Below are 940,201 nucleotides of genomic sequence, written 5' to 3' on the forward strand. Positions count from 1 at the left end.
TTAAAAAAGAGTCAAAATGTTTGCTTAGTCTATTTATTTTTGGTGGGGGAGGGAGAAAAGGAGGAGGTTAAAAGGTCTGGTTTCTGCTTCAAACCGCTTTCTCAAAGAATGGTGATGCCTTCATTATACATCAAGATGGATGCACACCGTTCTCCTGGCTTTCATGATGGTCTGAATTCAAGGTAATATGTGTAATGCATATTTTTCTGAAATTCAGTGTATTAATTTGGACATATGTGGGGTGTCCCTTGCGTTCCCATTCTCATATGAAAGGTATTGGCACTTTGGCTTCAAGAATAAATAAAAAATGACATAAATACAACTTTCATTTGATTTGGGTCTGGGGTAATTACTTAAGGAATTATTTAGCAATAACAGTCTCAGATATTTAAATGCCCTATGAAGCTGCAATTAATTAAGGGACAACTGATCCTAAGAACTTTGCAACCAACATGGAATGAGGGAAGAATTACAAATCTGGATGCCAAGTTCAAAGCCAAATATCAATAACCTCCTTCTCACTTTTGCAATCTATTAAGTAGAGGGAAAGGATCATAAAAATTACATAAGTAATGATAAATAAAAAGTGCATACAGAACTGGGAAAATATTTTTTTCGTTATATTTGTCACTTACAATAATAAGATGTCCATAAGGAAAATAAAAAAAGGCAGAAAACTAGTTATACTGCTGCTGTTCAGAACTTCTTGAGAGCAAAAGAATGAATACCAATCTACCTCCCTGGTTTAAATTTAATTGTCTTAGGACATGTTATTTGGTAACTTGAACATCTATATTATGCCTTGAAAATTCAAAGCAAAAAGTAAAATCATACGGAAAGCCAGAAACTTCAATACATCTAGACAGACGTCTGCTTGTAGTTTTTGGTATCCAAAACCTTTTTTCCACACATAGAGCAGATGCCTAAAACAAACAAAAAACTCATGTAAGCAATCAAATGTTAATAACAACTAATAGTACCAATCAAATAGCTAACTAATCCAACGATTTGGTTCATTTAAGTCACTCCTGAAGCTTAAAACATAATAGCATCAGAAAAGAGAAAAAGAAAATATATACTTCTAACTATGACAAGTTCTAAGTTTATTTTGCCTTAAGAAAAAAGCATTTGACTAATTTATAAAGGGCTGCTCCTTTACTATATTATCCAAATCAGTATCAGAAGAAGTAGCTTTGATATGAATTAAAAAGTAGTATTAAAAGAAACTTACCCTTTTTGTAGGCACAGCCCTGGCAGTAATGAGAACCCGGTTGGTGCACAGAACTTTTACATATTCTGCAAGTGGAGAACTTATTCTTTCCATATGGATCAAATCTAGACATTGTTTTTTTAAAGAAAGAAAATTGTATAATACAATAGAAATACTCTTCAATAACCTCGTAAGTAACAAATGAGATTAATCCATGCTCTCTGTTCCCTCTATCAAGCTCTACAACTGACAAGCATAGCATCTCCTAACTGGCTACTCTCTCAATATGTCTCCACACTTCTATCCCTTCCATGTAAGCTGTATGCTTGTAAAGAGTCAGCTGTACTTAATCCCAAACCTGTTTATAACAGTTGCATTCATCAATCTATTCATGTGATATAATTAAATATTATGGAAACTCATGAAATAAGGGTATAAAAAGAGTGATTGATTCTAGTAAAAAATTAAGTGAATGCTTTAGGATGACCAGGTAAGTGTGAATCATTAAAACTGCTATGGAATTAGGCATGGATAAGAAAACTTAAAAATTGAGAAAAAATCCTAAGTGGAAGGACTTGGCACTTTACAAGTGTCATTTCTTGCTCCACGTTAAACATACTAGAAATATATATTCTGGTTATGATTTATGTAAGTAAAATGATAAAGCAGACATATTCAAAAAGCCTTGTCTCAATACCAAATGACTGAAGAATGCACATACAGTTATGCGCTGCGACTTAAAATAAGGTATGTGTATCTTTTAATGATTGCCTACTTTAACTGATATTTTCAATTAGTTGATGTAAGCCCTTTGGATAAAAAAGTTGCTACTAAATAAAATTAAAATGTCACCTTATAGTGACTGAAGTGCAAAACAACTTCAGAGGAAATATTTCCCATTAGATTGGCAATAACTTTTTGTAACCGTACTCATATACTGAATACCAACGCTGTCCTAGACCTGGTTTCTTCTCTTGGGTAACACAACAGCTCATTTTCAAAGGTTAATTTTTCCAAATCCAAAAGAATGTCACTTTACTTCCCAGAAGAGAAGTTAAGAGTAGACATTATTCTTCCTTTTAATAATAAGCTCAATTTGTTTGGACCTACATGTCTAGAGATTACTTTTCCTTAAAACCATATTTTATTCTAAAATGTACATTTTATTATCTCAGAAATCTTACGTATATTTTCCAAACTGAGATATTTAAAATACCCAAAAGTAATAGCTACTCATTAACGATACTGAAGTAAGTTTGGGAGCATAAAGGAACTGGAAGTACCTAAAACTATACACTCTGTAAAAATAACCACTTGGTCAATAATAACTAAATGGTCTTAGAAGACATCAGTTGATAATACATAATGTGACAATGCACTGAAGTTTAAATCTATTACGCTATTTTATACCTATTATTTAATAAACACCTTTATGTGTCGGACACTTTATGTATTAAAATCTTTATGATTATTATTAAATACCAAAGATGAACATGACAAACAAAGCCTCTGCCCTCATCAAGCTGACATTCTAGTGAGAGGAGACAGACAATAAATAAGAAAACAACCACACTTTAGTAAACCTGTTGTAAAGAAAACTCAAAGAGGACATTATGGCAGACATGAGGGGAAGGAAGGAAGACATTAGTTTAGATGCTGGTTAGGGACCCTCTCTGAGGAAGTGACATTTCAGATGAGGCCCAAGTAACAAGAAGGAGCCTGCTGTGTAAGCTCTTAGCGATGAGTTCTAGGAAGAGGGAGCAGTAAGCACAAACCTCTTCCAATGGGAGTGGGCTTGGCATATCTGATGCAGGAGCTGGCACAACAGGAAGTCAGAGGTAGGAGAGGCCAGATTATGGAGGACCCTGTAAGAACATGCTATGGAGCCTGAACATTATTCAATGTAAAAAGAAAACCAGCGGAAGGTTTTGAGCAAAGGAGTTACATGTTCTTTAAAGGACCACTCTGGTTATTATGAGAATGAACTATAGGGAATCAGAGAGGAAGCAGGGAGATAGAAAGTTATTACAATATTCAACTAAGAAAAAATGATGGTTTAGAAGAAGGTAATAGCAGTGAGATGAATAGAAGCAGGTGGATTCAGATTATATTTTGGTAGTAGAGTGAGGGATTCTAGTTTTTAGGTTTGCACAGCTAGACTGGACCACAGAGCAATGATGAGAAGGCTATGCTTAGAGGGAAGGAAACAGCGGTTGCCCGTCAGACATCAAATTGGAAAAGTCAAGGAGGCAACTGGATATGTTTGAAGCTCAGAAAAGTCAGGACTGGAGATATACATGTGGAAGTTATTAACATACAACTTGATTTTAAAGCTACTGGACTAAAGTCAATTGAGGAGAGATCATAAATTTATAAATAGAAAAAAAAGTCTAGGACTGAGTCCAGAAGCACTTGATTGAGAAGGAACAGCTAGTGAGTTAACAGGAGAGTGTGGTATCTCAAAGCCAAGAGAATAAAGGGTTGTAAAAGAGAGAGAATTGTTGAAAGGTTAAGTAAGGTAAGAACAGAGAAGTAGCCATCAGTTTTAAAGGTCATGTATGATCTTGACAAGAGTAGATTTAGGAGTGTGGTGGAGACAGAGGCCTGAGTGGAGTGGCTGAAGGAGTGAATAGAACTTAAGGACACTACGAAAGTACTATCTAAGTAAAGCTTTTGAAAACGTTTGCTGTAAAAAGCAAGGAGGACTTCCCTGGTGGCGCAGTGGTTAGGAATCCCCCTGCCAACACAGGGAACATGGGTTCGAGTTCTGGTCTGGGAATATTCTACATACCGTGGAGCAGTTAAGCCCATATGCCACAACTACTGAGACTGCACTCTAGAGCCCAGGACTACTGAGCTCACATGCCACAACTACTGAAGCCCGTGCACCGCAACAAAGAGAAGCCACTCCAATGAGAAGCCCGCGCACCACAATGAAGAGTAGCCCCCCCACCTCAACTAGAGAAAGCCCATGCGCAGCAACAAAGACCCAATACAGACAAAAATAAATAAACAAAACAAAATAAAAACAAAACCAACCCTCCCCCCAAAAAACAAACAAAAAACAAAAAAAAAGGAAAGCAGGGAAATGGGATGGCAGCTGGAAGGAATCATGGCATTTTTAAGACTGGATATAATAGAGCATGGTATCAAAAATTTTTTTATGGTGGGAGACATTTTTATCCCTATTCCTAGGTAAAAAAGTAATGTTCAGAAAAGTTAAGAATCAGGTTAGGGTTAGGGTTAGGGTAAAAAAAAAGAAAAAAAAAAAAAAAGAATCAGTTTAACTTGCTTAAGGTTACAGAGCTAGGTAGTAACAAAGTCTAGGTTCAAATTTAGGTCTGATTCCAGAGCTCATGACCTGTCCACATTTCTCTGCTACCTCCGATTCATAGGAAAGTTAAGAACTAGAAAACATTAGTCATGTTTTCTGGTGAAATTATAAAAATAATATATAATATCTTCATATATTGATGCAGTGAAAAGGAACAGGGTGAAACCAGCAGGATGTAACAGATAGCTTGGTTATGCATGTTAGGAACTACTCAACTCTATGTTTTATCACAACAGAATGAGGCAAAACAAATTCATTCCAATACAGTTAATATTGAAAAGAGTGGAAATTTATATGACTGCTTTATAGATGCTCTTATACCTACCTTGCCTTTTTTGAAGTCAGAGCTTTATTTTCATTCAGCTTTCTTCCACCACTTTCTGCATTGAAATATACATGTATTTTAGTGGGTTATTTCTACACATTTCACATATAATATACACATGTAACATTTAACAATCAGTAAGTTCATTTTTTGACCTCCTATCAAAGACTAGCCTCTACCAAAATTTTCAAAAATCTTCATTTAATAGGTAGGTTTTAATGACAGTACTTTAAAAAAAACAACACACAATTATTTGCTAGGAGAATAAAAGTTTGGGTAAAAGGCAATCATTTTATTTCTCAGACTCAAAGCAGGACTTTAGGAATGGGTCTGTATTAATTTATCAAATGTAAAATCTAGATGCCACTACTTTGGTGCTGTTGATCTTAAATATAGTAAAAATGTTTCTTTTTCTTCCCTTTGAAAACATCTTCACTTATTTAATGATTATGAAGGTGAAAACATTTACATAATTTGTTCAAGAATATAAAAATCAGGTGAAGAGAGGGGGCTTTCAATACTAACCCTAATTAAGCTGAATCAAATTAATTACTGTGATATACTTATTGCTTAGAAATCATTTAATTATTTTACCATCTCTTGCCTATCGAATTAGGAACCCTGACATGTCACTGAGAGAACTAAATAGAAAAGATATTAAATTGTTGGGGGATCTAGTATTCCTTAATGTTTAACAGATGAAGTACATTGTACACATAATGTATCATTTTACAAATAACATAAAAGTGAAAACATTATTCACAGGAAGTATCTGATTCAGTTTCTATGTTCTAAAAGGAAAAATACCTGTGGTATTCCTTGCCCCATCTTTCCATGTATCTGGAGTGATAACAGTACCCAGTTTCTTTTCACCTGTTATAACAAGACAGTAAAAGTAAGGGGGATTAATATTTACTACCTAATAAATACACTACATTATGCCTAAAGTTCACAATGGTATCACCAGTCATATTACGTACAAGCCTGTCAATGCTGGGGTCGGGGCCAGTGAACTGAGGCTTAAGCTATTAACTGTGGGCAATGGATAACTGACTCTTCAGCAAAATTTGTGGATAATAGTATGGCTTATAATAGGCTTCCTCTGTACCTGTATCCTTTAAACAAATCTGATACATCTATTAATTCCGTAAATATTTAGTAAGCATCTCTGATGTATAAGCCATTGCATAAAGTACAGAGAAAAATAAAACAAATTAGATAAAGCTCTAGATTTCAAGGAATTTATAACACACTGATTTCTCTAACAGTAGTCCTTAACCTGAGTTTCACAAGTGGACCTTAGGAGATATATGAACAAGATGAAACTGTACACAAACCTTTTGTATATCCATTTTTTAATAGACTAAGTTAAGTCTACAGCTTTCATGATATTCTCAAAGACTCAGAAAACCAAAAACAAAACAAAAAACCCAGTTAAGAATTATTCAACTAAAATATAAGCTGGAAAGTAAATAGTATGACAACTGAGGGCTGAAGAACTAGGAGAAATTCCATGGAGGAAGAAATAACTTTGGCCAGGGAAATCCAGGAAAGCTTTGTGGGGAAGGCAATAGAGAGGGTTAGTGGCAATGGGACTGTGAAGGAAGAGAAGAAAAGAGGATGAAAGTAAACTGGATAAAGGACACATCCTGGGAAAAGGCATGGAAACCTCAGGGTACACACAAGCAAAATATGAATAGTTTGGTTTGGCTGAAGTGAAAAGGGTAAGGGTTAGTGAAAATGAAGTTAAAAAGGTAAGCTAAGGCCTCATTGTGGAGGGTCCTCCTGAATGCTAGGCTCCAAATATAGAAATCTCAAATTATTCTCTGTGCCCTGAGAATTTATTAAAGTAACCGTCCATGGTCATTCTTTCACCTAATAGAAAAACTGTGATTCAAACTCAAGGTTGTCTGTGTTCAAAGTTTTATATATTATGGGGATATAAACAAAATGGATCATGTTAATTAGACAATAATCATGATAAGAGGACTCGAAAACTGTTATAGAAAAGTCAGACATATCTAACTGTAGGAAAAAGGGATTTGGGGATACGACAGCTCTTTTTAAACATATACCCAGTTTGTGAAGTCAAAAAATCATATTTTCTAGAAATCTTGGCATTAGAATCACTGGATGGCAATTATAAGGAGGAAAGACTTTTCTAAAAGCCAGTGAAATCTACACAGACTGCTTTGAAGGTGGTGAGATTCTCCTACACCTGTGCCTCAATACTCTATGCATTCATGCAAAGAGCATTTAAGCTACTGGATGGGATATTGACTTAGGTTTGTTAGATAAAATACAGGACATCCTGTTAGATTTAAATTTCACATAAACAAGGAATATTTTTCTTTACTTTGGGACAAAGCACTTACTGTAGTAAGGAGCAGCAAATAGAGCCGAGTCTCAAATATTCCACAGGACATACTTACACTAAAAATTATTTGTTGTTTTCCTGAAATTCAAATTTAACTAGGCATCCGGTTCGTTTATATGCGAAATCTACCCAACTCCAGATGCTGTGGAAGTGACTTTTAAGATCCATTCCAACCCTGAGTCTGTGAACCGAGGAAATCAGTCAAGAAACAGTACCGGGTGATACCCGGAGTTGAGGAGAAGCAATGGAAATAGACAAAGAGGTGAAAAACTGAGACCACCCTAAATGCAACAAATACAGGACCATACGGTCGTTGGGGAGGGGCAGGAATGGTCAAAGGGCAGAATAGGAAGACAGAGGAATCAAAGACCTGTGGCCGAAGGAAAAACAAAGGAAGGGCAAAGCTCCCGGGGAACTCCAGTTAGGTTCTCCCAGCCTCCTTCTCCCGCAGAAGAGTCTCCTTAACTCACATTTTTCGCACACCATCCTTCCGCGACGATTCCCTCAGCTGCAGGACGAGGGGTAGCTGGAACACAACACTTCAGCCAGAGAAACACTCCCCTTCCGGGTTACGAAAACCCACTTCCGTCCCCTCCGCTCTCCGCCCCGCCTATCCTACGCCTGGAAAGCCCAGGGAGGGATAAACGCTAGAGGGAAGGCGGGGCTGCCTCCTTGGTCCGCCCCTCCACTTCTACGATTGGCTCTTAGGTCTTGGGTCTCCGCCCCACAGGCCTGCGCCTGCGCGAGGCTCAGAGAGGCGAGTCGCACCTGATGGTGGAGGGTAGTAACCCTCCCTTCCCTTCGGCGGGCGGGAGAGTTAGGTAAGCCCGGCCGGACGCTCCCGGCACGCGAGCCTCCTGGGGCTGCAAGCCACTTCCGGCAACGGCCCAACTGGCCGGGAACCTCTGACCCCGGCCAGTCCGCGCCTGCCGGCCCTCCAGCGCCGCTCTTATGGCGTGACCCGGGCGTTGCCCTGATGGACTGGCCTCTTTCGGATCCAACTTTCTGTGTCTGTCTCTTCGTTTCTCTTGGTTTCCACGCCTGTGCTCTTTGATTATGCTTCTCAGTTCGTCCCTTGCTGCCCACACTCCCGTCGCTGAGGCTTGGGCAGAGTCCAGAGCGACCCAGTTTAGGATGGAGTTGCATGTTAAGGTCCCCCGATTCCCGCGAAGCCTCCCCCAGGAGCCGCTCAGAAGGGCCTTCTCACCCGCTGCAAAGCTTAAGGACCCGGGCCAGGTCAGACCGCGGAGGCCGGGGCCCTGGCCATCCGAGGAGGCACCTGCCGAGAGTCCTCCTGGGCTCGCCAGGGCCTGACACACGGCTGGTTTCTCAGGAAGGGCAACGCTGGACCAGCTCATCGTTCGTTCGTTCATTCATTCATTCCTTAAGCAAGCATCCGACTTTGGGTACCACTCACTGTCTTAGGTCCAGATCTGCTCCTGTCAGTTTCGATTCTGAGGGTGGCCCAGATAAATATCTGAAGGTGTGTCTCTTGAGAGAATATATTCTGGATTCCCTTCCCAGCCTCTCAGCTGAGGATAGGATCTGTGAGAAACGTTTCCTTTCTCCTTTCTTGTCATTCATTTTCCCCACCCACTAGTGCGTATCTTTGTGTCGAAGAGGCTAGGTTTTGGAAAGGCTTTAGCACTTGGGAGCTTGGGACCTTGGAGTGTTTCCTAGTCTGTCTTAGCCTGTTTCCTTATCAGTAAAGTGTTGGCCTTTACAAAGTATAGTGTGAATTAAATGAGAGTGTTAGGATAAGGCGTGAATTTGCCCTTTGCCCTAGTGGGCGTCATATGTGTGTGTGTGTGTCTATAAAATATATACATATATATGTATATTTTCTGGGATAGTCTCCACAGTGTACCATGTGGACTGTTACTTTAATAAAGTCCTTACTTAACATTAGTCAATACTATGTATAAACTCTTTGTTAGGTAATTTGTAAATATGTATATAAAATACTTGATATATATATATATAGAGAGAGAGAGAGAGAAAACGTAAGTATTTTTCCTCCTTCCATTCATGCTTTGCTTTTGGTTGGAATCTGGCATCTGTAACTGACATTGTCATTTTGGTACTTTTGCCGCACTGGGATTCCTTAGTTCAGCATGATGTTCTTTGAACCCTCTTGGTAACACTGCCCACCATTTGAGTGTTCCAGTGTGCACCTGGTGTTACTTGGCATTTGTTAGAAAATGTGAACTACTGTGATGTTAGACAAGGGTCCGTAATGATAAAAAATGCCAGCAGTTCAGCCAAAGTGTATTATGGAGTTTCTAGAATGCATAGCTTATATTTCTAACAGGGCAAATCATTAACACATGCTGTTTGTTTTCACCTCTGATTTTGGCAAAAAAAAAAAAAAGGAAGAAAGAAGAAAGACAAAAGGAAAAAAACCAAATTGCTTAATTAGTCCTAGCACATGACCGTTTTGCAGAAACCAGACACAAATATTTAAGAAATTAGTAAATTTGTCCTTTTTTAGGCTCTGAGAGTTGTTTATACCATATTAGTCTACATGTATATTTACACATATGCATCATTCCTATATTCTAACACTAAGACATTATTGTCCATAGAAAATTGACTTTGGTTCATGGCTTATTTTCAGACATTGGAGCATTTAGGACAATGGAAGAAGTCATTATTGCCTATGCTGTTTTCTTAATTTGTTTTTTATTAGATAGCCACTCAAGAAAACACCATGAAAGATACTGACATCAAGAGACTACTGTATGCCCATCTTTTATGCATATTATCAATTATCCTAAGCATCTTCATTCCATCATTCTTCTTGGAGAACTTCTCAATATTGGAAACACACTTGACGTGGTTGTGCGTCTGCTCTGCTTCTGTAACTGCCCTCAATTTAGTATTGTATTTAGTAGTGAAACCAAATGCACCTTCTAAAAGAAGTTCATTATCATACAAGGTAAGGCTTATTTCTTGACAACTGATTTTTAGGTGTAGGTAATGTTTCTTTTACTGGGTGTATAAAGTATTAGTCAAGTACTTATTGGGTTATTTACAGTGTTTATTCACTGATAAACACTGATTATCAGTGTTTTTTTTTTTTTTAACTTGATCAGCTGATTTTTTTTTTTTTCAAATCAGTAGCCTATTGCTTGCTGGAAGATAGCCACAATACTTGATAGATTCTTGCCATGCATTAATTGGATATCATAGCATTGTGAACCTACAGTCATGTTTTATGTCATCATTGACGATAAATACATGTAGCAATCATACCTTTAAATCTTATTTTCTGAGACATTTCAGTTTATTTTCATTAATCTTTTGCATTTCTGAAAGACACAATGGGTTTTTCAGAAATCACCAAATTAAGCCTCCTTGGTAGCTCTTGTTTCAAGCATGGCCTTCCTTGACTAAATAGTAGTTGAAGTTTTCAGATATTGGAATCTGTTTTCTGAAATACTCACTATAGTGTAACACTTGACTATTATTTAAATTTATAAAGTCCTCACTTAACATTATTCAATTCTATGTGTATGCTCTCTATTAGTTAACTTAAAACACATTTACTGTGATTTAAAAAACTCAGTGTGTATTTTATTATTAGATCTTCTTGAGCTCAAAATCATGTAGGTCCCTCACATTGATTTGCAGACATGCAGGTCTTTTTTTATGTGGATCACATAGTAACATCAGTATGATTTGGGGAATTATTTAATATTGTGCTTTTTTTAGTCCAATTTTCCTAGGAATTTTGTTTTAAAATGAAAAAAAATTATTATAGTCATTATTTTCTGTAAATATTTCAGTAAGGACTGTGTTTGTGTTTTTTTGTATCCTAGCACTCTTATTGGTAAATATTTCATAAATACTAATTAACAACATAGTTCAATACTTAGCATAGAAACAAAAACATTTTCTGACTCTACCGTTGGTTAGGTGAGTGGAATGTGGGGGTCAATTCTTGTCTTGTAGGCTTTTTTACAGTGCTGTGCAAAGAACATGTGATCTGACTTTTGGAATAAATCCAAAGAATATTCAGCTGTATCACGCATTAAAGGACTAAATTGTATTTGTAGATAAAATCAAAGCATTTGCTGTCCTTTAGGCATTCTCTAGATTCTTTAAATTATTCATTTCTTTTTTAGGTAACCAGATTTTTGAAATGCTGTATCTACTTTCTTATGTCTTGTTTCTTCTTTCATGTAATTTTTATTCTATATGGAGCACCACTAATAGAGTAAGTCTGAAATTTTTACCTTAAGCCAACTATATTTTAAAACAGTCATTTATTAAACCAAGTGCTAATTCTGTTGGTGATTAGAGAAAAAACACCATGTGTTTAATGAATGGATCAGAGAACGATACCTACATCATTGCCCTTCCTTGGCAGTGTTATTTTTTTAAAAGACAGTGGAATAACTTAATTCATTAAATGTTCCTGTTACCTAGCCTTCTGTTACCCAGCTGCATGAAGGGGGAGGTAGATGAGAAACTGTCCTATACCAACACGTGTGTGGCCCTTAGAACCTCTAAGGAAGCTGGCTGCAGTGATACATATAAATTAGTTATACATAGTAAATGTGATTTGGAAGTGCTTGAAAAGTTTGTTTTCTTAAGAAAAGTCAGTAGACTCTTGTATTTAATTACATAATAAGCGAATGTTTATAGTTTAAAGGTAAAATTTAACTCAACACCTTTTCAAAACTGAACAATTTTAGTGAAAGCCAAATTCATGAAAATGCCTTATATAATGCTCCGTTATAGTTTGGGAAAGTTCGGGAAAGTTCAGGTTAGCAGTGATAAATGATCATGGTGAAATGAGTGACATAATACACACACACATAGCTGCGTATATAGTTTTACATATATATATCTGCTTCTATATACACATACTAAATTAACAGGTACTTATTTTCTAGAGTGGGGAGGACAAGACCTTTGTAATGGGAAATGGTAGCTTCTCTCTAATCCATTTTAGGGTAGAATGAGTGTAGCAGTGGTTCTGCAAGTGTGGTTCTAAAACCAGCAGCATCAGCATTTTATCGAAATGCAAATTCTCAGGCCTTAGTCAGAAACTAGTTTATCTAGTTCTCCAAGTGGTTCCAATATAAACTAAATTTGAACCACTGGTTGCAGAGAAATTTCAGAGACTATTGAGGAAAACATTAATGATCTAGAAATGGGTTTTCTTGCAATGGACAGTCTCAGTATGGTACAGCATTTAGCACTTCTGAACTCTAAAGCCAAATATTTGCTAGATTGTTTTTTATAGCTTGCATTTTGGTAGTAACATTTTTTATAGTCATCATTTTGGTAAGAGTCATGTTACTTTCCTAAATATAAGAAGATAATTTTATACTAAATCTATTTACGTGAAAAAGATTATGCGCGCGCGTGTGTGTATGTGCACCTTTAACACTCTTTAAAAAATTAATAAAGTGTTTTTTTTCTAGGTTGGCATTGGAAACATTTTTACTTGCAGTTACTTTGTCTACTTTTACTACCGTACCTTGTTTATGTTTGTTAGGACCAAATTTGAAAGCATGGCTAAGAGTTTTCAGTAGAAATGGGTAAGTTTTAATTTTATATTCTAGTGACGTTTGAAATTTTAAAAGAAGTTAGTGAAGTACTTTTCTATTCTTGGCAGCTTGCTGATTGTTCCTTGAGTGTTTCTCAGCACTGTGTGGTTCTCAGAGATGCCGTAAGGGCCCACTGCAGCTGGGGACTGGGGCCAGGGAAGGATGGCATGCACTCGAGGGAGACCCAGGCAGGCAGAACCACAGACCTCTCCCTCCACTTTAGCAAGATCAGCTCTGCTGTGTGTGTGTGTGTGTGTGTGTGTGTGTGTGTGTGTGTGTGTGTGTGGTAGAATTCCACCTATCCTTTTGCTTGAAAAAAGGTTTCTGCTACCAAAAGAAAACTTTGAAAACCACTCCTTGGGGATAATTTGTTGCTGTGATAAAATTGCTACAGATAAAATTGCTTCCATACATCTTATAATGTAGAATTGGGGCTTACCTTCTAAAAATGTTTATTGTAACAACTATAGTTTCTTGTTCAGCCTCTTTTGTGGTGAGACATCCAAGTGCAGGTTTTACAAGATTTTACTCCCTTAGCAGCTATGTGTATTTTCAGCATCACTAAGTTAAAATTTTAGCTTCTTGAAAGACGATGAAATCATTTGTATCAGAAATGGTTGAGTCATAACTAAGAAAACTAGAAAGTTATTTGGTGCCCATGATTTTGTCTTGTTTATCATCCAGCAGCAAAAACTTCTTGATCCCTTAACTCTGTGCTCTATGTTATGCAAGCTCTGTGTGGAGTCTGAAGTATTAGCTGTGATTCTCTCCCTAAGGAGGTTGGACATTCAAGGGGCAAGGATAAGACGAGCAAAAACATAAGACTAAATTTGTGTAACTTGAACAATAAAGTTTAGGAACTCAGTAGGGTAGGAGACCACTAAGGAATGAGCTGGATAAGGGGATGATCTATGAAGGACTTGATCAGGATTAAGAGATTTGGTAAGACTAAGGGGAAAGAGGAGACACCCTGTGCTAGGGAAATGAATGAAACCATAGAAACTGAAATGAACATGGTATTTTTGTGTGATTTGGAACAGAACAGCCTAAGTAGAGCAGAGGATGCTTGCCGGGTAGCTAGACTCGAGAAATTACTGACTTTTTCCTTTTGAAATGTTTGTTTATTCCCCTTCAGAACGATCTTCTAGTGTTCACAAAGTCTCTAGAAAACAAAAGTATCACCACTGAACATTTTTTCCCAGATTGTTACCATAGTATCCCAGATGGCATTAATTTCTTTTAGCCTTTTAGTTTGAAATTTTTAAGCAGTGAAAATCAGTTGAAACCTTATTAGTTTGGGTTGATGATTTATCCAGCTTTGAATTCTGTTTCTGATGATAGTATTGATGGGGTATTTGGGGGAGGTTTTCTCATCTGATTCTACAGTCAGTGCTGCTATAAGATGGCCTATGCAATCTTAAAAATCCTTGCATTATGCAAAACTGGGCGATATGAAACACAGAGCTTATGGGAAAAATGAGATTGGGGCATAACACTCAAAAACTTCATCAGTAACACATTAGAAAAGGTAGGAACTTAATAAAAATGATAGGACAGTTTAATACATGTTAAATGTTAAGAAATGCATAAATATTATAATAAAATGGCACTTTTCCTTGGACAAAACCTGAAATTTGCTTTTGGAAGTAAATGTGGAAAGAGTTGCCTCTTGTAAGTTATTATGAAAGAGGGTTGTTGGAAAGTTAAGACAGATGTGGAAAGTGTGGCTCATATACATGAGGGGTACTGAGATGGCTGGGAGTTGGGTTTTTTAAATGGAATTGAGATATAATTCAAACACCATATATGCCACCTATATAAAGTATACAATTCAATAGTTTTTAATACATTCACAGATATGTGCAATAATCATTACAGTCAGTTTTAGAATATTTCCATCACCTCAAAAAGAAACTTCGCATCCTTTAGCTATCACTTCCTTATTCCCCCTCTCCAGGCCCTAACCAACCACTAATCTATTTACTGTCTGTAGATTTGCCTGTTCTGGACATTTCTTAACAGTGGAATCATATAATATGTGATCTTTTGTGATTAGCTGTTTTCATTTAGCATGATGTTTTCAAGGTTCACCCGTGCTGTAGCGTGTATCAGTACTTTATTCCTTTCTATGGTTAAGTAATATGGATGAATAGATACCACATTTTGTTTATCCTTTCATCAGTTGATGGACATCTGGGTTGTTTTCACTTTTTGCTGTTATGAATAAGTTGCTGTAAGAATCTGTGTACAGGTGTTTGTGTGGATATATATATTTTTTGAATATGAAACAATTTTTTTATTTTATGTTTTTTAACTATTGAGGAATAATCGACGATATGAAATTGTACAAATTTAAAGTGATTTGATATACATATGCATTGCAGAATGATTACCAAGATCAAGGTAATTAACACATAAGGATATATGTTTTTATTTCACTTGAGTATATGCTGAGGAGTGGAATTGTTGGGTCATATGATAACTCTGTGTTTAATCATTTGAACAACTGCCAGACTTTTCCAATGTGGCTGTACCATTTTACATGTCCATAACAGTGTGTTAGGGCTCCAATTCCCCTACATCCTCACCAACAGTTGTTATTATCTGACTTTTTGATTATTGCCATCCTTGTGGGTGTGAAGTGCTCTCCTTGTGTTTTTTATTTGCATTTCCCTACTGCCTAATGAGGTCAACCATCTTTTCATGTTCCTATTGGCTGTTGTATATTTTCCTTGGAGAAATACCTCTTTAGATCCTTTGCTTATTTTTTTTTAATAAATTTATTTATTTATTTTTATTTTTGGCTGCATTGGGTCTTCATTGCTTCGCAGGCTTTCTCTAGTTGTGGCAAGTTGAGGCTGCTCTTCGTTATGGTGCCTGGGCTTCTCAGTATGGTGACTTCTCTTGTTGCAGAGCATGGGCTCTAGGTGCGTGGGCTTCCGTAGCTGTTGCACACTGGCTTAGTTGCTCCGCGGCAGGTGGAATCTTCCTGGACCAGGGATTGAACCTGTGTTCCCTGCATTGGCAGGCAGATTCTTAACCACTGTGCTGCTGGGGAAGTCCCGATCCTTTGCTCATTTTTGAATTATTTTTCTTTTTATTATCAAGTTGTGAGAGTTCCTTATATATTCTAGAAACAAGTCCTTTATCAAATACATGATTTGCAAATATTTTCTCCCTTTCTGTGTGTTGTTTTTTCAGTTTCATGATAGTGTCCTTTGAGGCACAAAAGATTTTAATTTTGATGAAATCTAATCTTTTTTTCTTTTGTTTCTTGTGCTTTTAGAGTCATATCTAAGAATCCATTGCCAAATCCACGGTCTTGAAGATTTATGCCTGTGTTTTCTTCTAAGAGTTTCATAATTTTAGTTCTTACATTTGGGTCTTTGATCCATTGTGTGTTAATTTTTGTGTATGGTATGAGGTAAGGGTCCAACTTCATTCTTTTGCATTCACCCAGTTGTCCTAGCACCATTTGTTGAAAAGATTTATCCCTTTGAGTGATCTTGGCACCTTTGTTGAAAATCAGTTAATCATAAACACATAATTTTATTTCTGGACTTTCAGTTCTTATTCCATTAATGCCTATCCTTATGCCAGTATGACACCATCTTGATTAACTGGTAGATGTTTGAGAGGTGTGCACGTTTTGTGTATTCATACGCTGCTCAGGTCAACTGGTGCAGTTTTTGTGGTCACTCAGTGTTTCTCACAGATGAAATCACTCTTATTGTTCTTTAATATATCAATCAAATTGGAACAAATTTGAATTTTCAAAACAAGCGTTATAGCAGAACTGACTATGTATATAAATTCCTAATATTTTAAATTTGAAAAAAATCAAACTTTAAGCCTCGAGAGTAACAGAGTAACTATTCCTAGTTTCTCTTAGTAAGTTACTGTGAATTCAATATGTTGACATTTTCTGAGCTTTTTTTTTTTTAATTACAGTTTGTTTTTTTTTTGAAAAAGACATTAAAGTCAAAAAAGCAAAAATAAAAAAAGCAAAAATAAAACCCAGAACAACTGGGTATATCAATAATTGTGACATATGTGATGTAAAATATATACATATATATACTCATTTATATATGTATGAAATTACATGAAGAAAAAGCTTAGTAAGATGTTTGAAACCAAGGCTGGGCTTGAACAGCTTTCTAATGAAATACAGCTAAAAGTTTTGCTTTAAGTGTCTAGGCAATGTTTGGCAATGTTCAAGAAATTATGACCACTCTTCTATATTCCATTTGCTAAGGTCAGCAAAATAGGCTTCAAGACGTTTTAGCAGGATAGTTTTGGGTAATGATCCTGTTTCCTTATGAACAACTACTTAACTAATCCACTATGTTGAGGTCTTCTTGTTTTTATGAGTGTGATGAATACAAGGATATGTGAACTCTGGTGATACAGAGAATGCAACAGTATAAAAATATTGACGCATACATGTAAAGCAAAAGAGGGGACTTCCCTGTTGGTCCAGTGGTAAAGAATCTGCCTTCCAATGCAGGGGACTCAGGTTCGATCCCTGGTCGGGGAAACTAAGATCCCACATGCAACTGAGCCCACATGCCACAACTACTGAGCCCCAGTGCCTAAACTAGAGAGCCTGCGTACCACAAACTACAGAGCCCATGCACTCTGGAGCCTGCACCACAACTAGAGAGAAAACCTGCATGTCACAATTAGAGAAAAGCCCCTGCTCCATAACTAGAGAGAAGCCCACATGCAGCATTGAAGAGCCCAGGTGCTGCAACAAAGATCCCCGTTGCACAACTAACACTCAACACAGCCAAAAATGAAAAAATGAAATAAAATAAAACAAAGTAAAATAAAAATTAAAAAAGCAAGAGAACCCCAAGTCTGAAAATAAGCCAAGAGCAGTTGTACTACTGAGTAACAGAGTAACTCTTCCTAGTTTCTCTTAGTAAGTTACTGTGAATTTAATATGTTGACATTTTCTGAGCTTCTTTTTTTTTTAATAATTTTTTTATGGCTGTGTAGTTGAAGTACTACATTATATGTTACAGGTGTATAATATAGTGAGTCACAATTTTTAAAGACTATAGTCCATTTATAGTTATTATAAAATATTGGCTGTATTCCCTGTGTTGTACAGTATATCCTTGTAGCTTATTTTGTACATAATAGTTGGTACCTCTTAATTCCCTGCCCCTGTGTTGCCCCTTCCTCCTGAGAACTGAGTGAGGTGAAATCAAATAGTAAGTGCTCAAGACATGTTTGTCAGCTGGACTAACAGTTGTCAGGGGGCGTTTTTACGCTTCATACTCCCAATGCTGACTGCCATTTGTCATAGTACTTTTCCTGGTTTAGGTAACAGACCACGGAGTACTGGGCATAGACAATCACAGAGAAGGAAGAACGGTTTTCTCAGTTCATTTAATGTAAAATTGATTTGAACTTTGTTGTGAGAGGGGAACTTAAGTATTCATGTCTCTACCATACGTTAGTGATAGTTCAGTTTCTTCCCTAGTACTTTTATTACACTTCAAGAATTTAGTATAAACAAGTCAAATTAAAAAAAAGCAAGTAGAGTGGCTCTGAAAACAGCAAAAAAAAAAAAAAGTCAAATTTTGAATGAGTTAGGAAATAATTCATTTGATATAGTAACCTGTTTAATGTTAGAGTTAGCCTGAAATGTTCAGTTTTATGCAAAAATATTTTAAAAATTCAAAGATGTGGTAGGTCTGCAGTGATAGTGTGAAATGCCCATGAAAAATGATTTGTGTGTTATTTTATTTTGAAATTATTTGAATATATTCACATCATTTATATTGTCACAACTTTAATTTAAAAGAATTTTATTATTATCTAAGGTGGTTATACAAAACATATGAATAATACTTTTCTTCCTACCCAGTAATCATTTACAACAGAAATTAAAGTTCTGATTTGAAGTTATTATGCTCTAGTTCTAATTCACTGAAATTATTTAAAATACCTTAAAGTACTGATTGAAGATTTTATTTATTTATTTATTTAAAATTTCTTTATTTGTTTATTGGATGTGTAGGGGCTTCATTTCTGAGCAAGGGCTTTCTCTAGCTGTGGTGCATGGGGGCTACTCCTTGTTGTGGTGCACAGGCTTCTCATAGTGGTGGCCTTCTCTTATTGCGGCGTACGGGCTCTAGGCACATGGACTTCAGTAGCTGCGGCACATGGGCTCAACAGTTGTGACTCGCAGGCTCTAGAGCACAGGCTCAGTAATTGTGGTTCATGGGCTTAGTTGCTCCGTGGCATGTGGAATCTTCCCGGCCCAGGGATTGAGCCCAAGGCCCCTGCATTGGCAGGCAGATTCTTAACCACTGTGCCACCAGGGAGTCCTAATTGAAGATTTTAGAACTTTAAATAGTTTTATAATTCATCCTGTGTTTTAGTATATAAAACACAGTGGAGTTTATTTTCTTTTGTTTTGCTTGTTTACCGCTGGCTTTTTTAGTATTTTTGAAATATGACTAATTCAGTTGTTTCATATGAACAGTCCAGTTTTGAATTGGGTAGGCATCTTGCTCAGTATTGAATCAATATTTTGTACTGAATCAATATTTTGTTCTATTTTTAAATGAAATATTATTACATCCTAATTTTAGTGTATTTATTTGCATGTTTAATATTGAGTAGACGATGATCAAATAAAGACTGTGGAACACAAAAGCTTTGATTTTGAGAACTGTGTGAAAGATGCATCCTAAGAATAAAGGACCAAATCTGATACTATTCAGATTTAATATGTCATTAAATGACACTCATTTAACAAGACTTTTTCTTAAAGTCATGTAAAGTTATTCCACATTTAAAAAAATATAATGCTATTTTAAAGAGACTTGAAAGTAGAGAAGTCATTTGGTTTCCCAAAAAATTCTGCCAGCTTCTTTTTGGTATATTTTATTACTGAATATACTCAATTTGTACTAGTTTACTTCAGTTTGTCGCTTTGGTGTTATAATTATTGTGGGGCTTTTTTTTTCCATTTGTTGACTTCCTTATAAAGGAAAATAATAATCTCTTAGTCATATTTTTCATCGAAGTTTGCTTTTTCATTTATCAGTTATTTTATGCAATTATTTGAATGCTTAAATCATAACCTGATCACTTTTGGTGAAATGAAAAAATTGAATTTCTGAATAGGGTCCCTGAATCTGTGGTTATCTTGGCAAGGTAAAGAAAGCCTGTAAGATCTATTTGTGTAGCAAAGACAGCAGGCCTCTTTTTGCCATCTTTGTATTGAAATGGATTTTATGTTGAAAAAACCACTGTGGGCATTGAGAGTGAAAGGATGGTGAATGACCAAAACTTTATATGTATTAAAATTAGGTAATTTAGCCTTAATGTGGGTACAAAAATTTAGTGGCAAATAGGCATTGGTTTTAATATTTATTCAGTGGGGAAGGGGGAAGTTTATGTAAGAATCCTGTATAATTCTTTAGCCACTAGGAGGGATTGCTTGGTATCTCTTTTTTAGATAAAGAGATCAGCAGTTAGAAAGATAAATCCATCTAAACAAGCACTGTTTTGATGACAGCCTATCTGAGCCATAGTATTTACTGTTAACTATCTCAGGTACCTGATACGGTGTTCAGAATGGTCTATTCATTTCAATTAAGGTTTGATGGAATGAATTACAGTGGAGTCAAATAATGTGGACAGTTACTTAGAACTCACTGTCATGAAAATTCATCTGTAATATTTAGTCACTTTTAAGTTTGTTCACAGAATAGTGAACTATTTGTTCTATTCTCAGCCCTATTAACTATATGTATACATTCCTATGAAGAAATTAGCCATTAACCATAGAATTCCAATGGCTTTATTATGGAAATTTATAAAATGAGAATAAATCAATGTCAGTGCTGCTATAAATCAGTGAATAGGAAAGAATTTATTCTTCATTTCTTTTTATTTTGTTTATTTCAAAAGACTATATTTATTATAAAAATTCAAATAGAAAAATCGAAAGTGAAAGCTCTTAGAATGCTATGTAATGCCATTACTAACAGATTTTATATATTTCCAATGTTTCCAATTTTATCTGTGCAAAAATGTGTAAAAATACAAAAATGGTTATACTAGTCACTGCTTTATAACTTGCATTTTTTTTTTCACTTAATGGCAATGTCTTTAATTGTCTGTGTGTATAATCTACCTCTCATTGCATAGTATCCTTAGTTGTACATCTTCATCTGTAAGTAATGGAAAACTTCAGTTTATATTGGGTTGAGCAATAAGGAAATTGTTGATCTCACACAACACAGGTTGTGAGGTTCTAGATACAGATACACAGCGGCTGGTGCTTCTTACTGATGCTTCTTACTGATTCTCATCCTTGGATTGGTAGTGAGATGGCAGCAGCTTCTCTTCCTTGAGTCTTCCTAAACTAATCATTGGGAAAGAAAATGGGGTCGCCATGATTTAATTAGCCTAATCATCAGAGAGGAGGTGAATGTTAGCAATTAATCATCCTTATAAGTATTCCATGTACCATGATTTATTTAACTAATTTCCTATTGAGGGTTATTATCAAATTATCATGATTATAAATAATGTTGTTATGAACATCTTTATACCATTAAAATTTTGTATACTTCTGCAGGCATTTCTGTATACTAGATTTCTGGAGTAGAATTCCTAGGTCAAAAGAAGTTGATAGATATTGCCAAACTAAAGCTCTAATTTGAAATGTAATATATTTTATTTTATTATATGTATATTTTTATTTTATATATATAAATATATATATAACACACACACACACCCCTTAACAGCGTGCCAGTTTCCCTGAATCCCCATTAATGCTGTTTATACTTTTTATCAGTCTCCCAGGGCTGCTGCCTACTGGACTCTACCAAGGAGGCAGACTGTGCTACAGTAGTTTCATCTGATTTCTAATGGGATGCATAAGCCCTGGTCAAAACTTTTAAAGCTTAATTTATAGAACTGCCATTTATTAAGTTTTAGCTGAATATTACTGATTAAATCACAAGGGCCGCATTTCCCTTACTCTGGCTCTCTGCCTCCATTCTCTCCTTCTGCCTCATGTCACAGAAAATTTGATAGAAAAGAACATCCAGTCCTCAAAATGCAGCTTCAAGACATGAAAAATTGATGTTGGTTAAGATGGGAAGGCAGCTTCAAAGATAATGCACTCATTTTATCCAAGCAAATGGGTAGTTTGGACAGCCTGACCATGTGAAGTGTGGGCAAGATGAAAAGAAATGGCATGGCAACCCCTAAAAACACACTATAGAGGAAGAAAAAGACATGTGGAAGATAAGAAATCCAGTCTGGAAGAAAATACTACCCAAGGAGCAAAAACAAAAAAGCTCCACACAGTTTACCACAGAAAACATGTTATTAAGGATATGAATGCAATAAAATAACAGCTCAAAGATGAGATAATTGAATAAAATTAGGTGGAGAAGGAAATTGCAGAATTAATGAAATAAATTGAGAATTTAGATCATACTACTACAGATCATAAATTAGGAACATAGATAAATTAGAAAATCAAGTTGTAACATGGAGGAAAGTTTTGAGCTAATCCAAGCGAATGAAGGCTGGGGGCTTGGGAAGATAAAGCAATTAGAGAAGAAATGATAAATATAGAGAACAGACAAAGGAGATCAACTGAAAGACAAGTTAGTGCCCCTAAAATACAGAACAAAAGGTAATTCAAAGATATGATAGAAGACAGTTTCCCCAGATGAAGGAATTATTCAGATTGTATATAATGGGGCTTAACTATATCAAGAAAATAATTAAATGAATTGGGGTTCAGAACAGAATATAAATACTATATAAATATTATAGTAATGGAAGTTATACAGTGGCAGAAGGGAAGATGGAGAAAGGGAAGATGTACCCCCAACCACTCTGGCTACCACCAGATCCTGAGCCTTTTTGCTATAACCTCTTCAGGAAATAAGGCTTAAATGAAATTCTGTATGCTGAAGGACTTCCCTGGTGGCGCAGTGGTTAAGAATCCGCCTGCCAATGCAGGGGACACGGGTTTGATCCTTGGGCTGGGAAGATCCCACATGCTGGAGAGCAGTTAAGCCCCTGCGCCACAACTACTAAGTCTGCGCTCTAGAGCCCAGGAGCCACAACTACCTGGAGCCTGTGCTCCACAACAGGAAAAGCCACCGCAGTGAGAAGCCCTGTGCACCGCAACGAAGAGTAGTCCCTGCTTGCCGCAACTAGAGAAAGCCCGCGTGCAGCAAAGAAGACACACACAACCAATAAATAAACTGGGAGAGGCAAAGTGAATTCACAAGATTCTGTAGGGCAGTCATAAGACAGCAGCTGTGCCTCCAGCTTAGAGCGCAACCAGTCCAGTTTGGAGCAGGTGAGGTGTCCCCACAAAAGAAAGAGGGGGTTGAACAGAGAGTAGAGGGGAGCACAAACAAGCATTTAGAGGTGATGTGTGGTTTCTTTGGAATATTTGAGGTTGACTTACTACCACTAAGATGGCAATAATCAACAGTAACAAGTTTTAGCAAGGATGTGGAAATTGGAACCCTCATACACTGCTGGTAGGAATATAAAGTAGCTAGGCTGCTTTGGAGAACAGTCTGGCAGTTCCTCAAAAGGTCAAGCATGAAGTTATCAGCAAGTTCTTCGTATATCCCCAAAATAAATGAGAACATATGTCCATACAAAACTTGTACATGAATGTTTATAGTAGCATTATGTGTAATAGCCAAAAAGTCAAAACAACCCAAGTGTCCATCCACTACTGCATGGAAAAAATAAAATGTGGTGTATCCATGTAATAAAATATTATTTGGCAATAAAAAAGAATAAAGTATTTTTACATGCTACAAAATTAATGAACCTTGGAAACATTATGCTAAGTAAAAGAATCCAGTCACAAGAGACCACACATTGATTTCATTTGTGTGAAACGTTCAGAGTAGGCAAATCCACAGACAGAAGGTAGGTTAGTGGTTGCCCAGGTCTAGAGGGAAGGGGAAATCGAGAGTGACTGCTAATGTAAAGGGTTTTGTTTTGGGATGATTGTTGTGCAACTGCGTTAATATACTAAAAACATTGAATTGTGCACGTTAAGTGAATTTTATGGCTGGAAAAGGGTTTTCTGTGGCAAGTTTTTACTGTATTTAATAAAGCTATTATTTTAAAAATCCTAACTCTAATCTACTTTTCCAGTTTTGTTTCCCATTCTTCCACTTGGCCTCAACCAATTTTACCTATGTTCTTTTTACCCACAGTGCAGCTCTTTCTCCAGTTCTTCAAGACCAAATACTACCCATTCTTCCAAATCCAGCTGAACTTCTTCCTCTTTCATAAAATGGAAAAAGTAAACTCTTCTTAGCAGAAAGTAAACTCTGCTCTCAACCTCTACCAGACTTTATATCTCTAGGCACATCACTTTACGTATTGCAACACAAAGAAGTTGTGTGTCAAGTGAAAGGTAGTCAACACTTGTCAGCCACATAAAGTCAAAAATTACCTTAGAAAATCCTTTAAATTGCCTTAACAGTCCAATTCTCTCTTTACATTCAACTCACCATTTTTTTCCTTCCAAGATTGGAACAGGTATCTGTTCTTTGAATGCTAGTTGAAGAAATTGACTTGCATTTTTAAGTGTTACACAAAATAAAAAAGAACAATAAAGCCCAGCAAATAACACAAATTTGGATGTATGGTGATTACCTCCAATCTTCCAGCCCCACTTTACAGTAGAAACAGGCTAAAGCTCTTAACATGTGTAGTCGGGGAGGGGTAGCAATGAGATGGACAGGTGATGGGGCTTTGGTTTATGCACTGACTCGTCATTTGGGGTTATTTTAATTCAGTGTGCATTTTGTGTGTAGTAATTGGCCTATTTCTAATGAAAGCAGTCACCTAACATAACAAATGTTTTCCACCTTTTCCACACTAGCTGGAAGAAACTGCTTTTCATAATCTTTATAACTCAACACTGCATTTGAAACAATTGAATATTTGGATTCCAGTTACTGCACAGGTGGTGGGGTTTTACTCAGCTGTAACTAGACTCTTGTTCCACATAGTTAAGTGATCACTCTATGAGGGGCAGGCTGAAGCCAAGATATACTAAGAGAGTGACAATTATATCTTTCCACCTTTCCACTCTAAGGTGTACACTTAATAAATAAGGATGGTAGGCAGAATAACTGGATCTTTTGTAATATTTTGTTCTCATTCTTTACTCCCTCCCCACCAAATAGAGTTGATTTGCTTAAATGAAATGTGCCATAAGGGACTAGTTGAATAAATGTTGCTTCCCTTGAACAATGGAGTACTAGTAAACTTAACAAGGGAAAATACAGAGCAAAACTGGGTTTATAGCATGGTGCATTTGAGTTTTGTTTTGAAGGATGTATGCATATATGCACACTTATGCAGAGGTGCGCATATCATTCTAAACAAAATTGTGTGTTTATTTGTGTGTGCATAAAATATTTCTGGAAGGATATGTAATGAGTTGGTAACAGCAGTTGTTTCTGGGGAAAGGAACCAGAGTTGATAAGGGTGAGAGGAGGACTTAGCTTTCATTGCAAACACTCTTTCATATTGTTTGACTTTCACTATGTGCATCTATTTCCTTTCCAGCTGAAAAATATACATGAACAGAACATATATGTATGTATAGTGTTAAATTTGTTTGTTTGGTTTCCCATCAGCTAAGATATATATCACCAATGATTTATATATTTGTGTTTTACAGGGTTACATCCATTTGGGAGAATAGTCTCCAGATCACTACAATTTGTAGTTTTGTAGGAACATGGCTTGGAGCCTTTCCTATTCCACTCGATTGGGGAAGACCATGGCAGGTTGGTTTCAACTCCTTTAAGCTAGAAACTAAATGTTTGTACAGTGATGGTAAAACTGATGAAGCTAACTAGTATTATATATAAGTTGTTTTATCATTCAGTTAAGTAGGGATGTCAATTCCCTCTGTCACTGTAATCTGGGTAACTTATTGGGGCCTGTCTCAGTGCCACAGGTATCCAGATCAGCCTGTTTCTATCTTACAGCGCTACTTCTTTCTACGTGTAGAGGTAAATAAACAAGCTTAGTTTGAGAATATGTATAGGAGTTTTTAAAAAATAGCCTAGAAGTTGCAGGAATTCTGTTTTCAACTTTGATATTCATTGCCTTTATGGTCTTAGACTCATATTTTCTTCACTTGATTGATGGCCAACTTGAATGTTGATCTTGAGATATTTTTTTAAAAGCATATAGCAAAGTAGGTTTTGAAATTGGGGTTTGTGATATTAGAGGAAGCTAGTAAACATCAGATTTTTTGTTTTCTATCACAATAGGATATAGCTAATAAGCTAGGTGAAGCACTATGTGTTCTCTTTATCCCCGTTTTACAGATGAGAAAACTGATACCTAGAGAACACGTGATATTTCCAAAGTCACTGAGCTTTCCAAAGTCACTGAGCTAGTAACGGCTATATCTTTGTCATAATTTTTAATGGCTTTGTAGTAAACCATTATATAGTTATTCCAAAATTTATTTAACAAATTCACAATTGGTCATTTAGGTTATTGCTAATATTTTACTATTTTTATTATTTTACTGTATAAACAGTGCTATGATAAACATCTTTGAATCTATATCTTTATGGATTTTTCCAGTTATTAAGGTAATTTCTCCCAGATGGAATTGTGGTATTAAAAAATAAATGTACTTTCTTTTTCCAACATGAAGAGAATTTTTCTCTGATTACAAAGACTGTATACATTTATTTAGAAAATTTAAGCAATACTAATAATTATAAAAAGTAAGTAAAAATTATCAGATATCCAGCCACCCAGAGGCAACTCCCATTTGGGTTTTGGCGATAATCTTCACAGCTCTCTTTTCATGAGTGTAACTATTCATAATACACATATTATTTGTAATCTGTTTTTTTTCCTTCAGCAGTATATTAGGGAGCTCATTCCATGTCAGTGAAAATTTACATATATGTAACACTCCATTATTTGTGTAAAATCGTACCGATGTCTGATGAAGACATTAGATTATAGTTTTCACTCTTATTAATTTATTATTATCATGATTATCATAAAACATACATCTTTGCAGGTTTGTCCAGTTTTGTCTTTAGTGTGAATTCGTAGGTAGTGAGCAGCTGTGTTCAATCTCTGATATGTGTCTAAATTTCCAAAGGCCCTTGAGGGATCTGGGTTGTCTGTTTTGCACTTAACTGCCTGATTTTTAAGTCCGTTCTTTGTGCTTTCTATTAGATGTTGTGTCTCCCAAACAAATGAGTTGTTGTTTTACATTCAGTAAGTCTGGTAGATTTGCCCTTCCCTATGATGGTTCTTCACCTAGTATATGTTATAGAAATCCCCAGAGCTTTAGGGTATGTGGTGTCACTGATACCCTTCCCAAGGTTATAGTATTAATAAATGTTTCCTTTATATTTTCTTGGCCATCTCAGTGGGAAATGGGGATTCATTTGTACTCAAGTTACCATCTTATGGAACTTAATTTCATTCAGTAGTGTCAGTGATTTATAAATTGGAGGACAATCAAAATCATTGCAAAGTATACATAGGAAATTGTGTTTTAATCCATTAGTTTCAGATATATGCAATTAAATCTAAATACAAAGTATCAATAGATAAAGCACCATGGGCCATCACCAGTGAATGGGTAAGGTAACATGTAATTAATGTTAGTTTGCGTATAGATGGAATATTTTGGGGTGTAAATGTTTGATATCTTACACTTGTATAAATCCGTTTTTAAGACTATGCAGAAGTAGATGTTGAATTATTGGGAGTAGATGTGCCTTTGTAAAATCTGGGTTTAGGTTTGCATAGAAAATAAATTTTTAATTATTTACAATCCAATTATCCATCTTTCATTGTTTAGGCTTTTAGATACTGACTCATTTTTCTACCTCAGTACTTGTTTACAATAAGAGGTGAGCTAGATCCAAATTAATGGTATCAGACTTTTAAAATTAAGTTTCTATTTAAATTATTGACTTTAAAAACAGATTTTCTAGCTAGCTAATGTAATATGTAACAAATATTGGTCTTCATTAAGAATGTTTGATTCAACTGGAATATTACTTGTTGTTTAATAATCTTTACTGTTGGGTTGTTTTTAGAGTGTTCCAAGTTAATGACATACTTATTCACTATCATCTTTTAAAATTATGATAGATACTGTTGGTGAAATAATAGAATTGATGTATTATTAATCATCTTTTATTCACATAATAATCACCTGCACCTCTCCGTTTTAACAGTTATTTACTGATAAACTAGAGAAATAATGAGGTGCCTTTTTTTTTTCCACTTTTTATTTTCAGCAAACAAGGTTTTTTGTTCTATTTTGTTTTTTTCTTCATAAACCTAACTGCACAGTAAGTACTCAGTGTGGCTCACGGTGCTGAGAGAATCTGCCAGAGAAGCAAGAAACCAGATTAAAGATTATGGCATTACCTTAGAATGGAGATTTTTCTAGAGTAAAAATTCATAAGAAGATAACTACTGTATACACTTTATTATCTAAATGGTAATATTATAGTGTTAGGAAGAGATTTTAGTTCTCTCTTCCTTGTAGCCCAATAAAGATATGATGTTTGTGGTAAAGCAAGCTTTTCTGGATTGTGATCTGGTTTTACTTATGTTTTAGTCAGAGAAACAAGAGTATTTGGTTAAGCAGTTATACTTTCTTTAAAAACACACGCACACAAATCACCTCAAAAAAACTTTTACAAGTTTTAGTTCCGTTTTTTCTACTTTGAACTCAAATCTGACTCTGTGTAAAATTTTCAGAGGCCAAACAGAAGATTATAATGATATGAGTTCTGTATTGAGCAATTTCAAGAAAAAAAATATATATATATTTTTAAATTGTTTCATCATTAAATGACTGGAAAGGCCCATTGAAAATATATAACCTCAATGAAAAAGTTTTTTCACTTACTTATAGGAATTTTAAATAATTTCAAGTAATGACAAATGATGAAAGATAGAAGGCATCTTTATAGTTGGAGGAAGCCATCCCTTTCTAGGGGGCCGCAAGAGAATTTGAAGCAAGAGAATATGGTCGGTGGCTGCCCACTGTATAGTTGGTCCTCTTTACTGTTTTCTTTAAAAGTAATTGGAAGTCATCTTGCTTCTCTTCCCTGCCCTAGTTAGTACATTATAAACATTTGACTTGTCCATAACCTACCCAGACAGCCTTCTTCACCCCCAGAGAAAGCTTATAGCTATAATTACTGACAAAAGGAATATTTTGACTGTGGAAAATCTTTGTACATTATAATTTGATGCTTTATCTGCTATAAAAATAGCTAATCAGTAAATATCTGTTGAGTTCTTACTGTGTATAAAGTACATATTCTATGTAAGTTACAACAGATACTTAAATATTATCAAGACTGGAATATGTTTGGTAACTAATTTAGATTCATATTGTGATTTAGATTCAGATTCAGATTTAATATACTCTGCATATTTTGCAGAATAGATGGTTATGAGCCTTTCACCTGGAAAATATCTTAATTCGTTATAAAAAGTCGGCTAATATTTCATGTTATTAAAAAAATTAATGAGAGGTTAAGAATTGTTGTTCGTTATTCTGAGCAAAGGCAATTTACCATGAAGTTTTTAAACCCACATGTTTTATTAACAGGTAGACAGATAACAGAATGATTAAGAGCTCTGGCATCAGATTACTGGGTTCAAATCCTGGCTCTGCCACTTGCTGGTGAGGATTAAATAATATAATCCTTCTAAAGTACTCAGTTCGGAACCTGACACAGTTACTGCTTAATTAATGTTATGGGCATTTATGACCTATAAAAGGCGTAGGTTAATGACTTTTTTTAAGCATTACCAAAAAAACTGCAAATTGCATTATTTGAATTCCAGTGTTAGAGAGAATGTTAATTGTCTCAGCTTGTTTTATTCATTCTGCCTAATAGTCCTTAAATTGGTAGAGTAGATTGTTAACTCATCTTTTTGTTTCTCTGGTATTTAGGTATTTAGGATATTTGGATTTCACGTTATTTTCAATCCTGTCTGACATCTCAGATGGCAGTAGAAAGAAAATATATCTCTCTGTGTATGTACCAGGCATGGGGCTTGGCACTGTCACACCAGTAACTTAATCCTGGTAACCATAGTGCAAGGTAGATTTCATTCCCATTTCTACACGTAAGAAAGCAAAGTGTGAGGAGAGGAGTGCAGAGCTTGTTCAACATTTCTTGGCTGATTAGAGGAAGACTCAGGATCCAGCGCCCCAGGACACCATGATTCTCTTTATCCCTGGAGACTCTGAAACATAGCTTTTCTTTTTAAAAAATGGCCATAGCTTAGATTTTTTTGGAAAAGGTAGTTATTGTATTGCATTTCTTTCTCCATATAAGAATTTCATTTAAATGCCATGACCACTCTGGTAGTGTATGTATTTTAGACCAAAAAATTTAATATATTTTTAGGAGAGTATTTGAAGCTAATATGGGAAGCTTTTGTACCTAGAAAACCAACAAACACCTTTAAATTCTGGGCTTCAATGCTACTGTCGCCAAAATGGAATTGAACCAGATAATCAAATCTCTTGTGAGCATACTTATTTCTTATAAAGTTAAAAAGCAAAATGGACTGAGATTGTCTTTAAAACAATTTAAAATTGTTTAAAAATATTTGTACTTATTCCCATCAGATACCAGATAATTGAGGCAGTTATATTTAAAAACTTCTTTGTTATCTCTAGTTTTATCAGGTTAAAAAATTAATATCTGTGAAACATATATATTCATTTTTTAAAGTCACAGATGCCACAGATAATACTTCCATAAATTGAGCTGGAGATCATAAGGATAGTTAAATGAATCACTGCAAATAATGGTAGAGTGAGGGATAAAGCTAAGATTATGGATTTAATTATTGAAGAGTTGCATATTTTTAGGTTAATTGGTGTTTCTGTTACTAAAGGTGTTATACAGCGTTTTAGTCAGGCCAAAATAAAATATTAATTTATATGAAATATGAGTTATGTATTTCAAGCATGAAAAAAAGTGTAATACTTAACTAATAGAAAATGGTTTTGAATTTAAAGGGTGGGTTCATTGTAGGGCAATGATATTGAAAATGATCTGGTAGCAAGACTTTCATGTGAGAGAGAAGAGTGCCGGCTAAGGTAACTCATTTGCATGATCCTGGCGAGGACCATTTATCATCACTTTGACAAGAAGTTCCAGCCCGGAGAGTGTGGACCTCTCCGCACATAGCTCTTCCTAAATCTGTGTACACGGCACAGGGCAGAGTTACAAGTAGAGGAAATGTATCCAGATGAGTAGATTCATCTGTACATGTATTCCTACATCAGACAATACCATTTGCTTTAAGGACATCTGGAAAAACACATCACTTAAAACCAAATTCAGAGGAAAATATAAATGATCATTTAAAACCAATAGAACTTTGAAAGTAGGTTTTGAAAGATGAATCCTATTAGTCATGCAAATGTAAATTTGTGGTAAGCATGATAAACAAAACATATTAAAAAGTAGTTTGTGTGAAATTTAGAATTGCCTGGGTTTTGTCTTCCTTCTTTATCTGAAAGAGCCAGTAATCTTCATGGTTTGTGAGTTGTTCTAAGTGTTTCTAGGTCTTCTGATCTGTAGATAGGTCACTTTTCCCATGATATCTGTCATAGCACATGCCTCTCCAAAAATTATATTGCAACATATTTTTTAAAGTTGTGTTATTAAAATTTATCTAAAAATTTACATTGTTGGCCCCTTAACTGCTTGATTTAGAGTAGGAGCTCTCAATAGTTTTGAATAAATAGAGCTATACAAATGGAGACTCTTAAAAATGATGGAAATGTCTACCAGTGGTTGGTTTAAAATCAGTTCTGTACTTACACTTCTCAGAAGTTATGAAAAACAACAGCTAGGAGCAGGAATCACCCGTCTGTTTCAGCAGTGAGGCCACATATAATTAACATAATGCTGTGTGCTGTATAGCTCTTGAGAGTTTTCTCATGTAAGCTCTATTCTCCCCAGACATTTCATGTGAAGAATAGGAGGTACTAAAGATGCTTATATTACAAGGGCAAGGGAATAGTTCCTACAGCACAATATAACATTGCTCATGAACTGTCAATATTTTATTTGTTCTAAACTGTGGGCTCTAGTTATTACTTGTTAGAATACCTAAGAAGTACTTCCATTAGTAATCATACAAGTTTAATTTTTTCAAGTTAAACTATGTAATGTACAGAATGATACTGAGGCATGGTACTTTATAGCTTTCATGACAGATTTTTAAGTATTACTTCATTTAATATAATAGCCCCATGTTTTAAGTACAAGAGGTACTGTTATCCCTGTTTTGCAGTTGGGAAACTGAAGCTCAGATGTTAAGTGACCTGGCCAAGGTCAAATGGCCAGTAAATGGCTGACATGGCCCTGCAACTCAGGTCATTCTCATTCCACTGTCATATGCTATTTCCCAGAAAAGCAAAGTAAAGCTCCCAAGTAAAATATGAAGTATTTTTAAAAGTAGCCTAATGTTTTTGTATAATTAGTTTTTTAAACTTTTTGTTGAATATTTTAAACTGATTTCAAAAAAAGTCGCCATTATCCAATCCCAAATACCTGATGAAACCTGCAGTGGCTTATAAACTGCCATAGTGATATACCAAAATATGTTTCATGGATTAAAAAGGTAAACTATTTGCTCTTGATATATTGTGCATATTGTAATTAAGTAAAATGTATTCAAACTGTTTACTCTCAATTCACACAGTAACAAACAAATGCCATCTACATCACTGAAATTGATCCTTAAAATTCTGAAGCCAAAATGTGAAAGGTCACTGTATTGCTTTGGCCAACTAGACCAGTTAATAAAGATACTTGTTAGGGTAGAGTGATGAAGAGTACAGGGATTCCAGGGATTCTTTTTTTTTTTAATCGCAGTATAGTTGATTTACAATGTTGTGTTAATTTCTAGTGTACAGCAGAGTTATTCAGATATATATATCAATCATATTCTTTTTCATTATGGTTTATTACAGGATATTGAATATAGTTCCAAGTACAGGGATTCTTAACCAGGAGTCCATAGGTGGGCTTCAGGTCTGTGAACCCTTGAAATTATATGGAAAATAATCCATAATTATATGGATGTGTGTATACACACATCCAACCACACGCATCCAACTACCATCTAACAGAATTCGTGCTTCCTTCATGTCAAACATGATCCATGTATCTGTAGATGTAATTAAAAAAAAATACTTTTAAAGTACTTAAAATTGGGGCAGGATTTTTTTTTTTTTAAATAGTAAGCAATTTATTACAAAAACTTAGTCTTATGGAATTTGGGGATCTGATTAAATAGTTGTCTTTGCATTTGATTCTGGAGCTTGAAGCCCACAGGGCACACACTTGGGAAGGAAAGATAGACAAATGTGGTGGAGAGAAAAAGCAAGCTGGAACTGCTGAACTGGAGCCCACAGGGACAATGGGAAACACCTGTCAGTTCCTTATGCTTGTGTGGCCTTGGTGATAACGGTGTCCTACAGAGACTATGGTCCTTCTTCATGGAGCTGAACACGGGGCAGGATTTTAAAAACAGGTTTAGAGCCGGTATATTTGAGGAATGATGGTGTTCTAGACTGTAATGACAGCTTATTTCATATGTGCCTATTAAAAATATGAACTACAAGATCATTATCAATTATAACTCACATTAATTGGTCACTTGTACTATGTGCCAGATATTGTTATGGGTATGGTTGTAAGTACCACATAGTACCTTATCTCATTTGATTTCAGTGACCCTGTGAGGTGAGTTTTACAGTGAGCCTCATTTTGCAGATGAGAAACCAAGGCACAGTAAAGTTAGGTGACTTGTCCAGGGTCACACTTTGGTAAACGTTTTTTTTTAATTGAAGTCAAGTTGATTTACAATGTTGTGTTAGTTTCAGGTGTACAGCAAAGTGATTCAGAATATATTTTTTACAATATTAATATTCAGAATATATAATATACATATACTTTAGATTCTTTCTCCATTATAGGTTATTACAAGATACTAGCTATAGTTCCCTGTGCTATACAGTAGATCCCTGTTGTCTATCTATGTTTTATATATAGCAGTGTGTATATGTTAATCCCAAACTCATAATTTATCCGTTTCCCCTTTGGTAACCATAAGTTTGTTTTCTATCTCTGTGAGACTATTTCTGTTTTGTAAATAAATTCCTTTGTGTCATATCTTAGATTCCACCCAGATTAATTTCCCAGGGTCACATATTTAACAAATGGCAGAGCTGAGATTCAAATCTAGTCTAATACAAAAATGAGTGTTCTTAATCACTATTCTGTACTACTTAGAACATACTTTGGAATATATCAAACTCTATATATTAGTACATTTTCCTTTCCTAAAATGTAAGCAGAATTTTATAGCAACGCCTGATCAGAAGAAAGCAGTAGAAATGTCTTTCAACCAGCAATAATATTGATTTTTTTAACAGAAAAAAACCCCATAGTTATATCTATATTATTTAAGAAGTTTTTTAAAGCTTATTAGGGTGAAATTGTTTTATTCTAAGAGAAAAATAACTTATTGTTAATACTATGTACCAAGATCTTATATATCAGGCGTTTGTTAATGCTGGTTATCTTAGAACACTGACCTTTTTTTAAGTGCTAAAACATACAAGGAATCATTTGATTTAGAGAAAGGATAATAGTAGTACTCGAGCAAGGTACTTTCTTCACAAGATGCAGCTACTCATTTTTTTGAAGTTTTTCTTTTTGACAGTAAGCATAATAATTTTACCCAGTTGCACCATATTATCTTTTGTTATGCAACAGGAATTTTTTCTTTTATATAGTGATAAAAAAATTAAAATTTATAAAAAAACTGGATAAAAAGATGGTCATTTCATGGTAAACACTTGTGATTTCCTTTACATGAATGTCTTTGAGTTTTCTATTTTCCTTAAACAAAACAAGATAATTATATAGAGCCATCTCATATTATCATAATTTGGAGAAATGTTTATAGCAACGCAGTTTAATTGTCTGTTCAATAGATAATACCATGTGTGTGTTTTTTTTAATCCTCTTTGCGGCATGAAGAACATTAAATAGAAACATCTCCGTATGTGAGACCATAGTTTTAAATGGAAAACTTCAAGATCTAATTATGAAAATATGTGATTAAGCTAGGATTGTTTGATAAGTCAATGTGAATTGTTGCCATAGGATAGTTTTAATTTTAAAGTAATTATAAGAAGGTTAGTAGGAAATTGCTCGAGGAAAGGTCGTTCATTGGCAACCTCCCCAACTCCCTTCAACAGCTCCTTTTGCCATTCCCTATCTTAGTCTACAAAAATCAGGAAAGTTGCCCGTATATAAAGAAATTCTCTTTTAAAAAATTATTGTGTTACAGTTAAGGAAAGGCTGATCCACCATTAGCAAACGGTCTCCAAAGCCAGTCCAACATTTTAATTTGCTGATGGTATGGATTCCTTGAGATGGTGACTAGCAGGTGTTCCAAGCCTTAACCCCTCTTCAGGCACAACTTTCTAATATTTACTTCATTTCTGGCATTCCTCTGGAGGTGAAGTATGGCAGCTGTTTCAAGAATGTGTGTGTAAATGCATATATATGTGTTTGGAAACAAAGAGCCACACTGAAATCACAAAGTGATTAAAACAGAATTTAGTAACCCAAATTGGAATCTGGCTGGATTCACGAGGAATTATGATTCTCCCTACACTTTGACAACGAGCTTTTTACCAAAGTGCAGATGCTCACAACTGGCCGATGATATGTAGATTCACAGCATAAGAAACAGAGGAGAGAATATTACCCCACATGTTTATGTAGAGTGTTAAACAAAAACTACTAGGGTAAGAAGTTCAATGCTTTACATCGATAGTAAACTATGCATATTATTTTATTTGTAACCCCATGTGTTAAGATGGGACACTATTAAAGTAACAATCACTTAAAAAGCAACAACCAACAAACCAGTATTTAATTTGGTACTTAAAATTAATCATTAAAATCAAATGGAAGCAATGCCTAAAGTAACTAAGATAATTCACAATAAAAACCATTAGTTCAGGCTCTACTTATTGGAAATATGATACTTCAACATAGGCTAACCTCAAATGTACCTTTAGAGATAGAATAAGGATATAAGCAAAATATTAAATAAGATTTCAGGAAGCCCCTAAAATTATTTTTAAGAACTTCAGAACTGATTACCTATATGCAAAAAAATATTAACTATAAGTTTAACTTCATTTATACATGACCTTATTTGAAGCAGTGTATTTTCATTCACTATTTTGAAGTATTTTATTTTCCAGATATTTCAGTACTTTGAACTAGTTGTTCCAGTGATTAGCCTGAATTTCTATGGAAACCTAAGTCTTAAATGAAGACATGCTTCTGAAAATAAGGCAACTTTTCTACAATCTGTTTATGAACAGAAAAAAAAATCTTTGGTTTTAGTTAAACTGGCAGGAAGGATTTTGCAAAAAAGAAATACTAAAGAACCAAAGCAATGAAAAGGCTCTTAATAAGCAATGGGAAACTCCAAACCCCATCAAGGTCAACAGAGTACCTAAGGCACCTCAGGTTCAGATGATACAATCATCTTTGCTTAGAGTTCTAATAATCTATATACAGGATTTTTACCATCTTAAGAACATGAAGCCGAAAAGTTGAACATAATGTCCAACAATGATTATTGTGAGAAAGAAGAAAATCATAAAGAGTTGATAAATGGGAGATATTAGAGATCATCTCCTCTACCTCCCATGTTTAAAAGGTGAGGAAAATGAGGCCCAGTCAAGAAACAGAGGTGACACCAGAATTTGTTTCCAGATTCCTAGTCCATTTCTCTTAGGGCAGGACAAATTCTAGATTTTAACTTTATTGGCTAGGAAACCAAGTGTGAAGAGTTTCAGAGATGTCAGTTTGAGGACAAAAAAAAAAAAATTCCCATCAAATCCCCAAAGGCAAGTTGGAAATAAATGTATAATACTTTACTGTCTTAATTCCTTTATACCATGTGTTGGACAACTTAGCTAATATACTAATCAAGTTACACAATTCTTTTCAATTCTATCTAAAAATAGCAGACCAAAATTAAAAGAGAAAGTTACATCAGATTCCATTTGAGCATACATAAGGCCATGGTACTTAACACGAACCACCATTTCTTGGGAGAAAGAAGACATCCACTTCAGGAGATGTGCGGTTCAGGAGAGAAAGCTCCTGACCATTTATCCAGCAGACTCTCAGCTCTTCAGTGGGGAAGATGATGATTATATTTTTAAAAAAATTTCTACAAAGCTCACACACAAGACAGTACATCCTAGATTTGTGACTGCTATGAGCATTTAAGGCTGTCGTTTTCAAGTATAAAAGTTTAGTGTTCCATTACCCAATCTGTGCAATAGACATAGCTAGAAGCTGAAGTCATGGAAATTAACAGAAGCTCACCAAAGACAAAGAAATCATAATTTAGGCAACAGTATTCTTAAGTGTAGGAAAGGCTGGGAAAAAATTTATGGATTAGATTATGCTTCTCTGAACTGCATTAGTTTGTTCACACTGAAACTGTGTCTAACACCATTGTCTGTTGCATGGCATTTGGAATAAGGTAGATTGACAGCAGACCAAACAAGGAAGCTTAATTAGGTAAGAGAACTAGTCATTAAGATGGTTCACCTCTAACACAGTTATATGGCCTGTTTCCCTAGAGAAAGATTAGAAATGGCTCCAGTATACCAAATAAGCTTCATAGATAAACATGAGAAGATTTTTTTAAAGCAGGACCTTTCACCTAGGGGCCACCATGCACTGCTCTTGGATGAAATAAATCAACGTTTTTACTTTTGGTTTGATGTAATATTGTGAAATGTAATATGGCTGGAGAAAATGGGTATTTGGAAGCCAGTATGTCATTTAACTTACACTCTAGGTGTGCACATAAGTTGTAGTTCTGTAACTTCTGCTGTGGTTCCAATATCTATATCTGAAAGGTGACATCAGTTTTATTATGAAAGCAGTTGCTTTGGTATCAATTCCATGTAACATGCTTGAACTCTATGTCTTTTCTCTTTAACACGATTTAAAGTTTCTTGTGGTTTGGTCAGCATACACACTTTTCATTTCATTTGATATACAAGCCAATGTGGAAATTAAAAAAACAAAATTACCAACTAGTTCAGAGAGCTAAATTGAGTCCAGGATTATGGCAAAGTCTGACTGACAGTTTTAATTTGTAACTTCAGCATGTATCTCATGCAGTTTGGGGAGCATCAAACTAAATCTACAATCGCCAGAAGCCTCATTACAGTTGAACACACGTTAACTAAAATGTGTACATTTTTAGTGTTCATGATAAATGCAGTTATGACCTTATTACACTTTTGGCATTCTTTAAGAAAGCACATTAAGCTTTAATATAGAAATATTTAGGTTACACTTGTGCTTAAGAAATAATAAAACATTTGTTCTTTTTGATCTCATACATTCTTTCCTCAGGAATGGCCCATCTCCTGCACGCTTGGAGCGACCTTTGGCTACATGGCTAGCCTTGTTATTTCACCACTCTGGATATACTGGAATAGAAAGAAACTTACATACAAGAACAATTAATTGGAGCAGAGGGAGAAGATATTTCTTTGTGCAGATTCCATAAAGACTGTGCAGAAATGTATATGGTCTAAGCCAGGCAGTTCCACTTAACAGCACTGTTTTTTATGTAGTTACAACATGATGTGATTGTAGCTTTTTAAACTATGAAAACCCTGAGAGATTGTACCTTCTAGTTGAAATAAAGTATTTATAATAGATTGTGGCTTCAGATGCTGTTTGCTGCTTCTTGGACCTTTAAGAAACATTCTTAATAAACTTTATAGAATTCTGAGGACAAGGTTCTTTTTTTTTTTTCCTTTCAAGTTTTAAACTGCTTCATTATTTATAAGAGGTCTGGGTATAGCTGTAGCATTTCATATGCTTTCTGAGAGAAATAGACAGTTTACTTGGCCACTGAAGAAGTTTCTCACGTAATCAAACAACAGTTTATACATCTTGATCCTATTCTTTTTTTTACTGTGTGTTTCTTTGGAGTTAAAATGGCTATGATAGCCTCATCAAAAACAGTCTTCAATCCCTTCTGGGTTAAAGCTGAACATTCCACATAGCAGCACGCACCTATCTGGGAGGGAGAAAAAAAAAATCACAGATATATAAAATCTTTTTTACAACAATTGGTACTGCACAAACACACCATTATAAGGAAAATCATAAAATGCAAAATGAATAAAATCATCCATATTTATGATACCCAGAGATAGCTAACTGTTAAAATACTAGTGTATATCCTTCCAGACTTTCTCTATAGAAAGTTCTTTCATTCAGCAAATATTTACTGGGTACCTGCTATATGCCAGGCACTGTTTTTAGGTGCTGGGGATCATGTCAGTGAATTGAGCAAAAGAGCAAAGTCCCTGCTGTGCGATGCTTACATTTGCTTAAGTTCTACTGGGGGAGGAACACACGAAGGAATACAGAGCAAGTTGGGGCACATGCTACAGGTTAAAAAAAGCTGAATGAGGGAGGGAGAGGGTGTAGAGGACAGCAGTGGTGGTCGTCAGGGAAAGCTGCTCACCAAGGTAAAGTTTGAGCAGCGAGGCACACCTAGGGGAAGTTCCTAGGCAGACAGAGCCACAGATGTAAAGACCCTGATGCAAGAGCATGAGTGGGGCATTCATGGGGCAGGAAAGAAACCAGAGTGGCAGAAGAGGGTGAGCAGGGGTAAGGGCAAGAGTGAGGTCAGTGAGGTAATGACCTCGAGTAAGACTCTGGCTTCAACTCCTAGAGGGGACCCATCCATCCATCCGTTTGTTCATTGAAAACTTACACAGCCACTCTCATTTGCCAAATGAGAATACAGCAAGGAGCAAAATTAAGTCCCTGTGCTACTCTCATGAAGCTTATATTTTAGAGGGAGAAGACCACAGACTAATAAATACAGAGGAAGAATATGTGGTCTGGAGAAGAATGGGGAAGGAGATGGTGGGGACAAGTCAGGCAAGGCCTCACTGAGAGAGCGATATTTGAGCAGAGACCTGAAAATGAAAGAATGAACGATGTCTATATCAGGAAGGCTATCCCAGGCAGAGGCAGCAGCGAAAGGACAAAGGCCCTGTGGACGTCCGCCTGGAGCACAATGAGTGAGGCAGAGGTGGCGGGGCCTGCAGGCCAAGGTGAGGACGTGGACCTTTATTTGTTTGAAGTCAGCTGGGGAGCCACTGGAGGATTCTGAACAGAGCAGTGAGTTGATGGAGTTTCTATTTTTAAAGACTCACTCTGGCTGCTGTGTTGAGAACAGGTTAACAGACACAGACAGAAGCAGAAAGGTGAGTGAGAAGCTGTTGCAGTAATGCAGGCCAGAGAGGGAGGGGGCCCGAACCAGGCTGCCAGAGGAGGGGACGGTGAGGAGCGTTTGCATTCTGGATATATTCCAAACATAGAAAAATATGTTTTGCTGAAGGCTTCACCATATGGTATGAGAGAAAGAGCAAGCTCGAGTGTGACTTCTAGGTTTTTGAACGGAGTAACCGGAAGTCAAGCCTAGAGGGGAACACTGAGATTTCTGTTCTGGACATAATTAATTTTGAGATGCTTACCTCCCAGATGGACTTGTTGCATGAACAACTGGATAACCAAGTCCAGAGTTTAGGGAAGAGATCCAGGCCCAGATAGAAATTTGGGAATCTCAGTAGTAGAGTGTTCAAATGACAAGACTGAGAGAAGCTCACCAGTCCTAAGGACTGAGAGTGGATACAGAAAGAAAGACATCCAAGAAGCTGAGTGCTGATCCCTGGACCCTCCAACATTCAGAGATGGGAAGATGAGGAGATGGAGGAGAGGCCAAGTGAAAGCGTTTCAAGAAGGAACCAACTGTGCCAAATGCCGCTGACAGGTCTAGAAATGGGATCATAGTGTTTTGCAACCACTTTTTTTCCCTTAAACTACATAATAAACATGAACATCTAAATAGGTATATTAGCATAAATTTTTAATAGATGCAGGGGTTTTTTTGTTTTTGTTTTTTTGTTTTTTGGGTTTTTTTTTTCTGTTCTAAACAATGCAGCAACTTTATGGCCATCTCTTTAAGTACATTGCATATAATTTTCTTAGGATAAACTCCTACCTATGGAATTGCTTGATCAAAAGTATACACGACTTTAAGGCTTTTGCACATTGTTGAGGCTGCTTTTACTCAATGACCAACAGAACAATAGAGTACCCATTTCCTTACACCCTTGGAACAGTGGGTATTGTAATTAATGTCTTTTTTTTTTTTTGGCCAATTATATAGATGGAAATTGAACTTACATTTGATTACTAAGGAGTATGAACATATTTTTTTATCTTCAATGGCAATCTGTGTTTTTTGGAGAATCTCTCACAGATGTTCTGAGTCCCTTTTCCTATTGAGGTATATATAGGTCTTTTTCTGACTAATCCACATTAACCCATTTTTCTGCCATAAGTGTCAAGTTTGTTATATGACTTTTATTTCTGGCATTTGATGTCACATTAAATTTTTAATCATCAATGTCTCCATTTATGACTTTTACCTTTATGACATTTAGAAATTCCTTCTCTCTCAAGATGATAGAATTTAACACATGGAATTTCTAAAGTGTCTTGTTAGTGGAGATGTTTATCTTTTGCTTTAGGAAAAACCATCCTCCAAAAAGTTTTCTTGCTTTCTTCTGCTTCCTGATAGTATTTTTAAAAAGACCTTATTAGATTTCATTTCCACAAAAGTCTTATTAAAGTCATAACATCTAAAAAATAGAATCCAATAATGTTAGGGGCAAATGGAGAAAAAAAGTAAGCCTCACTTTGGGGAGAGGAAGGATATGAGTTAAAAGGTGTTTTGTGCATCACAGTTATATTTTTAGAATGATAATATTTTCTACCTTTCATAAAAAGGTTGGAAGAGAACACAACACAGTTTTCCTCCAACCTAGCCATAATATTTTATTTTTAACTGCAGACTGAAATTGTCCTCCTACTGCACTCCACTGCCTACTCCATGGGTCTTCACTGAAGACAGGGCCTGATTCAGAAGCCCCCTTTTCTGACACCTCTTTCTACACGTGACTTATCAGGAAAATATTGTTGGCAGTGTAGCACAGGTGTAAAGGCTGGAGTTAGGCCTTCACTGAAGCCCAGGCTCTGCGATAAGGTACCTGCGGTAGCTGACAAGTTACCTGACATCGCCACGCCTCTGTTTTCTCCTCCATAAAACAAAGGAACTAGTCAGACCGACCTCACTGAGTTGATGCAAGGATTAAATGATCTAATGCATGTAAAACACTTAGCACAGTGCCTAGCATACAGTAAATGCACCATAAATATTAGCTTCTATTATTACCTTAGCTTCGTTTACATTTATTTTTAAATTCAGTAAAGGCTGCGTTACCTCTTTCGCTAGTTTCTGTCCTTGTTCCACACATATAGGTTTTTCCTTCATATCATTCAGTCTTGCTAAAGTTTTGGGGTCATCTCGGAGATCAATCTGGTTAAGAAAGGTCAATGATGTCCCATAATATTATCAGTCTTTAAAGATAGAGCATGTAGTCCCATTCAACCCCACATATCAAAAAAAGATTACAAAAGAACTTGATTTTTAAAATTAACTAGTATAGTAATTACTTTCTTTTGACACTTTTTCCAAAAATGTGACAGAATTTATTATAACAACTGAGATTAAACGTGTATCTCATTTGCTAAACCTTAGGGCCATTTTTCTGAGAGCAACACCACAAGGCAGGCCAGAGAGGTTATTCTTAAATGGGTCAAATCAAAGCAGACATACCTGAGTTCCTATTAATAAAAAGGGTACATTTGGTGCGTATTCCTTAAGTTCTGGTACCCACTCCTCTTTCACATTTTGAAATGAGGCTGGATTTACCACAGAGAAGCATATAAGGAAGACATCAGTCATCGGATAAGATAAAGGCCTCAGACGATCATAGTCTTCCTAAGAAAGAAAGGAAAACCTCATTATTTCCATTTCTAAAGTTTACTAACAAATATGTACATCAGATGAGATGGTCAAAGAAGCAAAGTCAGGACTATTTCACAAATGAAATGTATGGTATACTACAAAAAAAAACAACATAATTCCATTCGTTTCTGCTATTCTTTCTTTGGAAGTTCTGAACACCAGTGGGGTAAAAATATGACAATATCATTAATGACTAAGATGAAACTTTGAGAAAATACATTGTGATGATGGGAGTTGTCACTGGAACATATTTGTTTGTTTCTTTAAATTTATTTATTTATTGGCTGCGTTTGGTCTTCGTTGCTGTGCGCGGGCTTTCTCTGGTTGCGGAGAGCGGGGCTTCTCTTGCTGCAGAGCACGGGCTCTAGGCACGCAGGCTCAGTAGCTGTGATGCTCGGGCTTAATTGCTCCGCGGTGTGTGGGATCTTCATGGACCAGGGATTGAACCTGGGGCCCCTGCATGGGCAGGCGGATTCTTAACCACTGAACCACCAGCGAAGTCCCTAGAAGCATTCTTAACTGAAAAGTTTGCACACAGAATTGACAGCAGCTGGATGTCTAAGTACAGTCATTTGTCATAATTAATATTATATACTGAATGTTTGCTATGTTACTAAACATATGATGCATATGCTCTCTCATGTATTACTTATTTAATCCTTGGAACAACCCTATGACATAAGAACCATTATCTCTGTGTCGCATTTGTGTAAACAGAGGCAACAGAACTTAAATAACTTGTGTAAGAAAGTATAGCAAATAAAGGAGATGGGATCCAAACCCTGGCAGTTTCACTTCAGAACCTATGCCTTAACCACTATATATCTTCACTGAGACCGTAAATCTTTGCTTTCCCTGTTTATACGGTTTTCTTAACTGTGTGTGTGTGTATGTGCGCGTGCATGTTTGTGTGAAAATTTAAAGAGAGAAACAAATGGAGTAAATCCACAAAATCCCCCTTCCTCTCTAATTTCCATTCCTTTCCTGAAATGTAGATTTCTCATATGTATCTTTCCAGTTATTTTCTGTGCATGTATATGCCTACAACTGTACCTATTTAAACATCTGTACATACATGTAAACCATGCAACCCATGTTGTTCTGCACCTTTCAGTATGTTTTGGAGATGGTTCCAGACAAGAATACGTTAGACTGCCATATTATTTTATTTTTTTATTGAAGTATAGTTGATTTACAATGTTGTGTTAGTTTCAGGTGTACAGCAATGTGATTCAGTTGTATTAGTTTCAGGTGTACAGCAAAGTGATTCAGTTATACATATATATATACACATACACACATACACACACACGGTATCTATTCTCTTCCAGATTATTTTCCCTTACAGGTTATTACAAAATATGACTTCCATATAATTTTAAACTGCTGCTTCACATTCTATAGAAGGGCTGTACTATCGATGGCTGTTTTAGCATCTCTCCATCAAAAAGGCAGTGAAGATCCTGTTTTGCTTAGATTATTTCCTATGACACAAAATTCTCCTTGCTTACATTCTCGTGAGTGAACAGGGTCACAGTTCCATTTTTGTCAGGGCTAGCCTCTCATCTGGTTTCAACTTTATTTTTGGCCTAAGCCGCCACCCCTCTTAAATGACCTGCTTCACTACTAGAACTGCATGAATGTGGAACTAAAAGCATATTAAAAACATCTTCCACTCAGAGTTTCAGCAGTAGTATTTCTCTCATGGAACAATTTTCCTTTCATGTCATCTTCTGACATTTTTCTTACTACAATGTTACACTCAAGCATATCATTATCTCAAACACATGACTTTGGAGTTAACCCTTGTTTTTCTGCGATGCTTTCGAAGGGCACACCTGCAGTCTGGAGGCAAGGGCACTGAAAGATTTCTCAGGTGTTGGCGCAGGACAAGACAGGAAATGCCATCCCCAGTCTTCTTTAGTGTTTATTTTTAAAGGCGGAGGCCTCTAATTGGTTTCGAATAAAGCAGTGCTCTGGTGTTACGAAATTATTAATGAAGAGATCAAGTAGAATGGGTATGAAACATGCTGGCACCCCAGTCAGTTACAAGAGGACTATTACCAAAAATATAACATGTTTTAAAAATCAGTTTGAGTGTTAAATAGTACAATTTGGTGAATTAAGTATTCCTATACTCTACTGCCCATTTCAAACTGCATGTCGGGAAGGAGAATTAAAGGGACAGTATTTGATCTTAGCATTCTACCTAGCAACTACCTAGCAGTGTGTTCCTGAGCAAACCTGCACGCAGCACAGTAAGGGAATGGGGGGCTCTTGCTACAAATCTCTCCTCATCCATATTTCGAGATCCAATTTTCACAGAATTAGAAATGAGGATACTATCTCATAGGATTATGAGGAACAAATGAGATAATGCAAGTAAAGCACTCAGCAGAGTGCCAGGCACATAAAAGAACTCTTTCAAAGCTTTAACATAAATTCTTCACCCCACGGGAAACTGGTTCTCCTGTTCTTGCCAATCCATGCAGGTCCCGTCAGTCCCACACCAGTCCTGGCTCTGCATCGTTCTCTCTCCAACCACAGGGAAGAAACTCCTTTAGTGAGAAATAAAGTTTTCTACTCTGGCATCAAAACACACAAATCAAACTGAGGTCTCCTGAGGACAGTATAATTTTCAGATTAATAAAAGAGAATGATATATTATTACTGTACTAATTAGTCATTTGGGGACTCGAGAGCCTTAAGACTATTTAAAATGTAGCCCAAAAAAAAAGAATTATATTTTTTTAAGAAAATCAAATTAGATATTTTTAATGAAAATTTTACCTCACCAGGGAGATAGAACGTGCATTCTTTCTCTAGGAGGGTATTACAAGAAATAAAAAGTAAGTGAATGCAAAGTTCTCTAGAAATGCTTAATATTCATCCAAATATTCTACAGAACATAAGTCTATCGTACAGATTCCTTTCATAACCATAGTGCACACTGATTTTCCTCAAGACACCTGTGGGCACAAAGGAAGAGAACTAGACTAACCATTTCTAGATTTGTTAAATTGTAGATTTTTGTTGGAATAGTTAAAATGTGAAGAATTGGGGTTAAAAAAAAAGACAGGTGTGTTTAGAACTCCTTGGAAAGAAATGTTACTTCTTAAGTCTGAACTATCTAAAATGAACTCCTTCTGCCTGTAATCTCCAGCTAAATAATTGGCAGTGATGACCAGGATGAGACCTTTCTGCTTCCATTCAGCCTGAGTAATCAGAAGTCTAATAATAGATAGCAAATTTAAAAAGTAAATGATCCCCTGTGCATACTGTACCCTTCATCATATAAAATTGTTTATATCCACTGTGCAGGATCTTGAGTGAAATTAATGTGAAATTTTAGATTTAGGGATAAATAAATTGAGGCATGCAATTCTTTCCTCCCCAGCTATGTATTTAAAATTTTACAATACAAAGAAAGTTAAATGTGGAACTACCCTTTCTTTTAAAAGTCATAATTCCTCAAAGCCAATTCTCCAGCGTCCTCCTAATTAACAAATCAATTATATATTTTAGTCCAAAAAAATTTTTTTAAAGGTAGATATTTAAAATTTTCAGCCTGGTAACTGAAACATTCTCAGTGTATAAAAGACAACTATCATTACATCAAAACCATGAAAAACAATGGTGAATTTGGTCAATAGGATTGCTGAACTGCTTAGTAAAATCTTTAGCTTCTTAGCAATTGCCTAAGTACTACTGGGATCCTTTTTTTACAGTGTGTTCTGGTAGCTTAGTGATCTGGCCCTCCGCTCTCAACAAGAGCACTTGATCTGTGAGGATGACAAGCTTCACCCTTCAACAATATCACATGCTGACAACCTGACAATAAGAGACCAACAAAATGTGCTCTGAGAGGAAACAAAACACCTTCAGGTACAACAGAGTACTGCAGCAAATGGCCATCAGTCGGGAGACCCCTTTTTATGCCCAGCTCAGCCAGCAGTGCCCAGAAGTGTTGCCACTTCTACACCATTTTTGTTTTCTTTGTGTGGACCTGGGTATTCCCTCCCACTGTAGCGAGTTCTGTTTAAAACACGTTTTTAGAATGTGTACGCCTATTTAAAACACATATCCAAAATGTGTACTTTAAGCAAAATCACTCACGTTGGGTGGTGTAGGCCTTGCCGTGCTTTTTGTGGTATTCTATCACACACTGGTCATTGAAAATCAATTAGCAAAGATGTTTTGAGACCATACTGCATGGAAGATGTTCTAAGGACACATACACACAAATAAAAGATACAATCGTCCCCTCTGGAACTTATAGTTTGGCTGGAAATTCAAGACATGTACATAGAAAAGGACTGTCAGATACAGCAATGGGAGAAAGAAAAGTGCAAACTGGAGCACGTGAATATATAAATGCCTCATCACAGAAACATTAATAAGCACCTACTGAGGCAGGCTGGGACCTGGGACCCTTTGCTGCAGTGCTGCCATGCTTGCACCACAAACCTCTCCTAGAGCAACAAAATACAAGGAAACTATATGGGACTAAAAATAATTGCATGCATGCACAGTTGGGGCAAATTCTGGACCCAAAAGATATCAATACAAAGAGACCAAAAAACCTAACTGCCACTTTTGAAGAGGCTGGAGCAAAAACAGAGTGTCAGGGGCAAAAGCAGAGTACTGAGCGTAGCCCCTGCACACACACACCACCGCAGGGCTGGGCGAACCCCCTAAGCCACCCCTCCCGCCCAACCCCTGGACACGCCCCTACCCTCACTCCATATAAGGAACAAGCTCGCCGGCTCAGCAAGTAAGCATGCAAGCCAGCCAGTTGTTTGTTCTCGCATCCCCCCCCCCCCCCCGCCCCCGCCCCAATAAAGCCTTGCCTGAATTTCTCCTCTGGGCTCTAGTCAATTTCTATTGATGGGGGAAGGCCAAGAACCCTGGTCGGTATCAATATTATGTGCCCAGAAGGTGCAACCATCAGGGAAATGAATGAAGGCCAAGATTCAGATCATTTCTGACGAGTAAAACACCTTATAAACATTTGCAGGGACTTCCCTGGTGGTGCAGTCGTTAAGAATCCACTTGCCAATGCAGGGACATGGGATTGATCCCACATGCCCGTGGAGCAACTAAGCCCCTGCGCCACAACTACTGAGCCTGCGCTCTAGAGCCTGCAAGCCCCAACTACTGAAGCCCGCACGCCTAGAGCCCGTGCTCCGCAACAAGAGAAGCCACCGCAATGAGAAGCCTGCGCACCGCAACAAAGAGCAGCCCCCGCTCGCCACAGCTAAAGAAAGCCTGTGTGCGGCAACAAAGACCCAACGCAGCCAATAAATAAATAAATAAATAATAAACATCTGCAAAGCTCTCATAAGATATCTGTATGTTAAAAATATGGCAACGAGCTCGAATGAGCAATAATACCCGTGGTGTGCCCGGGCATCTGACTAGAACTTCGCAGACCTCAAAGCCACAGCCTAGAACAGAAGAAGAAACGGCGGTGCTGATGAAGAATATGCTTAAAGTTGGCACCGAGGAGGAAGAATTGATAGGCTGGAAGAGACAAAAACATTTACAATGGTTCCTGCTCTTAGGGGGCTCACGGCAAGGGAGACAAATGTGTGTGGACATTATATTACAAGTCAGAATGTGGTGAAAACCAAGGGTAGTGATCAGGGGACTCTAAGAAGAGACTTCATAGAAAAGGTGGCATTTGAGTTGGGCCTTACAGGATGGAGAGGATTGGAACACATATGACCTACCAGCATGTGGTCTTGGTCAAGTCACTTATTTCTTAGAGCCTTTGTTTATCAGTCTATAAAATGGGAGATTATCAATGACAAGTGCTTCGAAGACTATGAAGTGCTATAAGAATGTATTATGCTTCCTGGATAATCCAGGATGTTACTTTGATTCAGGAAATAGTCATTATCAAAACCTGTAAGAGTCTTCCTCCGTAACAGCCCAGAGTGAGAAAAAGGAGGGCCACAATTGAGTAGCTGTAACAGATGAGCCCCAGACGTCTAAAGTCTAGAACAGCTTCTGACTACTTTGAGATACAGAAAACGTAAGGCAACTACGTAAGAATGTCCGTGACAACTGGCGGCTTGTGGTAAATGAAGGAGAAGTAATCTCCATCTGAAACATCTGTTTCTGGTGAGAAGCCTAAAATAGGTATCAGGCATGGCTCTTGAATCACTCTAACCCCTAAAAGGTGCTATACTAAAGCCAAGAGGACACATGGGCTGAAGCTAGCTTCTGAAGATGAAGTGTTTTGTCAGCAATCTTATAAATTGTCAACATTTCTACAACAATTCTTGGTGTTAGTAATCTATGAAACCTCATTTTCTCTGTGTATTCCTTTTGTTGCTTTTAAGTTCATTTTGTATTTAACTTTGTGAAATATCACTGTTCACACCCTTAAAAGTATCCACTTTTCAAGGAAGCTGTTTTAGGTTCTTCTGGGGAATATTTTGGTAAGTTTGGATCAAAATGCATCAAAGATGAGTTTATCAAATTTACCTATCACCCTCCTGCTACAGTTGGACTAAAGAAAATTTGCGGAGGAGAATTTTCTTTTAAGTGCTATAAATTCCTAAGAGGTCATTGGTTTTCAAAAACTTTAAAAATATTTGAATTTTTCCCTTCCTTTTTTCCTTCTTTCCTCCCTTCCTATCTCCCTCCCTCCTTCCTTCCTTCCTTGCCTTTTTAAAAAAATCTTCTGCTCAGTTGTGAGATGGTATTTACCTGATTAGCTCTTGGTAAAAGGATTCTTGTAACTGAAGATTCAGCTCCTAACTTTAAGCAACTGTCATCTTCATATATTTTGATTACAATAAGTCAGTCTCCCAGTTAATTTATTAATTATTGAGGAGCTAGTGAACCAGATCTTTGGCTTCTTTTCCATTATTATCTTCCTTTTGGCTGCCTGACTGATTACAACTCCTGCTTGGGTTAGCTGAAGAAAAAAGACAGAAAAGTTTTCATGTGTGGTAGCAGAAAGATGAGCAGCTGGAGAGCTGGCTCTGCCGTTATCTAACCGTGTCTCATGAACCTGCACTTCCTCATCTCTGAAAGGAGAGGACTGAACTAGATCGCCACGTCACATGGTTAAAAACGCTCAAACTAACACTTTTTACCCTTGTGAGCAGCCCTAGGAACAGATTTAATGTGGGTGGAGGTTTCAACTCCTCATAAAAATTGAGTTTTAGGATACTGTTTTATCTAAGCTGACCCCTCAAGGCAGAGGATCAAGACTTAGCTAAATAAGGCCCTTCGGCAAGCTTCATTTCCCCGTCTGTGAGGGGAGAATAAATATAGCATACACATGTTAAGATAAATGAGAGAGCTGGTCAAGTGTTTTGAGCTCTTCAACAGACAAGCCTGACTTTCCAAAAAAAGACAAACCACAACTTCAGAGCCAGTGCAATTTCTTTTGTGCATGGTGAGATGACTTCCTTTATTGTAAAGGATTTAGAGCTGCAATTCTACATTGTCTGGAGCTATAATTGCAAGTCTCTTTCACTAAAACAGAGGTCAGCTGGCCTAAGGCATGCAGAAGGAAGGTTAATGTCAGGTCACACTTCTATGCGGTGTATTCCTTTTCTAACTTTTTTTGGTACAAATTTCATGTTGATGGAATAGTCGTGCATTCTTTTATTCCAACAAATACCTGCCCACTAGGTGCTGAACACCGTGTGCTCCGGTGAGAAACAGACACGGACCCTGCCTCGTGGAGTTCACGGTACAACAGAGGAGAGGCAAGTGCCTCCCCACTAAGGCAGGACTACTCTAGGTCCAGGAGACACTGGAAATGCGGGAGGTATTTTTGATTGTCAATGCATGGGGGAGCTCTACCAGCATTTAGCGGTAGGAGCCAGGGTGCTGCCTGACCTGTGGAATGAAAAACGGTCCTGGGTCCTGCATGATTGGTGAGTGTACCGCTAGGCACTGAATGACTATGAAAAACCCTTTTACAATGACCTGAATCTAGGACCTATCTCTGCTGTACATTAGGAGAAAGGTAGATTTACTTGACGTTGTTCAAACATTACAAGAGTTGCTTACCACTGCAGAAAAATGCACACCATGGGCAATATTGCTCTTAGTACCCTAACTGCCACTAAAACACAACCCTGTTAGCCAACTTTTGGAGCTACTGCATTCATGGTTGTTCACCTGACTACTTCATTACGATTTCTGGAGTACTCAGCCCTGGAACTTAGGAATTTAATACCAAAATAAATATTTTTATTATGAATTACTTTCCTTTTATTTCTCCTTCCTATTACTGCCAGGATATCAATTAAAATTATGTATATATACAGAGAGATTATATTACCTATAGATTTCATTTGAAGATAAGTATAGGAGAAATCTGTTATAAAAATTGTTATCAAAAGGGGGATGATGTGATATACTAGAGGCACTGAGTCAGATATTTAACAAATTGGGGCAAAAATGATTATAAATGCAAACTGGGATAGGTGCTGTGAAGGAAAAGAGCCAGGAGAGAGAACAGCCAGGATGACCATCTTGGAAGCAGCAACATCTAACCTGAGATCTGAAGGATGCTTTGAGGAGCCAGATATAGGACAGTAGGGGCAAAAGGCCCAAGGCAGAAAAGCCCTGACAGATGCTAAAGCAGGAAAGGCCAGCATGACAAGATGGGGTTGGAGAGGTAGCTGGCCTGGATCCTTAGAATTTACAGCAATGGAAAGCCATTGAAAGGCTGAGAAAAGGGAGTCATATAATTTGCTTTTTTTCAAAAAGGCAATTTAGGCTGCTTTGTGGTGGATGAAGGGCGGGGCGGGGGGTGGGCAGGAGTACAAAGAGAGACATTATTACAGTAATTCAGGTGAGAGAAGATGGTGGCTTGGACTAAGTGGAAGCAGTTGACAGCTAGAGAAATGGTGGATTCTAGATATATTCTGGAATTAAGACTCGGGGCTTGGGTAATGGATGTAGAGCTAAAGGTCAGGGAGGCTTCTGGTTCAGCTTGTGCAACTGGATGAATAATGTCTTTACAGGGATAAGGAAGACTGAGAGTGGAGAAGTACATTAGTGAGAAAACTCAGGAGGCCAGTTTTGGGCATGTTAAGTTCAAGATGTTGAGGAGACAGTGGGAAGAGCCTAGCTGGAGGAGCTCTCTGCCTCTGAGTTCCAGACCCAGCGCTAGATGCCTCCTTTTGGCTGAACCAGAAGCATCTCAAATTCAACATTTCTAAACTAAATTTATTTCTTCCCCTTCAAATCTGCATGTCCTCTAGTGTTCACCAACTCATGAAAAGACATCATCATTCAATCAGGATCAAATCAGAACCCTGGAAGCCCTCATTATCAACCCCAAACACAAAGTAAGTCAATCACTTGCCCAGCCAGTCTGTTCTTCCCTCTCCACACTCCTCACCTGGGTAGCTCCTACTCATCTTTCAAGCTCTGGTCTAAAAATTTCTTGGTCCAACAAACCTTCTCCAAACCCCCAATTCAGATTAAGGTCCCTCTGTAACACCTTCTCCTGTCATCCCATTTCTTACATTGTAATACAATTGCCTCTTTTCTTACCTGTATCCTCCACAGGACTCCCTGAGGGCAGTGGACTACTCTTCAGTCTGGTTTATAGTAGCTGTTTATTAAATTCTTGCTGAATGAATGAGGGTAGCATGTGGGACGTGAAGTCAGAAGGGCAAACTGCAGCCAGATCATGGTGGCCTGCACCTTCTTCACGGGCTGCAAAGCTGGCGGGTAAAGCATCTGAATTCTCCACTAACAGGTGAGTGTCTCAGGTTGCTGTTACCACTGTCAGCCAAGATTCCAACTGTCTCCTAAGATCAGGGCCCTTTCTCTGTGCAACCCACCTTCCTGAATAATAAGGTGAGCTCTAAGGAGCAGAGCCTCAGACTGAGAGATTCTTCCAGCATTTTAGCTTCTGCTACTGTTTTTCACTGCCACCTTTTTTCCATTGTCTTGACATTTACCTAGGATGGAGGATATCGTTGACTGTCTACCCAGCATCCTTCTCCTACTTGCTTCTTCTTTCCAAAACTGACTTAGTTCAGGACCCACCTCTCCTCTATCCAGACACATGCCCTTAGGAACCCAGACCCGATATTTAGCTTAAAGAATTCCTGGTTGGATTTAAGCCCATCATGGAGTTTCATTACCTAACCCCTGGCCAAAGTCACTGGTTCCTAGGTGGGTACGTGATCCAAGTAGTCCAATCAGAATGAAGTGGTCCCTGGATTATCCGAGGGGCTCATTCTCTGCCCACTGGCCAAAGCACAGGCACACCCCATTTTACTGTGCTTCAGTTTATCACACTTTGCAGATACGGCATTTTTTACAAATTGAAGGTCTGTTGCAACCCTGCAGCGAGCAAGTCTACTGGCGCCATTTTTCCAATAGCATTTGCTCACCTCATGTCTACGTGTCACACTTTGGTAATTCTTGCAATATTTCAGGCCTTTAAAAAAAATCATTATTGGGCTTCCCTGGTAGCACAGTGGTTAAGAATCTGCCTGCCAATGCAGGGGACATGGATTCGAGCCCTGGTCTGGGAAGATCCCACATGCCGTGGAGCAATTAAGCCCGTGCACCACAACTAACGAGCCCAAGTGCCACAACTACTGAAGCCCACGCGCCTAGAGCCCGTGCTCCGCAACAAGAGAAGCCATGGCAATGAGAAGCCTGTGCACTGCAACGAAGCGTAGTCCCCGCTCTCCACAATTACAGAAAGCCCGCGTGCAGCAATGAAGACCCAACGTGGCCAATAAAAAATTTTAAAAACCAATTAATTAATTAAAAAAAATCATTATTATATTTGTTATGGTGATCTGTGATCAGTGATTTCTTTTTAAAGATTTTTTTTGATGTGGACCATTTTTAAAGTCTATTGAATTTGTTACAATATTGTTTCTGTTTTATGTTTTGGTTTTTTGGCCCCAGGACATGTGGGATCTTAGGTGCTTAGCTCCTCAATCAGGGATCACATCCACACGCCCTGCGTTTGAAAGGCAAAGCCTTAACCACTGGACCACCAGGGAAGTCCCGATCAGCGCTCTTGGGCATTACTACCGCGAACTCGCTGAAGTCTCCGATGATGGTTAGCATTTTTTAGCAATAAAGTAGCTTTTAATTAAGGTATGTACTTTTTCTTTAGACATAAAGCTATTGCACACTTAACAGGCTACAGTATAGTGTAAACATAACTTTCATATGCACTAGGAAAGCAAAAAATTCATATGCTCACTTTATGGCGACATTCGCTTTACTGTATGGTCTGAACTTGCAGCATCTCTGAAGTGTGCCTGATATTGGCTCCTGGGTGAGCACAAGATCTAAGTAGTGGGAGCAGAATGAAGCAGGCCCTAGATTACTGAAGGGAGCTCCTTCCTCACCCCTTCTTCTCATTCTGCTGCTCCTCTTCTCTGGCTCTGTCTCCCTCTCGCACCCTCCATCCCTCACTCAGTATGTACGGATCTGCCACTCACTGGCCCCATCTCTGCAGCTCACAGAGACTATTCAGGGACCCCCACTACACCAGCCAGTGCTGTGGTCCCTGTATCACAGAGGAGTAGATGCTGCCCAGGGCTAACTATTTGGAGGCGGGCACATATAAGTACCAGGCCTGACACCTCCAGGGGAGCAGCCCTCTTACCCTTTTAACACTTGAGCTACAGGGGCCCCTTGGGCACTGTGGATGCAGGTCACCTGCGCTTCCCATGGGTGAGGGCGCCAACACAGAACTAGGAGTTACAGATGGGCCAAATGCAGAGGAAACACCATGTTCCTTGACCGTGAACTAACACCTACCTTCTTTGCCTCTGAGGAAGAGGCTTACAATGACTGAAGCCTCTCATTGGCAGACACCCTTACACACAGACTCCTAACACACTAAGAACAAGCAGTCAGGCAGCAAGCAACTCTGGAACTACTCTCTGGTTAAGCCTGACAGGCTGGTTTTCTCCATGCCCACCTGAGGCAGCCACGCTGCACAGGGGAATTAAACCATGACTAGCAATCCCAATTGGAATCTGAAGTCTTGGACCACACTCCTTGGCCAAAGACATAACACAGGCAAACGAGGGAGGGAGGCTTCCGGGCAAGTAAGCAAAATCAGGATGACCCATAAGGTTCACAAATACACTTCCACAGAACAGACTCTTTAGAAAGTACACACAATTTCTGTTGGGGGGATGAAAATGTTTGGAATGCGACAGAGGCGGAGGTTGTGCAACATTGTGAAGGTACTAAATGCCACTGAACTCTACACTTAAAATTGATTAATTTTATGTTGTATGAATTTCACCTTCATTTAAGAAAAATACACACAGGTCCACAAGCATGCAAAGCTGGGTCCTCATGGGCACCCACGCACACAGACACACAGACACACAGACACACACACACACACACACACACACACACACAGATTTCTTTGAAATTCAGAGAGGTGCTTGCACACGGCAGAAATACCCTTCTCCTGCTGGGAGTCCCTGGCAGAAACACCCGAGCCATCCACTCCTCAGACCTGCATTCATCACCAGGACACACTTCCACACTGTGGAGCACAGCTTACCCTCCTTCGGGCATGTCTCGTACCCCATCCTCTGCCTCTTCTGCATCACCCACTTCACCTTCTCCCCTCCAGCTCGGGCCTTCTTGTACTACGGGAGGCTCCCAGCAGAGCGCTTTTCCAGGCTTATGAATGAGTCACTGCATCACATTACTCTAGCCTCATTTTGCTTCACAGCACAGAGCGCCTTCCTCCCGCTTTCACGCTAGCCAAACTATCCAGTCTAACCTTTACCATTAGCCTATGAGATAGGGCACCCCCCACTTTACTGATGAGGAAACTGAGGCTCAGGGAAACTCATCACTTGTCCAAAGTCACAGGAGAGTCGGGCAAAAGTGAGGCAGGAAGACAGTTCTCCTATCAACTAGTTTAGGACCCTCCTGGCCCCTTTGTTCTGCAAGCAGTAGGTCAGTCGCAGATTTTAGACAAAGACTTTCTAAATCTTTGAATCACAGTTTTACTGGCTATGTGGCCTCCGGCAAGTTACTTACCATTTCTTTCATCTATAAAAGGGACTAAACTGTTGGAAGATTAAATGAGCTAAGGTATGACAGGCATGGAGCCTGTGTGGTGGCTGCAAGGAGCTTATCACGCCCAGCAGCGCTCTTTTTCTGTTCAGCTTCAGCAGACCTGGCGCAGAGGAATAAATGAGTAGAAAAGGAGGACTGAGGATAAAATCAACTTTGTGAAAAACATGCTGAGAAACGTGGCAGCTTCCTAAGTGCACGTGTTTACACAGCAGGCAAGACCTGAAGTCAAGGATTTTATTAAAACAACTGAAGATAGCTAAACCAATATAACCCAAGTGCATTTTTTTAAAACAATGGTTGAGACCTGAGAAGTGAAAAAGAATCATGCTGCACATGGACTTTGATGTGGCCACCTGGCCCTTCCCACCCGGCCCTCGCCGCCCACTGCTGCACACAGCACAGGCAGTTTTCAGTGGCTGCCTATAAAAGGGTCATTGGATCCATGTTTGCACCACCATCTTTGTGCTCCCAGAAGGTCAGCCAGTCCAGGAGCTGGACTGCCAACTACAGAGAACTTGGCTATGAAGACGTGACATTGACCAAAACAAACTGAGAGCCAGTGAAACAAAATCAAAGAAAAGCAACACTACAGGCAGATGAGGAAACAACAAAACTTTGCAAGAAAAACTCCAGTCATTCCAGTGGTTTCAAATGTCCATTCACTTTTGTGGATCCTCATAAAACCCTTGGAGGCAGCACTGGGATAGGAGCTGTCATTCCCCCCATCTGGGCTGGAGGGCAGCAGCTGAGCCCAGGGCAGTAGGTGAAGTGCTGGTGAGACTGTGGTTGGAGCAGCTGAGCCGGTGAGGGTGGGGGTGGAGGCAGTTTTCAACCACAGAGGTGTGGACCCTAGAGTCTGGTCAAATCGCACAGGAACCTGTGAGGTTCCAGTCCTCAGCCCTGCCCTGTGTAACCCGCTAAGCTGAGTCCTGTCCAAGTCTACACATCGACCCCTTTAAGTAGTCTGTGCTATGTGCTTCCTGGAAAATACATCTCCCTTCAGAGAGCCACTCGCTTAAGTTAAGCAATCTAGTAAGACATGGCGGCAGGGGAAGTCACTAATTAGAATAATGACTTACAGATCTGGAGCTTGTGCGCCTGCTCTGAGGTCCAGTGTTGCTCTCATGGGCCGTGTGCGTAACTCATACAGTCATTTTAGTGTGTCTTGTTTTCTCATCCACTAAAGCAAAGGCAGGGGGAGTGGTGAATAATATCACCTACCTCAGAGGTTGTTGTTATGATTAAATGGGATAAACAGGTCCAAAGAAGGCACAAGATTAATGACAAGAGACACATATGCTAAGTGCCACAGGAGTTCACAGGAGGGAGTACGTCCGCCTGAGGACTAGAAAAGGCTGCATGCAATACGCTGCCCTACCCAGGTCCCCTCCCCACCCCAAACCCACACACTCATGCCACCTCCTTACCTAGGAAAACAGTCCTGACCCTCTCCTGCCCCCATCCCAAGAGCGGGAAGTGCTCCTTCCTGCCTCCCAATGTCAACACCTGGAGGTGTAGTTAATAAATACACGGGAACTACAGTAGGACACCCTCATAATTTGACATACGGCTACATGTTGAGAATTAAATTCATGAAAACGAAACCGTAATCGTCATTAGTCATCTACAATATGGGTCGCTACTAAGAGATGACTGAGATGCTTGAAAACACCCGAATCTAATCAAGGTAACTAAAAATGTAACTAAAGGAAGCTGTAACCTAATAGAGTATGTTTTGGCCTGCCTGAAAAATGTTGACTTAAAAGTTATCAAAAGTTATCATCTACAGAGACTCTAAATAGAGTCTAGCAAAAGAGAAATTGCATAATTAGAATATTCGTGTCCATCCAGCTTTGTCCAATGGTAAGATGCTGAATGTGGTGGGCAAACAGATCCTGGACACTAGAAAGCCAAGCTCTCATATGGAAGGGACAGTTGACCATGTGGTGCTAGGAGCCAGATGAAATTCACATCTCCTCTAAGACCTTTTGCTCCAAAGCCTGAATCCCAAGGAAGCTTCTAATGAATTCATTTTCCCGGGTACTTTAATGCTAAGGAAAGGTACACTGGATAACAGGCACTGAAAAGGTATCTATCACTATAGCTTTGCTCTTTACATTTATGTTTTCTAACTATTAAAACGAATTGGAGAAGAATTCAGGTAAATCCTAGCCAGCTGAACACATGCATCTATCTTTGATCTTTCCAAAATCCACTGACTTGTACAGTATTTTAAAAAAAAAAAGGCATAAAGCCACAGGACAAAGCAAACAGGAAAGGAGACAACAGCCACACAATTTTAGAAGCCAGAAAGCCAAAGAACAAGTAGGAACTGATTTAGCAGACCCTGGGAGCCAGATCCTGGGCCAGCAATGAGGGGAAGTAAAGAAGCACCTCGTTCCGCACAACAGAACCCCCTAAAGGTGTGGAAGCAGTGTGTTCTGAAAGTGAGTTGAAGGTAGAGCCACAAACAAGAGGGCAGGTTGAGAGTCTGTTTATAAAGCAGTTAAACCCCAGATCCATTCTCTATCATGATAAACACTCTCCCCAACCCTGACAAAAGGCAGATGATATTTATTTTCCGGAAAGGGTAGAACAGAGGGTTCCCTTGGTGGGAGCACACAGGGCCCAGCTGAACATACACACAGGGTCAGGGTACATTCAAAACTGATATCTTTATCCTGCTTCCTCTACTCACCTCCTAGAACAGTGGCAGCCCAGCAGAAGCCACTCAGGCAGCAGAGCGGAAGATTCTTTTCTGGGGAATATGAACAGTACAAGAGGAAGGACCAGGTTCCTCAATGAAAAGACCCAGACAAATCACCCTACAGTAGTGGTTCTCAAATGTGGGCAGAAGGAACAAAGGCTGATGTTGCCCCACGGGAACATTTGGCAATGTCTGGGACATTCCTGATCATCATGATTGGGGTGGGGAAGACAATGGGGATGCTGTCAAACATCTTACAGTTCATAGGACAGCACTCACAGCAAACTGTCCAGCCCAAAATACCAATAGTGCTGAGGCTGAGAATCCCAGACCTTCAGTAAGGGCCAGAGTCATCATGCCGCATGTATACACAGAGCTTCCCATTCTCCAATGCCACTTTCATAAACATGAGTAGACACCTGAGGAACTGCCACAAAAGGCAGAGATCAAAACCAAATACTATGCAGGGAGACAAAAATTTCAAAAACCTATCATTAATACCCTCAGAGAAATTAGAGAAGATATTCAAACCAAAAGCAAGCCAAACCAAACTTAGAAGATGAAAAAAAAAAGAAAAGAAAAAGAAAAAAGAAATCCAAAGAATAGGAAAGGTTCTTGAAAATTAAAAAAAGAATCATGTTAAAAAAAAAATAGAAGGGGTAGATGATAAAACTGAGGAACTCTCCAAAAACTGGAGCAAAGAGAGGGTAAATAGAAGACAAAGAGAGGGCAAATAGAAGATAATTATAGGGCCACCCCAAAAGTTCCAATATCTAAATACTGGAAGTTCTAGTGTTACAGAAGAGATTAATTGAAAGTGAAGAAATCAAAGAAATAAACCAAGAAAATTTCTCACAACCGAAGGACATGAGTTTCTAGAGTGAAAGGGCCCACAATAGCCAGCTAGGCCCTACCCAAAGCCCATGAGTGTGAAATTCCAAAGACAAAAAACCAGGTTCCTGACAACAAATCCAGAATCAGAGTGTCATCAGACTTTTTAACAGCGTAAATTGAAGCTGGAAGACAATGGAGCAATACCTTCAATGTTATGAAGAAAAAATGATTTCCAATCTATTTTCAAAATGTCAATCAGGTATGAAGGAAACAAAAACATTTTTAAACATACCAGGTATCAAAAAGTTTGCCTACAATGCATCTTTTCTCAGGAAACTAATAAAATATACGCTCTACCAAAATGAGGAAGTAAACTATGAAGACATGAAAAATAAAAATAGGGATCTAATACAAGACATAGAGCCAAAGGGAATCCCAATCATGAAGGAAAATCCCAGGATGACAGCTGTGCAGCAGGCTAGAGGCAACTAGCCCAGACTGAAGCAGGTCAGCGGGCTCACAACAAATGTCTCCAAGAAGAAACTGACAGAATACTTGATATGCTGGAATGCATGGAAAGGAGAGTTTAGGATGCAATAGGCATGTGGGGAAAACTAAGCAAGGGAAGAAGCAAGATAATTAGCAACTCCAGGGAAACAAAAAGTGGCACAAAGAGGGAAAAGTAATTATAGTACACTAAATGGCACGGCTGTGCTACTGCAATGATAAAAATATCACCACTGACCAATAACCGAACAGAAATTACAACATAGCTACTGGGTATAGATGGATGAGAAGTGGAAGATATGTGCGAAAGAGAGCTAACGCCTCATCATTCGTGGTGTGAAGGCAATAAAGGATTTCTTTTACCAACATAAACAGCTCAGAATTGAAAGCGGTTGCCTGGGGGGAGTGGAAAAGGACTTTTCTGCAGGAAAGTGGAGAGGGATCCTTTGTTTCTCCATAAAAGAATCTTATAGAACTGTTGATTCTTTAAACCATCTGCATATATAACGTCAATAAAAATAAAGTGACTTTTTTTTTAAATTGGAGGAAAACAATAAAGTATAAAGAAGTAAATTTCCACAAATATTCAATATCACTACCTAGAGCCAACTGCTTTAACATTTTCACAATTTTGTGCCAATTTGTTTCTTATACATTATACATATGCCTATTTTTCAAAGTTGTAATAATGCTACGTGTAGTTTTGATTCCTGCGTTTTCACATTTAACACACCACTAGCCTTTTCATGGATCTTTAAATATTTTTTGGAAGTTTTTAATGGCCGCGCTTATTCTAACACACATCATGCTATCATTTAAAAAATCCTTTTTACTGTGCATTAATGTCTTTCTAATTCATCACTATTATAAGTATGGCTGTGAGGAATATCATTTTATGTAAATGTGTGTACACTGAATGTTTCCTGGGCATAAATTCATAGAAATGGATCACTGAAAATTTGTGTCTTTGCCAAATTAACCTCCAAATGGATTGCATCAGTTTTTACTCAACAGTACATGGAGCATTCATTTCCCTGACTCCTGAATATCAATTTTTCCCTCGTTCAATTTGATAAAAGAAAGAGAAAAGTTTTTATTCGCATATCTTTGCCTATTGTGTGTTCATCAGCTATTTGCTTTTCTTCCCTGTGAGCTACTTGTTTCTAGCTTGTGTCCATTTTTCCACCAAGACCCCATGGTAAATTAATCCTTCCACGACCTTATTTATACCTGGATCTCAGTGAGTTAATACAAATCAGACCCGTGGACCTGATGATATGTGATCAATAAAATCAAGTGTCTGAGTCTTGATGGCCCCACTGAGGCCCTGGCTCTCTGGCAGGTTCCAGGCAAGCAGCCTGGCAGTCAGGCACCTTTATGACACTCCTCACACTTTACCTTTTCGTGGCAAGTCCCATATTCTGCTTGCATTTTGTCATCTATATACATCTGCTCTTCCCAATGGACTCTAAGCTCCTGCAGAGGAAGAACCCTACCTGATGGATCTTTATGTTCCTCACCTCACCTGTATTTCACAGATACTCATATATTTGATGAATAAAGACATAAGGGTGTGGATGGGGGTGGGAGGATTATGAACAGAGGCAGCAGGAGACCTGGAACACCAAAGGAATGAAGGGAGACCAGCCCCTACCCCTACCGGAGGCTGGGGTGAAGACAGCACCAGAAGTTCATGACCAGCAGAACTTCAGAAAGTGGTTTCCAGGGTTCGGGCGGAATGTCCATGTAATGAAGACAGACAGAAAGGAATAAAAAGGACAGTCCAGGATTATTCAGCCACGTAAAGAAACGAAGTACAGGTATATTTAACTGCAACATGGACGGACCCTGAGAACATGATGCTGAGTGAAAGAAACCAGACACAAAGGCCACATATTGTATGATTTCATTTATGTGAAACGTCCAGACCAGGCAAATCCACAGGGACCAAAAGTAGATTAGTGGTTGCTAAGAGCTAGGGAAAGGGGAGAATGGAGAGTGACTAATTATAGGTACAGGGTTTCTTTGGGGGTGATGAGAATGTTCCGGGATTAAATAGGGATGACAGTTGCACAACGCTGTGAATTTATAAAATCCACTGAATATAAATAATATCTCAATTTTTAAAAAGCAAAGAGGAGTAAACTTATACATCAAGCAGTCTGGCCCACGAGGGATTTCTGAGGAATCGCTTTGTTCATAATACCAGCTTGCCTAGACTCTGATGCTTCCACACTGCCTGGTCAAGCAGCAGGATACCAGGGCTCCCCCCTGCTTTTAACAGAAGGACACCTGACATAAAACACTGAAGGAATCCTATAGATCCAGACTTTCTGGAGAACAGCACACATCCTGGCCAATAGTTTATTCAAATAGACCTGGCAGCCTTTCTGCTAATGGGCTCCATGAGTTAAGAGATGATTTCTACGGTGCCTCAACGGGCAACACATTACACCAACCACCTAGAACCTGATTTTATTTTAATTTTATTTTTTTAAGCTCTTTATTGGAATATAATTGCTTTACACGCTTGTACCAGCTTATGAGGTACACCAAAGTGAATCAGCTGTATTTATATACATATCCCCGTATCCCCTCCCTCCCACGACTACCCGCCACCCTCCTCATCCCAGCCCTCTAAGGCATCACCCATCATCAAGCTGATCTCCCTTTGTTATATAGCAACTTCCCACTAGCTATCTATTTTACAGTTGGTAGTGTATACATGTCTATGCTACTCTCTCACTTCGTCCCAGCTTCCCCTTTGCCCCCCGCCCCCCCAACCCCGTGTCTTCCAGTCCATTCTCTGCATCTGCATCCTTATTCTTGTCCTGTCACTGGGTTCATCAGTACCATTTTTTTTTTTAAGATTCCGTATGTATGAGTTAGCATACAATATTTGTTTTTCTCTTTCTGGCTGACTTCACTCTGTATGACAGACTCAAACCTGATTTTAAAGACCTTCAATAATGTCCAGACAGATCAGAATTCCCTTTAAAATGAGCTGATGAGAAAGCAAATATGGAGATGATATAAAGTCATGGAAAAAGTTCTTCCCATGATCATCTTTCTAACGATTCTCCTAAATCTAGCACACCCCTGGTTGTGAGCTGTGCTACGAGCTATGTGCCACAAGCAGACCCCCTCTGAGGGCTTCCGATCTGGGTGCTGAGGAAAGACTTACACGTGAATCCCACGAAATGCTAGCCTGTAGCCTGCAGACGATCTTCCCAGCTGAAATTCAAAGATCGGGTTCAACCTTAAGAGGGCTGGAGTCTCACTGGAGGTGTTCACGGGAAGCCTCCACCTCAGAAGGACTTCTCACTTTCTGCAGGCTGGATGAAGACCAGAAGCTCCCTTCTGCTGGACAAGGCCTCTGAAGAAAGCAGGGACCCTCTCACCTCTACCCTGTTTCCCACCCCTCCAGAGCCAGGGAGGCCACAAGAAACACCTTAATTGTGAACCCTGAACCAGCTCCCTGGGAGGCACAGCCCTTTGAAAATTAAGCTGGGGTAAATGGAATTTCAATCGAGCTGGACAATCAGAATTAAATGCTTTCTCTCAGTGGCAGCTCTTAAAGGGGGCATACTTTGAGCCAACTCATTTATAATCACAACCATTAGGCCATTTGAAAGAGGATGGCTTTTCTACACTGGAACGAGTTTCAAAAAAAAAGAAAAAAGAGAGAGCGAGGGCAATAGAGAAAGAAGAAAGGAAGGAAGGAGGAATTTAAAAGTGGGGGAGGGCAGGGGAATGGAGGAGGACACTTACACAGAAAGCCATGGTCAGCCAGAAAAGTAATTACTGCCGAGAAGGGTGTCTGAGTAACAGCCCTTCCTCCAACCGCCCCAGTGACCTGCCTGGGGAGTTTTAATACAAAAGGACGTCATGGCCTATCTGTTGCTTTGGAACCAATTTAGCACAAACCAAACCAGCATCATCTTCAGGGGTAGGCCGGTCACCTCCTAAAGTGCTAACCTCAGTTACAGTGAACAGAGCAGGGCCTGTGCCTCGAATCTGTCTGCCTGCTTAATGCATGGGGGAGAACATGGGTTGGCATTTGGGCCTCAACAAGGAATACCCACAGAGCCTACTGTGTGCATGGCCTTGGGCCAGACAGCATACCAGTGGAGCCAAGGGCAGCTTGAGAAGTTCTGCTTCCGTTTTCTCCTGATAGTGCCTTGGGCCCATCTCCACCAGGCAGGTGAGGAAGGCAGCATCAGTGGCTGAAGGATTCAGTTCATTCCAACAAATGTGGAGCATCCCAACCATGTATAAAGAACTAGAGATGAGGGTGTGCGGAGGTGTGTTTGGATGGGCAGGGGTTAAAAAATGAATAAAGATTATAAGATGGATAAGTTATATGCTTGCACCCTGGAGACAGTGTGTAAGTAGACCATGTATAGAGTGTGTGCGTGTGTGTGTGTGTGTGTGTACACACTGTGTTGGGGGAGGGGAGGAGGGGAGGTGGCTTGCTAAGAGGAGGTACATTAAGTTCACAGTTTTTCATTAACTTGGTGGCTCTGACATTTCCGCCAGTATCAGAATCACCTGGAGGGCTTGTTATACCAGAGTTGTTCCAGATTTTCTGATTCAGGAGGTCTGGGGTGGAGCCCAAGAGTCTGGATTTCTAGTGTGTTCCCAGGAGATGCATGTTGGTTTGGGGACCACATTTGAGAACTGGTGCAGTAATTCAAACCCTCACTGAGCATCTAGTACATGTAAGAATACAATCTAAGCACTTTCTCCACCTAAAATCAATCTGGAGGACCCCAGGCCGCTGTGCACATTCTCATCTCCTGGGAAGGACAGAACCCAGTCTCCTCTGTGCCCCAGATGAACAGGCACCCACTCCCTCCCTCCCTTTGCTGAACTGTGAGTTCCTGGGGGCAGGGCCTGGGCCTGATCTATCTTGTAAGCTCCGCCCCTTGCACAGGTACTGGCCCAGATTTGGTGCTCAAGGAATGTTTGCTGACTGACTGAATGAGTGTTTCCATCTAGTCCTGGCAGCCACAGCAGTGGTTCACAGCCCAGGCTGTGGATGTGGGATGTAGGAGCCCTGCTGAGGCAGAGTCAGCAGGATGTTCAGGAAGGCAGGCAAAAGAAGGAGCTGGTGGCAGAGGAAGTCTTTGGGTGCATTTCCAGGGCACATCTCGATGGAAGAGAGACAAACAGGTTGAAAACGGCAGTTTTTACCTAAATAGGGAAACTCCTAAAGGGAGAAAAGAAAAGCCTAGGGCAGCCCCTATGGGAGGGAAAAGACATTTGCCACCGGCAGGCTGCAGCGGCTCTGCCCAGCAGCCCCTGCACAGCAAGCTCACGTCAAGTCAGGGCTGGCAGGCGGGGCATGGGTGACAACGCCAAGGGGCACAAAGCGCATCCCGGTCCTCCTTCCTGGGAACAGGCGACACCTGCATCAGCACAAAGCTTCCTCCACAGCCTCATCGGCAGGGCAGCCACCTGCACCACGCAGGGGAAGGCCTCTTTTTCAGCAAGAATGGAGGTGAATGAGCAAATGGACAAACACCCTTAATTTCCCAGGGTGGGGGTGGGGTGGGGGTATTTTTAAGGAGTCATTTTAGCAGCAGCCCCCAGTGTCCCATCTACAGACCCACTCCACCGACTCTTCTGTCCAGAAAAGCAACGTGCCCGGAATGTACTTTTTAATGAAATAGTCAGCGACGGACTATACGTGATGTAAAGGAGATCTATTACACCATCAAGCTGATTCGTGTGAGTGGTTTGACATGAAGAACCCAGGTCTTGGAGTTGGGCAGTCTAGCCTGCAACCTTGGTGGTGCCTTTTACCAGCTGTGTGGTCTGAACAAGTCACTTAACTTCGCTGAACCTGCAAAGGAGGCAACCACCACCTGCTTCCTTTACTCATAGAGCAAGTGAGAGGCCCCATGGAAGGCACCATGTACAACATGCTTTGCACCCTGTAAAAATGCCACTTGATGACAAGTGTCATTATTAAACCCCAGAGTCTACCCTGAGTCTGGGGATCAGGAGAGAGGTGGCTGAGCCTCTGCTCCTACCAGTCACTCGAAAAGAAACAGTGACAATAATAGAGGCCCCTTCCCCTATGTTCTGTTCTTTTTATTAAAATCAACAAGCAACACAGCACCAGATTAATATCTCTCTAATTGCTAAGTTGTCAGTTACTGGGTGAAAAACTCCATGATTTAGTTCTCATCCCTACTCCACAAGCTGACACTGATAGCAGGGATCCGAGGTACCAGAAAAAGACACACTTGGGACACCCTGTGCCTGTGCTCCCCATGCTATTCCTCTCCACCCAGAATGTCAGTTCTCTGTGCCCCTCTGTCTGCATGACCTCATTTAGCCCAATGGTTCCCAACCTTTCACTTCATGGAACAAGAGAAAAGAAATATGTGTTCAGCACACAGTGGACGGGGTAGAGGGGCCATGGGGTAAGTGACTGAGGTTAGACTGTTCAAGCTGGAAGGGACAACCTGAGCCCAGGGCTGTCCATCCCAGGCCCCACCCAGCCACCTTGAGGCTGAGAAAAATCCCTTACCCGGGAGCTGGGAAGCTCTGATTTGATTTTATAATCCCCATTTTACAGATAAGGAAACTGAGGTTTTGAGAGGCCAAGCCCCTTGCTGGGAAGTGGACTGTGGCAGTCCAATGTGGGGGCCCACAGTGGTAACCAGTCTACTGTACAGCTTCCCATCTCCTCCTGCAAGCCTACAACTTATTTATTTATTTATTTATTTATTTATTTATTTATTTATTTATTGTCTGTGTTGGGTCTTTGTTGCTGCATGTGGGGCCTTCTCTATTTGGGGCGCATGGGCTTCTCATGCAGTGGCTTCCCTTGTTGTGGAGCACAGACTCTTGGCGCGTAGGCTTCAGGAGTTGTGGCACATGGGCGCAATTGTTGTGGCTTGCAGGCTCTAGAGTGCAAGGCCTACAACTTTCAAAAGCTCATCCCTACCACCTCTTCTCAACTGGGATGGTGTACCACTCAATTTCACAAGAGGAGTGTTCCCAGTTGCTTTCTGCCATCTGATCCCCCCTTTCTTCTCCCACAGGAGGGAACACAGAGCAGGCACTGAATCAACACCAGCTGAACTGAGCTGGGGTGGAGCCCCCAAAGCTGGCCAGGACAGTCACCACTGACTGAGCACCAGGCCATCTGGGACAACTACACATCATCTCTAACTAACCCTAACAGCAACCCTGCAAGGCGGCCAGAATCTCCCCAGTCCACAGGGCGGAAAGAAGTCAGCTGCCTGACGGTCTCACAACGACAGAGAGGAGGAGAGGATTCAAAGATGTTCCAGAGAACCCCAAACCCACACTTCCACTGCCAAGCTGCCTCCTCCTCAGGGGACCTGAGAGTGAGAGGTCTCAGGAAAGATGTGGAGGCCTGCACTTGACAGAGAGCATTGGGGGACTGGCCCGTTGGTGACCACTGAAAGCCCCCAGGTTCTGGGTGGGGGGATAACACTGCTGGCCTGTCACTCCTTTGAAACTTAGAGACTTCTACTAAATTAGCAAAGCTTTCTTTCCAAGAAAGAGGTTGCAGCAGAAGCTCTTATTTAACAGCAACAGCTCTAGTCTCTGGTTAACCTTTTAGCAGAAATGAGTTGACAGCCAAATGGGAGTCAACTCAATTTAAGAAATAGTCATTATAGGTCTACCATGCACCAGGCACTGGGCTACGTGCTGGAAACATGGTGGAGAAAAAGAGACATGGTCGCCTGTCCTCATGGAGCTTAGAGAGAATCGAGTCAGCCCAGCAGGCAGTGGGTCTGGAAGAACTGTACTGGGAGAGCTAGGTGGCCGGGAAGGGCTCCAATGACCTACCACGGCCATCCTGCTGCTCTGCGTAGCCTCCCTGGCTGGGTCTCCCCTCGCTTCCTCGTGCAAAGCAGCTGCCTGCCAGAAACTAAAAGAGGAACAGCAAACTGCTGAGGGCAAGGAAAGCTGTTCCTTGACCCAAGCACACCAAATTAGGGCAAAACCAAGCCCTCTGAGTGTAAAGAAATTCAGCTGAGGCGCACAAATTTTAAAGACATGTGTGGTCTTGGGCTTAATTTCTTTGTAACAGCCTCTCTTTCCTCCTCCTTGCATACTGCTATCCTGTATCTGAGGCCTCTTGGTAGTACCAGCTGCTTCCAACACGTGTCATTGCTAGAAACCGATAGCCCCATGGAGAGCGGCTCTGTTTTGTTTTAATACCATTAGGGCTCATCTCTTGAATACCCAAATTCCACAACAAAACCACACACACCCAGTTGTCCATAAGGCCTCTGACCCAGGAGCTTTAAAGCAATGCTTCTCACCTTTCTCACATCCTGGCACACGCAGAAATGACCACATATGCTCAGCCCCCTGGAGGCTGCACACTGCCCTCCCCTCCCCCATCCCCACGAGCTGAGTGGATGGTATCTGGGTGCACCTGTAACACCGTTCCTGATACACCTGCTGGGAAGCTTTGGTTCCCAGTGCATAAATGTCACACCAAACTTCAAGAGAATCATGAGAGGAATGAAGCCGGATGGATCAGAGGTTCACATCCCAAACCCACATCAGAGTGCCAAGAGTGGGGACGTGGGGCACTCGGCCATTGCAAAGGCTTTGGAGCCAACAAAGGCCATCCACCTTCCCCGTGCGGGGGAGGAAACCAGCATTCCCTATGATGCGGTGCAAACTGGAGATATAAATAGCTCCTAAAAAAGGTTAGCAAAATGCACAGATGACAAGTCTACAGCAGGTTACTAAGGGAAATCAGGATGCTCAGTGCCAGCATCTCACCTGTTGCAGCTGATGTCTGGAAGGAACCCTGTGGCTCCTCCCAAACTCTGCTCCTGGGGCCCCTCAGGGATGCAATGTGGGGCTTCAGGGACCTGGAGCCTGGGTGATGTGAGCGGGTACTCCCAGAGCCCTACTGATGTTCCCTGCAGGCCCCTCCAAAGTAAGGAAAATCTTTTTCCTAATCACATCTTGGTCTGGTTCTCATAAGCCCACTCACTCTCAAATTTCCTCATCTGGGAAGAGTGTACCTGGGAAGGTTTTGTGCGGATGCCTACCCAAAGGTGGGAAGCGGTCCATGAGTGGCAATGCCCTGGGCTTACCCGTCCCCGTCCCGTTATACTAGGCCCTTGGGCATGGGTCATTCCAGAAGGTGGGGCATTCCCAGGTTACCTCCCCTGGAGATTCCCTTCTGGAGGGGAAGTGCTTCCCTGGGCACCCAGAGGGCCTGCAAGGCAGCCGCAGTTGCTGGGCTATGTCAAGTAAGAAACAGACCTCACCTGTCCCTGGACCAACCCCAGAGGACACCTGAGTTAAGGTATTATTAGCTCTCCTGTATGCAACCCTGAACTTGTGTGTGTTTAAGTTAACAGATGTAGCAACAGCATACCCAAAAGCACACATATGGACTTGTGTACACACTGAGGCCGTGGCTAAATCTGGAACTCTAAGGGAACCCAAACTCACCCCCAACACACCCTCCTGAGTGTGGGTATTCCGGGACCTGGATAAACTGGGCATCCGTCCTTCCCTCCTCAGGGTATCAAGTTCTGCCTTCCTGCCAAGGATTAAGAGATCAGCCTGGAGCCCGCAGCTCGAGAGCAGCTTGCCAGGCAGCTCCCGCAGGCTTGTCTGCCAGAGCCAGAGCTCTTCCCACTTCCCCTGAGCTCCAAACAGTGCAGAGGCAGGAGGGAAAATCTCACCCCACCAGCACCTCCCTGAGCAGACAATGGGGCTGCTGCGGAGCCGACCCTGAAGCCCTGAAAGCCTGAAGCCCTGAAAGCCGGGCAAGAAAGAAGCGTCCAGGCCAGACGCCGGACCCCTCCAGCAGGCCCCAGGGGGAGGAAGGAGCGCCCTCAACTTCCACTCTGAAATGCTTGGCAGTAAAGTGTCGGGGCTACTCCTGGGCCGCCAGGGGCTTGGCCAAGAGAGCGGGTTTCGCTTTGGCCTAATGCTAGTGTGTCGGGGGTGCTGAGGGATGTGCCCAGGCAGAGAACGTGATGGGACTCAGAACGTGATGCCCAACACATTCACATTCATTATATATTCTCTCTCTCTCTCTGCCAATAGCAGCAGAGGTTAAGGGGGAAGCAGCCTGCTCTGGAAGGCAAGAGGTCATCTACTACAGTCATCTCTTGAAGTTCCCTAATATGTTCTTTAATATATAAATCGGGCCATTGTTACCTACGGCTGAACTCAACTGGGGTCAAAGAGAGGACAGCAGAGTAAGCACACAGACTAGAAGTTCCAACCCAAGAGAGATGCTGTTGCTGTTGTTCAAACACAGTGAGTGCCCAAGTGCACAAGTGAACATTTTAAAGCGCGTTCTCCTCATCCCATCTTACCTCCCAAAGTAGAATCAATGGAAACCTACATACCCCACTTGGTTCTCAAATTCTACACTGAACTCTTCATTTTTCTAAGAGTTTCTCTTGTTCCACTGGGGATGCAGGTCTTGATCAAGAAAGGAAACCATCTGACACAACAGGGCATTTAGAACAGCGAGCACTAGACTGAATGGTTCCAGTGATGGGGACCGTGGGAATTATGAAGTACAAAGCTAGCACCATACCTCCACTAGGGTCTGGCATCCTAGTGGAATTTCTATCACCTCCAGGTGTAATTCACCGTCCTCTTCCACCTGTGAACCCTCCCCCCCACAAAACTGCCCACAGTGGAGCACAATTATTTCTCATAATAGTTATTACACATCTACTATTATGAATGAAGAACAGTGTCAGCTGTTTTTATATACATTAAACAATTTAAACCGACCAACAACACAGCAGTGCAGATTCTAATTACTGACATTTTTACTAGATCACAAAGAAGGTTAATCATGTAGCTAGAATCGCAGAACCAGTACAGCAAGGTGGAGATCTGGACCTGAGCTTATTTGGTTCCAAAGCCCATGGGCTTTCCTCTGCTGTCCATCGGACTTAAAAATTTCTCTATATACGTATATGCATGTGTATGTGTTTATCATTATTATTATTGTAAGATTAATCTGACAGCAGTTCACAGAGGCATGAGGTCTTAATGACCAAGTACAACACAAGAATCTCCTACATATCACACATGGCATCTAATTTAGACACCTCCACCTATGCTGTCATCAGCCATGGCAGGTCCCTATCTTAAATTTATTCTTTGATACCCCCCAGGTGCTGAGCACCATGTTAGGTACAGAGTGGGCACTCATTTAATCTCATTGATGGTTATGTTGCTAAGATTGCTTATTAGTAATAAACCTTGGATGCTAAAGATGAATTATCACTAACTAAGAAAAGTTTACTGGGAGAAACCCCAAGGGGACCTAACACACCTCTCGGCCAACAGAGTAGGTGAAAAACAGTACTATTTGACTCTCACCAATTGGTTGATCCCACTTGGAATATAGCTTACAATCTCCACTGAAAACAGCAGTTGATTCTTTGGACCTGGGTTCTCTCCCCTGCAGGGGTGGCATACAACCCCCACGTAGAGAATGACTGTGAAGATTCCGGGGACCATGTCTACAGACACACAAGCAATCCAATCAACCCAAGTGGCACCTCAGCACCTCCCATGACTTCCTCTGTATACCACCACCTCAAACTAGGGCAGATTCAGACCCATGTCCTAATCCCAGGAACACCCCTTAGTAGCTGTGTGACTTTAGGTCAGCAACCTAGCTTCTCTGAGCCCTAGTTTCCTCATCTGCAAGGAGGAAACTAGGGCTCAGAGTGATGGAGGATCACCTATCTCATGGGGTTGTTTAGTGGAGAAAATAAAATAATATTTGCATGTGGCTGCCCCAGGCCTGACATGTAGAAGGAAGTCAGTAAATATTAGTCAGATTTGAATGTGCACAGAACAGCTCTGACATACACACGTCCTGTTGAAAAGGGCTCGTGGTCAAAAGATGGTCGTGGTGACAAGTAACAAAGAAAAGGGAAGAGGCAGTAGTGAGAGAAGTTAAAATTAGAGACGATTCTTAACCTCTCTCCTTTCAAACAATAATTTCAACCTGTTGTTTACCAGCTGTACTGCTTAAAAGCTAGTCTTACTTGATTGAATGGGTTCTGCCTCTTGCCCTCCATACTGTCTGGTAATGATAGAAGCAGTAACTACAAGGCAGGTAATGAAAAGGGGCCCTGGAAAGCTAAGAACCCGCTGTACTGACTTGGTTCAGTTTGGTGAAAGGGGGTGGCCTCAGGCACCTACCTTGCTCTGCCAATAATTTCTCTCAGAGGCGCCTCTAACTTCACAGTATAGAAACCCGAGACCACATCAAGGTACCTCCCAACAAGACATTTTTCAGAGTCTAACCTGGCAAACTACAATTCTGAAACCCAAATCCAGAAGGGCTACAAAGAAAAGCTCCTCTTTATTGACATAGTGTGTGCCAGACTCCGTACCAAGCATCCTGCATATCATATACACCCAGGGGAATGGTGTGAATTTTTTAAATCCCGACATACAGAAAAGGAAACTATACTACTGGGCATCCCCTAAAGACACTCTCCAACGCCCTCAGCCACTCACATGTCCTCAAGGACTCAAGTCTGGATGACACGTGGAAACTTCTGCCCAAATTTTCAGGGCTAATCACAGGGCTGGATTTTGCACAACTTCATCAAACAAATCATCTTAGGCCCACAGCAAAAGTGGTTTAGGGAAGAGGGTGGAGCTGGGACAGAGACAGAGAGGAGACCTTTATCCATCAGAAGCCACCTCTAATTTGCAAATAATGGTCAGAGGCTGACAGGAGAAGGGTGCATTTTCTTGCTGCACAATAATCTCTACCAAAGAAAACCCAGACAAAGTCACCTGGCTTTCCTAGGGAACAACAAAAAAAGCTCTTCCTCCAAGATTCACACTGAACTCCTAACCCTTCCTTCTCCTCCCTGCCCCAGGGAGTGGCTGGGTAGTTGTTGTTTCTTTTCTTTTCTCCCTGTGGTCCTCTGGTAACACCACAAATTACGTTTTCAGGGACTGGAGTCCCAGAGTGCAATGATGTTGTAATAAACATAACCAGGACCAAATGCCTTCCCATCATATTAGATGATGCCATTTCCCACCAATCAGGCTCCTCCGGCAGGCAGACCACTCACCAATGAGGGACCAAACAAAGGCTGTGAGGGGAGACCTGGTCATCTGCAACTAAAAATAAGGGCGCTTCAGGATTGGCCGCTGCCACTTTGCAACAGGAGTTGGGACTCACACACCAGGCACCAGACACAAGGCACACACAGGCAAAAACTTTCAGCCCGGGGGGTTCACATGGGGTGGACTGGTCTGGGTTTGTTGCTGACGGGTTTTTTTCCTTTTCCTAATGTGCTGACTTGAAAAAAGAAATACTTGATCCAGAGGGACCCTTGCAGACACACCCTCCCTCCTAAACACCTCGGTTTCCAAAGGCCCTTCGCAGGCACCCAGAATTGGGGAAAGGCAGGGGGGTGCGGCCAGGGGCCAAGACACTCACCTGTCCGGCCGTGTCATAGAGTCCCAGCAGGTACTGCTTGCCCCCTACGGTGACGCTGACTGCAAGGGCAGAGAAGTGGGGGCGGGGAGAGAAGCTCACAATTATCTAGGCTCTGGGGCAATTTCGTTCCCCACCAGGACCCTTCCCTCCTAACCCAGCTGGAGGCAAGCGGGCGCTCCTAGGGAGATGCCACCCCTTTCCCCTTGTGCCCGGCTCACTGTGAAGTGGTGTGAGGTCGGGGCGATGTGGCCCCCAGCTGCCCACTCCTTTCTCCCAAGTCCCGTAGCCACGTTTCCCCCTCGGGGCTTGGGGCAATAGGGAAGGCGGCTGTAGGAAGGTCAAGGAGGTCGGCACCGGGCGCCGAGGGGGTTGGGAAGTGCGGGGCGCCAGGACCCGGCACCCGGGTCGCGGGGTGGGAAGAGGGGTGGGTCCAGCAGGCTAGGGGCTGCCAGTGGGAAAGCCTGGGGGTGGGGCCGGGCGCCCGGCGGAGGACGCGGCGGGGGAGGGGTGGGGAGCGCGCGCAGGGGAGGCGGCGAGGGGGGCTCAGCCAAAGTTGCTCCAAAGTTCCCGGCCCGGGGAGCGGCCCCTTAGTCAGCACTTCGAGGCTTACCTGCGTAGTGGTCGAAGACGGTGGGCACGTACTCCTCCGGGAAGGCGTCGTTGGCATAGCTCATGAGTAGGCACGTCTTGCCCACCGCCCCGTCGCCGACCACCACGCACTTGAGCATCAGCGCGCCGGGCCCGTGAGCCATGCTGCGGCCGGCCGGCCTCCGGGCATGGTCCCCCCGGAGCCCCCGCCCCGGCCCCGGGCTCAGCCCCAGCCCGCCTGGGGGGTCCGCCGCCGCCGCCGCCGCTCAGCGCAGCAGGGCCGACCCCCCGGCCCCATGCAGCGGCTCCCCCTGCCCGAGGGGAGGGGGCGGCGGGCCCGGGGCGCTGCCGCCGCCTCGGTCGCTGCCTGGATCCCCGCCCGGGCCCCGGTCGCCGCGCCCGCCCGCTGCCCCCGCCGCTCGGCGCCCGCGCCCTCTTCCCGGCCCGGCCTCCCCAGGGGGATCCGCTGGATCATAAGACTGGCCGGCCCCGGGGGAGACGGCAACTTTGGGGAGGGCAGCGGAGGGGAGGGGCCAGGCGACTCTCCCCGCCCCGCGCCGGCTCCGGCCCCCTCCCGGCTCGGCCCCGGAGGAGGGCGGGCCCAGGCGCCTCCCCCGATTGCGGGCAGCCCGCCCCGCGCCCCCGCCCTCCCGCCCGCCGGCTCCCGCGCCCCGCGCCCCGCCCGCGGCCGCCGCTCGGCCCTGCCCGCTCACCCTAGCTTGACTCCCCGCGAGGGCTGCGGGGAGGGGGCGAGAAGGAGGAGCCGAGGAGGAGCGAGGGGGAGGAAGGTGAGACTGGGGGAGGGGGCCGAGAGACCGGCGCCCGGGAGGAGCCGAGGGCTCCTCGCGAAAGTGCCCGCAGCGCCCAGAAGCGTCCACAGGCCCCGATGCTGGGAGAAGAGGTGGAGGCCCCTTGGGGAGCCACGAAGACTCTTATGATGACGCAATAGTCATGCAAAATTATTCGCATGTATTTAAACTCCACCCGGAAGGCAGGATCCATTCTATCTGTCCATTAGTGCCCAACACAACTAGAAATCGGAAAGGAAGAAAAGGCAAGAGAGTTAAAAAAAAAATTTTTTTTAAGGCGCACGGGATGATGGAGGAGGGGTGGCGGTGGTCCTTGACCTGGAAAGTGGGGACTCCTGGCTTATTGCTTGGTCCCCCCCTCCCACCACCACCACCACCACCACCACCACCCCATGCTTTTCACAGCACAGCTTGAATCATTTACTATGAGACTGGTGATTAAGGGAGTTACAGCATCTTGAAGCACTTGACGCACCCCTCAACCAGCCAGAAAAGGGAGACTGCGACTCTGGATGCAGCGGGTGTACCTGTACTCCCCCTAGAGGCGACATTCTCTGTGGCCCCTTTACAGTCTCACTGTCCCTCGAAGGTGTTAGGTTGTGATCCCTGAGGAGTGATACACTCTAGAGCTCTAAGACGTGGCCTGTGATCCTGTCTGGGCGATGCTTGGAAACACCCGTCTGGCCAGGTCTCCTTCACTGGCCAACAGTGCTGCTTCAAACTTTAGGCGCTGGGGGAGAAAGGCAGGGGAGAGAGGTTACACCGCACCGTTGACACCACACCCTCCCTGCCCTTGCTGACATGAGATAAATCGCTTCCTTTCATCAATTCACAGGATCAGAAAATGCTGTGTTGAGAGAGGCACTGCAGAGGTCAACTGGACCACCTGCCTTAGATCTCCCTGAGGTTGCAGGTAAGCAAATTGGGACACAGAGAGGTGAAGTGGTTATCTCAAAAGGTTCCAGCTAATTCCAGCATCCAAGCACTTGGAACACACTTTGGGAAATACTCAGTTATGTCCTCATGCCACGCTTCCCAGGCCTCAACTCTCAAACCCCAAATCTGATTTCCATTGTTCTGCAAGACTTCCTGGATTCTTGGAAATTCCTTGTGGTGTCCCCATGGACATCTCACCAGAACTCTCCATTTGTGTCTGAGTGTGGGTATTTACATAGCCAGCTGCTTTCGGTTATGCAGTGAATTTGGAAGATATTTTGTAGGTACTAAATGACAGGCTAACGAAGGCATTTCAGTGCCTTGAAGTCAGATCTTGGTTCAAGGCCAGTCTCTGCCACTTCCTTCTAGAGGGGAAGAAAGGAGGACTTGCCCCCTTTGCCTACAGGACTGTTTCTTCAGGCAGCATTTGCTGGGACTAGAATTCTGAAAGGAGGGTTTGTCAGGAGAGGTTAAGGAGCTATCTGATGCACTCAGCCTAGAGAAGGTTCTGGCTCCCACAGTAGCTAGCAGTGTGACCTTGAGCATGCCACTTCTCTTCTCGGGGCCTCAGCTTTCTCATCTATAAATGTGAGCTCATCCATAACGGCGTGATCAGGGCTCACCTTTGAGAACTCTAGGGCTCTTCACAATGTGTCCTGAGAGCTCCTGGTAAAAGCTTTGGGCCAGGGGAGAAGCAGCTGCTGGAGACATGGGGAAGGCCTTTATGAGGGATAATGAGGTCTGTCCCAGGACTGGAGGATGGAGACTTTCCCCATTCAGGACCCCAGCCTCTCCATTCTCATGCTGCTTTTCAGAGGAGCAGATTATTTACTAGGGATCCAGAGGGCTGGAGGATTAGTTCGAGAAGCTTGAAAAATAGGAGGGACTCTAGGTTCTGGATGCTTTGGGAGAAGCTCTGGGAATATCAGAGCACTCCAAGTGGGGAACTGATATCAGATGAATCATGCAGTGGTGATTTCATTAACGATGGTGACCTCATCCCTTTGGCCCAAAGAAAAGCCAAAACTGACTGCCAGGAGTACTTCGAGCTCTGGGCTGATTCCACCAGTTGTATGTGGAGTAGGAGGGAGAAAGGAGAATTATACTGGATGCCCAGGTCAGCCCACTGATGGGTTAGCTGGAAGGACCAAACAGATCTCAACAGATAATTACTATCCAATGTGATCAGTGCTGTGGTAGAGGATAAAGAACAGTCTTCAGGAGGTGCAGGGAGGCTGTTAGTACCTAGCTCTGGGTGTGCTGAGGAAGGATTTGCAGAAGGGTGTCATTGGTTGGGGTTTAAGAGACTAATAGGAGTAAGATAAGAATGCTTGAGAAAGACAACCCTGTCCGCCAGCAAGAAGGAACAGCGCATAACTTCTTGGGAATGGTGAGCCATGCAGGGTAGACAGAGTGCAAGATGAGTGGTACAGGGGAACTGGTCTGTATGTCATTGGGAACTGTGTGGTGCTGCCAGGCCATGGGCCTCTGGAAGCCATGCTAAGGGCATACAGGGCCCCACCTCAGCTGGACAGTCTGTGCACTGCATGAAGGCGAAGGGAGAAATATGGCCCATGTGATACCCACAGAGCCATGACCCTGGCCCAAGGCTGTGGAAGAAGGAGCACTTTTTTCCTATCACAGATGCAACTTCTGCTTATCATACCTGTGCCTTTGGGGCAGCATCCACCCACAGAGGGGCACCTTTTTCTACTCAGCAAAAGACAAAGGCACTAGCTAGGTAAACAGTGGCTCTGGGAGTGAGGATGTGATGAAGGGAGGAAAGGAGAATTTGCAGAGCATCTGCTGTGTACTGTAGCTGTGTACTGTGCCTGGGCACTTGGCTCTCATTATGTAGGTCATCCTATTTCACCCCCAAAATAACCATGCAAGATAAAATCTGTAGAGAATATCTATTGGCTTGTCTATCCAGAACAGCACCCTTTGCTTCTGCTACATGTCCTTTCTAATTCAGTCTCTGTGATCATGTGGTTTAAATGGAAGCTGCCCTCTTCTTACACATCCTGCCTCTGACCCCCATTGATTAGCCCTGGCCGGGCATCTGATCCCAGAAGTGATGATCAGACCCCTTCCTGAGAGGTTTGAATTTGGGATTCAAAATTGGAGTCTCCCCTCTTTTACTAACTAAACTGGAAGATGTGAGCCTAAAGACTGTGGGACATTCTTGTTTCATGTTTCAGACTTTTACAAAATAGTCAATCCAAGGAGATGAAGCGAAATTCAGAAAGAAACAAAAATGGAGAGATAAGCTCCCTGCCCACCCCTCTAAAAAAAAGCAGATATGACACAGGATATTTGTGAGTTCCTGCTTCTGGTTATCCCTGAGACGCTTATTGTACTGGTCTTCAGTTAGTCATTTGACTTAATAAGCCCCTCCTCCCTTTTTGCCTAGTGGGTGTGTGTTGGTTTTCCGTCACTGGTAACCAAAGGCATCTTGACTGTGACAGTATTATCACACTACAGTGGGCATAGATGATGTGCAGAGAAATTCAGAAATTTGCCCAAAGTCACGTAGCTGGTAAGCGGCAGAGCTAGCTTTCAAAATGATCAGTTTAATAAAATTTAAAAAAAAGTGATCAGTTTTCTGAGCTCATGCTATTTCCCACGTTTCACATGAAGGAGGCATTAAAAGTTTTTCAAGTTTAGAGCTGTCTTTTGAGACAAGTTTAGAGCTGTCTTTTGAGAAGATCACTCTGGGAGTGGTGTAGAGCGTGGATTTAGAGGGGACTAGAGTGAAGGCGGAGAAAGTGAGGAGGAGAGAGGTCATGAAGTTCTGAACCAGGCATGGCTGTGAAAATGAAGTGGAGGCCGTGGGTAGCAGGATATTTAGATGACCAGGTCCACAGGGCTTGGTAACACAGCATGGGAAGGGCTGGGATAACTCTGAGGCATTATCCATTGATTGATGATTCCACTGACATATTCCTTCTCTCTTTTCCTTTTCAATCTCCTCTGATTTTATCCCCCTTACCGCTTTAGTTTTCTTCCTTATTTGTAAAAACTTTCACATCTCTTCTTGGTGCCTAACCATGTGACCAACTGCCTAACTCAAGCTGAGTGTGGAACCCCAGAAAGACATTGTTTCTGAAATGTATTCACTTTCTGTTGTTTTGTTTGTGTTCCCTCACATTTACCCCAGAAGTGGAAAACTGATCCAATAGGTTATTTGGTGTCATGATGCTTTGGGTTGCAAGTAATAGGAAAGTCAACCCAAACTGGCTCCAACAGCAAAGGGAGTATGTGGACTTCTTTGATTGAAACATCCAGAAGTAACTCAAGCTTCAGGCATGGCTTGATCAAAATTCTGAATCTATTTTTTTCTGCACTTCTCTCAGGTTTTCTCTTCTCTTTGGGTCAACTTCCTACTTAAGTTGCTTTCTCTCTTGAAAACAAAATGGTTGTAACAGATCCAGGCATTACCACCCATACACCGCACTGCCCAGGAGGAGAGAGAGCTTCTGTTGACTCACTTATTGCACAAACATCTTGGACCTTCTCTGATTAGATTAGCTGAGTTCATCATGGTGGCCAGCAGAATGTCAGATGCTCGTTGCCCTAAGCCTGGGCTACTGGCCATCCCTGAAGCCATCACTATGACAAGGGATTGGGACTATCCTGATTAGGCCTATCAGGACCCACCCCAAGGCCAGGATTTTACTCCCACTCAGATTCTATGGTTCCTGCACAGTGGGCGGCAGGCATGGGGGGAATGTATGCTGGGGAGGCAACCAGCAGTATCTATTACATCTGGACTGTTGCTCAGCGGTCAAAGTTTCTGGGCCTCTCCAAGGTATAATAGAAATAAAGAACTTTAGGAAAAGCAGATTTCAAGGGAAGAAGGAAGTGAGAATGACCCAAGTCAAATCTATGATTGGTTTCAAATTTCAATCAGTTGGTTTGTCAGTACTTGAATCCATGCTTGGTGTGAATCCCTGATTCTTGGCTGATAGTAGGTACTCTTTTCCCCTTTCAAACTCCCTTCCTAGAGTTACTGGTAAGGAGGTAAAATGCTTGTCATCCTTTTACCTGGTCCCCTCTGCTCTTCAATTATGCTTCTTTCCTCCACACAGGCACCGTATCTTCAGCCTGCAGACCCTTTAACTCCCCAAGGCTGTCCTGCTTCCCAGACTCCACCCGGACCACCTTTATAACATCATGCTATGTACCATACCTATTCCTCTTTTATTTCCCACCACTAAAACCTCCCATTTGCCTCCTTTTGTCTTAGGGCTCAGATGTAATGTACATTGCATAATTTTTTAACTAAGATACTAGTGGCTTAAACACTGCAGCAATTTCTTGAAGTCAGGGCTTCCTAGTGATCAGAATGATTCAAAAAAACCCAATAAATCTGGCTCATTTGTTTTTCATTTCTAGTTATGTTTCTAGAATGTGTCTAGATCTCTTTTTTCCAGTTCATTACATACCAGAAACTCAGAAGTAAACCCCAGCTTCTGAGAATTTGGGCTCAGGCATCCTTAATGATGTTTTCCTATCTTCATTTCTAACTATCTTTTGCTGCAGCCTAGGTCAGGAGACCCATCATTATAACTGATGGCATTGCCACCATTGCTGAATCATAGAAAAGGACACTTCTTTAGAGGTTGCTGGTACAGAATGCTCATATGATCTGGGAGTTGCTGCCTCTTATAAGGTCCAAAGGTGGCTGGATCACAGATCCCTCTTCCAGAAATGAAATTAATGATTTTATTCCAGGCTTCAGTACTAAGAGTGCCAGAAAACCAAGACTCATTTATGATTGTTCTTCCATAGTAGATGTTGTGGTCACTGAGTATTATAAGCACATTTTGAATTTGGGAAATCTTCCACATTGTAAGTCTTGGTCGGAAGAAAAGATCACCCCTTATGGAAACCCAGAGTTACAGACTCTTGCTTTCATTGTCAGACCCAGCTAAAGTGACTAGAGTTAAATAAAGGGCACACTTTCTGGAGGTTACAGCTTTAGTGTTGGGTACACAACTCAGTACTAAACACAGGAAGCGGCACATAGGGTGGGTGGTGGTGTTGGATGTGGTGTAATTGAGTTCCTCTTGCAGAAGTGACTGCTGTACATACTATCTAGAATTTGGTGGCAGCAGTGATACCAGAAGTGGTTTTCTCATCAGAGCAGGTCCTGAGGCATTTGTTGGGCGTGGTTCCTGTACAGACAGCCTTGAGCAGCTTCTGTAGCCTGCCCAGGATCCTGTGAGTTACACAGGCTCCTTGGAGTTTGCTTTTCTATTCAGTTAGCCACTGACAGCTTGTGTTCCTTGCACCTCAGCCTCCTGAGAAGAGGTTGAAGGAATTGTCACTATATAGAATGTGCTTCATGCAGCGGGAGCAGAGATTCCCACTGCTACTATACCCTAGGAACTGGTACTACACCTACCTCTGTCTTAGTCCATTCAGGCTGCTATAACAAAATGCCACACACTGGGTAGCTAATAAACAACACAAATTTATTGTTCAAAGTTCTCGGGGATGGACGTCCAAGATTACAGTACCAACATGGTTGTAGAGGGCTCTCTTCTGGGTTGCAGACATGGCAGAAGGGGCAGAGGGACTCTGTTGGGCCTCTTTTATAAGGATGCTAATTCCACTCATGAGGGCTCTACCCTCATGACCTAATCACCTCCCTAAATCCCCTACTAAGACCATTACTTTGGGCATTAAGTTCCAACTTATGAATTTGGGGAGGGGGGCACATTCAACCTATATACCTTCCTAATGTAAGCAACTCAAAACTTGCTCAAAATATGTGAAATCCCTGTTTTCAGATATTGAACATAGCACAGGACTGTGATTCCAGAAAGAAAGGAACAAATGAAGCAAGCTCTACTCTTACCCTTTCTGCTAGAAGTACTTTCTGAATTGCAGCACAGTGGGGGGACCCAAAGCTGACCATCATGGTCTTGCTGAGTTGAAGAGACGGCTGAGGAGATAACTGAGGAGACTTTTCAAGGCCCAGTACCAGAGAGGAGGGAGTATGTTCTTGAGTCTGTTGCTGATACTAAGTTGCTCATGCCTAGAGTGCAACTTCACGATGGTAGGCAAAGAACTGCCAGGGAACATGAGCTGATTGGTTCCTAGGGCTCACACAAGGCTGGGGGATGTGTGAGTTGCAACCAGCCAGTGTGAAGAGACCTGTTGAATGCCCAGAGACTTCAGTAGAAATTCCAGAAGGGTTGTGCATTAGTAGAAGGGCTAAATTAGCCCTCAAGTAAAAGCAGCTCTAGACCCCCAAGCCTCATACAGAACGAATTCATCCACTATTATAACTGCGGAGCAAAACAAATTTCATCTTTTTTTTTAAGAACAACAACGAAATAAAGACATTCAACAACATAAAATTCAAAAGGTCAAGAATCACTAGGTATGTGAAAGAACAGAGAAATGTAACCAGAAAAATCAGTCAATAGAGACAAACCCAGAAAATGGCAGAGGTAATGGAATTAGCAGGCAAAGACTTAAAAAGGAATTATAAATAAACACAAGAATTTAAAGGAAAGTGTGAACATGGGAAGGAAGGAAATGGAAGATATAAAAAAGGAACCAAATCGAACTGCTAGAGTTTGAGTACAATAGCTGAAATGAAAAATTCACTGACTGAACTTATCAGCGGATTGGACACTGCAGAAGAAAGTATCTGTGACATTGAAGATGTAGCAATATCCAAACTAAAGCATACAGAGAAAAAAACTGATGGAATAAAACAAAACAAGAAACACAGCAGCTGTATCCAAAACTCTGCATTCCTGAGACCTTCAGTTAAAGATAGGAATTTCCAGCAAATGTCACTGGGGCAGGACTAACCATCAACTCCTTTATAACAATGATACTGAAATAATTTTATGTTGGTTGGTAAATGCTTCCTACCCTGAACCCACCTCCACCCCCACCATGCTCCAGTCAACCTAGGCCTTTCCCTGGCTCCCTCTATCCTTCTGATTCAGCATCTAAAAGGTAATGTCCCCAGCAGAGCAGGAGGCCTTCAAGACCCTGTTCCAACAGAAGCAGGACTACTCTAATTGGTTACTCACTAATTATGTCCAGTGTCATCCCTGAGTGGGGGGTAGGTTAGGATTGGGAGAGCCTTGCCTGGGCCTTCAAATCACCTTTCTGAGTAGAATAGTCTCAACCAGAGGACTCTGGGCAAATTCATTTAAGTAATTTAGACTTTAAAAATTCTTATGGAGCTCTGCTTTCCAGGAATGTGGGTGAGACAGCAGGAGGTGTCCCCCTTGCAGCAGGCCACTGCAGCACTTCTTCCCTCTTCATATTCCTCTCTCCTTTATCTGAAAGAGAGTTACAAATCCCTAGGATGGTGACAGCCTATACGGGAGACTCTTTCCTCACCATCCATCCACTCATCTATGGGCCCAACAAATAATGCTTAATGCTACCTCTAGGTGCTAGACTCTGGGTGAAGTGTTAAGATGAGTGCGGAGGGGTTCAGAAATAGCACTTTTCCCAACCAGGTCATTGTGGAAGTCCCTATATACAATAAGGGACAGAGTTGGGTGGATACACTCTCTTCCTTGCAAACTAGTACCTTCCCTGTGTCTGGGGTTGAGCTGTGTCTCTCAGCAGAGGTGAGGCCAGTCAGGACCTATCACAGTGAGAGTTAAGTCAGTATAAAGGAGTATTTGGCATCTGAATGCATCCCTTGAGCTGGGGACAGTTAGCAAACATTGCTCCTGATGTTCCTGAACAAGCAGGGCATCTCTTGTCCCTGATTCTGGTTCACAGGCTGGAGGCTTGGCCAGCCAGCTCCCTCTGAAGGGCTCGTGTCTTGGGGCTCTTGGCTGACCTCAAACCCACCCTCTGCCCATGGAGGCTTTCTGGGGCTCTGACTGCTGGCCGGCATCTACCTCCCCACAGGCAGCTTGGGAGTGCAGTTCTAGGAAGGGCAGGATGACTGGAGTGGTTTTTTGTGATTGGCGACCTCTGACATTCACCTAGCACTTTGCAAAGCTTCCTCACTCCTCACATCATTTGGCTTTCACAGAATTCCTCAATAACACCCTGTCTGTAAACAGATGAGGCTTTGTGTCTTTATCCAGATGGAATTCAGGCAGATTGTGAGCCTTTATCCAGATTACCCAGCCTGTGAGTGACGTCACCACTGAAACCTTTACCTTTGATGCTCTGTCTTATGCACTTCTCATGACACCAGCCCCTGGGGGCATCTAAGGCAGAGAGAGGCCTCCTACTTCAGGGGTAGCCTGGTTCCCACCCTCAGTTACCATCCCCTGATGTTCTGTGACCACCCAGCCTATGGGGCATGCTCAGTAGATATTAGCCATATAAGCTGTTTATACATCGCGTAGGTAGAATCCCAGACCAATCCCACCCATCCCCATCCTCACCTTAGAAGAGGCATGTTTTGGGGATGAATACCTTGATAAATCAATTGAGGGAGAACTTCCAAGGGTCTGCTTGAGTAACGATGGTTGCTTTTTAAGGAGGGTGTATTCAACTAACCTGAGGTCAGCGTTTTTCAAATGTTTGTATGGCAAATCACAGTAGCAAATACATTCCCATTGTGAACCAGAATATGAATTTACATATATATCATATACATAACAAAAGTTTGACAAAATAACACTTAACCTTACTACCTGTAATCAACTCTGGGCTTTCAATTCCATTTGGTTTCATAGCCAATGCTTTGAAAAACCCTGCTCTAGGGGCTCTGTTTGCTGGGTGGCTACCTGGCCGGCAACTGGAGTTGAGGGCTCAGGACCACAAAGCGATAAGAACTCCTACAACTAAACAAAAAAAAACACCTGATTTTTAAAATAGGCAAAGGGCCTGAATAGACATTTCTCCAAAGAAAATATGCAAATGTCCAATGAGCATCTGAAAAGATGTTCAGCATCACTAATCATTAGGGAAGTGCAAATCAAAACTATAACAAGTACCACCTCACACCCATTAGGAAGGCTTTTATTAAAAAACCAAAAAACAGAAAATAACAAATATTGGTGAGGATGTGGAGAAATTGGAACCCTGTTGCATTGCTGGGGGGATTACAAGATGGCGCAGCCAGTGTGGAAAATGGTATGGCAGTTTCCTCAAAGAAGTAAACAGCGTTGCCATACGATCCAGCAATGCCACTTCTGGTAAATACCCAATAGCATTGAAAGCAGAGACTTGAACAGATATTTGTACACCCACATTCACAGAAATGTTATTCTCAATAGCCAAAAGGTGGAAGCAACCCAAATGTCCATTCATGACTGAACAAAATGTGATATATACATATAATGGAATATTATTCAGCCCTATAAAGGAAGAAGATTCTGACAAGTGCTACAACATGGATGAGCCTTGAAGACATTATGCTAAGTGACATAAGTCAGTCACAAAGGACAAATATTAAATGATTCCACTTTTAAGAGATTCCTAGAATGGTCAAATTCATGGAGACACAAAGTAGCATGGTGGTTGCCAGGGACTGGGGGAGAAGGGGATGGGAAGTTAGTGTTTGATGGGTACAGAGTTCTGGAGATGATTGGTGATGTTCGTTGCACAACAGTGTGAATGTATTTAATGCCACTGAACATTACTTAGTGGTTAAAATGATAAAAAATTTATGTTATGTATATTTTACCACAATAAGACAATGAAAAACGATAAGTGGATTTTAGTTTTCTTTTTCTAAAGTTTTATTTATTATTTATTTATTTACTTAGTTACTTATTTATTTATTTATTGGCTGCGTTGGTACTTCATTGCCATGTGCAGTCTTTCTCTAGTTGCAGGGAGCGGGGGCTACTCTCTGTTGTGGTGCACGGGCTCCTCATTATGGTGGCTTCTCTTGTTGTGGATCACGGGCTCTAGGTCTTCCATAGTTGTGGCACGTGGGCTCAATACTTGTGGTTCGCGGGCTCTAGAGTGCAATCTCAGTAGTTGTGGCACACAGGCTTAGTTGCTCCGCGGCATGTGGGATCTTCCCAGATCAGAGCTCAAACCTGTATCCCCTGCATTGACAGGCAGATTCTTAACCACTGTGCCAGCAGGGAAGCCCATGGATTTTATTTTTCAAATGAGATTTCCAGATTCTCTAAAGTATCAGATCTTGTGCCCCCGAGTCCCCATTTCTGAAAGGCTGCAGAAGAATGGGCCCTTTAGGCAGGGATGAAATGGAAGGGCTTTTTTGGCAGGTGGGGGAAACCACCACTGAGAACCTTTAGCTTAGCGACTTTGTGGCAAATGGCTCTTGGGGAGAACTTGGCTCCTTTGAAGTAACCTTCCTGCAGATGTTTGAAAAAGGAGAAATTAAGTTGTCAATTCTTTTTTTTTTTAAATATTTTATTTTTTTAAATACATTTTATTTATTTATTTTATTGGCTGTGTCGGGTCTTTGTTCCTGCACGTGGGCTTTCTCTAGTTGTGGCGAGTGGGGGCTACTCTTCATTGTGGTGCGTGGGCTTCTCATTGTGGTGGCCTCTCTTGTTGCCGAGCATGGGCTCTAGGCACATGGGCTTCAGTAGTTGTGGCACGTGGGCTCAATAGTTGTGGCTCACGGGCTCTAGAGCTCAGGCTCAGTAGTTGTGGCGCATGGGCTTAGTTGCTCCACGGCATGTGGTATCTTCCTGGGGCAGGGATTGAACCCGTGTCCCCTGCAGTGGCAGGCGGATTCTTACCCACTGCGCCACCTAGGAAGTCCCAAGTTGTCAATTCTTAATGTAAATTATTTGGGGAGAAATGTTGCTGACCCTGCCTGGTTCTCTCCTTTATATTACCTGCCTGGCTCTTGTGGGTATTAGCTTTCTCCAGCCCAAACCAAAGCCTGCTTTGCCACTGGGATGGAGCTCTTAGATTAAAACTGTATGTGGCCCCTTAGTTATCAGCAATTGAAGCAGGGATAAAGCTTTGTGAACACTACTGATTTCTGCTCTGGATGTCTCCTTTTACTTCCAGACCAAATGAACTCTGGCTGTTGCTTTCTCTCCCCCCAGCTGGCTCTGGAGGGAGCAGGGTGTCTCACGCCCGCTTTCTCGCATCTTCACACTGAGCTGAGCTGCTCTCGGCCCTGTGGGCGGAGCTGCAGCAGGTGCTGCCAGGGCCAGACCCTGAGTCATCAAACCTGCCGGATCTTGTACCACTTCTTCCATCCCAAGCCTCCGTTATCGTGTTCTTGTGCAGGCCCCCATGCATGCAGTGGCGACGCGGCATTTGCTTACAGCCAGACTCTCCTGCCTCCACCACCACCAGGCTAATCTTTCTAAACCCAGGTTTGGCCAAGTTACATCCCTACTCAGAAGCCTTTGATGGGGCTCCTTAGCCTAATGCCCTAGCTCTCAGGCTGACATTTCAAACCTTCCTCAGCTGAACTCCAACCGTCTTTCTAGACATTGCTCACTCCCACTGCCACTGCAGGCCTGTCTGCTGCTGCCAAACCAATCTGTTCTCTGCACTCAGACCTCCTACACATTCCCAGCGCCGTGCCTCTGCCCACAGTGTTCTCCCCGTCTAGACGATCTCTCTCTTCCTGCTTCTCAGAACTGTGTATCCTCCAGTGCCCATCTGTACTTCTCCCTCCTGGGTTGACCCCTTGCCCAGAGGATGACTCCTTCAGCTGAAGCCTGCAGCCCCTCAGCCTGTGTCCTCTCCTGCCTCTTATCACATCCCATGCTGGGTGCAGGCACCTTTCTGCATTTCTGAACCAAAGTCCTTTCTGGAAAACCCCAAGGCATTGCTTTGAGTCAGGTATCCATAACAACTTGATCGATTCTTGTCTATTTGGATAAAGCCTCCTTCATGAACACTACCAACTTGCTAACCTTTTCCAGGTGACCTGCGTCCAGTTGAAGCAGCTGCAGTCACTAATGGTGTGTCTCAAACCACCTACTACATGGTTTACCTGGTTGCAGAACAATTCGTTATGAAAGAGCCCATGGTGAGCTTGGGAGGGGGCTTTAGGGATTGGATCCCTTCATTCACTTAGCTTTCTTGGAACTGCTGATTCCTAACAGACCACACTGTCCTGTGAGTTCCTGTTTAGCTGTTCATCTCCCCCATGACATCGTGGGCTTGGGAGGCAGGGCTGGTGTCTGCTTGTTCTCAGTCTGCAGTGCCTACACAGTGCCTGGCACATGATAGATATTCAACAAATATTTGTTGAAAGACAGAAAAGGCAGATGCCCCCTTTCCACCTATTTAGTATTTAAATTTAGTATTCTAAATTTCCTCACCCACTTCCTGGGCCCTGCAAGTTGCCCCATGCTCCAAGCTCTGGAAAGCCCCTTCCCTTCCTCACTCTGTAGTCTCTAAGTGTCTGGAGGCCCTGGTTTGGTGCCGCTTCTTTCAGCTAGGGGTACGGAGCCCACACCCAGACACATCCACCCTCAGACATATCCACCCTCAGACTTACTTACAAATCCCAGCTAAAATGAGGAACAGTTGCTTCAGGACCTGGCCAAGGCTTCCGAGTGACAGACACATTTTGCCCACCGAGCACGCTTGCCTCCCCTTCTGCCCTCCCATGGTGATAAGCATTCCCCAAGGTGCACACAGGTTTATATAGGCGAGGACCGGGGAAGAGAGATTTCCAAGCCCACACTTCCTCTAAGAATGCCTCCTATGCCTACGAATACAAAACGTTTTGAAATGTCTTCTTCCCCAAGGTCATAAGGAGGGGTTTTTGTGGGGATGTTGGCCATGTCCTATTGCTTGACCTGGGCTCTGGTTACGGGATATTTGCCTCATAATAATTCATTAAGTCAAACACTTTTCTGAATGTGTGTTATATTTCACAATAAAGAGAAAGTACCCCTCCCCCTCCCAGCCTCAAGCCTTTAATCCAATCAGTTCCTGTTTAACCAGTGCCTGTTTGCATCCAGCCCCTGCAAAGAAGGAGATTCTTGTCCTCGAGGAATTTCCTGGAGGGAGCAAGGTAATTAGAGCATCAAGAGACTCGGAATCCAGCTCTGAATTATATCTGGAAAATAGGCCATGCTGTCATTTTGATGAGGAGTCCAGAGGTCTAGGAGGTAGTGGGGCTCAAGATGAAGATGAGCTGAAGATGTGGGTGGGATTTAGGTGAGTGGAGAGAAGCAGAGGAAGGCATTGTAGCTGAGAGAACTGATCAAGAGCTGTTGGGTAGGACTGAGCCTGATGTGTCTGGGGGGCAGTGAAGAGACGCTGGTACTGAATAGTTTATGGGAGTAAGACGGTCTTGGAGAGCTCTAGGTGCTGCCCCCAGCCCCAGACACGGGCAGGGTGGATGCCACTTACAGTGCAAGCCCATCTCATTGGAATGGAGGGTCTTGTGACCTCGTGCAAGAGCAGACGTGTGTTTCACATTTCTTAGTTCGTTTTATTGTTTTATTCAAGCCACAGGCTCATGTGGGCTCAGAATCCCCATCCCAGACAGACTGGAAGTTACGTCTGCCAGATACATTACGCATTACACGGGCACCCAAGTTCCTGCAGAGACACTTGCTCAATCTTTTAGTCCTGCCCCACCCTGCAGCTGCCTTCAAGTCCCAGCACTGATTAGAAGTGGGAGTCACAGAGAAGGCATGAGAACTCAGGACTACAGAGTCAGGGACTGTGACAGGCTGTGAGATGACTCCACCCCACCCCCAGCCCAAGAGCCCTGGAATTCCAAGACGTCACCTACCATCACCAAGGATGTGGCTGGCCACCTGAGACCATGGGTGAACGTGCCATGAAGTACTGGGAGGTTCCCAAACTCCATGGAGGGCTACTAAGTTTAATACAAGGAAGCAAGACTAGGATGTGTTTCCACTTACTTTAGGGAGTGGAAATCAAATCAGTCATAAGTACTGTGTATACACGAAGAGTGACTGTGATGAGGCTTAATGCGGAGAAGAGCTGGTACTTATAGTAGTAGTAGTGATGCTGGTGATGACAGTAACTACCAAGCATGAAGGTTAACTATGTGGTTAGCATTAGACTAAACATTCACTTCCTTCATTTAAGCCTTACCATAATCCTATGATGTGCATACTATTATTATTTCCATTATACAGATGAAGAAACTGAGGCTTCAAGGCATGAGCTGCTTTCCCAAAGTCACACAAATGTTAAGTGCAGAACTAGGATCTGAGTTCCAGCATTCGTACTCCAAAGCCCACACTGTGGAAGCCGGCGATACCTCCTTAAGCCCTGTCTGAGCTTGGAGAGGATGTCCTCCTTCACGGACCAGAGCACACCACCCCTGTGGCCAGTGTGGCACTCTTAAAGACCATCTGGCAAATTTTGCTTGCTCTGGTTTCTCACTGAACAACCTTTGGATTTGGCTTCCCATGCGACTCACATACAAGGAAAGAGGGCCATGACCTGACAACATGACAGCTGTATTTTTCATTAGTAAATTAATAAACTGGCTGCCTGGGTTCACACACGTATCTGTTTCTGACAGTTAAGGTGAGCCCACCTCAGAGCTGAAGCCCACCATGTGCCAACTTAATTGAGGTTCTGGGCACAGAAGGATAGCCCCCAGCCGATGCCTGTGTGCCAAGCAAATTCCTCTTGGCCTCCTTTTGGCTGGCTTGGCCCACCTTCCCCAAGTGACAGCCTGGCTCTTTGAATTTGAGCTGCCTGGTCAGATTGTGAGGGTCATCTGCAGAAAGAAGGAAGCAACAGTGCCAGGTTCCAGTGCGTGTTCCAAGTTCCACATTCCGCCTACCTGCAGACGTCCAGCGCCAGAGCAAAGGCTGGCCCTTGGCAGGGAACTGGTAAGGATTTATCTGGTACATTTTTCCCTCTACACACTTAACTTGGGGCTTCCTGCATCTCCCACTCTCTCTGCTTTCATTCACTGGGGCTCCCAAAGGAGGTGATTTGCAGGGTTACCCAGAGAGCCATTTAAAAAAAATATTTAATGGACTTGTCTTATTTAGGAGCAGAGAATGTTTTGCTCTGTTTACAAAAGTGCAGTTTAAGAAAAATTATATCCTAAAGTAATGGGGAATGGGTGGACTAAATCATTTTCATTTTAATTTCCAATGACAGTTTGTAAGGTTGAACCCAAAGTCTTGGTCTTTGTCACAAACATGGGATTGTTTTTCCACCAAGCCTGGTGGGTGGTTCATCTTTCTAGGACAGCATTTTTTTTTAATTGTAAAAAACACATAACATGAAATCTACCCTCTTAACAAAAATTTAAATTGTACAGTACAGTATTAACTATATGCACATTGTTGTACAGCAGATTTCTTTTTCATCTTACATGATTGAAATGCTATAACCATTAAACAGCAACTTTCTAATTCCTCTCCACCTAGCTCCTGGCAGCCATCATTCTACTTTCTGTGCCTATGAATTTGACTACTTTAGATAGCTCATTTAAGTGTAATCATGCAGTATTTGTCCTGTGACTGACTTAGCATGATAATGTCCTCAAGGTTCATCCATGATGTAGCTTATGACAGGATTTCTTCATCATATTTAAGGCAAAAATAATATTTCATTGAATGTATATACAACATTTTCTTTACCCATTCAATCATCATTAGACATTTAGGTTGTTTCCACCTCTTGGCTATTGTGAATAAAGCTCTGATGAGCATGGGAATGCAAATATCTCTTTGAGATCCTGTTTTCAGTTCTTTTAGATAAATATCCAGAAGTGAGATTGTTGGATGATATAGGAGTCTTTAGTCCATTTTGAGTTGTTTTCTGTGTATGATGTAAGATAAGGGTCCAATTTCATTCTTTTGCATGAGGATATTTAGTTTTCCTAGTACAATTTGTTAAAGAGACTATCCTTTCCCCATTGTGTAATCTTGGTACCCTTGTTGAAGATCATTTTACTTTATTTGTGTGGGTTTATTTCTAGTATCTTTATTCTGTTATATTGGTCTATCTGTCTGCTTGTACTATACTGTTTTGATTACTATAGGTTTGTAATATATTTTGAAGTCAGGAGTGTGAAGCCTCCAGCTTTGTTCTCTTTTAAGATTGTTTTGGCTATTCAGGGTTCTTTGTGGCTTCATATGAATTTTAGGATTGTTTTTTCTATTTCTTCAAAAAATGCAGTTGGGACTTTGATAGGGATAGCACTGAACTTGTAGATCACTTTGAGTAGTATAAACAGTATTGTCTTCTAGTCCATGAACATGTATGAACAGTATTGTCTTCTAGTCCATGAATGTGGGATATCTTTTCATTTATTTGTGTCTTTAAATTCTTTCAGCTGTGATTTGTAATTTTTAGTGTTCAAGTATTTAGCTTCCTTGGTTAAATTTATTCCTAGTATTTTGTTCTTTTTGCTGATATTGTAAATGGAATTGCTTTCTTAATTTTCTTTTGGGATTCTTCATTTTTATTATATAGAAACAACTGATTTTTGTATGTTGATTTTTTGTCTTTCCAATTTTGATGTCTTTTTTATCTTTCTCTTTTCTAATTACTGTAGCTAGGACTTCCAATACTATGTTGAATAAAAGTGGCAAGAGTGGACGTCCTTGCCTTATTCCTGATGTTACAAGAAAAGCTTTCAGTTTTTCACTGTTGTGTATGAATGATGTTAGCTGTGCACTTTTCATATATGACCTGCATTTTATTGAGGTGATTTCCTTCTATTCCTAGTTTGTTGATTTTTTTTTTTTTGTCATGAAAGGGTGTTTAGTTTTTTCAAATGCCTTTTCTTCATCTATTGAGATGATTATGTGACTTTATCTTTCATTCTGTTAATGTGGTGTATTACATTGATTGTTTTTTGTATGTTGAACCATCCTTGCATTCCAGGGATAAATCCCACTTGGTCATGGTATATAATTCTTTTAATGTGCTATTGAATTCAGTTTTCTAATATTTTGCTGAGGATTTTTACATCTATGTTCATCAGGGATATTGGCCTGCAGTTTTCTTTCCTTGTAGTGTCTTTCTCTGGCTTTGGTATCAGGGTAATGCTGACCTCTTAAAATGAATTTGGAAGTGTTCTCTTCTCTTTAGTTTTTTGGAAGAGTTTGCAAGGAGTTGGCATTAATTTTTTAAACATTTTTGTAGAATTCTTCTTTGAAGCTATTTGGTCCTGGGCTTTTTTAGGTTGGGAGGCTTTGATTACTGAGTCAGTCCCCTTACTAGTTATAGATAAGTTCAGATTTTCTATTTCTGTGTGATTCAGTCTTGGTAGGTCATAAGTTTCTAGGAATTTATCCATTTCTTTTACTTTTCTAGTTTGTTGGTGTATGGTTGTTCATAGTAGTCTCATAATCCTTTTTATTTCTCTGGCATCAGTAGTAATGTCTCCTCTTTCATTTCTTATTTTATTTATTTGGATCTTCTCTTTTTTTCTTAGTCTAGCTAAAGGTTGTCAGTTTTATCTTTTCAAAAGCTAACTCTTAATTTCATTGTTTTTTTCCCCATTTTTCTATTTTCTTTCTTTCTGCCCTAATTTTTATTATTTCCTTCCTTCTGCTAGTTTTGGGCTTAGTTTTTCTTTTCCTAGTTCCTTAATGTATGAAGTTAGGTTGCTTATTTGAAATCTTTCTTCTTTTTAAATATAGGCTTTACCACTATAAACTTCTTTATTAGTACTGCTTTTGCTGCATCTCAAGTTTTGGTATGTTGTATTTCATTTTTGTTTGTCTCAAGGTATTTTCTAATTTCCTTTTTGATGTCTTCTTTGATCCATTGGTTGTTCAAGAGTGTGTTGTTTAATTTCCACATATTTGTGATTTTTCCACTTTTCCTTCTGCTACTGATTTCTAGTTTCATTCCATTGTGGTCAGAAAAGATACTTGGTATGATTTTAGTCTTCTTTCTTAAGTTTGTTAAGACTTGGTTTGTGACCTAACATGTAATCTATGCTGGAGAATGTTAAAATTGTGCTTGAGAAAAATGTGTATTTTGCTGCCATTGGTAGAATATTTTGCTGTGTCTGTTAGGTCTATTTGATCTATATCACTTTTAAAGTTCTCTGTTTCCTAATTGATCTTCTCTCTGGATATTTTATTCATTATTGGAAGTGAGATTTTGAAATCTCTTAATATTTTTGTGCCTATTACTCCCTTCAGTTCTGTCAATGTTTATTTCATATATTTGGGTACTCTGATGTTGGGTGCATATATATTTATAGTTATTGTATCTTCTTGGTGAGTTGACCTTTTTATCATTATAAAATGTCCTTCTTTTACTCTTATGACAGTTTTTGACTTAAAACATATTTTATATGATATAAGTATGGCCACTCCTGCTTTCTTTTGGTTATCATTTGCACAGAATATTTCTCCATCCTTTCACTTTCAGCCTATGTGTGTTCAGCCTATGTTTAACCTAAAGTGAGTTTCCTGTAGACAGCATATAATTGAATCTTGTTTTGTTTTTAATTTATTCATTCAGCCACTCTATAGCTTTTGATTAGGGAGTTTAATACATTTACATTTAAAATAATTATTTATAAAGAAGGATGTGCTATTGTCATATTGTTCATTGTCTTTTGTCTCTTTTGTAGCTTTCTTTGCCCCTCTCTTGCTGTCATTGTGTTTCACTGATTTGTTTTAGTGACATGATTTGATTCCTTTCTCATTTTTGTTTGTGAATCTGGATGTCCTTTTCCTTCCTCTGATTTGGGGAGTTTGGAGCCATTATTTCTTCAAATGAGCTTTCTGCTCCTTTCTTTCTGCCTCACACCTTCTGGGACTCCCATAATGCATATGTTAATCCACTCGATGATGTTTTGTATGTCCCTTAGGTTTTCTTCACTTTAAAAAAAATTTTTGCTTCTTCAGCAATAATAAATAATTTCAAGTGGCCTATCTTCGAGTTTGCTGATTATTTCTTCTCTATAATCAAGTCTGTTGTTGAACACCTCTAGTGAATTTTTCAATTCAGTTATTGTATTCTTTAGCTCCAAATGTTCTGTTTGGTTCTTTTTAATATTTTCTACCTCTTTATTGCTTGTCTTATTTTTTTTTTCATATAGCATGTTCCTGGGCTCATTAAGTATCCCAGGGAGTCTTTTTTTCTTTTCCATTATGGGTTATTACAGGATATTGAATATAGTACCCTGTGCTATACAACAGGACCCTGTTGTTTACCCATTCTGTATATAATAGTTTGCATCTGCTAGTTCCAAACCTCCAATCCAGCCCTCCCCTGCCTCCCCTCCCCCTTGGCAACCACAAGTCTGTTCTCTATGTCTGTGAGTCTGTTTCTTTTTCATAGATAAGTTCATTTGTGTCATATTTTAGATTTCACATAGAAGTGATATCATATGTGATTTGTCTTTCTCTTTCTGACTTCACTTAGTATGATAATCTCTAAGTCCATCCATGTAGCTGCAAATGGCATTATTTTATTATTTTTTATGACTGAGTAATATTCCATTATATATATATACACACCGCATCTTCTTTACCCATTCACCTGTCAATGGACATTTAGGTCATTTCCATGTCTTGGCTATTGTAAATAGTGCTGCTATGAACATAGGGGTGCATGTATCTTTTCAAATTATAGTTTTGTCTAGATATATGCCCAGGAGTGGGATTGCTGAATCATATGGGAACTCTATTTTTAGTTTTTTGAGGAACTTCCATACTGTTTTCTATAGTGACTGCACCAATTTACATTCCCACCAACAGTGTAGGAGGGTCCAGGGAGTCTTTAAGATATAGATTCCCAGACCCTATTGGCAAAGATTCTACTTCAGTAGTCTGGAGTGGGGCCTGGAAAGCTGTATTTCTGAAAGGTCCCTGAGGTGATTCTTGTGTACATCTAGGTTTGGAAACTGCTCCCAGTTAAAAGACTACTTTCAGCCCCACCCACCTCCCGGTTCTCTCCGGGATGCCACCATCTGCCTATGAGTATTCTGTCTCTTTGTATCATTTGAGGCTCTAAAATCTTTCTGCTTCCAGGCAACCTTCCTGGATTGAATCCTATTTAACCACAAGTTTCTTATGACCCTCCCCAGTGCTCTCCAAGCTAAAATGCGCCTATACTTTCCATTTTTGTATTAATTTGGCGTTTCTGTTCTCTACACTTGCTATCTGTGATTGAGCCATTACTGACTAGAAGTCTTCTGGAGGTCTGCCCTAATTGTCTCATTATTATTCAATGACAAAAAGGTGGTGAGTGTAGTAGAAATGAAACTCTGGGAACCCAGGTTTGAGTCTCTGTTCTACTAGGGTATGACCTTAGATGGGTTGCTTTCCCTCTGTGGGCTTCAGTTTCCTCATCTGTGAAATGAGTTATGAATAGATGGTCTCCGTGATCCTTTCCTTTGGACTCTGACTCTATCCTTCCTCCCCCCATGCACTGCACAGCCCAGAAAGTGGAACTCTGGAGACACTCCTAAAACTCTGCCCTAAGTCAAAGGAACCAGAGGGTCCACCAGGTCTCCCTCCACCTCCCTTTCCAGGAGCAGCCATGGCCCTGAGTGATGTGGATGTGCAGAAGCAGATTAAGCACATGATGGCTTTCATTGAGCAGGAAGCCAATGAGAAGGCAGAAGAAATAGATGCCAAGTCTGAGGAAGAGTTCAACATTGAGAAAGGACGCCTTGTGCAAACCCAACGACTAAAGATTATGGAGTATTATGAGAAGAAAGAGAAGCAGATAGAGCAGCAGAAGAAAATCCAGATGTCTATCATGAGGAATCAAGCAAGGCTGAAAGTCCTGAGAGCTCGAAACGACCTCATCTCAGAGTTGCTGAATGATGCAAAACTAAGACTTAGCAGGATTGTGGCAGACCCAGAATTTTACCAGGGGCTGCTGGATAAACTAGTGCTCCAGGGTCTGCTCCGACTGCTGGAGCCTGTGGTGATTGTACGCTGCAGGCCACAGGACCTCCTCCTGGTGGAGGCTGCAGTGCAAAAAGCCATCCCTCAATACACAGCAGTCTCCCACAAACGTGTGGCAGTCCAAGTTGACAAAGAGGTGCAACTGGCTACGGATGCAGCTGGAGGTGTGGAGATCTACAGCGGCAATCAGAGAATAATGGTTTCCAATACTCTGGAAAGTCGGCTGGATCTCTTATCCCAGCAAAAGATGCCAGAAATACGAAAGGCCTTGTTTGGAGACAATGCCAACAGGAAGTTTTTCACATAAGCCTCTAGGAAGTGAAGCTCATGTTGAACTTCTAAGCCATAAAAGCATAAGTTGTTAGGGCAAAGGAAACTAGTAATATCTCCTCTTTTTTGCTCTGGTATTTGTCTATCTTTGTGAAATGCCCTTTGGCCAGCTAAAGACATTATACTTTGGAATAAAGCCTGACAATGCTTAGAAATCTAGTTCCAACTTGTCTATACATACTACAGCTTCTGGCCGGTTCTGCAGCCTGGGTTGAAGGAAGTAGAGACAACTGGTCTGTAGAGCATCTTCCAGCTGAGATGTGAACAGGATTCTTGACCTATGGGTCTGGGTGTTCTAAATTTCTCTAATATGTATGTGAAGTGTGTTTTTCTTCTTTTATTTCAGCTTTTGTCCTTATGTTATTTAATAAGATTTAGAATTCTTTTTCACGTGTAGAGGGTCAACTTCATGGGTGTATGATGAGTGCAGCCACACAGAGCTCCATGCTCAGAAGAGCCAGGCCTCTGTCTGGAAAGACTTAATTTTATCTTTGAATGTGTGCTTTATAAGCGAAGTCCAATGGAACTTTGGAGCATGTGCCAGGGGCTTGGGTCTTGGCTCACATGTAGTACTAATTCCCAAAGCCTACCCATCTTTCTGAGACCACCCACTTCCCAGCTCCATAGTGCCCCAAGACCCTGCCTTCCCCTCCCTCAACTAGTACACATTGCTAGTACACTCTGCCCCTGGTTAGGGACCGGTGTGCATGCAGGGAGGGTCTGTATGCTCCGCAGAACCTTAGGGCTGGGCATAATGGTGGCCATCTCTGCCCTGGGTTGACAGCTCCATGGTACATTCATCAGGTAAGTTGGTGAGGGTGAGTCTCTCACCCACCAGGTACTGAGCACATCTCGGTGTGGAGGTTTAAAGACCCTGGGGTTTACTTGTTTACCGTGGATTGGATCAGCCAGACTATTGGAATGAGAGATGCCTGGCTTAACTTCCCTGAGCCCAGCCTAGGTACAACACATAGATCTGGGGGCTGGTTGGAGGGAGGTCTCAACAGTTGTCAAGGTTGCTGGGCCTGAGTCTCAGAACGGGACCTTCAGGAGCTTATGAGCTGCACTTGCCCTGTAAAGTGTCCTGTGCCTGATGGAGTTCTCTGTTAGACAACTCAGTGCCTGGGGAGACTTGGGCTCATGTCTTGTGGCCGGTCGGATGCATTTTCTGAGAGAAGCCAAGAAATGCAGCCATTTTGGTGATTCTCCATGTGGACATTGCATAATGTAAAGATAAATGATAAAATTCATGCTAAGGATTTTATATTGTATTTTTTATTTACTTAGACATTACATAGCAAATAAACACCATGACAAGCCAAAAGAGAGACTGCAAAAGAAAGGGAAAAGCTATATTTGTAAGTATTTTAATACTTTTAACTGTACTTTTTGAACAAAGGATTCCTCAGTTTTACTTTACATTGGGCCCCATAAGTTATGTAGCTGGTTCTGCATGTGTATGGCGATTTAAAGTCTAATCTATGCCCTAGTGTGATTTATGTATTAAGATAGAAGTTTTTCGAAGAAAAGAACCACAAGCAACCCTACCAAGGGCAAAGGTTGGTTTGTGTGGTCAGGAATTTATAAGGAAAAGAAATCCCATGAAGCTCAAACACAGAGAAGGAAGGCAGGTTATTAGTAAACAGGAGTGTCCCAGAAGTTTGGGACGGGAATCTGTCATGGTCTCGGGGAGGTCTGGAACATTATAAAGCTTTCTAAAGTCCTCTAGATGGTTACTTCATTTTCTTTTTTTAAGGAGTGACTTTTTCTGCTGTCCATTTTAAATGGTGGTGTTTTCATTCCCCACACACTTTATATCCCAGAGTTTACATGTTTTAATTCCAGAAACAAATTTGCTTTTCTTGGAGTCAATTCTTCTTTTCTGAGAAGGAATCCATTTGGCCCAGCTCAGATCAGTTGTCCACCTACAGTCCAGTTGGTGTCTGGGGGCAGTTCTAAGAGAAAAGGGGTCTTTGTCAGCTATGCAGACTCCTGAAAGGATGTCTTCTTTGTGGGCCCTTTTAAGTTGCGAATTCAGTCATTCACTGAAAATTTTATGAATGCCAGCAATGAGCTAGACGCTGTGCTAGCTGCTGGACTGCAAAGAATACCATCTGGTCTTGTCCTTTTACTAGTTATAGACACATACACAGATGATAACATGGTAATGATACAATGCTGTATACAACGTACGGTGGAAACACAGTAGCAGGTAGAGAGGGTCACAGAAGGCTCTAAGGTGTTGGCAGTTCAGCTGGGGAAAGAATATCTGCAACCTTCCCCACCAGGAGGAGCAGAGAAGGATTTTCTTGTCAAGCGTCAGTCCCTGCCCACAAAGAGCAAGTAGACAAAGCAGCTGACAGGAAATAAAGGCAATGCATGGAAAGTCCTCATCAACAGGGCTGCGGTCCTGGCAGCCAGGGGCTCGGAGGACAGGCTTAGTTCACCACCAGTTTTTGTTTTGCTGAGGTGGAGGCTGGAGGGTGGAGACTGGAACCCATGGATTGAGACTGCGGGCCCTGCTGCTTTGTTCTTCTTCTTTTTATTTTTTTAATAAATTTATTTATTTAATTTATTTATTGGCTGCATTGGGTCTTTGTTGCTGCACACGGGCTTTCTCTAGTTGCTATGAGTAGGAGCTACTCTTCATTGTGATGTGAGGGCTCCACATTGTAGTGGCTTCTTTTGTTGCAGAGCACGGGCTCTAGGCACGTGGGCTTCAGTAGCTGCGGTGCATGGGCTCAATAGTTGTGGCTCACGGGCTCTAGAGCGCAGGCTCAATTGTTGTGGTACATGGGCTTAGTTGCTCCGCGGCATGTGGTATCCTGGGGCAGGGATCAAACCCATGTTCCCGGCATTGGCGGACAGATTCTTAACCACTGCGTAACCTGGGAAGTCCCCTGCCTTGTTCTTTTAGTGCTGACACTGGGTGTGCATGTAGTAGGGTCTGAACAGACATTTATGTTTGTTAGTTTCTTCTTTCCTGGCCTGGCTCTGGTTTCTGGATGGCAGCTTCCAGAGTCTCACCTCTTCAACCATGGATTGTGCCACAGAAAGGGACCGTGATATGAGGTGAGGGCGGGGGAAGGATGCCTGTCCTGTAACCCAGGGGTGGTGCTTGGCAAAAAACTCCCTCTCTTCTGCTCCTGGGGGGAGGGCTGCAGATGGGTGGCGCGTGAACTCAAGCAGGACTCACTTCAGTCAGGGCTTGGTTCCTCCTGGACAAACTGGGGTTTACTGCATCCCTTCCCTCCCTGGGAAACAAATGGGAGGGGGTTTGCTTTGCACATGGGTGAAAAGGTAGGGGGCTGTGGATGGGCTGGGTCCTCCTTAGGGGCCTCAGTCATGGAGAGGCGAATCTCAGCCCTCACCTCTCTGTAGCTCCCAGTGCTCCCCTAGACCTGTGGGGTAGGCTGCTGGTCACCATCCTGTCCCTTCTGGCAGCGGCACTCCTGTCGGGATCCTTGCTTTAGAAATGTTTGCACTGGGCCCTTTCTGTTAGTTGCCTGGTTCAAACTTACACACATTCTTTGCTAGCGTTAATTGTCCTACCCTTGAGAAGGCATGTTCCTTGTGTAAGTTCCTCCGTCCCCGTGAGCCAAAAGGAGCAAACTGTTACAACCACAGGCAGGCACAACCCTTCCCCACCGCTCTCCTCATTAACGCTTCCTCTCAAGGTGCAAGGGAAGCTGTGTGCTGCTGACGCAGACCCAGGCCGTGCTTATGGCGAGGCTGCTTGTTCAGGCTCACTCCCTGCTTGCGGAGGGCTGGGGGAAGCTGAACACTGGGCAGCCAGGCCATGCCCCTCATTGAGGCCTGCCACCCCAGGAAGCCTGTCGGCAGATAACTTGGTGGACGGAGAGTGTAGATTTTATTCCAATCCTGAGCTGCCTGGAGAGCCAGAAATGGAGAGGATGCTTTGAGCACATGCTAGAACCTCAGAAAATGCTGCAGGGCTTCCTCTCTGTCCCTAGGGTCCCAAGATCCCCAGTAGGGGGTCAGCAGAATTGTGTTGGGCCAACTCCAACCCCCGTGGCTCTGGGAAGCCAGTGCAGCCCCTCACTGAACTCCCCAGGGATATGCTCAAGTCTTTGCCCCCTTCCTCTGCTCTCCTCCGCATCCTTCTCTATACCCTCCCCATTCATTACCTCATCTCTGACATCATGCCTGTTCATTGACAGCACTGGGAAAGGCTGAATCTCTCCTCCCGCCCTCACCTTCCTAAGCTCTGTTCTAAAGCATGATAAACCCTCACTTTCTCACAGCACCCAGCTTTCCCACACAACCTCACAGCTCACCTCATGGTCCTTTCCTGCAGGATGGGACCCCTTTCAATGCACAGCAGGCTACTCCATTCTCTCTGCAGACGCAGCAAAAGGGATCCCAGCTTGGGGAGAGTCTTGGCAGACCCTCAGCCCAGCTCACCACCGCCTCCCGCACACCCTTGGAGTGATGCAATTGAGCACTGGGAGATGAGCCCGTAGAGGGGCATGTTTGACTCATCCTGGCTGTTACCAAACCTGAGTGGATTCATGTCCCGAAGATTACACAAGATGGAGAACTTGAAGGGATGTCGAAAGCCAAATGTTCATTTGAATCTGAGGCTCGAAGGAAGCAGTCCTGGGTCAGAGTCAGCTAAGAAGACTCTTGGGACTGCAAACAAAAAACCTGATAAGATCGGGTTGTCATTCATTTCTATGAGAAACTTAAAAGTGTAGAAGCTCCAAAGCTTTGGCTGCCAGCAGGACAAACATGTTAGCAAATACGTGGCTTTAGCAGGTTCCTTGGCGAATCCTTCATTTCTATCTCCCAGGGTGTTCTGTCCTCAGTGCTCAGTCACAATGAAGGTCCACAGAGAAGAGGTACAGGGTCCGGGGGGGGGGGGGGGGTGACTGTGTAAGGGATGTGACTTGGGGGGTCCCGGGGATAGACTGGGGCCCTGGATGAGGTCAGGCACTGGGGGCATGTTGGGGAGTGGAGTGGGTGGGAAGGTGGGCCCATCACGCAGTACCTAGCCAGAGCAGGTGCTCGTGAACCTCTGGAAAAGAAAGAAGAGAGGGAGGGAGGGAAGAGAGGAGAAAGTGGAAGCAAGTTGCACTCAGGCTCAGTTTGAGGAAGGGAAGTAATAGGGAGTATGAGAAGATTCTTATTTTTTCTCCTTTGGAATTTGAGCTCTGGGTTTTCACTCAGTTACATTCAAATCAGCAGACCTCTTATTCATTCATTCATTCCGCAAATATTTCTTGCCTGGTTACCAATGTCAGGCGCTCTGCCAGGCACTGCATCCCTTTCCGTGAACAGGGCAGCTAAGACCCCAGCTTTCACAAAGGAACCTGCTGGTGTGGATGATGGGGCACAAGTGGGAGGGGTCAGGGCTCAGGAGGGGATGCTTGCTACACTGAGTAAGTGGACAACTGGTGACTTCGGTTGATCTAGGAGCTACGGAGAAGTAAAAGGTTATGGGCAGTGAGGCCTTTGGTGACCTCTGCTCAGGTAGGGCCCTGTGCACCTAAAGCAGGAGAAGAAGGCAGCCATGCAGAACAGCAGGGCAGGGGGAAGGGGGCAGAAGGGAAGGATGTTCTGAGCAGAGGAAACCACAGTGTAAGGCACCAGGCAGAGAAAGCTCTGCCGGGCTGAGGAGCAGAGAGGTCAGTGGGGCTTCACGAAGCAAGTGAAGGTGAGAGAGAAGGGGCAGGGCCAGATCCCATGGGTCTTGGGGGTGGCACTTAAAGGGATCTGAATTTATTGTCAGTACAGTGGGAAGCCACTGAGGGCTTGTAAGCACGGAAGGTATGACTTGAATCGTCCAGAAGGATGGGTGTGCTATAAAATGGGCATGACTTCATTTTACCTTGTCCCTGCTTCTCTGTTAGGTCCCCAACACAGTACTTGCCCCTCTCCTTTCCTCAAAAGAAATCCCACAGACCCCACGGAAATAGGAAAACAGACATCCAGTCATCATCAGCTCAGACCAATGGACAGGTCTTTTTATAGGCAAGATTTTTTTTCCCCCCTGAAAAGCCCTCTGTAAATAGCATTTGGGGTCAATGGCATCCCTTTTCCTTAGAGCAAGTACCATTACCTTCACCTTTGTCTTCAGTAGCAAGAACTGCTAACATTCAGGTATCCCATGCTTTCCACTCCAAGTTGGGGACAAACATTTAAATGCACCATTTACAGAAATCACCCTATCTAAGCACTTCCACCTCCCATTCTCCTTACTAGGGACCCTCCCCTGCCATCAGGATTGGTAAACCTAGGCTTCCCTCCCCCTCTTAACTTTTTGTGCCATTGATATACCTGGGGAATGTTTTGGTTTTCTTTTAGCTCTTTAGAGCACACCCATCCTTCTGGACCACTCGAGTCATACTGCTTCCTGACTCCTCCAGCCTTCTGGAAGCTACCCTCGCTGGGCTCTGGAGTCCTTGGACTTGTCACGCCCTTGGACTCAGCCCATTGGTTTGTCTTCCGTGCTTTGGAGTTTGGATTTGTTTCTTTGGAGGGGTAGCTTCTCCCTTGCTTGTGACTTCTTTCTCACTTTGAGTCATGGGGTCACCTGATCCCCAAAGGGCGGGATTGGGGACAGGGTGCTGGCTCCGAACCCATGATATCAGGAAGATCTGGTAAACAGGAATGGCACTGGGTATATCTTGAATGAATGAAGGAAGCCCGGCTCTGTGGAGTTTTGGCCTGCACTTTGACTGATTCCTTTGGGCTTTGGGTTGGGTTTACTCCTACTCTCTTCGGCTGTTGTGTGACCCTGGCAAATCACATCTCCTTCTGTTTTGTGAGTGACCAGGGCCTGATGACCAGTTCCCTGGAGTTTCTCAGCCCCCCAGCTCCCCATTGCTGGCTTCACCCATAGTCGATGACACTCGAGCTCTTCTGATCGCTCTCTTTTTTTTTTTTTTATCGACTTACAATGTGTTAGTTTCAGGTGTACAGCAACTTGATTCAGTATTATATATATATATATAATATACACATATACATATTTTCTTTTTCAGATTCTTTTCCATTATAGGTTATTACAAGATATTGAATATAGTTCCCTGTACTATACAGTAGGTCCGTGTTGTTTATTTTATATATAATAGTTGTGTATATATTAATCCCAAACTCCTAATTTATTCATACCCCCTCTTTCCCCTTTGTTAACCATATGTTTGTTTTCTATGTCTGTGAGTCTATTTCTGTTTTGTAAAGAAGTTCACTTGTTTCATTTTTTTAGGTTCCGCATATAAGTGATATCATATATTTGTCTTTCTCTGTCTGACTTATTTCACTTAGGTCCATCTATGTTGCTGCAGATGGCATTATTTCATTCTTTTTTATGGCTTACATTCCACTGTATATATATATATATACTACATCTTCTTTATCCATTCATCTGTAGATGGACATTTAGGTTGCTTCCATGTCTTGGCTGATAAATAGTGCCTATATGAACATTGGGGTGCACGTATCTTTTCAAAGTATAGTTTTTGTCTTTTCTGGATATATGCCCAGGCATGGCATTGTGGAATCATATGGTAGCTCTATTTTTCAGTTTTTTAAGGAAACTCCATACTGTTTTCCACAGTGGCTGCATCAATTTACATTCTCACCAATGGTGTAGGAGGGTTCCCTTTTCTCCACACCCTCTCCAGCATTTGTTATTTGTAGACATTTTGATGATGGCCATTCTGACCGATGTGAGGTGGTACCTCATTGTAGTTTTGATCAGCATTTCTTTAATAATTAATGACGTTGAGCATCTTTTCAGATGCCTGTTGGCCACCTATATGCCCCGACCTCTCTTTCTAGGCTTGCTTGTCTGGTGCCTACCTAGTTTGCGACGGGCCTTTGACACATGCAGGCCTACAGGGTTTCTGATCCTCCTCCTGTGGGGGCTGCGGGCAAGTTGTACAGTAGAGGGTGTGGGGGGAGGATAAACTGCACATCTACTGGCCTCTCTCTCCATCAAGAGCAAGGCTACCTGTTCCCAGGTAGCCTGCTTTTGGGGACGTGGCTGGCTGTGTGTGTAGGGGGTGGGTGCATAGAGAGGTTTAGAGGGTGGGGGAGAGCCTTGGGCCTTAGACCTTCTCGCTCTGAAGACAAAGAGTAGAAATATGGCATGCGCCCTGCTTCCAGGCTCTTGCTCATTGGAGAGAATATATACTTGAATCTCAGAGTTTGGGGTCTTGTAATAGTAGTTTGCATTCTCTAGGCAGCACCGTGCAGCCCTTCACAGCAGGGAATTGATGTGGTTTATAGGCCAGAGTTCTGGGGTAGGAGATTGCAGGCTTGGGTTCTAGTCCCGGGGTTGCCATGCGTTTGCTAGTTTACTCCAAGTAACTCACTCCCCATTTCAGTGCTTTAACTTTTCTATTGGTAAAATGGGAAAGAAAGTGCCTACAGTATTCTCGTTGGGGTGTTTTGTCAATGGAATGATATAAAACAGAAAGCATTCTAAACAGGCAAAGATTTCCATGTGCTCCTTGCTAATTTTGATATGGAACCTGAACTCAATAAAAATATTTTTATTAGTGTACAAGAAATAGAAGACATTATAGAAGTCCAAAAAAGTTTAAAAATCACATAATTTTACCATCCTGATAGTTATCTTTTTCTCTTTTCTTTCATGTTTTACAATAATATTTGTAAATGATTGTGCATAATATGCCTGCCATTTTGTACCTTGATTTTTCACACAACGGTGTCACTTGATCTCCGTACACTTCGTTTTCAATGCCTGCAAATTAGTGCACCTAATATGTTTTCTAATTCATTTAACTATTCAAACAATAATTGACACGAGCTACTTTCAAGTTTTCCTTATAATAAATAGTCCCATAATTAGGGCATGGTTCTTTAGTGGAATCAGTCTGTATTTAACATTTTGTCTACTTGTTAAATTAATACGTATACCTTGTATTAATTTAAAAGATTTAGAATGGTATAAAGAGAACTTAAATCACTGGTAATTGTACTACTGAGGGATACCATTGCGAAAATGTGGGTGTCTGTCCTTCCATTCTTTTGCAACTCATACACTGTGTGTAGGGGCACATGTGTGTATACACATTGCTGGCCTAATGGTGTGTGTGCAGTGTTCATACTGATTTCTTGCTAGTTACTACTGTGGCAGACAGTGAAGAGCATGGGGAGTAGAAAGCTGGACTGCAGTCTCAGGTTCTGTGAGTTCAAATCCTGCTTGTGCCATTTACTTAGGTAAAGCCTTTGGATAACTGCTAAGCCTCAGTTTTCACACTTTATTAGCTAGTCATCCTTAGGCAGCTTCCTTCTCTGGGCCACAGTTTTTAGAAGGGGGATAATAACAGTTATCTGTCTCCTAAGGTTGTAAGAATCAATTCATAGAAAGCATTTAGCAGAACATCTGGCACATAGGACGTGCTCAGCAAATACTCCCTGTGGTCATCTTTTCATACATTTTCCATGTCATGAACGATTCTTGGAAATCACAATTTTAAACAGCCGAACAATATTTTATTGTTCTTTTATACCCTAACCTATTAAATTCTGTTATATAGTTTGTTAATTTCAATAAGACAGTGAATTTCGTGTACTTAAACCTCTGTCCCAGTTTGGATTACTTCCGTTATAAACATGCTAGAACTGGAATTAATGGGTTAGAGTGAGAGGATTTGTAAGACTCTTTAATGCATGTGCCACGTTGTTTGACAGAAAAGATTTTAAAGAACCTTAAGCATAGTTTTCAAACTGCAGCAGCAATAAGTGCAATCTTGGACATTTTTTCCTCTCCCCTCTCCTTTCTTTCTATCCCAGCCCTTTAAATTGTAGCATTTGGAAGCCGAATCCTTCAGGGTTTTAGACTTTTGAGACGGTCCCTTGGTATGAAAGGGACCAGAGCCTCGGAGAGGGAGGAGGGAGAGAGAGCCGGTTTGAATGTCGCACGCCCCGACCGGCTTAGTAATCGTACCACGGTTGACAGATGCGGCAGCGGTCACGTGACCCGAGTATGACCTCATAGCTCCCGGCTCCCCCCACCCCTCTTCACCCGCCCCAGCCTGGGCTTGGGCACGCACAGCCAACTCGGCGGCGGCGGCAGCGGTGGCGGGAGGGGGAAGGCGTTTCCATCACTCTGACTTGGCAAGCTATCTAAAGGACACCTGGGGATTTGGGGACTCTCTTTGGTTCCCTGGGCGAAGTAAAGGGACGCTAGGAAGTCCAGACTTCTGTAATCACTGGCCAGCGAGAAAATTCAACTGCAGGATTAGCAAGTATTTGCTGAATGCAGCTGGGTGCCGAGTTCTGGCTGCAGGCCAGGCTCGGTGCCAGGCGCTGTACAAATTTCATCTCGCTTAATTCTTTTAATCCGCCTCTTACTGCTGAGAAAAGAGATTTGGAGACACAGATGAGAAAACTTATGACTTAGCTGGGGAGTGAGGACTAGCCCAAAGCAAGAGAAAACTGGAGGAAGCAGTGGGTGCCACGTGTACAAGGGGTGTTAGTAGCCAGCGAGGCTGGGGTGGGTGGGTGGTGATACTGCCCGCCCGAAAGCTTCTGGAAGAAAGGACCGGTGAGGTGGGATACAAAAAATAGAACAGATCTCACACTGACCTGACAGAGCATCTGTAGTGATGAGAGTGGGATTTTGGAGGAAAGCTGAAAATAAAACAAGGGAGAGAATAAAGAAGAGGGAGGAAAATATTGATGGAGTGAAAGGGGAGCTCCTTGGCTCAGTTTCGCACCAGTGAGCGTCTCGGCGCCCCCCCCCCCCCCCCCAACGCTTTAAGGGTGCCCAAGCCTTAGGGAATCTTCAAAGGTGCTGATTTTGCATTCATTGTAGGCCCTCCCTTTGCAGACAAGAGCCATGCTGGATGACCCTGGTGCTCTAAACGTTTTTCTTGTAGACTTCAAAAGTTTTTTTTTTGAAAATATGGGTACCCCTTTGCACATTTTTTTTAATGAAAAATTCAAAAATTTCCCATAGTTTAAATAGTTGCATAGGGTGTACTTTCTGGTGTATGCAAATATTGACATTTAAAGATAAAATTGTTGCAGTACTCTGAAAAATGTTTCTAAATGAAATACTATAGTGATTGGATACCCACCATAATCCTTTTAAAAAATACACGAAGTTCTCTCTTAGCAGTTGGAAATTTTTCATTCCTTTTTCTCTTGAGTTTATATTTCCTTCAACTTTCCCTACAGAATTTTATCCTAATACATTTTTATGATTGAATATTTTATGCATCACCCTATCATATTTCTCTCCAACCAAGCTATGTATATAAATGAACTTATTTTTAAAATTTCGTATGACTATAGATTCTAAATGTTAGAGAATATTTTGTCTGGATTTGTGCCATGACAGCTAATACACAATTAGTCAAAACAAATGCTATTGGAAAATTTAATAGCTACTAAGGAAGCATGAAAAATAAAGCCTAATTGAAAATGCATCTCTTAATGAGATGAAGCTTTTTTTCCCACTCCCAATTAGTTCATATATCCATGGATGAATACTACTCATCACCAGAAAGTGTCGAGGTTCAATATTAATTCTATTCATTTTTTTTTAATAGGTGCAAGAGCTGAGCTCAGAAATCTTTTCACAAACATAAGTACAAAGGCATGGAAGGAGTTTTGCTATAGCAGTGTCACTCAGTTTTATAAACTCCTTTTGAGTTATATGTCAAAGATCATATGGGTGGATCATTAAAAACCTATCAGCTGACAACTAGAATAGACTCTCCTTCACTTTGAATGAAAGCAGAGAATTGGAAGCTGGTTGATTTGCCCAGTCATGAGTCACCCTTTTTCTCAACATGGATACTGGGATTTAGACAGTCCCTTCATTGCACCGTTCATTTTTTTCCAAGCCAATGCACCGTGGGAAGATTTGGGACAGGTAAGAAGCGTGGCTTTATTTTGGGAAGTGGGAGAAGGGTGATTGTGCAAAGGAAGCAAGAGGGAGAACCAGCAGCGTCCCTCTTCCGTGTGCTCGGATGGGACAGCAGTATCAGAGAGTGCTTGTGCAAGTTGAGGACTCTTTCTCAACTCTTAAATTCCTCTTCATGTGAGGCTCTTAAAACTTCCTCTTCATGTGAGGCTTTTAAAATGGCTTATGCCAAAACACTTATCCTTTGGAGGGTCTTCATGCATCCCCAGGAGCACCTGTACCTTAGTTTTTGCTGGTCCAATGCTGGATGGACGAGCAAAGAAAGGGAAGGTGATGGGTGAGGGGTCCCTGCAGGGTCTAAAGGGCTCCTTGTCGGCGCAAAGGTGCTCTGGGCAGAGATGACCTCCCTGAAGGGTGACCACCTCTCTGTAGGGTCTTGGCGCGGAGGGGACGGAAGCAACAATAATGAAGTGCAGGCACACTGGCTGCTGTCTGTCTTAGATCCAGACTCTGTTTTTAGAGCTTTCCTTCTCCTTTTGGTTCAACCTACTTTGAGCTTTTGAAGACCTGCCTTCTCATTCTTCCACGTGGGGCCTCTGCAGGGGGGGGGGGCGGGGAGGGGTGCGATTGTGTCCCCACAGACCAGTCAGAGCAGAGAGGAGCACAGCGGGGCCAGTGAGGGCCTGAGAAAGCTAGAGTCCCCATCAGACCGGGACAGAAGGTCGGTTACCTTGCTGGCTCTCTCCTCTCCTTCCCAGGGCGTGCTTATTCATGGGGTCTTGGCTGGTCCCTGTGGCACTTTTGTCATCAGAAAAAGGCTGTCTTTGGGCAGATACAGCACTGTGAGCATATGACGTGGGGAGCACAAGACACCTTTGTACAAAGAACAGTTCACCCCTTCCTCTGGACTGATGCAGCCCAGTGCCAAGGCACATGGCTTGGCCAGGGGCGTGGGGGCTGTGTTTCAGTCCCCACTTGTCCCCTCGCTGGGCACCTTTTGGCATTGCACAACCTCATAACCATGTGGGGCACACTCCTTGTTCTCGCCTCTCTGTCTTCAAGCACACTCTCTCCCCTCTTAAGAGTGCTGTCCTTCCAGCTGGATTCACCGAATCCTGCCCAACCTTTGAGGCCCAGTTCAGGTGCTGCCTTCTCCTCCAAGAACCAGGCTCTTCCAGTCCACGATCATCTCCCCCTTATCTGACTTCCTGCAATTCTATGTCTATAGACATTATACTGGAAATGATGTGGGGCGCTATTTATACTAGAGCAATGGTTCTCAGCTGGGGGTAGCTTTGACCCCCACAGGACATTTGGCAGTGTCTGGGGATATTTTTCATTGTCACAACTGGGGCTGGGAGCCTGTTACTGGCATCTAGTGAGTAGAGGCCAGGGATATTGTTAACTAGCCTACAATGCACAGGACAGCTCCCCTCTCTCCAAGCAAATAACGTAGCCCAAAGTGTCAACAGTGCTAAGGAGAAACTCTGGATGAGATGATCTATAGTTCTGAAAACACTTTATGACACACCCTAAGTTACATTTGGGGGGTTTTATGTTATGTTTTGCTGATCAGTGTCAGTGTTATTTTGCAACCGGATGGTAACTTCTTGGAGGACAGAGACCGTGTGTCTTGTAGGTCTCTACCCTAAGGGCACTAGCACAGGATCCCCCCGAGTTTTTGGCCGTCAGGAAGATATAGAGGAAGGAAGAAGAGATGCTGTCTGGCCTGCCCCAGCCCTGCTCTCAGATGTTTCCCATGAGCTTCTGCTAGAATACCTTGCCAGTTGGACTCTATTACAGTATATCCTGAAACAACAACAACAACAACAACAACAAAAGCGAAAGACGAGCCAGACAGACACAGATTCCTTAGTGTGGTTCAGAGAACCACCCAGTCTCCAGCCTGCACCTCACTATGTCCCTAAGCCATGGCCTAAACTGAGAAGATATTGAGAGAAATCATTCAACTTCAAGGCTGTGGGCTGCCAAGTATCAGCTTTCTCTTTAGCCTGGAGCAAAGAACCTATGTACTGTGTTTTCTAAATCCGTAAGTGCAGCCTGGGAAACCCCACGACAGGATTCATTAGAAAGAAAAGCTCTGATAGATTTCTCCCAAGTGTAGCATCTCTCAGCATCAGATCTTTGTGTGGGGGTCCAGAGCACAGGGACAAATGGATGTCCACAAGTCATGTGTTTACGTAAAGTGAACTAACAAATTGTTAAATGTCCCAGCTTCCTATCTTGAAGAAGATATCTTCATGATGACCTAGAAGGTCAGGTTTGAATTGAGAATGCTCACAGGCCTCTGATCACCCTGTGGAACATGGTGGTTGTGGGGAGAGCTGTGCCCGGGCCTCCCCTGACCCTGCCCTCATAGCCTGTGGCCCGTCCCCTTCTCCTCCACCCCCAGTTCTGCCTCTCCCTTGGAGGGGCCTGATGCAGACATCCAGCCTACATATCCAAGTTCCAGTCATATCTCTTGTGTGCTCAACACTAGTTCAGTCCAGCCTGTGGAGGATGGACCTGGGGAAGAGGACTGCAGGCTCGAGAAACAGGTTTGGGACCTTTGGGGCAAGGAGTTCCTGGGTCCTGTATGCCCAGGGTGTGTTCTCGGAAGTTGTGAGCACGGCGGGCACATCCGCTTGGCCCTACAGACTTTTTACCCTGTGGGGAGGAGTCAGACCAGATAAGAATCAGAGGGGGGCCCTCTTAAAGTGCTGGCCCAGAATGAGGTCCCTCTTGTCGAATCTAAGGGCGGGCTGTCTCCCAGAGTAGCAGTAACTACATCGTGTGCCCTGGGCCTCCTGGAGGCCGACCCCCCGCACTTACCCCCGGCACATGCAAGCTGGGCAGGATCCTCAGGAGCCGTTTTGGAGGGTAACAGCTTTATTGAGATACAATTCATATATACCATACAGTTTACCCATTTAAAGTGTGCAAGTCGATGGCTTTTAGTATATTCAAGTTTTACAACCGCCACCACATTTAATTTTAGAACATTTCATCACCCTAAAGGAAACTGTACCCCAGCTCTCATCCCCCAGTCTCTCTGTTCCCCTAGCCCTAAGCAACCACTAATCTACTTTCTGTCTCTAGAGGTTTGCATGTTCTGGACATTTCACATAAATGGAATTATAAAATAGATAGTCCTTCTGTGACTGGCTTTTTTAACTTAGCATGATGTTTTCAAGGTTCAACCATGTGGCAGCATGGATCAATGCTTCATTCCTTTTTATTGCCAAATAATATTCCATCGTATGGCTGTCTCACATGGTAGTTATCCACCCATCAGTTGATGGACACTTGAGTTGCTTCCAGACCTTCATGGTCTTTTCATGGAGACTTTGATGAATGTACAGACCATGCTTGTCTATGGTTTCCCACTGGCATCCCCTCTCAGCGAGGGCCTGCCACCATTTCCCTTGGCACAGACATCAATACCTCAACCCCTGCTGGTGCCAGAGCAGGGCTGTTTCCCTCCAGAAGTGGAGAAATGTGTCCCTTTCCACATGTGGGTTCTCATGTGTGCCCCTAAGAGCTCCACTTCTCCCCATGTTCCTCACACTCCCTTGTTTAGGTTCATCCCTGTGGCTTTCTCCGTAGGACAGGCTGGGAACAGGTGCCAAATCTCCTCCATTAGCTATTGCTGAGCCCATGTTCCAACTCATATAGTCTTCTTCTTAGCCAAATGGGAAAGCCCTTGCATGATTCAGAACTCTTGGTTCCAAGTGACAGAAACTGAATTTAAATAAAAGTTAATAGCAACTGAAAAGCTTAGGGATGTCTCTTATTTCAGGTGGATCCAGGGGCTCACTTCGTGCCAACAAGGACTCACTCCTCCCTCCCTCCCTCTCCTTCCCTGAGTCTTCTCATTTCTTCTTGGCTCTGCTTTTCTCCCTGTCAGCTTTATTCTCAGGTAGGCCTTCCCCAAGTGGAACAAGACAGCCACCAGTAGCTCTGGACATTTATTCCGCTTGCTTAGTACCCAGTGGAGAGTTTATATATCTCAAGAGTTCCAGCAAAAGTCCTAAGTCTGAGACTCATTAGTTAAGCTTGGGTCATGTGTCCACACCAGAACAAATCCTTTGGCCAGCAGACGGAATGCTCTGATTGGACAGGTCTGAATCATGGGCCCACCCTCGACTGGAGGTCAGCGCACTTGAACCTCGTGGACAAAGATTGATGAACAGGGAGTTCCCCAAAAGAAAATCAAGGGGAAATGAACACTGAACACACATAGCACATGTCACTGGAACCATCCTATGAACTGGCCTGTCTGGGGTCTGCCCTACTGATTATCATACATGTTTAGATATGCCTGAATCCTAGTAGTGGACATTCCTGGGCTGAAGCTGAGATCCCTGCTACATGTGATAAATTAACTTATGAGATTTTAGAAGTTAATATCCAAGATATTACAATTCCTAAGGAGGGTTTGTAATTGAATATGAACAAATACTTAGTCCAGGAAATTTTCCCCTAATAGTAGAACTGTAAGCTTTGTATCAGGACAGTGGAGAATATTTTTGAATTCAAGAGGCCTTTTGGAGACCCGTGTGCACTGTAAGTAGGTACCCATCCAGACCACCCATGTATAGGATCTAAATGTCCTTGACGTAATTTCATAGTACTTTATCCATGCCAGGGATAAGTGGAATCAGGTGGGGGCGGTAGCAGAGGGCCCAGGAAGTCATAGACAAGGTGTCTGGGTGGAGAGGAGAGAGCTGGTTGTAGCAGCACAATATAGCTCTTCTCTGAGATTCCCCCCTCACTCTTCCCCCTCGTCCTTATTCCTTTGTTGCCATGGCAACTAATGATGCTCCCTTATCCTCTTCCCCTCTCTGGCTGGCTCCAGTCCCCAGGCCCTACCTCTCTGTCTCATCAACTTCACAGAGCTGTTGCCAGCCCCTCTCCACATTCCTCAGTGAGGGCACCCAGCTTTGCCCTCCACCCTCAATGCACTCTCTTGCCTCGTTTCCCCACCTCCAGGCCCCTGCCTTGCCCCTTCTTTAATCATGATCCAGGCTCGAGCCAAATTTCCATCTTCCTTCAAGAAGTTGTATGAAAATTAGATTTTTACCACTCTAACCTGATTTGAAATGCATTAAGAGATTATCTCTTGAAACACCTCAAGGTGAGGCAATTTGTGAAGGGAAGAAGCATCCTTTACTGCTGCTTCTGTGCTTAAATGTGGTGCTAGAGTGAATCACATTCTATTTTTGAAACTGGGGGTATTTTTTTTTTTTTAAGAAACCCCCCAGCATGTCTCTGAGTGAAACAGAAGTCTCTATCATAAGGGAAATCACATCTCAAGGTCAAAGGTTGTGAACCGGTGGGCTCACAGACTTTTGTTAGGTCCATAGAGTGCCTAAAAAGATGGAACCAACAGTTGAAAACCAGCAGGTATCACATAAGAAGACTGGATTCCTGGCTGCCCTTGAACAACTAGACACGGGGCCTGCATCCTCACAGGGTGGAAATGGGCGGGAGGGAGGGGAGTGGGGGCTGCCTCTTTCACACTGACTCTTTCTTTCTTGTTGGCTATACCTGGCCAGCTCCCCTCTTTCACCTGCCCCACCTGGGTCCTTCCGGCATCCCAGTTTTTGACTCCCACCCTGGCTAATCTGTTTTGAGAATCAGGATGGTCCTGCAGTGTGTGGTTTGCTTAGGGCAGCCGCCTGGAGTTCCACCGATGCTAGTCTGATATCTGAGAGCAGGTGGGCTTTCTACACTTCTCTGTGCTTCCAGAGTCTTCCAACCAAAGCTCATTGTTTTCTAGGAGCCCACTCAGGCCAGCTGTGATACGAGGGGGGGGGGGCTTTGTGTTTGTGAGGATACAGAAATTGTCCACAAGTGAAGGCAGTGAGAGTGAACTGTAAGATTTCTCTCTGGGTCCAACCACCTCCCTGTTCTTCCATGCACCTGCCATAGTATTCTGGTCTTCAGGATGAGAGCCAAGCATGGCTGATTCGAGCGGGAAGACCTCCCGGGCCAGTTACAGACTCACTCACATGACCTGGTGAGCCCAGCAGAGGATGCTGTGTGGGGTCCAGAGGAAGCTCTCCGGGGCTTTGAATATGAATCTCCCTCTCACCAGGAAAATGGCAGGTGTGGGGAGTGGCTGGGCCTGTGAACAAGGACTTACATCCTTGTCCCCGCTCAGAGACATTTCCCTCCACAGCCATTGGTGGGAGGAAGGGAGAGAATGGGCGGAATAAAATGGTAGATTTTTAAGCCAAGGGCCTTTGAAGCCGCTCCCCCAGGTGCACATAATGTAGAGAGACACAGCAGACCACACAGTCCCATTTGGAATACAATAACAGTATTCTTCGCATATGTTATCCAAGCAACTCTGAATCTTCATTCACAAATCCAAATAGACGAGACATAGATTTCTTAGCTTTCTTTAAAGCAACTTTCAGCTCTGCACCGCACTTGGTCTCTGCCGCCTTCTAGCTGAGGGAGCTCAGCCAACTCCTGAACCTCTCTGCCTCTCGTTCTCATATGCAAAGTGAGGATGGTTATAGTACTCCCTCTGGGGGTGGTCGTGGGATGAGATGAGTTGGCATAAAGTGTGTTGGACAGGGCAGAATATACAGCAGGTACTGTATATTCCTTCTCTCCTCTCCAGCACATCTTCACAGAAGTTTCAAGCTCAGGATCTTCTCTCACGTTGTCTAGTGCATCCTTTTGTTCATTGGCTTGTTCATTCATTTGCTCCCCAAGCACTGATGGAGCCCCTGGCAGTGGGGTGGTCCCTGTAGCACACAATTAGCTGCTCTGGCATCTCCTGGCCAAAGCGAGTGCTGGGAGGAGAGCAGCTCCATGGTAGAGAATGTCTGGCACGGGCCCTGCCTGGGGGGAGGGAAGCTCCTGAGACCCCCAGCCCCTGCCCCCCTGCCCCCCCCACCTCCTCAACCAAGGATTGCCTTGCTCAGCACTTTCTGCACAGCTTCCTGGTGGCTGTCTTCCAGGGCCTGCTTTCTGCCCCAGGACCCTACAAAGGCTCCTTTGATGAAAAATTTGAGGCAAAGTGACTGTGTCATTTGATACAAATGAGGCTCATGAGGGTAAAAAGTGTAGCTTTATTCTCCTATTTGGGGATTTTCTAGCCCAGAGGAAAAACAAGCAGCTGAATGGAGCTGGGGGCGGAAGCCAGGAAGGAGGGGAAACGCCAGGAGTCGGAGAGCCCGATGCTTCTGTCAGCCCTGGGATTAGCAGCTGCCACCTGGGGCGTGAACTGCACGCCAAGAGGTGCCTCCTGCCCAGCCAGAGACTGCTTCCAGAGCCGACATGTGTCCGAGGGCTCCCCGACCCACGCTGCCCGGGGGGAGGGCCTTCTCTCCCCCAGCCCACCAGACTCAGCATCCCCCACTGCTGGACCACCTACCATGCTTCTCACCCTCTTTCAAAACGCATAGCACCTGCTTCCCTTCCTCCAGCCGATGGGGTGCCAGGGACCAGGGTGGGATTTGAGAGGATCCACAAAAGCCCCCCACCCCAGAGGGTCTCCCTCTTCCACCTCGAGGGCTGGCCTCGTGGGCAGACCGCCGCGGTGCTGCACCGGCCCCATGCTCAGGGGGACCCTGCGCTCAGCGAGACCCCACACTTGGTTTCAGGCTGTGCTGTCACCACCTTGAAACTCGCAGTAGTTCTTGAGCAAGGGCCCCTGCCTTGTCCTTTTGCGCTGGGCCCCACAGATTCTGGAGCCGATCCTGATCCTCTCCACATCTCCCGGTTCTTAAAGTCAGGTGGGCGATCCCTGCTTCTCTCTTACCAACACCTCTCATTTGTAGAGCTCTGCATTTTCCATGAGCCTGCACCCCGTTAAGATACCCGTCACCGCGCGTCTCTAAATCACTGACCTGCGGCCGAGTCATTTGTGGGATGTTTCTCATGACCCCAGGCTCTTTGATGCCACCCCTTTGTTCTTTTTAATTAATAAATTTGTTTTATTTTTGGCTGTGTTGGGTCTTCGTTGCTGCGTGGGGGCTTTCTCTACTTGTGGTGAGCGGGGGCTACTCTTTGTTGTGGTGCACAGGCTTCTCAGTGTGGTGGCTTCTCTTGTTGCGGAGCATGGGCTCTAGGCATGTAGGCTTCAGTAGTTGTGGCACGTGGGCTCAGTAGTTGTGACGCACGGGCTTAGTTGCTCTGAGGCATGTGGGATCTTCCTGGCCCAGGGCTCGAACCCACATCCCCTGCATCGGCAGGCGGATTCTTAACCACTGCGCCACCAGGGAAGCCCACCCCTTCGTTCTTGAGGAAGAACAGTGCCTACCTCCTGACCCTGTCTGTGATCCCCTCCTACTTAAGTGTAGGAAATTAGGAAGTCTGAAGCTGATCCTCTACTCGGCTCTTAAGAGCAGTGGACCAAGCCCTCTGAGGGCGCTTAATAAATACAACTAATGAACCTGCAGCGGCTGCTCCTTTGGCTAATTAAATCTAAATAAGTCACAGACTTTAAATTATGCAACAAGGCTTGGCCAAAACAGCTTAAAAATGCGGGAGCCCTAGCTTTTCTGCTGTGCTCTGTGGAAAAAAATCCCATCTTTTAATCATGCTTAACCTTCCTGAAAGAACAGTGGCAACCTTTAAATAATGAATGAATGTATATTCGCGAGACTTTTTTCCCCAAGCTACACACAGTGGAGCCGGATCATAAAAGGGACAGAGGCAGGGACAGGCCTGGGGGAATTCCGGAAGTTTCCCGGAGTGCTGGGAGAAATCGTCTGGTTGCTCAGAAGCCCAGGGCAAGGACTGGTGACGAGCACAGAGGGAGGAGGGGCGGATGCGCGTCCCCCCGGCCTGCCCCTGCCAGCTGTGATGGAGGCTCCCACAGCACTGGCGGGGGCTGCATGCTCAGTTATCCTCTCTCCACTCCTTGCTATCTAGCCTCCATGTGCCCCCCGCCAAGACCCTCCAGGCCAAGAGCAGTGTCTTCACAACAGAACCAAGGTTGAACTGAGTCACATCCGCTAGAACCGTGCTTCGCAGACTTTCAGGTGCACAGGAGTCTTTGGGATATTGTCAAAAATGCAAAAATGATCAGTGGATCCAGGGTGGGGCTTGGGATGCTGGTCTCAGATCATGCGTGGACTAGCAAGGATTTAGGTTTTGAAATGAAGCTGAACATTACAATCCACTGGGGCACTTTTCAGGTTATCCAACTCCCTGGATACCATCTCAGATCAATTAAATTGCAATTTCCAAAATCAGACCCTAGGCACTTTTGTCCCTTTCTCCCCATCCCCCACCATTTTTTTTTTTTTAACTGAGTTAGAGTCTAGATAATTTGCAGGTCACCCAAATGAAGCCTAGAAAGCTTAACCAACTTGCTGCAAATCACCTGCTAAAGTGGGATTAGAAACAGACCTGGCAGGGAAGTGGCCTTGGAAACCAAGCCTGTTCTCCCTTCCCTCTTGCAGATCTCAGCATCTCCAGGATCTCAGCATCTCCAGGACTCTAGCCCTGTCCCTGGGCTCAGGGTTGCAACCTTCGTGATTCCATTTAGGGAAAGATTCTTCTATTTTCCTCTTCCTAAGCGGGCCTGAAAGAAACTTAACTATTAGTGCTTAATTGCTTGGGCTAAAGCTGAGTGTAATGTATAGGCTCTGTTACACTCTGTCTTCAGCATCACGGTGTGAGTGGGATGACAGGCAGACATTGGGGGCACTGGGCTCTGTTCTGCAGGATCTGGGATTCAGGAAGGGGAGGGACTCTCAGGGCAGACTCGCCTCCTCTTGCAACTTTGCTGAGGGCACCCAGCACAGAAGGGTGTGCCCTTCTAAGGCCCCAGGCAAAGCTGCAGCCCTGGTTGTGTAAGATCCTGGGGCCTCAGGCAGAGGTCAGGTGGATGAGGCAGAGCTGTTCCAGTTGTGTATCCAGAGATACCCATGACCTTCCTGCTGTGGTATGTGAGCAAGGCCTTAAGGCAGAAGTGCAGCTGTGGGCCAGGCCCAGCTTGGCTGCAGCTGTGCTCCACCCAGTTGTCTCAACCTGGACCCTGACTCTGGCTCAGCACTGGGGCGGGCAGTGGGAGCTGCACTTAAGAAAGCAGCAAGGTACAGTAGACACAGTTATTTGCTTATTCACTATCCATCCCTCCCTTTCCTCCCCCCACTCCCCATACTATCAGAATCTTCATTTTGTTCAAGGCTGCAACAATGTCCAGGCAAAATCTTACCATACCTCAAATATGTCGGGAAGCTAGGAGCAGCAACATTACCAGTCTGACTAATGAGATGTAAGTAGAAGTCTCTAGGTGGATCTTTCTGGAAAGCTTTTAAAGGGGGGGGCGGGGAGCGAAGGGGAAGCTGGGACGAAGTGAGAGAGTAGCATAGACATAGATACACTGCCAACTGTAAAATAGATAGCTAGTGGGAAGTTGCTGAATAACAAAGGGAGATCAACTCAATGATGGGTGATGCCTTAGAGGGCCAGGAGAGGGAGGGTGGGAGGGAGTCTCAGGAGGGGGGGGATATGGGGATACATGTATAAATACAGCTGATTCACTTTGGTTTACCTCAAAAGCTGGTACAAAAGTGTAAAGCAATTATATTCCAATAAAGAGATTAAAAAAAAAAAAAGTGGCCCCATTTCTTTCCCCCCTCAGCTGACCTAGAGTTGATACCTGGAGCTACAGCAGCCATCTTGAGATTATGAGGCTAAAAGCCATGGGGTAAGGAGGATAAAAGCCATATGCTAAGGTTGGGGGAACAAAAAGAAGGATCCTCTATGACTGGGTTCTCTATGACTTCCTAGAGATATTTCTCCATCACAGACTGCCATACCTGGGACTTCTTAACATGTGAGACACGTAAATCCCTATTTGGTTAAGCCACTGTGGCTGGGTTTCTTTCACAGCTAAATGTAATCTTCACACTGGGACCTTAGAAAGAATCTTCCTGGATTGGAAATGAGAAGGCCAAGGCAAGAACATGTTCCCAGGAGGGGGGAGGATTTCCCCTTTTTTTTGGGGGGGGGGTCCACTATCTTAGTCTACAATCTTCAGGGATTCCTTATTTAAGACTATAAAATTGAGCCCCAAATCAGTCTCCCAGGCCTGTTACCATTCACTGGAGCAAGGATGAGCCTGCTCCTTCTTTGAGTATAGATTATACACTCCCACCCTGATCTTAATTTGGATGAGTTCTCTGCACTCCTTTCTACCTGTCCCAGGCTTACCTGCCCTTGTGGGCTGCTCTTTTGAGAAGACTTCTATCACCCTGGGCTCCAGGGACCTCTCCTTTAATCTCGTTCATCACTGAGGCCTATGTGCCCAATAGTTTCTTTACACTTTAGTGCGTATTAGCTGTATCTCCCCAGCAAGGCTGTGAGATCCTCCAAGGCAGGATTTGGGGAATGTGGAAGTACAGAGAGATTATGTGCTTTGGAGCCAGACTTGAGATCTAAGATGGTCTTGGGTACATCACTTAACCTTTCTGAGCCTCAGTATCCTTGTCTGTGAAATGGGGATAATGTACATGTGCACATCCCAGGCCTCCATAAAGCATGTAGCCAAGTGCCTGGCACATTGGAGGTGCTCCAGAAGGGCTTGTATGTTGACTTGTTACCTGCTTGGTAACCCTAGGCTGTGCCTTTTTCCTATCCTTTGTATCTCTCTCCACTTTTCTCTCTCCCTTCCTTCTGATTTTCTGCTTTGAACTGGGAGGCCTGTATCAAGTTTGGGGAGTGACCATGAGCTGTTATTTTTGCTGAGGGTAGATCTTTGGCTACTGGCTTGTCTTCTAACAGAGTAGGAAGGAGGGATGGAGGGGAAATTTCATGGCCATTTAAGGGGGTGAGAAGAGTTGCTAACTTAACTGAAAGGAGTTTACTAAGTCTTTCTCTGAAGATTTGTAAGGAAAATGGGTGTATTTAAGTCCAGTTTTACCTGGCAACAGGATGATAAAGTAAATGGTCTTATAGCACTTGTTTTTTGTTTTGTTTTTCACAAACTCCCAAGTCTGTTTGTTCTAACAAATTAAATATCTGGGCCTTAATCTTTTTGATATCCTGATCTCCTGCTTCTTTTGCCTCAATCCCACCCCAGAAACCCAGATCAAATTAGATGATTGTGAGAAGTGACCCATAGCAAAAAAATTCTATCATTGAAAGTTTAATGAGAAATGACAGTTTTATTACTTCCAAGTAAATACCTGTCACATGCAGCTATAAATGGGGATGGATGCATTGAACTGGGTGGAAAATGAGAAGTCACTGAGGACTGAAATGGCACGATAATGTGTACTGACACTGAATCCCAGGGTGGTCTTCTCTTTTCATGTGTTTTCACTTAGCATCACTCAGAGAGCCCAACAAGACAGAAATGTATTCTTTTGTTCCTCTTAAAGCAGAGCCTTATGCCCAGGAAGAGAAGGGGTCAAAGAAGACTGGATTGATTGCACAGCTGTGTCCATTTAGTTTGCAGCGTTATCCTCAAAGTCTCCTGTGCTGGCCATCATTCCTGGGGTGGGGCTGGTGAGGTCGGGGTAGCTGACAACCTGCTGTGTGTGTGTGTGTGTGTGTGTGTGTGTGTGTGTGTGTGTGGAGAGGATGGGGATGTTGAACTCCTTTCCCTTGGGCCACTTCTGTGTTCTGTGCCTCCCGTGAGCCCCAAGTGCCCAAAGTCTATTCCTTTTGATTGTTGCTGCCTGTTTATCTGCAGGCTTGTGTACATCTCTATTGTAGACAACTATTCACTATGTATCTCTCTGTGTGTGAGTGTGTGTGTGAGAGAGAGAGAGATTTGAGGGTTGGGCATGTGGCCTGTTTGGGGTTTTTTTTTTCCCTCCTTCTATGTTTCCACTAGAGCGGCATTGCTGTGAATATGTTACCTTACATGATAAAAGAGACTCTGAGATTAAATTAAGGGCCTTAAAATGAAGAGGTGGTCCTGGATGATCATCATTAGGCCCCTCAATGACCCTAATCAGACAATCAGTGCCTCCTTCCTGGTGCCCCTAGGAGTGTGCCCAGATTTTGCCACCGCCTCGCCAAGGCGTGTGCGTGCTGCTCAGGGATAAGGGTGCCTGATAGGCCTGTCCTGGGTTTCCTGGAGCTTCGGCCTCTCTCTTCTTGAATTGCATGTTGCTGAGGGCAGGCTCCAAGCCTGCATGATGCACTATGTCCAGTCCTGCTCAGGCCCAGGGCTAAGTGGAGCCTTGCCAATGGCCTGGTGATGCCATCTTGACATGTCTGCAGCGTCTTGGCTCCTGGATTAGTTTCCTGTATTAGTGTTGCTGCTGTGATAAATTATTACAAATGCAGTGGCTTAAAACAACTCAGATTTAATTCTCTTACCGTTCTGGAGGTCAGATGTTTAAAAGGGGTTAGGCGGGGCAGCATTCTTTCTGGTGGCTCTAGGAAAGAATCCATTCTCTTGCCTTTCCTAACTTCTATAGGCTGCCGGCATTCCTTGGCTCGTGGTCCTGCATCACTCCACCCTCTGCTCCCATGGCCACATCTCCTTCTCTGCCTCTCACCCTCCGGCCTCCCTCTTATAAGGACCCTTGTGATTACATCACGCTCATCTGGATCATCCAGGACCACCTCATCATTTTAAGGCACTTAATTTAATCTCAGAGTCTCTTTTATCATGTAAGGTAACATATTCACAGGCTCTGGGGATTAGGATGTGGACATCTTTGGCGGGGGCCTACCCCCAAGCCTACCACAGCTCCCCACACCTCTGCGAAGATCTAAGTGAGTAGATGTAGTGGATCCCAAGTCAGCCTGGTCATGGTATGATTTCTGTGATTCCGGAAAGGCTTTTCTAAAACACTTCTCCCTACAGACACCTCCCTAACCTGCTGCCTTCTGAAATCCTCCTCTCGGGGAACAAAACATCTTCATCCACAGTGAGAACTCAGGCTTAGTTCAAGGCCTGAACATATTTCTTCACACTAAGGTGTAAATGATTGACAGCAAACTTTTCCTAAGAGTAAGTTCTGACGGGATGGAGGCACAGATAAGGGAAGATGGGGCCCAGTGATGGAGAGAGCGAAGGCACTTGGAAGTATGACCATAAAGTTTTAATCAAACAGAACAAAATGGCCACGATGCAGAACAGGTAGTGCTTGGAGAAGAGAAAGAAGATCATCTCCTTGGTGACATAGATGACATGTATGAAGATGAAGCAGTACAGGAACATGGAGAACTGGTTCTGGGGGAGCAGGAGGTCCTGGAGGCCTCCTGAGAACTGTGGGATAAAGAAGAGAGTAGAAGTGGCAAAACCAGGTTTGGGTACCAGGCGGACCTGGCTTCAATCCTGCCCCGTCCCTTCCTGAACGTAAGCTCGGGCAGGCTGTATTCCTCGCCTAAGGTGGGTGTAATCATGCCCCCTCACCAGATGATGAGGAGCAGAGTGAGACAAGAATGGAAATTCCAGGCAAGTTCACTGGCACAGAGGGGACTCATGAGTTTTCACTTCTGGAGCCTGGTCTTAGTCCTCCCGAGTCAGGCCGCCACCTTCCTTTCTCTGTACGCTCCATGCAGCCTCCAAGTCCCACATGTGGGCAGTCTCTCTCCTACTCTGAGATCCCCAGATCTGGACACCGGGTCTCGGGTATATTCTCTGGACAGTGTCTCTTGACACTCCTCCTTGTTTTCTGGATAGTGGCACAGTGAGAGGGGGTCCCTTGGGCACAAACGGCTGTGTCTGACTCTCTGGGTCCTGGCACATGTCACATAGCATCAGGCTGTGGTCCTTCAGCCCATGGTTTGGTCTCTCCTGCAGATAGGTAGTAAGAGACAGGTGATGGGGCCTCCCTAAACTCTCAGGGTTTTGTGCGTTGGGGGAAGGCAGCTTGAGCTATCTGGCTGATTCTGTCTGTGTGTTGCTCTTTTCCAGAATCTATATAATTAAGGTCAAACAGACCCCCATGTTAACTGTAGAAAGCATCAACCTATAAATAGAGTAAAAGCTGATATAACTATTATGATTTGTAGTTAAGAAGGCATCACCCATGGTTCATTCTTTAAAATATCTTTTCAACTCATGCCATATTTCTTGTAAGTAGGCAGATGGCAAGGACTGTGATGCCCTAAATTCACTAGAAACATATTCATAGAGATATTTTTCAATACAACTACCTCCCTACATACCCACCCAGAAAAAGAGAGGTGGGGAACTTAAAAATCAAGTCTACTCTCCAAGGAAATGCTTAGGAAGTAAAACACTTCAGTAAACTGCTGTTAAAGACTGGGGTTTTGAACACACTATTGTTGAACCAACTTCATAAAATGTGAGGGCAACCAAATAAAACTGAGTAGGGCAGGAAATGACTCCAGTGATGCCACCTCTAAAATGAATAGCAAGGAAGGCAGAAAACCAGAGGAAGAAACTCAGAGTTCTAGTGGGAGTGGATGGCTGGGCAGATCTTGTATTTCTCAGAATGGCTCTGGGCCCATGGATTTTCTGTCTCTGTTTGTGGTCTACATGCTAATGGCTGATATTTGTGATTTTGATAACAAACCATGCATATATGAACCTTTTAGACTTTTCAAAACACGTTCAATTGGTCTATTATTTTTAAAGCAGAAGACAGAGCACAGGTAGGTATATACACCAAGGATTTCCACCTCTTCCAGTGTATTTTGATAGAACCCTCCCCCTCACCTCCCTGACCACCTCCTCCAGCAAGGAAAAGATTTTCAAACTAAAAAAGCAGATATTCTGTGAGCAAGAAAAACAAAAGATAATTGTTAAGAAGCCAGCATGTGTTCATTGAGAACAAATAATGCAAAACCAACCTAATTTTCTTAAAAAAAAAAAATGGACCAGTCAATTGGGGAAATGCTATCGTGAAATATCTTAATTCTGGGAAACCATTTGACAATGTGTCTCAGTACAGTTTTCTGGACAAGGTAGAGAAATGTGAGCTGGAGGAAAAGTAACTCAAGGGTGCTGATTAATGGAACATTGCTAACCTGAGGGAGATCTTTTAGTGGTATTTGCTCTAGGTCATATCCTCCTCAACAATTATAGCAGTGACTTGGATAAAGCCAGAAGGCAAGTTTCTCAGAACTGAGGATGACTCAGAGCTGGGAAGCATAGCTAATACATTATATCCCGATAAAACGGAGGCGTGATGAACGTAAGTTGCTGCATTTGGGTCAAGAAAGTAATTGCATGAGTACATAAAGATGGTAATAGCTAATGCAGATTGAGTGCTTACCTCAAGGTGCCAGGCTCACTGAAAAGTGCCTTACATGCATTCTTTTATTTAATCCTCACAGCAGCCCTATGAGGTAGGTATTACCTTGTAGATGAGCAGACCGAGGCTCAAAGAGGATCAATCACTTGCCCAATGTCACACAATGTATATGTAGTAGAGCCAGGATTTTAACTGAGGACTGTCTGACTTTAAAGACCAGAGAGCGCTGCTTTAAACAATAACATCTTTCATTATTTAGTGCTTATTATGATGGCCCAGCCACTGTGCTAAGCACTTCCCATCCCATTTAATCACAAGCAGGCTTTCTTATCCCCATTTAGATTGGGGGAGAGTGGTTCATCTCTTGCCAAAAGATGTCTAGACGTTTTAGTTGACAGCAAGGCAATGTGATCCAATAGAACAAATGCAGCCCTGATCAGGGGAGGAGGGGATGGTTCTATCAAAATCCACTGGCCAGAAGGCAGTGCGGGTTCTGGGTCGAGTCCCAGGCATCCTATTTTAAGAGATGCAGAGAGGAGCGGAGAGGGGGTGGACATCCAGCCACAGAGGAAATGTTGAAGAGGTTTTCCTGAGGAGGAAAGCCATGGACAGGAGAGTGGACACGGTGGTTCAGGGGCCCGTCCTGGGGTCAAGGCTCCTTGAAGAGCTGGATCTCAGCTTAACATGGAAGCTCTAAAGCAGTGAGTGAGCGGGCTGCTTGCGGGATGCGGCTGCGAAGCAGGCAAGGTGAGCCCCCCGTGCAGGTTACGGATAGGCTCCGCTCCCCCCCAGATTCCCCGCACCCTTCGCCTCCCAGGCGCGGGACCTGTCACCGACCGGACGGGGCGTTGCCTGCTGCTGCAACTGCTGCATCGCCTCTTCGTGCCGCCGCTGGCGCTCATTCTCCTCGTGCAAGTACTTGAGCCGCGTGAGCTCGAACTCCATGCGCACCTTCTCCAGCTCCATCTCGGCGTTGCGCTCAGGCCCTGGGGTCCCCGCGGCAGCCACGGCTGGGGTCAGGGGCAGCTCTGCATGTTCGGGTCCGTCGCCCGCCTGGCCCTTGGTGCTGGTGGGGCCGGCCTTGGAGGACAGTGACTTAGGTGGCCCCGGGCAGCCTCCGTCCTCACAAGTTTCCATCTCCTCCAGGTAGTCGTAGGAGGAGTCTGGCTTCGGGGACTCTGCCTCCTGGGGCTGGGAAGAGGGAATTGAGGCGCCGGGGGAGTAAGCATGGGGCTGCCCGGTCCCCACCCCACCCCACTCCCGCAGCCCCAGGCACAATGCACTGGGGTGCTTGAAAGTGTTGTGAATTGTAAACATCTAGACTGAGTTCTTTCTGGAAACGTACACAGAGTCATCAGGATCTGAGAGTTAAGAAGGAGAAGGCAAACTGACACAGGAGAATGGTGCCCTAAAATTGCAAGTGGGAGCATTGGGGGGGGGGGGGGGTTGAGTAGAAGTCTGTCTTCCTGGTGATTTTCTACGCCACTGGAGGTAACTTCTCTCCCCTCCATCCCCACTCCCAACCGCAATGTATTTTGATACCAGTTAGATACCCAGTCCTCTGGGGGCTACAGAGGAAGGAAGAAACTCAGGGTCTGCACTGAGAGAACCTCAATATGTGGGGACCAACGATAGGGGTATGGAGAAACGTGGTCCCATCTGCAGGAGGGGGAAAGGGCCCCACGTGTAGAGGTAGATGGGGGATTCCAAAGCCAGCTTCAAGTGACTTAATCTTGTGAAGGGCTATGTGGTTTCTGGTTACAGCTGGGTGCCAGTGTGGGGATGGGGTGCATGTCACCTGCTCTTCTTAGCAGCTCCCTGGAATCTCATAGCACTCAGCTCCTAACTCATGGTATCCCCATTGTGCTCTTCCTCCCCCTGCTGGGACAGGCTGGGGCAGTGAGAAGAGGCTTCCTCCTTACCAAAGAAGCCCTTGACTTCCCTTCAGACATGGGGTCATCAGGCATCATCTTGGGGAAGCTTGGGCAGCTTTCTCCTGCCCCCCGGCCTTCCAGTGCCTCCTTGTCTTCTGTTGCCATCCCGAAAACCACAATACTGCCAGCTGCGGCCACAGGACATCTTTTGAGGCATTAGCATTTGGCCTCACATGATTCCACAGCCCAGCCACCATCACAATCCCCTGTCCTCATAATAACCCACATTCTACCAGTTGCTAGGGCCCCTTTGACAGAGGGTGTGACACCTTTGAGGTGCCCTTATTCAGAACTACAGGGTGGGTCCCTAGGGACTGCTTTCAAGACTAGAATTCCACCACTTGAAATCCAGAATTCCATCATTTCAAATCTAGTCCCTTGAGTTTCTCTTTTACTTGCAGACTGTATTGAGATAAGTCACAATTAGCTCCACAAACCCTATTATGGGCTGAATTACGTCCACACCCCACCCCCACATTCATATGTTGAAGCTCTAGCTCCCAGTACCTTAGAATGTGATTTTATTTTGAGATAGGGTCTTTACAGAGGTGGTTAAGTTACAATGAGGTCATTAGGGTGGGTCCTAATCCAATATGACTGATGTCCTTATAAGAAGAAATTTGGACACCGTCATGCACAGAAGGAGATGATGAGAAGATGGCCATCTAAAGACCAAGGTGAGAGGCCTTGTATTAGGATTCTCCAGAGAACCAATAGGAGTCCAACCTTATAAATTCAAATAGAACTGATAAAGAATTGGCTCATGTGATTCTGGAAGCTGAGAAGTGGCACGATCTGCTGTCTGCGAGTGGGAGACGCATGGAAGCTGGTGGTATAAATTCCAGACTGTGTCTGAAGGCCTAGCAACCAGGAGTGCTGCTGATAGAAGTGCCAGTCCAAGGCCGGGAGAAGACTGATATCTCCGCCCAGACAGTCAGGCAGAGAAAATCAGTTTAGCCTTTCTCCACCTTTTTGTTCCATTCAGGCCCTCAAAGGATGAGATGATGCCCATCCACACTGGATAGGGCGATCTGCTCTATTCAAATGCTAAGCTCTTTGGGTATCCCAGGGCCTGGTTAAGTGGACACAGCAAATTCACCATCCAAGGCCTGGAAGAGGTCCTTTCCTCTCAGCCTTCAGATGTAACCATCCATGCCGACACCTTGATCTTGGACATCTAGTCTCCAGAACCATAAGAAAATAAACTGTCGTTTAAGCCACCCAATCTATAGTACTTTGCTATGGCAGCCCTAGCAGACTGATACAACCTCAATTATTCATACAAAGGATTGAGTGGGACCAGTAAAGAGATTGGGGGCTGGGGAATATACTTTGTTGTTTTCAGTTTTGTGGGAATGACAAAAACACATTTTTGGTAGTTGGAGCAGGGTTGCACATGGAAAGAGAAAAGGCTGCACTTGAATTCTAGCTTTGCTACTGTCTCTGGCTGTGTGTCCAATAGAAAGTTATTTTTCCTGTCTGATGCTTGGTGTACTCATTTGTAAATGGGGACAAGGATCTGGCCACTTCCCTGCATTGTAGCACTGATGTGAAATTAAGATAGTGTCTTTGCCCGGTACCTGCCTATAAAGGGGCTAAGTAAGTGAAACCATCATCATCATTATTACAAGGGGCTTTGTCACGAGAGAGGAGAAACTGCTCAAGATCTACCTTCTTACAAATCTTTTTTTTTTTGCCACATCATGTGGCTTGTGGGATCTCAGTTCCCTGACCAGGGATTGAACCCAGGCCGCGGCAGTGAAGGCCTAGAATCCTAACCACTAGACCACCAAGGAACCCCTCTTGCAAATCTTTAACTTTGGCTTATCTTTAAAGCCAAAGCCCTCTTGTTAAATCTTTAACGTGGCTTTCTTCTCCCAGAATTATGATGGCGACCATGGGAACTATCTCACAGTTGTTGTGTAAGATGTTGATCCTGCCTCAAGCACTAGGAGTAGGATTCCCAGATAAATATATATATATATATATATATATATATATATATATATATAGGTCCCCCGTTAAATCTGAATTTTAGAGAAATAATTTTTAGTATAAATAGGTTCTAAAAATTGCATGGGACACATACTAAAAAATTCTTCGTTGTTTGTCTGAAATTCAAATTTAACTGGGGATCCTGTATTTTTCATTTGCTAAATCTGATGATCTTAACTAGGAGAGACCTGCCCAGAGAAACAATTCTATATGACCAAATAATGAGCTGCTATTAAAAATCACCAAGTACTAAAATGTATAATAAGTGGTAGGGGAAGTTGTATCAGCTGTATATCAAACAACCATAAAATCTCAGTGACATACAACAACAAACATTTATTTAGCTCAGACATCTAAGAGTTGACTGATCTAGGCTGGGCTCATCTAGGGGGCTTGGCCAAGGCAGCTTCGTTTCATGGGTCCCTCTTCCTTTTCTTGAGGACAGTGGGCTAGCCTTGGCATGCTCTTTTCATAGCAATGGAAGAAGCACAAGAGATCTTGGAATTGGCACACTATCACTTCCATCTTATGCTATTGGCTTTGGCTTTGGCCAAAGTCAAAGCCAACGGATGGGGAAATGTACTCCATCCTTTCAGTGGGAAGAACTGTGAAGACACAGGGTAAAAAGTGTGGATATGGGGCAGTAAGAAGACCTGGGACCCATAAAGCAATCTAGTATTGTAGTCAAGAAGGTTGGTGCTGCTCTGGTTGGAGCAGCTGGGGAAGGTTTGGTGGAAGAGGTGACATGAAGGGCAGGTGGGATTTGGGTGAGAGGGAAGGATCCGCATGAGCAGAGTCTTGACTGATAATTATTATCCATTTGTCTCTCCGTTTCTGCTCTTCCCTTCTCCACCCTGCCCTTTCCCTAGGAAGTTGACCTCCATGAAACTGCATTAATTTATTAAGCAAAGCAGTATATTCCAAGCAAACAAGATGGACTCTCACTTCCCCTGTCCTAAGGTAAGATCTGCACACACCTGTCCTTTAGGGGATGCTGCAGGAAGCTGGGGAAATAGTTTTAATGAGCCTTGGGTTGGTTTGGCACTCGTGTAACGCTTAAAAGAATCTCCCCTCCTCCACTGAGCGCAGGGAAAGGAGGCTACAGTAAAGTGACTTGAGGGAGCAAGGGAGACAGGATCACAGGGGAGCCCACGGGGACTGTGCTGCATCCAGCAGCCAGAGCTGGTGCACCTTCACATGCTTTGTCCTTGCTACTTGGCTGGCTCTGGTGTTTCTGCTTCTCTGTGTCCTCTCACTTTAACCAACATCCTTTCTCACTTTTTTCCCTACCTCACAGCTTTAATGTATGTGAGGTTTCTGCTTCCTCCCAATTTCAGGCTATTCTCACTTGAGCTTCTAATCCCCCTTCACAGCCCTGACTGCATGGCCTCTCTCTGTCATGTTTGTTTCAACCACTGTAGTCACTCATGATTTCCTAGTTGACTTTTCCAAGGGCAGGAATCAGAGTGACCTGCTTTGTCTCTCTGTGGGCAGAGCTTCTCATTCTAGCCACCGGGCAGCCTGTGGATTGGGAAGGTGCCCAGCGTGGTTCAGTGGGTGGTGGAGAAGTGGAGGGAGGGGGAGGCAGGGACATACAGTACAGTGTGCAGCAGCCTCGCGTGGTTCCACAGCAGGAGCTGTGGGTGGGGGTCAGCGTCCCTTAGAAGGGCCATTGGGTGCAGCAGGCACCATGTTGAAAGTTGACAGGCAGATTCAGAGAGCAACATGCAAATTATAGGTCTGGCAAATAACCAGCTTGTGTATTAGTATGGCACTCACCAACTTTTTTGTCCATTATCTCATTTGATTCTCAGAATGCCCTATGAGGCAATTTAAAGCAGGTATAATTATTGCTTCCTGACAAGCAAGGAACCTGAGTCACATAGAGAGATGAAGTGATTCGTGTCTGAGTGCAAAGGACATTAGTGATCGAGCTAGGACTGGAATGCAGGTTTCCCGTCTCCTTCCCTGATGTTTTTTTTAATAGGCCTTAGGATGGGCTTTGGGGCTCCCACTCGAAGAGGTAAGATGATTTTCTACCTCAAAAAAAGCAAAGAAGGGTGCACATAGATGTTTATTACAGCATTGTTTATAATAGCAACGGGTAGGAAAAAAGTTAAATTTCCACCAGCAGGGATCTGGTGGTGCTGTATGCATATAAAGAATACTATGCAGATTTTTAAAAGACTAAGACTAGATAAAAAAAAAGAATAAGGTAGATAAATCAGCACAAATGTGGAATGCCCTCCAAGGTATATTATTCAGTGGAAAAGCAAAAGCAGTGCTCTCATATGTATTGAAAATAGGAAAATATATTATACTGGTATATGCCTAGAATATGCTGGGAAAGACACATGAGAAACTGGTTCCTGATGGCTGTCTCTGAGGTGGGAGAGTGGAGAGATTGGGGTTTGGGGGTAGGACAGAGACATTGTTAACTGTTTAGCATTTTTGTACTCTTTTACTTAAAAAAAAAAAAACAATGTGCATATATTATGTTTTCAATTACATTTTTTAAAAAGTCTGGAAGAGAGAGGTTTGCTCAGCATAGGTGAAGGAAGCTTAGGCTGTACAATTTGTTTTAACGGAAGACAGGTAGGTATCTCTAAGCCACTGGGTTATGACCCAACCTACATGTCATCCCCCACCTCTATGCCCCCGCTCCAGTCTGGGGTTGTCTCTATTTCCATTGGGGACAGTTGTCTTCCTGCCAAAATGTCCCCTTCCCTTCCTGGCTGCCTCAGCTGCAGACTGCTATGACTCTGAGACACTTCAGCTCAGGTGTGCTGGAGCATTTAGAGGATTCTAACAGTAACACCAACAATAGCTTAAAATTATTGGGTACTAATCATGTGCCAGGGATTGGGAATTCCTCATGGATTATTTTATATAATTTTTTTAGAGCAACCATGCAAGGTAGGTACTGTGATTGTCTCTATCTTCCTAGAAGTAGTAACTGAGTCCCAGAAAGGCTAATTGCCTCCCCATAGTGACACAGTTAGGATCAGGTGAAGCCAGACTTAAGTAGCAATGTCCCTGTATTAAATCCCTTCCTGCTGAAAATACTGAGAGTGCTTTCTGTTTCACTGACTGAACCCTGGCTGATACCGTGGGCATTCAAGAGGAAGAGCTGACCTAAATGCCCAGAGGATTTATCGGGGGAATCTGACTGAGGAGGGAGCAAGGAGCTGCTTGCGGACAGTCCCTCCAGGGCGTATGCAGGGATGTGTGTGAAGACATGTATGGTCGGGCCACTTAAGATGGCTGTTCTCTTGCTCTCTGTATGTCTCCTGCTCGACCAGTCCCTGCTTCACCTGCACCCTACTCACCTGACCATCCAAACCTCTTAATCATAGAACTTGACCAGTAACGGCCTACGTGTTTGCCCCCTGCCCCAGCTAGTGACTGTTCTAATCCTGAGTCCAGAATGGCTCCACCTGCTAGTTTATTAAAGAGAGATGTCTGCCCTCATGATGGCCCAAAGGGGCTGTGAGGGACGTGCCCCAGCAGCTGGTTTCCCTGGTAACTGATGAGCCAATGTGACATCAATTCCCCCGATAAATGGTAGCCTCCCTGGCTTTAGGCATGTAAGATCCCCTGTCCAACAAAACATTGATAGCTCTGTCACTGTTCCCAGGCTCTTTGTTCTCAAGACTGGGCCGTAACAAGGCTTGCAGGCATGTGGCGTGCAGCCCAACAGCATGTGTATCAGCGTTGTACCAGTCAGGGCCTAATCAGGAGACAGAAACCACACAGTCATTCCAACAGGGGAAGTAATAGAATACAAAGAATTATTAGGCAGAGACAGGGGATTGGCTATGTAAGGGTAAAGAGAACTCTAAATAATACAGGGATGAATGTGGGAGAGGCTGAGATTCGGGTCTCACTGGGGAGGGTGTGGCTGGAGCCACTGAGCCTTATAAAAGTCCACTGAGGTCAAGGTCAAGCAGGAAACTGTCCACTGGGGTGCCAAAAAAATCTCACCTGGAAGCTGCCTAGAAGTTGGTGTTACACTTGCCAGGAAGTTATTGGAGAATCTTAGCTGGGAAACTTGTTGGGACAAGCTGCCCCCAAGGTGCCCCTGAGACTCTCTGGAGATGAGTACCACTACATGTGCCCGCCCAGCATTGTGAGAGGAAGGAAAAAGGAAAGGGCACCAGACCCAGGAAGAGAAGCCCCTTCTTCCTTTGATGTCTCTCCAGCGCCCTCTACTGACAAAGCTTAGCATCATGGGCAGGCAAGAGAAAGGCTTATAGGGCTTTGCTTCAGTATCAGAGACTGGGCGATTAAGGATGGATTTACAGCTGAGAGGCAATAAAATGATAACTGACACAGCGTGTACATACTAGGAATTCAGTTCCCTCTCAACACACCTGCCTCAGTGCCCTGGGGGGAAGGTCCTGCCTTTTGAGACGTTCACCCAAAATGCTATTTCACAAGCCCCTTCCAGGTTCATGACCCTGAGCTAGGTACTGAGGGGAAGACCAACGATCAGCATATGCACTTCATTCCTTTGTGGAGTATGTGATCTAGCTGGAAAGAGACTGCTTCTGGATGCTCCCTAGGTACACCCTAGCTCGCCGGCTTTCCTGACTTCTTGCTGGCAGTTTTCTCAGCCTACAAAACGCTCTCTCCTTTATCTCCACCTAGGAAAATCCCTCCAGCCTTCCAGGCCCATTCCAGCTACTACCACCTGTGAAACTGTGTGCCTTGTGTCTCTCTGGCCGCCTTGTGTTAAAGGACCTGGTGCTTGTTTCCTCCTCGCCCTAGAGCAGCGACTGAACGAAGGCAAGGAAGGCATGCTGCCTTGCTCACAGCAGGGGTCAGTAAAGGGTCAGTGTAGTCAATGGACCTGGTCAGCCTGTGGCTCCCTTCCGGCTAGTGAGTGTGACATAGGCAGGCAGACCAGAGGGTCAAGGAGCTACACCTTCTCCTCTTTGTCCTTATACCCTCCAAGCAGGACCAGAGGTCTCACTTCTTGACCACGTTCCTTGTTTGATCCCTCTACTCCGATGTGAGTGAATTAGCAGCAGATGAATTCCTACAAAGTTGGGTATATATTAAAGGCTTGTAAGTGTGTGGGTAGGAAACGTGCTATTTAAAGGAATTTTGCACATCATTTCACAAAGCTGCTTTCCCCCAATTAATAACTTCTAAATTTTCTAAATCCAGTGGCCATTTATATACTGGGCCTATTAAAACAAAGGCCACCTGTGGTGACGCCTGAATACAGGCGCCCTTATGCTGTAACCAGGTGGGAGCTCCTGATGGGAGAACTACTCCAATGAAGAGCTGGCATAACGCTGAAATTCTGGACTTCTATCATTCAGAGCTGGGAGGGGTACAGAGACCCTCTAGCCTGGGCTTCAGGGGCTGTCAGTAACAACTTCTGAATAACTTATCTGGGGTTAGAGGAGGGGCCCAGTGGAGTGCAGTGGAAAGTGTTCTGCCCCAAGGATCGGGTCCTGAGGTCTTGGGTCAAGCTCTGCCGTTGCGTTGAACTTGGCAAGTCATTGAAACCCTCTGGGGTGCAGCTTCTGGGGCCATGAAACTTACCCTGCTTCATACTGGCCTGTTATCCTTGTTCCCACCTTACAACAGGTGGGCATGGAGCCAGGTGGTACATGTGCCCTGAGCTGGCCTTCTAGAATGTGCTGAATGAGGTACGGAAGTTCTCCCCTATGACAATGCTGAAGTCGCCCTCAAAAAATCCTCCTTGAATGTTTCTTCTGACGCTCTTTTTTTCATTTCATGTAAGCTAACATAAAAGAAACTTATTCCCTTAAAGAACTTCACTCTCCATCCTTCCCTCCGCAGCTACAACAGGAGGGTGACCTGAACTCAGTGAAGCAATGTTGGCCCACACTGCCCCCTTGTGGTCCATCTTGTGCTTATGAGGCGGCTTGCAGCCTGGGAGTTTTTCCAGAGGTTCCTCCCCTGGTCATTTGTAGATTTCTCAGGTCATCCCAGAAACGCTAAATCCATAAGACCCCTGGGAGGGAGTCCAGCTCCAAAAGTGCCTCATGGCAACCCAAATCTGCAGGACTGGCTTTGTGGAGTCTGTGTTCCAGGGAGAAGATTAAGGCAGGGAGAAATATGTCATAAACAGGAAAACCCATCAGCTGAGCACAGACAGAACCATAGGAATGAGACCAGCAATGGAAGGAGCCATAAGGGGACCTTTGGCCATAGGGACCTCTGGCAGGAAGCAGTCGGCAGCCATCCCGGTAGGCAGGAGGCATGGGACAACTACGATAGAAGCATCTGGCTTTGTCCTGCGCCCTGGGGTATAACCTTGCCGGGGTGAGGGGCTACAGGGCTTCAGGCCCCAAAGTGCAATGACAGGCAGGAAACTAAGGCACTAGGAGGGGTGAATCAGGCAGGGAATCAACTCGTGGGCTTAGGAAATAAGGTGATGGGGCAGGACCAAGCACTCAGGCCTTGGACCTGGGGTGGCAGGTGGCTCGGTTTCCAGAACTGGGGGCTAGGTTAGAGCAGGCCTGGCCCTGAGTCTGACCTGTGCCTGTACTTGCTGTGTAAGCCTGTGGTGACTAGGGACCTCCAGGTTCATGGAGTCTCCAGAGGGGAGCCAAACCTGTGGGAAAGGAGTATGTGCCTCCAGCTGTGCGTGAGGGGCTGTCATTTCAGGCCTGTGTTTAGATTTTTTGCAGGCTTCCAGGTAAGGCCTGGGCTTGGCAAATTCTGAAAGAGCTTAGCTTGTGTTTCTTTGCCAGCCCCAGAGGGGCCCCGGCTCCCCTCTGACAGCTCAGGCCTGCTTCCCTCCTCAGCTTGTGCACCCGCTCTGAGTCTCAGACTAACTTCCCAGTCAGGAAAACAAAGGTGCCACCAGAGCTGCCACCCGAGTGGGGTCCCATCTACTGACTCACACCACGTGGTGGTGGCTGATGGAGGCTCACGAGCCAGTCTTCGCGGGCATATTTGCACTTGAACTAGTATCAAGGCCTCTACACCCCAATGATGGAATTGTAGGTGCAGAAGCCGAATAATGAGAGGGATGTCTGGAAGTTTGGGGAAGGCTCCTGAGAACCCCTCACTGTGCCACAAGATGACAAACACCCCACCAGCTTAAAATCCCAGCACTTAAAGTGGGACCCTCCCTAAAAACCCACACGTGGGCCATGGCTATGCTGCCTCTGCTGGTTAAGAGGCTGCTTGCGTGGCCGGCAGGAGCAAAAATGGTTCACGCTGACAGGGACTGGGTTAGCACCTGGGTCTTACCTATGGTTTATAGGAGTTTTTGATGTAATTTTGCTTTCAGGTGTCACCTTAAAGCAGCTTTTCCCAGAAAGCCAGGCCTAAGGGATGCATGAGAAGATCAAATTTCCATGACCACATGGGACTTGGGAAGCCATCCCCCTAAGTAAACCACCCCCCCTCCCCCTACTAGAAATCTCCAGTTCATATCAGCATAATAAAGGTCTAGCAGTGAAGGAGCTTGTTTAATGCACAAATTTATTTGATCTAGACTCATTTCCTGCTCTGTGCTCTGGGTTTCCTGCCCTTAGAACTAATTTCCTTCAGAACTCACAGGGACCCTGCCATAGGGACGCTGGGATTATTAGAGGGTGGATTGAAATGAGCTTTGACCTGCAGAAGCGGCCCGAAAGTCTCTGACTTTGGTTTGCCTGAGTCCCCAGCAGCTTCCAGGGGCTTCCACGACAGCATCAAACCACTGTCACTATCTGTCTTGGCCACTATGTTGGCTCATCTCGCCTAACATGAGATTGGAAGTAGAAGGCCAGATTTAGCCACAAAAAATACAGAGGACCCGCTAAACAACTAATCATCTTTTAGTATATGCATGTCTCACGAGAAGATGCCTGAGTGATGTGGGGTGTCTGCGGGAATAGGTGGACGCCAAGCTCCACGGCAGCACCACGCTAGGGCCTCAGCCTCATGCCCCGAGGCCTCCGCGGCCGCTCACTGGCGAGGCCCTGCAGGTGGTAGGCCCTGGGCTAGGGCTCCACAGGCATCGCCTAGCTTAACTCCCCTCCGCAGGATCCTGATCATCACCCCTATTTGAGTGTGAAGAACCTGCGGCTCAGAGAAGTTAAGCGCTTTCCCCACGTCACACAGCTGTTAAGTAGCAAAAATGAGATCCAAACCCAGTTTTCTTTTACTCCAAAGTCTGGTGTCTTATTTCCTCTTGGCCACAGCAGTCACTATCTGTCCCACACCTGTGGACTGAACCAGTGTCCCTGCAGCACCCCCGCAACTCATCGTCAAAAATATCCCATAGGGCTTCCTAGGTGGCACAGTGGTTAAGAATCCACCTGCCAATGCAGAGGTCACGGGTTTGATCCCAGCTCCAGGAAGATCCCACATGCCGCGGAGCAACTAAGCCCGTTGTGCCAAAAAAAAAAAAAAAAAAAAATATCCCATAAGCTTTCGCCTCTCCGCCTTCTCTAGACCCTCCAAGGTTCCCACCAAGGTTCAGCGCCCTTGAAGTTTCCCAGTGACCTGTGCTTTGCCAGCAATGTTGCTGGCTGCTCCAGGGAAGGGAGGAAGTGGTGGGAGTTTTTGACTCTATGAGACTTACTTGAGCCTTCCCTGCCCTCCATTTTGGCTGCTTCCCATCAGTCAGATGTCACCTTCTCTGTTCCCCTTGGACCATTTCCCTTTCTGCCCCAGGCAGACTTCCTCTTGTGAGGCCTTATGGCATGTGGTACACCCCCTCGTGGCACTGGTCACATTGCAGTGTTACCATTGGCTCACATGACTCTGAGCCTCTGGACTTCAGGTTTTGTTTTTTTTTTGTTTTTAACTTAATTTTTTAGAGAAATTTTAGGTTCATCCAAAAAGACTTCAGTCTTTCTTTTAGGACAGGGACAGTGTGATTCATCTGTCCCCCAGCACCTAGCAAGGCATCTGGCTCATAGCTGAGGTTCAAATTGTACGTGAGGCAAGACACACTGGAAATGATGAAAAAACAACAACAAAGAGATGTATTTTTACATACATCTTTGCTGTTGAAAATGAAGTCGGTGACTGTTTTCTGGGCATTCATGAGTTGTTCTTTTTCATGACTCTGCCCTGGTTGGTTTTCAAGTTTGCCCTAGAAACCTTGGCCCAAGGAGAAAGAATGCTCCTTCCTAGAAGCCTCTCCCTGGCAGCAGTACCGCCTTTGTCCAGAAGATGGTGGGCAAGGCCCGCAGGTGAGCATCGCACGGCGGCCAGAGCCAGGCCTGCGCAGGTGACCCCTTTTCACAAAAGATGCCCGCACCTGAAGCCTATTTGCCAAGCCTATCAATGCGCATGGGTGATAAGAACTGGTCTTCGGGGTAGGTTCTTGGGCTGATCACTGTGAAAAGGAGCCTTTCCGAAAGGGTGTTTCAGGGGGAAACGTGGAGGCAGGTGGTGGAAGGGCTACTCCTCAAAAACCCCCCTCTGAATAGAGAAAATACTGTGGAAAAGGAACTTCCTACAAAGCAGACGCAACCCTCAGACTTGACATGAGTCAGGACGACATGCTCTTCGCCTCTTGAAGCTCAGCTGCTTTGGAAATGGCTCCCAGTTCCTTGGCCACCTCCCCAGCTGACTGGAAGCTTCTCTCAGGTCACATCCCCCTTTGCACAGGTCTGCACACTCCAAACAGGTAAGGAAAGAGTTTCTAACTTGAGCTGACTGGAAAGCGGTGACACCCAAATGAAATGGCAAAATGGGGAATTTCCAGCACAGTGGGAAATTGTCGAGTCGCTCTTCTGCAGGGCTGATGCGACCTATCCGTGTTTTCTCCTCAAAGCCAGCTGTCCTGGCTGAGGGAAGGCCAGCCACCCCGCCCCCGGCCTTGGGGGCACAGGTGTGACCGTGGGAAGAGGGGAAACGCCCCCCTCATCTTGTGCTAGACCAGAGTTTCGGGCCGCAGCCACCCCCGCCCCCGTTTTCCTTCTGACCTAAATCTTCCCTGAAGCTGAGCTGGGCTCCGGGCCAGGGTGTCAGCTGTGGACAAAAGCGCCCTGTTTGGAGGGCCTGGCTACTGTGTTTTCCTACCCAGTCTGACAAACTGTGTCGAACTCCCCCAAGTCAATGGGATAAGGCAGAAAGATGCAAAAATGGCAGTGGCCTCAGGCCTACCTGCCAGGAAACCAGAAACACTGCCCCCTCGTGTTTCTACCACAAGGCAACGGGGTGGTTTATAGCAAGCGGCCCCCTCCTGGGTCCCAGGGCTGGCTGGTCACGTGGTGGGTGCTGCGCTGGATGCTTCCGCGAGCCGCGCTTGCCTTGTTTCTTCTGGCTGACTGGGGGAGCCGACCATTACTCACTGCTTCTCCCCCACCCCCATCCTCCACAACCACGGCCCCCTCCCTCGTCCCCCCACCACCTCCTCCTCCTCCTGGCACCTTGGCGCCTCTGCCTTTGGCATTTCAGGGGTCCTGGGAGAGGACTGGGCTGGGCTGGAGACCCAGGCGAATTCTGCTGAAACCACCTGCTGCTGGGCAGACTTGGGGAGGTGGATCTCTCAGGTCTGCAGGTGCAGGTTCTGCTCCTGCAAAACGGGGGTGATGACCTACGCTCTAACCTGCCAGTTGTCTGCAGGCCATGTGGGTTTAGATGGTGCAGATGACAAGCGGGGTGTGCAGTCAGGATGGGCAAGCTCTCTGTGGAGCTGGAAGGAAGGGAAAGTCGAAAGGATGAGAGGGGTTTAGTTCACGTTGTGGGGGAGGGAGTGCCAGGTTGGGGAAGTGGTGGGAACAATGGCACAATGGCAGGAATCCATGGGACATTTCCTAGGAACAGTGGGGACGTCATTCTGGCTTCATCCAAAGCTCTCTGTGTGTGTGTGTGTGTGTGTGTGTGTACAGCCCCATGCAAGTGTGCCCACAACGGGAAGACCATTTGGCAAACCTGGTTGGAGGCCCAATTCTGGAGGGCCTTGAGGTCCCTTACCTTGGAGAACATTGCCCGTTTATGAGTGACGATCGAATGCAGAGGAGTGTGAGGAAGATTAATGTGGCTGTTTGTGTGCGAGAGGGGATTGAAGAGACCAAGGGGAGGGGCCCATTTTGGGGACCCCTGTAAATTCTGAGCCAGAGAGGATGGTGTGGGAGACCACGATGGCACCCGGGGGACAGATGTGAATGCCATTATGCAGGGAAGATCGACAGGGTTTGACTGAGTTTAGGGCTCTGAGACAAGGAGGCTGGTGGGACCGTGGAAGAAATGGGCAAAGCTATAGAGGAAAGCCTGGTGAGGGGAGAACATTCAGCTTTAAAGGTGTTCCACCTGAAGTGACTGACATCATTTGGCCAAATATAAGCAGTAACAGGTGAGAAGGAGAGTGGACGCCCACAACTGATGGGACTCCTCCAGCAGGCTCTCCTCACTAGTCTGGTCTCCTGGGCCTTTCAGAATGTGCTCTCCACCCTGGTGCTGCATCCTGACTCGGCCTCTAGCTACCAATCAGTTGAAGGAACAGAGAGCAGACCTTGGCCTAAGCGGAAAGATCCCTAACTGCGGCCGGGCTTCACTTCACCGGGGGCTGCTGTTCCTCTCCCTGCAGAACCAGGATTCAGCTGTTTTTGCTGAATAGGTAGACAGCTGAGCCGCATTTGGCAGGCTCTATGTTGGGAGTAGAGACCAGGAGTTCTGCCTAAGAAGGGGAGAGAGAAACAACAAAGGTGGTAGATCCTTTTCTGGAAGGGCAAAAGGCAGCAGGAGGCATTTTATTCCTTAATTCAGACCCTCTCAGACAGCTGCTCGTATGATTGATGGAGACATTTATTTGCCGCAGTTTTCTTGGAATCACTCATCTCTAGTAAATGCTCAGCACCCTGCGGGAGAACACTGCTAGCATTGTGAGGTGTGCATTTTAATTCTAAGGGAGTTGCAGATGCAGGCAAGACATTGATTAAATATAGAACTGGCAGGAGCAGATAGGTGCAAGTGCGCACAGGAGGAGCTGGGTGGGGGAGGGATGGCCCGGCTCTGTGGCTAACCAGTCCCTTCCTCCCTCCACACCTCAGTTTTCTCACCTGTAAAATGAGGGTATTGGGCTGCAGGACCTCCAAGTTCCTTTTGTACCCTGACATTCTGCAATTTATTTTGTGTCATGGTCCCAGCCTGGACCTGGGTTCTGTGGGCAGTGGTGGAAAAAAAATGCACAGGCTTTGCCATCTGGAAAAGGCCACCTCAGAATTGGCCATCTCAGGGCTCTCGAGGGCTTTTGAATGTCTTGATCAGCTGAACAGAATTCTGGTCTTGTGGGCCAGTGTCTGATTTCACATTGTCCACAGTTTGGCTCCTACCAAAAGCCGGTTGTAAGAAGTAACTTTTACGAGACATGGTCTAGTCTAATTTTCAAACATTTTTTAAAAGCAATTAAGCCCTTTTCTTCAAAGGGAATTTTATGTGGACATGAGATAAGACAGATAAAACTGGCTGTTCTGGGAGAGGGGACCAAGAATCCCCAGGTTCCTCTGCAAACCTGCAGGCCCCAAGGAGCACAGTTTGAAAGTAACCGACCTAAGGGTCAGACAATCCAATGACATCTGTGGGGACAAGTGAGATCCCTGATTCCAGGTCCATGTTATATCTTCACTTAGCAAAAGTGACTTAAGGACCAGCACACGAATGCCTCTTCTATATCTGCTCTGAAGCTTCCATTGAAGACACTGTATGTTATATCATACAATGTCTTCCATGGAATGCCCCCATGTGAGAAATTTCTTTCAGCAGTTCATATGAGGAGAAACTTTCTTTCCTTAGGAACTAAAATGTCCTTCAGTTCTTTGTTCTAAAACAGCCAACAAACCAATAAGCAAACACTGTCTCCCCTGAGAGGAACTTTTCCATAATAAGATGTGTATCCCTTAAAGTGATTTCCTCTTTATGCTGTGTGGTGAATGGCAGGTGTTGGCACTTGGGATCCATTTCAAACTCCCATGTGTCTTCCTGTGCCTGAGAGGCTGGAAAGCTGAAAACATCATTTCCCAGATTCCTCTGCTCCTAGGATTCTGGATTAAGTTAGTTTCTACCACTAGATGCACTAACACAGTATCTGGAGGTGGAAGTGAAGGGAGGTTGTCTTCATGCTGCACCGGCTCTTGCTGGTGACCAAGCATGATTCTGGGTGTGGATGTTTCTGCAGCTGTGACTTCATGTTTAGTCACTAGCTCCATGGGTGTCAGTAGGGTGGCAGTGCCGCCCAGATTTTGAAATGAGTTTTGGCAGTATGCTGTTGATTTCAATGATTCTGTGTATTGAGATTTGATTCTATGCCATCCTGATTATGGCAGAGGTGGCAGCCCCCCTGGTGGGCAAGTTAAGTGGCAGGTTCTGATCACCATTTCTGACAGCCCAGCCTACAGCTCTCTTCTCATGCTCTTTCCACGATCCATTCTGTAAGCACTGAATCCCCTATGTTACAGCATATTTCCTTAACAAGCAAGAGTGGATTCTGTTTCCTGTACTTGAACTCTGATTAATACTCCATGTTTAGCAGGATGCTTAGATCCCAGTCTTGTTGCTCCTTGTTGAAGCCTGAAAGGGTCTTTGAGACTCAGTTTCCACATCTAAAGCTCCATGGTAGTAATAATCTCATTATGTTGTATTGTAATTGTTTCCTTGTATCTCTCACCATTGGCTCCTGCCTCTCTTCCTAACTAAAAGCTGTTTGAGGTTTCACAGCTCACCAAGCCATTTCTCCTATTATGACTTGACCCTCACAACTACCATGGGAGGTCAAAGGGAAGGTTTATTGTAATTACAAGACCGCAAGTTAATTGCTATGGTGGAGGCATGTATACAACGTGGCTGAAGAATAAGTGGAATGCTCTGGGTTGCTTGGGAAAGTCGAACAAGGCTTTAGGAGGACGTGGCACCCAAAATATGAAGGATGAGATGTCTAAAGAGAGAGAGGCAGGAAGGGACTTTACCAGCAGAGGGAAAAACATGTGCAAAGGCTTGGAGGCATGTGCAGGCATGCACCTTCAGGGGAGACTGCAGCGTGAGTTCAAGACTGAGTGGGCTGTGGGAGGGCAGGGGCGGGAGAGGAGGCAGTTATGTTAGGGACCGGGACTCCTGCCTGAGGGAGTTTAGGTTTTCCCCTGTAGATGGCTGAGGAGCGGGAAGCAATGTGAGTGGTTGTGCTGAGACCGCTTGGGGGGAAAGGGTTGGAGGGGCGCGGTTAGAAGCAGAGGGAGTGAGCAACCTGTGATAGCAGTTCAAGAAAGAGGTGATTAGAGATGACGGTGGGGGTGGAAACAAGGGGACTGGCGATTGATCAGATGTGGAGGGTAAGAGAGAGAGGGAGTGATCTAGGGCAACCCCCCTGGGGTCTCTGGTTTGGATAATTGGGCAAGTGGTGCTCACTGAGAAAGGCAGCTCGTGAAGAAGAGCAGGTTTGGACACATGAAGTTTCAGATTATCTGGTAATCAGATTTACACAGGTCTGAAGCTGGAGACGGGTCTGTCTGAAGGTGTAAGTTTTAGATCAATGTTCAGGTGGTGGTTGAAACCTTGAGTGGGTGAGCTTGTTTAGGGAGAACGTGAAGACTGGGGAGGAGGGAGGATTGAGAATGGAGTTGGGAGGACCTATGCTGCTTAAAGGAAGAGAAACCTGTAAACGGGGAAGAGTGGAGAGAGATGTAGAAGGAAAATTAAAGGAGGAGACAGGTTTAAGGGAGATGGACTGGTCTACAGTGTCAGAATAGGGATATCCACAGAGGCAAGGCCTGGAAAGTTTCCTTTGGATCACCAGTGACCTTGGTAATTCAACTCATTTTCAGCAAATATATATTGAATGCCTACTATATGCCAGGTACTGTTCTTAGAACTTGGGATATATCAGCAGATAATTCCATTCTAGTGAGGGGAGACAGCTGACGAAGAATGAACATAACAAATAAGTGTATTAATAGCATGCTAGAAGGTGGTAAGTGCTATAGATAAAACAAGTCAGACATATTAAGAGGAAAGTCAGGAAAGTTGGGTAGGGGTTGTGATTTTTAATATGGTGGTCAGAAAGTTACATGTGAGCAAAGACTTGAAAGTGGTGAGAGGTTGATCACGTGAATATCTGGGGAAAAGCATTTCAGGCGAAAGGCATAGCCAGTGACAGGGACTCAAGGTGGAATCTGCCTGGAATAGCAAGGAAGCCAGCATGACTGGAGGCGAGTGAGTGAGAGAATAGTAGGAGATAACATCAAGGAGGTAAGGGGTAGGGTGGAGGTAAACCTTCTACGGCCTGGAAGACCATCGCAAGGACTTTGACGTTGGGTAGCAATGGAATGTTTTGAGCCAAGGAATGATATGGTATAACTTGTGCTTTAAAATGCAGATTGTCCTGGCTGTTGCACTGATGATAGACTGTAGGGGGGTGGGGCAGCAGCAGGGAGACCTGCTTTTGGAGTAATCCAGGCAAGAGGTGGTGATATCTTGAGTCAGGATGGTGGCACTGGAGATAGATCCAGAATTTGACATTTCTGACCATTTTGAAGGTACAGACAACAGAATCCCTGATGAACTGGGCTATGGGGCATGAGAGAAAGGATTGTTCTGAATTTCTTAGCATGAGCAACTGGAAGGAAGGTATTATCCTCAACTGAGCTGGTAAGGGTTGTGGGTGAAGAAGGTTTGGGTTCAGAGATAAGTTTAGTTTTGAACGTGCTGAGTTTGAGCTGTCCATGAGACACCTGAGTGTAGATGTTGACTAGGCATTTTCAGGCGCCTGGGAGGGGTGGATGCCAGATTGTCCACGTTGGGGATCGGATGGGAGGTGAGAAAGTGGAGACGGTCCTGTAAGCTTGGCTGTGGAAGAAAGGTGTACTGTATGGTGAAAGTGAGAGGGAAGGGATGGATTGAAGGGGATTTTCTTTTTTTTAAAGAAGAGGCGTGAGCTTGTGGACAGGAGGAAGTAAAGAATCCAGTAGGAGTCCATAGGCTGACAATTACAAGAGAGAAATTGTTCCTGATGGAGCCATGTCCTTGAGGAAGTCAGTGATAATGGATACATCTGAACACCTAGAATGTCCTGTCTGCTGAGGAGGGATAATGCTAAGGGCAGACCTAGATAGATTTCTAGGTAGTGGCCATGGAGGGAGAAAGTCGAAAGAGCTTAGTTTATATTACTCTAAGATAAGAACTAGCATCAACTAAGAAAGAAGGGAGTTGAGTTGGAAATTTGAGGAAAAACATGAATGTTAGAAACCTGAGGGGGGTGGGAGAAGTCGGGGAGTTGCTGAGAGTGGTGAGGGTATAGCTGATGCTGTGAATTTGTGGGGCGCTATTCTTCATTGTAGTGAAATGTTCTCCAGCAGTCCTAAAAGTAGCCCTAGTATAGAAGGTGGATTAACCCAGGTTTAGGAGTTTATGGGGTCGATGTGATAGAAAGACAAGCAAACGATAGTGCTGGGGCGAGAGAACAATGGAAGTGAAACCATGTAGATGGGGAAGGAAGTGAAGTCAGGAGATGCTGACAGATGTGGAAAACCAGGTAGAGTCAGGAGCTCAGAAGTCAAGATGAGGTCAGTGAGTAGGTGTAGTGGGAGGACCTGAGTGAGAGCTGGAGAAATCAAAGGTTGTGATCTGAGAGCGGAATATTACAGTGAAGACTGGAAGGATGAAGTGGTTTTGGGTGGTTGTAATATGGGAGGGGGGACCAAGGGGATGGTGGGACCAAGTGGATGGGCAGCCCAATATGGATAGGAGGCAAAAGTCACTGGAGCTGAGACTGTTAAGGACCTGGAGACTGGGATGCTAGATATCCTTTGCATGAATGCAAAGTTCCCCTGAGATGATGCCGGGACTTGGGGTGAAAAGGAAATCCGTGCGTCTGGGTGATAAACTCCTCAATCTAAGTTGGGGAGAATTCAGGCAGCTCCTAAAGAATCATGATAATGGGGAGTTGGGGACAATGTGATAGTTAGCTTAGCCACCAGGGAGGGAGGAGATTTTTCCCAAAAGCTGAAGAGGAATGGCCTGAGTTCATTCCTCTTTCTGAGATTTCTCTGCATATTTTAGGACCTCTGTGACAGCCTATATTCTTTACTTGGCCTCCTGCTACTGCTGACCTTTTTCAGTCTCTTTCAGTAGTGCTAGGTCCTTGAGGGCAGATATGATGTATTCTCATACTGGAGGTACTTGATAAAGGTTAATTTAAAAATGGAAAATCGGCCAGATTGTGACTGATGTTGGGTACATTACGTGAAACAAATGCATGAGTGCTTCATTTTTCCTCCCTCACTGTGTGTTTTCCACATGAACACCCCATCCCCTAAACTCAAGGTCAGGATGGCCAGCCTCACACAGAAGATACAAGAGATTTGAGATTCCCGTATGTGTCACCTCCTGAGACCTTGTGTCTGGAAGTGTCTTTGAAACCTGAGTGTGCTTGGGCTCCTGGTGACCTGACAACGGATGAGGAAACACAAGGAACTGGAAAAGATGCCAAGCCCAGAAGTGGCTGCTGGAAACTGAAGACTCTACCAGAAGATCAGTTGTACAATGAACAGCAAACTGTACTCAAAGGCAAATATTTAATTTGAGGTGGGGCTTTATTTTCCTTATATCAGAATAATACAGACTTTGGATCAAAGCCTCTGGCACTAATGACAAAAAAATTAAATTATGTGTAATTATATGCCACTCAAAGACTCCTGGGAAGCCATTCAAATATGCAAGTGTCCTTTGTGAAAGGTGGTGTTGGTTCTTCCTGATTGAGAAAGGCAAGCTGAAGAGGAGGTGGGTTGAGTGGAGGTAATTTCATTTGATAAACTCAATTACCACTTCTCAGCAACTGTAATGGGTTCTGCTCAAACAAATGGAAAAATGATTATGTGTCCTACCCCTTTGATGATCCAGGTGAATAAAAGAAGAAATAACAAAGTTTTTAGAACCTGGCAACTTTAAGGCAAGACCAGATCCTAAATTGTGAAAGATACTTACAGACGCATTAATACATATTGGCTTAACCCATTTAGCTCCCTGGAGGACAGCAGATGTTTGAATACCAAGGACGGAGGGAGTCTGGTTGCCCGTGAAGGCCGGTACCATGTTTAACACTGTTTAATATCCTCTTGTACTCAGCACAGGCATTGGCCACAGTCAGTTTGGAGAATGCTCTGTTTTACAGTTTTTTTGGTTTGTTTTTTTAATGCCATTGGCTACCTAGTTTTCTCTTTAGGGTGATTGTAAAAGGCAGTTTTATTTCCCACCATGATTCCCTATGAGCCCTTAGAGACTTAGATCTCTAACTATTAGCAAACAAAACCATAGCTTTAGCCAAAAACTAGTTATGAGTTGAGTTGGATTAGCAATATTCTTTTCAAATCATTATGCATACTGACAAATGTTTAGCCTCCCCAGTTTTTAGCCCCTGTCTTTGTTGTAACCTTCAGACCCACATACCCAGCAATCTACTGACTGTTCCACAAGACTTCAGATTTAATCCTTCTCTTCACCTCTCTACCTTGTCCCCTGCCATCCTCCCCAGTTCCCCTGCCCTACTCCTTGCAGTAACCTAGGGTCACCTCTCTCTCAGCTAGTCCAATAGTTACTTCCCAAGCATACCTCTCCCAACTTTCCTCTAAATCTGCCCTCTTTTCTCCAACTCCAGTAATATAGTCCTAACATGTGTTTGTTACCTGTCACTGGGATGGGGGCAGCCATTTCCCAGCTGGTCTCCCTGTCTTGCTGACCCATCCTCTGTGTTGTTGCTGGAATACTCTTTGAAAACAAAGGCAAAGAAGACTAAACCTAAAGGGATCGTGTGGTACATGGCGTGGTGGTTGAAGGCACACACTCTGGACTCAGAGGCCTGATTTGAACCCCAGCTCTACCGCGTCTTGGCCGTGAACCTTAGTTGCCTCTCTGGTAAAACTAGGACTAAAAATAATCCCACATCAGAGGGTTATTGTGACAACTCAGTGAGTAAATCAGTAAAGAGCAGTGCCTGGTACGGAGTTAGCACTCGACAGGGTTGGCTATCTTTAGCCTTATGAAAACCCTCCAGTGACTGCCCACAGCTCCCAGCAATAGTTTTCACGCTGTGCTTTAGGAGGGCTGGGGTTTGTGGTGTCATCGTGAGCTTTGTGTTATTTTGGGGGAAGGAGGGAGCGTTGACACACAAAAGATTATTCAGGGTCTCCTTCTGTTTCAGAATTTATATTTACATCGTAGATAGAAAACTCTGGTTTTCCCTTGGGCTTTTAAGTTTAACCTGAACATTTCATAGTTCTATTCATCACTCTGGCAAATATTTATTCAATACAATCATGTTGAAGGGGGTCCGCTCTAATTTCCTCTAAAATATTCAAACTGCCTTTAATATTCAAATTCTATTTTTAAGTGCTCCAACTGTCCCATTGAGCAACACTATTTTCTGAAGAATTTATGTAATTTTTTAAAAGATATGAAATTAAACATAAATAAGGTAATTCCTGATATTCTCTTTTTTAAAATTCCTGATACTCTTTGTAAACTTAATGCATCTTAGAATTTTCAACTTAAATCATAAATCTAAAAGTAATACACATTATAAATTAGAATCATGTCTCATTTGCTAGGTTCTCATATGTAAATTTTCTTAAACATTATATGGACTTGAATATTAGACTTACTCAGATTGTTCCTAAATGTAACATCTTACCTTTAGTATAGATTTGATTTATTTAATCATTTCTATACTAAATTTTAAATCTCCAAGTGTTAGGCACTTATCCAATAGGAAAACAATTATGTTATTTCAATTTGAGTGACTCAGGGCTTCTGAGAAAACTCTGACTGGGCCACAGGACTTGATTCTCACCCGTGACACTGGAACAGGGCTCTGGTCCCTGACCTCCAAATGGGCACTGTAAGCCCATTCCTCTACATTCAATATCAAGTTACACATTGCCTAATTTTTGTGACAGTGTATTACTTTGCCAAGATTACAACAAACTCTGCCACGGCTTTGGTTAAAGTTTACATTTCTTTGACTTAACTTGATATGTTTGAATGTATTTTGCTCTTGGCTCTTTATATCCTCACAAAATAATTTTATCATCTCTTTGAATTTTATCATCTGATTTAGGAGCAGATAAACCTCTTTTTTATCCCCTATTTTTTTCACTCTGACATGGCTTCCAGTATAGCAGAAATTAAAATATCCACAGTCCTGACTTCCTCTTCTGCCCAATACGGGATAACAGCATCTAGATTAACCCTCCTACCTAAAACACCTAAAAAAACAAATAAAAAACGCAGACAAAATCTATGAACCTATAGCTCTCAAGGCTTTGGATATCAAGCAACAAAGAACAGTAGACCTTGAAAGACCGAAAAATGAGTATGTCCTACAGTTTCCCCAGTTTACTGCCTGGAGAAAAATTTCAGATTATGGATTACAGAAGGGGAACCCAGAAACTGTCCACCAGTCTCGAGTTAAGGAGGTGGAACTGAAGTCTGGGGAAGCCAAGATGGCTAGACTTTTCATAATAGAAAACAAGATAACTGCACACAGAGTTCTAGAGATCAGTAGAGGGTTCCCCCTCAAGTATGTGTTGAGTACTGATTAATGCATGCATATGAGGAAACTACCTGGGAGGCGGGGAAAGAACCATCTGAAGAATTAGAGGGGGCAGTCACCAGACATTACGTATACTTGAGCATAGTGCTTAGTCCCCGTAGTCGGACTAGAAACCTCATAACTTACAGGGTATTGCTTAGAGTAACTAAAAAGGGTTTTCCCTTGGTAATGGAGAAAATGAACCCTAGACAAAACACTGTTCTGGTACATAAAAGAAAGGCCCAAATGAATCAGTGTTTCCAAGGAACTGCATCTTAGAAAATTTGAAAATATTTATAAGAATACAATATATTCAATACCCAACAAGATAAAATTCACAATGTCTGGCATGCAACCAAAACCTTCCAGGCATTCAAAAGAAACGAATGAAAATAGAACACATAATGAGTAAGATCAATGGATTGAAACTAACCAAAAAATGATATAGATCTTAGAGTTACTAAACAAAAGTTAAAACAATTACTGTAACTGTATCCAGTATGTTAAAAAGCTACAGAAAAGATTAACTGTATTAAGTAGAGACAGGGAATGTATACTAAAAAGACCTGGACTGAACTAATAGAGGTGAAAACTGTAATGTCTAAGGTGAAAAATACACTAGATAGATTAATGGCAGGTTATAAACTTCAGAAGAAAAGATTAATGAACTTGAGACAGTAATGAAACTATTCAAAATGAAACAGGGCAAAAGGACTGGACAAAAAAAAAAGGACAGCATTAGTGTACTGTGCGACAACTTCAAGTAGTCAATTATACATGCATTTAGTGTCCCAAAGGAGAGGAGAGAAGAAAAAAAACTTTAAAGAAATTGACTTAAAAATTTCCAAATTTGATAAAAGCTATACATCTACAGAAACTCAACCCAAGTGCAAAAAACATGGCGAAAGCTAAAGCAATGCACATCATAATCAAATTGCTTAATACCTATGGCAGAGAGAAAACCAATAGAGCAAACAGGGAAAAAGGACAAAGGAACAAAGATAAGAATAACAGAATTTTCATTGGAAACAATGTAAGTAAGATGACAGTGAAGCAATATTTTTAAAGTACTAAAATTTTAAAAAATGTTGACATAGAATTCCTTACCCAGTGACATATCCTTCACTGTGAAACAAAGACTTTATCAGACCTAAAAAAAAGCTGAAAAAACTCACCACCAGCAGACCTGCACTATAAGAAATGTTAAAGGAAGTTCTTCAGGTAGAAGGAAAATTATATCAGATATAATCCTGGATCAACACAAGAAATAAAGAGCACCAGAAATAGTAACTGTGGATAAATGTATAGCTTTTTTTCTTATTATTAAAATATCTTTAAAAGATAGTAGAATTTTAAAGCAAAAGCAACAATGTATTGTGAGTTTTATAACATGTAGAATTAAAATGTATGACAATAATAACTGAGCAAGAGGGGAGAAATGAAAGTAATGTTGTAGGGTTCTCATACTCTATGTGAAGGAGTGAACACTTGAAAGAAAATATGCTTATTGGAAACTCAAAAGCAACCACTATGGAGTCTAGTCAGTGAGCCATCAAAGGAGATAACATGACTCATGAGAAATATTCAATCCAAAAATGGGTAGAAAAACGACCAAAAAAAAGGGAACAAAAACAGATGAGACAAATAGAAAACAAGTATGAAGATGGTCAGTTGAACTCCAGCATATCAGTAATCGCTTTAAATGGAAATGGTGTAAGCACCCAAATTAAAAGGCAGAGATTGTCAGATTGGATAAAAAAATAGCAAGGTCTAATTACATGCTTAGAATAAGAAACTCATTTTAAATGTTAATGATTTAATAGGGAGAGGTTGGTAAAAGGCTGTAAGAGGAATAAGGTCTGAGGATTTAATGTAAAACATGATGACCGTAGTTGACAACATTGTTATACAATTAACATTTTCTAGGAAAGTGGAACTTATGTGTTGTCATTAAAAAAAAAAAAAAGTTAGGTGATGGATGTGTTAATTAACTAGATGGTGGGAATCCTGTCACAATAAATAATATATATATATAAAGATACAAATAGGTTTATAGTGAAAAAATGAAAGAAATGTACTAACTATAGCAGCTATATTAGTGTTAGATTTCAGAACAATAAATAGTGTCAGGAATTAAAGAGAGTCATTTCATAATGATTTCAATTCATCAAGAAGACAGCAATCTTAAAAATTCATGCATTTAGAAACAGAGCTTCAAAATATATGAAACAAAAACTGATAGAACTTTGAGGAGTAGAAAAATTCACAGTTGTCAGTAATGACTTCAACACCCACCTCCCTCAATAATGGATAGAACAAAGGAAGCAGAAAATCAGCAAGGATATAGAAGATTTGAACAATATTATCAATCAACATGATCTAATTGATACTTTATATAACATTCCACCCAACAACAGCAGAATACATATTTTTGTTAAATGTACACAGAAAATGTACCAAGATAGAACAAATTCTGGCTTATAAAGCAAGTCTCAATACATTTAAAAGGACTTACATCATGTAAGTATGTTCTCTGATCACAATGGAATTAAACTAGAGGCCAATAAATCATTCATCTGGAAAATTCCCAAATATCTGGAAACTGTAACACATGTCTAAATAATACGTAGGTGAAGAAATAAAAAGCAGTATCAGAAAGTGTTTTAAACTGAATGGAAATGAAAACACAGGATTTTAAAATGTATGGGATACAGCTAAAGCAGTACTTCTAGGGGAAATCATAGCACTAAAATGCCTACTTTAGGAAATAAAAAGGTCTCCAAACGATGACCTCAGCTTTCAACTTAAGAAAGCAGGATAAGAAGAGCAAATAAAACCAAAATGTAAGCAGAAGAGGGACGTCATAGAGACCAGAGAGAAAATCACGGAAAAGTAAATAGACTCAGACACCATAAATATAGAAAAATCTAAATCTGATTCTGTGAGAAAATCAAGAAAAATAAACCCCTTGTCAGACAGAAAAAACAAAGCGTGGATGACCAGTATCAGGAACGAGAGGTGAAATCACTTTGAAGAGAGTAATAAGGAAATATTATAAACAACTATGTCAGTAAATTTGATAAATGAAAGATTCCTTGAAAGACACAAAGTACCTTTTTTTGTCCACTCAAAAGAAACGAGTAATTTGAATATTAAATAAATTGAGTTTGTGCCTGAACTATATTGGAATTGTTTTTAACAACTTAATTTAGCTGATTTTCACTAGGCTGGCTTTCTTTCCAGTTTCTCAGGCAAGTATGCATGTTTCTGTGTTCCTGTGCATTTGCATGTGCACATGAGAAATTTTGCACGTGTTCTATAATTAAATATTTTCCAAGTTTCATGACAAGGAAGCTTCCTTTCCATGAATGCCAAGTGCTTGAGGGGAAAGGTCTGTCCTTCCGACCTGAGCTGTAGACAGAAAACTTCCCAGGACTGAATGTATGGATATGTAAAAACCGAAATCACTGGATCTCCCTTCCTGTTTAGAACTCCGTTTGCAGGGATTAAGAGTGTGTGTTGTCACAAGCCCTTAACTGTGGAAAATCACGAGTACTCGTGTTGTAAGGGATCCTCCAAGACACGTGAGAGGGGCAGAGTCAGCACACCAAGTCAGCTCAGTGACTGGGAGCCACCGTGTTTCCCGGGGCTCTGCTTCTGCCCCCAAGAAAGGGCTTTCAGAGCTGAGGATGAGGTAACAGTGCCAGACACGGGGCGGGGGGCAGTTTTCCACGGAGTCTTGGACAACTTGAATTTAGGACATCTTAGTCTGTCCCACTTTAATTAGAGGAGACCATGCTTATGGCACTCCTCCTCTCTAGAGGGTCCCTAGCTAGAAGCTAGGAGACTGGGAAAATTCTCACCCCTATGGCCTGAGAAATGTGTAAACAGGAAAATAAGACCATTGGAGGAAGAGGCTTGAAGGGAGACTCAGAAAAGGACACTGGCAGTGAGAGAAGCAGGAGAACTGGAGACTTTGGGGTGAGCTGGGGAGACAGAGTGGGCTTCAGGAGGGCTGTGCCTCTGGGATTGTGTGTGCCCAGGAGGCAGGTAGAGGCAGAGCCAACGAGGCCATGCCTCGGTACCTTTCTGATAAACACGCTATATAGTATTCTTTGTTACTTAAACTTGTAACATTCCTCTGTGGTTAGAGGATTTATTTCGTGTTTCAGATATTCATAGATGATCTGGCAAAGGGGACTACGGCTGCCAGCCACATTCCAGAAATAATACCTTGGAGGATTTGTATGACAAATTACTTGATCGTGTATTACAGATAAGCTCATGGATGGCATTCCTATTGGATTATCAAGGGCTATGTAGGCCTTTTGGGAATGCTTCTGTTTCGAGTTTAATTCCACAAGGCCCTAGGGAGCACACGCTACGCGCCCCCATCCTGTGCTGGATTCCCTGGGCCTAGGTTCCAGGCCCTGCCAGTGGGAACTTTCAGTCCAATGAAAGAAACAGGGATAATTAGAGGAAGATCAAAGGAGACAAGATTGCCATTCAGAGTATGACCCACAGAGACAGGGCTCCGGCACGTGCAGAGGCAGGGCCAGTGTGCGCTGGAGTTTGGGAAAAGGCCGATCTTAAGCCGGGTGGAGTCAGGACAGACATCAGAGGGCAGACATTGGGCTGGATGGCCCATTCAGCCAACACAGGGTGACTTTCCTTATGTTATGAAATGTTCAACAACGCCAGGGCAACTAACATGATTTATCAACCAGGTGAATAAAAGTTAGTGTCTAGGAGTTCAGTTAGGATCTAAGGGACTAGAAATGCCCGTGTGGCTCCATCCCTTAGGATCACTGTACAGAAGGGACATCAGGCCCTTTGGGGAGATGTGAGCGGCTCAGGTCCTCTGCACATGCATTTCTAGGCACTGTTTTCTCCAGAGAGATGGGAGAGAGGGGTGCATTGGCTTTGGTCTGCAACTTTGAGGTTATCAGTAAAAGGTCTTTAGCTTTCCTCAAAGGTGGGAGGGAATCTCTCCAACTGCCAGATTGTGGGGAATGTTAGTGAGGTGATAACTCAGGAACATTGTGGGGTGAGGGTCCTATTTTGAAGTCCTTCTCTGGCTGTGTGCTCTTTTGTAAGAACTGAGGACACCAGAAGACAGGGATGGGGTCTGGGGATTTTGACTCTCCAGCACACATTGCTTTATGGATTTTAAATAATTCTTTCTCAGGGCTATATAACATTGCAGTGCATGAACAGTTCAAAGTTTAACAGGATAGTACTTCTTCACTGGAGAGTTGAGTTGTTTCTATCTATAAACAGTATTGCCATGTCAAATTTGATGATTTCTTGAAGAGGAGTGTCTTAGGTGCAAATTATATAACAATTTAAGAAAGGAAATCTGAGTCAAGGACGCCAAAAGTGGGCAAAGAAACTTGAAACCAGCATAAGAGTGGCCGTAGTCAGTAGTCCTGCCTCCTGGGATACTCTGGACTTTATTCTGAACTGCTGCCACTGCCCTGTATGAGGTCCACTCAGATGCTGTGTAAAAGTGACTGTATTTTATCCTTCTCTGTACAGTACAAGAAGGGTGGGCCCCTCTATAATAATCTGATCAGAAAAATGGAAACTTACAATGGCATTTCTCTACTTTGTAAAAGGACAATTGGCTTTGCAAAACCTTTAACTGATCATCTCTATGCATCTAAACTTTCATTCCTGATCACATTGGTGAGACTTCTGATTGGGAGAGGAGATGGAAATTAGGAGGACTTTAAACCAAAAGCCTGGGAGTCCCTGCTCCCTGGATGGAAAAAACAATGAGTACAGTCAAAGCAAAAGATTCAATTTATAAGACCTCGGGCAAGTTAAAAAAAAAAAAACAAAACCCAACTAGAAAGTAAGGCAAACAACATTTGCTGAGCTTAAGAGTCAACTCTATGGTAGAATCACAGAATCTCAGCCTTGGAAACAGTCTTTGACCCCTCGCCCTGCTGAGCATATGAGGTCTCCTGGCAGATGGGCAAGAAGCCTTTGGGGCTAGAACATTTCCCGGGGCAGGGAGGGCCACCCCCCCCCCCCCCCCCCATGAACATCCTTTGGATGCTCTTATTGTGGGCAAGCTCTTCTTAAAGTGGCGCTGTCACCTGCTTCCGTCGGGGCTTCCTCTGGCGGCCCTCAGTTCCACCCTGTGGAGCAGCATGAGGCACACCCACCCTCTCTGTTCACCTTTCAGCTGCTTGTAGCCATCATTGTGCTTCTCTCGAGTCTGGTCCTGTCCAGCCTAAGTGCCCTCATTCCTTTTGGTTCCTCATCAGACAAGGTTTCCAGAGCCTCGCTATCCTGGTCTGTGTCCTCCAGGCAAAGGCCAGTCTGTCGATGTCTAGCAAAAGTGTGGTACTCGTGATGATGTTTTGGTGACTAGGACTTGATGAGCAATCCTACTGAAAGCCTCAGTGGATAGGGGAAACCTCTCTGCAGTGACCTTTTCTTCTTTGTGGGACAGTGAGAGTGACAAACAGAAAAAAAAACAGACCTACTGATTCCACCTGACTTTAGTTATTCATTGGCAATAATGGGGCCAGTTACTTTTCCAGGTCTTTAGGGTTTGTGAAGGGGAGAATGGATAAAGGAGCAGCAAGAAGAGAAGAGTTGGGCTTGACCTGCCTCTTCCCAGCACAGAAAATAGTCTCTTTCATTTGCAGTCCTAGAATGTAAGAGCTGCAAGATTCTTGGAGGTCACTTCCATCAACCTCCCCATGGTCATATGACAAAGCAAATGCCCAGAGAAGTTAAGTGACCTGCCCAAGATCACAGAGACATTTAAAGACAGGCCCTACCTAGCCCAGAGCCCAAATCTCTAGGGTTCTTTCTATTAATTTCTGCTGCCTCTACCTCTCTCATCTGATGCTCTCAGACTCAACCTCTGTACCTCCCCCCAGGCCACGAAAACTTTGTCCCTCTGACCATTATTCTTACCTGAAGCTTCATTTTGAAAACACACCAAAGTCAGAAGATGCCTTGGCACCTTTTTTTTTTCCCATGAGAATATTTTGTACTGTGGTTTGTGGAGGAAGCTGACTTTAGCAATCTAGGTGATGTGGTGGTTATCAAGAGAGAACAGTGGCCGTTGAGATAATGTATATGTCTAAATATGTCAGCAGGTGCAAGAGCTGTCTTGTCCCACTGGGGCTACAGGAAATGTATTCACCCAAATATACAAGTCACAGATAGCTCAGAGAGATAGAACAGTACTCGGGGTCAAACCAGCCACAGTGTGGTTTCCATAGACCTGTGGCCTCTCTAAGGTCAGAGGAACAGAAATGCCCATGTCTAGAAAATGCCTGAGTATTCATGTGGGCACCTGTAGGGAGAAAACTCATTTAAACAAAATTTCTGCAGAGTCAAGGGCCATCTTTAATTTTAACCTTTGGCCTATCACTGTCTCTAGAATAGATCATGGACATTCCAGGTTGTTCTTTCTTTTCTCTATGTTTTCCATTCATTAATTCATTCAATAATTATTTTTGAGCTCCTCTGTTGTGCCAGCAACTCTCCTATCTTCGCTGCCTATCTGAATTCTACTCGGCTTCCTTTAGGATTCAGCTGGAATCCCACGTCCTTTGGGATGCCATAGTTGTCCACCACAGCCCACAGAATTCTCCCTCTGCTCTTGGTACTGCCTGTACCCTTCATCTGCTTTGTACACTTAATGTTCTCAATGGGTAGGCTTTGCCTTACCAGTTGGATAAACAAACCAAAGATTTGTTTAGCCATTTGCAGTCAATCAATTTCATGTATATTTTCACACTTCATTCTTACAGTGTTAGGTTGGTATTATCATTCTCTTTGCAAAAGCAAGAAAGCTCAGGGCTCAGAGAAATTGAGAACCTTGCTTGTCACATGGCTGGAGGTAACAGTGCAAAACTCAAAACTCTGGTTTGCCCATATGACTCTAAATCTCCTACTTTTTCTTTCACCACATTATACTTCTCTTAAATTTCCTTTTATTCTCTATTGAATCTTACACATTGTCAACAGTATCCTTATTGATTTAATTGTCCTGAAGTTTTCTGTCTAGTTTGATAGTTACAGAAGGATATATTCACTTGGAAACTATCACAGAAAAATGGAAATTTTGGCTTGTATTGTGGCCATTTTTGTTCCTAATGTTATTCTAATTGCTTGGGCTGAGCCTGGCAGAAGATGAAGAAGGAAATGAAATAAAAACATTACTATTACAAAGCAGCTTCTTAGCACACAAGCTATCACATCATGCCCTAAACCTACCCTCCGGAACAGAAGTTTATTTCCAGGGTGGAGGAGGAGAGGGAGAGTGCTACTAAGTTGGCCTAAACAGAACAGATGACTTGATAGCTGACATCTAGTGAAATTCCTCACTTTTAATCTAAGTGCCTTAGCATCTATATCAACGCAGTTCAAGTTTGCTTTTAAGTTGAGAATTTGGCCTTCTTTATTTGTTTATTTTTAACATGGGCTCTGGCAGGTCCCTAGCATGAATTTAAGAAATTAGTTCCACTCTAATCTAAAAAAATGATACATATGAACTTATTTACAAAACAGAAACAGACTCACAGACTTTGAAAACAAATTTATGGTTACCAAAGAGGAAAGCAGAGTGGGGGGTGGGGGCGGCGGGGAGATAAATTAGGAGTTTGGGATTAACATATACACACTACTATATGTAACATAAGTAATCAACAAGGACCTACTCTATAGCACAGGGAATTTTCTCAGTATTCTGTTATAACCTACATGGGAAAAGAATCTGAAAAAGAATGGATATATGTATATGTATAGCTAAATCACTGCTGTACACCTGAAACTAACACAACATTGTAAATCAACTATAGTCTGATATAAAATAAAAATTAAATTTAAAAAAAGACCATTTCAGGTTATCTATGTGAAAAGAAGCAAAATAAAATACATTAAAATTCTAATTTTATTTGTCACAGAACAGAATATAAACAGTAGAGCTTTTCTTCTACAGGAGTTTAATTTTTGAAGCTCCCCCTATTTATTTTATCCTAATTTTTATTATTTATTACATGTTTTGCAAAAAATATTGCATGTCAGTTGTAAAAAGACTTAAAAATATGGAGACAGAGAAAAATGCTTCTACCTCATCAATTCTAAATGGCTATATATTATTCCACGGTTTGATGTAGCATTTGTGTGATTCAGCCCTTAAGGGTTGGATATTTTTTTCCCCTAGCTGTTAGCCTTTATAAAGAATATTATAATAAACATTTTTGTTCAAGTAAAAAAAAAAAAAAAGACTTTAGTTCCACTCTCTTGATTCAAAATTATGCCACCAAATTAGTAAATTTCCTTCCTATACTGGGTGCCAGATTAATCTGTTTACATGTCATCTGTGAATAAAGAGTTTCATTACTTTCTTTCCCATCAGTATACCTTTTATTTCTTTTTCTTGTCTTCTTACAGCATACTTCCAGTATGACTGTGAAGAGGAATGATGAGAGTGGATTTCTGCCTTGTTCCTGATCTTAGGGGAAAAACCACCCACTTCTCACCATTAAATATGTTAGCTGCGGGTATTTGTAGGTGTTCTTTGTCAAGCTGATGAAGTTCAGCTTGATAAAGAACATCTCCTTTTCCTAGTTTGCTGAGGGTTCTTACCATGAATGGGTGTTAGATTTTGTCAAAAGCTTTTTATGAATCAATTAATATGATCATATGTTTTTCTTTTTTAGGTTGGTTTACATTGATTTTTTTAAAATATGTTGTTGGATTCTATTTGTTAATATTTTGTTGAGGATTCAGATTGACCTATTTAAGCCACAGCCATGAATAAATCACTCTGTTGTTCAAAAGCCTCAATGGCTCTCGAGTGCAATCAACTAAAATTCAAAGCCGTCTATAATCTGGCCTCATGTTACCTTTCTGTGCTTCTCTCCCACTGCTTTCTTGATATACTCTCTCTTTCCCTAAATATGTTCTATACTTTCTCACCATCTTGTGTTTGAACATTCTATTCTCTTCATTTGGGACTAGGCATAACATTCACCTTTGTCCACTCCCATTTTCTGAAATCTGATTTTTCTTCTAAAAGCCAGCTCAAATTATAACCCTTTTCCCTGCTGGGAATTGTCTTTTTCATCTCTGTCTCTTGAAACAGTGTCTCATATTTAAGGTGCTTATGACAGGGCCTGGAATTCAACTTTGACCTCCTTTCTTAGAATCTGACTTTTAGTCTTTTTTTTTTCCTCTTTTTTTTTTTTTTAGATATTGAGATCATCTAGTTCAACTTTTCAAGCACAGTAGCGATCCCCTCTGTTATCTCAGACAAAAAGTTGTTTGTGTGATGAAGCACTCACTGTCTCAGGAGCTATTCTGTTGCTGTATTTTGTAACTGTTAGAAGTTTCATGTGGTATTGAGCCAAGTTTTGCCCACCTGTGATTTTCATTATTGGTTCAACAGTCACTGGAGGAGCTTGTAGCTTTCATGGTGCTTTTAGAGGTGCAGCATAGTGGAGTGAAAGAACTTAGCTTTGGGCAGTCTTGGGATGAAAGTCCACTCTGCTACTTACTATCTCTACTGTCTTGGATGAGTCAATGGATTTGTCAGAGCCTCTGTTTCCCCATCTTTAAAATGGGGACCATAATATCTTTCTAGAATTGTTAGAATGAATGATAAAATGTTTGCCCGAAATGAATTATGTAAAGCTTCAAGTGCAGCACCTGAAATAAAGTATCATCAAATGATAGCGATTATTGAGCTCCCACCATGTACACAGTACTAGGTATCATGGGGAATCAGAAGTGTATAGACTAATCCTTCCCTCTTAAGGCACTTAAGGCTAATTTGAACTGTGCCCCAAAATTGTTGCTCCAGATGAAGGGAAGTGAAAACTTTGTCCCTTCACTTGCCCAGGAGATGAGTCCAGCTTGGCAGGGTTGTGATTCCTGGTGGGGACAATGTCACAGTGTTTTGGCATCAGGGCTGGTCTGATACATGATCAATTCAGTTGAAGTTTCCAGTGGTGGTTTGGAAAGGCCAGACTGTCAGTGTGATGCTTACGTGGGAAGGAAAAAGTGAAACAGATCCTCAGGGTTTATTGGGTGAGCTGAGTGAGCTGTGGACAGTGGGCAAGAGGGGGAAAAACAAATGAGAATTCCTTAGAACTTTTCATGTCATCAGAAGACTTTGTGGGGACAAGTATCTATTTTCAAAGACAGTAATTCATGGTGATATCCAAACCTTTTTTTTTTTTTTTTTAACGTTGGTATACTCTTCCCCCCCCCCCCCCCCCACCAAAGCTAGCACTCTCATTTTGTGACTTGTAAAGGTAATTATATGTAGCTCATTTTGGTTAAGCCAATGCAGTGTTTTTTTTAAATCCATAAACTGGTATTAAGATTCTCAGTGTCCTGGGCACTTTGTTAAATAAATTTTGTGGACTTAGTGGGCAGTTGGTAGTGGCTGCTTTGAACATTTTCTAGGCTAACATGCCAGTGGCTGATTTCTATGATGTACAGCTTTTGGGACTTTACCACAGATTGGAGTAGATGCAGAACTAATTCCTGTGGGAAACTTCACTACTCTTCTTGGCCCCCTTCTGGGTGGAGGTTCAGTGGATTTTCATGTTGGCTTCAATCCTGATTAGGCTCCTTAACTTGGCAAAAGAGGACATTGACCCCACCCTGCACTTGGTTTGTGGCCAAAGCATATAGAGTCTTCCTTTAATGGGAACAATAGATTATCTAAACCTCAAACTTTTGCCTGATAACTTTAAACTCTGCAGCTCTATCCTTATCAGAAGCCCATTTTAAAGAAATAATGTTCAAGGAGGATTACTGAAGGATAAGCCATTCATCTGTTTCTCTATATTCTAAATATTATCCTTGGGTCAAAAGATATCATCAGATGGCTGCAGACTCAGACTGCATTGTCTTTGTTTTTCAAATAATTCATTTTGATGCGTTGAACTTTGACCCTTGCCATTAGTCTATATTGAAGAATAGCCTCTTGAAACTTGCTGTTGTATTCATCATGGGTCATTGTTGAAGGTGGAATTCATTCCAACCCACGATATTGGGGCTGGAAGAAAATACTCCCTGGTTTCAGTTCCACTATGAGCTGTGCTTCACCTGGGCGCCTGTTTTCACCTTTTAGAAGCCAGAAGACTTGTAACCAATATTACCCTCTGGGTATTTGCCCCGGGAAGCATGCTGTCCAATTTGTGGTTCTCTTCTTACCTAGCATTGTGTCATACTCCTTGCTTTTATCTCTTTTGCCTGCTTTATTTTTCCTTCAATCCAGTCTTCTCATTGAGACAAAACTCTAGTTCTACTCTATGCATATCTGTAACTGGGGCAAATCCATTTATGAGCAGATCAGGGCAAGTCTAAATTTGTAAGAGCCTCCTCTCCCTTGACAAAGGTCAGCATGGTATGTGGGAAATTCCAGAGGAAAGAGCAAAGGGCAGGCATTCTCCTTACAGAACAAAGGTCAGCATCTGTTTGCATCTCAGTTCTGCAAAACTCGCCTTGAGCTCTCACTGGCTGCATGCAGGGCCCTCAGGCCACAAGGTTTAGTTTTCTCAAGAAATCATGGGAAATGTTCCAGAAATGAAAGCCTGGGCTCATTGACCAGAAATGCAGTCATACTAGGTGGATAATTGGAGTCACAATCAAAACCAAACACACCTTTTGTCAAGACCCCACGGCCCCAGTCTGCCTCACCTCTGGGCGGCAGCGGGGACGAGCAGCTGCTCTAAATACCCCCCCGGCCCCCCGCCCCCCTGCAGGGCAGAGCCTCCAGAGTTCCATGCATCTCTGGGGCTCTGCTTGTATCTGTAGATCTCTAATTATCTTTATTTCACTCACCTAACAGACAAGAGGGCTAGTGAGCTCTGTACAATCCTGATGAAGAGGTAGAGGTACTTGGGATGACCCCTAGGAGAAATCATGGATGCTTCAAGCCAAGAATGTTTTCCTCAGCCTCTCCCCTTGAGGTGTCCTCACTCCCCATACTCTGGTGCCCTTTTCTCAGCCAATAAGCAGTCTCCCAAGTGCTATGCATCCTTCAGGGCTCACTCGAGTCCTTGGCGTTCTCTCCACACCACTAACAGTTATGCCTTCACACCTGGAATTATGGCAGCCTCAGGCCTGGAGCATGCCTGACCCTTAAATTCTGCTGTCCCTGCAGTTAGGCCATTTCATTTATCCATGGCTCTACTCCAACTAGATTGTAAACTTCTAGAGGGCAGCACGTATCTCCTAACCTTGGTCTTACATCTCTGGCAGACATTAACATGATTCTGAACACCAATAGGTCCTCAAAAATTTCTCCTCCTCCTCTCCTGTTGTTCTGCACTGTCCTCCTCCTATTCCTCCTGCTGCTGCTTCTGTTTGTGGGGCTCTATATTAATCAGTTTTGCTGCGGTAACAAGGAACCCCCAAACCTCAGCGGCTTAGAAAACATAGACTTGTTTCTGTGTCATGAAGACTGCGGGTCAGCTGTGGCTCTGCTCCCTGTGCCTTCTCACGTGGGACCCCAGCTAAAGGGGAAGCCCTCATCTGAGACGACCCGTGGCTGAAAGAAAGAGCAAGAGAACGAGAAGAAACTCTCATTGTCCCAGAAAGTGTTTCCTCTGTCATTTCCATTCACATCCCATTGACTCAAGGAAGTTACGCAGCCAACCCAGCATAGGCGAGGATGTGCACTCCACCTGTAGGAAAGCTCTTAAGTCGCATGGCAATGGTATGATCATGTTTTAAGGAAGGGAGCCAAGAGTTGGGAACAATGAAACGTTTCACCACAGAGTCCTGCTAGGTGCTTGGCCCTGCTTGGAGCGTAAGGCAATGTAGGGAGATGCACAGGTAGAGTATTGGGTTGGCCAAAAAGTGCGTTCAGGTTTTTCCTTAACGTCCAATGGGAAAAACCCGAACAAACTTTTTGGTCAACCCAATAGTTTTGTGGCATGTAACAATTTTAGCCCCATTTTATACAAGGAAACGGAAGCCCAGATAATTTAAGCAAGTTTTGAATGGAAGAATGAATGAATGCTTTTCTTTCAGCTTCTCTTGCAGACTGCTAATGCCCCAGCCCCGTCAGCATTTTCCATCTCCAGTGAGTGATGCTGGTTCCACTTTTAAAGTTTTCCATGTGAGCCAACAGAAGAGCAATCAGTAGGCCTTAAAGATTACTTATAATCTCTTCAGATTAGAATATTTACATTTTAAAGGGAACTTCTGGAGATGCCGTAGTTCCTAATGGTGAGTCTAATGGTGGAAACTTCAAGTACTACCCTCATGTAGGACTAAGGGAGCCTTGTTAATTTTACATGCTCAGCCTCTCTTAATAAATTTCCAAATTGCTGTTCTCAAACCATTAGTGGGTCTTGACTTGAAATCAACTTAATGGGTCATTAAAATATATTTTAAAAAATTAAGTAAAATAGAATGGAGTGGGCTTCCTAGGTGGTGCAGTGGTTAAGAATCCACCTGCCAATGCAGGGGACACGGGTTCGATCCCTGCTCCAGGAAGATCCCACATGGCGCGGAGCAGCTAAGCCCATGTGCCACACCTATTGAGCCCTTGTGCTGCAACTACTGAAGCCCATGCACCTAGAGCCTGAGCTCCACAATAGGAGAAGCCACGGCAATGAGGATCCTGTGCACCACAGCGAAGAGTAGCCCCTACTCACCACAACTAAAGAAAGCCCGTGCACAGCGAAAAAGACCCGACACAGCCAGTGAAATAAATAAATAAATTAATTAATTAATAAAGAAGCAACCTGCTAACTTAAATTAAAAAAAGGAGGAGTAAAATCAAATTGTATCATGTGTCGTAAGGATAAGTATTATTTCATCAAACTTATGTCTCAGTTATATGTATGTATGTGTTATATATATATGTGTGTATATATATATGTAGAATTATATCCACATACAGAATTATAATGTAAAATGTGTTTTTTTATTGAGTTGCTATCAAAGTTTTAAAAGCCATTGCTTCAAATAATACCTCCTTCAGTTCACTCACTGGGTCCATTCTTAGATCCAGTTCATGCATAGCTTTGAAGGTCAAAGTCCATCTTTGTGTCCCATCCTGCTGTGGAGGGCTGACCTGGATGATAAGGATGGGCTCTCCCTTTCTTCCAGATATCCAGGGCCTAGCTTAGGACTAGACATGCCGTAGGCTTCCAGAAAAGATGTGTTTGTTATGTTACCTTTTGTCTGCGAAAATAAGATGGCTGTCCAAAGAACATGAAAACACTAATTCAAACAGATATGTGCATCCCTATCATCTTTACAGAGTTATTTCAAATAGCCAAGATATAGAAGCAACCTAAGTGTCCATCATTGGATAAAGAAGATGTGTCACATACACACACACACACACACACACACACACAATATGGAATACTACCCAGCCATAAAAAGAATGAAATTCTGCCATTTTCTTTTTTTTATTTATTTATTTATTTATTTATTTTTTGGGGGGGTACACCAGGTTCAATCATCCGTTTTTATACACATATCCCCATCTTCCCTCCCTTCCTTGACGCCCCCCCCCAAGCCCCCCCCACCCTCCCCACCCCAGTCCTCAAAGGCATCTTCCATCCTCGAGTTGGACTCCCTTTGTTATACAACAACTTCCCACTGACTATTTTACAGTTGGTAGTATATATATGTCTGTGTTACTCTCTCGCTTCGTCTCAGTTTCCCCTTCACCCCCCGCCCCCTCCCATACCTCGAGTTCTCCAGTCCATTCTCTGTATCTGCATCCTTGTTCTGGTCACTGAGTCCAACAGTACCATTTTTAGATTCCGTATATGTGAGTTAGCATACAATATTTGTCTTTCTCTTTCTGACTTACTTCACTCTGTATGACAGACTGTAGTTCTATCCACCTCATTACATATAGCTCCATCTCATCCCTTTTTATAGCTGAGTAATATTCCATTGTATATATATGCCACATCTTCTGTATCCATTCATTTGTTGATGGGCATTTAGGTTGCTTCCATGTCCTGGCTATTGTAAATAGTGCTGCAATAAACATTATGGTACAAGTTTCTTTTGGGATTATGGTTTTCTTTGGGTATATGCCCAGTAGTGGGATTACTGGATCATATGGTAGTTCTATTTGTAGTTTTTTAAGGAACCTCCAAATTGTTTTCCATAGTGGCTGCACCAATTTACAGTCCCACCAACAGTGCAGGAGAGTTCCTTTTTCTCCACACCCTCTCCAACATTTGTTGTTTCCAGACTTTGTGATGATGGCCATTCTGACTGGTGTGAGGTGATACCTCATTGTGGCTTTGACTTGCATTTCTCTGATGATGAGTGATGTGGAGCATCTTTTCATGTGTTTGTTGGCCATCTGTATGTCTTCTTTGGAGAAATGTCTATTTAGGTCTTCTGCCCATTTGTGGATTGGGTTATTTGTTTGTTTGGTATTAAGCTTCATGAGCTGCTTGTATATTTTGGAGGTTAATCCTTTGTCCGTTGTTTCATAGGCAATTATTTTTTCCCACTCTGAGGGTTGCCTTTTAGTCTTGTTTATGGTTTCTTTTGCTGTGCAAAAGCTTTTAAGTTTCATGAGGTCCCATTCATTTATTCTTGATTTTATTTCCATGATTCTAGGAGGTGGGTCAAAAAGGATGGCGCTTTGATGGATGTCATAGAGTGTTCTGCCTATGTTTTCCTCTAGGAGTTTGATAGTGTCTGGCCTTACATGCAGGTCTTTAATCCATTTGGAGTTTACTTTTGTGTATGGTGTTAGGAAGTGTTCTAATTTCATTCTTTTGCATGTTGCTGCCCAGTTCTCCCAGCACCACTTATGGAAGAGGCTGTCTTTTTTCCATTGTATATTCTTGCCTCCTTTGTCAAAGATAAGGTGCCCATATGTGTTTGGGCTTACTTCTGAGTTCTCTATTCTATTCCATTGATCTTCCTTTCTATTTTTGTGCCAGTACCATACTGTCTTGATCACTATGGCTTTGTAGTATAGTTTGAAGTTAGGAAGTCTGATTCCACCAACTCCATTTTTCCTTCTCAAGATTGCTTTGGCTATTCGGGGTCTTTTGCGTTTCCATACAAATCATAAGATTTCTTGCTCTAGTTCTGTGAAAAATGCCATTGGTAATTTGATCGGGATTGCACTGAATCTGTAAATTGCTTTGGGTAGTACAGACATTTTCACGATGTTGATTCTTCCAATCCAGGAACATGGTATGTCCCTCCATCTGTTTGTGTCGTCTTTGATTTCTTTCATCAATGTCTTAAAGTTTTCTGCATACAGATCTTTTGCCTCCTTAGGCAGGTTTATTCCTAGGTATTTTATTCTTTTTGTTGCAATGGTGAATGGGAGAGTTTCCTTAATTTCTCTTTCTGCTCTTCCGTTGTTAGTGTATAGGAATGCAAGGGATTTCTGTGCATTAATTTTGTATCCTGCTACTTTACTAAACTCATCAATTAGTGCTAGCAGTTTTCTGGTAGAGTCTTTAGGGTTTTCTATATATAATATCATGTCATCTGCAAAGAGTGACAATTTTACTTCTTCTTTTCCAATTTGGATTCCTTTGATTTCTTTTTCTTCTCTGAATGCTGTGGCTAAAACTTCCAAAACTATGTTGAATAATAGTGGTGAGAGTGGACACCCTTGTCTTGTTCCTGTTTTTAGGGGGAATTCTTCCAGTTTTTCTCCATTGAGAACAATGTTGGCTTTTGGTTTTGCATATATGGCTTTTATTATGTTGAGGTAATTTCCTTCTATGCTCATTTTCTGGAGAGCTTTTATCATAAATCGATGTTGAACTTTGTCAAAAGCTTTTTCTGCATCTATTGAAATGATCATATGGTTTTTATCCTTCAATTTGTTGATATGATGTATCACATTGATTGATTTGCGTATATTGAAGAATCCTTGCATCCCAGGGATAAACCCCACTTGATCATGGTGTATGATTTTTTTAATGTGCTGTTGCAGTCTGTTAGCTAGTATTTTGTTGAGGATTTTTGCATCTATATTCATCAGTGATATTGGTCTATAGTTTTCTTTTTTTGTGACATCTTTGCCTGGTTTTGGTATCAGGGTGATGGTAGCCTCGTAGAATGAGTTTGGGAGTGCTCCGCCTTCTGCAATATTTTGGAAGAGTTTGAGAAGGATAGGTGTTAACTCTTCTCGAAATGTTTGATAGAATTCGCCTGTGAACCCATCTGGTCCTGGGCTTTTGTGTGTTGGGAGATTTTTAATCACTGCCTCAATTTCCGTACTTGTGATTGGTCTGTTCATGGTTTCTATTTCTTCCTGGTTCAGTCTTGGAAGATTGTATTTTTCTAAGAATGTATCCATTTCTTCCAGGTTATCCAATTGATTGGCATATAGTTGCTTGTAGTAGTCTCTCATGATCTTTTGTATTTCTGAGGTGTCCGTTGTTACTTCTCCTTTTTCATTTCTAATTCTGTTGATTTGCATCTTCTCCCTTTTTTTCTTGATGAGTCTGGCTAATGGTTTATCAATTTTGTTAATCTTCTCAAAGAACCAGCTTTTAGTTTTATTTATTTTTCTTATGGTTTCTTTCCTTTCTTTTTCATTTATTTCTGCTCTGATCTTTATGATTTCTTTCCTTCTGCTCACTTGAGGGTTTCTTTGTTCTTCTTTCTCTAGTTGTTTTAGGTGTAAGGTTAGGTTGTTTATTCGATCATTTTCTTGTTTCTTAAGGTAGGACTGTATTGCTATAAACTTCCCCCTTAGAACTGCTTTTGCTGCGTCCCATAGGTTTTGGGTTGTTGTGTTTTCGTTGTCATTTGTTTCTAGATATTTTTTGATTTCCTCTTTGATTTCTGTAGTGATTCCTTGGTTGTTTAAGAGTGAATTGTTTAGCCTCCATGTGTTTGTCTTTTTTGCAGTTTTTTTCCTGTAATTGATATCTAGTCTCATGGCGTTGTGGTCTGAGAAGATGCTTGATATGATTTCAATTTTCTTGAATTTGCTGAGGTTTGATTTGTGACCCAAGATGTGATCTATCCTGGAAAATGTTCCGTGTGCACTTGAGAAGAACGTGTAGTCTGTCGTTTTTGGATGGAATGTCCTATAAATATCAATTAATTCGAGATGGTCTAATGTGTCATTTAAAGCTTGTGTGTCTTTATTTATTTTCTGTTTGGATGATCTGTCCATTGATGTAAGTGGGGTGTTCAAGTCTCCCACTATTATTGTGTTCCTGTCGATGTCCCCTTTTATAGCTGTTAGCATTTGCCTTATGTATTGAGGTGCTCCTATATTGGGGGCATAGATATTTACCATTGTGATATGTTCTTCTTGGATGGATCCCTTGATCATTATGTAGTGTCCTTCCTTGTCTCTTTTAATAGTCTTTACTTTCAAGTCTAATTTGTCTGATATGAGTATTGCTACTCCAGCTTTCTTTTGACTTCCATTGGCATGGAATATCTTTTTCCATCCCTTTACTTTCAGTCTATATGTATCCCTTGGTCTGAAGTGGGTTTCTTGTAGGCAGCATATAGAAGGGTCTTGTTTTTGTATCCATTCAGCCAGTCTGTGTCTTTTGGTTGGAGCATTTAATCCATTTACATTTAAGGTGATTATTGACATGTGTGTTCCAATTACCATTTTCTTAATTGTTTTGAGTTTGTATTTGTAGGTGTTTTCCTTTTCTTGTGTTTCCTACTTAGAGAAGTTCCTTTAGCACTTGTTGTAAGGCTGGTTTGGTGGTGCTGAATTCTCTTAACTTTTGCTTGTCTGGAAAGCTTTTGATTTCTCCCTCAAATCTGAATGAGATTCTTGCTGGGTAGAGTATTCTTGGCTGTAGGTTTCTCTCTTTCAGGACTTTCAGGATATCCTGCCATTCCCTTCTGGCCTGCAGAGTTTCTGTGGAAAGGTCAGCTGTTATCCTGATGGGTTTTCCCTTATATGTTGTTTGTTGCTTTTCTCTTGCTGCTTTTAATATTTTTTCTTTGTGTTTAGTTGTCGTTAGTTTGATTAATATGTGTCTCGGTGTATTTCTCCTTGGGTTTATTCTGTATGGGACTCTCTGTGCTTCTTGGACTTGGTGAATTATTTCCTTTCCCATGTTGGGGAAGTTTTCCACTATAACCTCTTCAAATATTTTCTCAGACCCTTTCTTGTTTTCTTCTTCTTCTGGGATGCCTATAATTTGAATGTTGGTATGCTTAATGTTATCAGTGAGGTCTCTGAGACTGTCTTCTAATCTTTTTATTATTTTTTCTTTTTCCTGCTCTGTGGCAGTTATTTCTCCCATTCTATCTTCCAACTCACTTATTCGTTCTTCTGCCTCAGTCATTTTGCTGGTTATAGCATCTAGAGTATTTTTAATTTCAGTTATTTTGTTATCCATTGCTGTTTGTTTTTCTGAGTTCTTATGAACTGTTTCTTGTACTTTCTCTATTTTGTTATCGAGATTTTGTATCATTTTTACTATCATTACTCTAAATTCTTTTTCAGGCATTTTTCCTATTTCCTCCTCATTTATTTGGTCTTGTGGGTTTTTTTCCTGCTCCTTTGCCTGCATGGTGTTTCTTTGTTTCCTCATGGTTGTCCAAACTTTTGGGGTTGCTTGTCCTTGGGTTTTTTTGCGTTATTCTGTGACCAGCAGAGGTTCCTTTATTGTTCGTCTGTAAGCGTCGGTGTGTGGGGAGGGAGAGGGTACAACAGTGGCTCCTTCTCCTGGGAGGGAGTGAGCAGTGGCGCACTGATGTCTCAGTCAGGCTTGGAGGTGCCTGTTGCAGAGGGCGCCGGTGGCTCAGGCGTAAACAGAAAGTCTTAGAGTTGGGCCTCTCTCGGGGGTTTTTTTCTTTTCTTTTTTTTTTTTTTTTTCTCTCGGCAGCCTCCCTGCTGCTGGCATTGCAAGGGGTTTTAATCTAGACCCACCCGAGTGCCTGAGGGTACTTGTTATCCCTGAGCGCCTTAGGTGGCCCGCAGGGCATCTCTCCACTGCCTGTTGCAGAGGCGTGGAAAGAGAGAGAGAGGCTATGCGCGTGGCTCCTCCCAGCCGCCAGTGAGCCTGCAGCCTCCAGCCGCCATCATGGCCGGGCAGCTCTCAGGAACGGGCACTCCTCTCCGCGGGCCTCCTCCCTTCTGTCCTCTCGGTCCGTCACCCTACCGGCAACAATGTTTCCCACACTGAACCAGCTCTCCTGCTCCCACACTCCCGCTCTTGGACCCTCCGTTCAGCCGCGGATCGATGTCTCGGTCCGGGAACGCTGAGCTGCGCTGCGGACCCTCCGAATGTTTCTCACTCCCTCCCGTCTGCCACAGCTCCGCCGCTTCACCCTCTTTGAGCCCTCGTAGATGCCTCCCTACCGGCTATGTCGGGCTCCCCGCAGTCCCATCTGGGGTCCGAGGCCGTCTGCTTGTGTTCAGCTGGTTCTCTGTGAGAATTACTGCGTCCTTCCGTGCATTCCCAATGCATCTGTGGGGAGGGATGCACTCCACGTCTCTCTACTTCGCCGCCATCTTTTCCTCTCCCCAATTCTGCCATTTTCTACAACAAAGAGGGACCTTGAGGATTTTATGCTAAGTGATTTCACTCATATGTAGAATCTGAAAAAAAAAAAAAAGGGAAGCAAAACCAACCAACAAACAAAATTAAACAAAAACTGACAGGGAATAGATTAGTGGTTATCAGAGGGGAAGAGGGTTGGGAGTTGGGTGAACTAGATGAAGGGGGTCAACTGTAGGGTGATGGATGGTAACTAGACTTGTGGTGGTGATGACTCTGTAGTGTATACAGATGTTGAACTATAATGCCGTGTACCTGAAACTTCTTTTAAAAAGATGGTTGACCAAGATACTCTTTAAGGCCTCCTTCAGCTCTATGATTCCATGGTCCTACCTCTTTAGCTGCAGAAAGAAGCAGTCCACAGAAATATCTGATTTTTTTGGATAAAGTGAAACCCTAAACATTTTGCGTCTTTTGGGCTCTGTCCTCATACCTCACTCCTATATCTATATCAGTAGTTGTTTTCAAATACTTGAATATTTGGTACTTCATAAGGCTAGTGGACATTTGCTGTTTTTGTCTGTTTTGCCCTCTTTCCTGCCAATTCTGCTCCTACTTTCTACTAACTGCATTCAACCATAGCAGTTAGACCAAAGAGTAGATGTGTGGTCCAAACACAGCCAATCAGAAACCTTCCTTGAGATTTTTTCCAAGGGAGCTGAGATGGAGTTTTCTCTTCTCTGAGCTTATAGCTGGATACCTGAAATGACATTGAGTCTGGAGCCATCTGTGCCTCTTCTGTCACCCATCTGCACGAGGAGGCCACATGCAGCAGAGAATGAGGGCCACATTCACAGAGTGTGCATGCGGTGGTAGTTTGAGTGTCAGAGAGTACAGAACATACCAGGTTGAAGGTAGCACTGTTTGAGCACTTGAATCCATCTGACCTAATGCCTGATCCACCCCTTTTTTTCCAAGTCACATGAATCAATATACTCCTTTTCTTGTGTAAGCTAGTTTCCGTTTGCTTTCTGTCCTTTGCATTAGAAGGAGTCCTGGTCCATACAATGGATATGACATTTGGATGGTTTTCTAAAAATGCCACTTCTGATCCAGATCTGTTAACGTAGATTTTGTTTAAAAAAATTTACATTCCTTTCTTCTTTACAAAGTATTTATCGAGCACAAAAATGTGCCATGTGCAATGTTAGATCTGGAATTAACAATTGCAACTCATACCTGTAGCAAGTTGTCCTTCAAGTTTTTACAATTTTTTTTAGTGTAAAAAAATAATGTAACATTGGGTTTCTCTTTGAAAAATTTGCTTTAACAATACATTTTTTTTTCAGTTTTCTGTGTTTTCATCTAGTGTTCCTTAATATGCAAGATAGTTTTCCATGGTTATAATCATGGTGTACCCCAAATTTAGAATTCTACTTTTTCTCTTAACATGAAATCATAAGGTCTTTATATTAATAACATTTAATGTCTGTTTCCCAGCACTCTTGACATTTGGGGGCTTGTATTATTCATTGTAGAATGTTTAACAGGATCTCTGGCCTCTACTCATTAGATAACAATAGAATTTACCCTCTGATCCCCAGGTGGGACAACAGAAAATGTCTTCAGACACTGCCAAATGTCCTTTGCAGGGACAAAGTTGTCCCCATTTGGGAACCATTGCTGTATAATATTCTTTGACTTGACATTAATTTTCTTAACGAATCTCCTATATTTGGACATTTAGATTACTCCCAACTTATTGATGTTACAAATGGTGCAGAAATAAATACTTTATGCATGTACTTTTTTAAAAAATAAATATTTGTTATTTATTTATTGGCTGCATTGGGTCTTTGTTGCTGCGCTCAGTCTTCCTCTAGTTGTGGTGAGTGGGGCAGGGTGGGGGGTGGCACTCTTCGTAGCAGTGCACAGGCTTCTCATTGTGGTGGCTTCTCTTGCTGTGGAGCATGGACTCTAGGTGTGTGGGCTTCAGTTGTTGTGGCTCATGGGCTCTAGAGCACAGGCTCAGTAGTTCTGGCACACAGGCTTAGTTGTTCCGCGGCATGTGGGATCTTCCTGGACCAGGGATTGAGCCTGTGTTCCCTGTGTTGGCAGGTGGATTCTTAACCACTGCACCACCAGGGAAGTGCTATGCATGTACCTTTTTATGTTATAAAGTTGTTTTCATGAGAATAAATTCATCAAAGTCAACTGGTAGGAATACTTTTAGGGTTTTTTGGTTTTTTTTGTTCTTGTTTTTGTTTTTTGTTTTTTTTAGCTCTTTATTGGAATATAATTGCTTTACTAGGGGTTTGATATTTATTACCAAGCTACTTTTCAAAAGAATCCCACCAGTCTCCCCTATGAGGTACAATTAATGAATGTAATCATTTCCCTGCCTTCTTGCTAATATATAGTCTGACATATTGTAATTTCAATACAATTTCAGCTTCATGTGGGGAAAGGAATCTAGAATTTGGAGTCATACTGGTCTGGATCAAACCCAACATTAGCACTGATAGAAGGTTGGCCTCAGGTTGTTTCTCAATCTCTCAGCCCTGATGGCCTCATTTTAATATTGGTATAATAATCCCTTCCTTACAGGGTTGTTATGTTCAAAAGAAACTATTAACCATCATTGTCCATTATAGCCTTGGATGCTTAGAATACCTGTTCCTATGAGGTAGGCACTGGAAAATATCATTCTTGTTTTATGAAGGCTGGAGAGGCGAAGGAATGTACCACAATTGCACAGGAGATCTGTACTCCCCACAGAGGTGGAGGTTCATTGCATCAGAGAGGTTGTTGCTTCATTTTGACTGTCTGTATGTGCTTCCCCCGTGCCTGCCCTGCTGGAGGCTGTGAGGGCCATCAGAGAAAGAGGTGGCAGAGATTTCTGTCTGACACCTGAAATTACAGGAGCAGTAGGCAGAAACCACCAAACTGACAGCTGAACTGAGTGGAAACCTGTACTAAAGGGTGTGGGTATACCCAGGAGGATGGGAGCATACAGGGGCCATAGGGTCAGGGGCAGAAGGCTTTATGGGGATTTAGGATGGGCTGCAGGTAAGCACTATGGCGGTAGAGGGGAAGACAGGGAGGGTTGTGGTTAATGAGTGTGTCAGTTAACGGGCTGGGGAAGAGCCAAGAAAAATGAGGAGCCCAAGACAGCACTGAGGGGAGCAGGAGGGTGCTTAGGAGCAAGCAGTGAGGGGGTAAAGAAGGGCAGGGAGGATGGAGCACAGGTAGAGTCAGGATAAGGTGACAGGACTGACCCTGCAACCTGTCTTGCTGCTGCTGTTGGGGTGTTTGGCACCAGGCATTTGCAAAGAAATTGATGGGTTGCTGAACAGACCAGAAAGCTGATTTGAGCCCATAATAGCAGTATTCTTGATGAGAGTGACATAAATACAATGTGTACAACTTTTTGAAGGAATTGAAGTATAGTTGATTTACGATGCTATTTTAGCTTCAGGTGTATAGCAAAGTGATTCAGTTATACATATATATGTATATATGTTCTTTTGTTAGATTTTTTCCGTTATAGGTTATTACAAGATATTGAATATGATTCCCTGTACTATACAGGGAATATATATCCCTGTTATCTATTTTATATGTAGTAGTATGTATCTGTTAATCTCCAACTCCAAATTTATACCACCTCACAATGTGTACGACTTTAAGCAAAAAGAAATTACTACTATTGGTGGTGCCTCAAAAAGTTGGAAAGAATTTCCATATGACCCAGCAATTCCACTGCTAGGTGTATAGCCCTCGAAATTGAATGCCTCAAACAAATACTTGTATGTACATGTTCACAGTAGTACTACTCACAATAACCACAAGGTGGAAATAACTCAAAAGTCCACTAATGGATGAATGGATAAAGCACATGTGGTATATACATATAATGGAATATTATTCAGCCACGAGAAGGAAAGATTTTGATACACATGGATGAAACTTGAAGACATTATGCTAAGTGAAAGAAGTCAGAGACAGAAGTCACATGTTGTATGATTTCATTTATAGAAATGTCCAGAATAGGTAAATCCATAGAGACAGAAAGATTAGTGATTACTGCGGGGATGGGGAGTGACTGCTTAATGGGGACGGGGTTTTCTTTGGGGATGATGAGTGTTTTGGAATTAGAGGTGGTGGTTGCACAGCATTGTGAGTGTGCTAAATGCCATGAAAGTGTGCCCTTTAAAGTGGTTGGTTCTGTGTTGTGTGAATGTCACCTCATTAAGGGTCACTCCCACAACCTCGGAAAGGACAGGCACATGGCTGGTCCTCAGAAACAGCCAAAAACAGGGACTGCAAGGCCTCTAGGAGGCTTCTCCCTGCTGCTTTCTCTGCGTCTGTGTCATGCTCTCGCTCCTCATGCAGGAACTGGGGCAGGTAATGGTGCCAAGGTGCACTGAACATGGTGGCCTCCTGGTCTCTCCATCTCTGTGACCATGTTCCCTTATTGGCCCAGCATCCATCCTGGGTCTCCTCCTGGGTCATTCAAATGCAGCAGAGAGAGGATCATAAAAGTCTCCAGGGGGTGGGGGAACAGATGGCACCAGTCATGCTGGGGTAAGGCCAACTCTGGGGCCCATACACAGATTAGATTTCCAAGGTAGAATAAGTCCACTTCACAAATTTAACACAAATATTCAAAGTAAGTGCCACCTTTCTGAGGAGCACCCTCCTCTCGCCTCTGCCTCCCTGCCAAGTTATTATCAGTGATTCTCCTCCAGAGAGTCCTTATCAGATTTGTGGAGGTCCTTATTTATTTATTTATTTATTTAGGCTGTGTTGGGTCTTCGTTGCTGCACACGGGCTTTCTCTAGTTGTGGCAAGCGGGGGCTACTCTTTGTTGTGGTGCACAGGTTCCTCATTGCAGTGGCCTCTCTTGTTGCAGAGCACAGGCTCTAGGTGCGTGGGCTTCAGTAGTTGTGGCACATGGGCTCAGTAGTTGTGGTTCATGGGCTCTAGAGCACAGGCTCAGTAGTTGTGGCACATGGGCTTAGTTTCTCCACAGCATGTGGGATCTTCCCAGACCAGGGATCGAACCCGTGAGCTCTGCATTGGCAGGCGGATTCTTAACCACTGCACCGCCAAGGAAGTCCCAGATTTGTGGAGGTCTTTACTGCTGTGTCCCCATACGGTCAGCTTTCTTCTCTGTCCTTCGTTCTCAGCACCTCCTCTATCAGCAAGTCCCGTCAGCACTATGCCCTGTATGCATCCTGCTTCCCTGTGCCCTCGCTCTCCACTGGGCTCCCTGATAGCACCCCTTCTTCTCCTGTTATGCCTCCACAGCCTCCACAAAGCATGGGCCCTAAACAGTTACCTTTCCCTAGACCCTTCAATGCCTCCCCCTGCATTTAGGATAAATTCAAACTCTTTACTGGGGTCTGCAACTCAGTGGCTCTCAACCCTGCCTAAGCTTTCGAATCACTTGGAATACTTTTAAACATACTGATGCCTTGGCTTTCTACAGACCAGTTGAATCAGAGTGAGGAGATGAGGACCTGGGCATGAGAATTTTGTAGGTGCTGTACAGCTGATTGTATTTTGCAGCCAGAGTTGAGAGCTACTGCCCTATGTGGTCTGGTAGTTTCCTGCCTTTCTGAATTCTCCTTATCACTGTCCCCTTCATTGCCATACTCCTGCCACATTGGCCTTCTTTCTGTTTCTCAAGCCCAGACAAGCTCATCCTGACCCCAGGGCATTTGCATCGCCTCCTCATTTAACCTGGAATGCCTCACCGGCAAGTCTCTTGACTGGTTCCTTCTTGTTTTTCAGAACGCTGCTCAAATTTCGCCTTCTCAGAGAGTCCTTCTAACCCTCTCACCATTTCTCCTAAAGTTGTCTGCACCATTATCTCCCCGGTTGCTTTCTATCAAGTCACCATGTTTTCCCCTGTTCATAGCACGTGTCACCATCTGAGAGTTAAAAAGAAGCCTGTTCATATCCTGTCTCATAAGAATGTCAATTCCATGAGAACAGGGATGCTGAATTTTAAAGACTTTGTATAAAAAAATGTAAAATACCTTTTTAATGGTTACAATATTTTTCTTAATTGAAGTAGTTAACTTACAATGTGTTTCAAGTGTACAGCAAAGTGATTCAGTTATACATGCATATATATATATATATATATACACTTTTTCAGATTCTTTTCCATTATAGGTTTTTATAAGACATTGAGTAGAGTTCCCTGTGCTACACAGTAGGTTCTTGTTGGTTATCTATTTTATATATAATTGTGTGTATATTTTAATCCCAAACTCCTAATTTATCCCTCTCTCCCCCTCCCCTTTGGTAACCGTAAATTTTCTGTCTGTGAGTATATTTCTATTCTGTAAATAAGTTCATTTGTATCATTTTTTAGATTCCACATATAAGTGATATCATATGGTATTTGTCTTTGTCTGACTTATTTCACTTAGTATGATAATATCTAGGTCCATCCATGTTGCTGCAAATGGCATTATTTCATTCTCTTTTTATGACTAATATTCCATTGTATATGTATACCATGTCTTCTTTATCCCTTCATCAATAGTTTAAAATTTTTTACATGTTGAAATGATAATATTTTGGTAAATTGGATGAACTAAAACATTAAAATTAATTTTGCCTGGTTTTTTTTTTTTTTACTTTTTGTGATGTGGTTATTAGAAAATTTAAAATTATGTGTGGGTCATATTAAATTTCTATTGGATAAAGGGCAGTTCACTTTGCAGTGGTGCATCCCCACTAGCCCCCCCAATTTCATAGCCCTGCACTCAGAGTTTCAGTTCCAGGAATGTTTGGTGACCCTCACTCATTTCCTATTTTTGCAGACAACATCCCATGGAGTTGCCAGGCTAATGACCCTTATTGCCTTGATTTGAGCAGTCTATCTGCTTCTGTTTTATTTTTCCCTCCCTTCTTTGCCATTAGTTTATCATTGTTCTCTCCTTGAGTTTTTGTTGTAATATTTTCCATCAACAATTGAAACTATGCTGTTTGTCAACCATGCTTTTTCGTTGTTTTGTTGTTGTTGTATCTTTTCTAAGAGCCACCAAAACCATTCAAAAAAACCAAGGAGCTGTGAGAGGTAGATGGAGCCTTAGATAATTGTGTAAGTTAGGAGACTCGATCCTCAGAGTGTGCAATGGCTTTGCTTATGGTCACCAGGGAGATAATTATAGAGCCCAAACTTAAATGTAAAGGTTAATAAGGTATGTAAAATATGAAGTGATGTACAAGCCACAACACCTGTGCTCAGGTGACCTACTTTACAGGTGGGTAGACAAGGCATATAAACAGATGAGGACATGACAATATGGATGCTCCAGGACATGAGAGGAGGGGGAGATGCCAGGGAGCTGAGGCCTGGGGCTGGTGCCTAAAATGGACTCACAATGGCTAGGAGGCTTGAGCATAAGGGATGGAGGACATCTACTTAAAGCAACTAATTTGGCATCCTCCCAAGCCCCATTGTGACCCAGGACCACAGGATGGTGGTTTGTCCATGTTTGGACAGCTCTCAGAGTTGGTCATCTTAGCATCAAGGATATGAGTCGTCTGGTATTAAAATCCTTAGTTTGTCAGGCTGATTGGACTTGTAAGTCTATGAAAAACCAGGAAATAAACCCATTCATTCATTCATTCATTCAGTTTTACAAGGACACTTAGAGAATCTTCTCTGTGTCGGGTACTGTAAATATAAAGTTGACCGAAACACACAGTCACTTGGTACCACAAAGAGAAGTCATCTGAGGACAGGATAGCCAGAGAAGAGAGGTGGAAAGAACCTGGGTCCTGCATGGCATTGCTGGGCCTCTGAATATCCAATCCTGAAATTTGTTCTGTGTTTGGATCTTATTTTAAGGCATTATTAGTCAAGGTTTCCTGTTGCTTGGAGCTGATAGGACCAATGGGGTTTTTTTTCTTCTTTTTTTAGACATTTTATTCTTATTTTATTTATTTATTTATTTATTTATTTATTTGTATATTTTTGGCTACGTTGGGTCTTCATTGCTGCACATGGGCTTTCCCTAGTTGTGGTGAGTGGGGGCTACTCTTTGTTGTGGAGCATGGGCTCTAGGTGCGCGGGCTTCAGAAGTTGTGGCACACAACCTGTCCACATATATACATTAATATATGTATTTTATATGATGTTTTTCTCTTTCTGACTTACTTCACTCTGTATGACAGTCTCTAGGTCCATCCATGTCTCTGCAAATGTCCCAATTTCATTCCTTTTTATGGCTGAGTAATACTCCATTGTATATAAGTACCACATCTTCTTTATCCATTCCTCTGTTGATGGACATTTAGGTTGCTTCCATGTCTTAGCTATTGTAAATAGTGCTGCAACAAACATTGGGGTACATGTGCCTTTTTGAATAATGGTTTTCTCTGGATATATGCCCAGTAATGGGATTGCTGGGTCATATGGTAGTTCTATTTTTAGTTTTTTAAGGAACCTCCATACTGTTCTCCATAGTGGCTGTATCAGTTTACATTCCCACCAACAGTGTAGGAGGGTTCCCTTTTCTCCACACTCTCTCCAGAGCTTATTGTTTGTAGATTTTCTGATGATACCCATTCTGACAGTGTGAGGTGATACCTCATTGTAGTTTTGATTTGCATTTCTCTAATAATTAGTGATGTTGAGCAGCTTTTCATGTGCCTCTTGGCCATCTGTATGCGTTCTTTGGAGAAATGCCTATTTAGGTCTTCTGCCCATTTTTTGATTGAGTTTTTTTTTTTTAATTGAGCTGCATGAACTGTTTATATATTTTGGAGATTAATCCTTTGTCTATTGATTCATTTGCAAATATTTTCTCCCATTCTGAGGGTTGTCTTTTTGTCTTGTTTATAGTTTCCTTTGCTGTGCAAAAGCTTTTAAGTTTCATTAGTTCCCACTTGTTTATTTTTAATTTTATTTCCATTACTCTAGGAGGTGAGTCAAAAAAGATCTTTCTGTGATTTATGTCAGAGTGTTCTTCCTATGTTTTCCTCTAGGAGTTTTATAGTGTCTGGCCTTACATGTAGGTCTTTAATCCATTCTGAGTTTATTTTTCTGTATGGTGTTAGGGAGTGTTCTAATTTCATCCTTTTACATGTAGCTGTCCAGTTTTCCCAGCACCACTTATTGAAGAGACTGTCTTTTCTCCGTTGTATACCCTTGCCTCCTTTGTCATAGATTAGGTAATCAAAGGTGTGTGGATTTATCTCTGGGCTTTCTATCCTGTTCCATTGATCTATATTTCTGTTTTTGTGCCAGTACCATATTGTCATGATTACTGTAGCTTTATAGTATAGTCTGAAGTCAGGGAGTCTGATTTGTGCAGCTTCTTTTTTTTCCTCAAGATTGCTTTGGCTATTCAGAATCTCTTGTGTTTCCATACAAATTTTAGGATTTTTTGTTCTAGTTCTGTAAAAAATGCCATTGGTAATTTGATAGCAATTGCATTGAATGTGTAGGTTGCTTTGATTAGTATAGTCATTTTCACAATGTTGATTCTTCCAATCCAAGAACATGGTATATCTCTCCATTTGTTTGTGTCATCTTTGATTTCTTTCATCAGTGTCATAGTTTTCTGCCTGCAGATCTTTTACCTCCTTAGTTAGGTTTATTCCTAGGTATTTTATTCTTTGTTGCAATGGTGAATGGGATTGTTTCCTTAGTTTCTCTTTCTGATCTTTTGTTGTTAGTGTATAGGAATGCAAGTAAAATTAATTTTAATTGGAGAAAGTTCTCTCTGCTGAGGCAGTAGCAACTGAAATTTTCAATGAGATACCTAAAGCATTTATTCAACTTGGAACTGAACCAAGAATTTTGTATATAAGCACAAGCATTGTAACGGGATTGCATAGCATAAATTGTTATTGCATAACATAAATTGTTATTGCATAACATAAATTGTTATTGCAGAGATAACAGCATATTTTTATTTCATTAAATAAATCCTTATCACTATAAACTAAAGCAATATCTGGATCTCTACAATATTTAATTTCTTCTTTTCTCACACTTTTCAATGCTTAGACATTACCCAAAAAACTGAAAGCAGCATTTATTGCCCTTTTTTTTTCAAATTGCCTTTAATCAAGATTATATTTTGACTGTAGTTGTCAGAAGATAGATAGTAAAAATTATTTGGGTTCTTATTTGTATGTATATGCTTTTCTTCATATTCATGCAAATATTTTTATTCAATTTTCTCATACCTTATTGGAATGCCACATTTTTGAATATTTCTTATGCAGTTTCTTTTAACTTTTAAAAATTTTTAATGAAAATGATTTTTCAATTTTTAACTCTTTTCTTTTAAAAATGAAACAGCCAAACCTAGACTTGCCTGGATTTTTTTGGTAAGTTTCTCTACATTATTATTATTTTTTAAAATTTTATTTATTTTTATTTATTGGCTGCATTGGGTCTTCGTTGCTGCATGTGGGCTTTCTCCAGTTGTGGCGAGCAGGGGCTACTCTTCATTGTGGTATGTAGGCTTCTTATTGCAGTGGCTTCTCTTGTTGTGGAGCATGGGCTCTAGATGCACAGGCTTCAGTAGTTGTGGTACATGGGCTTAGTTGCCCCATGGCATGTGGGTTCTTCCCCGATCAGGGCTCAAACCCGTGTCTCCTGCATTGGCAGACAGATTCTTAACAACTGCGCCACCAGGGAAGTCCCTACCATTTGATTTTTAGAATCAACTTAATTTCTATGAGAAAACAAACTGGAATTTTAACTGGAATTAAATACATATCAATTTGGGAGAATTGCCGTCTAACCAACATTGAATCTTCGGTTTATAAACATATCTGTTTATTTAGGTTTTCTTTTTTTTTTCTTTCAGCATGTCAACACTTATTTAGTTTTCAACATGTAGGTCATAAATATCTTTTGTCAAATATATTCCTAAGTATTTAATATTTTTGATGTATTAAAATATTTGAAAAATTTTATAGTTGTTTACAGCATAATATATAAAAATTCAACTGATTTCTTTTTACCTTCTACAATCTTGCTAAATTCATTTATAAGTACTAGTAGCTTTTTGTTGACTGTAGGATTTTCTACATAGATAATCATGTCATCTGTGAATAAAGATAGTTTTACTTCCTCTTTTGCAATCTGGAAACCTTTTTGTTGTTGCTGTTGCCTTATTGCAGTGGCTAAAACCTCTAGTAAAATATTAATTAGAAGTGGTGAGAGCACTCATCTTTGCATTAATTATAATCTTAGGGGAAAAGTATTCAATCTTTTGCCATTAAGATGTTAGTGGCAGGTTTTTGTAGATGCTCTTTATCAGTTTAGAAAAGTTCTCTTCTACTAGTTTGCTGAGGGTTTGAAAATCAGGAATGGATGTTTAATTTCATCAAATGCTTTTTCTGTGCTATTGATATAATATGATTTTTCTTTTTCAGTGTGTTAAAATGATGAATTACATTGATTTTGAAATGTTAAACCAACCTTACATTGGTGGGATTAAGCACCTTTAGTTATCATATGTTATTTTTTTTTAATAAATTTGCATTGTATTTGTTTATTTATTTATTTATTTGCACTGGCTCTTAGTTATGGCAGGTGGACTTGTTAGTTGCAGCATGTGGGCTCCTCAGTTGCAGCATGCATGTGTGATCTAGTTCCCCAACCAGGGATTGAACCCTGGCCCCCTGAACTGAGAGCACAGAGTCTCATCCACTGTACAACCAGGGAAGTCCCTGTTATCCTTTATATGCACCATTCGACTCAATTTGCTGAAAGTTTTTAAAGCAATGTTTTTACCTTCATTTATGAGGAATACTGATGTATGATTCTGTTTACTTGAGTATGTATCTGGTTTTGTATAAGAATAATGCTGGATTCAAATAATTTGGAAAGTGGCCTCTTTTCACTTTTTTTAAAGGTAGAATTGATAGTTTTTATTCTTTAGATGTTTGGTAGAATTCATCAATGAAGCCATTGGAGCTGGGAGCTTCCTTTGAAAGATATAAAAGTATTCAGTTTTGAGTGAGCTCTGTATTTCATGTCTTTCAAGTAATTTGTCCACTTCATCTAAGTTTTTGAACTTATTGGCATAAAATTGTTCACATTCACTTACTATCCTCTTAATATCTGTAGGATTTGTAGTGATACCACCTCTCTCATTCCTGATATTAACAACCCCATCTTCTCATTTTTATTCCTGATTCATTTGGTTAAGAGCTTATCAATTTTATTGCTCTTCTCTAAGAACTTGCTTTTGGTTTCATTGGTTTTTCTCTATTCTTTGCCTTTTTCTTATTTCACTGATTTCTGCTCTTATTCCTATTTATTTTTTCTACTTTCTTTGGTTTAATATTCTCTTCTTTTTCTTTTTTTAGGAGGATGCTGAGATCCCTAAATTCAGTCATTTTCTCTCTTTTTTTTTACAGGCAGAACTTTTTTTTTTAAGATTTATTTTATTTATTTATTGGCTGCGTTGGGTCTTTGTTGCTGCACATGGGCTTTCTCTAGTTGTGGTGAGTAGGGGCTACTCTTCGTTGTGGTGCACAGGCTTCTCTGTGCTGGCTTCTCTGGTTGCAGAGCACAGGCTCTAGGCGTGCGGGCTTCAGTGGTTGTGGCTCGTGGGCTCTAGAGCACAGGCTCAGGAGTTGTGGCGCATGGGCTTAGTTGTTCTGCGGCATGTGGGATCTTCCCAGACCAGGGCTGGAACCCGTGTCCCAGGCACTGGCAGGCAGATTCTTAACCACTGCACCACCAGAGAAGTCCTCATTTCCTCTTTTTTAATAAAAGCATTTCAGTACTATGAATTTTTCTTAAAGCGCTGCTTTCATTGTATCTCATAAACATTGATATATCAAATCAGTGGTTTGATATTTTGTGTTTTCATTTCCCTTCAGTTAAAAATAATTTCTAATTTCCCTTTTAATTTCTTCTTTGACTCATGTTTCTGAATATTTGGGGATTTTCTAAATATTTTTCTGTCATTCCTTTCTAATATAATTCCACTATAGTCGGAAAACATACTTATATGACTTGAAGCCTTTTAATATTCAGACTGATCTTATAGCCCAGAATATGGTCTTAGTAAATATTCTATGTGCACATTAGAATAATGTATATTCTACTATTGTTGGATGGACTGTTCTATAAACATCAGAGTTGCTATTTTGTCAAGTTCCTTGAAAGTGTTTTTCAAATCTTCTGTGTTCCTGTTCTCTCTTCTTGTTCTATCAGTTACCAAGAGAGAGGTGTTGACATTTCTGACTATAGTTTGGATTTTGCTATTTATACTTATACTTTTATAAATTTTTGCTTTATGTATTTTGACTCTGTTACTAGGCCCATATGCATTTAGGTTTATGTCCTCTGCTATGAAATATCCCTCTTTATCCTTGGTAATATTTTTTGCTGTGGTTATTGTTAGCATGGTGTATCTATCCTTTTATTTTTAACCTATTTTTGTCTTCATATACAAAGTGCGTTTCTTGCAGGTAGTATATAGTTAGGTCTTGCTTCTTTATCCAATCTGACATTTTTTTGTCATTTAATTGGGGACATTTGGACCATTTACTTTTAATGTTATTAATAACATGGTTTGGCTACCTTGTTATTTGTTTCTATTTGTTCCATTTGTTCTTTGTCTTCCTTTTCCTCTTTTTCTACCATCTTTTAGATTTATTGCCTATTTTTTATTCTATTTTCTTGGGATTATAGCTATAATTCTTTGTTTTGTTTATTTAGTGGTTGTTTTAAGTTTTCTAGTATATATACTTCACTTGTTACAGTATACCTTCAAGTTATATTATACTGGTTCATGGATAGTATACAAAGCTTAAAACAGTTGCATTTTCCTCCTCCTGGCCTTTGTGCTGTTGTTGTTATACATTTCAATTCTACATGTTTCGAAAGCCTCATCACACATTGCTATTATTTGTGCTTTAAATGTTTGTTTTAAAGACGCTAAACATAAGAAAATAAAATTTTAAATATTTACCCACATAGTAATCCTTTCTTTATTTCTTTGTGTATTTGGTATCATTTTTCTTCTGCCTAAAAGACTTCCTTTAACATTTATTTGTAATGCAGATCTGCACTGATTAATTCTTTTCAGCTTTTGTATTTCTGAAAAAAGTCTTTTTTTGTGTTTGTTTTTAAAAGATTTTCACTGGGTCTAGATTACTAGGTTGACAGGTGTTTTTCCTTCAGTATTGTAAAGATTTTAGTTCACTGACTTCTAACTCCCATTGCTTCCAATGAAAATTCTGTACAGTTTTAAACTTTGTTACTCTTTATATAGTATATCTTTGTTTTGTCTGCCTGATTTTAAGATTTTCTCTTTGTTACTGGTTTTAAGTAATTTAATTATGATAATCTTGGTGCAGTGTTCTTCATTCTTCTTTTGCTTGGGGTTTGTTGAGCTGTCTGTATGTCTGACCTTACGGTTTCCATCATCTGGGGAAAGCTTTGGCCATTATTTTTTCAGGTAGCATTTCTGCCTCCCTCTACCTGTCCAGTTACATGTATTTTATTCACTCAGTTCACTGAGACACTATTTTTTTGTTTTTCTCCAGTCTTCTCTGTGTTTCATTTTGGATACTTTCTATTGCTCTGTCTTTAAGTTCACAAAAATTTTTTTTTTTTGGCAATGTCTAGAGTTTTTTTTTGTTAATTCTATCCAGTGTTTATTTTATTTCAGACATTGAAGTTTTCATTTTTAGAGTTAGATTTGTGTTCTTTTTTTTTTACATTGTCCATGTCTCTACTTACCATATTCAATCTTTCCTCTACCTTCTTGGACATATGAAATATAGTTATGCTATTTTCATGTTTTTGTCTACTAATTTTTATCCTTTGTGTTACTTTCATGTGTTTTGGTTGATTGGTATTTCACCCCTCATGTCATACTTTCCTGTTTCTTTGCATGCCTGATAATTTTTTTATTGGATGCTAGACATTATGAATTTTATTTTTGGGTGCTGGATAGTCTTGTATTCCCACTAATATTCTTGAATTTTGTCCTGGAAACAGTTTGATACCATAGAGGCTTGCTTTGAGTTAGGTGGAAACATCATAACCTTTAGTCTAGGGCTGACTTTCTGCCCATTACTGAGGCAATGTCCTTCTGAGTCCTCTACCTAATATATCATAAGTTATGAGGTTTTCTATTCTGGCTGATGGGAATACAAAGTACGCTTAGCCCTGTGTAAGCTCAAGTGATTTTTTTTCCCTCTATTTTTTGAGGGGTCCTTTCGCTAGCCTCAGTATGAATGCATTGATTTGCTCCCAGCTGAAGACTCAAGGGGCACCCTCTGCAGATCTCTCCCCAGCCCCCATTTCCCTTTCTCCTCTGCCCTGTGAACTCTGGTTGCCTTGCGCTTCCCAGACTCCCAGTTAGCTCTGTCTCCGCAGATACTCAGAAAGACTGCCAGACACTGCCTGGGCTCCCCACCCCACGCTGTGGCCTGAAAACACGCTCCAGGCAGTAAGCTGAGGCAATGATAGGGTTCACTTTGTTTCCCATCTCCCAGGGATCCCTGTCCGGCATTGTCTGATACCCAGGGTCTGAAAACTGTTGTTGTTGCCCAGTATTTTTATTGTTGAATCTGGGAGGGTAAATCTAGCTCATATTACTCCATCTTGGCCAGAAACAGAAGCTCAAGTGGATTTTAAGGCCTCAAAAACACTAACCACTCTCTTTTGACCTCAATGGATATTGCCTTTCTACTTCCTACAGTGAACTGTCCCAAACTTAGCCCAATACTCTAATGACACACAGTAATTTGAGCTAAGGCCTATTTTAAAATTCTCATTGTTTCTAAAACTGTAGGTACAATAAATCCAATTGGACTTCTTAATATGCCTTTAGAGTCATTCAATGTTGATTTATTGCCTAGTATGAGGTAGGCCCTGTTCTAGGTACAGCAGTGAACAAATATAGCAGTGAACAAATCATATGAGAATACTTGCCCTTCTAGAACTTACATTCTAGTGATAGATTTGATCATGTAATAGCTAACGTTTATTGAATGATTACTCTTTGCTAGAGACTATATAGGCTCTTTATACATATACATTTATTCTATCCTTAAAACAACCCTATGTGGTAGGTACCATTATGATGCTTATTTTCTATAGAAAAGCAGGGGTAAATTACGTGCCCAGTGTGGCACATTTAGTAGGGGATGGAACTGAGATTCAAATTCTGTCTGTTTCAGAGTCTGGCCTAAGCATCATGCTATGTTGACTCTCTATGTATGATAACTCTGATGGTTTCTGTGGTCAACTCACATCAGGTATGCTTTTTTTTTTTTCCAGGTCAGAGCCCCCATTATTACATAGCTTTACAAATCAAGGTCAAGAAAAAATCTTGCCCCTAAGCCACTGAGCTGCTCAGAATGCTAGGATCCAATCTCTCCTTGCCTTTGTCATCTTTCCAGGCAGTCCTATCTGGTGCTGCCGTGTCTCTTTTGGAAACATTAACTCTGTACCTCAGCTCACCCAAGCCAACTGACTGAGCATTGCTCCTAAAACAAATGTCAGTTTTAGTGCAATGAATTGTAAACCGGGGCTTCTTTGTCCAACGTTTTACAAGAGGTGCAGGCAGGCTGTACGTACAGCTTTTCCACTTTACACCTTGATTGCCACAACTTTGGGTGAGGTCAGGTCAAGAGTGTTAAAAATGGGGCTGTTAGCATTTGATTCTGGACAGAAGTCAGTAATGGGATTGGGCTGAGCTGCTGGCCATGACAGAAGAGAGATGCCATCTGAGTTATTGAAATGGCAACTTTAAAACTGTCAGACCTGTGCTACATTATCTTTTATTTTGCTTGGTCTACCTGATTTATACCAAGCTTCTTAGGAGATTAATCCAGTTAACATTCAGTTAAGGAGAATTCTGGAAAGTGTACTTTATGTATTGCCCACCATATGTGTGACTATAACTGGTCCATTCTTGTCTGTTTATACTGGCTGTTTAAAAATCCTAAATGTAAAGACATATAAATAATTAAATATTATTTGCTTAATTATAAATTATATAAATTATATAGTTATGAATCAATTAAAATAAAATAATAACTAAATACTAAAGATAGTAAAGCTATTTTGGACACTACCGTCAACATAATGTGGTGACGTGTTGGTCCAATGATTTATTTTATGAAATGTCAAAATAGCTTTTGGGCTCAGAAAGTCATTCTAAATTTGTAACTTTTGTTTGAAAGTCATACTTTTAATGGCCATATATGACTTAGAACAGCTTTTGGCCAATAACCACAAGTCTCTCCCTACCCAAGCTGTGGCTACTTGAGCCAAAACTTAAAGGAAATATCAATATTTGACTGGAGAGAAAGGGTTGGTCTATTTGTTATTTGCACAGTGGGCATATTTATTTTATTTTTAAGTTTTCAATCAGGAGCATGAGAACTCTGGGCTTTATTTCTTCCTGCCCTTTTCGGGCTGTTCATTTGTGTGCTTGACAGAAAGAAGGACTTGGAGAAATTTGCTGCCCAAATGTGTAATTTCTTGGTCTGCCATGCTGGTCACAAAGCAGGTGCTCCCGGGACATTCACAGGCTGTAAGACTGCTTGTCAGGGGACAAGAAGGTGCACACTCTGTCTAGACATTGCAGCAGCGTCAGTGTCCAGCCAGCTCTGCCAAACTGGGCCAGTCCGGATTTTTCCAGTTCTCTGTGACAGGCAGTGGCTGTTGGAGACATGTAGGCTGACAATGACCCCTAAAATTTGGAGATGAGGAAACAAGGACACAGGCAGTGCTGTGCAGCCTGTAGAGCACGGAGAAGGGGAAGTGTGGCTCTGGGGTACCTCCAGGAGCAGGTGAAGGGTTAGGCCCAGGGGCATTGTAGCCTCTTCCAGTCCTTCTTGTCCGGAGCCTGTGTGCTGTAGGGACAAGAGCACTGAGTGGACACCGAAGGCCCCAGATTCTGTCCCTAGCTCGTCATGGGACAGATAGTTTCCTTGACTGTAAAACGAGAGGGTAGGACGAATGAATGATGCGTCAGGTCCCTTTGAGGACACACATTTTAAGTTCTTTGATCCCCACTTCTCTGTGTTTTTTCTCGTTTCTGTCACGACTTTGGGGGCCAAACGTTGGTGCTGTATGTGAGTGGAAGTAGTGGCAATCGAGGGTGGGGGGCAATGTCTCTCCCTTTGACTCTCATTCTTCCTCCTTTTCTCTCTCTTTTTGAAAAAGCATTGAAATATAGTTGGTGTTCAATGTTATGTTAGTTTCGGGTGCGCTTCATAGTGATCTGACTTTTGTATACATCATGAAATGATCACCACCGTCTGTCCCCGTACAAAGTTATCACAGCATTATTCACCATAGTCCTTATGCTGTGTTATATTCCCTTGGCTTACTTATTTTATGACTGCAGACTTGTACATCTTAATTCCCTTTACCTATTTGGCATCCTTCCCACCCCCTGCCACCCAACCATCCATTTGTTCTCTGTATCTATGAGTCCGGTTTCATTTTGTTTGTTTTTCAGATTCCATATATAAGTGAAATGTGGTATTTGTCTTTGTCTAACTTACTTCATTTAGCATAATACCCTCTAGATCCACCCATGTTGTTGCAAATGGCAAAAGTTTATTTTTTTTCATGATTGAGTAATATTCCATTGTGTATACGTATCTCTCACATCTGTTTTATTCATTCATCTATCATTGGACACTTAGGATGCTTCCATATCTCGACTATTATAAATAATGCTGCAGTGACCATTGGGGTGTGTGTATCTTTTTGAATTAGTGTGTTTGTTTTCTTTGGGTAAATACCCAGAAGTGAAATTGCTGGATCATGTGGTAGTTCTGTTATTACTTTTTGAGGAGCCTCATACTGTTTTCCACAGTGGCTGCAGCATTTCACGTTCCCACCAGTAGTGTGCAGGATTCTCTTTTCTCCACATCCTCACAACACTCGCTATTTGTTGTCTTTTTGATGACAGCCATCTGACAGATATGAGGTCGTTCTCCCTCCTTTCTTATCCTCTCATTTTCCCCAAGGTGAAAGTGCTGCAGAAATCTCAGAACTTGGAGCACCCCTTGGTAATTTAAGAATCTCATTATGTGAATTATTGAACCAGGCAAGGCTTTTCTTGACTGACAGCTCTTAGCTAGATAACCTGTTGTGCTGTGGAGAGAAATGCCAGGTGCTTCAGGTGAATTTGGCTGCGAATGAGGGGACTCAGGGAGCTGGCTCCTGGGGAAGGAATCGTGTGTGTGTGTGTGTCCTCACCTGAGCCCATGACACACCCAAATGGGACCCGGGCCAGCAGTCGTTGGGGCTGAGGTAAACATCTTGAGACGCTTTTGTCAACAGAGCCTCAGCCCTGTCCTCATGTGGGCCTTGCAATAGCCAGAGAGGGCTGGCGTACTTCCACTTAGAGGACTTGGTTTTTTCTCCACAAGCTGAGCCTGATGCTTTCAGCTCTCCCCTCCCAAAGCCTCTGGGGGAGGAAGGTAGTGCTGTCCTGGCCTCACCAGGCTCAGGGCGGGTACGCAACCCGCTCCAGGCACGGGGAGAGGGCCAGGCCTGCCTGTGTTCTCTGCGGGCTGTGGGGGGGAAGGCCGGGCAAGAGGCCCAGTCCTAGGGCTGGATTCCCTCCCTGAGGGCTGGAGAGAAGGGAGAGGAGGATGCCTGCTGGCTCCTCCTGGGGAGCTTCCTGGCTGGACCACTTCCCCCAGGACCCCTGGAAGGTCAGAGCCCCTCTCTCCACATTCAGCCCTCGCCCCTCTCCTCCTACATTCTCATTCACTCCGGGCCATTTCATACCCCCATGGCTCTAACGACCCCTAGCTTCCAGCCCAGGCCTCCCTGCTAAGCAATGGACACACAGCCAGTGTCTCAAGGTCAACATGGAGCGGGGGTGGGGGGTGTGTGTGCTAAGAATGCAGGCCCTGAAAACCACACCGTGTGGCTCGGATACAAGTTTTCAATCACTCTGTGCCTCGGTTTTCTCAGCTGTAAATGGGGGTGATAACAGTATCTTCTCAAAGGGTCCATGTGGGGATTAAATGAAGTAATTCACCTGCAGCTCCTAGTTCAGTGCCCAGCACCTCTGATTCTGTTATTTCTCGTCTTTACCCTCCCCTCAAGCCTACCCCTGCTCCTGTCTTCCTCGTCCTGATGGGTGGCTTTGGGTTACCTGAGGCATCCCGGCCTGTCCCTCCTGCATCCAGTCACCTCCAGGCCCCAGTGACTCACCTCCTCTCTGTTCCTGCTGTCACCGCGTTGGTTTTGGACCTCTTTACATCTCTCCTTTCTCTCCCACTGGGCTGCTGGCTGGGTCCCTGACCTCCAGCCTCACTTCTTCCCATCTAGCGGCCTCATGATACAACCCCCAGTCGCTCTCTGTCAGCTCCAAGGCCAAGTCCACCCTCCAAGCTGTGCACGGCCTGGCAGCTTCTGGCTTCTGCGGACCTTCTTGGCTTCCTGGGTAGCAGCCATGCCACACCCCAGCCCATGCTTCCACATCCCTGCCTCTGTTCCTGCGGGTCCTGCTTCCTGGGACACCGACCTGTGTCCTTCCTCTTCTGTGGAATGCCTGCTCTTCCTTCAAGATGATCATAGTATTAAGTACATTTACAGAACCTAACAGTGACACTGTTCTAAACATGCTTTGCATGCATTAATTCATTTAATGTTTTCAACAACCTCGTGAAGTAAGTACCATTTCCAGAATGAGGAAACTGAGGCAGAGAGAGGTTAATAAGTTGCCTGAGCTCATAGAACTAGTAACTGGGAGAAGCTGGATGTACACCCACGTAGCCAGCTCTAGAACCTGGGCCTGATCGCCATACCACCTTCAAGACCCTCACAGCCCTGCCCTCCATGGAAGCCCCTGGCCTCTCCCAGCCTAGTTTGGTAGCTACTGTTCCTTTGTCACAGTGTCGTTCACGTTGCTTTCCTGTGAGCCTCTGGAGAGCAAGAACCATGTTTTGTCCATTTATACATCTCCATTGCCCACCGTGCTGGGCCCTTGAAATAAATAAATTACTAAGTAAAAACCAAAGAGCCACGAGTGGAGTTTCACCTGTGGGATTTTGATGAGATGCCTTTTTATTTTCACCAAAGTTTGGCCCTCGGTTTCCAAGACATATCTGGGACTTGCCTCCTCCAGGCAGCCTCGCCCACCGTCACTCTCTTCTTTGGCCTGAGGCCCTGGTGTGTGTGGCCAGCTCTTGATTAGGCCTGCTGTTGGCCCAGGAGCCACAGGGAGCCAGCAGACTCGGGAGAAGCCCCGGTTCTCTCTGTTTTGGGAGAAGAAGGCTTGGTGGACGTGGGTCGGGTCATGCTGAGCCGGAGGCAGGGCAGAGTGAAGAAGGGGCGGGTGGGGGCGGGAGGCACATGGCCCAGCAGTGGGTCCTGTTAGGACGTCCCTCTGCTGCCACAGCTGCCTTCTCCCCCGTTCGAATGACGGCGTAATAAGGAATCCAGTTGCAGAACCAGGGGCCAGGCTGCCCCCACATGACCGTAATCAAGGAACCCATATACAGAACAAAGGAAATGTCTTTCTCGCAAAGAATTCATTCTGAAACCAAAACTGTGAGTCAGGGGTCAGGCAGGGCATTTTGAAGCCCATGCAAAGTTCCCACAGCACCCAGAAACTTCTCTCAGTCTGGTAGCTTGTGTTTCAGGGGTGCTGATAGGATGGCAGTGAGACCGCAGGGCCCCACTGCTGAACGAGCTCCTCCTGCGTGCCAGGCACTGGACTGGACCCTTACGCTTAGTCCCATGCCATCTTCACTGAGACTCTAGGAGCTGGGTCATGCGCTGTGTGCAGAGGCAGAAACCAAGTCAGGAATCAGTTTGCCCACGTCCAAATGTATGTCCCCTGGGAAGTCTGGTGGTTCTGAGGCCAGTCGCTTAAGGTTTTGAACACATCTCTTCCTTTCATTTTCTCTGTCCCATCAGGTGGCATGAACACCTCGGCCTTCATCCCCCAGTTCCTGGGAGGAAGTGAGGTCTGTGAGCTTCAGCAGTGTGGGCTCTTCCTCCAGGAAGACTCCCATCCTTAAACGTGTGTTGTTCCCAGATGCTTCCTGCAGCCTCTACCGCACGCTTCCTGTGGAAGCAGAGCTCAGAGAGGGCTTGAACGTTCTTTCAGCCACCTAGAAAGAGCCATTTTGTGTGGATGTGTCCAAGTGACTGTGTCCAAATGCAAAGTCACTGGTTATTTTTTAAGTTACCAAGTAGTATGTCCCACAGGTCCCCCTCAGTTGCCTCTCCCCCGCTTCATCTGTCCTTCTTCCCTTACCTCAATCCCCACCCCCATCCCTGATTTCCTCAGCATCCCTCAGCCCCTGCTTGACCCTCAGGTCTCAGATGATCTGGTGGGGGTCAGGGAGAGAATAGAGCATTTGCACATTACTTTGTATTTTTTCAAAAGCAAAAAGTTCAGTGTGTGTGCGTATTGCTGCGTTGGTTTTAGGTGGCATTAAAATGTCCCCAACATGGCCCACTTCCAGAGTGTTGAAGCTTGGGGATTTCCCTGGGAAGTGCCGTTGCAGAGGGTGGGTCTCCCTGGTCACAGCCCCAGATCAGGCTGGGCCACAGGTTGGCTGGCAAGTCAGCATTCTAGGCCCCTGGGTCCTGCTGGCTCCCTTGTTGACAAAGGGAGGGGCGCCAGGAAACCCGTAAGACACAGAGCGGGGCTCAGTGCACAGGGGGCAGGCCACCCTGGGGCCCAGGTCAGGCCCTCAGTGAGTTCAGCCAATCCTGGCTGCGGCTGCAGGGCCTGGAGGGAAAGTACTTAGTGAGTCTTGCAGGCTTTGCACCCAGGCCACTTAGCTCCAGCTTTGCCACTTACTGCCTGAGTGACCTTGGACCAGCTCCTCAACCACGCCGAGGCACGTGTCCTCATTCATAAAAGGGGGATAATGACACCTTTCCCTTAAGTTTGCTGTGAGGGTTAAATACCAATACGTTGCTGCAGCTCTTTTGCCCTTCAAGTCTCATAATTTCATTGGTCTCTGTTATCTGCACACTTCCCTTCATTTCCTGATATTTCTCTGTCCTCCTTCACCCCTGCCCTAACAGGACTGGCCTGAGAACATAGCAAAGTAAAGTAATGATAGTCTTTCTTATTTCCAAAAGGACTTTCTCTAGAACAGTGATGGTTGCCTAGGGATAGGGATGGAAGAAGGGGGTGATTATAAAGGGCACGAGGGAGGAAACTTTTGGGGCGATGGAAATATTTGCTGTCTTGATTGTGGGGTTGGGTTTGTAGGTGTATGTCAAAACCAATTCATTTGTATACTTCAGATAGGTGCAGTTTATTGTACTTCACTGATATAACAATAAACTTGGGGAGATGATTAAAAAGATAGCTCAAATGAGCACAAAGGATGAAAATATGCCTCAAATGAGCACAAAGGATGAAAATATGCCTCAATGCTACATTCACATTTCATTAAACTACAACAGAACATTAAAAAAAAAAAAAAAGCAGACTTTGTCAGGAGTCATTTCAACACACCATCACAGTTTATCTGTGAGCTGGGCCAGTGTGTACTAAACTCATAAGCATTGCAAGGACTGTGTTTATGGTCATGTTCCTCGTGCCTAGCCCAGAGCTTCGTGCCTAGTAGGCATGCAAAAGGATTGATGATTGAATGATGGGTTGAATGAATGAATGAATGGGTGTGGAAACTAAGATTCAGTTAAAAGAAGTGACTGGGCATGCAACCAGCTCTTCTATTGAGACATCAAGTCTACTTCAAAGCAGAATGTTGTCAGTAGTTCCCCACTCTGTCCCCTGCCTCCGGTCTGCCCAGGATCATCCTTGGTGATTGCCCTCCCTCCCCGCCTTGTCACCTGCACCCTCCCCCAGAAAACCTGCTTTTCCTGTACACATTTCCTGGGGCCTTAGCTGCTATCTGACAGCTTCATCTGCACACAGGTGGAAGGGTGACGTTGCCTCCCACATCATGTGTTAGCCTTTCTGAAGGAATGCAGACCATGGGTGTCTCAGACTCCTCATCTGCATGCTGAGGAAGTGGACCTGCTGGCCTCTGAAACCCTGCCCTTCTGTGATGTGCTATGATGCTGTCACTCCTGGATACCACCGTGAGGCCAGGGCCACGTCCGTTTGGATTGAGTTTACATTCTGACATGGTACAAAATTCAAAAGGTATAATAGGATAATTCTCCTTCCACCCTTGTGGTCCTGTCTCATGGTGCCAGGTCACAGAGGTGACCACCCTTGCCAGTTCTTCATGTGTTTTCAAGGGACCTTCCAGCATATGTAAACCTAGAATGAAGCCTGAGGACATGGGCCAGATCTGGTCAACATTCATTTGTTTCTAATGCCGAAATGCTATTATTTAGATGCCCCATAGTTTATTCAAACACTTGCCAACCCTCGACCTTTAGGCTTAAAAATAATGCTGCAGTAAATATCCTTGTACATGTATCCTTGTGCGTATGTGGAAATGTAACTGTAAAAATACTAGAAATGCTGGTTCAAAAGATAAATATGGCATTTCACTGTGTATAGATATGACCAAGTTGCCTTTCAAAGATATTTACAATATATACTTCCAACCACAATACAGAGTGCTCATCTCCTCACATGCCTGCACCAATAATATTCACCCAAGTTTTTTTTTTCCAGTTAATAACATTTTATTGAGGTATAAAATTAACGTAGAAAAGCACACAAATCACAACTGTATAGTTAGGTTAATTTTCCCAAAGTGAAACTGCCTTCTAGGTCATGAATAGAATATTAACAGCATCCCAGAAGCCCTGCTCCTGTGCTTTTTTTCCCCACTATTATTCTGCCCAAAGATGATCGATATCTGATCTTTAATACCATAGGTTAATTTTACCTGTACCAAATTTTTGCATGGAATTATGTACTTTGTAATCTGTTGCTTCTGGGTTCTAACACTCAGCATTTATGAAATTCATACATGTTTTTGCATGTGGCAGTAGTTCATTTTCATTGCTGCAGCATACTCCATATTTTAAATATACTACAACTTATTTGTCCATTCTACCAGTGACAGGCATTTAGGTTATTTTCAGTGTGGGGCCATTGGAAAGCATGTTGCTATATATGTTCTTATACTTGTCATGCTGGACAAATGACCTCATTTCTATGAGAATAGTCAGGCAAGAGAGTTTGCTTATGTTCAATTCCCCTAAGTGGTTGAACCAACAGCCAGCCAAGAGAGATGTCTTGGACATCAGCTCAGCTGAGCAAAGCAAAATTACTCCAGTTTAGTAATGCTAACTGAGATTTGGGAAAGAGCTGGTAAAGGAAGAACTTTTCATCTTGTTAGCACCTACTTTATGCCTTAAAACATGACAGAAAGTTAAATATACTATTTTTTTTTTAACTACACTCCAATTTATTTACTTCCACCAGTGTTGTATGAGAGCTCCAGATGCTTTATGTCCTCTCCAGGTCTTGGTGTTGACAGCTTTTCTCAACTTTAGCTGTTCTGGTGGGTGTGTCAGTGGTTTCTCATTGTGGTTTTAATTTCGTTCTCTTGAGTTTGAGCTCCATTTTATATTTTCATTGGCCATAAAAACATTTGAGAATGTCTATCCAAGTCTTTTGTTCATTTTTCTATTGCTTTTAAAATTGATTTGAGGAGTTCTTTATATATTCCAGACATATGTTTTTTGGTCAGATATAAATATTGCAGATATTGTCTCCCATTCTGTGGATGACCTTTTCATGTCCAAGAAGTCTTGCCTACTTTGAGGTCATGAAGATATTCTCCTATGTTACCTTTTAGAAGCTTTATCTTCCACATTTATATCTCTATTCCATCTGGAATTTTTAAATTTGGTGTCAAGTAGGAGTTAAGAATATAATTTTCCTCCCATATGGATATCTTATTGACTTGGTATGTTCATTGAAAGGACCATCCTTTCCTCATTGCTCTGCAGTTTTACCTTCATCATAGAGTGAGTGTCCAGATATGAGTGGGTCAATTTCTGGACTGTCTTTTCTGTTTTATTGGTCTATTTGTTTATCCTTACATAATACCACACTGTCATAATTTTTGTGATTTTAAAATGTTTTGATATCCAGTGGTATAAGTCTTCCAACTTTGTTCTTCAGTATTGTTTTTGGATACTCTTGGTCTTAGCATTTCCATGTAAATTTCAGAATATGTTTTTCAGATTGCAAACAAACATATACACATAAACTAAATTCTAGTATTCTGATTGGGACTGCATTTAATATATAACTAAATTTGACGAAAATTGACATCTTAGACATATTGACTTTTCCAATCCATGAACATGGGATAGCCCTTAATTTATTTTAGTATTTTTCTCAATGTTTTTTGAAGTTTTATATTTGGCACTTGTATACATCTTTTATATCTATTCTTGGATATTTTATTTTTTATTGATTTAGTAGATAGTATAATTTAAAAATGTAACTTTTCAGTTATTTGTTGATAAGTATAAATAGTTGATTTCCATATATTGTCTTTGAATTCAGTAATCTTGCTAAGTTCACTAATAAACCATAATGGTTTATCTGAAGATCCATTTTTATATATGCAATGTAGACTGTAAATAATGACAGAGTTTTGTTCTGGTTTTTGTTTCTAATCCTCATAGTTTTTATTTATTTTTATTGTTGATTGTACTGCTTAGGTCCTCTAGTATAATGTTGAATAGAAGTGATGATAGTTGGCCTCTTTTGTTTCAGCTTTTACTATTAGTATTAATTTCCCCATTAAGTATAATGTTTGCTGTAAGTCTTAATTAAAATCCTTTATCAGATTGAGGAAGTTACTCTGTATTCCTAGTGTGCTGAATTCTTTTTTTTCCCTAATAATGCATTTCAAATATTATCAAATACCTTTTCTACATCTATTGAGTTTTTTCTTTATTCAGTTAAAATGTTGTTACATTAACCAGCTATTCAGTGTGTTAAAGTAACTTTGTGCTCCTGTAATAAACCCAGCTTGCTTACAATGCAGTTTCCTTCCCATATATTACTGGGTTTGAATGGGTAATATTTTGTTGAAGATATTTAAATTGATATTTGCAAAAGAGTGGCCTCCTGTAAGTTTTCTTTTCTTGTTAAATATTTGTTAGGCTTTGGTATCAAAGGTATGTTGGCCTCAGAAATGAGTTCAGGGTGTTCCCTCTATTTGCTAAATGTGTTTGAGAAAGGGTAATGTTCCTCAAACATCTGGGAGGATATAATAGTGAAGCCATCTGGGACTGAAATCTTCTTAGTGGGAAAGTTTTATTTAAGGATTCAATTTTTTAAATAAATATGGAGTTATATTTTATATCACTTCTTGTGTAAGTAATTTTGAATTTGCAAGATGTTAGTCTATTTCATCTGCTTTAATGGCAAAATTTTTCCTAATATTCCTTTATAATCTTTTATTTTCTGATATTAGTAATTTATATCTACTCTTTTTCCTGATACATCTTGCTAGGCATTTATAAATTTTGTTAATCTTTTCAAAGATTAATACATTAGCTTTGTTGATTTTTCTCTGTTTTACATTTGTTTTCTATTTCATTTTTTTCTCATGTTTTTTTCTTTATTTTTTACACTAGGCTTAATTTGCTGTTTGTTTCCTAAATTCTTGATATAAATACTTACATAATTGGTTTTATTCCCTTCTTTTCTAATACAATCTAATAAGGCTATATAAATTTCCCTGTAAGCATGGCTTTAACTGAATCCCAGAAGCTTTGACACATTGTTTCATGAATACTTAAAATATGGTCTAATTTCCAACGTGATTTTTTTGACCCATGAGTAATTCAGAAATGTATTGCTTAAAATTCAGCATGTGATTCTTAACCTTCCATCTGGTTACTGATTTCTAGTTTAATTTCACTGTGGTCAGGGAATATACTCTGAGTCATTTAAAACATTTGAAATGTGTTAACTCTTGCTTAGTGCTAATACTAGCCCTCTAGTACATGGTCAATTTTAGTAAATTCGCTGTGTGCAATTAAAAGAATGTCTATTCACTAGTTTTGGGGCACAGAGTTCTGCTTATGCCAATTAGGTCTTCTTAATTGTATACTTCAATCTTTTATACCTTATCTACTTTATTTCCTTTTTTTTGTTTTTTTTTCTTATAGCCTTGTTTGCTTTTTTTAAAGAAATTTTATTGAGATATAATTGACATAAAATAAACTGCATATGTTTAAAGTGTACAATTTGATTTTTTTTCTTATTAGTAATGTATATACGGCAATCCCAATCTCCCAATTCATCCCACTCCAACCCCGCCCCCGCCCCTGCCCCTGGCTTTCCCCCCTTGGTGTCCATATGTTTGTTCTCTACATCTATGTCTCTATTTCTGCTTGCAAACCAGTTGATCTGTACCATCTTTCTATATTCCGCATATATGTGTTAATATATGATATTTGTTTTTCTCTTTCTGACTTTACTCTATATGATAGACTCTAGATCCATCCATGTCTCTACAAATGTCCCAATTTCGTTCCTTTTTACAGCTAATAGTCCATTGTATATATGTACCACATCTTCTTTATCCTTTCATCTGTTGATGGACATTTAGGTTGCTTCCATGACCTGGCTATTGTAAATAGTGCTGCAATGAACATTGGGGTGCATGTGTTTTTCTGAATTATGGTTTTCTCTGAGTATATGCCCAGTAGTAGGATTGCTGGGTCATATGGTAGTTCTATTTTACTTTTTCAAGGAACCTCCATAGTGTTCTCCATAGTGGCTATATCAATTTACATTCCCACCAACAGTGCAAGACCATTCCCTTTTCTCCACACCCTCTCCAGCATTTATTGTTTGTAGATTTTCTGATGCTGCCCATTCTGACCGGTGTGAGGTGATACTTCATTGTAGTTTTGATTTGCCTTTCTCTAATTAGTGAAGTTGAGCAGCTTTTTATGTGCCTCTTGGCCATCTGTATGTGTTCTTTGGAGAAATGCCTATTTAGGTCTTCTGCCCATTTTTTTTTTTTAAGCTCTCTATTGGAATATAATTGCTTTACACTCTTGTACCAGCTTTTGAGGTACACCAAAGTGTATTTATACATATATCCCCATATCCCCTCCCTCCTGCGACTCCCTCCTGCTCTCCCTGTCCTGGCCCTCTAAGGCATCACCCATCATCAAACTGATCTCCCTTTGTTATACAGCAACTTCTCAGTAGCTATCTATTTTACAGTTGGTAGTGTATCTATGTCTATGCTACTCTCTCACTTCGTCCCAGCTTCCCCTTCGCCCCCAACACCATGTCCTCCAGTTCATTCTCTGCATCTGCATCCTTATTCTTGCCCTGTCATTGGGTTCATCAGTATCATTTTTTTTTTTTTTTAGATTCTGTGTATATGAGTTAGCATACAGCATTTGTTTTTCTCTTTCTGGCTTACTTCAGTCTGTATGACAGACTCTAGGTCTATCCACCTCATTACACATAGCTCCATTTCATTCCTTTTTATGGCTGAGTAATATTCCATTGCATATATGTGCCACATCTTCCATGTCCTGGCTATTGTAAATAGTGCTGCAATGAACATTATGGTACATGTTTTTGGATTCTGGTTTTCTCTGGGTATATGCCCAGGAGTGGGATTACTGGATCATATGGTAGTTCTATTTTTAGTTTTTTTAAAAACCTCCAAACTGTTTTCCATAGTGGCTGTACAAACTTACATTCCCACCAACAGAGCAGGAGAGTTCCCTTTTCTTCACACCCTCTCCAACATTTATTGTTTCTAGATTTTTTTTCCATTTTATTTATTTATTTATTATACCTTTTTTTGGGTACACCAAGTTCAATCATCTGTTTTTATACACATATCCCCGTATTCCCTCCCTCCCTCGACTCCCCCCCACCCTCCCCGTCCCAGTCCTCTAAGGCATCATCCATCCTAGAGTTGATCTCCCTTTGTTATACAGCAACTTCCCACTGGCTGTTTTACAGTTGGTAGTATATATATGTCTATGCTACTCTCTCACTTTGTCTCAGCTTCCCCTTCACCCCCCGCACCCCCAAACCTCAAGTTCTCCAGTCCATTCTCTGCATCTGCATCCTTGTTCTTGTCTTGTCACTGAGTTCATCAGTACCATTTTTAGATTCCGTATATATGAGTTAGCATACAATATTTGTCTTTCTCTTTCTGACTTCACTCTGTATGACAGACTCTAGGTCTATCCACCTCATTACATATAGCTCCATCTCATTCCTTTTTATAGCTGAGTAATATTCCATTGCATATATATGCCACATCTTCTTTATCCATTCATTTGTTGCTGGGCATTTAGGTTGCTTCCATGTCCTGGCTGTTGTAAATAGTGCTGCAATGAACATTATGGTACATGTTTCTTTTTGGATTCTGGTTTTCTCTGGGTATATGCCCAGTAGTGGGATTACTGGATCATATGGTAGTTCTACTTTTAGTTTTTTAAGGAACCTCCAAACTGTTTTCCATAGTGGCTGTACCAGCTTACAATCCCACCAACAGTGCAGGAGAGTTCCCTTTTCTCCACACCCTCTCCAACATTTATTGTTTCTAGATGTTTTGATGATGGCCATTCTGATTGGTGTGAGGTGATACCTCATTGTGGCTTTGACTTGCATTTCTCTAATGATTCGTGATGTTGAGCATCTTCTCATGTGTTTGTTGGCCATCTGTATGTCTTCTTTGGAGAAATGTCTATTTAGGTCTTCCACCCATTTGTGGGTTCGATTATTTGCTTTTTTGGTATTAAGCTGCATGAACTGCTTGTATATTTTGGAGATTAATCCTTTGTCCATTGCTTCGTTCGCTAGTATTTTCTCCCATTCTGAGTGTTGTCTTCTTGTCTTGTTTATGGTTTCTTTCGCTGTGCAAAAGCTTTTAAGTTTCATTAGGTCCCATTTCTTTATTCTTGATTTTATTTCCTTTATTCTAGGAGGTGGGTCAAAAAGGATCTTGCTTTGATGTACATCATAGAGTGTTCTGCCTGTGTTTTCCTCTAGGAGTTTTTTTATAGTGTCTGGCCTTACATGTAGGTCTTTAATCCATTTGGAGTTTATTTTTGTGTATGGTGTTAGGAAGTGTTCTAATTTCATTCTTTTGCATGTAGCTGTCCAATTTCCCCAGCACCACTTATTGAAGAGGCTGTGTTTTTTCCATTGTATATTCTTGCCTCCTTTGTCAAAGATAAGGTGCCCATATGTGTTTGGGCTTACCTCTGAGTTCTCTATTCTGTTCCATTGATCTTCCTTTCTGTTTTTGTGCCAGTACCATACTGTCTTGATCACTGTGGCCTTGCAGTATAGTTTGAAGTCAGGAAGCCTGATTCCACCAACTCCATATTTCCTTCGCAAGATTGCTTTGGCTATTCGGGGTCTTTTGCATTTCCAGACAAATCGTAAGATTTCTTGCTCTAGTTCTGTGAAAAATGCCATTGGTAATTTGATGGGGATTGCATTGAATCTGTGAATTGCTTTGGGTAGTACAGTCATTTTCACTATGTTGATTCTTCCAATCCAGGAACATGGTATGTCCCTCCATCTGTTTGTGTCATCTTTGATTTCTTTCATCAGTGTCTTAAAGTTTTCTACATACAGATCTTTTGCCTCCTTAGGCAGGTTTATTCCTAGATATTTTATTCTTTTTGTTGCAGTGGTGAATGGGAGAGTTTCCTTAATTTCTCTTTCTGCTCTTTCATTGTTAGTGTATAGGAATGCAAGAGATTTCTGTGCATTAATTTTGTATCCTGCTACTTTACTAAACTCATCAATTAGTGCTAGCAGTTTTCTGGTAGAGTCTTTAGGGTTTTCGATGTATAATATCATGTCATCTGCAGAGTGACAATTTTACTTCTTCTTTTCCAATTTGTATTCCTTTGATTTCTTTTTCTTCTCTGATTGCTGTGGCTAAAACTTCCAAAACTATGTTGAATAATAATGGTGAGAGTGGGCACCCTTGTCTTGTTCCTGTTCTTAGAGGGAATTCTTTCAGTTTTTCCCCATTTAGAATGATGGTGGCTTTTGGTTTCTCATATATGGCTTTTATTATGTTGAAGTAATTTCCTTCTATGCCCATTTTCTGGAGTGCTTTTATCAGAAATGGATGTTGAATTTTGTCAAAAGCTTTTTCTGCATTTATTGAGATGATCATATGGTTTTTATCCTTCAAGTTGTTGATATGATGTATCACGTTGATTGATTTGCGTATATTGAAGAATCCTTGCATCCCAGGGATAAACCCCACTTGATCATGGTGTATGATTTTTTTAATGTGCTGTTGGAGTCTGTTAGCTAGTATTTTGTTGAGGATTTTTGCATCTATATTCATCAGTGATATTGGCCTGTAATTTTCTTTTTTTGTGACATCTTTGCCTGGTTTTGGTATCAGGGTGATGGTGGCCTCGTAGAATGAGTTTGGGAGTGTTCCTCCTTCTGCAATATTTTGCAAGAGTTTGAGAAGGATAGGTGTTAGCTCTTCTCTAAATGTTTGATAGAATTCACCCGTGAATCCATCTGGTCCTGGGCTTTTGTTTGTTGGGAGATTTTTAATCACTGCCTCAATTTCCGTACTTGTGATTGGTCTGTTCATAGTTTCTATTTCTTCCTGGTTCAGTCTTGGAAGATTGTATTTTTCTCAGAATGTATCCATTTCTTCCAGGTTATCCAATTTATTGGCATATAGTTGCTTGTAGTTGTTTCTAGAGTTTTTAATGATGGCCATTCTGACTGGTGTGAGATATTACTTCATTGTGGCTTTGACTTGCATTTCTCTAATGATTAGTGATGTTGAGCATCTTTTCATCAGTGTTTGTTGGCCATCTGTATGTCTTCTTTGGAGAAGTGTCTATTTAGGTCTTCCGCCCATTTGTGGATTGGGTTATTTGCTTTTTTGGTATTAAGCTGCATGAGCTGCTTGTATATTTTGGAGATTAATCCTTTGTCCATTGCTTCATTGCCTGCCCATTTTTTGATTGGGTTGTTTGTTTTTTTGATATTGAGCTGCATGAACTGTTTATATATTTTGGAGATTAATCCTTTGTCTGTTGATTCATTTGCAAATATTTTCTCCCATTCCGTGGGTTATCTTTTTGTCTTGTTTATCGTTTCCTTTGTTGTGCAAAAGCCTTTAAGTTTCATTAGGTTACTTTATTTCTTATTGAGATATAATTCACATACCATAATATTCACCCTTTTAAAGTGTACAATTCAGTGGTTTTCAGTATATTAACATAATTGTGCAACCATTGCCACTATCTAATTTCAGAACGTTTCATCACCCCAAAAAGAAACCTTCCCCATTTTCCCCTTCCTCCAGTCCTTGGTAAGCACTAATTTACTTTCTGTATATATGGATTTATCTCTTTTGAACATTGCATATAAGTTGTATCAGATAATATGTGGCCTTTTGCATTTGTCATCTTTCACTCAGTATGGTGTTTCAATGCTGTAGCACATATCAGTACTTCATTACTTTATATGGCTGAATAATATTCCATTATATAGATATTGTTTATGTATTCATCAGTTGATGGATATTTGGATTGTTTCCACTTTTTGGCTATTATAAATAATGCTGTTATAAACATTTGTGTATACGTTTTTCTGTGACCATATGTTTTCAGTTCTCTTGGGTATAGACCTAGGATTGGAATTGCAGGGTCATATGGTAATTCTACGTTTAAAATTTTGAGGAACTGCCCGATTGTATTATGAAGGTCTATATCATTTTACATTTCTACCAGAAATGTACGAGGATTATAATTTCTCCATATCTTCGTCAACACTTGTTATTGTCTCTATTTTAAATTTTAGCCATCCTAGTGGTGTATGAAGGGGTATCTCATTGTGGGTTTTTTTTAAGTTATTATTTATTTATTGATTTTTGGCTGCGTTGGGTCTTCATTGCTGCACGTGGGCTTTCTCTAGTTGTGGCGAGCGGGGGCTGTTCTTTGTTATAGTGTGCAGGCTTCTCATTGTAGTGGCTTCTCTTGTTGCAGAGCAAGGACTCTAGGTGCACAGGCTTCAGTAGTTGCAGCACACAGGCTCAGTAGTTGTGTGCAGGCTCAGTAGTTGTGGTGTGCAGGCTCAGTAGTTATGGCACATGGGCTTAGTTGCTCCTTGGCATGTGGGATCTTCCTGGCCCAGGGATCAAACCTGTGTCCCCTGCATTGGTAGGAGGATTCTTAACTACTGCGCCACCAGGGAAATCCCTCATTATGATTTTTATATACATTCCCCTAATCACTAGAGACCGTGAGCGTCTTTTTTATATGCTTATAGGCCATTTGTAGATCTACTTTGGAGAAATGTGTACAATCTTTTGCCCATTTTATTTTTTTAAATTTTTTAAATTATTTTTTTGCCCATTTTAAATTGGGTTATTTTCCTTTCAGTTATTGAATTGTAAATGTGCTTTATATGTGCTGAAATTAGTCCCTTACCAAATATATAATTTACAAATATTTTCTCCCATTTTGTGGGTTGTCTTTACTTTTTTTCCTGCTTGTTCTATTAGTCACTGAGAGGTGTGTTAAAATCCCCAACTTGATGATAGATTTTCTTCTATTTATTTATTTATGTATTTAATTATTTATTTATTTTAAGCTCTTTCTTGGAATATAATTGCTTTACACTGTTGTGCCAGTTTTTGAGGTACACCAAAGTGAATCAGCTGTACTTGTACATATATCCCTTCCCTTCCGCGACTCCCTCCCACCCTCCCTATCCCAGCCCTCTAAGTCAGATGATAGATTTTCTACTTTTCCTTGTAGTGGTATCAATTTCATAGGCTTATTAGGTGCATACAAAGATATAATAAACTTTCTGTTGCATTGACACTTTTATTATTATGAAATGTCCCTCTTTATTTTAGTAATGCTTCTTCCTTAAATCTACCTAGCTAATATAAGTATGCTACACCAGCTTTTTTGTTTAGTGTTTGTCCTTTTACATTCTCCTATCTATTTTTATTTAGAAGTCATGTGTCCTGTAAGCTGCTTATATTTATTTTTTAAACCCAGTCTGATATTTTTAATTTAATTGAAATATTTAACCTACTTATATTTTATGTAATTACTGATAAATTTAGATTTAAATCTAGCATCTTTTTCCCTTTTTTTATTGGAGTATAATTGCTTTATAATGTTGTATTAGTTTCTGCTGTACTGTGAAGTGATTCAGCTATATATATACATATATCCCCTCCCTCTTGGACCTCCCTCCCCCTTGGACCTCCCTCCCCCCATCCCACCCATCTAGGTCATCACAGAGCACCAAGTTGATCAAGCATCTTATTTGTTTTCCATTTGTCCCCCTTAGCCTATGTTCATTTTTTTCTATTCTTTTTTGGTCTTCTTTTAGAATAATCTAATATTTTTTAAAGATTCCACTTCCCTGCTCTTTTAGCTTGTTAATTACACATTATTTTACAGTAAGCATTCTTGATTTATTAAAGTCTAATATAAATTAGTACATTTACCACTTACATCCCAGGCAATGCAGAAACTAAAAGTCATTTTACTCCATTTACCCTTTCCCACCTCTTGAACTATTGCTTTCACATGCATTAATTTCACATTTATTTAAAATCCCACAATACATTATCATCATTACTGTTTAACAGTCAGTATTCACTTAGATTTATTCAGTTATCCTTTCCTTTGCTCTTCGTTTCCTCCTGTATTTCTTTGTTTTTACCTGACATCATTTTTAATTGTTTTAGAATAGTTTCAGGCTTACAGAAAAATTACAAAGATAGCACAGAGAATTGCCATTTGCCCTGCACCTACTTCCCTCTATTATTAACATCCTACATTAGTATGGTGTATTTCTTACAATTAATGAACCAATTCTGATATGACATTATTAGCTAACATACATAGTTTATTCAAGTTTCCTTGATTTTTACCTAATGTTCTTTTCTCCTCATCCAAGAAATCATATTATATTTAATCATAGTATCTCCTTAGGCTCCCCTGGACTGTGACAATTTCTCAAGTTGACTTATTTCTGATGACCTTGACAGTTTTGAGCAATACTGGTGAAGTATTTTGTAGAATGTCCCTCAATTTGTCTGGTGTTTTTATGTGATTAGATTGGTGTTATAGGTTTTTGAGAGGAAGAACCAAAGAGATAAAGTGCCATTTTAATCATATCATGTCAAGGGTGCCTAAAATCAACGGGCACCTCAAAATCTGAATCTGCCCCTGAAGATGGATAACTCTGCCCATTGACCATTCCAAGAAATGATCACGTGTCCCTGGGATAGGGTGAGGAAGGAGTTATGGATTGGACATTTCCTCAAGGAGTCTGTCACCATACCTTTCTCAAGCTGTGAGCTTCATTTAAAGACGTGTCTTTTCTTTACAACATGGTCCTGAAATGGAAGCCAACTATTTCATCTGGTGCTCATCTGGAGAAACCACGCTTGCTCTGATTGAACCTTGAGGAGAAACTGGCTGTGCTGGGCTCAGAGGTGGGAGGTGCTGGTTTCCAGCACAGTCACATCTTCCATAGAGGTTCTTGAGGGTAATTTTGACTCAAGTGGTTTTTGTTTTACTCACTGACTTCAGGACCTCCCCAAAGAGAAGCAGTAATTCTTAGAGACCATGTGCTATAAATTCATATGAAGAAAAATATTTTAAAAATTTAAATTTAACATAATTTGCACTTTCTTCTGCCCAGACAGGAGATAACACTTAAGGAGCAGTGCTAGTTCCCCTCTGCCCATCCTGGGTTCCGTGGGGCCGTCTGTGTCTGATGGCCAGCCTTTATTTACACAAAGACCTGAACAAAGATGTGAAATTATGATTTTTCTTTATCTCTGCCAGATAGGCTTCCATGGCATTATCCTCCAAATAACTTTCTTGGGTGATCAGACTAAAGATGTTATTTCCTGTTATACTAAGCAAGCAAATGCTTGGCACATCAGGAGAGAAGTGAGGTTTACTCTTGAGTCTACTTGCACTGAGCTGAACACTTTTTCTGAAACTACAGGCCTAGTTCTGTCCTATGGGGCCACCCGGAAAAACTCTTCTCCAGATATCTGAAGGTGGTCTTTTGAGCTCCCCCAAAATCTCTAAGACAAACTGTCCCAACTTCTCCAGTCAATTGTTGTGTTGTACTGCAAGTCCCATCAGCATTTTAGTTGTCCTTTGAACCAGTTTCTGTTTATTTATATCTCTATTAGAGTATGGCACTCAGAAAGGGACAGAATATATTGGGGTATTGGGGTTGCTGCCTGACTCACACTATTGTAGAACTATCAGCTCAGCAAGGTTGGTGCCTAACCCGAGGGTCCTTGGTGCGTGGGGTGGTGGTATATACCATCCTCCCTCCCCCTGCCCTGGCAGAGGTCACCCTGCTCAGCACAGTGGCCGCTCCACGTTTTAAGCTGCAACAGGAGCAGACACACAGCCCTGGATTTCCCACACCCATCCTGGCCAACCTGCCCCAATCTGAGTCAGCTCTCTTGTCCAGATTTGAATCTTTAGTTGGAGCCCTGACTTGGCCTTTAAGCAAGGCCCCCAAACGATGTCAATGTTCACGCTTAGCTGCCCTCGCCTCCACCAGGCTAATGAGGACAAGAAAACATCGCTTTGTTTCAGGCCACTGGGTGCTCCAATGGCACTGTCTTCCTTTGTTCCTGCAAGTGCTGGGCCTACCCACAGGGTTTAAACCCAAGATCTGACAGGCAGAAAGGGAGGGGGCCGCCCCTGCACCCTCACACCTGCCTTAGAAAGCAACAAGTCCACCTTACATCTAATGAGTGCACTTGCACAATGGCCCCCGGGTGCTGCGGGAGAGCAGGAGAGCCTAGCAAGCTACGCACGCCTGGCAGAGAAGCTGTGTCCCTCCCTGCCCTGCCCACGAGGCTGTGGGAGAGGTCAGCCCCAGCCAGCTTGAACCCCTAAGAGGCTCTCAGGAGGATACACCATCTCTCCCACTCCCTTCCCCTCAGTCACCAATGGCAGACCAAGGCCTGCAGGCCACATGTCACCACCAGGCCCTTGTCCCTGGACAGTTCTGCTCATCCAACTCTCTCCACCTGCCAGGCCTTCCCCCCCTCAGATCCTCGCATGCACTCTCTGGAGCTCTGTCTGACATCAGCCTCCTTCTAGGTGACTCCCTCTTCTCTGGATGTGTCATCACTTTTCTCTTTCTCTGGAGCCGGGCTCTCAGCTGAGCCCCCCACCCCCACCCCCACCCCTCAGCCCTCAGGAAGGGGCCGGATTCTCTCTCCTACAGGCGGGTGGGAGACAGAGGGGTCCTCCTAGCTTTGCCATGCTGCTTCCAAACCCCTTCTTTTCCCTTTTCCCTTCCACTCCGGCACTAGACTCTCGCTTCTCCTGGCGGCTGTCAACCTCGTCTTCCAGTGGTTTCAGTTCCCAGCTCACGTCTCTCCTTCACCTTTATGATCAGTGTCACCATACCACCCACCTCATACCCCTGACAACATCCTGTCTCCTCTACTTCCTCAGACTTTCTCTTCTGTGTTATTCCAGCTACCTCTGAAATCTCAAATTTTGTTTTTATTTTAAAAAGAAATTTGCATATAGTAAAATTATTTTTCTGATGTATAGTTCTGTGATTTTTGCAAAATTCTTTTTCTGATGTACAGTTCTGTGATTTTTCTCATGTACACTTCTGGATTCTTGAAACCACCACTACAGACAGGATATAGAACAATTCCAGTACTCCAAAGAGTGTCTGTGCTCTCCCTTTTTATCAAACTTCTCCCACCTCGGCCCCTGGTAACCAATGATCTGTTCTCTGTTCCTATATTCTTCTCCTTTTTCCAGAATGTCACATAAACCGAATTATATACAATGAACCTTTTGATACTGGCTTCTTTCACTCAACACAATACATTTGCAATTCATCCATGTTGCTGCTTGAATCAAATTTGTTAACTTTGATTGCTAAGTGGTATTCTATCATATCAATGACATACAGGGTCTTTTTTTGTTTGTTTTGTTTTTAAATCCATACCTCTGTTGAAGGACATTCAAGTTGTTTCCAGTTCTTGGTGATTACAAATGGTGCTGCTATAAATATTGGTGGGCAGAATTTGTGTGAATCAAAAAATGTCACTTCTTTAAGGTAAATACCTAGAAGTAGTGTTGCTGGGTCATATGTAAGTATAAGTGACACCTCAGTTTTAAGTTTCCCCTCCTCTGACAGTGACTGTCTGCATGGCTCCCTCTCTCTACACCTTACTCTGACCCCCTTTTGACCTCAGTAAGACCTCTACTTCACTGAGCCTACCTTTTTTTTCATTGGCCATCAACCTCTTCTTATTTTTTCTTTCCTTCTCATACAATTTCGTTTTCGTGGTCCATCATAATATTCATTCTCTTAGAAACAGTTCTCTCTGCGATCACAATGCAAACATTCCCTAATATAGCTCATCTTCAAAGAAAATTTCCCTTGAAAACTCAGTAACTTTACAGTGGAGAAATCTGACAAACACTACCTCAGCCAAGTGATAAAGAGTAACGTCAACAGTGATAAATCACCTTGATATGAGGTGATGACAACGGCACTTTGCCTCTTGGTCTTCCTCCCCTAAACCCATTACCTCTGTCTAACCATGAGAAAAACACCAGACAAATCCAAAGTGAAGGCTCCTGTTGTAGAAGAATATCTGACCAGCACTCCTCAAAACTGTCAAGGTCATCAGCAACACGGAAGGTCTGAATAACTGTTTTGATGGGTAAGGAAACTGTCACAGTCTAGAGAAGCCAATTATATGACAATTAGATGTAATGTGGTCTCTTGGATGGGATCCTGGAACAGAAGAAAGATGTTAGGTAAAAACTAAAGAAGTCTGAATAAAGTACAGACTCTAGATACTAGAAACATACCAACATTTGTTCCTCAGTTGTCACATATGTGCCACAGTAAAGTTAGCGACAGAGTGAACTCAGTGCAGGAACTCTAATATTCTTGCAACTTTTCTATAAATCTAAAATTATTCTAAAATAAAAGTTCATTAAATGTTTAAGGAAAAAATTCCCCCTGACCCCTTCCTCCAGCTCCACTCCATTTCTCTGCTTTCCTTCACAGGGAAACTTTTTTTAAAAAAAAATTATTTTGTTGAAGTATAGTTGATTTACAATGTTGTGTTTATTTCTGCTGTACAGAAAAGTGATTCAATTATACATATATATATTATTTTTCATATTCTTTTCCATTATGGTTTGTCACAGGATATTAAATATAATTCCCTGTGCTATACAGTAGGTCCTTTTGGCTTATCTATTTTATTTTATTATTTAAAAAAGTATTTTGTTAGATTTTCTATTCCTTTCTGTGTTTGCAAATTCAGTGATAACTAAATAAAGGTATTTTGTTTTTCAAAAAAAAAAAAAGGATTTTAATTTTATTGGAGTATAGTTGATTTACAATGTTGTGTTTCAGGTGTGCAGCAAAATGATTCAGTTATACATACACATATATCCATTCTTTTTTAGATTATTTTCTCAGAATATTGGGTAGAGTTCCCAGTGCTGTACAGTAGGTCCTTGTTGGTTATCTATCTTATATATCTATATATATCAACAGACATGTGCATGTGTTCCTCCCAAGCTCTTGGTTTATCCTCCCCTCCCAACCACGTTTCCCCTCTAGTAACTATAAGTTTGTTTTCTATAAGTCTGCTTCTGTTTTGTAAATAAGTTCATTTGTATCTTTTTTAAAAAAATTAGATTCCACATATGAGTGGCATCATTTGATATTTGTCTTTCTTTGACTTACTCCACTTACTATGATAATCTCTAAATCCATCCATGTTGCTGCAAATGGCATTATTTCATTCTTCTTTATGGTTGAGTAATATTCCATTGTATATACATACCACATCTCCTTTATCTACTCCTCTGTCATTGGACATTTAGGTTGCTTCCATGTCCTGGCTATTGTAAATAGTGCTGCAGTGAACATTGGGGTGCATGAAGATGTATCCTTTTGGATTATGGTTTCCTCTGGTTATATGCCCAGGAGTGGGATTGCTGGATCATATGGTAGCTCTATTTTAGTTTCTTAAGGAACCTCCATGCTGTTCCCCATAGTGTTTTTACCAATTTACATTCCCACCAACAGTGTAGAAGGGTCCCTTTTTCTCCACATCCTCTTCAGCATTTATTGTTTGTAGACTTTTTGATGATCGCCATTCTGACCGGTGAAGTGCTTATCTATTTTATGTATGGTAGTTTGTATCTGTTAATCCCATACTTCTAATTTACTCCTCCCCCCAACCCTTTCCCCTTTGGTAACCATAAGTTTGTTTTCTTTTTTTTTTTTAAATAAATTTATTTATTTATTTTTTTATTGGCTGCGTTGGGTCTTTGTTGCTGCATGCAGGCTTTCTCTAGTTGTTGTGAGCGGGGGCTACTTTTCATTGTGGTGCATGGGCTTCTCATTGCAGTGGCTTCTCTTGTTGCAGAGCACAGGCTCTAGGCACATGGGCTTCAGTAGTTGTGGTGCTTGGGCTCAATAGTTGTGGCTCGGGGGCTCTAGAGCACAGGCTCAGTAGTTGTGGGGCACAGGCTCAGTTGCTCCACAGCATGTGGGATCTTCCTGGACCAGGGATCGAACCTGTATCCCCTGCATTGGCAGGCGGATTCTTCACCACCGTGCCACGAGGGAAGTCCCTGTAAGTTTGTTTTCTATGTCTGTGAGTCTGTTTCCATTTCACAAGTGAGTTCATTTATATATATTTTAGATTCCACATATGTGATATCATGTAATATTTGCCTTTCTCTGTCGGACTAACTTCACTTAGTATGCTAAACCCTGGGTCCGTCCATGGTGCTGCAAATGGCATTGTTTCATTCTTTTCACAGGGAAACTTCTTGAAGAAGTTGTGTATTGCTGTGGTCTCTGTGCCCTCACCCCAGCCTACTCATTCCTCAGTCCACTCCCATCAAGTCTTTGTCCTTAGCTCTCCACCGAAACCTCTCTAGTCAAGATCAATGATGCTCTCCATGTTGCCAAACCCCAGAGCCATTTTTACCTCCTCATTTTACCTGGCCTGTCAGTCTAGTATGTGACCCAGTTAATACTTAATTATTCCTACTTCTTGAAACACCCTCCTCTCTTGGCTTTTGGGATACTGAAATCCTGGGGTTTTCCTACTTGTCGCTGTTCCCACCAGCCTCTTTGCTGGCTCCTCCTCTCTCTGACTTCTACCAGTGCTGCCATGGCCCAGGGCTCTGTCTCAGGGCTCTACTCTTTGTCTACGCTCTTACCTCCTAGGTATAGTTCATCCAATCTCTGGGATTTAGGTACAGTTTACCTACCGTCAATCCCCAAATTAATATCTCCAGCCTCGACCCTATGAGGTAGGAACTGTTATCATGCTCCTTCCACAAGAAAGCAGACACGGGCTGTCAGGCATGAAGGGGCTTCCCCAAGTTGCACAGCTACAAGCAGCAGAGCCAGGATTTGAACCCGGGTCTGTCTGATTCCAGGCCTGTGTTGTCAGCGGCCAGGCTGCCCCACCACCCTCTCCTTCCATCCCAGCTCCAGATCCCACCTAATCCCCAGGGTTTCCTGCACGCGCTGCTCATTCTGGCCTCATGCCTTTTCCCCCCTAGAATGACCGCCCACCACCTCCCTCTGCATCCTCTTCCCTCCCAGGTCTGGTTGGGGGGGATTCTCCACTCCTGAGGTTTATCTGTTCTGGCTTCCTCTGAACTTCCAGGACCTGGGGTCCACCCTAAAGCAACTAAGGGCTCATTTGTATCTCTAAGGTTCATGCTTTCTGAACCCAAGATGGGGGTCCTTGGCCCAAGAACAAGGGCATCTGGGTGACCCTGAAACACAGTATCTGTAACTGGGACTGCCTGGGAAAATGTGGACCATGGGCCTCCATCACTACACACCAGCCATGTAGGGGTCTGAATTATCCAGGGTGGTTTTTATTTTGTTTCCTCTACTAGGCAGTAAGTTCTTGGGGAGAGAGAAACCATGACTTTACCAAATAAGTATCATTTAAAAACAGTGTATGTGTGTGTATGAGATGGGGCTAGAGAAGTACTTCAAAACCCTTTTCTCCTGAGGCCTGGGAGGCCAATGAAGCTTCAGTCTAGAAGTGAGGGAGTTGGTTTAGTTTTCACTGAGGTCACAGAGAGGCCAAGCAGTTCCCACAGGGGCCATTGAGTTCAAAGGCATACTTTGAAGAAATGGGGTGACACTGTGATTGTGAGCGATTTAGAAGAACTGAAAGTGCCCCAAGGGAAGAGATGAGGCCAAGGCCTCTGAGTTGGCGGCACGAAGGGCCGTGTATGGAAAGGGCCTGTGCACTGGCTGAGAAATCGAGACCTGATGTCATGGGCCAAGGACGCGGCCCCTTTCACTTTATGGTGAGCTCGGCCTCGGTCCCCGTGATGCTGGCCTGGGTTCTGCTTCCAGCCCTGCTACTCACTCACCGTGTGACAGTAAGCAAGTCCACTTTGTCTCCCTGGGCCTCAGTATTCTCATCTCTAGAATGAAGAGGTTGAAAAAATAAATGATGGGGTTGTGCTACATCATTTCCAGGCCCTTTCCAGCATCTTGAGTCCATCTGGGGAAATACATCCAGTACTGTCTTACTGGGGATGCCCCTGCCCCAAGAAAGGAAGAGCCTGTTTAACCTGGTCACTCTTATGCAGGCCTCCCAATAAAAGTTCTTTTTCATGTAAAGCAGAGGATGCGCTGGGGCCCAGGAGAGCAGGGCTGTAGATGGTTGAATCTTTATGTTGTGAAGGAAATGGGCCTGCATTGTATCTCCGGGAAAAGCCATAGTTCACCCCCCAACGCTCCAGTTTGAAGGGTTCATCAGAGACCAGGCTTTGGGAGAGGATGCATTTTGCCCTATGGGGATCAGGGGCAGCCAGGGCTAGCCCTTCTCCACCAGCTGGGGCTGCCTCCTTTCTCAGCTCTGGGTCTGAGTGTCCCCACCCCCCAAAAGACAGACTTCTCATCTGGAGGCTGCCAAGCAAGGCAAGCTCCGGGAAGGTGTCACGTCCCACTGAGGTCTGCCCGCCTGGAGGAGAACACGTCTGGAGTCAGGAGGCTGATCCTGACTCCGCAAAGGCTGATCTATTGCTAGTTCTACGCAGGAGGCTGCCCCTGCACACCTGGCCAGGCAGGCACATACCTACTTTTAAGCTGCATGCATTTTAAAAATTTTATCCATTTATTTTTATTAAAGTATAGTTGATTTACAATGTTGTATGAGTTTCAGGTATACAGCAAAGTGGCCACCTGCATTTTGGAAAGTGAAATATGAAATCAGGAGCTTTTAAATCAGAGTCTTCACTCGACTGCTAGAGACAAAACATAAAGGAAGCAGGGGTGACTTGTGTGGGGCCCTTGTCTTGTGCCTGAGTGCTTTGGAGAGGCTGAGTCCCTCTAAATCCATCAGGGACAATGGCCTCAGTGTTCTCCCCCTGCCCCCCACCCCGACTTGCTGCCCTTGGAAGCAGGAGGAGCGGCCCTGGCACCTCCAAGGGCTGGAGGACCCAATAACAGCCTTCAGGTGGTTAAGGCCAACGGCCTCGCCCAAGGACCCCTGATGGACCCACAGCCCACCGTTTAAATTGTTGGGGGGTCAGGATGGCGCCCACCCAGGTCTGGGTCCTGAGCTTGCCAATGCTTTGAAGCAACGCTGCTCCTGAGGGGCAGGCTGAACTATGTCATTCACGGAAGAGCTTCAGAAAAAAAACAGAGGACGTTTTCAGGAACTCCAAGATGGTGGTCAGAGCCCAGAAAATCCAATCTGAAGGTCCAGGCCATTGGGGAGAGAAGAGATGAGACGTGTAAGCAACAGAAGCAGGGGGAGGTCTGAAGGTTAAAGTAATAACGACAGGAATGGTCCATTTGGGAATGGACACAGAGCCCTACCATGAACTGTACCTCCCAACAGGCAGGGTGGGTGTGAGAGGAGGAAGCACAGCCAACGCCGTGCTCACATTTCTTTCTTCTGCTAGCAGGGCGTGACTTGCCTGAGCCACTCAACACGACCCCGTTTCTTCTGCGAAATGGGCGCTCACGGATGGCTCACCCAGAGGCTCAAGTGAGCTCACGAGGTAAGCGTGAGACGGCAGCCCGTGGACCGAACGCCGAGGGGACCGGAGTGTGTGGTTTGGGGACGCTGGTCCACGGCTGCGCCCCCGCTCCCCCTCACACCGTGAAGACGGCGCCTTTTCACCAGCAGGCCATGATTTGGAAAAGTAAAATTCGAATCAGGGAAACCGTCACGCCCACGTCCCATTCGGGCTCGGCTGAGCTCTGTCTCCGTCTGAAGTGACCTTGGCCCTTCCCACGCACATCGTGCCTGGGAGGCCCCGCGTGAGCCCCGTACCTCCAAGCCAGAGTCCCCTCTGAGCCCCGGAGCCCAGGCAGCCCCTTTCCCCTCGGGCCCTTCATCCCCGAACGCAGCGTGTGAACACACGTAGGCAGGCTTCCTGTAGTTTTCTGAAGGCAGGGACCGTGGCGTCTTTCCTCAGGTCTCTCACAGAATGTAGAAAAGGGGGCTTGTGGCAGACCGAACAACGCCTGCAGACATACGGACGATGCAACATGGCTTCCTGGTCTTAGCTGCCAAGTTTTAATACTAGCCTTTCCCTCCTTCATCCAAATTCCTATCAGCTGGCCTCAGTTGTCTCACAAAGATCAGTGCCCATGGTCATCTTCTGTAAACTATTTAATAAATACTTCACTTTACATTGGTGTAATAATGTAAATTTTTACATGATAAATCCACAGGAAACAAGAGCCACCAGCAGTGGTAGGATCAGAATACTTTAATAAGATATCAGTGTCAAAATACATTTCCTTATAAAGTTAAGCTCCCGTATAGTAATAATGTTGTCAGTAGGACTTTGACAATATAATAATGTTCATAAAATCATTACGTTGATAGGTAAGGTTAATATGAAGCTTGGAATATTTTTCAGAGTGTTTTAGTAAAACTGCAAGGGTAAAATGCCCTTAATGCTGAGGCAAACACACAGAGAAAATCAAACACCAGCGCCTACACATCAGTAACCCTTCAAGTTCTGCCGCCTGCCGTGCGTGAGGCAGGGCTGTGGTGCTGAAGTATGATTTGAGCAACACAGGGACTAGATAATTTTTCTTTCGAAATTTATATTTTATTTTGTTTTGCTGTGGGCAGTAAGTCCATCCAGGCTTACCAATTCTTAGCTTGCTGTGTTTTGCTTTGTGTGTTTCTAGAAACTTCTTCATTGTATCCATGACAGAAAAGCTCCATGTGATTGGTATTTTGAAAACAAATATCATCCCTCTTACCTGGTGAGTTACAAGACGCTCTGAGAACACTGTTTTCAGTGCTTCCTGCCTATATACGTTGCTTCTGGGGACAGACCTCAGGGAGGGCCAGAGGCCGCCCCTGGAGGTCTGCTCGCTGCACCTTGGCCTTGCAGGACAATCTGATGGCCTGGCTGAGGAAGCAGCATGAGGATGAGGCTGGTCAGGACCAGGGACCCCCTTTCTGCACCCCCCTCAGTCCAGCTCCCCGAGCTCCAAGGTGGTGAGCTGGGAGGACGTGGACTGGGTTCCTATACCGTTTCCAAATCCTCATGTTCGTTCATGAATTTCCATCTAAACCATTTCAGGTAGTTCTAGAAATATCCAAATGTGCCACATGAAAGACCACGAGCATCACATAGTTCAGTGCACTTGAAGGGCTGGCAACAAAACCTTAAGAGTTAAAGCGCTTCCCCTCCCTCAGATCTGCCCCCGCCCCTGACGTGCCATCAGACCCTCTTGGCAGCAATAATAATACATACATACATACATAATACATACAGAACACGAGGAGAGGACAGCGCGCAACGCTCCCACTTCCTGCTTTCCGGATTTGTGTCACGCTTACGGCGTATCCCGAAAGCAAAAAGCCAACAGAGAGAGACCTTGAGCGGGGTTAGTACAGGCCCGTGGGAGTTCTGTACAATTCTGCAGTGTCAGCAACACCAGGAAAAAGATTAACAGCTTAAAAAAGATCTTAAAGTGATTTTGTGAGCAGGATTCCATTTCCGTTTCTAAGTTTTTAGATATTACAAAGTACCCATATATATGATAAACACTTAACCCAGATATAAATTTTCTTTTTAAAAAACTCAGTTATGTTTTTGAATAATAATAATTAAAAAAAAAATCCACCAAATGCGGGGAAAAAACACCAGTTTAGGAAAAGTCATACTGTGCAACTTTCACAGATAACCACATACAATGGAGTTCACCCTTCACATTTCCTTTTTTTCCTAAAAGTCATATCAAAATTAGAGCAAAGAGTTGGCGAAAAAAAAAAAAAAAAAAAAGACTGAAATTTACAATACAGTGATTAGTTTTTAAAAAAGAAAGGAGGAGGGCTGAGAGACAGAGGCCACATATCAAGCTTAGAAAGCAAAATTATTTTGTTTCTCTTTGGCAACAACAAAATCCTTTTAGTTAAATAAAGCCAAAGCTTTCCCTAAAGGAGAACAAACATACACCAAACTTGTTAGTATGAATATTGTGTGTGTGGTGTGTGTGTGAGAGAGACAGAGAGACTGTGAATAATATAAATTAGAAGTAACTGAAGTTGGGGAAAGAAAAATCTTATAAAATTTAAGAACATTTCCATTGACAGAGCAAAACATAGCAGGTAAAACAATTATATTTTAAAAATATGAATAATAAAGTGAGCATCTTCAGAAAAAGGCCACTACTTGGTAACCTGGGCAAGTTTGCCAGGTAAGTATATCTCGTAAAAAGTGTGTTGGTGTTAGAAATACCTAGTTGCAAAAAACAGACGGAGAACGTGAAGCTGGTGGGACAGCGTGGGAAGGGGTGCCTGTCGGTGGGCAGCCCTGGCTCAGGTGGCCTGGTCCAGGGCTCTGAGGAGGTCCCCTCCTTGTAGGAGCGTGGAGCTTCCTGGGACAGGAACGTTCACCTCACAGTCATATCTGGTCAATTCCGGCAGCAGGTAGGGCTCAAACGAGGGTCTGAGAAGCCGGCTTGTCACGCCTGAAAGAAGAGTTAGTATCGTTATTTTAAAAACCCTAAATCAAACATTTGGAAAAGGGTGTATCCCACAAGAGGCTAGCAGGGATGAGATGCGTTCCGAGAGAGCAAGAGGCATTTCTCGTTTTCGTGACTCGGGTGCAGGAGGGGCAGCCCTCATTTCATTCTTTCTTCAGTGTTGTCGTTCTCTAGTGACCTTCCCCGTGCTCAGAGCAGGAACCCAGCAGAGAATGTGTCTGCCTCCATGCCATCTCATCAGGTGAGAGGGGTATAGTGCACAGAGCAGACAGAGCAGGGGAGGGTTCAGAGGACAGGGAGGTTGGGTAGAAGGAGCCCCCGAGAAGGCTTCCTGGCCTGGGAGGTGGAGGCGTGAGCCAGTGCCTGGACAAGGCTCAGGGTTGCCAACTGACCTGTGCACCAGCAGCCGGAGGAAAGGCCGAGTGAGAGAGGGATTCTGAGCCACTGGTGCCTGCACACACTTGCACATTTACAAGCACTCATACAATACTTGCATATATACACGTGTGTGCATGCACACACACGCACACACACATGGGTCCTTCAAGGGCCTGACTTTCACTTTCAGGATCCCCACCCTTGGCAGCTCCTCCTTCTCTCCAGCTGAGAAGGAAGATAAGGGGAAATTTCCAGCGCCCACCCCACTTCCAGGGAAGAGAGGGCCCGGGTGCCTGGAGGTGGACCTGGAAGCCCTTCATGTGCCCCAGTAAGGTGAGGTGCCCACCTTGCCTTCCCCTGGCTCATCTGCAGCACCTGATCCCAGGGCCCTCTCTCCCCCCAGCCCCCAGACCAGCCGCTCCCCTCGCTCAGCCTCGCTCCCGGATGGACGTGGACGGGGCGGGCCTCACGCCCCTCTGCAGCCCCACAAGTAGCGACGGATACTTGCTCACCATCCCTTTCTAATCCCCCTTTCTTTTACTCACCCTGAGAGATGACCTGAGTTTAAAAACGAATATTACTTTCCCCTGAAAAGAATGAGTTTCCATTCAAGGAAACTCGTGGGTTCACAGCAGGGATCATAAAGCTGGCTCCCACTTAGACACGAACTCCACACTGCACGCAAGCCTCTTATTTAAACGTGCGGCCCGCTCCGTCCTCCAGCTGGTAATGAGCAGCATTTTAGCCCAGGACTGTCTTGTGACTCTACAGCCTGGACTCTGAAGCACTCAACAGCAGTTTGCCCCAAATCATACTGCTGAGGAAATTACCCTCTTTTAGGGCAGGGGTCCGGCATGTTTCACCCAAACTACAAATTACGTTTACGTTTAAATAGCAACCTTTTTGTGACAACATCTATATCTCACAAGACGGTATCAGACTAAGGTGGCCCAGGGTAGAAGGCAGGCATCAGCTGGCCAGTCATCCTAGAAAGCGCGGTCCAGCAGGGCGACCCTCCCAGTGCCAGCCGGGCCACCCTTCCAGCAGCACATCCTCAGCTCAGCTCCTGCCTGAGCTCAGTGATGCCCCTGGTAGGTCAATGCATCAGGCATGACGGTAACATGAAAAACTGAGCAAAAGGCACAGGCTCTGGGGCTCTTAAGGTGGAAGAACCCTGGGTGTCACCTGGTCATTGGCGGGTTCCTTCTAAAGCCCTGTAGACACATGGCCTTCCAGTCCCTGCTGCAGCACTTGGGGGAAAGGAGGGCTCGCCCCTCTCGAGGCAGCTGCCTCTTCGTGAGCAAGTTCATCCTCGTGCTGAGCTGAGACCCGCCGCCCTGTGCATCCCTTGGCCCGCACCCCCCCCACACTCAGCAGGCCCTGGCACGGCGCGCCCGTTCCTGAGCACACCCACCTGACACCTTGTGAGCTGCTGGTAGGCTGTAGTCCTGGTAGGGAGGCGCGTAACAGTGTGGGGGGAACCCACTCTTGGCGTTCTCCCCGGGGCTCATGGCAGAAGGTGGCTGCGGCGGTGTTAAGTGTCTCAGGGGCTGGCTCCCGCCCCTCATGGGATTTTGGATGAACTCATCTGAAAGGTCAATGTCAGAGGGTGAGGGGAGAGACCATGATGCACCCCCAGATGGAGCCTGGAGATTTCTGACAGTATCACCGGTGCCAGAGTGGAAAGGGGGAGGTGGGGCAGAGACACCGTCCTGCCCTAACAAGGCTCGGAGGGGCAGGCGAGGCAAGTGGTGCGGGAGTGAGGAACCAGGGGGGCCCCGAGCCCCAGCTCCCCTGGAGGCCCAGGCCAGTGCTCACCACTGGGGACGTTTGCCCTCGGCAGCTTGTCCGGCATCAAAGGGCAGTTCCCACCGCCCCTGAGACTCTTCATCCTTTTCCACATCAAATGTGACATGCTGCTGCCTGCTGGGTCCCCCTGGGTGTGGGAAGCGCAGATGTTGAGGGGAGAGGCCAGAGAAGTAGGTCCTCAAACTGCGTCGGGCTAAGGTGGGCACTGCTCCCGCTGAAAGGCCGCCCCCACCCCTCCCAGCTGCCCCGGGCAGGCACTCGGGGCCCTGCCCGCAAGCCTGGATATCTGCACTCAGCCCCAGCTCCCACCTGGCCTCCCCCAGGGCTGCGCTCACCCCACTCACGTCTTGGAAGGCTTGCTCCTCGTACTCCAGCTGTCGCTTCAGCTTCAGCTTGTTGGAGAGGGCGACCATGGCCGGGCTCATCACGTCTGGGCCCTGAGGCCCGACGCCCTTTGCAGACCTGCCAAGCCCAAGAGAGTGGGCGTGAGGGAGTCTGGAGCCCCTACACCTAGGGCCCTCCTGGAACGAATACGTATGACTGTGGTGGCTCTAAGACCCCCAGGGCAGAGTCCTGGAGGAGGGGCAGGGGGCCTGAGGACCCGGGTTGTGGCTCTCCTCCCTTCCTCAGTGTCCTCCACCTGGTGAGATGCGGATGGTTCAGCTCACCTGTGCCTCCCTCCACACGTGCCTGCCTGCCCAGCTGTACCCCAGGCAGCCTTCAGTCCTGGCCTAGTCTGTGGCTGCCCAGCTGGGTGACAGCAGTCTTTGGGAGGGCTGCTGCTGCCCACTGAGGACCAGGGAGGGCACTCTGTAAAAGGCAAGGGCCCCAGGGAAGCCTGACCAATGGGCCCTGGGAGCTTGAGGTCCCATTCCAACCATGTGACAGCCCAAAGCGCTCGCAGTGGTTGGAAGGGACTTGGGGGGGCGGGGACACTGGACGAAGCTGGGAGAAGGCAGGATAGGGAGGGTGATGCTGGACCGTGGCATCCAAAAGCAGGGGCGTCTTTTTTCAAACAGGCTTCCACGACTGAACCGAGGAGCATCCCTCCATGTTGTGCACGGGGGTGCTCTGTGGCTCAGATTATGAGCTCTGCATTAAAAAAGGCACTCTAAGGGGTGGTCCAGAGGGACCCTGGACAAGCCGCTCCTCTCCCTCTCCCTGTCCACAGGCCCCTCTTGGTCTCCTCCAGCCCTGATAAAATGTGTCCCACTTGAGGCCTCACATACCTTGGGGCAAGTCCCCTAAAACCCAAGCTCTTAGAGTTCAGAGAAGGACTAAGTGGAGTATCAGGCCACTGTGCAGTGGGAGTTGGTGATGGGGCAGGGGGCCTTTCAGGGCCCCAGACCTCCTCTTCGTGGGCACCTGTCCGTCCCCTCCCTGTGCAGCACAGCCTTCGCCGAAGCAGCCAAGGGTCTCTGCCACTTACCTCTTCTTGAACATGGAGAGATGGGGTGCAGTGATGGGGGGCCCCATCGGTGATGCTCCCAAGGACTCCGCGGGCCGATCTTCACCAGGCCACTTCGTGGGCCCCAACTGTAATGGCGGGTCAGGCGGCCACTGTGTGTTGGATCTGCCGCCCATGGAGGAGAGAGGGGTACAGGTCTGGCCACAGCACTGTGGCAGGGACACCTTGCTCCCACCGTCAAAGAAGACGAAGGACACGGGCCGCTGCTCGGGCTCTATCTTCTTGCCTTCCAGCTGCTGCTGATACTTGTCCAGGAGGAAGGGGCTGGGAGAGGCCATCGGGGCCAGTGGCTGGAAGATGTTCGACATGGTACTGAAGCAGTGCTGGGTGGTGGACTGGGGGGTCTCTGGCAAGAGACTCTCCTCGGGACAGATGGGACTGAGCTGGAAGTCCTCCCCATCCATGGGGATGTAGGGCGCCAGAGTCTCCAAGTCCAGCTCATTGAAGTCCGTCTGAGAAGACACAGGCCCCAGGCAAAGCAGCTCAGCAGTTGGCACTGCCTCAAAGATACTGTTCAGTCTCAGGCCCTCGTCCCTCCCCACCACCCTGCCCCTGCCAGAGGCATTCCACCCACACAGCCTGACAGTGCTAAGGCCTTTAGGGCCCAGGAGAAGAAAACTCAGATGTGTCTACCACACGTGCCGGGTCTTCTGACAAGTGCCGCCAGCCTTCCCTGCATCTCCTCCCTTCGTCAGCCTGGGCCACAAATCCCCAGCCATCTGAGTCTCCACTCAGTCATCCTTTCACACACCGTCACCACCCCCATCCAGCCCAAAATGCTCTCCTGTCTCCTGATACAAACCCTGCCTTCACTCGCACAGTTTGGGCAAGCCCCACCTCTTCCAGGAAGCCATCCCTGCCTACTCCAGGGAGCACGATGGCTCCCGGGGTGGGGGCAAGGGCAGCTTTGTCCTCATCTCCCTCACGTGCCCAGGGTTTATGTGTGGACTGCTCGTGGGATAACCGTGGCCCAATGCTACCTGTGGGACCTTCATTCTGATCAACAAGGACTCAGAGATGGACCCTCAGGTTCCCAGTATCATGATGGGTCCCATGGGGAATTCTCACAAGCAGACGCAGAAAAAATACACGTTTCAGCCCTCACTGGAGGGATACAGCTGATGAATGATTACAACTACATGAAATGGCTAAAGAGTATTTGGTTATAACTGTCTGCTTCTGCTAAGTAATAAATCTTCTTGGAGTTCAGAAAAGAAAGTGCAGGGTTGAAATAGGGAAAGTTTTGTAGAATAAAGATACTAACTAAGGAGGCAAGGCAGAAATTTGGATGAATAACCCAGACTAAGACAAATGGGGATGAGTGATTTTCCTTTGGGTTTTGTGACACACATACCCATCCACCCACACCCTAGCTTGTTTACACAGGCTTTACAAGAACGTTTGGCCTTATGTAATATGTTTCTGAAAAGTTACATGTAAACAAAAATTTGTCAGATGTCATTTTCAAATGCATTTAAAATAAGTTATTTCAAAGAATCCTAAAATGAAAATGTTTGTAGAGGGAATAATTGTTCCCTATGCTTATAAAAGTCTTATACATCTGGGTACGCTTTTGAACTGCAGGGCTCCTAAAGAAAGGTTCAGTTCAGCTGTAGTTTTGGTTTTCATGAGCACTAAGAAATATCCAAGTTAGCAGGACATAAAAATATTGAGAGTTAAAAGTAGAGGAACTGGATTTGACATGGGTAAAGCAGAGGGTAGAAGTGGGAGAAGCAGATGACCACAGGCTCCGTTTCCCTGCACCCTCACCCAGTTAAGGGACTGTGGCCTTGGCCAAGCATTCCCACTAGTCTTTGCAACAGAGGGCTGAGGCTGCAAGAGCAGACTTGAGCCTTCACTGCCAGCAGCTGGCAGGCCTGCTGTGCCACCCCGATCTTCTCCACTGCCACCTACCTGGGTGTTGCACTGGTCCTTCGCCTCTGTATCCATGGCAAAGAGCTTTTCGATTGCTTCAATCTTCAGGTCGTCATCCAGAGATGTGTAATAGTCTCCAGGGCTGCTGGGCTGGGGGCCAGGAAGGAAGGCAACCAAGTCAAGGCTCCGGCACTGGTTTCCCCAGAAGTCCAGGGTGGAAGGAGACACACATTTCTGGAGCCACAGATTCAACTCCATTCCACAGAACAAGAATTTGTAAAGAGGTCGCTCCCTATGAGCTGTGTGAACCTGAGCTCAGTCCCCTTGTCACAAAATGAGGCTGCCTTGAAGAGCAAACAGGACAGAGGCATGGCTGGCTGGGCTCTGCAAACTGGGTGGCTCTGTGCCCCCAGCAGGGTGGTCACTGCCCTGCATGGGGACTGAGCTCGGGGCTCACAGCTGTGTGCCGCTTGGCCCCTGTCTTCAGGGACCTTATCACATAGATGGGGGTGGGGTGGGTACCGACAGCAAGCAAACAGCGCTAACATGTGGCAGGTAAGCATCACAGCCACCCTAGGGGCTCCAGGATAACCCGAGAGGAGGAGGGCCGTACTTGGGTCTGGCCTGTCCACTCAGCCATCCGGCAGCAGCCAGAGGAGGAGCCCACCCTCTCCATGGCCTCAACCCAAGGCGGGGCTCACCGTGGAGCAGCTGCTGCTGCTGCTGGTGGCACTGGGGGTGGTGCTCCCTGGGGCGGCCGCCTGGGGCACAGTGAAGGCGGGCAGGCTCCCGGCCTCACTGTGGGCGCCGTGGCTCCTCAACTCTCCGGCCCACTGCTGGCCTGGGGGCAGGATGGCCTTGCCATAGGCTGAGGACTCCTCAAAGTTCTGGCTCCCTGTGGAGACAAGGGCCTGGCTAGGTTAGCACCCACAAACGCTGGGCTCACCCCCAGGGCAGAGAAAGGGCAGAGAAAGCGCAGAGGATGCACAAGCGATCCTAAGAGGGTCTGCAGCGTGCCTGGGGCTAGGCCCCCAGTGTGCTGAGGCTTACCTGGGACAAAGGGGTCTTCAACTGGGGCTGTGCGTCACTGTACAGACCCCCTTTAATGGGAACACCCTCCTGGCCTCCAGCCTTTAATTTTCAGAGACTAAGTGTATTAGGAGCCACTCTGCCCTGAAGGGCAATCCCGAACACAGAGGAGGAAGTTACGAAAACAGGGCAATGTGCCTCATTACGGCCACGAAACTGGGAAGCAGTGTAGCTCCTTGTCCCAGGGCTGCCCTTTGTGATTCTCTGAAATCACTGTTCCCCCGTGGCCTCCCGAGAACACGTCTAACGGGGCCACGCCAGGCCCGAGCAAGCACAGGGAGGTGCGGCTAATCCTTGAGCAGCCACGGTAAGGCTGGGGGTGACTGTGGTGGGCTGCAACACGGGGAGGAAGGGGCTTCCACACACACAGTAAGAGGCAAGAGCTGAAAACTCTGCTGGGGCCACCAGGATTCGCATCCCCACGGCGGAGGCAAACGTGTAAAGAAGAGCATTCGAGGGCTTACTCCCGGGCCTGAATCTTTTCTCCACCCACATTTCTGGAATTTCCCCCAACATTATCTCAACCTAGCAGCCCTCTGCCTAAACAAGCAATCTGTCCTTCAAGGCCCAGGTAGAGACCTGCCCTCTCCGTGGACGTATGCCCATGGCCTCAGAGCAGATGCCTTGCTGCCCCGCTCTCGTCTCAGACTCCCACTGCCCGCAGTGGAGACTCGGCCAGAGCCCCACCGGACTCAGTGCCTTACAAGGTCAGAAACAGGACGGTCTTAAGCCGTGGGGAGTGCACGTGCTCAACACAGGGACTGGTCGCTAACGGGTGACTGGCAAGACTCAGGAAAGGCACATGACAGCTCTGCTGAAGGAAGACCTGTGGCCAGGGAGGCCTCTCCCACCCCCCAAGAGGGGTCGACGGGCCCCGTCTGGGCTAAGAAGCACCCACCGAAATCCAGAGAAATGATGGCATCTCCCGCGGTGGGTGCCAGCTGGGCCAGCTCCTCGGGCTCCTCTTTCAGCTTGGTGAACAGGAAGTCGCTCTTCTCGGACACAGCCGCCTTGCCGCTGTTGTCAAAGATGCTGTTCATGGTCATCAGGTGCGGCTTGAATGGGGACTCCGTCTGGTCCATGGAGAACACCACATCGTTCTTCTCGATCTCACTGTTGGGATGAGAGGGAGCTTCAGACCTTCCACATTTTCCAGCAAAACCCTTTTGCTCTCCCAGACACACAGAAGCCCTGATAGCTAAGCCTCTCAGACCGAAACGTGGGTAATGGGACATGTGCTGGCATTCTATAAAGCACCATGCCATGCAAGTTTGGAGTCGTAGAGCTAGCGATGCTGAGAGTGGTCTCTGAGAATGTATCTGTCTTGGATGCTGTTTTAATACTGTACGTGGGCTGTGTGGTGCACACGAGACTTGAAGGCTTTTGCTTTTGTTTGTTTCACCTCAGCAATGACTTTCTCCAGCTTTTTTCTCAGGTGCTACAGAGCGAAGGTGTTACATCTTCTCCCAAAAAGTGGTGGTTCTCTTCCCTTGGTCCCCATTTAGAAAACACTTATTAAGTGACGACTAGTATTCTAGCTGCCTCCCCATAAGGGTCAGAGGCATGACAGATGACAGACAAGGGGGAAGGGGCAGAAAAAGCCCTCCAAAGGGGAAATCCCAGTGTCCTACTGTTCCCAGGACATCCGCCACAAAGAGCTCACAGATGTGGTGCCTGGGTTCTGAGAGGCTTGGTGTTCCTGGGCTGCGTCCTCATTCTTGGGAGCACCCTGCACCCCACCCTTGTGGCCCCCCGGCCCTTACACGCTCACCTCAGGACGTAGTTCACACACATGATGCACTGGGGCTGCAGGTTGCGAGGGTTGTAGATGACCGTCCCCTGCGTCTCCAGCCACACGTAGCCCCCATGCTTCGCAAGCATCCGGTACTGGCTGCTCACCACCTGACCCTTGGTGCACACTAGGGGAGCAGAAATGGGGCCTGAGGTCAGGAAGGTGGGGGAAGGAGACCCCATGGGGAGGGCAGCGTGCGGAGACAGATGGGGGAGACTGAGCTGTATGGGCGCTCAGAGCATCTCGACCAACTCTCCGTGTTAAACGTGGGGAAAGTGGTCCAGAGGGGCTGGCTGACTTCCCTAGGCTGTCTGTGAGGGAGTGGCCCTTGCCAAGCCCTTGACAAACTGGCTCACCCCGGCTCAGCTGGGGGCAAAAACCAAGAGCAGCACCTGCCCTTCTTTCCCCACAAGGTCAATGGGAGGAAGGAAGCCACTCCACGGGGTGTTGGCTGCATCTAAATGGGCACCCAGGGAACGGGGAGCCCCCTCTGCCCCACGCTGCAGGCGGCCGGGTACTTCCACGCGGCGCGGAGGATGCCTGTCCTCGGGCAGCCGTTCCTAGCAGCCCACCGTCCATACTCTGCTTGTGAATATAGGCAGTTAAAAAAAAAAAAAACAGATATCCTTGATTGTTCCTGGTCATCTGTCAGACCTGCCACCTGTGGGGCCACAGAAGGTTTGTGACCCACAGCAAAGGCAGAAGCAAGCCCCCCACGTCCCCAGCTGGGGCTGAGGCAGCGCTGGGCCCCAAGCAGCCTCCACATGCAGCCTCTTCGGAAGCCTTGGTAAGTCCTCCCAGCTGCCCGGCTAGGCTGCCCGCGTATGACTTCTTTCCTCTTCCAGAATGTTCTAAATGTCCATTTAACATTTGTTTTACTCTGTAAAAAAATCTGGGAAAGGGCCCTGCATCCCAGATTGTCCTCTTCCCCAGTCCAGAAGGCTCTATCTGCTCCCATTAAAAAAGAATCAACAAGTCCCTTTAAATGAAAGCTTACTAACGTTAGAATTTCTGATAGCTTTCTGAACTGCCCATGTACTTTCATTCTTTGGGAATTCATTTTTCTGAATCCCAGCCTCAGAAACCCCCAAATCGCAGAGAAAGAAGCATGCTGGCAGTATTAGGAAATCTTGGTTTTGGTTTCCTCCTCTGCAAAATAGGGCATTGATGATGATAATCGTAGTAGTGATATTATTATGAGCCCCCAGTATTCCACAAGCTGTTTGTGCTGAGGACCAAATCTGCCTGCCTGGCTTATCAGGTACAAAAATGTTGGCTGAATGTCACTGACAAGTGCTGTATAGGAAAAGCCCCTCGGCCCCAAAGTTACTAACACGCATAGTGCCCAGGCCCTGTCACATCTATAGGACACGTCTGTTGATAATGTCACGAGGGGCCCTGTGGGAGAACATGCAGACTTTCTGTAAATGCTGCGAATCTCCCCACTTTTCCTTGTAGGCTTGTGAACCACTCTCCATTCACTACCCCTGCACGACTGAGGAATGCAGCTTGGTTCGTACTAACGCTGCTTGTAATCCTTTACATTTATGTTTTTCTTGGCACATTTTGCCCTGTTCATAAATCTAACAAGCACCTCCAAGGTACAGGAAGCACTGTAACTTACACGTGCAGAGTGTTTTGCAGGGTTCAAAACCGTCTCATAAGATAAATTCATTTCTGCAAAGGAATTAGAGCAGTGCCTGGCACCTACGGCATCCACAGGACCAGTGGCAGCATCACGTCACCTACTGTGCAATAACACCACCAGGTATTATTATTATCCCTGGCTTCCATCTGAAGAAACTGAGCCTTAGAACTACTGAAGTGATTTGCTGAAAGGCCCCCTCAGTGAAAACAGTAGACAGGAGTCTAGTCCAAATTACAGACTCCTAAGTTTTTTCAGTTTGGTTTGCATTTTTTAAAAAACCAACTTTAGTGAGGTTTAATTTACCTTCAATAAAAAATGCACCCATTTTAAGCTTATAGGTCAATCGGTTTTGACAAATGTACAGACCCTTGTAACAGTTACCACAGTCAAAAGTACAGAACTTTCCATCATCCAACCTCCCAAATTTCTTATACCTCTTGACAGTCAATCCCTACTGCCACCCCTGGTCCCAGGCAACCACTGATCTGTTTTCTGACACTATATATGATCTTCTCTCCATTCGCATGTAAGTGGGAGCACAGAAGAACTCTTTCATGTCTGCCTTCTTTTCATCCAGCATGTTTCCCAGAGCCCTCATGTTCTTGTTGGTATTCCTGGTTTGCTTTTAATTGCTGAGTAATATTCCACTGCATGAAGATACCATAATTAGCATCTCCATACACCTGTCAATGGTCAGTTTTTGATCATTGTGAATAAAGGTGCTATAAACACCTGTGTACACATCTTCATATGGACATACAGCATGGGTGCAGCTAAGGGCACAGGGCTGGGCCGTATGTTAAGTACGTGTTTCCTTTATAAGATAAGGCCAAGTGGTTTTCCAAACTGGTTATATCATCATCGTCTAATCTTTTTAATAAAATCCTGTGCTGTAGGGAAGACAGATATCATTTTTTAACATGAGGGAACTAAGGCCAGAGGGATTGTGACCTGCTTTACATCACATGGGACAAGAGTCTGGGCTACAAATACACAACAGTCTTGTGGCCCCCAGTACAGCGCCCTCCTACTACATTCCCCGGGGCGACACTTCACTGGGAAGACTGAATTGGTGGTTGCTGCTGTCCTAAACCATCATGGACTCCTCGGCCAAAGAAATAACTCCGTCCTCCCTCTTCTCCCTTTATCTGCCCCATTGAGGCTGCTTCGCTCTAGCGACATGATTCTTGCACAGTTTCAAGTGCCTGGAGTTAACTTATTTATTAACTTATTAACTTATTCTTAATGCAGACAAGATTCAGGGCTCTTATCCTTTTTCATTAAACAGTGCAGTGTAGCAAAGGTTTTTAACTGCATTTCTAGCAACTGCAGGCGAGGGCCTGCTCTGTCAGTAGAATATAATTACGCCAGCTTTCTAATCATCTGCTCATTAATGCCAGCCTTGGTGAGGGGCCTGCTACTTGGTAGATAGGCTTTTTATGGCCTTTAATCTTGTTTTCCTAAGAGCACATAATGTCCTCACACAACAAAGAGAAACCAACCCCCCTTCCCCCAAACCCTTACCCTCTGAGGGTAACAATGTATAAATTACTAATCCATTTGGAAATGATGGCTTTCAATTATCTAAACCTGGTTTGAGGCCTGAGCTTCTCCAGTAATTTCAACCATAAACCTGCACAGGCTGACACACATACGTGCATAGATTTGGGACGCTGGTGTGTAAACCTGGGCCAGCCTCAAGCCTGGGCCTCCAGTTATTCCACAGGATGAGTGTGGGTCTGTGGTGCAACTTTATCTGCACAAACCCAACGAGAGAGAGAGAGAGAGAGACAGGGACAGGCAGAGTCAGAGGGACAAAAAGAGAGAGAAAGAGACAGGTTGAGATAGGTAGAAAGATTGAGAGAAGAAAGGGAGAAAAAGAGGGAAAGAGAGACAGAAATAGATACTTCTGTTTAGCTGGCATTAACCCAATTTCCAACTCATGCAGATTTCCCTTTGCTGGATTCAGGCTCGCTGGGTAGGAGCCTCTGAGCTCAGAGCTGCTTTGCTTGGCTCCATCAGGGGACGAAGGGAACCTGTGAATACTATTTGGGCTGTGAATTACCTTTAAGTGTGCCTAATGCTTAAAAACACACATTCAATAAAAAGCACCATATTGCCCCTGGATTTAGCAGAAAACTAATATGACAATATTTTACCCCAGCTCTTTTTTAAGGACCAAAGATTTTCTAAGAGAAGGAAAAAAAAAAAAATCCTTTTGATAGGCCTAGTGAGAAGCCATCATTTTTGCTCTCTTTGACAGTAGTTTCCTCCACTTTCCCACCTCAGAAGATAAAATACAATACTGTCCTGCAAGAATTCCCAGAAACTTTTGCTACTGTCCCCTACTTTGACTCACCTTTGGCTTGAGAAGGAAGGCTAGGCTTTTCCCCAGTTTTACATCTAAAGGAGGGAAGCCCCAGAAAGCCGGGCATCTGTGGGTAAGCTGGGCCAGAGCCAGGTTCCTGAGTCCCAGCATTAGGATGACTTTGGGAGCTGAAACCACCACAGACCAGAAAAGCCTGGGGAATCCCAGAGTGGAGGCTGGAGCCACATCCTACAATTTCAAAGCTGGGGCAGGCTAGGGCTAGGTTAAGTCCATGGGCACACAAAAGTACCTCCACCTCCTTTTCCCATCCCTGGGTCTCTGAATGCTGAATCTGGATTGTTTGTTTTCTTGCCAGAGCGCACAATGAAAAAATTCTTTGAGATATCATTAGGGGCCCTGTTGCACTGTTGGATCACACCCGAAAGCCATGAGGATGAAGCAAAGAAACCAATTAGAGAAGATCTCCCTCCTTAAGAGAATATTAACTGTGCTTCTATACAGCTTGTGGGCTGTGATCTGAACTTCAGCTGTCCTAACCTTGGGATAGATGGATGGAATTAGGATCAATGAACAAATAGCAGCACTTCCATTTTCTTCATTGCCACTCCAAGCCACAGCTAATCCTTGGAGTCCAAGACCAAAAGGGCCACTGGGAATCTTCTCAGACTTACCCATTTTAAATCCTTCTGTAATCCTCTCAGCATCTCCATCTGCACTGGGGGCACTTACTTTGAAGCATTCTTTTCCAAATATATTTTTTGCCCTTGGGTTTATCATTCACTTAGTGCCTGTACTGTACCAAACACTATGTAAGATACTGAGGCTGAAGGTATGAGCCACCTTGCTCCCACGGAGCCCACAGCCCTCCTTCTTCCTCAGAAATGAGATCCCTTAGGGCAGGGATCAATCCTATCAATTTCTATGTCCCCCAGTAGGCCAGGTATTGGATTATAGACCCACAGTCCTTGCATGTTGATGGGCTATATGGATTCAGGAAAATTGTCGTGGATCACCTGCAAATGGGAACCCTTAATTGGGAATATGGTCAGTTGAGTTGCTCTAGAACTGCCCTGTCCACTATGGTAGGCACTAGCCAAGTGTGGCTACTTAAATTTAATTAAAACTAAATTTAAAAACTTCAGTTCCTCAGTGGCTCTAGACATGCTTACTATACAGCATAGGTCACATATGGACCATGCAGATGAAGAACATTACCACTGTAGAAAGTTCTATCGGACAGCCCTGTTGTAGAGTCCTTTCATAATTCAGGTTTTCTTTCAAGCGGCAGGGCACAATTTCCACATGCCATTACTGGGTTGCCTGGACAGCCTCCCCCAACTGAGTTCTCTTGATTCAGCAAGCAAGCTCTTGGAAAACCATGGCCCACCGCAATATATCTACTAAGTTGGTACCGTACAACCTCCGCCTCTCTTTAGCCCACTGCTGCCCCATCCTTCAAGGTCCAACTCAAGCGCCCTGCCTTTTCTTTTCCTGAACTCTCCCAGCCCTCTTCTTCTCTGAATGGATGTGTGTGCTTCTACGGCACGAAACCCAAGCTGATTACATGCTGTCTTGTATTACATCCTATGGGGCTGTTCCATAAAGTTATGCAGACGGCCAACTGCGTGAGCATGCTCAGGGAGGTGGGGAGTGGGGACTGAGATTCAGCCCAACTCCCCCCGCTCCAGGCTGTATGCCTTCCTGTGTGTGTGTGTCTCCTCACAAAAGGGGCCCTTCTAATTTGCATGAGCCTGTCATCCAGGCTGGTGGCAGCCTTGGTTCTCTAACCATCCTGAGGGCATGGGTCTTGTCTGTCACACAACATGGTGGCTCTGTGAAGGAAGTGACTGGATCTTCTCCTTTCTCACCAGTCACACCCCACTCGAGGCCAGATTCCACAGACACATGGGGACTCCTGGAACTTACAGTTCTGGTGACTTCTGGTCATGTTCTCTGAGTCCAGTGCATGGTAGAACTCGTAGGCTGAGCGGCCAAGCAGCTCTTCAGGGTGGTAACCAACCAGTTCTGTGATTCTACATTTTTTAAAAAAAAGCGAGGGGGAAGAGAGACCATATGAATGTGAGCAGGGGCTCAAGGACCTATATCTAGAAGGTAACTCAAATGCACACATGCAGTGAAACCCACTCCAAACTTCCCAGTCATACCATTCATCTAAGCAAAAAAACCCCCAAAAAACAAAAAACCAAAAAACAACGGCAACTACGGATCTACCGAACCTCCACTCTTCCTGCCCTTCCTGAATTGTGTTTGGGGAGGAAGGAAAAATACCTGTTCAGGGGCTCCCTACCTCCCACCCCCAAACAGACACACATGCCTATTCTCCAGTGACCACTGGGAGAGGCTCTCATCGCCCCCACCCCCCAGTTTTTGCGGACTAGGGAGCAGAGATGCAGGGAGGCCAGACAATCTGCTTCACGTCTACACCAGTGTCTGGGGCCAGAGCAAGAATGAAAACAGCAACCTCCTGACTATTCAAAGCTTACTCTAGAAGAGGGCGATTTAAGTGAAAAGTGAAAATTATGTGGTCCCAGGTTGGGAAAGGCATGGAGGCGGCCGTCGCGTGTGTGTAAACCATGGATCGAGGAGGGACCCAGGCAGGTAGAGCCCCGTCTGTGCTTAAACCTTCACCCCTCAGGTCCTGCCTGGTGACCTCAGACACCTCTTAGACATCAGGTCTGCCTTCATGGGTTCTTCTACTTGTCCCTCCCTATCTCAAGGAAAGCAGGGAGGGCAGGAGGTGCTGAGAGGAACAGATACAAAATCACAGTCCTAGAAATGTGCCTCTTCATTACACTTTGATAAATAGGCAGGTCCCCCGTAAGGTGTCTGTTCTGGATGGGAAGTGGGCAGAGAAAAGGCAAACATGGAGAACTGTGAAGACTCACTTAACTCTCCGAGGACCCTCTGCTCTGTGCTGGAATCATTAAAATAAACAAAGCCCTGCCCAAGAACCACCAGATTAGGCGCTTTCCCACATCATACCTAAACATGACTTCTCATCATCTTTGTTCTCTCACATGTTTTCTAACGGGCTGTCTTGCTTACTTAGCCTATCACAAGCTAGAAGTGATGCTATACCCTCATTACAAGCTCTATCTCCGAATACACGACTTCCAGGACACGGCCCTGTCCCCTGTCCCCGCTGGAGAGGAACGGTGTGGAGAGGAAAGCAGAAGCCGTGGCTCCTTGGTCTCCTGTCTCTACTCCTCTCTACTGCTCCATATGGGCTTTGCACAGGTCAGACTAAATCATCCCAAAATATTATTTCCATTCTTGTCATTCCCCTACGTAAGCATCTCCAGCTTACCAATCACCAACCACAACCGGAGTAAATAAACTCCGCGTAACTTCCAAGTCCCCTCCGAGTCTTGTCTCCACTTCCACGCAGTTTGACTTGCAGCAGGTCAGCAGGATGCTGTGCCCCCCTCCCCGGCAGGCCCCTCCCTCGCAGTTTGCACCCTTGGCAGACCCATGCTTGTCGCAGAGCCTTGAGGCCTTCTCCCCCCCAAGCCCTGAGGATGACAGGGCCAGCTCAAGGCCTCGTCTTGTCCACGGAGCTCTCTCCAGGTCCCTCTTCTCACCGAGTCCTAACAGGCGAACACAATGTCACAAGGAATTATGTACGCTCCTCTTCACAACCTAGGCTGCCAACCCCTGAACTCAGGGACCACATTCTCCTTTGGCCTCCACTACAAAGAGTGCTCAGTAAATGCTGGGGTAGCCGACCAATGGATTGACTTTCTTTGGGGGCCTGAGGTACAATCAGAGCCCTGTCTAGCCCAGAACTGCTAAGGAACCTGGGCACTAATGATCCACTTTTCTTCCTAGCGCATGGTCACCTGTCTCCAGTACATGATGGTGCACAGACACAGCCTTCAGCACAGCCCTCACGGATATTCAATCCATCCTTTCTCCATTCCATAAGGTGTGTCTGGTGTTGAAGTGGGCAGAGAGGAGGCAAATGCTCTGCCTAGGCAAGACTTGGGGGTTAAAGCCTTTGTCAAACAATGGGTAACACAACAGAGCTGAGAAGCTTAGGTCTCAGTTGATTTAGCCCAGCAGAGATTTCTCCAGTGAGATTCCAGCAGCTCACGTGCACCAGCCAGCTGGTCTCAGACCGGCAGGCTCTGTCCCCTCACCTGGCCCTGAGCAGAGAGGTCTGTGAACTCGTCAGCAACAGACATGTTCCTCGGCAGCCTAACTATGGAGATGGCACCCATGGCACCTTAGCTGAGGTGGAGATCCAGGGAGAACAAGGAGACGGTCGAAGAGTGCTGGCCCTTCCTTTCCTACACCTGAGTTGCTTTTCCGATGGGTCGCATGCCTTTCAGGCTTAGCCTGGGAATCCAAATTACACCCGTTTGCTATGCTGACAATGGGCTGGCCACTTACAGGCCCATCAATTTGCCAGATAAATTACTTCAGTTCCTGGACTAGGTCTAGAATTTCCTAGAGACCCTCAAAAATGAGGCTGTTCTGGGAAGGATCTGATTCTACTCCATGAAGAGATTACACTTTCTTTCAAGATTAGAATCTTTTAAAATGCTCAAAGTAAATGTTGATGCTAATCAGTCTCAAATAAAATATTTTTTAATCTAATTAATGTACCATCCATTCAGAGGCACACAATGGGCATGTTTTGGAAGTGGACAAACAAACCTCGATTTCAGAACTGCCAGCTCTCTTCCCAGTAGCAGCCTTCATTTATCTTGTCAACTAAAATAAATATTTAACGTCTCCTTCTTCATGCCTTTAAACAGACGACTATAAAAACTGGAAAATACACATACCCCAAACACAATTGAAGAACATTCAACTGGTCGGACTTCACAAAACCAGGAAACCCCAACTCAAAGCTAATGGTCGTTGCCCTCCATCCGCGGGCGCGCCGACGCCAGTGGGGAGGCCAACGAACCTGATTTGTTTATAGGGTCGGCCTCCGTGCACACAAGGGCCCTCCCTGCTCATTTCCCTCCGTCCCAGGGAAGCCTCCGGGGCTGGGCTGTGATAACACAATTTCATCTACTCTCTTCACCAGTGGCAGGGGAGCTTTTTTCTTTCTTTCTTTCTTTCTTTCTAATTAAGGGCTCCTGACTCTCTGGAGAAAAAAAAAAAATCAGTTTGGGGTCACCCATAAATTTCAAAAGTCAACTCAGTAGGACTGTTCTGTTTGTAGAGAAGAGGAAAATATAAAAGGACTTAATTCAGCAGACTTCAGAAATGAGAAGCACAGAGGTCCCTGTTTAATCATAAAGTAGGAGAAGAACCAGATCCAGGGTGAGGTGAGGAGAGAAACGTAGAGGCTCACAGGCAGCCGCAGGAGGCAGAGGCACAAGCAACAAAGAAAAAAAGAAACTAGAAAATGTAGAGGAAAAAAAGGTGACTAAAATCTGAAGCGTGTGCTGCCCCAAGGAAATACATGGGTCAGACGGCTGGGCTCTGGATTTCAGAGTCTGGTAAAATGGTTCTTTCCTTTTTCAATGTGGACTACCTGTGGCTGAGCGCTAGGAAGAAACGGACACTCCAGCTGCAGTGTCAGTGCCTTGTCGCCTCACAGGCAGAAGAGACGCAGCGCAGGCCTGGGCCGGCTCGGGCGTGCACCCGCCCACGAGGGACAGGGCAGCAAGCTCCCTACTTCACACGCCGAGCCTGGAGTCAAACAAGGTCTGGCTGCAGTTTTTACCCCTGTTCCCTACACGAGGACAGGATTTGCTCAGTAAATTAATCGTGTAAACAAGATGGTTAGAGAGTATTTAAACTATTTGAGAGGATAAAAGTTTTAAGTATTTCATAACCACCTACTTGTTTTCCAAAGAATGCAGTTGCTAATAAAACCATCCTTCTATTAAGGTCTGCTTTCTTGCCTTCCTCCCTTCTGGCAATGGCCTCTCCTAGGCAACACTTGACTCACCTCATTTTGGTTTCTGTATGTGCTTTTGGCTTTGAAACTGCATTTCCTTAATAATATTCACACTATTCACTAACACAGATTGCAATGTAATTTGTTTTACTATATTTCTATTCAGATTTTCTTTGCTTTAAACAACAATACTTTTGCCTTGTGTTTGCCTCCAGTAGCACATGGTTAAGTGAATATCTATACAGTCAGCTCTAGAGTTAAGGGATGATTAATTTCCATCCTGTCAGTATTATGTGTTACAGGTGGGGTGAATTTATACATAGTATACATAGAAGGGTAGCCCTGGCTCAATCCTGAGCTGACCCTGACAGCCCCCCCCCACCCCGAACGCCACAGTTGCCTTTCCTTACCTTGATACCCACCAGCAAGAAGGGGAAATTTGCCTTGAATTGTAGCAAGAGAGAAGCGGACCCTGTAGAGCAATAGTTTTTTAATTGTGAGGTCTATTACACTTGGAAATAAGTTCCAAAGAGAATTTGTAGAGCTGCCTCTTTCAAGGAGTATTTTGAGCAGATCAGACAGGATGATATGTAAGTATTTCTCATAAATATGCTCAGACTTTCTTACGGCTGATTTCAGAACATCATCATTTGGAGGAGACACAAGATGCACAAGGAGAGCATTTAAAGTTTCTCCTAACTCAGGGAGTTAAAGAAACACACTGTACCCTCTTACATAAGATAGGTAGAGAAAGACGACTGTGTATGTCTGCAAAAATATTTAGAATAGACTAAATATGAAACTAAAAATGACATGCAATATATCAATCTGAAAGATCACTTTGAACTAAAGATGCCACCTACCCTCTAAAAAAAAAAAAGGAAACTAAGTGCATCTCAGTACGCAATGAAAGTATATAATCTTTTACTATTAATTTGCGTGAAGTCAGTCTATTTTCTTCTCAGATTTTAATACTATTGCTTTTCAGGTGTTTTGATGTGTGTGTGTTTTACAGCTCACGGCTCTCTATCATTTTACTGACAGTTTCTTTACAATCCTCAACTATCTCCTCACTTTCATCATCATTACTGCTCCCAACTTCTTTGTATAAACAGAAGTTATCACAGATTTGACCCACAGAATTTGAAATGCAGGCATCTTAACTTATTAAACTGTAACTCCTGGTATTATTATTATTATTATTATTATTATACTCCTGGTATTATTACATCCTATGTTGCCTTAATCCAATGACAAAACGGGGTTACCCTCAGAGTCTTTGTCTGTAAAAATTACACGACCCTCTTTGTTAATTTGAAAATTTTACTGTTATAACTTCCCCGCAGTGATACTTCTCTCATCCACAGAACTTGCTTTTGTAATTTATTCCTAAAATACAGGAAGACTCATAAAACACACAAAATCACAGCGGGATTATGTGCATGGCACATTTCCACTCGCCTTGGTGGCTTGGCTTCTTTCGCAGTTATTCTCTTTCTCCACTAGATGGCGCCTCCACGTGAATGTAAGAACCACCCCATTTTTTTTTTTTAAAGTTAAACTACTTGGGAACAATTTTCCTCTTCCTTTTGGGTGAATAGTTCATTCAACTGCTCATGTCTCAAACTCCAGACTCTTGGAGATCAGCAATCATCTCTTTTCTTCTTTGATATAATTAGTCTCTGGCACTGGGTTAGATATATAGCAGATGCTCAATAGACAACAGTTCATTAATTGGCTGCTCATTTTAGGAAACAGTATAACATCTCTATTTGAATCGTAAATGGAGACGAGATCATCCATCACACCCATAGTCAGGATATTCTTCTTTAAACTTGCTACTCAACTTTATTACCCCACCTAGAGCAATCGACTGTATATACACTTAAGTGTGGCTGACATATACATTGTTACAGAATTCACTTCTAACAATATTCACTGTTTCATATAATTAATACAGGACTTGATATAGTCCTCTCACCCTTTATTAAGAGGAGCAGGATGAATGCATTTTGAACCCTCTGCATTCCTTTATTCAATTTCAGATGTTTCAGAATAAGTTTCAGGTTCAACTGATTTTGGAAACCTGAGCATTAAGCACAAGATTACTCTTTTTTCTATTTTATTTCTCACCCCCACCCCTTTCCTCTCTGTTCTCCCTTGTCTTTTTCTCCGTGATCCTTTTCTTTTTTTGTTTGATTATGTCTGTGGTCTCAATACATCTAAGAAAAAGTACCAAACAGCCTCAAAAGTTATTTTGTGGGTTCTAATTGCCTTACATTTTCATCAGATTCTTCCTAACTTTCCCATTGGGAAAATAATCCCCTTTGTGGGAAATCACAGCCTCTCATGTGTGCCAGATATCACTAAATCTAGTGAATTCTCTGATTAAAATGGAGTGCGCCCTCCCCCGCTATGATATGTCAGTGTTGATTTTTGAAGCATTGATCTTGGAAGTGTAGTGTGTGTGTGTGAGAGAGAGAGAGAGTGTGCGCACGCGAGCAAACACATGAATGTGTGTATACCTTTCCCCATCCCAAAAGTCAAAACAAGACAAGCTACCAAAACCAAAAAATCCCAGTCCTCACCAAAGCAATTGAGAAATAACAGATAGCTATTAAGGACTTCAAATAGTCACTTATAAACCGTCTAAGCCACGTCTGTGCCCTTGTTAACTAACCTGCTGATCTGTTAAACACAACTTGCGTGTGGCACAGCATTGTGTCTTTAAATGCCTCTACATCCATCTCCCCAACACCACTGAATTCAGAGTTTGGGCCATGTAATTAGGTTTCTTGAAAGGCAAGATTTTGCTGAAAGTGCAATGTATCCAGCAAACCGTACAAGCAATATCACCTTCTACACTCTGAGTCACAAAGCCCTAAATCACAGGTTCCTTCATCCAGGATCGACTCTGCCTACCAGCCCCGAACCAAACTAAGAAGTCAGTGCGGGGCCCTCCCCTTTCTGAGAAGAGCGTCTTCTCCACTTTCAGGCACCCAGTTCCTCATGTTATTGTCCCCTCTCACTTTTCCCCAAAGGTTAGATGCTTTCAGGAAGTGACCTGAAATACATTCAAAACAAGATAACGAATGAGGGATAACTTCGAATTACCCTTTCCAGAGGATTTTTTTCCCCTTCACTTTAACAAGGATCAGTCTTAAGCTTACAAAAGAATGCACTTCTGTTATCTAGGGATGTGGAGTTATTTTCTAGGACAGTGGGGTTTTCCCAGTGCTTTGGGGGTCACATTAGGGCTGTGCTTCACGGGCAGCTTTCACTGTCTGCAGTGCTCCCGCTGCTCCCAGGCTACGAGGCTAAGGCATTTGGGGCACCACGCCGCCCCCCCCCCCCACCTCGAAGCCCGAGACATGCGGGCGACGCGGCAGGATTCCTCTCGTCTTAGAAGATTACGGAGAGGGGTGCACATTACAAAACTGTATCTTCTACCCAGAATGGCTCCTGGAATACAAAGACTGCATCTGATACATAGCCTTACACACAGCATGGATTTCTCGGGTGCCTGCCTTTGGAATAGCCTCTAATGATCCTCGTACCACAATAACGACAATGCGAACAACCGTAATAAGTGCTGACTGTGTCAAAGTTCCAGGACACAAGTCTTCACACGTGACATCTCCCCCCTATGAAGTTAGAGCACTTCTTTCTACGTCCAGAACTACCCGCTACCTCCAAGAGCCTTGACTCCAGCACTAGCGGGGACAGGCATGACTCAAGGATGCTTAAAGTTCTGAAACCTTGCCTGGAGTCCAGTTCTAAGGGGCGGCACCAGCCAACAGCAGGCCAGTCTAGAATCGGGGAGAGAGACTCAGCCGAGCCTAGGAAGTAGGGCCCCGCCCACGAAGAAACCCAGACACCCCTGGGACGTCCAGCAGAGAAGAGAAAAATGGGCAGGCCTGGGGGGCGCTGAGCAGGAGCTCTCTCCTGGGGCCTGTGGCTTCCTGCTGCCTGGGAAGGTGAGGCAGTGTGCTGCTAGTGGTCTCCTCCTTCCGGTCATGCACGAGTCAGCAGGCTGCAGTGGCATCTCCTTGAGCCAGGCCTGCCCGGCCCAGCCCCTGCTCCTGGCCTGTCCTTCCCTCCCTGATGGCAGCCACAGCCCACGGCATCCATCCTTCCACCTCCCGATCCGCCCACGTTCCCCACGCCCAGGCACAGAGGGGCGGGAAGAGACCTGGCAGTGGGAAGTCAGAGCTGTCCCTCCCGCTCTTCCCACAACAGCCCAAGCCTCTTCTCCACCTGTTTCAACCCTCACCTTGAGCTGAAACCAGGGTGACATGGATTAGGTTCTCTCTCAACTACTTTAATAAAGAAGCAGCTTGGGGTGAGAACCACAGCTAACACCGAACACTTCCTATCGGACTGGAATTTAGGCATCTCACCCAATCAAGGCCCTTAACCACTATGTTCTCTCATAAAAGAATTTCCAGCTGGGCCTGGCTTTGGGAGCTACAGTCTGCCTTAGTTCCCTTCATCTAGAAGCCTTTCAAAGTAGGCTGGACAGTGGTTGGAACAGAGGTGACACAGGAGGAGCAAAGGCTGAAGAAAGAGGTCATTAATGAAGAGAACACACAGGAGCCAGGCGGCCGTAGGGCAGCTCCCAGGCCAGAAACGGAAGCTCCCAGCTGGCCTCTGAGTTGGGGGTATGGGTGGAGATCTCTAGGCCCTCGTCTCCTGGGGAGGGAGAATGGCTTGGAGATTTCCTAGGAGCCTGACACACATGCGGAGGGATATGCACACACCACCACGATCCACCACGACGACAGCTGCACCCCAGAACAGCTCTGCTGTGGCAACGGGGGAGAGCCCAATACGGTGTGAGGAAACCCTCGGTGGCACTGACGGAATGAAACAGTGACCTGCACCCAGTTCATGCTGCAGACCACACGCCGACTACAGGCACAGACACACACACACACACACACACACACACACACACACACACACACACGCACATACACACACACGCGCGCGTCCCGCCGGGCCCCACCTGTCGTCACAGTAGGTGAACTTCATGTCCATGCTGTGGCGGCTCAGGAAGGTCCTGCTGTCCAGGGGGATGTCCATGTGGGACGGGTGCTGGATGGGCTCGCACATGATGATGAGGCAGGACAGCAGTGGCTCCTTGCAGCCGCAGAGACTGCTGTGAGGGGGGCAGTTGTTGTAGACCTTCACCTGGCCCGTGCAGTGCAGGACCTGGAGACCAGCCGCGGAGGGTCAGACGTGGGGCTGAGAGCTGGGGGTGGGGGGAGGGGGCGGGGGGCACACTTGGGATTCCAGCCCAGGCCTGACGTCCTACCTTCCAGGTGGCCGACTTGAGGTTGACAGTGCGGCCTCTGTTGGTGACCGTGCACTTCATCCTCATGAAGAAATCCCGCTCTGTGGACATGTCTTTGATTTTTTTTCCAAAACCTGAGCCTGGATGGAGAAGGGTAGGGGAACCAGTTGAAGTTTTGTGTTTGTATTCATAAGGGGCGCAGTTTTTCAGGGCGATGTGTGTGTGTGTGCGTGTGCGTGTGTATTCCCTGAGGAGCTGCTCTCTGAGCACGCACAGCCTGACCTGCACGCTCCGTGCCGCCCTGGCTGTGGACCGAGGCCCCCTCGTCTCCAGGCTGCCTCCCACCACAGAGTAAGCTCCTGAAGGGTTGGGGCTGTTCTACTGTTTTATTTCCCACTGCACCTCGCCCTGTAGAGCAGCCAGGCGATGAGTGACCACCGGCCGTGATCTCAGCAAACCTCTCCCAGGATGGGCCCAGGTTCCGTAGAAGGGATTCCAAGGGACAGTCTGGGCGAGACCACAATTACTCCAAGAGGATAAGCCTCTCGGGCTGGAAATGTCCCTTAGACACCCCTGTCTTTTCTTCATTCCTGTCCCTCCGGTGCCCCATTTTCAAGCTGCAATGGCTGCATTCAGGGTCCTGCAGCACTTGCTTCCTCCTTAAAGCGACACAGGTCAAGGCTCAGGAAAGACTGCTGGTCCAAATCTCCTGTGGTGAGCAAGTTCACCTCGAGCACTAACTCAACGTGGATCACGTCCTTTCTCAGCCAGAATTCAATAGATCACCAAGACAAACAAGACTGCTTCCTTCCTTATGGTCTCCAAGTAGCCTGCCCATTCAGAACGTCTCCCACTTTTTGTTTAAAAAAAAAAAATGATGAATGCAGTAAGTGCCAGCTGAGCCCCCCGTCCATGTCTAAATTCTGCCATCCTGGACCTGCCAAGATACACTCCTGCCACCTCCCCCCCACCCCTCCCCTCCGCCGCCCAGCTCTCAGAACACCCCAGAGACCTGTTTCAAATAGTCACACCCCTCCCTCTGGGGACGGCCACCAGCCTCTGCACCTAAACCCCAGGGGGCTGTGATTTATCTGAGAGACAAAGCCCCAAATCGCTGTGTGTCAAATGAATTGTGGCACCTCTGAATCTATCTTAAACATCCCTAGGAAAGCCCACTAAGTAGCAGGCCAGATGGTGAATCTTTATTTTTTTTTAAGAGAGAATATTCCTCCACAATTATAAAATCATCTCTCCCACACTCAATTATGTTTCTTACAATTCTAATTTCCATAGGTGGGGTTTGCACATCATGAGATATTTTTGTATCTTAGGGCCTGGACACACCACCAGAACCAGGTGCTGGGAGAAGCGGGCTGGAGGGACTCATTTGTGGCTGTAACACAGGCTATGACTGTGGCCTCCTAGCCTGTTAGCTTATGAATTTTCCCCATTCTGCCATTTGGTTAATCTTTCTAAACACAGCTCCAATCAGATTAGCCTACCTCTGTTCAAAAACTTGCAACAGCTCCCCTCTGTCTACAGGATGAAGTTCGAGACCCAATTCCTGGTCTTCAAAGCCTTCCACTAGCAGCCTCACGGCTTTATCTTCCTCTGGGTGCTCACATAACCTTTTGCTTACAGATCATGAGTCCACTCAGGTCGGTACCTTCAAAGCCTTTGCTGACTCACTGATTTTGATCCCAAGTCCTCAACACAGGGACCAAGAGATCTAAAGTTCCACCCATATCAACAGAGTACAGTCATGCTGAATCATGGCACTTGAGAGCCAGAAAGTCCTAGACTTTGCCTGGTTCAATACTGTCACTTTGAAAAGAAAGACTCCCAGGAACAGAGCAGCGGAGTGACTTGGCTCAGGTCAAATGATCAGATCGAGACCAGGGTCAGAGGTTGAACTGAGACTGAAAACCCAAGGGCCCAAGGGTGTCCAGAGCAGAGGATAAATAAGAGACTTTTTGGTTTTCTCAGGCTTCCAGCACCTGGTTTAGAAAGGGATTCAGAAGCTCCGGCAGCCCCTTCCTCATAGAACTGAACAAGACTTTCTCAGCAGCACAGAGAAGACAGTGAACAGCTCAGAGCGTTCCCCGGCCTGCGTACGCCCAGAGCCTGGTGGCCCTCACCAGGGAGAGCAGAGGGGCTCGGGGGGGAGGCCGTGGTGGGCGGGGGCAGCTGGTGGTAACCCTGCACTCTGCGGGCTCGGTCTGTGACAAGGGCAGACGGGGGCTCATAAAGCGTCTGCTCTTGCAGTGTGTGTGGTAACAAGAGCAAAACCTTGCAGGCTTGATACCCCTGCCGCTGTCACTCAGGTCGGACAAGCACACGCTCCATGGCAGTGACAAGTTAGACATGTAAAGGGTGATGTCTAGACTCGGGCACAAGCTGCCCAGGGCAGAGATCGACTCTCGAGTTCAGAAGGGACCTTGCATGTCATGGAGTCCCCTTCTTCTCAACGTTTCAGGCCACTTGACAATGTGCCCATCTTGTGCTTTTGCTTGCCTGTCCCCAGTCACAAGCGATGAAGCAGCAAGGTCTGTCACTGCACAGTGCCTTCTGCTTGTATGGGCCCGTCAGTCCACTGGCATCCGCTGGAGGCCCAACAGGTGGGGTGCAGTGCACAAGACTTTTAACTCCCTTCTCCATCAAAAACTACCTGTCCCATTTCTCATCACCAGGAGGCCAGATTCATTGCTTGGCTCCTGGGGTAGCGAGTCTCTAAAGGTGGCCGCAATGAGCCACATCTCCTAGTATTCAGGGCCTCGTGTAGTTCCCTCCCACAGTGAATGGGGCTGGCCTGTAACTCATTCTAACAACAGAATGGGGCAGAGTGGTGCAGTACCAGTTTCTGGACTAAGCTTTTGGAGGGCCTGGCAGCTTCTACTTTTGCCCTGCTGCCGTGTAAGAAGTCTGGCTGCCCAGGAGACACCATGTGGAGAGGGAGAGGCTCCGATACCAGCATCCCAGCCGAGCCCCAGCCTCCAGCTACTGGCCACAAGCTCCCAGAGGTGTGGGTGAGCCCTCTGGTCATCCCACTGAATCCAGCCTCCTGACATCACATGGAGCAAAAGAACCACCCACGGAACCCACAGAATCATGAGAGGTAATAAAAGGATTGTTTAAGCCACTACGTTTGGGGCAGTCTGTTACATAACCATTGTATAGACAACCACCACAGTTCCCATGAACATTTTGGCACAGACCAGCTGATTGGTTTGGGTGGTGTCATCTGGAAGAGATGCTGGACGCTCAGGTGACGAAACCTCCTGGAGACTGTCCTAACCCAAAGGAGTGCCCTAGGAGTGTGACACCAGGCACCAGGAAGAGCCAGCAAGAGATACTTCTGAGTACTAGGTCCTTCCAGGGCCCTCAATCTCACCTCCTGGGCTCTGTTGGGTTTTTTCACGGATGTCAGTTTTTTCTGGATCGTGATAGCTGTGTTCCATCCATCCCACATGTGTAGACAAAGGGGAGGCAGATGCCCTCCCAGATGGTGTAAGAAGGAAAGAAACACAATGAAGAGCACATTACCATTTTTGAGACTCAGGTTCTCACGGATCTCCTCATGGTCACAGGGATGAGTGAAGTCAAAGATACTGTGTCCTGTTAGCTCCACCTGTTTCAAAAACAAGACTGGGCTTCATTATTCCTACCACTGAAGAAGTCTCCAAGAGGAAGCGGGGCCCCCTTTCAGATTTGGAGAGAGGGAGGAGGCTAAACCAGGTCTGCTCATATTCCACTCCGTAGGTCCGCAGACACACGGGTGTGACAGAGTTCATGACAGATGTGATTCACAAGGGTGCACCTGTTAATCCCGTCGGCAGAGCTGTCCACCAGGACGGCTGTCAGCAATGCTAAGCCCAATGTCAGAGGCTCTGAGTGTGTTCCTGAGGTTGGAGGCTTGAGATCAGAGAGGAGCAGGGCGGGCACGTGCAGGAAGAGGCCAGGAGGGATGTGATCGGAACCTTCCATTAATTTCTACCCCCAAATAGAAAGGTTTCCCCTTTTGGAAAGAGCCAGAGAGGGGTGTCACCTGTGTGAGTCCCATGAACTTGCTGATGTTTTCTGACAGAAAGATCATGTCACCATCTTGGGTCACCACGGCAATGAAACCCTCCAAGGCTTTCAGGTACAAGTTGTCCATCTGCTGGTCAGCCTCGGCTTCGGACTCATTTTCACAGCAAACTGGAAAGAGGCGGGGGTTGGATGGTTTGCATCAATGTGGTATTAAAGCAGATGTGACTGGCATGGACAGACAGATGTCTGCCAGGGATGGCTCAAAGGCATTAAGTGGATTTTTCTGGAAATGCACACTGCCAACCATCTAAGTGTCTACCACATGCCCCAGCAGTAGGCATTTGATGAATACCACTGCCCAGAGGACACCCTGATGGGGGCTTTGCAGGCAGAATGGTTGCTGTGGCAGCATACTTGTGGTACCAGTGGCAATGGCAGCAGTAGTGATCACAGATGTAAAGGCAGTGACAGGAATAGTCAGAACAGTAATTTTCCCTAGTGGACGCTGAGCGATGACAGCCTATCAGGTACTGCCCTGAGCATGCTATATAATCTTCAAGACACCTGTGGGGTACATGCTATTTTTTATTGTATCTTACAGATGAGGCCTGGAGAGGTTAAGTCACTTCCCCGAGGTTACAAAGGTTGTAGCTAGTGGACTCAGGCAGCTGAATCCAGAAGCCACACTCCTAACCATTCATAGGCTTTGGATTATTCCTCCTATTAGGCTATCGTGACTCTGAGGAAGTAATAAGCTCTTTGAATATCAGTTTCCTCATCAGCTAAATGGAGATGATAATTCCCATCTCTTTGAGTTGTGAGGGTTAAATAAGTATGTAAAATGCTTAAAACATACCAACCATCGTGAATTCTCTCCCCCTTCTGCTCCCTCTATGACACTGTCACTGCCTTCAGATTGCTCAAAACCTGGCTGGGGGCTGTGTGGCACACAGAGACACAAACCTAGGTAAAAAAATCCAGGGCGACAGAGCTGGGCACCGAAGAGGAACACAGACAGCAAGCACTGAAGGGCTCACAGGAAGAGGGGGCTGCTCTGGGGTGGCCACAGACAATTGTTCAAAGAAGGGCATTTGAAGAGATGCGTGGAAAACAGGGATCTCACTCTGTTAAATGAAAGAAGGGCTCTCTGGGCCTGGTGGGCTGGGCAGACACTGGAAAGCATGGAGGTGACAGAGCTTGGAGCGAGCTCCCTCCAGGGACCAAGAACAGGTCCCTCTGGCTGAAGATGAGCGTCCATTTCCCAGACTTATCGACTGGTCTCATGAGTCCAGTGGCCTGGAGGAGCAGCATCTCAGAGCATTGCTTCAGGGAGATTCATCCAGCAATGGCACGCAAGATGGTTTGGAGACAGTGAGGACCAGAGGTGTGAAGCCACATGAGGAGGCTGCTGTGTTAGTGGCAGGCTGCAGAGGTGGTTGCTAGGGGTAACCTGGGAAGGCATCTGCTCCCCAGCCAACCACTTTGAGGAGCCCTGGTCTATCAAGTATACCTCTGCTATCTGCAAAATGTAGACTCAGCTCTTGTCCCAATGAATAAAGCTCTCAGGCCCTGGACTCTTGGTTGCTATGGCTCAGACTGCAGACTTTATTTCAGCCCTGCTTCTCCTAGCTCATTATTTAATTCCAAACCTACACTTACATACAAAATTTTGTATTCATCCAGTGCAAACGTCAAGCCAAGTATGCCTCCCTTAATTTACAGAACAAGAAGATTAGAGAATAATTTGTCACTTACAAAAGTTAATATTCACTTAACTAAAAAAGGAGCGTTTCAAATTGAGACTGGTTCTAGGGAATGTAAAATGCAATGGATTCATCAGCCACTTGGCAAGGGACACGTGGAAGCTGTGAAACGAGGTTCAAGGGCCTTTTTGCAAGGGCACTGGATTTATTTGGTTCTCTTTTCTCTTTTCCCTTGAGCCCCTAAATTTAAGCTCTGGGCCATATGGTGTTATTCCTCAAGAAGAACGAATCCAAATTAGGAGATGATCCTACCAAGGGGCGTCAGTGGCACCACTGTGGACCAGCCACCTTCAGGACACAGGATCAGCGAATGTGCCGGGGTCACTGATGCTGCCTAGGGATAGGTCTGCCTTTAGAGCCAAGAGTTGGGCCATACAGAGTAGTATCCTAGGGACTTCCCTCAGGTTTGCTAAAATGATATAGCAGCAAGCCTATGGGAGGGGAGACCGTCTGGGAATGGCCTTTTTACCACACACACATCCACACTTGATCCCTGCTCAGGGTCCCTGCCAACTAACTGGTTAGCTGAACTGATGACAGTGAACAAAAGTTCCAGGTGTGGGTGGTGCCACGGCCAATGTTTGTGTTCCTGGTTAACACCTATATTTAAACAAGGGCTTCAGGAGAGACCAGGACTTGACTTAGTGCTTTTTTTTTTTTTTTTTTTTGACTTAGTGCTTTTGAATTGGACCGTGCACCAGAAACACGGGGAAGACTTGCTAAAACAAGGATTTCCGGGCCCACTGCAAATGTGGGACCTCTTGTTGAAACATTAAACCATGCCCAGGGCCCTTTTAAGTGTGGCAGTCCCCATGGGACTGCACAGGTCACACAGAGTCAGGGAGCTGACCCTGGATGTGTCCCTGCCCAGAGTTCCTGATTCGAGAGGTCTCCGTTGGGGGCTGAGAATCTGCTATTCTAACAAGGTCTCACATGTGGTGGATGCTGGTGGCCCTAGGATCACAGGTGGAGAATCACTGCCTTAACTCAAGGTCCTAAGAATGACCCTAATGCCTGGAAAATCAACCTATTTTGGCAGGTGACGGGTGAGGAGAAGTTTTTAGCACCATTAAAAATCACACCAGAGAGGTGAGCACCTTCTCCAGACAGCAGAGGCCAGCCCTGTGATTTCTGGCCTATTGAGAAGGTTTTTCTTCTCTTCAATTTCTTTGATCTCAGTGGCAACACTGACTTCAAAATCTGGAGTAATCCCAAGACAACCCTATTTGGGTTAACTAGGCCCAGAGGAAATAGTTCTGCTTAAAATTTCCTGTTTTTAACAGTTCCAACACAGCCAAACTGGTTTCCATCCGTGCCCAGTACGCTTGCTTCCAGGAGGTGGCAAAATTGGCAGCAGCTGCTGGCCAGCTGGCCTCAGGGAGGGAGGGACAGGGGCGCACAGGGCCCACAAATGGAAACAGAACGTCTTGGAACTGAAGTCACAATGGCTGGGGGACCAGGAAGCCAGCAGGCCAGCCCCCAGGGACCCTGGGACAACAAGGGCCTCTTTCCTCTGTGGAACGATTTGCTCCTGCCGCACATGCCCATCCTCCTGGGGGCTTCGGAAGCAACCTGGCCAGCTCGCTGTCAGCTTGGAGCTGAGGGTGGAAACTGTGGGGCCAGGGGCTTAGGCACGACACTGGGCTGAAGATGGCTCTGCCGTTTCCCCTGCTCTTTCACGGGAGCGTCGCGTCTTCTGATTGGATCATTAACCTCTGATTCAGTGCTCGGCACACAGAAAATTCCCTCATTCACTACATAGTTATCGCACTCCTGCTACATGTCTGCCCCATGCTGGGCACGAAGCAGGAAATCAGCCAGGCCATCTGTCAACAAGTGTCGCTTACTAGGTGCTCAGTCCTGTCCTAGCGAGAGTCAGGTGTGAGAGCATCCCTTCCCTCACGGAATCCACAGACTGGCGGGGAGGAGAAATAAACTACTGCAAGGCTGCACAACAAGCCAGAAGAAACCCTTGGTACCGAATAAAGAGGAGCCCACAGTAGGTGCTCAATAAACTCTCAGCGGGGTCTTTAAATCGCCCTGGGCTCCAGGTCTCGGTTACTTGCTTCCCAGGACCCTTTGGGGTCTGACCCCAAAGAAGAGAGGTGGGTCACGCAGATCAGAGGCCCTCTGCAGAGATGCAGCATGCTGGGCCTGGAGCACAACAAGATTCTTTAATGCTAAAAATAGCCCTGGTAAACAGGCTTTGATGACTCCCCACAGCCAGGATATGCGCGGGCTGAGGTTTCGGAGCACTTTTTCCGGAGCACCGCGCATTTCCTTCAGGCAGCACCACCCGGGTGGGGTGGGACCCAGGGGGCAGCAGGAGCTGGGCGTCTGGGGTGAGCAGGCAGGGTGGCAGGGCAAACGCTCCCGCCCGGGCCTCTGGGACCAGATCGTCACAGGGGCTGTTGGTCAGGGTGCAGTTTTATTCCACTGTTCCTACTCTTGACGGGTCTTCACGCCACTCTGGTGTGATCCTCCTGGGGCAGATGTGCTTGGCAGGCAGTCACCATGTAGTTATCATCCAAGGGGCTTTCCTTTTACACCAGTTCTTCCCCTCTGGCTCTCCTGAACCCACAGACCCACAGCCACACCCGGCCCTGGATGTGCTGACGGCAAAAGCAGCCCCCAGCCAGCCAGGAGGAAACTATTTTTGAATCACTGACTGGATCACTAGCACCACCTTCAAACTCCACCATCACCTGGTAGTTGGCCTGGGCCGCCCTCACACCTTTGGCAGAAGGCATTGTGTTTTACCTGACCTTGCAGGCCTCCCAAAGGGCCTTGAAAGTCCACCTTTAGAAATTCATTCTTTTGTTCTGTACCTAACTTACTATCCTATCTTACCTCTCTGTATTACCCTTCAGAAGATGTAGCACAGGGTTGGGGTTAGCACATACCTGCTGACTGACCAGACTTTTTTGGTTTAAGTTAAGGGAATGATCTGAACCAAGTATCTCTAGCAGAGATTGTACATTAGCTGCTCTTAGCCATCAACATCCTAGCATGAGTCAGCCTCTCAGCTCTTCTCCAAACTGGACAGAAAAAGGCCTTGGTTTGGAGGGTGAGTGGGACAAAGGGATAAGACATTAAAAAAAAAAAAGTAGGGATGAAAGCCTGGGAAAGGCTGTCTGAAAGGGAGGCATAAGAAGGCACCAGAAATCATATCTGTCTCCACAATTTTCCCTCTGGTCTCACTTTTTCCTACATGAAAAGGTCAAGGCAAAAAACTAAAATCACTTCTCCCACATTTTAATGTCTTTCCCTTAGTAGTCTAGAGATGAGGAAACCATAATCTCTTATTAAGACTGATGTCTTCACTAAGCAAATACCAATGAATTAATAATAAACCTGACATTTGTCTTACAAACCTTGCTTCACATTGATCTCTAGCTCTTGTGTAAAATGAACCTGATTTCACCTCATATGAATGTGGGGGAAGCCAAAAATCAATTCTATAGTGAAAAGCCAATTTTGCATATTTACTGCTGTTTAAGGCCCTCCAAATGCAGGAGTGACCCTCATTTGGTTACAGTTTGTGGGGCTCCTCTTGAAAGAGGATTTAAGACAATCAAGTGGTATTTCCACTGATGTTCCCGTCAGAGTGTGTTCTGTTCTCGGCCCAGCGTGGAAGCTAATATCATAAAGCTATTGTTTCAGTTTGCTTCCTGTGATACAAATCTCAATAGGCCGCCCAGACTCCCAGCCTGAATTTCTCAGCGTTGAGGTTTCCTCTCCAACATTCCCACACAGAACGGCCTACTGTGAAAATCAAAGGGAAACGTGTTACTAAGTAAAGAAGAAACTTCTCTAAAGCAAAACCTGGTCTTTTTTAGCCTTTTGAACTCTGAGGTATGCAACCAGCTATTTCCTATCATAAAGTGAGCCAACCTCCACGCTCACCTTTGTAAGAAATGCTTCAATAACGGATCTGTGGTTTGTTTTGACTTGGGAAAGCTTGGCAACTCTGAATTTTGCTAGAAATTGCTAGAAGGTGGTAAGAGGACAGTAAGGGTTTACATTGGTTGTTCACTTACATCACTTTTTCCAGAAGCCTACACTTATTATCAATTTGTTTGTTCATAGTAAGTTTTATCTCTAAGCTATAACTTATTGAGAGCCCACATGTGGCAAGCAAGAGGAAAAGGGCTTTTATATCCAATGTCCAAGGTAAGTACTGGTATCCGCTCTGTGCAGATGAGAAAGTAAAGCTCAAAGGTAGTAAAGAGGTCTTCACAAAGCTGCAGAGAAGGAAGGCAGCCTGACCGAGGTTCCAGGGCAGGTCCAACTGCCCACAAATCCTGTACTCCTTTTCGTTGCACTGCATGTTTTGAAGAAGCAAAATGTGATTAAATAAGAACAAGATTCTGTCTGGCACACAGTTCCTAAAACGCTGTCAACAACTGGTCTAAAGAATGCGTGGCCACAGCCTGGAAGAGAGGGCACAGAGAGCCATCCATCTCTTCCTCCCCCGGGTGATGCGTTGTAAAAGAACTGTTCCCTCAAGGACACCTGGACTAGATGGCCAAATGTGGACACTTTTTATCCTTCTCCGTCATTTCTTTCCTCAGGACCAAGAGGACCAGAGCTGACACGCTGAGGGCTCTGGTCAGTCCAGGGCCAAGCCCAGCAGGAGGGCAGGCACTTTGTGTCCACGACTTGCAACAGCCTCTGGACGGGGATGTGTGATGTCTCACTGTGGCCCTTCTGGTCCTGTCTCCCTGGGCCTATCTGCCACACAGGGGTTCCCACCAGCACACGTGCAGGCAGATGTGCCCAGAGCCTCCGATACGTTTTCTGTCCAAGCCAACCCTGAACCACTGAGAGCGATGGTTATGCATGGGAGAGCCTGGAAGCCAAGGCCGTGCACCAAGAGACAGGGTAGAAACGGTCACCGAGTGTGTGAGGACCTCCTGCAGACCCCAGTGCTCAGGGCCAGCCCCCCAGTGCCTCTGTTTAACTTTGGTTCCTCCGCAAGGGAGAATCCTCCCCTTTCCCCAATCCCCAGGCCTCATCAACATCTTTGCCCGACCAGGTTTGCCCTCCATGTCTCTCTTCCCATGGATTCAAAAGGACTTGAACTCCAGGTGCTAAAAGTGTGATCTGGAGCAACCTGCACTTTTCTGTGTCTTACTTCTCATCATCTGTGAAATGAGGAGAAACATCCTACAAGTCCAAACTCAATCAGAGAGGTCTCCTGGGATTATTTGGGGGCTCCCTGTTGGTGGAGGAACAGGGGTGGTGGTGGTGGAAGGAAGTAGTGACAAACCCAAAGAAATTCATGTCTAAGAGTAGAATTCCAAGTATTGGAACAGAGAAGTTGAGATGCTTCTGGGTGTGGGGAAGGGGTCTCTGTCTAGTCATGGTCCTTCACTCCGCACTCTATGCATATGTAAAGATGATTCCAACACTACCAGACACTGCCCTCACCTGTCCTGGAGGACAGGTCTCTTTATAGGAAAGAGGTATACATGTGTCCTGCGATGGCATCGCCAAGGCTTTCTTATACTTCAGCCCATGCTTCCCTCTTTCTGTAGCATTTGTGATCAGTCTGCCATTGCCTTGCACTGTTTCTTTCAGAGTATTTACAGAGCAAGTCTTCGCCCTGGGTTCTCTCCCTCCCGTCTGCTCTTTTCTGAGACTTCAGATTTGCCATCCAGGGTTAGCCCTCCAACCCTTGGACCCACTGAGCTGTCATCCTATTTTCTGAAAGTCTTCCCCCCATATCCTTCCTGTGCTCCAGGGCCCAGAATAGCACATGCCGGTCCGGCCTCCCCCCCTCACACTGGATTCCCTCTGCTCTGGGTTTCTTTCCCAGAATAGCCACTTCATAACAGGATGGCAGAGTCCATCCCGCTCCAAGGCACACGGCTCACTCAGGAAAACTGAAAACCAAGCACGAGAGAACCTTCCCCTGTCTGCCCTCCTCCGCTCACCACCCTGGCTGCTGCCACCTGCAGCGCCACAGCCAGGTGGGATGCGGAGGGGCACTGCCCGCTGCCCGGGTTCGTTAAGAAACCGACAGACTAGAGGGGACTGTCACATCAGATCTGATGCTGGCAGAATCCCCAGGCCACCTCTTTCTGGTCAAGACTCACAGGAAATGGTATTCTGAAGAAGGCAAACTCTGAGGGGAAAATAAAGTCTTGTGAACTTGACACATGCAGAGATATCAGGGCAGGTGAGAAGTAGCTGGTTTCCAGGGGAGATTGTTATCTGTCAGGGGCTCCCCAGTGTGGCTGGGTCTGGTGCTTTACAGGTGTTATCTCAGTTAATTCTTAAAGACACCTCGTGCATTAAGTATTTTAACCCCTTTTTACAGATGAGGAAACTAAGAGCAGACACTGAATAATGTGCCTGGCATCCTGGCTAATAAGAGGGAGAGGTCCTATGGGCACACCTCTGCCTTCTGGAGACGGCAGATAAGCCCTAAGATGCTTCCTAAGGATTCACTCACCCTGGACTGGAGTGTGGGTCTGACAGCCAAGGGCACAGCAACTGGGGAGCCAGCAAAAGCTGCGCTCGTTCTCCCAGCCCTTTCTGTTCCCTCAGCTTCCAAGCACTTCCCTGGTCCTGCCCTTGCTCTTCAGCCCATGGCTGTATTCACCGCAAAGACCACCGCTGGAAAGATATTCAATGAAAGAGAACAAAGCACTAATGATGGCATTTCCGTGGGTGGAAGGTCTGCAGAGTGGGGGTTCCTGGGGCGGAAGACCTTGCCTCTGTGCCAGTGGCCTTCCCACTCTGGCCCAGCGGCGCCTCCTGCATGTGAGGACTCGCAGGGAAGGAGCCCGGGGGGGTCTGCAGCCTCACCTGAGGAGAGAAGCTTGTGTGTGCGCAGGAAGCTGATGGCCAGACGCATGATGGAGGCCTTGTCCAGGTGGGAGCTCACGCTGTGAGGCAGGGGCAGCTCGTGGGCCAGCTCATAGAAGACCTCCGTCTCTTTGCTCCGCCGGCACCTGGCAGCATCTCGAGACTTCTCCTTCCTCCTCTCTGAGCTACTCCTATATTGAGAGGCAGGGGTTAGTCTCTAGAATGTCACTGTCATCCCATCACACCCCTGGTCATGACATCCCCAGGATCCCCCACCAGTGGCACAGCCAGACTCTCCGGATGAGCTGACGTGGGCTCACGCCAGTCACCTGAGGTGCACAGAGTCTGCTCTGCACTGTCAGCTCTGCCTTCGTGTGTCTCGTATCTTCTCAGCTGCCTTCCCCTCCTGCACGCCACGGAGTCCACAACAGGGCTTCACATGGGTGGGGTTTGAGCAAAGACTTGCCGATTAAATCAATCCACTGGCAATGCCTGGACCTAGTCTGGGGCTATCTGGGGACTGAGATGAATGCACAAGGACGGAGAGGGGAGTGTGAGGAAGCTGGGGCCAGTGGCCCAGATGGCTGTGTCAAAGCCTTTGGAGAACAAGATGAAGAACTGCTTCTGGATAAAATGCTCTTAGAGACAATGAAGCCCAATACTGGACCTTAGATCCCATTTCGTATCAGAGAGTGACTTCTACCGTAAAAATCAAAAAAGCCACTAGAGCCCAAGAAGAGTCATCCAGACACCCGTCAGTCTGATGTCCCAATGTACACACTTGAGGGTTAAAAAGACTGAGCACAGACACGATTCCTCTCTAATCCCACCAGCGCAGGTGACCAGCGGTCTCATCTCCTACCTCCTTGCAGGACAGAGGGCCGCTTACCAGCTCTGTATGTTTATATTATTTAAACTACTTTGCCTCAGTTTTCTCATCTGTAAAATGGTAATACAGTGCTTGCCCCACAGAGTTAACGTGAGGATTGAATATGATAACTTGTGTAAAATCTTTAGTGCCAGGCCTATTCCAGTGGTAAGCAGTCAACGTGAGCCAATATTAATAACAAATCTGTTCATGAAAAGATAATCATGAGGGTAAAAATGTTACAAAAGAGTGCAGTATAATCCAATTTTCATGGAAATGTATTATACATAACACTTCTTATATAGGAAGAAGTCTAGAAATATCATAAAATACCAATAACTGTTATTCTTACAGCTGTCACGTATATGGTGCTTACTTTATTCCAGGGACTGTTTTAAGCACTACTGCACTGGCTTCTTAAATTCTCACAACTACCCTGGGAAGTAGCTTTTATTACTATCTCTAATTTACAGACGAGGAAACAGGTCCCTGGAGGCTAAGTACAGCAGTCCCCCCTTTATCCACAGGGGATTTGCTCCAAGACTCCCAGTGGATGCCCAAACCCACAGATAGTACTGAACCCTACCTGTACTATGTTCTGTCCTATACGAATGGGCAGGAAGCATGGACAGCACAAATACGCTGGACAGAGGGATGATTCATGTCCTGGGTGGGACGGCAGGAGATTTCATCACACTACTCAGAATGGCATGAGACTTAAAACTTATGAATTGCTTATGTCTAGAAATTTTCCATTTAATATTTTCAAACTGGGTTGACAGTGGGGAACTGCAACCACAGAAAGTGAAACTGTGGATAAGGAGGGACTGCTGTGATTCACCTGCAGCCTCTCCACAGGTAAATGGGGAAGTGGGGCTTTGCACTCGGCAGCCGGGCCCCGGAATCCAGGCTCTTATCCATCAATGATGCCCTGCCTCCCTATCCTCAAAAATGTTACAGTGCCAGGTCAGTCAGGTTAGGAGGAATTTTCTTCTTAGTGTTCACCTGTATTTTATGTTTCTATTAAAAAAAAAAACAACCTATACTGTTTGTTTAATAAAGTGTGTTTTTATTTTTTTTAAAAGGTGTCCAATGCAGTTCATGGCTCTCAAGGCCTCACCCAACCAGCTCCACCTTGCTCTATCTTCCCTCCTGAGATTTCCAAAACCAGGGGCTGCTTCTCCTTTCATTTGGCTTTGCAGCCTGTTATCTGGACAGAAAAGTCAGTATTTGGGGATTCCTGGAATGTTGACATGCTGCCCCTCAAGATTTGGGGCAGAGGCACTATTTTGACTTTACAACATGCTTTATTGTAAAAAAACAGAACAACCAGCTCCTTGGATGGATTAAGCATCATAGACTCAGACTGCAGGAGGAAACTTCAACAGCTGTCGATGGCCAGGAAGAACCTTCAGAAAAACTGTGAAATGGGTGAGATTGTTTTTCTTGTCCCATCTCCCTTTTCTGTTTCCTTTACCCAGCTCCTGTTTCCTCCTCTGCCCCTGACTTCCAGCTCTCCGAGCTCTCGCCCCTGCGCCCCACCCACCCCATGCCCTCAGAACCTGCCCCTAGGATCATTCTGCTCTTGCTCCAGCCTGTAGTGGCGGTTTGTATATTAGCCCCTCTCATTTGCCTTTTAATCCTGACCTCTGATTATGAAGTGAAAGCAGCTGTTCAAGGTTTGCAGGCATCCTGGCCCAGGAAGGGAGGGTGGGAAAGGGGACAGGACGTTACAACTGTACCCATCACGTGTATCATGAGAGCCAACATCTTTAGGGCACTGGATTCTACTCTCCAGAACCAACCCTCACGCTCCCCAAAAGCAGCAGCATCAACTACATGACCAGACACGGGCGTCTCTCGAGAAGGCCTCCTTGGTGAGAGGGATACCAGCACGGGCTGTGACATCTACGTCAATGTCCGCACGCACAGTGCTTCCCTTTGCCATTGCCCCTTCCTTGAAGTAGAAGAGCAGACAGAGAGGAAGAGCCAGGGAAGGAAAAGGCCGTCTGGAGTCGGTGCTCTGTCTGCCAATGGCCTTTGAGATGTGGCTCCTACGACGTTCCCTTGGCCACACAAATGTTTATTGACACCCAGTTTTATGTCAGCTGCTGCACCAACAACCTGACACATATTACCTCATTATAATCCTCTTAACAACACAATTATGGTAGGTATTGTGAGCATACTTACATACGTGGGAACTGAGGCTCAGACATCACATGTAACTTCTCAAGGTCACAAAGTGAGTGCCTGCATAAGCCCTTGGAGAGTGTACAGTCAGTGAGCAGACATTTAGAAGTCCTGAGACATGCAGGGGCTCCCTGTCTAATTCCATCCTCACCACCTGCATGTGAGATGGGCAAGGCACGCACTGCTGTTGTCCCCATTTCACAGATCTGGAGACTGAGGACCAACCAGGTTAAGTTACTTGGGGCAGCTCAGCTAATTAGTGGCAGAGCTAGGGCTAGAACCCATCTCTTCTCAGGCCAATACATTTTCTACTGCTTAATGGTAGGAGACAGTGGCTTTAGCCAGAAATAAAGAAACAGCAACACCTTAATGGTTAGAAAAAGAAAGTCTGAGACTCTTACACGGTCTCTTGGTTTAAAAGTCTGAGCTCCACTTTAGCTCCCCTGTTTTTACAGTTGTGCTCTGGGACCAGCATGACTTTAATTGGATTATCTAGTTAACCCTGACACAGCCCAGAGATATCTGTCTAATGTTGACTCTTAGAAGAACAGACAAACCTGTAACGCTGCCATCATTGAATTAGCAACATGGAAGAACAAGAATAATTAATGCCAAGTGTGAAGGTGAGACCTGCCTGGGCCCAACTGATGCACCCATTTGGCTTCCTCACACCATCAACCACAAGCTGGGGCTCTGAAGCCACGGATCAGGGGACGGGAAGTTAGGAGGACTGGTGTTTTAATACACTGGCCACACACTATCTAGCTATCTGATGTTGAACAAGAATATGCATTCTCAGCGCCCTGACAGCCTCATCTGTGAAATGCGAGCCATCTCATGTCTTCTTTGTCAGGATCAAATGAGATGAGGGGAGAAGGGCTGGAAGTATTAGAAAGCTCTCCAGCAATGACACTCTCATGACAGACAGTAATGATCCCACTGCTGGGCTCATCTGAGTATTTATCACAAGTCAGGCTCTGGCCCTACAGCTGCTCTTTGTCAACCAAGTCAGCGCTGTCTCAGGGCTGCAGGTGTGTTTGCTGGTCAGGCTGATTTTGACCAGTTTGTTGGGTCATAATGCTGACCCTTCTTAGGTCAATGAGACTTTATTTCCTAAAGTACTTGTGCCTTGTTTTCTCCTCCTAGATGGGTACTAGAATTCACTGCAATAGACCAGCATTTTTTTTTAGTGTTAGACATGGCATACTAGAATTCTCTGTTTTTTTGTAAAAAGATACTTTAAGTTTTCCCGATCATCAGAAAATACTCAGAAATGTATTTCTTACTCCAATTGCTCTTTCTACAAAGTCCCTGCTCCTGTCTTCCTTGGTGGTCCTCCTGCGACATGGCCCTGGCTGACTGTGTGTCAGGCAGACTCAGACGTATGCACTGAGCCCTGTTCTGGACCTTGTGGATGAGGCGCACATTCCTTGTTCTCAAGGAGTACGCAGTCTGGTTGGGGAGCCAACAACTTGAAACATCCCCATTAACCAGAGAAATAAATACAGGCAATAAGCACGATAGGTGCTTATAAGATAAGAAAGAAGCCGATGTCAGCAAACAAGGAAGGTCAGGGCAGACTACCCAGGGAGGCCGGATTCCAGCTGACCCTAGAAGGACAAGTGGCAAAACCCTTACGGTGTTTGAAGGCTGCTGAAAGCACTTTTTTTACACGTTATCTCGTGAGTCTCACAAAATCCCTGAGAGATAGAAACTCCTATCCCCATTTAATAGATGAACAAGTAGAGATCTAGAGAGATAAAGTAACTTGCTAAAAGATGTTGTCTCAAACCTAGTTCTTCTGGGTCCGAGATCAAACGTTTTCCACTGGCAGCAAGGAAGCTGCTGTTTACTGTCTACCTTCAACATGGAACAGGCTGCGTTAGATACTTTCCCACCAAGTGGATGTCCATGTGCACCACAGGAAGAAGAGAAGTGTGAAGATTTGGAAGAGATACAGTGATATAAAGATTCCATGGTGGGGTCAGGGGAGCTGCTGCCCTTAGGTGAGCACCCACTCACCTTGGGAAAAGGCCTGGAAACTTAGGTGTAGGACTAAGAACCAATATCCAGGGACTTCCCTGGTGGCACAGTGGTTAAGAATCCACCTGCCAATGGAGGGGACATGGGTTTGATCCCTGGTCTGGAAAGACCCCACATGCCACACAGCAAGTAAGCCCATATGCCACAACTACTGAGCTTGCACTCTAGAGCCCACGAGCCACAACTACTGAGCCCACATGCCACAACTACTGAAGCCCGTGTGCCTAGAGCCTGGGCTCCGCAACGAGAAGCCACTGCAATAAGAAGTCTGCTCGCTGCAACTAGAGAAAGCCTGTGCGCAGCAACGAAGACCAACGCAGCCAAAAAAAATTAAAATTAAAATTAACAAATAATTTTTAAAACTATCCGAGCTCAAATGGAGCATGAGTAGGAAGAAGGGGGAGCAGTGCAGGATGCAGCCTGCATCACGCAGGGCTGGGCCTGTGGTGTGGCGCCATCAGAAGTGACTCCACCGTGCTCCGTAAACGCTGCAGGTCCAGCCAGCACGCATGTCTCTCTCTAAGCTCCAGGCGGAGAACAAGCAGTTTCTCCCATTTTGGGGGGACGTTTTCATGTACACAAATTTATACTTACTCTTCCCAAGTTAAAAACTCAAATTCTGAAACATTTGATCCCAACTAAGGGAAACAACCACTTAGGGACCAGGCAGCCAATCAAAAGATAAGACAAAACTGACTGTCCTAAAGCTTCAGCATGCACATACTATAACTCAACCAGGGGAAAACCTCTTTGCCCAGAGCTTCATTATCTTAAAAATTTCTCCTAAACTTTGGGGTTATTGCTCTAACCCAGGCTTAGGGATCCCTACTTAAGTCAGTAATGGAATCATTAACAGCTCTTGGTCAGCCTGGCTTGGGGCCCCCAAAATGTCACCCACTGCACCAACGGGCTTGCTTGCTTGCTTAGTCAGTCTCCTGACCTTTGGCGTGATTAGGGCTCCCATGCCTAATGCCTGTGGGCCATCAGGGTATCAAAACAATACACCTGTTCCCTATAAGGTTAGCTGGCTTAGAAGCAGAATAGATTTTACCAGGTTAGGGAGAAAGACTGAAGCTACTTAAGCCAGCTTGGATCAGTCTATTGTCTGGTGGTGAAATTCTACGCTGGTGCCAGTTTGCAGGAGGCTGTAAATGGATGAAATGAAGGTCAAATGCAATGGGGAGAGGTTCTTGTGACCCTTCACTGAGGCTGTGCCGCTGCTGCATGAGGGCTGCCTGAAGGGAGGAAAGTGCCAGTTTCAGGTCCCAGAGATCAGGACGAGTGGCTGCCCTACACCTAGCGGTTGGTTGCTTCATGGATTAAATTAGAGCAGAACCAAAGCTGGTGCTTCTCAACCTTGGCTGCTCACAGCAATCACCAGAGAAGCCTCAAAAAACTGATGCCTGGGTCCTACACCTACCTCCAGAGAGCCCTATTTCATAGGTTTGGGGTGTAACCTGGGCATCAGGGGTTTTAAGGCTTCCCATGTGATTCTCCTGTGCAGCCAGGGCTGGAAAGCACCATTGCAAAGCAGCCAGCTTTAAAATAAAAAACCTGGGTTTTTTTTCATTGTTTTTGTTTGTTTTGTTTTGTTGTTGTTGTTTGTTTTTTTTTTTTTGGTGGAAGGAAAAGGAAACTGATACCTATCAAGCACTGGGGCTAGGTGCAGTTCATAAACATTCTCATCTGAGCCTCGTTTAAGTTATGCAGGGGTGTTGGTCCCAATTTTGCAGAGCAATGGATCCCAACTTCAGCCGGCAGAAGAATCACCTGGAGGGCTTAGTAACAGGTTTCTGAGCCTGTGATCCCTGTCTTTGGAGGACTGCAACCCAGATATACTTCTTAAACCTAACCACATCTCCCCTCTCCCATGCACTGTGTCCACACTCATTATGTCCAGCAAATTTGGAGTCACCATAATATACCAAACAGTTTATCTAGGAGTTCGTGTCACCATCACTGTCTCAGAAGCTATGACTGACAGAAAGAGGGAGGTGAAAATAAAGAGAGAGATTTGAATTGCCACATAAAGGGCAGCTACTTCTCAAAACAGCCACCTCGGGAGAAGGTACAAACTTAATTCTGGTGAAATGGCGCCATTGCTCTAAGTACTTTGGGAGGTCCTTTAAAAAGAACCTCAGAGCCACACAAGAAAATCAATCATAATACTTCATAGAACATACATCATTTTAAACCCCAAACAATATTATCCTGTTTAGCCACCCCCTTTAGTCACCAGACTTGGCTGTGGATGGGTCTCAGTTGTTTGAAAGAATAAAATATGCCCTCAAAGATAAGGCCTTGCCACAATTGAAGGTATTGAAAAGAATTGTCTTTGGCTCTGAAGGCCATTCGAAAGGAGTGGCAAAAATGTTTTAAAAGAGGGTGGTGTTGGCCAACTTTCTGGGATATTCTGATGTTTGCCGAAAGGCAGCAGTGATGCACAAGGGAATCTATTATATAGATTATATATTTTAGAGGAGAGGAAGGGGCATCAAAGTTAGCCAGTCAAAATAGAAGAAATTACATTAGCAAATTCAAGAGAAGTTGAGCAGATCAGACAGCACTCCCACCGCAGGGGGAAAAGGCATCAGTACGCTTCAATATGCACACCTCTGCGAGAGAACTGCTCTCTGCCCCGAAAGAGAACACAGCCCAACTGGGAGATAAGACTAATACTCCAGACTAGGGTATCAAAAGCCCTAAAAGAAGGGACGCAAAGAAGAGGTGAGGGCTGGAGTGGCTACACCAGGAACAGATATTTTCACTCAGCCCTGCCCTGGAGGAGGAATCCTGGAAAGTGTCTCATTTCTCAACCTCCCTACCTCCCCTCCCCTGGGGCTAAGCCCCCAGCTCCCTGATCCACTCTGATGGTCTGTGCCCCTGGATACAGGGCCTGGACTGCATTCAGAGCTGACAGCAATGTCTGGGGCCCACCCAGCACGGCCCTCTAATGGTCAGATCTGCTCAGGGCCCACTGGAGATACTTATCTGGTGGCCTTCTAGGCCCCAGGCAGCCTTGGGAAAGAAAGCAGCAGACCCAATTACCAAGCAGCCCCATAGGTACAGTGCATCTGGGGCTCCAGATAACCCAGCTCCTTACGTCATCTGAGGACATGTGCAGTGTCCAGCCCAACTGGGAAAAGCGTGCATGTACAGGGGTAACAGTGACGAGCTGTCTCTTTGCTGAGCTTCACCAAGCCTAAGCCTTAGCGGGTTCTCTGTTCAACATATTAGTCAGTAATACAGCCTTACAGTTGTATCACTCATTATACCTTGAGAAGCACTTTGTATGTTAATCTGTAAACCTCGCCTAGTAGGATACAAAGAGCAGGTATCGTCATTCTCATTCTAGAGATGAGGAAAATTGAGGCTCAGAAAGGTAACAGGAATGCATGGAACCAAATCCCTGAACTCTGACTTCTTCAAGGACACATGAACAGAGAGACCATGGCCAAGCAGCACTAGACGTGTCACATAATTGGAAACAGACCTTCATTATCCATTACCATCTCATAACCTAGTTTAAGACATCACTTTTAATAAAGGCTTCAGCAGAAGTGAGGGAAATGCATATTTAGAGTAGGCAATCCTGAAAATACAGAAAGGTATAAAGAAAAAAAAATGAGCTCTCATTGGATTCATGGCTTGTTACTTAACATTTTATCACATTTTAGAGAACTCTTTAAAAATATTCCTAACAGCCAGCAATATCATGTTGTATGGCTGGATCACAATGCACTTGACTGTTGTTCAGATATGGTTTCTAATTTCCAGCTGTTATAAATAACACTGTGATAACTGCCTTTGTATCAAGTGTTGCTTTTTAATTTATTTTTTATAATGCAAGACGACACATATCCAGCTTGCTGCCAGCTCCCCACAGCTTCCTCACCGTGATCTCCTGTGAAAGCTGAGGAGAGGAATTTGGTAACAGCATCTTCAGAGCCACGGCAGCCACTACGGAAGGCAGAGCCCCAGAGGAAGGGGTGCAGAGGGAGATACCCAGGGAAGGAAAGCAGGGTGTGCACGCTGTCTTAGCAACTTTCCCTGCCCTCTGACTGGCTCTCTTGGGCTTCCACTTTCCCTCATTCTGTGTCCAGGCTAAAACATCTGAAGGAAGACGACCAACTGTACTGAAACTGGAGAATACAGTTCTGTGACGATGGCCACTCTCGTTGGTCAGCAGGACCTTGGGGCCCATTGCAAAACTAAGGTGTTCTTTCCACCTACCCCAATCTCAGCATGTCCAGTGCACTGATAGAGTAGATTCCCCATGAAGAGGGCAGGAAAGCACACATCCACAGGGAGCACTTGCCTGGCTCCCCACTGTTCTCTCTGGCCTCTGATGCCCACTACTGCCCAACCCCCTCTGCTGTGCAGACTCCAGCTGAGGGACTAATTAATCTCAGCAAGCTGAGGGGCTGCTGTTGCTGCTGCTACAGCTAAGAAAGAACCACACGCAGCACTTGTTTGATAAAGAACTCTCATCACACTGCCTCTGACTTAATCCTGAAACAACCTGGTGAGGTAGGCATGTATCATCCCTATTTAACACATGAGGAAACAGACTCCAAGGATGTGAGTGACATGCCCAGTGTCACCCAGTGATGGAGCCAGCACTCAAACCTACCATTTGACCCTACATCCTATACTCTGGATGGCTACTGGGCAACCTTCCCCAAAATGCCCATGAGCAGATCCCTCTAGCAGGTTCAAAAGGTTTAGCTGAGCTGGGTGTATCGTGGGTGAAAATCCTCTAAGGACACTTCATTTGATGAGCTTTTGGTCTGGGAAGCAGCAGAGGGGACATCCTTGTCACCCTCTGGTCCTAGGGCAGCCCCACAATGACAAACCAGGCCTGGCAGGATCATTTGTCTCTGCTTGGAGATGTCTGTCTCACAAAGGAGAAAAGTTCCCACTTTTCTATCAGCGTCTACAGACACCACAGGTTACACATTTCACTCTCACTAGAATCTTTTCCTTGGTGCCACTTCCCTGGGCGTGAGGGTGTTTCCCCACACCCAAGCTGGTACCAGATCTGATTCAGAGTTTTCCTTAGGACTTCATACGTCAGCGGCCTGCTTCCTCTGGATCCCACAAGCTCCCAACAGCACAATCTGTGGTTTGGCTCAAGCCATTCTGCCTATGCGGCCATCCTGTTCCGACAACACTGCCATCAGCTAAGAGAACTGACAAATTTCATAGCAGAAGGAGAAAGAAAAAAGTGCCCTGCCCCAGATGCAAAACGGATTCCCCAGCATGAGGCAAGCACTTTCTCTGGAAGGGAGTGGGGAGCAGCTTACTGTCACCTTGGTGGCTAAGACCTAGCGCCTGCTCTTCCCCTCCCCACACCTTTCCTGGAGGACACGCTCTTCATCCCTTGGCCTAACTGCACTCATCTTCCAGGACCTCCCATCATCCATTTTCTCCGCCGACGCTGACTTCTCCACATCCCAGTTCAGAGACTCTCCGCTGTACCATCCGGCCCTGTGTTCTCCACTCACTTCACTTCTGTAGCTTTTGTCCCCCTAACTAGACCACCCATTCTGGAGGGAAAGGACCCCATCATCTGTTCTTCTGGTGTCCTCTAAAGCATAAATAGTACAAAGTGATACAAACTGGAGACATTACATAAAAACCACTTAAGTGATTTCTGTTCTGTGAATTCTTTAAAGTCGCTCACTGTTCTAGGTCATAAAAATTCTAATCTAGTTCTTAATCAGAATAAAAGATTTTCATCTGGGAAGAGCCGTCGTGCAGAGACACTCAAAGATACTTGTGTGTGTGTGTGTGTTTCCCCAGCTCTTTGAACAAAAGTTGGGGTTTGAAATAACACTGCTGACAGTTGCCAGTGGAGTCACACAGACTAGAACTTCTCAAACTTGACTCTGCCCACGAATCACCCCAGGATCCTGTTACAGTGCAGTTTCTGACTCAGTAGGTCTGGGCTGGGGCCTGAGATTCTGCATTTCTAACAACCTCCTAGATGATGCCGATTCTACTGGTCTGTGTCCACAATGTAAATAGAAAGAGACCCAAGGACACATGAGATCTGCACACCGAGGACATGAGGGAGACCAACATCTGGCCAGGTCAGTGCTACCCTGATGCTGTCCTTATTCATCCATAGCCTCCTAAAGTCTAACAAGTGAGGTCTCCTCTTCTGCCAGGAAGCATCTTACTTTTCATATTTCTTTATGGGATGTCACTAAGCCCTACTTTGATGTCCCTCTCCTGCTTCACATCTTCCCCACTGCTATCACCTCATCCCTTGGGGTCAGTTCCAACCCTACCTACCCCAGCCACGTCCCTGGCCACCCTCTCTCTCTTCTCCAAGGCACTTCCTGACCACATTTCTCACTGGCCCTCATTAAAGGGTCTTGCTGACTTTTCTATGCAAAGCTTCTGCTGCTATAACTAGACTGTAAGCACCTTGTGCCTTGAGGGTGGGGCACAGACACAACAACTTCTACTTCTGTGCATCCTTCACAGGACCTTGAACCAGGCAGAAAAACTAAGTAAATATTTGCTACTTGACTGTAAGAACAATTCAAGTGTGCCCTTTACTCTTTCCCTTTCCCTCTCAGAGAGGAAAGAAAACGTGATCCCAGCTGCCTTGGCCTCCATCCTCAGCCCTGGGCCTTGCTCCTCTCCTGGGAGCTGCAGCTGGGCCAGCTTAGACTGCGTTTCGTTCTCTGCAGCTCCTCTCCCCTTCAGGGAAGAGTTAAAGCGCTGGGAAGTCTGCTTCCCACTTGGAAATCTCCATCTCCTCACGCAGTGTGAACAAGAGAACATCTATGGACAGAGGCTGAGCGAGCCAACTGCACAGGGAGTGAACTCACTCTGAATGGGGCTGTTCTAACGCCCGCCAAGTCAAGTCATTAAGATGCCATCCCCGAGGTGCAACCCCCAGCGTCCCCTCGAGATAGTCCCTCAAATCTTGCTGGCAGAGAGGATGAATGGTGAGCCCAGAGCCTGGTGAAAGCAGGCTCTTTCATGAGCAGAGGGGACGGGACCTCCGTGCTGGCACCATCATGGGAGCTGGGGTGCTGCGGAGGAGGCAAAGGAGAGGTCCTCCTGCCTCCCACTCCCCCTCTTCCCCACATGGAACTAGAGTTAACCCCCTGCTTTATACCGAGTTGCCCAAACAACTGCTCCTCAAAAGGCAACCCAGGGCTGGGGGGAGCGGGGGGGTGGGGGTGGGGGAGGTAATAACATGAGAGAAAATATGTGCAATGCCCAAAATAATCCCTGTGTCATGAGAAAACAGAACTGGGCTGCCTCCGGGGCCGGCGCTGGGTATGTTCAGGAAGGAGGGGGCAGAAAGTCCCCTGGCAGTGTCGTCAGACATTCTGGCCGAAAAAAAATTTAAAAAGCCAAAACTGGAATAGACAGTTGTCAGAGAGAACTCTGCTCACGTACAGAATATGATTTTAAAGGGTCATTTCTCTCTTATTATATACACTTTAATTTCAAAGAAAATAACATTTGTTTAGTCTTTTAATCAGAACTGATACCTGATCATATGTTAACAGTGAAATACCCATAGGATCTGCTTTACTAACCCCAATTTGATGCCAGAACTGCTGGTGCCTGGTATTTAAAATATTTCAAAGCAGCAAGAGAAATGTGGGATCTCTCATTCCTCCCCCCATCCCATAACCCCTCCTAGCCTCCCTGTTTACAGAATGGAGAAAGCAAGCAAAGACAAAGGAAAAATGAAAGGAGAGAGAAAGGAACCCAGAGAGAACCCAGAGACCCTTTCTCTCCTTTAAAACCACAATTTTCAGTCCATTTACACGGTCACATGTCAGGCCTTTGCTTTGTCCCATTTCTGCCCTGTCATACTATGACATGAAGTGAGATGTTCACACACATTGAGAAAGTGACACTCCAGTTTTTGGTAGAGAAGTCATCAAAAACCATGGGAAATGCCCAAAAGTCTTACTATCATGCTCTCAAGTGATGATGTTGAGCAATTTGGGAAACAGGGTTGTGGTTTCTTCCCCAGCAATAGCTTTTTCTCTCCACTCATTCAACAAATATTTGTGAATCCCTTTCATGTGCTGGGGCTGTGAGCAGCAGAGAGAAAGATGGAACGACCACTCCTGACCTCAGGGAGCCTGCAGAGAAGTAAAGAGTCAAGTCCCAAAGGACTGGCCCAGTGGTCAGTGGGTGCCACGGGGGTTTGAGCAAAGAAAGTCTGCAAGGCTGGACTCTGGAGCCTGGCACTGGACGGGGGATTTGAAGGAGGAGCAGGTACAGGGAGGCAATCATGAGGGCAGGAGGGATGAGAACAAAGATACTGCTGGGGGATGAGCAGGGGTGCCGGCGGTCAGGAGACGGGCTGGAGGGCCAGGCACAAGATGGGAAAAGTCAGAGTGGGGAGAATGCCTTCGCTCAACACACATGGCTGAGTGACCACAGGGTGCCGAGCACAGAAGAGGGCTGTCGATGACAAAAGGACTGGGAAAGAAAGCGGGTGACCAGGTAATGGCCTGCCACACTGACTAGCCAGTGGCTGAGGTTAGTACTAGGTGACGGGCAGTACAGAACCCAGCCTGGATCCCCCTTCTGCTGACGGTGCTTCTGCCACCCTGGACCGCAAATACGAGACCCCCTCTTCCTCGGGAGCAAAGCCAGGGGAAACAAGTCCCTTTGTTAAGAGCTCTAAATATGGCAGCAACCCTCGGGCCACCACAAGCTGGAGCCCCAGCTGAGCCCACAGGGACCTCGGCAAGACATTCTTGCTGAACAGTAACTCAAACACTACCCACGGGACAAAAAACAAACTTCAGCAAGGGCGCACGCCTCCTCTGGCCCCAGTGGTGTTGCACTGATTTTCCGACTTTAGCCCCTGTCCTCTAGCTGTCTCCCCTTGCCCCTTGCCTCCCTGACCACTCATCAAGAAGAATACACTTCCAATCAGAGCTCAGAAAGAGGAACAGCCCACCAGCCCAGCCCCTCCCCCTTCCCCCCCCCCCCCCTCCCCGAACCATCTCAGCTGGTCATTCCCCTATTTAAAAAACAGGAGTGGCTCCCTACTGCCCTCACAATGAAGTCCAAGCTCTAGATGCCCCTCAAGGTCTACCAGCCCCAGCTTTGCTTTCCAACCTTAGTTGCCACAAGCCTGCAGCACAACCCCTGCTCCAGCCAGACTACACTCTGCACCACCACCCATAACTCAGCTCCCCGCCAGCCACCTTTTTTTTTCCCACCTGAAATGTGATCCTTCCTTTCCTACATTCCAAACCCTGTACTTTCAGAACCAATATAGGCCCACCACCATCAGAGGTTTTCCTGATCACACTACCCAGCCCACACTGATCTCCCCTCTCACCACTGCCCTAAACACCCAGAGAACTGAGCTGTTTCACTTAACAGCAAGGTAGCATCACCTCAGTATTCCTTATCTTAAGGATCTTCTCTGAGGACAGAGGCAAAATGTCAAGCTGCTAACGTATCACAGAGTCCGGCACGGCATCCTACCGCCAACAGTAAGTCTCGTCTAGCTCTTTCTGATATGGCGTGGCGAGCTAGCGTGAAGCCTAAACCAGCGGTGATCCCCCAGCAGTGGGATCGGGATTGCAGAGGTACAGTGCTTTGCTGCTTTCCGGGTAGAAAGTAGTTGCTAAAGAGGTGTGATGGTGGCTGCATTCATGACTAGGTTACCTAACAGCCGATGACTCCTTGCTGTCCCCGGGAAGCAGATCCCCATACCCTAAGGATGTTTTCATAGGAAGCTGCTGGCCGCGCCTGCTGTCGCCATTACAGGAGGTGTGCAGTGAGCCAGATGCCAGCTAGCTTTCACTGACACTGCTGAACAAGCCTGGACAGGGGCGGCCCCCTCCTTTCCCACTCCTCTTCCTCTCCCCTCCCTCCTCTTCCCTAGCTCCAGATGAGACCAAGGAGGTGTCTGCCTCTGACCCCACCTCCTTGACACAACAGAACAATCTGTTGCCCAACACCGCCCATCACTCAAAGCCCTCGTGTCACATGTGTAGGTGTCCTTCTGGGAGTCAGATTTCTGGCAGGGAGGGTGCCAGGGCTTGGCCAGGGTTCCACCCCTTCGGTGATGTAACATGGAGGTGAGAAAATGGGCCAAGCCAAAAAAAGAAAAAAAGCTACCAAACACATAAATTCTAAGGGAGAAAAACCAAATTAAAAACCCAATACAACCCTAAAGGTAAGCAAGTAGGGTTGGAGAATAACACATACTTTGGAATATCAGCTAAAACTTCAGTTTTTAAAAATCTAGTCCCGCTAACCCCAACACCCCTCCCAACACACACACACACACACACACACACACACACACACACACACACACACACACACACACACACACGTATCAGACCAGGAGGGGGTTCACAGAACCCAGCTGCTTCCCTTATCTGACGAACCTACTAATGGCAAATCTCTGGTACTGAGATTCTGTCAGTGATTGCTGCAAATCACTTTTATTAGAGATAATGTCATTTTTACTTCATTATCCAGCCCAGAAGTCAACGGGAAAACAAGTCGATATTATTTCTGTGAAACACCAGTTCTGTCCATTAATGCTGACAGGTGACAGGGAACTGAAACCCTTGCCTACACTTTTCAGGAGATTTTGGTCAAAAGACTGGGCAGTTAACCCTCGGTATCCTAGGCCGAGCAGAGCGCCCCCAGCAGCCTTTTCCCCACAGACTCTAACGCAAAGGCGGATGTCTGTGGTTGGGATGCTGGCCTCTGACTGCTCCAGAAGGGGCTGGGGGCCGCACAGCTGCGTAACGCCCAGGCAGGCGCGAGGGGCAGCGCTGCTGATTCCCCTTTGTGGAACGCAGTAATTCACGTGTGAGTCAGCCGCGGAGAACGACTTTAAGCCCGGGGTAAAAACAGCCACCAAGTCCTTGTAGCCTCCGAGGCCCCCGTGGGTTCGATTAAACCGTTTAGAAGGGGAGCCCGCGTGTGGGGAGACCTGAGTAGGGGTGGCTCTCGTGACTTGTCTCTCAGCTGTGCCTCCAGGATTTGGGTCCCTCCAAATCCTGCTGCTGTGTAGGAGGAAAAGGTTTATTTCTCCACAATCAGCTAAGAAATGCTCTTTTCTGTGTTCCTGCTTGGTTGTTTCTCCTAATTATTTAAAAAATGCCAGAGGCAGCTCTGGTTTCATTGGAGTGACTTCTGATTGCCTTCGAGAGTGTGACAAACCCATCTGTCCTATACCCACCACAGGCCACAACGCTGTGGCATATAGAGGAAAGCCCTAACCAACCAGGGTTCTAAACAGGCACCATCACTGAGCTCAAAGAGCAAGTACTCCTCTGCATTTTAGCCTTTGGGCAAGAAGTGTGGCTCTTTGGAATTTAAATCCCATCTGGCATTTGTGTTTGGTAAAATTTTATTTTTATTAAGTCAACGTTTACTGAGTGTCTACTCGGCACTGGGGGATACAGAAGGAAAGACAGGTCCCTGCCTACAACGAGCTGATATCCTAGTGAGGGAGACGGACAAACAGGCCAGGGCACCGGCCAGACTGACTGCCTGGGCTTGGGGGCTCAGACGCTTCCTCTGTGACCCTGGGCAAGCCACTTAGGTTTCTCTAAGCCTCAGGGTCCTATAAAACAGTTCCTCTCAAAGTCCCTGCCTGCTGGGCTCTTGTGTGGAATCAGTGCTACACACATGCAGCACGCTTAGGACCACACCGGACACACAGGACTGAAGCTGTTGCCACAGAAGTCCGTAACCAGAGCTCTGGGAGCACAGAGGGTCTCCTGACCAAGGTGGGGAGAAAGGGAGACCATGGAGGGCCTTGCAGGGAGATATGAAGGACAAACAGGAGTGAGCCAGGACAAAGAGGGGGTGAAGGGGTTCCCAAGAAGATGGAGCAGAATCACGCCTGGTGAGGCTAGTAAAGAGGCACCTGGCTCAGGTGTCAGGAGCACGGGCCTTAACCAATCGGGGCCAACCCAGAACAACGGGTGCGACTGTCCCTCCCGAGGTGTCCCAAGGTGCCCTCAGCCAGAAGTAGAAGCCTGGGTGAGCTGAACCATGGGGCAGCCCTGTTGTGGCATTTCTTCTATTTTTTGCATTCCTTTTGCTTTGACAATGAGATGATTGTGTGGATATTACAAGAGGTGATTATCTCCATGGGCACTGAGCCTGTTTTGGTGCAAAGACCTTGCCTTGCCAGAGCCAAGACTTCTGAGGTCACCGCTAAGTTGCCGATTCTAGAGAACCTCCAATAAACCCAAGGCCACCGGGGGAACGTGCTCTTTGCAGGATGGCTTATTTTAAAAGATAAGCTGCACTAAACAGGTGCAGGACAGGAGACAGCCTGGCATGGGCTACTTTCAATTCAGGGGCTGTGTATTAAACTTCCCCAGGTGCAGGGACTGGGGGTGGGGGCAGAGAAAGAGAGCCTCTGCCACGAAGCACTAGGAGCTTAGCAACAGGCACCCACATTGCTGAGTTCTGTTTACAGCCCTGGTAGTGCGGATCTCTGTGGGACTGGGGGTGCCCGGCACAGTTCATGCCATCACAGAGATGGGGGCATACAGAGCTTGTCGGCCTCTGTCATAATTAAAAGCATGAAGATGGAATTGGAGGAAAAGTTTGAAGAAAAGGGAAACAATTAAAATATCACTCAGTCTTCTACATGTTACAACAAACCCAGGGCGGCACAAACGTTCCGGGACCTCAAGCAGAATATTTCGAGCAGTTACGCATGCCTAGTTGGATTTAAGTCCTGTGAGTGATTTATCTTGATGTCTATAGATGAACTGCTTGGCTGTGAGGGAAGAGCTAGGGAAATTAAAAGGTCTAATAGTCCATGTGAGGAAGGCAGAAGCTGCTGAGATAAGCTGGTGGTGTTGTATCTTTAGGAAAGTTTTTTTTTTTTTTTTAATAGAAATCTTATTATTGTCTTAGAAATAGAAAAAGAGGTGAGCACAGGCCAATGAACAGGCAAGGTGTCCGGGAAAAAAGCTCGTCTTAGTGGGAGGCCTCCTCAGCCCTATCACCTTTTAACTGCCAGGGTCCCTGAACATCGTCCTGTTCTGTTCTAGGGCTCCCCTCACCTCACCCTAGGACAGCCTACGTGCTCCTCTCCTGCCCGGCAAGGACCCAGACGGTAGGGGCTGAGCCCTAGGAAAGCAGGAGCATTCTGGACGCAGTGCCTCCTACCCTGTTGTTGCCTAGCACCCAGATGACAATCCCCAAACCAGCATCAGTCGCCAACCATAGGTCTCCGCTTTTGGACATGGTCTAATCATCCAGGAAGGAATTCTGGAACTGCCCTTATTAAGGAAAAGAAATGTAATATGTAACTTGACTTAAAAAATCCAGGAAGCTCTAACACTCTATCAAGTTCTTAAGACATTTTCTTTCCTCCATAATCCTTGGCCAAGTTCAAAGGTGAGCACTTTCCCAGAGGCTCATTAGGAATAATGTTTATTTCATACATTTGGAGGTTGCAAAGTTTGATTCCATCTTGCTTATTTCGGGAAAAAATGACTTTTTTTTATGAAAGGAAAGGAGGGGGGAAGGGGGAATGAGAGAGGGTACAATTTGGGAGAGAAGAAAGGTGCTTGGAATACTGGCCTAGAAGGCAGACCCAAGTTCTGAACCATTTTCATCTCCGATTTTCTCTGAAGGGCTATAACAGCAAGTCACCGCACCATTCACCCTTCTGAACCTCCATGACCCCATCTGTCCTTCCTACCTTGGTGGATGCCTCTGTGAGGGTGTGTTTTTGATGGCAAATACAACATATACTTGTGCCTTCACGGAGGGCGCTATATAAATGAAATGTACTGACGTGTCACAGGATTTCTGGGTGTCTTACTCCGAAGGAAATTCGGCCGAGAGCTCTGTGAGGGTTTGCGATCTGCTCATCTGAAGCTGGGATGTCACGAACTGGCCTGTCAAGCCAGGCCATCACTGACTGCTTGGGTGATGAGCAGGAGTTCTCAGGGCCTGGCTGAGGCCAGGGAGTTCGTACTTGTGTCTCATCTGTCCTTTCTATCTTGCTTCCTTCCCCCACACCTAACTGGCTTTGCCACCTCCCATGTTTGTTTAGCGAGGAGTAGTTTGGAGAAGGGGGCCCTGGCAGGGGAAATGGACATACCTAGTGCCTCTGCCCACCTTATCCGCCAACCTGACCTGGCCTCCACTCATTCTTCAAGGCCCACTCAAGCCCCCCGCTCCTCCCTTCCAGGAGGTGTCCCCAGTTTCCCGGACGGGGTAGCCTTACCAACTATATCAGTCTTTTGGCACACATCAATCTGCCAAGTACTGTTACGCTTCTTGTCACCGGGTGAAAGCCATGGTCACTAATGGTCTAATCTGCATATCTACCTTGAGAAACTAGGAGATAGTAGGGCTACAAGAGGCAGTTTCCTCAAAACCTAAGCTTAAACACTGTTGGAGAGAGGCGACCTAGAGTCCCTGAGGGGTAAGGTGGGGAATCTTAGCAGAAGAACTCATCTTTGGTAAGGAGGCATGAGGAATACCAAACTCTACCAAAGCTGTGGCTGGAGGGCTCTGCTGGGTCACCTCTGTATGCTGCCCTCTAGAGGAGGGGCTGAGAACACCACTGGGACACCCAGGCTATTCAAAGCTGACAAGTGCAGATGAACCCATGCTATGTTCTAGCAGAACTATGTTCTAGCAGAATGACCATCTAGGAATATATGGAAAACCAGTGTGAGCCTCTTTATAGTTTCAGACCATATTATTGCTTTGAACAGGGAGTTTTATAGGTCTTATTCCATCTAAATCCTAAATAGATTTTTTTTTTCTACAATTCAACTTTAACTTAAATATGAATGCAATGTTCCAAGCTTCAGAATTATAGGATTTGGTAAACAAGTCTGAACTCTTGTTTACAGTCTTTGTAGTTCTATATACTGGACTGTCAGTTGCTGTCAAACCTCTTGAGTATTCTGATCCACTCTAAGCTCTCTATTTCTATTCTCTTACACCCATATGACCAAGTTTTTAATTTCTAATATTCTCTAATTCTCCAATACTCTCCTGAACATTAATGCTCTACTCACATAGATTATAGCTTCTTGAGGGCTGGGAGCACACATTCTACTTTTTCTTTCCCATCGTGCTTAGCACAGTACTGGGTACACAGCAGGCACTTAATATACACACAATCACAGAATAATAGAATCTTAGAATAAATAAAATATTACCATTTATCCAGTCCAATCCAGTCCCTTTAATGTACAGATGAAGAAACAGAGGCCTGGCGGTTGTCAGTCACTAACTCAAGGTCGGCACAGTCCCTCCTTTCTACTCTTGGAACCAAAACCAACTTTATGAGCATTAAAACATACCCTCTGACATAGTATTGACTCCCAGTTTGCAGTTGAAGAAACAGAGGCACAGAGTGTTTAAGGAATTTATCCCAGATGCCTCAACAAATAAGGGCAGATCCAGGGCTTAAATGCAGGCTATCTGGCTCTAAGGCTACCTTCTTAACACCACTCTACCCTGCTTCTCCTCTGCAGAAGCTCTAAAACCACACTGCCCACTTCCCTATCATGGCATTCATCATCTCCTCCCTTGGCCTCAATCACCTGTATGCTTGTCTTCCCCTTACCTAGCCCCCACTAGACTGTAGCTCCTATGGGCAGAAAATGAGATGTCTTATTCTTCCTTGATCCTCTGGGGTCTCCAGCCCAAGTGCCTTCGCTACAGTGGGTGTTTGTCGAATAAAACTCCAAGAAAATACAAATAAAGGATGCCAGGCTAGATAAGGCAATCGATTCCTTCCTCCTAAAATGCTGTGCAGAACTCTAATACTTATTTTCCCCATGGAGGAGATAGGACTCTATGAGGAGTACAAATGCCTTTGCCAAGGCCTCTCCACCCCGGCCAGACGTTGCCCAACTCTTGCACAACCATGGAGTCCTGTGGGAGGCTCATCCCCCCAGGCAGGTGACCCAGCAACTCCTTTCTGCAGCCAATTCATGGTTTTTATTCCCTTATTCCTTCACTCTGTACAGAAGACCTCATCCTGGCCCACATACTTAAGCCTCTCCAGGAAGTCTTATTTCCCTTGATATTCAGCAGCTGGGACTGGAAGTCAACGTGAAAAGCAGATTTGCCACTCCCCCAGCTTCTCCTCTGCCCCAGCTTCTCCACTCTCCCGGCTTCTCCCAGGAGCTGCTGGTGGGAGTGAATCCAGCCATGACTACTAGATGCAAGTGTTTCCCAAACCCACACAGGAGAGGAAGCCTGGCTATCCCCAGGGGCAACTGATGCCTGGAGGGAGCTGCCCCAATCCCTGCAGCGCAAAGTCATTTCCATTTCACATTGAATGTCACTCTTTTCTCAAATATTCAAAATAGCATCCATGCTGTTCCAAGGCTGCCCCTTATGAAGACTAACTGGGCCCCATAATTACAGTTTTCTTTGCTGGAAATAATCACTACAGCTCAGCTATTTTCTCTCTTCAGGATTTAAATGGGGTGGAGGTGAGGGTCTTTTATTAACCTTGCACATAGCTGTTTTCTGTTTCTTCTATATTTGGCGTCCTTGTTTTAAACATCAAAGGCCCTAACACAAATTCTGAAAATGATCATGCTAATAAAATTTTAAGTTTTTCACCCATGCAGCAGCTATGGATAACTGCAAATAAAACATTCTGGAAGTGAAGGTGCACATCCGATGGAGTTTTTCTGTAACAGGTGGCAGAACAGAGAGAACAGTTATGGAACTCCTCCTCCAACACTGGTCCACAGACCAGAACTCTCTTGCTTAGATAGAAAGGCTGGCCAGTGACTGCACAATTACCCTCTACTAATCTGATTCACCTGGATCCTTAGATGAATTGCCAGCAGGTCACCACCGGAGTGAATCATGTCATCCTTCACCTGCCTATAGGACATTCTTACACTGAGACTATGAGGGCTTTTACCATGAAGGAAGCACACCCTTGGTGCCTCTTCCAGTCCCTCACCCCAAGGAAACACCCACATCAGCAGAATTTTTCCTTATGCTGTCTTAACATGCTCCTCTCCCATCTCCAATGGATGGAGCAAAACAGGAACCCCCACCCCAAATAACTATTTAAAAATGTCGAATGGGCTTCCCTGGTGGTGCAGTGGTTAAGAATCCGCCTGCCAATGTAGGGGACACGGGTTCGAGCCCTGGTCCGGGAAGATCCCACAGGCTGCGGAGCAACTAAGCCCGTGTGCCACAACTACTGAGCCTGCATTCTAGAACCCGCGAGCCTATAGCCCATGCTCCACAACAAGAGAAGCCACTGCAATAAGAAGCCTGCACACTGCAATGAAGAATAGCCCCCATTCTTGGTAACTACAGAAAGCCTGTATGCAGCAGTGAAGACCAAATGCAGCCAATACATAAAAAATAAATAAAATTTTTTAAATGTCAAGAAACATTAATATTCTAACTTAATACAATGCTTATTTTAAAAACCCTTTATCATTTAAGACTCTGACTTAAAACATCCAGAATAACTGCCCACTGGAGAGCAATTAGTCAAACAGGTCTAAGGAAGCCTTCTTCTCTGTGCTTTCTGGTAGGGAAGTAGGTTCTTCCCAGGGGCCTGTCCTTAGGGGGTTTCTCTGCTCCATCTGGAAAGGTCCACTTGACCCTAAGGATTAACTGGCTCTTTTGTCTTCTCTTTCAATGTTAAATGAGATACAGAACATACCTAAAATATTAAACAACGTCTCTGTCAATGGGGAACTTCCCAATCCAACAGTGTAGCTAAAGTCTCTACCCACACTAGGCAGGACAGAAGTATAGCTCATGCAGACGGCGAGACTGGCTCCAGCTCAATCCATTTCCAGGGCAGAGCAGAAACATTAATGGGTTTTGGATTTCCCTACCCTTGACATTTAACAAAATAGGCTCCAAATGGAGGACTCTGCCTCTCATGTTAAGCCTTTTATAAGGTGCAGTTAGTTTCCCACTTACGTAGCTGGACTTAATACATGGCTTTAAAACTTAATCTGGAAAAATCTTGGCATCCAGAAGCTGCCCAAAGATGACCATCTTTCACTCTAACTAGCCCCAGTCTTGCCCACCACAAGGCATCATCACAACCAACGTGGGCAGAGATGATGCCACTCCTTTTTTTAAGCACAATATCTATATGCTATTCCCGAGCCAAGGTGGATTTCTCAAGGCATGTATACTATTCAGCCAGGACAGGGGACATCATGAAGGAACCTATTTTTTTTCTTCTGGAGGCCCTATGTTCAAGTTTTTTAACCATTAAATAACCTGTATTTACTAATCTATTTCATTTGACCTGCATGACCATGGTCATGGCTTTCCATGGCCAATGGAGTCATCCTTGTGTGTCTGCATGAGACTGACTTCCAATCCCATAACTGGTTTCATCAAAGACACAAAGAGCATCTTGGAAAGCTTTCTTGTCTCTGGACATATTGTTGGATGAAATATTCCTTCCTCCTTTTGCCAGCTGAACAGGGCTACACAGGAAGTCTCATTAAAAAAGAAAAAAAAAAAAAAACCAGCATGACTATAAGCATGCTCTTATAGAAACACAGACATTAGGAATGCAGAGACAGACGAGTTTTCTATACAAAAGTGGGGATGCTAAACACCATAAAGTCTTTCCTCTCAAAACAATCCAGAAGGCGAAGCCCAGGAAGGTGCTTTGAGGCAATAAATATACATGCTCCCTGTCCCTGTGTCCTGGTTTGGCCAGAGACAGTCCTGGACCAGTCTGTTTTCAGGGTTATTTTTCCCCACCTCCAACATACACCTTCCCTATTGATGCACTTTTCAACCCTGGCACAGATGACCTCATCTCTAATCTTCCTCTCGACTCCATCATGTGCCCAATTCAGATCTGAAATACAAGTCACTTAAAAAAATTCATACACACAAACACCGAGGCACCTGCTCCCTCTCGTTTCAGATACGTAGGGTGGATGCACACACAAGCACATCTTACATGTATGCATATGAACATTACATTGTTTCTTTTTCCCAAGGTTTTTTGCAAAAAAGATCTGTAGTATTTTCAGATGATGAATATCTGTTGATTATCTACTACACTACTACACATAGGCCTTGCTAAGAACTGCAGGGCACTCAAGACATGTAAAAACATAATTCATTCCGCCCTTGCTTTTAAAAAACAGCAGGTGAGACAAGAGAGCTCCCTGTACACACACTAGCAACAGACTAAATATTTGTTGTTGGTGTGATGAGGGTCAGACATTGTGTGGGCTGGCAGAGACATAAAAGATAGTGATGGATTATTCTGGAAAACAGGAGAATCACACCTGACACAATCAGCTTCCTTTGGTCACTCACATGTATAGGGTAGAAGACCCTTGACCTTGGTAAAACTCTGCTTTGGTGTCCATTAACTCCCTCTGGAAAATACATAAGCAAGTGTCCAAAAGATACAACGTGGCAATGCCTCATATAATTCACAATTTTTAGACGAAAAAATTAATTATTCCCTGATCAGTTTTAATCAGTTTTCTAATAATATCTCATTTCATAAAAATGCAAGGAAGAGCTAAATCTGTGGGTGACTTTGGGTGTCAGAGGATCTATGTAAACTCAAAGTGTTATCCTGTTCAATCTCACTTATTCCTCCTGTCCATTTGTTAAAAGATCTCATCAGGCGAGGACACAGTTGCCTCTGGCACCTCCTTTATCTTTCTTAAGTATTTACTGAGCACTATTTTCTATTCATCACTGAACTTAGTGCCCAATACTGGAACAAATAATTTTTAGAATACCATGTAGTAGATATAAGTTAGACAAATAATGGCAGCTTTAAAAAAAATCTCCTTATTAACGTCATCTAGATTTAAAACTTCTCAAGGGTAAGGGCCCCTGGTGAAGGATCCTGCCTTGCCTGGGTGCTGAATGAAGAATCTAGCTGATGACCTACGAGGTCCCAGCACACTTTGGGACATCTATGCCTCCCATAGCTCCCAACCCACCAACCACTTCCTTCCTAAGGAGAGCAGACTTGAACTCAGGTTAGGGCTCTTGTTAGATGTGAACAGACTGCTTTTTGGTAATGTCTCTGTTTTAGAGGGGATGTATTTGTAGGTACACAAATAACTTATGTCAGCTCCCACTTATGGGTAGGTATGGCTGTCAGGAGCAGAGCAGGAAGGATTCCAAGGCTACCTCTGGGTTCAGAGGTCCTGTGACCGATTCATACTGCCTGTCCCCAGGGGTGGATTAGATGAGGGATGCTCTACGGCTGTGCATCTGCAACTCCTGATATAATGGGAACGGCAGAGGCTTTGGCGTGAGAGCCCCCAGCTGCAAGTCTGGGCTTTGGCACTCTGTCTACAGGACCTGACGCAAGTCACTTTGCTTCTCTACAACTCAGCTCTTCACCTGTAAATGGGAATAATTTCTATTTCATAGGGTTCATGTAAAGCAGTTGTTCTCAAAGTGTGGTTCTCAGGCTAGCGGCATCAACATTACCTGGAAACTTGTTAGAAAGGCAAAATCTTAGGCCCCACCCCAGACCTCCTGAATAAGAAATTCTGGGGGTGAGGCCCAGCAATCTGAGCTTTAATGAGCCCTCCAGGTGGTTCGGCCTGCTGAAGTTTGGAACTATAGGTTGCAAACATATAGCTAAAGTCTAAGACCTATAGTACTTATTTTAAGGACAGAGTCAGGTCTTTCATCTGCTACACTGACCAAAAAAGTGCCAGGCTTACCACAGGTGCTCAATAAATTCTAATTTCTTTCCCTTTCTTATCAAAATATAAGCTGCCAACACAAGAACCTATGGGGTGGGGAAGAGCAGGGGTGTGTATGTTGTTTCAGGTGGGGAAATTAGACAGTGGGGTGGTTCAAAGACCTAAGCAAGGCTGTGGCAAGATGTCTGGGGGATTTCCTTCCCAGGGAGAGGAAGGAGGACAGGCTCAGGTCTCTGAAGCTGATGGCAGCAACGATTATTCTCAAGAAGAGGGCCACGTATGCCTACACAACACGCTAAAGCAGGAAGGATCAACAACAGCAGACTTGTCTTAGCTAAATCTCATCCAAAGAGTTGCCATTACTTCGGTCCCTAAGCCCTCTATTTTTTCTTTTATTGAAGTATAAGTGACTTACAATTTTATATTAGTTTCAGGTGTCAAAGGCCTCTATTTTAAAATCGTTTCACTTGTTCCACAGTACAGACTTTGACAGCAGGTCTACTGAGGTGGCAGTACTGGATATAATAATCGCATGGTGCTCCCCTCCCTCCTACCTTTCACCCCCAACAAACATCACTGCACTGACAGTCTCATTGGCCTCACAGGTATAAACAATGGTGCAACGATTTCCATCCCCACAGGCTATCATGCATGTGGCGATATATTTATAAAGACAAACCATAAATCACTAGGGAAATGCAAATTAGAACCACAGCGAAATACCACTCCACATCCACTCGGATGGTTTTTATGTGAAAACAACAACAACAAAAGAAAAAAATGGCAAGGATGTGGAGAAGCTGGAACTTTTGTGTGCTGCTGGTGGGAATGTAAAATTGTACAGCTGTTGTGGAACACACTAAGGCAGTTCTGTAAAAAAATTAAACATAAAACTGGGACTTCCCTGGCGGTCCAGTGGCTAGGACTCCATGCTCCCAGTGTAGGGGGCCTGGGTTTAATCCCTGGTCGGGGAACTAGATCCCATATGCTGCAACGAGGAGTTCACATGCTGCAACTACAAGATCCTGCATGCCGCAACTAAAGATCCTGCACACGGCAGTGAGGATCCTGTGTGCCACAGTTAAGACCCAGCACAGCTAAATAAATAAACAGATAAGTAAGTAAAACTTAAAATTACCACATGATCCAGCAATTCCTCTCCTAGGTGTATACCCCAAAGAACTGAAAGCAAGGACGCAAACAGATATTTGTATGCCCATGTTCCTAGCAGCATCATTCACAATAGCTGAAGGTAGAAACAAACCAAATGTCCATTTATGGAAGAATAAACTAAATGTGGTATAAGTACAATGTAATATTAGTCAGCCTTAAAAAGGAATGAAATTCTGACACATGCTACGACATGAATGAAACTTGAAACTATGCTAAGTGAAATAGGCAAGACAAAAAAAGGACAACTATTGTAGGATTCCACTTATGAGGTACCTAAAATAGTCAAATTCATAGAGAAAAACAGAATAGTGGTTACTAGAGGCTTGGGAGAGGGAGAAATGGGAGTTATTGTTTAATGGATGTAGACTTTCCAATTTGGGATGATGGAAAAGTTCTTGAGCTGGATAGTGGTGATGGCTGTGCAACAATGTGAGTATACTTCATGCTGCTGAACCGTACACTTGAAAACGGTTAAAATAGTAAATTTTACATTTTACATATATTTTAGCACAATAAAAAAAAAAGAGTAGTTAACCACCCTCACCCCACCACGGCCACAAAAGGAAAAAGACATCACGATGTAAACCTCCTACAGTGCTCCTGAACCCTCACCAGAGTAAATGTCCTGAATATAAAGGACTCCAGAACCTCTGCATGCTTGAAAATCTAGACTGATTATGGCAGTGACACCCTTTCAAGACAAACAGTATTCTCAATTTACTTTGGCTTGCCATGCTACGAGCACATCTGATGTGAAAAGGAGACGCAGCTGAAAATGGATATTTGGCTGCGGCTCTCCTATGTGTTCATTCAGAGGCTTCAAAATCCCCATCCTTCTTCCCATTAATGAAGGTTTGCTTCGACCTTTCCATTAGCCCACAAACTACTATTAAAAAAGCCATTTATCAGATTAACACTGAGTACTGCAAAAGTCATCTGCAAGCAGCGTGCACTTTTCCACGTAGGGGTTGCCATGCCAACGGCTGCTCCACATTAATTGTACAGGAGTATCAACTTCAACAAAGTCCTGTTTCATAATTCTGAGGACCAATTCCATCTTATTGTCCCTCCCCACTTCCCAAATGTGCACACACGACAAAGACCCCACCCCCAAAAAATCAGGTAACGACCAAGAAAGAGAGCAATTAATAAAATGATTTGCTAAATGTCCACATACTGAAAATGCTGCAAAGCAGACAAACACTATATTATTTCCTCTCTCATCCCCATCCTAAAAAAGTACAGTCAAAGAATTTGATGTAATAACAGTTTGGCCAGTAATTCTCAAAAAACAAGTCCTGGGTGAATAAACTGAAGCAGAGACTACAATTACACAAATTGTTGCAATAGATTGTTTGCCTGGAGAGTGGACAACTATAAACAAAATGGGGTAAGATACTTGAATTCTATTGGTGCTAAATTTTGTTGCAAATTTTTGTTTTAAACAATGCCTGCAAAGTTTTAAGTAAATGTGTTTAAATTGACCAGCAGTATCAAGTTTTTTGATTGAGAAGAAAGGTCTGAAACAGAGCACTCTAGGAAACAATTTGTCTTGACTCAAAACTAAACCTAACAAGCAATTTCCAACTACAGGCAATGAGCCCAGCCTCATACTAAAAATTCCTAATTAAATCAAAGAAATATTAAATCCAGTTTAAAAATGATTCATAGGAAACACGCAAATGCTGTATGGACAAAAGATTCCCAAATGAACAGAAGTCATCGTTATGTTGAAATTTGCTGTAAATAAGTGCCACACTTCCAACCAGGATGAGCAATGGAAGAGAAAAAGCGGGTCACAGCTCTTAAACATACACAGCTTTCAGGTATGGGATGGAAACATTGTATTAATAGCATCTACTTCAGCTAAAAATGTTTTTGGTTATCTTCTGTCACAAAACTGAATGATACTGTATATGCATTAAAGTTTTCAATTCATGAATACACTACTGTGTAAAGAAGGAAGGGTGCCTCTTAAAAGATCTGGATTGTGTCACAAAATTTCAGAAGGGAGATAACCAATTAAAATTTTAAATGATGCTTATTTGAAATCTTGGGCACAGGAATGACACCGAAGAAAAACTCGTTTTTCTAGCTAGTGGCTCCTGGCTCAGAGCACACATGTGGGCCACACTGGGAGATGGTCTTACCCAAAGTGACACCCTGCCTAGCTGTGACAGCCCTCATTGCTGCAGTCTCTTCTATGTAATCATGTGAGTTACTCTAAGCCCAGAGAAAGGCCTACATGGATACAGAAACTTTTAATTTGTAGTTATTTCTGGGACACCAGAGCTAACACATTGGTCAGACGTATACAAGAGATGCTGCTTTCTTAGTTTGCAAACATCTCTGGGCTGGTTAGAGCTTGTTTTCTGAACCAGGACAATGTTGATGAATTGGACTGGCGTTATGCCACACCTGTAAGTGGAACTAAACACAGCTGTATTAAATCTATGTACTGTGATAGCAAGAGAGAATACTGATATGTTGCTGTATGGAAAATGCATTTGCCGCAACAGTAAATAGTATGATTATATTCTGCAATTACATGTTCATATTTACCATATAGAAGAAAGTATGTTCATCAGTGTTGACAGTGGTTATCTTTGAATGGTGGAATTTTCGTGATTTTAATTTTTATCTTGATGCCTTCCTGTACTATGACTTTTTATAGGGAACATGTATACTTTCTGTAATCAGAAGAAAACAATTACTTTAAAAATAATTTTACAGGAGAAACAACTTACAGCGTCTTACACACACTCTTGCATAGTCTCCCTAACTACCCTTATGCTAAAATCTCCCTCCCAGCAATTTGGGGAGCACTGCCCTCCTCCCTCGGGGCCCAGGCACCCCTGGGTGACGTTTGCATGTCCCTGTCCTCCCTCCACATCCTGCTCTCCGTCCAGCAGCGTCAGGGAGCTGCCCCCGCACTGGGGGCAGCCATTCAAGAAGCAAGGAAATATTATGCAAGAGCACAGGAAGTCAGAGGAGACAGGATTCTGGGCAGGCCTGGCAAGGAGTCTGTGTGAACTCCAGTGAACAAGCGGACTTTGCTCAGCGGGGCCGAAGCCAGCAGAAAGCCTTCCCAGGGCGGCAAGGGAGAGCCGTCCACCTCAGGTCTCTGGCCAGTGGGTGGCCATCCAGAACTTGATGTACCTGATGTAAGGCAGATAAACCAAAGTCCCAACATTTCTACTTTTTTGGCCCAAGTTCAAGGTGACTCCCCAGCACTCATGCACTATGACTCACCTCTGTCCCACATCGCTCTCCTCCTCCCCCCAGATACAATAAGACTCCATTCAGCGATTTCTAAGCTTTCTAACTCAGTCCTTTCTCTAGCTGCCTCAGACTGAAGGACTCCGTACTACCAGCTAGCTTGTGTCCGTCATTCACATCAGTATCAACTCTGAGTACCCCGGATATGTTTATTTATACGTGTGTGCACACACACACACACACGTATATGTGAATCACAGAAGTAATAACCCTTCTTTTGCAGTAGTTTATATTTTCCAAGCCCCAATCCAGTTGGCAGGGATTACAGCAGCCATCTGACATGCAGAAACTGAGGCTCAGAGGGAGTACATGACAACTGCAGCATGACACTGTCAGAGTGGGGAGCCAGGTCTCTTGGTTAAGGGTGCTCTCACTCACCCCAGAAGCCTGCCTCCTTCCCTGGCATTAGGAGACGAGACATGGCCCTGCCTGGTAACACAACTGTTCCCTTTTGTAGAAACTGCCGGCAGCACACATTCTGTCCCACCTCAACCCACTTTCTCCTTAAGGGGGTCCCACTGCTGTCAATGAAGTGAGTCCAGCCCTTGCTCTCTGGCACATGCCATGCCCAGTAATGATTCGCAAGTCTCTGCCCCTCTCCACCTTAACAGAATTTCTTCTTGGAGAGGGGGAAATTACAGGGGAATTGGAGAGGCTTTCTTCAAATCTCCACTGGTCACCTTTAACCTCCCATCTTCCTTCCCTAAGGAAGCACCTGGAAACAGGAGTTGGGACCAGATTCCACTTAGACTTCATTTTACAATGGAACTGGTTCCCACCTATTAGCCCATTTTAAAGATGGAGAAACTGAGGCTCAGAGGTCACCCAGCTGGTTAGCACTCCTCTTTCCTTTCCACCAGGCCATAGGAATTCCACTAGACGTATAACAGGACATTTCCCAAGCAGAAAAGGCCTAGATGTAAGTGGTAGGATGGACAGGACTGGGAAAAAATGGGATGCAGGTCCTCCCAACCACCCCCCACCCTCCATACTCTCCTTTACCTCTGTCAGGAGCAGGCAGTGGTATTTTAACACACAGAACCAGCCATGTAGAGAAACAACTCCCACCCAGTCACTGCCCCTGGACCGACAATTGCTAATTGTGGTGAGGACCGACAGTGGCATTCTCCTGGGACTCTGTTGTGTATTTCCAGTCACCACCAACACACAATGGCCCCTACTCCTCTGGTGTAAACATTGCCAAATAAGACAAACAATAACATCACCATGACTGGAAAATAAGGTGCCCAGAGAGACAGCACCAGCCAGTGGAGAGTGGCTGGGGCCAGGGCTCTACTAACATAGGCTCTTCTACTCTCTGGCTTTGTGATCACATTTTTGTGCCTCAATTGTTTCATCTATATGATGAGAATGACAACTACTTTAATCTACATCATGAGATTTGGGGAAAAATTAAGCACTGAACACATGCAAGAAATGATAATGCCAGGTTGAGGACAAAGACCCAGCAACCCTGGAGTAATTATTTCACTTAAATACTTAAGGAGCACCTCACAGGTGCCCAGCACTGCCCCAAACACTGCCCTAAGGACCCCGGCAGCTGTCCAGCCTGGAGATGGGGCTGAGGGAAGGGCCAGCTCAGGCACAAGAGGTGTCAGGGAGACTGCAGGTGACAGATCTGAGGCCAGAGTGCAACCTGCCAAGTTTCACAGTCACTATGTGGCAGAGCCTGGCTCTTCACACCCAAAGCTTCTTCCCACTACCAGTAAGACCAGGAAGCCTGGGCAACTGAGGCCTCCGTGTGCCCCTCATTTCTACAACTCCCAGCAAGCTGCCTGACCTTTAAACACCTTGGGCCCAGCACTTAGTTCCTTCGGGGGCCCACAATTAGGTTTTGTTTGTGAAACACAGAACAAGTGGGATCCGAGCAGAGGTGGTGCAGATACAGCTCTTTAGGTCTAGAGATCTAAAGGAGTGCTGGGAATTTCCTTGGTCTCTTGGTGTTATCAGATTTCCTCACATCTCAGGAGATGGGAGAGAGACAACTCAAACCTGAAAATCACGACTGGCAAGAGCCAATAATCCTGGGGGCAGTTGGGGGTGGGGCGGTTAAAGGCTTGACAGTAAGAGTCTCCTTTCAGAGTCTGCTAAGACTCCCTCCCAATTGCAGTCAAATCGCTCCAACAGGTGATGATGGGCCAAATGATTAAATTACTGTGCTTATTAATAATGCTGCCTTAATGGTCTGTACTTTATACTTTTCAAAGTTCTTTTTACTGAATAATGGTTGCAAAAATGATTTTCAAAGTGTAATATGCTTTTAAAATGCATGGTTTTACTGAAACTCTAGCTCACTTCAAATTTATAATAATAGTACTCATAGAAAGCAGTTAGTGTATCTATCCGCCATTTAGGAATGGGAAATATGGAGAGGTTAAATTACCTTTCTAGGTCACACGAGTCAGAAAAAGACCTAGAACAGTCTCTCAGAATCCTAGAGAATTTTGAGAGCTCCTCTGAACTTCCTGAGAAATCTAGCTGTGCCAGGGACACAAAAGAAGTAAAAAGTGGCCCTGGGGGCATTTACAGTCTTGTTTGGCAAGACAAAGGGTAAGAAGTATGGAACGCCTGTGGTCATCCCCTGACACTAATTTTGGAGGCAAAGGAATGCAAGTGGGTGAAAGTTTGTCCCTTTCCAAAATAAACATGTGCTCTGCCTTGGCCCAGAAGATCTAACTCCAGGAGAATTAAGTTACGTCGTCACCCTTGCAATATCTGCATCCACACAAGGAACTGCAGGTGGCCCAGCATCACAAGGCATGTGTCCATCTGAGCGTGGACAGTGGTTCAAACGTGCTCAAATGAATGGCTCGGGGAAGAAAGAATCGACGTTCACAGTCATCTCAGACTCCTTTCTGTCTGGGTGCTCTGGTCGCCAGGATTTCTCAAGGCCCAATGCTGGCCTGCAGCTGCTGTGACCACACCACCACCAAGCGTGCCCAGCTCCCATCACCTAACTGACCCAAGTGTAGAAAACAGTTTGCTAGGAGTTCAGCAGAGGCAAAATTGTTGTTTTCAAAGGTACTTTTACTTTGGAAAGGAAGAGAAAAGAAAAACAAACAAAAAAACCCCACAGTGGAATAGACATGGTAATTTTATAGGTTTTCTACCCTAATGGTGTCGTCACAGATTAGCTGGGTTAGATCACCCTCCTTTCCCTTCCGGAGGCCTATCTGGAGCTGTGGGCAGGTAGATGCTAGACTCAAATTCCAGCTCTAGCTATATTAGGGTAAATACCACTTCCTGGCCTGTGCGGGTTTTTCTGGACGTCCCTGAGGTTGCTTCCCAGGGACTGCTCAAGGCCCCAGACAGACACTATGTCTGGGCTGGCTGCACTGGACTCTGAGGCTCTCTGCCACCTGCAGTCCCAGAGGAGGAAGGCTCTGCCCATCTGGCTCCAGAGGGCCCTTTCTGGGCTCAGGCCCAATTTCAACAGCCTGCACAGAGTAGGTGTTAAATGTGAGCACACTACTGAATAAAGCAATCCTCCCTGGGATGGGGAGCAATTTCCCAGTTCGAAAACCATTTATGGATTACCAAGGGGTTGGAAAAGGAAGAAAAGACAGGACATACAGTTGTCACTATGAGATTAAATTCCAAGCCAAGAGCTTTCAGGAGTAGCAGCTTCCCTTGAAGTACCACTGGACAGGGTGCACTAAAGTGATGTGCTTGGCCTTTGCTGGTCCCTGGTGTGGGGATTTCTCCAGAGATTTGGGATCTCTGGCCAAGGCCTTGCTCACAAGTGTCCAGCCATGACCTCAAGTGCTTCTAAATACCTCCAGGAGAAAGGTTATACCTGCTAGGGGAGGGAGGAGCCCCAGCCACTCTACCAGGTGACTCCAGAAAGACGGCTCCTTTTTTCTCTGGATACATCTATCCAAGAACACCAGAGCTCAGCTTTAGGGAATGGTGTAGCCACACAACAGGAAAGGAGAAGGCCAAGGAACAGCTCAGTTGCCACTTCACACAGGGTATGCAATTCCTAGTGATAGGTAGAGACTGACAAAAAGCATGGCTGTCTCTCCCCCTATCAATAGTTGAGCACTGAAAGGCCTACCCTATCTTTCTACAATGATCAAATTCAAAAACCTAGAGTGTGCAATGACAAAGCACAATAGGGATAAAACGAAAGCCCCTATCAAATTATTAAGGGGACAGAGGCTTCACCATCAAAATGAGAACATGGAAAGACCATCAATCACTGCACCCCTCCACAGAGCCCGATGGAAGCTATTTTAGAACACAGTTAGCTGTCCCCTTCCAGCCTCCTACTCTGGACACTGGGAGGCGTTTATTACCCTGAGGCATAGTACAGTCCAAAAAGAATATATTCTAGCGCAGTTTGGGCACATTTGTGGATGACTGATATCCGAAGAGATACAGAGGGACATTCTTAGGTTTTGAGGTCATTCTTACAAAGCACAACCATGGCACCCTCCAACCACCCTTTGGTGCTTACACTAGAGCCAGTTAGACGGTAACAGATGTGCCCTGAGCAGCTCCCAGTCTAAATAACTCCCAAGAGAAGCAGGCACTGCTCCCGTGGCCCCAAGGCAGCCCTAAGATTCTATCACATCATGACTCAGAGAGGAATCATGATAGCCTCAACTTCCCAACACCAGCCTGGGCCTGGTCCCCATCTCCCATCCTTTAACACAGCTCCAGATTCAGCTCTGGAAGGAGCTGGGTCACCAGCACTGGCCTGCACACCCTCATTATTCCTACCTCCTCATTTTACTCCAGCTGTTCACCCCCCACCCCCACCCCCCGGAATGCCCCAAACACCCCTGCCTATCCAAATTCTACCTACTCTTCAAGACCTAGCTCTTAATGCTTCTCCATGAAACCTCCCTCTAATCTATGCTGACCAGATCCTTTTCTAACTATTCACAACACACAATATCTATTCACACTCACTCAACTACTATCAATCTCCCCCAGTTTGCTCAATGTTTTATCTGAGTTAGTTCTGACTTCCTAACAAGACAGCAACATCATAAAGATGGGGCTAGGACAACCATTAACATAAATCATCCTGCATTGTTTTAAACAAATCATTTTAGGAATTCACTGACTCACAAACTAGACTCTAAGCCCCCTGAGTGCAGCGTCCATCTAATGCCTCACTACGTGGCGTGGCACCGTAATTTAGTAGGTAACCTAGAATGTTTGTACACAGTGATGATGACAATATCCCCACAAACTTCACTACATGCAATGGTGGGTGACCAGGGAGGATGGGTAAGTCGATCTGAGCAAAGGTTTCTGCCTAAATCTCTAACCCTCTGCACTAAGCCCAAAGTTCATGACATAGATCGAATTACTGAGTCTACAAACAATTACTGGGCACCAAATGTGGGCCCTCTGGTCTGAGTGCTAGGAAAAGAAAGAACAGAAAAAGAACTGGGTTTCTGCTCCTGAAGGGCTTACCACCTACGTAGTGATCAGGGACAGATACACTCCCCGCCCCCCACACACAGAAAAGCAAAGTGTAAAAGCATCATACGAGTAATAAGATCCAGACTGAAGACTGTATAAATGCAGAGGTAACCAATGTGCTGAGAATCAGGAAGTCTCCGTAGGGAAGACGATTTCTAAACTGAGAGTGCGTACTCCCCTACACACACTTTCCCACCTGGATTTTTTAAACTTTAACCTGGAGTAAGTAAGTACTTTGTTGTTTGGCTGGTACTTGCCTTGGTGTATTGGACATTCTTGAAGTGAAGCATTGACTTCACAGTACTAGCGTAATGTTTCCATTCGATATAAAATCATGTATCAACCAGACTTGTCTTGTGGGGTTTTTTCCTTTTTCCTTTCTTTTTTTTTTTAAGGCAAATAAATAAAGGGCTCAAATCTACGTGAACAAGAAAAGCAGAGCCCAAGAGGTAGGCTTTCCAAATGATCCAAGAGACATTGACAAAGCAATTGTATGATTTTTTTAAAATTAAGCGTGATTTAGGGACTCAAACTATGCAAGGTGTTTACAAGACACATTAGAAAATTAGACATCCTTGCCCTTGAACAACATGCAATGTTGTTGGAAAGACAAGAACACATGAAATGTCATTAAACAACAGGGAAATATAATCAGGCGGGCTCTCTGGTGAAAGTCACCAAGAGCTAGAAATAAGTGAAGGGGGAGATGCCACTGTGGGAACTATCCCAGAAGATTCTGTAGGACTTGGGGGACTCAAGCTCACACTAGGAAAGTGGGAGATACTTGAGTAGAAAGACAAGTCAGGAGAGCATCCTAGATGCAGGGACTGGGCTGAAGGAGCAGAGGTGGGAAGAAGACCTGTGACGTGGGGTGAAAAAGCCTTTGGGGCAGAGCAAGGAGACCAGCATATCTGGGGTTCAGGAAGCAGATTGGGTGAGGGGGCTGCAGTGGGGTCCCTTACTGTCAATGAGATGAACTCTCACTGCTGTGTAGGCTGCCCTTGGCAGGAGAACTGGACCAAGGATCCACGTCCTCACTCAGGCTTTGCGTGTGTCTAGCTAATCCTTGGAGATGTTTCAGAGAAACACTCAAATCCACAAAAGAAGCCCCTTCCTCACCCTGAAGACTCTCTGTGCTCCACGCACATGACAACCCTGCCTAAAATAGGGGCAGTATCAGCACCGTGCAAACCTGCTCTGAGAGGCTAGGAAATCTATTTTAGCAGCCAGGCTGCTTCCCAGCCAGTCAGATAGCAGGGGGCGCTAATTTTCAGAGAATACCAGAAAGCGCCAGAAAGTGGACCAGGGTTTCCCCCTGACTTCTTGACCATCCCAAAGAGCCTCACCAAATGGGAGGCGCATGTCAGCTGTGCTAGGACATGCAGAGCAAAGGCAAGGAAGCCAAAAAACTGTGAAGGGGCTGGCTCCCATGCCCCACCCACCAGTAATTCCCCTAAATCCCTGGTATAGAAGAAAAGACAGACTCCTGCAGCATGGCAATATGGTTACATTTATAGAAGCTCCCTGGTCACCAGCGAAATGTGACCTTCATACTTTTCTTATCTTAATATCTGGATAAACATTTGTTGTGCAAGCACACAAATGAAGGTTCTAAAGGTGAAACGTAGTGTGTGCAGTAACACCACACAGCTCCGAACCCAGGCATCAGAAAGCCCTTTGCGCTCTGGAGATGACTTTTCTCTCTTGCTACCCTGGGCACCAAAATTAGCTTCATCAACCTCAGCCAGTGCTGGAGTGAAGGCTGCCATTCGAAAATAGCATCTGAGAACTCTTGGAAACACAGGAGAGAAACACAAGGGTACAGTGGTTTACAGACACTGAAGAAAGCAATTTCACTGGAGTGCTTCTTAAACCAAATATAGAGGGAAGGAGCCTTATTGGGGTTTAGAATGGAATCCTTAGAAGTGAAAGATATTCTTCTAGCTCCCTGAATTCTCCACATGGCATTTTTTACACACTCAATTAAACATGATTATTTTCATTCAGAAAAATAATGTAGAGGTCATATGTTCATAAAAGAGTGGTTATCAAATGACCTGTGCTTTACTTTACTTGCACAGTCCTATTATTTCTAGAACAGTCTGTAGAAACATCATGTTTCCCGTTTCCCCATATACTTGACCATCCAGAATTGATTTTTTTAAATTTTGTTTTGAAGTTCTAAAGAACGGGCCCTCAAACAGCTCCTCACAAGCACAATTTTCTGTTGTTTCCACATGGAATTCATAAACAGAGACAAGCAGCTGATTTTGTGTGCACACTTAAAGCCATTCTTTCTTGCATCTGCGTATTGCATATTTTCCAGGACAATCTTTCTCAATACTCCAAAGTGCTTCAGCAACAGGAAGTCGTAAAGGTAGGAAGGAGGCCTGTAAATATTTGCTATAATTACTCATTAGTAAAGAGAGTAGTTAGCACTGAAGTTCGAGTTACCCACTTTGTGTTCATGCTCCTTCATTACCTTATAACAGGAGCCCAAGGGGACACCTAGGTCCAGTTCTAGCTTCACTGCAGGAGGCATGATTTGCTTCTTTTCACAGCTCAATTTCTCAAACATAAAATTAGGATAATGTGTTACCCTTCCTCCCCCTTCCCAGAGGCAGGCAGGACAGATCTTATTCAAAGTGGTAACAATATGAAAAAATTGTATTAAGGGTAAAATACACAATTTGTTAATACAAATACAACATCAAGAGACAGAGAGAGACAGAGAGAGAGGATTGTATGACTAGATACCCAGCACAGTAATTATTACCAAAAAAAACAAACATATACTTTAACTGATGTATTTTTAAAAGATTTATAAAATGCTTCTGAACACAGATTGAGACCATGTGTCCCCTCATTTATAGTGAACCACTGACTCCTCACAGTCATAGGTCAAGAACAGGGAGACTCAGACTGAAAATGAGACCAAAAGAGTTAACTAAAGCTGTTACAGAATTGATGAACTTCTAAAGACTATCACATCAGCTGTACCCCCAGCATTTGTGGGCAGCTAACACTGCAGTGGGGGTTAACCTCCAGCATCACCATCGTGAGTGCAGAAAATGGAGTCATTTTCCCACTCATGTGTTTTTTTTGTTTGTTTGTTTTATTTTATTTTATTTTATTTTTTTATTTTTTTGGGGGTACACCAGGTTCAATCAACTGTTTTTATACACATATCCCCGTATTCCCTCCCTTCCTTGACGCCCCTCCCCTCGAGTCCCCCCCACCCTCCCTGCCCCAGTCCTCTAAGGCATCTTCCATCATCGAGTTGGACTCCCTTTGTTATACAACAACTTCCCACTCATGTGTTTTATTATACAGCCTCATCCAATAAAATCACTCATCTGCTATGATTCCTAGCACTAACCTCTCAGGTTTGATTTTTTTATTGGAGGGTACCATGGCGAGGGGATGCAGAAAGTCACTAGAGGAACATAAGAAGAGACTTCTAACAATCCACTTCCTCGGCTTTGTAAAATTCGGAAAATGCCAGACAGGGATGTGGCAAATCAATATATACATAATTTAATGGGGCCATTTTCCTTGCTGACAAACCACCTTTTTCTGAAATATCTTTCTACATGAGAAAAAAGGAACTGCTCCCCAGAGTCATTATCTTGCATAGAAGTTACTTGTAACTTTAAAACTAAAGAATTTTTCCAAGTGAAGGGGCAAAAATGTGCCTCCTGGGAACATGTAAAGGTTCCAAGGGTCGTGCCATATTATAAGTTTTGCTGATGTACAGGTGGCCCCTGGGAACAGTCTAAGGCGGTCAAGCAAACTGGTATTCTTGAGAGTTTAGAAAAAACAAGGCCACTTAGAAGTAGATAACATTCTGTTCCATTCCACACCTGTCCTCTTGGCTCTAGAGAGCTCACGGGATCCTGTCACTCTTCTTGATCTCATACTTGCAAATCAGTTCTGTGGCTTTCAGTAGTGGGACCAGACCACTGGTGACAAGCTGCACCAACCTCTACCTGAAAATCGCAGATGCTACGAATGGCACACCATGCATGGCCAGCACACATCCAGTGATGTGCAGCTGCTAATACGGCTTACTTCTCTCTCCCTTATGATATGTGCATGCACTTGTGCTTCACAGCACTGGGAAAACTGAACAAGCCCTTCAAGGTGCACAGTGCAGAGGCCAATGGTGTAATGGCTCATCAGAGAAAGGGCTCTATAAATATATACAACATACTATTATTGCAACGGATTATAGCTATTCTTTATTCCCCCATGCATTCTCTCCTTCCTGTGCTCAAAATTTCAAAAGATCAAAAGAGTCAGAGACAGTCTTGTGCATCATGATTTGGAGATGGCTCTTCAGAAGCCACGGAGGAAGAGCTTCGAACAGGCTCTTCTGCACGATGGAGTCTGAAGGTTACTGAAGCCTTGCCACCTGTTAAGAGCGGGAGGTGGAAAGCTTTGAACTTCTTGGGGGCAGTAGAGAACCATCTCTTGCCAGAATGAAGGAAAACCCGTGAAAAATAAGAGTTTCCAGGGCTTCCAAGTCTACCCTTCAGATCTTCAATCCTTGTCTGCGTGTGAGGTTCAATACAAGTGATGAGTCACAAAAGAGAAAAGTAATTATAATAATTATAAATACAACCGCAAAAGCAGTTATCATTTATTGGGTACTTACCAAGGGTCAGGCATGGTACTAGATGCTTTATAGATATCTTAGGTAAGGTAAGGCAGTGTGGATAACTGGTTAAGAGTACATGCTCTGGAGGCATTTTGCCCCATTCAAATCCCAGCCCCACCCATACTACCCATCTGACCTTTGGCATTTCACCTTTCTATACTCCAGCTTTCCCATCAGTGAAATGGGGATAATAACAGGGCTTATCTCACAGGTGGTTATGAGGATTAAAAGAGTTCAGCCATGGAAAGTCCTCAGGATGCTGCCTACACAAATAAGACTAAGTGTTTTAGTTTTTTTGTTTTGTTCTATTGCAGATATAATTTCTGTTAAGGATACACATATTCCTAGTACCTAAAAAGACCTCCAATAACTGTTTGAGGATGATGGAAAAATGTGAGGATAAAATTTCATGGCCAGTTTAAGAAGCAGTAACAAAATGAACCACACCATACATATATACAATGGAATATTAGTCATAAAATGGAACAAAATTGTGCAATTTGCAGAGACGTGGATGGACCCAGAGACTGTCATACAGAGAGAAGTAAGTCATAAAGGGAATAACAAATATCGTATAATAGCACTTATATGTGGAATCTAGGAAAATGATACAGATGGACTTATTTGCAAAGCAGAAGTAGAGACAGACATAGAGAAGGGACATATGGATACGGGGAGTGGGGGGAGGAAAGGGTGGGATGAACTGGGAGATTAGGATTGACATATATACACTATTGATACTATGTACAAAATAGACAACTAATGAGAACCTACTGTACAGCACAGGGAACTCTACTCAATGCTCTGTGGTGACCTAAATGGGAAGGAAATCCAAAAAAAGAGGGGATATATATATATATACACACACACACATACATATGTGTGTGTATATATATATATAGCTGATTCACTTTGCTGTACAGCAGAAACACAACACTGTAAAGCAACTGTACTCCAATAAAATTTTTTTTTAATTACTAAAAAAAAAAAAAAAAAATGAACTACACCACAACTACCCCTGTGCAGGGCACTTGGCTCCCCTTCTTCCCATTACTGAGGGTAGACATGTGGGTGGACACAGGTGGGGACAGGTAAGGTTAAGCTGCACTACAGAATCTTTACGACATGCACACACCTACCTCCTTCCCCATCTCCAAGACAGGGAGAGGCACGTGGCAGTGAAATGTAAGACCTCTCCGAGAACTAAACCGTAAGATCCTGAAAGATAAGGCAGTCACCAAATCAGACACCCAAGAGCAAGGGCTTGTCTTCTCCAGATCACAGGACTTTTGAAAGGCTATTAGAGCTGAATCAACTTCCCATGGAGAAAAAAAAATGCTTATATCCCTAATACCAGCAGCCAGTTTCAGAGGCTCATAGACTACCCTCTGAAGTCCATTCACAAAGCCCAGATTAAGAAGCTCCCTCTCCCTTCTTGGTCTTCCTAGAATCATAGCTGTGTCCATAATTAGCCTTAGTGGGAACAGAATCTGTATCCCTATTATTCCTAGACTCCTACTAGATGCCTCCCTCCATGCCCTTCACCAAAGCAAGTGTGCAAAGAACAGCAAACATTCAACGCTGGGGGCCCTCTTGTCTATAGTGTCAGAACACCACAGGGCTACTCCTGAATCCCCAACTTTTCATTAGTCTCATGACCCTCAACACTGACTCCCCCTGTTTGACCTCCCTCAGAGCCAGTCTTTATGCTGGTGATCAGGGCCTACCCTGTGTGATTCTGGGGAAAACTAGGAACCCATTTTCCCACTCCCAAACCCACAGTACTTTTCAATAATTGTCTTGCTTAAATGTGTAGTTACTACCTGAAATGCTATTAAGAACTTATTTTTAGCTTCAAAAGATTTGATCTCAACAGAAAAGTGACAGGTAAGCTGCCAGCTACTATATTTTTAGTTAAGCTTCCTTATGTGTCCTTCCCCTCCCCCGAAACAAACTAAGCAACTTGAAGACCAGGACCACATTTCCTTATTTCTTAATGTCTTTTTAGCATTTTATCCAGAAAGGAAGTAGGTGTTCAATACACATTTGTTGTCTTATTGGTTTATATCATGTTGTGAATAGCAGAGCTGGTTTTCAACATGAAACTAGACATTGGTACTGGGGAGGGTGGGGGTTAAAGGGTATTGGGAACCCTGCGAGCAAATATTGCTAACTTTATGATACTGGCAAAAGCCCTATGTGCTATGAAGTATCAATGGTGGTCAGTACCAAAAGCAAAAGGGAAGATTCATTAGGCTAAAATGAAAACTCATGTTGGTATGGGACAGCACTGAGGAAAAAAAAAAAAAAAGCCAATACTACTGGAGATTTCCTGAGAAGTGGAAAAGCCTAAATCTTGAGATAATAACAGCAAGTATTTTCAAATGTATTGGGCTAAAATCCTGGAGCACTAAGAATTACCTAATTGGTTCCTTCTATTTGTAAACTTTTACAGAATAGATTCCTAGAAAGTTGAGGATCACCCAATACACACACACACACAGTGATAGACGCAGACTGACTGATTTACATTCAAAGTGAATTAAACAGTTTTGGTCTCATGGTTTTCACTCCTAGTGAAAATGCCAACTTATGCAGTACAGGAATCAGTGTATCAATAGTAGCTGCTTGAATGTCTCTGCTTTGCGAGGCAGAGAACTACCTGTCAGCAATCTGCTCCACTGGGGAACAGCCCTTGCATAAAATAATTGTAAGCTTCCCATCAGCGATGCTGAAAAAACCTGTAGTCACAGCATTCTTTCGAACTTCACGAAAGCTGTGTGAATTAAATTTTACTTACCTGAACCTGTAACGTGTTACAGCAATTCCCTGTCACACCTGCATTCTGATAATGCAATTGGAAACATATCAAATGCTGAAGGAATATTTATAGAAAATATATTTAAATTGAGAAAAACTGTCCAGCAATATTTTTGCCTTCAGAATTGAAAGAAAAAAAAAAGGTGGGCTTTGATTTTATTTTGGCAGAGGAACAACTACATCCAGCTGGCAGGGGAGATGGAGATAGAAAACTTCTGATCTGATATCTCTGATCCTTCTTCCACTGAAGACCCCACACTAAGCAACAGAAGCCTTCTGGAAAGGAGCTCTGAGCTGGTTCTGGCTTTGGGAATGAACTTTGATCCCTGATTATCCAAGAATCTAATTTACATTTACCCAAACCACTCTCCAATCCTCATGTACCTAAGAACTTCCAGACTATTTTCTCTTCCAAGGAAGGGACTCAGGAATTGTTTTATCAGGAAGTGAGTAGTCCAGACATTTTCTAGCTCTTCACAGAACCAGGAACCTTAATTAATGAGACTTTCACTTCACCCCTGATAGATGAGCGCAGAAAGTGAGTGCAGCACCCTTAGCAAGCTTCAGTTTCTGGCCATCTCTGAAATCACTAGGAATGCCCACCACCACTAAAAGAGCACACTTGGAAACACTCTATCGAGGCCAGCCAGCCAGCCAACGTTTAGAGCAAACTTTATCATTAAACATTAACATCTCCATCGACGCATGAACGTTCTGGAACAAAATAATCCTGCCCACTTCTTGAAAGGCTGTCGTTAGAAGGAACATTGCAAATGTTCCATGCATCTTGAGTTTGGGGTAAGAAACGGCTCTGCCAAAATAATAAAAAATAGATAAATAAAAGAAAGAAATGGCTCTGCTGAACCAGAAGAATCACATCTTAAGAAGTTAGACACAGAATCCTAATCTGAAAGCCCCCATAGCAGGCGTCACACGGAACTTGTGAGGCACTCTGGCAAGGCTAAGGACCGCCACTAACATGACACACCAACTTTCAATGCGTTTGGTTCACATATTCTAACTACACCTTGGTCCTGCAAGGAGCTTGTCCCGAGCAAACGGAGCCAGACTAGAAGCGTAAACACGTCTCAAAACAATTAGCCCAACAGGAATTGGACAGCCTCTCCTAGGACTCCAGATGGTGAGGGACACACTGTTTGCCCTGCCAGCCTACGACATGAAAACCAAGGCAAGGCGCAGAAAGCAGACACGCGGGGCCACCGGCTCTCGCCTCTTAAGCATCTCACAGGCAATCCCCACAATGGTTCTTAAACCTGCCGCTCTCGCGAATAATTCGGAGCCTGATTACCCAACTTTTTCCTGCTCCTATTCTGGCTCCCTCGTATCTCTAATGAAAGGGGCACTACAGGCGGGTATGTCGAAATAATTCTGCCCCTGCTCCCAAGTTTCTCGCGACGATTAACATCCATAATACCACAGGACCCGCACAAAGCCGCGCGGGAGAAGCTGACACTTCACACATCTGTCAAGATTACCATGAGGCCCCAGCTCCGCGATTGCCACATTCACCGATAGGCATCACAGTTGTAAAATGTACAATAAGTTCCCTCGCCGGCTCCGGAGCCCAGGGCGCGCGCAGAGGAGTTAACTATAACTTTCTTTTCTGATTGTTCATTCATTGTTATTGGCAGGCTTTACTGGTTTTACAAAATGCGTTGGAGTCTTCAAGTCCCTTCCCTGCTTTGCTGCCCTTCAAAGACACAGGACTCCAGGGCTGCTCCGAGGCCCCCGGAGGCGCGCACAGGCTGCGGTCTCCAGGCGCAGAGCGGCCAGGGCAAGGCTCCCTCAGCCATCTCAGGCCTGGGGGCGCCACGGGGACGCGGGAGGGCGAGCTGCGGTCGCAAACCCAGAGCCGGGCTCAACCCCTTCCCCCCGGCGATCCGGGGGCGAAGGGCCCGGGCGCTTGGCCAGAACCGGCGCGATTCGCTCCCGTTTATCAAATCCTTATCGGTGCCCCGAGGTGGGAACCGCCGCTTTCCACCAGAGAATACACGGTTTCTGGCTCTGGTCCCGTAGTGGAAGTCGGAACAAGAGTAAATCGACCCAAGCACTGAGCTCTTTGGGCTCCCCGGATCGAGGCCGGTCACCCCCGCCCATCGCGCCTGGGTTCCCCATCTCCGAACCACAGCACAGCCTCCCAGCTGCTGATCTCCTGCGGCTCAGGCCCTTCAGGCGGCCGCGCGTTCGATTACAGTTCCCCACACCCCAGCACCACCAGCCGCCGTCGAATACCAGGCTGAAAGCTCCAGCCCGCTGCGGCAGCACGAGTGGAGATCGGGAGGAGAGGGGCGGCCGGGCGGCAAGCCGCGCACGATTGCGGGAGGCAAGGCTGTTCCCACGTCTGAGCGCCACGCCGTGCGCTCTCACCCTCGCCGGGAGAGGGCAGGAGGGCAGTGAGAATTGGCCCGGGTTGCCTCTCACCCAGTGCCGAGAGGCTGGCGAGGGCAGACGGGCAGGTCGTGGCTGCCCTTCTCTGTCCTCTTGGGCGAGAGACACCGGGACCTGCAGACAGTGCCCAATGTCGCCATCTCCTCCCCACACACCAAGACACCTGCCTTCGCGAGGCAGCCCGGCCCACTATCCACTCTCCCGCCGAGGCAAGATGCGGAATCAGGAAAGGGGGTTCTCCCATCTTCCGTGGGGTCTGGAGCCCTGGAGTGGGGCCCTTTGCTGCGTCCTGGCCGCTCTGCCGGGGCCCATCCCAGCGCCGCGCTCCTCTTGCGGCCCCTTGCCAGTTTGGGGAGCAGCGCCGGCAGAGCTCATTTGGAAGGACCCCAAGGGTCCCCAGGAAAAGAGAGGAGTGGATGCTGCCCCTCACGCGGGCCGTGAGAAAGTCTAAAGTTGACCTGAGCCAAGTCAACCAAGAAACATTTCAACATGCTGGCCGCGGGAGTTTGGTGGGGGGCGGGTTTGGGGGATGAGTTTTTGGGAGGTACCCCGGGAGCACCTCCGACCTCTAGAGCCATCTCCCTCGGCCTCCTGGCTTCCTTGCCTGCGTAGATTCCCGACTCCTTCAGGCCACAGAACTCTCAACCTCGAAGCCGCAGCCGCGCGTCCCCAGAGGGGGCACCTGCCCTCGCCTGCCAAACCTTGCAAGTCGATCCCCCGGCCTCAAAGACCTCTCGGCGCTCCTCTCCCAGCCGCTCGCGGTCGCGCCGGTGCCGCGAAGCCCCGCCACCCCCACCCACCACCCTGGACCAGCTTCGGACGCCTACTTACCTTTTCTTCTCCTTGTCAGCTGTCATCGTCGCTGGGGCCCTCTGAGACGCCGAGCACCTGAGCTCCAGGGCCGGTCGGTGGGAGCTGCAGCCGCTACCTTCGCTGAGGCCCTAGCCCACGCTCGGAGGCCCGCGCAGGTGGTAAAGGTTCCGAGGGCTCGCAGGTTCCGAGCGCCCGCACAGTCAGGTGCAAGTTTGCGGGCGGCTGGCTAGGTGCGGGGGTTGGGGGTGGAGAAAGGTGACGGGGAGGAACCTGCACGAGGAGGCGGGGTCGGGGAAAGGAGTGGGAGGAGGCTGTCAAACGCAAAAAAAGGCCTGCGAGAAGGGGGCCGAAGTTCCTTTTTCCTTCGAAACAAGTCAGGAGTCACTTCCCTGGGCTCTCAAAAAAAGAAGAAGTGGCTCAGGCGACGGGAGTTGGCAGAGTCCGGGGCCGGGAGGACGCGGAGGCTGAACTGACCATACAGTCTCAGGACACTGCCGAGGATTGTACGGCCGCCTCAGGAAAGCTGGGGCGGGAGGAGACAGGCGCCGGAGCTGCGCGGCGGGTCGCTCCCGAATGTCGCGCTCGCGGGGCCGCCAGCCCACTTTAAAAACTCCGGCGGCCGGCGGGGGGGTGGGGGGGACGCGAGGGGCGCGGGCGCAGCGGGCGGGGGCGGGCGCGCGCCGGCAGGCCCCGCCCCCTCCCGCCCCGCCCGCGCCGCGCGCCCGGGCAGCCCACGCGTCCGGGCCAATGGGGAGGCGCGGCCGCAGCCTCTGCCCTGACCCCGGCCCGCCCCCCTGCCCCCGCGCTCCGCTCGGCTGTGGCCCGCCTGCTCGGCCTCCGCCCTCTGCGGTTCCAGAAGTTGTTTATGAGGTCGGCGTGGTGGCGGGGAGCTAGGTGGGATTCCGCATCCGGGAGGCGCACCTTCAGTGGGGCTAGGCGGCAGCGAGGAGTCGGTCCCCGGGAGCGCTGCAGGCGCGGGAGCGCTGCTCTGCGCCGGTGTCCTCCCGCCTCTGCCCTGCCCTTGAGCCCTGGGCACAATCGCGAGCGCCCAGGGTCCCGCGCTTCGCAGAGCCGCTCGGTGGGGCCGTGCTCCCGCGTCCCTCGCCAGGCTGAGTGTCCCCTTGGGCCCGGTGAGGGTAATTCCGAGAGCCCCAGCCGCAGCGGTCTCGGCCTGGGCGATGCGCCTTTTTCTTTTTCTTTTTTTCCCTGGCACAACGCAGCTAGCTTTGCGGTCCGAAGAGAGGCAGGGAGACCAATCACCTGCACCTGTCAGGTCCGCGGGAAACAGTGCAGTGAAATTGAGCTAGTGCTACCTCTGCTCTCCTCCTTCAACTGTCACGTGGGTTGCTTGCGGGGTTGTGCAGAGGTGGCGGGGATGCGGGAGAGGAGGTCCTTCGAGCGGTCTGGCTTGCCGCACCCTGTTCCCAATACCTGGCCACCAGCTCGCAGGTCCTGGCCAGTTCAGAATTGGAGCAGGCAGTCTGGCTTTACAATGTGATCTTGGGATAAGAGTTGACAGCCTGTCCTCAAATAGCAGAATTTCAGGGCTGTCCAATGTATTTCCACGGTTCGATTGAAGCCCTGGTAAGGGACTGCAGGTGTTGGGTGTGGGGAGATCAGAGATCCAGGGGCAGGCCATTAGAGCCCAGGGAGTTTTCCAACTGCTCTTTAAGCGCTGCCATGGATCCGCGCCTGCTGGAGAGCCTCTGCTCTGTCCTGCGCTGAACTGCTTTCCCAATAATCCCACCCTATTCCCTACCTACCTGGCAGCGATCCAGCTGGAGTATTTTTGGAAGGGACCCGGGAGGCTCTTAATCTTTGAAGCTTATTTGAGAAGGGCTTCACAGTTGTGAGCTGAAGAGAAGAGAAAGCACGGGCGGCACCCTGAGACCCTAAGCCTTGCTATTCCTTTCCCTCCCTTATCTTCCCCACATTTTATATAAAAATCTGTGTAATGAATCTTCAGGACTGTTACGCTAAGTGAAAACAAGCCAGTCACAAAAAGACAAACACTGTGTGATTCCATTCTTTAAGTTTCTAAACTAGTCAGATTCATAGGAAACAAAACAAAACTAGAAGGGGATGGGGGTGGAGTGAGGGATTCATGTTTAATGGGTATAGAGTTTGTTTTGCAAGATGAAAAAGTTCTAGACAATGAACAATGTGAACGTATTTAACAATACTGAACTGTATGCTTAAAAATGGTCAAGGTGGTGAATTTAATTTATGCTTTTTTTTTACCATAATACAAAAATAAATATCAAGAAAAAAATAATGTACACAAGAAGAATTTTTTTGGTATAAGTTTGTGTCACCACCAAAATACAAAATAAATGTGTTTTTCCTTTGCATTCTATAAGAGGGCTGGGTATACTTTTCAGGAACTTTTGGAGGGCATTGGAAAGTAGAATTGGGATAGGTGAAAACAACAGCGGAGAACGGGGGAACCAGGCACATTTTCTCATTTTCCTAGGGTTGCTGAGCACTGTGCACACACTTTGAAACCAAATATCAGGCCTGACAGTTAAGAAATTCAAACAAAAATTGCAAATCCCTCTAGGGAGCCATTTCTTGGTGCTGGTGGGTTTCAGGAATGAGTCAATTTCTTACCAGGCTTCTCCAGCCAGCCAATGCTAATGGACACATTTACTTGTCTTAATGCGGAATTCAAATTGGTGAGACACAGTTCTCCATTAATTAGCAATGTTTACTCACTTCCCTTGGGACTGGAGTGGGCAAAGAAACAGGTGCTTTGATGGCTTTCAGGTGCCCAAAGCCATGCACTGCCAGAGCAAGGGGAAACTGCTAAGTCCTGGGCTGTGCTTGCCAGTCACAAAACAGCACCTCCAACCCAAAAAGAACATTTCAGGAGGTTGAGCTTATGAAATTAACTTCTTAGATGTTTAAAAAAAAAAAAGGAAAGGTAAAGTGTCAGTCAAGAACACATCAACCATATTAACATAGATCCTTCTCATGGCCAGCCTGCCCATCTTTCTAATCAAGGTTCCCAAGCTAAAATAAACAACTACGCAGATTTTGTGGAAATACCAGTGAGTAACTTTGAAGAATCTGGGATTTTGGCAATGAGAGATTTTCCAAAAGCCTATATAATTCCCAGAAGGACTGGAGTCAGTTTTGCTTAAAGCAGAGCTGAGAGGCCCAATGACCTCTGAAGATTTCTTCCAGGATTCAGTTCCACAACCTTTGCAGGAAGGAGCTGAGAGTATAAACCAGATGCAGACTTGTGGCTACAGTGTCCCATTTTACTTTTGAAAGCCCATGGAGAAGTAAAGGAGAAAGGCTTTAAATGATGATTGGCAGGGAGAGATGGATCCCAGGATTTAGTGTCTCTAGAGACCTTGATGTTTTGGCCACAGAGGGCAGCAGAGGGCACTGCTAGGCAAAGCTCCCAAGCTGCTTAAAATGGAAACAAATTGCCCATCTCCCAGCAAATCTACCCAGCTTCTCCTAACTCTAGACTGACCTGCTTGGTGACAAAGGCTGTGGCAACAGGGAAACACCCATCTTGTTTGAACAAGGAACAAGACTGGGTCTCTAGCTCCCTCTCCTCTATAGAGCACACTCCAGGGAGGATGGGATAGAGACAAGGAGTTGTTACAAAATTGGTAGATAGCAGGCACCTGGGATACAGTGGGCAGATGGAAGAAATAAGACCTCAGTAATCTGGTAAAGTCACAATATGGTCCAGGATGTGGTTAAATTATGTTGGAATGGTGGGATCTCCCAGGAGTAGAGATATTGGGAGGCTGGGCTATTTCTTTAGAATTTTACAACTTTCAATGCATTATCACAAATCAGGGCTGAGACATGGGTAAGGCAAGAGAGCCATGTAAGTCAGAGTTATGCAAGTCCCTGCACTAGTCCTGGTGCCACCAGGTATGTTGTGCTACTAGGTATGTTATCTAAACGATTACCCATCTGGCCCTCAGCTGGCCATTTAGTTGTTTTGGGGGCAGAGATGGGAGGAAGAGCAATCACAGAGGCCAGGGCTCCTTCTCTACTGGAATCACACTTGAAATGACAAGTAATATTTGCATGTTACTCCCTCCAGACAAAACCAGCTCTTAAGTTGTGACTTTACAAAATCTATCCTCACACTCCCTGTCACTGAACTCCAGCACCAGAAAACCATACTGCCCCCGCTTCTCGTGTCTGGCTTCAGGCCAAAGCTGTGGGATAGTTAACACAGACATATGCTGTATCTACCATTAAATGTTGTGACTTTTGACACCCCCAATCCAAAATCTGTCATCTTTCAAAAAGAATTCTATGATTTTTATTGAGGAAAGGGTCAAGTTTTTTTTCTACTTGAATTCTTAAGTGCTTATTGATAAGAAGGATCCAGTTTTAAAGAACCACAGCTTCCCCCACGTCTCAGGTCTGGATAATCAATGACTTAGAGACTAATGGCTTCCATTTCTGGGTCTAGAGATGAGGTTTTTGCCCATGAAAGGTCTTGTCTATCTATCATGCCATCCTTAAACTAATAGCAAAGGAGTCATTGGTCCATGGCTACCATGTATCCTGCTTCAGGACATCAATCTGGTGGAAGAGGAAGAGCCAGTGGTTCCCTTCCCTCCAGAAGGAAGCAATCTATTTGGGCACACCCTGCGTTTCCAGATAATTAGACATATATTTACTCACTTTTTAAGGCCTCTGAAATCAATAAGGTATCTTAATATAGTAGTGATTCCTTTTTTCTCCTCAAAACTATTTTTAAATTGATATATACAATTTATATATTCTTAATTTTTTTTTTAATGTAAGAATTGAGAGAGAAATCATAGAGTCTTTTTGGTGATGGAGGGTGGGAGAGTGGAGATAGTGAGTGAAAAAGTAGAAAATCTAGAGTCCCAGCCATGTAAGCAACTAGGGCCCAGAGAAGCCCCACCTAGACTGGCCTGTCTTCCAGGCTGGTGGGTGACATGACCAGGGTGGTAAAATCACACACATGTGGGAGGAACGGCCGATAGAAAGGACATACCAGCCCAACTTTGAGAGAAAAAAGCATGAGCAGAAATGAAGGTGCTACTGTCACTAAAAATGATGCTATTGGGCACCAAGCAGCACTACTCTGGAGCCTAGATAACTAAGAATGACACAGATGGGGCTCAGAGACACCCTCTCCACTCCTGTAGTGTGGCTTTGGCCTGTAACCAGGTGTTAAAATGGGACTTTTTCTAGCTCAGTTTCAACTGAGGTCCCAAGGCAAAAGGAATCAACTATCCTCCCTTCCAAAATACAGAACTGGAGGAAGAGCTTTTTGAAGATGGTTTTGCATGCTTTAGACAATGGTTACCTCAAGGGAGTGCGTGGATTGATATGGACGAGGACTAGACATTGGGTCTTGAGGGCAGACTTGTCAGCATCCCCCTTCCTGCACGATGGAGGAAGGGAGGACCTTCCTGACCACTCTCTGGGTCTACTGACTGGGGCTTACTGGAGACCATGTACTGAGGTTGATACCTGTCCCCTGGAGCTTGGGGGACATAGGAGATTGCCTATGGGTGAGAGGCTGACTGAAGTGGCCTGTTGCAGCCAGGGGGAGGGTTGGGTTCAGAAGTCACTCCCTCTCAGCTACATTACGGCGATGGTGCATGTTGCAGGTTGGATTCCCTGGAAGTCAGCATGAGGGAGAGGTGAGCACAGAGGGAGGTTTACCAGGGAGGGCTCCTGGAATCAGCACCTGTGTGAGGAAAGGGAAGGAAGCAGAATTGGGCAGAGGGAGAAGTGGCGCTTCAACAAAGCGCTCATCCAATCCCCCCGGAACCTCTGAAGCTGGAATGGCCCTTCAGATTTCCCCCATAGTGGGTTGAAGGGGCAAGGCCTTTATACCTCTTCATTGATCAGCCATTGATGCTGGCTGCCCTCGGGGAAGAGGTATGACCTTGGGCAACAGCACCTGGGGGTGGGCGGCGGGGAGTATGCCCTTCATTGCTGAAGGGGCTTCTGGGCAGTGATCACTAGGTCTGTTGCACCATGTCTACAGATCGGATGTGGAATCCACAGGCAAAAATACCCATCTAGGATTTTAAAGAGGATCCTGTCCAAATGCCCTTCTTCAAGGAGATCTCAGCAGGAAAAAAAGTGGTAGTGCCACTGGAGGAAGTGACTGTGGGGAGATCATGAGCAGCCAGCTGAAGGAGCCCTGAAGCCTGCAATTGGAAGGGACCATTTGGGGAATATCCAGCAAACACACCTAGATAACAGAAAGGGAGACAGCTGCCACAGGATATTACACCTGGATTCGTTTAAAAAAATAAGAAAAAAAAAAAGACCTTTCCTACTCTTTACTTTACCTCCCTCCCATACTAGAGAGGCCAAGGTAAGCTACTAAGGGAATGGGAGTAAATGTGCCAGGTGAGGAATATCTTAGTATCCTCAGTGCCTAGCAGGGCACCTGACGTAAAATGGGCACCCAGTAAATGCTGACCAAATGAATATGTGAATGGATGAATGGACAAACGAATGAATGTATCAGTCAAGATTCTAAGTTGCAAGCAACAGGCACCATCTCTCCTCCATCCACACAGGCTTCCAGGCTGGAAGAGGTCTGAGTTGGGGAGGACAGAGCTTTAACATGGGATGAAGCTTGGAGTTTTTATCATTACACTGGACTCAGACTATGATTTAGTATGAGCAAAGGAACTTGCAGTTTTTACTACTTAAGAATGATTGGAGAAGCCTTGGGACCCAAAGGAGGTTTTACTCAAAATAGGAACTAAATAATCCATCAAATGAAATACTCAGAAGTTTAATGGTAGAAAATAATAATGTCACCTTGTAATTGTACCATACAAATCCCACTTGTTCAACTTGGCTGTTTTAGGGATCTTTGGGCCCCTTCAAGGCTATAAATGTGGATGATGTCAAAAGCCACAGTAATGTTGGTGACTCATTAGAAGAGACCCAAGAGGTGGCCCAGAAAAAAAAAAGTGGGCCCAGGAGCAGTGGCAAAGGTACTGACCCAATTTGAAGGTGGACTTAACTATGGAAATCACAGCAAGTGCTGTAGGAGGCTAGGAAGAAAATCACAGCCACAGACAGAACTTGTGGAAAATGTTCCAGGAACTCCGAGAAATAAGTGATGGGGAGGCTGCAAGCGGGAAGGACATCTTAAAGCAAGAGTCAGCCAAATGCACCATACAATTTTCTTCATTCATTCATGGTAATGGACATTTTTCTTTCTTCTTAGCCCCTTGGCTTCTAAACCTTAGCATCTTTCTATGTTTGGGGAGTTCCTCATTTACCTTGTGACACAAAGCCTGCCTTTCACCATAGAAAGTAAAAATGCCAGATGCCCGCAGCCTCCCTGGACTCTGGATATGGACAAGAGACTCAGGTTGTTTGAACTCAGATACATCCGCCCAGACTTTGAATCCAGTAATTGAGGGAAGCAGGCACTTTGCAAAGTAGGTGCCACCTTGGTGACAGTGTCTTGATGCCAGCACTGCTGGCATCAGCATCCAGAATCGTGAGTTGGTACAAATGACAGTTGTCTGCAGTGGCAACAATGGTTCTAGTTTGAGGCTTTATTCCTGGTGCCTGAACCTCTGAGCCTAGCTCTCCAACCCTCGCAGAAATTTTATGAGGTACCCAGAACCTTTTTAATGAATCATTTCCCCTCAAATTAACTAGAGATCATTTCTATTACTTGCAGCTAAAAACCTCGACTGATGTACTCCTTCATTCATTCGTTCATTGATTCACTTATTCATTCAAATACCGTATTTACTTGATCAGCATCTCTTGACTGCTCACTATATGCCAGGCACCCTGCTAGGCATTGGTTATACCAAGATCAAAGAGACATATTCCATTCCTCGAGGAAGTGACAGTCTGGTATGTGTTCCTTGAACAACTGATTTTCTATATCTGGGCCTCAGTTTCCTTTTCTTTAAAGTGAGAGAGATGGATCTTTAGAATTCTTTAAGCTCTGCCATTTGAATAGTCTATGCATCACTGAATTACATGGTGGTCTCTACCCCGTTAGCCTAGGCTGGCAGAGATGTGAGGCCATCTCTGGGCTGCTTAGGGTCAGGCCATAGACTGTATCCTCAGGGCTTCCATTTCCCACATGGGAAGATAACCGTTCTGGGCATCGTGTCTAGGCAGATGCTCTACTAAAATGTGAGTTGGCAGGAGTTGGTCTCCAGCATATTCTTGCCTCACCTTCTTGATCTCCTTGTCCTCCTGCCATCCTCAGAGCACTCCTGTGGCAGACAACAGAGCACCAGCAACGTCTATGGGGCAGCTTAGACACGGAGAGATCATAGTCACATCTGGCCCACTCTCCAGGTTTAAATCTCAGGGAAGGAAAATGAGAGAAAAGGGCCTCCCAAGCTCAGAAATGGCTTTCCTTCCCAGTCATCATCACGTGTTCCCAGCAAACCCCCTGCAGATCCAAGAAGTAGTCCGAGATAGCAAGAGACAACCAAGGCTTTGGATCTAAGCTAATTGAGAAGGATGGTTACATGGCATTTAAGGGATCTGGACACTGCAGGAGCTTGATTTTGAAACATACTAATACACAAAGAATAAGGGACATTTTTGTCCCTTTATGATTTCCAGTGGCTGCACAAAGGCCTTTTCTACCTGCATGATTCTGGGGTCTGGAGATGGGTCCTTCTGTAGTGTTGGTGTTTGAGGGGAGACCTTCAGGGGCACCTTCTAAACCACACATTAACATGCCCCCCAAATGCACTTGCACGTACACACATATACATGCACGTGTACCTCCCCAGGTACCAAGCCAAGAAATAAGTTCCCCACACAAACCTCATTTTAAATGTGTCATTTCTCTCTAGTGCATACCTCTGTCTTTGCTCTTTGAAGAAAACCAGGGATGCAATGCTGAGAATGTGCCTGTACATACTTAAGATTTTAAACTCTGAGGATTTTCTCTTGGCCTCACTCAGAGGATTGTAGTCTTTGGGGCATGAATCCTGGGGTCGCAAGCCTTGCTGTGATCAACGCGCTAAATGCTCTATTCCAATAGAAGGAAGAGGAGACACGGATGTTTCAAAGCTTTTAGACAACGGGGCTTGGCATGCCTTATCGTAATTATTTTTATATCATAGCAGATTAGCCCTCTTAATTATTCTGTCTTAGGCTAAATTAAAGAGACTCCTGATCAGATAGTAATTTATGGTAGAGAGATGCCTTCTGACCTAGAAATATGCTGATGGTAAAGCTCTAAGTAAATGACTCCAAGGCAGACAGCCCAGAGTTCATTGTATACGAGCACATTCAAAGAGAAGCTCATCTCTAAAAACAGTTGATTGAACCTGGTGTACCCCCGAAAAATAAAATAAAATAATAATAAAGCCAGCTCAAATCCCAAAAAAAAAAAAAAAAACAAAGAGAAGCTCATCTGCCCAAGGTTTAATAATTAAGGCCAGAATTAGAAATGTACTGGAAAGACCCATAGACAATTTCAACACTGACTTTACTTGTTAAGAGTAGAAAGCGTTTTAAAAGTTTTAAAACATAATAAAATGATAGTGTTCACAAAATGCAAGTTTCCAAATTCCCTCTTCAAGTTACCTTGCACTTGAGGCATCATCCTCGTTGGCTGTGTGTATTCTAAACTTTAATTAATTAATCTCATTCATTCATTCATTCATTCTTCCATTCTTCAGCATTTATTGAGCATCCAGCTCATACTCATCGATGTGGTTGAAACTCAGCTTAGAAAGATGAACAAAACACAGCCCTCCCCTCTAAATCTCACAGTCTACTGCTGGAGACCAACTTGTAAACAGATGCAATACCACACCTGAGAAGTTAAAACCCCATTTTTCTGGGAGTTCAGAATGGGGAATGATCCTGTCTGCCTGGTTGGGGGTGGGGGATGTTAGGGAAAGCTTTCAGAGGAGGTGACATTTTGGCTGGATCTTCAAGGGTGACCAGGAATTCGCTAGAAAGAGAAGTGGCAGGAGAGCCTTCTGGGCTGAGGGTGGGGACTGAGTCCTCTGTATAACTCTCAAAGCAAAGGGCAGGGCATATGGAAGCAATGCAAAAGACCCCTTGAGGAGGTTTAGTTTTTCTTGTCCATCTGAGATTATCAGCTATTTCGGGTTTTGTAGAGCACTTAGAACATATGAATTAGTGCCTCGCAGGGCCTTTGGAAAATGACAGTGACACCTGTGCTGGTGAGGAATGGGATGAGACCCTCATCTTTTAGCCATAACATGCCCGTTTTCCCACCATGAATTTGTTCCCAATAATTAAGTGGCCATCGTGGCAGTAATGACATCATTTCTCTGTAAACTTTAGGAGCATCTGTGGAATGGAGGGTGGATGCATTGACCTGGGCAGCGCTTGGCTCAGATTACCAGGTAATTTCTTCCAGTGCTTCGTAAGAACAGTTTATCTTTCTTGTTCAGCCCCTTTTTTTTTTTTTTTTTTAACAAAACCTTTATACCCCCTTTATACTGAAATTTTAAATAGGCATTAGCATCAGAGCAAAATTCCTGTGGATTCTAGAATCTCCTGAGTATACCCTCTCTAAACAAGGAGCCAATTATTATAGCCCTGGCATAGCCCTGGTCTGTATGTGCATCCCTGGAAATACGGATGGGTGGCTGTGGAGGTCATAGCATCTTGGAAATGTTAAATAGGGTTGAAGGCAAACTGAACTCTTCCCCACAGTCCAGCTCGAGTTATTTAGGTGGAAGCAGTATGAGGAGATCCCTGGAGCTGGGAAGAGTGAATTTAGAGGGAATCCCTAGGCTCTGCAAGTTTCCACTAAATTTCTTGCCCTGGGCAACCCCGTCCCCCACCTGCCTTCCGTACCTGCTCCTTTTCTTCTTCTTCTCCTTTCCTCTCCTTCCATTCTCCTTCCCTATTTCTCTTTCCCAATGAATATATCTTTTTTCTCCAGAAGTTTCTACTGAGTTTAAGAGAAGGCATCAGGACAAGCAGATCCCAAACTGAATCACTTTGCTGTACACTTGAACCTAACACAGTGTTTTAAATTAACCATACCTCAATAAAAAAGAAAACAAACAAAGAAAGAAACCTACATAGAAAACTAATAAGAACCTACTGTATAGCACAGGGAACTCTGCTCAATACTCTGTAATGACCTATACGGGAAAAGAGTCTAACAAAGAGCGGCTATATGTACATGTATGATGATTCACTTTACTGTATAGCAGAAACCAACACAACATTATAAATCAATTATATATACTTCAATAAACATTTTTAAAAAAAGAAAAGATACATGTACCCCGATGTTCACTGCAGCACTATTTACAATAGCTAAGACATGGAAGCAATTAAATGTCCATCAATAGATGATTGGATAAAGAAGATGTGGTAAATGTATATAATGGAATATTACTCAGCTGTAAAAAAAGAATGAAATAATGCCATTTATAGCAACATGGATGGATTTAGAGATTATCACACTAAGTGAAGTAAACCAGACAAAGACAAATACTGTATGATATCACTTATATGTGCCATCTAAAAAAAATGATACAAATGAACTTATACACAAAACAGAAATAGACCCACAGACACAGAAAACAAACTTTTGGTTACCAAAGGGGAAGGAAGGGAGGGATAAACTAGTAGTTTGGGATGAACAAATACACACTACTATATGTAAAGTAGATAACCAACACGGACCTACTGTATAGCACAGGGAACTATACTCAATATTTTATAATAAACGTATAGGGGAAAGAATCTGAAAAAGATAGATATATATGTATGTGTAACTGAACCACTTTGCTGTACACCTGAAACTAGCACAATATGTAAATCAACTATACTTCAATTAAAAACAAATAAATTCAGTCTTTGCTTTGCATGATAGTGTGAGACTGTAAAAATTGATCATGTAAGCTGAAACCAAGCAAAAAAATCTTAATAATTAATGGGAAAATTATGATCATTCTGTCACCTTTAAAATTTTTTGTCAAAACATTCAAAACCCTCTTACTGTCAGTTGTAAATATATAGGGAAATAAAAAATAGTAAAGCTAATATTAACTTAGCACACTGTCACTTAACACAATAGAATCATGCAGAATTAGTGTTGTTTGTTAAAAACAAAAACAAAAACAAAAACCAAACAAAAAAAAAACCCATCTAAATCTTGCACACTAGGATATTACAAATTCTGTACATTGAAAAAGTTAATTTTTATTTGATATCTTTTAAAATCAGATTATTTTATTAAAATGAAGAGGCATTTTTTTGAGTCAAGAAAGACCCCTTTTTATTAAAATGAAGAGGCATTTTTTTAAGAGTCAAGAAAGACCCCTCTCCCCCGCTCTGTGCTATTGCTAAATTAGCCTACTTCAAGAGGGGAGGGCCCACTTTCCCCCTCCCCACCCACTAGCATAGGGCTGTTTAGGTAAACTCCCTCCCCTCCTCTGGAGCAGATGGGTAGGGACAAGGTAAGCCTCTGGATACATTTTTAAAATAGTGTTGAGAGAGAGGAAGGGAAGCAGGCAGGGAGGCCCAGCTGACAGGAAGGGCAGGTTTTTCTGCTCCCTGCCTGCCTGCGGTCTCAGCTGAGCTCCACACCCTGTCACTTTGTCACCCCAGGGTGCCGTCAGCCCAGCCCCACACATTCGAGGGCACTACGCTGGCCCCACGCAGTCTTTCCACGAGAATCTGTCCTTCACTGAGTTTCCCTGTTCCTCAGAGACCTCCCTTCACACAGAAAGAAATCCTTTCTCCTAGCTCAGTTCCTGCATCCAGACCCTGGGCAGCCTTGGCTTCTCAGCCAGTTATCAGCCGGGAGCTGGCAATGCGGAGAGGATGGCTCTCTAGGGAAAATGGACAATGGGTCCAGGGTCTGGGCCTGGGTCACGTGAGCATGGCTGAGAGGTGGGTGCTGGGCACGCCCAGTGGCCCTTTCTTGGCCTTCTTCTATGCCCCCGAGAGAGTCCCAGGCCCTGGAAGGAAGCACTCAGGCCCTCTGGCTTCCAGACGGTGGCAGCTGAGGCCACGGCACCGCCCTCTTCCACCTATCTGACCCTGCCTCACCCTCAGTCCCTAATCAGCTCCTTCCTCCGTGGCTGGCACTGCCCTTCCACTGGGCATAGATGTGGCTGTGTCTTGCTCTTGAATTATTCTCAGGCTTGCATACCTTCTGCCTCCCCTGCCAGACCTCTCACCCAAGCCCTCAATTAATAGTTGCTGCCTGATTGATCATTTGTCTCTTGATGGATTGAATGACAAGCCAGCCCCAAGAGGCCTTGAGCTTGTCCTCAATCACCTCTGACCTGAGGGGTTCCCAGGATGTCTGGAGTGCTGGCCTTCATGGAAAGAATGATGGAGGGGCACACAGAATGCTTTAGGACTGTTTAAGCCTGAGGACTGGGGCTTACAAAGGCTTATGAAGACGGGCAGACTCCCAGCTCTGCAGCTTACCTGATAGCCTTGGACAAATTCATCACCTTTTCTGAATATCAGTCTCCTCATCTGTAAAATGGGGATGATGATACCTACTTGGAGGGATGCTTGAGGATTAAGTGAACTTTAATGCATATACAATGCTTAGGCACAAAAATCACCTAACTATCACCCCCAAGTGTATGTGCAGGTGGAGTCTGGCTTCTTGCATTTGTTTGTTTGTTTTTTGCTTTGTGCACGTGTGTGTGTGTGTGTGTGTGTGTGTGTGTGTGTGTGTGTGTGTTTTAAATGCCTTTTCATTCAAACTCAGCCTGCAGGGCTGGGCAGAGGTTGACATGCTGGAGGAGCACTAAGTCCTTTCTCAATGTGTCACAGGTCCTTTCCCAATCCACTGACAACAGAAGTAATTCCTCAGCAGCAGCAGCACTACTAACACTCCCACATTTCCCCAGGGGTTTCTGTTGCTCCTACTTCCCCCTGTGAGGACGATTCTTATCCCTCTTCTCCTTAAGGGCAATTGCCTTAGAGGAAATGTGAAGCAACTCAGCAGCGGGACAGCTGCAAGCTGGTCATCAGTCCAGGTGTCACTCTCATTTCCTTGCGCAGGGGCTGCCTCAGCAATAGGGGAGGGTCACCAGCAGTGGGCCAAGTGGTGACCAGTTACTTCCCATTAAAAGCTGTCTGATCAGGTTGTGGCCTGGAGATGGAGGGAAAGGACCTGGTTGGCACTGGGGTTACTCAGTTGAGTTTGGCTCCATGGACCAAATTAACTAACGAGCCCCTGTGCCACTGAAGTCTCAGAAGCCACAATGTTCATGGAGGTAATGAAGTCAAGTTATTACTACATAGAGCCCACCTAATCAGTTGAATTTAGTGAGTGTCTAATATACCGAGGGGGCAAGAAGATACAATAGCCTTTGCTTTTGTAGAGCTCTTCGTTCTTTAAAAATAACTTTTTAAATGATCTAGCACCATCTCTACATCACTATGACATAAATAGCATAGATACCACTATTGGCATTTCACAGACAGATAGCACAGGAGAGAGACTAAGTGAAGCAGCCAACATCACCCACAGCATGTGGAGGAAGGGCTCCTATCTCTTGGCCCTTTGTTTCACTTCGTTTGGTTTTCTCCTGTCACTGCTCAAGGCTATTCTTCACACAGCAGCCAGTATCATCTTTTAGATCTCAAATGAGACCATTCACTGCCTTGTTTCCACCCTCCGATGGCTTCCAGTAGAATACAACCCAGGAGCCTTACATGGCATGGCCGCTGCTCCCTCTCCAAGCTCCTTTCCTGCCCACCTCTTGCACCGCGTTGCCTTCATTCTGCCCGTCTCCGGACCTCCGCCCGTGCTGTCTCTTCTGCCCTGCTGGTTCTTCACAGCCTGCCTCCTCCTCATCAATCACAGGATCTTCCCAGACTTCCACACCACTCTGACTTCCTGGCCTGGCTCTGCTCTCTGGAATCATGTTTGTTTCTTCTCTCCCACAATCAGAATATCGGCTTGGTGGAGTCAGGGATTTTGTCTTGTTCACACTGCCTCCCCAGTGCCTACAATGGAGCTTGATACACAGCAGGGAATCAATAAAGGTTTTTTTGAATCAATGGATATTATACTGCATTAATAAGAGAAAGAGAGAAAAAGTCCTGGAGAGAAAAAATTCTGGGAGAAAGAGGGTATTAGCTCCGAGAAAGGATACGTCTTGAATAATGTGAATAACTGCCGTGAGAGATTCCTGCTAGAGCAGCCCATCCCCACCCAATCTAATGTCCCCTCCCACCCTACAGATCTAACCAACAAACCAAATCCAGCAGTAACTCCAAGTGGACCCCAACTCTGAATTGGCCTTAACCCCAGGCCTACCTAGAAGTAACATCTCTAAATTTATCCCTGCCCCTAATCATCACCTGAACTTACTACTCTAATTGCAATGAAAACGCATAACCACAGTCTCCTCCACTTGATGGGCCCATCATAGACCCAGGACCCAGCTGAGCCCTCTCCCATCCCAGTTCTGCCATAAGTGACCTTAACTAACTATGCCTCAGTTCCATGACTGGACGCTGACGTGGAGGTGTGAACTAAAATCAGAGACACCAAAAGCTGGCAAAGACCTCCTGATTTCCTCCCTTTGTGAATAATACTACAATTAATAAGTGCCATCATTTATTTTCTATTTGTTCCCTTGGTTCCTTGTTCCTTTTTCTTGCCCTCTTTTAGATCTACCACTTATTACTTGGTATTCAATTTTACTTTCTTTTTTTGGGCTTTTAACTAAACCTCTTTATTTTATTCTTAAAGTATTTGTTCTAGGGGTTACAATATGCATCCTTAATTTATCACATATAAGAACTTAAACAGTATAATTCCCTTTTACCATCCCCCATCCTTTGTTCTACTGTTCTCATATACTTTATTCCTTGAGGATGTTATAAGCCCCATGATACATTCTTGTTGTTGCTTTAGACAATCATCTTTCAAAGAAATTAAGAACTGAAAGCTTGTTCTGTTACAGTTACCCATATAATTATAATTTCCAGCGCTCTTCATCCTTTTCTGTAGATTCTGCAGAACTTCACAATTGCCTCCTCACCACCATGGATACTGTGGCCTCTCTACCCTTCCATCCCTGCTTTCACAAAGGCTTCAAAGTCTTCAAGTTTCCATCCAGTTCCCAGAATGTGGTTGACTGCGAAGATAAAATTTTAAACATTTCCAAACTCCCTAAGGATGGGTCCAGATGGATCCATGAGAGGAGCAGGCAAGTAACAAGCGGCTCCTCCTCTTCCTCATTCCTACACACCTCCCCCTTCCCTGCTTCTAACCTCACTCTAAATGGCATCTGTCTGATTACAGAATGCAGGATTCAGCTACTACATTTATTTACTGCTTTTACATCTGTTCTTTCCTGCGGGAGGGAGAAGAGCAGAAACCCTTTCGGCAGAGTCTGGATCCCCTTCAGTCACCCAAAGGCTCTTATTGAGTCCTGTCTCCATGCAGGCCCTGTGCCAGGTGGAGAGAAAGGTGGAGGTGGAGAGGGAAGTGTGGAAGACAAGGAGCTAACACACCGCCTGGAAAAGCATGTGCACCCAACCTAAGGAGACCAATAATTCAATCTCTATCTTTCCTTTTTCTTCCTCCTCTTCCCCTTTCTTTCCCAGCCAATCAGCAAGGCTCGATAGAAGTGTGGGTTGGAATAAATGTAACTGGGTAAGAAAAGAGGATCAAAGAAGTCCTCAGATTCTGGACTCTGCTGAGGATGTTGCCTCCAAGGCCCCTCCCATCTCTAAATATCATTGCAAGAGATAATAGGGGGTTCCTCAAAGCCTTGGGAACATACACGTGAGGACAAACCAAAGGCTGTGCTGATGAGCACAGATTTGTAGAGGAAATGGGTAAATGTGGGGGGGAGTCCTCCGAAGGGTTATGAAGGGATAAGAGATGCTAGGAGCATGTCCCTAAACTTGGAGGCAATGAATGGAAAGATGCACAGCTGGCACCAGGCCAGGCCCCTTCCTGGCTTCCAAGGCCGCCAGCACTTTGTTCCTCCTCCTCCTCCATATGTGTTCCCAACCCTTTCAACAGCTGACTTCTACTCATCCCACAGAACATACCCAATTCCGCCACTAAGGCTTCCACACTTATTCTTACCACTTCCTCTCCTCTTCTTATTTTATTTTCTGATCAAGAGTTCTGGATTAAGTAAGATCCGTGCTCAAATCCCAACTTGACCACCTGCCAGTTGGGTGACCTTGGATAATTCAATTTCCTCACTGAATTTTTGGTTTACTCTTCTATAAAAATGGACATATTTTCTTCTTATTTGGAAAGTTCTTTATGAATGAATATAATAGGCATACAATTAATATCCTTAAAATATAAAGAGTTCATCTAAAACAACAAGAAATACACAAAGACAAAAACAATAAGTGAAAGGGGTCATGAACAGATAATTCCAAAAAATGAACTACGAGTAGCTAATAAACATTTCAAAACATGTTTAATATCATTAATCATAAAAGTGAAAATTGAAGAAGTGAAGCACTTTGCCTATGAAAAGCTACTGCAGTTTTAACCTAAAATAATTAATATTGCACAGACATGTGAAGATGGACAATCTCTGCTTGGTTGTTAGGAATGCTTTTGGGGACACAATTTGGCAATATGTACCAACAGCTTTGACAAGGCTGGTACACTTTGACCTAATAATTTCACTTCTAGGAATCTGTTTAAAGGATATAATCAGAGATGAGGTCAAAGATGAATATTCACAGATGTTCAGATATTCATACCAGAGTTAATAATAGGAAGTTTTTGAAAACAGAAATCTAAATGGCCATGAGTAAAAGAATGCTTAAATTTGTATGGTGCTTCCTTAAGGTGGAATTGTGCAGCTATTAAAAATAGTATTTTCAAAGATTAATAATATAATGATTACAATAAAATGCTTGCTCATAAGTAAGATGTAGCATTGTAAAAACTGTGTGATACCAATTTTATGCAGCTATATTTATTTACATTTATGTTGTATGTCATTGGAAAAAAGACTGAGAAACAATCACATCAAAATGTTATAATTGTAATTTGAAAGGTTGTGGATGATGCTATTTTCTTTATGCATTCAATATTTTCACAATAAACAACTCTTACTTTTAAAATCAGAAAATAAAACTATTATTTAAAATCACAACTATGCAGTTTGACCCAGTAACGTCTCTTCTTCAAATCTATCCTAAAAAATAATCAGAAATTCAGAGAAAGATGTTGGTACAAAGATGTTATTGAACCATTACTTATAATTTCAAAAGGTAGAAAAACAGATGTACAGCAGTTAGGGAAAAGTTAAAAAACTAGTTGTATATCCAAATAATGGGGCACTGTGAAGGCACTATAGATGCTTTTTTAGAATTTTAGTGACATGAAAATGTTTTCATTATACAGCTCATTAAAAAAAATGAGAAAATTTTATATACAATGTGATATCACATGTTTAAAATGAATTTTAAAAACTGAAAATATACACACACAAATGCTAATCATCTATCGTTAGATGATAGACGATTTTTTCTTTCTTGTACTCTATTATTTTTCATATACCATGTCTATAATGAACACTAATTACTTTATGCCAAGAAAAAAAAAAAACAGGAAAAACAACAACGGAGAAAGGGTGTGAGAGGAAATAAACTGTGATGGGAAGGCAGCTAATGACAATTATCTCACAAGACAGCTGGGAAGATTAGATGAGGTAACAGACATGAGTGTGACTAGCCCAGTGCCTGGCACACAGTAGGTACTCAATCAATGCAGGTTCATTCCTCCCTCTCCCCCGACCCCCACACCCATCTTTCCCATTCTGCACCCTATGCCCCACTGGCAGCCTGTCCCACCTCTTGCTCAAGTAACATTTGTCTCCCCAGTGGTCTGTTGGCCCAGCTCTTCCTTCCAGGCAAGGAGCTCCAGGCAGCCTTGCTGACCAGAGACAGAGGAACAAGGATGACACCTGCTTCCCTCTGCCTGTACAACCCACACATGAGGTCTCTTCTCAGGGATGACACCTAGGGAGGTCAGGTTTGCATGGAGTAAAGGTGTGAGAGGTAAGTTTCCTTGTAAATGGATAGTTCCTTTCTCCTCTTTCTATCCCCAGTCTAGAACCGGCAGAACCCCCAGGCAAAGAAGGTAGGGGGAAAGGGTATGATTGAATGCTTCCAAGAAAGGTTCCCATGCCAACCATTCCTGCCTCGCCGATAACGGCATTCCATCATTAGAGTGAAATGATGGTTCGGTTGTGTTCTTTCCAGGCACCTCTTGCAATGCAAATATATTGTCTCTAATGCCCCAAGATGCATGTATTTATCAGCTTCCCTTCAGAAGGCACATGTGTGACGGCCCCAGCATGTGGCAGCTGTGAAGGGAACTACTGAGGACAGGCATGTCTGGCGATGGGGGTCTGAAAACTTTCCATCAGCAAACCCGTAAGGAGTCTCCGGCCATGTGCCAGGCACTACTATATCTGACAAAGGCAAGGCCTGCTCTTCAAGTGTCCCACTCTAAAAATGGAGAACTAAGACAAATTTGTGGAAAATGACAGCAAAAACAGATGGCCAGAATAGAACTGCATGACTGACAGGACTTCAAAGCTCTCAATTAGATCGACTGTCTAATTGGTTACTAAACGACTGTTATAGATAGTAAGCCTAAGTGATACAGGGCTCAGAGTGGGGTTGAGCCAGGACTGTCTAAGCAGGCTTCACATGCGGAAGGATTTGTTAAGCCCTGGGTGGGTGGAGAGGCTAGGCCTTCAGGACAAGCAGGCACAGAGCTGGGATGGTACTTGAGAGGAGGGGCAGTGAGCAGACTGTTGGAAAGAGGTTGGTGAAAGGCAGGAGGAAGAAAGAGTATGCACAAGGGAGTTGGGGTCAGTTTTCAGAGGACTCAGGACACCAGGTTTGGGGGTCCAGAGTTTGTCCTTGGACAATGAGAGGTGACGTGGAAAACAGAAGTTTCTGAAGATGATTCTAACACTGGCAGGAGAGGATAGGAACTGATAGGGCATGGAGACAAGGCGATGAGCCAGAAGGTATTCCAGGCCAAAGTGTGAAGACAGGGGCGTGGATCAGGACTGTGGGCGTGGGAGGGAGAAGAAAAGGACAGGGACTTTCAAGGCAAGACTGGCAGGCCTTGGGGGCTGAGGGGTGGCTGGACAGCCAGTCCACTGCACCCTTTGTAAGTGCCACTGCCCCAGGAGGACTCAGAGTCCCCAGGGGCTGGAGAGGAAGCACATTTTGACCAGGGTTTCCAGGAGTTGTGTGGCCAGCCATAGACTGGCACCCAGGGCAGGGGTGAAGTCAGGGAGAGGGGCGGCCTTTCCTATTCTCTTGAACAACAATACGCCTCAGCCAGCCATTTTCTGTGGTTGAAATGAGGGCCTTTCTCCTGCCAGTCCCTCACCCACAGGAAATCCAAGTCCCAGGAGCCCACAGCTGTGAATACAGTCTGTTAAATGTCCAAGGGCATATTTAACTCAGGCCCCCTGGGACCCTGGCAGCCAAGCACTGCTCACTACGTCAGTCAACATGGCTTTATGAGCACCCACTCCGTGCCAGGCAGGTGCCGAAGGCTGAGGACACAGAGGTGCAGGAGACAGGGCCCTAACACCTGCCAGGCAAGGTCTGTGCCAGGTGTCACATAGCAGAGGATGGGGCTGGAACATTCAGGGGCAAGTAAAAAAGGCTCCATGAAGGAGGTGATGTTGAATAGAATCTTAAAGGAAGAGTAAGGACTTGTCGGGTGGACATAGGTAGGAGGAAAGTGCATCACGTTCCAGGAGATGCCCTGCGCCCAGGTCTGAAGCAGCACGGTCCACCTGGGCACCGCCAGGCCTGGGTCGAGCTGCAGCGTGTGGTGCAAGTAGAAAGGGGCAGAAATGGGACTGGAGAGAGGAACAAGGTCCAGATACGGAGGATACCTGTGGGCAGCCTGAGGTGCGTGTTACTCTGCAGATCCCGGGGCACCATTGGAGCACAGACATGGCCACTTGTTCTTGGACCTGCCCCTGGGAGACTGTTTTCCCTCCAGGTGAGTTCTGGGAGTCCAGGTGAGGCACAGGTGGCTGAGGGAGAAAACCACCTCTGTATAACTCCCATTCCGCCAGGCACACTCCCACTTCAGGGCTTTGCAATGTCTGTTTTCTCCACCTAGAATGCTCTTCCTCCAGATAGCTGACCCCCCCCCCAATGATTTCCCCATCCCCTCTAGTCCTTCTTTCCATAGCACTTATCATCTCTTGCATAATATAATTGTTTATTGCGTCCATTATTGATTGTTTGCTAGAATGCAAGGTCCAGGAGGCAAAGATCTTTACTTTCTTTGTCAGCAGTCTGTACCCAGTACCTAGAACAGTGCCGGGCACACGCAGCGGCTCAATAACGACACGTGGAACCATGGGATGCGCGAATGAATGAATGAAGGCAGAAACTGTCTTTGTAATCCCGACTCTCAACACAGAGCTGGGCAGTAAGCAGAGCTGTGATGATCAGGAGAAAGATGGAAGGAAGGGGCCAAGAAGCGAGTGCACCCGGGTATCCACTGCAAACCCCAAGGCCTGGTTTGGACCCCAGCGTGGCGCCGTCCCCCACCTCCGCCCAGCGGGGCACTTGGCAGGACCCGAGGAGAACGTGCCACTCGGAGAATCAAGCTTTCCTCGGCGGGGCCGCCTTGCCAGCCTGCCCAGTCTTGCGTTGCGGAAAAGCCCTTCCACCCCCCAAACGCTGGCCCGGCGGGTCCCAACACGGGCACAATGGCTCGCAGGAAGGCCGCAGCCACGGAAGCCTGGGCGGGGTTTTAGAGGAAGCAGGCCCGCCTCGGGGGCTCCTCCGGATCCCGATCCCGATCCCGCCCCGAGGAGAAAACACTTGGGTCGACTGCACCCCCTCCCCCCACGCCTGATGTGTGCGCGGGCCACGCCTCCGCTGCGCGACGGGACCGCTCTGTCCCGGACCCCAGGGACCCCCTAAGTGGGGCCCCAAGCACTGGAAATGTCACGGTGTCCCGGTCCCCTTTGGTAATTTTAGAATTACATTATTTGTATTTAGATAAACAGAAAGTTACATAAACTAAACAGAAATTTAGGCTTGGGGCATGGATAGAAGGGCACTCCGCTCTATCTGAAATGTTTTTTCCTTACAGAAAAAGATGATTGGGAGCAAAGGTGAAAAAAATCTTAGCTTAAGTTAAATTCGGTGGTGAAAATATGGGCACTGGTTATTGTCACTTTTCTGTAACTTTAAAATGTCTCAAGATTCAAAATAAAGAGGAGTGAGAAGATTCATATTTTCTTTTCCATGATGACTATTTGGAGGTTTGCTGAATTAATAAATATCCTGAATTCTGGTCTTGGCACTGCTGTTTCACCCGTTGGGAGATCAAGGCACCCATGACAGTTCTGTGGGAAGAAGAGATTTGTGGGGGGTGCAAGGTGTGGGTAGGGTTGGGGGTGGGAGGCTAAGGCACTGTCTTAGGATTTCACAAGTCTCCTCCCCACACAGGGAACCACCTGCTCTTCCCATAGAAAGGGCAGGCCTACTTCCTTGGCTTCCTGCGTGTTTTATTTTCTGCATCTGAGCTAGAGGTCAATTGTTGCCACATGAATCAGAGGGTGGAGGAGCTGGCTGAACAGAAAATGACACCTCAGAGGTGGACTCTGGCAGGAGGGGTCCAGCTAATGTCATCTGATCACTCAGGTCTGTTTCTACCACTGCAGTCTCTGAGTGAGTGGGGAGTTTATGAGGATGCTCATGGACTCCTAGGATCCGGTGACACTCAGCACCCCTAAATAGCACCCTCCAGGTCTCAGGAAAATACATGAAAAATTTGCAGGTTCCTATTCATCCACCATCCAGTGAAAGTATACAAACCACAGAAGGATTTTTTCCCCTGCATTTTTGAGGAGATAAGGGAGAAATCTTTCTTTTTTATAATGTTCCGAGCACTCACAGGGTCTCATAAGGTTGGTGTAGATTCAACCCCCGTCTCTTGAATCTCGGTGAAATCAGTGACTCTCTGGTGATGTCTTAGTCAGTTTGGGCTGCTATAACACAAATCCATGGCTTAAATAACAGAAATTTCTCTCTCATATGTCTGGAGGCTGGGCAGTCCAAGATCAAGGTGCCGGCTGATTCAGTTCTTGGTGGGTGCCCGTTTCCTGGCTTGCAAACAGCCACCTTCTCACTTCACGGCAGAGAGAGGAAGCTCTGGCGTCCCTTCCTCTTCTTATAATGGCACTAATCCTACCATGGTGGCTCTACCCTCATGACCTCTTTCAACCTGTTTACCTCCCAAAGGCCCCACCTCCTAATATCATCACACTGGAAGTCAGGGCTTCAACATATGCATCTGGGGGGACATAACCGTTCAGTCCATAACAGAGGGGAAGTGACTTGGTAGCCAACCCTCAAGGGTACATAAACACCGCCTCTGGCTGATGCATAGGCAGCCTCCCTTTGAACTTGCCCAGCGGCTGGAAGCTCACTACCTCCATCCACCAGACAGAGTTCTGCTCTATGCGGTGTACGAAATTTGGCCTTTATCCACAGGCATCCCTTCCCATATTTAGAGACTGAGTATTACTTTCTCTAGGCTAAATGCCCTGGCTCCTCCCATAGGGTCTTCCATTCTCTGATGGAACAGGTCTGTGCAATGTGAGGGATGCTTCCAGAGTACTTTGAAATTCCAAAAGACTGTTAAGTGATCAATCTACTAGCCATGGAAACGACAGCTTGAGGTTAACTGAGCTGTAAAAATCACCCAGGGCTGTTTACTTCCCGGTCAGCTGGGTCATAGAGTTGGTTGAAGATAGAGCGACCTCCTAGAATTAAATTTAACTTGCAGCCCACACTGGGCTCAGAAATTTCAGGACTCCTTTAGAGGAATATTCATCCAATTACTGCTCCACGAAAACTGTCAACCTCTCAGGGGAATAGAAGGCTAAGGAATCCTCCACAATTAATTCATAAAATGGACCATTTAGTCTGACCTAAATCCTTAAAATATATGTTTTTTTAAGGTTCAGATGGCCCTCCATATGTCACCATTTTAGGGGTTGGGCACAGAATTCAGCTAAAGGGAATGTCTGCTGTGAACTGGAGGTATTGGCCAGTACCCCTGATCTCTAAGGAACTGGGCCAGAGCAAAGAGCTACATTGGGGGAGCGCAGAGCAGGGGGAAACTCCAGTTACAAAGGAAGAATGGGTGCTGGGGGCCCCGACTTTCTTCCTAAGACACCTCCTCATCCTTCCTGCCTTACCCAGAATCTAGGCCAGCTCCCTGGTGGCTCCTCACTGTTTCCCCTCCCCTCCCCCCAACTTTAGAGATTTCCTTCAGAAGGCTGTGGCCACAGTGAGTGCGGGCCTGAGTCAGGAGCCACAGTTTTAATCTGGGTTGCCTGCTGACTCAGTTTGAAGCTGGATAATTACACTGGGCTGGGCACCGTGTCTAATTCAACACTCTGCAGCTCCTGGGACCCAGTCAGGCATCTATACATGTCAGGAGACCTTAGGGACATAGAACAACAGGGAAGGGATTTAAAGACCCAAATAGCTACTCATTAAAATGGGGTGCTAGGCCCTGGACATTCAGGTTACCATATGCCTCTAGGGCAGGAGACAGCTCTTTAAAAGGCCTGGGTGGTTTCTTTCTGGGCCTGATGGGGCTTGAGGCAGTGCATATATAACACCTGTGTTTTCCCCACCCAGGTTCTGAAACACAGACTCAGGGGATAGAGGGGGAAATGTCAGTTCCATCACATGCCCCCCTTCCAAATTCTTCTCTCAATTCACACAGTTCCCCTCCATGGGGAGGGAGGATGGGTGGGGAGCGAGCAGCCAGGAGGGTATAGGGAGTTAGTCATTTATTTCTAAGGAAAGAGAGTTGAGATGCGGGGTAAAGCATTTTGGTTAGAAATTGGCTCGGGAAGCTGGAAAGGAGTTGAGGTAGGCCATTAAGTCTCCTGAGCAGGGCAGGGACAGAGCATTGGATTGAATTCCACCGCATTCTGTGAGCATCTACTTGTAACAGGCACCACACTTGGGTTCAAGGTCCCGCATGCTCTGCTCCCCACCGTCACACTGTGCTGTCTGGAATGGAGACATGAACAAGGTGCAGAAACGGGGGAGGGAGCATTCCTTCCACAGGGGGACACTCCAAAGAAGGTGAGCAGATAAAGGGTGGCCCTGATCGAAGGAAAAGCATGGATGCATAAACAAACAAACAAACAAACAAAAACTCACGTAGCATAAATGACATCCTATCCAGAGGCAGGGGACTGTGCTAGTTAGAGCACCCCTTAAGATCCCAAATGAACTGCAGGGGGCAGGGTCCGTTACGGTTAGAGAAATAATTCTCCAGGGAGGGAAAAAACCAATCCCAGAAAAGTCCCAAGTTGGCCAGTTTGCCTGACTCGCACCCGTGCACAGGCCACAGCTGCTTTCTGCCAGGCTGGGCCCTGCTTGTGTGCACGCTGTCACTGGCATTCTAAGAAAATCTTCTCCCCAACTGGCCTTGCAGAAGTTTTGGGGGTCTTACATCAGTCTCCAAGGAGCCAAGGTTGTCTTCCCAACTCCTCTGTAAAACTGTTCCACACGCGAGGGCTTGAAACCAAATGAGAAATTTCTCAGGGTATTCTTAGTCTTTCCCTGTGAGTATTAGAATTGTCCGCCCTTTGGGGCAACAAGTGCTTTCACCCTTGAGAAGGATTGGCCTTTTCCAGCAGCTTTTCTCCATCACAACAGTCCGACCTGCCTGACAGCGTGACTGACCAGATCTCCCAGGTCCTGACAAATGCCCTGAGCTACTGATTCTGCCAAGGTGCCCAGGCAAACCAAGGTGCTGGCTTCTGTACCAGAACATGATTCTGCCTGGCTCTGCAAAGACATTACCGTTACTAGCACTCACAGGCCAATTACAGTCCACCCTGATTTAATAAGACAAAGCTAAACAATAACAAAGGATTAACCTAAGCAAATAGAGAAGCCCACAAGCTTGAATGTTGGATTGATTTGCCTCCTTTGGGGCCAGGGCTGAGTCCCAGAGGCCACAGGGTTGGTGGAGGGAGTTGTATCTTTCCAGGATGACTTCTGAGGGGAGGTGTGCCAGGGAGAGAAAGAGTAGGGATTGTTCACAGGGCCAGGGCAGCAACTGCAGCTTACATCTGCCCAGGGATTTGTCTGGTAGAGTAAGTTTGAAGCTGGACTTGAGGCGGTTTCAGCCAGGGGCATGTGAGGCAGGGCCAGAGGCTTGACCTCTCTGGGGCTTAGCTTCCTCTTCAGGTCTTTGGGCAGAAAGATATACCACATACCAGAGAATGTCATGCAAATGAATATGACCTTGCAAACTCTTAGCAGGGAGTAAAGGGTGTTAATCTTTCTTTGGATCTTCTACACTACTTATCAGAGTATTCAGCTCTTAGAAGCCACTCAGCAAAACAAATATTTGTTAAACAAGTGAATGAATCTGTTTCCTCCCTGCCAGAAATCCCCCATCCCAAAAGGGAAGCAAGTTTTGGGTGAGTCACAGATATTCCAATTGTATCCAAGACCCTCCATTTCCATATTGTCTCCACTTCTAGGAATTTGCTGAGAAACATTAGCACAGCAAGGCTTTGCTTTATAACGAAACAATGTTCCCGAAAAGTTGAATGTAAATCAGATTTGGGAAAAACAATTAGTATTTTAAATGCACAATGGGAACTGGCTATTTTAGGAATGCTGTGAATTTGTACAGAAAGTGAGTAATTTGTTAAATTAGCGTAAGATGGAATCAACTTAAGTCACAGAAATTAGGCACACATACGGATACACACTCACTATATCCTCCTGCATCTTTGTTGCTAAGGGAGCAATCCTAAATAAATATTACATTACATTATTCAAAAAGAAAAAAAGAGAAGAAAATTCAGTGGTACTATTACCCTTAAAAATGCAACCAAGTGATAGGGATTCTCCTTATCTTCCAGGATTACAGCCACTGATCCCCAGTAGGGGAGGAATGGAACATAGGCTGGTACATCACCAATCACCAGTTGGCTGATTAGCTTCTGAGAAGCCAGTGAATCACATGGAGGCCCCTGTGGGCAACCCACATGTACTTCTCATCAATGACCACGAATCTGCTCTCAGAAGGAGAGGGTGGGCCCCTTGCAGCCCTCTGGGCAGTCCCAGCCTGGAGTGTGGAAATGGAATAGGAAATGAACAGACATAGAGAAGGACCAACTCCGAACCCCAAACAAACTCTCCTGATTGGGCTTTGTGGCCTCAACTATAGGAGGTAGAGGCATTGAGGGTTCTTTCAGGGGGGCAGAGTGTGGGGGGTATGGATGGAGGTGGGGATGGAGTTCTCTCCAGCCCCTGAATTTCTTCCTCTGGGGTGAGGGACGTGCTGGGGGTGCTCAGTGAGTGTGGTAGACTAAGTTACTCTTCCCCAATAGTTAATGTTAGCCCTGCAGGAGGATTTTAAGTCATGCTGGGCCATCCCACGTACTTTAGACAATGAAATGTGAGCAGAAGTGACTTGCGTCATTTCCAGGCAAAGGCTGTAAAAGCCAGCACCCATGGTCACTGCAGTGTTCCTGATAGCGACTGGGGTATCATCCTGGATCCCAGAGGGATCATGACACAGAGACAAGCCCAAGCCAACCTGTGGTAGATGTGCAGAATGAGCACATAGAAATAAGAAATAAACATCTGATGTCTTAAACCACTGAAATTTAGGGATTGTTTATTAGCACGGCGTAAGCTTGCCTATGCAGGTGGGTGCATGTGGGAGCTACCAGTGGGTGAGCACGAACCCTGTAGGAAGATCCCACACAACCAAGGAACACATGTAACTGGGTTCACCCCTCAGGGAGGTGGAGAAGGAAGATAGAGGGCAAGTGTGCATCTCCCAGGTTACCCCTAAGCCCCAAGGAACCAGGCCTCAGAGATCTGAGGGCAGGCTTGTCTTGTCTCTGGGAGATTAAGATAACTTTCAATGGAACCTTGTTAATAGTTCTACCCAAGTGCACAGAATTTTCATTTCTGCACTCTGACCGTTCCCAGCTGTCCATCCCTATCTGTGGATTAAGCATGAACTAATACCCAGTCCTGTGGCTCTGCCTCTCAAAATAAGCTGTGTTCCAGATGCAGATCACGTGAAGCCCTGTTGGGAAGGAAAGCCTAACTGGCAAGAAATATGTAGAAGCAAAAGAGTGCAGAACTGAATGATAAACACTGCAGTCCTTGTGTTGGTTTTAAGTGTGGTCAAATATACATTACATAAAATGTACCATCTTAACTATTTTTTAGTGTACAGTTCAGTGGCATTAAGTTCATTCAGGTTTTTGTGCAGCCATCACCATCACCACCGTCACCACCATCATCTCTGGAACTCTTTTTGTTTTGCATAACTGAACCTCTGAACCCATTAAACACGAACTCCCCACGCCCATCTTTCCACCCGCACCCCCCCCCCCCCACCGACCCCGGGCAACCACCACTCTCCTTTCTGTCTCTGTGACTTTGACCACTCTAGGGATCTTCCATTTTTTTTTGCTCAGGTTGAAGGACAGTGATCTCCAAATCTTTTAAACCATGAACTTCCATAAGTGAAATAAGTTGGCACACACACCACCAATGTATCTACCATCGTTAATTTATAAATTAATACATTTATATCATTCTATTAATGCATTAGGTGTATTTTTAAACATATAGAGAGCAGCAAAGTTTTTAGCCCATCTTTGTAAGAAAACATTTTACTTTGAAAAAAAATTTAGACTTGCAGAAAAGTTGCAAAAATAGTATCAAGAGCTCCCCTACTCCCTTCTTGCAGTTTCTCCTAATGTTACTATTTCACATAATCACAGGACAACTATCAAAACGAAGATAGCAACATGGGTACAATACCATTAGCCAAACTACAGACTTTATTTGGACTTTCACTAGTTTTTCCACTAATATGCTTTTTCTGTTCTGGGATCTAGTCTAGGGCCCCACACTGCATTTAGTGTCCTGCTTCCTTCATCTCCTGGTCCAATCTGTGACAGTTTCTGTCTTTCTTTGTCTTTCATGACAGTGACATTTTGTAGAATTTCCCTAAATTTGGGTCTGTAGGAGGTCTTTCGATGTTTACATTGGGTTATACATTCTTGGCAGAAATATCAATATGCTTTTTTCCGTGTGACCTATCAGGGGCTCCTTGATGTCCATATATCTTACTCCTGGTGAAGTTCACTTTAAGTTAGTTAGGGGGTGTCTTCTGGGTTGTCCCACTGTCAGGCTATGTGTTTTCCCTTTGTAAATGATAAATATCTTGGAATAGATACCTTAGGATTATGCAAATATCCACTTTCTCCTGGAACTTTTGCCCACCAACCTGTGTGCAACAATTATTACTGTGGTGTCCTAATGGTGACTTTTCTATTTCCTTCTTTCTACATTTATTAGTTGGAATTCTTCTGAAAGCAGGGGCTATTTTCCATTTCCATTTATCTACTTATTCAATTATTTATCTATATCAGAGTGAATTCATGCATAGTTATGTGGTGAGAATAAAGGATTTATTCTTATTATTATTATTATTTCCCAAATTGTTCAGCTTTGGCTATTGGGAGCTCCTTCAGGCTGGCTCCTGTGCCTTTTTTCTTTTTTTTTTTTTTCAACACCTGCTCAACCTTTTAAAAGCATTTCCCTGCTCTCTGGCTCCACAAGATGCTTGAGGCTCATCTTGCATTTTCTCTGCCCCAGGCCTAGAATCAACCACTTCTCTAAAGAGGCCTGGCTCCTTTTATTGGAGAATGGTATTTAGAAACCAAGATCTGGGTGCCAGGTGTGTTTATTTCTGCAGCTATCCATCGGTACATATATTTCAGAAAAAAAACAAACAAAACAAACAAACAAAAAAAGAGTGCCCATCAACAAATGAATGGATCAGCGAAATGTGATGTATACTTGCAAAGGTTCAAACAGGATTTGGCCGTGAAAAGATGAAATTCTAATAAATGCTACAACATGGATGAACCCAGAAAGCAATATGCTAACTGAAATAAATAAGACCCAGAATAACAAATATTGTATGATTCCACTTACATGAGGTACCTAGAACAGTCATATCCACAGAGACAGAAAGTATAATGGAGGTTAACAGGGGCTGGAGGGAGGCGGGGATGGAGAATTACTTCATGGTTACAGCGTTTCTGTTTGGGATGAAGAAAAAGTTCTGGAAATGGATAGTAGCCATGGCTGCACAACATTATGAATGTAGTTAATATCACTGAATTTTACACATAAAATGATTAAAATGGTAAATGTTATGTGTATTATACCACAAAAACAAACAAACACGAGTTTATGCTGATACCTCTGAATCCAGTCCAACGCCACAGAGTTCATTCGGGCCTTCGCCCTCCCTTGTTTGTAACTTCTTTCTCTGACAGTGAGAACACAGGCTTTCCTTATCTGTAATGTGTTTACTTATTTGTTCAACCCAAGTATATCCATTTTCAGAATTGCTAATGCAGACCCCTGTGAGAAACAAACTGACTAACCACATTATTTGTGTGGTTTATTTTTTCTTTCGCCTTATGATATCCAGTCAAAATACTATTTTCTAAAATTATGTGGGTTAGTTCTTTTCTTCTCCACTCCCTTCAGTCCGGTGATGTTCCTCATTTATAATACAATTATGTTCACTTGTTACAATTTGTATTTCGCTTAAAGTTCACCCCACATCCTGGTTGCTTTTTTCTTAATTTACATACTGTAAAATTCACTTTTTATAACATTCTGTGCTGTGGGTTTTGAAAAATGCATAGTGTATCTACCACCACAAACACATGATACAGAACAGTCCCCTCACCTCGAAATTCCCTCAACGACTCCTGTCATCAACTCCTCCTAGCCTCTGGCAACCACTGATCTGTTCTCTGCCCCTTCCATTTTGCCTGTTCTAGAACGTCATATAAACAGACTCAGATGATATGAAGCCTCTTGGCTCTGGCTTCTTTCACTTATAAGATACATTTAAGGTTCATCCATGTCACTGTTGGAATCACTACTTTGTTCCTTTTGTTGCTGAGTAGTACTCCATCCGTATTATGGATGTACCATAGTTTGTTCATTCACCAGGACATCTGGGTTGTTTCCAGTTTGGGGCAACTATGAACAAAGCTGCACAGCATCTACACACAGGGTCTCATGTGAACCTAAGTTTTTGTTTCTCTTGAGTAAACACCTAGGAAAAGAGTTGCTGGATCATATAAGTGTATGCTTAACTTTATACAAGACTGACAAACTGTCTTCCAAAGTGGCAGTGCCATCTGCATTCTCACCAGAAATACATGAGGGTTCCAATTGCTCCAAACTCTTACCAGTACTTAGTATTATCAGGATTTACGGGTATTCACATTTTTTGTTTTTGTCTTGTTCTATTCTAATGTGTGGTGGTGTCTCAAAACGGTTTTAATTTAATAGTGTTGAACTGAACCCTAGCAGTGAGGAATATAGGGCCAGGCAGAGAGCAGCCCACTGCATTCTGAATCTCAGCTTCTGGGGGCCCTACCAAAGTTCTTCAGGTAAACAGGAAGACAGCAACAAACCTGAGAAATAGTACTGTGCCTTTACCAATCCTTGCTCCCACGGGGGAGCAGAACTAACTCCCAACTAACTCCCATCTGTAAGGTGCTTGTACATTTCACACTCATGACCTTTAATCTTCATAACCACCCTTTGAGGTAACATCATTAGGATTGCTCCCACTTTACAAATGAGAAAACTGACTTGGAGAGGTTAAATAACTTGGCCAAGATTACGCAGTTACAAGCAGCAGAACCAGGACTCATGTCTGGTCATTCTAGATCTTGGGCTTTTGCCATTATCTTCTGTGCAGGATGGGAGGGGGGTGACATTGTTTTCACAGCTCAATTAATTCTGACTTTATTTTCACAGATAAATATATCCACATATTCTGTAAATATTTACTGAGTCTCTACCTTGGGGAGGCAAGCCACTCCTAGGTTAGGTGGGAGTTCAAAGATTAATAAGATGTAGTTTTTGCCCTGATGGACTTACCCAAACACATGTAACATAAATTTGATGACTCTCAAATTTAAGTCTTTGGCCTGGACCACTTCTCAAAACTGCAGTCACACATCCAACTGCCTACCTGACGTCCCCACCTGGATGTCTGGTAGAGATCTCAAACTCAAAATGTCGAAAGTCAAACTCCTCCTCTTCCCCAGCTCTCACCAGCCCTCTTGTCTTCCCCTCACTTCTTGATGACCCCACCCTTCCAGTTGCCCAGTCCTGAAGGCTTGGAGTCATCCTCAACTTCATTCTTTTATTTCATATGCACGTTCAAAGACCTGAGGGCTTCGCGTTGGAACATATCCAGAAACTGACCTTACCTCACCAGCTACAACACAACTACTTTGGTCCAAACTGCTGTGATCTCTCCCCTTGCCCCCTGTAGTCTCTCCGGAGCACAAGCGACCCTGTTAAAATGGAGTCAGATCAAGCCACTCACCCTCTGAAAAATAAAAGCCAATGTTCCTACAATGGCCTCTGGGGTCCTGCCCAATGTGGTTCCTCATGGCTGCTTTGACCTCATCTCGCACTAACCCACCCCACCTCACTGCACTGTAGCCACATGGGCCCCCACCACTCCCGCTGGCCTTTCTTGCTTTGGAGGCTTTGTACTTGTGGTTGCCTTCAGCTGGACCATTCTTTCTCCAGATGGCCATGTGGCTCAGTCTGCAACCTCCTCAGGGCTTTCTCAAACCCATCTTCAGTGAGGCCCCCCAACTCAGCCCCCGTCCTACATACACACACACACACACACACACGCACACAATTTTGCTCCCCTTTCCAACTTCGTGTTTCTCCATAGTACCTATCACCATGTGACACGTGTTATAAATAGGATGCTTTCTTTCTTTCTTTCTTTATGTGCCTGTCTTTTCCACATAAGGCTTATATTCTATATCTGTTTTGTTCATAATGTCTCCCTAGCCCATGCCTGGCACATGACAGGTCCTCAATAAGCAAACACTTGTCAAATGAAGGAAATAACTAGTACAAAAAGACAGACTCTTGTCACACGTGAGGAGCAGAACAGTGCTCTAGGATGGCCTCAGAGAAGTGATCCCATCAGAGGGGGTCAGGTGGAGAAGGGGGATGGCAATTATTTGAGGAGTAAAGGACCCGCCTTGTAATTCTGCATGCATGCTGAAACAGCCTGTCTTTCTCTGCTGCATCTTCCCAACACTTTGCTTGTTATGAGGCATTTAAGATTAGGATTTAGACACATGCAGAATATAAAATACAACACCAATGAACATATCTATGAAACAGAAACAGACTCACAGACACGGAGAACAGACTTGTGGTTGCCAAGGGGAGGGGCAGTGGGGAGGGACTATTGGGAGTTTGGGATTAGCAGATGCAAACTACTGTATATAAGACGAGTAAACAAAAAGGTTCTACTGTACAGGACAGGGAACTATATTCAATATCCTGTGATAAATCATAATGCAAAAGGATATGAAAAAGAATATATAACCGAGTCACTTTGCTATACAGCAGAAATTAACACAATATTGTAAATCAACTATACTTCAATGAAATTTTAAAAAGTAAAAAAGATTATTAAAAATAATGACTCTCATCACAACTGTGTGCTTACATACATGCAAAAAACCGACTCTTCAAAAGCTGATTTCAAACAACTACCATGTAATGCTCTATCCCCCTTCTCTGCTGCTGCAGGAGGCCCCATGTGCCGGGAGGGGTGGGGGTGGGGCTGGGTTAGAGAGCCTCTTTCAGCTCCCTCAGCACCTGGTGCTGCCCCCAGCCCCACGCCGACCACTCATTTTCTCACCCATTTCTCACCTCTTTTTTGTCACTGGAGTGCTTTGAGGGCTTGGGAGTCTTTTCTCCTGTCCAGGTCTTTCCTACACCAAAGAAATTTCAAATAAACCCAAAGAGTGAAATTGGGCAGCTTTAAGGTGAAGCTTTTTTACATTCCACGCAGTGAATCCAAGAGCCGTGGCTGCAGAGGCCCCTCCTATCAGGTCGCAGGGCAGCTGAGGGGCTTCTTAACGGCCTGGTTACCAAAATGAACCCACTCTATGCTGCTCAGCTGGCTCCCAGGTCAGCGGGTGTGAGAGGACGGAAGCTGCCCAGACCAGAGGCTTCTCCACACGGCAGAGCAGAAGGCCTCTCTGTCCTTCAGCCCCAAATCCAGATCCTTCCTCTCTATCCTCTGTGCCATCCTACTGTGCAGAGTGTGGCTACTGGTTCCCGGCCTGCCTCCTTCCTTCCCCAATTCAGGCAGGGCCCACCCACATCCCTGAGTCACTGACTCATTCAATCAACAAACATGTAATAGGCTTCTACGTAGTGCCCGGTCCATGGCAGAGTCATGGGCTGGAAAGACAAGCAGGCCCACTTCTGCTCCTGTGGAAGCGTGAGGCTCAAGTGTCCTGGCCTCATCTGCACATGTTTTGGGGCTAGAGCCTTCAAGGAAAGCCATTCCTGAAAGTTTTAGGAACTCCAGGATGGGGTGAAGAACAGTTTGGAGTAAGGAGAGATAATGGCAAAAAGAAAAGAAGAAAAGAAAAGGACTAGATGATCTTGGAGTGGGGACAATGTCTCCTCTAGGGGAAAGCAAAATTACAAATTTTCCCCAAATAGTAAATCAAAACAATTCAGTGCTCCTCAGTATTTTTCAAAACCTTCCTACCTTGGACTTCCTAGGTGGTGCAGTGGTTAAGAACCTGCCACCAATGCAGGGGACACGGGTTCGAGCCTCACCCCAGGAAGATACCACATGCTGCAAAGCAACTACACCCGTGTGCCACAACTATTGACCCTGCACTTTAGAGCCCATGAGCCACAACTATTGAACCTGTGTACCACAACTACTGAAGCCCATGCGTCTAGAGCCCGTGCTCCGCAACAAGAGAAGCCACAGCAATGAGAAGCCTGCACACCACAACAAAGAGTAGCCCCCTCTCGCCGCAACTAGAGAAAGCCCGTGTACAGCAACGAAGACCCAACACAGCCAATAAATAAATAAATAAGCAAATTAAAAAAATAAAAACCTTCCTACCTATTACCTTATGCTCTCATCACAAAAGCCCTGTGAAGTAGGCAGAGCAGGGATAATTATTTCCAATTGATCGATGAGGCATCTGAGGGCTCAGAGGGGTTAAGTGCGTCACCCAACCTTGTAGAGTGAGTCAGTGGTGAAGCTGAGACCAGCGTTGGGATTTTCCTTCTCTTCCACCAGTGTCAAGGACGTTATCCTATTATGATAATGCCATGTGAGGCATGTATTTGTGTCCCCTAATTAGATTCATCTTAGCCAACTGAGTGTGATAATCTTCTGTGAGGACATGAGGTGTTGCTCTTGCCCCAGCCTGCTTTGATCTGTGATCGGCTGCCCAAGACGATGGGCACCATGGTGACGGGTTGGCTGCCGATAGCCCACAGGCTTCTGAGCAAAATATTTTATTAGGAGTGGTCATTATGGATGTTGGTGTGGCTGAGATTCCTAAAGTGTTACTTGGGTGCCTGCTGTCAAGGCTACATGCCATTATTTCTCTGGAAGGCAGAAGCCTATGGTCTCTGCTCTCATGAAAGCCCCTCATTTGGCGAGGACAGGGCCCCGAGAGGGCCCCCAGTCTGAAGGAGGAGGCTCAGCCCCCATCTTCCATGAACCATCTGTCTGGGAGGAAGGCCATGGTCACTCTCTTAGGGGCCTCCTGGTTTGATTGGCGGTATTTGGCAACCCAACCTGCTCTGTAGGTTTCTGAGGGCTTCTGGTCCAGAACCCCTTCCTTCCCCATGTACAGCTTGGTGTGTAAATTTCTCATCAGCAAGGCTTTCCTGATCAATGTCAGGGAGTGTAAGAGCCTGGGCATGCATCCTTGGAGTGGGGAGATCCTTGAAAGCCCTGTGGAGAATATGGGCTTAGTGTGACCGGATTTGATAGTCCTCTAAACGAAACTGGGAGTAAACATTTTAAGTGAAATCCCTCAACGTTTATGTACTGGCTCAATTCTTTTTAAAACGCTATAAAGTTCACTTGTACCTTTTTATGGACTAGATTAAATGATTTTTTAATTTTTAATTTTCCCAACTTTACTATGTTGAAAAATGTTTAATCCAGGAAAATTGAAAGAAGAGTAAGATGAATACCCATATTCCAACTTCACCTAGACCCAGCTATTGCTAGCATTTCACATTTGTTTTATTTTGCTCTCTTTCTCTTTACATACATACACACTTTTGTTTTTGCTAAATGTTTGAAAACAAGTTACAAACATATGATCCTTTATCCATAAATACTATAGCAGGTACGTCCTAAGAACAGGATATATTCCTATATAAACATAATACGATCATCACATTCAAGAAATTACACATGATATAACATTATCTAACACATGGTGCATATTCAAACTTCCCCAATTATCATAATAATATCCTCTGTGACTCTTTTTAAAAAACCCATGATCTAATCCAGACTCACACACATCTTTAGTGTCCTTTATTCAGCAGGTCCCCTGCCTTCTTTGCCCATGACCAACAGTGTAGAAGGGTCCCAGGTCTGTTGTTTGGAGACTGTCTCTGGGTTTGTCTGATTATGTATCCTTATGAGTAGAAGGTCAGACATTTTGGGTAAGAATACTACAGGGATGACAATGTGTCCTTCTCAGTACATCACATCAGGAGGCACATGCTGCCAGGATGTCCCATGCGTAGTGATGCCAAGCTTGACTGTGCTGTTAAGGCGCTTTCAACCAGATTTCTCCACTGTAAAGTTACCTTTTCCCCCTCGTAACTAATAAGTAATATGTGGAGTGGTATTTTGAGACTGCCATCTTTGGTTTACGTAGCATCTTCACCGGTGTTCTGGGAACACCAAAAGAGACAACGGTACAGCCTGGGTCCTCAACATTAGTCTGAGGCAAGCAGCTTTGGAACCCCCAGGGAACTCTGCAAGCTGCTGGCCTCTGGCCCTGAGGGCTGTCTGGAATTACTGGAACTGGGGACTGTATTTTTCACAAAAAGCAGAGCACTGTCAGTCCAGAACACACATGCAAACTAGCATAAGCTCGAATGTAGCTACTTTCTCCCACCTGGCCTCAGTTTCCTCATCTGCACAGTAGGTTGTATTACATTATTTCCAAAAGTCCATTTCACTTGTGACATTTTTATTTTTTAAATTAGTGAGCATCTACTGTGTGCCATGAGTTTTCCCATACTGTATCTCATTTAAGTCACCAAGAGCTCAGTTTTTACATGACGATTCTGAGGCTAAACAAGGTAAGTGACTTCCCTACAGTCACAAGCCTAGGCAGTGGGTGACTCAGGGTTTGAATCGTTGTATCGCTGAGTACAAGGATACTGTGCTTTACTCCATACAGGCAGAAAGCAGATTAGTGGTTGTAGAGGTTGGTGGGGAGTGGGATGGGAAGTGACTGGGTATTGGGTACAAGGTGATGAGACTATTCTGAAATTAGATAGTGGTGATGGTCGCACAACATTGTGCATGTACTAAACGCCACTGAATTCCACACTTTAAAATGATTATAATGGTGACTTTTATGTTATGCAAGTTTTTTTTTCAATAACTAAAGAAAAAGAAAAGAAAAATAGTGTGCTTCTCTCTATGCTACGTTGACTTCCTGGTCAAAGATAAAACTAAAAATGTATCAGAAATGTGAGCAGATCTGTAGACAGTTGCTAGTCTCGTTATTCTTCATTAAAAGGAAAACTTGGAAATAACCTAAATATCCAACAATAGGAAATCAGTTAAATAAATTGTGAGACAGCCAATGAGGGAATGTCATGGAGCCATTCCAAATTATGTCTTAAAAAATTTTTGGATGACATAGAAATGTGCTCATAATATAATGCTAAAGGAAAGAGAACAGGATGCAACACTATATATAATTACACACAGTGCACGTGTGTGTGCTTAAAAAAGAGGTCTCGATGGACATATGCCAAACTCTTAACATTAGATAGCTCTGGGCTCTGGGATTATGGGTTTTTTTTTATTCTCTTACTTTATTGTATATTCCAAGTTTTCTCTAGTAAGCTTTTGTTACTTTTATAATTTAAAAAAGGACAGTAAAATTTATTAAAACAAATTTAGCAAAGTTTCCCTGTATTCTCTCTGGCTCTGGGCATAGTTCCCAGGACCTCTCCTCTCCCCCGCACCCTGCCCAGATAAATAACAAGCAGATAAATATTTCAAAAGGTCCTGATCTCAGATGCTACCCAATTCCAGCAGCAAATTAAAGGAACACTGCCCTGCTCCTAGGCCTGGAGCTAGTTATGGCCCTGGAATGCCCTGTTTTTCTGGTTGGAAGAGCCTCTCAGGAATCCAGATGGTCTTATGGGAGGCAGCCACTATCTGGAGGGATAAAATAGGGGATGGATGCAGAAGGCCCCCAACCTCAAGGCAAAGGGGTATCCTGCCTAAAGGCTAACTAACACCTGACTGTTATCAGTCATCGACACCTCAGTGTGACTGAGGTTGCCAGCTTCCTGAGAATGGGTGGATAAGAAGAGATGGAAGATATACCCCCAAGAAAAGTGACAAAACCCAAGTTCAATTTCTTTAGTTCCTTGGACACTGACTCCGAGTGGCAACTTTTATAAATATACAAAATTAGCAAGGATTGAGGTCATTTCAGGGGCAGAGACTCTCAGCCCTAGCTGCTCACAGAAGCAGCTGGAAAGATTTTCAAAAAGACCAATGCCCAGAAAGGAGAGGATAAGGATCAATCAGGTTAAATAAAGAATACATTGACCAATTTTGAAGAAAAAAAAAAAAAAAAAAAGACTAATGCCCAGCATCCCTGCCCTCCCCCACCCCCAGAGATTCTGACATGCTTGGTCTCAGGTGGGACCGGATCATCAGAATTTTCTTAAACTCTCCTAAGACTGTAGCCAGGCTTGAGAAGCACTGGATTTAGGGATCTTCTTCCAACAGCTGTTTGCTGTTAAAAATAAAGTGATTTAAAGAGTGCTGCTAATAAAAGCATTCATAAGCACCTGATAATAAGTGATGCCTTCTTTTCTGAGGAGTAACTCAAAATGGGAAAAAAAACCAAACACCTATCTTACGCTTGGGCATAGCCTTAGACTCAATCATTCTGCTGTTAGGAAGAAAGCCTGGATATGATCAGAAATGCAAAAAAAGATGTAATTGAAAAGATGTTATCTATAACATAAAGACTTCGAGACAACATTATCATCTGCTGTTTTTGATTCCCTGAAACCGAGTACAAGTCGAGGTTGGTCAAGAAATTAAGCAGGCAAATAACTTTAAACTTATTACTGAATTTTTAGACTTGGCATGAGGATGGGTCTATACCTCTTTGTATATTAGGTCCTTCCATTTGCAAAGAGAGGAGACATGTTTAGGCTTTTCAAAAAACCTAACAGGAAACAACCTCAAATGTACTAAACAGTCAAGTCTCAGGGAGCCTGAACCATCCGATGGAAAATATTTCATTGTTTAGGATACAACACAGCTGTAGTGACATGGTCATTTAGTCATCTCCTTAGCAAGGATGCTGAAGCTCCTTCTGTCAAGCTCCATCACTACAGTGATTGGGCCATTCTGTCCTCTGACTGTATTGACTTTCTGAGCCTTTCCAGAGCAGACTCCCAGGAAGGAATCTAATTGGTTTTAGTCCTTTTCTAACTCATTAATTCAAAAAATATTTATTAAATACCAGGCTGTTTCTAGACACCAAAGAGATAGCAGTAGGCAAAATACACAAAGTCCCTGTGTTCAAGGTGGTTTACATTTTAGTTTACATTTAGTGGAAGAAGACAAAAAAGTTACACACACACACACACAACACACACATATGTATGTGTCAAATGTCAGATGGTGCTACGTGCAGAGAAGAATAAAGTACTGTAAAGGGAGAGAGAGTGAGAGGAGGTGCCATGTTTCATAGAGCAGTAAGTGAGGACTTCTTTGACAATGTGAACTTCAAGGTGAGATCTGAAGACAGCAAGGGAGTGAACCAAGAAGACAGCTGGGGAAGAGCTTTACAGGCAGTGGGAAGAGTAGGTCTAATACAGTCCCTGGGCTGGGGAGGCAGGGAAGTGTGTTTGCTGTATTGGAGGAAGAGCAAAGAGGCCACTGTGGCTGGAGCATGTCAAAGGGGTGAAGGAGAGGCTGATGGATGAGTTTGGAGACCCCATTATGGGTGGTCTTGTGGGCTATTACAGGGGCTTTGCCTATACACCCCCCCCCAATAACCCCCGCCAAGGTGAAATGGCAGCCCCTGGACGGTTTAGAGCACAGGTGTGATTTACTTTTCTCCCCAAATTTAACAGGCTACTTTTTATAGCAGTGTTAGATTTATGGGAAAATTGATTGCCAATTACAGAGTTCCTACACACCACTTCCCCAAGTTTCCTCTATTGTTTATAGTAATATAAACTGTGGTGCATTTGTGACAATTGATGAACCAATGTTGATACATTATTATTAACTCAAGTCCATAGTTTGTAGTAGGGCTCACTCTTCCCATTTTGACAAATGTATAATCTACTTTTATGTTACAAAAGGATCTCTCTGGCTGCTATGAATGGAGGATGGGGATGGAGCAAGGAGAGCAGTAGGGAGGCTACTGCAGGTCTCTAGGTGACTTGGGTCAGGGTGGTGGCTGTGGTGGTACAAAGTGGTCAGGCAGAGCTAACAAGAGTTGCTGATGAGTTATATGTACAGAACGAGGGGGAGAGAAGAGTCAAGGATGACTATAAGGTTTTAGCTTGAGTAATTGAAAGACTAAGGTTGCTAAGATAGAAAAATACTCAAGAGAGGGGATGGGGAATGTCAGGAATTTGGTTTTAAACAAATTTAGTTTGAGATGCCATCCAAGTGGACATTTTGGATGAAAGTTGAATACATGAGTGGCATTTAGGGGAAAGATGTAGACTGGCTTTTCAGGGGAAGGTGTAGACTGAGGTATACATTTGGGATTATCAGCATATTCATCATTGACTATGGGACTGAATGAACTCAACTGGAGAGCAAGTACAGATGGTGAAGAGAAAGCACTGAGGGTTAAACCCTGGGACCCTTCAACATTCAAAGATCAAGAAAATGAATCCTGCAAAAGAAATTAAGAAGCAGCAGTCAGTGAGGCCGGAGGAGAACTGAGAAAGAGTGGTTTTGGACATCAGAAGAAGAAATACCTGAAGGAAGAATGGTCAACTGTGTCACATGCTGTTGGGAGGTAGAGGAAGATGAGGACTAAGAATTGACCGTCAATTTTGCAACATAGTGGCCATTGGTGGCTCCTTCAAGAGAGTAAGGATGGGAGACTTCTCTGGTGGCCCAATGTTAAAGAATCCGCCTCCCAATACCGGGAATGCAGGTTCGATTCCTGGTCGGGAAACTAAGATCCCACATGCCGTGGGGCAACTAAGCCCGCGTGCCACAACTAGTGAGCTTGTGCACCTCCACTAGAGAGCCTGTGTGCTACAAACTACAGAGCCCACACTCTCTGGAGCCTGCACACCACAAATAGAGAAGAGAAAACACACATGCCACAACTAGAAAGAAAGCCCACGCTGCAACAAAAGATCCTGCATGCTTCACTGAAGACCTGCGAGATGCAACTAAGACCAGATGCAGCCAGAATTAATTAATTAAAAAAGATCAAGTAAGTCTATGGATATATTTTTTAAAAAGAGTGTAAGGATGGGGGCAGCAGTCTAACTGGAATTAGATTAAGAAATGAGGAGAGGAGTTTATTTGTAGGTATTTTATTCTTTTTGATGTGATTTTAAATGGGATTGTTTTCTGCTTTCTCTTTCTGGTAGTTCATTATTAGTGTATTGAAAAGCCAACAGATTTCTGTATATTAATCTTGTTCCTGCAACTTTCCTGAATTCATTTATTTTTTCTAATAGTTTTTTTGGTGGAGACTTTAGGGTCTTCTATATACAGTATCATATCATCTGCAAATAGTTAAAGTTTTACTTCTTGCCTTCCAATTCGGAGGTATTTCATTTCTTTTTCTTATCTGATTGCTATAGCTATGACTTCCAATATTATGTTAAATAGAAGTGGCAAGAGTGGACATCTTTGTCTTGTTCCTGATTTTAAAGGAAAAGCTTTCAGCTTTTCACCACTGAGTATGATGTTAGCTGTGGGTTTGTCATAAATGGTCTTTATTATGTTGAGCTATGTCCCCTCTCTACCCACTTTGATGAGAGGAGAAGATCTCCTCCTCACAGGAGATAGCGAGTTTAGACAACTCTTTCAAGGTGTTTTGAAATAAAGTAGAGCAGAAGAATGAGGCCATGGCTGGACAGGGTTGTGGCGTGGAGGGAAGGTTTTTAAGGTGGGGGATAGACCTGCATGTGCTGTGGATCACTCAGTCAGCAACCAGTGGAGCACACCCCCGGGAAGCAGAGGGTGTTCATACTTACCGCTTTGCTTGCCTAGGGTTGCCTACACTTATTTCTTGTCCTTTTGGCTACAGCCAAAGGACACGTGGCACCAAACCTGAAGACCCCTCCCAGATGGGAATCTCTCAGGGTGGGTACCTAGGCTTCCCTGTAGGGGACAGTATTTCTGCCCAGCACTTTGTATGGCTAGTCTGGAATGATCTCTTTCTTTAAAGGAAATTATGTACTTTAATATAAGGAAAACACCTCTTCAGTCACAAAATTGAGTGTCTGTCCTTCTGAGGTGTTATAGTCTCCTCTTTGCAGCTGTATAGTAATATCAGTATTGATCATAATGCCTTACTTTTTATATTCTTCTGATTCCCTTCACAGTCACGTGCCATGCAAATCTCTCAACCTCCATGGGGTTGGAAGGGTAAATATTATTTTCCTCATTTTACACTTGAAGCCCAGAAACGTTAGAGGCTTGAGCAAGGTCACACAGGAAGCTGGTATTAGGGCCCCGGTGTCCTGATTCAAGGCCAATGATCTTGATCTTATCAGGTTGCCTGGGTGGCCAGCCTACTCCAAACTCTGAGGTATACAAGAAAATGTTTTGTCTACATTGAGGTTCCTGGCAGAGTCTGGGCCTCAAGAACCCTGTGTATGGGACCTCCCTGGTGGCACAGTGGTTAAGAATCCACCTGCCATGCAGAGGACACGGGTTCAATCCCTGGTCCGGGAAGATCCCACATGCCTCAGAGCAAAGTGTGCCACAACTACTGAGCCCATGTGCCGCAACTACTGAGCCCATGTGCCGCAACTACTGAAGCCCATGCACCTAGAGCCCATGCTCCACAAGAGAAGCCACCACAATGAGAAACCCAAGCACTGCAACGAAGAGTAGCCCCCACTCGCCACAACTAGAAAAAGCCTGTGTGCAGCAACCGAGACCCGACGCAGCCAGAAATTAAATACATAAATAAGTAAATAAACCATAAAAATTAAGTAGTTGCCATTAAAAAAAAAAAAAGAATCCTGTGTATGATCCATACACGGTGGTGTGATGGATGTCGTTGGGGGTCAGGTCTGTCATCATCAGAAGTTTCAACTCAGGCAGAACATCCTGCCTGGGGCTTGAAAAGCCTCAGCGAGCAATTGGATCAACACCCCATTTAACACATGGGAACTTCAAGGCCAGAGAGCAGAGTGACAGCCAGCCCAGTGTTGCCATTCCCAATCTACTTGCCTCTTCTCACAAATTCTCCTCCCTCCTACTGTGGACTTCCTCAAAGTTTTAATAGCAATGGTGGTGAGACCTTGACCATTTTTTGGTTCCTTGGGTTCTGTCACTATCTCAGGCCTTGAATGCCACCCTAGGGAAGTTTTCTCCCTCACAGGGGCCCAGCCTCCTTAACACGCTATACTCAATGCAGTCTGGCCTCTGGTGTTACCTTCATCCTCCCTCTCCCTTCTAGGCCTTTCCAGCTTGCTTCCCAGGACTCTGGGAACTCAGGACCTGCCTTGTGCCCTGAGGCCCTCCTGCCCTAGCAAAGAGCAGCTGCTTTTTCTCTTGGGGGAAATCAGTGCTCAAAAGGGAAAAGCTCAGAAAGGGCATACTTTCTAACGAGAGCACTTTGGCTAGCTCCCAGGGGCTCTCTGGGCGCAGAGGGCCTTCACTGTAGTCTTGGATACTCCCTCTCCTCTCATACCTCGTGTAGGAGCTCTCCTTTCCAGCTATCCAGTCGTCCTTTCTGAGCTCTGTCTCTCTCTCCCCTTTCTCAACCTTTCCCTGGCACGTCACCCATCAAACTAACCGAGTCACTCAGAAAATGTGAGAAATCACCTCATAAAGAACTGCCCTGGGGAAATGGACAGGTAAAAGGCTTTAAATAAATGATTTCATCTTATGCTTAATTTAAGAGGAACTATGCCCACAGTATCTCCACTAGTAAGGAAGATAGATGGCAGATCAGTGGATGAGCTGAGCAAGCTGTCAGCAACAGGGTGCGTAATCTCCATGGGCCCAAGTTTCCCTCTTGGGATGCAAATGCGGCCGTGCCAGGGGAGGCAGCCCTCTGCCTGGCCCTGTGGAGAGGAGGAGGGACTGGAAATCAAGCCAACCTGATGTCATCGAGATCTGTGTGACTTTGGGTAAATTCCTTAGGTTCTCTGAGTTACATCCAGGAAATGGGGGCAACAATACATGTTTAACTTTACCCATTCTATCTAGCTAGCTAGCAAGCCAGCTGTCTGCCAGGTGCCAGGCACCATGCTAAATCTGGGGGGAAATCAGCAGGACCAGTATGTCAGGAACACCACAGGCCAAGGTAAAATGGTGGGCAGACTACAGTGGAAGCACAGCAGCCAGTTGACAGAGGGGCTGGTCCACTGTTACCACCAAGAACAAAGACGTGCTGTGGGAATTTGATGACACTGTGGTTAGGAATGCTGGAAAGTCAGAATCCTACTCTGTTGACCATTTCTTCTCTCTTCCTTTCAGCCCCAGAAAGTTCCCAATGGAAGGAACAGGAGCCAAACAGGAATCACAATGACAATTACTAGCTGTACCAGTGTAGATCTTGAACAAAAGCTGGGTTGAAGCATGAAGCTTAGACTCGAAGCTGAAAAAGACTTCCTGCTTCCCCCTAGGCCCAAATGCAAAGCTCGTGTAAGCTCACCAACTGCTGTCTTCTTCGGGGGTTGCATGGAGGAAGTCAAGGACTGAGGGGAGCACGTCGGCCAGGTTTGCAGAGTAAGAGATGGCCAAATCTGCTAAGCCAACTTGCCTGCCCAGCTGGATGGAGAAAGACAAGTGGGTGCACACGACCCGTGAATGCACAGCACCCCCGGCCCCTTCTCTATGAGGAAGTCAGCTCCCCACGTTAGGCATTCAGGGTAGTAACTCTCCTCAGAGGAGAGCTAGAAAGAGGGTACCCGTGGAGGTTATAATTAATTCTCCTTTCTCCTACATGAGACGAGTTAGGTATTCAGAAGCTCAATGGGAAACCACTGAATGCTCTTCAGCCAGCTGAGTGACAAAACAGGAATTGCATCTCTAAGCAGCACCACCGCTGACTCTCTTCCTCCAAGATCAACCCAGGAGGAACTGTGAGATAGAAAATAGTCAGAACCCCCTGGGATGATAGGAGCTATTTTCATTTGTTGTGTCTGGTGGTGACTTTGGCCCAAGGCTACAAGCCCTCTGGCTGCTAGCACTCCCTGGGAGCATCAGACAGAACGGGAACTGTTGGCAGTCTGCTCTTGCTTCCCCACCACCATTTCCTTGAGTCAGAGAGGTGAAATCAGGGCAGTGCAGGAGCCGTGGGCTTGAGAGGAGCTGACAAAACATGTGGGGGACAGCTGGCCTCCTTTCTTAACCCATCTCCTTCCAACCCCCAGGGCTGGTGAATTACACGCTGAGGAGTGTCTCCTGCTAATGCACTTCTCTCTCTGGGGCTGGAAGGGAGAGTGAAGACCAGACTTGCCCCGTGAGTTGTTCTGTAGAACGGGCAGTGATTGACTGTGTTTTATGGGTTGGAGAGGGAGCTGCATTATAACTTCAGTGGGTCCTGGGCATACTTCCTTCATAAAATATAGTAAAAATTATTTGATGACCACATTAATATAAAGATTAATATAATCCAGACTAGATTCATTATTAAATAGCAATTATTATTATACTCATTTTTTCTTATATTAAAATAAATTAGAAATAACACATTTTTGTGGGCCCTTGAAAGTATCATGGACCCCAGCAGCAGGCCTGCTATAGCTAATGGATGGGGAATTGTGCTTTCCTGGTGTCTGAGGCTCTCTTCACCTTAAGGTTTATTCATTGGCCATCCCTTGAGCCTTTTGTTATCTTCCTGGACTAGGGTCTAGCCCACCCCCGTAATTATTGCCTGACATAGTAGCCAATATTCCTAGGAGGAAATGAACCCCAGCCAAAATAGCTGGCCATTTGAAGATCTCATAAAAAAAGAACCAAACAGAAATATTAGTCATGCATATACAATGTTTAAAATAAAAACAATAGATGGATAAATAGCAGAATGGTTACAAGTGAGAAATGAATTCACAATCCAGAAAATGAAATTGAAAAAAAAAAAAATCCCCAAACAGAAGAAAAGAAGTAGAAAATATGTAAAGAAAGTTAGGAGATAGAAATTCCAGAGGTGGAAATGCTAAGATCTGAATAATAGAAGAAGTTATCAGAAAGAGAAAGGAATAAAGAGGGATAAGAGGAAATATTTTACATGAGATATATAACCTGAAGTTTGAAACAACAAAAGAAGAACTGAGAGACCTCAGATTAAAAGGACCTAGAGAGGGCCAAACAGGAAAAAAAAAAAAAAAAAAAAATAGAAAAGCTTAAATCTATCCAAGTGCAGCAAGATTTAACATTATTAAAGACAAAAATTATAAAAGCCTAGAAAATTGATCATGGGGCCTGGATATAAAAGCAATACTCAAAAGTCAGTTGCATTTCTATATACTAACAGCAAATAACTAGAGAAGGCAATTGAAGGGAAGGTATCATTTACAATAGCATTAAAGAATATCAAATACTCAGGAATAAATCTAAAAAAAATACTGTATGCTTATTTGTCAGAATAAAGATTCTCACATAATGCTGGTTAAAAAAAAAGATATTGAAGATCAGGGGAATATTATTAAGAGATTTAAAAAGCATAAATAAATGGAAAAAATACTATGTTTATTGACAGGAAAGCTGATTATCATAAAGATGTCAATTCTTCCCAATTTGATCTATAAATTAAATATAATCTCACTGAAAATCCATTAGGATATTTTTATGGAACTTGAGAAAATAATTCTATTTGGAACTTATTTGGAGAACTATAGGGCCAAGAATAGCCAGGGCATTTTTTGAAGAAGATAATCCAGGAGGGAATTACCTTACTGGATATCAGGACTTATTTTGAAGCTACTGTGGTTAGCACAGTGCACTTTACCTGTGGTCCAGGGTTGGAGAGATTGACCAATGTGATAGAACAGAGAGCTCAGAAATAGGTCCATGCAGCGTGGGACTCTGGTATATGATAGATAGGGAAAGAGGGCTCATCAATAAATGAAACTGGAAAAAAATGTGTTCTAATTGGAATAGGTTAAATCAGATCCCTCCTTTATAATTCATGTGGTTTGAGCACTTACGTGTCAAAAATGAAACTTTAATATGCTTAGCAGAAAATATTTGTGAGTTTGTTTTATACCTTGGAGTAGGGAAGGATTCTTAAAACACAAAAAGCCTTGGCTAAAATAGGAAAGATGAATACATTTGATTATATTAAAATTAAGAATTTCTGTTTTTCAAGAGAGAACCAAAAGAGAGTAAAAAAATAAGTTGTACACTGGGGGAAGATATTTGCCATATACACAACCGACAAGGATTAGTATTAAGAATATATTCATATATATATATATATACAACACAACCATTTAAAATAACATGTTGGACCCAGTCAACCCCACAGAAAGTTGGACAAGAGACATGAACAGAGGTTTCATAGAAAGGAAGCATAAATGGCCAATAAAGATGTGAAGAGATGTTCAACATCACTGGTGATTAGGAAAATATAAATCAAGACCAAAATGAAACACGATTTTGCACCTAATCACTGGCAACATTTTTTCAAAAGTCTGACAATGCCACGTTTTGGAGCATGTGTATCTACAGCACTGTGACTGCTTATACATTGCTGGTGGGAGTTTATACTGGTGAAACCATTTTGAAAAAACAGTCTTGCCCTTATTTCCTCAAGTTGGAAATTAACATAACCTATGCCCTAGATTTTCACTCACTCGCATGTCCTCAGGAAACATGTGCAAGAGTATTCATAGCCCTATTCACAATAGCAAAAACTTGGAAACAACCCAAACGTCCAGCTACAGAGAGCAGAAGATTATATTGTGGTATATTCTCACACAGGGGTTAAAATAAAGAAACTTATGATAGACAACACTGTGAATAAAAGTCAGCACTATGGTATCAAGCGAAAGAAGTAAGTCCCCCAAGATTGCATGCAGCATGACTTTTCATAGTTACACTGTTTTAGAACAGCATTTTAGGAATTATATAGATACAGGAAGACTCTTATAAAGGAGTACAAAGAAATGAAGAATGCAGGATTCAGGACTATTGATGTGGAGGGAAGGAAAGAAAGGTTATTTGTTAGGACTGTTACCTAATGTGGGGGGAAGGAAAGAAAGGTTATTTGTTAGAAGCAACCATATCATTAGACGTGAATTCATAGAGACAGAAGTAGATCAGTGCTCACGAGGGACCTGGGGGGAAGGGAGGGTGAGGGTTATTGTTAATGCACACAGGATTTCTTTTTGTGTATGATGAAATGTGCTGGCATTAGATAGTGATGATTGTTGCACAACTTTGTGAATATATAACATCCATGGAATTGAATACTTCAAAAGGTGAACTTTATAACGTGAATTATAGCTCAATTAAAAAACAGGAAAAATCTTATAAAACAACAGTAACCAATATAGTGTGTATTGGTTTAAAGACAGACAAATAAATCAATGAGCAGTATAGAGTCCAGAAAGAAAAATAAAGCCACAGATATGCGGCCAGTTGATATTTGACAAAGGTAGAGAAAGAACAGTGTTCAACAAATGGTGCTGGAGAAACTGGATATATGCATACAAAACAAAATTTTGACCAGTACCTTGAACCAAATACAAAAGTTAACTCAAAATGGATCATAGACCTCGATGTAAAATCTGAAATTATTATGAAAGCGCTGAAAGAAAACATAGGAGAAAATCTTTACGGCCTTGGCGTAGGCAAAGAGTTTTTAGACACAACACCAAAAACATGATCTCTTTTATTAAAAACAAACAAACAAACTATTTTAAGGGGGGAGGAGAATAAATTGGACTTCATCAAAATTAAGAACTTCTCTTTAAAAGACATTTAAGAGTATGAGAAGATAAGCCACAGACTGGAAGAAACTATTTGCAATCACATTTCTGAGATGGGACTCTTATCCAGAATCTATGCAGAACTCCCAACACTCTGTAAGAAGCAAACAAAGAACTCAATAAAAAATGGGCAAAACGTTTCGACAGACACTCTACCAAAGGCAATATATGGATGGCAAAGAAGCTCATGGAAAGATGTTACCCTTCATTAGTCATTAGTGAAATGCAAATTAAAACCACAATGAAATGCCACTATTAATTTCAGTGTGCCTCAAATTAAAAATACTAATCATATCAAGTGTTCGTGATGATGTAGAACAATAACTCTCATAAACTGCTGGTGGGAATGTAAATTAGTAAAACCACTTTAGAAAAGAGTTTGGCTGTTTCCTAAAATGTTACAGACATCCTACCGTATAACTCAGTCATCCCACTACTAGATATTTACCCAAGAGAAATGAAATCAGATGTATGTACCAACACTTGTACATGAATGTTCATAGCCGCCTCACTTGTAATTTGTAACAGCCCCAAACTGGAAACAATGCAGGTGTACATCAACAGGTGAATGGATAAACAAATTATAACATATCCCTACAATGGAATACTACTCAGCAATAAAAAGGAATGAACTATTGATACACACAACAACATGGATGAATTTCAAAGTAACTAGGCTGAGTGAAAAATCCAACCAAAAGGAGTACATACTTTATGGTTTCATTCACGTAATATTCTAGGAAATGTAAACTATGTTACAACGGCAGGAAGAAGATCAGTGGTGCCTGGGGATGGGTAAGGTGGGTAAGAGGTAAGGAACAGATTACAAAGGGGCACAAGGAAACTTTTGGTCATGACGGAAATGCTCATTAGCTTGATTGTGGTGATGGCCCCGTGGGTGTAAACAAGCCAAAACTTACTGAATTGTGCACTTTAAATATGTGCAGTTTATCATGTGGCATATATGCTTCAAGAAACCTGGTAAAAATATTGGCCTGGTTTCGTAATTGTTCGCAACAGCAGCTGGGTGATGGGTATACGAGGGTTCATTATACCATTCTCGCTGCTTTTGCAAATGTTTTACATTTCCCTTGTTAAAAAGAAAAAATGTCCATAACGGTGATGGCTTTAAAATATTTTCACAAATTCTCTGACACTCCTCCCTTCCATAGGTGAAGTCTAATTCCCCTCCCCGATATGTGTGGGCTGTGCCTAGTGATCCGCTTCTAATGAACAGGAACAGAGGATGTGATGATATGGAATGTCAGAGACTAGGTCTTCAGTGGCAGTGCAGCTTCCGCCTTGTTCTCTCCTTCTTAGATCACTCCCTTTCGGGGAAACCAACCACCACATTGTGAGCACGCTCAAAGGCACACACGGTAAGGAACTGAGGCCTCAGGCTAAGAGCCAGTGCAGAATCGAGTCCTTCTGCTAATAGTCATGGCAGTGAACTTAGAAGTGGATCCTCTAGCCCAAGCAAGCCTTCAGATTACAGTGCAGACCATGCCAACTTCACGAGAACTCAGAGCCAGAACCCCCCAGCTAAGCCACTCTAGAACTTAAGCCACTATGTTTTGGCATTGTTTGATAGGTAGCAATAGATAACTAATATACTAACATAAAAAAGAAAAAAAAAGATAAGCAGAAAAATCACCCATATGAAACATGACTGGACACCTTAACCAATCAACCAATCAAAAGTTCCATTCACGTGCCAGCTTCTACAGCAAGTGTCTCCTGGCTCATCCAGACCCCAGTGGTGCCCCCTTTGACGAGCTGCTGCAGCCCCTGCTGTCTGGCCCATGCAGTTAGCCCACCCTGCCCTGACTGTGCCAAGGCACATCTTGTCTCCCCAGAGCCAATCTCCTTGTCTCCAGGGAGGCCTGACCATTCCAAAGGCCCTGCTTCCCTCGTGACACACGACACTGGGCAGAGTACATGGAAATACACATTTTTTGATAGATAGAAGTCAGGGAATCCAAACAGTGCTATCCTCCACGTCATTCAAATTAGAGAAAGAATAGACATTCCCCTTGAGGATACCATCTCACGCCACAGAATGAGGAAACAGAAAGTCAACAACCTTCAGAGGTTAGAATTTTCATCGCTGTTTTACAGATGAGGAAACGGAGCCTCAGAGAAGTGAAGTAACTATCCCAAGTTTGCACATCTAGAAAATGGCATTATCAACATTGTAGTCAAGTCTGGGTACTGGTGGCTTCTCCAGGCTGTCTGGGGAGGTCAAGCCCACCAGTTACGGACAAATGTGTGCAGTATCATCCCCCTGACCGTGTTGTTCCTCCGCACCAAGGATGACCTACCCGATCCTCTGAACTGCCATCGCCCTTCTTCCCGCTGCGCTGCCTCCCCACACCCTTCTGACCCATCACGATTTCCCCTCCTGAACGTAGCACAGCACTGCTGGTATCCAGCACTGCTTTCGGAATGTATTACTTGTTTCCTCGTGTGAGCGGACGGGATGTGTGTAGCTCCTCTATCCACGGAGCAGGAAATGCATCTCAAGAGATTTACCGCCAGTGGCAAGTGCTTGCCGTGTCCTTGGTTATTGGATGAAGCTGAGGGGAATGCGGCCCCACAGGCCCCTCTTAGACAGTAGGACGCTGATTTCACGTGAGCCGAGACGTCACAGCCCAGACCCTGTGCCTGCAGTCAGGCACCTCCGAGGCAGCTGCTGCGTCCAGACCTTCTGGCTAGGCTGCCCGCAGGGGGTCAGCTCCACCGAGTCCTTGCCTCTGTGGGGATGGGATTTCTGAACATACTGGAAGGACCACATAGTTTTGCACCAGAGCTGCAGAGGCAGGATGGGAGGCCCTCCTCCTTCCTGCTTCCTCCCCACCCAGGCCCTGGGGGTGGGTGGGTGGGGGTGTGTGCGGGGAGGGGGGATCCATGGTGGGGGATTAGCCAGAATGCAGGCTCCGCGGGGAGGGAGAGAGGTGCCATCTCTGCCGCTGTCCTCAGGGCTGTAGGAGCCCTTTGGGATACCCAGGCCAGAGGCACAGGCTGCCCAGAGCGTCTCCTCCCAAACCAAGAAACTCTCCTGCAAGGGACACAGCTCCTCCAAGTCACACAAAGGAGGAAGCCACACAAAGCTCTCACCGTGACCTTGTGGCCCAGGAGACAGGCAGGCGGGGGGATCACTCACCATCATCACCGTCGCCACCAACAACATCATCTTGTGGGCGGGAGGGGCGGGAGAACCAAAGGGATGAAAGGACACGGACCTACCCTCAGAAACATACAATCTAGTCAGGGAGGTAGGTGCAATGTTAAAAAAAAAAGTATATATTTTTAAGACAACAGCTAAGGGTATGAGTTCAGGTGGGCGCTTGTGCCCACGAGGACACCAGGAGCTCCGAGCAGGGAGCGGAAGTGGGCTGCAGAGGTCAGAAGCTGACCCGCGCTTATGAGCATGGGAGCCTGAGGGGCAGGCAGAGCTGAGTCCAATCCTGATGGTCTCCTTCAGCTCGGGAGGCGGTGCGACCTTGGGCAAGGTCATGGACATTTCTGAACCTTAGGATCCTTGTCTCAGAAACGGGGAGGTTAATAACGCCCACTTCCTCACACCGTTGTGAGACTTGGGTGAGACCGTGTGTAGGATAAGCACCTAAGCACCACGGCCCATGATGTGTGCCAGCCGCGCTTCCACCATGTTGATGCCGGGTGAGCGCTCTCTGGCGGGTCGCTGCCACTGCTGTTTATAGCAAAGGCAGGCGCGTGCAGCAACGAAGACCCAACACAGCCAATAAATAAATAAATAAATTAATTAATTAATTAATTTAAAAAAAAAACAGTGAATTACTGTTCCAGAAAGGCCTCTGTGTGCTGGACGTGGAGGACCTGGAGCACCAGGCTAAGACATTCACACTGAGGAATAGGGAGTCATCGGTGGCTTTGTGGCCCTGTGGACACCACCCCTGCAATTCGCAACACATTCCTCAAACCTCCAGATGCCTAGAGACTAAGGTACCCCATTTCCACGTAACATGCACAATAAATCCTAAACAGCTTTTAAAAAAAACAGATGCTCTGTAACACAGGTGTATATACAGACACAGATTACATGAGCCCACACAGAGGGACACACATATAGAGACTCCCAGAAAACCATGCTGTTGACCAGACCCTCCCCTGCTGTCACAGAGAGATCTCTGCCCGCACCCTAGAGCGCAGACAGGTGCTCATGGGCACACACAGAGGCCCACAGGCAGACCACAGACAGTGTAGCGGGGGGGTCCTCTGGATTGGGCGGGTGGGGGCATAGGGGCAGATTGATCACTTGTCCCTCTGGCTCAGAGGAGTCTATGGGAAGCTTAGAAGGCGGTCTGCGCGCCAGACCCTTGGCCCTGAGCGCCCTTGGGCAAGTCCAGGCCCTTCCCTGCAACACAGTGTGCCTCAAACAATCCCTTGGGCTGAACTTCAGCTTCTGCTTTGCCAAGTTCTTTCCCCATCTTGGTATCATCTGAGCCTTGGAGCAGCCCTAGGAGGCAGTAATATTATCTCCCTGGCAGCGGAGGGGCCAGGCCTAGCCCAACCAAGGTCAAGCAGTGAACTAGCAGGCCTGTATCACTGAGCTAAACTCCCAAGCACAAGGCCTCTCTCCTGAAGGACTGGGCCAGACCCTCTGCTCTCCTATCTCCCAAACCCCTCCCTTGACAAGCCTCATAGAAGTGTCACGAGGATGTGGGGCGAGGTCGGCGGTGGGAGGAGGATTCCCAGGAGCAGGAGCCAGACATGGGGGCCTCTGCGGAAGCTGAGAAGAGCAGAAGAGGAGGCAGCTCAGACACCCCCTCTAACCCCTCTCATCCCTCCTTCTAGTTTTTTGTCCCTTAGGACTCACATGCTTAGGACTGGGAGGGGACTGCGGTGACCTGCCCCCCTCAGGCCTCAGCGCTTTGGGGTGCCCTGCAGGGCAGAAAGCTGCTTAGCACGCTCATGCACATCGTTTGCATAAGGCCAGTGGTGAACTTGACGTTGGCAGTACTACAGCAGGCAAGACTCAAGTTAGATGTGAAGAAGGACTTTCTGTCTCTGAAGCGGAAACGCAATAGTTTATGGGACCAAGGAGAAGAGTCGGGAGTCAAGATTCTGAAATTTATTAGGACAGACCAACCAGGGTTGGGCTGGGGGGTGAGGCCTGTGGACTGTCATCTACTTCTCTGGCTCTCAGAAGCTGTCATAGGAATGATAACAAGTAGAATTTGCATTGCGCATCTTTGTTTACAAACCACTGGCAGCTATAGCGCCTTTCTGTCAAGTAATGGATCCATCTGGGAGGAAGAACAGATACTGGGTCAAGAGTGTGAGCTGGGAGTGGCTGCCTACTGGCAAATGTAACTCCATCATGCTCTCACTCTTTGTCTTGCGCCCAGTCTTCTAAGTCCTCTGAGCCCCCGTTTTCCTGTTTGTAGAATGGGGATGAAAAGTAGGACCCAAGCCTTTGACTTGAGGGTTAAAGGAAGTTGTTAGCAGCATGCCTGGCACCCAAGAGAGTTCAGTACTTGTTAGCTATTGAGTCAAGCAGTTAGTTGATTGATGCCCTGCCTCCATGTATAAAGTTGGCTGTAGAATTGGCTTCAGTCCTCCCAGAGGCCCTGGGGATGTCGGGGTGGGGAGTGACCGTCACCATCCCCAGTGTACAGCTAAAGAGCCCAAGACTCCAAAAGAGCGAGCGCCTGCCCCAATCACATCACATAAACCCAGGGCTCTCGGCCAGATCCTCTGGCTCCAAGTCGTGTGTTCTTTCCCTGCACTGTTTGTTGATCCTGCTCTCCTGTCATGCAGCACCTGGGGCAGGTGTGGCGTGGGGATGCTGGGAAGGAGGGTGGGAGGAGGCCAGGGCCCCTTAGCTTCAGAACTGGGTGCTGCTTGGCAGTTTCTATACTCACACAACACAGAGTCTGGTGGTGTCTCTTCTGATGCAGATTTAAAAGGTATTAAACCTACAAGCTGATCTATGGTGATATAAATCAGAAAGTGGTTGAAACTTTCTGGAGATGTGGGAATATTTTATTAAGTACAATTTGGATGGTAGTTGCATCCAAATTGTCAAAAATGGTCAAACTGATATGTGCATTTTATTGCATGTTAATTTATCGAATGATATCAAGTTTTGATATGGGGGCTTTTTGCACTTAATAAGGGGCTCAACTTACTCTGCAGCAGGTGTAGGGATGCCCACTCGAGTAGAGACGTCACCTGCATCTGCTGGCATAATGCACACACAAGCACACGACTCACGTACACACACAAACCCAGATGTGGGGAAAGTGATGGGGACAGGGCAGGGGAGTGTACGACACTAGAAGCTGGCCTCCCAAGGTCTGCTTCAGGCTCCTGTTTGCCCCATAGAGTTCTGCACTGTTGAGGGCACCGGAACAATGTGGGGTGGGAGGAGGGGTGGAGAAGAACGTGCCCTGAGCTGCAGCTGGAGTGAACTGGCCATCACTCCAACTTCACTGCCCCCCGGCCATTTTCTGGGCCTCCCCTTCCTGGGAGCCCTCCAGAAACCCTGCTGGGCTGAATCGGCTCTCTGTCTAGGACCAGGGCATTCATCCACGAATTGAGATGCTGGAGCTGAGTCAGAGGACAGGGGAAGCTTCAAGGACGTGAGGCAGAGCACGCTGGTGCTGCCCACGCCTCCCAGCCTGCCTGGGCCCCAGCAGCGGTCCAGCCACATCCCGGGCTGCCCTGGCAGGCCCTCCATGCAGAGCCCATGACCACACAGGCTCCTGGGTGGCCCACACTACTCTCACCACAGCCTGCCCGCCGGGACAGAGGGAAGGTCCCTGGGTCTGGCTGGGGAGGAGCTGGTGCAGGGTGAGATGCTACAGGCAGGGGTGGGGTGGGGATTTTAAAATCCCCAAGGTTTTAAAATCTGTTCTCGGTGTTTAAAAAAATTTATAAGATGCATCATGGAGAAAAAAAACACTGGGGGATCATCTGCTCTGCTGGCTTATCCAGACCATGTATTCATTTATTTATCCAACAAAGTATTTAACTGGAAGCTTATTCTATGCAATGTTCTGTACTAAGCACTTGGACTATATACAGAGATGGATAATAGAATCTTCGTTTTCATGGTGTTTACAACCTAGTTAGGGAGACACACAGGTAACAACTCACAATGATAAAAGAAAGAAGGAGATCAGTGCTAACAAGATGTTAGAAGCAACTAGCAACAGAAGCCCAATATGGGGTCCGTTCAAGCTGGAGGGGTTTAGAGAAGGCTGAGAAGGGGAGGGCGTTGGGCAGCATGGACTGGAGCCATGAAAGCTGAGTGTACCCGGTGAGGGGACCAGCATGTGCAAAGATGAGGAAGGCTGGAAGGGCACCGTGGGATCTCAAATAGCTGAACCTCTAAAGACAGTGGGTCTGGCGGATGAATGGGGCAGGCCAGGCCTCAGGAAGCCCACCGGTCCACCCCAGGATGAGGAGACCAGCTCACCCTGGGACCCCTATCTCCCTGCTCGCAGTTGATCGGATCAGGCTAGGTACCTGCTCCAAGTCCTATCCACGAGATGGTCTGGCAAGAACTCTCCGCCCAAGGAATATTGGGACTGATTGGGTCAATAGATCCTTTCCTTGTGCTGGGGGTTGGGGGAGTGTTAAAGTAGAGACAGAGAAAAGAAAGGTTGTTAGTTTGTGGTGAGAGGAAAAGGAAAAGGGCAGAGAGGGAGGAGAAAGAGGGCATGTCCTTAAGTGGCAAGCTGAGCTGGAGAGCTGAGGAGGCAATTGGGCGGCCCAGACTCTAAGGCCATAAACTATACTCCAGCCTCAGGAGCCCTGACTCTGCTGTTCACCTGGGTCTTTCTTGGTGGCTTGTCCTGGCTTTTGCCTGGTCTAGCCACATGGTTGAGGTTTGCATTGCCCGATTTCCCTGTGCTCCTCACCTGCCTCCCCACCCCTGCTGCAGGAGGCCACCTGATCTCTACAACCAACACCGTAAGGAAACAGGCACGTTGAAGGGCAGATTGAGAAGCTGGAGTTCTAGTTTATGGGCAGTGAGGCATGTGGAATATGTTTTGAGCTGTTTAGGAAGCAGTATGGAGAGCAGGACAGAGCCCAGCAAGGTTGGAGGACGGGACAGTGGTCAGGAGGCTTTCTCTGGCCCCAGCAGAGATGATCTGAAGGGGATCTGGGTGGAGGCTGTGGGGTAGAGCCCCATGGGTGGGCTTCAGAGACCTTATGGAGGTGAAATCGATCAGATTTGGTGATAGGCAGATGTGGTTTGGGGCAGAGAGGAAACAGTCAAAGACCTCTGAGTATAAAAACCATGAGGAGGAACAGGTTTGGGAGAGAGACTGGGTTGAGTGGGAGGACCTTGTATGACACTCAGATGGAGCTCAGGAGGGAAGTTTGGGTCAGGACATGGAAAAATGGCAGGTGTGAGGAGCACATTTTCAACCACAAAGCATGACCAACCTCTTGGGTGGGATGAGATGAAGCTGTAAGCTAAGGGGCACTGTCTGGAACTTGGCCCTTCCTCTTGGGTCTAGATGAGGAGTTTCCAAAGCGTAGAGGCACTGAGACAACCGAATGTGATTGAGATGACCTCATAAAAAAGTGGGAGATAGACTCAAACAGAACCTTCACAAAAGAGGGCATCGCAGCCACCCATTCGCAGGTGAAAATGGGCTCACCTTCAACATTCATGGGGCCCAGAGCTCAGAAGCCTAGTGACAGCCCCGTTAACATAAATCTCCTTATTTCAATTATAAAATGAGGCAACAAACTATTAAGTGAAATATATTTTATCCTCCTAACTCTGCAACTGCACATTCACAGTGCCCTGGAAGGCCAGGTTCAAATTGAGAACTTTCAGATTCCTGGGACAGTTCATGCCTGAATGTGGTGGTTCAGGCAGACAGGGCCCCAGTCTCTGGCCCCCAGTCCACTCTCATCTTCTTCCTACTCCCAGCAACATCCTGCATTGCAGAGGCCCTCACACGCATGCGGGGACACTCCAGCCTACACGTCCAAGCTCCACCCACAGCCAGCAAACTTCTGCCCCGTGACCAGCCTTGAGACTAGAGATGGTGTCCATACCTGGTATAGTCTCCCCTAGGAAAACAGGCTGGGGAAGTGGCCCATGCAGGCTCTGGAAACTGGTCTGGCAACACTGGGGCAAGAAATTCCAGAGTCCTAAGTACCGGCTTCATCCCTAACTGGATAAACGTAACCTCTGTGAGCCTGAGTCTGGTCATTATAAAGACTCAATAAAACCTCCTCTACTAGGTTGTTATGAGGTAAGAACATTATGTAACTCTACATCCTCATTCAAATGTTAGTCCAATAAATCTCACAGTGCTAGGCTGGGCACTAAACTTGACAGCTTGGCCCGGGCTGCGGGGCGTCAGCCGGCACGGTGGCACACTGAAGGGGGCTGGGCTCCAGCTGAACCCCTCCTGCAGCCCCACTGGGGAAGGGGAGGAGGCAGCTAACCAGCACCCCCCCCGCCCCCCTCAGGCCCCCGGCCGATGCATGGCCTTGGCTGGGAGCTCTGGCACCGGCCCTGACTTGGGTAACAGGAATCTGGCCCCCGCAGCATATCTGCCAACTGGGCTGGCTTACAGCTTGGGTAGGGCGCTGTGTGTGCCAGAAGTGGGGAGACCTATTTTTGCTCCAGCCACAGGCCAGTGGGCCGAAAAAAAGGTTAAATTAAGATGACTGTTTTTTTCTTAGTGTCTGAAGAGTGCAACTTGCCTACTTTTTAACAGAAGTGATTAAAGAATCTCTCTTCAGGGAGAACAAAAGTGTGTAGGTCTGCATGAGGCAGGCAAAGTGGGAGACAAGGTAAGGGGTTGAAGACAGAAAGAGAAGAGGGCAGGGAAACGGGAGGGAGGAGGACGGGGGTGGGGGGAAGGGGAGGAAGGAAGAGAAAGCCAGGACAGACAGACAGAGATACACAGAGACAGAGGACAGAGGCAGAGACCAAGAGAGACAGCTGGACAGAGAAAGGAAAAATTGGGTGGGTCCGAGGAGCGCATGGCAGGAGGTCCGGAGGTGATGTGTATTCAGATGCGACTTCATCCTGGCTAAGCCCTGTTCTAGCTCTTCAGTTACTCCTCTCTGCGACCCACAAAGGGTTCATTCTCAGTGAACAAACCCAAGCAGTTCATCAGAGAGGAAGCTATTCTTTAATCACCCTAAATACTGTCTCAAGCCAAGGGGGCACATTCTCTTAGGCCAAGGGGGCACATTCTCCTCCAATGTCCTTGTCATTTCTTTGAACAAGGGCAGGAAGAGTGTTAACCTGGGGAAGACCCTGGTAGACAGTGCCCAGCCTACCTTGTGGTGAAGACACTCAGACAAAGAGAGGTAGCTCCTTCCAAAGAATTTTCCAGAGCAGCAAGGTCCCAGGCCCAGCCAGGGCAGACCTGACACCTGGGCCCAGTGGGCAGCTGCTTCCTGAGATGAGATTTAAGAAACACCAGGGAGACAGCCTCAACCCAAAGGATCTCCTCCATTGCCTGTGAGGGTTTTGACCCTGACCCCAGGTAACAGCCCCCAGTGGAGCCAGAGTCAGGAAGCCTAGCTGGGAGTCCCCGGCAAAGCTTTCCGAGTCCTGATTTCCCATCCTAAATAGGGGTAAGCTTCCTTCCTTGCCCATTTCCCAGCATTGCTGTAAAACCCATGCTACCAATAGACGTGCAAGATCATAGCCCAGAGTTTGAATTTGACTCTGACACCAACTAGCCAGGTGATTCTGTTCCCTCACCTGTATTAAGAGAGGAAACAGGGTTGTTGTGACAACGAAGAAAAGTCACATTTGTAAAGGTCTGGCACAAACTGGTGGCCAGTAAAAAGCACGTCAGGACCTCCCCTAATGTAAGAGGTGAAACTAAAACATTATTACCATCCCTTTGTGTGTAGGGACGCATATCACCCTCTGGGCCCCAATGCATATATTCCTGGGAGGGAAACACACCTAACCCACGGTTAACATCTTCTCACATATTTTCCAATAGGATGGGCAGTTGAGAGCAAGTTTCTGATTTTTTTTTTTTTTTTTTTGAGGAAAGAAAAATAACTTAATCATGAAATATCAGCCTGGTAGTGATTACCAGTATCGACTGGCAAATTAATTGTGTTATCCAAAAAGCCCAACACATGCTAATTAGTATGAAAAGGATATGGAATTCATTAATGATTTATACACCTATTTTGAGCATACAATCTCTGGTTTTATATCCACGACACTTCAGAATTCTGTAAACCATGAGGCATTCAATGTGCTTAAGGTGGCAGAAATGTGTACTACAGCACAGCCCAGGGAAGGTTTGATAAAGATTGGTGAGAAATTGGTCCAAGGTTGGGCACTGCCTGGGTTCGGTCAGGCAAGCGGTCAATTCTTCGCCTGGCAAATTCAAACACGTTCATTAAGACTCAACCCAAATGCCACATTTTCAGTGATGCCTTTCCAATCAGGAATAGTTGTCCCACCACTCTTTGTCTATAACCATCCTATTGGATTTCTCACATTTTATGGCAACCATTAGTTACATCCTCTACCAAATGGTGAATTCTTTGAGAGCAAGAATTGCATCACATTCGACTCTGGAACACCAGGTCCTGGCATGGTGCCTGGTCCAGAAAGGCGCTCAAGGATTATTGAATAAGTACCCAGGCTTGCCTCCCCTCTGGGGAAACCAGAAAACAGATATTTAACCTCTGAGAGGATCCTCCTCACTATCAAAATAAAAGCCCTTTCACTTCTGTAGCCTTTACAGATCATGAGTTTATATGCCTATTACTTCATTTACTCCTCAAAATAATTCCCTGGGGTAGATAGGAAAGGTACTGTGCCCCATGTGACAGCTGAGAGAAAGAACTAAGAAAGGCTGAAGGATTTACTCAAGGTCATCCAGCTCGTGAAGAGCTGAGCCAGGACTGGCACCCAGGTCTCCTGAATTCTAGTCCAGGATAAATCTGCTGAGGTCTTATTGGGTCAGGGAAATCCAGGCCAGCTGGGGAAAGAAATGGGGGATAGTATTTTCTAGGGTTGTTTTTTTTTTTTTTTAAGAAAGCATGTTTAAAAAAGAGAATAGAAAGCCCAATAGGTAAAACACACAAAACATATAAGAGCACACAAGAATGTTATAGGAATTTATTTTTTTAAGTTCAAATGTATTCTATTTAATCATCATTAAGTCAATGAATAAGAACAACAAAGCTGTTGTAAATCACACAAAAATGTAAAGTCAAGATTAGACATGACCTCTGCACCCAAGTGAGCCTCATTATCAAATGAATTTTGCATTTCGTTTTGAATCACAATCGTTTAGTTTGACAGCTTATATTAGAGAAAGTAGCTAAGTACTTTCTAATGACCATCAAGTAAATGCCAGATCATTACAAACATTACTTCTATTTGTCATACAGAGGACTCATGCTGTAAATAGTGCTAGAAACTTTTTTCTAAATTAAGGTATCTTGCCCTCTTTGGTACGAGCACATACAGAGCGGTCTCTCTTCTTAATGGTGCAGAGAATTGCATGTCCTTATACAGACTGTTTGTGTCCCTCCAAAATTCACATGTTGAAACCTAATCTCCAGCATGGTGGTATTTGGAGATGGGGCCTTTGTGAGGTGATCAGGTCATGAGGGTGGAAACTTGATGAATGGGACAAGTGTCCTTATGAAAGAGACCCCCAGAGAGTTCCCTCAACCCTTCTGCTATGTGAGGACCCAGAGAGAAGACAGCTCTCTATGAACCAGAAAGCAAGCTCTCTCACCAGATGCCAAATCTTCTGGTGCCTTGATTTGGGACTGCTCAGCCTCCAACTCTGTGAAAATAAATTTCTGTTCCTTATAAGCCACCCAGTCTATGGTATTCTCTTACAGCAGCCCGAACAGACTAAGACACCATGAGAAGGATGTCTCATTATTTGTCTAGCTAGTCCTGTACTGAGAGATATTTGCATGATTTCCAATGAACACCTCTGAATATAGGATGTGTACTTGTGGCGAATATATGAAGAATAAACTCTGGGAGAAGAGGGGATGCTCAAAGAGCAGGTGCATTACACATTTTCATGGATATTTCCAAGTTGGCTTTCAACAAAGTCTGCCCCAATTTGCACTCCCACCTCCTGCTAATCTGCCCCCACCTCCACCAATGATGAGTACAATTTTTTTTATGCTCTGCCAATGTGCTACAAAAATCAGCATGACTGTTTTATTTGCATTTCTTTGATTATGAATGAAATGGAGCATTTCCTCATGTGTCTATTGAAGATTACATTTCTTTTTTCTGTAATGTCTATTCATATTCTTTGTCTATTTTCCTCTTGGTCTTATCTTGTCTCCCTTTTGTATTTATGCATCTCTTTGACTATTAATATTAATATTAGTATTAATAGCTCCTGTCAACCAAGTCTCCTATATCCGGCAAAACTGTCTATTACAAGTGAAGGAGAAATCAAGACATTCCCAGGTAAACAAAAGCTGAGGGAGTTCAGTGGCAATCTGAGGGGCCATCTTGTGGGCAATGTCTATGTCAAATTCTGGCATCAGGAGGATGCAGCTCAGGCAGTGGCTGAACTCAATAACCACCGGTTTAATGGGCAGACTATGCACACCAAGCTCTCTCCTGTCACTGACTTCTGGGAGTCATGCTGTCAGCAGATGGGGGAATGTACCAATGGTGGCTTCTGCAACTACATGCACTGCAACCCATCTCCTGGAAACTCTAGCACCAGCTCTAAGGGTAGGGATCCAGGCACAGGTGACTCAGGACCAGCAGCCTTCCAAGACTTCCCTTACCTTAAGGTCCCTATACCCAGAGATGAACCTAATCCTATGCACCAATAACAATGTCTCAAACCTTTTGCAACCTAAGACTAGCCCTGAGCTCCATCCCAAGACCAGCACCTAAGTCCAAATTTAAAAAAACACACAAACAAACTTTTTAGGTTTTCTCTTATTGATACTTCCATTTTATTCGTACATTGTTTTCTTGACTTTCTTCAAATATTCCTTTGGTTCTTTAAGTATCGTTAAGTTGGTTGTTTTAAAATCTTTGTCTAGTAGATCTGCCTTTAGGTTTTTTGGGGGGATGGTTTCTGTTGATTTAATGTTTTCCCTTTGAAAAGGCTATACTTTCCTGTTTCTTTCTATGCCTTGTGAATTTTTTGTTGTTGTTGAAAATTGGACATTTGAATCTAATAATGTGATACCTCTGGAAATCAGATTCTCCCCCTTCTCCAGAGTTTGCCATTTATTATTATGTTTGTTTGTTTGTTTGTTTGTTTTTTAACTATTGCAGGTTGTCTCTATGCCAGGGATCTGCCTGAGGTATAAACTTAAGGTCCTCTCAGGTCTCTTCTGAGACTTCACCTTTCCCTGGGCATGTCTGGTCAATTTCTAACTTTCCTCATTTACAAAACTTGCTGTTTAATATTATAGTCTTTAATGTCTCTGGTGCCCAAGAGGGGAAAAGAGAAAAATGGAAGGGAGGAAAAAGAGAATGTCAGCCCTTTAAATCCCCTGGATGTCACTTCAGTTGGAGGGAGAGGGGCTTGCAACAAGGGGAGGAAATGCAATGGCAATGACTGCCAGCCTCTTTGTCTGCACTTTTATGATCAGAAGTGCAGTAGTAGGTAGTCAGCTATGGGGCACAGAACTCTGATATTTGGAGGACAGGGTCTTTTTTTCTTACCGTGGTTCTCACAAGCTGCATGCAGGCTTCTCCTGGAATATATGTTCTGCTGCCTGCCATGGGGCAGGGGGAGGGGAATGGGTCACTTCGATAGCCCTAAGAGTTGAACTTGACTGAAATTAACAGCAATTTACTGTTCGATCTTTTCCTGAAAGTTGCATGCCTTCAACAGACACCAGAGTTCCGAAATAGCTACATCAGGCAGATTCTGCTGGTGCAATTGTTGTCCAGGTGGGGGGACATATTCCTGGTGCTCCCTACTCTGCCATCTTCTCAGAACCCTTTCTATTTAGTTTTATTTTGATTAAATTCACACGAACGTATTTGGAAGATTACACTAGTTATACAACGCTTATTATGAAAATTAGCACCTCTACGCTCATACCTTCCATAAATTGCTGCTCCCCAGAGGCAACTAGTTTCCAACAACTTTAGTTGATTCATTTGGTATTTACTTCCACATTTGTAAATAATATTCTTATACTGCTGTTTATTGATTTTTCCGTTCTAGATATTATGTTGATTGCCCACTGTGGAAAATGAGGATTTAGCTCTTTTTTAATCCCTGGCCTGCCCCATCACACTTTTCATTCTTCTGTCCTCTCAATACAGTTACATCATAATTTAGTGAGATCGCTATTCTGTGTTTACATTTTTTGTGACTTTGTAAATGCCAGTTCCAGCTGAGGCATATAGTAAACTTTGATTGCTTTACCTTTTCCTACATAGTGTCTTATTTTCTCTGGAATTAAGGCTTCTTTTATTTTTCTGTTATTTTACTTTTTTGACAAACTCAACTTCAAACTCTTTCCCAGCTGTGTAAATCTCTTATTGTGTTCAAATACATTTTGTGTTCTATAGATTTAATAGTCTCATGGAACAATATTCTGAGTTTTCTAATTTGTTCAAGTCAGTTCTCTTTGCCCTCCGCACTTGGCACATAACTGTTGTTCTTGGAATTCCTTTCTCCACCATTTTGGGGATTTCCTTCTCCTCTTCCTTGTATTGAATCCCTTGTTTCCTGGATCTTCTGTTTTCCCAAAGTTTCTGAGAAAGGGTGTGTGGGAGACAATTTTTTAAACTTGAATATCTAAAAATGTCTCTATTCTACACTAAAACTTGATTGATGGTTTGTCTTGGGTATAAAATTCTATGTTTAAAATATTTTAATAGAATTTAAAAAATACTACTTTATTATAGTTTGTCTTTCAAGCTTGATGAAGTCATTTTGATTCTAAACATTTATATGTGACATGTTTTTTTCTTTCTTTCCAGAATCCTGTGAGATTTTCTCTTTGATGTTCAGTATTCTGAAATTTCATGATATGCATTGGAGACGGTCTATTACCATCCATTGTGCAGCAAATTCGAAGAGCTCTTTAATTTAGAATCTCATGAGCTTCCTATCTAGGAAGTTTCCTTCTATTATTTATTTGATTATTTTTGCCCCTTCTCATTGATCATCGTCTCCTGGTTTCCATGCTCTTGTTTAGTCCCTCCAAAGTTAAAAGGGATGACCTGTGTGACCTGCTGGATATTGCAGAAGTGGTGATAGATGCTATCCAAAGCCAGTCATGAAAGACATTTCAGCCTTTTCCTTGGTATTTTGGATCACTTGCTTAGTGAAAACCAGCTGTCATCTCAAGAAGACACTCAAGGTACCCTATGGAGAGGCTCACATGGTGGGGAACTGAAACCTTCAACCACAAACTTGCCTATCCTATCAGGGAACCACCTTGGAAGCAGATTTGCCAGCTATAACAAACCTTAAGAAAACTACAACCCTGGGCAATATCCAGCTGAACCCCATGAGAAACCCAGAGCCAGAACCATTCAGCTCTTGAACCCATGGCCACATAAACTAGGCAGTTCTTATTCATGGGATAGTTTGAAAAGTCTCTAATTAGACATCTACTGTTTCACTTGTTCAGCATTTCTTCTTCTGATGAAAGAATATCTCTTCTCCTCTGGGGAATCATCTGTGTGGGTTGCAGGGCCTTTCCCCTCCCCTGACCCCAGCTCAAAAGATGAGTCAGACCTGATCAATGAGACTTATGACTAGGACTTTGCTAGATCTATCATACAGTGAATGATTACTCAATCCACATAAGGTAAAACCTTGGAGCTGGTGGTATCCACTCCAAACTGTGGAGAGAGCCTGCTTGAAAATGAAGTCAGTAGAACAAAGCAGAGCCAGCAGAGAGGCACTGTCTTGCTGAGCTGCTGGAGATGTGGAATCTAACCATTACTATTGTTATATCACCCCTTGAATCTCCCAGTTACCTGAACCAATACATTTCTTTTTGTTTAAAAAACAAATAGGGCTTCCCTGGTGGTGCAGTGGTTTGGGAATTCGCCTGCCAATGCAGGGGTCACGGGTTCGATCCCTGGTCTGGGAGGATCCCGCATGCCGCAGAGCAACTAAGCCCATGAGCCACAACTGCTGAGCCCATGTGCCACAACCACTGGGGCCCGTGCGCCTAGAGCCTGTGCTCCACAACAGAAGGGGCCACCGCAATGAGAAGCCTGAGCACTGCAATGAAGAGTAGCCCCTGCTCGCTACAACTACGGAGAGCCCGTGTGTAGCAGTGGAGACCCAGCACAGCCAATAAATGAATTAATTAATTAAAAAAAATAAAAAATTTAAAAAATTAAAAAAAATAGATCTGTATCTTTGCAGTGCTGTATCTGCCTCTTTCCTGCCTCACTTGTTGCGTTTTTATCATAACTGATTTTTTTTTAACAATGTCTTTCTGCATCTATCAAAGTTATTATATGAGTTTGGCTTATAATTATTAATATGGTGGAATTATATTGATTGATTTTGTAATGTTAGTTTTCAACCACAGACAATCTTACAGGGGACGTTTGGCAATGTCTGGAGACATTTTTGCTTGTCGGAAATGGGTGTGGTGGTGCTGCTAGTATGTAGTGACTACAGGCCAGTGATACTGCTAACCATTCTACAATGAACAGGTTGGCTCCCACAACAAAGAATTATCCAGCTCCAAATGGCAACAGTGCCCAGGCTGAGAAATTCTGTGTTAAATCAATCTCATATTACTAGTATAACTCAAATTGTTTGATATATTTATTTGATATATGCTTTATGCCATATATATATGGCATATATATACATGAAATATAATTCCATGTATATATTTCCATATGAAATATATAATAATATTTCATATATATATATAGAGAGAGCTGGATTCAGCTTGCTTTTATTTTGCACCTGTATTTCTTGAGTGAGATGGGCCTGTAATTTTCTTTTTCCAACTATGTTTATCTTATTTGGATATCAAGATTTTGTTAGTCTCACAAAATAAGATGGAGAGTATATACTCTTCCTGTTTGGGGGAAGAGTGCAATTATCCATTCCTTAGACATGAAGTAGAACTCATCACTGACATCCATAGTTTGGAGTTTCCTCTGCGGAAAGATTTTAAACTGCTGATTCAATTTATTTTATAGTTCCATGATTCTTCAGGATTTCTATTTTTCTTATGACAATTTAAGTAAGCTATATTTTCCTAGGAATTTAGTTCATATAATTTTCAAATGTAGTGAAAAAATTTTCAAAGTATCACTTTATTATATTTATAATGTCTACAGAATATGTAACAGTGTGCCCTTTTTAATTTATAATATTTGCTATGTATGCTTTTTTCTTTTGTTCTTGATTGGCCTAGCTAGATGTTTATTATCTTTATTCATCTTTCCAAAGAATCTTTTCAGTTTTTAGTCCTTCTCTTTTGCATGTTTGTTTTCTATTTCATTAAGGTTTATTATCTTTATTAATCTTTCCAAAAAATCTTTTCAGTTTTTAATCCTTCTCTTTTGCATGTTTGTTTTCTGTTTCATTAATTCCTGCTCTGATTCTTATTCTTTCTCCCTTCTACTTTTATTGTCTTATTTTGCCATTCTTTTTCTAACTTCTTGAGATGGGTGGTCTATTTCTGTTGTCTGTTGTTTCTGTAAGTTTTCACTCACTTGTTTCCTTGTACAGCCATTATTTTTTATCAAAGACTGGTAGACTGTATTTAAAAATTACTTTGAGGAATAGTTTTACTCCTAGAATGATGCTATCCTCCTGTACAATGGATCTTTGCTTGTTCCTCCTGTCAAGGACCATCTTAATCCAAGTTAAAGACTTGAGATACCCTAACCTCCAGATGATGGGAAGGAGGGCTGCAAGTTGGTGCCAGAGCTGAGTTATTTCTGGTTTATTCCACCCTGAAGACATAGTAAGGAGTGCTTTAACCAGAGTTCCTGATAACTTCTGATAAGCTCTTGGCTCTGACTTTTGTCCCCTTCTCCTGACTCCATGAGGCAACTAAGAGTTCAGGTTGTCTTTATAGCTGTTTACCCAGGTATATTATCTCAAGGCAAACACAGCTTAAAGTGGCTTGTGTTAACTCTCTGGGTTGTCCTTGTCTCCCAATAATTCTTTAGTATTTGTCAAATCCTTTGATGTTTCTAAGATAGTTTTAAAAAATATTATCTTGCTTCTTCAGCTATTCCCAGCAGGAGAGTAGGTTAGAGATACCTATGCCATTAACAGAGGGGAACTCTTATGTAACTCTTACACCTTTTGATTTGTGAGCCTTGTGAATGCCTCATTTACATAAAAAACTTTTAAACATAGAGATTTTCACTTCTGGTCTCCTGTTCTGCATGTAAGGAGCTTGGAAACTGCCACTCAATCCTAACAACAAGTAGAAAGCTGAACATACTAAAACACCAATTCTTTTTGGATTTGTAAGAGAGGTGAGGACACAGGACAAACCACTGCCCACAGATTAGAGGGACAGATAAGTGAATACAGGGAGTCTCTGCTTACCAGACTGGAGACTCATGAAACATAACAAGACCCAAGGCTAGGTAGGCAAACCTGAACTGTAACTGACAAATTGCTAGAGGCTCAGAGCAGACAAGTTTGAGGGTTAAAAAATCCGGGGGCACTCAGTCATGGAGTGATCCACACTTTTGTAAATTTTACCTCCATGAGCTTGACCAGGTTTTCATAGTAAATATCAGAGAAAAATAATATAGGTCAGAAACTCTGATGTACATAAAGAAAAGAAGTACATTGAAGAAGGAATAAGTGAGAGCAAAATAAAAACATATTTTTCTCATCCTTAATTGAACTAACAGATAACACTTTGTTCAAAATAAAAGCAATTATATATATGTATGTATAACATATAGATTACTCCTGTATGCTTATATATAAGTGAAATGAATAACAGCAATGATACAAGGGATGGGAAGGAAAAATAGGACTATTTTGTTATAATATGGTTCTCATACTACCTGTGAAGCAGTATAGTGTTATTTGAAAGTGGACTTGGATTCGTTGTAAATGTATATTGCAAACTCTAGGGCAAACACTAAAAGAAAGCATGCACATGAAAAAGGATATGCTAAAAAGGGAGAGAAAATAAAATAATGTAAAATGCTCAATTAAAAGTACAAAAGGCAGAAAATGAATAGAAGACAAAAATAGGGACAAAGAACAAAGGCAACAAGTAGAAAATAGTAACAAATGTGATAGATATTAATCCAACTATATCAACATTCACTTTGAACATTAATGATCTACAGGCATCAATTAAAAGACAGAGATTGTCAGAGTGGATCAAAAGAATATGAATCAACTATATGTTGTCCAAAAGAAACCCACTTAAAATATAAAGATACATACAGGTTAATAATAAATGGATGGTGAAAAATATACCATGTCAACACAAATCAAAAGAGAACAGAAGCAGCTATATTAAGTTCAGAAAGCACACTTCAAAGCAAAGAAAGTTATCAGGGATAGAGATGTGCATTACATGATGATAAAGAGGTCAGCTCTCCAAGAAAACATAATAATCCTTACTGTGCATGCACCTAAAAACAGAGTAACAAACTATGTAAGGGAATGATTAATAGACTGGCAAAGAGAAATGGGAGAATCCACTATCATAGTTGAAGATTTTGACACCCCTCAATCAGAAATGAACAGAACCAGCAGGCAGAAAATCAGTAGGACATAGTTGAACTCAACAACACCATCAACCAACTGGATATAATGGAATCCATAGAGTGATTTATCCAACAACAGAATATGTATTCTTCTCAAGCTCATGTGCAACATTCACCAAGGTAGACCTGCACCATAAAGCACAACTTAACAAGTTGAAAAGAATAAAAATCATATAATGTCTGCTTTCAAACCACAATGGAATTAAACAAGAAATCAATAACAGAAAGATAACTGGAAAATCTCCAAATACGTAGAGATCAAACAACACATGTTTAAATAGCACATCAATCAAAGAAGAAATCTTAAGGGAAATTTTTAAATATTTTAATCTCAATAAAAATGAAAACCCAGATATCATAATTTGTGTGATGCAGTAAAAGCACGGCTTGGAGGGAAATTTATAGTATTGAATGCACACATTAGAAAGAATAGAGGGCTTCCTAGGTGGCGCAGTGGTTGAGAATCTGCCTGCCAATGCAGGGGACACGGGTTTGATCCCTGCTCTAGGAAGATCCCACATGCCGTGGAGCAACTAAGCCCGTGCGCCACAACTATTGAGCCTGCGCTTTAGAGCCTGTGAGCCACAACTATTGAGCCCATGTGCTACAACTATTGAAGCCCATGCGCCTAGAGCCTGTGCTCTGCAACAAGAGAAGCCACGGCAATGAGGAGCCTGCGCACCACAATGAAGAGTAGCCCCCACTCACTGCAACTAAAAAGAAAGCCCGCACACAGCAAAAAAGACCCAATACAGCCAATAAAATAAATAAATAAATAAATAAATTTATAAAAAAAAAAGAAAGAATAGAAAATGCTAAAAAAAAAAGTGGAAAACAAATACATTTCTAGAACAATATACATGGTAATAATTGATTCATGAAGAAAATTTTTTAAATAAATAAATAAATAAGCCAATGAGACTAAAAGACGGTGATTCAGTAACAAAAACCTCCTTCTCTCAAAAGATACCAGGCCAAGATGGCTTTATAAGAAAGCTTTGTTTCAAAGAACAGAAGATATACAATTTGTTTCAGACAATAGAAAGAGAAGAAAGGGACTTCCCTGGCAGTTCAGTGGTTAAGACTCTGTCCTTCCAATGCAGGGGGTGGAGGTTCCATCCCTGGTTGGGGAACTAAGATCCCACATGCTGCAGGGTGCAGCCAAAAGAGAGAGAAAGAGAGAGAGAGAGAGAGAAGAAAAGCTATCCAATCTGTTTTACCAGCCACATTAGTCAGATTTTGCTGTGATAGTGCTGTGCAACAAATAATACCTCAAATCCCAGTGATTTACCGTAATTTCTTACTCATTTGTCTATGGTCACTATACACCATATAGTTCTATCAGCCAATATAGAAAACATATTCAATGAAATCCAATGGTCACTCCTGGTAAAACAAACAAACAAACTAGACCTCATTGCAAACTGATATTAGAAAGTAATATGAAAAGAGACAGCTTTCAAAAACCTATAGCAATCATTATATTTAATATGGAAGCTATAGATCTGTTATTAAACCAGGAGCAAATCAAGACTGTTCACTACAATGAATTCTATACAAATTGTCCTAGCTGTCTTTACCATGGTAGATTTGAAGGTGGGAAGATAAGGAACTCTTTGACTAATGGCTTTTATTTTCTCCATGAAGCAAAAGGCAAAGTCATCAGCTGTAAGTGGTGGGGTGGGAAGAAGTTGTCAGGGGTTTGATGAGAGGGGAAGATAATTAACTAATCATTTTCTAGAGTGAGAGGGCAAACCTATTTGGAAACTATCTGAGGATTGCCAGGAAGAGTTAAATGCTTAGTGTGTTTGTGGTCATGAACATAAAAAGAAACCTGTGAGTTAAAAGTTTGTGATTTTTCTCAACCAATATTTAGCTGCTCAGGGGTAAGCTCAGTGAAATTGTTGGATTTAACCAAGTTTGGAATTTTGCTAGACAAGTAACACTAAGGCCCAAGGAAGCTGAGAGTGTTTGAAAGGTACAATGATGATGGAATCTAAGCCAGGTAGAGAGGAATGTGAAGACAAAAGAAGAATGATAGTGCAAAAGTGATGGGCTCAGTGAGGGGATATAAAAGTAGGTGCACTTTGGGCTAGAAGGTTGTGGTGAGGGTGTGAGGCTTGTACTGATAGTTAAGTTTGAGAGGTGCTATAGTTGCTGGTGTTGAAAAGGAATGGGGTGACCATGGAGGTGAGGGTTGTGGCTGAGTTGGACTAGAAGGGAGTTGGAGTTGGAGGCAAGAAGAACAGGAAATAGGGAGATCGGTGTGTTAGATGTGGTGCCACATGGATATTAAACTCTCTTCGAACGAGGGCAGGAAGGAGAAACAGTGAGCCAGGAATGAGAGTCTTCAGTGAATGAGGGGAAGAGTTGGGAGGCCAGCAGGGGGACAGCAATGACGGATAATATGGTGAGATGGATTCAGTGTCAGAGGAGCTGGGATTTTGAAGGAAAGAATAAAAAGGCTTGGGAATGTCAGTAGAGGGCAAGGAAAACACCTACCCCAGTTCTAGACCAGTAGAAACCTGCCTCCACCTGAGAGGGCTGCAGGGGAAAGGTGGAGTTCTGAGAGGGCTTGACAGTACAAAGAGCCTGAAAGCATAGTGGAGGCTGCTCAAGGTGGGTTTGAGGTGATGGAGGCCCAATGGGCAGGCTTGGGAAGGAGGGAATAGCACAGGCTTGGATAAAATTGGGCCCAAGAATAATCAGAGCAGGAAGACCCTTGAGGACTCTGGTGATTAGTGAGTGTCTTGGGGAGGACTAGGAGAAAACATTTTAAACTATTATCTTGACTCCTTGCCTTGAGGGTTTGGAGGCCTGAGGTGAGGAGGGCTTTGACAATACAAATGAAGGTAGATGGTGGCAGTTGAGCTGGTTTGGGGGGATGGTCCCTCAGAGGGGGACAGCAGGAAGGAAGGGGAACTTCCTGGAGGTGGTGTGGGTCACAGGCTCACAGCCCAAAACACCCCTTCAGGCTGCGGTAGCTTCAGAGGGCAGCAGCCTCGGGGGCAAATGTGTCTGGGCGGGCTGTTTTGAACATCCCGGGCAGAGATAAGCTCCAGAGAAGATGGTTTAACCAGCAAGTGGTGTCCTGTCCTCTTACCCCTGCTCATAAACAATAGGTCCCAGGAATGCTGCTTGCCTGGGATGGGCCCAGAGGAGCATTCTTGGTGGGTCACAAAGAGAATAGTTTCAAGGGGCCCCCTCAGGCCAAAGCTGGGGAGGGAAGGCACTAAGAAGTGGTGGATGCTGGCTCTCCCCAGGTCCTGAAGACAGGCTGAGAGGTTTCTCTTTGCACACTGTTCTTGGGGACCCCCCTGTGCCCTGTGAGGGATCATTCTAGGAACGTCTGGCATTTCTGCCCTCTCAACAACCCTGTGAGGCAGCCGTGAGTGTCTCTATTTGGCCTACACAAGAAAGCAGCCCAGCGTCCCACAGAAAGTGGCAGATCCCCTAGAGCTCAGAACCCGGGCTCCTTGCACTGTATCTCCTCGCCTCTCATTCACTTCTTTCTGCACTTACGGGACACCTACCATGGTAGTCACTCAGCTAGAAGTCGGGACACCCTGTCCACAGGAGGACAGTTTCACATACCTGGTTGTGCACCAGATCAGCTTTAAAACCCTTCACCCTCAGGTCTGACTTCACAGGTTGAGGGGAGGAGCTGGAGAATCCACATTTTTACTTGAATGATACTTGGAAATGACAATGCTAGTTCCCATCTGTGCAGGGGCCTCTTGGGCCACCAACAGGTGGAGGAGACTGGTTTCCCTTTCCAGGCAGGCAAGAAAAGTGGGGTGGCCTCGCTTTGATGTCTTGCAGCTGGCCTCAGCCTTAAGCAGGGGTGAAAGAGGCAGCCACCCCCATCTCCTCCAAGGTACCTGGAATCCCCGTCAGATTTACTCCTTTGGGTTAGGTTTTATCGCCAGTTACAATGCTCATCTCTCTGTGGGGGGTTGGGGGAGCACATTAGCTATTACCCGCTGAATATGGGTGAGCTTGTCGAATCAAAGCCCTGGCAGAGTAAACAACAGGAAAAACAAACCCTTAGTCAGGACCAATTCTGCCAGCTCACAGCCCAGGCACGTAACAGCGAGAAAACCCGCCTCGCGGTTTGGGACCCGCCCTCGGGAGCATCTAGAGGAACAGTGGGGAGGAAAAGGAATAGACTCAGAACCCAGGGCACTGCGCTGGGGGAGCAGGACTAGGGAGGGCCCTGAGGCATCTGGAGACCCCCTGGAGCCCACAGGAAATCCAGAGGATCAGACCGAGGATGGCTTAACCCCTGGACTGGCTACTAGGGCAGGTGATGGGAGTCCTGAGGAGAGGGTCCTGGGGAGGGGCTATTGTGGACACAGCTCTTCCCTTGGCCTTGGGAGTGCCAGGGAAGGCTTCCCACAGGCCTTTGAAGGCAGCTTGAAGGAAGACTCTGATGCAGGGAAGGGTGGCTGGGAAAAGAGGGGCGTGAGCAGAGGGCCAGCAAAGCCACAAGCACCAGTGTGTGCCGAGGCCCCTCCATCTGGGGGAGGCGGCCGCCCAGGGGTGAGGCTGGGGCTTTGCGGGACCCTGCCAAAGCTGGGCCTGGCCGCTGTCCACATTCTTTGTTACCTGCCCTCCCTCCTGCAGCTTCAGAGGTGGCGGGAAAGGCGGGCGGAGGACAGAACTGCTGAGTCACTGGGCCCTGCAAACCTGGGGCACTGCCCTAGCCGGGCCCTCCCTGACCCCCAGAGAAGTCTGCCCTGAGGCTGCAGGGCAGGGAACCTTCTCCCGTCTACCCTTCCAGGTTCTGTGACTCGTCCAAGAATGACATTGACGTAAGACAGATGAACAGGAGAAAAAAACACAGCTTTAATTATGCCGGTACCTACGCAAGGGAGCCCCACGAAACTGTGAGACTGACGGCACGGACAACTGGGGCTATATACCATCCTGAGCTGAGGAAAGGGATGGAGCCTGGGGCTTCTGGGTGGAGGAGGAAACCCGGGAAGGTGAGAGGGGAAATGCAAGGAAAACTACGCTGGCCCGGCTCTGTGGTCTCTCAGGTGGGACAAGGTCTCTCGGCAGAGGCTCGGAGAGAGGACACCCTCACAAAGGGAGAGTTCCTTTGCAAATGTCAATCTCCCTACAAACGAGTAACTTCTACTCTGTTTAGAGCTTCTTCGAGTCTACAGTCTACGTTTCTCAAAATCCTCACTTCAACAAGATCCTTGTGCCCAGGAGACAAGCCTAGGGGAGGGGAGGCCAGTCCCACTCCCCACCAGGCCTCTTTCCCTCCCCTGCCCCTGGCTCTGAACATCCACGGAATCAGCGGGGGGGGGGGGGGGGGGGGTAGGGGGGGGGTTAGGAGGATTAGTGTATCTTGAGGGAAGGAGGAGCTGACTCTCCAGGCCCAGTTCCTGGGCGCCTTTAACTCCAGCCAAGCACCTGGCCTGCCCTGACAGGATATTTTCTCCCCTTTCAGAGGTAGCTGGGGACCACAGTGCCTCTCTGGGCAAAATAAAAAGGCAGATTAAAGAATTACAACATTAAAAAAAAAACTAAGTAAAAAAGAAAAGTCCAAGAACAACAGGAAGCTGATCAGGAAGTTCCCATAGAAGATGAAACTATTTGAGAGTCGTGCTGAGAGCGGAGGCTCAGGGCAGAGGGCGTTACAGGGACACACAGCCATGGCGGTGGTGGTGCTACCACCCCACCCTCTACCGCCCCTTCTCCTTTCTCAGGGTGTCCCTGGGCCTGCTGGCCGGGCCCTGCCCACTCCCAGGGGCCCCAGGCATCTCTCTGCGTAAACACGCACATGCACACAAGGTCTATGCACACACACGACAGCTTTTACACGTGTTCACCCAGATCTACCTGTACACACACACATACACGTGTACTCATGCCAACCAACGCTTGTGCATGGGGAACCTATCTATGCACATACATGCAGAAAGGGCAAACACTCAGAGATGCATTGTGTGTAGTAGAATCGTAAGGAAAGTAAAAGCTAGGCAGCAGGCCCTTCCTCTCACTTGCTGTATTTAACCATCCCTTTTCCAGGCATCCAGGCCTCTGATGGCGTTTGGCTGAGAGGCTTCTTATAGTGTGTCCTCCATTCCCTCCCCATCCAGGGCAGCCCTCCTTGCACAGTATCCTAGCTGTGTCTTTCCAGACCTGTAGTTCTCAAACTTTCTGACCTCAAGTCCTTTTAATATTCTTAAAAATTATGAGGGCCCCAGACGGCTTTTATTAACGTGGGTTATCTCTCTCAATATAGCGACATTGTTTTCTATTTGTACAAATCTCTTTACTGTGAGCTTAATACAGGATGGCTGGATTCTTCTATATACTTCTGCATGAAATCTCTTATGATGTGTTTTAGTTGAAGCATAGGAAGAAAGTCAAGTATCCCAGAGATACTCAGTTGGAAAGAAAGACTCTGTAGATGTCCTGTGTTAGGCAGCCTCTAAAGTGCCTCCCAGGACTCTTCACCTCCTGATCTTCATACCCTGTGTAATCGCCTCCCCTTGGGTGTGGGCTGGACCTGATGATTCACTTCCAAGGAAGTGAGTGGTATAAGTGTTATGGCGACACTAATGGTACATCACTCTGAAGATTCAGTTACAGAAAGACTGTGGCTTCCATCTGGAGGAGGCCTTCTCTTGCTCCCTTGCCCTGAGGGAGGTCAGCTGCCATGTTCCAAGCTGCAGGATGGAGAGACCCACCTGGCAAGGGACAGAGAGAGGCCTCTGGCCAAAATCCGGTGAGGAACCGAGGCTCCGAGTAAGGATCTGAATCCTGCCAACAACCATGGCTGTGAGCTTGGAAGCGGATCCTCCCCCAAGTGAGCTGTTGGATGAGACGGTGGCCCCAGCCGCCACCTCGCCAGTAGCCTGTAAGAGACCCTGAGGGGAGGCATTCAGCTAAGTCATGCCCAGATTCCTGACTTACTGTGAGATACTATGAGATAATAAATGTTTGTTGTTCTAAGCTGCTGAGTTTCGGGGTAATTTATGACACAGCAAGAGATAACCAACGCATTCCACGAAAAAATCTTAGTGACCCCCAGGAGTCCTCAGACCTCACTTGGCACACTGCTACTCTAGACCTATCTATCTTCAGCTGCTTTAGTGGATGTTTGCAGTCAGGATCTGCTCTTCTTTCGGGGTCCTGCTCTCGGCTGATGCAAGGAAGAGGGCTGGTAAAGGAAGTAGGCCCTGTGCAGGTGACCAGTGACAGCTGATATGCAGGTGATGGGTACACAGTGCCTGTTCCTGACATTGCTACTTCATAAGAGTAGACTTTCAGGCAGTGGGCAGTGCATGAGGGATATGGTGGCAGTGGGGCCCAGTGTTTAGGTAACAGTCGGTTCGCTCCACAAGCACCTACACTCTACCCACCCCCATTCCTGTCCCCTTTGAAATCAAACTGTGCCAGGCCCTGGGTGGTTGTAACCACAAATCACAAAGACAGCCAGAATCTTTGCTTTCCAGTCAGTGAAAAGTCTCCTATCTGAATCACCACATGTTCATACAGGCCCATCTGTCTGCCTCCAAAGTTCCTGAACTGCTGGTGTCACAACTCGTTTTACAGACAGAAAAGCTGAGGCAGGAGGAAGAATCAGTGGTGTCCAATCAGGACCCCATCGTCTGTAGTAGAACCAGGAAACCAATGCTCAGACGCAGGAGGGATTCCCTGAACGCTCATCTACCACACAGAAGGGAAAGTGCCTGATCTCTTACACCTTCCTAAGCCTGGGTTTCCTACTCTCGAGAGTGACACCAACCTTAGGGATGCTGTCTCACATCCTGCACACTTAGGGTGGTCTAGGCTTCCAGCACTGGCCTGTGCCGTTGAGGACTGGAATCTTGGACCTCATCTAGATCTACCAGCCCACTGCAGAGGAAGGCAGAACACCCCTGGCCCAGGAGGTGGTGTGACCAACCCAAGGTCACCCAGCAAGTTGGAGACAGTGCCAGGGTTTCAGACAAGCTTCTGCTTCCCCTTCCCCCCAGCTCACAATCTGATCACAGCTTGTATGGGGCCTACCTCCTCCCCCAGGCTATAGGGTCTGCCAGGACTGTGCTGGGCTCGCAGCACAGGGAATTCTGTAGAAGCACAGTGATGACTGTGAATGGATGAGGAGGCTGGCAAGCATGTGAGTTTGGTCTGCGCCCAGGGTTAGAAAGCTTGGCTGTGGTTAGTATTAAAGGTTAATTTCTAACAAGGTTAAGGTTAGAAGGTCAGTCTGGAGCCAGGATGGGGAAGTCAACTATATATAGGAAGGGGCTAGGAAGTCAGGCTTTGTTGGGGGTCAGCCAATCTCCCACAGGGTTTAGAGGTCCATCTGGCGGGGGTGAGAGGTCAGCCTCTGGCTGGGGTGGGAGCTCCATCCACGGTCAGAATCTGCTCCTTACAAGGCTAATGAGCCTCTGTCGTGTTTCACGCAGCGTCCCTGGGACCCCGAGCCCCCTCGCCTGGTCCAGGATGTCCAGTGTCCTGAGCGGTGGATGAAGTCAGCTCTGGCTCCAGGAGTAGAGCGGGCTTTTGACTGGCACCAAGGGTCACACTCTCGGGGCTGGGGGTTGGGGTGACTTTGCTTCTAGGGCGCGTCCTCAGCAGCTGGCCTGGGACGCAGACCCTGCACGAAGGGCGCAGGGACTAAAAAGACTTCAGACCCTTGGAGGCATTTCCTGTTTTCCAGTGAACTGAAAACTTGGCTTCCTGCTTAGAATAGTCCATAGGGATGGTTTTTTTTTTGGTGGTGGGAGGGGTGTCTGAGGGTGGAGGATGCAGGCTTTGCTGGGCTTGAAGACCAGCTCTCAGGGCCCTGCTGGGAGGTGGCACAGGGAGAGGGGTGGGAAAGGAGAGTAGTAAGAGTCCCCAGATGCCTCTGCCGGGTTTCCTGGCTGCACCTTCCCTAGTGCTCACATTCAAAGTCTTTAGAGAGAGCAACACAGTCTAATTCCATCAAACAATCGTATTATTTTACAAGAAGGTGGAATTTCTTCAGAAGAGGGAAGCCAAAAGCATGCAGGACCTGTGTGGGGACAATGACCAGGAGCCCAGTGTGAAGAACAAAGTCTTTGGCCCCAACTGGATGCAGATATAAATCATGGGCTTGCGTCCTGGCTCTGCCAGGGGCTGCCCGCATGGCTTGGAGGATTTCCTGACTTTGCTGCACCTCAGAACCCTCATTTCTCAAACGGGGGACCTAATGACCACCTCCCCAGTGGGATGGTGCCCAGCTGGCCCAGGAAAGGCACAGCTGCAGGCGTCTCCTTCCCACCAACGGAGCACAGAGGGCAGAGGGGTACCTGGGCAAGAGAATAGGGGCACTTCTGTTCCCGCAGCAATCTAATCAGCTCCACTTCTGCCAAAATAGTTCTCCTAGCAGCTGCTGCTGACTCCTCCCCAGGCCTCTGCCTCCCCTCCCCTCTACCCCTGCAGGCACATCCTGGTCTCTAGCAACCACCCCACTCTCGGTTCTTTCACTGCCTGTTGCACAGTGATTTGGTAATCTGGGAGAACAGACTCTCCTGCTTGGCCCCACCCGCCCCTGCCTGAGGCAGCATTTATCCTCACCAGGCTGGACTCTTATCTGTTCTTCTTCCCCTGCCAGGGATCACCCAGGAGCCCCCTCCTCACCACAACATCCACACGAGAGACAGAATAAACACCCCCAAGCATAGCTGCGATGGGTAGAATGCAAAGCAGGGCCATTTAAAGAAGGACTTTAGCATGGACCATGATTTTGAAGGAGGTATGGACCAGGAAAAGGCCCTCTGATCCCACCCCCATGGGCTCCGGAGGAGGAACCGGCCTTGGCCAAGTGGAAGGGCTACAGGAGGGGAGGACCACCCAGTCCCCACCTTGCTCTGAGATCATGTGCTGTGCTGTGGGTCACTACTGTCACCTCTTAGTGAACAGAGCCCACTAGAATGGGCCCTCAGGAGTGGGACCTCCTTAGAGCAGCTGACATGGCTGGGGGCACAGAGTCACTGACTCACGTTGCCAGGACAGGGACCACACTGAGGCCCACAGCTCAGCGGAGCAGTAAGCCGCCTCGCCCTGGCCACTGCCCACTCCTCCCGCTTGGTCTTCTCCTTTACAAGTTTCTCTCCCGCCTCGTTCTCTCCTCCCACTCTCCTCCTGCTCTCCAATTCCATACCTGGTCTTCCAGGTTGTCGTGAGGGTGTCTGTGTCAATTTTTATTTAACATATTTTATTTAACAATAGCTTAATTTATAACAAAAAGTATTCAGCCCTCTGGTCTGGGCCTCCATTTGTACCCTTGCTTCAAATCTTAGGGGGGGCCTGGATCTTCTAACACATTATATAATTCACATTAATGGTCATCATTATATAATTTACATTAATGGTCATGTTTATTGCTTATTGTCTGTCAATAACCCACCCACTCATAAGCTCTGTAAGGGTGCAGGTTTTTGTTTAGTGATGTCTAGGTGAATGGCTGGCATGCAGTAGGAAATTGATGACCACTTGTGGAATAAATTTGTGGAATAAATGAGTGAATGTTCTGTCATCTGTCCTGTGTATAAATACTATGTCCTGCCCAAACAGTTTCTACTGGGTCTGAGAATTTGGGCAATTGATTTTATTGTAGAATGAGCAAAAGGATACAACAGTTTCCTAGAGTTGTAAGGACTAAATAAGTTACATAATTTCTGAGCCTCAGTTTCCTCATCCATAAAATGCAGATAACTGGAATATCTATTCCATGTGATTTTTGTGAGGTTTACGCAGATGACTTATATGAAGTACTTAGTACAATGTCTGGACCAAAGAAGATAAAACATGCTACACTTAAATGATTAATAACCTAAAGAAGGAAGCATGAAGGATGAAAATCTACAATTGGTGCCCAGAAAGGGCCCTTTCAGAGCCTCTCACGACAGCCAAAAGAGGTGGCTGCTCCAAAGTACAAAAAGCCTGAGAAGCAGTGAGGTTTGCAATGTTTACTCAGCCTTTGGGTCCTAGAACTGAGGCTGGCCTGAACTCAACTCTCAGGCAGCATCTACCTGACCCGGAGAGAGAGAGAAGGCAGTGAAAGCTGAACTCCTCCATCCTACACAAAGATAAGGGGGGCCTTTATTCAAAGGGAGGGCTGGGCCCTCTCAGAGACTGTACCATCTGCAGAGACCATCACACTACTTTAAAGGATTCCGTGACCTTGACAATCTCCTGCTGAGAAATGATGTGAGGGTCACTGCAGCACTGCCCTTGTCGATCAGAGCGCAGCCTGCATCCTGGGGAAGAGTGACTTGGTATAGACAAGAGCCACCTTTCTTTTTTTCTCTCTGATTTGTGTTCCCCTCTTCATCCCAATGTCCTGCCCATCAGCACTCTTGGGGCACCTGACAACACCCCATGCCAGAAAGGACCCTCTCTGGGGCAGGAAGGGAGCACAAGCTGCAAAGACAAGATCCTGACCCTCAAACTTACAGCAGGAGACGAGACCGAGCCCAAAGCAGAAGAGCAGTATAAGGCAGACAAGAGGGACAAAGCTCTGCAGACTAGGCCAGGGAAGTCCAGAGAAAGGGGTTAGGTTTGCATTATCCAGGTAGGCTTTCTGGAAGAGGCAGTGGTGAGAGGGCACTGAAGGATGAGGAGGATGTGGGTAGGAGAAGGAATAGCAGCAATGAGACAGGAGGGAAGGGGGTAGGGCACAACCTTGAAAAGAATGACGTAGCCGTTGAGGACATGACATAAACTGGTTAGAACCGAGGAGGTCCAAGATGGCGGAAGATTCAACTTGCAGTAGACCTTGAGCCTCAACATATGCTTATTGTAATATATTCGCATATGCTAAATGACACACCCACAGGCGCCAGGACAGTTCCAAGGCCAACCATGAAAGGCCCAAAAGTGGGCAATGGCCCAGTTCCTGGAAATCCCTACCCCTTCCCCCAAATAATTCGAATAATCCTCCCACTCATTAGCCTATGAAATAACCCAGCCCATAAAAACTAACCACCCCATATTTCGGGGCCTCTCTCACTTTCTTAGACAGACCTCATTCTGTCTATGGAATGTGTATCTCTCTAAATAAACCTGCTTTCACTTTACGAGGACTCACTCTTGAATTCTTTCGTGTGCGAAGCCAAAGACCCTCACTCGGAGGCCCGTCCCAGAGACTCACACAAGACCTGGGATGTGACCATCCTCTCACGCCCCATTTTTTTTTTCCTGCAACAGCAATAGTACCAGGCACTGTGCTTCGGAGACTTTTATCTCACTGATATTTCAAATGGGTCTTTGAAAAGTCAGTCTTATTGCCATTTTATAAACATGGAAACAGGTTTAGAAAGCTACATTTACCTGTCCAAGGTGAAAGTGATGAAACCAAACCTTGCTTGCTGTGGGCTCCCTAAGCCAATTTTGTGATGCACACCCTGGGGTCTTTGGGGTAGATTTCAGTAACTGCCAAAGGGGAAGCTTAGCTACTCCCTAATGACCTCACAGACCACATTTAGAGGTATATACAGACATTTTATACAGAAGTGTCTTGTGGCCATTCTGAAAGCTCCATGAAGTTCCAGCTCTCTGTCTGTTTGGATGTTTCCAATGGTGTCTCGCAGGAAAGGTCCACTCAAGGCAAACACCTCTATTCCAGCCACAGGATCAGGCTGTCTATGGGAGTAAAAGAACCAAGATGCCTCCCAGATAGCAGGGAGATGCACGCAGTTTACAGATCCAGCCTGGGTGCCATCTCTAAGGGTGACAGACCAAGGCCATTCTAGATTTGGGGGGGATACTTTTTTACTGACATATAACACATATACAGAGTAGTGCACAGATCATAAGGGGATGGCACGATTTATCACAAAGTGAACATACCTGTTTGCCAGTTCAGAAAACAAAACTAGCTTTCCAGGAGTCCTTTTATGCCCTCTCCTAGTCATTGCCTCTCCTCCCCCAAGAGCAACCACTAGCCTGATTTCTAGTAGCACTGATTGTCTATTTCGTACTTTACGTAAATGAAATCACACAGTCTGTACTCTGTCTGGCTTCTTAAACTCAACACTATGTTGTGAGGTTCATCTATGCTGTGTGTAGCTGTAAATCATTCCTTCTCATGTCTATCTAGTGTTCTATTGTATAAACATCCCACAATTCATTTATTCACCTGATAAATTTTCTGTTGAGTCAAGGGTATATATATTTGGCTTTAGTAGATACTGCCAAAGCTTTTCAAAGTAATTGTACCACTTTATACTCAAACCTGAGACACTGAAAGTTCTGATTGTTCCATATCTTTAGTAAACCTTGATAAAGATTTACTGCCTTTTTGACTTAGTCATGCTGATGGGTATGAAGTGCTATTGCAGTTTGACTTAAATTTGCATTTCTCTGATTACTAGGGAAATTGAAGGCTCTCTAGTTTCTTATATCCCAGGTTTTTTGTTTGTTTTTTTAATAGAGATTTTTCTTAAAATGTCTTTGCCAACCTACTTATCTCAAACATCACTAGTGTCACCTTTCTGACATCCTTTATGCTAATTAACAAGATAACAGGCTCCTTGAGAATCCTTTTCTAGCATTCTTTATGCTAATAACAAAAATCCCAGGAGTTGATGGGAGATGAGAGCCAAAGCACTTGTAGTAGTACCTCCTGAACAAACACTGTCTATTCAATCAGCTGTCCATCCCTGAAGGGTGTATTCCTGATTAGGATAGCTGATCATCCTTCAGGTCTAGTGTAAGACATACCACAGAAGTTGTATCATTGGCTAGGCTAAAGAACTTTAAAGTGAAAAACAGATTTCACGATGTGGCTTCCATGCTTTCTTTCCATTCCAACTCTCTGCCACTGCAAGCACTATGACAACACATACTTTGTGGTTCAGCAATTTTATTGCATAGAGATCTTCAGGCTCCTAGTAACCCAAGCGCTGGACCGTACTCAGGTGCAAGGAAAGAGAGAAGGACCAATCTGCCCATAGATTCCCTCTGCAAGAAATGTTAGACCTGCTGTTTCTCAGTTCAGGGGCAAAGCCACACAGACAGGCTTTCCTGAAGCATCTCTGGAGCCACCTAACCCTCGTCAGGGACCAGTGGCCATGACTTTCCTGGAATAGGCATGGCAATGCCTGGCTTCCTTTCCCAGAACATAGTTGGGATTGAGGGAAGAGGTTCCACACCAGGGGCTCTGATCAGCAATTGACCTTTCTTATAGCTTCAATGTAATTTGTGGAGCACATGGATTTTGGAAGGATGGATTTCCTCATCCCCAGGACTTTGGAGCTGTCTCTTCTAGACCACTAGGCAAGGGAGGTGTAGACTGGTCATATTTCATTCAGTGAAATGCTTGGAGACGTCTTCTGATCTTCTAAGAACAGCATCCTTTAATTCGGTTCTCTTTTTATTTTAAACTCAGACACACTGGTGGGAAGCTTGCTTTTCCTGGGATGGGCACTTACCTAGAAACACTGCCTGGATCAGAGATAAAAACAGTGATAAATACAACCTTCTTGGAGTGAGTCTGGAGGTCCATGCTTACATCTCCAGGTAGGCAGAAGATGTTGCTGGTGGGGGTGAGGCAGGGACTGAGAGGCAAGTACATTCAGGATGATATACCAAAGTCATGGGAGGGCTTATGAAGTGCTTATAAGGGCTGAAAGGGTGATAGGTTAGTCCATCTCCTTAGGGTGGCCTGAGGATGATAAGGAGTGAAACTGCAATCATGCCCACAGCTCTTAAGGAACAGGGAGCTCTGGTTAGTTGAAATTTCTGGTGTATTCTAGACCATCCTTTTGAGTTTCAAACATTCCTGAAAATTCGATGTTGGAGAAAGAAGAGGAGGAGCCTAGCAGGACCAGTGCAACATGAGTAGAATGTGAGAAAGGAGTCCCAGAGTGAAGGAGGAACCCAGAGAGCTCAGAGTCACTGTGATGGCCCTGAACACTGGTTGAGCAGCGGAGAGGGTGCAAGCCAAGCATGGAGTCCCACTGGCTGGTCTGTGCTCCAGGTCCAGCCTCCAAGGGGCTCCTAGCCTCGCAGAATTTTGTTGGACTCCCAAAGCCTAAAGTCCTGAGCAGCCAGTCAGAAACTGAGTCCTGAAGAGGCTTGAATGCGTTGCAAGGAGATCCAGCATCTGCTTCTCTAGAAAGATGAAAATGAAGTGCTCCCAGTGTTGCTTCCCCATCTCCCGGCGCTCCCAGGGTAGCTCCACATCCAGACAGCCCAGAGTCACATCCAGTCCATTCAGGCCCCCTCCGGGCCTCTGGTTGGCAGTCCCTGAAGCACAGAGGCAGGCAGGGGTGGGCAAGAGGAGCATGCAAATATGGTCATTTGCATCCTTTGTGCATCTTCAAAGGATAAGAGAAAGCTGAAACCACATCCAGGTTTGGGAATTTGGAATCCTAATGTCCAAAAGGCAATAAGCTTCATTCGCACCACCTCAACATTCACCGAGGAGATAAAAATGCTCACTGGGACTGAGAAATAAGATTGAACGTCATTGTATTTATTAGGTTCTGAAACAATACACATTCACATCCTTTTGAATACAGTACATTTGGCACAATAATGTTTACAATGAAATAACACTAATGAATGGCAAGAGATTAAAATTACATCCAGAAAGGAAAAAAAAAATGTACAAATAAAGCATCACAATACAAAAAAAAAAAAAAAAAAAAGAATCCCTAAAATTGAATACATTTTATATTTAGCCAGAATTATTTTGCACATAATTTAAAAAGAGGTAATTTTTTAACCTTTTTTTTCCTTTTTTTTTTTTTTAAAGGAAGAATGCATTGTTTTTTCACCTTTGGAGGAAAAAAATGTTTCCACTTCACAGAGTCCATAATGAGAGAACAGAAGAGAACAGCTATCCTTCATATATTTTTTTGGCATTGTTTTTGCATTCCCCACACCCTACCCCCCCCCCTTTTTTTTTCTTAAAAAAAAAAAAAGAGTGAGTGAATGAGCTGGAAATATTTGAAAGAATTGGCAGAAATGAAACAGTGTGTCCGCTTCCAAACTCTTGTGAAAACTAAAATGAAACAATGACTACTCAAGGAACACGCAAGCTTTATTCTATAGACTACATGGGATTTGAATCTGCCTGCGTGAGAACTTGATGAGCTCCAGCCCCGAGCAAGAGGCATCCCAGCCAGCCCATCTTTGGGGGCTGGAAGGGGGTGTCTCTGGGTCAGGCAACCCGCTGAGTGGCTGCCTGGAGTTGCCTGGTGGAATGTATTATTATTTGACTTCCTGACAAAAATGCCAGTTGTCCTGTAGGAAGGGCCCAACCCCTGCTGACCTGGGAATACCTTGGACAAGGCCGGCTGGCATTACAGTTAGAGCTGGCTTGGCCATTCAGAGTTCATCAGCGTGAAGGAAGCAGAGGAGAAAACAGAGAGCAGTAGTGGTGCAGGAGCAAGATGGGCAGTATTGTCATGTCTTCCTAAAAAATGAGATGATGCCACCATGAAGATGTTTCTGTGCTTGTCCTCAACTCCAGAAGATAGTCTCTCCCCAGTACGTCAAGTTACCGAAGATAAATTAAAGTAATCTACTGTTCTTCACCTCTTCACTGGTATGCCAAACACACAAATTGATATAGCATAATATTTGAAGTTACCATAAGAACAGATAATAATTACACCTGAGTTTTTAAAAAATCAAAACAAGAGAGAACTGAATGTCATCACTAGTAACCATGGCTACGCGACTAGCCAGATACAAACAGGGACACCAGCTCTCTAATGGGCTCGAGCTAGTCACTGTCCAAACTTTGAAACCACCATCCAGAACATTCCTTTCTCTTCCCCATCTCTATCAGGGCATAATAGAGCGCAGGAGAACTATATGTGAGATTTAATATAGCTTAATATATGTTTACATCTTTTAAAATAAACCAAAATGAAATAAATGATACAAAGAACACCCCTCCCCCCACTCCCCCAAAGGAAAACAGAGAAAGAAGGAAACACATCTTATCTCTCGGTAACTTGAACCAATACACTTACAGAGTATTGCACCTGGACATTATTATAATTATTCTTTCATAGACTAAAGTTTTATAATATGCCTGAACATGCAGCAGTTGATACCTCTAAATTCAATGAATTAATTCCACAGGCCTTGCAGCAAACACTATATACAAAAACCTCAATGTACAAAAGGCAAAAAGCTTCATTAGTGCCACTTTGCCACTCACAAGTATATATATTTAGGGGCAGCTGGGAAATCCACGTGCAACAGTTGGAATGGATTCCATTCCCTGCTAAATCAGTTCAGTAAAATAGATAGTCAAATGACCTCAGGGAAACATATACACAAAGCCACAGAGAATCCTTGGAAATCAAAGAATGTAACACTGTTAGCATATCTACAGGAGGTAATGTCACATCCATTAAATAGTGTCCACATGAGTTGCTATTGCATGTCACACAGAAACAAAACTCCGAGTGCATCTTGCCACCCTGTCAGCTTTCAAATAAGTTGCTCTTCAATCTTCCAATACCTTCTACATAACCCATGTTTAGCCTCATTCTGCTTGTTCCAAAAGCAGATATTTCATATTTAACTTTACACATTTAATGTTCAAAAACCACAACACAGTAGTACTACCATTTGGTAGAAGTGCGCAAAATCACACACTGCTGCAGAAAATAAATAGAGTTGGTGCTGGGGACTTGGGACGAAACTGGAAAGAGAATTTGGGAGCTGAATTTGCCTAGAACCCCAGGGTCTTGGCCACCTCTGCGGTGGCCCTGGAGTTCAGGCAGAACTTGAATAATGAAGAGCACTACCAGTTTCCTTCTCTCTCAATTCACAGAGCCCCCATGTGCCACTAAAGCACTAACACCATAAACCTTGGACGATGATTTTCTCATTGTATGTTAGCCCTTTAATATCTACCTGTATTAACACTGGAATTTATACCTTTTGGCCAATTAGAAAGCAAATTTGATAATCTATTTTTCAAATGTTAATAGAGTTCAAAATCAAATTTTTCTATGGAGAACGGTTTCTTCCATGAGATACATGCTTACACAACTCTGGCATGCCCCAAAGCTAAAACCAAAGCAAGTGAGAATTAGCCATTCCAGAGCAAACCAACACAGGGAGCCAACCCAGGCATCTCTCAGCCTCTCTCCTTCCTGGGCATGCCTTGAGGGCGCCCACCCCTGGGCTGAAGAAGCACCAGTCTCTTCTTCTGGGTAGAAGGGCAGAGGGTGGCAGGTGGGGGGACTGGAGGGATGAGAAGCAAGAGTTGTCAGGACTCTATGTCCAAAAGCAGAGCCAGAGTCTTGCTTTTTTTTTTTTTTCCTTTCCTTTTCAGTAAAAGACCTGAAGTTGCTTCCCTGCCAGAAGCCCCCGAGGAGTGAAGCCAGGCTTGTCAACAGACCAGACGCAGCAGTGGGTCCAGCGAACTGCTGACCCTGTACGATTCTGCATTCCTGGTGAGACAAGAACCAAGAGTGCCTTCTGGTCTCCAGGTGGGAGGTGGGAGGAGCTGGCCCAGGGCGAGGGAATGCAATAAATAGAGGGTGGACAAGGGACTGGGGCTCCGGGGAGAAGTAGTTCAAGACCGGCCGACGGGAAAATAGGCATCTTCCTGGCGCCCCTGCTTGCAGCATCACCAAACTCCACCTGGAGCGGCTTCTCAGGGCATCAGGTCTTCACCAAAGTAGGAGAAGCCTTTGAATTCCTCCTGGTTGATCTGCTTCACAATCGCTTCATCCACGAGCGTGAGTACCGGCTCTTCCCGGGTAAAGTCTTGGTCAAAATTATTGACGTCTCTTTTGGTTTTCTGTGGGAAGATAAGAGAAAGCACTGACTCCAGGCTGACCTTCCTCCCAGGGCCCCCCGCACGGAGTGGGCATCGCGCTGACCAGCCTCTCGCCAAAGCAGATCTCTAGCTACTGAGAGCAGACATCGAGCTGTTCCAATGAGGTAACTATGAATGGCCCCAGGACCAGGAGGTGACAGAGGACTTGGAGAGGAAGAATGAGTCCAGATGAGAAGGAAGAAGGTGTGAGAGGTATGATGGAAAAGCAGGGAAGTGGGATTCCCATAGACTGTGTGTAGGGGTGGAGCGTGTGTGAGTGAGAGTGTGTGTGTGTGTGTGTGTGTGTGTGTGTGTGTGTGTGTGTGTGTGTGTGTGTGTGTGTGTGTGTGTGTGTGTGTGTGTGTGTGTTCCGGACACTCCCCCTTCCAGCATCTGACCAAACCCTCTGGCTCCATTGAGACCTCCCTTCCTGTGATCCAAGGAATGAACTTGAATCCCCCTCCCACAAGGTCTCCAGTGTTCTTTCTTCCATAAAGGTAGACCCCCTTCACGTTGCCACATGTGCTTCAGATGTCATCTTCTCTATAAGTAGGAAGATGTATGGGGTGGGGTGGGACCATCTTCTGGGAAGCCTGTCTTGATCCTCACCTGCTATTTTGTGCTCCCACATTATTTCTATTATTATACTCAAGACGCTGACTTGCAGTGAATTTTTAATGCTTTTTTCCTGACCATGAGCTCCTTAAAGGCAAAAACCTTGTTGACTCAAACTGAGGTTCCTAGCAGTCTCCTGAACTAAGCATCTACTGCATGAGTGAATATATCAGCAAGCCCCCCCGCTGACTCCCCAGCTCAGAAGGACCCATACCCAGTTGGAAGTTCAAGTTGCCAAAATCAGGCTCGTGGTCTGTGGAGGGTGGAGGGCAGCAATCAAACAAAACCTGGGTTTTGGAGTAAATCAGGAAGTATGAGTGATGCTCTCTGCCTCTGGGGGTTCACTGCTGAATTGGGAGTCAGTTTTCCTGTCTAAAATACACTGCAATCATTGGAAAAACTTCCATGGAGTAATCAGGGCCTGGCTGAGACATGAGTTACAATCATGTAAGTAGAGATGGGAGGAAGGCACCTTGGCAGAGAGAAAGATGGGACAAAGGCGGGGGGGCAGGAACACAAAAGATGTATACACAGGACAATGGGCTGGCCAAGCTGTCTGAGACAGAGTCCAGCGTGGGCATGGTGGGAAATAAGGGTGGAGCCTGACTGAGAGATCTTCAGTACCAGGTCTCCTGTCCCCCACCGTCCACAGCACAATGCCAAGAAGATTGAAGGAGCTCCGGCAATACTTTTTCAGACACCGATTAATTAACATTATCCAGGATTAGTACCTTGGATGATGGAATAACTCTTGTGCAAAGATTAGCATTATTATTTGTAGGAGAAATGTTATCGATATATGCTATGTTCTACAGAAATCAGTAACCTAAAAGGTTAGTGACAGTCTATGCAAAAAGTGGTCTTGAGACAAAGCCATATTTTGTACCCTGCTCTGGGAGGTTCGTCATGCATGTCAGCAAATGAAAGCCTCTGGGATGCCCTAGAGTCAAGAAATATGGTTGATGTAATTAAGGCCAGACTTCCTCAAACGTGACATAAAACTTTTTTTTCCTCCCCCCCCACCCCCCCGCCGAATCGCTCTTAATATCCCTCCTGGGGGCAAAGTTCTGCATAGCACGGTTTGGGAAGTGCTGCCTTACAGTTTACAGAACATCTTCACGTTCATTTGCTCATTGATCCTTGGAAGAGGCACGTGTTATTATTCTGATTTTACAGATGTGGAAACGGTGGCTCACAGAGGTTTGGTGACTTGCCCAGAGTCATCCCATGAGTTCAGAGCAGAGCCAGACTCAAATTCAGCTCTCAGCATGAGGCCTCTCATGGTGTAGAATGTCTGCAAAGTTGGGTACTGGAGAACGTGGGAAGACATGGCAAGGGTCAAACTCGAACAGGAGACATTTAGGTCAAACCGCTAGGCTGAAGCAAAGCCAGAAAGGCTTGCCAGTAAGCCAGCACAGTGGGAGAGGGCTGTGGATCAGGGAGAGAGCGGTGACGTGGTGAGGTGAGCTTCGCAGGGAAGTCTGCTTTCAAATTGTCCCAGATTGCGATCCGAATCAGATGGACAGCGCAAAGCAGAGATGAGCTAATCTTTCCCCTCTTTCAGCACCCATCAGTCCTGCTTGGCATCTTCTCTCTGGCCTTGAACCGTATAGGTTAGTAGGTCTAAGAGACCTTGAAGAGGAGACAGAAGGGGGATGCAGAAAAGCCTGGGGGGAAGGAAACAGGACGTACAGCAGCAGGACGTGTGTGCTGCCCCTTGAGATGGGAAAACGGAGGAGTGGCTTAGTCGTTGCAACAGGAGGGCTGGCCCCAGGCAAGAGGATGACACGTTCTCCATCTCCAGTGTGTACAGAGCAAGAGAAAAAGGGGGGCCCTGCATGGAAAGGGACTTCAGAGGAGAACCACAAAGCCCATCCCCAAGTGACGCATGTGGGAGATGGGAGGGCAGGCGCCTGGGGAAAAGTTGTGGTGACGCCTCTTCTGAAGATCTCTATCAAAGGAGGGATGGGTTCACTTTGATGGAAGAGGGGTTATAGAGTATGGACCTGTGGTGCTTGGGGAGGAGGAGGATGGGGAGAAGGCGGCAGGCAGCAAGACTTCAAGACTTGGGAAGCACTGAGTATCATCCCAGAAGGTGAACAAGGGACATCCTCAGTGCGGGCAGAAGGAAAGGGGGGACCAGGGGCAGGAGGGGTGGGAGTTGGTGAAGAAGACTGGCATGGAATAGGGCAGGAAGGAAACTCAGTTTGTAACAACACCAATGGTGGGCTATGCCCCGGTACTTTCAGGGGCAGGACCACCTCCTTCCTGGCTCCCTCTCACTTGTCATTAATGGGGGAGGGGAGCCAGCACATAGAGAACCTCGGGAATTCTGTAAACGCTCTGGCACTGGCTCCCCTGTTCACCTACTTGTGCTTCACCTTTCAATCATTTGTGTCCATTAGTCATGGAAACTGGTTTCATTTTCTGAGGTTGGCTGAGCATAGTGACAGAGCTAGATTCCACAGGATGTCTGAATGTCCCAACTTGCCGACTGCGTACCCGGGAACCAGGCTCAGTCAACACAGCTAGGCACCTCATTCCCAGAGGGCCTCTAGCTCCGTGGCGGGCTGGCTTGGGGAGCAATCTAGCTCAGCTCTGGGCTTTGCAGGGGTCCCAGAATCATCTGTGGCACTGGAGTGAGTGTGTCATCCTTCAAGAGTTCTACAGGAGAACACACTTGACTCACGCACCCCTGTGCAACAGGGCCCAGGCCCTATCTCCCTTGGAGACATCTTAGATGCATGTCAGTTACTCATTCCCCATTCAAATAACTAACACTTCCTGACTATTAATTAACTTTAGAGGCCTGGGGAGTTTTCCAAAGCTAGTATCTCTGAGAAATCCCATCCCCTATTAATAGCATATAGGCAGCATAGCATCCTCAAATTTAGAGAGGACTGGGGGTTATGTCTTTTACTCACTGATTCTACTCTTTGGAAAGCTGCTGTCTCCCTGACAGAGCAGGCACGAGACTCAACTCCAAGACTCTGAAGGGCAAATTCCCAGAGACACTCCCTGTTTACCTGGACCTTTAGTCATCCCATATGCCTCCCCTAGTGTCTACATGCCTGACTCTTAGCCGCCACTGCACAGCCTGAGAGGTGACACTGGGACACAGGGAACAGCCTTCTAACTCTTCACACCTTCTCTCTTCCATGAAGCCCTTCCCACATCCTCTGACCCACACGGAGGGAAGGCTGCATGGAGGAGGAGAAAGAGCACTGGCTGACGCCCCCATTCTGGTACCATCCTATTCCTGGTTAGACGACACTGTGAAGGTAAACTCTTTGAGCCCTGGTCTTTTCATCTGTAAAATGGAGGTGGTCACAGATGCCTTACAGATTACTGTGAGGGCTAAATGAGATGCCAGATGTGAGATGCCTCAGTGCAGACCCCAACACACAAGGGGCACCCAATAAATGTGAGTTCTTACCCTGCCTCTGAGTCTTAGCACCGTGTGCCGTGGGCACACCTCACACTCAGCACGGCTGTGATCCCCAGCGCAGCCCGTGTGATCTGCCCATGGGTGCCGTGAGCTTTGGGAGGGCAGGGCCTGAGCTCACAGAGCTCTGTATGCTCTCAGATCCCGAACTAGTGCTGAGCAAGGGCTTGCCTGAACATCCCTGTGCTTCCTCCAGCCTCTGAGATTCTTCCAATGGTGCCTTAGGCTCTAGGAAAAAGTCCCAGGTTCTTACCCACTTCTAAGTCCCTTTGGGATCTCATCCCTGCTCACTTGCCCACCTTCGTCTCCTGGGCTCTGTGGAACCATGAAGTCCTCTGGACTCACTGTCTTCCTCCTGCTTCTGAGCCTTTGCTCAGCGAGTCCTCTGCCGGGAGCACCCTCTCCCCTCCTTGCCTTCTGCCCCGTGCATCACCGAGATGACTCCTGCTCACCTTTCCCATCATGGCTCAGATGCCCTGTCTTCAGGAAGCCTTCCCTGTCCCTCCAGGTCTCCTATGGGGGTTCTATCATCTCTCCTAACTCTCATCACAGCACTCACCACCCTGGCTGCTTCCTGCAGCTAATCTGTGAGCTCGTGGGGGCAGGGCCTGGGTTGGACGCACCATTCCATGCCCAGACTGGCACGCTGCCTGGTACACAGGGAGCACTCAATACGTATCTGAGGGAAAAAATAATTGAATACGTGTCTCTTGCTGCTGCTTTATCTAGAACCACTGAAGTGATCTGGGTTCAGGACATGTGGCACTCTTGTGCCAGAGGGTGTTTTTGTTTGGAGAAGGCTGGGGTCTGACTCATGAAGGGCCTGGCATGGGCCACGCCAACCCATGGCAACCCCGTGGGGCCCTGAGAAACAGGCGGGCTTAGGCCTGGTTAATGGGGTTTCCTCTCCCCACAGGTCAGCCTGGGCCACTAGGGTTCCTTGCCTGTTGGTCTGAGAAAGAAACAAGATGAACCAGGGTTTGGGCAAATTCCATCAAGACAGGCGGGCTATGAGAAGTTTAGGGACATGGTGGGTATTTGTGGTTGGTGTCAGGGGACAACAACATTCCTCTTCTCTTTGGCTTCCTTCGGAAGTAAGGTCTTGGATCTGAGAGGTCTGGGGCTGACCCTGGCGGAAGGGCACACTTCCGGCGTCTGCAGCACGGCCGTGAGGTAGAACTTGCGGAAACAGAGTCATATGCCACTCCAGATCCTTCTGAGAAATTGCATTTGAGAGGCAAAGGCAGAGGACCTGGCTTTTAAACCACCCTGAGGCCACCGAGGCCTAGAGGCTCAGCCAGCTGTGGCAGCGTTTGGACCCCAGCGCGGACACGGGCAGGCTGCCCGAATGCGCGCTTCCTGTCTGGCTGGCGCAATTCTTTCACAGCCCTCACTGAACTGAAGTCATAAACACAAGCTTTCAGAGGAGCCAGCCATTTCTGCTCCTGTCTTCAACTGATTACGAGAGGTCAACAGACGACTTTGTTCTAAAGCACTGAGAAAGCTCCCTGGTCCTACAGGCCGGGGCACAGGGCTGTAGTCACTGTGCTGGTCCCGAACCACCTCTTCTTCTTTGCCTGGTGTGACAGCAAGGGCAGCAGACTGACTGCAAGCTGGGGTCCTCGGCCCCATGAGTGTGACCAGAACTGCGGAGACATGCTGTTTCTGGAGAGACGTGCTGTCTCCACGTGGTCTCCAAAAATCCAGCTCTCAGGTTCCAGCTCCCTCTTGAGTCTCCTTGACTCCAGCCTCCCTCCATCTCACCCTCCCCTCCAGTTGCCATGGCACTTCCTGGAACATGCATTTGCTCCCTCTTTCTAGTGTTTTTATGTGTGTCACATTTTCCTCTCATATCCCTCAAGGTGCCTCCTGCAAAGCAGGGCACACAGCAATCCCTTAATATTCATTTGCTCAAAACCCTTGTATTCACTGCAACAGTCAAACACAAAATTCCTCCCAGCTTTGAAATGTCAGTATTCTTATCTCAGCTCTACGTTCCTCTTTTAAATATCCTCAAAGAAAAAGAGAGAATTTAAGTAATCAGAATGTTTGCTCAACATCCATTAACTGGATCTTTACATATACACGTATATTCATCATACCCATATATTGACAGAGTATATGTGCATATGTTTATACACACATGTTCACCTGTGAAGCTGAGTGAAATAAGGAATGTGTCTTGCCTGACAAAAATGAGGGTTGGAATTCAAGTTAACTATCATTTGCCTAGAAATTTCTCTCAACATATTCTTCTATCCCTTTCCCCCCTTTTAAAATGTTGTTAACCAAGAACTGATCATACTTTTGGATTTTCCTTACAGAAAACAGAGCAAGACACATAGTGGGTTTGTCTAGGTTGCCAGTGGAAACTTCCACAGCACCTATCTCGCCATGGTGGTGCTCTACCATTTTTTAATTCATTTCCTTCTTAGAATGTGGTGACCAGAACTGACGCCTTGATTCCTGACTCCATGGTCTGAGCAATGCCAAGGGCAGCGGCATGACCCTCTACTTGGTGGAAACTCTCAAATTAAACCAATGTCTAAGACAGTATCAATGTGTTATCATTTCTGAAGTAACTGTGATAAAACAGTGACGCTCCTACAGTTTTATCAACCCAATTTAACCTTGTTATGGGTTGAACTCTGTCTCCCCCAAAAGCGATGTTGAAATCCTAACCACCAGCACCTCAGCCTTATTTGGAAATAAGGTCTTTGCAGATGTAGTCCAATTAAGATGAGGTCATCGGGGTGGGGCCTAATCCAGCATAACTGGTGTCCTTATATGAAGGGGAAATTTGCACGGAGAGACAGACATGCACAGGGGGAGGACCTGATAAAGAGACACAGGGAGGACACATATGTAGAGTGGAGTGACACTGCCATAAACCAAGGGACATCTGGCGTCACCAGAAGCTGAAAAAGGCAAGGAAGGACTCCTTCCCCTACAGGTTTCGGGGAGAGCATGGCTCTGCAGGCACCTTGATCAAAGACATCTGCATCCAGACCTGTGAGACAATACGTTTCTATTGTTGTAAGCCACCCAGTGTGTGGTACTTTATGGTAGTCCTAGGAAACTAATACAAACCCCAATCTTCTGAAATGGATTTTTTGCATCCAAATGTAACCCCTGACATTTAACCTCGATTTCTTCTTATGGTGGTGCTTATTTCTAGGTTGTCAAGATTGCCATAAATAATGATTCTGTAATTTACCTCTCTGAATCTCAGTTTATTTACTAAGAAAGTGGGGATAATAAATCTACCTAGCTTGCTGAGGAGTGCATGAGAGCATGTAAGTAAACCTCGTGTAAACTCTAAAGTACTATATGAATGTCATTTTAATTCTGTCATCCATCTTATCTGCCATATCCTTCAGCTTTCTGTCATCCTAAAATTTGATCGGCATGCCTCCCATCTCTCTATCAAGATGCATATAAAAATATTGTATAAGCTAAGTTCAGGCTCAGAGCTGTTTGACCTGCCTGCTACAAACAGCCCTCTTGCAAAGCTGACATACCCGGTCCCACCAGCACACTTTGGAGGTATGGTTGTTAAATCCATTGTGAATCAACCAGCCATGGTCACTTTTTCCATCTTGTTTAGGAGGATGATATCAAAGACTTTCAATTGTTTTGTTGGAATAAAGATACACAATGGCTGCAGCATTTCTCTATTAGTCTAGAAATGAAGTTAATTGGCTCCAAGTGATTACCATTTTCCCGTAAGTGTCCACAAACTATCTTTTCATAAAACCTTCTAGAAACTTCCTTTAATCACATCCATCTCAGAGTATCCCAAACCTCATTTTCCCTCTTTTTGAATCCTGGGAGACTGTTTGTTCATCTCCCATCATTTGGTACCACTGCTCTATCCCATCAAATCCAAATAAGCAAATAGCGGGCATGGCTGACTCTTCGCTAACCTGAGAGATAACTCACCTGTGTTTACAGCAGTGGCTTTCAACCTCAGCTATACAACAGATCCACCAGGGAACTTTAAAGGAGAGTGATGCTATACCCACCCCAGAGATTCAGTATAACTGCTCCAGGATCTGGCCTGGGTGAGTAATAGCTCCCAGGTGACTTCATTAGATAGAATTCATTAATTCACTTCTCTTGGGTTTCAGTTCACCCAAGAGTGGTTTTTGCCCTAATCTTTGTACTTGGAAGATATTTCTCTTTGGGGAAAAGTTAGAGGCAAAATAACTGCCTTGTTATGTGTCATTGTTTTCAGATAGTGGTTCTCCATCCTGCCTGTGCATCTGAAACAAGCCTGCATCTGTATGGACACCTGGGCCTCAACCCACACCTTGTGAATGGGAATGTCCAGGGATGGGGCCCAGGCCTCTTTTTTTTTTTTTTTTTTTAAAGCTCCATGAATGATTCTGATGTGCAGCCTGGTTCAGTGGCTCTGTTTAAAGGAGAAGTGGATCTCTTTCTTCCTTCTTTTTCTTAGTAGTTTCAAAAAGCCTTTTTGTTGTCTGAAAGCCTATTTAGGGGCTAATTGTTCTGGATTCAGCTTCACCTCAAGGTCACATGATACACTGGCATTCCTTCTCAATTTCATGCCATTCCTTAGTTATTTTATATTGGTCTTTATAAAATCAGGACACCCAAGAGCTCACGGGCAAACCACACTGGTTTCTTTAGATGTTGCCCTCTGAGAGGCCACGTAGCCTAGTGGTTTAGCATGGATGCTAAACTCTGTGGCCTTGGGGAAGTCATGCAGTCTCTCTTGTTCCTTAGTTTCCTCATCTGTAAAATGCGGATAGTAGCAGTCTTCCCCATATACTTGTTATCAGGATTCAGTGAAATAATACATTTAAGTGGTGAGAGCAGTACACAGCAGAGTAAACGTAAATTATTAGTATTGCTTCTGTGTCAATACTGATCACAACAGTATGGTTAGAACAGACAGCATTGTCTTTGGGATGATCCTTGATCTCAGTTCACAGAATAATCATTGTTTCACCAGGGCAATCTGTGCGCTTTCATCTCCTACGCACTCCAAATACAAGAACTAACCAGTCTTCTTTCAAAAGCCAAGAGCCAGAAGTGTGACCCACCCAAAAGGACATGCCTGATCCTTTTACTGCCTTCCTACCCTTGTTTGTCTTTCCTCATTTTCACTGCCATTACATTTACAGTATGTGCTTTATATATCCTGGTGGGCTATCTTTAAACTTTCTGGAATAAAGCAAGATAAGAGAAACAAAAAGGAAGACAGAAGATGAATTTTACTTTTAGCAATGCTGGCTATGACATCATTTCTCCTTTTCTCTGTAATGAGCGGGGGTGTGTGTGAGTGTGTGTGTGTCCACAGGGAGCTGCAGAGTTGGGGGCAAAGTAGGTAGTACATGCCTTACCAGCTGATGCTGCCTCCAGAAACACAGACCCAGGGTTCCCAGGTCTTCTGAATTCCCAACAAATGCTCCAGATACATTTTCATGTTAGATCTCCTAATTTTTGCCAACAAATTCAATTAAAAAATAGCCTGGCTGAATGGGTTGCATGGTCCTCCAATTTGTGACCTCTAAAGCTGTTTTCACCTTTTAGGGGAAAAGAAAATCAAGACTTATTTGCTTTATAAGCACAAATGATTCGCTTCATGGCATTTAAAAATGGGAAACCACTTGGTTCCTGGCCATTCCGTGTTCCACAGGAGAGAATCATGGCAGTGTGCTGGTCTCTGCTGCTGACATACAGAGATGAGGAGCCACCCAAGCCTCAGGTCGAATGCCCCCCTTCCCCACAATCTGGTCCTCCGTCTTGTCTAAACCACATCTGAGGGAGAGCTGCTTCACTCCTGAGGCAGTCTGCATATATAAATATATTTTTTAAATGGACAAAGTCCCTCAGACCAACAGGCATTTGGAACAATCAACTACAGCTGAATTCTGTCAAGTCCACTGTTCAGTGGAATTCTACCATTTCCCCTCTCTCCTTGTCTCCTCGTTATTGTTTGCCAGACTATAAAAAATCCACGTTTTTACAAATTCCATTTGAAGAGTTGCTTTGGAAACTCGTATGAGCTACCACTAACCTCCTCCCTCACATCTAGCAAATATTTCAGTGGTGAAAGGAGTTCGGCCAACTACAATTTGTCGATAAATCAGTGGTTTAGAGGGGTGTGTAGACTCAGCCCTTTGGGAGCTCCTTTACAGGGGAGGGCGGGTATCCCTGTTATAAAGAAGTTGTTACCAAACTTGGAACACTTGTTGTGCTTTTCAAACAAAACTTTGGGGCAGCTACCTGAAGGCTCATTTGGAAGGCAGGGCCAGTTTAGAAACCTACAGAAGCTTGAAAGGGGAACCCAAGACACAACTCCCTATATCCCCTGCTCCCACAAAAGCAGGGAGTGTGGTCCTTGATAAAGTGGGGAGCTTGTTGAAGTGATTTTTCAAAGCTGCTTCTACCTGTACATTCTATGGCTCAATCATTTTAAGTAAAAGTAAAGTATTTCAAGCAAGACTTCTTGACCTGGGTTCCCACTCCTACAGCCATGAGTGGCTCGTTTTCTGTGAAGGGCCAGTGAGTACATATTTTAGGCTGTGTGGGCCACGGGGGCTCTGTCACCACCACTCCCCTCTGCCGCGTGGCGCAGAACCAGCCCCAGACAAGGTGGCCGTGACCGGGCGTGGCTGCGTCCCAGTCACACTCTATCTATGGACACGGACATTCAAACTTCTTCTAATGGTTAAGTGTCACCAAACATTCTTCCTCAACCACTGAAGAAAAATGTAAAACCCATTCTCAGTCTGAGGGCTGCACAGAAAGAGGCAGTGGGTTGGATCTGGCCCGCGGGCCAGCAGTTTGCCAGCCCCTGAACGAGAGAAGGGACTTCAGGGCGTCCGTGAACCTCGTAAAATCCAGTCCTGCGTGTTGTGTGTACAGGCACGTTTGGGTTTTCCTGGAGAGCATTCACTGTAGCAAGCTCTGGAAGGGGTGGCGACTTCACTGCTAAGTTAGGAACCACAGATTTAAAGCTTCCCCTCATACAAGGCCTGAAATTCTCTGTGGTACAATAGCTCTCTGTGAGGGATCCAGAGAGAGGAGAAAGCCCTGAGAAGCAGTCTCAGGGCCGGAAACGCCCCCTTTTGCTCAAGTCCCCCGTGGCACGGAGGCCCCAACGTGGGGCATTGCCTGTGGCCTGTGTGGTGCTCTGTGGGAAGGGTGAAGGGTCCCTATGCAAACAGTTGGGAAAAGTCCCCTGGACACAGGCTATGTAGCTAAGGCTCTTTCAAGAGCAGGTGGAACCACTCGTCTCATAGCTTTAGCCTCACAGACACAGCGTTTCCTCACTCCTTTTAGGGAAGGAGACATTTCTGGGCAGTTCTGAAGGGTGGTGCTGACACCTGCCTCCTGATACCCTCCCAGGCCTGCCCATGTCCACACATGGGCACACCTTTGGCTGTGAATATTTACCTTTAAAACTTGGTAACAAAAGTATAAAGCATACATTTCAGCCAAGATTCATTTTGGGCTGTGTGGTTGAGGGACATGTCCTCATTGTCTGTACAGTGCTTGATGACATTCAGTTTAGAGTTTTAAATGGCCTAGAGGTGTCTCCAAGTGCCCCAAGAACCTTGGTTCCCTGGCAAGGTAGGCAGCATCTTGCAGTGAGTCAGGCTACCTGCATCTTCTGTCACTAGTGGTACCCAGCTCACAGGCGGGCCTTAACGACGTGGACCCTGCTGAGTCCCCAGGTGATGGCCCAGAGCAAGGGCTCTTCTCATACAGGGGAGCCCGCCCCCCTCCAAGACAAGACATGAGAAGAAACGAGTGTCCATTTCCCTCTCAAATGGTGCAAAGGAGCTCAGAAACTGTTCCTAAGGCCATGAGGCCTCCATTCTGCTGGTAACGAGAAGGATCTGCAACTGCTATGTGGGAAAGAAATGCCCCTTCCTGGAGAACCAGCCCCAGCCCAGGCTGGTCCCCCCCACATACCGTGACCACCCTGTGTCTCTCGTTCCTGGCCCTCTTTATAACTGGGGTTAAAAAATGACTTGTTTGGTAACTGTCTCCTCCACAGGCTGGAGGCTCTGCTTGGGTGTCTGTCACGTATTCCCAGCATTGGCACAGTGCTTGGCAAGGCTCCGTCCCTCCATGTGGATGACATAATAAAGCTCAGGGATGGAGACTTTTCTAGGCCATGTTATAAAGCTTACCTGCCCGTTTCACTTAACCTCATGGCTACCCCAACCCCCACTGTAAAGACTAGCAAGCAGCTTGCCCAAGGTGGGCCCGCCCGGGGTGAAGCCAGGATTGGATGCAGCCTGTTCTGATCCCAGGCCGTGTCCCTGGCATGTGCCGTCCTGCCTCCTGCTGACAGGCGTCAATGTGGTCACCTGTGCAAAAGGGCTGACGTGTTGAGCCCAGCCCAGGTGGCCAGTCGCTGGCTTCCACCAATAGTGTAGTTGCTGCGTTACAAACCAACCAACCAGCCAACCAGCCAACAAGCAAACAACTGCCTTCTGCCCTGTGTCCTTCACCATGCATGAGGCCTCCATTCCCACTAGGCCCTTTGGGGTCATTTCTTAGACATGAGGGGTAATGAGGAACACAGCCCTTCAAAATTCTTCATTAAGACCGAGAGCAAGAAATACACTTTATATATGACCTGGTGGCCATCACCTCATTCCACCGTCCCCAAGAAAAGATGCAACTCGCTATACTTTACCCTTACCATATGTGATGCAGTCTGGGGTCTAGTCTCTCTACTTTGTTCTCTTTTTTTCCCTTTTCTTTTTTCTTTTCTTCTCTACCCAATTCTACCATATCCTAGTCTTCATTAAAAATCTTTTCTGCACCTGACCCACGAAATTGATTTTACAACCCACTGATGGGTAGACCTGGAAGTAGGGTAAAGGGATACCCAGAAGGGGTGTCTGGAACTGAAACTGTGTAGAAAATACAATGTCGATACCCAGGAATAAAAAGCCTCAGGAGGAGACAGCACCTGCCTGCCAGAGCCTGCCTGCGGCCCGAGCCCCCGTGCCAGGCTCTGCAGTGAGCTGGCCCCACGCGGTGGGACGTGCAGCGGCAGGACCCACGGCTGCTCCTGCTGAAAGTGGGCAGACACACAGCGGCAAAGCCAGCCCTGCTCTGCCTCTAACCGCAGGTGAGGGTGCCTTTTTCATTTATCATCGACTTTTCAAAGCAGTGTCATTGTTGACAGCTGTTGAGTTTAGCTACTCTAGGGGCACTTTTTGGTACTCAAAGAAGAAACTTTCCAACCAGGTCCTGGCAAAAGCTCTGATCCTCCCCCCCCCCCACCCCATATTTATGAAGATGTCCTGGATGGAGATCAAGCTCTCTTGGCCTGGGATTTATTATTGCTCTGCCTACTGGCTTTGAAATGGGAACTGTAAACACTCTAATAGGTGCCTCTCAAGTCAAGATGAGGTCACCCACCTTCTCTTACCATTCAACAATTTCAGATTTCCTAATGCAGGATCTTATCACCCCAAATTCCCAGGCATATACTGGAATAGATCTTGGACCATAAAAGGTGAGAAGAGAATTGAGAGATGGAATTAAATGAGAAACATTCTCTGGAAAAACACTGTAGATCTACAGAATTCATTCATTCACTCCACATAGATATATGAATCACTACTATGTGCCAAGAGTTTCTGCTGAGGACACAGCTGTGAGCAAAACAGAAACACATCCCTCCCCTAACGCATTAACCAGAGCTTGCTAATCGCTGCGGTTGGGTGATGGGCACATGAAGAGTCTTCTTTTCTCACTACTGTTGTACATGCTTGAAATTTTCCATTATAAAAAGTTAAAAACATAAATATCAAACACACGATGCTGAGTGAAAGAAGTCAGACACAAAAGAGTACTTATGACATGATTCCATATACGTGAAACGCTAGGAAAAGAGAAATCTCCTGTCCAGGGACAGAAAGTAGATCAGGAGCTGTTGGGGGCAAAGGCAGCTGGGAGCTGCTTGGGTAGAGGGATGCTCTAGACATTCATGTGCTGCTGGTGACATGGGTGCATCCATTTGTCAAAATGCAGCAAAATGGACACTTGAAACAGGTTACTTTTCGGCTCTGTAAATGTTATTATAATAAAGTTGATTTAAAACCCACACACACCCCTGCCCCCACGGAACATGTTTACATGGAGTGGCTGGGGCTGGGAGAGATCTTAGGGACCACGTAAGTCCCTCACTTTACAGGAAAGGAGCAGAGAGATTCAGTGCCTTGCTCAGGGTCTCACAGACTCTCCCAGCAGGGACCTGGACCCTGCCCCGTACAGTGTTTTCCCCTTAGTTCACTGCCTGTGATACGGGGTGGGGGCTGAGTTCTGGCACCTCCTGTTTCGGGGTGACGGTATTCTGAATCATTCAGTGGAACACCCACATCCCAGGTACATGGGTACCTGTAGCCTGAATCCGCCACACCTCCCCGGGAGGACCACCTCTCCCATTGTTTCCAACACTAGTGCAGGTGCCAGCGGCTTACGGGGAGAAGGAAGGAGTGGCTGAAGCCCCCAGTCAAGGTCTGGTTTATTTTCCAAGTCACCTCAGCTGACAATTCCCACTCCAGGCTTATCTGCCCATCTCCCTACTTCAGGTAATGATCGTATTTCACTGTCCCCGTCATTTTAAACCCTCTTCCACACCTAGCTGGGCTCACACACCTGAAATACTCCACTGACATCCAAGCTCTGTGCTCAAGAAAACCCCTTTGGGGGTGGAGCAGGTCCCAGAAAGGAGGAGTCTGAACAACATGCAGGCTCGAAAAGATGCAGGCCCAGGAGCCAGGCCTTCTCAGTTTGAAGAGACTGAGGTTGATGTACAACCTTAATGAACCTTCACAAGCCCAATGTGTGTTTGCTAGACCCTGGAACTCTAGAATAATGCTGAGCATCAAGTTCAGGCCACATCCAATTCTGTCATCATCCCCTATCCCAGCTCAAACAATGGGGAGATACAGCACTGGGTTTCCAAGAGCTTCTCTCCACTATGACAGATGCAGCCCTGGAGATTCAAGGTCCTGAACTTGGAGGCTGGTGCAGATGGGGGAACCCTGTTAGCTTGCAAAATGTCCCTTGGTGCCTGTACCCTTCAAAGAACAAATGCTGGGTTGAGGGCTGGAGGATGGAGCCCCTCTGTGGGAAAAGCCTGAGGTTCTTTCTGCTTTTACTTTGATGCACGTTATCCCGCCTCTGACCGCTGCGCCCCCACCCCTGGCTGCAGGACCACCCTGTAGCCTTCTTTGCAGAAAGAGGCAGGAGGGCGCTGCTCATCCAGCTACGTGGGCCCCCCAGACAAGACCTTCTGTAAGACCTCTGGTGGGAAGTGGCTTCTGTGACCCACAGAGGCCTGACTGGGGAGGTCGTCTCCTTTGTGCCCTCTCTCCTGCTCGGTCCTCTAACCTCAACGGGCAAACCTCAAGACCCCTCCCAAAGTCAAATCCTTGATTTTCTCCCATCACCTGGTATTCCTCAAGTATTTCGTGTTCAGTATCTCCTCCTGCCATCTAAGCTCCTCACGTCACACGGTGATGTGAATGTGTTTGTGTTCGTTGGGGATTCTTTTCTTCTGTGTTTACCTTCCCCTCCAGGGCTTCCCAGAAGGCACAGAGCATATGCTCACTAAATACCCATTAAGAAGAGCTGACCTGAATCCTGACTTTCCCTTCTCCCTTTCATGTCTTTTCCCATGTAGTTCTCTCTTCCTAACCCTTCCTGGCTTTCTCTGCCAAGATCCAGCAACTCTTGAGAACCTTCTCTGATGGCTCCTGCTCTCCCCTCTTTCAATCAGGCACAGCCTAGTAGGCCCCAGGCTCCCAGGTAGGGTGTGTGTGTTACCTTAAGTGCTCATGGGGCGGGGATATTAAATTCAATATACACTAGTTTGGTGAATCCACGAAGGCGAACCCCAACCTAACAGCTCTTAAGTCATAAATAAAAACTTTGGAGCATATGGAAATGTCCAGCTTAGGGCTCAAATTCCTCCCCTGGGGTAGGGGGCTGGGTGGACCAAAGTGATGCATAGGTGGGCCCTCCAGTCCCCGGCCAGAGGGATGCTCCTGCAGTCAGAATTCTCCGAAGGAGAAATCTCTTATGCAGAGTCAAAGACGCCTCACTGAGGCTGTTTAGCTTAGGAGCTCTTGGGAAGCTGTGACTGCTACCATTTCAGGGCTGGGGCACTGAGAGTCACACAGCCGTGTTCAGCAAAAACACTGCTGAGACCAAAGGCAGCAGTAGTAAAGCTGGTGAGCAAGTTCACAGAATAAAAGGTGGGGGACCTTGGGGGTATTCCAAGGGGCAAAGGGCTGGGAATATTGGCATCTGTGGTGAGTCCGTGTCTTGCAGCGCTTCCTTTCTAGTCCTCCCCCAGCTCAGACCAGTGGCTGTGTCAGAATTAAGCCCCAGGAGGCTCTCCGGCAGAGTCCGAACTGTATTCTCTGCTAGTCTTCAGACGCCTTTCTGCCCTGTGATGGATGGCTGCTCCACTGAGCGCAGGGCTCCCTGCCTCATCTGAACTCCTGGCCCCTCCTCCACCCCTTTGGAAAAGAAATATTGTCCAGACCCGCCGCCCTCAGCTTAGACTCCCACTGTCTCCATCAGCACCATCCCTGGCAGTCACTGTGTGTAAGTCCTGTCATTTCACATCATTAGTTTTTTCCCCTCCTCACAGCAATCCAGTGTGGTAGATTTTATCATCCCCATTCTACAGATGAGCAAACTGAGGCTCAGAGACATGAGATAACTTTCCCAAGATCCTACAGCCCCAGTTGGAACCTGGCTGCATCTGATTCCGCATCCTAGCCTCCAAATATTACACCACCTCCTGCAATCCTTAACTCTCGATACTTGGAGTCTTGTGATAAGAGGAGAGGGGCTTTAACAGGCTGGGTTGGGGGTGGTGAATGGAGAGAGAGGAACTAAAATTTATTGAGAATTCGTAGTACACAAAGCATCTGAGGTCTGTAAGCCAATCCTGTAGTAATTCTGTGAGCGGTATTCTCAACCCCATTTTACAGAAGAGGTCGGGGCTCTAGGAAGCTCGAAGTGAATTCCCAGGTTTGCAAGGCTATCCTGTGACAGCAATTTTATTCCCACCCAAGGCTCTCTGGGACGACAGCCAGTGCCCTGTCCACTATACCATGCCACCACCTGGGCCAACTAAACAGGTTCCTGGACTTTTCCCATACCTTCCAGCCCCGGGCCAGCATCCTGACTCTTGAAGGGACCCTGCATCTCCTTGGAGGCTAAGGGCTCTCACTCTGGCATGGGCACAGGCCAGCAGGATGTCCTCACATGTCTGCAGGGACTGACTGGGCTCCATTCCTGCTCTGCCAGGTGGACGATGAGGACAGCCTCTCATGGTCCCTGGGGCGCTGTCTTCACGGTTCACGCTTTCAGGAGGTCCCTGGGCCAGTGGGCTGGCTTTAGGGGAAGGGGCTGCCTGTTCAGCAGGGCTCTTCCTCCAGCCGCTGAGTTGGTGAGGGTGTGAGGGTCTCAGGCCCACTTCCCAGTTTTCTCTCAGCACAGCCCAGTCATGCAGGAGCATGCAGGAAAGGCCTCCCTTGGGGGTCCCGCCATGCAGTGTGGATGGCTGGATGGAACAGATCATGAGGTTGAAAGGGGCCTCCATGTCACCGGGCCTGAGGGCTCACCTACCTGAAGAGACTCCCCACTCTGGAGGCCTTACCTTAAAGAGGGACATTCACACTGACGCAAACTTGAAAAGAGAGAACACGTACACAAAGAGAAGTTTACTTGGCCAGCATTTCCCTCATTGTTTCTGGCTCGCACTGAGGACAGCTAGGCTGCTGAGGAGGCCGAGCTCTCCCTCCAACGCTGGCTTCCCCCACTCCAGTGCTGAAGCCCTGGGAGCCATCATCTCGGAGCCTAATGCTTTTGGGAGGAGGCGTGTGCAAGAGCGCAGCTAAGAGTGAGCAAAACACCTCCAAGATCTACAAGGTCGGGTGATGCCCTTTAGCCACACCAAACACATCACTTCTACCCGCTACGGCCCCTGAGGAAGGCAAGCCCACCAGCAGCACAAAAGCTAAATGGGCTACTTTTAATTGCAGCAAATGATGCCACCATCTTGGAGCCAAATCCCCAGTGGGATAGACCAGCGAATTCTGTGCCTGAAGACTTTTTCAGCATCAAAGGCCATGGATCCAGCCTCGCTGGCTTTTTTATTCCCTCACCTGCCCACTGCCACATGCCCTTGCCCTGAAGCAAACCACCCCAGAAAACTGAACCGAGTGCACGACGGCACCAAGTTTCCGGTCTGGTGTTGATGGCACATGGCTTGTGCAACATCAGTTGAGCACGTGGGTGGATAAAGGGTGGATGGGAGGAGCATAAAAAGGAAAGTGGAGGAGGAAGATAATATACAAGATAAGATGGCTGGGAGGAAAGATGAGAAGGAAATCTCCACGCAAAAGCAAAGGCCACTGAAAAATGTCCTGGGGGGCGGTTCGTGCAAAAGGGTGAAAACCTGAAGGCAGGAAACCCAGTGGAGTACTGACAGCTGGTGCGTCAGGGCAGGGGTTAGACAGGGAGGCTCAGGCGCCAGGGAGCAGACATCTCAGCTCAGCAAACATCTCAAGAAGGCAAAGGCCTGGAGCGGACGGCAGCCAATCGAAGCATGTGATGGAACCTGCCCAGAGGCCAAATTCCAGCTACGAATCTGGACAATCTCCAGGGTGATATCTTTCGAGGGGCGAGGCTTCCTGCGGAGGGGATGGAAACCAGGCCTGGGAGCTGTTCTCCTGCCATTGTCCTCAGCCCCTGTGGGGGTGATCCAGGGGCCCCAGCTTCCAGCTGAGCCAACCTGGGCAGAACACAGGCTTGCACGGGCTCCGTCTGGGCAGGGGAGTGGGAAAGGTCAGGCGCTCTGGGAAACAGGCCACGACATCTTGTCCCTTCATAACTCCTAGGCTGGATGACATGACCTCACCCAGTCTCCCCCCAGCACCCACAACCAGACAAAACCAATTCCCTCCTGAATCAGACAGGCAGGGTGCCCCCCAGGGTGCTCAGATTCAGTAGGGCCAGCTGAGGAGCAGAGAGCAGCTTTCAGCAGGATGCTGGGGACGGGTGGCACCCTGGCATGGCATCAGCGGGGCATGGATGGGGGCAGGTGGAGCTCGCCCAAGACAGAGGAGCCCCAGTGTCCCCACATGAGCCCCAGGCCCTTGAGCCAATGCCCTGGGGATCTTCAGCCTGACGATACAGGGGAAGCTGGGCTTCACTTTCCCTGCTGTGAAACACACGCCCAGTGTCTTCCCCAAGCCACCACCAAGGTGCACGCCTGGAGAAGACTGCTCATCGGCCTGTCCCCCCCCTCCCCCCCACAGTGGCTTTCCTCGGACTCGGAGCCTGTCCCTAAGATTTGAGAAACTCACACTGTCCCTGGCTGCCTGTGACCCACCATCTCGGCCGCTCGTCCCCGATGTCAGGCTCCAAACCAGGTTTCCTTCCTCCCTCTGTCGAAACCTGTCTTCTGCTGCTCTCCTTGGAAGGCATCTGATGTGTCCTCAAGTTATGTGACACCTGAAGCCCATGGGAAGCCTGTCCTGTGTTGGAACTCCCTGTCCTGTGAACAGAAGATGACTTCTGTGGGGACACACCTCAGCTTCCCGGTGTCTTTCCAATGACCTCTTGTATGTGGCCATCTACTCTGCCTGTGGGTGAGGCTGACCCTGCTTTGGGAGCACAGAGCCCTGCTCACCCTGGCATCTGAGCCAGGTAGGCCCCCACATCCCCAGGGTGAATCCTGAGATGGTTAGAGGGGGTGATGGCTTATAAACGCCTGTGTGAGTTTTCATACTGGTCTTACAGGGCTCTTAAAAGTGAGAAATACAGTATGGCCGTCACTGCAGTGGGCTTTAATTCAACTCAGAATTTGTTTCTGTTCTACACAAGCCCACAGATGACGCATGGTGGTGCCGTTAACATTTTTCAGAAAAGAGTTTTCAATTAAGGGACAGATTTGGAACACCTTTCCAACTTGCTAACTAGATGAAGACTATTCCTTTCTTTTCTCTGGAGAGAAATCTCTAGTCCCAAGGATATAATTGTGATCAGAGAACTAAACAACTTGAATATATCTTGAACGACCTATAGCTGAGAACTCAGCAAGGATCAACATTACTTAGCTCCAAATGTGATCAAAAACACCTCTTGTATACACACATACACACAAAGTTTCCCTTTTTATCCTTCCTTTGGATGTTCTAATTCTCTCCTCCAAACTGAATTCAAACCAACCAAATAAACACCCTCTCCCCTGACCACCAACAGTGTCGAGGATGCCTCTGGAGGCCTGGTGGGGAGAGGGGGACGAGCAGGAACACGCACAGAGAAAGATTTCCAAGGCAATGATGAACTCAGTCTCTAGGAACGCTAAGACAGTTGTGAACTTGGTGGGAGCTCCTGGATGGCCCCTGGAAGCCTACTTGAGCTCCTCAGCAATGGAAGCAAGCAGAGTCCTGCCCTCCAGTCCCAGGCTGGGGGCCCTTGAGAGGCCCTGGGAAGGGAAGCACAGGGCCCTTGTGCTCCAGATAGAGGGGCAGTCCCACCTGACCCCCAGGATGGGCTTCTGCTGCTGGTTCCTGGGGGGCCGTCACCCCCCTGCCCACAGGAGCATCGGCACCCCTGGCCAGGGGCAGCTCAATGGCTAGTGGACTGGATCACGTGCTCAGCCTCCTGGTTCACGCTTCACTCCTCCCCCTTCCTCTTTCTGGTTCCATTCCCATCCCGCAGGCCCACAGAAACCTCACACCTGTCCTTCCTGCCCTCCCCTCACTCCAAGGAAGCCAGGGACCGCTCACAGTGTCACTCTGCTCAGGTGTGCATTTTCACTGGGCTCAGAGTTCAGACTGGAAGGTGGAAGCCTCAGTGAGGGGCCCCTGGCATTGCTAGGGCTTTGGGAAGAGCTCCTGGAGACCAGAGCTTTGCGGGGCTTCGGGCATCTCAGAGCAATCACCTCCACTGGATCTGAGCGATGATCTGTCACTATTCTACCCCAGTAAGAGACTCTTCTCTGTGAATCCATCCTCTAAAGCTTCCTTGCGCCTTTTGTCACAGAGAGCTTCCCGAACTCCCTGCTTCCACATGACCTCTCAGCAAAGACTCCCTGCCTGCCTCTGCCCCCCCCAGGGCCCCTCTTCCCTCCACACCCTTTGCTAATGGTCCCCTGGGACTTGTCCCCTCTGGGCTGAATCCCCAGGAGAAAGCTGCTCCTCCAGTCCCCGCCGTCCCGCCTTCCCCCAACAAGGCTAGTGTCAAGTCCTTTTGTTGGCCTGGTGTCTAGATTGGAGTTCAAGTCATCTTGCAGACCTGCACGGGCCAGTCAGTCCCTGCTCTCGTCCCAGGTTCCTGCTTGTTGGGCCTGGATTCCTTCCTCAGCTCTACTTCCCAATTTTGTTTGGGTTGACTAAGTTCAAGTGAACCTAAAATAACATTTCATCCATAGATCTGAGCCTTCAGTTTCTCCTCCTCTGCCTAGCCTCTGGTCTCCTGCTTCCCCTCACTTTGTCTGGGGAAGCTTGCCAGCTCATCTCATCCTTAAAGACCACCTGCAGAGACCCTAGGGATGGGGCAGGGCAGTCTTCAGACAGGCTGGCACGTGCGGTGAGCCCTGTTCCGAACCCACAGGATGGGCTCAGCACGACAGGCCCCAGAACTGTGGGTGATGCTAACAAAGAAAGAAGGTAAACCTGAATTTAGCCTGTTCCAAGCTAAATTCTGAAGCACCCAAGAAGGAAGCAAGCAAGGAATGGCGACAGGACTGAGTGTCCAGGCACCGTCCATCCGCCGTGCTCTGGTCTGGCTGAGGCCTGGACCACCCCCTTCAGCTGAGTTACCCCCGGTGTGAAACATTTCTGAGAATCCCAGCACTCTCACCCATCGTCCCCCCAGGAAACATCCTGGAATATAGTGGATTTCCTCTCTGATGATTCCCAAAGCACAGGAGGGTCTTCTCCGTACTTGGAAGTGAGAGAGGAGGGGTCCTCTGAGAGAACATGGGGTGACTGAGGGCTGACTGGATAATCTCAGGTCTTCCCTGTCCGAGACCCCAGCCCAGCACCCTGGGGCTCTGCCCTGTAACTTCCTACGTTACACACCCCCCTTCACTCCCAGGACGCTAGCTGGCTGGCTACCCAAAGTTTCAGTCTAAATGACTGCCTCCCTGGGCTAGGATCCAGCAGCACTGAGCATTTCCCCTCTCACACACGCATACATCTGCACGCACACACGCACACACCTGCACATGCCCGCGCACGCACACACACACACACACACACACGCACATCCACTGTCTCTCTAACTTTAAGGAGAGCACTGCCGGCCTGCTCCCCTTCCGGCAGAAGGTGACTGCCGTGACACAGCCTCTGAGCTAAGCCTTGACTCCACAGCCCTATTCCTCTTTCCAACCTCTGAGCTTCAAACACCATTTATTGCACCCTCCTCTGACTTGGCGTGGTCACAACAGGCCCAAGAACCTGGAATAAGTGTGTGCTGAGGCTGGAGAGAAGGCAGAAGGAAGAGAGGACCAGAGAGGGCAGAGATGCGGCCTAAAGACACACATCTTACAGAGCCAGCCCCCTCGAGCCGCCCTGGGGACAGTCCTCCTCAAATGCTCATCTCTGAGTCTCAGCTTCACGCTCTGTGCTAGCTCCACAGAATGAATGAGACAATTACTTACCTAATCTTTTTCTTTAAATTGACTCATTAAAAAAAAGCTTCTGTATAAAGAAACCTATATCGCTACCACACACGGAAAACCAGTATCATCCACAATTTTTGATCGAGATACATGAAATCTGATTAAAGTACAAAAGGTTCTTCTGTGTCCTTTATGAGTAATCACCCTCGTCACAGCTATGGGTTATGTACTTCTGACAGTAAACTCCCAGGGCTGATTATGTATTTCTGACAGTAAACTCCCAGGGCTGACGGGGCTCTCTTTTATGGAGCCTCTCGGCAACCTCCTGCCCTGGTCATCTTGGCTGTAACATGTGCCCAGACCCTCTCTCTGCATGCGGGGACCAGGCCCGCCCTCGCTGTGGAGTGCACTCGGGGCCTACTTACAATTCGAGGTTTGAAGGGCGGCTTGATTTTCTTCTGCTCCAGGAGCAGCCAGTCGATCTCCTTGAAGAACGGGTGCTGCTTGATGGCGTCCTCGCCGTTCTGCGCTGCCACACAGCCCAGGCGCTTGTGGGGGTTCTTGGTCATGAACTGCGGGGATGAGGACAGAGACAGAGTCGGTGACCAAGGCCTGGCAGGCACAGGATGCAGGGAAAGGTGGAGCTCGGCCATGACAGCATCTCCGGCATCGCCTCCCAAGCCAAGATGCCTATATTTTGGGGGGTTTCGCCTCTCAGGGTGCTCTTTAATTCTTACATAAAACTTACTATGCATCAGCCACCGTTCTGCACACAGTAGTACACATACAGGCATTGACTCGTTTCATCCAACGTGACCCTCTGAGGGACTATCATGATCCCTACTTTATAAGTGAGGTAGCTGAGGCACAGAGAAGTTAATTAACTTGGCCAAGGTCAAACAGTCAGCAAGGTATCAAGTCAGGATTAGGAACTCAAGACTCTTTCCAACCCTCTGATTTCCCCGCAGATGCTCAAGTTTCCTCATCAGGGAGACTGAGGTCTGATAAACTCATACTGAGAGGCCAGCAGTCCTTTCTGAACGAAAGAAGATATTCATGTTAAGGGCCATTATCAAAGGCACCTTCCTCCTCTTTTCTTTTCTTGGACCTGGGCCCTCCTACTTTTTAAAAAAAATTTGCATTTGTAATCTCTAGCACAAAACCCCACATAGATTAACAGATAAAAAACAAGAAAAAGAAAGGCTTATTGCTTCTCAGTGTTTGTCTGTAAAAACCACATTGATGTGTTTTGTACTTTTTGGCTGGTGTCTTATGACCTCACACACCCAGCTGAAATTATTATTCCTATTAAATGAGTCAGTCCTGATGGCAAGTGCTAATTTCCTTAAGCAGATGTAAAAAATCAGCTAGTTAGGTGGAAATACTTCTGATAGCCACTAACGGTGTGTGTGTGTGTGGGGGGGTGTGTGCATGTGTGTCAGAAACTGTTATATTTCATGGGGTGAAGGCTGAGAGTTTAGATTTAAACAAAGGAACAAGAGGACAAATTATAATGCAAAGGGATAAGTCTATAATGACAGCATTTCAGGCTTCAGCAGCTAGGGAGGTTCTCCTGGGCAGTAAGAGCCTCCTACTGACTCTTGCCTGGCAGTGCTGAAACCAAAGCATCCGGCTCTGGACTAAATGCTATTGGAGGCAGGGGAGCCATAGACAAGACAGTGAAGGGTGCTGGGTCGACGTGAGTTAGGAATGGTGCCCACACACTTCATCCTTCTAATCTAACAGTTGGCAGAGGTCACCTCTGCTTAAACACCCCTGATTCCTATTGCCCACAGGATAAAGTCCAAACCCCTTAGTCTGGCATACAGAAACTACTCAGTCTGTATCCAGTCTCTCTCACTGGCCTTCAGCATCCTTTACTCCCCTGGTTAAAGGCCCCTCTCCAGTCCCTAAGTATCTACTAAGAACCAGTCAAAATGCTGCCTCCTCTGTGAAGCCTCCCCAGATTTGTCCCCCGTGGATATCTAAGACCCCATGCTTCTCGTTTACTTAAATTATAATTTGTCTAAATATCTCTTCTCCTTGGTGAGCTTGATGATATAGGAATCAGTCATATCTTCCCGGCATCTGGCTCAGTGCCTGGCTCTCACTGTGCACTCAGTGCATTGAGATGAATGAACACTGGGTTGAAGTCTGGGCCTCAGGGCACAGTGCTGAGGAAGGGAGGAAGCAGGATGGCCACTTACTGTTGCACAGGTTGTGCACTGCATAACTCTTTGATGCAAATGGCCTTCTGGAGAGTTCTGCACGTAGGCAGCAGCCCTCAGAGACACAGCTCAGTGGCCTGAGTCATGGAAAACCTGGCCTGGCCCTAGAATCAAGCGACAATGTGAGGAAGTGAAGCGTTCCAAGGCCAAGGGAGTAGAAGACTTCTCCTTGCTTCCTCAGCTCTTCCTGTCCTCCCACTTCTGGGAGGGGAAGTATCAGGGCTACGGGTAAACATACGGGTTTTAGCGTCTCAGGAAGCTGACCCTGAGCCAGAGGCTCTTCTCTTTTCTCAGAGACTTCACCCTCACCAACCAGCTGACACAGGCACGACCTCTTTCTTCTGAATCTCTGTAAGTCAAAGTTTCTCAGCCTCTGTGCTAATGACATTTGGACTGGATACTTGTTTGTTCGGGGGCTGACCTGTGCAGGCAGGATGTTTGGCAGCACCCCTGGGCTTTACCCACTAGATGCCAACAGCACGCCTCCCCTCCAAGCTGTGACAACTAAACACATCTCCAGATGTTGCCAAATGTCTCTGGGGGATGATGGGGGACAAAATCACCCCTAGTTGAAGACCACTGCTCTAGGTCATCTATAATGAAAGGGCCCACCTGGGGTGCTGGCAGGGGGCTCACAGGAAAGTGTGTCAGGCTGGTGTTCGGGGCCCAGGGTGAGTGACCAGCTCTGCTGGGAGTGTCTGGGCTGCCTCGGGTGCTAACAGGGTTTTCCTTAGCCAGCACCTGGTATGGCGTCTTGCACATCCTAGATGCCCAATAAATCCGTGTTGAATAAATGAGTGAGTGAATAAGCACACTCTGTTTGCTTCCTTCACTGCTCTTCTCCCAGTTGTGACCACACAGGGATGTGTTTTTCATTCACTGTCTACTTTCTCCCGATGGATCACAAGCCCCACAAGGCAGAGACGATGGCTGTCACACTCACCAGTGCTTACTCAGCATCTAGCACAGTGCCCCATGCACTGGAAACACTCAACAAATAGTCATTCATTGAATCAACGAGTGGGAGGGAGGGAGGGATGGAAAGAGAAATAGATGTGGAAGGGAGAGAAGAAATGAGGTGAGGGAAAGAAGGGAAGAAGAAGGAAAAAAAGAACTGCAGGAAGAAGAAACATGTTCTGATGTGGCATTTTCCAAAATATGATACATGTCTCCCTGCCAGATCCCTGAGAAATAATTTTGGGTATTTTTACCATTTTCATAGGGTGATTTATGTTAATTAATTATGGCAAGTGATATAACATTTCTTTATAAAATACCTATAATTAGATAGATATAGGGACTTGATTGAAAAAACAAGAAAAGTAAATCACAGTAGAGTGGGCATTTGGAATACGGCAAATTTTGTGACTGTGGAAAGCTGACTCTGAACTTTGGGGCGTTCTCAAGGGTGAAAGGAGCCAGGACCAGAAGTCAAGATTCCTGGGCTGTCAGGGCCTCAACCCAGCCGGGTGACCCTTCCCAGGTAAGCTGGTGTGCTCATCGTCCCTGCACCTCAGCTCCCCCAGCATCCCAAGGGGGACTTACTCGCCACAGTACAAGCGTCTTACATTGCAGCAACAGGTGTGCTGAGCTAGTACTAACATTGTCACCTGTGAGGGACTATTTGTACAGGGAGGGGGGACAGTCTCTCTATTACATCTGAATCCAGCGTAGCCACAGGGATCTTGAGTGGACATGTCTTTTTTTGATCAGTGATGCTGTCATGGACACAGGTGCACAGTGTCTCTCCCCCTCCCCCACTGCAGGCCCCAGAGGAAGACAGGCCATGGGTAGCAGGTAAGGAAGGAGGGTCCAGCCCCCAGGGTGCAAGCAGCAGGGCTGACCCCAGTGCAGCAGGGGTTAGTTCTGTCCCCTCTGCAACACTGGAGGACACACAGGTGCACAGAGCTTTCCTTGGGAAACACAAATGTGGTGTCCGTTTCCCACAAGAAGAGCAATTTGTACCAGGCCCCATTTCTTGGTAGCACCCACTGTGTGGGCCTGAATTCACAGCAGTGACTGCCCTCCACCCCTTCCGTTCAGCAGTGAGCAGGGGTGGGACAGAGAGAGAAAGGAGGAATGGGCGGTGGGGAGGGGGGCACGAAAGCCAGGGGAGCAGAAAGTGAGTGAGGGTGGATGACTCACAGCTTTCAGGATGCTGACGGCCTCCTTGCTGAGCCAGACAGGGTACAGCACGTCGTCATGGAGGATGGACTCAAAAAGATCGTCCTCGTTGTCGGCCTCGAAGGGGGGCTGCCCAGCCATCATCTCGTACATCAGCACCCCCAGGGCCCACCAGTCCACCGAGGGGCCGTACTCCAACTCCTGCAGGATCTGTTTGGGAGACAGGCAGCATCAGGGCCCACAAAAGGCTGCCCCCTGTGGCCACACCGGCAACACACGTGCCTGTGGGAGGACCCCCCGGCTCTATTTGCAGCCTGCTCCTCCGTGGGGGGGTGTGTGGGGGGGGTGCTGCCTTACATAAAATTAGGTTCTAAATCAGCAAGTTGAGTGAAAATTGAGTTTGGGAGGCACCATGTTGGGGGCCAGCTTTCTGAAGCCGATACCCATAGTCTGTCTTTCAGGGGAACCCATTGCTGCTGCTTTGCCTGAGCACCAGATGAAGTTCCTGACTTGCACTGAGGGCCATGTAAAAAGTTGTACATATTTTGACATTAAAATCAGGGTGAGTGAGTGCAGCAAATTCGGGTCTCCCGTTGCATGTTCAGCCCAAGGCAGAGCTCACTGAGTGGAAGGGTGAGCAGAATCTCAGTCCTCTTTCAGCGGTGACAGCGCTGAATCTGCAGAGCCCTGAGCTCTTGGAAAAGGAACTAGAGTTAATAAATCTCCCCACCCATTTGTGTTCTAATCATAAAGGACCACTATGCTCTTGCATGTTCTGAGAAAAGACTCATCTCCATTGTTCCTCGTGACTTTGCAAAGGCTCGCTGATAAATCCTTGTTTTCTTGCTTCTATAAAGCCCCAGACCTTTTTTTTGTTTTTTTTTTAAGAACTTTTATTGAGATACAGTTAACATACAATAAACTGCATATATTTAGAGCGTACTATTTGGTATCCCAATCTCTCAGTTCATTCCCCCCCAACCCTCCCCGCTTTCCCCATTTGGTGTCCATATGTTTGTTCTCTACATCTGTGTCTCTGTTTCTGCCTTACAAACCAGTTGATTTGTACCATTTTTCTATATTCCATATATATGTATTAATATACGATATTTGTTTTTCTCTTTCTGACTCACTTCACTCTGTATGACAGTCTCTAGGTCCATCCATGTCTCTACAAATGTCCCAGTTTCATTGCTTTTTACAGCTGAGTAATATTCCATTGTATATATGTACCACATCTTTTTTATCCATTCATCTGTTGACGGACATTTAGGTTGCTTTCATGTCCTGGCTATTGTAAATCGTGCTGCAATGAACATTGGAGTGCATGTGTCTTTTTGAATTATGGTGTTCTCTGGGTATATGCCCAGCAGTGGGATTGCTGGGTCATATGGTAGTTCTATTTCTAGTTTTGCAAGGAACCTCCATACTGTTCTCCATAGTGGCTGTACCAATTTACATTCCCACCAGCAGTGCAAGACCATTCCCTTTTCTCCACACCCTCTCCAGCATTTACTGTTTGTTGATTTTCTGATGATGCCCATTCTGACCAGTGTGAGGTGATACCTCATTGTAGTTTTGATTTACATTTCTCTAAGAATTAGTGGTGGTGAGCAGCTTTTCATGTGCCTCTTGGCCATCCGTATGTCTTCTCTGGAGAAATGCCTATTTAGGTCTTCTGCCCATTTTTGGATTGGGTTGTTTGTGTTTTTGATATTGAGCTGGATGAACTGTTTATATATTTTGGAGATTAATCCTTTGTCTGTTGATTCGTTTGCAAATATTTTCTCCCCTTCTGAGGGTTGTCTTTTCGTCTTGCTTATAGTTTCCTTTGTTGTGCAGAAGCTTTGAAGTTTCATTAGGTCCCACTTATTTTTGTTTTTATTTCCATTACTCTGGGGGTGGATCAAAAAAGATCTTGCTGTTATTTACGTCAAAGAGTGTTCGTCCTATGTTTTCCTCTAGCAGTTTTATAGTGTCTGGCCTTACATTTAGGTCTTTAATCCATTTGGAGTTTATTTTTGTGCACGGTGTTAAAGAGTGTTCCAATTTCATTCTTTTACATGTAGCTGACCAATTTTCCCAGCACCACTTATTGAAGAGGCTGCCTTTTCTCCATTGTATATCCTTGCCTCCTTTGTCATAGATTAGTTGACCGTAGTTTATCTCTGGGCTTTCTATCCTGTTCCATTGATCTATATTTCTGTTTTTGTGCCAGTACCATACTGTCTTGATCACTGTAGCCTTGTAGTATAGCCTGAAGTCAGGAAGCCTGATTCCCCCAATTCCGTCTTTCCTTCTCAAGATTGCTTTTGCTATTTGGGGTCTTTTGCATTTCCATATAAATTGTAAAATTTCTTGTTCTAGTTCTGTGAAAAATGCCATTGATATTTTGATTGGGATTGCACTGAATCTGTAAATTGCTTTGGGTAGGATAGTCATTTTCACAATGTTGATTCTTCCAATCCAAGAACATGGTATGTCCCTCCATCTGTTTCTGTCATCTTTGATTTCTTTCATTAGTGTCTTATAGATTTCTGCATACAGGTCTTTTACCTCCTTGGTTAGGTTTATTCCTAGGTATTTTATTCTTTTTGTTGCAATGGTGAATGGGATTGTTTCCTTAATTTCTCTTTCTGATCTTTCATTGTTAGTGTAGAGAAATGCAAGAGATTTCTGTGTGTTAATTTTGTATCCTGCAGCTTTACCAAATTCATTGATTAGCTCAAGTAGTTTTCTGGTGGCATCTTTAGGATGGTCTATGTTTGGTATCATGTCATCTGCAAACAGTGACAGTTTTACTTCTTCTTTTCCAATTTGGATTTCTTTGATTTCTTTTTCTTCTCTGATTGCTGTGACAAGGACTTCCAAAACTATGTTGAATAGTAGTGGCGAGAGTGGACATCCTTGTCTTGTTCTTGATCTTAGAGGGAATGCTTTCAGTTTTTCCCCATTGAGAATGATGTTTGCTGTGGGTTTGTCATATATGGCCTTTATTATGTTGAGGTAGGTTCCCTCTATGCCCACCTTCTGCAGAGTTTTTATCATAAATGGGTGTTAAATTTTGTCAAAAGCTTTTTCTGCATCTATTGAGATGACCATGTGGTTTTTATCTTTCAATTTGTTAATATGGTGTATCACATTGATTGATTTGCATATATTGAAGGATCCTTGCATTCCAGGGATAAACTCCACTTGATCATGGTGGATGATCCTTTTAATGTGTTGTTGGATCCTGTTGGCTAATATTTTGTTGAGGATTTTTGCATCTAAATTCATTCAGTGATATTGGTCTGTAATTTTCTTTTTTTTGTAGTATCTTTGTCTGGTTGTGGTATCAGGGTGATGGCGGCCTCATAAAATGAGTTTGGGAGTGTTCTTTCCTCTGCAGTTTTTTGGAAGAGTTTGAGAAGGATGGGTGTTAGCTCTTCTCTAAATGTTTGATAAAATTCGACTGTGAATCCATCTGGTCCTGGACTTTTGTTTTTTGGGAGTTTTGTTTTGTTTTTTTTGGCACTTATTAGTCACCTCTTCTATATGACACAATATATAACACTCCACGTAGTCACTGAGAAGCTAAATGAATGTGCAGAATCTCTGGTCACCTGTCAAGTGCAGTAGGTGAAGCCCATCTTCATTTCTGGGTTTTATCACAAAGTAAATCAAGGTCTCTGGTGTTCTAGGATGCAGCTTCCTTGAAGAACAAAGCACAAATCCTTAGGGAAAGTCAGGCTCCGATTAAGGTCGCATCTCTGAGCTCAGCCATTAGAATAATGGGTTTTTCTAGTTGCATAAGTACCTGGTGGCTTAATTTCAGGGGGATCTGTGTTTCTTTACAAGGTTTGAAGGAGAAGTTCTGCAGGATTCTGACAACAGCAAGTTTCATGTTCATGATAGCAAACCTCATGCCAAGGCAGTTGCGGGGTCCAGTTCCAAAAGGCAGGTATGTGTAAGGATTTATGCTGTCCTTGTTCTTCTTACTGAACCTTTCAGGGCAGAACTCCTCAGGCTCTGGCCAGAGCTCTGGGTCTCTGTGAATGGTGAAGACTGGCACCATCATCACTGTCCCTTTGGGAATGAACACCCTGTGGATTTCCACATCTCTCTTACAGACTCTTTCAAGTCTAGCAGTAATCGGGAACAATCTGAGAGCTTCATTCAGCACCATGTCAAGTCACTGCATCTGTGCCAGGGCATCACAGGTGGGAGGCGCCTTATTGGGGAGAGTTGCATCAATCTCCTTCTGCAGCTTCTGCTGCACGTCAGGGTGAGTGGCCAATTTATAGAAAAGGAAGGAGAGAGCCTTGGTAGTGGGCTTGTAGCCACCAAAAATAACGATAATACCTTGGGCCACCATTTCTGGGTCAGACAGAGCTTTACAGGTGTCCACATCTTTGGAATTCTGAGAGTTAATCATCAGCTGAAGAAGATCCACTCGGTGCCTTTCCTTATCTTCGAGACAACTTTCTTTCATCCTTTTTATAGATTTTGTGATAAAATTCATAGCACTTTTTGGAAACACAAAGAGATTTAATATTTCAAAGACTGGACGAAGGAATGGAAAAAGTGCTGAAAAGGACAAGGAGTGGATCAAGGAAATCAAATCTTAAGAGCTTCTTAGTATGTTCCACAAAGGGATCTTCTGGGTTATTGAGGGAATCAATGTTCAGTCCAAATGCTGTGCCAGTAATCACATCCAAGCTGTAGGCCCCAAAGAAGTCTTTCACAGTGACGGGCTTGCCTTCCTCTGCTTCCTCCTTCAGGTTCCTCACCAACACATCTCCATACTGGCTAACGAAGGGGAACATCTCCTTGAGCTTCCCACTGGTGAAGGTTGGACATAGCAATGTTCGTATTTTTTTCCATTGTTCATCCTCAGCCAGAGAGATGGCATTTTTCATAACTTGTTGGGAGATTTTTAATCACAGTTTCAATTTCATTACTTGTGATTGGTCTGTTCATATTTTCTATGTCTTTCTGATTCAGTCTTGGAAGGTTATACCTTTCTAAGAATCTGTCCATTTCATCCAGGTTGTCCATTTTATTGGCATATAGTTGCTTGTAGTAGTCTCTTATGGTGCTTTTTATTTCTGCGGTGTCCACTGTAACTTCTGTTTCATTTCTAATTTTATTGATTTGAGTCCTCTCCCTCTTTTTCTTGATGAGTTTTGCTAGAGGCTTATCAATTTTATCTTCTCAAAGAAACAGCTTTCAGTGATATTGATTTTTGCTATTGTTTTCTTTGTTTCTATTTCATTTATTTCTGCTCTGATCTTTATGATTTCTCTCCATCTACTAACTTTGGGTTTTGTTTGCTCTTCTTTCTCTAGTTTCTTTAGGTGTAAGGTTAGATTGTTTATTTGGGATTTTTCTTGTTTCTTGAGGTAGGATTGTATTGCTATAAACTTCCCTCTTAGAACTGCTTTTGCTGCATCCCATAGGTTTTGGATTGCTGTGTTTTCATTGTCATTTGTCTCTAGGTATTTTCTGATTTCCTCTTTGATTTCTTCAGTGATGTCTTGGTTATTTAGTAGCATATTGTTTAGCCTCCATGTGATTGTGTTTTTTACAGTTTTTTTCCTCTAGTTGATTTCTAATCTCACAGCATTGTGGTCAGAAAAGATGCTTGATATGATTTCAATTTTCTTGAATTTACCCAACGCTTGATTTATGACCCAAAATGTGATCTATCCTGGAGAATGTTTCATGTGCACTTGAGAAGAACGTGTAATCTGCTGTTTTTGGATGTAATGCCCTATAGGTATCTATTAAATCAAGCTGATTTATTGTGACATTTAAAGCTTGTGTTTCCTTATTAATTTTCTGTCTAGATGATCTGTCCATTGGTGTAAGTGGGGTGTTAAAGTCCCCCACTATGATTGTGTTACTGTCGATTTCCTCTTTCATAGTTGTTAGCATTTGCCTTATGTATTGAGGTGCTCCTATATTGGGTGCATATATATTTATAATTGTATCTCCTCTTCTTGGATGGATCCCTTGATCTTTATGTAATGTCCTTTCTTGTCTCTTGCAACATTTTTTTAAAGTCTATTTTATCTGATATGAGTATTGCTACTCCAGCTTTCTTTTGATTTCCATTTGCATGGAATATCTGTTTCCATCCCCTCACTTTCAGTCTGTATGTGTCCCTAGGTCTGAAGTGGGTCTCTTGTAGATAGCATATACATGGGTCTTGTCTTTGTATCCATTCAGCCAGTCTGTTGTGTCTTTTGGTTGGGGCATTTATCCATTTACATTCAAGGTAATTATCAATATGTATGTTCCTATTACCATTTTCTTAATAGTTTTGTTTATGTTTTTGTAGGTCCTTCTCTTATGTTTCCCACTTAGAGAAGTTCCTTTAGCATTTGTTGTAGGGCTGGTTTGGTGGTGCTGAATTCTCTTAGCTGTTGCTTGTCTGTAAAGCTTTGGATATTTCCGTCAAATCTGAATGAGAGCCTTGCTGGGTAGAGTATTCTTGGTTGTAGGTTCTTCCCTTTCATCACTTTAATTATATCGTGCCACTCCCTTCTGGCTTGTAGAGTTTCTGCTGAGAAATCAGCTGTTAACCTTATGGCAGTTCCCTTGTATGTTATTTGTCATTTTTCCTTTGTTGCTTTTAATAACATTTCTCTGTCTTTAATTTTTGTCAATTTGACTGCTATATGTCTTGGCATGTTTCTCCTTGGGTTTATCCTGCCTGGGACTCTGCACTTCCTGGACTTTGGTAGCTGTTTCCTTTCCCATGTTAGGGAAGTTTTCAACTATAATCTCTTCCAATATTTTCTTGGGTCCTTTCTCTTTCTCTTCTCCTTCTGGGACCCCTATAATGTGAATGTTGGTGTGTTTAACGTTGTCCCAGAGGTCTCTTAGGCTGTCTTCAGTTCTCTTCATTCTTTTTCCTTTATTCTTTTCCACAGCAGTGATTATCACCATTCTGTCTTCCAGGTCACTTATTCGCCCTTCTGCCTCAGTTAATCTGCTATTGGTTCCTTCTAGTGTATTTTTCATTTCAGTTATTGCATTGCATATCTCTGTTTGTTCTTTAATTCTTCTAGGTCTTTGGTAAACTTTTCTTGCAACTTTTTGATCTTTGCATCCAGTCTTTTTTCAAACTCCTGGATCATGTTCACCATCATTATTCTGAATTCTTTTTCTGGAAGGGTGCCTATTTCCTCTTCATTTAGTTGCTTTTCTGGCACTTTATCTTGTCCCTTCATCTGGTACAAGGTCCTCTGCTTTTTCATTTTCTCTATCTTTTTGTGGCTATGGTTTTCAGTTCCACAAGATGAAATACTGCTGATACTACTTGATTCTGCTGTTTGCCCTTTTGTGGAGGAAGCTATCTAGGAGGCTTGTGGGTGCTTCCTGATGGGAGGGACTGATGGTGGGTTGGGCTGGGTGGATGGAGCTCAGTAAAACTTTAATCCAATTTGGTGGGCGGAGCTCAGTGACACTTTCATCTGCTCCTCTGTTAATGGGTGGGGCTGTGTTTCCACCTTGTTTGATGTTTGGCCTGAGACGACCCAGCACTGGAGCTTACAGGCTCTTTGGTGGGGCTAATGGCGGACTCTGGGAGGGCTCACGCCAATGAGCACTTCCCAGAACCCCGGCCACCAGTGCCCCTGTCTCCTCGGTGAGCCACAGCTGCCCCCCCACCTCTTCAGGTAACCCTCCAACACCAGCAGGTAGGTCTGGTTCAGTCTCCTATGGGGTTATTGCTCCTTCCCCCTGGGTCCTGGTGAGCACACTTTTTGTGTGCCCTCCAAGAGTGGAGTCTCTGTTTCTCCCAGTCCTGTGGAGGTCCTGCAATCAAATCCCGCTGGCTTTCAAAGTCTGATTCTCTGGGGATTCCTCCTCCCATTGCTGGACCCCCAGATTAGGAAGCCTGATGTGGGGCTCAGAACCCTCACTTTAGTGGGTGGACTTCTGCGGTATAACTGTTCCCAACTTGTGAGTCACCCACCCAGCATTTATGGGATTTGATTTTAACGTGATTGCACCCCTCCTACCATCTCATTGCGGCTTCTCCTTTGTCTCTGGATGTGGGTTTTTTTTTTTTTTTTTTTTTTTGGTGAGTTCCAGTGTCTTTCTGTCGATGATTGCTCAGCAGTTAGTTGTAATTCCTGTGCTCTTGCAAGAGGGAGTGAGCGCACACCTTCCTACTCTGCCATCTTGATTCCTCTCAGACCCCCTTCTTTTTATTTGGGGTGTTCTGTAAACATTCTCCCTATTCTGAGAGCCCAAATCAAATCCTCTCCTTGGTTGTTTGGTGCATTTTATCTTCAACAGTGGCCACTTCTCCTATCTACGCACTCTGCCTCTCTCTTTTCTCCCTTTGATCAAGTGTGTGGAGTCAAAGTCACTTAGGTTACATGCACGTATAACATAATGTTAAGTACTCAACACCATCAGTTTCCTGCAGAATGGTGTGTGAGGAATTCAGTTGTTTTTTTTAAGTGTACAATTTGACTTTTTTTCTTATTAGTAATGTATATATGGCAATCCCAATCTCCCAATTCATCCCCCCCAACCCCCCCACCCCCACTTTCCCCACTTGGTGTCCATATGTTTGTTCTCTACATCTGTGTCTTTCTGCCTTCAATCAGTTGATCTGTACCATTTTTCTATATTCCGCATATATGCGTTAATATACAGTGTTTGTTTTTCTGACTTATTTAGACTGTCATACAGAGGACTTCAGTTTTACAAATGGAATCAGAATGTCAACGCATGAGAGGAATTCTATTCTGAGTCAAGAAGCTGCAGAACTTTTTGAAAAGCAAGTAACTGCTCCATCCTAATTTCTTTGTAGCACTGGCCATATGCTGGAAGGAGATGGAAGACCAACCAGGATGTATCCAATTTCACCCCAAATCTGGCATTAAGTTTCTGGGTGATCTCAAGCCAGCCACTTGACTTCCTCATTTATCAGATGAGGCTCTGATTCTCAGCTTACCCTCACAAGATTAATTAAGGTGGAATATTCTGAAAGTCTACTGCAAAATACAAAGCTCTATACAATTGGAAGGTGGTACTAAAGCCAATTTTTCTTCCATAAGGTTTGGTCTCCATGTATATATAGTATGCAGCAGGTCAATGACGTGTGTTTGGCTAAGAGCAGAAACAATGCTGAGCTGTCCCCACTGCTACGGAAGGGACGTTTCCATCCCAAAGTGATGGATACAAGGGATGATGATTCCTCTCATCAGTCAGAGTGGGACTAGGCATGGTGCTGCCCAGAGACAGGAGGGTGGATGAGAGGACATCTATGGCTGCACTCAGTGCTATCATTCTAGAAAGAATTCCAGGTGAAGGGTGTGGAGGAGAAGCACAGCTGGAGTGCACGTCCTCAAAGGGGGTGTATTTTGAGGACTGCCCCCAAAATGGCAAAGGCCACTCCAGCTTGGAGGACACCCTAGGCAGCTAACTTCTCAGGTAACTTGTTCCAGAACAAGGCTCCAGCTCAGTTCTCAGATTGCAGGATGGAAGAGGAGGCTGAACCCGAGTATCTGGGCTGCATGGGGTCTGCTCAAAATGCCCTTCTAGAGGTTGTTGATTGCTTGGGATTAAATCATAAGATGGGTAGAAGCATTTGGAAAACAATAAAAACATGCACATTTTAGGACTCTTCAGAATTTAGAATGAAAAGGAATGTGAGCAAATGCAACCAACTTTAAGTTATTTGGGGCTGGTAAGCTGCTTGGTTAGGAACTTTGGGCTCTTAGCCCAGTGATCAGCACATGGTATCTGTTAAGGTCAGAGCTCTAGGCTCTACTGAGGAGCCAGTAATGCTGCTCTGTTCCAAAGCCCAAGCCCGAGCCTCCCTCAACCTTGAAAGACGCAGCGCCCCAGCCTGGTTCACCGTGGCACCGCCTGCAAGGGCATGGCTATCACCCATCTCCTCCAGAAAGCTTTCCTGGATTTCTCCAACCTTTGTCCTATCCTCTGACATCCTAAGACCCTTGCCCTAAGATGTGGCAGGCACTTTCCACATTCTACCATGATTTTAGCTATTATTTTCATGGTCAACTGCCTCCCGGGGGCAACCATAAGCCACCAGAGGGTAGAGGCTCTAGTATTTTTCTGAATCTACCCCTGTGACCAGCCCAGTTCCAACACCCAGGGAGACGGGCAGCCAGGTATGCCCACTGCGTGCATCTTCCTGGGCATGCTCCCTTCTCTCCTGGGGTCTGGGGCCCTGGTGCTAAGACAGCTAACCCCCTGCCTCTAGGGGGTGGCACAGCTGGCTTCTGCACCTCCTCGGTGTGGTGGGGAGGTGGCCTCCAGGTGGCCCTGTGTGTGCTCAGACAGGATGGCCCTTGCCCACCCTTCCACAAGCCCCTCCAGAGCCTTCCTGTTTTGCGTGGCATCTTTTATAAAATTCCCCTTAGGCTTGGCCCTCATTATCTGCTTCCTAATCATCTTGTCATGGATGGAGCTGGTGAGAAGGCTTCACACGCCATGGGAAGGCACCTGGTGCGGCAGCCAACCCCTTGATGGGTCAGAGCTGGGGCAGAGGAGCAGGCGTTGGGCCTGATGACGCCAGGCACTACCCAAGGCTGGCCGCCATTTGCTGGAGAGCGGGGCCGGGCGTGGAGAAAGGAGAGCGGGAGCCATGGAGGTCAGCCAAGGGCACACGGTGGGAAGAGAAGCCCCAGGGTAGAGCCTCAGAAGGTGTCTCTGGTTTCAGGGTTGGCCAGGAGCCTCACAACCCCTCCTATTTGAATACAGGCTTATGCTTTCTGAAACATTTCCATGCTCTAATCTCATTAGATTCTCAAAACAGCTTGATGAGGTAGGTAGGGCAGGAATTATTATTCCCATTTGAAAGAGGAGTAATCTGAGGGTCAAAAACATTCTGTGACTTGCTCAAGGTCACATGGGGGCGTTCGTGGTGAAGCCTGGCCTGGAACCTCAGCTCTCGGGACTGTGCTTTTCCTGCCCCACGGCACAGCCCAGCAACGATGGCGACTGTGATGCAGCCACCGCTGACGCAGCACTTACTGCTGGCCGGGCACTGTGCTGAATGCTTCAGTGGCGTAATTTCATTCACTCTTCCCAGCGACCCTTTGATAAAGGTAGCAACACCCTTATCAGCTGTAACTGGCCTACAGTAAGACCAGGGATTGTTTGCCATTGTGCGTGGAGTGGCGGTGCTGCCTCCCTCAGTGGGTCCACAGATTCTACAGGATAAAGGCCATTTTCCTTGGTCCTTTTTCTTAATCTTGTTCATTACTAAGAGCACTAAGAAAGCCTCTGTTCCAGCCACACTATATTCCTTTCTGAAAAAAGGCCAACTATGTTCTCATCCTCTGGTCTTTGTTCATGTTGGAGGATCACCGGTTCTCATTCATTTATTCATTCAACAAACCATTACTGAGAGACTGATTTGTGTGCCAGAGCCTGGTGGTACCCAGATCAGAAACACAGTCCCTGCCTTAAAGGATTCAGAACCCAGAGATACTGAACCTCCTCGCCTGCCCCATGCTCACACCAATCTCTCCTGTTGTTTTCAGGAATGCTCCCCACTCCAAATCACCAAAGGAAATCCTGCGGATTCTCTACAACTCAATTCATCCCCAGGTGCTCTAAGAAACCTTCCCTGATCCCTGCGGTTACTGTCTTGTGTTGTGTACCTTAATTAGTTGTTCACTTATCTGTCACTCTCTCTAGACACAGAGCCATTTTAGGAGAGCGCACGGGGCCTCAGTCAGTTCTTCATCCCCACATCGCTTTGTGTCTAGCAGATGCTCAAACAATGCCCGCTGGAAGGAAATGAAATGTGGCTGTGCTAACCCGTGCCCACCATGGACAACGCTTAAAGGGGACTGGTACTTCTTTCTCATCTCACATGTGTCAGAAACCTCAAAACCATTGTTATTGAGTATCTATGACAGACTGTATCTTACACCTGCATCATGCCACACTAGCTAGCTCTCAGTCTAGGCAAGACTGACCTGGAGAAATTCAAGGCAAACAAACAATTCATGATGAACAAAACACTCCAGCAACTTCCACGAAAGGCAACCCACTGGCGAGGCGCACAGCGAACACCTCCGATCGCCACTAAAACGAGGCCTGGGCACCCTCCTCTTTTTGCTCAATCTCGTGTGTCCGCTGTGCAGAATCACTGCTACGCTAGAAATGGCAACTAGTTTCTGGTTTGATTGTAGGCAAATTGGAGCTGATAAAGCTAATCGCTGCCTTTATCAATGGCTCCCCTTTTTTTCTGGTTATTAAAAGATGGAAGCAATCATACAGGTCGACAAACACCTCTTGGTCCTAGTTTTGCTGGTAGTTGGGGAGCGGGGTGAGAGGATGCTCAGGGAGGGCCTGGCCAGCACTGGGGAAAGGCCTGCTACTCTCAGTTTACCATTATCTCCCCGGCGCCACCACTTCCTTGTGGAGAAATCAGTGAGCCTCTTACCTTTCCTCTTCTCCCTCCTCTCCGGAATCCTTTTTGGTTTTCCAGAGCCTTCCTCCAGCACTGCTAGATGACCCCAGCATTTAGGGATGGACTCGGGCCTCAGCCATGGCAACAGAAGGAGGTGGCCCTTTGTCCATGGTCTTACCTCAGGAGCGATGTAGTCAGGAGTCCCGCAGAACGTGGTGGTCGTCACACCATTCAGAATCCCTTCCTTGCACATCCCAAAGTCGGCCAGCTTGCAATGACCTTCTGCATCCAGAAGGATATTGTCCAGTTTCAAGTCCCTATAAGATGGGCCAGGACCACATGGTTAATGCTTCACTCATCCCAATATGACCTTTTTTGAGGTGGAGAGATATACACATCTCAGGGAAATCTGCTACAGAAAGGAAAGCTTTTAAGGAGGCTTGACCTGCCAACAACCAACCCCAGTCCAGGGTTCTCGCCCACAATGGCCAACCCCCAAAGGTGCCCCCCATTCGTTCCAGGGAGGAGCTTCTGTGACCTCAGGAATGTCTCAAACTGCTTTGGTTTAAAGAAGTCAGCAGCTATTTACTGAAGCCCTACTATACGCTGAAATTCATATTATTCAGATCTTGATATGAGAAAAAGAAGGAACTTCCGCTCCTCCCTTTATGAGCTACCATGGGGATCAGGCAGAGGGAGAAGACTGACACATATTGGCACAAATGAAGCAGGTAAACCATGTAAGAACCAGGTACGACTTCATAGGGCACTACCTACATGAGCTATTGTGTTTTGGCCCGGGCGGGGGGTGGGGTGACAGGGAGACCCACTGATGGCTGTGCAGGCAGGCAGGGCTTTCGGGAGAAGCTTGGCTAGGCAGTAAGGTTTGGATAGAGCAGGAAGAGAAAAGGTGGCAGGGAGGGGAAGGCCAACACAGTAGATGCAAAAGGCAGTGAAGAGACTAGAGAACTGGGTCCCATTAAATGGTGAGGCAAGACAGCCATGTTGAAACCAACCATGAAGAGCCTAGAACGCCAGGAAGATGGTCTAAATTCATGCTGAGGGGCTGAGGGTAACTGAAGCCCAGCCCACACAAGCACGAAGCATTTGCAAGATCAGCCTCCTAGGGGTAAGCAAGGGAAAGGTCTGCATGCAGGAAGGAGGGCCCACTGGTTGCAATAACCAGGCCCCACAGAGCTGGGTGGTTCTCAGGCCTCAGCCAGCGCAGCTCCCATATGGCCTATTTTACAGTTTGAGGTTCCATGTAAGATCTCGTATAGAATCTAGGGTTCTGGATAAGAATTCCCCTACCAACCAAGTCTGCAAAATTCCAGACCTGTCCCACAGAAAGATCCAGATGGAGGTCCTCACCCTGGGTCTCTCTCAGCAGTCACTCTGGGGTGGGGGCGGGGGGACTCTTGCAAAGAAGGCCGATTCCCCGGCACACAGAACAAAAGGGGCCTTTCTCACAGGCCTGCTGGCGTCTGGACTTGAACTCCGGCCACCGTCAGGAATCCAGGCCTGAGTGCAAAGGTGGGGCAGGAAGCACTCTAAGGCCAGCCTCTCTTGCACCCGTGGCCCCATTTCCTCGTACAGCTGGGACTTCTTGAGAAAAGAGAAAGCACTTAAAATGTGCTGCTCTAAGCAAATGCTTGGGAACCACAGAAAGAAGAGTGCGCATGGTCAGCCGAGTCCCTGGGACCAGGGCTCCCCGAGTCCCCACCCTGGCCAGCATGTGTGGTCAAGGCTCAGCTCTGGCGGGGGTGGGGGAGCAGAGTGAGGGGCACACGACTTGGGTGCAGACAGCCCGGGTTGCAGTCACTACCGGGGTGTGGTCCTGGTGCAGTCATCTTTCTGGCCTGTAGCCTCATGTGCTGGTGTGAAGGGTTACTGTGATGAGGTGTGTGGAAGTAGCCCGTCTTTAATACCCTTACACCCCCTTCCTTCATGAGGAAACTGAGAGGAAGCTGGGGGTCCTGCAAATGTTTGAGTGGTTGGGAGGCTGCCCTGCTGAGTGAGGGCCCCTCCACGCGCTCTAGTCTAGCGCTGCCTTTCCAAGACCCACCCCCGCCCGCCATGATCACCATGGCAGCACCCACACTAAGAGTAACCACGGCCTGCGGAAAGCGCCTGCTCGTCTACAAACCACACTCGTATTCTAACAACCCCGAGAGTTAGGGAGAGCATGCTCTGCGTGACAGTGGCAGAAACAAGCACAGGGAGACTGGAAAAGGGCGAGTGACTTCTGTTAAGCTGCCAGGGTGTTGGGGGGAGGCTGGGACCTGAACTCAGGTCCCCGGCTCCGAAGGCTGGCACTGCTGCCTCTGTGCCCTGCCCTCCCCTACCTTCCTGCCTGCTCAGTGCCGGACGACTCTCAGTGCCCATCACCAACTCCAAATTTACAAAGGCCCAGCATGACATCGCTCAAAGCACTCTCTTTTCAAACCTTTGTGATGTCATAGGAAGGACTCATTCTCATTTGTATGAATGGAATAGATTCATAAGATTCTGAGCCAATCTGAACCTTGCCCTTGCCCTGAAAATGGTGACTCAGCATTTCCGGCCCATCAGGCTCAGCCTTTCCTTCTGCTCGGGGCTCATATTCAGAGCAAGAGAAGGTGGACCATCTGATTTCTCCTCACCTCTCACTCTTCTCTGTCTGCCCGGGCCTAGGTGCACACCATCCCTGGGCTCCTTGCCCCTCTGCTCCCTGGGAAGAGAAGCCACTCCTGCTGAAGGCCCAGGGTGGCCACCAGGGCCGAGCAGGTTCTGCAGGCAGCTGCCCCTCTGCTGCAGCGAAGGGAGGCCCCAGGCCAAAGCATCGCTTCCTGCTGTCTTGTCACTGATGCCCGAGATCTTCCTCAGGTTCCCCCTCCACTGTCTGTATTTATCTAAACTCCAACTCCCCATGTGAAACCAAGTCCTAAGGAAGAGTTAGGGGTTTATGTTCCTTTCCTTTGTAACAGGAAAGAGTAGCGCTGCTTGGAAGACCCCTGGGGGCCAGAGAGGCCGCTACTGGAACTTTATTTCTCTGGGGGTCTTCAGTCTCATTAAAAAGAAAACTACTAATACCAAAGGGATCAAACTTATTCTGTCCGGGGCTCTCATTGAATTCCTGAGTGGCGTTTCAGAGGATGGGAGTGCTCAGGGAAGCCCAGGGCCATGCTTGCTCAGGAAGAGAGAGAGAGAAGAGCGAGAATGCCCTTCCCTGCGAGGGGGCGGGGACAGAGGCTGCGCAAAGAAGATGGTGTCCCTGAAATTCTGTTGGCTATGCAGCCGGCTGAGGGCTGTGGTCCCCTCATGATTTCACTCCCTTCTCTTACCAGCACGGCTGTGCCAAGACCCCTGCCTTTCTTACCTCCCATTCCTGCCCCAAGATTTCTCTACCTTTTGGCTTTTAGTGTTGCCCCTTCCCTAGGGGTCCCTAAGCCTCCCTGTGAAGCAGGGTCGGGAACGATCGTTTCCCAGCCTTGCCGGCTCTGAAGCCCGGCGTGCAGGCAGGATGACTGGACTTTTCTTTCTGAGAGAAAGCTCCCCTGGCACTAGGGTCATGGCTGTGCACAGAGTAGCTACTTGTCAAACTTGTGGACTGACAGCTTTGTAAAGAGGGGCTCCTGCCTAGACATCAATCCCTCTCTACAAATACAAGACCAGGGCACTTTTGAGGACTGGGACATTTTTTAAGGAGAAGGGTTTTTGTATTTTTTTGTTTTGTTTTTTTTAATGGAAAAGTATCCCATGTTTATGGATTGAAAGAATTAACATGTTAAAATGTCAATATTACCAAAAGACATCCACAGATTCAATGCAATCCCCATGAAGATTCCAATGGCATTTTTTTTTTTTTTTTGGTATATGGTAGGTGCTCCATATATTCTGTTCTCCTTCCTTCAAATTGCTTTAAATCCTTTTGGGAAGAAGTTTGTTTTTTGTTTTTTTTTTTTTAGGCTCCTTATTGGAGTATAATTGCTTTACACTCTTGTACCAGTTTTTCAGGTACACCAAAGTCAATCAGCTGTATTTATACACATATCCCCATATTCCCTCCCTCGACTCCCCCCCACTCTCCCTGTCCTGGTCCTCTAAGGCATCACCCATCATCGAGTTGATCTCCCTGTGTTATACAGCAACTTCCCACTGGCTATCTATTTTACAGTTGGTAGTATATATATGTCTATGCTACTCCTCACTTCGTCCCAGCCTCCCCTTCGCCCCCCACCCCCACAACCTCGTGTCCTCCAGTCCATTCTCTGCATTTACATCCTTATTCTTGTCTTGTCACTGGGTTCATCAGTACTTTTTTTTTTTTTAGATTCCGTATATATGAGTTAGCATACAATATTTGTTTTTCTCTTTCTGGCTTACTTCAGGTTTTTGTTTTTAAATAATGGAAACAAATACAGCAACATCCCTTTGCCTATATATGAGCCAGTGTAACTAGCCTTTATTATCAAGTTACTCTATTAACAGTTTCAATCTTTTTCAATAGGAAATACATTCATGTGTTCATAAAACCCAAAGTGTAAAGGGCATACAGGAAATATTCTCCCTCCTGCCTCTGTCCCCCAGATACCCCTTTCTTCCCCTACAGGCAACTGCTGTTTACTCATTCCTTGTGTATCCTCTTGGTCACACTTTATACGTAAATAAGAAAAAGTGATGATACATTCATTTCCCCCCTTTCAACTAAACGGGATCTTATCATATGCACTCATTCATACCTTATATTTTCTACTTATATATTGGAGATATTGGAGATCTTTCTGTCTTGGCACATGAAGACCTCCTAATTCGTTTTTATGGCTGTATAATACTCCACCATATTTTGGGGGGGGGCATCTAAGATGCTTCTAATATTGTGCTATCATAATAGTGCTGCTGTGACTAAGCTTGTATATATGACATCTTATGCATATATGAAGGTAACTGTACACATATCCAAAAACTTCTGAGTCAAATAGTACAAAAATGTGGATTTTGATGAATGTTGTCTAACTGCCCTCCTTAGAGGTTGAACAATTTACACCTCCATAAGCATGTATGATAGTTCCTGCTTGCTACCCTGGTGTGTTATCAAGTTTCTGGTAGCCTGATAGGTAAAAACAGTATTTCAGTATGTCCTTAGGTTTCTCTGTAAGTTTGAGCATTTCCCCTATATTTAAAAGTGATCTTTTTTTCTGTGAACTGTCTGTTATCCATTTTCCTTTTGCGGTGTTTGTTTTTTATTGATTGTCAGGAGTTCCTTCTATATTAGGAAACAACCTTTGTGTGGGCTAAGAATTGTAAATGCTTGTCCCAGTTTACTCTTTGACTTTTGACATTGCTTAATGCTGGTTTTTGCCAGGCCAATATTATTTCTTTTGATGTAACGGAATCGAGGTTTAATTTTATGGTTTTTAGAGTTTATGTTTTCATTTGAAAGGCTCTGTTCTCCCATTTCAAGGTTATAAAAGCATTCTCCTAAGGTTTCTCACTAGTACTTTTATGCTTTCATTTTATAAACATGTCTTTGATATAACTGAAATTTGTCCTGATAAAAGGTGTGAAGTATAGGTCCAACTTTGTTTCCAGACTTCTAGTAAGTTGCCCCAATCCCCTATGTTAAATAGTTCATCTTTTCCTCATTGACTGAAATATCACCTTTATCAAATACTGGTATTAAATGTTCATATATATTTAGATTCATTTCTGTATTCCTCACTGTATAACATTGATCTGTACCATACTTTTTAAATTATTGTAGGCTTAAAATATGTTTTAATAGCCAGCAGGGCTGGTCCCCTTATTTTTCAAAAATTCCTGGCTATTTTTGCTTATTTATTTTTCCATATGAACTTTAGAATCATCTGTCTAGTAAAAAAAAAAAAATTCCTAGTGATGTTTTCTATTGGAAACATGTTTAAAGTTATAAATTAACTCAGGGAGGATTGATCTTTCTATTATGCTGAGTCTCCCTATTCAATAACATTGTTTGTCTTTCCATTTGTTCCAGGCTTGCCTGTGTCCTTTAGGAGCATTTTAAAGTTCTCTCCTATGGATCTTGTACGTTTTAGTTACATTTCATGGCAGCCTGCCAACTGTCCCAATATTCATTCTATCTTCCTCAGTGAGAGAAGACTGATTTCTTTAAAGCCACACACACACTGATGCAGCTAGAATTCAAAGCCTTCTTTAGAGTTGGGTGTGGTTATGTGACCAAGTTCTAGGCAATCAGATGTGTGGAAGTCTCCTTGAAAGGAAGAGCCCTACTTTTCTTTTTTTTTTTTCCTTCCTCTGTCCTATTGCCTGAATGAGGGTGTAATGCCTGGAATCCTAGCAGTCACCTTCGACCATAGGGATAAGGACCACGCCCCAGGAATGGTCACTGGACTACCTATACTTCCAGATAAGATTCATATGAAAAAGAAAAACTTGTATTTTATTTAAAGCACTGTTGTCTGGGTTTTATATGTTAACTGCAACGGAATCTATTTCTAAATAATCCACCACGTTATTATTTTACTTTTCACATTCCTATTGTAAACAGGATCCTTTCTTCCCTTGTATCTTCTATCAGGTTATACATGTTTGTACTAAGTATTGATTTTTGCTAACCATTCTGTGTCCTGCTGCTATACTGAATGATCTTTATTTTTGTAAAGGAGTTTTCCAGTTGATTCTCCTGGGTTTTCCAAATCACCTGTAATTAGTGATCATTTTTACCTCTTCCTTTTTAGTGATTATATTTCTAACTTATTTCTTCTGTCTGATTGTGTTGACTAGCACAACTTTGAGAACACTGTTAAAGAGTAATGGTGATGGTGAGCACTTTTAGTAGTCCCTGATTTTAGGCGGCTAGGGGGCTCCCAGAATTTCTTCCTCAGGCAGAATACTTTTACTGTAGCCCCTGTCACATGGCACCTGGATCGAAGGCTACCTTACTGTATTTCTCCACTAGACTGAGGATTTGTGAGAACTTCCATGGAACCTCCCTTCATCTCCAAGCTGCCAGAGGTCCAAATGGGCTGTGTGTGGGCTGGAGGGAAGTGGGTAAGGAGCAGGTCATGCATTGTCCCTCTAGTTCAGGGTTTCTCCCCCTTGGCACACTGAAGCTGGACTGGCATTTGGGGCTGGATAATTCTTTGTTGTGGGGGGATGTTTAGTGCATTGTGGGATGTTTAGTAGCATCCCTGGTCTCTACACATTAGACGCTCTTAGCAACCCCCACCCATCAAGCTGTGACCACCAAAAACGGCTCTAAACATTGCCGAACGTCTCTTTGCAGGGCCTCTGGTGGACAGTTACTTCTCTAATTTAAGTCTTGACGGTGATCAAAGCTCCAAGATGGTCTAACCCAGATCATTAAGCCAAACAGGGATTTGGGAGCCAGGTTCTGGCTATCAGGAAAGGGTGCATCTGCCTATGGTTTCCTCTGCCATGTTATCCTGGGATACAAGAACCCTGACCACACCAACCCCACTGACATCCGCTATCATCAACCACTTTTTTAAATGTATGAAGAAATGGAGGCTCAGAAAAGGCAAGTCACTTGCCCAAGGTCACAAGGCTGGTAAGAAGCAGCGCTAAGCCGGCTCTTGACAGTTGCCCATGACCACCTTACACCAAATGTAAGATCCATGAGCTGGAAATCTCCATCAGCTGATTGGACCCAAATTGTTTTGGGCTGGAAAAGGAAGGTTTTGTGGTGCGAATGGGGAATACAGAGGCCAAGAGGTCACAGTGGCTGACAGGGAAGGATGCAGGATGGTATGACCAAGTCTCCCTTGGCAGGAGCATCTTCCAGAAACTCACCAAGAAAATAAATTTCCTAAACAACATACCTTAGAAAAAAATTCTATAAAACCTATGGGGGTGGGGGCGAGACCACGCAGTTGTTTTTTTTTTTTTTGGGGGGGAGGGGGGGCTTTTTTTCTACGACCAACGACACTACTTTATTAGGTTGGAAAAAGGGAAAGGGATCTGTGAGTGAAAGCAAAGATCCCTAAAGTGAATTTGCTGTGAATTAGGGAAGAAAGGGTCTCGTGCTGGGGAGAAGTGAGGTGTAAAGAAGGTCTTCATAACAGGGACATGTGTTAGAGATGGGCCAAAATCAGCAATAGGTCAAATTATACTTTTAACAAAAGTAGAGTTTTAACATGACATGGAATCAACTGTTGATATCTCTAGAAATGTGTCCACAACAATTTGAAATACATATTTTGGCTTCTAAGAATTGCATGCTCCTGCCCCCTTCCCCCCTTCCCCAAGCTATTTATGCACCTGATTGCTATGTCTAAGAAGTTCTAGGTGTCTCTATGTTGTGATCTGAGATGCTGGCGGGGGCGGGGGGGGGTCCCTTAGAGGCAGTTCTGACTCTGAATTCTAACTCAGCTACTTTCTAGCTGGATAATGTTGGGCTGGTCCAAAATATTTTGGGACTCGGTTTTCTTATTTGTAAAATGGGGAGAATACTGCCACAATCCAATGACGTAACCGACACGGAAGCTCTAGCACAGCGCCTGAGACATGGTAGTTACCCCAGGAATTCTGTCCTCTCCAGGGATCTCTAACACTCATTTCTTAAAATATACCTGCCATGTAAGGGCAAGTCATTAGAATTTTTAAAAAGTACTTATTACCTCTTATTATGTATAAACCACTGAGAGACACACCGTGGGATGAAAAACAGGAAGCATACACAACTGTAACATATGAGAGAAAGCAATGACTGATACTTAAATGAGACAGATGGACAGAGATAGAGACTGAAACTTTCAGTCTAGCCCAGTGAGAATAATCACAGATTCCTTTCCACTGGGTCTGGGGAATGACACCCAATGGGAACACCTAGAGCCCCAGGGGAGAAAACAATGGGTGGGAGGTAGGGAGTAGGGGGTGGGGCAACACAGGTGTTTCTAATCAGGATTGATGTGACAGCTTCCAGACCCTTAGTTAGCAAACTTCTCAGGACCTGGGATGGCCATGCTGGGAGTGGGGCCTGCAGGGTTGCTTTCGTTCGCAGCTGTAACCTGTCCCTAAGCTCCAGGCTTACACACCTTAAGGCTATCACATGCCTTCTCTCTCCCACAACAGCCCTGGACAGTGGGTAGCAACATCCCCAATTTACCAATGAAGAACTTGAGGGGCACAAAGCCCAGTGAGATGAGCTGGGGCCTGCAATTCAGAAGTTGGGTGCAGTCCTCTTTTCCTCCCACAGCACCTCAGCCACCTCAGCTGAAAATTCACCCTTTGCCATTTGTAAAATTATAGTTTCCCAATTTGACGGTAGATTCCTCGAGAATAAGGGCCAGAAAACTTCTGTAAACCACAGAACATACAGTAAAGGGTTGGCACCTGTGAGACTCTTCACCCACAAGAAAAAAGTGAAAAAAAATTTTGTTTTGATTGACTTGAAAACTTGCCCTAAAGGAAGAGACCCATATGCTCCTGTTTCCTTCACCCTGGCTCCATTTTTTTTTTTTTTACTGCCCTCACTTCCTGGTATGCTCACACCACCGGCAGGCTAATTCCACAAAGCTCAGGCCTGAGTGCCACAGAAACGACAGCAAATTCTTTCATTTACTTGAAGATAAGAGATGAGAAAGATTAATTCTCCGGATGCCAAGTATTTGGATCACCAGAGAGCAGGCCCTCAGGGGGAGGTTATGAAGAAACTCTGCTTGCATTTGGACAAGTAATGGAGACTTCCAGATGACTGGGGTTAATCAGATGGGAATCCAGGCTCTTCTGGCAGATGATGCTAAACACTTTCATAAGTTTAACTGTATGTTCAAGAGAAACACGATTTGCCCCTTCAATGCAGTCAGACTCCTCTCAAGATAGCGGCAAAATGCTGGTGACGGGCTGTCATCTTTTCTCCTGGCTTTCTCTCTAGGCAGCTGCCTCCTATCACCCCCAGGAAGGCCACGTCACTCAAGTACAACCCTATGCCAGACGAGATGGCAAGCAAGAAGCCTAGGAGAGTGTACCTCCTGCCTCCCCATCAAATAGAAAGTATAATTTGCTTTCAGAACCAAGGTAAATGTTTAAAAAATTCTCCATTTCAGGGCTGATACCTGAGAGTGATAATATTTCACTGTAGACCAGTCTGCAGAGAAATCTCTCTCCAAGTCTTTTCACAGAAAAAGCTCAATCATTTAGGAACAGAATCATAACCACCATTTTTTTCCCCCAAATACTTTTGCCTGCCAAGCTCAGGGGTAAATCTTTTATATGCATTACCTCATTTAGTCTCACAAATAGCCTATGAATCTGGTAAGACTTTTATTATCTCCATTTTAAAGAGGAGGAAGAAGGGTCTCAGGGGTCATTGACCTGATCCAGAACACACAGGTGGAGAGTGACAGAGTTGGTGCTGTCTGACATCAACTCCCATGTTCTTAATCAATTTGCTATGATGCTCGGGGAGGAAAAAAAAATATACCGTACCACACTTTTGCCCTTTTGTGGGATTGAGAACACAGTTGTTGCCCTTGGGGTGGTGATTGCTTTTGACTCATGGCAACATGGTTATAAGATGTAACTGATAAGCTAGACACTGCTGTTTTGACCAAACAGATGACCCCTTGTCTGAAGACAGCAGACTTTAAGCTACTACACTGAACGCTGGAAACCTGAGGTGTGAAAGAGCATCCCTGCTCACAACCAAAATAAATAGCCTGGGGCTGTACCTGGGCATTAAGGCTTGGAATTTCTGTAGAATCACTTATCTGATCGCATGATTCTCCAATTACTTTTTTTTTTTTTAACCCACAGTAATGAAAGCAAATTCTTATCCTTAATACTCATGGATACTATCTTGACCTCCACTGATGGGAAACAGGCCTTGACTTGTGTCCCCAGCGAGTAGGATGGGCTGCCCTGACCATGATACATACACCTAGTCCCCCGATTCCTCTCCAGGTCATCAATCAACTTGGCTGTGAAATGGCTATTTGGGGTACAGTGTACAGACCAGGACCAAGGACAATGGTGACCTCAAGCAAGCTGCTTTTCTGAGCTTTACTGTCCTCAAATATGAGATACGATGGCTGGATAAATTAATCCCCAAGGACCCTTCTTGTCTAAGATCCTGGGAAGCCAAGGCAGCTGGAGCACATGAAGCTTGAGCTTGCAGTCCTGGCTGCTGGACACCAAATGTTTCCCTTTCTACTTTGGAGCAAACCTTTGCCAGCAGAAGTTTTTATACAAAATGTAAATCAGATGACACTCTCCTCCTGCTTGCATTCTTAAGGGTGCCCCGTGAACTCGCTTCCTAACATGGCACGCAAGACCCTGTGTGGTCTCCACCAGCCTGGCCTTTTAGCCTCATCCCTCACCACACCCCCTCACAATCCAAACCTGGGGCCTGTGGGTGGTTCCCAGATGTGAGAGGCTGTCTCCTGCCTCGATGTCTTGGCATAGCCCTCACTGGGAGTATCTGTCTTCCACAGTGGCCCACTCCATGGGGGCAGGGCCTGGGAATCCCCCCAGCGCCTGAAGCATCCTAGCTTCTCAATACCTGTTGGTCAAAGGGATGAAGGAATGAGTGAGTAGAGAAGTGAATTTGTGGATCATGGCCCCTCCAGCCAGATGACCTTATTTTCAGATAACTTCTGGAACTAAAAAAACATTATTATTAAAAAATATGAAAACTAAGGCCAAAACCATCACAGGCAGCTGAAACTGATGTTTTCTTGCACCTTCCAGTCCACTTTCCAGTTATTCTCAGAAAGAACCCCTTGTTGACCCCAGTAACTTCCATGGCAGTCAGAGTAGCATCCCAGTGCCTTACTCTGGCCCTGGGGCTGGCCCTTCCCCATCTCATTTGGTGTCACCTTCCCCTTTGTCCAGTCACAGGGGTGGCAGTTCCTCAAGCTCACCAAACACCTTCCTGCCTCGAGACCTTTGCCACATCACTGTTCCCTCTCCCTAGAGAATATACTCCTTGTCCTTTGAGTCTCTGCCGCCATCCCCTTTCCTCAAGGATATCTCTCTTGGCCACCCTGTCTAAAGTGTCCCACCACCACCCACCCCGACCCTTCCTGTATTCTCAGGTCATTTCCTTTGCAGCCACGATCACAATTTGTAATTATTTTGCTTGTTTATGTCCTTGAGTTTCTGGTTTTCCTCACATGAGCTCCACAAGAACTACGTCTTCGTGTTTGCACCTCGGTCCCCTGAGCCCTGCAAAGTGCCTGGCACTCAATGTTCGTTGAGTGTCTGGATGAGCTAATGAGCAGGATCTGTATTAAGTCCATTCTAAGATAGTTTAGTTAATGGCATGACTACAACTCCTACTACATCCGTTGCCTATTTGGCCCTACTACGTAACGTTCCACGATATTCACTGAGTCGCCAGTTAGGGTCTGCTTTGGTGCCAAGGGGATACTGAGAGAGCACACAGTCCTCTCTCAAGGAAGGGTCCCTGTCCTCAAGGGAGAAGTGGACATGAGTTCAGAATACTTGAGACGGTAAGTTCTACACCAGGAGGACAAACAGGACACCACCACTGCCCTTAGAAGGCAAGGGCTGCTGGTTTCACCTTTTTTGGGCCCAGCGATGTGCAGCTTGGAACCCAGCCAGCACTCTGTCATCACAGAAAGGGCCACTCCAGCTAAAGGACCAAGAGTAACCTTTCTGGGGGCGTGCCTGGAGCCTGGCGGAAGTGGACTATGGAACCCTAGGCAGGGCCCAGAATTCTGGGACAGGAAGGCCAGAAACCCACTCCTCAAGCTCCTTTGTCAGGACGAGAAGCTGCCAAACTAGTAAGTGTACGGCTTCCATGTCCAGCCACGCAAGGAGCCACGTGCTAGGAGAGTGGTCAGCCCCTTGCAGGTCAGCCCAGCCCAAATAAAGAGCTGAGGAAACGCAAATGCAACTCCAACAAGTTGAGGGGGATGTAGGGAAAGCACGTCTTCCTGCAAAGTGGGGGTCACCCAAGTTACTTGGAGGATATCAGAGGCCTCCGGCAAGGCCAGGGAGCTGAAAATGGACTGACCTCTGAAGGGACAGAAAACAGATTTTATTATTCTTAAAAAAAAAGAAGTCGTACATTTATATTTGTTTAATTTGGCCATGGAAGGCATTTGCTTTGAGACTGAGTGGTGCTTCTCAGCTAATCAGAGATGTGAATGCGCGCGCGTGCATAGGCATATGTGCCGCTAGGAATGGGTACACGGTGTGTTCATGCCACACGTGTGTTTGCGGGCTTAGGTCAAGAGTGATGCTCAGGTCCATGAGGGTGAGACAGGTCAAAAAGCTTCCTCTCTTTCATCAGGGAAGACATAAACTGGTAGAGTTTATGAAAGAAAGACAATTAGAGCGAACAGCGCCTCCAGTGCTCCACCTGATAAATATTTATGGGGCACCTACTATGTACTGGGGACGTCCAGTTATGGAGTGAGGGCAGGGGTCGACCAGCAGTTCCACTCACACATGCTGGGTCTGAAATGCCTTGGCGACATCTGACTGGACTTGCTGACCAGGTGGTGATATATGCAAGTGTGAGCTGAGAAATAATGAGTGTGGGTGGGACTTTCCGAGAAGAAGGATAGTATAGTGTGAGAAGAGAAGAAAGCTAAGACAGTCTGTGAGCAAGCCCAATGTTTAACGGGTGGGACTTGCAACAAAACAACCAGAGAGGAAACTCGAGCCTGGGTGTCCAGGTCCAAGGAGGAGGGACAATCTCAACCAAAGGGCCTGGCTAGTCACTGCCATGCTGCTGAGGGGTCTCAAGTTCTGATGCAGCAGCTCGGAGATCTTTTTATCCAACTGAGGCCCAGGGAGATAGAATCACTTGCCTTTATTTATATTTATTGGTATTTTCTCTTTATGTTTTGTGATTCCAATTTAGAAATGATAATAATAATAATAAGTTGTACATTTCAAGAAACGACTTGCCAGATCAATAGCGGTATCACCTGGCAGGGTTGGCCTGGTGAACAGCCTTAGTAAAGTAAAGAAAAGAAAATGTCAAACCTGTCAACGGGAAAAACAGAAGGAATTTCCAGAATTCCACTCGGGGGGGAAAAAAAAGGCAACAATTCTGCAAGTGACCCTGGGAGACATGTCGTTGCCTAAGATGGTCGAGTCTCCACATAGGAAGAACCCCCGTTAGAGAAAACCCTCCAGAGCTCTTGTGTTCTCCAGAAGCCTTCCAGTCTCCAGCCGAGAAGGACCTAGAAGCTTCTCCTCCTCCTCTGGGTGAGTAGGTGCACAGACACCCCAGCTCAACAACAGCCCAGCTTCCCAGGCTCCCCTTGCCACGCCACCAGGCCCACTGCCTTCTGGCTGCCCTCCCCGCCACTCCCTACCGACTGCTCCAACTGAGGGGGCAACTGTACTCAGGATGTTTCTTTACTTCCTTCCCTTTAAAAATTACTCTCCTCCAAACTAGAAGCCCTTCTGAATGACTTGCAAATCTGGTCAATGTCACTAAGCTAAGGTGGGCATTTACGGCTTGATATGCAACTTCCCCCAGGAACCTGTGTAGACTGGTCAGAAGACTCTGGAGAGTTGGTGGAGGGGCTGCGGCAGGGGGCACAGCCTCAATACCACTTCTCACATCCTGCCTGGAGGGGGCAGAGGTCCCCTCCAGGGCTCTCCTAGAGGCCATCTCCTTGTCCCCGCCTCTGAGTCCAGCCTGGGGCAGCTGCCTTTTTTTTTTTTTTAAACCCTAGAACCACTCTCGGAACAGGATTTGGATTTTCCTGATGTCAATCAGCTAAAATTCAGAGTGTTGCTCACTGTCTGACGTGGCTGGCAACCACCAGCAGAAGGTATCCTCACAGTAGAGCGCACTGTTTGGCCATAGATGTGGATGAAACAGCAGTGAGTTACATTCAATGGAGGCAGGTACTTATAAAAGGTTGGTCCATCTCTGCCTTGGGTAAAGGTGATACCTGGCTTTTGAACAAACTCTCTTTCAATTACAGTCAAGGTCATGGAAGTGTACTACTGAGGGCATGGGGTACACACACAGAGCACAGCAGACCCTCAGATTTAGCATTTACAGCGTTCTACTCTTGAGCGATCCTGAGGATCCATGACAAGTAGCAATTTCTACTTGCATATGGTACATATTTTAATTTGTTTTTTAATGAAGCCAGTGTGTGAGGTCCGCCAGTGGGCTAATGAGTGAACCCAACCCAGTAGAGACAGTGATGAGGTCTGGGAGAGGAATAGTTCTCAAACAGAATGCAAGTGCTTTAACCAAATGAAACACAGGAATGTGCTATGTGTTGGGGATTCAGATCTATGACAAACAAGACCTTCAAATATTCTATTCTGGAATGAAGAAATCAAGATTTCTTTTTCAAGTGCTGTAACAAAAATGCAAACTTCAGCAAAAACTAAAAAGATGTAGATGTGGCATATATATACAATGGAATATTACTCAGCTATAAAAAGGGATGAGCTGGAGCTATATGTAATGAGGTGGATAGACCTAGAGTCTGTCATACAGAGTGAAGTAAGTCAGAAAGAGAAAGACAAATATTGTATGCTAACTCACATATACGGAATCTAAAAATGGTACTGATGAACTCAGTGACAAGAACAAGGACGCAGATGCAGAGAATGGACTGGAGAACTCGAGGTTTGGGGGGGCGGGGGGGGTGAAGGGGAAGCTGAGACGAAGCAAGAGAGTAGCACAGACATATATATAGTACCAACTGTTAAATAGATAGCCAGTGGGAAGTTGTTGTATAACAAAGGGAGTCCAACTCGAGGATGGAAGATGCCTTAGAGGACTGGGACGGGGAGGGTGGGGGGGACTCGAGGGAGGGTGGGGGGGGAGTTGAGGGAGGGAGGAAATACGGGGATATGTGTATAAAAACAGATGATTGAACCTGGTGTACCCCCAAAAAAATAAAAAAATAAAAAAAAAATGAAGAGCAAAAAAAAAAAAGTCAAAAAAAACACAAAAGAACAGATGATTGAATGTGGTGTACCCCCCAAAAAAATAATAAATTAAAAAAAAAAAAAAAAAAACTAAAAAGGTGGTTAATATGCCGTAGGATGTGCCCAGGCAATATATAACTCTCAACATCTCTATATGTACATTTCTATATCATATTAATCATGCTATATACTTTATTATATGCATACATCAGTATATATTACTGAACATGTACTTTAATATATATGTAATAAAATATATATATCAATATTATGGTTAGTATAGAGAATATTAAATTAATATATAGATACACATATAGAGAGATATTGGGAGTTATGTGCTGCCCTGCAGTGAGTATATATAGATATATATTTATACATACAAATACATATATAATGAAGTATGTATGCCAAAAAGTAATTAACATGTAGTGCGAGATGAGCCTAGGCAACATACAACTCTCAATCTCCTTCTCTCATATATTAATCATGCTACTTTATTGTGTATATAATAAAGTATATATAATAAAGTACAAATGGCCCTTGAACAACATGGGTTTGAAGTGTGTGGGTCCATTATACATGGGTTCTTTTCCAACAGATACATACTACAGTACTACACACTCCATGTTGGTTGAATCCGTGGGTACCAACGGCTGACTGTAAGTTGTACGTGGATTTCTGCATGGAGGGTTGGCTCCCCTGATCCCTGTGTTGTTCAAGGGACAACTGTACATATATATGATACATAAAGAGTAGGATTCATACATACTATATATATACAGAGAGAGAGATGTTGGGAGTTATGCGTTGCTTGTATACACACACAATAAAGTTTGTCTATAATAAAGCCTCTAGTATGATTTACATATAACAAATATTTAGTAAAATTATTTGTATATACATATTCATATTCTACATAATTATTATACGCATGTATACGACGGTGAGTCAAAAATTATCCGCACTCTGGCTGTAGAATTTATAGAAATTTTAATATAGCCGGAGTGTGGATAATTTATGACTCACACTTGTAGTATAATACATGCACATACAGCATATGTTTTACTTAAAATCGATAGAAGTTTAAGTGACTTCTTAGACTATACTTGGAGTTACTGGTCACCTCCCAATTTTGCAACTTATTTTTACCTACTGGTTTATGCTAGCGGAGACAGAAACAACAATTGCTTTGGAACCTTCAGAGTATACAAATGCAAAATCTGTCATCTTATCAGGCTAAAAAAAAATCACTATTTTCGTGTACTAACAGCTTCAAATAGAAGTTAATTAAACAAATGCTAATTTCCTAATCTGTTGATAACTCTCTGTTTTTATTACCAGAGATTAGCTGTTAAGATATGTGTATATATACCCACAACCACATTAGCTCTTTTCTGAAACGTAAATGTTCTGATTTAATAGAAAATTACTGCAGGGCACAAGCATTAACTATAAAACAATTAAAATCATAAAGCCAAATGGCAGCAATTCTCAGTGAGTCTTACAACATCAAACGAAGCAGTTGCCAATCTGAGAAGCTCTGCCCTGGACCCCACAGGTGAGCTGGCTGGAGCTGGGGCAAGAGGCAGGCACAGGCCGCTTCCCATGGGTGGCCTCCAGCAAGAACGCAAGGCTGCCTGGAGTCCCCCTGGGACAGTGGGATGGTCAGCCCAGGGCTCAGGAGGTTCTAGGGCAGAGGCTGCCCATAGGTTTCTAGCCAGCTTATTTCCCTCTCATAGAAAAGACCATTTATTCAGGCATTCGAATATTTACTAAACAACTACTGTGTGTGTTCTTGGCATGGAAGAAACCAATTCCTTGCCCTCATGGAGCTTACAGTCTAATGTGGAAATTGACAATCAGTTACTATTACAATCAGTAGCATGCTAGGAAATGAAAGTGCTATGAACATTTAGGCTGGGATGAACTCTGGTCCATGCTCTTGTTTCTTTTCCATTAAGTGACAAGAATTTATTGAGCACCTTATAAGTGCCCAGGCCTTTGTGAGATGACTTTCAAGAGAACAGAATTCCAAGACTTGGCTTCTGCCATCTGCAGGTGGAGCCAAGAGAAACCCCTAAAGCCACCATGCTGCCCCTCACATGGATGACCTCATTTAATTCTCCCCCAAAATTCTCTGAAATGGGACTACCATCACTCCCACTTTATGGATGACAAAACTGAGACTTACTGAGGGTAAATACCTTGCCTAGAAGCAAGGTGAGGGTGGGAACCAAGACCTGCACCTTGCAGAGCAAGCTCCCAAACACACCGTCCATGTGTCTCTACACTGGGTGGTGGAGACCATTGGCACTGAAGAAGTTCCTGAGAAGCTGTAAGCTCCCTGAAGAAGGACCCACATCTGCTCTACCATTCACATCCTCCCCAGGTCCACACTGCCTGCCCCAGTGCAGGTGCCAGGAGAGGTCAGTAAACCTGACAGCCTGGTTGTTCTCTGGTGCTCTCACTTCAGGATCACCCACCCAAAGTTCCAGACCAGAAGGTCTTTGGGTGTGTGGTTATCCTGCCCTGACTTCTCAATAATGATATTTCATTGGTTTGTCAATCTTATGTTTAATGGTCTAACAGTGATCTAGATTTGGGGCCCTTGGAAAACTGGCTAAAGACCAAAGACATAAGGATTAGGGGACATTCACCAAAACAGGGACTCTCCGTGATGCCACGTAAGGATTAGTAAGGCAGAGAACCAGAGACCAAGCAGGAGACTGTGACATCTCACAGATGTGAGTTTGAAGATTACTCTGGCTCTGACTTATTATCAACAATATGTGAAGACAGTGACTGAGCCTCAGGCTCCTCGCCTGTAAAATGGGGATAACAAGACTCATTTCAAAGGCTTACTGTGATGCTTAAATGAGAAAATGTGTAAAGAATTCACTATAGTTCCTGGCACAGGGTGGGTGCTTGACAAATATTAGCTCCAATTCCCCTTCATGAGCAATTTCCAAACCTGATCATTCAAACCACTAGTTTCTTACTCCTCTCTGACCCCAAAATGACTGTCTGCCACACAAACAGATTTGAATGTCTGCTGGTTTTTCAGACTGACTATGTTTTAAATGATAGTGTAAGGGAGCAACACAGTGGCAAACAGCCACCGCCACCAACAGAGGGGAAACCAGAATCAGGAAATACGAATAGGAATTGTATGACAGCCATTTCGATACTTCCGTGGCTTCCGAGGCAAGGGCATGAAGCTGAAGGGACTGTGAGCTGCCCTGTGCTGTGGGGTACCAGGATCATGCCTAAGAGGCATGGCTGTGTCCAGCCTCCTTGGTCCACGCCCATTTTCTCCTTGGTTTTCCAGCTTGCCTGTTTTATCTGTGACCTAGCCCATCTCTGTCCAGCAAATTCCTTTTCTGTACAAGTTAGCCAGAGCTATGCTTACTACTAAGACCCCTGACTAACCCCGCTCCCCGCAAGTCCCAGGCCAACCTAAAAACCCCTCACTCACGCAGGCTGCCTGTGATGACAGCTGCTTGTTGTCAAAGGCTTACAAACTTGGAACTATCTCAGAAGTTAGGCCAGTGTATTTTGAGAGTGGAGAGGCCCTGCTGGCCACCTACTCTGTGCACAGCACTGGCTGGGAGCAGAGACCAACACTGAGAAGAGCGGTGAGGGCCGGCTACACAAACACATTGGTCTCCGTGCTCTAAGAGAAGCCCAGGGCGAGTGATAGCTGCTAGTGTATGTTGACATGACCCAGAAGCTGAGAGGTTAGGGTCAGATGCTGGTTTAAGGCTCTCTCCCTTTAAAAAAAAAAAAAAAAAAAAAACCCTATACAGCTGTTTCTACTCCAACTTCAAAATAAGAGATGTTATTAAAACCTGGAGGAATCATCGTGTGGGACATTGTATGAAGAGATTAAGAATCTAGGGTTTTAGCAATATGTGAAGAAAATATCAATGATGAATTGTTTAAGGGCAAGGATCAACGGGTTTGAACTGAACAAATCTGAAAGCTAAATAAAGAATCGAAACTGAAGCAGCAGCAGAGCTACCGCGAAGGCCCAAATCTGTAGCTTTTCTGGCCCTGAAGACTTGCTTTTTCCATACTTTGCCCTTCAACTCCTAGGCTAAGGGTCTGGAGGCTTAAAATAGCACAAATGGACTCTAGTTTTTAAAGCTCAGTGACAGCACCCGTATTTCAAAGGAGCTCATCTGGGGTAAGTCTATTAATGCCGGGCCTTAGGAAAACTGCAAATGAGTGAGGTGTGTCTTCACCATCTAGAGCTTTCCTCACCTCACCCTTGTCTGTCCTCCGTGGTGCCCTCTCCCTGGTCCAGGGCCTGCTGGCCTCTGTGCTCTTCCTGCACTTCCCCACCCAGCTCCCTTGCGAGGCAGTGGCAGCAGTATTCACCCTCCAGTGTAAGAGCTCTAGGCAAGAAGGAAAGGAAATCACATTTGTCAAACTCTTACCAAATACCAGGTTGTGTGCCAGCCTCTGTCGGGGAGACCCAAGGACACGGAAGAAAGAATTTCCTCTGGGGAAAAATTTTAATCTGATACTAAAATGGGAAATATGGATTTAAGTATCAAGAAACATGAAGTAAAAGGTATAATTAAAGTGTTCATGTTTAGGTTTTTGCAGAAACTGTTTTCTCTGCCTGTGACACTCTTCTCTGCTCCTCACTGGTCATCTCCCGTCACTTCTTTTCATGGGCTCCTCCAATTAGGTTTACTGCTCCTCCTAAGAAATGCCAAGGTATCTGGACCTCTCTTGCCATAGTATTTGTGACAATGAAATGTGAACGCCTGTTTGTCTCCCCCACTGGGCACAAGGAGGGGACAAAGGGACCTAGTCAAGTTCACCATTTCATCCCCACAGGACCCTGCACAGTGCCTGGGACGTAGCAGGCACTTAATAAATGTCTTCTTAAGTATGAACAGAGGCACTCAGAGGAGACCTGGGGAGAGCTCTGTGGGCTGAAGGGGGTCAGCTTCCAAGACAGCCAGTACTTTGGAGTACTTACTAAGGAAAGATTCATGAAGTAATCTTCTGGAAACAGTGTTGCCTGTGCCGCGGCTTGGATGCCAAACTGATAACATAACACTGCCTGAACCCACTCTACAAGAACCAACCTGCTGGGCTATTAGCACGCTGGCTTGGCAGCCCCAGCCCTGTTGCTTACATTTGCCCTGGTGTTTGCACAGATTAACTTGCCTTAAATAATTTTAAATCATTTTAAACAGGTACTTCACTTAGATACAATGGAGGCATGTACAACTTGATTTTGATTCACACTCCATTTTGTTATGGCAGTAACTATGCATGGAACAGACTTTGATTTTCATGCTTATTTAATCCTAATGTGAATTAGGAATGACTCACTGTCATAGGCTGAAACATTTGTTTTTCTCAGAGGGTGCTTACTTATGTATTTATTAAGTATCTTCACACTATTAATTTTTTTTAGGTACGTATTTATTAGCATGTGTGAAATTAGGAGAAGGGAATTATTCAGACACTAAAAAGTGGAAAAACTCCATCAGTTAGTTGTATTTGGCTAGATGAAGTCAATGACTAATTTATTTCCCCCAGTGACACACAGTTAACACATCCAGGAAACTGGCACTCTGTCCCCCTACCATCTTCAAGCTCTGCATGCTAAGAGCCAAATTCTGGTCCAATATACCAACTTCACAAAAGACTCCTCTGTACCAGATAAATTCCCATAAACTCAGACTTTTATTTTAAACTCAGTCATTGCTACCTAAAATGTTCCCCAAAAGTCACTGTTCTGTTTACTTATTGGCGGGCTCCAAAACACTGTCTAGAGGAACACAGTATATCTGAAACAAAACAATCCTCTTTGTCAACCCCATAATGGGGACCATGCCTGCTTTTCCTTTCTATTATTACGTGGATCACTGAGTTCTGTGGAATATGTGAACTGTGGTACAGGCCATCAATTCATTTTCCCAACTACTCTTTCTAAAGACATTTTAACTAATATTTAGATAAATGTAAGTGCAATCAACTAAGTTCTAATTTTCTAAAGCTTGTGTACATATAACTGACTAAAGCATGGCAGTGAAGAAGAACTTGAGAAATTGCTACAGAGAGAAAGTATTGGGCAATTAGTGGCTAAAGTAGGCAAGACAAATAATTACCAAAGTGTCTTACTTGTGCCCCAGTGAAAGAATCCAAGTGTGACATCACTTTTTCTAGAAAAGACTTAACTGTGTGTAAGGAGTTCTTTTCAAGACTCATCATGTTTACCAATTACATGGAGATGGCTAGTGGAGAAATGTTTTTAATTGTTCAGGGTCACCTGACATTATATAAACATGTAACACAACGATCCTTATCATTTACCACATGGATGTAAAGATCTCTGCTAGATATAGTGGAAGATCAGAGGGATATAAGACTTGTTCCCAGTCCTGAAAGAGTTTATAGTATGTAAAGGGTACTATGAATATGACCTCTTTCCTCTACCCAGAGGCCCTGACAAAAATGTAGAGCCACGGATTTACATGGTCATTTTTTAACACGAGTAGGGATTTCCCGTTAGGGAGTGAACACAGAATTACACAGTAGTGTCAAGGGTACTGATCAATTAAGGTTTCATAGAGGAGGAGGGACTTGATTCTGTAATATCAGCTGATTAGATTGAACTATTCTTTAAGAGGGAATTCTTCCTGGATGGTTGTCTATTCATACCCCTTGTGATAACTCAGAAGGCTGCAATGCCAATTTAATTAGAAATAAGAATAGTGTCCACTCCTTGATGTGAACATTTCTTCGTTTACAAGCAGACACTTAAAAATCACTCCTCTAACTAGGAAGACTTGGTGAAACCGCTCGACCACCGTAAGCTGCCTGAACTCAGCCATGCCTCCAGTTTGCTTCCCTTTCCGTTAGCAGGTGCCTCAAAAACATCTGCCTCTTGGTTCATTGTTGGGAACTTGGTTGCTCTGTGCTTGGAAAGGCACTAATCCTTACCACGTGAGAGCCTCGCCTCGAAGGACTAAAATACAATATAACATGAAAACCAATACACTTGCTTTTGATCTATGTGATACAAAACAGAACTCTTCAGGATCCCAAACAGTAAACGAGAGAGAAATAACTCATTCCCCCAAGAGAAGTAATTCCTCGAATTTTGGATCTTGCTTTTGACGCCCCCACCCCAATTCTTTTATCCTCATAATCTCATGGAAACTTATTCTAGCCTCACTGCTTCCCAGTAACTGTTCCATGATGACAGGTAATAGTTTAAAACATTGAAGTGTATGACCTGCTTATCTTTTTTACTCTGCGTTTCCTTTGAGCAGTGTGTTGACAAAAAAAGGTGGGTGGTGGGGCTCAAGTGTTTTCCTTTGTAAAGCTTTTCCTTTCCTTGTATTTGCACATTTTTGCTAGTGAACTTGAGTAAACTTATTTCTTAAATTTAAACATACAGTACAGAGAGAAGTTTCAGATTCTGACCATTAGGCAGTAAATACTGCCACAATGACCAGCGGCAAGGTGGTTTGGCAAAGTTTTCTAGAATCTCTTCTCCAGCTTTACTAGGCAATATTGAACTCAGTTTTATAGGAAAAATAATTTGGCTTTGCTAGCTCTTCTAAGTATAATGCAGGCAAATGCTTGTTGGCACAGTGCTAAAGAATACAGACTATGGTATCCGATATAGCAAAGTTACAAAGCTGCTTCCCTACTTCCTGGTTCTGGAAACGTCTTGCTTCCTGTCAAAACATGGTCTCAGTTTCTTCATCTGCAAGATGGGGACAATACTATCTACCTCAAAGGCTGTGTTCCCAGGGGTTAAATGAAAGAATAGATGGAAAAACACTTATTGCCAGGCACAATTTAACTCCTCAATAATTATTATTAATTATTTTCAAAGTGAGGGGGCTCACGTACCAACCCAGACTTGGGCAAGATCAGAGGGATATGATAGGGCTATTTAGGCTATTTCAGCACTAAGGTCAGTTTTTAAAGAGACCTAAATATAAAACTTACTTATATTTAAGTCTGACTAAGGTCGGAATGGTGGTACCCCTGGGGTGGGGGGTGGTACTGACTGAAGGGGCATCGGCCTGCTGGGGTGCTAGAAAAGCTCTCTACCTCAGTCTGGGTTATACAGGTATACATTCATGTAAACATCTCTTAACATCTGAGACCTGTATACTTTACTGTAGGCCTATTATACCTCAATATGAAAAAAGAAATAGAAAGGAAGGGAGGGAGAGAGGAAGCAAGAAAGGAAGGAAGGGAGACAAGGAGGGAAGAAGGGAGAGAGGAAAAAAGAGGGGAAAAAAAAAGAAAGACGAGAGACAGGCATAAATGTTGTTTCCTGTGGTCTACTTTGCCCTTTTTAAGTTACCTACAAACCCAGTTCGGGAGAGGCCGGTTCAATGAATGAGCTGACTGGCCATAAATTGTGCTCTTTCCTCCAAGATCAGATCCTAACTCTTGTTCTGAGGCATTCACGAGCATCATTTCTGATATGTATTTAGGTGTATGACGCCATGGGGATAAGTGTTCAGAGGCTGCATGCTGGTCTGTCTTCAGTCTGAATGTACCTACTGACGTGTGCTGAACACCTAGTACCACATAAGCTTCATACTAAAATTGATAAGCCTGACTGTCATCCCAGAATTTCCCACTGACAAACTGACCAACATTTTCTAGCCATCCCCTGCAAGCCCAGCATCCTTCCAGGTCCTATAAATTCCCCATGGGCACCTATACCATCTCAGAGCCCACTGTGCTGTGTTGTGCTGTACAGACTGGGCAGGTAGTTGCAGACAACTACCCATGGGTGTCAAAGGCAGGGGGAGCATGCCCTGGGCACCCTGGTGTCAGAGAGAACAGATCCAGGAGACTTCTCTTGGTGTGTAGGGTGGGGCCCATCCCAGGGCACAGGGAGGGCGCCTCCTCAGACTGATCTCATGCCATAAAATGTTCAAGACAGTCTGGTCCCAAGAGCCATAAACAATGCAATGTCTACTTTACGATGGGCGCACCGGAGTGGAAATGAAAATTGTCAGCCTGTGTATTCTTAATCCTTTTAATTCCAAGAACACCAAACCATTATTGGCACAAACTCCCCCGTAAAAGACACTGAAAGGGTGGGGTAACATGAAGGTGCTCTGGTTAGATCAAGTTGTGACGGTAAAACGACTTCTGAAAAAATTCATTTTGTTTGAAGTAAAATTTATCTGGAGAGGAGTGGTTTTAGTCTGGAAATGGATATTGCCACATGTTCATGTGCAACACGCAGAAGGAGCACAGAGGGTGAAAACGTCTTAATACATTAGTAAGAAGAGAGTATCATATTTAGACTATCCTAGTTTTTATAATATGGATAGATTAAATACCTTTCTTGATTTAATATTTACCAAAAAAAAAAAAAAGCCAACAACTTTTGGTTTTTCAAACATGGGTGGTACTCTTTGAAAGAAAATTCAATACATCTAAGAAGTTAAATTGTAGAACCTTGTTGAGTGGAGAAAAGGAAAGGAAATACCTTCCTCTGTCTTCAAAAGGGTTCCAAAACCCTGATCTGATTTCTTCAGGGTCTGAAAAGTCTGCAATAATGGCTGTACCCCACCTAAGCTGTATACACGTTAGCAGCTAAAACAAGGGTCCTGTTAACTCACAACCTCTCCAGGCCTTAGAGTTGCATAATCACAGAACTCCGGAGCTGGGGCAGGGTTTATCATCCTCGCGCTACTGATATCTCGGGCTGGACAGTCTGGTGTGGGGCAGCCCTGTGCACAGCCTCAGCCTCCAGCCACTAGATGCCAGCAGCAGTGCCCCCTCCCCCGTTGCAACAACCAAAGATGACTGCAGACTATTGTCAAATGTACCCTGGAGGCAGAAGCAGCTGCTGAGAACCACTGTGTCAGAGGAGCATCAGGGATCACCTGCTCTCATCTCATCAGATGTGAAGAAACTATGGCCAACGATAGTGTTCCCAGCCTAAGTTCAGTGCTTTTCCCCCTAAACAGGGCTGCTGTATAAGAGCCAAATCCTCCTTTTTGCCTAAGTGTCATGCTAAGGAACTGAGTTTCATAACTCTACTGTCTAGAATGATAACACCTCTTGGAACAAAGGAGCCTCAGGAACAAAGGAGCCTTGTGGCTATACCCTTGAATCACAGCATCTCCTGGGCAGTGCCCCAGTGAGTTTCCCATCTGCAAAATCCCAGGATACCCCCAACTGAAAGCTAGGGGAATCCACAAATTCCCTGGTGGCGTTTTAAAACACACTGTAACTACAGATTTCACCTGTTCGATTCAATTTCCAGCCACAGAAATTGAGAACGCTAAAGTCAAAATTAAGATATACTAACTGAATTCCACTAACAGACTGGGTAGGGTGTTGCTTGCTACCTCCTGGTTGGTGATAATCTAGCTCTCTCTCTTTTGCTGGAATGTTGTGTGTCTCTTAGTCCATTGGCTCAGAAGGTCTCATTGCAGGAGTCTTCAACTTGCTAAAAAGTGATAGTTTCTGGGAAAAGAAATTGCCGGGAACAGTATTACCTCTCCTGGCACTAATGTAAACCACACTGCAGAACCAGGCATTACACTAAAAAACTTACATTCATCCTGTTCAGCTTAGAGAAATTAGAAATTGGAGGAAATTCAGAAAACACGAGCCCCCAGGACCAATAAACCATATTTAGAACCACTTGAATGTATTTTATATTTATAGGAATTTTATTTATGATAAGAATTTGAATGTCTTCTTTGCCTCCCCCCCCCCCATTTATAAAGATTAAATGACATCACTTAGCTAGAGTAAAGAATGCCCTAAAAAGACCTAATAGGCCAAGTTGTTTCTCCCATTTAGGAAAGGAAAAAAAAAAGGCAAAACGAAACCAAGCTTAACAAACCCTTTTTTTTCTCCTTCACAAAAATAACAGAAGGAAAGCTGCTACTGTAATCAGCAGTGATTGCAGGCATTTCCTGTATTTTTATATCAAGCTGGTTGTTTTTTTTCCATTACATACCCAGTGAACTCCAGTTAGGTCAAGACTAGAGAAAAACAGGACCAATTATGCCTCCAAACCCGCAAATCTGCCTACTTAACCCTGCTAATTTTATTGTGTTGACTCCATGGGTAAAAGGAGTCAGTGAAAGGCAAATCTCCATTCACTCTCCTCCAGTTCCATCCCAGGTAGTTTCCAGCATCCCAAGAAGCATCTATCGAGGCTGGGATTCAATCAGGTTGTTAAAATGAGAGGGTCTTGGGTCAAAAATCTGCTTACTCAGAAGTTTCCAGGCTCCCTGGGGCCCATGCTCCAGGCCTACCTTTGGATAGGTCAGTGCCTAAACCTCCAGGTCCATCACTAGGAGCTTCGTTCTTTTGTTTTATCCTCAAGAAGGGCAAGAAGGTCTTCTTCCATATGCCTCACCTTGCATCTCTTTGGCTTTAAGTCAGTTTCTTCCTGACTTGTTTTCTGTGGTTACAAGATTGCATTAGGAGCTTTCTTAGTGAAGTCAGTTATAATGCAGGAATAATTCAACAGCCTCATCACCATTTTTCCTTTTTGTTATTTCAAGGCTTTCCATGAATGGGGTACTCTATTGTGTTTCTGCTCTTTCCCCCCTAATTCTAATATCTTGTTTATAATACCATATACACACTGGATTTGCAGTCAACACAGTGTTTTCACAGCTGCCAGTATACATTCGCTCTTTTAAATCTTCTGAAAAGCTGCGAAAACCTTCTTTACCAACTTGAGATCATTATAAAAAGGTGACAAGCTCTCTGACCAAGCTTGAGCACTATCTCACTCCCCAGCCTGTCCCACAACTCCCCAAGTGCTCACTCTCCTTTGTTTGTGGAATTTCAGGTAGGTTTTCTTCTTGGCGATGCCTCTCCTGCCCAGGTTAAACAAATGGCTTCATTGTCTTAAGTGACAAGGCCACAGAGGAGTCTTTCCCGTTGACAATTCCACAAAAGTGTCCTAAGGTGGTTATTCTAGCTATTTCCCCCTAAGCTGTACGTATAAAGTTACTTGACACTCTGACAGTTTATTCTTCAATTATCCATGCTGCTTAGCACTTTTTCTTATTGTTCATATTAACTCCATTACCTGATGTAACAGTCAATTTCACAGACTATTAGAGCCGGGGTGGACCTTCAAGGTAAATAAAGGCCATTCTGGAATAGTTTCATGGGATTAAGGATTAGAAATGTTTTCCTAGCCTTTCTGCAGTTAACCTCAGATGACCCTATACTTCAAGTACAAGTGTACTTTCAAGTCAAAACCTGACATCTTCAGAATCAACCTTGCAAACAATCAGCTAACATTTAGTGACAGCCTACCACATATTTGCCTCCACATTAAGGTATTATAAGCGAATATAATAATAAACAATTGCTAAACCCTTCCTATGTGTTTTTCAAGCACTACCTCATTTAATAGTCACAATAATCACATGCTATCTCAGGATTTAAATGAGGACACTGAAGGTCAGAAGGGAAAAAGAACTGGCCAGCATGCAGAGCCAGGCTCCCATCACCCCAGGTGTGTGTGGCTCAGAGGTGTGGAGTCACTTAGCCAGGCTGCTGCATGTCAGGTTCCTTGGAGGTTACTGTGGCAAGGACTGGGGTTGCTACTTCCGCCCACTTGCTTTCTGGACCTCATGCGGAATGTCTTTCAGAGTCCCTCATTTCACAGCCTCTCAGAAAAATCAGGGCTTTTCTGTCATAGCCATACATTGTTTTTGCTACAAAACGATGTTCAGAAACCAGATTTATCTCCAAGGGACAATTAGACACCAAAGAGGCTATTCAAGGTAAAATCTAGAGAAGGATATAAAAATATTCAAAGGAAAAGCCATATTTTTGCCCTGAGCATAAAGTTTCCCAGGAGGACCCTTTTAAAGGAGATGATAATACCCATTTAGATGTGTAAACTCTGCTATGTTTGCTTAGAAAAAAATCAGTCTATTTCCTTATGGCAGAATTGAGAAACTCCCAGTCCCTGATGCCCTCACGTGGTTTCTGGAAGAGCTAATTTGATGGGATCCTATAGCCCTTTTGGATAATCCATTGTTGGCTTTTTTTTTCTTCACTTTCCTTCAAACATTAAATTGGGTTCTTAGCCAATAAAGATAAAATCCTTTGTTTCATGTTCCTTCTTCTTGAAAGCTGACCTATAATTTTCTTTACTGCTGGCTTCCTTTTAAGCAATAGCAAGAAAAACCACCACAAAATTCTTTAGATTCTCCAAGTGAAAGGTCTTTCTGCTACCCACGGTTTTGTTTTCTCCTCTCCAAATCTAACTACCGAAGTACATCCTCTATTGCTACTCTTTCTCCTTCCTCTAATTTCAGTATAGGATGTTTGTGTTTATTAAATTCTTATTTGTGATGGTTAAATTATTGTTGCTGGCCAACCACAGGGCAGAGTGGGGACAAACATATGGACCATAAACCTGGCCAGTAGGCATGTGAAGGCTGTGGGGTTAGTTATCAGCACAGGTCAAATTCCATCAATTAAATGGCTCACTTGGTTTCTTTTTTGTTTGTTATATTCATCCACTTTATTTTTTAGATTCCACATACAAGTGATAACACAAAGTATCTGTCCTTCGCTGTCTGACTTTTTTCACTAAATATAATACCCTCCAGGTCCATCCATGTTGCTGCCAATGGCAGAATTTCATTATTTCCTATGGCTGAGTAATATTCCATTGTATATATGGACCACATCTTCTTTATCCATTCCTCTGTCGATGAACACTTAGGTTGCTTCCATGTCTTGGCTACGATAAATAATGCTGCTATGAACACTGGGGTGCATGTATCTTTTCAAATGACTGTTTTTGTTTGGATTCTAATCTAAAAGGCAACTTTTAGATTAGAATCCAAGACTTCTCCTGTAGGTTGTAGTTGCCAAGCAGTTCATATCCATGTGCGCACAATGTTCTCTGAGAAGTTCTAAAAGGCAACTCTCAGTTGACATTCTCCATCTGCAGGAATGTGCCCACCTGCCAAACAGGGACATCCTCATATATAGCCCAATGCTGGGCAACTTGGGGGACCCGAGAGGAGGAGTGGTCATGTTCCCAGACCTCCAAGGGCTAACAATTTAAATGGGGAGACAAGACTAACAAAAGTGAAACATTTCAAGACTGTGCAAGCACTATGTCCCTACCCACAGTCTGAAATCCCATAAGCCACTGTACAAATAAATGTTCATTCACCTTCTGGGGAAATCTCACCCCGATCCTCCTGCCCTTGTAATATTATAAAGTAAGTTCTTTCTTTCTGTAACTTTAGGCCTTTGGTTTCTAATAGTAAGGAATTTTGTTTGTCTTATATTGAAAAGCAAAGCAAAGATGAAGATGTATACATAAAGATAAAAGACAAACGGGAAACTCTCTCTGAGCTGCAATCCCCAGGGTACCCTCTGTAACGGGGCACTAATTACAGAGGGGTAAAAGAGCCTTGTCTGATTCCAAGCAGATTCCAAATATAGCTCTGTATCTTGCTCCCATCAAAAACACTGATTTATAATTCAAACACACACACACAAATAGAATTCAGTAGCTTTGAAGCAAGCGCTGATGCACATATAGATAGTTCCTAAGCGGCCTCATGCATGCAAAGATATATCTCTCACAGACGGCCGATACCGTGTTATATGCACATAAATATGCCTTTGACAATAAAGGGTCCCCAGTGGAGAATTCCATGACATCTGCAGGAAAGTGGGACTTTTGGATTCCTTAAAACCCCTCAGCTTATTCTTGCAGCCATGTGCTCAGAGGCTCAAGTCTCTGGACAAGACACACTGGGTGGACATTTTTCACTGGGGTTTGAGGAGGTCTAATGAGATGTGCATTTTTTTGTGCAAAAAAATAAGTTAGGTTTTCAGACTCTCACTAACAGGACACACATCCACTATCTCACAGGAACCTGGAAAGGATGGGAAGCCGAGTCTGGGAACAAGCCCTGTCTGTGGAAGCGTGTAAGGTAGGGGATGAAAGTTCAAGGTGACCAGCTGAAAACTTTGTTCTGCTTTGGGTAGTTGATAACTTGTGAAATAATACTCCTCTGACCCCTTACTAAGTATAACCTTCCAGTGCTTAGGACTGAGGCTTGAGTTCCACTGTGGTCCAGGAGGAACACAGGATGAAGAAATTCTCCAGGGGTGTCATTCATGGGGAGGCCAACTCAGGACAGGTTGAAAGCTTTGTGGAACGATCCCTGCCTCTCCTTAGCAGCCCAGGCCAATGCGACAGGATTTTCTGGGATCTTCTAGAACATATAACCTTGGGAAAAGGGATTCCCAAATATATATTATTGAGGCCTGAAATCCTTTTTTCTCCAAATCCCGTCCTTTTCTTGGTTTGGGTAATCCAAATAATTCCTCTAATTCGCCGGTTTTTTGTTTTTTAACTCACATCAGTATATCACAAAATTCTTACTGAAACATAAAGCACAGCAAAGGGTCTCTCTTGAGGTTAAGAATTTTAGATTCTTCTAGAAGCCTTCGACTCTGGAAGGGCACTATTATTTCCAGCCATGTTGGCCAGGAGATGCCCAGCCTCTGGGAAGGTTGCAGCCTTGGCTCAGAAAAATCATCAACCAAGTCCCCCGACCAGAGAAAACTAGACAGACACAGAAATTTCCTCTAGGCAGGCCTAGCTCTGCCCATGTTTAGTTTGATGCTATCTGACACCCCGCCACCACCATGAAACAGAGGCAAGTACTACAGGATTCTTCTATCAATGTACATCTCCTGCTCATTTGGGTCTAAAGGTCCAGCCTGGTGTTGTTCAGACACTAAAAGTGTGTCTGGGGAGTGAAGAGAGAGGAGGTGGGTTATTTATTTCCATTAAACCCAAACTGCAGATTTAGGAAACAAAAATAAGGAAGTAAAGGAAGATGAATAACTAGCATTATCTAGAATATTCTTGAGGAGAAAACTGCAGAGATGAAGCACTACCACCCATCTGGGGTTCCCACAACAGCCAGGACCAATGAACACACAGCTGCTGTTCCATCAGACTCACTGCTTTATGATGGATGTGAGCAGGTGGCTGCCGTCATGTCGCCCCTGCTGCCTGCATCAGTTGGGAATCTCTTTTTGCCCTAGAGCTGACCCTCTCCAGGGCTGAGAGGGAACCCTCTAAATGAGGCTGCTAGGAAGTAGCCCCGCCCCCTTTCCCCACTGCCAAATCTACCTGGAGAGGTTGTTCCCAATGGTTCAAGGCATTTCCCCTGCTAATGTTTAAATTCTTCTATGCACCCATCAGGTCTTGCCTAGAGTTTCCAGCTCAACAAGGGATACTGAGTCACAGTAAGCATCTTATTTAGAGAAAGAGATAGGATGACAACTGATAATAATAACAGCTATGATTTGCTACATCTTGACCATATTCTGCAAGGAAAGTATTAATATAAACATTTTACAAGTAAGGAAACTGAGACTTAGGTTAAGAAATTCCTCAAGGTCATATATCTGTAAGTGATGAATCTGGGATCCAAATATGGGGCCGTCTGGCCTCAGAGTTCTGTGTTTAACTGTGGACTACAGAACAAAGAGGCCAAGAGAACATATTTGCAGTAAGTGACCACAAAAAACCTCAGTCCAGAACCATATGTCTATGTATTTAGGGCAATTATGCTCAACTGTGATGCAGTGATGGAACTGGGGTGTCTAGGTCAGCTGTGAGGTCCACAGGGTAATTGAGTAGGACTAATACAGTAATTACGGTAATGGTTAATACCTAGTACTCACTGCCATACCAAATACTGCAGTGAGTACTTTGATGCAGAACCCTAATTAAGCCCCACAACCTTCTTATGAGGTGGGTACTATGACCAGGGTTCACAGATTCTAGAACACACTTTTTTTTTTTTACATTTTAACAATTTTGAAGATGCATTTTACAATTACAATTGGCTTTTCTTTTTTTTTTTTTTTTTTTTTTTTAGTAAAAAAAGCAACAGAAAAAGAGGGGAAGGAAATGAAGAACAAATGTAATGAGTAAAAAATAGTTACAAAAATAGTCGATGTCAATCCAACTCTATCAATAATCACTTTACATGTGAATGCTCTAAATACACCAATTAAAAGACAGAGATTGTCAGAGTAGATTAAGAAACAACAGGACCCAACTATATGTTGTCTACAAGAAAGACACATTAAATAATAAAGATTCAGATAGATTAAAAGGATAGAAAAAGAAATATCATGCTGACACTAGTCAAAAGAAAGCTGGACTACCTATAGTAATTTCAGACAAAGCAGACTTCACAATAAGGAAAATTATCAGGAATAAGGTACATTACATAATGATGAAGGGGTCAGTTCTTCAAGATGACCTAAAAACCCTAAACAGGTATGTACTGGACAAAAGAGTGTCTAAACAGAGGCAAGAACTGATAGAACTCAAAATCACAATTAGATATACATCATATCTACTTGGATATATAATCAATGAGGATGTGAAGAAACTGGAACCTTCATATGTTGCTGGTGGGAATGTAAAATGATGCAGTCACTTTGGAAAACAGCTTGACAGTTCTTCAAAAAGTTAAACCATTTGTCACAGCAATTCTACTCCTAGGTAGATAAATGAAAACATATGACCACTCAAAGACTTGTACAGTAATATTAATAGCAGCAGGTGGACAATCCAAGGGCTCATCAACTGACGAATGAATAAACAAAATGTGGTATACCCATAGAACAAAACATTCTTCAGCCATGAAAATGAATGAAGCACTGATACATGCCACAATATGGATGAACCTTGAAAAGATGCTAAGTAAAAGAAGCCAGTTATAAAACAGCACATGTTGTATAATTCCATTTATATGTAATGTCCAGAATGGGCAAATCTATAGAGAAAGTAGGTAAGTGGTTGCCTAAAGCTGAGGGTGAGGGTGGGTGAGAACGGAGGGATGATGGTTAAAAGAAATAGAGGTTTTTTTTGGAGTAATGAAAATATTTTGGCGATAACTGCACAACTGTGAATATACTAAAAACCACTGATTTGTACACTTTCAGTGGGTGAATTCTATGGCATGTGAATTAAATTGCAATAAAACTGTTAGAAAAAGATTGAATGGAAACGAGAAATGCACAAATACCCTCTTTCAATGGTAGATCAAGCAGGCAGAAAACCAACAAGGATATAGTTGACCTGAACAGTGCTGCCTCACTTAATCTATAGATTTCATTTTACAGTGGTGTACTGGTAAATATTTAACAATAGTTCTCCAGGGGAAACAAACTTTGATCTGTGGCATTTGCTGATTTCCATGGTACAAATACTCCCACCACGGCTGATACCAACCTACCAATAAAATGTCACTGACCATGGAGTTGGGAAGAGATGTGCATAGTTTTCCTCCTTTGGTGCCAGCTCACAAATCAGACTGCTGAAGTTTCAGGAGCTTTGTAAGCTGATTGTGAAACATTGGTAGCTTGAAATTTCCCCTGGAGGGAATATTTATACCATGGAAATCAGCTACAAATCAGGTGCTTCTGTTTGTTTATCTGGAGTCAGTTTATCAGTCCACACCATCAAAAGACACAAGAGCCCCCACTCATGGTTCTGCCTGCATCATCAAGAGACTGAATGATCTTGGACAAGCCACACCACCTCCCTTAGTTTATTCATCTATAAAAGATGGCGCTGGAGTAGCTGACCCCCAAGTTTACTCACACCTCTAAAATTCTAGTAACTAGTCGGCCTCTCTTCCACAGTCCCCACGTATAACACAACCTAACGGCACATCAGTGTGCACTCACGTGACCTTGGACAGCCATTCTATGGCCCCTCAGGATGGGGTCCGTCGCCTCCCCTCAAGCCTCCATTGCTTGCTAAGCCTCCCTTTGTGCTTTGAGATCCAGGCACGTAGACATTCTTTAGACCCACAGACCCCTTTGGCATCCTGCCTACCCAAGCCTTCACACATCCTGAGCCCATTCCTTACTACACTCTCCCATGACCTCTAACTCTGGCCAACTCCTACTTACCCCATCGGGCCTCTCTGGGAGAGGTCAATTCCCTCAGAAAGCCTTGATTTCCTCCATCCTGCTGAGGCATCTCTGCTATGTAGCTCCCTGGCACCCTATCCTTTCCTTATCATCATCCTTATCAGTTTTTTATTGTTATCACTCATGTTATTGCCCGGTATCCCCACCCAAACTTAAATGCCAAGAGGGCAGAGAATGTGTGTCTTTTCCTTTTCATGGAAACTCCAAGGTCTACACCTGATACATCAAGGAGGCTTAACAATCACTGATGACTGAATAAACGAGCATCTGCGTAAATACACAGCTCCCTGAACAACAGAGCGGCGCTCTTCAGGAAAAGGTACAAACCCAAACCGAAATCCCTTTTGGATGAATGCTTTTGCCTTAGCAGCTTTCCAACAACAGAGGGAATTTCATCTGAGAAATGCCCCACTTCAGAGAGGGTTTTGAATCACAGGGTGTGAGATTCTCAATCCTGATGGGGCCATGACTTTCTAAGCAAAGAGCCCTGGTCCTCTTGCCTGTATGGTGGGTTATGGCCCCTGGAGGAAGCTCTGCTCACCCCAGGGATAAACACTTAACGTGGCAACATCAGACCCTTAAGAAACCGTCTGTTTTGATTAAGAGAGGGGGCTGTGGATACACTGGAGAGGGGGGATCCACAGTGATCTGATACTCAGAGCACAGAGCATGGGATGACCTGCCAACGAAGCTTCGTGTTCCAGGACCTCTAAACTCTCCAGCAGGCACCAGGCACTTTTGCTACTTAAATTTGGTTACCTCTGAAGCCTCACTGAGGTCATTTGTAGATGCCATTTTTTGAGATTCATTTTCAGAGTCTGTTCAAGGGATTCCCAGACCAACAACCTTAGGCTCACAGAGCAAGATCCTCCAATGCAGCCATCGTGTAGGGAGCTGAGGTCCAGAAAGGAGAAGTAATTTGCCTGCGGTCACCCAACTGAGGCAAAGCTTTATTAGAGTTCTGGCCCGATTCCCGGCCCCACGTTCTTTCTACTGCAGCCCTTCGTCAGCCAGACATTGTGAAGAATAAAAAGACTGTGGAACGGGGCAGTGCACACAGAAAGGAAGCCCAGGGAAATGTGGGTCCAGCAAGAAGTCCATTAGAAAGTGCATCCCTGTGGCCAAATATATTTAGAAAGTACCCCCACCTCCCTGGAGGTGTTTTCTTGATATATTTGAATAGGTTGGCCATGAACTCAAGGGTAATTGGATTAAACCATAAGTTCAACATAACCCGCAGAAGCTCCACAAGATCATTCAACTGAGAAATAGTGTCAGTACAATGTGAGAAATGCTAGAATATATAAAGGAGCAGATGCAGCGTTAATGGGAAGAAGAGAGGACTAACTTTGCTTGAAAGGGCCAGAGGAAAATGAACTGACGCTGAATCTTAAATGATGGGACAGAGTTAGAGAAAATGAAAAGTGAAAAAGAAGGTCTAGTATTCTAGGAGAAGGTATGCTATTCCTAGGCAAAGAGAGCAGTCGATGTTCGGGAGTTGGGGGATAAATGCACAGTGTGTGTAGCTGTGTTGATGAGGACACCTTCCGGAGAGGAGCCTGGTGGGACGAGCACTTGGGAAGGCAGGGTGGGTGGGAAGAGACCTGTGTGCAAATCCTGGAGAAGAAGCTATTGAGAGGGTCAGCTTGGGGATGGCTCCAGGTAAGAGGCAGAAGACTGGACAATATCCTGAGACTACACGGAGTCACTGCACGCTATTGAGCAAGAAAGTGCCCCAACTCCTTATTTTATGATAATTAATCTGCAGGAATGGTGGCAGAAGAGACTCAGAAGCAAGGAGAGAGAAGGTGGCAAAAACCCACCACCAGGATTAATCCATCAGTCTGCTACCACACGACCAAAGAGAGAAGCAAAGCTAATTAAGTGTGGCCCTTCATGCTTCTATGGGCAGAGGAAACCCCCCACCAGCCTGAGTCATCCTGGACTCAGCCAGGGCCCACTGAGACCTCGGGATCCACTCAGACATTCACACAGACTCTGCTTACCATGGGGTAAAGCTGTCTATTGTTTGATAAAACAATTCCTATTTTTTGCAGTTCAATCATTAGCCAAAGGCACTTAAGAAACAAAATCATAAGACTAAGCCTTGGAGAATTCAGGATCTACTGTTGAATACATTGCAGTAATACATGTTCCAAGATGTCTGCTTTCTACAGAACACCGCATGAACATACAAGCTACATATATTGAATTCTGCTTCATAAGACCAGTCCCGAGTCCTCAAACTAGCCTCTGTTTGGGAGACTCTAACCTGACAAGGCGTTTTCATCAGTTTGCTAACTAGCAAGATGCACTCGTGGAAAACTTCTCAAAATGGACAAGGTGAATTTTACCAACTGTCCATTCAACCACTTGTGAAACAGAATAACAATGACACTACCAGCAGTGAGGATTCAGTGAGTACTTACTCTGTACCCGACATAATCATAATGACTTTACATGTATTAACATATATTTGATTCTCACAACCTCTCTTTGAGGGAGGTAATATCCCCATTTTACAGATGAAGAAACTGAGGGTTACAGATAAAGAAGTAAGTTCCTTGCCAAAGATCATATATCTAATAAGCACTGGAGACGGGGTCCTTAACCACTACGCTGGGTCCTCAGCTCTGTGGTAGGCATCATGAGAGACACAAAAGTAGATGACAGGGTCCCTGATCATTTTCTCTCTGAACACACATGACTAGCTGAAACACTCGGACACATTTAATCAGGAATTTCCCTCTGGTTCCAAACTTCCTGTTTGCTCTGAACCTCCGATGTCAACCGAGTCAGAATTCTACTTCTGATCTGGTCAGCAATAACGTGGCTTCCTTAGAAGAATGTAAACTTGGCTTTCATCCCAACCAGCTCCGTCTCTGCTCTCTCTTCCCCTCCCCTTTATTATGTCACAATGACTTTGCCCCACACTGTCACTGGCAGGTGACATTGTACGAAAGGAGTTTGGGGTGAAGATGGTCTCACCTCTAAGTAAACCTAGATCTGCACAAAGTGACTACCCCGGAAAACCCCACGATAATGCTTAATATTCCTTTATCAGAAAGACAAGCCCTTCAATTATACAATATGGTAGAGACCAAATGACTCTCGTTACCAAAATGCACTTTTTAAAGTCAGCTTTTTTGCTGAAGCAGGTTATGTAGGGACTGGGGAATGTGGGTGGGGAGTGGGGTGGGAGCTCATGAAGATGGTAGATGCCAAGGGAGCCCATCAAGGAGGCCAAGGCACAGAAGTCAGACTCCACAGATTTCCAACACAAGCACGCCCATCTGCTGTTCCAGCCCGCTGGTCAGTGTCATGTGTGTTTCTTGGTACTCACTTATTCTGCCCTATGGTCCCTGAGTGCTCACATCACTGGAATAATGCCAAGGAGAGGCTCCCTCCCCTGGAATACTGCCTGACCCTAAGGGGCCTGCCCTGGATGGGGCCTTAACCTGCCTGGGGGTGCAGAGCCTCCCATATCCACCACCCTGATCCCCACAAACAGGGTGTCATCATTGCTTGGGTGTCACCTCCCCATGGCTCACTAGGCCCCAAACAACTTATAGAGTCCTTTCTATGTCCATTAGCTTATTTAAAGCTTTCTATTTATGCCAAGACTGAAGGCCTGGCCATCTTATTTTGATTTGATATTTGTTATCAGCTCCATTTTACAGATGAGGAAATTGTGGGTCAGAGAGATTAGGTCATTTGCCCAGGGTGTCATGGTTTGTAAGTGGCAATGCTGGGACTGCAGTCTAGGTTCTCTGGAGTAGTTTGCTAGGGCTGCTATAGCTAAGTGCCACACTCTGGGTGACTTAAACAACAGAATTGTATTTCTCACAGTTCTGGAGGCTGGAAGCCCCAGATCAAGGATTGGTTTCTTCTGAGATTTCTCTCTTTGGCCTGTAAATGAGGTTTCTCCTGGTGTCTTCATGGTCTCCTTCTGTGCATTTCTGTGTCCTAATCTCATTTTATTAAGACACTGGTCATACTGGATTAGGGATCACCCACATGACCTCATTTTACCTTTTACCTCTTCAAAGGCCCTGTCTCCAAATACAGCCACATTCTGAGGTACCAGAAGTGAGAATTTCAACATACAAACTTGGAGGGGACACAATTCAGCCCATAACACCCTCTGACTCCATAACCCTCCACTTCCCCACTCATCCAACCAATATTTATAGAGCCTCCTAGGTGCCAAGGATTGCGCGTGGCATTTCTGCAAACGATTTCTCATGTAATTCTCCAAACAGTCCAGGGAAGTCTGCATTCTAATTCCCATGGTACAGTGAGGAAACTATACTTCAAACAGTTTAAGTATCCTGCCCACGAAAATACAACAAAGATGAGGCAGACACGGGATTTGGCCCCAGTTCTCTGACTCCAACTCAGCGCTGTCTCCAACATACAACTTTGCTTCCCATGCAAGACTGCAGCTAGCAGCAATGGAACAGGGTGACCTGACAGTGGCATGGGATCTGGTAGGATCTCCTTCTTTGGAAATATCATAAATTCCATGAATAGTAGCTGTATCTACCACATAGGGTTGCTGTGTGATGATTAAATGCGTTAATGGGCACAAAGTGCTCAGAATAGGGTCTGGCTGGTAATGAAGGCTAAATGAGTGTCTTGCTATCATTGTTGTTTCTGTTGCTGCTATGGCTGTGGTGGTGGTGGTGATTTTTGTTATTATTATTATTGACTTCTAGATAAAAAGGGTAGCTTGAATACCCACAAATTATTTTTCTCTTCTTCCCAAAATTACACACAAAGATGGCGTGAACAAGAGAAGAAAGAATAGTAATATAATTTTGGAAGCTGGGAAGTAAAGGGGTGAGTGGGACATGACTTAGTAGGTCTGAGAAAGAGGTGAATCCTGAACCAGCAGTGGGGAAAGTCAAGAACAAGCAAATTTAGGCTGTGGAATCTCCCAGTTCCGGCTCCAACAAAGCTCAGGAATTTGCAGTAACTATTACCTCTGGAGATGAGGGTGATGTACGAGGGTAGGTCAAAAATTATCCGCACTGAATCTACAGCCAGAGTGCGGATAATTTTTGACTCACCCTCCTACAAAGAGATAAAGTAAAGAGTTCTGGTTGAAAAGCAATTATAAACTGAGATTCTCTTCTTACTCTGCATAGCTCCTTCTCTGCCTCAGGGGTTTATTCTCTGGAGAAGAGAAACAGAAAGTCTCCAGGACCAGGGCGGAATGGGATAGAGGGCAGGCACCAGGGTACAGAACAAAATATATGACAACTGGATGGATATATGTATTGTGGGAGCTGACCCCTCAACCTTCTTCTCTCATGTGGCTCATCTGGCTGTCAAGCCCTGTTTCTGCAGGCAGGACTCTGGAAGATCTTCCCAGGGTAATCTGAGAACTTCAAGAGGAAAACTCTAACAATATTGATAGTTAGAAGTTCCCCAAATAAGTGGCCTGCAGGTGATTCATTGTCATGATACCCAAGTTGACTACTCCAATATCTGAAAGATAGTTCCAGAAAGAGAAAACAGAAGAGAAGAAATCATTAAGGAAATAAGACAATTTTCAGAACTGAAGGACACAATTTTCTAAATTAAAAAGGTTTATCCAGGGTCCAGTGCAATGGATGAAAATGGGTCTACACCACATCATGAACAAGTAATTAATAAGCTTCCAGAAAAAAGAAAGAGGTCCATATAAAGGATCAAGAACAAATAGTTTCACACTTCTTAATAGCAACACTGGCAGTTGGAAGATAATGGAACAATACCCTCACATTTTGAGTGAATATGGTTTTCAATCTACAATTCTACACCTAGCCAAACTCTTTACCAAGTTTGAGAGTATGATAAAGATGGTTTTAGATATAAAAGGAAGGTCTCAAAAATTTACTTCCCATACTCTTTCTTAGAAGGTACATCACCACAAGACAGTGTATCAAGAAAGAGGAGACGTGATGTAAGAGAAGAGCTCTCACATGAAAGAGGCAAAGATGCCTGGGCAACAGTGAAGGCAGATCCTGGGGTGACAGCTCTGCAGCAGGCACTAGAAGAAATTTATCCATGAATACTGATAGAACGCCTATTGCACCTAGCCACCCTGAAGGGACATGTGGACAATCTGGAGAGCATCTGTGTTATCTCCAGGGAAAACAAACACAGAAAGTGCATAGGAAAGGAAAAGCAATTATAGCTTATCATGTGGCTTAGTTCCAAATAGCATTTCACAGTCATAATAATGTATACAACGTACATTCATTTAACCAAAATTACAGTAAACTCTGTTGAGAAGATGGGAGGTTTGGAAGGCTATGTGGATTGACAGGGTGGTTAAGTAGGTCGTAGGTGGGGCAGAGAACCAAATTCTCACTTCCATAGTGGAAAGTCACTAGATAATGCCTAAATAAAATCTAAAAAATAACATTAAAACATGTTATTTAGTACAATGAGGTATCACCTCGCACTGGTCAGAATGGTCGCCATTAAGAAGTCTACAAATAACAAATGCTGGAGAGGGTGTGGAGAAAAGGGAACCCTGCTATGTGCTGGTAGGAATGTAAATTGGTGCCGCCACCATGGAAAACAACACAGAGGTGCTTTAAAAAACTAAAAATAGAGTTGCCATATGATCCACCAATCCCACTCCTGGGCATATATCTGGAGAAAACTCTAATTCAAAAAGATACATGCATCCTAATGTTCATACCAGCACTGTTTACAATAGTCAAGACATGGAAACAACCTACCTGTCCATCGACGGATGAATGGATAAAGAGGATGTGGTATATATACCAATGGACTTATTACTCAGCCGTAAAAGATGAAATAATGCCATTTGCAGCAATATGGATGGACCTAAAGGTTATTATACTAAGTGAAGTAAGCCAGACAAATATCATATGGTATCACTTATATGTCGAATCTAAATTATGATACAAATGAACTTATTTACAAAACAAAAACTGACTCACAGGCATAGAAAACCAACTTATGGTTACCAAAGAGGAAATGGGGTAAAGGAGGGATAAAGTAGAAGTTTGGGATTAGCAGATACAGACTATTATATTTAAAATAGATAAACAACAAGGTCCTACTGTATAGCATAGTGAACTATATTCAGTATCCTGTAATAAACCATAATGGAAAATATGAAAAAGAATATATATATGTATAATTGAATCACTCTGCTATACACCAGAAACTAACACAACACTGGAAATCAACTATACATCAATTAAAAGAAAAAAACATGTTATTTTGAAATACAAAGGTCCATACTGGAAGTGTGAACTAAAAGAACTGCAAGGGGTTGTCTCTGTGGAAGGGGAAATTAGTGGGGAAGAAGCGCAGAAAATGGCTTTTCATTTCTTTAAACACCTTGTGGAACTCTTTGAATCCTTATCTATATGTATATCTTTGATTTATAACACCTCACTGTGAAAACTTGAGTGAGTTACCGCCTGGTTTTGGTTTCCAAGTTCCGCATCTATAAAATGGTGTTGGATTAGATAGCCTCTGAGGCCCTCCTTGATCTGACATTCACACCACAATTGCTGCCACAGGAGCTGATATCGTCTCATTACACACTCTGCCCTTAGGTGCTTTACATGAAAGTATCATTTTCTACAATGGGCGGGGGAACGCTGACAGCTGAGAAAGGTGCTCTGCGGGGACAAAGATCCCCACGTGATTTTCTAAGGGCTAGGTCCCAGAAGACTGAGAAGGAAGGAGGAAGGGATCACCCCAGTTCCTCCTCCTTGCCTGCTTTATATGAACATTAGCTACACTGGAAATGTAATGAAAGAAGATGAGACTCTAAATCTCAGACCTTCCAGTTATTAAACAGCTTTTAACCAGAGACCTTCATCAGTTCAGGAAACAGCTAACTGTGCCTGTGGCAGGAAAGGTTTCCAGGGATCAAGGCAGGTTATCATTCCCCAAACTAGGCACACAATCTCCCCTTAGACCACCAGGAAGGCAAGACTATGATACACATCACAACTCCATACGCATTTCCCAGGGAGGCCCAGCTTGGAGAGGACAGCCAGAGACCCCTCTCTGTCTCCAGTTCTTTCTAGGGAAATCCCGTCCAAGTCCCTCCTCTTGGGCTTTGTCCCCCAGCCCTGGAGAGGACTAGACATTTCACACTCAGGCTTATCTGAGTCTAAACTAGATCTTTGTTTCCTGCTCTTCATTCTTAATTGAGTTTTTACAAACATCATCAAGGAAAGCCTTCGCTGAGCACCTCTTGAGTACAGAGTGATCTAGACAGGGCCACAGCAGAAACGCCCTTCCCACTCCTCCTGCCTCCTTACTGCCTCTCAGTTCTGGCATGAGGCACACAACAGGCACCCAGGGCCGACTGACTCTTGGGGGTGACGACGATGGCTCGTTAAGGATTGGAAATCTTGGCGATTTAAAGGAGCAGGAGAGCTTTGTAACGTACAGCTTCCTCTCCTATTGGTTAAAGACCAAATTTTAGTGCTCGAAGCGACGACTGTTAATCATCAGTGATAGCTGACATACCTAAAACACCTGTCCTTCCCCCTTGCTTTCACATCCTTCACTTCCACCTGTACAGTCTGACTTGTCACGATCACTCTCAACTACCTTAGAAAGGAGGCAGGCAGGTATTATCTGAACCGCACATGGAAGCCAGTCATGAAGAGGTTCAGTCACTTGCTCAAGATTTCTTGAAGGATTCTTTATCAGCTGTTCAACTGTTTTGCCCTGGGTAGCTATGAAGTTGGTGAAGAGAAAACTGACTTCACCCTTCTTTGCTGTTTAAATTTTGATTTTTTTCCTATGACTAACTACTACTTCTGTGATTTAAAAAAAAGGAATTCAATTTTATAAAAATGAAGGAAGGAATTCATTCTTCTAGTGTTAAGACACCTGGCCAGAGTGGCAGAAGCCCTGCTCCTTATCACTCTCTGCTGCAGTACTTGTGCTGTGAAAGAAGAAGATGTATTCCTGTCGTCCAAGCCTCTGGTTCTCTTCCCAGGGCCCCTGCTGCCCTCTGTGTCTGAGGTGGGCCCCACAGTCTCTCTTCTGTGTCACATGGAAAGGAGGAGCATCCTCTGAGGCTCAGCTGCTGTACTGAGCAGCTCAGAAGAAAACCGGCAAGCTCTGAGCACGATGCAGAGTAGGAGAAAGTTCCCCGAATCCACTGTCAGAAGGAAGTCCCCCCCGAAAACCTTCCGCTGTCATGGTGCGTGTGAGTGCGTAAGGGAGGGCAAGAGATTTTTCCAAGCCGTGGTTAGGAAGCATGGACACACAGCGAGCTAACGCCTGCTCCCACTGCAGCACACAGAGGACTCTCAGGAATGCTGGGCAGGGGACGCAGAGACAGTGCCCCGTGCCGCACCCACGGGGAACCTGACCAGAGAGGGCCCAGAGCCTGGGCTCGCCTTCCAGCGTGAGCCCCCAGCCAGAGGAACGACTTCTTCCCTTAGTTCTTGAACCCTTGCCAATTAGCTGCTAATTCGTTTGTGTATAAATTCCGGCAGGAAGGCTGGAAAATTCTATCTCAACTTCAGCAATGAGGTTTCAAATTTCTGCAGAATTTGGTCTTGTCAAACTCCTAGATAAATAAAATATGGTCTCCACCTGGGCTTTGGAACAGCCAGAGGCGAACAGGCAGAGACACGTACCCTACAGCCCTTGTGCCGGCAGCTTCAAACAAAGCAGCGTGGGAAAGAGAGATCACATGGTCCTCATTCATCTATGAATTGAGAGAGATGAAGGAATAGGGCCCTTTCAAGGTCAAAAGAAACAACTACAACAACAACTGTGTGTTGTGTGTTACAGATTCTTCCAACACAGACTTTCAAAAGTGCACACATATGAGGTAGCAACCCACTGGACTGGAAGGCCCTGGAGCAGTAGCAACTAGAACAAATATTTAGTGAACACCTACTGCAAGCAGGGTACCATCCTAGGCCAGCCAGGTAAGCACGCACGCACGGAGTTCTCAATCACAGGACACGTATCTGAAGTGAAAATACAAGGTCGGCAAAGGGAAACAGCCTGATCCAGACAGATGCTGTCGCTCAGGGAAGGCATGATCCCCACGACATGCTGAGTGGTCAGGGGACGCCTCCCAGAGCAGGGGCATCTGACACATTCCTGAAGGCAGAATAGAATTTTTCTAGACCTGTGGTCCCCAAATCACCTGAGCAACGTTTTAAGAAGGTACAGATTCCTGAACCCCATACCAGACCTACTGAATCAAAAGCTCTAGGAATGTTACCCTGGAATTGCTATTCTTTTTTTAAAAATTATGATTATTATGGCAAATTCAAAACATACACAAAAGCAGACAGAATAGTGAACCCCTGTGTACCCATCACCCAGCTTCAGCGATCATCAACACATGGCCACTCTTTCCTTTCCTTATCTAGTCCCCTTGTCCAGTATTCTGGAATCTACCAATTTTTTAAAGCAGGGACTCTGAGGCAGTCAGACCATAGATGTGACCTGGGAGCCACTCACTGATCTAGACACAGATTGGGAGCAAGGGATTCCAGGGACAGTGGAGACGAAGGCTTGGAGAAATGAAAGAGAAGGGTATTTGGGGGAGAATGGCCTAATCTGGAGGGCCCAGAAGGTGGGATACATAGTTGGGGGAAGGGTGATAAGGACCAAAAGGTCACTGGGGGCCAGAAGGGCCCTGTTAGCACGCATGGTGTCTTTGTGAGACACACAAAAAGGCATCTCCTCTGGGTACAAAACGCACCCCTTTCTGTGCTTTATCTCTTGAGGGTTGAAGGATGCTAAGAAGGGGACCACGCGACAACCAGCCTGTGCTTTGAAAGAACACTGGGCAGTGGTGGAGAGGGAGGTAGATAGATAGGAGGGCAGAAAACTGAGAGGCAGTGAGTCAAGCCAGCAAATTCTTACAACCTAGCCAGGGAAGAAGGAAAAAGGCCTGGAGGTCGTCTTGAGAGAGTGGTCCTGTGTGGGGTTCTGGACAGAGCTGGGGGCTAGAGAGAGTGATACGGGAGTCTTGGGCACACAGGTGTCATCTGGGGGCAGGCAAATGCTGAAATTGCTCAGGGAGAGAAATTGGGGATGAAGGCCCTGGGGAAAAACCAGCATTTCGAGGATGGGGGTTGGAGGGGAGAAGGACCAGGCCAGGTGACATAGAGATGGAAGAGAAATGGTCAGGGAGGTGAGAAGGCGGGGGGGAGGGCAAGTATGGCTCATAGAAGTCAACAGAACAAAAGTGTTCACAGGTGTGGTGAGAGGGAAGCACTCGTCAAGGGAAGTGGGAAGAAGAAACTAGAAACATAAGGAAAAGTCAAGTTTGGAGTACCTGGAATACCTAGTAAGGAGTGTGGACTTGGACTTGATGAGGCCCACGACAAGTGTCATGATGTATGGCACAAGCTTGCTGATCAGTTACACTTCCTGTCTGTCCCTCACAGACTGGGGCCAACTATCTAAGAGAAGTCTCTGAAGCCCTGCTGGTAAACTGTGGATGATTATACTCACTCTAATCGGGAGGGCACAGGGATGATATCCCAATGAATGACAATTCTCCCTGTCACTGGCGCCTAACAGTGCGCTGCCTTGTAGTATGCGTGATCTTTTCACATATCTGACCCCAGTGTCTCTAGCTAGCCTGCAAGCTGCTTTGGGGGCAGAGATTAGGGTTTTAAACTAATTGAAGCCAATGGTTATTTGTTGACTGTTTACTATGTGCAAGATAAGAAGAGGACATAAGAAGATCGAAGGGTTAAAAGCAGCAGCCATGGCCCTAAGGGAGAGGGTGTGACTTGATGAAGGACCCATGTGGATGCTGGACCCTAACATAAGGTGAAGAGTGGCAGGGGTAGCAATGAGTTCAACTTGCAGTTCATTCCCAAAGTGCAGATATAGTGTGGTGGATGGAGAGACTTGCTCTGGGCTGGTGGGACCAGGCTTCGAGCAGGCAGGCAGTATTGCATGAGGCTTCTGGGCAGGACAGAGGAGGTGGAGAGGAGGGTAGAACAAGAAAGTTGGAAACTGGCAGGTGAGTTTGAGGAAAGCTAAGAACCTTGGTAGGTTCAAAACAAGACATCCTGGGAAGTGAGGGGAGAAAGGTGTACTGGGCAGTAGCAGACATAACCTAAGTGACCCCCAAGGTGTCACACTCTGGTATAATCTCATAAACCCCTCCCCTTGTATATGGTGGAGAAACTGTGACTTACCTCCAACCTTACCTCCAGTGTGGAAAAGGGATGTGATGTCACTATCGCGATTATATGACATTATAGGACAAGGCCCAAGAGATTTATTTGCAGGTATAATTAAGGTCCCTAAATCATTGGACTTTTTTTTTTTTTTTTTTTTTTTTTTTTTTATTTATTTATTTATTTTTTTATTTTTTATTTTATTTTTTTGGGGGGTACACCAGGTTCAATCAACTGTTTTTATACACATATCCCCATATTCCCTCCCTTCCTTGACGCCCCCCCCTCGAGTCCCCCCCACCCTCCCTGCCCCAGTCCTCTAAGGCAATCATTGGACTTTGAGTTAGACAAAAGAGAGATTAGCCTGGGTGGGCCCAATCTAACCAAGTGAGCCCTTTAAAAAGAGGGTCCAGGCCTCCCTGAAGTTAGAGACTCAAAGCAGCAAAGACTTTCTCTCCTGCTGGCCTCGAGGAAGCCACGTAAACGCCCCAGCTGCAAGGAAATGAATTCTGCCCACAACCATGTAAGCCTGGGAGAGGAGCCCAAACGTCAGACAAGAATGCAGCCCGGCTGACCCCTTGATCACAGCAGAGAGACCCAGGTGTGCCATGCCTGGACTCCAGCCCCGTGGAACCTATGAGATAATCAATGGGTATTGTTTTAAGCCACTGCGGTTGTGAGGGTTTGTTACGCAGTAATAGGAGACAAGAACACAGACTTGGGATGTGGAGGGCCATGGGAGCAGGCTGAAAAGTATGGGCTTCGTTATGGAAGCCACAGGGAGCCCCTGACTCTTTCTGAGCAGAGGGACTTTAGGAAGCTGCTGGGGGTCAGTCAGAATTCCCTGGAGAACATGTAGTCAGGGCCTTGCTCCTGGGAGCGGGCCAGTGAAGTGCGGGCGAGGGATTAGTTCTGGGTTGCACTAAGCCAGCTATTCTTCTACCCAATTAAAAAAAAAAAAAAAAAAAAAAAAAAGGAGGAAGCAAAATCCAAGTAAAGAAATTGACAGTCATTGAAAAAAACCTTAAGGAACTTTAGTGTCCTTGTTGCTAATTATAAATATTTACTCCTCCCAGAATTCCTGACCTCACAGAAAAGCCTGCGTAAATAGTCCCACTCGCTTACTGGAAAATTTGTGTGTGTGTGTGTTTGTGTGTGTGTGTGTGTTCTATGTTTTCTTGGAAGGGGACAAGGCAGTAATAAGGGACTGGATGATCTGTAGAGAGTCACTTCCTGTTGGACATTGTCTAGTTCCCCCCCCCCCACCTCCCCCCCAGATCATAAACCCTGAGACCCCCAAGGAACTCCTCCTTCTCTGATTCTATCTGCTGGAGACAACTAAGCCAAACAAACTCAGGAAGTGGCAAGAGGTTGGGAAGGGGAGGAAGTTCATGGCACAGAAGGAAAAAGTAAAGAGAATGCCCTGATGTTCAAGGAAGAGGATGGGGGTGGGGGAGAGAGAAATGAAGGTCACCCCAAGGTTACTTGGCACCGAGCCTTTAAAATGTCGTGTTTAAGCTTTCAATCAAAACTGGCACAAACAGTGGGTCAGATCTCCTGGGGCCATTCAAATATTAACATTCACAGTGATAAACAGCCCCCAAAAAAGCCCTCTGTAATCAAATTGGAACAAACAACTAATCTAAAGTGGGTTGCTAAGAGACGAGTTGGGCGGGAGCCAAAGTCAGTTTGAGTGTCTGGAGAACTCTTTACTTTTTTCGCCTTTGGAGAAGAGAGGAGGAGAGGATAGGTACCTGTAGATGACTCCATGATGGTGGAGGAACATGAGGGCTGATGTCACCTCTGCAGCATAGAACCGGGAACGAGGCTCATCAAATTTTCGAGACCGCTGAATCTGGAACATGAGGTCTCCACCATTTACATACTCCATGACGAAAAAGAGGCGGTCCTGAAAGGAGAGGAGAAAATGCCATATAGCGAATCCCACTGCAGCTGCCCACACAGGCCAGTGAGCGTACTGCCAGTCCAAAGTAACAGAACCGGGACTCAAGAAGGGGAATCCTGGTAGCACGTGTTCCAGAGAGAAGACGAAGGAGTTAGGATATGAAGTGCTATTCTAAAATCTTTCTGTCTTACTTTCATAGGCATCAAGTGGGAGAAGCTCAAAATTGACAGAGAGGATATCTGGGTCTCTAATTTCTGTTATGACCTTGAAGTGTGACCTTGGACGTCTCTGTCCCTTTGCAGGCTCCAGTTTCCTTTGTTCGTGTGGTGGGTTATATCACGGCTCCCCCAGAGAGATCTATGTCCTAATCCCTCAGTGTGTGAAAGTTATCTTAGACAGCAAAAAAGGACTTTATGGTTGTGATTAAGTTAAGGATCTTGAGTAGGGGACATTATTTTGGATCACCAGAGTGCGCCTTAAATGCAGTCACAAATGTCCTTATAAGGAGGAGGCAGAGGCGATTTGAGAAGGGAGGAGAAGGCAGTGTGACCACGGGGGTGGAGATTAGAGTGATGCGGCCACAAGCCCAGGAAGGCAGCGCCACCAGAAGCTGGGAGAGGCAGGGAAGGATCTCTCCTAGAGCCTCTGGAGGGAACACGCCCCAGCCGACACTTTGACCTCGGCCCATTGACAATGGACTCAGATGTCTGGCCTCCAGAACTGTGAGAGAAGAGATTTCTATTTTTTTTTAATTAATTAATTTATGTTTTTTTTTTTTTTTTTAAATTGGCTGTACTGGGTCTTCATTGCTGCACACTGGCTTTCTCTAGTTGTGGTGAGTGGGGGCTACTCTTCATTGTGGTGTGCCAACTCATTGTGGTGGCTTCTCTTGTTGTGGAGCATGAGCTCTAGGCACGTGGGCTTCAGTAGTTGCAGCACATGGGCTCAGTAGTTGTGGCTCACGGGCTCTACAGCATAGGCTCAATAGTTGAGGTGCACGGGCTTAGTTGCTCCATGGCATGTGGTATCTTCCTGGGGCAGGGCTCGAACCCGTGTCCCCTGCATTGGCAAGTGGATTCTTAACCGCTGTGCCACCTAGGAAGTCCCCAGATTTCTATAATTTTAAACCACCAAGTCTGTGGTGATCTGCTATGGCAGTCCTAGGAAACTAATACAAAGCAACATGGACTAATGAGATGGTGAGAGCTCTTCCCATGGGTGCCACTTCTCACTGGAAGATGCTCCTTCTGGGATTCCCACTTTGGGGTGCTTCTTTTGGATTCTGTCCTCAAGAATGGCCAAAACACAGTCACACCTCTTTGGGGGTGGTGGCTTCTAATCTGCACACCATGATGATGTTGGAAGAAAATGGACTGAAATTCACTTATGCAGTTTCTTGACTACTATCTCCTGAGCCCATACAGTGTGGGGTGCTGTGCTAGGCAGGAGGCAAAGAGTTATAAGCCGTCACTGTCCTGAGCGCTTATGATCCAGGGGCAGATATGGGAAATGGGCAGAATGATGAAAACAAAATAGGAGCAGAGTGCCTTAAGGACACTGGGTGACAAACCGATTAGGAGAAAGGGGAACTCTCTGAATCAGGGGGTCCATGGAGGATTCTAGAAGGAGCTAGGCCCTGAGAGAAGGAGGAGGAGGAGGTAGGGGGAGGTGCCAGCAAATACCACAACATGGACACAGTGCTTGGGGACCTGTAAACTGACCAGGTCAGCTGGGTTGGAAGGTTCATGAAATAAAGGAGAAGCAGGGAGGTTTGAGAGGCCAGAGGTGCAGAGTACATTCTTAACATACAGATACAGTCTTAGCAATGTTGCTACGAGGATATCAGCATATTGTTTTCAATCAAAATTAGCATCATTTCCATTAAGACTCAGTAAAAATCACAATGATGCTTTATTTGTGGAGTAGCCTTGACAGCATATCTACTTTATAATTGGCATCTCTTTGAAAATAAGTCCATCTTTAAGAATTGTTATGAATTCGGGTTACCTCTTCCCACCACCATAACCTCCAGAATTATTCAAGCTTTACTGGTATTCACAAAGGCCTAAAGATCTAGCTTCTCTTCCATTTGTCTTGACCTTCCCCTTCAAAGCCTGCCTTGTTTTCTCCCCCAAGTACAATTTTGTACTCAGAAGTATTCAGAAGCCAATCATTCATTCAATCATCCATTCCCCATTCAAATCCTTATTTCAAAAATCAAATCGATGAGGCCAACCCCAACCCAATGAAACCAGAATTTCTGAGGGTGGGACTCAGGCATCAGTAGTTTTCAAAGCTCCTCATGTGATTCCAGTGGGCAGCCAGGGTTGAGAACCACTCTTCCATCTGGTCTCTGCCAAGGTGAGATATATGGATTTGGATTATAAGTTATTGGAGGTTTCCTCTTTTTCAAGGATCTCTCAAGCACACGGGTTCTCAAACTGTGTATCAGAATCTCACAGAGGCTTGTTAGAACATGGCTTCCTCCCCCACTCCTCCCGCCCCGGAGAGCTTCTGGTTCAGAAGATCTGGGTTGGAGCCTGAGAATCTGCATCTCTTAGTTCCCAAGTGATGTTATGCTGCTGGCCCGAGGCCCCCACTTTGAGAACCACTGGCTTAGAGCACGTGGGGCAAGGCTTTCCCATGGCAAGAACAGCTGCGGCATGCATGCAACACTGCCCTAATCTAGCTGCACCACTGTCAGAAACAGCTGCTGCAATGCCGGTCCATGCTCACCAACTTGGACTTGGGCTTTAGCAACAATGGAGTGTTTCCTTGCCTGTGTCTGAAAGAATCCAAATTTCTAAAGAGGAAAAATCTCCTCTCCCCACCCTATCTCCCTGGCTGCTTTTTATTCTCTTACACCGGACACACAGCATTTACGGATAGGGGCCATGGAGCGAGAAAGAAGAGCTGCCACCCTGGTTTCATCACTTACTGGCTGTATGACCGCAGGCAAATGACTTCAGCTCTCTGTGCTCAGTTCTCTCATCTGTGAAAATGAGGAGGATAATAGGACCCGCCTTACAACATTCTTATGAGGAGTAAATTATATGTTAAGGTGCATGGCTCATAACTGGTGCTCCATAAAGACTGTTACTATTGTTACTACAGTATTATAGCCAGAGGTAGGATAGTTACTACTGTCACTATCGAGTCTTCGTTTTCCCTGCCCTTTCAGCACTATTTTCCCCTGATCACCTCCTCTCTCAACAAATGCTCGCTTCCCTTGGCTTTCAGCTGCTTTTCTCCCTGTGATTCTGGCAGGTTTTGTTCTACCTCCTCTTGCAGGCTTCTCCTCTGCCCAGCCATTAGGTGTGGGAATCCCACAAGGCGGGGCTCTAGGCCCTGCCCTCTCCTCCCCTTTCTGTACTCGCTGAGTGATCTCATCCACACCCACGGTGGCTAATGCACCTCGACACTGGTGACTCACAGACGTCTCCCCCCATCCCAGACCTCTCCTCCAATCTGCGGACGCATTTACCCAGCTGTGTTTCTGACATCTCTCTCTGATGCCTCAAAGGCACTCAAACCCAACATGTTCAAAATTGCTTCCTAATCTTCCCCCAGAAAACTGGTCCTCGTCCAGGGTGCCTGTCTCAGGGCAGGGCTTCACCATCTAGCCAAGTTGTAAGTCAGAAGCCTGAAAAATCATTCTCAATACCTCCCTCTCCTTTATCCCTCACATCCATCATCAAGCCCTATTGCTTTCACCTTTTTTGTATCTTTGCACGTATTACCTTTGTACCTGTTACATTTGCCTACTGTTGCTGCCACCATCACGGCCGCCGTTCTGGCCCAAGCAGTTATCATCTCTTGTTGAGATTCTTGCAAGTGCCTCTTACTGACGCTCCCCACATTGATTCCAGTTCCCCGTGCTGCCCCTGCCCCCCTCCAAATGCTGATCACACTATGGGCAGAGTTACCCTGCTGAAATGAAAATCTAATTACAATGCATCCCCCCTCTCTTCCCTCATTCTACTGATTCTTTCAAAGGTTTCCTGTTACTCTTGGAAAACTCCCCAATATTTCTCACAGCCTGTGTGATCTGGCCCCATCTATTTCTTCTGAGTCATCGCACTTTCCACTGTTCCTTGTTCCCTCTGCTCCAACAGCAAACTCCTTCCTGCCACAGGGCCTTTGTTCATGCTGCTCCCTCTGCTTGGCATGTTTTCCCCTGTCCTTTCACCTGATTAATCCCTCTCTGTCCTTCAGATTTCAGTGCAACCACCTTTTCTTCTGGGAAGCTGTCCCTGACTTTTCTGACTAGGTCAAATCCCCCTATTATATGCTACACTCTCCAGTGAGGGTTTGATTTGTGTCACTGATTTATGGTTGGAACTGCTGATAATTCTGCCTTGCTGGTTTTTAAGGGAATTAGCCTAATCCCAAAGAAAAGTGGCTATAATTCCCATTAAAAACAAGCATTGTGTGGGTAGAAAAACTAAAACAGTTTAGAGGGGGACTTTCCTGGTGGCACAGTGGTTAAGACTCCGTGCTCCCAATGCAGGGGGCCTGGGTTTGATCCCTGGTCAGGGAAGTAGATCCCACTTGCGTGCCACAACTAAGAGTTTGCTTGCCACAACAAGGAGCCCACATGCTGCAACAAAGGAGCTGGCGAGCTGCAACTAAGAAGGCCACATGCTGCAACTAAGGAGCCCGCCTGCCACAACTAAGACACTGGCATGCATGCACGCATGCATAAATAGATAAATAAATACTTTTTTAAAAAAGTTTATGGGGCTATAAGAGGGAAATGAAACCAAAGGGTGCTCTGGTATTTGTATCTGCAATTTCCTACTGCTTAAGGAGCTAAAGGCTTCAGGACGAGTCAGCTTCTGCACTGAGCCTCCTGCCTGCAGAATGTGCCCATGGATGTCCATGCTGACCATTTCCCCCTCGGGGGAGTCTGTGTACCAGCACCCAATACTTGGTGTAGCTCTGAACAGTTCTTTAGTTCTATGGACAGATGTCTTCACCTCCCTATGAGATGGTCAGGTCCTTGAGGAACATAACAATACTTCCCAGCAACTGCATCACCACTACTAGCTCAGAGGTGCTCACTAAAAATCTGCTCAACCAACATTCACTCCATGTTAGCATCTTGAGGGAGGGATTCTCACTGGTTTAGTTTCTTACCGTATCCCCAGCAACTAGAATGGAGCCTAGAACAGAGTGGGTTCCTAGTGTGTCTTTGTTGAATACGTGACGTCTTAAATACCCATCATGGATGAGGCTCTGGTTGCTGGAAATTCAATAGTAAACCACAGTTGGTTTCCCCATGTTATTTCTATTGTTAACCTCATTTCGAGTTATTCTAACTTCAGCCCATTTGGACTTCCGTTTTAACTTGCTTTTCTACTCAGTACAGCTCAATGGTCCCAAAGCATGGTCAACCCTTTTGACACAGTAGGGACTGTTTTTAAAGCAGGATAAGTTTTTCACTTCCCCTTCCTCCATTCAGTGAGTCTGGATTGTTTCTGACCTCCACACCTAACACATTTGAGAAGCATATTTTGATCGAGAGTGAGAACCTCAAGTCATTCTGGGAACTGCTTAATTACATAAACTGAAATCAAAAGAAAGCTGGCAAACCCAGCAGCTACTCACTAATCCCCTCTTGGCATCGGCAGAAAACAAAACAAAACAAAACCCCAACTTCCTGGTAAAGTAAGCAAATATGTTTTCTGAGGTAATCAAAGATTTTAAAAGCCTTATTCTACCTCCCCCTCCCTTAATCACACCTGAATGTCTAAAAAGTTATGGTCTTGTGATAGCAAGTGAAATAATAAAATTAGGAAAGAGATTATATGTCATGGCCATTTAGGGTAAGAATAGTTAATCATGACCTACAAGCCAGAAGGGCCACACCATGTGTTTGAAATTCCCTTTGGGCTCCATTTTCCCAGAGCGCTAACCTTTCCTGACTTTGAAGGGAAAACTAGGCCCGCCCTGTTCATCTTTCAAGGTGTGATGGATAGCCAGAGGCTTCCTCTCAGCAGCACTGCATGTCCTGCCAATTGGGTTTGTTTAGACACACATTCTCCATCGTTTGTTAGCTGTTTATATGTGCAAAGATTCTATCGCTTTTGAATCAATTTCACATGAGTGTCCAACAAAAGACTGGACTTGGAACAGTCTGCCTTTGATGTGCCAATGACAGGATGAACGATTTCTCTAAGGTACCACCTAAGAGAACCATGGGACCTGACTTCACACTCTGTAGCATCTCCTTTTCCTCTCCATGTCTCCATCATTTAACCTATGAACTCAACAGGTCTTTCCTGGGTGCCCAGCCCTGGGGTAGGTGACTGGGGGATATGGAAGATGATATATGCCATGGCTTTGATTTCTGGGAGCCAGGAATTGAACACAGGAAAGCACAGAAAGCAACAGAAAATGCTCCATCATTATGAGCTAAACCCTCATGTATCAAATCAGATTGTATCTGGGCCATTATTTTCTTACGCCCCTAGGAAGAATTGTCTGTCATTCAGGCCTTAACACTTACAGAATATCATTATAAGAAACGGTCACAAGAAAACTCTTTCTGTATTTTATTTTCCGTAATACAACTGGCATTGATGGAACTGACCATTGCTATAGGAATTTGGTTGAGACAAATCAGAATTAGGGGAAAGGCCACAACTAAAGTCTTGAACAACAGAAGGCGGGAGGAGTAGAGGGCCTGGCAAGTTAGAAGGAGAGCCCTGAAGGGCAGAGGTAAGTAAACAAGACTACTGCACATGGGGATAAGGCAGGTAGGAATGAGCCAGTGAAAAAACCTGGATATAGGTATGAAGGAGACAGATGGCAGGGCTTCTGAAAACACAGGTGGGAAGTAAAGAAATCCAGAAATCTTTTGAGTTGTACAATGGCATAATTAAAGCTGATTAAAAAAAACTATTCTAAAAACAGAGTTCATGATGGACTCAAGGAAGGTTGCCTGAGGTTATTCCATCTTTTCCCTATTGCCACTGTGTTAAATGTTTTATTATCTTTGAGAAAGACCAACAAGCAACCCTCTCTCTTCTCTATTACACTTCCTGGGTCAAATGAAAGGAAAGACCCAACTACTTTGGGAAACTTAACCAAATCATTTTTATTTCCCCACCAAGAAAGCACAGCCAGCATCACAATAAACTAAAAATAGTCAATCATGAGAGAGACTCTCCAGCTCTCAGGCAGATAGATGTAACATATGTGGACTACAGGCAGAGCCTTGTTCAATTGGTGTCACAGACCTTCCACTAAGTTTGGTGAAAGAGAGCTGTAGATAATAAAAAGAAAGGATCTTTCTTCTCACTGAAGACTTACCTGTCAATTAATGGAGAATGAGAGTCTCATTTGAATAATAATTATGATCAGCGATGTAAATTTTCTTATGCAATAATAATAATAATCACCTGAAAAATGTTTTAAAAAATTCATTTTCACACATTCTCAGCCCTTCTCAGCTTTCTCCCCCTTTCACCTCCCATCTTGCAAGGCCTTATTCTAGTGTAATGACCCTGTTGTGGTCTTTGCCAAATTCAGGTTGATCTCAACCGAATTCCTACAGCCATGGCCAATTACATCAACACCAAGAGTGGTATGGAAAATACAGAATGGGTTTTCACATCACTGTTTCTTATAATGATCTATAAGCCACAGATGGTACAGTCCACCATCCTTTGGGTAAAAGGGGAGAAGTATTTTCTTGGGGGAAAGTATCAACCTAATCAGATTTGGCCAAACTGTAAAAATTCCACACAAAAGTCTGCTAGTTGAGAAGGTATAAACTTCATTCATGTCCAGATGCTATTTGTTTCCAACTGCTTTAAACTCCGCTTATTTGAGGTACACAGGACACCCCAAGTTTAAAGTGACCTAAAGTTATACTAAACTGACTCACTTGATAAAGCTCAAAATAAACATTTCCTGCCTCTGGTTAGAGCTGCACTTAGCCCAGGGAACAACTTCAAGTTACTGCCAACCTACCCCACACACTTTCATCTGTGTGTGAAAGCCAAGGGTAAGGGGAAGGGCTTTGGTTCAATACATCAAAGAACACTTGCCTTTCATAGGGCCATCAACATCTTAGGAAAAAGAAGTTTCTATCCCACGATACGTTAGGACACACAGAATAGCTCCCCAAGAGGCTACATCTCAATGATGCTGACACCAGAGTGACCTTGTGCCACGAATAAAAGGACCACCTAAAGGTAAGTAGGCATAATGGCTTGTTGTTCGCCTCCTCTTTGAAAATGACAGACCCAAAAGGGTTGAGATGGAGGGCATGGCAAGGAAGTGTACAAGGGTGTGGTTTTGCCGTGGCTCTTTCTTTTACTCCACCGCATCAGTGGGGTGTCAGCATCACCTCACAGTACTAGGCTTCCTCCTGGTTTTTCACCCATTGGCTGCTTTCTCCATCAAGTGCCGCTCCTGGGGTGTGGCTTCTGGCTACCGTCCTATGTCCCTGGCTGTTGACCTGGACGCTAGGAAAGCAGCAAGGCACCAGGAACCTTGCCCCTTGCTCATCTGCCCAACTTAGCAGCCTGGTCATCTTGTAGAGGTTTCACGCTCTGCGATGTGCCTGTTGCCCACCGAGAATCTGGTCTGCCCAATCTGGGCAAGATGGTGACATAGGTTAAATCTGTCTTTGATGACACCAAGAGTTAATTTCCTCAGAAAGAAAACATTGGTTACTCACTGGAGCCCACTGTCACCAGCAGTCAGCTGTCTGAAGCCAAAGTTAAGGACTGAAAGAATGTTCCTTGCAAGTGTTTTTAAGGCATAGGAATGAAAGTATTGTTGTTCTAAGCCCATTTCCCTATCCAGCCAAGGCCCAAGAGACAGTCTTGTCATTTACCAATGCTCTTTTCATGAGCTCAGGCTTTTCCTCCCAATCCACTGTGTGATCACATCAAACTATGACTGTTCCACCAGTACTTCCTGTGTCTTCATCAGGATGTGAGGCCCAACAGCTGGGGCTCAAGATGCCTTTTTCTTGTGTGTTCCCATCTAACTTAGGCTCAGTGCATGTCTAGCTGGTAAAGAAGAACTAAATGAGTATCTCTGGTCTCCAGCTCAGATGCTAGAGATGGATCCCAGGCAGAACTGAAGCAGCCCATGAAGCAGCTACTCTGATTCCAGAAACTTCAGATGTCACCTTCTTATTTCCTGTGCCCAACACAAAAAGAAGCACCTACAGAGGTCATACTTGAGATCTGATTTCCAGGAGGCTCAAACACCAATTATTGCTGTAAATAAAGCCACAGTCTGGGGTCAGGCCAAGCCTTGAACTGTATTATGGCCGCAATTCTTGTTGCTGTTTTCTCTCTCATTGTTTTTTGTTTCTTTGGTTGCTTGCTTAATTTTATTTGAATGAAACCCTGCTAACTAATCCAGGGATTAGAATGTACCCACATTGATGTAAAAATGACCAGTCTATTCAGCAAAAAGTAATCAAGGAAATGTTTTTTCAATTTTACGCATTTGAAACAACTGTCACAATGATTCCTTTTTCCTTACCTTTCCTTTTCTTCCCAAAGAATGCGCAAAGTTCTTGTGACAGTTTTAAACATAAGTAAATACCAGGTAGCTGACCCTAAAGAGAAAAGGTACATCACTATTTCTCTTCAGCTGTGGGAAGGAAACATCACCTGCTTAGATGGAAATATTTAGATTGAGCCCACCATACAGAGAAAAAGGAAAGCTGCCCCTCACACCCTTGGCTGAGGGTAGCGGTCAGAGCTGATTCTGCACATAGAGGGCAATGATGTGATGAGAGCCTCTGTTCAGCCTACAGACCAGATAATACATGCACTCTGTGGTCTACGCAGCAAATAGCTGGGTTTCCAATGAAACATTATTTCTCCACTTGGAATAATGGAAGGATGGCACTCTTCATTCCAAAGCTTACCCGTTCACTAGGACCTGGCTCATGCCTTATGAGTTCAGCCAACATTGACCTTTTCCCTTCCTGATCTGTTCCAGAGCTTTCTGTCTTTACCAGTTTGAGTTTTTGGTTATTCTCACAACATTCTTTAGTAGAAGCAGGTAGCAACTGCTCCTGTAGCTCCTGTTGGACTCAGCTGGTCAGACCACGTGGTCAGCATGGTGTCTGATTCTGGGCACCATATTTGACACTGACAAACTAGAGTTCATCCAGAGGAAGGCAAACAGGAGGGTGTGGAGAAGCTGAGACCTACAAGAAGAGGCTGAAAGAAGTGGCAATGGTCAGCCTCAAGAAACCCACTCTTATAGGATGCTGACAGTCCGAGCTGAATGAATGAACGAACAAACGAATTATCAGACAAAGGAAGACATTGAAGAGGAACTCTCTTCAAACATGTGAAGGGCTGCCATGTTGGTAAAGACAATCTCTATTACTGCAGATTAACTAAGACCAATGGGCAGAAGATACACTGAGGCCCCTTTTACTGCAGTCTAGGAAAGACTTTTAAGAACTCCAACTTTCTGTCTGGATCCTGCTGCCTTGTTCCGCAGTGAGTTCCTTCCAATCTGAGGATGCCAGCCTTGGATGGATCATCACTTTGCAGGGTTGTTAGCAGAAACCTTCTTTGGGGGGATGGACCAGATGAGCTGGCTGAGCCGCAGATCCCTTGGGGGCATTTTAAAGCATACAGATTTCCAGGCCCTTTGATCAAAGCTCTAACTCTGGCTGGGCCCTGGGAATGTTCACTTTGTTTAAAATTCCCCAGGTAGCTCCTGATGCTCGGTGAGGTTTGGGAACCACTGGACTGGAAAACTGCCCTGGCTTCTGACATCAAGATTTGGTGATTTTATTGCATTTGGTTCTGCATCTTTGTGTGAGAATTTTATGTGTTGGTAAGTCCAACCAGAGTGTAAATGTTCAGACCAGTGGCTTCTAGCGTTCTTTCAGCCCAGGACTCTGACAGACAAGGTGTACTCTCAGGAAAATCATGGCTTTCCACGATAGCAGGTATCTCCTGGAGTGACCGGGGCCATGTCCCCTGCCTCTGACTGCAACCCTACAATGTTTCACACCATGCTGAGCTCATCCAAGCCAGTCCATGAATGCCCTAATAAAGCATTCACTGTGTAGCTGATACCATGCTACATTGTGGTTTTGCAACTGTGGGGCCATATTCAATCAAACCAAGGGCCTGAAATTCCCCCTCGCAGTTAGAGAGCTGTGGTTTCACCACGTAATTCTATTTTTTGTCTTTGCCTTTTTATCAGTCCCACTTGGCTTGACTTTCAGTCCTGTAGACACCTTGTTGGACTCACATGCATGGCTGCTCCGAACCCAATAAACCACGCTATGATGGCAAGAGAGCTCCGCTGATGTCTCCACTGCGCTAATCCCCTTTCATGTTCTGACTCCTTTAGTAAAGCCGAAATGAAAATGTGCTAATCTGGGGGAAATTGGCAACTTGGAAATAATACACTAATGTATGCATAGAACTCCATCCTGTGGATTCTGAGCGCTTGATCACATTGTTTTAAAGCTTAAGTGGCATGGCTGGTGGCTGCAGGCAGGCTGAAGAGGATTTCCATACGACTTCACTTAATACTTTCATTTGATGACAGATATAGCGTGAATGGAGGTTTTTGATTATTAAATTCTTTGATCTCCATACTTCCACCCAGGTTTACTGTGAACCCCAGGCAGTGTGCTGAGATAAACGTGTAAGAATTTGGTGTAACACCACAGGATCCTCTCCAAGGAACTGTTTAACCTCGGCTGTGCTGTTGTAGGAAGGCGCTGGATTCTGGCATGTGCTGTTCTTTAAAAATTTATGAGCATAGACTCTAATCAACACCATACAGTTTGCATTCAGCAGGCATAGGTGCTTGTATACCTGTGTTTAATCTGTTTACAAACCTTTTGTTCTTAATGACCTGAAGAGGTGGTGAAATAGACAAAGCAAGCGAGAGTTTCAGGACCCAGTCAGCGCTCTGATATGAATCAAGGGCCAACAATTCACAGAGGAGGCTGGTTTCTCTAAATGTAGACATCCAAGATCTAAATGGACTTGTTAATGCCACACATGAGAAAAAAAGACTTGGAGAACCTCAACTGAAACATTCATGACTCGACTGTAGTCAATTCTTGTTTGTAGAATCCTGTCAGTGGGTATTTGCTATGTAATGTTAATGTTCTGATAGCTTTCTCCATCCACATCCTCACCTGCATGGTGTAATGGTCCAACTTCAGCCTCTGGACCTAGACTGCCTGCATGCAGATCCTAGCTCAGCTACTCACTGGCTGTGAGTGGCTTGGACATTCAGGGGTGCTGATTTCCTCATCTACAAAATCGAGATTCAATAGTAGCTACTTCTTATAAAATTATAATAGATTATAATTGGTGCCTGGCCCCCAAAAACTGCTCCGGAAAGTATTCATTTCAATTTTTCATTCGCAAACCTCCATTCTTATGAATGCATAGAGCTCGGTGGTGAACACGTTTCAAATCAGTCCATTAGTTTGTATTTATAAAGGGCTTTCAAAAAGGCTACAATCTAGTTGGAGGCATGAGAAACTCCAATGAAATAAGAGTAAACACCACAGGAGGGTATTTTACTATTTGTGGATTTGCAATGATGAAATTGAAGGAAGGCTCCATGCAAGAGCTGGGACTTACCAGGGGAAGGGAGTCAAAACAAGTAGAGTTTGGGTTTTTCAGGTGCAGGAGAACCATGAAGGCACAGAGATGGGATGCATTTGGTAGATTTAAGGGATGGTGAGGAGGTCTAGCTGTTTGAAGCAAACCATCTCTATTTCAGCCTTTTTGATTTTCTTAGAAAATTATAAGCTAAGGTTAATGTATGACACAATTAACAAGCGGAGAATGACAATGCTATAATTTTTTGAGCCCCTACTATAAGTGTAGTATGAGCTATCTGCCACTGATGCAACAATCGTGAAAACGGATTGTTTTCCGTGAAGAAACAGAGGCTCAGAGGAGTAAGTTGACTTGCCTGAGGCCACAGAGCTAGTAAGTAATACAGCCAGAATTTGAAGCCAGGTCTGTCTGTCACAAAGCCAGAGCTCTTTCCATTTTCTTTACACCAAGAGTCACCCTCAGCATCATTCAATAAAGCTGACAATAGAGTTCACATTTTATATATCAAAAATAATTGTGCCTGGGGCTAAGATTAGAGACTCTGTGTTCAGGTCTGCACATTAAACTTCTGCTCAGGCTGTATTTATAGAGGTGGCCTTGAATCTCTAGAACACAAATTCCATGCTGCTTTTTGAAGGAGCATGACAGGGATCTGTTCCTCTCTCTGGGAGCCTTGACCCTCTTTAGAGTCAACATAGAACCTAGGTGAATACGACATCATGTCTTTTATACAGTGGTCTGCTCTCTGGCAAACTCTACTATCTGACCACCACTGTGAAACTGTAAGGGGAAAAATGTCCCCTGATTGGGGGCAGGGGTGGAGACACTGGTGCCAAGACCCATATTATCCAAGACCCATATTATCCATGACAACAGAAGCTGACACCGCTCTCAAGTCCAAGGGCCAAGGGCTACTTTGTGGTACTACAGGCAAAATTAAGCTCAGGATTTTAATCTTAAGAAAACTCCATTCTTCCTAGCTTATTGAAGCAGTAGGGTGAGAAATAAAGGAGACTGCTAGAATTGACCAAAAAATTGCCAATCTGGGGCTATTTAAACTAGGAACAGCAGTCCTAACTTCTTATAGCCCTAAAGGCATTATTATACCAAAGTCATCATGTAAAACTAAAATAACATTCAAAATTCTTTCTACCAAGCCTTAAAAATATGTGCTAATTTTATTCTTTAAACAGTAATTCTAAAAGAAATGAAACAATAGCATAGATCAATAAAACTAAAAGCTGGTTCTTTGAGAAGATAAATAAAATTGATAAACCATTAGCCAGACTCATCAGGAAAAAAAGAGAGAAGACGGAAATCAACAGAATTAGAAATGAAAAAGAGGTGACAACTGACACCACAGAAATACAAAAGATCATGAGAGACTACTACAAGCAACTATATGCCAATAAATTGGATAACCTGGAAGAAATGGATGAACTCTTAGAAAAGTACAATCTTCCAAGACTGAACCAGGAAGAAATAGCAAATATGAACAGACCAATCACAAGCACTGAAATTGAGACTGTGATTAAAAATCTCCCAACAAACGCCCAGGGCCAGATGGATTCACAGATGAATTCTATCAAACATTTCGAGAAGAGCTAACACCCATCCTTCTCAAACTCTTCCAAAATATTGCAGAAGGAGGAACACTCCCAAACTCATTCTATGAGGCCACCATCACCCCGACACCAAAACCAGGCAAAGATGTCACAAAAAAAGAAAATTACAGGCCAATATCACTGAAGAATATAGATGCAAAAATCCTCTACAAAATACTAGCAAACAGAATCCAACAACACATTAAAAAGATCATACACCATGATCAAGTGGGGTTTATCCTTGGAATGCAAGGATTCTTTAATATATACAAATCAATCGTGATACATCATATTAACAAATTGAAGGATAAAAACCATATGATCATCTCAATAGACATAGAAAAAGCTTTTGACAAAATTCAACATCCATTTATGATAAAAACTCTCCAGAAAGTGGGCATAGTAGGAAGATACCTCAATATAATAAAAGCCATATATGACAAACCAACAGCCAATATCATTCTAAATGGTGAAAAACTGAAAGCACTCCCTCTAAGGACAGGAACAAGACAAGGGTGTCCACTCTCATCACTATTATTCAACATAGTTTTAGAAGTTTTAGCCACAGCCATCAGAGAAGAAAAACAAATAAAAGGAATCCAAATTGGAAAAGAAGTAAAATTGTCACTCTTTGCAGATGACATGATACTATACATAGAACACCCTAAAGCAGCTTCCAGAAAACTGCTAGCATTAATTGATGAATTTAGTAAAGTAGCAGGATACAAAGTTAATGCACAGAAATCTCTAGCATTCCTATACACTAACAATGAAAGAGCAGAAAGAGAAATTAAGGAAACAATCCCATTTACCATTGCAACAAAAAGAATAAAATGCCTAGGAGTAAACCTGCCTAAGGAGGCAAAAGACCTGTGTGCAGAAAACTATGACACTGATGAAAGAAATCAAAGACGATACAAACAGATGGAAGGACATGCCATGTTCTTGGATTGGAAGAATCAACATTGTGAAAATGACTGTACTACCTAAAGCAGTTTACAGATTCAACGCAATCCCTATCAAATTACCAACAGCATTTTTCACAGAATTAGAACAAGAAATTTTACAATTTATATGGAAATGCAAAAGACCCTGAATAGCCAAAGCAATCTTGAGAAGGAAAGATGGAGCTGGAGGAAACAGGCTTCCTGACTTCAAACTATACTACAAGGCTACAGTGATCAAGACAGTATGGTACTGGCACAAAAACAGAAATATAGATCAATGGAACAGAATAGAGAATTCAGAGGTAAACCCGCGCACACATAGGTACCTTATCTTTGACAAAGGAGGCAAGAACATACAATGGAAAAAACACAGCCTCTTCAATAAGTGGTGCTGGGAAAACTGGACAACTACACGTAAAAGAATGAAATTAGAACACTTCCTAACACCATACACAAAAATAAACTCCAAATGGATTAAAGACCTACATGTAAGGCCAGACACTATAAAACTCCTAGAGGAAAACATAGGCAGAACACTCTATGACATCCATCAAAGCAAGATCCTTTTTGACCCACCTTCTAGAATCATGGAAATAAAATCAGGAATAACCAAATGGGACCTAATGAAACTTAAAAGCTTTTGCACAGCAAAAGAAACCATAAACAAGACAAGAACATAGCCCTCAGAATGGGAGAAAATATTTGCCAATGAAGCAACTGACAAAGGATTAATCTCTAAAATATACAAGCAGCTCATGCAGCTTAATACCAAAAAAGCAAATAACCCAATCCACAAATGGGTGGAAGACCTAAGTAGACAATTCTCCAAAGAAGACATGCATATGGCCAACAAACACATGAAAAGATGCTCAACATCACTAATCATTAGAGAAATGCAAGTCAAAGCCACAATGAGGTATCACCTCACACCGATGAGAATGGCCACCATCAAAAAAATCTAGAAACAATAAATGCTGCAGAGGGTGCGGAGAAAAGGGAACACTCTTGCACTGTTGGTGGGAATGCAAAATTGGTACAGCCACTATGGAAAACAGTATGGCGGTTCCACAAAAAACTAAAAACAGAACTACCATATGACCCAACAATCCCAATACTGGGCATATACTGAGAAAAAAAACCATAATCCAAAAAGAAACATGCACCACAATGTTCATTGCAGCACTATTTACAACAGCCAGGACATGGAAGCAACCTAAATGCCCATCAACAGATGAATGGATAAAGAAGATGTGGCACATATATACAATGGAATATTATGCAGCCATAAAAGGGAATGAAATTGAGTTATTTGTAGTAAGGTGGATGGACCTAGAGTCTGTCATACAGAGTGAAGTAAGCCAGAAAGAGAAAAACAAATACTGTATGCTAACTCATACATATGGAATCTAAAAAAATGGTAGTGATGAACCTAGTGACAGGGCAAGAATAAAGATGCAATTGTAGAGAACAGATATGAGGACATGGGGTGGGGGGAGAAGGAGAAGCTGGGACAAAGCGAGAGAATATTATTGACATACATACACTACCAAATGTAAAACAGCTAGTGGGAAACTGCTGCATAAAACAGGGAGATCAACTTGATGATGGGTGATGACTTAGAGGGATGGGATAGGGAGGGTGGGAGGAAGTTGCGGGAGGGAGGGGATATGAGGATATGTGTATAAATAGAGACGATTCACCTTGTTGTACAGCAAAAACTGGCACCACAATGTAAAGCAATTATATTCCCATAAAGAGCTTTAAAAAAAAAGTAAAACAGTAATTCCAGTGGTATTAATGATAATACAATGATACAGTCTGGAAAAAATTTTCCATCAAAAAGGTTTACTGGTTGACAAGAGCTCATATTACCTTTGTAACACGGAAATCTGAATTTCCTGATAAATGCCAGATCAATGAACTGATTCAAAATAGTGGGAACTAATTTTTTAAACAGGTAGACAATAAATGAGTATTATGTTTTAAACTATAAAGCACCATATAGGTGTTTGTTAATTGTTGCTGATTCATATAGTTCTTGCAAAGCACACACTTAAAAATCCCTACTTATAGAAACATACCATAGATGCATACCACACCATTACCCAAACAAGACCCACCCTCATTCCAAAGAATAGTTATATGACTTTAACTTAACCAGTTACATGACTGGCAATTTGGAGAGATTTCATCTTGCAAGTGGTAAGCAGTAGGTAAGGATTGTAAGTGAGGTTTCTAAAGAGGCTTCCACGTAAAAGACAGTATCCCAAATTCTCTGATTTGTTGCCCCACTGAAGAACATGCTACTTCTCCACTCAAGAGCCCTCAGTCATTTGGAACAAAGCCCAAACTACCAGTAGTATTGCTTTTCAAATTTTAGCATGAGTAAGAGTCAATTGGATACTTTTTAAAAAACACAGTTTCCTGGACCCCATACTCCAAAATACTGAGTCTGTAGGTCTAGGGTGGGACGTGAGATTCTGCATTTCTAACAAGCTCCCAGGTGATGCAATGCTGCTAGTCTAGTGATCCCGCTTTGCGTAGTTCAGGTTAGAACTGCCCCAGTCCTGTAGTAATCTAAATTCAGCCTATCTCACTACTTCCTACTTGAGTTGATTTCTTTTCATATGGCAACCACTCCTTGCTCTTGGTCCCTTCCAAACTATCCTGGCAACCCTCTTCAAGTCCCTCCTCTCCACCTACCAAACACGTCCTATTCTCTTCCTCCTTGGTGATGCCTTTTCCAATGAAGACAGTATTTAGAAAACTCTTCCTCCTGTGAATTCATGGCAGTACCTAAACCACCCATGTGATGATTAATTATACCCTGTACATCATAACTTTATACCACTGGCTTACATTGTTAAGGCAGAGAGGCTTATTTGACTCAGTGTGTTTTTGTTTTTGTTTTTTTTACCCCCAGTTCTTCAACTGGACTTTCTCAGTCCTTGAGAGCAAGAATTATGCACATATAAGTGTCAATCGATTCATAATGACTAATTAATTAGGCTTACCAATAAATATAGTTAATATAATTTTGGTTCTACGTAGGTAAGATTGTCTAAATTACTAACATGGGTGAGTGCCATTACTCTAGACAAGCCAATTCAACACTGTTTCATGGTCTTAGTTCTCTGAGTGGCCCCTGAGGTCTCTCTCTGAATCCTTTATTGGACCTAACAGAGAAGGCATACCCAGAAACTGGATGGCTGATTTACCTGAGTGGCTCACCCAAATGGAATACTTCTCTTCATTTTGGATACAAGCCAGCTAAGGTTTATAGCCATTCATGACCCTACTTTTAAGAATTCCACAGGGGGAAATCTACCCACCAATGATGCAAAGTATAGGCAAACCACCAGAGTATCACATGGACAATGAAAACAAAAGATTTTTCAATTGCCTTCTGACTAATTCCTTACTTAGTGAAATAATCAGTGAGCTGGTGAGGAAACCCTGCTTTCAACCACAGTATTATGTAAAAAATGTGCATTCTCTTGCAATACTGACTTCTAAACAATCCAATGCCAGGAAACTCTAAACAAATGCCTGGAAAGGGGGTATATTTCCAGATTCACATGACTTTTACCGTTCCTCTGTGTTGCATCAGATTCTTGGTTTGCCAAGTGGGAGGAGAGCTAAGAAATTATTATGAAGTGAACTGGCTTGCAAAGGACAGGCAATGCCACAACTTTGGGCTTCCAGGCTCTGCTAAACTAACTGGAAGTTTGGTGCATTCATTTCATAAAAGCCAATCAATCTCCAGCAGATATTTTTTGAGCACCTACTAGATGCAAGACACTCCAACATGCACACTGCTCACACTCCATCTTTCTCTCCAAACTCCAGGATGCTGTCTACCCTTGAAATTATACATGAGGTTTCACTCTGTACCACGTAGGCTGGGCCTACATCTGAGTATCTGAACACGTAGATGAGATAAGCAAGACTTTAAAACAGCACACAGCTCGCTGCCTTGGGCTGAGAGATGCCCTCTCACTGCTGCCTCCCAGGCACAGCTGAAACCGATTCTCAGGCCTCTAAACCAATACTTTAATACCATTCTTTGCTCATGAAACCACTGCACCAAAACATTTTGATGGACAAGGACTCACTATCTAGTACACTTCATCAGTCTGGCATTTGTTCAAATATGAGATAGCTTGAACAGGAGTAAACTGGAAATATATCTTTACAAAGAAATACATTGCTTCGCCAACTCATAGCCAAGTCAAATGCACAAATCTTTATAATTAAAGAACACACATGTTTAAGCATATCGGCAGCATCCATGTGTGCTAATTAAAATTACCCTTATCTTTTTATCACAGAAGCTTCTGAGGAAGTTCTACCTGGCAACAACCTGTGAACAGTTCTAACTCCTGTCATCTTTTTGAACACATTCCATATATTTCAGATTTATCACCCATTCTAATTGTCCAAATTAGTTTCTTTTGCTGTGTATCTGTTTGGATAAGATAAAACTCTGCCAACTTGGTTAAAACAGAAGCACTGACAAAAGAATCATTAGCAAGAGCTCCCCACCAATCCAAAGTCAGACCTCCCCACAGAACTAACTCTCCTCTTCTCTGTGAAGCCCTCGACCAAGTTCCCACGTACTTACAAGCCAAGGTCAGCAGTGACAACAGTTGTCTGTAGCCTAACAGCACAGGGAGAAACTTCTGCCCAGCTCTGATCATCCATATGGAAAATTTACAAGAGACACAGAAAGATCAGTTCACAGACTATGCCCTGAGCAATAGAAATAACTTATTTTCACACTTTATTTGAACAAAATGTACTGGGTAACATAAAGTTGTTAAATGAATATAAGCCTAGGATTACCAGTTGGAGTAGATGGTTCCCTGCCTGCTTTCCCAGAGATCAGAAAATCAAGATGCAACCTACAGCCTTGGCCACTTCAACCTTGCCTTATCTATATTCATTCATAAATTCTGGGGAAAAGAAAGGAAGGGCAGGAAAGCAAGATCTAAATAAAGGTAGGTGACTCGTATCACTTCAACATTTCCTTTGGGGTAACTTTGGCCAAGCCAACTCTCAGATGGGCGTGCTGGCAGAAACAGAGGGGAAACAACAGAACACAGGAGAGGACGTTTATAAACGCCTCCCCTTCACCTGATATTGCACTGGGTCTCCCCACAGGCCCCCGAAGCCCCTTGCCCCTTCCATGTTCTTCCTCTAGGTCACAGCCTGGTACTCCTATATTCTCTCAAGGGAAATGCAAAGATTAAAGTGGCTGAGCTAGCTGCGTCCAGCGCTGTGGAATGTGTGTGAAGGAGGAATCTCTGGAGGGCTGCTGCTGGATCTTTACAAATGGGTTGGCGGGGGGGCTGCTGCATAATACAGTCTCAGACGCGAGCGCTGAGACAAATGAAGCAGCAGCGTTCCACCAGCCCCACGCGCACAAGGCAGGGGTGCCTTAGCTTCCCAGGAGACAAGGCCATCAGCTAAAGCATGAATCAACGGGTCCGTTCTATTTTCTAAACTTGCGCAAATGCTTTCCTGGAATCAGCAACATGACTCAAAGCACCTGTGATCATTTATGGCTTGGAAGTATAACACAAATATTTCAGGATAATTTTCCAATTGGAAAATATTTAAATTTCCTTTTTTCTCTGTGTTTCTAACCTCTAGTGACATCAGATCTTGATCATTCAGATAAAGCCAAGGCCTGTTAGAAGTAGCTAACTCTAGAATAAGAAGGTAAAAGGGATTCTGCTAACATCTGAACAGCAACGTCTCCAGATTACTAGAGTTACAAAAGATCTTATCTGAACTGTGGTCCTCACACGGGAATAAGAGCTGGCTATTCAGATGGGAAGAATAACAAATTATTCACCAAAACGGGTGTGTTACTTTTTTTTTTTTTTTTTTGATTGTGAAGCTTAACCAAACAGACGGTAAGATGGAAGGCATGTTGGAATTAGAGAAAGTCTGTGCATGAAATGGCGTCTGCTTTCACTTCTTGGGAAAGAGACCATTTCAAGAGTATGTGAGAAACTATGACAAACCCAAAACACTGTTTCTCATTGAGATTCTTGGAGGAGTTGTTTAGTTCACCCATAGACACACTCCCTGCTCTGGGGATACTAGATAAACAGCATTCTTTCAAGGCACAGGTCTTAAACAGTTGCTTTCCCCTCTTCTCTTCCCCTCAATAGTAGGCTTTTAGGTTTAAATAAACCAGGAATTACATCAACCCCCCACTCCTTTACCTGTCTGAATACAAGAAGCTTGGAGAATTATCATCAGACACTCTATGATCTTAGCTCTGAAATGTAGAAGAATTTAAATAAAATATTTTGAAGGGTCAAGAACATGCAGGGGTAAAATAAGTTAACAGCATGGTCTTGCAACTTAGAAAGTCAATACTTTCTCCTCCATACTCTGGTTAAAAACGGAGAGCCACATCTGTGGAAAACATAAGCTCGCTGTCAGCAACAACAGCCCCCCACCTTCAATTTCCCACAATTTTTATAATACTAAGGAGCCCAAAGAGACAGCCCAAGAGAATATTAAAAATATAATAGTTCTGTTCCCTGTAGTAGTTTATGTGCTGCCAGTTTTTGACCAGTGAGGCACTTTCCAATTCCCATAATTTGTACTGTCACCCAAATCAGAGTATAACCAGCCTTAGAAAATGTTCCCTTGTATCTCCCCAATTCTTCTTTCTATCTAATCTAGAAAAGAGATATAGCATTCAGTAAGAATTTGCTTCTGCTGCAGGCTGCTGATGATAAGCCAAATCCCTTGGGCTAAGGTTTAAGCATTTGTTGCCAAGACTGTCCTTTCCATTATCATGTTTTAAAGAAACCATCAATGCAAGGAAATCTAATTAACTTAGGGTTACCTATTAGCCAGTATTAAGAAATACATCATTAACTGAAATTCATGTGAACTTCATTTATAAACATACTTAGATGATTTTGGGGTGTCAAAGGAATAACACTATATTAAAGGCAACTGGCAAATTTGAGGACTAAAACCTCATTACAGTCAACAACTCTTGGGGCTTACGGAGGAACTAGGATTCTGTAAAGTCATCAGAAATGGATCTTCTACCCTCTTCCTGAGTTATTTAATAATTTGCTTCTTAAATGAGTTTGATAGGAAAACAGTACTCCAATTTAGAAGTCACCAGTAAGGATTATTATAGGACAAAGAACGGAGATTGTTACTGCTTTGTCTGGCAAAACTGCAAATTTCCTGCCCCTTACAAGATGGTCACAGTGGCAGAATCCTCTGTCCTGGGAGCGTGCTTGACTTCCATTTTCAAATGCAGGGGAAAACAAACAAGCTTGGGCTGCTTCACAGAGCCACACATAGCTTTTTCCAAAGATGAGCTTCATCTCTCATCAGGTGGGTTTTTGAAGGCCCAGACCACAGAAACTGTCTGGGAGTCTGTGCTCAAACGTCCAGAACAATTCAGAAATTATTTCAGCTGTTCTCAATTTAGAAGTAAAACAAAAACACCAAGTAGGAACAAACAAACACATGCTTCTATGTATCTATTTTTAAAAGAAAAGCACAGCTCTGCCCCTGACATTTTGTCCATTCTTTTCTGCTTAACTTCAGGATCTTGCTCATAAAAAAAAAGTATATGGTAATTCCAAAATCTCTTCTCCTGGAATATCAGAAATTCTCCAGCTAAGATCAAATCTTAGCTAAAATCATCCAGCTAAGCCAAAAGCATTTTAGGTCTTCAGGCTACTCTTTCTGGCCCTAGATCCATCAAACATAAAAACCAGTTGCTATTTCAGCAATATCCCCTGGTTCGATATGGACCGTCTCAGCTTTACTTTTCCGACTATGATCGCCCTCTAGTGGCAAAAGCCGTCAACTGCAAGCTACTCAGCAACTGGATCCTACAGGAAAGAAATGATCAGCTCTGCCCCTCTGCTCTCTGATTTCCAAGAATACATTTAGTTAAATGAAACACATGTTTGAAGGTTTGTGTGTTATTATTTTAAATGTAGGAAAACCTTCATTAATAATCTGGATTTTTATCTTTAAACCCCTAGTTAAAAGAATATGGGTGGTGAAGTGGGGTGGGGGAGTAGTCAATCCAAAATAAAGGAAACCACCTTTTTACATTACAGAGAACCTCAGCCCTCATTCCGTCCAATTTTCCTATTTAGTTCTTAGTCCTCATAATTTGTGTCCAGTCCCTACCACCCAGGGATAGTTCTAGAATCACAGCAGGACTTTCTTGGCATGCTGGGCTTCTCATGGGTTCCTAAGGGGAACACTTTGCTTGAGGAGGCTGATCAGATCGGGTAAGACACATCTGCCCAGGGAGCACCCATAGGTGACCACTCACCAGAACGTACCAACTAGCCTGCGCACTGGGGCAGATTTCGTTCGTGAAAGTTTAAAACCCTGCCCTCCGCAAGAGGGTAGGGGCCATGTCTATCTTACTCATTTCCATGCCACCAGCATCTGACGCTGCATTTTATACCTAGTAGGAGAGTGGGAAATATTTTGCTTATGCATGAATGCAAGGAAGATGCTGAAAGGGTGCTCAGGGAAGCGAGTGTGATGCTCATCTCCAGGAAACTCTAACTGCCAGTCCCGATGTCCCCCCAACAACTAAAAGAGCAGATTTCAAACTCTCCTCCAGGAATCTTAGATGCCAAGGAGGTGCACTGGGGGTCAGCCACCAGGCAGCCAAGTCCCACGGCTCCCATAAATAAAAGGGGCTTCCCCTTGTATAATTTTATACAGTGCACTGCTCTGCAGGTTTCATTCCCTTACTACAAACAGCCTAAAACCACTGCTCTAGGACAATGGCCTCAGCAGAACAATGTACCAGAGAGAACTGGTTCTCTGAACCAGAGAATAATGTTAAAAAATGATAGAAAAAAATAGAATGAATAGGATACAATTAAAGAAAAAAATAAAATCTGACCATAAGAGTGACAGGACTAGACAGAATATTCTTTTGGTCACTGAGATGGACATACGGATGCAGATCCCTTTGATGCAAGCAGGACTGAACATCTTAGAAGCATACAGAGGTTTTCTGGAGCCCTGTTCCCAGTGGCCCACTGTAACTCAGCAGCACTGGAGGGAAGGACTGCTTTGTGTGGCTTGTGCTGCACAGAGTGGCTACTGTTTGCCTTCTCTGGTCTTGACCCTTTCCCTCTGGATGCCGGCTCTGTCTCTGTGTGTCTGTGGACTGCCTAGGGGCAGTAGAGCGCTGAGACTTTACCCTCTGCTGCTTTGCCCACCCAATGCCTCATTCACAGCAGGTATCATGAAACCTTGGACAGAGTCACACAGGTTCTTGGACTGTCCAGGCAGTGAGCGTGGAAGGGAAGGGCTGTCTGATCTTACTTGTAATGATTATATGTGAACTTGCTTCCTCAGTCATTCATTTCGTTAAGCTTGGTTCGGAGCGGGGGTTTGGTGGGGGCGGGGGTTGGGGGGACTGAAAATGCATTCCTAAATTGAAACACATGGTATGTTCTTTAGAGAAAAGATACACAGCAAAACTATTCTTCTCCCAACATTTAATAGCACACGATTCAAAGCCAAAAATATGCTCTGAAGTTAATACAGAATAATTCACGTTCAATTAGCTCAATGCCTATTTTTCTGTAGTCCTTTCAAGTTTTTAATTTTGTTTGGTTTTCATTTTTACCATATACATGGTAATAGTGCAAACACAGGACCTTAGCATAAGGCAATACGGAAATGCCAAGTTAGCAATAAGGAACATTCTTGCTGGCTAATCTCTAAAATGTCCAACATCTCTTGAATTTTAGTTTATTTAAAAAATAATTCAGATACTGTCTTAAAGGATCACATTACAAGTGGTGAGCAGACGGCCCAAACCAGACCCTGGGCTTAGAGAAGATGCACAGGCATAGCATGGGATAACCAAAATGATGAAATGCCTCTCCTATTGGCTGGGAACCATTAGCAAAATCATTAATCCCTACAGAAGCAAGATGAATCCCAACAGTCTTGAAGATGGGTTTTTTCGTCTTTCTTGTTTTTGTTTTGTTTTTTCTGAGTCAGATTCTGGGTCATTTGCTCCGTAAGAACTAACGATCACTTACAGCCATTCTTACTTGAAGGAGTTGAGTGACAAGGATCACCCAGTTGATGGAATGATCTATGGACTGAGGCCACTACGCCCTAATGTTGCAGAAGAGAACTTTAGTGGCCAAAGGAAAACAAGGAAAGTGCAGGAAAAGAGGCATTGATACTATTTTATTTCATTTAAAGGTATCATTTCAAGTAATAGAATGAAGGATCATTCCATGTGACCAAACCCACGGCAGGTGGTAAAACTGTTGGAAAATCTGGAAAACTGGCAGTACTTCGGTCTGTCCTGCTTGGTGGGAGTGCAAGTCCCCTCTTGCCAGGTGGCATCCAGACAGTGTCCTACATTAACATCTTTCCCACAATTTTCTGACTGGAAACTACTCTCACCTCTTCTTCCCTGTTCCCTCTAAGCCAGATCTATGGGACTCAAAATTCAGACCCTTTGGCTTCTTTGGTTGAAGTTTGGTTTGATCAAATAAATATTTAGCATCCTAAACAATGAGCCAGTTCCTCTGGAAACATTTCATTTCATCCCCGCACAATGAGCACCTGGACCCCAGCCAGTCCTTGTCCAGCTTTCCAGAGGCTCCTCCTCTTGTCCTGACCTGCTGCAGGCCACTTAGCTCAGGACATTTGTGTCCTGTCAGAAGAGAAAACTAAAGTCACCTGCTCCCTACAGAAGCCACAAACCATGGCCCTCCCTCCAGCCGCGTCTCCTATCTGTGTGAGCTGCAGAAGGCCACTGAACCTCATGGAAACTGAACGACGTGGTCTCTGGGGTTCTTTCTAGCTGGAATTGCAAAGCGCTGAGAAATCCACGAATTCACTCATTAAGTTGCTATTGCAAGCCCAAAAGTGAGGGCAACGAGGGAGCTGAGAAAAGGCTTAGGAGGTAACTAGAAGTCTGACTCTAACTGCTGCATTTCATCTGTCAGGCAGCTGCTGAGTGGCCTTTGTCTCTCCTGAGTACTGGCCACTGTAAGAAGAGCACTGGGAATACTCCTAACACAGACATTTATACTCAGATCTTTTCAAAAGCTGCTGCTCTTCTGATCCTCAGGACAGCTTGCCCCCAGGTACTTCAGCTCCCTGCCACTCCCACTGTTCCAACCACCACGTGACGGCCCTGAGCCAGCACCAACCAGCTTAGCCTCTAAGTTTTGAGGTGATCTCTTGCAGTAATAGTAATCAAAACAGCTCCCAACTTTCAGTCAGAGCAGAACTGCTTTCATGTGCTTTATGTACTTGGGTTTTCGCATTAGTATTAGAACCATGGATTCCACCACTAAAAATGAAAAGTTTGAAAGCCACCTATAAAAATGGGAGAAGGGGACTTCCCTGGTGGCGCGGTGGTTAAGAATCCGCCTGCCAATGCAGGGGATGTGGGTTTGATCCCTGGTCCAGGAGGATCCCACATGCCATGGAGCAATGAAGCCCATGCACCACAAAAGAAAAGAAAAAAAAAAAAAAAAGAATGGGAGAAGGTAATTTCAGGCCTGTCACCACCCACTGGAAGCATGGTATGATGAGGACAAAATCTCACTCCAGGCTTGACTAGCATCCAATATTTATTTTTAGATAAAGAGGTAGTTACTCATAATGCATAGTAAAGTTTCTAATGAAGAGCGATTCAAAAGGAAAGGATCTAAAATCTGGAAACAGCTAAATTCACTAATTACTGCCGATTTCTGTCGTAACACAATGCCTTCTGAGAAAGGAAAGAAGCGAGGGTTTGAGGAAGGCAGCACGCAATTCCTCCAGGTAATACACATGAAACAGTTTTATCAGAAGGTTTCATTAGGACAAATTAACCCCATCTAAAAGGTACTATGTGCTCTGCTCACAAGTGGGCATGGTCAAACAGGTCAGGGGTTACTGAGCTCAATTCCAGCTTCTACTTTTGGGGACAGATATTTGAAGATAAAGTACACCCAGAAGAGTGAGACCTAAAAGTGATGGGCCTGAAAGTCAAGAGTTGCAGTGAAAGAATAGGTTAAAGAACCAGGGATACTACTATCAAAGAAGTAAGACTGAGATAGAATGTAATTATTGTTTCCAACTATGGCAACAGTGAACAGCTATTGAGCTCCTGCTGATGAGGCTTATCTGATGCCTCCTCTAAGCGGCTTGTTTCCCTTTTATAGATGAAGAAACTAAGGCCTAAGGTTACAGAGCATGTTTGTGGCAAAGCCAGGATTCAAACCCAGGCAACTGGACTCCTGAGTCCTACTTATAACAACAAAGGACTGGCATGTAAAATTTAGACATACTGAGCATCGTTCCAGAGGGCAGAACCAAGACGGAGAATGCAAGTCACAGCAATGCCAATACCGACGAGCTCAGAAAGGAGAATTTTCTAGTTAGTAAGTGCGTCAAATAACTGACAGTTAGTTATAAGGTAGTGAGTTTCCTACTGCATAAAATGAACAAGCTGAAGCTGCAGAAGAGCTGTTGATGAATTTTTAGCCCTGACGGAGAGACTGAAGTAGAGGATTTCTAAGAGATGTCTTTGAACCCCAGGATTCTGTGCATGGTTGAAACTGCAGAGATTCTTACTTGCGACAGGAGTTGCCGTAAGGGTTGAAGGAATGAACGAACATTTTCATTCTCCTGTAATTCTTCTCTACCTAACACCTTACCTATGTGGGCTGTGCGTTCTTAGTGGGGGACTGGGTAAGCACATGATGCAGAAGAAAAACACTAGACAAAGTGACATGGAACTTACTGTTCAGCTCTGAACAATCACAATGTCCCTGCGCTGCCATTTCCTCAATTATTAAACTCAAGTGATAAGAGGCAGCACTGGGCGTGGAAGAGTCAGTCCTAGAATCACGCTGCCAAAATCTGTCTCCCACCTCTGCATCTTGCTAGCTGCAAGTCACAAAACCCCTTTGGCCTCAATTGGCTCATCTGTAAAGTAGGAACGATAACAGGATCTACCTCCTAGGGCTGTTGTGAGAATCCAGTGTCTTAGTAATTTGTAAAGCGCTGGGAGCAGAGCTTGGCACATCGCAAGCATGAACGAAATGTTAGCTAAAATGAAGATGACGGTAACTCTTTTCCTACCTCACCAGGAGGTTGGGCTGGGGGCGGGGGGCGGGGGGGAGAGCGACACACAGGAAATAAGAAGAATTTGAAATAAAAAGTAGCTGTCTTACATTAAAATGTAAGCTCCCTTATAACACAGTAAGGTCCCTTACTGAGTCCAAACTTCTTGGGCTGCAAATGACTAGTAGAGTCTGAACAGTGACAGAAGAATGCTTCCTCCTCAGAGCATGACTTCTCACCATGTTTTCACTGTTTTTTTCTTTTTTTCTCTCACATGCAGTTAATTCTTTGAAATCACTGAAGTTCTTGACAAAAAGATAATCTTATATTCCTACTGATACCTCTTCTGCTGGTGCTCCCAACCTTTGCTATTCTCATCCTTGTAACTTCACAGGAAGTTGTATGACAAGCTCTTCTTTTTAGGTCCACTTTTAGTTAATTTTAGTGTATGGTGTGGCAAAAGAATCTAAATGTTCATCATTTGTTGGAAAGACCATCCTTTCCTCATTCAATAGTCTTGTCACTATTGTAGACAGTTAATTGCCCATAAATGTAAAGGTTTATTTCTTGGATCTCAATTCTATTGCATTGATGTGTGTGTGTGTGTGTTTTATGTTGGCACCACACTGTTTTGATTACTGTAGCTTCAGAGGAAGTTTTGAAATCAGGAAATGTGTATCCTCCAATTTTGTTCCTCTTCTTCAAGATTACTTTGGCCATTCTGAGTCCTTTGAATTTCCACACGAATTTTAAGTTCAGGTTGTCAATGTCTGCAAAGAAGCCTGCTGGGATTTTGGTAGGAATTGCATTGAATATGTAGACCAATTTGGGGAGAAATGCCATTTTAATGATGCTAGGTCTTTTAATTCATAAACATGAACTGCTTCTCCACTTATTTAGATCTTCCTTAATTTCTCTCAACAATGTTTTGCATTTTTTAGTATATAAGTCCCCAGCTCCTTTGGTTAAATTTATTCCTAAGCATTTAATTGTTTCTGATGCCACTGTGAATGGAACTATTTTCTTAATTTCACTTTTGGATTGCTTATTGCTAGTACATAGGAATACAACTGATGGGACTTTCCTGGTGGTCCAGTGGTAAAGAATCTGCCTTCCAATGCCAGGGGGATGTGGGTTCAATCCTTGGTCGGGCAACTAAGCCCGCATGACACAACTACTAAATTCATGCACCTCAACTAGAGAGGCTGCGTGCCACAACTAGAGAAGAGAAAACCTGCATCCCACAACTAGAGAGAAGCCTGCGCACCACAACAAAGAGCCTGTGTGCCGCAATGAAAGATTTCACATGCCTCAAATATCCCACGTGCTGCAACTAAGAGCTGATGCAGCCAAAAATAAATAAATAAATAAAATTTAAAAATAAAAATATGCCATTTTTTTAAAAAATGAATACAACTGATGTTTGTATACTGATTTCACATCCTGTGGCCCTCCTCTATTCATTTATTAGTTCTAGTAGGTTCTTTGTGTGGGTGCTTGTGTGTGTGTGTGTGTGTGTGTGTGTTCATTAATATTTTCCACATACAGGATCATGTTATCTGTACTCACTGCCTTGTGAAAAGAGGCTCAAACCTTAGATACACTCAACGACCAGAGGGAAGAGGGGATACAACCTTAGATTACATAGCTTCTCTCCTCTCTCTCTTTCTGTGCACTGGAAATCATCCCTGAGTGTTTGTGGGATTTACTTCAATGATGCCTTAAAAAATATACAGAACACAATGCCTGTACATGGTAAAGCACCAAAGAGATAGAACAGCCCCTAAGAAACTGATACGTAGCATGGCTTCAAATATCAGAGCCACCTTAAAACCTGTGGCTGGTGCCTCATACTCAGGGGATCAGCTATGACATGGGCTACATAACTTCTCTGGACCTCGGTTTCCTCATCTATAAAAGTGAGATAAAGACTCCTGCCCTGCATGTGGCTTCCCAGCCATTATGATCACAGCTCAGAAAGAAAGTGATAGCACATGTGTGACACACTGAGGAATGAAGACAGCTCCCTGCCACCAGGAACCACCAGCCCAGGGTCCCACCACCCCAGGCTGCCCCAGGGCTGACAGGAGCAGCTGCATCACAGCTTGCCTCTAATCCACTCCCGGTACCCTGGTTGGAAAGGTTAGATCTGAGCATCAAATGACATGATCTGAAAGTGTTCTGACAACTGCAGTAGCAAAGGGAAGCTGTCACTAGCATAGTTCTTGTGGGAGGACTTGAAATCATCTCGGCACTTATTCACGGGCTTGCCTCAGACAGGAGCATCCAACCCAACAAGACATACAAGCTGTTCTCTCCCTTCCTCTCCTAGGGGACACAAGGTAGAAGCGTGGAGAGGTCATGGGACTTCTCAGATGACAGCATAGAAGATGCTTCTGCCCACAGTGGGCATCAATCACTGTGTTTTGTTGTTATTGTTGTTTTCCTGGAGAAAAGTGAGGCTTTGACAAAAAGAGAAATGGGAGAAGAAACACCCAAAACGTGCCAGTGTGCCCCCCAATGATTTCTGGGACATGGCTGGGAAAAAAAAATCAAGTATCTACCAAGTTATGTTCTTTCTGGGCCCTGGGTGGCTATGTCCTGAAATGGCCCTGTTACCTTTGGAACCTCATCAAGGGCCCTCACTGGGGGAGCGGGAAGGAGGAGGAAACTGAAACCTTTGTTCCTTCCCACCCCCAAGGTCACACCTAATATTTTATAATCCATCAGCTTACAAGGGACGGGCAAGGAGACAGAGAGGAGGTGGGGAAGGCAGGAAAGGAAATCAAATGACTAGAAATGATGTTTTCTCTCAGTAACCCACGTGGTTGAAAGCCATTAAACTCGGTGATAATTACAGAAATCAGACACCTCTTGACGGGTTGAACACTGGAGCCTAGGTGTGCCCCGGGACAGGCATGCAGGGATGGCAAACAAATGCTCAGACAGCTTCTCACGGTTCGGGGATTAGAAGGAAGACTGGTGACTTAAATCTCATAAACTCGACAATCACAAAAGGCTCATAAGAAATGACCAGTGCCGAGTCTTGGTGGCAGTGTTCCTGTTAAGCTTTCCTGCTTTGGCTCTTTTCTTGTGAAAGGTAAACACGATTGACGGGAAGTGGCTTTGTGGATTTGGGGCTGTGCACCTCAGGCCGTGAGCTCACCTGAGCCACCCCAGGAACAGGATTGTGAAGGAAGCACCGGGAGGCCAATGGAGGAAATGCCAGGCAGGGGCTTGGTTTGTACCCTCCAGCCTCCCACGCTGGCCATACGGACTGTGCTTCAGGCCCCTCTCATGGCACTCACTGGAGCCAGCCCTGTGCTGGAGTCAGCAGACACAAGGGCCTGGTCTCTGCCCCAAGGGTCTTCTAGGCATGATGGAGAATTAGAAGTCACAGAACATAAAACACTACGTCCTCAAAAGCTGGGTTGACAGAAGGCATGAAGAATCGGGCAGGGAGAAACCAACTAGGGGAGATCAAGAAAGACGTTCTAGAACAAGAGGGACTTACAAGGGATCATAGAAAAGTGGAGGCGAGGCCCCTCCACCCTTGGCGACCTACATGGAATCAGGTGAGAGTGCTTTCCCATAGTGACAAGGAGACCAGAAGGTATTCCCTGCAGCAGGTGTAAAACTCACAGATGCTCCCCCCTGACCAGAGGGCTTCTCGGGAACCATTCAGGCTTAAACCAGATTGGCTCCTCAAGGCCTGGACTCTGATCTGGGCTCACGGTTCATTGCACAATGTGTGTGTAAAGGGCTCTGCCCCAATCTGGTGCATGCTCTCCCATCTCACCCTATCTCGGACCACTTTAAGTCAACAGAGGCTTAAAGGATCTGGAGGCCTGAGAGAGGGCTGTTCTGTGCGCATTGTCAGGGCTGGAAAGAAACCAGGGCCGCACGATCCAGGGGTGGGGCCTGCCATCACACTCTGAGCCTAGTTGGGAACTAGTGACTGCTTGGGAAGCTCCTAGGCAGAAACTTGAGGTTCCTGGAGACCACTAAATAGGGCAAGGGATGGGGTCAGTAAAACTCCAGGACTTGGACAGACAACCCTGCCCCAAGTTCAGTCCAGAAAGAGAAAGAGCCTTGACAGGACTTCCCTGGTGGCACAGTGGTTAAGAATCTGCCTGCCAATGCAGGGGACACAGATTCAATCCCTGGTTTGGGAAGATCCCACATGCTGTGGAGCAATGAAGCCTGTGCGCCACAACTACTGAGCCTGCACTCTAGAGCCCATGAGCTGCAACTATGGAAGCCCTCGTGCCCGGATCCCACACTTGGCAACAAGCGAAGCCACTGCAATGAGAAGCCTTTGCACTGCAACAAAGAGTAGCCCCTGCTCGCCACAACTAGAGAAAGCCCATGCGCAGCAACAAAAACCCAATGCAGCCAATAATAATAATAAAATTTAAGAGATTAAAAAATTTATTAAAAAAAATAAAAAGAAAGAGCTTTGTCTCGTCCTTCTGCCCATCTGACTCTTAACTATAAAGGGCAATAATCTCCATCAGGGGACTCCAAGGAAGGCCTCGGGACCACAGACTGCAGGAACAAGCCAACTAAATTGCTTTTAGTGTTGAATTCCTCCTTCCAAAGTCAGACATCAGGTGTCACTGGAGAGTCATATGACCCACGGCCAACTACTACACTCTGGTCTTTGCCATGTGGAGGTGTGAGAAGGGAGAGTGCATTCTCTCTGGGAAGGAGGAGGAAGAGGCCAAGAGTCATATTACAAGACAGGCAGAATTTGCCCAGGTGGAGAAGGTCCTTTTGTATTCAAAGCACAGTGCATTTCCTACCAAAAGGAAAAGCTCACCTGTCAGACACTAGTTTCCTTCACTGCCATCAAAACCCCCATGCAGCGCTGATGACCTGCCTCTCCCTGGAGAAAGGCCAAGTGTTAGGAAAGAAACGAAATAAGGACGACTGGGCAGATGTCTACACTGGGTAAACCTGCCCACCCCTATGTGCCCCTTGTGCAGAAAGCCAGCTGTCTGGTGCGAGGTGTGGGCAGTGGGGTGCTGGGGGTATACAGTGCAGTGAGCCCCACATGGGTCCCTCCGGAAGGTGAGGAAGTGAAAAGTGGATGGGAGAATATAAAATACAAAAAGAACACACGCTGGGAATTCTCCGTTTTATGAATACCCTTAGGATTTTTCAAAATGCTGCTATTTAAACCTCAGGACAGTTGGTGTAAGTAAGGAATGTTGAACCCATTCCACAGATGAGGGAATTGAGGCTCAAAAGGAACATCATGTAGCTGTCCTAAGGTCCTACAGCTAATCAGAAAGTGAACAGAACACAGAACAATCTTCCTCTTCCATGTTTTCCCCATGTGCTTTTTTAGGCAAGTCAGTAAACCCTGCTGTAGTGGGCTGGTGGGCTTATCTGTGGAATTCTTGCTCAGCGTGCAGAAATACAACTTAAATTAAGAGACACTGATTTCATGACTGTTCATAATAGTAAACGTATGTATGCTGGCCTTCTAATTTTCAAAGCACTTTTTACATTTAAAGAGCCAACCACCTGGTGTGGGTGAAACCAAGAGAGAGAATTGCATTTTAAAATCACGTTCAATTTTCCAGGATTTGTTTGGTACTTGAGAGAAAACATTCTGTATGCAGGTCAAAGGTCAGCAATCAAAATGGAGATGCTTTTGATGGGATTTTTCTTTAAGCTAAGATAGCCTCTCTCTTAAAAATTTCCCCCAAGTTTTTGCTTTTGAGTCATCCAGCATTCTCACTCAAAAATAAATGAATGAGTTAAATAAATAAGAGGAGGAGAGAAAGGGAACTACTTTGATTTGAAGCTCTAAGCAAGTGAAACAACAGACATTGCTGAGTTTGTCCTAAGCCACTTCAGTACTGTGAAATGCACAGCTTCTCCAACATTTAACATCTGAAATGGGATTAACGGCCTGAGCTCTACTGTGAGTTATAACTTAAGTTATAACAGTAAGTTACCCAGGACGCAGCCAACAAAAGCCCTCCATGTGGCAACACAGCACTGTGAGCTTCAGCGCCTGCAGGGGCGGAGGTGACCTCCAGGACCATGTCTTCCGAGACATGTTTTGCCTTCTTGTTCGAGCCACAAGTATTCACTGCTCTATAAAAGAGCACCTGCATCACCAAGTAAACTTGTATTTATCAGCCCCTAACGAGATCTTGTCAAGCTCAAGTGCCCCGGGTTCCCTTGGCCAACTGGAGATGAGATTTCTGTACTGTTTCTCTAATGAGTTTTTAGAAAACAGCTCAGCAAGGAGTTATCAGATGTAGTCTAGCTCAGGGAGAGCCCTTGGCTTGCCTGGCCCAGCCTCCTCTTGATCTTGTGCCTTTAATATTCTCTAACTAGGGATAAATACAGTCAGGAAGGCTGAGTCTCCAAGCCAAAAAACAAACAAACAAAAAAAGGCCACAGGATCTCTCCCTCAAATAGTCCTTGGATATCAGATACATCTCTCCTGACCTAAGAAGAATTCACTGCAGGAGAAGGGACAGAGAACAAGGCTGAGGATGGCCCTTCCATGCTGAGTTGAGGCAAGAGGCAGAAAGCTCAGTGCCAGCTCCATGACGGGCTTTTAAGAGCTGTTTGTTAACTGACAGATGAAAACAGATATAGGGCTCTTCCAACAACGTTCACTCATTATAGAAATAAACAGAGACTGTGGAATACCTCTTGAATCCCATCCAAGTCCCTGTTTATCAGAGGGTATTTTCAAGAGGAATGATTCCTGAGGGGGTCTTGCCCAAGAGGTAAGCCTTTAGGGCAGTGCCATCCTGCTGCTGCTGTAGATAAAGAGTTGACTTTTTTGCCCCCTTTTAAGTTTTCAATCAGCTATGTAAAAACCCTGACCAAGAAGAAGAATCCCAAATTAAGCCATATTAAAGAATTAAAAAATAACACACCCTCCAAGCTTAAGTTTTTCCATCTTTCAATATAATGTGTATGTCAAAGAAACCCTAAGTTTGAGATTCTCAAACTTTAATGTAGAGAAGAATCCCCTGGAAGTCTCGTTAAAATCACCTGGGACTCAGCCAGAGGTTCTGCTTCAGCAGGTGACACTGACGTGAAGCCAAAGTTCTCTGGGCTATGCTTTGAGAAACAGTGCCCTGTGGAGCTAGGTGTCACCATGTATTGCTGGAAACAGTCACATTTGGCCCCGGAGGCCAGACAAGGCTCAGAGCCCACACCGGAGTGCTGGAGAACTCCAAGCTAGCCTGCAGATGGGAGTCTGGCTGATCGACCGACCTTTGAGCAGCAGGTTTGCTTAGAACAGAGGATGGCAGCTGACCCTTTAGGAATAGGGTCTGCTGCATGGCCCTCACCCCAGAACCTCCAATAGGAAGACATCCCAGCCATCGCTTGCTGGGTGAGGGGGCAGGCACTGGAAGAAGGTTAGGCATTTCATTGACCATCAGACACTGTCTTCCCCTGACAGCAGGGGATCCTCTGTGATTCAGGCCTCCTTCCGGGAGTTGTCTTTGCCCTCTAGGGATGCTATTTTGGTCTCTCACTGCTGACTCAGTTCCCCCGGCTAGGGATCCACACTGTAGGTCAAAACCCACATACACATACAAGCAAGTAACTGAAATTAAGTTTCCCAATATGATTCTTACCTTTACTCCATGCAGAAAATCTGGATGCACTCTCATATTTCCTACCCTATTCTATTTCATTAAAGAAAAAATGCTCATAGAGACACACTAAGTGAATTTCATGACCCACTAGTCAAACATGACCTGGAGCTTGAAAAATGCTGCTTTAACTTGCCTGTAGAGTATAGGATATGTGGTTTTGTGTATACTGTTCTGTAAAATAGAATGTGAGTACAAATATACGACATTTACAATAACATACACTATAGGATAATCAGATACCAGCACAGGATCCAACATACACTAGAATTACTCAGTGTAGAGCGATGCCCTCCTCCTGAGCAGATCCCCCTGCTTGAGAGGCAGGGAGGAGCTGAGAATCCCTGCATGTAAGCAGGTCCACAGCTCACGCTTCCTAATTTATTTGCCAACCACCTATAATTAAATAAGCATAAGCGAAAGCTTTGTGTTTGGTGGCCCTATGGCATTCTTATTGCTTTCAGGAGCTGCTGGGCGTTTCAAGTTTCTACAGGACTTTGCATTGAAAACATTGAATGATATAAACCCCAAATTGAATAACCGCATGCTAAATCAGCAAGCCCCTCAATTCCAGAGCAAGAACATGAAGAGAAAATTCTGAACACCGGCTGGCATCAAAAAAGGGACCATATTACAGCTTAATACAATAGTATTTAGTATACAGAATGGCTCTGGCCAAAACTTTGGTTGTCACTCTGGAATCAAAGCCCCGTAGCATCATGTGAGATCGCCTGAGGCCATTGCTGGCCTTCTTGGACATGTAACAACAGTCTAGGGACCAGCGGATGCTGGGGGGAGGGCAAGGGAGGAATTGGTAGAGCTGTTGGCCTGAGAATTTTGTAAGGAAAGATGCTGGAACCACTACATGAGAATGATGAAAGCATTACACGGTGCCACACACGCTTGAAGGTACCGTTCAGAGACGGAGCTCTGGACCCACGGATGGGTTCACAGGGAAGGAAGTGGACCAAACACATTCCTGCTTTGCCCCACGTCATCCAATGAGGCAGCCTTTTCTCACGGTAGGATCTATGCCCCCTCCATTGTCTGGTCCCAACTTACCCGCCCAAACTCTTCTTCCTCACCCTGCACTGTCTGGACAGGTGAGTGTCCTCATTGTCTGGTGGATCATTTCCCATAATATCTTAGAGACAGCAACTGCCCTCAGGTCCACACATCTCTAGGAGTGTACTACATAACCGCGCGTTGAGTTGAAGTTTTTAATGTAATATGTTACAAAGAGATATCAACCAGGAATTTCTAGCATTATTTAAAAAAAAAAAACCCAAATTGGAATAATGACCACATGTATGACTCTTCCTCTCCACTGTTGGACTGAAAGTTGTTTTTCTTGCCATATAAGCATGTCTATAAGAAGTCCCAACAAGCTCTGAGTTATAGAACATATTTGACATTTTTGGGGGCTATAATTAGAGCGATCAGATAATGGCAGTGATCCTAGAACAGATTAAGGACATAACTGTGATGAAAGAGGGCTCTGGGTCAGAAAAAGTACAGATCTGAAACTGTTTTATGTGACATGATTTTGGCACAAGGAGGAGTAATAATCCCGTATTTACACAGCACCTTTCAAAAAGTGTTTTTCCAACGGCCCCACAAAGTTTTCCCACTTCCAATGTTTAATTTGGATGGGAAGTTGTCTTGTGAGTTTAGAATGAAATTATAAAACAAAGAGAGTCCCTCAGGAAACCACCACAATTTTAAAAGGCTTGAAAAGGCAGGAGCTACAGAGAGGACAATATAGTTTCTGAAAACTTTACCATGTTCTCCTTCTATTAAAAATCCTGTGTACAAAACAACAGCATCGGTAGAATGAGGTCTGAAAATCAAAACGCTGACCAGGGCAGTGCCTGTGAGTAAGGATATATGAAGAGGCCCAGAGGCAGGCTGGAGTAACCAGACTGGTTAACCTGGAAGAACCAGGAGAGGATCTCTACAGTTGGGCTTCAGAGAGTGAGCCCCTGGCCCTCACCTCTGGGATTTTGTAAGATGAATAGGAGTCTCCCATGGAGAAGGCCTGGAGGAGATTTCTCCTCCCACTGGTTACTTAATAGTACACTGCTCAGGGCTCATGCTATTGGTTGAAATTAAATAGAAGGACCAAGAGGGGGACATACCATGGCTTTAAAGGGGGGCTCTGGCCATGGTTCTCCAGAGGCAAAGGGAGAGGAACCGCAGGCTGGCATACTGCACCTCTTAAGCCTGGCTCAGCATGCCACTCTGTGGCTAGACCTCATTTAAATTTGGAATAGAATCTTGGACTCTAACCTCTCCTGTTTACTTTTGTTTGTTTTCCCTTCTTACCAATGTTCCTTCTGAATAAGCTCCAACTCACCTAGGTAGTAAACAAATGGGAAAAAGGGTTCCTCATCTCAATAAGAATAAAAGGTGGAAACATTTTGTTTTGGGGACTAGGACATTAGAGGGAAAAAGTGAACAGGAAGGGGGAACTCACAGAGACAGCATGTAGGTCAGCCGTGGAAGCCACCATCCTTCTCAGCTGGGGAAATCAATGAGATCCACCCGCTATAAAGACCAGCAGCTATAGGCCCTCAATAAACAGCACATTTATCCACTTTGACTCTCCTTTTCACATTAACCTACTATTTTCAATAATGTTAATATTAACTGGCTGGTATCCCTAGCAGTCAGCTTTTGGAGTTTAGCTATAGCTCACATATTAAAAAAATACAAATACAAATAAAAATGGGATTCCTGGAAAGGGGACTGTCATATTGAACTCTATTACAACCTACGATATAGAAGTCATATATTTTGATAACTAACCATCAACCATAGAAAAGCTCCATGTCCTACAATGTCTTTAGTGCATAAAATAAGAGTATTCAAGCTAAAATGTTAAAAATGGAACCTGGCTTTTCCAACATTAAGTTGTTGGCAGTGTGGTACAGTTTTAGGGGAAATTCCTCCAGCTCAAAGAATTTTGAATTTAACTAAACAATGTAATGTAAACTGATCTCTACTTTGCTAAGATGCATGTGGAAAGGTTTCACAAGGAAACACTTCAGTACTACGTTGTTCATTCCTCATTAAGCAAAAAAACTCGTATTTGTGACTTGGCAGTTAGCTTAGTAAATAAACCCAAAGTCACTGGCTTCATGGTTACTCAGGCCAATATTTGCTCGTCCAAGACTATGTGCCGAGATTCCTATAGTTCCTACGCATGCTACAACTTTCTGCACTGTAAAGTTTTCAGCCTTTCTTCTAGAAGCCAGCATGGATGTGACCTGAGTTTGGACAAGTGTAGGGAGAAATATGCATACGTGATTTTCTCATTTTAAAATCCAATGTGTTCTCAAAGGGGTATGTGTGCTGTATTAAGTATATGTGACCTGATGAAAGCCCAAGCATCAGGTGATGACTTATGGAAGGAAAGACAGATGAACGGGTCCTTCCATGAGAAGCATTTTGTTTTGTTTTAATGCTGCTTTAAAATTCTTACATAGGACATGGGCGTACCCAGGACTCTACAATCCAGGGTGATTATTTGCTAGTTGAAGTCCTATGACTCAATGACTGGTACCAATATGAGACACGCTTGAGACTGTGTCCTTGCCATGAACTTGAAGACCTGTGGAACCTAAACCTACTTAGGAAATGAACACCTTGTGTCACTCATGAACAGAAATGATTTTCAAAAAGTCAGGATATGACAGTTAAACAATGATTTATTATGAATACTGGAAATATAAATAGCACCTTAATTAACTCAAAAACTTCTCATTCCAGTACATATAGCGACTTTTGCCATGACCTAGATATAGGGTGAAATCTGAACTACACTTAAGATTGCGACTCATCAGTTTGCAAGCGTTCAAGACATCAGCAATGTTCAGAGTGCAAGGGTTACAATGAAGGGAAAGTAGGGGAGTGAAGTCTTCAGAAGTCTGTAGCACTGACTGCCCTGATTTTCACTAGTTCTTATTGATAATTCTGCTGTGTTGTCAACAGATCTCTTTCACTGATTTTTTTTTTTTTTTACCCAATTCTTTCTAGATCCACTCTAAAATGCTAAACTCCAGCTTGGAAGACTTAGAGGCAGATTCTGCCATTTCCCCAAGGCTGTTAGCAATTTATAGTAAAAGGGGCCTCCTGGTGTGGGACTCTCACCACAGTCTGTAAAGTGTCCCTAGAAGCCCTAAGTCAGTGGTTCTCAACCTCCCCGGGTCCCAGCCACAGGGATTCAGTTTTAACTGAACCAGGGTGAGGCCCAGAGGGGGTATGTCTTTAAAGTAACCCATGTGATTCTAACCTAAAGCCAGAACAGACAACACTGTTTTAAGCTATGCAAAGCACACGGCCATCCGTCTGCCCTCCAATTACTCTCATGTAACTAAACTGCAGTGAAGTTGCAGTTTACCCCTCATAATCCCTGCTTCCCACCTGCCTCTTCTTTCCCCTAGAAGCCTCTCCCTGGAATGCCTCTAGCCCCAGCTTGTCAGCCTCTGAGGCCCGGTTCAGTTCAATCTAGTTAACGTTCCGTGGGTACCCACCAGACGCCAGATCCTGTGTATAGCTCAGATGCCCGAGACATAGGACCTGCCTTCAGGGAGCTTCCAGCCATGGCTGGGAAATCAAACGTTCTTGAGAGTTCAGCCCAGATCAAAGGTCCTACCCTCAGGAGGTAAAAAAACAATGGCAATTTTAGAACAAGCACAGGCCTTTACGCATAACAGCCCTGAAGCACAACCAGTTCAGGTGGAGAATAAGTCTTGTCTGCCATGAAGACCCACAGCGAACCCCAATGAGAGGAGACGGTGGTAGGACCCCAAACATCCTCCTCCTGGATCAGGGGTGAACATGAGCCACAGAAGGAACCAGCAAGTTGAGACCTGGTGCCTGATCGATGCAGCCTTATCCCGAATGTCAGCATTGTCATCCTTAACTATTTCTTGAATAACCAATAAACAAGAAAAGAGATGCCTTAAAGAATACTAGCCAGAGCAGTCTGCTAGAAGAGGAAGGCTGAACGGATACAGCAATTCAATTGAGACCCTGGGAGCAACGTTTATCTTTTTTTTTTTTTTTTTTAATTAATAACATGAACCCATCGTGCAGCCAGAGAAGCATGGTCAGCAGAAATGAAAGGGACAGCCTGGGCTGAGGTTTATTTGAGGAGAAGGTCTTTTTTCTTACTGCCCAGGTAAGCAGTCTGAGGAGAGCATTTCTGTGTTTGTGGGCACCTTGGTTGGGATAAGACTGGGACTTAGATAAGATTTCCCTTGGGACGTCCTTATTTTTACTAGCTTCTAAGAAGTGCTGTAAGCACGATGGCAGAATTTGGAGATCTCAGTTCTCCTGTTCCTGTCTTTTTATTCACTGTGACTAACAAGACTGTTGTTTATTTAGCAACAGTTTTTGGGAACATCAGTGTGGGGACCTGAGGCTCTGATGAGGCAAGTACAGTTGTGCAAGGAAAATGGCAGCAGAATTGACAACTGGTTTCCAAGCTCCCGGGAACTACTGCTGTTAGAGAACGAAGGTGTGAGAGGTGCAGAGAAACTGGCAGAAGGCAGGAGAGAAATAGTAAACTTGAAGAGAACAGTAATAAATGTCACAGAAAATGATATGTGCCGCCTGGATAACTAAAGACTTCACATTATTCATTCATTGAATCCTCAAAAGTTGCCTTATTAGTTACAGTTATCTTCATGCTGCTGATGAAGAAACTGACGCACAGAGAAGTCGCTTGACCAAAGTCACACAGCCAGTTAAAACAGAGATGGGATTTAAGCCAAGGCCATGATCTTACTACCACTAAACTGCATGTTAACAGTAGATTCGATGCCTAAGGAACTAGATGCATTGCATGTGGATGACATTTTCTGAATCTGTACTAAAAGCCAGGAAACCGTGCTGACCCTTCAAAAATAGCGATTAGCAAGACCTAGGTCCCAACTTGAAGACATTCATAGTTGCTACAGCAAAAAGCATGAAAATACAAAAACTAAACCAGCATTTAAAAAACAAATCCAAATAAATCGTCTATTTTTGTCAATTCACTGTTTGGAGTTGGCAGAGCTTTGTTTACCATTATAAAGTATGGCTAAGCCTGGAAGCTTGATGTAATGGAAGAAGAACTTACTCCCAGGGAAGTATCTGGAAAAAGTGTTGAGATTGAGAGTCTACTGGGGAGGGAGAGTGCTGTCACCTTGTCTTCATTTCATCTTTCCGGATATTGAACAGCCGAGCCCCGACGACTGTGGCAAGGACTGGGGAACATGTGGGAGGCAGGAACCCTTGTGGGTCCGGGCATTTTTCGAGCCACTTCTGAAGCCGGTTCATTTTAAGTTCACACAACACTTGGGAGCTAACAGTAGTTTGAACTTTTGGCCTGCAAGATATCCTGCCCATTGGTAAGTAAACATGCGGTAGGGACAAATAGTTTTTATACAACTCTCATTGTACAATGATAAGATCTGGGGAAACGTCCCCCCCCACCCCCCCCACCCCCGTTTAGATTTCTTTATTCAAACATCACACTCAGAAATCCCCCATCCCACTTTGCCAAGACCCAACATTTGCTCCCTCGTCTGGGAACTTCAATAATTTGGCAATTGCTACCGGTATGGTTTTTGCTTTTTTTTTTTTTTTTTTTTAAGAATTTTAAATGCTATGTAGCCTCAAATTTTTTTTCTCAAAATTATACAAAGAGTATAATTGGCTTATAAAGAAGATAAATATAGAGGAAGGGCCTCCAGTCACTCAGTACCACACCCAACTGCCCTCCTTCTGGATTTCCCTGCTGACGCCAGCCAGGAAAGAAGGAAGCTGGTCTTACTGTCACTGTGTTAGGCACTTTTGCAGACTTTTTCACATCCAAACCTTGAAACAACTCTAGGAGATGGTCATTATCAGCCTATCCCCATTTCTTCCCCCAGCTTTATTGAGATAACTGACACAAAACACTGCATACAACCTGTGGATCTGATACATACTGCAAAATGATGACCTCCATAGCGTTAGCTAACACCAGCCCACTTTTTCTTTTTTCCTTTAAGATGAGAACACTAAGGTTTGAGGAGTTTCAACAGTTTGCTCAGAGTCAACCAAAAATAGAGGTCATGTGTGTCTGGCTTTGAAGTCAGTGACTGTTTCCTCTTTGCTAGAGCTAGGCTGCCATCTTTGAGACTTTCTCTCCAACTCCCAACAGCCTCCTAATATTCCCTGTAATCTGACCGTGACCCAGACCAGTTTCTGTAGGTTGAAAGGTGGCCTAGGAAGGAACAATAGCCCCACAACATCCTGCCCACAGAAGTAAGGTTTGGGAGCTGTGGTTGTTTCCTTCAAAAGTATTATTACTAGGCTGAATAATGGCTTGGGTATTTTTCCTCCCTCTTTTGAAAAATGACAAGTAAAACAATACTCAGCTATAGTGTTACCAACCTGGGATGTAAGCATTAGCCTGGGGGACATTTGAACTCCTCCAGAGTATTTTATGTAACAATGCATCTCTAAACCAAACGGCATCAGTGGCTAATCCCTGTTTGCCATGTCCTATGGCAACAACGCCTCCCTGCTTTTCTCACACATGGGTCATTAATGATGGAAGGAAAGAGGTGAGTAAGTCTCAGGGTTTGCTTGCAGATAAGCCTGACTTGGAGTCGGGGATCCTTATCTTCAGCTCTCACATGCCTTTTTAGTCCAGAAACTGAGCAATCCTTTTCATAAGAATAGCTGCCCACCCCTGCCTGTGGGAATCCAGTGGTTCCAGCGAGATGGAAAGAGAATTCCAGACCTCCAAGATTTATGTCTGGGAGGCTGTCTGTGGTTGGGAGGGGACCTGGTTTGTGCCCCTGGCAGAGCCATAGTCATCACTGGAAGGGATACAGGAAAGTCTGAGTCAGCACGGAAGGGACGAACCCGAGGCAGGGTGACGGGCCTGGGCCAGAGCAGGGTTTGGGAAGCTTTTAAGAGCTGGCATCTCCACTGGCCTGGGCCAAGCTGCTTGCTTGGTAGGACAGAATGTGGGACAGGCAGGCTTCTGTTGATTTTTCATAATTTTCCCATCTGCCATCCAAGGCCCTCTAAACACAGCCTCCACCTCTGTGTTCAGCTGTATCTTCTCTAGGCCCCTTTGCAAACTCTCTTTGGGGCATCCGTCACGTTTCTCCTGCCAGGAACGTCCTCGGCCCCCACCTGGTTGCACTGTCCTTCTTTTGGTCAGTTCAAGTCCTAGCTCTTGCAGGGGGCCTGCCCTGACTGCTGTCTGGCCCAGGAAGAAAGCTCTCTCCTCTGTTTTAAAATCCACGGGGCCCCTTAGTATGCGCTTACCACATCCTGCCTTGTCCCATTACCAAGTTTTCATGAGACTACGCTCTTCCTTTTCCAGGACGGTCAGGGGAGTCCCTGCCTTCCCTCTGATCCATCTCCTCCTATCCTGCCCTGGGCTCACGCTGCTCCAGCCATTCTGGCCTCCTCGATGTTCTTCAGAAAGTTACCTGCTGTTAACTTGACCCCCTGTGTGGAGGCAGCTGAGCCTGGACGATGGGAATCCTGGTCTGGGTTCCAGCCAGGCTGCCTTTCACAGCCCAGGGCCTCAGAGTGCTCCCAAGCCTACGGAGGGTGAAGCTTATGAGAGACTGAGCTATGGTGGAGCCCCTCCAGATGTGGGCGAGAGGGAGGCAGGTCTTTGGAGAGGAAGCAGCGATTCTGCTCCTTCTTGACTTTGGTGGAGTGGTTCCCAGAAACCTATAGATAATATTTTCAAAATTAAGACATGCGATGGGAGATAATGTGACCAAGGAAGAACATAATACCAGATATCCAAGCACAGGCACACAGGTCCCTCAAGAGAGCAGCAGCGCAAGCCCCAATAATTACCAACACTCACTAAATTCTCACCATGTTCTCAGTGCTTTACCCAAGCTACTTCATCTAATCCTCACAACACCTCTGTGGGGTAGGTATTAACATCTCCACATTTCAGATGAAGAAACTGCAGCATGGAGAGTTGAAGAAACTTGCCCAAGGTTATTTAGCTCATAAGAAACAGAGGCATCTGACTTCAGAGCTCAAACTCTTAACCTCCATCTAGGCTGCCAAAAACCCTGGAATTCAGTGGAGTTCTGTTGTGGTCTTGGCTCTGCCATGTGGGGCAAATCATTTGGTCTCTGAACCTGGATTTCCCCATCTTTGAACGTGGAATTTGGATAGAAGACCTCTGAGGTCACTCGTTTTATGTACATTAACTGAGTGTACTTCTCTGCCTGGCACTGGGCTCCAGCAGGGTCAGCGGAAATGGACAAGTCATAGTCCTGGCTGTCAAGGAACAGCCTGGAGGGATCCTCTCCAGCCATAAAATCTGAAGATCCATCTCAAGAGGACCCTTCTAGGCTGCCTCAGGAAGTCTGAACTCCTTGGTTGGCTCTCCCAGCTCCCCAGAGTCAAGACCCAGCCTATTCTCCATCCACTGGATTCACCTGTGAGCACCAGCCTTTTCCAGCCTCCTGCTGAGGCTCGTGCGATTTCCTAGGCCCACCCAACATTCCTAAGAACCAGCAGCTCACCCAAAGGACCAGTCTCCCTACCTCCTTCAAGACAGCTGCACTTTCTATCTTTCCAAACTCTTCCATAATTTACTGCCTGGCCTATCCCGTTCAACATGCTATTATTTACTGGCATATGTGTCTCTATTTATCTTGTATGTTTCAGCCTTGTTTCCTGGATGTGGCTTATACTTTTTGACTCCCCATAGCAAGTAAGACAAAACCATGCATGTAAAAGAATTCAGAGCTTGTCTATAAATTCCATCAAGGGTGTCTCTTTGCCAAGAAGAGGTTCTAAATGGTCTCAAGTCCACTCCTCTCAAAGGAGAACCGTGTCACTCTGGGCAAGTTACTTAATTTTTCCAAGCCTCAGGTTCTTCATATATAAAAAGGAAATGGTAATAGCACCTTCTTCATAGAACTGTGCGAGGATTAAATAATAAGATGCATAGAGACACTGAGCACAATGCCTGACAACAGTAAAAGCTCAATATCAGTGGCCCTTATGATGGTGGTAGATGGTCTCCGAAGATGGCCCATCAGCTCCCCCTTCCCTGATGGGCATGCTCCTCCCATCAAAAGGTAGAGTCTGCTTCCCTCCGTTTGAGCCTGGGCTGGCCTTGAGGCTTGCTTTGGACAACTGAAAGCACAGAAGTGATGCTAACTATACCAGTTCTGGGTCTAACTTTTAAGGGGTCTGGCCACCTCTGCTTTTGTGCTCTCTGAGGCAGCCAGCCACTATGCTGGAAAGAAGCTCGGGCTCAGCCACTGAAGGATGAGACCTCACGTGGAGAGCACCAGATACACGGGCGAAGGCTCCTGGCCCCTTCCAGGCCAGCCCAGCCACCAGCTGAATGCAGCCAAGCGAGGGACACCAGCTGATGCCACATGGAGCAAGGAAACCACCCAGCCCAGTTTCCCAAGTTCTCGGCCCACAGAATAAGGAGGTATAATGTATTGTTGTTTTAAGCCTAAGTTTTGAGGTGGTTTGTTGCATAGCCGTAGATAACTGGACCAATCAATATAACTACTGCAATTCTTATGATCAGGTAGACTGAAATTAATCAGTAAGTTCACACTGAAGGGCTGCTAAATGCAAATGGGTATTTTTACCGATTATGATCCTAAGAGCCAAAGCAAAGGAAAAAGAAAACAAGTGTGAATACTACCTAACTTCTTGCTTTGAGGCTTTTATAGTCTAGTGTGATGGGAAATGCCATCACAGACATAATTACCATATAAAGGAGCAGAGGGGACATAATACCATAGAGTAACAGAGTCTTAGGGAGGTAAAAGGAAGAAGAAAGTAGACTTGTTTAGAAGGAAGAGGGGGCAGGTCGCAGATCATGCAGCTATTTGCAAAGAAAAAGACTTGAAGACCAATGAGAGAGGAAATATTTTTTTAAAGAGACAGAGCCTTAAAAATGACTCTAAGAGCTCTGGTCCTCTCATGCAACTTATCTCGTTGTGAGGCAGCAGGATAATCTTAGCACAGGGGGTCATAGGGCCTGTACAAGAGACACAGTACCACCCCGTACCTCTGTGAGAATTTCAAGAACACCCCATCTGTTTTATTACCCATTAAAGGAGGTGACAGTCCCCTAAGTTCCACCTCAGGATCACGGAGAATTGAGTGCTTCAAAATTTGGAACACATTTTGCAAGCAACATCAAGGTATAAATGCTGAGGTTCTGAACTCTCGTAGACCACAGTCCATGGTGACCCAAGATACCCTCTATTTCTGAGCAAAATCTCTAAAAGCCTAGAGTGTTGTCATCTCCAGTGTGGTCTGGGCTAAGTCCTCACCTGCTGATGGTGGGCTGGGTCGCTCTCAGACTTGGTGCCTGCTTCAGGTTCATTAACACCAGATTTCAGGGAGTCTTGGCCAATGCCCACTGAGCCTGTGACTTTCTCGAAAGCGAGACATAGGCTTTCAGACTGGTGAAGTATCAAGCTCAAGGCTGCCTGCACACTGGTAGCCCCTGATCAGAAATTCCCTCCTTCCCCTCTGAGCCATCCGTGCAAATCCTATAGCCCCACCTCCCCTGCCCAGCAGACCCTGACGCTCCAGTCCTCTTGGGACCCTGACAACGGCCAGCATCTGATTCTGGCAAATCCTGCACTGCCCACCCCATTCCTAATAAACTCATCTTAAGGACAAGGCTCATAGGATACGAATCTTTTGCAAATCGCAGCGGGGCCTAGGATAGTGCGTAGGGCCGTCACTCGGTGATTGACTGTAAAACCAACTCTCTCCCAAAGTAGGTGGCATGCCACTATCAGGCAGTGCTTCTCAAGTGCTGCCAGCAAACACTTTGCACTAAAAAATGCTAATCAGGGCCCTACTGAATCGGAATCTCCAGGGGCGGGACCCACCATGTGCCGTTTGACCAGCTCCCTGGGAGATGCAGTACACACTATATTGAGAGCCCTGCCACACGGGAACGCACTCACCCACTCAAACAGCAGGTCCCATGTCTGACGGCGCTCGTAACACAGGGGGTGGGGTTCTGCTGCGGAGACCAAGGAGGCCTCCTGCTTTGGGGGCACGTCCCACCACCATGCCTCGTGAAAGAGATGGGGAGCAACGGCTCCCTGACCCCTCTCTTGCCCCCAGATGCCGACATGGTGATGTGTTGTCATTCCAGTTGCTGAAAATGATCTGCCTAGGTCTGTAACTAATGTCTGGTTCACCTTTCCTCCTCTCTAATCCTCCCAGAAATGACTGATCTTTGTAAATACTACATGTTGACTTCTCGCCATCGCATTGTGAGTGGAGGCCATCTGATGCATGCTTCTACACGCTGCACGCTGCCTGCAGATGAGAATGGGCCTTTCTCGTCCAGCTGGATGGCTCCAGTTCTATAAATGAAACCATGACCTTTACCAGCAGCTCTGATGATAACCGCTTCATTTTCCATACTTTCCTGTTTCCAGTACATAATGAATTCTTGGCAAAGAGGTCCTTTCTCACCGCTGAAAACACGGGCAGGCTGCAGATGTAGAAGCCTGAGCTGGGAAACCTGAAATTTCACTAATATCCCGAAAAGCACACACCTGGGAAGAGAAACTTTACCCATGACTAATGAGAATCACTTAATGAGGAGAGTATGGAGAGGATTAAAACGCTTCATCCCTTTCTCTCAGCCTCCTGATTACGAGCTTCTAGGGTTACAGGGCTTTTCATAAATCACCCCTTGCTTAGCCAGTCTGCCTCCGAGCACCCAGGCCTATCACCGCCTGGGTATTTTTCAGCTGAGCCCGTAAAATCTCCCAAGTCATCCTGGAACTTTCTGGGATAACTGGGATGCAAGACAAACACACGGTATTTTAACCTTTCATAAATCCTACCGCTGGCTACAAGCAGGGGGGATGGTTCTGGAAGGCTGGGGGTGAGGAGGAGACCTGACCACAATGAGGGCAAGTCCTGCCAACTCACTCATGCCTGCTTTAAGAGACAGATGGTATTTCCTCAGCAGAAGCAGGGGCTGGGATTACTTGCACAGGCGAAGGCTGCCCTCTTTCCCGCCACCCCCACAAGGAAGGCTGCCAGGAGGAGCAGCGCCAGAGCTGGCAGGAAAAGCCCTCAGACCCAGTCCCTGCTCTTCATGAGTCACAGGCCCCTGAGCAAGTCCTCTCACCGATCTGTGCCCGTTTCCTCATCTATCAAAGGAAAATACACGAGCACCCTGCCTACCTCAGAGGTTCTGTGAAGATAAAGTGAGGCGATGCTGTTCAAAGGATTCCGAAAAGCAATTTAAGGGTTGCATGCATGTTACCTGCCAGGCGCTGTGCTAATGGCCATGCACGTTATCACTGAAGTCTCAGGGCAGCCCTCTGAGGGCAGCGCTACCAGTCGGTCCTCCCTCGGTATCCAAAGAGGATTGGTTCCAGGACCCCCATGGATGCCAGAATCTGTGGATGCTCAAGTCTCTTATATAAAGTGGTGAAGTATTTGCACGTGACCTATGCACATCCTCCTGCATATTTTGAATCATCTCTAGATTATCTGTGATACCTAATACAATGTAAATGCTATATAAACAGTTGCTGGTGTAGCAAATTCAAGTTTTGCTTTTTGGAACTTTTTTACAAATATCTCCCATCCCTGGTTGGCTGAATCCATGGATGTGGAACCCAAGGACGCAGAGGACCAATGTACTTCCGCTTTGTGGAGGAGGAAACCAAGGCTGATGAGCAGTCTCAATATCTGCTATAAAAAAAAAACAAAAAAAAAAAACCAGACAAAATAATGGGTCTCTGAAAACTAAATGCCTGTTCAAAATGAGATGCCCTGTCTCTAAGGGGCTGAGAGATGAGTGTGTCTAAGGTGAGAGGCAGATAAAAAAAAAAGTCTGGATTCTCTCCCATGCTAACTGCAATCAATGAGGAGGAGCTGTGAGGAGCACTGTGACTAGAATAGAATAGAATCCTATTCAGGATTCTACAGCCATACACTGAAAGAGGAAGAATGATGGATTAGCTGCAAGACGGTCACTGTTAAATCAGCTGATTTTCACTCCCCAAACGATTCTGCTGCGCATAATCACAGTAGCTCTCACTACCATCCCCGCCACAGGATGCCTTTACTGAGCACTTACTCTCCATAAGTAAGTGGGCTGCTCCTATACATACATACATGCGTATGCACATGCATACACAGACACACACACACACACACACGAAGGGCACACACAGGTAGAAAAGTTTGTGTTGGCCTTTGGGTGCTTATAGTTGGCTTGGAGAGAGAAGTCGCTTGTGCATACAAATCTAACAGCTAGTCAAGCTGTATATTCTGGGTGCCATGTGAGAAGAGTCATTAATAGAAACTAAAGGGGTTCGAACAAACTGAAGGATTCACTAAGAGGTGGGATGTGACAGCAGCAGCAGGAGATCTGGTTAATCACCACAGTGGGGCTGTATCATCCCAGGCAAAGAGAACAGGCAGGAAGCCAGGGATCTGCCTGCCAGTGTCCAGAAAGTGGGCAGTGAAACTGAAGCAGGCAAGCTGAGACCCGACAAAGGACATTTTACTTTACATGCCATGGGTGGTATCCAAAGTCGCAGAAGAGGGTGGCAAAAGTGGGAGAGCTCTGTTGTTGTATTTGGAAAACTCCTTCCAGGAGTGGTTCATTTCAAATAAAAATCAAAACGGCTATCCCACTATAATCTGTTGCTCCTATTACTACCCAAAATAGTTTCTGGGAAGTCCATTGAAAGATTCATCCCTACACACACGGAGCTTGCTACATCACTCACAAGAAAGCTGTACAAAACTAGGATGCCCTACAGGTAATGAATGCTAGGGCAAGTGTAAGAAACACACTTTGAGAAGTTCCCACCTGGTGTAAAAGGAAACACAAAATGAAAACTACTACTCTCAGGGAAAAGACACTTACTTATTCTACGGATGACAAAGATGGCAAGGATCCTAGGGTTTGGGGGCAGGAAGACAGGGACTGTCCCACATCATGCAGGACCGTGAGAAACAGCTAGTGGATTGGGTGGGGGAAAAGAGCAAATTCATTTAAGTGGGTAATTCCTTTTTGCTGGGACATAGTTATAGTTTGCTATAGGAAAGCGTTACTATAGCAGCAACACTAGGAGACATTCATTCCAGCAATCCTAAAGGCAGCAGCTTTACATCTTCTACATCCCTCAGTCACCTCTGAAGGATGCACTCGTTTTTCAGAAGTAACACTGATGGAAGAGGAAGGATAGCACTTCAGAACCTTCGGGTGGGCTCATGGTCGGAAAAGCCCACAGCTGATTTGGATAATTGCATCTTCTGCCCTTCTAGTCACTCCCACTGCCAAATACCACTGTTCTGAACGATTATGGGATGACATGAAAAGCTAAACTCAGAAAGGCAACCAGGAAGGCCCTCCAGAGAGTTCTAGTGTGGATTTAAAGGATGAGGATATTGGACAAGGTGGTTTATGGCTGGGGCACTGGTGTCTTTTCAGCAAGTCTGCTGTGTTTCTGACTGTATCCTTATATGGAAGGTTCTCCAGTGCTGTATTCTCAGTGCAGGTGGATGCCTAGAATATTGTCCACGTTCTTAGACGATGGAGACAGAGATAAACATACATGTTCCACCCCCAAGATTCGAGGACCACAAAGAGCTGTCAGCTCCATCACCCCACTCAGTCATCCAGCAGTTTTGCAAGTGAGGACTTTTCACCACTCCTTGATAGGAGGTAGCTTAACTTTCTAATGGCTTTATAGACTCTTTTAGCCATGCTTTCTGGGTATACTTTCTTCTTACATCACAGTGAGGGCATTGAGAAGACTGCATACTCAAATATGCAGCTTGGGAAAGGGGCCGTTATTCACAGAGCCTCCGTCACAAGGACCCCAGCAAATCCCCCTAAATATCATTTCCTCCACTTACATTTTTTTAAAAAAGAGAGGGTGCAAGCTGGAGGAGTTTGATACATCTTACAGTTTCCTTTTTCCTGACTCTCTCTGTACAGGATGATGTAGTTGTTTACTTTAAGGCTCAGGAGTCAGCAGCATTGTATGAAAAGCCTTCCCACCAAATAAACCCCATAATAAGACATGATGTTTAGGCAATTAGCAACACATGAACAGGCTTGCTCGTGCTCTCACTTGAGAATCTGCTCTTTCTTCCTGCTGCAGGGGCCACTCACAGGGAAGTGGAGTGAGTGGTCCCTGTAGCAGGGTGGGGAAAAGGGAAGACTTTCCATGTCATGGGGAGGTGGGTGGGGGTTGGTGTAGCAGGTGTGTGTGAAGGAGTGGAGCGAGGCCGGGGTGGGGGGCGGGGATGGGGGGACGAACAAAGGAGATCTTCCTTGGTCCCATCTCCAAACGCTTCATGAAATGAAATTCCAAACCTCGGTATGCTTATCCATAAAACGGGGGGATAACAAAACTGTAAGAGATGTGGTAAGAGTCAATCATACCTGCAAAGTGGTTAGCATGTTATGTGAGGCAGCACAGAAGGGTGAGCACTAGGACAACAGAGTGGACACTGCCTGCGTTCAGATCCCAGTTCTACTACTTATTAGCTGTGTGGTTTTGGAGAAGGCATTCTACCTCCCTGTGCCTCAGGATACGCCTACCTCATAAGGCCCTTGCAAGGATTATAATAATCAATACGTGTCAAGAGCTTTAAAAACAGCACATAGTAAGTGCTGTAAAAATGTCAGCTGCTGTTATTTTGGGCTTATAGAAAACACTCTATAAATGTTCGCTGCTGGTGATGGCAGCAAGGAAAGCTATTTTCAACTGGTGGTGGGTCTGAGGGAGGAAGGCACGGGAAGGGGCATGTCCCCCACAGAGGACATGTCAGGATCTGGAGAGAACATGTATGCATATAGCTTAAAAGCAGTTCATTTATAATATAATTTTGTAGATGGAAAATGAAAAGATGTCTGTGGTTTTCATAATAAAAAGTCACCACAAGAAATGGTTGATGACATCTTCTTGGCTATAAAACAGGATTTTAAAATGGTGAGAAACACTGAAGAAGTGGAGACTAGAAAAGATTTCTCCCTTAACCAGAGCTGCATGCGGAAAGGGTGAGTCTCAGCTGGGTTACTCCTTCAGAATTCTCAACTGTGAAGGGGAGGACCCAGGCTGGGCTGAAGATGGGCCAGTGTCTCTGTGGATAACCCCTAGACTTCAGCCTCCTCTTGGCCTTGGTAAGGAGACAGGGCCTATGCTTTATCTTCCAGTTAAACAGACCATGGGACCAGTGGCCACACTTCCTGTCCTTGAGACAGACCTCACTGCCAAAGACAACAGGAAAATCAAGACTTTAGTGGCAAAATAATGATATGCAGACATTGTCCTCAAGCTCAGTTTTTACTACAGTGAGAATTTTTTTTTGAGGGGGTATCACCATTTAAAATGCTAATATCTGTGGTAGTTTGGATACTTTCATGATCTTGTTCTCCTCTCCCCCCTTTTATTATATATCTACAGAAGAATATATAAGATATATAAAGAATAATCAAAACAAGTCATAAAGAGAAAAACAAATACCATATGCTAACTCATATATAAGGAATCTAGAAAAATGGTACTGATGAACCTAGTGGCAGGGGATGAATAGAGATGCAGACATAGAGAATGGACTTGAGGACATGGAGCGAGGAGAGGGGAAGGCTGGGAAGACGTGTGAGAGTAGCACTGACCTATATACACCACCAAATGTAAAATAGCTAGCTAGTGGGAAGCTGCTGCATAGCACAGGGAGATCAGCTGAGTGCTTTGTGATGACCTAGAGGGGTGGGATAGGGAGGGTGGGAGGGAGGCTCGAGAGGGAGGGGATATGGGGATATATGTATAAATAGAGCTGATTCACTTTGCTGTACAGCAGAAATTAACACAACATTGTAATTATACGTCAATAAAGATGTAAAAAAAAAACCCCAACTTCCCTTTAGCCATGATGCATCTTGACAAACAGGAGATGGCTGCTGGTCCTCAAAATCTCCTTTAACCCTCTCTGATTGCATCCCCTCCCCCATTTCCCATCCAGCGGTAGGGGTAACCACCAAGGTAATCATTGCCTTGTTTTTCTTTATAGTTTCATCACCTCTGTGTTTATCTCTAAACAATATATTGTTTAGTGTTTCCTGTTTGGGGACTTTATATAAATGCAGTTATGCTGCATAGCTCTTTCTGGGACTGACTTGCATCTTTGGTCTGTGTTTCCTCCTTTTTAATCATCAGCTTTTCTGGATGAGGTCTTAGCTCTTAAGGGTCTTGCTCTTTCTCTTCTAAATGTGCTCTTAAAAAATATCCCTGAAACATCCTCCCTAAAATATCATGACACAGCAATTGAACTGGTTCACTCTGTTCCCTGGGATGTGAACTGTCTGCCACATTGTGGTAAGCTGTGGCCAGGTCCTTGCTTTTTTAATTCAAATATTATTTCCTTACATCCAAGTGACATTTCTGGTAGATTTAAAGATCGAAGAAATGCATTCAAACCATCCAAATGATAACCATCTTCCAAAAGTAGACATTTACCCCAAGCACCATATTCCTAATGTTTTTTGCAGTCTTCTATGTTTCTTTCCAGTTTTGTCCAACTGCTCACACTCCTCCCTGTTCTTGTCCTTCCTTACCTATGAAATCTAAATGTCCCTTTCTACTAAATTGGGATTTTAAGTTTCACATCATTACCTTAACCTTTGAACCATTTGTACAGGTTTTCACAAATCCCTGTAACTTTCTATTTTTCCCTCCCACAAAAATGCCTATTTGGATCAAATGGGATTTTTACTCTCATAATCCTGCAAACTGTTAGCACCATTTCCTACAGAGGAGGAAGGAGCATCTGAATGTCTGCATTTTGTGCTGAACTTAGTGTCTTCAAGATCTAGGAATTAACAAGTAGCTCAAAGAGCTAAACAGAATCTGCCTTTCAGGGGATGTAGATGCACGGGAATCACATGGGTTTTGAGCTGGAAGCACGAATCTATCATTTTAAGTTTTTGGAAGGACCCATTTGTTCCTGCCTGTGGCATCTGCAAGATACTGACTTCCTGTGTTTACCCAGTGCCTAGGACACGGGGCTGTCTTCAGTTCCCACGGTGATGGGCTGATTCCCCCTCCCCCACCCACAGGCTGCTGTGGTTTAAAGCTGCAGAGATCAGCACTGGGCCAGGCAGCTAGATGGAGGATCTGAACTACATAAACATGCAGAGCTGTCTCAGACAGGGTTTGTTCCTTGTCACACAAGGACAGGACCGCACTGACCCAACCTCATAGATTCTAATGGGCTCTCACCACTATGCTCCCCTAGGATAGATGGGATCCAGGGTTCTTACTCCTGTGACAAAGTCCTTCACATGTGAGAGAAGAGTGTCCCTCCCACCTGCAGGAGTATGCCTGCTCCTCCAGCCCACTCAGTGCTTCTTCCTCTGCCTTTCTAAGCTCATTTCTGCACCACTCATTTTTACAAGGAATCATATTTTATTTTCTGGTTCACCTGTGCTAGTCTTACCTCTCTAGATAAACTAGAAATTCTTGGGATAAAGGCAGTGTCTTTTTCCATCCCTCCCACACTTGGTACGAAGCTGAAGACATACCAGGCACTGGGAAAATACTGGTTGTCTGCTGTTTACTAAAGCAGAGCACTTCCTCCCTGACTGATGGGATGTGTTCCCTGCATCTTCCTCTCCCCTGCTGCTGTTTTTAACACTTCAGGTTTCAGTTACTCTGCCTGATACCTCCATCCCTCAGCCACTCCACCTGGCAATCCAAATGGATCTTGCCAACCCAAGGTGTTTTCTAGTGAATTCTTTTATAAACATTTTATAAAAGGAGTTGGCTTTTTTAAGGTGAACCAACACACCTACATGTATAATTACTATTTTTTAAAGCCAGAATTTATTTCCAAGTTTTCTTCTAGTGGATCTACTTGTACTTCTTTGTCATGTTCCCTTTCGATTTATGTATGTCAAGAAATACTGCCCATATCTCAATTAACTCCCCACAAAAAACAAAACTCCGGATGAATTAGACCATGGAAGTACTTCAACATGGATGGCAATGTGTTTCACTTGGTTGCTTCTGTGTGGTTCTAATGTTGGTGCATCTAGAAAGCCTTCATAAATTAGGGCTTGATAAAGGAGGTTGAATTTAAGTTATTACTTGAAAAACACAACCAGCATGGATTGGATAAATGGTGGAAGACACATCGAGAACAAAGACAGCAGCTTCTCCAACCACTCCCATACTCAGACCCTTACTGGGCTATACCTTTTGGAGGATGATGTAAGGCCACAATCCCCATCACCACCCATGTCACTATCAGTCAGTCCGGCCTAAACCAAGCTGCAGAGCCAGCAGGCTTCAGCTCGAAGAGCCAGGGCCGGGTAATGAGCTTATTAGTTCCCTAGCAACCTGCACACAAGTGTTCCAGACAAAATGGATTACATACTGCTGCTGAATTCCAAGCGAATATCCTATTGACCCAACAAAGGAGTTAATTTGTACCTCTTGCCACACTACAGGGGTCAACTAGGAGAATTTTTTTTGTCTGTGATCCCTCCTGGCATTCTCCCTGGAATGTCATGGTAAAACAAAATGTTCTGACGGGGTCAGAAAGGATGGGTCAATTTCCAATTGCCTCTGGAAAAAAAAAAAACAAAAAAAAACGCTCGTAACAGGAAGAAGAGGGTCTGTTTTCCTTCCTATTGCTTTCTTAACACAATTTGGATTGCCTAAAATAATACCCCCCAAAAGCTATTCCAGGGACCCTGGGCATAAGAAGTCTGGTCACCCCACTATAAATTAACCAATTGCAGTTTTATTTACACCTTGGTCTCTTGAGATTTTGGTTTGTGTTCATTAATTCTCAGGAGCCTAATCTCCCCTGGGCAGTCAGACAAAATGAAGTTTCTGGAAGCCAACTGCCTGGGTTTGAATCCAGGATCTGCCATGTCCAGCTGTGTGACCTCTCTTTGGGAAAATAGTCCTACCTAAAAGGTTGATATGAAGATTAAACAAGTTAATACACGTAAACTGTTTGACATTAAACCTGGCATTTAACAAGTCCTATACAAATTTCTGTTCTTATGGTTATTATTGAGCCACGGATGACCCTGAAATGGAAGGTAATGACTAGGCCACCTGGATGACCCATCTCTCTCTCATTTCTTGGATTAGGACAGCAGTCTCCAAAGACAAACCACCAAGGGGACAGTTCCAAGATGTTCTTTACTGGAACCAGGAACCTTTTCTTCTCACACTGGGGAGTCAGCCCTAAATGTGACCATCCCCTGCCTCAGTGACAAGAAGGAGACAAAGGGTCCAGCAAGAATTCACTGGAATCGTGTGGACGAGAAAAAGCATTCAGAGGAACCATGCAGAAGCCAATGTCATGGTGACCCACCTGTGATGGCTTGGCAGTTCAAACTATGGGTCAGGCAGTCAGAAGGACAAGCTACCTGACTCCTAGGGACACACGATCAAAGAAATGTTTTTCACATTACATGGTCACACTTCTAAACTTATTAGATTTTATAATTAAGATTTAAGAATAGATTTTATAATTAAAAAACAAAAATGACATAACAAAGTATTCATCCTCCAGTTGGGCATAGACTTCTCCTGGGAGAAGAGATGGCTCTTGGTAATCTTTTGCTTGATGCCCTCCTGATATACTTGTGAGATGACTAGACAGGTTAAGAGGTTGGGCCATAGCTGTAGTTAAGGACATCTGGGCTCAGGTTAAGGGTTAGGTAATATATTTTTTCTCCCTATGAAGCTAGTGTACCTGGGAGCTCAAATCTACCAACAATGGTTTCTCAATTTTGTTTCATGAACGTTTGCCCAGTTGGTCAGAAAAGGTCATCCCTATAGGCTAACAGAAACATGGCAAAGCTCTCAGTCCAGCTTGGGGGTGGGGTTAGGGTATCTATATAAAGCATATTAAAACTGTTAACTGAGTAAGACAGAAGTTAAAATTTATTGTGCCTGCTGTTTGCTAGAAACTGTGCTGTGCTTTAATAAGACAACTATAACGTCTGCTGGTAGACCTCCTTATGCAAGATCACTAGTCACTCAAAGTGTGTTTGAATTTGGAACCATTAACGTAGAATGACAGCCTTGTGAACATAAAGGCATTGATTGAGGTAGGATCATTTACTGAATTGAACTTTGAAAAGTAAACACTAAACAGAAGCACTTTTCTTTTAATTTTATCATTGTTCTTTTCTCACGCATGCACCAGCAACAAGTCAGTCTGCAATGGTCCCACGTCTGGTTCCCAATGAGCTGTGTTTTCATAGATCTTTAGAATCAGATTTAGGAATCCTATAGACCATGTCGTCTAACTCCCCTCTCTGTGTCTTCCCTCATCTTTTATTATGAGTTAGGAAATCAATGCCCAGAGAAATGTTTCAGTCAAGCATCAGCGGCAGAAGCCAGAGATAGAGCCAGAGTTTCTTGCCTCACGGTGCCCTCTTTCCTGGATCCTGTGTTCCTTACCAATGAAGAGGGCACACAGAAACACAAGTTAGCCACATGGGACACACTTGCCCCCTGGCAAAATCTTCAAAGTCAAAGAATCAAGGGCCAGCAGAGTTACATGAAGTACCTGAGACCATTGGAAGAAAAGTTCAGGTTATACGAAAGCCCAATGCTTAAGCTGAATAATCTCAATAGACTGGGTAAAAGCTTCTCTAAAAAATGCCCCACGTAGAAAACAAAGCCAGTCCACTAACAAAATTCAACTTGGATCTAAAAATAGACACGATTAAAAACAAAAATTAGGTAAATCCTGAAAACCAATAGATGGCATTGGGGGAGAGATCGGAGGTCTGATGTCAACCAATGAGGAAACTGGCTTTGTTTCATGAACAGGTTAGATAACTTGGCTCTCTGGTTTTAGATTTCAAGCTGAAACTTTAAATTCGATCATCATGTACCCATTGACTGTGGGCAAATGACACCACAGAAGTGTGTAGGTCACTTAACCCAACTGGCTGCAATCTAAGTTCCTGTTTCTAATCAGTCCGGGGTTTTACAACTGATATTTTCCAGAGTATTAAATGCAGTGCTCCACTTCCTTTTGGGGCAGGCCCACCTTTCCAGACGCAGAGGGGAAAGTGAACAGTCTATAGCAATTCTTCCTTCACAAGTTCTTCCCCACCACCTCCGGACTCGTGAACTGTTGAAATAGCCTCCACACTGGTAGCTCGGCTTTGTAATTTCCCCTTTAATCCAAACCACACAGAGCTGCCATGCTATGCTTCCTAAGTCATCACTTCCTGTCACACCTTTAAGGAATCCTCTACTTTCAGAATACGTCCAAAACTCCTTGTCTAAAAGAACTCCACAGTTTAGCCAGACTTTCCTTACAAAGTGATCTTTCTCATGCCTTTGAAATGTAAGTCTGCTTTTCTGGTACAACATATCACCATCCCCCTAAATTTGGGGTCAAACTCCTCCCTCCCTGAAACTTGCTGTGCCCTGCTCCTCCCCCTCTCCTTCAGTGACATCCTCCCCCTCGCTCCCCTCCATCAGCACATTCCTAATCCATGGTGGTCCTTCTCTCCCATAGGAGGTGGGGGGGGTGCATCGTTGATTTGAATCCCAGCTCCATCACTAAACTACCTGTGTGACCCCGGCCAAGGAGCAAAGCCTCCCCTAGTCTCAGCTTCTTCCTCTGCCCAGAGAAAGGACAATACCTATACTCCATGGAACTTAGGTAAGATGAAAGAAATTGGTCCTTGCACAAGGCTCGACACTTAATAGATGCTCAATAAGTCTTTTCTTCCTCTTGATCACACACCACCTTTATTATGTATTACTGTTTTATGTATATTATATCATCTGTCCTGGAACATAAGAGTCCCAGTTCTGATTATTTCCCAATGGCCTCTAATAAGGTTCTGGTACCGAGCATGTTCTCATGATCAACTTTCTTGTCATCAGAGTAATGTTATAACCCAGCTACATTCTCTCTACTTTACTTTTTCTATTCTGGAAAACCTCCTCAGCAAGCCAAAGTGGTTTCTACTAATGACCCAACCAAAGTAGAGACAGAACTCACAGAGAATACAAGAAATGTTAAGTTTTGAATCTGCTTCCAAAATTCTATCTCTAAGGAATGTGCCCATTTTAATAATGGAAGGACATTTACAATGAAAACCTTCAAGAAATGACATCGTATGCATATCCAATTATATATAGGTAGGTAAAAACCATCAAGACATAACTCCAAACTGTCAGTGGAAGTTGCAGTGGCTTTAAACTTTTTTTCCCCCAAAGTAAAATCCTTTCTTCAAATGATGTCTTACTTGGAATACTAACACAAGAAGCAGCTGAAGGTGGGACTGCTCTGGATGGACAGAAGGTGGAGTGTGAAAGTCCTCTCTCCACAGCACACACAGGGTCTGTGTGTCCAGATGTATGTGTGTGCGTGCGCACATGTGCACAAATGCGTGCGTACACACACACACACACAGCAACTCCTGAGGCACCTCTACAAAACCTAATTCAGAAACTACAGCTTAGCAGAATAAGCAAATCGTTTAGGAGGATAGGTAAATATACTTCACACTGGTGAAAAAACATCTACTAAACAAACATATATACACGTATATGATGTCAAAGGAATTTAAATCTTGTTCTACAAGATGCCCATGTCAGAGTATTTACAAGCTGTACTCAAGTTTATGTTATAGAAAGAGAGAAACATAAACAGAAAGAGGCCATCCTGCTGCATAGAGGCAAATGCTATCTCTGGGCAACACTGGGCAGTGCTTTCTGGTTCACGTACTGCTAACGTCAGCTCCACCGGAAGCCAAGCATTTACCTGTGACCTGCAACCCCTAAATTCAGGATTTCTCTACAGGAGGCCCTCGGATATCAGGGCCTTAGAAATCATTCGGTTAAAGAATACTTAGTAACAATAGAAATAGCTACAATATGTTGTTTAGTGAAACAATTGGAAGTACATCAATTTTAAAAATACATATGTATAAACTGATACATATTCTTAAACTGGAAATATACACATCAAAATGTCAGTAGTAGTCATTAGAATAATTCTTTTTGTTCCTTTCTGAATTTTCCGAATTTTCTATAATTAACAAATATTCTTTGGGACAAAAAATTATTATTATTTTTTAAAGGCCAAGGCCAACAGTTTCTGAAGGAGAGCAAAGCAGTAAGTTCACCACTAAATCACTGTCAGGTAGCACAGCACCCCATGATGCCTGTGGCAAGGTGCACTGGGTACATAGTAGATGCTCAATGAACAGTGGCTGAATGGGCAGGTGTGAGGGCCTTGTCTTGCTCCAGCCCATTCTGAACACAATCCCTGTGCCCATGCCCCCTTTCTCATCTCTCCTCGCTTGCACTTTCAGAAAACAAACATTTCCAGAAACAGGCTGAATGATCCTGCTACTCTCACCAGCTTAAGGGGCACTAATTTTTTTTTAAAAATTCCAATCTCATTGAATCCAGGTAAAACAGAGCTCTGAGACCCTTTCTCCTGTGTTACAGCAAGTGGGGACTGCAGGTAAGGATATGTGAAGTAGAGAACTTGGACAGGAGGGAGGTGATACCATCATATGAACAACAGAGGCCTTCAGGACACCTTGATTCCAAGGTGGGTTCCATTACAGACAAGCTGTAAGACCTCTCTGGGCCTCAGTTTTCTCATCCATAGAAGGGAGTGACCTTACTTGTCTCATTAGGAAGGAACCTGTGGGATGGCTATCTAAATGAAATGAAGGCATTTGTAAAAGTAACCGTCCTACTCAAATGCAAGGTTTCCTTGGAGGCAAAGAAGTTGCCTGAGGCAGCAGCATCTTGGATTAAGAGCCAACACACCCGCGCGCGCGCGCACGCACGCACGCGCGCGCGCACACACACACACACACACACACACACACACACACACACACACACACACACACACACACACCTCTCTGCCCCAGGGGCATGTGAGCAGTAATTAACTCTACAACCTTTTGTCATGCACAGTGCATCCTGTTGTGCTTCTAGACCTGGTCCTCCACCTCTGTGAAGCTTTGCTTGATGAAGAAAACCGTAACCTCCTCTCCCAACTGGGTTGGGCACCCCTGGTAGGTCTGCACATAGACATACCCCTCCCCACCACACACACACTCACTCACTCTTTTTCTGTCTCTCCCATGCCCCTTGACCTCCCCACCTCAAACCTCCACAGGCCTCAGCCCATTCCTCCTCAGGTAAACAGTGATTGTAACCCCATCACTTTGACAGAGGTCCTATCATAAAAGTCTTTTAAAGCCCTGTGGTTCATAAAAAGGAATGAAATGGAGCTATATGTAATGAGGTGGATAGACCTAGAGTCTGTCACACAGAGTGAAGTAAGCCAGAAAGAGGAAAACAAATACTGTATGCTAACTCATATATACGGAATCTAAAAAAAAAAATGGTACTGATGAACCCAGTGACAGGGTAAGAATAAGGATGCAGATGCAGAGAATGGACTGGAGGACACGCGGTTTAGGGGGCAGGGGGCGAAGGGGAAGCTGGGACGAAGTGAGAGAGTAGCACAGACATATATACGCTATGAAATAGATAGCTAGTGGGAAGTCGCTGTATAGCAAAGGGAGATCAACTTGATGATGGGTGATGCCTTGGAGGGCCAGGACAGGGTGGGAGGGAGTCGCGGGAGGGAGAGGATATGGAGATATATGTATAAATACAGCTGATTCACTTTGGTGTAACAAACAAACAAATAAATCAATAAATACATTTTTTTAAAAAAGCCCCGTGGTGATTTGCATGCAGCAGGCCCTCACTGAAGATGTCTTCTTGGCTGATCAAAAGCAATGGCTCTGTGGACCAGCTTGCTCTAGGGTAGGATGCCCTTCAGAAGTAAGGAGATAGAGTTTGCTGGAGTCTCAGCACTTTGACAATGGAGTCTGCCAATGCTAAGCCTGTGCTCTCTACCACAGACCTCATTTCACTGCGATCTGTTAGAAACTATGGAGGATCTCTTTTATTGGCAATGATATTGATCCTCAGGTGGCTGCCTGACCCACAGACCATCTCATGGTCAAATCCAAACAAAGTGCCTCCAACCCCTCCGACACCATACTGCCTCTGATTGTAACTGCGTAGAGCTAAACTGGACTCCATGTGGAATCTGTTTCTTTGACTTTGGCTCTTGTTTTTTTGTTGTTTTTGTTATTATAATCATACATGATGGCCTGCCTCGGGGAACACCGCCTCTCTGCCTGAATGCTGAACTAAAGTACCTCTGTTCAGCTCACCGGCAGACAAACTGACCTGCCCACCTGTGTGAATGGCTGAAATGAACATATTCCCTTCACCGAGGCTGGCCATTCCTGGAGATCTTTTGTAAGACTGATGGCCCTTTAATTTTGCTTCCTCATGGCCTCTCCCTCTCTGATTCTATAAAACAAACTGGCATCCAGACCCCACCCAATACGGTGGTTTTTAGGCGACATTAGTCTGCCGTCTTCTTGGTTTTCTGACTTTCCAAATAAAGTTGTATTCCTTGCCTCAACACCTCGTCTCTGATTCATTGGCCTGTTGTGCGACTAGCAGAGAGAGCTTGGAGTCAGGGTAACAAGACGGTGTGCTCTACTGCATTCTCAGCTCTTTTAGATTTAATCTGACGTAGTCACCTCTCTTTTAAAAAAAAAAATCTACCAATGGTCTAATTTTTACTCTCTTTTTTGCTTTTGTATTTGCTGTTCTTCAGAACTGATAGTCACAAGAATGTCTGAGTTCCTTGAAACCACAATTTTCCCCTTGCCTCCTCAACACTCCTTTCCCAGCAGTTTTCAGCCCCTACTCACGTGGATTATTACTAAAGCTCATTTGAAAAACGTCTCCAGTTGCTTTTTAAGGATTTTTCCATCCTGCATTTCCCCCAGGGCAGAGAGGGAGGTTGGCCGAGGGAGATTCTCTAGTTCACCCTCCGTTTCCTCTTTAGGGACCCACACTGACCAAGCCCTCCAGGAGTTGTATTCCCAGGCCTGGCAGGAAATGCCAAAGGGTGGGGGATGGGGACAATTAGGTATTTAAAGAGGAAAAATCATGCATGAATTTATTCAAGTCAGGTTTAGTTGGAAGGGATGATTTCACAATGGGGATCATATGCAGCAGTTCAAAATGCCTGAGAACTTTATTTCTTATAACTAGAAAAACAAAAGCAAAACAAACCTACCATTCAGTGGCTCTCCCATCCCCAGCCTTCTGTGGATGAGTGGGAAGCCAGGAGAGGCAATTCCTGAAATCACACCCCCTGCCCCCAAACCCTGACAATGAGCAGCCAGTAACTTTTAGAGCCCAAAGAAGCAGGCTTCCAGTATTATCTTCCCTTCTCTACCGTCATCATCTTGCAGACGCAGGAATCTCCCTCTTTATTTTCCAAATACCCTCCCCTTTCTTCCTCTTCTTCCCTGCGGTTATTTAGCCATTGACATTTCCTTGGAAGAAGCAGGACAGACTGAGGTAGGAGTTCTAGTGTTGGAAAAACAACAATGAAAATGAGAGCTGGAGATAAGTTCTAGGCTTCATCAGGATCTCTTTGCCTTTATCCTTTTCCAAATGTTACCCATGCTTCAAGGTCCAAGTTAGGTGCCACCACTTTCAGGAAGCCTTCCCAACTGCCTTCGGCAGAGCTTCAAATGAATCACCTACAGGGCTCCACTAGGAGAGTTACCACACTGTAGAAGATCACTCGTTGCACGTCTATCTCCCCACTAAACAGCAATCTCCATGTGTTCAGAGTTGGTATGTTTTGAGCTTTTAGCCCTGGGACCTAGCAGTGTATAGCCTATAACAGATGCCCAATAAATACCTGTACATTCACTGAATTAATTAGAGGCCATACTTTTTTTTTAACCGAGAAAAAATTATTGTGTGTATGAAAATATTAAATGTGCTGTTAATTTAACATCATCCATTAAAAACTCATTGTAAAATGTGAACATTTTAGTCTCTCATCGATATCAACAGATAGCACAACGTCTCTAAGTCTGTATGGCTATGTCAGTCTTGACGAGCATTATGCCTTCATAAAATCAGAAGTATGCCCAGGGTTTTTTAGTTGTAAGAGGGAGGGCTTGAGAGAAATGAGACTACTCCATCTTGGCTGGAGCTGGAAGTCCCTTTGCCCCCTTTTCATACCATAGGTTTGCTATTTTGTCAAATACAGTTTTGTAGATTTCTCTAGTTGTTTCAGGTGATTCTAGCATCCCAAAGAGCACACAGCATAGTGGGAACTCAAGTCACACACACTGGTGTGAATATGATTGACACTGAAGTTATTGGCTTAATTTGGGGTGCTTTCTGCCTTTTCTCACAAGCACTGGAGCCGTTTCATTTGCTTTTTTCCTGCTAGAGCCCATGCATAATGACCAGAGGATGGGAGCCACGGGCAGTCAGGCTCGGCACAGAAAAGGCCACATTCTTCTTTAACTGTAACTTGGTCATTCAGTGGGTGGTGGTGACCAGACCTAACTCATGACCTGACGTCACAATTGGCGCCAGTGGGCTTACTCAATTGTTGCCATGGGTCACCATACCAGACACGGGACCTCACACACTCTCTAGTCCTGTCAGGCAATCTGTGTAGCGTGTGGCCTGAAGCCATGTGCAACAGCTCAAGAACTTCTCAAAGGAATGCTTCCGTAGAGGCTGTTTCTTCTACACACCAAGCACTGAAGGCCTACCTAAAAATAATTAAACCCGACTTAACATTATTGCTGTGCTCTGTGTCATAATTCAACAAGAATGAAAGAAATCTTAATAGGATTGCAGGTAGGTCTTGTGTTCCTTAATCATGTATTAGAGTCTTAGTCAAAACCATGTTTGCAGTGGCTCAGAAACACTGTCCTTCCTTTTCAGGAAAAGTGAAACTAAAGCTGGACTGAACTACGGCCACTGAACTTGGCTCCATTTCCACCCAAGTCCTGTCCCAGTCCTCCCCGCTCTGTAGAGCCTGGATCGAGCGCTTTCCCCACCTCCAGACCCCAAAGAGCACCCCCTCCTCAGTCCTCCTGGCTTGAACACGTCTACCCAGAATGTAATGACTCCAGGTTGTTTGCTGTGGAAGTTAGCATAACCCCCGTCCCCACCCCTTAATGAGTAAACTCCTCCACTTGAGAATCACCTCCCTTTCTGCTGATAACTCCACACCCAGCACCTACCTCAGAGTCAGGTGAACAACAGCTACTTTTTAAAAGCATGATGACTGGCTGCCATAGGAAAAAGCCACAGTTTCTCATGGTTAAGCTAGGGGATTATAAGATGATTCCTCATAAGTTTCCTTGCCCTAGTAAGCGAAGGTCCTTCGGCAAGGTTAAAATATGATTTGCTTTAGAAAAATTAGATGCACATGCATCTGTCGTGTAAAACAAGATGTGCCATGTTCTGCTGAGTAATGGTGGTCGGGGACTTGCTCCCGTAACTGTTGCTGCCTGACCCTGACCTGAGAAAAGAGTTAGTAAATCTCTGAATTACAGAGGAAAGTCCCTTCTCTCCCCAACCTTACCGTCCAGCCACCCAGACACCGATCTCCATGTCATTTGGCCATTATTCTGCCATAAAGGAAACCCATGGTGTTGTATGATGCCATTTTGTGCTCCAAGAGCAGCTGCACAAGGAGGACACTCAGCCTTGATGTTCTGAACGCACAGAGGAGAACACTGCTGGCTCTGAAGACAGCATTCCCGCTCCCTCACTGATTCACCAAGAGCGCAGGGAAGCAGAGCCTCCACTCTGGCTCTCTGGGTCCACCGCGTACAGAGGGTTCACAGGGTCTTTACAAGAAGATTGGACCCCCCCGGGATGTCGGACCTCTTGGCACTGTGTCCAAAGAAAGCAAGCTCATGTGGATCCCTGCCTAGGAAACCAGCTCAGACGGTGAAAGAGATGGCATAGCTGCTAGAGGCAGGGGAAGAGGCAGGGGTCTCCCCTCAGAGGGGACACAACATGATATCAGAGCAAGGCCCCACTGGACTGGGAGTCCCAGAAGTGAGATGGTAAGTTCGACTCGGCCAACACCAAGTATCTGTGGGCAAAAGACTTACATCTCTGAAATCTGATTTTCTCACTGGTGCAAAAGAAGACTAGAAGAGAGAATTTTTTAAAACGTCTTCCAACCCTCTGACTCTGAATGACAACCTACCGGGTGTGAGGCCCTCTGACAGGCACCATGGAAGACAGAGATGTAGGATACGTTTCTCATTAACCCAGAATCATGCTCACGTGGAGGAAAGAGGAAAGTTGACCTTGCGATTGACCTCCTATTATCACAATGGACTCTGCGCGTGTAAACATACACACACATGCACAGACGCAGACATATCGGGCAATACAAAACACACATCCAAAACAAGGATAGCTAATAAGTCCTATACTTGTTCAGAAAAGGGGTTTCCAGATTTTCAGGAGATATCTCTTATTCTCCTGAGAGATTTCAGAGGGTTAGGAAAAATTTCATTAGATCAGTGTCTCTCACTGTGGAATAGATAGGGACAGTGAGGTGAAGCTTGGGATCAAATCGTTGGGAAATAGTAGATTAAATAAAGGTAATATATATATTTTTCCACTGCAGGTCTCCTCAGCAACTTTGACAAGCAAATGTATATAGAGACCCTCCAAGAGGGGTCAAGACTGCAGTGTCGCAAACTACGGGCCACAGAGGCTTTTATTCTTAAGAGTCTCTCAAGTGAGGAAGTTTCAGAGAAATACCCTTTGGGAAACAGTGTACCAAAGAGACTGTACATTCCTTGAGGTCAGGGACTGGGCCTTGCTCACCACTGTCTCTCCAGCACCCAGCACAACACTGGGCACATGGAAAGGATTTAATAAAATATAATAAAATAAAAATTGGCCAAATGACCAAAGGAGTAATTACTGAATTCTGTGTGGAAAGACTGGCATTCTCAATGACATGGTGGGGAGAGTACGCCAAGGAGCAACGACTCATCTGTCCAAGATGGCACCTGTCACTGGGCTCCAGATGGACACAGGTAAGCATTTCAGACGAGGCTGCCTTTGCCTTCTCAAGAAACCAAGGACAACAAATCCTTAAGGCATCCTCAAAGACTTTCACTTATTTTATTCCCCAAAACAGGGTAATAAAAGAGCTTCATGAAGAATGTTGGCATTCCTTTCCTTTACTAAGAATAAGTAACGAATGAGTTAAGGATATTAATTGGTCAGATGCCACAACGTACTCACAGATTATTTTTGTTTCTTTACTGCCACCTTCTGGTCCCCAGGCATCTACATGGCTACATGGTAATTTTAAAATGCTACCTTATATCTGTGGTTCACAATGGAATTTTATTTTTTAATTTTTTAAAATTAATTTATTTTTTTTTTGGCTGCACCACGCGGCTTACAGGACCTGAGTTTCCCCAACCAGGGACTGAACAGCGATTGATCCCGGGCCTGGCAGTGAAAGCACCGAGTCCTAACCACTGGACTGCATGGGAATTCCCCACGATGGCATGTTAAGCACTGTTCACATCCTTTGCCTCATGTGACATTACACAGGTTAGACGTGGCTCAGGAGGTCCTTACTCTTATTTCATTTGATCTGAAGGCAACAAAGAACTTAAGTGATTTGCCTGGTGACAGAAAGTTAGGAGCAGAGAAAGGACTAACCATGCCTGTTGTTTTCTCCAAGGAGCAAACACCAGGGTCAGTTATTTGGCTTTGTCCAGCTATGCTTGCAAAGACTTCTATTGCCCTCTCATCCCTTCACAAGCACAGCCTTGAATGGAAAATCCCTTACCCTTAAAAAAGAGAATGTTGTTCAAACATACCCTGATCTTTACAAGGGTAAAATCCATTCCACTTTACCAGAGCTGTGAGAAAAGAATGTAGGGGATCTGTGATTGATTTTTTTATCTGACAGTCAAGATACCATAGTGTCCTACAGCACAACCCCAAGATGGTGATCCACCAGCTTCTTCTTAAACTTACCTTGGTCTGGAAGCAGCAATAGAGTTGTGTTAGGTACGGATGTTTCCGCGCCAGAGCCAAAATCCTCTTTTCTGTCATCGTGCAGTCTACATCATCATCCTGAAGGATGACATCCTTCTTTAGAACCTTCACAGCATAAACTTCATCTTTCCCTTTGAGCTCCGCCAACATGACCTGTAATCAACCAAAACTACCGCTTAAGCCTAAACCTGTAGGAAATCAAAAGAAACCCAAGTCCATACCAAATGCTTTAAAAACTTTTTTTTCCTTTAATTTTAAATAGTATAATTGTATTTAAAATGTAAAGACTACCCATCCTAATAGAGCTACTACAATTTATTTATTTTTAATTTCTAACAGTGTCCAAAGAAAAGTTCAATGCCCATCTATTAAATACTCATATGTTTGTATAATTTGTCATACTTGCAATTAAAGTACAGCAAATATAGATTAGATTTTTTAACTGAACATTATTTCATAAGCATTTCTCTACATGGTCTCCACCATATCATGGTTGCTGATACTCAATTCAAGTATATCAGTAACATTTATCTCACATTAGACACTTGAGTTACATCTAATCATTAAGTATTACATAAACAAACTGCATCAAATGTTTTTATACATATAATTTTTTCTTTTTTTTTAAATCACAGTGTTAAGATGGAAAGCCTTAGAAGTGGGTCATAGAGGTAAGTATTTTGCACATTTCTTAACTGACTTTCAGAAAGGAAGTACAGTATAATCTGTTATCAGCAGTGGGCACTTTCACTTAAAAAGCTTTTTTGCTCATGTAATGGGTGTGAAATGTTACCTCAATGCTACTTTAACTTGTAATGAAACTAAAAATATTTTTTTATTTGTATTTTTTTATGCGAATTATTTGTCAGTTTCCTCTGTCTAGTTATCTACTGTTTTATAATACTATTTTCTTACGAATCTATATGAGCTTGGTATTTAAAGTTACTACCAATTTACTTTCTGCAAAGGTTTTTCTAAGCCTATTTTATGATTTTTCTGTTATTTTTTTCTATTGAACAGGGTCCTCTATCTCATGCAGTCGAATCTGTCCTTGTTTACCTTTATGGTTTCTTCTATAGCTTTAAAGCCGGGAATGTGGTTCCTTCTCTAGAGAGCGAATTAACAGTTTTATTTTCTTAAAGTTTTCTTATCATTTGATACTTTTGCACTCATTTCCCTATAAATGTGACAAGACTTTCTCCCATTAAATAACTCCTAAGTGCAGTATTCTAGTTGTCAGAGCTAAAGAACAGTAACTCAGAGGCTTAATGAGGGTGTTCAGGATGTTACCCTGAAAACCTTTGTCACCCACACATAATACAAACTCTTTAAAACTGGCTCAAACTTTGGGTGCAATTTCTTGGAAGAAGCAACCTAAATGCTCCGGGGTCACCAAAGTTCCCATCCTGCTTACAGCCTATGGAAATCTGGAAACTCTGAGCCCGCTTCTTTCCCCTTGAATCTTCCTCAAAATTAAACCAGGCGCGCGCTCACAGGGAGCAGGAGAGGGGGAAGCGGCCCCTCACCCAAGACATGAGATGGTTGTGCAGAGGATAAACAAGACATTTACTCAGTGCCAGAAAGGTCAGCTGAATAACATTTAATTTCCAAAGTAATACATGCTAAGATTTCCTTTGAGCCCCAAGTTCACTGAAGGCAGAGATTCCAGACTTCATTTCCAAGGTCTTTGTAATGAATTAAAACCATCATTTCAGATGGATCTCTGAAGGGAAGAAAGCTATTGTTTCTATTATTGATAGTGGGATGCCAAGCACATGTAAAGCAAGTTAAACTGTTCCAAGTGCTTTCTCGCTGACTCTCTCACTTGATTCCTGTCCCCATTTGACAAAAGAGAAAAACTAAATCCAAAAGAGGTGAAATGACTGCACTGAAGTCCCACGGCTAGTCAGCAGCAGAACCCTGGCTCCTGTCTGCTTGGCCCCAGGCCATCTGCACTCAACAAGGAAGGAAAATATGACCAGACCAGGCTAAAATGTTCATCACTTAACCTTGGATCAAAACAGCAGTCCCCCCGCTGCGTGCCACAGACCTTGCCGAAGCTGCCTTTGCCCAACACCTTGATGAAGTTGAACTCATCCAGGCCCAAGCGCTTGGCCTGGCCTTGCCGGACTTCACCATTCTCGCCCGGGCTCGCCAGCTGGCCGTCCGTGGACGATGCCGCCCTGTGCTCCTCCCCTCTGTTGTCAAATGACAAGGCCTTCCGGATATTGTTTTCAAGTTCTTTTATTTCTAGGGCCAAGGGTGACAAGATATTGCATTAGCGCATACCTCACGAGCCCTTCCCGTTAGGATTCAATACTCAGAGTCTCCCCCCATGAGCTCTTAACCCTCTTTCTGGTTCTCCATAGCAGCAGACCCAGCAGGCCATCCCTTGACATGCCTTCATTTGCTCTGCACACTTTCACTGGCACCTAAAGTACAGCAAGGCACAGGCATGCAAAGAGGAGGACGATACCGTCCCCGCCAACCAGCTTCTTCAGATCTTCCTTTTACGCTGGGACCAGGCCACCTCTTTGAAAGCCCCCTTCAGCTAGGAGCCTATTGATTCCATTATTCTAGGTGTAGTGCAGGGATCCTGGCCTTCCCTGGAAACCGGCAGATTCCCAAAGGCAACAGGTACCCTTCAAGTTTCCTTTGAAAATTAGAACAATGACTAATAGAGAACCATTGTCAGAGTAATTATTGGTGAGGTGATTCGTACAATAGCCGGCACTAAGAAACCTTTACTTTCCAAGGGACTACATTTAGCCTTGTTGCTGGGTTTATTCTAAGTACCCATCTTACACAAGGTTATTTAACAAAATGAGCAATGGGCTTATAATTAACAAAAGAATCACTTCCCTAGAGTGATATGCTGCAAATTTATCACGGACAGGGCAGGGATTCCTCAGCGCAATTTCCCAACTACGACACAGTCATGTGCCCCTCCAGAGTAGGTGACCTGAATTACCTGGGGATGGGGACGATAATGCTGGATGATCCTTTGACCTTTTCTATTGGGGGAAGTTTTATTGTTAGCTATACATTCACGAGGACACACACTCCTCTGTGTAGAAATGGGCATCTTAAACCTAATTCAATTTTAAAAGATGCTTGTGAATAACTGGAACCACAGGAGGGGAACACAAACTATTCACCTTGGGAATCAGAATCAGGCAGGAGTGACCAGGTGCCGCTTGACCTAAAGACAACTTTGGCTTCTTTTCAGAAGGACTGAGGCCCATGACAGCTCACTCCAGGAATCTAGAGACCTTTCTCAGATCTGGAATTTGACTCCTCTGAGATGTGGGTGGACAGGGTGGAGGGGAGGTGTGAGCAGAGCTTCTGAGTCTACAGATATTCCCACGCCAATTTCACAGTTTTCTATCAGTCTTAACTAAGTGTAACTTTTGGTCTCAGCATAGAGCTTCTCAGCATCACTTCCAGGGCAAGTTAATAAATGGATTTTGGAAGATAGAACTTGGATGCTTGGGGAGATCAAAACTCGAAGAAAATGTCTTTCTATGTGCTCTTACAACAGAGGGAAGAGGAATAGTGCCTTGTTTCTGTTCTGCAATACCACCATGTCTTGCTAAGAGGGTTTTCACATCCCTCTGTGCTCACAACACTGCTGGGGAATACTGTACCTGCACTGACGGGGGACAAAGAGAGGCCCTGAGAGGCACACTGTCCTGCCAGGGCTGGACAGCATGGTGGGCAGGGGCCAGGCCTAGAGACCCAGGCGCCTCACCCTTACTTGGGGTCTCTTTACCACATGACCCTGTCTCCTTGAAGCTCTCAGCATTGAAAAAAAAGGGGAACATGAAAATACCCACACTGGCCGGAATGGTACCTGCTTGTTTGGAGGCCCCAAAGTACCGCCAACTCACTTACGAATGGCTTAAATCTCTTTTGAAACGAAGCAGAGTATAAAGAGGCAGAAAGTGAATCAGAGCATCATGATGAAGGACTCAGACCAATTATTTTGTGGGCTCAGGACTGGCACACCCCCCTTCCGCTGTTTTATTTACTCCTGGGCCAGGAGGGCTGGGTCACAGCGATGGCCTCCAGGGAGAGTTGGATGGCACAGATTCTGAGAATGGGGTCCCTATGCCAGGAGGGGCGCAGTCTCGCCCTTACCACTGACTTAGTTCCTGACCTTTGGACAAACGTTTTCAACTCTCTGCCTTCCACTTCCCAGCCTGTAACCTGGGGACAGCGAGGGAGCATGGATAGAGGGTTGGCGTGAGCATAACCTTAGGATGAGGAAAACAAAAGGAAAGGGGCTACAGAACATCAAGGCACTCCTGTTATGATTCATGGATGATTGTTCCTGTTCTGCAGATGCAAACATCCCTTCCCAGTGAGATCTGGTTCTGGTCACCAGAGGGGAAGGTCTTAAACGTGTATGTCCCTTCTCAGCCTTGGCCTCCCTGGATGCCTGCAGAACTCGGAAACCTCGGATGACTTTCAGCGCACTCTGACGGGGAAGGAAACATCCCGAGCTAAGCTCTAGAGGGGAGTCAGGCCTAGAGCTGGCTTTCTCCCCACTGCTTCTTCCAGGTGCTATGCCTTCCTATCTCTACCCACCCACTCACCCACACACACCGGTATGGGAGACACTCTCCCCGCCGCCGCCCCCACCCCCCACCCCCGCCCGACTCCTGCCCTGATCTCAGGTTTTGGGTACGATGATGAGAGTCAGGGAGGAGGGAAGTCAGACTCAACTGAGAGGTGCTGAGGGCCTGGGAGCAGACGCTGGGCAGCAGGGTGAGAGAAGAACTGTACCCTCTCCCTCTCCTGCATGCAGAACCAGGGAGAGGCAAGAGAAAAGAAAGAACCACAGCACCCCGTGTCTCTCTCTCTTACACTCCCTGGGGGCCACTTCAGACTGGCACAGCCATTTAGTGGCTCGCCCTCAAGAAAGCCTTGTAGAGGGAAAGCACCGCTAAGGAGTCAGCCGGAAAAGGTCATCTGGAGAACCCCCAGGGCTGCTGGCTTTCTGCTCACAAGGCCGTTCTCGGATGAAGAGGCCTTTGGCTCCTTGGTCCCTCCAAGGACAGAGCTCAGAGGTGAAGAAGCAAATGTGAGGGTCTCACCCTGGTCACAAGGGGAGGTGGGGGCCGACTTGGGTCGATCTTCCTCAGACGGCGAGCTTCCAGAAGCAGGTTGTGGGGACTCAGCACCAGCAATGAGCTAGAGAGAGGGAGAGAACGCGGGCAGAGAATGGTCAGAAGGGAGCGCGGGGGGTCTCCCCGAGGCCAAAAGCGTCCAGAGACGATGCCAGGGCCCGAGGAGTCCCTGGCGCACAGCAGCAGCTGCTGCATTGATAACCTGAAGGCAGAGAGTCAAAGTTTCATTTGCCAATTAAAGGGAAGGAAACAAGAGATATCAGTTTGATTTTTATTCTATCCAAATACAATTGACCTTTCCAAGCAAAACTCAACCCTACCCCTTCCATGCAGCCTCCCTTGCAACGCGAGTTACTTCACCCAAAGCAGCTCGCCACTTGTCTCTACCAGCTGCTTGGCATTTATTCATCCCCTTGTTCAGCTTTAGTTAGTCTGGGGCTCCACTCAGGTAGACCGCACATTCTTTGACGGTACAACCCTAAATCGTACTTGTAGTGCCCCTGGTGATGGCACACAGAGTGATACACACAACAGAAGCTCAATAAACATTTTCAGGTGTATCAATATTTGCTGGCAATTGGCAATTTTAGCAGGACACCCCCAGTGAAGTCTATTTCCTGGCATAGATGCTGTCACATTCATTTAAAGTTCCCATTTAAGTCAGAGGTTTAGACTCAGAGATCGCAAGCCCTTCTGCTCCCTTTTACTCTTGATCTACCTGCTACGCTCACACGTCCTTTCTGGATGATGGACTACTTGCAAGGGGCAATGTGAAGGGAACCAAAGCTCTAGCAAGCCTGATGCTCCTGCAAAGAAGCCCTTTAAGCGTATGGCCAAGGGCATTTGCCTCCCACCCTCTCATACTAACTTGAGCTACTACCTGGTTCACTTGACCTCTTTCAGCTTTTGCATTAGAAGCATCAGGACCGAAGTCCTTTAGTCTCTGACTTTGCTCCTTCCTAAATTTCTCCATGTTGGCTTCTTACCACCATGATCTCCCAAATCCAGAGTAGACAGACAAGGCCTGGCTGCTGCCATTGTAGCCCATGTAAACACAGGGGAGGGGGCAGGTACTGAGTCTTCTCTGAAATACTTCATGACAATAAGGATTCTGTTTCAGTTTACTTCTAGCAAGAAACAAAATCATGTCTCCTGAACAGGGTTCTCTGTAGCGCTCACAAATGTATGCGTTCAACACTGTCCTCACAGGGTGTTTGACTAGCCCGCCTCCTCGATGGGGCCTAGCCTCCTGGGTGCTGACATTCTGCTTGCAACTCCAATGTCTTGGGTCAATAACTGAAGTCCTGTTTCCACCAGTGGGATTGACAGAGCTGAGAAGAGCCACCAGGAGCACAACATCTCACAGTTAACCAGAGAAGAGAATGTTTTTTTCCTTCAGTCCTTACAGAACTGCTTTGTTTATTGGAAAGGTAAGGAAGAAGAAGTTTAAGAAGATGGAAACAACCCAAACCTTCCCATTCAAGGGAGAAGGCTCCTCTGAGAGGCAGCAGGGAAAAGGTGTGGGCAGCTTCTAAAATGAGAAGGAAAACAGAGCCCTTCAGAAGGTATTTCAAGGGAAAATTTAGGGACAACATTAGGAGTCAAGATTGTAGAGGAACCCAGAGTCAGGTTTGTTTTCTAGTAACAAAAAAAAATACCTGATACTGGACAACAAGGGCCACTGCCCACTCATCCCCACCAGGATTTCTTCTCCGGTTAACATGGTTCCAATTTTCTCAAAACTTAGTCTTTCAGAGACCTCTTACATTTTGTAGGCTAGGAGCCAAGGCTAAGAAGGGCCTTCAAACAAAATGGTATGGATACCTTTAGCTCTATTTACATCTGTGGGCCCTGACTCACCAAAATGACATTTTAGCAAATGGGTCTCTTTCTACTGATATTGAGGATGTCACATGGATAGAGACAGGGCTGGGGTCTCCAAAGACAGGCCCAGGTGTTTCATGTCATGGGGCATGGCAATATTCCTCGGGCAGCTGAGGGAGGCACTATCACAAACCTTCTTGGCTTGCTCCCTAGAAAAGAATGTGGTTCCAGCTCTTCATCCATTTATCCTCATTACAGTGATACCAGAGGCAAAGTCTGAGTACTGGCATTGCTCTCATGCCAGTCCTGGAGGCAGATAAGTCTGTTTCCCTGTCTAGAGTTGAGTCTTTTCTGGAGGGAATTCCAGAGTCCTCATCTCAAAGCTGATGTTCCCCTAAGAAACATAACCCTTGAGACCTGCTTTGTTTTTTCCTACCTCTGGAACCGCAGACTCTCATGTTACCTGCCTGGCCTTTTCTTTCTTTCTTCTTGAAGCACATGCTGTTTTAAGTCTAGCGTCTCAAACCCAGCAGTCCCAGACCTTCACTCCAAGGGACTCTCAGGAAGCCAACACAGAGAGGCTGGCTCGCAAAGAGCTCCAGAAACAGCACCAAAGAGCCAGTTACCTTTTTCCTCCTCTGGCCGCTGTTGGTGATTTTGTCTGGAGTGACGCCCAGGTCAGACAGCACTTTAGCGATGCCCCTGGCATCCACGCCGCAGTTGGGAGCCACATTGGTCTCGCAGCGCCGGTGAACATTCATCTTGCAGACTGTAAGGAGACACAGAGGGGAGGCTTCCAAATGGTCACAGCCTAAAACGTGACCTTATTTTGTTCTGATGGTAAAAGGAACACACGTTCATTTGCTAGAATTTGGGAAATGCAAGAAGCCAGAAAAATAAAAAAATCACCCATCAGCCCCTCACACAGAACTAAAATCATCCATTGAACCACCGTACAGAGATAACCATTTATGGATAAATAAAAATCACATTGAAATGTCCTTTCAGGCAGCAGAACACTGACTATAGAACTTAACTGGTTTCTCTGAAGAAAGTTCACCTGGATGCTGAACCCAAATGGGTCCCCTGTACATGCTATTACTCTGCTGAGATAAGGGAATGTTCCCGAGAGAGCAATGCCCACAGTAAGGCCTATCAAGATGCTCATCTGAAAATGAGGAGCCTGCATGAGGTAACCTCCAAGTCCCCTTTCAAATCCAAACTCTGGGTTCAAAGGAACAAAGGCCATGCTTGAATGTCTTTGTTTTGTCCACATCACTTAGTTGTCCTTGGTGTAGGACATCAAAGGCGAAGACATAAACTGTTTTGGTTTCCAGTCCAGCACAAGGCACTTAAGGTTGTTGCTCTGTCCTAATGAGTAAAAAGCTGAACAAACTGGAAAATCAACAATGCTTCTTAAGATTTATCAGAGAAGTAAGGTCACAGGGCAAACCACTGCCCTGTGGGAGAGACAGACAGGTAACTATATGAATCACACCTTAGTGGAGCAGAAACTCCGGAGCAGCAACCCTGCGGAAACCAGCGCAGGGCAGGGAAGCCTGCACTGAAACCGGCGAACTGCTGGGGTCCCAGAGTGGACAAGTCTGAGAGGTGAAGATTCTAGGCTGACCCCGTCATAGGGGTCCCCACACTTTTGTGAGCTTTACCTCTAGTTGTCCCAACAGGTTCTCACAGTGAATGCTGGAGAAAAATTCCCTCATGCTTATGACACGGGGAGAGGGAAAGGATTTTGAAATATACCAGAGCACCCTGTTCTTCACAAGGCCTGCTCTCAGGAGAAGATATTTTGCCAGAGACTAAACTATTGTAGTTTTATCAGATCGTAAACAGCCTGGGGGAAGGGAAATACCCAGCCCCAGCCCATACCAGCTATCCTGTCCCACATAAGGTGTGGGCGGGGGGAACCCTGAGAAACACGCATAGGCTCACAGTTTGGAGGCACAGGCTCACTGAAAGACGGAGATCTCATCACAGGACCAGAGAATGCTTCCCCCAGCACCTTAGCACTATGTTACTGAAGGCCTATTACTGCAGTTCCTGTTACCCAACACATCATGTCTATCCAAAAAAAAAAAAAAATTACAAGGCATACTAAAAGGCAAAAAAAAGTTTGAAGAGATGGCAAGCAGCAAAACCGGATTCAGACATGGCAAGGATGTTACAATAACGAGACCAGGAATTTAAAACTGTGATTAATATGCTAAGGGCTCTAATCAATAAAGTAGACAGCATGTAAGAACAGAGGGGCAAGCAGAGAGATGGAAATTCTAAGAAAGACTCAAAAGGAACTGCTACAACTCAAAAACACTGTAACAGAAACAAAGAAGGCCACTGATGGGCCCGTCAGTAAAATGGACGTAATTGAGGAAAGAATCTCGGAGCTTGAGGATATGGCAATAGAAATCTCCCAAACAGAAAAGCAAAGGGAAACATAATGGAAAAAAAAAGGAACAGAATATCTAAGAAATGTGGAACAATTACAAAAGATGTAATATATGAGTATGCAAGTACTAGAAAGAGAAAAAAGGAGAAAATAAACGAAATAAATACTTGAAGCAAAAATGACTGAAAATGCTCTCAAATTAAAGTCGGACACCAAACCATAGATGCAGTAAGCTTAGAGACCACCAGGCAGGATAAATGATAAAAAACAAAACCAATAACAAACGACACCTAGGCCCACCATATACAAGCTGCAGAAAATCAAGGATAAAAAAAAATCATCTTGAAAGAAGCCAGAAGGAAATAACACCTTACCTATAGAGAAGGAAAGATAAGAATTACATCTGACTCCTTAGAAACCACATAAACAAGAAGAGAGTACAGTGAAATATTTAAAGTACTGAGAGGGGGGAAAATGCAGAATTCTGTACCCTGTGAAATTATCCTTCAAAAGTGAAGGAGAAATAAAGAATTTTTCAAATAAAAATTGAAGGAATTTGCTGCCAATAGACCTACCTTGCAAGAAAAATTAAAAGAAGTTCTTCAGAAAGAAGGAAAATGGTATCAGTCAAAAACTCAGATCCACATAAAGGAAGGAAAAATATCAGAGAAGGAATAAGTGATGGTAAAATAAAAATTTTTAGTTTTTAAATTCTTACTTGATCTTGCAGATAATTTTTCAAAATAATAATAGAGAATGTTTTCAATGATTGTTATATATGTATAGAAACTATACGCTTATGTATAAGTGAAACAAATGACTGATATGTTAAGAAAAGAGGAAATGGAATCATACAAAATGTTCAATTAAAACCACAAAAGGTGGAAAAATGCAGAAGACAAAAATAGGAACAAAGAACAAGGGCATCAAATGGAAAACAACAGCAAAAAAGGTCGTCATTAATCCGACTATACTGATAATCACTTTAAATGTCAATGGGTCTAAATACACTGATTAGAAGACAGTATTGTCAGAATGCATCATGAAACAAGACTCAGTACATATCATCAACAAGAAACACACTTTAAATATAAGACACATATAGATTAAAATTAAAGGTATGGAGAAAGATACACCATGCTAACCCTAATCAAAAGGAAGCAGGAGTAGCTATATTAATCTCTGACAGAGCAGACTTCAGACAAAGGAAAGTTATCAGAGATACCAAAGGGCACAATAATAAAAGCGTCAATTCTCCAAGAAGACATTAAAATCCTTAATGTGTATGCACCTAACAAGAGAGCATCAAAATACATAAGGCAAAAACAATGAACTGCAAGGGGAAACAGATGGACCAACTATTATGGTTGAAGACTTTAATACCCCTCTATCAGAAATGGACAGATACAGAAGGCAGAAAATCAGTAAGGACATAGTCGAAGTCAACAGTCCCATTAATCAACTGGATATTTATTGACTGCCTCATCCAACAATAGTAGAACACACATTCTTCTCAAGCTCTCATGGAACATTAACCAAGACAAACCACAATCTGACCCATAAAACACACATCTTAACAATTTTAAAATAATAGAAATCATACAATATCTGTTCTCAGACCACAATGGAATTAAATTAGAAACCAATAACAGAAACATAGTTGGAAAAATCCCCAAATACTTGGAAATTAAATAACATACTGCTAAGTAACAAATGGGTCAAAGAAGAAATCTTACAAGAAATTTTAATATATTTTGAACTGATTGAAAATGAAAATACAACTTATAATTAGCAGGATGCAACAAAAGCATCCTTGAAAGACACAATCTGCCAAAATTCACACAGGCAATAGACAATGTAAAAGATCTATATCTATTAAAGAAATAAAATTAATAATTAATAGCCTTCCAAAATAGTAACAGGCTCAGACAGGCTCACTAATGAATTCCAGGACCACACACTTAAGGAAGAAATTATACCAATCCTCTACAATATCTTCTAGAAGATGGAAGCAAAGGAAACATTTCCTAACTCCTTTTGAGATCAGCGTTATCCTAACACCAAAACCAACAAAGACATTACAAGAAAAGACAACTACAGACCAATATCTCTCACAAATATAGATGTAAAAATCCTCAACAAAATACTAGCAAATTGAATCCAACAACATATAAAAAGAAATATACATCATGACAAAGTGGGATTTATCTCAGGTATGCAAGACTAGCTCAACATTTAAAAATTAATTAATGTAATCCATCACATTGACAGGCTAAAGAAGAAAAATCACAAAGCCTATCAATGCAAAAAAAAAAAAGGCATTTGACAAAGTCCAACACCCATTCATAATAAAATCTCTCAGCAACCAAGAAATAGAGGATTGATAATGAACAACCTTATTCTTGATAAAGAACATCTACAAAAACCTACAATTAACATCACACTTAATGGTAAGAAACCAGAAGCTTTCTAGCTCCAAGTACAAGGCAAGGATGTCCCCTCTTACCACTCCTTTTCAATACTGCATTGGAAGTACTAGCTAAGGCAATAAGATAAGAAAAGGAGGTAAAAGGTATAGTGCTTGGAAAGGAAGAAATAAAACGGTCTTTGTTTGCAGATGACATGATTATTGATGTAGAAAATCGGAAAGAATTGACCAAAAAACTGGAACTAACAAGTGATTACAGCAATGTTGTAGATTCAAGGCTAATATACAAAAGCCCATCACTTTCCTATTTATCAACAATGATTAAGTGGAATTTAAAATTAGGAAAATGATACCATTTGCATCAGCACCTAAAAAGCGAAATACTTAGGTATAAATCTAAGAAAATATATATAAGACTATGAGGAAAACTACAAGACTGATGAAAGAAACAAAAAAATTAAATAAATGGAAAGATATTCATTACTTCACAGGTAGGAAGTCTCAATGTTGTAAGGAGAACAGTTCCTCCCAATGTGATCTATAGAGTCAATGAAATCTCAATAAAAATCTCAGGAAATTATTTTGTGGATATTGACAAACTGATTCTAAAGTTCACATGGTGATGCAAAAGACCCAGAAGAGCCAACACAATGCTGAAGAAGAACAAATTGGACAACCAACACTACCTGACTCCAAATTTACTGTTAAGCTATAGTAATCAAGGCAGCACATATTGGTGAAAGAATAGACAAACAGATCAATGGAACAGAATAGAGAATCCAGAAACAGACCTCCATAAACATACAACTGATTTTCAACAAAGGAGCAAAGGCAATACAAGGGAGCAGAGATGGTCTTTTCAGCAAACATTGCTGGAACAACTGAACATCCAACGCAAAAACAAAACAAAAAAACCCAGACATAGATTTTACACCCTTCAGAAAATTAACTCTAAATGGGATATAGACCTAAATATAAAACTCAAAAATATGGAACTCCTAGAAAATAACATAGGAGGAAATCTAGGTGACCTTGGATACGGCAATGACTTTTAAAATACAACACCAAAGGCATGATTCATGAAAGAAATGATTGATAAGCTGGACTTTATTAAAATTAAAAGTTTTTGCTCTGCAAAAGACAATATCAAGAGAATGAGAAGATAAGCCACAGGCTGGGAGAAAATATTTACACAAGACATATCTGATAAGAGCTTATCCAAAATACGCAAAGAACACTTAAAACTCAACAATAAGAAAATGAACAACCCAATTAAAAAGTGAGCAAAAGACTTGAGCAGAAGCCTCACCAAAGAAGATATGCAGATAGCATACAAGCATATGAGAAGATGTTCCACAGCATGTCATTAGGGGATTGCAAATTAAAACAACAAGATACCACTACACATCTATTAGAATGGCCAAAATCTAAAACATCTGACACCACCAAACGCTGGTGAGGATATGGAGCAAAAGGAATCCTCATTCATTCCTAGTGGGAATGAAAAATGGTATAGTCACTTTGGAAGACAGTTTGGTAGTTTCTTACAAAACTAAACATACTCTTAGCTTACAATCCAGCAATCACACTCCTGATATTTACCCAAATGAGTTGAAAATGTATGTCTACACAAAAACCAGCACACGGTTGTCTACAGCAGTTTTATTCATAATTTTGAAAACTTGGAAGCAACTAAGATGTCCTTCAGTAGTTGTACGGCTAAATAAATTGTGGTACATTCATGCAATGGAATATTATTCAGCACTAAAAATACGTTAGTTATTAAACCATGAAAGACACGGAGGAAGCTTAACTGCACATTACTAAGTGAAAGAAAGCAATCTGAAAAGACTATATATTGTATGATTCCAACTATATGACTTTCTGGAAAAGCAGAACCATGGAGACAGTAAAAAGATCAGTGATTGCCAGCAGCTGAGGGGAGGCAGGGATGAATAACCAAAGCACAGAGGATTTTTAGGGCAGTGAAACTATCTGCATGATGGTATAATGGTGGATACAACACATTGTACATTTGTCGGAACCCATAGAATGTCCAACACCATGAGTGAACCCTCATGTAAACTGAGGGGTAATGATGTGTCAGCATAAGTTCACTGACTGTAACAAATGTGTCACTCTGGTGGGGATGTTGACAGGGAGGGAGGCTGTCTGTGGGTGGGGGCAGGAAGGTATGCGGGCAATCTCTGTACTTGCTCCTCAATTTTTTTCCATCTTTACTAGAGTATAATTGCTTTACAATGTTGTGTTAGTTTCTGCTGTACAACAACGTGAATCAGCTGTATGTATACATATATCCCCATACCCCTCCCTCTTGAGCCTCCCTTCCACCATCCCTACCCCACCCCTCTAGGCCATCACAAAGCATTGTGGCTCCTCAGTTTTGCTGTGAACCTAAAACTGCTTGAAAAGTTAAAGTCTATTAAATCAATCAATCTCTCTCTCTCTCTCTCTCTCTCTCTCGTGAGCACGCACACGCGCACGTGCATGCACACACACACAGTTTCTGGAATGAAACCAGGCAGGAGGGCCAGACCTCCTACTGGCCCTGCATGGCCTCGTCCCTGACCTATGGGGAGGGACAGCACAGACCCGGGGACCTCTCCTCCCCAACCCAGGCTTGAAGAATTCAACTGAATTATGGAGCTGAAGATGCTCACAGAACCAAAGGCAGGGGTGTGGGGGTGGGGGAGTGTGTGTGCTGATGGGAGGGGAGCTTTCTGAGACAATAGAAACAAACAAGAAAGCTCCACCACAGCCTGGCCACGGTGCTGACTCCATTAACTGAGTTATTACTAAGGATGCCTGAAAATCCTCAGACACATCCCAGACTCCAGGCGACAGCTCTCTGCTCTGAAATCTCTGTCCCACTCTTCTTAGCAACAGCTACCCTTTGACAGCCAGCTCACCTCACCTGCACCTGCCCACCAACTTCATGCGAGTCCTCTTCTGTCTCTTCTTGAGGTGACAGAAAGGACAAGAATGAAGCAACCAAATGAAGAGAGAATTTCCTAGCAAGGGCAGTTTATCTAGGTGATTTAGCCACTGGCGCCCTCTGGTGCTGTAACGCCAGACCCGTCCATACTAATGAAACAATCAGCTCAGGTTGGCTGGTCAGCAAAATAGGAATGGTCTTTGGGGACTTTGTTCTTCATTTTTTAAAATTCTGTTATTTCCCTAGAGAACTGTGCAGCTGTCTCAATAGGTTAAGTTAAAAAAAAAAAAATCCCAGTGACACGTCAGTAAAAATGGATCACGTGAAGAAGTAACTTTGAAAGTGCTTTGAAGAGCCTGGAAACACGCAGGCAAAACTGGCTGAGGGAGGGGAACTTGACATAATTTAGGCAGCCACGGTGGGGCTCCTGGAAGCTGGAAGGGGACACCCAGGGGCTGCAGGGCAGGAAGAAAGTAGGTGTGCCAGTGGGAACCAAAAGAAACATGAAACGTTTGGGGCAGACAAGCCAGCCAAATCACCCCTCTGCATTCCTCTGCCCCATCCCTACTGGTGAGCACCCAGGCCCCACGGCACAGCTCCAAACCCCCTCCTAGCTCGAGGCTGCCCCTAAGGCTTCCCTTTCCAGAATGCTTCACATTGTTCATTTTCAACTGTTTCACCTGGATGAACTGCACTAGGGAGAAACAGAGCAGCCTTACTGGAGCTCTTCTAAAAGGAGGATCATTATTGTACTATTACCTAGTTTTTCATCACATATTTGTTGAGCACACAGTACCACCTCTGTGTTGGGTAGTACTATGGCAGCCGTGTCATCCTCGAGCACTCTGAACTTCATTTCGGTTTCCATGTTTCCACCCTTTTCATAGCTGAAATTAAAGCAAGGGTTGCAATGGGGCGGGTCAGGCTGTTGGGATTTCTCCCAAAGCAAGTGGATGACCTTATGAGAACAATGACAAAGGGAGAGGGGCAGGCCTGTGTCCTGCAGAAATCTCTTTACATGAGGGTTATTTGGCCTTAGAGGGTGAGTCAGGGCAGTGGTTTGATTTCATAACAGGTTACAGTCAGCCACGTCATGCTCAGAGGCGGAGCACACACAACTGTGAACAGGAAGTTGTGTGCCTGTGCCATGGAGGTTGGCAGGGGTGGGAGAGTGACTGATGCAGAGTCCTGGGCAGAAGATGAGAACAGGAGGTTACATGGGAGCGCCTTGGTGGTCATGTTGGGCACCAACTGTCACCGGATAGAGACTGGGGAGACCTGATTGCACTGGAACCATCCTTCAAAGCCTTCCAGAAGCAATGACTGGCCAACTGTCTACTACCTGGCATTCTTCAGATGAAAACTCTGACTGAATCTCCCACTGACCTTCTATGCATGGTGGGGGGCATCTGTCATGGTCCCCAGGCATTGCCAGCTGCTGCTGCAAAGGATTTAGAATCAACCAAGGAGACTCCTGTGGCATTTCAGTGCTGAGCAGGGAACTGCTTCCTCCTCCCCTGCCCTCTAGTTATAACTGGTTACCTACCTAGAACATCTTCCCTTGCCCTCCTTTCCAGGTCCTTCTCCTCCCTCAAGGCCCCTCAGAAAGCCTGTCCTGACCAAGTCCTGTTGGCCTCTCTTGCCCTTGAGTTGCTCACACGTATTTCTTCACTGCTTGGATTATTGTCTATATTTAATTTATGTTTTAATGCCCAAGTAGAGGGCAAGTTTCTAGAAAACTAAAGTAACATTTTATCTCCAAGTTTTCCTGATGACCTGCACAAACCAGGATGCCATGCTCTTCAGTGTGTTCTAACTCTGTGGAAATTAGTAACACAGAAGCAGCAAAAATGACCAGATCCTGGCAGATAATAGGTAACTGAAATCCTGAAGTCACTACATAGGCATTTTCTGGTCATGCAAAAGTAAATGTCAAGGCAAAAGAAGGTTAAGCAGTCAGTGCACATGACTTATTTAAAAGCAAACAAGTAACAGACAAACAAAAAGTGTCCTTATGTAATTCCTTCTTTATGTGGTTCAACCACAAAAGATAAGGACTTGAAGTCACTACAGGACTTCTAGGAGTATTTCTTCATAATTATTCATACAAATGCGTGAAGATGCACATATGAGGATGTTTGCAGCAGCATTAGTGATGACACAGAAACAAGCAAATGTCCACCAAGAAGGTATAAATAATGTATGGAGTGTCCCATGATGTGGAATATTAAGCAGCCAGTAAAAAGAATGATGTAAGCTTATATATGCTGACTTGTAGGAAAAGCAAATTACAGAACAATGCATATAGTATTCAAACATTTGTCGAATGCTAATGTTTCAGGCACTGTTCTAGATGCTGGGGAAACAGCAGAGAACAAAACAGACCAAAAAAACCCTCTGCCCTTTTGGACCTTATATTCTGATTAGGAGAGAAAGAAATAAACATAAAATGTAGGTAATTTAAGATATTAGGAGGTGACAAGTGTTATAAAGGAAAAAAAAAAAAAGGCAGAGCAAAGTGAATGAAGTTAAGAGATAGGAGCTTCAGTTTTTAAAAGGTGGTCAAAGTAGACCTCCCAGAGAAGGTGATCCTATTTCTCTCCCTCTCTCTCTCTCTGTGTGTGTGTGTGTGTGTGTGTGTGTGCACGTGTGTGCATGCGCTGGGGAGAGGGGTGGGCAGCTTCTAAGCTGGCTTATAATAATCTCCACCTTCTGGTATCTGAGCCTTTACATCATTCCCTCCCATTAAACGGGGGGGGGGGGGGCGCTGGACGTAGTGATTCTCTTTCAACGAACAGAAAATGTCAAAAGTGATGGGACGTCATTTTTGAGATTAGGTTACAAAACAGTGTGGCTTCTGTTTCAGGCAACCCCTTTTGCTTTCTTGTTTGCTTGCTCTGAAGGAAACAAGCTTCCATGCTATGAGTTGCCCTATCGAGAGGCCTATGTGGCAAAGAACTGATGTCTCTAGCCAACAGCCACATGAGCGAGCTTGGAAGGGATTCTCTTCTAGTTGAATCTTCAGATGAGACCAAGCCCCAGCTGTCAGCTTGACTGCAAACTCATAAGAAACCCTAAGTCAGAAGCACTCAACTAAGCTGCATCCAGATTTTTAACCCAGAGAAACTCTGAAGTAATACATATTGGCTGTTTTAAGCGACTAGGTTTTGGAATAATTTGTTATGCAGCAATAGATACCTAATAAAGTCTATATGTGTGTGTATATGTATTCATGCAACAAATGCATATAAAAGGCTTAAAAGGACCCATAGCAAATTGTTTGTATCAGTTAAGGCTAGGGACAGACATGGAAAAAGAACACAAAGGACTTTACTATTTTTTATACATATACTTATGACAAGTCCTGCTTGAATCTTTTATAGTGAGATTTATTTAAGTATTATTTGTGGGGTTGTTTGTTTGTTTTCTGCCATGCTGCACAGCTTGTGGGATCTTAGTTCCGCATCCAGGGATTGAACCCATGCCGCCTGCAGTGGAAGTGCACAGTCTTAACCACTGGACCACCAGGGAAGTCCCTGTGTTTTTAATTCTAAAAGTACAAATAAAAGTTGAAGATATGACAAGGAACCTAGTTGTTAAAAAATAATAGTAAAGGGTAGATATTTTCAAAAATGATGAGAATAAAAATCCTTTTTCATGTCTTCAATGTTTTTTAAGTATCCACTTTTTTTTTTTTTTTTAATGAAAGGAAGGAAAGAAAGGGAAGGAAGGAAAGGGAAGGAAGAGAGAAGACCTTTCCTTCCTCCTATCTTTATGGCTCCCACAGCCACTCCACGAGGTGTGCAGCTAAGAGCACTCTGTTTTCATTACTTTCATTATAACTCTTAGAAGGCAGGAGGGCAGTTGGGGTTAAAAGGAAGCCCAGGGTTGCTTGGCCAGGGGGCCCTGCCTGCAATTGCTCAGCCAGGCAGTGACGGAACCAGGACAGACCAGTTCCCTGGACTCCTAATCTGGGATCTTCACTGGCCACAAGTCTCTGCCTAAGGGGTTTGCCCCAAACAAGATGGCCTATTCTTCATTACCTGCAGGAAAGTGAGTGACACTCTACCCCTTAGCCCACAAAAGCAGCCTAGGACCACAGCTTTTATTAGGATAGGATCTCAGAGAGAGTCAGGAAGCCAGGAGGGAGATTCTTCAGGAATCTCCAGGCCAGATCTTTCCCAACTGTACCTCATCCCCCACCTCGGCACAGAGCTGCAGTCAGAGTGGACAGGCAGGAGCAGGGGGCCCACCCCAGATGGGGACGGGAAAACCAGGGCTGCTATGGGGGCCCTGTAGGGCAGACTGTGAATTGTGTAAAGAGGTCTGGCTTTCTGTTAAATTGCCCCTGGGTGCCTGATGATTTCAGGGTGGCTGTGCTGGAGATGTGAGTGTATGAGCAGAAGAGACGTGGGGGTGGCCCACAGGGCAGGTAGGAGCCCCACATCTTCTTTAGAGAAGGAAACAAAAATCATAAGGTATTGGGAGTCTTTACCTCCTCAGGGAAATGACTCCATGAATCGATGAAAAAATAAAATACAGGTGCAAAAGGACCCTAGAGGGTTCACTGTGCAGGCGAAGGTCAGGTTGGGGAAGCAGCACAGCTAAAGTGACGAACAAAAAGGGTTCAAGTGCTTCAGTGACGCTAATATTTGAACGTCTGAAGCTAATTTCTGGACCATCTAATAGTGGCTGAGGTGCTCAGACAGACCCTCAAGAGTCCGAAGAGAGACACAGTGACTGTGCTGGCACTCAAATCATAAGACAAGAGACAGAAGGGAGTTCTCCGGTGGTCCAGTGGTTAGGACCCCGAGCTTTCACTGCCGAGGGCGTGGGTTCAATCCCTGGTTGGGGAACTAAGATCCTGCAAGCTGCGTGGCACAGCCAAGGGAAAAAAAAAAAGACACAAGAATGAAATATTTTGTCTTATCACTTAGTGCTGGTATTTTTATGCCCTGCTTAAGGAGCTCAGTTACTCAAAAACAGCCCGTGAGCATCCTCCAAGTATCTGGCCCCTCTGGGCTGTGGGAGGGAGGTGGCAGTCCAGAGGACAGAGGTGGGTCCCCACAGGCCCCTGGCTGTATCCTCTTGTGCACATAGTTCTCCATTCCCCACCAGTAAAATGGGGGTAGTATGTCCCCTCTCCCTGGCTGACAGAGGGACGGTGCCTAAAAGAGTATATATACCACACTTGAACCCATGTGGTTCAGGCAATTTTAGGCTGAAGGGAGAGTGACCTGGACAATCTCATGGATCCTTCCCTATAGACCCAAGCTCGTGAGAAACTGGTTTCACTGAAAATATCTAAACCTATTATCCCCAGGAGCAGGATGGGCAACAAAGCTGAAGCCACAGACCAGTAGGCCACGTGGCTGGTGTCCCACCATGACCAGGGGATGGGGGCTCCAACCCAGGAAGTCAAGCCAGCCTGATCCAGCAAAGGTGAGGACCTGATGGAGTCTCCCCGAGCAGGAGAGGGCACGGAGCATGGGTCAGAGCCTGTGCAGGAGCCAGATGCCCGGGTTTACCTCCACCTCCATGGGGACTTGCTCTGGGACCCCAGACAGGTCACTAAGTCTTGATTTCCTTTCCTTAGCAATCACAGGAGTGGAACCAGGCTTAGACCCAGACAGGACGGGTTCCTGCCCTGGCCCTTCCAGGCCTCTTCTGGTCATCAACCTCTCCAAGGGCAAAAAGACGAGGTTGAAAAAGGATCAAAAGTGAGAAGGAAACTGGAGGTTGGGGGGCAGTGAAACCACTCTGTATGATACTATAAGGGTGGATACATGTCATTATACAAGTTGTCAAAACCCACAGAGTATCCAACACCAAGAGTGAAACTGATGTAAATTATGGGCATTGGGTGATTATGATGTGTCAGTGTAAGTTCAGCGATTGTAACAAATGCATCACTATGGCAGGGATGTTGATGGTGGGGAAGGCTCAGTGCATGTTGGGGCAGGGCGTATATGGGAAATCTCTGTACCTTCTGTGCAGTTTTGCTGTGAATCCAAAAGTACTCTAAAAAATAAGGTCTATTAATTGAGAGAGACAGAGATAAAGGAGAAACAAGAGTAGGAAAGGAGCAAGGTGGCGATGGCCAAGTCATGGTAACAGAGGAAAAGGACAGGGAAGATTTGTGAACTTTTGCTGGGGGCCCTAAATTCTGAACAGCCTTTACCTTCTTGCCTCTATGGCCCGACCCCCTCTCACTCCTCTGGGCTCCAGTGAATAGGAATCCTTGCTCTGGGCAGCCTCACTTACCCCATCCTTTACTTGAGCAGCCTTGAGAGTGTTTCCTGCCAAAAAAGAGCTGAATACACTGTTCCTGGGCCCTGCCTTCTCCCAGGGTCATCCAGGGACCCACAGCCCTAGCAGCCACATCTGGGTGTCTGGGCTGCCTTCTTAAGATATCAATATTTATGAGATGATGAGATCTTCATTTAGATTCCCTAGATAGATCAATAATTAACAGATTTACTAAAAACCAGACATGGCCTCATCAGAGTCCCATCCAAAGCACGCGCTCTGCTTCCCGGCAACCCCACTCAACTTTCCAAAAATGCATCACTCCTCTGCTGAAAACATTCGAGATTCCTGCTGCATTTTTTTCTTTCTCTTCCTTTGTTTTAATGTCACTTAATGGCAAAAAGGATCTCAGGCAGGCCTGTTTCTTTCAGGTCGTGTGCTGGAATTCTAGAAAGGGAAATGTGAATGTCTGGGAAGCTCACACAGGACACGAGATGTGTCAGCAGCCAGCACTTCCTCCTGTCCTGGGGCAGGTCATCCTCACTTCCCATGACAGCTATTTCCAACCCTTCTCACGCCTTCCATACCACCCCTACTTCTCACCTCAACTTTGAAAAGGATGCCCTATTTCAGAAATAAGGGAACTTATTTTTAATTGCAATGCCCTCAACAAAAGATTCAAAACTTAAATGATCACTCTGCCCAGTCACTTTCTCTGGGACTCCCTTTCCCGACACAGGACACGTATCTGCATCCTGGCTTGGCCTTGAGACTCTCCCTTCACTGGAAGGAGGGGTATCCATCTCTCTGCCCCTGTTCTACCAATGGTCCCCTCTCTCTCCTGGCTCATTAATGTCTCCTTCTCCACTGTCTTTTTCTTGACTATAGAAAATATCCTGAAAACACTTCACCCTTTCTCACTTCAGCCTCTGCACTTAGGCGTCCATCCCTACTGCCCCACCGAGACAGCTCCTACTGAGAGCACTAGTGACGTCCTTGTTGTTAAATCCAACCCCATGTTCCATTTCTTTTTTTTTTTTTCATTTTTATTGAAGCATAATTGACCTATAACAGTATGTTAGTTCCAGGTGTATAACATAGTGATTCAATATTTCTATACATTACAAAATGAGCAACCACAGTAAGTCTAGTTACCATCCGTCACCATACAAAGATACTACAGTATTATTGAGTCTATGCCCCATGCTGTACATTTCATATTTGTGGTTCACTTATTTTGTAACTGGAAGTCTGTACCTCAATTTCCTTTACCTGTTTCACTCATCCCCCATTCCCCTCCCTTCCATCAACCACCTATTTGTTACCTGTATCTTTGTCTCTGTTTCATGTTTGTTCATTTGATGTTTTCTAGATTCCACATGTAAGTGGAATCATACAGCACTTGTCTTTCTCTGTCTGACTTATTTAACTTAGCATAATACCCTCTCGGTCGATCCATGTTGTCACAAATGGCAAGATTTAATTAATTTTTATGGCTGAGTACTATTTCATTGTGTGTGTGTGTGTGTGTAAACACACCTCTTTTTCTTTATCCATTCATCTATTGATAGACACTCACATTGCTTCCACATCTTGGCTATTGTAAATAATGCTGCAATGAACACAGGGGTACATGTATCTTTTCAAATTAGTGTTTCTATTTTCTTCAGGAAAATACCCAGAGGTGGAACTGCTGGATCATATGGTAGTTCTGTTTTCTCATGTTCCACTTCTTACTTTAAATAACTTCTTGGAAGCATTTGGCACTATCTATCACTTCCTTCTTAAATTTTAAAAAAGTACTCTTTCGGCTTCCATGATGCCATTCCTTGCTACTTTTTCTCCTGCCTCTGAGGTCCTTCCCTCCCAGTTCCTTTGCCTGCTCATCCTAGGATGCTGGTACCCAACCCCACGCCCCAGATTCCCAAGGTGTTTTCTTCTTTCTTCACACTCAAGGTACTTATCCTGGGGATGACATCTACTTCATAGGTTTAACTACTAGTTAGCCATTGACAAATCCCAAATCTAAATGCTCAGTCTAGACCTTTCCCCCTGAGTTTTGATGAGACTGCCCACAGTCAGACAGTTCCATGTAAACTTCTCACAGGCACCTCAAAGTTAACGTGTCCCCAGCTCAACTCCACCATCACTGCCTCCAGCCCTGCCCTCCCTTGTGTGTCCCCTGCCTCAGCGAATGCTGTCACCATCCTCCCGGCTGGCTCTGGTCACTACAGACAATAAATCACTCCTCAGTACCTCTTATTTTCCTTCTCTGTTCCCACTACAACCAATAACTTATTTCCAATCCTCATAATTTCTCATTGGGATCCCTTCAATGACCAATTAGTTCATGGCTTCAGCTTTCCTTCGTATACTTTATTTACCTCTTTCTCTAATTTTTCCACAATGGGTATTTATTAATAATACATTCACTAATAATAAAATACTGTTTTTATAACAAAATAATTTAATGAAATTTAATACGTTTTAAAATTCAGTTTAAAATTTAAAATAATAAAACACTGGTTTTAAATAACTTCCATGAGACATTTCTGCCCAATAGTTCATGGCTGTCCAACTCTGTGAGCAGGTTGGACCAGCTTGTGAAACTGGACACTCTATCCAGCTAGTCCCAGGGCACGTCCCTACCTCCCCATATTACGTGCCATTGCCTGTGTCACTTAGCACACTCATTTGAGCAGAAGACAATTTATGGGCAGGACAGCAGGAAACAGAGGAAGAAACTCAAGACTCAGAAGTCAAGGTTCAAACCCTACTTCTGCTCACAAGCTATGTGACATGATCAAATTCGTCTCTGAGCTTGTTTCCTCATGGGGGCCATGGGCATACTATAACATCCATCACAGGCCTACGAAGGATCAATAAGATGTCTTATGTGATGGTGCTTTAGCAGGGTTCCTTCTAAGAGTAAGTGCTGGACCACACATGGTGACAGACAAATATCTATGACTTATTTCAGGGCATAACTCCTAAAACTTTTCTTCCCTTATACGCTAACGTATTTTTGTTTCACATCTTTATTGGAGTATAATTGCTTTACAATGTTGTGTTAGTTTCTGCCATAGAGCAAAGTGAATCAGCTCTATGTATACATGTATCCCCATGTTAATGTGTTCTCTTGCACTTTTTATGCACCTTTGCAGATGCATCTTATCTCCCCAGCTTGTTCACTATCTTAAAAGACGGAGTCACCTTCCTTAAAAGATGAAGAAGGCTTCCTTCTTCTGGTTCCCTCTACAGAGTTCCCTGAACAGTCTCTGCACAGGGACCGCTTAACAAATGCTCGGAGTAACTAATGAGGGCTTAGCAAGGACTTGGGCCCAGTCCTCTGGCCAGGCCTGTAATGCATTCTCGAGGCTATGAGAAGAAAGATTCTTTAAGAGGAGGGACATCAGGGGCGCAGGTGTGGGGAGAGGAGGGCAGGACCCAGCACCTTACCTTTGCACTGCAAACCCTGCCGCAAGAGGCCCCAGAGCAAGGAGCCGCAGTGGTCGCAGAAGGTGGGGACCTTGTAGTTGTGGATCCCGAACTTGTGGGGCATGTTGACGCTGAACCGCTGGGAGCCCACCTGCAGGGATGGCAAAACACAGGGTCACCGCCCAGCTCCTTGCTCTGAAAGCTGCCCTGGGAAACGAGGTGAAGACAGCCTCCCTCCTGGGGCCCTCACCCCCCTCTCTCTGCTGTTCTGTTGGACTCTGCTCCCCCTGGGAGTCCCCTCCAGGACTCCAGACCTCCAACTCCCATGGCACACAGCACTCAGCCTGCACCTCACACTCTGGCCTTAAAGAGTTGTCATTATGTGCTTTTAATGCTGCTTGAGCACGGAAGCCTAGCTAGGCAGAGTCTTTCTGCAGTTTGATGGCGGAGGTGGGATTCTGTGAACATCTGCGAACCCAGCACAGCTGTGGAAACTACAGGCCATCAGTTAGGACAAACAACTGTCACGATGGAGACTGCTAACACAGTGTGGTGACCACTAATGGTGCTAAGGTGTCGGTGCTGACCACAGGCTAGGCACCACCAGCTCAGTTAAACCTCGCCACCACCCTATGGCATACGCACGAGTTTACAGATGAGGAAACTAAGGGACAGTGAGATTGAGAGATGTGCCTGCAGGCAGGTGCATGGCTGAGCCAGGATTTGAGGCCATGGGTCTAAATTCAGAGTCCAGGCTTTTTACCCACTATGTTGCCACTTATTATTTAAAAGGAGTAAAGAAGATGGCAAGATGGAAGGGAAGAGGGTGGGGGAGACGAGTCCAGGCATTGCTCTGCAGACCTGGGTCTGCCACTAGCCCCTGTGAGGTCTCAGGCAAGTTTCCTGACTTCTCAGGGCTTTGGATTCCTTATCTGGCAAATAAGGATGCCCCCACCCCAACATGACAGGATTGTGGGGTCAATGAGACACTGGGGGTGGAATAGATGGGAAACATGAACCAAAGCAAGGGGTCAGCAGGGGTCTCCTCTGCCCTCTCGGAGATGCTCTCCACCTACTGATACATCTCTAATGGAGCAGCCACAGGAACAAAATCTGCCCTTCTCAGGACGGCAAGGCACCATCACCTGAGCCCCCCTGAGCTGGAGACAGCATCATTCTTGCTACTCCGGGCATTAGGGAGTGGACAGCACACAGCAGAGGAGCGGTCCTTGGCTCACTGCTGCCCAGTGAGTGAAAAGCCCTCATGGGGGTGGTGAGAGCTGGGCACAGACATGAATGTGGACACAAACACCAAGGTATGTGCGCACATGCCCTCAGGGTCACTCGGCTTCATAACAAGCTCCCTATCACCCAGCAACAAGGAATGGCCGATCCTGCCACCAGACCAGCATCTTACTGAGCTCTGCTTGAGATGCATCAGCTGTCTACTGTGCACTTGCCCAAGTACAAGCATTCTAGATTTACTGAAAACAATCGTGCCCGTCCCTCCGCAGATTTGTAGCATATGTGTGCCTATTTTTGAATATATCAGCTCTATGTCCGTCTGCTCATCCCAAGGGATGTATCAATAGGAGGTTGTTGTGTCCACTCTATTCCTGCATGTACTAAAGATGTCCTGGACCGATGCTGAGAAGAGAATCGCAGTCTCCCAGGACTAGCCCCACAGGAATGTGGCAACAACCAAGGTGAAGTGGTGGGGAAGCGTCCCAGGTGACTAGGAGATTCCTGTGGGGTGGGAGAGCTTATGTGACACTCAGCTGCAACCACTAAGGACTCTAAGGTATCAGAGAACAGCGAGTGAAGATGATGGCGCACATGCAAGACCGCGCTACAGGATCAGAGAGACTGCGAGCATCAGGAAGGCTGCCCAGGTGCAAGGGCTCAAGAGCACACAACACTCAGAGGAAGATGCAGCAACAGAGGGCTGAGTGAGACAAACAGAGAGGACTCGGGGAGGGAGAAAAGGGCAGAAAGACAGAATTGGAAGATTAAAAGCCAAAGAGGAAGAGAAGGAAGGAAGGTGACACAAACAGAGAGCATTCCTTGGTTAGTGCAGGGAGGGGCGTGAGTCTTCAGTGTGAACACACAGAAACAAGACAGGATGAGGGCATCGGCTGAGGGCTTGTGGCCAAAAGTTCCAGGGAGCCCGCTAGCAGAGCACCTTTTTATAGGAAGCCATTAGACACTTGGTGTTTAGAACCACGTGGGTGTGGGGCGTGTATGTATGTATGATAAGTGTGTATGTGCCTCTCACTGCAGATGGTTTCACAAAAGAATGACCTCAAAGGTTGGTTCCCTGCAGTGTGGCACCCAGCAGAGAGCATGGCCATCACCCTGATGGGCCAGGGATACAGCAACAAAAACAGGCTGGCCCCAGGGAGCACCAGGATGGGCATCCAATTCCGCCAAGCTAAGTAACCCAACGCCCCTTTCGTCAGTCCCTGGCAATTTATCTCCCTTGGGACATATACCAAGTTTGGGAACACCCCTCATTAGTAACTTCTTTTCAGTGCTCAATACGCCAAGAAATATAGTCAGAAAAACTAGGTCACAGATAAAGCTGGGTTCTGTGCATTTCAAATCTCAATCTGCTAGCCTGCATGGCCTGAAGTCACAGGGACTCCCCCCAAGCAGGTGTGAAAGAGCTTTAGAAACCTATAGAGGTTCACAGTTGATAAGATTTATGCGATCTTTTTTTTTTTAACTTAGAGACTTAAGAGATCCTTGAAAGCAGGAATCAGGTATTCTTCCTTGTTTCCGTGGGACATGGAACAATTACCTGGCATATAGCAAGTGCTCAATAAACACTCAATAACAAGTCCATAAGAAGGAAGACAGACAGACAGAAAGCAAACCATCTTTTTATTTCATTTACTTACACTAATGAGGGTAACAGCATACTCTGGGTTATGATCCTACACCAGGAGTCAGGAGACCCAGGTGACAGTGACTTGCAATTTCTACCCTGACAGTAGAACCTCCATAAATAACTGTCTGCCCTCCAAGGACACAGGGTGCTCAATCTAAGCCTCGGCCCTTCCTGCTTTCCAGAGATGGTGTGAAATCAAAAGGAGATAAAAGATGGAAACTGCTTTGGATGTTGAGATGTCACTTGGTTGAATTATTTTTAAGAAGCAGGTAGAAGATCTCTATAAGTGACTGCTTTTAGACGCCAAACTATAAACCCATCTGATCATAAGCCCATCTGATCATAAACCCAGTTGATTATAAACCCACCCAGGGTCTCTCTGACTCCCAATTCTAATGGCCTATGATTATACAGTATTTATTTCACTGAGAATTAAAAGCACATCTTTGAAACCAGATGAACACAGATGATGACTCACGTTCACACCTATCATCTTCCCCAAGAGGTTTTTACATCTATCAGTGGAACCACTCTTCTCCCAATTACTCACTAGGAGAAACCTGGCTTCAGGTTGACTTTTCTTGCTTCCTTACCTCTAACAACGTCCCTAACAGTCAATCTAACACTAGTTTCTAAGATGAAGAGAATGCAGTGCCCAAGGGCTCAGAGCCTGGAAGTGACTAGCTGGATTTGAACAGGGCTTTTTCACATACTGGGCTGTGAGGTTTGGGGCAAGTTAACTGGACCCCTCTGCGCTTCTATTCTCTCTGTTGGAAAGTGAAGGTAATAACAACACGGATCTCATTAAGGTTGTTACGGCTTTAAATATTATACGATAAAGTGCTTAAATCAGGGCATGATAAGTACCCAATGAATGTCAGCTATTACTGTTATTATTGTGGCTCTTTCAGGCTCCTAAGCGTTTCTTAGGTTTGCTAATCCCACTCCATTCCCCCAACACCTCATAAAGATAAGGTTCCTGCTTGTGTGTTGTGTCTCTTACTGTTTACGAGCTGTGTGGAGCCCTTGACATGTCAGTGAGCCCCTTCACTGTTCCGATGAGATAATGACATAACTCACATTTTCCTTGCGGGCTTTTGTTTGGGGATCACACAGCTCTTGGCATCCTACTCACACGCACAAACCCAACTCTGAGCCGCACTCATTGCGTAGGTTGTACCTCATACCGGAAGGCTGTGGACAACTCCCTTCATTTTTGATCAATACAATAAAGAAAGCAGCAGGACCTCAGAAAGATAAGGTTCCTCTTGGGAACCACAGGGGAGGCAGTGGAAGGCGGGGCTGGGGGTGAAGAAAGCCCAGAATTTCAATATTATAAATATTTACCTCGTCGGGAGTTTCCTGTTTCTTTAATCCAGCGCACTTTGTAATTATGAGCTCATGGCATCGCTTGTGGACCACGCAAGTGCAAACTGCAAAGAGCAAAACATAAGAGGGCTGAGCGACAAGTAGGGGAAGAAAGGTTCCATCCCGAGATTCGATCAGGTCTCTGTGGAGGGGTGAGAGGAGCCGTGCCCTTCTGTCTCGGTCGCTGAGTCTTAATGTAACGCCCTACCTAGAGCCCTTTATGCAGTCATTTCAAAGCACTCTGCCATCAGAGCCATTAGGGTTTCCTAAACGCTCTGGAGAAGAATGGACCATTTATATCCAAAGAGCATCAGCAGTTTTCTCTAGTTTCAGGAGCACCAATCCATTTTCTTGCTTCTCTATGCCAAGGTCAGGGAACAACCGCCCAGCCGTGAAGCACTGTCTACTCAGGACACTGCTGCTCGGAATGGGCTCCATTCAGGGTCCTGTCAGGGTTGGCTGGGGTGACAGGGAGTCTGGCAGCAGGCCAATGGATGTTTTGTGGCAGAAAAGTCCTCAAGTTTCTTGATCTGGTTGTGCCCTACTGTGCCAAACTTTAAAATTTTCATTTAATGTAATACTTCCCCAAGAAATGGCCTATAGCTCTGTCTTTAGTGCCATGGGCCAGTGTGGGCAGTAGGTGGCTGCAGGTAACCTGAGAACTGTCACATGTGTAACTGTTTGTGTACATGCTACCCACAGGACACAGCCGTGTCCCACAAAAGCTACCCCAGTCCCTCAGGGGTGAGACCCCAGTCAACCAGTGGCTGGTCTCCCAGCTCCAACCACAGAGAAACCTCAACATGACCTCATCACATACACACCCTCCAGTTCTGGACAACTTAACCTTGCATTTGTAGTCAATTAACTGGGAAAAACACAAACCCTCCCATACTTTCAAGCAACTGTTAAATGTTTAAGAGCTAATGATGGCACAAAGACACAAAAGAACCAGCAAGGACCATCAGTGACACAAAATAAAACGAGCAGGTGAGGGAGCTTCTTCAGGGAACGGGAGAATAAGGGAGCTGATGGAACACACAGGACCTGGCTCAGGACACGGGGGCCTCCAAGGGGCATCTTACTGAAGGGTCATGTTTCACAGGGAAAGAAGGTGGTGATCCCTGCTCCAGCTGCACAAAAAGCCTGAGACCCCAGGGACACCTGCAGATGGTGGTCCCCGCAGGTACTCCCCCACATCTGCTCCCACACAGGTGTAGGGGAGAGACGGACAGGCGGGGACAAAGGAAAAGCAGGGCCTCGCTTCGCAGAGAGGGGGCATAAGCATGCAGAGCATACAGAGCTCTGAACGTCATCCAATCCGGCAGCCGCCTCCCGTGGGCGCCGGTGATCTGGACTGACCTGTGGGCACCAAAGACTTACTTCACACAATACCCTCTTACCTTGACATTGGTACCCCTGCTTTCCTATGACACCCCTGAAAAAAAGAATACAGCCCTTTAAGGAAATGCATTTCAGTAGGTCAAATGCCACACAAAACCGCCCCATTCTGGCCATTCTGGCCACTGCCCACAGTGTACCAAGTATGCTGGGGTCCACCCAGCAGCGGGGTAGTGACCTCACTCCCACTTGCAGGGCACCTTAAAATGACTCTTCCGAAGGCCACCGAGGGCAGCCCTAGTGCTTGGAATGGCTGCAGGTTTGGTCAGTGTCAGGGCTTGGTTTCCTAGACAAATAGCCAGTCCAGAGGCCCAGCTGTGCTCTGGGAAGCCACGAAGACTCTGCTTGTTCTCCACGGGGCCCTGAGCTGTCGAGCATGCCCCTCTTCTCAGATAATCGTGGAGGAGGGCTGCCACTGGCAGGCACAGCCCCTGAGCATTCCAGAAGCAGTTAAGGGTTATGGGGCAGTGTGTAGCCAGGACTGGGAGTTCAATCTACCATTTGGGTGAAGGTCAACGTCAGAGATTCCTTCCATGGACAAAGTAGGGTCCCCTAGGGCAGGTTTAGGGTCAGCCTGGACACAGAACAATCCAACCAACCTGGCCTGAGCCCTGTCCTCAGGGCACCACCACCAACTGGTCAGCTCCCTGCAGTGCCCAGCCCAGCAGGAGGAGCCGGAAGTCACTGGGGCTGCAGCTAAGGAAACCGAGAGTAGTGGTGCTGGCCATGGGCTTGGAGGCAACCCGAGTCTCTCAGCCTAGGCTTTCAGAACCTGTTTCCCCAATTCTTGACCAAAATACAGAGATGGAGGTCAGACAGTTGTCAGCCCCAGGAATGAGATGTGTCTGTGGGTGGAGTGGGGCGTTATTTCTGCTCTAGTCAGGGTGACTTTACTCTCAGCTGTGTCACCTCAGATGTCCGTGCCAATCTCCACGACTAGTTCTAGAACAGCACGAGGAGGAGACGAGGCATTCCATGGGAATCCGGGGGTCCTCGGTGTGCACTTCGAACGTCCCCTTTCTGGGTTCATGCTGCAGTCTGGTCTCGCCCACTCTCCCCTTCAGGATTCCAGTGTGTTGGCAAACTCCATATCAGTTTCAGAGAGCTCAGAGAGGTTGCCAGGAAGGCTGAGCACGCGCTAGTGGTCGTGCTCGCCCGGGGTGGAATCAGGCCTCTGACACTTCCTAGCTGGAGGGCCACAGACTAGTCTCGTTTCTGAGCCTCAGTATTGTTATTAGTGAAATGGGGTTCATAATGCACAGCTCATAGAGTGCTGGCAGGAGTTAGAGATTTCCAGAGCCAAAGAGAGACTCTGGCACGTGGTAGGTATTCATCAAAAGTTCCCCTCTTAGGACTTCCCTGGTGGTGCGGTGGTTAAGAATCCGCCTGCCAATGCACGGGACACGGGTTCGAGCCTTGGTCCAGGAAGATCCCACATGCCGTGGAGCAACTAAACCAGTGCACCACAACTACTGAGCCTGCGCTCTAAAGCCTGCAAGCCACAACTACTGAGTCCAGGCGCCGCAACTACTGAAGCCGGTGCACCTAGAGTCCATGCTCCACTACAAGAGAAGCCACTGCACTGAGAAGCCCCAGCACCACAATGAAGAGTAGCCCCTGCTCACCACAACTAAAGAAAGCCCATGCAGCAACAAAAACTCAACGCAGCAAAAAAAAAAGTTCCCCTCTTATCCCCAAGACCAGTGCTCCTTATCCTTCTCCACCTCCGCAAAAGACCTACTACATACCTATCTCTGCCTATCAAAATCCTAACCACCATGAAAGGAGAAATGCTACCTCCTCCAGGAAGTCTTCTCTGAGCACTCCAGCCAACACTTCTCTTTCCTTCTTCTGAAATCTCAGCATCCTATCAGCACCAGTATTATGACAGTTACTAAGAACTGCTTTGTATTATAAATACTGGCAATTGAATGTTTTTTAAGCTTATTATGGAAAAATTTAAATGTATACAAAAATAGAGAGATGAATATAGTGGACCCTCATGTACCCATCACCCACCTCCAACAATGATCAATACATGGCCAGCCTTGTTTCATCTCTACCCCAGCCCCTCGCCCTTCCTTCCAGCTTATTTTCTTTTAAACAAATGTGAGACATCCTATCATTTCATATGTAAATAATTCAGCTTGTATCTCTAAAAGATAAAGATTCTTTAAAAAAAAAAAAACACAATACCATTATCGGTTATAAAATCTTAACTGCTTAAATATGACATATACGATCCTAACTATAGAGGCACCAGGAACCATAGTTTCTTCTTTCCATCTATACCCCCAAGCACCAACACTCAGCCTTCCAGAAAAGTCTTCTGTAGTCAAAAAAAGAAATAAAGCACATCAGCATTTTTTACATAAAGTTTCTAATCTCCTGACCCATTCCCCCCACCTCTCACCACCAAGAAGGCATAACTAGAGGTTTCTAGGAAGGAGGGCCTTACCAGATAAAATCTCTGCAGTGGGAGCAGTAGGTGGGCTGCCGAAGGTAGGTAGCCATGAACTTGTGGCCGTTGACCTGGTGGACCCTGCGCCTGACGGCCCCCTGCCGCTTCCTGGGCCGCATGCGCTCCCGGAATACACGTTCTTCATTGTCTTTAGGGGCTGGGGAAGGACAAGAGCACAGGAAAAAACACAGTCTGGATTAGCGTCCCTTGAAAGTAACCTCCTGCGGGAGAGCTATTCCAGCCTCGGGGATCGGGGATCTGAAGGTAGGAGGGGGCATGGAGGCAGCCTCCACTGGTGGAGGGATTCAGGGGTCTGCGGAGCCTCACTGCTCAGCTCCAGCGAGCAAGCACCACGTGATGGGAAGGCCCTGACTGTGCACTTCCCACAACAGCTGCACTCAGCATCCATACCAACCCCAATCCAGCCCCAGGTGTGGCCGTTCCTCCCCACACCAGCTACGTGTTGCAAGGGTGCGGGGTCGAAAGGCTCAAGGTTCAAATCTTATTGAAACTTCTGAGCAGTGTGACCTTGGACTGCTGGTGTTCCTCGTCCAGGGCCTCTGCAGGCATTGTCCCCTCTCAATGGGGAGAAGAGTGTGGGCCCCAAGGGGCGTGGCCTGGAGTCAATGGTGTGACTTCCCTCCACACCTAGCTGCCTAATAAACCTGACTTTTCTTTCTCCTCCCTCTTACCTAGACTAGGACAACAAAGAGCCTTTTCCCAAAGGTTAAAAGGAGAGGGAAATAAAACACTGTGAAAGCAGTTTCCAGAAGGCTCAAGATCCACCACCATGGGCTTTAAGACCCTACTGGAGACAAAAAGAGCTTCCTCATTTCTCCCTTCCCTCCCCTTCAAAGATTGTCCCAAACCTAAGAATACCCTGCAAAGTGACAACAAAAATAATAATGATGATTGTTATGGACTGAAAGTTTGTGCCACCAGCCTTGCCCCCCGATTCATACGTTAAAGCCTTAAATCCTGATGCGATAGCATTTGGACGGGATGCCTTCGGGAGGTAATTAGGTTTAGATGCAGGCAAGATGCCCCCATGATGGGATTAATACCGTTACAAGAAAAGGGAAAGACCTGAACTGGCACACTCTCTGTCATGTGGGGACACAGTGAGAAGGTGGCTGTCAACCAGCCATGAAGAGAGTCCTCACCAGAACCCGACCATCTTGGGTGTCCAGACTCCAGAACTGTGAGAAATAAATATCTGCTGTCTAAGCCCCCCAGTCTGTGGTATTTTGTTACGGCGGCCTGAGGAGACTAAGACAGTGATGATGATGGCTAGTTTGTCAAGGGCTGAATGCATTACATGTGATAACTCACTGAATCATCACAACAACCCCACCTGAGGGGTACTGAATGCTATTACCCCCATTTTGCAGGTGTGCAAACTGAGGAGTGAAGTTCAAGTAACCACTGCAGTGGTTAACCCCAGTGGTGGAGCCCAGATTCTAACCCAGAGAGGGGGAGAGGTCACGGTTCCGCTGGCCACACGCTGCTCTGAAGGACAGCCCACTCTCCTTACAGCAAGTCTCCAGAGCTCTCACCAGGTGGCTCTCATTAAGGAAGAGCTGAGCTGCCTGTGGCTTCCCCAGGGCAGAGGATGCAGGTTATGGGTCTCTTGCCAAGCTCCTCGCACTCTCAAGCAGGCCCTGGAAGGACGCCTGCACGGTACAACTGAAAATGCACTGGGAAGGCTCTGTGCCCCCCAGGTCCCCCCTGCGCCAGCCAGGGCCCAACACCCCAGCATAACAGTGTCAGTCCTCAGGGGAACAAGCTTTGCTCCTCCTGGGCCTCTTTGAAAATAAGGTTCCCTGCAGCAGAGGTCGTGTGTGAGCCAAACATCTGTTTAATCCAAGGGCATCTTGTCAGTCCAGAGAGGGTAGGGGTGGAGAGAAAAATCAAACTGAAAGAGGAAAAGGGCAAGAACAACAGGGAGCAAATGCCTGGTGTGTACTCTTAGAGGGAAGCCACCTCCAAGCAGACAGACAGCGCTGCTGATTGGAGGCTGCCTTCAGCGCTCCCAGGCTGCATCCTCAGCACCACTCCCGATGGCCCAGGTGGTGCGGTGGTCTGCCTGTGGACCTCCTGCTTCATAGCCCCCAGCCTGCCTGGGTTTCCTCTTTAACCGGTGCTTATTGTTTCAAAAATCTCTGACACTGACTACCTCTGGGTGTAGAAAGCCCACCACCTCCTACTTGGCCGCCACCTAGGGGAGACCCAGCTGAGCAAAGTCTCAAGGGAAGATCCCAGTTCTAACTAGAGACATCTACACATGCTCACGCATGCAAAAAGATGACAATCGTCACTCAATTGTGCAATCAGAGGTGACTTTCATTTCTGCATCATACTTTTCAGTATATTTAGAATATTCTATTTTTATAAGCTGGAAAAAATGTGGTATTTTAAAAAAACAAATCTTTTCCATAGTACTTAACTTGCTACAAACCTGATCAATAAAAATCCAAACCCTAAAACTTAGCCCTGAGCAGCTCAGGCCAGAGGATGGGAATTCTCTTTGTACAAGGCATCCTTCAAATTCTTTCACAGAAGGATTCACCAGTCAACAGTAAGCCCTAATGTGTTGAAGATGCAATTTGATTTATGAATCCCTCAGATTTACTAGTCATTTCGATCCTGGAAATTGTGTTTTCAGTTAAAATGTTGATGAATTCAATCTAGTTTTTCAAGGGAGCGCTGCAATAATGGGGATTATAAGGGGTCCCCAAGGGTCTTATTTCTCAACCTTTTATAGAAATGACCACAGAAACCAAACTGAACATTCTAAACTCTGTTTACAGTGATTTAATAGATAAATGCAGCAACCAATTAATTTAACTCCATGTACTTTTGAAGACCTCTTGGTGGGGTGCACTGACACTGGGAGAGACGCAGCTTTAAGTCTGCAGAGGGTGGAGGATGGGAGGGTCTTGGGTGCATCAAATACATCATGCATTATTTATATTAGACGAAGAGCCAGGATAACTCCTGCTGAGATGGGGCCTGTCTGATCTAATTTCCCCAAAGGGTTCCGTTATCCTGACCCAGAGCACAGGCACACTGCCTTTAAAAGTCAGATTCTATGTCCAAGATGTGAGAGACAAAAGGTTACATGAGAGGAAGAATACAGGTACACTTCATGCTCCAAGGAGGCCTGCACATGAAGCTGGCAGGAGAAAGGGGGTGGGGCCCCTGGCTGATGAAAACACCCCCATTCCACACACTTCTTGACACGGGAGCCATGAGTTTCTGCAGCCTCAGAGAACCTCCCTACTGGGCCTGGATCCCTCTAGCATTTCCCACTGATGTGAAGGGTCTCTATTAAAATGTAGCGTCCATAGGGTAGGGAGTAACACATCATGTGGATGTGTGTGCGTGCGTGCGTGCATGTACACATGGGTGAGAAAGAGTGCATGGTGTGAGGACAAAAGAACAGATTTATAAATATATATTTGTGTGTATAATATCAATTAATATATATCAAATACATCATGCATAATTTATATATTATATACTTACATATAATATAGCATAATATATTAATATACGTAGGTCATTAACATAATTAATATAATTATAATATATAATTATATTATGACATGATTATAATTATATTAATAACAATGTATTATATAATATGCAATACACAATAGACAGATATACAGTTTTGCTGAATCATTTGAAGCAACACTTCACCCCTAAATACTAAAGCCTTTACCTCCTAAGAACAAAGACATTCTCCTATATAATCACAATATCAAAGTCAAGAAATTTAATATTGATATAACTATCCAATATACAGTTCATATTCAAATCTCCCTGATTGTCCCCAAAATGTCCTTTATTGTTGCTGTTGTTTTTAAAAGTTTAATCCAGGCGCTAACTAGAGCTCGTTCATGGTATTTGGTTGCCATGTCCCTTGAATCTCCTAACCTAGAACAACTTTCTGGACATTTTTCCTTTTTATGATACATTTACAAAAAATATAGGATACCGTCTTATGGAACATTCTACAACTTGGATTTGTTTGTTCCTTTTTGATTAGTTTCCAATTCAATGGCAAGCATACTACAGAGGTCTACGTATCAACAAATCCAACTATATTCACCAAGATCTTTATCTGTGGATAAATGTGCAAATGACATGAACATAACATTTATAGGAGAAACAGAAAATATTCACTCTTACTAGGAATTCTTTTTTTTTTTTTTTTTTTTAATATAGTCTGTGACTAGGAATTCTTAAAATGTAAAGCAGAGCAGTCTTGACATATCACTGACATACCATTTAACGCCTAATAAACAAATTTGTTTTAAAATGGTATTATCAGCTATTGGGGAGGCTGTTGTGAAACATTAATTCACTGCTAGAGGCAATGTCACATAATATTTTCCGAAGCAATATTACAGTACATAGCAAACATCACAAACAGACTCACATCCTCTGATTAGGCAATTCCTTAGGAATTAACTCTAAGTCAATAATTAAACAGAAACTAAAAGCTATACACTTATAACTTACAGACAGACGTTCCCCATGGCACGTCTAATTGGCCATCAAACAGAAATAACTTGATTGGCTCACATTAGGAGAATGGCCTAATGAATTATATTACATCTATAGCAATTTAAAAATGGTAGGGGAAGATGATGTAGGAACATGGGAAAATGTGATATAAGCCTGTGAAAACAGAAGGCACAGAAACACAACCCTACGTAAAACATATCTGCAGGTTGAAGGTAACGTAAAAATAAGAACTATTATGTTATACTAGGATAATGGGATTATTTATTTGTATATTTTAAAAAATGTTCCCTAATGCTCTTTAACGATTTTTAAAAGCAGCTCTTTCTGCCTAAAGCATTAGGTCATGGAAGGGTCCCTCATGTAGCAGGAGGGCGTGGGAGGCTACATGGCATGAATGAGGAGGAAAGGGCACCAGATGCTGACGTGGAGATCAGGAGAGACAGTATACATTTCATCGGCTTCCCCAATTGCCTGTGGTGCTGAACTGAGTGAAGAGTCACCCTGCCTGCCTGCCCTCACACCTGTGACTTGCTCTGAAGGATGCTCTGCCGTCACTGGATGCCCTCAGCCACGCCCACCCGATGTGACGTTTCGTTTGCTGCCGCCCATGAGGCAAAACCAATGCTGGCTTTCCCCCCAGATGGCCCTTCTCGCCCTACGTAGATCCTTTGTTTTATGGCTGCATCTTCCACACAGCAGAAGGGGTGACCCAATTCAGGGAGAAGCCAACACAAAGTTGGGTAACTCCTGTGAAATTTTCTTTGGCTGGTCAGGTGCAATGACAAGAATTCACAAAGGCATAAAGCTAAGGAGACACCATATGAAGCAGCTATGAGATCCTCAGTAATTCCAATCTCTAACGACACTCCAGGAACATTTTCTGCTTGGTTTGATTTGCCTATAAGCTCAAACTCCCAGAGGCTTCTACGCCAATGAGTATCTAAACCCCAGCGCTCAGAAGCATCCATGACAGGTTGCCGGCAGGTGGCAGGAGGAGCACAAAGAGCCCACACCTCGCAGCTGCTGCTCTGCTGACCCGCCTCAGCTGGCCCCTTTTCCTTGGGCTGAGACCACTCAGTCTAGGCCAGAGGGACACTCCCAGACACAGGGAGAGGCAGCCCCTCGCACCAAACCCTATGCCACCTCTTCTGGCCAGTCTGATTATTGAAGGTCTCACTGCTTCAGCATCACCTCCCTTACCTCATCTCATGTCCTCCTGCACAAAAAGGGGCTGAGTTGACAGGACTGAACACCATCCCCCACACAAGGTCACAGGCAGCCTTAACCTCAGTGCTCTTGGAATGCCTTTCCGTTAAAAAACATCTAGCAGGGAATTTCTAATAGGCTGATGCTTATGAACTTCCAAATGCCAGCACTTCCTCCCAGGGTATGTGTAACAAGGACTGCCAAACCCAAGCATCAAGCTTGCCCAAGACCCTTGACCTGGGAGCCTGGACCAGTCAGAATGACCAATATGTATGACCAGCCACCTCTGGGCACCACTGTCACTCCTCGCTGCAGGAAGGTCACCTAGTCTTGATGTTCAGGGCACACAAGGGTCTTTTCCACAAGCAAGTATGCCATGAGGGGTGTTCTTTATTTTTTCTGACCTCCCTCTTTTGACCTTCTCTTTCTACCAGTATGGTTGAACTAGGTGCTGGGAGACTGGACAGATTTTGCCTTTGCCCAGGGCTTGCTTTATATGCTAGAACAAGTCATTTAAGCTCCTCAGGCCTCTGTTTTCATATCCATCAAGAGGAGGTAGTTCAATGGCTCTGCCTAAACACCAAGCTGGCACATTCTCTCCCCCAGGTGCCAATACAGCACCTCCTTACTGAGGGGGAATGAAATAGCCTCATCCCCTGCCCAGCAAAACCTACCCCTGCTGGGGTCCAGCTGCCCCCAGATGGTCCACCCCTGCCCCTGTGAATAACAGAGAGAGTCAGCGCGGTCTTCCCCAACCCCACCCATCAGGGCCTCTAGAGAAGCAGACTCCATCTTAAGACTTGGAGAACTCTCAGGAAGCTTGGGCTGGGCAAGCAGCACTGACTCAGCTCTAGGATAAAAGCAGTAAGAAATGTGACTAGTTTGAGAAAAGGCCGGGAACATCCTCAGAAGGCTTGTCTTGGAACTCAAGCAAAGAGTGAATCCAGTCCTCAAGTCAGCTTATTTCACAACACAAAGAACTCAATCATCCTGGTATTTCTGTCTAAATAACTGTCAAATCGGATGAGTCAGAAGCTGAAAAATAATAGTTACCCTGAACAAGGTACGCACCATTCTAAGCATCTTACATCCATGAGGTACTATTCTATATATGAGGTACTGTTACACATCCATGACATACTATTACAAATACATGAGGTATTATTACATATACACAAAATATTGTTACATATACACAAGATATGTAAACAACTTACACACCCCCTCTAATACCATGAGGTTGTATTATTCTCAACTTACCAATGAAGAAACCAAGGGCCCAAGAGGTTAAGTAATTTCTTCCAGGTCACACAGCTAACAGTGAATGTGAAGTTTAGGAATTCCCACCCTGGCCCATCCATCCACACCTCCCAAGGATGGCGGAACAGCCTGGAACCCTGGTACCCAACTATGTGTATGGACATCTCTTCCTGGCTGCTGCTCATTAATCTCTCCACACATTCATCCTGCCCTCATCTAGAGACTTAGAAAGCTAAAGGGGACTGATTAATTCATAACACACCCACATAATAGAATTTCATGCAGTGGTTTCAAGAAGCAGATATGCTAAGTCCACCAAGAAACAATAAGTAGAAAAAGAAAATTAAGAAATGTGTATAGTGTATATTTGTGTAAAATAAGAGAGAGAAAAGGATAAATATCCTCAAAGAACATAAGCAGAAATACACACTGAGACTTTCTGAAGGGCAAAAAACTGCATCCTAAAAAATGTTTACTATGTGGATACTGGCTGCTGGGCAGGGTTCTGGGCACAGATTCTTGGCCACAATGGACAGTCCAGAGCCACTCTCTAAATTACTCTTTTTAAATACTTTGGACTTGGCCCTTAATAGATAAGTCTCCACTAACAAAGCAAGGAACTACTGTCATAGTTCAGACAACAGTGGTTATGACTGGGGAGACAGGGGGAGATCCTGACAGAGACTAAATGGAATTTTTCCCACTCCGTCTCTGAGAAGTTTACTTAATTTTCCCTCTCAAATCTCTGGTTTAACTTTATGGACTTACTGTGAAAGATGCAAGATCAACAGAAACAAAACAAAACAAAAAACTAGATACTGAAAATGAAAGGAGTGCCTTTTCATTTTATTTTCCATGAGGAAAATGGATTATAATATTTTCAAGTTGAAATAAATGCTACATGACAGTGAGTTTTAACGATTAAGTAAATATTTACGTGATGCCAAAGACTATGTTCTACATGTTGTATTCACACAATACATTAAAGAAAATTTCTCTTCAAAACAGGAAAGAGGAAACAGCAATTAATTCCCCGGGAGAGATTAGTCTGTGCTCTCTATGTCTTCCCAGAGAGCCACACAACATGATGCAGAAATGTCTAGGAGGAGAGGCTTAGAATTGTCTGCATGTGTTATTCTGTGTGTAATCTAATCAGAAGAGCACTGGTGGCATTTCAAGATTAGCATCTCACATTTAATGTAAACCATTTTCTTCTTTCTCATCTTTACTTTCTGAATGACCTGTTTTGTGTTCAAGGCAGGGTATATGCTCTGTCCACGGTTTTAAAATAAAGCTTAAGCTAATTTGTGCTTTGTTGGGAAAAACAAAAACAAAAACGTGAAAAATCTGGACAATTGACAGGGTAGGGAAAATAGCACCAGGGTAAACTGAGGTCAAACACAATGGTGGCAGGACAATGGGACTGTCACTGAGGGGGAGCGCCCCAGAGAGAAAGAGGAAGGGCAGCCCGCCCAATCCCACCACCCAGGCTCTGACGCAAAGCACACAGGGACAGGGAGAACCACTGGAGAACAGTGATCATCCTTAAGCGGGACGTCTCCTTGCCTCCTGCTTGTCTGCATTTATTCATTCCCTCCTTTCCTCCCTCCTCCATCCATTCAAAATTACACACTGGAGTCACACTGGAACCACCCCATGCTTCTGGTACCCAGGAAAAGTCATTACTTGCCAGGAGAAAAACCACAGAGCAAAGCCCCTCTAGGCAGACCTGCTAAACGCTTAGAGAGCCTTCTCACCCCGGGAAATCAGCCAAGTGGGGCATCAGCCAAGGGTGGGGCCAGCGTCTTCCCTGGTGCCGGCCACGGTCCTATGAGTCACATCACAGGAAACTCAGCTATTGCTGAACTCCCGGGCACCTGAGCCCCGTGGAGCTCATGTCCACGAGGTCATGTCGGTCGTTCATGTTTCCAAAATGCTCTATTACAAAGTGCCTGTGGGAAAGCAGTGGCAGAAGTCTCAGCAGGGCGTCTGTCCATTCCCAGGCGCTTGTTGGTGGGTCATGGGGAGGGGGGAGTGTCAATGCCAAGTGAAGGTTGACATCCCCGTTTTCAAATATATCACAAGCCTTTTAATGCCATGGTAGCCCAGCCAAAAAGGTTAAGGGATTATCTACTGAAAAACCCACACCTCTCAGTGCTGTTGCTATCATCCGTTCTACCTCATCCAGTCAGCGGCAGGCAGGATTCAGAAAGGTCCAAGTAGAGTGAACTAAAAACCACTACCTCTAATGCCCAGGTGGTCCCCTTACCACCTCATCCCAGGCTCCACAGACCTTCTCAAAATTAAGTGCCTGCACAATTTCCCAAAATATCACAATTAACTCACTTTTTATTTTCCCCAAACTCCTCTGTTTGCTAAGGCAGCTCTGTACTGTCACTAATATTTTGAAGTTAAAATTAAAAGTCATAGCCTTTCCCAGAGACATCTCAAGTCCTGAGCAGGGTTCCCAGGAAGTTGGCCAGGTGGGCATTTATTTACAGTACCTGGGAAAGACGAATAGTTTCAGTGAATCAGAAGATAAAAACAAAAAAATAATAGGCAGTGAAAGACTCATAAGACAAAGGAGATGGAGAAAGAAGATAAAAAGATGATGATAATTAAGTCACAAAGTCCAGGCTGGTAATTGGCCAAATGAACCCCACACCTTTCCAGAAAGCAGATGGATTTGTCTTAAAAGTCACACAATGCACTCTCCCCATCCCTTGCTCTGTGCTGACCAAGAAGTGAGCTCACCTTCCTTCCATCATCCCTCCTAGTAACCCAGGACCAGCCAGTTTACAGAGCAGGGTGTTGGGGGGATTGACTTTCTTCAGGAAGCTTAACATAGGTGAACGAGCTCCAGGTCCTTCTACAGAAACAGCCATCGTGGCCATAGTACCCGTGGAACTTACATCTTTTCCCTTGGCTTCGAAAATTTTAAATAAACTTTTTCTGACAAGTTTTATGTTCCATGGAGACTGTGCCCAGAACTCTGCATGTAGAGAGAGGGATAAGGAGGTCAAAAGCAATAATGCTTTTGGGGCTTCCCTGGTGGCACAGTGGTTAAGAATCCGCCTGCCGAGGCAGGGGACAGAGGTTCAATCCCTGGCCTGGGAAGATCCCACATGCCACGGAGCAACTCAGCCCGTGTACCACAACTACTGAGCCTGCGCTCTAGAGCCTGTGAGCCACAACTATTGAGCCCACATGCCACAACTACTGAAGCCTGCATGCCTAGAGTTCGTGCTTCACAACAAAGAGAAGCCCCCACTCACCGCAACTACAGAAAGCCCGCGCGCAGGAACGAAGACCCAATGCAGCCGATAAATAAATAAGTAAATAAATACATAAATAAAATTTATTGAAAAAGAAAAACAATAATGCTTTTAGTAACTGAAAGCAAAGCAATCCAGAGTCCAGCCCTGTGCCCCTCCAACGCTCATAGTTTCTGACTACAAACACACACACACACAGTGTCCCACCCACCTGATACAGACACCTCTTTCTAGCCAGGGAACATTGCAGCCTGGAAAAACTAATGAATTTCCAGGATTGCTTTTTAGGGCCTCAGAAGCTCCTCTCTCTCCACGAGCTGTCTTCCATAGTGATAGGAGAATGGGGAAAGAACAGTCACTATGTGAGGAGAAAATGTATTTATAATAGCTCTACAAAACAACAGAGACATCTGCTAAATCTGGGGTCTCGTATCTATAAACTCCCATATACAGAAAACAAAAATCATCAAGAACAAAAGATGGTGGTGGGGGAGGGGGAAACCTTTCTTTCCTTCCAGTTTAACGAACCTAAGAAAATATTCTGAGGCCACAAATGCTTAAGGGAGATCCAGTTAGCTTAGGTCTTAGTGCTAAAGAAGTACAAACGGAGATCATATTCCCAAATGAGTAAGTTATCTCTGTCCAGAGGGAAACTATTACGGGCCACAGGCCCTGCCTTGAATCTCAGCAAACTTTTTGCAGATATACATTCTTGGTCAACAGGGCTCTGGGGAAGAAGTAGTTATGGCTAGATATTACCCAACTTTTCTCCTAAAAACCCCACTCCCATCCTGTATCTTACTACCTCAGTGCAACCCCAGAACTGTGTCTTTACTTATAGATGATGGCACTTTCTTTACCTGGAAATGTGGACCTTGAATAAAGTGCAGTCACCTGCCCACCTTTCAGCGGGTCTCAGCTTAAGCATTAACTGGGACTAGACAACAAAGGTTAAGCTGAGGTTAAGGTCTACCGTAGTCTTAAGAGCCTCAAGAATCCCTAGTGATGGATTAGCACTGCCCCTGGACAAAGCACATCTCTGCAGTGCTAGTGAGTGTCTACTCCTAATAGGTCATGAGATGCCTAAGAGGAGAGACGTGAAATCCACCTAGAGGAAACACTTGAAAAGAAATTTCATTTTCTGGGGAAAAAAAAAGGAAGGGCTGAATGAGAGAGATGGTGGCCCGTCTCCAAGATGACCCCCAGGGATCCCTGCCTCCTGGTATTCACACCTTTGTGGAGGCCCCTCCTACAATGACTAGAGATGCCCTGCTGACTCGTGTAACCAAAAAGATTTTGCAGAAACGACAAAGTGTGACTTCTGAGGCTAGGTCACAAAAGACATTGCAGCTTCCACCTTGCTCACTCTTGGCTCTCTCTTGGAAAGCCAGGTTCCACTTCCTGAGGACATGCAAGTAGCCCTGGAGAGAGGTGCATTCGGTGGGAAACTGAGACATCCTGCCCATCAGCACTGACTCACAAGCCAGGTGTGTCACCGCCCTGGAATCGGAGTCTCCAGCCCCGGTTGAGCCCTTGGTGGGCCACAGCCCGGGCCAACATCTTGAATGCATCCTCATGAGAGACCACCGGCCAGAACCACCCAGCTCCTGAATTCCTGACCCACTGAATTATTGCCTTGTGGGATAATACCTGTTTCTATTGTCTTAAGCTGCTAAATGTGGGATAACTTGTTACTCAGCAATAGATACCTAATTCAGCAGATAATAGATAAACCAAGCAGGAGAGACTTGGGGTAAACATTAGAAGGAAAATGTTTTAACTGTGAGAATTATTCATTCACTCAGCCAATATTTACTGAATGCCTCTGGGGTGCTAGGTACCAGGCCTTTGAGTTACATGTTTATCCTGCCTATGGAGAGGGACAAAGGAAAATAAATACTGATAGGACAGATTATATTAGAACCACTGTCACATGGATCCCAGCACCTACGGAAAAGGGACTTAGGCTGACCTGGCTCCTGACAGCTGGGAATTCAGAGATACTGGTGTCCTGGAAACCAAATGATCCCTGCTACTTTCAGCTCCACTGGGTCACCGTTACCCTTTAAGCTTGAGGCTTTAAGCCCTGTTAAAACACAGATCCTCCGGGAGGGCCATTATGAGTTTAGCACGGATGAACTTCAGATCCTTTTAGGAGAGGGTATACTAGGAAGGTGGAAAAATCATGTAGAACCTGCAGGGAGAGTAGTGTTAGGAGATGAATTTTGGAAATTTTACAATCTAAAGCAAAAGACAAAATCCATTTGTAAACAAATCTAATACTAGAAATAATAGGTACCATTTACCATACAGTGTGTAATTAAAACATATTTCCTCTGCGTCTTGAAAGGATCCTATAAGATCGGTATTATTCTCTCCACTATACAAATGGGGAAACTGGGGCTAAAAAAACCTAGATGATTCACCCAAGAATGCATCATTATTAAGCGGTAGAGCCTAATTTTGCACCAAGGACTGTCTTGCTCCAAAGTTCATGGTTTCCCCACCATGCTGCACATATTGAAGAAAATAAAATGGACATTTTCTCCCCTTTCCTTCTTATATAGAGACTGGAAAAGAAGAAAAAAAAAAAAAAACACTCAAGAAAAGTCAAGCATGCTGTTTCTATTATTCTAACAAGGGGTTTATAGATTTTTTTTTTAATGAACTTTCCTTCTCCGATGCTGTAAATGAAAAAGCTATATGAAAAATTAATAGCAGATTGAAAGGAGAGAGGCCCATTTCTTTTAAGTGAATGTAGGGTTTGATGAGAAGTTCTGAAAGTTGTTTTGGAAACCAGACGGCTGACGAAGTAACAGAAAATGAAAACTCATAGAGACGACACACTCTCATCACACAGCACACGTGCCAGGGAGCTCAGGGGAGTGACAGGAACACTACCAGAGCCCCTGCTTTTAGCTGATGGGTACCGCTTCCAGGCATTTCCTACAGAATTCTGAAAGGAAGGTGGAGACGTGAGGTATGATGCAGGAGCAGATACACTCATCACATAGGCAACAACCTCCCGGAACAAAAAGTTTCTATCTGCTCGAGCCAGGCAAGGAAGAAAGCTTTAGATCAAGGTGTTCCCTAAACCTGCCCCAAGACAGCTTGCAGTCGGCAGGAACACGGGGCCATGAAGGAAAGCCTATTCTCTTCACTCTTCACTCCCAAGGCTACAAAGACGAAAGTTAATGGTGCTGGTTTTTTAAAAGTAAACATTACCCTTTTTCTCCAAAGACAGAGTAAGCATAGGCCCATATCAAATTTCTTACTGGAAAATTAGAAGTGAGAAGCTAAAATATCGTGTGTGTGTATGTGTGTGTGTGTGTTTAAGGTAGAAGGACTAAAATGACGATACGATATTATATTCTTTTGTTCCTCCAAAACATCTCCCTGAGAAAAAAAAGATTGCAGTGTTGAAGAAGGCAAGGCATCCTTTCCTTATTCTGGAGCTGCTCTGGCCTCTCTGGTGAGCAGCCTGGCCCAAATGACCCATTGGAAAGGAGAGCTCTTAATGCATCTACTGCTGCATGGGTGGAACAGGGCAATGATTTTGTCCTTGCACTGGGGAAGCTTGGGGCTTTTCCTAAGTGCGCACAATATTCTTCCCTCTTATTTGCAGCTCAAGAGGACGCCAGTTGATTTCTGGGTGAGGACGACCTGACACTTGACAAATCATTAACCAGAACTTCTGGTTGATTCTCAATCTATCAGCCTGAAATGTACACCCATTAGACCCCGCACTTGGCTTCCTCTCAGGTTGATCAATGGCCATGATCAGACAATGGCCACAGTTTCTTATCAAATCTGAATTAGAAAACAGAAGAACCTAAATTGAGTCCATTAACATCGTTCCATCACTGTTTTCTTCTAAATTCTGAAGTATTCACCTCCTTAAAGTCTCAGACTCCAACATGCACCAGAATTGCTTGGAGAACTTCTTGAAACACACACTGCTGGACCCATCCCCAGAGTATCTAATTCAGCAAGTTTGGGGAGGGGCTGAGAATTTCATTTCTAACAAGTTCACAGGTGATCCTAATGCTGCTGGTCCAGGCCCAAATTCTAAGAACAGTCTAGACCACATAATCCCTTATCTGAATCACCTAAAAGTGATGCACTTATTGATTCAAAAGAAATTAGGATCTTGCTTAGGATGTAGAAAAAAGCTGGAAAGACCATCACTTCCACCATTACAACAAAAAATAGACAAATAGATCAATGGACCAGAACAGGGTTCAGAGATTAGTCCACACATATATGTTCAACTGATTTTCAATAAGGTGGAAAGGCAAGTCAAAGGAGAAACTATAGTCTTTTGAATTGAATATCCACATGCAAAAAATAAGCATGGTTCCATACCTTGCATCTTATACCAAAATTAACTCAGAATAAATGATAGAAAAAATGTGAAAACTAAAACTATAAAACATCTGGAGAAAAATGATGGAGAAAATCTTTATGACCTCGAGGTTAGGTAAAGCTTTATTAGGTATGACACTAAAAGTACAATTCATAAAATAGAAGATTGATAAATTAAACATCAATATTAATAAGTGCTATTCAAAAGACACTGTGAATAGAATAAAAAGACAAGTCCCAAAATGGGGAAAAATTTGCAAAATACATAGCTGGTAAAGCACTGATATCTAGAATATATAGAACTCTCAAAACTCAGTAATAAGGAAACAACCTAATTTTTAAAAAGTGGGCTAAATGTTTGAAAGACAGCTCACCAAAAAAGATACATGGATGACAAGCACAAAAAGATGCTGAACGTTAGTTTTAGGAAAATGAAAATTAAAACCACAGTGAAACTACTATATTTTTGTTAGAATGACTAAAATAAAAATAGCAACAACAATATTAACGTAAAACTTGAAAATATCAAGTGCTGGGGTGAGGATGCAAAGGAACTAGAACTTTCATTGCTGGTGGGAAATCAAAATAGTTTCTCCATTTAGGAAAACACTTCGCAGTTTCTTACAAAATCAAACACACACTTGCCACGCATGATCCAGCAATCCCATCCCTAGGTACTTACTCAAATGAAAACTTACATTCACACAAAAACCTATATACAAATATCTATAGCAGTTTTATTTGTAATCATCAAAAACTGGAAATAATCCAAAGGTCCCTCAACCGGGGGGTGGGTAAACAAATTGGTGTACATCCATACAGTGGAACTCTACTCAGCAAAGGAAGGAACGAATTACGGATACAATCATCAACACAGGTGAATCTCAAACGCACCACACTAAATGGGGGAAAAAAAAAAAAAAGCTAAGCTCCAAAGGCTACATGCTGTATAATTCTGTCTGAATGACACTGTAGAAAAGGCAATACCATAGGCACTGAAAAGGAATCAGTGGTTGCCAGGGTCTGGGGGTGAGCAAGGGGTTTGACTATGAAAGGGAAAGATAATGGGAGAATTTTGGAAGGTGGTGAAACTATTCTGTATTTTGATCGTAGTAGAGGCTACCTGACTGTATTTGTCAAAACTCACAAAATGGTAGGCTAAAACAAGTGAATTTTGCTGTATATAAATGATACCTTAATTTTTTTTTTTTTAAGGGGAAAAAAGTAATAGGGAAGACCTACTATAGCCTCAGGCCTGTGCCTAAAGCTACTCAAGATACAAAGAACTGCCCTGAGGAAAGTTTAGAATGAACATCTGCCTAAAGCATTTAAACAGCTTTTACAACTGAGACTTGAAGTGAGCAGAATAGACTGTAAACAACATGAATCCAGAGAAAGCTGGAGTGTCTGGTATAAACAGGGTCCCCTCTGCTGTCCGCTTCTGCCTTTAATCTGTGGGCTTTTCATCCTGCCTTCCCTGCTGTCACCACCCTAACCAGGTGATCTCCTGACTGTCACTCACAGAAGTCCATTTATTCCTCCCTCCAAGCCTCTGATTACATCAGCCCTCCTGCCTAGGACACAGCTTTCTCCCCTCTCCTAATCTCAATCTTTCCCATTCTTTGAGATCTAAATCTTCCATGAAACTTTACCTTACCAGAGCAAGGCTCTCCTTCTCTTTGAAGCATCTTAGTATTTGGAGTCTTCACTATTCAATTTGACATTCACCCATTAAACATTAATTATACACTTTGAGTGCTTGATGTGGTTTTCCTACTATTTCCTAAGATAACTACACTGGTTACTTTGGAAGAAGCAGCCCTGAAGAGTTCTCTTGTGTCCCTCTCCCCAAACTCACCCCCAACACCTCCACTGCCTAGTCCAAACCATTGTTAATTGAATGAAATATCAACCACACTAGGTAAGAGAAGCAATGTGGTATTAAACATATTGCAATTCATCTGCTCATAGCTCAAGATCTTTGTAAATTTTTTCCTTGCATACAAGGTGATTAAAATGTCTTTTCACACACACAAAAAAAGCCATCCCTGGTTCTAAGCAATTTAACAATCCCTAAAGGACCCACAATAGCACAGTAAGAACATGCATTTCTTGATGTGTAATTGTTTCCACTGTATTAGATTCCTTTCCTGATACCACACTAAAATAAGGATTGGGTTATTTTCCTTTAAAAAAAAATAATCAAATAAATTCTATACATTTTTTTCTTCTTCTAGAAGTCTTTCGCCAAGCATCTTGAGCTAATAGACCCCCCTCTACAGATGTTTCCAATTTTCATGCATGCTTATGTTTAAATTAGATAGGCCAATTTAATTAGTCTTGTAATCCTGCAGAACAGTGATGCAAGAAGAACATCTGCTGGGTTATTGCCATTATATTCTGAGTCTCATGTTACATTTCATTACTCGTCGTTTGCTTAGTTTATGGTAAAGTATAAATGGAAAATGCAATACTGATAAAGAAATTACTTTTTCTTCAGAAATTTTCCAACTGGCATTTAAATTCTTTGGACTCTGTATTGAATTTTCAGCAATAAGGAAACTATCAGCCTTCGTTTTGTTTCGATATACAGACTCCCTGCATCCTCTTTGTGGATGAGTTTGAGAATTGTTTTCTTCCCTGCCCAGAATCCCTGGGGCTGCACAAAGACCCTGTGCCCCACTAAGGCCCTCTTCAAAGTGGAAAGGAGCATTGAAAAGGCTCGGAAAGTTGACGCGATCATTGTCCCCAGGCTGATAATTTTGCCAAAGGCCAGCCCTGTCTAGTTATCACCTAAAGGTTCACATTTAGGCATTATGCCCAGGTAGACAAAATAAAATAGACATGCAAATGCTACTATACCAGTGAATATAAAACAAAACCACTAGGCTAGTGATTCTCAAACTTTAGCCTGTATGAGAATCCCTGGAGGTTTGTTAAAACACAGGTTGCTGGGCTCCACCTGGGTTTCTATTCAGGCGCTCTGGGTTGGGACCTGAGAACGTTCATTTCTAACAAGCTCCTGGGTGATGCTGATGCTGCTGGGCCATCAAGGGGGTGCACTGTAAGAATCATGGACTGCCTGAGATCATCTGCGGTCCTGTGGGTCACCAGAATTATCAGAGAATTCTGGACTGAGAGATAGGAAGTAGCCCCAGAGAAAAGAGGAGCAATAGAGGCTTCTTTAATCCATCGGTGCCCTGAACCATCCCTCCATCAAGACAGCCCCAGGCATTTTTTTTATTTGAAGTATCATTGATTTACAATATTATGTTAGTTTCAGGTGTAAAGTATAGTGATTTTTTTTGGCAGATTATATTCCATTACAGGTAAGTACAAGATATGGGGTAGAATTCCCTGTGCTATACAGTAAATCCTTGTTACTTATCTACTTGATGTATAGTAGTTTGTATCTTTTAATTCCACTCTCCTAATCTCTCCCTCCCTCTCCCCTTTGGTAACCGTAAGTTTGTTTTCTACATTTGAGTCTGTTACTCTTTTGTGTATAGATTCATTTCTATTACTTTTTAGATTCCATCTTTAAGTAATACCTCAGAATGGCCATCATCAAAAAGTCTACAAATAGTAAATGCCGAGGCATTTTCAAAAGCAGTCTTTAGAGTCGTCCCAGGGAGTCTGCAGTTCCCACATCTTGTGAATTTCTGATAGAAGCTTCTAGGAGCAGAACTACTGGGTTCTGCTCAGAAGGAGAATGGCACCACCTAACAGGAGAACCCTGCAATTCCACTTCCACCCCAGGAGCACCTGATGTGCTGAGGACTGAGCCCGGCTCTTGCAGGGGCGGGAGAAAGGACTGTGGGGAATGCACTTCACCCCCAGGAGAGGGTGCTGAAGGCTGCACACCCAGATCTCCCCTCTCCTGCGCTCTTCTGGGGTTTCACCACCTTGGAGAAGCCCTGGTTTACAATTAGCCTTTTCCTATGTTCTACCCAGCAAGAGACCCTGGGGCCTTTAAGCTTTAAAACACATGGAGACCTTGGCCCCACCCTCAGAGACTCCCCATTTAAATGGGGACCGGCCTTCCATGGGGAATTTTTAAACCAACGTTTCCCAGGTGATCTTAACCTGGAGTCAAAGTTGAGAACCACTGGCGAATCAGATCTGGGCTTCTTGGCCCCAAAGAAGCCTGTGTTCTTCCTTTCCCTGCCCTTCATCTGGTGATGAGAGCATTTCCACAGCCAAGAGATTTGTTCTATTCCCCAAACCAAAAGAGTTACAGAAAATGGCATTTCAATATGTCCTTTTTATTTTTCTGAATAGGCAAAGGCACTAGGAAAGACTGTGGGGGAGGGGTGGTACAGCTTCTGTGTCTTAATAAGAAACTAGCTTTGGTGAATCCATTCACCTCCCTAAATGGGCTGCCCCCGCATCAACGGGCAAAAGAGGGTCAGCAGGTACACAAAAATAACCCAACCTAATACGGCAGGACACGCGCCCTCCATCCTGCCTGCACATCAGACTCACCTGGAGAGTCCCGAGATGCGCCTTGCCCGCAGCCCACCCCCAGACAACTGACTCACAATCTCTGCGGGTGGAGCCCAGGCACCAGTACTTTAAAGCCCACCAGGGATTCTACTGTGCAGCCAGTGTGGAGAAGCACCGACAGCACAGGGGCTGGTGGGGCCATTAACAATCAGGAGAGGCCCAGGGGGACATAGGCATTGATCGAGCCAGCGGCTTCTGAGTCAGCAGCTGCCAGCGACACTGAATGAGTGTTTGGGTTCAGTGGTTTGGGGCATGACTCAGAAATGGGTTTTGCAGGGAAGGTTTTCCAAGAGGGGGAGAGAGGGAGAAGGAAAGGGAGATGGTATTCAGGGAGAGGGAGGGAGAGAAGAAGAGGGAGGGAAGGAGGGAGGGAGGGAAGGAGGGAGGGAGAATTTTAAATTGCCCAGGACTGAGAGCCTGGTGATGGAAGATAAAGTCTGGGTTCTGACACTCATCGTATATGTGACCCCTAGATGAGCCATTTCTCTTGCCTTGGCCTCAGCTTCCCCCATATTACATGGATAGCTGTGTGTTTTCAAGTCCCTTCTGCTTCTGAGATTCTCCAGGTGTGTTTTACCAACATCACCTGAGTGTTCAGTAGACATTAGCTTGGACCCCATCGCAAAGGGGAAGAAGAGGCATCAGAGCTGAGTATCTTCCAGGTAACTGAATGCAAATGCTAAAGTTTGAGGACAGGTGGTAGAGGGTTATTTTGGAGCTCTCAATTATTTGAGAATTTCATCATCTCAAACATCACTCAAAAATGTTAAAAAAAAAAAAAAAAAAAAAAAAAGGCAGCTGACTTGACCTTCCTGTCCACCTGTAAGGGTAAACTCAGCTTCCCACGTAAAACAAATTCTCATTCTGTAATCTGTAGGTTTACTTGGTTACTGTGTTTTGTCCCATTAGTTTATAAGCTCCTTGACGCAGGAACTGGTTGTCTAACCCAACCTTCGTGCTGTGGGGCACGGCTTAAACAAAGCACTTTCAGTGTTCTTACTTTTTCTACAAAAGTTGTGTTCCTGGAAAGCTGTGTCAATGGAATTTCCATCAATCAAATTCAATTATAAATGTACATTAAGTGCTACATAAGGGAGCCCTGTGGTGAGTGCTTTTGAAGAGTGACTTAATTTTGAGGGTAATGATAATAATTGTAACTTAATTCAACTGTTTGGTAAAACTAAATTTTAACATGGCAATTTCAGTGTAAAATAGAGGTTGTTTTATGTTCCCTTAATTTGAACCCTTAAGCGGTTTGGAGTATGTTATAATAAATTCTGCTGTAGTTCATGCTCCTTCAGAATATTTGCAGCAAAAGGAGGAGTGTTTTATTGGTTTAAACTTTACTGTGCTTCTGTGTGTTGAGCCACTCACATACACAGAACAGAACAATGATGACTTGCCTGTGCTTACAAAGGCCCAGGAGCCGCGTGGTGCAATGACATGAGCAGAATCGTTACAGGTTGGGGGCCGAGGTCCTTCTGCTCACCGTGGGCTAGCTGTGTGCCGTTGAGGGAGTCCCTTTCCTTCTCTGGGCTTTAGCTTATTTATCTGTGGGTCAAAAATACTGGACTAAGTGAGTTCTAAAGTCTTTCTCAGCTCTGGCATTTTAGGCTTTTAGGCTTCCTTGAAGAGTCTGGGTCATCTGAGCTTGTCCAATTTTACAGTCCTAGAGCCACTCTATTACTGCCTTGATCCAGCTTGGCACAAACTCCAAGGATGAGGTATGGAAGAACCAAGCTCCCTGTGTGTGGTCATGCACGTTGTACACTGCACAAAAAGTACTCAGCCTTTGCTACATCTGCCCCCAGCACAGCACTGTATTAGCTCAGCTGGGGCCCCCTGTTGTGTTAGGTGCTGCACGGTCTAGCCTGGCCCTGGTGAGAGCAGGACCTTTAAACCTAATGGCAGCAAAGCACAAATCTTGTGGTTAACATCAAAATGGGGTCCCGTGACAAAAGGCAATCCTTCTGGGCCCAGAGGAGATGTGGAGACCCTGTACACATAAATATCACCTAGTCTCCATGAGGAAGTCAGGGTTAAGGGGGATTTATGGAAGCCCAAAGACTTGCAAGGCAGAGGGATATATCTAAAGAAATGACTGTGGCTGGAAACATTAGTTACTGAACAGTCTTTATGAAGCCACTTCCTTGATAACCTGGTTCCTTCCTAGAGTCCTAGGTTAAAGTTGTACAGAGCAGTGGTTCCCCAAACCTGTATACTTATTGGAGTGCTCTGTGAAGTTGGTGCAGCCACAGACTTCTGGACCACCACTCCCCAATCCCACTGAGTGAGGCTTAAAAATCTATAATTTCAATCAGCTCCCCAGGGAATCTAGTGCCACCAACACAGCATAGACAACGTGACAGTGTTTGAAAAACACTGGTTACAGTGATTGTCCGGGCCCTGAGTATTAGTTGTGGAAAGACTGGAGAATAATTCACAATCACGACCAGAGATGATACCAGGAGAAGTGCAAGGACACTGTTTGGGGTTTTCTGTCATGGTGGCCAAGAGAACATGGTCCCAGGCAGACAATCTGGGCCACCCAGTGGGCAAAGATAGACTGAAGAAATGAGCCTAGTAGTCTGAGGACATTTAATTAGGGCAGCTGAGTTCTCAGAGGTACTCAAGGAAAGCCAGTCCTCTCACTTGCCCTCCAGCTGCTACTCATCCCTGAACACCTGTCACCTTGAGGCCAACAGGAGTGTGAACCATGGAGATGGGGCAGACATCGTGCTGATCTGCATCCCACCCCCTCAGCACCCTTCTCTTTCTTCCCTGCATGTGCTTGCGCTAATCTTTTTTAGTCCATCGCTTATTAGACACCTGGCCTGGGGCATCATCTAACGGAGCATCTGGTAGTTTCTGGGGAAACTGGGGCAGAGTCAAGAAGAAAGCCCGGTGATGACCTTGAAAACTAATTCTCCTCACCCAGCCAGAGTTCCCCATGCAAATATGCTGTGACATCTTTATCAGCTACCCTCAAAATTAGAAAGTGAGAAGCAGAAATAAATTAACTCTCAGTGAGTGTAACTGAAATTCTGCCAGCAAATTTCAAGATAAAGCTTTTCATAAGAAGACATGAAAATCAAATGCAGTTATCTAAAGATCAGAAGTTGCCTGATGTTCATTATGGGGTAATAAAGTATCTGATCTATAAAGCAGTGATCTGTGTTTATGACTAGGGTTGAAACTAAGCATTCATTTTGGGTAAGTACATCAATTTTAATAAAGGCAACAACAAACTTAGCTGAAGATAGCTTCAGTCTTTGATCAAAATTGCTTTCACAGAAAACCATCTTTGTTGTGTTCCCCAGGATGCTAATTAGACAATATATTCCAAGAATTTATTTTAGGCAAATGTTATGCTTCATAAATTTAACACAGGCAGAAATTAAAACCTTGAATAGATCTATAATCACTTTTTAAATCAATAATTCAAAAATCAATGCATTTTTAATTTAAATCCCAGAAGGTTTCTCATGGGATTTGAGAAGCTGATCCTAAAATTCACAAAAGAAAAATGGCCAAAAATTGAAAAAAAAACCAAAAAAGTTAACAGGTAAGAATAAAGAATGGGAGCAACGCTCTACAGATACCAAGATTTGCCTCATAGCTAGAGCAATGGAAACCATGTATGTTGGCTTAGGGATGGATAGACAGACCAAAGGAACAGAACAGAAATCTGAAGCAGGAGGATCAGTGGAAAAAACAGGGAATGATCACAACCTGAACCTAGGTCCACTGGTTGTCAAAATGGAAAAAGAAAAGAAAAAGAGAGAGAGAGAGAAAAAAAAAAAAAAAAGAACTAGATCCAAGTATAAAAAGCAAAGCACTAAAATTTTTATTTAAAAAAATAGGAAAATATTTCTGTCATTTAGAGAAGTATTTATTCATCAGAACGCAAAATGCACAAACTAAAAATAGAATCATATTAAAATGTAAAACTGCACAGCAGAAGACACCAGAAATAAATTATAATGACAAGCCAGAGACACTCTGAGAAGATTTTTGCCACACATAATAGACTCAGACTTGGTAGTTCAGTATATATCAAAAACTTCCAACATCAATAAGACGACCAGCAATCAAAAAAGAGATATTAGCAAAGGATATGCATCATTTCTTTCAGGGGACACATAGTGGCCAATAATCCAAACAGGATCCTCAACCTTACAGGTAATCAGGGAAATGCAGATTAAAATAATGATGAGGTGCCATGTTATACTTACTGGTTGATAAAAATAAAAAATCTGGACTTCCTAGGTGGCACAGTAGTTAAGAATCTGCCTGGCAATGCAGGGGACAGGGGTTCAAGCAACAACTATTGAGCCCGTGTGCTGCAACTACTGAAGCCCATGCACCTAGAACCCATGCTCCACAACAAGAGAAGCCACTGCAATGAGGAGCCCATCCACCACGAAGAGTAGCCCCTGCTCGCAGCAACTAGAGAAAGCCCATGTGCCACAATGAAGAGCCAAAACAGCCAATGAATAAATAAAATTAAATTTTTAAAAAAATCTGACATTCCTAAGTTTTGATGAGGATATCCCAAAGGGGTATGAATTAATATAACCAGGTTGAAGAACAATCTGGCAATAATGAGCTAAGATGAGAACGTACGTAGCCTACAATCCAGCAGTTCCTTCCTAAGTACATACATACCCTAGGGAAATTTGCATGCATACACGCAAAGAGATTCACACAAAGATGTTCACTGGAACACTGTTTGCGGTGGTAAAAAAAAAAGAAAGAAAGAAACTAAAACAACTTGAATGTCCACCAACTAGTAAATGGAAAAAAATTGTGATACTGTCATACAAGGCATATCATCTAGTAGTTACAGTGAGTGAACTAGATGTACTATGTCAACAGAGACAGACTGGAGGGATTCCTGGAGAAGCTGCAGTGTGGGGATGCTCTAGACCGAGTACTGCCCCCAGTGTCTTTCTACCTCCTCCTCCTGCAGCGGTAGCAGCAGCACTTGGCAGCGGCAACTTGAGACTGTACCCCGGGCAAGCCCCCCCCGAGGGTGGTGCTCAACTGAGAGAGGAGCTCAGTGCCCCGAAGGGGTGTGTGTAGGGTGGGGGTGGCCAGCTGGGACCAGCTGGTGGCCCTGGAAAACCTCCCACACACCCACACCCACACACCCCTTTTGTGTTGCAGGCTGCCCGTCCAAGAGCAGAGGCAGCGAGAGGACATGTGTGCACTGGTGCACGGGGAAGCAGTAGGGACAGAGCCCGGCACCACCTCCTGATCCTCCCTCCAGACTGAATATTCGTCTAATCCAATACTTGGACATTAGTCTGAGGCTTGGACAGTCTTCTATAAACATCTCTATCACCAGGACAAGCAACCCCAAAAGCTTGGACAACCATGAGGAAACAAAGAAACACCATGCAGGCAAAGGAGCAGGAAAAAAACCCACAAGACCAAATAAATGAGGAGGAAATAGGAAAAATGCCTGAAAAAGAATTTAGAGTAATGATAGTAAAAATGATACAAAATCTCGATAACAAAATAGAGAAAGTACAAGAAACAGTTCATAAGAACTCAGAAAAACAAACAGCAATGGATAACAAAATAACTGAAATTAAAAATACTCTAGATGCTCTAACCAGCAGAATGACTGAGGCAGAAGAACGAATAAGTGAGTTGGAAGATAGAATGGGAGAAATAAACGCCACAGAGCAGGAAAAAGATAAAAAAATAAAAAGACTAGAAGACAGCCTCAGAGACCTCAGTGATAACCTTAAACGTACCAACATTCGAATTATAGGCATCCCAGAAGAAGAAGAAAACAAGAAAGGGTCTGAGAAAATATTTGAAGAGGTTATAGTGGAAAACTTCCCCAACATGGGAAAGGAAATAATTAACCAAGTCCAAGAAGCACAGAGAGTCCCATACAGAATAAACCCAAGCAGAAATACACCAAGACACATATTAATCAAACTAACAACAATCAAACACAAAGAAAAAATATTAAAAGCAGCAAGAGAAAAGCAACAAACAACATATAAGGGAAAACCCATCAGGATAACAGCTGACCTTTCTACAGAAACTCTGCAGGCCAGAAGGGAATGGCAGGATATACTCAAAGTCCTGAAAGAGAAAAACCTACAGCCAAGAATACTCTACCCAGCAAGAATCTCATTCAGATTTGAGGGAGAAATCAAAAGCTTTCCAGACAAGCAAAAGTTAAGAGAATTCAGCACCACCAAACCAGCCTTACAACAAGTGCTAAAGGAACTTCTCTAAGTAGGAAACACAAGAAAAGGAAAACACCTACAAATACAAACCCAAAACAATTAAGAAAATGGTAATTGGAACACACATGTCAATAATCACTTTAAATGTAAATGGATTAAATGCTCCAACCAAAAGACACAGACTGGCTGAATGGATACAAAAACAAGACCCTTCTGTATGCTGCCTACAAGAAACCCACTTCAGACCAAGGGATACATATAGACTGAAAGTTAAGGGATGGAAAAAGATATTCCATGCAAATGGAAGTCAAAAGAAAGCTGGAGTAGCAATACTCATATCAGACAAATTAGACTTGAAAGTAAAGACTATTAAAAGAGACAAGGAAGGGCACTACATAATGATCAAGGGATCCATCCAAGAAGAACATATCACAATGGTAAATATCTATGCCCCCAATATAGGAACACCTCAATACATAAGGCAAATGCTAACAGCTATAAAAGGGGACATTGACAGTAACACAATTATAGTGGGAGACTTGAACACCCCACTTACATCAATGGACAGATCATCCAAACAGAAAATAAATAAAGACACACAAGCTTTAAATGACACATTAGACCATCTTGACTTAATTGATATTTATAGGACATTCCATCCAAAAACGACAGACTACACGTTCTTCTCAAGTGCACACGGAACATTTTCCAGGATAGATCACATCTTGGGTCACAAATCAAACCTCAGCAAATTCAAGAAAATTGAAATCATATCAAGCATCTTCTCAGACCACAACGCCATGAGACTAGATATCAATTACAGGAAAAAAACTGCAAAAAAGACAAACACATGGAGGCTAAACAATTCACTCTTAAACAACCAAGGAATCACTACAGAAATCAAAGAGGACATCAAAAAATATCTAGAAACAAATGACAACGAAAACACAACAACCCAAAACCTATGGGACGCAGCAAAAGCAGTTCTAAGAGGGAAGTTTATAGCAATACAGTCCTACCTTAAGAAACAAGAAAATGATCGAATAAACAACCTAACCTTACACCTCAAACAACTAGAGAAAGAAGAACAAAGAAACCCCAAAGCAAGCAGAAGGAAAGAAATCATAAAGATCAGAGCAGAAATAAATGAAAAAGAAAGGAAAGAAACCATAAGAAAAATAAATAAAACTAAAAGCTGGTTCTTTGAGAAGATTAACAAAATTGATAAACCATTAGCCAGACTCATCAAGAAAAAAAGGGAGAAGATGCAAATCAACAGAATTAGAAATGAAAAAGGAGAAGTCACAACGGACACCTCAGAAATACAAAACATCATGAGAGACTACTACAAGCAACTATATGCCAATAAATTGGATAACCTGGAAGAAATGGATACATTCTTAGAAAAATACAATCTTCCAAGACTGAACCAGGAAGAAATAGAAACCATGAACAGAGCAATCACAAGTACAGAAATTGAGGCAGTGATTAAAAATCTCCCAACACACAAAAGCCCAGGACCAGATGGATTCACAGGCGAATTCTATCAAACATTTCGAGAAGAGTTAACACCTATCCTTCTCAAACTCTTCCAAAATATTGCAGAAGGCGGAGCACTCCCAAACTCATTCTACGAGGCTACCATCACCCTGATACCAAAACCAGGCAAAGATGTCACAAAAAAAGAAAACTACAGACCAATATCACTGATGAATATAGATGCAAAAATCCTCAACAAAATACTAGCTAACAGACTGCAACAGCACATTAAAAAAATCATACACCACGATCAAGTGGGGTTTATCCCTGGGATGCAAGGATTCTTCAATATACGCAAATCAATCAACGTGATACATCATATCAACAAATTGAAGGATAAAAACCATATGATCATTTCAATAGATGCAGAAAAAGCTTTTGACAAAGTTCAACATCCATTTATGATAAAAGCTCTCCAGAAAATGGGCAGAGAAGGAAATTACCTCAACATCATAAAAGCCATATATGACAAACCAAAAGCCAACATTGTTCTCAATGGAGAAAAACTGGAAGAATTCCCTCTAAGAACAGGAACAAGACAAGGGTGTCCACTCTCACCACTGTTATTCAACATAGTTTTGGAAGTGTTAGCCACAGCAATCAGAGAAGAAAAAGAAATTAAAGGAATCCAAATTGGAAAAGAAGAAGTAAAATTATCACTCTTTGCAGATGACATGATACTATATATAGAAAACCCTAAAGACTCTACCAGAAAACTGCTAGCACTCATTGATGAGTTTAGTCAAGTAGCAGGATACAAAATTAATGCACAGAAATCTCTTGCATTCCTATACACTAACAACGGAAGAGCAGAAAGAGAAATTAAGGAAACTCTCCCATTCACCATTGCAACAAAAAGAATAAAATACCTAGGAAGAAACCTGCCTAAGGAGGCAAAAGATCTGTATGCAGAAAACTTTAAGACATTGATGAAAGAAATCAAAGACGACACAAACAGATGGAGGGACATACCATGTTCCTGGATTGGCAGAATCAACATCGTGAAAATGACTGTACTACCCAAAGCAATTTACAGATTTAATGCAATCCCGATCAGATTACCAATGGCATTTTTCACAGAACTAGAGCAAGAAATCTTACGATTTGTATGGAAACGCAAAAGACCCCAAATAGCCAAAGCAATCTTGAGAAGGAAAAATGGAGTTGGTGGAATCAGGCTTCCTGACTTCAAACTATACTACAAGGCCATAGTGATCAAGACAGTATGGTACTGGCACAAAAATAGAAAGGAAGATCAATGGAATAGAATAGAGAACTCAGAAGTAAGCCCAAACACATATGGGCACCTTATCTTTGACAAAGGAGGCACGAGTATACAATGGAAAAAAGACAGCCTCTTCAATAAGTGGTGCTGGGAAAATTGGACAGCAACATGTAAAAGAATGAAATTAGAACACTTCCTAACACCATACACAAAAATAAACTCCAAATGGATTAAAGACCTACATGTAAGGCCAGACACTATCAAACTCCTAGAGGAAAACATAGGCAGAACACTCTTTGACATACATCAAAGCAACATCCTTTTTGACCCACCTCCTAGAATCATGGAAATAAAATCAAGAATAAACGAATGGGACCTCATGAAACTTAAAAGCTTTTGCACAGCAAAAGAAACCATAAACAAGACTAAAAGGCAACCCTCAGAATGGGAAAAAATAGTTGCCTATGAAACAACGGACAAAGGATTAACCTCCAAAATATACAAGCAGCTCATGCAGCTTCATACCAAAAAAGCAAATAACCCAATCCACAAATGGGCAGAAGACCTAAATAGACATTTCTCCAAAGAAGACATACAGATGGCCAACAAACACATGAAAAGATGCTCAACATCACTCATCATCAGAGAAATGCAAGTCAAAGCCACAATGAGGTATCACCTCACACCAATCAGAATGGCCATCATCACAAAGTCTGGAAACAACAAATGTTGGAGAGGGTGTGGAGAAAAGGGAACTCTCCTGCACTGTTGGTGGGACTGTAAGTTGGTACAGCCACTATGGAAAACAATTTGGAGGTTCCTTAAAAAACTACAAATAGAACTACCCTATGATCCAGTAATCCCACTCCTGGGCATATACCCAAAGAAAACCATAATCCCAAAAGAAACTTGTACCATAATGTTTATTGCAGCACTCTTTACAATAGCCAGGACATGGAAGCAACCTAAATGCCCATCAACAAATGAATGGATACAGAAGATGTGGCATATATATACAATGGAATATTACTCAGCTATAAAAAGGGATGAGATGGAGCTATATGTCATGAGGTGGATAGAACTACAATCTGTCATACAGAGTGAAGTAAGTCAGAAAGAGAAGGACAAATATTGTATGCTAACTCACATATACGGAATCTAAAAATGGTACTGATGAACTCAGTGACAAGAACAAGGACGCAGATACAGAGAATGGACTGGAGAACTCGAGGTATGGGAGGGGGCGGGGGGTGAAGGGGAAACTGAGAAGAAGCGAGAGAGTAGCACAGACATATATATACTACCAACTGTAAAATAGTCAGTGGGAAGTTGTTGTATAACAAAGGGAGTCCAACTCGAGGATGGAAGATGCCTTAGAGGACTGGGGCAGGGAGGGTGGGGGGGACTCGAGGGGGGGGCGTCAAGGAAGGGAGGAAATATGGGGATATGTGTATAAAAACAGTTGATTGAACCTGGTGTACCCCCAAAAAAATAAAAAAATAAATAAATAAATAAATAAAATGAGGAAAAAAAAAAAAAAAACAGAGACAAATCTTCAAAACATGTTTCCTTAAAAAAACAACTTACAAAAGAAAATGTATAGAATGATACCATTTATATAAAATCAATCACAAAACACTTATGGACACACATGTTTTATATATGTATATATATGTACATATATGTAAATATATGCACACATATGAATGGGCTAAACATCAACTTCAGCCCAGTGGTTACCTCTGGGGAAAGAGGAGGAGCAGAAATCCCTTCTCAAGGGAATTCCAACTGTATCTCATCTCTTTAACAAAGACAATGAAAAAGATCTGAAGCAAATATTACATTTTTATATTTGCTAACTAGGGGTAGTGAGATTGCTACTAAATTATTCCTGCTTTTTCATCTAGCCACAGCTGCAGTTACTAGCCAGGGTCTAACATGTAGACAATAGACTTACATTGCGCAATGCCTGAACATTGTCTAGCATAGGGGTGGGAGAGGGTGTTTTATTACTGCTTAAAGAGAACACTGCTGACCTCACATGTCCATTGTGCTCTGACTGCCTCTTGCTTCTCAGGCATTTTTACGTCTCCAAACTTTATTGGGTAAAACAGACTAGAAAAGGAACATAAATTTCATCGCAAGGAAAGTTGATTGAATAGTCCATCTCCAAAGAAAGAATCCTAGAGACATTTTTTTTGGTTCTATAGAAACACTGTCTACTGTAATCACCACTACCACAGCAAATCTGGAGACATGAATGCCTACCAATTGGAAAATAATTAAACGAGATGTCAAACTGATAGAGTACAAATGATAATTAAAGAGACTAAGTAACAAAATGGACAAATGTTTGCTAAAAAGAACAGTGAAAAGAGTACACCGAGGCTATGACCACAGAAGAAAATGTTTTCAAGTAGCTGAAAATCAGAAGACAGGTAAAAATTAAAACAGCTATGTTAGCATTTTATTATTATAAACATTACTTTAATCTTTTAACATGTTGATATTTATTCCTTAACTATCTTTTCTTGGTAACAGCTTTATTGGGACATAATGTCCCTATATCATGGGTTACTGTGTGTCACTGACCCACTTAGAGAGTGTCATCAATGGTCTTTAGTATATTTACAGATGTGCAACCATCTCCACAGACAATCTTAGAACACTTTCATCACACCAAAAAGAAACCCCCACACACTTTAGCCGGCATCCCCCATTTCCTTCCCTCTGTCCCCGCAACCACCAATGTACCGTCTGTCTCTATGGATTTGCCTATTCTGGACATCTCGTATAAATGCAATCATACAATATGTGGCCTTTTGTGTTTGGCTGTTTTCACCTGGCATAAAATTTTCAAGGTTCAGGACTTCCCTGGTGGCGTGGTGCCCTGAACTCCATAGGATGAAACTCCCCACGAGGCCTAAGGCATGGCCTTGACCCCTGCCCAGAAGCCAGTTCTGCCAAATCGTGGTTCTCTCTTGTCCTTTTCTCTAGCACTTAGTCCTTCCAGGGAATGGAGGCTGCCCTTGAACCTGAGTCCAAGACCGGGTTCTCAGTGCCTGTTGCCAGAGCCTGTAGCCAAATGCCTATTAAAACCTCCTTTAGGGGACTTCCTAGGTGGTGCAGTGGTTAAGAATCTGCCTGCCAATGAAAGGAACACAGGTTTGGTCCCTGGGCTGGGAAGATCCCACATGCCTTGGAGTAACTAACCCTGAGCGCCACAACTACTGAGTCTGCTCTCTAGAGCCCGCGAGCCACAACTACTGAGCCCACATGCTGCAACTACTGAAGCCCCTGAACCACAACAAAGAGTAGCCCCCCCCTTGCCACAACTTCGTGCAGCAATGAAGACTCAACACAGCCAAAAAAAAAAAAAAAAATTTTTTTTCAAAGTTCATCTGTATTGTAGCACGTATCAGTACTTCATTTCTTTTTATTGCCAAATAACATTCCATTGAATGGATATACTGCACTTTTTTTATGTGGTACTATCTTTACAGTAACAATAAGAACGCTATGTGATGCAGAGAGGTTCAGAGAGCTTTCTGTCTACCCTATTCTAACACAAATTATTTTTGGTGGCTTAATGATGACCTCAGGGGAGTGAGTGTCTCACAGAGTCTAGGTCTACTGGGTCATAATTGGGACTTGGCTGTTGGGTAGGACAGGCCAGAGTGGATCCAGGGACCAGAGTCTCTAGAGGGCAGAGCTGACAACTAGTGCAGTACAGCAGAGAGAAAAGGAAGCAATGGGGGTGGGTGGGTGGGCACAACTAGGAGGCTGGACAGGCGGGAGCTGGGAAAGAGAGTGCAGGGCAGAGGAGAGGCAGAGGGGCCTACAGCTGCCCAGGGAGATTCAGCCACTAGAGGAGGGGCCCAAGCATGAAGACTGAGCTCAAGGGCAGGCCTTGCACAGAGAGTCCAGGGACACTGAGCAGGAGACCAGAGCATGCACCTTGCTGTGGGGTCAGAGCAGCTCCCTGCTACAGAAAGCCTGGTCAAGGCAGAGCTGGGGCTACTCAGCAAGGAGTCTGAGGCTAGAGAAGGACCAGAGGAGGCAGAGCGAAGAGGTCGCTGTCCCCTGGGTCCTATAGACTGAACTTAAGGATTACAGAAGCCACGCAACTCCGAGGGCTAGGAGGGAGGAAATGATTCAATCATTGTCATAATGGCAGGCACCATGGATTACTTGCTATGCACCAAGCATGGTGACAGGTAGTTTACAATATATTATCAGTAATCCTCACAATCCCATACAAGGAAGGTGCCATTACTACTCTAAGTTTACAGACAAGAAGACTAAAACTTACAGAGGTACAACAATGATACAACAGAAAGTGACAAAGCAGGCTTTGAACCCAAGTCTGGTTCCAAAGTCTACGTCTGCAGTTCGGAGGGTGGCAGTGACGATTTGCTGAATCCACAGCAGACGGCAGTTCCTGGAGCACCTGGCCACAGCAAAGGCAAGACAAGTTCACTTTTCACCCCACGGTGCGTAGCAGCTGCCCCTTGGAGGGTGGTGAGAGCCATAGTTTGCACTGGGGCAGCATTCTGAACTCCTCAAGAGTGTGGTCACACCCCGCTTCATCCAGACTTTCTCCTGGGAAACTCCATGAGACAAGCAAGGGAGTATTAACCCCACAAATCATGTTGGTACCTTTATCACAATCTGATTCTGCTGACCTTTAATTCATCTCTTCCTCCACGACACTCCAATAAGAACCTCTTACAACTACAACTGGCCATTTCCCAGGGCGCTGGCACAGATCTCAAAAAGATTAAGGGGCAGTGAGCTGGCAGGGTGACTCCCCCCATCTCTCACCATTGCTGACCTTCTCCTTTGAACAAGAGCTCGAGGCTGATGTCTTTGGGATTAGACAGCTCTGTTCTCCAGGCCCTCCCCTTCTCTCCGCTCAAGTGGACAGATGTGTCAGCTGCCCTGCTTTTCCTGCAAACCCTGGGAAGAGCTGAGCCAGCATGTCCCAAGGTTCTGACTTGGGTTGCTTATAATTCATTTCATTTCCATAAAATTTAAATGGAAAATAGGTTCAGGTGAAGTGAGCCAGAAGACAAATGGGAGGACAAATAGGCCAAATGGCCTTACTGCACAGTCAGTCACAGAGTGGCCAGGCATGACTCACAGCGGCCGATGATCTGATCAAGGGTCCCAAGGGCATGGAGCCTGGTGGTGCGCAAGGATCTGAGAGAGACAGGGTTCCTCGGGGTTCCTTTGCAGAATGGTTCTGAAAACTCTGGTCACCTCCATTGATATTCAGCCAACTTTCTATACCCTGGGAGGGCCTCTGTCAACTTCACAATCAATCCTGGCCTTGTAGTTGGGGGTTAATGGCAGCCCTAGTTGTTCTGTGCTTATTAATCACTTATACACACAGAGCACTGAATCCAATCCATTTTGGGGTTTATCATCACTGCCATCCAATGTTGGCCACACCCATAAGTATAAGTGGCCATTCATGTGGTCACATTGAAGGAGATGAAAAAGCCCTTCACCAAATGGCCTTCTTCAGCAGTGCCCGATATTCTACTGTGAGCAAGTCATTCTTTCCTCTCGAGCACAGGGCCTGGCACATAGTACGTGCTCAACCAGTGACAGCTGTGTAGCGTGGCCCTCTTACATCCTCCTCTGAGACTAAAGTCCTCCCAGAACACACCCTACTCTTAGTGCTCTGATGTGACAGTCATTTCCTTGCCTGATGGGAGCAACCTATGTCAGCTGGAGGCCCATGAGAGGTAGGTAGAGGGTTGGAAGAGGAGCAGGAAATGGAAAGAGGTTGCTGGAGAGGAAAAGGGCAGTGAAAGGAACGCTGGGAGCAGAAGACAAGCGCCCCCACTTTACTACATGCCACCCCTGTATCCACCCAAAGTGATTTTGAAGGTAGGTAGAATTTACCCACCAAAATACCCAAGGATCTACAAGTGAAGTCATTTGGGTGTTTTTTTTTTTTAATTAAGTGTTCATTTACAGAAAGTAGAATGCAGAGATGATAAGTGTCAAGTCAATGAGCTTTCACAAACACATACACCAGTGCAGCTGCCACCCCAATCTGAGCTGTCTCTAATGTACTGGCTCAAAGGCATTCCACACACAGCTCACACATCAGGAATGCCCACTGGGGACACAGGGACCTTCCCCTATAGCCTGAGGCCTGCAGCATTCCACAAGGTACAGAAGAAAAGTGGCACTAAGAAGCCTAAATGGAGTAAATGGAACTAGAACAGTGAAGCAGACTAGGGGGTAGAACTGAGTCACCAACGAGGTGATTCAATTCTAAAGGCTGTGGTGTCAGTGAATCTGGGCAAGAATCTACAAGCAGTGGCCCTGGGGGTGGGGCACGGTGGCTGAGCTTTGGAACTGACTCATGACGCCTAGGTTCTTCCCACACCCGACTCAGCCATCTCCCCCCCACCTAACTGTCTTGGGGTAAGTCACATCATAGTTCCAGGCCTCAGTCTCCAAACCCTGTAAAACAACGTTTCTGTGGCCCAAATGCTCTTCTATGTCTTTTCTGGCTCCAGCAACTTCAACAGTTCTGTGTTGATGATCCAGACAGGGCAGGTGCACTGCACGGGGATTCCAGATTCTCCCTTATTCACTTAACAGGGCCACAGCCTCCCCTGTAGCTGTCTGGTGCATTCTGCAAACAGGGCCTCTTCATAAAGAGGACCCAGGAAAGTAGGAGCGGAGGCTGGGTTTACACGCAGATAGCGTAACTCAGCTGACATGTTTTTATATCCTGGTGTCGTCTGGTGAGAACTTTATATTCCCGTGTCCTCCTCAAGGGCATTTGTGACAGAAGAACTCAAAAACATTTAAGAAAGTAAAAAGAAATCTAGAAAGAAGAAATTCTGGTCTGTGTAATTGCAAAGATTTCAAGTTTTTGTAGGAAAACTAGTTCTCATCTTATATGTCTCAATTCTAACTCATGTGCAAGACCCAGGTCAAATGTCACCCCCTCCTGGGAAGCCCCTGCCTAGTGAGGTCCGTGGACAATTCCTGTAGCCCTCTACCCACACCCCTCTTTACACATATATACCCTGCACTATACATAGTTACGTGCATGCAACTCCTATCTCCCGGCTGGTTACGTGCGTGCAACTTCTATCTCTCGGCTGCGATGGTTATGGTCCCTTTAATCTTTCATGGACTGCTTAAGCGCTTTGTCCATGGTAAGTGCAAAAGTCCCTTTTTGTTTAAATGAAGGAATAAACGAAGGAGTGTTCAGTTTAGGGGAAACTAAATGATGTCCTTTAACAAAGAAATTTACCTCCTATAATAAAAGTAGACAAGTAGAAAATTACCTAAAATGAGCTCTTAAGTCCTCCTGAATCTTCATTGCTGTGTCCTAACTCACAAAATGTAATCATTCTCTTTGGCTAAAATGATTTGTCAATTTACAAAATACCATAAAAGCTGAAAGATTATCTGAAATAAATCAGTCGTGTGTGTGTGTGTGTGTGTTTGTGTGTACACATCATATATAGCACGTTTACATATATGTAAGAAAGGGACAGCAGCTGACTTCCAGGGAGGGGAAGTGAGAGGTCAGGCAACTTTCATCTTACTCCCTAAAGCACTCTTTCATATCATTCAGTCTTTTCCTATAAGCATGTATGGTATTCATTATTTAAATAATGTTTAAGACTAAACTTCACAGTTTTGACGTCAATACACTCATTTAATTACATGTGTATTATAACATACATTTTATTGTCAGAAAACTTAATCTCAAGGAGATTAAATGACTTGTCCAAGAATTAACTGTAGAATCAGAAAACAACGTGCTTCTGTAACAAAGCACAGGGAAGAAGGGAATTCGTAATCCATTCATGTTCTAAGCCTTCCTATGAGAACATGATCATCAGGCCAACATAATTCACTAAGTGCACACCTGTGCCAGTCCCTGCCAGTCCCCTCCTGAGAGCTATGGGGACCTTTCACATCACAAGGACGGTTCCTCTGTACATGACACATGCATGAAATGTACACAAGACTTGCTTAGTTGTATCGCCTAAATGGATTCTAAGAAGGAAATGTTGCCTATATTGTCATTTTTATTCTCACTTGTACAATTTGGATGCCATCAACCAAATGATGTTATCATGGTAATTATCCCTCCCTACATGTAAATCTTTTCCAGGCACCTCAGGGTACACCCAGAAAGGCATTGTCTTTGGCCGAAATGTTTCTTTAATTGGTGTCTTTGGAACGTAACGAACACAAAGATTCATTCTGCCAATAGTTAACAGGTAGAAATAGAATCCTTAATGGATCTGCCTCAGATGAACAGAAGAAGTAAAAAATATTTGTTTTTACTGCCTGATTCCCACACTTCGCTAAGCAAGAGTGCTCACATCCCATGGGCCAGGATAGGGGTGTCGTGCCCCAAGAAGAAGTAACAAATTCAGAACAGCAATTAGGTTTGGTTTCTAGTAGTTTGCTTTGATAACTATTTGGAAAGACGGACCCCACTCAGACACAACTTCCAGCTAACAGCAGCAGCCTCTTGCCTGGACCTCCTGTTTCACTCAGCGTAGAAGAGGTAAACCTCTCCAGCAGCAGGGGTCTTTTATCCCAAAGAACAACCTCTCCATAATTGGTGAATTTATCACCTTCTTAGCCATAGCCAGCCAGGAAAGACTATCATGTCATCATAAAATTCCAGGGCTCAAGTGAACCTTAAAGGTTGTCTAGCTCAATATTTTCCATCACTTGAAATCCCTCTAGGCTCCTCCAGTGCATGCTTGAATTGCCCAGTGAGCAGGGGGCTCCTCACTTCAGAATAAGTGACTTAGGCTCCCCTCATCCTCAGCCTCTTAACAGAATTGTGCCAGCTGAATCTTCCCTTCCCTCTCCCTTTTTAGTTCAACCATCCTCCCTTCAAGGCCCAGCAGAAGTCCCGCTTCTTCCCAGATCCCTGCCACTGACCTCCTGTCACTTCTTCCTCTTAACTGCTCCTCAGTCTAAACGCCTGTCAACGCCTAGCTGACATAGGTCTGGATCATCTCCCAATCCAGACACTAAGTGTCTTAAGGCTGGAGACCATGTCTTTGCCTCTCACCTGCCCTCATGTCACCTGACCTGTAGACGACCACACTGATGGTGTTGAGCATGCAGAAGATGTCCCGGTCACTAAGCTTCAGTGTGTGCATGCTGGATGCTGACTTCCCGAGGCTCAGGTCTGATGCCAGCCATCAGAATGGGTTAAGTCAGACAGCAAGTGGCCACTAGCGCGTCACCAAGGGATTCACCGTGCTACTGCTTCCCCTTGGGAATAGGTGTCTATTAAAGTTTATTCAGCAAAAGGTGCATTGTCTTTGAGGGCATGTGGTGTGTGTGTGTATGTGAGTGTGAGAGTTGGGGGGGGGGCGCACGTGCGTATTTGTGTTTGTGAGTGAACGTAAGTGGGAGTGAATGTGTGGGAGTGAGCGCGGGAGTGAAGGCTGGTGTGTGTGTGATGTGCATGTGGTGCGTGGGGGTAGTAAGTATGAGTGATGTTTGTGTCAGTACAATCACGTGAGTGTGAGCACGTGTGCAAGCGTGCACATGCATGCTGCGTGTACAGTCTGCGTGAATGCAGGAGTGTGCATGCACAAGTGTATGGCCCTAGACACAAGCAGTCGCCTTCTCTCCCGCTCTCATTAATACGCTCTCTGCTTCTTCCACTCCTTGGACTTATTTGGATCGACTAAGCCAAAGGCCTCCAAATATTTTTGACTACAAGTATCAGCAGAAACTTTTTGACACGTAGGTTTACTTTCTTATGAATTACAAACCTGTAGTACTGGCAATCCATATCTTAAATATTAAAATGAAATCATTTTCTTGTTTCTTAGGTAAGAAAATAGATACAAATGGAAGGGTTATTGTTTCTTTCCCATTTCCCAGTTGCTCATCTGGCCGAGCCCACCCTGTAAGCAAGTTCTACTTTGGAGGCCACACCTCCAAACCATAATAGCCCCTAATTTGGCCTCTCATCCCTTTCCTAGACAGACAGACAGACAGACAGACAGACACAGACACACACACACACACACACACACACACACACACACACACACACACACACTCTCTCTCTCTCTCACATACACTTGCCCACATCCTGCTGAGGGTTATTATTATTGAATAATAATCCAAAGTTATTCAAAGCAAATGCCAGGCAATGGGCTGGAAATGGGGTCTGTGTTTGTTTGTGTATGAGGACAACCTCCAATCTGCACTGCTGATGCCACTTTCTAGGAGCCAATAAGTGAGGGAGAAAAGGAAGCAGCCAGGAAGATGCAGACACGAGTTCTAAAACATGAAGTCACTAAACAAGGAAACTCTTGAAGGTCATATGGGGGCGAGGAGGTGTGTGTGTGTGCCTCTTTTCTGAAAGTACTTGCCAGCCCAGCATGGCGAGGGGGGGAGTTACACCCACATCTCAGAAATGACAGCAGATTCCCGCAACAATTTACAGCAAGCATGACTTAACAGTGCATTAGCTAACAGCCGCTGGAATCACTTAAGTTTTTTCCTTTTTCTTTAGTCACTGCATTTTCTCTTAATGACATGGAATTGGAAATGTCTCTTTGAAAGCCTTAGTAATCTAGTAAAAGAGAGTGCCCAGATTCTACTCACCAGGACACTGGGATATAAAATGATGACAGAGCAGCAAAATGGTCAGCTCCAGGGCCTGACCACCTGACAGCTGGGCTGCTTATTAGGTGACCCCTGGGGTAGGGGGTGGTGCTGGCTTTACACAAGCCTGTCTCCAGTCTGTCACTACTGGGGCGCTACCAAGATAAACTCTTAGGATGTTTAATAATATTTCACACTTTTATCAAATTTCTCTTTCTCCAGACACACTGTTACCATTATTTCACTAAGGACTCACAATGACCATACGAAGGAGGCTCAGAGAAGTATGATACAGAAGCCTGTTTGTTTGTTTTTCTTCCTTCACATTCTCCAGGAGAAGAAAGAACTTAGAAAGTGACGGGCCAGCATCTCCTCCACCCTGGCCGGGTGCTCTCGGCTGGATCTCCCTGGGGTTGGACGAGGTCGCGGCCAGTGAGGAATGAGCCCACTGCACTGGATTCCTGAGTGCTGACTTGGCCAAGGAGCTCCACGCGCCCGGGCAGAGCTACCAGTGCCAGGGGCGGTGTGGTGCCCACCACGCCTAACTGGGCAAGAGGACCAGCCTCTGCCCCCCGGGGGTTTACGACATCATATGTCGTGAATAAGGCGGATGTTTTTTAGATTGCAAATGAGTGAGAAAGAAAAGTGTCACGATTTTGTAAATATATGCTTACTCAGTTTAAGCAAATTTGTTCATTTGTTCTTTCTGTTCTGAAAGGTGCTGAATAAGGCATGATAAATGAATTTACGGTCAAATAGTCAGGAAAAGGCAAAGCGTAGGCAAAAGAGAAGGGGTCCATAAGTTAGAAAAGAATGAAAACTGAAGGCCAGAAAAAGTTTGCTCCCTGAATAAATGGCTGTTGTAAGGATTGATGATGGTGAGAAGGGTAGGTACGTTAAAAGGGACCCAGAGGTCAATCATAAAAGCAACTGAGAAATTCAGGACAGGTATAGAGCAGAAAGGGAGAATGTAGGTTCTGGTTCACTCAGGAGAGTCCTGGAATTCACCTATGTTCCCAGAGTCATCACAATAGCACCACCTCTCGCTCTCAATTGTGTCCTTTCTTGGAAGATAAACTACTCAACCTTGTTCTCAAAAGCCCATAAGGTGCACTGAATTGCCAGATAGCACCTCCTTCAGCCAAGTCATCTACACTGGCTTCTACATTTGCACAGCCTCTCCAAGGGGCTGAAAACTGCCCTCTCAGCCTGCCCTGAGGTGGGGGAGAACTCCGGCTTCCTCCTGAGCAGATGGTTATACTATGGGGTTCCAGCTCTTCACTTCTGGGGCCACACTGGCTCCTGAGGATGCGAGAGGAATGGGGGGAGCGGGCTGGTGAGGAGGAGAGAGAGTAGAGATGGAAGGGGAGAGAGGCAGTGGAGATCTGGGGGCTGGAGCCCTCAGAGTGACATGAATGGAGCTCACTGTCACCATGGAGAAGCCAGCAAGCAGGGAGAGGACAGGGTCCAGCAAGACCTGTGTTCTGCTCAGATCCCGCAGTCATTTGCTAAGCCTCAGTTTCCTCATCTCTAAATAAGGGTTAATGACATCTGCTTCCAAAGTTAGCGTGACCTTTACAGTGTGCTCATTATAAAGTAACAGGCACATAGTAGGCACTCAAGAATGGTAGCTATTATTGGAATAATGACATACATCTAAGAGGAATTTTCCCAAAATCAAACCACCTAAAATGGGGGCCCGTCGGGTTTTAGCCCCTACCCATAACATCGTGGCTCAGGTCACCTCAGGCAAAGAGCCATGGGAAGTCACAGGGTATTCTGCAGATGACCTCAGTGGTGGGTCAAGGCATAGAGCCTGCTGGGGGGCACCCACAGCATCTGCTATCCCCACCCCCCCACACACACACATACACAGGTACTTTTACTGATGTACCACTATAAAACTACACACAAAGGGAAATTTTTTAAAGTAGATTTTAAAAATGGATGGAATTTGACTCTTTTCTTCCCAAAGGGGATCCCATTGCTCATGCCTTACGGAGCACATCTCCTCTCTCATAATCACCTCCTGAAAACAGTCCAGGCATCTGTGGAATCAAAATACAAGCCCTGGAAATCTTGTATCCGTACTAGGGCCCAGTCTTGACCCCAGAGACTCCATAGCTCAGCTCTAGCAGGCGCAAACACCTGCTGATTGATGACAGCCTGAAAGTGTGAAAGGGACAGGCAGAGCTATAACTTTTGTTCCTGTCCCTTTTAATAAAAATATGCACCAGTAAGAGGCTGTGGGTTGGGGGAAGTTTCCCAGAACTGGGATGGGGCATTGCTTACACCTACAGAAAATCTATGGGCTCCAAAAACCATGCCTTGTAACTCAAGTTGAACAAGGATGCTTAACTGTTAAGAAATAATAGCAATAAAAATAAAATTTAAAAATAATAGTACACCTGAAACGAACACAACACTGTCAATCAACTATAGTTCAATTAAAAAAACTCTAAAACAAAAAAGCTCACCTTGACGATACTATGACCAAGTTATGATTATAATAAAATCACAGTTTTTCATAAGAATCAACATATTCACTAAATTAACCATTATAATTTAAGTGGTTGAATACATTTTGAAAAAAATACTAGAAATAAGCAATCAAAGATTATGCAAAATGTCTCCTTTCTCAAGGTGGGTGCAGGGGCCGCAGGCTGCCTTTTCCGGCCCTGGGGAAAGGAAAACCTGGCCGCGTTTGCTAAATCCGCCCACCACGGCCACACGGGGGCGCGCGAGTCAACGCCTTGATCTGGGCTTCCCGCAGGCTTCCTCTCCCGAAAGTAAGGAACAACGTTGGAGGAGGAGGAGGACGGCGGGGAGCAGAGAAGCGTTCCTGGATGATTCCTTGCTTGGCCCACTGCCGCCAAGGCAGTGACTCAGGCTGATTGCCCCGGGTGTTTCAGAACTGTGTGGGTGCCGGCCCAATAGGTTTCCCCCCACTTCCTAAGCACTTTCCCAGCACCGTGGCCTGGGGCACTGGTTCCTGTGATTACACCCAGCGAGGGGGGCGGGGTGGGGTGGAGAAGAATTGAGTAAATGAAACTTACCGGTAAAATAACCACCTAATCTGCCAGCGGAGGGAGCAAATGAATAGCCCCCAAAGGAGAGCCCTGGAGGGCGGGGGTGGGGGGGTGGAGGAGGAGGGAGGTGGAGCTACAGACTGTTCTCCTGTGTGTCACATGGTGTCCTTGGCGCGAGAGGCACGCTCGCCCTCTGTGCCTGCCAGCTCTGCTCGCAGGGGAAAGAATCCAGCCTGAGATGCAGGACAGCAGACTGGCTCCCAAACAGTGCAGTACCGAACAGAGGTTCTGGAACAGAGGGTCTCGCACACCCACAGGCAGCAGCATCCTCACCACCACATACACACATCCTGGGGACAGGACAGTGGCCCCAGCACCCAGCATCACCAGGCACTGTGCAGCCCCGACAAGCCTGCATCCCAGGGCTGCAGGGCACAGGCACGGTGACGTCAAAAATCACTATGGATTCCAGTGGCACTGAGCCAGCAGACACAAGGTGATTTAAATCCCCAAACTCCTACCACAGAAGAACTCAGCCGAGCTGTGGTTTTATTTGAAAATTTTGAAAAAGAAAAATACTCATTTTTATTTTGTTTTTAAACATGGAGCGAAACGCAAATTTTGAAGTATTGATACTGTGTGGGTTTTTCTGTTTTGTTTTGAGACAAAACAGTACTTCATAGAGGATGGCTGTGGGAGAGGAGGGATTCATTCTCCTTCACCCTCTTATCTATGATGAAAGGAATAGCGCTTAGTTAATAAAGAGCCAGTTAAAGCAGAGACTCGTGCAAAAATAAGACATATACACTTTAAGTATTTTAAATGACAGCATCCATCCAACCTTCAAACAGTTATCTGAAAATATGAACATCCATGGGCTGGTAACAAAGCCAAAGACTTTTCTTGAAAGGATGCTCCCTGTTTTGCGTTCTGCACTCTCTCTCCCAGATAATGGAGTATCTACCATTTCTAATTTCAATTTCTTTATAGTGGGGCCAAAACTTAAATACATTTATGAACAATATGAATTAGGAATCTTTTTAGAGCTTTATTAACTGTCCCCTCCCTCCCGCCTCATAATTCAACAGTGATTTTCTCAGCAATTTATCTTCAGTGACTCTTTCCAACACACTCACCTAGTTTTCATAGAAACTTTTTTTTTCCGTGCTATTTTATTAGGTTAAATGAGACTGGATCAAAATTATATAATTATAAGAAGAACAACAAACACAAGTGACTTTTGATAAATATACAACTAAAATGATGGAGACAGAAGTGCAGGGAGGTCTAGAGAGCAGACTGCGGTGCCACAGATGAGAGCCGTCAAGTGTGCCCTTGGGTGTCAGAAGGAATGGGAGGCAGAGTGAGTTTCACAAGTCTGTAAAGAAGAAGTGGGTTAAGAGAATACCTCCTAAACTTTGGTGGAAATGTCTGAAAAGCTGCAGGCTCGGCATTTATAATATGGCCAAATTTGCTAGATGGAATTTACATGCAACTGTTCAGAAAACAAATCTGATGCCCAAGCAAGGAACACATGCACCCGTGTAGGCTTCTACCAATCACCTGAGCCGGTTACCACTGCTTTCGCTACAGTGCTGCCCACATCCTAGGTGTGCACTGCAAACCCCAGCTTCCCTAGGATTGAAAACTACTCTTAACTGAAAAGGCAGACACATTAGGTGAAAGTTTTGGAAGTTTTTGGAAGAAAACAAAGGACATACCATGATCCTCAGGTAGACAGCAGTTTCTTACATGGAAGGCACAAAAAAATGCTAGCCACGGAGGAAAACAGTGGGTCAGTTGGACTACCTTCATTGAGGACCTCGATTCACCAAAATACATTCTTAAGGAGTAAAAAGGCAAGCCACAGATTAAGAGGAGGGACTTGCAATTCACATATTCAACAAAGACTCAGATCTAGAACATGTAAAGATCTCCTACAAATCAGTGAGAAAAAGGCAGACAATCCAATAGGAAAATGGGCAAAAGACTTGAGCAGGCATTTCTAAAGGATGATATCCAAACAGCTACTGATCATATAAAAGGTGCTCAAGAGAAATGCAAAGTTATCAGACAAATGCAAATTAAAATCAGAATGAAATCAGAAGATGAACGGATCAACAGAATGTGGGACATACATACAATGGAATATCATTCAGCCTTAAAAAGAAAGGAATTTCCGGCACATGCTATAACATGGATAAGTCTTGAATACATTATGCAAGTGAGATAAACCAGTAACAAGGATAAATACTGCATGATTCTATTTATACGAGGTACTTAGAGCAGTCAAATTCATAGAAAGTAGAAAGGTAGGTATCAGTGGTAAAGGGAGGGGAAAGGCGGAGTTAATGTTTAATGGGTACAAAGTGTCAATTTGGAAAAACAAAAAAGTTCCAGAAGCAGATGGTGGTGATAATTGCACAAAAATGTGAATGTACTTAATGCCACTGAACTGTACACTTAAAAATGGTAAATTTGAATGTTACGTATTTTTACCACAATAAAAAAAAGGAGAAAAATTACAATGAAACACACCCACTAGAACAGCTGAAAGTGGATTAGAGATGAGCAACATCAAGTTGTGGCAGAGCTGTAGAACAACTGGAACTCTTCATGCACTGTTGGTGGGAGAGTAAATCAGTGCAGTCATTTTGGGACCCTGACAGAAGCTACTAAAGCTGAACAGCAGCAACCTTATGACTCAGCAATACTATTCCTAGGTATGCGTGCAACACCACCATGTACATTTGTTCACCAAAAGACGTGAACTAGAATGTTCATAGCAACATCACTGGTACTACCTCTGAACTGGAAATAACCACGTCTATCAATGGTAGGATGGATAGATATTTCCACAATTCCACAGCGATGAAAATAAACTACACACAGCAGCATGGATCAATCTCATAAACAGAACGTTGAATGAGAGAAACCAGATACAGAAGAGTATACAGTCATCCCTCAGCATCCACAGAGGCCACTGGTCCCAGGCACCCAGGCGGATGACACCAAAATCTGAAGATGCTCAAGACCCACAGTCAGCCCTCTGTGTCCGTGATTCCGCATCCATGAACTTAACCAACTGCAGATTGGCAGTACTGTAGTATGTACTGAAGAAAAAACACATGTAAGTGGACCCGGGAAATGCAAACCCATGTTGTTCAAGGGTTAACTATATATCATATGAATCCATCTATTTAAAATTCAAAACGAAGGAAAACTATTCCCTGCCCTTGGAAGTCACGACTGGTGCGAGAAAGGGAGCAGGGACAGGAAGGCGGTGTGGAAGAGGCTGGTCATATTCCGTCTCTTCATCTGGTGTATTCACTTTGTGAAAATCCACTGAGCTGCACACATATGAGCTATGGATTTTTCTGTGTGTATATGTCACTTTGATTTAAAAGTTAATGTAAAATAACAAAGTCAGTCATATTCAGCATTGCACATAATAAAGCATTCAATTATGGAATATTTAGGACACAAAAGCGTGGGGAAGTCAAGCCCTAATGGAACGTTGGTGGAGTTAAATAATACACCAGGCTTCAACCAGAATGTAATTCACCATCAGGGAGTCATTTAGGAGTTGGGAAAACTCAGGTCAATGAGTTGATGGCACCAGAAGGTACTGTTAGGACATTTACCACCTATGTCATTCATCTTGGCATCTAATCACACGGTGCCTTGTTCTGTTAGATAAAGGTCTGATGAATGTTCACCTTAACTATAAGCTCCCTGAAAGCAGGGACTCTGGTGCTATTTCTCCAGTATAAACCAGAACCTAGCACAGGACCAGGCATGCCATAAGAATCAAAACCACTTGTTCAGTAATAATATATAATACTAGAATTACATGACAATGCTATAATAAATCAAATGTGCTCTCAACTAATGCAGGGACTTAGAAATATTAGACTGTCTTTCCAGGGGCAACTTCATAATAAACAAAGAGCTTTGGTTTTGAAGCATGACAGTTCTTGGGCAGGTTTATATAATATCCCTGGCCTCTGCTTTGCAACCTCCAAGTGAAGATGGTAGTGAGCTCATCAGGCTGCTGTAAGGACGAGATAAATTACATGAGAGAAAGCTGAGGAAATGGGGGAGCCAGGACACACTTACGTGCCCAGCAGCACACAGGCAAGTACGGCAGTTGTCTTCTCCTAAAGCCTGTGTAGATTCCTGATCTTAAGCAGAAAAGAAGGTGGAATCTGGATCCTTCTCCATGCTTCGTTTCCTCAAATCTTCCAGACGCCAGCTCCAGAAGCCAGCCTTTCTGACCTATCTCCAGGAACCCCTTTTGCAGCCACACATTTTTCCCCATGAGCCAGATGCCTCTTTATTAATTTTACAGTTCTAGTCTTGACTAAGGCCCATAACTTGTGAATAATTTGATACCCCAGTTAGGGCAGGAGTTGGTTATAAAAAGCCTTACAAGTTTCTAAGGACAGACGTGTACCCGATGCTACACTTAAGTGTTACATGTCTCTTCCCCCAGGTCTTCCTCCATCAAGGCCCTTTCCTTTCCCTAACCCAGCACCCGGTGAGAGCCTCCTACTACTGGAGGGACAGGTGCTGGGATCCCACAGCCCTGCTGTGATTCTCAGGACACTGTGGACGGTGGATGGGGAGCCCAGGGACTGAGATCCTGTCCAGTCTCTGCCATCCTCGGCCTGTGAGATGTGGGGCCGCCAAACTCCCCTCTTTGGGCCTCGGTTCTCCTACCTGAAAAGTGAGGAATTGGATGCCCTGCTCCCTTCTTACTCCAATATTAGGTCAGTTCAGCTCTGCAAGTAACAGAGACGAAAAGAAGCTGCTTCAGCACATAGGGGAATTTATTGGGAAGACCCTGGACCACCTCATGGATTTCAAGGAAGACCTGAACCCCAAGCCATAGGAAGAGCAAGGCAGGGCTGCCCAGGACACCCCAGCAACAGGAGGCTGTGGAGTTGCCCTTTCATCAATGTGACTCAGCCCTAGGCAGGCACAACTTTTTGAGTCACCCAAAGATAGACCATGTAGATTCTACATGGAATAAATCACATGGGTGATGGTGGTGGGCTCCCAATGACGAGACAGCAGAGTTCATTACAGAGTAACTGCTATGCCCTCCGCAGAGCAAAGACAGACATTCAAATTGGAAGGTGGGCAGCTAGAGCCTTCCCTGAAGCTGCCTGTGTGTGGGCAGGAGGGCTGCCCGGCATCATGGATCAACAGATGTTTCCATTCCTCCTAGTGAGGGGCACGGTGGGGTCCGTGGAAGGCTCTGAACTTGGGTTCCAAAGACTTACGCTGTGCTTGTTTGTAAGATTTATTAAGCATTCAACATAAGCCAGCAGGCACTGGCCTGGATCTGCCACTCACTAACCATGTTGTTTAGGCCACATTTTCTGAACACCCTAGGCCTCCATCTCCTCAGGTTAAAACTGATCAGCAGGACCAGGTCACCTCCAAATCTTTTATCAACCCATGTGCTCTCCAAACACTACATCTTGTTCAGCTATCTTTAGAATCCTCATGTCCTCATTGTGGGGCGTCACACAGAACAGCCATCAGGCGACTGATGAGCTGGATGAAGTGTCATCTGAGTGCCACGGAGCCCAGCGTCAGACCTGAATAAGAAGAGCTGGGTTCACATCTTTCACACTGTACTTTACAAAAATCATAAAACATCCCCTTCGGTGTGCCCATTCACTGATCCATTGAATGACTGATTTATTCAACGAGCAGGTATTTGGTGCTCACTTGGGACCAGGTATTGTGCTAGGCACTGAGCCAGACCAAGGCCCTGCCCTCAGGGTGCTCGTGCCCTATAGGAAATGCAGAGCCTGATCATTAATCACACACAAGAGGGCACAATAAGGGAGGATGGAGCATGTTGTAGGCAGAGGGGAATAAGCCAGAAGAAAAGGCAATGAAAGATGCAAGAGAAGGAGAGGAAGTAATTCACAGAGTGAGCAAGGGGATGTAGATGGGGATGGAGCTGGAATAAAACAGTACTTTCTTCAGTTTTAGAAAAATCCCTAATGTTAAACAATTTCCAGAGCAGAAAGAACCCTTTGATAATTTGAGTCTTCTAAGTGTTTGGTTTCAGAAGCAGTCAGAAGTGGAAACTCTATTTATCATCTTAACATCTGGCCCCACCCCTAGACACTGCCTCCTCCTGCTCTGAAGGGCAGAGCTCTCTGCATCTTTTCTTTGATGCTCCCTTAGTCTTGGTTTCTGCTGCCTGAATTCAGTCCCATGGGGGGATGAGTGGGAATTGAACATGGTTGGAAAGCCGCAACAAGGAGAGTACGCACAGAGTAGAATGATTTATATATGGCCATCTTCCGCTGGGAGAAACTGCTTCCCCTCCACTCTTTGGTGTCTCAGACTGAGGCTTAAGCACAACTCAATTTTTGCTTTTCCATTCCAATTAGCTGCATATTTTTAGCACGTGTTATATAAGGCTCATCTGCCCAAATTCGTTGGCTCGGGGCCTCTCCTTTCTTTCATTTCACTGGTGGATTGACCCGCGTGGTAGGATGACAAGTCTGTAAATAGCCTGCCCAAGGAGGGGTGGATGGAAAGAGCTCTCGAGATGAAGTGAGGGTTTGTATTTGGCACGCCAGGGCTAAATCCAGCCCTTCTAAAAGGGGAAAGCAGCAAGAACGCACAATTCTGAACTGAACGGCAACATATTAGAAAGGGCCGCTCCACCTACAACAAGCGGAAGAAGCAAGGCTCAGACAGGTGGGGCCGGGCTCCCACAGCACAGCCCCCGGGCCTGGCTTGGAGAAGGCCTGCTGCAGGTCCCAAACGCACCAAGGGGTCTATCAGATGCAGAATAATCCTCTAATGCTGGCTGTGTGTGAAACTATGCACGAGTTGCAGGCCTTTCTAGGAAAAATAAGAGCTCATCAGCACTGTTGGTGAGGGGCAGGAAAAAGCATGACGTGTGACTGAGAAAACCCTGCACTTGCCCCATCTCTGCCGTCAACTCTTGTCGTTCTAAGGAAGGCACTTCATCTCTCTCGGGATTGGCATCCTTGTGTTAAAAATATCCACATCACTTCTACACACGAGGTGTGGAAGGACTAAAATGGAACAATAAACATGTCCAGAAAAGTAAAAGGGTATATTCAAATGTAAAGCATTATTGTCATGGGTCTGACCTGTAATCCATGATTACACACCCCGAGTAAAATTTGTGGAGGGCACGGGGGCTAAGCCACCTCCTCCCAGAGGTCACAGCACAAGGCAAGTTCCTCTAGAAACCAGAGCCTAGAGAGGAGAAGAGAAGGAGCCCTAGAAGTCAAGGGGTGCAGTGCTGGGCTATGACCTTAGTGTCCCCAAAGAACATACAAAAGCCAGAGAGCCTTCCCCAGGTCCTGGGCTCACCAAAGGTAAGTCCACATTCACTGGGATCTTTCAGCCCATCCATCCTCTTCCTCCTCCCAGGACATGTAACAGACAACAGTTACCATGGAAGGTGCATGCCTCAATGAAGCTTTGGATGTCTCAAAGACTGTCCAAAGTCACTATGGAAAAGTCTTTCCAGAGCTAAAGAAAAACAAAGCTGTATTCTTCCTCAGCCTACACCAACAGTGAACAGTTATTTGTTTACCTATTTAATAGGAGGACAAATATTCAAATCCACTGCAGGAAAGAGTACCAACCTCCATGAGACAGAGGTGACCCCTGCTGATTTGCAGTTCTGGAGATGAAACCCCCTCTCCAACACCCCTCAGCCTGAGCTGCAGAAGCGGTAACACACCCCAGGCTGCGGACCTTCGGGCAGGCAGCTACATGCCGTGCTCAGCATCCCTGGTAGAAAGTTATGACCCAAGGCTTGGATTCATGTGACTTTTCTAGGTGACTTTGAGGAAGGTATTTATTTTTTTATGTGTCAGTTTTCAACTGTAAAATGGAGACGACAACATCTGCTTCACAGGTAGGAAGCGAGGATTAAATTAGATAATGTACATAAAAGGACACATTTTTAAAAGAGGCCTTGCACACTGAGCAGTGGTCAATGAATATTAACTTCCTTCTCTTTTCTAGGTTCCAACCCCAGAGAAATCCAACAAGATTTGTGAGTTCACAAATAATATCTTTACTTTCTAGTCTCTCTGTTTTCTGAAAACCCTCCTCCCCCCAACACACATGCTCACACATGCACATATACACATGCTAACACCTTTGACTCTCCTGTGACCTACTTTTCAGCTGAAACTTCTAAGCTCAAATTCTATTTCCAGAAACGCTTCTGGTGGCTCTGACCCACAGGAGCCCTTCTCTGTCTGAACACTTGTATCTAAGACTGTCAACGCTACTCACCTGACACTCATCAGCAAGAGACACAGTGATGTGAAACAAACAAACCAAACAAATACAACCACCCTGGCTTACCAATTCTCTGAATCTCAGCCTGTGTCTTTTCAACTGGTGATAACAATACCTGCTCTGCCTACCTCACAGTTTTGCTTTAGGCTCAAATGAGATTACATGTATAGAAGAACTACATAATCTTCCATAACTGTATAAGTACAGGTCTCCACCTCTGCATCCCAACACGGTCACCACCACTCCCACAACTACCACCATAAGCATCATCACGGCTATCACCATTACCACCACCTCCATCGTAACTGCTACCACCCACCACCATCACCACCACCACCATAAGTACTGCTACCACCATCACCACCACCACTATCATGATCACTACGGCCACCACCATTATCACTGCAACCATCACCACGACACACAAAGGATCCTTAGGATGTAGGTACTCATTTAACTCATTGAATTCACTAGCTCCTTCCCGACTTGCTATGTAACAGAAATCTGTGTCAGGCTTTTTTTTGAAGAAAGTGCTTATGTATGGCAGTTGCCCTGAAACAAAGAGGATATAACCCCTCTCTCCCACACACCCTTGGCCAGGGATGTGGAGGAAGGAGAATTGAAAATTAGCCAACCAAGGTCCCATGCATATCACTGCAAGCCCCAGCAAACTCAGCTGCTGAGCAGCCAACTGAAAATTCGTGCCTGCCAACCCTGTCATTTCAAAATTTCTGAGTTATTTATACTGTACCAGTCTGTGAGATTCAAATCCCCAGTTTCCTGAGATGCAGGAGAAACTGGCAAAATGCTCTTCTAGAAATTCCCAACCCAAAGTGGATGGCACTGAGGCTTCTGATATCTGCCTACTGAACTCTCCTGATTTATCCACTTAAATTAGTCTTGACACCCCCCACTGAACCCCACTCTCAGGGTACTCCTATTTGGGGGCCAGGAACGTCTACCCCATCATTCTGTCTGCTTATGAAGACCTTGACGTCCATGCCCAAGTCCCACCTTTGCTGGAAATTGGCCCAGGCTTTCCCAGCCCTCAGTGATTGACAGCAGCTTTCTCTCATTGACATCACAGAGCTTATTAGCTCTTGAGAAAAGTAACCTCTAAGTGATCCTTGACCAGCCTGTGAGCTTCACGAACCTGTGCTCCAAAATTCTTCCTTGGTTTCACTGCTGAGCTGGATGTATCTTAGGGACACAGTAAATACTTGCTGATAATAACTGATGACAGAAAGGCAGGATGCTTAGTGAGGTCAGGTGAAGTAAGTTATCAGAATAATTTGCCTATAAGAAAGCTTAAGAGAAAACCCCCACCCTTCTGTACAAGTCATACATCTCAACAATGAGAAACGGGACATCTTAAATAACAGCCCTCAGGTCCTGGGTGCCTGCTACCAGGCTCCAGATAGTTTTCTCTACTTGGAAGATTTTAGCACACTTACCATTGAGACAGGATTGGATACTTTTAAGACACCCTGCCCACTCTGCCCAGCATCATTTGTCCTGATCCTCTTCCATGTTCCTCAGTTTCCCTTCACTGGGCAACCCAAGAACTCTGGCTGCTCAGCCCTGGCTCCCACAGGCCCTCAGCCTGGTCCCTCGTCCCCTGCACTCAGAGCTGTCCACATCCCATCTGGCTGAGGCATCTAGGGCTCTGCTGGTTTCTGCACAGCCCAGGCCAGGTCTGGCTTTGGTCACTGGCCCATGCTTTCCACCATATCTGTCCTCAATCCACGTCCTGCATTCAGCCTTGCTTCTCCCATCAATCAATTTCTGTGGAACTCTTTGCTGCAACCAACACAGAATGAAACACCCATCTTTCTCAGTGCTGTGTTTGAAGCCAGTAATAAAATTGCACCTCTTACTAACATTTCCTTGAGCACATACTATTTGCCAAGCACTCTTCCAAACCCTTTATGTGTGTTCAACCCCGTAAGTATGACAACAACTGCATGAAGCAGGGTCCCCCGCTGCTGAGATGTGGCAGAGCCCCGGTCCAGTCCCGGTGGGAGGCTGCACTCCCAGCCTCTCTGCCATCCTGCCTCCACAGAACACCCACTACAGGGAAGAACGCTTCCTTCCAACTGACCCCAGCAACCACGCTGTCCTTAATGTCTCCTCTGCCTTCAGTCCTTCACACGCCTATTCAAAAACAACTGGTCTGGTAAAGAAAGCCCCAAATCTGGCATGAAGACATCTTCCTTCTGGCAGTGGACAGATTCGCTTTACCTACCCCCAAACAGAAGCACCTTTGTTACAATCATCAGGAAACCAATTACTTAGCAACTGAAGAGCCAGGCATGCAAGTCAATTCCACTGCCTGTTTCCCACCTATTCTGCAGGCTTAAGTCCCAGGAGAGAAGGGAGAAGATGGGCTAGTGGGTTGGGTCCATTTGCTTATGGGGAATCAAGGCTGTGGAGGGAGTGCTCACATCCCTCCCCCACAACACCTCCAAGGAGCCAGGATATAGCAAATTCATGTTTAAATGTTGATTTATTCACGCCATTCTTCTCAAAGCTTCCAAAAACCCCCTCTCCCCACATCGCCTGCTGCCCCTAGAACATTCGGCTCAGGTGAGCTGGTTCCCACACATTCCTACTACATTCCAAGCTCACTCCAACCACTGCACCTTTGCTTACCAGGCTCCTCCTGCCTGGAATGTCCTCCCGCTCTCCCTGCTGCTCACAGAAACCCATCCTTCGTGGCCAGCTCCAGCCCCACCTCCCATGGAGCCTCCTGAACCCCTTGAATCCTGAGGGCAAGCTCCCTGCTCTGTGTTCCCACCTCGAGAAGTCTGTGCTGCAAAAGTCAGCACTTAATTATATACCATCACACACTGTTTCACGTGTGTCTTCTCAACTAGTCTGGGGGCAGAAATCACATGTCTTGTGCTCCTGTATCTGCCACTGCATCTGAAACGGGACTGGGAGCACACAGAGGTGATGAACACACTTGGCTGGCTGACGGAAACTGGAGGGCTCCCTGGGCTTCAGCTGCTCTACCTCCAAGGCCAGCGTCAAATTGACAAATTGCAGGCCTGAGTCACAGATCCTATCGACCCCCATGTGGCATCTCCCCAGACCCCGCGCTGTGAGCCGGGGGCAAGGGCCTCTTGGCGGCTCCTCCCGGGCACTGTTCTGGGCACACACACACTCCCGGCAGAACAACTGATTAAATCCTCCCAAATCATCCAGCACTCCTATCTCCGGATGTAAAATCTGCCAAAACCTCAAGAGGAGGGAACTGTGTCACAGCATCAGCCCAGGGGTCCAGGGACCTATAATTTCTGCATTTTATAAAAGACTTTTAGCGCCAAAGTCTCTCCCACAGGAACTTTCTGAAATACTCTCCACTCAGCGAGGCCTACTCCTCTAATTAGTGCTCCCCATACAAATAAACAGTCACTCAGAGGAAAATCCAAAAGCACCGTTCTCCTCCCCTCCATTATAAGCACAAAGGCTCAATTTCTGTTCTTTCCCTTCATCCTGCTCTACAGAAGGTGTGTGGTATTTTCTCCCCTCTTACATCCTGAAGAATTGCCGATTCCTATAAACCCGGGGATATCAGAGCATGATCTTTTGTGCACTTATTATTTCCAATGACTAACACGTGAAGGATGTATCCTCAAGCTCCAGGGATTTAACATAAAATCAGAGCTGCGAAAGAAAGGTTTGGTGGTTCTTAGGCGTCCAAGCACATCCCAGTGCAGAATGAGACACACATTTCCACCGTGTGGTCTCGGCTCCATGATAATCTCTAGGCAACCAAAAGCCAGTGCTTAGCGACACAAGCTGGAGGACCAGCCCCCGTGTCTCTATGAAAGAGTGGCTCTGGCCTGTTGGGAAGCACAGAGCTGAGCCGGAGGCACCCTGGGCAGCCAGCTGCCAGGCAGAGATCAGCCACATGGGTTTGGGGTGAGGGCAGCCCAGGAGGAAGGGTTTAATGAAGACAGTCAGTGGGAAGGGAGCAGGTGGCAGGCTGTCCAGAAGTTAAAGGAAGAATTCAAAATGAGGCACAGGGAGGGCAGTTAACCCCCTCGGAGGAGCTCTGAAGCATCTCCTTGCACTTAACTTCTTACCCCACAGTCTCTCTAGATGCTATGCCCCTTGAGGGTGCAAAAGGGCTTGGCTTAATTCCTTGGTGGTCCAGTGGTTAGGATTCTGCACTTTACTACAGGGGACACGGGTTTGATACCTGGTCAGGGAACTAAGATCCCGCATGCCACCTGGTGCAGCCAACAAAACAAAACAAAAACAGTTTGAGGGGGCTCAGCTTCAGAAATTTGAATTTAGGGACCTCTAGTCCAGCTCTTTCCCACTGAATCATACTAAATATAATAGGAAAGCTAACAAGGATTCTTGAAATCATGACTTAACAGATTTTTATGGAGCTCAAGCTTTCCCAGATGCTGTGAGGGACAGAAACAAACATCTAGGATCAGAGAACACGTGGTGATTTTGGACCTAGGATACATGGACTGGTGAGTGACTCTACCACTGACCAGCTCTGGAACCAGAAAACAGTACGTCCCAAGCCTCACCAATCAAAGAGGGATAATGGTACTTGCCCTGCTCGCCCCTGGGTTGATGTGAGGATCAGATGAGAAAACTGTGCATCTGGAGGAAATTTTGCCTCTCTGTGGGGCTGGTGTATTAGTAATGTGAGAAATCAAGATAGCGACCCTAGGAAGGGGCTAAACTGGATGGAGAGAGAGGCCACAATGCATCCGAACAATGCGGAACAGTATACAGGTGCAGGGCAGAGCTGCAGGACAGGGGAACTGACAAACCGGACTCTCTTTTTCTTACTGCCCAGTCTACTCAACCTCTTGCCTGAAAGCTGGGCAATGGAAAGTATAGGAAAAGCAATTCACACTAATCCAGAGGGTTCCTCGGGGACAGCACCTTTGTAGCAGATCTTAACTGATCTGTGTCCTGAACCAATTCCATGGATTTTAATTATCCAGGCCACAGCAATCCCCCAGGTTCAGAGACAACCTCAAACTGATGTCAATAGAGAGACACTCACGCCATCTCCACCCAAGATCTTTCAACTTGACCTCCCAGAGGAACGTCAGCTAATTAGCAACCACGTTCACACTGTGGGGTATCCTCAAGAAAATCAAGTCCCAAGGAGGAAGAAGTCCCCAATGCAGAAACAGCTTGTTTCTGAGATCTCAGAGCCCCTGCCCACCTGTAACCTCTTTTGAACCTTAGTCATTCCCTCTATATAAGGGCATATATGGATACATATTTTTATAATGATAATTCTATGCCCACTGCTAAACCAAATATCAAAAACAATGTAGAAATCAGTTAATTGCCTGCATTTATTATACATCCAAATTAACTCAGTCCAAGGCAATAAATATGTATTGAGCCCTTTTTATAAGCCAGCAGGCATCACCCCAGGAAGAGATAATAAAAAGAAGCCGGCCCTAGGTCTCCCCTCAAAAGGCTCACAGAAGGGCTATGCCTGTGGCATTCTGGAAGTCCACCTCTGTTATCGAATGCGGTGTGTGACAATGATGTTTGTACCACACACAGAGGCAAATGAATGAAGTTGCTCACAACGGGCCCAGGGCCTCTGGCCACTAGGACCACCCTGGCAATGTCCTCCAGCTCTACCACTCAGCAGCTGTATGACCTTGGGCAAGTGACCCAAATGCTTGTGCTTCCTAGCCTAGAAAATGGGGACGGTAATAGCTAATAACTCATCGGCTTGCTGTGAGGAACAAATACACTAATACATACAACACTTACAAAACAGTGTCTGGCATAGAGTAAGTGCTCACTTGATGTCACACCAGCACCATCGCCCCATCTTTTAAGAGGACCCTGTTAGCCCTTTTTATGACACTGTGCCTTATCACTTTTATTTTCTATAATCCTTAGCCATAGTTCCTCTCAGAAGCTGTAAGAATTTCAGCAGCTCCTACTCTGCATACATTTGCCCTGGGCACCAAGTCTTCACAAGAACTTCAGGAATTCTACACAGGGCTTTGCCGTGTACAGGACCCCTCGCTCTTCTTTGGCCCCTATTCTTCAATCTCCTTTGGTTCACTGAAGACCTATGCTCAATTCATCTATTGTGTGACAATATTTTTAGGTTAAATTTTTTAGGGCTGGGCTACCTGTAGACTTCCTTGCATTGCACTCATGTCTTAGAGTGAGCAAGCCTCTCATCTCCTCAGCTTAGCAGAGAAGAGCTGAGAGCCTGGCTGGTGGCTGGAAAAGCCTAACTACAGGAATGTGCATGGGGGTGGCGGGGAGTAGTGGCAGGACAGAAGGAGTAGGAGGGAGGCAGGGACATTTGGTTGATTTTTTTCAAAAAACAACTGAATTGAGATATACACTTGTCCCCCGGTATTCATGGGACATTGGTACCAGGAGCTGCCACAGACACCAAAATCCATGGATGTCCAAGTCCCTTATGTAAAGTGGTATAGTACAACAGCAGAAGGAGGAACACTCCCAAATTCATTCTACGAGGTCACCATCACCCTGATACCAAAATCAGGTAAAGATGCCACAAAAAAAAGAAAATTACAGGCCAATATCACTGATGAATACAGATGAAAAAATACTCAACAAAACACTAGCAAACAGAATCCAACAACACATTAAAAAGATCATACACCACGATCAAGTGGGGTTTATCCCAGGAATGCAAGGATTCTTCAATATACGCAAATCAATGTAATACACCATATTAACAAATTGAAAGATAAAAACCATATGATAATCTCAATAGATGCAGAAGAGTTTTTGACAAAATTCAACACACATTTATGATAAAAACTCTCCAGAAAGTGGGCATAGGAAGAAACTACCTCAACATAATAAAAGCCACATACAACAAACCAACAGCTAACATCATTCTAAATGGTGAAAAAACAAAGTATTCCCTCTAAGAACAGGAACAAGACAAGGGTGCCCACTCTCATCATTATTATTCAGTATAGTTTTGGAAGTTTTAGCCATAGCAATCAGAGAAGAAAAAGAAATAAAAGGAATCCAAATTGGAAAAGAAGTAGTAAAACTGTCACTCTTTACAGATGACATATTATACACAGAAAATCCTAAAGATGCTACCAGAAAACTACTAGAGCTAATCAATGAATTTAGTAAAGTATCAGGATACAAAATTAATGCACAGAAATCTCTTGCATTCCTATACATTAACAATGAAAAACCAGAAAGAGAAATTAAGGAAACACTCCCATTTACCACTGCAACAAAAAGAATAAAATACCTAGGAATAAACCTACCTAAGGAGGCAAAAGACCCATATGCAGAAAACTATGAGACACTGATGAAAGAAATCAAAGGTGATGCAAACAGGTTGAGAGATATACCATGTTCTCGGATTGGAAGAAACAGCATTGCGAAAATGACTATACTATTCAAAGTAATCTACAGATTCAATGCAATCTCTATCAAATTACCAATTACATTTTTCACAGAACTAGAACAAGAAATTTTATAACTTGTATGGAAATGCAAAAGACCCCAAATAGCCAAAGCAATCTTGAGAAAGGAAGATGGAACTGGAGGAATCAGGCTCCCTGACTTCAGATTATACTACACAGCTACAGCGATCAAGACAGTATGGTATTGGCACAGAAACAGAAATATAGATCAATGGAACAGGACAGAGAGCCCAGAGATAAACCCATACACATATGGTCACCTTACCTTTGACAAAGGGGGAAAGAATATACAATGGAGAAAAAGCCTCTTCAATAAGTGGTGCTGAGAAAATTGGACAGCTACATGCAAAAGAATGAAATTAGAACACTTCCTAACACCATACACAAAAATAAGCTCAAAATGGATTAAAGACCTAAATGTAAGGCCAGACACTATAAAACTCTTAAAGGAAAACATAGGCAGAACACTCTATGACATCCATCAAAGCAAGATCCTTTTTGACCCACCTCCTAGAATCATGGAAATAAAATCAAGAATAAACAAATGGGACCTCATGAAACTTAAAAGCTTTTGCACAGCAAAAGAAACCATAGACAAGACAAGAAAACAGCTCTCAGAATGGGAGAAAATATTTGTCAACGAAGAAACTGACAAAGGATTAATCTCCAAAATATACAAGCAGCTCATGTAGCTCAATATCAAAAAAACAACCCAATCCAAAAATGGGTGGAAGACCTAAGTAGACATTTCTCCAAAGAAGACATGCAGATGGCTAACAAACACATGAAAAGATGCCCGACCTCACTAATCATTAGAGAAATGCAAGTCAAAGCCACAATGAGGTATCACCTCACACCGGTCAGAATGGCCATCAAAAAATCTAGAAACAATAAATGCTGGAGATGGTGTGGAGAAAAGGTAACCCTCCTGCACTGCTGGTGGGAATGTAAATTGGTATAGCCACTATGGAAGCAGTATGGCGGTTCCACAAAAAACTAAAAATAGAACTACCATATAACCCAGCAGTTCCACTACTGGGTACATACCCTGAGAAAACCATAATCCAAAAAGAAACATGTACCACAATGTTCACTGCAGCACTATTTACAATAGCCAGGACATGGAAGCAACCTAAACGCCCATCAACAGATGAATGGATAAAGAAGATGTGGCACATATATACAATGGAATATTACTCAGCCATAAAAAGGAATGAGTTATTTGTAGTGAGGTGGATGAACCTAGAGACTATCATACAGAGTGAAGTCAGAAAGAGAATAACAAATACTGTATGCTAACTCATATATACGGAATCTAAAAAAATGGTAGTGATGAACCCAGTGATAGGGCAAGAATAAAGATGCAGATGTAGAGAACGGACTTGAGGACACGGGGTGGGGGGTGAAGGGAAAGCTGGGACGAAGTGAGAGAGTAGCACTGACATATATACACTACCAAATGTAAAATAGATAGCTAGTGGGAAGCTGCTGCACAACACAGAGAGATTAACTCGATGATGGGTGATGACTTAGAGGGTTGGGATAGGGAGGGTGGCTCAAGAGGGAGGGGATATGGGGATATATGTATAAATACAGCTGATTCACTTTGTTGTACAACAAAAACCAGCACAACAGTGTAAAGCAATTATATTCCAATAAAGATCTGGGAAAAAAAGGTACAGTACAGTTGGTCCTCTGTATCCAGGGAGTTCCTGCATCCGTGGACTCAACCAACTGCAGACGGAATTTCGGATCTCTTGGTTGAGTTTGAGGATACAGAACCCTGCCCCACCCCCATATGAAGGACCAGCTGTAATTCACATACCATGAGTTCATTCATTTTAACTGCACAATTCAATGGATTTTTTTAGTATATTGACATATATGTGCAACGGTAACCACAGTCCATTTGAGAACACTTTCCTTACCTCAAAAAGAAACCTTTCTGGGGAGGGTGGGGAGGAGTCGAGGGAGGGAGGGAATACGGGGATATATGTATAAATACAGATGATTGAACTTGGTGTACCTCAAAAAAAATAATAAATAAATAAAATGAAAATAAAATAAATAAACCATAAAAAAAATAAAATAAAAAGAAATAAAAAGAAATCTTTCTTTTTACTACCTATCTTGTAGCTACTACCCCCTAACCCTCCAATTCCCCACCTCCAGCCCAGGTAACCACTAATCCGCTTTCTGTCTCTATAGACCTCCTTATTCGGGATGTTGCATTATGAGTGAAGTCATACAACACATGGTCTTTTGTGTCTGGTTTCTTTTATTCACACACAATATTTTCAAAGTTCATCCATGGTGTTGAATGTATCAGTACTTGATTCCTTTTTACAGCCCCATAATATTCCCTCCTACGAATATTCCACATTTCATTTATCCACACAACAGCTGTTGCACATTTGAGTCATCTATTTGACTATTATGAAGAATACTACTGTGAACATTACAAGTTTTTGAGTGAATATATGTTCTCATTTCTGTTGGGAATATACCTAGGAGTTGAATTGCTGGGTCACATGGTAACTTTATGTAAAATCATTTGAGAATGTTTTCCAAAATAGCTGCACCATTTTACATTCCCCTATTCGGTTAATTACTGGACAGTTAGAAAGTCTCAAGCTGAGGTCTTGATGAAGTGTATATTCATCTTCCAAATTTTAAGCCTCAAGCTGATGTCACTTTACTTTCCTGCATGAGGTCTTAGGAGTAAAGTTTTTCTCTTGTCAAAGAGAAACTTGATTGTGAGATTGCTCTGCCCCTGCTTGACCGTCAAAGAGTAAAGCTGTGTCCTTACCTTCCAGGCGGCTACTAGTTCTTGTCCTACCAGCCTTGGCCTTGCAGGAGATTAAGAGGGCAGGGCTGTATCTGCACTGGCTGGGCCCACCATGCCTGCACATGGAAGCAGAGGAGGAGGAGATGCGCCGGCCAGTCCGAGGTCACTCAGCAACCCGCAGGGTCAGGATGAGTGGAGCCAGTTCCTGAGTCTGAGTCCTTCCTCCTCTACTGTACGGGGTCCTCCTTCCACCCACTCGCCCGCCTCCTTTCCACGCCTAATGGTCTCACTAGCGCGTGCATGAACAGTAAAGACTTCACACACGTGTTTACCTCTTTTGGAGAGGTTCTTTCATTTATTTCCTCTGCTTTCATTTGTGAGAAGGAGCCCACACATGCCGTGACAAGTGTCCGCAAGATGTTTACTTCGTGCTTTCCTCGGGCCCCCACCCTACAGCCACAGAAGGCCTGGTTTTAAAGAAAGGCAGCTCCTGACAACAATCTGTGTTCTCCTGGGCTGCTTCCTTACTCTTCCGCGGGCTTTGTCTCCCGGTGGCCTTGCCCACCCCAGATTTTCTCGGTGTCACCCAAAGTGTGAGCCTGGCACCACTGAGCACCCCTGGGTGCCGACTCACCCCAGGAAAGAGGGACGGGAGGAGACGTGTGGGCTCCCCCAGAGGAGGAGGGTCCCCCAATTCAAACCAGAAATAAGGCATAAACACCCTTCAGTGGAAAGGTAGCAAATCAAGTGAGACTGGAGGGTAGAAGGCAAACACCTTCACAAACACTGGCTTCCCCGTAGTCTCCGTCGCCAAGTAGTTTGGCGATCACGAGCTTAGGAAAGGAAGGGCACCTCAGAGGCCAAAGCAGGCCTGGCGGGTCCAGCGCAGCCTGCCCGCGCCTGGTCATCTCAGCTAAACTGATGCTGACACCTGCCCCCCTGCCCAGACAGGCTGCCTGCACTTTCTCATCCCATGAGCCCAGCTCGTCGTCTCTTCTCCCCTCTGTCCACCCACCTCACCTCTTGTCTCTCTGCCCCTGATGGTCTCTTGTTTTCAATTAAACGAAAGAGAAACCAGCTGTTTCTGTATAACACCCTTGATTTACATAAACCGCCTTATCAAGCCAACACTGGGCTGGCTCCAGGCCTCACGGTTCCACCACGCTCTCCGGGTGGCCATCCAGCCCAGCTGTGCCACTCTGGCCGCCACCACACCCTGCCAGCTCTGCCCGGGTGAGCGCCTCCACGCCCCTGAAGCAGCTACGCTCTCTGCCCTCCACACTTTCTGCCCGGCCTGCGTGTTCCATCCGCAGACACCCTCCCGTGGCTTCGGCCCACAGGGACCCCACCCCACACACTGTCTGTGCCACCCCTGCTGGTGTTCATTTTCACCTGCTGTGACATCTCTTGAATAGCGACCTTTTCATTTGCTTTTCATTATAAACACTACACAAGATTATTAAAGAAAATCTGGCAAACTGAACAGGAATGAAAGAAAAATCATTCAAAATTCCACCACCCAAACACAACACTATGTATCCTGAAGTATCTTCCCTCAGGGGTGTGTGTGTGTTCACATCACAGATCTTGCCTTGTTGTTTCGCGTTTCAGTTCTGCTCCCCACCCCCCCCACCCCCCACCATATTCCCATTTAAGAAGGAAGCTCCTTGAGGACAGTGACTGACAGGAAAGGGGAACATAACTTGGGTCCTGAAAGGAGCTGTGAAAACTTCCAACCTCTGAGATGTCCTGTATGACATAGTCTGCAAAACACAGATGGACTCGTACATAGGCCAGGCTCTGCAGACTCGGCTTCTGCCCTCCCTGTCCTGCCCCCTTGCCAGCCTCGGCGCCCTACCATGTTCCTGTGTGCCTCACCTCTCCCCCCAGTCTTCACCTGCCCACCATGGAGGACTCAAGCCGGCAATAAACCTGGCCCGCGGAAAATAATTCCTGTGCCTTGACTTTCCAGCTGGTGGACAGATTGGTTTACTATACACAACCATGAAAAGCTTGGTTGTGTATCTGAATCAGCTTGAGCTGAATTTGAATCATCTGGTTTTAAAAGCACTATAGAAACCTAAAGATGATTTATAAGTGACTTTTCTCTCCTCCAGTTGCATTTATTGTCTGAATCCTTTTCTGGTCTTCAATCCTACGTGGTCTTCTGTAGCTGTCATCTAAGTCTGCGTTTTGCAAGCACAGGCCTTAATAACAACATCAATAACAGCCCCCTTTACCTTGACCCTTTAACAAGTCTGGGTGCTTCTTGATTCTTGTCCTGTTTTCCTCCACTGTCCTTGCAAAATGTTAGTTGAATAGTAGAGGCTTAATCTCAAATGTGTGTTGTTGATAAACACTGTCTGGTACAATGGTCAGAGCTTAACTAAAAATAAATGAGTTACAATTTTGAAAAAGCGTTAGAGTAAAGCCCTGTTAGAGACTAGACATTAAGAGATACAGCTAAAGCCATCCTTACAAACTTCCCTCTTACGGTGGGGAAGGAAATGCACCACCTACCCTTCTTCTACAGCCAGCACATGAAATTTTATCTGCAATATTAAATAAATTCATGAATAACACTCTGTAATGAGCTTTACTGTGTTTGGATATTATGCTCCTTTAAAAGAATAGAGCATCTAAGATTCTCTATTTGACTAAAGAAATCCTCAGTGTGAGAGGACGTGAAAATGGCCCAAATAAAACATTATTCCTGCAGACTTACCTTTCTAAAGGAAGAAATTTCCTCAATACAATGAAATCTATTGCTCTCTCCTATCCTAAGAACTCCACATCTAGATAACTCTGAAGAAAAAATAAGTAGAAATAGACAAGACCAACCAAAACCCACCAGATACCACATCGGTCGTTCTCTGTGTCTACGGAGCTCCTTTTCAATATATCTCTTTTCACATGAGCCCCAGCACCATACCCTCCAAATTCTGCCCTCTTTTCACCATGAGTGGTAAGCTCCCTTAGACAAATTCAGAAAATTGTCCCTACTCTTCCCTGACTCATGTTAATGCCGTTCTAAGAGGGTGTAGATGCAGCAGCAGTCACCACGGGGGTGGGGGGTGGATATACCCCATAGTCCACCCACCTTTCTTGTCATTTCTGTCTTGAGATCAAGGTCACACATAACTGAGTCACACCAAAATAAGGCCAAAACTTGGCCCCACCAGCACCACCCTCTGCCGAGCTAATCAACAAACGTGGAAAAGATTCTGTAGGTCTGGTAAAACTTGGGGGAGGCTTGAAAATCTACATCCACCTCTAGGAGGCTCAAACACCTTTCGTTTGTCCTTTGTTCACTCTTCAGGTGGCAAGTACTTGCTCCTAGAAAGGCCCCCAGGGAAGCTCACTCTCTAATGATGAGGCACTGAGTTCTTCAAGGTTCACCGGGCGCTTTAGTGAATTCTAAAATGCTTATGCAAGAGAGCCAGTTCCCAATCTTATTAATATTTAAAACCCTCCTTCTTGCAAATTCATGCCATGAGTCCCTAAGATGTGCTTAGAGGCCAACAACAGATGTGCTGGCTGAACTTTTTTTAAAAATCTAATTACTGTTAAAACTAAATAAAACAAAAAATGAAGACTCTCATTGGGCTGAAAGGACAGCATGCCCTGCTCCTCCATTACTTTAAATAATTTTGCACAAAACTTCAGGGTAAGGAGAGAACAATAATCTCTTCAGTCTAAAACACACTATGGTAAGTTCTAGCAAAAGGATACTTATTTAAGGGCTGATAATAAGGGAAAATAGAAATTTGAGGAGGCAAGCCCAAGAAAGGGTTCTCTATTGTGTGTGCACATGTAATCCCCAAGAGCTGAGTGCTTCTGGAGAGCTATGCATGGTGTTCACTCCTTCCCGTGTATGCCAAGCCAATAAAAGCAACACTTGATTAAACTGCCATCAATGAAAGACCCTATGGACTCTCAAAAAATTCCTAATCTGATTATGGCTCGTTGACTTTAACATGAAATAAGAATCATATTTTCTGTTGAGAGCCGTTCACTCTCCTCCTGGTTAATGCTAAAACCAGAACTTTGTAAAGTGGGTCACTCAGCCAAGCAGCCTCACTAGAGCAAAAGAGGAAACCCAGGACCAGAGAGACGAGGTGGCTTGCCCAGGGTCACATCACTGGTTCTAACAGAAATGGAACTCGTGGCTCACAGCGCTGTTTACACTGTATTCAGTGAACTGTGTTCTCCTTTCGACCAAAGAGTAGTTCAGAGATGCTAAAGTAGGATGAGGAAGAGTGTTGCTACTGTAACCGATAAAGGACGCTTTAAGACCCTAGAATTACTTCGCTTGAGAAAAGGAAGCTGCAGGAGAAAATAAAAGCTGCTCTTTAGTCTCTGAAGGGCTGTCAGTGTGGAGGACATGACAGATGTGCTCTGTAGAGCTCCAGGGGATTGACCAAAGCCTGCAAGAGTGAAAGCTGAGGGCAAGCTGGGATTGGATCAGCCCCCAGGAGAAGTTTCTAATGAGGAGGCACATCCCACAAGGCCAGGGCTGCATGCCATTCTGTGGGGAAGCGTGCTCACAAATTAGGCTCCTCATACGTATGCTTGGTGTGAATAGGGAGAGAATGCTGGCACCCAGAGGCTTGAGTGCAACCTGCCAGAAATAATATTAAAGGGACTCCTCCTTGGGATGGATTTTGAACCACACCAGCAGATCTTAAACATGGTTGATGGCTGGAATCTCTGGGAATGTTTCCAAATACAGATTACTGAAACCAAAGGGTGGAAACTGGCCTGGAAACAGGTAATTTTAAAACATTCTGTGATTTCAATGACTCCATAAATAGGGAACTACTGAAATGGATCAGTGGCTCTCATACTTTTTGACAGTGACCCATAGGATGGAAACCATCTTTGCATAGAAACTTGGGATATGCACATTCACATAACTGAAACAGAAGTTTCACAAAACATCTGTTGCCCCTACTGCATGTGATGCACTTTGATAGTTTCTACCTCATTTTGTGTATTTTTTTAAGACATTGGTTGAGAGTCACTAAATTCATTTCATAACCAACTCATGAAAACACTAAACTACATATCCTCCAAAAAACAGAAAATAAAGGTGAGAAAAAGAAAGTGTGCCAATAGGAAAAAGGAACCATGGGTTTAGATTTTCTTGGCGTTTGGCATGTGGTTTGGTTGTTTTAGGTACAGATGAGAAGGGACCAAACAGAACCTTGAAGGGAGCACTCAGTCAAAAATAAGTATTCAAAGAGCAGGTTGCTGTAATTAAAAAACATCACAAGTAGGAACTTACTGAATCCTTGAGAAGCAAAACATCTGAGCAAAATCTCCACGCAGGTGAGTTATCTTCCCTTGGAGAGCTTTGGAGAGGCAGCAAAGATCAGACTAATCTATGCAGCTTAATTATGCTAGCGATTGAAAGGTGTTTTCTTCCTTTGCATCTGCATTATTATTTGGAGAAAATGGCTGTTAATTAAAAATGTAGCAAAGCTTGCCCAGAGCCCAATGTGGGTGGGATCTAAGAATCTGCATTTCTAATCAGGTGATGCCCACGTTACTGGTGCCCAGACCACACTTTGAGTAGCAAAGACCTAGACTTTGGAGCCAGGTATATTAGGATCTGAATCCCCACTCTGCCACTTTCTTTTTTGCAAATGTTTTGGAAAGATTTTTAATAATAACTTTTATTGGGGTGGAGAGGGGTTTCTGTTTATAACAGTAATGTAGAAGAGGGCAAATTATTTCACCTAACTCAGTCTCCTCTGTAAACAGAAAATAACAACCCCCACCTTTGGGCTGGGGGTTAGGGAGGGATATTGAAAGCTCTCAGCTCTGCTCTCTCCTGCCCTTACAGTCCTGAAAGTGGGGCCTCCTTGCACGTTCCACTCCTTCACTGCCTGTCTTTTCTAGTGCACTCTGGCCTCTGCCCTTGACTTCCCCATGAAGACTGCTCTCTCCAAGGACGCCAGGATCCAACAGGTGCTGTGGCTCATTTTGATCACCCTTGAATACATGAAACTGTTAACAACCCCCTTTATTCTCAAAACGCTCTTTGGTTTGGGGACCAGCCCCCACCCCCACTCTAGCAGCTCAGACCTGCTCCTCTGGTCCATCTCCATTTCACATACTTGGAGCTTCCTTAGGCTCTGTCCTCGGTTCAGCTTTCTGTTGGATTCTTTCTACACATACCTCCTTGACCATCACAGCATCACATCCTCCGAATGTTAATCCCAAATCAAGAGCTACGGCACAGAGCACTTCTCCCAGCTTCAGACCCAGAGATCCCCTGGCCCTCTGGTTACAATGTCCCCAAGATATATCCAACTCTGTGTGTCCAAACAGAACTTGTCACTTCCTCTTGTATTCCCACAGGCAGCCCCAGAACCTACCATCCACCCATCTTATTAGGTATTCTAGGCCCTCTGGCATATACCCTCCATCTGGCTTGCACCTTTATTTTAATTCACACATGGATATATTATCTCCCTAATAATTATGTAGAAAATGCCTTCATGCCCTCACAGCACCTAGCACGATACCGTATGCATATTTGTAATTTAAGTCACCAGTAAGTTATTTCAGGAACCAGAATGTGAATGACATTTTGCTACACATGCAGAGAAAACTGCATCCACTAACAGCTTTTGGTATTGTTAACAGTTTCTACCCAGGAAGAAAAGTACTAGGCTCCATTAAGTTTGTAGGCCACAAATTAAACCTCCACAAATTCTGCATGAAAAAAAATGGGGTAGGGAGAGGAATCCTTGTTTTTCTAGGACTTGAGGAATAGACACTCCAGTTTTGGTTGGCTGGCCTTATCAGGAAAGTCCTGGAATCATCATGGATGAGAGATACACAGTGTATTGCACTGTAACCTTTACACATCTGGCTCCTCGCCTTGACAATACATGAAACACCGGGACAGCAGCGGCGATGTCTGCAGGTCATAGCCCCATAAGTTTAGGGCTGTGCTCAATATATTAGGGCTGCCGCGTGAGGGAGGGAGGAAATGACAGGAAAACTAGTCTACTGATGCCAAAGTAGGTCTTTCAGACACGAGTCCTGAAAACTGGGGCTGGTGAGATTAGGCTGGTCCTCAAAGACTTTAAGCAGCTCCTGGTGAGAATCATCTAAACCAAGGAACACCGGAACCCCAGTGTTTCACTGAGCAGAGAGTCTGGCAAGAGCCTTCTGCCTCACTGAATAAAAGAAACCACTTCTCAGCAGCGCCCCCTTGGTGTCTGACGGTGCCTTCTCCTTACACTAAGCGTTCACGGCTCTGTCTCACTTCTCCAAGGACCTGGGGGATCAGACAAAACACCTGTGATGAGGGTACTTACCTAGTTGCCTCATTAAGGTGAGCGGCCCCTCAACACCAGTCCCACACATTTCAGCAACGCCATCATGTTACTGCTATATCCCAAGTGGCCAGTGAAGCGTGGGCTTGAATTTCATCAGGACGCTCATTCTAGGCTCTGGCATGGGTTGGTCGGTGGCCCTCAGGAGGCTTCCAGGAAGCAGACTGCAAACATCCACATGGCCCCTTTCAAGATTCCTGAGCTAAGTTAGCCTATCCTGTCATTTCCAAACTCTTCACCTCACACTCTTTTCTCTTCAAAGCTTTCCCTTTGAAATCTACTCTGTGTTAGAAGACGTCAAGTTCCACCTGGCAGAAGCTAGGGGTCAAGAAGGGGTCCCGGCTGCTCCAAGTGGTGGTTTCTGCCAAGAGATGCTTCTAAGGTACATTTCTGGGGCCACTCCATGCCACCCGCAAAGCCTGTCTCTCACTGTCCCCAGAGAGGCTCCTTTCAGCCTCCTGAATCATCCCCACTGCTGGGAGCTGTCAGATGCCTTATCCCTGACAATGGCTTAGACTCACCCTCCACAATCAGGGTCCTGCAGCATGTGGCCCCCCACCCACCAGGCAGAACGCTGCTTTCCCAAGGCAGGGCTCCCTCCTCCACGCAACTGAAGCTGAGCAGGCCCAGGGCGATGGCCGTGCGTGAGGTCTTTCCTACTTCTTCCCTTATCCTGCCGCACCTGGAGCTTCCTTAGAGGGCAGTGCCACTGCCCTGCAGCTGGGGAGGCACAGATGACGGGGCCTCCATCTGTTGCGGACTAGTGGTGTGGCTCCCGGCAGGACACTGACCTCGCATCTGCTCTCTGATCCAGGATCACACCCTCCCTGCCTATCTTTCAGAGTACTGTAAAGATCCAACAAGACTACAAAAGCACTTTGGAAAATGCCTGCTTGTATTACCGGTATTATTCTAACACTATGACCAATATGCACCCCCCGCCCCAGGAAGCTGCTCTGGTGGAGAAAGCGCCCAAAACACACCCACTCCCTTAAACGCAGCGACCAAAAAAGGTGTGGGCAGGATTCTCCCAGCTCCCTGGCTAACTAAAAATTCTCTATTTTTCTCTAGTTTCTTTGTCAACACCCCCATCTGTAACCACTGAACCACACTGCCTCCAGTCCTGGAAGCCGGACAACACGAGCAGTCCAGTTATCCTTTGTCCTGGAGGACTCCTGAAGTCTCAGGAAACAGACTGACAGAGACTCTGAGTGGTCACCTCATCCATCCACCCTCTGCCTCCAGGCAGGGCTTGCGAAGAATACTCTCACAAAGCAATTTCTCATCCGGTCTCCAGGGTTTAGGGGAAACGAGACCATGTGCAGTCCGGGGACGTGGCCTCCTGGAGATGGAGAGTCACAGCCACTCAGCCCACATTTGGGATGCGTGGACCCGTCATCCCAAGAGACAGCCGCGCTCCAGGTGCACAGCACAGCGCCTCTGGACAGGCGGAGCACAGCCTCTGGCGCTGGGCAGGCGTCATCCACACCACAGCCCACTTCCCCAGCAATTCATGTTTTTAGAAACGTTGGGGAGGGCTGCATAGTCATGGGGCTGGGGAAGACATTTATAAGAAAAGACACAGCTTTTTCTTGTTTGTTGGTTTTAAATGACCCACATCTTCTTAATGTTGATTGAGAAGCATTTTCCCTGGGTTCCAGTCCAGGGAAACTTGTAAAGAAAACTCCTTTAGGCTACAAATGCCAATGGCCAGTATCTCTTGGGACACTGAGGCAGAAGACACAAGCCCCTCCTCAAGTCTGAACCATGGCACACACACGAGCGGCCCACAGCTGTCGGCCCAGCTCTCCAACACTGAAATCATCCACCCATGAACAGCAGTTCCAGTTTTTCATTTTGTGATGGGCATCACTTCTTGCCTTCGTCCCCATTCCCTGTCTCCCACGCCCCTTCGAGAGCTGTGACCCTCAACAAGCTGCCCTCCGCACACACTCCCCCCAGGCCCTCATTCCACGTGGTCTGCCGCTGGGCCGGGAACTCAGCATGGGGCTCTGGCCAGCATCTCCCGGGACCGCTCACTGCCCCGGCCGCACCCGCAGCTCCTACCCCCAAGCCCTGGCTGTGTTCCTGCCCAGCCTCGGGACCTTCCTCCCCATCCCTCCGCCCCTGCCCCGCCCTGCTCTATAGGTGGGAAGGAGGAGAGGACTGGACTAGTGTCCACGGAGCACCTGGTTCGTGCTGGGCTCGTCAACACACACCTGGTCACGTGATGCTCACAACTGCCTTCCTGTGGAAGGAGAAAGAAGTTGGGGCTCTAAAATATCAGAAACTCGCCCGAAGACCCTGAGCTGAGACGTGGAAGAGTTAGGATCTGACCTGCTGCCTGCCTCTGTGCCTGGTGCCCCTGCCCGCCGCCGAGCGGCCTGAACCGCAAGGCAGCGCTAGAATCGGAAAGGCGCGTGCAGGCCCCATCTCAGCGCTCTCCAGTTTCCTCACCACTGCCTCCTCCTACTTCCCAGCTGCTCCCAGCCTGAGACGGGACTCCACAACAACTGGTCCATGCTGACAATAGCCTTCAGAGACTGTTTTGTGGGGAGGCTCCAGTTGTGCCTGACTGTTTTTTTTAAACAGCAACTTAGTGGCATTCCTAGAATCATTAACTACCCATGGAACTCAGAAGTGGTTATTCTCAGGTGTTACGCTTTGCTTTGTTTTTTAAGTACCCTGCAGTGTGAGACTGGGTGCCCCGATCCCACATTCCTGGGCACTCTGCTGGGTGAGGGGGCTGGGGGCAGCTTACTGGAAAGGGCCATTTACAGAAATGCTGCTCTGTCACTTCTACCTTGCACATAAGCAGAAGTGAGATTCCGGTTCTATTTGAGGGAGGAGGCAGTAGACTGTTTCCATGGTAACCCTAAGCAGCATATAGAATAAGGACCTAAAGAAGGTCTGAGGGAAATTAAGTTGTGGTTGTCGACGTGTTTGGCCTACCTTGTCACAGGCAGTGGCTTGGAATGCCTGCCCGAAGGAAGCAAACAGGTATGGGGACCCGGAGGGGACATTCCAGGCACAACTTCAACAAGCACTGCACGACTGACCCCTGCCTGGATGGCTTTTCTAAATGCTTCACTGTGGAAGGTTAACCCTGCCAGGAAAGCTAACACTAAGCACTGTGTGTGTGTGTGTGTGTGTGTGTGTGTGTGTGTGTGTGTGTGTGTGTGTGTGTGTGTGTGTGTGTGTGTGTGTGTGTGTGTGTGTATGTGTGTGTGTCTGTGTGTGTATGGAGAGAGGGAGGAAAAGAGAGAGGGGGGAGGGAGAGGTTGAATAATTTAAAACACATTTTCTAGCTTATTTCCCATGGTTTTATTTGTTTTTGCTGATTGTTTGCTTTAGTTGCTATTTTAACACTTTTTAAACTTCAGAGCATTCTCAGCTATGCACTTGAGGAACAGTATGGCCAATATCATTTCAGGAACAGTCCTAACACTCAGCTACGGGTTGACCACACCTTAACAGTCTTCCGTGGTCTGGAATCAGCGTTTGGGATGAGGCAAACTAGGACCCACAGTGTCGGCCAGTCTACGGAACAGTCAACATCACTCTAATAAGATGTGCACGCATCCCAGCTCTTTTAGCCACTGCCCTGTGACCTTCAGCAAGTTCTTAACCAATCTCTAAACCAATCGAGCCTCAGTTTCCTGGGGACGATAATCTTCTTTCATCTCATAATGGCAGTTTCAGTATCAAATAAGATAATGACTGTGAACGTGCTTTGCAAAACATAATACAATCTACAAATGGAAGGGAGTGGTATTATATTACTAATAATTACAGGATTTAATGCAGAGGTTGCATTACTAACGACAACATTATTTTGGCAAAACACTTAGCTGTTTTTCTTCCCTCACCTTTTTCTAAGTTCAAAGAGACAGTGAAAGACAGAAGCCTGCATGGCTGGCTGGCGTCAAGGTCAAAACTCAGTCATGCATTTTTACGTGGCACAAAGAGTGGCCAATCGATTGGACACAGGCATCAGAGTGCTAAGTAGAAAGCTGCCTGAACGGATGACTTCAGGGCTCAGAGGAAGAAGGAGGGAGGCACAGCCTGCCTGCTCCCCTCTGGTCAGGCTTCTGCTGACCCTGGAGGATAGTCCTTTCCTCTCGGGGAAAGCAGAGCAACACTCGCTCAGAGAGGTCCTCCACTTTGCCCCGGTGGGACCTCATCAGCCTCACCAGGCTTGTTCCCATCTGGCTGGCGTCGAGAAACCTGCGAGTGTGAGAAGGAAAACAGAGCCAGTGCACAAGAGGGAAGGCTCTTGATGGGAAAGACATGCAGGCCAGGCAGCATGCCCTCTAGAGCCTCCCTTCTCAGACGAGCTCCCTGAACAGAGGCCTCAGCAAGACTGGCAGCTGGGTGGACACACAGAATCAGCGGCCACACCCTGATCCACTGAATCAGAATCTGCACGGTAACGTGATGCCCAGGTTACTCCTGTGCAATTAACATTTGAGGAAATGCTGCTCTGGTACCCGAGAGCTAGGGAGTGGGTGGTGGTGCCAGGGGTGAGACTCCTTGGTTGGGTATTTGGTGAATTTCTACCATCTGCCTTAATCCTGATTAGTTACTATAGCCCCTGCATCCTGAGCATCTAGTAAGGAGCAGGACCCCATGCAGGCCATGCCGGTTTCTGGCAAGAAGCCCATAGGCTAGATGGGCCCCTTCAGACGACAGCTTTCTCCTCCTCTCCACCCAGGACAATCTGTGGGTCGGCCCCTTTGGCGCTGTGGGAAAGCCGTCTTTCCAGTTGCTAGGCCTTTGTCCAAAGGGCATGAAGGGACGGAGTAGCCACTTCCGGTCACACTTCCTTAGCACTCAGAAGTAGGCTGTGCTCTGAGCTTTCAAGCCGAGACCCTGGAGCCCTCCCCCTCCCCTCCAGGCTGTGCAGCAACCGGTCTGCCAGCCTCTTCCCACAGTCAGGGGCCTGGCTGCCTCCTCAGCACTTGTCTCTCCCCAATGCCCAGGACTTGCTTTACCATCTTCCTCCTGTGCCTGGGAAGCGGGCCTCTACGGCCCATGACAAGACTGGGAAATGGAGAGACAGTCAAGGCCACTTGACTCGAATGCAATTCCTTTCCCTTTGGAATCTAGTTCTTGGTTTTCCATCCATTAACCAACCACATGCACCCAGAAAATGTACCCAAAGTCTCCCTGTGCTTTTCTTATTTCCAAAATAAGATGGTAACTACCTGCCTTAGAGGTTTCAGAAGATAAAACAGAATTACAGGAAGTGAAAACTGGGAGGGACATGAGAGATCCCTTTGGACAAGTTTTTTCTTTAATATAGATGCCAGGCACTTGTTCTCAGCACTTCATAAATCCTAACCCATCTAATCTGCACAAGGCTAGACAGATACTGCCAGTGTGCGCAGTTTAGGATGAGGTCCAGGGACCCAGAGAGGCAAGGAGTTTGCTGATGGTCACCCGGGTGGGGAAGTGCCAGAGGGATGCTGGGGATGCAAGCAGGCTCAGATCTGCTCTGCCTGGCCTTGGAGAGGAGGCTGAGGGCAGATCTGGGCCCTGGAGCCAAGCCTCCCACTTGCTCTAGGCCCTGCTCCCTTCTCCACTATAGAACAGTCCGTGATGCAATCAAGGCCGTGCAGACTGGCTTTGGGGGAAAACACAAGGTGTGTGCATCACAAGAGTCAGCTACGCCCTCGAGGGCCACCTCCACAGCAGGGAAAGTCTAATAAGACAAGTGGGGAAGCCTGCAGGGAAATGCATTCTACCGTGGTCACCTTCCTGCCAAGGATAACTCCAGTCTAGTCCAATTTTTTCCTAATTCTGCAGGAGAGTAGCCCCAGAAGCTCTTCAGAAAACACTGAAGATCCTCAAAGACATTCTTAGCCTCTGAAACCAAACATAATCCAGTACATTCAAATGTTTCCTCAATATCCAATTGGCCTGCCTCTAATTCCTGAAAGTCGCTCAACAGGGGCCAATTCACTTTACCCTTTGCCAACTTAAAACCCTTCACTCCCAGTCAGATGTTCCGTGATATTTAAGACTTAATTTTCTTCTCTCTCTCCGGCTTCCTCCTCCATGGCTGATCCAATCACATCAAGCATTTTAACCTCTGCTCTTCAGCAATTTAATGCACGCGGGCCCCTTCTGACGGACCGCCTTTCTCCCCTCTTTCCCACTTACCCCTCCCCTCCTTTGTTCTGGAGCTGACCAAGGGCACCACCCAGCACGGTGCCCACAGCGGGCTGTGAGAGGGATGCCATCTGTAACCCCATCAGGTCCTCTGGGCCTGGACTGATAAGAAGCCCGGTGCAGCCCTCCAGGCAGACCCCTACCAAACACCGGCCCAGCCGAGTGGGGGGGAGGGGGGGCAGGGAACAACCTCCAGCAGTGCGGTTCTCCCCACCCCCCCCCCGCCCCCCGCCTCGGCAGGCCTCGCACCCCCAGCCAGGCATCGCAGAGGCTGCTGCACCACTGACACCCAGAGCTCTTGCCTGACGGGGTGGGGGGCCCGCAGCAACAGGTCACGGCCTCGGCTCCCGCTGCCGTTTAACCAGAGGACGTGGGGAGGCACGCAGCCCTCCGCTGAGGCAGGGGCGGCGGCCCCCGCACTCAGCCCGGCAGAAGGTAAGGCCGGGGAATGACCAGCGATCGCACCAGCCAGGCCTGTGTTCAGAATCAGGTGAACGAAATCCAGAGAGAACATAGGAAATCCTAACCCTCCCCTGACCCAAATTAAACCGAGCCGAGCAGAACACAACACCACCGGGAGAAGGGGCTCACCTTGGTTTAACTGTGGGTGCTTGGGCTTTGTTTTAGTAAATGCACAATTTTAAATCTCCAGAGAAACTCAGCGCATGTTCTCCAGCTGGAGGCCTGTAAGGGCTTAATTAACCTAATTACCTGCAACTTCCTGCCTCCAGAAACCTGTTCTCTGAAACCTGGCAGTGTCCTGGCCCAGGCTGTGCCCTGTGAGCAGGGCTAGGCCCCCAGACTCAGCATCTCTACACCCAGCAGCGGCCCAGATGAGCAGGAGCTGCCCAACAGGCCCTAGGAGCTCGAGACCCTTCAACTTGGCCTTAGTGACCATTTGACCGGCTGTGGCCCAGCTAATTAATTTATATTAGATTCCCATGTGTCCTGGGAAACCATGTCATGCCCTTTACCTGGGAAGGGTGGGTGGGGGAGGAAGGCTGAAGTACTTCACTGAAAGCCCCCTCTCCTCCTCCCCCTGCACACACCCATACGTACACACACACTCGAACATCACACTGCACACAAACACAGCCTTCCTCCTACGGAGCCTCTTGGACAAAAAGACCGTAAAGGGAACTCCTTCCCATTGTGGGAACCACATCTCACTCAGTTTGTGACCTGCGTGTGCTGAGCACAGAGCTGGGTCAGCAGTTCAGCTCAGGATGTGTGTGCATGAGGACCAAGAGCCAGTCCTCACGCGCCCTTCGGCACATGGCGGGTTTTCACATCACAGCTGGGAGGTTTACCCCCTTGCCTCCACCCTCGCTGCCTGTCTCCCTCTGTTCCTCCTAGCACTAGCAGAGGCTACAGCGGGGGCCCTGGTCAGCCCATCTGTCCCTTAGGAAGAGTCAGCAAGGCTGTGATGCAGGGCCCAGTGAAAGCCCTGCTCCACCTGGCTTTCAGGAAGGCACGCGAGGGCTCTGATGTGCTGAAGCTGTGTTTTACTGGATGGTAGGATGTTTTTAGCTGATTATTAAAGTCACAGTCTACTATAGCCCATCAACAACCAATTTGGTCCCAGTAAAATGGATTCCAACTCCCTCAGCACTAGTCTCCTAGCAATCAGCTCATCAATATACATAATGTTTAGAAGCTGGATATTGATTGTGGAGTTTAATGGACTCATTATTCGGGGTTCCACTTGACCTCTGGAATAACATTTTACTGGAGCTTCCCTCTCCTCCCACTACCAAATGCCAAAACTGGGCAGCGGGGGGAGGAGTAGCAGGGATGTTGGAGAGGAAGCAAAAAGGTTCCTGGGGCTTGGCCATAAATCAAGGATGCTCATGACCTGGGGTTTTGCCCAGCCAATGTGAAGCAGCCTGTAACACGGCCTGCCCCCAGCATCACCAAATTAACAAGGAGCTACTGTTGCCATAGGATACAGCAAGCACTCGTGGTGTGATTTACTTTGATGGCAGCCAGTGATCCTCTGTGTCACAATGCCCACAGAGGCACCTTGGAGTCCCTCCTAGTGTCTGTACAATGGTCAGCAGATGCGCCAAGTCCTGGCCCTCAAACACAGCCCCCCTCAGCCCAGCTCCCCAGCATCCCTGACTTCTCCCCCAGGACCGGTGGACAAACATTCACAGCACAGGGGCTGCCCCCATGCTCCCCACAAGTCCCTGCTCTCAGGAGCATGTCCAGTGCAGGGCTGGGGGAAAGGTGAGCTTCTGGGGCAGAGAGGAGAGGGGTGAGTCATTGAAAAGAAGAATGCAGATGGGAGGGGCAGTCCAGCCACCCAGCAGGTCACCGGGAGACTCTTTCCACAAAGATTAGCTTGATTCTTTTTCCTCCAGATGAGATCCCTGAGCAGAGCCTGCTGGTAAGCCCTGGCCATTTAGTAATCATCACTGACTGTGGAGCTAAGACAGTTCACTTCCTGGCGGGGAAAGGAACAGAGCCTCCCGTACCCCAAACAAGCCCATCTTTCCCTCCCAAAACTCTCATCTAGAGTCGCTACAAAGACACATTTTTCAACCATTGCTTTATTTTCATATGTAAGACTATTTGGTGTCCTCAATTACATTTTAAATCCCAAAACTGGAGGTTGGGGTAGTCAGAAACCTTATCTTCTTCTCTTCTCCCCCACCCTGAAGTTTGCCTTAGACTAAATTGGGCCCGCTCCCATTGTGTTCACTGCAGGCAGGGAATTTACAGTCCTTCTGATTTCAAGATTTCTAGGTTCAGACACAACTGGCTTCCTTCTATGAAACTATATGCTTTTTGCATTTTCCAAAGAAGCTGAAAATCTGTGGGGTTCTTTGCCCGAAGGTAAAAGTTTGGGAACTTATTTGTGCGAGCCAAATAAAATACCATCCAGGTTGCAACCTCTGATGTATAAACTCTCCCAAACAGACGGAGATGTAATAAAAGCGAATGGGCGTGGAGAAGGAATTTGAGGATGTAGTAACCCATCTCCCAGGAGGAGGACCCAGGCTCTCAAGAACTCGGAATAGACCTGTGCTACCTTGCTTTTACATTTTAAGTCACTTTCTGGTCCACATGTCTAGGTTTCCCAAGTATCCTGTGTAAGGGTGTCAGGTTTAGAAAACAAAAACACAGGATGTCCAGTTAAATTTCAATTTCAGATAAGCAATGAATACTTTTCTATTAGTATGTCCAGTGTGATATCCGGGACACAGTTATATTGAAAATGATGCAGAGCTGATGTGAAGTTCAATTTAACTGGGCAGCCTGTATTTTCTTCTACCACCTCAGTCTTGCCAGCCTGAGTCTGACCTTTCCTTGCAGCCCCACCTGCTGTGACCCAGGGTACTGTCCCCACAGTGGGGCTGTACTGTTGATGCAAAATCCTCCCCCATATTTCAAGAGAAGAAAAGGAATGAATGACACTAACAAAAACAGTGTTTTTTAAAGCCTATGTTAAGTGTCTCAATACATGGAGGAATAACTTCTGGATTAAAATGGCCCCAGGGTATTTTACTCCAGTCTGGGTGCTCTTGGAGGACCACTCATTCCCTGGTTTCTTTAAATGAAGTCCCTCTAACTTTCTTCCAATCAATCCCCTTGGGCTTTCAGACCACTGAAAACATGACTCTATTGCTAGTGACTTGCACTCAAAAACACACCAAAATAAAATCATGTAGGATACCATTTCCCCAATTTAATTACACTCTTCGGAACTCTATTCCCACAGGATCCTCCTGGAAAAAACATGGTTCTGTGGTTGAATAAGCAGGAAACTGCATGCTGTCTATGCCCATCTGGGAAAGTCACTGTAAACATCAGCATATGAAAGGCCTGAGAAGTCCTGCAGGGGAAACTCTGCTGCTTATTCCAGTGTCATGTAAACTTATTTGACCACAGAACACACTGGCTACCACTTCCCTCATCTAACGCCTATTAACCCTACAGATAACACCTGGGATGCTAGAAACAGGTGACTGTTTCTCAAACACAGCTAACCCTTTAGACAGTATTTCTTCCTATGCCCTACTCTAGGTCTGGGTTCTTTAGAAGTGTTCCTGGCCCTGCTCCCAGACCCGTTCTGTTCCGTCAGTCTTCCTTCAAGGCCCACCCAAGCTCCACCTGCTCCACAAAACCTCCCTGACCTCCTGGCCTCTCCAGCCATACTGACCCCTTCCTTCTCTGTTTCTCTGACTTTTCATTCAGCAACTATTCCCAGCACACCAATTCACACATCCCATGCCCTCAGGACATTAATCCAAGTATGCTGATTTGACTTTTGCCATCGTTTTCTGATTATTTCTTTATATGTTGGCTCCTCCACCAGGCTTGAAGCTACTTGCGGTGACACTTTTCCTGCTTCACCACAGCCCCTTACTGCAAGAGGGGCCGGACACCCAGTAGGCCTTTGGTAAATGCTTTTTGACAGAAGTATGTCTATTCATGCACCCATGTTCTAATCGTTGCAGATTTCAGAAACAAGGGATGGTTTTCCTAACAGAGTCACGAGCTGGCTTCTCTTGTGTGTCAGGAAAGATGAACGTTCAATCCCAGAGTTGCCTTCTGAGCCATGCATTGCGTGCCCCCTCACATCAGTCACCCCCCACCCCCGGCAGACACCCCAACTCCAACCCAAACCAATGGAAAAAAGAAAGATGTAAGAAGACCAGAGATTTCCATGAGGCTGAAATAATTTCCCAGTTAGTTTACAGGTCAAAATTCCCAAGGATGATGGGATCTACAGCTTTGAAATCCAAATGATTTCAATTCTTCTGTCCTGGGAAATACCATTTCGCTATCCTAAGGCAAAGATGGCCATGTACTCTGATAAAAAAGAACAGATTGCAAAATGACCTACTCTCCAGCGCTGAAGTCACAGAACTCTTTTATTTAATGTGCCTGGCGGGGCTTCAGGGTTTCACAGACATTGCTCTGTGAGCTCCATCACGAATCAAGGCCTGTGCAATGCAGACCTCTAACAATTCCACTGTATTTCCATAGTCCTTGGGGAGCTCTCATCTTCTACCCTGAGACTCCTGATTTAAAAAGAAAAATCTGGGCAACAGCGGAGTCTCTAAAATACATAATCGGAACCCTAAACACATCATACAAATCAACTGTGTGCACACTTCATTGTCCCAGAAGCATATTTCTTTCCATCTGAAGTCAATTATAAAAAACTTTTTCAAACTCCACTCAAAGCTTTAAATAGCCCTGGTTTCCAAGGTGAAATAGACCAATCCTCTTTTGAATGAGTGATAAAAATATCAGTAATAAACTGATTTTTGTAAATCAATTATTTTCTAAAATGCATAAAAGTCTTTCCAAAGAAGGTCCATGGCAAAATTCATTGGATTCAGTTCCTGGAAAAATATGCAAACCAGCTAACACATTTCTTGGGTGAAAATACTGCCAGGTCTGAACACTTGGTATTTGGTAAGAAACACTAACATTTTAGACTGCTATTGCCTTGCTTGTCCCCATCTTAATCTTCAACCAATCAATTAGGCATATGCAACATAGGCACTCATGTTTTGCAAGCACAATTCATAATAAGTTTTGGATTTTGTAGCCATTTCTATATCCCAGAAATCTCAATGAGATTTCAGGTAAAATGGGGTCCAAATATATTCAGTAAGATTTGGTTGAGCAAATCATTTCTCATCATTCAGCACTTACCCCAAATGTCAACTCTTCAGAGTCCTTCCCAGGCCACCCCAGCTAAAGCACACCCTCACTCCACACACATGTATGACACGGTTCTGTACCACATTAATTCCTGATTTTATGTTTCTCAGAGCCCTTACGTTACCTGTATTACCTTCCTCATGTGTTAAATGTTTATGGTCCATCCCCCATCAGTAAAAAATAATCTAAAAGATCTCCTTGCTGTCAGGTCCTCTGTCTGGCTCAATGCTGTATCCCCAGAGCCTCGTTCAGGGCTGGTGGTAGCTGTACAACTATCACCACCATCCATTTCCCAAACTGAAACTCTGTACCATTAAACACTAATGCCTTCAACCCCACCTCCCCCCATCCCCTAGCAACCATTATTCTACTTTCTGTCCCTATGAATTTGACTACTTTAGGACCTTATATAATTGGAGTCGTACAAGATTTGACCATGTTGTAGCATGTGTCAGCATTCCATTGTGTGGATATACCACATTTTGTTAATCCATTCATCTACCAATGGGCATTTGAGTTGTTTCCACCTTTTGGCTAACATGAATAACACTGCACTGAGCACTGGTGTACAAATATTTGTTCAAGGCCCTGCTTTCAGTTTTTTGGAATATATACCCAATAGTAGAATTTCTGAGTCATGTGGTAATTCTATGTTCAATTTTTTGAGGAACCGCCATATTGTTCTCCATAATGGCTACACCATTTGACATTCCTGCCAACAGTGCACAAGGGTTCCAATTTCTCCACATTCTCATCAACTTTTGTTATTTTCTGGGTTGCTTTTTGGGATTTGTTTTTTGTTGTTTTTTGTTTTCATCTGTTTTTTGTTTATGCTAATTGCATTTTATCTGAAGCAAAGATTCCCACTTAGGTCTGTTGTAGATTAATAGAGCTAACAAGAAAAAACTTTGATTTGGTTTACCACCTAAGGCACAGTCAGAGGTCATGAACAGCTAAATAAAAATAATTTACCTTTCACAGTTCAGCCTGGACTAACAGAACAAGGATTATTTCCGAATATTTAGAGTACCTCCCACTAGAAATATAAGCAAGTAATAAAAAAGAGAACTGACTGCTGGGTAGCTTTCTCCCCATACTGGTGTTAACCTTTCCTGCAAGCAGCCCCAGCCGACAGCAAGTGGAATCTCAGGCAGGATCTCCTCTGTGCAGTACTAACTACAGGTCCTGCCACTTCTGGAAGAGCATGAAAGGGCCTTTGGAAACTGTGTGGTGTTGGCCATTAAGACCTGGAAGGAAGGAGGAGTGGAAATTACAGCCATCTGAATGCAATTGCCTGGCTTTATCTTTGCCCAACACTCCAAGAGCCTATAAACATCAGTGGAGGGAAAAGGGTTTAATCTCCAAAGACATAAAATTTTCAAAGCTATATGACCTCTGAAAAAATAAGGCCATCTGAGAAAACTATTTCCTGAAACTCAAATCCAGGCTTGGGGAATGAGGCCACCAGTCAAGGCTCAGTCTTCCGCTCTTCAAATGTTTGCACATCAGCCTTTCCCACTGGATTTGGATGCTGGGGAGAGAAAGCTATGGCCAATTTAACTGTATCTCCTCGGCCCTTAGCACAGGGCTTGGCACCCAGCTAGGAATGAACACACAGTTCCTGAAACAATAAATGAACGCAGGATACCAATGTGAGTGAGGACTTTCTGATCCCAGAGCCTGGAGAACTGTTGTCTTCTTGATACATTCTACCCTGATAGTCGCCCTTCTCATGAACTAGGCTTTGAGTTCTGTAAAGACTCAAGACAGCAGTCCCTCACAGAAATCCCTATAACTGTCAGGGCCTCATGTGAGTTCATGGCTGAGATAGGATTTCTCCATCCCTGCCCTGGAGCCAGCCGGAAATACTGCTCTGGCTAGAATGGTTTTCAATTCCCTTTCTCTATTCTCTAATCCATGTCGGTATCCTACTCTTCCCTGCCCCCCACACGGGTACCCCTTTCCAGCAATAACGACAGTAGGGGTAATAGTGTCAGCAAGAGCCAGCTTCCTTTACTGCTTTACACTCCTCACAGGGCTCTCAACTGCATTTGCTTATTTGACTCCCAGCACAACCTAACAGGAAAACCGAGGAGACACCTAATTTACCGAAGGTATGGGAGCAATCTGTGGCAGAACCAAGTCTCCAGGCTCCAAAAACCCAGCTCTCTTTCAGTGAGTGGCTTTCTGTTCCTTAAACATTACCAAATACATATTAATCTCAAAACCACAACTCTCACCCCCTTAGGACTGTTCTCAATTACCCACTGAGAGGAAAGACAGCTCCTAGTGGATAGAGCCTAATCATGCTGATGTATTAATGACTGCAAATGATTTCATGTGTTTGTGGTTGTATTAAAATATGTCTACAAATTCTTCCACACTCTTCAAGAGGCGGAGCTTAATTCCCCTCCCTTTGAGCATGGGCTGGACTTAGTAACTTGCCTCTAAGCAATTAAAAAAGGTGAAGTGATGATACAAAATGATGACTTCAGAGACTAGGTCATAAGAGCCACTGTGGCTTCATCCTTGTCCTCTCCAATCACTCTCTGGGGAGGAAGCCAGCTGCCACGTTGTAAGGACACTCAACTAGCTCTATGGACAGACTCACGTAGCAAGACTGAGGCCTCCTGCCAACAGTCACACAAGAGAATCATTTTGGAAGTAGATGCTCCAGCTTCAGTGAAACTTCTGGTTGACTTTAGTACCAGACACAAGATTGACTGCAGCCTCGTAAGAGTCCTTATAGCCAGAACCACAAAGTTAAACTTCTCCTGAATTCCTGACCCACAGAAACTGCAAGCTAATGTTTGTTATATAAAGCAGCTAAATTTGGGGGGTAATTTGTTATGTATCAACAGGTACCTAATACAGTTTTGTATTAGGAAATATATATACTTCAAGAAAGTTTACCTTTAAAAAAACATTTTTATACCATTAATCTATGCTTTTTATTAAAATTTAAAATAAGAACAAAGAAAATTTTTGAATTACTCACTCTCATCGGATAACTAATTTCATCACTTTGATATAACTTTTCATGTTTCCTATCTGTGTGTGTGTGTGTATTGGTGCTGTTTATTTTTCTTACAAAAATAAGCTCATTAATTAGTATCTGCTTTTTGTCATTCAACAATACTGAATTCTATTTCAAGTCATTAAAGTTAAAATTACAGCAGTATTTGGAATAGCCACATAGTATTTTATTAAGTTTATCAAAATATATTTAACTGTTCCTTTTTTTTTTAAATAAGTGATTTAGGCTATTATCAGTTGTCTTGATCATTAATGAGGCTGCAGTGGGAAACTGTCCATGTGCCTTTTGTGTGCTTGTCAGCTGTGTTCTTAGCATAAATTGATAAACATGGAACTGCTGGATAAGAAACGGCATATACTTCTTAAATGAGTGCCGTACATACTGAGAAATTATACTAAAGACTGGGAAAATTTATGTCCTCCCAGCAGTTTATCAGGGTGTCTCTCTCTCCAAACTCTGGCCAGCCAATTAAAAGCCAGTTCTTAACTCAAAGAATTAAATCTCTAGGATGGAGTTTCTGGAAGCTGGCAGACCAACAAAAAGATATTTGGGTGGCTGAGGGAACTTTCTTCTCAAACCATACACCATATCACAATGTTCCCTTCACCCAAGTCACCACTAAACTGACTCTGACTTCTCTTTGTTCAGCCTGACCACCCAAGAGAGAAGACAAAGATCAGCTTTGCCATGAGAGGCACCAAATGCAGTTGTAGAAAGTGTGGCCCCACCTCCTGTACCCCACTCGACATTTGGTAGTGATCTCGGGCAAAAATGCCATTTACCTTCTACTGATCCTCAACTGCATTATCTTCTGTAACACCAGCTGTTCGTTCATCCCTTTGACCTATAAACTTTTCTCAGGTTTTTAAAATAAAAATGTAAAATAAAAACCATCAAATGACTTATTTCTGTGAGCGTGGACCAAAATGGGCAGCCTGACTAAAAAGAGGAGCCTTGATTCATCAGACCCACTGGCACACGGCCTTGAACAGCAATCACCTAGCTGTGTTTGGAGGAGAACTAATGTCTTACAAGTGGCCTGAAGGTATCACCTTCCATGAAAGAGAGTCTGGGGGATGGATGGAGGAACAGATGGATAAGCCAGCTGTTAATGCCTTTACTTCTCATTGAACTAAAGAGTGGACATTTCTCTATTTGCGTGTATACTTAATACAAGTTTAGCTATTTCAAAGGACATGTTACATGTAATGAAACCACCAATCCAGTTATTAATGGTCATTATTTTTTTCTCATACACCCTTGCTTTTAAAAGCTGCACATGAAACTGTGAACTACAAACAGGTTACCTATGGATTATTTACCAACTGCATATATTTTCTCTATAATCCATTCAAATAGAAGTATCTGTATACTTCACTCCTTTGATAGGGGTATATTGACTCAAAATTGTCTCTCGTCTTAAAAGGAAAATATTTACATTATGCTATTTACCAAAAAAAAATTTCTTGATTCAAATATGTAAATCCAATCTATAAAAAGCCAGGGAAGGGAAATACAGAAAAAAGGCTGAAAGGGAAAACCAGGCATTATGGTGGTCGTATCATCCTTGTAGGAGGACTGGGAGATGACGCTTCCAGGAGAAGAAGGGAGCACAGAGCTCTTTCTCAGCCATGGCCATTTAAAGCCCAGGAGCCTGTGCAGACCACCCACAGGCAGGGTGGGGATGACTAGGACCACTGAATCAATCTACAAAGAGCTATGTGCCCCTGAAAGAGGTTAAATGACTTGGACAAGGTAACAGGGCCAGGTCGAAGGTGAGAACCAGAACACAGATCTTCCCACACCCCCCGTGCAGGGGCAACATCAAGGTAACACATGTGCCTTTGTGGGTGACTGCCCTGGTTTACACATGTTCAGGACAGGAATCGTAAAGAGCTGGGACTCTACCTGAAGCGCCCTCCTCCACCTTCCTCAGTGAGCTGCAGCCCACACACCAGCTCCTCTGGAACCCCCAGCCCGTGCACCCCACCCTTCTATATTGGTGTCTCCTCCCTCCATGGCCCCACGGCACTTCCTCTACACCTGAGCAGCTCTCACCTTGCTGAGACAACTCTTGCTTCCCTAACGCACTGGGATGGGCACCATGCCCTCTTCTGCTTGGTTTCCCCAGCCCCTAACACAGCATACAGAAGGCTCAGTCAAATTTGACTCGGCTGAGTTGGAAAAGCTGACATCATCAATCCCGCATGCCTCAAGAGTGACTTTAACCAAATGATGAATAAAGCATGATCACTTTGCACAAATTCAGAAAAGCATTTTTCCCCTAGCCAAACTAGAGGAGTAAAGAATGAATTACACTTTTCCTGCTGTCCTGTTAGTCCTTCTAAAATCATCACATGGCTGTCTTATCTTAGTTGGCTGTACCACTTAACCCCATGGTCCAGGGTCCAGCCAAATGACATCAAGATGCAAAGTGACAGCCAGACCTCTGCACATCAGAGGATTTTTTTTTTTTTTTTTAAGGGAAAGTCCCTCTTTTACTCATTGAAATTTCCCAAAGTTAGTATTAGTGGCATCTGGCTCACCACTGCTGGGGGCTACTGTTGCTGCGGCTGTCTGTGTTGCAGGGGAGCACACCTAGTGACCATGAGGGAGAAGAAAGAACAGGAATCAGTCTGTGAATATGTACCTGATCAACTCCATTTATCCTGGAAAAAATTTGTTTCTCAGCAGACATTCTCCTCGGCATGCGGCCAAACCCACACAACTAACATTGTCAACAAGTTCCCCTGTCTGCCTAAGTCTCTAGTCTCCCCAGGTGGAGACAGAAGCACAGGTGACACTGTTGAGCTCACTTTTAAAATAAACTTTTTCTACATTGGAGGAAATGGAAGGGGACTACTGTGTGTCAGGCAAACAGACAGTGTTTCACATACACTGTCAAATCCTGTCTTCATCAAATGGAGCAGACTACGTGCAACAAGAATGATTCTTAAAAAGCCTTCATAAGTAAAGGAAACTAGCCACAGAATATGTTCTCTATGACACCATTTTTATGAAATCCTAGAAAATGTAAAGCTTTACAGTCATAACGCAGATAAATGATTGTTAGTGGCCAGAGGTAAAATGAGGGAATTGACTGCCAAGGGGCATAAGGGAACTTTGAGGCAATGTTCATATCATGATTGTAGTGGTGGCTAGATGACTGCATGTGTTTTGTCGAAACTCAAATTTACACTTAAAATGGGTAGTTTATTATATGTACATTATACTTCAATAAAACTGATTTAAAACAATTTTCATCCCATCTTCACATCAACTCTGTGAAATGGCATTATTACCCCCATTCCAAGGTTAAGGAAACTTCAGCTCGGACACTCCGAGTAACTTGCAGAAATCTGCCCTCCCTGACATAATGCCAGGCTGCCTTCCCTTAGAAGATCCTTCAGTGTTACTATAACACTTGCTCACTCCTTGGCATTCATCTATTTTTCCCCTTAAGTTTCCCCTCTTCGTTTTTGTTCCCTTTATTGGATGCTTAACTTCCTCTCTCTTAGGAAGTCTCTATCTGGCATTAGCCAGATATTCATTGCTCAGCAAAGTAATTAGTTGCCTTAATCTTCCTTTATCAAACCACCTGTTCCCTTAATCACTCTCAAGAAGACAAGTTCCAGGCTTCCCCTCAGAGGTTCTAGTTCTGAGTGCTTGCAGGTTAAAAGCAGAGCTCTAAAAGAGACCCTCAAAATTGGTATCACAACTCTCATCACCTTCAATCTACAGCCATGTATTAATGGAACAACTATTACGTACTGACCCTGTGTAGCAACATGTATGGGCCGCAGAGTATGGGAGGGTGGTCACCCAGACTGTGCTGCTGGATGCTGAATGCCTGCTATGTGCAGGGACACCACACATGTTACCTCTTTAATCTGAGATATCTTTGTATCCATTCCACAAATAAGCAGACTTAAAGAGGTTGGAAGTCCTTCACCGAGAAGCAAAGAAGGATTATGGCCCTAGAGCCCCAGCCCCTCTGGCGGTCTCCCACTGCTGCTCAGCGTAGTGCTCACGGCGCTAGGCCTCAGAGCTCCAGCTGGGAAGCCTGGCTGTTCAATAGAAAAACAATCCAGAAGTCAAGTGAGTGTTTGCAGCAGGATCGATGAGTGTCTGAACAGTGGGAGGAGGTGGCACGTGCGGAGGCCCAGCAGGACATGAGCCAGGGGAGAAAGGCTGATCTCGATGGCCAGCCTCTCCTGCGGGTCCCCAGCACACTGACCCTGCTGGACAGCAGCCAGTTTCACGGGACATTCCCTTCTATCACCAGCTCTCCACACGGTCTCTTAAGGCACAAGTCACTTCCTTCTTTGTTTCCACCAAACTGCCCAGCTGAACACCCTCCAGGTGCCCCGACCCTTCCCAACTCTCCCTTGTCATTCTTCTGTACTTGAGTCTGTAGACACGGCCTCCAGCGTTCTATGAACCCTGCAAAGAGGCAAACAGTTGGCCCAAATCGGGGGTCCTTTGCAACATTTCTCTGAGCAGCTGAACAAGGCCGATGGAATAATGGGCAGGATGCCAGGGCTGACTTTCATGTGACACTCTGAGCTGCCTGGGGATGCTGCCCTCAAGAAGTCATCAGCCAAGAGCAAGCGCAGGGGTGCATCACTGACTGTTACGCATTTCTGCTCCCTCTTCCTGCAAAGCACACAAGGATACACATCAAAGCACCGTGAGGGTGCAAGCTGTGAGAACAATCCATCTGCCACCAGTGGGTGCCGGGAAACCCATATTCCATCAGCTGCCAAGGCTGCCCCAGCACCTGCCATTCTTCTTGCTATTCATACAGATACATGCTTGAGTCTCCAGAAATTCTTGCTATTCGACTGCTGGCCACCTCCAGGGCATCCTTTTAAACCAAGTAGACACTCATACACCCAGGAGCATAGAGCTAAAGTGTCTCCATCTGGTTTATACTGCAGAGCAAATACCTAACCAACCACCCCTCTTCCCAAACCCGCCTCCCACGCGGCCTGCCTCTGTCCTCAAGTCCTCAGCCGCTGACCTCGACCTCTCACTTCAGCATTTCCACCTCTGTATTTTGCATTTAATCTTCCCTATTTCTAATTCCCACCCCCACCTCCCACCCCCATTCTCTCCTTCAATGAAAAAAGGAAACCTCAAATATCCAGTGAGCTCCCACGTGCCCAGCTCTGTGATGGTACAGGAGAGAAACACGCAGATGAGTAGCAGGCCACACACAGCGAGTTCACAGGTCTACACGGACAGATGTGAGGGCAGAAAGGGCCTTGGAGCAAGGCACACACGTGCCACAGGAGTGAAAGAAAGCAGTCACCTCTCGCCAGCTAGGCCAGCAGAACGTGAGCAGAACAGGGATTCTGTTAGGAGAGGGGAAGGCCTCCAGGCAACAGAACTACTGATGAGCAGCACACAGAGCTGGCGAGGCAAGCTGTGTGCCTGGGGACCTGCTTAGCCAGAGAGGAGGGTTTCTGGAATGACAGATAAGGCTGAAAATGGAGACCAGATGTTGACCTGTGGAAGGCAGGGCCAACATAAAAAGTTAGCCTTTGTCTTCCAGGCAACAGGAGGATATCAAAGATGTTTTGAGCCACCGTGCCGTTTCGGTGGAGATGAAAGCAGTGGTGGCAGCACTGTGTAGGAAGGACTTGAGGTGGGAGCAACCAGAAGCAGGAAACCTGCACTGGAGATGCTCTAGGGCACCTGGGTGCTCGCAGTTGCCATGGGGATGGGAAAATGGGAGCAACAGATGCAAACGGCTTTTTAAAGGAAAACAAAGACCCTGTCTGTGCTGAAAACAATGGAGAGGAAATAGTCCAAGATGACGGGGATGTTCAGAGCTGACCCTTAACTTTTTGGGTGCTTAGCATCTAAAACCCCTTTATGTCTGGGAAGACCCCTCACTGCATGCTGCTTGCTGGAAGGCAGAGCCTATGCCTTCTACAGAAGCTAAAGAAGAGAGACCCCCTGCTCCTGCCTCCTCCCCAACCCCCCAGGCAGCCACCGTTCTGGTGTGCGACCTACTCTACCAGTTAGACAGTCTAATGGGGACTTTGAAACTTGAAGGGTGACAAGGACACAGAGACAGTTTAGGATGCAACCCCAGAGGAGGCATCCAGCAGCGATGGCCAGCCTCAGGCATGGTGATGGAGCCAGAGAGCTCTTGGGGTACAACTTGGGCTGAGCTTCCTGTCATCAGGCAGCCACACTCCAGACTGGCAATTCCTAATTTAGTCACCCAATGGACTCCCAACGAATTCCTGTAGTCAGAATCACGCTGATAACAATGTCTAATCCAATCCCTGCTCTGTACCCCTCCTCAAAACCTTCATCCCCAAACCCCCAGACCACACGGCCACTTGCTGAGCCATCCTAGCACGTCTGAACAGAGATGCTGATTGGGCACCTAACCTGTGCTGTGTCAGCCTGCATCCCAAGGACCAGCTGGACTGCGAGGGTTATCAGAGCAGAGCCCACAGCTTCTCCTGAGTGTGGGCACGTCTGCTGCCTCACTCCGCACCCCCCATCCAACAAAACCTGAACCGTTCCCACACCTAGCACAGCACCTTGGGCAGGGGAGCCACTCTGTTTATGCCTGCAGATGCATCTGGATTATATTTACACATTCAAGACAAAATCTGAAAAGCCCATCACATGAGTTAAAAGTCCTTATTGCTGCAATGTTTAGAAAATTATATAAAAATATTGAGAAAGAGAGTAGAGAAATAAGGGTGGAATAACAAAAATATTTTTATGATATTTTTGTTTCAAAATAATGGAGAAGAGGAAACAAGGCTGGCCAGGCAAGAGCACATAACTCTTAAGCTAGGAATAGGGACGTGGGGATGTATTACACTATACTCTCTACTTTCGATACTGAAACTTTCCAAAATTAAAACTTAAAACATTAAATAATAACTATCAAAAATTTAATTTTTGTAGTCATTTAAGACTATCCCTGAGAGCCTTAGAACAAACGGAGAGGGGACTGAAATCTCTGGTGACTGTGTGATAATTGCTTAGGACAGATAGTAAGCACGGAACTCCACGTTTTTAGGAAAAGCTGGGATTTAGTAATAATGCAAAACCTCCATTTAATAAAGTGCTTACAGAGAAAAACAAAAGGCACTTCAATAAGGGAATCAGCACAGAGGGATCTGAGCCCAAAGAACACAGCAGCGGGGAGGGGTGGTGATACCCTCCACTGCACCGCTCCTGCCCCTCCCATCCCCATCCTGCTCTGGATGGGAACTAGAGGAGGAGAAGCGGTTGATACCATGAGATACACAGGACACTGGTATCCAGCCCATAACTTCAGGTTCAGTTAGTCAGAACACAGAAAAACTTAGGGAGTCAGAAACATGCTTTCCATTCTGTACAGACATAACTTCCACCTTTCAGCAAACTAATTTAATCATCTAACTCCCATTTCCTGGTTCCCAGGAAGGCTGCACAGAAATCCACTTAAGGCATGTCTGATTGCCTTCCTAGTGTTAAGAAGCAGAGGTTCATATCCAGATCTGAGTGCTTTTACAAAGCCAGTGCCCTGTTTCAATGCTTAAACTCAAACTTCAAAAAGATTTGCTTGAGAATGATGCACACATGCCACAAACTCTTTGTTAGATATTTAGGTAGAAAATTAAAATCAGTGAATGTATACATGGCTAATAAGGACCTACTGTACAGCACAGGGAACTCTACTTCATGCTCTGTAATGACCTATATGGGAAAAGAATCCAAAAAGGAGTGGATATATGTATATGTATAACATAACCGAATCACTTTGCTGTACACCTGAAACTAACAATATAGTAAATCAACTATAATACAAATTTTTTAAAAGTTAAAATAAAAAAAATCAGTGAACAATGCACTGTAAGATCTTAGTTCATCTCTGAAGGTGTCTCCTCTTGCCTTCCTCTGAAGCATCTGATTTTTGGAAGATGCTGACTACTGGTTCAATTCTCATCACTATCTCTAGGCCTTTGTTGTCATGGCTGCAGATCCTTCTAATAAGCAGTGGTCTGCCTTCTCCTGTCCTCATGCATTTCATACTCAGCTCCACTGCGGCTGCCACTCACACAGAAGTCTCCTGCACTCAACCCCCACTGTCCCCTCCTCCACTCAGGACACTCTCAGCAGAGACTCTGAGTTCCCTATCCTGCTGCCCTTGTTTTCCTTGAGCTAAATGCAGTTCCTTTTCTGTAATGCCATCTGTTTCTATAACAGATCAACACGCATGAGATGTGGTCAACAGCTGACTAATACTTTGTTATTGTCGTAACTTCTACTAATGATTACAAAGCTACCTCCATAGAGGTCCCTCAGGATGACACTCAGGCCATCTGGATTCCCAAGAGAACCCTCTCTGTCCACACAGGCTCATTTCACTGGGCAGGCTCATTTCACTCCCCTTTTTTGGTCCTTCTTTAAGGGCACAGTGCCGTCCTCACTATAGAAAATCCTATCATTTCAATGGTAAATGGGCCTGATTGAGGTCATTGCAAAGGTCAACTCCTTGGAAATAAAACAAATCTTTTCTCCGAGGTGCCCCTTGGCTTCTTCTTTGAAATAGCATTTCTCACATATATTGAGAGAAAGTACTTCTGCATCTTTTAAACATGGGGCTTTCCTGTGGCCAAATAAGTTTGAGGAACCCCTGCATGTCGTATTCCCATTTGGAGATTCACACACATGAACAAAATAAAGACTCTGCAATTAAGACATGTATCATATGTTTTCATCATATCATTTCCCCTAATAACATCCAGTGAGAGTCAAGTTCTCTAGAACTCCCCCTTGAGATGCTGCAACTGTAGCTTAACAGTCCCAAAGAAACTAAGCAGAAGCCAGAGGGCAAACCCATGGCCTTTTGCTACTCTTAACTCTTTGCTGCCTATTATCTGAGGTCATCGACACACAACCATGAAAAGATTCCTGATCATTCCATGGTCTAGCTATAACCTCAGTTGTGTACTCTTCAGCTGACTCTAGAAATCAAGGTCCATTTCTACTGACCGGCGGGCCTAGGGAATATGATGGATTGGTTTTTAAGAATCTCTAGTGTGTCTGCCTGCTCTGCAGTGGGTGGAGAGCTAAAACCACATCCTCCGATTTCTTACAGTGAAGATTCCAGGTGTAAGTTAGGTTTAGCCAATCAGGTGTACTTTTGTGAAATTTGGAAGGTTGCTGCTCTTCCCTCATCAAGCAAAGTCCAGGAGGCACCTGATTCTTCTGTGACAGTTTTAGCCAAGGTGCCATCATCCAGGTGCCAGCTTTGTGGGTGTCAGGAGGCAGGACCAGGAAGCTGTGTGCAGGTCTGGATCACAGCAGTGAGGCACGGTTCTGCTCATGGGAACCTCTTAATCATGGCCATCCCGACGTGGTTGTGGAGAAGCTGCTTGGTGACTGTGGGAGAGGCAGCAGCTTCCCTGGTGCTCCAGGTCCTTAGCATGGCTTTGAGACACTCATTCCTGAAACCTCCACTAGAGAGCTGTGTCTTCAGAACTCTCCATATGTCTTCAAGCCATTTCATTCCCTACAAGGAATCCCTTCCTCCTGAATTTTGCTAGTGTTGATTCTGCTTTATGCGACTGAAACGTGACCAACTCTCCAACTCAAGTGGTGTTCCAGCAAGGATGGTTTAACCTCTCAGTCTCACCTTGATGGCCGTGGGATTCCAAACTGAGTCACTGTCTACATTCCATCCAGGTGGGGGGCCTCCCACATGACAGACTATAGCCAAATGCTGGAAACCTAGAAAGCTGGCTTTCCACAGGCAAGCATGCATCTTGGGTCGGGTCAGCACAGATGTCTGCCTCCCAAGCAGTAATGATGCCAAACTCCTTCTGGAGCAGCAGCAACACACAGAAATCGTGTAAAACCCAAATAGAAGAGTTTACAGGAGGAAGCAACATGCCTGGGTTCTAATTCCAACCCATGTCACTTAAACTCTGAGTTGCAGACCTGTTCTGCCAAGTGGGGACAGTGACGTCATTTACCTCATAAGAAGGAAAAGAGTAGACCTGAAAGGTCTTTGGGGAAAGAGTGTTTTTTAAAAGGATGGCATTTCCTATGACTAATTAATATTATCACTAGCATCCAGAAATCATAACCAAGAAAAGAAGGCCCTTCTTTCCACACTCTTAATGAAACTTGCTAAATCTTTAATTCATATAACTTTTTAGCACACTGCATTTAGACAAAGTTTTATGAGCATCATAAAAAAATTAGAGCACTGAAAGTGCAATGCTTCCTTTATATTATAGCCAAGCACTGGGAAGGGTTTAAAAAATCATTTCACTTCAACAAGATTGTCAAGGCTCACCGCTGGGTTATTGTTTTCATGTCAGTGGTCCTTTTGTGCCATCCTACAAGATGGCTGGAAGATCTTCTGTACCCACATAGTTCTGAGTTTTTGTTGTTGCTGTTGTTGTTTGTTTGTTTTTGTTTTAAAGCAAGCATCACTCCTGTTTCTTCAGTTTTTGACACAACAGGAAATCAATACGGCAGGTTTGTTCCACTGCTAGCCTTAAAATGCCATGTCCCCTGGAAGCAAACCCTCTTGACACAATCTCTAAGCACTGCTCTAAGCTAAGAGACAGCCGCAAGGCAGGGATTCTCAGGAAGAAACAGTCTAAATAGGCAGGAAAAGCAGGCAGCAACCAGACCAAGGGGAGGAGCTCAGAGCTCTCAGTGCACAGAGGAGGAGTGGGTTAGGAATTGGGACAAGTGACAGGAGCGGAATTAGAGTCAACAACAGCCAGAGCTCCTGGGGCTGAGGACACCTGTGCAATCAACTCACCATGCATCTCAGAGCCAAAAACAGAAGACAGCCTGCACATGGGGCCCAGACACAGGGGCCAGGCAATGTAAGGGTTACACCTGTTGGCATGAGCTGGGTCTGTGGCAAGAGGCCCAAGCTGGCCTTTTGCTAAGGAGGTGGTGGAGGGAGAGGCCACTGATCCGGGAGTCCTGATGGAAGGATTCAGGCCCTGAAGAAAGCTGGGCCCAATATCCCTTCCACACCTGATTCTTGGATTTATAGGACCAAAAAGCCCTCATTAAATCAAAACAAAACACTTAACTCCACAGGATTCATTTAAGGCTCCCTAGTGGATTTAAAATAGAAGATATAGCTTTCTAAATTGTCTGATGCATAACATTTTGGGAAAACAGCAATATAAAAAAGTACCCAAACCCCACAAATCTGTGGATTTTTTTTAACCATAAGAAAAACCATCTCACACTGCAACATGACATCAGAGAAGCTGCTCTAACCCCAAAATATTCACTTTAGGATGTCTGAAGTGTTTGCTTTAACTAGAGAAGTAAACCCCGTTTGTCATTAACAACAGGCCAATAAATGTGGTTATGGTTTGATAACGCACTGCCCAAACAGCAAATCAAAGGGATGTATGAATTCATGTAGATTAGCTGCTTTTTAAAATAAAGTTGGCTGGGCTTTGTGTGTAGGAAGACATATTTTAAAAAACACACAGCCACCCTCTGCAACCCGACTAATGACAACAGCTTCCTCCAAGGACAGTTAAGAGTGAGCTGCAGATAAAAACGACTCAGGCAGGAGGGCTCTGAAAGCAGCCTTTGGGAGAGAGCTTTGCTGTATTCTCTAGGATCTAAAAAAAGGGAAGCTTTGTCAGGTCCCTTCCCTCCAGACACACACATCATTTTATTTGGAAGTCACATGGTGTGATTAAATTTAACTGGGTGGAGTAGTGGAAAACCACAGAATTAACAACATAATTCTTTTTGAGGGGAGATTCTGCCAAGTGTGAAAGAGATAATGCTGAAAGCTTTGAGCCACTAGGCACTGCCTTCAACATTTGCTTTAAATCCAGGGGTACCAAAATGGATGTGTGTATCTGCTCACTGTGGCATTGCATCTGATAACCAAAATGCTAGAAACTACCTGGTTCTTCGTCATTTGCACTTTTGGTGAAAAAAATTACAACCCATGTGTAATCGATTACACGCAGCGTATATACTTATAAGTACACATTCTGTGTGTATCCATGTATCTAGGTAATTACTGGAAGGTTACACAAGAAGTAAACAGAAGTCATCTCTGGGGAGTAGAACTGACGGAGGAGTGTTTTTCACTCTATACCCTCCTGTCCTAGTAGAATTAGTAGAATTTTTACCAAGAATATTACTTTTTTTAATTAGAAAAACTAGCCATGAACACATCACCTCAAGAGCCCACAGGCCAGGAACTCTGAAGAGCTCAGTGTCAGCCCTGCTCATCACCAAGAAGCTGTAAAGGTGGAAATGTTTTGCAACTATAACATTTTTTACAGTTTATAAGACATAGACTGCCTCCCTTTACTCCTGTAACATTGTCATAGGCGTCAAGATAAGACACTCCGGAGACTGTCACTGCTCCCACTTCACCTCTACAAAACAGAGGTTCTGCCGGCTAAGTGTTCTGCCTGGGGCTACAGCAGCTGTAGCGAGGGCACCTGGAATTGATCCCAGACCTCCTTCCTCACCACTATCCTGTCTTCACACTGTGAACCTTGGTCAGATCACCTCTGGGTCTTGATTCACCTATCAATAAAATGGAGACACTATCACATGCATCCTTTCAACAAATGAGTAAATAGTACCCGATTTTACCAAAAAGGAAACTGAAATCAGAAAGGTCAAGTAACCTGCCCAGTGACACACAGGACTTGAACCAGAAACCCTCTCACTCCACTTCCTGTCTGCTATTCCAGGCCACATCTCCAGAGCCACCCACTCTCAGGGCATTTGCCAAAACCCAGCTCCTGTGCCCCAGAGGGCCTGGAGCAGCCTCACAGATTCCAAGCTGCTCTGCAGAAAAGATTAAAAAAAAACAAAAACAAAAAAAAAACTCAGCTCTGCAGAGCACTAACAATTAGGGAAGCAACTTTCAAGGAAAGATTCCCAGGCCCTTTCCCCAAAGCTTGAGCCTGGGCATTCCTCAGGGCTGGTGTGGGGGATGGGGGGAGGGACTGTCTCCCACCCAACCCCCACCATGGCTGTGACCCCACCCCGATCCCACACTAGCTGCACAAAATGGACTTGCCATCTCAGCCTGCCCTTCCTTCCAGCAGGCAGGAGGGCAACTCCTCCCTAGGGAGCCTTCTGATGCCATCCGCGCAGGGGTGGTGGAGTGGCACTGGGGTGGGAGGGCTCACTTTCAGCACTTGCGTGAGAATAGCTATAAATGCATGAAAAAACAGTACAAATTTAACTCCTCCCACCCAAAAAAAGCAACACCTCACAGGGCTGAGCGGGGAGGAGTCGTCGATCAAAATGGCAGAGGCAGCCCTAGCACGGGGGTGGGGGGGGTGGGGCGGGGTGGTACCTCGCTCCAGGAGCCTTTCACACAGGCCTGGCTCCTGCAGGGCCTTAGGGTCCGGCCACGGGGTGGGGGTAACGGGCCTTGGGCACTCACCCACATCCCGGAGGAGGCCAGCCAAGAGTCACCCCTGCAGGGCCCTCAGAGTCCTCTCTGGAATGCTCTGAAGCTTTCAATCAATGCAAACTCAATGACTAGTTAATCTCTACAAAATCAAAATCCACACTTGGCTCTACTCAGGAACGGTCTGTGTGGGGCAGCCCCACGTGGCAGGGCTCAAAGCAGTGGACACACACGATGCTGGCTGCACAGCGAATACCTAAAATCAGTACTAAAACATGAATTTGAACATGTGAAGACTTTTCTTTAAACCCCACTAAAATTCAAGGCCCAGAGAGCCACATACTTCAGCAGTGACTGGTCACCACCACATGCTGCTGTCGTGTGTGGCTTTAGTCCAGCTCTGCCAGATGAACCCGCAGCAAACCTTTCCACTTCTGAGTAGCGGCCGGTCTAGTAACTCCCAAGTCCTTCTGAATGGAGTCCACCTGTATCCACATAGGGTCATCCTGCCGGGGGCAATGACAGAGCCAGAGCCGTCCTGGACTTGGCAGACTCAGAAGGGCCACGTGAAGATTTAAAAAGAAAAGTGCAGCGCAGGCCCAAAGAAGCAGGTAGGATCAGGAATTCCAGCTCGTCAGGCAGGCTCTTTCTTGTCACTCTTTTCTTCATCCTTCTCCTCCATTTGCGGACAGGTCCCAGGGTCAGGGAGTCATTGAGAATTGGGCCAATTCTCTGGGTAATTCAGAAAAGAAAAATGCCCTCCAAATATCGAGGGGAAAGCATCTGGGAGGAGACCAATCAACACCTTATTCGGCAGTGATAACTTTCCAAACATCATTTTCCCTGGAGTCCCTGAAGGCAAGTCCCTAACACCTCTTCCTATTCTTCAATCCCAGTGGCTGACCCAACAACACAGGATAACTGACCAATGAAGCAATCCCCAAGGGGTCACCGCCTCAGACCACTGTGTGATGGAGAGCATCGGGCAAGGGTGTCACATTAACCCACAGGACCCCCTTCACAACTCCTACAAGGAGGTATACCAACAGGATAGCCTCTCCCTGAAATTCAGACCTGCTCTCCATATATTATTAATTATGTCACCATGAAATAGGAAGTAGGTGAGACAAGTCACCAAAGAGAAGAAACAGCTATAATAGAGCAATTTCAACGCTAAGCTTTAAAAAATATTTCCTTACATTTGGGGTTTTTTTCTCTTTCCACGAAACACCTTTCACCTTAGCCAGTCAGATCTGGCAATCAGCTTTCTGGAAATAATTCATAAATCCAGCAGCAGGCTGGGAACGGTCCCTGTGGAGGCGGTGGCAGAATGATGCACGAAGCTCCCTACGCCCAGAAGTCTGCAAACTCACACCAAGCTTCTGTCGGCCTGCACAGCTGCACGTAGCCCTGGGTAGCCTGGAAAAGCCACTTATCACTCAATCTTGCTCCTTGCAACAGTGGAGCGTGAGATTAAGAACACAGACATCAGAGCCAGGAGGGCTGTGTTGAAATCTTGGCTCTGCCTCTTACTGTGTGACCTAGTTAATCCATCACCCTGGGCCTCAGTGTCCTCATCTACAAAAACGGGGATAATAGGCCCCACCATATAGTGCTGTTGAAATTATTAAATGAACCACTATACATAACATGGCTAAAATAATTATAGGAATGCAGTAAGCGCTATATGAAAGTTGGCTATTATTAATTATAACTACTTAATGCACATTTACTGAGGACCTACTAACCACTATGACTAAAAGACTTTTAAACTGCAGTAATAGTAATTACATTCATAAATTTCTGACTTAGGTACTTAAAGTTATCTGTAACATGTATTATCAAAAATTAATAAGGAGGCCTGGAAACTCTGTCAGTTTAAAATGTGCACACCTAGATACTTTTCAATGTGTACCTAGATTACAACACTGACCTCATCCTCGGTTTTTCAGTATGTAGGGGACAAAGTTAAAACACCACATGTCCTGTATATGTATATGATTGCCTTAATTCCACGGTTCTGCTTCTTCCGACACTTATGGAAGAAGAGGAGGGGAAGGTGAGCACATTAAGATGCCAGCTGCGGTCCCTGAAGGCAAAAGCATCCTGAAATCTGGAAAGAGCTGTTGCAAGCCCTTAATATCTCTCTTTACTTACTGATCTATAAAAATGGGACAATTTGTACTTCTTTGCAAAACTGCATTCAAACCACCCTAGTCCTTTGCATCTTGCCAATACCTACCTACCTGTCAACACATACTCTGCTGCATTTATTTTTCGAGGGACGAGATATAGATTGTGCCCCTACTGAGAACTAGCCACTGTGCTAGGTACTGGTCCACATATACTTCCTGACCTCATATAGCCATCAAGACAGTAAACAGAGTCTTTAATCATAAAAATAAAGTTATAAATTGAGATAAATGTCATGAAGGAAAAAAACCAGGGTTATGAAAGTGTATAACAAGGAGTCCTAATTAAGACTGGGCTCAGCCAAGTCTCGACTGAAGAAGTGGCATTCAACGTGAGACCTCCAGTTTCTGGCAATCAGACTACATTATTTGAGCCAACTATACCACTAAAAATAACCAAAAAAAAAAAAAATGCTGGATAGAATTGTTAAAATTCTTCTGTAAAGTATCAAAGTATAGACAAGATAGTAGTGAAGAACTAGGGAAATGGAAGAAAAATAGGAACCCAGGGAGGCACTTTTGCCCTTGGGGCATTTGCCAATCCTGGAAAATTAAAATTTGGAAGATTTTTCAAGATCAGAAGGACAAAAATAAAATATTAGGGCATGCTCAAAGAAGAGATCCAAATGAAAGACCCTCCCCTCAATATGCTAGGACCCAAAAGATCCTAAGCCTTAGCGTAAGGGTGGACTGAAAACAAACCCTTGTATAGATCTGTGACTTGGGAGACAGCTATAGGCTGCATGTTTATGCTGCCTTCCACCCTCACCAAAATTCAAATGTTAAATCCTAATGCCAGTGTGATGGTATCTGGAGGTGAGGACTTTAGGAGGTGATTCGGTCATGATGGTGGAACTGTCATGAATGAGATTACTGTCCCTATAAAAGAGATCTCAGAAGATCCCTTGCCCTTTCTATCATGTGAGAACGCAGCAAAAGAACCAAGAAAGCGGCCCTCACCAGACACTGAATATGCTAGCACCTTGATCTTTGACTTTCCAGCCTCCAGGACTGTAAGAAAATAAATTTCTGTTGTTTATAAACCAGCCAGTCTATGATATTTTGTTACAGCAGCCCAAACAGATTAAGACAGAAATAGCAGCGTGGATGGACTAAGACAGAGATTCAAGCCCTAAATTTCGCTTAAGTTGGATCTGGATGCTAAGCACCTGCAGAAGCAAACACTGGAGGGAAGGTACCTTCATAACAGGTTGCAAATAAAAATTTCAGTACAATGTACCCAAGATAACCAAGTCTGCAAGGAAACAAGGCACCATGAGCAAGAACAAGCTGAAAAAACACATTAAGGATAGACCTACAACAACTTCAAGTGCTGAAATTCTCACACTATAAATGATGCTTATAACGTCAAATGATTAAAAAAAAAGGAAAAGTTTGAAAATATCTGCCAGGAACAGAAAACGTAGTGATCTGGAATATTTTTTTAATAAAACCAAATAGAAATTCTGGAAATTATAATTACAATATCAAAATTTTAAAACTCAAGAATAATTTAATATTAAATTAGATACAGCTGGAAAGAGACTTGAAAGATCAAAAGAAACCATCCAGAGTGTACCATGAAAAGACAAAAAGAAAACACAGGAGAGAGGATAGAAGATGTAGAAGAAAGAGAGAATAAAGTATATGTAATTAGGATCCCAGAAAGAGGAAAAAAGAATGGGGCAGAGGTAATCTCTAAAGAGGCAATGACTGATAATTTTTCAGAACTTTTGAAAGATACTAATAATAGTATACTAAAATAATACTAAGTAGTATTAATATTTGATAATAATATGTAAGTTTAAAAGTCCACTGGAGCCTGAGAAGGAAAAATAAAAAGCCAAACCTAGACACATTACTATGAAAATGTACACCATCAAAGACAAGGAGAAAAATCTTAAAGGGGTTCTGAAAAACAAAAAACATATTACCTTCAAAAGAGCAACAGACTGGCAGGTGAGTTCTCAGTGACAACAGTCCAAGATAGTGAAATACCTTTAATCTGCTGAAAGAAAATAACTCCCTACCTAGAATTCTATATAGGAACAACAATAAAATCATTCAAGAATAAAGGTGATTGAAAATATTTTCAAACAAATAAAGCTAAGAGAGTTTGCCATCAGCATGTTGAAATGTGAAATGTAAAGGGAATTTACAAACGATGTACTCCTGTAGAAGAAAATTATCCCAAATGGTAGGTCTGAAGTATAGGAAAGAATGAAGGGCAAAGAAAGTGGTAAATATATGGATATATCAATATAAAAATTAGCTGTATATTGTATATACAATTATAATGTTTTGTAGAGTGTCCTTCAATATAATTAAAATTTTCATCAACACTAGCACGTAAGATGAGCATGGGGAAAGTAAATGTAATTAGTTATTCTAAGGTCCTTATATTATCCAGAAAGAAGGTAAAAGTTTGATTAAAATTTGATGAGTAGGCATAAGTATATTTAAGTGGTAATTTCCAAGGTAATCACTAAATAGAAAGAGAATGCATATTTTCCAAACTAGTAAATGGTGAAAACAAAATACTTTTTTAAAAAATTCAGTCCAAAAAAATCAAGAAAGGAGAGAAAAACAAATGCAGATCAGAGCACATGTAGAAGGAATAAAATCAGATGTTAGATTTAAATCCAAATATATCAGTAATTACATTAAATGTAAGTAGATTATTTAGTTAAAAGACAAAGATTGTCAGACTGGATTTTTTAAAATCCAGTGGTATGCTGTGTACAAGAGACAAGGTAAACGAAAAGGAATGAGAAGCTGTCAACCTGGCCAAGAACAGCTTTCCAGGTAGAAGTAACAGCATCTGTGAAGGTCCAGTAGCAGGAAAGCATAACTGATAGAAGGTCAGTATGGTAAGGTGTAGAGATTAAAGGAAATATGGCCTGAAGCAAGTCTGGAGGGCTAGGCTTGACCAATCCACACAGGAGCAAGCCAGAAGAGAATCATAGAACATATCCTAAATGGCTGAAAAGCATTAAAAGAGGTACAGGGGGCACCATTTATGACCTCAAGCTGCAATACAATAAATAGACTTAAGCACAGATAATAAAGAGCTAGTGCATTTAAGCACGCATGATAAAGAGCAACTTGGTCCATTTGGGAAATAATGTGGCTGGAGTGTGAATCTGGAGATGAGGATAAGCTGAAGATGACTTGAAAAGAACCATAAGGGCCAGATGACAAAGGGTCTGTACTCTGAAAAGGAATTAAGATTTATATTTTGCATATGATAGGGAACTGCTGAAGGATTTTAAACTGGAGAGTAATTTGATGAGATGTGCATTTAAAGCCACTCAGGCAAGATGGTGTAAGATGAAATAAGAGGGGCATTGGAAGGAGGGAGACCAGTTAGACCACTGCTGATTTCAGAGCCACAGTCAACATATTCCGTAATGTAAAAGAAGCATGGATTCTTATTCCCTACTTCCCAGATGGAAACACCAAAATCTGGGAAGCAAAGGTGGATTTTTCAGCACCCATAGAAAGTTACTGCCACCGTTACCAAACTCTTCAAAAATCAGCTTAATTATGAAATTCCAAAATCTGCCCGCTGTACTATTAACTAGTAAACAGTTATTTATTTAGTGTTTTCTAAGGACTGGGTATCTGCCTAGTACTGTGGGAGATACAAGAAACTCAGCACTTTTAACTTGAAAGAGATATTATTCATTTTCTAAAATGTCTACGATGAGTTTGCAAACCCATTTAGTCCAACCTCCCAGGCACTGCTGGAATCCCTTTTAGACAGAAAGCCAACATCTGTATGAACACTTAGGGTGACAGGAGCTCACCACCTCTACAAAGCAGCCAATTTAATTGTGGGAAATCTTCATTGTGACCTTATATTTTACCCCACTGATCTTTACTCTGTTTTCCTGATCAACGCAGAACACAATGAACCCATATCTATACAACCACCCCTCCCATGGAGATGACTGACTCGAGGGGCTTGATACGTGCAAGGTGTCTCTTCTATCAACCCTCCTCCATCAGAGCCTCTGGCCCCCTCTCCTGGTTCCTCCAGAGCTGGGCTCTGGTATGCCAACATGCTCCTTAGCACATGACACCAGAACTGACCCCCAACTTGAAGAGTCTTCAACACAGTTGTGGATATTGAATCAGAAGGCTTTAAATCATAGCACCTTGAGGCAATGGATGAAAATGCTAAGACATGGATTAGATGTGCTGAATTCTACCACAAATATTGGTGGTTGAACCTTGGACTCAAATGCATGACTTTCTCTTTTAACAGACAAGACAATCTGCATTTGCTTATTCTCTCCTCCCAGACTCTGCTGTACCATTTCTGCTCTGGGTCTCACCAGGAGGAGCTGGTTGAAGGCCTGTGCACTCCCACCCCTCATGCTGATGTCACCCACATGCTCGATCCTGCAGCATCTAAGGGGATTCATGAGGACCAGGTACACCTGTTTGAGATGTGTTCTCTCTCTCTCCATACACATATGCATATATATACACACATATATTTCATAATTCATGTCTGTATATACTTCCTCTCACTGAAATAAGAAAAACAGGATACTCTTACCTGCTTGAAATGTAGGCCAAATAGATTTAAGCTATATCCCCAAATTAAAATAGGCCAGAACCAGACATACAGAATGAGGCATTTAATTCCCAAATATCTCCAGTTGCCATCTGTTCAGTGGTATATTCTGAAGCCTCTGAGATCCAGGGCCAGCAGTGAGCAGAAAGCAGGAACCCTCCCTCTCTGTAAACAGTGGGATGCAGCTTTGAGAACGGTAAGCCACCAGCTGCATATTAATCACCGGGAATTTAGAAGCTGAAGGCAATGGTTACCCTAAATGGCACTTAATAAGATAAAACAAGTGAGGCCCCCAAGCTTGATACTTGACACACCCCACCCCAGGGCCATGCCCTGCCCAATGTGACTCTTCCAAAGACCCAAATCAGAGAATTAGAAGGAAGGAGGTAGGGAGCCCTGAAGAAGTGGTAATTGACAACTGTCTCAGAGGCAAGTGACAAGTGGGAAAGACAGCTCTGAGAGGTTTTGCCAACTGGAGGGAGGACCTATCTGATTGCGGGCAGCCCGCTCTAGGCTGAGGAGCCTCCTCCTTCATTCAGCCTGGAAGATAGCAGGGTGAGGGGCGAAGAGGATAGGTACAAATTCAGGGCAAGTCAAGGCAATTGCTGAAGCCCCTACAGCCTCCTCCCTCGGTTACCAGCAGGAATGGAGATCTCTGGAGTTGTGGGTGAAAATCCTGCATGGCAACCTGCCCAGCAACTTGGGATCCAGCATATGGACCGTAAGATCCCACAGGCACACAAGGCAGGGAAAGGAGCGTCCCAGAGTGAGGAGTTTGAGAGATGGCAGATTGGAGCAAGTCTGGATCCTAAGAAGGAAATTATCCACATGGTGTGATTTGATAGAACTTTTATTGACAATCTCTTTGGCACCAGTTCCTCTACTAGGCACCTTACACCACTGTTTCATCTAACCTCCCAACATGGCTCTGAGCTAGGGATTATTGCCCCATTTACAGAGAGGGAAGGATGAAAATGTAGAAAGGTTAAAAATGTCATCTGTCCGAGGTCTATGTCCCTTCAAAACTCTCTTTACAATAGCTCAGTGCCTCCCTCTAGACTGAAGCCAAAATATATGTCCTCCCTTGAAATGCCAAGACAAGAGACTCAGTTCTTGTGGGTTACAGGCCTCCCTTAGTGCACGATGCTGGGATCACACTAAGACAATGAGGTGTCTTTGGGAGAACTGCTCTCAGGGAAGACTGAGCTGAGAGGCATGCAGTCTCCAGGGAGACGCTACAGTGGAGCCACAGGCCCACCAGGAGGAGAGAGGGGGAAGCTGAGATGCCTTGAGGGCAAAGGTAAACTGCTGACTTCATCATTTGAGCCTCAGGCAACAGAAAAAGGAGCACGAGATTCCAAACTTACACCTAAGTATTTACTGTTTTCCTCAGTAGGCATCATGCTGGGCCAACCTTGTCAAACTACCTGTGATGATGGACCTGTGTTTCTTACTTATTTGTTTGCAATTTAACACACGGTCCTACTACACATGACTAACAGGCAGCCCATACCACAAATGAGTTACCACTGAGATCAGCAACACCCAAACTTGTCCCCACTCGATTCAGCAAGGTGAGTGCACCAGTATTTGCCCTTGGATGTCGTGGCAATGTTGAGTTGTCATGAGTTTCTAATACTTCCTGTCAATTTCTGGTCTTATCTTTTCATCGCCAGCAGTAGACAGTTCATGGACGGCACCATCCCTAAGCAGCACTTTAGGGATTAGGTTCCAAGACTGAGGAGCGGCCATCCCACATGAAGACAGCATCGTATGTGGGAAGGCTGCTTCCTGTCACCCCCACTCTGACAATCACCACCAACTCTACAGCTCCAGCCAAAAACCCAGTAAAGAGGTGGAGCTGGGTAGGATTTAGCAGACCCAGGTTCTAATCCAGATTTTCCAGCTGACTCAAGGTATAACCCTGGGTACAACCCTTTACTTCCAGGTGATTGAGTTTCCCTTGACAAGATGACAACTTTGAACCAGGCAGCCACTAAGGACCCTTCCAGCTCCAAGGTGCCAGGTTGTCCTCCAGACTCACAGCTCCATAGACCACCTACATGCTCAGGACTCTTCAATTTATGTCTCCAGCCTGGACCTCTCCCCTGAATGCCAGAGCCATACATCCAGCTGCCTGTTTGACATCCATCCTCAATACCTCCCAGACATCTCAAACTTAACATGACCAGAATAGAGCCCCCAAAACAGGTCCCCACCCCTCACGGTCTCACCCCTTCAGTTAATGGCAACTGCATCCTTCCACTTGCTCAGACCAAGGATCTTGAAGTCATCCTTGATTTCTCCCTTCATCTCACAACTCATTTCCAACATACTGATAAAATTCTCAACTTACCTGTTCAAATATATCCAAAATCCATCTTCTACTTATCATCCCACCACCGCGATCCAGACCACTGCATCTCATCACCAGCCTGGCTCACGGCAGTGGCTCCTACTAGGCCCCTCTGCTGTCCACTCTTATGCTGTGGCCTGAATGATCCTCGTGAAACCCAGATCGGTCACTCCTCTGCTCAGAAACTTCCGGGGCCCCCGCCTTTCTTGAGAGCAAAGGCCAGGGTCCTGCCTGTGACCTGTGAAGCCCTGCATGCCCAAGCCAGCTCCCTGCTGCCTCTCTGACCTGCTTTCTGCCCTTTGCCTCCCCATCCTCTCAGCTCCAGTCATGTTTCCTTGCCTGCAGGGCCTCTGCACTTGCTGTTTTCTCTGCCCAGAATGTTCTTCTTTCATTCCTGCATGGCTCACTCCCTCATTTCCTTCAGGACTTTACCCAAAGGTCTCCCTGGTCCCCTAACATCTCAGGGTCCTCCCCTCTCCTATAGTTCACATCCACTTTTCCTGCTTAACTTTTTCTCCCTAGCAGTTACAATGATGTTACAATGATGTATCTCATCTGTGATCTCTCTCCCCCAGCAGAAGGTAAGGGCCATGAGGACAGAGATTTTTGTGTGTTTTTTCCACGTGACAGCCCCAGTGTCCACCCTAGTGCCTGGCACATGGTAGGTGTTCAGTATATTTGTAGAACAAGGGAGGAGTTCTGTAGGTCACCATCTGCCTGGTTCAAGGTGCTCCGGTTGCCCCTCTGCACTTGGTCACCAGACCCAGACAGCACACATCTCAGCATCTGAGGTGACAGTTCCAAAAAGTATGAAAGAGGCCTGCGTCCCATCTCTGGGCACTGTCTTTGGAGGGGACTGTGGAAAAGTCTCCTCTTCACCACTGACCTGCCTTGCAAAGCCACTACTTTACACCCTCATCTCTGCAAAGGAAAATACCCCCTAGGAGGGCTTTTTAAAAAACTTAATCCCATGTAAACCCTTCAGCTGTTTACCTGAATTCCACTTAATCTCCTATAGAGATGCCTCTAAATCATCTGCTCTCAAGGAGTCAGGAAAAAACCAACTCCTCCTCTGAGATGGTTTTCTCACCCTTGCTGCTAAGAAAACACGCTTTAATTTCTATCAAGAGAAGAAACACAAAGCAACAGAGCAATTATTTGCCGTTTTTTCCCTCAGTGCTGGATTATCTAACCACAGGTCTCACAGAGTGTTTAACAGGTAAAGGGTTTTATCCATTTAAATGCACCTTTGGACAAAGATTCTCGGTCCCAGCTGCAAGCATGTGTGTGGAGGGTCCTGCTGGACCTTCCATTTGTCCCACTAGGGAGGGTATAAGATGCTTTCAAAGCCAGAGCTGTACACAAATGACATTCTCCTCTCCAGGGACAGAGGTGGGGCCAAAGGGCCAGGCCAGCCACTTGGAGGTTGGGGAAAGAAGGTCTCTTCCCGTCTTGGTGGTTAACTGAGGTGACTGCTTTATCCTTCCACAGCCAACCACAGTCGCTCTGAAGGAACAGGACATCCCAGATTCTGTGAAGACAAGAAGCACATGGAGGCCCCAGGCGCACAACACTCTCTGAAGTCCCTTCCACAATGTCCCTGACAGCCAGGCCGCACTGTCTGCCCAAATGCTTCTGGGGACAGAGCTTTCCCTCACCGAGGAAGCCTGCTCCTCCTAAGTGCCATTGGTCCCCCGGGTTTATTCTCTTCATAGCTCTAGGGTCTTTGTAATCACTGAGTCTCGCTATGTACCCAGCATGTAACATGCTTTCCCGCATTGAGTCACCACAGTCCAAGGCAAGGGGGAGAGAATTATCATCCCCATTTCCACTCCTTCCCACCCCCTCAGAGCCACTCTCCTTGTGACACGGATGCTAATGTGGCATTTTATCTTATGAATGTTGTAACCATTCCCTGAATCTACTTCATTCTTATTCTAGAAACAGGCTACACCTTACAGAAGCACAGATCCATTCATGGCCCCAAAGACACAGAGGGAAAAGCATGGCATGTTTAGTCTAAACACCAAGAAAGGCACTAAGGAATACCCAGGTTCATCACATGATCAAATAACCAGGCAAGTCATTCCCTCAGCTGAGGGAAGACTCAAACCGTGCCAACCAACCCTGGGCATCGTCACTTCACCAAGGCCTTCTATCAGTGTTTTTTTAAGTTAACAGACTATTTTAGAGCGGTTTTAAGTTTACAGAAAAATTGATCAGGAAGTACAAAGTTCCCACATACCCCCTGCCCCCCCCACAAACATGGTTTCCTCTATTATTTATATCTTGTATCAGTGTGGAACTTTTGTTACAATTGATGAGCCAATATTGATACATTAACATCCAAGGTCTACATTAGGATTCACTCTGGATCATATGCTCTATGGGTTTTGACAAATGTAATGACACGTGTCCATCACTACTGTATACTGAATAGTTTTACTGCCCTAAAAATCCCCTATGTTCTACCTTTTCATCCCTCCTTTTCTCCCCTGCCACAGCCCCAACCTCTGGCACCTGCTGATCCCAAATAACTGACCAAAAAATCCTGGAACCAATAAGCAATTGCAGCAAGGTTGCAGAATACAAGGTTAATACACAAAAGTCAGTTGTTTATCTATATACTAGTCATAAATAATTTGAGTTTGAACCTAAGAAACACATTAGCACAAAAAAAAAGAAAGAAAGAAAAAGAAAAAGAAAAAAAGCCCACATAGGCACATGATCTACATGAGGAAAACTACAAAACTCTGATGAAAGAAATCAAAGAAGATTTAAATAAACGGGCATGGTCTCCACTGAATTTTAAAAGCAAACTCTCCAACTCTGTTAACCTGATCAAAAGTTAGAGGTTTAGAAATGCCTTCCTTCACAATGATGGCGAACAGAAAAATCCCCTAAATGATGGCAGGAGCCCCATGGATTTGCAGCTACAAATGAAAAGCTCAGGGCCTCTACCCACTGTGGGTGGGGAAAGAGGTGCCAACATACAGATTCCAGATAAAATACAAACGAGTATTTAGTATATGTATGTCCCAAATATTGCATGGAACACACTAAAGAATTTAAAAAGTATTTGTACTTTAGCTAAAGTTCAAATTGAACTGGGTCTCCTCTATTTCCCTTTGCATTATCTGACAACGCTACTCCAAGGCCTCATTGTGGTAAGACCTGGAACAAGGAAAAGCATCAACCCTCTTGGAGTATTCAGTGCTTGACATTTTTTGAAGGCTTTTCAATCCTTTTCTCTCCAGATTTTACTGCATCTGAGAGGAAAGCAGGACAAATATCTCTTGACCCTCATTAACCAGATGAAAGGAGAAAAACAGGTACCAAACAATGGAGTGAAGGCCATGCAGGTCAGGAACACACCTGGCTCTGATTATTCTTAAGCCCACCTGTTCAATTAGCCCAGAGAGGGGGTCCAACCCTGGCTGAACCTTGGAATCACCTAAGGAGCCGCCAAAACCCCACTGATGCCCAGACCCCTACTCTAATGCCTGGGCATCATTTTAAAACATTTTACAAAAAAGAAAAAAAAAAGATATATAAAAGTAGAGAAGAAAGCATAATGAACCCACAGGTACCCAATCACCCAGCTTCAACAATTATCAACTCCTGGTCAATCTCCTCTCATATACCAGTGCTGCCCAACAGAATTTTCCGCAGTGATGGAAATGTTTCATCTCCACGTTGTCCAATATAGCTGCTAGCCACATGTGACTAATGAGCATTTGAAATGTGCCTGGGGTCACAGAGGAACTGCATTTTCAGTTTTTAAAAAATTTTAATTAATTTCGATTTAAATAGCCACAGGTGGCTGATGGCTACATATTGGATAGCACAGATCGATGCACGCACTCATTTCTCTTCCCACCATGTTGTTCTGAAGCAAATCTCAGACATCATATTATTTCATCCATGTATCAATATCTTTGAAAGCTTTCCAGATGATTCAAATGTGAAACCACAGCTGGAGGCCAATGACTAGTCAATCAAATATTCAATATTCTGACACTCCATTTAATTACAGGACAGGCTCTCAGCAACTTCACAACCTTGAGAACAAGGTGCACATCCAATCACCTGGGGAGCTGGACCCATGCCTAGCCTCCACTTCCAGAAATTCAGGTTTTCTCTTTGGAGATATACCTCTTTTCTCTCCTTCCTCCTCCCTCAGTTTGCCACAAGCTCTTCGTGTGATTTGAATGTGTGGTCAGAAGGGAGAATCACTGCTTTAAAGTCTTTCTATAGAAAGCAGGTTTCACCCACCAGCAGCACCAGCATCCCCTGGGAGCTAGTTGGAAAAGCAGAATCTCAGGCCCTAGACCTCCTGAATCAGAATTTACATTTTGACCAGGTTCTCCAGGTGACTTGTATGCACATCAAATTTGAAAAGGGCTATTTTAAAATAGTGGTTCTCGAAGTGCAGAACTTGCAGGAATGCAAATTCTTGGGCCTCACCCCAGACCTACAAAATCCAAAACTCTGGGGGTGGGGCCCAGCAGGCTGTTGGTAAGTTAACCATCCCTTCTAATGCATGCTCAAGTTTGAGACCCACTACTTTGGCGTCTAGAACACAACTCTGTATGGCCCAAGCAGCAAGTACTGATCATAAACACAGCAATTCACTTCCGAAGAGAAGCTGAAGCCATCCTCAGGCGCCCGTGCAAACAATTACACATAAATTAAGACATCTCTTTATAACCCATGACACAGGACACGTAAGTAGGAGAGTTGGGGAGGAATTAAAAACAAAGCAACCTGGGGTCCTCAGAAAACTACAGGCCAATAACATGTTCATAAAAATGTCCAAAATACTCAACACGTCAGTTGTGTTCAGTATGTTCTCCTTAAGGAGGCCACCAAGTTTACATTTTAGAAATATTTCTAGTACAACGTTTCACATTTCTTTCAAGTGAAAAATAATTGCTAAGTAACAGTCTATTGTGTCAAGTATTCACTCCTAAATATTTGGGGTGGGGGCAGAGACAAGAAGAAAAGTTACACTAGGGTGGCACGGTAGGACCCAAGACCATTCTCCAAACAGGTTATTGTTAAGCTTTTTGAGGTCCTAAATTCTTCTGAAACTGGAGCAAAGCTATAAACCTTCTGCTCTTAAAATGCACGTCCAGAATATACAGAAAACACTACACACAATGTCAGAGGATTCAAGGTCCCTAGACCAAGGGGTCCGATGCTGAGGACGCCCTCTGTGACCTGGAAAGCAGTCCTGGAGAACAGAACACAGCTCCTTCATGGGTCCTATCTTTTGGTAGGATGTAGCAAGAGCCACATTATATAGGCAACATAGTGGGTGGCCCTGAGACCCTCCATTTTCCTTAAGAGTAAAGTTCTTCCAAACAGAGCAGCCAGTAGTGTCTAGGCCCCATGCTAACGAGACTCAGGAAAAGGGGAGCCTAATTCGGGATACCCTCCTTCCCAGAATCCCAAACACACATTAACAGAACAAACGGTGGGTCCGGCTGCCCTTTCCCACAACCCCGCGGCCCCTCAAACACCACATACTGTCCCCAACGGCTCCCTTCTCCTCCAGCAGGGTCCCAGCACACAGTGGAGAGGGGCCTGTGGAGCCTTTGCCACCAGGAACTAGAATAGAGAACTAGGAAGCCTGTTTTTCAAAATGGTTCTCAGCCAGAACACTCAACGCAGGGCAGGAGGGTACCTGAGCTTCCAGCGCGGACGTAGCATCTGTCGAGCTAGGAGCCCAGCAGCAGCCGCTCAGGTGACTGTGAGTGCACGTGTGCACGTGAGCGCGCACGTGAGTGCGCACGTACCTGCCTGAGTACAGGTGCGGCGCATGCGCACACAAGGCCTTGGGGGCAGAACACCGTTAACTTTGGTAATAAGCTGCTTGCTGTTACTTAGTAGCACTCAGAACCCTGAGCCTTGCACCCGTGTTCCCATCACCGTGGGATGACCTGGAACTAGGTTTCCTAGCACTGCAGCCCTTGCAAATGGGCCGTAAAGTCAGTGACTCAGAGCCCAGCTCCAGGGGCACAAGAAGCCAAAGAGCCAGGCAAAGAGACCCCCACCTCTTAGACTGCACAGGTGGGTAGTACCTGGTCTTGTACCCAGTACCGTTTTCCCTCCTCACAGTCTGGTTGGAGGGTAGTCACACCACAAAATAAGGCAGAGGACAACCTCAGAGAGGCTCATGCATCGCTGACGTGTATGACCTGGGAGTTCTGCGAGGCTTCAGAAAGGAGAACCAACAGCATCAGGGAGGGTCTAGAAGGTGATGTGCAGGTGCTGAGACCTGGAAGGGAGGAGAGGAGCAAACTGTTGGGGGAAAGAGGAGGTCGTCATGTATATAGCAGGAGGCAACTTAATGAGGAATTCAGACGAACAGATTTAAAATATTTGTAAGCTCAAGGCAAGATGTCAATGAGTTATGAAAGGCTGGGGTGGAGGGGGAGCAAAAGCCCTTCGGTCCCCTTTCCCATTTTTCAGAGGTAATATTTTTGTGTACACAAGCCTAGTATGTGTGTCTGTATGTTTCTTTTTGCACAAATGACATTACACATACTATTCCAATTTACTTTATTAATTTAACCATTTATTTTGAACCTATTTCCCCATTAATATATACAAATCAGCCTAAAAATTTGTAATGGTTGCTTATTCCATTATAGGGAGGTACAAAATGCTTCTTCGCTATGGACCTTTACCTTGTTTTCTGCATTTTTCTGTTTCAAATCTGGTGATGTGTCTTTACATCACCTGAGCAGGTGTGCCAGTGGAATAAACCTGCAGTGGAATTTCTGGGTCAAGGAAAACTCTAATTACATTCCTATCAACAGTTCAAGTGGCACTTACTGAATACCTTCCATATGCAATAAAAAAGAATAAAAGAGCTTTTATTTTAATGACACTGAAGGTAAACTGATCTTGGGCACCTGACCTCAAGCAGGAAGAGGCCACTTATTGAGGGATGGGTTAAGGGCATTTCTACTCTTCCTACATTTTTTCTGTTGTGTGTACGTGTATTTCTTATGATAAATATTCAATGTGCAACCTAACACATGGGTTATAAAACATTACTGCAGAACAGGTAATTACATGACATATTTATCCCAATCTATTGTATATCATAAATTCTTTTCACTGTCTTCAGCACAACCCAGTATGTGATAAATTATGTGCGTTAAAAAAAAAAATCACCCTGTGCTTTTTCAGAATTATCTCCCAGGGGTTGCAAGGATTGCCTGTGGGGGTCAGAACCAAATTAGTCTCCAGCCTCAAGCCCACCCCCACCTTTAATATCAGCCCCAGCATGAAGAAACATTAACATTAGGCAATAGCTCAGCTTGCTGTTTTCTCAGCCAGAGAACCAGTGAGTAGGAAGCAGGGCTCCCCACTTGAGCTCTGATTTCCTGAAAAGCCAAATCCTCATTGCTTTCCCTACCCAGACCCTTTCTCTGCTCCCACCCTTTTAACAAAAGTGAAAGTCTTCCTGCAACAGCCCACAAGCCTCAGCATCAAAGATCTGCGTTACTCACTGGTTCCCAAAAAAACGCTTGTCTGGGACACGGGTTAAGGAGCAGCCAAGAAGAGGTCATTGATCTCTGTCTCCAGGGCTCAGCGGCTTTGGCACGGGGAGGGGCCAAGGCTTTCCAGATGTTGCACTGAAGGGCTGAAGTGGAGCCAGGGGAGCCCTGCAGATCTACAAAGAGATGCCTGTTCCCCAAGTGTGCACCATGCAAAATCAAAAGCACTCTGAAAAGAGTCACTGCCCAAGTGGGCAGGGCCTTCCCAGAGACTTCTGTCTCTTCCTGCTGTCTTCACTCACTCCATGTCCACAGCCACCACCCAGCTCTGGTTCTCCACCACTTCCACAACAGCCCCTCCCCCAGCACTCAAATGCACACACATTTCCCCAAACTACCAGCTCCAGTTTCCATAGCAACAAAGCAAAAGCCAACTGGGTTTGAAAAAGCAGCAAATTTGACAGCAACCATGCAGAAGAAGAAAAAAAAAAACAGCCTGGGAAATTCTGGTCTCACCCTAGAAATCTGCCCTCAGAAGAGTGCCAGCCCATCAGGGGGCCCCAGCTACAAGTCAAAAAACTGAGCTCTCAGATCCCTAGGGCACAATTCTCTTCCTCTGGCTCCACCCACCCTCTCTGGAAAGGAAAAGGCCAGAGATACACTGAACAATACACTGCATCAGCTTGAAAGTTACTTGAGCGGGGAGCAAATCCTAAAAACAGCATACAGATGATTACATAGCAATGCTATCATGACTACTACTAACACCACTGGCTTTGCCATTCATTGAACAAATATTTTTTGAGCACCTACTATGTGCCAGGCACTATTCCAAGTTGCTAGGGATGCAATGATAAACAAGTAAGATAAAATTCTTGCCCTCTGGAACTTACATTTTAGAGGGACAGATAAGTGAACAAATAATAATTTCAAAAGGCACCAAGTGCAATTAAAAAAGCAGCTCAAAAACAAAAAATATCCCCAGAGAGTATGTTTTAGTATAAAAATGGAGCCAGTATGATAATATAGAAAGAAAACTAGACTTTCTACATACATACATGATGTCTTACTGTCAAAATGTGCCTTCCTGCATATCAAGCCGTTTTGCCATCACTTACTGTTGGGTGGGATGCATCAGTGTGCTCATTTACCCAAGCAGAAACAGAAGCCCAGACGTGAAAAGTGACTTATTCAAGGTCCACCAAGTTTCATTCTTTGGATTTCTATTTATCGGTTGGCCACAGAGAAAGTGAAAAGATTAGCTACAAATTAGGGGGAGATATTTGCAGCAAATATAACTTCCTCTGAAGCAATGAGAAATAGACCAAAAGCATAATAGAAACATGCACCAAAGGAATGAACAGATAATTTCCAGGAAAGATGAAAAAAACTAGATACGTGAGAAGATTCTCAAGTTCATTAATAACCAGAGAAATACAAATTAAAAGTATAATGACACACCACCCACCACACTAGCAGAAATTTAAAAGTCTGGTAACACCAAGTATTTGTGAAGGTATGAAGTAACTGGAAATTTAAGTACATTTTATGTCTGGTGGTAGCATCCATTGGTACAGTCACTTTGGAAAATTTATCGTCACCTAGTCAATAATTTATCATTACTTAGTAAAGCTGGACATACAAAGACCTTTTGAACCATCAGTTCCACACCTAAGTAAATAATGTAAGAAACAAGTGTGGCCCAGAATACAGTATTGTCCCTAATAGCAAAAACTTGAAAATAACTCAGATGTCCAAGAATCGGAAAATGGATAAGTGAATTTTGATATATGAATAAATGGAATAATATGAACTACAATCTCATGTCAATATGGATGAATCAAAGAATTTATATAGGATGGTACTATTTAAATAAAGCTAAAAAGTAGTTAAGACAAAACAATATATTATTTAAGAAAACGTGCATTTAGGTGGTAAAATCATACAGAAATGCAAAAAAAAAAAATTTAACACGAAATTCAAAAAGTAGTTACCTCTGGGGAAGAAAAGGCAAAGACAAGGTCAGTGAAGTGCCCTGGAGGTTGCAAAGGCCCCAGAAATGTTCTTTTTCTTAATCTGGCTCATAGGTACATATGACCGTAACGGAAGGGAGGGAGGGTAAGGCTGATTTAAATTAATCCCAAAGGACAGATTGATTCCAGGGAAACAAATCACAGAAGGAATTTTTTCCCTTAAGTCAAACAAACGAATTATCATTTGTTGGTTTTCTAAGGCAAAGGAAGCCTGGCGAAGACCTCCTGTAGTATAGGAAGTGAGTGTTAAATCCAAAGGACACTGGTTTGATTTCTGTTTTAAAAATTCAAAAATAAAAGCAAAATAGGTCCCTCTCCAGGCAGCGCTAGGTGATTGTAGTTGGCCTGGCAGTATAGTGGCTACAAGGGCCGTAATTACGGCCAGGGAGAGGTGGAGTAGCTAGATGGCCATCTGTAATTAAGCAGGTGAAGTCTGTCTCCCAGGCTCCAGGCTCACTGCCAATGGCCCTGGTGACCCCAAACCCACCTATTACAGGCAGTTCTTGACTTTCATACATTTCGCCTTCAAACAACACCAGACCAAACATGGACGCTTGCCATCAACCAGCAATGACATTTCACAGCAGTGCTCTCTGCCTGCCAAGCCCCGGTGCCGCCTCCACACCTCCACCACCTTCACCTGGACAGCGGTCACTCATTAATTCACGGAACAAATATTTCCTAAGCACCGCTGTACGCGGGCACTGAGGGCAAGAAAGAACAGCAGAGACCAAAATAGACACAGTCCTGGCTTCTTAGTGTTCAGAGTCTAACGAAAGCACTTGTGCATTTATTGAATATTTTATTGTCTCCTGCCCTTTTTTGTTAAATAAGAATGATGGGTAAGGAAAAAAGTGAAAATACTAGCCCTTGTGATAAGATGCATCTTTTCTCTTTTAGAGAAGAGAGTCTAACACAGCAAATTAGCAAAGGGTCCTCAGGGCCAGCAAAGGCGCCTGTTTAGCCTCAGCTGGACTCTCCTAGCACTTAAGCAGGTTGACAGGCTGCCCAGATGATAAAATGAGAAAAAAAATATGCTGGAAATATTACTAAAAGTTGTGTCTATGCAACAAGACATGATGAGAGGATTTTATAATATACTCGCATTTTCTGGGAAGGGAATCTCCCATTATAACGTTTAACTCAGTGATTCAAACTTTCACTCCTTTGTCCTTCAAACATTTTGTTTAGAAAGTGTCATGTGCAAAATGAGGGGACTACAAACCTGGCTATTGGTCCTTCATGAATGAGGAGATTAAGAAGACTCAGGATTTCATCTTTCCACAAGGGCTGGTTTTTTGGGTTTGGTTTTATTTGGTTTAGGTTTGGTTTGGTTTTGTTGAGGGAAGGAGGAGTTAGCTATGTAATGGCATCAAAAGCCAACATCAATGTGAAAGCTCTGAAGGTAATTTCAAGCATTAGATAAAACGTAAGTCAATGGTTGGGGGGCGGGGTCCACCACCTTCCTGGTGCCCCCAACTCACATAGGCAGTAAACAGTTTAGCCTGTTCATGGTTAATCATCACCCAACATGGTGAGAAGCTATCTACCCAAAATCAAACCCTTTCTCAGGGCAAGAGGCTAAGAGGCAAGGTTTCTTCCCACTTCTGTAGCTTCCATGCAATACCCTCATTAGTTTGAGGAGGAAAGCCTTACCTTCCCAGCAGACATGGACAAGCATAACAAAATGATGTTTTGTGCATCCCCATGTGAGAGAAAATTAAGGAGCAAAGATTGATTTTACAAGAGATTATTCTCCTTTATAAAAGGCTTCCAGGAGGCATTCACACAGTTTGGGGTCCATTCAAATAGAATCCTTCACTAGATCTTTGGAAATAAGATTTGTTTCAACACTTCCTTTTTTGACTAAACTTTCAAGAAATAGAACTATTCTGTAAATAGACGCTGAGATCCAACTTATACCCTTTTCCCATTATTTCATACACTCTTTTTCTCTACCTTTTTTCCCATGCAGATCTTGGATTTTTTCAAATAAACAGTTGCCTTATCCTCCATTTGTAGGTACTTACGGAAGTTATGTTAGATATTCAGATCTTACAAAAGACCATTAGAAGAGGAATCTTTCCTACAATTTTTTAAAATGCTCATTCAGTCTCTGTTTGAATACCTTCAGAGATGGAGACCTCCCTACTTACTGCTCAGATGTACTTAACTGCTAATGAGTAGTTACTAAACTAAGCTTAAAGTTACCTCCCTGTAAGTTCTAGCCCTCTGGTCCCGGAGCTGCCCAAGGAGCCACAAGATAAGTTCTCCCCCTATTCATTCTTAAGATACCCACCATGTCTCACACACTACTCATGATCCTGTGCTTTGGTGAGGAATAATTGAGCCTGGCTCCCTTGTGATAAGTATAAAGAGAGATTAGGAAACCGTCTCATTGGCTCACACCTGTATTCAGAGAGTCTTCAATCTGAGAATCCAAAATCCCAAGCATACACTGAATCATAGCATCTGAATGCCTTTGATGCAATCTAGTTGAGGGCCAGAAACACTCAACAATTTGTGCACCTTCAACTGGCCGGTGAGAAGCAGGGCCAGGAACAGGATGCAAGCTTCTGACTTCAGTAAAGGGGTTGCTCCCACAATATTTCACCATAAAGCTGCTTATGCTGAGTTCAGTGTAACTCACTGTGGGCCCCGTGCCCAGCACTACGAGGCCCTGTGGTAATCAAGACTCCCGTGGACTTTGTCGGTGCTGCCATGACAGCCAGCCCCACGACGGCTTTGGGTGGTCTGGGTCCCCAGTGGACGCAAAGGCCCCAACTACAGAGACGGCCCTTGTTCCCAGTATGGCTTTGTGTAGTCCCACTGGCAGGACAGCGCCCTAGGCTCAGCGTTGCTATATCACGAGCCCAGCCGGGAGCCTCATGTGCCCTGGGCCAGCTCGAAGCTCGAAGCCCATGTTCCAGAAGCCTCTGTCCTTGAATAACTTGTGGCTCACTGGGGTAGGCAGGGTACAACTAGGACTCCAGTTATAGATACAATATAAATATCTGAGTACATTCTTGTACAGAAAGACACAGAGGCGTGTGGTAGCAAATACAGTGTGTGAACCAGCGGGCTGGGGTGGGCGGGCCAGCGTGGGAAGGCCCCCAGGAGGAGGCGAACTCGAAATCAAATCGTGAAAGAATAGAGAAGTAGTTGAATTAAGAAGGAGGGGACAGGATATTATAATTGGGGACTTAATGTGTATGGAGGCCCTGAGGTGGCCTCAGAGCACCCCTAATAAGTACCAGGCACAGAAAGTTTAACCATGCAGGCCCATGCCCACCCGTGAAATTCATTGTACACTGAATGTGAAACAACCGATTATCCAAAGCAACGTCAGGCCAAACACCTTGTTTATCTCCATAGTTTCCTTTTAAAGTGACACTTTCTCCTGTTATTTCATTTAGTCACCCATTCATTTATGCAACAAGTTAAAAATTATACCCCTCCTGTTTACCCAGCACCTAATCCAGAACTCCCCCTGCGTTTCCCCATCCATTAAAGGCAGGTGCAACTTGCCTACCTCAGAGGAGGATCACGTAGAGGTAAGTTTTAGCAAGGTCCCTGGGTGAGTTACTTTAATTAAAGCCCCAGGAACCAGGAGAAAATTAGCACAGTGGGATCAAATTCAAGCACCACTCAATACTTGAGGGTATTTATAGAAAAGCAAACACAGAAACAAAAAAATCCAATATCCTGACTGGTAGCTTTTTGTTTTCCTGGTATAAATTGGTGCCTGTTCTCCTGGCTGAAGAACACCAGTGCTATCCATTTTGACCTTCTGCGGATGATTAAAGCTGGGACTGGAACACCAGGGCCCAGACATTGCCTACCTCCCTAAGAATATGCCAAGTGCCTTCCCAGCCCTTTTCCAGAAGAAAGGAAAAGGTGGGGGTAAGGATACTAAACAAAAAAGGATTCAAAGGCCTTGATTCTGAGAAGGGCTAAATAATTAGAAGTTGGGTAAGAGAGAAAGCATATTTCCCTCTTAATTTTCAATCCCATAGAAACTGGTTCAGAGGGGAACTCACAGGTCTTAGAGTCTTTCACTCCTCAAAGTGTTGTCCCCCTCCCCCCATGCCCACTGAGTTGGAATCTGCATCTTCACAGGATCTGAGTGATTCACAGTCTTCAAACTCTTTAAGCCTCAGTTCTCCCATCTGTAAAATAGGGATGATAAAATGGCAGATCCATTTAGGCTGAAATAAAATAATCTCTGTACAGAGATTTGGCTTAATTTTTTTGTTCTCTCTCCCTTCCTCCTTCCAGGTGCCCAGCTCTGGGCAAACTTCTCTTGGTTTTAACTCAGCACTGCAGAAGGCCAAGGGGCCGTTAGTCCCACCTCCCTCTCCGGGTACCAAGGAGGCCACAGAGGTCCAAGTGGAATAGACGACTTGCTGCCAGACATGCCCTAGCTGGGGAGCTCCTCGAGGACAAGGCCTATGTCTTCTACATCTTTGTTTCTCCAGTTTTGGGCATGGTGCCGGGCAGGCAACAGACTCTCCATATATATCTGTTGAATCAATCGGTACATCCAATAATTAACTAATTGTGGAACAAAAGCTAAAATGCAGGTGTCTATGAAATCCTAGTCCCAATAACACAAGATACACCTGAAAGTGGACTTAACGTCCCCTGACTTCATTCTTCCTGACAGTTCTCAAAGAACTTACACCTGGCTAATCGTCGAGGCCATGGGTTCCTGCTGCAGCAAACAGCTCTCTGAACTAAACATCACCGTTATTCTCAGTGTCAGGAAACAGGCAGACTTGAGTGTCTGGAGAGCAGGAATAACTCGCTGGCAGCCAGTGCGCCGTACTTAGCTGGGCAGAAGGGACCCCAGCTAGTGAAGCCTCTCCGTCTGCAGAGATGGCCAAGCTTGGGACAAGGAGCAGCTGACCCTCAACACTGGAGAGTGCTGCCCAGCGCTAGTAAAAACACCCACATGGGACTGTCCATCCAGAGGGGTGTAGCCTCTCAGCAGCAGGACCGGCACGCAGAGGCCAGCAGCTCCCTGGGATGAACGCTCTGTGTGCACCATTCATCCTTCACTTGCTCCATAGAGTCTGGCTACCTGGCCCACCTGCGTCTCATGTCGGAAACACTTAGTCCTCAGAGACAGGCACTATCTGAGAGCATCCTTAATTTCAGTATATCCCACTCCAAATCAGAGGTGTCTTGAGCGATGGAGGACGTGAAGTGGTCGTCGTGCATTATTTCTGAGCTCCCTGCCCTTAGATGTTCATGCTGCGGATTCAGCGGGTCATTCCTCTCTGCCTGGGTCTTTTGGAACCTGTCATAGCCTCTGGCCAGGGGCAAGTCACAGTCTCTGTGTGTACAGGAATGGTCACATTTCCACCTAATTCCTTTTTTTTTTTCAAATTTTCTAAGTAATTGTTTTAACAGCTCATACACATCCATGGGAAAGAAAACCAAGATTGTAGGCATTGACAAGAAAGGTTCCCTCCTTTATAAATTCACCCTTCCCCTTCCCACAGATGGCTGCTGTTCCCAGCGTGTGATGCATCTTGCAGAGACAGCCAACACACACCCAAGCATGACCACTAGAAGGGAAGGCACCTAAGGACAGGGATTTCAGTTGTCACTGTTCTGTGCCCCAAGCATTGAGAAGAGTAACTGGCAAAGGTGCCCAATAGCTCTATGTTGAATGAATTAATGTATAAATCAGATGTATTCCTGAAAGGTTCACATTTTGGTAAATTGAGTCCTGCTCTGCCTTTATTTTATCTTCTGATTGGATGCACCTTCAGTGGACAGCAGCTCTGTCTCCTCAACCAAAAGAAGAGGATAACTGTGATTACTTGCCTTTCAGGGTTGCCATGGAGCTGATGAGAGCATGTAGAAGTATTGGTGGTTGTCATGTATTGACTGCCTACTCCAGAAAAAGCAGTATCCGCAGTGGTCCCACTACAGCCTATTCTCCCAACAGCTACCCAACTGATAAAACACATTATTGTGCTTGCCTCGTTGTGTAAGAATACAGATGCTCTAGAGGAGGGACCATCTTCATCAACTCTATACTCCCAGGGCCTAGTATTTCTTTAGATAAGTAAATAAATAATGCTTCCAATGAGGGAAACTGAGGGTGAATGGGAGATAGAATAGGAGGTTCAGAGAAATTCATTCTCAGCTGTATGTATGTAGGCAAACACACACACCTTCACAGACCCCCACAAGCCACACCAAATGTTTACAATAAAGAAGGAAAAGTCCCACTGTTAGCAGCTCGAATAAGATGGTGAATGCACTTGATTGTGAAAATGTGAATGTTTCGATGAAGCTAGGTAATAAGGAAAATCAATAAAACTGTCAGCACTGGCCAATTTCAACTGGATAAGAGAATAAAGTAACTGGTCCTGAAAGACAGCTCTCTAAACCAGGTTAGATGAATAGAAATACCCTTCTGTTTTAAGCCAAATCACAAGGACATCAACAACAGTAAATGATTGAATTATAAGCCACTTTGACCCAGTAAGATCTGAGCTGCAAACATGAATTTCCTGAAACAGTCTTCTTTATAAGAAACAGAAATGATGTATAGCAAGACAACAGAGACAGAATTGGAGGCCGTGCCAGGAAACACAGGGCTCACTTCTTGACTAAGGATCTATTATAAACCCACCCTCTCTATAAGCTTATTTCTTCAACATGACTATTCCTCCTTCAATTACTTCATTAGTAAAACAGGCACACAAGTCAATAGAAAATGCACATCTACACTCCCATAATGGCCGAGCGGAAGGAGGCTTTGGTAGTGGTCCTAAGGGGCTCTGCTCTCCAAACACTCAGGATTCAATTCTGTTTTTCATCTGCTAATGGTTGGCACTTGGTGTTGTTAACTGTGGATGATTCATTTCAGAGGAACTGCTGTGCATCTCGAGTCTGTCTGGAAGGAAATGAGGGTTTCTTGGCTTATTTCTCATCAAGCATTTTAGCATTGTCTCTTTGTGACATTATAAACCCCTTGACGGGGGTTTGGTACTCATTGCTTTCAAGCTGACTCCCCGTCTCAGCTGGTGCATATGGCCACTTCCAGGAACAAGCATTTATTCCATCAGGATGAAGAATGCAGCCAAAAATCTGGAAATTAAGAAGCCCACTCCCTGAGTCTGAGTATCAACGGCACGTAGATAAGCTGGGTGGAGGGAACGTGGGGTACACATTGCAAGCGCAATGTTGTTGAACATCTGGCTTTTATTATCCCGCTTATCAAGTGCTGGGGCTGTTTCTGTCCTCCACATGCTGCTGGAGAATCCAACGTGTCCATGACTGTCTGGGGACCCTGTGGGGTAAGCAGGACCACGATCTTACTGCCAGAGGCACCTCACAGGAAGGAGACCCATCAGCTCCTTGGGGCGGGTGCCTGACTTTGAAGTCCCCGATTTGGGAGGGTAGGGGCTCCCTTTAACATCTCAAGTGATGTTTCTCATTAGAGACTGCACAGAACTTGAAAAGGGCAGGAGTGTCAGGGCTTGATGCTGGGACACTGGCTAGATAGTCTAGAGAGGAGGAGAAGGCTGAGGGTGGTGGAGGGCTCCCATGGGACTCCATGAGACCACTGGGAGAGAAACAAGAGAGTGCAGAAAAGATATAAAGGGATGCCTGTACCAGGCTTGACCTTCTAATCACCTAAGTCCCATGCTTATAAAATGTGCTCTACTCAATGTCCCAGACTTGACCATATTTGACCTGGAACATCCTTCCTCCTTGGTGGCCAAGGTGAGTGAGAAGACATACCCAGAAAGAACTGCCTTCAATCTTTAAACACAGCTTAGTCATTTAAGGTATTTCAGTTTCTTGTTTGAAAATTTCTGTCTGCCACGGTGATTACTGTCTTTGTTTGGAAGCTCCTTGAGAACACAAATAGCATCTATTTAATTTTGTGTGTTGATCCAGCCTTACCTAAAAAATAAGAGCTTCAAAGCTGTCTTCGATAAAGACCACACGATCCCCTCTACTCAGAATGGCCTCCTCGCTTCTTCCCTGTCAATCCAGTCTACCTAACTTTTCCTTTTCTGCCTAAGCCCTGCCTCTTTTTTGAATTTTCCTGGGTTATTCTGGCTTCAATTTACTCCCATTTGGGGAACTCCTGGTAACACCCAATTACGCACTCAATGTGATGTTGCCTTGCACTGTTCCCTAATGCTTTTGTCCTGCAGGTAAGTCTAGGATTCCGAATTGAGTTGCAAGCTCCCTGAAGTCAAGGGCCATGTGTTCTTGTAAATGCCATCTCTCATTCTCCACTTCCCAGTCCCCAGTTTCAACATTGGCACCAAACTGAGCACATTTGCTGAAGTGCATTAGTGACTACTCTTCATTTGAATGAATGGTTCTCCTTAATCATCTGATCATCAGAAGGCATTGGATTAAATAATGCAGACATTCTAGGGAAAAGGGTAGCATTCTTATGAACTGAAGCTTCAGTGGGACTGTGGGATCCTAAAGATGTTATCTAGATAGAAACCACCAGTGGCAGAAGGTCAAGAGGAAAGCCTACATCTCCATTTCAACCCTGAAGGCAGTGCTCTAACGCTTGCCATGGACACAGGTAAGAAAGATTACTAATCTGCTGCAATTTGAATCCAATCAAGACTTAGTTACGTATCCACCTTACAGAGAGCCTGAGAAGGAGCTGACCATTCCTGAAATGGGACCACGGAAGTTTTCATCTCAAAGAAAGTGGAAAAGAGATTCGGTTATTTATCAAAGGGACTCTCTGGGTCATCTTTGGACTTAAAGCTAAGAACTTCACCTTCCTATTTCTGTAAAAAGCTTCCTGAAGAAAAGAACTAAAATGTTAAAAGCACGTCTTTGACATGTTGGCAAACTCATTATTGGGGCCACGATTTGGACCATGATCCAGGCAGGGCCCAGGATCATAGCCTGGGGTCTGGACCCGACAGGGCCTTGTAATCAACTGTTTGGCCTCGGGCACATCACATGACCTCTCAATGTCACCATCTCCCACCAGGGGGTAATACTTGCTCTACACACATTATCATTTTAGAACGAAGCAAAGAAGATTTGATCATGTCTACCTGTCTGTGCAGCTTGAAAAAAAGTCCAGAAGAGAGCTGCAAAGATGAGATAAGATTTCTAAACTCTCTCTTCAGAAAGGTTAAGGGATTCGATTGATTCAGCCTGAAGAAGAGAGATTTAATAACTGTCTTCAAATATATGCAGCACTTTTACCCAGGGCTGATGAGAGTGTGGGGACCACATATTCTGTCTGCACTGAGCAGAGAGGGCACAAGCCCAGGCTCTGACAAGGAGACATTTCTAACGTTAAGGGCCACAGGACACAGACAAGCTAAAGAATGTTCTTCGGGGAAATACTTCAATGGGGGAAGGGTGGGGTAGAAAGAGAAAGAACATGGGGCAAAACTATGGGAAGGTCTGAACTCTGCAAAAAGCATTCTCATAGCCCTTGCCAGATATAGATATTACTCTATGAATTGTCTCTTCGTCACCTTGCTCTATCCTTGGACCCTTTCCATGTGTCATGCCCCAGAGTCAGAAACCTGCCCTCAAACTGCTTCCCTGGATACGCTGCCTGCTGCTCACTCCTGGGCACCGGGCTAGAACGCTGCTCACCTCCCTGCCCTCAGGTCTCCAGGGCCTTTAGGATATTTATGGAGCATCACCTTTATGTGAGGGTGCTGTCCTTAGAGCAGTTCCATCACAGTACCTACCATACACCCCATTATCCCCATTGATGGGTGAGAAATCTGAAGCTCTAAACTAGTAAGCACTGGAGCCAGGATTTATATTCAGGGCTGAGGCACTCCTAAGGCTACGCTCTTTCTACTCTCTGCTGCCAGTCCCAGAGAGGAGACTGAATGCTTTCTGTAGCCTGTTGAAGGGGAGAGGGCTGGACCCTACGCCCTGCTCTTTATCTTCTGCTTCCACAATACGCACTCACTCCAGAATCTGATCGAACCACAGTATTTGTGATGGATGTGCTGCAAAAATCATCCCAATTATCTTGTCTCTTTGGCATCTTATTGGAGAAACAGTTCAGGGATTCAAACTGAGGTCCATTTCCTGTTCTTTCTATTGTTGTCTAGACTCTGAAGAACTCTCCTGGGTGAACATGACACCTGGATAGAAGATGGGGAAAGAAGATTCTAGAAATCCCTGGGTCAGACCCTGATTGCCCCTCCATTGGGAGCCTGCAAATGATGGTTCACTGTCATATTCCTATAAAGAATAATATACAAATTACCTCACAACAAAGGAAGAAATATTAACTAATGTCCATAACAGGAAATAACAATTTGCACAGTTGAGAATTACATATGTTGCTGTTTATACTTCTGTTGCCTGGGCTAATTATGCTCTGATCTGAGTATCTGGTGAGCCTGTAGTGCCATGTTTACCAGGAAGCCACATGGTCATTACTTATGATAAAAGCAAACACTAAGAGGCACCTGAGACTGGAGAGTCACACAAAGCATTCTGAGAAGGTTTACTACATGGGATGATATAGGTAAAGTGCCTGGCACCATACCTGTCAACCTCTTCTACCGGCTACAGATATTAGCCAGCCCTCAGCCTTGAGCTCTGATAGATGTCTATTCAAATTATACCAAAGATCAAAATCACATGACCAGAAATGACCTTAACTGTCATCCAGCCTGACCCCTTACTTCTGGGGTTAGGCTGCCTGGTTTAGCTAAAGCACACACCAGTCAAATTCCATTATGAGGAACTGCACGGGAGATGCAAGCAATGGAATTTTATTAGACAGTTAGAAATCACATTAACTCTAGCTCTAACAGACGTGAACGTCCAGGCTTTCTACAGTGTGTTAGCAAGAAAAAAGAATCCTTTGGCACATCCCAGAATTCGGGGGTGTATTCACACAGTCTCACCCCCACACCTTTCTCTGAGCTCTTTGGTATTTGCATGTGGTGTAAAGTTTGTGCAGTTGCTATGAATATCTTTTTTTCCATTGATGGGACTGGAGCACTTGAAATAGGCGAGCTAAAGGGTGCTTGATGGCAGAAAAATAGAGTGGTGAAAACGTCAGCTGTGCCTCAATTCAACTCTTTTTTTTTTTTTTTTCACCCTTTCTCAGAATATAGAGTTAGGAATTTTCACTAAAGAAAGGGACTTAGATAAGAATCAATGAATGTCCACAGTCTGGGTGTGACAACTGTGTTCGCCCTGGACCCTTCTCACGCAATCTAGGTAGCAAATGTTGTGGCTACTCATTCTCTATTACTCTTCTTACCCTCCCAACCTTTCCAAAAGCAAAACCTCCCCTGGGCCAGGAGCCCTCAAAGTCCCAGCAGCAGGGCTGGGAGAACAGATGCGTAGAACACGAACACATTAAGATCAGCTTCTAGGAAGAGACTGCTGGAAGTCCTTCCCACTATCCAGAGAACGAATTCCAAATCCAGGAACAGCAAGGGAAAAAAAAGAGCAGGAAAACCTTCTCCTTTCCTTCAGAGCAACACATGCTAGCACTTTACAGAGCCTGGCATGTGTCAGCATTTCTGAAGTAAACTCTGTTTTCTTTAGATGAAAGAGACAAAAAAATAGGCTAAGAATTCAGTCCAATGAAAACTGCTTTGGTCATTCACATGCAATAAGCTGTAGAAGCAAGAAGAAAAAAAATCAATTGCCTCTGATTTATTTACTCATTCATTTGTCCATATCCTTTCCCTCTAATGTAAAAAAGGATGTCTTCTATAATTTTGCAAGTCATTAATCTTTTCAAAGAAAAAAATAATCCAAGCCTCCCACTGATTGCCCAGCATCTTGGCACTGGAAATACATATTTAATTAATTATCCTGTTGCATATAGATTATGTAAGGAAAAAAGGGGGATTGGTTATGTTCATCAAATGTTTCACCAGTATCTACAATCAGGACATCATTGTAATACTGTGAAGTCTGGTAAATTTGGGATCATATGCTATGTTAAAAGCAAGGAGACATAGAGATCGGACTTACGAACACCAGCGGGTGGGGCGAAGCTGGGAAGAAGTGAGAGAGTAGCACTGACATAGATACACTACCAAATGTAAAACAGAAGGCTAGTGTGAAGTTGCTGCATAGCACAGGGAGATCAGCTGGGTGCTTTGTGATGACCTAGAGGGGTGGGATAGGGAGGGTAGAAGGGAAGCTCAAGAGGGAGGGGATATGGGGATATATATATAAATACAGCTGATTCACTTTATTGTATAGTGGAAACTGGCACAATATTATAAAGCAATTATACTCCAATAAAGATCTGAAGAAAAAAAAAATGATGCAAGGTTTTACCTTACTGGGTGCTTTATTTCTTAATCTGGGTGGTGGGTACACTAGTATCCATTTTATTATTCTTTAGGCCCTTTTGTACATCTCGAATACTTCATACTAAATATTGTTAAATCTCCAAATCTTCTACAACAGTTTCTTTCTGGGCTGTTCAGGGCTGAGAGTAGAGAGGGCAAGTTGAAAACGCCAAAATTTAATTGCAATAAAGAGCACAAAATGTAAGAGACCAATTTTGGAAGGATATTTAAAGTTTTAAACCTATGCCAAATAATTGAGATCTACTAAAAGAGGACTGAATTCTATTATGAGTTCCATATACACACAATTATTGAATTATGCTGAACACCTGTTGAAATCAGGTGATTAAATCAGTCAAATGAAAATCATCAGGCACCACTGTCAAGTGCATCATTTGACCAGCGCCTTTGAATTTGCTTACATAATCCCTCCTTCATTACAGAAACTTAAAGTAGAGCTTCATCCCTAAAACTGTGGGTTTGTGACTTTGTGCTTGAACCCTGCAGTATTCTGGGGAGATGCTGGAAAAGGCCCAAGTCTCCCAGCCAGGAACTGTGCCTTCCCCTTTGGGCCACCATCCCCGTTTTTCCCTCATTGCCAAGAGGAACCCGCCTTGCTCATCCCATCTTTCCGTCATGACATTAAGGCCAACTGTTCTGTCTCCTGCCCACAGAGAGAAGAGAAGAGGAAAGATGGTCCCAATAACTAAATTTCAGTCCTAATTCCCAACCTACCTAGAGCCCAAGTCTGCCACCATCTCCCTGTTCCCGTGTGGACAAGGTTTTATCGTCCAGTCTTCCCTTCTACCCAGACTGCTCAGCCCTCACCACGCAGCAAGCCTTGAAAGGTAGTAAGTGAGCAAAGACAGGATGGACAGAAGAGGGTGTAAGAAGAAGGAAGGAAAATCCAACGATCAGAGAATATTTATACCTTATCTAATCAGCTAGTAGGGAGCAGATGTCCTCACCCCATTATTCCTCTCTAAGAGCAGAGCTTTTGCCTGGGTAAAGAACTGGTAAGGAGAAGTAACCATTTTTTTTTTCTTAAATTCAGTTATACACACACACACACACACACATTCTTTTTCAGATTCTTTTTGCTTATAGAATATTACACGATATTGAGTATAGTTTCCTGTGCTTTACAGTAGGTCCTTGTTGGTTATCTGTTATATATAGCAGTGTGTATATGTTAATCCCAAACTCCTAATTTATCCCTCTTTATAGAAGTAACATTTCTATAAAAGCTCTGAAGAAATCAGATTCTGAAATTTGACACCTCATTTGTTTCATTTCTGAATACCGTTAGACCAACTGGTTTTACTTCCTCCCCTCCGCACACACGCAAACCCCAGGGGTGCCTCCAGGGAGAGGCAGCCGCCCCACCGAAGCCTGCCTGGGCACCCACACACAGGAACGCCTGCTTTATTGGCCTCACTCTGCAAGTCGAAAATCTTCCCTCTGCTTCACCAAAGTTAACAGATGGCTGGTCCCTTTTGGTACACAGGCGTAAGCATCTTCAAAATAACCTTTTCCTTTAAAAGGTGCCAATTAATTAAATGTCACTATAATATGTCCCAGCCAAGGAGGAAAGGGAGACAGCAAAAGACAACAGGGTCGATGGATGAGAACAATGACGAGAGGTCACACTCTCCTACCTTCACCCGATGACCCCGAGAGATCAATGATCACATACACTCTTCCTTCTGGCTCCAGATCAATCTGCAATTAAGAAAATGACAGTGATTCTGTTAGTGCATTGTGGGGGCAACCCGAGAGTTCATGACATTTCCACCCCAAGCTGCTAAAACCTAGAGTCACAGCTCCTTTCAGTCCGTCAGTCTGCAACATGCCAAGTGCTAGGTGAATCAGGGATGAAGGAGAAGCATTTATGGAACATCTACCATGTTCCAGTTGCAGTAACAACGAGGTCTGAAGCACACCCAACAGGTAGTGTCATCCCAGTGGTTCCCAACTGGCAGCAATTTTGCCGCACAAGGGAAACCTGACATGAGGAACTGCAATGGGGACACTTGACACAAGGAACATTTTGGGTGACACAAAAATATCTGGAGACATTTTGGATAATCGTGACTAGAGAGGGAGTGATGCTACCGGCATCTAATGGGCAGAGGTCACGGACGCTGCTGAACATCCTACAGCAGACAGGACAGTCCCCACAACAAAGCATTATCTAGCCTCAAACGCCAATACTGTTGAGGTTGAGAAGCCCTCTGTTATCCCGTTTCACAGATAAGGAAACTGAGCTCAAAGTTCCAGGGTAAATGGCAACGCTGAGGTTCAATGCCAAGACTTTCTACAGAAGCCCCTGTTCTTTATACTATACAAATTGCTCACAGGAGATAAGAAAAGCATAAGACATTAATCCCACTCTCAAGGTGTTTACAATCTCACTGGGGAGTTTAAAAAAAGCAAACAAACAGAGAACAGTGCTGAACCCAGCTTAATGATGAGGGACAGAATAACTGATAGAAAGTATCTGGCAAACCTGAAATCAGTGCAAAAGAGCAGCCTGGGAAGACCTTACGCAGGCAAGAAAGGGAGGGCATTCCAGGGAAGCAACAGCATATGAGCAAAGGCTGGGGGTGCGCGCCGTGCTCGTGTGAGGCTGAAGGGCCCCCAGGCTCAGGGGCTGGGCTGGCTCATGCGTTTTGCAAACCCCAGACTTTACCAGGGCTGTAAGGAGAGAGCCCATACCGCTGAATTCTCACCACCAACTTTCTCCACCCAGCCTCACGCCCTCCCTCCCCACCTCCCAAACCAGCAAGTTACTTCTATACAGAAGCAGGCTGATGAAGAAAGTCAGAGGGGATGTGTCTTGTCACATCCTTCCAAGGTCTGAACTGTCCTCACAGAGTCCATGTTCTGCATGAGAGAGTAGCGACTCTGGAAACCCTGGATCACCAAGTACCCCTGGTACCCACCCCCGCCTCCACAATCCCATCTGTCTGTGCAGAGCTCCAACTGGCTCCGATGTGTCAGGCTGGTCTCAACAAGCTGTGAGTTTCTTGAGGGCGGGAACCACTAGCCCCTTCCTTTCTTTTCTATGGTCCCCAGCAAAGAGCAGGCACACATTTAGCAAGTACTACTTAGGAAGGGTCAGCCTGGGGAACACCTCCTCCTCCTACATGGTCAAGGTCAATTATTGCCTCCTCTCTGAAGTCTTTCCAGATATTCTTAGTCAGAATTAATTACCTCTCACTTGTGTTCTCACAGTACATATACATATCTCAACCACGGCACCTATCAAGCTGTAATACACTGTCAGGATGTTTCTCCCCTCGGCTAGACAGAGACTACGACAATACTATTTGCATCCCTAGTCTTTAGCTTACCGTCTGTTGGTCAGGAGACACCCAATAAACCTTTGTAGAGGTGGGAAAAGGCTCTGTGTCCCAGAGCCTATCCTGGGATTATTCACTCCTGCAAGCCCCTTCTGAAGGAAAGAAGGAAGACAGAAAGGGAGGGAGGGAGGAAGGAAGGAAGGAAGGAAGGAAGATATGTGCTAAAATGACATTCCAATGACACAAGACAGGAAGAAGAGGCAGCTATACCAGGAGCACCATATCCTACCTATGAGGTAAAAACTCACCTTGGACCCATGCTTTCCACGTCCCTCCCCCGACATCTCACTGTACTCCTAATCCAGCTTCCCTGAGCCATTCGTGAGCCCAACTTTATTTCCAGACTCAGCCTTTAGTGGTTGAGAGTGCTTACGGTTTCCCTCAAAATTTTAGTTCCCCCAACAGGGGTCTTCAACGCCCAGCAGGTGAGGCCCCTGTGACATTTCAGGCACTCTGTCAGGGCAGGGAGTGAGGGAGGCCAGGGAGCTCTCAGGTGGCCCCACAGGGTCGCTTACCTGGGTTCGGGATCTTGAGCTTGGGATCAAGACAAGAACCAAATGACACAGTCGTGATGCCAGGAGATGCCTCTCTGCATCCCTTCTGCCCGAAGAGACCATGATTTTAGGTTTCTGGGTAAAGAAAATGTTCTCCACCACCCTCACCGCTAGCACCATCCCCTGCCACAAGCATAACCTGGCCCCTGTGCTGAATTACAAACAAGAAGACCAACAGTCAGCTCTGCTGAACACAGCCCCACCAGAATCCCGTCCCTGCCACAGCTCAAAACTATCAGGGGCCCCCTTGTCCAAAAGCATGGAATTTAAATAATGCATGCCTCTCTGAGATTAGATCATCCCTATTAAACCCCGCCGGCAAAATGAAACACTTTCTCATATCCTCCAAGTCAAAGATTTCCCACGACTGTGGATTTCGTTGGCAAAGTACAATGCTATCTGAGAAAAGCAGGGCGGGAGACAGCAAAGCAATGAGATGGGCTGCGAGGCCTATCGGAAGGCAGGCAGCATGCCTATCTTTGCAAAAGGGGAGTGAGAACTTGTGTCGGGGGGGACAGGTCATTGATGATAAAATGTATTAGGATATTAACATTCAAGATAGCAATCAGAAACCATTTTAGCACCCACTGCTGCCTCCATGGCGATGAACTGCATTTCCAAACAGAAAAATAGAAATTAAGCTATTAAACATGCCAAGAGCAACAAAGAGCTTTGCAGCCTGGGCAGATGGCCACAGAGCGCTGGCTAAGCCCCAGCCAGCCAGGCAAGTGAGGAGGCTCTGAGAATCCATGCAGGGTGGTGGGACTTCAACGTGGATGACTGGAGGGGTTATCAGGTGTAAAAGGGGGTGGAATGCCTTGCAACTTCATGGCCAAATTAGCTTAATCACAAATTCTGTTCACAATTACGTGGCCCGGGTAATGAAGCAATGTAGGTGCCCAGCCCTGCACAACCCCTGCAAGCTGGCAGCCGGCATCACCACCAGGCAGCTGACACGACATAAAAGCAGGCCTCTTCCCTCCTCCCAACCATTCCCAGGGCTTCTTCTCAGCTCCTTCTCCCAGGCTTCGGGTTCCTCCCAATGCTCCCAGATGCAACCCCACTTATCAAACCGCCTTGAACCTCATACCTTTATTGGATGCACTTTCCCAGATACTATCTCTGTTTTTGACTATGATTCTCTTTCAACCTCCAGCTGAAGCCAGAAGCAAGGCAGTAGAACCGTGGGGGGAGACAAACAGCCCAGGACTGAATCCCAGTTTTGTCACTTACAGGTCAGGCAATTATTTATTCTCCCTGAACCTCAACCTCTGTCTCTTCATCTGTGACACAGGTTGTTGGGAAAATTCCATGAGACACACATGCAGAGCACTTGGCACTTAGGAGTTAACTCAGTGTATGGTGGTTAAGAGTGAATTTGCTGGCTCTCTGGCCTGAAGCAAGCAACTCTCTTCTCTGAGCCTCAGGATGCTCCTCAGTGAAATGCAGTGGATAACAGGTCCAGTGGCACTGGTGCTGGCATGATGTAAAATGCGACAATCTAAGTACAGTGAGTGCACAGCACGGTGCCTGGCACAGAACACTCAGTAATTGTTGCTGCTGTTGTTATTAAAAAGCCAGCTCTCCAAATCTGCGACTTCATCCGATGATGTTCTTTCCACTCTATCAAACTACCGCCCCACCCCTCAAAAGCATTTTCTTGCCCAAAGCTGATGTTATTACATGTTATTCCAGGACATCTGATGATTCTACAGCGCTGTGGATATCAGACGTAGAACTAAGGTGAGAATTTCGCATCCAACCCTGGAGGAAACTCAGGGGCAAAAAAGGCTATAGCCTGGTCATCAGAGGGTCACGAGGTGATTATGGGAGAAGGAGAAGCCGAGGATGACCATGTATTGTCTGAGCACCTACTAGGCCTAGGACACCGTATTGAGTGTTTCACCTGCATTAGTTCACCTAATCTCCTGTGAGGTCAGCAATACATATTCCGTGCTTTTCATATAGAAAAGCTGGGGTTCAGAGAGCTTTCAGCTGGATTCCCACTCAGCGCTGCTGCCTGGAGCACATGGGAGAGGTGACTCTGACAGAGCTCCCTTCTCAAGCCTTGCCCAGCCCAGGAGCTCCCATCTCAAGCCCTGCCCCGCCCAGGAACTCCCACCTCGAGCCCCACCCAGCCCAGGAGCTCCCATCTCAAGCCCCGCCCCGCCCAGGAGCTCCCATCTGGAGCCCTGCCCCGCCCAGGAACTCCCACCTCGAGCCCCACCCAGCCCAGGAGCTCCCATCTCGAGCCCCGCCCAGCCCAGGAGCTCCCATCTGGAGCCCCGCCCCGCCCAGGAGCTCCCACCTCGAGCCCCACCCAGCCCAGGAGCTCCCATCTCGAGCCCCGCCCCGCCCAGGAGCTCCCATCTGGAGCCCTGCCCCGCCCAGGAACTCCCACCTCGAGCCCCACCCAGCCCAGGAGCTCCCATCTCGAGCCCCGCCCCGCCCAGGAGCTCCCATCTGGAGCCCTGCCCCGCCCAGGAGCTCCCACTTCGAGCCCCACCCAGCCCAGGAGCTCCCATCTCAAACCCCACAAAGCCTTCTCTGACAACCCAGTCCCAGGGTTCTCGTAACTCTAAGCCTCTGGCTGTCCTCTGTGAGTTCATTCTCCTCCAGTGCAACTGAGTGGCTCCCAAGCCAGGCCGGTTTAAGGCAGAACAATGTGTTGAACACCTCGCCCAATCCTCCCATCCCCACCCCCCAACCCCCCAGGTCCTTGCGGAAGGTCTAGCCATAAACAAGAGCTCCATGCCTGTGAGTTAGGCACAGAGCAATGGGAAAAGAGTCGAAACCACAGAAACCAGGAAAAAGCCATCTCTGCAAAGCAGAAAGACACAAGCACTATTTTGGGTGGTGCCTGACCATTCACAAAGTCCTTCACAAGCATTATTTCATTGATTCCTCACAATTAACCTGTAAGGTAATATTACTAGCAACATTGTATGAATGAGAAAACTGAGGTCAAGGAAGATAAGCAAGCTTAGTGAGAGTGCACACACTGCCCAGCTGCAGGGGCACCGTTCACACGGTAGTCTCTGAGGACGCGTCCTCTGGAGCTGAATAGCCGGGGGTAAGTGGCAGAGTGAGAACTCGCACCCTCAGCTTCTGACTATCAGAATCCAATACTCCTCCCGGCACACACCTCTCCAGCAAGAACTCTGACCACTGGACTAGCACCCTGCCCATGAAGCCGGCTTGGCCGTCACCGTTGTCTGCGTGCCTGTGTTTGGGGGTAATCAAGTTCCAGACAAAGGAGGTAAGAAATTCATAGCCAAGATTCCTCCTAACCATGAGCTCCACTTTCACTGGAGACCTCTAGGCAAACCTCTCTCCTGAACAGCCCACAAAGGTCACCCAGACCCAGTCTGAGCTTCGCTTCCTTTTCCATCTGTTATCAGGCACCAGGGCCTACAAAGAAGCAAAAGCGAGAGAGTGGGTCAGAAAAGGATGACTCCAGAAAGGAGGAGGAGGAGGAAAAGAGGCTGCAGTGCCCCTGTTGTACCCAGTAAGTCTTAGATAATAGGTTGTTTCTTTTTTTTTCTCCTGGAGGAGGGTGGGGCGTGAGGGGGGAGGAAATGGGAAGGAGAAGAAGGGAGAGAACTCAGGACTTCCTTCCCAAGGCAGAGGACCTGCTTCCCAAGGCCGGTGCCTCCCTTCTTGCTGCCTATTCTCCCCTGCAGGCCCCTCGGGCACACGCCTGGCATGAAAGAGGCAAGCCAGACGCAGCAGGAGATGTTCAGGCAGCCGGCGTCCTCGCAGCCGCTGCTTTTGGAAAGCACAGAACGTGGAGGCACTACGATGGACAGCTCTTGAGCAGCTGCTGGGTGCTTATTTTGGAGTTAGCAGCCAATTAAACTAAAGACTCTTCATTTGAGGAGTTTGCTACTAGCTCTATGGGTAGCCTGCAATGGCTGGTTGAAAAGCAGAGAGCGCACACGTAATTACATGTTTTAAGGGTTCCACTCGGTTCACAGGCTTCCAATAGCATTTACTTTCATAACATAAGGGGAGAGGAGGATTGCTCCTTTCTCAAACGCCTTCCATGGTAGTGCAAAGATATTATGCGGGTTTTCATGTACATCCCTGCGGGACAGAACCCTGTCTGTCCAGTACATGGGAGGGATTTAATACATATTTGTACGTGTTGGCTCAGTGGATGAATGGCCCGATTTTAAACTGGATCTGCGCAACTGAATTATGAAGATGATTTACTTGGGAAGCCATCAACCTGCACAGAAGTGTCCCTAGCAGCTTCATTCATAACAGCCAAATACTGGAAACAACCCAAATGCCCGTGAACAGATAAATGAATAAGCAACCATGCTGTACCCATATGATAGACTTTTACTCAGTAGTAAAGAATGAACTCCTGGTACGTGCAACAAAACGAATGCTGTGGGAAAGGAGCCAAACGCAAGAGTACATATTATACGATTCCACTTACATAATGTTCTACAACAGGCAAAACTAACCTATTGTGACACAAAGCCTAACAGTGATCTCCTGGAGCTGGAAATGGGAACTGGATTCAAAGAGGGACAAAGGATGATGGATTTTGAATATTGTATTTTACAGTAGTAAATTATATATTCAATGGAGAACAAAGAGGCACAGAAGAACTTTTGGGGAAGGTGAAAGTTTTCTATATGTTGATTGGGTGGTGGTGACATGAATGTATACATTTGTTAAGCCACACACTTAAAGTGGATGCATTTTTTTTTTTGCATGTAAATTATACCTTAATAAAGTCGCTCTTGAAAAAGGAAAAAAAGAAGCCATCATTTCACATAAGGATTGCTCTACAATTTTCCTTTAAATAACAAATCATCTTCCCACCCTCAGGGCATTTAAAATTTCATATTCCATTTTTAAAAATAAAAGGGTTCATTCAGAGATTTTCAAGAACACATCTGTCACCCAACATAATGTACACCTATCTGTGTAGGCACACATTCACACACACCCCCACGTGTGCAAAACACGCTCCCAGCCACCTTCTCTTGTCTTCTGTGATCAAAATACGGTAATAGCAAGAAAAACACATCCAAAATGTAGGTTCCCCGCCGAATTATTTAAACCTGTCTTTCTGTGTGTGGATCTCAATTTCCTCGTATGCAAAACAAACAAAGAAAAAAATTAGGCCAAATGCTCTAGAATGGACGACCTTAAGGACCTAAATATTCACGAATAGGAGACGGCTTAAATAAATTATGGGACATCATTTTGTAGATCACTATGCAAGCCCTAAAAAGGGAATAAAAGGATCTAAATGTATTGACTTATATGAAACTATTTCTGGGATATATTGAGTAGGAAAAAAGTATGGTGTAAAGTGTTTACTATGCTAGGCTATCATGTGAATAAAATGGATGTGCATGTGGGTACACACACACACACACACACACTTGTTCAGCGTAGATTATCCTAGAAGGAGTCTTAATCAACAGGTAACAGGGGTTGCCTCAAGAGATGGAAACTATAGGATTGAGGGGCCAGAAATCAGGAAAGGGGCATTATCATTCTTCACTCTTTTGAATCATTTGATTTTTAAAACTGTGTTCTTGAGTGAACTTATCACATTTGTCAACACATTTTTGCACTACCTATTTCTAACTCAACCCCCCAGAGAGCAGCTTGCTTTGGTTCCCAGACACATCTTAAATAAACGCCTCTCAAAATTGGCTAACACACTGCTTGCCCATTCCCTGTACCCAGGTCCTAGACAACAACCAAGCAGCAGCCATCATCTCTGTGTGAAAGTCCCTTTGGCTGGGCCAGATGCCTACCTTACAGATCCCAGCTCCCCACAGGCCACAAATGGACTAAACTCAAGCTAGCACCTGCTTCCTCTTTCAACAGGCTCAGAATAGACCCAGAGAGCTGGCTCCCTCTGATGACAGAGGTGGCTAAAAACAAATAAGTCCATGTACGCAGATGCTTTCCTGAGCTGAGAAAACATCCCAAAGTGCCAAACCTAATGTCAGGAGTGTGCAATGGCTTACAAAGCACTGCCCGGTCACCGTGTCATTTTCCTCTCCTCTTTCAGGGAAATGGCAGTACATGACTGTACTCCCACTGACTCCCACAAGGAGATGCCGAGTGCAAACAGCAGGAAATGTAGCCACTTACCCCCAGTGTTGTGAAGTGAAAAATACCCACCACCTATCTGCACTTTGCATCTTGCATTTTGCTTTGCAATGCTCTCTTTCACAGGGTGTGCTTGTATCCATGTGTTTTATTTCACGTTTCCTATTTTTTACACTAAGCCAATTGCTGCGATTGAGAGTCAAGGCTCTGAAGCTAGCCTACCTGGGTCCAAACCCCAGCTCTGCCTGTCACAAGCTATGCGGCCCTTGCTTCAATGTCCTCGTCTGCTCATTGAGAATGTCAGTGGCACCTGCTTCAGAGTGCTGGAAGGATCAAACCAGAGGGTGAAGCACTTGGAGCCGTGCCTAGCACACGGCCAGCATCCTCTAAACGTCAGCTGTCAAGTCATTAGGGTTATTTCCTGCCTAGACTGTGAGCCCCTCTTGGGAGGAGCCACGTGTCCCTTGGGGGGTAGGGGGAGCTTCCACAGTTGTTGATCCAGGGCTGGGCACAAGGCAGGGAATCAGTAGAGACTCCAGGTGGAAGTGAATGGATCCATGTGGAACAGAGCCGAGCTCAGTCAGGAGCTCAAGATTGTGCGATCAGAAAAATGATCTCCAGACCAAGAACTTTTCTGTCTCTGTTATATCACAACCTAGCAGGACCTTTCACCAAGAGCTGCCCACAAAGACTTTCAGCTCCTGACGCCCTTCAAATCCTAAGATATTATAATTGTTATTCAACACTTTGAGCTCCTCATGAAGAGAGACTCTTTTATTCATAGTAACAATCACGACTCTAATAAACACCCTTTATTGAGCACTTTACACAAGTTATCTGAGTGAGGGAGGCCATATCCTTATCTTAACCATCTCAGGAATGAGAAAACTGAGGCTCATGGATTTGAGCATCTTGCCCACATTCTCACAGTTCGAAGGGCAGCCTGGATAAAGGCAGGGCTCTCCAACTCCCGACCCAATGCTCCAGTTTCCTTGGACCCAGCCAAGGGCATGGACTCAAGGAGATCCTGTGGAAAGAACATGTCGTGAGCTGTTCAAGGAGCCCATGCCATGTGCAGGATGGTGGAGTCGCTTCTTGGGCACAAGAACAATGAAAGTAAAGCTTTGTCATTGTCCGGGAGCTCATAATTGAAGGAACACCAATCCCACAGCAAAACAACTGGGAGGCTCAGACTCTGAGACACAAACAGGGTAGGACGCCCAGCTTCAGGGAGTAAATGCCCTCCAGGAAGTATAGCTGTATCGGGATTTTCTGTATATTAAGTCCTATGTGCTACCGCTTTTCATCAGATAGTTGGAGCCATGTCCAATGAGGAAAAGAAGAGTTTTATAAAAATCACAGAAGCATGAAAGCTGAGTCATAGGCAACTTTGAAATCACTTGGTTTAAATAAGCAAAGAAATACAAATTTAAACAAGGGTAAGAATTTTTTTCTTTTGCCTATCAAATCAGCCAAAGTTTCTTTGAGGCTATGTATTCTTGTGTTATTTGTTTATTAAAATATAAACAAAATTAAGTATCATGATGTGTTCAGTTTTTAAAAATCAAAACTACATGTGAACTTACAATGAAAGGCAGCAGTCTCTTGCCCTATACTCCCCAGAGGGAGTGAATTTTAATAATTTCTGCTTGGGTTTTTCTGGTCATCACTGCCATGTCCCTAAATAAAATGTTTATACCTCAATTTCCTGATTTCTTATTTTAGACATTCACTCTTGCCCTGCTGCTATGGTAAATGAGGATTTAGCTCACCCACCACCTCACTCCACTTTCCTCCCTTCACAAAATAATTACACATCGCAATTCTCAGTTCCTTCTCTACTCTTCTTTACAACTGCAAAAAAGCAATCTAAATGTCAATTTCTTGTTCCACCGACTATAGACCCTTGACCCTACACTTTCTAACTGGAGGATATGAGTGCTTCCAGCACTCCCCATCCTCTGCATCTTTACTGTTAGACTATCAATGTTGACAACACTGACATTCTTTTCTAATTGTAGTTGAGGTCTATGTTTTGTGAATATGTTGGTTCCAAACTCTGAAGATGAATTAATAGCATTTACTTAATATTATAACTTTGTAAATGATATCACATATACTTTCTTTTCCGTAGGTCCAATGTGACAATCCATCTACCACTCAATGGAGAATATACCTAGCATCAAATTCGAATGGATTCTTTTTTTTTTTTTCACTCTACTAATTGCCTTTCTCAGATCCTGAAGTTTCCCCTGGGTCCCCTTCTCTCAGGGTCTGCCCCTCTGGAGACCCTCACTGTCCACTTCTCCCTAATCTGGGCTGACTGGGGTCTGGTCTCCTGCATAGCTGTAGTACTGTGACTTATTTTCACTGCTCTGCTGGATGCAGTCACTGTTGCTGGAATCCATCATCTTATTTTGGGTTATTCCCTTGTTTTTGCCAGTGAAGTACATTCTGATTGAAATATTGATTAAGAGTGCATAGAAAGCCAGCTTTCTAAGACTTTGCATGTCTGTCCTCACATATGATTGATAGTTTGGCTGGAATTCTAGGTTAAAAAAAATCATTAACAGAATATTCTTCCAACATCAATGTTGCCAATGGACTCTGATGTCAGCCTGGTTACTGTTGTTTAGTATGTGATTTTGTTTTGTCTTCACTCTCTAGCAGTTTTAGGACCTTTTTTGTCCTCAGTGTTCTGAAATGCCAACATGATATGTCTCAGGGTATTCTTTTTTTGATTCATTGTATCTGCTCTTTCGATTCGCTGAATTTGTGGGAGATATTCTTCTAATTTGTCCTTTGCTATTGGCCTCTTCATTTTCTCTATGAAATTCCCATTATTTGGCTATTGGGCGAGTAAAATTAATCCCTATGTCTCTTACTATTTGTTATATATATTTCCATCTCTTTTCTCCTTTTAGTCCATATTCTAGATTTCTTTGACTATATCTTTTTTTTTTTTTTTAATAAATTTATTTATTTATTTTTTGGCACACGGGCTTAATTGTTCCGCGGCATGTGGGATCTTCCTGGAGCTGGGATCGAACCCGTGACCTCTGCATTGGCAGGCGGATTACTTAACCACTGCGCCACCTAGGAAGCCCCCTTTGACTATATCTTACAACCCTTCCACTGAACTTTTATATCTGACAGTAGTATGTTGAGTCCAGAAGTGCCTTCCCATTGTCTGCACCTCCTTTCTCATAGCATCCTTTTCTTTTTCTTTTTTTTTTTTTTTTTTTTTTTTGGTTTATGGACACAATATATTTCTGTGAACACAGGGTTAGAGAGTGGGAGCTGGCCATGATAGCAGGGGGTCCCCACCAGCTATGCTAGTTCTCCCAAAACCATTATACTGTTTCTTCTTAAAAGAACCTTCCAATTTCTGGCACTGAGAGTCAGCGTCTGGCTCCAGGTCCTTCAGCAGTGAGAGTAGTGAGTATACTTACTACGTATGCCACCTACAGACCTTCAAATAGTCCCTTGCTTTCAGCTGCACATCTCACTCCTGCCTCTGGGGTGATTACAGTCTCCATTCCTAGAGCTCCTTAAGAGTCCTGCAGAACAGCTGGCTCTAGGCTAGGCTCTGGTAGCCACCGCACATGTTCCGGGCTGTGGCTCCTTTGTACTTCTATTTTGTTCCGTACTTTCCACCCTGCCCTCTCCTTTCTTTTCCCAGAAATTCACTGAAATAGTTTGATGATGGCATCCTTCTGCTCACTTACTAGTTATAAAATTGTATGTGCCCACCTTTTTCCTTTTCTGTTATCTAAATGGGATCTTGAGTAGGCAAAGCAATAAACATATTTGCTCCTAGCCCACCCTGAATGAAAATTCTAAAACCATATCATCTTAAATTATATTATCCAGGGCTGGTGAGAGTGGAGGAGAAATAGGCCCCCTTACACACTGCTAATGAAGTGTATATTGGCACAAAATTTGCAGGGTGGTTTGGCATTATACAACAAAAATCCTTTGACCTAGAAATTCTATTTCTGGGAATTTGTCCCAAATCACACATGTGCAAAAAGATTTAAATACAAGGATCATTATTACAACATTTCAAAGAGTATAAAATTAGAAACTAATTGTTCAATAATAGCAAACTATTTAAATAAATTATAGCATATTCAAATCATTAGATACCATGCCATCACAAAAAAATCTCGCAGAATTATATTTAATGACATGGAAAGATATTCAAAATATGGTATTAAAAGTGGAGTGAAAATGAGATTATAAAGGAATGTATATACTGTGATCCAATTTTTAAAAAATAAAACGTGTGTGAGCAGGTACACACACAAAGGAAAAAAACAGTTATCTAGAGGGGAGTAAAACAATGTGTGATTTTTTTTCCTTGTGCATATCCATAGTTTTTCTAAACTGTCTTTTAAAATCTACTTTCTACTATAACTTGTGTGATAAAAAAAATCAAACAATAAACTTATTGCTTGACGGACATTATGTGTCTCAATCCCCTCATTTACAGGTAAGGAAACTGAAGCACAGTGAGGTTACACTCAGGCATCTCAGTAAATTAACCGTAGCTGGAAAAAAAAAAAAAAAAGATACTCAGTTGTCCCAATTTTCACTGCAGAATTCTTTAGGGTGCAAGTTAAATGTGGGACAAATTATGTTACATTTACATACTTCTTTAAAAGTGTAATTTTCTGGTCAAATGGTCACGGCATTACTCAGTCCTAAGCACCAGTTATGAGTGGTTAGTAGCAGACATGTTCCTCAGTTGAACACAGAACATAAGAGAAGCTTCAATAGCTCAAGAAAATAGAACACACTAGTTTGAAAATCCTGTGTTTTGATCAAATCGTCTTCTCTGTCAATGTTCTTGCTCCATTTTTGTGGGGTGGTGTGGCCCACAATTTTATACCTTATACACTGTTAACCTTTAAGCTACATATTATGTAAGAAGCTTCCATAACAACAAAGACTTTGTCAATCAGGTGATGAGCAAGCATTTCTGCTGTGACAAAGCCATACAGTGTATCACTTAGCACGCAGTGTCACCATCTTTGTTTCTACAGGAGTTCTTTGGACTATATTCTCCCATTTGTCCTCAGTGTCCTATAAAACATATAATTTCTTTAACTTATAAAAATTTTTAAATGCTGATTCTAAGAAAACCAAGCATAGGTCTCAAACATGTAACACAGAGGAAAAGGTAATTTACTAGGCAGGTCAACATCAGTAAAATCTTACCCTCAATTACACGTTCATCAGTTAACTCCTGAACTTTGAAGGAAAACATTAAATTTTTAAAACTTTTAGATTTTGTATCAAAATAGTAAAGATGTAAATAAGAAGTCTGACATAATTTCCAGCTTTCTGGGATAAAGCCTACCTTAACATGTAACCTAATGAGCATGCATGAATATTCAACTGGATTTTTCCTATAGATAAATGAATATATAGGTTTTCAGGTACAAATAATATATGAAAGCATGGACTATCTATTCTCCAAAAATGGCAACTCTCCTTATAATCCTCTGTCTGTTTTCTATACCTTTATGAAGTTGCAGGTCTTGTAAAATGAAAAGGCTAGTGCAGCTGGACTCATGAATCACACATACTGTGCTGAAGCCCCACCAACATCTGAACTAGAAGGGAAGATACTTCCTGAAGTGCATGGCAAAGGATCAGCAAATGGTCCAAGCTCTGAATGTCAGGATAGTTCTGAATTCATGGCTTTCTCTTGTGGCTCTCAGATTTCCATTTATTTTGTTCAAGCACTAAAAAGACATATCACAAGTATGTCATGTTATACATGGACCATATGGGAGGGATTCTATGAATTTCATCTACTTTGTGAGGATAGTTTGGGGCTATCTACAATCATTAATTAACAGAGGCAGGGCTTGAAATAAATAGAAGAAAGCACAAAAAAAGTCCAAGCACAAAAAAAGGCCTTAGCCTCTCAAAGGCATCAAAGGAAAATAAAGTGTAAAATTTTCAAGTCTATCCTTAGAATAGTCAGTGCTCTGCTCATTGCGCAGAGTAGATGTAACTGGAACCAAGTTTTAATTAATAGATCTTTCCTAACATGTTGAACCTTTTGTTGGTTTCCCTTTAGAGTATTTCACATCTTATTTGTCAAAAGGCAAGTTTCAAAGTTTGGGTTTGGTGCCTGAGTATTTATCTAAGATCATCAAGGAAAGCCTTCTTGATACGCAAGGAGCCAGGCCTGAGGATTTCCGGGAGGACAACAGCAGCCTAACAAGCAGGGGGAAGAGCAAGTGCACAGGCCGGGAGGTGGGAGAGGACTTGACCTTTGCCAGGGCAGGAGATGGGGTGACAGGAGCAGAGTGAGGGAGGTGACCGGTGATGACGTCACTGGGGCGGAGCATGGCAAGGACTGGGCTTTGGCACTGAGCGAAGTGGGAGGCCACGGGTGAGTTTGAACACAGCAGTGACGTGCTGTGACTTACACGTTGACAGGATCAGTCTGGCTACTGTGTGGAGAATAAACCTGAGGGGCGAGTGAGGAAGCAGGAAGGCCGTTTACGAGGCTATCATGGTAATCCAGGTGAGAGTTGGAGGCTGCTATAACAAGCCAGGGTAGATGACGGTGGCTAGGAAGGGATGGTACTAGTGGAGGTGATGAGAAGTGGTCAGTCTTGGAATATATTTTGAAGGTGGAGCCAAAAGGATTGCCGATGGATTGTACACAGTGTATGAGATGAAGAGAGGGCTCAAGGCTAGCATGGAGATTTGGGGCCTGAACAAAACATGAAGCTGTCCTTGGCCGAGCAGGAGAGGACTGGGCAAGGTGGGAGTGGGGGCACCCAGAGCAGGGTTTGGACAGGTATGGTTGGAGACACCTCTGAGACTGCCAGGGGTGGCGGAAAGTCCAAGTTTAAGATCTGAATTTGGGGGACTTCCCTGGTGGTGCAGGGTTAAGACTCCATGCTCGCAATGCAGGGGGGCCGGGTTGGCTCCCTGGTCAGGGAACTAGATCCCACATGCATGCCACAACCAAGAGTTCACATGCCACAACTAAGGAGCCCGCCAGCCACAACTAAGACCCAGCACAACCAAATTAATTAATTAATTAATTAAAAAGGAAAAAATAAAAAAGACCTGAATTCGGAAATCACTAACAGAGAGACAGTACAGATTCAAAACCTCTAACCCACAATCCTGACATCCAAAGTGCTCTGAAAACTGTACTTTTTTTGAAGTTTGGGTCAAAATCCTTTGACCACAAACCCTGACCCAAGCTGACACATGGCTATTTATTGTCTCTATTTATTCCACTTAGTGTGAATAGTTATACAGTTGTGTTACAGTAATATAATTTGTTTGATCCTGAAGGGCTGCCCCAGAATCTGCTGGGGCTGTTATGTAATATACAGAATAACCTTCTAGACACAAAAAAGTCTGAATTTCTAAATAAATCTGGCCTTGAGGGTTTTGGAATAAGGGATGTGGATTTGTAGTTTGAGCCATGAGGACACATAGAGATTGGGAAGATGAGAGGGACCTGCCCAGATGTCTGAAAGACCTTGATACAGAGGCCCAACCTCGACTGCCTTGGGTGAAGTCTGCTTTGACTTTCCATCTTCCTCCCTCCAGCCACTACCACCAAACATGCACACTCATCCCAGATGTGTGGCTGATAAAAGCCTTGGATTTTTAGCTTTCTTTATGTCTCCAAAAGAGATGGCAAAAGGGACTTTCCTGGTGGCGCAGTGGTTAAGAATCCGCCTGCCAATGCAGGGGACATGGGTTCGATCCCTGGGCTGGGAAGATCCCACATGTCGGGGAGCAACTGAGCCACAACTATAGAGCCCACATGCCGCAACTACTGAAGCCTGTGCGCCTAGAGCCCGTGCACCACAACAAAGAGTGGCCCCCACTCACCACAACTAGAGAAAGCCCGCGTGTAGCAAGGAAGACCCAATGCAGCCAATAAATAAATAAATTTAAATATAAAAACGAGAGAGATGGCAAAAAACCTCTCTACCACACACACACACTCGCAGTAGTTTTTACTAAGCCTGATGTGACGCTGACTTCATGCACTGATGAACTAACTTGCCATATTTGTTGCAAGGTGGGGTTCATGTGGTGAGAAAAAAAAATGTAGAAAAACTAAAATAATGCTTGAAGTTAGCATAAAGGCATTTCCTGTTTCTGGGAAGCCTCTTCTGCTGCTGTTGCTCTAACGGATTGAGTATCCCTCCCCCACCATTAAACACCCTGATGCTAAATTCAGTCAGGACATAGTGACAGGCGGGCTGCAGTGAGGCACCCCAAGTCCCAGGCCTGTTGCAAGAAAACAATGAAGCGAGAGGCTGTGTGCCTGAACCCCCTGCCCAAGGTGCCCTCTTAGACTGCAGAGGTGCAAGATTCCCACAGGGAAACCCTTGTGGGTTCTAAGGCAAGACACGGGAAAGGGTTGAGAGGAGTTAGAACCACAGCCAAGTAAAGATGAGGCTAACATCTCTGTTGCTATGGAAGCTATTATTCTTATGTTCATTCCTGTGAATAAACATGCTCCAGGGCTTCCTAGGTGGCGCAGTGGTTAAGAATCCGCCTGCCAATGCAGGGGACACAGGTTCGATCCCTGCTCCAGGAAGATCCCACATGCCACGGAGCAACTAAGCCCGTGTGCCACAACTATTGAGCCTGTGCTCTAGAGCCGGTGAGCCACAACTATTGAGCCCATGTGCTGCAACTACTGAAGCCCACGTGCCTAGAGCCCGTGCTCTGCAACAAGAGAAGCCACGACAACGAGAAGCCCACGCACCACAACGAAGAGCAGCCCCGGCTCACCGTAACTAGAGAAAGCCCGTGCGCAGCAACAAAGACCCAACACAGCCAACAAATAAAAAACAAACAAACAAACAAAACGTGCTCCAGAGTGGGTGGCTTGGCTGGAGATAAGTAGCCTTGTCAACAGTTAAAAATACAAATGAAAAGGTATTCCCACTCACCGATCCACCCAGCCCACCAAATGGACCCAGGTGCTGCTGCCTTCCCAGGCCCCACGACCCAACCTCCCTCAACCACTTCTGCCCTGGATGCAGAAAACCTCCCTATCGATCTACATTGTCAGTCCACTCAACCTCTAAGGAAGAAAAACACAAGAGACAAGGAATCTGTGCCACAAATTCCAGAAGCCCCATCATTCATACACGGACGAGTAATATAAAGTGAATAAGGAAAATCCCCAGAGGCAGAGGTTGGTAATAATTTAATACCAACTGGAAAATCAGTCGTTGGTCATGATGACTGTCGAAACAGGGTGGTAGATACACAGGAATCCGTTATTCTGTCTACTTCTGTATGTGTTTGAAATTTTCCATAATAAGAGATAAAGCAGAGGAAGAGGAGAAGGAGAGGGAAGAAAAGAGGGAAAGAGGAAGGGAGGGAGGAAATGGACAACTTCTATATCCCAACTGGACCAGTGTCCCACAGCTCATCCTAGCCTTTCTTAAAGACCTTAACTGGGGAGCAGAGTACCTCCTTTAGCCCAAGCCTTTCTCACCTCCTGTCCCAACCAATCTAACCCAATGCCCCACTGGGGATGTGGGATGAGTAAACCCAAGCCACAGCTGTCCATCTGGCCTTTCTCATGCCTCTGAAGAGACTCCCCAAGTCCTTTCCCTCATCCCCTCGTGCACATACAGTAGGCGGTGGCTGTTTTTAATGGTTTGGTCAGGATTCACAATGATAAGTGCTTTGAAGAAAAAAGGAGTTGATCACTTCATCCTTTCCTTTCTTCATAGAGATGTTTTCCCTGACTTCAAAGGCCGTCTGTTTACCTTAGATGATTAGGGAGGATTAATGGAACTAATTGTGTTAACAATGTGACTGTCCTGCTGAAGCCTGCAAATGATCCCTGATTCGCTTTGACTGCCTCGAGATTACCTCATCACCACCAAACCCAGTAAGCTTCCATATGACCACACTAGGCTGTGCCCCGGTAGCGAGCCAGAGTGCAAAGTCAGCCCTCTGCCGGGATGGAGGCTGTGGCAGCCTCCAGAGTGTGAAGTCTGCCAACCTCCTGGCAGTGCCAAGGAGAAGCCAGCGATCCGATGGGCATATACCCTGGGAATGCAAAGCCTGGGCCGTGTTGGCCAACCCAAACGCCCTGCCCTCAGGCACCCCCAGGCTGTGACCCTCTGGCTGGCATCTGCTGTACAAAAACTCCACCAGCACAGGAACAGAAACAGCTGCACGGAGCACACACATCTCAGATGCCTTTGTGGCTGCGGGCAGCAGAGCTAGGCGAGCCCTCAGAGGTGGAACTGGGCTCAGAGGACAATGTGGGAAATAAGCAAAATGTGGCCAGAGGAAGGGATGGAAAACCTGAAGTTCTCTGTCACAGACAGATGGAAGATGTTCCCCTCGGAAGCCTGCAGGGAGCATCAAACCAAGCAGCTGGGTGATGGCAGGGTGGGTGGGGAGGTGCCACTGGGGCCCACTCATGACTGCCTTTCTACCCCTCCCCCCACGACTTGATCACTGTGGGTGAAACTCCTGGCGTGTAACACAGACCCTAGGACTCGGTCAAATACAAGAAAATCCACCACTTGCTTCTCACAAGTCAAGTTACTCTGATTTTTTTAATTCACAAACCTATGGGTGAATCACAGGTTTCCTAACTTAAGGGGACCCAAAGCTTGCCAGAACCTTCCTGAGAAAGTGATCCTCTGTTCCTTTTGGATGAAAAGAAGTTGGAATTCGTTGGAAAATATTTCCTACCCAGTGGCCGAGCTATTGAAATCAAAGTTTCTGCTGACAAATCTGGCAGCCCCAGGTGTGTTGTTTGAGGCAGTGGGAAGGCTGTGGTTGTCAGGCAACTTCTCAAGCCTTTAAGACTCACTGTCTTGGGAATTCACTCCAACGCTCAGAGCCCTAGTGGAGCTCACATCACTCTTTGCCAAGTCACCTGGGGCACCAGACTTGACGACAGGGAGCCACCTTGGCGGGAGCCTGGGCTCTTCCAGGACACTTTCCCATTCATCTTTGCCTCCCCAGGCCCAGCATGGCACCTGGGCAACTGGGGTGGGGTGGGGGAAACAGATGTCAGTTACAGTGACTACCAGGACCCAATCAGCAGACTCAAGAGAAGCTTCAGTTACCTGGTGTTAGGTTTTGTTTGGGCCATTATGTATCAATCATAGGACCTCTTAGAGGGGATAAGGATAATTAACAGAGTTTATGTTTTACATAAGGGAATCATTGCCAAAATCAAAAGAAGCAACTCTCCTCACTGAGAGAGAAGGTTATAAAGCAAACACTCTTAATCAAAGAGAAAAGTTGATCTTATGAGAAAGTTTTAACCTCTGATTATGCATTCACTGAATGACATCGATTTGTATCTCTAACCCCTCAGCATCTCCAAATGTACTCCTACCACCACCTCAATGGCCAAGCCACCTGAGTTAACCTGGTTGAAGGGGCAAAGCCCAGTGGCACAAAGCTCCCTACTGCCCAGAGTCCTTACAGGGCGTCCAACCCCAGGAAAAAGGAAGAAAGTAGCCATGCAGAGTTGGGGATCCTAGGCGGTTGCCCTCCACTCCCAACAACAAACTCATCCACGGACTACTCCAGGTAGGAGGTGGGGAGCTCCAGTGGGCTTACACCCCCGACCTTTATCAACTGGGGCCACTCGTGAGTGTATGGTTTTGACTACCTTCTTATTTTTCCCCGAGAGCCACAGCGCTTCTCCCAAGGGTTGGCTCAGGTTTCATCCTCTAGAAACCAGCTGCTCTTAAAATGCCATGGGCCTCCCCCAAACTACAAAATTACTCTTCTCCCCTCTGGAGATGACAGGATCATGAGCTTTACTGTCTCTCTGTGCCTTTGTACACACATGTATTTGATATACACAAAAAGTGATATATGCTGACTTAACATAATAACTTCTGAGACAATATATACAAAGAACTGGGAAAGAGAGAGCACTGGACAAGCGCCAGAACATTTTGCAGCGCGTTCTCCCAGGCCCTTTACTTGGAAGCATCTCCAGGTCCTCCCACACTCTGCCCCTCTGATCTCATCAGTCACTGAGCCCCAAGATCCTTCTTCAGAAGCTTCTGTGCCTACCCTTTGGTTCCATGCCCACCCCTGGTGCCATCCTCATACAATCCGTCCAATAGCTCCTAGATCTTCCTTATCCTCAGCACTAATCCACCCTACTGGAAACCCAACCCATCGATGTACAACACAGACATCATCATGATGCCTCTTTCACCAAAACTTCCCTCTGCCCACAGGATGAGATTCAGTTCCTCAACATGGCAGCCCACTTCCTCTACACTGTCCCCTGTGTTCCTCTTATTCCTTATTTGCCACCGCAAATGCCCAGCGCTGCAGCCAGGCTCACGTAGCCACCATCCTGCCCAAGCACCCCCACACGTGCCTTACACTGGGCTCCAATGCATTTCTCCCTGGGACCCCACATGCCTCCTCCTGCCTCCTCCAGCATCCTCCATTTGAGCCACTCCTTTGGCATAGAGCATCATTTAGGTTGTCGGGAACTCTCTTCTCACCTGTCTTACCAGTCCCCGGAGGTACTTTTTCAGGGGCATCACCTTTGCCCTATATTCCTCCTACCCCAACTCCCACCCCCATCCCTCAGCTTCTAGGACCTAGTAAAGGAGCTCTTCAGTAAACATTTATTTGTTGCTTGCTTCCACTCCAGGCTGTGATGCCCCATTTTTCCCTTTAGGAGACATAATTACTTCAGCTTCCAGGTGTTCAATGTTGAATAAAGTGACTCTAAACACAAACAATAATTTTTAAATGCTACATCTTCTTCGCAAATATCAACCAGTTTCTAAATAGTACAAAAAGGTAGTATGCCTACAGCCTATGAGGTTACCACAGGGCAAGCGTTGGGGGGCGTGGGGAGCTTGAAGGGGTGAATTATCCCAGACCAGCCTTAGAAGTTCTGAACGCAGAGGCTCCCCCACTTTCCAGCCCTGAGGTTGACTCCCCCAACCCCTGAGGCTCAGAGATGCTGGCTCTGTGAAGTCTTGTGTAAGATTCTCTGTCTCCAGACCTAAACAAGCTCTCTGTAGGGGAGCGAGCTGGACCTCACAGGGTTTCAGCTCATTGTCATGGGGGAGAAGAGCCCGAAAGTCAAGTTTCTAGCCCTGGCCTCTGCCACTAAGGTCCACGTGACTCAGGACGATCTCTCGGAGCCTTAATTGCCTCACCTGTAAACTCCCACAGGGGCAGGGAAGAGCTCTGCCACAATCACGCATAAACCAGAATGTTCAGAATAATCAAGAACTTGACAAACGACGAGAACGAAGCTACGCGTTTGAAAACTTCAACGGCCTTTGGGTTCTGAATCAAGACTTAATGACAGAAGGCCCTCACTTCCAAATAACCAAGTTAAAGTCCTCAGCTCCGTAATTCCCACTGCCACAAGGCGCAGCTTCTCTTGCTGGCATTCAACCTTCTTTAAAACCCGGCCCCAACTGGAACGTCCGTGTCTTTCTCCCACCCCCGTATGCTTCAGCCATACTGCCCTCCTACCGCACCAGGCCTTTCGCATCCCACCCTCCCTTCCTCAGCACACTTTGTCCCTTCCAAACCACCGCTCCGCCAAAAGCCCACATAAAATCTACCTGCACTTTCAGGCCTATCTCCACGTGAATCTGCTCCTCCTCTCAAAACTGGGATCCCTCAAAGGCAGGTCCCTCTCCTGTATCCTTGTATCCACCCCTGGAGAGTCCCTGCTCCCCACTGGGAGCACACGGAACACTGCTGGGCACTTGAAAAGTGCTCATTAAACCCTTGTTTGTTAAATGATGTAATACCCAGGAGAAGTGAGACTCCACGATGTTTCCATTACAGTCAACTGGAAAATCCCATTGAAGATTCACTCCTTGGGTCCAAGCCCCTGAAAACATTCTCTTTTATTTTGCTGCTGAGCTCATCTCAGTCCTGTAAAAGTGCTGCATCCAACGTCCGTCTGCATTTCCCAGACCAGTGATCACTTCCAACCCCCATGAAACTCCCTATTACTTTTCAAAGAACCAGCCACCCCAGACCTATACATTACGAAGGCAGTAGGCTGTGCAATGACATGGCCCACACCCATCTTGATGCAATTATTTCCTTGTGTTGTTGCTTCCCTGCAGTCTTACCATTGTTCTTCGTTTACCCAGAGAGCTAGGTCTGACGCTTTATAGGAAAAATGAATTATGACGTGCTTTGTATTCCACACTCCCCAGCTCACAGACATGGGCTTCCAAGCTTTCACTGGTGACTCTCAAGGCTCTGTGGTGAACAATTTCACAGACCAGCTTGCTACACGGTGTCATCCAGAACTAACTTCCATCCTCCAACCTCCCAAATCCCATCCATACTATGCGTGTGCTGCCTTTCCATCGCCTGGACTCTCATCCCCAGCCCAGGAACAGGAAAAACCACATGCTGACAAGCAGCCGGCCTGGCAGAGAGCGAGCTGGAAGAAGAGAAGCATCCCTGAAAGCCCAGGTTTGGAGGAACAGAACGGCCACTCCGCTCCATGGCTGGAACGGAGAGTGTGTCCCCTTGGATCAGCTCTAGACCTGAACTCATGAGAGGGGTGCTGTCCCTGATCCTCCCCGCCCCGGGGGAACGGCAGTATTCTGAGCCAGGTCAGTTCTTAAGTGGAAAAACCAGACCACATGGTGCAGGAAGTGGACTTGGGAGCCAGGCTTCCTGGGCACCAGCTCCACTTAATAGCAGTGTGACCTTGGGCAAGTCAATTACTCCTCATTTGCAATCTGCAGCCTGGGGAGAACAACACTACCTACCTCATAGCATTGCTGTTAATTTATATAAAACGTGTAGAAACTGTGCCTGACGGAGGAAGTGTTTATTATTGATGCTGTTATCATCATCACCAGCATCATTATGGTTATTACTATTACTTCCTCTCCTTTGCTTTATTTAGGCAGGACAGCAAATGCCTCACCCTCAACACAGGGCTTCCCGTCACTGGAGACTCCGCTCCAAATCCTTTTCTTCCCCCTGCCTCCTTTTTTTGCCTCCTACATCTCAAATATTAAATCTCCATTCAAGCATTCAAACCATCACAGTGAACTGCACTCACTTGCTTCTTCTCCTCAGCCAGCTCCCCAGATTTCTTGTGAGCTGCTGGATCCATGTGGTAGCAAATTCAAGAATGTTTATACAGGTTTTACATACCATAATGTTCATTGCAGCACTATTTACAGTAGCCAGGACATGGAAGCAACCTAAATGCCCATCAACAGATGAATGGATAAAGAAGATATGGCACATATATACAATGGACTATTACTCAGCCATAAAAAGGAATGAAATGGAGCTATTTGTAATGAGGTGGATGAACCTAGAGACTGTCATACAGAACAAAGTAAGCCAGAAAGAGAAAACCAAATACCATATGCTAACTCATATATATGGAATCTAAAAAAATGGTACTGATGGGCCCAGGGACAGGGCAAGAATAAAGATGCAGATGTAGAGAATGGACTTGAGGACACGGGGTGGGCGCAGACGCCAAAGGGGAAGCTGGGATGAAGTGAGAGAATAGCAATGACATATATACACTACCAAATGTAAAACAGACAGCTAGTGTGAAGTTGCTGCATAACAAAGGGAGATAAACTCCAGGATGGGTGATGACTTAGAGGGCAGGGATAGGGAGGGTGGGAGGGAGTCACGGGAGGGAGGGGACATGGGGATATATGTATAAATACAGCTGATTCTCTTTGTTGTACAGTGGAAACTGGCACAACAGTGTAAAGCAATTATATTCCAATAAAGAGCTTAAAAAAATAAATTAAAAAAATTTTTTTAAGTCTGAAAAAAAGAATGTTTACACAGGTTTTTATCATTATATGTGTTTTGGAAACTTGCGTAGTGAGTGCTGAAGCAAGGCACAGGAGAAAGCAAGGCATTAAAAAATCAAAAACAGGTCTCCGCCTCCTCATCTTAAACCTGCAGTGGTCAGTCTCCACGAAAGCCAGAGGCTCGCTGAATCTTTTGTTTTTCTGAATTCAAACTGTCAGCTCAAAGAGCTGGCCTGGGAAGGAGATAAGGCAGATGGGAAAAACTGAGGATGAAAGCGGGGTAAAGGCTTGAACCCCAAAGTGTAAGATGAACCCTTTAGATGTCCTCATTTAATAACATAGTTTCTGAGGCATGCCCACCAGAGTCCTGTCCTTCCAGAGCAAACATCTGTTTCGGTGACTGAGACCCAGGGCAGTCTATTCTTCCTTTGCTAAAACTTCTGTTGGGGTGTTGATCTCGTAAATGTTAGCCTTATGGCTCAGATGAAAGTCAGCGTTCAAATCCAGAAGGGGGTGTGGGGCAGCCAGACTATCCATCCATCTTCTGAAGCCAAAGAGATAGAAATCTACAAGTCACAGGATTGATTTTTGTTTACACCTTCAATCCCAAATATTTGGAATGACCACTTTGATGTAACAAAAACAAGTCCTATGAATGCCAAAAAATAAAAACAGAACCTTGATTTCTATGTAACAGATAAGCAAGGTTACCTTATGGACCGACTGATTATGCAAAATGATTGTGAAATTCCTACTGCACCCAAAGGAAGAAAGTCACCAAATCAATGCCTGGCCTTCTTTTCTCCTTTCATACTCGGAAGACCAAACTGATTTAAACTCTGCAGGACTCCAGGGTTAACAAGGAGAAATTCCAAGGAGACTGAACCTCTCCTGGTTCCTACCGTAGCTAGATGAAACCCTGCCTCCTGCTTGCCCAGAACCCTGAGAACAGGCGGGGAGCTAGTCCCCCTCCTCCCGGCTCTCTGTGGGCAGGTAGAGCAAACACTGCTCTTGCCATAAGAGACAGGCCTCCATTCCTGGCTTCTCCTTTGTTAACCAGGCGGTGTCAGACAGGCCACTAAACCCAGTTAAGCCTCAAGATCAGCAGACTTTGAGGGTTATTTGAGGAATTTAAAAGATAAGATATTTGAAGGTTGGTACTTGGCAAACTGTAAAGCCCTATTACGTGTAACATGCAACACCTAATAAGAAGTTAGCTACTGCTATTATTCAAAAGGATAGTGTTGCAGCTGGTGGTGGAGAGGAGTGCCAGAGGGAGGCCTGTCCCTCCCCTGGGGCATGTTCCTAACCAACACACACACACACACACACACACACACAAACTCCCTGCAGACATTCTGTCACGTGAGTAATTTCCTTACAAAACAATCACCACCCCCCCCACCAAGTTTCTATGCCCCCTATGGGTTTTTAGTAATACTGCTGTTACAAAAGTTCACAGTAGTAACTGTAAAAAAGGAGACAAAAGACAGAAAAAAAGCGACCACAATCTCACTACCCATAGACAATTTGCAGTATATTCCTCCCAGCCTCTCATAGCTGTTTGCATGTGCACGTATTGCGTGTGCACATATATGTATGCGTGAGTGAACTTTTAATAATAGCTAATGTACTGAATACTTGTGTGCCAGGTACGGAATTAACCCCCTTATATGTTCCTAGTCCTATAATCCTCTCAACCACCCCTGAGAAGGTACTATTCAACCTTCATTTTACAGATGACAAAATTGAAACTCAGAGAAGTTAAGAAACATGTCCAAAGTCACACAGCCTGTAAGTGGCAGGTCCTGAGTTCAAACCCAGGCAGAGTCCGCTGAGTCACCAAACCAAACATAAAATATGACCTGCAACTTTTGCCACTTAATACATCTTGAAAATCTTTGCATTTTATTCATTACACGATTACAGAGCCTTCCACAGCATGCATGCGCCGAGTTTTAATCGAGGGTTTAAGTTGACTAATTCTGAGTATTTACAACATACTCCTATTTGGGATATGTATTTTCTCATTTTTCAATCATTTAAACAACACTAAAAAGAACACCCTCTATACATATCTATGAACATTCTTAGCTAGAAGTGGAATTGCCGGGTCAAGAGAAAGGCATATTTTTAAAGTTCTTGATATTTTTTGCCATATTGTCCCACTGAAAGATTTCATCAAGTATACTGCCACTTGAAGCATATGAAAAAATTCTTACATTTTCATCAACTCTAAGCAGTATCATTATTTCGTTCTCTAAAACATTCTCTTTTAAAGTGCAACAACTCTGAAAGGAATTACACTTACCCCCTCATTCATACCTTGGGCCAGTTCACCATCTAACACTTAGGGAAAAGGAAATGGAGGCTGACAGGAAGACCAAGGAGGCAAGGGGGCAACCAGAAGGCAGGGAAGGGGCCTCTGATGGATGGGGATGGGGATGCAGTACAGCATGCGGAGGGGCCAGGGACAGGAGCCTGGGTGAGGATGAGAGGATGGAAGAGAAAGTGATAGCATGCCACAAACAAAGTCCTGGCACTTGAAAAATAATTATAATGATAAAATGGCAGGAACTTAAGGATAGGGAAAGAAAGATTAATTGAAAACAAAACAAACAAAAGCCAGAAGTTTCGCAAGAAGTTTGGAGTCTGGCCAGAACGGCGTTGCTTCTGTCTAGTTGACACAGAAAGCCAAGTACGTACGCCTCTAGGTGTGAGGGATAATGAGGTCCCGAGCTATCCACCTGTGTGCTACATCCTGGAGAAAGTGCACCTGGTCTCATCCCCAAGAAATATCACTGGACGATTTCCTAGGTCCCAGAGGGCACCCCCAAAACATTAAACCTCACCACAGTCCAGGGTAGAGAGAGAACAAATTCCATTCAGCCTGGTCCTTAAGGACAAACTGTCCTTCCCCATTCCCCAGTTGGTCTGGGACTCAGGGAAGAGGTAAATGCGGACTTTAAAGCAGAATCCTGAGATCGTACGCTCACTGGGAAAAGCCACACAGCGAACCTCTGTATTATGCAGGATGACGATAGTAGGACTTTCAGTAGTGATGATAATAGGCAAACAGATGAATAAATACAAATATAAATAAGGATGTGTCTTTTCAGTACTCCTCAAGGGCCAAGAGAAGATGGTTAAATGAGAGACCCATCTCCACCCAGGATGTCTTGACTTAATTGCCAGATTCATGGAGGTGCCAGTGTTAACCCTCTTATCTCGCTTGGACTGTAAGCGTTCACATCCATCATCCCAGCACAGGCACTGGACTGGTGGGGCAGATGCCATCACTTCCATTTTTCAGATGAGACATTGAAACTTGAGGACGATTTACCCACGATCATCTAACCGGAAGGTGGCAGAGGCACGAGTTCTACTAGTGGTAACAACCGGGAGTGCTAATTTTCTATTCTCACTCCAAGTCATTCCTCAACCACATCTCTTGGTTATCTCTTATAAATAAAATAGAGAAGGTGGTATATTTGCCGGAATATTCTATCAATAAAACACTCTCCTTGCATGGGGGCTGGAGACACTGGCTGAAAGCTTCAGGTTATTTACAATTACCTGAGGGATTTTCCCTTGGGCCACCCCCCCACTGAAGTGACTGATCAGGATGTGCTTTTTGGCTAATGGAGGGAACCCAGGCCGAAAACGACAAGGCATCCAGGGTTGGAAAGCTGAAAGGAGGCAACGAAATGTGAAGAAGAGCATCCTGTAAGATTCCGTTAAGGGAGAGAATGGACCTGCTGAGGAGTCTGGGAAGACTCCACCTGCGCTCTGGGGCAGAGGATTCAAAACACCTGCAATCACAGCCTGCCTGCTATGGTCACAGCTCAAAGAATACACTGCTTTCTTTTGGCTCTAGAACCAGCACTTTACCAAATGCATTTCTTGTTAAACATTGTTAAAAATAATAATAATAATAATATTCTTGACCCTGAACCACCAAAGAGAGCAAAGAGAAGGAGGGAAACTGCTGTATCAAATTCCCTGCATAATCCTCTTATGAGATTAGTGCCTTCTTAAATGGTAATGAGGTTCTGGCTTGGGAACTAAATTATACCACTGGGTAATTCTCCTCTGGGGAAGAGGGGTGCGCTTGATTACATGAAGCAGGGTGGAAACACAGATCCCCTGCTCTCAATGGGTACAAATGGAGCCATTTCAAACCAGGAGCATGGAGCTTTAGAGCCGAAAGGAAATTAGAACCAAACCCAATGCCCTTGTAGGTTCATTTGTGGAGAAGTCATATTGCCACAGCCTCCAAGCCTGGGACGTGGGATGGCGTCCCCACAGCCTCCAAGCCTGGGACGTGGCATGGCGTCCCCACACCCCTCTTCCTCCTTAGGGGCCATCCAGACAAGTGCAGCTTGTGGCTGAGGTGCTACAAAAACTCTCCTCCCTCCTTCCTCCCCCTTCTTCCCTCCTCCCCCCTCCTCCTTCTCCACTCCTCCCTCCAGAGAGTATAAAGTGTCCTGCAAGACACTGTCCAGGGCTAGGACATTTCAGCAACTCTGTTGCACCAACATTCTTGGCGCCTAAGCCCCTCCTGAATAAGCCTGAGGCCTGAAGGAATCAAGATGCCTGGCTCGCACCCTCAAGCAGCCTGGACCCCAGGAGAATTGGGGCTGCACATTTCCTTTCAAACTGGTGGGGATGAGGGACCATCTATCCCTCCTTTTGCACATACAACTACATATTTTGTCCATGAGTTTTATTTGTCTTCCCGGTTTCAGCATGAAAGATTCCAAAAATCCTACTGGGAGAGAAGTGAACTCGGACCCCAGTAGTGGTGCCAGGAATGAAACTGGAGATCTGGACAGAGGCAGGGTTCTGATCTCCCCAGCTGTCCCCTGGAAAGGCTGCCTTCCTTGCAGGGAGCACTTCTGCAAAGTCACCTGACAGCCCTTGGCTGCAGGGCTGGGAGACTGGGGCCGCCTGGTTACTCAGGTCTGCGGGCTCCGCATCCTTCCTGGCAGCCTGAATTTGATCAAACCCAACCCATTTGCCATTTCCAATCTCCAGCTCTGACTTCAAGATTCTCCTCAACCTGGCGGCAAAGTCACGTTTGGGTTCCCAGCCACCACAAGCCTCATCACCATGGCTGGGGGATGGTTACCCTCTACTCACTCCAACCTGCACTCACATCTCATTTTTTTCTCAAATTAGTCTCCTGGGGGCGGGTCCAGGAGGAGCCTTTTCTTTCTTTCTTTTTTTTTTTTTCTTGTCACCAAGGAGCAATGACTTTAAAACTTTATCAGTGTCCAACAAAGAAAAATCATTTGCCAACAAAAGAAACAAGACTCAGAAGGCTTCAGTGTTTCAGAGCGCAGTGTTGGTAGTCAGAAGAACATCAACCAAAGCCACCGGGCAGTTCGAGGATCTATTCTGGAAGAGGTGGTGGGCACCTCTAGGATTTCCTTGATGCCTTTTATCTGATAATTTCCTTAGGGTTAAAGATCCAATGGTGGCTGAGTCAGCAGGGATAGGAAAGCAGAGAGAAATCTGTATGTTGCTGTTCCTTTTACTCTTCTGTGCCCAAAGCTATATAAATATTGGAGTAAAATATTCTGCTCTGTGGGTCCATGCTGCACATCCTGAGAGAGGCAGCATAGCAGAGGAGTAACCAGGGCTGGCCAGGGAGCCTGATGGCCAAGAGGGGCCTTTTCTGATGATTCTGCTTACTCTGGGGGCACTGCTCCCTGATAAGTGTCCATTTACATGGTTCGTGTTGGATTCACAGAAAACTGTACTCATTTTTGAGTTACTGTACCTGCTCTTGGAGGTTTAGATTTCACAGATAGGCAGCTAAAATCAGCTGTATTTATGCCCCAACAGTAGAGAATCAGTGCAGACATATTCTGGAGCACATGATCCCTGAGACATATCAGGTACTTTCCATCATCTCCAAGATCCTGACCCACATCCGACAGGGTTATTTCTATTTACAGAGGAACACTCCTGACAGGCCATAATCTGGACCCTGCTCTGCCTGCTCCCCCACCCCCACACCCCTCCAGGACTAGGACTCTGAGGGCCTGAGTGCTGGGCCTGGTTTGGCCAGAGTTTCCAGATGACCTCTTTGCACTTCCCTGAGCCCCAGTTTTCTCCTCTGTGAAAGGGAAGGGGTGGCTCCTGAGGTCCCTTCATGTCCACACATGCGTTTAGCTGGGGGCTGGGCACATGGAAGGAAAGAACAGAACTGCCCCTCCCGCTCCTCTCTGGTCAGGGACAAACCCTGTCCTCATTAGCACCTGCATCTGCTTTCTGCCAAAGGGTCACCAGTGAGAGCCATCTGCACACACCACCCACCCCCCGCCACCGCAAGCCATTAACCCTGGAAGCCCCTTCCTGCTCATGCAGCCAAGGGGTCACTTTTAGGCCCTTTTAAAAAAATGCCCCATGACTGGCCAGCCCTAAGGACCTTGGCAGAGAACAGCCTGTGAGCCCAGCCCACGACCTCAGAGAAATGCCTCAGGAAGGTGCAGTGGCCTCCTGGCTGGTAATCAGCAGGCTGGATGAGATAATGCCAAATGCCCTGAAGTTTTGCAGCCTGGAACTAGACGCCAAGAGCTTATTAACTTCAACCCCAAAGAGGCTCTTTCCTGGGCTGTGAGTGGGGCCAGGAAACCCAGAAATGGAATTTCCAATAGCCGTTTTCTTCATGTTTTTTGCACCAGGCTATCAATAAAAACTCCTTAAGGTACTTGTTACCCTGCCAAAGCTTTATCACTCTAATATGCCTACTGGACACTGAAATATTCACCGGGTATACTGTTATTTTTCTAGTGTGCATTGTTTCACAGGAGTCTTTCCACCACTAGACTGTAAGTCACACAAGAGCAGAGAACAATGCTATTAACATTTCTGTCTCTTCACTCCCACCACCACGCCTACTGGGAGGCCACCCATGGGCTCCAGGCCCCGCACTGGGTTACAAATCAACAGCACATTTCATGACCAACACCTGCTAAGGTACATCATTTCACAGCATTGACCATGTGCCAGGCACATTTGTTATGTGTTTTAATACATCTATTAACTCATTTAACCCTCAAAACAAGCCTATGCAGTGGGCACTAACATTACCCCCATTGTACAGAAGAAGATGCTGAGGCACAGAGAGTCTACATCACCAGCCTGAGGGCACCCAGCAGGTCTGAGGGGAGCCAGCAGTCCTGGAGTCAGTACTCTTCACCATCGCACTCCACTGTCTCACCCCCTGCTGTCCTTGGCACAGGGCTGACACACACCGGTGCTCCATAAATACTGGTTTTACTGGCAGACAGTTCCTCAGTTCACTTTTCGGCTTCATGTTTCAGACAGTCTCTCTGCTGCCTACGATTAAATTTCCTATACGAGACCTGAGATCTGCGGCTTCTTCTCTCCCAGAGGGTAATAATAATCCTTTGCATTTGAACAATGCTCTACATTTTTTACAAACGCCAACAGATCACCTCTCCCGCAAACACAAATTTGAGAACGTTCTTGTAAGGTAAGTAGAACAAGTGTGTGTAAGCCTCTTTTACAGAGGCGGAACCTTTACCCAGAGAGGTGGTGTGACTCACCCAAAGTCACACAGCTTTTCTGGGTTGAGGCTGAGGTTAAGGAAACCCAGGCTTCCGATGTCTTGGTTCACTCTTCTTCCCACCTTAGAAAGAGATGACTACAAACACTGCCAGGAGATTTGCCCTGGAGTGGAATCCCCCAGATGGGGATATACGAATATGGATGGGGATGAGGAGGGGGATAGAGATAAAGATAAAGATAGAGATGGGGCTTCCCTGGTGGTACAGTGGTTAAGCTCCCTCCTGCCAATGCAGGGGACATGGGTTCGAGCCCTGGCCCAGGAGGATCCCACATGCTCAGAGTAACTAAGCCTGTGTGCCACAACTACTGAGCCAGTGCTCTAGATCCCACAAGCCACAACTACTGAGACCGCACACCTAGAGCCTATGCTCCACAACAAGAGAAGCCACTGCATGAGGAGCCCACGCACTGCAACGAAGAGTAGCCCCCACTGTCTGCAGCTAGAGAAAGCCCACATGCAGCAACGAAGACCCAATGCAGCCAATAAATAAATAAGTAAATTTATATTAAAAAAAGGATTAAAAAAAGATCAAGATAGAGATAAATAGGAGAGGACGTGTAGAGGTGAGGAGATTATCTGTAATAGCTACCATAATTTCAAAATTTTATTTAAATTAGCACTGATGGGGGTCAAAAGATTTAAACTTTTTCCTATATTTTTAAGTAGTATCAACATTTTAAAATAATATTAAATCCAAGTGGTTCAAAATTCAAGAATCACAAAAAGATATGCAGCGGAAAGACCCCTTATTATGGGTTTTTCTTCTAGGGCCCATCTTTCCTCTTCTCCAAGCCTCCCCCTTCTTTCCACACTTGGACAACCTACTGTAACAATTTAGAAACCTTACCCCCTCCCAGCCTCAGACCAACTCCAATTTTCCTTCAAGCCATGATGGTGACTTTTATTTTATCTTACTGACAATGGATAATACATGAACATTGTTCAGGTTCAGAAAGTACCAAAAAACAATTATAATGAAAAGTCAGCCTCCCTGTTTTCTCTGGCCCCCAATCACCCAGAAACTGTTACTCCTTTCTCTTGTTCTTTTCAACAACAATCTATATTTACAAACATCTCCATGCTTTTTTTCCAACTCAAATTGTAGACCATTATGCACACTTTTCTGCATGTGTTTTTTCAAAACAATCTATCTTGGCAATCCTTACATCTGTACTTATATGGTGTCCTCCTTTTAATGGCTACATAATATTCTACTGAATGGATATACCACAAATTATCTGATGGACCTATAGTTGCCTCCATTTGCTATTAAGAACAATGCTGCAATAACCACAGATAATGGCTGAGGCAGAAGCTGCTGAGTCTCCCCAATGTCTGTGTCCCCCTTCTTCCATCCAAGAGAATTTTATAAAGGCCACATTTCCCAACTTCCCTTGAAACTAGGTGTAGCCAAGTGACTAAATTCTGGCCATGGGTGTAAGCAAATGCATATGTGGCAATTTTTCGGAACTTTCTTTGAGAGAAAGCAGATGTACCTCCTTTATTGCTGCATCTTTATCTCCCCAGGAAACATTGTGAAATGAACAAAAATAATTACTGGTGTCCTGTCTAGGGCCCACTTTTTACTATATCAGACTCTGGTTGTCTTTGAGCTACTTTACATCTCTGTGAGTGGTTGAATACTGTCAATAATACAAATGAGCCCCACTCGTAAAAATGCAAATTATGTCAGTGGAGATGAAGTTGATATCGCAGTGAATATTGATTCATTTTGCATCTAATTATACGTTCATTTCAGCATTCTTGGTGGTCTACATATGTGTGTGTTCAGCTCTCCTTTGAGCCAACTAAGACATCTTACTAGTTCCCTCATTAATTCAGTTAAATAACATCCTCACAATGTGTTTATTTTTACATTTGTATGACAGTTATGATTTTACCTCTAAAAAATTATCCTTTACTCCCTCTTGCAAGAGCACCGTAATTACAACTAACTGCTGAACAATCATAAACAGAAAGACACTGTAACTCACGAAAAAAGACACCCCACATCCAGAGACAAATGAGAAGCCACAATGAGATGGTAGGAGGGGCACAATCGTGATAAAATCAAATCCCATAACCGCTGGGTGGGTGATTCACAAACTGCAGAACAGTTATACCACAGAAGTCCACCCACTAGACTGAGGGTTCTGAGCCCCAGGTCAGGCTTCCCAACCTGGGGCTCCAGAAACAGGAGGAGGAATCCCCAGAGAATCAGACTTTGAAAGCCAGCAGGATTTGATTGCAGGACCTCCACAGGACTGGGGGAAACAGAGACTCCACTCTTGGAGGGCACACAAAAAGTAGTGTGCACACCAGGACCCGGGGGAAGGAAGAGCGACCCCATAGGAGACTGAAGCAGACCTACCTGCTGGTGTTGGAGGGTTGCCTGCAGAGGTGGGGGGCAGCTGTGGCTCACCGCGGGGACAGGGACACTAGCAGCAGGGGTTCTCTGGGAAGTGCTCATTGGCATGAGCCTTCCTGGAGTCTGCCATTAGCCCCACCAAAGAGCCTGTAAGCTCCAGTGCTGGGTAGCCTCAGGCCAAACAACCGACAAGGTGGGAACACAGCCCCACCCATTGGCAGACAAGTGAATTAAAGCTTTATGAGCTCCACCCACAAAAGCAGATTAAACTTTTACTGAGCTCCGCCCACCCAGTCCTACCCACCATCAGTCCCTCCCATCAGGAAGCACCCATAAGCCTCTGAGACAGCTTCCTCCACAAGAGAGCAGACAGCAGTATCAAGCAGTATCAGCAGTATTTCCTCCTGTGGAACTGAAAACCATAGCCACAGAAAGATAGAAAAAATGAAAAAGCAGAGGACTTTGTACCAGATGAAGGAACAAGATAAAACCCCAGAAAAACAACCAAATGAAATGGAGATAGGCACCCTTCCAGAAAAAGAATTCAGAATAATGATGGTGAAGATGATCCAGGACTTTGAAAAAAGACTGGATGCAAAGATCAAAAAGATGCAAGAAAAGTTTAACAAAGACCTAGAAGAATTAAAGAATCAACAAACAGATATAAGCAACACAATAACTGAAATGAAAAATACACTAGAAGGAACCAATAGCAGATTAACGGAGGCAGAAGGGTGAATAAGTGACCTGGAAGACAGAATGGTGAAAATCACTGATGCAGAAAAGAATAAAGAAAAAAATGAAAAGAACTGAAGACAGCCTAAGAGACCTCCTGGGCAACATTAAATGCACCAACATTCACATTATAGGGGTCCCAGAAGGAGAAGAGAGAGAGAAAGGACCCGACAAAATATTGGAAGAGCTTCTGGTTGAAAACTTCCCTAACATAGGAAAAGAAATAGCCACCCAAGACCAGGAAGTGCAGATAGTCCCAGGCAGGATAAACCCAAGGAGAAATATGCCAAGACACATAGTAATCAAATTGACAAAAATTAAAGACAGAGAAAAGTTATTAAAAGCAACAAGGGAAAAATGACAAATAACATACAAGGGAATTCCCATAAGGTTAACAGCTGATTTCTCAGCAAAAACTCTGCAAGCCAGAAGGGAGTGGCACGATATATTTAAAGTGATGAAAAGGAAGAACTGACAACCAAGGATAGTCTACACAGCAAGGATCTCATTCAGATTCAACAGAGAAATCAAAGGCTTTACAGACAAGCAACAGCTAAGAGAATTCAGCACCACAAAACCGCCCTACAACAAATGCTAAAGGAACTTCTCTAAGTGGGAAACATAAGAGAAGAAAAGGACCTACAAAAACAAAAACAAAACAATTAAGAAAATGGTAATAGGAACATACATATCGATAACTACCTTGAATGTGAATGGACTAAATGCTCCAACCAAAAGACACAGACTGGCTGAATGGATACAAAAGCAAGACCCATATATATGCTGTCTACAAGAGACTCACTTCAGAACTAGGGACACATACAGACTAAAGTGAGAGGATGGAAACAGATATTCCATGCAAATGGAAATCAAAAGAAAGCTGGAGTAGCAATACTCATATCAGATAAAATAGACTTTAAAATAAAAAATGCTACAAGAGACAAGAAAGGACACTACATAATGATCAAGGGATCAATCCAAGAAGAGGAGATAATAATTATAAATATATATGCAGCCAATATAGGAGCACCTCAATACATAAGGCAAATGCTAACAACTATAAAAGAGGAAATCAACAGTAACACAATCATAGTGGGGGACTTTAACACCCCACTTACACCAATGGACAGATCATCCAGACAGAAAATTAATAAGGAAACACAAGCTTTAAATGACACAATAAACCAGCTAGATTTAATAGATATCTATAAGACATTACATCCAAAAACAGCAGATTACACATTCTTCTCAAGTGCACATGGAACATTCTCCAGGATAGATCACATTTTGGGTCACAAATCAAGCCTTGGTAAATTTAAGAAAATTGAAATCATATCAAGTATCTTTTCTGACCACAACACTATGAAATTAGAAATCAATTACTGGAAAAAAACTGTAAAACACACAAACACATGGAGGCTAGATAATATGCTACTAAATAACCAAGAGATCACTGAAGAAATCAAAGAGGAAATCAAAAAATACCTAGAGACAAATGATAATGAAAACACAATGATCCAAAACCTATGGGATGCAGCAAAAGCAGTTCTAAGAGGGAAGTTTATAGCAATACAATCCTACCTCAAGAAACAAGAAAAATCCCAAATAAACAATTTAACCTTACAGCTAAAGAAACTAGAGGAAGAAGAGCAAACAAAACCCAAACTTAGTAGAAGGAGAAAAATCATAAAGATCAGAGCAGAAATAAATGAAATAGAAACAAAGAAAACAATAGCAAAAATCAATAAAACTAAGAGCTGGTTCTTTGAGAAGATAAATAAAATTGATAAACCTCTAGCAAGACTCATCAAGAAAAAGAGGGAGAGGGGCTTCCTAGATGGTGCAGTGGTTAAGAATCCACCTGCCAATGTAGGGGACACGGGTTCAATCCCTGCTCCAGGAAGATCCCACACGCCATGGAGCAACAAAGCCCATGTGCCACAACTATTGAGCCTGCGCTTTAGAGCCCGTAAGCCACAACTATTGAGCCCATATGCTGCAACTACTGAAGCCCACGTGTCTAGAGCCCGTGCTTCACAACAAGAGAAGCCACAGCAAAGAGGAGCCTGCGCACCACAATGAAGAGTAGCCCCCACTCACCGCAACTAAAAGAAAGCCTGCACACAGCAAAAAAGACCCAACACAGCCAATAAAATAAATAAATAAATAAATAAATAAATTTATAAAAAAAAGAAAAAGAGGGAGAGGAATCAAATCAATAAAAGTAGAAAGGAAACAGGAGAAGTTATAATGGACACCACAGAAATAAAAAGCACCATAAGAGACTACTACAAGCAACTATATGCCAATAAAATGGACAACCTGGATGAAATGGACAGATTCTTAGAAAGCTATAACCTTCCAAAACTGATTCAGGGAGAAATAGAACATATGAACACACCAATCACAAGTAATGAAATTGAAATTGTGATTAAAAATCTCCCAACAAACAAAAGTCCAGGACCAGATGGATTCACAGGTGAATTTTATCAAACATTTAGAGAAGAGCTAACACCCATCCTTCTCAAACTCATCCAAAAAATTTCAGAAGAAGGAACACTCCCAAACTCATTTTATGAGGCCATCATCACCCTGATACCAAAACCAGACAAAGATACTACAAAAAAAAGAAAATTACAGACCAATATCATTGATGAATTTAGTTGCAAAAATCCTCAACAAAATACTAGCCAAAAGAATCCAACAACACATTAAAAGGATCATCCACCATGATCAAGTGGGGTTTATCCCTGGAATGCAAGGATTCTTCAATATATGCAAATCAATTAATGTGATACACCATATTAACAAATTGAAGGATAAAAACCACATGGTCGTCTCAATAGATGCACAAAAAGCTTTTGACAAAATTCAACAGCCATTTATAATAAAAACTCTCCAGAAGGTGGGCAAAGAGGGAACCTACCTCAACATAATAAAGGCCATATATGACAAACCCACAGCAAACATCATTCTCAATGGTGAAAAACTAAAAGCATTCCCTCTAAGATCAGGAACAAGACAAGGATGCCCACTCTCGCCACTACTATTCAACATAGTTTTGGAAGTCCTTGTCACAGCAATCAGAGAAGAAAAAGAAATCAAAGGAATCCAAATTGGAAAAGAAGAAGTAAAACTGTCACTGTTTGCAAATGAGATGATACTATAGATAGAAAATCCTAAAGATGCCACCAGAAAACTCTTTGAGCTAATCAATGAATTTGGTAAAGTTGCAGGATACAAAATTAACACACAGAAATCTCTTGCATTCTTATACACTAACAATGAAAGATAAGAAAGAGAAATTAAGGAAACAATCACATTCACCACTGCAAAAAGAAGAATAAAATACCTAGGAATAAACCTAGCCAAGGAGGTAAAAGACCTATACTCAGAAAACTATAAGACACTAATGAAAGAAATCAAAGACAACATAAACAGATGGAGAGATAAACCATGTTCTTGGATTGGAAGAATCAACATTGTGAAAACGACTATACTACCCAAAGCAATCTAGAGATTCAATGCAATCCCTATCAAATTACCAATGGCAGTTTTTACAGAACTAGAACAAAAAATCCTAAAATTTGTATGGAGACACAAAAGACCCCAAATAGCCAAAGCAATCCTGAGGGAAAAAAATGGAGCTGGAGGAATCAGACTCCCTGACTTCAGGCTATACTACAAAGCTACAGTAATCAAGACAATATGGTACTGGCACAAAAACAGAAATATAGATCAATGGAACAGGATACAAAGCTCATAGATAAACTATGGTCAACTAATCTGTGACAAAGGAGGCAAGGATATACAATGGAGAAAAGGCAGTCCCTTCAATAAGTGGTGCTGGGAAAACTGGACAGCTACATGGAAAAGAATGAAATTAGAACACTCCCTAACACCATACACAAAAATAAACTCAAAATGGATTAAAGATCTAAATGTAAGGCCAGACACTATAAAACTCCTAGAGGAAAACAGAGGAAGAACACTCTTTGACATAAATCGCAGTGAGATCTTTTTTGACCCACCTCCTAGAGTAATGGAAATAAAAGCAAAAATAAATAAGTGGGACCTAATGAAACTTCAAAGCTTCTGCGCAGCAAAGGAAACTATAAGCAAGATGAAAAGACAACCCTCAGAATGGGAGAAAATATTTGCAAATGAATCCACAGACAAAGGATTAATCTCCAAAATACATAAACAGTTCATCCAGCTCAATATCAAAAAAACAAACAATCCAATCCAAAAATGGGCAGAAGACCTAAATAGGTATTTCTCCAAAGAAGACATACAGATGGCCAAGAGGCACATGAAAAGCTGCTCAACATCACTAATTATTAGAGATGTGCAAATCAATACTACAATGAGGTATCACCTCACACCAGTTAGAATGGGCATCATCACAAAATCTACAAACAGTAAATGCTGGAGAGGATGTCTATAAAAGGGAACACTCTTGCACTGTTGGTGGGAATGTAAATTGATATAGCCACTGTGGAGAACAGTATGGAGGTTCCTTGAAAAACTAAAAATAGAGTTACCATATGACCAAGCAATCCCACTACTGGGCATACACCCAGAGAACACCATAATTCAAAAAGACATATGCACTCCAATGTTCACTGCAGCACTATTTACAATAGCCAGGACACAGAAGCAACTTAAATGTCCATCACCAGATGAATGGATAAAGAAGATGTGGTACATATATACAATGGAATATTACTCAGCTCTAAAAAGGGATGAAATTGGGACATTTGTAGAAACATGGGTGGACCTAGAGACTGTCATACAGAGCAAAGTGAGTCAGAGAAAAACAAATATCGTATATTAACACATACATGTGGAATATAGAAAAATAGTACAAATCAACCAGTTTGCAAGGCAGAAACAGAGACATAGACACAGATGTAGAGAACAAACATATGGACACCAAGTGGGGAAAGCGGGGGGGGGGGGGGGGGCAGAGGGAGGTGTCGGGGTGGGATGAATTGGGAGATTGGGATTGCCATATATACATTACTAATAAGGAAAAATATATCAAATTGTACACTTTAAATATATGCAGTTTATTGTATCTCAATAAAAGTTCTTAAAGAAAAAAATTATCCTTTAATAATCCTTTTCTACATCCTGCTGCTTGGAACACAGATGGTTCCATCTTGGACAATAAGGTTGAGACCACCCTAGACAGAAGGAGCCCAGGTCCCTGAGATCTGGAAGCACCCCACCCACCTTGGACTTTGTCTATACTTTTATGTGCAAGAAAAACACGGGTCTATCTTGTTTAAGTGACTGTTACTTGGAGTTTTTTGTTAGAGTGAAACCTAACAATGAAATGACTTCCAGGGGAAATTTTTACTAGTAGAACATGTCATGATTTCATCTTTGTGCAGCTGCAAATTCTCCTTTAGACTGTTCTTGGCAGACATCATTAATCAATCCCCCCAGAGCCCTTACTCAAAATGCTTCTTAAGGTCACATTCTAAGTGGTCATTAGTATCAAAAAGAGGTATAAATGACATTTAATTACCATTCCTGCTACAGGATAACAAATCAGCTCAAGTTTCTCAATTGTCCAGATTCTAAATCAAAATTATCGATTTAGACCCCACCTTGTTCCTGAGAAGATTTAGATCAGAAAACTATAGGGACCTATGTGAAGGCCTGTAAAGTTTCAGGATGGAAGGCAGGGGGGTATCTCAGCCCTTTCCATCAATCCAGCATGCACCTAGCCCAAGGTCCTGGTCTGTAACGAGTTCACTCACAATCTCATACACACAAAAGTCACAGAGAGAACGAGTCACCTGGGTGGATGAGTACCACCCAGTGCTAATTCTGAGCAGACTGGGGCAGGGTAGAGTCATGATTTAGAAATACTGGCCTGCCAGTGGGTAGGAGGCAGGATATATAAAAAGACCCCAAACTATAGTTCTACACATGCCAATCCTGAGTATAGCTGGAGAAAAAGCACTAAGCTCAGGGAAGAATCATCCCTTTCAGCTCTGCTCCTAATTAGCTCTCCTCCACTGGGTCTCAGATTCCTCAGCTGAGACTGGACTAGATAATTCCCAAGCCTAGAACAAAACACAGTGTACCTAGAACAAAACACAGTCCCCGCAGCCTTGAGAGCATCTTCAGCTCAGCAGGGCCAGGTGCAGAGACAATCCTCGCGCCCACCCCCACCCCCGGGGCTGTGCGGGCCTCCAATCCTGGCAGCTCCCTGGCAGCTAGCTCCGTGGCAGAAGAAGAGCTGGCAGAACTGGTGACTTCGGTGCTCTCTAGACAGCACACAAACAGGAAGCCAGGGAGGGGTGATAATTGTTTAATCAGCTCTCCAGCAACACCTGTTGTGTTGCGTTTCCTCTAATGATGTGAAAAGTCGGGCGCACAGGGACTCACAGTTTCTTACAGTGGTTAGTGTTGACCGTGATGTACTATCAAAGATGACAGGAACGGTATTCCCCTGTCAATTTTCTAAAGTTCCTTTTCTCAAACTTCCAAGCCTACCAATGTCATTTGATCAAATAGGTATATTTTGAGAGTCTACCACTGATGCTCTTCAGGGTAAAACACACTGAATGTTGAAGGGGAAAGAAAGAACTGGAAGGCTCACTCCTTGCTATCCAGCCACCGACAACTCAAATCTGGGACAAAACCAACCTCCAGAGAAGTTAACCCGCGATAAAAGCCACGGTGAGTAGGTGGGGTGCTAAGGGTTATAGATGATCCCAGAGGGAGTGACCACTACAGGCTGGTGTGACCCAGAGTACTCTGGGTGAGGTGAGTTCTGAGGGCAGCCTTGCAGGAAGGATGAGATCCCAATTAAGTAAAAGAAATAACATTCCAGGTGCAGGGAGTGGCACGGCAAGGGAGTAGGGGCAGAAATGTCCCTTGTATTTTTAAAAGGGACACTCGTCTGGCTGGAGCAGAGACTTTGTGTTAAACAGCAGAGGACAGAAAGCAGAAATGGGGGTGGGGGTGGGGGGGAGCTGGAGCAGAGGTCCTCAAACTCGTGTGTGCACTAGAGGGCTTGTTAAAGCGTAGCTAGCTTGCTGGGCTCCACCCCCAGGGTTTCTGATTCAGGAAGTCTGGGGTGGAAGTTCAGAATTTGCATTTCTAACAAGTTCCCAGGTGAGGCTGATGCTACTGGTCCTGGGACCACACTTTGAGAACCAGTGCACCAGACTGTAGAGGGCCAAGAATGCTGAGCAGCTAGGAGCTCCGGGAGGTCTTTCCCCAGGGGAGAGACGGAATGCGAGTGGTGCTCTGTTTAATTTGCATCCTGCTCTTTTCCATTTCTATGAATAGCTTTGTGCCCTTTGCTATTGTCTGTTTTCGTAGAGATAGCATCACTGGACATCAACCACTACCTACCACCTCTACCACACTCCCACTTCTCATTTCTGTGTGAAACACATTGCTTTAAAGAGAAATTGGCAGTCAGGATTCTGGGTCATCAGCAGAAAAGAGAAAACTGTACGGTTGAAGAGTTCACCTTCTTTAAAAATGCCAAGTGAGTGTGAGAAGCCCATCTGGGGTCACTCTAGCCTTACTATTTGTGAACGCCTATGTGCTGGACATAGTACTTCACACTTCATGTACATTCTTGCAAAGTAGAGATTATCACCCCCATTTTACAGATGAAAAAACTGAGGTTGAGACCAGTTAAGTGGCTTGCTCAATATCACAACATCTGATATGGGAGTTCCCTGGTGGCCTAGTGGTTAGGATTCTGGGCTTTCACAGCCATGGCCCGGCTTCAGTCCCTGGTTGGGGAACTGAGATCCTGCAAGCCACGTGGCCAAAAACAAAGAAAGAGAGAAAGAGAAGAAAGAGAAGAAAGAAAGAAAAAGAAAGAAAGAAAGAAAGAAAGAAAGAAAGAAAGAAAGAAAGAAAGGGAAGAAAGAAGGAAAGAAAAAGAAAGAAAGAGAAGAAAGAAGGAAAGAAAGAAAAAGAAAGAAAGAAAGAAAGAAAGATCACATCTGATAAAAGGCAGAGCCAGTATGTAAAACCAAGGTCTACCTGCTCCCCAGCCCATGCCAGGCCTGCACCCTGTGGCCTGTCCTGCTCGCTCCACCCAGACCTGTGGGGAGCTCTTAGATGCTGATTTAGCCCCATCTTGTCAGCCTCAGTGAGGACTGTCTGCAGCGGCTCTCTAGGCAAAATGTCCGCAGGGACCCAACTTCTAAACCAGCCTCCCAGAAGTTCTGAGTGTCAAGCCCCCACCCCTCTGCACAGGCCCCTTCGGTTTCAGAGCTTCCTCAGCCCCTCTCCGTGGGCCCCTGACACACACATGATCTCTCCTGGCACACTCTCCTCCTCACCCCACTTGGGTCCTCCCTCATCTGCACTCAACCTGAGAACAATTGAGGGGACAGAATAAAAGTCATGTGAGTCAAATAAGCCAGTCACAAAAGCACAAACACAGTGTGATTCCACTTATACGAGGTACCGAGAGAGTAGTCAAATTCATAGAGCTGGAAAGCAGAATGGTGGTTGCCAGGAGCTGGAGGGAGGAGGGATGGGAGTCAGTGTTTCATGAGTGCAGAGTTTCAGTTGGGGAGAATGAAGAGTTCTGGAGATGATGGCGGGGACACTTGCACAATGATGTGACGGTACTTAATGCCACTGAACTGTATGCTTAAATATGCTTAGGATGGTAAATTTTATATGATGTATATTTTACCATAATTTAATAAATGAATGAATGAAGGATCCAGTGATAGAAAACAATCAGATGTCCCAAGTCCTGCTCCAGCCAGCCTACATCTCCTGTATCCACTGCTCACACAAGCGCAGCGGGAGGTGGAAACGAACATGAGCTGAGGGAGAGCTGGACGTGCTTGAGTGGGAGTGGGGTGGGGGAGGGCAGTGCCTCTGGCATGCCCATCATGGCATAATAATGCCGCATATGTGTAGGGTGCTCTTCAGTCCACAAGCTTTCTCACGCTGGGCTCGTCCGGTTGATGAACTGGCCAGGGTCCCCCAAGGAAAACCCTCTAGGATCTACTTGCTCAATGATGTACATGTGGAGTATGAGCTTCCCCCTTGAAACTTAGGATGAGACCCTCAGCCTCACCTCCTCCTATCCCCCGGGGCTGCTAAAAGTCCTTGAGCTCAGTTCCGCAAACACTGACCGAGTGGGACATGGGAGCATAAGGGCACGGGCAGGGACACACTAGGTGGCTGTGCGACCTTGGGCAAGTTCCCTGGCCTGTCTAAAGGTCATTTCTTTCTGTGTGACACAGGAGCTGTGATGGGAGCAAGGAGATAATGCACGCAAACACCTATTAGCACGAGCTCTCGATAAGTGAAAATCCTTTGAGGATCTTTAATTGCCAAGGTCTGTTCTTGTAAGACCCAGTCCTGTCCTCCAGAAGTCATGGCCCAGGGAGACAGACGAGGAAAGGGCAGACGCAGGTAAACAACACCATGGTGGGCTGGGCGAGCGGGCATGAGTACTGAACCCAGCCAAGAAAGGAGGATTCATCTCTAATTGTGTAACTTGTCCTCATCAGGCTCTAAATTCCGTAAGAGGCCCTACGTGTAGTGGTTAAGAGCTTACAACCATGTGGCTAGTCTGGATTTGAATCCAGCTGTGTGATCTCGGGCAAGTTACTTACCCTCTCTGTGCCTCCATTTTCTCATCTATAAATTAGGGATCGTAAAAATAGTGTCTAACTCATAGGGTTGCTATAAAGATTGGATAAATTAAGGCTCAGAACAGTATCTGAAAAGGAAAAAGAGATATTTATGGCTAAGCTAGTCTAATTATTGGGGCTTTGACTTGCCTTTCTATTCCCTTCTCTGCTTCCAAATATCTAACCTCATTCTAGGAGGATTTAGGCAGCAGAACTGGGAACATACACTAAGTGCTCAAAAAACAGTTGATGAAATTAACTGAACAGAGAATTTAAAGCTTAATACAAAATCTCCCAAAGAAGCAAACAAATAGAGATGCCTTTTGAAACAATCAAATTTGATTCCTGGTTGGCCTTCCTGTGCTAACTTGCCCTGATCTCTGATTTCCGACATCCGGACGTCAGCACTGTGGCACCTCCTGGCAGAGACAAGTCCCTGAGTCTCCATATTCACTGGGTGGAGGGAGAGGCAGAAGAGCCATCTTTTCTCCCTCAATCCAAGAGCTGAGTTGCTTTCCAAGTGGAACCACGTTCCTTCCCAATAGCACTGTCCCCCGTGAGGAGCTGGCCAACTCCAAAGCCTATAGAACTTTTTGGAACAGCCCGAGGAGGTCTTCCCAGGGCTTGGTCCTTTCCCTACCCACAGCCTTTGGCAACTCAGTGTAGGAGAAGTTATTCCTAATTGGGACAAAGCCCTGGGTGAAGACCATTAGAATAAGCTGCAGCTACCTGGACGCGACACGACCAAGTCCTCTCCTCCAGGTTCGGGTCAGTAGGTCTGGGGTGGGGCCTGGGCATGTGCAGGTTTCAATGCTGCTCCAGATCACGCTGATGCTTAGCCAGGGTGGAGACCCACTCCACTGTTTCCCCAAACAGCTCTCGGTTTTGGCTGCACTGCTTTAAGCTTGCTGTACTGGATGCAGCATCTTCATAAAGCGCTCATGCGGGTCATACACTGAGCACTCATGTCAGGCAAGACACTGAACTGAATGCTATGGCAGCGGAAACAAAGATGAATCAGCCCCAGACAGCACCCTGGGACCCCCTGTCCAGTAAGGGAGAAATGGGTTCCTGCAAGACACTGAATCTGAGGCTAGGCTCAAACTTGTGAGCAAAGGTCCTTCTCCTGGGATGGGGAAAGGATGAGGACCTGGGAATCCTAACCTCTAGCTTTGCCCATTTAAATAACATTCTCTCTGCAGAATCTCTGCAAGTTTAGACAGACTATTTTATAGGACTACCCTTCAAAAAAGCATAATACATTGTTTAAAAGTAACTAAATTTATAGTGTATACAATATTTGGGGGGGAAGCACTGTTACTAAAACATTTCAGAAACAATTTACTAAACAGTTATTCCATTGGCAATACAGCATAGCCCACAGCGGCCAAGCCAGCACTCATAACTGCTAAGGATGGCGACAAGTCCAGGACCGTCCAAATCCAAGCCATCAACAAATACTAAAGGCCAGTTTACAGCTGGGAGCAGAGAGGGATTAAAGTTAAAAGCCTCCCAATGACCACTCTCTTAAGTCAAATGTGACAAGCAGGGCCAAAGGCGTTCTAGGGAACCCTTCTCTCTATCTCTGACGATGCCGGTGGGAAAAGCATAGTCACAGGCCACCTTCCAATGGCAACTCATGGCCAAAGGCAGCTAACACGGCCTATGGGGCGGAATCCCAGTGGGGAAGACACACCGAAAGTTGATGATTCAGGGTTAGTACCAGCTCCTGCAACCCCACACAGACCCCAAAGTGCCGTCCAACATTCTTGTCCTGGGATTTCATTTCAAATGTCTTTCTTATTTTGCAATGCAAAATGGTCACAGCTAAGGGACCACATCATCTTGTATAATTCCAAAACACGTGGGCATACACCAAATCTTGTTCTCTTGCTTCTAAACACTCCTCCTTTGCTAGCGGTGGCTAATATGATTTCTCTGAGATCCACCACTGTCTGAGACATTTTAAATTTTGAATTTTTCATTAGTTTTGGCATATTGTTTAGAAATTAGGTTCCAACTTTCAAGCCACATTTTACATTTACTTTAAAAAATATTCATCTCTGTCCACATATCATTTTGTAACATTTTTCATAAAATTAGTTGATTTCCGCTCTAGTTTGATTATAATTCACATAACACTTGAGCCTTCCTCAGTAAACAGGTGATAACAATGACACTGCATTGTACAGATGCCAGTTGTGTTTTCAAGTCCGGAACTAAACAAGTTGAAGTAATAGTCAAAATTGTCCTAGAAAATCTTAAATCACTCACACCGTACAGTGTGTATATTATGTATGCTTATGTTTTTTTGTGTCCAAGGATCTTAATTCACCTTGAAGTTTAAGGACAGCTGAACTGGATCTTTATGGAAGGAACAAAAGGAAAGCCCCTATGTATTCACACATGTTTCTGCTTTTAGAGGTCTATCAAATCCGCTGCCATGAAAGGGGGCGAGTGGAGCTTTCTAAAGTGTTCCAGCTTCCCTGGAGGGTTTACTCCATTTGTTTAGAATTGTGCCTTAATACATTTTAATTTGTTTGTCTTTGTAAAGATTAAGCCAGAAGACAGCTTCATCTTCAGTGGGAGGTAGGCTGTCAAGGGCCCTATAATAGTCTTACTCTGCTGAGATTTTTGAAACACACTCACATTAATGACAGCAGTTCGTCTAATTTCAGACACCATCACTTTTAAGATGAACCATTATTTTATCTATCATTAAGAAAAAAAAATGCTGCTGATTAAAGTATGACAGACATTTGTAAAGTGTATCTAGAATTCATAGATGCTAAAAGGCACAAAACTGCATCTTAGACTCAGTGAAATGCTGTATTACTTTTAAACCTAGATGGCAGGTATTATTACCCACATTTTGCAGAAAAGGAAAGGAGGAGAGGTGCAAAGTTGGCCCCAGTCCCAGGGCTGGGACCCTGACTCGGTTTCCTGACCAGTTCTGGGCACCATCCTCAGACCCGTAGTAGCCTCCCTCCTTCCCTCGGGCAACTCACCTGGTGACTGCCAGGAGACACCAGGGAAGGATGCCCTCTCTGGGACCTCACTTCCTTTCCCCCAGAACCTCCACTCTCACTGTGACCCCTAGGCCTCCCACAGACCCTTCTCCACTAGCTGCCAAACTGTACCCCTCATCTCCCCCGCCCCACACCCCTAATACTCATCACTAAGTCCTGTGGATTCTCCTCTTAGATACTTCTCCAGTCGTCCCCCTCCATTCCAATTAATACGCCCCAGTTTCTGTCCGTGCCACCTTTTGCCCGGATTTTAGACAGCCCTCAAACTGGCTCCCTCCTCTGGTCTTCTCCTCTCCAAATGCATCCCTGATAAAATCATTTCAAAATCCGATCTCTAACGGGGCACTAAAAATGGCCACTCTTCAGCTTCAAATCCTTCCATCACGGCCTCTGAGACCACCAAGGAAGCACCCAAGCCCAGCGAGCCAGGCCTCCAGGTGTGGCTGACTTTGTCCAGCCTCACCTCCAACCACCCTCCATCAAACCTGGCACACCCTACCAGGTGTGCGCAGAACACTGCAATGCGGTCACTCACCTCTCTGCTATTGCTTCCGTTGTTCCCTCTTCCTGAAATCCCTTTACCAGCTCATTCTTAGCCATCTTCTGAGACTTGCTGAGGAATCTTTTCTGACACAAGTCAGCAATCCATTTCTTTTTGGCTGCACTGGTGTCTGTGAACTGCAGTGATCTCTTCTGTCTACCTCTTAGGGTAGATGTGAGTCACCTGGTGGGGAGGAGCTGGGACCCTAGCTGGTTCATACTTGTGTGTGAGTGCCTAGTGCTGTGTGTGGTGCACAGGAGACAAATCATGAATATATGTGGAAGAAGGAGAGAAAAGCCAGCTTTACTAGCTCAGCTCCAACCTCCTTCCTCGGTTTTAATGATGGGAGTTTTATTTTGTTCTTCTGCCTCAAACTCCATAGGTTGAAATTCCCCACGAGGCTTAAGGCACGGCCTTGAACCCTGCCCAGAAGCCAGTTCTGCCAAATCGTGGTTCTCTCTTGTCCTTTTCTTTAGTCCTTAGTCCTTCCAGGGAATGGAGGCTGCCCTTGAACCTGAGTCCAAGACCAGGTTCTCTGTGCCTGTTGCCAGAGCCTGTAGCCAAATGCCTATTAAAACCTCCTTTAGGGGACTTCCTAGGTGGTGCAGTGGTTAAGAATCTGCCTGCCAATGCAGGGGACACGGGTTCGATCCTTGCCCCAGGAAGATACCACATGTTGCAGAGCAACTAAGCCCATGAGCCACAACTATTGAGCCCGTGTGCTGCAACTACTGAAGCCCAGGCACCTAGGGCCCATGCTCCACAACAAGAGAAGCCACTACCATGAGGAGCCTGCGCACCACAATGAAGAGTAGCCCCCGCTCTCTACAACTAGAGAAAGCCCATGTGCAGCAATGAAGATCCAACGCAACCAATAAATAAATGAATAAATAATTTTTTTTTTAATTAAAAAAAAATAAAACCTCCTTTAGTACTTGCCAGGGCCTGTGGGTCCGCTAGGGGTCTGGCCACCATAGGCCTGGTCTGGGACCATGGCCAAAGACACAGGTGACCTGACTGCTCTCTGGAGTGGCCGGCCTACGGTGGGGCTCTAGGGAAGTGCTCCTGCGTGGGCAATGTGATTCAGGCTGGGATTCTTCGTGTTCTCAAAGTTGACATCTATACTGTTCATCCTTGCCTGTTCTGTTCCCTCCTGTCTCTTGAAAGCCCCCAACCCCCCCCCTTACCTAGCAGCCTGTGTCTGGACTGAGCAGAGTTTACTAAACTGCTTTATGCATTTGCTGTAACACCCCACCCAGTCTGGGGCAGCTTGCCTCTTCTGCACCCCCACCTCCATCCCACCTCCTGCAACTGTATTTTCATCTACTCAGTGTTATATAACTGAACGAACTAGGTAGGAAATCCCTGCTGGCTTGGCCAGCCTGGAGGGAACTACCCACATACCTGTCCTCCCCCTCCCCAGGGCCACCAGGGGGCCAGTACCCCACTGTGGGTCTCCTCGCCTGTAGATGAGAAGTCCAGATACCCAGATGCTAAGGGCTTACCTCCCTCAGCTGCAGCCCACAGATACAACACCAGCTCCCAATCCTGCCTGTGCTGGACAGCCCTAGCCCTGGCCCGGCCCTGGCCTGGCCCTGCTTAGAAAGCCATGCATATCACAACATACAAAAAAGTTTAATTTATTAAAAAAGCACATGATGCTTCTGTTGCTAAGGAGCCAATGCACAGTACAGAGCCAGGGCGACACATTCCCCTGACATCACTCTCATATCAACATAATTCAGGCCCCAGGGACATGTTTCCCTACATCTCCTGTCCCAGGTCCTCAAAACCAAAGACAGCTACATCCAAATGCCAGGAAAGATGTGTGGGTTGTGCTGCTTCAGACAGTGGAGATCAACTTGGTTTTGGAGTGCAGGGAGATCTGAGGCATCTAGATGCTTAAGTAAGAGAAGCAGCAAACTACCTAACTTGAACAAGTCTTCCTTCCATGTCACATGACTGAATGCAACAGCGTCTTGCATAACCAAGTATATTTTTCATCAGTGTCAAGCAATCATTTTCTTGCTTCTCTTTGCGACCTAATTACTGGTTCCAGAGATACTCATGAATTCATGTGGCATTGGTGGTTGCAATGGCAGCTGACAAACATTTTGCAATATCAATTCATATTACTCTTAAAGGTGTGTAGACATAGCAAGAGAAAAGTGATACCACTTTGTATATTGACAACTAAATGGATTAGAATCCTAAAGTTGTGAATAGTTTTATTTTTATAAAGACATTTAATGAGATTTAATTAATTTTTCAAGTTAAATTAAAATTTTAGCTTTACTTAAGTAATTTTTAATTAAAATTTAATATTCATTAATTATATTGACATTTTTGCCTTTTGATTTCATGGATAATTGTGAATATTTTAGAAGAAAAATTTTTTCAAAAACAATTTAATTTTTAAATTTTTATATTTACTCCAACTTATGGTATTTGATTTAAAATATATTTAACTTTTATACATTGAATATAGTTATAATTTATTGTATAATTCTTTAGATCACTGAAGATATGAGATCACAGTAGAAATGGAAAAGAAAGTTGAGCTCAGAGAAAAGGAAAAAGTAGAAAAAAAAGAAGAGAAAATCAGTAATGAAGGAAAATGTTACTTTTTTAAAAACTGCAAACACTGAAAGAAAAGAGACTTCCGCTGAGCATGGCCTACATACAATGTGAAACAGAATATTACAAATTCTTGATTTAATAAAAATTCAAGACTTAATTACTGATCAAAACAATGAAAATTAGGGAGAAAAATATTCCCATCAAATGTGCCAGTTGAACTTGGCATTTTGCTAATAACTTTCAATCATGTAAAACTCTGGCTTTACAGATTTTTAAATTTTGTTACTCTGAAGGTATATTTGTCAAGCTAGCAAGCTAGCACATATTTAACAGTTAATTTGTTTAAATATTCAGTTACACGGTATCCAGCTTGCACCTAAGATACATGGTATCCAGGTTGCACCTATGCCACATCCCATGACTGTTGGGAGCAAGGCACCGTATATATGAGCCAAAGCAGGAAGCAGTGTGTCTCAGCGGTAAGAACATGGACTTTGAAGTTCAAATCACCGCTCGGTACTTACTAGCTAGGTAACAACTTCTGGGAACCTCAGTTCCCACATCTATAAAACGGACATGGTAAAACCTAGCTCATATATAATATATGCTCCATAATGTAAATTTCCCTTTCACATTCTTTGATTCTTTATTCATGTTTCCCATCTGCCTTTTACAATCTCATTTAGCCTAATCCAAAGCAACAGTAGTTTCAGCTGGGCACTTCATTTGCCCAAATGACTCTGTTGCTCTTTGAGATCCATCTGGACAAAGTACATAAAGAGGCAGCCCTGGAAACCACATTAAACTTGGCCTCACCAAGAATACAAAGGAGCTGGCTCCTGGGTTTATCATATTATGCATCCCCGAGAATTCTTCATGGGAATATAAGATGAGGAAATGGGAACAAGGCTACATTCCTGTTTTTTGGCAAATCCAGAGGCTTAGTGAGCCCAATACATGGTTTTGCTGTAGTGGCAATTTGCATTCTCCTTCTAGCTAAAATCCAGCTGAATACCAGAGCCCCGTGAGAAGGCCTAGACCCCTCAGCCTTTACCAAAGTAAAGCACAGCAGCATTTACCCTAAAAGCATAACACCAGAGGTGCCAAGGCAGTCCCAGTTCAAAAAGACAGGACTTAGAACAAAACAAAATGATGAAGTGCAAGGCAGCCCTTGCTGAGTGTATGGAGTCCCAGCTGTCCATCCCAACAGGCCTCTGCCCCAGCAAGTGAGAACCTCTGAAGGGACCTGGTGCAGGGCCTGTTCAGGTGCTCCGTCTCTCTGAGGGGCTCCACTGCCTTCCAGAGTGTCAGAGGGCTCAACTGCTTTGCACAGGGAATAAATTGAGGGAAATGGTGATTTCAGCCCCAGGCCCAGAAGAAGCCTGCTGGAAGGTTACAAATAAGGCACAAGATGTGGCCCCCAAGCTCTGAAAAGGACACGTGTGAGAGTCAACAGGTGTGCCATGTGCCATTTTACTGGGTCCACAGGTGTAACCCAGGACTGTCTGGGGCATGCTGGGACACAGTAACCCCAGTCATGGAGAGCTGAGTTACTCCAGTAAGGACGTGGGGATCCATGGCTCCCCCTCCCGCACCCACCCAGCCAGATGTCTTTGGTCTGGGTTTGGCTCAAAGAAGACTGAGCAAGGTAGCAGCAGGAGTAAGGTGACCGCGTCCTGAACTCCGCAAGTGGCCAGCTTTGTGATGTCAGCTAGAGTGGGTTTGGGGGAGTTGTCTCCACACAGACAACAAGGCTGAGAATACCTGCCCGACCTGTTATACAGAAGATGTAATAGGCAGTGTGAAAATATCACACACTCCACAAAAAGCATGACTCTCTCCTTCCTCTCGAGTCTGCGTGGTCTGAAACACCTTGGACTCTCCTAGACACATACTCTCCTGCATTATTATATCTCAAATAAACAGCAGATAGAGCTTTGTGACCTTGAACAATTTTTTATTTTTAGCTACTTTGTTATCTTTATCTGTAAACTTAAAAAAAGAAAAAACACCTCATGACCTTTCCAGCTCTACAATTCTTGACCCGAGCCTGGGCGAAATGCACAATAGCTAATAATGATGGCTCGCCCTATTGGTCACAACACACCAGGTACTGTTCTCAGCACTTTATCGCTACTTACTCATTTCATCTCCCCAGCCACCCAGTGAAGTAGATATTATAGTGACCCCAGTTAGCAGATGGAAAAGCTGAGGCCAGAAAATTAAGTTGACTTTCCCGGAATTAGACTGCTCAAGTTAAGATAAGGCAGTGCCTCCTCTCAAGTTCAAGGTTAGTGATAGTTTCAGTTTGGTAAATGCTAACTGCTATCATAAGAAATCAGTAATAGCCAGCCCTTACATACATGGCACTTACTATATACGAGGCATTGCGCTCAGTGCATAACATATAGTAACTCATCTAATGCTCACTGCATCTCTAAGAAATAGATTATTATCACCTTGTTTACACACAAGGACACTGAAGCATAGAGAATTAAGTAACTGCCCAAGGTCCCAGCTAGTAAGAAAGCTAGGATTTGAATCCAGGCAGCCGGGCTCCAGGGTCTGTTTTATCAAGTACATTACACTCACTCCACCTGGACATTTTATGAACATAAAAGAGGGACAACTAACCTGAGGCAGGGGTTGGGGTAGGGATCTTGGAGCAGATGTCAGAGAACTAGCTGGAGTTAGGCAAGTAGAACAGGGAAGAGCATTCCACACTGAAGGAAAAGCATGGGCAAAGGCACAGAGGTATGAAGAATTACGGCATTCAAAGAAAGGCAAGTAAGGCTAGCGTGAAGGGAGATGAGGACGGGAGAATTCCTTAGAGAAAACGAGTTGAGTTTCCTCTTTTATTCTTTCAACTTTTCTGAATGCCTGAAATTGTTTGTAATAAGAAAAAATTTTAAAGCACTGTCATGCCTCAGTGGAGATCATGCAAAAAAAAAAAAAAAAAAAAGCATGCAGCTGCAATGGACAAATGCATGGAGTCCAATGGCATTGCCCAGCTCTGCCCTGCTCCAGCCCCCTGTGTGGCGCGGGCAGACAACGAAGTGAGAAAGGGGTCCAGAGCACAGGGGCCGATTGCCAGGAAGCCCCTAGGGAGGGAATCAGAGCCCAGGGAGCCAGGGGGTGTGGTTTTGAAATAGCTGACTATGATCTTCAGGCCAAGCAGGGAATCTCCTGTGGCCAAGCAGCAGATAACAGGCTGAGTAAATTGAAACTGTTCAAGCATTCAAGCTTTGAGGGAGAGCAAGGGTGTGCAGAAGGGGAAGAGGCGGAAGGCAGGAGGTAAGAAGCCTGAGGTCAGAAAGGGCCTGTGCCAAGATGTCTCAAGACTAGAAGCTCCAGGCGCAAGCTCTGGTCCCTGTGGCAGACACATCCAGCCAAGCAGGACCTATGGGAACTCAGGCCAGGGGGCCCGGCTCGCTCATGGGCATGGGTGCTGCAGCCTCTGGAAACCCCAGCGGGGTGGGACCCGGAGGAGAGGAAGAGGGGCTGGCTTCGCCTCCTCAGGAAGGTGGAACTTGGCCCCTTGATCTGGCAGCAATGAGGGAAGGGTGGGAGGCATAGAGAATAAACAAAAGAGTTTGGAAAGCAACAACAAACCAACAAAAACTGGATCTGAATCGCTCTGCTCTCATTACCTCTGTGATCTTGAAATTTCTACTTCTTTGAGGTTGTGTTAAAAAAGAAATGGGGCATTAACAGTCCCTCCTCCATAGTACACGATGGCTCTAGTTATGATTACTATTGCAAATGATTAGAAATGGAGAATGATGGCACTTCAACCACCCAAAATTGGCACCGTGTGAGGAAGACAGGAAGTCAGAGACACAAAGAAAAGAACAAAGCTATGACCAATCAGATGCCAGTCACACTTCTCCCTGGGGGGGGCATCTGTTGGGAGCTCATCTCACTCTTCCTGAGATTTCTAGCAGCAGCGATACAGAGTTTCTTCCCCAGGCACTTTGAACCACAAGCAAGGTTTGCAGCTGGGGTCTGTGCTAGAACAAGGCAGGAGCCGGGAAGATGAGCTTCTAGTTTCATTCAGGCTGATTAACCCTTCCCTAAAAGAAAAGAAGAAACCCACCCAGACTGGAATCCCTTCCTGTCTGGCCTGGTAATGCATTTGCCATTTTCAAAAACAAGAACCTCTCCCTGAATAATTCATTATTCAAAGGAAACATCAGCCCAGAGCGCTCCACTCCATTTACTCTGGCATCAGCGCTAATCTTGGGCCCTGTGTGTTTCTGAAAAGGATCCACATGAGAAATCACTTTTTAAAACATCGATATCTGAGAAGCAAGCAGAGAGTTTAAAAGGGCCATAATTCATAAATCAATGACGCCACACTCCCAAGGAAGCATTCTGCATTGACTGGTCAACAGTTCCATTTGCAGCAAGCTGAGACACCTGCGGCCCCCAGGTCTCCAGCTGGGGTCCCAGGGCTGCTGCCCCGCGGTAATGAGGCCATGTTTCAGCAACGATCAGAATCTTATGTTCTTTGGGATTCAGGCACTGGGGTGTGGGATTACTGTGGGTTTTATCAAAATCTATTAGTTTCTGTTAGTGCACCAATAACCACAACAAATCTGAAGCAGGCAAAACTCAACAATTTGCACAGTCATGACTCAGCACCCTTTTTGCCTGGCTATCTGGCAAAACTGTTCACATATTGGTATGAGACCCTGTCCTCATCCTTCACTGGCACCTGCACGGGTTTTGGCTGAGCCCAGGTCCTGGACCCAAACCTATAGAAGTCCCTCAGTATCTGAGGGGAATTGGTTCCAGGACCCACCCCCCACCCCCACCTCGCCCAGTGGATATCAAAATCCACTCATGCTCAAACCCCATAATCGGCCCTCTGTATCCTCAGGTGCCACATGCACAGATGCAACCAACCCCAGGTCATGTGCTATACTTCCAATCCCTGGTTGCTTGAATCTGAGGATGTGGAACCCGCGGGCTGGCTGTATCCGTGGGGAATTTTAAACAATTGTTGCTATTATTGATGGTTCCTGATGGCCTCAACCAAAGCATAGTGGTTGGCGTTGATCAGGGCTGTGGAAACAAAACCCTACACCTGGCATTGGCTAGCTGCCCCACATATGCTTACTCAGAAGTAAAAGCGACAGCATTAGACAGAAAATCAGAAAGCCGAGGCAGCCGTTTAGAGTTGCTTTTTGACACAAACCCCACACTGCTGGAGGAAAACAGTCTGAAATTCGGATTGATCAGGAATTCTCATGGCAGAGAAACGAGAGACACAACATCTTTGAGCTCTCAGGGTTTCCAAATAGCGAGGATTGGGGAAGTCTAGGTACAATTTCATCTTCCTTCTTCCTCTCTCAGCTTGCCTCCCTCCCCCTGAACTGTCTAACCAAACACAGAACATGGGTTAGCAGCAGGAGAAAGAGAACAAGCGAGAAAGAAGAGCAGAAGCCCAGGAAACAGACCAAAAACCAGTGGGATTCGGAGCTGTACATCTTCACCGTTCACCCAAATTCAACAAACAGGAAGGATCCTTCATAGCTCTCTTGTGGTCATCAAAGAGCTTTCCAGTACATTCTGTGTATTGAATACCTCTTCTGTGCCCTGTTTTAAATCTATTCTGGAATAAGGAAAGGTAAATAAATGAATTATACCACCTACCATTCATCAGTGCTTACAATGAATGGATGGATATATTAATAGGCATTATCTCATGCAATCATAAAAGAATTATAGGATTATTGCGAGGATAACCCCATTTGACAAGTGAAAAGCCTAGGCAAGAGAGGTGAAGTAAATTGCCCAAGGTCACACGGTCAGTGAGTGGTAGAAATGGGACATGAACTTGGGCTGTCTATTCCACTCTCTGGTGGAATAAGCTGAATAGAGGTGAAGAGGCGGGAGGAGCTGTTTCTCCAGCTTTGTGTTTAGGATAGCGAAGGGAAGTGCTAGTGACAGTAACACTTAACGTTTACTGAGTCCTTACAGTGTGTCAGCTGAGCCTCTTCAGGCACGTGGTCACTTACAACACCCTATGGGGTGGGCACCATTATCCTCACTTTATGGGTGAGAAAACTGAGACCCAGAAAGATCCTGCAGTGGGTCTGTACTAGAGCCAGGATTCCCATCCATACAGCTGGGGTTGGAGTCTATGCTCTCAACCATGATGCTCCGCTGGAGTTGGCGCTGGCCATGAGTATCTGAGCTTCAGCACTGCTTTAATATCAGTGAGGGCAGACCTGAGCAGAGAAAACCCCCATCTAGGCCAGGATGTCTTCAAGGAAAGTGCAACTGCTTTGCAAAGCTACCCATAAAGATAGGGGGTCAAATTAGCTATCAGGATTTAGCTCAGCAGGTATTTATTGGGTTTCTATTTGGTTACTTAATTGACTCCATTCTTCAAGAAAGAAATTAAAGAAAGAAAAGACATGGAAAGAAATCAGGGTGTTATAAAAGTACAGCGTATGTGGATCCTATTGGCCCAAAGGCATGCCTGAAAGAAGGAAGCAAGACCTCTTGGGCGTAAGACTGGGCTGAGGGGCTGCTATATGGGCTCCGCCGGGCAAAGGGCTCTGGACTGGTTCCTCCACCTGCTTAGCTGTGGCCTTTCCCCCATCAGAAGCCTGAGAGCCAGACTTACAGCTCCTGGGGTCTTTTTCATCTCTAGGGTGAGTTATTCCAAGTAGTGGATTTCAGTCTTTTAGTAACAGGATCCTCTTTATCAAAAAGTCCAACAGCTAAATTGGACAGAGGGAGCTGATGGGGTGGGAACAGGGGCTGGGACCCAGCAGAGCGTGTAGGCCACCATGACCCATCCCCGCCAATCCCATATAGGTCATGGGCACCTCTACAAGCCAATTTATAAACCTCCCCTTGTCACCAAAGTGAGCTGTCTGTAGACGACAAAAGGGGAGAAAGGTTGACCTGGCCTCCTCAGAAGGCCGACATGCTTTTATAGAGGTCTCGAATCAAGTAGAGGCCACAGGTCTCCTGGGGCTGTGTCCCAACCTCCACTCCCAACCCCCCCCCCCACCACCACCATCACCAGCACCAGCACCAGCACCAACTGGACCACAAAGTTATACTGTCAGCTGCTTAGTTAGAAAATCAACAACCTTGAAAACGTCTAAGAAACGCAGAGAAAGAGATACAAAGTGTGTTCACAAATCAATTTCCCCAATGCCCAGAGTTTAGTAATCCCTCCTCAAGTGTGACAGCATTTAAAGTCTGCAGAAGATTAAAAAGGAGCAGAAAAAAGTAGAGGGTTACCCAAGGTTGCAAGCACAATGGCCAGAATGTGTGTAAATACTGGAGTGGCCCTGTGCTGCTTCGGATCCCCTGATATAATGGCCATTTCCTGGAGCCCCATTTCCTCTCATTGTGTTTCAGTGGAACAACAATGTTATAGTGAGAAGCTGCTCAGTCACATAGGTTATTTTAATAGATACATCCTACAAGCCTTGAAAACCTGCTCTATGCGCTGATAACAAGGCTAAATATATCACAAGTGCTAAGAGTGAATTTGAGAATCAAAAACAGTGAGATTGGAACACACACGTGTGTGTTTTTTTTTTCCCAGCGCATCCTGCAGGTTTTCTCACATTCTGGCCTCCTCGACATAGATTCACAAGGAAGCCACTGGTTTAAGCCACTGCTTGCAGGCAACACTGGAGAATTTTGTTGCATTGATTTATCTCCTCGGCATCCCTCATTCAGCCACACATTTAATCTGAAAGCTGAAGGATGGTGCTGTCATTTATGGATACGTGCATTTTTTGCAAATACAAACTTGCACATGAGAAAACACTGAGGAGAGAGTTACACGTGAGCGGTCTGTCCAGGTGGCCATCACAAAAGCTGACCCTTCCACAAACGATTTGGGAGCCCCGCCAGATCTGCACTTCATGACTGCACTTTGAGATTTCTAGTCTCAAGATCACAGACAAATTTGTGGCATCCCTGGCTTGATCAAAGTTCTGCTTTCCTCCTTATCACTCCAACATCAGCAAATGCTACCATTTGGGTGTTCGATTTGTAAAGCTAATCTAAAGACAAGATTAGCTCCAGAAAGACGCTGATACATTAAAAAAAAAGATTTCTGAGCCTTTCAGAAAACACAGATTTCTAAACAGCAATATTGCAGGCAAAATATCTTAAAGCAAACACTGTTCTCAACCCTGACTGCTCATTGGAAACACCTGGCAGCAGGGGTGCCATCACGCTGTTTCTACCTCTTCCAGGTGGTCCTCATGGGCAGCCCTGTCTTAAAGGAACATAGGTTGTTGGCATGATGCTTTTTTTTTAAAGCTCTTTATTGGAATATAATTGCTTTATGCTATTGTGCCAGTTTTTGAGGTACACCAAAGTGAATCAGCTGTATTTATACATATATCCCCATATCTCCTCCCTCCCATGACTCCCTCCCACCTTCCCTATCCTGGCCCTCTAAGTCATCACCCATCATCGAGTTCATCTCCCTATGTTATGCAGCAACTTCCCACTAGCTATCTATTTTACATTTGATAGTGTATATGTGTCAATACTACTCTCTCACTTTGTCCCAGCTTTCCCTTCGCGTATCCCGCCCCCCCCGCCGCCACCACCACCTCGTGTCCTCAAGTCTGTTCTCTACATCTGCAGGCATGATGCTTTTGCAGCGATCTAAATCAGTGGTTCTCCATCTTGGTTGCATGTTAGAATCTGAAGGATATTTTTTAAAACATCAGTGCTTGGGACTCACCTCCCCCCCAATGATCCTAACTTAATTAGTCTGGGATGGGGCTGAACCCTGATATCTGAAAATTATTTGAGAATTTAGCCAGGGCTGAGGACCACTGATCTAAGTCGCTGCACTTCTCTGATTCACTTATCTTTAAACATATGAAGATGGAGAACTCAGGAAATTCGTCTCCAGACATTTCTTCAGATCTAAAAATCCAAAGAAAAGCACTACTTTGCCTACCTTAAATAGGAAGTAAGTAATAAAGGCATCTGAGTGAACAACTGAATTTGATGTCACGATGCCCACGTACATCCCTTTCAAGCTGAGTGTCCCTCAGGTCCTCATGGGGAGCTTGTTCATTTCATTTCATACACTTGAAACAAGATCATTTATCTGGTTTCTAAACCAACAGCAGATTAGAATCACGCAAATTAGAAGTGATAGAGGGGGCAGGTAGAAAACAGGAGAGAGAATATTAGAAGCAGGTCCCCTGACTGCAGTGAGAAGTGAGTGCTAATAGGGAAGGGACAGAAAAATTGAAATCAGTAGACACAGCACAAAACAAGCATGAAACTCAGGGTTCTTTAATGAAAGGACACTGTGGACATCAAGGTAACACATCACTGATAATCCTAATAGTCCAGAGTTAGAACAAGTCAAATTATGCTCATTGATAACCTGGTTATGGAAGCTGCAGTATATGTGATGCCCTCTCTCAAAAACAGTAATAATAGACAGCAAGTGTGATGAAAGGGATGAATCCTGAGCTGTTTGGAAGTTGCTGCCACCCAGAATGACTCATTTCCTGAGGCTCCCAGGTAGCCACAGACTTCTGTAGGAGACATTTTAGCAGGAAAAGCATCCGTCTGACCAGAAGAAATCCGCCTCCCTATCAGATTCAGGAGACAGTGAGGCCTGAGAGGGGGAAATGGTTAATGGATGCCCCTGACCCTCAGGGTTTCTAGGTACCAGGGCACAGACACAGTCCTCTGAGCGTTCACTGACAACCTAAGATAAGGCACAGCTAAGTCCCGGAGCATCCTTCCCGGCTGGTAGGACCTGATTGCTCTGGGTGGGCCTCCCATTAAAGGAACCTCCACTGCACACCTGCAATTCCTTGCTGAGAAAGTCCTCCCGCGATGCCACGCTAACCACCATCCAGACCGTTCTTTTAAATGCAAAACCCTGGGATGGATAATAACTGAATCCTGACCCCTTAGCCAATTCATCAGCCCTCCTCTGTTTATACTGTAAGGCCCTTGCATTCACATTCCCCCCCCCCCCCACAGATGAAATGTTATATGGAACCCCACTATATTACAAAGATAAAATGGGACCGCCCTGGTTGAAGGACTCTTGGTAACTGAAGGCTTATTATTCCTCCCTCCCACCAAAATTCCTTGAGACACCTGGTTAGGACGTGCCAGCTCCTGCCAGGGCCCCCACCCCAGACCCCTACGCAAAAGCTCAGACCAGCTCTGTGGCCAGCATTGCCCAGTGTCGACGCCAGTGTGAGCCTCCAGCTGCTATTCTGGCACAGGTGAGCACCCCTCCTTACATTTTATCCTGCTAGGCTTTCTATTTGTTCCCCAAATCCATCTCCAAATCTATCGGGGTCTGCTAATTGAGCTCTTGTACATTTTGACCAAGCTCCTAAGTCTAGGCTTTGTTCCAGCTAACACAGACATCAGGAAGCCACCTGCCAGCAATTGTGCTCCCAGTAAAACCTACAACCACAGCTAGATTCCTCCCAGCTCGGGGGGGCAGCATCTTACTTTCAAATGGCCTGGTTCAGAATTTCCTAAACCCACCAGCAGGTAATTCACTAAGGGCCTCTACTGGATGTGTAGGTTTCCAAACCCATGGGATCCTAGTTCCTGATGGAACCACTGGGGTTCCATCATGTGAACCAAAGCCTCAAGTGATTCCTGTAATCAATGGCTTCACGGTTACCTATGAGGCTCAGGAACCAGACAGCCTGGGTTTGAATCCCACTCTACTATGACCAGGCCATTTTGTGCAAGGGACTTAAGCTGTCCGAGCCCTCGGTTTCCGCATCTGTAAAGCAGAGGTAATGAGAGTGGCCACCTTGCTGGGTTGTTGGAGGATTAGGTGGCCTAGAGGGTGCAGAAAACACTTAGAGCCCACCTGGCACGTGGTAACCCCCCAGGAAGGTTTGCTGCTATTGACAATGGACTTAGACACTTGCCACCTGGTCCCCACCTCTGACTTCTCACACGAAATACTCTGCCTTCCCCACTGAACCTCCAGCACCCAAGATCACCCTGTTTGTGCCCCAAAGACCTGTCCCATCCCTGGGAACAGCCCCTTCTGGTCTCCCTGGTCTTGTTGCAGTGAAGTAGGTCATGAGCAGATGGAATCTAAAGATAAAATGGCTGAAAGGAGACACAAGGAGCAGCCAGAAAGCTGGAGTGAGGGGTGTTGATGGTGCACAGAAACGGAAGACGGGGGAGGGACACAGGCTTCGCTGATGTCACAGTTTTCTAGGAACCCCATGGAAGGTCCTTAAACAGCATCTGTCACTTGAATTGTCTCTTCTCTGTAACCCCACTCCCGCCCCCAGAGATCTGGGATGAATTCAACTGTATGGCCAGAGCAGGGATACACGGAGACTGGACAGGCGACCCGAAGACCCGGTCTCCCTGGAAACCAGAGGGGCATCCCAGGGGATAAATAAGTCACTGGAGGACCTCAATCCATGTTCCCTGTACATTATTTATTTCAACAAAGATCCCAGCAGGTGTCAGCGGAAGGCCTGGGCTCCCTGAAGAGAAAGGGTATCTATTCAGCCCCACAATGACCCAGCAGGGCTGTGAGACTCTCAGTCCCCAGGCAGCACCAAGGCAGCTTGGCCGTGACCTGTTCCTGTTCCTGCAGCAGAGCCCTGGAAGGTACTGGACACAGTCACAGGTGAGCATGGAGAGGGTTCAGGGCAACGTCATGACCCTGTCTCTATCTCACTCCAATAGACAGCATGGCTGGGCCTCCCAGCTACCAGGTGCTACCTGTGAGGAGGAGGTCAGAGCTCTGCTTCCAGCTGAACCACTGGCATCTGCTGTTTCCTCCCACTCCCCACAGATGCCCTAACACTGACAGCATCTCTCCATGCTGCTGGTTCTGCAGGGAATTGTCCCCGGGAGATCAGAAAACAAAACCAGACTCAACAAGTAACGTCTGAGTGACACTACAAGAATAGAGCACTTTTCAGTAAGACCCTTCTCATCTGCCCCGCAGGGGTGCTTCCCCATTCCACAGATGGTCCTCAAATGCCTGCCAGTCACCTCCCACCCACAGTTTTTCACTCTACATCCTCACCACTTATCTCTCTTCTTAAATAATTTTATTTTTGAAGAACACACATTATAATACTACTTATTATAGTTAGTATCAATGGTCACAAGTAATTATTTTGTAATGCAATAAAAACAAAATAATATTCTTCAGAGGCCTTCTACTCTTATTTTAAAAGGGAGATAAATATTAGAGAGGTGTTGCTGATACTCTGGCCCCAACCTGAGAGTTTCTCCTTGATATGATCAGGACTGAAAAAAAATTGGGAGAAAAGAAAAAAAAATTTTTTGGAGGTAGAATTATATGCAGTACAATGCCCAAGTCATAAGTGTACAGTTTGCTGAGTTTCACAAATGGATATACCTGTGTCACCAACACCTCAATGAAAACAAAAGACATTATCATTATCCCAGAAAGTTCTCTCATGTCCCTTCTCCCCAGCCTCTCCCGATGACCAGAGGCAACCACCGTTTTCATTTCTGTCCTCATAGACTAATTTTTTCTATTCTTGAACTTTATGTTACAGGCTCACGGTGATGGTTTTTTCATTGCTAAATAAATGTTATGATAATGTTATACTTTTTTTGTATGTGCTTGAAATTTTTCATAATAAATAATTTTTTCAATCACGGAACACCCTGTCCATAACTTTACCGACAATCTTCTCCAGAGCCTTCAATGGAATGAGACCTACAACTCGGGGCTCCCTGAACGAATGAAAGGGGATGATGCCAAATTAGGAAACTGGATTCTGACTTTGCAAATCCCAACACGATGCTGATTATAGCGTTGATTTGCCAAATTTTCTCCTCTAAATCCCAACTAATCTGATTATCTTTTAAGCTCCCCATAAAAAGTCTTCTCCTAGACTCACATTCCTTCACAACCAGCCCAATTCTTCCTCCTTCTGTGGTCGGGTTCGGCGCCCCTCCCCACCCACAGGTGCCCCTCATCCTCACTATGGGCCACTGTTCCGCGGCTCCCCCTGAGGGACTACTTTCCCATGTACCTCCCACCCTGCACCATCCTTTCTCGGGCCCCACACTAGGCCAGCACCTCCCCTCTCCTTTAAAATCAAGTTTATACTACACACTGGCACTTAGCCTTCCTTGCCTTCTGTTGTTACTTATAATATGAACACACCGTATCTCTTCAACTAGACCCTGAGCACCTTGAGGGAAAGCACAGAATTATCTTGGTATCGACAAAAAGATACTGGAGATAGAGGAGTACGTGTGGATGCCTGTGTGAGTGACAGCCTAGGTTCAAAGTCATAGCCTTAAAGGGAAAGAAAGAAATGAATGGTGGCAGTCCCAGTATCTTTAGTGTTGGCATTTTATATAAAGACCAAATTCTGTGAATTTCCTATCACAGATTCCTGGGCCCCACTCTTAGAAATTTTAGATTTAACAAGTCTGGAATAGGGCTCAGAGTTTGTGCCTTCCCCAGCTCCTGGAAGATTCTAATGCCATTGGTTCTGGACCACACCAAGAGACATACCACCTGTGAAAAGAGAACACGTTGGGACGCTGAACAGCCTCACATCTAGAAGACCAAGGAAAACGGTGTTTCCGGCTGGCATACAGAGTCTAATTTGAGTTCTAATTAATTCTGCCTCTGTTCCTGGAGGTGGGATTAAACAATAAGAAAACTACTTTCATACAACCAAAGGTGACATGAAGTAAAAAAAAAAAAAAAAAAAAAAGTGCAGATAGAAGTAGATTCCCAACGAGGGCAAAGCTGAACCCCAGCAAAGGAAACCACAGTTCCTGACCTGGGACCTTGTCCTGTTTTCCTTATAACATTACACCGTGGTGTTTTCCTGTTCCTGGAAGGAAAACCAACAGTAAGGTAAACTTCAGGGTGCAGCCTTGGGGGGGGTGGAGGGGGGGTGGGCGTGTATGTGTACACAAATGCACATGATTTAGAAAACGTTTTAAATAAAAAGGCTAACCACAGGACAGCAAGCAGCAGGATGGTGCCGAGGGAACTGGCATTCTTACCGCAACTAATGAAAACCCGGTATTTGTCCTCTGCAACCAGGGAACAAAGCGGGTGTTGAGATGGCCCTGTGTGAAGGAGGGGGAAGTCATTCCAGCACTTAGAGCTTCAACTGAAGATAAACAAACAGCCCAGGCGGCCCAAGGACCCAGGCTGCCAAGCCCCAGCCTGGGAGCACAGGCTGGCCGCAGGGGCCAGCACAGGACTACTTATGTCTGTAATCCAATTTGGATGGGGAAGGCACATGAAAGTAAATTGATTATCTTGAAACTGTAAGAGCAAAATTCGCCGGGACAAAAAGTAATGAAATAATAAAGAGGAAGTACCTGAGTAGGTCAACTGAGGGCATGTTTCTTATGAATTGTTTCTAACCCAGTTTGCTTTCTGGATTCAGACATGAGGAAACCGTGGCTAACAACTTGCTAGAAATCACATGCCAACCTGCAGGTGAGGGTTTGCTGGGTGTTCCCCGCTTGCTCTGTGTGTGTACACATACATGCGTATATATAATTAGTCAAACAAACAACCAAAAAAAAAACACCTCAAGAGGTTATATATCAGCTGACAAGGGCTGATTATCTCAATTGAGTTTTTAGCTTGTGAAGAAAAAAGTTGGTAGTTCATGAAAAACAACCATCTCTCCCAAATCTCAGGGTCAAACAAAAGCATACATTATCCTGAAAACACTGGCCTTCTATCTTAGATCACTCTCATCCTGGCTTCCCTGAAGGCTGCATTCAACTCTGCCTCTCCATGGGTACAATGGCAACCATTTATTAAGCATGTGGTATATGTCAAGGGCTGGAGATGTAGAGTTGGGGATGGCCACGCCAGTCCTGGGAGTGTCAGCCCATTTTAGAGATAAGGAAACTGAGGGTCATAACCTAAGTGACCTGCTCAAACACCACATTACCACCAAGTAGGGAGTCAGGATTTGAACCTAAATCTGTCTTGGGTTTGTTTCATTTAACCACATTGTCTCCATGCAAGGATGTAAATACAGTCCCCCCAAATCAGCATATAGTCCCAGGAAGTGGGCAGCTGAGCCTGTGAGCACTTGTTAGGCCAGAGTCAGAAGAAGGATGTGGACAAAAGGACAATAAGAAGAGGACTGGTGAAACATTGGTAACTTAGTCAACTCCTTCACACAGGGCCATCTCAACACCCGCTTTGTTCCCTGGTTGCAGAGGACAAATACCGGGTTTTCATTAGTTGCGGTAAGAAAGTATCCTTCCCTTAACTCAGCTCAAAAGAATTTATATGGCATATTTAGGAGGAATAATCCCCAATTCACAAGCTGCATATGTGAAGGATGTCCTTATTATGGACTTTACCTTGTGGTTAAATCATAAAAAACATAAGGATTTTGATAAAGCTCAAACAGACATAACAAAAGACTAGCTCAAACCTCATCTCTGTTACCTGTTGATTCTGAGAGATGATGTAACCCATCGAAGATTCAGATTATATATAGATTTAAGTGAAGGGACTGGGGAGGGGATGGATCAGGCAGAGCCCTGGGCCAGGTTATCTCCTGTGGGCCCATCCAGCAAGGAGGTTGATGAATCTAGTGACTAAGAAAAATACCTCCACCCTCTGGTACCCCAGACTCCTAACAGTTCGGGAAAGTGATGATGAGAAACTATCTTTTATATTTCAGAAAGCCTAAAGGAAAAGCATACACTTTACTGAGATAAGACTACATAGAAAATTAAATTATCGAGTTTAGTTGCTGTAATGTCTTGTCAGCTGCCATGCTGACACGAAACTAGCGAACAAACTATCTTTAAGAAATGCAGTTTAGGGACTTCCCTGGTGGCACATGGTTAAGAATCTGCCTGCCAATGCAGGGGACTTGGGTTCGATCCCTGGTCCAGAAAGAGCCCACATGCCATGAAGCAACTAAGCCTGCGAGCCACAACTACTGAGCCTGTGTGCTGCAACTACTGAAACCCGCATGCCTAGAGCCCATGTTCCACAGCAAGAGAAGCCACCACAATGAGAAGCCTGCACACCGCAATGAAGAGTAGCCCCTGCTTGCCACAGCTAGAGAAAGCCCATATGGAGCAACAAAGACCCAATGCAGCCAAAAAATAAATTTAAAAAAATTTTTTAATTAAAAAAAAAAGATATGATCCAGTAATCCCACTACTGGGCATATACCCAAAGAAAACCATAATCCCAAAAGAAACTTGTACCATCATGTTTATTGCAGCACTATTTACAATAGCCAGGACATGGAAGCAACCTAAATGCCCATCAACAAATGAATGGATACAGAAGATGTGGCATATATATACAATGGAATATTACTCAGCTATAAAAAGGGATGAGATGGAGCTATATGTCATGAGGTGGATAGAACTACAATCTGTCATACAGAGTGAAGTAAGTCAGAAAGAGAAGGACAAATATTGTATGCTAACTCACATATACAGAATCTAAAAATGATACTGATGAACTCAGTGACAAGAACAAGGATGCAGATACAGAGAATGGACTGGAGAACTCGAGGTATGGGAGGGGGCGGGGGGTGAAGGGGAAACTGAGATGAAGCGAGAGAGTAGCACAGACATATATATACTACCAACTGTAAAATAGTCAGTGGGAAGTTGTTGTATAAGAAAGGGAGTCCAACTCGAGGATGGAAGATGCCTTAGAGGACTGGGGCGGGGAGGGTGGGGGGGACTCGAGGTGGGGGAGTCAAGGAAGGGAGGGAATACGGGGATATGTGTATAAAAACAGATGATTGAACTGGTGTACCCCCCAAAAAATAATTATAAAAAAAAAAAAAGAAACGCAGTTTATTTCCAGGGTTGGGGGAAGAGAAGCTAATCAAAGGTATTGGAAAGCTGGGAATGATTATTTAAGAAAAATGTGACTGAAGATGGGCTTCTGGGGATGAGGTGGAAAGGAGGAGTCAGGGATTGTCATTTAATCTCTAAATTAAGTGATTCTTCTGTAGGAGTTTGTGATACGATGTGCAAAGCATTTCAAGAGCACAGGCAATGTCTGCAAACACTGTCCAGACTTTTCCTAACTCTGAGCTGGGACAGTTAAGCTGTCCTCAGTGGCTCAGCAGTGACAACTGGCTGAATGGGTTGAGAAGAGGAAAGAAAAGCATTTTTATGGGCGTGTGTGTGTGTGTTTTAAGTGGAGATTTACTACTTATGGGAAGAAGGGAAGAAAGCCAGGGCAAATAAACGGGAGGAGGAAGCCATAGGCTTCCACTTGTCATGAGAGCCAGTTGTTGGTCAGATGATGGGATCTGATGGCCCCAGATGCGCTCCCATGGAAGGTGCTGATGAGATGCAAACTGCCTCCAGCAACTAAGCATCCCTGAAGCCAACTCTACAGAGATTTGGGGGCAGCCCCCCAGCCTTTGTCTCCCACCCGCACTTACAGAAGGCAAATCAAGGAACTGACTTTGGGAGGCCAGTGAAAGCTCCCCTTCTTTCCTAAAGCCACGACTTTTGCTCCTGGTCACCTCATTCCCCTATCTAAAGAGCTCCAGCCTTTTCGTCAAGAATTCAAATCTGATCCTGCTGCAGCCCCTATAACTAACCACCTGTTTATAAGAAATATAGGAACAGAGGAACAGGTTAAAAGACACCATGGGATGCAATCAGCAAAATTCAGAATGTGGGAAACTACAGGGCAAATGACTCATTTCTTCAACAAATACATGGCAAAAACCGAAAAAAGAAAAAGGAGAAAACAAAAATCTATGAATGAAAAGAGACTTAAAAAGCATCAACCAAATGCAAAATATGGACTTTATTTGAATCATGATTCAAACACATGAACTGCTAAAAAAAGTTTATAAAAAAAATGGAAAAATTTGAACACTGACTAGATATTTGATGATATAAAGGAGTTCATGCTTTCTTTAATGTGATAATGGCATTTTGGTTATTTTTTAAGTGTTCTTTTCTTTTTAGATAGATGCAGACATATTTACAGATACAATATATTTACAGATGAAATGTATGATGTCTGGAACATTCTTTACAATAATCCAGTTGGGAGGAACCTATGGAAAGAGGTAGAGGTAAAACAAGATTGGCCATAACACTGACAAATATTGAAGCTGGTAGAGTGGATTTATTATACTGTTTTATTTTTATATATGTTTAAAATCTTCCATAGTAAAAGACTATTTAAAAAGCTAAAAGATGATCACAACATAATTTTTTATGAAATTTAAAAATTGTACTTAATCCTATTTAAAATAACTCATACTACAAATGCATGTATTAATTTATGTATATGTGAATGGGCATATTTATTTACATAAGTTTACAGACATAGGAAATCTTCTGGAAGCACATACACCAAACTTCTGTCAACTCTGTTTTGTGGGGAGGATGGAACTGGAGGGAGATATTCATTTTTTTACTTTATGTACTTCTGCATTGTTTCAATTTCTTCCATCAAGCATGTCCTACTTCTCAATTTACAAACGCAGTGCGAGAGTAGACACAGTGACCCCCTGGAGCTCCCAGCCTAGCTCTCAAGGGCTCTGTATCCTGGACTTCCATCCATGACACGAGGCTCAGCTCCAGACAGGCAGCCATTCCTTACCCACAGGCAGCCAACCCCGTTCCTGTGCTACTTCTGTGCCCTTATTCATCAAACATTTTCCTCCCATTCAGACCTTCCAAATCCCAGCTCCAGACCCACCTCCTCTATCCAGGCAGCCCTGCTGGACTACCTCAGGGCACAAGAGCCTCTCCCTCCACAACATGGTCAGGACCTGACAACACTTTGCTGCCATGCCTGGATAGTACACTTTTAGAGAAAAACAAGCCTTAATCCCATGCAACCTAAGAGGCCTAATATACGGCTGAGTTAAGCTACTTAACCCTTCTGAGCCTTGATTTCTCCGTTTGTAAGTGGGGATACAGGTACCTACCTCACTGGATGCTGTAAAGATTCGCCACGGGAAAGCAGAGCAAGTTCCCTGTACCTGTTGCAAAGGCTCTGTCTGGTATACACAAAACAACCCCTCTGAGACTTGCAGCTGCAAGTTTTGAGAGAATGGGAAGGGGACCTGAAAATCCACTAGGATCCATACACTGGGAAGAACACTGTACTCAGAACTGCTCCTTAGTTTAAATTTTAGTAAAAGAAATAATGTGCTGGGGTCAGGAGGTGGAGCCCTGAAGGTCACACTCTGAACCCCCCACTAGGTGGCAGTAGTGTTTTCTTGCCATTATGCAAATAGAGAGGAGGGCCCTGCGAAGGGGAAAACATTCGTCTGAAACTGATAGAAAGAACATCTCTGTATTAATTCCCCATAATACTGAAATAGAGGTTAGCAGGAGAAAATGCACCGACTTAGAAGAATATCCATCAGCACCAATGATGAAACCCCATCCAGAATCCCTTGGTCTCTCCGTAGCGGTAGATAGAAATGTTGGGAATACTGCGGGGAGGGGTGGGGGAGGGGAGCTGAGGGGAAGTGGAGGTACCATCGCAAAGAGGGAACTGCAGTCAGGAGTGAGAACTTGCTAGAAGTCCAAACCATGACTCAACCCTCCTCATCTGAAGAGGAACATGCATGCAACCAGTGGCAGTGAGTCCCCCTGTCAGGGACTGCCAGGAGCAAAAACTCTGTGATCTAAGCTGCCAGGCATGTTCTCTTGGGAGATCAGCCTGCAGAGAAACCTAGCTGGAAGAAAAAAGCCTCTCAGGTTTTCCTTCTCCAGGTCCCACTGCCCAGAACCTCACACTGGCCCCCCCACTGCCTCAAGACCAAGGCTGAACTCCTCTGCCAGGTGAAAGTCATCAGCCATTGGTCTGAAGTCCAGCCAGTGACCTACCAGCCAGTGGACTTCAGAGGACATTATATCACCCACCCTCACTCTCCCTCAGTGTTGCCAGTGAAGAAAATGAATCCCACGAGGTGAACTGACAGGCTATTCCCAAAGCCAACCCTTCCCTCAGCTGGGCCTTCTCATCTGTGTTGTACTGAAAACATCTTTTCTCTCCAAAAAGACTAGCTCCCTGAGGGCATGGAAAACGTCATGGTTTAGCACAGATACTGCAAATCGAGGTTCTGGTAGGAGGAAGAGCAGGGTGGTAATTAGGAATGTGTGTTGGGGGTGGGGGGGGAGGTCTCTGCCGTCGGGCTGGGTTCAAATTCCCGACTCTCTTCTGAGCTAGCTGTGTGACCTTGAGGGGGTACTTAACCTCTCTGGGCCTCAGTTCCACCATCTGTAAACAAGAAATAATATCACCGGCTTAGTACATAGAGATGTTCATGAAGGTTGAATATCAAGCACGTAAAGCACTGGAACTGTGTCTGGCACCTGACGGGGCAAATGTGCTGTGTGTTCCAGTGCAGGTCCTGCTGTGCATCAGCTGAGGGGCCTGGGCAAGTCACATTATCTCTTGGGCTTCATTTTCTTCACTGGCAAAATTGAGGAAGAGTGAGGGTGGGAGATGGTGGGTTATACAATGTTCTGTGAAATCCCCTGTGGCTCTGAAGTTCCATGCTTCTCTGGAATGCTTACCTCCCACTCGCCACAGGACATAGCTAATGTATGGTATGAGGGGAGAGAAATCCAGGGACTGACTCTGGTACATAAAACTAGTCCTGGGGACTTCCCTGGTGGCACAGTGGTTAAGAATCCACCTGCCAATGAAGGGGACACGGGTTCAATCCCTGTTCTGGGAAGATCCCACATGCTGCGGAGCAACTAAGCCTATGCGCCACAACTACTGAACCTGCGTGCTGCAACTACTGAAGCCCGTGTGTCTAGAGCCCATGCTACAACAAGAGAAGCCACCGCAATGAGAAGAGTAGCCCCTGCTCGCCTCAAGAGAAAGCCTCCACTCAGTAACAAAGACTCAATGCAGCCAAATAAAGAAATAAATAAAACACTGGTATAGGGACTTCCCTGGTAGTCCAGTGGGTAACACTCTGTGCTCCCAATGCAGGGGGCCCAGATGGATCCCTGGTCGGGGAACTAGATCCCACATGCATGCCCCAACTAAGAGTTCGCATGCCACAACCAAGAAGTCCGAGTGCCATAACAAAGACCCAGTGCAGCCCAAATGAATGAATGAATGAATGAATGAATGAATAAAACTAGCCTGTATCAACACCCAGCTCAAACATTGCCTTCTCAAAGAAATTTTCCTTGACAACCCACTCCCACCCCATCCCCCTTTAACTAGGTTGGTCCCACTGTCTTATGCTCTCATAACACGCTGTACTTCACTTTGTAATACACACCCCAAATGTCAGCTGAGTTATTGGTGGTGGATTTCAATCCCCATTTTGCAGATCAGCAAACTGAGAGTCTGGGCGATTTTACTATTCATCCAAGACCGCCACAGCCAGTAAGTGGCAAGACAAGATTCAAACCTGGTCTGTTTGACCGTAGAACCTGCAAGATCTTTTTTCTACACCCCCATGTAGCTTATTAATTAATACCTGATACCTATAAAAGGATATTTATATGCGTGAGTTATGGAGAAGAATTCTAAGGAACTTAATATCCAAACGAAACACTGGAATGGAGAGTCAAGGCTGCCTGTGCACGGCTCTCCAATGCTACCCCTGCCTTCCCCGACCCCGAGGAACACTACACTAAGTTTGTGTTTGTTATTCTCTTGCTTATTTTCTCTTCTTCTTAACTTCGGGTTGAGGTGGGATATATTTACAGAACAGTGCACAAGGTGACTGCACCTGTGTGCCCGGTGCCCAGCTGAGCAGCATCCAGAAGCCCCTGGTGCCCCATCAGGTCACAAGACCTGCATGCCTCTCCCCAGACCATGCAGCTCCTAAGGGCTCCTTCTAAAATGAAATAATAAAATGAAATTTTAACTTATAATTTCTACATTTTAATTTTGAATACATTTCTAACACCATGAACAATTTCATATTGAGGCTAGGTCCTTCTCATAGGCAAGATGCTCAATCTGTAGAAAAGGTTAGCATTCTAGGCTCTTGGGAGGAGTTTGCTTGGAGAGTTCTGGTCCAGAAATGAACCAGAATCAGTCATCTATGAAAAAAGGCCAGTGGGGATGTCCAGCCATGTGAGGCTGGCCTCCTCTGGCAGTTTTCTCCAAGGCACCGGAACCATCCTTGGACGTCTTTAAACAAAATCAGAGTGTGACGGGGGTGGGGATGGGGTGGAGGATGAGGGGCAGCGGACAGAGTAGCATCATTAAAGCCTCGTGTGTGGTTTCGATTAGATCATCTGAATTAATAGTTCTCACAGGCAGGGCTTGAGTCAAAGCAGCTAAGCTTGCAAGCAGACCACCTACTGGAAAATACCAAGCCTGGTGCTGGAGTTAAGATTCAAGTCCCCCGAGGAAAATCCAGCCAGATTATGTGGATGAGACTCTAGGCTTGGTTGGTTTATTAGGATGCCCTGAAAAGAGTCGCTCTTTGTCCTCTAACCTGCAAGTTCCTGGTTATTTATTCTCCTCACTGGGCAACGGCAGTTTCTGTTCCTCTCAAGTCAGCCGGCGTTTATTGAGGGTGTGTGAGGACGAATGCCTTGTATAACGTCTGATCCTTGACCTCAAGGGAGATGCCAAAGGAACGGCTGAGAAAACAAGAGGAATCTAAGTATGGTGGAGCTGGTGGCCAAGAAACAATGCCTTCTAGAAGGGTTGAGTAGGGGAGGTTGGAACTAGGCCCTAAGCAAGGGTGGGGTCTCCATCAGACTGCTTCTTCTCAGAAGCTTCACTCATCACGCCCATATTAAATGCTGAATCCATTGTCTAATTAAAATACTGGAAGGCAGAATTATCATTCTGTAACACTCCGGTGGTAAATGAAATCCAAATGCTCCAAGAACTAGTTCAATCCTACTGGGCTCTGTTGCAACTTCAAACCTTCCCCCACAATCCATGAGAATGTGAGGCCGAGGGAAGAGAAGCAGCTTGGGTCCCTTGGTACCTGAGAGCAGGCAGGGATGAAATGCCCTTAAATCACCACACGAAACCGAAGTGAAGTCTTCCTGTTTCCATGGAAACTTCCAAAGCCTTCACTTCATTGGAATTCAATGTTCTGAAAGGTGTGCTCAATGTTCCTAATTATCGCCCTCTCAGTAGCCAACGGGAGGATTTTTTTCATGGCCATCCTGAGCCAATGGATATCTACTTCCAATGAACATGAGCTACTATAACCCAAGCCCTAGCTTGGGGTATCCTGACCCTTCATGTTCAAAGATGATGCTACCTCTGTCACGAAAACCTAGTTACACGTGTGCCCCTCACTACGTGGGGACTGACTGACATGTTTCCACACTTCTCTCTTTCCATTTTTAAGAACACGTTATAGTTATAAGTTTAAACAGTGCCTTTCACTTCCAAACCACCAACTGAAGAAATCACCAGAGCACACAGCTCATGAATTACGTTTATGTTCCTGAGTTGTGGATTTGTAATATTAGTTATTTTATATAGTACGTATATCTAACCTCCATGAGTAGAACAGAAACTCCTTGAGTGAGAGGAATAAGTTCATCTCTCACTGTCTTCCTCCGCCCCCAGCATGATATGGCTGGTGGGTGGCTTTCAAACCTGTTCCACATTGGTTCTCAGAAGCTCGGAACCCCAGCCTGTAGGATTCGGGAGGAGCCCGCAGAGGGACAGGAATGCAAGTCACAAGGCAAGTCCGTCTGGATCACATGTTCCCTCATCCCCTGCAGGCTCCCTTCACGGGAACCTACAACTAAGCTCAGCTGGAGAGGGGAGGGCCACAGTGGTGCCCGGGCCTGGAAATCAGCTGCCAATGTGCCCTTCAGTGAGTAGCCAAACTCTGCCATTGCTTTTCTGCAACCTCCTGGCTTACTTTAGCTGACACATGGCCAAGCACCAGGACCTGACGACCGAGGTCTGCATGATGACCAGGACTGCATATGGATGTGGTCCTGGCCACCCAAGACCCCCCAGGAAAGGAAGAGCAAGACAGGGACCAGCCCACAGGCTACTGGGGGAGGGAAGCAGGACCCAGACGGGGGGCTCAGCTTCAAGTCTGGTGTTCCGCACAGCTGGCAGGAATGTGAGGACCAAACAGCTAGGTTATCAGTGCTGTCTTCTCCAGGGAAGAATAGGAAGGAGGCTCTGAGGTCAGACAGACCTGAGGTTAAACCCAGCTCTGTGTCTGAGTAGCTGCAGTCGTGGGCACATTATTTATCTTCCTTGAATGTCACTTTCCTCACAGGAAAGATGTGCAGACGTGTAAGATAATTCATACACAGCACCTGGCACGTGTCTCATGCACATGTTGATGCTCTTCTGCTTTCTATGCCCATGTGAAGTTTTGATTTACCTCAAAAAATAAAATTGTTCTAACACAAAACACTTGAGGGGAATCCTTATCTTGGGAATAAAATACCAGGTTCTAGTCATGAGTCCCTCACTAACCTGATATGTGATTTCATTCATTCATCAAACATTTATTAAAGTGCCTACTATGTGCCAGGCACTGTTGTAGATGCTTGGGATATATCAGTGAAAGAGGGAAAGAAATCCTTGCAGAGTCTATGTGCTAACAGTAAGGAAGGTAAATTATATGACATTTTAGATTGTGATAAGTACTCTGGACAAAAAAAATAGATAAAGCAGAGTAAGGCGGATCAGGATGGGGAAGGGGTGGAGGTTTTAAGTAGGGTATTCAGGACTGCCTCATTGCCGGCTCATTGGAGCAAAGACTTGAAGGGAGAGGTTCCGATATCAGAAGTGATCCAGGCAGAGAGGATGGCCAGGGCAGACAGGAAAGAGCCTGGTCTATTCTAGGAATAGCACAAAGGCCAGTGTAATGAGTTGGGAGAGAAAAATACAAAGTGAAACCAGAAAGGTGGAAGTAGGGGTACAAACCATGCAGGGCCTTGTAGGCTGTTAGAAGGATTTTGGTTTCCCCCATGATGGAGACCCATTATGGGATTCCAAGCAGAGGAATAACACAGTCTGAAGACTGCTCGCTGGGACAGCAAGGGTAGCAGCAGAGAGGACAACAGGGAGGCCACTGCAATGACCCTGGCAGGAGACGGCAGAGGCTCAGAACAGGTGGTAGAAACGCAGAGGGTAGGGGGTCAGATCCTGGATTTCTTTCCTTCTTTGACCCTCAATTTCCCAACCTACAATAGTCTCAGCACCCCTTTTCCATATTCCAGGGAGGTATAAAAATAAGTAGAGAACAACACCTATCTGGAAATGTTTGGGGCCCCGATTTAAAACGCCCCTGGAAACTCACAGTGGGATGAATAAATTCTTGCTGGTGGGAGGATTCCATGAACCTCAAATGTACCACATGAAGCATGAGGATGAGGATGGGGGGCGGTCCTCATGGTGTCCATCTTTCCGTAGGTCTGCCCTCACACACACACACACACACACACACTTACAGGGTAGGAAAACACAATCCCTGGAGCGAGGCAGATCTGTTAGGAGCCCAGCTAGGACACTTTTTAACCATCTGAGCATGAGTGACTTACTTAAAGTCCATGAGGCTTAGTTCCTCCTGAGCAAACAGGATAAAACAGGGACAAACGAAGTTTAGGGGACAATGACAAGAACAAATGTGGGTAAAGAGCCTGTCACAATGCCTGGCACTTAGTACAGTTTCCATAAACCTTCGTTCCTTCCTTACTGCTAATCCCCCTCAGGAACCAATCCCACCCTGGGGAGAGAAAGCCATGGGTTATCCAGAAGGCAGATGAATCCACTGGTAAATAACTGAGAAGCATCTACACTGCTATTGTTGTCTTACTATCCTGTTTACCATGAATAAAAACAACTTCCTTCACCACACCCTGCTGGGACCGTGTCACTGTGCTTCCTCAGGTCGGGTCAGTGTGATACCCTGGACTCGGAGACAGCCTCGGGAAGGGGAGGAGCAGGGCCGCTGCTCAGAGGCACATGGGGAAGGATGTGCTGGTTCCAGGGATGCAGCCTGGGCAGGGCTCTCCAGGAAGGGGTCAAAGTCAGGCTGACCAGGCCTCCCAACCTGGCTCACCTGTCAAGAGGCAGGGAGGGAGGGAAGACGGCCCCAGAAGCTAAAGCCTGTCTGTCTCCCCGGGCCTGTGGCTTCCCCTGGGCGGAACGCCACTCATCCCCCTTGCCCTGCTCTGGAGGGTCACACAAAAATCCACGCCTGACTCCTAACAGTCCGTGCTCCCAAGGCAGCTAACCACTAGGCGGGGAGAAAGGGGCATACCGTGCTTTGGCAAGATGGAGAGAAGACAGGAGGGATGGGGAGGAAAGAGATTCCGTGAAAAGAAAGAAAATGCAGCATTCGATCCCTGAAACGGCACCGAGGCTGCTGAGATTCTGCCCAGTCCTATGTTCATAACTCAAGTTCAACATGTATTCAGGGAGGCCCTGCACAGCGGAAGGCTGGAAGCCACAGGTGGCAGAGTGAGCCACCCTGCCAGGCCAGTGTCACATCACCTTCCAGGAGCTTGAGAAGCAGCAGCTGGGAGAGGGGAGGCCTGAGGGCTGCGAGCCAGTTGCAGGCCCTGACCACAGGGGTGGTCACCTCAATGCACCCCGGTGAGGCTGGCCCTGGAGCTCCCAGGCTGACACATCCCTGGCTTCCTCCAGCCCCCTGCCCCTCCGAGAGGGGCCTCACCAACTCAGGCAGCACAGGGGGCCCCCAGATAGCGGCAGCAGCAGGAGGGGAGGGCTGGGGGCCCAGCAGGGGGTTTCTATGTCTGACCTGACGGGGCAGTCAGCGGCTGCTGCAGGATGACGGCGGCAGGCTGCCCTGAGTGGGGAGGAGCACACTCAGCGGGGACGGGGCTAAGGACTCAGCCAGCAAGGGGGCTAGCCTCAGGCATTCCACCGCAGTGCACCTCCTCCAGGGAGGGCGGCTCTGGGCATAAGAGCCCCTAGAGTCCGCGAGTGCTCCCGGCAGGGCAGGCGTGCTCAGGGCGGCCAGGGGAGAAAGAGCTGCAAAACTGGCCCTAGGCTGCTGGGGGACAAACAGGGGCCCGGCAACTTGGGTCTCCTCCCCATCCTTTCCGAATCACCATCATTCCCAAAGCCAACGCCTTTGCCCACGTGGGGACAACCTTCCCTAAAATTCTAGAATGATGGTGCCCAGAGGGACCCAAGCAGTCAGCTCATTCAAGTCCTCATCTTACAGGCGAGAAAAGAGAGGGCCGGGGTATGAGCTAAGGGGACCGTGTGCCCTAATCATTAGGGCAACATCTTGGGAATCAGGAAGAGTGGGCTTGAATTCCCAACTCTGCCTCCCAGTGCCCATGAGTTCTGTGACCTTCCACTTCCTCATCTGCAGGAGGAGGGTAAAGACAGCACCCTTGTTCACACAGCCACTGGGAAGATCAGACGAGTTGTACCTCTGATGTTCTACATAGTCTAGGCACAAGGAGTGGTGACTACTGCTCCCTGCAGCAGCAGCAGCATCACCCAAGCCACACCACTGCCCAGGAGCAAGCCTGGATCTGCATCTCCTTTGCCCGCCACTTCCAACCTCACCCCATCCTCCTGCAGCCTGGGCGCCCTTCTCCTGCGGGTGTCCTGGGGACAGTGGCACAGCCTGGCTGTGCTCCTCCATCAAAGGGCCATGTTGGAGGGTTGTGGGTCACAGGAGCTAAGGTACTTTGTTGGACTCATAGCCTGGAAAGAAATCCCCTTCCAGGGTCCAGGCAGCCAGTGCTCAAGGAAACCTGAAGGGGAGGGGACAGAGGAGCCAGGAGGAGACCACTGGGCAGGGCTCTTGCCTTCCCGGGAACGACAAAGCTCCCTGCTTTCAGAAAGCCTTTATACCCAGCCCAGACATCTCACCGGCCACCTGCCATCACCACCCCATTCAAGCAAGCTCAATTCTGAACACCCAGCATATAGGGTACTCGATAGGCTGTCACAGGTGCAGAGCACCATCTCAGGCGTGGCACCAGCACTGCCCACTTTACATGTCTCCAGCCCTTTTCTCCATGAGGATGGGAGGACCCCCATTCTCCAGCTCAAGCTCCTCTCCCCTGAGATGCCCTCCCTGACCGCCTTTCCCACTCAGTCTGTTCCTTAGAACCCACGGCTTGGTCCTGAATGAGCCAACCACACAGCAGATGCTCCACTCACGTTTCTTCATCAACAACTTTTCGATACGTTACTTAGTGCTTCCAAGCATGATGGTCCGGCACAGGCTGCAAGCTTTCTGAAGGAAGAGCTAGTCTCTCCTCAATCTCAAGTGTCCCCAAAGGGCCCAGGGCCAGGCGGGGTGACCAGAAGATGATCAATAAGCTTTTTTTTTAAAACTGATCAGTGAAAGTGATCAAGAAATAGCAAGGCAAGCGAACAAAACCTGCGTTTACTGGGAGATGTGTCTACTGCATTTCCTTCTCACTGTGACCCTTGGAGGCAGACAGGAGGACATGACTCACTAACTTAGGACAGTCCTGATACTCTCTCGATTCCACCAGCTCCCTTTTCTCTGTCCCATAACTCTCTCTCTGTTTCCCTTTCTCCTTTAGTTACTCTCATTGTCCTCACTTTTCCTTTGCTCTCCAGCTTTATGCAAAAGCACTAAATTAGGCATCAGTATGTCTGGGGGCTAATTCTGACTCTGCTGCTTAACCTGGTTGAAGAAGCCACTCAATCTCTCTGGGCCTCAGTTTCCCCTCTGTCAGAATGGACACACATTTCCAAGAGCTGTTGGGAGAATGAAATGATACAAGGAGGGGTTGCCTCCCTTCCTGCCCCTTCCACTCACCTACAGCGTGCTTTCAGAGGGTAGGGGCAGTGGCTGGGGCCTCATGGCAATGACTGAGCATCCCAGCTAGGCAGCTGGAAGTACACACGTGGTCCTAGCTATACTCTCTTCCTCTCCACCCCGGCAACCTGTGCAAGATTTGGGACCCTCGAAAAAGGCTTCCAGCCGGGGCAGAAATGGGCTAGAGGCATCCAGAAGAGGAAGGGGCACGGCCTGCCTGCCCCTGGTGGTGGGCAGCTCCCAATATACACCCACGTCCAGAATCACCCCAACAGAACCACCCCACTTCCCTCGTGTCTCAGGCAAGTGCAAAACCGGAACAAAAGTTCAGAGAGAAGACAAAGGAGGAGGAAGGGGAAGATGGCCAGGATTCAGCCCACGTCACAGAGGGCGGCTCGCAGAAGGAGGAAAAACCTGGGCGGCAGAGCACGGGCGGCAGCATCGTGCCTCAGAGGAGCGGGCCGCTGCGGGGAGAGGTCAACCTGGGGCCGCCAGGTTCCCCATTCTCCGCCAGCTCACTGGGCAGGGAGGTGGCAGCATTGCAGGGAGAAGCAACCTCTCATTTGCTGTCTGCGAGGCTCTTCTCCAGCCCACTGCAAGCGGCAGCATCTGCCGGGAAAAGATCTGCTTAATGCAAGCCCTGTATAAACAGATTCCACTGGTTCCTTTTTGCTTTGCCTTCTTCCTGAGTCCTTCTCTTTGTTTTCCCTTTAGCTTCCAAATCTTCTAGGTCATCTCCATCTTGGCCAACACAGGACAAGAGAGGATGTCAGCCTGGGAAAGCCTGAAAGGACCATCCTCTCCCACCCCCACGCTCCCTATTCACCAAGGGCCCCCCTAAACACTGTGGCAGCCCCTCCCCATCCCTGAATTTGGGGGTGGGCTGACCCAGTCCCAGAGTACTCCAGAGCTAAGAGGACACCTGGAGAGAACAGTCCATTGGTTTCTAAAAGTCAGTTCCTAACGCAGCCAAGCTAGCCAGCCTAAACAATGACCAAACTTAAATATTTTCCACCCGCATTAATCAGCTCAATAATTCTTAATGACTTCCTAAGAAAAGTGTACAAAAAAAAAAAAAAAGCCCTTGTTTGTTTGGATTCGGTTGGTCTTTTTCACCCATGGTTAAGGATTTCATTGTCTCCGCATGGCAAGAAGCAGCCTGGATTTTTAGGAAGGAAGAAATAATCGGCTACAGATGGGGCTGGTCCTGGTGACCCACAGGTCAAGACGGAGGGTGTGGTTAGAGGGCCGGCATCTCGGCCCCCCGGCTTCTCACTGTCTCAATTTCATCATCCACCTATGAAGTAAAGACAACTATAACCGCCGCCTGCCTAAATCACAGGGTGTTTTTGTGGGTTTGGGGGCAGGACCGTGGCTGTGTCAGCCTGGTCCTCCTGTGAAGGTATAAAGCTGAAAAGATATTCAGGCTGCTGAGAAAACAGAAATTCATACTCCTGCCGGCCCCAGCAGCACTGCGGAAGGGACGCCATACACCTGACATCTCAGACTCTACCTCCAATGTTACCATCTCCGTGACTGTGAATAGAACTCAAACACTACAGTCTTCACGAACGTAAAAGGCTTGGGCAAAATTCATACTTTGGAAACAGAAGAGCGACATCATGTCCCTAAAATAAAAAAGCCACAGCCAGGGTTGTGTGTTCCAGACAGAGGAAGCAGCGTTTCCACCTTCCCAATGCATCTGGACAGTAATTCCAGCTCATGTCTAACTGCTCGGCGCTTGACCCCAGGGAAGAGAAGCAATTCCACGGAGAGGAAGGGCAACAGAACATCGCCCACTGGGAGGGCGGTCCCTGAGAGCGGGTTGGAGCTCAACCCCAAGCAATGCTTGGTGTCCCTATCCAAGAATCACCTAGGCAAGGGGAAAGGAGACCCGTGAGCACAAGAGAAGGAGAGTGTTTCCTAGCCCTACCTCTCACAGAATTGCAGATCCTTGGTGGCGACCATGCGTGAATATTTCCCCGGGCATCCAGAAGTGAGGAGAAGCTGAGTGACTGACTATGGGGTAGGCACATGCCTGCTGCACCCTGGCAAAAGCAAGGAGTTTTGGGGGGTTGTGTACATGCTTCTGTCCATCTGTCCCTCCCTTTTCCTCCGACGGTTTGATCCAGAGTGCTGGAATATGAGGGTTTGGAGATAAGTATGCACTTAACAAAGGCCAACCATCCACAGGTTAATCTACATCTGATTGATCCTAGACCCTAGGTCTAGACCCCAGCCAGCAAAGCCCACCAAAATACATGAGCACAGAATACAAATTCCATGCTAAAGGCAAGCTGGCTTAAGCCTAGCAGAAAGAAAATAACTTACAAACTCAGGAAACAGAATCCCTCCACAAGCCTGCACCACTGATTAAACAAACTTATTGTCAGTGAGACATAAACTACAGTCTCTGGAGGGAAAAAAAAAATGATTTTGTTCACTTTGTTTGGGCCCTAGATCCTACTACCACGCCATGTCAGTCAGGCAGGGGCTGTTCACCAGCAAACGCACGACACTTAGACACACGCAGGTGTGTGCAGACACACACACACACGTGTGCACGGCTACCCACATACACCACACAGACACATACTCAAAGCAGACGGACACACACACACACACACACACACGTGTGCACAGCTACCCACATACACCACACAGACACATACGCAAACGCAGACAGACACACACACACGTGTGCACGGCTACCCACATACACCACACAGACACATACGCAAACGCAGACGGACACACACACACGTGTGCACGGCTAACCACATACACCACTCAGACACATACGCAAATGCAGATGGACACACACACACACACACACACACACACACACTCCTTCCAGTCAAGCTAAAGGGGAGGCAGCATGACTTACAGCCATAACTCCTAACAAAGGAGTGGAAGAGAAAATGGCAGGTAAAAAGTACCCACGAGGAGGAAGGAGAAAAAAAGCTCCTCGAAACGCAGCTTGACTCACAGTTTTGAAGGCGCAAGGTGGGCGAGGATAAAAAGGCCTTCATCAGGAGCGACAAAGGAAGTCAGCGCAACAGTTGGGCCTTGCTTGCTCCCACACAGAACAAACCTAGCCAGACTCCAGATGATTAAAAACGAGCTAATCTGATTAGGGAATTCTAAATGTGGACGGATTGCCCAGGTCACTGATAAATGGGAACAAATAAGTGAAACCTTGCCCCGCGGCTCTGCTGCCTAAATTGCCCCCAATCTGCTAAACGCCAAAATCAGGGCTGGACAAGATGAATGTGTCCGCAGGAGACCCATCAGGCGATCGATACATACCGGTGGCTCAGCCCCGTCCCGGCAACGTGGTCACAGAAAGACGTCCCATCTGTTCCAGGCCCCCAATAACCTACCACGAGGCAGACACACACCCTTTGGGTGTGAGAAACAGTGTCAGCGGGCATAAAATTTGTGTTAAACTTTATGGCAAAGACCCAAATGGGGGGCTTCCTAGGTGGCGCAGTGGTTAAGAATCCTCCTGCCAATGCAGGGGACATGGGTTCGATCCCTGCTCCAGGAAGATCCCACATGCCGCGGAGCAACTAAGCCTGTGCGCCACAACTATTGAGCCCATGTGCTGCAACTACCGAAGCCCAAGCACCTAGAGCCCGTGCTCCGCAACAAGAGAAGCCACGGCAATGAGGAGCCCGCGCAGCACAACGAAGAGTAGCCCCCGCTCACCGCAACTAAAAGAAAGCCCGTGCACAGCAAAAAAAAAAAAAGACCCAACACCGCCAAATAAATAAATAAATAAACAAAGCCAAATGGCTGCTCTATTCAGAGAAGGGACAGATAACCAGAGGCGAGGTGGGATTTCCTTCATCCTGGCATGTGAAGGATGCAGAGGATTTACAAAAACAGAGGGAAGACAGCAGAACTGCTCAACATTCATTCTCCTGCCCATCTGCTTGGAGCATTACTCACATGGGGCTCCAGGTAAGAAGGAAAGAGTTATCTACACTTCTCTCCCAACCCTGACTGTCCCCTTCAAACTCTCCCCTATCCTCCTAGCCCTCTGGCCAGCTATCAGCTGCTTAAGCTTTTGTGGAAGGAAAAGAGGAAAGGAAATGCTGAAATTTCTTTCATTTCTCAACCAAATTGGATGGCGCCTGAAAGAAGGGAGCCAGATAATGAAATGCGATATGGCTCCTTCCAAAACGCATCCCCATGGGACGCACACATAGACCATGTCATTTGGAGTTAATTGGATGTCTCTACAGATAATTAGAACCAGGCCAGGAGAGCACCAAGGAGGAAAGCACTCCCACAATGTACATTTAGCAATGCAATGGCTTTTAGAGGTTCTGTCCTTTTTTCTTTTTTTTAAAGATGTGTGATTTTATTTTATTTTTTTAAGATATTTTTGATGTGGACCATTTTTAAAGTCTTTATTGAATTTGTTACAATATTGCTTCTGTTTCATATTTTGGTTTTTTTGGTTCCGAGGCATGTGGGATCTTAGCTCCCCGATCAGGGATCAAACCCACACCCCCCTGCACTGGAAGGCAAAGTCTTAACCACTGGTCTGCCAGGGAAGTCTCAGGGAGGTTCTGTCCTTGTTCCAACTCGTTTCTATTAACAAAATTGTCAAACATCCTCAGAGGTGGTTTCTACTGATTGGAAAACATCTGAGTGAAAAGGGTGGGAAAAGCTCATTCCCTCAGAGTTCCTTCTCCACGATCTCAGACATCTGGGTTTTGAATAACTGTCCACAAGACCTGGCCAGTATTTTTGCTTCTCACCAGGGCACTGGCACTGCTGTAAAGGAATAGACCCTCTCCAGAAAGCTTCTGGAGGCTTGGCTCTCAGACTTTTAACTCCTCTGCTTGGTATCAGGCTAAATTTTGTGCTTTGGGTTATTTCTGCATGAATATACTTTTCCCACAAATGTTTCCTATCCCTCAGTGCTTCTAGTTCACCAAGCTCTGGGAGGCAAACACCTGTGACAGCTGGCAGGTTAGGATAAGAGATGTCCTTGACTCCTAATAAAGCCCTAAGTCTTCCTCCAGTAAAACCATCCAGTAAGGAATCCAACTCATGGATCCTTCCCAGCAGACACCCATGCCAGGTGGCCAGCAACTCAATAGAGCTTCTGCTGCGAGTGAAGGCACATTCTCTGTAAGGCAGTTTCTTTGATCCTTACTAGAACCTGAGGGAAACGATTAGAGAAAAAGTATGCTCCAGTCGTTTAACTGTGCTGGCTTAGAAAATGCTTCTGTATGTACAGCCCCTCAGTATCACAAAGGCTGTGCCAGAGTCTTCCTGTAGAAACGCTCTCTGGAATAGGAACTTGGTTGGTGACATACTCTCTTTCTACATAAATGTCCTCAGGATGAGAAGAGGCAGGAAGAATAAGACTTTTGGATAAACACCACAGGGATACTGAGATGATACCTATTCCTGACATCAGCACTCTTCCAAATTCTGAACGTGCTTAAAATGGCCCAATAAGAGGCTGATTAAAAGGGGACAATGCTGTGCAGACATTTTAGTTCCTTGTTCCTTTAAAAAAAAAAAAAAACAATTACAAAGAGCATCAGTGTATTGAGTGAGGAAGGCTAATTCCACCCTCCTTCCAGAAGGAAAACCGTTGCCTTCATCTTATTTTTGTGATTATTTGTGCAGATCCCATTCACGTAAAAAGTACATCTCCGAGGCAGGTAAACATAAAGACCAAAGTAGGTCAGGGCCATGACATTTTCACAAATTTACTGACAGGAAGTCAGACCTCTCCTTCTGTCCCACCACGAGGAATTTGAATGCAAGTGGAAGAGGTGCCTCTACGAAGTATGACGTTAAGAGGCTCAGGATACGCTATTCAAAAACTACCCTCCATCCATCAGCCCATCCCAGGGTCTAAAACTCCATCATTAAGATTCATTATAGCTGGGGTTAAACAGTTACACCCCAGGCTCTTTCTTTTTCTTTTCTTTTCTTTTTTTTTGGGGGGGGGTCTTACTGTGATTTGTTTATCAAACTTCTCTCATCACCTCTTCTCTGCCTCTCTCTGTATCTCTATTTTCTAGGAATTTCTCTGATTTTATTCAAAGTAAACTAGAATGTCTGCAGGCTGGAGAAAAAGAAGAGAATGGAACCAACCTGCAAGCGGCCACAGGGCTTTCTCTCTTACTCAAGCGAGAAAGTGCTACAATTCTTTCAGAATCAGCAAAGATCTACACAGCACCCTGAACCAAAAAGGTAATAGAACATTGGTGTAAATCCTTCATATTAACAAACAACCTCCTCTTTTCCTTCTCCCAGTTGATTATCTTGGCCCAAAGCTTGGGATGAGCAGGGAATTTAATTGACTATGGAGCCCGCGGAACTACACACTTCTATCCACCACAGCTCAACACTGCAAATCCTTGTAAGCACCAATAAACTTGGGTACCTGCCAACAACACAAGGGAACTGCTATGCTTACCAGAATCCTGAAAGAATTTCTCCCATCTCCAGAATTTCTTTCAAGTTTCCTAGTTGCCACCTGGAAGTAGGTGGTTGGAGGGCGGGGCAAGGGGTGGGTGGCAATGTCAGGTTGGAACCAACCTCCGGACTTGCAAGTTCACTGCAATAAGGTTCTTGGTTATTTCAGCTACCTCCATTTACCCTTTTCCTAAACTTGGTTAAGACTAGCCCTTCTGGCTGGAAGTGGGAAGGGGAGGGTGTCAGGAAAAAAGGGGAGATTCCCTTTCGTGCTGTAATGCTCTGTGTTCTGAAAGGCAAACTCTGCCAAGAGCCCATTTCTGGGAAGCAGCTCCGGGGAAGCCCAGGATCCTGCTGGGTGGTCTCATCTTTGGGCCTGGGGTGTGGGGGTCAATGGTCCAGAGTTCTATTTCCAGCACCTTCAAAACTTCAGCCAAGATATTTGATCTCTTTTCATAAGCTCTTTCCCCCAAATGAAAGGGAGAGAGAGGAGAAGGAAGAAAGAAGTAGAAGAGGATGACTGCAACACTGTGGGGATAAATACTAGGTACTGAATGAAGACCGTGGCAGCAAACTACAAAAGGTATTGCTACACAGCACAGTGGTCCTATAAGGAAGGAGTACAGTCTGAGAAAGAGGCCAGTTTGGAGCTGGGTGCCCTGTGACTTTGATGCAAATAGAGCATTTCCTCAGAACTCCATCCACGTCACACCTGAGAACCCAACCTGCCTATCCCATAGCCCTTGGCCATTAGTTGTATCGTTCTATAAACATATTGTTTTTGTTGTCAATAAAACCTCTTCAGAGAGCTTAATCTCCAGGCTTACTCATCATGTGACTTCTTTTAAAAAAAATGAAGAGAAAAAAATCCACTGAAGAATTAAGTGCAAATTAATTAGAAGCACATGGCTAAATTTCTCAGAAAGTTATACATGGCTTAACAACATATTAAGAGTGAAGCATTTCCTCTATCTGGGCCTGAAGATTTGCTGAGAACAAGGTCCATGTCAGTGGGCGGGTGTTGAGGACCTGGCATCTAGAACTGCCCCCGGCCAAGGCCACAGTGGGGAGAGCTGGTGGCTAAAGTGGGGTCCAGGTTCTTCAGCATGTCTGCTCCTGATGGCAAAGAGAACCGAGAGATGCCAGAGGTCCCTCTGTCTCTGAAGCATCCAAATCAACTCATTCTGTGAGATATAAGGGCAAGATCACGAGGAATAATGGAGGGGAGTATAGATACTTTTGATATGCGATTTCAACCAATTCATCTCCAACAGAATTTCTTTCCAATCCAAAGATAATAGTAATTCCTTCCTTTAGCCTCTGGCATGGACATAATAATTTGAATTTACTTCCAGATGGGCTTACTAAATGAACAGCCAAATTGCTCTTAACTTTTATAGGTTTTCAGAAAATGGATAAAGAAAAATTTGGAGAGTTTAAACTTGCTGTCACCCACCTCTTTCACTCAGCCTCAGATCTGAATTTCCCTGTTGGGTTTAAGGGCCCTGACCGTCGCAGTACACTCTTTGTGCTGCAGATATTAACTTTCACGCATGTGCGTACATATGGCTAAAGAGTGACAACAAAAGCCAGTTAGGAGACTAATTAGTTCATCACTTAATTATTCCTTAAATAAGGTCCTTTTTTGGCTATAATTGTCAACTATAATCATATCTTTCTTTGAACATTTTAAAATCTTCTACCTCCATTTACAGGCTCTTAGTAAAACATGTGCTTGAATTTTCTCAAGTAGATTAAAATTTCACCCATCTGGTACTGCATAAAAGTGTAACTTAAGTGAGTCAATAGTTTCACCTATTGACATGCATACAGGTGGGCTTTGCTTTAAGAAACTCAGAATAAAAAAATCAGCATTTTAAAAAAAGATAAAAGATGACTATTCTTGGTGCAGAAGGTCTCTTGGTTCCTTCAAAGAGTCACCAATAACAAGAACTTATGGGGTATTATAACTGAAGCACTGACCTCTGTCCAGTGGTGGGTGCCCACGAGCCTGTCTTGAGAATGAGGAGAACCCTGTAAATGATCATCTAAAGCATTTGCTCTGAAGGGATCACGCTTCATGACCTCAAAGATTCCTTCCAGCTCTGAGTCTGTGATTTGATACTAAAAATCAGAACCAGCCTAGAACATAAGCAGGATGGAGGGGTATGGGGAGAATGGGGTTAATTCAGTAAAAGATTTCAGATCTAAATGGAGAAATCCCAGGCATGCAGGAAAGCATCCACCAAAACAAACAATACACAAAGCTCCCAATCTGTTCACTTTGGTTTGGGATTCTTTCAACAAGGGTGTATAGTTCTTCCCTCTGCCACTAAAGAGACACTAGAGCTGGCCTTTCTGCTCACTGATGAAATGAGTAGATTAAACTACACGACCCTTAGGTCCTTCCTGACTCTGAGGCTCACTGAGTCTGGGCCAGAGGGCAGCAAAAGGGACCAGGGCAGGGGGCAGGGGGGCACATCGACTGAAGCAGTGTGAGGGGTTGCTACCAAGGGAGACTGGAGAGTCAAGCCCTAGAGTGGACATTATGGAATCCAAATGCTGGGACTTTCAGAGAAATAGGGAAGTTAATGAGGGCTGAGGTTGTCTCCAGAGGACATCAGGGGAGAGAGATGGGACGTGGCCGAAGACTTGACATTTCTCGCACTTGGCTGCATAGCACTGGGTCTAGATTTGGATGATGGGCATGAAGGATGATATGAAATCATTTCAGCCCCTACCATTTGGCATAAGCTTGAGTTCAATCTTCTACAGACAGGTCTCTGCTGTTTCGTGCTGCAAGGTTTCCTCATCTGAGGAGGAAACACCTCTCCCATCCACACGCCCAAGCCAAAGCACATCCAAGATCTCCAGGGGTCAAAAGGGGACCACCTCAAAGAACTCTTGGACCACCCTGGGCCTCACAGTCTGAGAGTCTCCAATAGCACAGGGGCTTCCCATTCTGGTCCTGCCACTTTCTCATCTGTAAAATGGGCTAATAGGTATCTGTTAGGGTGCTGTGCAGATTAAACACAAAGCACTTAGTGAGCACTCAATAAATGGTAGCTATTGTGGTGATGGAGAAATGAAGCTAGCAGTGCACTTTCAGGTATAGGGGGCCCAAGGGAGAGTTGCTTAAAATGTATCTTTATTCATTCATTCATTCATTCATTCATTCATCCATTCATTCATGGAAGTACAATTTTATTTGAAAGAATGACCAATGTACAAACGGTGGTTATATAGACTTGGATGTTTAACTGATATTTTCTCCAAATTTAACAAAGCACCTCTATCATATAATGTATCCTTTAGACATCCACCTTCTTTGCCTTCCCAGGCTAGCCCTTCCAGGGACAGCCAAACGCAAGAGGCCAAGTGGATTCTATTGAAAATATTGTCCTTCAAAAGCCTCAAAAGAATAACAGAGAGCCCTGGCTTTCCAAAATGTTCCCTGTGAGCCTCCAAAGACGTGCGTCTAAGATCACCCAGTTCATCTCATCCTGTTCAGTGGTCAATGGGAGCCAAAGAGAGACTGAGCAGGGGTGAAGGCAGGAATTTCAGTCTAAACGCAAGTTACTCAGCTGGTCACTAGCTTTCCTGATACAGAGGGACCAATTTGGCATGATCCCCAAATACACAATCTCTTCCCACAGGAATAAATGCACACTGATCCTGGGGTCCGAAGGCAGCAAGAATCCCAAATCTTTCATAAGTAAAGAGAGCTTACCAACATGCCTTCCTTCTCCATTGATGAGAGTGAAAATCTTAATGTAGTTTGCAAGTATTTTTGATATGATAAAATGGCAATGGTACATGGAAGCTACACCCCTGGAGAGTAGCTGAGCAGAGAGTCAACCAGGGGAGCCCAGGTGAAGGGGTGAAATGGAAACAAGAGCCAGGTTTCACCCTCCCTCAGTCCCTGATCTGTGGTACCCCCAATGGGTAGCAGGAACTTGCTGGAAGGTCCTGAAAGGAACGTGGGCTTTAAAAACAAGGAGACCTGGATATTACTTTTATGATTCTTGGAAGGGACTGATGGGATGCAGACGAAACTGGTTCAAGCATAATGGATGAGAAAGGGTGTTACTCTAGGGACAGACATGGCAGCAAGAGGCCCAGAAGTAGAAGCTTTGAGATCAGATGAGGAAGTGCCTATCTCATACAAAAGGCCAGGGACTAGCAGGCGACCCAGGACAAGCTTGAAACAAAAAACTCCCTCCAGACACAATACGAGAGAGGAAGAGATCCATGGCCAGGGATTGGACAGGCAGCCAAGACTCAACCCACGAGATCCCAAAGTGAGGCCAGCTGGAATCTTCCTCAAACTGGAGGCTTAAGAGTATATCTAAATCCCCGCAAGCCCCAGTCTCTTCAGTAAAATGGAGATAATAACAGCACACACTTCTGGAAACTGTTTTGAGGATGACATAAATAGAATGTAGGTAAAGTGCTTGGGACAGAGTAAACACTCAACACATGGCAGAGAGTGATAGCAGGAATAGCCACAAAGCCAACCTACTAGCATGTAATCTCTTCTGTACTTGTGCCTATCTTGGATTCATTTTTTTAAAGTAAAACTACTCTTTCTAGATTTCAAGCTGCTTGAGAAATTGTCAGAGACAAGAGCAGGTGCTTTAAGGCCTCTATTAGCACAGACCAAGGGATAGTGTACTAAGGGGTGCTGGTAACAGAGACAAGACCAGCTCCAAACTCTGGAATCAGATGTGTGTTTCCTTTTGTGCCCCTGGCTGCCAGGACACTCAGCACCGAATCTGATCCCCAGACAGGATAATTATATGCTGGACGGTGGGAGCCCAGAGAGACAGGATCCATATCCTTTCCCCCGGGTATAACCTCACCAGGACCAAGGAGGTTTCCTCTCTGAATTTCCACTAGAGGCTCCATCTGGATTTCTCCTCTGTCTACTCTTTCAGCAAATGATTCTAAGTTCATTTTGCATCAAGTCAGAGCCCCCAGAGTCCCATAACTGGATCTTACCAGCTTAGCCACTGGCCTACTTATCTTCACCGTGTCACACCTTGGCGTTCAATCCTCCACATTCATAAAGGTTTTTGTTGCTGATGGATCAATGTCCATTACACCCCGTGTCTTTTGTATAAACTCCTACATGAGAAAATGATTTTGGAAAAACGTGCCAGGAAGAATTTTGCCTCCCCTCAAGAGCTGGTAGATTTTCCCCATTCTGATCAAGAGAGCTATGTAATTAACCTGGTTTTCATCTTGGCCTGGCTGCCAAGAAGCTCAAAACCAAATGCAGGCCTCCATCAGAGCACCTAGATTAGCCACATCTTTCTTTTTTGTGGCCTCAATTTTCTACTTATGTTTGTTAACTTTCTTGTGTAACATGCTTCCACCCTTAGTAGACAAAGGCAGGGCAAGGATCAAGTAAAGTCAGAACAATCTATCCCTAATATTTTCACCTTTTCACACACTGCCTCCTCCAGGAAATCTTCCCTGACCACCCCAGTCCACAGGGATCCCTGCCTGCCCGAATGCTAACAGCTCTTACTGCTCCTTGCATGCAGTGCTTTCAAATGCAGCCTCTTATCTGTGCACAAGTGCTGCTCCTCTTAACTGGCACCTAAGCTAGGACCCAAGGGCTGTGTCCTGCGCTTTTTAGTACCTCCCATAAAGTCCAACCACAGTCACACATTGGGGGCTAAAAGAATGTTAAGTGCATGATGGATCACCCAGTACAGAAAGTCTGAGGGATTTAACCCAGGATTTCCCTAAGACCGTCCACCTCCCCTCCCCCGACCCTAAATGCCGGAAGCCTGACATTCACTCAGACTTTGAACAGTACCTGATGCCATGGCAAGGATGATCCCTGTGAATGCTTTTAGAGGATTACTCACCCACACTGACTAGCTATTTCTGTCTTACTCCTGAGAGCATAACCGAGGCGCTTCTATACTTCAATCAAACAAGTGTAATAACTGATATTTCACATCACAGCTAAGAGGAGGTCGGGCCTGAAAGAGAGGACGCTAATTGCTGAACCTGAGGAACAACAGGCGTCTCCCAGCCGCTGCCACCCCTGCTTCCCCAGGGAGCTCAAGTGCGAGAGCCGAGGCCCAGCCTCCCAAGGGCTGAGCAGTGTGAAAGCCTCCAGCCAGCGCCCGGCCAGCCTGGGCTCCTTCCCGGCCGGGTCCTGACACGGTTAAATCAGAGCCATCTGGCAGGCCCCTCTTCTGACACATGTCAGTGCCCCTCCCAGCCTCCACGCCTCCTCCGCCTAATGCGTTCCTTCTGCACAGAACCTGAAGTCCACTCCCTTACCAAACGTAACAGCTCATGACAGAGTAAACCGATGACCCCCACGTGCCTCTCATCTGGCACCGATGGACGGACGCTGCCTTGTTCTGGCATATTCATTTCCTGCATGTGTCCAGAGCTGCGGCTCTCACTGCGAGGCATGAGCAGGAGAGGGCACCGTGCCCCGTGGGGAAAGGAGAGAGTTTGGAAAATCATAAAGTTCCCTTTTTTATTTATTATTTTTTTAGTGCTTAAATATGCTTATTTGCTTTAAAAACTTCAGCTTGAAAAAAAAGGTCTGAAATTGTTTATAAAGTTATAATCCAATACTTGGAATAATTCTGTAAGTTTTTAATGTTCAAATGTTGTAATGGGGGTAACACTTGAAAAATGAACACAGAAACTGTTTCAAAAATATTTCATTTAATTATATAATTTTATATTACTGATACCAAGATTTTTACCATTTCATAATGCAACATCTAGAAGCATACATGCTTCTTTGACTTGTTTCGTTGCTAGGATATTACAAAGAAAATTTAAGGTAGCAATATGTGCCTTGCTTAATTTACTCAACTCTAGTCCATCAAGAACATACCTTGAACTTACAACAGCCAGAAAACACTATCTATATAAATTAGTTTCAGTATTTTTTGTTTGTGAATCTTCTCCTTTATAGTTATGCAAATATTTTAATTTTCTTAATTTCTTCATATTTTATTAGAAATTAAATTTTGTTGCATATTTCACATGGAGTTTTTTAATTAGAAAAATAATTTTCTCTAAATTTCGAAAGTGTATTTTAAACTCTCTAAAATTAAAGTAACCAAATTAGGTTCGTTCACCATTTTTTTTCTTATTGAAGGATAGTTGATTTACAATATCATGTTAGTTTCAAGTTTAGAACACAGTGACTCAGTTATACACATACACACACACACACACACACACACACACACACACACACTCTCACACACACACATATACTGGGTGGGCCAAAAAGTGCCCTCAGTTTTTTAAGTAAAAACAAAAAACACATTTTTCATTTTCACCATGAACTTTATTGAACAACGTATTCACCCTTTTGTTCTGCCATTTTTCAGGTGACTTCATAATTCCATTTTCCCAAAACTTTTTATCTTTTTGAGCAAGGAACTGTTGTTCCAGGTGCTTTCCACAGTCTTCCAGGGAATTGAAATTTGTTACATTAAGAGAATTTTGTAAAGACCGAAATAAATGGAAATCCAAAGATGCACTGTCTGGTGAATATGGCAGATGAATCAGAACTTCCCAGCCAAGCTGTAACAGTTTTTGCCTGGTCATCAAAGAAACATGTGGTCTTGCATTATCCCGATGGAAGATTATGCATTTTCTGTTGACTAATCCTGGACACTTTTCATCAGGTTCTGCTTTCAGTTGATCTAATTGGGAGCAGTACTTGCTGGAATTAATTGTTTGCTTTTCCAGAGTGAGCTCATAATAGAGGACTCCCTTCCAATCCCACCATATGCACAACATCACCTTTTTTGGATGAAGACCGGCCTTTGATGTGGTTGGCAGTGGTTCATTTCTCTTGCCCTATGATCTCTTTCATTCCACAATGTTGTACAGTATCCACTTTTCATTGCCCATCACAATTTGCTTTATTTCTTTTTAAAATTTATTTATTTATTTACTATTTATATTTATTGGTTGCACTGGGTCTTCGTTGCTGCACGTGGCCTTTCTGTAGTTGCAGAGAGTGGGGGCTACTCTGATGTGTGCTCGGGCTTCTCATTGCAGTTGCTTCTCTTGTTGCAGAGCAGAAGCTCTTGGTGCTCAGACTTCAGTAGCTGTGGCATGCAGGCTCAGCAGTTGTGGTGCACAGGCTTAGTTGCTCTGTGGCATGTGGGATCTTCCTGGACCAGGGATCGAACCCATGTCCTCGGTATTGGCAGATGGATTCTTAACCACTGTACCACCAGGGAATTCCCCAGCCTTACTTCTTGATATTAGCCCTTCTTACACCACACCATCAGCCTTCCCTGTATGGCCTCTCCTTTGTAATTCAACACAGCCTGTGGATTCTATCTTTTAGGCCTTGCTCATTTAGCGCCTCCGTGCTTTCACATTCTCTCCATTCAGTGACGTCCATCTTTGATCCTACACCCACCCAGAGCTTTCCGTGACCACTTCTCAAAGGCAGTTCCTTTTGTTTTCACCAGTACTAGCTTCCATCAAGGCTTGCCTTCATTGTGCTCAGTTTTAACACTGGCCGTTCCTTGCCATCCTAACCTCCTTAAAATTGTTCAGTTTTTCTCCTCTTATTTCCACTGAAATGAAACAATTCTAGCTCAGGAATGGGTAAGTTTGCAATTATGACCTGCTTGAACTGCAATGAAACTCTCAATCACCATTTTATTTATTTGTAGCAGCTTTACTGAGGTATAATTAACGGACAATAAATTGAACACCTTTAAAGAGTAAACTTTGATAAGTTTTGACATCTGCATACACCTGTAAAACCATCACTATAATCAAGACAATGAACATATCCTGCAATCCCAAAAAGGTCCTCATCTGTCTCTGTGATATCCTCCTCCTGCCCCTTCTGCTGTTTTAGTTTCCGTAACTATAGATTAGTTTGCATTTTCAAGACTTCTATATGAATGGAATCATGTCTTTTTTTAATCTGGCTCTTTCCATCCTGTATAATTATTTTGAGATTCACCCATTTCCTCCTCTTTATTGCTCAATAGTATTCCATCGTATGGACATACCACAATCTGTTTATTCATTCATCTCTTGATGGACATTTGAGTTGTTTCCAGTTTGGGGCTATTACAAATAAAGTTGCTATGAACATTCCTGTACAAGACCTTGTGTGGACATATGCTTTCATTTCTCTTGGGTAAACATCTAGGAGTGGAGTGGCTGGATCACATTAGGTTTATGTTTAACTTTTTAAGAAACTGCCAAACTGTTTTCCAAAGCAATTGTACAATCCCACTTTTCTAAGCCTGAAACTTTGCATCTGTCCATCATCTCCAACCCACCTCAGTATTTCTTTTCCAGCTAAACCACCCAAGCCCTGGGCAAGAGCCCCTTTATCCTCTTCTTCCACCCTGCTCCTTTATCTGGTATTTGGGGACATGCTTTTTCGAAATCCAAGAACCTAGATAACAGGGTGGCTGTCCATTTGATAAGTAAATGTTTATCTCAGCCTCAACCTGACTCATACCCATCAGTCTCACCAGCAACGTGGAATGAGCATCATGTTCTAAGAATTTTGTAGCCACCCTTCCCCGTGGTCAGTCTATACAGTTCTTGGCAGTTCATTGTGTGTCTAGTAAACACCCAGGAGCTGGCAGTTCCAAACTAATTAGCCACACCTTTTTATTACACCCAGCAGTGGAAATTCAAAGTCTGCCCTAATCTTCCCAACAATGAACCTGCTCTTTCTCCCCCTCCTTCTCCTTCTGCTCCTGCTCTTCTTCACCTTCCCCAATTCTCTACGTGCCAATCAGTTCCAACCCCTCACAGGAGGGTTACCCCGATGGCTCCAGCACTCAGGGGGCTCTCCCTCCCCTAATGCAAAAACAGCCACTGTCTGAGCCATTTCCTTAGCACTCCCAAAACACAGCCTTGCATTTCATTAGGCAACTAGATTTGAGTCCCTGTTAGTATGTGTAAATCACAGTGCCAGGGCTAAGGAGGATGCAAAGAGAAACCAAGTGTAAATGCTACCTTCACACACCATAAAGTACAGATCAGGGATAAGACACAGTTACAACTGAAATATTTCTAAGCAGCCTGGTAAATGCCATAAGACATTTGAGCCAAATATCGTGGTGGTTTGTCAGGCAGGAAAAGGTGAGAAACAGGACGTGGATACGGGTTTCTCAGCAAGACAGCAGCCAGGAGCAGTCACGTTGGAATGAAGCCCCATATCTTGGGCAGGTTAGATGTACTGTGACATTCAGGACTATCTCTGACTTGCTTTTGTATTGTGTGCTTAACCTCTCACCACAAAGACCCCTCCCTTCTCTGCACTTCCTGGGCAGCAGTAATATGTTTGCTGCACACTTATTGAGTGCCACTGTGTGCCAAACAGCAAGATGGTGAACATCACTGCCCCTGAGGATCTTCCTGTCCAGAGAAGGATAAGAATGAGGCATTAGCCCTTTATAATTCAGTGTGGTTGGTGCCCTGATGGAGGATGCTGGGGACCACAATAGATGCACAAAGAGGGCTGTCAGGAGGTCGGGGAGGCAGCAGAGAGGACTGGGCAGGGCTGAAATTAGGCCATCAGCCAAGTTCTCTCCCCTCCCCTCCAGGCCCTCCTTGTGGGTTGCCTGGGGCAACTCCATGCATAGTGTTTGCTGCTTGGTCCTGGACTTTGAACCACTTGTCCAAAGCCCCTGGAAGCCCCTGACAATCAGGTCCCTGTCCGGAAGGGCCCTCCCCTCCCAGTAGCCTCTTGGTTCCATCCTCAGCCCGGCCTGAAGCTGGCAGCCCCTCTCAGCACCGCGCTCTGGCCCATATGGTGGTACAGCTGATGCTGCGTGACGCAGAGCATCTCTGCTTTCCAATCCACGTCAGCCCCAGCCACGGGTACACTGTGGCATTTAAATTGCAGCAAGGGACCTTTGATTTTGATGGGGACCTTAAATTAGAAGCCTGTAACATGTTGGAAACACCTACATAAAGGATGAGCATGGAGGGAGGGCTGCGAGGGGGCCAGGCATAGCGCATCAATATTTATTCATCATACCTCTGGCAAGAAACCAGGCCACCCAAGGGGACTAGGTGTGTGTGCAAGTTCCCAGAGCCTGGCGCTCCAAAGAATACTTCCCCCCAACAAAGCCTGGATGGAGGCTGGATTATGAACAGAGGGAGAAATGAAAGCCCGTGGAGAATAAAACACACATCCCAGACACTCTAGAACACTCACAGCCAAAAGGCCTTGGGGCCAAGGACTCCCTTGCCGACCCTGGGCAACTAAGCTGTTTTATAAACATCTTCTAACAGATACATACTCCCACATGAAAGCAACTCACGGATCTGGAAGTCACACGCCTGGCCTCCTTGCCTCTGCAGATCAAAGAAAAGAGAAGAAAGTAAAAGAGCATCTGTTTCTAAGACAGAGATGTCTCTAAGCCTCTGCAAAAGAATGGCACTATTCTCACAAAGGCTTGCTCAAAACCCACTTTCCCTGCTTTAGACGCACTTTATCAGCTTTCGGTAACTAGCAGCAACTATCTATCCTCAACTCCCCGCAGATCCCCTGACCCCCAAAATAGCAAGTTCAAAGGGAACGGTACCTAACAATCAAAGGCAATGCAGACATAAACTTTTTGCATCCTGATTCAACTGGAAAGACTTTTTTGAATATGGGGAAATCTGAACATGGTTTGAGCATGAGATGATACTTAGGAGTTACTATTGGGCTTGTGAGTTGTGATAATGGTCTTGTGGTTATGCAAGAAATGTCTTTATTTTTTAGAGATGCAGTCGGAAATATTTGGGAGGGGAATGTTATGATGTCTGGGACTGGCTTTAGAATACTTCTACCAAAAAAAAAGATGAAGCAAAAATGTTAAAAATCTACACGATGGGTATACGGGAGTTCGTTGTTCCACTCTCCCCACTTTTAAAGGTGCAGATGTTTCAATAACTTTTTTTTCAAAAAAAAAAAAAGAAAAAGCCCCAGGCAGGGAAGAATGCTACAGGCACACCAGCCGGTGTGAGGCAGCCCACCGGACCTCAAGGGAAGAACTGGAAAATGTCAAATGCAAACCAACAACTCAAATAGCCTGGGCCAACCTCCAGAGGGTCTCAGACACCCAAAATGACAGCCAACCACAATAATGGATAGTCATAATAATGACTACCGATAACAAGAAGATATTCAATTACTTTTTTCAGTATATCTGAATGCAGATGCAGACTGTTTACCTAAAAACATGGACAGAAATGTTTTTGTTTCAATTTAGTACTTAAAGAAATGTAAAGTTTCAATTCCCTGGTACAGCTGGTTGTCAAAGGATGGTCCCAGGACCAGCAGCTTCAGCATCACCTGGAAACTTTTTAGAAATGCAAATTATCGGGCTCCACCCCAGACCTCCAGAATCAAAAATTCCAGGGTGGGGCCCAGCAACCTGCGCTTTAACAAGGTTTCAAGGTGATTCTGATGCTCTTTAACCTGTGGTGCTAAGTGGACCCGACATTACTCTGAGTCTGTTGTTTACACAGCAGAGGTGTAAACACGCACACTCCTGCTTAGACAAACCCTGCTCTACAGCCACTGCCCAGGCCAGAAAGCTGGTAGTGGGGGAGAAACAAAACAACACAGCCCCCATTAAATGCCTGCACCCTGGGAAGCCCCATAAACCCAGAGGAGCCTTTCCTAAGTCCATGCTCCAGGAAGCCCCGTAAACAGCAGGCACCCCATCTGCAGTTCAAAGGATGCACACTCTATTAAAATGGATCATAAATGGCTTACATAAGCCACTAAATCCCAACCGCTGGGCAAACCCCACTGATAGCAGGCGGGGGCTGGCTGGCGGGTTCTGCAGGCACACAGAAGTGAGGGGAGGTACCTGGGTCAGGGTGACCTGACTGCCTGCCTGCACGGACACAGACGGAAGATAACATGCCTGCAGGTGCAGAGATGAGGAGGCGGGGAAGGACACGCACGAAAGCAATTCCCTGCTTCAGGGTTAATTCATAAAATCACAGAACGTTCTAGCTGAATAACAGATTGCTGAGGCCAGTTTCCAGATTTACAGGTGAGGAAACTGAGGCTCAAAGAGGCGAAGTGATTGTCCTAATGTCTCACAACCAGTGAGTGCACAGGGGGAAGAAAATTCAGCTTCCCGGAGTCCTAGTGCGGATTCGTTCCCTGAAACATGGGAGAGGGGAGGCGGAGGGCCATCTCAAAGGGTGTGGGGAGAAGAAGAGGAGACAGTTTTGCAGGGACTTGGGCATGGACCCTAAAGCCAACTGGCTTGTATTTCAAACTCAGCTCTTCTACTTACAAGCGTTGTGACCTTAAATAAGTTAACTTCTTTGTGCCCCAGTTTCCCAGTCTATAAAATGGGGATAATAACACCTGCCTCACAGTGGGAATAAGTGAGTTAAATAAATGAGTTAAATCACATGGACACTTAGCAAAGGGCTTAGCACATAACAAGCAGTCATTATAGTTGTTACATACAACAGTAACTTGTTTTACTGTTGGGAGTGGTAGCATTACAGGTGGGAGGACAGGAAATTTTTTTTCTTTTTTGTATTTTCGACAACTTCTAAGGTATATACATGTTGCTTTGGTAATTTTTTTACGTTAATTTCATCAGATATGTATTAATCCTATTCTGTCTGCACAACCTGCTACTAAATGTTGTGGAGGATCAGAGAATAGAAGCCAAAGGCCCTCCTTCAGAGAACTGACTTCTTACATCTGATTAGAGAAACAAAAGGAAATGTTTAGGAACCAAATCAGTATATGATGTCAAGTGAAGATTATATATAATAGATCTATTTATATCTATATAAATCTATTATTTATAATTTATATATATATAATTACACATATATTGTTGTCTGTTGGTGTCTGCAAGGAACTGTTTCCAGGACCCCAGCAGTTACCAAAACAACAGATGCTCAAGTCTCTTCTATAAAATGGCCTCGTCACCCTCTATATCCGCTGATTTCACATCTGCAGATTCAACCAGTTGCGGATTGTAAATATAGTGGACTATCTGCGGTTGGTTGAATCCTCGGATGCGAAACCCGCGGATACAAAGAACCCACTGTATACATTTGTACGTCTGGATACACACACACACACACACACACACGAGTCATGAAGAAGAGAGGATCAAGGGCAGTGGTAACAAACCAGAAGTGTCCATGGAGGAAGTATTGCACGCAGGGAAGAGACTAAAGAAAAGCACAGACAGGGCACGGGAGACGGCAAGGAGGCCCAGGAAGGGGCAGGCCTCCTTCCTGGAGGAAGCTCCAGGAGCAGCACCTGAAAGCAGTTTGGGGCAGGATGATGAAGGTGTTTGCTTAAGGTCACACAGTTAATTTGCAGCACTGCTGGCCCCTCTTCAGCAAGTTGGCATTCATCAGTGTCAGACTAATTAACCACTTAGCTACCACAAACCCGGATGAATGCTGGGACACAGAATGAGCACATTCTGAAGCATGGAAGGAAGGAGAGAAAGGTCTAAAGCAGGAAAAGGGGACCTGGCTAGGGCAGCCCTGTGAGAGGGAAGCTGGGAATCCAGTGGCAATATGGCGACACTGGGTGCCAAGGGCATAGTCTGGGACCCTGAAGGTCAAGGCAAACAGACTTGGCCTGCTTCCCAAACTGGCTCTGACTTCATTGACAACTGATTTCTCCCCCTAAAGAAAATAGGTGTTGGGAAGAACCACGGAGATCTCTCATTTTAATTTAGTTTAATACATGATTAAGGAAACTCTATACGCAAGCTTCCATAGGCACCAGTGGGGATATAAATGTAAGATATGGCCCTATTCTCAAAGAATGTGCAGTCTGGCTGGGAAAGCATCTGTGTACAAGCAGTCTTCACAGAATGATCTAATGATATGATACGAAGATAATTAACACATCCTGAACAATTACCAGATGTCTCCCACACATGTGTGCTTTTTTTCTCAGTTAACCTTATTATGTACTATGTGTCATCTCGGTCATGCATTGATATTATGTCAGATGATTTCAGGGCAACCCTGTGACGTACATACAATTATGATGGATGAAAGAACCGAGGGGAAGAAAGGGGTATAGACAGATGATGATGAGTGGAAGGGCATTCCCAGCAGAGGGAAGAGTAGGAACAAAGGCACAGAGACTGGAAAGCCCAGGGGGCCCTTGTGAACCGAGGGTGGTCCGGCGTGGTGGCAGGGAAAGGGTTCATGGGGAAGAGGATGGGAAGAGAAGCCAGAAAGGAAAGAATCAAGATGCAGAGGGTCTTAAACACAAAGCTAAGAAATCTGAACTCTCCACGTAGTAGAGAGCCTCAGAAGTTTCCTGAGATGAAGACTGAGTGACCAGTGTGGCTCTGGTGACACCGTTCAGGCTGGGTATACAGGCAGACAGGCCACTGAGGGGCCTCCATTATTATTGCAGTGAATGATATCAGGCCTGGTCTAACCCATGCCACCAACCAAGCACGGGATACGAACACATATGAAGCCATTCCCATATGCAAGCGTCCTTCTATGTACTTCCATGTATTGCCTCATTTAATCCTCAGAAGGGCCCCATGATGTAGATATGATTATACCTCCATCTTATAGGGAAAGGAAACTGATGCAAAGCAGTGTTAAATAACTTGCCTAAGTCAAGAACAAGGAGCTTTACATCATTTCACTTAATCCTCCAACAACTTGAGCAGCTCAGAGAAGTCATAGAATATGCCTAGCTCAATCACTCTAATCCCAAAGATGTACCCACCTTGGGACACAGCTCCCCACAAGGGCACTGGGGCTGCAGCTGTTGGTATGGAAAGGAGGAACCATGAGCAGTAAAATTGGCAGGACATGCCCAAGGCCACATATTGTATGTTTCCATTTGTATGAAATACCCAGAATCAGCAAATATATAGAGACAGAAGGCAGATTAATATTTGCCAGGAGCTGGAAGAGGGAGGAATGGGGATTGACTACTTAATGGATACAGGGCTTCCTTTCAGGGTGATGAAAATATTCTGGAACTAGATAGTGGTGATGGTTGCGCAAACTGTGAATTTGCCAACTGTCACTAATGGTATATTTTATATTGTGTGTATTTTACCACAATTAAAAAAAAAAAAAAAAAAACCTTAACAGAAAAAAAATCCCTTGGGGCTTGGGGACAGGGGGATTTTGAAGTTGATACATTATTCACTACCTAAGAGCACAGAAAGATCAGCCATGCTGAAAGAACTCAGGCTGCAGACAAGTAAGGTTTCCTTTAATACAGAATAGATGTTCTCCCCATAAAAGTCCTCATTCTTTTACATGGTTTTCGACCCCTACAAATATCTCTGGAAGAATGCTAAATGTGGGCAAAGGTAAGAGGCATTTCTATTGACTTCTTTTTTTCAACTGATGTCCTGTCTTCCGGTAGCACATGTGATGGGGTTTAGTGCAGCATTTGAAAGCAAAGACTTTAGAAACGAATCATGTTTCTAATCATGTTCAAGTCTGGGTTCCATCATCTACCAGTTATGAGACTCTGGAGAATTCCTTGCCTCACTAATAACAGTACCTGTGCTTCATAGGATTTTTACAAAAAATAAGTGAGATTGCTTTCATAAAGTACTTAAGCGCTCATTATGTGGGCTATAATTTTGTAAGTGCTAAAATATGCAATTCACATCTTATGAATGCCATTCCATATCTGGAACTGTGGAATTCCTCTTGGAGGCTGGTGAAACCCTCTCTATAATGACTTCCCTTAGTTTTTTCGAAACCCTCTCTATAATGATTTCCCTTAGTTTTTTCAGGTGTTCATCTAGGTGGTTGGTCTATGTCCTGTAGCAGAACTGCATCCCATAAGCTTTGAGACACTCTGGGGTAGACATTCAATCTCAACGAAACACGAAGTCCAAGGAGCTAGAAAAATGCATAATCCAAAGACAGCATCTCATAGCTTGGGACCACACTGTATAATCTGTTTGTAGCATATTTCCTTCCTGAATATATTTTGTTCAGCCTGATGTTGAACAGGTTGGCTTTTCTGAACACACACCCACAGTGGGTCAGGGAAGATGATTCAATGACACATTAAAATCCTGTTCCCTCTCTGGTTTTGGTGCCCTGACCATCTGTACTACACTGTTTACTCAGCTTTCAAAGGCACAACATCTCTCTTTGCTTTAGAGCTGCATTTGCCGCCTGGTCCAGCCCCTAGACTGTCTAATCCTTCAGGGTAGGACTGTCTTCTCATCCCCCTATCCCAGCACAAAGTCTCTCCTGCCCAGCACTAACTTCCTGTTGAATCAAATTGATTAATGTGCGTGAGCAGCTCTGAGAAGTCCTAAGCTAGAAGCAGGACCATGAAGATAATAGATTGGAAAAGCCAGAGTATCTGCCCTCCCAATGAAGTCTGGGTAATGGAACACCAGGTATTTGAGTCATGCCAAGATCAGCATGTAGAGAGGGATCACATTTTGCAGAGTCAGGGGTGCTGGCAGTGGCTTGCTTGCCAGGCACAGGGGTTTCTTTAATGAGATCCAGAGAACGAGAGTGATGAGCAACACGTGCGAAGCTGGCTCACGCGCCCTCACACGCAGCCCGCAGGCGCAGGAGGTCAGGGGAGGCAGGCAGGCGTGGCTTCACATCCCGCTTATGCCACTTGCCAGGCTGGAGGACCTTGAGTAAATTGTTTGACCTCTCTGAGCCTCAGTCTGTTATCTGTAAAATGAAAGTGATCTTGCATACCTTACAAGATTGTTGTGAGTTTTGTCTGAGACTGAGTATGGAAAATGCCTGGCATGTATCCATAGGTCAAAAAAAATTCTTTCAAATTACCTGCCAACTGGCATTTCAGAACCTTCAATTGCAGACTCCTATAATACTGGGTGAATAGTTAGCAACGAGTTCCCAATCAAAATTACCCAGCTGTTGCAAATCATATATTGGATAAGGGGTTAATATCCAGAATATATAAAGAACACTTACAACTCAACCAAAAAAAGAAACCACCTGATTAAAAAATGGGCAAAGTACATGAACAGACATTTCTCCAAAGAAGATATACAAACAGTCAAAAAGCACATGAAAAGGTATTCAATATCACTAGTCATTAGGGAAATGTAAATGGTGGCTACTATCAAAACAAAATATTAGCAAGGATGTGGAGAAATTGGAACCCTGTGCACTGCTGGTAGGAATGTAAAATGGTGCAGCCACTCTGGAAAACAGTATGGCAACTCCTCAAAAAGTTAAACATAGGATTACCATATGATCCAGCAATTTGGCTTCTGGGTATATACACAAAAGAACTGAAAGCAGGGTCTCTAAGAGATATTTGTACACCCATGTCCACAGCAGCATTATCCACAGGAGCTAAACGGTGGAAGCAGCTCAAGTATCCTTTGATAAATGAATAGATACATTCGATGTTGTATATACATGCAATGAAATCTTATTCAGCCTTGAAAAGCAAGGGAATTCTGACATATGCTACAACATGGATGAAACTTGAGGACATCACGCTAAGTGAAATAAGCCAGTCACAAAAAGACAAATATTGTATGATTCCACTTATATGAGATACTTAAAGTAGTCAAAAATCATAAAGATGGAAAGTATAATGGTGGTTGTCAGGGGCTGGGGACAGGGGAGAATGATGAGTTACTGTTTAACAGGTACGGGGTTTCAGTTTTACAAGATGAAAAGAATTATAAAGATGGAAGGTGGGCATGTTTGCACAACAGTGTGAATGTACTTAACGCCACTGAACTGTACACTTAAAAATGGTTAAGATGGTAAATTTTATATTATGTGTATTTTACCACATTTTAAAAAAATTTTGTCAAAAATAAAAGTGCACAGTTGTTTCCTGCTATGCACTATAGGGACGAAACACAATGAGAAACAAACTGTCCTGGCCTCAAGGGGTTACAATCTCTGAGGAAAGTAGATAAACACACGCAGAATGAGGCAGGGTACCATCCAATGTGGGTCAGTACGGGGGAAATCAGAGAAGCAAGTAATTGGAAGCAGCTGCAGAGTTGGGGGTAGGGGGACTCAGGCAATGGGAACTGAAGTCGTGAAAGGTAGGAAAAGTCTGGACGGGCTTGGGAGATAGAGGAGGGCATTCCAGGCCTGGGAGCGGAAGAGGAGACTTAAGAGCAGCGATGTGATGATATGTTCCTGAGACGATGAGGAAATCTGTCGTCTTAGAAAGGAGGAGCGTGTTGAGAAATCATTTGGGTAGACAGGCTTCAATAGAGATGGAAAGCTGTCTTGAATAGAAGCTGGGTTAAATGCTCATGTGATGCTGCAGGAAAAGAGGGGCATTGAGTGCTCTGGGGAAGGTGTGTGATGTAATGTCTTGCAGCACCACTCTCTCATTATGTTCCGGTGCATCCCCCCGACAGATAGTAACAGTATCCACATTTTAGAGCTATAGAAACTGAGGTAGGGAGGTGAGTGGCTCCTCTGGTGACACATTTCATTAGCTGCAGAGTTCAGAATGGATCCATCCACTCCTGACTCTTAAGTGCAAAGGTATGAACTTCATTTTCTTGTTCTTTGTTCTATAAATATTTATTGAGCACCGACTACATGCCAGGCACTCGCTCTTCTTGACACAGAGAATGGGAAAGACTGGAAGGAGCAGATTTGGGGAGGAAAGCCAGGAGCTCAGGTTTGGACATCTGAAGTGTAAGAAGCCTATTATGCAGGCAGATAGATACATGGGTCTTGGAGGGGAGGTTTGGACAGAAGTAAAAATTTAAGAACCATCAGTATATAGAAGGTATTTGAGGCCATGGAACTGGATACAGCTGATAGTTTTCCCTACAAACACAAATAAAAGCTTGAAAGAAAGAAAGAGTGGAGTGGATGGAAAGAAAAATTCTCAGAAATGAAAGACAGGCATACTTAGGATTGCTGCCCAATTTCCTTCAGTTCCACTGCCTGGTTTCTCTTAACTATCACACGTGGGCACATGATAACTGACATTAACTTACGAAAGAGAAAAAACATCTTAGTACAGTAAAGGTCCACAGGCTTGTGGCTTGATGTATAATGACCTCTTAGACCATCCATTTAAATTAGCCCAGTGACTCAGGGCTAGAGAGAACTGAGACAAGGTGGGAAAAAAATTAGATGCCGACCCAAACAAACCAAACAGGAACTTAAACTCTGATTCTCAGAAAGAACGCTGATATTGTTCTGGTTTCCCCTGCTGTTCAGATATCAGGGATGCTTTAAAGGGCTGGTCCACATCCATGGTCTCCCTGGGAGACAAAATAATCAGGCTGGTCAGAGCCAACTCTCCATCCCCCAGGCATCCCATTAACCACCAGAAACAAAACTGACTGGGATTATAAGTGAGATTAGAATTTTCTTAATGCCATACCCACCTCTACTTGGGGGAAGTTATCTATACAGACCGTAAACACAGAAAAGCAAAACCTCCATGTCTTTCAGTTTAAATGAGAAAGCTTCCTCAAATTACAGCAAGATCCAGAGGTCAGACACCCATGGGGCAGTGTGAGTGATGTGGATAGGGCATGAGGAAGAAAAGTTGTTTAGAACAGGGCTGAGAAAGGTAAACACAACAGAGCAGATGGGGAAAGGAAGCCTCAAAGGCTGTGATTCTAGGCACAAGTTCTGAAGCCACTGCAGGGAGAGGGGCGGCAGGCCTGTCAGAGCACAGTGAAACACAGGGCATCTGGGTACCAGGGCTCCCCTGCCCGGGCCCCACCACTCCCACCACCATCTGCCTCCATGGGTGGAGGAAGGGGCAGAATACACAGAATGGAGTAGGTTCTAGAACCCCCAAGAACAGACAAGGCCAATTATAAGAAGTGATTAATCTCAGAGACCCCAGAAAGTGGCCATCTTGCCCCGCAAACCTCCTCTCTTTATACCAACTACACTGCACCCCACAGCAATATCTAAAATTCTATTGGAGCAATTCATTCCCTTTGGTTCAACCAGAAAGCACATTAAAATCACCTGGAGAACTCTAAAAAATATAGTTTCTAGGGCACCACATGAGACTCACAAATCATACCGTCCCTATTTTTTTTCTCATAGCAAACAACAGAGTTGGTATCTCTATCCCCATTTTACAGATGAGGAAACTAGGCTCAGAAACATTAAGCAAGGAACCCAAGGTTACCCCGTGATGGTTCAGAATTTGAACCCAGGGCTATCTGCCTCTTTCCCAAACGTTATTTATTAGCTGCACTATCTGAAGAAACAACGGCCAAATCCACAATCAACTTAGCTCTCAGGAGTCAAGCTCCTTCCTGTACATTCAGGTCTCCGCACCCTTCACCAGGGCCCAGCGATGAGGTCATTCTGGCACTCGGGCCGTCTCTGGCCAGGCCAGCTTCCTATTTTGATGGCCCAGAAGCTGAGAGAACATCTGTAGGGACCAGGGCCGGAATCAAGCTCTTTGCAGAGTCTGCCGATGTGGGTGTGTTGGCTCAAACTACTTGGACTAAACAGAATCTGAGACCTCATGCTCGGGGCAGGGTTTTGAAAAGAAGCAGTGGTGGGGGGTGGGATGGGAGGGGGATACCCACGCCCACAGTACGGATGTGAGGAATAAGTAAATGTACACAGATGTAGCCAGGCAGGGCGGGATCTGAAAGATAAACCAGAGCTGGCTCAGTAGGAACGGATGAGCTAACTTCCGATGTCAGCTTCTCCTGCTTGCTTTCTCCAAAGCAACTTCAAAGGCAGAAAAGCATCAGTCTAGTCTGGAAGGCTCCTGGACCCGTCTGTGAGGGGTGGGAAATAGCAGGAGAGGAGAAAGATTTCCATCAAGTTGCCTTTGGCTGACTCTTTATCCCCGATTCTTAGAATTTTAACCTGGCCATGGTTAATAAAGAGAAAAAAAAAATAAAAATAAGGATGTTCCAGCTGTTGAACTCCACCCCCTTTCCTAGATAATTCTAAGGCTGCCTCTCTGAGACCAGGACAGCCTTGGCTATGTCCCCAGGTGCCAGCTATCAGTCTCCTCCCTCCCAGACCCATCCTGTGCTTGAGTCTATACCCCCTACAAGGAGGCAGGTCCAGAGGCTCGCCCAAGTCTATCAGTGCCATAGCTCCAACACGTGCCTTAAGGCACCTGTTTCCATCCCTGAGAGGAGGAGGGGAGCATCCGAAAGCAGGAACACACGATCCTCTGCACTCTGACCACAGCCTGTCTTCCCAACGTCACTACAGCACAGCACACCCCCCACCCCTCAGCGCTGTTGGAGGCCGCGCAGCCAACAAGTATTTCGGGGGATTAACTGGGAGACCCTCGCATCTCACGGCCTGAGGACAGTGCCAGAGGCGCCGAGCCTGCTGCACTCTCTGGCCGCAGTGGTGGCTGTGCTGGCAACCTTCCCGGCTAATCCAGCACAGGCTGTATTAGCTTTGCACTCTCTCCTGAACCTGCCCTTCGAGACCACAGCCCACAGCCTGTCAGCAGCGCCGTCCAGCCCAGGCATGAGCCCAAACCATGTAGATGCCCATCTGCTGGGCTGGGCTGGCAAGCTCTCTGACCCGATTGGTGGACCCTGGCTGGGGACCCACCACGTCAGAGCAGGAGGGCAGGCCTCATTCCACCAGGGCAGTGCTGGCTTCCCCCAGAGGAGCCCCTGCTCTCTCTCTGCCAAAGCCAGGCCCCATTCTTCTCGCACCATCTGCCCCGGGAAGACCCTGATGATCGTCCCCAGTGGGCTCGAGCCCCTGCCTCACTCCCTATAACTGACTGGTATTTTTGTGTAACTTAAAGCTAGAAAGTGTTAGATCCATTTAGCTAAAAGCTACTGCCAGGAAATGTTTCTCAGGAGCTTTATTACAACTAGAGCCTCAGCACTAACCCTGTTTCCGGGGTATATATTTCAATCTGATTTTCAACTCATCAAAAATATCCTTTAGGCATGGTATTGGAATTCCCAAGGCATGAGTGGTGGCATGTATCATTCAGGGTGGCCGGCATGTAGTTGTATACAAAGAGGAGTTAGGAAACAAGGGTGAAAAGGCAGACCTTTCCATTAGTTTGTTTACCTGGGTCATGACCATACTAGTTAATTAACTACTGCTTTATGTAGCAGGGTATAGATCTTGGTATGCGGTAGGGTGAGTTCACCCATATTGTTCTTTGAAATTATTTGGCTTGTCTTTCCCTTTATGCTTCCATGTCAATTTTAAAATCAGGTTGTCTAATGCTGTAAAAAATACTAGTTTAGATCTTGATTAAAAAATTGAATTATTGGACTTCCTAGGTGGCGCAGTGGTTGAGAGTCCACCTGCCAATGCAGGGAACACGGCTCGATCCCTGCTCTGAGAAGATCCCACAGGGTGCGAAGCAGCTAAGCCTGTGCACCACAACTATTGAGCCTGTGCCCTAGAGCCTGTGGGCCACAACTATTGAGCCCATGTGCCACAACTACTGAAGCCCAGATGCCTAGAGTCTATGCTCCACAAACAAGAGAAGCCACCACAATGAGGAGCCCATGAACCACAATGAAGCGTATCCCCCTCTCGCTGCAACTAGAGAAAGCCCGTGTGCAGCACTGAAGACCCAACACAGCCAATAAATAAATTTTAAAAAATTGAATTATTGACCTTATTAGATTCATTTGGGGAGAATTTCTATTCTTATGTTTTCCCATTCAAAAGCACAGTACTTCTCTCCATTTATATAGCTTTCACATCATTCAGTAAAGTTGTATAAAGTTGTATAATTTTTTCCATAAAGGTCTTGCACATCAAAAAAAAGAAAAAAATATATATATATCCTTTAGATGCTGAACACACAAAGGTCTACTCTAACTCTCACGCTTACCTGAAGCTTAGCACAAACATGCTTTCTCCTTGATAGGCACAGATAGAAGGGATCCCATCCGGGACTGCTGAGACCAGCTTCCTAATGCCTTAATTCCACCACTAGAGCTTTCTTTATTTTAGTTTGTAACTGGTAGGCAACGGTTTTTGTTTGTTTGTTTGTTTTGTTCTGTTTTGTTTTTTGCAAGAGCATTATTTCAGAAAAATAAAAATTTTTGCGGCTTATATATATTTTTAATGAGATGCTTTAAATCAGAAAATGTGATAGATTTCTACAACTGAAAGTATTTGTAATTTCCCTGTCAGGAGAGACTTTCATGGAGTAGAAGGCTACTAAAACTTCAGAAACCACTAGGTCATTTGTATATTCTATAGTATCTCCTGGTAATGCCTCACCCTTGAACAACTGTAGTCTGAGATGAGACCGAGTTGGGGTGGGACAGGGAGAAATCAGAACATTTGGGGGTGCAGAAGGGAATAATCAGACAGGAATGTTAAAGTGAAATGCTCTGATTGTAATGAGATGAGCTAGAAGAGACTGGGGAGGAGGTTGGGAGAATAGGGAAGACAGACTGGCATGAGACAGTGCCCTGGGGACACTCCTGGAGCCAAGGACAAGGAATCTGTGGGGGCAGGACTCCCAATGGGAAGAGGGGGAGCCATCTGAGTGGATCCTAAAGAAGGAATAGAGTGGCCAGGGTGGCAGAGCATGGGGGGGAGGGTGATGAGGAGGGTAGACGGTAAACACTGTGAATGGTCTTACTTTCCCCTTCTCCTCCCAACCGATCAGCCTCTGTCACCCACGCTGTGCCCTAAGCCCTCTGCACCAATCCCACATCCCCCTCATTCTCTAGAAAGCCTCCACCCCGACTCAGCCCAAGGGAGGGGAGCTAGGACACAGCCTTCCTGTTCCAGTCAGATGGCGGCGGCAGAAGAGCCACTGATTCACTCAGCTCGGGGAGAGCTCATTCCATTTGCAGGGAAGGGGAGTGATTATTCTTGAATGACTCCAATACTTTGTGGTTTTTCATTCTTGCTGTTAGATGGTGGTGGTGTCTCAAAACTACTTAGTTCACAGCAACCTAAAGTTCTGATGCTCATTAAGACGCAAATCTCATGGTCACTCAGGCTTGAACAGGATCTAAGATCGGGGTTTTTTGTTGTTGTTTTTAAGGTATCACTTACATGCTGTAAAATTCACCTTTTTTTCTGTATGGTTCTGTGAATTTTGACAAATATATACAGTCTTGTAAATAGCACCACAATCAAGATATAAAAGTCTCTTGCCTCAAAGAACTTCCCCCATGTCCCTGGGTAGTCAATCCCCAACTCCTACCCCAATCCTAGCACCTATTTTCCAAACCTGCAGTTGAGCCTTTTCCAAAATGTCATACACACGGGATCACGCAGTATGTAGCATTCTGAGTCTGGCTTCTTGCACTTAACATAATACTGTTGAATGCAACATCAGGTTTTTAAAGAGGATAGGAAGAAAAGGAATTAGAAGGACATTAGCTGAATCCTCAGATAGACCCAAAAAGGTCCAGACAAAGGAAACTAGGAACCCTCAAAATACAATCTGATACCTTTGCAGCTAAGGGCTGTCCCTAAATAAAAAGGGCTCACACACAAGCATTGAAAGGCACTGGTTGTCCAGGAACAACTTAGGGTAATTTAAAGAATATGAACTACGGTGAGAAGACACAAACTTCAGTTTGCTGTGTGATCTTGGGTAAGTTACTTAGCCTTTCTGAGAGTCACAATGTCCTTCACTGTCCAATGAGGCCCAGGCTCAGCCATTCAGAACACCACATCTCCTTGGCCACAGTGATGAACTCAGAGACAGACCCTCCCAGTGACTTCTACCGAAGCTATCACGAAAGATACCTCCTCTTGTTATTCTGTGGGTTCCCAAAATATCAATAGTTGAATTTAGGCCTGCAGCTGCAGGTGGCTATTTCAGCCACTACACGCAAAGAACATGTCTGCAAAGAGAGCCAGCCAGAAGACAGCAGCCTAGAAGGACAAGACGGCAATGTGATGACACCAACATGAGTACCCTGGTCCAACTTTGTTTCCATCTCTCCCTGGACCAGGACTGAACCAATACAGTCCCCTTATCTGCTTAATAAAAGTAATACACAAACAACTTCACTGCTCAGAGATGTTCTAAGGATCATAAAATAACGCCTATGACAGGGCCACGTAAACTACACAGATACACAATGTTAAAATTCATCTGTTTCAGACTCTGGAAACATGATTCCCAATCCTGCACCTTTAAGAGCTATTTTATCTTAATTCCCAATAAACCTAAGGCCAAAGGCAAAGCATTTGTTAGGCCACACATGACAATCAAACATCCAAGACTTCTCAGCATCAGTTAGGCCTTTTTAGAGACTTAGGCCGGCTCTTCCCAAGACGCCCAAATCCAATACAGTTCAGCCAATACTTCCTGAGAACAGGTACAAAGCTAGGATCTGTAGTTATTTAAGGGTTAATAAGATATAGTCTTTATCCTGAAGGCAATTCAAAGGAGAAAGAAAACACGTCTGGTTGGGAAAATCACAATAAGATCCTTGAAGACATGTTATTCCAGAAGGGATGGGATTTCAAACAGTGGAGAGGGGGAAGGGCAGAAGCAAAGGCAGGCACAGAGGAGGGAAATACTCAGCTAATTCAGAAAACAGCAAATGAGCTCTTGGCTTGAGGTGTAGTTTATCTACAGGTATAAAGGAATGAAGTGAGAAAGACTGAGTAAATACTAAAGAAGACTAGTTGCTAGGCAAGAAGTCATTATTTAATTCTAAAGCAAAGAGAAAAACCTTAAAGATTTGAGCAGGAAAATAACATAATTAAAACTGTGCTAATTAATGATTTTAATTAACATAATTAAAACTATAAATCTGGTAATAGTGTGTAGGCTGAGCTGGAGATGAGAGAGATTGGCAGCAGGGAGGCCAGTTAGGAGGAAACCGCAGGAGTCCAGGCAACCAGTTACACCTGCCTGCACCAGGACTGCGGACAGAAGGATTTGGGTGCCAGAGGCTGTCAGAACCAACAGACAGCACTTTCAAGGAGCTATTGAGGGAGAACTAGGAGGGAAAGGAATGATACAAAGGGTGCAAGCCGGGGAGACCGGAAGAATGGAGGTATGGTTAACATCAGGAGGGGAAGCTAAGGTTAGGGAAGGAATATTAAGTGCATTCTTGGATTAGTTGAATTTGGGATGCTGGGGTAATATCCGGGTTGAGATGTCCAAGAAGCATTGGGAAATGCAAACAAGTTAGCAGATGGGGAAAGTCTCGGGACCCAGAGGGAGGAGAGAGGAAGAGCTATGGGGCGAATGAGGTCCCCAAGCAAAACATGGAGAGCCTTCGAAAGAGGATGGTGGAGAGAATCAGCAGAGGGCATCTGTTTGGACTTGACTCTTCCAGCCTCGACTTTTTACAGCTTATGGCTCCAGGGGAGAAGGGGACCAGTGATGGCAGACGCTGGGGAGCATCTACATGTCAGGGATGAAAGGAAAGGCACCCATGAAAGAGGCAGGAAAGGAGCTGAGAGATCAGAGGAGAACCAGTATCATTCTGCCAGGCAGCTGAGAGGAGCCATGAGTCTTGGACAAATAGGCCTCCACTTTGGGCCTCAGTTTCCAGCCATGTGGATGGACACACTGCTTCCTGCCCTGCCTCTCAGCCCGCCTGTGTGAAAGGTAGACAGGTAACACGTGTATGAGTGTTCCAAGGAAGAGCAGAGTGTCCCAGGACTAGCAGGCCTAGATACCACCAGGGCGGGGAGGGGAGGGGGAATGACTCCACGAGGAGTGTTTGGGGGTTCCTGATTCATCTAAAAGACGAGAGAAAGCTCAAGTAAGCAGGCAGCCTGTACGCGAGCCAAGATGTGGGCCGGGGGTAATTCATGCTTACTGGCTCACCCACCTCCCACCAGGAGTTCATTTTGAAGACAGCTGTGTAGGAGGAACGTTTGGTCTCAAGTTGGCAAGGCTGGCATACCCACACTTCCCTGGGGGAACTGTCCAGCACCCTGTGCTGCGGGAGACACTGGTCACCAGGTTCAGCCCCGACAGCACGCAGCAGGAGAGGCACCCACAGCTGACCACTGCCCACCCCCAAAGGTGACAGCTCCCCCTCAGAATGACCACGCCCCTCTTCCCTCTGCCCTGCCTGACCCTTAATTGATCCCATTCTCCAAGATCTGGGTCTGGGCCTCACCTGCTCAGAGAAGTCTCCCCTGACTCCCCTTCTCCAGAATGATCTCTACTTCCACCGGATTTCTAAAACACCTGAGGCTGCAGGACCCCGTCACTTATCACCACTCTCTAGTGTTCCTACGCGTTCATTCTTTCCATGAAACTTCCCACACACTACGGAGGATGCTAGGGGAAAGGCAATGTGCAGGGCAGTGGAAGGAAGGAGGTTCAGCCTCTTGTGTTCTTTAGAAACTGGACTGTGTAACAGGACTGAGAATGTTGTGGTTACAACACCGGGTAGGAGGTGAGAGGAACTTTAAAGCTGATAGAGATGCCTGTAGCATCAGAGAAATTAGAGCAAGGCGCAGACTCCAGGACAGGGGAACTCAGGAAAGGCTTCCTGGGGGAGGCAGCTTCTCTGTCTGATTTGCCTAACAGGTTAATTCATCTGTAAGCAACTGATTTCTTCCCATGCCCCTCTGGCCCTGGCACATGACAGCACTGAAGCAACATGCTTTAGGCAGTGTGATCTAGTCATAAGAACATGGGCCCTGTTGTCACACAGAGCTGCCTTCCAACCCTGCCTATCACATCACAGCTCTCTGATTTGGGGCAAACGACTTAATCTCTCACAACCTGTTTCCCACCTACGAAACAGGAACGAAAGTACATATGTCAAATGGAAATGGTAAGGAATAAATGGGACAATATATGGAAGCACTTAGCACAGCACCTAGCACACAGTAGGTGCCCAATTAGTGTTAGGTTCCTTGCCCATTCCCCGCTTCCCCCAACACTAGAACCTGAGCCCTGGCTTTTACAAGAAGCATCTCCCATCCTTGCTCTCATCCTCGCCAGGATAAGGGTCTGGCCTGCCTTCCTCATTCATTCCCGTGTGCATCTTCAGACAAAATGTACAAAATGGTCACATGATGAGAGTTATTTCCTCTTTGGTGCACATTTTACTTTCCTGCCTCCTCCCATCTCCGCTGAGCTCCTTTCCCTTCCTATTAATCTTCCAACAGCCAACGCGTACACAGGTGTGTGCCGTGCACCCGTCACTGCTTTAGAGGCGCTACTTCACTTCATCTGCAAAACAACCTATGAGGTGAGCCCCGTCATTAACCCCGTTTTCCAGATGATGAAGCTGGTACAGAGAGGTTAAAGGACTTACCCGTGGTCACCAAAGCTAATATGTAAAGGCTGAAATGCAAACTCAAACAGTCCCCATCCAAAGTCTATGTCCTTAGCCTCAAACTGTACTGCCTCCATGTCTTACAGTTGCGTTAGGTTGCTCTTAGTAAGGACTAAATAACTCTGAGATATTTGTTCATATCAAGGTGACAGTCTCCGAGGACTGCATAGAGCCACAGGAGAGCCTACATACAGCAAGGAGCACATTTAACTCAAAGATACAAATCTCTAGTGGGGAGAGCGATGGCGGACCCCAAACCATGCCACAGGGTGATGGACCACAGACAGTGTTGCAGTCATGTCTGTCCAGGGATCTGCCCACATCACCAGCAATTGTTTCCACCAGAGGCTGGCCTGGCCTAGTGTCACAGGTTGGGTCCCAGGAAAGCCAACTCTGAGATGGAGATTTGTGTGCAGGAAGTTTATTGGGAACGGCTCTCAGCATCTACGCCTGTGGGAGGAGTGACAGAAGTGGGATGGGGCCCACCGGACTGTGATGCAGCCATAAAAGTCTCAGCCAAGCCTCACGGGAGCTTTGCAGCAAGGATGGCTTTACAGAGCTGTCCCACATGGGCGTGAGGGGGCGGGGCCTCTTCACTCCCCCTAAACTGGTCATTCCATAGGGGCTGCCCCATCCCTAGGCAGGGGTAGACCTTAGACAAGAAGGCTCTCCTCCACTATGCTGAGGCTCACAGGTTACCCTGACACTAAAGTCCTGCTGCTCCTAGGAAGGTGGGAGCACAGACCGGGGCGCCTCCCTGCCCTCCTGCATGCCAGACTCCAAAGGTGCACCACAGAGCCTGCCGTTCCCCAGACACTCGCTCACTTCCAACACCCAAGCCACACAACAGGGGGACCATGCACTTGCATGGAGGAAGACATTGCCTTTCAGGACTGCACTCTACCTAAGATGAGAGTCAACTGTAGACGTGGAACTGAATTTCAGTTTAATGGTGTCCATCGGACTACACTTCCAACCCGAACAACCTAAACTGGGCACTTTTTAACCAATTCACGATCACCCAGCCTCAACAGCCCATCAGGCATTGTGCCATCTGTTACACGGTACACGGCCATAAAAAGTAGGGGAGATTTTCTTGGGAAGCTGAGACCATCCCAAGAACTGTTACACACTGGATTGCACGAGACACTGGCTTGATCTGAAATCAGAATTCTGAGAAGGCAGGTTTCAGCAAGCCTAGGGCGGCTCACGACTCAGCAGATGCAAAGAAACCACGGGGTGACCTGGAGAGTCATCTGGAATCCACATCTCCCTAGGCCCTGAGCTCTACCTACCAACTGCCTAGGGGAAGGGAGAAGCACAGCACGTGGGGATGCAGGAGGGAGCAGAAATGGCATTCCAGGCAGCGACCTGGCCAACTCCATGACCTGCTTCAACTCTTGGCTCAAACCCCACCCTCTCATTGAGGCCAACCGTATTCACTGCTGACTAATCACACCCCAGCCTGCCCACCGCCTCAGCACCCAGGGGCTTCCAGTGCCCCTCACCCTGCTTGGTATTTTTTTTTCTATAGTTTTTATGATCTTATCGCACACTATATCATTTACTAGTTACTCTTAGTGTTTATTATTTGTCTTCCATTTAAGCTCCATGAACACAGGCATTTGGATACACTGATATATCCAAAGGTCCTTGAATGGTGCCTAGAACATAATAAACACTTAATAAATACTTGCTCAACAAACGAATAAGAGCTAGTATCTGTTGAGTGCTTCCTACGTACCAGGACAGGCCAGCCACCAGGGAGATGGTGGTGAGTGGCCAGAATCCCTGCCCTCACCAAGCTCACTGTCAATCTAGTACTTCCTCAAACAAGTTCTGAGAGAGGAATGCCCTAAGCCACGGGGATCAGCAAACTACAGCCCCCGGGGCCAAATCCCAGGCACTGCCTGTTCACGGACATAAAATTTAATAGAACATTATTTATTCATTTATTTGCATTGTCTATAGTTGCTTTTGTGCTACAATGGCAGAGTTTATTGTTTTGACCAAGACTGTATAGCCCACAAAGTTAAAAACATTTCCTATCTGGCCCTTCAGGGCCAAAAAGTTGCCAACCCTTGATCTCAGGCATCTATTAATTATAGTGAATTAGTATCTCTCCTGTTCATCTACAGTTGTACTATTTATGTACCATCCTTGGGAGAATCGAGAAAATAGTCGTTCATATCATTTTTTTGTTCCGTGGTCCAGATGTGGAATTCTACTTGAGAAAGAAAAGAGACAAACAGGAAAATATCAAATAGTACGTTAGGTACTGACTGGGGGAGGTGTGGCAAGATACCACAGAAGCACATAGAAAGCTGCACATAGCCTGACATGGAGACTCCATGAAGGCTTCCTGGAGGAAGTGACATCTAAAATATTATTATTACTCAAAATGGATTAAAGACCTAAATGTAAGGCCAGACACTATAAAACTCCTAGAGGAAAACAGAGGCAGAACACTCTATGACATACATCAAAGCAAGATCCTTTTTGATCCACCTCCTAGAATCATGGAAATAAAATCAAGAATAAACAAATGGGACCTCATGAAACTTAAAAGCTTTTGCACAGCGAAAGAAACCATAAACAAGACAAGAAGGCAACCCTCAGAATGGGAGAAAATAGTTGCCAATGAAACAATGGACAAAGGGTTAATCTCCAAAATATATAAGCAGCTCATGCAGCTTAATATCAAAAAAGCAAATAACCCAATCCACAAATGGGCAGAAGACCTAAATAGACATTTCTCCAAAGAAGACATACAGATGGCCAACGAACACATGAAAAGATGCTCAACATCACTAATCATCAGAGAAATGCAAGTCAAAGCCACAATGAGGTATCACCTCACACCAATCAGAATGGCCATCATCAAAAAATCTAGAAACAACAAATGCTGGAGAGGGTGTAGAGAAAAGGGAGTTCTCCTGCACTGTTGGTGGGAATGTAAGTTGGTACAGCCACTCTGGAAAACAGTTTGGAGGTTCCTTCAAAAACTACACATAGAACTACCATATGATCCAGTAATCCCACTAATGGGCATATATCCAGAGAAAACCATAATCCCAAAAGAAACATGTACCATAATGTTTATTGCAGCACTATTTACAATAGCCAGGACATGAAGCAACCTAAATGCCCATCAACAAATGAATGGATAAAGAAGATGTGGCATATATATACAATGGAATATTACTCAGCTATAAAAAGGAATGAGATGGAGCTATATGTAATGAGGTGAAAAGACCTAGAGTCTGTCATACAGAGCGAAGTAAGTCAGAAAGAGAAAGACAAATATTGGATGCTAACTCACATATACGGAATCTAAAAAAAAAAAAAAAATGGTACTGATGAACCCAGGGACAAGACAAGAATAAGAATGCAGATGCAGAGAATAGACTGGAGGACACGAGGTTGGGGGGGGGGGGGCAGGGGTTGAAGGAGAAGCTGGGACGAAGTGAGAGAGTAGCATAGACATATATATACTACCAACTGTAAAACAGATAGCCAGTGGGAAGTTGCTGTATAACAAAGGGAGATCAACTCAATGATGGGTGATGCCTTAGAGGGCCGGGATGGGGAGGGTGGGGGGGAGACGAGGGAGGGAGGGAATATGGGGGTATGTGTATAAATAGAGCTGATTGACTTTGGTGTACCTCAAAAACTGGTACAAGAGTGTAAAGCAATTATATTCCAATAAAAAAATTTTTTAAATAAGAAATAAAAAAGAAATTAAATAAATAAATAAAATAAAATAGTATTATTGTTACCAGCACTACTACCACCCAAAACAAGCTTTTTGTAAAACATAGAACAAAACAGACTGTGGTAAACCTAAATAAGATGAACAATGATCAATAATGCTGTATTTGATTATTTAGTATATAATCTTCTGGTTGTATGACAGGTACACTGAAGCATACAGCTGCCTTGTGAATTGATACCCACACACAAAGAGCCTCAAAATACCCAAGACCTTAACATTATCAGCCTGTGTAGAATGTACTTACATTGGCATTCTGGGTTCACCTATTGAAAAACCCAGGTTCCTGGGACTCGTCTGTCCTCAACCTCGCTATGTGGGGCCTCTTGTCTGCCCTGGGGTGACAGAGCCTCAGGATTCATAGTATTTCCTCCCCCTCAGGGACAGTCTGTCCCAGGTACAACTCTTACAAATTTAATTTATGCTGATGTTCGAATGACTGATAAGATGGTGTGTTCCTTCTCTAGGACGTGTACTTTAACCCAGTCATAAAAAGTTTTAAGTAACAGGAGAGACTTTCTAAAGGTAGAATTTCAAGGACTGTGGTGGTGGAAGGCAGGACAAGCCTCTGTGGAATGGGAGGCTGTCTCTAATGCTTACTTTGCATCACTGATGGCAGCATGCTGTAGGAGAAAATTCCAGGAGTTCAGAAGACCTCTGTCTTTAGGCTTAGGCCTCCCTCTTATGCCGTATTCCATAACATACGCCATAATTATGCCCATGACATTTAATGTCTCCAAATGTCTTTCCTTCATTCGTAAAATGAATGTGAGAACTTAAGAAGGAAAATTTAATGATTCCCAACAGCCACAACAGGGAAACAACCTACATGTCCATCAACAGTTGAATGCGTAATGAAAATGTGGTATATCCATACAGTGGAATAGTATTTGGCCTTTAAAAAGAAGGAAATTCTACCATGTGTGACCACTTGGAGGAACCTGGAGGTCATTACACAAAGTGAAATAATCCAGACACAGAAGGACAATACTGCATGATTCCACTTATATGAGGTCTCTAAAATGGTCAAACTCTTTGAAACAGAGAATAGAATGGTGGATGCCAGGGGCTGGAGGGAGGGGAATTAGGAAGTTGCTGTTCAACAGGTAGAGAGTGTTGATTATGCAAGATGAATGAGTTCTACAGATCTGCTGTACAAGTGCCTATAGAGTTAACAACACTGCATTGTGCCCTTAACGTTTTTGTTAAAAGGGTAGACCTCACGTTAAGTGTTCTTACCACAATCAAAGAAAAAAAACCTTAAGACAATCTCAGTCAATGAGAAATCTCCGGACAGATGCTAATTATTCTAATAATACTCCATCTCCCCACCCCTGTGGGCATCTCTCCCAAAGGGGTACATTTATCAGACCCACATAAGCCATAGAACTGATAGTACTGAAATATTAAGCAGAAAACCACAGGGGCTGCTCTTTCTAAGCAAACACTCTGGGTCCAAGACGCTGAGCTGTGAAAAGCACGCAGTCTCTTCAGCAAGTGGCCTCCATCTTTAACATGAGAAAACACCACGGGTCAATCAGAGGCAAAGACTGCATGTCCCTCAGTGAAATCATACCTTCCTCACCTGGCGGGAATTGTAACACCACCCTCTTCTCTAAATTAAGCAAAGCAGAGTGCTGACTAATCACAGTAATCAACTGGCCCTAAAACACCTTCTTACCAGTCCCTAGACCAGTAGTCTCCAAACTTTTTGGCACCAGGGACCAGTTTCCTGGAAGACAAGCTTTCCACCGGGTGGGGGGATGGTTCAGGTGGTAATGGGAGCGATGGAGAGCAATGGGGAGTGGCAGATGACGCTTCGCTCATTCGCCAGCCACTCACGCCCTGCTGTGCGGCCCGGCTCCTGACAGGCCGCGGCCCAGGCGAGTGGGGACCCCTGCCCTAGACTATCCCCAGGAGCCACCTTCTGCCTGAGAGTTCTTCCTGGTTCAAAAGGACCCAAGCTTCCACTATTTTCCACATTCCTATTTCCTTCATCTCAAAATTTTCATTAACAGTCTCCATGTGTCCTTTCACACCAGTGGGATTTGATTTCCTGATTTCAGGAATATCTGGGGAATATCATTTTCATGGCCCATGAACGTAAAACTTTATTTTTAAAACATTTTACAAATAATAGCTCTCTGTCTCCCATGATCTGTTGGGCATACACAAAAAGTTGATTTCTTTTCTTGGGAGAAGTGTCTCTTAAGAGACAGAAAAGAAACTGGTGGTGATGAAAGCTCTTGACGGTTAAAACTGTTGTGCTCTGTTAAGCCCCAAACAGCAATTTAGGCTCGGTGTCCTCGGCAACACAACTGTATCCCCGGTGCCGTTCTTCTGATGTGTGGTTTCCATTTTCCTCCTCTTTTATAATCCAAGGTTAAGGAAGGGACTCAGATGCATCCATGCTTGTCAGTGTGGTTGAACTATAAAATTATGACCCCATATCCTTTAACAAAATGCAAAATATGCCCGTGACACAAAGATCTTCTCCATGGTGATCTGTTTCTCCCATAATAGCCCAGAAGGATCTAGAACCCTGCCTCCAGTTTGGTAGATTTCTAACCCACTGCCCAGTCTATCTTCCTTGGGGTGAGATGAAGGTACCAGTCTCACCCCTGTGAAAGATGGCCAGAGCATCCCTCAGCCCCCATTCGGCATCAGAGTCAGCGTGCAGGCTCGTCAATGACACTGCCAATGTCCCTTGGACTATTTTCTGCTCAAACTTGAAAAATGAGCCCCATGGAGGAGGAAGCCTCTGGCACAGCCTAGAATCTCTAGTACAGATTCAAAAACGGCTACATTCTTGAATATACAGTTCCCTTGAATACTGAGTAAAAATTCACATAAGCCAGAGGTTACAACATTATGGGGTCTGAGTAATATCCCTCAGGCTACTGCTACAGGAAGAGGAGAAGAAAGAGAGAAAAGAGAATGAAAGGGAGAGGCGCAGATGCCTACAGTGGAAGATGCAGGCTGGAGCCCCTCAGCTAGCTTAGCACCACACCTGCACTGGTATCTGAGTTCCCAAACTGGGAACATACTCTATGACAATAAAGATGATGCAACTGACTCCAGCTAAGAGGGCATGTGCTTGAGTTGGGGGTGGGTTTCATGGAGTCTCCCATCCACTTTCTCTCTACCTTGCTCAGTCTCTCATAAGCCAGTGCGATAAAGGACTGCATAATGCCCTCCACTGCCCTAACTGCTTCTCTTAACCAGCCCAGGACTCCAAGTATCAGTGATGTGATATCAGCCCCTTTACGTGCCCAGCATGAGGATTCTGAATCACTGAAAAGGCTCCAAAGGAAGGGGCCCAGGCTCCTGAGTTATCGTGGCAGCCATGTGCCATTGTACCATAGCAGAGAGGAAGGTCCCCAGGGGGACAGGGGAAAGGAGAGAGGGTTGGAAGTGCGGGAAGACGTGAAAGCAGAGAGAAAACCTAACGGGAAACAGTGCAGCACAGCCTAGTGGTTAACAGCTGGTGCTCTAGGGTCACTGTGATCTGAGGTCAAATTTCTGTACCATTCATTACCCATTAACATGGGACTCCAACCACTTACTCAGCCTCTCTAACCTTAAAGGAGGAATGATAATAACATCCCCTCATACAGTTGTTGGAAGAAATAAATGACCTGAGGCATAAAAAGTACTCAGCACGGGGCCTCAATAAGCGGTGGTTGATGTTGTCCTTTTCTCAGATAATGAACAAAACCATGAACTGGTGAACAGGGACTTGGATTTGAGATGGTCTATCTTGTTTGTCAAATGAGGGGCTTATCGTTAAGGTTTCTTCCAGCTTGGATATTCCAGAAGTCTGTAACTAAGAGGTAAAGACTAAAACGTGAACATTACAGCTCTAATTTAAAATGACACCCAATAGCACATCTGCCACCATCAAAGGAAGCTACGTGCACAACAGAGTCGTGTGAAGAGTGAGTGAATGTGTCTGGTGTGGGAGTGTTGGGGGAGGGGTGCTGCTGGTTAACCACAACTGGCATTGCTTGCATTGTTATTCTTGGGTTTTCTAGACTAGAGAAGTTTCTGGCCATCTAGGTAACAAGCAGGCAATTCAGGTCTAGTTAAAAACAGTTTCCCCTGAAATCAGGAGGGAGAGATGTCTAACCTTGATTCTTTGCCCTTTGAAGCCTAACCTTGATGTACCCTAACCTTGATTCTTTGCCTTTTGAAGCCAAAACCCAAAGTGCCTTTAATTTATATAGAATGGCTTCCCACCCATCATCTTACTCCCTTGATGGACTACAAAAGGCTTTCAGAAAGGATGTGAAGTCACGCTTGAAAAAATACACTTAAACAGAGAGCAAGGTATGCTGTTTACATAATACACCACCTCCCTTAACCTAGTTTAAACCAGTCAGGGCTTTAGCATCAACGGTGTCCTTCTTGGCTTCCCAGAGTTCTGATACAGTGTGAAAATACACGCCCCAAGCGTGCAGCCAAGAAGCAGAGACCACTGAAATGGCAAGAAACCAGCATCATCAGCGCTCAAGTGACAGCCAGCACATCTGGGCAGAATGACAGATGTTGCACAAAAGCTTGGCCAAATCCTCTAAGCTACTGGGAATGCCCTCCCTCCCAGTCCAAATCCTCTTATCCTTTAAGGCAGAGTTCAGCATCCCTCCCCCCTCCTCTCGGAAGCCTCCACTAGTAACACTGCACCCACTGAACTATCCCGTTAGGGACACTCGCTCACATTTACCGACGAGCATTTATTGGACGTACAGAGCATTCTGCTGTTGCTTGTTTTCTGTCCTAACATACATCTCATGCTCATGAAAGGACTTCCAAAGGGTTTTTATTTTATCTCCCATTTCACCTTGCACTTGGCTCACACTGAATAAATAACTGTGGCCTAAATGTGTATGTAAACCATTCTTAATACACACATAATTCTCTTCTCAGGAGAAGACAGCACTATTGGCCTAATAAAGATCAACTACGCCCAGTCACAGAAAATTAATTTCACCTTGGGCAGATAAGTAAACGTACTATGACACACATCTGGGAATACATCCTCGCCTAGAAAATTTTCTCAGTGAATGGCAGGTCTATTAATAAAAACTCTAAGGCCAAATTTTAAACTGAATAGAGCTTCACAATACTAAGCCTTCACATGCATTCTTATACCTGTTTCCCATCAGGAAAGTGAGGCTCAGAAAGGTTAAGTGGCTTGCCCAAGGTCACCCAGCCAACACACAACAAAGTCAGCACTGGAACCAGTTCCAATTCCCTTTCCACTGCCCCCTCCATGTCACCTGGGAAGGCTTCTATCAGAAGCCAAAGGCTCCCAGGACACATCTGATTTGTTAAATCAGTAACATTTTGTGTATGAAAAATAGACCCTGAGAAGCACAATTAGGCAGTGGAGACCCCAGCACACTGTCTAGGATCTGAAGCCAGGTAGTGGTAAGTGCAGATACTAGATTGTTTAAAGTGCTCACAAAACAAGAATGAAAATCAGGAGCTCCTAAAAGAATGTAAGAACAGGCCATGTCATCACAGCATGAAGAAATTAAAAGAGCATGTGTTGGAACGTTCAATTCAAAACCAGTAAGCTATCCTGAGTAGCAGAAAATTCACAGCGGGCAGAAGTGAATGGTAAATCACGACCATCCACAGAGCAAGCTGGTTAGGGAAAAGGATGGTCCCTTCCCAAAGGAAAGCAACAAGCAGCACACACTTAACCTAGAGCACAGAAGCCCAGAAGCACATCAGGGCTGAAAATTAACATTGAAACCTCAGGCCCTGAAAGATTCCTGGGGCTCATGCAGGCACCCTCTAACTACTACTGGGAAAACACATGTGAACTGGGTTCTGGGCTCACAGGGGCCTCTCCTCCCCTATTGCATATTTTAACAGGGAGGATTCACAGCATTTTCTCCCAAGAATCTCTAGGAGTGGGAAACCACATGTGTAAACCATGTGGACTTAAAGCTCTGAGAGGATAGAAGTCGCCTCTCATACTCTGCTTGTTTCCCACTGTCAGGAAATGGAGAAGAAATGCTGTGAATTTAGCTTCTAACCAACAACAATGCATTCCTGGGTTTCTATGAAGAGAGCCACAAGGTGCCTTTGTTGCACACAAAAGGTGAGATTTGAACTCCAAATGGAAACAGGCCAAATCTGACACCAGCACTGAATTACACCTGGTTAGTACACTCAGATTCAAGAGCTGGACCATGAGATCATTCCAGCAAGTGAAAGGATGGTGTCCCGTCTGCTTTTTTTCTTCTTCCTGTTTCCCAAGGGAGGCCCACCAAGACCATCATCCCAAGTTCAGCATCCTCTTCTGCCTAGATGTAAGTTCCATCGGTCCCTAGCAGTGGCTCCCTAAGTGTGATCTTTTTCAGTTGGTCTGCAAGGTCAAAATTATTTTCAAAATAATACGAACACATTCTTTTTGGACTCTTTCCCTCTCGTACTCTCAGGAGTGTCCAGTGGAGTTTCCAGGGGCTACATGAAGTGTGACATGGCAGCAATGCAGAAGCAGTTAGAAGAATCCAGCTGACTTCTATTAAGCCAGACATTAAGGAGATTGGCAAAACTGTAAAACAATGCCATACTTCTGAGATTTTTGTTGTGGAAAATGTAGTTGATATTCCACAAAAATATGCTCTTATATTAACACGAAATGGGTTTCTTTTTAATTAATTAGCTTTAAAATGTATTGGTTTTCCTTTTAATGTGGTAAACATTGATAGATATAACCCACACAAACAAAAACTGCTCTGGAGTCCTCAGTAATGTTTAAATATTTAAACTGAAATCATTTCAGTTTTGCTCTTGAGACTCAAAAGTTTGAGAACCACTAGTTCATAAGAAAGATGCTTGCATCCAATCTATTCTTAAGAAAGTAAATCTGAATAACCCTGCTGCTTTCTGCCCATCAGACCCTACCCATCCTTCGGGGTCTAGTTCAAGCTCCATGTCCTTCTCTGAATCTTCCAGATGGCCGAGCCCTCTAAGAATTCCACCCTCTGATCTCCCCTGACAACTAGCTTTTCCTTGCCGCCTAGCATTTCATCACACTCTGCCCGCGACATCCCCTGCATTATTGTCCTGGGTTATGTAATGCCTGTTGTTATTTAACTTTCTCTGAGGGTGTGTCTTGCTTCCCAAAGCAATGTGGAACTGAGAATGGGTCCCAATCCCAGCTCTGCCTCTTAACTGGGGAGCTGACCTTGGGCAATTTACAGAGGCTCCGTTTCCTCATTTGTAAAACGCAGAGTAGGCAGGCTTTCTGTGAATCACAGGCAATTACCTGCTCTACCAACACCACTTAACTTAGGATTTTTCTGAGAACGAACAACTGTAACAATTGAGATCCAAGCAAGGTGCTGGCGTGCAGGAGGCTAGTCAGTCTTCTTCCCAGCTGCAGTGCCAGGACAGACAGAGATGGCCTGAACTATCACCTGCACTTATTACGTGAATGAGTGAATGATGCGTGAATCAATGCACAAGCCTGGGGTCTCACCGGGGTACAGTATGCCCTTCCTAGAGGGACACTAGAAGACAAGGGAGGGAAAAGAAGGCTACTGGCTTTTAATGATCATGAATTATTGGCATGCAGTGGGCAGGGACCTACCTAAGACTCCTTCCACCCGAATGCCAGATTTCTATCTCAGGTGTGAACTTCCTCTTCTCAGCATCCTAGTGCCTCATATTGTACCTCTCAGGAACATAAGCTTCTCACTCACTCGTAAAAGAGGGGTCCCAGTGTTCCTCCCCCAGCTACTCCTGGGGGGTCTCCAGGGTATCCTCAAATCCCTAGGAGAAATGCCAGTTCCTCCAACATTCCAGGTAGTTAGTTCTCTCACCAACCAACAGGCTGAAATGATGGTGCATCACTTCACTTACTCGCAGCACTCAGAGGGGTGGGGAAGTGGCTGCTCTCAGCTTTGGGGGCATGTCTCCTTCACCGAGAGCACCTCACCACAGTTCTCAGCCCTCCGGCCCCACTCCCTCACTCACGCTCTGGCAGGCAGCCCACAGCTCCATCAGAGAGAGACAGGAAGCAGCCAAGGAATGCTGTTACTGTGTGAATTCGGATTCCACTGCCTTGGACTGTGATCCCTGGGAAGGGACTTCAGCAAACAAGCCCTGTGTGAACCCAGGACAGGCAATCTGAGCATTTTAATTGTTTTCTAGGGAACCATGATTTGTTTGATCTAGATTGCAAAGGAGGGAGAGGAAACATCTTCCAAGCCATAACCACATGCTACGTGTGTTTAACGACTATATGTTATGTACTGCGCACATATATTTCAGATGTATCACACCTTGAAATACTTATTAGATAAAACCCTCACCCTATCTTTCAAATGCAGCCCACCATCAGGTCATCCATCCATTCAATCGGTACACATTTCCCAAGTGTCCAGGGCCCACCACCGCTTTCCTGAGGGTAGGGAAGAGCTGGAGGAAACAAAGATGGGCAGATGCCCAAACACTTCTTCCCGTGGTCTACAGGGCACCCTGGGGATATGGCCTAAAGGGGTGTCAGCACTCCAGCCTCCACTGATATCCTCCTTAAGAAAAAACTTTAAAATAAGAAACACAGTTTGCCCTCTGACAATACAACCGTCAGATCAACGCAATAATGAATCAGCACAAAAATTAAAAAGTCAATCACTCAGAAGAAATCTCAATCAGATCCAACACTTTCACATACTCTCAAAAAAGTAAGAGGCTGGGATGGGGCTGAGGCAGGGGGCGGGGGGGGGGAACCAACAAAGAGAGCAAGGGAAGAGGGAAATCTCAAAGCATACAATGACAGTGCCTGGCCCAGCACTGCCCACAGGTGAGAGGAGCCTGTGATGGGAATCGATACCTCAGGCCTTCTCCACCTGTTGATGATAAACCTTTCTTTCTTTTTTCTCTTTTTCAAACTTTAGACTTGCACGCAATTCTCCTTGGAATGGGATGAACTGGCACCCTGACATTATACATCCATGGCAAGCACTCGGTTACCCTTAGTTCCTCCAAATGGCTGGAGCCTCTCTCATATTCTAACCTAGTGGGTCCCAACTAGAGGTATGTTGCCCTGGATGGGGGGCATTCAGTAATATCTGGAGACATTTTTAGTTGTCACAACTGGCAAGGAGATATTACTAGCATCTAGCGGGTAGAGGCCAGGGATGCTGCTAAACATCCCATAATGCACAGAACAGCCCCCACGATAAAGAGCTGTCTGGTCTAAAATGCCAATAGAGCTGAGGTTGGGAACCCTATAAACCCACGGTCTCGGTTTGCAAGGTTGAGAATCTTGGTAAATTAACAAAAACAATGAATGCCACCCTAAAAGGACAGTTGACAACGAGCCATCAGCCTCTGCAGGGGGCCCATTTCTGCTCACGCATACAGAAGGAGCCTTTCCTTTAATGTCCACAAGATATACAACCTGGCGCTGGGCACAAAGGCCAGTCACACACAGAGTGACCCTGTGATAACGGGCATCCTCAGCCCTGTCCTCCATCTACTTGGTTAACAGACACATGAAGCCATTTACACAGTTGGAATGTCATTTGCTCAAAAAGTAATGACCAGCTTGTGGAAGCAGCCAGGCTAGTCGGTACTGAGACCCTCAGCTACCTCCTTTCCCATCACAGGGGAAGAAGCTAAAGATGAGAACGTCAGTTGCAGACGACGTCAGTGGACCGAACAGTGTCATCACCACTAAAAACAAGAGACATTAGGAAAGAAGCCTCAGTATCCTCTTCCTGAAGTCGAGACAGATTAAAGACCTCAGACCGAGGGACACACTGTGCTCCGTGGGACCTGCAGATATGCACAAAGACCAGTTATGTTTTAGAGGGAACCCAACACCAGTTTCCTCATGCAAGCAAAATGCTCTGAACTATGGATGTATCTGTGTTGATACACATGCCCATGTGCAGATAAATAGATAGAAAAAGACAGATGATGAATAGGTAGATAGATGGTTGATGGATGGATTGAGAGAGATTCCCAAGTGGCTGGTATCTAAGTGCTGCTCCTTAACTCACAGGCCCAGCTCTCCTCCCTGTCCGATGACACAGATACACCAACAACCTGGAAGCCAGAGAAGCTGCCCCCTGGGTGGCAAATGAAAAGATTAAGCTCCTCCTCCCTCAAGCAGTTACAGGCACCTGGGTCCAGTCTGTGCTGGAAGGTGGAGGACACAGTGGGAGCCCCATCCGTTCCCTCAAGGATCTTGAACAGGTTGGGGCAGCCGGACTATCACCATGATGTTGGCCTTGACCTTTGAAAGCTGGAGAAATGACCCTTCCCAAGGATGCTAATTCTGCCCGGGCCTCTATGTAACAGCTGAAGGTGGGTAAGAGATTAAGCACAGAGAGGGAGGGGAAGGGAGGGTTTGCAGGCTTCAAAAGGCATTTTCCAGGTTAAAAACCAGATTTGGACAGGTGGGACTCAGCCGAGAATGTGGGGCACGGCCCTGGGAGGAGAGGCCTGTGTGCCTCTCCCCAGGAGGGAGGGGTTCATGGGTGCCTTGAGATGAGAGGCTCCAGGGAAAAAGTTCAGAAAGGGAGGACAGGCAATAAAGACAGGCTTTATGGACTTCAGTTTGCCTTCAGCTAACACTGCTCAACCTGTCCCAAACCATCAGACCCCATCCTGTCCCAAAAATAGGAGCGAGAGGAAATAACTGAATCACCAGAGAAAGGCAGTTTATGTGGTAAGGAAAGATGGCAAGAAGGGAGAAAAGTTGAACTAGCAGGCAAGAGTGAGAAGTAGGAGAACAAGATGGCTTAGGCCGTGCTGATAAAAAGTGAGCAACCTCGCCCCACTCCCAAAACACACACACACACACACACACACACACACACACACACACACACACTGGCATTACTCACCAGGAACCAGTGAGAGCTCTCAGCTCAGGAAAGGAGGCACCATGTGTGCCGGTACATGCATGGGATCCAGAACCCGAGAGACCTGGCTAAAAGCCTGGTCCCACCACAGAGAAGCCAAGTGATCTCGGGAGAGGTGGTTTACTTTCCTGCTTTGCAAGATGGCCACAAGGCCTTCCTCCTAGAGCTGTGAGGCCCACGGTGGTGCAAGTAAGGCAGGGGGCACTCAGAATCCATCCATATATGGTCCTCCCTTTCCCTACTCACCCCATCTTCATCCCCTCACCATGAAGACTTTATTTCTGAAAGAGACCCGATTCCTTAGAATATACTAGTCTGTTTCTATGGAGACAGTAGACTGACACCCCTAGCAAATCCCACAAGAAGACAAGTCTTTGCAAGAGATGACTCCTCTCAAGCTCCTCGCTCCTCAGAAGCTCCACAACAATGAGGGACAACGGATGGATGAAAAGAGGAGGTGAGGGTTTTCCTCCGAGAGGAAGAGCTGGAACTGGTCAGAGAGAAAACCAACCATGTCCTTAAGGACACTGATTTCCCTGAGGATCTGAAGGCAGGTGACATCATTTAAGATACACTAGCACCTTCTGGGGGTGTCTAAGGGCACCAGGTGCTGAGGGGGTCAGAACAGAAGGACAAGAGGAGCTTCCCCCGGCAGAGCTTCCGTCTGGCAGGGGTGACAAGACCCACACACTGGGGACAGTCCATGGCAAAAGACGACAAACTGCGGATCAGGGGAGTCCAGTGGAGCCACATACACAGCTGCATACAGTTGGCACTCAAAAAATATTTGTTAACTGAATGAATGACATTCACTCAATTTCACAGCTTTGAGTCACTTGCCTTTGGAAAAGCTCTGTGAAGCCCTGTCTCATTTTCTGCCAGGGAACAATTCCAGCCTGTTTCAGGGAAAACGACAAAGGCTGGGGAGGAACCTGTAAAGGCTAGAAACCCTGAGGCCAAGAGGTGAACTGCCTTGTGGCTGTCAGCGCCGCCCAAACACACAGACCACGAGGCTGCGGCCGGCTTACTCACAGACGTGACAGATATTAATACTCTCAGGCCACTGGCAATGCCTCTGGCCTGCCTTGGTTTTAGGGACACAGAAATTAGACTCCAAGAACACCAAGAGATTCCAGGACAGGCTCAAAAGCCTCAAGGCCCATCCCCTGAGTCAGGGAGATCATCTGTTAAGTCTAACCTTGATCCCCCAGGTTCCTCCCCACACGATCTGTACTCCCCACGTGGAAAGGACATCACCTCTTTAACAGGCTTAACAGCAGGGCGCCAAGAAAACCTTTTCCTAGGCCGCAGTAAAACGAGGCAGGGAGGGAGGGAAGAAGACAGAAAGACAGACGTTGTTTTGAGTTTTTTATAATGCTGTACATGTCCCTGAAAGAGCCATCCTTTATCCTGAGATATGTCCATCTTACTTTTTGGATTTTCTATCTTGAACACACCACGTCCTTTCCCACCTTTGCCTTTGCACATGCGGTTGCCTCCGCCTAGAACACATCGCCCTTTCCATCTCCAGCTCCTGCTCTCCCTCTGTGTGCCTCAGTTTCACTGTCCCTTCCAGGGGAGGCCTTCTCTGAACACGTCCCCGGGAAGCAGCCTCCTCTCCTCACCTCGATCTTATTTAGTCCCTTGTTTTTCTTCAAACCCCTTCTTAGAAGTTGTACTTATTTATCGGCTTGTTTCCTGTCAATCCCCCACCCAACTCTAAGTCCCATGAGAACAAGGGCCGCACCTGTCTTGTTGGCCAGTAAACAGCTGCTGCTTAGCACAGTGCTGGAAGCATACACACCTCAGCAAATGCTTATCCAATCACTGAATGAAAATGCTCTGTTTATGAAATAATTATAATGGTAAATTTATTTTTTTAATTCTTACTTGGTAAAATGAAAAGAGCACAGCTCTAGGTTGGTGCCTTCCCCTCTTTCAGGGAAGAAAGGTAGAGGGAGAGGAGGCATTTTGTTGTTTCAAGAAATGCAAACGTTTGCAAACCAATGCTTTATAGAATAATTCCTTTCATGTAAACAAACATAGTATGGGTCCCTCTGTTAAAACCACTGACCTACTTCTAAAACAGGTACCTATAAATAAACTGTGTGCAAATCCAGATCTATTTCCAAAGAGAGTCAGTTTCTCAGAGGTGTTTTACCTTCACTTCTCATTCCCCAACAGTGGACACCATATCACAGCTTTAGCATCTTCTGCCTTTCCCTTTGCTTACCAAGCTCTTTATTAGGTAGGTTTTAATTTTTCAACCCATAAACATTGATGGGTTCCTGCTTAAGGAAATAGCAATGAATCCTTTCTTCAGATGAAGAACAATTTCTCATTGCATTAATGATCCCCTAGTGTTGTGAAGATGTAGATGTTTGTATACTGAATTTTCTTACAGCAGGGCTTACCTGTGCACTGGCTGGCTCCCCGGGGGCCCAGCCTTCCCATCAGTAACTCAGGGAAAGGACATTTATCCCTGCAGCTACACAGGACATAATGAGTCTTTACAGCTCTCCATTTCCACCAGGCGTTGCACAACTATGTAGGGCACAGAAGAACACACGTTATCAGCCACCCCCAGGCTTGTGCTCTCCTGTAGCTGTTCCCATCTGGCCAGGCGATCGGCTGCAGAGTCCAAGGGCAACATGTGCAAAACAGTGACGCCCTCTGTATGTCTAGAGCTCCACTCTAAATAAATTCTTCAACAAGCAAGCATCCACTCACTTCTATAAGACCTTGGGATGAGGGAGACTGCAGGTCATTTACAGGTGGAGAAACTGAGGCCCAGGGGATGAGCTAGCTTACTAAAGACAGCGCTGCGAGTCAGCACCAGACCAGGACTAAGATGAAAATGCAAAGGTGTGAGAGTTGAAATCATGATGTGCACTGGAGATGCAAGGCAATAGTGCTGTAGTTCTCATCATCATGTATCCATTCAAGATCTCTGGGCCATTTACCAAATGCACGTGTTCTCCCACTCTCGAGGAGGTGGGCGTGTGTGTGTGTGGAGGCGGGGCGGATACAAGATAAATGACTCATGGTCCCTGCCCATCAAGGAAAGGGAAGTATACTGGAGGAGTTGACCACCTCTTAAACAAACCTTTACTGCACAATGGAATTCTAGAGCCACGCAGCTGGGAGCCCAGAGGAGGACAGCCTGATGCTGTCTGTAGGAGGAAGGAGGAGGGGGCATTTGAGCTACAGCTTGAAGGAGGGCTTTGCTGGGTGGAGTAGAAGCGATTCCAGGCTGAGGGGACAGTGTGCCAAGTCCCTGGCAGTGGGACACATCATGAAGGGACTGCAGATGTCTGGTGACATCAGCCAGGCCCAGCTAGCCAAAAGCCTCATAGGTCTCACTAAGGAGAGGAGACTTTTCCGGAGGCCAACAGGACCCGCTTCCATCAGAGGCATTAAACAGTAGAACAGCATGAACAGATTTGGCTAGAAGTTAACAGGAGCACCTGGGGCCACAGATCAGTGAGAAAATGTAGTTGTTCAGGCGAGTGACAGTGGAGGAGCTAAAGAGGAGATCTGCATTTGTCACTTGACATTTCACCTGAAAAGTGAAATAATAATATTTGTCCTGCCTCCTTTATGGGGCTATGATAAAGTTGTTAATAATAATGAAGATACAATAAAAATAATGGCCAACATATATTGAGAACTTACATATTTTATTAAACACTTACATAGCGTTTGATAGGTATCAGGCATTGTTCTAAGTGCTTTACAAATACTAGTCCATTTAATCCTCATAACAATCCTATAAAATAAAGATTTTAATTATCCCCATTTTACAGATGGGGAAACTGAGGCACAGAGAGGTTAAGTGACTTACACCAGGTCACACAGGCAGTAAGTAATGGAGCTGTGATTTGTATCCAGGCTATCTGATCCCAGTCCCTTCCTTGGCCCTTGGTCACATTCACGGCCTCTTGCTTGTCATGTCCCAGCACTGTGGTAAGTGCCTTATAGTCATTGTTTTTCACTTTGATGCTCACAGGATTCCATGAAGTTGACACTTTTTTTGTGCCTGTTTCACAGATAAGGAAACTGAGACACAAAGAGAATCAGCACTTTGTCAAAGTTACACATCTAGTAAGTGATGGAGTTGCAAACTGCACCCTGGTCTGTGTGACTGCTTTTAACTGCTCTCCCTTCTCCCTTCACTCGAAAAGTATGAAAAGTAGAGGGAGCAGCAACCCGGAGGAAGGCTGAATGCAGAGAGGAGTGGGCAAGCAGCCGGAATAGGTTTTCCCCACCCAGTGTTAAGCAGAGAAGAGAGAAGGCAAGTTGCCCTCTCTCCCAGCACCTCTGCTCAGCCTGGCAGACAAATCAGACCCTGTCAGCTGGGCAATAAAACACCCTGATCCCTTGGGGTTGAGGGTCTGCAGGCCACGGCACTGGGAACAGGGGGTGGCAAACAACGGTATCTCAGTCAGGCCCGGGCTTCACTGATCGGTCTTGGCAAAAACAAGATGTCAGCACCAGCTGTAAATCCCGGTGACAGCAGCGCCCCAGGCCCCGGGCACACTCTGGGCCATGCTGGAGCCGCAATGTCCAGAGCCTTCTCCTGCCACTTCTCGGGACCGGGAGTCCTGGCCTGAGGCCTGGCCACGGAATCATTAATCTATGGACTGGCTTCCTAAGGAGGAAAACATGCAGGAAATTTTACCGAAGGAAACAGAGCTAAAACATCCACCAGGGTTTAGCTGAGACCAGACCATTTAGGGCAGTGATTCTGAAGCAGGAGGGCAAAACCTCCAGGAGGGACATTTTAGAGGTTCTGTGGAACTTTGAAGGAGCACTTATGAGAGGCTGCATATCACAGTGGTTAAGGGCGTGGGCTTTGAAGCCAGACTCCCTGGGTTCAAATCCCAGCTAGACCACTTACTAGCTTAGAGACTTGGGGCATGCTCCTTAATCTCTCTAGGCCTCAGTGTTCTCCCCAGTTATATGAGGATAATAATAGCCTGTCTCATCAGGTTATGGGGATTTAATGAGTTAATATTTAGAAAGCTCTGAGAACAGTGCCTCACACCTAGGCAGCGTTATATATATAAATGGGCTGGGGGAAACATGAGACATCTCACATAACATGGTGGAAGATAGCATCACATCCAAGTTCATGGAGGCCTGGGATGGGGATGAGATGTTTCTATTTCTTTTAGGAATTTAGATATTTTAAAAGTTGAAAGCTGCTGATCTCGGGTCACAGGGAAGGCTGCAGCACCATTCAACAACGTGCCACAGCAGCTTTCCCAAGGCAGAGCCAGGGCCTTGGAATTCAGGATGGGGTGGCATGGCCCAAGAATGCTAGAAATTCCTGCGGTGTAGTTTAAAGCTTTCAAAATTCACGCTCAGAAATACCCCCAAATCATCCAGTGCACACCCAGCCCACTGGGCAGGAAAAGAATCATGCTGAGGGCCAGAGAAGGGCCTAGTCCAAGGTCACGGTAGCTGGCTGGTGTGGGAAAGGAGCCAGAGCCAGGGGCTGTTGGGTATGAGCAGCTTCGACCACCTCAGCCTGCTGCCCATGCCCCAGGGAGGCTGGGAGCCCAGCGTCTAGGGCTCGTGTGGCTGAAGCAGCTGTCACCCTGGCCTGGCAGGGCCTGCCGTGCGCTGGCCCCGACACAGGCTGCTGCAGACCGGCACCTGCCACCGAGCTCTGGCAGTCCCCAGAGGCCTCAGGCTCGATTTCCTCTTCCGGAAGTGGGGATCGCGGGTCCACACCTCCTACACGTTCACACTAGAAGTGGCTCCAGGCCTGGGCACAAGTCTAGAAGAAGCAGACCAAGAAGTTCCACAGCCTCTCTTGTCTCATCCTGACTGATTCGATGTTCCTGACTCAAGCCAGCATCTCTGTTGGTAAAACTGGTCTATTAGGGAAACAGGGAAATCCCCAGATCTGTAGGAGCTCAATGCAACTGAAGTCCCACCCTGTGCTGCCATCCACATGGGATGTGGAGACCACGGCCCCTTCGTCCTTGTGACTCTGCCACCTTCAACCCAGGGCCCCCATGATGACCGTGACTGGCTGATTCAAGCCAATGGAGGGGGAAGGCACAAGGGGCATGGCCCCGGAGGGTTTACGGGCCAGCCTGGAAGAGCCACTTATCACTTTCATCCATCTTCCACTGGCCAGAATTTAGCCACTGGCCACACCTGGCCATACCTGCCCATAAGGGAAGCTGGGAGGTATAGAATAGCTGTTTGCCCAGGGAATAGAGGAAACAACAGGCTTTGGTGGATACAAAGGCCGCCTGCTGCCATCGACCTCCTTCCTTTGCTCTGTGGCCCTTGATGGTCCTAGACTGGAGCCCCAGCTTAAGTCAGTGACTTGCTCCGCCCAGAAGACTTTAAAGAGAATCTGATGGCCCTCAGTGTCCAGGCTCTGACACGCAGGGAGGAGTGACAGGGAGAGATTGTACCAGACCAGGAACTCACCGAGGGCACAAACCGTGTGGCAGCTCGTGCGCAGCCCCAGTGTTCCTCGCACGGGACCCCATCACAGAGCAAGGCCCCCGTGCATGTCTGCTGAACGGCAGGGAGGGGAGGACTGGGGGCTGCTGGCGTGCCAGGCACCAGCCGTCTTGCAGGAACACCGCGGTTTGACTCACTGGAGCTTCGCGCCTGGGATTCCCTGATCCACTTTGCAGGGAGGAGAAGCAAGGAGAAGGGGACAGCCAGAGCAATCCCACCCCACCCCACCCCCACCCCCGCCCCCATGCTCAGCTCTCACGTCAGAGGCAGACTCTCGCCTCCTCTGTGTGGGAAGGAAGCAGGGGCAGTTTCCATTTTATTTCAGATTCATCACGAACTGTGTCCCACAGACATGAGAAACCACAGAAGAAGCATTCTCCCTCCCCCACTTGCAGCATCTCAAAAGCAGGGAGAGCCAGGAAAAACGCTGGTGAGAACACCCTTGACTTGAGGGGACAGACAAAGCCCCACCACCAAAGGGGCCAGCAGAGAGGAAAGATCAAAAAGCAAGTATAGCTATTAGTTGGTTTTGTGACCTTGGGCAAGTGACAGAGTCTCTATCTCCATTTTTTCCCCATCTGTCAAATGGAGATAATAACAGCTGTTCTGAAGTTAGAATGAGATAATCAATGTGTAAATGACTCTGGAAAGTATAGCGCTTTATATGAGAATATAAGGTGTTATTATCCACTCACCCCTCCTGCCTCTCCAGCAAATTCAGATGTTTGATGACAATTGCCATCTGGCGAAGGCGCCGTCTCGATGAGTCGAAGCAATGCAGCAGCCTCCACATCTAAGAAACGGGTCCTGAGGCAGAAGCCTGTGCCAGACATAGGCCTGGTGTGTCCTGGGACCCACGCTCTAATCAAGAAACATTTGCGTGGAAACAGTGAACTGTGATCCACAAGGCACTTCCACTGCATAGAAGCAGACCCTCACAGACTCATATGTGGTATCTTTGAACTGCAAGGAACACACAGTCAAAAAAAAATCACAGACTTCTACACTTGGCCCAGACCCCAGTCCTTGGGGGAAACGAGCTAATTCCCAAGAAAAAGTGGAAAACCGACTCAACTTTCCACTGACCGGTGGAAGGCAAAACAGGTTTCTGTCTATCATCACTTATTTGGTTTGGGATCTTCTGCGAGTCATTTAACCGCCCCAATATGCCAGTTTCTTCCTCACAAGAGTGCAGAATGGGGAAGCACTTTGGCAACCAAAAGACACTGATCAGATGAAAGGTATTTCTTACTATTGATGATCAAATGTCTTCCCTATGAGTCCCTGCAGTGTTCTCAGATCCTCTCACACCCAGAAGACAGGGGTGCCCATTTTCCTTCTGTTGGAATTTCATTCATAGTGGTGGGACCCACCTCTCCTGCAGCTAACACAAAATGCTCCCTTGGGATGAAAAGGAGAGAAGACACTGTTGGGATGAGACAGCAGAGATTGTGACACCTGCAAACTGTTCATTCAAAGCAGAAGCAAGAGCAAAGATCACTCTGGATTCCAGTCTGACTCCTGCCAGGGCTGAGCCCAGGTTTCCAGATACCTTTCCAGACTGGTTGACAGATTGGGTGAGGCCTGAAACAAGGGCAGGGAGGATTCAGGGAAAAGAAGGGAAAAAGGAGAATGAAGAAAAACAGGACACTTTCAGAGACTTATTTTCTCATTACCATCACTGTGTACTTATTTCCTCTGCTGGAAGGGGAAAAAAGTCTTCCATTGAGAGTCTAGGGCAATTCTGTGTAATATTTCACTTTAGAGCCTACTTTTCTTGCCAACTATGACAGCAGCTGTTAAGCCCCAGCCTCCCCCCCAGCCCTGTGGTATTTCTACCCCAGCATCAACTCAGAATTCTCCCCCATCCCACCCCCCAAATCCCTGGGCTTCCAGGGATTTCTTCTTCTACCCCACCCCCCAAGCTTTCATCTGGACACGTTTCTGTTCAGGTGAAATCCCTGGTAGAAATAGTTTCCAGTTCTCAAACAATGGAAAATTCAAGGAGGCCCAGAGATCCCTTTATCTGCAAAATGACCTGTGGGACAGAGCGAACAGAGCATAGAAAGCCAGGCAGAGAGCTCCAAAGCATACATCTAACTTGACACATCTGATGGTTATGCAAGGCGGCCCAGCACCCAGCCTCAGAACCATCTTCAAAAAGCCCCCCGGGTCCCACCAGCCAGTGCACTGGACAAACTGATTATCCTCTGCTCCGAGGCAAGACAGGAGGCCTAATCAGGTCAGCAGCGTTTGATCTGAAAATAAGTACCTTCTTTTGACACTCCATGGATTATAGGAATTATGCCTGGTAAAGCCACCTATACCACCATCATGTCAAAGGACATTCAGGGATATTCAGCTGAGAGGAATAATTACAGAGTCAAACGGCTATCAACACCACAAAATGAAAGCAAGCCCACCCATCACTCCAGAAGCCAGAGCCTTGAGGTTGACCTGACAGTGGAAAAAAACAGATGGTTCTGAAGATTTTTCCTGCCTCCCTCCTTCGGTGGAGCCTGTAACCTACACTCAGGGGAAGGGCAGGCGATGGTATGCTTGCGATTACACCCAGCTTTGTCTGATGGGTACATATGCCCCAGTTTGAAGTCACTCCTATGTTTTCTGACAAGCCATCATTTCCAGCTAAAATTTTCCACTCCTGGACTCAATTCAAAGGTGAATTTATTTTGGAAAGTCTGAGCCAAGTTTTTCTGCAACTTAGAGTTTTCAGCAGGTGAAAGAAAGGCTGCTGCTTCCCCCCCACATAAAATTATGTCATATGAGTACCGCAGCAGTTCAGGCCCCTGGGGTCACATGGGGCCAATCTCCACAGGTCCAGGGACAGAGTATGCATTAAATGTGGTGTGAAAAGAAATGCCTCCAAAAGTGATAGTGAATGAGGGACTCAAATTTAATTTCAACCTATCCAAATAGTGATGATAGTGAGTTTGCAGGCATTTGTAAGCTTTAGACTTTTCAAAATACTTGATTCCATTATCTTATATGTGCCACACGGCTGCCCTGGGGCTGAGAGGGGACCCTCCCAGCTCCCATCTGACCGATGGTAAAATGGGAGCAAAAGAGGGGCTGAGAATGACCTAAGGTCACATTTTACCACCCTTTTGACCCCTCCCAGGCCAAGTTTTATAGCCTTTAATGTAAGTATAAGAGTTCCAACAGAATCTTAAAGTATGGCACTGAACTATGCTATCAGAGTTTCTTAAAACTTTGTCATCTTGTTTAGTATCTTCACAAATTAGGGGGAGGAAGAGACTGACATTTACTGAATATCCACACTTGCCAGACACAATACCAGGCATCTCATTCTCACACAGCTTCTACAACACTGGTACCACAATGTCCATTCTTCAGAAGAGGTGGATGAGATACCCAGATAGTACACACAGACCTCAGAGATACTGAAGGTCTGGCTCAAGACCATCGCAATAAAGCAAATATTGCAAGAAAGCAAGTCACAGGAATTTACTGGTTTCCCACTGCAAATGAAAGTTATGTTTACACGATACTGTAATCTATTTAGTGTGCATAGCTTTATGTCTAATCAAAAATGGACCTTACCTTAATTTTAAAGTACTTTATTGCTAAAAAAAAAAAAAAAAGAAAAAGAAAAAAAGAAACGCTAAATATCATCTGAGCCTTCAGGAAGTCATAATCATTTTGCTGGTGGAGGAGCTTGCCTCGATGCTGATGGCTTCTGACTGATGAGGGTGGTAGTTGCTGAAGCCTGGGGTGGCTGTGGCAATTTCTTAAAATAAGACAATAATCAAGTCTGCCATATTGATTAACTCTTCCTTTCACTTGAACACTTAGAGGCCACTGTGGGGTTATTAATTAGTCTAATGTCAATATTGTTGTGTCTCAGGGAATAGGGAGGCCTGAGGAGAGGGAGCGAGATGGGGAAGAGCCACTCGGTGGAGCAGTCAGAACGCATACATCTATCGATAAAGTTCACCGTCTTATACGGGCGTGGTCCACGGCTCCCCAAAACAATTACAACAGTAACATCAAAGATCACTGATCACAGATCACCATAACACACTAATAATAACGAAAAAGTTTGAAATATTGTGAGAATTACCAAAATGTGACACAAAGACAGGAAGTGAGCAAACACTGTTGGAAAAATGCCACCCATAGACTTGCTTGATGCAGGGTTGCCACAAACCTTCAATTTGTTTCAAAAAAAAATTACCTGCGAAGTGCAATAAAGCAAAGTGCAATAAAACAAGGTGTGCCCATAATTGGCAGAATCAGTACTTCCCAGTGGGTACTTCAAGCGGGTCTGCTGGCAAAGGCCATGTCTTCACACCAGAATGCCAGGCTCAGGAAAACTCAAAGACTCCAAGGCACATTTTATACAGAAAAATCACTTTAGGATTTGCTAACAAAATCTAAACTAAAGACTTGTCCCTCCCTTCCTGTCCCTCTCCAACTGCCCAGTCTCTGAAAAGAGACGATCATAGTGCAAAAGTACAAATATTCAGAGGATGGGGAAGGAATGAAATGGAACAATCTGCAAGCCAGAAAACCATCCCCTACATAGTAATCCAGCAGTGTCCTTAGGATATACTACACTGAAGAGGCACACAGAGTTCTTTTTCCTATATTTAATTCCAAAAACAATGAAAGAAATTAAGTGGAGGTAAAATGCTAATAATCTCAAATATTATACACTGCTCCCCGCCATGATATCCTTGGCCTTTTTCTGTGCAGGTATATATTACCCACGTGTCTCTGGGCCTGCTCCAAGTAAATGCTCAATGAATATTGGATAGATGGATAGATGGATGGATGGATGGATGGATGGATGGATGGATGGTTGGATGGATGGATGGATGGATGGATGGATGGATGGATGGATGGATGGTTGGATGGATGGATGGATGGATGGTTGGATGGATGGATGGATGGATGGATGGATGGATGGATGGAATAATACTGTTGTCAGTAATAATGCCTCCCAATCTAGGTGGAATTTAAATCTGTACTATTCCAGTCATTTGATATTTGGAGACATACTTGTGATTTTAATACTTGTAATATAACACAAGCTATTTTAGCTTTATCTTCTGTGAGCATATGGAGGAAAGAATATGAATGTTTTGTTGCAAGTGAACAGGCTGCATAGTTAAAGATAGTTTTCCAAAGATTGTGACAGAAGCCCAATTATTGTCTTTTTAAAAACAAAACAAAATAAATGTTCTAGGAAATAATCTTTACAAGCACAAGTGGAGCTTTCTATTTCGGACAATAAAAGAAAATCCAAAGAAGAATCATACCATGAACATGAAGAGAGGGTCTCTGTGTCCCTCAAGCGGGAGGTGCTCAAGAGATTCCAAATGAGCCCTGCCCTCCAGGAGCTTCTTTTTTTTTTTCTTTTTTTTTTAATTGGAGTATAATTGCTTTACAATGTTATGTTAGTTTCTGCTGTACAATGAAGTGAATCAACTATATGTATACATATATCCCCTCCCTCCTGGGCCTCCCTCCTCACCCCCCATTCCACCCATCTAGGTCATCACAGAGCCCCAAGCTGAGCTCCCTGTAATATACAGCAGGTTCCCACCAGCTATCTATTTTACACATGGTAGTGTCAAACCTAATCTCCCAATTCATCCCACCCTCCACTTCCCCCACTGTGTCCACACGTCCATTCTCTACATCTACTAGAGTTGTTCATTTATGGGCTAGAGAATAAAACTTAGGAGGAAAGGAAATGGCGTTGTTGTCTCTCACTCAGGTAGGAGAAACATAATAGTCACCAGGAATGCAAAAAAGCATCACACAGAAGCTGAGGCCCAACACACTCCATCCCTACTAAGGACAGCTAAATTTTAAGATTTCCAGTTAGGAACAAGGACTGACTTCCTGAAAAATCAAAAAGCAAAAATCCTTTCCAGTTCCAGCAGAGTTTGCAGTCCTATGGTCAGTGTAAGGTTTTCAAATAGCTCCTTCTAGGGAGTTGTCTGAGGTAGGATGAAGAAAAGGGGATGGGGACAAAGAGAGGTAGCCCTTGCCCTGCGTTCAACAAGAGAAGCTCCTCTTGGATTTACTGTATGTGCTGGGGTTCCCCTAGAGCTTTATTTAGGGAAAAAAGGGGAGGGGGATTCCTACTACTAAAATATAATAGTAATTTGGAAACCACTGTTGTAGAACACTGGCTAAATCTCATTCATTAGTCATTCAATAAATATTTATGGAACCAAGTACAAAACTAGGTGCTTTAAAGAGTCAAGATATGGAAACAACTTAAGTACCATCAACAGACATGGATTAAAAAATGACACGGAAATAAAATGATTGATAAGGGGTTAATATCTAACATATATAAACAGCTTATACAACTCAACATCAAAAAAACAAACAACTCGATTGAAAAATGGGCAAGAGACCTCAAAAGACATTTTTCCAAAGAGGACGTGCAGATGGCCAACAGGCACATGAAAAGAGCTCAACATCACTAATCATCAGAGAAATGCAAATCAAAACCAGAATGAGATATCACCTCACACCTGTCAGAATGGCTACCAACAAAAAGAACACAAACAACAAATGTTGGCGAGGATGTGGAGAAAAGGGAACCCTCGTACGCTGTTGGTGGGAATGTAAACCGGTGGAGTCACGGTGGAAAACAGTATGGAGGTTTCTCAAAAAAATAAAAATAGAACTACCATATGACCCAGCAATTCCATTCGTGGGTATATATCCGAAAAACACTAAAACATTAATTCAAAAAGATACATGCACCCCAACGTTCATATCAGCATTATTTACAATAGCCAAGATATGGAAGGAAACTGTCTATCAACAGCTGAATGGAGAAAGAAGATGTGATACACACACACACGCGCACACACACACACACACACACACACACACACAATGGAGTACTACTCAGCCATAAAAAAGAATGAAATTTTGCCATTTTCAACAACATGGATGGACTTGGAGGGTACTATACTTAGCGAAATAAGTCAGAGAAAGACAAATACTGTATGATATTACTGATACGTGGACTCTAAAAATTACAACAAACTAGTGAATATAACAAAAAAAGAAGCAGACTCACAGATATGGAGAGCAAACTGGTGCTTACCAGTGGGAAGAGGGAAGAGGGGGGCAATTTAGCAGTAGGCGATTAAGAAGTACAAACTATTATGTATAAAATAAGCTACAAGGATATATTGTACAACACAGAGAATATAGCTAATATTTTATAATCACTATAAATGGAGAGTAACTTTTAAAAATTGCGAATCACTATATTATACATATGTAATATATAATATCGTACATCAACTAGATTTCAATTTAAAAAAAAAAGAAAAAAATGTGATCTCTATACAGTCATCCCCTATTAGCCTCAGTTTCACTTTCTGCAGTTTCAGTTACCTGTTGTCAACTGTGGTCCAAAAATATTAAATGGAAAATATCAGAAATAAACAATTCATAAGTGTTCAATTGCACACCATTCTGAATAGGGTGATGAAATCTCACGCTATCCTGCTCCATCCTGCCCATTTGTCCAGCATATCTCTCCCCTTAGTCACTTAGTAGCTGTCTTGGTTATCAGGTCAACGGTTGCGGTATCTCAGTGCTTATGTTCAAGTTACCTTTATTTTATTTCATAACGGCCCCAAAGCCAGCAAAAGCAGTGATGCTGACAGTTCAAATATGCCAAAGAGAAGCCATAAAGCACTCCCTTTAAGTGAAAAGGTGAAAGTTCTCAACTTAGCAAAGAAAAAAACATTGTATGCTGCGGTTGCTAAGCCCTATGATAAGAATGAATCTTCATAAAAACAGATGATTGAACTTGGTGTACCCCCCCAAAAATAAAAAAAAAAAGAAAAGAAAATTAAAAAAAAAGAATGAATCTTCTATTTGTGCAAAATTGTGAAAAAAAAAATGTGTGCTAGTTTTGCTGTCGCACCTCAAACTGCAAAAATTACAGCCATAGTGTATGCTAAGTGTTTAGTTAAGCAGGAAAAGCATTGTATTTGTGCAATAAGATATTTTGAGAAAGAGACCACATTCATATAATTTGACTACAGTGTGTTGATAGAATTGTTCTATTTTATTACTAGTTATTGTTGTTCATCTCTTACTGTGCCTAATTTACAAATTAAACTTTATCACCTGTATGTATATATCAAAAAAACAGTATATATAGGGTTTGGTACTCTCTAAAGGTTCAAGCATCCACTGGGGGTCTTGGAACATATCCCCTGCAGATAAGGAAGACATATATATAATGGAATATTATTCAGACACAAAGAAGAAGGAAATCCTGCCATTTGCAACAGCACAGATGAACCTGGAAGACATTAAGCTAAATGAAATAAGCCAGAACAGAAAGACAAATACTGTATGATCTCACTCATATGTGGGATCTAAAAAAGTCAAACTCAGAGAACCAGAGAGTTGAACCCTGGTTGCCTGGGGCTGGGGTAGGGTGGGAAATGAGGAGATATTGGTCAAAGGGTACAAATTTCCAGTTATAAGATGAATAAATTCTGGGGATCTAATGTACAACATGGTGATTATAGTTAATAACACTGTATTGTATACTTGATATTTGCTAAGAGAGTAGATCTTAAGTGTTCTCATCATAAAAAAAGGTAACTATGTGAGGTGACATATATTAATTAATTTGATTGTAGTAATTATTTCATAATCACTTCCCAATGATCACAATGTATATGTATATTAAATCATCACATTGTACATCTTTAAAAAAATCACATTGCATAACCTGAATACAGATGGCCCTGACTTATAACAGTTCCACTTAGGATTTTTCGACTTTACGATAGTGTGAAATTGATATGCATTCAGTAGAAGTTGTACTTTCATTTTTGAATTTTGATCTTTTCCCAGGATATCAACATGCAACATATACTTTCTCATGATGCTGGGCAGGGCAGTGAGTCACAGCTCCCAGTCAACCACACGATCACACAGCGGGGAAACAAACAATACACTTACACCCATTCTGTACATTCTGTTTTTCACTTTCAGTATAGTAGTCAACAGATGACATGAGCTATTCAACACTTTATTATAAAATAGGCTTTGTATTAGATGATTCTGTCCAACTGCAAGTTAATGTAAGTGTTCTGAGCACATTTAAGGCAGGTGAGGCTAATCTATGATGGTCAACAGGTTAGGTGTACTAAAAGCATTTTCGACTTGATATTTTCAACTAACGACGAGTTTATCAGATGTAACCACATTATACATCAAGGAATATCTGCATATACAATTTCTGTCAACCATACCTCAACAAAACTAGAAAAAAAAGAAAAAAAGACAAACTAAATCCCAGAGATCAGCCTTCAGGAGCCATAAATCCCAGAGCTCAGAGTAAACACAGTAACAACTGACTAGGCAACTTACAGATGCTCTCATTTGATCACCAGCACAAGAACTGCATGCATCCTTATTTTACAGACACTGACAAAAGGCAAATAACTTGTCCAAGGGCTGGGACTAGAACCCCAGGCCACCTGACACCAAGGCCTCCTCACCAGCTATCAAAACTACATTGATTCAGGCTTCACTGGTAACTCCCCATGTCAGCTTTACTCACCTTTGTATTTGCTTTGTGGTTTTTGTACTGCTAGGTGAGTCCTAAATTTCAGATACCAAAGAAGGAAGGAAGTAATCCAGATCCATCGATGTCCCTAAGAATTCGAATGTTTTCTAAAACACCGATGTGAAAGATGGGCCTTTATCAGCCTGGAATGTAAGTGGGAATGGGAAGCTGCCTGGACCAATAGGAAGAAATCCTGGGGCTAAGCCTGGGTTAACCTAAAACGAGGTGGGCAAAACTTTCTTTCTTCACCATGTTATCCCTTCCGGAATGGCCTCTTCTATGGTTCAGGCCTTTATTGCCCTAGTAGGCTCCGGCTCTCCCCTTTCTAGATCAAAACTCTCCCCCAAAGATCTGGGGAATCAATCAATTACCTCCACAAGTCACTGTGACCTACCACCCAGGGCACCTGTATGTTAAAGCTCTGTCCTCTGATAAAAAGCCAGAGATCTTACCACAGATAAGGATTGACCGGGGCTTTTTTTTTTTCTTTTTGAGCATAAGGAAGTAAAAAAGTCTCTACAGTAGCTACCAATGTTATATTCATATAAGACAGCCCAATTTAACTTTTGCGTTCTTCCAGTTTTTACAGAAAGAAACACAAAGTACATGTGCATGCACGTGCGCGCACACATACACACACACACACGCACACACACACAAACCTGAAAAATAAGATGGAATCTACCCAGTAAGATAACAATAGTTACTGGAATAGAATATATCATTTTTCAGGTCTTGTTCTAGTTGTAAATATATTATCTTGAATCTTCAACACAAGCCCTCATTTTCCTTTCTTCCTCGCTTTGTTAGTTTCCTAGGGCTGCCACAACAAAGAGCTACAAACTGGGTGGCTTAAAACAACACAAATGTATTCTCTTGCAGTTCTAGAGACTGGAAGTCTGAAATTAAGGTGTTGGCAGGGCCGTGCTCCCCTCCAAAGCCTCTAAAAGAGAATCCTTCCTTGCCTCTTCCAGCTGCGGGGAGCCCCAGGTGTTCCTTGGCTATGGCAGCATCACACTAACCCAGCCTCTGTCCTCACATAGCCCTTTTCTCCTGTGTCTGTCTTTGTGTCCAAATCCCCCCTTTATATAAGTACACCAATCATATTGGATTGGAGCCAACCCTAATGACTTCACCATAAGCTGATTACATCTGCAAAGACCCTACTTCCAAATAAGGTCATATTCTGAGATACTAGGTCAATACCGAGATATTCTGGGTTAGGAGTTTAATGTATCCTTAGTTGGGAGGTGGGGCAGGGGGACACAGTTCCACTCATAACACCCACCTATGAGAGAGTGATGACCTCAAGGTCCTACAAGGTCCTGGTCACAGCAACGTGCAGTTTCATTTCCTAGATTATCCTCAGCCAGGGGGAAGCACAGACTCAGATACCGTGAAGAAGTCTGTGACATCAAAGATTGACAGTGCTGTGCTTCTCCGGCTGTTCCCTCTGCTTCAGACCTCTTCTCTCCCTTCTTTGCTCAACTCCTCCAAGAGCTCAAGCCCCTGACCCCAAGGAGCCTTCCCCGACCTCCCAGACCAGGTCCAAACCCTCTACTTCAGGACCTCTGCACACTCTCTCTCTCTCCCTCATTGCCCTCATCGCTGTTGCAATTTTCCACTTGTTTTGGGGTCATTTGACAGGCGTCTCTCTGCGCTCTCCGATGTGGGCACCTCCTTGCTTCGCTCACGGCTGCCTTCCTGACTCTTAGCACAGCCCCTGGCTCTCAGTGGGGGCTCGGAGCTTAGTCTGCTGTCCTTGGAAAGAACACTCAGTTAACCATTGCACCCTCAGCCCCAAGCAGCCTGGTGAGTCGAGGGCAGTCATTAGCCTTGTGACCTATGCCTTCCTCCATCACAGGCTGGGCCCAGCCTGCCTCCCCTCTCCAGCCCAGCCCACAGCTGGCAATCACTGAGAACCAGAGAGCTCTCACCCAGAGCTACCCCCTCGACTCCACAGCTCCCCCAACCCTGCATCCAGCCCTCGTCAGCATGAGAAACAAATGTCTTCACTCCCACTAGACACAAGAGGTGACATTGGCACTGGAGCTTTCCCGGGCCCTAAGGGCTGTTCCCACTTCACACCTTCCTCATCAGCGGGCAGCCACACACATTCTCCTCAAAGCCGCTACCTTCTGAGGATCCGATTTCATATTTTCAACACCCTGCTCAACCCTGAACACTACACACACCAGTCTGCTTCTGAAATTCTGCAGGACCATCAGAAACGCAGCAGGCTTCCTGGAGATCAGCTTTAAACGGTCACCATGGCTAAAGCAAGCTTGGCTTGTGTATCGATGAGGACAGCAGAGCTATGCCTACAGTGACCCAGCACGGGGACTGGTCCCTCAGCCCCCACCAGCAGCCCCTCAACCTGAGGAGCTCTGTGTGGCACCACCGAGGAAGGCCATCTGGCCATTCCTTTACTCCTTCACTTTGTAACTCATAACTCATTCACCCCCTCAGACAAGCTTTACTGAGTTCTTATAGTATCAACAGAACAATTTAAGACAACGGGATTGATAGATGGGGAACAAAACCAGAGGTCCATCTTGTTCCTGCATTCCAGCATCTTACAGATGCTGGAGAGAGAGAGAAGGAATCAAATGATGAGAAGGAAGTGGGGTAAATGCCCCAAGAGAAGTAAGTGCAGAAGGGCTACAGGGGGTGAGTTCCGGGGCTTTGGGGAACCCCTCCTCTGCCTGCAAAAGCCAGTAAGACAGGGAGGAGGGAGGAAGGCGTCGGGGGCATAGGACACAGCTTCCAAGCAGAGGGAAAGAATAGGATGTTATGGCAACAGCAAACCACACCACTTGCCTGTGGTGTAGGGTGTCCAGTAAAAACAGAAATAGATGACACTGAAAAGATAAAACTGGGGGGGCAGTTCATAAAAGGTCTTATAATTAGCTGACGGCATAATTTGTTACCACTCCCTGGACAATACATACATCTTAACCTAAGACTAACGGTGAATTTTGAAGGTCGTGGATGTTCATTCTCTGGAAAGGCATGTAAGCACATATTGCTTCTCTACATGATGCCTGTTCTGTTCACCTCTACGTGCACAACCACATCCTAAGAAACCCAGAGGACTCCAGGCCACACAGCTGCCCTTGGTTGACCTCGGGGGCTTTCTCAGGTTGCTGGGTTTTCCAGATGGATTGCTGAGCTCCGTGCATTTGCAGTCATGCCCGGATACAAGAATCTGGATTTGAAAGATGGAGTCTCATCCTTGTTGTTTCCTGCTCACACGGCTGACCTCCCTCCCCTCCTCTTCCGCTCTTTCCTCTTCCCTTCTCTCTTCCTCTATAATATTTTTTTTTCCTGTGCTCACTGCTGTTTGCAACAGCTGCTGAATTTCACGTATCTGGGAAGTCCATTAACGTGCTGTTTACTTGAGTACCGCATCGTTAGCAGAGATGTTGGGCAAAATCAAGGCCGTCACCCCCGCCCCCAGGGAGCCATACCCCTGGGTTGACTGGGGCGGGGAGGGGGGACACTCCCTCCGAACGGCCCCTTCCCTTCACTCCCAGCCCCCAACTGGAGATTCTGTTGTATATCAAGCCAGACGACATTCACTTTACGAAAATAAGATTTGAAATACAGTTTGGAATTCTAGTAGAAAAAAAGATTCCATTAAATTCACCTACCCATAATCAGGGCACTTCAGTGTATGTCTATGAAGTAGATAATCACACACAAAATCCTATTTTAACCACTTCTCCAGAAGCGTGCCCACAAAACAAGTGTGGGCTGCTCACATTGCATGTGGCACCCAATGGAGCATTTGTGGAAAATAAAGCCAGCACAGGCTCGATGTCCGTCCTAATCGCAGCTGCCTGGAAACTGAAAATAAGTCTACAGGGAGATGACACACGCTCACAGCTCTTTGGAAACTGGTCTCTGTCTTCTGTCAAAAGGCTGCACTCCATTCACACTGGCTGAGAATGAAGTGCTCAAGAGTTTTAATGTTCCCACAGTTTCTTTCAATGTAGAAAACAAATCCACACACAATTAAAGAAACCGGGGACAAATTTTACCTACCTGCAGGAATAACTGGGTACTGGTTCATCAAAGAAAAGCTCGCTGGGAATTGGGATGGTGAGCTGGGCTGGTCTGGAAATTCAATCAGCCTGGAAATGGGACCCTCAAGGGAAGGGCAGGGCTTGGAAACAGGAAGCTCCTTCGGGTCGGCTCCTGGAAATGGAGGTAGGTGAGGTCCCTGGGCCTCCAGGTGAAGCTGGCACCTACAGGAAGCCACCTAAGGCATGAGGTAACCAAGGCTAGAGTGGAAAAGGGGACTGGAGATGCCCTGCACGTGTGCCAACCAGTCACACGGAATAAAGAGAAGCCTGTTCTATGTTGGACCCCAATTTCTTCGCTTTTGGGGGGAGGTTCTGGTTGCCATTTCCACTCTGGCTTTGTTTTGGGTACTTTGCTTTGTTTTTGACAGTAAAAGTCCTTATCCGTCCTGGTTAAATGCAGAAGAAAATGGATTTACATCCATATTTTGGCCAAAACCAACAGAGAATCAGAACACCATTTAGAGGCAGAAAGGAAAACAATGCGAGCCAAACCAGAGTTTTCCGAAGCTCAAGAAAAAAAAAAAAAGTCCTCAGGACCAGAGCCAGGCAGCATGTGGGCAGCCAGGAGGACAGGGCAAGGCCAGGGCTGACACTCCCCTCCCGACCTCCCAGGCCCTCCCAGGCAGAGCACTGGCTTTGAAGGGAGAAAGTGATCACTTGTCATCTACACCATAGCATTTCATTTTATGTGGAGGCATCTTCCTGAGTATTAGAGCAAAACCCACCTTTGATCTCAGGGGATACACCTCGCTATTACCACAGGCATGAATGAAGGAGCGGTCATAAAAGGATCTGCCTTCAGCTCTGTACCAAACAGGGCCCTTTTTGGCAGGTACAGAAGCCAAGGGGGAAAGGACATTCAGAATAGAAAGGAAGCGGGGTTCAGAGTTCCAGGGGGAGAGCAGATCTGTGACCAGGGGGCTGTGGTCACATGATCAGTCACGTGCCCAAGCCATGTCCGGAGCAATCACTGCCTGGTCCTTACCTGCAAAGTCAAGGGTATTAGAGCTCTTCAAGTTCTGTGATGGGTCTAGAAATGTAATGAAAGGCCTGATGCTGGAACAAGAGGCCACAGCGTAGCCAAATTTCACTGTGTGGAACAATCTGACAATCGGTGTTCTCGGCTTCCTGTGGGAAGATTCTAGCTGGGTGGGAAAACTGAGACCCAAGTTCTCAGGTCTGCACTCACCCCACCGCCTTGGCAGTTCCCTGTCACGCCTTTTGCTTATTCCAGAAGAGGTCTAAATCGTTCAAAGAAAATGAAAAAAGGACGCCAAGTGGCACCTTCCTCTGCCCCATGGCACTGTGGCTTCTCTCCTGAGAGCAGTGAGAAGATAGGGAAGCAGAAGCAAACCCAAGACGGGAGATGGAAAAATCGAAGAAGCCCTCAGGAGAGCGAAGACACACAAAGCATCGCAACCAAAATCCAAAATGTGAGGGCAGGAAGCAAGTGGGTGTGCTTTGCTGCCTCCTGCCAAAATCCCCACAGGGATCTGGAAAAGCAAGGTGTCTCTTTTGTGGCCCCAGCAAATCTATTGCAAGGAACTACAGCTGATATTTAACAGGGCCCCCAGAAAGCCTTTTTCATAATTTAAAAAAGTAATTATTGTAACCACTGATGTGTATAATAAACTCTTGTCAGCCTGACATTAAAATCTGTTTCTTTCCTCTGCTCCCCACCCCCTTCCCCACAAAGCCCTTGCTTCCCACAAGCGTGGCACATGTTCTATTATTGTTATTTTAGGATTTCTTCAAGGAGCTCCGTGATGGGCAGTTATTTTGTTAAGTGGTGGTGCATTTATCTAACACACACATCATCATCTCCCTGCAGGAAAGAAGAGAAAGACTGGAACACAATTGGCCTCTCCACCTCCAGTCAGGGACTGGGTTCTCTTCTGGGAGTGATGATGGTTTTTTTCAGAAAACTCACTGTGGGAAGAGGAAAAATCCAAAGAAGAATGTTGTCAAGATCCTTAGAGGCTGAGAGCAAAAGACCAATGTTGAGGGGGAGAAAGAAGAAGAGAAAAATTGAAAAACAGGTTTTCCCCCTCGAGCTTTACAGTAACCTGCATTCTGCAGTTTGGAGGAATGAACCCAAGCTCCTGGGGGATGTTTCCTAACACAGAGAGGAGAAACAGGAAGGAAGAAATGCCCTTGTGAGTTCCACAAGGGCAGGGAACACGGCCAATGCATCTTTTTTTTTTTCTTTAAGAACTTTTATTGGGATAAAATTGACATACAATAATCTTCATATATTTAAAGTGTACAATTTGATATTTTTTTCTTATTAGTAATGTATATATGGCAATCCCAATCTCCCAATTCATTCCCCCCCAACCCCCTACCCACACACACACACACTTTCCCCACTTGGTGTCCACATATTTGTTCTCTACATATGTGTCTCTATTTCTATGGCCAATGCATCTTACATGAGGCAGTTAGCTCTTCACAGCCAAACTGAAGTATACAGGAGAGGCAATTCTGTCTCCAAAACACTGACTTGCCCATGAGACCCCTACTCTATAACTTTCAGTAGCTCCCACTCACTCTCAGGAAAAAGCCCACTCTCTTCAGCCTTATACTCAAAGCCCTCCAAACCCCAGCCTCCTTCCCATCTGACCACACTCACTCTCAGATACAGTTCCCTCTAGCCTGGCCAGTCTTTTCCTTGTCTCATGGACATGCCATGTTATTTCCAGCATGTTGGCCATCAACCTGGGATGCTACTGCATCTCTTACCTACTGATACAAATGATCCAGCATTCAAATTCCCACTCGTGTCTTCCAAGAAGCCCTTCTCAACCACTCCAGCCCACACCAACTTTGCCTCTCCTTTCTGAAACACAAAACTAGCACACATGCATTTCTCAGGGAACTCTTGTCTCCTCTACTACCATAGCACAGGCTCTATGTCCCACGGAAGTCCATGAAGGCAGGAAACCCATCCTTCTTTTATCTGTCAGCACTTAGAGGTGGACTGACTGATGCCTTTGGTACTAATAAGCATGGCAAGGGGTTGAGGTCACATACGCCAGGCTTCCTAACCCCATTCCTGCTCTCCTGCCCTATTCCCTAGATCCAGATCCAGACCCAGAAATTCAGATCTAGAAAGAGGCAGGGTGAGGAGAAAAGCATACTTGTTCCTCTGGATGGTGATAGAGGGAAAATGGTTATTTCTAGGTCAGGCTCCTATAGCAATTTTGTTTACCCAGATGACACATTAGTTCTTGGGTCAGAGAAAGCCTATCTGGGACGGCAGAGCTATCCCTTAGTTTTGGAAACAGCCAGAAAATGACAAAGCTAGACCCTCTCTGAGGAAGTTACTGGAGTTGGGTGTGACCCTTCAGTTCCCATGGCAGTGGGTGCAGCAGAGGCCAATAATCACAAAATTCTGTGTCCAGGGGTCAACTCGTCCATTCTCTAGTCTTCAGGGAGGCCTGTGGAGCCCCCCACAAGAGAGATCCTCACGGATTAAAAATCCCCACAAGACTCATGCTATAGTCACACAATACTCTTTACATTGTTCTCAAGATTCCCTTGAGTGTCTCAATTAAACTTCTCTCCTGGCTACACACCCCACAGCCCGCCGTCTTTTCCAGAACTTGGGTCATCAAATAACGATCCCCTTTTCTGTCTTCCTGACTGACTATTCCTTCTCATTACTCTGCTTCCTCAGGTGACCTGCCTTCTCTCTTCATCCTGCCAAGAAGTGATGGTCTACCGTTCTCTTCTTTTCAGGAGTGACAGTCCCCCCTCGCTGCCTCCCTGCCACATCTCCTGCTCATCTCCTCAACCTCGCGCAATTTGGATTCTGCCCCAGTCACTTCACTGAGAGGGTTTTCTCCCAATCACCTTCAGACAGAACATCAGCTGTCAGGTCTCACAATCTCTGTAGTTCCCAGTCTTCTCAGCTAATGCAAGGCGGACGCAGCCCTGCGGGGGGTACTGTCGCCTCTGAACTCTCCACTCCCTGCTTTCCGACCTGCACTATCTCCTACCCCTGTCCATCCCCCGGGCATTCCCCAAGGTTTGGGCCTTGGCCTGCTGCTCTTCTGCTTCTGTCCCCTCCCTCTTCAGGTCACTTCATCCACTCCCGTGATTCCAGCTAGCATGCTGGCACTCTTGCCTCCAACCTGGGCCTCTTCCTCCAGAGTGCTGATCTCAAGGTACAGAATTTGCGCTGAGCATCTACATCTCGAGCTACAGTGACCTCAAACTCAACATATTTACAAGCAAACTTCTTATCTCTTGCCTTTCAAATTTGCTTTCTTCCTGAGCTCCCCCTCCTGTTGAAAGGTATCACCTTCCTCCCAGTCAACCCCACCAGAAATCTGAGGGTCAGCTCTCCCCTGACTATCTTCCCCTACCCATCCATTGCCACCTTCCACCAACTCCCCCGCCCCCACCCCACTGCTCATAATCTGTCCCTGACTTCTCACCCCACCACCATTTCCAAGTTCAGGCCCTCCAGAGCTGTGTGGGGTTCCTATAGAATCTCATAACTGGCCTCCAGTCTCCAGATCTCTAATCCTGCCCTCACATTTCTGCCAGAAGCATCTTTCTTCCCAGGTCTAACCAAGTATGTTTTCATAACTTACACTCAGTTTGAAATGCCCTTCACTGCCTACTTCTTTAGAACTAAATCCCATCCTTCAAGGCCACATGCCCAAGAAAACTCCTCCACAGAGCCTTTAAAACTTATCCATTCTGCATCATGCCAGAGATGCATGTTTGGTATTGGGAGGGGGGTGTTTGTGTGTCCCTCCTTGGACTCTTACGACACAGTGCTTGGGCCTCTTTTAGCAGTAATTTCACCATCCTTTTCCATCAGTTTCCCCCATGAATTGGAAGGTACCTAAGGACAGGTGGGGTCGTGGGTTGAATTGTGTCCCCCAAAAAAGATATGTTGAAGCTCTAAGCCCTGACACCTGTGAATGTGACCTTATTTGGAAAATAGAGCCTTCGCAGATGTAATCGAGTGAAGATGAGGTCATTAGGGTGGGCCCTCTATTCAATGACTGTTGCCCTTATAAGAAGAGAAGACAGAGGGAGGGAGACAGCCATGTAAAGACACAGCCAGAGCCTGGAGTTCTGCTGACACAAGCCAAGGAATGCGCAGGGCTACCAGAAGCTGGAAGAGGAATGATTCCTTCCAGGTTTCAGGGGAAGCATGGCCCTGCCAACACCTTGATTTCAGACTTGTAGCTTGCAGAACCATGAGATAACACATTTCTGTTGTTGGAAGCCACCCAGTTTGTGGTACTTTGTTCCGGCAGCCCTGGGAAACTAACACAGGTGGGACTGTGTCTTAATTCCTCTTCGTGAACTCTCAGTATCCACAGAGTCCTTGAAACTCATTAACTTCCTGGTGAATTCATGAACAAAAATGAACCACACACAACGAGGAACTCTGGCCATGAGTGCAGATTTTTCTAAAAAGTAAACCCTTAGACTTGAATGGATATTCATACTTAAACCACTTAAGACAGAATTACTGACCCACGATCACTAGAACTTCAGCTCTGTGTTTTGTGTCCAGAAAGAAAAAGAGATGGGCTGAGTTTAAGCCACCTGTCCTCTCTTCACCTGGCCTCCCCGTACCTCATGGAAACGTGGGGAAAGCAGCTGGCAGGGCCTGCAGGTGTCCAAGGGAGAGCAAGGCTTCCCTCTGTGCAGAGCTGTGACCTTGGACTCATTAGCATAGGACCCTGTTCCACTAAGCTAATGACCTCAAATACCAGCCAGCAGAAATGAGATTCACTAAAAGGCACATGGAAAGTGGAGGCTGATAAGGACACCATCTCTCTTCACACGCAAAGTGAAGCAGAGCGTAATTATCAAGATGTCCATGGTGACACCAAAATGCTTGCAATTCAGCCAAAGGCCTTTTAGGGATGAACAGAGTGGGGAGAAGGTGGCTGAATTCGCCCGAGAATGAGTTTTTTCTCTTTTCTCTTTCTTGAACGCTGAAAACCCACATGCTGGGGGCGTTCCAGAAAAACCTCTGAATGGAAAGAGGGGAAACACTCTCTGAGCCTGTGTCACTCCGTCTGTCTGTCTCCACCGGTGACAGTCTTATTTATGGTGGCCATAAATAAGACTCATGAGTCACAGTGAAAACCCACAACCTCTCTGGAGACACAGCAGACCAGCAGCAGGTGTGCCCAGCCCTGTTCCTGTGAGGAAACCAAGCCTGGGGTGGAGGGGTGGGGAGGCAAGTCGACCACCCCCACAAATGCAAATGGTCCATTCTTCCCCACCCAGCTTAGAAAGGAGAACTGCCCAGCCTGGCCATGGAGGAACACGACCTGCTGGTTTCCAGAAGCCCCACCTCGGGCCAGGTTACATCATTTAGATCCTCAGTCCTAAAAACTCAATGCTCCCCACATGTGCGATTTTAAATAAAACAAATACTAAGCCGTAACAGAAGGCAGTCCAACAAAGTTCAGGCCTTTCCCATGATGACTACTTTGAAGCTTTTTGGTAAATACTAAACATAAAATTCTTTCCAAGATAAATGTGCCGTGTCCCTACTCTGCTGGCACTGCATCTGCCCGGGGCTAGTCGAACAGGGCCCACGCTGCAACTGTCACTTGTTCTGCAGCTCGGGGAGCACCTGGGCAGTCCACGATCGCCTTTCCACTGTCCTCTCTCCAACCCTGAGTGTGCAGGCGTCTTGTCACTCAACCGTTAGACACAGAGGGAAAACCAGCCGCCCTCTGCCTCCCTAACTCTGAACTCCCTTACTTCCGGTTCCCGCACAATGTGCTCAACCCTCTCTTTGCGAGGTTCTTCGGCAACCCAAAACTATTCTTTTAACTTTCCGAAATGTAAAATCTCTAACATGCATTTATTGTTGTAAAAGGCAGTGACGTTTTGGTCTCAAATCTGATTTGCCCATTTACCGATGAATGACCCAGCCGTCAACAGGAACAGCGGTTCTTACTTGGGTAAAAATGACGGTGCAGGAGGCCGGCCCTGTGGGAATCAACATGCTTCCTCCATCTCCTGCCTCCGCTTATGTAAGCACGAGCGTTTCATCTGCCGCCTCACTCCATATATGACTGCGGTCAAGGACTGATAACGGATGGGCTTTTATCTCCCAAGAGGAACAGCACAAGTGATTTGTAACAGCTGTTTTTTTTTTTTATTCAGATATCTTTTCACCAAGATGTTGAAGTCATAGAAATTTAGAGCTATAGGAGCTAAAGGAAAGATCTATGAATATAAACTGACTCTTCATCAACAAGACATTAGTTAAACTAATGACTGAACTGTGAATTATCATATTGTAGAGTCTTTAAGAGGAAGAAAGTACATTGAGCCTATAATTACAATTTCCAAAACTGTAAAGTAAAAAGTTTCCAAAATTAAGTAAAAAAGGCAAGAAGCAGGACAGTGTGTATGACAATTATCCCGTTTGTTTTCAAAAGATATTTACACAATATGCCTATAGAATCTTTCTGGGAGGATATACAAGGGTGAGTCAAAAATTATTCGCACTCTGGTTATATTAAAACTTCTGTTGGCCACACTGTCTCATCAGTGCTTTCCATTCAAGGCTACTGTCTCCCCAGTCACTGCTATGCAGGTGTGAGTGAGTTACAGCAGTTCATTTGCAACTGCGGTGCGAGCAAAAATGGATGCCCCACTTGTGATTTGCACGAAAGAAGAGCAGAGTGCAGTGATTCATTTTTTGGTGGTCTGAGGGTGTACCTGGTGCCATTATTTATTGAAGACTTTGTGCACAGTATGGAGAAAGTGTTTTGTTGCAAAGAAACGTGTATGAATGGATAGAGAAGTTCAAGGAAGGTCACACAAGTGTTAGCCATCAAGCAGGAACCGGATTCACTTCTGATAAAGAAGTGAAGACAGCAGTGCATTCATGGCTCACAGCGCAGCCTAAAACATTTTTAATGAGGGAATACGAAAGCTTGTTGACAGATGGACAAAATGTATTGAAAAGCAAGGAGATTATGTCGAAAAATGATGTATTTGTCTTTTCTAAAAGTTAATTAAAATAAATTCTACCACCAGAGTGCGAATTATTGTTGACTCACCCTCGTACAAGAAGCTAGTATAATGGTTGCCTCTGCAGAGGGAGCTTGTAGTCTGGGATAAGAAGAAAGGGCATTTTTCGCCATCTGCCTTTTTACTGTTTGAATTCTTTACAAAGTATATTTATTAAATCTTTTTTAATATTATAAATATACAAACATATAAGCACAAATACAACATAGATTATACATTTTTTATTTTCAACAAGGAGAGAGACCCTGAAACTAATACCTTCATTTCAACAATGAGGAAGCCAAGATCCAGAGAACGGCCTGAGGGTGGCTGGAGGTTGGGCCTCTGGCCCTTCAGTTCTTTCTGCTCTTCCACAGCATCTCCCTATTCATGGTCCTGTTCCGGTTGCCCAGGGTTACCTGAAGTCTACTCCCCAGGTAAACGAGACGTCACTGCTCTTTATTTATTTATATGACATGCTTAAAACAGGGAATCCGTGATCTAGTTTTTTTTTAATCGAATTCTATTCCCAAGGTGATACAAGAGTTTTGCTTAAATCTCTCCCTTCATAAAAAGCAAAGAAAATGATCCCTAACTTATTTAGGTTTCTTTCACCCTGTTTTTCTTGTATGAGGTTTGCTTTAAACAGAGCACGAAGATGCCCTCATCCATGCCTGCAACATTTGGTTCACTTTCCGCATGTTCTTAGGTTCTGGCCACATTAGTGTGATCTGCTTTGAAACATGAGCTCCCAAAAGGTCATCACCAACTCGCTTATGTCGTTGATGCTCGACTTTTGAATTCTGCTTCACGCAGGCATTTCAGAAGCCTTCTGGTGCAACAGTCTCTTCAGCTAATGCACTTGACCCCAGGCCCAAGGTGCATTTGCTATACATGCAATTTATAAAGTAATCATAACACATCATTAGAGGGTATTCTTCCAACCCAGATAGGAAGCTCTATTTGAAGTCCTGTTCCCCATGCCTTATTTTTCTTGACTTAACTAATGCTCTAGTGGGAGGGTTACGTAAGTCAGAGAGATTCTAAATGCGTGGTCTCTTTCAAGAAACCCACAAAATCAACACAATCATTTGGTGGTTTAGGCATCTGCCATTAAAAAAGCCCAGACTGATGCTCTATTTTTTATGCATAATGTATTCATCCAAGTTAAATTCTCTTAATTTTGCTCAATTCTAGCCTCTACTGTTTATAAACTCCCGGAATGGTTATTTTATTAGGCCTCATTTGGGGGTTAAGGGAAAAAAAACAAGGACATATAAACAAGGTATGTTTAAAATGATATTTTAAAGAAGAAAAGAGATCAAAACCAGAGTTTGAGCATCCATGAATTTCAGCTTAACTTCTAGTATTTAACTTTTTCTGGACAGATATGAGCTATAAATCTTATTCTAGGACTTTCCTACTTTCTTAAATAATATTTTTTTTTAACTTGTCCACCCATTAATTACTTGAAAATATTTCTTCTGACCTCCAACTGTTCAGGGACCTCCCTCGGCAATTTCCTTACCTATAATTATGCTGATGGTCTGTGTAACAGGTTGCATCATTATCTGAGTCAAATTAATGTTGGAGTGAAAGTAATGTCAAATCTGAGGGCTCTCCACATGCTGGACCCAGGAAGATGGCCCTAGCGGAACTTCCATCTTGAGGCATTCAAGAAGGCCAGACTGGATGTCCCCAAGTGGTGAGGGGGGATCCGACCCATCGCTCCATCTCTTGGGGCCCTGTGCCAGAAAAGCTACCAGCCACCCCATCACGCTGGCCTCCAAAGGCCTTCCAAGTGCTTCCAAACACAACTCTTGATGCCAAAGTAGAGGAGCAGGTGTAAAGCTAGCATGGCTGGGCTGGCTTTGGCCTGGTGTTTCAAAGCACAGGGCAACTGTCTTATAATTAGAACCCCTTCTCTGAAACACCAGAATAATGTCCTAAATTTAAAGACTACCTTTCTTCTTCTTTCAGGCAGCCTAGCTTGTCTCTGAGATGCTCTTATACCAGCCGTTTCAAGTGTCAGGAAGCTAGACTCATTATTCCCATCGCACAGAGAAGCAAAATGAAACACAGAGTGATGAGGACCCTGAGATATGGCTGTGGATCTTCCCATACATCTCTTTACACTTAAATATTTCTGAAGGATGACATTTCTGGAAGTCAGAATTATTGAGTTAATGTACATTTTTCATTTTGATAAAGGGTATCAAAACACTCACCATGGGAGTTGTTCCAATTTACACCCCCATTATGCATGAATGTCTGGTTCCCCACACCCTCAATGATAAATTTTTTTTTTATCATTCTGATAGTTAAAAACAAACAAACCTGTCTTAAATTGAATACCTTTTTATACATGTGAGTCATTTTTCTTTTTTCCATCAATAATCTGTTCTTGTCTTTCCCCATTTTTCTATTGCTATTGATCTTTCATTAATTTATTAGAGCTTTTTATAAAGGATATTAGTCCTTTGGTTTTTATATGCAATTCTCTGTTTATCGTGTGTTTCTTGACTTTCTGATGGTCCATGAAGCTGTCAGGGACCTAGCCTCCATTAGGCCTGGGTTTTTTAGTTTTCTGAAATTTAATATATCAATCTTTTTATTTATGATTTCTAGGGTTTGTGTTATACCTAGGAAGACTGCATTGCCACAAGATTTTTTAAACTTCTGTCTTCTTCTACTACTTTTAATATTTAAAATTTTATCCATCTGGCAGTTATGTTGGCATAAGAAGTGAGGTATTGATCCAATTTTTGTTTTTCCAGATGGCTACCCAGTTGTCCCAAACTATTTCTTGAATAATCTATCATTTTCCTTACTGATATAAAATTCCACCTTTATCTAAAGACAAAGTTTTTGTATATGTCGGTGTCTAGTTCTGGATTCTATTCTATACTACTGATCTTCCTGTCTATTCAAGTGTCAGTACTGTACTACTTAAGTATGTATAGTATCACTTAAAATATATAATGTCCTATAAAGCTAGTTCATCTTAATTATTCTCACTTATCCTTGCTATGAATGGAGTCTTTGCTTCCATTCTATTTCCATTTCTACCTGGTTATTTTTCTCTAAAGCTATTTTTGTATATTAATTTCATATCAAACTACCTTACTGTATTCTCTGGGTTTTTATAATAAATAGTATATCATTTACTATACAAGCATATCACATGCATAATGATAACTCCACCTTTTGCTTTCCACATGTATACTTTCTTTTTCTCGTCCACATGCATCAGCTAGTACCTACAGAACAATGTTTAACACAGGCAATGGTACTAGACATCCTTATTTTGTTGGCAGCATGACCCTTAACACTCCATGCAATCCTGCTTGGCTCTATTCTGCAGAACCTTAGAGGAGAAGAACAAGGGAGAAAATCAAACTGCTGATTTCTGCTCTGGGATCTGGGTGAAAGAGAAGCAAGGAAATTATGAAGAAGGAACAGCTTTTCTCTAGGACCACACAACTGCCCTCCCCCTGCCGGGTCTCCCTGGATTTCAGCTTGCCTTCCCCTCCCCTTTATTTGCCGTGCTTTATAGGATCAGGTATGTGTATTGTGGATGACCAAAAACAAGGAACTAAGAGTCCATTCTAAGAACTTCCAGGTGTGATTTCCTACAGTACACCCTCAAAATCTCCTGTACTTAAATTTTTAAGTAACGATAACAATCAAACCCTGCTAAGCTACAACCTGACTCTTGGAACTACTGGGTAGTCAGGGCTCTATCAATGGACAGGTAGCAACCAAGCTGCCAGAGCAGGACCTTTGCAAGCCACGGCAGATGGGTCTAGTGTACGATGGGCAGGGTGTCAGCCAGTCTCATACAAACAACTACCAAGTCCAGGAAAGCCTGAGTCACATCCCACCTCCTTTACAAAGCTTACCCACATCCCTGTACCCCATGCCTGGGGAGACGCTGCTAGTTGCCTACTTCAATATCAAGTCTTCCCTTCTTCCTTAGTAATAAGCCTCCTGAATTTTAGCTGTGCATATGACTGCCTAGAATAAAGACTGTATTTCCCAACCTTCCTTCAAATGGAGAAAGTATGCCCTTCTTCTTCTCTTTCTCCTGACTATGTAGTAGCTGGAGCTCTGGCAGCCACGTTGGACCATTTGAAAGAGGACCACACACTAGAGATGATGAAGTGGAAAGTTGGATGGAGCCTGGGTCCTTGAAAGCATCATGGAATACCATATCAGCCCTGATCAAAACTTATTACCCTTGAAAAAATAAAACCTTGTGTCTTTATGCCACTGTTAATCTAGGTTTTCTATCACACGCAGACACACTTAATCCTAACTGGTACACACTGAGTAGGACCCTTAGTGATCACCGTATAAGGGAGTCTCAGGGTCCTTTCTTGCTCATGAGTAAGCCTTCCCCTCAACCCTGCTCCTTGAGGTCAGGGATTTTTTTAGTTCTGCTTCACGCCAGGTGCCTACTCAGTGTCCAAGACACAGTGGATATTCACTAAATATTTGCTGAATGAGAAACTCTGAGTGACACAAAAGAAATGCCTGTTAGTCTTCTATGCTTTCCATAGTATAATCAAGAACACAGGGGAAAAGAAAACTTTTTCTTACCCTAGGAAACCTGGCAATGGTTTTGTTAGCTTTAATTAACTCTCTGCCACTCCCTCCTGGCAAAATGGTCATTATTTGAATAACAGTAGTTGAGTCTCTTCTATTTTCAGGAAATTTATGCTTAGTGACTAGCTAAAAGTGAAGAAAAACCATAGAATTCAAATGAGAGCACTCATGCAGATGGGTAAATCTCATCTTTTTTAAAAAGAATTTATTGTTATCCACAGTGGCTGTAAGAAGCTATTTAAACAATGTAGTATCTGATTCAGTCTCTGGTACAGAGAAAGTTTTCAACAGACATTTGTTGAATTTACTGTTTATTTTCATTCGTTATTACATTTATTTTTTTCCTTATTGCTCTTTCCCAATTTTTCCATCACAGACAAATTCAGCTTCTCCCTTCAGAGAAATCTAAGAAGTAGTGGCCAGCGTTACATGGGCCCTTTCCTCCTTGTCTTGGTTCAGCACCTTCCTGATCTTTTGACCACAAAGCAAAGGGGACGTGAGGAAGGAGCCAGGAACAGACACAGTTGGAACCTCCATATCCTCAAATTCAACACCTAAGGATTCAACCAACCGCAGATCGAAAATATATGAGAAAAAAATTCCAGAAAGTTTCAAAAAGCAAAGCGTGAGCTTGCTGCATGCTGGCAATACAATTTACATAGCATTTACATTGTATTAGGTATTACAAGTAATCTAGAGAGATTTGAAGTATGCAGCAGGATGTGCACAGATTACATACTTCAAATACTTCACCATTTTACATATGGGACTTGAGCATCCACCAATTTTGGTATCTTTGGGGGGCCCGGAACCAGTTCCCTCAAGTGTACTCTCACCAGTGCCAAAAGCCACAGCAGGCCTCCTTTCTCTCTCTAGATCTAGCCTCTCCTGACCTGTAACGTTCTACCCTCTCTTTCTTCTGCACAGTGCCTACTGTCAGGACACTACCAGCCACACATCTTATTTGTAAATTATAAATGGTATTGGGTGGGGCACACAAGTCCCATGCATACAAGTCTTGGGCACATGGATCACTCCATGTACACATTCTAAAAGGCATCCCTTCTTCTGGAAGACCCAACCCCTAGTCTGGGCACCCCCTTGGCAAGAGAAAGGAGAGTCAAGGTTCAGCCCCCGCCAGCCCCCTGACTAGGTGCCCTGATGCAGGAAACCCAAAAGCGCAGCTTGGCCTGGCCCTGGAACCCACATGCTACTTGTGGGTAGTGAAATCAGTTTAGTGGGTGCAATCAATATTATTTGAATTAAGCCATAGTTTATTACAATGGACCAGGTGCCTCTCACGTAGTGAGGGTAAACATTATTCCATTTCTCCTCATGTGTGTACCCCGTGTCACAAGGCAGAAGGCATTTCCCACTGCGGGTCCAGCTCAGATCTCTGAACACCCAGGCTGAAGCTTGTTTGTGGTGCTCCTCTGAGCGCACAGGAGGCAGGCCTTCTCCTCCCGAGTGTGATCTCAGAATTAGGCCTGCCTATTCCTCAGCTCCCTGTGATTCCTTCACCAGAAGCCCAGGCCTTTCAGTTCACCAAGCAGACCCAGATTCAAATGGCAAATTTCCGAAAAATGGGAACCCGCAGACTTACAGTCATACTGGGGTCTAAATGACCGATAGCAGATGTGTCTGAGGGCAAATTTTGATGAAGTGACCATTAAACCATTGCATTACTGAAGGAGAGGAGGGGGATGGAGATACCCCCACCTCACGTCACAATTTTGTCCAGCTCTGGCATAACTTCTCACTTCCTCCCACTCCCACATCTCCCAAGACCAAGCCAGTTGTACTCTGAAGTCGTTTATGGTGTTGGATGGCATGGAAGATTGAAATTTTTGACTTATAAGGCCTTGGGTTGACTTGAGGCTCCAGCTTCCCGCATTATTTCTGTCCCCCTAACACCACAAATGATTGAGAACCGGCTGCACATTTAGCTGCCGTCAGTGGAAACCGCATGCCTTGGGATGGGAAAACAGGACCATCTACTACTACGGGGAGGCACTAGGTCCCCACTGAGTGCGGCGGAGAGGGGAGGGAGCACTCAGGACTGTCTGCAGACTGTTTGTGTTCTTAGACTTTATGCTTTTGGCAGCAGCATACAGTTCCAGCTCCAATGACTCGTTCAAGGTAAGAAAACACCTTCTGAAATGTCCATAAATACTGCTCCCAAGAAACATTTCCCCAGCTCCCATGAAACATTAGGGCTTGATTACATCCCATCTCTCATTCTTTCCAACTCGACTGGCAGGTACGTGAGTGCAAAGACCTTAAGCATCTCCTTTCTGTTGTACTAAGCCCATAGCTGGGTTTAGAGTGAATACTTCCTGGCACCTTGCTCCTCAGGTATTTCTTTGCCTTATCTCGCTTCCTCCCTATTTCGAGAAAGGCAGGACTTGCGGAGACAGAGCCTGAAAATAGTTTTGCCTCTTCGATGATGCCAACGAAAGATGTCTCACCTTTCCTAGTGCTACTTGGCTGACTGCTTGGAGGAAAAAAAAATTGTTACAGTCTATGGGGGTGTGCTAATTAGAATCAATTAAAACTCAGCTGGCCTGCCTGGCACTCGATGCCCTTGCAAGACTCGCTTAGCCCTTATGAAAATCAAAGCGAGATCCAGAGAGTAAGAGATTCTGCAGTGATAAGAATATCCACCTACTTTCCTGACTGAATCTTCCAACCAAGCCTTGGCCAGCCAGCATCCCTTCACTCAGAAAGTAAAATCACTGTCAGATTTGTCAAGAGGATAAAATGCCCTAAGTTGCTGAGGGCATCATAAAGTATCCTACATTAAAAAAAAAAAAAAAAAAGTAACTACGTGAGGTGACAGGTATGTGAATTAACTTACTTGTGGTAATCATTTCACAACATATAACTATATCAAATCATCATGTGTGTTTTAAATGTATCCATTTTTATTTGCCAATGATACCTCAATATAGCTGGGAAAAATAAATTTTTTAAAACTATCTTCCGTTAAAAATAAACAAATAAAAGATGTAAAATACTGCTTTTTTAAAGGACATAGAGATGAAGACATTACAACCACACACGTGACTTTCAGTGAGCAGGATTTATCACATGTCCACCACGTGCCAAAAGCACCTCAACTTACCAAGTCAGAACACTACCATTGGAAAGTCATCTGGGAGCCAAATCACACCCTCACCACCACACGTGTCATTTTGAAACTTCCTACCTCACACTCTTAGATCGGCAACTTACACAAAGTCGGTGCTCACTGAAGTTTTTTCTGAAAAAAGAAATCAAGTCATCAAGTCCAAACTTATCAAATTGTACACTTATCAGCTGTGCACATGTAGTTTATTGTATCTCAACGATGCCTCAATAAGTCTGTTTTTAAAAAGTAGGTCCAATCAGTCAATTTATAATTGTTTAAAAAAACAATACGTATAGTTTAATAAATCAACCATCAAGTTTGCTCTCCATAAAGAGCGCTGCTAAAGAATCTGAATGGGGAAGAAAGCCTGTATCCACACCGATGGGGCGGTGGACCTGGGGAGGAACCAACAGATGCATGCGACGGTTACTAATAACCCAAGACAGGATGTAATAAGTGCCAAATGAGTGACCCAGACAATACATGTTATAGGAGCAGAGCCTTCTGACTGTATTTGCTTAGGGGGAACACAGCCACTTTGCTGTTTTAAACACAGGGAGTGCATTCTTCTCACAGTCTCGGTGTTTGGATTCCCACAGGCATTACCCCATTCCTGTCCACTCATGTGGGCCTGGCAGTTGGGTCGCCAAGAAATGACCCTAGCTTCTGGTATCCCTGGTCTCACCCCCAGGCCAAGGAAGGAATAACCAACACAACTATACAACTTTCGGAATATAATAACACCGATGAAATTGCCCAAGGAGACAAATGGGGCACTAACTGGGTATAAACACTAAAACCAAAACAGATCTGACTAGATTCTAGCTAGGTGCATCAATTCCTACCTGGGCACTCTGAAAACTTCATGACTTGGTTTACAGATAAACATAACAGGACTGACTTCTAAATGGAAATTTTAAAAACCACCTGGCTAAAGTCTAGAATAACTACAAGGTCCTCGGTACTCAATCACAATTACTTCCTATCATGAGGCAAATGATGAGTGGTTATAGTAAGTATAGGAAGAAAACACTGTGTCTTTAAATGACATTTTATAGGTTGTAACAGCTAAATTACTAAAGGTTTAGAATCTCTAACCTCTAACACAGTGCCTGGAGGACAGCAGATAGTCAATAACTGTCTGTTGAGTGAAGAACAAATATGATGTAAAAGAACTTTAGAGTGTCTAGGACAAAGCTCTGCTTTATGTGTATCAGTCAGATTTTTGCTAAAAGCACCTTGAGACAACCATATCTTCTCATTTATTTTCATGGGCTGAAATGTAAAAGGCTGTTAGAAAATCTCTATAATATGGACATTTGTTTAGAGGCTTTTCTATTCTCCTGAAAATCATTCAACAGCAAGGTGCCTTGGTTATAGATGTATGTATACACCTGAGAGTGCATCAGTTCTGGTCTAATGGCAGAAGTGGGCTGTGCTTTATCAGCCTGTCTTTATTTTACTTTCCCAGTTTGGCTCTCCACGTCCTGAGCATGTAAACAGCCCAACTTTACTGTTTAACGCTGGGCACCATAAAACTATCAGTCAAAGGAACAAGCTTGAGCCTAAAGGGCTGAGGGGAGCATCCCTACCAAATACTGGCTCATACTTGGGACATCAGGAGCATGATCCTCTTTTTCCATCCTCCCTCCCAGTGAGGGGAGAGAAGGGGTACACAGAGCCCATTCTATCAGCCTGAATACACCAGAATCTCCTAACTTTGAAAGAACAAAACTTGCAGCGAGGCCTCCTATGATGGCTAGCGCTCACCATTCAAACTCAACGAAGTTGGCAGCCTCTAGAAATTTGCAGTCCCAATACCAATCCACCTCCTTATGATTTATCCAGTGACTTTTATTGTTTCTGGAACAGCCAGCACCAAGTCTGTAAATGTTAGCTTCAAACCTGTACCCTCACCCTTCATCCCAACACACACCTGTTCATCTCTGATTCTTTCTCTTTGCCTCTCTGTCTCTCAATAGTTATTACAATCTCTCTTAAAATCCTCTATTAACATTGAGAGACACTAAACCTATTCCCAGATCTACTAGCATGGAATAAAAGTGCAAGAAATAGGCAGAGCCCGGATTTGGAAAATAGACTTCTCATGACCTTTGCCCTGTAAGGACTTCACCTTCATGTTGCATAGTGCTCTGGTCAGACCCGGAAGGGCTGAGCTGAGCCAGCCTCTCTGTCCCAGCTGGCAGGAAACCAGATGAAGAAAGGGCACAGTGCCTGCACAGGTCAATCAACAAACCCATAGCAGGGGCCCAGGTACACCTGCTCCAGGCTCCGTGCTCTTGGTGGTCACCTGCTCCCCACACCCCTTCTGCATATAAGTATCACACATGTGCCTCAATCCACCCCATCTTTCAACCCATCACTCAAGTTCCACTTCTTCCAGGAGGACTTTGCCGACTACTACAGCCCATGTACCCATAAGCTTGACCTTCTTAGATCTACAGTGCTTCTTCTCTGTATCACATTCTTGGCACTTACTACAAATGGACTTAGGTTTTAATATATGTGCACTTTACTTTCCCAGCTGGATTGCAAATGCTGAGGGCAGAGTTTTCCCTAGCAAAACCACCTTTTGCATAGTAAATATGCTGTAAAAATGAATGAATTCATGTGGAATAAAAATGGAGTTGGGGCCTGTGTCTACCCCACTATAGGTCTTAGAAGAACAAGTCTCAATTCCAGTGGAAATGCATAATTAGGCTTCCAATACTGTGTTTTTCTTTTGGACCTAATCTGTGTGCCTGAAGTTGAGTGTTTACAGCAAGAGATTGTCTATGGAAGTTCAGGGGCAGATTCTATTGTAGTCACATTGCCATTTGCTGCTTGCATATTTATGAAAAAGTATCCTTTGGGGATGAAATTTTCCATGACTGGCTTCTGACCCAAAATAAGGGTGTTTCTCTCTCTCTTTTTTTTTTCTTTTGGAAAATTTGAACAATATCCAGTCAGCCATGTAGAAGTTGGGCATGAGCAAAAAAAACAATGACATGTTTTGTCTTTCAAAATCAATGTAAGCCATTCTTTGGCGTGACCAATTTAAAAACAACTAAACTTCAAAATGAGAAACTTTCCACTTGTCTAGGCTTCATCAAGGATGAACCTCGTTGATAATGAGATAATGGAATGAGAATAAAACAGAAACAATCAAAATATGTATCTCTTCATTTTCCTTGCACTGTTCCACAAATGCCCACAGATGCACAACTTTTGAAATTTAAAAATACGTTGTATTTGTGAAATCTGAGTCCACTGAGCCTGAGCTTACACTCAGAGAAATGAAAAAAGTTTCCAGATAATTTAGGATACATTTCTGGATGGTAATTTAATTATCTCAGGAAGAAGAGTTCCCTCCATATTTCCCTTAATATAAACTTTTTTGTCTTCTAACTTCTCATCTATAAAATCTCCTCACCTAATACGTGTTTTAACACTCTGATTTACTCAAGTTCACTCTGTGCCCTTAAAATCAGAAAGAAGTTTAGAAACAACTGGTGCCCTTAACTAGCACATGCATTTTTTATTTGGCAAGAGTGGTGCAAAACATTTGCAATCTGCAGAATGTAACAACATTGGAGAGATTTTTAAAACCTGATCCTTCACTAATGCTACCCAAATTACACCTCACACTAGCAACAAATACCAAAATAAAATTTTAAATCTTAATTTTGGTTTCTTTTATTTTTTTTAATTTAAAAGGACATTTTAAGAAAATTTGCACTATATAATTCAAAAGAATTATATTGTATATTCCGAATGCATCTGAACATAGGTAGACTATTAAAAGTTTAAGCAAAAAAGCCCCAAATTTCAATATGAAGTATTTACATATACATATAAATCCAAGAAAACCAAAAAGAAACAGATGAGGAAGGCAGAGAAGCCAGGTAAGTGGAAATTCCCTTGTTACAACAAAGAAACAAAGCTTTTCTCCTGGATCAGTGGATGAACCACCAACTTAGTTGATTTGGTCCTAAAAGATTTTTCAGACTCATGTAAAATAAGGTTGATATTTACACTGTGGGGGCAGAGAAGAGGGCAGGAAAAGCTAGTACTATGCTCATCTCAGTTCCCACTATCTCTTCAGACCTTCCATCACTTACTTCAGCCTTCAGTTGTCCTCATGTTTGCTACCTTAAACAGCCCTATCTATTCCGAAATGAAATTCCCTGAAGCAGATCTAAGGCAGCCATCAAAGACCCCGGCACCCACAAAGACACCTGTTCCTCTTAATTACCCACCTCAGTAAAGAGCACGCAGAGCCACCCCACTGCTCAAGCCACATACGTGAGGTTCATCCTAGATCCTAGCCACCCTCATTCCACGTTCAATCCACCTCCAGCTCTGCCTTCTCCAATCACTGTCAGCCTTGCCAATTCCCACTGCAGGCCACCAGCATCTCTAACTGGGTAACTAACTACAACAGTTCTCTAAGTTTTTAATCTCCCTCTGGTCCATTCTCCAGGGTGATAAATTTCAAATCTGGTCAGCCTATTTCTCAGCTTACAACTCTTTCGCTGGCTCCCCTGTTACCCCCAGGATACAGCCCAAACTCACACATTGCTATGCACTCCACGTAGCTCCTCGTGATCCAAGAATTAACTCTTAAGGAAAGAATGGAGAAGGGGAGGGAGGGAGACAGGAAGACAGGGCGGGAGGGGGAGAGAGGGGCCAGATGACCAAAAAAAATCTTACTCTTGCCCACACCTCCAACCCACTCCCACCCACCACCCCACTTCACAATGCAGGCACATTTTTAGTTTCTCATTTTAGGTCTCTGCTTAAATGCCACCTTCTCCCAAAAGCCTACCCCACAATCTGGTTCGAGGCCCCTTTTAAGTGTCCCCATGGCATATATCACGGCACTTTCATCCTATGTAACTGCCCATTTGCTTATCTTTCCCCCCAGTTTGAGTGGAAGCCCTCTGAGGTCAGGGCACATATCTCTGTCATGACCCTAGTTATATCCCTAGGGCCTATCTTGATGCCTGGCACAAGGCAGGGGCTCCCTGGTGGTTTGTTGAATGAATGAGTGAGTTATCTAGAAAGGAGGAAGAAAAAAGGAAAGGACGGAGATACTAGCCACCTCCCTCATTCAACAGCTATCAGTGACTGACCACAGAAGGATGGGTGTGTGCTGCCTTTACTCGCAACCTCCTTAGAACCTGAACTGAACTTTTCACTACCCTCTTCATTACAACGAATCTTTCATCACAGTGGAACAATGTGTGTGTCCAGAAGAGAATGCAAAAGGTGATGGTATCTGCACCCACTGACGCCACTTCCTGGCTTTCCTTTGGTGGGTGGGTCAGAATGTACTTCGAGCAGAACCATCCTTCTCTCTATCCACACTCCAGCCTTGAACGGAGTTCTCCTCTTAATGTAAAAACATAGCCTTTATTGATGTCATTCTGAACTGCATGTATTAAGCAAAGAAAGCGTTCTGTAAGAAATTATTAAAATATTTTAAATGCTTTTGTTGCACATTTTGGTTTTTAAAAATCTCCTTCACAGAACAACACTTCAATCACCACAATGCTTGCCCTGTGAGGCAAAGAATTATCAAAACACAGGCTGCTGGGGGAACCCATTCAGGTGAGCTATGAAACATTGCCAGGGCTGAACACCCAGCAGAGAAGCGGGGGCAGGGGGCATCCTGAGATTGCAGGTGATTCTGGTGATGGTCCCCTCCAGTGATGCTGTCTTGGGGCTCCCTGAACTTCCCATGGCCCAGAAGATCTCCCCAGCCCAGTAGTAAATAACTTCTCAAAAAAAAAAAAAAAAAAAATCAACACCTGACCTCCATTAACCACCACGATCGTAGAGCCAAGGCAGAAAGTCAACGTGAAGAGGCTAGAGCTGTTCACGTCAGGGCCTGGAACGGAGGCAGCAACTTTGAGGAAAAGAAGCAAAGTGCTCAGATACTTTTATATCCACCATCAGAGTCTGCCCCCTCCCCTGCCCTGCACTTGCCAGCTGGAAGCTTCGTGGTCAACGGTGGCCTCCTACCTGGGGCCCTCCGTGAGCTTAAGGCCAGCTCCCCAAGACCCCTGGGAATTCCCAGCAGAGCTGGCTGACAAGCAGAGGCCTGAATGCTTCTCGCACGACCTTCAGCCCAGCCACTCCCCAGTCTGCCCTCCTCCCAACCTCAGAGATCAAAGATAACCGTGCCAAGGACACCAGCTTGCTGAAAAGGAACGAGGTTGGAGGGAAGTAAGGGGTGACCAAACGAGGAAATGCACCACTGAATTTCCCCAAACCACATGGACCTTAAAACTTGTCAGACCAGTTTAAAATTAGTCAATACCCAGGAGAATCTATTAAATGCAACTGCTATGATTCATTTAGATTCACTCCAACTCTGAAATAAGAAATGACAGTGAAACAACTATATTTACTGCCCCATATAGGTCACAATCCCCCCATTGCTCCTGAGATGGGATAAAGGCATGAGAGCAAAGACGTTAAAACAGCACCATGTGTATCCACTGTCAGAACAGGACAGCTGAGAAGAGTTGAAGGCTTAGGTTAAGACGATACAGGGCTTGCTGGGTCTTCCTGGTTTGAGGAAACATTTTCTAGAAAGGAGACGGCTTCACGTACGTGTACAAAGCGCTTTCTTGTGCTGGTCCTATTTTGTTTCGCAGAATACAATGTTCTGGACTGTTCTGTTTGTCTCTAATTTATGATGAAGTCCAGCCCCCAGGATCTGCTCACTTTCCGCCTGGTTAGCAGCCTCAGAAACGTCCACGCCACCCCTTCCTTTCCTTCTCCAACTTTTAACGAGCCTCGAATTAGAATCAGGTATATGAATGACCTGGGGAATTCCTGGCCTTGCTGGGGCAAATGTACATGAAGATACTGGCTCTATAACAGGCATAATCCAAACACAAAAATCTTGCTACCAAATAGAATCACTTCTCTCACCTACTTACCAAACTGTTCAACCACCTGCTTCCCTTTGCCTTCAAGATCATTAGTTTGAAGCCCAGAGTTCTCACAAACTCCTCATGGGCACCAGAAGAGGTGTTTCTACAGACTAAATTCAAGTCTCTTATCCCTCCACCCCCTTAGGCAGTGCCTCCCTCTTTTCAGGAAGCAATCTCTCTTTTCCATTTGACTTTCCATAAAGAAGCTGGAGTTTTATTTTTCCTTGGCTTCCAATCTGTGCTTTGGACAGTGCCATAAAATTCCTCAGTAATTTATGGCCTGTTTTTCCTTTAAAGTGGAAAAGCACTAATCCCTCATAGACGGGGGAGACAAGCATTTCAAATGTGAGTAATCTAGAAATATGTCTATTTAGCATAGGTGAGCTGGGTCCTGACCCACTGCTGAAGGTTTACATGAAGACCCTAGCCCTTGACATAGTCTCAGTGAAAGCCTGGCCACAGGTGAGTACCTGATTTGAAAGATTCCTCCTGGCCAAACAAGCTCATCCTCACCTATTGCTGACATCTGAAAATTCCAGAGGTAGAGATGTCACCCTCAGGGTGAAGGATTGCTTCCTCTCCAGCCTGTAAAACTCATTATGTGTGGACACCCCAGTGTCAACGAGTTTATCAGCTAAGAGGAACCAAGGAACCCTGACTGGGCCCCAGGCTAGGAGGGGCCCTCAAAGACATGAAAACCTGACATCAGTCTTTGCCTCCCTCATGTTTTTTAACTGCAGGTCAGCTCCCACGATCACACTCAGATTTCTGCATGTAGCTTTCCCCCCAATCTTTTCCAATAAACACAAGAAAATGAAATATTAAAATATGCCTCCACAATAGAGTTGATTGGTAGCAATAACCTAGTAACACAGGATTTCTGGAGAGAAGGAGCAAGAGTTCAATTGCACTTGGATTCTATTCAGCCTGACCTGAGTCAGGAAGGAGGAGGAACCACGGGCCTCTGACCTCAGCCCATGTAATTCTATATGAACGATCTCAGGAGCCATAACATTAGCTTGGTGACTGCTTTATAAATGTCACTGGCTAAAGACAGAACAAGGATGAACTACCAGAATATCATGTAGAAAATCCTACTAACAAGAGCCCTATTTGCACTCCTTTTTTCATATAAAAACAACTGTCCAGCCTCAGCTTCTCTCCCGTCGTTAGGGTCAGAGGCCTGTAAACAACACTTGGGATCCTATTTTTAAAAACAAAGGTTTAGACTTAATGATTAAAAGATTAATGAAAACTAATAATGATCCCTTCCTGCTCACCACATAAGTCTCTCTTGATCAATAGCCCCAAATATGTAGTATTTGCTTTATGTAGTAGAGGCCAGATGCTCAGATAGTACCTCCTAAATTACAGCACTTCAAGAGATATAAGCACTGTCCCCAAAATAGTGTTGCATGATCAAATGAGTTTGGGAACACTATTGACTCAATTGCCATCCTGAAGACTAATGGAAATCAGTATATTAAAGGCTCTGAAAAGTCCTACAATAAATATTTAGCTTTATTTAATCCATCATTTGCCAAATGTCCTTGATATGTCATTCCTTTTTTGAATGTATGTGATCTATTAACTTCTTTTATCCTGCAGAACACATTTTGGGAAACCCTACTCCAATTTGAAAGGAAGAATCTTGGCAGGACAGTAGGCTGAATTACAAAGTTAATGCATCCTGACACTCTAGAGAATTCTGGAAGTGGGGGGAAGAAAAAGAGGACTCATTTTTTAAAAATTACCCCTTATCACGGTTTTTACCACTCCCTTGACATTTAAAGACCAACCCCAAACAGACAGGCAAACGGTCAACCTCACCAAACAGGCAAGTTTCAAATTTTATCAGCCCAAAGGTGGTCTGATCATCTGCCCCAACTCTCAGTCAATAGCTGAAGAGCAAACTGAAAAGATAAATAAACAAATCAACCTCCCTTACTAAAAGTTCTAGACACATGATACTGGCATTAACTTATGACTAATAAACAGGATAGATGGAAAATGATGGATGATGGAAGCCTGGTAGGTGGATGATAGTTGGATCCAATGTAGTATAGCTATACAATCACCTTGATAGAAATCAGGAAACCTGTTTTGTCATATTTTCTTTCTCTACTGGATTTTTTACTTTGATCAAATCACTTACGTTCTGAGCTGTTATAGTTTTCCATCTATACAAAAGGATTAAGTGACTATCTGTTATTAAAGAGCAGTTTTTTCATAATTTCAGTTGGAAGGAAAATGTTCCACAGACCTTTCCTCCCTCTGATAATTCTTAAGAGAGAGAGAGACGGAGGGAGAGAGAAAGAGAGAGAGAAGCAACAGAGGAAAATAGGAAGGTAGAAAGGAATTTTGATTCATCTGAATGCCTTTTGAATAGAGCTTAAATGTACAGTATGTAATGGTATTAAATGTATAATGATATTGATATCAATGCCTTCTGGACCAGGCCCTGGGCCCCCTGGGTCAGTGTGTTTGGGACACTATATACCTGTATATGTGCAGTAAATAGCCTCATCCTGAAAACCAAGAGACCCAGGTTCTCATTCATCTGCCCCAGCTTCCAATTCATCATTTAACTTCCATGGGTCTTGTTGTCCTCAAATGTCAAATTAAGAGGGAGAACATCTATTTACTACCATACAAGTTTGATGGGAGAATCAAGAGAAAAAGTACAGGTTGTTTTAATAAATAACCTTGTGCAGTGCCATGAGGGGTAAGGTCAAAACACATTATTTTCCAAAGACACCACATTCCTGATCAAAAAGTATAAAACTATCTTGTGCTGGTTGAAGTGTAGCTAGTATTGGAAAAACCCACCACGCATCACAGGGCACGAACTGAGCTCTCTAACCTTGAACTTTGGATGCTTCAACCCACAAACTCTGATGCACCACTATCTGATACTGAATGCCATTTGCAGGGGTGTCAGGAGATGGGGGCTTTTGGAGAACATAAGGTATTTCAGTTCATCAGGTCACTTTTGCATCCTACATTGTTGTGAACTTGTTCACTGAAGAACAGTTAGGCAGGTTTTTCAGAACCAGTCTACCCTACCCAGTCTTCAAAAGTCACTGCCTTTATGGAATTTGTGGGGTGAGAAAATTAGAAGCTTATTGAGTGCAGAGAACCCTATTGTCTTTCCTTTTTTATCTCCCTCTTACTGGTACTCATCAAAAGTCTGTTAGATTAGAAATTGTGTTCTATGCCAGTGTTCTTCAAAATTTTTTTTTTCTTTTTACTGGGACCCACAGTAAGAATTAAGATCATCATATAAATAGTACCCACATAAAACTGAAGCAGAAGTTTTCTAAAGTAATATTTACCCTTACTGCCTGTGATGCATTCTGCTCACTTTGATATTGTTCTATTCTGAGTCACCTAATTGATCTCATGACCTCCATGGATGCGGCCTGACCCATAGTTTGAAAAACTCAACAAGATGTACCCCTATTCTCTTTTCACGTCTTTCCCCATCAGAAAGGAAAACAGATTCTCCTACAAAAAACAGACGAAAGTTCTGAAAGTTCTCAATCGATTTAAATTTGGGAAGGGTCAAATGATGCTCGCTTTTCTAAAATCCAAATTCCATCAGAGAAGGCACATGGCAGTCTTAACGGTATGTGGGGACCCACAGGGCCATCCCTTCAGCCATCAGAGACAAGCTACGATCTGGATCTCAAATAGCTTCAGTATAATGTATCCATATGACTAACTATCAATGGACTTAATCATAAACATTATCTGGATTATATCTTGATTACATACATTTTGGTTTTCACAGATACTGCCTGCCAGGTTGCTCTCTTAAAAAAAGGCTTCACTAATTTATACCTCCACCAATAGGTTAGGACAAGACTCAGTCTCCTTTCACTCTGAAACCGAAGTGATCAGTCTTCTCAAGTGAGCACTGCTTCTCCCTTCCCTATTCCCGGGGGTGGGGGAAGGTACCAAGACCTCTCCTTTGGATCCCCCACTGTACCTAGCACTTCCCAGGCGCACAGCAGGGCAGGAGGGCACTCACTCATGGAGAGTGTGCTCCATCTGGGCCCTGAATCTCTCCTAGCACAGGGAGGGGCTGTAAAACACATTCACGACAGGCCTAATTTACTCTCCAGGCACTCAGGAGGCCTTCTCAGTCTTAAAAACTACTGTACATCCCACCCACAGGGGACGACCACATGACTCCACTTTCCTGCTTGTTTCTGAATCACTGTCTTATCTGTCTTCCTCCCCTTTTCCCCTTAAAATAGTTGGCGTATGGTTGTCTGTGCCCAGTCATATGATAAGCAGTGTTAAAGACAAAAATTTAAAGAGCCAAGAAGGGATAAGAAAGCAAAGAAAAAGAGACATGTTCTCTTGCTTGTGGGGGTGGGCTTCTAAGATGCCAGTTTCCTAGAAACAAAGCCCGCGGATCAATTTTAAACCTTCACCCCCAACAATGTGAGGGTGAGGCAGACTGTTTGACTCAGAAACCCAAATGCTGCTCACCACTCAGTGTTATCAGGGGCTTGGGGAGATAAGAGCCACTCTAGTCCCTGCCAGGGCACAATCTGTCCTCAATTTTCCCATCAGTAAACTTCACATGAAAATGCCATACCCCTCCCCCAAATCCCAACGTGGTTCATCATCGCTGCTTAACGTGTGTGTGACAGATTTCATTTTTCAGAGGTAGAGTAAATGAGTCAACCCCATGAGGTAGGCAGAGCTGATATGACTATTTCTACTTTATGGTAGAGGAAACTGAAGTTCAGAGAGGTTACATTTCTTCCCCAAGGTCACACAGCTCATTAGCAGTGGAGCTGAGTTGATAAGGAACAAGTAAGCCACTGTGAATGCAGCACTTTGTGAATGTATGCTGGCCTATAAATGCCTGATGCAGACAGCAAACACAAACTTGGCAAATCACAGTCATTTCCTATGTCACTCATTACAAGAACTACCATCTATCGGAGGCACAGCCCTCAGACAAAAAGCCACCCCCAAGCCCAAGCCACCTTCCAATATACAGAATCAAATCAAATGTACTCTGACATCATAAGTCCCAAACCACAGAATCTAGAATTTACTTTTCACAATAGAATTAGAATCATAGTAATAATAACTAACATTTTAAAGTGCTTATTGTGACAAGCACTTTTCCAAGCACTTTCTACACATTATATTATTTATTCCAAATGACACAGTTAGGTAGATCTTACTGACCTTGTTTTACAGATGAAGAAATGAAGGCTCAGAGAGGTTACCCAATTTGTCAGAAGGTCACACAGCTGGTTCAGTGGTACAACCAGGATTAGAACCCACCTCCCTCTAATGCAAAGCCTCTGCATTTAACCATGACACCACCTGCTTCAACTTGCAGTGGCTGTGTTCCATTCCACCCCCCTTCTGTTTTTAAAGCCAAAATATATATAATATAATAGGGGAAACTTGGGGTTGGGGGGACAGAGGGGGTTTACAGGACTCTCTATACTGCCTGTTCAATTTTTCTGCAAACCTAAAATTGTTCTACAAAATAAAGTGTATTATGTTTTTTAAATTAATGCTGAAGTAAAAGATAAAAATCCTCCCCATGTATCAGCACCTTCTCTTGCCTTTTTCTTTTTAAAGCACATGGGGGGGGGGGCAGTGATTTTTAAAATATTATATTCTTTTCTGTCATAGAAGAAAGGAGAACACCCCAGAACAAATATCTAAAGAACATCCATTTTTAAGGTAAATCTTATTGTATTTAATGTTAAAATGTTTTGACCCAGCAAGTATCTATTATGTTCAAGGCAAGATACCAAGTGTTAGCACAAAATGGCACCGATTTTTCCTCTCAGCGACATTTGCTGCCTCTGTGAGAGAACAGAAACAGAGTATGGAGTCATCAATATCAGACAGCAACACTTGTAAATGGAGGGCACAGATGGGAAACCTTACCAGGATTCCAAAGGCCAAAAGAGCGGTAACCTGGAGAGTTCTAGGAATGATGGTCCCAAAAGGACAAGACTTGGTTGGATGGTGAGAGTACCCCAGGATGATGGACATAGGGGGTCAGAGTACAAGGGAAAACTGGGCACAGAGGACAGAAACAAGCCTTCATGGAGGAGGTTCCTAGCACAGAGGACGTGGGATCTGCTAACGGGGAAAGGTGGCAAGCCACGCAAGGCCCTGAGCGTCTGGCAGGATGATGGGGCTGGACTCTACCCTATAAGCTCCTTGGGTGGGGGAGACGATCATTGGTTCCGAGCACCCAGAAAGGGGATTTAGTGCCACCACACAACTCTCACACAAATCCTCTGGATTCCGGAGAACCAGACTTATAAAGATACAAAAACCAATCCTAAAGGCGTCATCCTGAACTAGAACTCAGGCACCTGTACTTAAATGAGATAGTCTTCTCTAAAATGAAAAATAGTCCTAACACTTTTCATAAACTAGGAAACCAGCGTCTGAGGATGTTAAGTGAATTTTCACAAAATCGCAAAGCTACAAAAGAACTCGACCTCCTGCTCCTGGGTGAAGTATGAAGAAGGATTTCAAGGAAGGAAAGGGCTTATATGACTGAAGAGAAGGAGGTTTCTGAGGACTGATTCATAAAGAAAGGCAGATGAGCTATCTGCCACATTTATTTTTGTTATTTCGATGTAAATTATCTAACATGAAATCTGAGCTTAAAGATCAAGGGTCTTAGAAAATTAACGAGTAAGTGTATAGTTCCTTACAAGCATACAGTAATCTTTTCAAAAGACTGGCTATTCTTCAACTCTTGGTACTCCTTAGCAATTCCAATGTCTGGGTCAAAAGCAAAGTCCTAGTCTCTAAATGGAGTGGCTTTGGGTGCTGCCTACATCTGGGCTGGAACAACGGAGCACTCAGTGTCACTGAATTGGAGGCTGGGCTTACAGAAGAGACACATGGTAGGGAGATGAAGTCAGATGCTTTGGCCCAGAGAAATGGGACATACACCTGGACCACAGCAAACCAGGCTGTTAAAAAACCCTCAAACCTCAGTTACCACATTAGGCCCACAAGATAACACAGGTGATGTTCAGGTCAACACTGTCTCTGCTCTTTAAAAAGGCAAGAGGGAAAAATGTGTTGGGAAGACCTGTCCATCAGGACCAAAGAGAGCCCAAGGGCAGGTCATCTATGTTCCCTGCACCTCCTACCCCAAGGGGTCAGCGTGGGAGGGCCAAGCGTGGGATTCTAGTTCTGCACACTTGGAATCAGCAAACCCTGAACTCCTATTGCTAGCTCATTCAGAGAGGGAGGGAAATAGGGACTGAAAAAGGTTTTGCTTAAGACTCCTTAGCTGGGAATTACTGAACAAAATCTTTGGACAAAGCACAATTTTACCTGTATCTAGTAATACAAATTGATTGCAGATATTTACCATTAATAATTAATTGCCATTTTAAAAAAACTTGTTAGAAGCTGGGCACTTTTATATTTCTCATTTACTATTATAACTCTACAAGATAGCCATTATTCCCCTTTATAGATAAAAGACTGGTACAGATACATTAAATAATTTGCCCAATATCATGCAGCCAAAACTGATAAAACCAGAATTCAACCCAGGATGGACTGACTCCAAAGCCCACACAATTTTATTTTTTATGTTCATGAATTTGGACAAGCCACCACTCAATTACATTAAGTATACTGCAAAGCTATTCTCCATCTCTATTAGCACTATCAAGAAATAAACAAAAGAAAATTAACTGGAATTACAGCACGAGAGATTGAGGTTAGCCCTCAGGATAGATTTCCTTGATAAATAAAGAGTTCAATACATCATGAGTGATTTCGTTCAATACTTTGCTCTGAGCAAAGTTCCTAGAACAGAGAAAGTATTCAATATATATTTGTTGAATGGCTGGCTGGCTAGATGGATGGATAGATTAATGAATGAATACTCCATTCTATCCACTGTTCCCTTTTTTTGGATATCTTATTATTTGGGTTTTGTGTGCGTGTGTTTTTTAGCAAAGTAATTATTTTTGGATTGCACTCTTCTTTTAATCTCACTGATTTCCTGACTGCCCTCATAACCCAAAATGCTAGAAACTGCCTGTCCAACATTCTTTATGCTCTTCTTTCAACTTAGAGAGGCTCCCTTCCCTGTCTATTCAGACTCCATTTTCTATAAGGACTGGCTCCAAATCTTACCAAGTAGCCTCTGCTAACTATTAGCACCCACAGTAATCCCCCTCTCCTGTGAATTCCCACAGTTCTTCAACTTCACTGTTTCATAAAAGGGTGTTTGTTACCTTTGAATCCCCAAATGACCCACTTGAGGAAAGTGCACTCCTTCATTTTTCTAATCATAATAGTTTGCAAAATACATCCACAAAACAACTAGCTCTATGGTGCTAGTGATTTTTTAACAAGAGCATTCTATGACAAAATAATTTTGGAAATAGGTGGCTACATACAGAGTTATACGAGTCACTTTGCTATAGGCCATCTTAGAGTCTTTAATATACTAATGTGCTTTTGACTCTGTGACATTTCCCAAACTCTTTGATCACAGCAACCTGAAAATATGACTAGGCTCCTATACTTTGAAAGATATGCTGGCAAATACTGGTCAATCACCTGCTCCATCCTTGCTGGCTGATCAATGATTCTATGAGCTGCCCAAAACGTTTTAGATAATCATCAGTCCAGAAGGTAGGGAGATGGATTCACAGACCCTACCTTCTAGAAATTCTGCTTGCTTGTTTGTTGTTTGTTTTTAGAATATCCTTTGAATTGCTCAAGGATGCAGACAGAGGGCTGTGTCTATAATTTATTAAAAATAAATGTATTTTTGTGGGCCTTGAGCACTAGGCGAAGAAGTAAGCTTTCAAAAATACCTTTGTGATTTTGATCACAACAACAGAGAAAGATGAGGAGGGGAAAGGCAGAAGCTGGCAGTTGCTCAGGGGAGACAAGACTTAGCTGCATGGAGAACAATGAAGATAAAATATTATCAAGTGCTAGGCTGAGCATAGCCAAGGCCACGAATGCAGACAGCCAAGTCAGGATCATCGTTCACAGAGGCCTTATGAAGCCTCCAGACTATGCAAACTCCTGCTTTCACAGATGTGGAACTTAAGGTCCATTACCACGCATAACAGAAGTCACCTGACTCACCATTCAATAAATTTTTCAGAGAAAGAAAAAGGTACTAGCCAATCCAACCCTGAAGAGATAAGGTCTAGGTGTCCCCAGGCTCTGAAAGGCTTGTAAAGAGCTCTCCTTCTTCGCTGTAATTTTACATACCAGTTCATTTATGTTATTCCTGGACTAATATCGTCCCCTACTAGACTGTATGCTCCATGAAATCAGGAACCAGCTTCTGGCATGGTGCCTGGCATATAAGTATTCACTAAATGGCTGAAAGGATGGCTGGAACAGCGAAGGAAGGCTTCTCTTTGTCCACTGGTTAGAATCATTTCTGGGTTCCACCATCTTTCTTTTCAACGCTGTACTGGATGATGACCTTCTAAGTGGAGCAGAATCTAAGTTAGTCTGATGAAAGAGTGCTGCCTATTTGAGATTCTACAAGACAGACTCCAAAGAGGCAGCCTTTTACTCAAACCACAGACAAGTGAGTAGGTTACATGCATCTTCTGAGTGGCTCATACTCTGATTGGTGTTGAAGACACGTCTGCTCACAAGATGCTTACATCTGAGAATTTTTAGGGCAGTGAAACTGCTTCATATAATACTATAATGATGGATAAATGTTATTACACATTTATCCAAATACAGAATGTACAACAGCAAGAGTGAACCCTAATGTAAACTATGGACAGTGGGTGATTTTGGTTATGGTATAGGTTCATCAGTTGTAACAAATGTACCTCTCTGGTGGGGGGTGTTGATAATGAGGGAAGTTATGCCTGTGTGGGGGCGTACGCATACACAGAGGGTATATGGGAAATCTCTGTATCTCTTCTCAATTTTTCTGTGACTCTAAGACTGCTGTAAAAATAAAGTCTTTTTTTCCTAATGTATAAATAAACCCAGAATTTATTTAAAAAAAAACACAAACAAACAAGATGCTTACATCTGGCTGCAGAAAGACAACAGGCACCAAGAGACGCTCTAGTCTGAGAAAAAACAAACAAATCTATTCAAGAAGGACATAGGCAAACTCCAAGTCTATTTTTTCCTCAATAATTAATCATAGATGCTCATGCTAAACCCTTCTTGAACCTGATTACATCCTGAAGCTGGGTCAGTAGCTCAATGAGTTTACTCCTTGCTGGCAAATGAAAGTGACTTTTCACTAGCTTCAAAACTACCTCTCTGAGACTTCAAGGTGAGATAGAGGGTACCAGGAGGGGGGATGGGACTGGGAGGTCCTCTTTCCTACACCTTGTGCCCCTCCTCGTCCCAGGCAATAGACACTACAGAGCTGAATCATGTTTCCTCCAGAGTTTCCATTCTATTTAGAGGTTGGCGAGGTACAAGGACAACAGTCCGTCCCTGTCCTTTCTGTTCTCCCAGCACAGTGCAGACCTTTGCCCACTTTGTGTGGTTTCCCCCAGAAAATTAGATTTCAAACAGGTGCAGTCTGCTAATTAGCATTATAATAGATTGTAATTAATTAACAAGCCCATATATACCCGGAGGGACTTGGAGAGAAAAATAATGTTTTGCCAAGTATAGCGTTTATTTATGTAAAATAAAAGAACCCTGCAGGCCTGCTCCAGAGTTCTTTTCACCTAAGAGAAACCCCTGGAAGCTTTGTCTGCTTGTGCTTCAATGAGCTCTGTGAGTTCAGGCACTGGAATGTAAAATTTCACTTCTTGTTGCTGCCAATTACAAAGGGTGTTGTATCCAAAGCCCTTATGAGAATTTAAACTTGATTTTAAACTCTGCAAAGGGAGGACAAGTGGGCCTTTTCCTTCTCCCCCTATCACAGCACCTTGCACAGGCCCTGAGCACCCAGAGGGTATACAATTCCCTCTTTTAGAAACCTCAGCCCAGGGACTTCCCTGGTGGTTCAGTAGCTAAGAATCTGCCTGCCAATTCAGGGGACACGGGTTCAAGCCCTGGTCCAGGAAGATCCCACATACCACAGAGCAACTAAGCTTGTGCACCACAACTACTGAGCCCACGTGTCACAACTACTGAAGTCTGCATGCCTAGAGCCCGCACGCAACTAGAGAAAGCTCAAGCTCATGCACAGCAACGAAGACTCAACTCAGCCAATAAATAAACTGAAAAAGAAAAGAAAAAAGAAACCTCAGACCATCACTTTGCTCTGTAATGGTTACACAGCATTTGGAACCTTTATTTTTCTTTATTTTAAATTTATTTTATTGAAGTATAATTGACTTACAATGTTGTATTAATTTCTGCTGTACAGCAAAGTGATTCAGTTATGCACATATACAGATCTTTTTCATATTCTTTTCCATTATGGTTTATCACAGGGTATTGTATATAGTTCCCTGTGCTCTACAGTAGAAACTTGTACATCCATTCTACGTATGTAGCTTGTATCTACTAATCCCAAACTCCCCCTCCCACCTCCCTTCCCACCTCCCCTCCCCCTTGGCAACCACAAGTCTGTTCTCTATGTTTGTGAGTCTGTTTCTGTTTCATAGATAAGTTCATTTGTGTCATATTTTAGATTCCACATATAAGTGATATCACATGGTATATGTCTTTCTCTGTCTGACTTACTTCACTTAGTATGATAATCTCTAGTTCCATCCAGGTTGCTGCAAATGGCATTATTTCATTCTTTTTTTATGGCTATAGTATTCCATTATATACATGTACCCCATCTTCTTTATCCATTCATCTGTCAATGGACATTTAGGTTGTTTCCATGTCTTGGCTATTGTGAACAGTGCTGCTGTGAACATAGGGGTACATGTATCTTTTTGAATTATAGTTTTGTCCAGATATATGCCCTGCAGCGGGAGTGCTGGATCACATGGCAACTCTATTTTAGTTTTTTTGAGGAACCTCCATACTGTGTGGAACCTTTATTTTTTGTGACATTTTCCACCCTTAAAAATAGTTTGACAAGGACCTACTGTATAGCTAAGGAAATAATATTCAATATCTTGTAATAACCTATAATGGAAAAGAATCTGAAAAAGAATATGCATATATATATGTCTGTGTGTATATATACATATATAACTTTTTTACAGTGTATATGTACATTAAATCATCACATTGTACACCCTAAATACATATAATTTTTATTTGCCAATTATATCTCAGTAGGCTGGAAAAAAATAAAAAATAAAGAAATCTCAGACTTGATGGAGACGCTTCAGCTTGGTGCAAACTGCCTCGTGGAACTAATACAGCACTCTCGCATAAAAACATCTTCATAAGTCCCATATATTTTTTTAAAATTTATTTGTTTGTTTGTTTTATTGGCTGTGTTGGGTCTTTTTTGCTGTGCGCAGGCTTTCTTTAGTTGCGGTGAGTTGGGGCTACTCCTCATTGTGGTGCACAGGCTCCTCATTGCCATGGCTTCTCTTGTTGTGGTGCACGGAATCTAGGTGCGTGGGCTTCAGTCGTTGCAGCACATGGGCTCAATAGCTGTGGCTCACGGGCTCTAAAGCGCAGGCTCAGTGGTTGTGGCGCACGGGCTTAGTTGCTCCGAGGCATGTGGGACCTTCCTGGAGCAGGGAACAAACCCATGTCCCCTGCATTGGCAGGCGGATTCTCAACCACAGTGCCACTAGGGAAGCCCCCCCATATATTTTTATAAAATAAAATATCCTTTTCTTCTGCCTTCTCCTCACTTCTTTCCAACGTACAGAAAGATTGTTTAAGGAATTCACTCAACTGCTTATCCTGCTGGTCTTCCCAACTAGGTTTCCTGCTCCTCAGAGGCAGGAATGATACCACACACCACTTTTGTTTTATCAAGCCCTCATAATCTACCACAGTGCTAGACCACAGGAGATGCTAGGGGAATACACCTTTGTTTGATTAAATCCATTCCTTAATTCAACAATGTGCCACAGATTGTTTTGAGTACCAAGAATAGAGCAGTGAACAAAAACCTCCACATTTATTGAAGCCCTGTTCTGGTGTTAGAGATGAAGATGAATAAGAAAAGTATATAATATATAAGACAGATAAGAGCTAAAAAGCAAAAATAAAGCAGGAAAGGAGCATTTAAAGTCTCAAGAAGAACAGTAAAATTTTAGATAGGATTGCCAGAAAAGGTCTTACTGAGAATGTAACATTTGAGTGAAGACTGGAACCATGAGGGTAACTGAGGAAGGAATACACTGGAAAGATGGAATAGCAGGTGCAAAGACTGAGCAGGAACACGGTGAGTGTAAGGGTGTCAAGTGGGTCAAGATGACTCAAGAGGACTGGACAGGTGAGGAGTACTGGGCCATGGAGTCAGAGAGGTCATAACAGGAGGCCTAACTATGGTGGCCTTACAGATGGTGACAAGGACTTATGTTTTTACCCTGAGAGGTATGTGAGCAGAGTGACATGATCTGATGAAGTTGGGGCAAGGAGTACCACTTAGGAGGCTGTTGAAATAATCCCGGTATGAGATGACTGGGACTTGGGACAGACTGACGTCAGCAGAAGTATGGAAAGATGATCAGATTTGGGACATATTTTGAAGGCAGAGACAACAGATGTTGCCGAGGGACTGCACATGGGGTGCATGAAAATGAGAGGCATCAAGAATGGCCTGGGTAATTCAAAGAATGGACTTGCCATTTCCTGAGATGGGAAAAAATACAAGAGGCTTAAACTGGGGAAGGGGGACATCAGATGTACAGTCTGGGGCATAATTGAGTTTGAGATGCCCTTTACAGAATCAAATGGCCATGAGAAGAAGGCAGTCACATACATGAGTTCTGAATCTCAAGGGCAGGCGTGAGCTGGAATTAGGAATTTAGCGTCAACAGCACTGAGAATGTATTTAAATCCATGAAACTAGATGAAATTGGTAGCAAAACCAAAATAGCAGCTCCCAAGTATTCCTATTTCCAATTACTCATATGCTTCAATAAATCATAAACTTTTGACTCCAGTGGCCACAATTCTAGACTTTCCAAAACAATCTCATTCAAGTAATTCCAAAAGGCAATTGTTAAGTATAACTAAATTAATTTTATTTTTAGACAATGTGAGACGTTTCATATAAATACATTCACATATCAAAGAAAAGAATATCTTTCACTGGACCATATGTTCTGATGTAAGAGTCTAAAACTGTGAATGCATGCACATAACCCTTCAAATGTTAATAAAATTGTTAGAATGTACTGTAGCCTGGCCCCTTGCTAAGAACTTTACATAGATTCCCTTATTTCTCACAACAACCCTAAGAGGTAGGAACGATTATATTCCCACTTTACAAACAAAGAAACAGACTTAAAGAGCTCAAAGACACACAACTAGTGAATGGTCCAGGCATCCTGTGGTTAGAGCTCACAGATTCAGAGTAAGGGGCCCACTGACAAGCCAGAGAGCTGATGGTCTCAAATATTCACTAGATCTGCTGCTGGCCAAAGACGCAGAGAAAGAGGAACAGGACGGACAGACAAGGCCTGACAGCCCATGATGCCTGAGGCCCTTTAACTTCAGGGGCCCAAAGTCAAGCAGCTCTCTAGGGCAGCACTGGGGCAAGAACCAACTCTTAGGGTAGTTGTTTAAAAAGTATTTATGTACCGTGGGGAGCAATATTTAATTAGGTGGCAAGTATTACAGGAGTCAGTAGGGAGTAGAACAGGGAGAGATCTGGACCCTCAGGTGCTGGGGGATGAATTCAAGGCAAAGATGCCCACAAAGTGGGTGTGGACTCTTCCCAGGCCTTCCACGCCCTTTTCCGGACCATCCCACCTCACTCTCTTTAAATGATAATAGAGGTTTTCAGAGATCCTCTGAAAGATTGACTTATAAAAGTCCTGAAGACAGAGATGGGCCTTTAGGCAGTGGATATCAACGTGTGCTCCAGCCACCAGCAGAACACACTCAGTTAGGGTAGTTTCACTGGAACACGTGTCCTCAGGCTCTGCCCAGGGCATCAGTATCTGAATCACTAGGCCCCTCTCCTTGCCTTTTGCACTGTTAACACTCTTCCCAAGGGCTTTGTGGCCCAGGGGGAGCCCCAGCCCCCAGAGGCTAACCTCTCCAAAAGGGGCATCTTGGCCTATTTCCCAGGGTCAGCATACTGGGATAATTTTGAGAAGCCCTGTCAATGAGCTACTTTGGAAAAATGAAACAGAAACACTAGTGTCCCATTCCTTGCCAAATGAGACTCCCTGAATGAAAAACATTTGGGAAGCTATGAAAAACTGGCTTCCTTAGGTCTTGCATAAAAATCAACTTAGGAGGGACTTCCCTGGTGGCACAGTGGTTGAGAATCCGCCTGCCAGTGCAGGGGACCCGGGTTCGATCCCTGGTCCAGGAAGATGCCACGGAGCAACTAAGCTCGTGCGCCACAACTACGGAGCCTGCGCTCTAGAGCCTGTGAGCCGCAATTACGGAAGCCCGCACGCCTAGAGCCCATGCTCTGCAACAAGAGAAGCCACAGCAATGGGAAGCCCTCGCCCCGCCACAAAGAGCAGCCACCGCTTGCCACAACCAGAGAAAGCCTGCGTGCAGCAACGAAAACCCAATGCTGCCGGTAAATTAATTTAAAAATCAACTTAGGAAAGAACCCTCTCTAGGGCCAGCCCCACGGGAGGTGTAGGGGGCCATAAGAATGAGAGCTATAGTCCTTAAACATTCACACAGCCCTGACTGAGGGCAGGCATTGGCCTATGCACTTTACATGTTCCTTCCAACCCCGCCACGAGCGGGTTTCATCATAGGTAGGCACTGGCACTATCGCCCACTTTTTACAGAGGAAGAAACAGGAACACAGGTTAGAGCACCCCCTAAAGCTCTCGGAAGTGGTTGGTGGCAGAGGCGAGCTACAAGCCCACGCAGCCGGGCTGCAGAGCTCTGCCCTTAGGTGCTCCGCTGAACCACCGCCCAGAAAATGACTTTCTGTCCTTAGCACTGCTACCAGTGCCTCTTTCTTCCGCAGGGTGAAGCACGGGAGTGACACCAACCAAACGTATCTTCACAGGCAGGGAGGGGAGAACGGAGGCTAAGGATGTCGACAACTGAGGTGACAACAGGGCAAACTCCAGAGTGTGACAGGACCAGCCGGCTGTAACGGGCACGCTCTAGCCACGCCCCTCCCCCCCATCTCCCGGCTCCTCCATCATCTGTCCTAAAGGCGAGCGCGGCTCCAACCAGCATCCACTCAGCCTCTGGTTCTCACAGGAATCCCAATACTTCTAGTTTACCCAGTCCTGCTTATGAATCTTGCTTTAGGAAATATAAAAGTCTATTCAAAAATCTCAGCACATTTCTATGTACAAATGAGCTATAGTAATGGTGTTTAATGGGATTCTGCTTCAAGTACAAGTGAAATCTTCCCATCTCTCTGTAATGAGCTCTCTCCAAAGTAACCCCTTTTGTCATCATAACTGATACATCTCTCATTGTCTGGAGAATAATTATCTCAGTCCGGTTTTAAACATTCTAGAATCCACCTCGGTTTTATAAACTTTCTCCCACTCCAGTGTTTCCAAAGGGTGACCCCCACCCCAATAGCACTAATGATTTTAAGAGGCACTTGAGATAAACTTTTCTTTTTCTTTTAGAGGCCAAATGTTTATGTAACATAAATGAAGAAAAATTGTAACTACAATATCCAAACCTGTGATTTCATGAATACTGGGGCTTACGTGGGGAATAAAAGAATTCATGTTTTAAAATATTAAGTAAATATTTTTTACTCAGTACTCAGATAAAAGTCTTAAACTTGGGAAACCTCACCTTGCTTGGTCCTTTCTGACAGGCACTCTCAACTTCAGCCATGTGTCTCTGACCACAGACATTCTCTGCCTTTACTCCGGAGCATCTGTGCCCATGGAATACTACCTCCTCTTGTAAATATCTCTTTAAATGTTACCCATCATTTCACACCCAATTCATGCCTCCTTCCAGGAACCTCAGATTCTTCCAACCATCCCAGTACACTCCCTTTTTGAACTCTTGTAACGTACTTAAGGTACCACTCATTTAGAACCTAATTAAGTGCCTATATGGATCTATTCAGTGTCACTTCTCTAGTGAAACGGAGCCTCCTGAGAGTAACCCATGGTCTCTTTTACTCCTGGATTATCCAGAGAGCTAAACATCCCTGGTTGGATCTAAGCACAAGATAGGCCTTCAGTGAATACATGGGAATTCATCAAGCAGCTAAATGAAATATTCCACAGCAATGAAAGAAGTGGCTGCCGCATGCCCTCTGCATCTCCTTACTCCGGGCCAGATTTCTCAGCCCCGTCCTTCTTCATCACTGCCAGGTGGAGAGCACAGAAGCTGGAGCCCAGGAAATTCCCCCCAAAGGTGTGATTCTGTGGGTGTCCCCTGGCCAATGGTGGGAATGGGAAAGGTGACCTTAGCCATCCAAGGTGCAACTTGTCTGTTTCCAAGGGCCAGTCACCTCTGCTGCTGCGTCCTCGCCCTCAGTCGGGGAGAACCAGAGTGGCCAAAGAATCCTCGTGAAAACAACCACAGACAGGCAAACAGAACCAGCTCCACTATTTGATTCATCCTGTGACTTTGGCCTTTCTGTATCTCAAGTTTTTGAATCTATCAATACCTGTCACACCTAATTCACACTTGCTATAAGGCAAAAGAGACACTGATTTTGAAAGCACTTTACATTATCATGTACAATAAAAACATCAGGGACACAGCACATGAATTTGCAGGGAGAATTAGACTGGCAGGCCAGAGGGGCCAGTTCTCTATTACGTGAGCCGTGAGCGATAGGAGGTGTGGTCCCTCCTTCCAACCCTGCCCCCTTTGCTTGTCATGTGACCTCGGGTACCCATAGCTGCTCTAGGACTCAACATCCTTGTCTGTGAAACTTGCCTATGCAGTAGATGATCTGGTCTAGGGCCAGGTCCAATGTGAATCTGAGAACCTTAGAGAATAACAGCCAAACAAGAGTAGTGCCCAATGCACACTTCACTGGACATGCTCCAAAATGGGGATGGTGCCCCAATGTACCCAAGATTTGGGTGGGCCCCAGCAAAGCATCATCAGACACACTCAGACACTTTTCCTCCAACCCGCATCTGTATGTGGATAAACGCAGACCCGCTGTTCATTCTACCTGCTCTCTGCCTCACTGTCCAACTCCATCTGAATACAGGGCAAAAGGCCCATCTCCTCACTACCATAGTCATAGTTTTTTTCTTCTCCTTCCTGTTCTAAAACAATAACTTGAAAACCACAGGTTTTTGGTGTTAAGATCTGGCTTTGATCTAAGTTACCCCTTCAGCTCCCCCTCAGACACGCACTGCTTTCATGAGTGCAAGGACTGGAGGCCAGTGTGGAGAGGAAATGAGGAGTGCGTGGGAACTCTGGTGGTGGGAGGGAGGCTGTGGCCAGGGCCATTGGTGAACTGGAGTGGAATGGAATGGCACTGTGTTCTTTGGGATTCCATAAAGGTTTGCCTGCTTCCCAAAGCGTAAGCCACAAATCTCCTAGGGTTGTGCTTGGTGTGGTTTGTTGGAGCTTCCCTGTAAGCCCCGTAACCATGGTTTCGGGCAGACAAGATCACAGATGTGAGCATAAAGTGAAGAGGCTTTTTCCCATTTTCGCCCCAAATTCCATCTCCTTAAAATATATATACATATATATGTAGATACCTACACGTATCTATGTACACACATGTGCATATGTATATATGTAAGGTGATATGCCAAGGTGATTCATGTACAACCTTTGACCACAGGACAATCATGAAGCTATTTGTTTTCAATAATTAAACATCGCAGGCGGGGGGAATGAATTGGGAGACTGGGATTGCCATATATACATTACTAATAAGAAAAAATTCCACATTGTACACTCTAAATATATGCAGTTTATTGTATGTTAACTGTATCTCAATAAAAGTTCTTTAAAAATAATAATATTAAACATCTCTCCATGAGGATCAGATCTCTTTCTTTTTGTGTAGACCAAAGAACCCTGAAAACATATACACCCAGAGCCACACCTGCTCTTGGTGAAAATATGTAACAAACCTGAAAATAAGGAATCCATTTCCTAATTTAACATCTTCCCTCCAAAACAGAGCTAAAACAAGGTTGCTTCTCCCTGCCTCTCCGAGTGCCAAGGTTTAACGCATTTGGCTTATAGTATGTGCACAAGGCCTATTTCCAAGTCCCTAATATTTTGACAACACAATCAACTCAGTTTCAGGCTAAGAAATAGCATCTCATTGCACAGTGTCTTGAAAATCAAAACAGGGAAACAATATAACTTTAAGTCGGACTCAAAGCACTGACTTCCAATTACTCACAAGCAGAACCATTTGTAGACTACAACACTTGTTCTGGACGGATAGGCAGTCATTGGGCAAAACCAGCTCGGCCAATGTTTCTGGGACCCTGGAGGGGACTAGAGGAGAAGACATTTTTCTCCCTGTATGTCAGAAGATGAGATAACTGCCAGGCAACAGAATAGAAAAGAGCTAGCTTCCTCCCGGAGGGAAAAATAAAACAGCTCCTCACTGCTACGCAGGACAAAGCCAGGACGTGCAAGAAGCCTTCAATCTAGGGCTCCACGTGCCTCTCCAAGGCCGGAGGAACCCACCCACACACAATCACACACAGCCAGCCCACCACGCGCCTGCGGAAGGCGCCGGATTCTCCGCCAACCTTCAGCACCGGCGGCTCCCGGCTCCCAGCTTGCGAGCTCCCTGTAGCACCCGCTGTCTGGAGGGTGCTGAGGGCCGTACCCTCTTTCCAAGTCTCATCTTCCTCGCCCCAATGTCTACTTCTCCCCAACTACGAAGTGGAGTGTGCTTCCCCAAGGTAATTGAGACACACACACACACACGCCACAGATGGCACTGTCCCCGCGCCCCACGACCAAAGCCAAGGCCGCGAGCCTGACCCCGGAACCCCACAGCCGGGCCCCTGGACCGGGAGGCGCCCAACTTACCCAGTCCTCGAAGTGGCGGCTCCCGTTCTGCAGCAGCTCCTCAAACTGGATGGTGCAGTTGGCCACGAAGTCGTCGTAGCCGATGGGGGCATCGTGGAAGACGGCCAGCTCGATCTTGCGCCCGTTGCACACATCGGTGACAAACTCGTCGTGCCAGGCCGGGCTGTTGGTCTTCTGCTTGGTGGCCGTTTGGCCGATGCGCGAGTCGTCCACGTTGAGGGCGATGTAGGGGTCGAGAAGGAAAGTCTGCGGCCGGGGTCCCACCGCATGGCGCAGCGACCAGGCTGTGGGCTTCAAGCTCACGGCCTCGCAGATTTTGATCTTAAGAAGGCCATTGAACACTACCATGGTCGGGGCGGGGAGTGGGGGCCGGGGTCACTCCGTCCGCCCCGAGGGCAGGAACGAAGAACCGACGCCGCGGCGCTCCGAGCACGGGGACTCCTGGGTCCCCTCTCGCCCCACCCCGCACTGTCCCTACACCTTGTAGCGCTGCGCCCTGGCGCGGGCGATTCTCAGCCAGTGCATGTATTTCCTCGCCGGGCTCCTAACGGAAAACAGGGAGGGGGGGAGAGCTGGGGCACGTCCGTGTTTGAAGCAAGTCTCTCCCCCCCTACCACCGGCAGCACCTCCAGAAGAGGAGACGAGGTGTCGGCTCCGCTGTGAGCCGCGGGGGCTGTCTCGTCGCCTCGCCGCCTCGCTGGGTCCGGGCTGCGGGGAAGCGGGCGCCGCGCCCGGCGCTTACCTACCTTTCCGAAACATAATCCCGGGAAATTTCGACTCAGGCAGGGGGAGGGGGCAGTGAGACGGGGCGGGGACGAGAACCGGGGGTGCAGATTCCAACCCGGATCCTCTTCGCACACCCAGCGCCTGCCCCTGACCGCGCGGGGAGGGGGATGGACCGAGGGATGTGCACTCTATCCGGAGGGATGCATGTCGAGAGGAAACGGTCCTCCTCGGAGCCAAATTTTTAAAAATCCACAAGCCACACGGCCAGCCCGGCCGCCTCCTCCGGGGCGAAGCCGCGCCGCGCCGCAGTCGGCGATCGGGAGGCGCCAGGAGTCAGGAATCTCACATCCGCGCGGGCTCGGGAGTCCGGGTGGCCGCCGCTCGGGCTCGGGGCGCAGGCCGGCACCGGGCGGTGCGCAGCGCGGCGGCGGGGCCGGGACTGCGACTCGGCGCGGCCCCACCTCCCGGGCGCCGGCGCCCGCCTGCCGCGCTCCCCGGCTCCCCGCTCTCGGCTGCCGCTCGCTCGCCGCCCGCCCGCTCTCCCCCTCGGTCTCTTCTCCCTCCGTCGGTGTGCGAGCGAGTCTCCCTCCCTCTAATGCAGGAAATGCGCAAAAGACGTCAGTGTGTGTGTGTGTGTGAGAGTGTGTGTGTGTGAGTGTGTGTGTGTGCACGCGCGCGCGCGCGCGCGCTGCTGTGTTTGGGGAAATAGAAAGTTTTGCCGGTTGGGGGAGCAATACGGGAAAAGTGAGCCGAGGAGAGGACGACCGAGAGCGGACGAGCCTGCCGGGGTCGCGGCGGCGGGCAGGCGGGCGAGCCGGACGGGGACCGCGTGCGGGGCCCCGGAGAGTGGCGGCCTGGGGGGCGAGCCGGCCCGCCGTCGGTACCTGGCCTGTGGCCTCCGCCGGGAGACGAGCGGGCCGCGCATCTCTCCAGGCTCTGCGGCCAACACAGTCTTTTAGAGCCGGGGGTGGAGGGGTGCGGCAGGGGTCGCGCGGCCGGAGCGCACTCGGGACCCTCCCCCGGCCCCACCCCTCCTCGGACCGCGGCTGGCCAAGGCAGCCTGCGGAGTATTGGTCGGTCTGTCTGTCATTCTGTCTGGAGACGCTCTGCTCAGCGGTTGTGGGGGAAGGGGGAAAGGGAGGGGCGTGCAAGGCGCGATGTGAGTGTTTAAAACATGTATTCTCTCTTCCCTTTCTTGGGGGGTTTTCTCCCCCTTGGGGTCTGTCCCAGACTTTTCGGGCTGCGAGAACTTGTTGACAAGTGAACGCTCAGTAGCACCCCAGCTCGGTTTATGGGTTTGTTTATATTTCACAAAGTGACTTCATATTTCCTCTGGACCTTGCCCGTACCCTTTTGGGGCACAGGGCTCTGATCGGCGCGCTGACAGCGGCCGTCCCAGCTGCGCGAAAACGGGGTGCGTCCTCCGGGGGGGCGAGCGGCTGCGTCCGTGCTAATTTCCTCCGTAACCTTTAAACTCTCGCTGGAAGCCGCGGCGGCGGCTGATCACGTGAGGCGGGCCCTGGGCTGCTGGGGAAGAATTTCCTCCGCGGGGAGCCGAGGACGGGGAAGGCGGCCCGGCGAGGGACGGCCTCGCGCCTGGGGACGCGAACCTGGGAGGGAGAGCGCGGAGGTCCGGGGCGCGGCCCTGGCTGGAACAGCAGAAGGACAGCGCTGGGAAGAGGTCATCTCCGCAACCTGCGAGCCGCGGGCGGGGGGGGGGGGGGGGGTGGCGTGCAAACGGAAAATGAAAACCTCGGCCCTCGCCCGTGTGCCAAGTCAAGTCAGGGAGTTTGTAGGCATCGTGGTAAGCTGAGTGTTTATCTTTCGAGTCTGGTTAGTGTCGGCCAAAATTTAAAACCCACCTCTCGATCACTTTTTCTCAGTGGAAAAAGGCGAAGAAGAAGGCAGGCCCCTGGCACAACAGGATACCAAGTGCAAAAATGGTCACAAAAGCCCCAGGCAGATCCTCTCCGAAGGCCTGCAGCCACTGCGCTCTCCCGAGCTTACAAGCCGTTTCTCCAAGTCCGCCCTGTTGGATGGAGCAGCGAGGGAGAGAGAGAGAGAGCCAGCAGGCAGTCTTAGGGACAGTCCGAGACCGTTCACGTGTAAAAAGTTAGGATGTAAAAGTTATGCCTTCCAGGGCCACTCCCACCAACTGGAGGCCGATTTTAAAGTCTGTCAGTTTGACAAAGCACAGGTGGGATATCTCACTGCTGTTTATCTCTTTGATCATCAGAACTCTTCCCCCCCTTTTTTCTTACTGCTATCGTTCTATTCTTATTAAACATGTTTCCCCCTTCACGGGGCATGTGATGGGAGATAATGGCAAATAGGGCTTGATCTTCTAAAAATGCATTTGAAAGTAGAGCAAGAGCTAGAGATGAGTAAGATGCCTGACAAAGAGGCAAAATTGAAGGGCTGCTAACAGACTCGGCCATCAAGATACATAATATTTAACGCAATATTTTTTTAAAAAATCAAAAGGAATGTAGAATTCTAGGATGAACATAATATCCAAATTTTGAATAATTTAAAATGCTGCATTAAAATAGTATTTGTATGACTGAGTTTATTGGCACCCCTGAAATTTCGTGCCGGAGATGAGTGTTTCATTTGCCTCACCGCAGCCCCAGCCATGTGTGGAAGTGGAGGAAGGCACAGATTTTGTGAAGTTAGGGATTCTTGAGTGTTTCATACCTTCTCTCTACTCTTTCTCTGGGTGAGTCCTGTCTTACCTGCAAACAGAGAAGTACAAGGATTGAAGGACATTGGTCAAAATCCCTCCTCTTCTGTGTGTTCAACAGGAAATACATTTAGAATTAAAGACACACTAAACTTGAACTTTTGGCATATTACATTCCCCCCACCCCATCTACCCAGACAAGAACCCCAATGATATTAAATAGGGTCTGTTACCATCTCAGTGACTAGGCATTGTTAAAACCAATAACCTACAAGTTTCTAATACCATTTCCTTGGACCTGGGTAAGGTTACAGGAAGGCAGCATCTGCCTCTTAGCAGACTGTTTGTTATATCATATGAATAAATCAGACTGCAATCCTCAGATGTGACCAATCCCAGGGTGACCTTTCCTTTCAATTACAAGTCTTTCTGTCTGGGGGTGGAGGAAGGTCGGGTAACTAAAACATCTGGCCAAACAAACTTTCTGCTTTGTGTTGGAAGAATATTTAAATAAAAAGGGAGAATGCTGGTTGTCTACATACAAACATTGCTAATTTCCTGCCCTTATTACATACTTATTTCTAAATAAATCTCTTGCCATCCTCCTCTCAAACTTGGCTGAATGAAAATATGTATCCTCCAGGGGCACCATGGAGATGCCAGATGTGAGCCTGTTAGGGGAAAACCCTTAAATTTACCTGGGAGGGGGTCTAAAATAACCCTGTGCTCCAGATTTCATGTGAAAAGAAAAACAAGCCCTTGCAGGGCAGAAGTTTTGGAGCGTAAAATTCCAATCAATAATTATTGCCTACTTCATCCTTCTCTTGGCCCCTGTATAGTCTTGAAAGACAGGCCAGCCATGTATACAGACATTGCATAAAACACCCTTTGGATTCCAACTATGGCCTAGTTGTTTTGTGATCTTTGGGAGCGGAAAGAGGAAGGGAAGAAAAATGATAGAAGAATTTGACAGAGATGATCAAGATGGTGACCTTCTCCTTTCAAAATTAAGGCTTATGGGGCTTCCCTGGTGGTGCAGTGGTTAAGAATCTGCCAGCAATGCAGGGGACATGGGTTTGAGCCCTGAGTGGGGAAGATCCCACATGCCTTGGAGCAACTAAGCCCGTGCACCACAACTACTGAAGCCTGCATGCCTAGAGCCCATGCTCTGCAACAAGAGAAGCCACTGCAGTGAGAAACCCGCACACTGCCACGAAGAGTAGCCCCCACTTGCCACAACTAGAGAAAGCCCATGCTCAGCAACAAAGACCCAATGCAGCCAAAAATAAAATCAATCAATCTTTAAAAAATAAATAAATAAAGTTAAGGCTCATGAAAAGACTGATGGAGCAAGAGTCCCCAGGGTAGTATAAGTAGCCAGTGGAGAGCTGCACCAGCCTCTCGGAGAGCACAGAGGAAGGATCAACCCTTTGCCTGGGGTTGCCTGGGAAGGCATCACCCAGCAGGCCTAGGCTTTTCAACAGGACTTCCTTCAGAGGCAAACAGGAGAAGAAAGGGCATTGGAGGCAACAGGAACAGAGTGTATAAAGCACAGAGAGGTAAGAGCATGGCTGTTTGGGATGAGTAAGGGACCAAGTGTACCTGGCCTGTGAGGTAAGAGGAGGTGGGGTAGGTTGGACTGAATAATTAAGGCCTTGTATTGCCTGCAAAGGAAGTTTGAACTTCTTCCTTGAGAGACCCTGATCCTTCTAAAGTGGAGAAGCAGCATGACTAGAGTTAATACTTTAAAAAAGCAATTTTTCAGGCTGGGATGGGTACTTTTCTCTTCTGAAATTTTTCCCCAGAAGACTCACCCCAAACACAGGATGTCAGAGAGATGGAAGATCCAAGTCTGAGGATGCTTTACACTCCATCTGATCAAAAATGAAGCCGTCTGTGGATATTGTTGAGCTGGGTAAAAGGAAGCAGGGAGGGGTGCCAGAACCTTAGACTAGCGTGTTCAGATTCATGGCCTTGTTGCTCTGCTGGTTGTTGCCATTCATAGGATGTTTTTGTTTTGTTTTTAATTTATTTTATTGGCTGTGTTAGGTCTTTATTGCTGTGTGCGGGCTTTCTTTTAGTTGCGGTGAGCAGGGGCTACTCTTCATGGTGGTGCGCAGGCTCCTCATTGCCGTGGCTTCTCTTGTCTAAGCTCGTGGGCTTCAGTCGTTGCAGCACATGGGTTCTAAAGCGCAGGCTCCGTAGTTATGGCTCGCAGGCTTTGTTGCTCCGCGGCATGTGGGATCTTCCTGGAACAGGGATTGACCCCTGTCCCCTGCATTGGTAGGCGGATTCTTAACCACTGCGCCACCTAGGAAGCCCCATTTAGAGGATGTTAATGGCGTCTGCAAGGGTCTGCCTAGTCAGGGTCCCTCATACATTCCACACATGCTCCATGGAACTGAGTTCAATCCCCTGGGCCCTGTGATGGAATATGAAGTGGCCCAACAGCACGAAAACCTTGCAGAGTTTTGTTGGCCCTGCCCTGGCCTAGCCCCCACCTGAGTCCCAGCCCTGCTTCTAACGCCACCCTAGGCCCACCCTCTGGTTGCTCTGGCCCGCCATGTCTGCTTATTTGGGCCCTGTCTCTGCTCTGAACTCTGCTACGGTGACCCAGAAACCAAGCTTCACTCACACCCTGCAAAGAGATGGAGGGATCAGAGGTAAGCCCATAGAGCTTACAGGTGGATGTGGGCAGGAGATGGCCTGGTGCCCCTCCCTCCTCAGTTCCCTTGACTCTGAGCCCCAGTCTTTCAGGTGCTATATGGAAAATAACATCACATACCACATCTTCTTTGGCTGTGATGTTGGGCTGCATCTTGGGAATTTTAAATCCGTAAATTAACCCATGCATCTTTACTGAGTACCTGCTATGTTCAGAATCCTGGGGCTGGTGCTCTAGGGAGGACACATAGGTACATGGATGATTCCTACTCCAGTGGGGAGATAGGAAGATCAATTCAGGCAGTCATTCATTTAGCAGGCGGTATTGAGTGCCATGTCATTTAGAGCACTGGGGAACAAAGATGATGACACAAAATGACCCTTTATTAGTTGGGATGGGCCAGTTCATGCTGCTCTAATGAACAGTCCCCAAATCCCAAGGTCTAACAGTAACAAAGATCTCTCCTCACGTTGCTGTCAGTCCATGGTGGGGCCGGCTGCAGGGCTGGTCTCACTCAGTCACATCATCTCCCTTTCTGGAACCTAACTGGTCACAGGCAGAGAGCAAAAGAACCTCTAGAGGGTCTTACTCGGGCAATGACGTAGCCCACCAGAAGTGCTAACCTCCATTTCTGCTCACCAGTTGTTGGCCAGAATCAGTCACGAGGCCTCCCTCCCCCAAACACGAGGCGGCTGGGGAGTTCTCCCACCTCCAGAGGTGAGGAGCCTGGACTATTTGCTGAATAGCCCTGAAGACTGCCCTGGACCCTGTCTTCAAACAACTCGTGCCTGGAGATAATTCAGGGCAGCACATCGTAAATGGCAGGTAAATGGTACAGCCGGAAAGTGCTACAGTCATTTAGGGAGCTCGGCGATCACATCAGAGTGGGACTGTTTGATGCCCAGTGGCCCCGGGCTGCTGGTGCAGAAGACGTCCGGTGACGGGAGCATCCTGCTGAGTGCCGGGCTAGCAACCCCCTAAGCTCTTTTTCCCCTTCCCTCCGTATGTCTGACTTCATAGGACCTGCAGGTCCTTCAGGCGACTTCAGAACCAAATCAGCACTAAGGAGGCATTTGGACTCAACAGAACTAAAACTCATTTGTTTCACTCTGCAGGATTTGAGCGATCACCTGGCCTATATTCTTCATTCTTATTAAAGTCCTCTATTAAATGAGGGAACTCAGTCCTAGAGAGGTTAACTGGCTTGCCACACACACACACACACACAAAAACCAAAACACTACTTAGAGGTCAAAACCAATGCTTGCACTTCCTAGTGTAAGTTCACTTTTTTTCTACATCGTCATGCTGGAACCACTGCAGTGCTGTGTAATGATAACAACTCCGATTACATTTTAATCCCTTGGAAACAAAAGTTCTGTAAATCTAAAGTCCAAGTGTGTTTTAATGTATTGGTTTCAAGTTTAACTGGCCTTGGTGAAATACAATATTCTAGACTTCAGTAATTCTCGAGAGACTATGATATCAATAGAGTTCCTCTTGAAGTTGTTTGGTGACACATGTCTTGAGAACAAAGAGACTTTATTGTTCCTCAACTTCTCTATTTTTACCTCTTCTCTCCTAACACCAATCAGACGTATTTTCAGCATATGGTTTTATGATACCTGCACCAAGCATAGCAGCTGTTTCCCAAGGCTCCCTGTGGATATTTTATCAATGAGCAGAATGACTGATCTGACTGTTCAGATCAGGTTATAGATCTCTAACATATTCTGGACATTTGGTTAATCCATTTCTACTTCTAATTTACTTTTCAGGATCAAGGAGCTGGGGCTCCAGGGCAGGGAACATAGCTTCTCGTTACCAATAAGGATCACGTAGTTACAACAAATGTAAAACCAGAACTGGTTAAACTCACAGGTTCTGTTGCAACCAACATGTGAATGCAGGGTGGCAATTCCTTCTCTCCTTTAAGGTCCAAATCTTCCGTGGTCCTGGTCCTTATTCCCCCAGCTGAAGTTATGCATCCTCCTGCCTGAACTCCCCTACCGCCTCCTCCTCACTTCTCATTGCCTAGTGTGTTATAATATATATACTATACATAATGTATAATATATATAATGTATATATTGCCCAGTCTCTGATTCAGTACCTGTCTTAACTCTGACCCTTCTCTAAAAGGTCTTTAAGTTTGGAGACGCAGTATGACTCATCTCCATACTTGCTCCCCGAATCTTGGACACGGTAGGTACAACTTTGCACTCTTTAAATAATATTTGTTGCAAGGATGGCCGTTTGAAATAAGAAGAGTGTCACGAATCTTGTTAGCCTCTCTCGTCCTTGCTCAGATGAGCGCCTTGGCGATGGTTGGCTCGCTCCGCTCCGAGGCAACCAGGGACTGTAGTGATGAAGCCACTGGGCTGCTGGGCGGCGTCGCGGCGGCACCTCGGGGCCTGCGGCCACCGCGCGGGGCTCCGCGAGCCGACAGCGCTCTCTGGCGGACACAAGAGCGCCCAGCCCGGCTTTTCAGGCGTTCTGACCGCTTCTGCTGCCTCTTAGTTGGCAGGCTAGGGCTGCAAACGCTGGGAGCACTGGGAGTTCTTTAAAAGCTGAGGGGATAGGTCAAGGGGCAGACCACATGGCATGGGACCATTGGCTTTATCCACATGCCCATCGGAAGCAGGGGACAGATGCAGTCAGCGAGCACCTGCTGTATGAAAATACTGTGAATAATGCACTGTCTTTTTTTTTTTAAACAACTGAGGCTTCTCAAAGTGAAGAATTATGTTCCCATCATTGCATTAGAGCAATAAGCCATCCGTTTGCCAGTTAAATCCATGCTGGGTCCAGGAAAAACAGAAATGAAGGAGGTGCGGTCCACGTTTTTGAGGAGCTAGAGCTCAAAGGGCCTCCCTGCGGGCCACAGAGACTAACCCTGCCTTTTTCTTGATTTAAGAGGGCAAGTCAGTTCCCGAAGCTGAGGTGAGGGTCGTGCGTAACGGCCAAGGAACCCTGCTGGAGACGTCACGTCCAGGATGGGAAGCCCTGGGAGTGGCAGAGGAGTGGGGTCCCCTCAGAGGTCGCTCCCCTCATTCCGGCAGATAACTTGGTTCCCTTTTATGAAAAAACACAGACGCCGTCAGCTGGGGGCTGATTGGACTTTGTCACTTAACCCAACAACCACGTAGGAAGGAAGAATGAGTGTCATTTCTCCATCCCACCAGTTGTCATGGAAGGGGGTGCCTCCTGCTCAGGCCCCCACCTGTGTCCTGGATCCATTACCCACCTCTGCTTCAGAGACTCGGCTGCTGGTCACCCCTCACTCCTCGCCTTCACCCCGCTCTCTCCTATCAGTAACTCTCACCCATCCTAAAAAATATTTTGCACCCTTCGTCACCTCACATCTCTCTCCAGCTCCCTCTCAAACCTCTTCTCCTCCCTCCCTGAAGTTAAGCAGTATATATTTTCATGTTCTCTATTTTCTTACAATCCATTCCATCCTCAGCTCATGCCATGAGGCTCATTGGGCCCTCTCTCATGGAAGGCACCAGTCCCCTCCACCCTGCGGAGCCCAGTTTGGGAGTGAATGCCTTGCTTGGCCACTCTATTGGCAGCATAGGATGCTGTTTCCCCTCCATCCCCCGGTTTCCATGGCACCTGAGCTCTCCAAAATGTTCTCCCTGCCTCCTTGACGTCTCCTTTTCAGTTTCTTTTGTTCTTCTCTTCCTCTGCCCATCGCTTAAATGCATCATTATTTCATAATTACACTGCAGGATGCTAAGACAATAATGCAAACGTTTTTCTCAATGAAAATGTCAGCTGAGTGACCATAGGTGCTGTAAATTTTGAAGAGGGGAAAGATCACTATGGCCTACAGGGGTAAGGGAAGCCCCCGGGGGAAGAAGAGAGATGAAAAGTGGACATGAATATGGGGTAGAATATCAGAGAGAAAGAGAAAGGGAAATTCCTGGTGGAGGAACTTCCCACTAAATGCACAGAGGGAAGAAAAGATTTAATCCAAAACGATTGTGTCTCTTTGCTAGGCATGGCAGAAAATAAAAAGGAAAGACATGAGTCCCTAGTTTGAATTTTAGTTTAGCTTCCTGTGAAATGATCAAAAAGTAACATAAGGTAGCATTTGATAGAGGTATAGGTGGTGGAAAGAAGGAAGTGATCAGCTTTCTGGAGATGACAGGACCTTCCAAACAGATGGCTATATCGCTCTGTTTGAATTAGGGTAGGCTAACTGCTCTAACAGATATACCCTCAAATGTATAAGAGCTCAAACACAAGAGACATTTATGGTTTGCTCACCTAACAGTATTGAGTAGGTGAATAGGTCAGAGGGGTGGCCCTGTTCCTCTCAGGCTGTCACAGTCACCCTGGGGATTGTAGCCAATGGTCCCATCCGGAAAGAGAAAAGATCATGAAGGCTCACGGAGCCAGAGAGGTACTTATGGGCCAGGTTGCTCTCATTGCATTGGCTATGACTTAGTCACATGGCCACATATAACTGCAAGGGAGCCTGGGAAACAGTCCAGTCAAGTGCCGGGAGGGTGAGGAAAGCATGGCTTTTTGGTAAGCAAAGAGCTGTTTCCCACCTGGTCCTTTCCCCTATGCTGGAGAGTACCATGATCCATTTGGGTTCACCTACAGTGCAAATTTGATCCATTCTTCATTTTCTTCATTCTTTCCCTATCTTACGTGTTTAAAAGAGCTACAAAGACTCTGCAGTTGTGGAAAGAGAAACAGGTGCAGGTTCAAGTCAAGATAAAGGTCAGGAAACAGGAGAAAGCAGCATGTTGGGCTACAGTGTCTAGAGAGGACATCGTCTTCCAGCTCCTCCCCCTCCTGCCCCTCAACAAGCCACGTTGCCCTCATCTTCAGTGCAAGTTGTGGCGTGTGGGACACGTCGCCTGTTGTTTCCTGGTGTGGGAGGATTCTCAGTCCACCAGTGAACTTGGTCAAAGTCTTCTGTCCAGGTGACCTTGGAGTTGCTGCAGTGCAGCGTGGGGTGAAAGTGTGGGGCGGTAAGTGAGTCACTAGGCAGAAACATCAGATGTATAATAATACTATTCTCTACTTTGAACTTTTAATGAAGGTTTTATGTCTATCCCTCCTTTATTTCTCCCTTCTCAACCACAAGTTCAGGGCAAATATTATTATCCCCCATTTTACAGATGAGAGTAACTGGAACTCAGAGAAGGTAAGGGACTCAAGCGGACATAGGATCAGAGCCCAGAGCAGAACCTGGCTCCCTAGATGGGGCCTCCCTCCCATAACCAACCTGACCCCTTTATCTGAGTATTAGCAAGGCACTGATGAGTGGCTGTTCTACAACGTCCCTGGAAATTGAGTCTCCAAGGAGGCCTCGTTGCCCTGCAAGGCAAAGGCTTCTGCTGCTGCTGGTGGGCTGCATGGAGACATCGGCTCAGATATGCAGGCCCTTCTGCCCACCCTCAGCCACCTAACTGGCCTGGGCAGCGTGGGTGTTGGTTCATGAAGGAGTGCTGGCTGGGGCACGTTTGCATCCCGGTCCAGCAGGGAAGGCACTAAAAACACCCTGTGCACCCTGAGGAGCTTAGAGCTACTGGGCACCCTGCGGATTGCTTTTCCTGGGGTGGGATACTGGTTGAGGGAGGAACTACCTGCATCCCCCTCTGAGTGAGGATAGCTATCTCTCAAGTTCTTATCTCACTGAAGGATTTTCTTTTAAAAGTCAGTCTTTGTCCACTTCTCCCCCTTCCCCTCCCCTATCTTTTCTTTCCCTGAACCTGTTGCATTTCTGTCCTTAACGTCTAACAAAGGAAGCTTTCCTGGATAGTTTTATTCTTGCACATGCAGACAAGCTACCCAGGAGAGTGAAGCCAGGCCCAGCCAGGCAGGCCTGTGTTGCTGAGGTGCAGGAGCCAAGCACGGAGCCCTCCTGTGGGACCTGAGGTTTCCCAGGGAGCTTGGAGAAAAGGTGGAAGCCCTGCCCAGGATGGTGTCCTGTTAACCTCGAGGCTGTGGCCGCTCAGGGCCCTGCGCTGTGGGAGGGTCTCTGAGGCCTGGGGTCTAGTGAAGGAAGGAGAAAGGACATTTCCCTCTTCACTCCCTGAAAACCGTGCCAGCTCCTTTTCCTGACCTGAGCCCTGCACCCAATTATTCCCTCTGCCAGGGCTCCATTGCCCCATCCTGTGGGTCTCAGCTTAGACAGCATTTCTTCCCAGGGAAATGTTCCCCCATCAGCCCTGAATACACGCTGTTGTTAGGGCTGATCCACTTGTTGGTTTTCCCCAAAGGCAGAGTTACAGCAAAGCTAATGTGGTTTAAATTTCAGGGCCCCTCCTTGCGCCTTCCAAAGCCCTGTTCCTAATTTATATTCCTAACTTTGTATTCTTTTTCCTAAAGAGGGCTTTTCACATGTTTAAGCTTGAGACCGCATGAAGCCTGGATCTGCCTGTGGGCTCTTTCCCATGACTCGGCAAACTCCCTAATTCAGGGACTGTATGTCAGATTCCCTGGGGGGTCCTCCTAGGTCTAGGGCAAGGCTAGGCTCTCAATAAACATGTGTTAAATGAAAAAAAATGAAAGGAAGAAAGCATCCTTAGCTAGTGTTTAGCAGACCGGGGGTTCTCATTGAGAGCCCTCAGCACTGTCACCTGGGCAATCTGGACAGGCTGACCTGTCCCTTCAGCACAGTGCAGAGTGGGCTGGAGTCTAGCTTGGAAGCTCAGGGACTTAGTTCTAGGACCCTGGGCAAATTTCCTGCCTCTCAATGGGCCTTGGTTGATCCAAATGTAACAAGGGGTTTGTAATGACTGCCTTATAGATTAACAGTGGGCATTGTGTTACAGTGCCTGACACCGAGTAGGTCTTAGGAAATTCCTTTATATACTCACTCCCAAAGGAACATTTTGTAAAAATCCGTTTTATTTCTAGCATGGAAAGCCCCTCCCCCCAACCCTTACAGCCTTTTAACCAGGTGGCTGGGGCATAGTGGGGTTTTGGTGTGAAGGGTCCAGGCACACAAGGGGATTCGCCCTGGGCCCAGCACCCCACTAAGAACGGCCCCGAGAATGAGGGTCTGGGGTACCCCTTCTACACTGCTCCTTCCTACAGTAAGATGGAGGGCTGCAGGAAACATTCAAGGAACTTGAGTGAAAATATAAATAATAAGGAAACAAATCATGTGGCTTTCCAGCTTCTGCTTGCAGCTGCGGTTGCGTTTTCCAGCCATTTAACCCAACTGGAACCCTCCGTGGCTGTAAAGCAGTAATTATTTATCTCTGTCGCTCAGAGAAGAAACAGACGGAAATGGCGTGAAACCACCTGCCTAACTAAGGTTCCAGGGTGGGCAGGCGGCAGACCCAGAACTGCAGACCAGGTCCAGGCTCCTGCCGCCCTGGACACAGCCTGCGGGCCCCAGTCCCTCCGGGCAGGATTGACACAGAGCCGGCTCCATTTGTCTCAGGTCCCCATTCTGACTCCCTCGTCTGGTGGGAACCAGGACGTATGCCAGTGCAAGAACCGACCTGGCACGGAGCGTGTCGTTGCGGTTTCTCTTTAACAAGAATGGAGAAGTGGTAAACGTTTCTCACGTTTTCCTCTGGTGACATCCACCCATTCTGTCGTTGCTTGTGCCAGGGCTTGAAAATTCAGCGGCAAAGAGGGTAGGGCGGGCAGAAGGTAGGGTGGAGAGCGAGGGGCAATTTGCTAGTCCAGCCCTTCACTTCTTAAAGTAGTAATAGGAGTCAGAGTAACAATAGTAGCAATATTAGTAACAGTAACAGTTAACAACTGCTGGTTGAGAACTGTGTGCCATGCATTAACACGTAACTCTTGTAATCATTAAAACAGCCCAATGAAATAGGTTTTACCATATTTCTCCAATTCTAAGACATATTTTAAAATCACATTTTAGGGAATTTCCTGGCAGTCCAGTGGTTAGGACTAGGCGCTTTCACTGCCGGGGCCCGGATTCAGTCCCTGGTTGGGGAACTAAGATCCCACAAGCAGCACAGTGAGGCCAATAAATAAGTAAATAAAATCACTTTTTAACATTTTATAATCCATAATAAGAGAGGACTGTGTCATGTTATAATGGCTGGTGAAATTTGTTTTAATCTCGTGGTAGTACATGAAATTAGGGTGCATTTTACAGGTGAGGCAAGTAAGATGGAAAAATGAAGCAATGTACCCAGAGTCCCACTGCTAGTAAGTAGGGGGCCCTGGAGTGGCCCAGAGTCCACCTGTTTGTTTGTCTGTTTGTTTTGCAACCTCAAGTATCCTGCAAAAACTCCCTGTAGGTCTGTCCATCAGGAAGCCGGCTCATGCTGACTGCCTGCTCTGTAAAATAGGATATATATTTTTTTCATTCATACTGATTTTGTTTTAACTTGTACACATAACCGTGATCCTATTCTGTCTCTCACAGAAAACTCTGAATTCAGAAACTGCCTGAAGAAAAACAGAAGCCCAATTAAACCTGGCTGGGTGAGTCTGTGGTAAGAGACAGGCATCAGAGATATTTCCCAAAAGAAAATCCACTCCTGTGGTTGTTTTGTCATTCTTTTGGGCTTATGTTACTTTTGCCTTCTGGCCTCAGTTTCCCCTGCTGTAAAATGAGGAGTGTGCGTCAGTCCCAAGCTTTTTTCGATGGTGCATCTTTAGCATTTTAAACATTTGAGCACAATATTTTCAATATATGTCTCCCCTTTTTATTTCATTTACAAAGAGTGAAGTGTACTTGGGTGGGTGTGTGTGTGTGCACGTCTATGAGTTTTAACACATGTATAAATTTAAACAACCACCACCCTAATCAATACAGAACAGTTCCCCCCAAATTCCCTTATTTTAACATTGGTGAAACTCTGCCCCTCATGCCCAACCTCTGGCAACGACTGATGGAGTCTTCATCCCAGTAGTGAATTGTACACTTTAAAATGATTAAAATTGTTAATTTTATGTTATATAAATTTTATCTTAACAAAATAATCTATCTTAAAAAATGAATTGATCATATTTGTGAGGCTCTATTTCTGGACTGTTTTGTTCCACTGATCTATGTGTCTAAACTTTCACCAGTACCACATTGTCTTGATTATTTAGCTTTAGGATAAGTTTCAAAATTGAGTAATGTGTGTACTCTAACTCTTGTTTTTCTTTTTCAAAATTATTTTGGTTATGTTATGTCCTTTGCCTTTCCACATGTACTTTAGAATCAGCTTACCTATATCAATGGAAAATCCTGCTGAGATTTTGATTGTTATTCCATTAAATTTATAAAATCAATTGGGCCTTGTAGAATTACCATTAATATATAGGACATTCAGTTGTTTGAATTTAAATACAAATAAAATAATATTTAACATCATAGCATTCCAAATATTGCATGGGACATAATTATACAAAAAATTATTCATTATTTATCTGAAATTCAAATTTAACTTGGCATCTTGTAATGTTTTTTCCTAAATTTGGCAACTTTAGTTTGGGGAGAATTAACACAACTATTTGAGTGTTCTAATTTATGAACACAGTATTTTTCTGTATTTATTTAGGGCTTCTTTGATTTCTTTCATCAGTGTTTTGTAGTTTTTAGCATGTAGATCTTACACATGTTTTCTTAGATTTATACCTAGGTGTCATTTGGGGGGCGGGGAGGGGGCTATTATAAATGGTATTTTAGAAAATTCACTTTTCAGTTGTTCATTGCTAGTATATAGAAATACTATTGATTTGTGTATGTTGACTTTGTATTCTACAACCTTGCTATACTCAATTATTAGTTTTAGAAACTTTTTTTTGTAAATTCCTTACCTTTCTATGTAAGAAGTCGTATCATTTGCAAGTAGGAACACTTTTATTTCTTCCTTTCCCTTTTTTCTTGCCTTATTGCACTGACCAAGACTTCCAGTACAATGTTGAATAGGGATCATGTGAATGGACATCCTTGCCTTTTACTTGATCTTAAGGAAGAGGTTGGTTTTTGTAGATACACTTTATTAGATTAAGGATGTGTCCTTATATTTCCAAAAAGGTTTGATGACACTTTTTTTTTTGTCGTGAATGGATGTTGGAATTTGTCAAATGCTTTCTGCATCAGTTTATATGATAATTTTTTTCTTTAGTCTGTTAATACAGTGTACTACATTGATTGATTTTAAAATGTTGAATCAGCCTTGTCTTGGTCTTCATGTATTATTATTTTTATATACTGCTAAATTTCATTTGTTAATATTTTGTTAAGGATTTTCACTTCTATATTCATGAGGGCTATCAGTCTGTAGTTTGCTTTCCATTCTCATTTTCTAATTTATGCATTTAGTGCTAAAAATTTCCCTCTAAGCATTACTTTAACTGTATCCCATAAATTGACATGTATTTTCATTTTCATCTAGTTCAAAATACCTTCTAATTTACCTTGAGATTTCCTCTTTGATCGCTTTCAAGACTAGATAATTTCTATTAATTGATCTCCAAGTTCACGGACTCTTCTGTCATTTCCACTCTGTTATTGATCCTCTCAAGTGATTTTTAAATTTTGCTTATTGTGTTTTTCAGTTCTAAAAACTCCATTTGGTTCTTTTTCAATGCTTCCATTTCTCTGCTGAGAATTCCATTTGTTTCAAGAGTATTCACACTTACTTACTGGAGCATGGTTATAATAGTTCCTTTAAAATCTTTTATAATTCCAACATCTCTATCATCTAGAAATTGGTGTCTATTGATTATCCTTTCATTTGTTAGTTATTGAGCTACTCCTGATTCTTCATAAGCTGAGTAATTTTGGATTGGATCCTAAATTTTTAAATTGACATTTAAAATATCATATGTAAGAATTCTGTGCCTCATTTAAATCCCATGGAGAATATCAACTTTTTGTTTGTCTGTTTGTTTTAACAGGCAATAAGCCTGTTAAGTTCAGGCTGCAGGGTCTAACTTGCCTTCTATGAGCTATGATTTCAATGTCTGTTCAACTTTCAAAGACTTTGCTGTGCTATTCAGATCTGTCACACATCAGTGCCACCCAGTGACCAGTCTGAGATGTGTGTGGCTGATCAACTCTATAATTCAGTTCTCTAAGTCTTTGGCATGAATTTAGGATCCTATCCATGCACATGCAGCTGAGGTGTGAGCCCAAGAATTGATATAGACCTTATGGAATTGCTTTCCTGAGCTGCCTCTTTTCTGGTTTCCAAGGGTCCCCTTTGCTGGTCTGATTAGAAATTCAAAGCTTTAACTTCCCTGTCCTGACATTTACTTCCTGCAACTGAGTCTACCTCTGGGGCCAAGCAACAGGAGTATATATAGAGAAAAAAAGCAAAGGGGTTCTCCCTATATTTTTAGGGTCACATTCCAATGGTGAGAGATAGACAATCCCCTCCCTCTAGATTTTAGGTGCCTATTGGCAGCCACTGCCGTTACTGCCCAGATGTCATGCATCCATCACAGGACTGTAGTTTTATGTCTAGGGCTTGCCTGGAGCTGAAATGGGAAAGAAAGTTAAAAATAAATAAATAAATAAAGGTTGGGAGATTTTTTCAGATCTCAGATCTCTGTATCCCATAGGGTTCTGTTTCCTGCTCCTCAAACCAGAAAGAGAAGGCTGTCCTTGGGACATGCCTAGTATATATTTTCGAGATTTGGTACTTTTTCGAATCCAGACTTGAAGATACAAAAAAAGAAAAAAGAGAGAGAGAGGGAAATCACCACCAGATCATTAGTACTTCTAGCTCTGGTCCATTTGTTTGTTTGTTTTCAGTACTTCTAGTTCTGTTTTTGTTTTTGTGTTAGTTTTCTCCCATATGTCTGCTGTCATTTACTTTTCAAACTCTTCAGATAGCTTCTCCAAGCATTCTGTCCAGTTTTTCGTTGCTTACTCCATCTTTTCAGAACTGGAAGCCCTAACTTATATAGATTTACTTTTTAATAACTTCTACACATGTACTATTTTATTGTGTGAAATATAAGTAAATAATGAAATTTTCAAAGAATGAGAAAAACTTTGTTTCAACAAAGATGAAATAACAGGGAAAAGATTTATACCCCCATCAAAACAACCCTAAAAAGGACAAAATATATCAAGAAATAATTTTTTTCAAGATGCTGGGTGTCGGGTGACAATGAACAGTGATTCCATTGAAATAGGAAACAAAACAAGTTAAGCCCTGTGACTGACCCTTCTAAATGCCTTGAGAGAATTTCCAGGCCATAGTGCAGTGAGGGGAGTCTAGACAGAACCTGGTGGACTGCTGAGTTGAGGAGGTGGAGCTGCAGTCTGGGGAGACCACAGTGGCCAGAGCTTGTATGACATAGTATTAGAGAGATGAGAACTATACAGAGAAACCACTTTGGATTTGTGAAGAGGACCTCCTCAAGCTTTCATTTGTGTACATCTATGTATGTGGGGAAATTACTTGCCTGGGAAAGAACCACCTGCAAGGATTATAGGAAATAGTGCCTGGTGCTAGGAATAGTGCCTCTTCGCATCAGCCAGGGTGAGAAATCTCCTCATTCACAGGGCATCGAGTAAAGTACTTAGAAAGATCTTGCTTTATTAGTCAGGAATAATTAGCCCTAGACTGAGCACTGCTCTAGCTCTGACTAACAATTAAATGACTCAAAAGAATCACACTATTTCCAACTAACTTAACTATGCCCCAGAACAAAGCTTAAGAATATTTAAGGGAAAACAAAAATACCCACTGTGCAACAAGTTAAAATTCACAATGTCTGGCATCCAATAAAAAATTACCAGGTATGCAAAGAAGCAAGAAAATATGTCCCATAATCAGGAGAAAAGCAAATCAACTGAAACTGATCCAGAAGGGGCAGAGACATTAGCATTAGCAAAAACATTAAAATGGTTATTATAACTGAATACCATATGTTCAAAAGGTTAAATAGAGAGAAAATATTAAAAAGACCCAGGGACTTCCCTGGTGGTCCTGTGGTTAAGTCTCCATGCTTCCACTGCAGGGGGCACAGTTTCGATCCCTGCTTGGGGGACTAAGATCCCACATCCCACAAGCCATGTGGCGCAGCCAAAAAAAGAGAAAAGACCTAAATCAAACATCTAGAGATATAAACTACAATATCTGAGAAGAGAAACACATCAGATGAAATTAATGGAAAATTAGACATTGCTGAAGGAAAGGTTGAGTGAATTTGAAGAGATAGCAATAGAAATAATCCAAAGTGAAACACGGAGAGAAAAAAAATCTTTTTAATGAAAAGATAATCACTGAGCTGTGGAACAGCTTTAAGCAGCCTAATATATATGTATTTGGAGTCCTGGAAGGAGAGGAAAGAGTGTGAGGGGCAAAATAAATATTCAAATCCAACACATTTCTTTCTTTTATTTTTGAAATGTGAAATGTAGGCAACTAACTTTAAAAGTAAAAAATTATTGCAGGCCAGACATGCCAGTAGGCTGCCAGTTTGAGGTATTTGGCACAATGGCATGAGTAAGAGAGACAGGACAATTACATGGCAGTGCAATTGCATACTGAGTCAACAGTTTCTTCCCCAGGGCTCCATTGCCCAAATTCAGTGCTGCTCAGTGGGTAAGATGCCCAGAATCTACTTTGTGCTTTGATGGAACTTAAGGGAGACTTGAAAGACAAGAGCAATAACAAGATAAGAACAATCCAAGGCAGTATCTCATAGGGTGTAACTTGTACTAAATATAAATACAAGCCCCGTTGGTGTAGAGCAAGTGAGAGGTGGGTTTCTGGCTAACACAAGGGCAGGGACTGCTCCATGAAAACTGCCATTTTGAACTTTCTTCTAGAGGGAGAAGGTTTACCCTTTACCTACAGGTCACAGATTCAAAAATCAGGCTGAGTCAGCTATGGCTAAGTTGTCTCCAGGCTGATTTAAATGCAGATATCTTGGTCTTTGTTCCTCTAAATTCTTGCCAGCCTGTTTCCAGTCCTTATTAAATAGCAAATCATTTTTCTAAGGAGACATTCTGAATTCTGAAAGGAGCTTTTTTTCTCCCGTGGTGCTTTGAAAACCTCTGTCTTTTAGAAATACTGAGTGGACATGCTTGGTTATTTACCTGATGACAAATGAGGTATCTTTTGAAAGAGTATTGGGGAAAAAAATCCAGTTGCAATTCATTCAAATGCCTTTTCCCCAAAGCCTCTTGCATTTCAGAAGTATCAGGACAACACATGCAGAAGTGCCAAATGCTTTTGTGAGTCTTCCAGCCGAGTGCCCCCAGCTAGGTGTGTTCCATGTAGTGGAGCATTGTGCATGGCAGAGGTCAGCCCTACAGCTGGTCAGAAAGGAGGTAGCTCACATGGAGTGTGGACACTGGTGGTTTCCTCCCGACTATCCACCAACCTCTACTTCCTCGTTGGGGTGGTTTTGTTCTGTTATTGATGGGAGGTTATGTGTTTCTCAGAGGCTGGGTCCTCCCCACGTCCCCAGCCCCAGGATTGATCAGTCTAAGCCTCTAAGCCAATCCTAGGAAGTATAAGGTATATCCCTTGCCTGTGAAAAGTTTGGGAATGAACGTCACACAAAACTATACAGTGAGAGGTTGGTGTGAGGGAGTCTTCTGGGGCACTTTCTGAGGAGAAAATGATGAAAAGATACAGTTCCTTGATAGTGCCTGAAATACCACTACTAGTGAATATTTTTCCTTTTGAATGAATCATTGCCCATTTCTTTTTGGGAAGGAGTAGTACTTGGACTCACATCGTTGTGAATGAGTTGGGCAGCTCTCTAAAAGGGTTTAGGTAGTGTAGTGGGTTGCATGGTGGCCCCCCAAAGATATGCCTACCCCCTAATCTCTGGAACCTAATTCTTACAACTGCGACTGTTACCTTATCTGGGAAGAATGGTTGTTGCAGATGTAATTAAGTTAAAGATCCTGAGATAAGGAAGGAGATCATCCTGGATTATCTGTGTGGACCGTAAAACCAACGACAAGTATCCTTCTATGAGGGAAGCAGAGGGAGATTGACAGACACAGAGGAGAAGGTAACGTAAAGACAGGCAGAGATTGGAGTGATAAAGCCGCAAGCCAAGGAAGCCAAAGAATGCTGACAACTCCCAGAAGCTGGAAGAGGCAGGGAAGGATTCTCCCCTAGAGCCTTCGGTGGAGTTAAGGCCCTGTGGACACCTTGATTTCAGACTTCCAGCCTCTGGACTGTGAGAGAATAAAATGTCTGTGCTTGAAACCTCCTGGTTTATGGTAATTTGTTACAGTAGCCACAGGAAACTAAGTTAGGTGGCATGGGCTTCCTGGGTGTTTAAATGAAATCAAGACCCAGAAAGGGAAGCCTGCAGGTCGTAAAGAAGAGTTCACCAACTCAACAGGGTCAGCCTTTCTTCAGAGTCCCAGCCTTGACCCTAAGTGGGCCGGTTAGCCTGTGTCTTGCCCATACTCAAAGATGAATTCGGAACTCCTTCCAGTCACACATTTCGTTCTGACCCTGACCCTTGGCCATTTGTCTTTCAGATGCACACCCTTGGGCATAAGAAAGTCAGCTAAAACAGTGTGGTAGATTATTCATACCAATTTTTCTCCTTCCTGAGGGTACAATTCAGAGGGCCCTGTCTCTCTAAGAGCCTTCCAGTTTCCATAAGAAAAAGAACGCATTTGGAAGATTCACTCGCCCCCAGGTAAACCTGCCCAGGTAACCGACAAAGTTGGAGGCTCTGGGAGCTGGGAATACAAGTTGGGAGCAAAGGCACTCATGTTTGTTGTGCAAGTACTGTGAGCCTGGCCCTGTGTTAGGTGCTTTACATATATGAGCTCATTCAACCCTCACAAGAATCACAGGAGGTAAGTAGTAGTATTCTTCCCATTTTTATAAGGGGAAACTGACACTCAGAAGGGAATAATGTCACACTGCTTCTAAATGACAGAAATAGGATTCAAGGTGGTCTGTTTGGCTCCAAAGCCTGTTTTCCATACAAGAAATTGCTGCCTCCCTATGGAAGTTAGAAAAGGGCCAAGACGGAGGGCAAAGAATGAGTGCGAGACACCTGGGATGCCTGCTTCTCTGTCACTCCCCTCAACGGGCAGCAGCAGGATGTCTTCAGAGTCCCTGGGAGAGAGCAGTGAACTCTCTGATGAAATGGGCCTGGGCTCATGGTTTAAGGAAGACATGCCATGGCTGAATGTGAAGTGACATGGAGCTTTAACATGACTCTATGCAGACCTGAGCTGCTCAGTACCCTGGGACCATGGATCACTCAGAAATGAAACGATAAGGGTAGTTGCCTACCTTGGGCTTTGGCGCTCATTTCAACCCAGGTCTGGTGAGCATACTGGGGTGGAGACAAAAGTCTATTTGAAAAAGGGAGCAGTTCTGTTGACTTTGCCTCTTCCATGCCTCCTGTGCTCCAATGCACCCTCCCCAGCCTGCAGAACACACTGCCTGGAGAAGGTATATTCACCCTGTTAGAACCCGGCCATTAGCTTTCAGATGGCATCACTGGGAACAGAGCCAGAGTCTCCCTTTCCCTCCAATCCTTGTAAGAAATTTCCCAACGAGCACGAGCTACGCTTTTAAGAGGAAAAGGTTAAGGTTACCATGAAGACTATAAGTTTTTAAACGTCCCATCTCCTAGTTATTATCAGCAGTTTTTCTCTTGCACCCCACAGTTTGGGAAAATGATGCTTCCTTTTCACAGCCCATCTCCCTTAGGAGATAATTGTCCTTTTCCAGGAAAGGAAACTGTCCAACTGTTTGGTTTTTACTCAAGCAACCACACAGTTGTTCCTTTGGTTAATTCACTTTGTTTGCAAGAGGCAGGTAGAAGGCTATCTCTGGAAAACTGCTCTGGGAATACACATTAAGACTGGTCTCTCCTTCACTGGTCTGTTTGTTGTATTTAGCTCTGGAGTGTACCAAAATCTCCTCTGGTCACAGCCCAGCAGGATCTGTCTCCCTGCAGTTCAGCTTTCCTTGTGACATTTCTCTTAGAACTTGGACTGGGTCCAGGTTCTAAGTCCCTGCCTGACTAGTTACCAGCAGTGTGAGTCCAAGTGAATCACTTAATGGCTCTGAGCCTTAGTGTCCTTATCCTTACAAAAGAGGCCAGTCATCCTTGCCACCTACTCACAGTGTTGATCTCGAATGAGAGATCAAACAATGTAAAATAAAAGCACACTGAAAACTCGAGAAGCCTGTGCAGAAGTAAATAATATCATTGTGAAAAGCCTTAGCTGTCACCACATGCTCAGCGTTCAGCACTGGTCAGAGATCCTGAACTCCAGTAGTTATAGTTTGATGTAGAGAGGGCAACTCTTTATATCCGTTTACACTAATGGCTCAGCTGTGTTACACTCCGGGTTGCACTGAAGATCCTGAAACAGGGTACTATACCATGGGGTGGGGGTGGTGCCTTCAGATGTCCCTAAGGAGATGTCCTTTGTTCCCATTTGCAACCTACACAGCAACATTTCTGACAGCGCCATCAAGTGTCAGCTGGGACCCTCCTGTTATTTCTCTTTAAGGGTCCCCTTCTCGTGTGGGTCAGTTATGACTGTTAGCAAATGATTCATAAGTAAGGATCTTAATTCACATCTGCTTTTTTTTCCCCCCACCTGAGTCACATAGAGAAGGTCTGCTGACTCCTTCATGGGCTGCAGGATACTTTCTTCCTTTCTTTTTCAGATATCTCATTGTTAGTGTATAGAAATGCAACTGATTTCTCTATGTTGCTTTTATACTCTGCAATTCTGTTGAATTCATTGATAGTTCTAACAGTTTTTTGGTGGAGTCTTTAGGACTTTCTACATGTGAGATCAGAATATCTGGAGACACAATTTTACTTCTTTTTCAGTTCGAATGCCTTTTACTTCTTTTCTTGCCTGTCTTGGCTAAGACCTCCATTACCATGTTGAATAGGTGTAGTGAGAGTGGGCACCCTTGTTTTGTTCCTAATCTTGGAGGAAAATCTTTCAACCTTTTACCTTTGAGTACAATGTTAGCCGTGGGATTGTTACTTATGGCCTTTATTATGTTGAGGTACATTCTTCTAATCGCAATTCATTGAGAGTTTTTATCATGCAAAGAGGTTGTATATTGTCAAATACTTTTTCGGCATCTATTGAGATGATCATATACTTCTTATTTTTCATTATATTAATGTGTTGTATCACATTTATTGATTTTGATATATTGAACCATTCTTAAATCCCAGGGATAAATCCCACTTGGTCATGGTGTATGATCCTTTTAATGTGTTATTGAATTTGGTTTGTTAATATTTTATTGAACATTTTTGCATCTATATTCATCAGGGATACTGGCCTATAGTTTTATTTCCTTGTAGTGTCCTTACCTGGATTTGGTCTCAGGGTGGCCTCGTAAAATGAGTTTGGAAGTGTTCCTTCCTTTTCAGTTTTTTGGAAGAGTTTGACAAAGATTGGTGTTAATTCTTCTTTAAATGGTAGAATTCACTAGTGATACCATCTGGTCCTTGGTTTTTCTTTGTTGGGAGGTTTTTGATTACTGATTCAATTTCCTTACTCATTATTGGTTTGCTCAGATTTTCTATTTTCTCATGATTCAGTCTTGGTGGGATGTATGTTTCTAGAAATTTATCCATTTCTTCTAGATTGTACAATTTGTTGGTACATAATTATTCATAGTAGTCTCTTATGATTCTTTCTGTTTCTATGGTATCAATTGTAATGTTTCTTTCTTTTTTAAAATTAATTAATTAATTAATTAATTTTTTTTGGCTGCGTTGGGTCTTCGTTGTTGCATGTAGGCTTCCTGTAGTTGTGGCGAGCGGGGGCTACTCGTCATTGTGGTACACTGGTCTCCCATTGTGGTGGCTTCTCTTATTGTGGAGCATGGGCTCCAGGTACACAGGCTTCAGCAGTTGTGGCTCACGGGCTCTAGAGCACAGGCTTAGTAGCTGTGGCGCACAGGCTTAGTTGCTCCACGGCATGTGGGATCTTCCCAGACCGGGGCTGGAAACTGGGTCCCCTGCATTGGCAGGCAGCTTCTTAACCACTGTGCCACCAGGGAAGTCCATGTTTCTCCTTTTATTTCTGATTTTATATATTTGAATCTTCTCTCTTTTTTTCTTAGTCTAGCTAAAGGTTTGTCAATTTTGTTTATCTTTTCTGAAAAACAGCTCTTAGTTTTGTTGAGTTTCCTTAAAACAGCTATTTTGAATTCTTTGTTGGGTAAATTATAGATCTCCATTTCACTGGGGTCAGTTACTAGAAAATTATCGTGATCCTTTGGTGGTGTCATGTTTCCTTGCTTTTTCATGTTCTGTGAAGTTTTGCATCGCTGTCTTGGCATTTGAAGTAGCAGTCACCTCCTCCAGTCTTTACTAACCTCTCTAACGAGTCCAAACTAGTATTTTCTTTGCTCCAACGGTGGGCTGGAACACCTCTGCTGGAAATCTGGGCTTCCGCAAAGGCTCTCTGATTTGTGGTGATTATCTAAGACAATGTTTTCCAGGGGCTCTCAGTCCATGGTCAAGAAGGATGGAGCCCATTCATGGCTTTGAGGTCTCTATGCTAATTACGTGATGCACAGGTGGGCAAGATTACTCCCAGGCCCCTTGGCACGACGCTGGGTCCCACAGCTCCCACAAGGCACTTTTGTCCATGGATGGATGCCAAACTGTTGCTGTTGAGGGCTGGGACACAATGAGGGACATCTAATCCAGCCTTGATGCTGATGTCACCCTGCTGGAAGACTTTTGCACACAGGAATCCGGTCCTCATCAGACTCCCCTAGTCCAGACAAAAGCATCTCAAGTGCATTCCACACATGACAGGACTTAAATCCCTAGGGACTTCCTGGTTATCCTTCATGGGACACACTTAGGTTTTTCAGTGTCCCTTAAAGTTGTGTATTAGTCATCTATTACCATGAAACTAATTACCCTAAAACTTAGTTGTTTGAAGCTTTAACTGTATATTATTTTGTATCATTTCTGAGCGTACAGTTCAGTGATTTTTAGTATATTCACAAGGTTGTGCAACCATCACTACAATGTAATTCCAGAACATTTTCATCATTCCAAAGAGAAAGAGTCAGGAATCCACAAATAGCTTAGGTGTGTGGTTCTGGCTCTGGGTCTCTTATGAGGTCCCAGTCAAGAGTCAATCACTTGAAGGCTTGACTGGAACAGGAGGATCTTCTTCTAAGAAGGCCCATTCACATGCTTGGTAAGTTATTGCTGGTTTTTGGCAGGAAGCCTGAGTTCCTGGAGGCCTTAGTTCCACACTATGTGGACCTCTCGGTAGGGCTGCTTGAGTGTCCTCAAAATATGGCAGTTTGCTTCCTCCAGAGGTAGTGAGCCAAAAGAGAGAACAAGAGGGAAGCCATAATATGTTTTATGTCCTAATATCAGAATCACACGCTATCTCTTCCTTCTTATTCTGTTCTACAGAAGCCAGTTACAAAGCACAGCCCACACTCATGGAGGAAAGTTTGGCTGCACCTTCTGAAGGGAGCAGCATCAAAGATCTTGCAGACATAATCTAAAACCATCGGTGTGGTTTTCAAAACTGGCCATGATGGCCAAGTTGAAGTATGATTAGTGTAGTTGGGTATCAGCTATCACCTCCCTTGATCTGAACTTTCATCTTTTCTTAACACAAGTATGGTGCAGTGGTTAGGTACACAGGCCCTGGAGTGAGATAAAATGGGTTCAAAGCCTGGCCCTCCCCTCCTAGTTGGGTGACCTCGGGCAAGTCACTTAATCTCAGATTCCTTTTCTGTAAAATGAAGATAATAACAGCCACTTACACAGTTGTTCGAATGATCCCGGAAATGCTGGGCCTAATTTTCGATACGTTCTCAGTAAGTGTTAACGAAACTCAAGATGGAGTACTTTCTTAAGCAGTCCCTTCAGTCTGTTGATTCAGTTAAGGGCTCACAGCAAACTCGAAATTGCAGTTTTGTTTTCACGTTATTAAACTATGAAGTCTGGTCCCTCATACTGATTTTCTGTAAATACCTTTTTAGTTAATTTTTATATTAAGATATAATTCACATGCCATAATATTTACCATTTTCAAACGTGCAACTCAGTGTTATGTAGTTTATTCACAAGATTGCATAGCTATCGCCACTATCTAATTCCAGAACACTTTCCTTATCCCCAAAGGAAACCTCATATCTATTAGCAGTCGTTCCCCATTGCCCCCACCCACCCCCACCAATCATGAATCTACTTTTTGTCTCTATGGATTTGCCTAGTCTGGACATTTCGTGTAAGTGGAATCATATAATATGTGGCCTTTTGTGTTTGTCTTCTTTCACTGAGGATGATGTTGTTAAGGTTTATCCGTATTGTAGCATGTATCAGTACTTCATGCCTTTTACTGGCTAAATAATATTGCAATGTGTGGATATATATTTTATTCACCCAATCATCAGTTGATAGACAGTTGGGTTGTTTCCCTTTTCTGCTGTTACAAATGCTGCTATGAACGTTCATGTACAAGTTTTTGTATGAATGTGTTTTCTTTTCTCATGGGCGTATTTCTAGGGGTGGAATTGCTGGGTCATATGGCAGGTCTATGTTTAACTTTTTGAGGAACCACCAAACTGTTTTCCACAGTGTCTGCACCATTTTTTACATTTCCACCAGCAACGTAAGAAGGTTCTAATTTCTCCACATTGCAAATGACTTTTTTTTTTAACACTCAAAGTAGAGGTGTTCAAGATCAACTTTATTAAATTTCCTTTTATTGATTTCAGGCACTTTTTCCATAATTTGAGGTGATTTTGAACACTGGTTTTTCCAATCTTATGTTTTTATTTGATTTGTTGATCAACCTGTTGCTTAGAAATGTCAGCCTGGTTGGAACTAGATGGGAACCTAATCCGAATTTCTTCATCACTTCCACAAAGACATCAGGAAAGACATCAGACATTTTGCTTACATCAAAAAACTCTTGATCTTCCAAACTTTCTAGAGTATAGTGATAATATACAGTTATATGTAATATAGTTATAACCAGATTATGCTAAAATGTAATTTACAGAAAGGAATTCAGGAATCAATAAATGAAATCTCCTTATTTTAGATAAGGAAAAACAAAATGTGTGACTTTTCCAAAGTTACTAGGTGATGTGTGAGACAGGGCTTGAATCCAGTTCCACTTTTTACCTTGCTGCTCTTTGTAGTGTGTCACTCAGCACACACGTGAAGGGAATGTTCCCTTGACTGTTGGCGGGGTAATCGTTTAGTTTGCTGGCAAAGCAACTTTCTTGTCAGTTCTTTCCCCCACACCATAGCCACAACCTAGCTGTGGCATAACATTTCTGGTTCCTTTTAGTCACCTTTTTTTTTTTTTAATTTTAAAAATATGTATGACACTTACTTTTTAAGTGCTAATAAACCATATTTTTAATAATGTCTTTTAAAACTTGTGAATGGGAAAATTTACTAGTCTGTATTTCCTATAATTTTCATTTTCTGCTTTTGTAAAAATCTATTACCCCATCTTCAGTCACCTCTTCTTTCCTTCATTATTTCATGAAAATTCCCCCAAATTATTTTGTCATGTCTGTGTGTTTGTTTTAGTGCTGTGGTTTGTATTGTATTTGTTCAGGCTCAGAGGCTTTAACTCCTATAAACTATCTAGACATCATCTTACTTTTTTTTTCTTTTATGGCAAACTTGAGTCCTTTTTTTGTGATATTTATCCTACACTTCCCAATTTGAATATCTTTATTCTTGGAGAAGGAACAAGCAAAATAAGGGTTACTATGTTTTTTCTTTCAGTCCTCTGCAGTTTTTTCACTATCTTTTCCAAAGAGTGTCCTATTTCTTCCTTTTTCACTTTCTGTCATAGAACATACTCTTTAAAGTCCTCTTTTCACAATTCTCCCACGTAAAACAGGAGGAGGAAGTATCTTATGTACTGATATGAAATAAGCTCCAGGGTGTATTGTTGAGCGAAGCACGCACAGTAGGAATCATAAACATAGGCTACAATCTTTTGTGTAAAATTTGAAAAAAGGAATATAGGTCATATTTCATTGATTCTAAAATGCATGCATTTTCACACTTTGGATGTGTCTGAAATTAGAATTCTTTGTATAATAGCAAATCATTTAATTGGCAGTGTTTTTTAAAATTTTTCTTTTCTAATAGTATAACATACTATAATTATAGTATATGTATAATACATACCATATAATACAACTTACCATATTATATATAGTATACATATATTAATAATATATAAACATAATAATGGCACATCTTGCAATCAATGGGATCCTAGGTTTGGTAAAGTATATTATTTCACTTGATTGCATACGCAAAGAATTTGCTCTAGGAGAGTCTGCAAGAATCTGGTAAAAAAGATTGCTCAAAGGGAAGGGAACTAAGTGACTAGTGAGCAGAGGTGACAGGATTTCTATTGCATTTCCTTTTGTATCCTTCACATTTTGAATCACATAATTATGTTAATAAGTGGAACACTTGAACAATAATTCAAATTCAAAAGGTGCAACTGGATATGAGTCCTCCTGACACCACTACTTTTGTTCAGATTTGTACACAGTTTTGTGTTTGTTCCTAGTAATGACTGTGCCACCACGTGCCCCAATCTCAACCCAAGTCCAGCATTGCGCCTGGCCGGGCACTAACTCCAACCGACATTGTCCCTTTCTCCCAAGTTTTTTGTTACCTGTAAATCATAAACCAGATTTTTATTGCTTAAATTAAGTTCACTATAGCTGTTCCCCTCATTGCTTCCTTCACATTTCTACTTATGGAAATTGTTCCATAAGGCAAAGCATAAATATATCAGATGCTCTGCTTTTATAAGACATGGACTTTCAGCAGAACCATGTAGCAGCATCTAGGAAGTGGGGGAGAGAAACATCTTGAAAAGAAAAAAAAAGCAAACCAAAAAAAAAAACCCAGTTTAATTGGCACCAAAGCACTTGGCAACCATTGGGTTACCATGATAGCTCATACATGGTGTTTGCTAAATAAACCAGGAGGCAGCTGCAATGAATGGCTCTGAGATGCTGGCAGTTATGCGTGTCACTAAAACAGCATTGCTGATTCACTCCTGTTGATGATGATGTTTAGAAATGCAAATAGCTGCTTCCCAGACCACTCTGAATGTTTTATACACACAAAAGTAGTATTAAATCTCAAGTAAGCAAAATCAATCCTAGCAATCCTGGATGGCAAAAAGTAGTTACCAGGGCCAAGCTGAGATCTCAAGCCTATTCCAAAAAGAACGCAAAAAGTTCAATACGGAATAGAGGAAGAATTTTCAGGGCCAGGGCTTTCAAATTTGACATGGATAAGATCCAAACAGTGCTGGTTAGGTGTGGATGACAACAGGTTCCAGGGTGGTTACCGTCAGTTCTTGTCGCCATTTATGGTTCCCTCCCATCAACAGGCTGGTTTGAGGGGCAAAAAATGAACAATTTTCAGTGGTTTGTGTGTGGGGTACTGAAACAATACTTCCTAGAGTTAGGACAGACCTATTTTTATATAAATTTACTTTATTTATTTTTTAATTTTTTTATTATTTATATATTTATTGGCTGCGTTGGGTCTTCGTTGCTGCCCACGGCATTTTCTCTAGTTGTGGAGAGCGGGGGCTGCTCTTCCATTTGGTGCGCAGGCTTCTCATTGCAGTGGCTTCTCTTGTTGCAGAGCATGGGCTCTAGGCACGCAGGCTTCAATTGTTGTGGCTTGCGGGCTCTAGAGCGCAGGCTCAGTAGTTGTGGTGCACGGGCTTAGTTGCTGCGTGGCATGTGGGATCGTCCAGGACCAGGGATTGAACCTGTGTCCCATGCATTGGCAGGCAGATTCTTAAACACTGCGCCACCAAGGAAGTCCCAAGTTTACTTTTTAATAAGATTGATTATTTAACATACAACTGACAAAGAATTTCCTTGTGATGAGAACTTAGTAACAACTATCAAATATACAATATAATATTTTCACTACAGTCATTATGTTGTACATTGCATACTTAGAACTTCTTTGTCTTATAACTGGAAGTTTTTGGTATATTATGAAATAATCGTGAAATTATTTTCAATATATCTTTGAATATGCACTCTTACTTAACCAGACTCTGTCTCTCTGGAATCCAGTTCATCTAGTTTATTTAGCAGGAGGTTATTTAAAATATTTACAGCATTAAAAAAAAATATTTTGGGGTAATGTGCTATGCAGCAATAGGTAACTAATAAATAAGGATTTAGTTGAAGTAGGTATAAAACTATTTTGCATAAAACTATTTTTTTTTTAGTTTGTGATATATTTATTTAATAGTGTTCTATAAATTTGGGTGATTTGGGGTGAATGCTCTAAGCTTCAGTTTTATCATCTTAAAACAGGGATAAAAATATCATCTATCTGCCTTAAAAATTATTTAAAAAGCAAAACAAAAAGTATATAATTACCATAATATCTTACAAATATTAAGCAATCTGTAAGTATATGTTATTTTCAGTTAATAAATTATACCACAATAGTCAGTGTGGCTAACAGGAACTTTCTGGTCTATATTTTGGAAGGCCATGTTTAAGGTTAAGCACCATAAAACACTGTATTTAGAAACTATACTGCTATAGCTCTGTCCTCTAAGTTTTCTAAATCAAGTACATGGTAAGAATTAGGCCAATTTTTCCTGTAATGTATAAACACCCCATCAGAATCATTCAGTGTACTTATATACATGTATATGCCACTGTAAACTCATTCAATTGGGATTTTGGGTGCCAGAGGTTAGAAATCAGCATTTAAAGAGAAGTTCTGCTGGTGATTCTTTAGTGCATTAAAATTTGAGAAGGACTAGCTAATGATTTCTAGAAACAGGCCTGAAAGTTATAGGAATTATAGATCTGGGTCTCCTAGCTAACGAAAGCTCAGGGCAGAAAGTTACGAAAGGCCCTTATATATGCAACACCTACTTCTATTAAACTCTCTAACTTTCAGAATCCAACAGGAATTTCTTGGTAAACCATGTGGATTTTCTTATACTCAGGTCATAGACCAGTCTAAAAAAGATACCCACTTATGCTGTATGAACATTACAGTTTAGCTAACTTTCCACATTATTTGCTAAAGCTCGTGGATGCCACTTTCTCAATTTTAAAGCATTTCTTTAGGGTGACAAATGCTTAAGGTATTTTAAGCTCACACTTTTGTCATCTTTCACTGTGAAGTTAGGCGATTTTTCTGCAAAGAATGTTTTCTGTCTGTGGTAATGGTGGTTTCAGGAAAATTCATGTATGTAAAAAGGCCGGTGGTTTTGATACCATCTGTTAGCTAGCCTCTTGAAGGACACGTGGCTGTGGTAGAGTTTTCCTCATAGTCAGAGAAGGAATCATTTTTCTGTGTGCTATTATGATGGCAGCTGCCTGTAATGACTCACAACTCTTAAAGCCAAGTGTCATATTTAATAAAGGACTAGTACCCACAATATATAAAGAACTCTTATAATTCAACAATCAAAAAAATCCAACTAGGGACTTCCCTGGTGGCACAGTGGTTAAGAATCTGCCAGCCAACACTTGGGACATGGGTTTGATCCCTAATCCAGGAAGATTCCACATGCCACAGAGCAACTAAGCCCATGTGCCACAACTACTGAAGCCCTCATGCCCAGAGCCCGTGCTCTGCAACAAGAGAAGCCGCTGCAATGAGAAGCCCATGCATCACTCAATGAAGGGTAGCCCCCGCTTGCCACAACTAGAAATAGCCCGTGTGCAGCAAGGAAGACCCAAGAGCAGCCAATAAATAAATAAATAAATTAATAACAATAAAAATAAAAATGGACAAGAATCTGAATAGATATTAAAAAAAAATCCAACTAAAAAATGTCAGAATATTTGAACAGACACTTTACCAAAGAGAATATGTGGGTGGCAAAAAAATAAATATTAGTCATCAAGGAAATTAAAATTAAAATTCTAATCAGATACTCCTACACACCTATTAAATGGCAAAAACCAGCCAGACAAACCTGACAATATCATGTACTTCCGAGGATGTGGAGCATTTGGAACTCTCATGCATTAGTGGTGGGAACGCAAAATGGTACAGCCACTTTTGTAAACAATTTAGTAATTTCTTATAAAACTAAACACTCACCACGTGACTCAGCAATCCTGTTCCTAGGTATTTATTTACCAAGAGAAATGAAAACATATGTCCACACAAAAACTTGTGCATGAGTATTCACAGCAGCATTGTTAACAAGAGCCAAAAAATGGGAAGAAAACACCTAAACGGCCATCAGTTGCAGAATGGCTAAACAAACATTCACACAATGGAATGCTAACTGGCAACAGAAAGAAACAAACTACTGCGACATGAAACAACATGGATTAATCTAAAATGCCTTCTACTAAGTGAAAAAAAAAAAGACAAATGTCTACATAGTGTGTGATTTTGTTTGTATGACAATCTGGAAAAGATAAAATTATTGGGACAGAGAACAACGAGTGGTTGCCAGGGGGCTGGCATGGGGGAGGAGGTTGACTGCAAAGAGGCCTTTTTTTCCCCCTTAGGTGATGGAAATGTTTTATATCTTGATTGTGGTTTTATTCCACAACTGCATGTGTTTGTCAGAATAAAAAAGTTGAGCTTTACTCTATGTAAGTTATACTCAATAAACTTGGCTTAAAAACAAAAGTTCACACAAACTTGGACATAGATGCTTTTGATACATGATGCTTTTCTAAATTTGAATTTCAGTTTGTGCGTGGAGCTCCTAGTACTAAAACTCTGACTATGGGGTTCTGGATGAGTGTTTCAAACAAACACCTTGCGGGATAGTTCCAGCCTATTAAGCTGGAAGATGGACTCAAGGTACTGCAAACAAAGCTCTAGTTCTGATGCATAGAGTCCTCAGACATGGCTCCCTGGGTGATGAACAAAATAAATCTGGTCCCACTATACTGCCTTTCATTCCTTCCCTGCAACTCAACCAGGCATGCCCTCATTTCCATCCTAATGAGCTCTCTGGGGTGTCTATGCTTGGATCTCAGGCTATTTAATGGATATTTTAGGCCTTTGAGGTGGTCCCTGGACACTACTCGAGGATGAGAAACTCACCAGGAGAGAATTTTGCAATATGTCTGGTCATGAATGCAACTGATTGAGTGCCAGTGATTGAGTCAGTGAATTCGCCAGGCAGGTGATCAGTGGAACAGTGGGCCATGCAATAGATACCGTATTTTATTCATGATTCAGAGTTTTTCCCCCCTTAATATTGCTTTCAGTTACACTCATTACAAAAATACTTTGAGGATTTGTAAAAGATTAAGTGGACAAAACACTGCAAATTTCAGGTTTCAGCTAAAGATGACAATTATATTCTTAGCTCGATGTGTTAAGTCCCACAATTTTACTTCACGTAAGATAAATTTAAATGTATGTAATCCTTTTGAATGATGCATGAGTATCCATTTCCTTGAAAAATCTGAGCAATTAATTTCCTCAGGCTTAACTGATGCCTTCTCAAGATCCATTTAATATTTTTTTAAAACTCAGGATTTTAGTCCCTTGAAGCTTTTTCTTTTACATGAAAGACTGACAAACTCACTCTAGGTTAGAACAACGTCCTCAGTCCTAAACTAAAACTCTGGAATTATGCTGCTGTTTCTAGTCAGAAGGAAAGAGTAACATGGAAGTCTAAGTTTGGGAACTCATCTACCAGCCTAATCTACCTCACTTGACAAGAAACCCCTTTCTCATTTGGGAAACAGAGGCAGTCCCCTCTCTGCTTCCCAATCTTATATATTTTACAGGAAATCCTCTAAATTTCTGGCTGAGTTATTGAGAGAAGCTCGTTGAAGCCAATGAGTTTTTTTTTTTTTTCAGGTAGGATATCATTTTCTCCTTTCTTTCTTTTTTTCCTTCAGGTCTTTATTGGAGTATAGTTGCTTCACAATGTTGTGCAGTTTCTGCTGTATAACAAAGTGAATTAGCTGTATTTATACCTATATCCCCATGTTCCCTCCCTCCCATCCTTCCTATCCCACCCCTCTAGGTCATCACCAAGCATCGAGTTGATCTCCCTGTGCTATGCAGCAGCTTTCCACTAGCTATCTATTTTACATTTGGGAGTATATATATGTCAGTGCTACTCTCTGACTTCATCCCAGCTTCCCCTCCCCCATCCCCCATCAGTGTCCTCAAGTCCATTGTCTACGTCTGTGTCTTTATTCTTGCCCTGCCACTAGGTTCATCAGTACTGTTTTATTTAGATTCCATATATATGCGTTAGCATACGGTATTTGTCTTTCTCTTTCTGGCTTACTTTGCTCTGTATGACAGTCTCTAGGTCCGTTCACCTCACTGCAAATAACTCAATTTCGTTCCTTTTTATGGCTGAGTAATATTCCATTGTATATATGTGCCACATCTTCTTTATCCATTCATCTGTTGATGGACATTTAGGTTGCTTCCATATCCTGGAAGTCAGTGAGTTTTAGTGTTTAGGAATGAGAGCTTCTGATAGTGGAAACGTAGATGGGCAGGAGGTAACACATATATTTATGAAATAGGGCTCAGTTTCAATTTGTACATTCTCTCATCTGAAACAGAGATTTTGCCTTTGCTAAGTGATTGACTCTAAGTGACAGAATGTTTGAATTTCCAAAAGTACACTTGTGTTTTAAAATGATAACTCACCTTCTGCGTGGCAGGAGCTTTAGATTACTTTTCTGGTACAAGGAAGGATTTTTCTTTATTCCAGGCACATTCTTGGGTCCAGAAGCTAGTCTGCTATTTTACTGAGTAACTATTATTTGTAAAGTATTATTAGACACTGTGTGGGTGGAAGGAGAAATCGGAGAAGGAGAGACCAAAATGATTGACTTAGTTCCAGGACTTCGATCTAAAAAGCTTACAATTTTGTGGGTGAAACAGTTGCATCTATATTAAAAATTTTTGTTCTCATAGAACTTAGAAGTCAATAGGGAAAATGGCTTTGTTATGTTTTAGGTGGATAGATAGTGCTATATTTGGTGTATTTATGGATTCAATGGTTTTTGAGCATCTCAAGTATTCAGAGTCTTACACTGGCCACCGCAATGGAGAAAGAAAAGACCTTTGCTTCAAGTTGGTGGTAGTATATGGATGGCTTTAAGAGTACTGGATTTGGAGTAAGGCAGATCACTGGGTTTGAATTCCAGATTTGCAATTTAATAGTTGATATGCTTTTGGATGGGCTATTTAACTTACCTGTACCTTGGCCTTCTCTCTTTATAAAAAGAGGATAATAGCAACATCTCATTGAGCTGATATGTGAGTTAAATACACAAATACATGTAAAAACATTAACTTAGCGCCTGGCACATGGTAGATAAGGAATGACCATAGGTTATTACTATTATTATTATAGTAATACATACCAATGAATATCATACAAAGAGCGGTTTGCTTTGGAGCAATAAAATAAATAACCTTCAAGAAAATCCAAAACATGTTTTCATTACCCTCAAACTCTACTGCATTAGTCTCAGGCTGGTGTTCAGATTATTCCAGGCTGTTGAGTCTAAACCCACGAATTTCTTGGAATTCAGCACTTAAGATCCAAAGGTAAACAACAGACTGGGCAAGGTCCTAGAGAGAAAAGGCAGTTTTGCAGTGGAGTCTGGTTTATACTTAGTGATTACAAATTTCCCTTGACAGCTTTCAGTGGGAGTGGCTTTCTTGCAAAATTCCAAGAGAAATATGTCCTGGACAGTCTTACTTGCCTTTGGAGTAGGTCACCACCTACATTAATTTTGGAGGATAGTGCCCTAACTTTTATTTTCCCCAGATGTCTGATGTCTAAAACCTTACCAGGTTATTTACTTTAGCTTAATATTCATTTTTCTTCCCCAGTTGAAAGACAAATATCCCTGGTAGAGGAGAGGGGAATGAAGGTCCAATGCTATGCTGGCCAAGCGCTACTCTTGTTCTCACTGGTAATGTGGCTACTACCATGTACAACCTAGCCCTTGAATCTACACTGTCTTGTCTGGGTCTGTCTCTTGTGGCTGTATCTAGTCCCCAGTCTTGTTTGAAAAGTCCTTCAGGGCAGGAATTCTTTCAAAAGATTTTGTAGAATATTGGTTCCACTTGACCCACCCTACCTTAAACCTGTGTAGCACAATACGACATCTAAAGTAGATGGATGATAAATAGTAAATTGTTGTTGATTATTATGGCCTGGTTTCACTTCCCCAAATCCTGAACAATGATGTATTCTCTAGTATTCTTTCAGAACTAGAAATTGTGAAGCAGACTGAGATTGTAGCAGAGAGTTCCAGATCTTCTGGAACCATTGCAAAAGGCAATGTGAGGCTGTAAATTAAGAAAAAAAAAATCACTAATCAATCTCAGAAATGGATCCTTATCACCAAGCATCTTACATATAGAAGAACAGACCTTATCAAGGTTAAAGAGTCCTGTTTTCTTCCCCATTGCAAAAATTAGCCAATAAAATTTATGTTCATTTTGAATCTGCAGCACCCAAACGGTCATTTCAATAGCTTGTTCAGCTCCTCAGCACTTAAGAGTTCCAGGAAATGAGTAAGTAGCATGGAAAGCTGCTCTTTAGTCTTCTAAGACAAATCCATGGGGTTTTGATTTGCTAAATTCTAATCTAGACTAACAGCAGCCTTAGTTCCCTAACTTTACAATCTAATTTCTTTGGCGCTTAGAGTTTAATGTACTTAGTAAAAAACACAACACCAAAAACAAATAATTTTTCATTTCTAATGAGAACTGATTTTGAGAAAATATATTCAAGGTAAAGTGAAAGAAGAACTGCTGGGGAGGCCTTTATAATAGCTTTTAAGTTCAGTTAGTGAAAAAAAGTGGGGCTTAGGGTATGGAAGTGGGATTAAGATACTTGGCTTCACCAAAATAAAAAGTAGGAGCTATTTTTGTGTTTTGTGGGAAGGGAACTGGAACTGCTTGATATCGAGGATAGCTCACCTAGGATATTAGGTTATCAGGACTTAAGACACAGCACTTTCCAAGAAATTAAAAAAGAAATGGATTTTTCCATTCTTGCCCCAAAAGGTTAGGTAACTGGGACCTGCATTTGCCTCTAGTAAATTAATTCAGCGAATATTCACCCCTAATGTGTGCAGTGTACCTTATCATGTAAGGAGTGAGATGCAGGGGTAGGCCGTGGAAATAAATCCAAAGACATAAAGCATTTGTTCACAGCACTAGGAAGTTACTGAGAAAACCAGATTTCCAAATTAGTGTGCTCAGCAGGGTACCAAGCTGCCTGAGATTCCTTTTTTTTTTTTTACTTTTGTCCTACCTAATCATGTTAAGATCTTCCTTGTGATTTTCAGCATTTGAGCTTTGGTACCAATGTTCAGTAGGTATTCTGTGAGAATTGTTCCAAATATAGATGTATTTTTGATTTACTTGTGGGAGGAAGTGAGTTCCCCATCCTGATTGCAGCCTCCCCAAGCTGTCTGAGACACCAAAATAAGACAGCTATGACTCTAGGGCTAAACTCTCCCATAAAACCTCAGGGGCTGTGTGAGGGCTTATCAGAAAAGGCAAAATTTGGATATTTCCACAAGCCTAGAGCAAACCCTTTTCTCAGAATTTAGGAAACACCCTTAGGGAAGTTACTTACTGATATTTAACATTGACTTTAGAAAGACTAAAGCTTGATTGTTTTTCATTTTTCCACATTTGCAAATTACAACTAATGCAATAAACGGAAACATTCTTGCTTAAACTTAAAAGAGGAGAGAAGAAAATAAAAGCAAAGCGTATTA

At 44.7% G+C, this 940,201-nt stretch overlaps 7 protein-coding genes, 1 long non-coding RNA gene and 1 pseudogene across 13 annotated transcripts; 3 read left to right on the forward strand and 6 right to left on the reverse strand.

Annotated features, from left to right (window-relative positions):
• Nucleotides 1–225: 225 nt before the first annotated feature.
• Nucleotides 226–7,839, reverse strand: CRIPT (CXXC repeat containing interactor of PDZ3 domain). Its single transcript, XM_057740612.1, has 5 exons — nucleotides 7,717–7,839; nucleotides 5,677–5,742; nucleotides 4,870–4,924; nucleotides 1,232–1,335; nucleotides 226–923 (listed from the first exon to the last, which is right to left on the reverse strand). Exons 1-5 carry the CDS (start codon nucleotides 7,730–7,732, stop codon nucleotides 859–861), a joined length of 306 nt encoding a protein of 101 aa, XP_057596595.1. The 5' UTR covers nucleotides 7,733–7,839; the 3' UTR covers nucleotides 226–858.
• Nucleotides 7,840–7,989: 150 nt separating this feature from the next.
• On the forward strand, nucleotides 7,990–38,692 carry PIGF (phosphatidylinositol glycan anchor biosynthesis class F). 2 transcript variants are annotated; one of them, XM_057740614.1, is made up of 6 exons: nucleotides 7,990–8,067; nucleotides 9,936–10,184; nucleotides 11,374–11,465; nucleotides 12,682–12,798; nucleotides 25,535–25,643; nucleotides 38,382–38,692. In XM_057740614.1, exons 2-6 carry the CDS (start codon nucleotides 9,957–9,959, stop codon nucleotides 38,493–38,495), a joined length of 660 nt encoding a protein of 219 aa, XP_057596597.1. In that variant the 5' UTR covers nucleotides 7,990–8,067; nucleotides 9,936–9,956; the 3' UTR covers nucleotides 38,496–38,692. The 2 variants fall into 2 exon arrangements, with proteins under 2 accessions (XP_057596597.1, XP_057596598.1); XM_057740615.1 differs by having other exon boundaries at nucleotides 8,003–8,067; nucleotides 9,940–10,184.
• On the reverse strand, nucleotides 35,753–74,652 carry RHOQ (ras homolog family member Q). Its single transcript, XM_057740616.1, has 5 exons — nucleotides 74,134–74,652; nucleotides 73,524–73,582; nucleotides 42,739–42,903; nucleotides 42,343–42,438; nucleotides 35,753–39,057 (listed from the first exon to the last, which is right to left on the reverse strand). Exons 1-5 carry the CDS (start codon nucleotides 74,273–74,275, stop codon nucleotides 38,902–38,904), a joined length of 618 nt encoding a protein of 205 aa, XP_057596599.1. The 5' UTR covers nucleotides 74,276–74,652; the 3' UTR covers nucleotides 35,753–38,901.
• Nucleotides 74,653–74,774: 122 nt separating this feature from the next.
• LOC130856410 (uncharacterized) lies at nucleotides 74,775–98,292 on the forward strand. Its single transcript, XR_009054578.1, has 3 exons — nucleotides 74,775–74,899; nucleotides 75,756–75,833; nucleotides 98,221–98,292. It is a non-coding gene; the product is annotated as an uncharacterized LOC130856410 (long non-coding RNA).
• ATP6V1E2 (ATPase H+ transporting V1 subunit E2) lies at nucleotides 90,536–97,084 on the forward strand. The gene is made up of 2 exons (XM_057740613.1): nucleotides 90,536–90,591; nucleotides 96,127–97,084. Exon 2 carries the CDS (start codon nucleotides 96,230–96,232, stop codon nucleotides 96,908–96,910), a length of 681 nt encoding a protein of 226 aa, XP_057596596.1. The 5' UTR covers nucleotides 90,536–90,591; nucleotides 96,127–96,229; the 3' UTR covers nucleotides 96,911–97,084.
• Nucleotides 98,293–122,741: 24,449 nt separating the features above from the next.
• TMEM247 (transmembrane protein 247) lies at nucleotides 122,742–127,048 on the reverse strand. Its single transcript, XM_057743389.1, has 3 exons — nucleotides 126,885–127,048; nucleotides 125,800–126,153; nucleotides 122,742–123,005 (listed from the first exon to the last, which is right to left on the reverse strand). Exons 1-3 carry the CDS (start codon nucleotides 126,999–127,001, stop codon nucleotides 122,742–122,744), a joined length of 735 nt encoding a protein of 244 aa, XP_057599372.1. The 5' UTR covers nucleotides 127,002–127,048.
• Nucleotides 127,049–216,570: 89,522 nt separating this feature from the next.
• EPAS1 (endothelial PAS domain protein 1) lies at nucleotides 216,571–301,981 on the reverse strand. 5 transcript variants are annotated; one of them, XM_057741270.1, is made up of 16 exons: nucleotides 301,415–301,980; nucleotides 254,998–255,188; nucleotides 246,435–246,586; nucleotides 245,933–246,017; nucleotides 242,411–242,529; nucleotides 242,102–242,307; nucleotides 233,139–233,245; nucleotides 227,215–227,362; nucleotides 226,342–226,556; nucleotides 225,056–225,249; nucleotides 224,394–224,504; nucleotides 222,441–222,931; nucleotides 221,356–221,473; nucleotides 221,021–221,138; nucleotides 220,617–220,790; nucleotides 216,571–218,809 (listed from the first exon to the last, which is right to left on the reverse strand). In XM_057741270.1, the coding sequence occupies exons 1-16, from the start codon at nucleotides 301,438–301,440 to the stop codon at nucleotides 218,658–218,660; spliced, it is 2,607 nt and encodes an 868-aa protein (XP_057597253.1). In that variant the 5' UTR covers nucleotides 301,441–301,980; the 3' UTR covers nucleotides 216,571–218,657. The 5 variants fall into 5 exon arrangements, with proteins under 5 accessions (XP_057597253.1, XP_057597250.1, XP_057597251.1 ...); XM_057741267.1 differs by having other exon boundaries at nucleotides 221,347–221,473; XM_057741268.1 differs by lacking the exon at nucleotides 301,415–301,980 and adding an exon at nucleotides 284,518–284,579 and having other exon boundaries at nucleotides 221,347–221,473.
• An 84,920-nt stretch (nucleotides 301,982–386,901) lies between these two features.
• On the reverse strand, nucleotides 386,902–902,736 carry PRKCE (protein kinase C epsilon). Its single transcript, XM_057740938.1, has 15 exons — nucleotides 901,441–902,736; nucleotides 708,796–708,859; nucleotides 580,136–580,295; nucleotides 577,680–577,714; nucleotides 576,256–576,341; nucleotides 572,040–572,169; nucleotides 555,170–555,312; nucleotides 552,687–552,783; nucleotides 549,638–549,837; nucleotides 547,567–547,740; nucleotides 478,519–478,673; nucleotides 429,886–430,024; nucleotides 417,332–417,520; nucleotides 413,384–413,530; nucleotides 386,902–390,222 (listed from the first exon to the last, which is right to left on the reverse strand). Exons 1-15 carry the CDS (start codon nucleotides 901,786–901,788, stop codon nucleotides 390,076–390,078), a joined length of 2,214 nt encoding a protein of 737 aa, XP_057596921.1. The 5' UTR covers nucleotides 901,789–902,736; the 3' UTR covers nucleotides 386,902–390,075.
• Nucleotides 419,463–422,591, reverse strand: LOC130856514 (cytochrome P450 3A29-like; annotated as a pseudogene).
• Nucleotides 902,737–940,201: the final 37,465 nt, after the last annotated feature.

This window comes from Hippopotamus amphibius, chromosome 7 (assembly GCF_030028045.1).
Source record: "Hippopotamus amphibius kiboko isolate mHipAmp2 chromosome 7, mHipAmp2.hap2, whole genome shotgun sequence".
NCBI lineage: Eukaryota > Metazoa > Chordata > Mammalia > Artiodactyla > Hippopotamidae > Hippopotamus > Hippopotamus amphibius.

Coding starts and splice junctions, on each gene's coding strand:
- PIGF (XM_057740614.1), top strand. CDS start 9,957: ATGAAAGATACTGACATCAAGAGACTACTGTATGCCCATCTTTTATGC. Junction 10,185..11,373: donor GAAGTTCATTATCATACAAG/GTAAGGCTTATT, acceptor TTTCTTTTTTAG/GTAACCAGATTTTTGAAATG. Junction 11,466..12,681: donor TATGGAGCACCACTAATAGA/GTAAGTCTGAAA, acceptor TTTTTTTTCTAG/GTTGGCATTGGAAACATTTT.
- RHOQ (XM_057740616.1), bottom strand. CDS start 74,275: ATGGCTCACGGGCCCGGCGCGCTGATGCTCAAGTGCGTGGTGGTCGGC. Junction 42,439..42,738: donor TTTTATTAATAGGAACTCAG/GTATGTCTGCTT, acceptor TTTCTTAACCAG/ATTGATCTCCGAGATGACCC. Junction 39,058..42,342: donor GACAGAAACTAGCGAAAGAG/GTAACGCAGCCT, acceptor TCTCCCTCCCAG/ATAGGTGCGTGCTGCTATGT.
- TMEM247 (XM_057743389.1), bottom strand. CDS start 127,001: ATGGCAACAGAAGACAAGGAGGCACTGGAAGGCCGGGGGGCAGGAGAA. Junction 126,154..126,884: donor GGAAGTCAAGGGCTTCTTTG/GTAAGGAGGAAG, acceptor CCCTCTTCCCAG/CCCCAGGAGGCAGAGTCCCC. Junction 123,006..125,799: donor AGCAGGCAACGCCCCGTCCG/GTCGGTGACAGG, acceptor TTTATCCCACAG/TTCTCAGGAGGCCTCCAGGA.
- EPAS1 (XM_057741267.1), bottom strand. CDS start 301,440: ATGACAGCTGACAAGGAGAAGAAAAG. Junction 226,557..227,214: donor TGTGTGAACTACGTCCTGAG/GTGAGCGTGTAA, acceptor TCATCCCAACAG/TGAGATCGAGAAGAACGATG. Junction 221,139..221,346: donor CCTTCCAAGACGTGAGTGGG/GTGAGCGCAGCC, acceptor TCCCACACCCAG/GGGGACCCAGCAGGCAGCAG.
- PRKCE (XM_057740938.1), bottom strand. CDS start 901,788: ATGGTAGTGTTCAATGGCCTTCTTAAGATCAAAATCTGCGAGGCCGTG. Junction 576,342..577,679: donor GCAGGGGTACCAATGTCAAG/GTAAGAGGGTAT, acceptor TGCTCTTTGCAG/TTTGCACTTGCGTGGTCCAC. Junction 555,313..572,039: donor GCAGGGTTTGCAGTGCAAAG/GTAAGGTGCTGG, acceptor GTCTCCTTACAG/TCTGCAAGATGAATGTTCAC.
- CRIPT (XM_057740612.1), bottom strand. Junction 4,925..5,676: donor TGGGGCAAGGAATACCACAG/GTATTTTTCCTT, acceptor ATTTCAATGCAG/AAAGTGGTGGAAGAAAGCTG. Junction 1,336..4,869: donor CTGACTTCAAAAAAGGCAAG/GTAGGTATAAGA, acceptor AACAATGTCTAG/ATTTGATCCATATGGAAAGA.
- ATP6V1E2 (XM_057740613.1), top strand. CDS start 96,230: ATGGCCCTGAGTGATGTGGATGTGCAGAAGCAGATTAAGCACATGATG.